General features: G+C 44.7%; 2 protein-coding genes and 2 pseudogenes across 4 annotated transcripts; 1 reads left to right on the top strand and 3 right to left on the bottom strand.

Annotated features, from left to right (window-relative positions):
• Nucleotides 1-122,784: 122,784 nt before the first annotated feature.
• FYCO1 (FYVE and coiled-coil domain autophagy adaptor 1) lies at nucleotides 122,785-908,363 on the bottom strand. Of its 3 annotated transcripts, none has more exons than XM_085607344.1 (18): nucleotides 908,270-908,363; nucleotides 849,708-849,887; nucleotides 814,003-814,109; nucleotides 768,160-768,285; nucleotides 715,403-715,509; nucleotides 653,794-653,937; nucleotides 652,695-652,788; nucleotides 628,460-630,052; nucleotides 623,451-623,543; nucleotides 580,889-581,007; nucleotides 558,882-559,049; nucleotides 411,569-411,718; nucleotides 350,994-351,193; nucleotides 321,497-321,641; nucleotides 201,861-201,956; nucleotides 142,911-143,121; nucleotides 138,245-138,354; nucleotides 122,785-126,316 (listed from the first exon to the last, which is right to left on the bottom strand). In XM_085607344.1, exons 2-18 carry the CDS (start codon nucleotides 849,760-849,762, stop codon nucleotides 126,241-126,243), a joined length of 3,594 nt encoding a protein of 1,197 aa, XP_085463470.1. In that variant the 5' UTR covers nucleotides 849,763-849,887; nucleotides 908,270-908,363; the 3' UTR covers nucleotides 122,785-126,240. The 3 variants fall into 3 exon arrangements, with proteins under 3 accessions (XP_085463470.1, XP_085463472.1, XP_085463473.1); XM_085607346.1 differs by having other exon boundaries at nucleotides 321,497-321,635; XM_085607347.1 differs by having other exon boundaries at nucleotides 321,497-321,587.
• On the top strand, nucleotides 242,271-299,133 carry CXCR6 (C-X-C motif chemokine receptor 6). The gene is made up of 2 exons (XM_085607343.1): nucleotides 242,271-242,422; nucleotides 296,315-299,133. Exon 2 carries the CDS (start codon nucleotides 296,340-296,342, stop codon nucleotides 297,396-297,398), a length of 1,059 nt encoding a protein of 352 aa, XP_085463469.1. The 5' UTR covers nucleotides 242,271-242,422; nucleotides 296,315-296,339; the 3' UTR covers nucleotides 297,399-299,133.
• On the bottom strand, nucleotides 592,922-594,885 carry LOC146823097 (28S ribosomal RNA; annotated as a pseudogene).
• Nucleotides 594,971-595,124, bottom strand: LOC146823096 (5.8S ribosomal RNA; annotated as a pseudogene).
• Nucleotides 908,364-1,014,701: the final 106,338 nt, after the last annotated feature.

Raw genomic sequence — 1,014,701 nt, 5'->3', positions numbered from 1 at the left:
GCCTGATGGGTTGATGACGAGCAAACTTTGCCTGTAGGGGGACTGGACCCAGTCCATGCACTGCTCTGAAAACCAGACACAGGGACTTAAAGGAGACCCTTTTCTTGACAGGTAGCCAGTGTAGGTCCCTCAGTGCTCCAGTAGCCGAGGAGCTGCGTCGCCTATCAAGAACTAATTTGGCTGCAGCTGACTGGATCCTTTGCAATCCCTGGAAGATATACTGCGGGGCCCCCAAATATAGGGAATTGCAATAGTCCAGCCTGCTTAGCACCGTACTGCATACCACCGTAGCTCGCGACTCCCTAGGAAGCAAGGGTAGAATGCTGCGTAGCAGACATAGAAGGGCAAAGCAAACGTTAGCAGTCTTATTAGCCTGGGATACCATCTGGAGGTCATCATCAATAATCACCCCGAGATTACGTACCTTGCTGACCGGAATCAGAGGTTCTTCCTCTGGAGTAAGTCTGAACTCAGAGGGAAGATGTTTAGGTATCCTGGATGGCGAGCAGAAGACTACCTCCGTTTTTCCACTATTGAACTGTAAAGAGTTCCTTCTGAGCCAGTCCATGGTCTGCTGCATGCATTGCTGGAATAAATCCATAGACAATGCGTCATCCCCTTCTAAGGAAAAGGCCAGCTGCGTCTCGTCAGCATAATTCACCAGTCTGACTCCAAAAGATTTAATTAGAGGGAACAGGGGCCGCAAATAGATGTTAAAAAGAATGGGACTAATCGCAGATCCCTGCGGCACCCCGTGCACAACTGGAGACCTGCTGGAGGAGAAAGGTGTTAAGGTGACTACCTGCTGTCTACCTTCTAGGTAGGATTGAAGCCATTGCAGCGCCCTGCCTTTAACACCTATCAGCTTTAGTCTCTCCACTAGAACTGGGTAGCTCACCGTGTCGAACGCGGCCGACATGTCGAGAAGCACTAAGATCATGTCATTCCCATTGTCGGCACGCATTCGAAGGTTGTCTAGCATGGTAGTCAGAGCCGTCTCAGTTCCATGGCCAGGACGAAAGCCAAACTGGTCACTGTCAAGCAGGTGGTTCTCCTCCAGAAAGCAGGACAATGTCTTGCTCACTGTTTTTTCAAGGATTTTCGCCGGATATGGTAAAAGCGAGATAGGCCTATAGTTAGCTGGTATCAAGGGGTCCAGATTCGGTTTCTTAATCAGTGGGGTCACCACTGCTAGTTTCCAACAATCCGGCACAGATCCAGCCTCCAAGGGCTGGTTGCAGATCAGCCTCAGCCATGGAAAGGTATTACGACCATATGATTTCCATATTTTGTGAGAGAAAGGATCTAAAGGGGAGCCAGAGGACACACTTTGTACCAGGCTGTCAAAGGCCACTTGAGATAGAGTTTGAAAGCTGTCAAGGGTCGCAGTCAGTGGTAGATCTCCATCACCCGAACTACCTATCTCCTCCGTACCATCCTGAGTGTTGTCCTGTAGCGTGTTGACTATGTTAGCGATTTTTTCCTGGAAAAAGGAGGCAATTTCATTACATAGGGCTTGCGAGGGGACTACTCTATTATTCATGCAAGCCGGGGTAGAGATGTCCCGGACAATCCTAAAAAGGGCTTTAGTCCCGTTCGATGCCTGAGAAATTGAGCTGGCATAGAAATCTGCATTGGACCTCAAGATTCGAGCTTTGTATTGTTGTTGAATCAGTCTCAAATCTTTTTTATCGTCCTCGGCATAGTTTTTCCTCCATTTCCTCTCTGCTTTCCTTCGGGAAAGTCTGAGTTGTTGCAACCCCTCGTATACATACACACATACACACAGCACGCACATGCAACACCATGTGTGCTGCACAGAACTGCATAATACTTGATGAAGGCCAAGGGTTAGTTAAGCACACAGCAGGACTTTACACAAGTGAGCCTGTAGACCTCAGTCCAGTGAAACAGGCAAAGAGACCTTTTCACTCCTACTAATCGCTACACAGTATGCTGCCACTAGTGCGCTTGTGCTACTTAGCTCCAGCCACGGCCCGTATAGGGCGTGCCACCGGGCGGTGACATGGGGCGGGGCAGGGTTTCGTTGCGCGCGCTGCATCGCCAAATGCGACGCAGTGCGCGCAACAAAATTAGTTTTATTTATTTTTTCCGTTACTTACCTGAAATCGTCTGTTTGCCAAATTTTACAACCCCCACCCTGCCCCTCCCCCGCCCCACATCACCGCCTGGTGGCACGCCCTATACGGGCCGTGGCTGCTTAGCTCCTGCAAAGGTAGTAACCTTTCACCACTATCAGGGCAGCGCTTTGCACACCCCTCCTTGTCCAACAAGACTGCAATCAGTGACACAGGCCTATTTCATGGCACACATTAATGATCTGTGTTCGCCCATGTAGTGCTAGAGGCACTCTTGTGGTCTGACACCACATGATGACCTTTGACTAGCATCATTTTAATTGACTTTGGTGTGTTATTTTATCCTAGCCTGAATGTACGACATCCTGCATATTCCTTGTTTCTCTTCTCATAGTTTTGAAGTGGGAGCTGGCACAGTAGAACAGCCTTGCCAAGAACAGAATGTGTGGGATGTTTATTTGAAAGCACGAGAGAGAGAGAGAGGCGTGGAAGAACTAGTTCCTTACCTTTGGTAACACTTTTTCTGGTGGATACAGTATCTGCCTGTGGATTCCTCAACTTGTGAATATCCCCTGCGCCAGCATTCCACAGAACTTTTCCCCCAGCTCTCTACGCCAACGTGGTCGACGTCATAATGCATCGGCTCCGCTCGCGACTCCGTATGACGTCACCGGAGCCATAAGAGAGCCACGCCGGCGTGATGACGTCAGTTCCACCCCTTTTTTCCGTGCCTCCGAGGCGCACAGGTGGACCAACAACAGATTCAAAGTATACACAGTATACAATATACAACCAAATATACACAGTACATAAACAAAAGGAAAGCTAAACAAAATAAGCATTTCCTACAAATGTACCAGAAAGCATAACAACATCTCAAACAAGACAACTTTTAAGGTATACATAGGTGGACAACGGGGAGGCGGGTGGGCCAGTGAGGAATCCACAGGCAGATACTGTATCCACCAGAAAAAATGTTACCGAAGGTAAGTAACTTGTTCTTCTGATGGATACATCTGCCAGTGGATTCCTCACCTTGTGAATAGATTCTCACAGCAGTCCCCACTCCCGGAGGAGGGTGTCCACCTTCCTATACCAGAAAGTCTTGCAAGACAGAGCGCGCGAAGTGGCCCTCCCTCCTCATCTCAGAGTCCAAGCAATAATGCTTTGCGAAAGTATGGAGGGAGGCCCAAGTCGCGGCTTTACAAATATCTGCCACAGGAACACCCCGGGCCAGAGCAGATGTAGATGATTTAGCTCTTTTTGAATGAGCCCTAATACCCTCAGGAGGAACCTTACCAGCCAGGGCGTAGCAGATCTTGATGGCAAGGATGATCCATCTTGATAGAGTGCGCTTGGAATGTCCAACATAACCCACGAAGAGCTGATCGTCCAGACGATAGTCCTTCGTCCTGTCCAAGTAAAAGCTCACAGCTCTCTTTGGGTCCAGGCGATGAAGCCTTTCCTCCTCCTTGGAGGGATGAGGAGGTGGATAAAAAACAGGGAGAGTAATAGACTGCCCCAAATGAAACGGAGTAACTACTTTAGGCAGGAAAGCAGCCCTGGTCCTAAGTACCATCCTTTCAGCATGTAATGTGAGAAAAGGGGGTTTAGAACTAAGAGCTTGAAGCTCACTCACCCTCCTTGCCGAGGTTATGGCTACAAGAAAGACCGTCTTAAAGGACAACAGCCTCAGAGGACAACTATGAAGAGGCTCAAACGGGGACCCCATCAGAAAAGTTAAGACAAGATTAAGGTCCCACTGTGGCATTACAAAAGGAGTAGGAGGAAACTTGTTTGTAAGGCCTTTGATAAACCTCAGTACAACCGGAGATTTAAATAATGATGGTTGATCAGGTACACATAGAAAAGCCGATAAGGCCGAAAGATAGCCCTTGACCGTGGCCACAGCACAGCCCTGCTGAGCCAAGGAAAGAGCAAACTGGAGCACCTCTGAAAGATGGGCTTTTAAAGGGTCAATGGATCTCTCTCCACACCATTTTACAAACTTGGACCACCTGTAGGAGTAAATGGACTTGGTGGAGTGTCGCCTGGCCGATAAAATAACATCCACCACATCAGGTGGGAGAGAGAAAGAACTCAGGTTGCCCCGTTCAATCTCCAGGCATGAAGATGTAAGCTCTGGAGGTGGGGGTGTAGAACCTGCCCCTCCGACTGCGAGAGGAGTGCTGCCCTCAGAGGGAGACGGAGCGGAGGGCACGAGGAGAGGTGGAGAAGATCTGTGTACCACACCCTTCTTGGCCAATCCGGGGCGATCAATATAACCTGGGGCCGGTCTTGGCGAATCTTCCTCAGAACCCGAGGAATCATGGGTATGGGAGGAAACGCGTAAAGGAGTTGTGAGCCCCAACTCAACTGAAACGCGTCCCCCAACGCCCCCTGCATCGGAAACTGGAGACTGCAGAACGACGGACAGTGCGCGTTCTCGCGGGTGGCGAACAGGCCACCCGAGGGGTTCCCCACGTCCGAAAGACGTAACGAACCACCTCCGGATGGAGCCTCCACTCGTGGTCGGCGGAGAACTGCCGACTGAGACTGTCCGCACGCACGTTCAACACCCCGGCCAGATGATTTGCCATCAGACAAATCCGATGGTCCTGAGCCCAGGACCAAAGACGCAGGGCCTCTCTGCAGAGACAATGCGACCCCACTCCTCCCTGCTTGTTGACATACCACATCGCGGTAGTGTTGTCCATCAGGACTTGAACAGACTGACCGCGAAGGGAAGGGAGGAAGGCCTTGAGTGCCAAACGAATCGCCCGCAATTCCAAAAGGTTGATATGAAGCAACCTCTCCTCTGGAGACCAAAGACCCTTGATCTCCAGATCCCCCAGATGAGCACTCCACCCTAAGGTGGAGGCATCCGTTATCACTGTGGCCACCGATGGAGGTAGATGGAAGGGCTTTCCTTGAGACAGATTGCCCTCCACGCTCCACCAAGATAGATCCGCTGCAGCTTCTCTGGAGATCCTGATCGACTCCCTGAGTTCTCCGTTGTGCTGATACCACTGCCTGCGGAGGCACCACTGGAGTGCCCTCATGTGCCAGCGTGCATGGTTGACCAACAGAATGCAGGAGGCGAACAGACCGAGCAGGCGAAGGACCTTCAGAACTGGAACAACCGCTCCATTGTGGAATAAAGGGACCATCTCCTGAATGTCGAGAATTCTTTGAGGTGGAGGAAATGCTCGACACACAGTAGTGTCCAGAACCGCCCCTATGAACAGGTTGCGTTGAGAGGGCACCAGGTGAGATTTGGGCACGTTTATCGAAAAACCCAATTCGAATAACAGCTGAGATGTTACCTGCAGATGCTGCTGCACCATCTCTGGGGACTCTGCCTTCAGAAGCCAGTCGTCCAGGTAGGGGAAAACCGGAATCCCCGACCTCCTGAGATGGGCCGCTACCACTGCCATCACCTTCGTGAAGACTCGAGGTGCGGTAGTAAGACCAAACGGGAGGACCGCAAACTGGTACTGTTGCGACCCAACCGTAAAACGGAGATACTTCCTGTGCGACTAAAGGATTGGGACATGGAAGTATGCGTCCTGCAAGTCGATCGACACCATCCAGTCTCCTTGCTGCAACGCTTGAAGAACCTGCGCAAGGGTCAGCATCTTGAATTTCTCCTGTTTGAGGTAAAAGTTCAAGACTCTGAGGTCCAGTATCGGACGCAATCTGCCGTCCTTCTTGGGAATCAGGAAATACCGGGAGTAGCATCCCTGACCCCTTTCCTGCTCCGGAACCACCTCTATCGCACCTTTTTGAAGCAAAGCTAGTACCTCCTTCTGCAAAAGAAGCAGATGGTCTTCCAAGCAGTAACCTTGGCAAGGAGGGTAAGGGGGAGGAAACTCCCAAAAGGGAAGGGCGTACCCAGTCTCCACGAGGTTTAAAACCCAAAGGTCGGTTGTAACAGATTTCCAACCCCGCAGAAAGTGGGACACCCGACCCCCAACAGGTCTTACATGTTCCAGGATGGGTGATCTATGGCTGCTTCCCTGAAGCTTCATTGGGAGCAGAGGAGGCCAGAACCTCTCCGACCTCTTTGTCTCCCTCTATAGGACCTATAGAGGGGATTCAGCTGTTGTTGCTGCTGCTGCTGTTGAGGCTGCCGGTAGGAGCGAAACGAAGACTTCCCGAAACCCCTGAATTTCTTAAGTCCAAATCCTTTAGCAGGAGTCTGCAGACCTAAAGAATTAGCTGTTACCCTACTCTCCTTAAATCTCTGTAGGGCAGAGTCAGCCTTCTCACCAAAAAGATTTTGTCCGTTAAATCGCAAATCCACCAAGGTGGCCTGAACGTCCGTAGAGAAGCCAGACAAACAAAGCCACGCCTGCCTCCTAGTGGCTATAGACGACCCCATTATTCTCGCCACTGAATCAGCCGTATCAAGGCCCGACTGAATCACCTGTCTCGCAGCGGCCTGAGTATCTGCGACCACCTCCATAAAGGACGCCTTATCACCGTCTGGCAGCTTAGTGGCTAAAGATTTCATCGAGTCCATCAAAGCATGAACATAGCGCCCTAGCAAGCACGTGGCATTAGTGGACTTAAGCGCCATGCTCCCAGATGAAAAGGTTTTCTTAGCGGCTTGATCAACCTTTTTGGACTCCCTGTCCGCAGGAGTCTGAGGGAATGCTCCTGAAGCATGCTTTGAGCATGACGCCTGCACCACTAGACTTTCTGGCGAAGGGTGCGAAGATAGAAAATCTGGATCTCCAGGAGCCACCCTATATCTTCTCGCCACCTGCCTGGAGACCACTGGTGAAGATAGCGGCTTACGCCAGACTTCCACAATTGGCTCCAAAATAGCCTCATTGAAAGGCAGCAAAGGCTCACTGGTCGAGGTAGGCGAGTGTAACACCTCCGTCAGAAGGTTAGGCTTATACTCCGCAGAGGGCAACTGCAAATCCAACAGCTCTGCGGCCTTTTTTATCACCATATGATAGGGAGCCAGTTCCTGCGGCGGAGAGGACCTAGTAGAAGAAGGCTCCCACTCCGGAGTCGTGTCCAGGCCACTAGCCTCCTGAATCCCCTCAAACTCATCAGAGGACGTGTCAACCTCACCTTCCTCCACCTCCACTCTATATCGTTCTTCATCCAAGACCCTTTGGGCCTCTCTTCTTGAGCGGATCCATGGAACCGGCGTCGCCGGCGCCGTACACGGAGTCGGTGGAGCCAGAGGTGTCGAGGTCGGCGGCGCTGGAGTCGGGGTCGGCGGCGCCGCGTCCGGCGCCGCCGACCCCGAGGTAGACGGCAACGGCGTCGAAGAAGGCTCCGAAGAAGGTCGATCCACTCGAAGCCGAGACGGATCTCCAGACGGGGCCGGAAACTGCCACGAAGGCGCCATCGGCAGGAAGGGCATAAACGGGGCCTGAGCGTAATGCTGCGGCACTCCCAGAGTATTGGCCAAAGAACCCACGGGACCAGTAGGTGCACCGGATGGGAAGGCAGCCCGTTGGAAGATTCCATACATTGTATTAAAAAAATGTGACGAATCCATACCCGGAGCCGGGAACTGTGGATAATGGCCTGGTCCCGGATCCGTCTGCGGAGTACCTGGTACCGGCGCCGCAGTGTCCTCCACAGGCGCCGCAGGCTCATCGGGCTCTAGAGAAGGCTCTTCTCCTTGCTCTTGCTCAGCCTCAGAAGCCAAAGACTCCACTGGAACCGGTGATGGCGCCAGGGACTGCGCCGGAGACTGCTTCGGCGAAGGAGATCCCACAGGAGACTTAGAAGGAGATGGAGAAGGAGATATATGCTTAATTCGGCATCGAGGCGAAGTCGATCTCGACGCCTTGCTCTTCGAAGACCGGCGCCGAGAGGAATGTTTCCTTTTCTTATGGTGTTTCTTCGACTTCGAAGAATGCGAAGTCGACGACTCCGGCCTCGATCTCTCCTTCTTCCTACCTCTCTTCTCCTTTTTGGCCTTGGCCATGAATAGCTTCGCCTCCCTTTCTTTCAACGCCTTGGAAATTCATCCTCCTGCAGCTGGAACAATCTTCCACGTCGTGGTCAGATGAAAGGCACCACAAACAATCATCATAGGGGTCTGTCATAGACATGTGGCCCCCACATTCCCTACAGGGTTTAAAACCCGACTTCCTTGTCGAAGACATGACACATTTTTTTCCAACAGTAACACCAAACGACTACAAAGTAGCAGGAGAGTGCTGGAAAAACCGTTGCGCGTTGACGGCGCGGAAAAAAGGGAACTGACGTCATCACGCCGATGTGGCTCTCTTATGCCTCCGGTGACGTCATACGGAGTCGCTGCATTATGACGTCGACCACGTCGGCGTAGAGAGCTGGGGAAAAAAGTTCAGTGGAATGCTGGCGCAGGGGATATTCACAAGGTGAGGAATCCACTGGCAGATGTATCCATCAGAATGTACTTTTTGGTCTCGAAGTACAGTGTTATGAGCAGTTGTGCACAAATGTGCAAAGTGTTGTACTTTGAGAGATGACGTATGTGATGTTATAGGCAGTGGTACACAAATTTGCATTGTGTTGTACATTGGCAAGTATTATTAATTTCTTACTATTGGCTTTGACATGGCCTCATGTCATCCTGAATTCTGACCCTGCCTTGCTTGAGCTTTTCTGTGCGCACAGACAGGCTTGCAAGTTGTTTGGGTTAATCACGTTTAAGGATTGTTTTGTGGGGATTGTTTAATGTACCCTGGAAGGCTTTCGTGAGCTTCGTCAAGATAAAGGCTGGAACATGTGAGAATGTAGAGGCAATGTGGGAACTCCTTCCTACCGTCGAATGCTTGCCTGGAAGCTGGCCAGTTCCAGTAAGTTTCCTTGGCGCAGAGGGGAAGACTCTCGAACCTTCTAGTGTGTGTATTGAGATTATAAAGCGAGGGTTGTTGACTTAGAAACCGGGATTTTGGAATCCGAATGGGGACGGACGCGTATACTTCGGTACAGCAGAACTGGTTGCTGAGGCTCTTATCCCCAACTGTTAAATCCCCTGGTCAGGAGTGGGCTAAGAAGCAGTGTTTGCACCAGGTGAAGTGTTGAGTTTTGATTATTGCCATTGTGATGTGCGGCCAGTGGCTTTGATCATTTGAGGTGTTTTCTTTGTGATGTGTGAATGAATCAGAGTGCACATCCAAAGTAATCATTTGATGTATTTAGTATATATACATATACTAAAGGGTTTACAATTGGACTACATTCATGCAGCGATTGGAACCTACTTTTTTTTTTTTAAATATTTGTATTTTCATCATCATAGTAGGCACAAAAAAATACAGTAAGACAAAAGCAAATATAATAGTATACATCAACAATATGGTAAATTCAAAAAGAAAATTAAATAAGTAGCATATAACATATGGAGAAGGAAAGCAACAATAATAAAGTAAGCAGGTAATCATAAAGGACCATATAAACACAAATTGAGATGATCGCCAAATGATATAAAGCAATATGATCATGAGGGCACAGAGAAACCTTTACATCTCAAAATACATAACCACAGAGTCGATATAGAATATGTAGTAAATAATCAAAAGGACATTGGTCGCCAAAGTGCATCTAATTTGACCAGGGAGCGAAGTCCCCTTGTATTTGCTAGGGCAGCCTCTAAACCATAAGTTTCTTTAATTATCGACCAAAAATCCTCAACCTGAGGAGGTGTGGGAGAAATCCAAGCCCTAGCAATAGCTAGTCTAGCAGCCGCCATTAAGATTGAAAAGAGACGTGCTAAACCTAAATTATTTTCTTTGCAGCCCAGCATGATTTCAAGATCAGTCAATGGTTGATTCAGGCCAAGTTTTAACTGAAGTAGCTGTTCGATTTTCTGCCAGAAAACCGTCAGTGAAGGGCATGAAATAAACATATGTAGCAAGTCGGCAGCGTATAATCCGCATTTAGGGCAGTATTTTTTATCTCCCATCATACTACCTGGATCCCATTTTGCGATTCTAGCCGGTGTGTAGTATAGCATACAAGTAATACGTAATTGCTGGAGTTGCAAGTTAACAGAGTGCACCGAGTCCTTTACATTAACTAGCGCTTGTTTGATCATACTAGGGGAGACCACTGTACCCAGAGTTTGACTCCAACGTTCAGCTAATTTTACGCTACCATCCAGTTTAAAGCTAGATAAATGGGTGTACATCATACCTATTAAGGACTTGGTCTTTGCACCATATATACAATCCCAAACATTTGACTGTGTGAACTCAATTGGAGCAAAACTTGTAGTTAAATAGTCTCTTATTTGCAAATACTTGAAAAAAAAATTTACCGGTAGCTTATACCTTATACGCAAATTTTCAAATGACACGATTCCTGTCTCATTATAAATTTCGCCCAGGTATGAGATCCCATATTGACTCCAAGATTTGCCTGCCTGATCCTGAAAAATCTTAGGGAGCAATGGGTTCCCCCACAATGGAAATTTAGTATGGGTTTTGGGTAGCTTACACTTAAAAGACATATCTCTCCATATAGCCACAATATCCCTCAGAGTCTTAAACTTGACTCTCTTAAAATAATTTGGATCATTTATTCCATACAAAAACATGTCCCTCTGATTACCTAAAATAAGCTTAAATAGTGAGTTTGACTGGTCCAAGCCCAACAAGCATCGAAAACGACCAATAAATGAAGACCAGAAATATATTTTAAAATCCGGGAAACCCAGTCCTCCTTGTTCATACGGAGATTTAAGTAGCTCAATTGCTCTTCTGGGTTTTTTATAACCCCATAGAAAGCTACTGCATATGCCCTCAAGTTTTTTAAACAGATTGTTAGGGATTTTCAACGGAATGGAGCGAAACAAATATAGGAATTTGGGAAGTATTTTCATTTTTATTAAGTTAGATCTACCCAGTAGTCCCAAAGGGAGCCTGTGCCAAAATTTAAACAGCCTAGTGGTTACCTGCAAAAGTGGTAGATAATTGATGTCTATGATCTGTTTAACATTAGGAGTTATTTTTACCCCCAGATAAGTTACTGTAGTGCACGCCCCAGTCATAACATTATGAATCCCTGTAGTAGTAAGTACTTGAGTTTTATTCACGTTCAGCTTGTACCCTGAGACATTGCCATATTTCTCAGCTTCGTCTATAATCTTATTCACGGCCTCACTTGGATTAGTAGCATAAACCGCTATGTCGTCAGCATATGCTGTAAGCTTAAGTTGAGAGGTGCCGGAAACCAACGGATCAATATATGCACAAGATTGAAGGATACGTAAAAATGGCTCTATATATAGAGCAAAAAGTAATGGTGACAACGGGCAACCTTGCCTGGTCCCGCACAGTATCCTGAATGATGCTGACCTAGAGCCCATATAACAAAGATTAGCTTGTGGGTTACTATATAAAGCTTTTACACAGGACTGGAACTGCTTACCGGTACCTATCTTTGCTAGAATAGCCCATAGAAATTCCCATCTGACACGATCGAACGCTTTTTCAGCATCTAATAGGATCATGCCAAAATCAATTTTCTTTTGCTCTGCATAGTCGAATGAGCTAATAGCCGTGTTAACGTGGGCAGTAGTATCCCTCCCTAATATGAATCCGTGTTGACTTTCAGAAACTAAGTCCGTCATAAGCGGGGCTAAGCGATTTGCCAAAATCTTAGAAAATATCTTCGCGTCCGCATTAATAAGGGAAATTGGCCGGTATGAGCCACACTCAGTCGGTGGTTTGCCCTTTTTTAAGAAAAACACAATCTGTGTCTTATTCCATGATTCCGGCACCTCACCATTAATAGCTACATATTGGATTGCACTAATGAGAGGTAGAAGTATGATCTGTTTGAAAGATTTATAAAACTCTAATGGTATCGAGTCAAAACCAGCCGCTTTCCCATTAGGCAGTAGTGACAATGCAGATTCAACTTCTTCTGACAAGACTGTTTCTTCTAATGTATTAATTTTCTCGTTGTCTGCAGGCTGGAGGCCACTGTTATTAATATAACCTAGTATCTCCTCTTGGTTAGAGGGCCATGTCAAAGAATATAACTGTTGATAGAACTGCGAAAACTGATCTAGGATATCCGATGTTTCCGTATACAATATCCCATTTGTTCCCTTAATAGCATCAATCTTAGTTCTGGCTTTTGCCTCTGCAGTCTGATATGCCAATACATGTCCTATGTGCTCCCCATACTCATACCTCTCTAACCGATGCTTACTGTAGTTTGCGGCCATTTTTTCTCTTAAGTTTTTTTTAACTGCGACTCTTGCATCAATTAAAGAGAGGAGCATACTTTCCTGAGCCTTTAAATCCTTACTCTTAACTACCTTCACATGTTCTCTCTCAATGTCACGCAAATTAAGTAATAAATTCTCCATTTCACTTTTTCGTTTTTTATTCTGTAAAAGAATATATTTCTGTGTAATGCCGCGGACAAACGCTTTCATAGTATCCCAGACAATTATTGGGGATGCAGAACCTGTATTTATTCGAAAAAATTCCTCTAATTGCTGTGTAGTACTCAGCAGATATTCAGTGTCAGTCAACAAATACCTAGGGAAGGAGAATTGCCTGATTTCCTTATCATCGATTTTAACCTGAAAAGAGAAAATAATAGGGTTATGGTCGGAGGTCACCCGGGGACATAATTCCATTTTCGATGTTATAAGTACACTATCAGACACCAAGGCCATGTCAATCCTGGAGTATGATTTATGAGGAGCCGAATAGTAAGTATAGCCCGGTATTAGAGGATATATATGTCTCCAGGCGTCCTTAATGGACTGGAGCCTCATCATTTGTATGATTGCTCTGCGAGTTTTACACATTCTTACATTACGCCTATTCCCCGTAGAATCTATATGATAATCTAAGACGCAGTTGAAATCCCCCAGGATTAATTTTTCCCCCTCCCAGTTTAATAATTCCAAATTGAGGAATTCGAAAATATCAGGATCGTCGACATTAGGGCCATATATGGCACAGATCACGTATTTCTTACGCCCTATAGCCAGCTGAGCTATTGCCCATCGGCCCCATTGATCTGCCAGTTTGTTGATGACTTCGCAGGCAAACTTTTTATCTTTTAAGATAGCTACTCCTTTAATAGATACAGTTTGAGTAGTACTAATGATTAACTCTAACCCCAGGTCCGCTAATAAATTCCGGTCTTTGTAAGACAAATGTGTTTCTGTCAGGACCACTAAATGAGACTGATACATTCGTAGCTCCTCTCGGACCAGCCTTCTTTTACCTGCACTATTAAGACCAGCGACATTACAGGCCAAACACTTGATCCAGTTCATAATTAAGTTTTATCTTTTGTGTTAATCCTCCTCCTACAACAATAATTATCCAGAAAGTTGAATGAGCTATAACATATAGTTTATTTTTTATGCTGTGCAAAACTAAGAAAAACCTTCCCCATCCTTTAAAAGCATAGTGCCCCAATGATGACGATTTTCTCCCCCCCTTTAACCTCATGCTCCCTCCCTGACCCTCACCAAACATGAACCCAATCTAAGGGTGACACCACACCCCGTCTCCTAGAAGAACCCCCCCCTTATTAACAGCTGCCGCTGGAAATGGCAGCGCTACAGAGCCACAACCCAATAGGTCAACCCTACCCTACTAAGGAAATAAATAATGTTGCAAAGGCGCAGAGTAATTTTACTTAAAGGACAATAATATCAAACTTCATGTCCCAGCATGCAATACATTTTGAACGTACCTGTTGCCCATTGGAGGGCTATAAAAGTCACGTGCTGAGGAGTGTGCCTTTTCAAACTAATCTGGATCGTTGCATGCCAATGCCTGTGATCAAGGGATGCAATGTCCCGAAACGCGTAAGAAAACTCTGTGTGATTAAGTGTTACATTGCTTTAAAAGAACTGGTTGGAGTGAGCCTTCGAATCCAGGGTGTATTGGTTAAAAAATGTTTTGGTGGCAGTCCAGCCGTGAAGGCGCATAACCCCTTACTTTACGGGGGCCACGGAGACACAGAACTTGTCGAAGTCTCCATGTGGGAATAAAAGTCACGTGCTGAGGAGTGTGCCTTTTCTAACTAATCTGGATCGTTGCATGCCAATGCCTGAGATCAAGGGATGCAATGTCATGAAACGCGTAATGCGGAAGAAAACTCTGTGTGATTAAGTGTTACATTGCTTTAAAAGAACTGGTTGGAGTGAGCCTTCGAATCGAGGGTGTATTGGTTAAAATATATATATATATATATATATATATATATATATATATATATATATATATATATATTTCTGATCTCTTGCAGGACATCCCATATTCTTTCCTAGAGTTTAAGCTTATATTATTTGCCGCTTGTATTTCATATTATTATTGCTTGCATTTAACTGTTGCATTTACCAAGTGTGTTATTATTGCTTGCATATAAATATATATATCTATATACATTTGAATGGGGTTCATTTGACATCTGGGAAAACCTTTCTATTAGAGAGCTTTGCATAAATAAAACCCCAAGCCTTATTCTAAAAAGAAAGCCTTTGCATTTTGTAAAGTAAAACCCTTTTCTAGGTATTGTTGTGTTTTATGTGTTTTACTTCGCAGTGTTTGAGCCACTGTGTGGGAGATTTTGTATTATCTAAAAGGCAAAGCAATACAGCCCAACACAACAAAAACCAGCACCAGGGATCTCAAAATTGTTGCAGCTGGAGCAATTAGCACGGATGTCCATGCCCATCACAATGCGAGGGGATTTTTATTCCCAACAGATGCCCCTCCCAGATCAGACTAGCTCGAACTAGCTCCTAACCTGGAAAAGTTGGGTGGTGAGATCGGTAAAACCAGTGGATAAGACCATCAGCATTCCCGTGACTCAATCGGACTCTGTGCTCCACTTCAAAATGTAACCCTTGCAGATAAATAGACTATCCTAACAACTTGGGATTCTCTCCCTTCATAGCCATCAATTAGTTCAATAGCATTAATCTGTTTGCACCAAAAACTTTGTATCAAACATATAAGGATGGAACTTACGCAGGGCACACACTATAGTATAGCACTGTTTTTCAATATCTACCCAGTTCTATTTTCTGGGTAGTAACCTCCTACTAATAAAGGCGACCGGATGCTCTCTGCTCTTGACATCCAACTGAGCTAACACAGCTCGAACTCCCTTGTCAGAGATGACCGTCTGTACAATGAAAGGCTGACTCTAGTCAGGTGCTTTCATTACAGGTGCCGTGCATCGTGACTTATTCCTTTCCTCAAATGTTTTTTGACACTCCTCAGTCCAACTCCCTTTCCTGGGCTGCCTCTTGGAGATCAAAGCAGTGAACGGGGCAACTATGCTTCCATAGTTTCCTACAAAAATCCTATAATACCAGATGAGTCCTAAAAACACCTTCACTTAGTCTAGGTAGTAGGCACCTGTCACTCCATCACAGTCTAAATCTTGGCATCCAACGGGCAAATCTTCCCATTTCCTACCTTATGCCCAATGTAGAATACAAAGGACTGCCCCAACCGATACTTGGTTTCCTTGATGGTCCGTTTCACCTCCTGTATCCTCATCAACACCTGTCCTAAGTGTCTTAGGTCATCCTGCCATGAATTGCTGAACACTGCAACGTCATACAAGTAGGCCACACAGAACTCTCCCAGCCCTGTGAGAACATGCTGCATAAGGTGCTATAAAGAGGCAGGAGCGTTCTTCAACCCAAACGGCATCCATCACCTTGAACTGATATAGCCCCTCTGGTGTAGAGAATGCAGCCTACACTTTGGCATCCGGTGCCAAAGCAATCTGCAGTACCCTCTGGTCATATCCAAGGTGCTCAAATACTTTGCAGCCTCTGACTGATACACAAGCTCATCCGCTCAGGGAATTGGACGGGCATTAGTCTTGGTTATCTCACTGAGGGCTCAGTAGTCCACAAAGAACCACAAGTCAGTAGACCCTTGCTTTGTTACAAGCACCACAGGACTAGCCAACGGACTAATAGATCTCCCAATAATCCCCTGGTCCATCATTTTGGCAACTTCCATCTTAATGCATCCCTAAACCCGGTCAGACATTCTGTACATTTTGCCCTTCACTGGCAGACTGTCACTCGTGTCTATGTCATGCACACAGACAGTTGACAGTTGTCAACCCTGGAGTTAGCGAGAAGAGGTTAGCAATCGCCCAACACCTCTCTGTTGCTCTAGTGTTAACTCAGGGGCTAACTGAACCACCTTCCACAGTGCCATCCCTCATGTCACTATGCTGCAAGTCAGGAAGAGGCTCACTGTCTTCCTCAGTTTTCTCTGCATGACCCATGCCATTCACTGTGTAGTCTCTTACGAGGTAAGGCTTCAGCCTGTTCACATGAAACACCCTCTTGGGTTCCCTTGTGGCGCCTGTGTCCACAAGTAGTTAACCTCAGAAACCTTCTTAAGAACCTTGTATAGCCCACACCATTCGTCCTCCAAAGTCCTTGGACAAATACGCTTTAGCACCATCACCTCCTGACCTTCCTGATACCTGGCCAGCATAGCTTTCTGGTCGTTCTACTCCTTCATCAGCGCTTGGCTAACCTGAAGGTTTTATTTTGCTGACTCTTGTATTACAGCATCAACTTCCTGAGGCCAATTACATAGTCCACTTCATCCTTCTGTGGAGAGTCTTAGGTTCCTTCCCACTCTTCTCTGACTATGGTAAGTGGACCCCACACCAGGTGTCCATACAGAAATTCAAAGGAACTGAACCCTACCTCCTTCTGCAGAATTTCTCAGTAAGCAGAGACGTGGCAGGAGAAGATCCCTTTCCTCTTGAGGTTCTCTGGCACTGTTCCCGTTATAGTCTTCAGTGTTATGTTAAACTGATCCACCAAGCCATTGGTTTGTAGGTGGTATATGTCGAGAAGTGGCATGTCTTACCAGCTTGCTCCCACATGTCTCTCATGTAAGAGGAGACAAAATTAATTCCCCGTTCAGAATCCAAACCTAGATGCACCCCAACCAAGATATATTTGTTGTCAGACTGTAAGAGGGGGGCAAGTGGACCAACAACGTCTATTCCCACCTGCTCAAATGGAACACCTACAACTGGTAGCGGCACTCCCTCCTAACTTACTACTCATCCAGTAAGCAGGACAGGTTCTACAGAACCATAGACACCTCATTCAACGCCAGCACCTTACAAGTAACCTGAAAGCTCACAAACCATTCTATAACCACAATCCGTGTCCTGACCTTCCACATAGACATGCACAAGATCTCTTGGAACCTTGGCTGCAGGCTGGCCTGAACTAGATGTAAAGCCACTTTTCCCAGATAGAGTTGTCATTGCTGCCATCCGAAGTGCCTCTCTCTCTCAAGGGATATTCTTTCCCTCTCCAGCTCTCTTCTTTTCCTTCAGTTTCTCATCCCACTATCTCTCTTTCTCTTCACTTTCTCTTTGTTTCTCTTCCCTTTTTTGCAACTCCTCTTCCTGAGCCCATTTCTCCTGTTTTTCCCACCTCCTCTCCTCTTTTTCCTGGTGAGCTATTCTTAGCGATTCCCTCTCAAACACCATAGCCTTCTCCTCTTGCTCAGCCTTAGCCTTCTGGAGAGCCAATTTCAAGTTCAGAGTCTCTGCTAGACTCTACCCACCCAAGGCATTTACTCCTGGAATTGGTGATAGTGGTACCCCAGAGATTCTAGGTGGTGTATACACCTGGGGTATTCTAGAAACTAAAGGTGGTGAATGTCTTGGGGAAACTCCAGCAAATGCATTAGGGAACACACCCTGCATATGTCTGGAATAGACCTGTCCCAACGGGATCTGAGAGCCTGAGTCCGCAGCACTCTCATCATTGGTTCCAAGCATGGTTCCCTCCCCAGAGCTAATTAAGGTATTTTTCCTTTCACCCAGTGTCTCAAACTGGTCCCTAATAAAATTACCAAGGACTTCTCTGTTCCTCAATCTGGGAACCCTCCACCCTCTGTCTCTACATAAATCCTTCATCTGATCCATGGACATGGTGCTGAGGTCTATTCCCAACCCTGTGTGCTGATTTTGTGCTTAAAAACTGGGCTTACTGTACCACTGGCGTAAATTGGAAGGGGCTAATGCCACACCTGCAACCTAGGCTCCTAAACAATAGGCACACCACCGTTTGCTGTCAATTGTTAGAACCCCTTTCAAGGAGTTATACAGGGCCCAACCATGGGGGCTGAGATAATTTACTTTTGATGTCACAGGCCTGACATACTTTTGGTCGTGAGAAACCGTGCCAAGTTCCCCTTCAGCACTTGACTCTGAGCAGTAGCATGGGTTGAGCAATCCACGGCTTCTCGGGGTTCATTTGATTCTGATATATTTGTGTTATGGTTATGTTTGTGCCTCTGTAATATATGTATGCATGTTGTGATATCCTTTAATGATCCATGTGGTATCTGCCCTTGTGTGTAAATGCCTCCACCCTACCCATCTTCACTTGGCAGTTACCCCGAAAATAAAAAGGGCAAGAAGCGGAGGAAGATCATTTGTTTACAATGTTGCCACACTGTGGAATGCAATGCCCCCCTTCATTCGGGCTGAATCCCATCTGCTTCCCTTCCAGAAACTTCTTAATACCTGGCTCTTCCAACAACCAGTTGCATAAAGCTTGCCGTAAACCTCTATCTCGACGTGAAAGCTGGGACGCCTTCGGGTAGCTATGCACTTTACAAAAGGTAATAATAATAATAATATTACGTGACGTAGTTGAGAATTGCTGTATTGTTCCTACGTGACATGTCTGTGTTACGTGACATCTGCTTAGTGCATATATGTGGTGATCTTTCTTTTTTGTGTCATGCCTGCGTGAGTGACTATTGAGCGTGAAATAGGTGCAATGTGTGATTGCTAAGTGATGTAGGAGAGAGGATGTGGCTTTAAGTCTAGGGCTGCCGACTTTGGAGCAGGGGAACCAGGTATGATTCCCAGCATTGGCTCATAAACATCCTGTGATTCTGGGCAAACCACTTAATCTACCTATGTCTAAAAAACGTTAAAAATGAATGTGACGTGTAGGTTATATGACACTGACTCGCCTTTAGTCACCACGCACGTTTTTACATCGGTGATTTAACAACACATACCTCTACCGCGCATTTACATTCACTCACATTTGAAACACCTTCACCACGTAATCTATCACACATACTTTAACCACACTGTTACTGAAAAATCCTGTCACAGTCTAACACTGCCACCTACTGTTAAAAAATTATACATAGAATCTAAACAACGACTGCTTTCAAACTGGAAGCCAAAAGATTCCTAATGAACACATTTTTACTTTAACTGGGTTAGGAAAGGATCATTTGTTCGAAGTCATTGATCCTGCAACCATTGTACCATCATGAGATGTTGCTCCTCTGTACCGTATTATGTGCCCCCATTCGTAGCCTGCTATCTTCCTGTTTATGGTATCACTCTACTCCTGGATTCATTTGTTTGGGAATTATGCCATTATTCCTGTTGTGTATTCATACTTTTTTTTTTTTTTTTAAAACCTTTATTACAATTTCGAAAAGATACAAGTATGGGCCTACAACCAACAGGCCGGCCGCTAAACGCAGTGTAAACATAGGCACGACTTAACATGCACATCAATGAAGCAGCAAAAGAGTTACTAAAGTGCTAATCAGCGCAGTCAGCCACAGCCGCAGTCCCTAAACAAACAGGAAAGGTTTCATATTTTTGAAAAACAGAAAACATCAAACTCACAAGGCAGAGGAGGTTAATGGCATGTGCTCCTCGTATCGAGGGAGTAAACCAACCCGGGTAGACATAAGGGGGGGAGGGGGGCCAGGCAGAAGCGACAAAGTCGCATGTCGCAGGAGCATACAGGAATGCGGGGGCTAGGGAGACAGAGCGGCGTCCATCTCACGCGTCTGGGGCGGGGCGCAAATACCTCCACGATAGGAGTTCCAGGGACCCCACACCTTAATCCACTTCCCAGGCTTGCCTCTCGCCACATACACCGTTTTCTCTCTAAACATACACCAGTCCATGTGTTCCTTCCACTCGGAGACCGTTGGCGGCCTCTGGGAGCCCCACAGTTGTGCGATGTCACGCTTCGCTATCATATAGCCTAGAGTCACCCATTGCGTCTGCGTCACATTGTAATCAGTCGGCTCCCAGACATTCAGCAAGCATCTACGTGCCTCCGGCAACAAGGCAACATGCGTGACTTCTTCTAACACCGCATGCACTCTGCACCAAAACCGAGTCACCTCCGGACTCTCCCACAAGATATGGAGAAAAGTCCCCAGTAGCCCACAGCCTCGCTTACACAAACCATCCACCGAATACCCCATACGCAGCAAGCCAGGCCCCGTGACGTACACTCTATGCAGTATCTTAAGCTGGACGAACCGCAATCGGGCCGGGATAGCCACCTCTTTCGGGGAGGCCACCGCTGACACCCAATCCTCGTCGTCCAGTTCTATACCGTCTGCAATCCATGTCTCCCTCAATGAGGCCAGCAAACCCATTCGATCATTGATAAGCTTTTTATAAATCAACGAAATGGTGCTATCCGGTACATAGCCGTCCAAAACTCTGTCTTCCAACGGGGAATGCTCCGGAATAGCCGCCACGTCTGAAAAATCGGAACACAAGGCATGATGAACTTGAACATACCGATAGTGTTCCCTATCATTCAACTGGTATTCCGTTTTCAGCATGTCGAACGTCTTAAATTTCCCTTTCGTCCAGAGATCCCCTACCGTGCTGATACCAATCGTATCCCACTTCTCGAAGCCTTTCGTAGTATACAGACAACCCAAACGCTGGGACGCGTACAATGGCGTAGCCCGAGTCAAGCGATCCCTCCACCCCATCGCCGCATTTGCTGCATGCCACACCTGCACCGCTACCCGCGTCAGGCCCGTCAACCGCGCATCAAGGGACCCCAGAGTATAGTGCTCGATTATAGTCTCCGCCTGGCAGTAGCAATTTGTCCATCTCAAAAGCCGGGTTCAAAGCAGGGCCATACATCCCGTGATTGACGGCAGCCAACTGGGAGGCCCAGTAATATCGCTTAATGTCAGGGAGGGCGACCCCCCCGTCATACCACGGTAGGGTCAGTTTAGCAAGAGCAATCCGCGGCCGCCCGTCCCAAAACAATCGACGCTGGAGACACTCCACCTCTCGGAAATAACGGGCCGGCACTACGTCCATAGTATTCTGCAGGGCGTACAAAAAGCGTGGTAGCGACATCATTTTGAACAATGCTGCCCGGCCGAGCGGCGAGAGCGGCAGCCGCCGCCAACCCGCCACATCTGCCCTTAGGCGCTGAAGGGGGGGGAGAAGATTCCGTTCATACCGGGCCACCGGATCCAGGGTTATAAAGATACCCAAATACGTGGACCCCGACTCCGCAATCTGGATAGGGCACCCCCGCGGAAGGGGGGGGGCCTCCCCGGAGAGAACGTATACACAAGACTTAGCCCAGTTAATTACCAATCCGGAGTTGCGACCAAAGGAGCTCAACACATCCACCAATACAATGAGCGATTTACGCGGAGATGCAAGATACAAGAGGATATCGTCCGCATATAGGGAAACACGATCCTCGTATTCCGGCGTCCATCTAAGGCCACGTATCGAGGGGTGCCACCGCAACCATTCCGCAAGGGGCTCCAAGCAAAGCGCAAAGAGAAGAGGCGACAGTGGACATCCCTGTCGGGTGCCCCTACCCAAAACAAAGGGAGCCGACACCCGTGCGTTGACCACTACTTGTGCCAGTGGGTTGTCATAAAGCAATTTCACCCAACCGATAAACCCCGGGCCAAACCCAAACTTCACCAACGCCGCCCAGATGTATGGCCATTCCAAGGTGTCGAACGCCATGGTAGCGTCCAAGGACGCCAAGATGGCCGGCTCACGAATGAATGGGGCGCGAGCAAGGACGCCATGCAGTCGCCGCAGGTTCAAAGCGGTATTGCGATGGGGTATAAAACCGGATTGATCCTGATGAATCAGGTCGCCCACAACCCGGATCAGACGATTGGCCAGTACCTTGGCGAGGATTTTGGGCTCCGCGTTTAACAAAGAGATAGGCCTGTAAGAAGTACACCGATCCCGTGGCTTCCCTTCCTTATGGATAACAACAATAGTAGCAAGACGTTGGTCAGAAGGGAGGGAGCCCGCCGCCTGAGCCTCAAGGAACATGTCCCGGAGATACGGGGCAATCGCATCTGGCACAGCTTATACAATTCGATGGGAAGTCCATTAGGACCCATGGCCTTACCCGAGGCAATGGAGCGAATGGCCAAAGCAATCTCATCTGGCGATAGGGCCGCATCCATCAATACTTTATCCTCATCAGATAGGGAAGGCAGAGTAATATCTCGAAGCAGCAGTCTAGAGTCTTCCTCCGATCGCTCTGAGACCGGAGAGTAGACCCCGTGAAAATACTCCGCAAAGCAATCAACAATGTCACCGGGGTCCGTCACACGCACACCATCCACCCTCTCAATCTCCGGCACCACTCGACTCGCTCTCTCCTTCTTATCCAACCAGGCAATCAACTTCCCTGCCTTATCACCCATATCGTACAATCGCCCCTGTTGCTCCCTGCCCATACTCCTAGCAGATTCAGTAACCAGCACCTTATAGTCGGCCTGCTTAAGCTCCAGCACATGCAATCTGTCATCCGTAACACCTTGCTCCAAATCACTCCCCAACTCGGTGATCTCATTTTCTAGCCGAACAACCTCCTGCGCCTCGCATTTTTTGGTGTGGGAAATGAGAGATAGGGCCTGGCCCCGGAGCACCGTCTTAAAGGCCTCCCAAAGGGAGACGGCGGAAGACACCGACCCCACTTTATCATTAAAATAGTGGTCCAAAGACTTAACCAGGTCTGCACGGATCGTGGGGTTTCGTAGGTACCAGGGGTTGATCGGCGCCACCCTCCCCTCCGCCCCCAAGGCGATATCTAGGTGTAGCAAAAGAGGGGAGTGATCAGATATACCGCGTGCCAAGTGTCGCACTTCCCCGATCATCCCAGCTTGGGCCGCAGGCACTAGCATATAGTCAAGCCTCGAAAGACTACCGTGGGCCCCAGAGTGGAAGGTATATTGCGCCTGTCCAGGGTGTTTCAACCGCCAGCAGTCTCTCAGTCCCAGGGTATCCAGAAAGCCCCCCAGCCAGTTCTGGGCCCGAGGGAGGTCCCTAGGGGGGTGTCGATCTTCAACTCCGGAAACCACTGCGTTAAAATCCCCCCCAAGACCAAAACCTCCCCGGAAGCCCAAGTAGCAGGCGCCCCAAATCAGCAAAGGTGGCCGTCTGCAGGCCCGGCGGCACGTAGACCGCGACCAGCGAAATCAATCTACCCTCCCACCTCCCCACCAGCGCAGTGTAGCGCCCTCTGTCGTCGTGGAGCACCTCATCCACCACCAGCGGGAGAGAGGTCCTGACCAAGATGCCCACTCCCCTCGAGCCAGAGGTGAAACCAGAATGGGCCAGGAGGCGATATCCTCGTCTGTTCATGGCATGAAAAGAGTTCCCTATGAGGTGCGTTTCCTGCAAGAACACAATGTCAGGCGAAATACGTTTCAAGAACTGCAGGACTACCCCCCGCTTTATCCTGTCCCCCAGCCCATTCACATTCCAGGAAAGAAGTCTCAGTCCCCTACCCCCATCCCTCCCAGCACAAAATATCCCCCCCCGGGGAGCACAGTCATAATAGCACAGCAAAAAATATTACCCCGCCTTGTGAAACAAACAAACAAACCCCAACCCCCCCATCCACCCCAACAAAACTCCCCCCTCCCTGCACCCCTGCGTGAGCCCGAACAGCCCCCCCAACATGCAGTGTGCCTGTCGCCCCAATATGAAGAAAGGACAAGAAAAAACCCCAGAAGGAGGAAAGGGCCCCAGCAAGCCCCCCGCAACCTCCAAATACCACGGGGCAAATCGTTACAAACTGGAGTCCAGTGCAGCCACAGGTGCAAAACGTTACCAATACAGTCCTTCACCAGGATCACAGTTCCATTCCTACTCCGTCAAACCCTCTCCGCTCACCGCCATCCGACCCTCACGATCCCGACTCTTGGGCAGGGCATCCAGCCACTCTCCCACCGCCTCCGGCCGGTCGAAGAAGTGGGAGCGACCATCCAACTCGACCCGCAGGCTAGCCGGGAACAGCATCGCATACTTGAACTCCATGTCTCTCAAGCGCCGTTTGATGGCCGAGAATCCCATCCGTTGCTTTTGAACCGCTTGTGTAAAGTCTGGGTAAAAGCTAACATTAGAGTTCTCAAATCGTAATGGCCCAGCCACCCTCGACGCCTGCAGGATAGCGTCTCTATCCCGAAAATTAAAAAATCGGGCAATGATAGGCCGCGGGGGGGCACCCACCTTGGGCGCACCCCCCGGGATCCTGTGGGCCCGTTCCACAGCGAAGAACTTGCTCAGCCCTTTGGGTGCTAGATGAGTCACCAGTAGATCCTCCACAAAAAGATCCACAGCAGACTCCTCCGACCGTTCGGGCACGCCGATAATGCGGACGTTGTTCCGTCTGGCCCTGCCTTCGGAGTCCTCAAGGCGACGCTCGGTCAGGTCACTGGCGAGCTGCAACCTCCGCACCGTCGTCTGCAAGGCGGCCACATCTACCGTTAGGCTCGACGCTGCTTGGATCAATGAGTCGACCCGGTCATTGGTTTTCGACAGGTCCGCTCTGACCAAGGTGACATCAATCAGCACCGAGTCCAATTTGTTAGCCAGAGTATCCAATTGCTGGTTCACAGTCACCTTCATCTCCTCAATGGCCCCCATGACATCCAACAGGGTCAATTCGGATGATGCGCCTGAGGCCTCCTTGGGCGGCTCAGGTGATTTACGAGATCCACTAGGGGATCCCTTTGGCTGTGCATAGCGGTCCATATTGTTGGCCTGGGAATAAGCTCCCCTCCGGGTAGATTTGGGTTTCAGTTTGTCGCCGTCCACTCTCGTCGTCATCGTCAGCGATCAGCAAGGTCAGCACCCGGAGGAAGGCCAGGAGATCCGGGCCGCCAACCGAAAGAGGCCTGTTTACAGTTCAAGACTAGGCCTTGCACTCCGTACTCCGCGCAGCTCTCCCAATGTCCCACGCATCAGTCTCGGTAGCTCAACTCGAAACCGAAAGTGAAAGCACGGGGTCCGGGGCAGGCCCAGCCTGGCATGCCGCTGTTGTTCAATTCGCAGCCGGACACCTCACCAACCCGAGTGCGGCACCAAGGCCGGAGAAAGCCGCAAACTTCAGATCGCCAAAAAACACGTTCCCGGAGTCCAATTTCGATTTGGAAAACGAGTGGCACCTTAGCGCAAGATCATAAACAAAAGCCCATCGAAAAAATCAGGATTATGACAGGATAGACGTGGGAGGTTGCGGAGGCCCCCGGGAGCCACAAGCCTACGCGGCCATCTTGGTTGCGCGCCAGGCTCCTCTCTGTGTATTCATACTTGATGTGAATATTGGATCTTTGCTCTTCTTTTCCTCATTATGTGCACCCCCTCGTAGCCTGCTTCAATCCTTCTTTTTGTACTACTCTCCTTCATTCATCTGTCTGGGAATTATGCTATTATTCTTGTGGTGTATTTTTACTTGATGTCGTTATTAGATTTATGGCCTGTCTTCCATCCTTTGTAAAGCGCTCTGATATCCTACGGGATCTTGTTCGCGCTATATAAAACTTTATAAATAACTAAATAAATATACATAAATTCTTAATACGTTATTAGCTATCTATATATTCACTGAAAAAACCATAGGTTTCACACATGTTATAGTTATCTGGACATTTTACTAATAAAAAACCAATGAAATTCCCCCGTTATAGTTACTGTAGGCAACTATAACTCACGCGACCGTAATCCTCTGCTGATGCTAATACTGTATTTAGACACTTATTTGCCCATGTCTTCTTCCATTAAATTTTAGCTATACATATATTACAAATATTTTTTTTTCATAAAGACACATATGTCATCAGCAGAGGATTACGGTCGCGTGAGTTATAGTTGCCTACAGTAACTATAACGGGGGAATTTCATTGGTTTTTTATCAGTAAAATGTCCAGCTAACTATAACATGTGTGAAACCTATGGTTATTTCAGTGAATTTGCAAGGTTTTTTAAATGCTAATTCCTAACTATAACGTGTGTGAAACCTATGGTTTTTTCAGTGAATTTGTACGGTTTTTTAAATGCTAAGTTACTTTACGCCATTTGTGGCGTGCGCGCCCACTTAACGCAGTTCGTTCCGTGCGCGCACGGTGCGCTTCGCGCACCGCGTGCCCACGTTACGCTAGATGGGCCATGAACGCACGATGCGCTTCGCGCACCGTGCGCACATGGAGGACATATGATGAGCATCGTTGTGACAGGTAAAATATATGTTTTGTTTTGCTGTAATAAGCCATGCACAAATGGAGCCCTTCGGGCACCATTTGCACACGGGGTGGGGAGAATGTGGATATTTTTTTATTATTTATTACCGTACGCGTACGGTAAGCATAATCGGCGAAATTTTCGAAAAAATTAAAATTGCCTTTTTTCACTTGGGGGATCGTTGGGGACTCCCTCGACATGGCTAGGTGCTTGGGAGCTGTCTAAACAGCCCCTTTACATGTTTTTGCACTTTGTTTTTCAACCCCCTGTCAGAGTGCGAGAGAGAAAATGGCGGCCGCCGCTTCCTGGTTTCGACCGATTCGAATGTTTACTAAGATCTAACGGCCAATCAGAATCGCGCTCGCGCACGTCACCGTACGCGTACGGTAAGCGCACCGTAAGCGCACCGTAAGCTGGCTCAGATATATATATTGATGTAAAGGCTATTTTCTCAGAATCTACTGAACAGATTTACACCAAACCTACAAAAGGCACTTCCTTGACCTGAGGACTACCTCTCTGCCAAATTTCATTAAATTCTGTTCAGCCGTTCGGGCTGTAGCTCTGTCTAAAGGTCCTATGGAAAAATGCATGGGAAAAACGCGTTTTGGGACCCCCCTTTTATCTCAGCCCCCGCTTGACGAATCCCCCCGAGACTTTCAGGGTAGGAGCGGAGCTCAACGCCCCACCTATTTTGAAAATTTTGCGAGGATTCGTCGACCGGCGCCAAAGTTATTCAAAATAGAATGTTGCGGATTTCCTATGGTAAGAGGGTCCTAACTATAACTATCTACTGGCGACCGCCAGTAGATAATATATATATATATATATATATATATATATATATCCAATTCTCACAAGTCGGCGCTAGAAGCAACCAAACAGTCGCCTTTCCCTTGCCTCTTGCGATGGCGGTCCGTGGAGAGGAAGCGAACCTCAGAACATTCAACTCACGCTGATTTTCCCGTTCATGAGAAACAAAGACAGCAACCACGGACACTTTCGATCAAAATGCGCTATTTAATTGTGCAAAAAATAGCCACCTATTGCACAATTAACACTATTTTTTGCACAATTAAATAGCGCATTTTGATCGAAAGTGTCCGTGGTTGCTGTCTTTGTTTCTCATGAACGGGAAAATCAGCGTGAGTTGAATATATATATATATATATATATATATATACAATCCAACGCTCACCTTAAACACAAAAGCAAGCAGGACACAGCTCCGGATGCGGAAAAGAATTTAATGAGCAAAATTTCCAGCTTTGGCTAAACAGTCCGTGAAGCAATGGCAGACGCGTTTCTGGCCTCCGTGGCCGTCATCAGTGCCGGTATCACAGGCTGGTGAATTCAACTGTTTGCTTAGAGATCTGTCCTGATGAGCAGTCTCTCAGCTCCTCCCACTACAGTCAGGTGAGTGAGACGGTGCCGCTGGGCTCCAGGAGAACTGCATGATGGTACTGGTGGTCCAACGTGGTACCTCATACAGTGACGGGAAAACAGACACCTATTAATGCCCCACAGTTCATGGCGCTGGACTTCAAACTGCATATTCCACCTGAGTGTGTCAATTCAGCTCACATCCTCGTCCGCATCCTTCTCAGGCAACTACGCGCTGCCTCCTTTCTCCCCTCGCAAACATAACGGCCCAGTGGCAGTAATTTTCGCTCGGGGGGGCGCCGTGTTTGTACTCATCGTACTCATCCACAAGTTTTGCTGAAAACACGGTGCTCCTGACCGAAAGGGCGTGTCCGAAGCCGGTATCAGCACACCGGCTAAACATACAATCCAACGCTCACCTTAAACACAAAAGCAAGCAGGACACAGCTCCGGATGCGGAAAAGAATTTAATGAGCAAAATTTCCAGCTTTGGCTAAACAGTCCGTGAAGCAATGGCAGACGCGTTTCTGGCCTCCGTGGCCGTCATCAGTGCCGGTATCACAGGCTGGTGAATTCAACTGTTTGCTTAGAGATCTGTCCTGATAAGCAGTCTCTCAGCTCCTCCCACTACAGTCAGGTGAGTGAGACGGTGCCGCTGGGCTCCAGGAGAACTGCATGATGGTACTGGTGGTCCAACGTGGTACCTCATACAGTGACGGGAAAACAGACACCTATTAATGCCCCACAGTTCATGGCGCTGGACTTCAAACTGCATATTCCACCTGGGTGTGTCAATTCAGCTCACATCCTCATCCGCATCCTTCTCAGGCAACTACGCGCTGCCTCCTTTCTCCCCTCGCAAACATAACGGCCCAGTGGCAGTAATTTTCGCTCGGGGGGGCGCCGTGTTTGTACTCATCGTACTCATCCACAAGTTTTGCTGAAAACACGGTGCTCCTGACCGAAAGGGCGTGTCCGAAGCCGGTATCAGCACACCGGCTAAACATACAATCCAACGCTCACCTTAAACACAAAAGCAAGCAGGACACAGCTCCGGATGCGGAAAAGAATTTAATGAGCAAAATTTCCAGCTTTGGCTAAACAGTCCGTGAAGCAATGGCAGACGCGTTTCTGGCCTCCGTGGCCGTCATCAGTGCCGGTATCACAGGCTGGTGAATTCAACTCTTTGCTTAGAGATCTGTCCTGATAAGCAGTCTCTCAGCTCCTCCCACTACAGTCAGGTGAGTGAGACGGTGCCGCTGGGCTCCAGGAGAACTGCATGATGGTACTGGTGGTCCAACGTGGTACCTCATACAGTGACGGGAAAACAGACACCTATTAATGCCCCACAGTTCATGGCGCTGGACTTCAAACTGCATATTCCACCTGGGTGTGTCAATTCAGCTCACATCCTCGTCCGCATCCTTCTCAGGCAACTACGCGCTGCCTCCTTTCTCCCCTCGCAAACATAACGGCCCAGTGGCAGTAATTTTCGCTCGGGGGGGCGCCGTGTTTGTACTCATCGTACTCATCCACAAGTTTTGCTGAAAACACGGTGCTCCTGACCGAAAGGGCGTGTCCGAAGCCGGTATCAGCACACCGGCTAAACATACAATCCAACGCTCACCTTAAACACAAAAGCAAGCAGGACACAGCTCCGGATGCGGAAAAGAATTTAATGAGCAAAATTTCCAGCTTTGGCTAAACAGTCCGTGAAGCAATGGCAGACGCGTTTCTGGCCTCCGTGGCCGTCATCAGTGCCGGTATCACAGGCTGGTGAATTCAACTGTTTGCTTAGAGATCTGTCCTGATAAGCAGTCTCTCAGCTCCTCCCACTACAGTCAGGTGAGTGAGACGGTGCCGCTGGGCTCCAGGAGAACTGCATGATGGTACTGGTGGTCCAACGTGGTACCTCATACAGTGACGGGAAAACAGACACCTATTAATGCCCCACAGTTCATGGCGCTGGACTTCAAACTGCATATTCCACCTGGGTGTGTCAATTCAGCTCACATCCTCGTCCGCATCCTTCTCAGGCAACTACGCGCTGCCTCCTTTCTCCCCTCGCAAACATAACGGCCCAGTGGCAGTAATTTTCGCTCGGGGGGGCGCCGTGTTTGTACTCATCGTACTCATCCACAAGTTTTGCTGAAAACACGGTGCTCCTGACCGAAAGGGCGTGTCCGAAGCCGGTATCAGCACACCGGCTAAACATACAATCCAACGCTCACCTTAAACACAAAAGCAAGCAGGACACAGCTCCGGATGCGGAAAAGAATTTAATGAGCAAAATTTCCAGCTTTGGCTAAACAGTCCGTGAAGCAATGGCAGACGCGTTTCTGGCCTCCGTGGCCGTCATCAGTGCCGGTATCACAGGCTGGTGAATTCAACTGTTTGCTTAGAGATCTGTCCTGATAAGCAGTCTCTCAGCTCCTCCCACTACAGTCAGGTGAGTGAGACGGTGCCGCTGGGCTCCAGGAGAACTGCATGATGGTACTGGTGGTCCAACGTGGTACCTCATACAGTGACGGGAAAACAGACACCTATTAATGCCCCACAGTTCATGGCGCTGGACTTCAAACTGCATATTCCACCTGGGTGTGTCAATTCAGCTCACATCCTCGTCCGCATCCTTCTCAGGCAACTACGCGCTGCCTCCTTTCTCCCCTCGCAAACATAACGGCCCAGTGGCAGTAATTTTCGCTCGGGGGGGCGCCGTGTTTGTACTCATCGTACTCATCCACAAGTTTTGCTGAAAACACGGTGCTCCTGACCGAAAGGGCGTGTCCGAAGCCGGTATCAGCACACCGGCTAAACATACAATCCAACGCTCACCTTAAACACAAAAGCAAGCAGGACACAGCTCCGGATGCGGAAAAGAATTTAATGAGCAAAATTTCCAGCTTTGGCTAAACAGTCCGTGAAGCAATGGCAGACGCGTTTCTGGCCTCCGTGGCCGTCATCAGTGCCGGTATCACAGGCTGGTGAATTCAACTGTTTGCTTAGAGATCTGTCCTGATAAGCAGTCTCTCAGCTCCTCCCACTACAGTCAGGTGAGTGAGACGGTGCCGCTGGGCTCCAGGAGAACTGCATGATGGTACTGGTGGTCCAACGTGGTACCTCATACAGTGACGGGAAAACAGACACCTATTAATGCCCCACAGTTCATGGCGCTGGACTTCAAACTGCATATTCCACCTGGGTGTGTCAATTCAGCTCACATCCTCGTCCGCATCCTTCTCAGGCAACTACGCGCTGCCTCCTTTCTCCCCTCGCAAACATAACGGCCCAGTGGCAGTAATGTTCGCTCGGGGGGGCGCCGTGTTTGTACTCATCGTACTCATCCACAAGTTTTGCTGAAAACACGGTGCTCCTGACCGAAAGGGCGTGTCCGAAGCCGGTATCAGCACACCGGCTAAACATACAATCCAACGCTCACCTTAAACACAAAAGCAAGCAGGACACAGCTCCGGATGCGGAAAAGAATTTAATGAGCAAAATTTCCAGCTTTGGCTAAACAGTCCGTGAAGCAATGGCAGACGCGTTTCTGGCCTCCGTGGCCGTCATCAGTGCCGGTATCACAGGCTGGTGAATTCAACTGTTTGCTTAGAGATCTGTCCTGATAAGCAGTCTCTCAGCTCCTCCCACTACAGTCAGGTGAGTGAGACGGTGCCGCTGGGCTCCAGGAGAACTGCATGATGGTACTGGTGGTCCAACGTGGTACCTCATACAGTGACGGGAAAACAGACACCTATTAATGCCCCACAGTTCATGGCGCTGGACTTCAAACTGCATATTCCACCTGGGTGTGTCAATTCAGCTCACATCCTCGTCCGCATCCTTCTCAGGCAACTACGCGCTGCCTCCTTTCTCCCCTCGCAAACATAACGGCCCAGTGGCAGTAATTTTCGCTCGGGGGGGCGCCGTGTTTGTACTCATCGTACTCATCCACAAGTTTTGCTGAAAACACGGTGCTCCTGACCGAAAGGGCGTGTCCGAAGCCGGTATCAGCACACCGGCTAAACATACAATCCAACGCTCACCTTAAACACAAAAGCAAGCAGGACACAGCTCCGGATGCGGAAAAGAATTTAATGAGCAAAATTTCCAGCTTTGGCTAAACAGTCCGTGAAGCAATGGCAGACGCGTTTCTGGCCTCCGTGGCCGTCATCAGTGCCGGTATCACAGGCTGGTGAATTCAACTGTTTGCTTAGAGATCTGTCCTGATAAGCAGTCTCTCAGCTCCTCCCACTACAGTCAGGTGAGTGAGACGGTGCCGCTGGGCTCCAGGAGAACTGCATGATGGTACTGGTGGTCCAACGTGGTACCTCATACAGTGACGGGAAAACAGACACCTATTAATGCCCCACAGTTCATGGCGCTGGACTTCAAACTGCATATTCCACCTGGGTGTGTCAATTCAGCTCACATCCTCGTCCGCATCCTTCTCAGGCAACTACGCGCTGCCTCCTTTCTCCCCTCGCAAACATAACGGCCCAGTGGCAGTAATTTTCGCTCGGGGGGCGCCGTGTTTGTACTCATCGTACTCATCCACAAGTTTTGCTGAAAACACGGTGCTCCTGACCGAAAGGGCGTGTCCGAAGCCGGTATCAGCACACCGGCTAAACATACAATCCAACGCTCACCTTAAACACAAAAGCAAGCAGGACACAGCTCCGGATGCGGAAAAGAATTTAATGAGCAAAATTTCCAGCTTTGGCTAAACAGTCCGTGAAGCAATGGCAGACGCGTTTCTGGCCTCCGTGGCCGTCATCAGTGCCGGTATCACAGGCTGGTGAATTCAACTGTTTGCTTAGAGATCTGTCCTGATAAGCAGTCTCTCAGCTCCTCCCACTACAGTCAGGTGAGTGAGACGGTGCCGCTGGGCTCCAGGAGAACTGCATGATGGTACTGGTGGTCCAACGTGGTACCTCATACAGTGACGGGAAAACAGACACCTATTAATGCCCCACAGTTCATGGCGCTGGACTTCAAACTGCATATTCCACCTGGGTGTGTCAATTCAGCTCACATCCTCGTCCGCATCCTTCTCAGGCAACTACGCGCTGCCTCCTTTCTCCCCTCGCAAACATAACGGCCCAGTGGCAGTAATTTTCGCTCGGGGGGGCGCCGTGTTTGTACTCATCGTACTCATCCACAAGTTTTGCTGAAAACACGGTGCTCCTGACCGAAAGGGCGTGTCCGAAGCCGGTATCAGCACACCGGCTAAACATACAATCCAACGCTCACCTTAAACACAAAAGCAAGCAGGACACAGCTCCGGATGCGGAAAAGAATTTAATGAGCAAAATTTCCAGCTTTGGCTAAACAGTCCGTGAAGCAATGGCAGACGCGTTTCTGGCCTCCGTGGCCGTCATCAGTGCCGGTATCACAGGCTGGTGAATTCAACTGTTTGCTTAGAGATCTGTCCTGATAAGCAGTCTCTCAGCTCCTCCCACTACAGTCAGGTGAGTGAGACGGTGCCGCTGGGCTCCAGGAGAACTGCATGATGGTACTGGTGGTCCAACGTGGTACCTCATACAGTGACGGGAAAACAGACACCTATTAATGCCCCACAGTTCATGGCGCTGGACTTCAAACTGCATATTCCACCTGGGTGTGTCAATTCAGCTCACATCCTCGTCCGCATCCTTCTCAGGCAACTACGCGCTGCCTCCTTTCTCCCCTCGCAAACATAACGGCCCAGTGGCAGTAATTTTCGCTCGGGGGGGCGCCGTGTTTGTACTCATCGTACTCATCCACAAGTTTTGCTGAAAACACGGTGCTCCTGACCGAAAGGGCGTGTCCGAAGCCGGTATCAGCACACCGGCTAAACATACAATCCAACGCTCACCTTAAACACAAAAGCAAGCAGGACACAGCTCCGGATGCGGAAAAGAATATTGAAAGTTGAATATATATATATATATATATATATATATATATATATATATTCACTGAAAAAAACATAGTTTTTTTTTTACATAAGTTATAGTTAGAAATTTGCATTTAAAAAACCTTAGAAATTCACTGAAAAAAAACATAGGTTTTAGGGACGTTATAGTTAGCTGGACATTTCACTCGTACAAAACCATTGAAATTCCACTGTTATAGTTAGTTCAGCTAACTATAACTTGCGTCCCTGCAATGCACTGCTCATGACGTCACATATTACATTATTCATGGCATGGTCAGTGACATCACTGATGACATCTCAAATGACATCACTGATGATATCACTGATGACATCATCCAGTGACTGTGTGTTTCTGTAAAGTTTAACTATGCTTTATGTTTATGCCAAGCTGTATTGAAGAATCAGTGGGTGTATAAGTGTCTGGATGAATGATTTACGAGGTGTGTGACTGACTGTATAAGTGACTGATTAAACGTGTCTTACTGAATGCATGCATTAGTGACTAAACTGTGTGAATCAGTGTGTCTGTTTTTATGGATTATTAACTGTTTGCCTGAGTATTTGTAAGGGAGACTGAGTGTGTGTGGGTGGGTTGGAGGTGTGTGGCTCTGTGCATAGATGTGTGACTAGTTGATTCACTGGGTGTATGGGTTCAAGACTGCATGTGGAAACAGCTCTATGACTGGGTGAGTGTGTGTATGGGTGTGTTTGTGAGTGAATGGAGATCTCAGTGGTTCGTGTATTTAGTTCCCGTGTGTGCCAGAAACACGGTTTTAGAGACCCCCGCCTCACCAGTTGGCCCGGTAATTACTGGCTTCGTCGCTGTTGCAGTGGCAGTCTGTGCATCCAAGTTATTGGAAGATCGGGACCCGCCATGGAGTTTGGAGAGGAAAGACAGCAGTCATGAGGTTACCCAACCCCATGTTGGGCGACGTGCATTGTCATCGTTGCCCCTGCCAGACACAATCCCTGAATTCTGAGGCTGAGGCGGTTGGGGGACCCAAGGAGGCGTGATGTTCCTTTACCCAACGGGAAATTGGCTTCAAAACGAACTGTCCTGCCATTCCGCTTATCCACCATGCGTAACACCCCTTACGCATTACCTACCTGGATTTCACCATGCATTCTGGGAGTTGCAGTTCATCAACACCACCCGAACTGACAACAGGTGAGCGTTTCATCACAGGGGGCGGAGCGGGCCCTCAGCCAATAAGAGGGCAGCAGGACTCAGGCTCGTGAAGTGGAAGCCTCCTGAACATTATGGCGCTGACGAAGGCTGATGTGCAGCCGAAATGCATTCGCCCCTGAAAGGAATAAAGCTGCTTCCTTACTGTTCCCCGGGTGGTGTCTACTCATTCGCAAGAAGGAGGTTCGTGTATATATATATATATATCCAATTCTCACAAGTCGTCGCTAAAAGCAACCAAACAGTCGCCTTTCCCTTGCCTCTTGCGATGGCGGTCCGTGGAGAGGAAGCGAACCTCAGAACATTCAACTCACGCTGATTTTCCCGTTCATGAGAAACAAAGACAGCAACCACGGACACTTTCGATCAAAATGCGCTATTTAATTGTGCAAAAAATAGCCACCTATTGCACAATTAACACTATTTTTTGCACAATTAAATAGCGCATTTTGATCGAAAGTGTCCGTGGTTGCTGTCTTTGTTTCTCATGAACGGGAAAATCAGCGTGAGTTGAATATATATATATATATATATATATATATATATATATATATATATATATATATACACTGAAAAAAACATAGTTTTTTTTTTACATAAGTTATAGTTAGAAATGTGCATTTAAAAAACCTTAGAAATTCACTGAAAAAAACATAGGTTTTAGGGACGTTATAGTTAGCTGGACATTTCACTCGTACAAAACCATTGAAATTCCACTGTTATAGTTAGTTCAGCTAACTATAGCTTGCGTCCCTGCAATGCACTGCTCATGACGTCACATATTACATTATTCATGGCATGGTCAGTGACATAGCTGATGACATCTCAAATGACATCACTGATGATATCACTGATGACATCATCCAGTGACTGTGTGTTTCTGTAAAGTTTAACTATGCTTTATGTATATGCCAAGCTGTATTGAAGAATCAGTGGGTGTATAAGTGTCTGGATGAATGATTTACGAGGTGTGTGACTGATTGTATAAGTGACTGATTAAACGTGTCTTACTGAATGCATGCATTAGTGACTAAACTGTGTGAATGTCTGAATCAGTGTGTCTGTTTTTATGGATTATTAACTGTTTGCCTGAGTATTTGTAAGGGAGACTGAGTGTGTGTGGGTGGGTTGGAGGTGTGTGGCTCTGTGCATAGATGTGTGACTAGTTGATTCACTGGGTGTATGGGTTCAAGACTGCATGTGGAAACAGCTCTATGACTGGATGAGTGTGTGTATGGGTGTGTTTGTGAGTGAATGGAGATCTCAGTGGTACATGTAAGTAGCTACATATGTAAAAGGCAGTTTATGTGAGTGATGGTGTATATAAATAACTATATGTGACAGTGAGTAATTACGAAAGTGGCTGTATGGATGAGTGTGTACTTGTATCACTGATTAGATAAGAGAGTAAGTATGCACTACTATCTGTATGAAGTAGTGAGGTGGTGTGTGTATAACTGTATAGGTGAGTAAATGGGAGTGTGATTGATTCTTTACATGACTATCTAGGTCTGTGAGTAACTTCATGGAAGAGTGGCGGTATGTGACTGTTTGAATAGGTGTATGACTGCATATGATAGTGTTGTATTGAGGAGTGACTGCATGTATAAGTGATTGTTTGGGTGAATGAGTGGATGTGTGTGTAGACCTAAGAATCAGTGAGTGGGTATGTAGTAACTGGTATTGGTGTCTCTATGGTTTAAAAAATGGTAGTCTATATTTTAGAATGGGTGTATCAAAGGTTATATTAGGGTGTGAGGAGGTGCATCAGATTATCACATGGAGGATGTCATCAGTAATATCATTTGCGATGTAATCAGTGATGTCACTGACCATGCCATGAATGATGTAATATGTGACGTCGTGAGCAGTGCATTGCAGGGGCGCAAGTTATAGTTAGCTGAACTAACTATAACGGTGGAATTTCTATGGTTTTGTACGAGTGAAATGTTCAGCTAACTATAACGCCCCTGAAACCTATGGTTTTTTCAGTGAATTTCTAAGGTTTTTTAAATGCAAATTTCTAACTATAACTTCTGTAAAACCTATGGTTTTTTCAGTGAATTTCACAGGTTTTTTAAATGCTCATTTCTAACCACAATGTCCCTATAACCTATAATGTTTTTTAAGTAAATTTTAAAAAGACATGTATACTTTTTATAGTGAAAACTAACTCAACAGTAGTCTTTCATAACTTATAATAATGGCTCCTGGTTTTATGGTATTTATTTTTGGGGCAATTCCGTCTGTATTTATCCATATTTTTTTGAATAATTGTATCTGTATTTACCCATATATATTTTGGGTTTTGTGTAAAAATGAATCTGAAATGAGTATATTTCCACATTTATTTGTCTGATAAATATGCACTCATGCCTGAAGGACTGACCATTTTCAGTCATATAAACACTCACAGATGATAAAATATGCACAACCTTGATATTAAAATGTGCATGTTTTCTTTTACGAGCATATATATTGATGTTTAAGGCTCTTTACTAAAATTCTTTTATTGTTTTAACCCTTTTACTTTTAGAACGACAGACCTATTGGCCTGGTAGTCATAGTTTAGAATCGCTCAAAAAATAACCCAATTTCCGTTTTTATCCACATTTTAAAATAAATACAGAGGAAAATAAATAGTTTTCTGTCTGTATTTATCTGTAAAAATCAGTAAAAAAAGGAAAACAGGAAGCCCTACTTATAGTTTAACAATGTTTACAACTTAATTAGCAGTAATTAACATATAAGTGTTGTAAAAGTGTGACGCAGCACCTGTAATACCTGAATACGAACAACAGTGTTCACAGTTAGATTCCCAGCTCGAGCAGCATGTTAGCCCACCACTATCTCTCTGTGGGCAACATCTCATGATGAAGCATGTCACCAACCAGGTTGGTGAGTGAGGGCTTTTCATACAAAATCTGTATTACCTCCGCAGGTCTGTTTTCCTCCCTGTAATTTTTTTTTTTTTTTTTTTTTTTTTTAAAAACCTTTATTCGTGCATCTTAAAAGAACAAATACGGGCCTACAACCGTCAGGCCGGCCACGATACAGTAAAGCACTGATACCCACATTACAGCCCCCGTGCATCAACGGTCAGGATTAACAACAGGTTATGAGTCACATACTGGAGATATCTTTGAAACCCGGGGAAGGAGAAGTGAAGGTTAATTTTAAGTTTTTTGATAATTTTATCAGAGAAAAAAGTCAATGAAGGATAAGAGCAAAGTAGATTCGAGTCCGCAAGATAGCTTCACCACACGGGCGAGCAGCAACATCAGTAAGAACAACAATGGGAGGAAAATCTCAATCAGTGAGGCGGTGCAGAGATATATCAGGATAGTCACATGAGCAAATACGCGCCCCTCCAGAGCCGCCCCCACTCGATCCACCCCACACCCGGACCCCGAATCGAAGAAAGTAGAGCACAGAGACATAAAAGAAGAAAGGCCCATAGAACTAATTGAGAACAGAGTATTACCCCCCCACCCTACACCAATGCGGAGGCTACGGCCTACCCCCCCCCCAGCATAGTGCCTGTCGCCCAAGGAACCCGAAATATAGAGAAGAGAGAAAGTAGGAACAGAGTAAAGAAGGGAAGAAAACAGAAAAGAAGGTGGGGAGGAGCCCACTAGACACCAGAGCGCCCCGAACCATCAGCCAGACGCTGAGAGCCCTCTACGCCAAAAACGGCATGCAAAGATACCATGGCACCACAGTTTAAGCAAGGGATACAAGTCGCGACAAGTGCGCGCAAAACATACATACAGTCCCAGTCCCAGGCCAGCCCGTCCATAAACCATAGCGATAGAAGTCAGACTAGCCCTGGCCCGATCGCGGGCTTGGGATTAAACCAGCTCCTGCGTGAAGGCCCCGTGTCCCGAGCAGACAAAGACAAGATGGCCGCTTGTGAGAGGATGGGGAAGTAGGATCACGAAATGGCCGCCGACCATCGATTGAGGTCCCTTGTTGCACCACATAAAATCCAAACCTGGCAAGTAAGGTACAGGAGTTCCACAAAAAGGCAGCAGTGGGCCACCGTGGACGGTCCCTCGAAGCCGTTAGGTATCGCTCAGCAGGATAGCCTCGCGGACGCGATGAGGCAGGGAACAATGAAGCAGGCAGCCATGACCAGGGGGACAAGATATCCGCAGTTGAGGTGGAGAGCGGTGGACCCTGGGCGCCGGGAGCGCTAGATGAAGGCACCAGTGTAGCACAATCATACACCGCCGCTGCGTCCCCGCAAGAGGACAAGAGCACCGGAGGACCCACGCCCTGTGGATGACAAACAGTGCGCTCACGGCCCGCAGCCGACAGTATGGGGTCAAACCTCTCATTCAGCGCCTGCAGGCCAGCGCACATCTGTAGTTGAAAGTCCCGCAGGACAGCCAGAACGGAGCCGCATGTCAGCGGAAGCTGGGCCCCAACATCGGCAGCAATCCGGGACGGCACCGTGGAGCTGGTGTCCGGAAGAGGGAGGGCGACGTGGGCAGCGGGCGAGACCGGAGTATCACCCCCCAGCCGCGAGCAGGCACTCAACGCCATGTTTTGCCGCTATACGGTGCAATGGCCAGGGGGGGGGGGGTCGTGGCAAGTGGTCAATTCCCCTCAGGTCTACGCCGCAACAGGAAAGGCCGACAGTCGCTTATCTTCTCGCCGGTCCCCCTCGCCGCTGGCTAGGCAATAGGCAAAGGGGGCAGCAGCCCCCCGCAGCTCGGTCCTCAGAGCGGGGCAGGAGACTCACCGCACCGGGGCCCACCCCACCGCTCCAGCCCGTCAGGCACAGGGTGCAGAAGGTGTCCGGCCGTCTCTCCCCGGGCTCATCCGGCAACGATCCATGGTGCGAGGCGAGATCGGGACCGCGGGGCTCAGGTTAGCGCTAGCTGGTCCAGTAACTGCGGAGCTTCCAGGAGGCCGGCAAAGGCCGTAAGGGCGCAGGGTTTCAGTGCCGAGGACAAAAGCACCCAGAACTCGGGCATCCGGGCGGGTTGAGACTCCGGGAAAGCAGCAGCGCGGTCAGCGCGTCTTCGCACACGGTGCACCTCGAGAATCGGCGAGGATGGGCATCAGGATAGTAGTCCGAGGCCACGGACCGACGGAGCCGGGCGCTCAAGCGTCTGCTCCGGTCGCCATCTTGGCTCCTCCCCTCTTCCTCCCTGTAATTGATTGGGTAGGCTCTGACCTTGGAGACTGGTGCTTCTACGGATGGTGAGTGCATTCTTTGAGATTTACACTGACTTCGTTGGTTTATACAATTTCCCTCGAGGGGATCAGTCGTGTTGTTGCCCTTCCTCTTTCGTTGTTACTTTGCATTTTGGCAGCGCACAGCTGTAAGAGCCCATTGGTCCTCCCTCATACTAAGGAGGCTCTCTCTCTTTCTTTCTTGATCTTGATTTGATCATTTCCCGGATTCTGACAATATGGCCACTCTCGGTCTCACCTTTTCTGACTCTGAGGTCGATGCCATTTTAGCACGTCCTTCTCTATTTGCAGATCCCACTATCTCACAGACGGTGACATATGCCAGTGAATGGGAACAACTCTCAGAATTAAAGAAAAAACGTATACGTACCATACTACACGGCACAATCCTGACGGAATACTTGAGGACCAATACAGCCCCCAGGGGCCTATTAGTGACTAATGCGCCCCGCATCTTTCTCGAGGATGCCACCTTCAGAAAGGAATGGGCCATGATTGCATGGCACTGCACCCGAGATTGGCTCGTCTTGATCATAAAAACAGCTGTACGTTTATCAGAGGCTATAATGATTGAGATCACCCAAACTGAGACACAATTTAAGGCCACCTTAACGGGGTTCAAAAAACGGTTAGATGAGCTTAACAAAGACATCAATGAATATAAGGATAATCTAACCCAAAGTAAGGTGAACCAATTCCAAAAAGACCTTAAAAAGTTTGAATTTAATAAGATCTACCCTTACGCTGATCCATCCTACGTGGCAATGCGTAAAACTGAGACCTACACCTATGGCTCTGAGGATGAGTCATCAAACAGTAGCGGCTCAAGCAATAACAGCTTCAGGCAGACAAGAAGGGGTAAACAAAGGGGTAGAACACGCCCCCCTCTCAATCAATCTCCTTGGCTGAACTTCCCTCCCCAACAAGGTATCATGGGGTCACATCCTATGCAGTTCCATTACCCATTCAATCCACAAATGGGTTGGAATCCTGCGTACACGGCCCCTTTGTATCCACAAAACCACTTTACACCGCCTCCTTTTTTAGAGAGAGGCCAAAGGGGCAAAGGTCGGCGGAGAGGGCCCAATCAAAGGGTCCATTGGATACAAGACGACCCGGTGGGCAACCACACCCGGAGCAAACAATTACAGGATCAAGCAATCGCAGGCCCGAGCACCTCGACAGCCTAATTGTCAACCTATCTGACAAGAGGCTAACTACCCAGGAAACAACAATACTGGAAAAAGGACTGGGATTTGTCCCGTCAGCTCGCCCTGACAAATTCCGTCTCCACTGTGAACTCTCGGCTTTCTTCAGAAAACTGAAACTGAAAGCCTTCTTTGAGGAACATTCTTCAGAGGTAGCAGACTCTGATGTAGGTGATACACCTCTACGACCCAAGTCAACGTTCACACCCCCCCCACACACTATACCAGTTGAGATCGTGACTTTTGAACGAGCTGTTTTTTCTGAAATTGAGAATTTGGATCCCCCATCCGTTTTCAAAAACCTCAAAGCTGATGAATTCAGAGCCATCAATTCGTTACGACAGGACCCGAACCTTACAATTAAACCGGCAGACAAGGGTGGAGCCGTGGTCCTATTGAATACTGTGGATTACGACCTTGAGTGCCGTAGACTCCTTAGTGACCGCAAGAACTATACACCTCTTCCCAATGACCCCTCTAATGATCTTAAGATCGAGATCGAGAGGATAGTCGAGGAAGCACTAACTGAAGGCACCATCACCAGACCGGAAGCACGTTTCCTTACTGAGAGCCAAGGGACCATACCATATTTCTATACACTCCCCAAAATTCACAAGGGGAGACTCCCTCCCCCTGGGCGTCCCATTGTGTCGGGGATTGGCTCCCTCCTGGAACCATTATCTCGGTTCTGTGACCATTTTCTCAAACCTCTGGTCCAACAATCATCGACATATCTTAAAGATACCAAGGACCTGCTCAAACTACTGAATGGTATCCAATGCTCTGAGAATACTATCCTGGTAACGTTGGATATTGAGAGCTTGTACACCAGTATCCCCCAGGACGAGACCATCCGGGTCCTGGGTGAATCCCTCAATTCCCATCCCTGGGAGTATAGGACCTCGAAGAACTTCATTATCCAATGTGCAACTCTGGCACTGAAAAGGAACTTTTTTGAGTACCAGGGACAACTTTATCTGCAATCCACGGGTACTTCCATGGGGAGTACCTTTGCTCCAAGTGTAGCAGGTCTATACGTGTACGATTTTGAACAGAAGTACATTCTCCCTGACACCAATCCTCATCTTCTCTCCATAGGCCTATGGAGACGTTATATTGATGACGTGCTCCTCATATGGCACGGTGATACCAACGCCCTTGAAACATTCTTCCAGTGGATCAACACCTTGGATCCGAATCTGAGATTCACCCATACTTATGACTCTCATGAAGTCGTATTCCTAGATGTCTTGATCACTAACAAACATGGTTCTTTACATACCAAGACACACTACAAGCCTACTTCTAGAAATAATCTTCTAGAATTTACAAGCTTCCACCCTCGTGCACTGCGGGAGAATCTGCCTTACGGGCAATTCCTCCGCTTACGACGGAATTGTACTGCTTTGGGAGACTTTAAGGCACAATCTAGTGATCTGACTTCTAACATGACAGCCAGAGGGTACCCTCTACCCCTCCTTACTAAAAGCTACAAACGGGCCAGAAACCAACCCAGAGAAGCCCTTCTGGAGGACTCTGTTAAAGACGCCACATCTATACCACTGACATGCGTCACCACTTACAGTTCCATGTCCAATGCCATGAAAAAAGTTGTCATGAAACATTGGCGCATCATCAACAGCAACAAACGGAGATGGGAAAAACCCCTGTTCTCCTTCAAACGGGCACAAAGCCTGCGTAATAGCCTAGTACAGACGCGTCCCATTACCAGACCTAACACTTCTCAGAGATCCATCACAGAAGCATGGGGTCTTCCCAAGGTAAAGGGCCATTTCCCTTGCTCGGATTGCAGTATATGCCATCTGACTTCTCACACTACCAGTCTTCAACTTGAACCAGGCAAGATTTGGACCCAAAACAGCCACACCAACTGCAACACACCTAATGTTGTCTACCTTATCACTTGTCCCTGTGGCCTGCGCTACGTAGGGATGACCACCAGGAAAGTGAAACTCCGCATATGTGAACATCGGAGCAACATTAGGTGCAAAAAAATCACTACTAAACTCAGTGAACATTTCCTCTCTGTTAACCACACCACCAATGACCTGCACTGGACAGTAATTGAGGAGGTCACTGCATGTAGAAACACTCAAAAAGTCCTTTTCGAGAAGGAACAAAGATGGGTGTACCGTCTGGGTACTAACCTCGTGGGTCTTAATGACAATATACCCTGGGTCAACATACTCTAAGTATGCACTTATGTTGGCAGCTACTTTCACTGTTCCAGTGGTTTTTAGTGACCGTTACATTTACTAAGCTGGGTCACCTTGTGTGACTTCACCGAGTCCTGTTCTGACCCCTGGTGCTGTACCCCATTACGCTATCAACATTCACCTACTACACTGGGGCACATTATATACAGCGTCCCCTCAACATACCACTTCCCGGCATATCACTGGCATGCTCCGCTGTTTGATCCTGTGGACGTGCGTTGAAATTAACCCCCTTTATCTGCAACTAAAGTTTCAATTTGACACACGTTACCGTTGTGTCAAGCGTGCTTATCACTGGCATGCTCCTCTGTTCGATCTTGTGGACGTGCGTTTAAATAAACCCCCTCTTATCTGCAACGAGTGTTTTAATCTGACACACGTTTTCGTGGTGTCAAGCGTGCTCATGCGTCCCCGCTTTGCACTGCATAAAGTTTTCCTTATCAAGCTCTCTCTTTTTTCAAATTACGGACGAGCCTCCTTTCATTCCTGGCGTCCTATTGGCTGTGTTTTAACCCATCAGCACACAGCTTGGGAGGTTCCGTCCCTTTAATTTATTGTCGAGCCTTTTGCCTCTAGGCGGCCTATTGGCCGGGGCTTAGCCAATCGGACCTCAGCATGCGAGGTGCTGCCCAATCACCGACGGGCTTTCTTCTCGCACTCTTGTTTTTAGGAGCCTCGCACCAGGTCTCTTCTCTCCCCGGACCCGGTGGCTTGAGGCGGTGTAGGTTCCTAACGGGTGCCGAGCAGCGAGGGCGTAAGTGTACCTTCTGGCTCTTATTTCCTTCTGGTAAGGCTCACAGTACTGTTCGGCTTTTTCCACTATTCAGCCGTTCGTGGCCGCTTTTTCTTCTTTGTCTCCTCCAGGGTGTGCCATATTTGCTCGCACCTCTCCCCCGGGATCCCTGAGGCGACGAACAGTCTAGCCTCACAGTAAGAACCTCTCTATTCCCCTTGGCATTTCTACCTACCAGGAATGCTTCACAGGCCGCGTTCATTGTTCCAATGGACCTTGCTAAGTTTATAGTCTCACACGTAGCATTAGGACTCCACGTTGATTCCGTGATACATTGCTAGTCACGCTATTCAGGTGAAGTCCTTTACTTCCCTGACACCAGTACCTGGCTAATTCTAGGTGCACTGCTAGCACATTGTTGATGCACCGAAGGTACGGACTACTGGCACTGTCCCCATCCACGCACTTTGTTTGAGCCTATATTATGGCGCTTTATAATGTTTTGACTACGCACATTTACGATTCTTTTGTGTTTTGTCTTGTGTTTGTATGTCTCCTTCTCATTTTAAGAGTAAACTCGTTTCTCTCCACCATTATAGTTTTTGGCGGATTTTTCCCTGTGTTTCATATCATTTTTCACACAGCAGCCCACGGGAGGGTGAACCTTAGTGCGTTCACACCACCGGGGCACCCACACTTCCACTCTGGTCCTGAAGAAAGCCTGTAAACTACACATAAAGGCAGAAACATGTTGACCGCCACGGAGTGAACCCGGTCTGTTATTTTTTTGACCATCACTCCTTTTTATTATGTTTTAATTTTCCAATTAGCAAAACGAATAAAATACTTTTTTGACTCAATTGGGAATTTTAAATTCACTATCACCACACACAACCCCGCTCCGCAGTAACCTGGCGTTGCAGCACACTGGGATGGCACTCGGCCATGCCCGGTGGGGCCCGATGATGAAGCATGTCACCAACCAGGTTGGTGAGTGAGGGCTTTTCATACAAAATCTGTATTACCTCCGCAGGTCTGTTTTCCTCCCTGTAATTGATTGGGTAGGCTCTGACCTTGGAGACTGGTGCTTCTACGGATGGTGAGTGCATTCTTTGAGATTTACACTGACTTCGTTGGTTTATACAATTTCCCTCGAGGGGATCAGTCGTGTTGTTGCCCTTCCTCTTTCGTTGTTACTTTGCAACATCTTGCTTAATCTTCCCAATGCCCCGAGGGCCAGCACACCTTTCTGGGGGTAGCTGTACGCTTTACAAATGCTGTCATTTTTTAAATTTAACAGCATAGTGATGACAAATATTAGCACATATGTTTTTTCTTCTATTGTGAACGATATTTTTTTTATGTCTTCTATTTAGATGTTTTTAATCATGAGAATGCAAATGACACAGTTTGCCGGGTAACAGTTTTTAAACTCTCCAACGTATGTACATATTAAGGAGCTTATACGTGTTACGATGGAAATTGAAACCTTTACAGCTTCACATTTTGTAACTTTTTCCAACATGTGCAAAAGTTAAACAGTTAAAATGTGAGCATGTGTAAACTATAAAACGTGACATCTAAATAGGTGGTGCCACATCTTCCTTTCATAGACTACTCAATAACCAAAAAGTATACAAACCACACCCGTTGTTCGATTAGTTTCATTTTCGCGAGTTATTTATCAGTGTCCATTCTGTGATGCAGGTTCCCTTTTCTAGCGTTGCATTATTGTTTTGCGGCAACAAAACATATTCCGGAGTTGTAAGTTGTTTGATTATGGCATAGTAGATATTTATAATACGTAGCTATTTGTCAATATTTAATCATTTATATCTAGAAAAAAGCGTTATTGCCTGTTTTTGCCTTTTTTTCTATAACGTCAGTAGCTTGTTTTCAGAAACAGACAGATTACAGCAAACATTGCTCCTTTTCTGGCTCCTTTCAGGTTATATATTGTGACTTTATATAGTATAATATTGACACTGAACTTCACTTCAGAGGAGTTGGTGAGTCGCCGGCGCAAACCCTAAAGATTTATAAGCAACGTCACCAGCTTCCGGTTTTTAGTCTGTTCCCCCCTTTTGATCATATACTGTGAATATGTATATTATAATTTTCACAGGAGTTTATGATCCGTCGCCACGAAGATCAAACATTTCGAAGTCCCATAGAAAAGAAGCTCTGAAAATATTCACCGCTCGAAAGTATTTCGTTATTGATCTTCTGTTGTATTCATAACTTTATTTTCCTTTTCTTTTTAATGTAACAATGGTGTCACTCGTTATATTGTAATAGACTGTCCTATTGTTACAGAGGAGGAATTGGAGATTTGTCGGTGCCATCTCAAATACAGCTTAGTAAGCTTTATAACATGCTTGATCAGATATTTTGTCAGTAAGCATATTTTACGAAATTGCAGTCTAAACAAATATAGCTTTCATACATACTTTCTTACTTTAAACATTTGATAAACCCTACATTTCTGAATGTTAATTTCTAATTTCTATTTTTCTCAGTTGCAGTTCCTATTCACCTTCTCTCTATAGAATATATAAGACCAGTACTGTATATTATAATAGTACTATCCTATATATTCTTAAATGAGTGCATGATTTGTTAGCGGAACAGTGTGTGACCTCTAAGCACTACGACAGAACGTTCCCGAATTCTACAAAAACACACTCGAAAAATGATAAGGCATACATTTCTATGTAATATGAAGTCCTTTGTGGTAAACTGTTTTACCTATGGAGTATGTTTAATGCTATTTTGTAGGGAATGGAGATCCCCTCAAAATGGCTAGGGGGCAGAAATTATCCCTATTTATAAGAAGGGTTCACCCCTACATCCTGCTAACTACCCGCCCATAAGCCTCATTGATGTCGCACAAAAAATCTTTGCTCGAGTGCTTCTGGACCGTTTGCAGAACTGGATGGAGGAGTTCTCCATTCTTAGTCTCTATCGGGCCGGCTTTCGAATAAAAACATCCACAATTGATCACATTTTCAGGCTGCAATTATTGCACTGGAAAACAGCGATTGTGGCATTTTCTACATGATCTTTGTGGACCTAAAATCGGCCTTCGATTTAGTTCCTAGGGAAAAACTTTGGGCTATCCTGTCTGACTTAGGGGCGCTAGCTTATTTATGCGAGATCCTGAAAAGACTGCACACAAACAACTTTGCCCAAATCAGATATTGGAAGAATGGAGACCTCACTGACAGCATCCCCATAGAGAGAGGGGTGAGACAGGGGTGTGTTCTGGCCCTCACCCTCTTCTGCATTTTTATCAATGGCTTAATAGGAGCTCTGTCAGCGGGCAGGGATCTAGATGCACCAAAACTAGCAGGCTACAAGATATCAGCCCTGATGTTTGCAGACGACACCCTCCTGCTGTCGAAATCACCGATGGGTATTCAAAAGGTTTTGGATATCCTCCATCTATTTTGTAAGAGCAGGGGCCTGGAGAATAATACCCAGAAAACAAAATACATGGTGTTCAACGCAAAGCATTCCAAATGATCTAATCCACAATTAGCAGGGGAATTTTTAGAGTGTCCCTTGTTGTGGTTATTTGGGCCTATCACTTAAAGAGAAAATGGAGTGGGGTGATCAAATTAAGAAGGCCTCTCTCAAGCTGACACAAACGACAGGGGGCCTTGCAAAACAACAGAGGAAGTGTGCACACAAAATGTTGGGGCCGGTGCTAGAAATTTACAAGGCGCAAGCCAGAGGGGCGACCCTGTATGGAGCGGAGCTATGGAGCCACAGGTCATCTGAACAGCTTGTTAGGATTGAAAATGAATTCCTAAAACAGGTAACAGAACTTTCCAGTGGTACACCACTAACTCTGCTCAGAATGGGTATGGGTGTCAGCCCACTGTCTGTGGAGGTCGCGCTTAGACCTCTACTCTACTGGCGTCGCCTATGGAGCACCCCAGAACTTTCCACGTACAGAGAGGAACTAAGGGTGGTGGTAAACCTCAGGGAAGCTACTAAAGAACAAGTTACTTACCTTCGGTAACGCTTTTTCTGGTGGATACAGTATCTGCCAGTGGATTCCTCACCTTGTGAATATCCCCTGCGCCAGCAACATTCGGAAACTTTTGTAGCAGTCCACGCCGATGGGGTCGAAGACGACGTCACAGAGACACGGCTCCGCTCGCGAATCCGCTGACGTCACCGGCTCCATAAGAAGACCTCGTCGGCGTGATGACGGGAGTTCCGCCCTTTTTTCCGTGCTTTCGAGGCACACGGACTGTCTGACAGCAATATATACACCGTATACACAGTACATGATATGCAAAGCAACACACACAGTGTGGAGAATAAATAGCAAGGCACAAGAAATAACATAATGCCTTTGACAGTAACAAAACACATTTGAAACACCATCAATAGAATTACAGGCATAGAATTACAGGTATAGAAGGATGGACAACGGGGAGGCGGGTGGGTCAGTGAGGAATCCACAAGCAGATACTGTATCCACCAGAAAAAGCGTTACTGAAGGTAAGTAACTTGTTCTTCTGATGGATACATCTGCCAGTGGATTCCTCACCTTGTGAATAGATTCCACAGCAGTCCCCACTCCCGGAGGAGGGTGTCCACCCTTCTATACCAAAAAGTCCTGAAAGACGGATTGCGCAAAATGACCGTCCCTCCTCACCTCGGTGTCTAAGCAATAATGTTTTGCGAAGGTGTGGAGGGATGCCCAAGTTGCCGCCCTACAAATGTCCTCCACGGGAACACCCCTAGACAAAGCAGACGTGGAAGACTTTGCTCTAGTGGAATGAGCTCTCAAACCCTCCGGAGGTTCCTTACCAGCCAGGGAGTAGCAAATCTTGATGCACAAGACAATCCACCTGGAAAGGGTGCGCTTGTGCACCGCTCAACCCTTCCTGCAGCCAGCAAAGCCCACGAAGAGCTGGTAATCAACCCTGAAGTCCTTTGTCCTGTCCAGGTAGAAGCTCACTGCCCTCTTAGGGTCCAAGCGGTGAAGCCGCTCCTCCTCCTTGGAAGGGTGAGGGGGAGGATAGAAGGAAGGAAGGGTAATGGACTGCCCCAGATGGAAGGGAGTTACCACCTTAGGCAAAAACGCAGCCCTGGTCCTGAGTACCATTCGTTCAGCATGCACAGTCAAGAATGGGGGTTTTGAACTTAGAGCTTGAAGCTCACTTACCCTCCTTGCCGAGGTGATTGCAATGAGGAATACTGTCTTAAAGGACAACAGCCTCAAGGGACATTTGTGTAAGGGCTCGAAGGGAGAACCCATAAGATAAGTTAATACAAGGTTTAAGTCCCATTGAGGCATAATAAAAGGAGTTGGAGGAAACTTGTTTGTAAGGCCCTTTATAAAACGAAGAACAATAGGTGATTTGAATAATGACGGCTGATCCGGCACACAAAGGAAAGCTGACAAAGCCGATAAATATCCTTTCACAGTAGCCACAGCAAAGCCTTGCTGAGCCAGAGAAAGGGCAAACTGTAGAATGTTAGACAGACGAGCCTTCAAGGGATCAATGGACCTCTCTCTGCACCAAAGCACAAATTTAGACCACCTATATGAATATATAGATTTGGTGGAGTGTCGCCTGGCCGATAAAATAACATCCACCACATCTGGTGGGAGAGAGAAAGAATTCAGGTTGCCCCATCTCCAGGCATGAAGGTGTAAGCTCTGGAGGTGGGGGTGTAGAACCTGCCCTTCCGACTGCGAGAGGAGGTCTGCCCTCAGAGGGAGACGGAGTGGAGGGCACGAGGAGAGGTGGAGAAGATCTGTATACCACACCCTTCTTGGCCAGTCCGGGGCAACCAAAATAACTTAGGCCCGGTCTTGGCGAATCTTCCTCAGAACCCTAGGAATCAAGGGTATGGGAGGAAACGCGTAAAGAAGTCGTGAGCCCCAATTCAACTGAAACGCGTCCCCCAACGCTCCCTGCATCGGATACTGGAGACTGCAGAATGACGGGCAGTGAGCATTCTCGTGAGTGGCGAACAGGTCCACCCGAGGAGTTCCCTACATCCGGAAGACGTGACGAACCACCTCCGGATGAAGCCTCCACTCGTGGTCGGCGGAGAACTGCCGACTGAGACTGTCCGCACGTACGTTCAGAACCCCGGCTAGATGATTTGCCATCAGACAAATCTGATGGTCCTGAGCCCAGGACCATAGTCGCAGGGCCTCTCTGCAGAGACAAAGAGACCCCACTCCTCCCTGTTTGTTTATATACCACATCGCGGTTGTGTTGTCCGTCAGGACTTGAACAGACTGACCGCGAAGGGTAGGGAGGAAGGCCTTGAGCGCCAAACGTATCGCCCGTAACTCCAGAAGGTTGATGTGAAGCAACCTTTCCTCTGGAGACCAAAGACCCTTGATCTCCAGATCCCCCAGATGAGCACCCCACCCTAAAGTGGATGCATCCGTTATCACCGTGGCCACCGATGGAGGTAGATGGAAGGACTTTCCTTGGGACAGATTGCCCTCCACGCTCCACCAAGATAGATACGCTGCAGCTTCTCTGGAGATCCTCACAGACTCCCTGAGATCCCCTTTGTGCTGATACCACTGCTTGCAGAGGCACCACTGGAGCGCCCTCATGTGCCAGCGTGCATGGTTGACCAACAGGATGCAGGAGGCGAACAGACCGAGCAGGCAAAGGACCTTCAGAACTGGAACGACCGCTCCGTTGTAAAATAAAGGAATCATTTCCTGTATGTCGAGAATCCTTTGAGGAGGAGGGAATGCTCGACACACAGTAGTGTCCAGTACCGCACATATGAACAGGTTGCGCTGAGAGGGCACCAAGTGAGATTTGGGCACATTTATCGAAAAACCCAATTTGTACAACAGCTGAGTTGTATCCTGCAGATGACATAGCACCTTCTCTGGCGACTCCGCCTTGATCAGCCAGTCGTCCAGATAGGGGAAAACCGAGATCCCCGACCTTCTGAGATGGGCTGCCACCACTGCCATCACCTTCGTGAAGACTCGAGGTGCCGAAGTAAGACCAAACGGAAGGACCGCAAACTGATAATGTTGCAACCCTACCGTAAACAGGAGATACTTCCTGTGCGACTTCAGGATGGGGATGTGGAAATACGCATCCTGCAAGTCGATCGAAACCATCCAGTCCTCCTGATTCAGCGCTTGAAGAACCTGAGCAAGGGTGAGCATCTTGAACTTCTCTTGTTTTAGAAAAAGATTCAAGATTCTGAGGTCCAATATCGGACGTAACCTGCCGTCCTTTTTCGGAATCAGAAAATACCGGGAGTAGCATCCCTGACCACTCTCCTGCTCTGGAACCACCTCTATCGCATCTTTCTGAAACAACTTCAGGACTTCCTCCTGCAGGAGAAGACGGTGGTCCTCCGAGCAAGCTCCTTGGCAAGGAGGGTAATTTGGAGGAAATTCCCGAAAGGGAAGGGCGTACCCATTCTCCACAAGATCCAGAACCCAGAGATCTGTAGTTACAGATTCCCAATCTTGTAGAAAATGGGTAAGCCGGCCCCCCACAGGACCAGCATGATCCGGAATGTCGAATCTAGGGCTGCTTTGCGGTGGTGGGAGGGGCTGAGGAAGAGGAAGAGGAAGAGGAGGAGGAGAGTTGACGGCCACGTGAGCGACCCCTGATTCTTCCTCTGTATCCCTTGGACAAAGAACCTTGCTGTTGTTGCTGCTGCTGTTGCTGGGTCGGTCTATAAGAGCGAAAAGTCGCCCTTCCAAAGCCCCTATATCTTTTGAAAGATCCTCTCGGCTGGGATTGAAGACCCAACGACCTAGCCGTAGCCTTACTCTCCTTGAAGCGTTCGAGAGCAGCATCCGCCTTCTTACCAAACAAACTAGACCCATCAAAAGGTAAGTCCAATAAAGTCGACTGCACATCCGAAGAGAATTCAGAGGACTTTAGCCATGCACCCCTCCTGGTGGCGACAGAAGACCCCATGACTCTGGCAACTGAGTCTGCTGTGTCCAGTCCACTTTGAATGACTTGGCGTGCAGCCGCCTGGGCATCAGTCAGAACTTCATTGAAGCCGGCCCTATCCTCCTCCGATAGCTTTGGTGCCAACTTCTTCGCTGAGTCCATGAGCGCGTGGATTTAGCGCCCCAACAAATACGTTGCGTTTGTTGACTTAAGAGCCATACTGGCTGATGAAAAGACCTTTTTGGCCGATTGGTCTACCTTTTTGGCCTCTCTGCCCCCTGGAATCTGAGGAAAGGCCCCCTTGGACCTTCCCGAACAAGCCGCCTGAACTACCAAGCTCTCAGGCGATGGGTGCGAAGTTAAAAACTCAGGGTCCCCTGGAGCCGCTCTATATCTCCCTGCGACTGTTCTGGAGACCGCAGGAGCTGAAAAAGGCTTGCGCCATACCTCTAGTACAGGGTCCATAATGGCAACAAAGGCTCCGAGACTGCAGTAGGCGAATGCAGTACCTCAGTAAGAATGTTAGACCTGAACTCCGTGGTTGGTAACTGAAGGTCTAACAACTCTGCAGCTTTCCTGATGACCGCATGATACGGCGCTGCATCTTTGGAGGGCTCATCTGATGGTGGAGTGATTTCCCACTCTGGAGACAAATCCAGTCCACTTGCCTCCTTTAGCTCTTCAAACACTTCATCAGATTCAACTAACTCTCCCTCTTCAGCCTCTTCCAAAAGAAATCTTCTCTCATCCACCAATCTCTGTGCTTCCCTTCTTGAACGAATCCGCATCAGCGGCGTCGGCGGCGCCGTGTTCGAATCCGACGGCGCCGGCGTCGAACGTGGATCCGCAGGAGCATCCGGCGTCGAACGAAGTCGAGTCGGCGCCGGTGAAGAGGGAAGCGGCGTCGATGTTCTCGGTGCCGGTAGCTGCCAAGACGGCGTCGCCGGAAAGAATGCATGAATGGAGCTTGAGGATAGACCTGCGGCACTCCCAGATTAAAAGCCATCGGACCCATCGGATCCACAGGCGCACCAGAGGTATACATGGCCCTTGAAAACACCCCGTACATGGCATTTAGATAATGCGTGGGGTCCTGACCTGGACCAGGGAATGCAGGATACTGGTCAGGTATCACCGGACTCGGGCCTGCCGGCGCCGACGGTGGAACAAGCGGCGTCACAGTCTCACCCGGTGCTTGAAGATCCTCAACCGGGGCCGGAGACGGAGCCGGAGAATAAGCTGGAGCCGGAGATGGAACCGGCGTCGGGGATGACACCGGCACCGGAGATGTCGCCGGAGAAGAAGGAGCTGGAGGTGAAGTCGGGACTGGAGAAGGAGACACGGACTCTCTCCGACGTCGAGTAGGCGACTTCGACTTCGGAGCCAAACCTTTATCGGAGTGATGATGTGAAGAATGCCTCCTCTTCTTCTTATGCTTCTTACTTCTCGAAGCATGCCCCGAAGTCGATTTGGACGCCGACCTCGACCTCGACCTGGATCTAGACTTCCTTCTTCCTCTTTTTTCCTTCTTCATCCGAGCGATGAAGAGCTTCGCCTCTCTTCCTTTAAGAGCTTTCGAGCTAATCTTGCGGCAGCTGGAACACCCATCCACATCGTGGTCGGATGAAAGACACCAAACACAATCTTCGTGTGGGTCGGTAATAGACATGTGCTTGCCACATTCTCGACAGGGCTTGAAACCCGACTTCCTTGTCGACATCTTCCCGAAGAAAGACAGATAAATCCAGAAAATACACAAAGTAACAAGTGAAGCTACTAATAACCATTCCCGAAATCCGTTGGCGTCGTCGGCGCGGAAAAAAGGGAACTGACGTCATCACGCCGACGAGGTCTTCTTATGGAGCCGGTGACGTCAGCGGAGTCGCGAGTGGAGCCGTGTCTCTGTGACGTCGTCTTCGACCCCATCGGCGTGGACTGCTACAAAAGTTTCCGAATGTTGCTGGCGCAGGGGATATTCACAAGGTGAGGAATCCACTGGCAGATGTATCCATCAGAAATATCTTGGCTCACCTTCATTAAGAAATCCTTCCTGTCCATTTTAATGAGAGATCTCTAGGCTAATCCGGAAGAGAGCTCCTTGGTAAGACCAAAAATAGTCTTGATTAAAATCTTTAAAGACTACCACTTCAATCTATTGCTGAGGGGCCCCAGGCCAGGTACACTTACATCATCCTTCCTAGAAGTCAAACAGCAATATATATTGGAAAACTTTATATGCAGTTTAGGCATGGTCTACTCCCTCTAAGTGCTATTACTTATAAATGGGGGGGAAGTTCCACGAAGGACTGTCCGTTCTGCAAAAACTGTACGGAGACTGACCTGCATGTGCTGTTTTTTTGCCCTAACTACAAGGCAATACAAGCTCGTTGGCTATGACAGCTTTGTAGGAATCTCGGAACCCCTCACTGCCTACAGGCTTACAGGATCCTCAGATATGACACTGCTATGCCAATTGTCTATTCAGTCTCCTGATTCCTGTTTTCAATGTGGTGTGCTCGCTGTGCGCTTCTAAAGAAAGCCCAAGCCTAAATCATCCACTCTAGGCACCCGTTACGTTCTGGGACTCTGTATTTTTTAATCGATCTTAACATATATGAATTTTGCACTTCATGCCTGAGATACCTAGTGCCTATCAGTATATTTAATACTTTTGAAAAATATTAATGTCCTCACATTGTTATGTGTATATAAGAAATTTTTTACTGACCATTGCATCGAATTTTAAAAATGTTTTATCTGTGCTTTTAAGATCTTATCAGGCCGAAATAAAGTATCTCTTGACTTGACTTGATAAACTGTTTTTTACTTGTTCTTCTGACCTCAGATGATGTAGTGCGAAAGTGTTTGTTGTAGCACTTCTTTTCTACTTTATCTAAAAGTAACTGATGCCCTCTCATATTTTCAAGAATATGGGGAAACACTTTTATAAACTATAGCAGAAAAAAGGAGGGTGTGGCCACGCTTAAGTGATATTTTATTAAATTCCATTTTTATTTTTCACCCCTTTAACATATACAGCGTCAGTATCTGAAGAAAGTTCATTTGTAATTGCTAAATAAAAACTGTTTGAAACCTAAACTGAAATTTTTGCTGCGCAACCACACCTCCCTGTTAGAAAAGTAAACATCACATTATAAGTAAATAGTGCTCCTGGGAAGTATCTCACCCGCAAACTTAATAAAAAGAAGACCGCAACACACTCTATTATTTTTCCGCCATGATTTGCACACCCCACGGCAATTATATAAATGGTCCTTAAAATATATAAAAAACAATTTCTACCTTCACAATCCCTCTCCACCACCTTGTGACCACTGTACAGAGTTAATAGTGTTCCTCCCCTCCCCTCTACTACTTTGTTTTCCCGTACTCCTTTGGAAGTGCGTCACAAAATGGCTGAAAACAGTGAACCGTTCGCATCCAATAAGGAGCAAACTTGTACTCGGAACACTTTAGCCAATAAAATGTGCATGTTGTTCCACAGAGGAGGAGCGAATGGCTGCCAACACTTCTACTTTTAATGCTTCACAGCCACAGCCAAAGAACATTAAGCTTGGGAAAGTCCCGCTTGGAACACGTCACCCAATGAGATGTCCCTAATACTCTGCGGAGGGGGAAGGAATCGCTGAAACACTTCTACTTTCAATGGTTTACAGCCAATCAACATTAAGCTTGGGAAACTCCTCCTTGGAACATGTCAGCCAATCAGATGTCCCTCCTACTCCGCGGAGGAGAAGGGAATACCTACCAACACTTCTACTTTAAATAGTTCGCAACCAATCAACATTAAGCTCAGGAAGTTCCTCCTTACAACATGTGAGGAAATTAGATGTCCTTGCTACCCTGCGGAGGGGAAGTAAATGGCAGGAAACACTTCTACTTTCGATGGTTCGCAGCCAATGAACATTAAGCTTGTTGTTAGAACACCACAGCCAATTAAACGTTAATTTTGTTCCGCGAAGAGATACAGAACACGCCCTCCCACATATTAATACATTTCCTGTAACAAAGTGACTCTATACGTGATAAAAGTGAACACTGCATAATGAGTAAAAATTATTCCGCATTATATTAAAGGAAGGCCCCAATACGGCGCATTATTGTTTTCCCGATATAATTTCCACAGCCTACTGCACCCCCCTCCCCAAATAAGTGAAGCACCGGGACTGCGGGGGCCCCAGCGAGCCCCCACTTTTATTTTTTTAAGAAATACTCCCGGGACCAAGCCCACCCAGGGGCCTCATTAAAATAAAACGAGAGAACCCGCGACCCCAGTGCGAATTGCGCTAATTTGTTTTTTTTTTTAAATGCTTTTTTTGGCCCTGGGGGTCCTTCTGGGACCCCCTAAGCAGGCCTAGGGGGTCAGGGTGTTTCTACACTGCCCCCTTCGCTTGTCTTATATCTTTGCTTCTCAGTTTTCTGGTGACTCGCGTCTACCGAGTCACAAGATGGCTGCCAACACTTCCTGGTTTGGAGTGTTGACAGCCAATCCTAGTGAAGCTTGTGCACGGGACTTAGGCTCCGCCCAGATATCTATAAACTTTTATTTTTCAATTTTCTCAGCAAATACTGAACGGATTTACACCATTTAAAAAAAAGTCGCTTTCTGATCCAAGCACTACATTTCTGCCAAATGTGGGGTAATTCCGTTCAGTAGTTTCGTCTGTAGCCTTGCACAAAGTTTCCTATGGGAAATTGATTTTTACACTCTTATTTTTTCAATTTCTCAAAAACTACTGAACGGATTTACATCATTTAAAAACAAGGTCGCTTTCCGAACCAAGCTCTACCTTTCTGCCAAATTTGGGGTAATTCCGTTCAGCAGTTCGGGCTGTAGCTGGTTGCAAAATTTCCTATGGAAATGAACATGGGGAAAACGCGTTTTGGGACCCCCTTTTTTCTCAGCCCCCGCTTGATGAATCACCCCCAAACTTTCAGGATAGGAGCTGACCTGGATAGATTTTTTTTTGGGAGAATTTCACGAAGATTCGTCAAACGACGCCAAAGTTATTAGCAAATCAATAAATGCTTTTCCTATGGAAACTAGGTTGTAACAATAACTACCTACTGGATGCCGCTGTTTGCGTCTCCTCAGAGGCCGTGACGCAAACAGTGGCATCGAAACGCGTCAGGCCATGGATTTCAAAGGGATGTTAAGCTGCCTGCTTGGTTTAAATAGAGTTTGTTACTCAACTGCAGTGTTGTGCGGCCTCAAGCTTCCGGGCGTTTTGCTTTGGCAATATTGGTTACTGATATATATATATATATATATATATATTTTTTTAACAATTTACGTTTTTCGTTTACAGGTGTGGTACTATTTGAAAATGTAATATTTTTGGGGGGAGACCCCCTTTTTAATTATCCTCTAAAAGATATATAAAGGCCTATAATGCGTGTCACAAAGAGAAACACTGTCACCTACTGTTCAAATACATGGTAAAGTTTTGCGTTGTAAAGACTTGCGTGGCAAATGCTATATGAAGTGAAAACTTCGGAGTAAAGGCTGTTTCCCGTTACAACTGGTGTGCATGTAAAGCGTTCCAATACATTCGGTTCGAGTTTGTGCTATTTATATTTAAAAAAAGTGTGCATAAAATGAGAGATATTACTACATTTGAATTTGATGTGAGTTGCTATACTTTTTGCCCTTGACGTGTATTTTGAGACATCATTGCTTTAACATTATGTGCGCATTTGTGTGTGATATGTTAGGATGTCTTTATGTGATGTGTGTGTTATTTGATATGCCATGCTAGTTTATATGCTCTGTCAGACTCTTTCTTTGGATCTTTTTTTTCATTTTTATATACTGACAATTAAACCTGAAAGCATTCGAGCGCTTTTCACAAACACCCGCTTCATTACATTTATGTTTTTTATGCATTTGTGGGTGTGTGTGTGATTCTTGTTTGATGGTACTGTGTGCGTGCATGTGTGTAATGTGTGTGTGTGAAAAGTGAAAACCTGTTAGATATGCTTATTCCTGGTTACTTACGTGAGATGAGTGTGTTGTGATATTAGTAATCTCTGTAGTCGTGTTGTATTTGTGAGTGTGTGTGGTATGTATGCCACTGTGTATAGCTCTATGGGGTTTGTTTTGTTGCTGCTCCTTTTATGACCCCTCCCAGTGCTGCCTCGCATCACACATGAGCGGCACTGCGGTATTCACCTGACATCAGCAATAGCAGCCTTGGAAGTCATTAGGATGAGCAGACGTGGGATATGGTTTGGGTGACTTTTTCCCCATCTTTCAGTTTATGACAACATTGAAACCAGTCAGATAACTAAAAGTAATAGTAGATTTGAGGCATGTAGATGTAAGTTCGGGGCTAATCTCACCAGGCTGTGCAGTCGTGATGGCACAGATTACGTCAATGCCGAGTGTGTATGTTGAACGCCTCAGCGCAGCAATCACCAGAGGCATGTACCTTTCGGACTTTTGGTTCAGCTACAATATAACACCGAAGGTTAAAATTAAAGATTATGAACAAGGCGAAATAAAAAGAAAGTGCTGCATAACTAACACAGGCAAAAACACCATTCCAGATAGTGGGAGGAGAGGAGGAAGGTGGGAGTGGGGCGAGGCAAGCAAGGATGTGGCGCGGGGGAGACGTACTCTAAACGGGAAACAGCATTTACAACGCTGCTGTTACCACGCAGGTAGGTAACAACGACCGCGTTGTTACCACGCGTGGCTTTACATCGCAAGTCGTTTCTACGACTTGGGATAGGTGGCGTGCAAGACCAAGGAATGTGTTGGATTTTAAGTCGAACACATTCCCTGCTGTTGCGCTAACTGGAGTAGGAATAGTAATTTATACTATTCCTAAATCCAGTGCGCTACCTAGCGCAAATCGTAGAAATGACTTGCGATGTTAAGCCACACGTGGTAACAACACGGTTGTTGTAACATACTGCGTGGTAATAGCATGCGCAGTAACGTGCTATATTCACTCTAAACACATACACTGTTGTGTAGTTCAGCAAAGGAAAAAAAAAAAAAGTTTGTGCAACTGTCCGGGCAACAAAGGGCCCACACAGTGCAGGTGGCCAGGGCAACACAAGTTTGTACAACTGTCAGAGCAACATGGGGCCCAAGCGGCGCAGGGGCATGGGGCAGCACAAGTTTGTGCAACTGTCTGGGCAACATGGGGCATATGTGGCACAGTGGCACGGGGTGGCACAAGTTTGATTCACCCAGATTGGTGGCTGCAGTGAGAACCTGTCTAGAGGGGAGAGGAGGAAAAAAAGTTTTAAAAAAAAGAGTACCTGTATTGCCGGAGCCTGGCTTGAATGGACACTGGACACTGGAAGCAGTGCTTGGTCCAGGCTCCACAGCGGGATGAAGACTTGACACAAAGCTCAGGAAGAAGACGGAGGAAAGGAAGAGGTGCTGATCAATAGTAAGCAACAAAACAATGGGAGACACATGGGAGCCAGGTAATGGTAAGTAAAGTGAAGTGGGAGCCAGGCAATGGTAAGAAAAGGTAAGTAATGGAGGGCCTCTAAGCATATTTTAAGATTTTATTTTTAAATACAAAAGAATTGCAAGCACAGTGCAAGCGAAACCCAACAATGAGTATTTATATACAAATACTAAGTAAAATATGACATAAATAAACAACATACACAGTCCCCTGAGGTTGGGGCTCTAGTGTTTGATAGGCAGGTCCCTGAGTCTCACTTCCCTCTCACTAACAGTAGTGGTAATTCCCCATTAACTATAGGTGACATTCAGGTTAAGCCCCACTAGTAGTCCGAGAATCAGGAGTACCACTCCGACACTTACAAAGTCAAAAGTGTTCCAGCCACCCAAAGCACTATGCAGCAGAACAAGTTCCCCCGGAGCCTTCTGGCCCAGAGATCATTCTTACCCCCTTATACAAGGGTTGCGCTACCGGTGTTCCAAGATCATTTCACTCGCTGACATTACGTTGGGCTGCAGTGGCTGCTGACGGTGAGTAGCACTCACAGCTCTGGAGGGGCAGTAGCTGGGCATTCATGGCACTTCCCCCGTTGAGACAGTAAGTTCCTCTGATCCTTCCCATTGGAATGAGGATGATTCCTTTTGTTATGATTGTCAGTCAGGGCTCAAGGTCCTCTTAATGACGGCAGAGCCAGGCACCATTCTTCTTTCTTCACCGTGGCCTGCTTTGGCATGTGGGATCACCGACCTTACTCTGCACACAGGCGACGGACCAATCAGCACTGCAGTCATGCAATCTTCATGGTGGCCCCCTCTGGTATACAGGTTGTCGACTTCACTCTACACACAAGCGACAGCCCAATCAGCCCGCAGTCATGCAAACTACACGGTGGCCCCCTCTGGCATATGGGGTCGCCATTGGAAAAGAAATTATTAAAAATGCTAAATAATATAGTTAAAATTATATGTACAACATTAGCATGCGATTTGTATTGAACCAAAAAGATATTTAAAAATGTAGAAAAAATAGTAAACAGTTATATTTACTAGCACTAGGCCTCAATATGTTTAAAAAACAGCTTTGCTTCATAGATGATTAGAAAAAGAAATGCTGAAGTCAGCATGAAAACTGTTTAAAAGTTGACCTTTTCATGACTAAGCCTTTTAGTGAAAAGCTTCATACAACTCTGCAAAAATGTTTCTGATTAATAACATTTTGAAATGATTGCTAAAGAAACTTTATCAATAAATAATATAATGGAGATTAATTGCACAAGAATGCAATGCTTGAATAGAAACGTTTACCTTTTAACATATTTTTCCTCATTTTATAATGGCAGAAGGGGTACTAAATAATATTTAGTTATGGCTGATATTTCTATTTTACATAGTTCATTGTTTAGCTAACATACAATTTGTTTTATTAGAAGGTTAGAAATGTAGCCATGTTCATGGGAAAGAAGGTCTGAATCAAAAGACTTTGTATGTAGTCACATTTAAAAATATTGTTTCGCACTTCATGGTAACTGTCTGTATCATTGTTTAGCGCGTGGGAAAGGAAGAGGAGAGCCTATTCTCAGAAGAATTTTGCAAGCTTATTGGAGGAGAGGAGAAGAACATGCAAACTGGACTGTAACATTTCTTTTCAACTGTTTATATTAGTGTGTGTTCCTTGAGTAGGGTAATGCATGCTATTTCCAGACGCCATTTTCCTCTTCATATGCTTTTATCCATATGACATACCTGCTCCCGAGGCTGAATGCTGAAGGCTTCATGCTGAATACAGAAAGTTGGTTTGCCATCTTTTTTAACTTATTGCTGATTGTGGTTTGCTCCTGTATTGCATGACTATTTTTGCTTTCTTTATCTGAGATTCATGTACCTTTCTTTATGGGACGTACTACTGGCATTGATTGACTTGAATTTGAGCTTTATACTCTATCTCACTCTATCTATCGAACTTGAACTCTTTATGGGTTCTGACACCACCTTAGCCCCATTCTTAGACTATGGATTCGTTCCGTTATGGAATGCACTTGATGCTTTTTTTATATGAAAAAGACTTTGATCTAACCATACTTTATTATCAGTTCTGTTATTTGACTGAGATATTCAACTAATCGAATATAGAAAAAGAGATTTTACTAAACCTAAATGAAAATAAAACCTTTAATTCAAATTCAAACTTTCATTATTGAGTTAACTTAGAATTAAGATTGTGATTATAACTTATGTGATGACTAGCTCCTGATTCTCATAAACAGTGGCCAAGATCCGTTGCATATGTTCTTCAAGAGAAAAGAAGAATCTCCATCAGGAGAAAAAGGGAGCCAGGATCAGCCCTGTGCATGTGACGGTAAGCCATATTATTTTAAATTGATTCTCGTTCAAGCAGAATCTGTTAGCAGAGTGATGGTTTATGTCTTGGGAAAGAGCTATAACATACTTGCTCAAGTTAGAAGGATGCCAAGAGCTTGAAGACTGACAAGGTACAACTTTCAAAGAAGGTTGCTGTTTTGAAGATGTGAGTATTAATAGGGTGATGTGTCATGATTTGTGATTATTTGTTGAGTTCATTCAAAAGTAATTTGGGGTACATAAGTTGAATGATTTGATGAATTGATACATTTATTGTGAAGAAGTTGAAGAGGTATCAGGCTCGGCGTAGCCTAAGATCTACGGATATCGATGTTGACATTGATATAAGAGTAGGAGACACTTTATAGTTTTCGTGTCTGCTAAAGTTTTGTGGTGTAGATCATGAGGTACCTTCAACTACACAATAGGGAATATAATGATCCATTGCGAATATGCTAATATTATTGATTTTGGCAGAACATGATTGCGAAAAGGGTGACGCTATATTGATTAGGGTGATTTCCTGCCGGTTGAGATTTCACTTGTGAATGTGAAAATTTTTTGTATGAAAAAGCCAGAAGGTGTAAAACTCCTAATATTCCGATTGTTGAATTGCCTTTGATGTCTTCAGTGGAGCAGACAAAGACTGTTTATTTTCAATTGTTGAAATTTGTAGAATTGTGTGTGTACGAGAGAAATTGTAAAGGAGTGTGAACTGCTGTGAGGAGTAGGATCATACATCATAGTGTGTCGCGTTGGGATTGGTTGGTTGGTGTACTGTTGCGCTGTGATTGATTGATGATGACACAAGGTGTCTCACTGTGATAGGTCAGTTGTTGTGTGACTACCGCATTGAGATTGGTTAACAAGTCTTCAAAGATATAAACTGTGACAGGACTGGAGATTTGACGTTTATGGAACAGAATCAAAACACTGAATTTGGATTGCTTTATTGACCTGGTTATTGCCGGACTTTGTGAAAATCATGAAATGTTTTAAAGAATTTAAGAGTTTTGTGAGAGTTGATGTTACAATTCTGATACAGGAAGGTGAAGTAGCACCTCCTGAGGATGCATCTGCACATTATATGACAACAGAGTTGGGATTACATATGTTTTTGGCTTTTTCAATGGTGCAAGATTACAGAAAAAGAGGGTCCCTTGAGTTTTTCTCGATATGGTACTTTCGAACTTAGTATTATTGAAAGGTAGTATGAAATGAAGTCACCACCTAGAATCACACAATACGAAGCACTAAATATGTGGAAGAAGGTAGCAGGAGACAAGGAAAGAGAGAAATATCAGAAAAATACTACAAGAGCAGTGCATAATTATGGATATTTCACGATGAGATGAAGCACAACAGAGATGAAGAAAGTCTGTAATTGAGGGTACTAGACTATGGGCTTGATTTCTTGGCTGATCTGGTCTCGCCGTCACTTTTTCAATAATATCACTGCCCACCTACATGGCGATCTGCCAGCTCTATTTGGATGTTAGCGGATCCATGAATAAAAGATCGCCCGAGTGCCGCCAATTCTGCTAGGAATTTTCACCCGCGTCAACGCCGTCATAGGCACTAGCGGCTGTCAGTAGCAGTCCAGCCAAGATTTCCTCCTGGCCAATCCTGATGTGCCTTTCGGTCGAGATAACTGTGGCGGGGACACCTCCTACCTTAAGTTAGCGAAATCGAAGGAAATAAGGTAGAAACATACCTTTTTTCCTGTTTTCCACTTCCGTTTCAATCTTTAACCCCATTGTCCACGTTCTCCCTTTGCTGCTACTACTTGACCACAATGCTACTCAACTCCACTGTCGCCAGGATCTAAGGTAAGCTTCTGTTACACTTGTCTTACTATGAATCATGTGTTGACAATTGCTTTAGCCTTGTGTATTTTTACACTGCTCTTACATGAAATGTTTTCTTATGTGTAATGCAGTAGTGTTCATTTGACAACTTATCAAGATAAAATGAACACATCTGTAATGAAATTATGTTGTTGTGGTAGTTGTGGGTTTTATGCTTGTGGTGCCTGTGTGTGTGCATTCAATAGTGTGTCTGTGTTGTTTGTGTGCAATGCAATATGTAAAAAAAGGGGCATAACACATTACTTACATATATTTTAGAAGCAAACACAACATACATGTGAATTGACACATTAATATGTAGTACTTATTACTGACATAAGATATCCCTTGACCAGGTTCTAGCCCTACTGGGCTATTCCCAACCACTTCCCAAGAAACACAGACGTCTTGTGGACACGGCATTCCTTCTAGCGAAGAGATGCGTGGCTCTCTGCTGGCTCCGAGGCCCGACACCTACCTTGGCGCAGTGGTCTAGGGAATGCTGTACTGCTGCACTCAAACTGAAAACTACAGCGAGTTATTACCACCCCGCAACAGACCCTAAAACATCTGGGCCCTATACATGGCCAGGAAATCCACTCTGACGACCTCTGACCATGAAGACACCGCTTCTCTGACGGTGGCAGACCGCAATGATCAGGACCCTACCGCGCAACGTTAACCTTACTTTTGACGCTGAACACTCCATCTCCCACGCACCTTCCCTCCTGAGTAGAGACATGTCAGATAAGGGGCTATGTTTTGTTCGGTTGGCGGGACCAATCTTGTGTCTGAATTCCTGGCTGCTTTCTCTTTTTTTTTTTTTCTCTTTTCTCATAGTATGTATCTATAATGTATGATCATGAAACGCTGCATATGGTTATCACTACTTGGACCATGTCAATGTCTCTTTTTCATTGTTTTGTATTATTTACCTTGTTCTTTCAAAATTCAATAAACATATTAAAAATAAAAAATAAAAAAAATAAGTAGTACTTCTCAGTCTCTACACCAGGAATCCACCACTAGGACAATGCCAGAACAATGGGGAAATCTGAATAGCCTGACGATGACGGTATACTGTTAGCCAGCAGAGGCGTCTGCCATGTCGACGGAGGTGCGCCACTCACATGATGGTTGACAGTCTGTTGATGCAGACGGCGGTTCAACCAGCCCACATCTAAATATGGCAGGCAGGTCTCCATCAGCTCGACAGAGTACTTGTAACCACTGCCACGGAGGGACGACGGGAGTCCCGCCAATATCTAAATAAGGCCTTGTGTACAGCCCTTACTACTGAGACTCATAAGAAATCGAAAACTTAATAAAGCACAGGGAAAATAAAATGAAAAGGATACATTATTGCCGGACTTTATAAAAATTCAATTAAGTACATTATTTGAGACAAGAACATACAGATATTGAGCTACATCTCTGAATTAGAAAAACATTAGGGGCCCGATTTTGATCCCGTTAGGAAAGCCCTCCGAACGACTCGGTTCCGGAGAGCTTTCTAAGTGAATCACGCTCCGGGAGTCCATGCGACCGATCACAATGCATTCGTATAGTGACGGACTCGGTTCGCTCGGACTTCCATTGAACTTTAAGGGAGCCTGTGTACCGAACGCGCTCGCAGGCTCCCATTGCAAAAAGGGGTGGGTGGGGAAAAGCGTGCACACTGTGGCGGGCACTCCATAGTGCCTGACACACTGTGCATGCTTGGATTGGGGGGGGACCCATTGGCACCCTCTGTGACCGATTCGGAGGTCCTGGGTGAAGGGGGGCCTGCTATGGCCCCCCCAAAGTCAGGTTCCCAAAGCCTTTATGTGTCACCAAAACCGAATCAGTACGACTGTCAGAATCAGGGCATTGTACTCTCTTGTTCGGAAGCTGGCCCCATTATACGGCACGATTCAGCTCCGAACGACTCGGACTGACAGGATCGGGTTCGGAAATGATTCGGCTGGTGTCGGCGAGATCTTCGCATCGTACGTGGTCGTTCGGAATGGGGGACGATTCGGTCGGCAACATAGGCTCAGGATCGGATTTGCTCGTTCCGGAACCTGTCTGGAGGCCTTCCTAACGGGATCAGAATCAGGCCCTTAGTGTATTAAATTCAAACAGCCTAGAAACAACTGCATAAAACTTCAAGGTGCCAAGTGCTTAGGAATGAGTGACCTTCTATTATATGATCCTATAAAAATCCCTTTAAAAGAGTTTAAACAGGCAAATCTAAGCTACCGATGCCAGCATTCTTTCAACAGTTGTTAAAAACTTTATCATCTGACAAATCAATGGAATAGAAACGCCAGCTAGGCATAGAATGAGAGCCTGGCGGGCAGATCTCACACCTGCTTTAAGAAATAAAGGTTTTAATAGTGTACGGCGTACTTTAAGAAATTTTGGACAGCCACACATGATATACAATAAAGTTTCACATGGACAACCACACAGTCTACATTCACTGGTTGGCCAGTGTTGTTTCAAAATCGGCATGCCCTCATTAGTGGGGTATCTCCCAAGCCTTAATTTTAAAATGTTATCCGTCATATGGGCAGGAAAATAAGCAGTCAAATAGGGCTGGAATCGCAAAGTCTGATGGGAATTAATCACTGACCAAGCATATTTTTTTGCCTCCTCATTTGCAATAAATGAATATATTTTTATCTTTTTATTTTAAAACTGTTTAAAGCTAAGCTTTGTCATTTCTGGGAACCCTGACTGCAAGTCAAAACTCTGGAAACTGTAGGATCTTCAAGCGCCTGTATAAACTGGGTAATTCATTTCGCACCAGCAATTATTTGCTAGGGAGTCAGGATTAGATAATAACTGGATCAATTATTTGCTAAGGAGTCAGGATTTGATAATAACAGGGAATATATACATTTAAAAAATGAACCTTGCACCACCATGGACTGTCTTTGGAGACAAACTCCAAATGAACCTTGGCTTGGCCTATTGACCTATGAATTCAAAAGACTGATTTACAAGCCTTAATTACTAAAAAAAACCCCAATATTTTAGCATCTTTACCCCTGGTGAGGGGTGAGCCGTAAGCAATGGTTGGCTGTAGCTTGGCTCTCAGGACCTTAAGAAGGTGTATGTATGACTGACATCTCAATGATTTACACAGAGGTTTAAAACCATGGATTAAAGATGATATGTTTTTGCCCTTAAACGTTAAAATGGCTTTTAAACATGACTTTATTATCAAATAAAATGCCCAAATATGTATATGTCTTCACAGCCTTGATTGGCCCACCTCTCGCTCTCCAGGATCTAATCTTAAACTTCACTGGGCCAGTTTCCTTTATTTTAGTTTTCTTAACATTCAGTTCCAAGTCATTAGCTAAAATGTAATCATCAAATGCAGCAATTAATCTTTGTAAACCTATCGCAGTTTGGCTCAGCAAAATCGTATCTTCAGCATATTCAAGATAATTAAGATGGACATCAGCAAGTTTCAAAGGCAGGAGTCATTACAGATGAGCTACAATTCAGTTCTCCTGCAATATATAGATGACCTACTTGTGGCATGAGAAACACAAGAAGCTTCTAAGCAGGATACGACTGCACTTTTGAAACACCTGGCTGAGAATGGACATAAGGTGTCCCCAGGAATATTGCAATATTGTCAAAAAGAAATTCAGTGTCTGAGACATAACATTTTGAAAGGAGCAAGAAAAGTGTCACCAGAAAGGGTGAAAGCAATTCTGCAGCTGAATCCACCCCGAACACAGAGAGAAGTCAGGATGTGTTACTGGGAATCGTTGGCTACTGTAGACAGTGGATACCTATGTTTTCCCTAGTGGCTAAGTCTTTACTGAGGCTGATACACAAAGATGTGCTTGATCTGCTTCTATGGGGTAAACTACTATTACTACGCTGCCTCTACTTCGAATTACCTTTTCTTAGCATCTTTTACTTCGCAGGTACAATTACTACGCATGCTTTTAGTACGCATGTTCCCTCTATGAAAATACCGTTACTTCGCAGGTATCATTACTTCGCAATTACTTTACGCCTGATAATGAGGTTAGGGAAAAGGAAGAAGAGAAGCATGCAAGTTAGCTGTACAGATAAATAAAATGAGAAAAAATTACCTTAGAAGATGAACTCTATGTCGCTGTGGTCTATAGTTCAGTGAATGAGTTGAGGTTATAGTCGAAGATCTGAATGAATCTGAGGTCCGATGGTAGGTGACGGAGTTGTGGTTATAGGGCCTTGTGGAAATCGGTACCATGCCAAGTAAATGGATAGAAATGAAAAAAAGTCCTATTTCTATTTTTTGTAAGATTAAAGAACGTAGACGCAAGAACGTCAGAACGTCATTAGGAGGTTTGACGCAGAATGGAAGAGAAGAATAGAAGAGCGCGGCACAGGTAAGAGATTTAAAAAGAATAATTTATTTGTTTGTCGAGGTAATACATAATAGAATGAAATAGGAGGCAGGATAGTTGTATTAGTAAGGTGTAGCAAAGTAAAAAAATAGTACAAGAAAAAAAAAAAAGGAAGAAACGTAGCAAGAAGACGGACGGAGTCGGAAGTTTGGCAGTAGAATTACAAATTTAAAAAAAAGTGAACGAAACACAAGAAAAGAAGAGATGATTGTATTATGTTGAAAAAAAGATAATGCGAGTTCGGGATAATGCTAAAATTAACACTGCCCCACCCAAAACCCCTATTTCCCTGGCATCCTGTCCCAGGGGATAGGTTACTATTTCAGTTAAATTATAATGAAAAGGAACAAAAAATGCGTTGTATATGTATGCGATATATTTAAATGCGAAAAAAAAGCATTTTAATTACATTTCAAAGGAGTTGCGAACTAAAAGCATACAAAGTAAATACTTGCATAGGAATAGTAAGAACTTCGTAATAAAAGCATGCAAAGTATTGCTATGCTAAGTAATGACCCATATTCCTTCTGTGGGATATCGATTGTTTGAAAGCTTTCCTAGAGATGTGAGAAAGTCTCTGGCATACCCTGTCACTAGGAATGCCTGATTACAGTAAGTTGTTGACTGTTTTGCAGTGAGAGGGAGGACTGCGCTTTCTTGGTGCTTACTCACCAATGCATGGAGATGCTCGAAAACCTGTGGTTTACTTCTCGACAACTCTTGACCCTGTAGCCGAAGAATTGCCCGGCTGCCTTAAAGTGGTCACAGCAGTTGGTGTCAGCATCAAGAGGAGTGAGAGCATAGTGATGGGACATCCTTTAACTATAATGGTCCCACACTATGTAGAAATATTGCTTATCTGAACAAAACCCCAGTACATGACTAACAATAGACATACAAAGTAAGAGCAGCAGATACTAGGTGCCAAAGATGTGAGTTTCAAATGATGCCAGATTTTTAATCCATCAGTTTTGTTGCTGATAACTGAAAATGCGTGTGATGAAATTGAACATGGTTCTCTAGATGTCACAGATTTATGCACTAAGCCAAGTTCTGACTTTAAAGATGAACGTTTGAGGAAGCTTGATTATATAGTATTTGTTAGTGGCTCATGCATGAGAAACAATTAAGGTATTCTGAGAGCAGCTTACGCTGTCTGCACCATTAATGATGTTATGGAAGCGTCATGACTTCCAGGTATTACATCAGCACAAGGTGCAGAATTAATTGCTCTTACAAGAGCTTGCCTGTTGGCAGCCTAATTAAGAGTGACTATATTTACAGATAGTCAGTTTAACTTCGGTTTAGTCCATGACTTTAGACAATTGTGATCACAGAGAGTTTTCATGACCTCTTCTGGTACACCCATATGTAATGGCAACCATGTAAGGAACCTTTTAGAAGCACTCCAGTTACCTACTGAAATTGCAGTGGTTAAATGTGCAGCCCACCGAAGCGGCAATGGTTACATTGCAGATGGAAAGAGGTACACTGATGAAGTTGCACAGGATTGTGCACTAGCGGCCTGCACATTTAACAGAGCTTTTGCATGTGAATCAGAGGAAGACACTGTATTTTCAATGTTGATATCAGTAGCTGACACTTGGGAAGTGTTAAAAGGAGTACAAGACAATGTTTCAGAAGCAAAACAGCAAGATTGGATCAGAGCAGATTGTAAGAAAAATGAAAATGATATATGGATGTCAGTTGATGGAAGACCAGTGTTACCTGATAGCTTGTTGCTCCCAATGACATGACATTTCCATGGACATACACATTTGGAGAGAGATGCAATGGTGAGGCTTTTCAGACAAAATTGGTTTAACCCCAGAATTAGAATGCTTGCAGAGGAATTGTGCCATCACTGTGTAACATGTCAACAAATGAATGAGAGGAAAAGAACACCTGTCACACTGAGTCACATAGGGAGATCAAGTGGTCCTTGCAACTGAATGCATATTAACTTTATTGAGATGCCTATTTGCAACAGGTTGAGATATGTCCTGGTCATAGTGTGCATCTTCTCATGATGGGTGGAAGCCTACCCAACAAGAAGAAATTACAGTCTTGCTGTAGCCAAACTGTTATTCCATGGGTTGATATCCAGGTACGGTATGTCTGTTTCTCTGGAGTCAGATCGAGGGACTCACTTTAACAATGAGGTCTTGAGGATGTTGTGTTCAGCATTACAGATTGAACACAGATTTCATTGTAGCTATCGACCTGAAGCTTCTGGAATCGTTGAGCAGCTCAATGAAACCATAAGGTCTTGTTTGGCAAAAGTCGGTGCTTCAACATAACTGAAATGGACTGATGCTTTACCTCTAGTACTGATCTCACACCAGGGTGCAGCTGCCATACTAGATAGGGCCATGACTGCAATCCGGGAGTATGAGTCGAGATCGAGAAGCAAGTTCAGAAGACTTGTCTGGAACCAATATTGAAAGGCTCCTTCCAAGTGATCTTGGTCATGAAGACTGCTGTAAAGGGTGCTGGAATACCAAACTGGGTGCATGCATCACACACGAGAATAGTAAGAAATCATTTTCAGAACGCCTGAATGCTAATGACAGAGGACCTTCTGCTAAAAAGAAATGCAAACCGTAACAAGGGAGCATCTAAAGCACAAAGGCTCATTGATAGATCTGTTGAGATTGTTAAGTCTACTCCATTGCAGTCTGGACTGGCATGCCCAACTGCAAATGGTGTCATTTCTAAAGCCCCAAATATAGACTGTACAGTGCTTTCCAGAAATGTAAATCTTTGGTGGTAGCGTTCTTTCAGGTGATGACGGGTGATGACAGGCCCGTTCTTGGCTCGCACATACCCAGTCACGTCCCGCCTGTGTCCTGCACTGGGGCAGGGCGCCTGGTCTGAAAAAGCACCTGTCTGGTGGAATGTGGCTCCTGCTGCTAAACAAACAGTCCCCTGGGGTCACGGCTGCTCGCTGATGCTTCCAGTGCTGCTGGAGTGCGCCCAGTCTGAAGAAGCACCTGCCATTCTCTGATTGGTTGAATGCGACTCCGGCCTCTAAACAAAACAGTCCCCCGGGGCTGCAGCTGCTCGCTGATGCTTCCCAAACTGCAGGAGTGCACCTGGTCTGAAGAAGCACCTGCCTGGCGCTGATTGGTAGAATGAGGCTCCTGCAGCTAAACAATCAGTCAACTGGGGCCGCAGCTGCTCTCCGATGCTTTTAGTCAGTGTGTTTTACTTTTTGCCACTGACTGAGATGTTCAGGGGGAATCATGGGCTACCGTAAGTTGCTTGGGGACAGAGGCAATATCACAGCCATGCAGTCTGGAGGCATCTTTCTTGATTCTTTCCTGGAATGTGCAGTCGGTGTAATTGCCAAATAAATTGATTTAGCAGAGAGCCGCTTACCTTTCGACTTGGGTGAGGGCCCTAGTAGTCCCTCAGTGAGACTGTCGGGGATTCATTGTGGAGCGGGTAGTGAGGACCCTTCTACAACTTGTGTCCCACTGTCCACTGTGTCTGTTGAACAAGCTCAATCATTGTCAATAACCAGCCTGCTTAACAATTTGAACCTCATGCTAGTGACAGTGGACCTACTGCTAAAAGGAAACATAAACCCAAGCAAGGTGCCAGACCCGGAGCAGCCAAAGCCTAAAGGCTCATTGATAGATCTGTTGTCTGTTGAGCCTACTCCGTTGCAGTCTGGCTCGGCATTCCCAACTACAAATGGTGTCATTTCTGGAGCTCCAAATATTGACTAGGACAGTGTTTTCGAGCAATTCAAATCTGGTGGTAGAGTGTGTTGCCCCTTTGGTAGACAGGCTATATAGTCTAGAAGATACTATCACCCGGTTATTCACAACTTACACAAACTTGGCAGCCCATCTGGCTCCTGTTCAGCCACCTACATTCAGCCATAACAGGACTTTGGCCCCAAGCACTTCTATTACCTTAAGTTTACCACCATCTCAAGGAGTGATGTCTGCCAATAATGTCCAGTCACCATCCTCGTAAGCTGTGGGTGCCATGAGTTCTAAGGAGGGAGGTGGAGGAGACTTACGGGGGAGACCTAGAGTTGTATATGGATCACATAACAAAGGACCTCACTCGCAGGCCTGGCCTCTCCCTAATCAGTCCTGCTTGAATCTTCCCTCTGACTGCTGCCCCTATGTGGCTATCTTGATCAGAGAACCATATCTAAACTTTCCCTGGGAGGAATCAACTCTACAACTTAAAAACAATGGGCCTGATTTAGATCGCCAGTGCTGATACAATGATTCTTTTTTTTATATGTCGACGGCGTTTCGATCCTTCCAATGATGCAGGGTGTGGAATTTCATGTTGTTCATTGAGGTTTTACTGTTTCTTTAAATTATAGAATTCTAGGTCAGAATCTGGTTATGTCATGTTTGATTCTGTACTGCCTAAGTCAGTTGCTTCTGGCTTCTTGAGTCGCTCCTTCCGTGAGCTCTTCCTATGTACTTACCTTATTGGTATTTTCACCAATAAAACTTATTTGAACTTCTGATCAGCGTTTCCAGCAAGTTTGTGGATACCCCCTTACTACAAGTTGGTACCAGGAGTGGGGTTTTCACAGATTTTGGATATTCTCTCAAATTCTCTACCTCTCCGCTGATTTACAATGTCCCAAGAGTTCACCGGACTACCTTCACATTAAGAGGCGCATCGACAACCTCTCTGGATACTTTGAGGTTAGGTTGACTTTACCTGCTTTCTCTGATTTCTACGCGCAGGTCTCGTTCCATTGACCTTGCGCCACCATTTAAAAATATACATTGCAGCCTAGCTCGATCTTACCGCGCCGTTCCAGACTTTAGCAACTTCTCCCTCTCTCCTTCTCCCGGACGACGTCTTTTGCCACATTGCATCCTGGGACGCGTGCTGACGTCACACGCACGTCGGCCGCCATATTGGATGTGTTAGGAAGTGGTTCTCCTCATTTCTATAACCACAATTTGGAGCGATTTTCACACGTTGCATTGACCGGCATTACAGGTTTCTATTTAAGTGCGACATCGCGTTCGGTGATTTGCACACCTACTCAATTCAATATTGTTTCAAGCCTACTCAATCTTATTTAAGTGCGACATCGCGTTCGGTGATTTGCACACCTACTCAATTCAATATTGTTTCAAGCCTACTCAATCTTATTTAAGTGCGACATCGCATTCGGTGATTCGCACACCTACTCAATTCAATATTGTTTCAAGCCTACTCAGCATTTTCTTCAGTGTGATACGTGATTCACACACCTGCTCGTTCCTGCCTTTGAATGACAGTGAATCTATTCTACATTTTTCAGTGTGACACACGGTGATTCACACACCTGCTGGTTCCTGTGTTTTGGTGACATTGAGTTAACATTATATATGAATTCAGGTGGATTGGTCATTACTTCGTTATACTTATAGTATTTTTGAGCATCACGGTATTATATTGTTTTGTGGTACTTTCAATTTTCATGGCTTCTAGTCAGGGCGTCATTCAGCCGGCACCGTTCCTATTGAAACCAGGCAAGCCTGAATTAAAATGGTCAGAATGGCTTAGGGACTTTGAGAATTACCTCACTGCCATTGATACAGATAACTACTCTCCTAAAAGAAAACTAGCTCTGTTGGTAAACCGTTTAGGCACAGCTGGTCGTAGGGTTTTTGATAATTTACCACGCCATCCTGCCCCTACTTCTGAAGATGCTGTCTGGAATGTTTTCATTGAAGCGAAATTGCGCATGCCCAAGCAGTATTCTGATTCCACAAGTGTTATGTTAGAAAGGTTTAATTTTGCCATGTGCAAACAATCCTGTGAAGAATCTGTTGAGGATTACATAGCTACTTTAAGAGTTTTAGCTGAAAAGTGTGAATTTGGTCCTGATATTGATACTTACATTAGGGACTAATTTGTGTTCTATTGTTTTTCCAAGAAAATTCAGGAGCGTCTCCTCACTTCACACAATCCTACTTTCGCTGAAACGATTGATATTGCCAAGAGCATTGAAAGGTCAATTGTTACATCTAACGTGTTGTCTGGTCAGACTAATCAAACCATGATTCTTCCTACCCAGTCAACTATACAACCTACGGTTTCTTCTAATGTGGGTCTTATTTCTGATGACAATGTTGTGTGTTCTATTAATACAAAACAGACGTATAACAAAAATAGACCGTATAAGAATCAACCCTTAAGAGGGCAGTTGGTTTGCTTTCTGTGTGGTTCTAGAAACCACATAGGAAATAATCCTAATTGTCCTGCTTTAGGAAAAAAGTGTACTAAATGTCAAAAAATTGGTCATTTTCAAGGAGCTTGTAGAAGTAATGTGAACCCAAATTCAAACAGAGTTAAGATTTCTAATATTTCCTTAGAGACTCCTGATGTCCAAGATTGCACTTCACAATTTACCAATATTGTGGTCACTGTTGAGGTTCCGGAGTCTTTTGATAAACCTATTAAAGGGCCGTTGGTTGACATTTCTATTGATGGGAAAATAATCCTAGCAATGGCTGATTCAGGTGCTCCTGTTACTATTCTTGCAGATTGTACATTTTATAAGTTTTGGCCTAATGATATGTCACTTCACGTTCCTGACATTAACCCCAAGGCCTTTGGAGAACAAGACATCAATCTTTTGGGTTATTTTTGGGACAGAGTGGAATGTCTTGGCAGATCTATTAGGACAAAAGTTTATGTAGCCATTAAAGGAAGAGACATCATAGGCTGGAAGGGTCTTGCCCTTCTGGGCATCATATTACGTCCTGGACAGGATCCTCCTATTGTACTTGGTGATCTTCCTTCCAATATTTTAGCCATCGATCAATCTGATACAAATGTTGAAAACCTTTTAAGGTCTTTCCCTAATGTGTTCAAGAATACAGCAGCCAATTCAACCAATGTTGTTTCTTTTCTTCAAAACATTTTTAAAATTGAGGGTACTCCTAGTTATGTTATCACTGACAATGGCCAGCCTTTCCTTTCTCACCAATTCACTAGTTTTCTTGAAAGTTCTGAAATAAAACACTGCTGTGTTGCTTTTTATAGTCCTTCCTCTAATGGACTTGTTGAGTGGGCCAATCGCTTTATTAAGGAAGGGGTTCAAACTGCTATTGCAACCAATGTTGATGTAGGTGAATTTCTACAGACGAAGGCTTGGGCTTACTTGACAGCACCTCATTCCACCACTGGAATAACGCCTTTCAAAGCTCTTAGGGGCAGAGAAGCTAGTTCAAAACTCATGCCACATTGGTTCAATGAATTAGGTGTAGGTTCTGCTTTACATGATAAGAAAAACACTACAACAGATTATCAAGAGGTTAAGTCTAGAGTGGCTGCTAAGCAGTCATTACAAAAAAGTACATACGATGGGTGTTCTGTATTTCATGACCCACTTCTCAAAGTAATTGATTGGGTTCTTATTAAGAAGCCTTTCAAAGTCTGCAATGGGCAATCTAAGTTCACTTTACCAGTTCAGGTTGTCACCAAATCTTCTGTGGTTTTAGGAAACAGAGGTTGGTGGAATAAGAACAATGTTATAAAAGTTACTGACAACCAAGTTAAGATTTTTAACACAATTTATGCCTACAGATCTGATGAAGATGACGATGGTTTTATTTTTGGACCTGATTTAGACATCAGGTCCAATGCATCTAATGTTACATCTAATCCTACAGCAAGTTCTCCAATAAGCTCTCCTAGTCAATCTTGTACTTCTTTTGATGTTGTGCCTGTACGTGACCAACGTATTTGTAGGATGCCGCAAACATTTAACGACTATGTATTATATTAATCATTTTTGTTTTATATGGGGGGAGGGTATGTGGTATTTCATGTTGTTCATTGAGGTTTTACTGTTTCTTAAAATTATAGAATTCTAGGTCAGAATCTGGTTATGTCATGTTTGATTCTGTACTGCCTAAGACAGTTGCTGTTGGCTTCTGGCTTCTTGAGTCGCTCCTTCCATGAGCTCTTCCTATGTACTTACCTTATTGGTATTTTCACCAATAAAACTTATTTGAACTTCTGATCAGTATTTCCAGCAAGTTTGTGGATACCCCCTTACTACAAGTGTCTCTTCAGGACCTAATAATATAGGGACATCTGGAGATATAGTAAAAATGCGCGCAGCCACGTGTTAGAAGTGAGGAACACCGGTCAAGTGAAAAGGAAATGGAGATATACTCACACTGGACCCAGCCAGGTACTCAGTAGGAGGGTGGGGTGGAAAGGAAGGCGCAGAAGGAAGGCTGGCGGTGGACGATGAGACAGGGCAGATGCGGCTGTCTATGGATCAGAGCCTCTGTCTGTAAGTGATGCATCACTTACAGACAGAGGCTTCAGAGGCGATGCGTAGCAGCTGCACGCGTTTTTCGGCCGTTTAAATCGGAAGATATCCCAGGATGGAACGTATCCAGTTACCACGCCCATTTCATTGCTACCTGTGACTTGGCCTACCTTAACGGAGGCCTAAACGGATAATACCTCTCAGGCCCTGATCCATAGACAGCCGCATCTGCCCTGTCTCATCGTCCACCGCCAGCCTTCCTTCTGCGCCTTCCTTTCCACCCCACCCTCACACTGAGTACCCGGCTGGGTCCAGTGTGAGTATATCTCCATTTCCTTTTCACTTGACCGGTGTTCCTCACTTCTCACACAAAGCTGCGCGCATATTTACTATTTCTCCAGATGTCCCTATATTATTAGTTCCTGAAGAGACCCTGCATCATTGGAAGGGTCGAAACGCCGTAGAAATATACAGAAACAAATCATTGTATCAGCACTGGCTATCTAATACAGTGTCTGAGTATACCCAAGAACTGTAAATGGTCGTTTTCTGAATATTGGAAACCAATCTGTAAATGTCACAACTTTCAACAATTTGTCTTTTGGTTCCATTACACACTGGGGACACTAAGCACTATTTGTTTGTATATATTTGTGAAGTTTTTTTAAAATGGATATATAAAACTGTGAATATTTAATCACACTGTACTTGGCCTCCTCTCTTTCTGAGATCCGTGTGACCCATTACTATTGCCATTGTGCTTTTCATTATTAACATAGTTCATTATTGTTGCCACAAAAACCCCTGTTTCTTGACATACAATATTTACCCTGATTCGTTGTGAGGAGGGTTTCCCTTGTGTTTTTTATTTGGTTTTATTACCACAGCCCCTGAAGTCCCAAGTATTTTTTCTACTAGTGACCTATTGGCTCACCCCCCTAAGCTTGTCTCCTCAAATCTTGCTGGAATAGCATCCAAATTTACCTGTTTAGATTGGTGCCAGTTTAATGATAAGTATGACATCTGTCTTTTTCAGGAGACATGGTCTCTGTCCCCCTAGTTTTGTTCTGGTTTTGTTAACTTTACTCAGGCTGCAAATCTCATCAAGGAAGAGTCGACCGTCTGGGGGATTAACAATTTGAGTAAAAACCACTTTGCTTTGTGTGGCTTAAGAGATTGATTTGGGATCTCAAGACGTATTATGTGCTAGTTTGGGTTTCCCTTCTAGTGATATCTATTATATATATAATGTCTATTGCAGACCAGGGGGTAATAGAGCTGATCTACTAACTATAGATCAGATAGATTCCCATAAAGTGGTCCTTCCTGCTGGTTGTTATAAACTTGTGGTGGGGGATTTCAACTGTAAATTTGAGCCACTTTGTACCAATTTTGATGCCCTAACTTGCAACGAGGATCAGGTCTGGTGTGTTCTGAGCTTACACTTCCCCTCGTAAAGAAATGGACAGCCAGTGCAATCCAACTAAATGCTTTCACTTTGAATAATGGCCTTCGAGCTTGTAATGGCAGATCAATTTCAGAAAAAAAGGGGAGGCACATGTTAAATAATTTCAATATTACCAGTCGTATTGACTACATCTTGCTGGATATTAGACTTTGGACTATACTGGTCGATATGTTAGTAACTCTCCGGCAGGACAGTGACCACGCTTCGGATTTAACACTGTGAGCTTTGGGTACTACTATATCTAACTCTCTCACTGAACTCATTGATAAAAGGCTTATACCCACTAACAACCGAGGCAGGTTAAAATGAAATTCTTTGGTAGAATCCCCAGCAGTTTTGAGGTAGGTGCATGTGGGATTAACCACTGGTCTTGAAGCTGTGCAGGCCGAGGGATGCCCTTGAGGCAAACGGAATCCCTAATTAGAATTTGTGAAATTCACAATTCTATGTTTACATTCTTAATAAATCTTTTTGGGGTGGAGTCCAAGACTATTCTCAAAAGAAAACAAGCATTGGCAAAGCCAATAGGTCATGCCTATGCAAGATCTATTGGCTTTGTCGATGTGTTTTTGGCCATGTATCACAGCATAGCAGCTGCTGTGCCCCCTAGGCAAAATAAAAACAAGCGCGATGATGTAGGCAACGCTGTCTGCGTCATAGCGTTTTTTTTTAACTTACAACCATACTGCGCAACAGTCACGATGCTGTACAACATAACAAAAACACTGACAAAATCAAAGGCTTTACTATTTGGATTTGTCAATTGTTTTTAAGCACTATGATGTGGCCAGCATTGCGATACTATGCAGTATTGTGACACAAACAAAACACACATGCGTCTAAGCATTCACCAGAACACGGGCAATGCACGGGATCTGAAGCAGTCCCTCTATGTTTTGTATTTTATTGCTTGCTATGTATGAGCTTCTGTGTGATCAGTCCATGGTGAGCTGGCGGAACGTGCTGTTTTCGGAAAAGCACAGAAGTATATACACACACAAGCATGCACATTCATGCTTCTCAGCACTCAGGCGCACACAAGTACACACAGACACAAGCACATGCTTCTGAGCACTCATGTACACACGTGCAATGCACGTAACCTGAAGCAGTCCATCTGGGTTCCATTTTTTCTTACTTTTAATGAGCCTCTGTCTGATTATTCCGAGGTGAGCAGCCGACGTGCAGTTTTCTGAAAAGCACACCAGTAGAGATAGAAGTATTGGGTATAGAGTGTTGTGTCCGACCTAAAAAAAACAAGCAGGGGTGGCATCGGTTCAATCAGTAGCTGTAATAAAATGTTGCCTGAATACTTCTACATCGGATAAGGTTCGGCACTTTCGCAGAGCGAGCTAAGGCAGCAGCCCTAGGGCAAAATCAGGTACTGGCCCAAAATTACTTGAGAAAAGATGAAAAAGTTGCACTTTTTATGTGTATCGGGAGCACTTCAGCAGACAACAACGTACTTTGCTTGGCCTGCTCCAAATCTTTAAACTGTTCCTGTGTCAGAGTCTTCTTTGATAAGTTTAATTGCACATGTGATGGAATTTTGATATATGTTCGTAACTTTTGGGGTCACCTACATAACTGTGCTGATGGATGCAATTGTTCATATGCCTTTCATGTGGAAACCGATCTGAAAGAATACAAATGTGGCATTTTGTGAGCTGAATGCTCCTCCTAAGATCCCTTTAAAAAGGACAGCCGCCAACCCTCCTTCCCCACGGTAAGCACGGCTGACGCTTATTTCGGACCTTGACAGGGCCCAAAATTCTTGCACTTGGGAATACCAGCCAGTCCATCTGCCATTAAAACCTCTAAAAATGCCACTTCACGACTGAAAACACAGCTCAGCTCCAGTGATTTGTCAACAACAAACTGCCTATTAGCGGGTGCCTTTCAGGCAGATAGTGAGAACGAATAATCATTATTTATATCATGTTAAGGAAGTCAGAAAGCACTCTGTGTGATTATTCCAAGGTGAGGAGTCGACATGCAGTTTTCCAAATAGCACACAAGAAGAGAGAGAAGACAGCATGTACTCCCTAAAAAAATAGAACAAGCGGGGACGGTGTCGGCTGTGGGGGCAGGACGATCCTTTTTGAATAAGGTCTTTTGTCCACTGCAGGACATCAGAAGGATCTTACAAAGTGCTCTGAGTCTGTCCTTTGGGTGGGAAGAGGGTGTAAAACAAAGACTCCCACTGGCCAGCATCACACAAAACAGATGGATGCAGCTTCTCACTCGAACAGCACATTGGAATGTATGTCCTGTTAGGACAAACTCAGCTATTCCAAGAAAAAAAACATAAGAAATATTCAAACTTTACAGATGAAACACAAACACAGAAAGCAAATAAATTATTAAAATAGCTTTTTAATGCCAAAATAAGCTGCAAACAAAAAAAAGTAATAGCTTTAAAAAGCCTTGCAGATGCACACAGAAATAACGCTGTACAGAGAACACACAAAAACAGAGAGCAAATACATAATTGCATACAGAAAGCAAATAAAGCAGACACGCTGCAAACAGAAAGGAAAGAAACAATAAAAAATAGCTTTAAAAAGCTGAAAGAAAAATAATAATCACAAGAGGTTTTAAAGCTTTACAGGCAACACACAACAAAGGCTAGTCTTCCAGAAACACTTGCAAAAAGCAAAGAAAAAATGGCTGCTAGACCTATAATTTGATGAAAGTGCCATAGAACCCTTTTTTAAAAATCGGAATTATCGTTGCCACAGCCCATGTAGGAGGGACGGGAGCACCTCTCAATATGACGTTAAAGAACAGTGCAAAATAGGGACACCAAATATCCTTATCGGCCCTGAAGTGATCTCCTGGGATTTTATGCAACTCAGGGGCTTTGTTGGGGGTAATCCAGTCTATTGCTTGACTCATTTTAGCACTGGAGATATGACTAGCTTCTCCGACTAGAAGTTTATGTTGTGGGACTACTGAGTCAGTACTACCTACACCACAGCCAAGAGCTATGTCCACTAGCCCAACGGTCCCACTCTGGAGCGATTCCGACCCAGTGACACAGGAGTACAGCTTTGAAAAGTGGGTATACCAGTCAGCAGCAGAGGAGGTATCATCGAGAATGATTGTCAGAGCCACTGGTGGCAAGGATGCGTCAGAAGGAACGATGGTCCACCCTTTTAATGGCGCATAACATAGATTCCCACCTTACATACTCCCAGTCTCTTTTAGCACTTAATATGCGAGACTGGCTTCTTGGATCGAATTCCTGTTCTGATCTTTAATGGCTTTTGATAGTGTGCGCTTGGCAATTCTACAGGATTTGGAGTACCAGGGGGCCTCCTTGTAGGTTTCACCCCTTCTCTTTGAGACATGTTGTATACACTCTGTGGGCTTACAGCCTACCTATTGCTTCTTATTTGTTATTCCTAGTGTCATTGGTAAATCCTTGCTTGTATGTAGTCATTCCCTCCCACATAACATGGTCCAATTACTTGAAGCCTTAACACTTAGGCAAAAAAGGATCACTTGTTAAAAGATTATTCTTGCGGTTTGCCTCTTTTAGATATGTAAGACTGTGCTGGTCTTCAGACCAGATTTACAAAAGGTATTGGTTGTGGGTAGCTATCGGTTTACTGGGCTACTATCTATCTATATAGGCTATGACATGGGATTTGCACATTGTATTGTAATCAAATGAATTCTATAGTTTTTAACTTATTTTATTGCATTAGTATTTTAATGATTTTATGTATCTTATATATTGTGTTACTTCTGTGTGATTTTATGGCTGTGTAGCCGAATAAAGATTTATGATGATGATGATGGTGGTAAGAAATCCATATGAAGAAATTGTGTTCTTTGAGCTTGAACATAGTGCACTGGTGACTGCATTACTGCAAGCTGAACTTCAACAAAGAGCAGTGTCACAAAGATAACAACAGCAAGGAAAAGAAAGTAGTTGCATTGAGTCAAGTGCCTGTAATTTAATTACATTCATGGCATTGAGGTCTCTGACGAAGAAGAAAAGACAAAACCTCAAGTTGACAGAACTACTGAGACAGCATCAGCACAAATAGATGACCTGGGTGAAAGAACAAGCACAGAAACAAGAAGAGTCACCTGCATCGTTAAATGACCATGAAATTATGGTCATGAGGAGATTGAAAACAAGTGTGTCAGTTGAACAAATACCACTGACTATCACTGGGAAGAGGGAGTTGAGCAGTGGAAGTGGCACAGAGGGAGAACAACAGGGACTGAGGAGATCAAAAAGGGTAAAAGATTCTTGTTAAAGGTATTCTGCACCTGAATGGACTTACTATGTAGATCAAGTGCTGAATATATAATTGGATGAACTGTGTGATGTGAAATCTGAACTGTTTAAACCTCCATGATATCACTTCAATAAACTCGGATAAAGCTGTTCGATAAAGATATCCAGACAGTACTGAGAAACATATAAACGACTAAAATGTTTGAAAAAGTGCCATAATTCTGAAAATAATTTTGTTTTTTTGTTTTATGAAGATATACCTGGGCTCAAGGTTACAGTAGAAGAGTAGGGATAACATTTTAATAAAAACAAGGGTTATTCCTCTGGATCTGCTTAAACGATCTAATTACAGACAAACATATGTTGCCTTAGAAATAAATACAAGATTATTATGGGAACTATTTTCGTAATAGCAGTACTGATGATTATAATAGTATTAGTAGGGTTGTATTTCACACCCTATAGAGAAATTAGGTCTACTAATGCAACTACGACACTTGCACACACAACAGATGAGGAGCAATTAGATGCATCATTTGAAGCTACAAGTGAGAGAATTACACTATTACTGGTTAGTCTAGATTAGTGCAAGAATACACACAGGCTATCAACGCAAAGGACTGCTATGTCTGTGCCCATTCACAGTCATCAGCTGCAGAAGAGCCTACCTACCATCATATCCCATTGTCATATGCAATCACATATAGTATATTGCTTACATTTGTGTATAAGCAAGGACATTTTGAATATTTTAATTCAAACCATGATTGAATACTTTCTAGAGTACCACTAGTGCGAATCGTGAATTTACACCCACAGGCAAAATAAATGGACACAGCTTGGTATTATTTTAGACGTCTATTCCCAGAGATAGTGTTAAGGCTTACCAAAACAATCTAACCTGTTTAATGAGACCTTTAGCAAAAGTCTTTGTTGTGACATTAGAGGGAAGGAACACTAACATTTCACATAGTAAGGATAGAGAAAACGATGTGTCAAAAATGTTTGGAAGAAAGAAGAAGACAAATTTAAAAAGAAAATGGTTTACCCAAAGCAGAAATTGATTAGAAGACAAAAAGGAAAAAATTGTGTTCACAAAAGGAGAACACACAGTAGAACTAAAATTGTGGGAATTAGTAGTTGCGAACAAACATCGAATTAATGGGAGGCACATGGCAAATTTCACAAGCGGAAGAAACTGTAATTCCAGGAGTATATTTGTCGCTTGTGGACAAGATGCTTATTTCCAGTTTCCTGCTGACTGTGAGGGTATTTGGTATTAGCTATTTTGTTTCCAAAGATGTATCATGTATATAATATAGACACATTAATAATGACACCATCACACAGACACACCCGTAGTGCAGAATATGGAACCCAGTTACTGGGAGACATTTTTGGTGCAATTATACCAACAGTAGGAGTCATACTGAATAACGAAAAGATTAGAAACTGTCAACAGTTGTCGACAAGCTGGCAACTAGTACTTATGGAGCCTTATTAGTCGTAAAATAGATTAGCATTAGAAACTTTATTGGCAGAAAGAGGCAGAGTCTGCAAAATGCTGAAAATTCAGCATTGCTGTTCCTACATACCAGCGAAAAGCAAGAATTCGCAAAAATGATTTCTTTTTTAGTTAAATAATTTTTATTGAAGCAAGAAACGTACAAGAATACAAATGTGTACTAGGCCAATGAGAGATAAATATAACTAAGAACAGAAAACAAAAGCAAGGGTTATATTACTACAGTAAAATACAAAGATCCTAAATAGGTAATTAAAATGAATATACTATTTAGATAGGATAATTAATTTTTTATCAAAAAAGGGAGATAGGAAAAAGAAAGAAAAAAAGAAAAAGAAAAAAGGAAAGGATAGGAGGAGAAAGAAAGGAAAAGGAAAAGAAAGGGAGGAGACAGACAGGTGGAGAAAAAGATCAAGATATTGAAATTAGGTAAAGATTATGATGTTGACGATAGAAAAGATGTAAAGGGTAGCCAAAGTAGGTCAGATTTAATTTGTAGGTGAATGGAAGACTGAGGAATAGATGCAATTCTATGTTCATCACAAATATAGTTCCACCAATGAAAAAAGGATAATTTAGAATTATCCTTCCAGCAAGAGAGTATAACTTTAAAAGCAACAGCAATAAATAAATTCAATAATGGTGAAACAGGAGTGACTAGATCAAAGTCTGGCGATATAGTGCCTAAAAATACATTTAGAATATTAAGTTGTACATTATGAGAAAAAATCAGAGTACATTTTGACCATATAACATTCCAAAAAGCATAAACCTTAGGACAATAGAATAACAAATGAACCAAAGAACCTTCAACATTAGGGCAAGACCAGCAAGATGCAGAAATAGAGTGGTTGAATTTATGTAACATAAGGGGAGTGATGACGACTCTATTATAAATAAAAAATAGGGACTGTGTGAGATTAGCAGCTTTGGAAGTCTTGAATAGTTTCTGCCAAAACTTATCCCATTGTGACACCGTTAGATTCAAAGAGAGGTCTTGTTCCCACTCCAGTTCCACCTTAGATTTGATCCGTGAACAGATAGGAGTAGATAGAGATTTATAGATAAAAGAGGCACTAGGAACAGTGTCAGGAGAGATTTGAAATAATGAAGAGTCAGGAAGGAAGGAAGTAGGAGTCGGTAGAGAAAGTAATTTCTGAAGACACCCCTGTAGAACTGAAACTAAAGTATCATATTGTTGAATACAGGAATCAGGTAGTTGAAAAGATTCTTGTAACTGAGGAAAAGAAAGAATCACATTATTAACAATCAGTTGGTGTACATAAGAAAGGCCCTTTTCTTTCCATTGTTTGTAGTAGAAAGATTTGTGTCGAAATTTAATGTATTTGTTAAACCAAAGTGATGACGCTAGAAAGGATTGGTAGGTATTCAATTTCTGAAAGAAAAGTGTGTGTAGTAAAACTTGAGAATGTTTCAAAATAGGATATTTGGAAATGAACGAACAGTTAGTCATGTGAACAACATCTCGTATTGAAAAGTAATTTAACAATGAGCATTCAACATTGACCCAAGAAGGTTTAGGTAAGTTCTGATAGTCCTTGGACAAAACAAAAAATGGACGAATCAAAAATGCATTATGGTATAGATTAAAATCAGGGAATCTAACCCCCCCTTCATTTTTAGGTCGAATCAGTTTGGACAAAGCAATACGTGCATGTTTGTTATTCCATAAAAATTTGGTGCATAACGAATTAATCTGAGAAAAATAATATTTAGGAATTTTAAAAGGAAGCATAGATAATACAAACAGAATCTGAGGGAATATCATCATTTTAATTGTATCAAGTCTACCCCACCAAGAAAGAAACAAAGGGGACCAAAGATTTACCACAGTAGTGATTTTAAGTTTTAAGGCAGAGAAATTATGAGATAAAGTATCACGAATAGTGGGGGAGAACCAAATACCAAGATATTTAATTTTTGGAGGACACCATGTGAAATTAGACAAATCAAACATATATCTATAACATGAAGGATTTAAGGGTAAAATCTCTGTTTTAGAGAAGTTTAATTTGTAACCTGAAACCTTAGCGTATGATGCGATTTCCTGCAAAAAGGGGGGTAGGGAAGATACAGGATCGGACATATAAATAAGGACATCATCAGCATATGCAGACATCTTAATTTGTTGAGTTTTGAAATTAAAACCAGTAATGAGAGGATTATTTCTGATACATTCCAAAAATGGCTCTAAACATAACAGAAAAAGTAAAGGTGAGAGGGGGCATCCCTGACGCGTACCTCTTCGAAGGGAAAAATAAGGGGAGAAAAGACAGGCTTTAGGATTGGTGTATAACAATTTAACATATGAAATAAACTTCGGACCAAAGCCAAACCAACTTAAAGTATGAATCAAGAACTCCCAATTGACACGGTCAAAGGCTTTTTCAGCATCCAGGGATAGAGCAGCAATTGGGGAAGGATATTTTTTACTAAGGGCAAGAACGTTAGAAAACATTCTGGCATTATCAGAGGCCAAACGACCTTTAACAAAACCAACTTGGTCAGGATTAATGAGTAAAGGTATAATTTTCTCTAAACGGGAAGCCAATATTTTTGCATAAACTTTACAATCATAATTAATTAGTGAAATAGGACGAAAATTTTTACAGTAGGAAGAATCTTTATCTGGCTTGGGGATTACAATGATAAGGGCTTCCAAAAAAGAACCACAGGCTTGTGAATTGGAGATAAAAGAATTAAAAAGTTCTAATAATTTGGGCGCAAAAATTGAAAAGCCATCGGGCCAGGTGCTTTTGCTTTTTTCAAAGATTTAAGAGCATCAGTTAGTTCTTGTAAGGAAATATCTTCTTCAAGGAGTTGGAATTTATCATGGGAAATTTGGGGCTTGGTGATATTTCGGAAGAAAGAAGCAAAATCTTCTTCAGAGGGCTTGGTAGTTTCTGTATATAAAAGATTGTAATATGATTGAAATGTGGCAATAATATCAGAATCAGACGAAAGAAGTGAATCATCCGATTCAGAGTGAATGGGGCCAATAGTTTTACGTTCTAATTTAATTTTTAAATAATTTGCTAGCATTTTCCCAGCTTTGTTTTGGCCTCCATGATATTTCGACTTAATTTTAAGGAGAATATTACAGGCATCGTTTGTGACTATCTTATTCAGAGTGGACTTAGCTTTGATTAATGCTTGTAATGAAGAGGAGAATTTGGAAGAATAATACTTATGTTCTAACGCTTTTATGTGGGTTAAGGTTTCTTTATATTTAGTGTGCAACAATTTTTTCTTCTTTGAGGAGTAGGCAATAGTGAAGGCTCTAAAAGATGCTTTAAAAGCATCCCAATTGTTGTGTAAGGAGGTATCTAAAGAGTTATTGAATGAAAAGAATTCCTTAATGAAGGAGGTTGCTTCTAAAATAAAAGTATGATCTGATAGTAGGAAGTTATTGAAACGCCATCTACCTTGTTTGCAAGTGGTGAGAGATAAGTCAATATGGGTGGAGACAGGGGCATGGTCAGATATAAAGATAGATCCAATGTCAGAGGACAGGAGACAAGGTAGAAGTGATTTGGAAACAAGAATATAATCAATACGAGATCTAGTATGGTGTACAGGTGAAAAAAAAGTAAATTCTGAGGTATCAGGATTACATGTTTTCCAAGCATCAAAAAGTGGGTGAGAAGAAATGGCTGTTTGAAATGATTTGTGGGATTTGTCAGGTTTGAATTTGCATTTGGATTGTCTGTCTGTGAACGGGTCTAACCAGTTATTAAAATCACCACCAACCACAATATTAGAATTAGAAATGGACAGTAGTTTCAGTTGTATAGATTGCCAAAATTCAGTGTCTGGTTTAACAGGCCCATAAATATTGAAAAAAGTCACTTGTCTTTTATTTATGATAACCTCAGACAATACCCAACGACCATTCGGATCACACTCGGATGATACAATTTGTGCATTAATAGATTTGTGGAAAAAAATAGCGACACCACCATGACGATCAGTAGCAGGAGAGAAAACAATCTGATTGACCCATTGACGTTTAAGTTTAAGTGATTCCTTATCATTGCAGTGGGTTTCCTGTAAAAAAGCAACCTGGGCGTTAAGTTTAGCTAGATGAGACAATACCTTCTGACGCTTGACGGGGTGACCCAGACCACGGACATTCCATGAAACAACATTAACCATACTTCTGGATGCAGGGGAACGTACGAACATAGGACCACAGAACTGCGGGAGTAACAAGTAAAAAGAAGGAAAGACATTTTACAATGAGTAAAACAAAAGACCAAGTTTTAGAAAAAAGACCTGTGCATGAAAAGAAGAATAAAAATGAGAAAAAACAAGGAAAAGGAAAATAAAAGTAAAGAAGAGGGAGAGGGGAGAAAGGAAATAGAAAGAGGTGGAGAAAAGTGAACAGATCAAGGAAAAACATCCAGATCTGAAGAGAGAAAGAAGAACTAAGAGCGGGAAGCGCAGTGACACCGAAGGACGCGGACCACAAAGAAAGCAGATGCAAAAAATAATGAATGGACTATGAGTCACACAAGAGTAAAGAAGGGCAGAGAATCAATATCATAAGACATGAAAGTCAATATAACAAATAAGAAGAAAATACTCCAATATTATGACTGAAATCAAGAGCCAGTATCCATGCCATGTGAGGTAAAATTATGAAGAAAAAGTTTGAGCTTATCCGGATCCTCGAAGGAACGAGTGCGACCCTCATGAGTGATCTTGCAAAGGCAGGGGTGAAGAATTCCATATTGAATATTGAGCTGTCGCAACTGAGGCCGAAGAGCAAGAAATTCTTTGCGTCTGGCGTTGGTAGCATTCGATATATCTTGAGAGATATAAATGTTGTGACCAGACCAGATAAGACGACGTTTGAGTCTCACAGCCTTCAAAACTTGCATAAGTTCGGTGAATTCCAAGAACAACATTATAATACCACGTGGTTTGTTAGAGGATGGCTGAAGCTGACCCAACCGGTGCGCTCTTTGTATGTTGAGAGGATTGGATGTAGACTGAAGGTCTAGAAGCTCTGGAAGGAATTTTTGTAGGAATGTTACTAGGTCAGCCCCTTCAACATTTTCCGGCAGGCCAAAAAGGCGTAAATTATTTCTGCGATTGCGGTTTTCAAGATCCTCTGTGTGTAGTTTTAATTTAAGAATTTCTTGTTCAAGAAGAGGAATCTTTGTAGAGATATCTTGTATGTCGCTGACCCGTTGCTCAAGGTCCAGCACCTTACTCTCCATAACAATCCATCTTTCCTCAATTTGTTTAAGCTTGTCGTTGGTAGCAGACATGAAAGGTTGAAGGCCTCATCCAGGATGGAGTCCAGGACTGGATTTTGTGATGATAGAATAGGCGAAGGTGGATCATTTTTGTGCCTTTTCGGTTTTGTGCCAGAAACCGATGGGCTGGACATGTGGGGATCACTGGCCATCATTAAATAATAAAATGTCAAGCACACGGCAATCCAATAGCGACAAAAAACCCAAACGTCACTTTACTGCAGGGATGTAGCAATACCACACAAGCAGGGGTACCGCGCCAAATCAAGGTTTGACAACTGGATATGTAAAAAAAAAAAAAAAAAAAAATCCGAAGTGCTTACGAGGCAAGATCGGACCCAAGAGCAGTACAACTGATGAACACAGCAACAGGGCTCAGTAGAACCATCCCTTAACAAAAGTAGCCCATCGACGGCAGGTAGGAAGCACTTCACAGAAACCAGCCAAAAATTTAAGAAATCAGTATATGTAATTCATGCTATGCATTGAAGGAGATGAAAAGCATGTATACTGTGGTAAACGACGAGTTTATGCATCACTGAAACAAGCAACGTTGGAAACCGGATAAGAAAGTCAATACTAATGCCCGTGCTGGGCATTAAGCAGCATAAAGTCAATTTGGAGACAAAAAAAAACATACAGCAGATGCCATTCTGAGGCGGAGCAAACAGGAGAGGGAGATGCGAGCGCCGCGGAAATGCGCAACAAAATGGCGGCCGCTCGCATCTCTGAGGGAGAAAGTAGCCGCTACGGTAAAAACCATGAAAAATAAGGAATTGCGGGGCAAAAGGCGGCCAGCGGACTCACCGCGATATCCTCATAGCAAGGCAGTCCCTCCTGATAGGAAAACAACGAAAATGAAGCTGTGAATAGGACTCCGAGTCCCGCGACGGAGCGGAGCTCACAAAGGATCCGCCATGTCGCTTCGGCGTTCAAGCCACGCCCCCGCAAAAATGATTTCTGATCTAAAATCTAAGTTAAAGCAACTAGAAACACCTAGCATTTTAGAAAACTTTGTAAAGGGAATTCACACAATTGGAAATTGTTTTGCAACTGGAGAAGGAGGAATACTGAAAGCTATTTTTATGTCAATACTAAATATAGGAATTTGTTTACTCTTTCTGTTTGCATTATTTAAAGGCTGTAGATGAAGTATTAACAGAAGGTAGAGCAGGGAAATGAGAACTAGCATTAAATGATCGTCTTAATGACGAATATAGAAAATCATTACAATTCAAAAGTTTGAAAAGAAAAAGACAAGACTCAACTGATGATGAGAGTGCCCTTTGAGCAGAGGTACATGAGAAAGATTGATGGTTAAGATAACCATCAGATGGGGAATTGGAAAATAGATTATTAAAAATACAAAGTAATGTAGTTAACAATCAAATGTACAACATTAAGGTGCAATTTGTATTGAACAAATAGATTTTTTTAAATGTGCAACAAATAGTAAGCAGTTATATTTACTAGTACTAGGCCTCAAAATGTTTAAAAAGCAGCTTTGCTTCATAAATAACTCGACAAAGAAATGCTGAAATCAGCATGAAAACTGTTTAAAAGTTGATTTTTCCAAGACTATGCCTTTTAGTGAAAAGCTTCCCATAACTCCACAAAAATGTTTTTGAATAGTAATAACATTTTGAAATGTTTGCTAAGGAAACTTTATCAATAAATTAAATAATGCAGATTAATTGCACAAAAAAGCAAAACTTGAATAGAAATGCTGAACTTTTAACATATTTTTCCTCATTTTATAATGGAAAATGTGGTGCTAAATAATTTCTAGTTACAGGCTGATGTTTCTATTTTACATAGTTCATTGTTTAGCTAACAACCGATTTGACAGGTCTGAATCAAAAGACCATGTATGTAGTCACAATTACAAATATTTTACAATAACTGTCTCTAATTCATTGTTTACTATGTAGGAAAGGAATAGAAGAGCCTGTTCTCAGAAGAATTTTGAAAGCTGATTGGAAGAGAGGAGAAGAAAATGCAACATGGACTGCAACATTTCTTGTGACTGTTTATATTAGTGCGTGTTCCTAGAGTAGGGAAATAAATGCTTTTTCCAGATGCCTTTTTCCCCTTTTATACTTCTATCCATATGCCATACCTGCTCCCGAGGCTGCATGCTGTAGGCGGAAAGCTGATTGGCCATATTTTTGAGGTTATTGCTGATTGCAGTTTGCTGCTGCCTGATTATTTTTGCTTTATTTGCCTGAGACTTTATTGAGTCTCATATACCTCTCTTTATGGGAAGTACTGCTGACATTGATTGAATGAATTTGAGCTTTATGGTCTAACTCACTCTACCTCTCAAACTTGAACTCTTTACGGTTTCTAACACCCCCTTTTCCCCAGTCTTAGACTAGAGATTCTTTCCTTTATAGAACGCGCTCAATATTTTATTATATGAAATTTATTTTGGTCTAACCATACTTTTTTATCAATTCTGGTATTTAACTGAGATGCTGAACTATTCAAATAAAGATAAAGAGATTTTACTAAACCTTAATTTGAAATAAAACCATTGAAACTAATTCAATCAGGGTTGCTGACTTTGCACACAGGCATCGGCCCGATCAGGCAACCTTCACGGCAGTCACCCTCTGGCATAAGGGTTCGCTGACCTGAATCTGCAAATAGGCAATGGCTCGATCGGTGCAGCAGCTGTCTCCTCACACCTCCCAATAGTGATCCACTTGCCAGGATCCCCTATAACCACCATTGGTCCTCGCTCCCTCCAAGCGTTCTTCTCTTTCTCAAAAGGCACACAGGTCTTGGCAAGCAGCAAGGCACTGGTGCTCCAGGCTCCAGGGGCAGGTGATCTTTGGAATTCACTCGGTGGTGTCCCCTCACCCAGGTAGGAGGCAGGCAGACATTGGCCTCCTGTGCTGGTCACAGGTATAAGTCTTGAAGCGCTTCTCCTCCTCAACATGCAGCCCACTGGGGGCTTGACAGTTAACAATTTTGGGACCATGAGCTCCCCTTCTTATAGTCCATTTCCAGACACCAAATGTGATTTAGGGTCTGACCTTCTGAAGTTTGTGTTGGTGGTCTGCTTCATTTTGAAGTGCCCACTCCTCTGTTCTGCCCTTTATCCAAAAAGCAGTATGTCACAGGCAATGGGAGAGACTAGAGGTTTAACCCTGTCATATGTGCATCAAAAGGTTACCCCAAGGCCCAAGCCCTACTCTTTATGATTCTCTTATCAGCCCCATCTGCTTCCTCAGATGTGCCCAGGCCCCTTACCTGGGACCTCTCCCAGAATCATAGAGCACCCTTTAAATTTAAAGTGTACTGAAGAACATGGCTCTCCTTACTCGTGTGTGTCCCACTCAGCTCTCGGCAAGGAGCAAATCTGTCTGGGGTATTTCTCTAACTCCACATGCTCCTCCAGTCAGCCCTGGGTCTCTCAAAATGGAACCCAGAGTCTTCCAAGTATTGTACCATTCACAGGCACCCATACACACAGTACACACATGCAACCACATGCACGCTGCACTGTGTGACATACAACTTGATATAGGCCAAGGGTAAATTAAGCACACAGCAGTGGAATTTTATATGAGTGAGCCTGTTGACCCCACTTCAGAGACACAGGTAAAAAGGACTGTTCACTTCTGCTGATCACTGCGCTCATGCTATGTAACTCCTGGCAAAGGCAGTAGTATTTCACCACTATGCAGGCAGCACTTTGGGCTAGTCCAATAAGACCACAATTCATGAGACAGGCCTATGTCATGTCACACACATGATCTGTGCTCGCCCATGGCAACAAACATCAGCACCAGGGATCCAGACATCATTGCAGCTGGGGCACTCAGGGCAGGGGTATATGTCCATCACCAGGCAAGGGACTTTTCCGTCCGATGAAGGTATTACGAAGGTTACCGGCCATGTGAATCTCAGAGATTTTCCTCACATGGCTTTTCTTGCACAGCAGTGCTGGAAGAGAGGGCAGAGATCCCCAATATTCCTGAGTGTAGATGACCCAAAGTTCTGCTGGACCGAGAATCAATTTGAATCAATCAATCAGGGTGTGTCAAGAGCAGCTACTCTCCCGGAAGGATCTTAAGGCGCTGGGGATGGGGGTGTGTGTGGCTCCTAAGCCCTCGCAGAGACTCATCAGAAGGCTGCTATAGCCCATCAGGGTGCATGCGGTGCAGGACGCTCATGGTGATTTGTCGAACAGACAGGCTTGGGGGTCCTTCAGGAACTTGGGAGAGAGTTGGTGTCTGGCGGAGGTGGAGAGGGAGGGTGTTCCATGCTTTGGCCGTGAGGAAGGAGAAGGAGCGACCTCCTGTTCTGGCCTTCTTGATGCGTGGTATCGTGGCGAGGGAGAGCTGGGCTGAGTGGAGGGATCTTTGGGGTGCGTGGAAGGAGAAGCGGTGGTTCATGTAGACGGGGCCTGTGTTGTGGAGGGCCTTGTGAGCGTGGGTGAGAAGCTTGAAGGTGATTCTCTTCTCGATGGGGAGCCAGTGTAATGCTGCAGGTGTTGGGTTATGTGACAGTGGCGCAGTAGGTTAAGGACTAGTCTGGCGGCGGCATTTTGGATGTTCTGGAGTTTGCAGGTGAGGATCTTGTTGATCCCGGCATAGAGTGCGTTCCCGTAGTCCAGTCTGTTGATGATGAGGGCGTGGGTGATGTTTTTCCTGTGTTCGAGGGGGAATCCCATAGACATTTTTACATAGGAGACAGAGGGTGTGCCAGCAGGAAGAGGTGACGGTGTTGAACTGGCAGTCCATTTTGAGTTCGGAGTCCAGGATGGGTTGCATGTGTGCGTGGTCTGTAGGTGGAGGTGGGTTCCCGAGGGTGGGGGGCCACCAGGCGTCGTTCCAGACCTATGGTGAGTGCTTCGGTTTTGTCTGTGTTCAGTTGTAGGCAGCTGTTCTTCATCCACCTGGCGACAGCTTTTATTCCTTCTTAAAAGTTTTGTTTCGAGAAGCTGGGTTCGTTGGATAGTGAGAGGATGAGTTGTGGGTCGTCTGCATAAGATACGGTGTTAAGTCTGTGTGTTCTGATGATGGAAGTGAGAGGGGCCATGTAGACGTTGAACAGGGAGGGGCTGATGGAGGATCCTTGGGGGACTTCGCAGGTTATTGGTGTGTGCTAGGAGATGAAGGGAGTTAGTCTGACCCGCTGCGTTCTGCTGACAAGGAATGAGCGGACCCAGTCGAGGGATTTACTCCGGATTCCTGCATTGTGGAGTCTGCTGGCTAGGGTGCGGTGTGAGACTGTGTCGAAGGCCACGGCGAGGTTCAGGAGGATGAGGGCCACAGTCTCTCCTCTTGTCAAGGAGGGAGCGGATATCGTCTGTCGCGGCGATGAGGGCGGTCTCTGTGCTGTGGTTCTTCCTGAAGCCTGATTGGGAGGAGTCGAGGATGTTGTTCTCGTCGATAAAGGAGACGAGTTGGCTGTTGACAGCTTTTTCAATGACTTTCGCCGGGTAGGGAAGTAGGGAGATTGGTCTGAAGTTCTTGAGGTTAGTGGGGTCTGTCTTTAGGAGAAGGTTGACATCCGCGTGTTTCCAGTCATCGGGTAAGGAGGTGGTCTCGAAGGATCGGTCGATGATTCTTTGTAGCTCGATGATGGCGATGATGGCTGTGGCTCTGTGGTAGATGTGGTGGGGGCCGGGGTCCGTGTGGGCCCCGGAGTGGGTGGTCCTTGTGGTCTTTAGGGTGTCTTTGATGCTGAGGGCGGTCCAGCTTTCCCGTGTCGGCTGTGTGGAGCAGGGAGCGGAGGATGTGGGTTCCTCGTGGAGGATGTTGTTGTTGAAGTTGTCATAGATGGTTTTGATTTTGTGGAGGAAGAAGGCATTAAGTTTGTCGTACAGGTCCTGGGAGGGTGGGATGTAGGTGGACTCACTGTTGGGTTGGGTGAACTCTTTGATGATCCTGAAGAGTTCCTTGCTGTTGGGTGCGTGGGTGGAGATTCTGTCCTGGAGTGTTTTATTTCTTCGAGTGTCTGATGAGCTTGTGGTGGGCAGTGGTGGCTGTTTTGTAGTTGACGAGGTTCGCTGGGGTTTTGGAGTGCCTCCATAGTTTGTCGAGATGTCTGCAGGTTCTTCTGGATTCCTGGAGTTTGGTGGAGAACCAGCTGGCCTTCTTGGAGTGAGGGTTGGAAGATTTCTTGAGGGGGCGACGGTGTTGGCGCAGTCAGTGATCCATTTGTGTAGGCTGCGAGCGGCAGTGGTGGGGTCGTTGTTGGAGGCGGTGGGAGCAGAGCCGCTGAGGGCAGCGGTGAGCTGCTCATTGGAGATCTTATTCCAGTTCCTACGTTGGACCTGGGGTGGGCGTCTGCAGGGGGATTCACTCTGTAGGTGAAATGAACGCATCGATGGTCCGTCCATGGGAGTTCGGTGGTATGGCTGAAGGAGATGGAGTTTCCTGCTGTGAAGATAGGGTTGAGGGTGTCCTGCTGAGTGCATTGGTCCTGGTACGTTCTGATTGAGTCCAATGACATGGACGTTTTCCAGGAGGGAGATGGAGTTGGGGTCTTGGCGGCTGTCGAGGTGAAAGTTAAGGTCACCCAGAAAATTGTAGTCGGTGGTTGGTGATGGCATGGCGGGGTGAATATGTCAGTGATGGAGTCAGAGAAAGGTGCACGGGGTCCGGGTAAATTTTAAAATATTCATGGTTTATCGTCTCAAGCACAGAGCTAATCCTCACTGTATTTTTCTTCTATTATTCTTCTCTCAAATATACAACAGATCTTGGTTGCTGTTTATGAGACTAAGGAGCTAACACTCACCTAAATCACAATCATAATTTATATCTTAATTTTAGTCAATGATGGGAGTTTGAATTAGTTTCAAAGGTTTTATTTGCATTAAAGTTTAGTAAAATCTCTTTTCTCTTTATTTGATTAGTTCAATATCTCAGTCAATTTAAAGAATTGATAATAAAAATATGGTTAGAGCAAAATAATTTTTCCATATATTGAAACATTAAGCGCGTTCCATAAAGAAAATAATCCCCATTCTAAGAATGGGGTGAAAATGGTGTTAGTCAGACCACATACAGAGTTGAAGTTCGAGAGGAAAAGTGAGATAGAGCATAAAGCGCAAATTCAATCTATCAATATCAGCAGAACATCTCGTAAAGAGAAGTTTGTGAATCTCAATAGAGTTTCAAGCAAATAAAGAAATCAATTCTGCAATAGCAAATCGCAGTCATCAATAAATTCAAAAGGGCTATAAATCAGATTTCTGCATTCAGCATAAAGCCTTCAGCATTCAGCCGTGGAAGCAGGTATGGAAGAGCGGAAAAAGCATCTGGAAAAGGTATTCGGAAAAAAGGCATTTGAAAGATTAATCTACTCTAGGAATACACACTAATATAAACAGACGCAAATGTTGCATTCCATGTTGCCTCTTCTCCTCTCGTCCAATCGGCTTTCAGGATTCCTCTGAGAACAGGCTCTCCCCTCTTCATTTTCCACGTATTGAACAATGGACTACAGTTATTGTGAGGTTTAAAACAAAATTTGCAATTGTATCTACATATGAGGCATTTTTTATTCAGACCTTCTTTCCCACGAACCTGATTGTATTTTTAACCTTCAAATGAAATAGTTTGTTAGGTATACAATGAACTGTAAAAAATAGAAACATCAGCTTATGATAAGGAATTATTCAGCACCACATCTTTCACTATCAGATGAAGTAAAATATGATAAAAGGTTAACATATTAGTCAAGCATTACATTCTTGTGCGATTATTCTCTATTACCTCATTTATTGATTACGTTTCTTTAGCAAACATTTCAATATGTTATTATTAATCAGAAACATTTTGCAGAGTTAGTGAAGCTTTTCACTAAAACACAAATTCGTGGAAAGGTCAACTTTTAAACAGCTTACATGCTGATTTCAGCATTTCTCTGTTGAGTTATTTATGAAGGAAAGCTGCTTATCAAACATTTTGAGGCTGGCTACCCAAAAGACAGAATGCACCTGTTTGTGGTAGCCTTACTAGTCGTATGCCATGTTCTGTCATTGGTCTCCTCCCCCACCCAAACCCCTCAATACCCACTCTAAATCCTTTATCCTTTTAAGAAGGGGTGAGGATGCTGCGAGGCTCTACAGGCTGGTTTCGAGGACCGTTAAAGAGGTCCAGAAATGTCTTATCAAGTTTCAAGAGCAATGAACATGATTTTACCTTTGTTGCATATAAGAGGAGAAATCTGTGAGACTAACTTGATGCTAGGGCTTGGCTTCCTTGCTCTGCACCGATTAACTGGAACTGCACTACACTTATGACTGTGAAGTTGGAGTTAAGGTCAAAAGTCACAAATCCATACAGACGCACAGAACAGGGAATTTAGGAATTATTGGACCACTAACGCCACTTATGATTACAGAAAATCGACCAGCATTGTGGATTTCCCTCAGTATTTGTAATGCTAAAGGAAGAAACATTAATATTGCCAAGGGAAAGTAGTGGCCATTAGAAATTTTATAATTTCTACAAAGTCTTACCTTTGTGGGTATTCACAAATACTCCCCATTGCATTTTAGTGGCAAACAGTGATGGTGGAAGTGTACAAATTGGGTGTAAAATATTACCAAACAATCCTATATTTTCAGAAAGTGTAGGGAGATTCCCCACAGGAGAAATTACATTTGGATGTTACTAATCAAATGTAAGAAACACTACCACCTTACCCATCAACATAAAGCGGTACATTTTCAGCGGGTGGAAATTACTGCCCTACTAACACTAGAAACACTCATAGCATTAGTCCCATTCAACACTCTCAAGTCTGACCTTCACCTTCTCGGAAGGCTTTCCATATCCTTTTACAAGATGGCCAGAATTTACAATCTTCCATTTCTAGTCTAGATGGAACTTTGCCTGCAGAGTAAACAAGGCACAGAGAATTTTGACAAACCAGCGAAACAATGGAAACCTTTTTAGGTGGACCCAATTACCCACCTTCACCTCTTCATGACTCCTTGCATAATAAAGTACATAAGAACATGAAACTGTTTATAACTGTTTATAACTGCTCAGCGTCCATTTGAATACAACCCTTTACTCCCAAAAAGGTATGAAAATCATCATATGCTATTCATCCCCTTCCACCACCTTTTCATCAACTTCGGACATGCTGGGCCTCCAAGGAAGACAAAGAATTGATTAACTGGCACGACAAATTGAGTCATCCTTGTGTTTTCAGTTCTGTGTATACCCGATAGTATATAAGTGTAAGAATATTTCATAGGTCTCTTTGAAATATGGGCTTCTTCAAGATAATGTCAGTCCTGAAATCACTCTACTGAGCTTTTCCAATGCCACTTTAATTATGCTGCAATGGAGAACTAATGTATGCAGCAGGGATATCTAAATTATGTGGGAAGAATGAACAAGTTACTTACCTTCGGTAACGCTTTTTCTGGTGGATACAGTATCTGCCTGTGGATTCCTCACCTTGTGAATATCTCCTGCGCCAGCATTCCACGGAACTTTTCTTTCCCAGCACTCCACGTCGAAGTGGGCGACGTCACAATGCATCGGCTCCGCTCGCGACTCCGTACGACGTCACCGGAGCCATAAGAAGCCCACGTCGGCGTGATGACGTCAGTTCCACTCATTTTTTCCGAGCCTTCGAGGCAAACAGGCGAACCAACGACAACTCCAAGTATACACAGTATACCAACACATATACATAGCATACAAAGAAAAGGAATGCTAAATAAACAAGCATTTCCTACAAATGTACAAGTAAATTTAAAAACATTCCAACAAGACCTCTTTCATGGTATACAATGGTGGACAACGGGGAGGCGGGTGGGTCAGTGAGGAATCCACAGGCAGATACTGTATCCACCAGAAAAAGCGTTACCGAAGGTAAGTAACTTGTTCTTCTGATGGATACATCTGCCAGTGGATTCCTCACCTTGTGAATAGATTCCCACAGCAGTCCCCACTCCCGGAGGAGGGTGTCCACCTTCCTATACCAGAAAGTCTTGCAACACAGAGCGCGCGAAGTGGCCCTCCCTCCTCATCTCTGAGTCCAAGCAATAATGCTTTGCAAAAGTATGGAGGGAGGCCCAAGTCGCGGCCTTACAAATATCTGCCACAGGAACACCCCGGGCCAAAGCAGATGTAGATGACTTAGCTCTAGTCGAATGAGCTCTAATGCCCTCAGGAGGAGTCTTACCAGCCAGGGCGTAGCAGATCTTGATGGCAAGGATGATCCATCTCGATAGCGTGCGCTTGTGCACCGCTTTACCCTTAGAATGACCAACGTAGCCAATGAAGAGTTGATCATCAAGTCTTTAGTCCTGTCCAAATAGAAACTCACAGTCCTCTTCGGGTCCAGGCGATGGAGTCTTTCCTCCTCTTTGGAAGGATGTGGAGGCGGATAAAAAACAGGGAGAGTAACAGACTGCCCCAAATGGAAAGGAGTAACAACTTTTGGCAGGAAACCAGCCCTGGTCCTCAGAACCATCCTTTCAGCATGTAATGTAAGAAAATGGGGTTTAGAACTAAGAGCTTGAAGCTCACTCACCCTCCTTGCTGAGGTTATGGCTACAAGAAAAACCACCTTAAAGGACAACAGCCTCAAAGGACAGCTATGTAGAGGCTCAAATGGGGACCCCATCAGAAAGGTTAAAACAAGATTAAGGTTCCACTGTGGCATTACAAAAGGAGTGGGAGGAAACATGTTTGTAAGGCCCTTGATAAACCTCAGAACAACCGGAGATTTAAATAATGACGGTTGATCAGGTAGACATAGAAGAGCCGATAAGGCCGAAAGATAGCCCTTGACCGTGGCCACAGCACAGCCCTGCTGAGCCAAGGAAAGGGCAAACTGGAGCACCTCAGAAAGATGGGCTTTTAAAGGGTCAATGGATCTCTCTCCACACCATTTAACAAACTTAGACCACCTATATGAGTAAATGGACTTGGTGGAGTGTCGCCTGGCCGATAAAATAACATCCACCACATCAGGCGGGAGAGAGAAGGAATTCAGGTTGCCCCGTTCAATCTCCAGGCATGAAGGTGTAAGCTCTGGAGGTGGGGGTGTAGAACCTGCACCTCCGACTGCGAGAGGAGGTCTGTCCTCAGAGGGAGACGGAGCGGAGGGCACGAGGAGAGGTGGAGAAGATCTGTATACCACACCCTTCTTGGCCAATCCGGGGCGATCAATATGACTTGGGCCCGGTCTTGGCGAATCTTCCTCAGAACCCGAGGAATCAAGGGTATGGGAGGAAACGCGTAAAGGAGTTGCGAGCCCCAACTCAACTGAAACGCGTCCCCCCAACGCCCCCTGCATCGGATACTGGAGACTGCAAAATGACGGGCAGTGCGCGTTCTCGCAGGTGGCGAACAGGTCCACCCGAGGTGACCCCCATGTCCGAAAGACGTGACAAACCACCTCCGGATGGAGCCTCCACTCGTGGTCGGCGGAGAACTGCCGACTGAGACTGTCCGCACGCACATTCAGCACCCCGGCCAGATGATTTGCCACCAGACAAATCTGATGATCCTGAGCCCAGGACCAGAGACGCAGAGCCTCTCTGCAGAGACAACGCGACCCCACTCCTCCCTGCTTGTTTATATACCACATCGCGGTAGTGTTGTCCGTCAGGACTTTAACAGACTGACCGCGAAGGGAAGGGAGGAAGGCCTTGAGTGCCAAACGAATCGCCCGCAATTCCAGAAGGTTGATGTGAAGCAACCTTTCCTCTGGAGACCAAAGACCCTTGATCTCCAGATCCCCCAGATGAGCACCCCACCTTAAAGTGGATGCATCCGTAATCACTCTGGCCACCGACAGAGCCAGATGAAAGGGCTTCCCTTGAGACAGGTTGCCCTCCACGCTCCACCAAGAAAGATGCGCTGCAGCTTCTCAGGAGATCCTGATCGACTCCCTGAGATCTCCATTGTGCTGATACCACTGCCTGCGGAGGCACCACTGGAGCGCCCTCATGTGCCAGCGTGCATGGTGGACCAACAGAATGCAGGAGGCGAACAGACCGAGCAGACGAAGGACCTTCAGAACTGGAACAACCGCTCCATTGTGGAATAAAGGGACCATCTCCTGAATGTCGAGAATTCTTTGAGGTGGAGGAAATGCTCGACACACAGTAGTGTCCAGTACCGCCCCTATGAACAGGCTGCGTTGAGAGGGCACCAGGTGAGATTTGGGCACATTGATCGAGAAACCCAAGTCGAATAACAGCTGAGATGTTACCTGCAGATGACGCTGCACCATCTCCGGGGACTCTGCCTTCAGAAGCCAGTCGTCCAGGTAGGGGAAAACTGGAATCCCCGACCTCCTGAGATGAGCAGCCACCACTGCCATCACCTTTGTGAAGACTCGAGGTGCGGTAGTAAGAACAAACGGGAGGACCGCAAACTGGTAGTGTTGCGACCCAACCGTAAAACGGAGATACTTCCTGTGCGACTTCAGGATTGGGACATGAAAGTATGCATGCTGCAAGTCGAGCGACACCATCCAGTCTCCTTGCTGCAACGCTTGAAGAACCTGCGCAAGGGTCAGCATCTTGAATTTCTCCTATTTCAGGTAAAAGTTCAAGATTCTGAGGTCCAGAATCTGACGCAATCTGCCGTCCTTTTTGGGAATCAGGAAATACCGGGAGTAGCACCCCTGACCCCTTTCCTGCTCCAGAACCACCTCTATTGCACCCTTCTGAAGCAAGGCCAGAACCTCTTTCTGAAGGAGAAGCAGATGGTCTTCCGAGCAATAACCTTGGCAAGGAGGGTAAGGGGGAGGAAACTCCCGAAAGGGAAGGGCGTACCCAGTCTCTACGAGGTTCAAAACCCAAAGGTCTGTTGTAATAGATTTCCAACCCCGTAGAAAGTAGGACACCTGACCCCCCGCAGGACTTACATGATCCGGGATGGGGGATCTAGGGCTGCTTCCCTGAAGCCTCATTGGGAGCAGAGGAGGAGGACGAAGAAGAGGGGTTGCGACCAGAACCTCTCCGACCCCTTTGCTTCCCTCTATAGGACCTATAGAGGGGATTCTGTTGTTGCTGCTGCTGCTGCTGCTGTCGAAAGGAGCGAAAGGATGATCTTCCGAAACCCCTAAACTTCCGAAAAGCTGAACCCCTAGAAGGTGCCTGCAGACCCAAGGACTTTGCCGTCAATCTGCTGTCCTTAAATCGTTGAAGGGCAGAGTCTGCCTTCTCCCCAAACAGTTTCTGTCCATCAAATGGCAGATCCACCAATGTGGCCTGAACATCCGCCGAGAATCCAGAGGAACGGAGCCACGCCTGTCTTCTCGCGGCTATAGATGACCCCATAATTCTTGCCACCGAGTCCGCCGTATCCAGCCCTGACTGGATCACCTGCCTGGCAGCTGCCTGAGTGTCCGCAACTACCTCCAAGAAGGACGACTTATCACCCTCAGGCAATTTAGGGGCTAAAGATTTAATAGAGTCCATCAAAGCATGAACATAACGCCCCAGCAGACACGTGGCATTAGATGACTTCAGTGCCATACTTCCTGAAGAGAAGGACTTTTTAGCCGCCTGATCAACTTTCTTGGACTCCCTATCTGCTGGAGACTGAGGGAATGCACCCGAAGCATGTTTCGAACAAGAAGCCTGCACAACCAGGCTCTCCGGAGATGGATGCGAAGACAAAAAATCAGGATCCCCAGGTGCAACCCTGTACCTTCTTGCCACCTGTCTGGAAACCGCCGGAGAAGAAAGAGGTTTCCTCCACACCTCCAACACCGGTTCCAAGATGGCCTCATTGAAAGGCAACAAAGGCTCCGAAGTCGACGTCGGAGAGTGCAACACCTCCGTAAGCAAATTAGACTTGTACTCCACAGAGGGTAGCTGCAGATCCAACAGTTCTGCGGCTTTCTTAATCACCACATGGTAGGGTGCCAATTCCTGTGGTGGAGTAGATCTTGCAGAAGTATGCTCCCACCCTGGGGTCGTATCCAAAGCACTTGCTTCTTCTATTCCCTCAAACTCATCCGAAGAAGTGTCGACTTCACCTTCTTCCACCTCTGCTCTATACCTTCCTTCCTCCAATACCCTCTGGGCCTCCCTTCTTGATCGAATCCGGGGAGCCGGCGTCGTCGACGTAGTACGCGGCGTCGGTGGAGCCAGAGGTACCGGAGTCGGCGGAGCCACAGGAGTCGGCGGCACCGGACGCGGCGCCGACGGTGTCGAAGAAGGCTCCGAACCAGGATGATCCATCGGAAGCCTCGACGGATCCCCAGTCGGCGCCGGAACTGCCACAAAGGCGCCATCGGCATAAAGGGCAAAAAGGGGGCCTGAGCATAATGCTGCGGCACCCCTAGCGTATATGCCATTGGACCCACGGGACCAGTTGGTGCTCCGGATGGGAAGGCCGCCCTATTAAATATACCATACATGGCATTCAGAAATTGTGTTGATTCGGTAACTGGAGCCGGGAATTGTGGATAAGGAACAGACCCTGTATCCCTTTGTGGAGTCTCCGGCGTCGGCTCCGCAGTATCTTCCACCGGAGCCGCAGATTCATCAGGCACCGGAGCAGGCTCTTCCTGTTCCTGCTCATCCATAGAGACCTCCGACTCCACTCGAACCGGAGTCGACGCCTTTGACGGAGCCGGTGACTGCGCCGGGGACTGCGCCAAAGAATGCGCTGGAGCCCGCTTCGGCGAAGGAGATCCTCTCGGAGACTTCGAAGGAGAAGGTGACAAGTCCTTGCTTCGATGCCCACGGGGCGAAGTCGACCTCGATCTCCTGCTCTTCGAGGACCGACGCCGAGAAGAATGCTTTCTCTTTTTATGGTGCTTCTTCGACTTCGACGACCTCGAAGTCGACGACTCCCGCCGCGACTTCTCCTTCTTTCTTCCTCTCTTCTCCTCACCGATCTTCTTCATAAAGAGTTTAGTCTTCCTCTCCTTCAGTGCTTTAGGATTCATCCTCCTACAGCAGGCACAGTCTTCCACATCGTGGTCCGAGGAAAGGCACCACAAGCAGTCCTGATGCGGATCAGTCATGGACATCAGACCTCCACACTCCCTACAGGGCTTAAAGCCCGACTTCCTCGTCGAAGACTTACCAAATTTTCAACAGTAACACGACCAAACTACAAAGTAGCTAGAGAGCACTGGAAAAAAACCGTTGCGCGTCGACGGCGCGGAAAAAAGGGAACTGACGTCATCACGCCGACGTGGGCTTCTTATGGCTCCGGTGACGTCGTACGGAGTCGCGAGCGGAGCCGATGCATTGTGACGTCGCCCACGTCGACGTGGAGTGCTGGGAAAGAAAAGTTCCGTGGAATGCTGGCACAGGGGATATTCACAAGGTGAGGAATCCACTGGCAGATGTATCCATCAGAAAGTTAAATTATGGGGCACTATGTGCCATATTCTCTGGCTGCATCATTTTCATCCTTTGACACAAATTTTTTGTTGAAGTCTGCAAATTGGCTTCAAGTTATGTGACAAGTGCAGTAAAAAGTAATCTATATAATCTTTTCCCACAATAGGTAAGGGGTACGAGGACAAAAAACCCACACCGACCTCCTAGTATATACTTTAACTTACACGTATATACTTTAACTCACACGTAGGAATGGGGCTGAACATAAAATGTCACTTAAGTTCAAAGGTAGACTGACAAGACACTTATGTGGTTAATACTGCCATCACCCATAGAAATCTGTGGCATGCTTCATCATAGGAGTAATTTCTCAGGCCAAATGGAATTGCGTAACTTACTCCCAGGATAATACCTGTAAGTAAATGAGAAAATGTACACACATCAACACTCCTACCACAGTGACCAGGTGCAGGGAGTGTGAATTAATTAAAAGAAACATAAAGCCACATGTAGGAGAAAGTGCAATAAAATGGTCTTGTCCTTCTAGACTATTGAGTGCGACATGAAGGGTGCTCTGGTTTTTGGGTGATAGCCCCCCGGTTTAGAGAACCACTTATCCCCTGAGAGCGTCTAAATATCGCTCACTATAAAGAGGTAAAAACTTAATTTAAAAGAAAGAGAAATACTTGTAGGGCCATCATAGTGAACTCAGAATATACAATCATACACTCGGTGTATCTTACCGAGTTTCATCCGTGATTACGCTTGAACTTGTGGGGGAGCGAGAACGGCTCCCTGTCGTCACACTCTATGTTGGTAAAAAATTAGATCGGATAGTCATGTCATGAATGCTTTTACATCAAGGGTTATTATAACCAATCGGTGAGCTCCTGATCATACATCCACTTCGTAGTTTTAAAGTACGGGATATGCCCGCTTATCCGAATGCCCTCATTGGTATCCCGGTTTTAAGGACGCAAACGATTTTGTGCCGTGGGCCCGCCAAACGGATCTCTCAGTATTAGATCCCAACCTGCTATGAGGTCTCAGTCGGCCCTAAGAACGTCAGGCACAATCCTCCTTGTGGGTGGTCTTGCAGCACCTTGGTGTTCATAAAGTCACGCTCTTTTTGAGGGGGCTGGGCTTTTGGGGATTTGCTCTATTTGTTCTGTTGTGTTTCTTACTGTTTGTTTTTCAACTTTGGTGCCAACAGACCACTTATGTTTTGTTACTAGCTTTTCCTTATCTATGAAATATGGTGTAATGTTCTTGCATCAATTTGAGTCCCAATCCAGAGATTTTCATATGCTGGCTTTCCACTCAAGCACTGGAGTGCAAAGATACAAAGTGCCATATGGAAAGCGCCCCAGACACACATATGTTCTGGGATTATCCAGCCATTTCAGAATTCTGGGAGAAAGTAGAAACCACTCTTACTGATATTTTAGGTTGCCCAGTATGCATCTCCCTCAGGCTTATCATTTTTGGGATATCAAGTGAAATTATAGGCCCAAGCAGAGGATTTTAATTCTATGCTATTCTGTTAGCTAGACGTCAAATCTGCAAAAGATGGGCTGAGACCATATCCCCCACGCACTCAGACTGGCTGACTTCTCTATATAAAACTTCCAGAACTGATTTAGCTAGACTGGGAAATAGTAGAAAGAAAGCCATTTGGGATCGCTTAAATAACTGGTATCCTGGCCAACAATGTTAATAATGATAATTTGCCTCACAGTATAAGATAATCTATATAAAATATATAATTTCTTGATCCTATGATTAAGCCTCAGGGAAAGCTCTCAGACTGTGTGAGGCTGTGTTGTGTCTTTTCAGTACCGATTTCCAATTGCAAACAGACTCACAACATCAGACACCGGTCTCGTGAAATCAGAAGAGAGTATGACCATCCCTTTTCTTGACAACGAGAGGTCAGCAATAGAAGCGGGTTTGCTTGCCACAGGTAGGCGGGTGACAGAGAGGCGGGCTTCACACCTCGCGGGCCTATGTCTCGTAACCGAGTAACAGTGGCAGCCTACTAGTCTCCTAGTGGTCTGGGGTCAGAGGCAATTGAGGATTAAAAAAAAAAAAAGCTACAGAGGTGGGGATTACTTTATCCAATGCCTTGCAGCATCTATGCTGAATATTATGAGGTCTTTTGGTTCCTGGTGTTTTTGTTTTTTTAACACTTCTTCAGAACGCTTAGGAGTCCCTTATCATTCTTCAACCTGATGTGTAATCACATTGTCAAAGTCCCAAACAAGTAGATTGCTCTGTAGCTCCTGCTTTGCATTTGGTCACATAGCTTGCAGGTGACCCTCCTTGCGTTGAGTTTATTTTTCTATAGGGGAAGAATGAGGAACTCCCACACAACTGAATCATTGCTGTGCCTCTCCACTTTATGACTCTCCCAAACCAAACCTACTAGGTCTTCTTCTGAAATAGAAAGGGGATGGTCCCAGGAATCTCATCTTGATGTATCTCCTCCATAGTAGCTTCACAAATGTAGTTCTGAATAACAGTTGCACCTGTTGATGTCCCCAGCTCTTAACTAAATAGGGGATGTGCCTCCTGGTGCCAACGAAAATACAAGTTTTTGTGTTGTGGAAGGTTACCTGAACTTTCAGCTAATGAAAATCTCAGAATGCTCTTTAACTTGACAAATAGCCTGCAGACTTAACCATAAGTCTGTCGATAATAGTGAAAGTCCTCCCCCATTACTAGGTACACCAAATACATGATCACAGGTTTGAGACTGTGGACTCAGGGCAATTTGAAAAATATCAGTTCACTATGAACACTCCCTAAAATTCAATTTGATGACAGCCCATATCTAATTGGACAGTTTTATGTGGACATGATTTAGTTTTTACAATTTTCACAGAATACATTAGTTAGGTGTTAGAATATATTTGGTGACCACAGGACAGGCAGGAGCCACTGGGTCTCAACTGTAGTGGGTGAGGTAGCTTGCCTCTGATGTTTTGGGATCCATCCTGCTTTGGCTCGGACAACTGGGCGAAGTAAACCCCTTTCACACTTGACTCCCAGGGAAGCGGGAGCGAGCAGTCAAAGGCTCTCATGCAGGTAGTGATGGAGGGCCAGAGACTCAGAATTCAACAGTCAAACAACAAACACAATACCTCACTGTCCAGCCCAGTGCATGTCTTAGTAAAAAGAGAAGGATTTAAATTCACAGCAAAATGAAATACTGCACACAATAATTGGGGTCAACTACAGGGTTCTATAAGCACATTGTTCTCTTCAAACACAGTTTCTAAATACCCCTCCCAGATATGGTGTTCCAGCACGAATAAACAAGCATTGGCATAGCCAATAGGTCTCGCTTTTGGGACCTTATAAGTATTTACTTATGCAGCACAATATCTTTGGTGCAACAACAACTGTTGCATGGCAAAACACTTATAAGGTCCCAAAGGCGAGACCTATTGGCTCTGCCAATGCTTGTTGCTGTTTTTGTGGTACTGCAATATATAGGGATGTTTTTTGTCAGTTTACAGTTTGGATTAGATCAGCAATGACACTATTGTTCATAGGATCACGATGTCTCCAGTGACAACTTCTTGCTGCCCAGGTTGTGCCGAGGGGTTCCTTTTCCGGTGGTTCTGCTGTCCTGATCGAGCCGAAGGTCCTGCTGCAGTTTTCTCCTCCCTTTGTGTGTGTGGTTGTGGTTGTGTGTGTGTGTGTGGTTGTGTGTGTGGTTGGTTGTGTGTGTGTGTGTGGTTGTGTGTGTGGGGTTGTGTGTGTGTGGGGTTGTGTGTGTATGTGTTGTTGTGTGTGTGGTTGAGGAGGGAGTGGAACACTGTGGGTGCAGTCCAGGTGGAGGGGGATACGTGGCACGGAGCTGCTTGTGGTCTGCACTGGCTGGAGGGGCATCAGGGTGGGTGAACAACATTGGGTTCATAACACTGTACAGCACTTGGTTAGAGGGCTGCAGTGGAGGCGTATATAATCCGGGTGAGGCGAGGGTGCATGGGCGAGTTGGCAGCATTCCGGAAAGAGAAATGTAAAGGGTTAGCACCGAGTTGATGAGATAATAGGTAGAGGGACTCGTGAAGGCATTAGAATGAGGAGTGGAGAGGAAAGACGAGAATGGAGCTGCAGTACGAGAGGGCATGAGAAGTGAGCGGTATCTCAAGCAGTGTGGGTGGACTAGAAGGTAATGGGCGTTGTCACTGGAGCAGCGAGGTAGTGTTTAAAGAGAGGGGAAGTGAAATGGGTGTAGCACAGTGTGTAGACGAGAAGAGTAAGGTGCCCCATAAATTCTTCCCGTTTCCTGCCTTCGCTTGATAAGTATACCAAAAGTCGTTTACGACTTTATTCTTCCTCTTTATTGTCTGAATCATTCTGAATCGTGTTCGTGTCATAAGCATGCGGACCTTTAGTGCTGTTACATCTACACATCACTGACCCTCATAGTGTCCTATGTTATTCTCTGACGCCTTTGCTTGCAAGCATTGTACTTTCCTGTCTTATTTATTTCCTTTTGGCGTATGAATGCCTCTTTAATGGTCTTATGGTTTTCTTGTTTTTATTGTCGGCCTCCAGTCTCTCTTTATCGTTCTGGAGATGTATTTCACAGGACTGGTCATGATGCCCCAGGTGTGCCATCTAGAACTACACACAGTTCTCCAGATGAGTACTATAAAATATGCTGCCCTGAAGGCTGGCGGTTCGCGCGTGCACGCTCTCGTGAATGCAAGCTTGTCGCCAGCCAGCAGCACTTTGAAAACTCACCTACTAAAGTCTCTCCAAGCAGCTCATGCGCGCTGACTCAGCAAGACCTAAAAAAGGTTATAGGCAAACATTTTGCAGAGGTGTAAGTTCATATTTTAGGCATATCAGCAGCTGGCAAGTTTGTGTAACCTGTAAATCAGGTCACTGTATCTCTTGAGCAAAACAGTTCACCCTGGCAATCATTACTCTCCCTAACATGCAGATTCATCTTTATTGAGGTCAAGGCACAGTCTCTCAGCCTTTCACTCTAGGCTGTGTATTACCAGTTTGCTGTGATACGTCTTAGCATATACATTGATGGCGCACTCTTTGCAGTCACACAGTTGGTGCCTCCATCAGCAGGTGTGGGATTGCGGGCAGCAGCCTCACTTCTTGAATCTCATCTTGGGGGGGGGGGGGGGGGGGAACAGGACAGTAAGTCTCAGTAGTGGTCACTTATCTCTGCTTATCTCTGTAGCTGTGGTCTTCAGGTCAGTGGAGAGGTAGGGTCATCAACTTTAGTAGTGTTGTTGGCCTTGCAGGACTCACAGCATGTTGGGGCCAGCAGCAGAACATGTCACCCAGGTCACAATGCAGCAAAGCCAGGTGGTGCACTGTTGCTTTGGAAATTATCAATTATTCATGTATTTTGCCACATGAACCATATAGGAAGTTGTAAGTCCCCTCCCAGCTCAGGCAGCTCTTCTTAAACTCCCAGAAACATGTCAGGTCTTCAGGGTGTTCAACAGGAACATTGCTGGGCTTCTCTTTCTGGACAGCATCCCTTCCTGCAGCACTAGGCACACATCTTCTCTTTCTAAGCAGGCAAGCATGCTTCTAGATTCTAGTTAGACCCACAGACCTCCGGCAAGTTGTACAGGCTTCTGGTGATATCACCTCACCTCTGGATGACTGGCTGTCAGAAAAACACCAGCCCTGTCTCACAATAGCTCTTTGACTATTCGGCTAAGAACTCCCCTCTTTAGTCAAAAGAGCATGGAACTAGAACAAAGTGGGATGGTTTAGGCCCCACCTTTATAATGATTTTCCAGACAGGGGATGCTGATCCTCCGTCAAGAGACCAGGAAGAGGTTTGGGGTGTTTCCTTTTCAAACTTTATTTTCTGGCTTCCTTGCAGACACAGTATTTGTTCAAGGTGATGCGTCACAGCAGATAGTGACAATGCTAGCTCTAAAGAGGAGTACCCAAAACATGAGCACATACTGGCTGTCATAAGCACTCAGGGAAAGACATAAGGACAGACCCCGACTAGAAACGGTAATAGAATCTGCCGATCCACATTCCCTTTCCATCCAGGAAGAAGCAGTGACCATGTTCAACTAATCAGCAATCCCTTGCGAACAGTTCCCGATAATATATTTAAGGGTTGCCATGTCTTTATCCTCCCACATCTCAGTGTCTGTGGCTACTCACTCAGTTCCAGGAATGCAGGCAATAAACTTCCTCTGTCAGTGGAATCTGTAATCCATCCTTCATTTTCTGCCATGTCAAACTAAGACAATCAAAAATGAACCATACTCTCACCACAACATCAAGTCTTGCAACTGTCCATATCTTAGAAGCATTTACTTGACATACACATGGTAAGTCAGTAAAAGGATTTGGGTGCCACAAAAGAGAGGAAATGTACACGAATGGGGCCAGTAGGCACCACACTTTGCCTGAATACGGAAAAAGGTCTGTTCAGTACTGTAATCCAACAGAAAATGCATGCTGCCACCACAAATCTATAACAACCTAAGTTGTCCAATATCAAGATAAAAGACACACTTTATGTGTCCCTGTAGGCTACAGAACGGGTTCAGTACATCAGAATCATCATAGGTAGGTGTAGGCCTTTGTACACACTAGATTGGCTGTGCCAAAGAAAAGCCAGGAAACCAGTTTCAAATGCAGTCAGGTCAGTCAGGGCAGGGGTACACACCTGTTTACCATGCGGGGACATTCAAGTTACACCCTCGAATCACAAATGAAATAGCAACTCCGAAGAAAAGAGTGACCAAAGACTATGGCTGCCTGCAAGATGCATACTGATTTCATGCTAGAAGGGTAAAATAATGGACTGTAGATCTTCGAATGTCATGCTACAACCACATTATGTCATGCCCTGGAACAATTATGGACAACAGGGACCCCAACTAAGCAATTTATATTATGTGAACCTCAAACACTACACAAACTACAGAAATTAGTATAAATTAAAGAAGTACATAAAGTATTAAATATTTTGCTCAATCTACAGACAAAAGATATACAAACATTTCAAAATGTGGGGTTATTTCTAAAAGACAAAGCATAACAGTCTTGTTTTGCTTCTAATGATTGCTCCCTTTTTGCCAGTGCATGCTAGTTCTTTAATTAAGTTCACCAGTTGTCCGTACTACGGTTTGCTGCTCCCATGAATCAAGCTAAGAATACTAACTTAATATTTAGCTTCCAATTTAAAATTCCTTCACTATCAGAAACCTGTTCGGAGGGCCACGGGGCAGGCAAGGGCTCCTGGGCCCAACTGTGGGGGTTGAGTTTTTTTTACTACTGATGTCCCAGGCCCTACCTACTATGGATGCTTAGCAACTGAGCTAAGTACCCTGTTGGACTTGCCCCTTTTGACAGGGTTATCCCCAAACCTTTTGCCTTCTTCTGCCTATTTTTCTGACCTTTTTGTTGGCTTTAGGACTCTGGCACTTTACCACTGCTAATCAGTGCTTCACACCTGTTTAGCATATTTGATTTATGTGCAAGTCCCTTGTAAAGTTGTATCCCATGTAACCAGAGCCTGTAAATGAAATGCTACTAGTGGGCCTGCAGCACTGCTTGTGCCACCCACAGAAGTAGCCTTTCAAACCTTTCTCAGGCCTGCCACCACAGGGCCCGTGTGCGCAGTTTACTGCCACTGCAACTTAGAATTTAAAACTACTTTCAAGTCTTAAACTACCCTTTTATTACATAGGTCAACACTAAGGTAGGCACTAGGTAGCCCTATTGGCAGGGTTCTGTGTAAGTAAAAGGTAGGACATGTGCCTTTATGTTTGCCATGTCCTGGTAGTGACAAACAGCCTATTTTATTTCTTACTGCTGTGAAGCCTACTCCTCTCATAGGCTAGCATTGTGAATCCCCTTATATACTTTTAAGTGGTAATTCATAATCAGAAAGGAGTTGCATTGCCATGTTTGGTATGTTTAGAATAGTGGTGATAAATCCTACGTAGGGGCCGACTCCGATCTGGGTCGGAAGGGCACCGAACGCGTCCGGCCGGAAAAACTACGAGCCGTACGCGTGTTTTCCGCCCGACTCGTACAGCGGTACGAGCGAGCAAGTACGATGCGAGCTACGTGAAATTCACCGACCGAGTCGTTTCAAGGTCTGAACCACTCCGTACGTCTCGGCCGTAACCTAACCGTGGCGTGCAATGGATGTGATTTACGACCGAGCCAGTACGATGCACGCGTCGGACAGTCAGTGCGAGCTGGAAACTCCGGCCCCCCAAACGTCCGGGAAGTTGCCTTTGGGGGCCTGCGTCGGACCCCTGACACCCACAGCCCTACGACTCGGACAAAGGGGGAGACCCAAGGGTCCCCCCCAACACAGGCATGTACGGTGCGGATGTCACTGACGCGTACCCACTGTAGGGGGTGCCCTTGTGCGAGACGTACCCATTCAGTCATTGGGAGCCCATGTACGCGTCATACGACCGGCTCCCATTGACTTCTATGGGAGTCAGACCGAACCAAGTCCGGCAGCATACTTCCGCATCGTACTCGCTCGGTCGGACTGCAGGACTCCGGCTCGGTCGGAAAACACTCCGGATCCGGCTCGGTCGGAGAGCTTTCCGACCCGGATCGGAATCGGCCCCTTAGTGGTGTAGTTGAATTTTACATTACCATTTTAGAAATGCCACTTTTAGAAAATGGGCATTTCTCTGTGCTTATGACTCTGTGGTTTGCAGCCTGACTCCAATACACATCCGGGCTGGGTGACAGCTACACTTGGTGCATTCATTCCAGACAGCCATAACACAGGAAGGGCTGGGTGTGACAGGGGCTACATCTTCATACTGACAGTCTTCCTGAGCAGGCAGAGGGAGAGGTGGCTCACACTTTACACTTGTATAGTTATTTCATGCCCTCACACAAATGGCTGATTTACCCCCACCTATCGTCTGGAGCCAGGGCTTGGCTGAAAGGGCATGTTGCGCATTTCTAAGGATTCCTTTGAAGGCACTCCTTCATCAAAGACATTTTTGAGTATAAATACAGGGGCTCTGACCCCATGTTTTAAGACACTGGATGGGTCTTGTAACCAGTTGCTGCTGCACATTGCCAGAGGAATGCTGTGCTGGCAGGAGGAACTGCCATTTAGACTACTTGGTTTGTTGTGCTGTTCTGCTGGGCTGCTGGAGGGACTGCCACCCTGCGAAGTAACTACCTGATGGCTGCTACCTGTGTGCTCCCAAATTGCTCTCCAAGGGCTTGTTTGCTTGAATCATGTTCTCTCATGGTTTCAGGACAATAAAAGACCTTGTGGCTGCTTTTCTGCTGGGAAACCCTGTCCTGGAAGGGCTAGCATGTTGTCTGCGCTCCCTTCTGCACCAAGGTCTAACCTTTTATTGTACAGGACAGTGCTCTGACCTGTAGAGTGCTTCGTGCACCCAATGCTTGTGGCAGGACTCTTCCAACCCCAGGTCTAACAAAGCGTAATTTATTGCAGCGAGGACCCATGCCAGCACAGAGCCCCTGCAGCCACGTGTGTTGGTCCTACCTGCTCACATTGGTGCTGGGTGATGGCCAGGGATTGATGTGCTGGCTAGTCAGTTCCTGCCCAACGTGTCTCCCTGCCACGCTTGGTTTTAAGAGTGGCACAGCCTGGAGAGACCAAAAGAAGCCTCTCACGCTCACAGTTGGCCACAGTTATTTGTGCTAAAAGATAGATAAACCTCACCCGGACCTTCGGGTGCTTTGCTTGTCCTGCACCGAAAGAGTCCAGGAATTGAACCCGACAGGGATCATTGCCTCAGGATAGTATTCACAGAAACTACTATATGAGACTTAAGAAGAGCGCAGGTCCGCTTGTGCCTTACGTTTTGGACTCTAAATACCATAATTTCAGCAGGGATCACAAAACCAGCCTTGTAGGAGCACAGGTGTTCCTACGCCCTATGGGTATATATTGTGATTTATGTGTTTGTCTTAACAAGTTTGCATCTCTTGCACTGATTATATGATTCATGTAGTTTTGCCACATATGAGCCTTCTCTTGTTTTGCCATATGAGCTTTTCACCTGCACCTCTTGCACTGATTAAACAATTCAGGTTGAAACCCCATTTTAAACATACCCCTTCAACACTTGACTCACATTGGTAGGGCGAGTCGAGCATTCCAAGGCTTCTCCTGGGGGAGGTAGATACAGGGGGTTGACCCAAAAATATTGTCAACAGCAATAAATGATCATACAGTCAATTACTTGCTTTTATATACAAAAACAAAGTAAAATACGACATTCACAAACAATACAAAGAACCCCTTGAGGTCAGGCCTCTATGGTTTTCTGGGTGGGTCCCTGAGTTCAACTCCCCTCTATCTAGCGGTAGTGGTTACTCCCTATTTATTATAGGCAACATTCCAGTTAAGCCCCAGTTAAGCCCCACTAGTAGTCAGAGTCTCAGGAATAGCCCTATGACTCTTAAGTTCGAAAGTGTACCAACGCCAAAACACTATCTGACTAAGGACGTTCCTCCGGGGCTGTCTGGCCCGACAATCAGCCTTACCCGCAGCAGCTTGATCTGAGCGATTGGAGGTTCTGGGCGATGAAGCTGCAGTGGGTGCCTCCAGTAACTCTTTCACATGTGTGGCCTAGGAAGGCTGCAGGCCAGTTTCCTCAAGTTCCTCACATGCGGTCATGCAGCAACCAAGGGTTTCTTGATGCACCTTTGATGCTGGAAAGTTTCTTGAGTTCCTTCCCACTGGTGGGGCTGGTTGAAACACTCCTGTTCCTAGTGCTGGTCTTCAGTCACTGCTTGGGCTCGCTTGGGTCACCACAGCGGCCTCCTACCTCCAGTGATGGTCTCAACCAGGCCACACTCTTTGCCTGGTCCTGGAGGCCCCCCACAGCATATGCTTCTCAACTACACACAAGCTATGTCCTGATCGGCACAGCAGCAATTTTCACAGCTGCTCTTTCTGGCATACAGAGTCACTGATATGGTCCTGCACACGGTCTACGGCTTGATTAAGACACCAACAATCTTCTTGGCGGCCCGGACCTGGCATATGAGGTTGCCAATATGGTCCCGCACATGGACTATCGCCCGATCGTCATGGCATAAATCTTCACGGCGGTCCCATCTGGAATACGGGGTCGCCGACTTGGTACCAGCTCATGGGTAATGGACCGATCAGTGCAGCAATGGTCACAGATAGCTTCATGGTGGCCCTCCTCTGGCATACGGGGGTCACTGACTTTTCCCTGCACACGGGCAATGACCTGATTGGTTCAGTAGCCGTCTCTTCATACCTCACTATGGGGATCCAATCACCAGGATCCCCCACTAGACCTCACCCCCTCCAACTTTCTTCTCTACCTCACAGGGCACACTGGTCTTGGCATGCACGCCGGCTCTGATATCCAGACTCCAATTGCAGGTGGTCTTAGAGTCCCTAGGTGATGTCCCTTCACCCAGCTTGGAGACTAGCAGGCATTGGCCTCCAGTCCTGGTCACAGGCAGACGTCTTGCAGAGCATATCCTCCTCACACACCCCAACTGGCTGCTTGACCGTTGACAATTTTAGGAGGCTCACACTCTCCTTTTTGTAGTCCATTTCCAGACACCAAATGTGATTTAGAGTCAGAATCTTTGAAGTTTATGTTTGGGGTCTGCTCCTTTTTGAAGTGACCTCTCTTCTGCCCTGTCCTTCCTTCAGAAAGCAGTCTGTCACAGCAGAAGCATCTCTCAATCTGATAGCACCACAACACAGACGATTCTGTACCTGGATGTCAGCCACAGTGATATGTGTATCAAAAGGTTGCCCCAGGGCCACAACCCTACCCTTTATCATTCTTTTTATCAGCCCCATCTCCTTCAGAGATGTAACTAGGCAAATTACCAGTGACCTCTCTCTGAATCAAAGAGCACTATTTGAAGTGTACTTGAGAGCCTCGCTTTCCCTTCCTACAGTGAGTCCCGCCCAGCTTACAGGAATGCTGCAATACACAAGTCTTTTTAGGGAGATTCCACTCTCTTCTACTCATGTAACTCTAGTCAGGTCTGGGTACCTCAAAATGGAAACCAGAGTGTTCTATGTATTTCTGCCCTTCACAGGCACATACACACCCAGCACATGCATATAGCATACACACAAAGCACAGCAATTCATCCTACATGTATTGTACAAATCAGAGGCACACATACACCCAGCATATGCATATAATGTACATAATCTGCACAGCACTGCATTATCCCTGTATTCTACCAATCAGAGGCACACATACACCCAGCACATGTGTACCACACATGCATTTCGCAACACTCCACACCAAACTTGATGTAAACCAAAGGTGAGTTATACATGCATCAGTGGAATTTTAAATAAGTGAGCCTGAAGGCCTCACTCCTGGCAAAGCAGTAGCTTTTCACAACTATGAGGGTAGTGCTTCAGGTGCCTCTCCCGGTCTAAAAAGACTGCAATCCATGAGACAGACCTATGTCATTGCCCACACACATGATCCATGTTCACCCATGACAATAAAACTCAGCATTAGGGACCCAGACATCATTATAGTTTGGGCACTCCGGGCAGGGGTGCACGTTCATCACCATGCAGGGGACTTTTCTGCCCCAACATTCACATTTTAGAACGTTTTCAAATGTTCAATTTTACATTTATGTTTTTCATTTTTATTTACATTGTTAATCTGCTAATATTATTTAATTTTTTATACAGTCTCGGACCCCTGACAAGGTGTGGCCACGACGCCAGGTTAAGAGCCTGCCTCTCCCTAAGGCAAGGTTCCTTTATTGCAGTGTTTTCTTAACCACTACCAACTATACAAGCTATAAGTAGGCCTTTTGTTTCCTGAGGAGCCCAAGAGTTAAATAATACATTTAATATGCCTCACTCAGTAAAGGCAATTTGGGTTCTGTGAACAAATGAGAAACAAACTAAACTCAAATTAAATCAGGTTTATTTTATTTATATGTAGGTGAAAAATATAAAACACATAATTGGCCACCCAATTACTAAGCTGCAGTATAAAGGTAAATGTGTTTTAATCATATATAGCCTGCTGTAACGTTTTGGTATATCATACTATGAAATGAATGTCCCCTTTAATCTAAAGTTCTTTATCGAAGACAAACACAAAACTCTGGGGAAAATAAAATAGGAATAGCGCCACCACTGTTAGATTACCTTGCTTTCTGTGCTTACACTGCCACAGAAGTTCTCCACACACAGGTTCTGTAAACCAATGCACTCTTTTCATTAAAGTGACTCAAGGATTGGCAGGTATGAAACTTATTTCACAATTTCAACATTAACCAGAATTTGTATTTCACATGATTAGGCACAAATCCAGTAGGACAAACGCCGCTTCATTCGAAAGCCTACGATCATCTACAGGGCAGATGACTGAATTCTAAATGCAAGTACCTGCTAACAGATTGGACCGAAAATAAAAAGTATATAGACTAAATATGGTAGTGTATATGTGTGCTTATCAGTTAGTGTGCAAAAATATTAGGTCGCATGAGGATCTGCAAACTTTAGTTTATCTCATCTTATACAAGTACTGCATCATTAATTTGCCTTTTTTCTCATTTTTAAGCGTTTACCCAACCCCTTGAGAAATTACATAACATTGTGAAGTTATTTACTCTATTAAAAATGTGGTTCCTAACCTGAGCAGGTCATCGCATCACAATGGCAGCCTTCCTACAAAACTCTAAAAATAGTCTTTAATAGTCTAGCTTTAAAAACATTTGTTTTGTGATTTTATTTGTATCTACATTTGGTTGTAAGCAACATCAATTCATTCATTCTACCTACCATGCATACCCACTCACTATCTTTCCTCGTTATGGTTTGTAAACATCCCACATTTTCGAAAGGGCCGTTGCAAACTGAACACCTAGTTAAGAAAAGCATGGAGTACACATGCTCTTGAAGTCCAAACTCTGCAATTAACAAGAGATGCTTTGGCAGTGAAATACACCAATAAGCCTCAGAAAATGTTTTCTCTGGGGCCTGTGGGAGTACAACTCAAACAGACACGGAGTTGTGTGACTTTTGTCTCCATTGCAGAAGCTCAAACCCCATACTCAGATGATGACAATGACAGATACTATAGGAAACAAGTTTGGTAGTTCTCCATCTGGTTTCAGGTGGCTGTGGTACACTTGCTTGAGGATTCAAACAATACCTCTGCTTTGAGTATATGGAAGACTGGGGCTAAATTCCACAGTTGCCACTGAGAAGGAAAATATAAAATAATTGGGAAAATACTTGGCAGTGGCTTTTGCAATGTGGAAACATAAGAAAGAGTGGGGCTGAATTGGGTTCCTCCTTGCTGTATGGCACCTAATTTGTGCGCAACTAAATCGTACACAGCTCAACCTAGCCTTTTCGCTTCACTGTCACAACTCCACATTGTTGTTGTAGATTGAGGGTGCACAAAGATACTACACAATTGTGCATAAGGCAGTAGCACACTACGATTTAAAAAAGACTTCAATCATCTCTAAACTAAGAGACTTTGGGTGTTGATTAAGGTACAATTATGCTTTGTGCAGAGTTGTATACAGATTTGCATGGGTCTAGACTCTAGACTGATGATCCACAGTGGCAACACAAAGGGCTTGGCATAATAATTGCATCTCCACTCATATGTCCTGTTTGTTTCCTTGAAGTAAACTCTGCACAGGGGGCTGCTTTGTTTTTAGGTCAGTTTCCTTTCGTTTGCTGTTTTTCTTTTCCTTACATATTTGCTTTGTTTGTAATGTGACCTGGAGAAATTCCTATGCAGTCATTATTTGTTCACAAACCAAAATAAATAGTGCTTCTTTATTCTTTGTTTAGCAAGATGGGTCTAAACGTGCAGTTTGATATTTTACAGGTGTATCAATCCTTATCACATTCAGGCCCCACGTCTCCGCCAGCTATGCTGTGCCTATTGGAGAATGCGTACCAGCTCCTCTCTTACTTCTATTTCCTAATCTGTGGTATGGGAGGCAGGGTCCTGCCATGCGGGGTACCTATCCGTGCTCTCCATTCTCCACAGTAAGCTTTGAGTCCTGGTGGAAGGGGTGCAGCTGATGGATAATTGTATGTTTGATCCTTTTTACAGTGTATACGGACAGTGGTTTGTGTTTTTCGGTCTGATTTGACTGCCGTGACCTTTATTTGATGTTATTAACAGAAAAAGAGTGTTTAGAAGGACTACTGAGAGGTTTGATTGGGCAAATATTGTGCGCTTCAACTGGAAAAGAGCTTGGTTGTGTGCTTCAATTGAAAAAAAGAGCTTGGTTGTGTGTTTCATCTAAAAAGGAGATCCTGTATTGCAAGTTTGACTCCTGGGAAAGCTTATACTGCAGCAGGAGTGAGTTGGGTATGGTGCATATTCAATGATCAAGGCTAGTAGGCCTTATCCTTGTATTTAAGGTTATGACAAAGGCAGTTGGCCTGCTTTATGTATCATGAAAATCATTTATTAAAGCCAATGAGCCTAAATGGGTGGATGGTTAACACGCTTTGCTTAAGGCTGTAGACTAGAATTTTTTTACATGGAATCTGGCATATTATCATGGAAGGCAAGTGGTTTGGTGCTGGTTACCCACTCAGATAAACCCTGTGGGCATAAGATTTACAATGTGATAATATTTATTAGTCCCCCTAACAAGGGTTGTCTTTAGTGTTGCCAGCTCTAATTGTGTATATCATTGTAATTTTCTCACTGAGTGCCTGATGATTGTCTTGTGGAAAGTTTATGCTCAAAAGTCAGTAATAAAGGCTATAGGCCTCATTGGTTCATTGGAAACATTATGTCCTTTGCCATAGGCCTGATTCGTTATGAAAAGTGATGACACAGGCAGTATGCCTGGATTATATATTGTAAAAATACATTGTTCAAAGACAATAGACCTTAATGGGTGGATTGCTATTATGTTGTGTTACTGAGAGAGGAGCTTTGGCTCCATTCACATGTTGATTAGCTCAAGTACTGCATTTGATTGGGCAAAAGTTGGGTGCTTCCCCTGAAAAAAAGCCAATTCAATGAACAAAGCTAGGCCTCATCGTTTATTTAAGGTGATGATAAAGGTACTACAGCCCGTCTTATTTACCGTGCAAATTATTTGTAAAGCCAAGGAGTCTTTATGGGTCAATGGTTATCACAATTTGCTTAATGCTGTACACAGGTATTTTGTTACATGGAATCTCACAGATTACAAAAGTAGGCAACTGTTTTGGTGTTGGTTACTCACTAAGACAAACTTTGGGGGTGGAAGATTTGCCCTGTGATAATCCTTGTTAACTCCATGAGGGTTGTATTTTTTGCCAGCTCTATCTTTGTATATCTGGATAGAAAAAAGTGGGGTTTGGTGCAGCAACACCAATTCCTTCATGTTAATCCCCAAAAAATTGTAATCCCCTTTACTTCCCCACCCATGTAATTAATGGCAAGCATAGTAACGGTAATTCTGTGGTGGGGAAATAATAGTGAATTTAATGATCCACTCCTACTTAGAGCCTTGTAAATGACAGAAGTGATGGTACAAAAATATATTTAAAAACAAGCTACTATTTTTTAAATAATAATTGCTCTGTTCCCTTTGATGAACGCTCAGTAACATTTCTGATAATAATGTAAACATTAATCATGGTTATACTGTACTATTTGGAGATCTAAAATGACATGAGTGTATCTGAGACAAATGCTTTCATGGCAAGAGGCTAATGGCCTATTGGATAAAGCGTCAGTCTTGGGAACCGAAGACTGAATGATCAAGTACCTTTATTACTTACAAGTCTTTTCATTCTAAATATGAAAGGTCTAAAAAAAACACTCTAAATTACAGATAGATATTTTACTAAGGTGAGGTCCCCTTGAGCCCAGATGTCATGGGGTAGGCAGGTATGGCTTGATTCTTCCAAAACTGACTCTTATCTCTATGTACTATTTTACATTTTCTCTGTGCCTTGCTGGGATTAGTGGGTAACACAGTTGACAGATGACATCTTTGTGGGACCTTCATGGTCATGTCTGACTTCCATTCTTACTTGGTTATTTGTGTACATGCTATTAACTTGGGTTGAAACTAAAGGCACTTCTACTTATTAGAACATTGGAATGTGGAGCCCTCCATTGTAGACAATGGAGTGCTCCATGCTTCTACGGGCCGGTTAAGGCCCGCAGAGCAACATTCCAATGTTTGACAAAAGCCTCTCGAAGCTCGAGGGGATTTAAATCCCCTCGAGCTTCGAGAAGCCTTTGTTTAATGTATTAGAACATTCTGCCCTCTAGTGGCAGAATGTTCTAATAGCCTTATAGCCCTTCGTAGCAGGGCTATACCGCTATTAAAGTCCGGCTGCATTTGTTAAAGTCCCTCGCCTTCGGCTCGGGCCTTTAACGCTGCAGCGGGCCTTTAATAGCCGGTATAGCCCGCTACGGCGGGCTATAAGGCTATATTATATTGTTAGGCTTCAAGCAGATGGTGGTAATGGTAAGCACTTAACAAATTTGACATAGTTAAATATTCAATTCATTATGGCTTATCTCTTACTATGAACTAGGGTTTTACAGACAAATTTGGTGGAAATTCTGAATACATATGTCAAACCTGAAGCTTGCTATGTTATGGTATGTTAAGTTATGTTATGAGCATTTGTGAGACAAGCATCTCCTCACGAGGGTATCCTGGTGCCTAGAGAAGGACAGTGCGGCCTTGACTGGGCCTATTGGAAAAGCCAGACTTTCAGTTCCTTTCAAAATTCAAGAACTGAGCTGGTGGCTCTGATGTGCAGGGGGAGGTCGTTCCAGGCTTTAGGGCCTGGTATGAGAATACGTGCCAGTCAGCTCTGTCTCTTCGGATTTGAGGGAATATTGTGAGCAGGAGCCTTCCCAAGCAGAGGTTTCTTGTTGGAGTGCGAATTGAGATGCGGCTGTTCACGCAGGCTGGTAATTGATTGAGTAGAGCTTTGCATGTGTGTGTGTAGAGCTTTGCATGTGTGTGTGAGGAGCTTGAAGCATAAGCATTTGTGAATTTGCTTAACTGGGAGCCATAGGAGGTCTTTGAGATGTGCTTTGATTACCAATGGCAGGTAATCTTTCTTTGACTTGGTCGTCCACATCTTTATTGCATTATGCTGCTTTTGTCCAAATGTTCCAGGTTAATGAAAGGTGCCTCTGTCTCCTGTACTTTGGCTGATGAAATTCACATTCAGGATTCGAGGCAAAATACTAGGTCACAGTCGTCCTGTGATCGTCCTTTGATTTCACTTTTTGAAAAAGGACAAGTTTTTTAATGGATGTTAAAGTCTTTGACCATCTTGTGCATGCTCACTGTTGCTTGGGGTTACCTGTTTTGGCTGTCTCCAAATTAACTGTAAGCTTTAAGAGAGGAAATATTTTAAGAATTGTGATATAGTCCTGTCTCATTTATTAGGTGTACACAGCCCATTCTTCAAATGTCAACAGTATCCACAATATATATTTGCATGGTAGGATTATGCACATGCATTTGCATGCCTCTCTGCTGATTGTAGTACCATATTATTATTAAAGCATAGCTAATTACACTTGCAGAAAGCAAACATCAATAGTTTGTATAGTACTTAAAAAATGAAATCAATGAATAATTTACAGAAATGTATTGTAACTTGTGACCAGTTATTTTTGGGACATCACTGGTTTGAGGAATTTAGGCCGGTCAACACAAGCATGATGACAGCTGACATTTCATTATTCAGTCTGTGGTCTTCTTTTACAAGTCTAAGCGAGAATGTATTTTATGTAGGTGGCTGGAAACTTCCTGCTTGGGCAGCCAGTTTTCACATGAGAAGACTGCTCCAGGGTTTATGCAAGTACACTTATTTTCCTTTTTTGAATAAGAAGGGAGGTGGTGTAGTGTTTCTATGCTCTGTTCAGTTTCTTGGTTCCTTTTCAGAATCGCATAACAGCAGTATAATATACTCTGGATGTGCAAAAGTTGATAAGACTGTGGCGACCTTAAGCTGAAGGAGCAAATGGCACTAACAGTGGTTCTGTTATATATGATAAATCAATCAATGTCCTATCATTGTGCTGGTGATCTGTGAAAACATCTTCACAATGTGCACTTTTTTTTAAACATTTGTTCAGTCAACGTCTTGCAACATAATGTTACTGGAGTAGTACTGCACTCTTCGCCAGGAGTCTGGATAGATAAACTTAGATTCTGTTTTTCTTTGCACTCCTTCACAGGAATATATTCCTCCCAATTTGTAGATCAGGGATTTGAAAGCCCCCTATGGCCCTTCCTTATTCATACTGGTTGGTATAAGGGTTTGTTAGACCTGTCATCCTTAGGGTGGTCTTCACCCAACTTTTTGCCTCCTTACCTCCACTTTTTGCTGTATCTTTTTTTTCGCCTTAGGACTCTGAGCACTTTACCACTGCTGACCAGTGTAAAAGTGCATGTGCTTGTCCCCTAAACATGGTGACATCAATGTATATCTGATTGGCATATTATGTTTACTTATAAGTCCCTTGTGAAGTGGTATACAATATACCCAGGGCCTGTAATCCAAATGCTACTAGTGGGCCTGCAGCACTGGTTGTGCCACCCACACAAGTAGTATTTCAGACCTGTCTTAGGCCTGCCACTGCAAAGCCCATATTTGCAGTTTACTGCTACTTCGACTTGGCATTTAAAATCACTTGCCAAGCCTTAAAAAATCATTTTATTACACATGTCACCCTAAAGGTAGGCCCTAGGTAGTCCTAAGGGCAGTATGCTGTGTAATAATTAAAATGTAGGACATGTACTTTTAAGTTTTACATTTCCTGGTAGTGACATACAGCTAAATCTGTTTTTCAATATTGTGAGGCCTAATCCTCTCATAGGGTAGCATTGGGAAATCCTTAAACCACTTTACACTGTAATTCCTGATTAGAAAGGAGTAGCTGCATCATGTTTCATATCTGGAGAATAGTAATGATAAATCCTCTTTAGCGGTAAAGTTGAATTTAACATTGCTGTTTTAGAAATGCCACTTTTAGAAAGTGGACATTTATTTGCTCTTACTGCTCTGTGTGCCTTGCAGCCTGTCTCCACCTGGGGTGGGTGACAGCCACACTTTGTGCATTCCCTATAGACAGCCACAAACACAGGAAGGGTGGGTGTGACAGAGAACTCATCAGCATTCATCTAGATTCTGATAGCTCTTCCTGGGCAGGAAGAGGGAGATGACACATTCGAACAGGCAGTGTCTGGAGTCCCACACAAAGGGCTGTGTACCCCCCCCCCCCCCAGATAGCCTGGCAGACAGGGCTGGGATGAAAGGGGACCTGTGCACTTCAAAGGCTTTCTTTGAAGTCACCCCCATCTCAAAGGCACACGTGGGTATAAGTATGGGGGCTCTGAATATACTACTGGGTCTGTGAAGAACTCTGCCAGGGGTAAAGAATGCTGTGCTACAAGAATTGCCACTCTGCTTCACTGACTGTTCTGAAGGACCTGCTTCTCTGCTTTGCTGAGCTGCCCTTCCCTGCTGATCTCTATTCTACTGAGGACAAGGCCTGGACTCATCTCACTTGAACCCTGAGCGACTCCAAGGGCTTGCCTCCTGTTTCTTTAGTGTCAGGGTCATCAACAACTTCCTATAAACTATGCTGCTGCTACTGCTGGACTCTGCCATCTGTGAGTCCTCCCTTGCCTGAGGTGCATGTTTTAGTGTGTGTCTAGCTTACCCTGACTAGGATTGTGGTCCCCACTTGGACAGGGTGCATACCTCTGCCAACTAGAGACCCTTGTGAATGATTTTTGGGCAACTCCAGAGGGTAGTCGTTCTTAAGTAGTGCAGTGTTTAATGTATGCTCAAAATGTTAGAAATGTGACAAAAAAGAAGTTAACTAGTAATGTTCTGATTACTCACTGGTAGTCTTCATTACACTAAGTTCTACTTTTCCTTGACACAGTCCTAATTGCTTACCTACTATGGTGTCTATTATTTGATTGTTGTGGAGATCGATTGGCAGGGGCAATGCTTCCCTACCGGTAGCAACAAGTAAGTGGAAAAGGCCCCGAAAATTTAATTTTATATATATGGGCACTGCTGCAGAGACAAAACATCATTATACTTACAAAATGCTTACACCGTTCCCAGTGTTTGGTTTTCACAATCTGGATTTCGAGGCAAAGGATATGGAATTATTTCCTTCATGGCAAAGAGTTGTGTATGGCAGACATGACACACTCAATTTTGAAGGCTGTGACAAGATAAAGCTGACCTTTATATAATGGTGTTTCCCAGTTAAAAAACAGATAATTTCCTGGCTTTGTTCCAAGAACATTAGAGGCTCAATGTTTTTGTTGTTCTGTGTGCATTCGATAGTGGGGCTTAATGAATGGATGTATGAATGAAACAGCAGTTGAATACAAAGGCTTTGTGTTGACACTAGAGGTCATTTGCCTATATCCATGCTAATATGTGCCCATGCTGGTAACGGTACCATTATCAGAATCTGGTCAAATATCATTCTCACTGACCTCCTTCCTTAAGACCAGTAAAGCATGCATATCTTCAAGAAGCTCTAATCAGCATCACAAAAAGAGTGAAAAAAGGGGGGGGGGCTACAGCCACGGCCAACAGATTGCACTCCATTCCCTTTGAGAGACAACATGGCTTGAAGCACCCTGTACACAGTACAGAACTGTTAGTGTTCCTGAAAGTATTCTGAATATGGAAATATTGCTGAATAAATATTGCATAGTGAATAAATACAGTATTTGTGTCCTTATTGCATAAATACCTAAGCAGGATGATAGTGTTTTCTTAGAACAATTTCAAAGACTAGAAAAAAACAGCTCAGCATCAAAGAAAATCCCAAGATCCAAACTATGGAAAATCACTTCCGTCATAGACCACAGGCCGCTCAACAGCCAAGTGATAGAACACCTTCTTAGAGATGAACCTGTGAGGGAGAACAAAGAATAATGATTGTTATTATATCTTTTTTATCCAAGTTGTTTACTTGATTATTTTCAAAAGTGGCACATGCATTCTACTGAAGTGGTTTGACTAGACCAGGGGTCTCCAATCCTTCCTATAGTGAAAGCTACTTCTGATCATTGAAAACTGTTGCAAGCTACTGCCTAATAAGGGTTTTGACGAATATACACAGAGGCCAAATAACTTAACCACTGCCCCTAGAGAGCCCCAGTCCTGCAACAGGGAGCATACAACATTAATGGTGCAGATGCTGTATCGCGAAAGATTTATATTTAGGTTCTCTATTGATCTGTTTTATCCCTTTGCTCCTAAGACAGTGAAAGGGAGAAAGAGAGAGAAATAATGAAAGAGATAGGGAACATGAGAGAAAAGGGAGAGGAACAGATACGGGGAAGTGAGAAAGACACAGAGAAAGGAAAGACTGACAAAATGAGAGAAGAAAGGCAGGAAAGAGAGAAAGGAAAATAAGAAAGAATGAAGTAGAGTAAGACAGGGAAAGTAAAACAACAGAAAGGAGTGAAAGAATGAGGAAAATATAAGCAGAGAAAGGAGCAAAGGAAATAAGAATCAAGAAAGAGAGAAATTAAGAAAATGAGGGGAATAAAAATGAAACAGTGAAAGGAATGAATGAAAGGAGAGGAAGAAAGAAAGAATGCTAAATGATTAAATAGAGAAATAGAAAAAAGAAGAGTGTAACATAAAGAGAACAGAATGAAAACAAGAGAAAGAAAGGGATGGAAAGTACGGAAAGGAAAAATTAGAGAGAAAAAAGGAAATAACGAAGACACAGAAAGGAGAGATATGGAAAAAATAGTAGTGCTGGAAGAAAGAAGAAAATGAAGGTACAAAGAATAATATGCAAATTGAATAAGAAAAAGGATGACTGAGAAATAATAATAATGGAGGGAACATGAAGACAGGCAAAGAAGATAAGACTGAATGTAAGGCAGGAAGAGACAAAAGAAGAGAAAGAAAGCTATAGATTAAAAAAGGAAGGAGAGAAAACAAAAAAGAGGGGAAGAAGGAAAAGTAAAAAGTGAAAAGAGAAAGATGGGAGGAAAAAAGGAAATAATTGAGAGGAAGGAAGGTGAAGAAGAAATAATTAGATAAAAAAGAAGCAGCAAAAAGGATAAATAAAGAGAATGAAAGAGGGGAGGAAAGCAAAAGGTAAGAAAGAAACCAAGGGGACAATTGAGGAAAAGGAGATAAATAGAGGTAGGAATGAGAAAAAAGGGGAACTGGCAAACGTAACATAAAGGCAAGAAGAAAAAGAAAGAAACTGAATGTACAACAAACAAGGAGAGAAGAAAGAAATAAGTAGCATAAAATGATAGGAAGAAAGAGAAAGAAGGAATAGATAAGCAAGAAAGTAAATAAAAGAAACTGAGAAAGGAGAGAAAGACATAAAAGCAAGAAAAAGAGAAGGAAGGAGGGGCATGGAAGAAAGGAGAATATGAAGTAAAAGTATTTTTCTGAAGAGGGTAGGCGTCATCAGCCTGCTTTGTCAGCTTTCCAACCCTCACAGAAACTGACACAGTGCTTCCCAATCAGGTGGGCAGCTGTATATTCTCAAGACTGCTGAAAGGCAATTACCATGTGCAAGTGTTGGGCATGGCCCTTTTTACAGGGTGATCCCCAACCTTTTTGCCTTCTTCCTAAAAAAATTCTGACCTTCCGTTTGTTGGCTTTAGGACTCAGGAGACATTACCACTGTTAAACAGTGCTAAAGTGCATGTGCTCTCTCCCTAAACCATGGTATGATTGGTTTACACCTGTTTGGCATATTTAATTTACCCGTAGGTTCCTTGTACGATGGTATCCCATATACCCAGGGCCTGTAAATTAAATGCTACTAGTGGGCCTGCAGCACTGCTTGTACCACCCTCTGACGCAGCCTTTCAAACCTGTCTCAGGCCTGCCACTGTTGTTTCCGCATGCTCAGGTTACTGCCACTTTAACTTGGCATTTAAAAGTACTTACCAAGTCTTAAACTCCCCTTTTACTACATGAAGGTCACCCCTAAGGTAGGCCCCAAGTAGACCTATTGGCAGGGGGCTGAGTAAGTTAAAGGTAGGACATGTGCCTTTTTTGTGTGGCGATTCCCTTATATATTTTCAAGTGGTAATTCCTGATCTGAAAGGAGTAGCGTTGCCATGTTTAGAATGGTCGTGATAAATCCTGCTCATTGGTGCAACTGGATTTTACATTACTATTTTAGTAATGGCACTTTTAGAAAGTGGGCATTTCTCTGTGCTTATGACTCTTTGCAGCCTGACCCCAATACACGCCTGGGCTTGGGTGACAGCTACACTTTATGCGTACTTTCTAGACAGCCATCACACAGAAAGTAATGGGTGTGACAGGGTTACATCTGCATTCATCTGCATACTGATGGTCTTCCTGGGCTGAGAGAGAGGGGCGTTCACACTTTACATTTGTATAGGCTGTGTCCTGCCCTCACACAAAGGGCTGATTTACCTCCTACTGATGTCTGGAGCCAGGGCTGGGTTGAAAGTTGATTGTTGTACAGTTGAAAGGGTTCCTTTGAGGTCACCCCTGAAACAAAGACATTTTGGAGTATAGGTACAGGGGCTCTGACCCCATGATTTTAGACACTGTGTGGGACTTGTAACAAGACTCTGCTGGCTCTACATACTGCACCAGAGAACATCTGTACTGTCAGGAGAAACCGCCATTTGGACTACTTGCTTTGTTGTGCTAAACTGCTGCCTGCAGGGTTGCTGGAGGGACTGCCATACTGCAAAAGTGACTCTGTGTGCTGGCCTGCCTACTGCTCCCTGAGTGCTCCCCAGTGTTTTTCAGGGGCTGGCTAGCTGCTTCTCCCCACCCCTGTACGTTTGAAAGACTAAGGTCCTGAAGGATCCCATTTCAGCAACTTGTCTCTGCTTTGGGACTTGCCCTGCATCCTTCAAATCAGAGGCTGGGAGTGCTGTGGACTGCTCTTTACCTCTGAGGTCAAGCGTGTGCTGTATTCCTGGCCAGTCTACTGTGTGCTGCGCACGCTCCTACACCTCAACACGCGTTGAGTGCTACACCTGGTTTTGGGCCGCCTGATCAGCACGTGGCTGATCCACCATTTGCATCAAGGCAGTTTCCGTTTGTGACCGCGCGATTGCCCCAGCGACAACAGTTTCTGCTTTTGCCTTTTTTTTTACCCCCAGCATGCATAGAGCGATTCAGGTTTCCTGTGATGAGTGCCCTGTAAAATCGGCACCGCTAAAGGAAAGCCAGGCACCTTTGTCCAAGTTCCCCAACCAAGCACATGGTGAAAGCTGGGTACTGACCAAGCTTAGAGTATGGACATCCGGACTTTCAAACCCACACTGCAGCACAGACGACTGCTGTGGGGGGGGAGCCGCATTTGGGGGGCACGTTGCCAGGCAACGAGGGCTTCTTGCGTCAGCACCGTCCGTCTTTGGGGGCAGAGCCACCACTAACGCCAGCAGTGACTACTCCAAGGAGGAGCTGCATCACAGGGGGAGGTCGCTACCTCTGTGTACCCGGGGTCTAAGTTATATGCTCAATATATATTTTTTATATACTTTTGTGTGGAATCTCTTTTGTGGTGTAATGATTGGGTTACTGGTGTGAATGGGTGGTGCAAACACTTTAGACATTGCCTCTGATGATAAGCCTGCCTGCTCTGCGCCAAGCTACCAGAGGGTGAGCACAAGTTTCTTTGGTGTGTAACTTACTTGCCCAAACTGGAATGGTGGGTTCTACCTGGCTTACAGGCAAATCCTAGCCAACCAGAAACACTATTTCTAACAGCAAGCTACTCGTGGCAGCCTGATAGCTACTGGTAGCTTGGGATCTACCTGCTAGAGACCACTGGACTAGACCAGAGGTGCACAGTAGAAGTTCAGAGGTGCCAGATAGATGCTATGCTTTCAAGATAACTGCATAAGATGCTTTTACATACAATAATGTATAAGGACATTATTTACTTAATCAGTGGTTACCTACAAAATCCAGGCTAGATTCAGCTATCCTGGGCCTACATTGGACAGTGCTGGACTAGAACATAGTAGACAATAAATGAAAGATAAAGCAACTTATAGAGGAAAATGTACGGCTAGCAGATATTGTTTTTCAGGATGAATAAGTGTGATGAGGGTTCTAGCTTAAGACAAGACAGACATGCACGTCATTGTCCATCTACTTTGCATGCACAATTGTACACTGGAAAAGCCTTAAGACAGCAGTGGATCTGAGAAAACAGAGAGTGGGGAACGGAAGCTGGGGGAATAGCTCACAAGTTAAGGCTTCAGTACCTATGAATTCCATTAGGAAGCCTGGATCCTATCTGCAGATTGGGTTAGCGAACCTTGCCTTTCAAGCTTGCTGATGATCAGAGCGCCTCTAGTAGGTAGAGCAAGAAAGATAGGACACAAAAAGTAGCAGAACTCAGGCCAGCAGGGTTGTGGATATGGGTGCGGATGCTGCAGTGTGGAAAAGGACACAGGAACACATAGTTAGAGATTTGGAGGGGAGCACGTAAACAGCTAAGGGGCCAGGTAGGCAGGACCTGAAACTGAGGAAGTGGGAGGCAAGAGAGGTTTTTGGGAGTGTGTTCCAGCTCAAAAGAGTACATATGAAATAAAAAGAAGTAGATTTCAACTAAAAAGTATACTAGAACTGTGTAAATGGGTGCAAATAAAAGGTTTAATGAACTGGACTAAAAAACGAAAGTAGTGAAACTCAGTTCCCTTGTATGTTGTTCATTTCGACCTCAGTTACGGCTTTCATTACCGATGAGAAGAGAATGCTGATTTTATTATAACTGACACTTACCAAAGCAGGAGTAAACACAGCACTGCATGGAAGGTGCATCCTTGTTGATAGGCTGCTGTGGCCATTCTGATACTCATGGCCTAGGTTGTTGAGTAACTTAAAACAAACCTAATCATAAGAACAGTGACTCTTTGTTAAACCTAGGAAGGAAAAATAAGGCTACAGGGATGAAGATTGGAAATGTAATTTAGAGGTTTCTCCATTCTTTGAAATCCAATTGACCTGCCAAACTTGCTTTAAAATTGCCAACTGAGAAAAAACTATAGTCATCAGTCAAAAGGCTCATAGATTAAAGTCAGCTCTTTATCCAATCACAGTCAGCCGGATTTACATCATTTTTGGACATCTATATGCAACTTAGATGTGCCATAAGTGTCATCTGAGGGTTTAAGTGACAGATCCGGATTCAAATATTCAAGATCTGTGGGCATTTACACCCCCTTGAACTTAGTACCATGTGACTCTTGCAGCAGCACATCTGCTATTCTGCACATGTACATGGGGCCATATTCCAAGGTGATGGCTAATACTGGGAGGTAACGTAATGTAATGTAATGTAATGCGACATTTATATAGCGCAACTTTCACTCCAAGGAGCATCTTGCGCTGTGCGGAACCCAGAGAGGTAAACTAACCAGTTAACTGCAAACAATAAAGGCAGACAGGGAATCAGATCAGAGACTTGTACGGGTGTCAGAGGCGGTAAAGATCCAGGTTTTTAACGCCTTCCTAAAATGGGATTCAGATGTAATTTGACGAAGATGAACAGGAAGTTTATTTCAGGCCTTTGAGCCTATCACTATAAGTGATTTTCCTCCCTTCAGATCCAATCTAAAAGCTGGTATTTTCAACAGATTGGTGTCTGATGATCTTAAACTATGAGAGGGAGTGTATCGTTTATATCTGGTTTGACGATTTGGAGGGCCCATGGAGTGGAAGGCTCTAAAGGTGATAATAAGGACCTTGAAGAGGACCCGTTTATGAATTGGCAGCCAGTGAAGTTTTTGTAGCGCCGCCGATGCGGATGACCTCCTTGGCCACCTCAGCACTAATCGTGCTGCAGCATGCTGAACCATCTGCAGCTGGTACAGGACTGAACTGTTGGTGCCTGCATATAAGCTATTGCAGTCATCTAGCCTGGAAGTAATTAAGGCTACAGCAACTGTCTGCCTAGCTGAGATGGGCAGCAAATCAAAAAATGTCTTTAAGCTTTTGATGATGTGAAAGCATGTGCCAGCTACTGCCAAAGATTGCTGGTTAAAGGAAAAGTTGGTGTCGAATTTTATTCCCAAATTCCTAGCCACGCTTACTGTGTTAGGAGGAGGGGTGGTGTTTACTGGCCACCAAAGTTTGGGAGAGAAAACATTTTCTTTGCCCAAAGGTACAATTTCTGTTTTTTCAGAATTACACTTAAGATGGTTTTTCCTGATCCAATCAAAGGTTGTGGTAAGACACAGGCGGAGATTTTTTTCTGCCTGGGTGGTGTTGTTGTCCAAGACCAGAATTAACTACGTATCGTCCGCATATGAGATGGTCTCAATGTTAAAGGACGATATCAGCCTGATCAGTGGAACCATATATGCATTGAAAAGAGTAGAGCTTAAACTTGACCCCTGAGGATCTCCCGAAGATATTAACTTTTCTTGTGACTTGTATTTTCCTAGTGTGATCACTTGTCTGCGGTCTTGCAGGAAATTCTTTAACCAGGCTAGGCCAGTACCGGAGATGCCGAAATCTGCAAGACGGTCCTCAAGGATGGTATGTGAGACCATATCGAAAGCAGCCGACAGGTCTAACAACACCAGGACTGCTCTTTTTCTTTGGTCAAGTGCTGCTCTTAGGGATTCCGCTGTGTATAATAGGGCAGACTCTGTGGAATGCTGAGTTCTGAAGCCAGATTGATTAGAGTGAAGCAGATTTGCTTCTTCCAGATATGTTGTAATTTGTGTGTTAACGAATTTCTCTGCGATCTTACTCAGGCTTGGTAAGAGTGAGATGGGGCGTAGATTGGAAAGGGTAGCAGGATCCACCAGTTGTTTCTTTTGGAGGGGTTTTACAGCTGCCAGTTTCCAATCTGCCAGGATCTTGGCTGTTACAAGTGAAGAATTAATTATGTTATTAATATTAGGGTTAACAATGTCAATAAGAGCATGTAGTAATGTGGGGGGACATGGGTCAAAAGGTGACCCTGATTTCAAGTTTAGGATCGCCTGACGCGAATCTTCCAGATTTAATGGATTAAAAGTATCCAGACAGGTTCTGGCCAAGTCTGCTGAAACCTCACTATTGACGGGTGTAGGGCTGGGGGGTGGTTGCGAAATCTGTTTGTAGTGTCCGTACTTTCTGTTAAAAAAAGTCTGCAATATTGTTACATAGGCATTGAGAGGGAGGAATCTCTTGTTGTAGCGATTTAGGATTAGTGAATAAATGTACTATTTTAAAAATCACTTTATGGTTGGTTATAGTGGATTTAATTGCCTCAGTATAATAGTCTTTTTGTCGTCTTAATCAATACATGATATTCTCTGAGAGCTGTTTTAAAGTTATTTAATTCTGTCTCCTCATAATCGCTACGCCATTTGTGTTCCAAAAGCCTGACATGGATTTGCATAATAATACAGTAATACAGATACTGCGATTATACCTGTGTATGGAATTACTTCACCATTATGAGTACTGTAGGTCGGAATAGGGAATAACATAGTAATACCAAATAATTGTTCTCTCTGTCACGATCTGAGGAAGTCATTATCTTATCATTCATTCCCAGATGAATTTCGCAAAGTTGTAGTACCTTTCAGAAATGTATTCACAGAAAAAAACACCTGGTCAGTCTGACATTTGCATACCACACAGATTCAAATGCAAAAATCCCTTTGTGCCAGAGTCAGCAGGACTGCTTAACTCAGAATGAGAACCGTAGTGCACAAAGTGTGCACAGACAAGCAAAAATGAATTCCTGATGCGGAGGAAAAACAAGCAAAAGTAGGCCTGGGCAGTGAACTCCGCTCCATTCGCAGAGTTTGCTGGGTTTTCTGCACTCCGTGCAGCTTGCGGAGTACAGAAAACTCTGCTCCACGTAGGTAGCGCAGCAGAGTTGTTTCCCCGCTCGCCAATGCTAAGTTGGCGAGTGAGAGCTGCCGCTCATATAGAATTTCTACCCGAGAGGCAGGAAGGTCATCGCTAATGGCAGTTCATGTCGCACTAGCCACTTGCGGAAAACCGCTGAGTTTTTTTGTCACTTCACAGAGTTCTGCGTAGCAGAACTTCGCAAACTACGCCCAGGCCTAGAAAAAAGTTAATTGTGCTAGAGCCCATTTTCGCAGCACTCACTAAAGAGTACTTTACTCAAGGAAACAACAAAAAAAATAGGTGTAAGCATGAACATCTACAACGTTCGTAGATTTCCCTGGGCAATCCAGGGAATTTTAGAGGATCCCCAAAAGCTGAAACAAATTATGGAATGCGAAATGAGGATTGTGAAATGGCTTCATTGTGAAATAGGAGAGCAGCTGATCTACATTTTTAACAGGATAGAAAATAGTGACATGTTCTGTAGCTCCTGGATCACAAGATACATTCCATATGACTGTTTAAACATCACCCATGCATTTGCTGACAGAGACATTTCCCACCTTTGTGTTACAATTTTCCACATTTTTTAAGATGTTTACTTGCAAGAAACAGCTCAAAGTAATATTTAAATCTAACCTAATCTAATTGACCCTATCCTAACTTAACATAATGAGAAATGACACAGCATAACAATGTGTAAAGCACACGCTCACCCAGAAGGGCCTTGGTGATTATAACAGATGTTATAGGCAGCATTGCTTTAAATGGGACTTTATCGAACAAAAGCACAGCTATCAAGGAGGCATTTCTTTTTAGGTGGTCTTTGGTGTAGGCTGTATGTAACCAAGATGTATAGTAAACAGTATTTTATTTGCTGATGAACAGCTTGGACCAGAATTAGGTAGCACAGTAAACATGTAGGCAGAGGGACAGTGGTTAGGATAGTGCTCATTTGTGCCACACGACACAAGCTGCATCTCGTCGATGAGGCCCAGTAAGGTGGAAACTGGCCTGAGGTGGCCTGTGTATCTGATCAATGGGGACGTGACCTTGCAGTTCTGGTTGGACTCTTCATATAGGAGCAGGACTAACACCAATTTGTATAAGGTTGCTTCATGTCTTAAGTGGTAAAATGGGTAAAAACATTATGGAGTATAATGGAGCCTGAGTAATTGTCAGTGGCTGAGACTTTTGCAGTTTCACCCATCACATTTTTTTGTTTTGCGTCTGACACCCTATGTGCGATGGATATGCCAAGACGTGGATCCCCTGCTCGCTGTGACATAGAATCCAAGGTGCACTTCACTGATGAAGTCCAACATGGCTGAACCTGTTCTGAAGTGGCTTGCATTCCTGTTCAGAACAGTTGTGGCCTGGCAGAGCTGGACTTATAGCCAGATTTGCATACAGCTGGGTCTGAAATGAGGTGGCTAAGTGAGCTAAAGAACGGTGATGGATTCAACCCAGATCTGTGACTGGGGGGTGATTATCTGAAAAGTTTCAGCGCTCCGTCCATCATCTCCCTGTGTTTGCTTTGTTCGCCCTAAGTTGGCAGGGTATGACCAGATGTGGGTCCCTTGCTCACTTTGCCACTGGATTCAAGCTAGCCTGGCAGATGAGGGGTGTTACCCCAAAACCGGTCCCAGGATGCTTGTTTCCGGTTCAGGGAAGACCTGGCTTGGCAGTTCCGGCTGGACTGTTCCCATGAGGCACAGGGTCAAGACTGATTTGCATATAGCTGGGTCTGAACTGAGGTGGCGAAGTGAGCTAAAGAATGATGATGGATTCAACCCAGATTTGTGACTAGGGGTGAGTATCTGAAAAGTTCCAGCTTTCCGTCCATCATTTTCTTGTGTTTGCTTTGATATACTTGGTAGACATGATCTACTTGCAAGTCCTCAACAGATCTCCTGGGGTGAGAAAGCTTGAGTGAAAGATACATTTGGTACACATAGACATCTTTCCAGGAGGCATAGGAGTTTAAAAAGCTGACAATGTGGGATTATGTTATACGGCAAATTACCCCAGATATAGAGCCCTATTTATTGCATTGTACCTGACAAATCCCTGGGAGAGAGCATTGTTAACCACCTTTTGTCTGGAGGGCATGTACAGCTATGTTAGCTTTCCCTTGGGCCAAAGCAAGACTAACACCATACTTATTTGTCCATGTGATGCAATCTCCACATAGATTTTTCGTTGCAATTTATATTTTTCTGTACATTTTATAAACCTTTCAAATGTTTGCTGATTCTGTGTCTTACAATTCATGTTTTTTTTTATAAACGTAAACCTGCACTTTACTTTTTAAGAATGTTGAATACCACTACAATGTTTTATTTCATTGGTTGTTTTTTTTAAATCTGTAGGGCGTCACAGCAAATCCTTGTTTTTTTAACTTAGTTAGATTTTATTTATCGACCTCCAGTTTCTATGAAAATATTTTTTTTATATCTACACTCATTAATGTTGCACTTGTTATGATCAGTTATCAATAATCGAATAAGGAACAAATTGAATTGAATCGAGTTAAATATGTGGTGACTGCTGGTGCTCAAGAGTCTAGGGACGGTACCTGCCTGTTTATCAGATCATCAGGAAAGCGGACCAGGGGATTCAGGGAAGTGATATTAGCATGCTCACATTAAGTGAACAATGTAGTTAATATCTGTTCATTCCTATTTTCTTACAGTTCACATATGAGAAGCATGAGGCAAATTTGACTTGTGGGAGGGGTCAATGGATGGTTGAAGATCAATCCTGGGGGAGGGGGCAGCTATCCGTGGGGACAGCTTTCTTTTTAAGAATCACAATCACGTCAGGAAGCCTCAGACCATTGCCTGCTCAGATTAGCATTAGGTAGGTGGTTTTATAACCCTCTGTGAGTGTGCAGTTTACAATCTGACCTCTCCATACATAGGTCACATCACAAATTGCCTACCTGTGGGCAAGCTAGTAGGCGTGCAATTTGCACATACAGGGTTGCCAACAGGTATTAACATCCGGGCCTATCTTAGAAAAAATTAAAGAAAGTCTTGTGTGCCAGCAAACCTCTTATTTTCACACATTTCTGTTAAGTGGCTAGAAGCTACAAATGTGGTAATAGCAGAGAATCTGTTACACAAAAAATAACAAATCACTGTGGAGAAAAATGGCAAGTGAGTTCTGATGCAAGTTTCTTGTTAAATTAATGATTTCATTGTGGACTGTAACCAAGTTGGTCCTGCATGTTATTCCCATCCCATCCACATCCCAATCACAAACTTTTACCAGGCACTTCCATCCCTGCACTTGAACTTCCACTCTGAAACAACTCTTGTGAGTGTAGGAGTGTCGCCACCTCAACTGCAGCTCAAGTGTCCTGTTAGCTTTGACTGTCCATGTTTTAGCCATTGTGGAAATCATTACACTTAATCCATATGGCACCCAGCAACAAAAGGAAATTATTTTAGTGATAAATAAGGGATGCTCTCACTGTTAAAGAAAGGAGAACCGGTGTTTAAATGATACCATACTAGGCATCGAAGCTAATATTCAGTTTTACAGCTGATTTTACATTTGCAAAACCAGCACCAGTGCTTAATTTGTGTCTATTTACATATTGTGGGCACTGACACTCATTTTTGGGGGCTGAGACTTATATTTCATCATCAGACTTTGACCTAGAGCAATAAACAAAAAGGTGGAAAAAGGGAGAAAAGAATAATAAGGGTGGAATGGAAGAAAGGAGGAGGAAGAGAATAATATGAAAAAACTGTCAAACCGAGGAAATCGGTTGGAAAAAGAGAATGAAGGAGTGACATAAAGAGGTAGGATGTGGAAGTTGGCAAAAGAAAGACTGAGGTGGAATCAAGACTTGGCAGTCTTGGTGTTCAGTAGTCATGCACTTGGCAGCTACGACAACAGACATTTCGAAAAAATGTGGCAACTGCAAGTATATCTATTTACGTTTTTTTGGTTGTACAAATTAAGTCACTTTTCCCATCAGAACAGCACATACCTGGAGAAACTGTTGTCAAATATCAGAGTATAAATGCCACATTTCCGAGCTTTTAGTTGCCCTCGTATGGTTTCTTTATGAGAATTGCAGCGAGTCATGGGAATAAGAACCTGCAAATAACAAAACGAATATATTCAAATAGATATGGGTCTGTTGTGCCTTCAAAACCATAGACAAGTATAAAAGAGTTGTAGTATATATATATATATATATATTGCATTGAAAGAAGGAGAAAGCAAGCGGGCAAAATGAATTGACATTTGCATGAATTGAAAGGAACAGCAGGCATTCAAGGCCCATCTACAGTATCTACTATTTTGCCTTCTGCAACACTAAAGGCATGACAGAAGCTTTTGTGGAGCTTGGATGGCGAACAAAATGCAGGCCCCACTTTGTTTTCTTACCGCATTAGCAGGACATAATCAAGGAAACATGTTTGCTGAAGAAAGGGAAAACACCAATGTTGTGCCGCCTGGTGGTGTTTCTGCATTAGGTGCATCTCCACAGAATAGGTCAGAAGTGCTTTCTACTTTCTAAAATAGAAAGCACAACTGTAAATACTGTGGGGTCTGGTGCAAAAAGCTCAGGTTCCACCACCTTGCTGCAGCTCTCTGAGCTCCAACTTAGATGGTGGTTACACTCACTTCTCCTGTTAAACAAATATATAAACCTGAAGAGTGGCTACATCTCACAGCAGTTGCTGGGTCCATGGAAACTGATTTAAACTGCAGTTGAGACTTATAGAACCAGGATCTGTGGATATTTACGCATGCAGATGACATTTCTGCCCAAGGATAATGTGGAAGTTGTCATACATTCATGGTTAAGGGAGTGGATATAGGTGTTCCTGATTGAAGGCAAACAAATTGTAAAAAGAATGATGGATTTAACCCAGATCTCTCGACTGGGGGTGAATGTTTTGATTTGTTCTGCATTGCGTCCATCAATTGTGTGTCTTTTGCTTTCTGGCCCTAAGTGTGCCAGGTATGCCCAGACATGGGTCCCGGGTTCACTGTGTTACTGGATTCAAGTTATCCTGGCTGATGAGGGGTGAAACCCCGAAACCGGTCCTTGGATGCTTTTTTCCAGTCCAAGGAGGACCTGGTTTGGCAGTTCGGGCTGGACTGTTCCCATGAGGCACAGGGTCAAGACTGATTTGCATATGGCCAGGTCTAAACTGGGGTGGCATGGTGAGCAAAAGAATGATGGATTTAACCCAGATCTCCTGACTGGGAGTAAATGTTTTGATTTGTTCTGCATTCCGTCCATCAATTGTGTGTCTTTTGCTTTCTCGCCCTAAGTGCGCCGGGTATGCCCAGACGTGGGTCCCAGGCTCACTGTGCCACTGGATTCAAGCTATCCTGGCTGATGAGGGGTGAAACCACAAAACCGGTCCTAGGTTGCTTGTTTTCAGGTTAGGGAGGACCTGGTTTGGCAGTTCGGGCTGGGCTGTTCCCATGAGGCACAGGGTCAAGACTGATTTGCATATGGCCAGGTCTAAACTGGGTTGGCATGGTGAGCAAAAGAATAATGGATTTAACCCAGATCTCTTGACTGGGGGTGAATGTTTTGACTTGTTCTGCATTCCATCCATCAATTGTGTGTCTTTTGCTTTCTGCAACAATGAAGGCTTGATAGAAGCTTTTCTAGAGCTTGGATGGCAAAAAAAATGCAGCCCCCACTTTGTTTTCTTACCGCATAAGCAGGTTATAATGAAGGAAACATGTTTGCCGAAAAAAGGGATATCACCAATTTTGTGCCATCTGGTGGTGTTTCTGCATTAGGTGCATCACCACAGAATAGGTCAGGAGTACTTTCTACTTTCTAAAATAGAAAGCACAACTGTAAATACTGTGGGGTCTGGTGCAAAAAGCTCAGGTTCCACCACCTTGCTACAGTCCTCTGAGCTCCATCTTAGATGGTGGTTACACTCACTTCTCCTGTTAAAAAAATATAAACCTGAAGAGTGGCTACATCTCACAGCAGTAGCTGGATCCATGGAAACTGATTTAAATTGCAGTTGTGACTTATATAGCCAGGATCTGTTGATATGCAGATGCCATTTCTGACCGAGATAATGTGGAAGTAGTCATACGTTCATGGATAATGGACTGGATATAGGTGTTCCTGACTGAAGGCAAAAAATGGTAATCTGGGGAACACCACACAATTCTTACTACCTCGGTATTCACAAACATTCTCAATGGTTTGTACACCATATTCGAACACATACACTTAGTGACAAAAATGCTGGAATACGAGTTTGAACCGGGTGTGAACAATTTCTTAACATTCCTAACATTCAAGAGGTGAATATGAATTTTTCCACTTGACAAATTATTTTCACTAAGGAGAAATAATGTTTAAAAAAGTAATAAATTACAAGTTAGATGTGCAAAAGCACATTTCTGAAATGTTTTGTCCTGCAGACTGGGCACCCTGTATATAGTTTTATCAGGGGATAGACTGAGCCCAGCAATAATGGAGGGGTACTGTATTTTACTCAATTGAAAGTGTCATCAAGACATACTTTGTAGGGGAAATTATACATTTTGCGAAGACTAGGGCGAGTACAGATCAATGTGCAACTATAGTGGTGAAATGCATCTGCTAAATTCCATATGGATCTTGGCTGCTTGCCATCTCCAATAATACATTTGAACGCAAACATACCCTTTCACTCACCCATACAGGTACTAATACACCGATACAGCCACTCACATTCACACCTACTTACCCATTTTGCCACTCAACCACATCAAATGAATTGTCAGAAACAGAGGTGACCATTTTGCAATTGAAAACAATCCCAATCCTTAGATTGGTGACATATTCCTGGAATAGGCTCAAAAAGCTCCTTGGTGGAGATTGTCACAGCCACCCAATGCCAGCCATTAAAAGAAAGGTGTCAAGCACCCCATAAAATACACACTATGATTATTAATCTTTTTCTAGTATGTGGCACGGTTCTCAAGAAGAGCCTACATAGTTCATGACGGGCCTGCTAGGATAAACTGTTGGGCCTAGCTGGCCACCCATAAAGGCCACCCATAAAGATTCTTCAGATTGCAAAAGTAGCATAGTTGTTGAGCAATAATCTTGACCCAAAGATCCTAGGAGGCTTTGAACAGATGGCGGCTATCACAGGGTTTTTCAATGAGGGCAGAGCATAGACAAATTTCGGAGTCTTTTGAGGACTTTAGTGTAGCACTAAATGTCATACTTGTTTATACTTTTCAATGAGGGCAGACCGCTTTCTGAGGCACTGGAGTACTTCTGTCTTGTATGAAATGTGAAACCTGTTTCCACTTAGTGTCACTCACCACTAACAACAGGTAACTGAACACCTTTTAAACATCTAATAAATATATTCAATCAATACTAAATTATTGTACTGAGTTCTTCTCCACTGTGTATTTCTGGAGTAACTAGAATCAATTTAATATCCCAAACAGGTGTTGCTGGCACAGGTAACAGTGGTGAGGCGGGGCGAAAGTCGACAGACGACGGAATAGGGAAAATAAAATAAATAAATAATTCCTATTCCATCATCTGTTGACCCCCGCCCCGCCTTACCGCTGTTACCTGAGCCAGCCGCACCCGATCCCAAAATGACTCCACATCTGCATGGAACTGACCTGGACACAGTATGTGTAAGTATCAACTGTAAACTCTTTCAGGGTAAGTTTATTTCTATAAAAATTAGGTTGTAAATTGTAAAACTGTCAACAGCCAGAAGCAGAAGAGAACATATTTAAGATACTGCCTGCAGAACAATAAAAACAAAGTTGCACAGGTTAATTCCATCACTCCATTTGCTCACAAACTGATATGGAGTTCTGTACAATTGCTCCCATAATGGCCACTACTATTATCAGCTCTGAACACAGCGTGAGCTCACAAATATTCCACTGCTGCGCCAATCAACAAATAGAAGAACATTGTTGGTGGCAAATCACAACACCAGCCCCAACATGGAGAGCTATGTGATGGTATGACACATGAAGAAGCAAGCAGTTAGGGGAACAGGGAAGACATAGAGAACAAGAAAGAGAGATCACACAAGTGGATATGAAACACTGAACCACAGCAAATGAGAAACACACTATTCTAAACATTGACATAATCTCTTGGGAATAGATGGCAGATATAATTATAGGTACAAATACACAGACAAGGGTTGTAAAATCTTATGTCGAATAAGAATACCCTCCTTTGCCTAACGGAAGGCCTTCCAATGAAGATACACAGGAATGAATGGAGGTAGAGTTGTTGGGTTCAGGTCTTTAAGGGACAGGGAACAACGATGTTGTTTTTGGTATGAAGTGGAATGAAATGAGGAGTAAGTGAATTATTACTTTAATACCTAGAGGATATTACTACAGCAGGGCTGTGTTATGCACCACAGTAACTGTACAGGGAGTCTATGATAGTAGGAGCGCGAGCCATTTCACAGTATGTGCAACACGGCAGGCCCATTATAAACGTGAACTGAGCGGGGGCCACTAAAAGTATACTATTAAGCTGAACATATAGTACAACACCATTAAGAAGAACTTTATCCTTCTTGTATTCTTATTCAGCCATCACTGTCACAAGTCAAAGAAATATTGTACAGGGATGAAGTTCATTTTTTGGAGAAACATTTCAAGTATTCAGCTCCCACCTTAAACTGATCCAGTGGAGACTCCTCTGACTCCTGGTACACCACACTGAAAGATATGCTTTTTGTATCCGATGAAAACACCCAGCTGATTGTTATTCCCAACTCCGTTACGGTGATGGGAATGATGCTATATGTGCTGGACTTGATGAACAGCTCCCTGTGGTTCTCACCAAAGCTGGAAATCTCCTCTAAAGTGAGGGGTAGCTTTAGCCTGGGGAGGAAGACAACAATGTAAAATCATACAGCTGCAATAGCGAAAATGCTGTCACACTGGATACATGAACAAAAGATATGATGCTATTGTCGAGTTACAAAACACACTTAGTATGAGCTCAGAATTATGAAATGGCCCCTCCGCCTCGGTCCTATGAATGGAAAAAAATATTGTGGTGAGTTCTGTTAGGGTATTTTCTGTCAGGGTATTTTTTTGTCATAAAATATTCTAGTCGAAAAAGAAGGCAGCCTGCACTGACGGGTTAAAAGAAGTCTTCCAAAGGTCGGTGGGGACTGCGTTCCCTACATCTAAAAGAGACAAGACCATGGCCTGGACCCCCGAGCGGAACTCAGCCATATGTAGAGGATGGTGCATTGGTCTCAAAATAAACAACTAGAAATAGTTAGCTTTCTCAGTATCACTAACGGGCAGAAATATAAGAATGTGAGTCTGGTCTTCATGTCCTATGTTCCTCCAGTCACAACAGAAACAGTAACCTCCAAGTATTACCAACTATTGATAGAAATGTAGGGACCTATTCAAAAAGGTATTTTTACACATGAGTAAATTTACACAAGTAAATGTACTCTTACACTTTGATATAACTTTACTACTTTAGACTTTTAACCATTTCTGAGTGTAATGGTACTACACAGTGTAAAATTACATGTTCTCACCCCTTAAAACAGATAATGAAGTCTTAAAAATGTCAACTATGGCTGTAAAGTCTACTAAGAGTAACTTTACATCCGTATTTAACCTTCCTTACACTTGGTAGAGAACCCCACAGTTGGATCAGAGATCTCAAGGCAGAAAAATAGGAAAAACTAAAAATGTTATGAAAGTTTACAGAAAAGAAAAAAAATTTATGTTAAATGTTAATATAGATCAATTAATATATTTAACTCTAACAAGAGAGGGGGGGAATGCGAGCGAAAAAAGTTCCAGTGCACATGCTCCAACACAATGCATACTCCAAAATAGGGGGTCACTGTTCCTGGAGACAAAAGGGGGGAGGAATGGGGAGTAGTCTAGGGTGTAGATAGGAGAGTCAGTGAGACTCTTACTTGATGCCCTCACACACCCCAAGGGATGCCATGCTTCATCATAGGGCGGTTGCGCCTCGTCAGGCCAGCGCTGCAATGCCCTACGGGTCCCCCGAAGGGTCACTTTAGCAGAGATCTTTTAAACTTTTTGCCGTTTGATGCATGTGAGGCAGTGCTCATAAAGAAGTGAGCAAGTATAAAATTGATTAGAGGAGATAAATACTGTGTCAATTTAATAGGTAGATTCCTCTGCCAAAATTAAAAAACGAGATGGTTGGTGCTACTAGATGGTTATAATGACCCTAGGTAGTCAAATGTGGACAAAAAGTGAAAATAGTTTTATATTTATTGGGTCAACATGTTTCGTGCCCTTATTGGTCTCTGCAGAGATCCTTGGCGCTTCTTCTGGACCAGAAATAAGAAGAATATGTGAATGGAAATGTATGATGGCCCTCCCTATAGTAGGGTGGTGCACCAATTGGATCCTATCTTGAGTAATCCAACCTAGAACGATAAAGTAAAATAGAGGTAGGAGGGAAAAAAGGGAGAAAAAGCACATCACTGGTATTGTGTTTCTGGTGTAGGATTTCCATAGCCGTAATCAAGAAGAGGGGACTCATAGGGCTTTTGGTCAGGTCCAGCATACATGCCCAAGTATCTCAAACAACAAATGTCGTATGCGGTTCCTAAGTGGGTCAAGCGAAGAGTCTGGTGGAGAGAGGTACGCCGGAATCAGACTACAGGACCAGTTAGTCCTATAGTGGATGAGTAGGGAAGGGGATTCCTCCCTTCTGAACTAGGGCCCTCACACACCCAGCTAGCTAGGTGTCATGCTTCATCATTGGGTCTGCTCCTCGTCGGGTCGGCGCTGCAATACCCGACGGGCACCCAATGCGGGGCTCTTTGGCAGAGATCTTTTGTTCCTAGCCGTTTGGTGAGGTGCGGGTGAGAGGCCAAAGGAAGTGTAGATGTGTGTGTGATTAGTGAAGGCTAAAACAGGTTCGGTAGTCCAAAGATTAATTTTAATAGAATGGCTCCCACTTGATTAAAAAAGAGGGATAGAGTGGCGACCTATCTGAAAATTATGGTTCAAGATCCTAGCACTCTTCTCTAATGGGGTCAACATGTTTCTTACCTCAAACGTCCTAAGTATCATACGGCAATTCTCCAGGACCATGTGCAAACTATCTACACACCGTGGTAGTTATAAGACCAATCTACCTACCACGTCAGAGGTAATTTTACCTGCCTATAGAACAGGAGATCTAAAAGGCATTAGTCACAATGTAACTCTCTCTTGATGTAGATAATTAGTGACCCAAAAGTGTATGTGCCACTGACTCACAGTGTCACATATAGTGATAGCGTGGCAAAAAACACATGTGATATCATAAAAATATATATAAGATGGTTGCTGTAATCAGCAAAGCGCAGTAGCTCACAGAGAACAGTAAAACTCACCCTAAGGCTATAATAACCGCACCTCAACAGTCACTGACGGGGCTGTGACACCTCAAGATATAGTATCCTAAAGACAAACATTATAAATGTTATAGGTACCATAACGGAGTGTCAGGTAGTATCCAGTACAACACCAAACACCCAACACTGGTGAGGACGAGTGGGCCAGTTGGCAAAAAGCAGCCTTTCAACACGCATCAATGCAATTAATGATGCATGATCACCGCTAGTCAGGTGCACAAAGGAGCCTGTCCCAATTAAGACCGTTGTACATCCACAATAGGAGCAGGCAGTAGCATGTAGAAAGGGCGGTGCGGGACCTTGATTCTGTGCCCATAAAACTAAAACGATAATATTGCTCTTAATGACGCAGCGTGCGTATGGAGATGCAGCGAGTTGCCGCATTGGTTACTGAGATTCACCGCCAGCGTGATTTTAGATGTCAAGAAGATCGTATTCCCGACATCCATTGAAGATCCCCACTCACTATCACTGCGCTGAACGACCTACCCCTACCACCAGAACGGGTGGTAGAGTTCCGCATTGGAGTGGTACTGTTATTCCAAACGGATCCCTGCGGTGGGCGGGGGCACGGTCAAACAGGAAGTGGTGCGCATAGAATGCTAACCCGTCGAGTGCAGGAAGTCACTAAAAGGGTAAAGTCGGCGGCCATATTGGAGTGGTCGCGTTTAGCCGTAAATGTATATGGTCAAGATATAAAATGAGATGGAAAAATTGAACTAATATCGTGATTGCACCACTATCATTCAATATGATCGAATAGTCCATATATAAATATATAAAATGAGATGGTAGCATCGATAATCAATAAGACTGGTGATGTGTCATATGGTCAATGCGTATTTATGGAGACCATAGTAATGGGGCCACATCCATGGTCTAGATTGATTGCGAGTTAAGCTCAGGTCAATATTGGGAGCACATGTAGGAGAGTATAAAGTACACTGACCCTATTGCTACACTGTTCATAATGCCACTCAAGATGTGAAAAGCACTTAGCTGGACTCTTCACAGTGCCCATGAGGTGGGACGACTACTCATATATTGGATGCCAGAGTGTCATGCCTCCTCACAGGTTACCCAAACTGTTGTCTGGACATTCTCTGATAAGGGGGAAGATCAACCCCAGGCACCCCATGGAATTTCATCATTCAGACCCCTTTGGTCGGTGGATAGACGGTGTATCCATCTTTGCTCTATCCTGAATAATGCTCTCTGTGTGATATGGGGGCGGGCTTCAAGTACCACCCATCGAATGGTATCTGGTGGGTGACCTAAGTCCTTAAAATGTGTACACATCTTAGTCGATACTCGTTGGCAACGATGTTACTTTTGTGCTCTGTAATCCTTGTTTTGACAGCTCTCATGGTCATGCCTATATATCTCAGTTGGCACGGACACGTGATCATGTAAATACACTGTGTTGTGTTGCAATTTGTTTGTTTGGTAAGACGCCAAGTAAACGTGTCAGAGAGTTTGATCTCCTTAGTTGGTGCGGTTTGGTGACACACCGAGCATGAGCTGCAGGGATAATGGCCCTGTACTGGTGGAAGATCCCAAAGAGATCTCTGATCATTAGCCTTAGGTGTCTTGTGTCGTATGTGCACGAGAATGTCTTTCAGATTTCTAGTACGTTTATATGCGAACCTTGGTATAGGTTACCGTAGTGACCCAGTATTCAATATGCCCCAATGTTTTTTTATGATCTTTCTCATGTGGTTTGAACCAGAGGTGAACGAGGTGACACATGTGAGTGTCTCTTCAGGTTATTTGGGGACCACTTCCAGTAGAGCCTCACAGTTATTGTTTTGGGCCCTTTTCATGATGTGGTGTCTCGGGTAATCTCTTTGTCTTAGATTGTTGGCAAGGATCTTGGCTTCAGTCTTGTAGTCAGTGATTGAACTACAATTTCTACAAATGCGCAACAATTGCCCAAACGGTAGGTTTTCTTTGAGAGCTCGTGGGTGGTGACTGCTGTAAAGCAACAAACTATTGCTGTCAGTGGGCGTCCTGTAGAGTGTTGCCCTTAATTGACCTTTTGTTCGTATAATTGTCAGGTTCAGGAAAGGCACATCAGTATCAGATATGGTCTGAGTGAATTTAAGATGTTCGTTCTGTCTATTGATCCAGTGACAGAAGTTCTCACAGGTATCTCTGTCACCATTCCAAAGGATGAGGATGTCATCTATGAACCGTTTCCACAGTTTCAAATGCCCAGACTATGGGTTGTCAAGATGGAAAATGACCCTTTCCTCGAATGCTGCCAGGTAGAGACAGGCCACACTTGGGGCAAAAGTACTGCCCATAGATGTACCTTGGGACTGATGGTAGTTCTGTCTTTTAAACTCAAAGAAATCTTCAGTGAGTGCCAAAGAGATTACCCGAGATACTACATCATGAAATACATGAAAAGGGCCTGAAACAATAATGTGAGGCTCTACTGGAAGTGGTCCCCAAAGAACCAGAAGAGACATTCACATGTATCACCTCGTTCACCTCTGGTTCAAACCACATGAGAAAGATCATAATAAAACATTGGTGCATTTTGAATACTGGGTCACTACAGTTACGTATACCAAGGTTCGCATATAAACGTACTAGGAATCTGAAAGACATTCTCGTGCACACACGACCCAAGATGCATAAGACTAATGATCAGAGATCTCTTTGGGATCTTCCACCAGTACAGAGCCATTATCCCTGCAGCTCATGCTCGGTGTGTCACCAAACCGCACCAACTAAGAAGATCAAACTCTCTGACACGTTTACTTGGCGTCTTACCAAACACACAAATTGCAACACAACGCAGTGTATTTACATGATCACGTGTCCGTGCCAACTGAGATATATAGGCATGACCATGAGAGCTGTCAAAACAAGGATTACAGAACACAAAAGTAACATCCGTTGCCAACGAGTATCGACTAAGATGTGTACGCATTTTAAGGACTTGGGTCACCCACCAGATACCATTTGATGGGTGGTACTCGAAGCCCACCTCCATATCACACAGAGATTATTCAGGATAGAGCAAAGATGGATACACCGTCTATCCACCGACCAAAGGGGTCTGAATGATGACATTCCATAGGGTCCGTTGGGTTGATCTTCGCCCTTATCAGAGAATGTCCAGACAACCGTTCGGGTAACCTGTGAGGAGGCATGACACTCTGTCATCCAATATATGAGTAGTCGTCCCACCCCATGGGCACTGTGAAGAGTCCAGCTAAGTGCTTTTCACATCTTGAGTGGCAGTATGAACAGTGTAGCAATAGGGTCAGTGTACTTTATACTCTCCTACATGTGCTCCCAATATTGACCTGAGCTTAACTTGCAATCAATCTAGACCATGGATGTGGCCCCTTTACTATGGTCTCCATAAATACGCATTGACCATATGACACATCACCAATCTTATTGATTATCAATGCTACCATCTCATTTTATATCTTGACCGTATACATTTACGGCTAAACACGACCACTCCAATATGGCAGCCGACTTTACCCTTTTAGTGACTTCCTGCACTCGCGCTGAGACAGGTTAGCACTCTATGCGCACCACTTCCTGTTTGACCGTGACCCTGCCCACCGCAGGGATCTGGTTGGAATAACAGTACCACACCAAAGCGGATCTCTACCACCCGGTTCTGGCGATAGGGGTAGGTCGTTCAGCGCAGTGACGCCGAGTTACGGAGGGTGGCGATCTTCAATGGATGTCGGGAATACGATCTTCTTGATATCTACAATCACGTTGGCGGTGAGTCGCAGTAACCAATGTGGCAACTGCCTGCATCTCCATACGCACGCTGCCTCATTAAGAGCATTATTAACGTTTTAGTTTTATGGGCACAGAAGCAAGGTCCCGCACCGCCCTTTCTACATGCTACTGCCTGATCCTATTGTGGCTATACTGCGGTCTTAATTGGGACAGGCTCCTTTGTGCACCTGACTAGCGGTGATCGTGCATCATTAATTGCATTGATGCTTGTTGAAAGGCTGCTTTTGCCAACTGGCCGCTCGTCCTTACCAGTGCTGGGTGTTTGGTGTGTGACTGGATACTACCTAACACTCCGTTATGGTACCTATAACATTTATAATGTTTGTCTTTAGGATACAATATCTTACGGTGTCACAGCCCCGTCAGACACTGCTGAGGCGCAGTTATTATAGCCTTAAGGTGAGTTTTACTGTTCTCTGTGAGCTACTGCGCTTTGTTGATTACAGCAATCATTTTGTATATATTTTTATGATATAACATGTGTTGTTTGCCACGCTATCACTATATGTGACACTGTGAGTCAGTGGCACATACACTTTTGGGTCACTAATTATTTACATCAACAGAGAGTTTCATTGTTAAAAGTGTACTCTGTGACTAATGCCTTGGTCGTGTGTGCTTTTTGTTTCCTTTGAGATCTCCTTTTCTATAGGCAGGTAAAATTACCTCTGATGTGGTAGGTAGATTGGTCTTATAACTACCACGGTGTGTAGATAGTTTGCACATGGTCCTGAAGAATTGCCGTATGATCCTTAGGATGTTTGAGGCAAGAAACATGTTGACCCCATTAGAGTAGAGGGCTAGGATCTTGAACCATAATTTTTAGATAGGTCGCCACTCTATCCCTCCTTTTTTTAAAAAATGTATTTATTAACATTTTCTTTAATACATTACAAAGACATTGATTAATAGCAGCACACAGTGGCACCCTCAGCGAGACATCGGCATCATACAAAAACAAAAGTGGCGGGTGATCAAGTAACTGTTCTAGAATCTTACACATTTGTTGGGAGCATCTTTCAGCTGCATATCCCATAAGTCCTTCGCTAGAGATCACTGTGAATCATAGAGCGACAATCCATAGTGTGTCAACCATGGCTTCCATATTTTCCAGAACTTTTTGGGGCAACCCCGTGCTTTGTATGTCGTCTTTTCCCCCAGCATATACATATCCATACTTTTTTCCCACTCCGTCAGTGACGGAGTCACCACAGCCCCCCATGCCTTGGCCAAGTCACGTTTCGCAACCACCAATCCCAACTGAAGTAAGGTTAACTTTGGTTTAGGGAGATCAATGTCAGTGGACATCCCCAGCAATATGAACTGCGGACTAAGTGGTATCGTGTCTCCTAGGACCGCACCCATCCTTCCCAGCAGGTTGGCCCAATACTGTTGGATCTTTGGGCAGTCCCACACCGTGTGAAAAAATGTACCCCGCGACACTTCACATCTCAAACCGTCCGGTGTTTCCGCCCTCCCTATATGATGTAGTTGCGCCCTATCATAATATGCTCTTTGCAGGTATTTAAATTGTATCAGTCGGAGCCTGGATTTAATAGCCACCTCACGTGGGTGCATCAGTGCCATTTCCCAATCTAAGTCGTCCATCTCACCTAACTCTGCTTCCCATTTCCCCCGCAACTTCTGCAGAGTATCCGACTTGTTGTTAATTATCGTCCTATAGTTCCATGAAACCGCTTTCTCCGCAATTTCCCCCATTAGTAATGGCCCCTCCAATGGCTCATATTCCGGAATGTCATTAGTGTCTAGGCGCTGTGCTCGCCAGGCATGGGTCAGCTGCAAGTATTTGTAGTATTGAGTCTTGCTCATATCATGTAGGTGTGAGAATGTGACCAGTTCTTTACGATGTATGATATCTTTGAGTTGCGAAATGCCCAGTAGGTCCCATTGTTGGAAGCCTCTGAGTTTTTTAATTTCCTGAAGCCGGATGCCGACCCAAAGAGGGGTTTCCCTAGTGATCCGGCCATCCCACTTCATTTGTCGCTCCACCTGCTTCCAGGCTGCTATAACAATCTGTGACGCCGTCAGGAGTCGAGCTGCCCCCTTCCCTCCATACAAATAATGTGTGTATGGGCCCCGGGGCAAACTGCATGCGTTCAAGTACGTATGTGGGATGATCTATCTCTGCATGCTGCCACTCGTTCACAACGATTAGGTGGGCTGCCCGGTAATACGCCCAAATGTCAGGCAGCGAGATACCGCCGCTGTATTGGTTACGTTGCAGTGTCGCCAATGCTATCCTGGGCGGCTTCCCCTCCCAGATAAATCTGCGCAACTGATCATCAATTTTATTGAACGCTTCGACTGGTATGAACTGGTAGGTATTCTGCAATACATAAAGAAATTTGGGGAGCACTATCATTTTATACAGCGCTGCCCTGCCCAACAACGTTAGCGGCAGAGACCCCCACCTGTCGACGTCTGCTCGGAACTCCCTGAGCACCCTATAGAGATTATGTTCCAACGCCCTTGCTGCATTGGTAGTAACATAGATCCCTAAGTACTTGAAACCCTCCCGGGCCAACTGAAGGCGACTGTGGCCAAGAGCCTGGTCTTTACTCTTACCTACTGGATATATGTACGATTTCTCCCAATTAATTTTGTACCCAGCATGAAAGCCATAGGTCTCGCAGCTAGCCATAATTGAGGGGAGCGTCCTCTCTGGGTTTTTAACGTACATCAGGATGGCATCCGCATATAAAGATATGCGTTCATCCGTCTCTGCATATCCTTTACTTCTAAACCCCGTGATGTCCGGGTGCATTCGGATCACACAGGCGAGGGGCTTCAACACCATGGCGAAGAGCAGGGGTGACAAGGGGCAACCCTGTCGGGTGCCTCTACCTATTGGGAATTCCCGTGACACCACCCCATTAACTCTGACCCTGGCCACTGGTCTCTCGTAAAGCACAGCGATCCAGCGTCTAAATATCGGACCGATTCCAAATTCCTCCAGTATAGACATAAGGATGGACCAATGGACAGTATCGAATGCCTTTTCAGCATCGAGAGAGAGGACCAAGTGGGGAACCTCTCTACCGTCAACCTCTTGTAACCAATTGTGCAACCTCCTCAGATTAAGCCTTGTCGATCGTTTGGGCATAAAGCCGGATTGGTCCCGGTGAATGAGGCTGGTGATGACTACGGCTAGCCTGTTTGCTAAAATTCTGGCCAATATCTTTGTCTCCATATTAATGAGAGAGATTGGGCGATATGAGCTACACTCTTGCGGTGACCTGTCCTTTTTGGAGATTACTACAATTGTGGCCGTCCGCAAGTCTCTGGGGAGGCTGCCCGCCTCATGCGCCTCCAGATATATTTGGAGAAGATGCGGGCCAAAAAGTGCTGCATGTTGCTTAAAGAACTCCGGAGGTAGCCCGTTAGGCCCTGGCGCCTTTCTTGCTTTCATTTGGCCAATCGCCAACGCGAGTTCTTCTGCTGTGATTTTGTCATCCAACATCTTGGACTCAGCGTCTACTAGTTTGGGGAGCTGTATATCACGAAGATATGTTTGTATGTGGGAAATTTCAGCTAGGTGACGCCATGTGTAAAAGACCTCATAATAGTCTGCAAAGGCATCAGCTATTGCGGTAGGGGTCACGTGAGTCTGACCATCCTCTGTTTGTAGCTGTTCAACCCACCTACTGTCGAGCTCTTTCTTACTAAGCCATGCGAGTAACCTACCCGTCTTGTCACCGACATCGTATATGCGTCGGTACATGGCTTGTATCGCAGTTTGTGCCTCGTGCTTGGCCAATGAAAAGTATTCCTGTCTGAGGAGTTGTAGACTGCGTAGCAGCGAGGGGTCACTGCACGCGCTTGCCTGTGACTCGAGCTGCAGCAACTGGGATTCCAGCCCCGTGATCTATCCCTCCTTTTTAATCAGGTTGGAGCCATTCTATTAAAATTAATCTTTAGACTACCCAACCTGTTTTAGCCTTCACTAATCACACACACATCTACACTTCCTTTGGGCCCTCACCCGCACCTCACCAAACGGCAAGGAACAAAAGATCTCTGCCAAAGAGCCCTGCATTGGGTGCCCGTCCGGTATTGCAGCGCCGACCCGACGAGGAGCAGACCCAATGATGAAGCAGGACACCTAGCTGGCTGGGTGTGTGAGGGCCTTAGTTCCGAAGGGAGGAATCCCCCCTCCCTACTCATCCACTATAGGACTAACTGGTCCTGTAGTCTGATTCCGCTGTACCTCTCTCCACCAGACTCTTCGCTTGACCCACTTAGGAACTGCATTCCAAATTTGTTGTTCAGAGTTCCTTAGCGGCCAGAAGGTCCCAAAGGTGGAAAACTATGTCTGTCTGCCGCTGAACGGGCCACCAGATGTCTCAGGTAAGTATGGCAAATAATACATCAAAATTGCCCATTACTGAGATGTAAGATACTAGAATTTTCTGGAGCAGCGGTTGTAGGTAGTGGTTGCAGAATTGGCTTAAGGGCTCTAGAAGTGATTTTTTGGACTCACAATTAGGGAATCGCAAAATGCAATGTACAACAGTGTCTCAGACACTGTTTGTGGTCCGCAAGAGGATCGCAATTGACCGGCCTCTTCAATATTGATGAGACTGGTCGTAATTTGCGACCCATTGAGAATGGCATGTAATCAGTGGGATGATGGCCTGCTGGGGCCAGCAGACCACCATGTCTGTAGTTTCTTTTTAAATAAAGCAATTTTTACAATTGAAATGCAGCCCATTTTCCTTAAAGGAAAATGGGATGCATTCCAAAAATATAAATGAAAAGTTACCTTTACATTTTTAGGAGAAGGCAGAGGTCCATGGGACAACTACCTGCTCTTAAAAAATGTTGGTGCCTACATTCGCAAAGGGGAAGGAGTCCCTTGGGGACCCCGTTCCATTTGCGAATGGGTACCGCCTCCTCTACAGAGTTGGTAAATATTGAATGTTTTGCGACCGCATTCCAGTCGCAAAACATTCAAACATGCTCCTGCAACTCGCTTTTAAGAAGGGACGCCCCTGAAATGCCCTTTCCTAATACCGACTCTCAAATCCTATTTTAGTAGGGCTGGGATTCGCCAAATGGCTCTTTAGCGGCAGCAACCGCTGATTTTCCGTTTGCGACCGATAACGGCCATCATACATGCGGCCCTTAAAATGCACAGCTATCTAGCACAGTCCTATCAAACAAGGCCCCAAAGGCTTGCCAGCCAATGGCAGGATTACATACACACTCTCACAGTGTGATTGGCAGGGAATGGCCTGCAACAGAATCAATACCCAGATGGCTATTGCGTCATTGTGATTGACATTTTTGCAGTGCCAGCATTATCAACCATACTGTGTTTGACTATGGGGACCTGCCATCACTAGGCATTTTAAGAGTACGAAATGGCCTCACAAGCACATGCATCAGACGAATGGGAGTCAGATCAGGAGCATGGCAAGAATAAAGGAGTTGGGTATCTAAAACCACTTTGCTCTTGGATGCTGGGGTGTTGATGCTTTCAGGGTTCTGTGTGTGTTATTATGTGTATTCATTTGTGTGTGTGTGTGTTTGATAAAGTAGGAGCTCTTTCAAGCTGCACACAGTACAGCAGTCTCTAGCCTCTTAACTAAGCATCAGTTGTGTTATGTTGTTATGTTATGCAGATTTCTAGAGTGCACATTCACTTGGGAGAGCATCCTGACGCTGAGCAGCTGTTTAGCATACCTAAGGCCTAATGCGACTACTCGAAAAAACAGGTCTTCAGCTTCCTGTTGAATTCTAGAAGTGAGGAGGAGGTTCTTTTGTGTAGCGACAGGTCATTCCACATCTCAGGAGCAATGTAGGAGAAAGCTTGACCTCTGGATCTGGTTTTCTATATGATTGGTATCTGTAGAAGTAGGAGTCTGGACATGTGGAGGTATATGGGAAGGTTTGTAAAAGCAGATGTGATTGTTCAGGTATGTCTTGAAAGTGTGGGTGAGAAGTCTGAATTGTGCTAATCTGTGAATGGGAGATTATGGAGCTCCTTCACGTGTGGTGTGATGCAAGTGCAGCGTGGGAGGTAAAGAGCTATGGCCACAGAGTTCTGAATGGTCTGCAGCCTTCTGGCGAGTTTTTTCTTGATCCCAGCATATAGGGTGTTCCCGTAGTCCAGCTTGCTTCTGACTGGGGCATGCATGATGGCTTCCCAGATGCTGATTGGGAGCCATTTGAAAATCTTCCTCAGCACCTCCAGAGTATGGTAGCATGAGGCAGTAATGGCATTGACTAGGGCAATCATGATAACTACTGTGCAGGCTTAATGCTTTGAGCCAGGCGTCGATTGTTTTAGCTCACATTGAGAGCGATTTTCCTCCATATAGTACACAGAGACTGTGCTGTTTTTTGAATTTGTGTACAAAAGGAATAACTCGAGTAAATAGTTTGTCATGCTTGAGCACATTAAAACCAGACATGGCAGTAGTGACAGATTTGTGGCGTAATTTAACAAATGGGAGAAAGCTTGGAGACAGCCACATAGGATTATATTTTCATGATTAGGCTGGAAAGGAGCGGACTGTACCGTTCGGTCGAGACCTTCTGGCTAGATGATTGTCTATTTTAAAAACCTCTGTTTAAAGATGAGGTCAGTAACTAAAGCTTGTAACTCGGATGTAATCATTCATTGGTACATTACGATGACTCGACTATAGCGCAAAAAAATACATGTGGATTGCACTTAACCGTGCGACAGCACATTCCCTTACACAGAGCAAATCATCCTAACAGGCATTTATTAAAACATGTCAAATGGACTCTGATCTTTATTTGTGAGGATTTCACGGTTTCTTGCAACAATGTTTATTCACATTTTCGCATTGTATGCTCTTCCGAATGTGACTCTAATTATAACACAAAACAACCTTTGAACACGCAGAATATGTATTTTGGCACAAATTCGGAAACAATGTAAAAGCAACACACTCCTTCAACGACAATACTCTTCACCTACCCCGCCTATATGTGCATGATCATATTATTGTTATTGTTATCATTTTTGCCATTATTGTTATTATTTTTGTAGAGCACTATATTACCCAAGTTTGTCCTGGTGCTCGGAAAGACGACCTTTGTACACCTGGGGTAGTATTATGGAGGTGCCCCAGGGAAGCAATGGGCGTTTGCGCCCACTTTGCACGCTCCTGGGGCACGTTGGTATTACAGAAGAGGCAGCAGAAGCTTGTGCATCGCTTTCTGTAATACAGATTTCGGTGGCGCACATAAAGCACCAGCGCTATCTTCATAGGGCCCCATGCAAATGAGAGAATCCCTTTGCCTCTGCGCACGCGCCGTATTAACGATGTGGGGGCAGAGGCAAAGAAGCTGTCAGAAGGTGCCCTGCAGTGCACCACCTAAAAGATGGCACACTATCAGTGAGCCCCCTTATTGCAGCCCATGGACCCCCCAGACATCCCCATGCAGACGGATGCAGTCACTCACTGCAACCATCTGCAAGGGAGTCTCTAATCCCCTTTAAAAGTCCAGACAGATTGCTGCCTGCACTGCAAAACTAGGAGAGGCTTCAAAGCAGTCACTCGGTTTTTCACCTGAATGCGCTGTCCCCAGGGAAGTGTGAGTTCACGGCTGCCCTGAGGGCAGCGCATTCCATGTAATAAGGCGCACTTTCCCTGTTTGTGCCTGGTGCTCCTGTTTTGAGGTGCGCCGGATGCAAACAGGGAAAGTGCGCCCTATACATATTAGGGCCCCTGGTGCACGAAATCAAGAAAGAAAAACAAATACGATTTGAATGAGAAATTAAATGAAAAAATGGGTTTTAGAGCCCTATGACATTTTAAAATGTTAGTTTCCAACCATAGCTCAATCCAGGCCTGTGCTGTGACCAATGAAAAGGCGGGTCCTCCCAGTGCTATTCTTCGATGTTTAAGTACAATGAAAAGACAGGTGGAGGCCGAACAAAGCAGTCTAGGAGGAATGTGGCTACTGGCTAGATGGCTCTATGACACATGCAGAGGTTTTAAACCAGCATCTCTCTGGACAGTAAGACAGTGTAACTGGCATAGTTGAGACAAAACACTATCAAATTTCCTCATACAAATATCAGTCTGGCAGCCGCATTCTGAATCAACTGCAGTTGACCGGGAGCACAATATATAGTTTGTTACAACAAACTAACCCTCTAAGAATCAGAGCTTGTACTAGCAGCTGCCTGGAAACATTGAGGAATAAATGGTAGATTATTTTGTATGTCTTTCACTATTAGTAAACAATTTGTCATTAACGTGTTAATGTGGTGCTCAAATGAAAGTTTATTATCAAATAGAATGCCCGACTGCAGGCAGAAGTTGCTGGTTTAGGGCACCCCCCTAACATTTGGGGCCACCACATAAGGGACCAATCTGAGGGATTACCAAATATCAACACCTTCATTTTTGCTGAATTTAACCACAGGGAATTTGTATTCATCCAGCAAGCCACGCTTTAAACTGATCTTAAAGTTAAGACTGCCCTCCATGCGATTTGTGATTTGAATATCATCAGGGTAACCATAAAATTGAAAGTTAATAGAGGCAATCACATCCACCAATGAAGCAACATATATATTAACAAGAATTGGCATAGCCAATAGGTCTCGCCTTTGGGACCTTATTAGTGTTTAGTTATCCATCACAATATCCTTGGTGCAACAACATCAACTGTTGCATGGCTAAACACTTATAAGGTCCCAAAGGCGAGACCTATTGCCAATGCCAATGCTTGTTTTTATGTTGGCGCCCAGTAAACACTATAGCAGCACTTAGCAGCTGTGAGGTCATGGAAGAAAAAGAAATTGCATTTACAAGCAACTACGCTGGTAGTCCTCTGTTAAACCAAAACCTGTTAGCTTTGTCAATGCTGTAACATCAATTTCCCAGGTTTGCAGATCAGAAAAAACAATTCCTATGTCTGCAGATGCACAGTTACAATTGTTTTCTTGATTTTATTTGCCTTAAGATCTATAAATTAGTGCAAACTCACCTATAGTGAATATGAAACTACGGTTACACTCGAAAATAGCACCTATTTTTAAATGTGAATTAAGCGTGAAGGGGAAAATAGCTTTCAGAATCAGCCCCTTCCGCCACCATAGTTCATTAGTGAGACAGAATGTTTAGGTACAAAATTGGCGTACATTCTTCTGCGAAACAGAACCATGCAGAACACCAGTTGAGAATCACAGAGGGGTTTGCTGCAAAATAAGTTGGAAATGTAATTTTGAAATTCACTTGCACTGGAAAGGGATGTTTAACCTCTTCGATGCCGATGACGGAACGGTTCCGTCATGCACGCCGGTTGGGCTGTGCTTATGACGGAACCGTTCCGTCATGGCCCCGCCCGCGCTCAGATCTTTCAGCACTGCGCGGGAATCCGTGCAGCGCTGAAGAGGTTAAGAACAACATAAAATAAATATATAGGAAAACCCACCTCTTAAGTAGTATACTAATCAGTCCCTTGGAGGGGATAATGCGGTGAAGATTTAGTCTGCCTGGTGTATATGCAGGGACCGCCGATTTGTTTTGAACGTGAAAGTGAATGGAAATGGGGAGATAAAACTGGTTAGTCACTGCCTTCTTGTGGCAGCAATTCAAACACGGTGAAAATTAAGTCAACCTTCTTTGCCTGTCTACTTTCAAAACAAAAGCCGAAATACCTAGATTTAATTGTGGTAATGTAAGCCAACAGTGCAAAGTCCACTATTGTGCCTCGCATTTCAGTGGCTATGTTTTGTTTCTCAGGCTCGTGGTGCTCCATGGCACCAATGATAAAGCCATGGGGAACAATGAAATAGTAGCACAGCACACGTGGGGAATAAAAAATAAAAAAAGCATAATAGGCACTGAAAGAAACTGGTCGCACCGCACAGAGAGGCAGAATAATTAGTCTGACAGCAATTTTGCATCCCTAAAGTCAGGCCTATGCTTTTGCCCATGCTTGAGGTCTGTAGATTTTACCATTTGGCTCCGTTTTAGCATGAAGGAGGTTCAGTGTATAACAGACTGTTGTCTGATAGGAAGCCTTTGAAGAAACATAAATGGGTGTCTTATCTTTTCCGAAGTGGATGCTGAAATCTCAAAGGAAGATATAATGACAAGAGATAAATTGTGCAGTGCTAAAGTGACAGAAATTGATTAAACTCTGTTAGCTGCCAACCGGGTGGCATGAGATGCTCCGCATCAGTAATTTAGATGTCCCATTTGCAAACTTAACAGTGAGGTGAGAAGTTAAGTTAATCAGTTTATATATAAAGGGCTGTGTGTGGACAAAAGCAACCCCTGGCAGTTTTTTTTCTGTTGCCTTATGATGAACAATAGTGCACATTCGGGATATGGTAAAAGCAAATAGGAACAAGCGTTGGCCGCGAGACGCGATATGTGGTGGGGGAGGGGGAGAAGCGGGAGTTGTGCGCGCGCGCGCAAAGAAAACCAGATTTGAAAGCGTGCGTCATCGCGATCGCTCTGAAAGCGAAAGTTATCGCGATCGCGATGACGCACGAGTTTTCAAAGTGCTGCTAAAGGCTAGCGGTTCGCGCGTGCACGGACGCGTGAACGCAAGCGCTAGGCCACTCAGCAGCACTTTGAAAACTCACATACAAAATGTCTCTCCGAGCCAGCGCATGCGCTGGGCTCAGCGAGACCTAAAAAGAGATGAACTGAGGGTGGAATGCGGGGGGACTCCACAGGGCATATCTTTAAAATCTGAATGGATTGTAGCCACCTGAACAGGTTGTGTTCAATTTTTCAAAAATGATTCAAGCCATTTTAGCAAGTTATCTCGCAGGACACAGCATACAGTATTTCCAGCAGGGCAGCATGTGAAATTGTGTTGAAGATCAAGAAGGATGAGAGTTGCCAAGCTTCCTCCACCCAAGATCATGCGGATGTCATTGACAGCCGTCGTTAGCATAGTTTGTGTGTGAAAGTTCTCAAACCAGTCTGATATTTGTTGAGGACCCCATTTTCCTCAAAGTATGATCTAGTTGGTTATTCATACAGCTCTCTAAACATTTTTGTAGAATAAGGGAAATAGGTCAGTAGTTTAAATTTATATCCAAAGTCTCCTGTCTTTAAGAAAGGGGTGACTAATGCTGTTTTGCAGGAGGGCAGAAGGCCACTCTCTAGAGAGTTGTTACAGATTGTTATTAGTCATCTAAATGTGGAAGCTAGATCTTTAACAAATTTGATATCACAGGGATCATTGATAGTGATGATCCTAAATTCATAGTAAAAAAATTGGATGCAACATCCTTGTCCGTTATAGGTCTAAAATGTGAGAGAAAGTATGATGCCGGGTTGCTTGGTCAGAACATTCTGCAGTTACCTCAAAGATGACAAAATAGTTGAAATCTTATTCTGAAAAAACTCTGCCAACTCTGAGTAAAGCATTTGAGTAAGAGGAATCTAAGGGAAATAATTCTTATATTTTTTTTTAAAGATTTGTTCCTTAGTAGGCTTCTTTGATGATTCAATTTTATTTTGGTAATAGTTGCACCTGCTAGATAGTGCTTTATATGTTTTAAGTTATTGTTTACATGCTATCTTTTCTGTCAGCATACCTATGTCTGCATGCCCTCTCTAGCTTTTTGCATTTCCTTTAAGCCAGTGTTAATTTTTGAGAATAGCAGGGGACTGATGGAGTTTAATGATGAACAGCACACATTTTGGGAGTTTAAAAGGGCATAAGGAAAAAGAGTATTTAATGCAGAGAATCTTAGAGACAATAACAACTCATTGGTAAATTGTAGGTGGTCAGAGACCTAAGTAAAATGAACTGCATACTGGGCCCTAGCACGGATGGGTCGACGTGCTTGTCTTTGGTGCACCAGGGGCTCACCCAGTGGGCGGACATGAGTCAGTTGTCCTAATATAGTAAGACAACAGTCTGCATATGGCATCAAAGAGAAAGACTAGAGCGCTGTAATGTTGTGGGCTCTAGTCCCACATAACTGGTAAATAAGAGACACAGACACTTATGTATAGTACTCTGAACTGCCACGAGCACGTGCACTCAAGCTCTTTTTATTGGCAGGGTCACCTGACCAGTGACACCTGTGTGGGAAGGGGGTATGAATCAGTCCTCATGGGAGAAGCTGGTAAAACAGTAGACTGTGTCCAGCAGGACACAGCATTCCTCCCAAATTTTATTAATAACCAAAAACAAAAGTCCAACCTGTGGGAAGGAATGAAAAACAACTTACACAAATTAAGTTTCACAGCTTCGAGAGGCAGTCTGCAGGACAGCGGTGGACAGGTACAGCTGGGAGCATCCGGGCATATCGGCACGCATCTATAACTTAACCAGGTAGCTCTGGACACGAACACTGTGCAGATGAAGTCCGGACCCTTCGGCGTCACGTCAGTTGGATCACAGTCCACCTATGTGATGTTGATCAGTCCACGGTGCTCTCACTGTGATGCAGTTGGTGATTAACAGTTCAAACTTGGTGCATCAGGAGCATTGGTGGAGTCCATTGTGAATGCTTGACGATGGTGTTGCTTGATCCACTGAAGACTGTCTTGGTGTGATGTGACCTGTTGTCTCTTTTACACGGCCGGACCACCTCCTGAAATTCATCAGTGGGGCTTAGTCAATTCCATCTCTCACACTTGGGGGAGGCCCCTTGGTTGAGTTGCCACGGGACTGCCTGTGGGCTGCACTGGGGCTGCGTACGTGTCTGCATCTGGACAGCCACAAGACCACCTTGGAGCCACTGCCTAGTTATTCATGTAACATCAGTGGTTGATGTGTCCTGGTCAGAACATGCTCTCGCTACCAGGACCAGGAGGCAAGCCAGTTGAGCAGGTGGTCACTAGTTCTTCAGATCGTCACTGGTGCTTCTTGTCATGTTGTATGGCAATGGCACAGGACTCCAGTATTGTTACTTGATGCTCCAGGGGTGGTGGTGATGCACATAGCATATGATGGAGTGTTTGACATTAGACTAATTATACGACAGGTGGTGATGATTTGTGTGGAAGAAGGGTGACAGGAAGGACTTTGCAGCCATGTAGCTCATTGTATAGTTAGTGCAGCTCTTCTGTGGCATATGCGTTTGTAAGCAGGGATGCCATTTTCTCTAAGCAGCCGGTGACAGGTGGCTGGAGGGTCAGACTGTGAAGCATTGGGCAGATACACAGTTCGCACATGCAGGCAGCTTATGTTCGGTACTCCTCCTGAACTGTCACCCGTGACATCACTGCACCCTCGTAGCTGGCTTGTGTTAGTATGTGCACTCAGATAGTGGTACGAGTCCTCTTTTTTGTCCCCTTTTTAATTTCTCCTGTGCACCCTGTGGGCGTCCATTCTTATTTGTGACAGGATTGTCCCACTCCTTTCTCTCCACTCCTTCTCACCTTCGTAATGTGGCAACGTTCCACGCTCTCTTCTTCCTATTTGCTTGCAATGTGATGTGGCGTCCAGCCACATGTCTTCTCTGCACATGCTGCAAAGTGGTGACAGGCCATGTATTGCATGTCTTTTCTGCACATGCTGCAAAGTGACGAGAGGCCATGTTTGCATGTCTTTTCTGCACATGCTGTGAAGTGGCGAAAGGCCACGTGCTGGCAGCACTGTAGCTTCTCAATCATGCCAGTTGGAGATTCTATCAGGGGCTGTCTGCTGCGGTAGGCAGATTTTAAAAGGGGAGCATAAAGAGGATTCTCTACTCACTGAGGCCTGAGGTGTGGATTGCTTGTCAGAGATGTAATTTGCCAGAGACACGAGAACATTTCAGAAAATGCTTGTACACATGCTTGGCTCTGGCTGCTCCCTCGGCGTGGCATTAGTTGTGATCCTCACCCCTCTGTTCCAGGGGAGCACTGACGAAGCAGCAGGTTGGTATTCTTCCTCTACTGTTAGTGATGGCAGATGGCCACCAGGAAGAGCGGTGCTCCTCGCGCTAGGTACAAAAAGCTATAAAAAAGGCAGGAGCCATTCCTGCTGGCTCAGGTACATTGTATGCTTTCATTGTGTTTTTAGGCCACACTCTTCTGTGTTAGCCAGGTGGAGGCATGAGTTGGGAGCCTCTGGGACAGACCTTCTTTTAATTACACAGCATGACCTCTCATGTGGGCACTGTGCAGAGAGCTCTGGGCACATTAGTTGTGGGTGTTCTGCTGTGGCAGCTGTGTAATCAGCGCAGTGGGGGTGTTTTCTCTTTTACCTTATAGTCCCCCAGGCTTGGCATGATGCAGAAAACCACCGCCAGGTTGCGCTGCAGTAACCTGCTTAGCTAGTGCTTGGCTCTTAATGAAATAATGCTGGCTCTCCTGGCACCTCTCAGTGGCCGCTGCCGCGCTTGCAGGATGGACAGAGTAGAATAGCTGGGGCCGGTAGCATGAACCTATGGAGGCTCCTCTCACCATCAGGTAGGGAGACCAATGTCGGCCAACTGCTGGCGGATCTCCGTTCACTCCTCCTCTACAGCAGAGAGATGAAGCTGCGGGGCTGCCCTTCTCTCCCCTTTGTCCGTTTCTCCTTTCCTCTCTCACTGGGATGAATGGAGATAGGCTTGGCAGCTACAAACAACCTTGTAGGCCCTGGCATACCTTGCTGTACATGTCTGTCCTCGACGTCTTGACAGTGGCACCACTGTCTGCTTCGGTAGCTGTTGCGCTGGCAGCAGGTGTGGGGGGTACCCCAGACATAAGCTACCCATCCCCCCCACGAAGAACATCAAAGTGGCTGCCAGCAAACACGCGTAGTGAGACCTGATCGTCGCCAATGAAAAGTCGTGGGCTCTAGGCCCACATACTTTGTAAATAAGTGACACAGACACTTATGTATAGTACTCCAAAGTGACACAAGCACGCGCACTTGGGCTCCTTTTATTGGCAGGGTTACCTTACCAGTGACGACTGTGTTGGATGGGTGGGTGTATGAACCAGCCCTCGTGGGAGAGGCTGGTAAAACTCTATACTGTGTCCAGCAGGACACAACAAGCGCGATGTACTTCACTCAAATTCAGAAATTCATTCAAGTCTAAAAATATAAAAGGTGCAAAGTGCCTTTATCGCTCTTAATTTTCATTTTCCTTTAGACCACTAGATGGCACTCGTGCATTATTCAATCAAGTGTCATATAGTTTAAGTGTTTTCTTTCTGCATCTCCTCTGGTGATAACACACCAATTCACTGACTTGAAACTTTATTTGTATATCTTTGTGCACAGTGCATTAAAATGTATTGAAACTGGTAATTTCCTACAGAAACGTCTAATGTTCCTCTTACACTTGTTCAAGCTTACTTTCAGCTGGGCACAGTCTAGTGTTTCACCAGCCACTCCCAGGAGGCCTGGCCCTTACACCCACCCAACTCCCATCCAACAAAGGCGTCACTGGTCCAGTCACCCTGCCAATAAAAGAGCCCGAGTGCATATGTTCATGGCCAGTTCTAAATACCATATACCATGTGTCCGTGTCACACATTTCCAAAGTATGTGGGCCTAGAACCAACAACTTTACAGCGGGAAACATTTCTTAAGAGGAATGAACGAACAGCTGGACTCTTACATATAGTAGCATAGCACGGGCTATACAGGCCCAAAATGCTTGCAATTAAAATGGGTCCCAGCACAGTGGGTGACTAGTGAAAAATAATCAGAGGGTGGTGGGGTGCTCACAATACTGGGCCCAGGCACCACCGCACCTACTGCACTATTAACATCCTAGCCCCTGCATGTTTAGAGTTGTGCCACAAATTAAAAATTACCAATTTCAATTTAGGACTAACTGAACAGTGAGATTTGGCTTGGATACTTTTATATGACTAATGGTAAATTAAGACGGCATCGCCACCTGGTGGCCTTAATAAATGAACCATTTTATTTCGAAGTTTCATGCTAACAGTTTGTTAGGTCGAGGGACCCTCCGGTCTGCCGAAGGCAGAACCGGAAGTCCGGAGATCTTATGTTTCTTAGAGTGGCTATTTATCCCGCCTCTCTTTTTGCCTCTCCTCCATTGGCTGGCTTCCTAAACGGAGGCCAGCCATTGGAGGAGAGAGCCGTCCCTCCAAATAGGCTCCGTCTTTTTCAGATTCGGGGGCGTGTTCCGTGCTCTTCTTTCCACTTTTTAGCCACGCCCTTTTTTAGGCGTGTTTTTCTCTCCTCCTGCCAATGGCAAGAGGAGAGAAAAAGAAACACGCCCCCGAATCTGAAACCGCCGCTGCGTTTCTTCGAGGCATTTCTGCTTCACCTCGGAGAAAGGCGGCGGTGTTCATGGCGTCCTCTCTCGGGAGGCGCTCCAGCACTACATCCCGGTGATCGAGGAGGAGGTGCGCGGCTCCCTGGCGCAGTTGCTGTCCGGCGGGGCCTGCGTGCTTGTCTACCCCGAGGTGAAGCGCCTCATGTTCCGCATCGCCATGAGGATCCTGCTGGGCTTCGAGCCGCACCAGACCGAGACCGAGCAGCAGCTGGTGCACGCCTTCGAGGAGATGATCCGCAACCTCTTCTCGCTGCCCATCGACGTGCCCTTCAGCGGCCTCTACCGGGTAAGGAGGACTCCTGGCAGTGCGGACTGGCGGTGTGAAACGGGTGCACCAGAGTGGGCTGGCCGGTGGTGTTGGGTCGAAGTCAATCACACGTTAAAAGTTCATTTCGGACGGCTCTTGCCCAACTCGTGAGTGACCTTTCCCCAGCCCTAACTGTACTTTGAGTTTACACCTTATCGTAAAATATTTTCTTAGACAGCCCGTCTTTTCTAATGGGCACTACCTAAATTGGAGAGGCACTTGTGTGGCATTCAAAGTCAGGGCCCTAGTGTATATATAAGGCGCTCACTGTGACCTGCTTGTAGCTCGTGTACGTAGGGGGTGGTCCCGGCTGCCATGGCGCCGCAGCAGGCTCTTTATCGACTGAGCTATCCCACTGCTGGAAGTGGTGGAATGCGACCTGCGCCTCAAGAGTGAAGCGCGGGTAGCCTCGGGCTTACCAATTCCCTTCTGGTTTCCACAAATAGGAACTGAAGGAATCCGCCACTGAGCTCCTATTTGGAGGCCACGAGACCACGGCTAGCGCCGCCACCTCCCTCATGACCTTCCTGGCGCTTCATTGGAGGCCCTGGAGCAACTCAAGTACACGGGCTGCATCATCAAGGAAACCCTGCGGCTCAGACCCCCTGTCCCAGGGGCGTTCAGGGTGGCCCTCAAGACGTTCGAGCTGAATGTAAGTTGCGTTTTTCCATATTTGCACTCGCTGTCATGGCAGGCTCCTAGCAGGGGTGTTCACAAGCAATAGTGCACCCCCAGCACAGAATAAACGCGTTTTAGTACAAGCACGTGAATGGGCGTCTTTGTAGCAGCTGCAAGGTTCTTTTTAGTACTTGCCTTCCAATTGTATGTGTGTAAGGTTAACCCAGCACGTGGGATGAGTCACAAAGCCTCCACACGTGCACATCAGCGTGCGCCGTCCAAAACATGCACAATGGCCTGGGCACTTCCAATTCTTGGGGCTTATGCACAAGCCCCTTCTGCCGCCGGTACGTCACTGTTTCCCACTTTAAAAGTGACACGCAAGGGGCTTGTAAATAATCCCACTTGTATTTTAAAAATAAAAACTGTCGTGGACACTCTTAAAAATGCCTGCAGGGGCAAGCTACACTGTCTGTAGCACCCACCTTGAGAATACCGCTACGGGCGCAGTGCTGCATGCCATGACGTTCTTTTACCAACCCGATGTCTGCTGGGAGTTGTAGTCCTGGTTCACTTCAGTCGATGCAGTCTAATGTACACACCTGAACATAATGATTTGGAAAGGAGCCCCAGGACTGGTATCACATATGCAAAAAAAAAAAGCTAATGCCAATAGAAATGACAACGCCATTTATTGAGGGATACTAAAAAAATAATGAGCAATACCAATAGCTCTACCTATAATATTGCCGAGACCATTGCATTGTAAATGCTTGTTTTTAGATTGAAGCCTACCACACAATGCAGCGGGTCCAGTTTGCAAAGATATCTTGGGACACTCTGAAAGCTTCCCTTGGAATGCATTCCACCCATTGCTTACCATTAACTTTGTGTTTTGTAACTCACTTTTGCTTGTTTACTGTTTGCTACTTTTATTTGTTTTAGACTGTCCAACTTTAGTTAGTCTCGCCTGTTTAGCATTGGTCCGTGAATTTTTCCACAAGTGCTTGCTTTCTGTAAATAGGCCTTTAAATTGTGTTACTTATGTTTCAAAGACAAAGGTCAAATGCCATGCTCTCTCTTTCAAGGAGCTTGGTGGTTACTTTTCTTCTTCTGACTTCAAAGTGAGAGGAGTTATGTGGCAACACTCTACAACACTTTATTCTGCTCTTCGCCACTCCACTTTATGACACCCCACTCTACTCAACTTCATTCTACAACACTCCACTTTAGGACACTCTACAACACGGTACTATATGCCACTTTTCTCCTGGCCACTCTACGACACTCCACTCTACTAAACTCAATGCTATGCCACTCCACTCTATGAAACTTTGTTACATTCTACACTACGCCTCTACACCATTCTACTCCACTCTATGTTCCTCCACAACACTCTAAATCACTCTATGCCACTCTACTCCATTCTACAACTACACTACACTCTATCACACTCCAATCTACAACACTTTACTCCACTCTATGTCACTTTACTAGACTCCATGCTACACCCCTCCATGCTACGCCCCTGTACTATACACCCATGCACTCTACAACACTCTATGTCACTCCACTCTGTGCCACGCGACAACACTCTATGCTACTCCTCTCTCTGACACTCTACAACACTTTATTCAATTCCAGGCTACAACACTCAACTCCACTCTATGCACACTCTACTCTACAACACTCTATGCCCCTCCACTCTATGGCACTCTACTCCACTCTACAACATCCCACTCTACAACATCCCACTCTACGACACCCCACTCCACGACACCTCATCCTACAACACCCCTCTCTAGAACAACCTACTATGCAACATCCCACTCCACTCTATGACACACTACTAACTTTATGTCACTCCTCTCTACAACACTCCACTCTCCTCTACCCCACTAACTTGTACAAAATGGCTTTAAACACATTGGGAAAGCCAATAGCTCTTATATAGGAAAAAACTATTGGCTTTGCCAATGTATATACGTGTTATAACTTGTTTTTTGCCTGCCAGCAGTGAAGCTGGAAAGTCTCATTTTATGATGCTATGTCATTTTATTTAAATATTTATTTACGTTTGGTATCCCATTGCATTGGCTAGTGAAGCATGGAATGAATTACATACTCATAAATGTCAGGGTATGTACATATGATTACAGACAGGTACATGCACCTATGTATATGGGTTTTATTTTTTTTACTAGGACACACTAATATATTTATACAGTACAAAACTATAATGTATATAACAGTGTATGTAAACATATACATTATATATATATGTGTATGTCTTCATGTAAATATTATTACATGTATGTACATGTGGTTATATACATATGGATTTATTTATGATTTCTATAGACATACAATTATGTATAATGTGTATATTTGTGTGTTGTGTGTGTATATATATATATATATATATGTCTTTAACTAGGATAAGATCTGAGAATTCCCAGGAAATAATCCAGCGGCACACCAAAGGACAACACAATAAGTTTTTATTGTGCTAAACGAACAGAACTACGCGTTTCGGCGGTGTGCCGCTGGATTATTTCCTGGGAATTCTCAGATCTTATCCTATTTAAAGACATTTCTAGCGGAGTTGCGACTGCTGCTGGCACCGGCGTCGAAAGGGAGGAGAGCGGTGATTTCGCAACGACCTTTTTGGAAACATATATATATATATATATATATATATATATATATATATATATATATATATATATATATATATATTTATATGTATATATACATGTATATATATATACTCCAAGAAAAACACTGTTGTCAGGGGACCCCAACCCTGTAGGGCGGCCGTGGCTTAACGGGAGACAGAGATTCCCGTAATTAAATCCAAGAAAAAATGCGCCACAGCCCAGGTCCGGTAACGTGCATTTATTTTCAATTAGCGCGGGTAACAGCAAGCATGATTTACCCTGACGCGTGTCAGCGTATTGCCTTTATCAAAGGGTCTCAAATAACAGGTGCAGAGTTTCAGGTGTTTTATATTGCGATAATGTCACATGTCTTAATACTACCACACTGCAGATACCATAATCCTCTTTGGGTTGCAGAGAAATGTATGTAATGTCCCATTGTCATTTTCAACTCCGCAACCCTGCTAAGTTGTTCCAGGTAAGTATGGAATATTGTGGGCTGTGGTGCATTTTTTATGTGTGAATATATATATCTATATATATATATATATATATATATATATATATATATATATATATATATATATATATATATATATATATATATATATATTCACTGAAAAAACCATAGGTTTCACACACGTTATAGTTAGGAATTAGCATTTAAAAAACCTTGCAAATTCACTGAAAAAACCATAGGTTTCACACATGTTATAGTTAGCGGAAATTTTACTGATAAAAAACCAGTGAAATTGCCCCGTTATAGTTAGTGCTGGCAACTATAACTCACGCGACCGCAATCCTCTGCTGATGCTAATACTGTATTTAGACACTTATTTGCCCATGTCTTCTTCCATACATTTTTAGCTATACATATATTACAAATATTTTTTTTTCATAAAGACACATATGTCATCAGCAGAAGATTGCGGTCGCGTGAGTTATAGTTGCCAGCACTAACTATAACGGGGCAATTTCACTGGTTTTTTATCAGTAAAATTTCCGCTAACTATAACATGTGTGAAACCTATGGTTTTTTCAGTGAATTTGCAAGGTTTTTTAAATGCTAATTCCTAACTATAACGTGTGTGAAACCTATGGTTTTTTCAGTGAATTTGTACGGTTTTTTAAATGCTAAGTTACTTTACGCCATTCGAGGCGTGCGCGCCCACTTAACGCAGTTCGTTCCGTGCACGGTTTTTATCAACTTTAATAAGCCCTGTACATTTGGTGGCCTTCGGCCACCAAAAGCACAGGGGGTGGGGTCAATGTGGATAGTGTTTTTTTTATTTCGATTTTATAATTTCATGTTGCCAAAATTTAGTTTTTTTTACCTATTAATAAGCCCTGTACATTTGGTGGCCTACGGCCACCAAAAGCACAGGGGGTGGGGTAAGTGTGGATAGTGTTTTTTTTTTTTTACCGTACGCTTACGGTAAGCGTACGGTAAGCGTACTCGGCGAAATTGCCGAAAAAAAAATACAACCGTTTTTGCTCTTGGGGGATGTTTGGGGACTCCCTCAACATGACTATGTGGGAGGGAGTTGTCAAAACAGCCCCGTAACATGTTTTTGGCCATCTTGTTTGATAAACAACACTCAGTGCGAGAGACAAAATGGCGGCCGCCGCTTCCTGGTTTCGGCCGATTCGAATGTTTACTAAGATCTAAGAGCCAATCAGAATCGCGCTCGCGCACGCCGCCGTACGCTTACGGTAAGCGTACGGTAAGCGTACCGTAAGCGGGCTCAGATATATATATTGATTTAAAGGCTATTTTCTCAGAATCTACTGAACAGATTTACACCAAACCTACAAAAGGCACTTCCTTGACCTAGGGACTACCTCTCTGCCAAATTTCTAGTAATTCTGTTCAGCCGTTCGGGCTGTAGCTCGTTCTAAAGGTCCTATGGAAAAATGCATGGGAAAAACGTGTTTTGGGACCCCCCTTTTATCTCACCCCCGCTTGACGAATCCCCCCGAGACTTTCAGGGTAGGAGCGGAGCGGAGCGCCCCACCTATTTTGAGAAATTCGCGAGGATTCATCGACCGGCGCCAAAGTTATTCAAAATAGAATGTTGAGGTTTTCCTATGGAAAAGGGGTCCTAACTATAACTACCTACTGGCGACCGCCAGTAGGTAATATATATATATTATATATATATATGTATATATATATATATATATATATTATCTACTGGCGGTCGCCAGTAGATAGTTATAGTTAGGATCGTGTTTCCATAGGAAATCCGCAACATTCTATTTGGAATAACTTTGGCGCCGATTGACGAATCCTCGCGAAATTTTCAAAATAGGTGGGGCGCTCTGCTCCTTCCCTGAAAGTCTCGGGGGGATTCGTCAAGCGGGGGCTGAGAAAAACGGGGGGTCCCAAAACGCGTTTTCCCCATGCATTTTTCCATAGGACCTTTAGTCCAAGCTACAGCCCGAACGGCTGAACAGAATTACTTGAAATTTGGCAGAGAGGTAGTCCTCAGGTCAGGGATGTGCCTTTTGCAGGTCTGGTGTAAATCTGTTCAGTATTTCCTGAGAAAATAGCATTTAAAAGCATATATATATCTATAAGCGCGCACCGTGCGCGTACGGTAAAACTTACCGTACGCGCACGCTGCCGTGCGCGAGCGCGATTCTGATTGGTTGTTAGATCTTGGTAAACATTCGAATCGGTCGAAACCAAGAAGTGTCGACCGCAATTTTGTCTCTCGCAGTCTGAGGGGGTGAAAAACAAAAGTGGAGAACGTGAAAAGGGGGCAGGGTGGACAGTTCCTGACCCCCTAACCTTAGACAGGGGGTCCCAGAAGGACCCCCAAGGGCCCAAATCTCCTTTAATTTTTTTGCGAAAAATCGCGGAGTACGCGTAGCGTGCGCGTACGGTAGAAACGGAAAAATTCCGCGAACTGCGTAACGTGGGCGTACGGTACGCGCACGGTGAAAAACCTTAAAAAAAATAAAAAATAAAATACATAACTTAGCATTTAAAAAACCGTACAAATTCACTGAAAAAACCATAGGTTTCACACAGGTTATAGTTAGGAATTAGCATTTAAAAAACCTTGCAAATTCACTTAAAAAACCATAGGTTTCACACATGTTATAGTTAGCTGGACATTTCACTCGTGAAAAACCATTGAAATTCCCCCGTTATAGTTAGTGCAGGCAACTATAACTCACGCGACCGCAATCCTCTGCTGATGACGTCAGATATTACATCACTGATGACATATGTGTCTTTCTGAAAAAAAAATATTTGTAATATATGTATAGCTAAAAATTAATGGAAGAAGACATGGGTAAATAAGTGTCTAAATACAGTGATGTAATATCTGACGTCATCAGCAGAGGATTGCGGTCGCGTGAGTTATAGTTGCCTGCACTAACTATAACGGGGGAATTTTAATGGTGTTTCACGAGTGAAATGTCCAGCTAACTATAACATGTGTGAAACCCATGGTTTTTTAAGTGAAAAAAATAAATATATATATATATATATATATATTTATATATATTCACTGAAAAAACTAAATGTTACAGTGATGTTATAGTTAGGAAATAACATTTTTTAAAACCTTAGAAATTCACTTAAAAAAAACAAAGCTTACAGGGTCACTATAGTTAGGCTCAGATTTCACTCGCACAAAACCAGTGAAATTCAGCAGTTATAGTTACCTGAGCTAACTATAACTCACGCCCCTGCAATTCACTGCTTATGACCTCACATATTCCAGCACGCTTGACATGGTCATAACATCACTGATGACATCTCAACTTGCCCTGAGTCTTCTTTATATTACATTTTTTTTTATAAGGGGAGGGGGTCGTCCTTCCTGGGTCGATTTTGGCCCAGGGGACCCCATCCCCCAGGGCCAGGTCTTTTTGAAATGGAGGAGGGGGGCCGCTGGGCCGCCATCCGAGGCCAATTTTGGCCCCAGGGACCATATCTCCTGGGACCCGGGCTTTTTATTTTTATATTTAAAACTAGGGGATAGGGCCGCATGGCGGGCCGATTTTGGCACAGGGATCCCATCCCCCGGGTCTGGACTTTTTTTTTTTTAAACTAGGTGACTCCAACCTCCCTCTCACACCCGTGCTCTCCCTGATTTGTGTGGAAGAAGGGTGACTGGAAGGACTTTGCAGCCATGTAGCTCGTTGTATAGTTAGTGCACCTCTTCTCTGGCATGTGCGTTTGTAAGCAGGGATGCCATTTTCTCTAAGCAGCCGGTGACAGGTGGCTGGAGGGTCAGACTGTGAAGCATCGGGCAGATACACAGTTCGCACATGCAGGCGGCTTATGTTCGGTACTCCTGCTGAGCTGTCACCCGTGACGTCACTGCACCCTGGTGGCTGGCTTGTGTTAGTATGTGCACTCAGATAGTGGTACAAGTCCTCTTTTTTGTCCCCTTTTTAATTGCTCGTGCGCACCCTGTGGGTGTCCATTCTTCTTTGTGACAGGATTGTCCCACTCCTTTCTCTCCACTCCTTTTCACCTTCGTAATGTGGCAACATTCCACGCTCTCTTCTTCCAATTTGCTTGCAATGTGATGTGGCGTCCAGCCACATGTCTTCCCTGCACATGCTGCAAAGTGGTGACAGGTCATGTATTGCATGTCTTTTCTGCACATACTGCAAAGTGGCGAGAGGCCATGTTTGCATGTCTTTTCTGCACATGCTGTGAAGTGGCGAAAGGCCGTGTGTTGTCAGCTCTTCTCGCAGGGACCTCCTGCCAGGTCCGTCTTGTTTAATGGACGGTGCATCTTCTCTCGTCATGGACCACTCACCAGTCCGGTCCTGTCTGTAGGATTGGGTGTCTTCTCAGGTGCATCAGCTATTTTGTGGGCGGCAGTGGAGGTAGTTGTGCTTTGAGGGTTGGGGGCACTCCCTGAATATTCTCTGGCCCACCACGGGGCGGTGCTAGTGCAGTTAGGGTGTACACGATCTGCTTCCTGCATTCGGGCCGCTCAGGCCCCTTCTCTGGGATCTCCTTCATGCTTTGCAGATGGGGGTAATCTCCCTTCGTCCTCCTCTTGGCTCGAGGCATTGCGCTTGCTCCTCGAGGCTGTGCAGTTGCAGCGCTATGTCCTGCCTAGGTGTGTGCGTGCTTAGCAGAGTTGATCACTCCATTTGACATTCTCATGCAGAGCTTGTTGGCCAGCTGGTGGTGCTGCTGCTTTCATGCAGCCATGCATTGTCTCGATGCCCTCTTGGGATTGTCTCCGCTCAGGCAATGGTGGGGCTAGTAGCTAGTCCAGTAAAAGTGCTGTCCTCCGCAGAGGGGCGTCCCCCTTTAGCACTCACAAATATAGTTTGCTCATTTCATTGACTTACAAATTAGTATTTGAGATTGTTATAAATAAAGTATACTAGTAGCTAGTCCTCATGGGTGCCATCTGCTGGCACCCTGTGAGTTTGCCCTTTCTTGCAGGGTTGGTGTCCTGCCATCAGGGGGCATAAATTGTTTTCTCTGGCACTCTGGCAGCACAGCAGCTTCTCAATAATGCCTGTTGGAGATCCTATCAGGGGCTGTCTGTTCCGGTAGGCAGATTATAAAAGGGGAGCATAAAGAGGATTCTCTACTCACTGAGGCCTGAGGTGTGGATTGCTTGTCAGAGATGTAATTTGCCAGAGACACGAGAACATTTCAGAAAATGCTTGTACACATGCTTGGCTCTGGCTGCTCCCTCGGCGTGGCATTAGTTGTGATCCTCACCCCTCTGTTCCAGGGGAGCACTGACGAAGCAGCAGGTTGGTATTCTTCCTCTACTGTTAGTGATGGCAGATGGCCACCAGGAAGAGCGGTGCTCCTCGCGCTAGGTACAAAAAGCTATAAAAAAGGCAGGAGCCATTCCTGCTGGCTCAGGTACATTGTATGCTTTCATTGTGTTTTTAGGCCACACTCTTCTGTGTTAGCCAGGTGGAGGCATGAGTTGGGAGCCTCTGGGACAGACCTTCTTTTAATTACACAGCATGACCTCTCATGTGGGCACTGTGCAGAGAGCTCTGGGCACATTAGTTGTGGGTGTTCTGCTGTGGCAGCTGTGTAATCAGCGCAGTGGGGGTGTTTTCTCTTTTACCTTATAGTCCCTTGGGATCTATTTGGACCAGACCCTATCTATGAAAGATCAGGTAGCGGCAACAACCAGCTCTTGCTATTATGGGCTAAGGTTGCTTAGGAAAATCTTCCCATTTCTCCCTATTTCTCAGCGCAGAACCTTAGTCCAGGCAATGGTTATCAGTCGCTTAGATTATGGAAATGCGATGCTGGCTGAAGTGAGCCAAATCCACCTGGCTAAACTTCAGGTTATCCAAAATACGGCAGCACGGCTCGTCTTGAATCGCCCTCCAGGCTCCGCCTCTACACCTTTGCTGAAAGAACTGCATTGGCTGAATGTTAGAAATCGATCTATCTTTAAGATCTGCAGTCTGACTTACAAGGCTCTAAGGGGAAGTGGGCCTCACTATCTTCGAAAGAAAGTGGTCAAATATTCCTCTCAGAGAAATCTTAGATCCAATTCTCTGGACCTCCTTCAAGTTCCCAGAATCCGCCTCACGCGGACGGGAGGCAGATCCTTCTCATTCTTCGCCCCTAACTATTGGAACAAACTTCCGTTAGCAGTCCGCAATACTCAGTCACTGACTGCTTTCAGGAAGAAATTAAAAACTTTCCTGTTCTAATCGGTTCCCGGTCATTGTGGTTACTTTTTCTCCCGCATTCTCCCAGTTAAGCGCCTAGATGCCCCAGGGTGAGTTGTGCGCTCTATAAAAAACCCCTACCAATACCAATACCAATACCAATAGTCCCCCAGGCTTGGCATGATGCAGAAAACCACCGCCAGGTTGCGCTGCAGTAACCTGCTTAGCTAGTGCTTGGCTCTTAATGAAATAATGCTGGCTCTCCTGGCACCTCTCAGTGGCCGCTGCCGCGCTTGCAGGATGGACAGAGTAGAATAGCTGGGGCCGGTAGCATGAACCCATGGAGGCTCCTCTCACCATCAGGTAGGGAGACCAATGTCGGCCAACTGCTGGCGGATCTCCGTTCACTCCTCCTCTACAGCAGAGAGATGAAGCTGCGGGGCTGCCCTTCTCTCCCCTTCACCCACGGAAGGGACCTTTGTCCGTTTCTCCTTTCCTCTCTCACTGGGATGAATGGAGATAGGCTGGGCCGCTACAAGCATTTTGCGTAGTATGGAGCCAAACAACCTTGTAGGCCCTGACATACCTTGCTGTACATGTCTGTCCTCGACGTCTTGACAGTGGCACCACTGTCTGCTTCGGTAGCTGTTGTGCTGGCAGCAGGTGTGGGGGGGTACCTCAGACATAGGCTACCCATCCACCCCACGAGGAACATCAAAGTGGCTGCTAGCAAACACGCGTGGTGAGACCTGATCATCGCCAATGAAACGTTGTGGGCTCTAGGCCCACATACTTTGTAAATAAGTGACACAGACACTTATGTATAGTACTCCAAACTGACACAAGCACGTGCACTTGGGCTCCTTTTATTGGCAGGGTCGCCTTACCGGTGACGACTGTGCTGGATCGGTGGGTGCATGAACCAGCCCTCGTGGGAGAGGCTGGTAAAACTCTATACTGTGTCCAGCAGGACCCAACAAGCGCGATGTACTTCACTCAAATTCAGAAATTCATTCAAGTCTAAAAATGTAAAAGGTGCAAAGTGCCTTTATCGCTCTTAATTTTCATTTTCCTTTACACCACTAGATGGCACTCGTGCATTGTTCAATCAAGTGTCATATAGTTTAATTGTTTTCTTTCTGCATCTCCGCTGGTGATAACACACCAATTCACTGACTTGAAACTTTATTTGTATATCTTTGTGCACAGTGCATTAAAATGTATTGAAACTGGTAATTTCCTACAGAAACGTCTAATGTTCCTCTTACCCTTGATCAAGCTTTTTTTCAGCTGCCATACTTTCTCTCCAACAGCCCAAACGGACATTTTAACTAATACACCACAAAGTGATTTTGAACGCTAAACAGATAAGTATTGTAGTGCAAATGGTTGGGTGTTGTGTCCTGCTGGACACAGTCTAGTGCTTTACCAGCCACTCCCAGGAGGCCTGGCCCTTACACCCACCCAACTCCCATCCAACACAGGCGTCACTGGTCCGGTCACCCTGCCAATAAAAGAGCCCGAGTGCATGTGTTCATGGCCAGTTCTAAATACCATATACCATGTGTCCGTGTCACACATTTCCAAAGTATGTGGGCCTAGAACCAACAACTTTACAGCGGGAAACATTTCTTAAGAGGAATGAACGAACAGCTGGACTCTTACATATAGTGGCGTAGCACGGGCTATACAGGCCCAAAATGCTTGCAATCAAAATGGGTCCCAGCACAGTGGATGACTAGTGAAAAATAATCAGAACGTGGTGGGGTGCTCACAATACTGGGCCCAAGCACCACCGCACCTACTGCACTATTAACAGCTTAGCCCCTGCATGTTTAGAGTTGTGCCACAAATTAAAAATAACCACTTTCAATTTAGGACTAACTGAACAGTGAGATGTGGCTTGGATACTTTTATATGACTAATGGTAAATTAAGACGGCATCGCCACCCGGTGGGCTTAAAAAATGAACCATTTTATTTCGAAGTTTTATGCTAACAGTTTGTTTTTAGATCGAAGCCTACCACACAATGCAGCGGGTCCAGTTTGCAAAGATATCTTGGGACACTCTGAAAGCTTCCCTTGGAACGCATTCCACCCATAGCATACCATTAACTTTGTGTTTTGTAACTCACTTTTGCTTGTTTACTGTTTGCTAGTTTTATGTGTTTTAGACTGTCCAACTTTAGTTAGTCTCGCCTGTTTACCATTGCTCCTTGAATTTTTCCACAAGTGCCTGCTTTCTGTAAACAGGCCTTTAAACTGTGTTACTTATGTTTCAAAGACAAAGGTCAAATGCCATGCTCTCTCTTTCAAGGAACGTGGTGGTTACTTTTCTTTTTATGACTTCAAAGTGAGAGGATTTATGTGGCAATCCTTCTGTGTACCATGTGAGAGGAAGGGTGGTAGGATGTTATTTTTTCTAGCACATACCAAAATTTAAATGTCTGTAAATGAACTGAGAATATATTTCAGAATATATATCAGAAATGGGAAAGCACAAATGAACCACTTTTTTTGTCATTCTGAAGTGTGGTGAAAACAAATATTTTAATACGATCAAGATCAAAACAAATCAGTACACTAGGTGATGCTATTTCCACACATTATAATTTGTGCGCTGTATAGTTTTCTCTCTAAAATTGTATGTGCAAATGCAATGGGCATTTCAAATGAAACTGTGTTGTTTGTAATGGCAGTGTGCTACCATACCATGCATTTGCAACTTCAATACATGACACTCTACTCCACTCCACTCTACAACACTTTATTCTGCTCTTCGCCACTCCACTCTATGACACCCCACTCTACTCAATTTCATTCTACAACACTCCACTTTAGGACACTCTACAACACGGTACTATATGCCACTTTACTCTAGGCCACTTTACGACACTCCACTCTACTAAACTCAATGCTATGCCACTCCACTCTATGAAACTTTGTTACATTCTATACTACGCCACTCCTCTCTACTCTACACCACTGTACTCCACAACACTCTACATCACTCTATGCCACTCTACTCCATTCTACGACTCCACTCCACTCTATGACACTCTAATCTATAACACTTTACTCCACTCTATGTCACTTTACTAGACTCCATGCTACACCCCTCCCTGCTACGCCCCTGTACTATACACCCATCCACTCTACAACACTCTATGTCACTCCACTCTGTGCCACGTGACAACACTCTACGCTACTCCACTCTACTCTACTCCTCTCTCTGCCACTTTACGGCACTCTACAACACTTTATTCCATTCCACTCCACTCCATGCACACTCTACTCTACTCCACAACACTCTATGCCCCCTACTCCACTCTACAACATCAAACTCTACAACATCCCACTCTACGACACCCCACTCTACGACACCCCACTCCACGACACCTCATCCTACAACAACCCTCTCTACAACAACCTACTATGCAACATCCCACTCCACTCTATGACACCCTAGTAACTTTATGTCACTCCTCTCTACAACACTCCACTCTCCTCTACGCCACTAACTTGTACAAAATGGCTTTAAACACATTGGCAAAGCCAATAGCTCTTATATAGGCAAGAACTATTGGCTTTGCCAATGCATATGCCTGTTATAACTTGTTTTTTATGAAGCTATGTCATTTTATTGAAATATTTATTAAAGTTAAGTTTCCCATTGCATTGGCTAGTGAAGCATGGAATGAATTACATATCCATAAATGTCAGTGGATGTAAATATGATTACAGACAGGTGCATGCCCCTATGTATATGGCTTTTAGTTTTTTTTATTAGGACACACCAATATATTTATATAGTAAAAAATTATAATGTATATAACAGTGTATGTAAACATATACATTATATATATATGTGTATGTCTTCATGTAAATATTATTACATGTATGTACATGTGGTTATATACATATGGATCTATTTATGATTTCTATAGACATACAACTATGTATAACGTGTATATACATATGGATTTATTTATGATTTCTATAGACATACAACTATGTATAATGTGCATATTTGTGTGTTGTGTGTGGTATATATATATATTTAAATATATATATATATATATATATATATATATTACCTACTGGCGGTCGCCAGTAGGTAGTTATAGTTAGGACCACGTTTCCATAGGAAATCCGCAACATTCTATTTTGAATAACTTTGGCGCCGCTCGACGAATCCTCGCGAATTTTTCAAAATAGGTGGGGCGCTACGCTCCGCTCCTACCCTGAAAGTCTCGGGGGGATTCGTCAAGCGGGGGCTGAGATAAAAGGGGGGTCCCAAAACGCGTTTTTCCCATGCATTTTTCCATAGGACCTTTAGACAGGGCTACAGCCCGAACGGCTGAACAGAATTACTAGAAATTTGGCAGAGAGGTAGTCCTCAGGTCAAGGAAGTGCCTTTTGTAGGTTTGGTGTAAATCTGTTCAGTAGATTCTTTGAAAATAGCCTTTAAATCAATATATATATCTGAGCCAGCTTACGGTGCGCTTACGGTACGCTTACCGTACGCGTACGGTGGCGTGCGCGAGCGCGATTATGATTGGCTCTTTGATCTTAGTAAACATTCGAATCGGCCGAAACCAGGAAGCGGCGGCCGCCATTTTCTCTCTCGCACTGAGAGAGATGATTAACAAACAAAGCACAAAAACATTTAAAGGGGCTGTTTTGACAGCTCCCACACACATAGCCATGTACAGGGAGTCCCCAAAGATCCCCCAAGGCCAAAAACTGAATTTTTATTTTTTCACTAATTTGGCCGATTACGCTTACCGTACGCGTACGGTAAAAAAATATAAAAAAAAAAAAAATATCCACACTAACCCCACCCCGTGTGCAATTGGTGACCGAAGCTCACCAATTGTGCATGGCTTATCACATAAGTTAAAAACGAAAAGATAAAAAAAAAAAATATTTTAAAAAAAAAATTATCCACACTCTCTCCACCCCGTGTGCAAATGGTGCCCGAAGGGCACCATTTGTGCATGGCTTATAACTACTGCGAAAAATTAAAATATTACCTTTAAAAACGAAGTGCATCATATGTCCTCCATGTGCGCACGGTGCGCGAAGCGCATCGTGCGTACATGGCCCATCAAGCGTAACGTGGGCACGCGGTGCGCATAGCGCACCGCGTGCCCACCGTGCGTGCACGGCACTAACTGCGTAAAGTGGGCGCGCGGTGCGCGAAGCGCACCGCGCGCTCACTGTGCGCGCACGGTGCGCGAAGCGCACCGTGCGCGCACGGAACAAACTGCGTTAAGTGGGCGCGCACGCCACGAATGGCGTAAAGTAACTTAGCATTTAAAAAACCGTACAAATTCACTGAAAAAACCATAGGTTTCACACACGTTATAGTTAGGAATTAGCATTTAAAAAACCTTGCAAATTCACTGAAAAAACCATAGGTTTCACACAGATTATAGTTAGCGGAAATTTTACTGATAAAAAACCAATGAAATTCCCCCGTTATAGTTAGTGCAGGCAACTATAACTCACGCGACCGCAATCTTCTGCTGATGACATAAAATATTTGTAATATATGTATAGCTAAAAATGTATGGAAGAAGACATGGGTAAATAAGTGTCTAAATACAGTATTAGCATCAGCAGAGGATTGCGGTCGCGTGAGTTATAGTTGCCTGCACTAACTATAACGGGGGAATTTCATTGGTTTTTTATCAGTAAAATTTCCGCTAACTATAACCTGTGTGAAACCTATGGTTTTTTCAGTGAATATATATCTATCTATATATATATATATATATATATATATATATATATATATATATATATATATATATATATATATATATATATATATATATATATATATATATATTTACACATATATATATTCACTGAAAAAAGTAAATGTTACAGGGATGTTATAGTTAGGAAATAAAATTTTAAAAAACCTTAGAAATTCACTGAAAAAAACCCAAAGCTTACAAGGTCATTATAGTTAGGCTCAGATTTCACTCGCACAAAACCAGTGAAATTCAGCAGCTATAGTTACCTGAGCCAACTATAACTCACACCCCTGCAATGCACTGCTTATGACCTCACATATTACATCACGCTTGACATGGTCATAACATCACCGATGACATCTCAACTTGCCCAGAGTTTTTTTTTTATATTACATTTTTTTTATAAGGGGAGGGGGGTCGTCCTTCCCTGGGTCGATTTTGGCCCAGGGGACCCCATCCCTCAGGGCCAAGCCTTTTTGAAATGGAGGAGGGGGGCCGCTGGGCTGCCATCCGAGGCCAATTTTGGCCCCAGGGACCATATCCCCTGGGGCCCGGGCTTTTTATTTTTATATTTAAAAACTAGGGTCTGGACTTTTTTTTTTTAACTAGGTGACTCCATCCTTCCTCTCACACCCGTGCCCTCCCACTCTGACACGTACACGTATCGACTCCTCTCTACATCTTTGGCCTCTGCCACTTTTCCCACACCCCTCTACATGCATTGACAGGGATTACAGCGCCCCATGGAACGCAATAGGCCGGCAACACAGAGTTCCTCTTGCTCTCTGCGGTAGCCCCCTCTCCTACTTCCAACACCCACACCATTCCACGCCCTAGGGCAATCCCCCACTTACTCTCCATGACGGCTGACCATGCCCTTTCCCCCCACTGGGGACGCTGGACCACCGACATGTAACAATTGCAGATGTCTAAGGTCTAATGGCTATCAGCATTGTTTGCACTTTGTGACCTACCCCACTGCCTCACCCTACTCCCTTCCTTCCCCATCCCTCCTTCGTCTTTCTTGTTTTTCTTTTTCTCCTCCGCACTGTAATGAGTATTCTGTTCCAAACTATGCCTATGTTACATGGTTTTGTTCATGATAAAGAATTACAACATTAAAAATTAAAGGGAGGGGGGCTGAGCGGCCCACCTTCTGGGCCAATTTTGGCTGACGGATGGGAGCCTTTTATTTGTTTTATTCTATTAATTAGGGGAGGGTGCAGAGCGGTCCCCCTCTAGGGCAGATTTCAGCCCTGGGGACCCCATCTCCTGGGACCGAGCCTATATTGTGGAAGGTTTGGTCCCACCCTGGGCACCCACTCGCAACTGTTGGGGACCCGGGGGGGAGCCTGAAGGCTCCTGCGGTACCTGCTGGCTACCCTCCTCCTGCTGGACCCGGCATTGCTTTCACAGAGAGGGCGCTGCTAAACATACAGCTCCCTCTCTGTGAAAGCAATTTTAATGCTCACGCTTGCTGGAAGCGGAGCATTTGCTGTGGCTTGGGGGGAGCGGTAAAGCTCCCACGAAGCCATAACAAACAGATATGTCCCAGGGGTAGGCACCCCGGGACATAGTAGGTGCTGGCGCTGGGTGCAGCCCCCTGACTTTTATTGTAAACAAGTATCTCGGGGAGGGGGTGGTCCCCGGTGCTGCGGGATTACTCCACAAGCTCCCTGCATTCATTTAATTTTAGCCCAGGGGAGGTGGCAGTCATCGGGTCCGCAGTGAGCCATGCGGCCCCTCCTGCAATAAGGTTATATTTTGGTGCCCTCTCTCTCCCCTCATTGCGATTTGCTTTGGCTATGGAACCTCTGGCCATTAATTTGTGGCGCGATATGGATGGGGGGTATCACTGTTGACGGGTTAACGCACGTGAACTCACTGTACGCGGATGATGCTCTTCTGTATATCAGTAACCCGGAAGATGCGATACCGGCCCTGAAAGAAGCATTACATTTGTTTGGAAAGGTATCAGGGCTCCATATTAACCGTCGTAAGCCCGTCATCTTTCCATTAGCAGCCTTGGCATGGGAAGAAATGCAAGGCCTCCCTAAGGTAGAGTCAGCTGGGAAACGAACCATTTCTGATACCTTGGTATGCAGGTGACACATAGTCCCCGAGACCAACATGCACTAAATATTGGTGCAGTTATCAGGAAACTGAAAGAGTCAATCTGCTTTTAGAACAGACTACCAATTTCTATTATAGGACGAGTTGCACTTGCCAGAATGGTCATGCCACCCCGGTGCCTGTATGCGCTACAAAATACATTCTGCCATATTCTGACCTCTACGTTTACTACATTAAATAAATTACTGGTATCGCTAGTATGGACTGACGGCCGGAGCAGGGTGAAATTAGATGTGCTTAAACTGGACATGGTGTTGGGGGAATTGGGACTCCCCGATCTTAGGCTCTACTATATCGCTGGACTATTACAGTACGCCACACAGTGATGTATGAACGGGCACAATATAGAAAAAGCGCTCCTAGCAGACCAACATAGAGGCTCAGACCTCCCTAGGTACCTAATGATGGGCACGCGGGTTCCTAATGCATGTCCATTTATAATCAGGCAGATGGCGGCAGGCTGGAAGCAGGTGGTCACTCGGGTCATTCGTAGACCATACGCAAACTCGCTCCCTCTACAATGGTTGCAGGGATTCTCTCAAATCCAATCTGTCATGGATAGCTCCAAGTGGTACGAGGGAAGATGCACATTGGCTGGAGACCTATACGCAAATGGGACATTTCTGACACTTGATGAAGCCAGACAGTGGTATCAAATCCCTGAGGGGCAGTTTGTTCAATATACCAAAATATCTTGCACAGTTAGTGAAATATGGCCTTTTTTCCCAGAGGAACCGATAGAGTCACACAAACTGGCATTGATGCTCAACCCAGGATCCACTAAAGGCCTAATCTCCCATTGCTACAAGGCTCTCAAAGAAGACCGCATAGTTGACACATCATTAATAAAAGGACGATGGTCTGAGTCCTTAGTTCTTTGTGGCATCGGGGGGGTTTCTTTCAAGTTGCCCATTGCAGCCCCAGGGTCCCTCAGAGAAGCACAGAAAAACATTAAGTAAGAGAAAGTCGCCCCCTTGTGCAAGAGGTTTTAAAAGGGAGAGGAAGGTTCCAGAAGCGAGGCACCCCTGGTAAATCATAGGGTGCCACATCACCTCTCCACCCCTATCCCAACCCTCCTGCACAGCATGCTGGGACAGTCACAAGACACATATCCTCTGGTGGTCTCAGCACCACCCCTCGTTGACATCACTTGCAGGGCCTTCCTCAGTAGATTTTCAAAGGGGAGCCCCCTCCTGTATTGGTTCCAGAGGTCTGGAGTCCCTCCTATTCAGTGGATTTGGGCAGGTCCATCCCTGGTAGAGTGTGACAGCTGATTGATTACTGCAGATCCCTCTGCCCCACCCTGTCCCTTGTAAGGAGCTGAGTGCAGCACTGTTATTTGATCCTTTTATGTGGGGAGGCCTTTGCTCCTGCTGCTGGAGAGATGTAATTAACTTAGCACAGCAGAGTGACAAAAGGCCTGGGCTCTGAGCTGAGAGAGAGAGAGAAATTTGACAATAATGGATGACTCTTAAATTGTTCAGATATCTTTTCGGAACTTGCAGAATTGATTTTCCCACACAGGTTACACCCCATTTCGATATGCCACTGGTCTCTGTAGGCCCAAGAGAAACAAAACTGGACTCCAAGGCAGTTTTCTCCCGATGTGTATAATAAAGTGTCACTACAGAAAAAACTGTAAATTGCACTGACTTCCGCTAAGAGTGTCCACTAACATTATAAGGTCTATCCCAGGTCAATAATATCTAATTTTGGAGAGTCCCCTCTGAACCAGAATACCTGTGCACAGTTTCCGAGCTGTTCGCGATAGTAGTCTCCCACACACGTATACATGTGTTCATGCATAATCAGCCAAGTGCCCTTTACTTTTGCTGCATCGTAGCGGCCTTCTCGTAAAATGCGGACACTGGTGGTAAATACGCACAGTTCATTTGCCATGTGATTACAGTGTGTGATCATTCACCCACAGTAAAAGGTCCAAAACCGGGTGATCGAAAAAGCTAAAAATGCAGGCGTACTGAACAGGTAATAGAGGGACAGTATTTTGTATTTCTTCAGGTAGTCCATCAAGTCTGAGTCACCCATTTTGTTTCTGAATACCTGCCACTTTTCACAACAAGTGAATTACTTTAATAGGGTGCACATTTCCTGTTTGCACCCAGAGCACTTGTTTAAAGGTGCGCAATGGTGCAAACTGGACAGTGAGCCCAGTACATAACACAGGCCCAGGAGACAAAATAGAGCTAGGAAGCAGACACTCACTAACAAAGCAATTCTTAGCAGCTGTCTGTAAAATAAATACAGTCAGTGCAGAGGAAGCTGGCTCTTGCCCACCCCTCACCTTCCCCCAGACCTCGATGCCACTGCATCACTGATAGCTAGGTCGCTGCTCTCCCTCGCAACTGCCTGTTAAGTCGGGGAAGACAGCAATATTAACATGAATACACTGTCCTAGCTTCCCTTACACTCAACTCTGGTCTTGTCTCAAGAAAGACATTTTGGAATTTCATATAGGTATAGTCTTAGATTGAATTAACACAACGCTTTGTCATTTGTGGTAAAATGAAGACAGTAGAAGATATTCACCTAGTGGCTGAAATGCACAATGTGTAACCCGTAAACTTGGGTTCCAATCCTGGCTCAACATTCCCCGACACAATTGTGTGATACTATTCAAATCACATCATTTCACTGTGCCTCATTTTAAGTGAGTGAAATATGAAACCACCTTAAAGAAATTCAGTTTAGGATGAGTGTTATATAAAAATCTCATGTTCCGTGTGGTTTAATGGAAAATAATGTTAGACCACAAACAAACATATTGGCCATGTACACTGTTCACATGACAAACTGATATCTCTTGGTTCCCTCGTGACACACCTGTGAGGGCATTACAGGGGAACAATTCATGTTTAACAACTTACTTTGCCATTTCAGTTATATAACATCATTTAGTAAAGTGGAACACAAGTGTTCAAGGAATAACTTACTTTTAATCTGAAAGACTCTATCATATTTTTAAATGTGGCTTCCAATATCCTTTACATGCCGAATCTTCCGATGGCTTGGCTCTTTTTTGGGCTCTCAGAGCCAATCCAAACCCCTGGCTCGGCTCTCCCTAGGAGTTCCTGGCTCCGCCACCTCTAGTAGTACCATCTATGTGGTATAGTCACAAAGTAAGAGTCAATGTGCAATGAAATGCTGCTGTTACGTCTCTGCTTCCCTCTGCCGTTTCTTAGGTACAGCACTAACATTCGACATATGTATCGTCTTTGGTATTGCACTGCAAGAAAGCCTCCCGGAAGGAAGTACAGTGCCAACGCGCGCTGTGCTGGCAGCGCTAGAAAGAGTCTAGCAAACATGAAAAGTAACTGATATGAATATTTGCTAAAACGTCCCTAGGGCAGTACAGCAAGCAGCGCGCGCAGTCTGCGATGGAATATAATAGGCCAAGTATTGCTTTTGCTCAGACAACACTTTCAACTTTTTTTCTTTCAGGTATTAAAAAATGGGATCCCTTTGAAGAACGAGAGTCGTCTTTTTGGCCCTTCTTCCGGAGGAAACATATGTTTGGTGGGAGCGCTGAGCATTTCCGGTCCGGTGCGAAACGTTGAAGTAATATTGGTTTCTATTAGGGGCCACGGGGCGGTGAGCGGTGTAGAAGAGCATTTGAGTGTTTTTTCTGCGCTTACGTGTCATCATATATTGGGCAATACATGCCTTTTCTTCGCCTGCGAGGCCAGAGCTCATTTATTTTCGAACAAATGCTCTTAAAATACACTTGGTGTTTTACCTTCTGCCCAGGTTGCGTGGTGCCAGGAAGGAAAGGTTTTTACACTAGCCAATTTTCCGTATACCTACGACATGTACCATCATACATGGGAAGTTTTAACAAACACCTTTAGATGCCACATAGCAGATTCGACCGTTTCATTTGCCTTGTAACCTGACATTTCTTATCAACATTCCTTTCCTAATTTCCAGCCTCCCAGCTCCGCTAAACTGGGGTGGCATGGTGAGCAAAAGAATGATGGATTTAAGCCAGATCTCTTGCCTGGGGGTCAATGTTTTGATTTGTTCTGCATTCCGTCCATCAATTGTGTGTATTTTGTTTCGTCAAGTACTGTCATTAAAATAAAGGGGGTTCATCAGTGCATTTGCTGTTTTTGTCACAGTTTTAGGGCATAGTGCAAAATGCCCACGTCATACTCAGCCCATCATCCCGCAACCTATGTCAGCTACACAAAAGCGTCAATCTAATGGCGCAGGTGCTTGGCACAAATGTGAGTAGCATAAGCCTAAAGGGCCCAATTCACAAACTGCATTTTTTAGTATATGAAATAGTGGCACAGAAGTACTACTCATGTACTACAATGCAATTCACAAACCTACGGCGGCAGACCTCTGCCACTCCTATCTTGTCTGTGCTGAGATCGCCACTGCGGTGGCGAAGATCTCCGCACATTTAAGTGTACTATTTTGTAGTAAATGTGAGAGGGATATCGGTGGGAAAATAGTGAATAATTAGTCAAAAATGCATGGGGTTAGGTAAGATGTTAGAAGGGATTTGGCAAGGACGTGCTATTATAAAACACACCAACAAATGAGTAAGACCATTTCTATGTAAAATGTAAAGCATAAATGTAGTGCCGCACAGTGCATCCATGTCTACATGTGCAAACTGGAGTGTAAGGGTACCTGTGAGAGATGTTATACACGCAGGCTAGGCAGAGAACTCAAAGCAGTCCAGGCAAATTTTGCCAGAACAGCCCTCATACAATGCATAGCGATGGCAGCAAGCGAGCCTGAACACTTCAATGGGGGGTTTATGGAGGATTCTACCCCCAAAGAAAATGTAAGAAAAAATGGTGCATTCTACAACACATTTATTATTATATATTCAACTGCATTATCTTTTAAAGCATAGTAAATGATGACCTTATTGTGCACCAGGATACGACAATCTTTGTTGGGGTTTTTCAATGAGTCCCTCTCTATCACCCTCTAACAGTGCCTCTCATCGCTCATAGCCCCTCTCTCACATGTATTTTGTTTGTTTTATACCACCTCTCATACCAGGTTAGGGTGTGGGAGCATTTTACATCACACACACATACAGAGACAACAAATCATACATGTGTAAATCAGTGTATGGAAAATGTTACATAAGGCAAATAGGACTACAAGGTGTAGGATTCTCGTCATCCATTCACATAGGTATTTTTAAGAGTGCTTAGTCTGGAGGAGCATAAACTCAGGATTCAGAACATAACACAGTGGTGAGGGTTGACATTAATAGGAATTTATTTCTACTCAAAGAAACCTTTTTTAGCAACATCAGGATAATGAAAGACTGGGGAAATAAATAACTTTCTAACCTGTACCAAGCAGTGTGCATGCAGCTCTTTGATGGCACTTCATAGCGCACTGGGCTAGATTACGCTTGTAAATTATGAACTGCACAGGAACAAAGGAATCTTTATGACAAGAGCAGTAATACAATGAAATATGCACATAAAATACTGTTCTTTGATATGGATGGTGCAAGTTCTTTGCAGCAGGCATATTAACCATCTGCGGTACCTTAGATAAGCTAAAACGTCCACTAGACAAATCTCCCATCTCTCTCCAGCTGGTGCATTAATCACCAGAGTTATCTTGACACTTTTATTGTTGGCTGAAAACTTCTGGACATACAGGGGAATTTGCAGTGCTTTTAAAAATTGCTGCACTGCGACAAAGCCGCCCCCACTAACAAAACCGGCCCCCACACTTCCAGCCTCCCAGGGAAATGTTCGATGCCCGGAATGGCCAGTCCGGCCTTGCATACAGGGAAGACACTGCGTGTCTGCTGAGCATGCCGGTATGGATGTGTACCCGTGACTGGTTCTGTACATGGAAGATGGCCGTGCCAGTGTGAGAGCTATGGGATATATTTGTGCCTGTGAATTGGTACAATAGATGGAATCCTGCACATGCGCGCTGCATGTGCACACAGGGATATACATGTGCATGTGAAGGGCACAATACATGGAAGCCTCTGGAATCCAGTTTGGGGGACTCATGGCCTATTGGAGAAGTGTTTGGAGGTTGAAGAGCACCCCAAGATAGATTTGTAGATTGCTGCATTCCTAAGAGCTAGGTGGGACACACTCTGGAGGGAAGGAGGAAGGAAGAGCCAGGTTCTTCCGTATAATTCAAAAGGACTCTTTGAGTCTGAAAGAGGTCGCTGGTTAAAGGGGCCTGGACACATCTAAGGAAGGAGATCGGGCTCATAAGAGAATCATAAAGAGAAGGGCTTGGGGTCTTTGTAACCTTTTGATAAACATTTATCAGTGAGGGTGACACCAGTTGTAATCCCCTAGTCATGCTTTGGTCTGGGGCTGTTAAGTTTGTAGACACTCCTGCTGTGGCAGACTGCTTTCCGGAGGAAGAATAAGACAGAGGAGTGGGCACTTCAAAGTGGGCAACCTCAAACACAAACTTGAAAGATCCAGACACTAAATTACATTTATGTCTGGGATCAGATTATAAAAAGGGGAGAATCAAGAACACTCACCCTGCAGCAACAACTTCTGCCTGACCCTAGATCAGTGGCCTTGTGAGCAGTCCGAGATCATCAGAAGGGAGCGAAGTCCAGTGGGAAGGAGAGTGTGAGAGGCTGGTCCAGTGAAATCAGTGCATTTAATGGGTTGGCTACCCATGTGTGCTGTGGTGACCCACATATGCCAGGTGAGGGCTGCACTGCACCAATCAGGTTATCCACCCGTGAGCTTTAAAAAGAGGAGGGTCATTGCCAGTGGCTAATTTGTAAAATAAAAAGTGCTGGGGCTCTCCTCAGGAGGCAGCGCTAACAGGAGAAATGTGCTGCCTTCTGACTAGAGCCCCAGCACTTATTATTCTGGCGAGGACGTGGCCTAATGGCTAGAGCTGCTGATTTTGGAGCTGGGGAACCGGGTTTGAGTCTCGGTGTGGCTCAATATCCTGTGTTTCTGCGGGAAAATCACATGACTTCCAAATGAATGTGTCCTTAACTGGTGCTATAAGCCCCGGTTCTGAGGAGTAGGTGTTGGTGCTGAGCACCGGAAAGCACCGGCTCAAATTAAGCACTGGTCATTGCCCCTTGTAAAGCTGTGGCCGGAAAAGTGCTTTCGCCCGATTGTGCTGTAGCGACCCCGGTATGCCAGTGGGTGAGGGTTACAGTTAAGACTGAGTGTCGTTGTCCTGATACATTGCTGTAACAAGAGAGCTGTCGACCTGTGCAGTGCTGTGACCTAAAGGGAATGTCACCTGTGTGCTGCTGTGTGTCATCCCCCTGTATGCCAGGGGGATGTGGTGAAGAGAGAGGGCCGTCGCCCTAAAGCAGCGTGCAACCTGAAAAAGAAGCAGGTTATGACTCGCGGAGGAATAGCAACAAGTCATCCACCGAATCCAAAATTACACAGAACCTGCGGGCGGCTTTAGAAAGACTTTATGCAAGACATGGACAGCACCATGAATGCCTGCCTCTCTGACCTCAGCATCTCGGTGGCTGCTCACCACAGACGCACGGTCAGACACTACAAACCGCCTCTCCAGCGAGAACCAGTAAGACTGCATACCAGGCCGCTGGTACTATAAGTCGCTACTTTACGATGCACTGCTTATACCGTTCCATATCAAAATAAACAAGCTCCCTCGTGACCTATATTCTCTTTCCTAAGATTCAAATAATGAATTCTAACATGGGCTGTTCATAAAAACAAACCTAAGTAAAAGTCATTAACATGTACACCTTGCTATTAGTTTAACTTTGTTTTATTTTCCTGCTTTTCGTCAAAATTCTTATTCTATCATCATTTCTTTTAATCATTTGAACATATCAAAGGTACATATTTACAATATACTCAAACATCTCTGTAATACAAAATTATTTCTTCATATATCAACATATTCAACCCCAGATAGAGAACCAACACAAATATACCAGTCAAAACTCATACATTCAAATCTTATATACTACATACATATCCCATTCACAATCACATATATCTGTACAAGCTGAGACATAATGTTGGTTTCAGTCTCTGTGACCGTTTTCAAGACAACTGCATATAGCAGGATTTAATTGGCCTTGGTCAACGCGTTTCGGTGGCATACGAAGAAAATAGGCATCACCTTCATCAGGACCCATCAGATAATAAACCAGTGATCTCTACACTCTGGGGATTCCTAAAAAAATCATATATATATATAAATACAATCAAATCACAGCCCATGATTTCATCAATGCAATGACAATGATTGGACCAACTTATCTAAATGTGAAGTATCACTACCATGTGATTAAAACCAACAGTGCCACATTGTTCCAAAGATAGTGCCTTCACCGAAGAAAGTGTGCTAACTTTTGTGAAATCTCCGTAATTATTTCACCCATACTGATTAAGGGCAAAATAAGAAACAGAGAAACATGCCTTTCATGTTACTATCAAGAATAGTTTTTACACCTCCACCGTGTTATATACAGTCTAAGACACGCACTCCTCCATATCTACACAAGAATAAATATCAAAATATATTACTCATTACTCTTTAGTTTGCGTCCATAAATTAAACCAGGACTATCCTTGCAATTACATCCCCTATATAAGTACTTACTAACAATGATTATCCACCCTGAGGTATATGAAATACCCCCGTTTACATATAGGAGGGCAACCACTTCCTGTCAAGAAGAAAGAAAACCAAAATTTGGCATCAATAACGTTATACCTTTTCTCCTATATCTATACTGGGCCCTTTTCTAGAATCTAACTTCTTACCCAAAAATTCAATGCTGTGTATCAAAATGAATGTTGATACCAGTCTGTTGTCAATAAGCTACTCCTACAAAGGAAATAAAGACAAGAACAAACAAAGTCACTTCAGAAAAAAAAAAAGTATAACCATACCGTTCCATATTACATAACTTATACTATGTGAAATGATAGCCTTTATAACAACACTTATGACATCTCAAATGGCAATGTGTGAGAACACTGTGCATGGTAGAGTGGCAAGTAAGAGTTAATGTAGCGTGGCTAGCGAGCTGACAACACTATGTATGGAGGTGCATGAGTCATACTAATTTGAAGGTGGTGCGTAAATTATAAATTTAAGGTATAACTATAACTTTAGAATTTCTAATGTCTGTGTAGCTTAAGTTTGGTTTGTATAGAAAGGATAAATAAAGTTATAGTAATTTGAAGGTGGTGCCTAAATTATAAATGTTAGGAATGACTATAACTTTAGATTTGCAATGTTTCTGTAGTTTGAGTTTGGTTTGTATAGGAAGAATAAAGTTTTCCTAACAATAACTAAGTTTTAACCCTTGCTATTCTCATTGAATATCAATGGTTTTAATTTTTTAATAAAAAGTGTTTAAAATTGTAGAGTGGAGTGTCATCGAGTGGAATGTCAAGTGGAGTGTTATAGAGTACAGTGTCATACAATGTTGTGTTGTATAGTCGAGTGGAGTGACGTGTCGTGGCATAGAGTGGAATAGCTTAAAATGGAGTGATGTAGATTGGTGTGGAGTCGTGGCGTAGAGTAGATTCGTGTAAAGTGGAGTTGCATACAGCCGAGTGACAGAGCAGAGTGGTGTTGAGTGGAATAGCAAAAAGTAGAATGGTGTAAAGTTGAGTGGCGTACAGTGGAGTGGTGAGAAGTCGAATATCGCACAGTGGAGTGGCACAGATTAGAGTGGTGTACAGTGCAGTGGTGTAGAGTGTAAAGGCATAGATTGGAATGGCGTAGAGCCAAGCGTTGTACAGTGAATAGCATAGAGTGGAGTGGCATGGAGTTGCATAGAGTGGCGTGGCTTGGCATAGAGCTGACTGGCATAGAGGGCAACATAATTAAGTGTCAGAGAGTAGAGTGGTGTACATGACAGTGGTGTACAGTGGAGTGGCGTAGTTTGGAATAGTATAGAGTGCAGTGGCATGGAGCAGAGTGGCGTACAGTGGAGTGACGTAGAGTGCTGTGGAGCAGAGTGGAATATCATAGACTGGAGTGGCTTAGAGTGGAGTGACGTAGAGTGGATTGACATTGAGTGGATTGACATTGAGTGGAGTGATGTAGAGTGGAAAAGCTTAGAGGGGAGTGGCATAGAGTGGAGTGGTGTAGAGTGAAATAGCATAGAGTGGAGTGGCATTAGTCATGTGGTGTAGAGTGGAACAGTGTAGAGTGGATTAGCAAAGAGTGGAGTGGCGTAGAGTGGAGTGGCATAGAGTGGGCTGGAGTACAGTGTAGCAGTGTAGAGTGGAATAAAGTGGAATGACGTAGAGTGGAGTGGCGTAGAGTGGAATAGTGTACTTTGTAGTTGCATAGAGTCGAGTGGCATGCCCTGGAATAGCGTAGAGTGGAGTGGAATACAGGGTAGTGGTGTAGAGCCAGTGGCAACCAGTAGAGTGGAAATAAGTGGAGTGGAATTAAGTCAAATAGCGCAGAGTGGAGAGGCATAGAGTGGACTGGCTTAGAGCAGGGTGGTGTACAGTGGAGTGTTGTAGAGTGTAATGGCATAGGCTGGAGTGGCATAGAGTCAGGTGTTCTACTGTGGAATAGCACAGAGTGGAGTGGCCTTGAGTTCAGTTGCTTGGGGTGAAGTGGCATACAGTAGAGTGGCATAGAGTGGAGTAGGGTACAGTGGAGTGGCATATAGTGGAATGGCATAGAGTAGCTTAGAGTTGAGTGGCATAGAGGGGAATAGTGTGAAGTGCCGTAAAGTGGAGTGGTGTACAGTGGAGTGGTGTAAAGTAGGGTAGTGCAGAGTGGCACAGAGTAGAATATTGTACAGTGAAGTATTGTACAGTCAAATAACTTACATTGGAATGGAGTACAGTGAACTGGCGAAGAGTGGAATGGCGTAGAGCAGAATAAGTGGAGCAGAGTGAAGTAGAGTGGAATAGCATCGAGTGGCAAAGACTGAAGTGCCAGAGAGTACAGTGGCATACAGTGGGGCATACAGTGGAGTGGCGTAGAGTGTCATGGGATTCAGCAGAGAGGCGTACAGTGGAATACAGTAGAGTGGAGTGGCATAGACAGGAGTGGTGTAGAGTGGAATATTGTAGAGTGCAGTTGCATAAAGTGGAGTGGTGTAGCATGGAATAGCGTACCGTGGAGTGGCGTATAATAGAGCAGTGGCATGTTGTAGACTGGAGTGGTTTGTCATAGAGTTGAGTGGCATGGAGTGTCATAGAGTGGACTGGACTGTCGGACAGTCATAAAGTTGAGTGAAGTGTAGTAGAGTGGAGTGACATGTTATAAAGTGGAGTGGAGTGGAGTGGTGTTCCGAGTTGCTGAGTACTGTTTAAGGAGACATAGTTTTAAAATGGCTAAATCTATGTAGATCAAATGTGTTAGAGATATAGATTATGTTGTGTAAAGGGTGCTTATTACTAGTAGTTCTAAATTGTTTGTGTACTTTATAGTTATAAGGCATGATTCACAAAGGTAAATGTAAATTTTTGTCTGAGTTTACAATTGTTTGCTATTCACAACGGTATTGTATGAGTAGTATATTTAAGAGTGCGGAGTCAGAGAGGGGGACAATGCGGCCTTCCTCCCTATTAAGTTCAGTGCGGACCCAGGGGATGGGGTCCCTGGGGCCTTTTAAGGCTCAGGGAGGCAGGCCTTTTGTTATGGAATGTAGCCCTGGGGGATGGGGTCCCCGAGGCCTAATAAGGCTCAGGGAGGGGGGTGCACACCCACCCTCCACTCATTTAACACACCGGCCATGGGGGTGGGAAACCTGGACCCTCAAAGAGGCTCAGGGAAGGGGGCCGCATGCCCCCCCAAAAAGTATTTTGTGCTGCTCTTCGGTCCTGGCCCACCCCAGGGGGAGGGGTTTAAGAGTAGCACTGTGTTCTTAAATTTTGCTATTTTGCTGTGGATTCGCAGCAAATAAAAAAGTATCATTTTTGTCCTCAGACGGGGTCTCTGTGGGACCTTAACACCAGGGCTAGGGGTTCAGGGCATCCCCACCCTGCGTTTTAGAATGCTCCATTTTTCTCGGAGCCTGCTTGATGGATCACCCCAAAACTTTCCAGCTAACAGCTGAGGTAGAAGAACTTTTTTCTTGCAATGTTTTGTGAAGATTCGTCAAACTGGCACAAAGTTATTGGGAAAACCAAAAATGTTTTCCTATGGAAACGTAGACCTAACTATAACTATCCACTGACAACCGCGCTATATTATATATATATTATACATACATATATATCCATAAACATTCTTTTAAAGTGCAAAACGTGAATACATAAATTTAGACAAAGGCTAGGAAAACCAGCCTAAAATAAATGGTAACAAAGACGCCATACTTGACAATGCTCATGTGATACTGCTCAATATTGCATATCCAAAGGAATTCAGTGTTCATAATCTGGTGTAATCAACCCCCTCACATGTACATATAAAAAATATGCAATCTACCCACATAATGAAATGAAAAAAATGAATTGCATTTCAAATAATATCACAGTTGTTCTTGTGGAATATTATACGGAAATAAATGCAACATGGACAAAGGACAACTATCATGTATACAAATCACCATATTGAAATGAGAAAAACTCCTGCAACAGCGCTCATTAAATGTCAATTCCTTAAAAAACCTGAAGCAAATAACCAAAACAAGAAGACATCACACCCAAGTGGGCTAATACCTCAAGACAGTATACACCAACTCCCAAACAAGTTAAGCAAATCAATTATGGCCCAATGGGCTGTACCACCTAGAAAGAAATCCCGAATGAAAAATCTTAACTTAGTCAACTGCGACATTGTAACTGAGATGCATCCAAAATTCAACCTTCTCTTTTGCGTCTGTCATTTTTAGGTCGAGCCGCAAGACCTGATGTTATCTCCTCTATCGGCTTTTGGCATGCCCATGAACTGCCATTTGTTTGTTGTTGTGCCATTTAGAAATACAGGGTTTTTATTGGTGTATTGGGTCTGATTCTCCCGCCTCTGCGTGCTTGGGTCACGCCCAGGCGATTTCACTCATTGTTTGCTTGCGTTGGCCATCCCAATACTTTTGCGGTTCCTCCTGGTCTTCCTGATCTGCCTATTTATTTTGTAGCCTATCAACTTCGTATTAGGCTTTCTGACCGTTTCACGGAGCAATTGGTCTGTTGGCCACCTGCAAAGTGGCAATTTCTGTTTGGTAGCTGTTGAGCTATGCCAACAGCTCTAACTCAAAAAATGTGCGATCTATTGCATTTCTAATGCTTGTTTGTCTTTGCGGCTCCTCATCCGTAGCCCAATGGGGCTTTTTTTTCCTTCCTTTCCTGCCTCTTCTAATTTTTTTCGACCTTTTCCGCCTCCACCTCTTGGGCGGCCTATCCCCTGTTTTACTTGAGTCCTCCCCTTCCTTAAGAGAGTAAGTTTATTTAAACAATTTTGCGGGGTCTTAATTCTCCTCAACTCACAGGTAAAAGGTTCACTGACATCTGATACATTACTCTCCTCCCATGTATCTGATGTTGTTCCTGTGGTCAAAATAACAAATTTCTCCTTTGTCAAAATAGCAATTAGTTATTTGTAAATATGATCATATTTCTTAGAAAAGGTCAGAATGCGTCCAGATTCATAATCATGAAAGTCACACAGACTTTTTCTCTATTTCTTTGCCTGGATCTCAGAATCATATTAATCCAATTTCTTTTACATCTTTCAATTCCTCCACTTCTTGCTGATACGATTGTTTTTTAAGTTCCTCCAAGACTACATTGATCTCCCTCACTAATTTCTCTGTCTCTCCATGCAAACTTATTAAGGACCTCCATCAAGCGTTTAGAAAAATCTGCACTGTTGGCATGCTGTCCCTTCAACGTAAGAGGATCTGGATCCTCACATGAGGCAACAGCGAAAACTCTTAGACCCCTAGGAATCCTTTGTACCTTGACATATTGTTGCAATGATGTGCCTCCAACCACTTGTTTCCTGGATACCTTTTCCAATTTTTGTATTAAACCTCTTTTTTCACTGGAGGAGATTGATGTGTGCCCCTTAGGCTGAATACACATTCCGAAAAGAGACTCTGAAGCATTTTCTCTAGGCTTCTCACCCTTCTGCCATCTCAACATGTGCCGAAGTATATCAGTGTATACACTGATAGTACTACTGTCACCCTCAAATAGCAGGGCACCCACCTGCCTGCCACAATGATGTGTGGGTTACCTAGTCTGTACTTGCTTCTCACCAGCATCTTCTGACTCACGGGGAGAATTTTCCTGGGGGATACTGTCGCTCTAATGATTGGTACCTATTGAAATACAAAGCTGGATTGAAAAGGAATGGACAGATTGAAATATATAAAACACTCAACAAGAGTTGTGGATATAAAAATATATCTTCTGTGTTTGTTTGGTCTCAATGAAATTATCTTATGGGAGAATGCTATCATATGATCTCCCTGTTCTGACTAAATTCTCTTTTTATGATACTATGTATGGCCCCATCATTCTTTTAGGAGCATTGAACTTGCTTATTTATTTTATAAAAAAAATGTTCTGCGTCGCCAGCCTTGTATGTCTATGTGGCGGGTTCGAGATATTATTGTGTTTAGTTATCTGTAGGATTCACTTTATTATTTTTTGATAATTTGTGGATTCTTTGTTTATATCTTTATTTTTTATTTTCTTTATTGCCTTTTTTTAAACCCAAGGTGCGTATTCACCACCATTGTATGATTTTGGATGCCGATCTTGATATTAATATTTGATCAACATCTCATTGACGCCAAGTCTTCATTTCCCTGAGCTTTTTTAGCTTTTGGTCTAAATAGTTATTGTCGTTATTATTTTTGTCCGGTGTCTGTTATGTTAGATTTATTTGTTGTGCTGTGGTGGCTTTATTGCTTTTTGAACTCTCGGATCCTTTCCATGATGGCGCTAGTTCTTTCGAACTCCGTATATTGTCCTACCATGGCAGTCCCCTTTCTATTATTTGTTATCTCCCTCCTACCGACGGCCCCATTGGTTAGCTGCTAATTGGTCACCTGTATTTGAGCACGGCGGGTTTTTCCAATACCTTTAGCGAAGGCACCCCCGACGCCGATTTTTGCTGTCCGTGAGGAACCGAGGGAACGTTGGAGTTTGACTCTTTACCGTTTAGTAAGTGTGCCGCGGTAGCATTAGATGATGATAGGTGTTTCCCCCAGGTTGTCAGCTTTAATCATTACTATCTTTTTTATGTACGTTCTATATTTTTATCTTTGGCAGGCCTATTCATTACGCTGTGGTCTGCTCAGTAATACTCAGTAATTTCAATGTTATCACCGCACATTAGTAGATTTATCAGTCTGTCCCTATGCTGCTCTCCATGACCACTAAGGGCCATTATATTTATATCGTTGTTTGTACATTTTTCTATAGAAATCTGGTTCATCCGTTCCAATAACCGCCATGACTTCGTTATTGGCCACCCATCTATCAGGTTAGACCATGCTAATTTACGTTCCCGAGTTCCACGAGACTTGCCTTGAAGCCCTTGTTGTCCATCTTTACACGTCGCCACTACCGATATAAGTATGTTGTCTATTATTTATTTATTTCTTTCTGCCATTCGTGATTTTGTTTTCTTATGTTACTGTATGGCTTATCTTGTATGCCACTATTTTGATTAACGAATACTGCCTTCTGCAGATTTCCGGTATTTTCAATTTGGCCATATTCTATATACTCATTTTTCTGCCAGACGGAGTGAATCTCTTTCATGTGAATAAGGCTGGATGCTTCCTCTTGACACCCTACTACGTTTGCATACTGGTTCGGCTTTCTGACTCCAACGGTTTATCAAGGATCCAGTTTTTAGTATGTACCATCATTGGTCTATTTCTCCCCCATTTCACATTTGTAGGTTTTATTTAGTGCACATGAAATCTCGAAGAATTGGTGTGGGCGCTTTCCTTTTGAATCCTCTATTTTGTATGTGACTTTTTCATTATTCTTCCCTTCCTTATCATTTCCGTGTGGTGTTTTGTGCTGGGTTTCACCGTTCCTTCATATTTGACACTTATGTATCTGGGGTTACATGTGTGTTGCAGCTACCTTAGGACCCTTTGGGCCATATTAATTAATTTTGCGATTGATCTTTATCCGCTAGCGATTGGAAATGTGTTGGACTGATGTATAACAATGTACATTCTGAAGAATAATGTATTTTAATACAGCAAATTGTTTGTTGAAACTGATTGTATTCATTGTTTATGTTTTGTTTATACATGTTTATTTGATTGATCTTTAGGTTCTGTTCTTGCCCCATATTATCCTTGGTCTACGCCCTGATGAAGGTGGGGTCCCTGAGTGGGCCCTATACCGAAACGCGCGTTGGCGCTTGATCTGCTGACCTCCTTCCTCTTAGAGTACCATCTGGCTCCCTTTGGATGATACATCAATTATTACATCCATCTGAATTCCTAAGGATAATTTTTCTCACTTTCTGATTTGTTGGGTTGAATGTGATCCAGATTGAGTGTGTGTATGCATGAATTTGAATTTTGTGTGGGGTTTTGAACCAAGTTTTGATTAATAGATATACATATTGATTTATCTTGATTGTATGTATAATATTTATATATGTATTTACTTGATTGAACTTCTTTAAGAATTTATGCAAAAATTGAAATGAATAATTTAACTAAAAAATAAAAAACAAACACAGAAGATATATTTTTATATCCACAACTCTTGTTGAGTGTTTTATGTATTTCAATCTGTCCATTCCTTTTCAATCCAGCTTTGTATTTCAATAGGTACCTATTCATTAGGCCCTAATATATATCCACTGAGCCGGTTTTGGTTCTTTCTTCGAATTATTGCCTTCTACCCCGCATAAACCGGTTCTTTATTGTGCTTTTGGGGTCCCCCTTTCTTAAGTGGATACTGTCGCTCTGACATGCATTTGCACTTGTATAGTGCAGTGCACTTCTTCCGTGCTTGTTGCCACAAAGTTTGTAGAATGGGAGAGGGGTCTTGGGACTCTGCCACCATTGTACCTTCCCAAAGCTATCACATTATCCCTCACAGCGGAGGTGTGCTGTAACTGGTGGAAGAAGCCAGATATTAAATCCAAAAGACAAAAGTGCTGGTGAAAATACAAACACAACAGTGCACTCACGGTAGTGCATAAGTGAGAAATGTTATTAGCAGAAAGGGAGTGTAGCACCCTATGCATTTTGACAGAAAGCCTTGGTCACAGGTGTCAGCCATTGCCGATAAACGTTCTTTTAAAGTGCACAATGTGAATATATAAACATAGACAGACAAAAGGGCAAGAAAATGAGCTGAAAATAAATTGTAACAAAGACGCCATACTGGACAATGCTCATGTGATATTGCTTAACTCAATATTGCATATCCAACTGAATTTTGTGTTCACAATCTGGTGTAATCAACCCCGTCACATGCACATATAAAAAAATATATAATGTAAACACATAATTGAAAAAAATGAATTCAATTTCAAACAATGCCACTGTTGTTGTTTGTGGAATATAATACTTAAATAAATGCAACATGGACAATGGACAACTAGCATGTATAAAAATCGCCATATTGAACACAGCAAAACGCATGCAACGCCTCTCATGAAAACCTGAAGTAAATAACCAAAATAAGAAGAGATATGCAAAATTGAGCATTATCACATGAGCATTGTCAAGTACAGCGTCTTTGTTACCATTTAGGAATAGTTGATTGTTGTAGTGAGTTAGTCGAATAACGTTACTTACCTAAGTTTCTCTTTTTGTTGTTGCTGAACATATTTCTATTACTTTTGTTAATAAATTCAATGAGTTTTGTACTTCTCAGTTTTTCTGTTCATACCACTAATCTGCTACCTTGTAGTACATTTAAATATGAGTAGTTGACATTTTGTATCTATTGCAATTTATGAGAATAACATTTCTGAGCATTTTCATGTTTTGTTTGTTGTTTCTTACATGACCGTTCGGGTCAAGTTTGCATTACATAAATGCCCTAAATAAAAGTAGATTAAAGTAAATTTCAATTTACATTCATCACTCTTTGTTTAATGACCTCCTTTCACGTTTGCAAAACGTTCTTTTGAAACTGCAGAAAGTTTTGACAATTCACTACTTACATCAGTTCTCCAGTTTTCAGCAGACGCAGTTCGGTGTCCTGTGGAACCTGCAAATCATCTGGCTCGTCTACAGCCAAGGAGCTGCAAGAACTGTACCTAAAAGAAGCATAAATGCTTTATTAGCTGTGGCAGAATAAGGCAGTAACAAATATGCATTCTCTAGAGGTATTATAGTATTACAGGCAATGCAGTTTAGAGAGGATGACAGATTGGCCTCTCACTTAAGGTCTTAGGTTTTAAGGACCACGCATGTGTGACAAACACCTTAAATAAGCGTGAAACCCAAAGCTAAGTAGCCATCTATATGGTAATCAGAACTATTAGCACATTGTACAAATGATTTACAAACTTCTCTGGACCAGGCCTAAGTGATAATACACTGAACAATGCAGGATCAGAAGTTACAGAACAAAAACAACTGTCCTTACAACATTTCGGCAACAAATCATATGAAATTGCATCTAGCACAGGGCTGGACTGGTCATTCTGCCACGCAGATTGGGAGGCTGCTTTTATAGCAGGATGGGCAACCATGATCCAACCCCATTCTAGTGGCGGACACTTTCACGTGGGCTTTGTTTGAATATTTTTGCTTGAGTTAATTTTGGTATAAAGTCCAGTTTAATCTAGCGGACTATTACCCAATAACGAATCTTATAGTCACTCGCCCAAAACTAAAGTTGACTTCAAAAGTGTAATGTTAAAATGTTGATTTCTTGAAATTGAGAGTTTAAAATCTTGAAAATTACATTTAACTATAAATATGTCTTCTACCTCACTTTTGGAGGAGACTTTAGTTTCAGAAAAGGAGATAGTGAGAATTGCTATTGCTGAAAAAATATATTTGTAGGAATTTGCCCTGATGAAGTTTGAAAATGTAATCTTGCAAGTGCTTTCTGTTGTACACTTGTTTTACTTTACTGTGACGATAATTCAATGTCAATTCTGAAGGATACAAATGCATAAATATGCACTATCTAAATGGTTTACAAGCATTATTAAAATGAGTTATTCCACAAATAAAAAAGATTTGTTCTTTCCAGTGCTTGTGAAAAGTCTTCTTTATTAGTCCGGGCCCACTGATCTAATGCAGAGGCCAAACATTATCTGAAGATACGGTCTGCAAAGGCTCTTGATGATGCAGCGCCGGATCTTTAATGCTATCTGTGAGGCTCGCATCCGACGCAGTGACCCAACTGTGGGGAAAATTCTGACACATTGTGTGCTCGACGTAGACGCTTTGCTCCCTACAAGGTACTTTTTCAGCAGACCCTGCATGGGTTCTGTAGCCAGCCTGCCCTCCATCGTGGTCGGCCTGAACTTTGGATTTGCACCAGTCCCTCGCGACCTCAATTAATCTTTTGACCGCTAGTGACTTCTAAGCACTGTTTTTGCATTTAATCTTTAAAAATTAAATATCTCAAGTTCTACTTATTGGACTTTTGTTGTTTTGGTCTTGCTATACTCAAATGAATATTCCCTATTTTTTAAAAGTGGTGTGGAGTCTTTTTCTGGTGCTTTCACTGTGCTACTGTGATGAAAGTGTTGCACAAATACTATACAAATTCCCTCTTAAGTTAAGCCTGACTGCTGTGTGCCAAGGTACCAGAGCGTGAGCGCAGGTCAATTTAGGTTTTGTATCTGACTTACCCTGACTAGAGTGGTGGTCCCTACTTGGACAGGGTGCATACCTCTGCCAATTAGAGACCCCATTTCTAACAAGGCCTTTTTCCCTGCACACATAGATCCTCTGGTTAATTGTGTTCATTCTCCCATTGCTGGAGTTCTTTAATGCTGCATTAGGTATTTTGCGCATGAAGAAAATGTGCTTGTGAACGGTGTCCTCTCTGAGGAACAAGACATGTAGAACATTATATTGGTTCAGTGCATCAGGATAAAGGTAATTTCATAATACTTGTCCTTTATGCAGCTCCTGGTGCCTGCAACAGTGTCTTGTTTCTAGGCCGCAATTCACAATCAGCATTGAGGGAAGACCTCTTTTCTGTTTGGCATCTCAGCTAAGTGACCTGCCAAGCAGCAGTGTTGCCTGCCTTATGACCTCCCAATTCCCATCCTCTTACCCATTATTGTCCTAGTTCCTTTCAATGTAGCAAGCCTTAGAAAATAACAGCAAAGAGATTCGTGCTCTGGTTTCGAAGGAAAATTACTTTGTACCTCCTACCAAGTGAAAGCTCCATATTTTCAGGTCTGGCCTTTGAAACCGTATTAGCTGTCTCCCCAGACTATTGTTTTCCAAAAAATCATACATAATATAAGTACATCGAGTGGCTTTTGGTCATCAGATTTCATCCATTGATCTGTTTTAACTGTCATTTAGATTTTGCTTCCACCCATCACATCATGCAGCATGGGTCAATGGATCAGTCCATTTTACCCATAGACTTCCTTCACTTTGAGTGATTGTACAAAGCTTGTGTACATTGTTCATATACACATAAAACAGTTCAATTCTCTTCAGGGACAAAACTCTTTCAAAATTCCCCTTTTTAATTGTATTTTCAGCAATTTATTTTGGCAGCACTTTTGGTGCCCAGTCACATGGTGATTTACTTCCCCGTCTCCTTTTTAAAACTGCTGTCATATAAAGCTTAAGTGACATTGTAACTTGCTGCAATTTGAGTGCTTGGCTGGGTGATGATTTCTTGTCACCTTCATTAAGAGTAATAGTAAAATGCATTAGTACAACTAAAAAAGCATTACAAAAAATATATATATCAATTATACAACACCCACACAAGGGAATGTTTTTTAAATTGAATGAATTATTTTTTATAACAAATGTGTGGTGGCCACATTAAGGTCTAGATGTATGAAAACATTGTGATTCAGTAACTAGTAGAAAACTGGTTACTCACTGCTAAACTAGCTTTTTTGTAATTATTAATGGCCACTCTTCGCTACTTTTTGCAAACTGACAAAATACTGAATCATTAAATTTGCAACTCGAAATAGTAATTAGTTATTAAGGATTTCTTAAAAGTGAATTGCTCTTTATATGAATGAAGGTTTCACTAATAGTGACTAGTCATTTTGCACGTGCACGTTTCCACCAAGTGGAAAACAGGTGGTAATCTGGTGCAACCTATTTATTTAGCCCCCAGAATGCACCAGCAGTTTACGCACACAAAGGCAGCTTTGTGCATGATGGCTAGCAGAATACGGATACTGGTTGGACTGCAGAAGTGGCGGAGCAGATAGGAAAGAGCTTTTAGGGTCAGGATTGCACTTTTCCAGGGAACAGATTTTTGATAAATATCAACTTAGCAGGTAGGTTATTTTAGACCTACTTGCTGAACTGAAACCGCAGCTAAGAAGAAATACTTTCAGAAGCAACTCCATACCTTCCCATGTGCAAGCCATATGCTCACTGCAGCTCTCAGGCGCTGGTAGTTACCAGGGTGTCATTGCTGTGGCAGGTGGTGTTTCGCAATGTTCTTTATCCATTTTTTTTTTAGGGATTTCCTTGATGCAATGTTATCAAACATTAATAATCATATTATTTTCCCTACCAATCGGCAGCATTTACAACTCATCAAATTACACTTTTATTGCATTGCACAATTTGTATTAACAGAATTCATGTAGATATATGCCCACCATCAGTGCATGAGTATTTATTTATAAACAGTACACATATTCATTGACTTAATATGGAGGTTGTGTGTGATGAATCCTATATCATCACAGGCATCATGATAAGGTTCCTAGTAAGCACTCATGACTAACTCATGTTTGGACACAGTAGGATTTACAGCTGTCTTCTTGGTAAGTGTAAGAAACTTTAATCAAACATACGAACCAGGCGTTCAGTATCTTGAAAACTAATAATAATTTCTGTATTTAAGATGGCAGTGCATACGCTTTTCGCTCTTGGAATTTTACACCATACCTATATTCTAAAACACAAAGTGAGCAAAGATATAAGAATGCTCACAAAAGGGCAGGATCAGTTATGGAACGCACAATTGCATATTTAAAAAGTAGATTTTGTTGTCTTTGCAAGAATGGTGGTGCACTACGATAAAGCTCTGAAACTAGCTGTAAGAGTATTGCAACCTGTGCTATGTTACACAATGTAGCAACAAAAAAAGGACTACCCACAGTAATGACAGACTCAGAAACTGAAGAAGAACCAAATCCAACACACATATCTGCAAGATGCATTAAGAGAAGCAGAAGTCAGAGCACAACATACAGATATGACAAATCATTATTTCCCGGAAAGTTTAGTTTTATGTTTTTATTTAAATAAATAGCCCAAACAGCTGTTTTGATGTTAAAAAATAAAATTTTCCTTTAATTTCAGGTACACACACACGCACATGATTTAACTGTGTCAGATAACAATCATTTTAGGATTTGAAAGCATAAATGACTTTGCGTGTATTAAAAAATGGTTCTTGATAAGTCACATTGTAAGAATAGCTTTTCAAAAGCAATCTTAATGCTTTCGTTATCTCTACCAACACTGGCCCTTTATGATGTTGCTTTCTCAGCACTTCCAAGCTCATTCCCAACTCCTCATCGACTACGACTTCAACACATGCTTAAAGTGTCACTTACAGATACACTACTTACGCTGGAAAATCTTTACTTTATGTAGCCCCCACTATCAATATAAAAACAGAAAGTATCTGCCTAAAATGCCTTCGCCCCATTGCATTATAAAAGGTACGTAACTCGTTTGTATGCAAGGAGGCTTTAGAGGAACAATATTTTATGTGGGGTTTATCCAATGTGTTACCAGTTATGACTTTCTATGTTCGATCCATATTTACGATATCGTCTGCATACATCAAACGGGGAAAGGGGCGGCCACCCATCTTCAAGATGCAAAACAAATAGGGAGGTCTGAAACATAAAGGAGAAAAGCAATGGGCTCAGCAGACACCCTTGTTTCAGTCCCTTTTTTGTTGGAATTACAGAGGATCGCCCCCCTAATAAAAGTTGCCACCAAGTGGAGGAGTGCAGGGCAATTATTAATGGGAGAAGAGTGTCAGGCATACCCTATCACAGGCCGTTGAAAAATCTATGAATCCCGAATAGACATTAACCCCTCGAATTAGGGTGTACTTTTCCGCTATAAGTTTCAGCATACAGATATTGTCTAAAGTGCAATGTTTTTTCCTGAAGCCTGCTAGTTTGATTGGGAGGATTTTCTCCCCCACAACACACTCAGTGAGGTGCACCAGAATGCTCCTGGCAAATACTTTCCCTACCGCATCTAATAGTACAATTTGGCGATAATTGCCGTGCCATGATACACTACAAATCAAATGACTAAAGGGTGACTGAAGTTGTTGTATCATAGCTTATCCTTTTATTATGAGAATGTAAATTTATAAAAAGAATACTACATGTGTATTAGTAAGTGTGTCTTAATAAGATACTTAGTGAAGTTTGTCACTTACCCAGAGCCATTGAGGATACTGAGCATGTATGTATTTGGGTGAGCCTGAAATGCAAAATTTGATTCTAAAAATTGCGAATTTGAATGAACCAAATCGGTAAAAGTTTATCTAACACTATAATACACATAGAATAGTGATTCCCAATTTGTAATTCAGATCTAATTGCAAATTAGAAATCGGTATACAGAAACTCAGTACATCTAGCCATCGGTTATTGCCATGTATTGTTTTTATTTTTCCGCATATGCGTGCAATAATATATATATATTTTTAAAATAAACACTGCATCAGAATGCTGGGGCCGGACCTAAATGCTGTGCCAATGCTTGTTTGCTCTGGAGTTGCCATATATCATCCATCATCTGAAAAGAGCTTACCAGTTATGGCAGCTCTGCTCTTTTAGATCATTTATAGATATAATTACAGACCGACAAAAACCTACCTTTACCATTTTCGCTTTTCACACTGCGGCTTTTGCAAGGTTATTTGGCATTTAACAGAATTCATACCCACAATAAAAAATAATGCAAAACAAATATACCCAATAGTCCTCCATCAAAGCAGTCATGTTGATTCCTTGTCAATCAAGCTTCAGTATTTATACTTCATTTCATTAACTTTTTACAACATTTTCTTTTTGACTTTGCACAGAAGTGGAAATATGGAGGAATACATTAAATGTACAGGGAAAATCCATATGGCAAAGCTCAACCTAGTAGGATTTTACACCAACGTTGCTACACTTTCGCGTCATATAAATCCATAAAAGTAGATTCATGTAAACAGTTATTACTAGCAGAAAAATGTTTTGTGTGTCATTGAGGAATAAACAAATTAGTATTTTTAACCATTCTACCGGGATAATTGCTACCATTTCCTAAGAACTATTTACTTCCATGTTTTAATAAAATAGGATCCCCACCTTTCCCTCATATCGTTAGAGGGCCAGTATTAATTACCCCAAAGGTTAATAATGAAAGTTATCTACTTCAACACGCTATGAAAAGTACGGCCGTGGCATACTGTATGTTGCTATTTCAGATTGCACTACTTTCCAAAACTTAGAATTTAAATTCTCGTTTTCTACAACATACATATATCTTTCCATATGGGAATTTTAGGACAGAAACTGCATGTTTTATATAGCAGTTGATAAAAGAATGAATTTTATAGTGTTGCTTCTCCTACTTGCTTTCGATTTCTTTTGTTTTTAGCATTACATTTTCTCCACAGCAGCATGCTGCACATTTTAGGCAAGTGTAAAATCCAAGCAGGGTTTCCAAAAGTTTACCTTAGCTGGCTCCACCCTTCCACCCAATCTGTCATTGGTCATGGTCCACCCATACTATTTAGTGTGGGTGGCCATCACCTAATTTCCCTGACGGGGCCACCATGTGAGGCATGGTGGTCCCAGGTACGGAAATCAAACAATTACCTGACGCAAAGAGAGACATTTTCCTGTGCTCCAGGGCCACTGATTATTATTTTTTTTTAAACAACAAACTATCGTTTTTGAAGTAAATTTTTAAAATTCAGAAAGTTTGGCTGAGCAAGGCCAAAACAACATGGCTGTTGCTCAGCAAAGTGCTCTGAGATCCCACCAAGCAGGTGCAATGTCTAAATAAGGCAGGCACTCTGCCAGGAGAGTGGAGGTCTGAGCCTCTGCTGTCCTGACAGGCCACCAGGCAAGTGTGTACATGACTCCTTAAATTTGCTTTCATTTTATTCTCTGAATGAGCTTTTCTAATGAACACCATGGGTAGATCAAGGTTTTGCCAGAAATGCCAAAGAGAACTGCACTGCTAATCGCCCTTTTCATTCACCTGTACACTTGCCACACATTAAGCTAGTAAGCATCCGGGCCTATGGCCCAGGACCTAGTGGTATGGCGGACAGAGAGTACCCCCTTTGACTCTGAAGGGGGCAATATAACCTATTCCTGAACTGTAATGTACCATCTTTAATTGTAGGTCCCCTCAGTGTGTTCTACTGGCTACAGCTGGTTGTGCTGAACTACAAGCCATTGCACCTCTCACCGTAACTGACAGTTCCAACGTTATCACAGTGTCACGGTCGTGAGTGTGAGTGTGTGAGAGTGAGAGAGTGAGAGTGAGAGTGAGAGAGAGAGAGTGAGAGAGAGAGAGAGTGTGTGTATGTGCATGTGCATGTGCGTATATATATATACATATATATATATATATTTATATATAGATATATAGTTCCACAGGTAACCCAAGGGCAGGACACACTAACTGTTAGCAAACTCCAGTTAAGGGAGGAAACCCATGCTCCCAGCATCAGCAGAGCCTGACGCGTTTCAGGATAACTCTCTTTTTCAAAGGCTTTCTGCAATTAAATGACTGCCAACCAAACGAACATCAGCGTTTGTCTCTCCTTTATTACAGTGTCACAATCACACTCAAGTGAGTAGTAAAGCATTATGGGGCTGGTAGGTCGTAAAATAAATCCCAAGTGGGCTGCAGGCAGTCCATTCAATCCAATATAAATATAACATCAGAGGGGCAAAGGCAGAGTTCATCCCCGTTCAAATGTTATGCTAGAACAGTCATGCCACGTTGATACATCGCACCAGCAGCGGGGCTGCTAACTTCTGCGGCAGTGCATCCTTCGGCCGGGTAGGCCGTATTAATCCAGTTCCACAGGTTACCCAAAGGCAGGACACACTCACTGTTAGCAAACTCCAGTTAGGGGAGGAAACCCATGCTCCCAGCATCAGCAGAGCCTGACGCGTTTCAGGATAGCTCCCTTTCTCAAAGGCTTTCTGCAGTTAAATGACTGCTAACCAAACAAACATCAGCATCTGTCCCTCCTTTATTACAGTGTCACAATCACACTCAAGTGAGTAGTAAAGCGTAATGGGGCTGGTAGTTCGTAAAATAAATCCCAAGTGGGCTGCAGGCAGTCCATTCAATCCAATATAATTATAACATCACAGGGGCACAGGCAGAGTTCATCCCCGCTCAAATTTTATGCTAGAACAGTCCCGCCACGCTGATACATCGCACCAGCAGCGGGGCCGCTAACTTCTGCGGCGGTGCATCCTTCGGCTGGGTCGGCCATATTAATCCAGTTCCACAGGTTACCCAAAGGCAGGACACACTCACTGTTAGCAAACTCCAGTTAGGGAAGGAAACCCATGCTCCCAGCATCAGCAGAGCCTGACGCGTTTCAGGATAACTTCCATTCTCAAAGGCTTTCTGCAATTAAATGACTGCTAACCAAACGAACATCAGAGTTTGTCCCTCCTTTATTACAGTGCCACAATCACACTCAAGTGAGTAGTAAAGCATTTTAACACACATATATATATATATATATATATATATATTCACTTAAAAAACCATAGGTTTCACACATGTTATAGTTAGGTGGACATTTCACTCGTAAAAAACCAATGAAATTCCCCCGTTATAGTTAGTTCAGATAACTATAACTCGCGCGCCCGCAATCCACTGCTGATGACTTCAATTATTACATCACTCATAACATGGTCAGTGGCATCACTCATGACATCACTGATGACATCATCCTTGTGATAGAGTGGCGGTCGCGTGAGTTATAGTTATCTGAACTAACTATAACGGGGGAATTTCATTGGTTTTTTACGAGTGAAATGTCCACCTAACTATAACATGTGTGAAACCTATGGTTTTGTAAGTGAATTTGCAAGGTTTTTTAAATGCTAATTCCTAACTATAACGTGTGTGAAACCTATGGTTTTTTAAGTGAATTTGTACGTTTTTTTAAATGCTAAGTTATGTATGTATTATTATATATTTTTTTTAAGGTTTTTCACCGTGCGCACCCCGCGATTTAAAAAAAAAAATAATATGTTTTTTTCACCCTTCGGGGTCCTTCAGGGACCCCCTGACGAAGGCTAGGGGGTCAGGAACTCTCTACCCTGCCCCCTTTTCACGTTCGCCACCTCTCTTTTTCATTTTGCACCCAAAACAAACAAAATGGCGGCCGACACTTCCTGATTTCGACCGATTCGAACGTTGACTGACATGTAACCACCAATCAGAATTACGCTCGCGCACGTAAGGGTGCGCGCACGGTGCACGGCTATAGATATTTATGTACTTTTAACTGCAATTTTCTCAGGAACTACTGAACAGATTGACTCCATATATGCAAAAGGCACATGCCTGACCTGAGGACTACCTCTCTGCCAAATTTCAAGTAATTCTGTTCAGCCGTTCGGGCTGTACCTTCGACTAAAGGTCCTATGGGAAAATGCATGGAGAAAACGCGTTTTGGGACCCCTTTTTTTTCTCGGCCCCCGCTTGACGAATCACCCCGAGACTTTCAGGGTAGGAGCTGAGCGGAGCGCCCCATTAGTTTTGAAAGTTTCGCGAGGATTCATCAACCGGCGCCAAAGTTATTCAAGATAGAATTTTGAGATTTCCTATGGAAACACGGTCCTAACTACAACTATCTACTGGCGACCGCCAGTAGATAATATGTATTCCATCCAGATAATTTAGATTTTTCACAGCCTGGTGGGCAGAAAATCTGGATTTTATTAAAGACACGGAGGCTAATATTATGCAAATTCTCCTTTATTGCCACAGCTCAGCAGTAACAAAGAATAGAACATAGAACTTGTGAACATTCTGAAAAAACAGCATAAAGACCGTGAGCACACAGCCATCATCCTTCTTTGTTGCTGCTGCTCACAGAGATAAGTATCTCATTTCATTCGCTCTTACTTTTCATAAGTATTTATTTACTATTAGCGCTATGATTATTTGTTTATGACACTCTTTGTACATGACTGTGTCCTATTGACCCTATCATGCCTCTCTCCCTATTCTTCTGAACCTCCCTTATGGGCTCTTTTTCTCGATCTTTCTCCCTTGTCAATGTCGCTGTTTCAAGATTTTTTATAGTGTAATGTTATTATTATAATGCCGTTTTGCCGTAATGCCGTAATACCCTCTTGCTATTTTACTTTCTAGCGTTTTTCTCTCGCTTCCCCTTGCGACTTTCAAATGTCAGCCCGAGCGAGCCCCGCTCCCTAGCAACGCTTTGATCGAAGCATTCGTCTCGCTTACTCCCTACCTCGTAGCACGATGTAACACGAAGACCGCTCCGGTCTTCCCTTCCCATTCCGGTGCATTTGTACTACCTCTCCCGTCTTGCTTGAACCGCCATTTGCGCATTCCCCTCTGCCTCGCCGGAATTGTTTTTCTCAAGGCAACGCGAGCACGAATATATTAGAGGAATGACCCTTAGGAACGATCACGCACGTAAAAACCGTGCGTGGTCGTCATGGTTATTTTAACAACTTCTGTCAGTTGCTGCCTCGCATCACTTCGGTAGAGTGCAACTGACAAGATGTTTTTTTCACATATCCTCAGATCGAGTATCTTATGATCTTCACTTCAAGAATTCTAAAGGCGAATCCTTATAGTTTTTTACAAGTGTCTTTCTCACACAGATAAAAAAAAAAAAAAGGGGAAAAGAGGACAATTACGGTAGGAAGACTTATCTAACAATCTTCTAGCCCTTATTACCACAATGTCTTCCTCTGACGCATCGCTGGAAACCAAACTTGACCTAATGGTTTCTAAGGCCATGGATAGGGCCATGGACTCATTCAGCGAAAGTATAAATAAAAGATTTAATGATGCTATAAATAAAAAATTTGACATTCTCACAAAGGCTTGGCCCTCTACTAGCGGAGCGCATAATCTCAACCCCAAAGAAGGGACAGCAAAGGTCCCAAAGAAAAGATCCGGGATACATCAAACAGAACAAAAATCTAAAAGAGTTAAAGTCACACTAAATATGGATCGATCTCGCTTTCAAGGCGGAGACCAGAATGATGCCCAGGGCATCCCAGATGGGCAAGAATCAGGCCTAAAATCACCTATTCAAGTTGACAGTGACGAGCAATACGAGGCAGAGATAGATCTCTCATGCTCCTCGTCTTTTGATTCGGACATTGAGGTCCAAGATAAGAGTTCATCTGTCAACACAGAAGAGGCAAACAAGGCCTCAGGATCAAAAATGGGTATCACTGACCCCTTTGGAGAATTCATGTTTGATCCATTACTAATTAAACATCCCTTATCCCCCGAATGAATACCGTCACAACACGTGGCAGACTACATTAGTTTTTGGCTAAGGAGAGAGATCCCGAAGGAAGTAAGGTCAAGACTAAGATCAGAATGCACTTGACCGTCTCTCCCAGAAAAAATCGCCTTCACTCCTGAACTCGACCCTAAAGTCGTTGCATTCATAGCCAAAGGCGCAAAGGATCCAAGGAAAGGGATAGATAAAAGTCTTAGATCTTGCCAAGACCGCCTACTAGACCTAATCGGCCATCTGACCAAAATATTTGATATGGCAGAAAACGCATATGTTGGTGGCATCCCTGTTGACGCGAAGGAACTTCGCGAATGCATACAAAGGTGCGTCTGTCTCCTAGGCAATGCAAACACCGCCATTTCTACAGAAAGAAGAAAAGGTATTCTTCTCAAAATAGACCCAAAACTCATTGAACTGGCCAACCAAGAGGCAGGGCCAAGCTCCCAAGGTCTCCTCTTTGGAGAGGACTTTATTCGTGATATGGCAAAGTACGTGGGAGCTTTTAGCTCAATCCAAAAATCTCAGCGAGAAATTAAAAAAGTTTTTCAAGATAAAATTTTGGGACGGGCCGGGAGAATGCGGGGTCGATTTCCCGGCCGTGGACAATCCATCTCAAGACCCTTTCTGGGACGAGGAAACAGGTTCCAGCAATCACATGTCTACGGAGGTCACTCATTCTATCCTCAAAGACAACGCTTCAGAACAAGGCCCTTTCGTGGCGAAAGGAGGAGCAGAACCTTCTCAGCAGGTAGGTCTATCGATAGACCCTTCAGATATCCCTGTAAAAGTGGGAGGGAGACTAGCCCTTTTCTCTGGCAATTGGATTCTAATAACACAAGACCCCTGGGTCCTACAAACAGTTCAGGGCTACAAAATAGACTTTATAGACTTTCCCTTCCAAACAAAAATTCCTCACGAAATAACCTTTTCAGAAGATCAGAAAAAATTAGTGTCACAAGAAGTCAAAGATCTTATAAACAAAGGGGCTATAAGAGAGAGCTCAGAAATAGGTTTCATCAGCAATATCTTTCTGGTCGAAAAGAAAGACAAATCCCAGAGACCCGTAATAAATTTAAAAAATCTGAACAGTTGGGTTGCCTATCACCATTTCAAGATGGAGGGAATCCATCTTCTCAGAGATGTTTTGAGGAAAGGGGATTGGCTAACACGTCTAGATTTAAAGGACGCCTACCTCACAATTCCGATTTGGCCACCTCACATGAAGTTTCTTCAGTTCACATGGGAGAAAAAGCTGTGGGAATTCTCAAGTCTTCCTTTCGGCCTGTCATCAACCCCTTGGTCCTTCACCAAGGTCTTACATCCGGTAGTAGCCTGGCTAAGGGAAAGGGGTGTGAGACTGATAATTTACTTGGACGACATTCTTATTATGGCACAGTCCAAGGATCAAATCCATCAACATACGAACCTTACCATTCATCTTCTGGAGCATCTAGGCTTCATTATAAACACCAAAAAATCATGTACTACCCCCCTACAAGAAACCCAATTTTTGGGATTCATGGTAAACACAATTTCGGGGGAATTAAAGTTACCAAGGGAAAAACTAAAGAAACTAAAAAAAGAACTCAGAATGATCCTTGCCCTGGAATTCTTCCCTTTGAGACTTTTAGTGAGAATTCTGGGTCTCCTTTCCTCGACCATTCAGGCTATATTCCCGGGCCCTCTTCATTACAGAGCCCTACAGAGACTGAAGGCGAAAGCCTTGAAGTCGAGTCTTTCATATTCCCAGATGACTTTCTTAGACGAAGAATCGAGAAAAGAACTTATTTGGTGGTTGAGGAATGCAGAAGCGTGGAATGGTAAAGCCATCTTCGGGGACATACCAGACCTGATTATAGAGTCGGATGCGAGTTTAGAGGGCTGGGGTGCAACTTGCGACAACCTTTCCACAGGGGGGCGCTGGACTCTGAAGGAAAAGAAACTTCATATCAACTGCCTGGAACTTCTAGCCGGTTCCTTTGCGGTTCGGAGTTTTTCAAAAAATTCGATCAAGTGTTCCGTAATGCTCCGCATGGACAATGTCTCTGCGGTAAGATATGTCAACAAGATGGGGGGACCTCGTTCGAAAGGTCTGAGCGAAATAGCGAAGGTTTTCTGGGACTATTGTCTGGAGAAAGGTCTGTCGGTCACGGCAGAACACATCCCAGGCTTGAACAACCATGTAGCAGATTGGTTCTCGACAAACTTCAGGGACCCGAGCAATTGGAAGTTGGACAGGAGGATATTCCTTACCATCCAACAACAATGGGGCCCCTTTCAGGTGGACCTCTTCGCAGACAGACTGAATACTCAGATGACGAAATTTTTTAGCTGGAAGCTGGACCCTCTAGCATCAGGAGTGGATGCCTTCCTCCAGAACTGGCAGGGCTTAAAACCATTTGCCTTCCCGCCCTTTGTAATGCTCCCACGCCTTCTCTCACATGCTCGCAGATATCTTCAGAGCATGGTGGTAATAGCCCCCCTTTGGAGGTCGCAAGCATGGTTTCCGGTCATCTTGGAGATGGCCATAGACTTCCCAATCTTGATTCCGTCTTTCAATCATCTCCTCCTAGGCCCACAGGGCGAAGTTCACCCTCTTCTAGAACAAGGAATCCTAGTCCTGACGGCATGGAAGATTTCAGGCGACAATAGGAGATCCCTGGCCTTTCGCTCAATGCTTTTAGACTCATATCTGAATCATGGGCACCTGGAACAAGGAAAGCATATCGATTGGCATGGAACAAATGGGTTCGCTGGTGTCTTCAACGACATTTCGATCCCGTTTCAGCTGATTTAGTTCACGTTCTTAATTTCCTTTCGGAAAGATTTGCCTCCGGTCTTAGTTATAGAACCGTCAATGTTTATAGGTCAGCCATTGCGGCTGGCCACTCTCTATTTGATGGTGTTTCTGTCGGCCAATCTCTTTTAACTAAGAAGATTATGAGAAGCATGCGGGTTCTCAATCCTCCAACTCCTAAATACTCAGCACTTTGGGATGTGAGATATATCTTACAGCTTATTTCCTCTTGGGGAGATAACTCTTCTCTTTCTCTCAAACTTATTTCCTACAAACTTACTGTCCTACTTTGTTTGGTCTCTTTTAGGAGAACATCCGATGTTAAAGCATTAGACATCTCCTGCAGATCTTATCAACCCGAGGGAGTTTGCTTCTATCTTAAAAAGAGGACTAAAACTATGTCTGCGTCCATTTTCTATCCTTTCTTTCCTGAGAGTGATTGTCTATGTGTTGTCAAATGTCTTAAAGAATATGAGAAAAGAACTTTTGGTATAAGAGGTAATGAGACACAACTTCTGATCTCCTATAGACTTCCTCATAAACCAGTTTCTTCTCCTACCCTCGCGAGATGGGTGAAAGAGGTGATGCGTGAGTGTGGTATCGATACTTCTATTTTTGGCGCACATTCCCTTAGAGGGGCTTCTGCTTCCAAGGCCTTTATGCTTGGTGGTGGACTACAAGATATCCTTAGAGCCGCTGACTGGTCGAATGAAAATATGTTTAAAAAATGCTATTTTAGACCTATCAATAATGTGATTGACAGTGTGCTCAATTCACTTTAAACTTGCATAATGTTGGCCTCCGTGTCATGCCATAAAATTTAGATTTTTCACAGCCTGGTGGGCAGAAAATCTGGATTTTATTAAAGACATGGAGGCTAATATTATCCCTCCGCTATGTCTTCCCTCCCTAAGAAGACTTTGTTACTTTAATCTATTCATTTTTCTCTCTTTCAGAATAGAATCCTTTCTTTTTGGATTATTGAAATGACTCCTTCACCGTTATTTTGAAGAGGATTCACTGTTCTTTTTCCTGGATTCGCAGCTTTGAACAAAGAAGGATGATGGCTGTGTGCTCACGGTCTTTATGCTGTTTTTTCAGAATGTTCACAAGTTCTATGTTCTATTCTTTGTTACTGCTGAGCTGTGGCAATAAAGGAGAATTTGCATAATATTATGTATTCCATCCAGATACTCACCCTGTCTTCACAGAGTGATAAACAGGCCCATCCAGTCAGAAGGTAGGTAAAACAGATTTTATTCATAGCAGGCAGTCCTGATAACGTGGCTTCACGGGTTTCAACCCCCACAGGGTCTTAATCATATGCAAAATGGTGGGGTTGGTTGCTCTGTGCTTTCTATATTGGAGTCGAGGACCATGCACATTGCCCAAGCAAAAGGAGGAGTCACTGCACATCGTGACTCAAAAGACTTCTTCAAAGAAAAACAACTTGCACACTTCCAAGCCCAACACTTGATGGCGGACTTAAGCTGAGCATGTGTATCTACAGCTACACATGGCATCAAAAAAAAAAATTTAAAAAAAAAATATATATATATATATATATTCACTTAAAAAACCATAGGTTTCACACATGTTATAGTTAGCTGGACATTTCACTCGTAAAAAACCAATGAAATTCCCCAGTTATAGTTACTTCAGGCAACTATACTCACGCGACCGCAATCCTCTGCTGATGACGTCAGATATTACATCACTGTATTTAGACACTTATTTACCCATGTCTTCTTCCATTAATCTTTAGCTATACATATATTACAAATATTTATTTTCTCATAAAGACACATATGTCATCAGTGATGTAATATCTGACGTCATCAGCAGAGGATTGCGGTCGCGTGAGTTATAGTTGCCTGCAGTAACTATAACGGGGGAATTTCATTGGTTTTTTACGAGTGAAATGTCCAGCTAACTATAACATGTGTGAAACCTATGGTTTTTTAAGTGAATTTGCAAGGTTTTTTAAATGCTAATTCGTAACTATAACATGTGTGAAACCTATGCTTTTTTAAGTGAATTTGCAAGGTTTTTTAAATGCTAATTCGTAACTATAACGTGTGTGAAACCTATGGTTTTTTCAGTGAATTTGTACGGTTTTTAAATGCTAAGTTATGTATTTATAAATGTTTTTTTTTTCAGGTTTTTCACCGTGCGCGCACCGTGATTTATTATTTATTTTTTTTAATCGCGAGGTGCGCGCACCGTGCGCGCGTTGTGGGCGCTCGGGGCGCTTCGCGCACCGAGCACCCACGATTCGCAGTGCGTGCCGTGCGCGCACCTCGTGATTTAAAAAAAAAAAATATATATATGTTTTTTTCTCCCATGGGGGTCCTTCTCTGACCCCCTGACCAAGGCTAGGGGGTCAGGAACTGTCCACTCTGCCCCCTTTTCACGTTCTTCACCTTTTTTTTCACCCCCTCAGACTGCGAGAGACAAAATGGCAGCCGACACTTCCTGGTTTCGACCGATTCTAATGTTTACCGACATCTAACAACCAATCAGAATTGCGCTCGCGCACGGCAGGGTGCGCGCACAATGTGCGCACGGTGCACGCGTATAGATATTGATATGCTTTTAAATGCTATTTTCTCAGGAAATACTGAACAGATTTACACCAGACCTGCAAAAGGCACTTCCTTGACCTTATGGCTACCTCTCTGCCAAATTTCACGTAATTTTGTTCAGCCGTTCGGGCTGTAGCTGAGACTAAAGGTCCTATGGAAAAATGCATGGGGAAAACGCGTTTTGGGACCCCCCCTTTTTCTCGGCCCCCGCTTGACGAATCACCCCGAGACTTTCAGGGTAGGAGCTGAGCGGAGCGCCCCATTAGTTTTGAAAATTTCGCGAGGATTCGTCAACCGGCACCAAAGTTATTCAAAATAGAATTTTGAGATTTCCTATGGAAACTAGGTTGTAACTATAACTATCTACTATACTATATATATATACAGTTGTGCCGAAACGCGTAGAAAGAAGACGAATAAAACCCTAGCCGGATGGCTAAAAGCATCTCCTGTGTCGGTGTCCAATTTTATGGAAGTCGGGTTTGGTTGTGATATATATATATATATGATTCAAATCCCTTTATTCCGTAGCAATTCTGCGAATAAGAGGACAGCACACCAGGAAACCGCACAAAAGTTTATTGTGCGCTAGCTTTAGAAGGACGACGCGTTTCGGCGTTTGCCTTTGTCAAGTTACTTCCTGCATGCCAATCAACCATAGAAATACAGGTACATAATTCATAAACATAGAAGAAATACTTCAATATTGTACTGCATGGCGAGCGCGACATAAGCTGAACTTAAACATATAATTAATGGTGATACACAAATTAAATAAAGTAACCGCAATTGCAAGAAATAAAAAACTGCAGTAAGAGGCATAATATTGCAATAGGTATTACATCCTCGTATTTGATGACCATCATAGAGGAATTGTCAGGGAACAATAAAGTTAAAAATAATGTGAACAAAAACAGGTAGCTTACGATTATGCATGTCCTGATTATACAATGTATGCGCAAATGCGTCATCCACTATCAATTTGGTTCAATAAAGGCTGAATAGCCATACATTACAAACTAATGTCCATAGTGCTGCGATTGTGTGGGACCCTAAGATCATGATACCATTTTATTTTACAGCGGACATTAAGAAACTAGAGTAGTTATTTGGACAATGGCTCCTGCTATTTATCCATAAACTTCCAATTGAGTAAATACAGGACTGTTCCTTACTGATATCATGGTAAAATGGCACGGGTAGGAAGTATCCTTTACTAAGTGCTAGGTGTTAGGGAATTGACGGGATAGTGATGTGTGTAACAAATAATAAGATTAAATGTGTGAAAGAGGAAGGGTATCAGGGAATAATCAGGATAATGAATGGGTAACCCTGGGGGGTTCCAATGAGAGCATCCACAATTGCGGTAAGTGCTCGTATAATGTCCCAATTGGGAAATATTATTTTATCCTGTGTGACCCTATTTCCCTATCTTAATAAAAATGAGTATATTGAAATGAATTTGGGAATAATTAAAATCCCAACCATGGTTTGGGAGTGATCATGTTAATTTCGAGACCATGTTATTGTTAATTACAAGCCTATGTGAGTTGCAAGTTCCTCTCCACTGTTGAGTCCTTTGGGTATTTTACAGTCCAGATCTAAAATAAATCTGGACTCAAGTACTCTTAGGTGTTTTTCTCGGTCCCCTCCTCGTATACATTTAGGAATTCTTTCTACTCCGAAAAACCGTAAGCTACTGTTGTCACTGTTGTGGAATTCGGAATAGTGACGTGCCACTGGATAGTTATGATCACAATTAGTGATCGCACGTAAATGCTGCAAAATTCTTGATTTAAGTGGTAATTTAGTACTGCCTACATACCTGGGGCCACAAGGGCACTCAAGTATGTAGACGGTAAAATCACTATTACAATTGATTAGGTGTTTTATTGGACGTTTTTGTTTAGTGCCTGTGATATATTCTTTGCAGTTTATGCCATTGCGATCTGCCTTGCACATCCTACATGTAGTGAAGCCATTCGGCATTGTTAACCATTGTGGTTGAGTAGTCTCTTCACAATAGCTATGGACCAATATGTCCTTCAGTGACCTTGCTTTTTTGTATGTTATTTGTGGTCTGGTTCCTATGCATGTACCAATGATCGGGTCTGCTATCAGTAGATTCCAGTGTTTTTTCATGATTTTTTCTAGTGTCCAGGCTCCCCTGCTAAATTGTGTTACCATTCTTGGTGCATTGGCCTGGTTACTATCATTGTTACTTCTATTGATAGTGCTCCTAGATGGCTTAAAAAGTATATCGTGTTGTTGCAGCTCCTTGACTTTATTTTGGGCTCTCTCTAGGGTTTCCTCTTTGTATCCTCTTCTTCTGAAACGTGTGAGCATAGTCTGTTGCTCTTTTATAAAATCATTGTCCGTGCTGCAAGCACGGCGAGCTCTTAGCAATTCTCCATAGGGTATGCTTTGTTTTAGGGGGACTGGATGATGGCTTGCCGCGTGCAACAAAGTGTTGCCTGCGGTCTGTTTGCGGAAAAGGCGTGTTGTGATCTTTTTTTCTTTTATTTCAACTGCAATGTCCAGAAATTCGCAGTAACTTGAATTGATCTTGTGGGTGAACTGTAAGTTCAGATCATTGGTACCCAGTTGGTCAATGAACTCTTTGGCTAGATTTTGTGGGCCATTCCAAATAAGAAATAGATCGTCTATATACCTGATCCATACCACTATATGATCAGTGTAAGTTTGTAATTGATCTGTCCACACTATCTGTTCTTCCCACCAACCTAGGAAAAGATTCGCTAGGCTGGGGGCAAAACAAGTACCCATTGCGGTACCAGATCGCTGACGATACACTGACTTCTTGAAAAGAAAGATATTATTTTGAAGACAGAATAACATCATTGTCTCTAACATTTCATTATGTTCCCAGAGATCTATGTGTCTACTCTTTAAGAAATGCATACATGCTGCCACCCCTTTACGTTGATCAATGCATGTATAAAGTGAGCATACATCTAGACTAATCATCGTGTATTCGTCCTCCCATTGAATATCGTGAAGTCTGCGTAAAAAATCTGAACTGTCTTTGCAATATGATGCTAAATCAAGCACATATTTGCACAAAAATGAATCCAGAAAAATGGATGTATTTTCAAGTAGTCCTCCATTGGATGAGACTATCGGACGCCCTGGTGGTGACGTGGCGTGCTTATGGATCTTGGGAAGAAAGTAAATACATGGTATACGTGGTTTGTCTGTTCTCAAGAAATTGTACTCATCAGTATCAATCAACCCCTGAAAGTACCAGTTACTTAACAGTTTATGATAATCAAGGATAGTCTTTTTATATTGGGCCCAATCAATGAGTTCATAGCAAGTTTCGTCCATAAGTTGTCTCATTGCTTCTGATCTGTACTTCTCCAAATCCATCACAACAACATTGCCCCCTTTATCCGAGGGCTTGATTACAATCGTTGAATCCGACTCCAGGATTTTGAGGGCTTCCCGTTGTTCCTTTGTAAGATTATCCCATTTGGATTTTTGGAATGCCTGTCTTGATTTTTTTAATTCAATAATGACCGCTGAATTATATGCTTCAATATTGTCAAAGGGAACATTGGGATTAAACTTTGATTTCCTTTTCAAACCGCTATGCTCTCGTTGTTTGTTAGTAACATCACATGACTGCAACAATGAGTAATCATTTCCACCATGATTGTCTCCCATTTCTAGATTATTATTAATATTATTATTATTTATTTTTTTGTAGAGCGCATAGTCACCCTGAGGTATCCCAGCGCTAAAAAAAACCTTAACTCTTCAGTTCAGTGGGCCAGGGGCAAACAAGAGGTGAAGAGGGGGGGAGGGGACACAGAATCAGTGTAAGGGAAGGCGTGAGTCACTGGGGAAAAAGATGAGTCTTTAGCTGCTTCCTGAAGCGAAGGTATTGTGGTTCGAGTCGCAAGTCGCGAGGGAGCGAGTTCCAAAGACGTGCGGTTTGAACTGAGAAGCGTCTTCCTCCAGCTCGGGCTTTCTTGAATCTGGGGGTAGTGATGAAATTTTCTGTGTCAGACCGGAGGGATCTTGTGGCTTTATAGGGAGTGATGAGTTTACTAAGAACTGGGGGGCCTTGATTTTGCAGTAGTTTGTGGGCTAGGCATAAAGCCTTGAATTTGACTCGCTCCCTTATGGGAAGCCAGTGGAGGAGTTTTAGAGCAGGTTTAGCGGAAGTTCTGACAGGGGTATTTGTGATAATCCGGGCTGCGGTATTCTGGATTCTCTGAAGCTTGTTGAGGGTCGCTTCAGGAGCGCCCAGATAAATCGCATTGCTGTAGTCAAGCCTTGATAGTATAAGGCCTTGAATTAGCAATTTTTGGGAGTTGAAGGGTAAGAGGGGCAGGACTTTCCTCAGGGATTTCAGGAGCCCGAAACAGGTCCCGGCTACTTTCTTTGCCTGTACTGTAAATGAGAGGTCAGTGTCGATCCACACCCCCAGACTTTTAACCTCTTCTTTTGGGTCGGGGGGGGGGCCCAGGCAGGCTGGCCAGATGTTAGGGGAGAGTGAGAGACCTTTCGGGCCGAGGAGCAGGACTTCAGTTTTTGTCCCGTTTAATTTTAGGGCTGACTTATTCATCCAACAATGGACCTGCGTAAGGCAGTTGAATAGGTCTGCTGATTGTTGTCTGGGGTGGGACAAAGACACCACTAGTTGTGTGTCGTCAGCATAGCTGACGACGCTCACTCCGAATGTGGACATATAGATATTAAATAATGTGGGGCTCAGGGAGGAGCCCTGAGGCACACCACATTGGAGGGGCATTTCGGAGGAGCAGGCGTTCTTCTCCCAGATCTGGTAGGTCCGTTGAGCTAGAAAGGATGAAAGCCAGGATAAAGCCGAGCCTTCCACACCAACTCTTTTAAGTCTTTTGATAAGGAGTTGGTGGTTAACGGTATCGAATGCCGCACTTAGGTCGAGGAGGATCACTGCCACTGATCCTCCTCCGTCCAATAGTGTTCTGGCCTCCTCAACCGCTGCCAGGAGGGCGATGTCAGTGCCCTGTCCTGGTCGAAAGCCCGTCTGGGAACTTTTTAGTTTATTATTGACCTCAAGAAACTGCGAGAGTTTCCTATTGACCAATTTTTCAGCGATCTTGCTGACTCCTGGGAGTAGGGAGATGGGCCTGTAATTAGCCAGATTTTCGGGGTCGAGGGATGGTTTCTTTAATAGGGCTTTTACGACCGCCGTCTTCCAGCTCGGGGGAACAACTCCCTGTTGGAGTGAGGCGTTGATCAAATGGGTCAAAGGGGGAGTGATCGTGTGGGCTACCTCCTTAAGGATCCAGAGTGGGGCGGGGTCCCTGGGGGATCCGCTCTTCATGGATTTGAGCGTGTTTCCTACTTCTTCAGTGGTAACTTGGCCCCAGGAAGAGAGACAGATAGATGATGGAGGGTACGAGGGGTCAATTTCTTCACACGGATTCGCAGAGGGAATTGAAACAAGAATTGTTTGAATTTTGTAATGGAAGAAATTAGCCAATTGTTGGCATTTCTCCTGATCAGCTTTAGGATCAGTGGGGTGTCTCGGTCCCGGTTCTGGGGTTTTCAAAAGCTCTTTAAGGATGGCATAGGATTCCTTACTGGAGCATCCAGCTTTCTCTATTCTCCCCTGGAAGAAAATGCTTTTGGTTTTTCGGATAGCGGTTTTATAGGTAAATAGAGAGGTGGAATAGATGTCTTTGTTAATTTCCGATTTATATCTTCTCCAAGAGCGTTCCGTTCTCTTGCACTCTTGACGCAGAGCTTTGAGCTCTGGGGTGTACCAGAGAGCAGAGGATAGTCTTTTAGGATGTTTAAGGGTCGCAGTTTTTGGGAGAAGTGTGTCTAGGGAGGAGGTGATCCACTCATTAAACTGTTTGTCAGCCATGGCAGGGTCGGTTGAAGGCTCGGGGATGGAGTCTGTAAGGGCGGCGGCCCATTCCTCAGGTGCGAGTTTGCGCCACCGTCGGTCGGTAACCTGAATTTTAGAGGTTAGGGGGTTCGTGGTGGAAATTTCCCATGAGATGGGGACCATAAAATGGTCTGTCCATGGAAGGGTCACGGGAGGTCTGGTGCTGATGGTTGCTATATTAGTGAGAATGGGATCCAACAAGTGTCCCTTCTCATGGGTCGGCTCGTTGTTGACCAGTCGGATGTTTAGTGATGTTAGGTCTTGCCGAAGGTCAGAGGCTAACCGATCCGTAGGGTCCATGAAGTGGAGGTTTAGGTCACCTCGCATAAGGAAGTTGGAGGTGGACGAAGCTAGCTGTGACACTGATTCGATGACAGCATTAATAAAATTACCAGGAACACCGGGGGGGCGGTAGATCAGTAACCCTGACAGGGAGTGAGATGGGGAAGTTTGGATGGAGAATTGACAGCTCTCACAGTCCTCAATGTGAGCGTTGGAAGTTCTACAAGTGAATTGTTCCCTGAAGATTATAGCTATCCCCCCTCCCCTCCCTTTGGGTCTGTGTAAGGCTTGGCAAAGATACCCTGAGGGAAGGGCCGTAACGATGTCCGAGTCGGTGCTATCTGATAGCCATGTTTCCGTTAAAAACAGGAGGTCGAGATCCTGATCTTGAATTAGCAGATTGGTTTCGATCGCATGTTTAGAGAGGGAGCGACAGTTAAGGAGTCCCATCTTCAGTGCGGGTTTTGTCGAGTTCGGGGGAGTCGGATTGCAGCGCATACAATTGGAGAAGGTATAACCTTCAGTATGCGTGTGGTAACAGGCAAGAATTTTCTTAGGTTGTAGTGCGCGAAGTGCCTCTCCAGTATATATCACACGGTCACGAGGGCTACCTGGTAGAGTAACTGGGCCTGGGTCCGGCTGGGCCTGGGTCCGGCTGGGCCCGGACGGGCCCAGACGGGCTTGCCTTTGGCGCGCCTTCGGCGCGCTGACGGCGCGCCCGCTGCGCTCCCTGAACTGACACATTATTTATGGGCGGAAGGGGTGTGGGCAGGAGGTGGGCGTGGCCACCCGGAGGGGGCGTGTCCTGGTCTCCTCGCGGCCGGTAATGGCGGCGTGCAAGTGGGTCCTGTGTCCCACGGCATTCAAATCAGCTGTTCCAGTGACCCAGGTGAGTGCAGGGGGAAAGGTGCACAGAGGGTTTAAAAACACAGATTCAGACAATTTTAAAAAGATATTTCGGTTTTTGTGCTATGCGTTGCTCCCGGCTTCCGCCTCAGGAGTTAAGGGTGATCACGCATGAACTACTGAGAGTCATGCGTGATCTAGAAATGTAGATGTAATACCTATTGCAATATTATGCCTCTTACTGCAGTTTATTATTTCTTGCAATTGCGGTTACTTTATTTAATTTGTGTATCACCATTAATTATATGTTTAAGTTCAGCTTATGTCGCGCTCGCCATGCAGTACAATATTGAAGTATTTCTTCTATGTTTATGAACTATGTACCTGTATTTCTATGGTTGATTGGCATGCAGGAAGTAACTTGACAAAGGCAAACGCCGAAACGCGTCGTCCTTCTAAAGCTAGCGCACAATAAACTTTTGTGCGGTTTCCTGGTGTGCTGTCCTCTTATTCACAGAATTGCTACTGAATAAAGGGATTTGAATCGTATCACAGTGGCTGCTGCTGCCACTGACAGCACCAACGTCGTAGGCCTGGGGACTGCTTGTGCAGCAATTTGACGGATATATATATATATATATATATATATATATATATATATATATATATATATATATATATGTTTCTATGCGTGTATTGGATTTATATAGCTCAAACCTACAGAGCTATGTGCAGGAGAAAGCTTTTCATTACAGGTGGGAGGTGGGAAGTAGTAGGTTATGGAAGGGCTCTGTGCATGCTTAAACTGGAGAATCACATGCAGATGGGTAAAATTAAGGACAATGGAAGTGGAAGTTCTTCGGTGCAGTGAGAAAGGGGCTATGATGTGACAAGGTGCACAATAAAACGGAAAAGTGGATTGGCTTAGTCGATGTTGACTGAGATGATTTTTTAGATTCTGGGTGCACAGCAGCAAATGGCTTGGTGTCTATTTCTTTCCCTTTTGCACATATTTTAAAGTTATTTAGATCACCTGCTCCTGATACTAGCAGCTGCCTCAACAAAGTGACTTCTGCAGGAACTAAGCACTATGCCCACTCGATTCTCCACTGGGTTCAGGAGGAGCGGCATGGAATAGAGTGAAACATATGAAAGGCAATCAGCAGTAGCAGACAGAGAGAGCTTCAGATTTGAAGCACTTCCTTGTGCAAATTAAAGCAGTCGAATGTGGGCTGAAGTACACAGCCATACAGCCAATAGTATTAGGTGAGATATGAATTCTGCACTGGGTTAAGCCAAGATCCTATAGACAAGTGTCAAGCCAATGGCTGAAAGAGGCTGGCCGAAGTAAGTTATTGGCTGGAACCCAAAGCCCACTAGAGGAGTAGTAAATACTATATAAATGCAATTACAGTACTATAAAATATACATTTTGGAAGCAACAAATCAGTTGAACTGCGTTGTCACACCCTAGACCCAAACATGCCTTATGCATATCAGTCCCAAGACAACCGCTACATCCTATAAAAGCGTGAAAAATGCTAAATGTAATTTTCTGCTGCCTATTGTTAAATGTAATTTATTATACGTCATCACTGTAGGAAGCTGGCTCTGTATATACTATAGCAAAGTAGGGTATAGTGTGCACAGAGTCCAGTGGATCCCCAGAGGATTTACAGAGGCTAAAGTAGATAATACTAATGCTCTCTTTTGTGGTAGGGTGGGCAAGAAGTTTGTCTTATCAAAGGGCAGTGTTAAGCATTTGTTGTACACACTCAGACAAGAAATGATTACACACACTCAATGAATAAATCTGAGACCAATTTTTGGGAAAAATATTACTTTTTGTATGTTTGTTACTTAGAACCAAAGGTACTTGGTTGTAATAAAATCCATTTAGTAAAATCACCATTTTTAAATATGAAAAGTGGACACTACATTTCTCAAACAGTTCAATATTAACCTATAGAGGAAAAATAATGTTGTAATTTCACAGGTAAGTACATGATTTACTATTCAAGTCTTTGGGTTTTAGGACCAACACTGGGCAAGGGCCAGGTAAATGGAGAGACTGCACCACCAGCGGCACTGGGGCGGCCGGGTTCAGAGGCCAAATTCGATCACTGGGGCCGAATGTTAGTCAATGGAGGCTGGAGGCACGCAAAGAGGTGCCGGTTGTAGGTGAGTAAAATTGGAGTTGGGGGTCAATTGCGGGGGGTTAGGACCAGCACTCGGGGGCCATGAAGCAGGATCAAGCACACACCTTTAGCGGCACCGAGGGGGCCGGGTGCAGAGTGTCAACACAGAGTCAGGCACCCAATGCAAAGAAATGGGAACTGAAGATTTCAAAAAAAGGCTGCAGGCTCGGACCCGGAGGCTTGACGAAGGGAACCGGTGGCTCTGGAGGTAAGTTGGGGTGCTGAAGAACTCAGGGACACCATCGGTCAAGCTCCCAAAGGCCTGGGGGCTGCAGGTGCAGGGGTGTCTTTGGATGTCGGTGAAGTCTTACTGGAGCCGGTCGCAGTTTGGGGACCCTGCTTGTTGAGGCTGTAGGCGTCGTCATGGAGTTCAGGAAGATACTCAGAAGAGGACTCGAGCTAAGGACCACTGGGCAACCTTCTTAGGACCGGTGAGCCACTTCGACTTGGGCCAGAGGCGTCGGGTGCAGAGGTGGGTCCGGAGGTCTGGTTGTGCGGTTCAGCAGGGCACTGGAGCTCTTCTTGGGTTTTTTTTGTGGACAGGGCTGCTGTCCTCTGTAGTTCTTGGTCTTTAGGGAAGGCAAGCAGTTCTCCCAGGGTTGTGGAGGTCGCTGGGCCAGCAGGCCGAGTGACTTTTTGGCGCAGGTTTCTTTGAGGGCTGCAGACAGGCTGGTATGGCTGGGGCAAAGTCAGTTTTAGTCTGGAGTCTTCACTGTTGTTACGTCTCTTTGGTCCTTCTTCTTAACCCCTTCAATGCTCATGACGGAATGGTTCCGTCATGAGCATCGGTGCCCCTGTGCTCATGACGGAACCATTCCGTCATGAGGCCAGAGGCACGAAATCCCTCTGCTGCAGACAGCAGAGGGATTTCCTAATCTCCCTCAAAGCCTCAGGAGCTGGGGAAGAGCTTCCCCAGCTCCCGAGGCCCACTCCCTGGTTTCTGTGCAATGACGATCAGCTCGCACGTCGAGCTGTTGTCATTGAACAGAAACCGAAACTGAAATGAGCCTTTAGGCTCATTTCAGTTTCACTTTCTACGTGTTCAGGGGGCTATCTCAGCCGGGAAAGGTAGAAAGACGGGAGAGGTATCATTGGAAAGGGGAGAATCTCTCCTTTCCAATTGTACCCCTCCCCAGTGGATCCCTGATTGGGGATCGCCCCAGGAGGGCGATCCCCAAGCAGGTATCCACCGACTAGACACCAGGGAGAGAGGAGTGGACCCTTGGGCAAGGACCTTCGATACCCCATGAAGAAATGGGCACAACTCAGTCTTTCTGCCCCAGTAGCCCCCAATCTGCCCCCCCAGGGGGGCTGAAAGCCCACTAAACGCCAGGGATTTTCTTTTTGCACCATTTGTTTAGGGTGGGGGCTGCCCGAAGTGGACACGCCAATGCCCCCACCACCTGCCACCAATACAGCCTTTCTGCCCCCCTGGGGGAAGATGGGGGCTGTAGCCCCCAATCTGCCCCCTCCCGGGGGGGGCAAAAAGCCCACTAGACACCAGGGATATTTTGGGGCAAATCTGAATTAGGGTGGGGGCTGCTCAAAATGGGCATGCCCATGCCCCCACCCCTGCAAAAATTACAGCCTTCCTGCCCGCTCTGGGGGGCAGATGGGGCAGTAGCCCCCAATCTGCCCCCCCAGGGGGGCAAAAAGCCCACTAGATGCCAGGGATTGTTTGGGGCAAATTTGTATTAGGGTGGGGGCATTGGCATGCCCGTTGTGGGCAACCCCCACCCACTTGCTCAAAAAATCTCTGGCATCTAGTAGGCTTTCTGCCCCCCCCCCCCGGGAGGCAGATGGAGGCATTAGCCCCCAATCTGCCCCCCGGGGGGGCAAAAAGCCCACTAGACACCAGGGATTTTTTGGGGGCGAATTTGAATTAGGGTGGGGGCTGCCCAATGGGGCATGGCCATGCCCCTACCCCCCACCCGCAACAATTACAGCCTTTCTGCCCCCCCTGGGGGGAAGATGGGGGCAGTAGCCACCAATCTGCCGCCCCTGGGGGGGCAAAAGGCCCACTAGATGCAAACGATTACGCTGGCTTTTGTGTGTGGGGGCTGCCCAGAACCTGCTGAGAGGCAGTCAAGTCACCCCACCCTGTATTCCCCTAGGTGTCTAGTTTTCAAAAATGTATAGGTTTGCTAGATTTCCCTAGGTGCTGGCAGAGCTAGGGTTAAAAAACTACAGCTAGTCACTTTGCCAAAAAAAGGGTCATTTTTCACTGTGAAATTGTGGTGTGTCCACGTTGCGTTTTGCGCCATTTCCTGTTGCGGGCACTAGGCCTACCCACACAAGTGAGGTACCGTTTTTCTCGGAAGACTCTGGGGAACGCAGGTGGGTGGAGGTTTGTGGATCCACGCAGATTCCAGAACTTTCCACCACAGAAATGTGTTCGAAAAATGTGGGTTTTTTTGACAAATATTTAGGTTTGCAAGGGTTTTTGGGTAATAGAACCTGCTGAGAGGCAGTCAAGGCACCCCATCCTGGATTCCCCTGGGTGTCTAGTTTTCAAAAATGTATAGGTTTACTAGGTTTCCCTAGGTGCCGGCAGAACTAGGATTCGAAACCTACAGCTGGGCACTTTGCCAAAAAAGGGTCCTTTTTCACTGTGAAATTGTGGTGTGTCCACGTTGCGTTTTGCGCCATTTCCTGTCGCGGGCACTAGGCCTACCCACACAAGTGAGGTACCGTTTTTCTCGGAAGACTTTGGGGAGCGCGGGTGGGTGGAAATTTGTGGATCCACATAGATTCCAGAACTTTCCACCACAGAAATGTGATAAAATGTGTTTTTTTTAATAATGTTTTCAGTTTGCAAGGGATTCTGGGTAACAGAACCTGGTGAGAGCCAGTCAAGTCACCCCATCCTGGATTCCCCTGGTTGTCTTGTTTTCAAAAATATATAGGTTTGCTAGGTTTCCCTAGGTGCCGACAGAGCTAGGGTTCAAAAACTACAGCTAGGCACTTTGCCAAAAAAGGGTCATTTTTCACTGTGAAATTGTGGTGTGTCCACGTTGTGTTTTGCGCCGTTTCCTGCTACGGGCACTAAGCCTATCTGCACAAGTGAGGTACCATTTTTCTCGGAAGACTCTGGGGAACGCGGGGTGGGTGGAAATTTGTGGATCCACACAGATTCCAGAACTTTCCACCACAGAAATGTGAGGAAAATGTGTTTTTTTTGGACAATTTTTTAGGTTTGCAAGGGATTCTGGGTAACAGAACCTGGTGAAAGGCAGTCAAGTCACCCCATTCTGGATTCCCCTGGGTGTCTAGTTTTCAAAAATGTATAGGTTTGCTAGCTTTCCCTAGGTGCCGGCAGAGCTAGGGTTCAAAAACTACGGCTAGGCACTTTGCAAAAATAGGGTAATTTTTCATTGTGAAATTGTGGTGTGTTCACGTTGCGTTTTGAGCCGTTTCTTGTTGTGGGCACTATGCCTACCCACACAAGTGGGGTACCATTTTTATCGGGAGACTTAGGGTAATTCAGATTTGTACAGCAAATGATATTACCTATTGACTTTCGATGCATTTCTGCCTTCCAAATGAAAGACAATATGTAAAAAAGAAGTCATTTTGACCACGAATTGGAAACATGAGTTTCTGTAAGAAATAGAAACTGCATAATAAATACACAACTTAATAGACAATGCATACCGCCAACTTTGACCTCGCGAGTATAGTAGCACTAGCACAGTATATTCATTAAGAGTTACGTTGTACGCGTGTACATACATGTGATTGCAGGTGTAAGTTGTTACTACCCTTTTTTGATTACATGATTTGACTACATGATTTAGACACAGCTGTTATATATTAATGTGTATCCTAGCCCAGCATATGGCGTGTGCAATGCCTAGTATCAGAACCCACATACTAAGCACTATTTATATGCTCAGTAGAAAGGTCATTTTTAAAAACCGGCAGCTGACGCCAAGCTGTTCGTAGCCATCGTAACCCCAGCTTGAGCATTCATCACATCAAAGATATCACCAGGTCACTCTCTACATAGGCTTTCCGGTAGTAATAACATCGCTGACTGTGTATCCATTTAACCGATAAGACTGCAATAGCGATCTCGTGGTTTCTCTCAATTTTTTAGATTGAATTACTGAATACAACGAGCTAAACTGTGCAAGCAAACAGGACTGACACGCAGCATATCTGTTTAAGGTCTCATGCATCGTAACAATTTGGGTAAGCATCGCTAAGTACCCCACTCTAAACTTTGTTGTCGGATTTTTGTGGGATTGTATCCCTGAGACATATATACCTTCACCTTTTATTCTTAGATGAAATTGAAACAAACCATCAGACACAGTGGAATCAATCGTTTGCGTTGTATTTTCGAACATACAGCATGTAAGAATGAGCAATGGCCCCACGTGCTAAGATAGACGTAATATACTCATAAAGGGTGAGACAATCTTAAATCTGTGTTCCCTTATAGTACAATGATTAATATCAGCTTAGAACCGTAAGGTATAACTCTACCCTTTCTGCATCTTATAGACCTTTTAGAATACCTCCGTACCCATCACATCAGTGGGAGCCCGGAACAGGTGTCGGGATAACAGAGGCAAAGTCGATCAATACACGTAGGCGAATATTACGTCTATACCTCTTTTCTCATACTTTCCCCTCTTTTTTCTACCTAGTCTAGTGACACATAGCAAGCTCATGGAGTTTCTAACTTTTCCTATGGCACGTCTTTTTGTATTTTGAAGCACTATTGGGTCACTCACAACTTGGGCACTATCCCTTTCTTTTTTTTTTTGGTCTGCAATACTGCTTGAAACGATATAGTGATGCTCCTAAAAATAATCTTTAGCTGCTTTGGCTCTAACTAAGCTAGAGCACTTACTTAGATATAAGACTTTTTGGAAATTTAACTTACCCCCAGTTGCAAGTTTGACTCTTATATAAAAAAAAAAAAATTCTCTGCATTTTCACACAGAGAGAACCCCTATCTTTCACCGTTCAGATATTAAGTGATATCTGGAAGAATACATTGGTCCTGAAGAAGGAGACGTGGTACTCATAGTCAGTCTCCGAAACGTACGTCGACCAGAAACACCAACCACACTCTGGGAGATCCTCAGAAGAATCTGATTTAAAACGTCATGACTTCAGAATTCTAGGACATAATAAGAACTGTCAAAAACTTATGGATAGACATTAGTTTTGCTTGTAGTAGAATTGTAGTAGGATCTCTTTCTAGAGATGGTTTGTTGGTTTTTAATGAAAATTGACCTATGGAGAATGTCTGTTAGTATGTAGGAGTGAATGAGAGGTGAGAATGTGGATGTGACGGTTTTTCTGATTTTCTCCTTTTTTTGGGGTCTCTAAACAAAAGTTTGTCTCTATACAATTTTTGACTCATGTTTATAAGCACTTAATTTAACTTATGAGGAAACAAAGTGTATGCTTAACATATGAATCAGATGTCTACCTGATAATCATGAATATTCTGTCATGTATATCTTTGTCTCCATTTTTTTAAAAAAAAGTAAATAATAAATATCTTATATAAAGAAATGAAAATGTTTTTTGAGTAACTTTGCACTCTTGGGGGTTTGTGTAGTATACAAGAGATTAATTCCATATGAATAAGACAGGTCAGATAAGAGGTCCCCTTTCTTCATTTGTCGTCTTCCCCTCCTCTTGGACCTAAAAGCACTTAGGGGTAACCTTTCGCTCATATGTCCCTTTAGCGGTTTTCACCGCAGGTTGTCTTGCTCTTTACAATCCCTTTAAATGCAGCTGAGCATCACTACTCTTTCCTAACTTTGTCTAGCCAATTACTATTTCTCTTTTTAGTATATTCTCTTCTTTTTTTCACTATTTTCCCCAATCTTTTCATTCACAGCAATTGTAGTAAAATGGAGGGCCTAAAAACGTTCGGTTTCTCTGATGATGATTTTGCCACCATGATTGGACAAATATCAGGTAGCAATAGTACAAATATAAGTACTTTTGACAATAGCAATGGTGAATGGACCAAACTACTGAATCTGAGAAAGAAAGCTAAAAGGATGGAGTCCCACGCTTTCTTCATGCTAGAATATCTCAAGGCAGGAACTATACCATCTGGTCTTAGAGTGAGAAATGTACCAGCACTTTTTGTTGAGGTACGCAAATTTCTGGAGTGTTGGTCTCATATCGCCAATCGATGCTCCAGAGATTGGATGCTACTCATTGTAGAAACGGTACGAGAAATGATCCTAGTCCTCAACCAGGAAATTACTGACTTAGAAAACAAACTAAAGACAAGTACAGCGTTAGATGATGCTAAGGCTAAACTGTTGAACATAAATCAGGAAATACAGGAGTTTGAAGAATATCTAATAAAGAAAAAAACAGACAATCTCAAAAAAGATATTAGGTGGTTTTCGCAAGAAAAAATATACCCCTACTTAGTCAGTAACTATTATCAGGAAGGACCATCAGAACAAGATCAATACAACCCACCACCAGCAAGACGAGGCAAAAGAGTAACTTTCTCGGATACTAATTCATCTGACTCAGATCCTGAAACACAAGGGATGGGAGATGGATATAATTACGACGATAGGAATCAACGAGGACATTTCCCCAACCAGTACCCTAGGTCACAGTCCAATTCTCCTTTTTTATCCAGGGGCAGAGGGAGAGCCAGGATGAGATATTCGAGGCCAGATCGGAACTTTTATCAACCGATGGAGCCTCCACATCCACAGCCGTACATGCGTACGAGAAATCAACAGTACTGGAGAGCATAAAATTACCATCTAAAAACAACGAACAAATACCTATCTTTAACCTATCGGAACATATCCTGTCCCAAGATGAAATCAAACTTCTTAGTAGGGGACTTTCGTTTGTCCCAAGTACGCAGCTCAATCGGTTCAGACTTAACCATGATATGTTCTCTTTTTTTCGTAAGATAAGACTAGCGAAGTTTTTTGCATCTACCACCACGATGGAGCCAGAACTTAATTATTCTGGCTGTAAACTTCCATCTACTTTTACACCGACCTTAGATATGGTGGGACCTGAAGTAAATATTTTTGAGAAATCTGTCATCAAAGAACTTCAGAGGATAACTAAATTTATCCCTAAACCAAATTCTAATTTGACTGCTAACGAAAAGGAGGCCCTAAAGAACCTGCAGAATAACTCTAATATCACAATAAAACCGTGTGATAAAGCAGGAGGTATTGTAGTAATGGATACAACCAAGTATGTTGATAAAATTAACAACATGCTAAGAAAACCAGAACACTACCAACAATCCAACATGAGGTCCTTAGATCAACTTAAGACCTTGATAAACACCGTTACGACTAAAGCCTTTGCAGATGGATATATTTGCCAGAAAGAATTAGCCTATCTCAACAGAACTAACACTGTGACACCAGCAATCTATGGAGTCCCGAAAACTCATAAAGACATCCTGGACCCACCATTAAGACCCATCATCTCCTCTATAAACTCATGTACGGAACCACTGTCAAAATATGTAGATACCTTTCTTTGCCCTCTAACCATCCAGTATACTTCATATATCAAAGATACAAGACATATGATCGCTACATTGGAACATAAACCATTCAACTGTAACACACAACTACTTGTTACCCTGGACATTGAGTCTTTATACACCAATATTCCCCAGGACCTGGCTATAGAGGCGGTGGCAGCCCTCTTGGCCAGGATACCTGGGGACAGACCCGATGAGTTTATTTTGGAATGTCTCAAAATTGTGTTACAACACAACTATTTTGAGTTCAGACAAGACCTTTACCAACAAATCAAAGGTACAAGTATGGGGGCTTCCTGTGCCCCAAGTGTAGCGAATATCTTTATGGGGGAATTTGAGCTTAAACATATCTTCAATGAGATTGCACCTTTTTTTGAGAATATCACACAGTGGCATCGTTTTATAGACGATATCTTTTTTATTTGGACAGGCCCAGAATCTGATCTTCTGGACTTCATATCTTGGCTAAATCTAAATGATCACAATTTGAAATTTACTGGCAAATACTCCGCAGACAAAGTTGAATTCTTAGATATATGGATTACAGGCAACCAAGGGCATCTAGAAGTCAGCCTATACAGGAAACCAACAGCCAAAAATACCATCCTAGAGCATACGAGCTACCATCCACCATGCCAAAAAGACTCTATCCCCTTTGGGGAGTTTCTTAGAATTAGGAGAAACTGTACCAACATCACAGAGTTCATGGAACATGCTAAATCTCTCCAAGAACGTCTCCTGCTCAGAGGCTACCCGAGAAGACTGATACGTCAGTCACTCAAACGGGCTAAATACTACAACAGAGATGCCCTAATCAGCAATGAACCCAAAGAGAAAATAGATAAACTTGTATGCGTGGTAGACCATTCAAATATCAATTACAAAATCAAACAGATTTTGGACAAAAATTGGAAAATTCTGAACACCAACATCATACACAAACCTATAGTAGCCTTCAGGAGGAATGCTAACCTTAAAGATAAATTGGTGCATAGTAGGTTCCAACCACACAACAAGATGAGACAAACCACCTTGGATGGCAAACCATTACCAATAGGTAACCACAGATGTGGCAATTGCCACGCATGTGAACACGCCATAGTTTCACAAACCTGGACATATGGCGGAAAATCAGGTAAACTACAACAAATGACCAACTGTAGGAGCTCAAATGTCATTTATCTGATATTATGCCCATGCGGGCTGGGTTACATAGGGGAAACATCTAGAGAGTTTCGGCTGAGACTCTCGGAACACAAATCAGCAATAAGAACAAAAAAGTTACAAGCTCCCTTGGTCAAACATTACCTTGATTGCAACCATAAGGAAACAGAAATAACATGGATCATTATAGAAAAGGTCAAGACAGTACCAGGCAAGGACCCAGCAAAAAACAGAAAACAGCGTGAAACATTCTGGACCTTTCATCTGGACACTGTACGCAAAGGTTTGAACGAGGAAATAATATGGCTAGTTACAGAATAATTGATATACTGTCCATAACCCCCAGATTTCTGTAATATGTCTGCCAATTCGTATTTTCAATCTTACTTGGCCCTTAATTAATTCTGTCTCTGGTGGTTAGACTTCGCCTAGCTCAACACCATCACACTCCATAACACTGTCTTATAGAACACAGACAACGAGAAATAGTCGTGGTGTTCATTGTCAAACACTCATCCCAGATCATCTCATGATGGCTCTGCTATATATTTTCTCTAGTTATAGCACCAGCAGTACAGTAATTGTAGCAATGGCATGTCGCACTGTGAGGATCTGCTTTCTAATCCAGATCATTTGAGACCATTCCAAGATGGCGCCCACATTAGCTCCCGGAGACTGACTTATCGGTTTGTCTGTGTACGTTATGTAGAGGCAGTATTATCACAATGTTAGCGCATAGTATGACTGCCTAATATCCAGATACCGAATTCGCTTTTGCAGTCCCTTCAATTTAGGACTGGCACTAATAAACATATGTCTTATACGAGTACGTGTTCGGCCGAAGATACTTTCTACATCAAGCCGTAATAACATATATTTGTATGCAACTATCTTGGACCTATCTAGTTTGGTATCTGTCCAGTTCAATCATCATGTATCTGGCAAGTACCACGTTTTTTGATTACTTTAAACACCATCCAAAGATGGCGCTGATCGTGATACTCGGGCTGTTCTTATTATACGAACGCGTATGCCACCTGACTCTCACGTTGTAACACGTGATCGCAGTGCCTATCAAATAAATACACGGCTTCAATCATACTCCTGTTTCCTAAATTCGGCGATGAAGAATACGACAAGCGACGCTAGCTAGGAGGTAAGGACAGGGCCAGGTCCTACAACTTAACCAATTGAGACAAATAGAAAGTAAATATCACAATATCGAGGAGTCTCATTTTAATGACTTTGTCTAGTTTTTACTCCGCGACCGCAGGGATCCTACTAAACTATCTTGCACGTGCATATTTACGTGTGATCGCTTGTTCTAAACTGTCTCTCTGCGCAACAACTTACCACCTTGGATATAACCGACCACGAATTGGAAACATGAGTTTCTGTAAGAAATAGAAACTGCATAATAAATACACAACTTAATAGACAATGCATACTGCCAACTTTGACCTCGCGAGTATAGTAGCACTAGCACAGTATATTCATTAAGAGTTACGTTGTACGCGTGTACATACATGTGATTGCAGGTGTAAGTTGTTACTACCCTTTTTTGATTACATGATTTGACTACATGATTTAGACACAGCTGTTATATATTAATGTGTATCCTAGCCCAGCATATGGCGTGTGCAATGCCTAGTATCAGAACCCACATACTAAGCACTATTTATATGCTCAGTAGAAAGGTCATTTTTAAAAACCGGCAGCTGACGCCAAGCTGTTCGAAGCCATCGTAACCCCAGCTTGAGCATTCATCACATCAAAGATATCACCAGGTCACTCTCTACATAGGCTTTCCGGTAGTAATAACATCGCTGACTGTGTATCCATTTAACCGATAAGACTGCAATAGCGATCTCGTGGTTTCTCTCCATTTTTTAGATTGAATTACTGAATACAACGAGCTAAACTGTGCAAGCAAACAGGACTGACACGCAGCATATCTGTTTAAGGTCTCATGCATCGTAACAATTTGGGTAAGCATCGCTAAGTACCCCACTCTAAACTTTGTTGTCGGATTTTTGTGGGATTGTATCCCTGAGACATATATACCTTCACCTTTTATTCTTAGATGAAATTGAAACAAACCATCAGACACAGTGGAATCAATCGTTTGCGTTGTATTTTCGAACATACAGCATGTAAGAATGAGCAATGGCCCCACGTGCTAAGATAGACGTAATATACTCATAAAGGGTGAGACAATCTTAAATCTGTGTTCCCTTATAGTACAATGATTAATATCAGCTTAGAACCGTAAGGTATAACTCTACCCTTTCTGCATCTTATAGACCTTTTAGAATACCTCCGTACCCATCACATCAGTGGGAGCCCGGAACAGGTGTCGGGATAACAGAGGCAAAGTCGATCAATACACGTAGGCGAATATTACGTCTATACCTCTTTTCTCATACTTTCCCCTCTTTTTTCTACCTAGTCTAGTGACACATAGCAAGCTCATGGAGTTTCTAACTTTTCCTATGGCACGTCTTTTTGTATTTTGAAGCACTATTGGGTCACTCACAACTTGGGCACTATCCCTTTCTTTTTTTTTTTGGTCTGCAATACTGCTTGAAACGATATAGTGATGCTCCTAAAAATAATCTTTAGCTGCTTTGGCTCTAACTAAGCTAGAGCACTTACTTAGATATAAGACTTTTTTGAAATTTAACTTACCCCCAGTTGCAAGTTTGACTCTTATATAAAAAAAAAAAAATTCTCTGCATTTTCACACAGAGAGAACCCCTATCTTTCACCGTTCAGATATTAAGTGATATCTGGAAGAATACATTGGTCCTGAAGAAGGAGACGTGGTACTCATAGTCAGTCTCCGAAACGTACGTCGACCAGAAACACCAACAACACTCTGGGAGATCCTCAGAAGAATCTGATTTAAAACGTCATGACTTCAGAATTCTAGGACATAATAAGAACTGTCAAAAACTTATGGATAGACATTAGTTTTGCTTGTAGTAGAATTGTAGTAGGATCTCTTTCTAGAGATGGTTTGTTGGTTTTTAATGAAAATTGACCTATGGAGAATGTCTGTTAGTATGTAGGAGTGAATGAGAGGTGAGAATGTGGATGTGACGGTTTTTCTGATTTTCTCCTTTTTTTGGGGTCTCTAAACAAAAGTTTGTCTCTATACAATTTTTGACTCATGTTTATAAGCACTTAATTTAACTTATGAGGAAACAAAGTGTATGCTTAACATATGAATCAGATGTCTACCTGATAATCATGAATATTCTGTCATGTATATCTTTGTCTCCATTTTTTTAAAAAAAAGTAAATAATAAATATCTTATATAAAGAAATGAAAATGTTTTTTGAGTAACTTTGCACTCTTGGGGGTTTGTGTAGTATACAAGAGATTAATTCCATATGAATAAGACAGGTCAGATAAGAGGTCCCCTTTCTTCATTTGTCGTCTTCCCCTCCTCTTGGACCTAAAAGCACTTAGGGGTAACCTTTCGCTCATATGTCCAAAAAGTTATAGGGGCCTAAGCGCGAACTCCCCCAAATAGCCAAAGAAAGGCTTAGCACAGGTGGGGAAAAGGCCTAGCAGGCGAAGGGGTTAAGGTCGCCAGGAATCTGATGATCAATATTCAGGGGTGCCCCTGAATATTCAATTTAGGGACGTTATAGGTACTGGCAGGTAGTAGTCAATGGGCCACTGGCCTCTAGGGTGACTACACCGTTTTTATGTCCCCTCCCTCTGGGGAGGGGACATACCCCTAATCCTATTGGCTAACATCCTCCCAACCAATATGGAGGATTTTCAATGGATGGGGTCACTTCAGCTCAGGACACCTTAGGGGTGGTTCTGGCTGAGAGGGGACACACCTCTCCTGATTACTTATTTTCCGCCGACCTTGCCGCAAAAAGTGGGGCTTGGTCAAGGGGGTGGGCATCTCCACTAGCTGGAGAGGCCCTGGCTAGCATAATAAAGGGAAGAAAGCCTTTGAGGCTCCCCGCCCTTGAATGCTGTTCCTGCTTGGGGGTACGTGTGAAGCATCTCCACCCAGCGCAGGCTTTGTTTCTGACACACAAGAGTACAAGGCTCCCAACTCAGGGTAACAGAAACATATCTGGAAGTGGGAGGCTGGAGCAGGCCAGTCAGCTACACACTAGCAGTTGGGTAGGTTTTCAGGGGGCATCTCTGAGGTGCCCTCTGAGTGCATTTATTAATGAATCCAAAACTGGCATCGGTGTAGGCTTATTAATCTGAGAAGTTTGGAATCAAACATCTTGGGATATGTTGAAGCCATCATAGTGCTGTCGAACTTGTATTGACAAGCTTCCAGCCCATGTACTCGGTATGGCTTCACTATGTACTTATAATGCCTAAGAATAGACTTAAGAGTCTGACTACGAGTTCGGAGGAGAGATGTGGAGGCAGTGGGGGACTGCTGCACCAGTGGTCTGACTGCTGTTTTACAAGCACAGTGGTCGGACCGTTTTGGGGGCGCTAAAACTACCAGGGAACCCCATTTCCTGGTGGTGGTGATGCGGAGCTCTGGGGAAGCATAGGTTTGGCGTGGCCCTTTGTCACCGCCAAGCATATTCTGAGTTTCCCCACCGCCAGCCTTTTTATGTCTTTGAGCCTGCCAGGAAAAGGCTGGCGGTGGGGAAACAAATGGTTCCACTGTCACTGGGTGCATGCTGGTAGGCACATGGTGTGCCCCCCTGTGTGTATGTAGGCCCAGTTCCTGCAAGGCATGGACTAAACAGTCCATGCAGTGTAGGAACTTGCTTTGAAGTTCCCATTGCGGAGCCTGTTTCAAAGGCATCGCCAAAGGTCCACCCGCCAGACCAGGAAAAAACTCCTCATCTGGCGGTGGTGGTGGCAGTCGGCTTTGGCGGTATGGGAGCGGCGCAGTGGCATGCCGCTCTGCACAGCCAAAGTTGTAATCAGTCCTTTATTCATTATAGCGGCATATCTGCTCATCCAGTTTTGCCCTCACCAGAGGTATAATGCACTCTGCCTTAGGGCTATGAAGCCTGAGGTAGGGGTGACTTACCTAAGCCTCTGGCAGTGCTGGCAGGCATTGCACACAAGGAAGTGTGCCAGGTCCACTCTTCACTTTTATATCCACCAAAACACACAGGCTCCAGTGGCAGTGTGCATGTGTTTGGTGTGGGGTCTCTTAGGGTGGCACAATACATGCTGCAGCCCTTTGAGACCCTCGCTGGTCACAATGCCCTTGGTACCACTGGTTCCTTTTACAATGGGCTTATAGGTGGGCCAGAGGTGTTCCGATTGTGGAAAAAAAGGCATAGTTTTGGGAACGAAAGCAGGCACTGGGAACCTGATTAGCATTCAGTCAAAGTTGCATTCAGAGTCAGGTAAAAAGTGGGGGGTAACCATGCAAAAAGGTGCACTTTCCTACAATCATCATCTGCATGTCATAGTTGACTGGCAAAAAAAAAAAAAAAAGTCTCATTTTTGTCAGGGGCATGAAATGTTTGTAATGTCACTTCCTGTTGTTGCACCGTGCCTAAGCTCATTAGTTCCCCTCTTACTTTTTTTTAGTCTTCCGCCCTAAGACGGAGTGCAAGCCACCAAAGCAGGCACTCATCTCACACCACAAGCGAAGACAGTTCCTGCCTCAGTCAGGTTCCCCTTCTTGATGGAGAGGCAGCCGGCGTCCAGCATCAATGTAGAGTTGAGATTCCACTGAATTAAGCTTTACTTGGAGGTATGCATTCTAAGTGTATTTCTTTTAAAATAAGTTATCAAATCTGCAATGTTGGAGAGGTGACTGTCGATGAGTTGGCTTTATTGATTCCACATTTATCTGTCAGTGGATGCTCAGAAGCGCTTTTAGAGACACCTTTGCTTTCCACAGGTGCCTATGGCTGCAGGGATGCGGGCGATGGAGGTTTAGTCTCTAAGCTTTCCTACCAAGAAGACATCCGACAGGAAGTTGCACTTGTTCAAAGTTATTTTAATTGCCAAAACTGCCACGAGAACATGCGTAGCACGTAGATTTGTAAATATAGTGATGCAGGCTTGAACAGTGTTAGAACGTGATAATGCCCTCTTCTACTCAGTGAAAAAAGAACATTGCTATACAGACCAGGACGCAATGTAAATCTGAGTTTGTGTCCCTGAGTGAGCCTTTCTTTGGAAGTCTGAGTTCAAAATAATTATGTCCAAATATTTTGGTTCTGTTGGATCAGCATATCCGACAGGTGTGTCCCCATTCTAAAGCATGACGTGTTAATTGGTCACAAAACAGATGTAAAAAAGAAGAAGCATGATTTGTAGAATAGAAAAAAGTGACCAATCAGACAATGAACATGTATTCTTCTCGTGAAGGATATTTTACCAGGTAGTATATATTGTTTATAGTGACTGTGAGTGCAGGTGATCCCCACCAGAACAGGCATTGTTGGGTGACAGGCAACAGACCCATATTGGTCATCGCCTACGCTATTGGTAAATTAGGTTCCGGTACCGGCCAGGTGTGGTGTGCTGCTTTAGGTATGGAAGAAAAATGTGTGATTACATTCCAGGATGTAGCAACTATTTATTTTGAATCGTAGCACAGTAAAAGTAAAAACGAACGACTGTAGTACGTTTCACTACCTTCATGAATATAATGAAGGCGAAAAAAACATAACAACCAATAATCAATAATACTGTGCGCTCTTCCATAGCCGTTACATTTCCCACAGCGCCTTTAATGCCCTTTACAAATTTCCGTCAATTTCAACCCAACTATGGTTCATTAGTAGCCAGCTTAAGCAATTCATTGTGTCAGTGCACTATATAACCGTCCATATTTAAAGTTTTTTTTTTATCTTGTATCCCTGCAGTGGCGTTGCGGGGGGCGGACGGTCCTAGGCGGCACAAGTTTTGGGGGTTGGCGAAGCCCCCACTCCCCCCGCTGTTACCTGCGTCCGTCGTGGCTGCAAGAAGGCCACCCCGCCCCCCCAGGTCTTAATTGTGGCCGACGCGGTCGCGTGAATAGCCACCCCCTGCTCTTCGATCATGCCGCCGCGGGCGGCAAACGCAGGGGCCGCCACGGGCAGCCTAAGGCCTAGCTACGCCACTGTATACCTGTGGCTCATTGATCGGCATTTCTTTCAACAGGGTACATTATTTTGAGTCGTACCCCAGAGAGAGAATACCTGCCTAGCCATATCTTCTGGGCCTTCCTAGGGTCTCGCTTGGAAAGTTAGCTCGATGCAGTATGCAATGCAGACTTCATGGAAGGAATAAAGAAGGCGATTGTGAAATGTTTCACAACACAGTGTGCGCAGACCTGAGGATCTGAAAATGAGAAACCTTCAAGAGTGTTTTTAGAGGGGAGAGTATGCATGAGTTCTGTGTCCGGAAATCATTAGTTAACATCAGTGCCTAATTTTTAAAAGAGTAAGTGTTGGACACAAAGTTCTTCTCAGAACCCCACAGCTGGCGTTATGGAAGGTCGGGGAGCTGAAACCCAGGACTGTGTATTCTGGATCCCACCGCCAGCGTCTTTAATCCACCACAAAGCACTGCTTGCCACGTTATCTCTTTCAGTGTCCTACTTTTTCCCTTTGTCATTCTCTTTCTTCTTCTTTCATCCGTTGTGTTTGACTCTCTCTTGCTCTCGGTCAAAGTCTGATGAGGAGAAATAATTGCTGGTTCCAAAAATTGAGTGCTCGTGGGCTCCACCTTCAACCACCGGCTCAAATTAAGCACTGGTTAACATACTATGCATGGTTGAATGAAAATAACTTAAAATGAAGAGGTTGACAATTTAGCGTAAAGTGTGCTCACTCCTGTGTTACCAATTGTAGGGTTATGTTGTAGCACTTGTTAAAAAGTGCACAACCAATAATATTGTGCAAAATAGGTGCAAGCACCTCCTGTGCAAGCTATGTCCCATTTATTTACCTATAGGTGTAATGTGGGACAAATACCACGCTCAGCCTAATACCACTGTTATTTACGGCGTATCTGTACTACGTTTAAATAAATGCAACAGTGCCGTATATTCTACTCATCTGTTGATTGTCAGCCAATACCAGCAACTGGTGAAATGTGGTCATGACATCTATAACTAGTAACCTTTATGGAAGCCACATTTTATATCCTGTGCTATATCCATAAAAGGTAGTGTGGCTCACAAATCTACAAGTTATTACACCAGCCTAGTCTGTCAAAATGACTGACCGAATCAATAGTGCCCATACAGTGGAAGCAATCAGGAGGTATAATCAATTTTTTTTAATTTTATTTTTCTGCGGTAGAACTCGTGGGGGGCATCCCAACATTTTACATTGTTTTTAAAATGGTTTGAAATTTACTTTCTATACTATTATGACTGTTTTGCTTTCTTTTTGAGTTGTATTTTTAAATTTAGCCCTACTAATCAGTGAGACAAGGCTACGCTTTCGACGTCTTTCGGTTGGCACTGTGGTGCCCATCTCAGAAGGCTTTTTTTTTTTCCCAAAAACCTTTATTCTTTTAAATCAGTGACACAGCTATTTAGCCGACAACCCGGAGGTACGGCAGCTTTAGAAACACAACACATGCGAGCGTCCACATTTCACTGACAGGAGAGTCAAAGGTTCAGTTTTAAATAAACACAAACCCAAACCTAAACACAAGCAAGGCGATAAGTACTGAAAGCATAAAAAGGGTTCCCATCAGGGGGAGCGAGCCCCAGTTCGTCCAACAGACACAGGTCGATAGCAAGGGAAAGGAGGGGAAGTCAGAGACTCAAGAAGACAAACACATACCAGCAAGAAGTACAAAGCCGGAAAGAAAGCTAAGGGGAGAGCTGCTCCTCAGGCGGGTCCGGGTCTGGGGGCAGGCATATGCCCCCTCTGTACTGGTTCCATCGCCCCCATACAGAGTGCCATTTCCGAGGGCGCCCTCGAGCACAATACACTGTCTTCTCCCTAAACATGCTCCAATCCATGTTTTCCATCCACGCTGTCAATGTAGGAGGCCTAGTAGAGCCCCACAAACGAGCGATGTCGCGCTTGGCTACCATGTTCCCTAGGGTCACCCATTGAGTCTGTGCCGCGTCGTGGTCAGTAGGACCCCAAACATTCAGGAGACAACACCGCGCCTCAGGCTGCATGACGATGCCCGTCACCTCCCCCATCACATCGTGGATTCGCTTCCAAAACTCCATAATCGCACCGCATTCCCAAATAATATGTAGGAAGGTGCCCACCATACCACAGCCTCTCTTACATAAGCCCTCCTCAGAGAAACCCATATGGACCAGCCTGGGCCCCGTCACGTAGACCCTATGGAGTATTTTAAGCTGCACCAGCCGCAGGCGCGCGGGGATCGCGACCTCTTTGGGAGAAGAAACTGCATACTGCCAATCCTCATCATCGAGTTCGAGGCCATCCCTGGTCCATTGATCGCGCAACCCTAGAATAAGATCCGCCCGAACATTAATTAGTTTCTTATAAATGAGCGAGATCGTACTCTCTGGCATATGGCCATCCAGGATCCGGTCCTCTAACGGAGAGGACTCAGGCACCTTCTCCCCTTCTACAAGGACTGACCGCAAGGCGTGGCACACTTGAGCGTATCGGAAGAACTCCGTGCTCCCTAGCTCGTATTCCTTCTGCAGCTCCTCGAATGACTTTATCCTACCCTTAACCAAAAGGTCTCCAACCCTGGATATGCCAATCAGGTCCCATTTCTCAAACCCTTTTGTATGCCAAAGCTTTCCCAGAATATCGGAGTCAAACAGAGGGGTGGCAAGGGTAAGCTTACCCTTCCAGCCCAGTGAATCCGTCGCCACCTTCCATACATGCACGGCCACCCTGGTGGGCCCCGTAAGAGTTAAGTCCAACGACTTCGAGTACAACGCTCTGTGGTAATTACCCCCACGTAGTAACCATCGGTCCATGGCGAAGCCGGGGCTCAGCGCCGGACCATATACACCATGGTTAATCGCGCTCAACTGAGTGGCCCAATAATAACGTCGAATGTCTGGAAGCGCGATACCACCGTCATACCATGGAAGCGTCAACTTAGCAATCGCTATGCGCGGACGCCCTTCCCACAATAGCGCGCGCTGGTGGCTTTCGACCTCACGGAAATAACTGGCCGGGACCAAGTCAAGGGTATTCTGCAGGGCATAGAGGACACGGGGAAGAGACATCATTTTAAACAGGGCGGCACGGTCAAGGAGGGAAAGCGGCAACCGCCGCCAGCCCGCCACGTCCCGTCGCAGACGTGCCAAGGGAGGGAGCAAGTTCTTCTCGTATCGTAAAATGGGGTCGGTGGAAATATAGATCCCCAAATACAAAAAACCCTGCTGGGCTATCTGGATCGAGCAGTTGCGCGGGACAGGCGAGACATCCCCACACAGGACATACAAGTATGACTTCCCCCAATTGATGACAAGACCAGAGTTCCTACCGAAAGAAGTCAAGACGTCACAAACCACTATAAGAGATTTCTTAGGCGAGGCGAGGTATAACAGAATATCGTCGGCGTAAAGTGAAATACGGTCTTCGTGGTCAGGCGACCAACGAATCCCACGTATATCGGGGTGCCATCGTATCCACGCCGCCAGCGGCTCAAGAGCAAGGGCGAACAACAACGGCGACAGGGGACAACCCTGCCGGGTGCCTCTCCCGAGCTCGAACGGTGTCGACGCCCGCCCGTTCACCACGACGCTAGCAAGAGGCCTCTCATAGAGCAACCTCACCCAGCCTACAAATCCAGGCCCAAAGCCGAACTTGGCTAGCACAGCCCACAGGTATGCCCACTCCACCGTATCGAAGGCCATCGTGGCATCGAGGGACGCCACAATAGCCGGCTCTCGCATCGTGCCCGTCCTAGCAATCACTCCATGGAGACGTCTAAGATTCAGTGCAGTGTTACGGTGCGGGATAAAGCCCGACTGATCCGGGTGGATCAAGTCGCCAAGCTCCCGGACCAGGCGGTTAGAAAGGATCTTAGCAAGGATTTTCGGCTCGGCGTTGAGAAGTGATATCGGCCGATAGGAGCCACACTTGTCCCGGGGCTTACCGTCTTTATGTATGACCACAATCGTCGCCAGCCGTTGATCAAGCGGAAGAAACCCATTCACCCGCGCCTCCACGAACATGGCGCGCAGGTGAGGAGCCAACTTATCCGGGCGAAGCTTATACAGCTCAATCGGCAAACCATTTGGGCCCGAGGCCTTACCGGAGCGCAACGCACGGATAGCACACGCCACTTCGTCTACAGTTATATCGCCATCGAGGTCATCCCTATCAATGGCAGAAAGGCAGGGCAGAGCGATATCACGCAGAAGGTCACACGAGTCCTCAGTCAGCCTATCCGAGACCGAGGTGTATACCGTACGAAAATAGTCCGAGAAACACTGAACTATACCGTCGGGGTCAGTGACAACCTCTCCCCCATCCATCGACAACTCCGGCACCACTCGATTAACACGCTCTTTTTTATCCAACCACGCCAGCAATTTCCCGGCCTTATCACCAACATCGTACAATCGACCCTGCTGCTCCCTATTGAGGGTCTTGGCAGCGTTCGTCACCAGATCCCTATATTCCAATTGCTTCAAGCTCAAATTATGCAGTGTGGCAGTTGCAACATCCTCTTCCAAGGCCACTTCTAAAGCCGCTATCTCGTCCTCTACTTGTGTCACCTCGGCGTCTCTCTGCCGCTTGGCGGCCACTACCAAGGAAAGGGCCTCCCCTCTCAATACAGTCTTAAAAGCTTCCCACAAGGACACCGCAGATTCAACTGAACCCTGATTATCTTGAAAATAGTGATCAACTGTCTTCAGCAACGCACTGCGCAGCTTGGGGTCACGAAAGCACCAGGGGTTAATGGGAGCCACCCTGCCCCCCACCACCCGGCCAATATCCAGACGGGCCCACACCGGCGAATGATCAGATATGCCCCGTGCCATGTGCCTAGCCTCAGATACCAATGAGGCGTGCGCAGCCAGAGTGAGCAAGTAATCGATCCGAGAGAGACTCCCGTGGGCCCCGGAATGAAAGGTATATTGTCTCTGAGTGGGGTGCCGTAGCCTCCAACAGTCTACCAGACCAAAAGTATCTATAAAGTCGGGAAGCCACTTCTGAGCACCCCCGGTGTCCCTGGGCGGGTACCTATCGAGCATTCCAGACCCAACCGCATTGAAGTCTCCTCCCACCACTAGCATCCCTTCGGGGAGTTCCAACAAGGCCTTGCCCAGATCAGCAAACGTGGAGGCCTGCAGGGCAGGAGGGACATAAACAGAAACCAATACCAACGTTCTGCCCTCCCACCTCCCCGCCACAGCCACAAAGCGCCCCCTGTCATCAGCGATGGTGGAGTCAACCTCAAATGGTAGGGAAGCTCTAACAAGTATGCCCGCACCCCTGGAGCCCGAGGAAAACCCCGAGTGAGCAATGAATTTATAACCCTTTCTGTTAAGTGCATAACATGTATTCCCTATAAGGTGGGTCTCCTGCAGGAGGACCACATCTGGCGAGGTCCGTTTCAAGAATTGCAGGACTATCCCCCGTTTAATACGATCCCCTAAGCCATTGACATTCCAGCTAATTATGTTTAAGCCCCTATCCCCCATCCCCAAACACAAAGAGACCTCCACCCCCCCCGGAGAACCACGATCGGACAATACTGACAACCATTGCTACGCCTTGCAAGAAAAAAACAACCCCCAACAACAACCCCAACATCCCGAATCCCCCCCCCCTCCCTGCACCCCTGCGTCAACTTACAAAGCCCCCCCAACTTGCAGTGTGCCTGTCGCCCTATCAAAAACAAATCTACAAAAAGTACCCCAAGGGAGGAAAGAGCTCCTATCTTCCCCCCCGCCGCCCTCCCATTACTGCAGTAGGGTACGAGTCACTGTCCGGGGCTGAGTCAAAACAGACCGACACCGGAGGTATCACTTCTGTCCTTCCCGGTCGCCTTCCGCTCCATCCACGCGGTCCCGGCCGGGCTGTCGCCGAGGGAGCGCATCCAACCAGTCCCCCGCCATGTCCGGTGATTCGAAGAAGAAAGTCCGATCCTCATACACCACACGTAGCCTGGCGGGGAAAAGCATGGCATACTTCAGGTCCATCTCCCTAAGCCGCCGCTTCACCCCCAGGAAACTCTGCCTCTGTTTCTGCACCATCTGGGTGAAGTCAGGATAAAAGCTCACAGAGGCATTCTGAAAAGGCACCGGGCCTGTCACCCTCGATGCTTGCAGGATAGCGTCTCGATCCCAAAAATTAAAGATCCGGGCGACAATCGGCCGCGGGGGGGCTCCCACCTTAGGCCGTCCGCCAGGCACTCGGTGAGCCCGCTCCACCGCAAAAAACTTGCCAAGGCCCTTAGGCGCAAGATGATTCACCACCAAGTCCTCGACGAGTAAATCCACGGAGAGCTCCTCCGAAGTTTCCAGGACCCCAATAAGGCGCACATTGTTGCGCCGGGCCCGACCTTCAAAGTCTTCGAGCCGGCGGGCGCAGAGGTCATTCGCGGTTCGTAGCTTACGAGCCTCAGCCTGGAGTTCCGAGACATCGTCCGCGAGACCAGTAGTCTTGAGGTCCAAGGACTTGATCCGCTCATTGGTTTTGCCCAGGTCCGCGCGAATCAAGTTGACATCAACCAAAATCATGTCCACCTTGTGCGCCAGGGTCTCGAATTGTCGCCCAATCGAAGATTGCATCCCATCTATCGCCCCCTTGATATCCTGCAATGATAACTCCGAGGCTGGGGATGAATCGGCCTTCTGTGCTTCCAGCGACTGTCCCGATCCACCAGGCGACCCCTTCTGCTGGGCATAGCGATCCATATTGTTGGATTGGGTATAGCCTCCCCGCCTGGTAGTCTTAGACTTCGACTTGTCTGCCTCCGATTTGGTCGACATCTCGAACAGCAGGGCGGTCAGTCGCAAAAAGACGTCCCTCACTCAGCCAGAGGAAACAGGGTCAACTAGGACGTCAGCAGCCAGCCAGGGCCGAGCGGAGGTCTTCCAGACAGCAGGGGACCGGCATGAAGCACTCCCAACCCAGAGCAAGCAAAGGGCGAGAAAGCGAAAGTGAAAGTGCAGCGGCACCCGTCCGCCAGTTCACACCTCCCGAGGCCGCTGTTGTTCAATTAGTGGCTGGGCATCCTGCCAACGCAAGCCCCTGGCATCCTTCGGAGGTAGGCCGCAATCTTCCGCCATGCACAACTTCGGTTCCCGGTGGGCGATCTTAGCCCGGACAACGTCAATCGCCCCAGTTGTGACTCATCTGCAGGATTCCGTGCATGAAAATCAGGATTTTGGACAGGATAATTGCAGGAGGGCGCGAGGGTCGCGGGAGCTCAAGGCTCACGCGGCCATCTTGGTCAAGCGCTAGGCTCCTCCTCCTCAGAAGGCTTTTGAATAAGTTCTACCACTCCGATATCAAACACATTTTCTGGCCTCTGTTCCCCTTCAGCCTGACAGTAGTCTTTTTCGTAAAGTGTCAGCTTAGCATGCATAGGGTTGGCAACTATCACTTCTGAGCAGACCTACACATTAATGAAGTCCTCAACCAGCTCTTTTAGAAGGCTTGGGAAACAGTCATCTACAAAACCAGCTCAATCATTTTCCATATAAAATGAAATGTCTGCTTTATGAGTAGAGACAATTCACAAATCGTTGGGAGGGTATATTTATGACCGTTTGACATTGATACTTGTATTTAGAATTTCAGCCCAATTTTTTTATGCACAGACAAATGTTATATCACAGTAAAAACAAAACAATAACCCTAGAAAATGGGGTCGGGTGAAGGTTAGTGGAACACTTTAGACCATTTCAAATGGATGACAATATACATGCAGTCCTCTTTAAATATATTAGTAGATTTTCTTCTATGTTAAATCTGGATTATCACTAAAATCCGAATTTTTGATTTTCATTTGCTGGTCAGGTAAATATCAGCATCACACCAGATGCCATCATGGCCTATATCACTAGAGGCCTTGGCTTGTGCTGATTCTTTACTACATCAGAACACCAGTGGATTTACACACCTGGCCCCAGGGACATCCTAAAGTTTCTTTCCATGTGATGGCGAACACAATTTTTCAAATTAGAATTAGCTTTTCTTCAATTATTTTCTCAACCCCAAGAAACCTGTAAGGTTTACACTGGCACATCACACAGTAATGGAATAGTTTAGACATCATTTTGTGATCTGCATTCTCTGGATTGCCCGCAGATCTAGATATCTTTGCCACCCTACAACTATCTTTTCAAGTAACTATGCAGGTATTTTATTCTGCAATACATGTCTTGGCTTACTCGTAGGGCCTTCTGCTCTGATAATTAATATGTGAAGCTTGCCCTGGCCTATTTCTTCCAATACTCTCTTCACAATCTGGAAAATTGGATGCTTTAGTTTTACAATGTTCCCCCCCAAGGTGTTTGATCATGCTTTCTATGGTTGCTGTTTTCTCAAATGCTACCCTGTGCAGTGGGATGCATACAAGTGTGACAGAATAGTGTAGACAGGCTAGGTTATTTACGAAATAATGTGTACAAATTGATCCCGCTTGTCCATCTGTCTTCAGTGTTTCTTCGGTGACCGTTCTGTCAAACCCAAGTCAATCCATAAATATCCCTTGATTGTCTCACTGATCCTACTTGAACTGGGTCCCTTCTTTCATTTGCTACCCATCGCACTTCCAATTTTCTGCTAAGGACTTTCTCTGTAAATTTTCAAAGAGCCCCTTGATGTATCCCTATTACATACCAAGAATTACATCAGGAGTCATTACATCACAGACACTACATTCTGAAGTCACTGCATCACATGTAAATTTTGGTACATTTTCACTGGAGGTAAGCACACGTATGTATTAAAATGTTTTATCTATATATATAAATTCACTGAAAGGCCAAAGGTTAAATTGACGTTATAGTCACATGAAAACTTCAGTGACAATGTAAAGTTTTAAACTCAAAAGACCACTGAAATTCACCAGTGATAGTTATCTCAAGTAACTTTAACTTGTACCCTCGCCATGCACAGCTAATCACTCCACATATTGTCACTCATGACATGTTCTATAAAATCATGGATAACATCACTGAAACATATCAAAAGACAGAATTGATGACAAACCTGTGCATGGCCGGGTGCGAGTTATAGTTACCTTAGGGCACCTACAGGTACGGTGGGAGCTGGCTATAATGGTTTGCTCCCACCCAGTGGAGCAGCTTTTCTCTGCCTGCCTGTGTTCTCTGCCTGCAAGAACACAAGCAGAAGAGTTGAAGTTCTTCCTGCCTGCACTCTTGCAGGCAGGGAAATGTAGTGTCTCATGGGATGGCGGCCCCTGGGCACTGCTGCTATTGGGCCCCAGTGGATGGGGTCCCCGGGACACTGCTCCCATTGGGCTCCTGTGGATAGGGTCCCAGGCACCATTGGATAGCTCAGGGAGGGGCCCCAATATCCCCTACCCTCAAAAAGATTCAGCCACAGGGATTTGGGTTCCCTGTGGCCCTTGTGGCGCTCGGGGAGGGGTGGGCTGCATGCCCCCGCCCAAAGAAACTAAAAATGATCATCCTCAAGGCCCCTAAGTGGCTCGGGGGGGATCGCAAGCCCCCACGCCAAATACATAAAACAAACTTTGAATGCAGAGTAGCCTCTCATTTCACATTTTGGTGTACTGAACCTTTGACAAAGATAGTAGACCTGCCATACTTAAAATGACACCCTTTGTATTGTTATATTAGTGGAGAAGTGTGGCTCAATGGTTAGAGCGGCAGACCTCGATGCAGAGCACTGGTCCGGGACCAGGGTTCGATTCCCGTCGCGGCAGGGTCTCGGGCTATAAATTCCACGGACCGGATATTCTCGCCTCAGTGCCTATTCTAATCTTGGGTCCCACGCTGCAACTCTGGGCAATAGCTTGCTTAATCTCCACAACAGCCCCAACAGCGCTGGGATGCCTGGCCTCAACATGGGGGTACCCAGGAGTGGACACTTCACACGGAAAGCCAGGAAGGGTTCCTTCAGCGCTATGAGTACAGCGCTGAGATACCCGTAGTGGTCATCGGCGCTATATAAATACATGAAATGTTCTATAAAATCATGGATAACATCACTGAAACATATCAAAAGACAGAATTGATGACAAACCTGTGCATGGCCGGGTGCGAGTTATAGTTACCTTAGGCACCTACAGGTACGGTGGGAGCTGGCTACAATGGTTTGCTCCCACCCAGTGGAGTAGCTTTTCTCTGCCTGCCTGTGTTCTCTGCCTGCAAGAACCCAAGCAGAAGAGTTGAAGTTCTTCCTGCCTGCACTCTTGCAGGCAGGGAAATGTAGTGTCTCATGGGATGGCGGCCCCTGGGCACTGCTGCTATTGGGCCCCAGTGGATGGGGTCCCCGGGACACTGCTCCCATTGGGCTTCTGTGGATAGGGTCCCAGGCACCATTGGATAGCTCAGGGAGGGGACCCAATATCCCCTACCCTCAAAAAGATTCAGCCACAGGGATTTGGGTTCCCTGTGGCCCTTGTGGCGCTCGGGGAGGGGTGGGCTGCATGCCCCCGCCCAAAGAAACTAAAAATGATCATCCTCAAGGCCCCTAAGTGGCTCGGGGGGATCGCAAGCCCCCACGCCAAATACATAAAACAAACTTTGAATGCAGAGTATCCTCTCATTTCACATTTTGGTGTACTGAACCTTTGACAAAGATAGTAGACCTGCCATACTTAAAATGACACCCTTTGTATTGTTATATTAGTGGAGAAGTGTGGCTCAATGGTTAGAGCGGCAGACCTCGATGCAGAGCACTGGTTCGATTCCCGTCGCGGCAGGGTCTCGGGCTATAAATTCCACGGACCGGATATTCTCGCCTCAGTGCCTATTCTAATCTTGGGTCCCACGCTGCAACTCTGGGCAATAGCTTGCTTAATCTCCACAACGGCCCCAACAGCGCTGGGATGCCTGGCCTCACCATGGGGGTGCCCAGGAGTGGACACTTCACACGGAAAGCCAGGAAGGGTTCCTTCAGCGGTATGAGTACAGCGCTGAGATACCCGTAGTGGTCATCGGCGCTATATAAATACCTATACATCCATTTACATACATATCATGTAGTCAGCTGTGCGTGCCAGCATGGAGTTAGGCGCTCAAAGGCGCCTGCTGCCAACCTAATGGCGCGCACAGCCTTGGCTGTAGACTGCAGGTTGGGTGGGGTAGGGTAACTCCAGAGGGTATTTTAAACATTTTCACCCAATTCCATCATTGAGCACAGCTTTTGATCAGGCGTAGGACGGGGTTGGATACAGGGCCTGGTTTCCAAGTACGCACAGCCTTTGTCTGTGGCCCTGCCCTACACTAACCCTCTTTGAGTGGCCTTTGACCTGTTGGTAGGCAACTCCCCACTAAAGTGCAATCCCCGTGAACACCCATCCAACATTTTAATTTCCTTTTTCTTTTAGTGGTACTGCGATAATGTCACACAAGTGGCCCTCCAAGGTACCGCGGTACAGAAGTAGTTTCACTTTTTAATGCTTGCATGGTCCTGTGATACCCCACGGTAGTCCCGCAGAACTACAGAAGAGAGTGGCGCTGGGTCCCATCATGGGAGGCTTTGAGGGTCCTTGCGATCAGCGGCACAATATTTTTTTCTTTTGTGGTCCCCAACCCCACAAAGTCCAGGGGATCAGGGTGTGCCTACCTTGCCACCTTATACCTTTTTATTATTTTGAAAACTCAGGACTTGGAAACCGAGTCCTGAACACTTAAATGGCGGATGCAACATTTCTGCTGATGCTGTGGCCAGCCAATAAAATTACTGGGTACCGAGGGATGGGTACCAGCTCAGTGGTACCGATGAGGAAAAAAGCCCTCTTGGCTAATAAGATCAGTCTTTTTAGTGAATTCGTGGTCCCACTGGAGTAGGTATTACACCCACATGATCAATTATCCAGATACCACTATATTTTGAAGCTAACCTACTCAAAAAGGGCTGAACAGATTTATACAACATCACAAAAGCACACTTTCTGAGTAAAAAACAAGCTTTCTGACAATTCTGGTGTAATTGTGTTCAGCTGTTATTTTTGCATCACTTCTTAAAATGCCTATGGGAATTTGCATGGGGAAAGCACATTTTGGACCCCTTTTTTTTAAACATCCGCTGGACACATCACCCCAAAACTTTGCAGGACGAAGCTGAGGTAGATGAACTTTTTTTGGAATGTTTCGTGAAGATTCGTCAATTGGTGCCAAAGTCATTAGCAAAAAACAAAATGCTCTTTCTATGGAAACTCTGACCTAATTACAACTACACAGGAGTTGACATGACTGAAGCTGCTTGTATAAATTCCACATTGGATTGGATGGTATTTTATTAATCCAAAGCCGTAATACTGTGCCTTAAATAGTAAAATGCTTTGTCTTTTTATTTTTAGCTAGGCATGGATGGGATTGACCTCATCCTATGCTTAAAAGTTCTGCTAGAATAACAGAAATTTGAGGTGAGCGGTTATGCAGCTCTCTAAGCCTGTGATTTTTTTGTGCTCAAGACCTTCCTAATAGAATAAGCGACTAACAACCAACAAAGAGGCAAGTGTATTTATTCTTTCTTTTGAATGAAGTTGAGCTGAATATTGCTGGGTTAGCTTGTCCCATCAACATGCACCAACACTCTAAGGGTTGTACATCCAAGGATTGCAGCAACAGATCCCTTTTTTCAAAACCTGACAAAACTGCTGAGTAGTGAAAATATTTTACATGGGCCAGCAATAAGACAATGATGGCCAACATATCTCAAGAACTGTAAAATTTAACCTAATGGATTTTTATTGCGAGATACATTTCATGTACTATTGCAATTATAGTAATGGCATTGATAGTAAATGACATACCTCTCTAACTTATTAGTGTATAAAATGTATTAATGAATTTAAAATTAATTTTATAACATTCGACAATTTGGATATATATTGTGCTTTAAGAGACATTTGGTTTTACTTTCATTTACTTGTCTTACTTTACTTACTTGTGTACTTTACTTTTGTTGCTCTAAGCGGGGAGGGTATGCCAAGACGTGGGTCACGTGCTCACTGCGCCACTGGATTCAAGCTAGCCTGGCTGATGAGGGGTGATCCCCCGAAACCAGTTCCAGGATGCTTGTTTCTGGTTCTGGAAGACCCTGGAATGGCAGTTCGGACTGGACTGTTCCCATGAGTAGCAAGGTCAAGACTGATTTGCAAATGGCTGGGTCCAAATTGGGGTGGCGTGGTGAGCAAACAAAACAAAGGATTAAACCCAGATCTGTGACTGGGGGTGAATGTATGATTTGTTCAGCATTCCGCTCATCATCTGTTCTTTTTGCTTATATTGCCCTAAGTGGGAAGAGTATGCCCAGACGTGGGTCCAGTGCTCACTGTGTCACTGCATTCAAGCTAGCCTGACACATGAGGGGTGATGCCCCGAAACTGGTCCCAGGACACTTGTTTCTCGTCCAGGGAGACCCGGGAATGGCCGTTCGGGCTGTACTGATCCCATGAGAAGCAGGGTCAAGACTGAATTGCATATAGCTGGGTCTAAACTGGGATGGCCTGGTGAGCAAAAAACGATGGATCAAATCCAGATCTGTGACTGGGGGTAAATGTTTGCATTGCTCAGCATTCCGTCCTTCATTTGTTCTTTTAACTCACTGGTTCTGGAGCATACGACTCACTATTGAGCTATACAACTAATATATTCTGGATTTCACAGACTGAGGCAATGTAGGATTACTCTTCTATGGAATCGTGGATCTTACTACCTTATTAACCAGTGGTTAGGAAAGCAGACAACTGTTAGCCAAGTAGAGAAGCAGACAACTATTAATGTCTTATACACTCCGAATAATTCCCATTACAGGTTAGGGCAGAGGAGAAGCATAAAGTGATGAAGCTGATACTCAAAATCTTGTGTAATAGGGATAGCGACTGATATCAAAGCTTCTCATGCAGCCCTCAAACACAAACGTTTTGCTTGGTCACAAGGGCCTATAAAATACTTTTACCTGATACCATAGTAGATGTATATCAAGCTACTCTAACTAGCAGCTCGTGAGCTACTGGTAGCTCTCCAGCTACCTGAAAGTAGCTCTCTTGTGTAGCCTAGCCTACTAAATCAGAAGCTTATGCTTGGATATATATATATATATATATATATATATATATATATTCAATGAAAAAACCAAAGGTTTCAGACATGTTATAGTTAGCTGGACATTTCACTCGCAAAAAACCAATGACATTCCCCCGTTATAGTTAGTTCAGCTAACTATAACTCGCGCGCCCGCAATGCACTACTGATGATGTCACATATTACATCACTCATGACATGGTCACTGACATCACTCATGACATCACTGATGACATCTCAAATGACATCACTGATGACATCACTGATGACATCATCCAGTGAATGTGTGTATTTCTGAAAATTAAATATGTTTAATATATGTATATCTCAAGGTCAATGAAAGAAAAAAAGGGTATATAAGTGTCTAAATGGATGCTTTGTTTTTGAAAAATTTATTGTGTATGTGACTGATTAAGTGTATCATACTGAATACATGGCTTACTGAGTAATGTTTAAATATGAAAATACCTGTATCAGTCTCTCACTTTGTGTATAAGTGGCTGCATGGGTTGGTGAGTAGCTTCTTGGGTGTCTATATAGGTTATTAGTTGTTTTTTTGAGTGTCAGTCTGAGTGTCTGTATGGTTCGGTGGGGGGTATTACCTAGTGCATAGGTGCATGAATGAGTGACTCACTCTTTGTATGTGTTGAAGACAGCATGTGTGCAGGACTGTATGGGTGGATGAGTGTGTGTATGGGTGTGTTAGTGAGTGAATGACTGTCTCAATAGTGTCTTTATGAGTAACTACATATCTATTAAACTAGTATATGTGACTATTGGTGTATATAAGTGAGTATATGTGAGAGTGAGAGATTGAAAGAGTTCCTGTATGAATAAGTATGTGTTTCTATAAGTGATTGTTTATAAGACTAAGTATGTGTAATGTTCCGTAGAAGTAAGTGTGGTGGTGTGTGTATAACTGTATAAGCTAATAAATGTATGTTTGTTTCTTTATTAGCATGAGTGAGTATGTGTGGGTAACTCTATGGATGAGTGGCATTGTGTAACAGGATGTATAGGTGTATGAGTACATATGATGAGTGAGTGCATGTATGAGTGACTGTATAGGACTGTTGGTGAATGAGTGGATGTGTATGTGGTTCTTAGAATTACTTAAGAGGTTCTTGTAACTGGTATTGGTATGTCCATTGTTTTATAAATTTTAGTCTCTATTTTTGAATGTGTGTATCAAAGGATATATTAGGGGAAGAGGAGGTCTGCCACTCTATCACAAGGAAGATGTCATCAGTGATGTCATTTGAGATGTCATCAGTGATGTCATGAGTGATGTCAGTGACCATGTCATGAGTGATGTAATATGTGACATCATCAGTAGTGCATTGCGGGCACGCGAGTTATAGTTAGCTGAACTAACTATAACGGGGGAATTTCATTGGTTTTTTACGAGTGAAATGTCCAGCTAACTATAACATGTGTGAAACCTTTGGTTTTTTCATTGAATTTGCAAGGTTTTTTAAATGCTAATTCCTAACTATAACGTGTGTGAAACCCATGGTTTTTTCAGTGAATTTGCAAGGTTTTTTAAATGCTAATTCCTAACTATAACGTGTGTGAAACCCATGGTTTTTTCAGTGAATTTGCAAGGTTTTTTAAATGCTAATTCTTTTTTGAAAATTTTTTTTTTTCAATTTTTTTAACATATTTTTATTTTAATTTTCTATCCTTTTTTAAAGACTATAGTTAAATTTTAAAAATTCTACAATATATTTTTTTTTTACCATTTTTTTTAAACTAAACAGGTAAGATTTATTAGTATAACATAGTGGTTTTTTTTCCCCCTTTTTTTTTTTTTTATTATTTTTTTCACGTGCGCGTACGGTAAGCGCACGTTGTGCTTTCGTTACGTTAGATTTCTACGCTGTTTGCGTTCGTTTACGCAATTTGCGTAGACGTACGTCACGCGCGCAACGCGTAACGCGTACGCTGCACGCGCATGTTACGCGGAAGTGAAGGGGCGTGCCTGTTTTGCGCATGCTCGCGTGCGCGTGTCTTTTTTACGCGCATGCGTACTTTTACCGTAAGCGCACCGTAAGCGTAACGTACGCGCACGGTGGGTCATGTGATCATGAAACACAACTTTTGATTGGTTGAAACTACTTTCAGTTCTAGAACTCTCCTACACCACACCCATTCCCCTCATTTCTGCTTGTGATCCCTTAGGAGAAGGAGCTGAGTTGTCTTTGTGATACGATGGCAGAACAGCAGAACTCTTCTGAGAGTGAGGCTAGCAGCACTACCTTGAGGCAGAGAAGGAGGAAACAAAAGAGCTCTTTTATTTGGGAGTATTTTTCTTTTCCAGAGGACAAGAAAAAGGTAAATGCACCCTTAGTGACTTGTAAGCTTTGTGGCCGTGTACTTTCAAGAGGGAATCCCAACAAGAAGTATTCCTTCGGGAATCACACCATGTTGAGACACCTTCAAGATGTACACGGTAGGACACATGCTCGACATACTGAAGGTAACCCTTCAGTAAGTCAACCAAGCACATCCACAGCAGCTCAGCCTGGTCCATCATCTGCAGGGCCGAGTCCATCTTCGGCAGGTCAGCTGAGCCCTTCATCTGTGGGGGGAGCATCTCCTTTTTCTCGTCCTCTGGAAATCAACCATCGGTTTGCGAGGGTTTTAGTTCGGTGCGCCACTTGTCATGATCTAATTGCTCATAGGGAGACCAGTGTTGCCCTAGTGAACAATTTAATAGATCAGCACATTTGTCGTAACGACTAATATTCCCATTCTTTCTTTCCTCTGTCCCTGCATGAACACAACGGCTCTTTTAAGAGCCAACCTTACCTTTCAACTTTTTTTAATATATTTTTTTTAACTTTTTTTATTTTTTTTTTACCGTACGCGAACGGTACGCGTAATTTTTTTTTTTTTTTTTTTAAAACACTAAAAATCAATTATCACATTACAAGGTCCTTGAGAGACTACAATGATAAACTGAAAATGTGATTGTGGAGAAGTGGAAAAAAGGGACCATGACATTTTTGACTTACCATACCCACTCAAAAAATTATTTATTAATTAAAATTTAATTTTAATTGCTTTAAAAATGGTTCAAGTTTTTGAAAATTTTCTATCTCAATCTGAAAAAAAAAGAAAAAAGTATTAATATTTAATAAAACATTTTATAATACAGTACACATATTTACATATTTTCCCCAAAAATGTTTTGCCTTTTTTTTGCTGTTTTCAGAATATATTGCATTTCACTATAAATTGTGAAAGCAATTGCATTCATCATTTAACAGCGGGCAAAAAAAAAATAACAATCTCAAAGATTGTTTTAAAAAAGCCCAGAATCTCTTTTAACTTAAACATAACATTATAGAAATGCATAATATTCTTAAAAAATATCATCTAATATCAATACTTATTTCTTTAAAATACCGTCTGACATTTTTGTTTCAGAAGTATAATCCCAAAAATATTATATCTCAAATAACTCCACAATACATGTGGTTCCATTTCCTTTAGGCCAAATAGTAATTTTAAAATTCTTTTTTGATTAAATTTCCAATGTTAATCCAATAAAATTCCAAAGTTTAAATTGTACAGATCTCACCGATTCTCTGTAACATTTTGGTTTCCGAAAGAATAATTAATAAATAAATAAGTCCACAATACAATTGTTTACCTTTCCTCATGGCCAAATAGTAATTTTAAAAATCTTTTTTGAATAAATTTCCAATGGCAATCCAATAACATTCCAAAATTTAAATTGTGCAGATGTTACCGATTTTGTCTAAATTTTTGGTTTTCCAAAGTTTCATTAAAAATTTAAAAAGTCCACATTGCAATTGGTTACCTTTCCATTAGGCCAAATGATAATTTGTAAAATCATTTTTTTTTTAAATTCCAATGGTAATCCAATAAAATGGTAAAATTGTTTTGTACAGATCTTGCCAAGTCTCTCTAAAATTTTGGTTTCAAGAAGATTAGATAGGAATTTGCTAAATCAAAAGGCAAACGTTGCTTGAAAATCAATTTTGAATCATTACACAGTGTCCAGCCTTTTTCACATTTAAGATAAACTGTGTAATGTCCAGACGTAACAGTAGGTCCTTCATGGAAAATTGTTGCAACTGTTACAAATGTTTTTCCTGAAATTGATAATTGCTGTCCTGTAAACTTCTTTATTAAAGTATCTAATTTTGACCCATCAGCTTTACATCGTTGCATCATTAAAATTACATATTGTCCGTATTCCTTTAAAATTAATGTTGAAAACATTTCAGATTTACACTCACTGCATTCCATGCTATGATTAGCATCTTTAACTAATTTAGCAAAAGTGACTGTTTTACTGTCTGGCAATGTTAAATAAATAAACCTTTCAGAATCAACATTAGAGCCACATATATTATAACAGTTTTCACAACTATGTTCCCATTTATAAGAGAGACCAAACACATTTTCAATGGGAACCCCTTCTTCTTCCAGTACCTGAAGAAAAAACATCAAGAATTCCTGTGCGTCTTGCTGTACATTTTGAGAAAACTGTGTTCGTCCTGAACATACATCTAAAAGTTTTCTAATTTCAGTAGCACTTTCTATTTGAGTTTTATCATTACTCAGCTTTTGAAAAAGGAGACTCAACTCAGAACAGAATCTTTTTCCCTGATTTACTATTATCTGCTTTTGCACACTTTCCAGATAAAATGCAACATTCAGCACTACATTAGCGTAGCAGTTGACACCAGAGCTATTTTCAAAATGACATCCTACAACCTCTTCTTCATTTTCCTTTTTCTTTTTGCTTGCAATTACATCACTTCTCTTTTTTTTCCTCCTCTCTACATCTTCATTACAGATATTCTCATTTCTCCTTTTACGAGAAACTACACGTTTCTCCAACACAGGATACTGACCTAAATGAGGAGCATAGGTTCTTCTTAATCTATTATACTCCTTTACACAATTTGTATCAGCACTAACTTTTGAGTCATCAAAGTCTATCATGAATAAACCAGATAATGTTTTCACTCGTGACAAAGCTACATAAGCCATACCTTCTTTGAACACAGTTGAACCAATGTTCAAAAAAGCACAATCTACAGTCAATCCTTGAGACTTGTGAATAGTTACAGCATATGCTAGAGAAAACGGAAACTGCTTCCTACGTACATATAAGTCTTTCACAAGCATGAAACGAACTGAACAACGACAAATATCTTTAACTTCTTCTATCTGATCAAATTTAATTTTTAAACATTCAATTCCATCTATTTTCTGATAATTAATAAAACCCACAACTCTTCCCATAGCTCCATTAACTAAACCTTTTTCAACATCCAAATTTCTCCTTAGAAATACTCTACAGTTCATGCAAACATATAGATTTTTTTCGAATCCAGCTGTTTTGGAAATGTTCTTCTCTAGTGAATCCAATTTATTTTTCAGTGTGCCTGTTAATGTGATAGTAATTCTTCCATCCTCAATTTTGTCCACTGCTTCCAATTTCCTGATATCTTCCTTTTCCAATTTTAAAAGCTCCTCATTGAATATTGAGCATTCACGTAGAGTTGGCATTAAGCAGATGACACTTTTCTTTTCTGCAATGTTCTTGTATATCTTCTCTGCAACTATTTCTTCCTTTGGAAATAAATTATGTAGCAGCCGACTCTGTAATGCTTTTTTGCCAACTTCTGTGAGTAGTCCAATCCTGATATCTTTCAGAATACTTCCATATTCTTCATCGTTTGCTTGCCTCATATTAGTAGTAAGTTCCTTGTACTCAAAGAAGGACCAAATATTTGCATTACCGATGCTTCCCAATGACTTCTTTGTGTCTTCATGTGTCACAGTATTAAACACTGGTTGTCCTTTAACTGGAGTAAGCTGTAGAAGATCCCCAAAAACTATGACATGTTTTCCACCAAATAACATGTCATAGTCTGTCCTTAGAATTTGCTGCATTCTTAAATGCACAAAGGCAAGCATTAAGTTTGATACCATGCTCACCTCATCAATAATGAGAACTTGCATCTTCTTCAATACTCTTGAAACTTCCAAGCATGCTTCTCCAGTTAGCTTGTTGTATTGTATTTTGTTCTCATGCTCCACTGGTAACATTAGCAAACAATGTAAGGTAATTCCTTTTATGTTATATGCTGCTAACCCAGTTGGAGCTGTAACCACACAAGACAAAGTAGAATCCGTTTTTTGCTGTAGGTAGCTTCTGATGACTTTTATTAGGAAACTTTTTCCAGTTCCAGCTTGTCCGCTTACATACATCCTGATTGGATGAAATGATGTGCATGAGCACTCTTTTTTTTCATGTAGAAATCCGTGATCAATTTTGTTTCTGATCTCTTCATAAATTTGTTGCTGCTCTTCGTTCAGTTGTCTTTCCAAATATTGTAAGTCTATAAATTCTTCTTGAGCTTGATTCATAGCCGTTTCCACTTCATTCATGGCTATTGATGCTTCATTTTCAACGATTGGTTGTCCTAGGGGATCTTGACTGAGTGTTCCTGAACTTTGGCTGTCCTGAGAACTGTCTCTAGCTACTTCTGCTGCAATTGTAGTTTCCTGTTCAATTTCTTCATTTAACATTTGCAGATAAGTTGTGAATGTATTGCATTGTATGCTGTCTTTGCAAGCATTAAATGAATCTTCATAGCTTTGAAATTCTCCCAGTAGTTCATCCTCTGAACGCCATGGTTTAAACAGCTGTAAAAGAGCCAAGTAGTAAAATTCCTTTTTGTCAGTAGTGTCGCAACTCAGCTTCTGGTGATTTATCAAACTTCCTTTTGTTTGCTTCACCAAACATCCTTCCTCACCAATGACTTTATATTTTCCATTTTTGATGTCTTCTGCGGCTTTCCGTGAATAAATGTAGTTCTGCAGCACTTCATAGAGACACATGTTCTCCAGATGTTGACTTCTCTTGGGATAATATGTGTCCAACATGTTTGATTTCAAAATATCTGTACTTTCTGGGTCATTCCCGGCCAAATATTCAATTTCTCCAACAGATTTCAGTACCCGATTTCTCATTGCTGCAAGGCCTAAACTTGCCCAAATTATTCTTCTTGATTTCGAGTAGAGACTTGCAGACGATAACCTATCTGAACATTCGTAGGAACCAATTTCTCTATGCGATAACATCTTTAAACTGAAACTGTACAGCTTCTTACTGACAGTCTTCTCGTGAGAAATCTCTTCCCACATTTCTTTCAATTCAGTTTTTTCAGATTTAGTAATGTAAGACGTTACATATCGAGCAACAGCAATGGAATTGTCAGCTACATACTGTATATCCATGTTAGCATTCCACATGGATAAAATGACTGGGTTGTAGTCATTTATATTTTTTGATTCTTCTTTTCTTTTTAGGTTGTAGGTATTCTTAGGTGATTTTCTTGTGATAGTGTGTCTCACAGATGACATAAAACTGTTTACTCTTCCATTTGAAAGAACAGGTCTAGGAAATCCAAATCGACATTTAGTTTAGTATTTATCTTTGCTCTTGTATTTCCGTCGACAGTATTTTCCACACCGATGACTTTGGAAACGTAAAACTTGCTCCTTTAACTTTTTCTCTTCTGTGCTTTTTGGTATAGCACATGTTGCATATTCTTCAATGTCAGATAACACTGCTTCATCAGTATCTGTTCCAAACTTTGGGGCATCCTTGATCCACAACAGCATATGAATATGAGGAGCACCTCTTGCCTGGTACTCTTTTCTCCAAAAGAAATCCACTACTTCTCCTAGAGGTGGATTTTTTTTATTGCAGATGAAAGACATCATAGCCTCAAATCTATGATTGAAATATCTGCAAACATTAACCGGATCCAATGAGCACAGTTCTCCTGCTGTCTTGTATTCGATGTTTTTAATGTTTGAATTTGCCTCTCGTAGAAAATCCAGTAAATCATCCCAAGCGTACTCAGCACAGCTTAGGGTAAGGAACCATGTTGGTGTTCCTAAATTTCGTAACATGCATTTTAATTCACCATGGCGTCGGTACCAATATTCATTTGTCCCACGCTGACAAGCCATCAGTTGTGTTTCCAAATGATCATCTCGGTGCTGCACTTTCTCCATAAAATCCTTAGCAGACACATTTTGTAAATGTACTCCACTTTTTAAAATGTGATTTACTGCATAAGATAATGCAGACAAGTCGCTTTCAAATAAAAGATGGAACAAATAAGGAATACGTTGTCGAAATCTGGGATCTTCAGCATATAGTCTTGTAGTCCGATACTCAGAAGCTGGAATCTGTTCTGGACGTTCATCGTATCGTCCTCCTTTTCCTTTAGGAAACAGCTGGGGAAAACATCGAGCTTCCAAGCTCTCCTCCCATACACTCACGGGAGTTCCTTTTGCTTTCTTCATCTGAAACAGATCAATATTGTCTCCCATAACTTCTTTTGAATGAAGAGGATGTATGCTAAAATGTTCATAAATTTCTTCTTCCTTTGACTTGTCCACTTTTTCAATTTGTCCAGTTGATATTTCTGTGTCTTCTTGTAAATCTTCTTCTTCTTCTTCTATATTAATTGATTCATACCATTTGTTATTCCTTTTCAAATAAAAATTTGCTCTTTGTACTTTCCGTACATCTACCAGCTCCTGCCAAATCTTCTTATTCTTTGTAGGTACACCATTAACCAGAATAACTAATGGTTCAGTTTCCAAAGTATCCGCATCAATAGTTTCCATATTTTTTTTCCAAATCCAAGGGCAAATACACCACTCTACCTTTTAAACCTCTCAGTAAATCTGAAGGAGGTAATTTACCAGTTTTGGGCTCCATACGTACTATGGTCTGGAACGGATGAACACATTGAATAAGTATAGACTCATATGTATTTAATTCAGAAAGTTCAGCAGGAATAGCATCCAATTCTAAATTATTATGTACAGCTCTGGTCGGCATTCTATTTTCCTCTAACTTGTTGTAACAGTATTTACAAATACGCTGATCTTCACCCAATTCAAAACAATTTTCTAGAAATATATATGTGGCAAAATCTTTCCACTTATAATTATCTTCATTTTCACTCTTTCTGTAGAGATCAACATTCCTAGTTTGTTTTCTATAATGAGTTCTGCGGCAACAAATACAAGTAATATTTGGTCTTTCATTAGAGATTTTTTCAAATTTTGTTATGTGATCATTAAATGTCTTACTTACAGAGGGTTCTACATTCTCTTCCACTTCTTCCTCATTTACTGTGTCCTTTTCTGCACTGTTTTGTTCAGGACCAAAGTAACAAAACTGAATTTCATCAACAACCTTCTCTACATCTGATACCGATCCACGGAACAGAGCCCTATTCAATTCATCTAACTTTATTGCTGGACTTTTAGCAAAATACAACCGTCTCACAAACTTTCTCATTTCAGTATGATGAACAGCCAGCATCCTAAAATGATGGAAAACACTATTACACACTTTTCTAGATAGACAAGCCAGAGAATGACCCTGCAAACCAGTATTCTCTCTCACTCTGCATGGATCTAGACTTTGAAGCACCTTAATCTTCTGTTTTACACTTTTTTTACTATATTCTCTTAGAAACTCACGAAATTTATCAATAGATTCCTGACGCACAGTGCAAATACTACTACAATTCCAAGTGTACACTGGGGCTTTAGGACGTCTCCCCATAGCCTCATCCGCCATCACTTGTACCTCATCTCTTGGAACCATTATCTCCTTCTCCATTATGCAACCATTTTTCACTTCATAAGCACGACCTCTGGTGTCAACTGCATGCAGCAAACTATTACTTTGAAAATAACTCTCTTCATTAAAAAAAGGTTCACTACTTGAACTATGCATCCATTTTCCTAAAAACACTTTACAAAAGTTTGTTCTGTTCACTACTCTTTTCCTTTTGCTTTGTGAATTCAGTACATTAACCATTTTATCTAATGTACGCATCCTATTCAAAATTAAAATGAATAGTTTCCTTTTTAATTCTAATGCCTTTGCTGCAATGGCTTCAATTTCTTTTTTTCTCTTGTAATATTTTGCCTTTTGCTTATATTTCTTCACATCCTTTATCAAATTGGACATAACTCTTCTCTGAAACATTTTTCTACGTATCTCTTTAAACGCTGTTTTTCTGTTTAAGTTAATCTTTATTGTTGCAGAAGGTATATTTGCATTAACTAAATTCTCAATTTTTTCCTGATTTTTTCTATTGAAAACATTCTTTCCAGTACAGACATTTTGTACATTTTTCCTTTTTTTGAAGATGTTCTTTAAAAAATCTTTTGTCTGCTTACCAGAAGATTTGTTCTTTTTCCCAACATGAGCATCTCCAACTAACTTAGGTCCTCCAGTTGTCTTCAAATATAGGTTTTTTTTGTGGTCTTTCTTTAGTCTGGATTTTATAGGCATCTTAAATTTTGTTCACTGCTCTTCAGCAATACCTTAAAAAATTAAAAAAAAATTCCTTTATTTTATTTAAATATATTACTACATTTTTTATGATCTTTTCAAATCTTAAAATACTATGTACCCCTTTCCTACAAGTGAAAATCACAATAACACCATCACAAATTAAATATCTAAAAACAATTCCTGTGTGCACACAGAGTCATGGTTTGAAATTAGGCAGAAAACGAAATTTCTTTGCCAATTGCAAAGCATACTTTCTACTACTTTTTTGGCAAGTGATAAGTACTTTTACAGTCTGACACATTTTGAATCCACTTTTCAGATTCTGAAAACAGCACATGTCCAGTCAGCTTTTTCAGACCAGCAACATGTGTAACCTGGGTGACTGACTACACTCCAGCAAGGGCAACCAGCCTTAGTGATGCTGAATGTATTTGCATTACTGATTAAAACCTCAAACCCCACTCGGTTGTGAATACTGTGCTTGATTCCACAGGATAAGCAGCTGGTTGTGTGCTAAGAGTCTGCTTCTGCATAAAAAAATAACACCCCCTTTCCATCTAATGCAAATGTAAAATCACCAGAGCAATACCAAACAGCTTTCTCTGACCAGCAACATGTGTAACCTGGGTGACTGACTACACTCCAGCAAGGGCAACCAGCGTTAGTGATGCTGAATATATTTGCATTACTAAGTGCAACCTCAAACCCCACTCGGATGTGAATACTGTGCATGATTCCACAGGATAAGCAGCTGGGTGTGTGCTAAGAGTCTGCTTCTGCATAAAAAAATAGCTCCCCCTTTCCATCTATTGCGAATGTAAAATCACCAGAGCAATACCAAACACCTTTCTGAGACCAGCAACATGTGTAACCTGGGTGACTGACTACACTCCAGCAAGGGTAACCAGCCTTACTGATGCTGAATGTATTTGCATTACTGACTGAAACCTCAAACCCCACTCGGTTGTCATTACTATGCATGATTCCACAGGATAAGCAGCTGGCTGTGTGCTAAGAGTCTGCTTCTGCACAAAAAAATGGCTCCCCCTTTACATCTAATGCAAATGTAAATTCACCAAAGCAATACGCAATAAATCTCTGCCTGTAATTCCTATTTGCACACAGAGTCATTTTTTCATATTAGTCACAAAACAAAATTTCTTTGCCAATTTGAAAGCACACTTACTACTCTTTTTTTTGGCAAGTGATAAACACTTTTACAGACTGACACATTTTGAATCCACTTTTCAGATTCTTAAAAAAGCACATGTCCAAACTGCTTTTTCAGACCAGCACCATGTGTAACCTGGGTGACTGACTACACTCCAGCAAGGGCAACCAGCCTTAGTGATGCTGAATGTATTTGCATTACTGACTGAAACCTCAAACCCCACTCGGTTGTGAATACTGTGCATGATTCCACAGGATAAGCAGCTGGGTGTGTGCTAAGAGTCTGCTTCTGCACAAAAAAATGGCTCCCCCTTTCCATCTAATGCAAATGTAAAATCACCAGAGCAATACGCAATAAATCTCTGCCTGTAATTCCTATTTACACACAGAGTCATGTTTTCACATTAGTCACAAAACGAAATTTCTTTGCCAATTTGAAAGCACACTTACTACTCTTTTTTTTGGCAAGTGATAAACACTTTTACAGACTGACACATTCTGAATCCACTTTTCAGATTCTGATAAACGCACATGTCCAAACTGCTTTTTCAGACCAGCACCATGTGTAACCTGGGTGACTGACTACACTCCAGCAAGGGCAACCAGCCTTAGTGATGCTGAATGTATTTGCATTACTGACTGAAACCTCAAACCCCACTCGGTTGTGAATACTGTGCATGATTCCACAGGATAAGCAGCTGGGTGTGTGCTAAGAGTCTGCTTCTGCACAAAAAAATGGCTCCCCCTTTCCATCTAATGCAAATGTAAAATCACCAGAGCAATACGCAATAAATCTCTGCCTGTAATTCCTATTTACACACAGAGTCATGTTTTCACATTAGTCACAAAACGAAATTTCTTTGCCAATTTGAAAGCACACTTACTACTCTTTTTTTTGGCAAGTGATAAACACTTTTACAGACTGACACATTATGAATCCACTTTTCAGATTCTGATAAAAGCACATGTCCAAACTGCTTTTTCAGACCAGCACCATGTGTAACCTGGGTGACTGACTACACTCCAGCAAGGGCAACCAGCCTTAGTGATGCTGAATGTATTTGCATTACTGGCTGAAACCTCAAACCCCACTCGGTTATAAATACTATGCATGATTCCACAGGATAAGCAGCTGGCTGTGTACTAAGAGTCTGCTTCTGCATAAAAAAATACCTCCCCCTTTCCATCTAATACAAATGTAAAATCACCAGAGCAATACACAATAAATCTCTGCCTGTAATTCCTATTTGCACACAGAGTCATGTTTTCACAATGGTCACAAAAAGAAATTTCTTTGCCAATTTGAAAGCACACTTACTACTCTTTTTTTTGGCAAGTGATAAGTACTTTTACAGACTGACACATTATGAATCCACTTTTCAGATTCTGATAAAAGCACATGTCCAAACTGCTTTTTAAGACCAGCACCATGTGTAACCTGGGTGACTGACTACACTCCAGCAAGGGCAACCAGCCTTAGTGATGCTGAATGTATTTGCATTACTGACTGAAACCTCAAACCCCACTCGGTTGTGAATACTATGCATGATTCCACAGGATAAGCAGCTGGCTGTGTGCTAAGAGTCTGCTTCTGCATACAAAAAAATGGCTCCCCCTTTACATCTAATGCAAATGTAAAATCACCTGAGCAAAACGCAATAAATCTCTGCCTGTAATTCCTATTTGCACACAGAGTCATGTTTTCATATTAGTCACAAAACGAAATTTCTTTGCCAATTTGAAAGCACACTTACTACTCTTTTTTTTGGCAAGTGATAAACACTTTTACAGACTGACACATTTTGAATCCACTTTTCAGATTCTTAAAAAAGCACATGTCCAAACTGCTTTTTCAGACCAGCACCATGTGTAACCTGGGTGACTGACTATACTCCAGCAAGGGCAACCAGCCTTAGTGATGCTGAATGTATTTGCATTACTGACTGAAACCTCAAACCCCACTCGGTTGTGAATACTGTGCATGATTCCACAGGATAAGCAGCTGGGTGTGTGCTAAGAGTCTGCTTCTGCACAAAAAAATGGCTCCCCCTTTCCATCTAATGCAAATGTAAAATCACCAGAGCAATACGCAATAAATCTCTGCCTGTAATTCCTATTTACACACAGAGTCATGTTTTCACATTAGTCACAAAACGAAATTTCTTTGCCAATTTGAAAGCACACTTACTACTCTTTTTTTTGGCAAGTGATAAACACTTTTACAGACTGACACATTATGAATCCACTTTTCAGATTCTGATAAAAGCACATGTCCAAACTGCTTTTTCAGACCAGCACCATGTGTAACCTGGGTGACTGACTACACTCCAGCAAGGGCAACCAGCCTTAGTGATGCTGAATGTATTTGCATTACTGGCTGAAACCTCAAACCCCACTCGGTTATAAATACTATGCATGATTCCACAGGATAAGCAGCTGGCTGTGTACTAAGAGTCTGCTTCTGCATAAAAAAATACCTCCCCCTTTCCATCTAATACAAATGTAAAATCACCAGAGCAATACACAATAAATCTCTGCCTGTAATTCCTATTTGCACACAGAGTCACGTTTTCACAATGGTCACAAAAAGAAATTTCTTTGCCAATTTGAAAGCACACTTACTACTCTTTTTTTTGGCAAGTGATAAGTACTTTTACAGACTGACACATTATGAATCCACTTTTCAGATTCTGATAAAAGCACATGTCCAAACTGCTTTTTAAGACCAGCACCATGTGTAACCTGGGTGACTGACTACACTCCAGCAAGGGCAACCAGCCTTAGTGATGCTGAATGTATTTGCATTACTGACTGAAACCTCAAACCCCACTCGGTTGTGAATACTATGCATGATTCCACAGGATAAGCAGCTGGCTGTGTGCTAAGAGTCTGCTTCTGCATACAAAAAAATGGCTCCCCCTTTACATCTAATGCAAATGTAAAATCACCTGAGCAATACGCAATAAATCTCTGCCTGTAATTCCTATTTGCACACAGAGTCATGTTTTCATATTAGTCACAAAACGAAATTTCTTTGCCAATTTGAAAGCACACTTACTACTCTTTTTTTTGGCAAGTGATAAACACTTTTACAGACTGACACATTTTGAATCCACTTTTCAGATTCTTAAAAAAGCACATGTCCAAACTGCTTTTTCAGACCAGCACCATGTGTAACCTGGGTGACTGACTATACTCCAGCAAGGGCAACCAGCCTTAGTGATGCTGAATGTATTTGCATTACTGACTGAAACCTCAAACCCCACTCGGTTGTGAATACTGTGCATGATTCCACAGGATAAGCAGCTGGGTGTGTGCTAAGAGTCTGCTTCTGCACAAAAAAATGGCTCCCCCTTTCCATCTAATGCAAATGTAAAATCACCAGAGCAATACGCAATAAATCTCTGCCTGTAATTCCTATTTACACACAGAGTCATGTTTTCACATTAGTCACAAAACGAAATTTCTTTGCCAATTTGAAAGCACACTTACTACTCTTTTTTTTGGCAAGTGATAAACACTTTTACAGACTGACACATTATGAATCCACTTTTCAGATTCTGATAAAAGCACATGTCCAAACTGCTTTTTCAGACCAGCACCATGTGTAACCTGGGTGACTGACTACACTCCAGCAAGGGCAACCAGCCTTAGTGATGCTGAATGTATTTGCATTACTGGCTGAAACCTCAAACCCCACTCGGTTATAAATACTATGCATGATTCCACAGGATAAGCAGCTGGCTGTGTACTAAGAGTCTGCTTCTGCATAAAAAAATACCTCCCCCTTTCCATCTAATACAAATGTAAAATCACCAGAGCAATACACAATAAATCTCTGCCTGTAATTCCTATTTGCACACAGAGTCATGTTTTCACAATGGTCACAAAAAGAAATTTCTTTGCCAATTTGAAAGCACACTTACTACTCTTTTTTTTGGCAAGTGATAAGTACTTTTACAGACTGACACATTATGAATCCACTTTTCAGATTCTGATAAAAGCACATGTCCAAACTGCTTTTTAAGACCAGCACCATGTGTAACCTGGGTGACTGACTACACTCCAGCAAGGGCAACCAGCCTTAGTGATGCTGAATGTATTTGCATTACTGACTGAAACCTCAAACCCCACTCGGTTGTGAATACTATGCATGATTCCACAGGATAAGCAGCTGGCTGTGTGCTAAGAGTCTGCTTCTGCATACAAAAAAATGGCTCCCCCTTTACATCTAATGCAAATGTAAAATCACCTGAGCAATACGCAATAAATCTCTGCCTGTAATTCCTATTTGCACACAGAGTCATGTTTTCATATTAGTCACAAAACGAAATTTCTTTGCCAATTTGAAAGCACACTTACTACTCTTTTTTTTGGCAAGTGATAAACACTTTTACAGACTGACACATTTTGAATCCACTTTTCAGATTCTTAAAAAAGCACATGTCCAAACTGCTTTTTCAGACCAGCACCATGTGTAACCTGGGTGACTGACTATACTCCAGCAAGGGCAACCAGCCTTAGTGATGCTGAATGTATTTGCATTACTGACTGAAACCTCAAACCCCACTCGGTTGTGAATACTGTGCATGATTCCACAGGATAAGCAGCTGGGTGTGTGCTAAGAGTCTGCTTCTGCACAAAAAAATGGCTCCCCCTTTCCATCTAATGCAAATGTAAAATCACCAGAGCAATACGCAATAAATCTCTGCCTGTAATTCCTATTTACACACAGAGTCATGTTTTCACATTAGTCACAAAACGAAATTTCTTTGCCAATTTGAAAGCCCACTTACTACTCTTTTTTTTGGCAAGTGATAAACACTTTTACAGACTGACACATTATGAATCCACTTTTCAGATTCTGATAAAAGCACATGTCCAAACTGCTTTTTCAGACCAGCACCATGTGTAACCTGGGTGACTGACTACACTCCAGCAAGGGCAACCAGCCTTAGTGATGCTGAATGTATTTGCATTACTGACTGAAACCTCAAACCCCACTCGGTTGTAAATACTATGCATGATTCCACAGGATAAGCAGCTGGCTGTGTACTAAGAGTCTGCTTCTGCATAAAAAAATACCTCCCCCTTTCCATCTAATACAAATGTAAAATCACCAGAGCAATACGCAATAAATCTCTGCCTGTAATTCCTATTTGCACACAGAGTCATGTTTTCACAATAGTCACAAAAAGAAATTTCTTTGCCAATTTGAAAGCACACTTACTACTCTTTTTTTTGGCAAGTGATAAGTACTTTTACAGACTGACACATTATGAATCCACTTTTCAGATTCTGATAAAAGCACATGTCCAAACTGCTTTTTAAGACCAGCACCATGTGTAACCTGGGTGACTGACTACACTCCAGCAAGGGCAACCAGCCTTAGTGATGCTGAATGTATTTGCATTACTGACTGAAACCTCAAACCCCACTCGGTTGTGAATACTATGCATGATTCCACAGGATAAGCAGCTGGCTGTGTGCTAAGAGTCTGCTTCTGCATACAAAAAAATGGCTCCCCCTTTACATCTAATGCAAATGTAAAATCACCTGAGCAATACGCAATAAATCTCTGCCTGTAATTCCTATTTGCACACAGAGTCATGTTTTCATATTAGTCACAAAACGAAATTTCTTTGCCAATTTGAAAGCACACTTACTACTCTTTTTTTTGGCAAGTAATAAACACTTTTACAGACTGACACATTTTGAATCCACTTTTCAGATTCTTAAAAAAGCACATGTCCAAACTGCTTTTTCAGACCAGCACCATGTGTAACCTGGGTGACTGACTACACTCCAGCAAGGGCAACCAGCCTTAGTGATGCTGAATGTATTTGCATTACTGACTGAAACCTCAAACCCCACTCGGTTGTGAATACTGTGCATGATTCCACAGGATAAGCAGCTGGGTGTGTGCTAAGAGTCTGCTTCTGCACAAAAAAATGGCTCCCCCTTTCCATCTAATGCAAATGTAAAATCACCAGAGCAATACGCAATAAATCTCTGCCTGTAATTCCTATTTACACACAGAGTCATGTTTTCACATTAGTCACAAAACGAAATTTCTTTGCCAATTTGAAAGCACACTTACTACTCTTTTTTTTGGCAGGTGATAAACACTTTTACAGACTGACACATTATGAATCCACTTTTCAGATTCTGATAAAAGCACATGTCCAAACTGCTTTTTCAGACCAGCACCATGTGTAACCTGGGTGACTGACTACACTCCAGCAAGGGCAACCAGCCTTAGTGATGCTGAATGTATTTGCATAACTGACTGAAACCTCAAACCCCACTCGGTTGTGAATACTGTGCATGATTCCACAGGATAAGCAGCTGGGTGTGTGCTAAGAGTCTGCTTCTGCACAAAAAAATGGCTCCCCCTTTCCATCTAATGCAAATGTAAAATCACCAGAGCAATACGCAATAAATCTCTGCCTGTAATTCCTATTTACACACAGAGTCATGTTTTCACATTAGTCACAAAACGAAATTTCTTTGCCAATTTGAAAGCACACTTACTACTCTCTTTTTTGGCAAGTGATAAACACTTTTACAGACTGACACATTATGAATCCACTTTTCAGATTCTGATAAAAGCACATGTCCAAACTGCTTTTTAAGACCAGCACCATGTGTAACCTGGGTGACTGACTACACTCCAGCAAGGGCAACCAGCCTTAGTGATGCTGAATGTATTTGCATTACTGACTGAAACCTCAAACCCCACTCGGTTGTGAATACTGTGCATGATTCCACAGGATAAGCAGCTGGGTGTGTGCTAAGAGTCTGCTTCTGCACAAAAAAATGGCTCCCCCTTTCCATCTAATGCAAATGTAAAATCACCAGAGCAATACGCAATAAATCTCTGCCTGTAATTCCTATTTACACACAGAGTCATGTTTTCACATTAGTCACAAAACGAAATTTCTTTGCCAATTTGAAAGCACACTTACTACTCTTTTTTTTGGCAAGTGATAAACACTTTTACAGACTGACACATTATGAATCCACTTTTCAGATTCTGATAAAAGCACATGTCCAAACTGCTTTTTCAGACCAGCACCATGTGTAACCTGGGTGACTGACTACACTCCAGCAAGGGCAACCAGCCTTAGTGATGCTGAATGTATTTGCATTACTGACTGAAACCTCAAACCCCACTCGGTTGTAAATACTATGCATGATTCCACAGGATAAGCAGCTGGCTGTGTACTAAGAGTCTGCTTCTGCATAAAAAAATACCTCCTCCTTTCCATCTAATACAAATGTAAAATCACCAGAGCAATACGCAATAAATCTCTGCCTGTAATTCCTATTTGCACACAGAGTCATGTTTTCACAATAGTCACAAAAAGAAATTTCTTTGCCAATTTGAAAGCACACTTACTACTCTTTTTTTTGGCAAGTGATAAGTACTTTTACAGACTGACACATTATGAATCCACTTTTCAGATTCTGATAAAAGCACATGTCCAAACTGCTTTTTAAGACCAGCACCATGTGTAACCTGGGTGACTGACTACACTCCAGCAAGGGCAACCAGCCTTGGTGATGCTGAATGTATTTGCATTACTGACTGAAACCTCAAACCCCACTCGGTTGTGAATACTATGCATGATTCCACAGGATAAGCAGCTGGCTGTGTGCTAAGAGTCTGCTTCTGCATACAAAAAAATGGCTCCCCCTTTACATCTAATGCAAATGTAAAATCACCTGAGCAATACTCAATAAATCTCTGCCTGTAATTCCTATTTGCACACAGAGTCATGTTTTCATATTAGTCACAAAACAAAATTTCTTTGCCAATTTGAAAGCACACTTACTACTCTTTTTTTTGGCAAGTGATAAACACTTTTACAGACTGACATATTTTGAATCCACTTTTCAGATTCTGAAAACAGCAGATGTCCAAACTGCTTTTTGAAACCAGCACCATGTGTAACCTGGGTGACTGACTACACTCCAGCAAGGGCAACCAGCCTTAGTGATGCTGAATGTATTTGCATTACTAACTGAAACCTCAAACCCCACTCGGTTGTGAATACTATCCATGATTCCACAGGATAACCAGCTGGCTGTGTGCTAAGAGTCTGCTTCTGCATAAAAAAAAACCTCCCCCTTTCCATCTAATGCAAATGTAAAATCACCAGAGCAATACCAAACAGCTTTCTGAGACCAGCAACATGTGTAACCTGGGTGACTCACTACACTCCAGCAAGGGCAACCAGCCTCACTGATGCTGAATGTATTTGCATTACTGAGTGCAACCTCAAACCCTTAAAGTATTCCTTATTTTTACCAGTACACCTTAATTTTTCGTGAAAACATAGTCCATATTATTTTACATGTTCCTCACATTTAAATTTCTCCCAAAACAGAAAATAATAAACACAACTTCAACAAAAGGAATTCCAATTATATTATTCATTTCTTAATTTACCATATACATCCCCTCTCAAACTCTAAACTCACCTTTAAAATTTGTTAATTGTAAAAGAAATGTGCACTCAAACAGCAGATTATCAGAGCCAGGATCTCTGTTCTGTTCACCTCTCTCCTCTCAGCAGAACCAGATAATGGCAAACTTTCCCTCTCTTTTTCCACACATATACATGTTAATTTCAAATCTCAGTGCTTCCCCCTTTTTTTCAAATGTAATCACACATTTCTATTGGTTGAAAACCAACCCTTTTCCAAAAGTACCCTTCCCCCAACTTGACTTCTGCCTAGTACCCTTCCCCCAACTTGACTTCTGCCTGCTACCATAGCAACAGCTCATGGAACACTGCTGTGTGGAGTTAGGTCAGAAGTTCGCCACACAATGTTTCATTTCCAAAGAGCAGGAGTGCTTGACTTTTCAAACCTAACAGCAAATCCATAGTACTGTTCTTTGGTAACACATTTTTCTGTACCAATACAAAACATGCTTCTATAAATTTACACATACAGCCTAGTTTTTATTCTAGAATGGTATGAAACAGCCAATCAGTTCTTTTTTTTTTATAAAAAAAATATGTATGCCTCCATTTCCAAACTGTCTTTCATTTCTTTTTACCATTCTACTGAATTACACCTCCTGAGTGCATCCAGTTCTCCTTTGAAGATGTTCAATGTGCGGATTGTAGGGCACAGCTATGTCTTCTGGAGTGAAAAGTATGCAGAGAAAACAGATATGGTGAGACACCTTGCTTTCCCAAATGTAGACATTAAATGGATTGGTCAGAGAGGGTTAAAGTGGCACCAATTGATGCCATTGGTGAAATCCTTCATGCAAATCCAACACCCTGACCTCATAATAGTGCACTGTGGTGGCAATGACCTAGGCACTTTGACTGGGGTAGGTCTGGAAATGCTTATGAAGGAGACCTTTGCACAACTGTTTTCACTTTTCCCTAAAACTGCCTTTGTGTTTTCTAACATATGCCAAAGGCAAAAATGGAACTGGTCCAATCATTTTTGTCCACAAATTGACAAAGCAAGAAAGCACGTCAACAAATCTGTTTCTGCTTTCCTCCGTGACTATGGTATGGGTTCCATTTACCACAACAACTTGCGTTACGACATGCAAGACATTTATAGAGGAGATGGTGTACACTTCACTGATGAAGGGAACAGAGTCTTCCTCTTGAACCTTAGACTCTGCATCGGTACTTACTTGTAGGTACCAATAAAAAATCACTTTATAAACACAACGGCTCTTTTTAGAGCCCCCTAATATCTAAACACTTAAATCTGCATTTCATTTTTTTTTTTTTTTTACCGTACGCGTACGGTGAGCTTACCGTACGCGTACCCCGCGATTTTTTTTTAAAATCAATAAATGTTTTCTTTGTACTTTTCTGTCCTTCTTTGACCCCCTTACAAATGTTAGGGGGTCTGTAACTCTCTTCCTTGCCCCCTTTTCAAGTTATCACCCTTTTTTTTCTGAGTGAAATACACAAAATGGCGGCCGCCGCTTCCTGGTTTCGACCGATTCGAATGTTTACTAAGATCTAAGAGCCAATCAGAATCGCGCTCGCGCACGTCACCGTACGCGTACGGTAAGCGCACCGTAAGCGCACCGTAAGCTGGCTCAGATATATATATTGATTTAAAGGCTATTTTCTCAGAATCTACTGAACAGATTTACACCAAACCTACAAAAGGCACTTCCTTGACCTGAGGACTACCTCTCTGCCAAATTTCAAGTAATTCTGTTCAGCCGTTCGGGCTGTAGCTGTGTCTAAAGGTCCTATGGAAAAATGCATGGGAAAAACGCGTTTTGGGACCCCCCTTTTATCTCAGCCCCCGCTTGACGAATCCCCCCGAGACTTTCAGGGTAGGAGCGGAGCGTAGCGCCCCACCTATTTTGAAAATTTCGCGAGGATTCGTCGACCGGCGCCAAAGTTATTCCAAATAGAATGTTGCGGATTTCCTATGGAAACAGGGTCCTAACTATAACTACCTACTGGCGACCGCCAGTAGGTAATATATATATATATATATATATTCACTGAAAAAACCATAGGTTTCACACACGTTATAGTTACGAATTAGCATTTAAAAAACCTTGCAAATTCACTTAAAAAACCATAGGTTTCACACATGTTATAGTTAGCTGGACATTTCACTCGTAAAAAACCAATGAAATACCCCGTTATAGTTAGTGCTGGCAACTATAACTCACGCGACCGTAATCCTCTGCTGATGACGTCAGATATTAAATCACTGTATTTAGACACTTATTTACCCATGTCTTCTTCCATTAATCTTTAGCTATACATATATTACAAATATTTATTTTTCAGAAAGACACATATGTCATCAGTGATGTAATATCTGACGTCATCAGCAGAGGATTGCGGTCGCGTGAGTTATAGTTGCCAGCACTAACTATAACGGGGGAATTTCATTGGTTTTTTGCGAGTGAAATGTCCAGCTAACTATAACATGTGTGAAACCTATGATTTTTTAAGTGAATTTGCAAGGTTTTTTAAATGCTAATTCGTAACTATAACGTGTGTGAAACCTATGGTTTTTTTCAGTGAATTTCAAAGGTTTTTTAAATGCTAATTTATGTTTTTTTTTTTTTATTGGAATTTTCAGCCTGCGCGCACGGTGCGCGGTTTTCGTGGAATTTTTTCCCGTGCGAACTTCGCAGAATTTTTTTCTGCTTCTACCGTGTGCGCAGGGTGCGCGCACTCCGCGAAAGTACCTTTTTTTTGGCCCTTGGGGGTCCTTCTGAGACCCCCTGAAAAAGGCTAGGGGGTCAGGAACTGTCCACCCTGCCCCTTTTTCACGTTCTCCACCTTTGTTTTTCACCCCCTCAGACTGTGAGAGACAAAATGGCGGCCGACACTTCCTGGTTTCGACCGATTCGAATGTTTACCGACATCTAACAACCAATCAGAATTGCGCTCGCGCACGGCAGGGTGCGCGCACCCAGCGCGCACGGTGCGCGCATATAGATATTGATATGGTTTTAAATGCTATTTTCTCAGGAAATACTGAACAGATTTACACCATTTATGCAAAAGGCACTTCCTTGACCTTATGGCTACCTCTCTGCCAAATTTCACGTAATTCTGTTCAGCCGTTCGGGCTGTAGCTGCGACTAAAGGTCCTATGGAAAAATGCATGGGGAAAACACGTTTTGGGACCCCCCCTTTTTCTCGGCCCCCGCTTGACGAATCACCCCGAGACTTTCAGGGTAGAGCTGAACAGAGCGCCCCACCTATTTTGAAAATTTCGCGAGGATTCGTCAATCGGCGCCAAAGTTATTCCAAATAGAATTTTCAGATTTCCTATGGAAAATAGGTTGTAACTATAACTATCTACTGGCGACTGCCAGTAGATAATATATATATATATATATATATATATATATATATATATATATATATATATATATGTATATATATATATACATACTGAAAAAACCATAGGTTTTAGGGAAAGTTATATTTAGTTGGACATTTCACTTGAACAAAACCATAGAAATTCCCCCGTTATAGTTAGTTCAGCTAACTATTACTCGCGCCCCCGCAATGCACTGCGGATGACGTCACATATTACATCACTCATGACATGGTCAGTGACATCACTGATGACATCACTCATGACATCTCAAATGACATCACTGATGACATCATCCGTGTGATAAATTGATGCATCTTCTCACACCCTAATATAACCTTTTTATACACCCACTCCAAATTACAGCCCCCGGGGCTGCGGGGGGGGCTGTGTGCCCCCCGCAAATATTTATAGAAAGCCCCCGCAATTCTTTTTTTTGCAGTGCCCCCGGGACTTGGCCCACCCAGGGGCTAACTAATAACGAAGCGCGGGAGCCGCGCTTCATTTTTAAATATTTTTTGGCCGGATTCGTGGATCCTCCGCGCATAACGTGATTTAAAAAGAAAAACCTAATTCTTTTTGGGGCCCTGGGGGTCCTTGTGGGACCTCCTGAGCAGGCCTAGGGGGTCAGGGTGTTTCTACCCTGCCCCCTTTTCCTGTTTTGCGCATTTGTTTTTCTGTTTTCTTGTGCCTCGGTTCTACGGATCTTGGTACAGAACCTTCTCTGACTCCCACAGTGGGAAAACAATGCATGCTGACAACCACACAGATCCTACAAGATGTCTGGCAACAAATCCCACGCAAGGCTGGATCCACTACTCTTTAAAGGTTGGAACAACAGAACCAGAACAGAACTTTAGGCTCACATGAGTTTTGCACTGGGCCAGATCTAGAAAGGTAAGAGAAGGAGCCAACCATGAGAAAACTCTATTAGAAACTATTTTTGAGAATAAGTTACTACGAAAGGGGATAACGTGGCGACAGGGGCAGTCTGGCCCATAGCGCAGTCAGGCACTGCCCGATGTGCTGGTCTGACAGCTCAGTGTGCGGGCTGGTTCTTTGACCTTTGTAGGCCAGTTTTTACTGTTGATTTCCCTGATATTAAAACAAACAATGCCTGCAGCAAGTGCAAATCCATGCAGTGTTCCATACCTTGCAAAACATTTAGAAAGCGTGTCTTTAGAGTGTTCATAAGTGTCCCAATTTGCAAACATGAAACACTTTTTTAGCTATCTAATTCACTGATGGGGGCCGTTTCTTGTCCCAGTCCCACCCTGCTTGGATACAATGGACAACGGTAGATCTAGGCCCCAAAGATAAACATAATCAAATGAACCAATGAGAGAAAGATCTGGGCAAGAGATTGAATACACTACTTAGTAAAAGAATATGACAGAGAGCCGCAAAGACCTCAATCTATACTTCACCCAAAGAAAACATATACAAATTACTTACCAGTTTATACTTATCCCTAAGACAGCTTCACACAAGGTTTAGCAGCTCAGATGTATTGGAAAAACTGTGTTGAAAGGGGCACCTGCCTACTCATGGGGTGGTCATGTACATTTATCCATGCATATTGGAAAGACATCATTTACAAATAAGTGTGATGTTGGGAGCAACACTCCATACACAGCCGTTGGCAATACCCTTTGGTGATTTAGCAGAACACAGTGACTATCCCTTATCCACACCACAGGGCAAACTAACTACACATCTACTATTAGATGCCAGATTGACACAAGCTCAGTTCTGGAAACATCCTACCATTCCCCAACTCCATGTGTGGTGGGAAAAACATGGGATATCTATGTGCTTGAAAAATTAACTGCAATGGTTCAAGATAGGACTAATAAGGAGGCGTGGCCTAGAGCATGGCCGGGTAAGATGTGTCAGTGCGTAGATCCCCGCTGGAGCTGAATTCATGCAACAAATCCTGCCAGATTATCAACAAGCAGTAGACAGCCCCTATGAGCAAAATCTCTAGGAGGGGCACAAACAAACAAACCATATCTTCAAGGGCACAAACACAGCAATAGTGAGCCGCATAGACACAAGCAACAGTCCGAAGCCCAAAATGGCGTACGTGGGGTCCTGACGGCTGGCCGGGAGTGAAGTGCCTTCGGGCGATCGGAGGAATCATCGGGCTCTCTCTGGTCTCGCTCCCCGCCTCTCCCTGCATAGATGCAGAAAAAGCCTTTGAGGCGGTACACTGGTCCTTTTTAGACGCCACTCTCATTAGGGTCAGTTTTGGCCCGAATGTCAGGAAGTGGGTGTCGTTACTGTATACCGCACCTAGAGCAGCAGTGTGAGTCAACGGCAGGATCTCTCATACATTCCCAATATCCCGTGGGACCAGGCAGGGATGCCCCCTGTCCCCACTATTATTTGCACTTGTAATTGAACCCCTAGCCTGTGCAATCATACAACATCCGGGAGTAAGGAGCTTCAGGGCTGCACCCGACGACTAAACGGATGAAAAAATTTCACTATATGCAGACACAACAATCCCCATAACGTTCCAAATACTAGAAGAATATGGCTGGGTATCGGGATATAAGAATAAATTGGTATAAATCAATACTATACAGCCCGAATCACGTAACAGAATGGCCGTCAATTCCCAGAGACCTTCATGTTGCTGCAGAAGGTTTCCAATATCTCGGGATCTTTCTAACATACCACGTAGAGGTCTGCTGCACACACAACATCCTGAGGGTGTTATCAAATTTTAAACTGAATGCGGACAGATAGTGAGAATTACCGCTCACTATAACGGGCGGGTAGTTTGTTTATGATGATTTCCTTGCCTCAATGATAAACACCTATCACCCCCTCCCGAGAATGATATTCAGGGAAATAGATTCCGAACTTCGAGCACTGTTGTGGTTGAAGAAACATCCACAAATTACTCTAAAGACACTAAAACAAAATCAATACAATGGGGGGCTAGCGCTCCCCGACATCAAAGCATATAATTGGGCGACCCACCTTACCCCCATCAACGACTGGCTACATACAGCAGGGTACCATCCCACTAACAGACTCAAAAGGGAGACAGTGACACCACACACATTTCTACATTATCTTTATGGGGGAAAAGGGACGCAAAGGTTGCTTCCCGCATCATGGGTCAACATAGAGATATAGGAGCGGACCAGTAAGACACTGGGCTGGACCAATAGTATAACTAGGGCAACACTATTGTGGAAAGGGTATTGGCTCAAAGACGTTGGTGGGTTGCAGGGCTTCGAAACATAGGACTTGCTGGGGATCTCCACTGTGAGTGATGTCATAGCAAAAGAAGAACTTAAATCCTTTTCTACCCTTCAAACTGAATTCAAACTTCACAACTCTCAATTTCTTAAATATGCTCATCTACGCCACGCATGGAGAACTGCAGAAGTACGGGAGACTGAACTGTCGGAATATGCACCACTAGAAGGTAGAATATTACAAGACGAACTTACGACCAAAGCCGTGTCACTTACCTACATAACGATAAATAACATCATGCCCGATACCCTGGGCAAATTGAAGGAAACATGGGCGAGGGACCTGGGGGAAATGGAAGAGGTAGAGAGGTTGCAATAAAAGCCAGACTATGCCTCATCCAGTTTAAAATACTACACCGGGCCTACTATGACACTGAAAGACTACACAATGGGTTGGGCTGAGTCCGCACAGTGCTTGCGTTGTCTTACCGATGCTGGAAATTTCCTACACACAATATGGGAGAATCCCCGCATACATGAGTACTGGGGTGCGACAATCAAAAAACTGAATGCAATGGGGGGGGCGCTAGGTGGCGCACAAGCGGAATGGTCGCACTCTGGTGAGACTCCCGCGGGCTGGCTCCTTTATCCTGCATTTATCCTGCATTGTTCGACTAAAACGATTGATGGCCAGTGAATACACACGTATCTTCCCCTGCTGATCACGGAGGTGTGGGAGCGGTGAGCTGGAGACTCTGTTTTGCAGGCGATCGGAGGAGGGGGCGTGAGGCCCGGATGCGGCCGCTCTGTCTTGTGGAGCATTGCAGCGGCGAGAGACGCTACGCGAGGCGGGAGGCCTGAGGCACCTGGCAGGGCTGGAGGCGGAGGTTCTTGCCGGAGGAGAGGGGTGACTGGGCTGCCCAGCGATCGGAAGTGCTCTCGCATGGAGCGTGCGTCCTTGAGGGTCCTGTAGCAGAGGCACATCTGCGGAACGACATCGGGGGAGGGAGGAACCGAGAGGTGGCAGTCTACGACGGAGGTGGGGGCTCCGTCCAGCCGGACAAGCAGAGGAAATTTAGCCCCCGGCGGGGGCCTACAGGCGCGAGGTGAGCGGGGAGTGCCCTCATCCCCAAGGGGGGCAGAAGAACGGCTCATGCGACTCTTGCGGCTGGCACAGCGCACACGGGAGTACGGCCCTGACCGTGGGGGCTGGGCGCGCTGCAGCGGACTGACGGGGAGAGGAGCTGTGGGCCCCGGGATCCGGCGGAGAGGGCGCGTCCCGCTGCTGGCTCCGCTGCAAGGCATCCGGGCGCGAACCCACTGTTGGCATTGAAGAGCTGGGGGTGGAGGAGCTCTCATGGCTCCCTATGAGTAAGAAGAGCAGGAGTGGGGGACTGCCACTGGGGGTTGCGGTTGAGCTGGTGTTGGGGCTACGGCCCACGCATAACTGTCTACCGGACGCGGGACGATCTTGGGAAGCTGGGCAGGCGAGAAGAAGAGCCCGGACGCTGGATGCGCTGCGAGGCCTCCTCCAGAGAAGCAGTGTGGGGGGGCAAGCGGTATCTGCAGTGACCTGGGGGGCGGGCCGGGTGCGCCCCAGCACAGAGGCGCCAGAAGAGCACAGCAGAACAGAGCAGCGGGGGAGAGCCCCAGAGTATCTCACCAGCACACCCCCTGAATATTGCGGTTGCGCTTGGGACTCGATGGGGAAGACGGACACCCGCCAGTCGCGGCTTATGTTCGACGCGAAAAAACCAGTGCGGCCGCCGACCTCGGAGACGGGCACCGGCGTGGAGCCGACACAGGCAGTGCCGGAGCCCGCAACCACGGATAACATGAGTGCGCTGTTGCTCGAGATGAAGCGGGGGTTTGCGGACATTGGCGGAAAAATGGACGCTATGGCGACAAGGATGGATTTTATAGCGCGCACATTAGAGGGCCACGAGACTCGGCTCAAAGAGGCGGAACAGCGCATATCCAATGTGGAGGACACCGCGGAGCACGCACAGAAGGCAACAACACAACTCGATAAGCTGCTCAAAGTCATCGCAGCTAAAAATGAAGATTTAGAAGCACGCAGTCGCAGAAATAATATCCGCGTTTTGGGAATACCTGAAAGCACGAACTATTGAGAAGATGCTGACCAAGGTGGTGGGGGCAGACCGGCTCTCCCCCCACTTTATAGTGGAACGCGCCCACCGCTCCCTCGGGCCGCGGCCGCCTCCGGGGGGTGCGCCCAGGCCCATAATAGCTCGCCTGCTGAACTATAGGGACAGAGATGTAGCCCTGCGAGTTGCGAGAGAGCGAAGAGACTTGTCATATGAAGGAGTGTCCTTCACAATGTTCCCAGATTTCACAATGCAGGTACAAGACGATCGCCGCAGATTCCTGGCAGTCAAGCAGAAATTCAGACAGGCGGGAATAGACTACGCCCTCCTGTACCCGGCACGCCTCCGCGTCACGCACCAGGGTAGACAGACAATCTGCACCACGCCGCAACAGGCGGAGGAATTCCTGAAAAAAATAAAGACGCAACCGAAGACGGTGTCGCGTCTGGTGAAAGCTGGATCCACTCCGACTCCAGAAGAGGACTAACAATGGAAGCAGGGAAGTAATGGATGGTGTCACTGACTTGCAGTGGCTTGCGAGACTCCACACGTGCCAACTGCGGGAAAGGCCTGCAGAGGAGGAGGCAGCCACCCGGAGAGGGCGGTGATCCGCCTCTGGGCAGGGGAAAAGTGAGCGATGATTCACAATGTACAGACACAGTCAGCCACCCTCGACTGCTGCCCGGACGCTTGAGGTTACGACAGGCAAGCCGGACGGTATCGAGGTAGCCGTGATTCACCTGGGGAGTCACCCCATTGGGAAATACCCTTTTTGTATGGTTTACAGTTTGTTAAATTGTTGGTACTTCCTGTGGTTGATCTCGGGGGCCTCACGCTGGTAGGGACAGTACGGGGATTGACACGGGGGGGCCTCGAGGGAAGTGGGGTAGGGGTGGGATGAATACCTCTGGCATGATTGGGGTGCTTCAGTGGGAGGGGGAGGGAAAGAACTTCACAGTCAGGCGAGGGACGATTTCGGGTAGGGGAGACGGTCTCCAAGATTATCCAAAAGTTCAGACACAAAGATATTACACCAGCAGTTAGTATGGAATGGAGAAGTAATGGAGATGCAGGGTGATAACAGCACACTGAAAGTACTAACCTGGAACATCAGAGGTCTAGGAGATGGGAGGAAGCGAAGGCAGGTGCTAGCGTATCTGGACAGACAACAAATAGATGTAGCAATGCTACAAGAGACACATCTAGCTCCGAGTGCGGGTATCGGTTTTGCGAGTAAATGGGCAGGGCACCGCTACTTCGCCTCGTACTCTTCATATGCTCGAGGAGTAGCGATACTGTTTAAGAAGCGGATTAGATTTGAACAGGCTGGAGTGTTGGAGGATGCGCAGGGCAGATATGTTATAGTGTGGGGGAGAATGGGTAAAGAAACTGTTACCTTTGCAAATTGCTATGGGCCGAATGTGGATAGCCCGCTATTTTTCAACGCCCTGTGGAGTGAAATACTATCGGCTCCAATCACATAGTTTGGGGAGGGGACTTTAATGCGGTACTCCAACCTCACCTGGATAGATCACACGCTGACCACATCACTATAACAGAGTGCAGGAGGCACTACAAGGCATCCTCACGGAAGGGGGTCTCATAGATAGTTGGAGGCACCTACATTCCCATAGGAGGGAGGGCACACACTTCACCTCATACAGAGGGACCTGGTCCAGGATTGATTACTGTTTGCTATCAAGGGAGCTGGGAACGGGCCTGCATAACGTGACACATCTGGCCAGAACTTTTTCTGACCATTGCCCGGTGAAGGTGACGATGACCATGCCAGGATATGGTACCCCTCAACCGAGGTGGAGGCTACAGCCCACAGCCCTTCTGGATCAGGTCTTTCAAGCTGAACTGGGGGAGGAAATTCAGGATTTCTTTAGGAGGAAAAAGGGGTCAGTAGGCAGCGTGGAAGTGATATGGGAGGCTTTCAAAGTGACCATACGCGGCTTTTGCCTCTCCAAGAGCTTCGGAGTGCTGCGAGACCTGCAACACACACTACAACGGCTAGAGCGGGACCTGAAGTGTTTGGAGCGGAGAATGGAGAGAGGAGAGGTGGGGCAAACACAGAAAGATTTCCGGGAGAAGATATCGGAATATGAGGAGGCGTCACAGCGGGAGGCGAAACATAGAGGGCGATATTGGGTGGCTCGTAGATATGGTGAAGGAGAGCGGCCGGGCAAGGCGCTGGCGGCGTTAACCAGAGTTCCCCGTCATGCCTCACACATCCTGGAAATACAAACCCCCGGGGCCACACCCACGCGGAATTCGCTGGCAATCCTAGACACATTCTATAAACACTACAAAATGTTGTACACTTCGCAGAGGCAGGGATCGCTGGACCTAGAGGGGTTTCTGGGAGGGGTGGCACTTGGATGGTTGGGCGACTCACAGAAGGAATTCCTGTGCCTACCGTTCGAGCTAGACGAAATAAAAGAAGCAATCATGCAACTGCAAAACGGGAAGGCGCTGTGGTCGGATGGATAACCAGCAGAATTCTACAAAAGTTATATTAGTATAATGGCGCCCGTGCTCAAGGAGGTTTATGAAGAATCACTAGAGGTGGGCGAATTGCCTTTCTCAATGCGAGAGGCAGTGGTCACCTCTCTGCTGAAACCAGGGAAGCCACCGGAGTCATGTGACTCATATAGATCACTGTCTCTGTTGAATTGCGATACAAAGATTTTGGCGAAAGTACTGGCGAACCGCCTGGCCCTCCTCATGGACAAGCTGGTACTCCCGGACCAGTCCGGGTTCGTGCCAGGGAGGGCGACTTCTCATAACCTCCGGACCCTGTTCTCCCTTATACAGACGGTGGCACCGGAGCTCCCGCTAGCCGCGGTATTCCTAGATGCCACCAAGGCATTCGATTCAGTCGAATGGGACACCTATTTGGGATATTGCAAATGATGGGCTTTACTAGACTTTACCTCTCATGGCTCCAATTATTGTATGCCCGACCCGTAGCCAGAGTTTTAATCAATGGGCACTTATTACAGCCGCTACCGATAACCAGAGGGACTCGTCAGGGATGTCTGCTATCCCCGCTATTATTTGCCATTGCGGTGGAGCCGCTGGCCTCCCGCTTGCGGCAAGTCCACCAGGATAAGGCGTTCCGCTGCTGTCTCAGACAGATACTGATATCACTATACGCGGACGACATCACACTATACGTGAGGGATCCCCAGGTCAATATTAACCCCTTGCTGAGGGAGTTCATACGCTTCGGAGTGCTGTCCGGGGTGGGCATTAATTGGAGTAAATCACAGGTGTTCCCTCTCACAGACGCAGTGACCCCGTTCCCTCTCGATTTCCCGCTGGAATGGTGCCATGACGACCTCAGATATCTGGGGATACAGATTGCTAGGGACAGAAAAGAAATTTTAAGAGGGAATTATGGCACGGCCATAGAATGCCTGGGTACGAATGTGACACGCTGGATCTCTTTGCCTCTCTCGTTGGCAGGTAGAGCGTCCATTATAAAAATGATTGTACTCCCACAATTCCTTTATTTATTCCTAAATGTGCCCTATCATCCTGGAAGGCATTTCTTCCAGCGCCTGCGCTCCGAACTAATCAGGCTGTTGTGGGGAGGTAAGCAACTGAGATTGAAGTGGTCCATGCTGACTCGGCCATTTGAACAAGGGGGGTTTAGCACCCCTGACTTCGAGGTGTACTATCAGTGCGCACAAGCACATTACGCCTACTATTGGATTAATCCGCCTCGCTATATGCCGCAGGTCGCGGCAGAAGACTGGCTAGCGGACCCAATACCGCTGAATGGCTTCATTTACAGTGTGAATCGCCCCCGAGCAGAACCGGCCACTACGATCACTGGCACGGTGGATGCTTGGCGCCAGATAGCGAGGCGCCTGAACATACTTTTCATATACTCCCCTAGGTTGCCCCTTGCGTACCACCCTGACCTTTCGCTACTGCAGGAGAAGGGATTCCGGGACCTCTGTCAGCGTGTCCATGTTGCTAAGTGGGGAGACCTGTTCCATGAGGGTCGATTGTGCACGCAGGAACAGTTCATGCATGAAACGGCATACTCCTCCCTGGACACATTTCTATACACGCGCTTGAGACAGGGAATGAGGGCGCTTCTCCCGGACTTCCCTCAGGAACCAGAGTATCTGGAGCCGTTACATCAGATGTTAGGCTCCAAGGATGGGAAACACCATGTATCTGGGTTATATGGCAGAATGCACACACACGGAGTGGAGATGTCTACTTCAGCCAGGCATCATTGGGAGGAGGATAAAGGACAGGACATCACGGATGAACAGTGGAGATATTGTTGCCTCCAAACGGCGCAGATATCGGCAAGCTGCAGGCTGCGAATAATACATTATAAATACTTGCACCAATTGTATTACACACCAGTGAAGAAACTTAGATTCAAGTTAGCGAGCAGTGATCGGTGTGACAGATGTGGGCAACCGGGAGTGGGATTCCTACATTTGGCATGGGAATGCGCACGAGTGCAGGACTATTGGGGTCAGGTGTTCATGGCACTAGAGAAAATGGTAGCAATCAGTATAGACAGAGACCCACTTATCGCGCTCTTAGGATACACCAAACAGATACCCATTAAACACAGAAAATACATATCAATATCCCTCCTATTGGCAAAGCGGAGGATAGCGTGCAGATGGGGGGGGGGCCGTGCACCAAAATTTAAGGAATGGTTAGCAGACTTATTATATTGTCAAGAGCAGTCCACCACGTATGCGGAGCTGCTACCGCAAGCCTCTCAACCTAAAGACATTTGGGGGCCACTACAGGACTATCTACTGGCCCAAAGCACGGAAAGCGCATGCCCATCACAGATGGAGGCATAGATGTAAGAACGTGCACTGTTGGACTATACTGCAAATGGTTCCGGGACACTAATGTTATTGATTTTTGGAAATCTCCATTGATAGCACTATGAAGGTTTGTTATGCACGACCAGACACGTTGGGATACATACGGAACCGACTACCCATGTAAGAAGTGGATTATAAGACCTACTGTGAGACAGAATTATGTTGTATTGTTAAAAAAACTGAAAAATAAAGTTAACAAAAAAAAAGAACTGAATGCAATACTGGGTGTTTCACTTCCAGCTGACTTAAAATTTGTTTTGCTGGGTATCCCAAGTGATATTGATGTCCCTAGGCCCAAACTACTTTTCAGCTCATTGGGATTGGTAGTGGCAATGGAGATATAGCACAGTACTGGAGCACACAAGAGACTCCAACACTACACAAATGGAAATGGGGCATGGACCTATACATGGCAGCGAAAAGGGTGACATACAAAAGTAGAGGGTGCCCCAAGAAATTCACTAAAATCTGGAGTAGCTGATAAATTACTATGGTTTGGCATAGAGTAACGACGACACTCAAACTACCACAGTGGGGTCACAAGTCTAAAAGAGCCCATACCAACCCAAGACATTAGGGGGACAAACAAGAAGAGATATCAGGTCAACCCTAACACATAAGGAGACTATACACACGGTTGTGAGGCTAGTATGTGCCTAGATCAAGTGTGGTCACTAGAGAGATGAAAACAGTATGTACTCGCCTGATTAAGATGTGATCTGTTGTTATTGCTATGTGATAATGTTGTTTTCTCAAATAAACTGAAACAACTAAAAAAAAGATAGGACTGACAAATTAAAATCCACATGGCTACTCTTCCGGAACTCTATGAAGTGTGATAGGGCGGTGGGTGCCAATCCTCCCCTGATTCCTGAACTGCTGAGAAAAGCTGGGCTCAAATTAATGGACTCTGAGTCAGAAGACTCCTCAGGCACAGACTCCCCTGTATAGTCAAAGATCTAAGAAATGTGGGGTTAATCTACTTTGTTCATAGTGGAACAAAACATGCACCTTGGTAATATATGTATATACAGTATTTGCTGTGCTTTTGTACGAAGTGATGTTATACTGAAATTAAAAATAAAGTGGTTAAGAAAAAGTGATTCAGCTGAGCAGAGAACAGATTTCCATTCGTCATTCTGTAGGTCTGCCTGGCTCACTACAGTTGCTCTGTTTTACAGACAGTTTCCTCTTCAGTGGTATGCTAACAGGCGAATCTATGTCTATGGGACGAAAAAGAAGAGCATAGAGGAGCTAGGGAGTTTAATTCACTAGAAATCCAGAGAGAGACTTTAGTGTTGTGGATGAAAATATCTTCTGCCACCTGAAAGGATACACTCACCAATAAATTGTGAAAAGACAAGACATGGCATCACTGTATTGGCTGATACAATGTCTGCACAACATGACAGGGACAGAAAATATGAAAGATTATGAAAACAATGTTTTGTTTGCGATAACCACACTCTGTCACCTGGACCAGATTTCCCTATAGGCTCTCAGAACCAACTGCCCTGCTAGGTCAGACTGCTGTTGGTTCTATGATTATTGAGACCAGTCACATCTGAGAATGGAGTTGCTGACCTGGTTCTCTAGTTCCCTTAGGCCAGATATCAACATTTTAAGGGACACATAACCCCAAACGGACAATGGGTGGTAGGCCTACCTTCCTGGTTCCATAGTTTCACACACTGAACATCAAGAAAGTTTGTTTTAGTTTGACTAGGGTGGTTTTCCTTTCCTTTGCAGGTTGCTGCTGTATACTCATGGATTTTGGCAGTTTCCTGGTATTCATGATTATGAACAATAGATACAATGCTATCTGTGTTAGGCTGGAGGATTGCAAGCCTGTGCGTCCTCTGTAACTAGAACTAGCACAATGTCTGCAAACTGATTAGTGATTGTGCACAGGATATCACTAACAGAATAAATTGTGTGAATTGATACCCTATCTTGCGACAGTGCCGCCTTCTATGTTACCGTGGCTGTTTTGAATCCAACCTTTGCAATCATGTTGTGCGTTTTGCATGATCTGATAGAACAAGTTACTTACCTTTGGTAACGATATATCTGTAAGAAATATAGGTTAGTTATGGATTCCTTACCGTAGAAATTACCCCCAGGCGTCAGACTGGATCCGGAAAGTTTTTCGTCAGCAGTACCCCTGAGCCGTGGTGGCCAAGATGACGTCGCAGGAGTTACTTAGATGCCGCTCTCGGGCGCTGAGGCCAGTTCTGTACATGACTTTCTGTGCCAGGAATGTAGAGCCATGCAAGACACTGACTATTGGTGCACAAAACTAGGGCCCTGAAAGGATGTCCTTAACCACAGAAATCAGTTCGCAGAACAGGGAGGATGGGTGAGGCGGTAAGGAATCTATAACTAACCTATGTTTCTTACAGATATATCGTTACAGAACGTAAGTAACTTGTTCATCTGAAAGAAACAGTTAGTTATAGATTCATTACCTAGAATAGATACCCCAGCAATACCAACCCCGGAGGTGGGTCTGCGAAACAAGTTCACACCAGAAGTCCTAAATAACAGAATGACCAAAGAAATCATTTCTTTGGACTTGGCTGTTCAGGCAGTAGTGCTTGGTGAACGTGTGCAGTGAATCCCAGGTAGCTGCCTGACAGATGTCATTTAGGGGGACTCCCCGTCCCAAAGCAATAGTAGCTGTTGTCACCCTGGTGGAATGGGCGCGCAGCCCCACTGGAGTCTCTTTCTTTGCTAAAGAGTAGCAGGCCTTGATGAACAGATCGACCCACCTGGAGATGGTCCGTTTGTGCACGGCCCGACCTTTCTTAGCGCCCGTGTAACCAATAAAGAGCTGGTCGTCCACCCGGAATTGCTCCATTAAACAGCAGCAGGGGCTCTGAAGAGCTCACTGCCGGTCGAAGCACCTCTGTCAGGAGGTTAGTCCTGACTGCCACAGAAGGTAGCTTGAGGTTTAGGGCCTCAGCCGCTCTACGCAACACCACTGCGTGTAGGGCCACGGTAGGGGGAGACAACATGCCAAGGTCTGGTGAGGTGTCCAGACCACTGGCATCCCCCAGGTCCTCTCTCCAGTCCTGATCGTACTCCAACTGAGCAGTGAGAGGGTCCTCAAACCCCTGCCAGTCTTCCTCACCCTCCTTTGGCTGTAAAACTGGCTGAAAATGGCCAGGGTGGAATGCAGGCACAAAACTACCCATCGGCGCCGGATCCAGCGTCGGTCGACACCAGTCCGGCTCCATATCCACATCGGGGTGCAAGCCAGCTGGAGGTCCAGCTGCGGACGTGGTGCTGGTGGAATCGGCGCCGGTGGAGGTGTCACGAGGTGGACTGGCGCCAATCCGAATCCAGGCCTGGATCCAAGGGGGCCCTGCGGAGCGGAGGCCGGAGCCGCCGGCATCAAAGGCCTAGGCCCCCAGCCGAGTCCGCGGGCCCCGAAGGCACAATAGCGGAGTCGGGGCTGCCGAAAGATGGCATGCATTGCTTTGTAGGACTGATGAACCTGGGCAGGGGTCGCTCCCGGTCCTGGGAAGGGAGGGAAGGCCAGAGTCAACCCTGAAGACTCTGCACGCGGAGCCGCAAGAGGGGCACCACCGGCACCCTTAGTCGCGTGATCCGACGGACGAGGGGAAGTCGAAGAGCGGTGATGCTTCGTCGACTTCTTCTTGTGCTTTGACTTACCTGACCCAGAGTGTGAAGACTTGGATGAGGAGTGATGGTGGCCCCGCGATCGGTCCCTCGACCTCCCACGCGACCAGGACCTTGAACCATGCAGAGCCGACTGCCGGGCCTCGAGTAGCTTACGGGACCGCTCTCGCAAAGACCTCGGGCCATGGTTCGGCAGTAGAGGCATACGCGGTGCGGATCCGTCACCGACATCAGTCGAGAACAGGAACCGCAGGCCTTGAAACCGGGCATCCCTTGTGCATCAGAAGTCGATGTAGACTCAAAAAGAAGTCGACAAAAGTCACAAAAAAGTCAGTCAAAAAGTGACTGGGGGTACCGCTCTCTCCGGATCTGTGCTTGCTGGCGCGGAAAAAGAAAAAACTGACATCAGTGCGTGAGGGCAGCATCTAAGTAACTTCTGTGATGTCATCACGGCGACCACGACACTGACGACGTGGAGTCGACCGACACCACCTACCGCCGCGCAGGGTTACTGCTGACGAAAAACTCTCCGGATCCAGTCTGACGCCTCGGGGTCATTTCTAAGGTAAGGAATCTATAACTAATTGTTTCTTTCAGATATTGTTTGTACTGTACACATGTTTGCAGATTAGGATTTACAATTATGCTACTTTTATAGTTGTAAAATAACTGGTTGGGCTTTATTGTAACTGAGATTGTTGTGTTGGGTTGTCCCTTGCAGCAACCTTCTGACCTTCTCCATTCAACTAGGTTGTGACTGTTCAATACAGAAGGCTTAGGGATCCATGTTTCTAAGTTCTTATCATATTGACTACTGAGGAACATGTAAAATCTCATCCGTGATGTTACTAGGCTATTCCTGAGACTCCAGGACTTTAGGGAAAGACCCTGACATATAGCACATATTGTTTAATCATTATTGGTGACATTTCTATAACACAGATCAAGTCATTGCGGAAGCAGAGCTCTTCACAGGATAAGCTCAAGCAAAATTACATACAATTATGTAATGAATGAGGACCACAATCATTAAAAACATGGACAAGCCTTTACTGAACTATGAAGTCAACAGAAGCATTTTCAGGCGTATACTTCTTTAGGCACATATGTGTGTGTATTTAATCTCTAGCACATTTTAATTATGTATTCACTGTTTGTAGCAGCTGTCGAATTCGGATTTATATTTTATTAAATGTTCTTATTTTTGTTTTGTGAATGACCAGAAGCCGCACATAAGATAAAGCAAGCATGGAGTACGAATACTATGATGAGTTTGAGGCCAGCCCTCCCAACATCTCGACGGAACCTTACATTCCTGATCCTGTTATCCATGCCCTTCTTACCAGCTTTCTGCCATGCATGTACACGATCATCTGCGTTTTTGGACTGGTGGGTAACTCAATGGTTCTGGTCGTTTTCATCTTCTACGAAAAAATCAATTCACTCACCGATGTGTTTCTGATTAACCTCGCCACAGCTGACATCCTGTTCCTACTCACTCTCCCATTCTTGGCTTATTCTGCCTCACACACATGGATTTTCGGCCTCATTATGTGTAAAATCGTCGTTGGCATGTACAATATTAATCTGTATACATCTATGTTGACCCTCACATGCATTACAGTTGACAGGTTCTTCGCCGTTGCGCTAGCCACCAAGGCCCGCCGATTACAAGAAACGATCCGTCTTTGTGGAATAGTCACCTGCTTTGCAGTTTGGACAATCGCCATCCTATTTTCAATTCCACAGTTTATATTCTTTAAACTAGCTGAACATAAAGGCAAGCTTTACTGCATCCCAGACTATGAGCCCCATCACGTTGGAAAGGTGGTGCGTGGATTTCAAATGACAGCTGGATTCTTTCTCCCTCTTTGCATCATGATTATCTGCTACTCTGTAATAATCAAAACCATAATCCATGCCCGTGGGCTTGACAAGCAGAAGTCCCTGAAGATCATAATTGTCATAGTTGCTGTGTTCATTGCCACTCAGTTGCCCTATCACATTATCCTGCTCATGTCTATCATCGAGAGTGAGTTTCACCTGAACCATCATTTCGAAAGAGCTGTGATCATCACTGAAACTCTGGCCTATGTGCATGCCTGCCTCAACCCCATCCTATATTTTTTTATTGGGGCAAAATTCAGGAAAACGTTGAGGAAAATTGTGAAAAAGGCTTGGTGTGTTAAACACCAACGAGAAGTTAGCAGTCAATTTAAATCCAGTGATGACCCCTCAAAAACATTTTCTGCTTCAAATAATATAGAGGCCACAAGTATGATCCGCATGTCTCAAGTGCACAGTTAACCCCTTGAATAAGGGCTGGGAGGTCATTCTGATAGGGGAGTTGCATTAGAAAAGTAGCAGAACTCCCAAGAGTGCTTTTTAGTTCTTTTCATCATTTTGAAGGAATCCTAAAGTGGAGCAAAGGGCCCTGTTGTGAGCTAATTTTCCAGTGCAGCACAGTTTGTGCTAAATAGTGGTTATTCACAGGTAGTGTACTGAGCCACTTATCGTTTGGTGGTGTCATAATAAAGATACAGCACTAATGTGAGGTAGTAGGTAGTAGGGGGCATGGATGCCAAGGGGCGCCCGTGCTGGGCCATGAACTTCTACAGTGTCCATGGCTGCCCAATGGCACTCACTGGGTGACAATGGAGGTATTTGGAGTTCCATGGGTGATGGGTGGGATTCATGGCTACCAACCATTTACAGATGCTGGGGATAATTGTCTGACAGCTGCAATAGTTAAGGTATGCATTAGAATCTTAGCCAAGAGTGGCAAACATTTATTGCAGATCTAGAAAGCCAACTGGTAGCATAAAGGTTAAATGTGTACAACAGGGAGTTGGCCAATAGCACCAATTAAATGTCCACTGAAAACCTGGCAATAATGGCATTTGCTTAGCTCTTACAAAAGGCATTAGGCTAAAGTTGCAGAGTTTTGGGTATTTATCAGAAGTTTACCCAGTATTATGAACATTTTATTGAACATTCGTGGCTTTAACAACAGCATCTAGGGATTATCAAGTTTGAATATGATAACTAGCCAATATCGACAAGAGTTATGGTTTTGATTACAACCAAGGCTTGGAGACTCAAGATAGTAAGTGTGCACTGGATACTTGGAGATTGGTGATTGCATCAAAGATTTAGAGAGACACTGGCAGTAAAGAATGAAGCATTAAGGGTATAGGCATACATGGAGACTTGACCATAGCCATCAGGTATATAGCTGTGGACTAAAATGTTGGCCAGTCGGGTGAAAATTGCAGGAGTGAATGGCATATTTGACCAATGGGGTGAAAGCAATAGATGTGCACAAGAGACACGGCTAAACATAGCATGTGTTTAAGTATTTACTAGACAATTTGAAAAAGCATCAATGGTTTAGGCGAGACTGTGCCCAGGACAATTGGACAATATCAGGAAATATGCAATTTTTTGGTGGAGAACTGGCCAATAATATCAATGGTGTAGGTATGCAACGAAGACTTGTACAGGCTGAGTTGTAAGCTCTTATCAACAATTATGTTTTGCATTATGTTTCAGCTTCTTTGTTCACTTGCCCCTATGCACCATTAGTTATCCATCTCCCTTTACCAAAGCTTGTATTTAAGAGCTTCTACCAGCCACTTGTCCTTAAGCAGTCCCTTGATGAATGTGTTCCTGAGACTGAGGGAGGTCCTTGAACTGTAGGATGGTGTGGAATCAGATACTAATAATGCTGTATAGTTTTCGGCTTTGGGACCTGTGCAGCTAAGTTCAAATTCCTGCTTCGACACTTGAAAATTGTGTGATTCTGGACAGCTCACAATCTTACCCGATCTAAAATTATATAAATGTTTTATATGTAGTGCAACTTGAGTATTCACAGTTGACTCGTGTTTGTTACTGACTACCGAGGGTACAGCATACCCATTGGTGTACACTTGATTAAGCTCATATGTATATATGTCACCGGTTGTTTTATCCCACTGCATGGAACGATAATAAAGTTTGTTAGCAAAATAGATTTAATAAATAAATATTGTAAAAAGGCTGATGTCGTCCTCCTACTCCCCGTTTTAATGTACACTGCTTCTGTACTCCACTGTTAGGCAGGCACTATGTAAATATATGTTCATACATACATAATGACCGTGATTCTGCACAATACGAAACACCTTTTAGTGCTAACGTTTTTCAACCCGAGCACAAAATGTGTTTTGTGTTTGTTTGTATCCAGTTCAGCTAGCGCCAAGACACCCTAAGGTATACGTGTGCTGTACAAATCGCAATAGCATAACATATTGAAACCTCATTTACAATAGTTTAATGGTCGATGCCTAGACCACAGCGGAAACTTTTTTTGGGTCACAAGATGGAGGCTGCAATGGTACAGGGTAAAGGCAAGCATTCAGTCAAGGAGTGCAATAAGAGATAGCCGGTTACTGGTTTGCTACTTCATTGTGTTCTTTAAAGTGGTATATCTTGAACTCTTTCCTAAACAGAGTTGGGGCTGTCCTGGTGTATACAGGATGTTGTTTCATATCCCGGCTGAATAGATGGAGAAGGCCTGCTGCCTCGTGCTTCCTTTTCATACTTTTTAGCCTCCAGTCTGATGGTGTCCTGGCTGTTGGTGTACCAAGAGTCACCAGAGATGGGGAGCTTGTTTGCCAGATGAACAGGGTCTGGTCATGCTAGCTTTGTAAATGAAATTGATAGCACTAACCCTGGCAAGGAGAATTGCAGTGCTTTCTGAATAAATGCCTCACTTTATATTGATGGCCTTATTTTTATTATTTCTGGCCGGGATTTTCTTGGGACCTGTCAAAGGAGCTTGAAAAACGTTGTCCTGGTAAGTTACCTTCCCGTTGCCAGGGTAGAGAAAAGACTTCCACCTCTTTAGTGTGATACTTACAGTTGATTCAGGGCTGTTCTCTTGACTTTCAAGAAAATCTAACATACATGAAGCACACGTTTTTTAAATAAACACTTTGTATGTCCAACCAGAGGTCACTTGCATTAAATAAGAATGTTTTTCTTAAGCACAGCTCCCTGGTAAATGTATAAGATGGCATTACACAACTCCCTCTATTTTATTCTGGTATTCCTACGAACACACATGATTCAGAAAGGTAAATATACACATGTATATTTAGTTACATGTATGTGTATTACTACACCTCTGCACTCTTTAGCTATTTGCCATTTTCAAGTGGAGGTTTACACTTATGTGTGGACATGCATGTGGAGTCTCCTGCGATAGTATTTATGACTTAAAAAAATAACTACAAGTTAGTCTACAACCGTATTTTATGTCCTGCTTAGTTGGGGAGATGTTGATAAAGATGGAGATCTCTGTCTGGGAAAGTGTAGGGAAATTTAATAAGCTAAAACCTATTAACTTAATATTTTAAGTTAGTTTAAAAGGTAAACTAACTTAAAATATATAATATTTAAAATATATATATTATTCACCTGAAAATATTAGATATCATTTTTCATAAAATACAATAACGCCTCAAATGTAAAGTGTATTAAATCAAAACATAATTTGTATATATTAATGAAATATATATATTAATTTTAAGCAATAATTAAAACAAATATATTGCTTACTCTTACTAATATTTTTATTTTTGTATAAAATGTAGAAAACCGGGTAAAGAGTTACATATTTCTTTAATTTAAGAACGTTCAATTATTTTTCAAAGAACGTTTAAATCCCTCCTATCCATATATGACTATGTACATCATCAGGGTGGAAACTACTGCCTAGAAGATGGCAATCTCTGTTTGGGAAGGTATAGGGAAATTTAATAATCTTTATAATTCTTTTTAGTTTTTTTTAAGTAAAAGAAAACATTTTAATGTATGGTATAAAAGTGCATTCACTTAAAAAACATATATTATTCGCCTGGGAATAATAGAATAACATTTTAAAACACAATAACACCTCAAATTAAAAGATTATTAAATAATAACATAATTTAAATATATTAAATAAATGCATAAAAATACATTTGTAAACAATAATCAAAAATATTACTTACCCTCACTAACCTTTTTATTTAATATTTTTTTCAAAGAAAGCTTATACCCCTTTTTAAACTTCCCTAAACGTCTCTTATTTATTACTAAGCCTTGCCTATTTTCCTGCCACTTCCCCTTGACCCTGCCATACTTACAACAAAAAAATATACCTGTGTGCGCAGAGGTCACAAGTGATCTCTGAACAGAAAAGGCAGGAGAAGCAACAGTCGTCAGCTATATGTTTGTGAATTGTGTTTTGTAGTGCATCAGTAGTACTACTGTAATATTACTTTATGCTCTTTAAAAAGCAGTTTGAGAATCTGGCCCCACCTTACAACAAATATACCATCCTACATTTCACATCTCCACTGATAAAAACTATACACTTATGTAGCTTAGATTAAAGTGCACAAACCACACAAATACTTCTTATTTTAATTTTATTTCAGGTTTGCTTCATAGTTTACAAAGCAGATGTCCAGTAAATTGTCGCTAGCATCTTTAAAATAAATATTTTGATTAAACTTTCATGAAGAAACAAAACATAAAAAGGCAGTACACTGCAATCATATGGTAGGTGAAGGGCCGTACACCATTAGATCACTCAAGGAGGCATATTTACAAATTATGTCATCAAGGGCACTGAGTAGTTAGGAACAATGCATTTACGGGGGCGTGGCCAAGATGGCAGCAAGTGCGGACGCAGAGTGAATTGCCCCGCATCAGGCCCGCCAAACAATCCTGCAAAATACTTGCATTAACCTGCCATACGTAGCGCCAAATGCTGCACGACACCTCCAAGCCATGGAGTCTGGTGGTGAGTGACCCGGCCTTCCACGCTCGCTGGCGGAATCGTGGGATTGCGCTTATTCCCAGTGGCAAACTATCGCCGAGGGAGGAGCCCCGCATCGAACATTACACACTTACAGTGAGTGGGCCATGCAGTCCTCTTGATTCTGATCGGACCAGCACTGCCGGGATGGGGATCAGGCTACGCTAGGCCCGGAGACAATCTGGACCCACAGGCACCTTCGACTACAGAATTCCGGGAGCTGGATGCCTGGCTTCATCGCCGCACTCCGGCACACGATTGATAGCAGGGGCTGCTGGGATCCCCTCATGCTACAGCTGAACCCTCCTGCAGGCTCGTCGTAGGGCACGAGAAGGAACAGAGGACCTACACGGTGCAGTGGTAGGAACGGGGGGCTCGAAGTGCCGTGATCGCATAGCTGAGGGAACAGAAGGCAGTGAGGCACATTCATAGGGCCACTGCATGGAGGTGCTTCCCGAGACCGCCCTTCCTCCCACAGTGACATATTTTGGAGCAGACTAACCAGGGCCCCTTTATGGAGAGCACCTAGTAATCCGGTGCAGGAGTCCTCAGGACTAGCTCACTGCACATTCGCTATCTGCCCCGGGGAAACAAAGTGGTGGGTAAAACCTGGAACCAGGCCTTAATTAAAGAACTGGAGGGTGAGGTCGGGGAAAGACAGACACTGGATCCCTGCATGGAGGCTTCGCTTGGGCTGCTCCCCTGCTGTGTTCACCAATCTTATAACCACTGCGCGTGGCTCCCCCCATCCCTTTTTTTCCATTCACCACACTAAAAGAAGCGGAGGAATTACCTCTGACACCAAGTAACCTGACCTGCTGGGAGAATGGCTGGGGGGCCAAGACGGCGCCGCCCGATCTAGGAATGGTCTTGGTGCGTCTGGTGCTCGGGCCCTACGTCCCTCCACACGTATTACCACTATGGATTGTGCCCTATGGAAATAGAGGTGTAATCCTAGCCCTTTGTGATTCTGTTAAATGGGACACACTCACCTTGCTAAGGATACCACCCTCATAAAGAGTGACACTTATATTACCAGTGGTAAAATATAGGACAGAGTGCCCGGTGAGTCACTGGAGTGATCCACTGGATAGCACACACCGTACTCTAAGATTTATTCTGATGTCTCAAAGGAATCATACCCTTTACAACGGGTGTCGGATGACCATGGCCAGGCCGCGTACACCCCAATAACTGAATGATAGTTCTGGTTCTCTCGAGGGGGCCATTGTTATCACTACTATTATTCATTCACACAGCGTCGCAGCACAAAGACGCGAAATGGGAAAGCCTAGAGCAGACAAGGCGCAGTCTCAGCCGCCCGACTCAACATCTCAGGCAACAGGCACAGAAAGCATTGTGCAATCAGTGGCCCTGAATCTTTGGAACACATGGATCCCTCGCATCGGATCGACAAACTAATGGCAGCGGTATTGGACATTAAATCCACATTAGGCCCCAAAATAGACTCGCTCTGCATCAAAATTGTGTCCTTAAGGAAGGATCACAAAAAATTGAAAGGCGGAGTCAAAGAATCGGACTCGGCGCTGGCATTTCTGCGACCCACTGTGTCTACGGCAACGGACCAGATCAAAGCTCTCCAAAAAGAGGTGAAATACCTGAAAAACCGGGTGGAGGACCGGGAGGGCAGATCCCTTAGGAATAACATATGCATAGTGGGTCTACCGGAACGAATAGAAGGCCTAAGCATGATACTATATCTTGAGACCTGGTTCTCCATGGACATCCTGAATGGCAAGTTCTCAAAATTCTTCTCAGTCGTACAGGCACACAGAATGCCGGGTGGCACCCCAGGCCCGTGGTTTCGAGACAGTTTAACTACCGAGACAGGGATCACATCCTTCAAGTAACCAGGGCCCGTGGTCCATGGCAAATTGAAAATGCTGCGGTAAACATTTACCCAGATTACACGCTGTCAGTACAATGTAGTAGATCCTACTATTTGGATGTTAAAAAATGTCTCCGGGATCATGAGATACAATACTCATTGCAATATCCTGCCAAGCTGCGCATTCGACATAAGGACAGTACCATCTTTTGCTCTACTCCCGAGGAGGGCTGGTCCTGGATAGATCAGAACAGATTCTCACATGCCCCACCTACAGCCTCGGTAGACCCCCGACAGGCATGGAAAACTGCAGGCACATGAAGAAATTGAGGGAAGGGGTGGGTGCAACGTCCGACCAAAGTTCAGGCGGTAAGAGAAAGGGAGCAAGCCATCCAACAGACTGAACACTTTGGTAATCTTACATGCCCTTCAAGATTCGAATCCGACACAGACCCAGTACTCCAATTAACAGACTCACAACACGCGGAACTACTGGAAGGAGGCCCACTAGTCACCCCACAAATCGCAGAGGAGCTTAGGTGACTCCCCATGCAACAATCAAGGGACCCATGTAGAGTGCTACTTGCGCAACATTAACACAGGGCCTAGCGTATCACACTTTGGGCAACAACTGCAAGAATGAAGCATGGTTAAAGCAGGCATGAACTGATATGGCGGCCATCGTGTGACTGAATACGCAGAACTGATATGCCCCCACGCACAAAATGTGACTGATATAGCACCCATATACTTTTGTCTCTCTTTTATCTCTCTGCTCATTTATGGCTTAATTTTTACATATCATCGTGTTGATCATACTTCCTTTCCACTCTTTTATTGTTATTTATAGCTTTGTTTAGTTGTATTTCAGTGGAGATGGCCTTTTGCTTGTTGGCAAGACAGCCTGGGGTGGGGAGTGGGGTTTTACAAATGTTCATTACAGTCTGCCCGTTGCGCTATGCCAAACATGATGAGCAACATGTGTACTATTGCCGTAACAAGAATCAGGGGGTAGGCACTGGGGAGTCGACCTGTCCGATAATGGAAGTATTTTAGATGCAGTCATATTTACTCACTTTTAATCTCCAACAAAATAGAGGGCGCGCAATAATTACCTTTTTATAACTTGGAATGTAAGGGGATTAGCCGAATATATTAAACGTCATAAGGTTTATCAATATTTATGCAGTCATAAGATTAGATAGCATTGATACAGGAAACACATCTTACTACACAAACTCTAGCATCACTCCGGAAGCAATGGAGGGGCACAGTGATAGGAACCACGTACTTAGGTTACACTAGGGGCACCCTGATATGGGTAGCGCCAGGAATCCCCCTACAGTTACTACATACCCGGGTTGACCCTCAGGGCCGCTATGCAATTCTGGAGGGACTTCTGGTTGGCTGACCAATGACAGTAGTCTGCTTATATGCTCCAAACTCAAGGCAATCCTCGTGCCTACAAATTCACACCATCATTACTTAGCGACCCAATGGCACCAACATACTGGAGTTGGGATTACAATTGCGCATATGATCTTGTCTTAGACCGCTCACGCCCGCCACACCTGTGAGCGCAATCCATTAGCCTAGCACAACACATGAAATATTGGGCTGGCAACCTGCAATTAAGTGAAGCCTGGCACAGCAAACATCCCACAACATGCATTTATTCACACTATTCTATGATTCACGATTTGCACACGAGGATAGATGCCATATACTGCTCTGAGACGCCATATCTAGGGTGTCACATGCGGAGTACTTGGCCCGCACGATATAGGACCATAGTCCACTGCAACTCCGGCTCTAGTGGGGACCAGTATTCCGACCTGGGGCCTCCCCTTGGCGGCACTCAAAGATTTAACACTCCGCACATCCTAAAAAAAATCCATCAACTCATACTTCCAGACGAACGCTGGCTCTGCTTCGAGCGCAGGCATAGAGTGGGACGCATTTAAATCTGTTCTCCGTGGACAGGTAATAAAAGCAGTTTACAGATCCTGCATGACGCTTACAGAAGAATTCCAAAAACATGAAATGGAGGTACAGCACTGTGAACGACTCACTCCCACGGACCACACATTATCCCCTCTTTGGCAAAAGCTCGCCTAGCGTACAAGGAGACACTAGACAATCTTTGTGCTTTAGATTACAAACAATACTTGGCCCGGCAGCATACTGAAGGGGACAAAGCGGGCAAAATGCTGGTATGGTTACTAAAAAATTCACAACCTTCCATAACAGCAATACGCACCCCCGACGGCAGCTTGGTAAACACACAGGTAACAATTAACAAATCTTTTTATAATTAAAACAGAAACAAAGGTGCACCACAATACAAGGAAAAATATTCAATCTGTGTCCAAAAGTGTATTCTTCAAAAGTTCTTCTTTTATTTAGACAGGGTTAAAACAACAATCTTGATGAGTTAAACAGCCAACGCGTTTCGCCCATACACATGGACTTCTTCAGGGCTGTCAATTTAACAAAGCACAAATTATATATAACATTATGAACACAAACATACTAAATAACATTTATGACAATGATCACTATATACAGCCATCTACATCAATAGAACATATGTACATAAACAAAAATCTATTGCCAGAAAGCAATACTATTCAGAATACAGGCCCTTCCTTTCCCCTCTCTCCTCTTCTATTCTATTCTATTCTATTCTATTTTAGTTTAAAGAGAATTTTCTTTTCCTTCGCCTTGTCTCCTATTGTTAATTTTGTTGAATACTGTCTGTCATGAACACAGTGGCTATGTTACGAATAGTATTGCTTTCTGGCAATAGATGTTTTGTTTATGTACATATGTTCTATCGATGTAGATGGCTGTATATAGTGGTCTTTGTCATAAATGTTATTTAGTATGTTTGTGTTTATAGTTTTATATGTAATTTGCATTTCTGTCAAATGTATTTTTTCTTGTATAATTATATGTATATATTTGTTAAATTAACAGCCCTGAAGAAGTCCATGTGTATGGACGAAACGTGTCGGCTGTTTAACTCACCAAGATCATTGTTTTAACCCTGTGTATATAAAAGAAGAACTTTTGAAGAATACACTTTTGGACAAGGATTGAATATTTTGCCTTGTATTGTGGTGCACCTTTGTTTATGTTTTAATTGTGACATTCCTGTATTGGATTGCATTGTGGCAGTGGGTGCGTTGAAAGTGTGCACACAGAAATCGGGGTATCCCCAGTGTATGGACATAACAAAAGGGATAGTGGGTAAGGTGCTGTGTTCTATAGGGTTCCACTGTCAAAGCATTTTTCTTTTGAAATCTTTTTATAACTATTATACTTCTCTCTACAAAGCCCCTGATACTGGCGACCCCTCGCTCCTTCAATAGGTTTTGTCCCACATCACTCTCCCGCAGATAACACAAACCCAACATGCACTGCTCGAGGCTCCTATATCGGCAGACAAGATCTCAGAATCCATCAAACAGCTAGCTAAGGGCAGGGCTCCAGGGGCGGATGGATGGCCATCGGATTTCTACTCAATTTACACTGAACAGCTTACTCCCCGGTTATCCGTAATTTAGGGGGAGGCATTCGATCGGTGTGAGCTCCTGCCATCCTCCATGGCACGATATTGGTGGTGCTGCCACAACCAGGCAGCGACCCACTACAAATGGGCTCTTACTACCCCTTATCTCTGTTGAACTCAGACTACAAAGTTTTGGGCAAGTTATTAGCTAATAGATTAACAGAAACAGCACAAATTCTGGTTCATGAAGACCAGAACGGGTTCATCCCAGGGAGAAATACTGGTCTGAACTTGTGCAGGCTTTTTAAATTACTGGAGTGGGCCCGGGCAGAGGCAGAAATGCCTTGGGTAGCCGCACTAGGCATAGAAAAGGCGTTTGATATTTTAGGATGGCAATACCTATTAGCCGTGCTGGCAAGATTCAGCATAGGCCCGAACTTCCTGAGATGGGTGAGGATAGTATTTGCAAAGCCGCAGGCCAGAGTCAAGACCGGCTGTGTCATTTCTCCGTCTTTTGTGATAGACCGCGGAACGAGACAGGGATGCCCTTCATCGCCCATTATTTTTGCATTAGTTATGGAAACCTTGGCATGTAAGCTAGGCCACCGCATCTTAAACTGGGGCATACAAGCGTATAGCCAATGGCACACAGTCTCTCTCTATATGAAGACGATGCATTAATTTACATGCATGGCCAGACTACAGTTCTGCAAGAGCTAATAGAATTACTAGATGAGCACGCCTGGGTCTCTTGTCTACGGGTCAATTGGACCAAATCAGTAGTATTTACGATTAAACCCTTGTCGATCGATCAGAGATGCACTTTACCCCTCAGTCTGCTGACATGGGCCTTTGATACCTTTAAATATTTGGGAGTTCAAATTTATCATTCTCAGGCAGATCTGATAGACGGTAATTTGGGAAGGGTGATCACCAGTGCCCGTGCCGCCCTCGCATTTTGGACAAGTCTGCCTTTGTCCCCTATGGGTCATGTTGCCATCTCCAAGATGCTCTTACTTCCTGGACTCTTATATTTCTTCTCTACACTTCCCTATCAGCTACCGCGCAGGTTTTTTAAAGACTTAAAATCACTCCTCATCTCTCTGATGTGGGTGGGCTCTAGACCTAGAGTGGCACTCCAGAAACTACACCTCCTCCTATCTGAAGGGGGCCTGGGGACATCGAACTATGAACACTACTATGCAGCTGCGCAACTGCAGTGTCCTATGAGGAGGCTTGCGAAAAACAATCTAACCGAGTTAGACCCCTGGGCGTTAACACTGTGACAGCCAGTCTTGATAGATTGGCTATCAGGCTCTAAAACATTACTACAAAAAGCACAGGGCAACCTTCTAATGACGGTGGCAAGACGCAGCCGGTTGAAATATGTTTTGCACAGTGGTCAACCCGCACCATATGCCCCCACTTTGCATCTCGAAGTGCTCCCGGGGCCTTATATATGCCACAGGCTTCCGGAACATGACGAGTGGTGGGCAGTGGGACTAGATACACGGGAGGGCTAGTTGTAGACTCATAATTATGTGACTTCGAGAGCCTGATAGATGATTATGGGGTACCCCCGGGGACATTGCTGCTTCACGCACCATTGTCACAGCAATTTCTTCAGATATGGGGTAACACGCGCACGGAGCCCACCATATCTCAGGTCCTACAAACTCTACTAACACACAGACGGGGCAAAAAGATGATCACATTGATCTATAATTCCCTTTAGGCCTGACTCGACACGCCTGTTGGCAACACTATGCAAATACTGGGATTCGGTGTTGGCGATCAACATCACTGACAAGCAATGGACACAATGCATAAACTACCCTAAAAATATATCCATGAATGTCAGGCTGAAATACACGCAATTTAACTACCTCCACCCCACGTATATCTAACACCGCATAGATTGGCAAGCATGTACCCTACTTCTGCTGACATTTGCCCCAGATGCCTAGATACGGACGCAGCATTCTCTCATATGGTCTGGTCGTGCCCTCGACTCAGGACCTTCTGGAATGATGTAGCTAGGACATTGACAGACACAGCTGGCATCCTGATAGTAGCCCAGGCCTCACATTTCCTGCTTGGTATAACGAAGCACAATGCCCAACCCAAGAACCTCAATACACTTCTGGACCTGGCACTGGGGTTGGCAAAACGCAAAATAGCCATGGCCTGGAAATCACCGGCAAGCCCCAACTCACACACATGGCCTTTAGACCTTCATAGGGCACTTGTCACAGAACATGAGACCCAGCAGTCTAACACACCACAGATGCCTCCACTGACCAACCCTGTGCAGTGGTGGAGCTAACAAACTACCACAGAATCAAAATTGAATACAATAAACCCAACTGCAAAGTAAAACACATCATTACCCTGCACACTCAGCATGGCATGTCATGACAATGAAGAACACAATGTGAGCCCCTATTCATTGCATATGCGAACCGTGGGTCCTGGTTGATGAAACCACAATCACACAAAGCGCAGAGCTCCCTCCACCAGTACCTGTAAGCATATACCCAGATACTCATATCCAATTACACATACCTGGACACAAAACCTCAGACGCAGGCGAGTACGGACAACTCTGGACAGATATCAGTACTGTTGTCGATGTTAGAAAACTTAGGATTTACGGTATAAAATGTTACTATTGGTTTAAGATCATTGTCTCTGCAATGGCTTGGCACCCCACCAAAGCTGCTCCTGCATCCAATTGTGTGATACTAAGCATACTATTATTGATGGAGTTTATCTGTATAATCTGTTGAAAATCAATAAAGACTATTAAAAAAAAAAAAAGGAGAAATGCATTTACAAACTTGTTAGGCTCAGGCTCAATTATCACCAATTCTCCCCAAGTGTTACACCCCAATCCCTCAAAATGTTCTCCACGGTGACCAGATTTTCCCCATTTTCGTGGGCAGCCTCTACCTGTGTAGATTGATTTTCCCGCCAACATATTGCTGTCCATGTCACGTTTCCAATCGGCTACCCCTAGTGCATTCCGCGCACCCCACGAGTGCTATGTTGCGTTTGGCCCCTTCCAGACCTAAAGATAGCCAGAACTTATTGTATCTGGGCGGGAGGTAATCCCCCAAATGAGAAGTATGCAGTTTTTGACCGTGTCTGGAATCGCCCAGCCCAGGACCTCCCTCATTAGATCCAACCAATAGGGCCATATTTTTGGAAAGGACCACAGAATGTGTAGGAATTTGCCCTGTTCCACACATCCCCGGGGGCAGAGCCATGTGGGGCTCTGCCCATGGCATGTGAAAAAATAGGTTCAATGTAGCTGGATTAGGCGGAATCCCATTTTTATAGTAGCATCCCTAAATGCTTCCGTGGCTTTCTCCCATTCACCATCTGCAAAGTCCTCCACCTCAGTTTCCCATTTGGCCCTCAGGGTATTTAGAATATCTGGGGAGTTGTTAATTAGTTTCTTACAGATAAGTGAAATGGCCCCTTTAGGTAGTGATTCTGTCAGGATGCGGTCCACTAAGGGCGAAGAATCTTCAACAGGGTGTTTTTGAGAATGTGTGCCAATAAGTTGGATGTACTTAAATGACTTTGTAGCTGTTAGCTCATATTGTGCTTGCATTTCGGTCAGGCTGAACAAGGAACTTCCCTTCCATATGTCTCCCAGCGTGGATATACCAATGAGGTTACACGTCATAAATCCTCGTAATTTCCCACCTACTTTAGCATGTCACTACACCATGGGGGGTCGTTTCTGTCGGTTTTCCCTTCCACCCCAAAAAGACAGTTGCTGCCCTCCAGGTTCGCACCACTGTTAGTGTCTGTGGTAGGAGTGGGTTTGAGGTGGCAGATCTGTAAACCACATGCGGCGAACGCCCAATCGTTAACCATTGCTATCTGAGTGGCCCAGTAGTGCTTTCTAATGTCAGGCAGGTCAATCCCCATCATATACTCCACGCATGAGTTTTTGATGGGCTATGCAGGGTGGGCCGGTATCCCAGAGGAGAATACGGAGTAAGGTCTCTGTCTTTTTGAAGAAGTTCTCGGGCACACGGAATGGAGTGTTCTGCAGTGCAGAAATCATTCTGGGTAACTTTATCATTTTGAACATTGCCGCCCTGCCCAGCAGGGAGAGCGGCAATGTCCTCCAATGCTGCACATCTTCTGCAAAATGATCTAATATAGGGACCAGGTGTTTTTGGTAAAAGAGATGCAGGTCTGTTGTAATGTAGATCCCCAGATATTTAAAGCCCACTTTGGGCATGGGCATAAGGGTGTCTCTGCACAGGGTAGGTGTTGAGCCCGTAATCTTATGCATGAGAGACATGTCCCAATTAAGAGTGTTGCTCGAAGATTCTGAGGATCTGGATCATTCTGGATATCATCAGGGAGGGATCAGGGACATAGAATAAGATATTGTCTGCATATAGAGAAATACGCTCTTCCCAGGTCTCCCCCCAGTGTATAACTCACACAAGGGTTTCTTGTCTGACCCAGTACACCAAGAGCAAACCAGGCAGCCCTGTCTCATCCCCCTGCACAAGATAAATGTATGGGACAATGTATCAATCAACTTAATCTGAGCCATGGGGTCACTATAAAGAAAACTTATCCAGCCTAGGAACTTAGGTCCAAATCCAAGCCTCTCTAACACATCAAACTTATAGTTCCACTCCACGGTGTCGAAGGCCTATGAGGCATGCATGGACAACACCATTGTGGATACTGTCTCGTCCCTCGACTCGGCCAGCACCCAAAGAGTCATCGGAGGTTAAGTCTCGTCCCCCTGTTTGACATGAGGCCCAATTGGTCTGGAAGTACAAGGGTTATCACTTGACAGAGTCAATTGGCTAGCAGTTTTGCTAGAGTTTTTATGTCCACGTTGAGGAGGGATATTGGCCAGTAAGAGCTGCACCGGTCCAGGGGTTTTGCTGCCTTGTGGATTACATGACCGTGGCTTGCCTTTGGTCCTCTGGGAGTTGAGCCATGAATTTGGCTTCCAACCACATCTTTAGTAAGTGGGGTTCTAGTTGGTTGGCTAGGTGCTTGCAAAGCTCGATGGTAAGACCATTAGGTCCAAAGGTTTTTCCAGAGTTGAGGGAGCTTAGTGCTAGGCAAATTTCACTTGGATTTATGATGGAATCGAGGAGCTGTCTATATTCCTCTATGAGTTGAGGGTGTGTTGTATCGTCTAGGAAGGCTTTAATGTCAGATGGTGTACAGTGTGTCTCCACTGAGTAGAAGTTTTCATAGTATTCCGCAAACTCTTCAGCAATTCCTTCTAGGTCATACCTTGTCTCTACCCCTTTGGAGGTGAGTTTTTTTGTACCCAACTACAGGCTTGATCTAATTTTTCCAACCAAGCCAGCAGCTTGCAGGCTTCGTTGCACACATCATAGATATGCCTCTGAGTCAGTATGTGGCATGCCTCTGCGTTGTCTTTAGCCAATGTACTCCTTCTGCTTGAGTCTAAGGGAGTGTGTCTTTTCCTCAGCCTCCCCCTCTTCTACCTCTGCCTCACAGGTCGAAATCTCTGTTTCTAGGGTCTGAGTTTCTCTTTCTTTGCTTTTTTTCTCACAGCAAACAGGTAGTATGCCTGGCCCCGGATCGCTGTTTTGTTTGCCTCCCAGAGTGTAAGTGTGAGCTAACTGATCCCTCACTGGTCTCACAATACGACATAGCTGCCTGTTCGAATTTCTTAATCAATTTTTTGTCCATGAGGTGCCAGGCACTAATGGCTTCTGGTCCCTTAGGTCTGTTTTAATATCCCAATATTTCCAGCCAGACTGGGGAGTGGTCTGATATTCCCCGAGTTAAGTGGTGGATGGTGGCGACCCTGGGACTGTTGGTGGCTTGAGTGAATATTTACTGTAATATGGAGAAGCTGTAGTGTGCGCCAGGTAGGAAGGTGTACTGGCGTTCCTCCAGATGATGGAGATGGCAAATATCTGCTAGTCCCAGCGCCGTAACAAAGAAGGCTAGAGAAGGGTCCCAATGGGTGGACTGAGCCTGAGAATGTTTGTTTATGACAGGACTGCATTGAAATCTCTGCCCAGGAGCAAGATGCCATCATTTGGAGTAAGAGATCACCCAACACGGAAGCGTGAGCCGCTGGTGTCTGGGTGGAATGTATATCGAGCACAGATGAATGGGGAGCCCCTCCATGTTCCAGGGGACCGGCCTACGTTTTGTATTATCACTAGCATTGATCCCAAAATGGTGTTGTGGTGTTAGTGGCTTAAGAACACAAAATTGCCACTAACCTCGGAAGGAAGCCGTCGGGAGCGATGGAGCGTGGCTTATCCCCCCTCGACCCTGAGGCGCAGACCCTCACAGAGCAATAACCACACTGCTGCGTGGGAAAGCCCCCCGGGGAAAAGGGAAGTGGAGAAAATATTAAAATGCTGCTGGGCGGTGAGGTATCTCTGGTCCTGAGTCTACGATGGGATCTGTGGCCCGGCAGAGGAACCTCCCAGGGAAGAACTACAGAGGGGAGACAAGCGAGAGAGAGGTGAATACGCGCTTCCCACCCCCTCTCTACTCAAGTTCTCAAGGTTACGTTTCTTACCCCAACAACAAACGATACTTACTAGAAACAGTAGCAGCAAACTAAGGCACTTCGGTAAAGTCAAACAAAAGGGTACTTCAATGATGGCGCAAGGGTTGAGCGCGAGAATGCACTTTAGAAATTGGCAGAAAATAGAGGCAGTCAATCTCCCCCACACTGTGACGTCACAGTTAGGGTTGATTATACCTCTTCAGGGCGCACAGAGCTGTTAACGGGTACAAGGACTTGGTAATACATGGGGCAGCACGCTTCCGGGCATAGGTGAGCATCTCAAGTGCATGGAGTCTTTGAGGAGCGAAGCGAACGGGGTGAAGCAAGTCAGCGCTTGTCCGTGTACTAACTAGTGTTCTAGCGCAGGCCAAAGTGAACAGGGGTGAAGCAATCCAACGCTTGTCCGTGCACCAACCAGAGTTCTAGCGTATGGCAAAGCGAACAGGGGTGAATCAGGGAATCGCTTGGTAGTGCACTACTCACAAATCTTAATCCGGAGGGGAGTCTCGGCGTGGACGCGTCGGAGGTTGCTTACTTCCTGGTCTCTATGCAGCGATGTCTCCGTCCACAACGGTGCGGTTTGCGTTCCGTGGTTGGTCGCTACAGGTCTTCCGATCTAGGCTTCGTTGTATGCGCGGGGAATACCATCCGCTACAAGTGCGTGCAAAAAAGGATTGTCAAGCCCTGTTCCCTGGAAAAGGGAAGGGCTTTATCGTAGTCCGGCGGAACAGCCGGGAACTACTTCCGGGTCGTCGTTTGTGGGCATGCTGGGATTTGTAGTGCCCGGTGCTTGTGAATACTACGGCCTCCCCTTACGCGCCCTGCATACCGGACCGCGCGCTGAATCCGAGAAGCGCCGGGGGGATGATGTATGGTGCGCGCCTCGCCCTGGCCTTATACTGCGTAAACCGCGACAAATGGACACTGAGATGTTTGCAGGAACCCTGCATTCACGCTACCTCAGAGAAGATGCTTTGGAGCTTAATGGCAAATATTATTGTTTTTGAGCCACTCAGTTGCCCAGGCTGACTCCAACAAGCACCTGAGGATTACGTGGAAGCATGCTGGGCTACAAAGAAGGAATAGGTAGGCTTCAGGATACAATTGGAGATGAGGGCGAACGTAGTGCCCTACTGCGAGATATGAGGTCCTCAGTGGGAAGTGTAGCTGTTATGAAGGAGAAATGGGGAAAGCATGGTGGATTGAAGGGAAGAAATAATTATAGCAAGAAAAGGCAGTATCCGAGGGCCAGCCCATCAGGGGTACTCATCTAATTTCTTCTTGTCTCAGAAGCCCACAAATTCAACAGTAGCATAGTGATGCTACAGATCCTGAGACCAATGCTGTGCCCACGGTTGAGGGAGAGTCTCACCTGCGGATAGTGGTGGTGTTGGGATTCATTATAACCAAACAAGACAAGTTTCAGGATCACCAGGATCAAAACTGTACGCTATGTGATATGCTCCAAAGGGAAAGCAAACTGGCTCCTCAACTCGACTCCATTGTTATGCTGCCTATAACCTAGTACATACCCTCTGACAGTCTTACAGGGCAATTACTCATAATCACAGTTGGAGCTATAGAACAATGAGTTAGTGTATTTCTCAGCTAACATCATTAGGCATACCATACAGAAAGTTAAAAAACTTGGAAAGACCCTCGCCCTTTCACCAATATGACATGTTTTCCTTTTACGTGTCAAATTGATCATATGCATTCTTCTCGACTTGGTGTGGTGTAACACTGTTGTGTTGTCTTGGGGGGCACATCATAGGCCAAGATTTTGTGTCCCTACGTAATCCTGACAGTGCGGGTAATGTCAGTTGCTTCCTCTTTGGAATTATAGGGTCTAGGGACCAGTGACTATCACCCGAAGGTTTTAACTACTGAAGCCAGCTGAAGTTTCCACATGAAATACTGTTTGCAAAATGGGGAATAACAGGGCAATCAGGATCGAAGGATCAAATCGCCAGGTAATTCATTATTTCATAGGGCAGCCTCAGTGTCTGACATGTAATAAATGGTAACTCTGCTCCCACGCCAATTTACAGATGCCCCGTAATAGATATCCCCAGGATACCAGACACTACAAAAGGGCACTCGTAACGAGTCTCGTAGCGTTTTCCTTGCAGTGTTTATGTGAGGAAATTCCCTTATGTGAGCCTACTTAGAAATGGAATTCAGTTTCCTCAAGTGTTTGTAATTACTCTATTTGGCAATTCATGTACAGCCTTGGCATTATCAAAAGCAGCAAAAAAGCAGCGATGTGGCACTCAAAGAGAGCTGATGGAAACATATGGGCCTTAATCTGTAGACAGGAAATGTGTGGGAGTCATGTTGAGTGATAGGGACACTGGTACAGACAGTAAAGTGTATTTGCCTTGCAATGTATTTTCCTACTTATAATAGTAAGCAAATTCTTTTTTTAAATGCCTATAATTAGAAATTATTAGATAAAATGCAGGGAACATGAACAATATATACATACTACACAGCAAAGTACATCAAATGCATACTAGTTGCAGTAGAAGATTAGAGAACATAGAGTGAGAAACTGTCTCCTTTGGTGACAGATGCTGGAGGACGGAGATCATATTTTACAAGGAGGCCTGATCATGACGGATCAAATGGGTTTTATGCACCACAGAGCCACGAGACACACCCTCTGACTTTTGATCGGACGCTTTACTCGTGGTGGCACGGTGGGAGAAACTGTTGCGATCCTTTCTTTAGATGCAGAGAAGGCATTCGAATAGCTCGCATGGCTTTGTCTAGGAATCTTGCTGGAGAAGATAAGATTTGACCTGGAATTTGGGGCCTGGGTAAATCTGCTATACGCCAGTCCAGTGGCCAGGGTGACAGTAAATGGCATGGCCTCAGCAGAATTTGGTCTACATAGGGGAATGAGACAGAGCTGCCCACTGTCACAACTGCTGTTCTCATTGGCAGTTGAGCCGCTAATGTGCTGGGTGCACTGCGATGTCCGGTTCAGGGGTCTCAAATGGGACTCGAATAGGAGGACACGATTTCCCTATATGCAATATACTTAGTAGACCCGGGGGAACTCAATCAAACATTTGCTAGAGATCCTGAACACCTTTGGGGAATTTTCGGGCATCCCTATAAATCAATTGCATATTTGATCACACCATGGTGCCCCCTGACCGACTGGGAAATCTCCTGGCAGTAGTCCCCACAGGGCTTCCAATATCTGGAGATCCACAAAACATAGAATGAGGAGGACTTCTTCTGTGCCAATCTAAGAAGAGCATTGGAGTAGTATAAAAAAGATGTCAGACACTGGAAGGGCAGCCCTGTATCAAATGATCGCACTGTCAAATGTACCCACCTACAGCTATTTTATTGGGCAACCCAGCTTGTGATAGTGAATGACTGAGCCTTCAACCCCCTGCAAGACCCACTATTTATGGCCGATAGAAAGGCCATTGTGCACAGGGAGTACACAGGAAAGTTCTACAGGGAAGTAGGGGACTTCCGCTGCCTACTCCAATGGCAATGGTAATAAAGGTATGGAATAATGCCACTGGGAAGTTAGGGGAGGCAAGATGACACTGGAGATGCCACCCTGGGTTTCCGAGATCCTGGCAGATTTCAGACTGCTTGAAGGGGTCAGGCAATGGGACCTGAAAGGGATATCCACATTGGGAGACATCTGGGAGGAGGGGGAGCTGATCCCCTTAGCTAAGATCCAGAGAGAATATGATCTCGAAGACAGTCAAAGACTCAGGTACTTGCAGGTCCACCACGCTCTGGCCAAGTATGAAGACAGGCTCCAGGAGGTGGAAGAGAAAACTCTGCTGGAGCTAAGGGTATTGAAGGACCCTCAACGCAGGCATGCACTATCTCAGATCCATAAGACTCTTACTGCACGATACCATGCCAAGTTCACAAGACTTAGGATGCGATGAGAGGAGTGACCGTCAGAATAGGGTTCCGCCTGGTGCATTTAAAGATAGTACATTGGGCCTATTACACAAAAAAACATGCAATTTAAACAAGCATAGGCATAGCTAATAAATCTCGCCTTGGGCCCCCATAAGAGTTTAGTCATGCAGCATATAGCCCAAAAATAATAATTTTAAAATAAGAGCGTGGGTGGGACTAGGGGGCAGCAACTGGAGTGAGAAGTGATCAGCAGCGGGAGGCTGAGAGAGGGCATCCAGGGGAAGAGGGTGGGAGCATCATGCACAAGTGACAGCGTGCACAGGTGAATAACAGGCTTACTACATTCAGTGGTGACAGAAGACTCACTACACGCAGTGTGTACCGCTGAAAGCGAGAGTAGCACAGCCCGTACAGGTAATTTACATCCATTAATTGAATACCAGGTGGTAGTGCACGCATCCACTGTTCTTTACCACAGTCCTGAAGAAGTGCCTATTGACCCGCTAGGGGCAAGTATAGGCACAAAACATGTTGACCTTACACACTTAGACTGGCCCTTAGGAACATTATCATCCTCACAGGGGCCCACTCTTGTTTTTATCTAGGCTAGAGCTACCTTTTCATTAAAACTTGACTGTAGAGGACTGCTCTATACCTATTTTATTTTATCTCACTGTGCACTACCCTGCCCCCACACCCGCATGCACCCAACGGCTTCCTCTACAAAAATTCCCAGACAAAGAGCCCCGATTTCTGGAGCCCGTCAGGCATTGCAGCGCCGTCCTGACGAAGGGCAGAGCCCTATGATGAAGCATGACACCTCTTGGGGTGTGTGAGGGCATCACGAAGAAAGACCTGTCTTTCCCATTCACCCCCTTTTCCTTCCACAACCCCCATCACATAGGAACTGCACTCCTTCTTTAAACACTATTTTAGTTTAAGGAACACAGCACAGAAACATTTCCCTTCCAAGAATCTGCCCGCACTGTTTTATTAAAGCGCCTAGAAACGAATACAAAACTTTCTGAAGCTAGCGCGCCCTCAGAGGCGCTGGCTCCAAGTGCTCACCCCAGCAGTACATGGCGGGAGGAGGGCTGCTGGCGGTCCGGTCCTGTCTCCGGGTGGGGAAAGATTCCGAAATCTGGGCTGCAGGTAGCCAGGGAAAGCCTGTGTTTGCGTCAGGAGCTAAGACAGCACATCTGCAACCGGAGGCTGTATTCAAGTGTGCATTCACCATCAACATTTAAAACAACGCCCTTCTCCTTCCTGAATTGGGGGGAGGGGCAGGGTGTTTGGATATCTCATTCCAGTCACACACATTGGAAAAAGCGCACAACACCAGTACTTTAAAATATAAAATAAAAAAGCTGATCCTCACGCACAGATAGCTTATCGGCAAGAGCTGCCCCCGAGAGTCGCATTGCCTGTTAACTGCGACGAACAACAAGCAAAAGAGAAAGCATGTCATTTTAGACGCAGCTGCTATTGTTTAAGTGGCGGCGTGCAGCACTGCTGAAAGGATCATCTGCTAGCCTGCGAGTGGTGCGTGAGAGCGCTATAAGGAATGCAGCTGCCACCCTGCCGCCGCTGCTCACTCCCGCAAGCAAAACGCTGTGGGAGGGACCCTTTGCTAAAGAGGTGGGACATGCGCCCACCTTTAGCCATTTGCAGGCTACAAAAAACTGAACTGGGGTGGCGGAGTGAGCTAAAGAATGATGATGGAATAAACCCAGATCAGTTGACTGGGGGTGAGTGCTTGCAATGTTCAACACTCCGTCCATCGTCCCCTTTGGTTTTGCTTTGTTCGCCCTAAGTTGGCAGGGTATGCCCAGACGTGTGTCTCTTGCTCACTTTGCCACTGGATTCAAGCTAGCCTGGCTAATGACGGCTGATTAGCCAGAAACTGGTCCCAGGATGCTTGTTTCTGGTCCAGGGAAGACATGGCTTGGCAGTTCGGGCTGGACTGTTCCCATGAGGCACAGGGTCAGACTGATTTGCATACGGCCATGTCTGAACTGGGGTGACGGAGTGAGCTAAATAATGATGATGGATTAAAGCCAGATCAGTTGACTGGGGGTGAGTGCTTGCAATGTTCAACACTCCGTCCATCGTCCACTTTGGTTTTGCTATGAAAAAAAAATGACACAGGCAACAGCCAACCTAATGCGTGGGGGAAGTCCTAGCCGCCGCATGGAGAAGTTTGGAGTGCTCACAGTAAGCCTCCCATAGAGCAGTGCATGCGCGCTGCGCTAGGCTCGACCTAAAGAGGGAAGAGCAGACAATGATTTATGTTAAAGAGGGAGTGGGAGGAAAGACAAATTGCGTCACACTCTTTGGAACTTTCCATCGCTATAGAGAGTTGAGGACAAGATGGGGGTGGTGACAGAGGGAGAACTACACCTAACTCCAGCATTAGTGCTCCTGGGAATGTGGGGAGATCAAATACACACTGCTATGGGGAACATCACCTTGGCAGTGGCAGAAAGGGACATAGTGTGGTTTTGGGAGGGGGCAGGAACAATACTAAGGATAGTACACAGGAAAAGGAAAATGGATTAGTGCATGCAAGCTAAAGAGACGATTTACGAGGCAAGGAGATGCCCAAGAAAATTTAGAAAACTCAGGGTCAAGTGCAAGAGGGGTGGAGGAGATGAAAACCTGACCAGGGAGGCAGCTTGTAAAAGAGCGACCCTGCGTCTCAAGGCCTATACGCCACAGTCTGCTGTGCGAGTGGTGGGTGTTGGGGTGGAAAAAAACGAAATAATTGTAAATCTGCATTTTTTGTTATGGTCTGGTGTTGATTTAATAAAATGGTTAAAAAAAATATATCTTCCAAGGAGGCTGGAGGAAGGTGGTGATCCTGCATTAAGAATATTTTGACTTCTAACTCACAGACGCACCTGGTTGTCAATCATCAGCCTATTTTAACTTCCTATCACAAAGCAATCTGAATTTTGGATTTTGTGACACCCTTCAGTTTGTCTAGCATATATACAAACACACATTACTCGTCCAGCTCCTTTACCACATTCACCTTGGGGTGCATATTTATCTTTGCACAATACTGTGTGTGGGAACTTTTGTTCTAGCACTACTCATTGTGGACACTAGCTGCGAATGGTAATACTGTTACTATATATGTTAGGTTATGAAGGCATTTATTACAGCTGCAAAAAATAGAGAAATATTCACTTCCATACCCTCATATCCTGTGATTTACTCAGTATTAAAGGCCATGTCATGTCTCAGGGGAAATGTTGTGTAATTTCACTCCTGTGATGTAACCAGAGGGTTTACAGATCAAATGATGCCACTTCTACGCCTAGTATTATTTTGGTTACTTAACGTGACAATAATTGCGTGCAACTAAATTAAGTTTTAGAAAACAACAGTTATACAAGGGGAAAATGTTAGGAAATCTGTCCCAAACGATTGCAACAATTAACAAAGGACAGCAAAATTACTAGATTCTATTTCATGATTGAGTATTTCTGTGCGGTACTGTTATTCACAAACATTATACAATACGCCCACAAATCGCCAGCTGGTATTTCTAATTAGATCCCGCCTCAATTAGAACAGCGCTTTTTCTTCTCCATATGTATGTGAAGTTGAAATATATTTAATAGGGCACATGTCAGATCTAGATGGGGCTAATGTAATTCATTACCTATGCGTTGAAAATACACATGCAACAAAGTAGCTTGAATTTGATCTTGTTAAAACTTACATTTCTGCTGCGCTGTGGTCCAGTGAGTTCCCTTCTGATTGATTTTCAGTCAGAGACGAGTCAACCTCTTGGACCTGAGTGAGTTCTTCATCTGTGATGATATCAAACACTACGTCATCTAGTGGTTTTGCATCTTCATCTGTAACTAACATAAAATCATATGTGATAAGGTGGGTGCCATTCTTACATGTAGCATGCGACTGAGTAGGTATGGAATAGTGGTGAAGGGCGAACATACCACCTAAGAACCTACAGCTGCTTTGTACATACCGAGTACCAACCTGATTATCCTAAGGTTTTAGAATTCCTAGAAGTGGGTACGTGAAAAGTGTGATTTCTTTACTATGAGATTAGATTAACACTTGTCACTGTGAAAAACAAATGTTTCTTAACTTAGATAACGTTGGTTCAAATAGATGCTGTGATTAATTCATACTCTGACAGCACAAAGAAGTGCTATAAATGGCCACTTGTATGAGATTTCATAGAAAAAAGATTTCATTGAATACCATTACTGAGAAACCATTTGTCCTAAACTGTTAATGGAAATTTGCAGGATGGATGGAATTTACCATTCCATAAAAAGCAATTCATAGAATATCTTTTTCTTTAAAATCGGCTTGTACATGGCTATTTTTTTTAATGTGTGAATTCAATGGTTCAAAGTCTACTTACATTTATTTCAGTGCTTTATTTCAGGGGACTTTACATCACATTTATATCGTTTACATTGTCAAACAATTACTTTGGATACTTTTTATTCGCAGACCTCTTGCCACCCCTGAACACCAGCAATCCCTGACCCCATCACAACCTGTTAACACCTGCATCCTTGCCCCTAAAAAACCGTCACCCTGCCAAAACTACACTCATCCCTGACCTCTAAACCCCACCCTTTCCTGACCTTAAATGCCTGTTCTACCCCTAAAGTCCACTCGCCCCTGAAACCTAAAATTTTTTGGCACACCTAAACTACACTCATACCTGAGCACTAAACTCAACCCATCCCTGAACCCTAAAAATCCCCATTCACCCCTAATCTTCACCCATTCCTTAACCCTAAAAACTCCTTTCTATGTCTAAACCTCATCTATAACTGAACCTTTAAAACCCCTCATTAACCCTAAACACAACCAATCCCTGAACCCTAAAAAAAACTCCTCACCAGCCCTAAACTTCACACATCCCTGACCCCCTAAAACACCTCACCACCCCTAAACACCACCCATCTCAGACCCTAAAAATCTTTCATCATCCCTAAACTTTACCCATTCCCGATCCCTAAATCTAAATCTAAACTAAACTCTGAACCCTTAAAACCCTGCACCATCCTAACTGTCATTGATTCCTGAACCCTAAAAACCCTTTACCACCCCTAAACTCTACCCTTCACCTAACTTTAAAAACCCTTCACAGCCCTAAACTCTGCTCATCCGTGAACACTTACAACCTCTCAACACTGCTACACCCCATCCATCCCTAAATCCTAAAAAACTCTCACCACTGCTAAAATTCCACTCCTCCGTGAACCCTCCTCATCACCCCTAAACTCCACCCATTAATCATCAGTAAAAAAAACACCACTGTTAAACTCCACCCATCCCTGAACCCTAAAACCCCTTTCTGCACCACAACGTACCCATACTTGGCCCCTAAACACCCTCATCATCCTTAAACATCACCCATCCCTGAACCCAAAAAACCCTCACTACTCCTAAACTCCTCCCTAATTTTAATGAACATTTGGATTTTTCCTTAAAATGATCTTTCCTTTAATATGTTTCCTTTAATTTTCAGTTTTGTTGTATTTACTTAGAAATGATTTCTATGATGTGATTTCCCCCACTTCACGTACATCATAAATGGCCAAGTGTGTCTAAAGGTACTGCGCAGCACCAGTTGGATGTGGTGGCACACTAGGGTACAAGCAACGTGACCACATCAGTGCCTCAGGGGAAATTAGGGCAGTCCTAGATGACTGAGAAGAAGGAGGAACGTGGCTGATTAACAATCTGGGGTGTAAACACAATACCTCATTTAACACTTAATAGAGGAACCCTGAGAACAAGGCCCCCCACTAACTCAAAATGAACTTGTATCATTTAGCTGTGTTATATCACAATGGTTCCAGTGGGACTCCTTAAACGAAGGTTCACAATTCAGTAGGAAAATGTTATCTGCATGACAAATGATGTCTAGAAGCAGTCAATCTTTCAATTTTGAGACATCATATTTAATTTCACCAAAATATTCGGAGTACAAGAAGTAGTGCTCCTGTGGCACATTTTACGTGCCTTGTAAATTGGCTCAAAACCTTTAAAATAGAAATATTCAGGAAATACTCAGGGAATATCATTGACAATTATTAACCCCTTCAGCGCGGCGCAGATTACCGCGCCGTGCTGAAGATTCCGTGCGCGGGCGGGGCCGTGATAGAGCGGTTCCGTCATGCGCGCAGCGCGACCGACGCGCATGACGGAACCGCTCCGTCACACGCATCGAAGGGGTTAAAAACCAAAAAAACAGTGTCTTCCTTGCACTTTTACAAATAGACAGCTTGACGTTATGGGGCCAATTCACTAGGCCTGGGCAGTAAATTCCGTTCCGTTCGCGGAATTTGTGGAATTTGGGTAATTTCGCGTTCTGCGGAGAACGCGAAATTGCCCAAAATTCCGCTTTCCGCGACTTCGCGAAATTTTTGCTTGTTCGCGTTCTCAAAATGCGTGTTCGCGAGATATTTCTCCCCGAGCACGCAAACAGCGATTGTGAACAGGAAAAATGCATCGCGAACAACCAATTCCGCGTGTTCGCGGAATTTCTGCGTGTTCGCGGAGATTTTTTACCGTTTCGCGGAGATTTGCGTAACGCGATTACGCAAATTCCGCCCACCCCTACAATTCACAAAGGCATGTAAGAGTATGTAAAAGTGTACTCCTGGTAATCCAGGAGTACACTTTTACATCCGTACTCAGAAATCCTTTTATGAACTGCCCTCCAGGTGTCTACTGAATTGCAAGTGATTGGGACAAGGATATTAAAGGAAGCCACACTGAAAAATCAAACCTCTGTCACACTTTGGGTGTTTTCCTTGGTCAAAAAGCATCAGTTGACATTTCAATCCATGCTTTCGTTAATGGAGATGCAGAGAAATTTGAGGGAAGGCCCGAGGAAACCTCATCGTTAGAGAACGAGGATGGTACTGCTCCAAGTGAACGCTTAAGGAACAGAACAAATAATTACAAGAAATAATCAGGATCCAGGCGCCAGTAACTGGATTCACATGTGAAAAACTGGAACTAGGCAGCACAACTATTACTGTCCATCACAACTAAACAATGGTTTCTCTTGTTTTGGTCAAAACTAAATGAAGAATTTTCAAATTGAAGGACTGACTGCTTCTTAACATCAATTGTTGTGAAGACAATATTTTTTTCCTACTGTATTATAATAAGCATTGTCTGATGAAGCCTAAAAAGCCATTATATTGCAACACTGCACCCAAATGTAGCCTTGAGATGTACAAAAATATATATATTTTTTAAAATACTAAAATACTGCACATTAATTAAAAACCTCTTTAACTTTGGAAGGGGAGATACACAAGAAACATTGAATACAATCTTCTAAACCACAGATCTTCCAAATACAAGCTCCACTCTAACTCTAAGAAATAACCGTTTACAAAGAAAATCAAGTGGCTGCCATGCAAATCACCTTTGTGAGAAGGTCCTAAAATGCTGAAGCTATAACTGTGACCCCCGTGGAAAGAGTAATAACACATTTAGATGAAGACTTCTTGGCAGTTACTAAACAATTCTTTACCTAGGTGATGAACTTGGCTGCTTGTCTACGGCCATTCTTTGGAGATTCCATGTAGGAAGTTTATAAATGCCTATCTACACAGGTTTCATGTGTCCTGTTTCTGTAATGACTGACCTCTAGTAGGATATAGATCGTTTAATTATTTTAATGTTTTATAATGCACCCAAATAATCAAAATGATGGCACACAACACCAAGGGCATCAGGATAACTGGATGCTTTAAGTCAATGCTGAATGTCAATGTTTAGTTCGATAGAACTGGTGTGTAAAGAGCCATAAGGTACTCATTAACAAAGTTCTTCAAGAATTGAGAAGTTTCTAATAATATTAGTGACCGTTAAAAATTGACAAGCCTGCATAATTGCCACACATTGTAGAAACCTGTAACACTTGCTAAGAAAGGGAAATAATTCTACAGTTGAAACAGATGACAAATAGGGACGTAAACCTTTCAACTCACACCACTGATAAAACCGGACCCATAACCATCATTAAGTATACGGCAGCTGGATCACTGCCGACTAGCACTGACCATGACATCCACCTTCTCCTAACTAAGGCCTTACAAATCTTAAGCATTCAGTAGCCAAGAATACAGGTTTAGGCTGTTTAGATTCAGTTGCAATACCCTGTCCCCAATTCAGTGAAACCTGTGATGGGGACAAATACTAATTTAATTTATCATTTTATAGCAACCAAAATATAGAATATCATCTTTATGAAAAGGACATTGACATGCTTAAATGCATCTCATCTGGAATATGGTTCACTTGGGCACTTTCTATAAGGATTGCACATATTATATTCCCTTCCTTTCCAATGTCCTATCACTGAGTGGCATTTCACTTTTTTCAAATCAAATCAAATGATCTTTATTCGGGTATTAAAAATATCCATAAAAGATACATATTATAAACAGACCCATTTCCGTGATAAATTTGGACCAATATACACATTACACATAAATACAATAAAAATAAAAACACATCAGTATTAGCAATTTAAGAACGGGACAATTGTGTACATTTTTCAGCTCATTCAACCGTACAAGATTTCCCCGGTAGCGTAGGAGGAGAGACCCTTTAAAATACACTTGTCTTCAAACAGGAATTACGAGCCAACCCTGGGTAAAAATCCTTAAATCCTTCCAACCCTTAATAAGTCCGAGAGGATTAATCCTCTCCTCTAGTATTCCTTAATTTTACCTTAGAAAGTGTACAGTGCTAAATAAGGTAAAAGGATCGGAAGAAAGTTTGAGAAATAGGAGAGCCACTTTCACCTGTCTAATTTTAGATCGTCTTAAAATGTTTTTTAAAAACAGAGACCTTGGGTAAGCATAGAAAGGGCAAATTAGGACGAAGTGAAGGGTATCTTGCGGAGGTCTTAGATCGCAGCCGCAACACCCTTTTATACTTACATTATTTACAAAACTGGCTGGGACTGACAAAATATGGTGCAGAAGATTTAACCTGAATCTGGTCATCAGAAATCTGTCCTGTCTGTTGTACATGTTGGAAAGATAAAATTCCATGCCCGGGCATGATTTTGCAAGCTGATATGATCTTACTGTAATTTTCCGCCCTTCTCTGTCCTCTCTGGCCCTTGCTAAGTACCGCACGAATTCTGCCTTTATAACACCCTTGTCGGTAATAGCTAGTGTGAGAGGTTCATTAAAAAAGTTTGCATGGCCCAGTCTGCTCAAAACGTCCCTTACATATTTGAGCCAGGGTATTCAAGACCCTTTATCCCCCCTCATGCAATCCTCCAGAGTTTGTCTACTTAGGCTTGCCTCTGGATTTGTTCACATTTTTATCCAACAGATAATGGGTTTGAGGCAAGCCCTCTCACTAAGGTAGGTAATACCCAGCTCCTCATGGACAATAAAGGAAGGGATGCATTGGGGCACTTGCAAAAGCCTTCTTAGGAACTTATTTTCCTCCAATTGGATTTTTCCTAAATCTGTGAACCCCCACACCTCACTCCCATACAGAGTCTTTGCACAACATACCGCGCTATATAATTGCACTATTTCACTGGGTGACCAACGGCCAAGTCTACTCGCATAATTCATAATTGAACCCACCGCACTAGGATGTTGGCTACATTAGTGCCTTACTAGTGGTTTAAAATTAAGATCCTTGTCAAATAGGATCCCCAAATAGTTAAAAACTTTTACTTTTTCAAGTTTATGTACTCCTATTGTGAAGCTACAGTTCTTGGAGGGCATTTTGCCTGCTTCCATGACGTATGACTTTGAAAGGTTGGGGACTAAATCTAGGTCCGCCCAGGAATCTAACAAATCCGCTGATAAGAGCCTGCAGTCCCCTTCCCGTGCGCGCCAAGAGGACCGCGTCATCTGCATACAAGAGGACGGGTATACTTCTCCTCCCGATGCAGGGACAATCTACCTCCAAGGCTCCAAGTGTCTTTTCTAGACCATTTATGTAAAGCGTGAACAGAAAAGGCGTGAGGATACATCCTTGCCTCACCCCACCCTGGCACCGGAAGTCTTCCGTGAGGTCCCCCTCATCAGTGAATCTAACCCGTGCCGTTGTGTTTTGATGAAGCTATCGTAAGACATGTATCAGTCCTGGATCCACACCCATGGTTCCCAGGATTTCCCACAGCTTTCTTCTGTTAACACAGTCGAATGCTGCTGAGAGGTCCATGAATGCCAGGTACACAGTGCCATCCCTGGCCTGAGTGTACTTTGCCACCAGGTGATAGAGATTGAGACATTGGTCTGTCGTAGAGCGCCCATTACGGAACCCGTACTGTACGTCTGTAATTATGTCATTTTCGTCAGCCCAGACCATTAAGCGGTTTAAGATGACTCTCCCCAAGACTTTCGCTGTAACATCTATGAGGGCTATTGGACGATAGCATTGCGGGCCATTCCTATTTCCCTTTTTAAAAATTGGCACAATGACGGCCGTGGACCAAGATCTAGGCATACCTACTTCAAAGGCTGTATTAAATACCCTGGTCAGTATGGGAGCCCAGAGATCAACCTGGGTTTTAAATAGATCAGGGGGAATCCCATCAGGCCCTCTATTCCTGATTTGACCTCGGCTACCGTAATGTACATCCGAGCACAAACAGGGAGTCCTATGATTAGAATTGGTTGCTCCTCTGATTCACCCCGATAATATAAACTAGTAAAGTGCGCCACCCATGCTTCTGGCAAAATATGGGACGCCACTTGCGGTTTATTTGGGGGTTGAAAACACGGGTCATTTATTACCCTCCAGAAGCTATTCATATCCCGACGCTCCGCAGCCTCTCTCAGTGACTCCCAAGCCTGGGATTGTAGGGAAATTTTCCGCAGTTTGATGGCCGTTTTATACCGCGTCCTACAAGCAACGATCTTGCCTCTTTCCTTTGGAACTGTTTTGAGTGCCAGCTTCAGGTCCCTGTGGGCCCTTGAGCAATCCTTGTCGAACCATCTGGGGCAAAAATCAACCTGCGTCTTTGTTTTACTCCTCAGGAGACTATCTATGTGCTGGGCGGTGCCCTCAAACGCTACGATCAAATCGCTCCCCTCTACAATGGGGCCCAGGCACCTCCATGTCTGGTTATCAGTATTGGCGAGGAGCGCTCTATGGAGTGCTAACCCGTCAATGTTGCTCCATCTGATTCTCCTGCCCTGGTCCTTTGCCTTATATTGGCCCTTAGTAATTAGATTATTGTCCCTTAGTGACAATACCAGGGGGTTATGGTCGCTGAATGCACTGGCCACTATCTTAAAATGGCTAAACCTACCCTTTAGTACACTTGTTACAAAGATGTAATCAATAATTGAGTCGCTTCCCCTTCCCTTGAAGGAGGGAGTTATTGTATTAGGCAACCCACAGTCGATCAAATCCATCGTGTGGGTTAAGGCAAACTTACCCAAAATTTTACTTAATTCCGTGCCCTCTCTAGAGTGCTCTGGATGCCATCCCTTAGTAGAGGGGCATGCATCCCAGGTTCCTCTTTCCCATTTCAGATAAGGGCACTGGTGACAAATGAAATCCCCCATTAAGATCAACTGGGTACCTGAGTCCCCTGTGTCATATAAGCTAGCCAATCTCTCCTCCAACTCGGCCAAATTTAACAAAGATTGTCCCGCATTATAAAAATTAATAAAAATGAGCTTTAAGCCCTTCTTAGAGTATCTAATACCCTGGAGGCAGCCCGAATCCCACCCCAGGTCTTGCCAGGTCCCTTGCAATGTCAATGCCACATACGTTATTAGACCTCCCTTAGCACGGCCCATTGATGATTTGCAGGCTGGAACAAAGAACATTTTATAACCCTCCAGAAATGGCACACTATTGTTAATTTCCCACGTTTCCTGGAGGCAAATGACGTGAAATTGTCTAATGAGGTCTAACCATTCTATGTTTTGGATTTTGGCTGCAATTCCTGCGATGTTCCAAGAGGTCATCCTCAGCTCCATAGGAGTTAAATCAAGGCCACTAGTCCCTCCACTCGTCTCCCTTGGGGGAGGACACGTTTCTGTACTAATTACTTCTAGGAACGTATCTTCCACACCCCTCTCGTGCCCTGCTAAGGTACCAACTGCAATTTCCAGATCATGTACCCCTGGTGGACTTATATCTTCAGAATTAAGATGAATGTCATGTTCTCTCTCGGTCTCACCGCTCCCTGTTCTCACCAGTCAGTCTTGTTCATCCAGGACAGATGTACTGGACAGAAGGGCAAATCTATTTGTTGCATAGCCTGAGGTATCCTCCCTGCCTTTATTGGTAGCCCAAATCCGCTGCATTCTCTGCCCTGACTCTGAGGCATTATCCCTGTAGAAAAAGTACAGGGGTAGCATCCTTATGCAGGACCCACTTGCACCATCCCTGTGACGGTTATCGAGCAAGTCTCTTACTAACTCGGGATGCCTTTTTTCTAAAATGCTGATCCAGGGGATTCTGTCTTTCCACAACTTTTACCGTTGCATATTCCATCTTCCTCACTCCTCCTCCATACTTTGGGGAGCCGAGGGCATACATTCTTGATTTATAAAGTTGGAACATCACCCCGCCTTTTGCTGCTCCTTTTTTCCATGTTTGTGTATAGGGTATATTTCAAAAACCTCAATGTTCCTATTAACCCTTTCCATAACCAGCTGTCTTTTACTTTTGCCCTCTAAAGTTTTTTTTTTCTGCTTTCATTTGAAAATGTTGTTCCCTAACCAGGATTCTGTATAGGATAGACACACCTTTTTTCTTTTTAAAACATGTTTTTGCTTTTTATGTTAATTTGTGTTGTTATTTTCCCACTTAATTGGATTTTTGATTTCTTGGTGTCTAAGAAATGTGTTTCAGTATTTTATTTCTATGTATAATTTACATAGAATTAACTATGAAATATCTGGGACGTTTGTGTAGCAAGCTGCAAAGGGTGATATTTGGTGAAAACCACTCATCACAAAGTGGTGCTTGAATACATCCTGAATAAGAGTACACTTGTACTAGATAATTTGTAAACTGGTAAATGTATTTACCTTGGTATTGCTCACTCTCTGAAAGTGGGCTGACTACATGTGCACTGCAGAATCCCCTTAAACCACATTAACATAGCCACATCTGCAGGGCTTGACCAGTTCACTCTAAACTTGTTTACCTAATACAGAGCTGTGTTTTTGTTCAATAATATTTCCGCATTCTTGCCCTCTACTTGATGTAAGAATTACATTTATGCCAAATGTAGCATTTTGATCTCCAACAAATTAATATGTGTATACATTTTCTTGTCTGACTACAGATTCAGGTATGTTCCGAACCCTCAAGGGAGATTTAGCATGGCTGAGTCTTAAGAGGTGTGAGGACAGTAGAAAAGGAACACTACATTGACACTGATTAACAACCTTCTCTGCTGCCCAAATCATCACCACCTCCTCTAACTGGATGGCTGGCCCCTTGAAGACAGCAGCTATCAAATGATATAAGTAGAATATCATTTAACCTCATTGGATGGGTGCTACTATATACTTAGTTGCAGTCATCCAATGCGGAAAGATTAAGGCAGCTGTCTAAAGTCTTCCTTCCCTGAAGGTGTAGACAGAGTGCCTGATTCACAAATAGCCTCTGCACTCGTGGTGGAGGTTCCACAGTCCTGACAGGATCTTCGCAATGAGAAGATGCAGTGCAGAGATCCCGCCACGAGTGCGGGACCTCTTTTGAATTGGGCCCTCAGTGTTTTCACTGTACCTACATGTTTTCGCTAAAATACAAGCATACCTTTAATGTGGAAAGAAGGTTGATGTTTTATGCACACTTCATCCAGACATGCCACATGGGTGACATGCATCCAACAGCAAACTAAGAAGATGGCTGTGGAAAGTTAAGTTTATAAGCTCAGTGGTGTTGTACCGCCCTGCTAGCCCAGGTATTTGCCAATTACAATGCCACACAGAGAAAGTAATTTTACATGACTTTATGCCACTGCGTGTAAGTCAGAACTCAACATTCTAAGCTTGCCTTCGACTCATCTCTCCAACACTGACATCACAAGCCTATGGTGTACAGTGGAAACCAAAAGAGTTTCAGCGTTCTTTTATTTACAAGACACTACATCTTCTGCTTTGTTAAATTATGAGTTACTACTTTTTCAAAATAGATAAATAAGTAAATAAATACACAAAATAAATACATGAATAAATACACAGATAATCATAGCTATACAGGTAATTACAATACTTCAATTAAGTGTTGTGGCGCCTGAATTACAAGTCCAGATCGGGTCACAGGAAACCGGTGTCAGTGATCTGCATCAGTGAGGTGGAATTATCAGTAGACACAGAGCCGACAACAGCCTGTCAGTCTCTACAATAACATCGATGTTTGGTGAGTGATGGGCCACATGTTGAAAATGGGAGGAATCTCTCATAAGGGACTTCCCATGATGATGGGAAGTACCCATGTGTCCTTTGGTGTTAGTGATAGTAAAGGGTTCAGTCTCAAAAGAAGCATCAGACTTTCTTTTTCTGTGTTGTCCAAGAAACATTCTACCTCATCTTGTAAAGGTGACATCTTTTACATGGCGTTGTCTGTCAGCATATATTTATATCTTCAGTTTGCGACCAAAGTCCATAGCATGAATGTCTGCCCCAGTCTTGGATCTGAGGTTGGTCCATTGGAGCAGCTTGTTCGTCATGGCTCTTCAAAACATGAGAGCTGCAGGGCGTTCTCCTGTCATTTAGTGAGTGGTTGAACAGTAAGCTCGAAGAGTAGTGTTTTAAACAACTTTGAGGTCGAGCTTCTCCAATGCAGCACACTGAACAGCTCTCTTTACAGTACTCATGATTGGTTCTACCAGACTACTGTCATGAAGTCAAAGAGAAGTGCTTTTTTCATGCTTTTTATTGAGGTGATTTAAAAAGTCTTTGAATTCTCGATTATTAAAAGGTGGGCCATTGTCAGATTTTAAGATTGCAGGTACACCTCATGTCACAAAGAAGCCTTTTCATGTGCAGTGGATGAAAGTGGATGAAAGATCTACCAATGGAAAATGTGAGTATTCATCAACAATAACTAGAACACGATGTCCATTCTCAAGAGGACCAATTAAATCAATAGCAGTTTTCTCCTAAGCATGATGTGGCAATTCTGACATGTTCAAAGGGTGCTTGAGATGAAAGTACGTGTTGAAATCCGAAGTGAGACAGACCAGGAGGCTTCCAGCCACGATTGCGACCTTATCAAGGGGATCCATGTAGAATATTGCACAAAAGAACAGGAGTTATAATGGAAGATGAAAAGGATTAAATAAATTTAGTGAAATGAAGAAGAACACAAGAATAACAAGACTTTAGAAAAATTACAAGTGTTGCCTCTGTGCTGGTGGTGATGTTCCTGGCTTCATTTTTTTTTCTTGTACCCTGGTGAAGTGTGCGACTTTCTTGAAGGCAGAACTTCAGTAGATGTAAACCTGTTGTCCAATATTACTACTTGAGTAGAGCTCAACCAGGAACGACGTGCTTTGAAGGAACCGGGGTTCTGCATCGCACCTGCACAGTTGACACCACTAATCCACCTACGCAGCGGGTAAAGCAGAGGGACGATCACCGCTGCGCGGGACGTGCTTTGAAGGAACCGGGGTTGTAGCCAGGCATCAAGACTCACTCTCCCAGGCTGCCCTGCATCGTACCAGCACAGCTGATGCCATTCATCCACCTACGCAGTGGATAAAGCTAAGGGCCGATCACCGCTGTGCGGGACGCGTGTGGGCCGTGCCCAGGCGAAGCCCGGACCAAGGGCGGGCCCGTCTGATCCCGCCAGAGCCCGGAGGAGACTGGGCTGGGCCACGGTATTGACATTTTATACAATATGTACTATTTAACACTTTTATTTTCTGCTCTTTGGGCTTCATTTGTGTATCTGGACTCTAAGCCACGAACAGAAATAGAAGTATACACTAACTTTGAAAAAGTTTCCTGGGTGTAGCAAGTATGAGTAAACGTAAATCAGTAAAAGGGCAGGGGGTAGTTGGGACTTTAGATGCCTTCTTATTGAGGGCGGAATCCGCTCTGATACATGAAATTGCCCTAACAGAGCGTAGATTGACACTTGAGCCCCTAACCACTCTGCCCCGAACGCAAAATGCCACGTTCGCCCCTATAAGCAGTTCGACGGATAATGATAAAATCCATCAATCAGATACGGGCCATTTTCTAACTACGGCCTCTGTGACTGATGTTTTGCCGACCTCTCCGGCACTGATACTGGCTCCGCAAAAAATACGAGCTGCAACTACCAAATCGAATATAGTTACTTGGGGTCAAAAAGTCAAGATTAGTCAGGGGAAAGGCTTTGCACCCCCACCCAAAAAGAGGAGGGGTCAGGGAAACAACAGTAACAAGTCCTTAACTCCCAGGGTTAAACACCCAGGTCCTGTGACTGAGAATGGAGTAAGTGTACCAATTCAGGAGCACCCCTTGACATTAGCCAATAATTCATCGACCGGGGGGGTGCTCAGAATGGCCAATGTCGATTTCTGGGATAAGTTGGAGGACACCATATCAGTCCTTTTAAGGCCGCTGATAACTACGTTAGTCAACTGGAAGGGATTGCTAAACGCTCAACAGCTCCCCCGCAAGTTTTAGTCCAAAGTAGGTGTGAGTCTGGTCCTACAGGTTGTAGAGGAGGCCCCGTTTTAAATAATCCACAGGAAAACCCTGTAACGGGAGAGTTGCAGTACATGCAAGCACCTGCCTCCTCGACCTCAGCAAGCCACATGTTGCGACTTGGGTTGTCAGGTGATACTATCCTGGCTCAACAGCAGAGTCAACCTGAGCCTCCCGCTAGCAGACAGGGTGGAAGAAGAGGGGAGGATCATCCCGATCGCACCTTTAATCAGGTAACTTCAGCCGGGGAGAGTCATAAACCTAACTTAGGGAGGCAGATCCATACTAGATCAGCTCATTTAAACTCGGTGAGGGGTAATCCATCAGAACCCAAACAGTTGCACCTCCCCCCAGAAGCTACACCTTACACAGTGGTTTTGACTAATGTTCCTTTACGCCCTTGCGGTGAACTTGAGCATTGGTCAACCCTGAATAACAAATTGTTACACTTTTTGAGCATGAAGACAGATTTAACTAACTAACTGTTCTCTGAGTTTAAGATGGTGCATCAAATTCCCTGGGTGGGCAGTTCTACCAAGTCGTTGCCCGGGGATTTGGTAGTGATGACATTGAGGTCCCCGAGTTTGGTTAAAAATATATTGGATATGATCGGTCATTCCCCAGTTAGTAGCAGGGGGATAAGTGCAGTCCCCCTGGGTTTTTTCTATCAACCCCCTGTGGTACCACAATATTTCCCAAAGGAAGGAAACATCTTGGGTCCATTACAGCTAAAATATGACATTCCAGTACACAATTTCTTTGACCCCCTTTACACCTTGGAAGAGGTTGACTGACTGGCACTCCCTGCTGAAAGGGATGGAGGGCCGGGAGAAGCCAGTGTTATCAGTCCTTTAGACTTGCCTTCGAATATAGGTACACACACAACGGAAGAGTCAGAAGGGGGTTTTACCACTGATGTGTATAAAGGAACATGTAGGGAGGGGAGGTTGCTTTGTGAGTCTGACTCCTTTGTTGGAACAACTTGAGCATCCTACTGGACCACCTATAATGTCTAGTATGGATCCTCCCATCGGCGTCACGCAGACTCCTGTCAGCCTTCTGCCCTTGCCGGCTACCACTACCTGTTCCATTATTTCATGGAACATATCAGGGTTACGTAATAAGTTACAGAACCCAGTCTGGGTTGAATTCATTGGGAATACTCATATTTTATGTCTGCAGGAAACTTGGGCAATTGAACCACTCTACATAAATGGTTTTAAGACCTTCCACACCCAGGCAGTGAAGGGTTTGGGGGGAAGACCAAAGGGTGGTATCTGCACCTATATCTCTAATAGGTTGACTATAAACAAAATAAATTTTTACCCATGGGAAAGTTACTACCATTTAGTTGAACTAACATTAAATGTAACCCACCGCATTATACTGATACATTTATATAATAATGTTCCCCATGATGGTCTTGGATTAGTGGTAAAGAATCTAATGGAGGCCCTGAAGGTCATATGTACTGGGAATGCTAAAGATACAATGGTAATGCTGGTGGGGGATTTTAACTGCGCTTTGTGTAATTATATCGATAACAGAATGTGTGGTTTGCCCAACGAAGAAGAGAATAGTGCCCATTTTTGCCATACAAGGGCGGGGGATTTATTTAATGAGCTTATTTTTACATTAGATCTTGGTTATGCTAATGAATCACTGGCAAACCCATCCTGTATGCCTCACACTTTCAATGGAAGACGGCTTGCAACCACTATTGATTTTATATTAGTCTCACGCACTCGTGCATACATGGTCCTCTCCTTTAGGGTAGGGGACATTAGTCACTTCCCCCTTTGTGATCACTCAGGTTACCTACTCGCAGACCCAAGAGGTCTAACTTGCCCACTCAAGTGGTGGGGAATATTGTATTGAATAAAACAAACGGCTACACATTAAGGTGGGCAAATATAGACCCTGATCTAGTGACCAAAAAATAAATATCGAATTGTAAGTCCGCAATTGATATATGTTTGAGTGATTCAGCGTCTGACGCTGTTACTGTGCACTCTTTTTAAGATATTTCTAGGGAGGTCAAGAATTTGCTGACGGCTCAGCATCGTAATCAATCGAAAACTTCTGGGAGGTTCAATAAGAAATGTACAAGTGCCTATACTAATTTAAAAAACAGAACTGCATAGGCAGCCCAGATCTCCAACCAAAATCAGACAGGCCAGAGCGGAATATAGAGGGGCTGTTAAAGAGAGAAAGAACACATTATGAAACGAAGCTTGGGAGGCCCTTCACTGTGCGGCCCAGCAGAAATATAGCATCGCGTTCTGGAAGGCCTTGAGGACTCCCTTTCTATAGTCTAGTGATGGCCCCTCTGTTGAAATAGCAATTTCAGAAGAAACGTGGATTAGCCATTTCACTAACATATATAGTGATCAAGTATTCCGGGGTGGCAAATGGCTGATACTTCTACAAATAATAGTGATCAGGTTGATCTGCAAATTACTTTAGAAGAGGTGAATAGGGCATTGGCACTCAGTTTGGGTGGTAAAGCCCCTGGACCCGATGGGGTTCTAGTTGATATGTTCAAACCTAATGTTCCTCTATGGGGGCCTATCTTAACTCAAGTAATTAATGCCAGCATTAAGTCAACATTTCCTAAGACCTGGGTGCAATCAACATTTATCCCAATCTTTAAAAAGGGGGATCGCCAGGATCCAGGGTGCTATAGACCGATCTCCCTTCTGGACTCCATGGTCAAAGTGGTAGGGCGGGTCGTCCTGGAGCGCCTACAAGATTGGGCAGAAGATGCCCAGATTTTATCAGACTTACAGTACGACTTTCGTGCCAGGCTTGGCACAATAGAACATAGTTTGAATTTGTCCATCCGGGTAGGCAAGTATACTAGAGCAAAAAAAGGGAGCCTTTTCTTGACTTTCGTGGACCTCACCGCGGCCTTTGATTCTGTAAGACACAACAGGCTGTGGGAGGTCCTTGAGGCAGTAGGGGTTTGTAGGAGAGTAGGGTCTGCAATCCTATGATCACCCCAGATTTTTGCTTTTTGCTTCATTGGTTTACGACTTTTCCTGGCTGTGGGCCTGCTAATCAGACCCACAGCCTAGCTGTTCTCTCTCTAAATTGACACATGTACCTTAGGTGCATTTACTAATTGGAACTGGGCCACCTTATCAGTCCCTGTATCAGCATACCTTAGGTATGCAGGGCCTAGGTGTACCCGGGGCCTACCAGGGGCTGCAGCATGTATTATGCCACCCCTGGCTGGCCACCCAAATCTGACACAACTGGCTGCACGACGGCTGGGGCAAGGTGGTGTAATTACCCTTTGCTTTAGATATAGTATTCCTATATCTAACCCTAAAATGGACACATGTATTCCTATCAGTCACTCCTATGGCAGGCCTTATCAATCCTGAAGGCAGAGTGCTTGGAATTATGTGAGATGGTGCTCTGGCATGAGCTGAGCCCGTCTGCAGCTTGCGGAACCAAGTCCTAATAGCTGTTCCAGGATAACGCGTACCATATACTCTTAAAGTGCAGTATAATCCTCGCGGTTATTTGCTAACTTTGGTATCGCATTATCAAAGCATGTCGAGTAAGGTGTCATACGAATTGGGATACTAACCCCTCGCCAATTCTGGCAACGGGGTTAGCATTCCACCCTTCTAGAGGGACACGACATGCATGTAACTGTGAACCCCGGTTAAAGTTGACTCGAGCCTCAGCATCACAAAATGGATGCTGCCACCACAGACACAAGTCTGACCTCCTGCTGCTGGGAGTCCTTCCAGCGGGGAGAGCTTGGACAAAGGGTTTCCTGTCAGGGGCGGTGCCCGCGCCATCCCAGACAGGGTTTTTGTGTATCCCAGGTAGGCAAGGCTGAGAGGAAGGTGACTGCAAGTGGCACCCCGGTGCTCACTGTGCATAGGCCGGCTCGAACCAGTTCCAGGGGCACCCCAGCCTCTGAGCTGGGGAGAGACCGGACAAAGGAGAGGGGTGTAACTCCCCCCCCCCCTGGTCCCACCCATAGGCAGGACCTAGTCACGGGCCAGCCCCTTTTCTTAGGATAAAGGTAGGAGCGGGCCCCCTTCCCAAATTGGATAATTCTGAATCTTGAACTACTTTCCACGAAAGGAACTCTTGACTTTTTCTGAAGACTCTCCCTTGTGGCTAAGGAGTAGCCACCCTGCACCAGCAGGCACCACCTAAGCGCTTGCGGTTTGCTGCACGTCCATCCTCCGGATCCAGACTGACCAGCTCGACGAGACCCGGATTCCCTGCCATCTCTGACCTCTACCTGCATCATCAGCCCAGCTGAGATTCGTGGGTGTGACGAGACCTGCGGGACCGGCCATCATCAAAACCTGCACGACGCTTGCCTAGCACAACCACCGAGGGACCCTCGAGTGAGTGCTTCTGGGGTTTGAGAAGCCCCAACCCTGAGCAGCTCCAGCACCGAAGACCAGCCTCCCAGCATCCCCGAGATCTGCGTGGGGGCCCTTCTGCTCTTTGCCGCTCACCGCGTTGTTCGGTCACTTGCCCGTTGGCTAGTGGCCCTCCTAACGACGCACCCCGACATTTCCGCCGCTGGTCTGGTTGCTCCAGACTGGCCCTGGCTCCCCTCCAACAGAGGAGCACCCCGGACCCCCCTGGTCCACTCCAGACACCATCTTGACTCCACCGCATGGGCTTGCCTTTGCCAAGGGTTGTTGCCCCAATCCTGGGTCCAGCATCGCCGACAGCAGACACCTTCGTGGGACAGCTCGCCCCTTCTGCCTGGTCGCCGACAACGCCTCCTGCAACGAGGGACAGCAGAGTCCAGCGTCACCCACTCACCTGATCGCGGTGACTACCACCGGTGCCATCCTGGTACCAACTCAATCACTGGCTAGTGATTAAGAACTGAGTCCCCTCTGCTTTCAGGTCATCTCCATCACCGATCCAGGCTTGGATCCCTCCGAATATCGACACTGGTCGCCTGCCAGCAACTTCTTCTTTCAGGCTCCTGAGACTACAACGAGGACTCCCGACATCTTGCTGAACCCCACGCAGCCGCAGCCTCTGGGCTAGGTAACTCGAGCATTTCAGTGCTCCAACGTAGGTTCGCTCTACAAGTGTCCAGCTCCTTTTTCGTTTAGTCCCACTGATCGGATTTCTCCGGAATCAGTAACTTTAGACTTTCTAACCATTCGCATTCCACTGTTAGTGTATATGGTTTTTCGTGCCCCTCGGGCATTTGTGTAAATTGTGCAACTTGAAGTATTTTCATAAGAGTTTTGTATTGTGCTTAGCTCCCTGACTCATAAGGAGCCAGGGTAGTCTTGTTATAAATAAATATCCTTTATTTTCATAACAACTTGTGTGGTGTCCTTTCACGTGGTGTTCAAAGGGTAAATGTGGTGGTAAAACAGCTGGCTTAACACGCCCTCTAGAGTTTAGCCTAAAGACTGCTCTTGTCCATGCTACTAGGATAGCTGGTCTATAAGGTTGACTTACAACCAATCATCAATAAGGGTCGTTTGGTATGATACACAGTGATCACTAGAATAGTGAACACTATATATCAGGCCAACTTCTCACAGGGTTGATCCCCAAATTATTGCTTTTTTAAGACGGTTGTACAGCGGAGCTATCGCAAGTGTCCGGTGTGGTTTGAGGCCTTTCCCATTAGGAGAGGGGTCAGACAAGGCTGTGTGCTGGCCCCTTTTATTTTTAATCTTTATATCAACGGACTAGGAGAAGCGTTACTATTGAAGGGCAAAGACTTTCCCCAAGCCGGAGGCCGTGCATACCCGCACTTCTCTATGCAGATGATGCCGTGCTAATGGCACACACCCAAAACGGCCTCCAGAGAGTCTTGGACAGCTTCAGCGATTTTATGAAGGATTTAGGCCTTAACACTAACATCTCCAAAACCTACGTCATGAGATGCAGACAAGGGACACAGAGGACACGAGAAATGTTCACAGACGGGAAGAAGCTACTTTCAACCAGACGTTTTTCCTACCTAGGTATTTTATTCAATCAATAAGATTCATGAGTTCAAACCATTTCTGCTTAAAAAACTGGCATTTACTAGATCAACATCAGCCCTAGTAACTTTTGCCAAAAAACTAGGCAGGAAACCACCCCTAGAACTCCTGCAAATATACAAAGCCAAATGTATTACAATAGCAACCTATGGGGCAGGGGTGTGGGGTTTTGTAAACACCATTCCGCTACAAACGGTTGAAAACACCTTCCTAAGGTATATTCTTTCTGTACCCCCCCAGTACCTCTTCGTATGTCTGTCAGGAGGAGCTGGGTCTCCATTATATAGCTGATCTTATAAAAATAGAGCCAATACTCATGTGGCATAGAGTTTGGTGTAAAGATCAGACTAAGTTAAATAGGGAGATCCTACAAGACACCTTGAGGTTGGAGGGGGCCTTAATGAATCCCTGGATTAGATTTGTCCACAATTTCATGAACGATCTGGGATATCCAGAATACTTTTCAAACCCAACCTCCATGCTGGAGATTCCTAGAAAGACACTAAAAAACAGAGGGCCTCCAATTACTGGAATCTATCAGAATTGTAGGGGAAATTCCTAATATTAGCGTGAGGCAACATTAGTTGTTACTTACAAACCTGGGGATGGAGCCTTACCTATCTTTTGTACACGGAATGTTCGACAGATTTCTTTTAACTAGGTTCAAATTGGGAAAAATGTACATAGATTAGTGTCATTACCGAAAATGAATGATTGGTCCCATGATTTGTTATCGTGTCCCTGTGACGAAATCTCGGAACAATCCACTATGCAGCTAGTCTTGTTCTGCAAATTTTATACAGAGCCAAGGAAAGTATGGATTATTCCATTAAAAAAAAAAATCAGGGGCTTAGGCAGTGTCACCCAGCCATGCTTTTACTCCAGCTACTGGAAAATGAGCATATAGCATGGAGATTAGCAATGTTTTTAAAGAAGGTGCTTCAATACAGGAAATGTTGTATAACTACTGAGTTGTAATTGGAGTATCTTGTATAAAATGAGCTGAGTTTTTATTGCTTTTATTGTTATACTGCTGTAAATATTCTGAAATGAGAATGTTCTTTTTTATGCGCTTTTATTTCTGTCTTAAAAAGCAGCCGAAAAAAGCTTCCTTGACTTGACAGAAAGTTGCATATGTGACAAGTTTTCAACTATTTTTTTTACCCTTTCGTCGAGATATGGAAACCAGACTCAATCACAGAGAACTCTCTTAGTGGCAACTATTCTTCGATGTCCCTATTGGGTGATGTCGATCACTTCTTGTCGGAGACTCTCGGGAATAACAAGTTGTGTACCTTACAGAATGAGGCCTTTTTGAGTCACTGAAAGTTCATAGCTTACATTTTTGAACTTCAAATACTCACTGTCATTAGTGAGGGGTCTAGCATGCTGGTTCCACGATTGATGAGCAATAATGCCTTTTAACTTTAACATGTCACTATCTTAGCTCATGGCAGTGACAATCGGTTCTAAAGACATGGCATTTGGGGTGCTCAATTTCACAATAATATTGATGTAAGCCTTCACTATCTTAGATGGGGTACCACGGCATTGTAATGGTACTCCTGAAAAATATTCAGCAGGATTCTGGACTTTCCCTGGACGATGAAGATTCATATAGTTGTATTGTTGTAACCTCTAACCACAACGTTAAGTTCTAGGAGGCATTTTGGCTTTGGAATTGTCGAATATGTTCAGTACTTGATGATCAGTCACTACTGTGAAGGGCTTTCCGTACAGAAATATATGGAAGTATTCACAAGGCCAGACCAATACCAAATTTTCTTTTTCAGGTTGCGAGTAAGCACGTTCAATTTGAGACAGGCTTTTAACGGCACATGCTACAATGTGTCTCAAGGCAATTGGCTTTCCATTGTGCTGTGCAAGGATTGATCCTAACCCTTTAGAGTTAGCATCAACTACAACCTCTGTATGAAGTTTGGGGTCAAAGTAGGCCATTTCCGTGGCACTCTTCGGATCAAGCTTGCTTGATCTTTTGGAAGCTTTTCTCACATTCTCGTTGCCAATGAAAAGACACTTTTTTCTGTTAGTTCTCTTTATGGTGAACTGACAGGATCAAAATCTTGTATGTATCTAGAACAGTAACTGGCTATTTTAAGAAATGATCGTAACATAGAAATATCTTGTGGGGGATTTGCAGTAGACAACGCTTCTACTTTAGCTGTGTCAGGTTTCATACCCCGATCAGAAAAGACATGGCCAAAGAATTTCAAGCTTTTCTTGTGGAATTCACATTTGTCAGCATTCAGAGTTAAACTTGCATCATTTAGCAAACAACATACTTGCATGAGAGCTTTGTCACCTTCTTTGTTGTGTAGCTCTGAAAACCAATATGTCTTCACTATAGTTAAATGCATTTAGTACAATCTGTATGATTCGACGAATGACATCTTGGAAAAGTTCTGCAGCAGAGTATATACCAAAACTCAATCCCTTGAAGCGAAACAAACCAATATGCGTAGAAAAGGTTGTAATGTACCTGGATTTTTCTTCAAGCTCCAACTGGTTACATTCTTCATTTAGAACGAGTCAAGAGGAGAACTTTGTACCATTCAAATAGAGTTATCATATCAGCAATGTGCGGACCGGGAGGTCTCTCTCACTCAATTGCCTTGTTGGCCTTACACATGTCAACGGATATGCGTACAGCTCCTTCACTGTCCCATTTAGGCACAATTACAATGGGAAAAACCCATGGTATCGAACCAGTGAAACGTTCAATGATGTCATTAAGCAATAAATTAAGTTCCTGTTCAACAGCTTCTTGCAAGTCGTCAGTGCCTTTGAGCCACAGGAAGAACATTTTCATTTATGTGTAACTTTACTTTCATTATTTTGAGTTTTCCTAACCCATAAAATAATGAAGGAAATTGACTTACAATTTCATGATGAGCATTCATATTGTAGTTCATTGATATCAATCTCATATCAGCAGCAATATTGACACTTAGCAAACAGGCACTTGAAGCTGTTCCTTGAAGTACATGAATTGGCGTATGTACCACAGTTTTCTTGTGTTTCATCATGGCTACAAACAAACCATGACTCTTTAAGGGCGTTGAGGCAGCCCGAGTGAATACTTTAGTCTTTGACTTCATAAACTGTGGTAATGGAGATAATTATTGATACTTCTCATCAAGCATGATATTTATTGATGCACCACTATCAAGTATGAATGTTATTGAACACCTGTTTATCTTTAGAGTGATCTTTGGAAAATGTTTGAATGTTTGTGGTGCTTTTTCATGTTCATTTTTCTACACCTAGGATTTTTCCTCACATTCAACCAATCCCACATGTGCATGCCTTTTTTAAGTAAACATCATCATTGCACAATTGTCATTGTGACTTTCAGTGGGCATTGTTACTGAGGAACCCTTTGCCAATGATTTAGACTACGATTGACTTAGTTTGGGGTCGAGTTAGATTGACTGCTTGGCCTTGAGGGAGCGTCGCTGAGGTAGCGTTTGGTTGGCCATTTTGTCTTCACACTGTGACGCACTTACTTTTTTCTTTGCCTTGAAAGTCGTAATGAAATGGTTCGCTTTACCACAGCTGATGCATATCTGTCCAATGGCGGTACATAAAACTTCATGTGGAAATGACAGTCCAAATTTGTAACACATTTTCTTTTTCTGTGGAGAGATTACCTTGTGGCCCTCTGCCTTGTATCTGTGCTTACTTTTCATGCTCATGACTGAGGCACTTTGAGTGCCTCCGGGCTCCAGGTCAGTCGCTTGATGATCAGCACGCTCTTCAGCGCAAACAGCCTTGAGGACTCCTTCAGCATTCATCATCTAAAGGAATCTGACAGACATCCATCAATTACTCTGAGGCGGGTAGCCTCCTCATCAATAAATTCATTAAATACACAGTGCTTCACCAGAACAACAAGTCTCTCAACAACCTCAGTGATGGTTTTATCTGCTCTCTGGCGTTCTTGACTGAATATGTATGTTTCATAATCCACATTTCACACTGGATTCAATTTGACAATAAAGGATGCATTGATTTGAATGTATGTCACTTCCCCTTCTTCTGGTATCTTTTTCATGGCACCTTTCACTCCTTCATCAGCCATGTCCTTCAGATACTTTACAATCTTTTTAGCAGCTTTTTCATCCATTGCAGCTATGAAATCTTCAAAAGTCTCTATCCATGCAGTCCATCTATTGTCAATATTGTGTTTCTTTGCTGTATCAAGTGCAGATGGCAATTTTAAGAATGCAGAAGCCAGTTATACCTTGGAGGACAGTAGCGGTCTATCAGGCGCCTCGTGTGGAACTTGAGCAGGCAGATGTTCTCTAGCCCCTTGTGACATGCAGACTTCGGGATCAGCCATAACAACTTTTGGAGCTTGGACCTCACCCTGGCTCTCCATCGGAGATCCTTACTTGATGGCAGCCTATGGATTTGTTCTGATCCTCTACCCGGCAGTTTTAGTGCCAGGCTGCTTCATTCAGTGACACCTCCACTATCACAACCCCGGCCCTCTGTCTGAGGCCTCTCTGCAGCACGTCATTCCACAATGAGTCGTTAGTGGTTTCGGTATGTAAATAAACCTTCTATTCTACTAGCCCATGAAAGCAAATAACCTTATGATATTTGGTTGGCGTTGTGCTTAAATGTTTCTTTCATATTACATGAATTTCAGTTTGACTTGAACTGAACAATGGCTGTGTGCTGCTTTCGTAACCTGGTTGCATCTGTCTTTAGCGATCTTACTCCGCATAGAGTATGGCATTCATTTTTTGTAATAGCACAGTACCTTTTATTTGCGGCCATTTTATTCAGTTCCTGGCCACCGACACATAGCCTTTCAGTGTTCTTTATCTTTAAGCGTTTTATATAGGCTGGAATTGTGCTGAGACTCCACAGGTGTCAGTGTTGATTCTGCACTTCGGCTGTGGCACACGTGGCACGGACAAGCAGTTTGCTGAACCACAGGCCAACTCCCTGGAAGAGTGCTTTCAGTGAATGGGCTTTGTATCCCCTATTTCATCGCCAGTTATATCATCCTGCTAGCCCAGGTACTCGCCAATAACAACGCCACACACACGGAGAGTCATTTTACACGTCTCTATTCTGCTGCGTGTAAGTCAGAACTCAACACTCTAAGCTTGCCTTCACTCATCTCTGTAAGACTTATGTCACAGGCCTCCGGTGTACAGTGGTAACCACAAGAATTCCAGCGTTCTTTGATTTACAAGACACTACAGGTGTGACAGTAACAATTCCTGTGAAGGTGAAATTTCCTGCGATTTGTCTGCAAAAAGGTGAGAGAGGATGCAAGAGATGGCTAAAAACAAGGTTGAAGGAGCAAAAAGAGGCATATAGGTCAAAGAAAGTAAGGACAAGAGTGATAAGTAAAAAGAGGTAAAAAGGCAAAAACTGGAAAATTATGCAATAGTGACAGTGCAAAAGTGAATGAAAACAGGCAAAAAAACTGAGAGAAAAAGCAAGAGTGACAGCGTAAGAGTGAATGGAAAGAGGGCAAAAAGACAAAGAGCAGAGAAAGAAAGCAAGAGTAACAGTGCAAGAGTGATACAAGAAAAAAGGCAAAAAGTTCAGAAGGTGGGAAGCAGAAAGAACAAAGTGAGAGTTAAAGAGTCATAGCAGAAAGAGAGGCAACAGGCAGAGGAGAAAGGCAAGAGCACAAGACTGGAAGCCTTAGTGCAGTGCCACATTGTAGCAGGTGTGAGAGGGCCAGGCCTGGCTGGAGGATCAGGCAGAGGTAAGGCAAGCAAGGCCAGGCAGCACTTTCCTAATCATCATTAGCATATTGAGTTGTGTTGTGTACCCTGTCCATGTATTCCCTTGTATTTACTAATGTATTTTAACAACAAGCATATATAGGTATTCATAGTAATAATAAATAAACTTGTTACTAGAGATATGTAGAGTATAGAAATAATTTGGGAATGTTGAGAGGTGTTGTGGAGGGTTTGTATGTTATTTTTGTATATCATTCACAATGTCTAACATTGGAGTCTAGGAAAAATATACAAAAAAGATACAACCAAGTCAAGTAAAAATTACAAGTTCTTAGGCATGACACACTTCTAATATCTGCCACACATTCACAATTCATAAGTGCTACATTATATATCCCAGAACCACACATAAATTCTATTATGAGCCATGTAGCTTAGTTGTATTTTGATGTTTGATTCAACAGTAGAAAAAATTGATGTGTCCAGGTAGCAGTAATATATATATATTTGCCTGCTTCATTATGACGGTAGTTAAAGTGTGTGTCACATAATAATTATATTCATTCAGGACTTCCATTTTGTCTTCTCTGGGCGACAATAAGCAGGCTACCCTAATCCTGTAAATTCTTTCTGGGGCATATGCACCAGTTCGCTGGAAATGTCTTATCAGCTTTGAAAATAGTCAGACATCCCCCTGTACAGAATTCAGCAATAAAGGCAACAATTTCAGAACAGCTTACCAGAATGCAGCCCTTCAACTCTATTGTAAGAAATACTCAAGGACAGGGTCATTCCTCCCCCCCCCCCCCTTTCAATGGGTTCATGCGCCACGAGGCCCAGGTCACTGAGCTACACCATCAACCCTTTTAAACAATAGGGGACAACACACAGATTGTCCAACATCTCCCTAATTCTTAAACATAATTATTTTTGGATGCTGAAGAGTGGGCGAAAGATGAAGTGCTGTGTTAAGATGTTGTGAAGAAATGACAGGCTCCAGATATAAAGTCGAGGTAGGCTTATTAAGATGCGGAGATGAGCTATGAAGCTCCTCCATCAAGCCTGGGCCAACCGTCCCCATGTGGAATACGGACCACGAACACCGTGTTCCAGATTCCACTTGAGAACAGCAGGACACCACATGCTGCTTTTTGAGGGAGATCAAATAACCCTTTGTAGGAGAGTAGGGTCTGCTTTCTATGTTCACCCCCACTTTTTGCTTTGCTTTACTGGTTTTCGACTTAGATGTGGCTGTGGGCCTGCTGATCAGACCCCCAGCCCTGCTGTTCTCTCTCTAAATTAATACTATGTACTTTAGGTGCATAACCCATTTGGACAGGATCACCTTATTGGCCCCTGTACAGTGTACCCTAGGTACCCAGGGCATAGGTGTACCCTAGGCCTACCAGGGGCTGCAGCATGTATTATGCCACCCCTGGCCTGGCCTTCCATTTTGACACAACTGGCTGATCACTCAGCTGGGGCAAGGTCGTGTAATCACCCCTTGCTTAGGTGTAGTAGTCCTATACCTAACTCGCATATAGACACATGTGTACCTATCAGTCACTCCTATGGCAGGCCTTAACAATCCTGGAGGCAGAGTGCTTGGTAACATGTGAGATGGGGCTCTAGCATGAGCTGAGCCTGTCTGCAGCTTTCGGAACCATGTCATTATAGCTGTTCTATGATATAGCTTACCATATACTCTTAAAGTGCCTTATAATCTTAGACGGTTATGGTAACTATGGTTTGGCTTTATCGAAACATGTCGTGTAAGGTGTCTAACACTGTGGAATAATACCCCCATGCCATTTCTGGGCATGAGAATATTATTCCCCCCTTCTAGAGGGAAAGACATGTTAAAATCATACTTCACTGTTAGCCTCTGACCAAAGCCTCAGCATCACAAAATGGATGCTGCTGCCACGACACAAGTCTGACCTCCTGCAGCTGGGAGTGATCCCAGCCAGGGAGGCCTGGACAATAGGTTTCCTGCTTGGGGAGGTGCTAGCACCTCCCCAGACAGCCTTTAGTGTATTGGGGCAGGGTGGGCTGAAAGGAATGAGACATGCCTGGGGCACACAAGGTGTTCCTTGCATAGTCCAGTTCAAACCGGTGCTGGGGCACTCCAGCCCCAGCTCTGGCACGAAACTGGACAAAGGGAAGTGGGTGTAACCACCCCCTCCCAGGTCCCACCCATAAGGCGTGACCTAGCAGGTATCCCAGCCCCCCAGATTAGTATAAGAGTGGGAGTTGGGCCTCAAGACTTTAGATTATCCTGAACCTGCAATCTTGAACAGAAACTCTGGACCTTCGACATTCGACGAAAGAAGAAGACTGAAGAATCTCCCTTGTGGCCAAGGAGTGGCTACCCTGTACAAACAGGCACCATCAAGAGACTACCCTTTGCTTTGTGAACGTTCTACGAGGAACCGACTACAGAGCCCGACCAGAGCCTTGACTCTCAGACTTCTCCGACCCTCATCCACATCTGCAGCAGAGCTGAGATCCGTGGAGGCGACGAGCGACGTGGGACCGGCTACCTGGAAAAAGTGGCTAGTAACTTAACGCGCAGCTTCTGAGGTACCCTCGAAGTTGTGCACCGGGGATTGAGAAGCCCCACCCCCAAGCACCATCTGCACCGAAGACCAGCCCCCCACACTCAACGAGTCCTGCGTGGGGCCCTTCAGCATTTTCCTGCTTGCCGCGTCTGTCCGGTTGCTTGCCCGCTGGCTAGTGGCCTTTGTGACGACGCATCCCGAAATCTTCTGCGCTGGTTTGGCTCCTCCAGACTGGCTCCTGCTTCCCTGCAAAGAAGAAGCACCGCAGACCTTCCTGGTCTGATCCTGAAGCAAGTCCTCCGTTCTTCGTGGGTTCCGCTTGCCAAGGCCTGGTGAGTCCTAGCCCAGCTTCGACGCCGCCGACAGCAAGAGCCTTCGTGGGACAGCTCGCCTCCTGGTCCTGGTCGTCCTCGACGCTTCCTGGTCCTCCTGGCTGCAGCGACAAGCTCCACCTTCACCTGCAACTCTTCACGACATCGTCTGGTTCCTTCCTGGTTCCACGTGGTCACTGGCTAGTGATCTTGACTCTGTCCCCTCTGCTTGCAGGTCTCTTCTCTTCTTGATCCCAGCCTTGGGATCCACCGGACACTCTTCACTGACTGCCTGTCAGCATCTTTCTTCAGGCATCCATAGGAGTCGACGACGAAACCCGACGCAACTTCAACCCTATGCACCCGCAGCCTGTGGGCTAGGTAACTTGGGTACTCCGGTGCTCATCAGGATAGTGACTATCCTAGTGTCTAAGTTTCAAGTCTCAACTTCCTAGCTACTCCGGAAGTGTCCTAAATCTATCTATTTCTAAACTGTACTATTGCTAGTGACTTTTACGCATTACGCGTGAGTGTTTCCACTCTGCATACGAATCCCGTGGGCCTCCCACTTCCTAACTGTTGCTAGTGCAGTGTAGCCCCAGCGATTTCCTAGGCCTATTCTATTTCCGTGACAGTGGTCCTTATACCACTTACTTAGTATATGGTTTGCGTGGCCCCTAGGGCCTAACTGTATTACTTACCTGTGTGACTTACTGTATGCATTAATAAGACTGTGTTGTACTTACCTCTAATCTCATAAAGAGTGCTGAGGGTTTGCTTAGAATAAATACACTTTATTTTATATATATATCTGTTGTGGTGTCCTTTCCTTTGGTATTCAAGGGATTATATATGGTATCACAGCTGGCTTCACATGCCATTCAGAGTTTAGCCTAAGACTGCTCTTGTCCATGCTACCACTAGGATAGCTGGTCTATAAGGTTGACTTTACAACCAATCACCATAAGGGTATTTGGACTGATATAAGGTGTACACTATAACTAGTGACATCATACATCAGGCCAACTTCTCACACCCTTTAATATCTATTTGGTCAAGTTTTCTGAGGAACCTCCAATGCAAAAACCAAGGAACCTGAAAATTATTTAGGATTTAGATTCTCTTACCCGCCTGCCCCAAAATAACAAAAACGGTTGCAAAGAGTATTAAATACCTGTTACACTGATCAAGGAAGTTTCTACCACCATTCCATCTGAACCATGCCACACATCTCATCAAAGCACTGAAGAAAGTCGTGAACTTACAAAGAATACGTCCATTCATTTATTACATAACCTGGAATATCTGCCGATTCTCGCTACAGATACTAATGCTACTAGAAAACCATGGCATACAGTAATATATATGGGATTTAGTAAACCATCTCTCTGTTTTGGATAATGCAACTGACCAATTTTTACTTGTGAGCCAAACACAAATTCACTATGACTGTGTTCACTCAAACCTAACTCGATGAAATGTCATGGCCACCAAAATTTCTAGCTTTGCCAACCAAAGAACCATAACAAGAAATCAATACAGAAAATGGGCATGGTGTTCGAGTAGCTCATCTTCATAAATATTCAGACATGTAATGGAAAACAAACTTTGCCTTATACCCATTACCTCCCTCCTCCTATTAGTCATTTGTACCCTTCTAGACATACACTGCAGTAATCTTGCCCGCACGACAGGGAAGTACATCCATATTTTGCTTGGAACTCTAGAATTGCAGGCCAAATATATATTAGCTCTCTGTGATTTTCAATAAATACCTAAAATGAAGCAGACCGAAACAAGCTAAGAGCCAATATAAAATATTACACAAACACTGGCTATTTTAACAATGTACCCATTTATATATTTTACAGAAGTAACAATTTATACAAAACAGAATTTAAAAAACTGACATACAAGCATAAAAAATATTTTTTAAACTAACCGGTAACTCCATGTATTCTTTGTGTTGCAGCATGTGTTAAGTCAGGAGAGCTTTCCTGGCTATTAGAACATTCTGAATCATCACTAACCACCACACTGGGTGCACTGTAGCAAGCATTGCAGCATCGTTCCCTCTTCCCACTGTGTTTTGTCATCTTGTAATTATTGCAGCAATAGTAGCAGAAAATGCCTCCACATAGCCTGAAATCGAATGAAAGAAAAGAAGACAACCATTTTACTCAGTTCATCCACTCATACCACAGAAGTGAACAGTTGCAGAAGTTTGTGAGTTTTTTAAAATCATTTTCGTCTGGAGGAGCTGCACAATACATACAGCCAAGCCAATCAAAAACAGATTCGTTAGTGATTACATTAGTTTTCAGTAATTAAGTTACTTAACTTCAGAGCATCACACCACAAAGCACAGAAAAAGAGCTAAAGACCTAACATACTGTATTCAAGCCATCCTTCAGATTCTGCTAAACATACAAAAAGCTACTGGGGTTGGATTAACATGAGATAACCACTTAGACAACGTTGTTTCGAAATAATTAGCCTGTACTTTCTGTTTCTTTTTGAGCGACCCAATCTGCAGGAGATTCCATATTTTGAACCTCCTGTTACTGGCCCTCTTTTCTTTAAAAAAAAAGCTTATTTTGGTATGGTAGAAAGCGAGGTATTCTGATATCATTTGATGACGGAGTGGGGAATCTGGGTTTAGCCACTCCCATTGCTAAGCGCTGCAGGTTCTGGAAATAACAATTTCCAAAAACAATTGGAGACTTATGGCTGAGATTGACACTGTCTGGTTATCCAGACCAAGTGAAACTAACCAGGGTGTCAGATTTATTCGCATGCCGGTAATGGTGGATAGAAATTCTCTGATCTTTGTCCAGAACAACACGATCGCAGTACACGTTTGCCATGGGCACGGCACTTTTGTTGTTCTCGCCAGAATTACCACACCATGGACATTCAGAGCTAGATCGCCGTTCCCACCTATGTGCTTCCTTTGGAGTGTAATATAGATCGAAGATTGTTTTGAAATACTGTGTTTTTAACCTGGCAGATAGCAAAACATTATGGGTTAGATGTACGACCTGCCAAATAGCGCCTCACAAATTGCGTCGCTTTTGCGACTCGCAATTTGCGTGGCACTATTTGGCATGTACAACAGTGTGTTTAACACTGTTTGCGATTCCCAATGGGGTCGCAAATTGCGAGGCTCATGAATATTAATGAGCCTCTTGCAATTTGCGAGCCCATTGGGAATGACAGGCCCTCCCAGGGATGGTGGTCTGCTGGGCTCAGCAGACCACCATGTCTGGGACTGCTATTAAATAAAGAAGATTTTTTTAAAAAAGGCAGCCCGTTTTCCTTAAAGAAAAAGGGCTTAATTTAAAAAAAAAAAAAAAAAACTTTTTTGTTTAATTTTTTAAGGGCAGGCAGTGGTCCCTGGGACCACTGCCTGCCCTTAAAAAACTAATACTGCATGCATTTGCAAAGGGGAAGGGGTCCCCTGGGAGCCCTTCCCATTTGCGAATGCAGTACCACCTACTTGAAGTAGGGGGTAATTTCCGAGTGTTTTGCGACCGCAATTGCAGTCGCAAAACATTGGTACATAGCTTTGCGGTCGCTATCAGGAAGGGAACGCCCCATCCTAATAGCGAGTCGCCAAATAGTGTTTCTGTTTGTACATGGGCCCATGCTTTTTAACATGAGCAAACGGGTCTAAGACCTGTTTGCGCACGCTAAAAAGCGTCGCACATCTGGCCCTATGTCCCATAATTACCGACTTATGAAAACGGGGGATTCCTCCACCATTGTTCAACTTGCCTGCCCACTGTAAAGTCTGTACCGCAACATCATCGTCCTCAAGTTCGAAGAATTGAGAATAAAGTATCCCGAGGTATATCTCTTCTCAGATAACGTTGAGTGCCTCATGGGAATTTCCACCCCACTTAGCTCCTCCAAACTGATTATCTGCAAAACGTGCCTGAGCTGTAGATATTTTCTGAGATCCTGTCTCTCAAAAATTATCTTGGAGGAACTGAAATGAGCGTACATAACCCTCTTCAACTATAGTCCCAATTTTATTGATGCCGGCTTATTTCCATCTCTGATAGCTTATATTATGAAATACAGACTGAAACTGGGGAGCATCCCATAAAGGAGTATGGTAGTTTTATTTAGTTATTTTCATCATCACATCTACTTTCTGCCATATCCTAAAAGCCGTCTTTACCATCTTAAATGTAACCCTTTTGTAGTAGCTCTGTTCCGTAACCTTTACAAAAAAACCTGAGGCACTTTTTCCTAAACCATACACATAAATCGGTGCAGCATTAGTATTATTTTCCTCAATATTAGCTCCTTATAGGAAATAGTGAATGTGCTGCATCACTGCAGCCATATAATAATACCTAACGTTGGAGGGAACGAATGCGCTTCTATACACTGAAAGTCTCATGAATTTGAGCACCCTTCTGGGTCTTTTAAATTCCCACGTGAAACTATTACAAATCTAGTTTCTGAAACCACTTGGAACAGACTTCTAAAGGTATGGCCCTCAACAGGTATAGAACTTACGGCAAATAGACATTTTAATAATATTACAGTGGCCAATAATCATAAATTTAAGATTATCCAAGTCCGCCAATATCCTGTGTAATACCACTTCATAATTCCGGGAGTTAATTTTCCACAAAATAGCCAAGAATTTGACCCCAAGATAAGTGAATGTATGACATTGTTCTGCATTCTGTCCATCAATTGTTTTTTTTGCATTTGTCACCCTGAGTGGGACGAGTATGCCCAGACGTGGGTCCCGTGCTCTCCAAGCCACTGGAGTCAAGCTATCCTGCCTAATGAGGGCTGAAAGCCCGAAACCGGTACTAGGGTGCTTGTTTCCAGTCCAGGGAGGACCTGGCCTGACAGTTTGGGCTGGAAACAGGCACCCTAGGACCGGTTTCGGGCTTTCAGCCCTCATTAGCCCCATTAGGACTGTTCCCATTGGGCGCAGGGTCAAGACTGATTTGCATATGGCTGGGTCCAAACTGGAATGGCATGGTGAGCAAAAAAACGATGGATTTAGGCCCAGATCTCTGTACTGGTGTGAATGTATGACATTGTTCTACATTCTGTCCATCAATTGTTCTTTTTGCATTTGTCACCCCAAGATAAGTAGCAGCCGCTGTTTGTCTATTATGTGCCCTTTGCACAGCTTTAATAAAGATTATCTTATTTTCGTCGCCATTAAGCCAGCCTGGCAGCTTTCTCAATCTCATTTGCTTGGTAGAGAAGACTTAAACGTCATCTGCATATGCAAGTAATTGAAGTGGGTGCAGAGCATATGTGGAAGGTTCCATTTTAACATTTAAGAGAAGCTTCTGCAAAAACAGCTCAATATATAGTGCAAATAAAATTGGAGAACATGGGCATCCTTGCCACGTACCCCTCAAGATATTAATTTCCTTAGATTCCTGACCCATAAGCTGCAGCCTGGATCTGGGGTTATTGTATAACAGTTGAATGGAGCTGATAAACCTTGGACCAAATCCCATCCTAACTATGGGTGTCCACAGATATCCCCATGATACTCTGTCAAAAGCCTTTTCTGGATTGAACAGGACCATTGCAAGAGGCGATCCAAGAGATTATGCAACATTAAATATAGCAATAAAACAGCTAATATGATTTCACTGTGCCGCTCCCAGGGACAAATTCATGTTGCCATGGCCACACTAGTCTCGCAATAACCCTGTTCATATGAGTAGTTATGATTTTAGAATAAACCTTTACATCACTGTTAATCAGAGAGATGGGCCTATATGATCCTGTGTGTGTCACAGCTTTCGCTTTGTTAAGAAACACTACTATATTTGTCTAGCCAAGACTCAGGTGGTAACTAGCTCTGCTACACTGCTTGAACTAGTGCAAGCTTTTTAGGTAGGATTAATGAAACTAAACAGGGGTAGAATTCTACAGGAATCTGGTCTAACCCTACTGATTTTCTGGAATATTCATTCTTAATAGCCACTACGATTACCCTTGTAGTCACCAGTGCTTCCCTATCTGCGCTTACTCTGTTAGACAGAGACTAGAGGTGTACCTCAAGAAACGGTCAATCGTACTTACTGTGATGTTAGTGTCTTGGGAAAAAAAAGTTTGATTGTACTCTTGAAACACACTAACAATCTTATCTTATCCATACAAAGCTCTCCCTGTGTATTTCAATGCAAGAACTCTCCTAATGCTGTTATGTATTCATAATTCTCTGACAGATACATCTGAAACCTACGGGCTGCTCTTTCTGCAAAGAGACTGTGTGCCTGAGCCGTGACCATGGTGATGTGCTGCGTAATGATAATGTCCTCAGCATCATCACCAGCAAGATGGCATGCTGTATCTGTATGCTGTTTCTCTAATCTGGCTAGTTCCATTTCCAAAGTCCGAAGAAAGTGCCCTTAGGTTTTCTCTCTCTTAATTGAATAGCTCATTGTCTCCCTCCTAGTACCGGCCTAAAATGTATCCCATACTATTCCAATGGAGACACTATCCCAAATTCAGTGTAAAAGGTCTGGAATCCACTCTGTCATATGTTCTATATATCCAAGGTCTAACAACACAACTTGCTGAAATATCCAGCGTAATTTAGAGTTCAGCATACATTGAATCATAACATCCAACAACAAGGGGTTATGATCAGATGATACACTAGGATATTTGACCATTTGTGCACCTCTTAGGAGACTCTGGAATAATTGAAAAGAATCCAGCCTTGTATATTTTTTGTGTACATACGAATAAAAAATATAACAGGGATCGAGGATTTTAAGTTCAGCACAGGCATCAACGAGGCTGAGCATTTTCTGCAAGTCTAAAATTGCCTTAAAAGTTTTAGGTTAATGACCATTTTTGAGTCGTACCCTCTTTAGCGTGTATGTTGTCCCCCTACTCAGGTTGATTCCCTTCTTTGGATTTTCTACAATTTCGCATGCGGAGAACATGCACATCGTGGTGTCAGTTTCAACGGATGTCGATGACACTGTCAAACGCTTCAATAACTGTATGACCGAAGTAGTTCGATGGATGAGAGAAAGTGCCTTAAATTAAATTCAGAGAAAACTGAGGTCGTCCTGTTTATGAAAGAGACTTTCTTTTGGAACATGTCCTGGTGGCCCTAACATCTGCGTCCCCTCCCTTGCCGGTCCACAAAGCAAGGAACCTAGGAGTAATCTTTGATTTTCCCAGACCAGATGAATAAGCTCACCGTCTCCTGTTTTTTCTATAATGATCTCTGTGAAAGATTCTCCCATTCATTCAGTTCGATCTGCAGAAATCGGTAATAATTGCCCTAGTGCTTTCCAGGTTAGATTTCTGCAATGCACTAGATATTGGCATCCATCAACGATCTCTGAGTAAACTGCAAATTTTATAAAACACAGCAACTCGTCTCTAAATGAGAACTCCAAAGTTCTAATCTGTCTCATATGCACTGTCGGAGTTAGCTTCCCATTAGGAAGCGAGAAGCCTTCGAGGCACTATGCACTGCTCACAAATCCCTTCATGACATAGGCCCTGAGCACCTTGAGAAGAAATTGAAATGGGACACACCTAGGAGAGCCCTTCGACCAGTCACCTCAAGGACAGTGGGAACACCTAAAATACACAAAGCGTCTTGGGGTGGTAGAAGCTTTATTTCCTCTACTTGCAAATATTTTAACAAAATGACTATGCAGCTCAAAGCCAAGTCCAATATTATCTGTTTTAGAAAAGAACTCAAAACCTGGCTTTTTCCATTTATGTTGCCCAATTAGTTTTGACACACTGTTAAATCTAGCATACACCAGCACCAAGACACCTCTGGGCAATCAAGCGCTCTATAAACATTATCATTATCATCATAGGGAGCATTAGAGTTTAGAGTCATATTGCAGTTTAGATCCCCGCAGAATATAACAGGGGTCGGCCACTGCACCACATCCACTGTCAGGTATGCAATCGTCGCAGTGTCATTTAAAACAGGACCGTATATCAAACAAATAGTTCACTTCAGTTTTGCAAAATAAACCTCAGTGATAGACCACCAACCTAGTTTATCCAAGGACATGCATTTAACATTAATGATGTTTCTTTTAGCTAATATGCCCCCTCCCAGTAGTAGTCATTTGTCAGATACTGACTAACAAGTCATTACTTTAGGAATTATTGATGTGTAATGTGTGATAAACAGAAATGTTATAATAAAAGGAGCGAAATGAAAGGACGGAATTGATCTATATGACATTTACGATCTTGTGTAATAAAACCATGATAAAATTAATAAATGCCAATAAAAACTTTAAAAAACTTTAGGAAAACAATAAGTGTTTCTTCTTATGCTGAATGTGGGTGTCCTAGAAACAGACCAAGTCATTCAGACCCCTTACGTTCATAGTTTCTACTCGTAACCTGTCAGCATTACCCACTTTAGCAGATTAAGACGTGAAACACTGTGTTATATAACCATTGCTGTTGACAGTTTTGAATAATTATTAATAGTTTCATTAAATAGACCTCAGTGTAATAGTGACAGATAGATCATAAATGATGTTAACTGCATACATATATTAAGGAGATGTACACAGAACATTATAATAAATAGATTAAAAGATAGATTAAAAAGGAGACATACCCAGATAACTATAATTATAGATTACAACTGATGATCAATATATCTCATATGACATGCATCCAAAAGCATTCAAACATATTTCAACTACTGTAAATTTCATTCATATCTTCGGTCCACTAAAAATACTACAATTAAATTATAACATCAATCACCCCACCCACAAGTATAATCAAGGAAATCAGTCATAAATAAAGTGCCAAAATATTCCATAACCATTGCTGTTGATGCCTCCCTTCTGTGACACATCTGGTCAAAAACATAAAGGGTGATTTGGCCTTTCACTTCAATAGCTCCTCTTTAGGTTATTCCCTTCCAGACTTTATACCCTCTATTTGCCCCTGCTTCTTTGTACCACCCATCCCTTCTGCAGATCCTCCTATCCCCTCAACCCCATGACCCCCTAACCTTTACCACGTTCCACCCTATTGCCCTCCCAGCCCTACCCACCCTTCTCTGTGCCCCTATTCCCCCCAAGTAGCAGATCCTACGCAGTCAAGCCATCCTTGGATGCATCTACGGTGGTCATCCTCCCCTCCTCATCCAGCAGGTGGTATCAATATGTTCACGTAAACCCCCAGTCCTCAACGTCCCCTCGCACCATATGTTTTTTCCCACTCCCAGATTCCCCACTAGGCTAGTGCTATTAAATGGAAGTACTTCATCATGCAAAAAGAAAACCAAAAGAAGATACTTCAAGAGTGCTAAAATATCCAGTTCATATCTCATGTTAACTAAACCTAAGACTTTACTGCAACATTTCTAAACGTTATCTTGCCTTAATTTCTGAATTGAAAAAATTAGCTCTCTCATCATCATTAACTACTTTCAGTCTTGCAGGGTTCTATAAGAATGCTTGACAACACTTCTCCTGAAAGGGAATGACCATCCGTCAAAGCCTCCACCTGCTTTAAACTGTGACATGGCAGATATCAGGCCTAGTAAAAAAAGGTGTAGCTTCCCTTTTAGAGTCAGGTTGTGCCGCCTAGTATATTTTCTGTCTCAGTAAAAAGTTCACAAAAAGGACACAAAGGATGGCTCTCTGTTTGGTGTCTGAATCCCAGCCTGGTCTCTCAGCCAATGAGTATCTCTTGGAGAGAGGAAATCTATTTGCTCTGCCCTTTATATTTCAGTCTCCATTTCCATTCTCTGAGCTCAGATAAAGCAGAATTCAACAGTTGTACCACAAATCCACATACATCGTTTCCTTCTGAGATTCCTCTAATGCCAAGCAAACGTAAATAATTACATGAATGCCAATTTTCTAAATCTTTGAGTTTTCACTGGACATCAACCAAATGAACAGTGTCAAGGCTCTTAACTTCAACATGCATGCAAGCAAGATCAGTTTCTATGGATACTGTCCGCTCCTTAATTGCTGATAGACGTGTTGTTATATCATTACAGACTTTTGATAGCTTACTGAATGACACTTTCAAGCCACCATCGTTAGATCATTACTGAAAATTGCTGCATGCCGTAGCAGAAGTATCGTTTGTCAGTGCTTGAGCTGAGGAGTAATTCCGCATCAGAGCCCAGCCAGGTCTTTTCTGCTACATGTGCGAGGGGTTTATTTTCATATCGTCCTCGAAACTTGAACATTAGCAGCCCACGATGTAAAATAAAGGTCCAGATCTTCTGATTCTGAGCTGTACTTATGTCTGTATTTGCATTACCCTCAGACCGGTCCACAGATTGATCAGATAGAGAGTAGAACTTCTCACCAATATCCTGTTCCATCCTCAACGAGCATAAAGAGTAGGTATTTGTCCTACTAGAGCATCATCCATTCTTGCCACCAGAGCCAGTTACCCGTCTGCCTTTTTCTTCTGCTTTAGTGTGGAACATTTCCATCCTGCAAGTTTCCCAAGGCAGTCCTGTAGTGATTAAAGTCTCACACACTGGGTTCCCTATACCTAGATCGGAGCTGGTGACTTTCTTTTTGCAAGGTAATTTCCAAGACATTGGTGATGGAGGTGAGGCTAATATGTCCGTTTGTGTCTGCGGAACTTGATCACCTAAAGTTGCGCCAATGGTGGCCCACAGAACCAGCCATATCCCCTGCCACAACATTAGTCATGAGGTCCTCACCCCCTTGACCAACTCACTTCCCCGCTCTGAACAGTCTTTGCTTCTGACAGTTCATTGCACAGAGGAGCTAGGAGGACTAGCCAGATAGTCTATTGTGCCCAGCTTATTATTCTTCCCAGCACTGGTGCCTCCGTCATCGACAACTGGGTTGCAACTGATCCCCCCCTTCCTCCTCATACCTGTTGATCCTGATCAGATGAAGCAATTTGAAATCAAGGCTGCCGTGGTCCTCCCAGCCATCTCCTTGACTGCCGCAGGTTTTTGCCGCGAGACCATCTGCTTTCCATCTGTAGAATCTGCGGTGTAAGCTGCGGCGGAATCTCTAGTCCAGGTCAGGGTCGAACCGCTACAAGAGGAGTGTTACTTTGGCTGGTGGAATAGCTTGGGCTGTTGGTCAGCACCCTGGTGTCCTGACTCCGTGCCCCAAACGAGAAAGTGAGAGGGGTGGAGGAGACTGGGGAACAGACGCTGCAATACTGCTACAGCAGAGTTCCTCACTCCTCTGATGTTGTTAACACAGATTAACCCCTTCGGTGCTCATGACGGAATGGTTCCGTCATGACCCACGGTTGAGCTGTGCTCATGACGGAACCATTCCGTCATGACCACGCCCGCGCAAGATTCCGTCAGCACAGCGGCGGAATCTGCGCAGCATCGAAGGGGTTAAGAGGGGCACCCAGAAACATAAGGGGGGGAGAAGAGGGTAGACAAGTATAGCCTGACTGTAGCCTGATGGAATGGAGAGAAAGTGCTATAATAGCTATAGCTATGACAGGAGGCTGAATTCACCCCTGGTTCTTCCTGGGTTCGCCTAAACTGCTTTTCCTCATTCAGCCGAACCAGTAAGATGAAGTAGCTGAGCAGAATTCCCTGCATCCATTGTTCCAGTGACACTGTGAGCTAAGGGAGGAGATAGGCTCCTGTGTACCATGATGCACAGGCTCTGCCTTTCGCTTTCCCCTGCCCAAGCCATATATTTTGTCAAAGTAGGGGAAAGCGAGATAGACGCTGTGTATTAGGACATATAATGTTGAGAGCAGCGGGCCGATACCAGGTTTTATATTTAGGGAGAGGATGTGGCCTTACGGCTAGAGCAGTCGACCTCGAAGCTGGGGAACTGGGTTCGAGTCTCGGCAGGGACGCTCAACACCCTGTGATTCTGGGCATATATCTTAATCTCTCCGTACCCAACAAAAATGAATGTGTCCATCTGTAATGCAACAGGTGCTCATGTAAAGCACTCTGATGCCTTCAGGTCAAGTTTGCGCTATATAAAACTCCGTTAAAAAAAAAAAGAAATAGGCCTGATCTGCTCCATTGTCTTCAATGGCTATCTCAACATTCAAATGTTCTAATAAACTATGAACATTAATATCAGTCAAACTGCATACTGATATAAGGCTATTACAAATTTACCATGATGTGTAGAAGGGAGTTTTTCTGGCTTAGGCTAACTAGGCCTCAGTTAGGCCTTGACGCCATCTTGTTAAAAAATTTAGCCCGAATCACGATGTTCATTCTGTGTTAATGTTTCTGTCTGACACTACGTGCAGCAAGTTATAGTTTGTTTATGGCACTGTTTTCGAAGGGTTCACTAAAGGAAGTCCAACTGCAACATAGTTCTAGGCCTTCCGCCAGCACATTGTACTGCCTTCATTCACACTGCGTTTCTGTTGTTTATGTACCTAATTTCTTCTAGCATCTCCGGATGACATTAGGTCAGAAGTAGTGAATCAATATTCAGGTAGTGGGTTAGTGCTTGTTGATAGGGCAATGTGACGTTTTATAATACAAAATTGTGATTTGTTGGTGCAGTGATCATACCATGCTGACTTTGCAATTTCTGTACTTTCTTATGCAAGGAAACTGTATGTAAACCCCTGGATTTGGGGGTGAGCCATGAACTCTTTGGAGACCTTTCTTATGCCTATGGATGCTGCCCAATTTCTTACTGATTTTGCTGCACGCTGAAGACTTAGCATTTTTCTGATGCTGCATCTGCATTTCATTATTCTTTGCATTATGCCTTTTAAATTTTGTAATAAACCTTCATGGGTTTTCTAAATTCCGGATCTCCTGTTTTGAGTCACTCCTTTCTTATTGACTGTATGATTTTTAAATGCTGTTTTGACTCATCACTTAGGACCCATAGCCAACTAACATTTTGGTCAACACCGTCCCAGATCCACCCAATATTTGGGCTCGACTCTATCAAATAGATTTTTAGAGGCCTGCATGCTCAAGCATACAAAAAAGACATGTCTGGTTAAGGAAGCTTAGCACCTTTGATATCAACTTCAATATTACAGTACCTAAAAATTGGGGAAAAAACTAGCACGGAACTGTGCTGTAGAAAATAAACACTGCATTGCAATGAGTAGTTATGGATTACACGTTGCATGGAGTATAATGCTTGCAGAGTAGAATGGTGAAGTATGGGTGAGAGAGACAGGTACAACTGACTGTTGTTCTGTGCTTTAGGGTTGGGTTGGCACCTGTGGAGTGTTGTTGACATAAACAAAGGACAACTTACTCAAAACTGAGCGTCCAGGCATGCGGCCTTTGGACAGTTCATGCCAAGGGATTTCTCTCATCTAAGGCACAAGAGTAAACTGTGAGGCACGATGAAGAGGCGGGAATAGAGGTCTCGGTCTTTAATGCACCTACAGATCATATGTGTGCTTAACATGTTGAATTTATCGTCAAGCACAAATCCAGATTACAGAATCAGTATTTGCAGATTCTTCTGACAGCAGTGTTCCTCTTCGTAAGAGGTAAACATCCTCAAGCTTAGCAGATGTTCTGCTGTAAAAGGTCTAGTGGTAGCAATGGGAAAAGGGGAACTAATGGAAGTGTCAGAATAGGTGATGGCACAAAATTCTGGAAATACCCCAACATCGTACCTTTAGGGCTACAAACAACGTTTTGCCTGTTCGGTCGCACCATGGAAACACTCATCATTCCTATAAAGATAGGAGTGTGTTTACATATTGGGAAATCCCGACACCTTATATTTCATAGGGGTGTACAGGAATGGGGTTCTCCACTCTGCATTAACAAATAATGCTTAGATTTCCAACGTTGAAAAGTAAGTAAATCAGATCACAGAGTACAGGTAGCAACTAATGCAATTGTCTTCTTCATTTCACATGGTATGACAACAACAGAGTGCTACCTATGCAGAAAAAACGAACTATGGTCCCGAGTCCAAGTTGCGCAGTCCTGGGGAAACTGTTTTTACCATAACCGCAAAGTCATTTTGCACCAGTACTGTGCAATTATGCGTAAGGTGGGGGGATAGGGGAACTTTGTGGGACCAATTTTTTTTTATCATAAAACCACACAGAATTCCCCAGTCCACGAAGCTTTACAGCATGCACTGTAGCAGGTGGTAAATGTATGCAAGGTCCTGTGGTAGGGTGGGGACACAAAGAAGCAGGGGGGGAGCAGAGTTTTTTTTCTAGCAGCTGCCCCTACGTGGGGACAAAAACACAGTACGAGGCATGGCTGCTACTGCCTCCAAAGATTCATGCAATTTTTCCGTACGGATTTTTGGCCAGAAACAAATCGCGTACGGGTCTCCCACACCCACTAAAACAGGGTGTGGGAAAACTGACCCACAGAGAAAGATATCGAGCAGAGTTTTGTTAAGTCATTTCTCTTCGTCTGACTTGTCCCCAGCCCCATTATGACCCTGTATTATGTCTACCGGTTGTCTCAAACTCATATGCTGGAAAACCAAATTCGTTTTAATTGATATTGAAAGCAAAACACAAAATGGCTAATATCTAAACAGAAACCAGACAAACAGTTCAGCATGCCAGCGTGGCACTTCTGAGCAAAATGTTAAATGTGCAGACACACATTACCAACCTGGTTTAACAGAATTAAGTATATGCAACATTTTTTTATGGCAAATTCGAATTTCACTCCTAACTTGTTATGTTATGTTACAATTCAATTACTTATATAGCGCGCGACTCAACCGGGGGCATCTCGGCGCTTGCCTGGAGATAAAACCTGAGAGCAGAAAATCAGACCAACAGCAAGATTAAAACAGGTAAGTTTTTAGTTGTTTCCTGAAGGTACTATATATGAAAATTTCACGCAGAGCCATAGGTAATTTTTTTCAGTATCTTGGGGCAAGATACGAGAAAGCTTTACCCTCTGTGCGACTAAGACGTATACGGGGTACCTATAAAAGGGCTAGTGTACTGGATCTAAGATTTCGGCAAGGTACATGTTTTACGAGTTGCTTTTGCAGATAGCAAGGGGCCTTTGCCTTTCAAGGCATTGTAGGTGAGACAGAAAATTTTGAAGCATGATTTCTTCCTCACGGGTAGCCAGTGTAACTCTCTCAGCAAGGGACCAGAGGGAGAGTCTGCTGGGCGATTCAGGATCATTCTTGCCGCAGTGTTCTGGATCACCTGTAGTTTAGCAAGCAAGGTCTCCCACTTTGGCCATCAGAGCGTTACCATAGTCTAATCTGCTAATCACCATAGCTTGAACCAGAGTTCTACGATGATTAGTGGGCAGATAAGGAAGAATCTTGCGCAGTAGACGCAGGCTATAATAACAAGAACTGGTAGTGGCAGCAATATGGTCTTTTATTGTTAATGTCTGATCCAGTTTTAGACCTAGGTTTTTTACACATTGTTTAGGAATGGGAGCTGCTCCCAGCTGTAGGGGCCACCATTCATCGACCAGATGGCTGAGGCTTTCCCCATTAGCATGATCTCGGTTTTTCCAGGGTTTAGCTGAAGGCAGTTGGAGATTGCAAGCATACCGACGGAGAACCAAATTTTCTTTGCTTCTAGATTGGGGCCGATAGAAAACATAAACTGAGTATCGTCAGCATATGAAATTATCTCAAAGCCTAGCTGCTCTACGATTTTTGCCAGAGGGGCCATATATATGTTGAATAATGTCGGGCTTAGACAGGAGCCCTGAGGTACGCCCTTATCCAGACGCATTGTTTCTGACAGGTATGGCCCTAACGAACAAGTTACTTACCTTCGGTAACGATGTATCTGTAAGAAACATTAGTTAGTTAGATTCCTCACCTTAGAATATCCCCAGGCGTCAGACTGGATCCGGAAGATTTTTCGTCAGCAATACCCCTTGCGCGTCGCTAGGCGTCGTCTGCGGCTCCGCGTCCGTCGTCGGCGTCGTGCGCCGGGATGACGTCGTCGGAGTACTTAGACGCCGCCCTCGCGCGCTGACGTCAGTTCTTGTACATAGCCTTCCGCGCCAGGAACGCAGAGCCATGCAAAGACCGACACTGGTGCCAAAAATAAAATCTAGGGGCCTGAAAGGACAACCTTAACCGTAGATGTCAGTTCGCAGAACGGGGAGGATGGGTGGGTCGGTGAGGAATCTAACTAACTAATGTTTCTTACAGATGCATCGTTACCGAAGGTAAGTAACTTGTTCATCTGAAAGAAACACGTTAGTTAGATTCCTCACCTTAGAATAGATACCCAAGCAATACCATCCCCGGTGGTGGGTCTGCGAACCAAGATCACACCAGAAAGTCCTGGAGGACAGAACGGCCAAAGAAGCCATCCCTCCGGACTTGGCTGTCAAGGCAATAATGCCTAGCAAACGTGTGTAGCGAAGCCCACGTCGCCGCCTGACAGATGTCCTGCAAAGGGACACCCCGTCCCAAAGCAGTAGTAGCCGCTGTGGCCCGAGTGGAGTGGGCGCGCAGCCCAACAGGAGGGTCCTTTTTAGCCAAAGAGTAACAAATTTTGATGCACAAAACGACCCACCGAGAGATGGTCCGTTTGTGCACAGCTTTCCCCTTCTTAGCACCCACGTATCCAACGAAAAGTTGGTCGTCCACCCGGAACTGCTTAGTGCGGTCCAAATAAAAGGAGAGCGCACGTTTAGGGTCCAGACGGTGGAGCCTCTCTTCCTCTTTGGAAGGATGCGGAGGCGGAAAGAAGGTGGGCAAGGTGACAGACTGCCCAAGATGAAATGGAGTCACCACTTTCGGAAGAAAGGAGGGACGAGGCCGAAGGACAACCTTGTCCGGATGAACAGACAGAAAAGGAGGCTTTGAAGATAAAGCCTGGAGCTCACTCACCCGTCTAGCCGAGGTGATGGCTACCAGAAAAGCAGTCTTAAGAGTCAGAAGACGAAGAGGACAATTGTGAAGAGGCTCGAAGGGAGCGCACATCAGGAATGTCAAGACAAGATTCAAGTCCCACTGAGGCATTACAAAAGGGACAGGAGGGAACGTGTGAGTAATGCCTTTTAGAAAGCGTGAAACTACAGGGGACTCGAAAAGAGAAGGCTGATCAGGAAGCCGTAAGAAGGCAGAGATGGCAGCAAGATAACCTTTCAGGGTGCCCAGGGCAGAGCCCTGCCGGGCCAAAGAAAGAAGAAAGAGGAGAACCTCAGAAAGAGGGGCGGAAAGGGGATCCACAGCCTTTGCTGTGCACCATGCCACAAATTTGTTCCACCGGCAGGCGTATACCGTCTTTGTGGAGGGACGCCTGGCTGCCAGAATGATATCACAGACTTCAGGAGGCAAGTCAAATGGCATCAACTGCCGCCGCTCAATCTCCACGCATGGAGGTGGAGGCTGGACAGGATCGGGTGGAGGACCGTCCCCTGCTGCTGCGACAGAAGATCCTCCCGAAGGGGCAGACGTATCGGAGGATCGGTCAACATACTGAGTAGCTCGGGATACCAGTACCTTCGTGCCCAATCCGGAACTGCTGACATTGCGCGTTCTCGTCGGTGGCGAATAGATCTAACCAAGGCTCTCCCCACTGCTGAAAGAGACCTTGCGCCACCTCGGAGTTCAGACGCCATTCGTGATCCATCATGCACCGGCGGCTGAGTTCGTCTGCTCTGGCGTTCAGAGAGCCCGCCAGATGTTGAACCACTAGGGTGACGCCCTGGTGTTCCAGCCACGTCCAGAGGCGCAGAACCTCCTGACAAAGGGTCCACGACCCCACCCCGCCCTGTTTGTTGCAATACCACATGGCGGTGGTGTTGTCCGTGAACACCTGCACGACACTTCCCCTGACAGAGGGAAGGAAGGCTTTCAGTGCAAGTCGGATCGCTCTCAACTCCAACAGGTTGATGTGGAGACGAGACTCCGCCGGAGACCAGAGGCCTCTGATCTCCGCCTCTCCTATATGGCCACCCCATCCCAGGAGGGACGCATCCGTCACTACGACATGCTCCGGTTGGGAAGGGAGAGGCTTCTGCCCATGACCCAATCGCGGTCCGTGAGCCACCACTGCAACTGCTGTGCAGTGCCCTCCGAGATCAAGACATGGTCGGACAGGTTGCCGTGATGCTGGGCCCACTGAAACTTCAGGTCCCACTGCAGAGCCCGCATGCGCCGCTTGGCGTGATGCACTAGTAGGATGCAGGAAGCCATCAGCCCCAGAAGCCGCAACACTAGCCTGACCGAAACCCAGGATAGAGGCCGAAAGATGGGAATCAGGGCCTGTATATCCCGGACCCGCTGTTCCGGTGGATAGACCCGGAACTGCGCCGAATCGAGAACCGCTCCGATGAAGAGGAGCTTCTGAGAGGGACTCAGGTGTGACTTCGGCACGTTGATGGAAAACCCCAGCAAATGCAGGAGATCCGCCGTAGTCTGGAGGTGGGAGACGACTGTCTGGGGCGAGCCCGCCTTCAACAACCAGTCGTCGAGATAGGGGAAGACTGGAACCCCTGATCTGCGCAGATGAGCTGCGACCACCGCCATCACTTTCGTGAACACCCGAGGGGCACTGGTGAGGCCGAAGGGGAGCACGGTAAACTGAAAGTGCTCTTGGCCCACCGTGAACCGCAGGTAACGCCGGTGGGCCGGCAGGACGGGGATGTGGAAATAAGCGTCCTGCAAGTCCAACGCTACCATCCAGTCTCCGGGGTCTAGGGCAGCTAGAACCTGAGCCAAAGTCAACATCTTGAACCGTTCCTTCCGGAGGAAGGCATTGACGTTCCGAAGGTCCAAGATAGGGCGTAGGCCCCCTTTGCCCTTCTTGGGAACCAGAAAGTAGTGAGAATAACAAACACGACCTACTTCTGGGCTCGGAACGCGCTCCACGGCCCCCTTGGCCAAGAGGGCGGAAACTTCCTCGTGGAGAAGATGCAAATGATCCCCCGAGATACGGTGGTGCTGCGGTGGCATGGCTGGAGGGGTTGTCTCGAAGGGGAGGGAGTAGCCCCTTTGGACGATTTGCAGCACCCACCTGTCCGATGTGATGGACCGCCAGTGGAGCAGGTGATGGCGAACTCTGCCGCCCACTGGCGTGGAATGGGCCTGAAAGCTCGGACTAGGAAGGCTTTGCTGCCGGGGTGGATGTGGGCTGACCTCGTCGTCCTCCAGATCCGTCTCGGCGGAAACCACGTCCGCGCGCAGGTTGGTTCTGCGGCTGGTGGCTAGGCGCACGTGAGGAGGCACCCCTTCCTTGGCCACGAAAGGGGCGAAAAGCGGAAGATTGCGACCGCGGGGCCGAGAGGCCCAAGGACTTGGCCGTAGCCCGGGAGTCCTTAAAGCGGTTCAGCGCACTGTCCGCCTTCTCGCCAAACAGGCGAGTGCCATCAAACGGCATGTCCATGAGAGTGCTCTGGACATCGCCGGAAAACGACGTGGACCGCAGCCAGGCGTGACGTCGAAGCGCCACAGTGGTGGAAATGGCCCTACCCAGCGAGTCCGTGGTGTCAAGCCCACAACGTATAGCATGTCGCGCGGCATCCCTCCCATCGGCCAGAGCCTGGGTAAGTTGTGTCTGGACCTCCTCCGGACACAGGGGCAGCGCGTCCTCCACCGCATCCCACAGAGAGTGGGAATAACGGTCCAAGAGACAAGCGGTGTTCAAAGACCGCAGGCCCAAACTAAGGGAAGAGAACAGTTTCTTGCCAAACTGCTCCAGTCTCTTGGAATCCCGGTCCGGCGGGGCGGTCGGGAAAGAGGATTGGGAGGTGGAGGCCTGGATAACCAGGCTCTCAGGGGTAGGGTGTTGGGACAGAAAACTGGGGTCGCCCGGAGCAGGGCGGTGGCGCCTGGCAACGTTCCTGTCCACAGGAGGAACTGTGGAGGGCTTGGACCAGGTGCCCTGTAGAACGTCAGTGAGGGCCTCATTGAATGGCAGCAGAGGCTCAGTGGAGCTTGCTGCAGACTGAAGCACCTCAGTGAGGACGTTCGTCCTCACAGCCACGGCAGGTAGCTCGAGCCCAAGGGCTGCGGCCGCCTTGCGCAGCACCACGGAGAAAGCAGCACCCTCCTCCGAAGCCACAGTCAGAGGAGAGATGAATCCAGTGTCTGGTGAGGTATCCAGACCACTGGCCTCCCCCAGTTCATCTGCCCAGTCCTGGGACAGTTGGGCCTGATCGGCCATAGGATCCTCGGATCCCTCCCAGTAGTCCCCATCATCCGACTCCTGGTGTAGAGGAGAAAGTAACGGAGCCGGGCGGTAGACAAAATGTGTCTCTAGCGGCGTCGATCTCGGCGTCCATCGACGCCGGACCGGCGCCGGGCCCGGAGCGGGACTGAACTGGGGCACGACGTCGAGCGGGGTCGACGTCGGCGTCGGGGGTGGAACCGGAGTCGACGCCGGTGGAGGAGGCGTGACAAGGTTGACCGGCGTCGACGGGGACTCGAGAACGGGTCCCTCGGGCGCTTGCGGCGTCGAGGCCGGAGCCGTCAACGGCGCCGGGGCCGGAGCCGCCGGCTGGCAAGGCAGCCCAGTCGGGTCCGCGGGGCCCGAAGGCGCACCAGCGGGCGCCGACGGCGGAGCCAGGTTCCTCATGGCCGAGAGGAAGGCACTGACTTCCGCCGGCGTCGCGTTAGTCCCAGGGACCGGAGGGTATGGGGACGGACGCAGCGCCTGCGGCTCCGCCGGAGCCGCGGGGGTGGAACCACCCTGACCCTCGACCGAGTTGCGCGACCGGCGAGGGGAGTCCGAAGAGCGATGTCGCCTCTTGGACTTCTTGGAATGCTTCGACTTACCCGAAGACTTTGATCCCGACGACCGATGGTGACGTCGGCTGCGGCTCCGCGACCGATCCTTGGACCTCCTCCTGGACCGGGATCGAGAGGCGCGCGGAGCCGAGTGGCGAATCTCGAGAAGCTTACGGGACCGCTCCCGTCTAGCCTTCGAGGTCAGGGCCTTACAGTCCGAGCACGACTCCGCGTCGTGGTCGAGGCCCAAGCAGTACAGGCACCGGCGGTGATGGTCCGTAACCGACATCAATCGGCTACAGTCCGTACAGGCTTTAAACCCAGGCATCCTACCGGCACCGGTGTCGATTGACAGGATCAAAAAGGATCAAAAAGTTAGTCAAAAATTGACTAAAGGGGTAGCTCTCCCGGATCTGTGCTTACTGGCGCGGAAAAAAGAAGAACTGACGTCAGCGCGCGAGGGCGGCGTCTAAGTACTCCGACGACGTCATCTCGGCGCACGACGCCGACGACGGACGCGGAGCCGCAGACGACGCCTAGCGACGCGCAAGGGGTATTGCTGACGAAAAATCTTCCGGATCCAGTCTGACGCCTGGGGATATTCTAAGGTGAGGAATCTAACTAACGTGTTTCTTTCAGATATAATGGTTTTGTAGTCTGTCCGACATGAAGTGCTGCAGCCATTTTAAGGCTGTACCTTGAATGCCACAGGAGTATAATCTCTCCACAAGCTTTGAGTGTGAGATGATATCAAACGCTGCAGAGAGATCTAATAGGATCAGTACTACTGATCCTCCCGCGTCCATTACCTGCCTAAGGGAGTCAGTCACGGCCAGAATGGCGGTCTTGGTAATGAAACCCGGTCGAAAACCTGATTGCGAGGGATCCAGAATTTTATTGAATTCAAGGTATAGATTTAGCTGCCTATTTATTATACTTTCCAATTGCTTACCCAGTAAGGGTAGCAAGGAAATAGGATGATAATTACTAAGCACTTGAGGATCAGCAGTGGGTTTTTTCAATATTGGTCGTACAAACGCTTCCTTCCTGTTGTGGGAATAATACCCGTTTGTATCGAGCGATTAAAAATATTTCAAATTGCTGGGGCACAGCTAGTGGATAGGAGAGCCATTGTCTTTGGGGGACAGAGATCTTGAGGCGAGCCAGATTTAACAATGGACAGCAAGTTAGAAACCTCCTCTAGCGTGACTGTTTCAAAGCAGTCTAGGGTACTGCGTGCCACCTTTCCTGATTCTCCTAGTCTAGTGAAGGAATCAAGGTTCTGAGAAGCGGTAGATGGAAAATTCGCATAGATGTTAGAGATCTTTTCTTGAAAATAGATTGCTAATGAATTGCAGAACTCTTGGGATTCCACTGGGGATTGTCTGTAGACAATCCCCAGTGGAATCCCAAGATTTCTGTGGGGACACAAAATCCCTTACTATATTAAAAGGGCTTTTGAGGAGTTGCTGGAGTGTTCTATTTGGTTCACAATAAACAAACATCTGGCTGTTTTTATATTCTGATGATAGCTGGACAGAGACTGTTTGTACTGTAATCTGTTTTGAGGGTCCTTACTAGATCGCCAGAGTCTCTCCAAAATCTTACATTTGGATTTTTCAGTCTTTAGCTCAGATGTATACCAGGGGGCTGACGGCTGCCGCTGAAGAGAGCCATAGCTTTTTTGTGGAATTACTATGTCCAATGCTGTCACAAAGGCCGAGTGAAAACCTTCCAAAATCTTGGATACTTCCATGTCACTCTCTGGTGGTTTCGGATGGAAAGCCTCGTTAAAAGCTTCCAAAGAAAGGTCACGCCATGGTCTACGCACCTCTTTTTTCTGTCCTGCGTTCGTTTCTAAGCTCGTCAAGCATGGCGATTGAATAGAAAACATAATCATGGAATGGTCTGTCCATGTAAGAGGGTCCGGAGGGTTACAGATCAGATGATCTATGTTAGAGAAAATTAAATCAAGCGAGTGGCCAGCCAGATGTTTTGGGCCTTTAAATCTTTGAGTAAGTCCAATTAAGTCTATGCTAGAATTAAGTTTATTGACTTCAGGGTTGGAATGATCTTCACCATGAAAGTTAAAATCAACCTAACAAAAGGAATTTATTAGAAGCGAGCTCATGCATGGCTATTTGTTCTATCAATTGATCATTGAAATTGGCTCTAGATCCTGGGGGGCGATAGATCAGTGCTCCGCTCCAGCTATCCGTAGGTGATATATTGAACTTAAAGATTCCCAGTTCTATGCTATCATTACTTAAGGTGGAAATCCAGTTCACATTAAGGTGGTTTTTGAAGGCTATGGCAATGCCACCTCCGTTTTCCCTTCCCTATCCAGATGTTTAACTGGGGACAAATCTGCAAGTGTGGAAAAAGAGGGGGAAATGGAATAGTCTGAAGTGTGGCTTGCTAAACGAAATTGGATATTTGTTGTGTTTGCAAACATTTTGCATGCCCATTTATTGCCTGGGAAAGGAAGTGAAGTTTATCCCACAAAAGTTAGGAAAAGCGTTAAAAAAACACTCTGACATATTTTGCGATAAGTCTTCACTCAGAAACATATTTAAAGCTTACATTGGCTAGGGCACATTTCCAGCAGTGGCACACGTTTGTGTAAAAGGCTATGATTTGCACACCTTTAAAGATTTTTAGAAACTTAAATACTACAAGGGAACCTTGAGTGATCAGTTTTCAAATCTTTTAAAAATAAGCTTGAGAATTGACCCTGTTATCTCCTTGTACGGCGTTCTTCCTTTAATGCTTATGGTTTGACCACTACCATGATGCATGAATCTCAGTAAGCTGATATGTCTTTCTCTTCATCATAGTCCCTGACTTACTTGCATGAACACCTTTAACTAAATATAATTGGATTGCCAGCATGTAACTGCTGGTGCTAAGAGGTAACTGTGTTACCTTTTTTAAACAACACCGATGAGCAGTGTAATGTTGATAGCGGTCTCTGGGGAGCGCCCTGGGTCTGTTGTGGGCCGTAGCCTCGACCCGGCATGTTTTTTCTGTCTGGCAGGACCACGAGGAGAGTGCACGGCCCAACTAACATAACCGCAAATGCCTAAGGGTGAACTTCGCCCCCGCACGGCTGCCCCGTTGGACAGCGCTCTGCACCGTGCAGACCACATATCAATGGTAAGAGGTCACATAACAAACAGACTGTGGTTTTTCTCCTCATCACATGGTGCCACATAGGCATGCCGGGGAGTGAGGCCCAGAATAGCCCAAGAACCTCCTTGCGATCCCTCCCTCCCCCACTCAGGAGAGGTGGTAGTGGGGAGGGCAATGTAAACACTTTCCAGAGGGCCTAACTACTACTGGGGGAGCTCAGAACACCCCTCTTTTCGCTATGGAGAGTCCAAATACAGGAAAGGCCTCCCCGTGACAAACTATCACCAGTTACCCTCATCTGCCGGCTGGGAGAGCTGCATGACTGTCAACACAGCGTCATCCTCTCCATTAACCTGAACCATAAGAGCCTGTCCCACCCAGCAGCTGAGGCTGTGAAAGGACTCCTGGCCCAGAGGGGGCGTGTGAATAACCCTGGGGAAATAGAGCTGCTTGGCATGGGGACTTGCAGGTGATTCTCTGGTGGCCCCATAACCTGTGTAAGACTTAGTGACATCTGCCTGACTGTGAGATTTCTCAGCATAACCTGGAGGGCAGATGGGGGGACAAGTTCCTATTCCTCGACGAAGGTGACTCCGCAGCTATGATCAAGCAGTGTAGCCCGAAAGGGGACTTGGACAGTGGGGGAGCAACACTTCACACTCCACTTCTCTCCACACCACTGAGGAATACGGATGGCACTGCCGCTCACGTCATGCCTGCACCTACGGACAGGCTTGGTGAACTCTTACAGGCCATTCAGGATGTGAAAGCCATGTTGAATCTGAAGCTTAAAGCCTTGGCAATCGACATGGTCCTCCTGATGCCTTACCAGGCCAAACAGAGTGGCATCACACAAATCCACATTGGCAGGAATGCGCCCATTGATGGCGAACATTCAGGCCCAAATAAAAACTCATCAAAACTGAAGTGATGTTGCTGCACAACACAGCGGATGACTTGGAGAGACGCTCACACATCTATAATGTCCAAATAGTGGGGCTTCTGGAGGGAGCAGAGGGCCCAAATATGGACCTTTTTCTCCCACCCTGGCCAGAAGTGGCACGTTTTTCGTTGTTCTCTTCTGTATGGAATGTTCACAGCAAGGTGCCTGTGTAATGGGGGCAGTTGAGACATATCTGGACATGGGGTGGCCCTGTCATTGGGGAGGTGGGGCAGTCTTTACACCTAGCATGACAACACGTCAGAATGACTTTTATCCCACATACACCATCTGGACCTGGAATATACATGAGATGGCCATGCCGAGATGCTGCAACCAGGTATATTCCTACTTGAAACGTAGACATATCCACATAGCCCACCTACAGGAAACCCACATGAAGGTCACGGAATTTCACAAGCTCCACCGCCACTACAGAGGCCAAATAATTGGAACCTCCTATTCAGCATTTGACAGAGGGCTGCTGCTTGGGTGGCACTGGCGGTGCCTCTCCTGATCATACATAAATTGATAGACCCAAGTGGGTGTCATGTGGTAGTGTAGGGGAGGCTGGATGTTGCACCAATCATGCTAATGGTGCTTTATACTCCTAACACTGGTCAATTACAATTCCTAGACACCCTAGCTCACACAATATTTAAATGCCTCAAGTATGTGTGGCAGGGATTTTAACTCATGCATAAAAACCGCTATGGATAGATCGACCACACAGTTGCAGGTCGCTTTGGCAATCCAAACTGTGTGCACCTGTACAGACTAGTTAGGCCACTACCCCCTGCATGACATATGGCGATCTATAGATCCCCTTTCGAGGGTAAAAGCGGTAATTGAGTTTCTACTGTGGGCTTTTATGCACAGGCAGCACCTGTACTGGCTAAGTCTTTGATTATTGGCATTCCTGTCGTTTTATTTCTTTAAAATTAAACCTAATTTGCGCTGCTTTTTTCTTGGTTAAGTTTTGTATGCTGGGGCAGTCTATTATTGTATGAAGCACAGTGCTAGTACTCACATCACTTTAGATCGCACTTCCTCCCCGTTCCACCGCAGCTCGTGCTGATTGTAGTGGAGGGAGTGGTGTTGCGATACATTTAATCCTCACTTCCGGTTGGCCAAATCTGGGGCAGCCATTTGCTGAAGTGACGGACTAGTTCTCCCTACCCACTGCAGATATAAAAATGACAATGGCGCCGACGTGCAGCGGTAAAAGCGGTAATTGAGTTTCTACTGTGGGCTTTTATGCACAGGCAGCACCTGTACTGGCTAAGTCTTTGATTAGTGGCATTCCTGTCGTTTTATTTCTTTAAAATTAAACCTAATTTACGCCGCTTTTTTCTTGGTTAACCTTTGTATGCAGGGGCAGTCTATTATTTTATGAAGCACAGCGCTAGTACTCACATCTCTTTAGATCGCACTTCCTCCCCGTTCCACCGCAGCTCGTGCTGATTGTAGTGGAGGGAGTGGTGTTGCGATACATTTAATCCTCACTTCCGGTTGGCCAAATCTGGGGCAGCCATTTGCTGAAGTGACGGACTAGTTCTCCCTACCCACTGCAGATATAAAAATGACAATGGCGCCGACGTGCAGCGGTAAAAGCGGTAATTGAGTTTCTACTGTGGGCTTTTATGCACAGGCAGCACCTGTACTGGCTAAGTCTTTGATTATTGGCATTCCTGTCGTTTTATTTCTTTAAAATTAAACCTAATTTACGCCGCTTTTTTCTTGGTTAACCTTTGTATGCAGGGGCAGTCTATTATTTTATGAAGCACAGCGCTAGTACTCACATCTCTTTAGATCGCACTTCCTCCCCGTTCCACCGCAGCTCGTGCTGATTGTAGTGGAGGGAGTGGCGTTGCGATACATTTCATCCTAACTTCCGGTTGGCCAAATCTGGGGCAGCCATTTGGTGAAGTGACGGACTAGTTCTCCCTACCCACTGCAGATATAAAAATGACAATGGCGCCGACGCGCAGAGGACGCGCCTAAGGCAAGCCCGTCTGCGCCCGTCCGCGATCCGTTTACGTCCAGCGCCAGCCACTATGTCAATTCAGGGGTAGATCATTCTGCTGCTCCTGCTCCCAGAGAACAGTTTGCATCGTCTCAGGTAATGGGAGCGCAGGTCGAGGTTGAAAGGGCTGAAGGGGATGCTCAATTAGTGGGTTTGGTAGGTGCAGAGACAGAAACTGATCCGACTGGAACAAGCTCCTTAAGATGTGGTCTGATTAATGTCAGGTCTCTTTGCAAACATCATTTAGAAACACAGATGTTGCTGGAACTCCATGATTTGGATGTTTTGGTAGTGACGGAGACTTGGACCCATCTGGATTCAGATCTAAAACTGGGCCTAGCCTGCCCTCAGGGCTATAAAGCTTTCCATAAACCTCGTCCAAGTGGTAGAGGCGGAGGGGTCGGGATTTTCTTTAAGGAGGTCTGGAATGTGTCGCCCGTAGATATTGACATGGTTGAAGGGGTTGAATTATTGGGCTTCGCCCTAAACACTCTTGGGCACCAGGTGTTGACGGGTATTATTTGCTGTAGACCGCCGGGAGTAGCCAGTCTCCTGCAACAAAAAAACCTGGTAGATGTGTTTAGTAATATGGCTTTTGCACATTCTAGGCTCCTTATATTTGGGGATTTTAATCTATGGGCCAATGGAAGTATGGATCCAGGATATAACAATCTTTTACAATCATGTATGGATCTGTCCCTTACCCAGTGGGTGGTGGAACATACACATACGGGGGGCATATCCCGGATCTGATATTTGCCAGGGAAGACTCAATGAAAGTTGTAAGTGTGTCCCCAGTTGGCTGGTCTGATCATCATTTGATAACATTTGATGTGTTTAATATTAACTGCAGTAATATGGCCAGGAAGGAGGTAAGATGTTTTCTTGGCAGGGACTTGAAAGGCCTGTTGAGGAATATTAGCTCCTCCCCGATATTCCATCTGGAAGGTCTGTTCGATCCGGGGAAAGATGTGGACGATATTTACACCACTTTTTGTCTCCATATAAAGAATCATCTTGATCGGATCGCTCCACAGAAAATGATCAGAAGAGGTGGTAAACCCTCTGCGCCTTGGTATAATATTGCCCTGAAAAAGCTAAAGTTGGGATGTAGACAGGCTGAGCGAGAATGGAGGAAGGAGTATTCGGGTGTTGACAAAATTCTCTGGAAAGAGAAAATCTCTAGTTACAAGGAAAGTATTGCTGCTGCTAAAGCTGAGTACTTTGCTGAGATAATTTTGAAGGATCCAAACAGCTCCAAGAGCATTTTTAATATACTAAATGATATTGGTAATCCGATATGCACAAAAAATAAGGTCCGTCCTACACAGGAACTCTGTGATAGCCTAGCTGACTTTTTTAACGATAAGATTAGAAAAATTATTGTAGGGTTGGAAGAAAATAATAGGTCTGCTAAGACCGATGGTCCCAAACAGGATAAACAGGAGGAAAGAAGAGCGCAGAGAAAGCCTCCGGTTGTCATTCCCGTTTTGGAACATTTTGATACTCTCTCCACGGAGCTATTTGAGCAACTTGCTGTGGGGGTTTCTTCCGGTTCACCTTTAGACCCTTTTGCACATTAGGTCTGGAAGGCGTTCAATTCTGAACTGTTTCCTCCACTTAGACAGCTGTGTACTCAATCCCTGCTTAATGGGACGGTTCCTTCCTGCTGGAAGCAAGCAGTTGTCTCCCCCCCTCCTGAAGAAGCCTTCACTTAATCCGGAGTGTCTCAAAAACTACAGGCCTATCTCACTCCTCCCTTGCCCAGTAAAAATCATCGAGCGCCATGTGAGTCGAGCACTTTCCCAGTTCCTTGAGGCAAATAACCTACTGGACGAGGTCCAGTTTGGTTTCCGCACGGGGCATGGGACAGAGACTGCCCTATTGACCATGTTGGACGATCTTCGTTTGCGTGCAGACAAGGGTCATCATGCCATCTTGATCCTATTAGATCTGTCTGCCGCATTCAACACGGTCAATCACAGGGTTCTCCTGGAGCGGTTGGAAGGAGTGGGGGTGACCGGTCTAGCACTGAAATGGTTCCACTCATTTCTTTCGGATAGTAGCCAGGGCGTAGCTCTCCCCCCCTTTCAGTCTAAGTTCACCAAAATCCTGCATGGTGTACCGCAGGGGTCCACAATAAGCCCCATTCTGTTTAATGTCTACATGCGTCCCCTGGTGGATATTATTAAATCTTATGGCATAGGCATGGTAAACTATGCAGATGATACCCAGTTGATTTTATCACTGGAGGGAGAGCAGTCATCTTCCCTGGAGAATTTTCACGCATGTATGCAGAGTGTGGCTTGTTGCCTAAGAACTAATTCGCTGCAATTTAATGCAGAGAAAACTGAAATCCTTTGCACTAAGGGTGGGAAAGTCTCCTTTCCCCTCCCGGTCAACTTGTGGCCTCTTCCTGCAGACCCCCCATTACAACCTGCTGGGGTAGTGCGCAATTTGGGAGTCAGATTAAATGAAAAACTGTCTTTGGAATCACATGTCAATAAGACTTTGGGGGCTTGTTTTTCTCTTGTAAGATTCTTGAAGAAGATTCTCCCCCAGCTCCCAGCTCATGTGCGCCCTTTGGTAGTTAGGAGTGTGATCCTGAGCAGATTGGATTATTGTAACTCACTATTGCTGGAATCCCCTCGATTTGTGATCGGGAAATTGCAGAGAGTTGAGAATATGGCAGCCAAATTGGCACTGATGCGTCCCCGTCATTCTTCCTCCGCTCAGGCCCTTGCGGAGCTGCATTGGCTCCCCATAGCACAGAGGATTTACTTTAAATCCGTCTGTGTCGTGTTTAAGGCACTGTGTGGTCTGGGTCCCATACCATTGCAGGGTAAATTCCGCTGGTATACACCTTCTCGATGTCTTCGATCCTCCACAGCCTGTTGGGTGGGAGTACCTCGGATTAGAAGAGCTAAGCTTAGGGGTCAAGCTTTTAGTGTCGCAGCCGCGAGACTCTGGAATAAACTGCCCCAGGAGCTGTGACAGGTGAAAGACCTGAAGCTAACTTTGCGGCACACAATCATAGACAAAGAAGACTCCAAGTGCCAGGAAAAGGTGCAGGTGGGAGAGAAAAGGGGACATTTAGAAGAACTTCCCACTCTTAGAGCCGATCACAGAGTTCTAGTAGAGAGGATTGGGAAGCTAAACTACGCAAAGTACATAGACAAGCAGCATGCAGAGGGAGACAGAGTGTGGTGAATACTGGATTGGCTGCTACGCTCAGAGGTGGACAGACCACAATTGAATGTCATACAAGCCCAGACTGGAAATATTCTCAATGTGCAGATGAACAGTAATTCAGTTTTCTTCAACTATTACAGCTCCCTGTATCAGGAGAGAAAAAGACACATGGAACTAATATCACAGGACTACCACGACAGCCTAACGACTCCACGCTTGGGCCCCCTACAGCACCACTCTCTCGTCAAAATGCTATAGATCAACGAGGACAGCGTCGAGATCGACCAGATGGCCCATAATAAAAGCTCAGAGACAGATGGGTTTCCTGTGGGATTTTACACAACCTATAAGGCAACCTTAGCCTCGCCGTTACTCCGTATGTTTCAATTTGCTAAGTACAAGGGTGCATTACCAGATTCTCTGAGAGAGGAGATAATCGTGGTAATTCCTAAACTGGATCGTTACCTATTGGAGGTGTGCTCCCATCACCAGCTCTCTCTTCTCAATATGAATTGCAAGATCCTTGGTGAGATAATCGTCCATCGGCTGCTGGCATGGCTTCCTATATTGGTACACCTGACCAAAATGGCTTTGTCCCTGGAAGGAGCACATTTCTCAATCTGAGGTGTCTTTTCTGCCTTATGGAAGAGCACCCTCCTGTGACATCCCCATATGTGGCACTCTCCTTAGACATTGAAAAAGCCTTTGATACACTGGGCTTGCCTTATCTTCAGGGGCTATTACTTAGAATGGGCATGGGACTCGAGACACTATGTTGGATCGATCTCCTATAAACAGAACAAGTTGCAAGAGTGCACACGGGCAGTGAAATCTCTGCAACCTTTCTGGTGAGCAGGGGCACCAGACAGGGCTGCCAGCTCTCACCAATCACATTTGCCCTAGCAATGGAACTACTGGCGGGACTGTTCCAACAATGGGGCCTGCAGTGAAGAAAATCTATCAGTGAAACAAGGTAGGCATCTTAGCTTTATGCAGATACTGCCCTAATCTATCACAGAAAGGTTCATAGAGACCAGCCCAAGTGATGAAAGTGCTGGAAGAGTTCAGAGCAGTCTCTTGCTTAAAACGGAACTGTGTGAAATCCTGCCTCTTTCCTCTTCATAAACTCCCAGAACTAGAACGAGAGGAACATCAGCACCTGGGGCTACCATGGCAATATGATTCCTTCCAGTATCTGGGGTTCAAAGTTTATCATTTGGACGACGACCTGGTCCAGGGTAACCTGGGGCAGTGACTTTGGCGTGCATAGCTCCAAGCCTTTCTGGACGCCTTTAACACTCTCCCCAATGGATAGCGTTGTGATAGCAAAAATGCTAATACTGCCCCGGTTGCTCTACCACTTCCCTGCACTTCCGAGCCTCTCCTGGGGATTTTTTAATGAGCCCAACACCGTCCTGGCTGACTTGATATAGGGTAAGGGGAGAAAGACAGTTGCTCTCCACAAACTGTATGTTCCGTTGGAGAGAGAGGATGCTGGGGCTTCACATTACGAGATGTACTATTCGCCAGCACATGACCAGTGGTGCATGCATTGGCTATCAAACGCACCCAACCCTGAGCGGTAATTAGTTACATGAGCCACGGGAGGGTCACAGTGATACTAAACTGGCTTATGTACCCCAAAGAGCTGCTCCAAATGCAGGATGTCTTGTTGAAGTGGCCAAACGTTATTGCCACTTGTATGTGAACCTCGAGACCCTGTCCCACGCCATATATGCCTTCCTTACAACTGGGGTACTCCAGGCATTCTGCAGAGTGTTGGGCTGTCACAATACAAGACCATGGACAGAGGCGGATATTTTTATGATAGGTGACTTGTATGAATTTAAAACTCTGCTGACCGTTCAAGATCTCAAAAAGCACTACAAGCATAATGAGGGACAGTTCTTGACCCATAATTCCCTGATGGCTGTGATAGGGTCCCTTTGGGGCCAGGACCGCATAGAGCATGGTTCGGGTAGGCAAGCAATTACACTACTCTACAAGGTATTCCTGGTATCCTGTAGCCTGATCCTACACACCTTGAGAGATAAATGGGCCCAATTGCTCGGGCAGGAGCTTGTGGATAGTCAATGGTCGCACGCTCTGGGTCATGTCTCTAGGAACCAATGACTAAAATACATGTAGTTCAACTACTGACATCAAACAAATTTCGCCCTCATGTGGTTCCACTGCATATTCTTAGAAATAACCTGGAAGTGCCCAGGGTGTACATGCCTGGAGGCAGACTTTTACCATATGGTGTAGGCCTGCCCGGAGACTGAACATTATTGGATGACAGCAATGATGACACTGACAGATATAATGAACCGACCTCTACAGGTAGACCCGTACGCTGCTTACTGGGGCTGACTTCTCATACATGTATGAACAAATGCATCACAATCTTTTGGACTTGGCGTTCATTCTGATAAAGTGCCATATAGCGATAGTGTGGAAGTCTGTGGGGGCTCCTGAACTGTCCCTGTGGCTTAGGGATCTTCTTAAATGGGCAACTGCAGAGACGGTTACTTGGAACTCACTCCTCCTTTTGCAAGAAGTGGGGCCACAATGGGATGCTTGGGACGTGTACCTGGAAAACTGATGGCAAAGACAGATGAATGACCAACTAGATGTATGGCACATACTGGATGGCGGCTCCCCCTTATGCAGCCAGTAGGGGTGGAGAGATGAGCCACCAAGTTGACGGTAGACGATACACCTACTGTACACCTGGATTAGCCTATGCAACCCTGTGCTAACTCACCTCCCCCATGCATTGTTTACAATTACACCTTCCTCACAAAGCACAGAGGGATGGACTGGGTCCTCCCTCTCCCCCCACTAGATACAGAGGCGAAATTGGTATGGCATCCCCACCCCCAGTTGGTGGATTGCATATAATAGGCACAAATGGTTATGACTCACGTGGGCGCAGGACAATTGTTTAGTTATTCAGAAAAGCTGTAGTAGTTCTTATGAGTAGGAGGCACTAGTTGCTCTACTCCACTACCGGCGGAGCAAACAGACCCTGGACACTGGAACGATCGATTATGCCCATTAGGGAGCCTGGGACAACCGGACACCTAGGGAGGAGTTAGAGACAGAAACTTGTACCATATAGTTGTTTTTGTTCCTCAATGACCAACATTACACTACTTAATGTCTAAGGGGCATATGTATCAACATCTCCATTTGCGATTCTTAAATAGCGATTTTTTGAGAATCGCTATTTGAGAATTGCAAGACGGATGTATCTAAAAATTCGCACAAATTTTGCGAATTCTTAAAATTCCTTAATTGCGATTAGCAAATTGCGAAATCGCAATTAAGGAATACCTTCCCATTCGTTCCTATGGGCCAGGAGGCCCATAGCAATGAATGGGAAGTCTTACTCAATTTGCGAATCGCTAATTGCTAATCACAAATTGAGAATATTTTCAAAGGTGCAAGGGTGTCATGATGACACCCTGATGCACCCCTGAAATCAGCATGTGTGCGCATATGGCGCATATACATGCCCTAAGGGCATGTATGTGCGCCACAAATTACCACCAACTTGAAGTTGGTGGTAATTTGCGATTTCTTAAGGAGAAATCGCACAACTTGGGTGCATGTTACATAGCATTTAAGGAATCGCAATTTGCGATTTCTTAAATGCTTACGCAAACTTAAGAAATCGAAAAATTAGCGATTCCTTAAGAATGCGCTGCTGAAATGCCTCATACATCTCATTTTGCGATTTTGTATTCGCAAACGCTGTTTTTTGCGATTCGCAGCATTTGCGAATACAAAATCGTTTGATACATATGCCCCCATGTTTATATATTACAATCAAAAACAGTGGGACACTGTTCCTTGGGAGGGCTGCAAAGTGTCACTCACTCCCTTGAAAGGAAGAAACAAAAAAAGAAAAAAGAGAAAGAATAAGGTACCCTAGGTCTAGGACTCTATGGTGACAAGGAAGAACAAGTCTTGTTCCTTGTTGCCCTCACACACACCGAAGGATGTCATGCTTCATCATTGGGCAGTTGCTCCTCGTCGGACCGGCGCTGCAATGCCCTACGGGGACCCCGAAGGGTCACTTTGTCGGAGATCAAACGTGAAAACAAATTATAAATAAATCATGAGGATCAGTCACCCTCTGAGTGATCAGTTCAGGGCCAACCCTCAGTTTTCGGGCAGACTTGATTACGGGGTAGGTGTGTTACGAGCCGGCACCCGAGTCATTGGCCCGGTAAGGTGTGGGCACCCCATGGTCTTAGCCCATGGAGTACTTCTCCAATGGCTTTTAGGCAGACGATCAGACAGCAGTTTCAACTATTAAGTTGTAGCCCACCTGTAAGACTCACAGGGTTGGCCCTACACTGATCACTCAGAGGATGACTGATCCTCTTGATTTATTTATAATTTGTTTTTAAGTGCACTACACACTACACAACGTTCATTGGTTCTGAAGAAGCGCCACGGATGCTATGGGACCATGGAGGCGCGAAACATTTTAACCGTCTAAGTTACCCAGGCACAATACACCTCGCAAGGTAACGCATAACCGAAGGGTTTTTTTAGTGTGGCAAGGGTACCGCCACATTAAAACATATTTCTCTGGTGCCCCTTAGTCAATTTTAGATCACTGCACGCACACATTCACTATTCACTTAGGACCCCCCCTGGACACTCGCATGCACCAAACAGCGGTTCGCAGAAAATCTCCGACAAAGTGACCCTTCGGGGGACCCGTAGGGCATTGCAGCGCCGGCCCGACGAGGAGCAACTGCCCAATGATGAAGCATGACATCCTTCGGGGTGTGTGAGGGCAACAAGGAACAAGACTTGTTCTTCCTTCTCACTATAGAGTCCTAGACCTAGGGTACCTAATTCTTTCTCTTTCTTCTTTTTTTTTCTTCCTTTCAAGGGAGTGAGTGACCCTTTGCACCCCTCCCTAGGAACAGTGCCCCACTGTTTTTGATTGTAGATTCAACCCCGGGAGCACGGGCAGTGGACCATGAACCAGCTCCTGGTCCCCCCCTCTTTTTTTTGACATAGGTTTATATATTGTAAACTGCAATAAAGAACTATTGGGTAAAATAAATTATTGCTCCCCTGCTTTACTCATGCATTACCACCTCATCTTCTCCTCTTCATCCCTGTCCTTACTGTATTACGCATTTCCTACCTCCAACAAAAGATTAGCATGATGTCGGATCACTATCTAACCAAGACAAGTAATTATTTCTATCACTAATATCCGACTGCTTAAAATGCTCGTCCTCTCCACTACTATTTTTTTGTTTCTGTCTAATAACGGAGGACAAGTAAGTCACACTCTTTGCTTTCAGTTAAAATTAACTGTTTACACATATTTGTATTTCTAATAAACATTTCCTATTGGTGTTTGCTACTCATGCTTTGCTGCGATTCTTGCCATTTTGCGAGGCACATGGTGGTGAAGGCACTGGCTGTCGGTGTCCTCCCTGCTCATATACCGGGCTGTGACGGGGAGATGATTTTGCGCGGACAGTGTGGTCTGCTGGATTCCCTGCAGGATATCCAGATCCTCTGCCAGTGTACTTTAGACATGCGTTAGGCACAGGGTATAATGCTGAGGCTTTCTGGACAGCGAGATCTCATGAGAACCGCAATCATGTTGCCAGGAAAGTTATCTAAATAGGAAAAGAATGCTGGAATAGAGCATTCTATGCCTGCTAGCAATTATGGACGGCAAGAAAACATACGAAATGCACCATTACATTGAGCAGCCACAGCAATTGGGAGTGGATGAAATTCTCCAGATCTTCAGACCTTAATTAAGGAAGGTGTGGATTAAGCCTTAATAGACTGACTGAGGGCTCAGAAGCAAAGAGAGGATATGGATGATAAAAACAGTTAACAAAGAGGTAAATATATACAGTCCCCTCAGCTGCATCATGTGCTTAAACACAACAGTGAAACTCTGGGAATTGAGGCTCAAGCCCAACAGGACAAAAGCTTTTACTACCAATATAGTGGGGTACCAGATCAGGAGTTACCCTTTCTGATGTCAATAAGGAGATTCTTTTCAAAGAATAGAAGGACCCACATAACACAGTGATCACACGATTTCTGAGCACAAGACATGTCATTGAGGACTTTGATTCAATCTTTACCCAAACACTTAAGGTCCACACATTGTTGGCAACTATGGCATCAACTTCTTCATTGGCCTCGGAAAAAGCAACACTCTGGGTTGCGGTGGAAAATTAAACCTACCCTAAAGAGGTCCTCTGCCGCTGCAAATGTTTGGAATCAGAGCAAATACTTACACGGCATATGAGACTCACGTCTTGCTAAAGGATTTTCAACTTTATATGACTTCATCCAGGAAAACAAGGAACTTCCGTGGCTCTAGGTAACATAGAATTGTTATCACAGTTCCTATCAGAGATTACCTTCGAAAGCCTGTGGGCAGGGACTACTTCTGCTCTGCAGGTGCAGCCATTGCAAGCAGGCAGATTCTATAGATGAAGTTATGGAAATCAGAATCATCCCAGAGATCAATGATCCAGAAACGTCCATTTAATGGAACAAATTGTTTAGTTTTGAGCTTGACGTAACGGTCCAAAAGGCAGTCGAGGAAAAGAAGATCTTAAGCATTTTAAGCTACACTTAACCAAGAAAACATTGCTGACAAAACCTTCAGAGCAGTTTGGTCAAGACAATCATGTCTTTCTAGGTCAGGCCTAGGGTCAGGAGGCAGCGTTTGTCACAAAAACCCAAACAGACATTTATCAATCTCAAATTAAAAAGCAGAAATTACTATGCAACGTTGGGGGAAGGTTAAGGTATTTTTTCCATCAATGGGAAAAGATTGTCAGAGATTAATGGGTCTAGAAATAGCCTAGGGGGGGTATAGAATTCTGTTTTCACAGAATCCTCCCCAAGACCTTGTCGGTCCCACACAATTGTCCACAGACTTCTTAAGGAAACAGGCAATGGTTTCCAGAACACAAGCAATACTAGACAAAGGAGCAATGATCCCCATTCTATCCAGCCAGAAGGAACAGGGGATTTATTTGGTAATTTTCCTACTTCCAAAGGCAGATGGAAGACTCCATCCAGTCTTGCATCTGAAAACTCTCAACAAGTACGCCCATGTGGAGGCTTGCAGGATGACCTCAAGCCCAACAATAATTCTATTAATAATCAGGGAGACTACATTTCAACCTGAGACTAGCAGGACGCTAACTTTCATGTCAAAATTCATCCAGACAGTTAACGCTTCCTGCACTTCTGTATGGCGATCAACATTTTCAATTTCAAGCCTTACTCTTCAGTCTGCTGACATCACCAAGAGTATTTACAAAGATATTGGACGCCATAATTGCTGAAGGTATGATATCACAGAATGCTTCTGTGCTACCATATCTTGATGAACCTGTTATTGTTTGCCCCTTCTCTCTCAAAGGCAATCAAGGGTGTTGAGATGGTGAAGGAGTAATTGAAGAGCCTGGGGTTCATGATCAACAATTAAAAACAAAATAGGTACTTACCTGTAGGAGTAGTTTTGCAGATTGAAGAATTTTCTGGATTCACATACTGTACATTATTCCTCCAACTAGTGGTTGGGTCAGACACTCTCTCCTTGTATAGTAGTCCATTTCTACTTTCCTTTTTTTTTTTTGTTGGTCATCGACGGTCCACACCATTTGGTGCTTGTTCCACCCTCCTATGATGTCAGGTGCCGTCCCATGAAGTCCCCACTCTTGGTCGCCATCTTCAGATTCTTTAACCAACACAGAAAAAACTGATCTTTTGTGCCCTATTTGATAGCCAACTAGGAGGAGTGCTCTTTCCTCAGAACAGGATACTAACAATTCAGAGTACCCTCAGAAATGGTTCAGTCAATCTGAAAACTCAGCAAGCTCATGGTTGAGGATGCAGGGCCTGATGGCAGCTTTAACTCTGATTGTCCTATGGGCAGAATATTAACTAAAACCTTTGGCTCAATCAAATATTGAAGCACTGGTCTCCCAGCTCCCGCCAGTACAGCCTCTTGATTGTGACAACATTAAGCATAGCTTAGGAAGTCAGTTGGTGGTTGGTGGAAGATAATCTATTGAAAGGGGTTATTATCTAATTCAGCTTTGCTAACCACAATGCCAGTCTGTGGGGGCATGGTGCAACTCTGGAAGGGATTCTGGACACAGGAAGAGGTAGGACATTCATGCAACTAGAGGAAATTAACAGCGTTGTGGTGTGCATTCTGCACATTAGCCCCTCAGTTGAATGGAAACATGTTATTATCAAGGCAGACAGTCAGGTAGGAAGATGCTATTTGAATCAACAAGGGGGTATGAAAAGCAGGGATTTCAACCAGATAGCTAACAGATCTTTTAATGGGTGAATTGTCATCCTCAATCAATTACAACAGTACATAAATATATATATATATATATTCACTGAAAAAAACATAGGTTTCAGGGGTGTTATAGTTAGCTTGACATTTCCCTCGTACAAAACCCTAGAAATTCCCCTGTTATAGTTAGTTCAGCTAACTACAACGCGGGCACCCGCAATGCACTGCTGATGACGTCACATATTACATCACTCATGACATGGTCAGTGACATCACTCATGACATCACTGATGACATCTCAAATGACATCACTGATGACATCATCCATTGAGTATGTGTTTCTGAACAGTTTTATTATGTTTAATATATATAGGGAAAGGCCTGTTGAAAAATAAGTGGGTGTACAAGTGTGTGAATGGATGATTTTCTAGGTGCGTAACTGAGTCTATAAGTGAGTCATTAAATGTATCTTACTGCAGACTAGTGACTAAACTGTGTGAATGTCTGTATGTGTCTGTGTGTTGGTATATAAGTGGCTGCATGGTTTTGTGAATAGCTATAGGAGTGTCTATATGGGTTATTGATTGGTTGTCTGAGTATCTGTATGGGTGCCTGAGTGTTTGTGTGGGTAGGGTGTGTGTGACTCTGTGACTAGATGTGTGAGTGGGTGATTCAGTGGGTGCATGTTTTCAAGAGTGCATCTGTGATGGACTGTATGGTTGGGTGAGTGTATGTATGGGTGTGTTAGTGATTGAATGTATATCTCAGTTGTACATGTGTCAGTAACTACACATGTGAAACGCAGTGTATATGTGTGTAAGAGTATATAACTATCTATATGTGAGAGTGTGTGATTTTGGGAGTGGCTGTATGCGCCATAGTGCAAGGATATCTGTGTCATGTGCTGTTTGTTTTTCTGCAGGAAGACACAGAATTTGTTAGTATTTTTATGAGTAAGTGAACTTGAGTGTTTTTAACTGTATAGGTGAGTAAATTTTACTGTGATTAATTATTTGCATGACTGACTAGATGTGTCAGTACCTCAATGTATGATTGGCGGTGTGTGAGTGTCTATATAGGTGTATAAATGGACAGAGTGACTGTAAGTATGAGTGACTGTACAGGTGAGTGAGTGGAGATGTATGTAGACCTAAAAGTCAATGAGTGGGTGAGTAGTTATTGGTATTGGAGTATCTATGGTTGTCAAAATGGCCGCCTGAAATTTTGAGTCGGTGTATCAAAGGTTATATTAGGGTGTGAGAAGATGCACTAATTTATCACATGGATGACGTCATCAGTGATGTCATCAGTGATGTCATCAGTGATGTCACTGACCATGTCATGAGTGATGCAATATGTGACGTCATCAGCAGTGCATTGCGGGGGCACGAGTTATAGTTAGCTGAACTAACTATAACAGGGGAATTTCTAAGGTTTTGTACGAGGGAAATGTCCAGCTAACTATAACACCCCTGAAACCTATGGTTTTTTCAGTGAATTTCTAAGGTTTTTTGAATGCCAATTCCTAACTATAACGCCCCTGAAACCTTTGGTTTTTTCAGTGAATTTCTAAGGTTTTTTAAATGCCAATTCCTAACTATAACGTCCCTGAAACCTTTGGTTTTTTCAGAGAATTTCAAAGGTTTTTTAAATGCCAATTCCTAACTATAACGTGCATGAAACCTATGGTTTTTTCAGTGAATTTCAAAGGTTTTTTAAATGCTAATTCCTATCTATAACTTATCTCTGAAGATATCATGAAAAGCATTCTTTTTTAAAAGTAGGGTGCACATTAGTTTTGTGGAAAAGCATCTTTGTGATTGGTTAAGAAAAAGCAGTTTCAACGTGGAGTACATATCATAGGATAAAATTTGCTCAGCTCAACGACACCTGCTACTTGCATTTGGAAGGAACTGTTCGAACTTAAAACAATCGTCAACTTATAACCTGCACGTGTCATTTAATGTTCAAGAAAATGTTACAAACAAATATCGTAAAGTTTTAAAAAATTGATGAACTTTTAACCTGCACGTACTGTAGAATGTTCTAGAAAGTGTGTTGATAGAATACGTTGCACTTCTGACTTCTATGTGTTGTTGAATATTAAAAAAAACGGTTCATATGGAAAATTAAAAAGAAACCAATAGAGAAGTTTTGAAACCTAAAAGAATCAAGGAACTATTCTAATTTATTCTTTACATGTATTTATGTGTGCAGCAACAAAATTATAGACACAACAGCACTAGGAAGAGGAAGAAGCAGGGAGTGGGCGGAGGGAGGGAGATGGACAGAATGGCACACATGCACAATTAAGTACAACACACATATAGACTAACAATGGCCAAAATGAAACACACCAACAAGGAGCACAAGTCACACAACCTGCCAATATCACACCACTGAACGAGCATAGAAGTGAAAACCACGCTGCATTCATACAGGATGTGTACAAAGGCCAGTCGTTGGTGTTATGGGATGTCTGCAACCGTGGTCATCATGGATGAGATGCCCAGCATGTGGCACATGGTCGAGTTCACTGTGTGTTATGTTGCCAAACGGCTGCTCCTCCCTCCCACAAGCCCCCACACTTTTGTACGATGAGCTGTTGTATCTCGTGCACTCGTACGGCACGCCATTGTAATGCCTATTTGCGCATGTCCCGCTACATTCCAACTACAACATCACAGTGCCGTTTGGAGGTGGAGCATGCCACTTTACAACATCGACTGCTGCGGCCCTTGTAACAGGCCACACCAGAACACAGAGACACACTTACCGCACTTCCTGTACACGGACATGTCCGAGACACCCCGTTCCCCTTGCCGGATAGGCACACCCCTGCACTGACCTGTGAACGACAGACCAGCACACGCCAGTTGTGCATGCAGGAGGATGCGTACGTAGCTACACATCCAGGTTCACTGCCAACGCTGAGGTGACAGCACACTGTGATGTTGCAGGGCTCGTGCCTATCATGCTAAGACAATGACCACAGGGACACACTTACTAAGATGTGGGTTTGGTGGGCATTGGCGGTCCTGGAGTTGTTGAGATGAGCCTTCTGGCCCTCATGGGTATCCCTGTATCATGCTGATTGACTCTATGGCACCTGTGGGTGTTCTGGTGTGGCTCTTGGCTGTGTTCCCTTTCATGGTGAAGGTAGTTGTCCTGCTTAACACCAGCAGAAAGCAGGTGTAAATTCCCTGGTGCTAACGTGTCTTATCGCCGGAATTTGGTGTGAAAGTTGTGATGTGATTTTTTTCGTGTGCACAACAATATACGAACTGAGCAATGTATCTCGTCAAGATCCAGCACCTGACGCACTATTCCCAAATAATATAAATACAATGAGATTTCTTAATAGATTTTGTGTGTACACTGTAAGTGCAGCCAATACCTCAGTGCAATACAATACAGGATTTTAGTATTTAGAATAAATCGCAAAGGTGCACCTCGTGTCTTTTTGCACGGGAACGGCTACTCTCCATTTCATTATCAGCACTTTAACGGAAGTAAAGTTGAGATAAATCTAACACACTATTCAGAAGTTGGTGCAAACTGCAGATATCACCAGTATTCCAGCGATAAGTGCCCCAAAATTTAACACCATGGTGGACTCCATCAAATAACAGTAATAAGAACAAGAAAGAGTCACACAGCAGTTAAGAGAACAACCAAAAACATTATTATTTTTTTTTCCAAACTTTATTTTTTATAATAATAAATATATAAACGATAAACTATTTTCAAACTTTATTTTTTTATTAACATAAATATAAACAATAAACTAATAAACAAAATGTAACAACATTAATACAAAACAACAAGGCAAAACACTCCTGTGGGAACCACGGATGTCGACGACAGACCTGGAAAATCAGAAAGATTGTTAAAAAAAACCCAACATGGTATTCTCAACAAAATACCACAAGAAACAAATCACAGATATATAAAATGTATACAGCTAACAACATTTTATAAGTTTAACTTAAAAAAACTAAATGTTGCCGCTTTAAAATATTTACCGAATCTGAGGAATTTTTTTTGCAGAAGGCACCACGCCCACAACGTTTTTCTTCAGTGGTGATGAAATTTTTTACTTTTTCCAAGGGGCAAACAAAGACCAATGCCACCTTCTTCATTCGCAAGATTTGCCAAAGAGTTCTGTTACGAGGGGATCCTAACAAAAAATACTCGTGCGGCACAGCAAGTATGCTGAAACACCTAAGGACCCTTCATCCAAACAATCTTGCACGAGAAGAGTGCAAACAGATGAGAAACACTCCTGTTCTGTATCTGTAAAAAAGAATCACAAATAAATGTATATTAATAACTTTCAAATGTATACTATTCCATTACCGTACAAACACATTTTATATAAAAACTGACTAAGAAACTATAGCCCTGAACCACAAGTGTGACGATCGTTAAAACACTACATGCATAGTGCATACTACTTTGAAGCAGTTCATGCCCTAAAGCCTACCTCACTAAAAGACTACATGCTAACTGACTAAATGATTACAGTACTATAAGGAGACACACTGGGTGAGTGACAGGGTGTTTGCTAGAAGAGTATGAATACTAACTAGGGAATTGAAGGTGTGAAACACAACTGTGTAGGTGATTAGAGGACTGCATCCATACTTCATAGGCATTTAAAGCAGTCCATGTGCTAAGGCCTGGCTCACTGCATGACTACTTGGGTACTGACTGAATGATTAGAGTACAGCAAGGAGAGTGCCTAGGTGAATTTATAAGTGCTAGGCTTTTTGCACAGGGAATGGATTAGTACTTGGTACGGAATGGGTCACTAGAGGAGTGCAAAGGCAGTCACAAGTGCTGGACTGTATGGATACTGACTAGGAAATTGAAAGTGTGAAAGACAAGTGTCTAGGTGGTTAGAAGACTGCATGCATAGTGCATAGGGGTTTGAAGCAGTCCATGTGCTAAGGCCTGGCTCAGTGTATGAATACTTAGGCACTGACTGAATGATTAGAGTACTGCAAAGATAGTATCTTGGTGAATTTATAAGTGTTTGGGTTTTAGCACCGTGAATGGATTAGTACATGGTGCTGAATGGGTCACTAGAGGACTGCAAAGGGAGTGAAGGTATTTCCTGGAAGTGTATGGATACTGACTAGGGAATTGAAGGTGAGAAAGACAATTGTGTAGGTGGTTAGAGGATTGCATGCATAGTGGATAAGGGTTTGAAGCAGTCCATATACTAAGGCCTGGGTCACTGGATGAGTACTTGGGTACTGACTGAATGATTAGACTACTGCAAGGAGAGGGCCTGGGTGAATTTATTAGGGTTTTGTGCAGTGAATGGATTAGTACATGATGCTGAATGGGTCACTAGAGGAGTGCAAATGGAGTGACAGGGTGTTTGCTGGAAGTGAACGGATACTGACTGGGGAATTGAAGGTGTGAAAGACAAGTGTGTAGGTGCTTAGAGGACTGCATGCATAGTGGATAGGGGTTTGAAGAAGTCCATGTGCTAAGACCTGGCACAGTGCATGAATACTTAGGCAGTGACTGAATCATTAGAGTACTGGAAAGAGAGTGTCTTGGTGAATTTATAAGTGTTTGGGTTTTGGCATAGTGAATGGATTAGTACATGCTGTTGAATGGGTCTCTAGAGGACTGCAAAGGAAGTGACAGGATGTTTCCTGGAAGTGTATGGATACTGACTAGGGAATTGAAGGTGTAAAAGACAAGTGTATAGTATGTTAGAACACTACATGCATACTGCATAGACATTTGAAGCAGTCTATTTGGTACTTAGAAACTGACAAAATAATCAGACTACTTCTAGGACAGTGCTTAGGTAAAACGTTTAAATTTTCAGTTCTGCCACAGTGAACAGAATAGTACATGGTAGTGCACCTTAGGGTCAAACCCTGACTCATTTTATCAATGCATAAGCAAAGACTACCTTCTAATGCTACTAAAACTTGACAACATGAGAGGTTTTAAATTAGTTATCTGTCAGCAAATACACAATGTTACCAAATGCTTCTCTCACAGTGGTTCTCAAATGCACACAGACTCACAGTGTGATTCTAGACAACAACCACTATACCTAGGAGTTTACCAAAAATCATTCACAACTGTGGAAGTGGTAAGCGAACTGCACACAATCTTCATATTTTAGGACTGCACTTTTATGTCAAAGCCTGACTCATATAATCAAAGCATAAGCAAAGACTGGCTTCTAATGCTACTAAAACTTCACAACATGACCGGTTTTAAAACAGGTATATGTCAGCAAATACACAATGTTACCAAATGCTTCTCTCACAATCCTTACCCAAATGCACACAGACTCACAGTGTGATTTTAGACAAGCAACACTATCCTAGGAGTTTACCAAAACTCATTCACTACTCTGGAAGAGTTAATGGTAAAGCACACAATCTACATATTTAAGTACACCACATCAGTGTCAAAGCATGACTCATTTAATCAACGCATAAGCAAAGACTGGATTCTAATCCTGCTAAAACTTCACAACATGACAGGTTTTAAAACAGTTATCTGTCAGCAAATACATGATGTTACCAAATGCTTCTCTCACAGTGATCCCAAATACACACTAACTCACAGTGTGATTCTAGACAAGCACCACTATCCCTATGAGTTTACCAAAACTCATTCACTACAGTGCAAGTGGTAAGGGAACTGCACACAATCTACATATTTCACAACTGCAATTTACTGTCAATGCCTGACTCATTTAATGAAAGCATAAGCCATAACTGTCTTCTAATGCTACTAAAACTTGACAACCTGACTGGTTTTAAAACAGTTATCTGTCAGCAAATACACGATGTTACCAAATGCTTCTCTCACAATCCTTACCCAAATGCACACAGACTCACAGTGTGATTTTAGACAATCAACACTATCCTAGGAGTTTACCAAAACTCATTCACTAGTATGGAAGAGTTAATGGTACTGAACACAATCTACATATTTAAGTACAGCACATCAGTGTCAAAGCATGACTCATTTAATCAACGCATAAGCAAAGACTCGATTCTAATGCTACTAAAACTTCACAACATGACAGGTTTTAAAACAGTTATCTGTAAGCAAATAAATGATATCACCAAATGCTTCTCTCACACTGATCCCAAATACACACTAACTCACACTGTGATTCTAGACATGCACCACTATCCCTAGGAGTTTACCAAAACTCATTCACTACAGTGCAACTGGAAAGGGAACTGCACACAATCTACATATTTCAGGACTGCACTTTTCTGTCAAAGCCTGACTCATTTAATCAAATCATAAGCCATAACTGTCTTCTAATGCTACTAACACTTCACAACATGACAAGTTAAAACAGTTATCTGTCAGCAAATACACAATGTTACCAAATGCTCCTCTCACAGTGGTTCCCAAATGCACACAGACTCACTGTGTGATTCTAGACAAACAACACTATCCCTTGCACTATACCAAAACACATTTCTTCATCTAGAAGTAGTACTACATTTTAGTATAGAAATATAACATAACTCATTTCACAAATTCATAAACAATGACTGGTTTCTAATTCTACCAAAATATAAAAACCGCACAGTTATCTGTTTACAAACACATGAAAAACACAAATGCTTATCACAGAATGGTTTCTACATGCACACACATTGTAGAGAAAAAAAGTACTCCCTACACTTTAGCAGGAAAAATACATTAGTCTGATTAAAATCAAAATAGTCTACATACATCCCCTCACAATTAAATAACTCATCTTTCAAGTTCTTTTGTAGATTAAGAAGTATATCAATCACTCTCCATATTTTCTTTTACAGAATCTCTGCACTGTGCACCTCTCAGCAAAAGCAAAGAATGAAAAAGTTTCCCTTTCATTTTCCACACATATACATGTAAACATCAAATCACAATCCTTTGCACATAAACTCAAAAGCAAACACACATTTCTATTGGTTAAAAATTTCAACCCTTTCCAACTGAAATACATTTCAACCCTTCCCCCAATCTGCCTTCTGCCTGTTACCATAGAAACAGGTCATGGAACACTGCACTGAGCTCACAAGTTCAGCACACAATGTTCCTACACAAGACAGGAAGTGTGCTTGACTTTTCAACATATCAGCTTATCATATATAATGTTCCTTACAATCTGTTTTTGTTAACCAATAACAATCATACCTTTAAAAAACAGAAATATACACCCTACCTTTCAGTGTAGAAAGTTGTCATACAACCAATGATTTCTTGTCGTTTTTCAAAAAACGTTGCCGTGGATCCGCGCACCCACCGCGAGAGAATCCATGCATCCAACGCGATAGGATGCGCGCACCGTGCGCGCTTTTCCCCGTATTTTTTTTTTTTAAAAAGGGGGCCCCAGGGGGTCCTTCTGGGACCCCCTAAGCACCTCTAGAGGGTCAGAGTATTTCCACTCTGCCCCCTTTATATGTTTTACACACTTATTCCCCTTGCATCCTCAGCCTCGCTTCTACCGAGGCAGAAAATGGCCGCCAACAGTTCCTGGTTTCGAATGTAGAGAGACACTCGACAGCCAATTAGCATTCAGCGCGCGATCGAGAAGGTGCGCGCTCGGTTCGGGGAGGGTGCGCTTACGGTGCGGGTACGGTCCGCGGATCCTCCGCGGCCATAGATATCACTAACTTTTTTACCCTAATTTTCTCAGGAACTACTGAACAGATTCACACTATATATGCAAAAGGCACGAGTCCGAACTGAGGACTACCTCTTTGCCAAATTTGGTGTCATTCCGTTCAGCGGTTCGGGCTGTAGCTGCGACAACAGATCCTATGGGAAATTGCATGGGGAAAACGCGTTTTGGGACCCCCCTTTTTTCTCGGCCCCCGCTTGACGGATCACCGCAAAACTTTCAGGGTCGGAGCGGAGCTGGCCAAAAGATTGGAAAATTTCGCGAGGATTCGTCAACCGGCGCCAACGTTATTCCAAATATAATGTTGCGGATTTCCTATGGAAAATAGGTCCTAACTATAACTATCTACTGGCGACCGCCAGTAGATAATATTTATTTATATAGTATTGTATTGTATATAATATTTCTAGATCGCGACAAACACCCTACGGGTATCCCGGCACTGACGATACGTGAACACGGACCAGCAAGGAACAAGAAGAAAAAAAGAAATAAAATGGAGCCTAAAATTAGCATTACTCAGAGATAACAGAATCAATTTCTAGGGAACAGCCATGTTTTGATCATTTTTCTGAACAGGGACAAGGTACTACATTGTCTGATTGCGAGTGGAAGTTCATTCCAGAGTTTCGCAGCAGCAAAACTAAAGGATCTTCCTCCCAGTCTGGCGCTGTAGAATCTGGGTACCTTTGCCAGATTGGCGGAAGAGGAACAGAGACTTCGGGTAGGAGTGTACCAAACCAGTTTCTTCTGTAGTGGCTTAGGGCCGAGTCTATGCAGCGCCCTAAACCCAATGCATAGGGATTTAAAATATATCCTTTGCTGCACAGGAAGCCAGTGTAGCTCGGCTAGGCACATTGAGGCAGAAGAACCTCGTGGTCTGGACAAAGCTAGTTTCGCTGCTGTGTTCTGAACACGTTGTAATCTCTGGATTAAATATTTGGGGCACTCCAACAATAAGGCGTTGCAGTAGTCAAGTCTACTTAAGATAGCGCCTTGAACAATCAAGACAATGGCCGAGACTGGAAGCAATGGAAGAATCTTTCTTAGAGCTCTCATAAGGTCAAAACAGCACCCCACCATCTTATTCACTTGCGTCTCCAATGACAGGTTGGCATTGAACATGACTCCCAGGTTTTGCACCGTCGTAGACAAGGGAGTGGAGGTGCCGAGAGGCCAGAAGTTACAAGGACGAGGCAGAGGAACCTTCCCAACTGCGCAGTGCAGAATTTCGGTCTTATCCAAATTAAATTGTAATGAGTTATTTCGTAACCACTGCGCAGTGTCGTGCATGCACGCATGAAACTCCTCCAGGGCATTAGGTTGGGTTCCATCAAGAGATAGAATGATCTGGGTGTCATCAGCATAGTTTACCAATTTCACATTATGGGCCTGAATGGTATTAATCAATGGGCTCAAATAAATGTTGAATAAAATTGGGCTGATGGCAGATCCTTGTGGAACCCCATGACAGATATTAGTGAAGGCTGACTGGAACGGTTGAAGAGCCACGGCCTGACACCTGCCAGATAGATAGGATCGAAACCAATTCAGGGCAGTGCCCACTACTCCCACCTCCTCTAGACGGGTCAGCAAAATATCGTGGTTGACCGTGTCGAAAGCGGCAGACAGGTCAAGCAAAATAAGTATTGCTGATTGTCCACTGTCTGCCAACTGACGTAGATCATCCGTCACGGTCACCAAAGCTGACTCAGTTCCGTGTTCTGGACGGAAACCAAATTGTACATCTGCCAGGCAACTAGTGCGTTCTAAAAATGCTGACAGAGATTTGCTGACCAGGTATTCGAGAATTTTCACTGGGTAGGGGAGGAGAGAGATGGGCCGATAGTTACCTGGGCAGGTTGAATCAAGAGTGGCCTTCTTCATATTCTGCACATTCCATCTTCAATAATGTACCACCTAGCAACATGCAAGTTCAACCAGATCTATGCCTGGTTCAGGACCCCCTCTTTGGATCTGTTTTTCCCCTCCCAGAATGAAATGTTACTGGACTTTTGCACAGAACAAAGTTGTTCTCAAACATGAGCAATAAATGCCATAGCATTTCATTGCACTGGCCCAGAGGTCTCCCGCACAACTTTACCTCCGATTCCCCTTCTCCCGAAAGTGATTTGGTAGAAGAGGGCTTTAGTAATTCTGCTAACCACGTTCTGACCATGATGGACTTGGTTTTCCCTCCTAATGATGCTGTCTAGGGGAGAGTTCCTCCATCTATCCCTTTATCGTCCACCTATCCAGAACCCAAGATTGCTGTTACTTCAGCTATACCACCACAAACTGACGGCCTGAAACTTGAGAGGGTGAGCTTAGAGAAAATGGGTTGTTCTACACAGATCACAATCTGATATTCAGGCCTAAAGAAAACCATAAACCTTGGCCTCTTACAAAAAAAACTTTGAGATTGAACATTTATAAGGCGGTTAGGAAGTTGAAACTGAAGAAATATTTTCTTTTAAATACCAAACGAACTGATGATATTAGTGAATCCATTCAAGGTAATTCATTAGAAGATCTGGCATCTAATTTACAACAATTCCTTGATGGACTCCTTGCTCATGTACAAATTGCTCAGGGCGCATACGGGTATTTATACCGTGATCGCAATAATCAACCAGTTTGGTACATTGCGGTGATTTTAGGGCTCTAGATCCTGCTGTTCTATACATGTACCAGTTTGAAAGGGTTACCCATTTCCAACATGGGATGCCAAATTGCTATTCAGCACAACATCTATTCATATATGATAATTTATTAGCACTTTATTTTGCTATTTTTACACATACACTCTTGCATCAACACTTTATCTGCTATAGACGAAGACCTAACACTTCAGAATTGGAAATCACATTCCTCATGCCTCAATGATATCAACAAAGATACATTAATTTGAATATTTAAGCAGCAACGTCTGGTCCCGTTATTTCATGCATTGCAAATAACGTGGTGTTTGGTGTTTACACGATGAAAATCTCTTTGAGATGTGTTTTCCCAAAACATTTACTTTTTTTTTTTTTTTTTTTTTTAAATATTCTTTTTATTAAGTTTAACAATATCATACATACATGTGGCATATAGTGCAGCCCGGTCATCCCAGTAAAACATTTACTTTTAAAAAGATATTTGCATTTCAATTGTTATTTACTGGACGTTTATACATGTATATGTGTTGCATTCAGTAAAATAAAGATGAAAGATTCCTCGTTGTAATGTTCAAGTAGTATATTTATTCTTGGGATTAGATGGTCAGGTACAGCATTCAAGTAGAAATGTAATCTGGTAAGAAAACCCCACTGGGAGCAGATAACCTCCTGCTCAGCCTCCAGGTAACTGATAAATCCCCTGAACAGCAACAGGAAGAATCATGGATGAAATCACAAACAAATGACATAGACAAGCAGACACTAACACTAAGGAGGAACAAAGAGGGAGAAAGAGCAGAATGTAACAATATCCTTCAATTTTGGATTGTATACAACAACAGTGTACGATGGAGGCATTACCTGCAATTTTACGTGAACACAGAAATGACTTCTATGTCTATTGATAGATTTGCACATGTGTTGTTAATTATATGAGCACTTATCACTTTAAAAGCACGGCGATGACACGTATCCAATGTCATGTGATCAAGGCCTGTGGTGGGCTGAAACGCGTTGTGGCAAGACCTGCACCCTAAACGATTGAAGAACGCACATTACCGTGGTCCGTTCCGTTTTTTCCGATGGGGATGAGTGGCGAAATCCAGGAATATACATATATATATTTATATTCACTGAAAAAACCATAGGTTTCAGGGGTGTTATAGTTAGCTGGACTTTTCACTTGTACAAAACCATTGAAATTCCCCCGTTATAGTTAGTTCAGCTAACTATAACTCGCGCGCCCGCAATGCACTGCTGATGACGTCACATATTACATCACTCATGACATGGTCAGTGACATCACTCATGACATCACTGATGACATCTCAAATGACATCACTGATGACATCACTGATGACATCATCCAGTGAATGTGTGTTTTTCTGAAAATTAAATATGTTTTATATATGTATATCTCAAGGTCGATGGAAGAATAAATGGGTATATAAGTGTCTAAATGGATGATTTGTTTTTGAAAAATTGATTGTGTAACTGACTGATTAAGTGTATCATAGTGAATACATGGCTTAGTGAGTAATGTTTAAATATGTAAATATCTGTATCAGTCTCTCACTTTGTGTATAAGTGGCTGCATTGGTTGGTGAGTAGCTACATGGGTGTCTATATAGGTTATTAGTTGTTTTTTTGAGTATCAGTCTGAGTGTCTGCATGGTTCGGTGGGGGGTATTACGTAGTGCATAGGTGCATGAATGAGTGACTCACTGTTTGTATGTGTTGAAGACAGCATGTGTGCAGGACTGTATGGGTGGATGAGTGTGTGTATGGGTGTGTTAGTGAGTGAATGACTGTCTCCATAGTGTCTTTATGAGTAACTTCATATGTTTTAAACTAGTATATGTGACTATTGGTGTATATAAGTGAGTATATGTGAGAGTGAGAGATTGAAAGAGTTCCTGTATGAATAAGTATGTGTTTCTATAAGTCATTGTTTAAAAGACTAAGTATGTGTAAGTTTCCGTAGAAGTAAGTGTGGTGGTGTGTGTATAACTGTATATGCAAGTAAATGTATGTTTGATTCTTTATTAGCATGAGTGACTATGTGTGTGAGTAACTCTATGGATGAGTGGCATTGTGTAACAGGATGTATAGGTGTATGAGTACATATGATGAGTGAGTACATGTATGAGTGACTGTATAGGACTGTTGGTGAATGAGTGGATGTGTATGTGGATCTTAGAATTACTGAAGAGGTTGTTGTAACTGGTATTGGTATGTCCATTGTTTTGAACATTGTAGTTTCTATTTTTGAATGTGTGTATCAAAGGTTATATTAGGGTGAGAGGAGGTCTGCCACTCTATCACAAGGATGATGTCATCAGTGATGTCATCAGTGATGTCATTTGAGATGTCATCAGTGATGTCATGAGTGATGTCACTGGCCATGTCATGAGTGATGTAATATGTGACGTCATCAGCAGTGCATTGCGGGCGCGCGAGTTATAGTTAGCTGAACTAACTATAACGGGGGAATTTCAATGGTTTTGTACAAGTGAAAAGTCCAGCTAACTATAACACCCCTGAAACCTATGTTTTTTTCAGTGAATTTCAGAGGTTTTTTAAATGCTAATTCCTAACTATAACGTGCCTGAAACCTATGGTTTTTTCTGTGAATTTCAAAGGTTTTTTAAATGCTAATTTCTAACTATGCCTACAGAGATAGGACATGTGAAGAAAGAAGAAAAAATGCACAGAAAGAAAAAAAAGAAGTGCAGAAAGAAGCAACAGAAGTCCTCAAAGATGAAGAAAAGTGCAGGAAGAAGGATAACGTGCAGAAAGAACAAAAAGAAGAGCAGAAAGAAGCCTTGTTGCAAAATCATCCTGTACCCTCAACTTTTTCAGACGGATACTGGTGGTAACTGAGTCTGACTAACCAGTCCTAGAGCCAGTGCTATGTTAAAAGACACTTAGAATACAGTGAAAACACCTACATACACTAGGGAACATTATGCGTTGGGGCCCCCCTGTGATTAGCATGACCTCCTCTGTAAGCCCCTAGTATATAATAGGGCAGGGGGATTCAAACTACCTCTTAAAACAGGCCACAGGGCGTTTTTGCACACGTTAACTCAGGCCCCGTCCCTTCCCTTCACCACTGTGTAAACACGTCCTGTGTCCGTTTTTAGTTGGGAGATTAAGTTCATTTGAATCCTGAGGGTCCCTAGGGTCCAACTAGCCCACTAGGTACCTCCAGTAAGTGCCACAGAGCTGCGTTGCAGAGAGGTGTAAAAAGTGGCACGGCCTGGACCACCTCTCTGCAATGCAGCTCAGTGGCGCTTACTGGAAGCACTTGGTGGGCTAGTTAGCCCCCAGGGGCCCTCAGTATTGAAGGGAAATTATATCCCCAATTTAAAACGTGCCATAGTGCGTGTTTGCACACGTCACCTCAGGCCCCGTCCCCTCCCTTCACCACTGTATAAACGCGCCCTGTGGCTGTTCTAAGTTGAGAGATTAAGTTCCCTTGAATCCTAAGGGTCCCTAGGGTCAAACTAGACCACTAGGTACCTCCAGTAAGCGCCACAGAGCTGCGTTTCAGAGAGGTGTAAAAAGGGGCTTGGCCTCAGAACATCTGTCCGCAGCGCAGCTCCCTGGCGCAGACTGGAGATGCCTGTTGGGCTAGTTGGCCCTCAGGGACCCTCAGTATTGAAGAGGAATTAATTCCCCAACTTACAACTCGCCAGGGGGTGCGTTTGCAGAGTGCTTCAAGGAGGGGGCGTGGCCTCCGGCACGATGCCAGTCTTTTATTTATTTTAATTTTTTAAGAAGGGGGGCTGTGTGGTTCCCCTTCTTATTCTAATTTATTGGCCCTGATGACCCCATCCCCCAGGGCCTGTCTCCTAATTATATTTTTTTGACCCCAATCCCCAGGGCCGGCCACTGTTTTTAATTATTTAAAAAATATATATATTTATAGACACACCTAGGACATGCTGGACAAACCGTACGTACCTATCACCATGACGATTTGCGTGATATTCATTAAAAGGCGACTATGCATACAATGAATCCACGTGGAATGTATTTACACCACTAGTGAAGCTCTGACATGTCTGATGCCCTACCGTGCCTAATCCCGGTAGACACCCTTGTCGTTTATTTATACAAACATGGGTAGCTATTGACGGGCACATTTAATACACATGCACACCAAGCCATTCAAAGGGGATTCGACAAAAATTTGACCAAAACTATGCAAGAAACCGCCCTCACGGTTAATAAAACACACATCCACTGCCGGATGTGTAATACTTTTTATTTTACTCTCTGGAAAGGGGACGAACATCACTTGAGAGTCACAGCGCGCTCCTGGCAGAGCCCAATGCTGTGTTACACCCACCATTGCCTGCTGAGTGCCACACACCTGTGTTGTATTCCACTAGCTAGTGCATATGCTATGACACTCTCTAGCCCATGTGCACTGTAACACCACTCCGTGAATATGTCATGCCACACTTGTCTTCGCACGGGTTATATTGCCGCATCTAACGTGCCTTCCTCGATGTGTATGTTATAACGCACAGCGCTATGCCATACATATTACAATCTGGGATCCATATCTTTGTCACAGTGCATATGCAACGTTACACTCCCCAGCACATATTTTATATTGCAACTTTAGAGACTAGTTAGGTTACACAACACTGCCCTGTGCATATTACACTCCAAGGCGCATATCGCATAGCACGCGCTAGTGCCTGTGCTATCTCGCGCTTTCCAATGAATTTGTCATTGCGCACAATGTATTGCATATTATATTTCACGCCCGGTTCATCTTATATTACACTTTTTGGTGCATAGTTTATACCATACACTATATCTAGTTTACATTTTCAATCGTGCTCTCAGGACTATGTTCTATATAACACTGTGTTCACCTACCCTTTTCACGGGCATTACATTTTGCGATAGGGGGTGGAGGGTCAGGGGGTGTTTCTGCCAAGTGAGCCCGGAGTCACAGTCACAAACGTCCTCTTCTTCCTGAATAAAAGTGAGATTATGCTGCATACTTGTTCATATTTTAAGTAGTTCGCACAGACACACGTTTTAAAAACAATAAAGTTCCTAATACCCGCCTTCTCTGAACAGTTAGCTTGCTGCCCCATCCCCCTCCTCCCTATCCTCTGTAGTGTGAATCCATGGACTAGCCTCCTCCCTCCTTCCATACATGGTCTGATGTGCTGCCACTGCCCTCAATTTAGTATGATGTACCAGTCCACTCCTCGTGCCCTCCATTGCCCAATTCTATGCCCCATCATTGACCTCCTGCTTAAACTCTGTGCTTAGCTTGCTGCCCCTATTCTCCTTCCCCCTGCCCTCCGATGTCTTTGTGCATGCCCCTGCTCCATCCTTTTTGCCCACCATGTTCCATGGACCTGCCACTCCTATCTATTCTGAGTGTTCTGTTGAGCTGCCACTCCCCTCCCACCTGCCTAGCATTGTCATATGACTGTAACCTGTCCCTGCCACCTCCACCCTGCCTGTCCACATGCCATGCCCCTATCCTCTTCCTCCTGTCCTACATGGTCCATTGTACTGCCACACCCTTCTGCCCTCCCTGGTCTGTTGTGCTGCAACTGCTCCTCTTGCCTGCCCCGTGCGGTCTGTTGTGAGGCCCCTTCCCCTGAACTTTCTTGTCTGTGCACAGGTCCTGACCCTCCCTTCTATCCTCCATCGTCCTTTGTGCATGCCCCTGCACCCTCCTTCTTGCCCATCATAGCCATTGTGCTGCCACTAACCCTCCCACTTGCCATGCATGGTCTTCTGTGCTGCCATGGCCCCTCCCACCTTCCCTGTGTGGTCAGTTAGCTGCCCCTGACCCCCTCCCACCTTCCCTCCATGGTCTGTGTGTATGCCATCACAGTCTCACTGTTGCTCTTCATGGTGTGTCTTGCTTCTAGTGCCCATCCTGCCTGACCTCCATGGCTATCTTGCTGCTCCTGCCCTGCCCCCTTGCCCCCAGCCCTCTGTTTACATGTGCAGACCCCTACTCCCTCCCTCCTGGCTTGTCTGTTCCATTGTAATGCCCCTGATCCGTCCCTCCTGCCCTTTATGGTCTGTTATGCTGCAGCTTTCTCTCCTGTCTGTCCATTATGGTCAGCTAGCTACCATTGCCTCTTGCCCCTCTGTTCTCTGTTGTCCATGTGCATGGTCCTGTCCCCTCCCTCTTGCTTTCTATGGATTGTTGTGCTGCACTCCCGTCCCGCATGCCCTGTGTGGTGTATTGTGCTGCTACAAACCCTGATGCCTGCCCTGCAGGGTCAGTTTGGTGCACCTCTCCATGTCCCTCCTGTCCTCTGTTATCCAAGTCCATGTCCCTACCCCATTTCCTTCCATGAACCAATGTACCATACTTGCGAGCATTTTGAACTTGGTAAGAGGGAGATTTTGAAAAAAAACTGGGGTATTGATTTTCCCCTTTGAGTTACATTGAAAAAGAGGAGATTGTAGACAGGAGACAGATCAAATAAAGCCCATTTGAGCTTAAAAACATTGGACGTTTCCTGGCTGAATCGGGTCTGTTGGCATGTATGGTTGTACTACCATTGCCTCTTCCTTCTGCCCACAATGGTCTATTACATTGCCACAGCCTCTCTTGCAAGTCCTGTATTGTTGGTTTGTTGCCCCTGCCCCCCTTTCCACTGCCCTCCATAGTCTGTTGTGCTGCCACGGCCCTTCCTGCCTGGTCAGTGTGGTTAAATTGTTGCCTTTGCACCCTCCTACCTGCTTATTTCAGAGTCCGTGCCCCTGGCCTCTGCCTCTCAACAGTATCCTAATGAACAACTAGATTGCTAACATTCTATATTTATTACAAAAGTGTGGAACGCCTGACGTCATCTTGATGTAATCAAAACTGTAATACCTAGAGCATTTCCTTTAGAAATTACATATATGAGAGGGTCTTATTGGCATCAAAATTATGGTTAGTGCTCTAAAAGACTAAAATAAGGACATATTTTCGGAGTTTTCAAATAGCGACAAAGCACTTTTAAATTATTTGTTATCTTTATGTTTTTTTATCCAGTTGACCACTTGATTAAATGTTGCACTTAGGGGAGAGGATGTGGTGTTACTTCCAGAACTGCAGACTTTGCAACTGGGGAACCAGGTTGGAGTTTCTGCTTCACCTCGACATTCTGTGATTCTGGTCAAATCACTTAGTCTCCCCATGTCTACAACCAAAATGAATTTGTTCTTGTGTGATGTAACCAATGCTCATGTAAAGCACTCCAATACCTGACAAGTCTGCACTATATAACACTGCAAAAACACAAAATAATGTGTTTTGCACACTTCTGTCATTGGGCTATATTTGGGCTACATCTGGGTGATTTTGGGCAACATTTGGGCTCTTTTGTCTCCGGTGGCCATCTTGGGAGATTTATTTGTTAAGAAGTTTCCTAATTTCCTCATGTACTGCAGTCTCCTCAGTAGGAAATGCTTTCAGTTTTTTACTTTGATTTCATCATGAAGGTATTCAGATATGTCACACATTTGCCATAAATTCTGAATGTTAGCACTCTAGTTGCTCATTAGATCACTGTAGTAAAACTACTGTTCGCCATGGAAGTCTGCTCCTGGTATTAAAAGTGCATGTTTCAGTCTGCATGTCAGAATGTTTTAATGAAATAGAAGAGGATTTGAGAAGTCACTCAAAATGTGCCCTCATTTTCTTTCTTCAGCATTAATCATAATTTCTATGGCAAAATGAACCCCCTCATTGTGTTCCTTTTTAAATTAAATGTTTTAAGTGTTACCAGTTTATTCCAATCAAGATGGCTTCAGGTGTGCCATACTTTTGTCATAATGAAGACAGTAAGCGCTCAAGTTGTTTTTAAGAACACTCTGGGACATTCTGTCATTGGGCTATACTTGGGCTACATCTGGGTGATATTTGGGCTACATTTGGGCTCTTTTGTCTCTGGTGGCCATCTTGGGAGACTTATTTGTTATGAAGTTTCCTAATTTCCTCATTTACTGCACTCTCCTCAGTAGGAAATACTTTCAGTTTTTTACTTTGATTCCATCAAGAAGGCATTCAGATGTGTCACACATTTGCCATAAATTCAGAATGTTAGCACTCTAGTTGCTCATTAGATCACTGTAGTAAAGCTACTGCTCACCAGGGAAAACTGCTGCTGGTATTGAAAGTGCATGTTTCAGTCTGCATGTCAGAATTTTTTAATGAAATAGAAGAGGATTTGAGAAGTCACTCAAAATGTGCCCTAATTTTTCTTTCTGCAGCACTAATCATACTTTTTATGGAAAAATGAACCCCCTCATTTTGTTCCTTTTTAAATTAAATGTTTTAAGAGCTACCACTTTAATCCAAGCAAGATGGCTTCAGGTGTGCCATACGTTTATCATAAGTAGGACTGTTAGTGCTCTAGTTGTTCTTTGGAACACTCTGGGAAGCTGCAGTACAACACAAAGGAATCAACTGACAGTCTCTGCCCTTGTTGGATGTACATGTTTTACTGAGAATGTCAGACTTCATTCTCACATGACTGAGAAAGATAATGTGAATTTACAGAAAATAAGCTCTCAGTTTAGCTTATAGATCACCTTCCAAACCTCTGTGGGAAAAGCATGAGAAAATATTTTTCTCTCAATCATGATATCCCAGCAGAAGGCTTTTTCACATGGTGAAATCACCTTAGAACATACCACAATTCCTAAAATGAGTATGGTACCATCAACAAATGATTTATAATGTAACTAAAGTCTTAAAACCTTCTATTAACTGCAATGCTTTTTAATGAGGTGCTATCATGTATATTGGTCCCAAGATGGCTGCCAACACTTCTTGGATGAAGTGCTGACAGCCAATCAGATCTCAGGATGAGATGTGTGGTTAGGCTCCGCCCACATATATATGTGATTTTACTTTTGATTTTCTCAGGAACTACTGAACAGATTGACTCCATATATGCAAAAGGCACATCCCTGAGCTGAGGACTACCTCTCTGCCAAATTTCAAGTAATTCTGTTCAGCCGTTCGGGCTGTACCTTGGACTAAAGGTCCATATGGAAAATTGCATGGGGAAAACGCGTTTTGGGACCCCCCTTTTTTCTCAGCCCCCGCTTGACGAATCCCCCCGAAACTTTCAGGGTAGGAGAGGAGCGGAGCGCCCCACCTATTTTGAAAATTTCGCGAGGATTTGTCAACCGGCGCCAAAGTTATTCCAAATAGAATGTTGCGGATTTCCTATGGAACCACGGTCCTAACTATAACTATCTACTGGTGACCGCCAGTAGATTATATATATATATATATATATATATATATATATATATTCACTTAAAAAACCATAGGTTTCACACACGTTATAGTTTGGAATTAGCATTTAAAAAACCTTGCAAATTCACTTAAAAAACCATAGGTTTCACACATGTTATAGTTAGCTGGACATTTCACTCGTAAAAAACCATTGAAATTCCCCCGTTATAGTTAGTTCAGGTAACTATAACTCGGTCGACCGCAATCCACTGCTGATGACGTCACATATTACATCACTCATGACATGGTCAGTGACATCACTCATGACATCACTGATGACATCATCCTTGTGATAGAGTGGCGGTCGCGCGAGTTATAGTTATCTGAACTAACTATAACGGAAAATTTCGCGAGGATTCGTCAACCGGCGCCAAAGTTATTCAAAATAGAATTTTCAGATTTCTTATGGAAACTCGGTCCTAACTATAACTATCTACTGGCGACCGCCAGTAGATAATATATATATATTCTGCACATTCCATCTTCAATAATGTACCACCTAGCAACATGTAAGTTCAACCAGATCTATGCCTGGTTCAGGACCCCCTATTTGGATTTGTGTTTTTCCCCTCCCAGAATGAAATGTTACTGGACTTTTGCACAGAACAAAGTTGTTCCCAAACATGGGCAATAAATGCCATAGCATTTCATTGCACTGGCCCAGAGGTCTCCCGCAGACCTTTACCCCGATTCCCCTCCTCCTGAAAGTGATTTGGTATAAGAGGGCTTTAGTAATTATGCTAACCACGTTCTGACCATGATGGACTTGGTTTTCCCTCCTAATGATGCTGTCTAGGGGAGAGTTCCTCCATCTATCCCTTTATCGTCCACCTATCCAGAACCCAAGATTGCTGTTACTTCAGCTACACCACCACAAACTGACGGCTGAAGCTTGAGAGGGTGAGCTAAGAGAAAATGGGTTGTTCTACACAGATCACAATCTGATATTCAGACCTAAAGAAAACCATAAACTTTGACCTCTTACAAAAAAAACTGAGGATATTTTCAGAAATGGTATACCTCCAAGGGTTACAATCCTGTGAAGGTTGATCCTTTTTAGATATTAGATTTAATTGGAAAAGTTCTGACAAAATAGGCATTTTCTTGCATATTGGACTAAAAGCTTCAGGGCCTCTAACTCTCTGTTTGAATCCTATGGATTGGTAAATAAAGGACACATGCTAAGTAAATGGACATGTCAGGCTATTGCTCAATCATACAAATCTGTGGGAGAGTCAGCTCTTTTTGACATGCAGAGGCATTCTACCCAAGCTGTATCCACCTCATGAGCAGAGGTTGGGGAGCGGCTCTGCAAGAAATATGTAGGGCTGCAACATGGTCAACCGTCAAACCTTTATTAAGCATTATAGTCTGAATTTGTCACATTCCACTCAGTATATTTTTGGTCCTACTGTTCTTAAAAATGGAGTAATTGGTGTTTTCAAATAAATATAATTTCAACATCACGGTTAACGGTGCAAGATTTCTGCTTGGTAAATCCTTGTACAATAAGGACTGGGAAGAGGAGGAGTAGATGAGGGTTTAATGGTAGAATTACTTACCGGTAATTTTCTTTAACCCGATTCGTACTCCTCCTCATCCCAGTCCACATCCCTCCCTCTCTCCATTCTTGCATTTCAAACTGGGCTTGGAACAGACAGGACAAGGAGCAGGGAGGAAGAGCATTTTAAGTAATCAGATACTACAGAAAGAAAAAACTGTCTATGTCTAAAAGTGATCTGTATGCCTGCTAATCTGTCGGAGGTGGGAAATGCCTCATATGATAAGGACTGGGATGAGGAGGAGTTTGAATCGGAGTAATGAAGATTACCAGTAAGTAATCAGAACACTCCTGTTATCAGGTCTATGCACTCACTTTGAGAGCTTGTAGTTTAAATGTCTGTGCCTGCCAAACTCTCTGCAGCTCTTAGTGAATGCTTACAGATCATCTGGTAGCATCTGTTTGTCTACCCGTATAACCTTACTCTCTTACCATCTGGGCTGATGGCCTGACTGCCAGCTAGTGTGGCGGTATTCTCCAGCATGTCAGTTTGAAAGCTCCTCTTGCACCGCCCAATATCTGTATAATTAAGGATGTTAGGAGCTGGCTGAACACCGATGCCTCCACTCTATGGCCCTCCCAAATGCACTGTAAGTTAACTACTAACTCATTTTATCTTCTCTGCACGACCTTTTGATCCACCAAGACTCTCTAGTCAAAGTCACAAATTTATCAGCTTACATTTATGCTTAGAATACATTTTCATTTTAAAATTTTAGGAGAATAATTTTTTTAAATAAAAGTTTAAATACAATTTTGCAGCACATTTTCCGCATGCAGAAAGGTACACATGTACATTACTGTATTCTTAAAAGATTATTCAGGATAGTAAGTACTCCTGGGTATTCGCTACTCACCAATTCCCTCAAATTCTTCACTTGTCTACGATTACACTTCTAGAAATTTGATGCAAAAGTACATTCATGTGGAAAACTGAAATATTTTTCACCACAGACATACTCGTTCCCCTTGTAGTGTCATCAATATTGAAGGTGTTTCATCTCCATGCCCATCCCAAATAGGGATCTAGTTCTATCCTCCACAGGAGTAAAACTATGAGCAAATTCAGGTAGTTCATAGTAAATTTGCAGAACTGAACATTTCATCATCATCATATATAACTTTATTTCGATCACAAAGATCTTAAAAAGTACATAGCACAGCACAAATTTAAGACAATATAAAAGATAAAAGACCAATATTAAAAGGGATGCCATAAAATACAGTTTGGGAAAATACAAAATTCATACAATATATTTAGAACGTTTAATCCCTAGTGCATGCCAGTATTTGGCCAAGCCAAACACTATTACTCTACGAGTATCGGTGGATAAAATTCTCAATACCTCAAGATAATAGCCGGGGCCAATTTGTTTACACAATGGGATAATCCACTTGGCCCTCAAGATTTTATAGTGGGGACAAAAAACATAACATTTCACCAAAGGACTACAGCTACTGAAAGCAGACAAAATCTCTGGGTGAAACTACAGGTTAGTTCTTAATTTCTCAGATGAACCATACTCATGGGATCGATGACTGTGGATGCAAACGTAATGTGACAGGCACTAGGAACCTCACAATAAGTTGACAGCTATTTACCTACATTCCTTGAGATATACGAACTGTTTCAATTTCACAATTTTGAATGTACAGATTTCTGAGGGACTTTTATTTTCCAAACTTTTCTGTAAGGGCATCCACCGTGAATAGACTTTTGTGCTATAGATTTATAAATTCGATTTCTGCCAGAGCATCAATTGCAATATTTAGATCAGAGCACTATGGAAGTGTACAATGCATCTGCTTAGATAGGAAGTACTACTCAGAGCAGAACTGGCCCTTTTGGTAGTTTGGTATTGTCCCAATTGGCAAAAGTCTTGGAGACTGCTTTGAAAGCAGGATGGGCTGCTATGAGCAATCCATGCCCCCATTCAAGTCACAGCCTTCCGAAACTTGGGGCTGGTATCAACATTCTCCCAGGTCTGATTTAGTCTCTAGCCCGGCCCTGATGCTACTTAACACTTATGGGCAAGTAAACAGTGCTTCTTCAGACTAACCTGCAGTGGTGTCGACGCACCATCCAACTGAAGCTCTTACCACAGTCCAGACACTGGGTAACCTCTGTGTCCCCAAGCCAGCGTTCCTCTGCACGGATCTTTTGCTCGTACTCAAGAGCATCTGATTTCTGCCACAACACATCTTTATCCCTGCAGAAGAAAGAAACAAGTTAATAGAATATACTTATTTCTTCATTGTTACCTTACTATCATCAACAACTGAAAAACATTCTCACTCTCCAATGTTAATATGGTCCATAAAATGTACAAAATGTATTAGCCTACCTCTCATACCATTCAAAGGGGCTTTTCAGAAGTCTGTGAAACAGCATCCCAAACCTTCAGGAACCACGACCCAATTTTTAGAATGACAAACTTTTGTGATCCATCTAGCTTTACTGGGCATGAACCAGGTAATTTCTTGATGTAACTAAAGCATTGTGTGTTAGCACAGTAGCATTTAAAGTTAGTACATTTTCCAATGAACTGGCCACTAAATTTGCACAAACACACAGTTTTACTGGATAGCTATATTCACAAATTCTAAAGATGGAAATCTGGATTCAGTGAATATTTATAATTTGTGCATCACCAAATAAAGTGTCTTGATTTATTTTGATCCTATTAAAATCTTTGTTTCCATCACACTTAAAAATTACAAAACAATGAGCTTCATTGTTTCTTTCCTAACTGCTGAATGTGAACAATTCCTTTGCCGGTATTTAAATTTTTTTGTGTGTTACAAATAAAATTATATGCCTGTATCCCAGCAAGATTGTCACATAATTCAATATACATTTCTTTCTCTGAATGCAAAGAGAGTGGAATTTTTTAAACATCAATACCCATTTTTAAAAATAAGCACAACTTTGTCAGAGGACATAGCCTTGACATTAACCCTTCACGTCAATCTTTGAGCCACATCAAATGTGACAAGATGAATACAGAATTTACAAGTCTTTTTATTGCTTGCACTTTCCCACCCAACAAAATTGACTTGCAACCCACCAGAAGGTCGCGACCTACCATTTGGGAAACACTGCTGTAAAACTTTGTAGGTTTATCTATGTTATTAAGTAGCTTGTTTTGTAGATTCACAAATCTAAGTGAACAATCTCATGCTTTCTTTTTCAAAGATGGAACAAGACAATATTTACAGATAGACAGATTGGGCAGGTAGCTTATAACCATAGAAGAAATTCACAAGCAAAGGACCATATCTAGGTAGCATTTTGACCTGCTGGTCAGGTAAATAAAAGCCAGCTCTCTCTTGGGAGCAGGGAGTTCCTCAAGTATAAGGATAATGCACCTAATCAAATTTCGACAGTTCCCACATAAACATACCCCTTGTAGAATGACAGCATCCTTATCATACAATCCCAAAGATAAATATTTGAAAAATTTACATAACAACTTTGAAAGAAATTGGCTAAAAAGTAGCAGGTCAGGTTTCACACAAACCTTTGAAGGGACACTCATTACATAACTTACAGTCCACTTAGTGTACCCAAGAATCCACAATAGTGTAGAGGATTTCTCGCCAAGGTAAGTTTGAATAAAACTAAGGCCTAACACTGCATGTACAACACATTCTGACTAAGAAAGGTGATTCAAATGATCTCGTTTTTTAACTTTATATGGCTTCCTAGTGATCTTCAAAAAATAATTAACTATCTTTTTTCCTTTCCATTTGCTACTTCAAAGGGGCAGAATGGATAATAAAAAGTTGTACTTATTTCAAAAACTTAGGCTTAGACATCAGAGTTATCCCTCCAATTAGATTGATCTTTCAGGCTCATGGATTCATTTACAGGGTTGTGGTAACAAGACATCTGCTGAAAATCAGTTGATGTCCCATCCTCCCCACTCTCAGTTCCCCTGCCTCATTTAGAGGCCAGAGTACCTCTCGGTATCCATTACAGGATCCTCCCTTGATTGCACTATTGGAAACCATTTGCCAGCGGCCTGTCCGTCCAACTGATTTTTACTTTACAGCATAAGAAAGAATGACACAGTTTCTCCTATCACAGTCATCATGACAGGCATGGAAGCTGCAAATATGAAAAATCATCAATGATCACCACGCAATGGGATAAATCTCCTGATCTGTCAGGGCCATTGCTAATTTGGTCTACAAAAGCAAACCTACACGTTAGTGGTACATGTTGACTAGGCGGTTATGACTTGTCAGCCCGCACGCAATTATATTGGCCTTGCTATGTTGTCGAGCACACCTTCAGCAACAAATCCCACTGATATTGTAGTAAACTTTCAACTGGATTCTTGGGGGCCAGCGTGTCTCCATTTATCCAACATCTTCTCAACCTGCTTGTGAAAAACTAAAGTACTCCTTTGACACTAGAGTTACCTACGGTGTTGCTACTTTGATTTGAAGGGAATTTCGGGGTTCAGGTGTTGTGGTTAAAAGCATGGCATTTACCTACACACCGTGAGCTGGGTAGAGACCAAATATGTTTGAACTTTGTAGGCAATGACTGGTGTTTCAATGGCTACTGTAATATATATGGTCTGTGTGAAGTGGGCAGAACCCTGGCTGGTGTGGAACATCACTGTGCGCAATGGACTATAATTATGTTGTAAAGGTGTTTGCTGGATGTGGTTTGCATGGGATTGTGTAAAGGTATGAGGTAGTTTGATATTAGGCTGCAGAGAGTTGATGGAAGTTGTAGAGTTGGATGGTTCAAAAGGTATAATAAATAGGGTTGAGAGTTGAAGAGAGTGGTGTGGTGTTTACCAGAAAGTATAATGCTGTACTTCTGTTGTAATGGTTTATGTAATGTTGACTGTAGTCTATTGTAATGAGGGTAAAGCATATTTTGAAGCAAAAACAAGCTCCGTAATGTGATGTACATGGTTGGGTGAAGAGATGTATGTGTTATGGTGAAATGCAGGTGGCAAAGCTATGGGGATCTAGTGTTATTTGTGATCTTAATGAATCTAGAGGCATGTTATATTGATGAGGTTGCATGTGTAGTTGTGGATGTTTGGTATATCACGGGGGGGGGGGGCGGTTATGTACTTGTACTTTCTGTGGTGTTCCAAGACAATATTACAGTGGAGGTGCTCATGAGGTTGTGGTTCTAAGTATTTTGAACTATCCAACACACAAAAGGAGATAGGAGGAATGCTTTCAATTTGTAGAACAACTGACAATCACTCAGAGTAGCATTTCAACCCATCATTCTTTTGTCCATAATGCCACTTCAGATTAGACCCAGCCATTTGCTAACAGTCTTGACCCTGTTCCAAAAGGAATAGTCTAGCGTCGGTGAGACTCACTTGGACTCCGGGTGCACGCGATCACAGGACAATCCTCATGAAGGTCTCAGGCTGCACAAAGCACACGCACACAGCGTCGCTGAGACTCACTTGGACACTGGGTGCACACGATCACAGGACAATCCTCACGAAGGTCTCAGGCTACATAAAGCACGCACACACAGCGTCGCTGAGACTCACTTGGACTCCGGGTGCAGACGATCACAGGACAATCCTCACGAAGGTCTCAGGCTGCACGAAGCACAAGCACACAGCGTCGCTGAGACTCACTTGGACTCCAGGTGCCCACGATCACAGGGCAATTCTTATGAGGATCTCAGGCTGCAAAAAGCACACGCACACAGCGTCGCTGAGACTCCCTTGGACACTTTTATGTTTCTGAGTTTCCACAACACGGAGCCAGCTCTCCTCGGGCTCTTGGGGACAAGTTATTTCAGGACACAGCAAAGTCCTTTCAAGCAGGGGGACACAGCACAAAGCAAAGTTCCTTAGCCTCTCCTTGGTTAAATCAGCAAACTGCAGGCCAGTGCCAGAACACACAGCAAGGGTCAGTCCTTTCCTTCAGTCTCTTCAGCTGTTTCTTCCTTGGAAAAGGTTCCTCTTGACCACGAAGTAGTTTCAGTCCTTTTCAGTCTTGATCAGTTCCATTCCAACGTTCAGGTGTTTCAGCTCTCATAGTTATACCCCTAAACATATTTGTGTTCAGGGGGGCACTCACCCCTGTCCAAACCAGTTCTGGGTGTCTCCCTGCCAGTGACACCTTCTTCATTTCATAGGAGGGGTCCGGATCATCAATCACTCAGCAGGAGATGAAGCCATTGTTTTATGGCAACAGCCCAGGCCTCTTCACCTCCAGGGGCTACTCCTCCCCTCTACACTCCAGATGCAGGTCAGCCTGTTGCTGTCTCACCACCTCCCCTGGGTCAAGACATTCCCCAGAGCCTATCACATTCAAATCCAGACACAGTCAAACCACAACCAGGCAGAGACACACAGAAATGTTAGAACACAAAAACTAGCCACTTCTAAAAGAGTGGTTTCTAAACACACAATGCAAAAACCACCTTTACAAAAAGATGTGTTATTAAATTGTGAGTGCAGGCACACTAAACTTCACCTCTCCATATTAAGCCTATGGGAAGATAGGCTGGAAGCATATTACACAGCCTTCCCCATTCTGTCCTATGGGTAAGATGGCCTTGCAACAGTGAAAAACGAAATGGAGAGTATTTCACTGTCAGGACATGGTACACACCTTAGTACATGTCCTACCTTTCACATACACTGCACCCTGCCCAGGGGGGTACCTTGGAGCTACCATAGGGGTGTCTGATGTACATAAAAAGGGAAGGGTAAGGCCTGGCAAGTGGGTGCACTTGTCAGAACAACATAGCAATTTAACAAACTGCACGCAGGCACTGCAGTGGCAGGCCTGAGTTCTCTCTTTAGGGCTACTTGTGTGGGTGGCACAATTAGTGCTGCAGGCCCACTAGTAGCATTTGCATTGCCAGCCCTGGTACACATAGTGCACTTTACTAGGGACTTTACTAGTAAGGCAAACATACCAAACAGGGACAACCAATTTCCATTACACTTTACACAGGGAGCACTTGCACTTAGACACTGATCAGCACTAGCAAAGTGCCCAAAGCATCTAAGTTGGAAACACCATGTCAGAAAAAAGGTCTAGGGAGAAGGCAAAAGGTTTAGGGAACTTTAGCCAAAAAGGGCCAAGTCCAACAGGTTGGTTATGTTTCTGTTCCATAAGAGCCTGCTTGGTCAATTGTTGCTATATGTCCATGCATGGTAGGAGGGAAGGAGTAATGCTTTGTATGGTTTTTGTTGAATAGTATGGCATTGTATGGTCGAATGCAGTGTTACGTGTTATGGGCCTTGAAGGAATGTGCTGCGTAGTGTTAGTTTGTGTTGAAGGCACAGCTAGAGCGCCTCTGAAGGTGTGATGAGTTAGTCATTTGGCAGGAGATGGGATGCTGTAAGGAGTTTCTTGATGAGAGTCCCACTGTTAGAATTGAGCATGCATGACAGTTACTGCTCATGGAGCATGAGCTGGACAAATTCTAACCAGTGGCAGCTCCTCCGCTAAGGCAGAGGAGTGTCTCCCCACTGCATTTTGAGCAGTGTCTAAAGGAAAAAATAAAATGATAATAACACTATCTTATTATCATTTTATTTTTCCGCTTTACGGGCACGGCTTGGCTTTGTCACAGCCAGCAAGGGGAGGAGTGGTGGGAACTTAAGTACGCATTACTGTTTGGCTGTCCGTCTTCGGCCGGTCAAAAAGTCATGCACACTTTGCATGTTCCCCACCAGGCTGTAGTACACAGCCTGGTAGGGAACATGCACAGGCTGCCACTTCCTGTCTGATTGCTGAGTGCCGAACCACTGCGCTCAGACCAATCATAATGCTGCATTGCAGCATTGTGATTGACTACGGGAGCCTGTTTGTGCTTCCTGCTGTTGCAGAAACAAAAGAGGATGATGCAAGGCGGTGGTTCGGCAGCAAGGTATGTCATTTTTTTAATGTATTTTTCTATCTCCCCCAGCCAACCAGTGCTAATTGGTGGCAGCCGCCACTGATTCTAACGTTATATTATGGCATGCTGTGTGTGATACAAAGATTTTGAATTTGTGTCTGAGTTACTGGAAGCCATTGTAACTTTCTAAGGGTGGAGGAAACATATTCTCTCTGGCTGAGATACAGGAAAAACATATGACCGTGACACTGAATATAGTTGCATGTTGTCTAACCATTTTTTACAGGTCAGGTTGTAAACCTATGTTTATACATATACCCTCACACTAGATTGATTATTAGCACTAATTATAGTGTATTTATGGTAATGTGAGTATGTTTTTCCCACCTCATAGCAGTTATCATACCTAGTATGAGCTACATCTGTTTGTACACTTATTCTCACAACTCTGACCCATCTGGTAAATCAAACCCCTCCACATACAAGCTTGCACCAGTGCTGGTAACTCTTTGCAAACATGCACAGGAGCTTTACCCACAGATGCGCTCTTCCTTTGCTGAAGTCAGGTCTCCCACTCCTCATTGGGTCAGTTAACGGCAGCAAGAAGAGAGCAGAAAACTATCATTCATTCTCCAACTCATCCGAAAACCATCTTCCACAGGCTAAAATAGCAGAGCATGTCAAAATGAAATGACAATGATTGCATATAAAACTTGAAAAATGTGGAATAAAACTGATCATAAGCAGGCATTGTCAGTTTGAAGGGTTCTGAATAAGGTTGTTTTAACCACTACCTGGTGGTGGAGGATTGAAAGAGTGGGGACCAATTTACTCCATATTGTAATAGGAGTTTTTAAGTATGTTGGAGCCTAGACATTCCGTTGTTAAAGATCCAGGCAGCTACTGAGGTACACCAGTGGTGTTCACCAAGCTACTGTGAGTTGAAGAAGAGGCTGAGGAAGCTTCAAAACACTCTCTGAAACCAGCAGGAGATCTTGAACAAATGATAAAGATGGTTGTATATCAAGGGTCTTCCCCTTAGACAAAGCACATCAGGCGAAACAAGGCATGATGCTTGGCTTTGGCTACCTTGAGAATAGGATATAGAATGTGGACTATTACTTTATTTTATTTGTTTAACGTTTTATTATAGTGCTGCTCTAACCATGATGGGTGTCAACGCGCTTTTCAGAAGAACATCCAAAAGAGATACTCTTTTCAAAGAAAGCCTTCAGAAATGCTAAACAATAACAGTGCACTTGTTAATGATATCAAAATGGGACAGGGGGCAGAAAGTTAGGGAGGACAGTTCAAATATAAATTCTAAAGGCGTTACTAAGAATATGATTACTAGACTACTCTATGTATGGATGTTACCAACTAGTGCAAGGAGATACAATTTTATCTTTTCTGCAAATTGGAGGAGATCTTTGTTGCACCTAAGATTCTCAGGCAGAGTGTTCAACAACAAGAAAGCTGTCCCACAAAACACTTGTGACAAAGCTATGTGAGATAATTCAGTTTCCGATCACGTTCGTATTTAGCCACCATTTTATGTCATTCCGCCATTTTGTGTTGCCCTCACTTAGGCGGCACGGTGAACGAAGTGTTGTTTTCCCTCATCCTACTGCAACGTGTCAAATAACCTCCTGCCTCTGTTTATAGCTGGTGTCAGGGTCCAGCCGACTCCACTAATCCTCGTCTGGTCTGACTGATCCCTGTTTCAACTATCCGTTGGTTCGCACCATTCTTTCCTGACTTTATCTTATCCTCTGGCCTTCGCTATTCTTTACTCGTATTCTCTCATTTCACAACTGTCCTCCGGGGCATACAAATGTGTCCTGCCACCTGCAAGTCGACTTATAAACACTACCACTGAGTAACTTGTGGGGAAGGGTGACAAACACAGTTGAGAGAGAGACTTACTTGAGTTACTTAATATCTTGTTTTCACACTCTTCTCATTGGTTAACCCTGTATGCATTGGGAGTGTTTTTTTGTCAACATGTGGGTTATAAAAGATTGTGCGCCACGAAGTAAAGTGGCAGTCTCCTGAGAACATACCGAGTGTACTTCTGGGACAACTGTACTTAGCTGCAGCTAATAAACCTTATCTTCTACGCCTAACGGAGTGTCCCGAGTATCTGTTCGACAAAGCAGGTGGACTCAGGAGATTAAGGCGTACCCTGCGCCGCCAGGCTCATAAGGTTCTGGTTCTTCATATGTGAGAGCCAAAGTTATTTGTTTCTAGTCTGAAATTTACACAAGTTCTGAGATTAGTTTTTTTTCTCCACCTGAGAGTTACAAAGGTAGGTTTGTTATTGGAAATAATGATCAAGATAAGAACCTTGCATTTGAATATAACATAGGTTTAAGAGGTGACAAAAAAGTTTGCGTGAGGCTGCTCAGTGTGGGAATGCAATAGTGAAGTGCGGTAACACTAGTGCCTGTACAGCAAAGCTCAAGTCTTCAGGAATAAACAATAGTTTCAACTCATTCTCTCATTGGAGTAAAGCTGTGGCACTTTTTACAGAGTTTTTGTAAGAAAGTGGATTAATATTTGGAGTGGGTGACTATCTACCTCAAGGAACAATCACATCCCTTTTCAGGGTGAACACTCAAAGTCACTAAATTAGTCTTACGTCAACCCCCTGGTAGCTATGGCACAGAGCAGATAGGCTTAACTTAGGTTCATGTGTAAAGTATTTATGCAGTACCAAAACAGTATTAAAGTTGAAATGCAACATAATAAAGACCCCAAAACAAATTAGAAACATAACCAAACTGACACCAAAATAACACAAATCCAATAAGGGGAACCTGAGATGTATTTTGTTTTATTATTTTTAAATTAAAATAGTATAAAGTGGCAATGAAGGTCAATGCTGCGGTAGACTGGGACCTAGGGGAAATTTGACGCTGACCAAAATGGAGCGTGGGACAGATACACCAACCAGGTTTGCCTGGTCAAAGATTTTCATGTCTGACTTTCACCCTTCAAGTCCCAATTCACCACAGAAGTACATTTCTAAAGCCCACCGGGACCAAGGGAGGCACCTAGAGGATCAAAGAGTGTCAAGCAGCGGTCAAACAGAAAGGTTCAATCCAGGTCCAGCTACCACTGGTCAGCTGGACAGTTGCAGGAAAAGGCCTCTTGTAGCTTGTTGTGTCCCTGTAGCTTTCACAGGCGGTCAGGCAGCCTTATGACCCTTGGAGTCCACGTCTTTATTCTGAGCACAAGGGAGTCTTTTCATGGCTCTCCTCAGGTGGCAAACAGCAGGTTAGAGCCTGTGTGCCAAACTCAGAAGAGTTGTCAGGGAAATGAGCAACCCCTCCTCCTCTGTGGTCACTCTAAACCAGTTTTGTGGGAAACTACTCTACCACTGGCACTGGTGCTAGTTTGAATAGGTGATCAAAGAAAGCCACTGACCAGGTGTCAACTAACATTTGCCTGTGACAGGTAGGGCTCTTTGAAGTTAATGATGTTCCTAGGCACAGCCCAAATGCTCATCCTGCCAAAGGAACAGAATCACCTCCCCACACCCAAGGTGTTTCTCTGGGAGCAGTTTTCAAACCTCATCAGGAGCGCTATTCAGCTGCAAGGTGACAGCTGTAGCTCATGCAAATAGCCTCCAGAGGATCCAGGTAGGATAATGGTAACTTCCTAAAAAGTACCTTTTTTCATTCATTCAAAAAAACTTTATTTCGACAATTAAGTCATAAAAGTAACATACATCAGCCATCAGTATCAACATAAATTAAAACAAAATCAATTTTCAGCAGAAGACCAAGGCGAAGGTTACACTAATCACAATTTAAAATAAGCAATATTAAGGCTAATATATACCTTCAGCTAGACACATTTCATATCTAGATATCAATAAATGATTACATTTGGGTACCTATTCATTGAATACTTTCGTAAGGTTCTGCCTGGACCGTATTATCCAAGCCCACTTTATGAATTTGGCCATTGCTATTGCAATAGTCGGGCTTGGGTCAGTACACAAAATTCTTAATGCCTCCTCGTGCTTTCTGGTGCCTATAAGCCGACAAACGGGTAGCACCCATTTTCTACGTGGAAGCACGTAAAGGGGACAAAAGAACAAAAAATGACTCAAGGATTCAGGTAAATCTCTAAAATTCGGACATTTGTCCGTTGATCCTTTTGTCCATTTTGATGTAAATATGCAAATGGGAAGGGTACCTATCCTGAACTGGAAATAGAGTTTACGATCGGATGGAATTTTGATCAATCCCCAGTATAGTTCAAGTCTAGGGTAGGCCTTAAATTCTAAAAATCTGGCTGTTAGTTGCGATGTACTCCCTTTGGAAGCTACTTCCATAGCGATCATTTCCCAGTACATGTTTTTCAAATTTTCTTTAGAAGGGAAAGCCGCATTTTGGGGGTCATCCCATAACTTATTCAATCCTAGTCTATAGAGCAGCAATTTGATAGACCTCAGCCAGTCTATTTTGCGAGAGATATCTTTATCCATTATTTCCTTTAGGCCCAAGGCATAGTGTTTAAGCTCCTCTGTCGACCAGACCCTACGCCAATATAACAAAGGCCGCAAATTAGCGGTATCTTGTAAGGTTTTCAAACCAAGGTCCCAAAAAAGAGGTACAGAGCAGAAGCAACAAAGATGACCGACCAAGGTCCAGCTCAACCAATACACAATAAGTAAATATAGTCCGTTAGATTGGTGCAGAACTGCTTCCTACATCTGTCATCCAGAGATGTAACATAAGTCAAAACATATCACTATCTCATCTTTGTTAATATTACCACTACAAGATGGCCTCCATAGATAAGTTAAGCCCCTTCTGCTCTTCTTATATCTTAGGTGTTTGAAACATATGGCGGATTACTCATTTATTCGTCGTAGGTTAGACTTAAATTACAAATATTATCGTATATGCCGAGTATCACGGGTAAATTAGATGCCCATCGTCCACTTTTTCAATTTTATTTAGCAGCGATATATGGCAGCTTGTTAAAACGATCGTTAAAGCTGGAATCCTATTGTGACTGCCGACTATATAAAGAATAATCGTTTTTTATTTATGAATTGGGGTACGGGTGATTGCGTGGACCTATTAATAATATATAAGCCCTGGTTTTACCAATTGACCATTGGCCACTTTAATATGGCCGCTATCTAAGTACAATATGTCCGTCTTTTATTATGAGCTCGCTCCTGCCGATTCACGTGACATGTCTATCACGTGACATGACTCGGAGTTGGAACGCGGGAGAACGGAGGAGAACTTTAAATTGCGAGTCTTGCTATTTGGCCAGTTGATACTTGACAGCTACCCTGCTGGTTCGGAATTCTGGAGACAAGGTAGGAGGTCCTGCATATGCCTACGCTCCTCTGTGGTTTTTTGTTATGGGGAGTAATCGGCGTTGGAGATATAATTATGGATGGGCGTGCTTTCTTGGAGAGCCTTTTTACGTTCGTTGGTCCGTTTAATTTACCTGCGCTACTATGAGTATAGACCCGCTTTTTACTGTGGCTAACGCAGCGTCGCCAACCTCTTGCATTAATTATCATTATCAAGGTATTACAGATATGACCCACATACCCAAGTTGGGATTTTTAAAGTTGTTTATGAATTGACTACTCGATGTGGCATATGATTGTATGTGTTTTAACGGGCATTATTGGGGGTATAGAATGATTGGCATTATTAATGCTGTGATCATTTATGTAATCTCTTGAATATCGATACCAATGATTGTGTTGATATAGGTTCTTATGGTACTCCCTATAGGAATCTTCCTAGTCCGAATGCGTCCCATTATTGAAACCGTATGAGGGTCCAATTGTAATTAATCTATACATGGGATGACCAAACACAAGGTGAGCTTATTTGTGCGTTTGTGTATATATCTTTATCTAGGGATTATCACTGCCTTGTGATCATTTATCTATCCACCTTTTGATAATATGTCTTATTTCTATATAGGAATGAAATATTTTCATATGTCCTTTTAATTCTGTCTACGCCGTAACAAGCCACACGGGAACATATACTGCCCTAGGAGTATCCAACCATATCTATATTCTACTCATTTTGAAATAGGTGAGATGCCAATTGACTTGTTGTAGATTGGGTTGATACCAATTATCGCCTTGATACTCGAGACGCCTGGTCATAATATTAATATTAATTGCTATTTAATGGGTACAGTACTTACTTATCCATGTATATATATTTTTTATTAACATATGTTTGTACTCTGTGATTTTGAACTATTCGAATGTCATTTCTTATTGACTTTGTTTCATCTTAATTGAAAACCTTAATGTACTTTAATTTCTTTTTTCCTTTTCATCTTTTTTCCACTCTTCCTGTCTCTTTCTCCATTATACGTTTTTTCTAGTTATATAAAGTCACGTGCATTATTATTTTGTTCTCAAATGGTGAACATTGTTGTGTTGCCTAAATTATAAGTTTTTTAGTATGTGTCATTATAATGAAAACATTCCTTTTACGTGTATACATTATGTATTTGTAGATATTGTATGTCTAGGGTCGTTTATATGTATGTCCCTTATTTCCTTTTGTGTGCCATCCTCTCTAAAAATTTGAGCAGTATTTGTTTGTTTTTATATTTGTTATATATAGATGTTTTTTAAGTGTTATTTTTTATGTTTGTAATTACTGCAGCCCTGATGAAGTTCCTGTACGGAACGAAACGCGTTGGCTGTACTTTGTTCGTGTTTGAATGATCGAAAAAAATCTCAAGAATTAAAAGAAGAGAGAACTTATACTGTTTGGACTATTTGATTTAATGTGTCCGAACACAAGGAGTGCACCTTCCCCCTTTGGCTATATGCCCAAAAAAGAGGTAATAAAGGAGTGCTTTGGGGCGCGCCAACCACTTTTCGGATAAACGCACTCTCCATGACATTCAGACGTTTTGGGTTATTGCCATACCCCCATAACTCTGACCCATATAGAGATGAGCTTCGTACCTTCATTGAATAGATTTCAAGGAGTGGGCCTATTGGCTGTGTTTTTGAGGATTTGAATCTCTTCAGGAGGATGCCTGCCTGTTGCTGGAACTTCAAGATGGATAAATCTAAATGGCTATTCCAATACATGTTCTTCTGCAACGTGACTCCTAGATAAGTAAATGCATCGACCTGCTCCAAGGGCGAGCCGTTCAAAGAGATTACACCTTTAAAGGGTTTGTAAGATCTGCACGGGTTAGGGCCATTGAGAACCATAAACTTTGTCTTGGAAACGTTTATTTCCAGTCCACGCAGCAAACAAAACTCTTCGAAGCGTCGGAGGGTGAGCTGCAGGCCACTCGGAGTTTTAGAGATCAGCAACGTATCGTCGGCGAACATGAGGACTGGGATTCGGCTACCAACCATAGCCGGTGCATCCGAGGGGACCCGGGCGAGGAACTCGGCTACCCCGTTCACGAAGAGCGAGAACAAGGTCGGTGCCAAAACACATCCCTGCCGGACTCCCCGCTCCACGGGGAAGCACTCCGTTACCTCACCCTGACGACCCCATCGGACCCGAGCAAAATTGTCCTCATGTAGGCGGACGATTAGTGCCAGCAATTCCGGTGCCATCCCCAACTCCTCCAATACCTGCCAGAGTTTGCTACGTGGAACCAGATCAAAGGCCGCCCGCAGATCGACAAACACGGCATACAAAACCCCTTTTTCTAGGACCACCGTCCTCCAGTAGAGGACAATAAACCTAAAAATCTGATCTATGGTGCTGGTTTTTGGGCGAAAACCAGCCTGGAGGGGACTTAGAATGTTGCTAGCCTCCATCCATGTCTGGATCCTGCCCAGGACCAGACGTCCCATGATTTTTTGCATAGCATCAATCAAACTAATGGGTCTGTAGTTACTGGCCAGAGATTTGTCCCCTTTCTTGTATATCGGGACAATCTCAGCACCTTTCCAAGAATGGGGGATCGGCATTCCCTGTGCTATTGCATTGGCTAAGTGTGTAATGTATGGACTCCATCTTTGTCTGTCATGCAGGAATAAATCGGCCGGGATACAATCAATGCCAGGAGCACGACCCTGGGTGACCATGTCAAGAGCAATGCCAACCTCCTCTGTGTTGAACACAGAACTGTTATAGAACAACCTCTCCTGGGGATATTTACTAACGTCCACGTCACCTTTTGAGTATTGTGGCTTAAAAAATTTTACCCAGGAGCTCTGGGGAACGTAGTTATGGGGGCTATCACTAATTTCGCCCTTCTTCCACTTAAAGATGTTCCAGAATTTCTTCTGGTTTTTATCTGTACATGCTGCTTTTAAATCTTGCCACTCACACTCCTCCCATTCCTTTTTTGCTTTCCATTGGGCCTTCCTGTAGAAACTACGGGCTGTTTTGATCTTAGTTGGTTCTTTTGTTTTAAGTGCAAGTCCCAAATTTCTACGGGCTTGTTTACAGGAGGCATTATACCAATCCTCCTGTTTGCTTCTCGCAGCTTGTTTTCCCAAGAAAGGCCTACAGAAACAGGATTTGAGTTTGGCAAATAGTTTTTCATGTATATTACCAAAAGCGGCTAGGGGACGGCTGTTATGACCCACCGCCCTTATAGACATCAGAGCCTCTTCAACATAGTTCTCAATGCTGTCTATAAGATCAGGGTGCTCTATTACGTTATTCCACTTAAGGTGGCGTTCATCATTTGTTAGAGCATCAGCTGGACCTACCATTTCTGCAACTCGGTCCCTGTTGTATCCCGTCCCAAGATTAAAAGTAGCAACTAGTGGATTATGGTCGCTTTCGATCCGTATCTTAACCTCCATATTCACAAGGGTATGCCACATCTCCAGGCGGACCAGGATATAATCTATATTACTTGCCCTGATACCGTTATTAAACGTCTTGGTACATGTCCTATCAGATGTGGTTCTGCCATTGGCCGCCCTCAATTGGTTGCCTAGGCAGAACCCTTTCATGTACAGAGCTGCCTCAGTCCATTTACTCACTATCTTTGCCTCGAGCTGTGGGACACCCCATCTTAGGTCCTCATCCTCAGTTAAAAGCATATCTTGAGGCCCTAATGGCTCAAAAGTTGTGTTAAAATCTCCGGCAATCAATGGGAGCACATCGTCAGGGCTGGATTCCACTAGAGTGCTTAACACTGACATCACCTCAGATTTTTTTCCGCCTGGTAAGCCCCTAGCATATACATTGTATATATCGATCTTGAATTTTAGCGGGCAAGTCAACCTAATGCCTAGAATATCGTCACTCTGGGTTAAAATAGGTTGGATACTACACTCCATGCTTTGTTTAACCCAGATGACCAGGCCTCCAATTGGCCGACCCTTAGGCCTTTTTCCCGCTGGGACGAATAAATTCAAGTGAATACAGGCTCTAACGTCCATGTCTCCTGAAAAAGACAGATATCATGCTTGCTAATGAAGTCTGCCCAGGCTGGGGACGATATTTTTGATCCCATACCCGCCACATTCCAGGATAAAAACGATACATGTCCCATTAGACTAGTTTCCACTGCAATACTCCCAAGGACTGATATTTGGGAAGGAACTACATCTGATGGAGAGCATGATAGTTCCTTAATACTTGGGGTTTCCATTTGATGTACTGTTTGTTGGTCTCGATCCCTGTCCCCGATAGGATTTATTTGATCAGGGAACATATCAACCATACCTTCACCCACAGTTCCAGGCTGTTCACATTTCTTTAAGCCTTCTTCTATTTCGAAAGCTACATGAGACTTTACATGATTATCCCCTGCAAATAGAACTGTATTTAACATGTCACAATTAGAATGACCTCTGGCACTAGTCAGTCAGTCACAATCCGCTAGCCCAGAAAGTACATCAAATCTATTGATGGATCTTATATCTCCAAGGGTATTACCTTTTAACAAGGGGTCTCCAGGTATAAGCCCACCTAAGGGCGGAGACAAGGGTGTATAGAAATAAGACAGTGGCATTGTGTTTATTAGGGATAGATGGTCATTCTGCGGCCAAGAGCAGATATGTTCCACACAACGCCTGTCTCTAAAATTAATAACTATACAATCCCCCTTTAGCATTTTAGATCTCTTACCCACCCAGTTTACTCTTCTAGCGAATAGAATTTCCGCACACATCTGGGGTGGTAGTGGTCGCTTAACATTTAACCAGAATGTGCATTTGTTCTTTAGGTCCCCGTAAAATTCCCTTATTCCATTCTCCAACGGTGGGACCCCTGTTAAGACCACCACGTAGGGGGCTGCTTCGGGTGGGAGGTGTAGGTTAATTAAGCCAGACGAGGACTGCACTGAGTTTTGGGCAGATGGGGGCTGTTTATCTTTGCTGACACTACCTACCCCACCTGTATTGGTTTCGACTCGGGCGGGACGATGATCATCACTAACCCGACTTTCGACACCCAAGGGGGGATGGGGTTCCTGGGGAGTAGGAAGATTATTTTTCGCAGTACCGCTTGCTGATTTGTTAGTAGTGGTAATAGTCTCAGTCGATGCACCCATAGCACTAAGACACTCTTTTTGCTGACCCTGGGCCAGTCTACCACCCCGTGGTTGAGCCGAGGCAAGTGACAGTTCCATGCATACTAGCCTACTTTCAATAGAGCCCAACCTTTCATAAATTGGCTCGCACAGTTTTTTAACTGTACTTTCCAATTTACTCCAGAATGACGGTGTATCAATTACTTCCATACATATTGACCCCGAAGATGGTGTTTGATTTGGCCTTACATCAGAGGTCTTAGGGCATGGGGCTAAGTTCTTCTTTGCAGCAGAAACAGGGACGGGGCCTAACTTTACATTCTTGTCAGCGGCTGTCTTTTGATTTCCCCTGCGGTTTTTTTTCAGGGTAGGGGCTATTTGTTGATGGGCAGGAACCACTTTTACATTACTGGCTGAACGAGTCTTAATACTTGACCAAGGCTTGGTTGATAAGACCACATTATTAATGTTCGTAACGTCGACAATTTCATCCGACGTGCCAGTCACGATAGGAGAGCATATCAATATTTCATCATTTTGCTCCTCGATCGGCAAGGATGTAGAGCCCAGAGAATCTGACCTGGCTGGTTGACAGCATGGTGGCGATCTTACACTGGCCATGTTTCCCAAGGAGGACCTCTTATCACACAAAATGTCTAAAGATAATCTTTTCTCTGTTAATTCTATGTCTTTAGCAAGCGCTGACTGTACTCGCACCAAGAAGTTATCTAAAGTTCCCATTAGTGCACCCCCTGTTGATTGCATAGCAATGCCGTCCCTTTTGGCCATTTCGACCTTAACTTGATATATAAACTGGTTACCTCGGTCAGCAGGTATCCCGCTAGCTTGCAAGCAATTGACCGCAGCCTATATACTAAAACAAGGCAAATAGATTTAGTCAATGGATGTTAGTGGAGGGTCCCGTTCCGTTCTCAAACGTTCTCTGACGGGCTCAGACGGGCCCGCCCTTGGCCCGGACTTCGCCCCGGACTGCGCCCCGCACGCGTCCCGCTATCGCGAGAACAGGTAAAAGTTATGTACTGGCCGGGGGAGGAGCGGGAAGAGGAACCAGGTGCAGGTGATCAGGAATGAAGGATGCACCCTGGTCCTCGCAGTCCCGTAGATGGATGTTCAGAGTTAAAAAGCCCCGTGCCTTTTAAAATAAGAGCGTGCTGTGCTCACCAGCGTCCGTTTTCAAAGAGGATTACAGCCCATCCAGCGTCTGTGGCAAAGTCCTGCGCCTACGAGCGGCTCCCGCGAAGCGGGGGCCGCGAGGCGTGAAGTACTGGCCGGGGGAGGAGCGGGAAGAGGAACCAGGTGCAGGTGATCAGGAATGAAGGATGCACCCTGGTCCTCGCAGTCCCGTAGATGGATGTTCAGAGTTAAAAAGCCCAGTGCCTTTTAAAATAAGAGCGTGCTGTGCTCACCAGCGTCCGTTTTCAAAGAGGATTACAGCCCATCCAGCGTCTGTGGCAAAGTCCTGCGCCTACGAGCGGCACCCGTGAAGCGGGGGCCGCGAGGCGTGAAGTACTGGCCGGGGGAGGAGCGGGAAGAGGAACCAGGTGCAGGTGATCAGGAATGAAGGATGCACCCTGGTCCTCGCAGTCCCGTAGATGGATGTTCAGAGTTAAAAAGCCCCGTGCCTTTTAAAATAAGAGCGTGCTGTGCTCACCAGCGTCCGTTTTCAAAGAGGATTACAGCCCATCCAGCGTCTGTGGCAAAGTCCTGCGCCTACGAGCGGCGCCCGTGAAGCGGGGGCCGCGAGGCGTGAAGTACTGGCCGGGGGAGGAGCGGGAAGAGGAACCAGGTGCAGGTGATCAGGAATGAAGGATGCACCCTGGTCCTCGCAGTCCCGTAGATGGATGTTCAGAGTTAAAAAGCCCCGTGCCTTTTAAAATAAGAGCGTGCTGTGCTCACCAGCGTCCGTTTTCAAAGAGGATTACAGCCCATCCAGCGTCTGTGGCAAAGTCCTGCGCCTACGAGCGGCTCCCGCAAAGCGGGGGCCGCGAGGCGTGAAGTACTGGCCGGGGGAGGAGCGGGAAGAGGAACCAGGTGCAGGTGATCAGGAATGAAGGATGCGCCCTGGTCCTCGCAGTCCCGTAGATGGATGTTCAGAGTTAAAAAGCCCCGTGCCTTTTAAAATAAGAGCGTGCTGTGCTCACCAGCGTCCGTTTTCAAAGAGGATTACAGCCCATCCAGCGTCTGTGGCAAAGTCCTGCGCCTACGAGCGGCACCCCTTTTTCAGTAATAGTTATTAAAAATTAAATTTAACCATTAAATTGGATTTTGAACAACTATTAAAAATAGTCTTTGACTTATAGCTCCAGTTGTGTGCTAACTGAAATTAAAATTATTACATGTAATAATGTGACACAGTGGATTCCTATAGAACAGACAGCCTTTGATGGGTGCTCCCACATGTACCTACCCAGCATAAAGCCCTAAGGTCTGTAGACAGCGCGGCGCAGACATTACCACATGCAGGATGCCCGCGTCAACTTATGTGCCTACCAGGCTATTACAATATCACTATGTGAATGCCAATAGTAATTGGTGACTTGCAGCTGTCACAATTCTGTGTGAGTGTTGAGCGCATAGTGGTGTAAGGTTGTCACACTGAGCAAGAACTGAGTCCGTCCTCTTCACAGTAGGTAAGCAACTTCTCTGCAGTGCTCATGAGGACTTAATTGCCCAGCAGCAGCGCCAGCCAGATCCCGTGAGAACAAATCCCGGCAGACATTTTGGCCCAAGGGCATAAGAACCACGCCCTTATGCAATGCTCTTGCTTGGCAATTGGGATTCATCGTTGACGGTCCTCCGTTCCGGATTGCCCCAACGCCATCTCCAAGATTTTTCTCCCCAAGGTGCACAGCACCTTTACCCTGCAGCGATGCATGCTCCCCTGGAGACGACAGTGATGCCCTGCACTGCTGCTGCCACATCGGACGACAGCTAAGTGTCCTTGCATGCAAGCGTGCGATATTATGGTGCGAGTGAAGCAACTCAGCCATAATCAACTGTTTTAATATAAACTTGACACTTGCATAGCGATACACTAACACACTTGATTGAAGATACTAATCCTTTGTTAACACGCTTCAAAGGAGCTTGATGTTGAAGATACTAATCTGGCTAACATGCTTTTAAGGTGCTTGTTCCCAGAAAGAGACTAAAAGACCCAATCTTACAAATTTGGTGATTATATGTTTCAACTCATTTGCATGTGCATACTGTGCACTCCTAGTAAAGCAACATCGGTCAACGAGCCCAGCTGTTGGCTCCTAGAACATTACAGGGGAGTGGCACACAACTCCTTATTTCTGCGAACAAGCAGCTATACAGCCTAAGACACGTATACATGTGAGTGAGACTGAAGCACAAGCGTTACTTTTGGAGTTGTGCGAGTGTGGAATACTGCATGAGAGTGCTTGCACCAGAGTGAAGGAGGGGGTCACTAGTTAACCCTGTGTTAATAAATGCACACGCTTCTTCTCTATCCAGACTGCAGGGAACAACGCTGCTATGCCGGCACCATCCTTAACATCTCCACACCCTGAGATGACATCAAGTACACCTCCGGAGCGAGTATATCACTGAGGGGAGTAGTTGGTCTGTCATCATACATCGCCCCCGCTGGCCCAGGATCTCATCTGCATGAAATTTGTGTGCCGGCATCTGACACAGCCTTGCTGCAGTGAAAATAGCTCTTGAGGCTTTTTCACTATAAGGACATGCTTAACATTTAACTTTTACAAGTCCTGCTTTTAAATACCATGCTCCCTGTCTACCGCATTAAGGCCTATTAAGGGGTGACTTACTAATATTGGAAAGGAAGAGCGGTTATTTTGATAGGTCGAATTTGCAGTTTGAAACTGAACCAGCCAGGCTTCCTGTGCCCAGTTCTCAAGATGCATGCAAATGTAGTCTCATATGTGCAGCCCACACATGTGCACAGCAGCCATAAAAGTAACCATTCAAGTTCTGCTTACCTTAGCTGTGCAACAGCTGCCTTATCTCAAAAGGCGGACACTGGTGGTAAACACACTCAGTCCAATTACCATGAAATTACTGTGAGTGAGACTCAGGTAGCGAGACTTACCCACAGTAAAAGTACAAACACTGAGTAGTCAAAAGCAAAAAATCCTGGCTGACTACATGGGCAGAAACTATTTCAACAGTGTAAAATATGAGAGCATAGATGAATGTCGTGCCAACAGCTGAGGGATTTTACTTCAGAAGACAGCTTTGGAGGTATTCAAACATTCATTTTTAGTTGTGAGACCCAAGTTTTAAACAATGTTTGAGTGTGTTATTTAGACAAAATTATGGATTTGGTCATTACAGGGCTGTCTTCAATGAAGTCTGATGACATTCAGTTGGTGGTGTTTGTTTTTAATTTGTTTAACTCTTCAAAGCATGATCATAATAATGTTTCATTGCCACTGTAAATATAAGCCTGCTAACAATAGCACAAATAAACTATGTCTTCTCTGCCAGAGGTGCAGAGAGGTACCTAATCTGAGAAGGAACTGTGATGAGGAAGTAAAGAATGACACAGCATCAAAAGTCAGAGAAAACACATGGTTCTGTAAGAATTAATTCAACCTCTATTATATATTTCAATGGAGACCATGTACCGGCCCCCTGCAAAAACTGTTCCTTTTCGTAAACAATAAACACAAGCCTCACAATTTGTGGATGCAATGTCTACTATCTTCCAAAGTTACATTTTATAGCTACAACATTGAAGGAAAATTCAAACGAGATGTTCTTGTGCAAAGTGACAAACAAAACGTTCATGCAGTGCAGAAAAGTACTTCAACCTATTAAGACTTGTAATTAATCAAACATTTTAAGCTTGTCTCCGATTCACTTAACTACACCATATGTATTTCGAGCCACTGTTATACACTTCTTTCCAAGTAAGTGTAGGTAGTACAAGCTGTATCTTGCAATGCGTTGCCATTTCGACCCTGCAGTCATGCTTGTAAATGGAAACATCCAGTGAGGTCTTTCTCAAGACCAAAGAAAAAGAATAAGCACATCCAAGCCTTCCCTATATATACATGCCCACCAAGTTACACCATAAAAAAACATTTGATCAAATATTTAATCTTTTGATCAATTAGGTAATCTGTCGAAAATACTGCTTCATTGAATGGAATAATCATGCGGTGAGCCTCCAATGGATCGCCCCAAAATAAGTTCTAGTTGATGCATCCCACTTCTGTAAATGCATTAGGTATATCGTATCCAACCAGCAAAAATACTTCCTTGAATCTGCTCAGTCAACCGACATACATATGGTGAAACTAAGTGAATTGTAGCGCTGATATTGCACTGGGGAGCTAGGGACGTTGCTTGGGCTCTCCCTTTGTGCCAGCCAACAAAACATGAACTTAGGGCAGAGTCTGGGTGAGCAGCTGTCTCTCTTGAGACACCTGACCACTGTAGAAACAATATACAGAAAAAGGAGCTTCCCTTTTGTATTTATTTAATATATCCAATTATGGACTCATATATTCTGTATTGTGAACCCGAGATAGAAAATCTACAGACTATTGCACCACAGGGATTGGATATGATGTTTTTTATTAAAAACTTATTTCACAAATTTATTTAACAATATTACATCCAGGACTGCTTGGAGTTTTGCAGTCTCCATCAATAAATGAAATTCATATAATCCTAAACCATAAAAACACACATATTCAACATTTCTAATCAGTGATTGCACATAATTGGATTTAACATACAATAAATCATTTAAATAAAATAAACGAAACAGAAATATAAAAACAACAAATATAATTTTTGTCCTCTTGTCGACGCGTTTCGGTGTAATATCTAGTATGTGACACCTTCTTCAGGACCAACACATTAAAACAGCTCTCAATATCGATTAAAAACAATCTATAAAAAAGGGAGGATACATACAATTAGTGCTTATAGTACTGTTTCTTTATCTTTGGTTCACAATATTAGCTTCATGGATATCGCAATCCACCAGTGCAAAGCATTATGTTACATAATATGCTTAAAACGAAGATACGGGAACCTGTGCTGCATCTTCGTTATAAAGGTTAGGTAGAGGAATATGAATAATTTCCCGCCCACAAATTTCTGTTAGGGGTCATAGTGAAACCTCAGAGTAAATATAAGAGGGTCTCATGAATTGGAAGTACTCAGTCCCATAAAACATACTCATTATGCTGATGAATGCATTTCTACTTATGTGAGAAGGGTATCAGTCAAAATGCCCTGTGTTTAAATCATATTCAGTGATTATACTTACACTAAACTGGGGCTTCAACTTCAATATCATAGATAGCCGTAGGAGAGTGTCTCAATTCACTGCATCCTAATCATCAAGACAAATATAAGTAGTCTGAACATTTTTATTATAGTTAAATTTCTCCATTCTATGTCAATACTTACTATCTGATTGTTATTGGAAAATTATATTTTTTTCTTTTTTAAAAAAAAGAAAAAAATAAAGAAACAGTACTATAAGCACTAATTGTATGTATCCTCCCTTTTTTATAGATTGTTTTTAATCGATATTGAGAGCTGTTTTAATGTGTTGGTCCTGAAGAAGGTGTCACATACTAGATATTACACCGAAACGCGTCGACAAGAGGACAAAAATTATATTTGTTGTTTTTATATTTCTGTTTCGTTTATTTTATTTAAATGATTTATTGTATGTTAAATCCAATTATGTGCAATCACTGATTAGAAATGTTGAATATGTGTGTTTTTATGGTTTAGGATTATATGAATTTCATTTATTGATGGAGACTGCAAAACTCCAAGCAGTCCTGGATGTAATATTGTTAAATAAATTTGTGAAATAAGTTTTTAATAAAAAACATCATATCCAATCCCTGTGGTGCAATAGTCTGTAGATTTTCTATCTCGGGTTCACAATACAGAATATATGAGTCCATAATTGGATATATTAAATAAATACAAAAGGGAAGCTCCTTTTTCTGTATATTTTACATACCCGGTCCCTTTTGGTATACCTGGGAAACTCTCTCCTTTTGTATCCACTGTAGAAACAAGACTGGGGGAGACATAAAAACAGGGTCTGCATTCAGTGACCATCTTTGAAACCCTGCAACTGTTTAATAATACCCCCCCCCCCAATGGCAAGAACATCTCTTTTAACAGTGAGTACTAGGCAGCAGGATACAACCACAAGCTAGCAATCCTATACATACTCATTCATGCTGCTGCTGCTACTACCATACCACACAGAACCTGTAAGTCTCTGTAAGTCATGTACTCAAAAGCTACAGGGGGTAGGGGTAGAGGGCAGTGATTTGACTGCTACTCAGCTCAGTGGCATCTGATGGTTTGCATCATTTATTCTGAATGTGGTAGCCAATGTGAAACAGTAAAACTGTTCCAGAATGACAGCTACATTCAGTACTTATGCTAAATGTGGCACCCATCTTGAAAATGTAATAATGTCCAAGATGGCTGCCACATTCAACACCAGTCTATTTTTGCAGGCAACCCATTCTCCTGCAGTGCACATACATGCCAACCGACCTGACTCTGGATATTTTAAGCCCCAAATGACATTATTTTACTTGTCTCCTGTCTACAATTATTTTGCTTCAATGTAGGTCAATGGACAACAATAGAGTCCTCTGATATATCTTTTTAAATCTCCCTCTTTATAGTGTCAAAATGTATGCCAGCCCTGTAGTCCAATATTTAACTGTAGTCCAATATTCACAGTCAACAGCCCTGCAGCACCTGACTGGTTGATCCTCTCTGCATTCAATGATGAGTCCTTTGTCAAACACTACATATAACTAGGAATGAGTAAAATGTCATAAGTCAAGACTGAAATATTCTACTCGCAATAGTAGTTATTTGCGCAGAGTCAAAAAGTTAATGACACTTCTAATATGCAATGGCTGAAGGTTGCTGATGCAAAGCAAATAATGGCTGGAAGAGGTTTACATAAACCTCATCTCTATCTATGATTGTTTCTTCTTTGCAAAATTTCTGGCAAACAGTTAAAGCGTCTCTAGATAGACCTACAAACAAAACTCCTCGCAATGGGATCACAACCATATCACCTAAACTGTAAGTCAACCTCTTTGGACTCTATCAGATAAATGTGAAACTTCCCAGACCACTGATATTGTGTGGCGGTACTGAGAGTCAGGAAATTAAGCTACATCCACTAATGTACCTTGTGCTTTGCATCGCGTGCTGATCTGGATTCAAACAGGAGGAAATACCTGAGAAAAAGAAGTTTATTGATATCCTGCTTTTGACAACACGTACACTGTTTACTATCGACGGAGCCACCATCTAGGCCTATGGAACGGCACATATATATTTGGGACGCTCCTAGGTTCTGATTCCCAAAACATTTTGAAAAGTAAGATAAGCAGCACAAATGGCAGATTCTGATTGCTAGAATTCTGATCTGTAAAAATGTACACTTGCAGATGGACTTTACGGCCTCTGACACTGTGTAAATAGTATGAATTTTCTTCAGTAATACATTTAGGGCAAGGACACAGAACATGGATATAATAAGTGGAGCGGAAGAGTAGTGTCCATAAAAAAAAGTGGTGAGCATCCACAAAGTTATAATGCTACTCCAACAGGAATGCACTGCCACTTTTTGTGTGAACAGGACAAGACATGCTGTTGCCAGTGTGCAATGTTGGTGTGAATATTCCCTACCAATCGCATATTTTCCAGTGGTGCAGAAGGGATTGCTCGAGGTAGAAATGCATTTTCCAGTTAGGGCTCAATTTCCTTTGCACTGTTGTTAGAAATTGGGTTTTTGGTTGGCAGAGCTATGCGCCCTGTCAAAGCTGGAATGCCAATCATAATCAGGGAAAGTCACAACACATCCTAAATTATCCTGTGCTCACCCTCTGGTAGCTTGGCACACAGTAGTCAGGCTTAATTTAAAGAGGTAATGTGTAGAGTATTCATGCAACACTTCAAATAGTTCCTCCTAAGCCAAATGGATACAGCCAGTTTGATCCAGTGGCTATTGTATAAGTCGCTGGGAGATCTGAAATTCAGATCTTGGTGCCCTCACACACCTGTTAGGGAATCATGCTTCATCATTGTGCGCTCCTCGTCTGGCCGGGGCTGCAATGCCTGACGGGTCTGGGGGCTTCTTTACCCGAGATCTTTTGGTCTGGAGATGCCGTATAGATGAAGTGAGGGGGAGAAAGGGTTGTGAGTGGGTGATAACTAAAGTAGACTCTGGTCACCTAAAGAAATGTTTATGGGCGTGGAAGGTTACCAGGACTATAGTCAAAACAAAGGTGCTATCATGTGGTCTTCAGGTACCAGGATAGCTACTAGACTAGTGTGATCACTGGTATGGCGTGGTCAACAAGTTTCGTGCCGTGATTGCCCCAAAATCGGGCAGCCCATCTTCAAGACCTAGAAAAAAGCTATCCGTGTCCCCTTTCGAGGGCTAGGGCTCTCCTTTCTAACAAGGATGGCCCATGTGTTAACCGGTGACCCAAAGGTGGGTGCCGATCAGTGATCCACCTGGAGAAAGGAGACACAAGGTGGAAAAGTACCAGCGACATGATTTAAGAAAAAGAAGATAGAGTGTAACGTACACATTCAGTGAAGTTTTTAAAGTTCAATAGTGTATACATTCAAGTATCAAGGTGATGTATGCCTGTTAGCTTATCTAGTGAGTATCCTTTCCTCGCTGTCTAAAATGTAACAGATAATATGATTAAAATCTATTAAAAATGCACAAGTCCAACATGTAAGATAAGAACTTCTGTAAGGTTATGAAATATAGTATAGGGCTTCCAACGTTCGGTTGACCCATGGTAGGCATGGTTGTGACTTACCTCAATTGAGGTTAGGTAGTGCCTCATTGGCGTAATGGAGGGTGCAGACCAATATGAGGGACACCTTCATAGGAAGGAAAAGAGTGGACATAGTCAGATATACTAGATTCTTGCTCAGCAGTGAGGGTCAGCAATTGCGTTGTAGCCTATAAAATCATTTTATTTTATAAATTGATATTCTGAGATACACGTTACGTGGGTGTACTCAATGAAATGGGTACTCATGTTTATCGTGCTCTAAACACCTGATGTGTTCATTCTATGTTGTCAGGTTATATGGGATAGCATTGTAATAGTTGGTCGCCTGTGGTGATTCAACAGGTTTTGAAACATTGAGACCCTCTGGTTGCATCATAGGGGGAAGGAGAACATGCCATCCTGATATGTAGGCTTCCGGATCATAGAAACTCAAGGGTTCTATTAAGAACGTGTGGAACCCTCCCAGTGAAATAACGATTACAGTATGTGTTCAAGCGGTTGCGTAATTGTTACAGCGAGTCGGGCGGTCAATAATAATGTGACCCGCTGAAGAAATGTGCGGGCCGTGGAGGCCAAATTGAGAGCAGCTCTAAGTGTATGCATTTTTAAGCGTGGTCTCTGCCCCCAAACCCTGGTGCACTTACTTTGTGGCTGGTCCGGACAGTGCTGTTGAACCTACCCACCTCCATAAGACCTGGAACAGTGAAGCGGCATAGTGGGCTCTCTCTTATTGACACGTAGATCACGTGGTACACGCACCTCATTACTGGTGTCTGTTAATGTTGTTGGTGATGCGGCGGCGATCTTGGAGTGGTGGCCTTGTAGTCCCTTCTAATATAGGGAGGTGATATGTAAGGGATGCGCTCATTAATAGTAGGAACCCGATTCTGAAAAGGAAGTTACCATAGCATCTTACTAGGCTGATTAGTACCCCTGGACATTCGTAATGTGTGATGGAGGGTCTGATGTACCTCTCTATGGTCTGGGGTATTGCATTGTCAGGCAAGGTGGTGGCCATCTTAAAAAGATGTTATAAAATTACAGTGGAACTGATGGGATTCTTGTGCGGTCACTCTGTAAGGTCCCCATACGATGCTGTGTAAGGTGGATTATCTTGGCCTATGGTCTGAGGCCTATGATATGTAGGGCCACAAACGTGTAGGTGTCCGATAATTGTAGTGACCATTAGATGGCAAAAGGATGTGTTTGTTAGTGTGCTGTACTGCAAGAAATCTGCGGCTGCACTTTTCTATATGTGCTGGCATCATGTTTTATATGGCTGTTACATCCTACATATTAAGCTTGTGCCAGGGAATGTCATCATTCATGCCTGTCCTGTGTGGAGAGAGGCGAGAAATCCAGCCCTGTTCCATGTCAAAAAGTTTTTGCTTGTTCCAGGAGGTATTTATCTAAAGAACCGTCCAGCTAACAGACGTCAAGAGAGGAAATGGAGAGCCCAATATGACTTATATGAGAGAGAAACCTATAAACGCTCTTTAACCAAATACAAAGCTCTATTAGTTACAAAAAGGCAGCCTACTTCACCTCACAAATTGAATCCTCCAAAAACTCTGTCAGAGAATCCTATCAAGTTATTAATAACCTAACCAAACAACCTGAACAAAAAAGAGACTGGGCTACCCAGTCCTTCTGCAATTACATTGCTTTACACCTTAGGGGCAAAATCAATTCTATTTTCTACTCATTTGGTCCCAGGGCGACTCTTTGCCAGTCACCGGTCAAGATAAAGGGAATTCAGTTTCCAATACGGATCTGTAGGTAAAAACTTTCAAGTGTTTTCCCCCTGTTTCCTCGGTATCAATAAAAGACCTTATCTTAACAACCAAGTCAGGCTCCCCAGATGACCCATGTTCGCCATCAATCATATAGCTTGTCCCTGACTTTATTGCTACTCATCTCTAAGACCTATTTAATAATACATTTAGAACTGGTATTTTTCCTTCTCAGTGGAAGCGAGCAGCCATCCTGCCTCTAATGAAAAAAGCTAACATGTATCCCGAGGACCAGGCCAGTTAGCGACCTTTTTCCCAGGCTCACTTTCCCGGCGAAAATTGAGGAGAAAGTTATGAACATCCAATTAAACTAGTTTTTCAAGGATTCCAGCTGCTTAGACCCTACTCAATTCAGATTCAGATCCGAACATAGTACAGAGACTGCTCTGATTAAGGCCCCCGACTCGCGTAAATCCATCTTAGATGGTGGGGGATCAGCAGCACTTATCCTGCTGGACTTATCTGCGGTGTTGGCACAGTGGATCTTTACACCTCGATTCCCTGTCTGGAAGCAAAAGGCATAAAAAATCTTGCCTTGAAACTCCTTTCATCCTTCCTGTCAAACAGGGAAAACACAATCAACTTTGACGCCCTTTCATCAAGTTCATTTCACTTGCCTTGCGGTGTTCCACAGGGACCCTTGCTTAGCCTGACTCTTTTCAATGCATATGTGACAGTCCTTTGGATTTTCCCTCACCTCATATGCGGACGACACGCAAATCGTGTTATCAGCCTCTCATGATGCCAACATCACTGGAACTCGCATACATGACTGCATGAAATGTATCAATGGCTGGATGAAAAGACATTATCTTAAGATTAATGCGGAAAAGACTGAGGTGATCTCACTCGGTAATAACCCTAACTTTTGGTCTGCCACGTGTTGGCCTGGGGAGATGGGCCCCCTTCCCGTACCCACCAAGAAAGCTAAGAGTCTTGGTGTTATGATTGATGACCACCTACTCTTGGGAAATAAAATTAATGCAGTGGTCTCCTCCTCGTATAACACCTTGAGAATACTCAAAAAAATCATTATATTATCTGCTCATCTTAGTCAGGAAGTCTGTTATTTCCATACTTGTATTATCTAAATTTGACTATTGTAATGGCCTGTACATTAGCCTGCAAGCTCAATATTTAAATACGTTGCAGATTCTTCAGAATTCGGCAGCCAGACTACTTCTTGACCTGGCTAGACAAGGTAAATGCTACTTACCAGTATGCATCTGTTCTTGGCATGTAGAGCTGCTGCAGTCACATTATTGCATTAGATCGCCGCCTAGTGTTGGGTCCGGATGTTGCACGTTGTTGTCTTGGAAGAGTCTTCGAGATCTCACGAGATAGGTGACTCCTCCCCTGGACATCATCAACGCCTCCTTCGACACAGCCACCTTCCCGGAGAGCTGGAAGCACGCCGAGCTCAGCGCACTACTGAAGAAACCAACAGCGGACCCGACCGACCTCAAGAACTTCCGCCCATCTCGCTCCTTCCCTTCCCTGCCAAAGTCATCGAGAAGGTCGTCAACAAGCAGCTGGCCGCCTTCCTCGAGACGAACGGATCCCTCGACCCATCGCAATCCGGATTCAGAGCCAACCACAGCACCGAGACCGCCCTCATCGCAGCCACCGACGACATCCGAGCCCTGCTCGACAAAGGTGAAACAGCGGCACTCATCCTCCTTGACCTCTCCGCAGCATTTGACACTGTCTGCCACCGCACCCTAGTCCAACGCCTCAACGACACCGGCATCCAGGGGAATGCTCTGGAATGGATCATCTCATACCTCTCCGGCAGAACACAGAGAGTACGCCTCCCTCCGTTCCGCTCTGAGGCGTCCCGCAAGGATCGTCGCTCAGCCCTACTCTCTTCAACATCTACATGAAACCCCTCGCTGCCATCGCACGCCAACACAACCTCAACATCATTTCCTACGCCGATGACACCCAGCTGATTCTCTCCCTCACCAGAGACCCCGACACCGCCAAAGCCGACCTACACGAAGGGATGAAAGATGTCGCCGAATGGATGAACATCAGCCGCCTGAAGTTGAACACGGACAAGACAGAAGTCCTCATCCTGGGACCGTCGCCCTCCGCATGGGATGACTCCTGGTGGCCCCCGGCCCTGGGCACCGCACCCAAGCCAACGGACCACGCACGCAACTTGGGCGACATCCTGGACTCCTCCCTATCGATGACCAGACAAGTCAACGCCGTCTCCTCATCTTGCTTCCACAACCTCCGCATGCTCCGCAAGATCTTCCGATGGATCCCGACCGAGACCAGGAAGACTGTCACCCAGGCCCTCGTCACCAGCAGACTAGACTACGGAAACACCCTCTACGCCGGTACAACAGCCAAGCTTCAGAAAAGACTTCAGCGCATCCAGAACGCCTCCGCCCGTCTCATCCTGGACGCCCCCCGATGCAGCCAAATCTCGAGCCACCTGAGAGACCTGCACTGGCTCCCTGTCAACAAGAGGATCACCTTCAGACTCCTCACCCACGCACACAAATCCCTCCACGACCTGGGCCCAAGGTACCTCAACGACCGCCTGACCTTCTACACGCCCACCCGACAGCTACGATCCGCGAACCTCGCCCTCGCCGTCATCCCTCGCATCCAGAGAGCCACCGCCGGAGGAAGATCCTTCTCCTACCTGGCGGCTAAAACATGGAACTCCCTGCCCGTCCACCTGCGGCTGACCCAGGACCACCTCGCCTTCAGGAAACAGCTCAAGACCTGGCTGTTCGAGCAGTAGCAGACCCCCTCCCCCAAGCGCCTTGAGACCCTTCCGGGTGAGTAGTGCGCGATATAAATTCCATGATTGATTGATTGATTGATTGATTGACTACAGTGCGCATGGACAGCTCCTCCATCGTCAGATTGTTTTTTCGCCATTGTGGCAAAGATGGAGGATAGTAATAGAAAGAAAAGGTGTCCATGTAAATGTATCTAAATAAGATAGTACTGCAACTGTGCCCGGCACCAGGGAGGAGGGTGGGTATGTGACTGCAGCAGCTCTACATGCCAAGAACAGATGCATACTGGTAAGTAGCATTTACCGTTCGAGGCATATGAGCTGCTGCAGTCACATTATTGCATAGACTGTATAGCAGTTCCTCCTCTAGTGGTGGTTACCGGAGGCAGTTGCAGTAGTTTGGAAAAGTGTTTTAAGGACAGCCTGACCTACAGAAGCTTGTTGTTTGGCAAGCACATCAACACAATAGTGTTTAGTGAAGGTATGTATGGTAGACCATGTAGCTGCCTTACAAATGTGTTCTAAGGGGATATTCCCTAGAAAAGCCATGGATGCCCCCATTTTGCGCGTGGAATGTGCTCTTGGGGGAATAGTTAATGTGCGTTTAGCTTTTCGATAACATATTTGTATGCACTTAACTATCCATCTGGCTATTCCTGCCTTTGAGATAGGGTTACCTTTGTGAGGTTGACAGAAAGACACAAACAACTGTTTTGTCTTTCGAAATGGTTTAGTTCTGTCTATGTAGTAGAGCAGGGCCCTTCTGACATCCAGTGTGTGGAGTGCCCTTTCCGCTACTGACTGTGGTTTTTGAAAAAAGACAGGTAACTCAATTGATTGGTTAATGTAAAAACTAGTTATGACCTTTGGTAGGAATTTAGGGTATGTCCTGAGAACTACCTTATTTTGGTGTATTTGCATGAAAGGTTCTTGAATTGTCAGTGCCTGCAATTGACTCACTCTTCTGAGCGAAGTAATTGCTATTAGGAAGGCCACCTTCCATGTTAGGAACTGTAATTCGCAAGAATGTAGAGGCTCAAAGGGTGGGCCCATAAGTCTAGTAAGTACAATGTTAAGATTCCAGACTGGGGAAGGTGGAGCTCTTGGAGGGATTACTCTTTTGAGCCCTTCCATAAACGCCTTAATAGGTGGTATGCGGAAGAGAGACACGTGTTGTCTGTTTTGAAGGTATGCTGCAATAGCAGCTAGGTGTAATCTTATAGATGAATATGCTAGATTACATCTTTGTAAGTGTAGCAGATAACAAATTATGTTTTGGACAGAAGCGTCCAGAGGATTGATTTGCTTATTTTGGCAGTAAATAACAAATCTTTTCCATTTGTTTGCATAACAGGCTCTGGTAGTGGGACGTCTTGCCTCTTTGATGATATTCATACAATCAGGAGGCAGATTAAGGTATCCGAACTCTAAGACTTTGGGAGCCAGATTGCTAGGTTCATTTGATTGGGGTCTGGGTGTTGTATCTCTCCATGGTTCTGTGTGAGTTGTTTTGGAGAGAGGTGTAGTCGTTGATGAGGGACGACCGAGAGTTCTAGGAGTGTTGTGTACCATGGTTGTCGTGCCCATGTGGGAGCAACCAGGATCATCGTAAGTGTTTGTTGCTTTAGTTTGCGTACCAATAATGGAATGAGTGGGGTTGGCGGAAAAGCGTATGCAAATCTGCCTGACCAGTTCATCCATATCGCATTGCCCTTCGACTGCGGGTGTGGGAACCTGGCGGCGAAGGATGGGCATTTTGCGTTTTCTTTTGTGGCGAACAGATCTATGTCTGGGTGTCCCCATGCTTGGAAGAATGGGAGTAGGACTTCCGGGTGAAGTTCCCATTCGTGGATCTGTTGACTGTGTCTGCTCAATAGGTCTGCAATCTGGTTGTTCACTCCTGGGAGATGTTCTGCTAGAAGATGGATGTTTTGTGGAATGGCCCATTTCCATATGCTTTGCGCTAGGCGTGAAAGCTGCAGAGAGTGTCTCTCCCCCTGTTTCTGTATGTAGAACATTGCTGTCATATTGTCCGTTCGGACTATGACAGTCTTGTTGGCTATGTGTTTTTGAAAGGCTTTCATTGCCTGAAATATTGCTAGTAATTCTAGGTAGTTTATGTGGTGTATCTTTTGGTGCGGCGTCCAGAGACCTTGCACTGTATGTTGAAGTAGATGGGCTCCCCACCCTGTGAGTGATGCGTCTGTTGTCAACACTACCTGTGGAACTGGCTCTTGGAACAGTCGCCCTTTTGAAAGGTTTTGTGTGTTCCACCACTGCAGAGAGCGATGGGTACGACTGTCTACCAACACTAGGTCCTTTAGTTTCCCGTGAACCTGGTTCCATTGTGTTGCTAGGTATTCTTGTATGGGACGCATTTGTAGCCGAGCATGTGGGACTATGAATATGCAAGATGCCATCATGCCTATGAGTTGCATAAACACTCTTGCTGTCAAGAGAGTCTGAGGTTGGAATTTTTGGATCATTGCCTGAATGTTCTGTATCCTGGCTGACGCCGGGTAAGCCTTTGCTACTGTGGAGTCTATTGTTGCTCCCAGATACTGCTGTATATGGGAGGGTTGTAGATGGGATTTTGGGTAGTTGAGGGAAAATCCCAGATTGTGTAATAGATGGATTGTGGTCACAGTGTGCTGCAGACATTGGTGATGTGATTTGGCCTTTATCAGCCAATCGTCTAGATATGGAAACACATGAATATGTTGTCTCCGTAGATGTGCTGCCACTACTGCTAAGCATTTTGTGAACACCCTTGGTGCTGTTGTTACCCCGAAGGGTAGGACTTTGAATTGTTAGTGCTGTCCCTGCACTACGAATCTGAGGTATTTCCTGTGCGCGGGATGAATGGGTATATGAAAGTATGCGTCTTTGAGATCTAGCGTGGCGAGAAAATCGCCTTGCTGTAGTAGTGGTAGTACTTGTTGAAGTGTGATCATGTGAAAATGATATGAGTGTATGTAGTGATTGAGGGGACGAAGGTCGAGAATGGGCCTGAGGGAGCCGTCTTTTTTGGGGATTAGGATATAGAGGGAGTAAACTCCTTTTCCTTGTTGCTGCAGGGGAACTGGTTCTATAGCGTGCTTTTGTAGCATTGCTAAGACCTCTTGTTGCAATAGTATGGTATGTTCCTCTGACATTGGTCTGTGTTTGGGTGGTATGTTGGGTGGGGTAGATGTAAGTTCCAGACAGTAACCAGAATGCATAATTTGCTTCACCCACCTGTCTGTTGTGATGGATTCCCAGACAGGTAGGAAATGTGATAATCTGCCTCCGACTGGTGTTAAGTGGTCCGGAGGCAGGTGTAGGAGGTCACTGTTTGGGAGTGGTGGAGGTACGGTTGTTGTTGTTACCTCTAACTCTGCCTTTAGTATTGTTTCCTCTATATCCTCCTCTGCCTTTTTGAAACGTGTTTTGAGAGGTAGTTTGGAAAGTTTGAGAGGTTTGTGTGTTATTCCCTCTCCCTGTACCTCTATAGGAGGATCTACGAAAGGAATGTTTGGATTGGTAAGACTGTAGTGCACCCATAGATTTAGCGGTGTCAGTGTCCTTTTTCATTTTGTCTAGTAGGACATCTGTTTCAGGCCCAAACAGGAAATCGTGGTTAAGGGGTTGATTGAGAATAGTGGTTTGCACCTCAGGTTTGAAACCTGATATGCGAAGCCAGACGTGTCTTCTTAACATTACGCTTGTATTGACTGTTCTAGAGGCTGTGTCAGCTGCATCTAGAGCACACTTTATCGAGGCATTAGTGATGAACTTTCCTTCTTGGATAAGATCAGTTGCCTGTTGTTTATATGGGTCAGGGAGATGTTGTAGTAGCTCCTCTAGTTTGTCATAGTGTGCTCTGTCATATCTAGCTAACAATGTTTGTGTGTTAGCTATTCTCCAGGTGTTGGCTGCTTGTGAAGTCACCCTTTTCCCTGAGGCCTCCAGTAGTTTGGACTCTTTTTCTGGTGGTGCAGCATCGCCAGTGGTTTGTGAGTTTGCCCTCTTTCGTGAATTGGCAACTACTAAAGAGTCTAGCTGTAGTTGACCCTTGATGTATGTAGGGTCGGAGGGTGCTGCTCTATATTTCTTTTCCAGTCTAGGGTTGAGCATCCTAGCCCTAATGGGGTCTTTGAATATTTCTGGTGCATGTTATAAAACTCCTTTGAGCATGGGTAAAGTGCGGGCACTTCTTTCTGTGGTTGGGAAGGTGTCCAGCAAGAAATCCTCTTCCAGAGGGTCAGCATGCATATCTACCCCGTGGAAACTAGCAGCCCTGTCCACTAACTGATGAAATGCAATGGTGTCATCAGGAGGGGATGGTTTTGAAGGGTATGGTGTGGGGTCCAGAAGAGGTGTGTTATCTGGTGAATATGGGTTTCCCCATGTGTCCAGGTTGGGATTTGGGTCATCAGGATCGTCATAAGGGTCCTGTGGATCATTATCTGTGTCGTCATCTGGGTCCCCAACAGGCTGTGGAGGCATGGGGGGTGTGTATGGCACATAAGGTAGAATAGGAGAGAGAGGAGGAGGGGTCACAGGCCTAATAGGAGAAGTAGCAATGTCCTTCCTTTTTAGAGGAATAGGAGAGGGTAATGCAGGATGAATTTTCCTCTTGTGGAGCACCACATAACCTGTGTTAGGGTCTATGATGATTCTTTTCTGTTTTGGATCGACAGGATCCGGAAAAAACAGCTCCTCCTCTGTATTTGGTGGATTCGGCACCGAAGATTTGTGGTGTTTTTTGCTGGGAGTCGAAGGGTTTGTAGGTTTCGGCTTCAACCTATCTGACTCGGGAACCTTCTTTTTGGTCGGTTCGGGAGTTTTGTTGACTTCGACGTCCTTTTTCGGATCGACCGTTTTCTTGGGTTCGATCTGATTTTTAGGCTCGGTGACCTTTTTGGAGTCGTTAGTGTTTTTTGGGTCGATTAACTTTTTCGGGTCGATATTTTTCTTGGGATCGACCTTTTTCGACTCAAGAAGCTTCGGCTCGACGTTTTTGGGAACGGTCGAGTCTTTCGGCGCCAGAGCCGGAGCTGGTGCCGTATGTGTTTTTCTCGGCACCAAAGGCATTTTTGGTGTAGGGAGATACGGTTTGCTCGGTCCCGAGCTACCGGAAGGCTTTTCTGTTATCTTCGGAGCCGGGCCCGAGGGTGGGGCTTCCGAAGGGATATTTCGATCGTGACGAAGGCCTTGTGGCGATGTCTTGACCGGAGCCTTATGTGGGGTGATTGGGACAGGGGCATCGGTACTCACGTGCTGCCCCGATGGGATTGGGTCATTTGAGTCCGATTCTTCGACTGTGACGAGCTGTAGATCGTCCGAGTCCTCGGCATCTGAGGGTTCGTCGAAGATATCGTCCGGTTCCGGTGCCGGTGCTTGCCGATGCATCGCTTGTCGATGGGCCCTTCGGTTCTTGATTGTCTTTTTGGAACGGAAGAGTGCGCAGGCTGAGCAGTCTTCTTCTCTATGCTCCGGAGATAGGCATCTGTTGCACACCGGGTGATGATCCGTGTGTGGGTATTTAGCACCACACTGGGGACATTTTTTGAAGGGGGTCCTTTCCATGGGCCCGAGGCCCGAGTGGCGTCGATAGGCCCGGAGGCCTGCGTCGATGGAAATATGAGAAAATAAAGTCTCGTAAAGTTCTAGGGTATCGACTGAAGAGTAATCCCGTCGAGATACTTGGATTTGCCGTGAAGAAAGTTGAAAACTTCGGAGTCGAAGTTGGCGTCGCAGAAGTACATCCGAACCCGATGGCGGAAAAAAACAATCTGACGATGGAGGAGCTGTCCATGCGCACTGTAGTCCAGGGGAGGAGTCACCTATCTCGTGAGATCTCGAAGACTCTTCCAAGACAACAACGTGCAACATCCGGACCCAACAATAGGTGGCGATTTAATGCAATAATGTGACTGCAGCAGTTCATATGCCTCGAACCAGTCGGTTTCTGCTGCCCTCAAAGTTCTTCATTGGCTGAGAGTCAAAAACAGAATCAAATTTAAGGCCTTGTGCTTGACGTACAAGGCCCTCCATGATTCAGGTCCCCTTTTTCTCAAGAAAGCCCTATCTTGGTACACTCCTCCAAGAAATCTAAGATCAGCAGATTTTTTCAGAGTAAATACCACTAGATTCAAAAAATCTAAATGGGGTGGCAACAGCTTTGTGGTCAGAGCTGCTTCAGCCTGGAATCTCTTTCCACTCAATATTAGTTCAGCTCCCTCCCTATTTCAATTCAGGAAGCTTCTAAAAACTTGGCTTTTCAATCAATAGGTCATTTACACCCCTACCGTAGCTTACTGTTTCAGCGCCAAGACACCCATGGGTATTCGTTGCGCTATATAAACAATTTAACATAACATAACATCACCTTGATACTTGAATGTATACAATATTGAACTTTAAAAACTTCACTGAATGTGTATGTTACACCCTATCTCCTTTTGTTTAAATCATGTTGCTGGTACTTTTCCACCTTGTCTCTCCTTTCTCCAGGTGGAATCACTGATCGGCACCCACCTTTGGGTCACTGGTTAACACAATTGGCTATCCTTGTTAGAAAGGGGAGCCCTGGCCCTCGAAAGTGGGCACGAATAGCTCTTTTCTAGGTCCTGAAGAAGTGCTGCCCGATTTTGGGGCAATCACGCCATTAAATATGTTGACCACACCATACTAGTGATCACACTAGTCTAGTAGCTATCCTGGTACCTGAAGACCACATGATAGCACCTTTGTTTTTACTCTAGTCCTGGTAACCTTCCACAACCATAAAAATGTATTTCGGCGACCAGAGTCTATTTTGGTTATCACCCACTGACAACCCTTTCTCCCCCTCACTTGCATTTATCTATACGGCATCTCCAGATCAAAAGATCTCCGATAAAGAAGCCCCAAGGCCCATCAGACATTGCAGACGAGGAGAGTCCAATGATGAAGCATGACACCCTAACAGGTGTGTGAAGGCACCAAGATCTGAATTTCAGAACTCCTAGCGAGTTAAATGATAGCCACTGAATCAAACTGGCTGTATCCAATTGGCTTAGGAGGAACTACCCCCTTTTCTGATGACTAATTAACTACTCTCAGGAGGAGCTAGGGTGTAGGACATCGGTAAATGATCATGCTCTTCCTTCCCTCCATTTGATTTAAAGAACACTTCAAATAGTAACACAGTGAAAATACCACAAAAAGACTCAATTCTAGGTTAGAAACATATATTATTATTTTACAAATAAAACATGACCAAAACGACAAAACTCCAACAGGTAGAATTCGAGATGTGAATTTTCAAAGAATAAATTTAAAACAGCCCTTAAGAGCAATAAGCGCTTAAATTGGATATTTGGCTATGCTGGACTGGGGATGAATGAAAGTATTTGATGTCCCTAAGACTTATGACAAGCGGCAAGCCAGCAAGCCCTTGGAGTTACTCTGGGTTCAGGTGATGCAGGTCCAGTACTTCTCACCCGGCAGGAGAACAGCAGGCAGCAGAGCAGCACAGCAAGCCAAGAGTCCAAAAAAGCAGCAGTACAGGAGAGCGGCAGTCCTTTCAGCAGCATAGCAGCTCTTCTTCCTGGCAGAGGTCACAGGTCCAGAAGTGTACTCAAGTCATGGTGTCAGTGGTCCAGTACTTATACTCAGTTGTGCCTTTGAAGTGGGAGAGACTTCAGAGAAATCTTTGTAGTGCACGGAGATTCTCCCCTCCTGCCCAGGTTCAAGATTCACTCCAGGGGGGTATACAGCCCTTTGTGTATGGACAGGACACAGCCAATTCAGGTGTGTGAGGCTGTGCCCAGCTCCTCCCTCCCATTACCCAGGATCATCAAGACACATCTAAGCTTCCTTTGTGTGTGGCTGTTTAGAGGGAATACACAAAGCCCAGCTGTCACCAAGCCCAGACTGAACAGAGACAGGCAGCAGGCACCAAATGGCTAAATTAAGTAAATGCCAACTTCTCAAAAAGGCATTTGCTAAACTGATACTTAAAATTCTACTTTACCATAAGTTGTGATTTTAGATGGTGAGTCCAGTGACACCAAACGTGAAAAGTCTATCTATTCACAATTGGGAATTACACTTAAAAGATGTAGTAAGGTAACCTCAATGTTATCCTATGGGAGAGATAGGCCTTGCAGTAGTGCGAAACGAAATTGGGAGTTTTTCACTATCAAGACATGTAAAACTTAGTACATGTCCTACATTTTAAATGCATTGCAGCCTGTGTTGTGGGTTGTACAGGACCTACCTTAGGGGTGACTTATATGTATAAAAAGGGAAGGTTTAGGCCTGGCAAGAGAATTAACTTGCCAGGTCGAAGTGGCAGTGTAAAACTGCTCTGCAATGGCAGGCGGAGCCATGGTTAGAGGGCTAATTAAGTGGGTGGCACAATTAATGCTGCAGGTCCTCTAGTCGCATTTAATTTAAAGGCCCTAGGCACATGTAGTGCACTTTGGTAGGGATTTATAAGTAAATTAAATATGCCAATTGGGGTTATGTCAATATTACCATGTTTAGGGAAGAGAGCACAAGCATTTCAGCACTGGTCAGCAGTGAAAAAGTGCACAGAGTCCTAAAGAAAGCAAAAAACCAGGCCAGAAAATGGAGGGAGGCAGGTAATAAGTTAGGGAAGACCACCCTAAGACTGTCAGGTCTAACAAAAATAATTGGGAAACCCTCCAGTTTAGGGTTATGCATAACAATACAATACAATCTCATTAATAAAGTGCACAGCTACCTCCAAGGAGCTGTCCCCGTGCAACAACAAAAAAGGTTTTGTGGATTTCTATGCATAGCCTCAGGGATTTTTGTAGACCTTTATGAGATTATGAATCCAATTCACAGAGCCAATTATGCAAGTCAATTGAACTTTCACATAAAATAGTTTAAAGTACAAGCATACATTCATTATTAAATGTCTTAAAACACACATTTGCCCAGTAAATACTGGGTAAATTTGTGTTTTAAGACATTTAATAATGAATGTATGCTTGTACTTTAAACTATTTTATGTGAAAGTTATTATCCCTGGTGTAATCTTCTTCAAGAGTAAACCTTCTCCGCAGAGATGCCCATGAATGTTTGGGATCACTCACAAACTTGTTAGCTTGTAAGTATTCATAGATTTCTCCTTAGATATTTACTAGCGCGAAGGGAAGGGTCAAATCTGTTTGCATGGTAAGAATGGAAAGGGACTAGGCCCACAATTATTATAGCTATCACAGAACGGATTCTACACGGGATAAGTATTTTCACTGATAACTAAACAGAAAAGTGAAATTGCACAAATGGAAAGACATTTTCGAAAGTGCAACTGTGCAATTATTCATGTACAACTGCTTCTTCATGGGTGTTATAAGGAATTCACCAAGGTTCGGTCGGAGAGGTTTCCAAGAGTAGTTCTGGAAATATTTCTGAGGTCTAAAATTTCATAGAACTGCAAGTAAACATGGCAGTAAACTTATGGATGTAGATTTCAGCATTTTTTAAAATTCAGTCTTAAGCACGGTAACTTGACGAAACAATGCGAGGAAATGTATGCACAACGTCAACTTTAGTTGTTTACAAAATATCCCATTCATTCAAGAGAGATCATTGAAAATGAAGGGTTCAGTCTGAACATAAAAACAAGACAGGGGCTTTAACAACTGTGCTAATTGTTTCTTTTAAAAAGAGCCAGAGTGACTGAGAGAGAAACAGAGACAGGATATATCTTTTTTGCATCATCACCAGCTCTCACACGGCATGTCAAAAATAAATGACCACAAATACCACAGCGCAGTTCTAAACTCCCAGCCCTTGGCAACATGTGTAACCCTCAAGTGTGCAGGAACTTGCGGCTGCCTCAAACCGCCTGAATGTGTGAGATCTCCTTTGATGGTCGCACCAAGTAACCACTCGCCTTGTCTTGTCGCCTTGTCTTGTTGTCTCTGTATGTTTGTCAGGCCTGCACCCAGACTGTTACTTGTTCAGAGTGTAGTTGGCATGGCCGAATAAAAAACCCCAGCACTCCCCTAAAGATGGCAGAGAAGAGTCGGCCATCTTTGTTCCCAGGATGGCACCTGATCTTTTGAAGGAAAGGCTCCTATTCGTAATTTTAGGTATAAATGCTGGATGGTTTGCAGAATATAGCACATGAGGTATGGTTGGGGCCCCCATCGGCAGTAAGATTGTAAGACTAACCAGCTGTGTTTTTTGCCTGCCAGTTCCGCTTTATCCATAGCCCACGATTTTAGTTTGGCAGCTTTGTTGACAATTTTTTTAATGCTGCATGGCTAATGTTTCGCTTCCAAGACTCTTGTAAGTTGAGGGATAATAAAGCTTGGCGAAGCACAGTTGACCAGCTGCTTTTGGTCTTGTGTTGGCTTTCCATTTCAGACCAACACAAGGCGGCCAAGGACTCAGGTGTGGGGGCACTCAACTTCCCGCACAGTTCAAGTAGGGAAGCCATTCTCACCAGGAGCTGGTGCTGGAGCCCAAATTTCAAGCGCACTTGGGCTTGGCAGGTATGTCATGGTATGCGGTAAATGCTTTTGGGCAGGACGGACTGTAGAGTATGCCACCTGTGAAACAGTGCTACACTGCACGTGCATGCACGTAACATAGAGGGTTTTATCCACGTGTGTCCGCGGTGAGAAAATTGAGTGGGAGCAGAAGGCTTACGCAACCTCCGAACAGGAGTGAAAAAAGTAAGCACGGGCTGTTACACAGCTGAGAAATACGTTTTAGGGCATGGCAATGGTCTTGCACTTATCCTTGAAAGTGAACTGTGGTTTGACAATGCCGCTGTTCATGCCAGACCATAGTGGAGTCTAGGACGATGGCCAGTGAAAGTGTACAAAGTCAGGACCTTGAGGTGTTGTTGCCCTGGGCAAAAACGCCCAAGTACGTCTATCACGTTTTCCCTATCTTGGTACGAACGCACACAGAACATATATGAGCGAAGCAACAGGTTATTTATTTAATATAACTATTGTGCCCTTCACCACTGGCAATGCTAGATTTTGCAAAGCATATGCAAACTTCACAGCTTTTTAAAGGTATGTATATGTCTGCGTGTACCCTCATGCCCATGGGTATAATTGCCAGGTGATGGTGAAGCACAACTAAAGAATTAAGTGATTGCTTTAAGAAGGTATGCACTCTTAATGTTATGATATATATGTATTTTACCATTATCAACTTGATGGTAAGAATACACAAAAATCTCAAGTGGCATGAAATATAAGATTTGTGATCAAGTCATGTTTTTCTTTGAGCTCTGAAGCAGCCCCATAAATGCCTGGGCGCTCATTGTAATACTTTCTTTGGATAAAAAGATTTTGACAATCCTCAACTCCTCCTGACATAGGCAAATAACTGAATGTTCTATATTAGAAGTCAGTCTCTGAATGCAAACCAGAAAAAATGGATCGTTGAATTGCAAATTTATTTATGTACTGAGGCAGTTAACTTGGGATGCCAATAGTGCTGTACAAACCAAGGCGAAGCGAGGTATCATAGCACTTTGTGTAACCTAATGCAGAACACTGCCAACGCTGGAACATCAGATAACAGTTATTGAGAGTATGCAAGCAGCATCCCAGCTTGTGCATATTTGGTGTTGGCTCCCTGTGAGACTTGGCCCTTTTTGCAGGGTTATCCCCAAACCTTTTGTTTCTTCCTCCTATTTTTTCCTGCCTTCTTGTTGTTGGTTTTAGGACTCTGTGCACTTTAGCACTGCTGATCAGTGCTAATGTGCATATGCTCCCTGTGTAAATTGTGAACATGATTGGTTATCCATGATTAGTATATTTGATTTACTGATAAGCCCCTAGTAAAGTGCACTGTGTGCGCCAGGGCCTGTAAATCAAATGCTACTAGTGGGCTTGCAGAACTAATTGTGCCACCCTCATGAGTAGCCCTGAAAAGGTATCTCAGACTTGCCACTGCAGTGTCTGTGCGCAGTTGTTAACTGCCATGTCGACCTGGCAGGTGCACCCACTTGCCAGGCCCTAACCTTGCCTTTTCTTACATGTGAGTCGCCCCTAAGGTAGGCCCAAGGTACCCATGTGGGCAGGGTGCAGTGAATGAGAAAGGTAGGACATGCCCTGATGTGTGTGGCATGTCCTGATAGTGAAATACTGCCAATTTCGTTTTTCGCTATTGAAAGACTATCTGTCCTATAGCATAGAACGGGATTTTATTTATAACATCTTATAAATACAACTTCCCATTGGGACAAGATAGGAAGTTGGAGTTTAGTATGCCTGAACTCAGAATATAAAAATGCATCTTTTAGTAAAGATGATTTTTATATTGTGTGTTTGAAAATACCACTTTTAGAAAGTGGGTATTTTCTTGCTTAGCCATCCTGTGTGCCTCTGCTGGTTTGTGGATTGACTGGCTTTTGAATGACAGGGGCTGGGGATGTGCATTCTCTCAGATGGCCACTGGGGGGGGGGATTGATGTGTGCCCGGCCTTTCCTGGATGAGTCAGGCCTGGGCTGAATACACCTGGGCTGAATTTAGAGAAGGGGTAGGAGATTTCTTTCACACCTGAATGGGCCTGTTCTGCCTTGGACAATGCTGTCTCCACCTCCTGCCAGGCAGCTGCACCAGAGGACAGAACTGGTTTTGGCTGGGCAAAGAGTTTCTCTGCCACCAGAGAACAAAGGAATTTGTGCTATAAAAAGTGGGGCCCAGACCCCTGAACTTTAGACTACTTCTGGAATCAAGAGGAACCTTTGCCAATGAGAAGAGCTGGAGAAACTGAGGAGAAGTACTGCCCTTTGCTGAGTGCTGTCTGGGGTTGGCCTGCAGTAGCCGATTCTGCCAAGGAAAGGACAAGGACTTTGCTGTGTCCCCCTGCTTGAGGAAGATCTCCAAGGGCTTGAGTAAAGCTTTCCTCCTGGTCTGAAGTCTCAGGGATACAAAGACTTCACCCCCAGCTCCCCTGGACTTCCTTGCTGGGAGTTATGACCTGCCAAGAGGTGCCTGTGACTGTGTTGGGCCTCTGGAGTCTGTTCCTGCTGTTGGGAGCTGGAAAAGCAATGCAACTACATGAAAATCAACGCATCACTCTTCTTGCGGCTGTTTTTCTGACGCAGCCCCACTGTGCGAGAAGAATCTCCACACATCGCCGCACTGCTGCCGAAACTGATGCAGCGTCTGTCGCCGATGCAAGAACCGACGCATCAATGGATCGCGGCTGAAGAAGCCAACGCATCCCGGATTTCCACGCATCATACCTGTGCGGCAAATTTTCCCGACGCCTCACCCACGGACCAGGACCGTCTCTGAATCAACACATCACTTCTCCCTGCAGACCGGATTCGACGCATCACTTCTGCATGCAGCAGAACTGTCACATCGCCTCCCCATGGTCTCAGGAACTGACGCATCTCTTTGTTTTTCTATGATTCCCATCTACTTTGAGAGAAATCACGCATCCATAGTTTTATATGGGCCAAGTTGTTTGAAACCTTTTTAAAGTCATATTCTTATTACATGTATGTTGGATTTTTGTCGTTTTGGTCTTGTTGAATTTAGATAAAGATACTTTCGTTTTCTAAACTGGTGTGGTGTCCGTTTGTGGTGCCATCACTGTATTACTGTGTGTTTTGAGTACAGATACTTTACACATTGTCTTTGGGATAAGTCTGTCTGCTCGTGCCAAGCTACTCAGGGGGGTGAGCAGGGGTTATTTAAAGTGTGTATCCCCCTTACCCCGACTAGAAGCAAGGGTTCATATTTGGAAAAAGGTATCTACCTCTGCCAACGAGAGATCCCATTTATAACACTCCCCAACTCTAAAACAACTACCCATAGAAGCTGCAAGCCCCTCAATGATTGTCTCTTTTCCTCTGCTTCGTCTAGTTGTCTCTGAAACGTTCTTCAGGCCTCACCTTCCTTTTCTGACAGCATTGACCAGATTAAAGTGCCAAGAAACCCTGTAGACAGTCAAGAGCACTGGAGGAAAGTTGCACCTAACCTACGTACCCAATGGAGTTAGCTGCACCAGGGCAAACATCATGATTAAAAGTGTTGGCACCCTGAGATGCTCCCTGACACAATGAGCCGTCTCCAAATACAATGAGCAGAACTGGCTATTAATTTAGCGTGACACCCTGTATCAACAAGCATTGTCCTGGCCAATAGGTCTCACCTTTGGGACCTTATATGTTTGTAGCCAGAGCTATTGGATTTGCCAATGTCTTTGATCTATGTTTTAGTGTGGCTGCTGTGCAGCATGTTGAAAAGTTATAATAAATAAGTGTTATAAGCATTTTTGTTACCTTATATATAACCAAAAAGACATTATGTACAACTGAAAAACCCAATAAAAAAAAGAATTAACATAAAAATGTCTTCTTGTCCTTGCAATGCTGGCAACTTCTTCCTGCCTGTTCTATTGCTTGTTTGGTATAGCTTTTTAGGTCGATCCTGGGCAACGCATGCGCTGCTCTGCGAGGCATGCTGTATTCAGGTATGGACTTGAAGCTCCGCCCATTTCCCGCCCATCTTTTCAATTGGCCCCTGTTACTGCTCTTTCTAAATCGTTGCATTTGATTCATGAATAGGCTTAGTAGTCCCTCCTTGGTACCGCCTTGTCTGCATTTGTATTCTCCCATAAGGACTGGACTTTTTACTTGTGGTGTTACACAGCTTGCTTTATCTAGTCTGTGAGCACAATTTTCTTTAATGATTTTCTCCTATTCCACCCATGACGTGCGTTCCTACAACGCAGCAAGCCGCCCTCTTTTATATTTTAATTAGTAATGGCAATCCACTTTAACTATAGCGGCTGCGCTTCTTTATTTATTTTATTTGGCAGCGCGGTCCGCTTTAAGTACAGCGGCCACGTTACTTTCTTTCTTTACTTTGACAGCACACTCCGCTTTATGTATAGTGGGTGTGCTCCTTTCTTTATTTAGGTTACCTTTCTTTGTTTTGCCACGGAGGTCCGCTTTAACTATAGCGGCCGCCATCTTTTTTTTTATCGGAGTACTAGCCAATGACAGCCGCACACCTGGAGTGGGGAGGTGCGCATTTTGCATCTAAAGGCATGCGGCCGCCATTGGCTAGTACTCCTTACTCCCTTATCTCCCGGATCTCCCATACTGTGCCCAACATCATCTCACCCTTCTCACTTGCCCGACCCCAACACTCCTCCGAGGTCGAGATCCAGAGTTTAAGCTATTGGCATTGTAAATGACAATGCCTTTTATTCATGTGCTACTTTTCTAAACACATGAATAAAAGGCATTGACATTTACAATGCCAATATCTTGAAGTCTTGCAAATGCAAGACCTATTGCATTGCAAATGCTTGTTTGTTGTTACGGGGTTGGAGGTTCAGAAATAGTACATGAATGACAGCACAAGCAGTGGACGGACACTAGGGGAGAATCAACAGATGCCAGATTCTGAGGGCATACAGAGGTAGTGCTGACTGCGCATGCAGCCACCCTCCTCCATCGCCTGTCAATGGAGATGGGGCATCAGCACGGACACTGTGTCGGTTTGCACTAGTCTTTACCCCTTCTCTGTATTTTGCCTGTGGTGTGCACCTTGGTGAGCAAGATTAGGTGGGATACCGAATACAAAATACTGCAAAACATAGGTTTTTTTTGCAATCATAATTTAGCTTTGTATTTAAAAAATATATATAAAACAGTTTTGTGATAGGTACAGACTGTTTTCCACAGATAACTCCAGTGAAACTTGTGAATAACTGGATTAAGGACAGAAAATTAAAAGCACTCAGTTCTTCAGACAAGTTGGTCTTTCAGGACTTGGTGTTGCTAAACAACAATTTCCTCAGGTTTCTAAGTATAGTGCTGTCAAAATTACTCTTGATTTCAGGGGGTTCTAGAGAGACCCTATAACTAGCAGCATGATCTGGGTTGACGGCCATTCCTTAATTTAGGAACAGTGCATCCACTTCATAAATAGGAAATAAATCAGAGTGCTTAAAGAACACAGATTCAACCGCGAAAGTGAGTTTGTGTAAACCAATCTGTGGGAATGGAACCCTAATATCAGAGATAGCAACAGTAAAATCCATCACATCAGACTACAACACAGGCTAACAAAGAGCCAAAAAATAGCTCACACACTGACCTGTCAGACCAGGTCTTCTGGCAAAGTTAGTTCGCCCTACTGGCAGGGTCACTGGAATTATGTGGCAGGCGGAGGACTGAATTATGTGACAAGGTGACTAAATTATGTGGCTAGGTGTCTTAATTAAAGTCAAGAAAAAGCAAATTAAGTGGCATAATTAAGTCTATTAAGTGTTATTAGCTCATCATTTTGAAATGTTTACACATGTTAACACTATCTGGGCTAAGGTTTCACCTCATTAGTACCACTTAGACAGCCAAATACAGAAATAAGCAACAGAAAGATAATTAACCTTTGAGCCGTTTGAGCTAGAAATAATTTTTTGTTGGAATCTGCAGATTAGGCAGCACAGGATGCATTATGTGACAACTGTGGCTAATCCATAATTATGCGAAAAAGTTGCAGCCACAAAATCTCATAATTCCAGTGGCCCTGCCAATAGGACAGCTCACCCCTCAATGTGCCAGTTTCAATTAACCTTGGGGTGAGGGAGAAAGTGATAAGGTTCCAGATGCTGCCTTGTGACTTCCATGGCTCCTGACAAAAAACTGTAATAACAATTTGCTAATTTTTCCGCTCAGATGCAAAATGTTGTTTTAGAGCAAATCCAATTTGAATTATTCATTATTATAAGAGCAGGAAAAATTGAACAAAATGTATTTTTCTGATCTTTTACCAGTAAGTGCAAAAACGTATGTAAATTGGTTTTGGTGTAAATCAAAGACGTGCCTGGTATTTCCAGGTGTAGGTCAATGCAGTTTTTTAGGTCTCGCCTTACCCAGCGCATGCGCTGGTCTGGCGAGACTTATTGAGAGGGCTCCAAAAAGTGCTACCAGGCCAGCCTAGAGCTACAGTGCATGTGCGCGGGCGCGCGCAGCTCTTTACCGCGATTACATTCACTTTCGCGGCCGCTTTGATGTTTGATCGTGATCGCGATCACTTTCGCGGCCGCACATCCGCTTGGAATAGCCAATAGGTCTTGCTTTTGGGACCTTATAAGTATTTAGTTATGCAACTGTTGCATGGCTAAACGCTTATAAGGTCCCAAAGGCGAGACCTATTGGCTATGCCAATGCTTGTTTAGTGTATACTGTCCAAATCAGACATGAATACTGTACACGTATTGACAGCGCATACACATTTTAGTATATGTGCCATCCTTATGAGTAGATGTTCGTACGTTTATGCTCTGTCAAAAAAAAAATATTAAAACAATTGCATAATTCAAAACAATTACTCTCATCTGGAAATCGCAAGCTTTGGTCAGGAGGAAGGAAGTTCACATGCTCTGCACAGCGGGACAATATATGGAGAATTTTCTCTCTCAATAATGCAAAAGATTGTTAATTTTACAGGACAGTTCTGATGCTTGCATTTACTGGAAAGAAAAGCCAGAAAATGTATTTGGGGAAGCAAACCTGCCCTGATTTTAGAGTTTTCCAACAGCTACAAATCTATTGATCAGTTATTCAGTGTGCAAAAGAACACAACTTTTTAAAGATCTATTACAGCCAAAGTGTGCCGTGTGCTACCAGAGGAGTCCTCTGCAGAGGTGTCGCGTGGGGCTCTGGCCAGAAATCACCGTTGCGACCCCCCAGAAACAGGGCACGCAGGTGGCTTGGTAAAAGCGAGAAACTATTTAAATACTTCATGTTATCTTATGCGCAACTGTAAAGTAGACACACAGACGACAAACTGAAAAGAGGCCAAGTTACACCACAACAGAAGGCTGCTGATAGGTCACGTACTGTTGACCTGAAAACTGATGCAGGCAGGAAGGCCTCGAGTTTTCACTGACCACCGCCAGAGTAGGGTCCTTGACACAATTCACTGACCCTGTATGTAGCACACACCACAAACTGAAAAACACATTGCACTAGAATTAAAGGTGCAAGCCTAACCACGGATGGATGCTTCCTATATTATCGAACTCAGACGGTTCAAACTCTGAGTCGGCCACTGCAGCATTTTAACGTGCCCCTTCCATGAAGGTGTCCAGCCATAGGTCTGTGTCCAGATATAAAGCCCTTCTTTTCTGTTAATAGATATTGTTAAATTCGTGCACAAAGTGGATGTCATCGCAAAGCTGAAAAACAAAAAATCCATGTGGAGTTCACACATATGAAACGCGCATCTGTGAAGGGAAGGAAGACCAGAAGAAACCGTGAATGCATTGTGATAGCCATCCAGAAAGAACAATGCGTGAAATCGCCTGGGAGGGAACCAACCACCGGAAGGAGGGGCAATTACAGCGAATGCACCAATAACAAGGCAGCATTTCTGAAATGCACAACAAAGAACGAATGGCAATGATGCACGTGCCAAAGGACCACAGAGGAGATAGAACTGGTTTTGAAGACACATGCGCGCTGCCCTAGGCTCGACCTAAAAATGCACTATGTGCTTAATTTAGAGTTTGCTAGACAGGGTGCCCTGTCAAAAATGTGGCCGATGTCCTGTCAGCTGTATTAAAAGTGTGTTGTATATAATAGTATTGCAATGATTTAAAAAATGAATAACTTGAATATGTTACTACTGTCATCAAATATGTGAATACATTGCATTGAAATTCTAATATTGTGTCAAGTTTCAAGTATATTTATTTAAGATCGGCTCAGACCTCAATTGAGATCAACAATACTATCATAAATTATACATAATATAACTAACAACGTTTTCAACAATAAAAATACAGAAGAAAATCAGTAAAAAACAGTTAAAATATCTTCAGAAAACTCATAAAAATTTTGAAAAGATAAAAACACATTCATTTGGAGGAGGAAATATAAAGTGCATAAAATCATCTATATTTGTTAAGTTATATCTACAGTAAAAAGGTGTTAAAACTCACCTTCGAGGTTCAACAAGTGGGGGACAGAAAAAAAAAACATGACAGCGATTTAGTTTGCCACCATTACAAAGCTGGCACACATAGGGATCATTTTCCTGATCATTCCAGTTTCCAGTGTAGGACGTAAGAGGAAGGTTACCCAGATTTAATAGAAGAAATACAAGTAATAACCTTCTAACGCCATGGTAAAGAGACAGGCACAAATAATTTTGAACCTTACCACAAAATACTCTGTTTTGGAAGGATGTATACATTTCTAAACTAGTTGCAGTACTCACCATCTAATGCAAAGCTTAAATTTGGTATAGCATTTTAAGATACAACTGTAATTGTCCAGGGGACCATGAATCAAGATATGCTAATATACAATCTAATTTATTTAAATTTATTGTAAAAGAGTCATATATGTGTAAGACTGTAAAAGATTCCAGTTTTAATAGTTCTCTAACAGAGCTTTTAGTCACATGCATTAAACTGTATGCTCATCTTATTATTTTTGCGACTGCAAGTGCGAATGTACTAGTGAGGTCAAATTCTACACATAAGGCCTGAACTGGAAATGCTGAAGTCAGGGGCATGTGTATCAAACAACCGTTTTGCGAGTCCTTAATAGCGACCTTTAGCAAATCACTATTAAGGACTCACAAAATGCAATGTATGTAGGATTCGCAATTATAATTGCGATTCCTACATATTCCTTAATTGCAAATTGCGATTCGCAATTAAGGAATACCTCCCCATTCATTCCTATAGGCCCACAGGAATGAATGGGAAGAAATTCGCAATTTGCGAATACCCATTAGGTACTCGCAAATTGCGAATGCAATTTTAAGGGTGCAACGGTGTCAAAAGGACACCCTGTTGCGCCCCTGAAATATTCATGTGTGCACATGTGGCGCAAATACATGCCCTAAGGGCATGTATGTGCGCCAAATGGCACTTTGAAAAATACGTAGTGCATTTTTCAAGAAAATCGCAAATTACCAAGAACTTGAAGTTGGTGGTAATTTGCGATTTCTTTAGGGCAAATTGCAATTTGTGGCAGCTCCCAGAATTGCATTTAAGGAATCGCAATTTGCGATTCCTTAAATGGAATCCCAATATAGGGAATCGCAAATTTTGAGATTCCCTACTTTGCGATGGCCCGTTTGCGAATGGGAATAAGGCTTGATACATATGCCCCTGACTGAACAGAATTTCTTAAGTATTTTTCCCTCATAGATATTAAAATCTGATCATTTTACTGTAGGTATGTATTCTAAGGCATAACTTAAAGCAGGTGGAATTTTTACTCAATAGAATTCTAGTTAGTGCGGAAAGTGTCTTCACAGATTTATCAAATGTATTTAGTGCACATACATGTTCGGTTTAAAGTGCTGTTTGCTGTCAAGAGTATGAGGAAAAGATTTTACCAAGATAAGTGTAAGATTTAATCTATTCTAATTTCTCACCACCTAAGGCTAACAATAAGGTTTCCTGTCCCTAAAGACCAATACCTTGGTTTTGGAAGTATTTACTTTTAGGTGATGCTTTTCTCGATAAGCAAAACGCATCTTTAGATTTCTCTGCAATACAATTGGTGTGAAGTCAAAAATAGCAGCAATGGAACGGTTGTGGTACAAATTACCGCACACTAGGTCCTTCCCATGAAAATGTGCTCTAACCCCAGAGCTAACTGTCCCCAAAACACCCCAAAAAACTGCTGATACAACAACATATGGAAGAAGCACACTACGAGCAGTAATTTCAGACATAAATTCTAGATTTTTTTAATCACAAAGGAGCAATTGCATATATATCTCTGAATCGAGATTGAGTTCAATTGAAATCCGAGGTTCAATCAACTGATTAATATCATATCCTTTACCAATTTGGTGTTCAGAAATGTACAGAAAGTTCCATTAGGTAGATCAAGGTGTCAGGACAGTTGTTTAAAAATATGAATTCTTTATTCCTTTCTTGGTTAGTATAACATGGGCATGGACACAGCTAATGTGTTTCGTCCCAAAACAATATGACTTCTTCAGGGCATGAGCAAATTGTCAAGTTTACTGGTCTTGTAGATACATGAGCACAGCAGCATGTTCCAGAAGTAAAGAAAACAAGCATTTGCAATGCAATAGGTCTCGCATTTACAAGAGTTTGAGCTATTGTCATTGTAAATGACAATGTCTTTTATTTATGTTTTGAAACCCTACAAGTGGTGCGTAAACACGCACTTTGTACTTATAGTTCTTGCTTACGAGAAGCAAGGTTGGCAGTAAAAGAGGCGCGGTTACTGCCCGCCTTGCTTCTCATAAGCAATGACTAAAAGTTCAAAGTGTGGGCTTACGCACCGCTTCCATGTTTTCAAAACACATTAATAAAAGGCATTGTCATTTATAATGTCAATAGCTCAAACTCTAGCAAATGCGAGACCTATTGCATTGCAAATGCTTGTTTTCTCTTATGGGTAAGAACACCAAACCATTTTTAAGATCTCTGGAAACACGCTTTTTAAGCTCGAAATATTCCAAATATGTTCACAGGAGAGATCAGTAACAACTAATTTGAATATAGCATTTGTGGATTCGATTTGCCCTTCATTTATAATCATTCATTTGAATATAGCATTTGTGGATTCGATTTGCCCGTCATTTATAATCATTCATTTGAATGTAGCATTTGTGGATTTCTCTTGCCCTCCATTTATCATCACTCATTTGTGTATAGCATTTTTGTATTTCATCTGCCCTTCATTTATAATCACGTAATTTGCATACAGCGTGTTGGCATTTAATTTGTCCTTCATTAATTTTTCAATACAAAGATCTGAAATAAAATAAGTGATTCTATACATGCGCCTGAACAGAACGCGCTCATTTACAGGTATTTTTCGTATGTGAATGTTCACAAGAGGGGCCAGGCACACCATTCTCCGGGGGTACAAATGTCCTAACGTGCCATGACGACTAGCTTTCAACTAGCCATGACCGAACAGCTGGCCCAGTGATAGAAATTCAGAATATATTTTTATTATTTTTTGACTCATACAATGTCGCCCATGGCGCCATTTGTAGCATTAGGTTTATTTTCCTCTGCGCACCACCTGTACCTACTTTGACAGTCTCTGCTATACAATGCCAGGTTTTAAAGCTCTATTTTACCCTGAAGTGTCTTTATATTTATACATTTATCATTTTTTGCTTTTGCTCCATTCTGGGTTTTTCAACGGGAAATAGTATATTTTACAGTCCTTTCTTTATAGCGGCTCGTTTTGGAGGAGTTTGAACACCATAACCAATCAATATACTTGAATCGATTATTGAAAAACGGCTCATAAAAAAATATTGACAGAACGAAGTTAATAATAAAACATGCACAATGGCCTTCAGTTAGATATTAGATGACCATATAGCAGCTAAAATAAATGGACATAATTTTACAAGATAAAATATTTCATACATGAATGCAATTAAAAAAGCAGAGAATTACAGGGTCGAATGGTAGATTTTAAAAAGAGAGCTACTGAGGCGCAGACTTCAGTTGTGGAAAGCATTTGTAAGGTCTACATCTAATAAAGCAACATTTCTTCAATAAACGCAATGGAAACGACTGGTAAAAGTCTTGACATTTACAAACAAACAAAACAGAAAGCAGCTCCGGGCTGGGGAGGAGACCTGGGAGGGCGAGGGCTGCCCGCGCATGCGCGGCACCTGTCACTTTCGCATGCAGCCGGTGCAGACAGCGCCTGTCCGCCAGAGAGGAAGTGTGGGAGCTGAAGTCCCGGGTCCCAGGAGGGGGCCCAGGTGAAGAGCCGCAGATAGCAGTGCGGGGCTCCCATGCCTAAGGAGAGAGCCCCGCGTCGTGCTGGCAGTAGTGGAGCTAGAGTGCTCCGGAAGCCGCCGTTCAGGAGGATTCCCCCCGCAGACCGGGTGAGTGGGGGATTCTCCATTTGTCCAGTGGTTGTGCCGATGAAGGCACAGTGTCAATGTTTGTTTCCTGAGCGGACCCGCCGTTGCGGGCCGCTCCAACGAAAGAGCGAGTTTAAAAAAAAAAACACAAGCGAAAGTCAAACTGCATGCTGGCTTGCGAGGGAAGGGGGACAGGAGATGTGCACGCCGCGTGCCTGTAAGCGCGTACACAGGCTCCAATCCGCCAAAAGCCTGCGCGTGCCCATCTCCTGTCCCACTTCCAAGGCAAGTCAGCAACAATAGATCTCGCTGGCGACAGCAGCGCTTCGCGCTGCGTTCGCCAGGCGAGACCTAAAAATGACCACGTCATCAGCGTACATCTGGAGGTGCAAGGGCTGGGTACCAAATCTAGGGGGGACATTTCTAGCCAGAGATAAATGAATGGTAGATCATGCAAAAATAACAAAAACAGGAGATGTACCAGTATGCAAACTTTTCTCAATCCATTCCCTGTTTTTATCTCAGGAAGTTAAACTTTTATTCCCTTCCATCAAAACTCTGCACCATGTCGTAGTATGAAGTAAAATTATTACTCTTAATAGATTTGATGGGATGCCCAGCCTGGTGTGCTACGGCCACAGAACTGGTCTATCCACTCAGTCAAAAGACGTCGAAAAATCTATAAAAGCAGTATCGATTATTTGAGATTTAAAATTAAAATATTTATCAATTAGCATATGAACTGCAGAAATATTATCCAATATAGAACATTTAGACCTAAAACCAGATGGTTCTCGAGGGATAATTCCATTTTCAGACGCCCTGTCTTGCAAGTGGTCTGAAATGCTTCTTGCAAAAATCTTGCCAGGTGTATCAAGGAGAGCAATTTGCCTATACATTCTAGGATATGTTCTATCTCCTTTTGTGTGCAGCAGTACGATAATACTTCAATTTCACAAGTTTGGAATCCGTCCTGTTTCATAACAATATTCATATAATAGGGCTAAAACATTTCCCCATAACTCCGGGTTAGCTTTCAGGGTCAGAACTGGAATTAAATCTAGACCCATAGATCCAGGCAGTCTAGCGCTTTTTATGTAATTGACGATCTGGATGTTCGATGAGGGAGAAATCTCCTTGAAGTGATCAGTTTAGACTAAATAAAGGTCAAGTGATTGTTCATGGGCCTGGTCATTTGCGTTCCTAGCGTATAACTTAGTGATGTAGTCAATCTATGTTTGTGGTGGAATATAAGTGACTGGCATGTTCCTTTTTGTCCTGCAGTTAAATGTTACTAACCTCCAAAATTATCTTGAGTTTTTATTAACAGCGGCTGATAAAAATGAATCCAATTTTGATAGTTTATTTTCCTTTTTAAAGTGATATGTTGTTTCCTGTCTTTCGACCCAGAATATCTTTTCTTTAAGTTTCCATCATATAGAGAAATTACTTCTAGTCAGCCTATTGATTTTTTTAGAAGGATTAGTGTAAGTGGCATCTTTTCTACCAATTGCTAATCTTTTTTTTGGCTTCACATATCTTACCATCTACACTATAACTATTGAGATAGATTTCTCAAACTTCACAATTATATTGGACTCAGAAGCTCTACCTCGAACCAGACTTCCTACCATTCTTTCATTAAAAAAGTCTATGTTTCTAGTATACCAATCTAGATGGCCCTGTTTTGGACGAACGACAACCTTGCCAATGCCAATCTCCAAGGACATTCCGAGATGTACTGAAGCAAAAGCTTAATGGAAACTTAGAGGATCATTAAATTTTAGTCTGCCTTGTTCAATTAAAAAATTAGGCTGAATAAATGTTAACTAGAGAGTATGTAATCAATTACTGATGATGCTATCCTGCCAGTTTTAGTGGGTCTTACTGAACATCAAATGCATTTTTTCCATTAATTATAATTCCCCCAGTTGCTTTAAGAAAATCAAGTACTTGTAAATTCTTGTGTCGGGCCATGTGATCTCTTGGAAATATAGATTCTGGAATATTCCAGGGATCTTCTATATCTTTATTTCTATAAGTTCTCAGGAGATTGTAGGATAGCTTTGAGTTAAGATCTCCCACAATAAAAAATTGAGAACTAGAAGAATTTTAACTGTACTTTCAATGAATTCAAACTCATATAAATCGAGTTGTTTTTCTCACAAAGGGTTATATAGACATTGAATAAAAGAAGAGACTTTTCATATGAATGGTTATGCTTCAGCACTTTTATTTTAATACATTGAATGTAGTTGCTCAGATGTTTCAAAATCTCAAATTTCCTTTTCTAAACTGTTAACGATAGCATGGCTAAGCCACCCTTTGCTAGAGGAAAGCGCACAACTAATAATGTGGCAATTGTGTTAATTTTGATGGTATTAGGGTTGTCTAAGCACTGAAATATCAATGTTAAATAGAAATCACTCAACACGATATTATTCAAGATAGTTTTCTCTTTTCATTAAAATTCAGAAAAAAAGAATTGTTAAAAAACTGCGTTATAATCAATGACACTCTAAATTTAGAAGATGGAACTTCCCCCAGGTTTTGATTGAAAACCAAGGCCCCAAAGTCTAATTAAGCTCCTACGTCTGCTGTTGCACAATTACTTATCATTTGTCATCACTTTTGTTTGTATCTAGCACAGAATTTATGTGTATATAAATGATCTTGCAGTTTTTAAAACTATTTCTCCTAGGTACTGTGAAAACCCGAAATACTGAAATATTTTGGTTCCCTTCCGGAAGACATGTAACAAACATAACCAATAAATCTGTGCTCTAATATTCAGCTTTTGGGCCTAATGTTTTTAAAACGTCCCTCTAGGACACCCCAGATGCCTCCAGAGATGTTAAAACGTATCTAAAAAGTGCAATGAATTGGTTGGCTTGAACGTTTTTCTCAGCAACAATTTTGGTTCCCAGTCTCACCCTTTTAATCTTTGTGTGGATTGCGTGAGTCTCCCATATTATGTTTCCATATTAAAACAAGCTAAAGTAGGTGTGGCTTCGAGCCCATGCGAGATGGCAGCTCTTCACTGAGCTCCGGTGAACCCACTGCGCTTTGGTACGGATTCAGCTAATGTAGTGAACCAATACTCATCCCATTTTACTAGGAAACAGTATGATGTAAAGGTTACTTTTTGCCCATTTTTGCTACATCGACTGGTGGCCCTCAGAACTGGGACCTACTCCTACCCCCACTAAACAAGCTATGAACCAAGGCATCATTCTGGACAACAAGCTAACCATGACAACTCAGGTCAACTCCGCCTCCTCCTCCTGCTGCTTCATCCTCTGCATGCTTCATAAGATATTCAAATGGCAACCCCAAAGCTCAAGATGCACCATCACCCAGCCCCTCATCTCCAGCCAACTGGACTACGGATACGCTCTATACACAGGGATCACAGATCGCCTCCTCGGATGACTCCACACCATACAGAACACCGCTGACAGATTCCTCCTGGATCTCCCTAGACAAACCAACATCACCCCCTCCCTCAGGTAACTCCACTGGCCGCCTGTACAGAAAAGATGCCAGTTCAAGCTCCTGACCCATGCATACAAGGCCCTACACCACTGCGGACCCACCTACTTGAACCACGGCCTGATCTTCCATCAGCTTACCAGGCACCTCCACTCCGCATCCCTTTCACTAACCCTCACCCCTCCATCCGACGTAGCAGATGCAGAGGTCGCTCCTTCTCCTGTCTAGCAGCGAACAAATGGAACAAGCTACGCTTTTGTCTATGGAATTCTCAATCTCTTCTAGGGTGCCAAAGTCCTTGAAGACCTGGCTATTTGGCTAACTGGACCGTGCTAGCGCCTGGATGCCCTCACCGGTGACAAGTAACGCTCTATAAATCTACTGATTGATTGATTGGCTGGGAGATTTCAAGAGATTGCTGAGATTCCAGCCCAGAGCAAGACTTTCAAAATGGTGACGCCCAGGCTTGTAGCTATCATCAACAGGCTTGTAACCGAGCCCATGCAACCTCCCAACGAGATGGAGCCGCTTTTGGGTATAAACAGTAACGCTGGCAACAACCCTGCAGACCCGCTACCTGGTTGCCTGAGGTGAAGCTTTTGAGGACCCGAACACTTCTTCCAACGCCACCATTCCATGCTGGGTTGCAAACCAAGAACCCTGGACTGAGCCCCTCCTGGTTTACCGTACCGCGTTGCTAATGAGTGACAGTGCATAGACACCGCTACCTTAAGCTCCTAGCGCTCAGAGGTAAAGAGTTCCTCTATTTCTGTTGCACTTGTGTATTTTGCCTAAATGCTCAGTACAGAAATCTTTGACAATATGCATAATTTGACATGAGCCGTGTGCCAGACTACAAACCCATCTGGTCTCAGATATATTATCGCTGTATTTACATACACCACTCTGTCAGCATGCCAAATTAAAGAGCTCTCCTAAGTTTTCTATATGAACTTGATATCTCTAACAAAATGTTTAAAGAGATTTACAACTGGCTTTATCCTGGGTTACCTGGCCCAACATTCTCATCTAACACAGGAAGAAGGGAACAAGCTGCTGAATCATCTAATTAATGACTCATTATGCGGTGGGCGCTAGGGTGGTGATCTATTAGTACACCACTACTTTCAGGCCACAGAGGATTCCCCATTGATGTCCCATTCTGTGGATTTAAGGTGGTTTCTATTCGAATTACTGTCTCTGAATGCAGTCATGGCAACTAGTAAAATAGTCTTAAGTTTTCAAACAATATATAGATACTGTCTTACTTTTTTGGTGTAACAGGTGCTCATTTTGGGGTTTGATAAAGTTTAACATAGCAAACTGGAGTTCTATGAAGCGCCATACTTCACTTTTGCGCTTTAGCCATTCTTAGGCATCATTTGGAACTACAGAGGCTACTAAAGAATCACTGCTGCTCTAACACTGCACTGTCATGGTATCCCCTCTGAAATACGAGCATACTCTACAATACTCATTAACAAAGATACAATATGGTTGAATCCAAAGATCATTAAGACAAAGACAGAAAAGTCAAACTCAAAATAACCAGGCTGGACCCACTGGTCCCTGACTCAGCAGTGAAAGATAAGGTGGACAAGTTGACCACTCTAGAAGCCATCAATAAGAAATTGAACACAGAGGAGGTTGCCGGAATCAGAAAATAACTCAAGGACCTGAACATTAAAATCAACAATGCAGAAGGCAGCACCAGTGCCACTGAATATTGTAATAACTTACATGTAAAACATAAAATCGGATTCTTTAATAGCCAGCCTCAAACGTAATATATCACCAATATGGAAGATCACATCATAAGGAGGAACATTAGAATATTTGGTCTATTGGAGAGTGCTGAGGATAAAGCTCAATCAATGGTCACTTTTTTAGACACTTGGATAGGTCAACATTAAACACACCTTTAATAAAGACTTTGAAGAGTAATGGGCCCATCGTGTTCCCACTTTCAAGCCCAAAAACATGGCTTCTCCATAACCCTTGCTCTTCAAGCTCCTTTGCATCAATAATCTAATCTCATTCTGGCACATGATGAAAGTTAAAGCGATCACATGGCACAGCGATAGAATCTCCATTTCACAAGACTTAGCCAAAAAGATGGTCATGAGGAGAAGAGGCTTTCTTTCCCTTAAGAAAAAGCTCATAAGAAAATAAAATTAGCACTCCTTTATTGGCCCATCAAAATTCAAAATTGTTGTTCAAATGGTTAACTATGATCTTCATGGAGCCTACACACGGAAACTTTTCTAACAGATAAATCTCAATCTCACAAAGAGTAAGACATTAGTTCAATTTAGAACACTGCCTTATTGCATTCATAACATAATTCTAGGTGGGTTTAGATGCATCAAATATGCCCCCACTCACACTTTTTCTGTGCAATTATTTGCTAATTAGATATCTCGAAATACATATATACACACCTCTGCATTTTTGAAACACAAAGAAGATATTGTTCGGGTTTTAGATATAAATCCTGATGGAACTAGCTACTGAGAGTTGCCCTCATACATAGCCATGAAATAACCCACAAAAAAACTTCCCATCTTGCAACATCTTGGCTTCACTTCCAAGTGTCTCCTTGGGGTTTTTTCTACCATTCAATTCAATCTCAGGTATGTTACCAGACAGTCTTAAAGGTGATGGAGTATTGTGGACCCAAGTGGAGCATCTTTTGCATTATTATGGTCAATATTATGTGGCTCCTTATTCTGCAAGGTTAGCAGGACAATGAAGGTTTACAGTTGCTCGATCGTATTATATTTCTAAACATAGTAAGATATGTACAGTGGTTATACAGTTGTGCTGTTTTCCTTAATTTGGCTTACACTTTTGCACCACGGTCACATCTCCAGGTTTGTATTATTTGACTAAAGCACTGTATAATTACTTTCTTATAAATTGTACTTATGTTTACGGCTGTAAAACATGCTGACAGTTCTTCCCAGTTATCAACCATATCAACCCAATACTTACTTCTTGAAAAGTGCGCAGTGGCATCCCCTTGTATGGCCATCCCCACAATACCATTCAATAGTCCTCATCTCCTTGGGACAGCTCCATTCCATTTACTGGGGTGGAACGTTTGGTGTTGGTTATTTTCTTGGTTCACTTTTAATTTTTTCCAGATTTTTTTATCCTTTCATATTTTTTCCATGGTATGTTCCTTAAGAGATTACTCTCTGCTCCTCCTCTTTAGCCTATCAGTCTCCGTCCATGCCATTACCATATCTTGTCCCAACTATAGTATGCCCACTCTGAAATTTCCCTTAACAACAAAGCTCTTAACCACCCTATGAAGAAAAAAAGTTATCTGCTACTGCAGTAATCTTAAAGGTTATTTGGTATGTCTTCAAGAAACCAAAATAGATTATAAAGAAGGATAATAATTGTGCAATGGTTGGGTCAATGATCGGATGTGTTCTGCAGCTTTATCCAAAAAGAAAAGTCACCTCTTTAATTTTGAAAGAAATTGGCCCTGTCCATAATTTCTTCTGAACAGGATAATGAAGCTAGATTGTTGATCACCAGACTCAAATGTGGTGAAGCAGAAATATAAGGTATCAATATTTATGTTCCTAATGGAGATATACCTAAAGTATGGTTGTCTTTGAACTCAAAACTAGCCCTACTGTTGACTGAAACCCACATTATCCTTTGGAATGATGTTAATTTACCCATGAACTCAATTCTCGGTAATCAGCCTGTAAGTATAAACCACCCAGGGCGCATAAGGTTACCTACAACTTAAGCACCTCGCACAATTTAGAAGACGTCTGGTGATAGCACAATCCCACAGGTAATGACTTCACTTTTTAACCCCCCCATTACAGCTCTTTGGGAATTGATTACCCCCTACTTGATGCCACCCTACGCCGCAGTCACCATTTCACTTCAGATCACACCTCCACAAACCAAAACTCGCACATGGCGTATTAACAATGACATTTTGAAAAAAGAACCAGACATTCAGGAATTGGAACGTGAATTCATACTTTTCCTACAAGAAAACAAATCTTCTGCAACCTCCTCATTGATCCTATTGGATGTTTTAAAAAGCCCTATCAGGGGCCAGATGATAAGGTGCCTGGCCAAGAAAAATAAAGAAATAAAAACTTTCCTGGACTCATTGGACAAATATATCAAAGCCAAATAAATACTCTATAGAACTTCACGGATGTTTCAATAGCTGCATCTCTTAAGCAACTTAAATACAAATATAATGTAATCATTAGAGGACAAGCACATCTATGAGTAAATGTGCAAAAAGGCAAACAACTCTTCTACCTAAATAGAGCAGGGAAATATTTTGCAGCTTAACTAAAATTCAATAAAAAAGTAAGACATTTTAAAGGTGTTTGAGCACTTTTATTCTTCACTCTAAAATCCCACTATTACGATGTCTAAAGAATCTTGTCTTGACATCTTAAACTCTATAAAACTAAATACCATCTCAGAGGCTGATACATTTAATCTAAAACCTATAGAGAAAAAGAGATATTGGAAGCAATCAAACTCTTACCCATTAGTAAGGCCTACGGCCCTGATGGCCTGCCCATCCGCTTTTTTGAACTTTCCATTCTACAATCATTTCACCATTAGAGGCAGGCCTGTACCATTTTGCCTCCTCTCATTGGTATAACATAAGCCCCTGCAACTAATGCAGTGCGTGGGCGCCCCTGAGCTCTAGGGGCCTCCTCCGCAAAGGTGGTAGGGGGTGAGCCAGGGAGGGGGCCCCCCTCTGTTTACTTTGCAGGGGGGCCCCTCAAGTTTCCTTTCACCACTGCCTCCTCTGGCAGAGTGTCTGCTACCGTTGCTGATGCCGCCATAATTGTCACACTAAAAGAGGTCAAAGATCATTTAGGTCTGAAAACCTTAGACCAATCTCCTTGATAAATATGTAAGCAAATTAATCCATGTTTCTCAGGCAGGATTTGTCACGAGCACCTATTGTCACACTATTAAAAAAGCTTCTCTTGTCAAATCATCTGTGATAGCCTTAGATGCCAGAAGGCTTTTGATTAAGGCACATGGCCTTATCTGGAAGCAGCCCTTTATAAATATGACCTTGGTGATCTATTTATAAAAATTTGCATGGTTTTACATGCTTACCCCACCTCGAAGATCAAAATTAATGGTTCCACCTCAGATTCCTACGTACTTCAACGAAGAACATCAAGCTTCCCCTTGTCGCCACTTTTGTTTTTTTACCTATATACCCACTCCTAATATTGATAAATAAATCCACTGATATTAAAGGCTTCTGTTTCAACTACACTCAATTCAAAACAGCAGAGTACACTAATTTTATATTAATAGATAAATTGGAAATAGCTATTTTAGCTATCGTAGATATCATATTCAATTTTTCTGTTCGGAGTGTATTCGCTAAATAAATATAAAGCTGAAGTACTGCCTTTCAGTTCTCATTGTCATCCATCCTGCATTGGGAAAACGGGTCTACACTGGCAATTAAAATATATTAAATATCAAGGTATCTGCTGCTGCAATGACTTAATACAATCAGTAGTTTATAATGAACAACAAAAAATTGATAAGATCAAAGGCCTGCTGAAAGTTTGATCCCCAAGTATATTTCATAGTGGGGTAGGATAGAAACTTTGAAAATGATGGTTACTTTGATAGTAAGTGTCCCCTCCTGCATGTTACCTGCACGCCTATCCAACTATTTTTTCAGATGTTGACAAAATCTCTTCGAAAATTCCTCCAGAACAATAAGAAGGCCAAAATCCCTTACAAAAAACGTTGTTTCAATTACGGTGAAGGGGGCTGCAAACTTTGGAACTGGTTTGACAACGAGACAATATTTCTTGGCTCTCAAGGTGATCACTAGCTGGTGGATAACATGAATATGCAACCCCCTTGGTTACTTATTCAAAGCCATCTTTGATATCCCTTTTCCATGTTGGCAACACTAACCATCTCGCAATATTAACACTGATAGACATAAAATTGTCTCTGAACATTAATAAGTCTACATTTATATCTCAATGGAACATGAAGCAAACAATGACAATCTCCTTTGCTATTAGACCTTTCTGGGCAGAGAAAGGTATAAAACTCATCAGTGAATTCATGTTCTGAACACATGTCAATTGATGGTCTCAAAGCTAAATACTCATTATTCAACTTAGACTTCTACGACTTCCTGAAAATCTAAGTTAAGACCGTTAATTTAGGTCCGCTCCATGACCCCTGCTCATAAAGCTTTTGTTGTGTTTATATGTGATCGTGCTGCACTGTTATGTGTACGCTTCACATTCCAGTTTGGAATGATGGTGTGGTCACCAGGCAGTTGCTGCAATGAGCTGTTAGAAGGAGGACGTTTGTATGGGTGGTGCTGTACAGAAATAAATACCTGCTTAAAGTAATACTGATGGTTTGCATGTTATTTTACATAGTGGTAACAAGTTTAAGCAGCATCCTGGCAAACCTTCACGCTACGATATTGTCGGTGTTGGATTTTGTTACTGATTCCTGCATTCCTTTCCTATTCTGCCAATAATTATGGGTTAAATGTCTTGCAGTGTCTGGAGACGCCTATCACTTCATCTTTGGGCTGTAAGTTATTTAATTTTGTCAAAAGTGATTGAGAACTTAGGCCTGCTTGAAACTGCCGTTGGTGTCATTGAACTACATGGACCAGGCTTGCCTCCTGTGCTCGTGGTCTATTTGTGCTGTTGGATATTGCCTGTTCGTCTTCGCTCCTGCAACGCAGTGCATTGTTTCCTCTTACTTTTTCTGCTGCTACATCCTTATGTTGCGTAAGTGCGCACCGCCATACTGAATACATTTTTTTATGCAGCCTAGTTTATTTCATGTATCGCGTCTTACGCTACGCCCGCCATCTTGGAAATGTCCTGCTGTTGATTTTTCAGCATCGTATGGAACATCTCAAAAACGTCTGCTGTGCATGTTTATCTTCTGTTTTCTTTTGCAACTTGTGCAGCGTGTGTTTCTTCACAGCTTGCATTCTGAAGGTATTTACATGCATTTTGCAGTGCATTAATTCTTCTCTACTTCATGTCGTATTACAAAAAATTGGAGCAGCGTTTACATCTCCAGTGACTCTGAGGGTAAAAAGTGAACAATGGTTCTGTCTTACAGTGAACTAGTCCCTTTTGCCTCATTGGGGTCTTCCTAGGAGGGTGAAAAACAGAGACTGGATATTGTGTCTCAGTGAACTAGTCCCTCTTACCATTATGTGAGCACAGAATTTTTCCCTGGCCCCTCCACTATCTTTCCGGCCTGCAGGAGATGTTCCATGTATGAAGTGGGCTAAGTGGAAAGCTTTTGTCCTGAATTATATAGATATGGTGGATGAACAAGGTAATATGTCTGCTGAACGAAAAAAATTACTTATTTACATTACGTTGGTCCTAAAGGATTGAAAGCTTTTGATAAAATGGCTGAGGAGATTTGTGGGAAGGGGGATAAAAATGTTTTTGATTGTGCCATTGCAGATTTTGACCGTTATTTCTCTCCTCAGGTTTGCATCGGTATTGTGAGGTACAAATGTTTTCACAGGAAACTGATGAAAGTATTGACATTTATATAGCAGCTCTTTGAAAGGTATCTCTGGATTGTAAATTTGGGTCCCTACAAGAAGATTTAATTAGGGATCAGATGGTGATTTTAGCTATTGTCAGGAAAGCAGAGATGTCAAGTAGAAGTGCTAAGGTTGTGCAAACTGATTCTAATGCTCAACATAAGGAGTATATAGGTAAAGTGACTAACAAATCCCAAAAGAAAAAAGAGGGTTTTCAAAGTTTGGATATCAAGCAACAAGAAAGAGACGGAGAAGCCAAATGAAGGAATTAGATAGTATTTAAGATGTTTTCGGTGTGATAGCAAATTACACTAAGCGAATAGCAAAACCTGTCTAGCCTGGAGCAAAAATTTACCAATTGTAGCATGGTTGGGCATTTTCTAAAGTATATAGGAGGAATAAGAAACAAAAGGTTAAGTGTGTGGATGATGATGATGCAAGTGATTAAGAAACATATACTTTTGACACACACCAGGATGAAAGATTTGTTCAAATATTAAGGATGGAGAAAACAACATTTTGAATGTCGATAACACAATGATTGAGAAAAAACCTTTGTGTGACATGACTATTGGTGGGGTGGATATATATTTTTATTCTGATTCAGGGTCTCCTTATTCTATTATTAATGAGAATGTCTGGAAATGTACACACCTTAGCCATTTTCCTTACTGCGCCTTGAAGCTTCTTTGTTGCCAACCTATTTTTCTTTCCGTCAATTCGAGTCTCCTCCTGCAGTTGTTTAATTGAGTCGAAAATCATTTTTAAAGAGGGTGCAGCCTTCTCATTTTCCCCCTCCCCCTGTCCAGTTTGATCCGGATAGAAGCTCCTGGTAGCCGAGTAATCCCATTTTAAGGCGGGATCCGTGTTTCCTCTGCTTCCTCTATGGAGCCCCTCTCCACTCTTCTCCAAAGATTGGGCATCTCTTTGTTTCTTCATGAGTTTCTTTTTTCTAACAACTGTATCTTTCTGTGGTATATCGGGGCTGGAGGTGGAGCTGGAGAGCTGGATGTTGCTACTATCCTCTGCTTCGGAAGGGCTAAGTTCAGAGCCATCCGTCACCGAAAAGAACTTGTCCCCTAAGTCTAGCGTATCCTCTGGGCCATTGCTAACTACAATCCCCTGTATTAGCATGCTTGTATTCAGCTGGTCCACGGTACCTGCTAGATCTTCCTGCTGAGTTTTTTCCGTTAACAGTAACTGGCCTAAATCTGGGTTTTCTTGTGGGCTATAATTTCCACTATTTTGACTGACCTCAGCGGCAGTATCACCTTGGGGCTCATTCACTGGGGCAGTTGCCGGTTGTGTATCACAGGCGAGGTCTACCGGGTGAGTCTGTATTTGATCTTGCTTAGACTTTTGTATCACCTTTTGCCCGGTTTTCCCCTTTGTAGAGGAGTCAATTTTGGAAGCTGGCGGGGTAGTGGGAAGAAGTCTATAATACTATGTCGCCTCCCCAGGTCCATTAGCCCAGTATTTGATCCTTTAACCCCCTTACCGCCACTGTTTACTTCCCTCATCTTAAGTGCCTCAACCTTTCTTCAAACAATCCTGAGTCACGGTGCCTTTTGCCTGGGCATTATTGCTCGAGCTTGCAGGGCCCGCTATTCTGCCTCCTTTAGATAACGCTATCCCAGCGCTATCCCTATGTTCTGTATTTGCCTGCAAGTCAAGAGCTTACCCTTTTGCTCCTCGGTTTGCCTTTGGGGGCATTTTGTCAGCTTCAATTAGTTTGGTGCTCCGCACCGTCGCAAGCCCCTCGGCCTCTCCAAACGTCTCAGCTTCGGCGTCTCTAGCCCCTCCTCCTCGTCTGCTCTGTAGCGCAATACACCGAAGCTCTCTCAGCCCCGCTCGGGCTGCTTCCAGAACCACAGTCAGGAGCTCCTCCGCCACCGCGAGGGTGTCAAAATCGTCTGTCCCCAGCCGGTAAGTCATGAGGGGGGGTCTTGATCTGTTAATATAGCGGCTTCAGTTGTTCAGCATCCAATTCTCAGCCACAAAGTTTCACAGCAACAAAGGGTGATCAAAGCGGCCATCAGTCAGGCGCCATCTAGCTTCTGACCCAAGCACTCACAGATACAAATGCGAGGCTGACTCATGTGGAAGAACGCACAAGCACACTAGAAGATAATTTGGTTAGAACCCAAGCACAGGCAGAAACATATGATAAGCAGCTTACAGATCGTCAATGAAAAATGGAGGATTTTGAAAATAGGCAAAGGTTCAACAACCTCCGGTTTCTTGGGATTGAAGAAGGTATAGAAGGAGAGGATGTGAGAGCTTATATCTTGAGGTTGATGAAGGCAGCCTTTCCAGAACTCCACCATTGGAACTGGGAGGCAGAGTTACAGCGAGTTCATCGCTTTCCCGTGGTGCTTAGGAAGTCTTCGCAGTCAAGCAGAGACGGATCCGTAATGCCAAGAGCAATCCTAATTTACATTGGAAATTTCCTGCTTCGTGAAGAGGTATACTCCAAGGCTCGCCCTAACTCTAAACGGACTTTTGAGTTTTGGACCTTCTTCACGAAGCAAAGACTATTGCCATGTTCAATGGCCGCCCATTGATTGCTGATGCTGGACCCGTGGTAACTGAGATGCCCCCCTCCCGACGTTCTATTCACTAGACTGTCGCGCCCCTGGGGCTGCCTTCGCCATTACTCAACAAAGGGCGCTCTATTGACTAGACTGTCTGGCCCTTGGCGCCGTGTTCGCCATTACTTAATTAAGGACCCTCCAATTGTCTTCTTGTACCCTTCACGCCGGTTGATTTTTGACGCTGGACCCCCTATGACTGCTATTCTTCCATTCATTAGAATTTCGAAAACACTGTGCCTTGTCCACCCCCATGATTACAAGTAATTGGCATTTTCTGATAGGACATCTCTTAAGCCCTCTCCCTCCCAGGACCTTTGTCATTCTTTAAATAATTTCTTTATTGAGAAGATTGCGGTTATTAATGCCAACATTCCCTCACCCTCCCCCACTTTTGTTGACCCTCAGTGTCCCCCTCCCAAGGGACAACTTGATGCCCTCCCCCTCCTGACAAAAAAATCTCTGATTTCGATAATTCCCCTTGTTAAATCCGGCTCTCCACTAGACACTTGTCCTGCGCACATCCTTCGCCACATCTATACCACTTGTCCAGACCCCTTCCTTCACTTCCTCAACAGTTCTCTTTCCCAGGGGGTTGTAGCCAACTCATTGAAAACAGCTGTTATTGTCCCCATCTTAAAGAAGCCTGGAGCTGACCCTGCGGTCCCCGCCAATTATCGTCCAATCTCCCTCCTACCTTTCTTGGCTAAGGTGCTCGAACGCCATGTTACCAGTTCCCTGAGCACCTTTGTGGAGGAGTATGGGGCATTGGCTCCCCGTCAGGCCAGCTTCCGCCCCGCACACTCTACGGAGTCCGTAGTACTTTCGGTCCTTGACAACCTCAGGGAGGGAATGGACACCAACCAGGCCCAGGCTTTGGTCCTCCTTGATCTCTCAGCCGCCTTTGACACGGTTGATCATACCATCTTGCTTTCCCGTGTCAGGGCGGCGGGGATCGGGGGCACCACCCTGGTGTGGTTATCCTCCTTCCTGAGGGACCGCACCCAGGCTGTTCGCCTGGGTAACTTTTCAGCGGACTTCCGGAAAGTTCAGTGCGGGGTTCCTCAAGGTTCCTCCCTTTCACCTCTTTTGTTTAACCTCTACATTGCTCCTCTTATTTTTTCGTTGCAGCAATTGGAGGTCAGCGTATACAATTACGCGGATGACCTCCAACTTGTTTTCAATCTCTCTTCTTCCTCTGCTTCCATCTTAAATTTCCAGTCTGTCATGACTTTCATCCGGGACTGGATGAACCACAATCACTTGAAACTTAACCCAGACAAGACCGAGTTGGTGTTAACGGGTGGTTCCTCCAGTCCCTGGTCCTCACTTTTTTGCCCCCCCTCCCTTGGCTCTTCCCCGATCCCTTCCACCTCAGTTAAAACTTTAGGTATCAAACTTAATTCTCAGCTCACTCTTCACTCCCAGGTTAGCTCTGTAGTGTCTTCCTCTTTTTTGTCTCTACGCACCATCCGCAAGGTTTCCCGCTTTTTTTCCTTTGATGCTTTAAAACTGATCACCCTGGCGATGGTTATTTCCCGCCTGGATTACGGCAACGCCCTATACGCAGGTATACCTGCATATAGCTTACGGCGCTTACAACTGATCCAGAACCAGGCGGCACGGTTGGTCTTCAATCTTCCAAAATCCCACCACGTAACATCCCTTCTTAAATCCTTACACTGGCTCCCGGTCCGTGAACGTGTCCAGTTTAAGCTTGCTTCTATCATCTTTCAAGCACGACTGGGCACGGCCCGGCCTTTATCTCATCTGAGATCGTCCCCTATGTTCCAACTAGGGAACTACGCTCATCTATGCAATCCCTACTGTCAGTCCCCCGCTTCCGGAGGAAGAAGTGGGGAGGTTCAAAGTTTGCGACCCTTGCCCCTGTCTTGTGGAATTCCTTGCCTTTTGAGCTTAGATCTCTAACCTCCTACCCCCAATTTCGGAAAAACCTCAAAGCCCATCTATTTGCTAAAACCTTTAACTAGATCAATTGTTGCTTCCTCTTCTTATTATCCTCTGTTATTTCTACTCTGGGGATGTTTGACTTGCTGCAGCGCCATGAAACCGCTGGTGAAAGTGCGCTATACAAATACTTTTAAACTCAAACTCAAACTTAATCCTTGTTTCCTTCAGAAATTTCAACCATTACAATTTGTCCTCCCCTGGAATATGACTTTAATTACCTTTTCCAGCACCGTTTGAATTTTGCAACCCAGTCCTGATGATGATCCCAATTCAACCGGATCGAAACGCCGTCGACACCTCAGCTCAATTGATGGCCTTATGGTTCTCTAAAATGAATATGTAATCATTTTTATTGTCACAAATTGAATTAGAACCCTTGAATTTAGTGTTCAACCTTTCACTTCACTTTGCGCCGTCCCCTGCTGTTCGCACCTTGTCACTTGTGTCGCCGTCTCCGTGTCACGTACACTTTAAGCACCAAGTACAAGTTGGGGTTGTCTTTATGTTACATTGAATTTTCGTGCAGTGCTGTTACAACTGTTCCATTATTCCTCTCAATTAAGTTGTTGTATGTCTTTCTGTATTTAATTCATCCAATACAATATATTTTCTCTACAACTTTCTTATTCAGAGTCTTCCTTATCCCAACTGTAATGTTGTATACATGCTTTCCACTTGTCTACATTGAATGATACCAGTTGAGATTACTGGTTGTTCTTTACATTATTACCCCTGTCTCAACGAGGTTTATGGGTTTATGCTCCTGTTGTTTATTATAAGTCACAGGGTTGAGGCTGACACGGTTCATATGTTCGCCTCTTGTCCCATGTTGGATCCTTTGAAAAGGGCGATAGAGCATTTTATGGGACAGGCTCTGAGGATCCAAATAAGTTTAGCCAATGAGCTAATGGTGGAAGAATAAGTGAAAGATGAGTTGGTACAGGATGTTTGGAGATATATAAAAAAAGGTTGGACTATCAAAGGATCTCTAAGATTGTGATGTTTCCGGGAGGTCATAAATTAATTAGCTCATATGAATGGCATATTATGGAGAGGTGATAGGGCGAGTCCCCTCATCAAATTAAGAAAGTTTACTACCATGCAGTGCGATGAAGGACATAGAGGAATTGTAAAAACTAAGCAGTCGGTAAAAAAAGGATTTTAGTGTGTCTAAGCATATTTGTGGATTGTCTGGTCAGGAATTGCGTGACGTGTGCTAATGCTGACAAATCTGAAAAAACTTTAAGGCCCAACATGAGAGAGCCTTGTTATGCAAGGAATCCTTGGGAGACCATTGTAGTGGACATTATGGGTCCCATAGGAGTCAAATCCAGGTATGGATGTTTTTTCTAGGTGGTCTGCAGGTACGATTGTAGACAAAGTGGACACTAATGCTGTTCTAAATTTTCTGGACAGTATATTCACTGACGAAGGTGTTCCTAGCCGTGTTATTACAGACAATGGTGTACAGTTTTTATCAGGAAAGGCTAAAAGTTATTTTAATAGAGTAGGCAAAAAATATTGCACCATGTCTCTTTATAATTAAGGCTTCTGGTTTTCTGTTTTTACTTATTTTTACAACGTGTTTTCTGTATGTATTTATTTTTAAAAGTGGAAAAATGCTGAAAATTGAGCTTTTTGGGACAGCCTTTCCATGCTGTCTTTGAGAAATTCTAGGCAACAGCTGAGCAGATAGACAGCATGGAGAGTTAAAAAAGAGGATGAGATTTCCTTAAATAGACGTATGTAAATATATATTATTAGTATAACACTAATGTGTACTTGTGAGTGTAATGTTTTGTTATACGTGGCTGCTTAATTAGCTTAATTGTGACAGGCATCCATGTAGGAGTTCACATTCAAGTGTTAAATAAATGTGTAAATATACCATTATCCGGCTCCATTTATTCTCAAAACACGAAATAAATATGGATTAATACCAATAAAATGGCAAAAAATAAATATGGATAAATACAGACAGAAATGTTAATAAAATAAATACCATAAATCCGGGAGCCCTAATTATAATCCAAGTGGAAACGCAATGATTGAGCATTTTACAGAATGCTCAAGGGTGCCACCCAAATTGCGGGAATTGAAAAAGATGAATGTAGATTACAAATACATAAGACTGTATTGATTTATCGTACCACTATTAATGAGATGGCTGGTTGCACCCCTTTTGAAATTATGAGGGGGGGGGATACTCCGGACTAAAACAATGTAGAATGGGTTCAGTTGGTGGTGCAAACATCACAGTAGGAATGTTGGTCAAGGTTAAGAAGCCTTGGAGAGTAAGAAAAAGAGACAGTCAATTTTTAGGTCCGTATGAAGTTGTGACTGTTTTGAAGAATGTGGGGAGACTGAGTGACGGAAAGGTATGGAATCTCACTGGAGGATCTGTGCAGGGGAATGGAGAAGAGGTCATTACAGAAGGGAAGAGCATTAGAAAGAAACCTCTTTGAACACATATGCTTTACAGGGAGGGGTGTCAATGTAACCAAGACCTAGTTGAATGCACATTACGTTGTTTTTACGAACTGAAGCAGTTCAGGCCTCCACACCCCAGGTGGCTGCGGTGACGCATTTCTTGTTTGCAGTCCATGTTGAACTTTTGTTCTTTGTTTGGTCCTCTGTTATTTTATGGGGGAACCTAGTATTGGGGAGTTTCTGTGAAGAGGCGTGCTCGGCTTTTCAACAGTTTTTATATACAGGAGTTCGGTTTCCACAGGATACACTGCAATTACACTTTCGACACCGCAATGGCATTACATAATACATACACCTTTTGCACATGGAACGTGAGGGGCTTAGGTTCAATTCATAAAAGACACCGGGTTCTGGCACAACTTACTAGAAGGAAGGTCGCTATAGCCTACTTACAAGAAACTCATCTTAATGCTGGTGAAGCAGCCAAATTGCAGAGGAAATAGAAGAGGCAGCTGTTCGCTACAACATATTCAGCTTTCTCCAGGTGGGCGGTGGCATGGATGCGGAACACTGTCCCTTTCAAGCTCTTAGAGCAAAAAATAGACGTCAACGGTAGATATGTGCTACTTCATGGATTATCGGATGGGACACATGTGGTCATGGGCTGTATATATGCACCGAACGTTGATCAGGATAAATTTCTGACTACACTGGGTGCAGCCTTGACGGACTGGCTGCATAACCATGGGTGATAGGGGGAGACTTCAACGCTGTGTTAGATGTTGACTTAGACAGGTCTCATCCCCCGCTACATGCCACTGAAAGCAAAAAACAAGCGGAGGCGCTTAGCGGCTGGACGGAAGGCTGGGAACTACATGACGCAAAATGAGCAAAACACACAGGGCACAGGGAATACTCCTTTTATTCGCCACCACACGGACTACACACTCGGATAGATCAATCCCTATGTTCCGGCGCCCTTCTGGGGTCCATTACCTCGGTGCTCCATATGGGAAAAACTCTATCAGATCATAACCCTGTGGAATTAACTATGCAGTGGGGTAAGGCTCCAACTCTGATCCCGACTTGGAAACTGCAACCTGAGATGCTGGAGGGTTAGGTCTTCCGCACTACTCTCTCAGAAGCGATCGTAAATTATTTCTCGGAGAATACGGGGTCTGCTAGCTCCCGACAAGTAGAATGGGATGCCTTTAAAACGGTCATCAGGGGGGTGGCAATTAGCACTAAGATAGGAGTGTGACTCGCCCTTATAGAGCGTCTTACAGAGACAGAGGGCAGGTTGGCCACGCTGGATGGGGAGGCTGCCGGGACGAACGACCAATTGACACAATTGTGAGAGGCTATCATTCAATACGCTGAGCTACTTGAAGAGCTACGTGTTGTAGATTACAGGTTATACACGCAAAAACAACATACACAAGCCGACAGGTCAGGGCCACTGCTGGCACGGTTGGTCCAGAACGCCCCCTTGCCCACACCCATATTAGAAATCCGGAACAACATAGATGTGGTGGTAAACACACAATTAGACATCAATACCGTGTTTAAAGACTATTATGAACATCTTTATGGCCCATTGCCCGGTCTTGTTCACACTGACTTTGAATCATTCATTGATGGTATATGCGTCCCCCAACTTATACAAACTCAGCGCGATGACCTACTACGACCAACAACAGGGGCGGAAATATGGCAGGTGATTAACGCATTATCACGTAATAAGACCCCAGGGAATGATGGCCTTCCGGACGAATTTTACGCAATGTATGCCGACTTGCTAACTCCTCATTTGCAATATCTTTATCACAAATTATTGGAGGGAGGCGGGCTCCCTGCTACTACATTGCAGGCATTAGTGGTTTCGCTATTGAAGCCTGGGAGGAATGCTTTGCTTATTTCGAGCTATAGACCATTATCACTCCTCAACACTGACTATAAAATTCTAAGTAAGATATTGGCCAGGCGTCTTAATCAGTTTATTCCCGCGCTGATACATTCAGATCAGTGTGGGTTTGTACCTGGTAGGAGCACAGCACTCAACATCAGACGGATACACCAAGCTATGATAGGCACACACGGTACGGGAACTACAGAAGGCTGCATATCCCTTGATCTGAGGCAGGCGTTTGACTCCCTACGATGGGACTATATGTTCTATGCCCTCGCACGCTTTGGCATACCTGAGGAATACCTAGCATGGGTGCGCTTACTGTACACGAACCCCAAGGCGCGAGCACGCACGGGTCGGCACGTCTCAGGCCAATATATAGTGGCTCGGGGGACAAGACAGGGCTGCCCCTTGTCCCCGTTGTTGTTCATCCTGGCGTTAGAACCACTCCTACACAGACTCTGCACTTTCGAAGGCTGTCGGGGTATAACGCGTGGTCATACGTTCCACACTGTCTCGGCGTATGCGGATGATCTCATTCTTTATATCAAGGATATGGGTGCTGATCCTCATCCCATGCCCTCCATATTTGAGTCAGTCCAAGGTCTCTCTGGCCTGGCTATCAATGCCGCCAAGTCGTACACATATTTTTTTGACAGCAATGAGAGGAGCGGATTTTTTCAGTTCGGTCCCTAGGCCTTCCACATAGCACCAGATACCTTTAAATACTCGGAATACAAATTTATCGCAATAACTCGGACCTTCTAGATGGCAACCTGGGGCGTGCGATTACCGCTCTCAAATCCCAAATTCAGTTCTGGGCCTCACTGCCCCTGTCGGTGGCAGGCAGAGTGGCCACCACAAAAATGGTACTACTGCCGCGGCTCCTTTACTTCTTCGCCAACCTGCCGCTACTTGTCCCCATGAGATCCTTTAAAGTGTTGAATTCTCTGGCGAAGTTGCAACTTCACACGAAGCACAGAGGGATGGGGGTGCCGGATCGGGCGTAGACATATTAGCCTGGCGAAGTTGCAACTTCACACGAAGCACAGTGGGATGGGGGTGCCGGATCTGCGTGCATATTGCTATGCCAACCAGTTGCAGTGGCTGGCATATTGGCTTGCTGGTCGCAATTTGCACGAGCTGGATATGTCATCACGAGATAGGGATAAGGGGATCATCCACAGGCTCTTATTACCACAAACCCCCCCATTGGCATCGACACCCCACTTATTGAAATTAGCTATTACTTATTGGCGGAGTGCGGTGAGATATACTGGTCAGAGAACACCGTATGCCCCCACTATTCCGCTGCTGGATATCCCCACACGTTCGGGAATAACCTCTCATCGTGCCCTACAGGTGTGGACTGAGGCAGGCATCACTACACTAGGAGACTTCTTTACAGAGGGTGTGCTAATGTCACATGAAACGTTTGTACGTGTCCATGGTGCCCCAGATACGCTGTTCCTATTACACGCACATATTTCCAAATATATACGCACCACATGGTCGCCCGAAGATGCTGAACCACCTACGAACACACTGCTTACCATGCAGTACCTGATGGGTAACGGGGCCCGGCTGATAAAATGGCTAGCTCACGGGATTCGAGCCGAGAGAGCGATCTCATTACAGCCGCTACGTGACAAGTGGGAAGGGGACGTGGGCCGTGCATTTACGGTCAAAGAATGGGACACTATACTGGGGTTCCCCAAGAAGGTTTCCCGTAGTCCCAAATTTAAATGTATTCAATTGATGTTGTTACACAGGGCGTACTTGACCCCACGCAGGCTGAGTGTTATGTTTACAGGGGCGAACGATGACTGCCCGCGCTGCCACGCACCCAATGCGGGATTGGTACACATGGTATGGGCTTGCCCTAGACTGGGACATTACTGGTCGACGGTGTGCAAAATATTGACGGCAGTGACCCCAGTGCGCCGGAATGACACCTTGGAATACTGCATACTGGGCCTGGGACCTCGTGAAAAGAAGGGCAACCCTGCCTCACGTTTTGCTAACCTTGCGCTCCTTCTAGCCAAAAGAGCCATAACCACATGATGGAACGCCACTAGAGCCCCGTCCTTACAGGAATGGCACAACGAAATGTTGAAATGGGGCAGGGTAGAGGGCATTGAATTGAAAAGGGAGGAATATAGAGGTCTAAGGAAAACATCGATTTCGCTGAACTGGTATGCAATGCTAGAAGAATACGCTGCGATAGATATTTTGTCCTACTAGGATATGTTGGGGATGTTGCAGGGGGGTCTGATCTGCGGATATGGGACACTTGGGCTCTTTATGTTGCATGTGCGCTACGCTAGGTATGTTAACAGGACTGTATAGTTCAAGTACGACGGACTTTGAAACCAAGTTGTACACACCTGTGGATATGGATGATATGCCAATGCCATTGTTGGATAATGTGGTCTGGGCACGCGGGGAGGGAGGGGAGGTGGGATGATTGTTTTTTGTTAAGATGTTTTACCTACATTACATCCAGATAGATTTAACAAATTGCCATTCATTTCGCCACACTTTTGTTGTACACGGGAATACTGAGAATGACATGTTTTGATATGATGTTAGAGACTTTATAATGATACCTGCTCATTGTATGTTGCCATTTGAAGACGATTATGGATGTCTGACATTGTTCAAGTATATTATCCTATACTGGTTGTAACCATGTCATATTATGCCATGTGTTTATATGTCCTTACATATCGCTTTATGATGACTGACTCACTGCTCTGTAAAATCAATAAAAACAAATAAAAAAAAAAGAAAGAAACCTCTTTGGGTGTCTGATCATGCCATTTAGTACTGTGTTGTGTTGACCTGGTCCTCATGCAATTTTGCTGTTTTTTGCATTGTTTGTCCAACACTTGTACTTCTTTTGAATTGCTCAAACCTTGTACTTCTTTTGCATTTAGTGTTCCTGTGCTGTTATGATTTTATCAATTATTAAAATTCATTACTTTTGTATATTTTATAAGGATTGAGGATGTGTTTTGTTTATATGTGCTCTCCCTGCTCTGTTACGGTGTACGCTCTACATTCCAATTTGAAATGATGGAGTGGTCACCAGGCAGTTGCTGCAACGAGGCAGGAGAAGGAGGACGTTTGCACGGGTGGTGCTGTGAAGAAATAATTACTTGCTTAAAGTATTACTGATGGTATGCGTATTACTTTACAGGCTTCTTAACTATTAGCTTATCGCAAGTCTCTGTCTACAATATATGATCATATATAAATTCCTGAGCAACTGTAAAAACAAATTCCCAGGCTTCACCCCGCTTTCAGCTTCAAAATAGTTTCATAATATAGGAAGGAACTCCCCCCGCCTGTCAACAGATACTTGCAGCAAAATCTACTCTCAATCACTTTAGAAGTAATTAATACCCTCGCTTGCTAAAACCAAACTCTTTTCGACTCAGCTACTTTAATGGACTTCGGATATAATCTTTAAACTAACATTTTTAGACTCAAATATATTTTGGCCCTATAAAGGTTCTCGACATGAACTTCAACACGTTATTCAGGTGTAAATGGCTTACCCCCTACTGGGACGAAATCACAACCCATCTCATTAAAATCTTCAATACTACAATTGTCTTAAACGTTTCCACAATAATACTCGGCCCACAGGCAGCACCAAATACATTTTCGTTGGAGACCCTGACCTTGAACTCTTTGACCTCTTAATACCAATAGTGATTAAAGTAATTCTACTAGAATGAAAATCTGCCAATTGTGTCTCATTCCATGCAGGATGATCCTGGGTTAAATTCCTCAGAAGCACGTACAACTCACAGGCAATGATTCCGGGGAACCCTAAGTTATCACAGGAAATATGGAACTCAGTCAAAATCATTATATGAAGTTCACCCCCTGATCAGGTCCAGTCCCCCACAAACCTATACTAACCTGGTGTTACACTTTTTTAACTCCATGCTTCCATCCCGACCACATGGCACACTCTCACCCTTCCTCGCTAGTTTGTAATCCCGGTGTCTCTCCTTAATATCTCTCTTCTTTCTCATCCCCTCCCCTACATTTCCTTCATCACAGAGATACTTATAAGCAATTACTGAAATAATTTCTGCCATCTAAATATGCTCATTTTGCTAACATTCTGCAACAACTGATGCATGCTGCCTCTTTTATTTAACTCATTAGATTCCTAAAGCATTATTCGGAATAACTTTGTAGCTTGTAGTTTCATACTTGTACCTTCAGCTCTAACAGGTGTTATCAATGTTTAAATAATAATTTTATGAAATGTAATACAATTTTATGAAATTTACAACTAGTAAAAATAGATACAGTTGTCCCATGCCTTTTGCCTGAATATGCGTGTCTACATCTGTCCTCACAGATGTTCTGCATCAATGCTGAGCATGCATTTTATCTGGCTTTATAGGAAAATTGAAGTAGCTCGGTGGGTGGAGCTCAAATCGCAGGGATGTAGTTATCACTGGTGGAGTAGGTGCAGTTGCACTGGTGCCCAGGAGAGCTAGGAACCCATATTACTGTATCGTATTACCCAACTAGCTGACAGTGGAGCCAATTTGCTTTGCTCCTACCGTAGCACACGGCTCCCCTGCAAAGCCTCTCTCACAGTGGGATTAAAGTGAGGCCATTTAGAAGGGCCAGGATTTTGCCTCAGTGAACGAGGGAACTTCCTGCTGATTTAATGAAGTTCAAATCCTTCCAGCTGCAGTTAAATGAAAGCTGGATACGACAATGTAAAACACACATGTTGAACTTGAGCGCAGGATGAGTAGCAGTAAATGACAGATAAAACATCCAGGCAGAAGAACGTATGCTTTATAGGAACTATATCTATGCTCAAGCTATAGGCATTGTAGTAAACTGGATAGGTGAAGTCTTGGCTGCAGTGCTGCCAGACCAATACATGGTACATGATTCTAGTTCACCTTATACAAGACACTAAAATCAGGTGCTACAGTCTTATCTGCACAGTTCAAACAAATGAAGAATACATCACCCAGAATGTATTGATTAGTTGAATGAAAGACCAGGACCGAAAACATGTTGTCCTGCTGACACCTCTCCTTAATCTGAAACAGACCACACTCAATAATTTCGATGAAATCAGTAGCATGACAACAAATGTCAGGGTGAAGCAAATCCAAATGTAGCCAGGTTTGTTCCGAGATTTAGTTAATCCACAGCAGTGGAGAGCACCACTAAGGAACTTCTTCCCTGCAGTGGCCAACCATATGACTTTCAAGAGGACATAGGGGGTATGGTTTCATTAATACCGGAGAAAGAGTGGGAATTGTACTTTACAAACATTTTTAACCCTAAGGGTATCACTAATCAGGACATAAGCCTCGACGTTTCATTTAATCAAGCCACTGCACACAATTTGAGCTCCTCCATAGCAGTGAGCGAGGTCGCGGATGCCCTTAAAAAAGCCATACAACTCAAAGCCGCAGGGCCGGATGGGGTACCCCTCGATTTATTTAAGAGTAACATTAAACTCTGGGCACCCCTCTTGACAAATGTTTTCAGAGCGGCCATATGTGACCTCATTCCTAGTTCATGGAAAGAGGCAATAGTGTATTGTATAAAAAGGGTAACAAGGATGACCCGGCCTGTTACAGGCCCATCTCTTTGATTGATGCCACAGTGAAGGTGATGAGAAGGGTCATCCTGGCGCGTCTTGAGACATGGGCTGATTCATCTGGGCTCATGTCTCAAACCCAATATGGATTCAGAAGATGCAAGGGGACAAATGAACAGTGCCTCAACGTGACCCTGATTATGGGCAAGTACATGAAGGCGGGGAAGGGGTCAATCCACCTTGCCTTCATGGACTTGTCCTGCATGTTTGATACAGTTAAGGGGGAAAAATTGTGGTCAATGATGGATGAAATGGGTTTCGAGGAGCCCCTAGTTACCCTCCTCCGTAGGTTGCATGCTTCCATCTCGGTAGCCATATGTTTTGGCCCAGGAGGTGAGAGGACAGGTCCCATAGTTTCCACAGAGGGAGTACGACAAGGGTGCATATTGGCACCCTTTCTCTTCCTCATGTACACAAATGGTCTGGAAGCTGCCCTCAGAGAACAGAATTTAGATTTCCCGAAAATTGGTGGCAACCCGATATCGTTGTCATATGCAGACGACACGGTTTTAATGGCTTTAACCGCAAATAGTTTACTGAAGTCCCTGAATACCTTTACTGATTTTATGTTAGACTTGGACCTAAAAGTTAATTTTACAAAATCTTATATTATGGTTTGCTGTCCACGCCACACCAAATCAAGGAAATTTATCCTAAAGGGCAAGCAAATTGAAAAGGTTTCTAATTTTAACTATCTGGGGAATGTTTTTAATAATAAATTGAATTGGGACCCCCTTATCATTTCCAGGGTGATGAACACCAACCGTGCTGTGGAAGGACTTTTCCGCTTCGCTCGTAAGTTAGGCCATAAACCTGTAGCAGAAATTATCACCCTATACAAAGCAAAATGTTTGTTGATTGCTAACTACGGGGCGGGAGTATGGGGAGTTCATAAAGGTAACCATTTGCAAATACTAGAAAATAAGTTCATAAAAAGACTGTTGATGCTCCCAAAATGTGCTCCCACAGCATTCTGCCATTCTGAGGTAGGGATGGGCTTTATTGAAGAACTGATTCATATTGCCCCTTTAAGTTTATGAGCCAAAGTCTGGCAGTCGGAAGATTTAAAACTCACAAGGGCGATTATCAAGGATTGCATGGCCCTGGATAATGCCAAGGCCATTCCCTGGCTTAGATATGTGAAAGGTACATTTAACGAAATAGGTCTAGGACACTATTATGATAATCCTTGTTGCATTGACAGAAATATGAAATCGATCATAAAAAATGCCTACTTTGCTGAGCTGAATAACCGGGAACAGCATTCAGGTGTGCACCCCCATACAGACTGACACCTTTCTCACCATCAACAATTTTACCTGTCTTTTACCATGAACTCTCACTATAGATTTTTATTGACTAGGTTTCGGCTTTGCACATTGCACTTTTTGGTGGCCTTCCCCAAACAGGCCGGCTGGTGCAATAATTTTACTCCTTGCCCTTGTGATGGCTCAACTCACCAAAGCACTCTGCACTTTATTCTCTTCTGCCCACTGTACCATGAGCCACGGTCACGGTTCCTTAACCCTTTTTTAAGAAAATTCCACCCTCGCAATTTCAACCTCCTGTGTTCATTGTCCTCTGAAGCTATTTGCTCTGCAGTATTACATTTTATTAGATCTGCATTTCTAATAAGGAAACGATACGAATTGTAAATTAAATGGCTGTTTGTCCTTTTAGCAATTTGATTTTTAACTTTTTGAACAAGAAGACTTTTTAGAGCTTTTGAGTCAAATGTTATATGGTGGACATGTAAATTGTATCGATTCTATATGTATGTATGAATGTTATACTTTTATGGTCAATTTTATTGAACCAAATAAAGTTATTCTTGACTTGACTTGACTATCAATCTTTTTTTTATGCAAACAGTCAAACATTTACTTTCCTAAAAATAGTCTACAACCAGGCACAAATTAGTTGTATGGAAATAAATATAGGGGCTCCATGCTTTCTGAGAAGCCAATGCGAAAACAGTGCTCTGCCTCGATGCTACCTCATGCCTCTTTCTTCAATCACCATACGCTTCATGTCTATCTATTTATGGGTTAAAGTGTGACTGTGAAAAATATGTCTTGGCCCCAAAAGATAAGTGTCAGTGCCCACCACCTGCAGCCATCGCCACAAAATAAGCACTACATCTTGACAGTATTTAATTACTTCTGAAGGAAGACCAGTGTCTCATAATTGTGTTAATTTATGTGTCTTTAAGATCGAATTGTAATGGAAATTTCGACATATTAGTTATACTTTCTCTGCACTGCTTTGTAAATTATGCTTCAATTCAAGGAATTACGGGTAAGTACATTTTAGGAGATAAGGACAAAACACAGTTGACCTGCAAGGATGTGGTTATTTTCATTTTAAGAAAAAACTGACCTTTTTAAATCTTTTGTTTTATTTTTTAAAACCAAATCAACTCCATGTTCCATATTTTTGCAGTTTTTCTAGGGGACAGGTCAACAGAAATCAATGAAGCTCGTGCACTTTACAATCAACACCTAATGGGAAAGCCGTTTACGTGTCCACCAACATATGATCAAATTGTTGAGGTTGAGAAAGCAAACAGGCAAAAAATTCCAAAAAATATAAAAGCGCTGCACTAGTTTCTTACAAAGTCAGTTCTAATGGGTTTAAAATTGTAGCTCAAAATCCCCAAATTGTGCACCTTCACATAGGAAATAATGACAACGCAAATGCAGATATTAAAAAAGAGAAACAACAAAAGTAGTAGAAATTGATCAACACCTACTGAACAATTTAGTAATTATAGCACGCCTCTGATATTTATTTTAAAACTATGATATGTGTTTAAAGCAACTGCTGATTATGCACCAACAGTAAGAAAACCAGTTCATTTCCAACTGCTTCAGTGTGTTTCTGTCAAGTGCCAGTTCACACATTGCAAAATTAACATACTACAAAATAGATTTCTTAAAAGATTTGGTGGCTCGCCAGTGCTGAGAACAAGATCCTGCAGAGATAAGAAATATAAGCAAGAAGATGTGACAAACCGATGCTCAGCACTTCTTGTCAACTTCCTTCACTTAAACCAAGAAAAGAAAAACACCGTATAAGCAAAATATTTAAACAAATAAAAATTCTCTGAAAGTCAACTTTGTTCAGACATGTTTTCACATAGCTGTGAGTCCTCTAGTGTCATGTTATCACAGAAGGAGAAGCATGCATTATCAGATAAGTGGCCAATGCAGAAGGTTAATTCAAAGCCAAAGATATTATGTATATTCCACAATCTTTGGTAAACCTGGCATGGTCATCCACAACCTGCCTACATTAGCGTTTTGGTTTGGACTTTAAATGTTGTCTCCCTAATATTAGTGGACCAGGGCTACCTCTCTCAGAACCTCTCGTAATTCTCACGCCCCACAAACTTAAATTTGTACAGTTAGGCTTGTCAGTATGGTGCCACAGGACTGCCTTGTAGGAGGGCATGTGTGGACCTGTTGAATGGGCACCCAATCTGCATGCTGAAACCTGTAGAAGTTCACCATGCAGATTACGCCAAACTGAATTCTGTGACCCTAGAGTTAGGACAGTGAGACCGGAGCATACAAAGCATAGGAAGAAAAAGACAAGTGAAAACCACCAAACCCTCTGCGGGCAGTGTGGTTTATCAGGCCATAGCCACAGAACGATTAACGAAAGAGTATTGAGAGTCAAGTACAGAAAGAGGCAAAAAAAGGCAGAAGGTAATCATCCTGAACTCTCAGCATGTTAAAGTGTGCCAGGTAATTTAAACATGTCTGGGGGCTACACCAAGGGAATATTTTAGTGGATGGGTCAGAGGGGCATATGTCTACATGTGAGCTGGAGCCAAATATGGTCGTAGGTAGAGTTGCCTTGTGTTATCTTAAACAAACTGCCAAGCACGTTAAGAGTTTACCATAAGTCAGAGGTATGAAGGCAGCACACTCCTTGTGAAGTTGGTCAGCGTGTTACACAGCGCTGTGCTCAGCACGTAGTTGAGCGCTCTGACTGCACAGACCGCAGAGGGGTGCTCTGCAAGTTGCATGGAGTGCTAAGAATCAAGTGTGGCAAATGAGCAGCAGAATATAATGCTGGCCGAAAGAATTGGGCTTCTTCCTCAAATGAATAATTGATGCCAGGCATTTCAGGAAGGAGAAGTGGGAAAGCCTTATAACCACCCTTTTCAACATAATGGTCTGTTCAGAGAAGCTCACCCTAGATTCCCACTTAAAGATGGAAAAAGCATTTTTCCTGTGATGTCAGTTCCTCTTTAAATAATACATAAGGAGGTTTCTACAAGTGATACAAGTGATGAATACCCCGCAACACATTTGCTCCCTTATTTTTTGTCACATTCATCATACACTTGCTACTATTTTTGTTCCTGATTTTTTAACTTTTGTAGCAGGGATTGTGCCTGATTCTTCTTGGTTGGCTGAATGATTGAATGAATTACAATTTGTATAGCACAATTAATTAAAATCATTCGCAATGTTCCATGAATAGTAAAATCAAGAGAATACCAGTAAAATTTGTAATTCCTTTGAACTCACCCCTTGACAACCTACAATTAAAAATGGTGTCGCAGGACAGTCAATAAAAAGGTAATAGCAGTAATTCCTTATGTTTAATTTGCCTATTGTATCATACCTAAGCAATCTAGACACAGAAAGTGCAAATGTACTTGTTTAAAATATTAAGGTGAGTGTTAAAATGCAGATTAAAAACTGCCTGAAAACATCTTCGCCACACCAGTCACTCATGATGTGAGAGCTGTTTTTTGCCCTTTGTTTGTCTGGGCCACAGTCAAGACCTCGTGCCCTGCTTGTCTGAGCAGCTTGACGTGTGCCTCTGCCATGTATTTGGCCAGTTCAGATGGTGCGGAACATGAGAACAGCGCGGAAACTGCTTTTTTGCATGTCCGCACACCTTTTGACAGAAGCATGCGTTTTAACAGCTTACGACGTGGCTCTAGCAGACCTGGGCAGCAGCATACCAGATGGAGTAAAGACTCCTCTCTAAATTGGTAAAGTCTGCATTTTGTTATATGTGTCAGAGATTTCTAGCCAGGATTTAGCTTTTTTATTGGCAGGGGCACCAACCTGGTCCCTTTGAATGACTTTTATACACTTCCGTCCCGTCACTTGGTTCAGGTATGGCTGTGTTCTATTTTCCTCATATGATGAGATTAGACCAGGCTGTCCTCCCTTGGCCAGATAATTAAGTTTGTCTGCTTCCTGTGATAGATGGTAAATTTGCTTGTTTATGGCATTCTTGATTGTAGCATAGCTCATCTTGTCTGAGAACCAGTTGTCCGTTGCCAAGCCGAGTACAGTCACAGCTTTTTGCATATAGCTGTTCCACGGCTTGGCCGGTCCTTCGTATATTGGTTTCAGCAATTTTTTTTAAAGTTCCTGTAGGTGTTTTGAGGACTTGATAATAGTATTTCACCGGTGTAATTTTGCTGGACAAGCCCAAACTCCAGGCGAATCAGTGTGTTCCTGTAACTTAAAAATGCGTTTGTACACCTGACACTGGGACTTTTCAAGCAAGCTATCCATTTGACCCGGGAACGCTTGTTGTGCATAGCCTGCTATTGCTAATATTTTACTTTGTGTCACCCTTCTGATTGGCAACGTGGTTGGGGTGCACAGCTTCCCATGTAGTTTGAATAGGGCATAGATTGTTGATTTTACCATTATCACTTAGACAAGCCCCGAGGAAATTGTATGTTTTTGTGGTGCTAATTATCTGAGCGCCCAATCGCCATCCAAGTAAGCCCTTTTTTGCAAAATGTCCAAAGGCAATCACTTCTGTCTTATTTGGGTTAACAGCCAATTTTTTACTTTCGTTGTAAGTGTTGAGAGCGTTTAGTCCGCTTTGTAGTCTGGTTGTAGTATGATCTAATATTACTAAATTGTCAACATACTGTAGTAGATGAATTCTGTTTGGGCCAATTTTCGGGATAGCGAGGTTTGCATTTTGCAGTCTCTTCCCCAAATCTGCGGTGTATAAATTGAAGAGAGTTGGGGCCGGTCAGTGTAACATTGTTTTGTGATCGTTTCCCTTGCTAATTTAATTCTTACCCAGGTTTGACTGCATAAGGAAATTACTGCATTTAAGAGGCCTTCCGATATGTTCCATTTCCTTAACTTGCTCCACAACTAGTTACGGGAGACCCCATTGAATGCTGACAAATAGTCGACAAAGCAGGCGAACACATGCTTTCTACTTTTGAAGTTTGCTTGATTGGCTATGTAAGCTTGTGCAGTTATGTTGTCAATTGTTGACTCGCCTTTACGAAACCCCGTTTGGTATAGGGAAAATATCTCTTTATTTTGTATTTTTTTTTAGTTTTATAGCACAAACTAGACCTGAAGGTATCAGAGTGCTTTACATGAGCACCAGTTACGTTACAGACGGACACATTCATTTTTGTTGTTAGGCACAGGGAGATTAAGTGATTTGCCCAGAATCACAGAATGTTGGGTATCCCTGCCGAGATTCAAACCCGGTTCCCCACCTCCGAGGTCAACTGTCCCAGCTGTTAGGGCACATTCTATCCCCGATCCATCTGTTCAGTTCTACTAATAAGGTGCTAGTATATGCTTTCCCTTCTATGTCAAGAAGGGCGATCAATGTATAGTTTTTCAGATCCACAATGTCTCTTTTCTTAAATATTGGCTGTAGCACAGAGCCTCTTCGTGACTCCGGGACATCGGCTAGCAGCCTGCATTCTGTGGACAGGGTAGAAAGAACTACACCCCAATATGTCGGGTCTTCCTTGAACATTGCACCTGGAAGACCATTGGGGCCAGGTACTCCGTCCCTTCTTACCTTTTTTCTTACCTTCTTGACAGCTGATGTTTCTTGGTCTTTCCTTCCCTCTTCTCCCCAGAGGATGCAGTTGCTTTCTACTCCATCAACTAGGGGTTCTTTTGGGTTAGCCTGTTCGGACCATGTTTGGTTTTCTGTATAGATTTTGGCTACATGACATAGCCATGCGTCAGTGGTGATGGAGTTGCACCTGACGATTTTGTAATTTTCTAGATGAGCAACATGTTCCCGGAACTGCTTGTGTTTGTGGCGCTTAGTTAATGTGTGGACCTCCTCAATGTATTTCTGTTTTAGTTTCCATATGAGATGTTTTCGATCTAGGTGAAGTTCTATCCACTTTTGCCTTGACTCTGATGTTCCGTTTTTTTGGTGCATCCTTTTTGCCCATCTGAACTTGCATGTGGACTCCCTCAATAATTTGTTATGTTGCCAGTCTTGTTTTGTTATTGGACCATGGTTCCGTGTACTTTTACTTGCTCCATCCTGGAGGGTTGTGTGTAGATCCGCTATCCAATTGCCCCAGTTTCTTATGATGTGTCTACAAGTTATAGGATTGTCAGTGCCTTTTTGTGAATTTTTCCATTCTGTTAGCTTGACCGTGGTTTCTTCATTCCATCTGATCCTTCGGATTAACGAGTATTCTTTGGTTCCTCAAGTGCAACTGAGGCATCCATTTTGTTTGCATTGTTTCCCCTGTAAACTTAACTCCGCTTTCAGCATTGTGTGATCACTAATTTCTAGTTGAGTTATTTCAAAGTGCTCCATACGGTTAGTGAGATTACTAACAAGAAATATGTAGTCAATTGTTGTGCATTTGTTAAATGAATGAAAATGTGGCAGGTTCGATTTTTGGCTCTTGGCAAATGCCTCCGCAGAAGTGAGGCTGTAATTTTGTAGAAAGCTGTTAAAAGTTTTTTCTGACAGTGTGCAACTCCCTGTTCTGCTTTGGTCTGCCCCCAGGTGATGGAGATTAAAGTCCCCAACGATCACTGTGGAAGTAGATGGATGCGTACACAAAATTTCCTCTAGTGTGAGAATCATAGTTCTAGTTGCCTCCAACTTTGCTTGGCCCTGGGGATTGAAATACACGTTGATTATTAGCAATGAGATTCTGTCTTCCATTCTCTTGTTAATTTCCACTGTTAGAGCCTTTAGCATTTCCGAATCCGTCTTAATTTTTTTGACATTTACATCTATTGCGTGTTTTATGTAAACTGAGATTCTGCCAAACGGTCTCCCACAAAGGTGCGTTTTCCTCGCTGGTATGTGAAATTCTGCGAAGCCTTCCATAAGTATAGCGTTTGTTGCCCAGGTTTCTTGTAGGCAGACGATATCCCCCTCTTGCAGCATTTTTTGGGCAGTTTCGCAGTTTAATGCTCTCTGAGTGTCAACAACATTCCAGGAGATACTTTGATGCCTGGCTGTTTGAATGTGGTAGTTCTCTGTTCACCACCCACTACTTGGACTTTTGAAATAGTATCCCGGGGGTCTGGGTGTGCCCCCCTAGTGTTAGGAGTGAATATTGTCTGTGCCTGCCTTGGTGCTGGTTCCGTGATAAAGTCCCCCCCCTTGATACTTTACTGTGTATCCGGCAATACTATTTTTCTCTGGGATTGGCCTTCCTGGGTTCTGAGTAATATACTCAAGTTCTTGAAGTTATGAAAAGACTGAGACTTTGGGGCTCCTCTCAGTAGGCCGTGAGGTTTCTCTCTGAAGTTGTCAAGCTCTGTTGGAGGGTTCAATGGCTGGGCTAGCAAATGAGGATATTTTTCCTGCTTTAATTCTTGGACCAGGATGCCCTAGTTTTCGAAGCTTTCTTTATCCAGCATAACAATTTCTATTAGAGTGGGATTGTTCCATGTTGTTATAGAGTCTTCTTGTCCGTTGCTTTTGTCGTTTGTTTCAAACTGGACGCTAACCAAATCTTTGCTTGTGATTCTTGATAGTGAGGGTATGTGTTGGAATAACCTTAATAGGTTTGCTCTATTCAGTATGTCATGCCTATCCCTTGACCTAAACTGTGATCGAAATCTAACTTCCGCTGATCTGATTTCTGTATCATAATATATTCCCTTGTCTTAAGCTGCCTGTCGGTTTGTGGCTCTTTGCTGAGCCTTCTCAGTTGGTTGTCTCTGTGGAGAGATGTTTCCTTTCATGTCTGCTGTTGTTTGGCATCTAGGGAATTGTGTTCTCCATACTTTTCTGGGTATTCTTTTAGGCAGACATCACCGTCTCTGGTACCACCGGTTGGTAATTTGTTGGATATGCTTGCGGCTGTGGATGTGTGGAGAGGTCTCCTGCTGGGGTGGCATGTAGTGATGTTTTTTCCCCCCTGTGAATCGGAACTTCCAGGTTACATGAGCTTTCTTGATTTATTAGTGAATATTGGATACCATTTTCTGTTTCCACGTTCCTCTGCCTCTGTAGGTAGTGGAGTATGGGAGCATTGTCCCCAGCTCCTTCTGACTTGTATCTTCTTTTGTGTCTTCTGCTTTTTCCTTAATCTTTTCTTTGCGTGCCTTGTCAGTGTTTTTGATTGGTCGTGTGTGTGGACGCTGAGGCTTTCCTGACTCGTGTCTCTATTAGTGGCCTTATTGTTAACTATCGTTGGCGTTTGTTTGATATTTCAGATGTTGCAGAGATCGCAACTATGTCTTTTTCCCCTACACCTATTGGAGAGGGCACTAATGGTTGGGCTCTGGATCCCTCTTCAATTGTGTCAGTTCTTGCTGTGTCCTTCACCATACTCTGGAGACATGGCAGCTTGAAGTTCTTTAAGTCCCTTATCATAATTAACAGCACTTTGGGTAAGGTTGCCAGTTTTTCAACTATGTTGGTACACTGGCACTCCCGGTCTTTTGGCCCCTTCTCAATGTTGTCAAGTTTAGCTGAGATTTTTACTATTGCTAAGGCTATTGTGTATCTTATATCCATTTGGATCTCCAATTTATGTGTTTGCCAAGTAAGTGCACTGGTAGCCGCAGACAGAGTTGTGTTTATTGATGACCATAATTTGTCTTGGTCTTTGGAGAGGTCAAAACTTGAAGCGAAATTGAAATGCAGAAGATTATCATATGACTTATCTGATGCATACCTTGAGACTCCTGGTTTGGGATTTTGCTAGTGTATTCCTACCTCTGCCACCAGAAGAGGTGGTTCCAGGCCTTCTGGGTCTCTTGCCCTTGTTGCTGATGAACAGTTAACCAGCTGTCCCCTGACTGTGTCATGAGCATGTACCTCGACCTCTACCATTATAGATTCTTTCTTTTTCTGCTGCAAGCTTTCGTTCTCTGAGTTTGCCAGTCTGGGACCACCCCTCTTGGTGCAATTACCACTTCTGGGCGAGTTTGTTTGTGTGGAGCTGGATGTGGAAGATATCTCAATTAGTGGTATTGTGCAGGATTCAGCTGTTTTATTACTCTTTCCTTTTACTGTGTTGTCTTGGCTAGTAGTACTGATGGTCGGTTTCTCCGTTAAATATATGAGGAACCGCTGTCGCACAGGGTGAGAAGCCCCTTCCGTTAGAGTCATAGACGCCCATCCTCGGGAGTGACCGCTGAGCCTTGCTTAGGCCTGGTCGCCCCCTCGCTCCTCCTGCTGCCTGCCTCCTTGCTCCTGTGCCCCAGCACTCGCCAGCACTCGCCTAGGGCGACCCAGCCGCCGCTGAGCCGCCCGCCCGCACCAGACTTTCCCGCCGCTGCCTCCCTGCGGCCCCGCCCCCGCCAGCCCATTGGGCGACCCGCTCCCGCCACCCAGCTGACCCTCCCTCCTGGCTACCTTCTTATGTCGCCCCCACGCACGCGCAGCGTTCACGCGCAGCGGGCGCGCCGATTGTGCGCCGAAGGTGTGCCAAAGGTAACCCCGTCTGCGCACATCCGCGCCTGGACCGCGCCAGACGCCCTGGCCCCCGAACACGCCGGACTTACGACGCTGCCACCCTAAATGCACTCAACACCGGCCGGATCCCCGGCTGCCACCGAGCCACCCCAAGAAGCACCCACGGACCCTTCACCTGCCAATCCTGCAAGTTCTCCTGCATCCGGACCTGCACCGCACCCGCCAAGACGAGCACCAGCAGCAACCACCTGAAGTGCATCCTGCTCAACACTCGCTCCGTCCACAGGCACGCCGTAGAACTCTGGAACCTCCTCGACAGCACATCTCCAGAAGTCGCCTTCCTCACGGAAACCTGGATGAACGCCTCCTCAGCACCCGACATCGCCATCGCCATCCCGGACGGATACAAGATCACCCGGAGGGACTGCGCCAACCACACTGGAGGAGGCATCGCCATCGTCCACAAGAACACCATCCGCATCACGACCAACTCCGAAGACACCCTCACAGCCGCCGAACACCTGCACTTCCAGATCCACACCGACCCCAAGACCACCCTCAGAAGCACCCTCATCTACAGACCCCCGGGACCTCGCACACAATTCAGCGAAGACATCGCCGACTTCATCAGCCCGCACGCCCTCCCCTCCGCTGACTACATCCTCCTCGGGGACCTCAACTTCCACCTGGAGAACAACAACGACCGCAGCACCACCACCCTGCTGGACAACCTCGCCAACCTCGGACTCAAGCAACTGGTGACCACCCCCACCCACTACGCCGGCCACACGCTTGACCCCATCTTCTCCTCCAGCAAGGACATCGCCTTCAGCCACGCCACCGGACTCCACTGGACAGACCACAGCTGCGTCCACTTCAGCTTCAGAAGGACCACGGCTCACCACCACCCGCAACTGGTCCCCCGCAGAAGCTGGAACAAGATCACTGCCGACCAGCTCACCACATCCCTGAGCCAGAACCCTCCCGCCAGCTCAGCGAACCCCAACCAAGCCGCCAACAACCTCACGAGATGGATCAGCAACTGCGCAGACGACCTCGCTCCACTGAAGACCCCCCCCGCCAGACCCAGCACCAAGAAAGCATACTGGTTTACCGACGAACTCAAGAGCTCCAAGAAGAACTGCCGGGCCCTCGAGAAAGCCTGGCGCAGAGACCCTACTACAGACAGACAACATGACCACCCTCAAGCTCGCCACTCGAAGACATCACCAGCTGATCCACGCCACCAAGAAAACCGCATTCAAGGAACGACTGGACAACAACGCCCACAACAGCAAGGAACTCTTCAACATCGTCAAAGAGCTCTCAAACCCTAGCGCCGGAAACAACGACATCACGCCCTCGCTTGACTCGTTCTTCCACAGCAAGATCGCAGACATACACAACAGTTTCAGCACACAGCCGACGCACCCTACGACCGGAACAACGCCCCCCACCACCACCCTCCACGCCTGGACCCAGGTCAACACCGAAGACACCATCCGCACGATGAACTCCCTCCACTCCGGATCACCAACCGACCCCTGCCCTCACCAGGTCTTCAACAAGGCCGACTCCGTCATCGCACCCCACCTGCGGGACATCATCAACGCCTCCTTCGACATCGCCACCTTCGCAGAGAGCTGGAAGCACGCCGAACTCAGCGCCCTACTGAAGAAACCATCAGTGGACCCCACCGACCTCAAAAACTACCGCCCCATCTCGCTCCTTCCTTTTCCGGCCAAAGTCATCGAGAAGACCGTCAACAGACAACTGGCCGCCTTCCTCGAGACGAATGGATCCCTCGACCACTCGCAGTCCAGCTTCCGGGCCAACCACAGCACCGAGACCGCCCTCATCGCAGCCACCGACGACATCCGAGCCTTGCTCGACAACGGGGAAACAACGGCCCTCATCCTCCTGGACCTCTCCGCGGCGTTCAACACGGTCTGCCACCGCACCCTAGTGCAGCGCCTCAACAACATCGGTATCCAGGAGAAGGCACTGGAATGGATCATCTCCTTCCTCGCCGGAAGAACACAGAGAGTCCGCCTCCCCCCGTTCAGATCCGAGGCCACCGAAGTCATCTGCGGCGTACCACAAGGATCATCACTCAGCCCCACCCTCTTCAACATCTACATGAGCCCCCTCGCAGCCATCGCACGCCAACACAACCTCAACATCATCTCCTACGCCGACGACACCCAACTGATCCTCTCCCTCACCCACGACCCCGCCACCGCCAGAACCAACCTGCACGAAGGGATGAAAGGCGTAGCCGAGTGGATGATGAACAGCCGCCTGAAACTGAACTCAGATAAGACGGAAGTCCTCATCCTGGGATCATCACCCTCCGCCTGGGACGACTCCTGGTGGCCCCCTGCCCTTGGCAGCGCACCCAAACCAACAGACCACGCACGCAACCTGGGCTTCATCCTGGACTCCTCCCTCTCCATGACCAGACAAGTCAACGCCGTCTCCGCATCATGCTTCAACATCCTACGCATGCTACGTAAGATCTTCCGGTGGATCCCCACCGAAACCATGAAGAAGGTCACCCAGGCCCTCGTCACCAGCCGACTGGACTACGGCAACTCCCTCTACGCCGGAACCACAGCCAAACTCCAGAAACGACTCCAGCGCATCCAGAACGCCTCAGCAGGCCTCATCCTGGACATTCCCCGACACAGACACATCTCCGTACACCTGAGAAACCTGCACTGGCCCCCCGTTAGCAAGAGAATCACGTTCCGACTCCTCACCCACGCACACAAAGCTCTCCACAACCAAGGCCCAAGATACCTCAACGACCGCTTGACCTTCTACACTCCCACCCGCCAGCTTTGATCGACCAGCCACGCCCTCGCCACCGTCCCCCGCATCCGAAGAGCCACAACGAGAGGAAGATCCTTCTCCTACCTGGCTGCCAAGACGTGGAACTCCCTCCCCATCCACCTCCGCCTGACCCAAGACCACCTCTCCTTCAGGAAGCAACTCAAGACCTGGCTGTTCGAGCAGTAGCGGACCCCCCTCCCCCAAGCGCCTTAAGACCCTCCGGGTGAGTAGCGCACTATACAAATGCTTTGATTGATTGATTGATTGATTGAGTAGTTTTGGAAAATACTCGGTGAGTGTCTTAAGTTTGTGGCTCTGTCCCTCCATTTCTCCCTCTGGTCTGTTGGCCTCTGGCCTGTTTTGTAGTCGTGTGCCTGGGGCTTTGTATTCTCCTGGTACTGCCATATTCATATTGACCTTTGTTAAATAACATGGGTTGGCCATCCAGTTGGCTGAGGCATTCAGATTCCCCATTGCCTTCGTCTTACTTTTTTGGTTTCTTACTTGTTGCTTCCGCTTGTTCGCCTTCACCATTGCTACTAATCTCCTTTGTAGGAAAACCCTGTGGGCTATCTTCCAGCACTCTGCAAAACGGGGCCTCTGTATTAACTTGGTAGTATTAGTGGACTGCACCCACTTTCATTATTATTGCCTCCGTACACCCTCTGCAAGATATTTTAGGTGTGCTCCTAGTACGTCCTTACCTCTCATTGGCGACTATGGAGGTAAGGCAGCTGCTTTTTGTTTTGTTAGATTTTGTTTGATTGTGAGTTATAATTTGAGGGGTTATTCAGAGTCACTTTGGGTCAGCTTTAGTTGGTTAGGCTTAGCTGGGGGTTTTCTTTAGGGTCTGTTGCCCACTCTAGTCCACTGAATTAGGTAGCTGATGTTCTCGGGCTCGTTTCTGAGGCTTATTGTGTTCTGTAGGTTTCTGTAAGTTTGTGCAGATTTTTACTCAAGTTTCTGAAGGTCTCTGTGCACTATAAGCAAATGTTGGCAGATTAAACTGGCAGTTGAATAGATGTTGAGGAATGATAGCCACCAAAACAAGTAGGTTGGCATGCTAACCAGGAGGGAGGGAGGGAGCGGGAGTTCGCCCTTGGCCGCAAGATGCACCCAGCCTAGCCAGGCCGCTTCTGCAACCTGAGGGCTCTACCTGGTGCAGTGGCTCTAATGCTGCTGCCTCCCTGCCCCCACTGCCACAGTGCCAGACAATGACAGTTATCGGTGGTTATAGTACTATTGGAATTGCACTTTGCCTGAATCACACTTCTTCTAGCCTTATTAAATATAGTTGAGTGATTAATATCTAATGAATTTATTGTCTGCCACCTTCTGGTGCTTTCTGGGAGTCTGCTGACGCTTCAGCGCCCAGTTTACCCTGTTGCTCCATGCAGATCCACTATAGCAGCTGCTCGCTTGCAGAATTTACTTTACTTTTTTATTTATTTATTTTAGCTTCTATGCTTCTTGTGCTTCTTTTGTATTCCTTCTGTTTTACTTGCTTGTTCCCCAGGAAAAATTAAACTGTGTGGGACCACGGACTCCGTTACACCCAGGTGCGCACACTGTGGCCCCCGACCCCAACCCCCTTCCTGACAAGACACTTACTAGCGGCGGCCCGGTGCGGTCCGTGGTCAACCGTGCTGGTCAACAATGCCACGCAGATGGAGGGGAGGAGGCTGCTACCGCTGAATACTGAAGACTGAAAGCCCCCACGTTGCTACGCCACTGCCGCCCCCTCAGAGCCAGAAGACCGACCGGACGCGCCGGGTGGGCAGAACCGGGCAGAACCGCAGGGCCACAGCACGCCCCTGCAATGAAAAAATGGTCAGGTTGTCTACAGCGGCACCCAGGTAAGGACGACCAGGTTGGTGGAGGCAGTGCAGGCTCTGGCTCCAGGGCGTGAAGCCGGGCCAGCATGGCTGCGCTGTGAATCAAGGGTGGAGCAGGAAACAAGGTGAGATTCCACTTCCTTTCTTCCTTGGCCATTTCTCCATCCTGGTGTTGAGGAAGCCTGGTGCCATGCTATTCACCTCTTCATTAATCTTCATCTACACTAGGGAGCTGCAAAACTGCCAAGGAATTTTTGTATTACTGGTGACAAGTACCAAGAGAAAACTATTGCACCCAGCTAATCAATAACACCACTTTGTGGTTAGGTCCTGCTCAAAATCAGGCTTCCACACTGCTGCTCCAATGGTGAGTTATTCAAGGGCTCCCTATTTTGAGGTGAAGAATCGTAGGCTGGTCTGATTTTTTAACAGAGTAACACACAGTCATAGTGAAAAGAAGTCAAGGCAACAGGTAAAATGTGCAGCCTCTTTAATCGTGGCCAGCAACACAGTCCGCCCGGCAGCAACTGCCGTCGTTATACATTCCACATTCTATACAGGGAACATTTGTGACGGAATGCATGAGAACACAGACATGCTAGCTCCCCACACACCCCCCTCCCTTCACATGAAAACACCACCCCCTCACATTACATAACAATTGCTAAAACCCACACAGGAATATTGCTAATCACAAAATCAGGCAACATTAATATCTAATATAATCTTTACATTTGGCGGGGGAAGACCTCGTTCTTGCAAGATTCCGACGAGGAACTTCATTAACATCAGGCGCAGAATTCTCCGGAATGGTAACCCCAGAAGGCAAAGTTCCCCGAGGTGTGCTAATACCAAATTTGTTTCTCACAAACTCGACTTTAGACCTAGGCACCACTGAGACAGCAGACTTGTTCCAAACTTTCCCATTATCCAGCACCACAACATGATCCCTCACCTCCCTGACTTTTACAGGAGCAGAAAACTTAGAAAAACCCTTGCGAACAAGCACGGGCTTCTTGATCCTTACCCAATCCCCTTGGCACACAGGAGACACTCTGGCACGATCAAATGCATACTTGGCTTGGACCGCAGCTCTGACATCTGCCACCTTCCCTAATTTCTGTAAATCCACTTCCTTCCTTGACATCCAGTCTTTGTTCAGCTTGGAACCTGCTACTCTACCTCTCAGCAAAGTGAAGGGAGACATTCCTGTACTAGAGTGTGGAGTAGTTCTCATTGCCCACAGCATGTCAGAGATAGCAATCCTCCAGTGAAAACCATTAATGAAAGCCAACTGCAATTGATCCTTGATTACTCGGTTAAAACGCTCAACTAGACCGTTACTACACTGATGATAAAGAGAGGTGAGAATATGTTTGATGCCATGCGTTTGTGGAAATGTGGATTTTCCTGATCAGTTATGTCCCCTATCTTGGACCCCAACGGTTCTAATTGCATGTCACAAGTACATGTATGTTCCCTCCAGTTCCAGTTTCCAAGACGCAAACATATGTGTGTCTACCGTCGACATGTTCTCTGTCAGATCCGCCATCAATGGGCTGGATATTCGATTCCTAAGTATAAAAGGCCACCGACTTTATATGGCTAAGTTACTCCATTTTTACAGCTCAGGCAAGTAGGCCCGATTCTGTCCTTAAAGCCTTCCCTGCTCTCTGTCTCTGACAGCTTCAGCTTGAGCTCGCATCTGTATCCATGAACTTTGTTCTACTCCCTGTGCAGCTAACGGTGCCTGCCTCGGCCAGTTTTCGCCTGCCTGCCAAGAAGCTGTATTTCACCTTCGAATTATCTATTTTGCTCTTCAGCCGATGCATTCCTGTCTAGTGATTTAGGTAAACATTTCCTTTAGCTCACAAGCAAAGGACTCAGCCTTTCCGTCCTCCTGCAAGTAATTCATAGCCCTGTTGCCATGGAAAGTTTTCTGCCCCTCGCATCTCATATAGACACTTAGACGCTTGTACACGCACACACAGTCAGTATAGAATAGATTCTGTCCGAGAGTCTTTTCTTGTGGATAACATAGTTCTCTAAACATAGGATGTTAGATATGATTTGGGATTAGGTTGACTTGACCCCCCAGACTTCTCGTCTCCACATGTAGAGCTAAATGTCAAGTCCCCTTCACCCCCTAGTTGCACGTCAATCACACGTCATGCTGCTGCGCGCGCATCTATGTTAAGTATTATCTTATAGATCCACCTATGCATGATAATCAGAGCCAATCATGTTTCTTTCTGCTCCTTATTACGCCTAGTTTCGATTACGTACCAATATGTCACTTTTCTTATCAATTGTTACGCCTTTTGCATTCATTTCATTGTAATGTAAGACCTATAAAAGTTACTTCTTGTCAATAAAGTATTGTACTTCACTTCCTGAACCCTCGTGGTGACGGAACCTGAAGGCCGCCACTCGAGTCGGCCATTTTGGAATAAAGCCCATCCAGAAAATCTCTTATACCACGGATTCTGCCTCTTGTTATTTTGAGCTATTCTACTTTATTTCAGAGTCAGTATGAAATTCAGTTAAGGTAAAAAGAATATTTACCACATAATGGCGCCCGAACAGGGACACTTTCTCATCTCACGCGCCGGTGGTGCGTTGCAGGCCCGGTCTCCTGCCACAGCTGGACGGACCATAAACGCGTACCAGCAGGATTTCCTGTAAGCTCCCTCCGGTCAAGCGGGGGCGACTGAGGCTGCGATCAACCCAGACGAGGCGGTGAGAAGTGCGAAGTATCCCGACCAGAGCCTAGCTGAGAGAGCAAGATCCGAGGTATACAGAGGCCCACCAGGTTTTCGAGATCCCGATGTCCAGAGGGTCCGCTGTCCGCAGTCATCGAGTCCCGTTCATTCTCTGAGGCCTTCCGTTTCAAGGAGCTACTCGGTGAGTACCATCGCCGGGGAGGCGTGTTGACAGCACATAGGTTGTGCCGGTCAAGACGGATTTGGGTACACAAATCCGGTCTGCACTGTTTAGCAGTGTATATGTACTGTTTAGCAGTATATCAAGTATTCCGAAGTATCTAGTTATTGTCAAGAATTCTGCTTGGTGATTAGTCATGCAGACTGTCATCATTGTTGGTCATTTTTAAAGGTTAAAATGTTTAATGTTTAAATGTTTAAAGTGTTCAAATGTCTTGCATATTGTGGTATGAATGATTGTTCATTGTTCACCGTTCATTATTGTGTTTTCCGTATTAAGTGAATTCAAGAGTAAGTATCAGATCAGTTGTCGAGATGCCGCTCTTCTCGAAGTTAAGACAGATTACTACCAGAAAAGGGGTGCTCGAAGAAGCAGTTCCTATTCCTCCTAGGGACACCCCAGGGCATTTTATGTATCACAAGCATGGCTTAGATGCCATATTGTTTCTTGATCTATGGGTAGATTATACCAAGGGATTGCCGGAAAGTCAAAGGTGGCCCGCAGCGGGAACCTGGGATGCAGAGTGCATCATGAAAGTGGAGGAAGAGTTATGGAAAAGAAAAGTCAGACAGTCACAGAAAGACGCTGTTGAGTTATGGCGTAAAGAATCTCATAGACGTACAGAAAAAGCACGTAGACAAGAAGAGAGGAGTAAAGAGAGTTCAAAGGAAGTTCAAGAAAATGTATTAATTGAGGAAGGTATCCGAGTGAAATCAGAACAAGTAGATAGACAAAGAAACGCTCTTATGAGTGGTATGTATCCTCTCCTAGCCGAAGGACTACCTAAGGCTGTTCCAGAGATGCCAAAAGACTTGCCACCCCCATTATTTCCAATTAAGGTACATCCAAAAGGGCATCCCAGAACCGCAGAAGATGTTTTTCTTTCCTCATATCTAGATGACGCAGCTCCCGAGTATGCTAACCCCACACCACATAGACCGTCTGGCAGAGGGGTTCAACGTCAGGATCAGGTATCTGTTCCCGTGCAACAGCAAGTCCCGACACGAGCTCCGGCAAGCACATCTGTTTCCGCATCTGTCCCCGCAATCGATTCTACAGTAGTATCGACACCTATAGTTGCTGTGTCACGTTCGACGAATCCATTCACACCCGACGCCCCTGAAGGGGCCACGGGAGGTGCAAGCAATACTTTTACGCCACCTAGAATAAATAAACTTGTTTTTCAAGAATCAGCGCATTCACGTACACCCAAATTCGTAAGTGAACGCACGCTTAAGGAACTCCTTATAGATTGTAGGTATGACCCGGTGGTCGGTAAAGAGGACGAAATGGTCCTGGCATCATTACGTATCAGACGAGCCGCAGAGTATTTAGCGAGGTTACCAGGAATGACTACGCATCTAGATAACATATATCATTTTGTCCAAACAGGGCGAGACCCAGAATGTATTAACAGAGCTATGGAATTCCAGAAAGTAGAGATACAGGGGGAACTGTTACGTTTCCTCATAAACTGCGTGATCAGAAATCAAGACCGTCCGGGGGTAGACCCGAATACAATGCTTATTCTTACAAGATGGAGCCAGAATATATCAGAAGGGAGACACGATAAGAAAAACTGTATAATAGCCATGTGCCGAAAAATCCGTAGAGAAATAGAACGTATTCACGAAGAAAGATTGGAAACAGACGAGTTCGAGCAAGATGAAGTCTCCGAATCAGGGAATTCCGCAAGACAGTCAGAAACCATAGCATACGTAGGCAGAGGAAGATCCTGTAATAATACTAGATGCTTTTCTGATCCCATACACTCTGTATGTCCAAATAATAGCAGAACGTATCCGACGCCTGTAATAAATTTAAAGTCTCCTGAACATCTGTTCCAAGCCGCAGATAAACTACTACGAGAACGAAGGGGTTACCACCTCCTCGATTCCATGGATGAGCAAGAATTGGCCAGATCAGCCGTTCACTGGATTGACAGTCCTGAAAAATACGGTGATGAGACCGTAGCACACACGTTTTTTAACCTTAGTGCAGATGAACAACGTTTAGCTGGAATCTATATGATTCAGCAACTCCTTATACTATATAAGAGCCAACATGCTGACCCTGGTCCTTTACCTGATATATTAACTGAACTACTCACGAACAGATGGAGAGGTTTTAGTAACAAGTTAATTAAAGAAATATTAGTGTCACGTAAACAGTATGTCCTTTTTGTAAGTCCGGATTCTTTCCCGCTGCCCCGCAGAGAAAGAACGCCGTATTATATGGATAGACAAAACCCCTTACGAGAAGTGCACCCAATAAAAGGCGAAGACAATGAGTTTCACCGTGTATTTGTATACACACCCATATCAAAAATTGAATTGTTAGAAATGAAGAAAGTAGTACCAAGTCATGACAAAGACCCAGCGGGTTTCCACCGAGAAATTAAGGACATGTTGCTGATGGGAGAGTATACCTATCCTGATATTATGACGATATTAAAGGTGCTCTTACCTGCTGGTATTTATGAAAAACTGAAAGAAAAAGAGTGGGAAGTGGGAGACCAAAAGATAGATTGGACAGCATTAGAAACGGAAGAAAAGGCCCGAGCTGCAGGTTCAGGGCTCGGGGATAAAGTCAAAGCATTACCAGGTTTACTAGTACAAGTACTGCCACGTTTGTTAACTACGAAAAAGGAAGATTGGGGTGCAATCACGGCCTGTAAACAAAAGCATGATGAAGACACAAGTGACTATTATGCCCGTTTTGAAAAATGTTTTGGAATAAATAGTGGTATAAAAACAAGTAGTGAGTCGTATCCACATTTATTTGTAACAAAATTAGTAGAAAATGCATTACCTCCAGTAAAGAATAGAATATTGAAATTCGAGAGTACCTGGCAAAGTAACACTCCGTCCCAAATGCTACAAATGTTACAGTATCATCACAATAGAATTAGAGATGAACAAGAACACGAACAAAGACGTATGAAAGATACAAAAATGAAAATGCTAGTGTCTCAGACAGTATCGGCTGAAGGACATAAAAAGGGTGTGACACAGTCCGATTCAGCAGGACCGGTAAAAGGGACATGCAATTATTGCAAAAAGCCAGGTCATTACGTACACGATTGTCCAGTTTTAAAACACAATATCGCCATAGGTAAAACACAAGAAAGATCACGGCCACTCAGACAAGATCAGAATGAACAAGGAGCTATGCCACATTCGGCACATTCCCAGGCCATGCCAGCCGCACAACAGCCAATACAGTTTGTGCCAGCTGCACCACCGTTGCCTGTTACTGCCACACAAACCACCACACGACAAATGTATCAGACTGCACAGTATGAATATCCTGAGTATCAGCGTTACGCATGAACTAGCCTAGAGAGGGAAGTTGACTTACCGCTTATCGAGATTCCTGTAGATCAAGAAGGACCTTATGTACATAGTGAATTATTAGGTCAAGATAGAAAATTCTTACTCGATACAGGGGCAAGTCGTACAACTATAAAACGTAGTGAAGTTCCAGGGGCACCCCTCTCAGGCTCTCAAAATGTTTCCCTTGGTTTTTCAGGAAAACCTATTGTTAACGAAGTATCACAGCCTCTTCCACTTACGATAGGACCTTTGACACGAACTACAGATTTATTGCTTACTAAATCATGCCCAGAAAATTTGTTAGGAATTAAAACTCTGAAAGCCCTAGGAGCCATAATATGTTGTTCTCCAGGAGGAATAAGGTTGTTTTTACGTGATTTTAAAGGTCACTATGTGTCTAGAGACATGGATCCCCGACTACAGACTTTACCAGCACATCTATGGGCACAAGGCCCTACTGATGTTGGTTGCATGAACATTACACCATACCGAGTTACACTCAAGGCAGGAGTGGTATTACCACGAATGCGACAATACAAGTTACCGCAAGATGCTGTAGTGGCTTTGCTGAAAATCATTGATGAGTTAATTGCCCAAGGAGTAGTTATAGAAACAGACTCCAATGTATGTAATTCACCGATAATTCCGATTCTTAAACGAACTGACCCCACTGCTCCGCCAGTATACCGATTGGTTATTGATTTGCGGGAACTAAACAAGTGCATTGTGCCACAATTTCCTGTGGTCCCCGATATATCATCATTATTGACAGCAATTGATTCCGAAGCAACATTCTTTACTGTAATTGATCTCAAGAATGCCTTTTTTAGCGTCCCAATAGATCCGGAAAGCCAATATTTGTTCGGATTCAGTTTAAATGGGCGCAGCTTTAAATTCTCACGCGCTCCCCAAGGATTCACAGAAAGCCCCAGCATCTACAGCCAAGCACTGAAACGAGAACTTGACAGTATCCACATGCCAGTCAATACTGCACTGCTTCAATATGTCGATGATCTGCTGATCACCGCGAGAAGCGAACCTGAATGTGAAAAGGCTTCTCTGACAGTTTTACATTTTCTAGCCGACAAGGGGCACAAGGTGTCCCCTTCTAAGCTGCAATTCTGTGTCCAGCGAGTTATTTATCTTGGTCACTCGCTGTCCAAGGAGGGAAGGCAGCTTACACCAGATCGCATCCAGTTAATTGCTAACATGTCAATACCCCAGACACAAAAGGAGGTGCGGGCTTTCATAGGCCTCACTTCATATTGTAGGCAGTGGATCCCTCAGTACGCATTTCTAGCAAAACCACTCATTCAGTTAACCACACAGGAGGCAGCCACATCGACTGTTCTCCCTTGGACTCAGGAACATACACAAGCTTTTGAAAGCTTAAAGGAAGCTTTATGTCAAGCACCTGTTTTAGCAACACCATGTTATAGCAAACATTTCACACTCTTTGTCACAGAACGCGAAGGTACTGCTTTATCAGTACTCACACAGGAACAAGCAGGATCACGCAAGCCATGTGCTTATTTTTCCAGTACATTAGATCCCGTAGCTCAGGCTTTGCCCGCATGCCTGAAATCAGTGGCAGCAACAGCTTTAGCAATCAGACAAAGCGATGCCATAGTGTTAGGACATCCATTGACAGTACAAGTACCACATGCAGTAGAAGTTCTTGTGAACCGAACACAAACACAACACTTGACCATAGCAAGACTTACCGGTTATGAACTGACATTGTTTCAGCCACACATAGAGATCCGACGGTGTAATACATTGAATCCTGCTACACTATTACCTGTAATTGGAACAGACCCACTAGCTCATGATTGTGTTGAAATTATTGAAATAAAGACGAAACCTAGACAAGACTTGACAGACGTTCCATTGTTAGATCCAGACCTGACGTTGTATGTAGATGGATCGTGCATGAGAGCAAGTACAGGAGACTTAGTGGCCGCGTATGCAGTCACAACAGACACTGAAGTTATTGAGACAAATTGTATAGATACCTTGTCAGCCCAAGCAGCAGAACTTATTGCTCTAACACAAGCCTGTATTCAAGCCACAAATAAGAAAGTTAATGTATACACTGACTCACGTTATGCATTCGGAGTCGTACACGACTTCGGCGTGCTGTGGCGAGAGAGAGGTTATTTAACCTCCCATGGTGCCCACATTCAGCACGGAACCCTCATTCATGCCTTGTTAGACGCAATACATCTACCAACTGCCATATCGATTATGAAATGTAAAGCACACACGAAGGTTACTGATATCATTTCTCAAGGCAATGATTTAGCTGACAGAACAGCTAAACAGACTGCTCAGAATCGCACATTAGACATGACAAAGCCAATAGTTCAGACACCAACACAGTGTATGACAATTAAGGATCCCGCACTTGACGTAATTGACATACAGACACATGCTACTGCAGAAGAATTAAAGAAATGGACTGAACTAGGAGGGATCCAGACAGATCAGGGATGGATGACGAAGGAGAAATCTGTATGGTTTCTTCCTGACTCTATGGTCCAAGCCATTATAGCTACAATTCACAGCCCGGCGCATTTAGGAGAAAAAGCTATGCTAGACAGCATTCAACACATTTGGTTCAACAAACATTTACGAGCAGCAGCTAAACAAAAAGTCCGTACCTGTATGATATGTTGTCAGTTCAACCCAGGGAAAAGTGTTCCCGTAGAACAGGGTGGATTCCAGACTCCTGACCATCCTTTTGAAGTACTCCAAATGGATTATATCCAGATGGAACGATGTCGAGGATTCAAATATGTTCTGGTAGTTGTCTGCGCTCTCTCCCGATGGACTGAGGCATACCCAGTATCAGATTACACGGCCCCGACTACTGCCAAACAGTTAGTTCGAGAATTCTTCCCACGGTATGGTTTACCACGTGTTGTATATTCAGATAACGGCCAGCCTTTCTCATCCGAATTAATGAAACATGTCTCACTTTTGTTGGGATACCAGTGGAAATTCCACTGTGTCCGACACCCCGAGGCAGCAGGTCTCGTGGAACGACATAATCAAATTTTGAAAATCAGATTGTCTAAAATATGTAAGGAGAAAGGTGTTGACTGGATAGTAGCATTACCAGTTGCACTATTTTACATAAGAATGGTAGCACACTCTCGAACAGGGCTATCCCCGTATGAGGTGATCTTCGGAAGACCACCAAATATGTGGGGGACGCCTATACCACGTAAAATAACTGATGTTAATTGTAATATGCTGACAGATTACTTGGCTTCCTTGATGTCTGCACTACAATCTTGTCGTTCACAGGTAGCTGCAGCTTTTCCTGACAACACTGAGGTGAAACCCCATGACGTTGCTCCGGGGGATCTGGTGTTTGTGAGGAATTTCGATCGGAAAACCCAATTGGAGCCCAGGTGGAAAACACCGAAGCTAGTCCTGCTGACCACAAGAACAGCCGTGAAAGTGGAGGGCCGCAAAGGATGGATACATTCCAGCCACGTTAAGAAATTTCATGGACTATCCTCGGATATAGACACTGTGCCCTGCACTCCCTCACAGACTGATTCAAAACTTCCTTTTGTTGAACAGAATGACTCTCAGTGCTATAAATTAAAGCTTAGGCCCAAACAGTCGAGCAATTTGATTGTTTAAGTCCTCTCCAAGGTGAAGCGGTTGAATTGTCTCCGACATGTATCCCTTGGACCTGAGTAGAGAAAATACCCGAGAAATGTTGAAACGACAGGCGTATTGTAAATCACTGCGTAGCTACTGTATGAGGACATTATTAATTTTGTTTTTATTGAGTGTTTTAATAATTATTACGAGTGTGATTTTGCACATATATCATCCTATTTCTGGACATGTTTATAATGTTGCTACTGAACATTCTTTTAGTGACCTACCGCCACATGAATTATCTTATAGACTTGCGCTGCGCAATAACACTTTCATTAGTATGTTACATCATTCCCATCAGACTAGTAATGCCACCAATTGTTGGGTGTGTGGCCGACTCCCTCCCTATCAGAATAACAAAGGAGTTCTGCCTTTCTTTCCACATCCGTTCACACACAATGGCTCCTGTGGAGCATGGTTTAGTTTACTAAATTCCATAGACCCAGACACAGCAGTTTATCAACAACATTGGATATGGGGAAATCTGAATCTAGTTTTATTCAAAGTCTGACATCCTAATAAGGAGGGTCGCCCCAGTAGAACAGGAACTGATCTAGAAAATGAAGTGTATAAATTAGGTAATTTTACACCTAATCTTATGATTCTGAATGTCAAATCCGAAGTTGAACTAATTCTGCCCACTATGTCAGTATTTCCAGTTAAGGGTGAATTATGTGTAAGAAAAGTTGGTTCCATACATATGGGCCATAGCCAATGCGTTACTACAGTAGAATATAGTGATCAAGGTAAATCTTCGTTTAGAGCTTCTCGCCATTCTTACTTTATATGTGGTCAGACGGCATATATGCGTCTGCCTCTAGATTGGGATGGTACCTGTTACATAGCATTCCTTCTGCCACCTGTTTTCCTAGCTCCACCTGATTATTATCGGAATGTTCATTTAGTACACAATAGAGAGCGAAGAGATCTCCCAGTTGTCGATTATACTGAGACGGCATGGGACAAGTATGTAGATTTCAATAAAGGTATCTTTCCCTATATAGGTACAATATCAAATAGTAAGCTGATACGTAGACTAACCAAGACTCTCGAAGCTGTAGTAAACGAGACTATAGCCGCCCTAGGCAATCTGACAGAGGAACAATCAGTGATGAGAATTGTTGTTCTCCAGAATCGTCTTGTCCTTGACGTCATCCTGGCCGATAGGGGCGGAGCTTGCAGGGTCATCGGATCCAGCTGCTGCATATTCATACCAGAAAATTCGCCATCTGTATATAAAGCTATAACACGCCTTCATAAGATTGTGAGCCAGATACACGAGAATCCAGGCACTTGGACGTGGTCCGGGTGGTTTTGGAGTGTGATATCAGCCTGGGGATGGAGAGTTCTATCCTTCCTAGGTATTGGCCTTCTTATGCTCTTCAGTTGTTGTTTATGCCTGCAATGTGGACCAGCGATTTGTGGTCTGTGTGCCACATCATGCATTCCATATCAAGGTTCTCGTTCAAAATGCCGGAAGAAGAAGGAAGAAGAAATGATGCTCCATGAGCAAATCGATGGAATGATGAAGATTGATATCTCTTGAAGGGCAAGCAGGGGACAAGGAGGGAATGTGGAAATGTGGATTTTCCTGATCAGTTATGTCCCCTATCTTGGACCCCAACGGTTCTAATTGCATGTCACAAGTACATGTATGTTCCCTCCAGTTCCAGTTTCCAAGACGCAAACATATGTGTGTCTACCGTCGACATGTTCTCTGTCAGATCCGCCATCAATGGGCTGGATATTCGATTCCTAAGTATAAAAGGCCACCGACTTTATATGGCTAAGTTACTCCATTTTTACAGCTCAGGCAAGTAGGCCCGATTCTGTCCTTAAAGCCTTCCCTGCTCTCTGTCTCTGACAGCTTCAGCTTGAGCTCGCATCTGTATCCATGAACTTTGTTCTACTCCCTGTGCAGCTAACGGTGCCTGCCTCGGCCAGTTTTCGCCTGCCTGCCAAGAAGCTGTATTTCACCTTCGAATTATCTATTTTGCTCTTCAGCCGATGCATTCCTGTCTAGTGATTTAGGTAAACATTTCCTTTAGCTCACAAGCAAAGAACTCAGCCTTTCCGTCCTCCTGCAAGTAATTCATAGCCCTGTTGCCATGGAAAGTTTTCTGCCCCTCGCATCTCATATAGACACTTAGACGCTTGTACACGCACACACAGTCAGTATAGAATAGATTCTGTCCGAGAGTCTTTTCTTGTGGATAACATAGTTCTCTAAACATAGGATGTTAGATATGATTTGGGATTAGGTTGACTTGACCCCCCAGACTTCTCGTCTCCACATGTAGAGCTAAATGTCAAGTCCCCTTCACCCCCTAGTTGCACGTCAATCACACGTCATGCTGCTGCGCGCGCATCTATGTTAAGTATTATCTTATAGATCCACCTATGCATGATAATCAGAGCCAATCATGTTTCTTTCTGCTCCTTATTACGCCTAGTTTCGATTACGTACCAATATGTCACTTTTCTTATCAATTGTTACGCCTTTTGCATTCATTTCATTGTAATGTAAGACCTATAAAAGTTACTTCTTGTCAATAAAGTATTGTACTTCACTTCCTGAACCCTCGTGGTGACGGAACCTGAAGGCCGCCACTCGAGTCGGCCATTTTGGAATAAAGCCCATCCAGAAAATCTCTTATACCACGGATTCTGCCTCTTGTTATTTTGAGCTATTCTACTTTATTTCAGAGTCAGTATGAAATTCAGTTAAGGTAAAAAGAATATTTACCACACGTTTTAAGAAACCCCTGCATCTCCGCAGACACCAGTTGAGTGCCGTTGTCAGTTACCAATTCCTCTGGGAATCCTTCCCGAAGAAAAACATCTTTGAAAAAATTGATAATAGTGGTGAAATTAATTCCTTCCACAAACCTAACTTCTGGCCATTTAGACATATAGTCAATTAAAACTAAAGCACACTTGGGAGAACTGCCGAGGCCACCGAATGGCCCTGCCACATCAAACGCTAGTTTGCACCAAGGTGATTCTTTGACAGGAATGGGACTGACGGGATGGACAGGTCACTTGGGTTTTGTCGCTCAAAACACACGCACCACAATCACGCACACAGTGTTCAATGGACCTGTCAATGCCCGGCCACCAAAAGTCCTCCCTCACCCTCCGCTTCATGGCACGAATACCTAAATGGCCTTCGTGAGCTAAGTCCAAAACCGTTTTACGTAATGATGCGGGAACGACCAGTAATCCGCCCCTGCGCAAAATCCCGTCAACTAGAGACAGTTCATCGCTGACCCTCCTGAAAGGAATTAACTCAGAAGGGAGAATAGAACTATTGGGTCAGCCCTGAGCTACGAACTTTGTCACTTTACTAATCTCAGCATCCTCAGAAATGGCAAGCTTCCAATCAACCTCCGACAAGGCGGCTCCAGTAACAGCTATGGTACTGACGGCACACACCATGTCTAAATGATCACTTTCAGGTTCCACCTCATCCGCAGCGAGAGGCAACCTTGATAAGCAATCAGTTACACAATTTTTCACACCAGCCATATACTCTAGACGGTAATTAAATTCATTGAGTCTGTACTGCCATTTGGCAATGTGAGGAGTGGCTCTTCCACCAGCCTTAGTGGTAAAAAGATCCACCAAAGGTTTGTGGTCAGTCCTGAGAACGAAATCATTGCCTCACAGAAAATTGCGAAAATACTGGACACCCAACTATAAAGCTAAAGCTTCCTTTTTGATAGTGGAGTAGGTCCCTTCGGCACCCCGAAGCGTTCTGGAGGCAAAAGCAATAATTTCTTCCCTATTGTCCGAACTTTTTTGCATGAGAACAGCCCCAAGACCCACATTGCTCGCATCAGTGGTAACAATGCATCGATCGTTAATGTTGAATAATTTGAGTGGGCGTGCCTGCACAATTGCCTCTTTTAACAGTTTGAAGTCATGCGCACACTGATCAGACCATAAATACTTCACATTTTTCTTAAGAATACTGCGCAGACACACAGTCCTATCAGAAAAACTGGCTACAAATTTCGCATAGTACAAAACTAACCCTAGGAAGGAACGTAGTTGATCTTTGTTCTGAGGTTCAGGTGCATTCTGAATGGCATCTAAAAGCTTCATCTTGGGTTCAACACCATTCGCAGAAATGTGATGACCTAGATAATCCACCCCCTCTTGAAGAAATTTACATTTGTCCTTCCTTAATGTTAACCCACTAGACTTGACAATTTCTAATTCACGCTTAACCCTGACATTGTGCTCCTGTACAGTTTTTCTGTGAATAAGAATGTCGTCCTGAACGAACATGACTCCCGCAGTGTTCTTAAACAAGATCCCCATAAGGCGCTGGAACACTGCGGAAGCCGATGCCAGACCAAACGGCATCCGTAAATAACGGAATGCTCCATCAGGAGTCACAAATGACGTGAGATGTCTCGAGTCTTTACACAATTCAATTTGATGGTAGGCGGAAGATATGTCAAGTGAAGAAAAATACTTTGCGCCCTCCAAAGTTGACAACATCTCATTGATGTTGGGCAGAGGTTGGCGGTCCACCCATATGCAAGCATTCAGGTCGAGCAAGTCCACACACACCCTAAGAGATTTATCAGCTTTGCGCGCTAAAACAATGGGAGACAACCATTCCGACCCCTCAATGGATTCAATCACTCCCAAGGCACACAATCGCTCCAATTCTTGCCTCAATTCGCCGCGCATGCTAAGCGGTACCTTACGCACTTTGTGTGCAACAGCTTTAGCACCTTCTTTGAGAATGATGCGATGTTGAAATCCTTTGAGCTTACCCAACTTCCCACTAAAAACTTCGGGGTAACTTTGAATCCAATCATTCTCGACCAGCAAATCAGCTGAAACTGTATGCACAGGGAAGACATCGGGAAGACTAGCATAATATTGTTTAGCTTCACATCTGGACAAAACCATATCAGTGTGATTGGGATCGAGAATGATTCCAAGTTCCCCTTGTTCCTGCCATCCCAACAAATTAGCACCTTCCTTCACAATGAATACGGTACCACCAGTACACTCGCCCTTAAATTCTAAATTGCCTTTAAATTTGCCTAAAACTTCTACTCTTTTGCCCCCATAAGCAAAGATTTTTATGCTTGATTGAGCTACAGAAGTGTCACCCAAACTTTCAAAGTCCTTGGCATTAACAAGGGTAAAAGGGGAACCAGAATCAGCAAGGAACTTAATGTTAATGCCATTCAAACTTATGGTGCACACAGGAGATTTCCTTTTCTGAGTTTCAGCAATGGAGGCAATTTCTACTACACCATCAAATTGCATAGGGGAAGAAGATAACATCAAAAGCTCATAACTTCCATCATCTTCTTCATACTGTACACTGTCTTCTTCAATAGCTTTTACGGTGCGTGATGGTCCCTTGTGAACAACAGTCATTTTGCACATGCGTGCCAGGTGTCCCTTCTTCCCACATTTGAAACAAGTTTGATTTATGGCAAAACAAAACTTGAAATTGCCTAAATAAGACCCACTGCCACATCGATAACAGACAAGATTTCGTCCTTCATTATTGGTTTTAGACCAGTTAGGTACAGGTGAGGCACGAGGGACATTTATATTGGCATCCTTGGTAGGTTTGATAGAAGGTTTTGTACTAACTAACTTGATTTCAGAAGAAGTTGTGGATGGGACAGATGCACTCAACTCTTTCATACAGAATTGCGAATGCTCAACACTCCTCGCTAAGATAAGAGCAGTCTCTAAGTCTGCATCTTCAGAGGATAAAAGTTTTTCCTGAATTTTCTTATTGCATGTGCGTTCAATCAACTGGTCACAAATTATTTCGTCTCGAAACTCCCTATAATTACAAGAGACAGCCAAGATCCTTAAAGCAGCAACAAAATCATCTATGGATTCACCAGGCACCTGTGCACGTTGCAAAAATTTGTGACGCTCCAGTACTACGTTGCGCTTAGGGTTAAATCTTTTCTCTAGGGTTTTTATTAGTGAAGCATAGTCATCAACGATTAGTGAATCGCCGTCATCACCACCACTAACACACGTTCTTACCAGCTCAAGAGGTAAAGTTTTTAGAATGGACCTGCCTTCAGCACCTAGGTTAAAGACGAGTAAGGCTTTTTTCTTTTTGGAAGTGAAAGTATCGCCATCGATCGCCTCAAGATACGCCTCAAACGTCTCCTTCCATTGCTGCCACAGGATGGGAGGAGAACCAGGAGATTGTAGAAACGGAGGTGGTGCGATTACTCTGTCCATTTGGTGACCTTGCGTGGGTGGGTTGCTGCGACACAAAACAAATGTTTGAGAGTTTTCCTCTGCTGTAATGAGCGTATTGCAGAAAACACTATATTATGGAATTCCAACGATTTCCCTTGAATATTCACTTTATAGCTCACTTTTAGTGCAGAAAACGGTGGATTTCAGTGAATTGTCATTATACATTTAAAGAACAGACTTTCGTTCATATTCTGCGCTGTAGCTCATGCGCACAGCAGCCTGAATTGGATTCAATGTGTCCTGCTAATGATGACACAGGAGTCAAGACAACCGCAAGACACGGAATTCGTCACGCAGATTCGTCAGGACGTTGTTGTGACGCCGCGCGTCGATGCGCGCGCCGGGAGCAGCTAGAGGAGGCTCGCGCGTCACAGCAGGAGAACGGAAATCGGAAACGAAGAGAATCAGCCAAAGAAACTCTCTCACCGAGATGACTTACTCGGAAGACAGGGAGAGTGGAAATCGGCTCCGTCGACCTCAGGATGCAGAGGAGTCCTATCCAGAAAGCGTCGATCTGAAAGTTGCCAGGAACAGCAAAACTCACAGGAACGTCCAGCAACTCACGATGGGGAAGACTGTGCTCTGGACCAGCCCGTCGCCAGTGAAAAGAAGTCAAGGCAACAGGTAAAATGTGCAGCCTCTTTAATCGTGGCCAGCAACACAGTCCGCCCGGCAGCAACTGCCGTCGTTATACATTCCACATTCTATGCAGGGAACATTGGTGACGGAATGTCACGACAACACAGACATGCTAGTTCCCCACACATAGTTGTTTGGAGCTGATGTCTTTAGCGTTCTAACAAGTGCAACAAGCCCCACCACCTACCGATCACGTACATATCAGCAACAGCCTTTCAGCAATGAAATGTGCAAGGACTATCGGCCATAAAAAACAGGAGCGCAGTGTATGCTGCAGCCATATTTAGGAAACTAAACCATCAGCAATTGACTGTGCAAGGCCTATCAGTGCTAAATAACACATGCATAGTGTATGCAGTGGCTATATTTTGGGAACTAAATTAACAAGACCATTGAGTTTAGTGAATGCATACATGAGTATGCAGCAGCTATATGGGGTGTCACATTATCAGAATACTCATTTTAACGTTGACAGTTGCATTGTGACCAACATTAACTAGGATTTCTGTGACAGGCACACCTTCTATGTCAAACCCTGTACAATAACAGTCATGTCATTTATGAATATTCTTAAGCCATCATAAAGAACAGCAAAGGATTCGGTGACAGGCACCATTAATTGTGTATCAATCCTGCATTGTATTCCGTCAGCATTTTGAGTGACAGGCACACCATTTAGAATACTTCATATTTGAACTAGAAAAGGAAGATTGTACTTCTACCCTTAAATTAGCCTTATTAGAATATTGTCTTGGAGGTGCAGGACTTAAGGTATTCAAGCCCTTCCTCCTCTAGTACCCAACGTAGCTGCTAGTTTAGATTCATTTGAGTATGCAGTCAAACAACTATGCCTAACATATGGCGAAAGCATTAACGTTGTCATTGAACGTTATGCATTTTATCAAGAGAGCAACATGAGAATTAAACAATTGAATAATATTTGGCTGATCTTAGCTCTTTAGCATCGCTGTGTAATTTTGAACACACATTATAAACACGCGATCAAATTCCAATGAAATATAGGGGGAAAAGGTACTGTTACATTTGTGGGTTTGTTCTGAATGAACTTTGAAAGATTCTGTCAGCAATGCTAAATGAATTGAGAACTCTGAAACTTTTGTACAAGAAATCCATAGAAATTCTGATTAGGTAGTATAGCAGGCCATAAGAAATGGGACAGAGCAAATTTACAATGCTTCAGATGAGGAAGCTACATCTATTTGGGTAACTTTAAATGGTGTCCAGCAATGAAGAAACAGCCACACAAAACGTCAGAGAAGGGACATTTTTCACCTGTGTGTAAATCTATGCCACAAAAGAAAGTCAGCATTATAGCTGATGAAAGAGGATAATATGAATTATTTTTTTCTAAGCTCAAAACAAGTTTTCATTGTTGGTGACATCAGGATCCAAAAAAGGTTGCCCTATACCAATATAAAACTGTACGGTAAAAACGCATGTATGTTGGTGGACTCATGCACTTGGTACTCTATAATTGGTCATGGCCTACTTCCGTCTCCATGGGCAGGTAGGAATTGGATCACCACTGAAGTTTGTAATGGTGGTAATACAGGTCATAGGATTAAAACATAATTATTTTGTGTTGTGTCCGCATTAGGATCATATGCAGAAGTCCTCTAGGGAAGTCTTTTCTTGTTGATAAGGGAGAGTCAATTTTACGTTTTGATCACCAAGAGGATCTAGGTATAAGTTTGAAATCTTTATGCAATTCTGCTAGTTTACTCTATAGGAGATAAGAGTGATAGTAACATTGCACTTAAGAACCTTGTGAGTTATTTTCTTGAGGTATTAGTGGGCAATTTGGAGAGTACAAGGGTTTCAAACATAAAATCATACATAAAGAAAATGTCATACCTATGCGTCATAAAGTGAGAAATGTCCTGATTAATTACAGAGATAAAAAGGGTTACTGCAATATCTTTGCGATCAAGATAGTGTTGAGCAATGAAGCCTTCACCATGAGTATCTCCAGTGGTTATATCTTTAAAAGTATCTGGTGAACCCCTGTCATGTATAGACCTTTGCAGTGGAAATGTAGTCATTTGGGATGACCAATATCCCTTACCCAATATCCATGCAGTAGTCGCAACACTGGCTGGAGTCCCAGCCTTCACCACCTTATACTGAGCCAGCAGGTATCACCAGATTGTTCTCCTTGAAGATACTAAATTCCTTATTGCATTTATCACACCAAGAGGCTTATGCCAGTACAAATGCATGCAATTTAGTTTGGCCAGCACTTCTGCCGTCTTTTAAAGAACTATGAAAGAGACACTTGAGGATCTGGGAGGAGCGGTTGTCTTTCAGGACTATGATAGGTAAAGGGTAAGCCCAATAAACCCTTGAGGGCTTAGGCGGATGAATTGGTATAGTAAGGTTGCCAACAAGGGATTTTGTTTGTGGTAGCTTAATTCAATTTCTTAATGGTTAAGTTTTGGAGTGTATTTTAAATAAATTATACACCAACTGTAGATGTTATCAAAAGACTATTTGTAGATAAAAGGTACACTCACGGGAATTGTTTTTGTGAATAAAACACAAATCTTTTTATATAAATCAAAGTCAGAAAGGGAGTACAAAAAGAACAATAAATTTCAAGCAATACAGCGTGAAAGATGGGTTAACTCAAATCCACATTTCATCAAATAACATCTATTTCCAAATAATTTTAACAGAGACTAATTTCAATAATGAAAAGAAATCAACTGTGTTTATCTAATGGTGTGGAATTAGATGATGGAGTCGACGTTTCGGTCTTGGTGGCAGAATTCCGTTAGACCATCTTCAGGACAGTTAGTAATTGCATAATTAAACTCCTATGTAGACATAATACAAACAATTGCATTAATGAACACATAATTTTTATAAATTGTAAGTTCATTTTAGACAACCCGTGTGTGAAGAGTGGTCTCTTTGTAATGATTAATCAAAACTGATTTAATACTGCATAGCAGGGAAAATTAAATTAAAATTGATCGTTGCCACATTCGGGAACGATGAAGGCCCGTGCAGAGATCAAAAGCTCTAACAGTGCAATAGTTGTAATCATAGTTAAGAAATCTCGTAGAACTCATTTCTGCTTCATCTACTGTACATTATAAAATCTCAAACAAATATTTATCTAATCAAGGTAAAGAAAAATTGCTTACTTCGTGGGTTCAGAGAATCACACGTAGCTTGTTTTTTGTGTTTGTTTGTTGTTGTCAAGGCGTATTAGTTGATATTATAGCCTAGATTTAAGATACACTATATTTAGTACACATCCTAGAAAGTTCATGAAGAGAAACATGAAGAAAAGGGGTCCTTGAGACGACTCCTACCTAATGGTTGACAAACTTTCTCCTACCAGGAGATTAAACGGGAGAAATCCTCGTTCGTTCTGTTTTCTTGTTCCAGAGCTTTGTACTGCAAATATAAAGTATAAACACCATTTAGCTAGTGAGTTGCTTCTAGTTAAATTCATCGGGCTAGACATCTAAGATTGTTTTTAGATGATTGACATAATGTTATGTACTTCTCAAGTATCTTAATTAACAGAGTCGAACATGTGACTCCTTCACTATAATCTTATTAGATGTTACAATTGCGCTGGTTATGGTCTAAGAATCTTGATAGTACTTAGAGCATTCTAAATTTCCAGTACCCTGTTGGTAACAGGAGTCTATATTAATGTCTCCAGATCATCACTGGGGTCTATGGTGTATGTCTATTTAGCGCTATGGAGACTCAAAAAGCAAAAGGAAGCAATCCTAGGATGTAGAATCAGTTTTTTGCATTTTACTTCAATGCGGAAAAACAAGCCGAGACTAGACATATGTAACTAGGCTGTAGATGGTTGGATATTATTGGATATAGAGACAACCTGGCTGTTAAAACAAAGATCTCATAGTTGTTATAGCCCAATTAAGACATGTGTGTTTTCGTAAAAACGGCTGCCATCTTTGAGTACCACAGTTTTAAGGGCAAACACTGCTAAATGGAAGCGGGTGGCTAAGGGAAGAGACGACGTGAAAGCGGCCCTTGAGTCCATCTCAATCATGATAGCACGTCTAATGGTTAAACTTAAAACAATACAGACATTTCAAATCAAAGATCTAGTATATTATTGGAAATATCGTCTAAATTTCTGATTGAGTCTACTACATGCAGACAGACTTTAAATTACGAGAAAATCTCGTGCATTCGCGGCGATCTACTTACATTTCCAATTGTCGTTTGGGCTCGAAAAAATCTGCCACGGTCGGGAAAGCCTAATCTGACTAGCAATGTTCAGCTGTTTTTAAAGCTTGCTAATTAAGGGGCGGACCTCTTGCAAATTGTAGCCGGAGGTTTCATGCACTACGTAAAGGCGGCGGCCATCTTTGACCGTCAAAAAGTCCTGAGAACACAGATAGATTTACATTTCTATGAACTTTTTAGATTAACCGAAGGTTTTGGAATTGTTGTTTATTTAAACGTAATGTCGCACTTCGAAGGAAAATGAGCTTAAACTATATACTTAGTCATGGTATAGCTATATGGTCAAATAAGCAGTGAATCGGCTATATTGAAAAAATGGGTCACGATTACTCGTAGCCTACGTAGAGGCGGCGGCCATCTTTGACCGTCAAACAATCATGTGAACACAGACAGATTTACATTTTTATGAATTCCCTAGACTAGCCGAAGGCTTTGGAATAGTTGTTTATTTAAACGTAATGTCGCACTTCGAAGGGAGATGAGCTTAGGCTATATATTCGGTCATGATATAGCTATATGGTCAGATAAGCAGTGAATCGATTATATTGAAAAAATGGGTCACGGGAATTCATAACCTGACTGTGACAGATATTTAGTATGGTTAAAGTGTATTGCAAATATCTGCTCCGTTAAGAGCACTAAATTGACCAGTTGCCCCTAAAAAAGTCGACATTTTAAATAAACAATACAGCAAAGTCATAATCATTAGACGTGCTATCATGATTGAGATGGACTCAAGGGCCGCTTTCACGTCGTCTCTTCCCTTAGCCACCCGCTTCCATTTAGCAGTGTTTGTCCTTAAAACTGTGGTACTCAAAGATGGCAGCCGTTTTTACGAAAACACACGTCTTAATTGGGCTATAACAACTATGAGATCTTTGTTTTAACAGCCAGGTTGTGTCTATATCCAATTATATCCAACCATCTACAGCCTAGTTACATATGTCTAGTCTCGGCTTGTTTTTCCGCATTGAAGTAAAATGCAAAAAACTGATTCTACATCCTAGGATTGCTTCCTTTTGCTTTTTGAGTCTCCATAGCGCTAAATAGACATACACCATAGACCCCAGTGATGATCTGGAGACATTAATATAGACTCCTGTTACCAACAGGGTACTGGAAATTTAGAATGCTCTAAGTACTATCAAAATTCTTAGACCATAACGAGCGCAATTGTAACATCTAATAAGATTATAGTGAAGGAGTCACATGTTCGACTCTGTTAATTAAGATACTTGAGAAGTACATAACATTATGTCAATCATCTAAAAACAATCTTAGATGTCTAGCCCGATGAATTTAACTAGAAGCAACTCACTAGCTAAATGGTGTTTATACTTTATATTTGCAGTACAAAGCTCTGGAACAAGAAAACAGAACGAACGAGGATTTCTCCCGTTTAATCTCCTGGTAGGAGAAAGTTTGTCAACCATTAGGTAGGAGTCGTCTCAAGGACCCCTTTTCTTCATGTTTCTCTTCATGAACTTTCTAGGATGTGTACTAAATATAGTGTATCTTAAATCTAGGCTAAAATATCAACTAATACGCCTTGACAATAACAAACAAACACAAAAAACAAGCTACGTGTGATTCTCTGAACCCACGAAGTAAGCAATTTTTCTTTACCTTGATTAGATAAATATTTGTTTGAGATTTTATAATGTACAGTAGATGAAGCAGAAATGAGTTCTACGAGATTTCTTAACTATGATTACAACTATTGCACTGTTAGAGCTTTTGATCTCTGCACGGGCCTTCATCGTTCCCGAATGTGGCAACGATCAATTTTAATTTAATTTTCCCTGCTATGCAGTATTAAATCAGTTTTGATTAATCATTACAAAGAGACCACTCTTCACACACGGGTTGTCTAAAATGAACTTACAATTTATAAAAATTATGTGTTCATTAATGCAATTGTTTGTATTATGTCTACATAGGAGTTTAATTATGCAATTACTAACTGTCCTGAAGATGGTCTAACGGACTTCTGCCACCAAGACCGAAACGTCGACTCCATCATCTAATTCCACACCATTAGATAAACACAGTTGATTTCTTTTCATTATTGAAATTAGTCTCTGTTAAAATTATTTGGAAATAGATGTTATTTGATGAAATGTGGATTTGAGTTAACCCATCTTTCATGCTGTATTGCTTGAAATTTATTGTTCTTTTTGTACTCCCTTTCTGACTTTGATTAATATAAAAAGATTTGTGTTTTATTCACAAAAACAATTCCCGTGTGTGTACCTTTTATCTACAAATAGTCTTTTGATAACATCTACAGTTGGTGTATAATTTATTTAAAATACACTCCAAAACTTAACCATTAAGAAATTGAATTAAGCTACCACAAACAAAATCCCTTGTTGGCAACCTTACTATACCATGTCTTTCAGGACGGCATTTTAGGTTTTGGCAAGGACCTAGTGTACCACAATGAGAACTTAAGTTGAGTTCTGGAAGCTTTACATGCGAAGGGCCTGACTCTCAGATGTACAAGTGAAATTTTTCGGAAACGCAAAGATCATTGCTTTCAGCCAGAGGGGTCACCCCCAAGGATGACCATGTGATGGTAAATTGGGATCCACCTGCACTGCAATCCAAAGAACAATTGGCTTCCTTTTTAGAGTTAACTACATTTTAATAGAAATTTGTAGAAAGCTATACTTGCAAGAGAGCATTAATGCACCATATTTAAAACCTTTTACACTGGGTAAAGTGTGTTGATGCAAGTGCAAAGGGTAGTGGGAGTGATCTAATGCAGAGGGATGGGTTGAGCTGAGGGCAATTACTCAATTATTAAACAGGAATTGCTAGCATGTGTATGGCCAACAATGCATTACAGGACTGGAAGAGGAATGAACTTCACAATAAGAATGGACCACAAGCCATAGTGAATATTCGATCTCCTGGTGGGGTGAGGGGAATTAAACTGCAAGGCTGGGCAGATTAGCCAGCGAGTTACAGGCTTTCTGATTTGAGACTGAGTATATGCCAGAACCATGCATGCAGACTATATGTCAAGAATACCTATGAAGTGTTCTCTTGAGATTTCTCTCAATGAAGCAGAATGCAAAATTGCTTTTACTTTGAAAGACGCTAAGGAGAGGGCAAGTGTGATTTCTGAAAACATTATGGAAGAAAGTATGCTTTGTAAGCATTCAGTTCCAGAAAAATAAATATTGCAGTGTCGGTTGGCCTGAAGAACGGAAAATGAGAGGCGAACAGTGTTATATAAAGTAAGTGACAAATTCTGTGTTAAGAATGGCAATGGGTCTAGAATTGTTCCCCTGACCATCCTAAGGAAGGAAATCATATTGTTGTGCCCTGAGGGTCACCTTCGCAAGGTTGCCACCACAGAATGAGCTAGGGAGTCATACTGGCAGCCATCTATGGATGATGCTATTGCCAATCAGGTTCAACATTGCCGTGCAAACATTTACACAGATAACACTACCAAGTCAAGTAGAGTGGAATTTTACAAAGTGAATGTTCGAGAAGGACTGTGGAGGCAAGTGGGAACTGACATTATGGTTCTTTTTGCTGGGTTACCTCAGCAAGAGGCTTTCAGGGTTTTCTTGATCAATTACCCAAAATGGGCAGAGGTCAGCATGGCAGAGAGAGTGGATAAAGACACCACTATTGAGTTTTTGGGTGATATTATTTTTCTTGAGATGGAATTCCCAAGAATTTGATTTCCGATAATGATCCCCAAGTTTCTAGTGTCATTGTGAGGATTATTTGGAACATTTGAACACTGTTCATAAAATAATTTGTCTTTACTTACCTGAAATGAAGGGCCAAGTAGACTGATTTGATATGGTTACTAAGGAAATGGTGCAATTAGAATGTAAGGAAGAGTTTGCAGTTTATGCTGTTGGCTTATCGCACGAAGATTAATTCCTCCACTGATTATACTCCTTCTGGTTCAGGACTGTTTCCTAGATGATTCAGGAACCGTAGTAGCAAAGAAGAAATGTTGGATCTCACGGAGAGTTGTGCACACATGCAGAATGTGAAGGAAAAAATGAAACTTAAAATGAACACCAACAGAGGTTTTCCCTGTAAGATTCAAGTTCAAGTAGGTCAACTAGTAAGAATTAGGAAACATGGGAACAGAGGTAAGGGGGTGCTGGATTGTTTGTTTAACCAGGCTGTTGCTTACGTTTTTAACAGAGCAGTTAAAGTGGAAGGAGGTAAGGTGTGGAACATGAAGGGTATATGCGTGGAGAGGTAGTGAGGGACTTGATGATGCACTGAGGAAGTTAGGTGCAGGGACAAAGAAGAGGATGTTGGAAATAGTGGCAATGTGTTCCTGGATGTAGGCTTTCCCTCAAGCTGCTTTGGCTCCATGGAGAATCATGATACTGAAGAATTGGAGGCTGGCGTTAGTGGAAGTTTGGTGAATTCGGGAGTAAGGCATAGTGTACATGACAAACATTTTCTTGAAAAAATGGAGGGATCTGTGCTGTGGTCAGGATTGTGTAGTAGTGTTGCATTATTTTTGTTTGGGGCTTTAGTCAGTTTATTAAAGTTACTGTAGTTTTGGTAGTAAGTTTTATTGCTTTGCTTTTATTTTTTCATAATTTGTTCTATAAGAAGGTGGATGTGACGTATTCTGTATGTAAATATTGGGTTGCTTGGAGGTTGCTGTGTGGAATAATAGGTATGTCATGTAGATCGGGGAAAGTGATGAATGGCAGTTGAAGGATAGGAGCGGTTGCATGCAGCAGCATGTTTGTACTCCTGTATGCAATTGGACCTCTGCACAATGTATCTGGGGGAAAAAAGAAACATCCTTACCTTCATTGTAGTGTTTCTCTTTATGTTAACAACCAGGGATGAAAGTGCTCAGTGGGCCCTTTTTTTAAATGGTTTAAAAAAAGAAATTAAGGGCGAACTGGTTTGCTTGCAATGTCCCACATCATTTTCTAAACTTAGTGTCTTAGTGGTGATAATTAAGCATAGATTACAAGACAGAAATGAAAGGAAAGCAATGATGCTCAAAATGAGCTTTTCTAAAATGCCTGGAAGTTTTTCATCTGCTCTCTTCATGGGAAGCACTGTGCCAAGAAGAGCCTATGCAAGTTGGGTCAATCCGTGGAGCTTTAACTGAAATTCAAAAGGAATGCCAGGGAAAGGCAGGCTCGGCTACATTGTGTTAAACTGGACGTATGATTCGGATTTGTACTAAGCCTCAGAAGAATGTATAAAGGGCTCTTCTGGACAGAGATGAATGCAGAAATTCGATGTCTTCATTATATTGGATCATCTATGAATAATAACAATAAACGTTTTTTTACTTATACCGGCTGCTCTAAGAATAGAGGAAGGAAAAGTTTTAAATCCTTCTGTGTTGTTGGATAGTGGTGTCTGTGGAATGATCACTCATCAAGAAAGACACTAAGAATAATATTTCTAAAAGCCTTAAAATAATTCATGTTGTTAATGGTGCATTGTTAATTTCAGGTATGAAACCCGAAGCCTCTTTCTGATTACAAGTCTCTTTTGGAGATCATATTGAAATGCCATATTTAGACATAATATTGTTATTCAATTATGCAGTAATTGCTGGAATCCCTTGGTTGAAGGGGCATACTTCATTGGTCGCTAGGCCTACTCAAACAAAATCTTTGCCATCATAGTTTTTTCAAAAACATGGTTAAGCTATTGGGGGTCCAGTGATGAAATTAAGGATTCTATATACAACTTGATAGTGGCTAACCCCTTGCCAGTGCCACCACACTAACCATGCCTATTCTCCGGTATTTTCTAAGTAGAATGTTTTCTCACTTCCCTCTCATAGCAAGTATAATTGCAATATATCAATCAAACCAGGTACTATTGTACCTTATGGACATATTCATTCTTCACCAGAAAAGAAGAATGAGGTACTGTAAACTTATTTTCAGGGGAAATTGCCAAATGGTAACATTGCATCCTCTTCATCACTTGCTGTGGCACCTTTGTGTTTTTTGGTACATAGAAAGGGTCAAGATCTTCAATATTTGAACAAGTACAAAGGTTTAAATCACATGACGATCAAAAATAAGTATCCTTATCCATCATTTTGTATAAAGAACATTTTAGAATTAGTTCATGGAGCTCAAAGTTTCCCAAAACTTAACTTACCAGGAGCTTTATATTTGTTACGAATAAAGGAAGGCAGAAAGTGGAAAACAGCCTTTCATACTCTCTTTAGGTATTTTGAATATTGTAAAATGCTATTTGAATTGTGTAATGCTCCTTAATGTTTCAATGTTTTATGGATTTAATATTGTCTTATGCGTGAATCAGTTTATATTGATCTATTGATGATCTCTTGAGCTGATATTCTAGTGCTTTGAAGGATGAGTGCTGAAAATCAAGAACATGTACGTTTGGTACTGTTAAAACCTAAGCAACATCCTTGGTACTCTAACCCTGAGAATTGTGAACTTGACAACAAAGAAGTTGAATTTATTGAATCTAAACAGGACGCTTCTGGCATTTCCATTGTGCCTAGGAAGGTTGGAGACTGACGGAGACTCCGACAGAAACTCTACTCTCAATATCACTCCTGCCTGCATTGAACCAATCAACTACTACAACTTGTATCCATACTTCCCGTGATGACACCCTCGCTTATATGATTTGCTCGTACTTGAACATGTTCCTACTGCACCAAACAAATCATCTCTATTACCATTTTGCTCACTGCCGAACCTCATATTCGCCACATATCTATTCCTCAGACCCAACGAAAATGGTTTTTTTTATATACTTTTTATGCTCTGTATTGTAAAGCGCTCTGATACCCTACTCAGGGTCCTATTCGCACTATAGAAAACACTAAAAAATAAAAAAATTTAAAAAGGTTTCACCATTTTAAAAGGGTTGTTGCCTTCTAGTATAAAAGAGACTCAAAGTTTACTGGGATTTGCAAATTTTTACCATCAGAGTATTAAGAAACTTCCAGAGCTAGCTAGTGATATCATTTGTGTGGTAAAGGAAGGAAGGAAGGAAAACACAAAGACACATTTTTGTTGGTGTGACCAAACAAAAGAGACTTTTGTACCCTTAATCATATGTTTACTCTGTTTCCAATTATATTTTATCTTGATACTTAAAGAAACTTATTGTGGAAGCATATGCTTCAGAGAAAGCATTTGGAACAGTTTTGTTACAAAAAAAAAGAGAATGATGGGCTTAAGCTTTTATTTTTGTCACATTTAATCTGATTCAGGACATAACTACTCAATTCTTACAAGAGAACTCTTAGCCATGAAAAAGACTTGTACTAGAAGGAGCCATCGATTGATGAGCATAGGAGAATCACTCCAAATACAAACTGATCATTGAAATTTGCAGTGTCTGCAAAATCTTCAGAAATAATCAACAAGAAAGTAAGCATTTTTCTTTGCACAGCATGATTTCACTGCTACTTCCTGGCTGATGCTTTATCGCTGATTATCCCAAGACATCACTCACTTATAATCAGCATGGGATTTCTTCTCAGTGTGTGGTTGGAAAGACTCCTTCTTTTACAGATAAAGTTAAGATAGTTCAAGAATGGATAGAAACAAAAGAGCTATAAGAGCTTCAACTAACGACTCCTTTAGTTTGGTAAAACTACTTTTATTTTAGCCAGGTTGTGCTACTAAGGAAATACAGTTTGAGCTAACTAGGTTTCTATCAACTATGGAAATACAGTTTGAAGTGCTGAAAATGTGTCATGACCAGTCTACTCATCTAGGAGCTTTGAAATAAGTATTAGAATCTTTTCGTGGTCAATTGGTGTTCAAGAGTGTGTTCTTGATTGCCCAGTGTTTGCTCATCAGAAGTCATTATACTTCAAACCTATAGGATATTTACAGCTGTTACCAGTGATTACAGCACTCTGTCATACACTTACTACAGGTTTTATAATAGACCGTCCATCTTCTGAATGATATGATATAACAATGGTTAAAGTAGACACTTTATCTTAGATTTACTTTTTTTTGCCTTTTTCCAAGTTACCAATAGCTGAAGAAATGGGCCAATACTTCTTGCTAATATTTTTTGACTTTGTGGATTACCTCATTCTGTTATACCTGATAGATTAATTTAGTATCTTTGTTGTTTTTGAGAGCCTTGTCTAAGGCATTTGGAACAAAACAGGCTTTTGCTTCTGGTTCTCATACCCAGTCAAATGGACAGACAGACTGAACTAATCCAAGCCTAGAGCAATATATGTGATACTACTATAATGCAACTCAAGATAATTGGGTATCTTATCAACCAACCGCAGAGATGTTCTATAACGAATAAACTCATAGTGCCACATACATTTCAGTAGACACTGAATATTGGGATCAGTTGCAGAAGCATAAATAGTTTGTTTCTGAAGGAGTACACCCTTCTACGGACATGATGAAGGAAAATGCCGATAAATCAAGAAAAGACTAGTCTTCTTTAATTTCTGTGAAAGTTTGGCTATCTTTCATTTGCTGCCAGCTACTTTCTGGCTGTGATTTTTTGATTATATTGTTATCACTTGAAGATCAATCCTGTCACATATTCAAATCCTTGGCTTTCCAATCGAGTTTTTCAAAGTTTTTTCAGAGGAACTACTTGTCCCTCTGAGAAACTTGCTTAATTTTATAAGAGAAGTATGCCAGGTCCCGTGCGAATTCAAAGAAGCGATTATAATCTCATTCGTTAAAAAAGATAAAAATCCCGACGACATGAATTCGTACCGGCCCATAAGTCTTTTAAATTCCGATTATAAATTATTAATGAAGGTATGGGCCGATCGCATACTACCAGCTGCTCAGGAGGTCATTCATAGAGATCAAACGGGTTTTATTGCGGGTAGATCAATGGCTGCCAATACCCAATTCTTAATACAAGCTTTAGAGTATATTAATATATATCGCATTCCTGCAAGTATCGTAATGGTCGATGCAGAAAAAGCTTTCGAGCTTGTAAATTGGAAAACTTTATTTATTACTTTGGATCAATTTGGTATTCCGCCAAATGTTGTAGGAATGCTAAATAATATTTATCAGGATGCTACAGCTAAGCTTGTAATAAATGCCACCTGCGCAGGAACGATACGAATTAAGCGTGGAACGAGACAAGGCTGTCCACTCTCTCCTTTACTTTTTACTTTTTTTATAGAACCCCTGGTTTTAAGAATCCGAAACAATGCTGCTATCCATCCCCCAATTCCTGATATGTCCAAACTTAAGCTATTTGCCGATGATATTATTTTATATCTGGCCCCTAATAGGATCAATTTCGAGGAGGTCTTGGGTGAATTCTCTCAGTTTGAAAGAATAGGTGGCTACAAAATCAATGCAAACAAAACTGAAGTTGTTGCCCGGAACACGGATATCGACGTATTCCCCAGTTCTTTAAAATCACAGGCATCCAGGACTGACCCCATAAGATACCTCGGGATCTATGTTTCCTCACAGTTTTCCCAATTATATGATCTACATTATTTAAGAATGAAGATAAAAATAACAAAATTACTGGATCAATGGTCATTTCTTCCATTATCGATAGTAGGGCGAGTATCATTGATTAAAATGTCGATACTTCCTCTTTTGATCTTTTTATTCTCCAATGTCCCTATTAAAATCAATCAAGTACTTTTTAGGGAAATAGATACGCTTCTCAGACAATTTATTTGGGAAAAGAAAGCCCCCAGAGTTAGATTGAACATCTTACAACTACCAATAGATCAGGGGGACTCGCACTCCCACATATTAGATCATATTATGAGGCCGCCCTTCTCGATTTAGTATCTCGACTGTTAGAATCTTGCTCCGGTAGAGATACTTTTTTCATTGATAGAATGCTGCTAGAAATCGGTTCATCCACCCCAGTGTTTTTAAAAACTGCCAAGCTTCCTAAGAAAAGTCGATAAAAACTTTAAAGGACTCCCTTTTTAGACTTCAGGCTATTTTTAGGGACATGAATCTGACTGGTTTTCAATACCTCAAATTAAGAGAATGTGCCGGCCTCGGCCTCCAGTTACAAGCTAGTCATATTAATGTATGGGAGAATTCCGGATTAACCGAATTGAGACATTTCATAATACAGAATAGACCGATTTCCTGTCAGGAAATATTGGCCAGGATAGGGGCTCGTCGGAAACCGGCCTATTTTGAATATCTGCGGTTAGTCTCCTGGTTGAGAAGTAATGGAGGTATAACTGAATCTCCCAATCATTTGTCAACTGCCCTTTATGGAGCCAAACTACAAGGGATAGGCAACTGGTATAAGTTGATACATAAAAAAATGCACCCTCCTTTAATCCAGAAACATCTGGAAAAAATATTTCGGGAGACTGACTGCAGTGTATCCGAAAGGGAGTGGGAGTGGATCTGCCACTCTGGTGGCAGAGCACTGCGTGCTGCCAATTATAAGAGGATGGCCTTTCTCTCAAGGTGGCTGGCCTATTTAACACCTTCTACTTTAAGTAAAAGGTTTCCCGACGTAGAAGATAAGTGTTTTCGGTGCGCCAAACCTGGGGAAGGTGGTTGGCACCATATTTTTTTTGTATGTCCCGGTCTGAGGTCTTTTTGGGAAGCTATCTTTATGGATATCGAGCGTGCAACCGGTAACACTATTCCGATTGCAGCCGAGACTGTACTATTTGGCTATTGCAAGGGAGACTTACAATTGTCTAACCCAGAAAGAGTTTTTATTTTTATTGCTAGTGCGGTAGCTCGTTCTTTAATTTTGCAAAATTGGAGATCTAATGAAGCCCCCTCCCATTTGAAATGGATTAATAAAATGAAAAGGGTTAAAAAATTCGAGGAGGCCTATGCCAGGAGGGTTGGAGCTGTAAAAAAATATGAGCGAAATTAGAAGTTTTTTGAAATATTGGAGAAGACTTAATAGTTAATGCATTTTGGAAGTGATATATCCAGTGGTCTTATACATTTCCGATTGACATTTGAAAGTGAATATCCTTTTTTTCTTATCTTTTTGCCCGCTAAGAATGCACTTACACTTTTTAGCAATTATATTTTAAATACTGGAAGTGGTGAATCGTTCGAAACCAGCTTTTTATTGTGGTTGTTAAGATGTTGAATTCTCTTGATTACAATATTTTTGTAATTAGCCATGTCTCGCACCTGCACTTTAATGGTTTAGAGTACTGTATTTTTTGCTATTTGTACATGGTATATTGCACTTTCAATTCGAAGTGATTTACTGTCTTGATTGGCTTCCCTTGGGAACGCACTCAGCACTTTATAGATCTTATACCACTGAAGCGATGAATTGTCTTAATGTATGTTTCTGTATTGATTTTTATCTGTTAACGAAGGTTTTTCATTGCAATACTATTGCTACTATTCATGCTTAGCACTCGCACTTTAGTGGTTTTTTGCGTATATGTACTTTTGCTGTTATGCACTAGGCACATTGCACTTTTTATTAGTGTTTCTCTTTCTTTGTACTTTTACATTTTAAAGCCATACTATCTATGAAATGAATGCTAATTGTACTTTGCAATGTTTTTCTTTATCTACATCTTGCTCTGCTCAATAAAAAAAACAAAAAAAAAAATATTTAAATCCTTGGAAGGTTTATCTTGCCTTTCATTAATCCCAGTTAAAGCTACATTTCTTTATCATCAACTTCCATCTAAACCTACTTCTGGCAAAAGGACTATCAAACTATGATGTTAAAAAAATCAGTGATTGTTGAATGTTTTGAAGTCCTCTTCAATTTCTGGTCCACTGGAAAGGTCAGCCTCCTAGTTAGCATTCTTGAGAAGATGTTTATATGTCCCTCCTGCTTTGTGAGTTGATCATTCCTTTCAATGACATCCTAACAATCATGAAGCTTCTGAAGTGGTCATACTCTTACTTCTGCATCAGAATGCTGAGAGTGTTAGGAGATTACTACAAGATACAGGCATGCAGGTTGGTGTGTTCCTCGTGTGAGTGGGCTTCAGGTAGCTGAGTGCTGCATTCAGCACATACTTGGGTGTTCCTGCTGCACAGACTACACTGGTGCTTCCAGTTGCCTAGTGAGGTATTCCTCGATGTGTAAAGAGTACTGTATCAGAAAGGCAGAAACAGCACAGCAGAGTATAACATTGGATGAAGCATGTCAAACTAGCGCTTCTTACTCATATGCCGTACTGACACCATGAGTTTCAGGAAGGAGACATGTACAAACATTATAGCCTTTCCTGTTCAAGATGGTAGCCTAGCCAGGGATTCATACATGAGATTCCCTATCCAGGATAGAACTAGGGTTTTTCACATGATGTGAAATCCTCTTTATATGATATATAAAGAGGTATCTACAAGTTATTGATGCATTAAAAAGCATTCTTTCTCTTATTTTTCATCACCTAATAGCTACTTTTTTTTGTAACATTTTTATTGGCATTTTGTAACTGTTAGTGTTCATTACATAGCATTAAAGTTTAATGATACATACACGGTGTACTAAGAAATTCTACATTAGTTGTTTACATTCCTTACTATTCGGCAATTGTTTATCTCTTATTCATTGACAATAGCTACTTTTTTTTACCCTGATGCTTAATCCCTTGTAGCTGGAGACTCTTAGTCACATGAGAAACTGTTTTATTACTAGATGAATAGTAGCAGCAATGGTGCTGGTATAAGGGGAGCTACAGACATTTTCCTTAAGATAACGAACAATAGCAAAGAAATAGGTTGTAGCTCAAGCAGTTGACGATGCATCAGTGCTAAGGATGATGCATGAGAGACATGTTGCAAAAATAAGGCAAACACAAGTGAGTGAAAGGATGTGGGAGGACAGTTGCCCTGGAGCAGCATCAGAAGAGTGTGGTATAACATCCCAGAAGGGGATTTGGGAATGAGCAAGCTAGAAGACTAAATGCTTAAGGGTGGAATTGGCTAGTGTGTAGGGACAATAGGGAGTGTATCATTATGAGGGGCCATACAAGATAACAGAAGTATAATTGAGTAGAAGTTAGGGAGTTTGGCAGGTAGGACTGAGAAATGGAGGCCAGCTCCTCATAGCGGAGCAGGGTTAAAACAGGTAAGAGATATGGGGTAGACTAACTCTTTGGCCATGACATGGTGTGGTCCATATGGATGCAGTGGTGCATATACAGTAAAAGGTTTATCTGACTGCAGGAAATTGGGTTACTGGTTGAGGGGGCTGAAACCCTACTCAAGCAGCAACCAAATTCTTGTCAGGGTGAAACACAAGCAAGTCCCAAATTAACCTGTGTTCAACCCTATGGTAGCTTTACACAAAGGCAGCCAGGCTTAACTTAGAGGCAATATGTAAAGTATGTATGCAGCACACAAACTGTAATAAAGTGAAAATATAACACATGAAAAATCCACACCAATTTAGAAAAATAGAGTAAAATGTACAAAATTATTTGACATGAAAATGACAAAAATCCAATAAGTAGAACAGGAGATATGCAATTTTAAAGTTTTGTGGAAATCAAGTGCTAAGAAGCAAGATGCGTGAGCTGGCGTCTAGGAGCCGCCGATGAGGAGCTGCAATGTAAGGTCCTGTGTTGCCGTCGAGGAAGCCGGTGGGGCTTTGAAGACTTGTGCTGTGATGCATTGTGCAGGAGATGAGATGCGTCTTGCTGGGCCGTCTGGCTGTGTTGGCATTGAAAAAGCCACCGGTCATTGTGAGGACTTGCTCTGAGATGCTTTGAGAAGGAGCTGTGCCGCGCTGGGCCAGAGTCAATGACGGGCTGTGTCGCGTTGTGTGGACATGCTTCAAAGTCGAAGAAGCCTTTTATAGCCCTTTGGCTTGAACGGGGGGGCAGCCAACTGACCCTTGGAGATTTCCTGGAGTTCTGGGTCCACACAGGCAAGCTGGGTTCAGAAGGGCAGCTCACAGCAGCAGAAGTGTCCTCGTGCAGCAACAGCAGGCCTCAGGCAACAAAGCAGTACTTGGTCAGCAAGCAGGTCAGCAGGGCAGGCTTTACAGCTGGGCAGCCCTTCTCGGCAGAGTACTCAGGTCCAGAAATGATCTGAAGAGTTAGGTCTGAGGTCCACTATTTATACATGGTGCTTACTCTCAAGTGGCAGACAACTACAAAGTTGTCTAGAACTTCCTTTCTACCCTGGCCTGAGCTTGTCAGGGGGCATATAAGACTAGAGTGAAACCCTTTATGAGTCTGCTGAGGCAGAGTCTTTGTGATGTGCAAGTTTGGAAGGTGACAGCCTTGCTCCCCTATAACATCATAGATGGTCCATCCTGTGAACACCTATTACTCTTTTGTCTCACTGTCTGGGAGCAATACAGAAACACCAACAGCCAGCTACGCCTGGTTATGTGACCCAGTATACAGGCTGCAGGCACCAAGTTTGGGACATGAAAATGCAAACTCTCTAAAAGTGGCAACTTCAAAATTGTGCCTTAAAATCCAACATTATCATTAGAGAGGGTTTTAAATTACAATTTTCAAGACACTAAACTGGACATTCCTACCTGCTCCCAATTGAAAGTGATCACTTATTAAATGCAACAAGGTAACCCATTGTACCCTATAGGAGAGATAGGCCTTACAGTAGTACTACTAGGACATGTAAAAGTCAATGGTACATGTCCAACTTTTAAAATACACAGCACCGTGGTCTCTGGTCTGTCCAGGCCCTACTCTAGAGGTGACTTATATGAACGTATTAAAAAGGGAAGTTTAGGCCTGGCAAAGGGTTTATTTTGCCAGGACGAATGGCAGTTTAAAACTGCCAACAGGCTGCAATGGCAGGCCTGAAATATGTTTTAAAAAGCTACTTAAGTGGGTGAAACAATAAGTGCTACAGGCCCACTAGTGCTTCATTTAATTTATAGCCCCTGGCTTTATGCAGTACCACTTCACTAGGGACTTACAAGTAAATGAAATGTGTCAACTGGGTGTAAGGCAATGCTACCATGTTGAAAGTACAGAGCACAAGCACATTAGCATCTGGTTAGCATAGGTAAAGTGTGCAGAGTCCTAAAGCCAGAAGCAACTAAGTCAGCAAAAAGTTGGGGGAAACCACGCCTAGGATGTCAGAACCAACACTGATACACGGATCAGCAACTCCCATTGTAGAATGGACGTTTATAGATATTTATAAATCCAACATAGAGAGGCCTCGTGTAACACAAAGCACATCAACCAAACTCAAGCAAGGGTCCAAACTATTAATACCAATCCCACTCACTGAAGATCAAATAGGCAATAGTGCAGTAACCCTCAAGAGCTCCAAACACAAACTTTATCTTGACACTGATATTAGAACTGTGTTTCATCACCTGAAAAGCCAGATCAACAATCTCAAATAAACTGCACTGACATTTCCAAAGACATAAATGTAAAAATCTTCAATAGGGACCTTGTATGTGTCATGCACTTACTAAGTCATCACCTGTAGCAAGCACCTTAGTAAATGTTATTCTTAATACCCATTCAGCCATAAAACAATCCTTTATAACCCAAAACCAACAACTGAAATAAATGTCTCATCCTCAGATTGAAGAATACATTTTACTAACAATTCGACATTGTGCATGATGATGTGCTTTCACACAGTAAGAATATCATCTATGTAATCATAAAAGGTAGGAGAAAAGGCAGCATTGAGACTGTATATGTTTGTTCTGAAAATCGGACTTGCTCGGCGATGTAAGATAAAGCATACACCTTATTGAAATGTAAAGTTATGTGTTATGTAATAGTATGTAACACCGACCAAATCAAAACAGTGATCTAGTATCCTAGAGGACATAATACCAAGAGTCAGATGTACAAAATTATTTTGCGGTTGCAAACGCCAAAAAGCATTTTTTTGTTTATTAACTCCAAATTATGATTCTGTAACAGTTACCAAATCACAACTTGAAATTGCAAATACATACCTATTCGATAATTAATATTTTGCAATTAAATTCCAGTTGCAAAACATTAATATTTTACTGACACCTCGAAGGAGATGGTAACCCATTCACAAATGGGAAGGGTTCCACTTTCAGAATGTTAAAATAACTATTTTTTAAGAGTAGGCAGTGGTCCAATAGACCACTGCCTGCTTTTAAAAAATGAAATATAACCATTTAATTTTCTTTTTTGAAACTCATCCCGTCTTCCTTGAAGGAAAATGGGTTGCATTAAAAAAAGTAATATTGCTTTAGTGAAAAGCAATCACAGACATAGTGGTCTTCCAAAGGTCTATGGTTGATATTAATTTACATTTTTCTCTAATCTTCTCACACACTGACTGGAGCACATTCACTTCTCCAGTCCTCCATTGGCGATTAAAAAGTATTCCGCAAAGCGCCCTCTTGTGGGGCCTGTTGGGCATTGTGGCGCCAGCCCAATAAGGCGCAATGCCCATTGATGAAGCATGCCACCATCGGGCGGGTGAGGGCACTTGCTCCTAAGAGAACATACTCCCAGTGACGACACTCAGGCCCCATTGTGAGTCTGTTGAGTCAGTGTGGAACAGAATACCCCTACTTACACTGATCAAACTGACGACAGACAGCTCAGACAGATTAAATAACTGGATAGGATCAATTTCCAAAAGCTGCAGTCAAGAGAAATTTACAGCACAGAAGAAGTATTTATCCTCCTAACAAATAAGCTTAAGAGGGATTGGGCTAGGACAAACTTAATAAACTAAATCTTGGAAACAGATTATCCCAAAAATTTACTGTGTGAAGCCCATGCCCAAAAGACTGAGTAGAGCAAGTATAAATTAAAATGCCAATGTGATAATCCAGCCTCAACTCTTGATAGACAACATAGTTTAGGGCCCTTGACGTCCGTTATGCAAGTTCACTAGGGGGAACCATGCCTGATTTACAAAAGGCCCAAAGGGCCCCCATGCCAATGGAAAATTTGGTCATAAACATAAGTTTATGACCCAATTTACCTTTTTTATACCCGTCAGGAATTCACAGAGCTATTTCTGGCAAATGTATGTGCATTTACTACGGCAAGGTACAAAGTGGGTGTTCCAAGTAGTGGTTTGCCTTGGAAGTTTGAGAACACCCACAAACATGCATATTTCCAACTTTTCTTCACCCCATTCCACCACAGAAATGGTCAATGATGTACTCCAGCCACGGACTTAAGTAACTAGCCTTCTAGGATGTGAGGAGGAAGGGATCAACCCCAGATCTGGTGAAGGTGTAGGGGAAGAGTTTTCTGTACAGAAAAACAATGTTTTTGTTGGGGAGGAAAAAAGTTGCAAGCTCCATTTTCCTATGTCAAGTTTTCCACTACGGAGAACGAAAAATAGAAGCTTTCACAAAACATCACGGCATTCCTACCAGTACGCCCAGGGATAGTGCCGAGAATGTTTGTGAATAACAAAAACTGAAAAGTATGCCGAGGTTAGAGGCAAAAATCATGTGCTTTTACGTTTTATTTTAGTGAAAATGATCCATGGACCCAAGAGCTTCTTCCACTCTGTCAGGGTAAAAGACAGAGGAGAGGAACTGTAGCCAAGTTAGTCAGTCGATCTCTTAAGCCCCACCTATGATGCATGGTACCTGAACCTTTCTGATGGGCTTTACAGACATGGTAGCACCATGCCCATGACCTATTTCAAAGTCCCTTAACAACGAACTATCAGTGTTTTTATTTTAAATAGTTTTTACTTCTTTATATATATATTTTTTTAAATTTGTTTATTGGTAGCTTATAACAGGTCTCTACAAGCCCCGTGCGGGGGGCTTACACAATCAGATGTATCACAATAGCATTATAAGCAGTTTACTGTTATAGAACAAAAATTCCCCTCCAACATTAAACCCTCCTCACCACCTCCCACTACCCTTGGCACTCAGCTGATCAACAGAAACCTATCCACAATAGCACTGACCTACTTGCTGCGGCATCAGCGCGGGCCCTAGGGCATTGCCTGCTACAATTCAGGATTGCTCAGCAGGTACCCTGTCAATGGGGCCCAGAAATCTTTAGGTCGGGAGGCTTCTGGCAGTTCCTCAGCATATACACTCAACTGGTCTCTACAATATAACAGATCTCTGAGCCATCCCGTCAGTGTCGGTGAGGTTTTAGCCCCCCAGCATTTTGCAACAGCCCTTTTTGCAAACAATGTGGAGATGGCTACTAGTCTGCGCTTGCATGGCTTAAGGGGTTTGACCGATCCAAGCAGACAAACATCAAGCGTGCACCGCACATCCTCCAGCACCACTTCAGCCAGTACCTTCATAACCTTACCCCAGAAGGACTGTATGCACGTGCAACCCCGCGCTAGATGCAGAAAGTCTGCATTATCTTGACCACACCTCAGGCAACAAGCGTTATCTCAAAAGCCAAATCTGTGCAGTTGTGCTGGTGTGTAGTAGAGTTGATGCAAGTACTTGAAATGAATGATGCAGAGATTGCAATTTGCTGTCAGACGACCCGTTAGTTCACAACAGAATGTCCAAGCCTCAGCGGATATTGGGATCCCAAGTGTCATATGCCATTTATTGTAGGAGGGACTATCAATGGGGTCCAGCTCCCTCATGGATGCATTATATAGTCGTGTTATCAGCCCGGTGTGGGAGTCGTTTGTCAGCACTGCCTGTAATGCACATAACGTTCTTGGTTCGGAGGGATATTCGGGATAGCACGCACGTATAGCTTGCCTCACCCGTACGTATGTGAAGCCCAGCATCAGATTATGTTCCCATCCTTTCTGTACATCTGAGAGTGGTGGGAACTCTCCCCGCTGGTAGAGGTCTCCAAGCTTGGTGATCCCCACCTGTTTTAGAGTGTGCATCGCGGCCGGTTCTCGTGCTGCAGAGATTTCTGGATGTGCAGAGATTGGTAGCGGCGGGGCGTATATGTAGTCCAGTTGTGCCCTACGTGCCAGTATTCTCCACGCCAAAGCAGTGCAGTATACAGGATTAATTTCATCGGTGGTCCGCCTTGCCCACCCAGCAGTGTGGCCGCCTCCAGAGGCACCAGCAAAACAGAGTCAGCTTCACTGGCAGTGTGTGGTTGGAAGCGTTGCGGGTGATACCAGAAATGGGAACATTGTGCCTGTTCGCACAGATAATAAAGCCTGATGTCGGGGGCCTCAAAGCCTCCGCGTTGAAATGGCTGTACTAATACCTCCCAGCTGCAACATGGCTTCTTGCCGCCCCAGACAAAGGTGAGCAAAGCAGATTGCAGGATCTGAAAAAGTGCAAGATTCAGACATATCGGTATGTTTATGAATAAGTACAGTATCTTCGAGAGTATTGTCATTTTGATTAGTGCTATCCAATCCGCTAAAAAAAGCAGCAGCTTAGCCCACCTAGTTGTCTGGTCTGTGATTTTGGTTATAGTGCGACCATAGTTTGTGGTGATCACCACCTCGGGGTCTCTGTGTATCCACACCCCCAGGTACCGAACTGGATCCGTGGTCCATGCAAGTGGAAAATCGAGTTCTATCTAGTGTGTGCCTGCCATTAGCGGAAACACCATAGATTTTGCCCAGTTGATGCCCAGACCTGAATGCCCCTCAAACCTGACGTATTTGGGGAGCAATTCTGATAGGTGTACAGCCGGTTCGCAGACGTATAGAATCATGTCGTCCGCATATAGCGAGACTACCAGAGGACGTTGTCAGAACCGCAATGCCGCTCGAGCATGTCATTGTCGGAGTGTGCAAGCCAGTGGCTCCAGTGCAAGCACAAAAAGTATGGGCGACAGAGGACAGCCCTGTCGCGTGCCCCTGTGTATCGGGAAAGCTTCCGAAACCACTCCATTCACTCGCACACACACCTGCGGTGCGCAGAACAATAAGCAGATTCATTTAAGAAAAAAGGGAGGCATACCCATGCATAACAACACAGTGAACATGTAGTCCCATTGTATCGAATCGAATGCCTTAGCGGCATCCAGTAATACCGCCACCGACTGAAAATCATATTCAAAGTAGTGTAGTGTGGAGAACACAGTGCGCAAGTTGTGCATAGTTGATCTTGTGGACACAAACCCCGATTGGTCCAGTAGCACTAGACTGGGCACTAGCGGCTGCAACCTACCTGCTATCATTTTCGCCAATATTTTTGGGTCTATATTGATCATAGACAGTGGTCTATAAGAGTCACATACGTCCGCTTATTTTCCGGGCTTAAGGAGCATTACGATTAGTGCCTCTCAAAGTGTGGGCAGGAGAGTGCCAGTCTCATACGCCTCCGCAAATACCTCCAGCAATCGCGGGGCCAAGTTATCAACATATGCTTTGTAAAACTCACTTGGGAGCCCGTCAAGACCCGCAGCTTTACCTGTTGGGAGAGACATTACAGCAAGTTTCACGTCTTCTACCTCAAATGGCTGTGTAAGATATTCTCTTTGACCATTCGACACCCATCCCAAGGCGCTATATCTTCCAAATACAAGTTAATCTCCTCCTCTCGTGCCTGGATCCGCTGCGCATACAGATTCGAGTAGAAGGCAAGGACTATATTACTAATCTCTGGTGTGGTGTTATGTGCCTCGCCCTCCTTCTGATGTGCGTTTGGCACCGGGGTGCAGCCAACTTCTGCGCTTAGGACCTACTGGGTCTACCTCCCTCTCCGTAATACTGTGCTGTCCTTCTACGCGATCTATGTGCCATTTCCTGGTCTAAAGTTTCATTATGTTCTGTCACTAGATCCCGAATTGCTGCCAGCATCTCAGGGGCGGGTTATCTTTCATACTCATGTTCGATTTTAGATATATCAGCCACTAACTTGCTAATCCTACGACGTAAATCTTTTAGGACCCCAGCTAGCGCGCCAATGCAGACACCCCGTATCATAACTTTAAAAGCTTCCCACAGCACCCCTGCACTGTCGACCGTGCCCTCATTCTCCTTGCAAAAGTTCCCAATTGCCTCACCCACTGTGCATCTAAAAACCTGATCAGTCAGTGAGGCTTGCTGTAGTCTCCAGGTGAAAGGAGGTCTATCGCAGGCGGGACACACATTTCGAGCAATACCAGTTAGTGATCAGAAAGTGTCTTCGCCAGATGTCTAACATCTGTCACCCACATGCATGCGTTTTCTGATACTAACCAGTAGTCCAGGCGGGACCATGTACCATGCCCTGTGGATATGAAAGTGCTCTCCCTGGCCTCGGGGTGTCTCATTCGCCTTACATCATGTACACACCCAGCCTCCAGCAGACCCCCCAGCACATCAGTTGCTATTCTATGTCGTGAGGCCCCTCTCCCTAGTCTGTCAACATCCACATCTAGGCAGGTATTAAAGTCTCCCCCCCAAAGGATCTCACCAGAAGGGAACTTAGTGATGCACCGCCACACATCCGCAAAGAACGAGTAATCATCAACATTCGGTGCATATACATTCACCATTAGTACGTCCACACCTGCAAGCCTGCCATGTACGAGGGCCATCCTGCCTTGGTCAACCGTTTCTGCGCTATGGACTGTGAATGGGACCCCCTTTTTTACCAGGATCATCACCCCACGGGAATAGGAGGAAGCGACCCTGGCCCCAGCCCATCGCGTGCTTACGCTACCTTCAGACTGTGGAGTAAGATGCGTTTCTTATAAAAAGGCCACCTGGACATCAAGCCTGTCCAAGTAGGCCAGCACTGGGCACATTTTCTTGGGGTTATTGAAACCTTGCACATCCCATGTAAGGAATTTTATGTTACCCCCATCCCACACCATTTTAGCCGTGTATATATGCCTGCAGTGTGTGAATGTGATGTTAGGTTTCTTAGGTTCCAAGCTGATGCAATAGTGTAGTGCCAAAAAATGGCCCTGACCCCCCCACCCACTTATGCAGTCCCAACACGCCGAAGCCATCCCTGCCCTGTTGAAACGGCCCATAACATTCAATTTTAACTGTGTGAAACTGGTGGGGTACTCCCATGCGGGGCTACCAGAGAGCTACTGGTCTCCCACTAAGTAGGAGGTGGCCGATCAGGTCTAACTAACTATACTAGAAAAAGAGAACATTCTCTGTGAAGATAAATTGCATCCCAGATATCCATGTAGCATATGCCTGCCCTATTACCCCAGTCCGGTGGCAGTGAAGTCAGACTCATCAAGGTTATACATTTAAGCATAACACTAGCATATCACTGCTATTACATCCAATTCTTACAGTTACATGCCCATCATTGTTCTTCTGTGTCCAATTCATTTGGGGTCTCTCGCCTCTGACGCTTCAGTCGCTTTGCATGCTCCATTGCCACCTTCGGGGTGGAGAGGCTTTTAAAGTCTCCCCCTTGGCCCACTCGCAGGTCAGCTGGGTACAGCATTGCATAGGGGACACCTCCCTCTCCGTAATACTGTGCTGTCCTTCTACGCGATCTATGTGCCATTTCCTGGTCTAAAGTTTCATTATGTTCTGTCACTAGATCCCGAATTGCCGCCAGCATCTCAGGGGCGGGTTATCTTTCATACTCATGTTCGATTTTAGATATATCAGCCACTAACTTGCTAATCCTACGACGTAAATCTTTTAGGACCCCAGCCAGCGCGCCAATGCAGACACCCCGTATCATAACTTTAAAAGCTTCCCACAGCACCCCTGCACTGTCGACCGTGCCCTCATTCTCCTTGCAAAAGTTCCCAATTGCCTCACCCACTGTGCATCTAAAAACCTGATCAGTCAGTGAGGCTTGCTGTAGTCTCCAGGTGAAAGGAGGTCTATCGCAGGCGGGGACACACATTTCGAGCAATACCAGTTAGTGATCAGAAAGTGTCTTCGCCAGATGTCTAACATCTGTCACCAAAATGAATAGAAGATGGCGGCACTCGGGGTGTGCAACGTTCATCAAGTGAAAAAAGTAAACCAATGGTAAGTATTTTAGGGTGCCAGGAAATGGTCCCTTCCGGCCGGTAGGGACTAGAATTTGAACAACAAACGAAGGAGTGCAAGGGGGGCTTACACTGTTTCCAGGGGCACTCCGGTTGGAGAAAAAACTCCTAAATTCTAATTACATCAGTACATTTCGTATAGTTCAAACACGTGTAATCGAGGTAATCATGCTTGAAAGGTCGTTTATTTAGTGGGTCACATATTAAATCATCATAGTAACTCCTTTGTGAAACGAAGCATTAAGGAAAACGATTTAAACAACATCCATGGATCTATGCATTATCCCTATGCATTTCGGGCAGAGCCCTTCGTCAGGGGTAGCGAAGAATCTGCAAGTTAAATAAATCGATATCAGGAAGGGGATCTCGCAACCACAGATAAATACAACGTTCTATGTGGGTCAAATGAAAACATGCATGTCTAAATTGACGACTGAAAAAAAAGGAAAAGAAGCGAAAAATGAGCCAGTGTCGACCATATCGTGTTGTCAGGAGTTAAAGAAAAACCCGAAGTGGGTAGAAAAGAATCACCGTGTTATAGATGAAAAAAACGGAAAGCACCCGATAGATCCGAGAACCATTGCGTGCGCGTAAAGTTGGTGACAATCGGAAACTGGAACTTCAAATGGTGGAGTTTTAGTGAAGTACCAGTGGAAGAAAATAGCCATACGAGTAAGGGTGAGGAGGAAAAACGCTTACCGATGGGTCAGAGTCGCAACGCGCCAAGCGCCGTGTTGCCAAAGGTTGGTGAACAAACGAGGGTGATGCGGAAGGAAATAAACTACCGTGAAAGTAAAAGACGGACTAACGAAAGTGTGGGTGGGTGGAAATGTCGTATCTGTAAATACTCAATCAAGTTAGAAACATCATAAAGTACACAGGAAAGTGTTGTGAAACATTAATCCAACGTTTCGGGTAAGGATAAAAGCCGAACATTTGCGTGAGCTAACACAACACTAATACTCGAAAGTGGCGGCCATCTTGAAATGGGCTCTGGGTGGTATACATACACAGTAGTAGCCTTGCTGGTATAACGGTAAATGGATGAAAAATAGACAGAAGGTATAAGTGAATGGTAAGTGAAACAAAAAAAAAGGTGGAAAAACAGCTGGAGTGAAAAACAAAGACCAGAAGTTTAAGAAAAAATAAAAAAGGTAGGGAAAATTCTACCAGAGAGATTATAGACAGGGGGAAATAGAGTGTACAAAGTCGGACGAAAACGAAGCGAAAAATCGCAGTGAGAAACCACTTAAACAGAAGAAGAGGGGAGAGTAGGGAAGGTGAGAACGTGGAAAAACACAATGTAAGCATGTGGTTTCAGACAAAAAACAAATGAATGTATATAGGTTGGGACAACAATTATCTATAAGAAGCAACTATATTCCAGTCTATCATTAAGCCCCTTAGGCTGGTAGGCATCCAGTCTCTTGATCCACACTGTTTCCCTTTGGAGTAGTAGTTTCTTGTTATCTACGCCCGCTTTCAGTGGGACAACCTCCAAAACAAGGAACTTCAGTTGGCTCACGTTGTGCTGGTGTGTGATGAAGTGAGCAGCTAATGGTGCTTTAGTAGATCTGTTCCTGATAGTGCTTTTGTGTTCGGTTAAGCGAACTTTAATCTTTCGTTCGGTTTTGCCTACATAAGGCAGTCCGCAGGGACATTTGAGTAGATACACTAATTCATAGAATCACAAGTGGCGTTGGTTCTCAATTTGATGGCTTTTCCTGACGATGGATGGTTGAAGATATTGCCCGGAATTATATTGTGACAATGACTGCAATTGTGGCACGGTATGGTGCCGCAGTAGTTGGTGGAAGTATCAATAGGTTCGGTCTCAAGAATGTTCTTTAAGTTTTTGGCTCTCTGGTATGCAAAGAGTGGTCTGGTGTTGAAAATGCCATGAAAGTCTGGTTCAAAGCGAATCATATCCCAACTCTTGAGGATGATGTTTTTAATGGCCTTAGCAAGGCCATTAAAAACATCATCCTCAAGAGTTGGGATATGATTCGCTTTGAACCAGACTTTCATGGCATTTTCAACACCAGACCACTCTTTGCATACCAGAGAGCCAAAAACTTAAAGAACATTCTTGAGACCGAACCTATTGATACTTCCACCAACTACTGCGGCACCATACCGTGCCACAATTGCAGTCATTGTCACAATATAATTCCGGGCAATATCTTCAACCATCCATCGTCAGGAAAAGCCATCAAATTGAGAACCAACGCCACTTGTGATTCTATGAACTTAGTGTATCTACTCAAATGTCCCTGCGGACTGCCTTATGTAGGCAAAACCGAACGAAAGATTAAAGTTCGCTTAACCGAACACAAAAGCACTATCAGGAACAGATCTACTAAAGCACCATTAGCTGCTCACTTCATCACACACCAGCACAACGTGAGCCAACTGAAGTTCCTTGTTTTGGAGGTTGTCCCACTGAAAGCGGGCGTAGATAACAAGAAACTACTACTCCAAAGGGAAACAGTGTGGATCAAGAGACTGGATGCCTGCCAGCCTAAGGGGCTTAATGATAGACTGGAATATAGTTGCTTCTTATAGATAATTGTTGTCCCAACCTATATACATTCATTTGTTTTTTGTCTGAAACCACATGCTTACATTGTGTTTTTCCACGTTCTCACCTTCCCTACTCTCCCCTCTTCTTCTGTTTAAGTGGTTTCTCACTGCGATTTTTCGCTTCGTTTTCGTCCGACTTTGTACACTCTATTTCCCCCTGTCTATAATCTCTCTGGTAGAATTTTCCCTACCTTTTTTATTTTTTCTTATTTTTTCTTAAACTTCTGGTCTTTGTTTTTCACTCCAGCTGTTTTTCCACCTTTTTTTTTGTTTCACTTACTATTCACTTATACCTTCTGTCTATTTTTCATCCATTTACCGTTATACCAGCAAGGCTACTACTGTGTATGTATACCACCCAGAGCCCATTTCAAGATGGCCGCCACTTTCGAGTATTAGTGTTGTGTTAGCTCACGCAAATTTTCGGCTTTTATCCTTACCCGAAACGTTGGATTAATGTTTCACAACACTTTCCTGTGTACTTTATGATGTTTCTAACTTGATTGAGTATTTACAGATACGACATTTCCACCCACCCACACTTTCGTTAGTCCGTCTTTTACTTTCACGGTAGTTTATTTCCTTCCGCATCACCCTCGTTTGTTCAACAACCTTTGGCAACACGGCGCTTGGCGCGTTGCGACTCTGACCCATCGGTAAGCGTTTTTCCTCCTCACCCTTACTCGTATGGCTATTTTCTTCCACTGGTACTTCACTAAAACTCCACCATTTGAAGTTCCAGTTTCCGATTGTCACCAACTTTACGCGCACGCAATGGTTCTCGGATCTATCGGGTGCTTTCCGTTTTTTTCATCTATAACACGGTGATTCTTTTCTACCCACTTCGGGTTTTTCTTTAACTCCTGACAACACGATATGGTCGACACTGGCTCATTTTTTGCTTCTTTTCCTTTTTTTTCAGTCGTCAATTTAGACATGCATGTTTTCATTTCACCCACATAGAACGTTGTATTTATCTGTGGTTGCGAGATCCCCTTCCTGATATCGATTTATTTACTTGCAGATTCTTCGCTACCCCTGACGAAGGGCTCTGCCCGAAATGCATAGGTATAATGCATAGATCCATGGATGTTGTTTAAATTGTTTTCCTTAATGCTTCGTTTCACAAAGGAGTTACTATGATGATTTAATATGTGACCCACTAAATAAACGACCTTTCAAGCATGATTACCTCGATTACACGTGTTTGAACTATACGAAATGTACTGATGTAATTAGAATTTAGGAGTTTTTTCTCCAACCGGAGTGCCCCTGGAAACAGTGTAAGCCCCCCTTGCACTCCTTCGTTTGTTTAACATCTGTCACCCACATGCATGCGTTTTCTGATACTAACCAGTAGTCCAGGCGGGACCATGTACCATGCGCTGTGGATATGAAAGTGCTCTCCCTGGCCTCGGGGTGTCTCATTCGCCTTACATCATGTACACACCCAGCCTCCAGCAGACCCCCCCAGCACATCAGTTGCTATTCTATGTCGTGAGGCCCCTCTCCCTAGTCTGTCAACATCCACATCTAGGCAGGTATTAAAGTCTCCCTCCCAAAGGATCTCACCAGAAGGGAACTTAGTCATGCACCGCCACACATCCGCAAAGAACGAGTAATCATCAACATTCGGTGCATATACATTCACCATTAGTATGTCCACACCTGCAAGCCTGCCATGTACGAGGGCCATCCTGCCTTGGTCAACCGTTTCTGCGCTATGGACTGTGAATGGGACCCCCTTTTTTACCAGGATCATCACCCCACGGGAATAGGAGGAAGCGACCCTGGCCCCAGCCCATCGCATGCCTACGCTACCTTCAGACTGTGGAGTAAGATGCGTTTCTTATAAAAAGGCCACCTGGACATCAAGCCTGTCCAAGTAGGCCAGCACTGGGCACATTTTCTTGGGGTTATTGAAACCTTGCACATCCCATGTAAGGAATTTTATGTTACCCCCATCCCACACCATTTCAGCCGTGTATATATGCCTGCAGTGTGTGAATGTGATGTTAGGTTTCTTAGGTTCCAAGCTGATGCAATAGTGTAGTGCCAAAAAATGGCCCTGACCCCCCCACCCACTTATGCAGTCCCAACACGCCGAAGCCATCCCTGCCCTGTTGAAACGGCCCATAACATTCAATTTTAACTGTGTGAAACTGGTGGGGTACTCCCATGCGGGGCTACCAGAGAGCTACTGGTCTCCCACTAAGTAGGAGGTGGCCGATCAGGTCTAAATAACTATACTAGAAAAAGAGAACATTCTCTGTGAAGATAAATTGCATCCCAGATATCCATGTAGCATATGCCTGCCCTATTACCCCAGTCCGGTGGCAGTGAAGTCAGACTCATCAAGGTTATACATTTAAGCATAACACTAGCATATCACTGCTATTACATCCAATTCTTACTGTTACATGCCCATCATTGTTCTTCTGTGTCCAATTCATTTGGGGTCTCTCACCTCTGACGCTTCAGTCGCTTTGCATGCTCCATTGCCACCTTCGGGGTGGAGAGGCTTTTAAAGTCTCCCCCTTGGCCCACTCGCAGGTCAGCTGGGTACAGCATTGCATAGGGGACACCTTCTGATTGTAGAAATTTCTTTACTGGCCCAAACTCTCACCGTGTCGCCTGTACTGCAACAGTGAAATCCGAAAAAAAGGACAACGAGTTCCCTTGATGTTTATGTCTCCTTTTTCTCTGGCCATCCTATGAATTGTGTCTCAGTCCCTATAGTTGAGTAACCTGGCAATGATTGGGCGAGGTGGGGTGCCTGGTGCAGGTCTCGCCGTCAGGGCACGATGCGCCCTTTCTATTACAAACATGTTGGAGAAGTTTTCTGGGCTGAAGATGTCCCTGAGGAGGGTCTCGATGAGGGTCTCCATTTTCCCTGTGTTGGTGGACTCAGGTAGGCCCGTGATTCTGACGTTGTTTCGACGTGATCGGGCCTCCAAATCCTCATTCTTTGCTTGTATGAGGGCTAACACTTTCTCCATGTTGAGAGTTTTGTCCGCAACGTCACTCAAGCCCTCCCCCGCAGTGGCCACTCTTTGTTCCACCTCCCCCATTCTCACGTTCTGTTTTTCGAATTGGGAGGCCAAGTGATCAAGTCTATGGTTGATGGAGGCCATGTTTCCTTCTATAGCTTGTAGACTCTTCTGCATGGTCAGCAGGGTCAGTTCTATCGTGGATGGGCCTTCCCCCGGGTATCCGTTTCAGAGTCGGATGCCGCCTTTTGCGCCTTACAGATTTTTCGCGCCTCAAACGTGAGGCGAGGCTGTGTCCTGTCTGTCTTCCCCATGTTTGCCCTGGAGTAGCAGAGACAAGTATCCCGCCTGTCCAAGTCAGGGGCACTGCGCAGGTGTCTGCAGTCAAAATCAACTAGCGTAAATGTCCGTACACGTAGCTATATACAAGTAAAGACTTCGATCCGATCAGGAGGTGCAGTTGTTCAGCCCAGGAGTGCTTGCCGCAGCAGAATTGGTTACTTGCGCGCACCTCCGACCCACCAGTGTTCCGCTCCTATTTGCCCTGATGTTATATCAGGCGCCCACCAACCATCGATATTTAAGACGATTGTTTATAGCTTGTGAGCTGCTGTCAGACTGCCCACTTCTTATGAGCGTGTATTCCGCCCCCGCCGTGCGTGCCTCTCAGCTCGACCTGTTGCACCAGATTTTACTATCCAATTCATCGATGTTAAAATAGAGGACCCCACCGATAGGCCTAAAATGCAGCCTCAAAGCGCGCAGCCACAAGCAGTGTCTCCCAGATGTTCGCTTGTGTACACGGGCTGATTATGTGTCCCCCGCTGTGGTACCTCTCTCTTCGGAGTTTCACTCTCGGCCGTTCGCAAGCAAGCAGCCGCAATCTTCACAGGATCATCGGCCTGTTGGCTGCCTGGTCTGCCGTCTGCAGGGTGCGCCGCTTCGTTCCTTCTCCCGTCACAGCTTACATCCTGTTCTTGTCGCGGCCCAGGGTGTCTGGACCCGGAGCGGCCCGCAAACCCAGGCCTTCCCTGTTGAGCGTTGCGACGTTGGTAGGAGCCTGTTTACTGCAGACTGCCAGCCGGTGCCATCTTGCTCCCGTCATTCCGACATCAGTCTCCGCCAACAAACGCCGAATACAGGTGAGTTGGTCGCTGCTAAAGGTATTGTTGCATGCAGGGATGCTACTTTGCGCCTGTCCGTGTATGTAGACACCGGGATGCCTCTTCTTTCAGTGGATATTGGACGGATTGTTAGTCGGCCGGGCAGAGCTGCACTAAGGCGCAGCCATCTTGCCGTGCGCCCTCTAGCGGCCCCCTACTTCTTTATAGTTAATGGCAAGATTTGGCTCAGCATCTGGTTGCAAGCTTGTCTTCCTTCATCACATGGTTTGTGATGGGCCAACACCTGAATATGAGCCTTAGCATGCCTCCGTATAACTAAGGCAAACCCTGCCTCTGCATGGGAAGAGAGGTGAGAGTACTTGCATACCCTACCAGCAGCGGTTTTTGTATTGGGGTGTGGGGCGTTGCCCCGTTTGTTTTTGCCAAAAATCATATTTATTACTGTTCATTGATTCCACATTTTTTTTGTAGAGACAGCGCTGCAAAACTTGGGCAAAGAAGTTACAAGAGAGTGAAGGGAGGATGGGGAGCCTCCACTCTGAGCCCGCTTGATGATTGGCAGGGGTCGGGCCTCCTTGGGTGAAGTGTGCATGTTGGGTAGGACGGGTGCTTTTCTCTGACCAAACCTGCATGCACACTTGAACCCTCGCCTACCTCTGCAATATAGGAACCCGGGGATTGCTGCCACTGCCCCCTAAAGCTCCAGATGAACGCTGACAGCTCTTGACCGAGCCAATCCCTGAGCTGTTCTCTTCCTATTTCCTACCAGAAACAGCATGGGAGCAGCATGTAGATTGACTCAGGAGTCGCGGGGTAGGAAAGGGCCTGAAGGAGGTGAGGTCAGGCCATAACTGTCTGTTCCACACTCGCAGCACACAAGCACGCATGCACGAGTGGAGCCTGAAACTAGAGAAAGACAAAGTCACCGATGATCGCCTGTTCGGTGCTGAAAGTGAGACTGGGACCGGACGGTGAGTGTGCTTTTAGTTGTCACTGCCTAAGCCTTCTTGTACCCAGTACGCTACTTTCAGCATCCTCAACTTAAGGACATTGGGGCGCTTACATGAGCACTAGATTCTACAACAAATCTTACATGATATCCACGGAAGTGATCCATGGATCTCCTGAGAGGTAAGTGGTTCATGTTCATCACTACAAAAATCAATATAGCTATATGTTTCCAAACAGTCCACAGGCTGCAAATTTGTTTGAAAGTATATAATTTAAAAAATAATAATAATAATTCTTATTTAAAAAACCTATGCTGAAGGGACGCTATGGTAGAGATCAAAGGAAACCTACAACTTAAAAGGTACTGAAAATGGCTGCCAAAATGCATCGGCACCACTGGAACGATGATGCACCCATGATCACAGTTAAAGACAAGGAAACTTACATATGGGGTGCAGTAGGGTGGAAGTGTTGCCGATATCCATAACCAACCAATTTCAGTGGTTTTCATGTTTATATTGTATATGTTCTAATCCATAATGTCCCGTAAAAATTATTTTTGGGTGAAAATAAATCTACATAAATATACCACATTCGCCTCACCCTAGTGCCCCAGATTTCTTCTGTGAGAGAGGTAGATTGATAAAATAATGTCTCAACAGGTTTTTGAAGTGGATGAAGTTTACTGAAATAGACATTTAGAGTGCACAGTAGACATGACACACATAGCGGATCATAGACCCTGTTCATATGATATTGCAGTGCTTCAACAGCATCAGAAGCAGAGGGAGATTAGGGAGAAAGGCTAGGAAACCAGGACAATAAGAATCAATTGTACTAATATATTGTCTTTGTAGCACGTGGCCCTTCAACTTGATACCCAAAGTAGCTGGAACCTAAACTACTGTGCATAAAGGTTGAAAGGGTTTTTTATGTGGCTGTTTTAGTGCAAGTCTAAAGAACCTGTCCGCGCATTTGCACTATCGAATATGCGTCAAAGTATAAAATGAGTAGAAAAGGATAGAGATTGTGAGAAAAGAACATGACATCATCCAGGGTAAAAGAGAATGAAAATAGATTATTTCATCTTAATGTTGATCGGAATGAAGTCCATTCCCTCGCCAGTATCTATAAACTGATATGTCTGAGATACCAAAATAACAAGGAAAGTATGCAGGGCCAATCTTTTAGAACACTTTCATGGCAGTAATAGTAAAGCATGCTCTCTCAATCGAGTGAGATATTTTGCACGTACTTGATGAGTTCCACTAAGCGTTCCTCCAGGAATTCTTTTGTCCTATTCAGGTCATCCACATTAGCCTGCAAAATCTGTTCATTCCTTTCTTTTTCCATTAGTGTTTTTGTGAACTTCTCACAAAAATCTGTGGTTTGAGTGTTGGCTTTTTCCAGCTGTGTTTGTGTCCTGTTAATAGAAGAAGGAAGTATGTAAATTTTTGGTGCACAAAAGGAGTAGAGCTATACTTGGACAGCACAACTGAACACAGGGATAACAATGACAGACCGATGAACACAGAGGAAGGACAACCTCACATCCCACAAAGAAGACAAGATAGAAAGATTTAAGAGAAGAACAGGTGGGATTTTCAGTGTTCACGTATATTTCTTAAAATATGCAAAGTTGTCACTAGCTCAATAACTCCTTGAGGAAAGTTAATTGTCAGGGTACTGCTAGAAGGAGCTTCCGCTGCTGTATCACAAGTAATACAAGACTAATGCGGCCATGGTGCACCACATTAGATTTTCTCCTGGCCACATAGATGGCAATGGAGCAAAACTTCATAAGGACTATCATGAATTTGAAGTTGTCAGAAAAAGCGGTTAAATGCAATAGCTAACTGCTCTGTATACGTATACGACTAAACTTGAATGCACCCCACACATAACATCAGCTCATGGTTTGTTCTGTGGTGATGCTTCATCAAGTGTCTATTTTCGGTTTGTGAATGATGGTAGTACGGTTGCTGCAGGGGCTTTTTTCTGGCAGAAGCATTACCTACAGCTGCTAACAGAGTGTGAAAGAATCCTTGCCCACTCCTGCTCTTGCTTTTGTGAAGGATGCTTACCATCATCCTGCACAACTATATATGAAGTAAGCCCACTATGTGTGAAGGTGGGCTGTTCTACTCACACTACATTTAGGGTCAGATGTTTTCCACTATGAGCCATGGTGGATGCTGGGAAGTCATGGTGACCATAAGGCACATTCATTTTGCAGACTGTTGCGTCTGTTCTGTGGAGCCCAGTGCGGGAGGTGCAGGGAGGGGGGTGAGGGAGTTAAGGACAAGAGATAGCCCTTTCTGACACCCTTCCAAACCAAATAGTCAATGGGTCAATGAAACTCAATTTACTAATGGTGATTGCTTCTATATGTCTTTCAACTGCCTTGTTATATATTGAGTTAGCTGATGTTTACATAACATAGTCCTATATATGTAGTTTTTATGGTGTAAAATTATTTGCATGCATAAATTGTAGCAATACTTCATAGTAGTGAATATACTGCTGTTGAAAGGACACACGTGTTCTTTCTGAATTTACAAGTTTTTATATTGTATCTACAGTGGGCGGGTGTACACAAGAGCCTTTTCAGTTGTGTTGTCAAATGGTGAACACGGGTACTGGAATGCGCTTAAATGTTGCACTGCCTGACGGTCGCTCGTAAAGGGGTTGCTTTTTGTGCCAGTGAAGTATCTGCCACCTTCGAAAAGTCACATTGCTTTTGAGTGCAATTTAAACATTGTTGCCTTCTACAGTTTACATCCACAGATTGCATGCTATCACAAAAAAACATCTCCACCTGCTATATTCTTAATGCCCTGTATGAAAAACTGTACTTGACTTAAACTTTAAATTCTTTCCTCCCTTATTAATTTAGTATGAACCTATCTTTCCCTTCTACTTTCTCCATGTCTCTTATATGTATATAATATCTAAATCACATGTATGTCTTGATCTCTTTCTTTGAAACCATATCCTGCAACCTAAAAATATCTATTGAATCCATCAACTATTTGCTTCTCGCATTACCCCCCTCTAATGATCACACCTAAGTCATTAACGACCAGAAAGAAAGTGCGCTAAATGCATGGAATGGTTTCGTTGAGAAAACAAGACTAATGCCGATAACCAACAGATATTGGGCTACTCGCCATAAAGCTTATACACTGTACCAGCAGCCCTATTATCAGAAGACCACTGTTTGCTGCACTATTACAGCAGTAGACTGCTGGACTGGAAGTGCAACCAGAGTGTAACACCACCATTACTGAAGGGGGCTTTTGTCCCTATCACCATGGTGCTGTAGGGAGACTGGCAGCTGGTAGAAGTTGATTCAGTTCAGTTCAAAAAACTTTATTTCAATCACATTAGATCAAAAAAGTATTACACAGACTAGTACACTTACAAACACGAATAGTACAACATAAAACTTTTAAATACACTTTTGGCAGTCCTTTTCAATAACAGCAAAAAAAAATCATTTAAAAAGACCACAAAAATTTACCATTAAAATACTTTTGTTATAAAAGCGAGATATAAAATACATTAAAGATCTTCTGTAGGTACCAAAAGACATCAGTCAACTACAAGGTATCCAAGTAGCATTAAACAATATAAAGGGACCCTGGCAAAAGTGACATTTTAAAGACTACCAAGTGAACACTAGGCACGTTTAATCCACATTGACCATAGGAATTTGGCCATACAGAATACAACAATACAATTTGAGTCTGTCTGCAGTATTCTGAACGCCTCCTGATGCTTCCTAGTTCCCAGGTTTCTGCAAAGTGGGAATATCCACTTAACTCGAGACTAACTGTACAAGGGAAGAAAAAATAAAGCATGCTTGAGTGACTCAGGTCCACCTTGGCAACAGGTACAATACTCATCCGCCATATCCATTTCTTTGTGCCACTTCCTTTTAAAAGTATTTAAAGGTAGGCATCCATACCTGAACTGTAGGTATAGCTTCCTTGCTAGTGGGAAGACAATTTAATCAAAAGTATGCTCATACATCGGGTTCTTTTTAAAAACAATAAAAGCAGCAAACAGTGATCCTTTACAATTTTGAATATTGTCCGCCGCAACACTACCCCAATAAACAGCCTTGAGACAGGGCTTTTGGATTTGGCACAAAGTCTCAGGAGAGTCGCAATATGTGTCAAGGCTTAGCCTCTGTAAAAGGGCCTTTACAGTGCAGAGCCACAAAATCTTGCTTGCACATTTTGGCAACAATAGGTCATGGAGAACAACCCTATAAGACTCTAGGGCTGTTGTAGACCATAATCGATGCCAAACATAAGCAGTCTCTGCTCAATTTTATTAGTAATTCCTTTCTATGCCAAATCTAGGGAGAGTAGGTACTCATTGGGAGATTTAGTAATGATCTAAGAAATGTAAAACTGTTACTAACAGATTATTAAGGTTTTTGCTGCTCCATATCTCTGCACCATAAAGACCGCCCCTAGAGCCTTAACACTGTAAATCTCTAACGCAGGAGCCACACTTCTAGATATAGGTTGCTATATTTGCCGTCTAATTACCAAGGACAGCTGTGCCCTTTCCATTTGTAGAGACCAGCTTAGATTTCTTGTGAGTTCCATACATAGGTAGTCAAACTCACCCACTACTTCTAGAGGGATTTCACTCACAAACATCTGTCTCCTGCACTGAATTGTTGGTAGGGAGGAAATAAATCATACATTTGGTCTCGAAGCTGCTAAACTCCAAACCCCGCTCCAAACAAAATGCCTGAAAATCGTTCAACAGCTGCTGCAGCCCCTGGGGTGACTTTGAAATCAGCAATGTGTCATCTGCAAAGAGGAGTGCAGGGGCCCTCCGCCCTCCTATTTTCGGTGCATCACACCCATCCCTGTTCAAAAACTCAATGAGACCATTTATATATAGAGTGAACAGCGTGGGCGCTAATATGCCTTACCCCTTTGTCAATATGGATTGATTCCGTTAGCGCCCCATCCTCCACCCACCTCAATTGAGCCAAAGTGTCTGCATGTAACCACACCAAGATATTCAAGAGGGGAGCCTGAACTCCCATTTCTTCTAAAACTCCCCATAACTTGTCTCTCGGAACCCTATCAAAGGCTGATCAGAGATCAACAAAGGCAACTTATAGGTTGCCCTTGTTGATAATTACTTGCTTCCAATAAATACAAACAAACCAAAAAATCTGATCTATCGTGCTCACATTTGATCTAAAACCTGCCTGCCAATCTGATATAATATTCTTTTCACAGATCCAGTTCTGGAGATTTTCGAGCACCTGTTTACAAAAAGGTTTCTGAATGGAGTCTGATAGGCCTATAGGTGGCTGGACGTGCATGACCACCCTTCTTAAAAATGGTAACAATTTCAGCTAGCTTCCAAGAGTGGGGGGTGGCAATGCCCGCTAGAATACTATTAGAGAGCAGATTTATGTATGGCCCCCAAATTTCTGGGTTTTCTCCTCCCAATTTTCCAGGTATTCTGTCAGGTCCTGGGCGCGCCTGGGACACAAGAATGAATTGCCTTTATAGTTTCACATAGCGAAAATGTCATACTACTGGACTCAGAGGAGACACCACTATCTATTAATAGACCACTTGCATTCACAGTCCTAAGCTTGTCTGTATACAACTGGATAAAGTGCATTGCCCACTCATTTGATTGGATGCAAATATCAAGCGTTGGCTTGCATCCACTTGAGGCCACAGCAGCTGATCTCCAAAATGCCTTGATATTCTTATAACCAGGGCTTAATGCAGGTTCATCCATAACAAATTCTCCCATTCCCTCTTTGCATTTGTAAGCACTTTCCGATAGTGTGCACTAGATTTAGCTATCTCTGCTTGAGATCTAGTTTTAATGGAGACAAGGCGCTCACCTTTAGCCTCTCTGCAAACACCATTATACCATGAACCAGGCTCTACTCTATTGTATACATTGTATATTTTGAGGGATAAGCCAGAAGGAAAAAACAACCTGAGTGCAAAAATGCCTTGGGGATCACAGGTCAAAGTATTAATTCTGCACCAAGATGTAATTTTAACCCAAATGCCTAGCTCCCCTGAGGGTCTACCCATTACAGTTGTGGTTGCCTCCACACAAAAGGTTGTGGATCCACTTCTGTGATGAAGTGTAAAATACCATGTTTCCTGAAATAGGTATAAATCAAAGGTGTCAATAAATTTGCCCCAATCAGCATCAGAAAGTAGTTTAGCTAATTCTGCTACATTCCATGTAGCAATCCTTATCAGTGCTTTCGGCATCTGTTCAGCAACAAATGGGATGTAATTAATATTTCTATTAATGCTCGCATCATGGGAGTTAGTTACCAGTGACAGTTCCTGCTTTTTTGTCCTGGGAATGTTTCTCTGGCTGGATAGTGTGTCAACAAACTCTCTTCCCCATATCTGCTCCTCTGGGCAAACAGCTTGGGGCCTTGGGCTCCAGTCACGTAAATACCCCTGCGAGTTCCACTAATCCCTTCTCCTGTCCCCCGTCTACCTTGGTACACTGGGGTATCCAAGTCTCAGCCGGGTCACAAGATTTAAGTTGGATATCAGTGCTTGCATTTGAGATTGTACAGGCTTCAATAGCCATTAGACCCACCACTAAGTCACTGCTTTCAAAATAGATCTGCACTTTGTCTTGTAAGCCATCTGGAGTTGCAATCCTCTCTGCATTTAAAATGTCACTCCTGATGATAGAATAGCAGTGTCTGATTTCACGAAACCAGTAAGTGACTTTATTTACCAGGGATACCTTATCTTCCCTTGAGTCGGAGAGCAGCTTGGGGACATGAACAAGGTATACAACTTCAATTCTTTCCCATCCCTCCCTTGAAACATTGATCCCTTTTTCGGTTGTCCCTCTGCGCCACCAAGGTCTACCGGGAGTGGTTACACAAGAGCTCTGTGTCCCCCTCCACTGCCCTTTACTTTCAGTCAAGACCTCATACCATCTCCCTCTACATAACGGCCATGGGGGCACCCCTTCCTCACTTGTTACCAGACAATTTTGTATCACAGGTAGGTCTGGGGGAAACTGAGCAACCATGTTTGGAGAGGGGTGGCCCAAATCCAACAAACGGGGTTAGTTGTTGACATCCCCACGTCTGGAGATTGGCCTCCCCTTTTCACCCCCATCCCGACCCATACAACAGCACATATGAATTTTAGTGTTACCCTCTCCAAATTTCGCCACAGTACTGAGGAGAATTTTAACTTGATCTCTTTATTCCTCAATAACTCCCATCAAACTCTGCAGCATTGTGATGGTCTCGGTATTCATAGAATTCCTCCTTGTAGCCGCATGTCTCTCAGATTCGGTGTCATCAGTGCTCAGAATAGAATATCTATTGCTGCATTCAATTCCTCATACCTCCTGTATTACTAACAGTCTCTCAGAACCGGCGACATGATCCATGATCTACCTGGGCACAGGCAATTGAGAGTTCAAAAGTGGCTTTTCAAACATTTTATGGACCCTCTTTACTGAGTCACTGGAAGGGGCCATTGAGCTGGGCTTAGTTGGCCCAGGATTAGAGTTGATGATATCGGTGCCCTCTAATAATAAAGAGTCTATCCTGTCTAATACACAGCTTTTCCCTTTCCAATTTTGGGCTCTGCCCCCTTCGGGGCCCTGGGAGCACCCTCCATAGCCTTACATTTTTCCATCTCATCAACCACGTGTCTCTACAAAAAAAATATCAAAAAAGTCCCAATTAAAGTCCCAGTTAAAACCAAATGAGCCTTTAAAATCACAATACCTGGTCATGCACTAGCAGAGCTAAAGTCCACTAAATATCAGTCACCATGTGGCAATGCTAAGAGGGGTGGTGCTGCCCTGCATCTTCCTGCCTTTTCTTGTCGCAGACGGTTGCACCCTGGGACAGAAAGTCCCACCGGGTGTTTTGCCAGGCAAGGAGTGTGGTAGAGACGGAGTTGGCTGGTGTCCCACACCACAGGGGTAGAGGCAGCGCTTTAAGCGTGTTGGCCACGCCTCCCCCTCAGCAGCTGTTGCAGAAGCAGACCGGTGCATCCTGGGACAAAGAGTCCCACCAGGGTAGAGCCTGAGTTGGCTAGTGACTGATGTCTGTTTGAGCAGGATCTCAGCAAGCAGCAGAGGGCATAGAGACTTGTATCTGCATGCCGCTCTCAATCACACCTCGGCTCCTGGTCTCCACCAAGGAAAGATATAGCTGTTGCTGCTCCATGTCATGCGTGAGTCAACTTTTCAGATGCTATAGACCGCTCCCGCCACACAGAGCAAATCTACACAGCAGTGAGGCCGCAGAGAAAGAATCGGAATCCAGTAATGGTGCATGCCCAGTGCGGAGACTTATTTCTTGCTGTTTGCCACTTGCACCATCAGAGCACAAAGCCTTTCACAAGCTCCTGCTTGGTATGCTGCCCTTGTAACAGCTCCTGGCACACCTCCTTCATTCCGCGAGCCTCCACTTACCACTGTTACGGCTTTGGAGCCCTCAGGAGCTACAGCATTCAAATAAGACACACCACAAACGCCATATGGTCAGAAATCCAGAGACGCAGTACACCTTCACCTGTTGAAATTTGCTATCCCGCAAACAACCACCTCAGTCACACAAAGAGGTATCAGTCGATCTGGCACCCAATCCAGTGACTCCAGAGGAAACAATGTGGTGAGTGTAACAGGAGGGTCTCCCCCAAGGAGAGTCAAACAATGAAAGGCCAGCTTTACTCCTCTCAAAAACTCCGGTGCTACAGAAGTAGTTCCTCATATTCCCTTTACACTTGAAACCAGCTCTGCTGCACAGGATCACACCACCCTGGCTTGCTGTATCCCACCTGGGGTGGGAAGAGGTACAGGAGTTTGTTTGCCTGCACACCAAGGAGAGGTGTCCATTAACCTTCCTTTTGAAAATGTGTTTAATTACCCATAAATAGAGTCCTTCAATCCACGAAGATACCCTAAAGGTATGGTTGTGTTTGTGTATTAGAAAACGGGAGATCGTGTTTGTGTGAATGGTGTTCCTTTAAGAGGACAGGCTCTATTAAGCAAAAGACAATGGTTCCCTTAGAGTTAACTTTGACCCATTCTGCATGTAGTTGACCCTGTGCCAGGGCCTCTGTAGCCCTACAGCTGTCTGTTAGATTTGTGGCAATCTGTATCTAGACATGGGACAAAGCCAGTGTGGTGCTTCTGTGAAGAACAGGCACCTTTCTAAGTCTACATCCATTTTTTTAGCATTAAAGAACACACTGCATTGACCATTTAGACTGGAGTGCAAGTAAGGATGAGTTACTTACCTGTAATCCTAGTTCTCTTCCAGGGGTATCCTCATCAAAGTCATAAGCACTGAATATTCCCGCCCACGTGCGGGACCCCGGAAATAATAAAATTATATATGTAAAAAACATACATATAAACAGCTCTGTATATGTATAAACATATATCATTTTTTCCAAGCAAATGCAGCCCCCATAATAGGCTAGACAATGTATATATAAATATCCAATAAAACATATAGGTATAATAATACACCTAAATCTCTTTTTTTTTTTTTTTTTTTAATGAGGTAAACACTCATAAGAAAGAAAATAGAACACTGTGAGAAACACAGATCCACAAAACATTGTTAGGCTGCATTGCAATACAATACCATAGAGACTGAAAAGCCTTGTACAGGTAAAAACTAGCACCGTCCCTTTAAGGCAGCCCTGACTCCAATATCCCATCATGCCTCAGGGGTGACAGTTGGGTCAGTTGTTCTTTGCGGGACCGTAGTCCTAAACACAAAGATATATATCTTCCATGTGAAATAATACACTCCTCTCATTTGCCTGGGGAGGCGGGTGGGTTGCTTATGACTTTGATGAGGATACCCCTGGAAGAGAACTAGGATTACAGGTAAGTAACTTATCCTTCTCTTCCAGGGGATCCTCATCAATAGTCATAAGCACTGAATAGAATAGCAAGTCCACCTTCCACCTGCAGGCAAATGAAAAATGTACTATACATGGAGTAAGAAAATCATGAAACCAATTAAGTATTGAACAGATTCCTCAAGGAGGCTTGTCCTACTTGAGTGTCTGCTCTGGTGTCCGAATCCAGACAATAATGTCTGGTAAAGGTATGGACAGATCTCCAAGTGGCTGCTTTGCAGATCTCGGAGAGTGGGACATTATGGAGAAAAGCAGCTGTAGCCGCTCTCCCTCTTGTAGAATTTAGGGCGCGCCATCAACGGCTTCTGAGCCAGTTGGTAGGCCAATTTAATACTTGATACAATCCACCTAGCAATGGAACGTTTGGATGCAGCAAAACCTGTGCGGACAGCACCATAGTTCACAAACAATTGGTCAGATTTCCCGACAGCCTTAGTCCTATCTAGGTAGAATTTTAGGACCCGCTTAACATCCAAAGAGTGCAACGCCCTCTCCGCTGGCGAAGAGGGGTTGGGAAAAAAGGTTGGTAAAGAGATAGCTTGATTGACATGAAAGTCTGACACCACCTTTGGTAAAAAAGATGGATGAGTCCTCATCACTACCCTATTAAGATGAAACATCGTGTAGGGTTCTTTAGAACAAAGGGCTTGTAATTCACTCACCCTCCGTGCTGAAGTGATGGCTATTAAAAAAGCTGTTTTCCATGTAAGGTGCTGTAAGGTAGCTTTATGTATGGGCTGGAAAGGTGAACTCATGAGCTTTGAAAGAACCAAGTTCAGCTCCCAAGAAGGCGAGGGAGGCCTTACTGGGGGATAAACTTTTTTGAGCCCCTGCAAAAAATCCTTCACCACCTGCAGCTTAAAGAAAGACTGTTGTGATGGGGAGCGCCTATACGCCGTAATGGCCGCTAGGTGAACTTTGATGGATGAAAATTTCAACCCCGCCCTCGCTAAGTATAGAAGATAGGGCAAAATTACATCCTCTTGACATTTTGTAGGATCATACTGATGTTGAGAACACCATATATAAAACCTCTTCCACTTAGAGAAGTAAGAGTGTCTTGTCGAAGGCCTCCTGGCTTCCTTCAGTATGGACATACACTCCTGGGGAAGGTTCAAATGGCCATACTGGAGGACTTCAGGAGCCATGCAGTTAAGCTCAGCGAGGGAAGGCTGGGATGGTAAATCTTCCCCTGCATCTTGGTTAACAAGTCCAGCCTGCACGGCAGTCGCTTGTGATGTCGGATCGACATGTGGAGGAGATCCGTGTACCACCACTGCCTCGGCCAGTCCGGTGCTATGAGGATCATTTTGGTAGACGAATTCTGCAGCTTGGTCACCACCTTGGGGATTAGTGGGAGAGGCGGAAAAGCGTACACAAATGTCATTGACCAATCGATCAAAAGGGCATTCCCTATGGATCCTGGCCGATGGTATCTTGAGGCGAAGCCTCGGCATTTTGTGTTGTACTCGTCCGCGAAGAGATCTATTTGCGGACGCCCCCACTCCCCGAAGATGTCTTCTAGCACCTCGTCGTTGAGCACCCAGTCCTCTGGCTCTTGAAAATGACGACTGAGCAAGTCCGCTTGAACGTTGAGTTCTCCTGGCAGGTGCACCGCCTTTATCGAGATGTTCCTTGCTAGGATCCAGTGCCACAGGGACTGAGCTTCCAGCGAAAGCGTCCTGCATCGAGTACCCCCCTGCTTGTTCAGGTAGTACATTGTGGTGGTATTGTCCGTCTGTACTAGAATGAGACTCATCCTGATGGCGGGCAGGAACGCCTTGAGGGCTAGGTGGACTGCCCTGAGCTCCAGCATGTTGATGTGGTACAACTGCTCGCTGCTGGACCACCGCCCCTGGGTTTGTAGTGATCCGAAATGCGCACCCCAACCTTGAAGAGATGCGTCGGTGATCAACGTCTGAGTTGGGGGTTCTTGATGGAAGAGAATCCCCCCCTGTAGATTGAGTGGCTTCAACACTTATCTCCTGAGGCGGAAGCCGGGAGACGCTCGTTTTAACTTTTTAACAATTTAATGTGATACTGTGATTTTACTTACCCGAATCCTCTCCCACGGCATTTACTCTTTGAAATCACGAAGTAGACATGCCCGCGCAGTGGATTTTAGCGCTGCCGCGGGATACAAAACTTGTTGCCGCCATTTCCAGTGAGCCCTCAGGCCACGCCCACTACCTGAGGCCACGCCCCCCCCCCGCCGAAGGTATTTAAAGACGCACTGATTACAAGTGCCAGTCAGAAGACACTTATTTCCTGAGGCGGAAGCCGGGAGACGCTCGTTTTAACTTTTTAACAATTTAATGTGATACTGTGATTTTACTTACCCGATTCCTCTCCCAGGGCATTTACTCTTTGAAATCACGAAGTAGACATCCCCGCGCAGCGGATTTTAGCGCTGCGCGGGATACAAAACTTGTTGCCGCAATTTCCAGTGAGCCCTCAGGCCACGCCCACTACCTGAGGCCACGCCCCCTCCCCACGCTCCCCCTTTCCTATAAACTATGTGCATAACCAGGACGCGCAGCGGACGCGCCATCTGCGCGCCGAAGGCGCGCCTAAGGCAAGCCCGTCTGCGCCCGTCCGCGCCGGGACCGGGCCCAGGGCCATACCCCCTGTCCAGAATCATACTGATAGAAGAAATCGGACCTACACCAGCCAGGAACTCCTATCACTAAGACCTGGCGTCACATGTACTCCGATCGATCTACATAAGGAAGGTAAAAATTGTCCATCTTGCTCACATGTTTTCGCTTTTTCACGGATCAGAGCTTTTAATATGCCCCTAAACCAACCTAAGATACCAAGCTATAGAAACTCCTCTATTAAAGCAGGTCTAATTAATGTCAGGTCTATGGTCAAACACAATATCCACACAGCTGAGTTAATTGAAAGCCAATATATCGATCTTCTATTTGTCACCGAGACGTGGGCAGACGAAGCGTCTGACGCTGATCTGACCCTTGCGATTCCCGAGGGCTTTTCCATCTTTAGAGCCGACAGAAAAATGAAGCGCGGGGGAGGATTAGCAATCATAGCTAAAGAAGAATTCAAAATTAAATGTTCCGATAAAGGAAGCAACCCGGATTGTGAAACATTGACCTTTCAAATTAAGATTACGAACAATTATACGTTTAACGGCCTACTAATATATAGACCACCTAATGCCAAGACGCCTTTAATTGAGCTATTAAGCCCATTTTTAGAATCAAGCGTCTCGAGCCTTGACTATACAATTTTAGGAGACTTCAATATACACTTGGAGAAAAGTTCCGACCCCAAGGTAATCTCATTTAAAGATGAAATGGCAAACTTTGATTTAGAACAAAAAGTACATTTAAATACACACTGTGCAGGCCATACCTTAGACGGGATCTTTACATCATGTCAGAACCTAAATAACATTGATACGCTCATGATCCCATGGTCAGATCACAAGATGGTCTCCTTTTCATTAGAAGTCGCACAAGAGACAGGAAGACCCATCGAAGCCATAAAAAAAAAAAACATATCCGGACTGGTCCAAGGTTCAACCCCAAGCCTTTATTGACACCCTCTGCTCATCCTATCCAACTCTCGATGCAGGCAGCAACAAAGCCTGTAAACAATTCAACGAGTGGTTGGAGGGCGCAGTCCGTCTTACTGTCCCACAAAAGAAAGTCACGTTTAAAAGAAAGACCCCCTCACAACCATGGTTCTCTGAAGTTCTGAAGGAACAAAAACAGTCGTGTAGAAGTGCAGAAAAAAGTGGAGATCCAACTACGACGCCCGGCAAAATAATTATTATAAAGCAGCCCTAACCAGCTATAGAAAATTAATAAAAACAGAGAAAAGCAAATACTTCGTCCAAAAAATTAACGAGTCAAAAAACTCCAGTAAAACCCTCTTCTCTACTGTTAAAAAACTTTCAAAAATTGAAAACAGTACGTTAGAAGAAATGTCATCAGATTTCTGTAACACACTAGGTGATTTCTTTGTAAACAAAGTATCTTCAGTTTACTAATCTTTCAAAAGCCATAACACAGACATGGCTGATCAGGCTACCTCACAACTTATAAAATCAGGGGAACAATCAGCTCAATCTACATTGTTCTAATTTAGTAATCCAACAGTAGATCAAATCCAGAAGGAATTACTCACCACTAACTCAGGTAGCCCATTGGACCCTTGTCCACCCAAAATAATGCAAATCTGTGCAGAACAATTGAGCCTGGTATTAGAAAAATTATTCGCTCATATACTTGGAACTAATACCTTTCCAGATGACTGGCAAAAGATATCAATCAGACCACTTTTAAAAAAATCAAATCTGGACTGTGAAGAACCAAGGAATTACAGACCTATAGCTAGAATACCTTTTTCTGCAAAGATTTTAGAGAAACTTTTAAACAAACAGCTATCCCGTTATCTGATGGATGAAAACTGGTTAGACCACTCTCAGTTTGGTTTCCGTGAAGGACATGGAACAGAAACCGCCTTAATTACAGCTGTGGAAGAGCTTAGGAAACTGCTGGATAACGGAACGAAGGCCGCCTTGATATTACTCGACCTATCGGGGGCCTTCGACACGGTCAGTCACGAGATTCTCCTAACTCATTTGAAAAATGCAAAAATACACGATTCAGCATGCACCCTCATTGCATCCTACCTAGTAAACAGAACTTTTTCGGTAGAAGTAGGAGAAGCAAAATCTAAATCCTTTAATTCACCATGCGGGGTCCCACAAGGGTCCTCGCTGAGTCCCACCCTTTTTAACTTGTACGTGGCCCCCCTTGCAGAAATCATAAGAAGCTGTGGTTTCACTCCAATATCCTATGCTGACGACACCCAAATTGTGGTGTCCATCAGCAAGGATGTGGAGGACACAGCAGAAAAATTTCAATTATGTATGATACAGGTGAGCCAATGAATGGAAAGAAATTGTCTGAAGCTTAATGGAGACAAAAGTGAGGTGATGATATTAGGGGGTGACACAAACATCTGGTCGTCCGCTTGGTGGCCTAATGAATTGGGTAGATGCCCAAGCTCATCAGAAAAAGTGAAGAATCTGGGCGTCACCCTTGAAACCAATCTATCTTTTGAAGCCCAAGCCAGCAAGCTGTCATCAACACTCTGGTATATTTTAAAAATGATAAAAAACATACTGCCTTATCTACCACAGGATTCGCGTAAGACAGTAGTGACAGCCTTAGCTCTGTCAAGACTGGATTACGGAAATGGTTTATATGCCGGAGCTACGAAAAAAATCATAGCTAAACTACAACGCCTACAAAACGCAGCAGCCAGATTGGTTTTAGGCATACCTAAGTTTGAACCAATCAGTCACAAACTAAAAACCTTGCATTGGCTGCCAATTGATAAAAGGGTGAAATTTAAATCACTCTGCCTGACCTACAAGGCACTTCAGGGAATAGGATCACAATTTCTAAGATCTCATTTAAAAATATATGAACCAACGAGACATCTCAGAGCCGGCCAATTAAAACTAATTAGTGTCCCCAGATTCAGGCGAGCTAACTGGGGTGGAAGAAGCTTCCTTGTACATGCAGCACGTACCTGGAATCAGCTGCCTCTTGCCATAAAAACTTGCCCATCTCTGAAATCCTTCAGAAAGGAAGTAAAAACCTGGCTATTCTCTGCATAACTCTAGAAACCGTTCCTATGAGATGAGGATCTGTCATAGCGCCAAGACGCCCACGGGCATTCGCACGCTCTACAAGTTGACAAATCAAATCAACCACCACTTGACTGACTGCCTGGCCGCTGAGGAACGGCACACTTTTTCTTCCCACCGGGAATTCCTCTGGTCCCATTTGTCCTCGAGATCTTGTTGGAGAGGACGAATCCTCAATCTGGCATTGGGCACTAGGAAAATGCAGGATGCCATGGCCCCTAGCAGAGACGAGATTTGTCTTCCCGTAGACAGATTGTTGGATATAATCTGCTTGCCTCTGAGGATAATGGATGACTGTCTCTCCTCCGACGGAAACACTTTTCCTACTGCGGAGTCTATAGTGGCACCCAGGTAGTGAATTCTTTGTGTTGGCGAGAAGGTGGATTTCTTGACATTCACCCTGAGCCCCAATCTGTGACACAAATTCAGGGAAAGAGCCAGCTGTGAGAGAACACTCTGAGGCGATGGACCTTTTATCAGCCAGTCGTCGAGATAGGGATAGATGAAGACTCCTGCGCGCCTCAGCGCAGCCGCTACTACTGCCATGCATTTTGTAAATACTCGAGGAGCTGACTTCAGGCCAAATGGTAGAACCTTGAACTGATAGTGAGAGGTCCCAACCACAAACCTGAGAAACTTTCGATGACACTGTAGGATGGGAATATGAAAATATGCGTCCTGCAGGTCTAGCGAACACATTCAATCGCCTCTCCGGAGAAGAGGATATATTTGGTGGAGCGCCAGCATACGAAATTTTTCTCTTTCGATGTGTTTGTTCAGTATTCGCAAGTCCAAGATGGGTCTGAACTCTGCTTTTTCGCTCCTTTTTTGAATCAGAAAATATCTGGAGTAAACTCCTCTCACTCTGCGTTCTGGGCACTCTTTCTATTGCGGATTTGAGCAGAAGAGTTGCCACCTCTTCTCTTAGCCTCTTGAGATGTTGAGATGATGGCACAGGGTGGATCGAGGGAGGTTGACTCCGGAAACGAACCGAGTATCCATGTCGCAGTATATTTAGAACCCACTTGTCTTTTGTGATGGATTGCCACTCTGGAAGATGGTGTGCAATACTTCCTCCCACCGGAGCGGTGGACAGCATCGGAGGAAGCGGTCCCTCATTGCTTTCCTGGAGCCTTGTTTCCAAAGTTAGATTGACGGTTGTTTCCACGTCCCCTAGATGGTCTGCGGGACTGGTATTGCTGCTTCTTTTGCCCTTGTTGGTCCTGATTTTTCTGCCACTGAGGGGTTTGAACCCTCTGTTGGTAGTTACGCCTATCGTTCCCCCTACGGCGACGAAACTCCTTTCGTTTTTCTAGCCCCACGGCTTTCATGGTCTCAAGCTCTGCCTTCATGCGAGCCATTTCTTCATCCGCATGAGACCCGAAAAGCGAACTACCAGAGAAAGACAGATTCAGTATTCTTGTTTGAGCTTCAGGCTTCAGAGCTGTCAACCTTAGCCACGAGGATCTTCTAGCTGTAATCCCATGGGCATACGAATGAGCTGCCAACGTTGCTCCATCCGCTTCTGCACTTATTACTTGGTTCGAGACCAGACTGCCCTCCTGTAGAATCTCTTCAAAGTCCTTTCTATCCTCTGAAGAAACTTTATCTATAAATCTCTGGAGGGAGTCCCACAGTGATCTGTCGTAGCGCCCCAGAAGCGCTGAGGCACTGGCTACCTTCAGGCTAGAGGATGCCGAGCCACATACTCTTCTCCCCCAAGTGTCTTGAGATTTACTGTCTTTATCTGGTGGCACTGTGGATGACCCAGCCACTGCATGAGTTTTTCTGGCAGCGGCAGTGATTACTGAATCCGGTGGCGGATCTGACTTGAGAAATATAGGATCCTCAGGAGCCGGACGATACTTTTTAAGAATCCGCGCCGGCGCAGATTTGATAGACGCTGGCGTGAGGAAGATGTCCATTACCGGTTGCAGCAAACCAGGGAGTAAAGGCAAAAGTGGTTGAGATGCTGTTCGCTCATGAAGGGTTTCAAAAATGACAGAGGAGGTGGTCTCTTGAACTGGCATTGGAATGTTTAATTTCGACGCTCCTCTGCACAACACTTCTTGGAAGGTGCTAATGTCATCCACCGGTGACACTCTAGAAGGTGGTGTATCTGAGAGCGTGGGCGAATAATCCCTTCTGGATGAACGGCTTGACGGAGATGATGTGGGGGACCTACACCGCCTTCTCCCCGATCTGATTGATTCCCTTCTGCGAGAGGAGGATCTGGATCGCCTTCGTGGCGTACGAGAACGACGTTGGTATTCTCTTTCTCGAGAACGTGATCTTACTGCTCTCGACGGTAGAGTTACGTCTCTCAACCTCGCCAAGGAAGCATTAACTGCCCGAATCATGGAAGTGTCCTGCGGTATCTCCCTAGTAGGACTTTGAGTCAGAGCATTGTCTTCTTCTTGAGAGCTATGCTCCACTGGAGGAGCTGGAGATAAACCCAAAACCTCCGGCGATCCGGACCTAGATCTCGAACCATCGGATGCTGAAGGTGAAATCGAGATAGGACGCGGTGAATCGTGCTCAGATGTGGTATATACCAGCTTATGTGGAGATTTGCGTCTCGATACTGGCTTGAAAGTCAGACGTATGTGTGACGTTTCCTGTCCCACCGCAGAGGAACGTCTCGGCGGCGATAGGCCTATCACCGGAGACCTGGATCTTGACACCAAGTGGATAATTGGCGATTTGTCCTGCCTCGACGTCGAGAGCCTTGTCGTCGACGGAGGACTTGATCTGGACGGAGGCCTAGACCCCGACGGGGAATGTCGCCTCGACGTCGCTGTCTTCTCCAAAGCCTTGGAGACCTGTGAGGACGGAGGCACCTGCCTCGACGTCGATCCCGACGGAGGCGCATGCCTCGACGTCGAGTCCGACGGAGGGCCCTGCCTCGACGTCAGTCTTGACGGAGGCGCCTGCTTCGACGTCGAATGTTCCGACGATGAATGTACGACGTCGTAAGTATATCCGCCGACAGTCGGTTCTTCTTCGACGGCGAACCTGGCCTCGACGACGATCTTGGTCTCGACGTCACTGTAGACTTTGAAGTCGAACGCCTACGATCTTCATGCGGCGTCGACTTTTCTCTTGTTGATTTCGACGTCGAACGATGACGACGTTCCTTCGACGCCGATGGATTCTTTGACGTCGAAGTTGCCGACGACGAACGCATCCGCTTCGCCGACGGATCTGGAGTCGACGTTGATTTTCTTTTCGAAGCATGACTCCCCCTGGACTCCTCACCTCTCAGCGACGATCCCGCCGCTGGAGTCTTCGACGCCGAGCCCGACGCCGATGGAGAGCAAACAGGGACCAGCTGCTTCGACGTCGACCGCTCTGACAGGCCATAGAGCCTAATCCTCTCTCTCTCCTTCAAAGTTCTTTTTGAAAGGTCTTTGCAATGACGACATGACGTCGGAGAGTGAGATTCTGGCAGACAGACGATACACACAGCATGTGTGTCTGAAGAGGCCTTCTTTTTGCCACAGGATGGACAAGGCATGAATAAAGAAGGCATTTTTCTGACAGAAAAAAGAAATGTTGAAATTAGTCAGAAAACACAGGGTATACGCTTCCTCCACAGATATTAACAAGAGGAAGCCAACAAAATTACTATAAAAGTAACGATTCTTGACTGAAAAGTCAAAAAGAAGAGAGCTGAAATCCAGGGTCCTGACTGAAGGAGCCGGAAAGAACAACTGACCCAACTGTCACCCCTGAGGCATGATGGGATATTGGAGTCCGGGCTGCCTTAAAGGCACGGTGCCAGTTTTTACCTGTACAAGGCTTTTCAGTCTCTATGGTATTGTATTGCAATGCAGACTGCAGGCTAACAATGTTTTGTGGATCTGTGTTTCTCACAGTGTTCTCTTTTCTTTCTTATGAGTGTTTACCTCATTAAAAAAAAAAAATGAGAGATTTAGGTGTATTATTATACCTATATGTTTTATTGGATATTTATATATACATTGTCTAGCCTATTATGGGGGCTGCATTTGCTTGGAAAAAATGATATATGTTTATACATATACAGAGCTGTTTATATGCATGTTTTTTACATATATAATTTTATTATTTCCGGGGTCCCGCACGTGGGCGGGAACATTCAGTGCTTATGACTATTGATGAGGATCCCCTGGAAGAGAATGTATGGTAACTGTGTGCTTAGGCCTCACAGCCATTAGACCAGCAAGATGCTGCAGGTTTTTAATTAAACCTAGCTTAGCTTTCCCAGAATACTGTTAGGAAGGGACATCCCTTGGGGCTTGCATCTGTGTGTGAGGGGTTCTGCCAGTATGGCTAGATTAATGACTGTGACTACTTTATTAATGATACTTGCACCAATGTAATGCTACACAAAGGAGTCTTGATCTGGAATGTGTCCGGAGTAGCCTGTGAAACGGAAACAATAGCATAAATGGCAACATGGGGCACACTTTGCTGGTTTTAGATGCTACAGAAAGGGCTTATCTGGATCAACATCAGTAAAAATATTGGTACATGTGGTGCAATACTTAAAAACTTGCTTCAGAGTTCGGAGACAGTATAAGATGCAAGAGGGAAGCACGAGGTGAAGGCGTTTGGATGGTAAAATGTAACAAGCATTGGCATAGCCAATAGGTCTCGCAGTTGATTCGGCTTTTCGTTTCTGCAGCAGCAAGCCAGTGTGCTTTTTAATGGAGCCACTAGAGCCCATTCGGCTGGTGCCTAGTGGACAGCTGCTGGAGTTCCGTGTGTGGCAGCGACGCCCCCCGTCTATCTTTGCCTCTTAGTTGCGTGGGTACACTGTTGAGTAGCATGCTCTCTCTCTCTCATTGAGCATGGTCGGCTCCCATATTCCCTGCCACAAGCCCTCACCTCTGTTAGCATAGCGGGGCAGCTGCTCGTGTTGCCACTTCTGCCGGCACGGCCCTTGGTACCAAAACAGCAGGGCTCATGTCCTGGCGGGGCTTCCCTGGGTTGCCAGCGTGTGTGCGCGCACGCCCATGGGGCAGCCACTGGTGTTCCGTTTGTGGCGGCGTCCCCGTTACTCCCCAGGCAGCAATCATCACCTCCGGGTGGGTGGGCCTACCACGGGCTTTGTGGTTGGGAGTGTGGGCCTGTATTTGCAGGCACCGGCCAGTTTCACATGGCCTGAGCCACAAGTGTGCAAGACGAGAAGATGGGTGTGACTAAAGGTTATAAAGTCACGTAAACGTGACTGCCGTGGGGCCGACGATGCTACCATCTTTGATTTTAAAAAGTGGGCGTATACAAGTATACTTTCAGTGAATAAAGTAACAACAGCAGGATTTAAGTGTTCCTATTTTAATGTAAATGAACAAAAATAGAAACCAATAGCTGCAACTCTAAAGGATGTTGCAACTTTAAAGGATCGGCATGCCCTCTCGCCTGCTCCGTCCGGGAGAAACTAAAACATCTGGCTAAAAATAGCATGCCAATGACTCGCCTCTTTTCACGGTTCTTGGCCGCGGCGGGCATTTTGAACTCGGACAGCGACAGGGGAAGGCACAGTGCCATTGAGTTGGAAGGCGGAAGTGAGCGTGCCGATGACAGCCTCTAAGCCGCAGCCTTTCAACAAACACCCCTCACTGGAAATCCAATAGGGGCGAGATCCGAAGCCCCCTAGAGTCTGGCGGGCACCTGGCACGGAGGGAGGCGTCCCAGATAGCATCCATTAGTGGATGATGCTCTTTTACTAGTGGGTAAAAACTCCCTGCCTGTCCGAGTGTTCACCTGTGCGGCACTTGTCGTAATTTGCCCAGGATCACACCACTCCAACGAGTTTGACGGCATTAGGTTCAAGGATTTAACTTTTATTTATATGTCAGTTTTTTTCTTTTTCTGTTCCGAGTAGAGCACAGCATGGAAGGTAAAATTCAATGTATGCCGATGACACCCCAGAAAAGATCCCCCACACACCACGATAATTCCGGCTCCGTCTCTTCTACTGATACGAACCAGTCGGGTCAGACTCCCTTATCTCCCGGACCCGTCCAAACTCATGATAATGGCGTCTCACCTGCCGGGAAGAAGCTTGATTTCGCCCCAGAATCTCCCACAAAGAATATAAGTGCAGAGGAAGATGAGTTCGCCTGTGTTTGTCGCCGATGGATGCCCTAGTCAGACCCATGAAGAACACGTGGGAAGCATGGATGAAAAAAAGAAGGGAACGAGGTAAGCATCACAGCAGCAGCTGCGCCGATGCACGGCTCCCTGATGATAGAAGGTGTGGAGCCAGGGGCACAGTGTAGCCTCCCTTCCACTCACACCCGCCAATAGCGGTGGGAACACTTTTTTAGTTATTATTACACACGCCAAATGCTCATTAAGGGTCTACTGCATATAATAACCGTTTTAGAGAGCGGCTCCTGAACCCTAGTCTCTGCACAGGGCCCAGGGTCTGACTAAACAAGCACGCGCGCGGCAGCAGGGAGGAGGGGGCCTGCGCAATTCACTTGCGGGAGCGAGTGGCTGGCACCGCGATAATTGATAACATATGGCGCCAGCCGCTCGCTCCCGCAAGTGAATCTCCAGACGGGCACGCATTGCCATTGAAGGCAATGGAACCCGTGCACGTTTTTGGCCGCAAAGCTGTGCCGATAACTAAAGGTCTCTCCTATGCAGCGCATGCGCGCTGCGTAGGCGAGACCTAAAAAATGCATACAAATGGCAAACCAGCAATGTCAATTGAGTATGGTTTAATCAATATAAGGCTTTTAGAAGTAAAAGCTACATAGTGGGGTGAAGACTGTCTCAGAAGAAGTTATTTAAACTTTATGGGCTATGGAAATGAATGGTGGAAAAAAGGTTAAGGCTTGATTATAATTGGGCTTTTAATTCCGTATTGGCCTTAACCTCCAGTTGGCTCCCAAAACGAGATTAGACAGGCACAAAATGTTGGCTGTCTGGGAATTGGCCCTCTGGGTTTGGAGAATTAAATGCTGCCTATAACTTGGAAGTGCAAAAGCTTTGATCGTCATTTTGTACAACTCGGAATCAGAGAATATACATCTAGTTGCGCATTATCCCTTTTTAGAAGGTCAGCAACTTGGAATCAGGTGCAAATTGCACACCTGTTAATTATCACACCATAAGGGTGCAACAGTTAATAGATCAACAATGTGCACCTATGATAGCACATAACTTGTGATTGGGCCCTAAGAGTTATATAATATAGAATATTACAGATGATTTCTATGGAGAGAATCCTCCTAGGAAATACCATGAAACGTTTAGTTTAAAAAAAGTCAAGAATATCAGTTGTCCCATAAAAAGCACAAAAAACGCTGACCGATATCTGAAAACCTTCATAAAAAAAGAGAGGAAAAAGAAAAGGAATGAACAAAATAATTTATAGAACAAAAATGGTATCAAACAATTATTTTGAACACAATGTGATAAAAAACATGGTGCTAATGTCCTTCATGCAATTTAACAAAGGAAAACAGAAATATTGACATAGAAGAACAAGTGTTAGCTGGACGCCATGACTATGTTTCCTAAAATCTTCTACACAAACTGCAAAAAAGAGTGTTTGAAAAATGGTCTTAGTATTGTGCGAACTGTCCAAAATAACTCCCAAAAAGTAAATTAAGCAACGGAACGCATGCTAACCTTTCCACGGTTTCTTTCAATGTCACTGACTCCTCTTCTCTTGTTCTTAAGGCAGATTCAACCTTCGTCAGTTTCTCAGTGCTACCCTCAAGCTGTTTTCTTGTTGTATCGTGTAAGGCCTGCAGGAATGAAACATATATCATTGACCGATGTGTAAACACAGAAACTTTTGTTCATTTGTGATCAAGTCACCATATAAAACAAAGATTGGACTTCTGTTATAGATATTGCAAATCATAAGCATGAGCAACAGGGACACTAGGATTGGACAGCAGCTGGAGCCGCTTCTTCGGCTACCTTGTGGAATGCACCAGCATGGAAGCGGCACACAGTTTTTCAAAGGAAAAGGTTTGCAACCGATAAGGCATGAATGTCAATAATACAGGCTACACTAATAAAGATTCACAGATGGGCTAAGGTTATTCTTCCAAACCATGACGATCCCTCCTAAGGTTCTAAAACGACTTTGTAAAAATTTAGTGCATAGTGTGGCTTGCGTGCCTCAGCTAATACAATAGCATTGTGCTAGAAACAGTTGATATATACTGATTCTAGCCTTAGGATGGGCATGACAGTTCTTAATTTGGGCTGGTGGTTGAGGGTGAAACCCACCAGCACTGATTTTTGGGGACGGGCACTTACGTTTCCTCAGAAGACCTTAATCCAGAACAAAAGAGAAAAATACAAAAGGGGGAAAGAAGGGGGAAGAGAAAGAGATAAACTGTGACAAAGAAAGAAAGCAGGGGTAGACAAATTACCTTAATGAGTGAAATAAATTGGAAAGGGAGTGGCTGATGGAGTGAAAAGGCATTAGGTGGAATCAAGACTACACAGCTTTGGTACATGGGTAATTTTGGAATCTGGAACTTATTCTTTTACAAATTAAGAACTGGGTCATGGGTTGTATGCTAGTGTAAGGTATTTATCAATTCTGTGTGCTTTTTTCACACCACACATACTTCGAGAATTTCACCAAATGTTTATTTTCCAACCTTCTTTACTCTTACGTTCTCTTAACATAACAATATTCAGTAAGAAGCAATGACTGATCCCACCATGAAATGAAGCCAATCACAAGAGGTCCCTGTAATCCAGCTGAATTGCATACAGCTCCAGTTTGGAGTGCATTGAAAGAAATATGGTAGGCTGTCCTGGACCCATGGATTCAATGATCCAGAAGTCTTACTGTGTTTTTCTAAAATGTTGCGGGGGCTGCTGCGCTCTCCCTGCCGTCCATCATAACATTAAAAAGAGTGCTTGGCAATGCCCCTTCTAGGGTCACTCTCAGGATCCAAAACATATTTTAAAAAGCTCTTGCAGAGAATTACAGGGTGCTCCCCAGCTGGAGCAGTGAATGTGAAATGAGTGGTTACTCACTTCACATTCACTTTTTTTGTTTTATTTGGTGAGAGGTCATGTGGCCCCCCTCTCTACATGGCCCCCAAGACCCTTTCCCCGGGGCTGATCACTTTTTTTTATAGGGGAGGGGATGCTTGATCCTCCTCCCTGAGCTACGTAAGAGCTTACGTTTAAAGCCCACCTGTTTTTTTTTTTTAAATTGGTGCTGTGGATCCCCAGTACAGACTAAAAAAAAAATTACAGTTTGTGGCCCTGGTGGACCCCTCTGGGACCCACCTCACCAGGACTGGGGGCGCAGGTTATTTCTACTGTGCCCTCCTATATGTTTTTTACTTTTTCCTAAGGACAGGGGACTAAAATGGCTGCCTCCACATATTTGTTGATGTGGTGGAAGCCAATCAGATCTTATCTTGAGATCTATTGGCTCCGCAGCATGAATTCTACATGAATTGTGAACCTTAATTTCTCAAAAACTACTAAACGGATGTACACCAGATCACAAAAGAACACTTTCTGCACAAAGATCTTGCTTTCTGCTATATTTGGTGTAATTCCGTTCAGCTATTTTGGCCAATTTTCCTATGGAAAATTGCTTGGTGAAAATGCGTTTTGGGACCCTTCCTTTTTCTTAGCCCATGTTTGAGAGATCACCCCAAAACTTTCCAGGATGTGACTTTTTCTTGGGAAAGTTTCATGAAGATTCATCGAACAGTGCCAAACTTATTAGCAAACAAATGTAAATTAATTTCCTATTGAAAATTGATCCTAACTATAACTGCCACTTGGCAATATATATATATAGTTATATATATAGTTAAATATGAAAGTAGAATTTTTAGCAAACATTTTATGTATACTTACCAGTAATGTAAAAGAATACCGACATAAAGACATGAATGCTTAGCTTCGACATAGAGACTCCCGATGTAACTCCTGTGATGAAAACAACCACAATGTAATATCTGTGTTGTAAAGGCTGCACACCCTATCCTAAATGCTATATATGTAACTAGGTGTATCTTTCTTATTTAGATGTCTTGTGCCTGGAATGTCTTGAATTGCTCTACTTTGTTTTTGTTCCCTGGCCTTTACACTTGACAAATGAAGAGGTTTAATCAATGATGCATAAGCGGAATAATACAAGGGGACTCATTCTGAGTCCCTTGGGACGATCAACTGGCAAAACTACGCAAAGAAGATACTGCCAATGCATGGACAAAGAATTACTCCAAGCAGTTTTAGTGACTGAATCAAAGATTCCCAATGTCTGCCAGAGAATAACATGCAGTTTCTGCTTTACCAAGCAGTAAAATCACTTTCCCCTTTTTAGGTCGAGCGTGAGCCAGCGCGTAAGCGCTGCTCTGCGAAGAGCTGTGGTAGTTCAGCACGGAGATAAGCTCCACCCACTCGCCCGCCCATATTTTTCAATGGCTTGTGTTTTTGTCCTTTGTAAATGCTGTCTTCTGATTCATTATGAGGCTTGTTAGTCCCTCCTTAGTATTGCCATGTCGTCATTTGTAACCTCCCATGGCTACTGGCCCCTTTACTTGGTTGTTACACAGTACTGTACTATTTTCTGTATTGAGTTTCTTCTACCTTAGGTACAACGACGTGCTTATCCTCTACAGGGATTGTATTTATTTTTTGGAAGTGAGCAGCAGCGTGCATGCTGCTTGCGTGCCTTTATCTTTTAAGCATGCCGCTCCAATTTTATTGTGACCACAGGAGCCCACCTGGGAGCTATAAAGTTGTCCGCTGTCCTGACACATTGCTTTCAGCCTTCTGATTCGCTTTCAGCCCTGCCCGCACCCAGAGCACAAACGTAGAGTTTTTCTCCCCCCCACCCTTTCAATGTGAATTGGGTAAGGCACCATCGGTGTCGTTATGTTGGAGGGGGAACATTTAGGGCCTTTTCCTACAGGCGATGGCCAGGGTATAACATCAGTAACACCAGAACAACATGGGGGGAGGTCCAAGGGATACATTTTTAAGACCTGCAGGTTGCGTATCCCTTAGTTATGAACACTATAAACACTAAATCAACCCGGGTCTGGTGCTGTATCAACAAAAAGAAAGAGAAAGTATATTGGAACATTCCGACATCTCTTATTAATAGAGAACCCTTCTAGGAACAGAACCCATCACTCACAGAGGAGTAGTATATTTGTCATCATTTGGGTCTGTATATCTCGATACAACGTACCAAGTCCTGATGGAACGACCTGGTAACGTGTAAAGAGAGATGGCATACAAGGGTTGCTGTCAGATCTCCAGTGATAACAAGAATATGATGAGTCCTCAAATTTGTGAATGGGGTCCTAAAAGTGCAGCACTAAATCATAAAGGTGACAATAAAAGTGGCTAGTGGAACTCGAATGTGCTTTAATTAGTAGAGTGCGACTGCCACTGTTAAAAGGCAATATGGCAATTTAGCATAAATAATTTGTCATTATGCTCAATATCCATAGTATTCGGTCGACATGTTTCTGCCCATATAGATCTAAACAGTATCAGGGGCATTCATCAGGACCTCAAAAATGCTGCTACTATGTGAAAAGAGTGAATCAACTGAAAATGAAAAAATTCACAGACAATCCTACCGCACCGGTCAACTCTATACAGATATCGAAACCGGATACCTAGGAAAACAAAGAGATGGATAAGAAATACAATCATCCTACATTTTGTAATAACAGCAAAGGAACAGTCTCATTGTCTGACATCAACAAAAGCACGACTAGTGCTTCACAGCATCTAATAGTGTATTAAATTGCACTTACCCAAACATTTTGGGTGATACCCTCACCTCAACCTGGTCTGTGCTCAGGGAAAGGGGCCCCGCTCTAATAAAAAGGAAGACAAAATACAAAGTTGCTGGTTTGCATACCTAAGATTCGTCTCCCCAAAAAGTGGCTCAAAATCAGAATAGGTAACGTCCAAGTACTAAAACAGTGGAGGATGGCATCCTGGTCATGAACAACAGAGTAATAGCTTAATCTGAGACCTGCATATCAGGTCAAAGAGATTCAAGGTGCAGAATGATTTGGCAACGAAAATCACTCTTACTACAGAGTCTGTAGTAAGAGTGATTTCGTTGCCAAACCAGCAACTTTGTATTTTGTCTTCCTTTTTATTAGAGCGGGCCCCTTTCCCTGAGCACAGACCAGGTTGAGGTGAGGGTATCACCCAAAATGTTGGATGATTGTATTTCTTATCCATCTCTTTGTTTTCCTAGGTATCCGGTTTCGATATCTGTATAGAGTTGACCGGTGCGGTAGGATTGTCTGTGAATTTTTTCATTTTCAGTTGATTCACTCTTTTCACATAGTAGCAGCATTTTTGAGGTCCTGATGAATGCCCCTGATACTGTTTAGATCTATATGGGCAGAAACATGTCGACCGAATACTATGGATATTGAGCATAATGACAAATTATTTATGCTAAATTGCCATATTGCCTTTTAACAGTGGCAGTCGCACTCTACTAATTAAAGCACATTCGAGTTCCACTAGCCACTTTTATTGTCACCTTTATGATTTAGTGCTGCACTTTTAGGACCCCATTCACAAATTTGAGGACTCATCATATTCTTGTTATCACTGGAGATCTGACAGCAACCCTTGTATGCCATCTCTCTTTACACGTTACCAGGTCGTTCCATCAGGACTTGGTACGTTGTATCGAGATATACAGACCCAAATGATGACAAATATACTACTCCTCTGTGATTGATGGGTTCTGTTCCTAGAAGGGTTCTCTATTAATAAGAGATGTCGGAATGTTCCAATATACTTTCTCTTTCTTTTTGTTGATACAGCACCAGACCCGGGTTGATTTAGTGTTTACAGGGTATAACATCATCACATCCTCAGCGCTTTTTTTGGCAATTTCTTGTGTGGCAGATTCGGGTAGTCCTCGCAATAGTCCATCATTTATGACGCTGGGGCCTCAGAGAATAAGCCCTTCACAAGAGGATATCACAAAGAGACAGTTCCGTGTGGAGTATATGAACAGTCATGGGAGCCAGCTGCATGGCTCATGTGCATGGACAGGGGCATGCCAAACTCCTTTGGTGACACCAAACATGCCCGAATAAGATTTAAAAAACAAAAAAAAAACACTGGTGCAAAAATCCAGCAACTTCTTACAGGAAGTATTTTTTCAATTTGTGTGCTAGACAATATGAGAAACCGGATGTCACAGAGCACAAAGCGAGAAAACAGACTGGGAAACTGCTAAAAAAAAACGGATGGGGCATTTTTGTTTTATCACTGATTCAACAAAATGTATACCGAAGAAAAAACATTGCTTCATAAGGAAGGTTTTCTTTAAAAAATTAGGTACGTTTATTCTGTATTTACTGTGCGTGTTTTATAAAAAAGAAAGCAGGCTGGTTTTGCTTCAAACTTACTGTCAACCTGTGTAAAGTGAATGAAAATGCACTGGGTGCATTCGCACCTATAGAAACCCAGTACAAGTTAGGAGTACTTCTTTTACATAACGTGTATTTTTAAAGCGCACGTTCACCCAGAATGGTTACCTTGGCCTGAATAACAGAAGTTTTTGGTGCCACGGTGCAGACATTGCGGCAAAGGGTGCAGAAAAGACAGTCCTACATAGGAATGGATACGTTGCATCAGGAAGTACTGATGCCATCTGCTGGGAGGCAATCATTCCCTCAACGTTTATTTCGAGGGCACCTGCGGGCCTCGGGTCCCAGAACATTTTGCCCCTTCAAGCTCCTCACTGCTCTCATGTGGCACAAAACAGATATGGACCGGACACTGGAGCTTGAACAGAATCCACAAGACGAAATATAGCGCCCAGAAGCGCTACCTGGCGCTGCTGCTGGGTCTGCTCTCACCCACTCTTGGGCATTTGGGTGTTGCACAACAGACCCCTCTTCGCCTTGCGCACCCCTAGCCAGTGTCGTAAGAGGGGCTGTGGGTACGGGTCCCACTGCAGTTTCTGTTGAAAGGGTGAGCAATGAGCCTTAACCATCTAGTGGTCAAATGGTGCTTGCACACCCATGAAACTCCAGTGCACGTGAGTTTGTAATCTCAAGTAGGCTCCCAGGGCTGGGGTATGGGGACAGCTGGAAAGGGAACGCCACAGGTATGACTGAAAGGAAGGTAGAAGCGTAGATCACAGCCCAGGGCCCCTCCTGGTGGCTTTATTTTTTTAATTTATTTTTATTTTAAAGGTTTTATATAGCGCTGGCTAGACCCGGAGGTATCAGAGCGCTTTACATGAGTATCAGACCATAGTTGCAGGTTACATCGTTACAACAGGTTACACAGTTATTAGAGCATGGTAACATAGTTACATGTAAGGACGAGACAAACAAGAAGGACATAGACGTAAGGGAAAAAAAGCGTGCAAGGGGAGAGATTCAGGGGAGGGGGTAGGAGCAGGGGAAGTAGACAGAGAATGGAGGAGGGAAAGAGGAGGGGAGGGTGGGAGACACAGCATGGAAAGAATTACTATGTGCCATCTGATCGGAGAGGCCCCAAGGGGGCCCTCAGACAGCGACGGCCAAAGGTCTCACAAACACACACTTGCGACTCCACTGTAAATTTTGTTTAACGTTACGAAATATACCTTCTCTTGTACTGCCCCACAGCATATGACGATGATCCAACATAAGGTGCAAGGATCAAACTGATTTTGCAAACGTGCTGTTACGGCCAGTACCACCAAATACAGTATATAATAGCTCTTTAATTTCTTGAAACCTCATAGCTTGAAAGAATACTGTAGTCTTCTTTAAAAAAAACAAATGTACGAATAACCACTTCCCAGCCTTCTCAATGCGGCACTTTAAAATGCAAAGGCTTAAATATTGTGCTGCAAGGCATGCCGGATGAAACCTCTTCCAGTACAACTGTCATCTTTAGAAATATCACAACAGCATCCATACTGCCTCCACTGTTGCCCCGTGTGACCTTGGGCAGAAAGTAGGAAGATTTCAATAACACAACAGTTTCACAAAGTATTCCACAATGGGCTTTCCTCCCAGCACTTTTTTGTTCATGTGCTTGACTTTTCTCCAGAATTTTTTCCCAGCACATTCCCTCTGTGCACCTTCAAATTATTTTTCCAGCACTTTGTCATTGTGCTGCTTTACCAAGAGAAAACTGAGGACGAGGACACTGGTGGGGCATCCAAATCTTTACTCATCTTTTAACTTTTCACATGCATCGATTCTTTAACCTCATCACCAGTGTAATGAAGTCCCACGAACCCAGTAACCAAAGTGGACTCCAAAGTACAAATACGCAGCTTCTTTATTCACAGAACCGGGTAAGTTTAAGAAACACCAGGACCAGTTGCAAGTTAAATGCATATATGTACCGGATACCCCACCATGAGCATAGGACTCCACTGCTTAGCCTCTGGTCTCAAGAGGTGTAATTGTTAGGCAAACACTCCAAGTTACATAACAACATTCTATGCAGCATCATACTCATAGCGGTGCAGAGACATAGAGAACGCCATGAAAGCAAGGCACAACACAGTCCACACATAAACAAGCAACTTGCAATGCAATAGGTCTTGCTTTTGCGAGAGTTTGAGCTATTGGCATTGTAAGTGACAATGCCTTTTATTTATGTGTTTTGAAAACCTGCAAGCGGTGTGTAACCACACACTTTGTACTTATAGTCCTTGCTTATGAGAAGCAAGGCTGGCAGTAAAAGGGGCGCAGTTACTGCCAGCCTTGCTTCTTGTAAGTAACGACTATAAGTGCAAAGAGTGTGATAACACTCTGCTTGCAGGTTTTCAAAACACATAAATAAAAGGCATTGACATTTAGAATGCCAATAGCTCAAACTCTCGCAAATGCAAGACCTATTGCATTGCAAATGCTTGTTCTTCAAATAATGCCTGGAAAAATATGCGTGGGGAAAAAAACAGCCCTAAGAGCCATTTAGACTTGAATTGGGACGTGAAAACACTGTGAATGTGAGCCCTGTGGCAAATGTGAAATTTTACATTATAGTAGGATTTAAAAGATTTTTCCCCTGATTACATCTTACACCCCCTACTCAAGTTGGAATGTCACAAAGTTGAAAGTTGTTGAGAACACTGAAGAAGGCACCCGAAGCTCCTGCACTGAGGCAGTCATCTGTTTTATTTTCATATTGTCTTGTTTTGGCAGGCCTCAGCCTCAGGTTGGACCACGTTCCCTTACACGCCATTTGATCCTTAAAATTGAAAAGGGACAACTCCTTGTCGAATTTATATAGGACACTATACCCTTTACATTTTATTTTGTACTGCTCATTGGGCTATGTATTTAATTCTTGAACACAAATTCAAATGGCTGAATACAACGGTAAACCTGAAGTCTGTCAACCCCCAAACTCTTTATCCTTTGAGATGGTAATTAATGCCCTATTCCACAGTTGTACATCTCTCTGAGGTTTACTACAGCATTTCTTTAATTGTTATCTACAACCGGCCGCAACATGTTGCTTGTATGGGATAGCATAGATCTTGCATAAAGTAGTCATCTTCAAACAAGCATTGACAAAGCCAATAGGTCCTGACTATAGGAGAGCTACTGGCTTTGTCAATGTCTTTTAGCGTTGTTGGGCAGTATCATGGCTGCTGTTCAGCATGGCTCAATGTTAGTGGTGTGTTGTAAAGTAGAGTGACTTAGAGTAGAGTGGAGTGGTGCAGAGTGGCGTAGAGTAGCATGGAGTAGTGTCGCATAGGGTAGAGTGGCAGTGAGTAGAGTGAAGTGGCATAAAATGTATTGGGGTGGCACAGAGTACAGTAATGCAGAGTAGAGTGGCACGGAGTGGTGTAGAGTGACTCAGAGTGGAGTGACATTGAGTAGAGTAGTCTTGAATAGAGTGGCGTTGAGTAGAGTGGTTTAGAATTGAGTGGCACAGAGTAGAGTGGCATAGAGTACATTGGCGTAGAGTGGAGTGACCAAGAGTGGAGTAGCCTAGAGCGAAGTGACATTGTGTGGAGTGGGATGCCGCAGGGTGGAGTTGGGTATAGTGTGGTGGTGTTTAGTGGTGAAAAGCAGAGTGGCGTAATGTGGAGTGTGGTGGTGTAGAGTGAGGGGAGTAGAGTGGCGTCAAGTGGCACAGAGTGGAGAGGTATAGAGTGGTGGAGAGTAGGCGTAGAGTACAGTGGAGTGGCGTGGCATAGAGTAAAGTGGCTGTAGAGTGGAGTAGAGTAGTATAAAGTAGAGTGGCATAGACTGGCATTGTGTAAAGTGGGATGCCGCAGAATAGAGTGGAGTGACCAGGACTATAGTGGCATGGAGTTTAGTGGTGTAAAGTGGAGTGGCGTAGAGTTAAGTGGCATGCAGTGGCATAGAGTGAGAGGAGGAGAGTGGTGTAGAGTGGCATAGAGTGGGGTGGAGCAGAGTGGCATGGAGCAGAGTGGAGCAGCATAGAGTGACGAAGAACAGAGTGGCATAGAGTGGTGTGAAGTGGCGTAGAGTACAGTGGAGTGATGCAGAGTAGAGTGGCGTAGAGTAGAGCGGAATAGAGTGGAGCGGAGAAGAGTAGAGTGACATAGAGGGAAGTGGCATAGAGTGACATTGAGTGGCACTGTATGGCATTAAGTGGTGTTAAGTGGAGCAGGGTAGAGTACTGTAGAGTGGCATTGTGTGGAGTGGAGCCTCTGGTAGCTCTCTGTGACCGACGAGTGCATCTACACCCTGGATTTGGAGCATATCCCTAGATACTGATGCCCTTTTGATGCTCTCTGCTCCTAGACCTAGGATTACTTGAAAATTATGACAGGGCCGAAGCACTCCAGAGACCCCGAGAGATAGCCATACGTGCACGCTTCAAGTTGATTCAGCTGCGGATCCTGCATAGATCCTATTCCTCTAGAGTGCTCATGAACCGGATGGGGCGTTGCGATGTGGATCTTTGTGCCAGGGGGTGTGGGGAGGTGCGTTCCATTTTCTACTTCTTATGGGACTGTCCCAAGATGCAACGCTATTGGAAAAGAGTAATACAAGTCATGGACAGTGGTACAAACTTAAAGGTCCCAGTGGAGGTGAGATGGCATCTCCTGGGAGTGACAGAGGAGGAGGTGTGGACCAAATACCTCAAAATATGGCTAATATTGGGATCTGGGGTGGCAAAGAGAAATATAGCATGGGCTTGGGGTGCAGTCGATCTCCCCAGGGTGAAGGACTGGAAGACTTATTTGGATTGGTGCCAGCAAGCTGAAAAGTGATTCACCAGAATCAGAGAATGCCCAGGAAAAAGGGAAAATAAATGGAACTCCTGGGAAGAGTACAGAAATCAATAAAGATGCGTTTGAAGGACAAGGCAGAAAAATAGGGGTGAGGGATTACAGTGGTAATTTAAAGCGATACTGTGGAGTGCTAATACAATGGGATTGTACCTTACTAGTATGCTCAACTCTCCTTCCCACCGTTAATGTAATGTACTTCTGTTTTGATGCAACCAATCATGATTTTCATGCATCCATCTGTGATGGTGTGCAAAGCAACGATTTAATATAAAGATATTTTTTTAAAAAATAAGTATTTTCTGTATACATGAGTATATCTCTACTCAGAATCGAATGAGTAATGGACAGTCAAAAACCATGTGTACTATGTCTCTTTGAAAGTTGTCAGGGGGCCTTTCTTGGACTGCATCTGAGAGACACATCAGGATCCTGAAACAGCAAATGTGTTTCAGTGAGCTAATCTCCCTTCCTCACTAATGAAAGCTGTGGATGAGATGAGAATCACGAGGTGTATATGTTTCAGGTGAACTATCAAGGATTAACAGCAGTGTGCAGCAATCAGTCAACACGTTATGCCAATTTTTTTCTGGTACAGAGAATGTGAGTGCCAGGTGGGATTAATAGTATGTTGTAATAGAACGTAAAGAGAGGTGAATAGGAAAGATAGGAACTCCCTGAGTTAATAAACTCAGTTTTCAGGGGTATTAAAGTGCAAAAAGCCAAGGGACGGAATGATACCTTCTTATTTGATTGGTGGCATTCATTAAGGCATTAGACTGCATGAGCTCCAGACTCCTCCTGGTCTGACACCAACCTGCCCCGGGATCTGCCCAGTAGCAGAGCCTTCACAGAGGTCCTGTCTCCGCTCCACACCTCAGAGGGAGACCAGTGTTGGCCCCAGTATGCAGCCACAATGCCCGTCCATCGGCTAAGGGTGCCACGGGTTTACGCTTTTCATCTTTCTGATGCTCGAGCATGGGGACCGAAGGAGGGTTAGGACCCCAACCAACCACCCTCTCCCTTGAGTTTTCCTGGGGAAACCATTTTCCCATGACAATTGGAGCCTACAGATTCTGGGGGGAGACACAAGTCAGGGTTCAACTGGTCAGCCAGCCGGGAGACCAGATGTCTCAGGCCGACCTGGTGGACAGAGTGCCTAGGTGGCAGCCAATGATGTAGCCAGTGCTCAGGGGGCTCCTTTCTAGAGCCACACATTAACTTCTTGCCTCTATGCAACTCTTCTGGGGCCTGCTACGGCCATCTGGTCATCCTACTGACCTGTGAGGGATTGTGCCCCCCTCTTTGCACCTAGAGATTCATGGTGAGTGGGAGAGGCCCCTTTGCAGCATGGCACAAGGTGGAGGCAGCCTCCCACAGTCCTATCCCTTCCAGCCGACCTGGTGGCAGAGGGATCCCAGACACACAGGCAACCACGGACAGAGACGACCTTTTGGCTCAGAGGCTGACATTCAATGCATCGCAGCAAGGTAGCTGCTCTGCTACTTACAAAACCCTGACACAGAATCAGGTTGCCTTTGAATGATTTAGCACCAGCTGCCCCACAAACATGTGGTGCGCTAAATGTGATGGAGGTGGCCCTCCTACACCGTGCTCCGGTCTCCAAGCATGTGGCTCTATACATAGCCCAGAGGACAGCAATTCCAGGCCAACAGAGGGTAAATGGCACTGCAGCATTGTTATGGTTAAGGGGATTCTTGCTTAAAAGCATTCAGTCATATTCCTACAGATGCTAGCTTCACCCCATTGGCTCCTCAGCCGAGCATATACTCCAAATGTCTGAACCTGTGGTTCATGTTATACTGAGAAGTATTACTATTACAACAAGACATCATCAGTAGGGTAAAACTAACCTGTCTCACGACGGTCTAAACCCAGCTCAAGTTTCTCATTAGTGGATGAACAATCCAACGCTTAGTGAATTCTGCTTCACAATGAAAGGAAAAGCCTACATCGAAGGGTCAAAAACCAAAGTCGCTATGAAAGCTAGTCATCTACAAACCAGTTATTCCTGTGGTAACCTTTACGACACCTCCTGTTTGAAACACATAACGTCAGAAGGATCATGAGTTCCCGCTTTCACAGTCTGTATTCGCACTGACAATCATGATCAAGTGAACTTCTGCCCCTCTGCTCCACAGGGGGTTTCTGTCCTCCCGGAGCTCACCTTACGACACCTACTTAATCATTTGACAGGTGTACCGCCCCAGTCAAATTTCCACCTGTCACTGTTATTGTGGTGGGAATATAAAACTTGTGTCTCTGAGTGCCAGCTATCCTGAGGGAATCTTCGGAGGGAACCAGCTACTAGATGGTTCAATTAGTCTTTCACCCCTAAACAAGGACAGCCGATTTGCATGTCAGGATTGCTATGAACCTCCACCAGAGTTTTCTCTGGCTAAGCCCTTCTCAAGAGTAGTTCACCATATTTCAGGTCATATCACACATGTTCATGGTCCACCTTCCTGAAAGAACAGGCAAGATGGGCCGGTGAAGCGGCTACCATGAGGCCGCAGTGGGATCCCACCTTCGTAAAGCCACAGGTTTTTGATCAGCCCTCTGACATGTGTATGTGTCAGACTCCTTTGTCTGTGTTTCAAGATGGGTCAAGTGATTAACCATTATCACTGCAGACCCCTGATGTCTGGCATGTCCCTCTCTGACCAGCAGCACAATGCTATCAGGTTGCACTGAACACAGCCTGACCCAATCACACTCTTGCCAGGAGCAGGGCACTTTGTCTTCCATCTCTGCCCCAGCAAACCCCAATAGGGGTAGGTGCAGTTGCCGGGGGTGCATGGAGACGGTCAATCTCCCTTGATCCCGCGAACAAAGCGAAGCTGCTGCTAGGGGCTGTAACACTCTCTGACACAGTGGAGAGCCACCTGCCACTTTGAAGCCTTCCCAGATGACCTGGAGCCGGTTGTGCTACAATGCTGTCAAGGAAAGCACCCTCACCTTCCCACTGTGTTGAATCTCCCGGTATGGAGCACAGAACCCATCCATTTACCTATTGACACTTTCACACTCTCTTGAACTCTCTCTTCAAAATTCTTTCCAACTTCCCCTTTCGGTGAATGGTAGATATCAGTCTTGCGCCTTTTTTTAGTCTAAGATGGAGTTTACCACCAGTTCTAGGCTGCATTCTCAGGCAATCCGACTCCAGAAAAGTATGCAAGGGTCTCCTCAACGGTGCATATGGGTGCCCGAGGCAATGTGTGCGGCCAGCTCTGCAGTACCACAGACAGCCACATGCAGCACGCAGCCAGGCACCCCAGGTTTTTCAGCCCTAAATGGACCGGGCGGTCTCCTGCTCCATCAAGATGGGGAAAACCAGGCTTGCTTCATGGAGAGAAGGGGGCGGCTTGTGATGGGTGATCAAGGATCTGGCCTTGGGAGGATGAAGACAGCAGAGCCCCCTGAGACAGCCCAAGCCATGCCCTGGGAGAAAACTAGGGCAATTGATGTTCAAGAGACCTTCAGCCAGGAGTAGCTCTGGATAGGAACCAGGGCCACTAAGTGCATTCAAAGTGTTGATGATCAATGTGTCCTGCAATTCACACTAATTCTCAAAGCTCGATGCGTTCTTTATCGACATGTGAGGTGAATGATCCACTGCCAAAAGTCAGAGGGAACTTTTGCAGGTGCAGCAGAGGAAGGCTTCAACCACCTGCAAGGTGAAATATCCCTGCAGCCTATCAGTCTTTTCCTTTGTAACTCAGCCTCCAAAATTTAAAGAGATTTCCAGGTGCTTGGTCCAGGAGCCCCACCCTGCCGCCACAGCAGGCGGACAAGCAAGAGGCTCCAAGAGCAGTGGAAGCAGAAGTTCACCACTAGCCCTCCCGAATAGGGCAGCACAAGCCTTGAAACCCCAGGCTGGCCACAAGGGACCAGGCCACTAGGTGTCTGGCAACAACAGAGGTCGATCCACCTGCACATCAGCCACCCATGGGGGCGTTGGTGCTTGCAGGAGTGCCACCTTCTCCCACTCCTTTGAAGCATATCACACTGGCATGGCATCTCCACCAAGATGAGCCAGGGTTCCCGTATGGAAGAGGTGTGGCGCCGCGGCCAGGGCGACTGATTCCAGATTCTGGGGATCAAGGTTCGATCCCGGCGCCGGCGGCAGATTAGCCCGGCACCATGTGACTCTAGGTAATAGCTTGCTTAATCTTCCTGACGGCCCCCAGCGCCTAGAGACCCTTACGGGTGATTGTTTGCGCTTTACAAAATGTGGATTATTATGGCTCCACCTCCTTTTCACGCAGGCTGCCCTGCTACCCAAGTAAGGCCACTCCTCGGTCACATGAAATCTGGGCCCAGGTGGCAGAGCCTTTATGAGGGTCCCAGCCCAGAGAGGCACAACAATTAGGTTCCTCCCTATGGGTTTGAGTAGGGTGAACATGGGTTCCATCTTGAGAGGGATGTCATTAGCATTGTGTCCCTCCTGGAAGAGCCAAGGGGTCATCCACCCACTATCAGTCTTGTCCTCCTGGGTGAAGGAGCCAGCCCGTGCCTGGTCGTTGCCCAAGAGCCAGTGGACGCAGCCTGCTCTGCTTGCTAGGGCGTGCAAGGGGAAGGCCAGCCCCTGTGCCTTGGCTTCCATCTGGGAGACAGCCGAGGGTTTGGGCTGGTCCCGTTAGTCATTCAGGCTACTCCACCATTAATAATCCTTCTGTAGGTTCACCTACGCAAACCTTGTTATGACTTTTCCTCCCTCTAGATAGTCAAATTTGATCGTCTTGATGGTACTCTGTCAGTGCCATTGCCCACTCCGGTGGGGTTGATTTAAGTACCTCACTAAGCTATCTAATTGGTAGTAGCAACGGGAGGTGTGTACCGAGGGCAAACAAAAATCAATGCAGAATGGGGCAAGTAATAAAATGCGGTACAGGAAGGCAAGCACAAAACAATGCAGGAAGATGGGCAAGCAATACACAATGCAGGAACAGAGCCAAGCAACACAGATTGCAAGACAGGGACAAGCAACAATCCATAACGGACCCTGGCAAGCAACAAACAGCACGGGTGGGGGCACACAATAACACAGAGCAGGAGGGTGGGTGGAGGTAAGCAATAAAATACAGCAGGACAGAAGAGTGGGTGGGGGCAAGCCACAACACAAAGCGGGACAGTGCATGCAAGCAATAACAAGGTGCCAAAACGGAGGGTGGATGGACAGGCAAGTAACAACACGGAGCACAACAGAGGGTGGGTGGGTGCAAGCAACAACATGACAAGGGATGGGTGGGAGGTGGGGCAACAGACAACACAGAGTGGGATGAGGGCGTGGGTGAGGGTCAAGCAACAACACGGAACACAATGGAGAGTGGGTTGTGGTCTTCAAGCAGGAAACAGAGCGCCAGCAACAACACAGAGAGTTGGAGAGGGCAAGCAAGAACATGAACAGAGGGTGGGGGCAAACAACAATACAGACAGCGAGTGGGGGCAAGCAACAACACAGAGGAGGACAAAATCACACAGGTAATAGAAAGTGACACGACGGGGGCATATTCCTATGAGTGAGACAGCCTACAAACACCTGCACTGTTATGGAGTGCTTCTTCTAAAAATATAGTAGCTCCGAAAGCACAAGCAGTGGAAGAACACAAGCACTTGGGCCACGCTCCGGTGAGGAAAGTGGAAGTGAAGCCAGCAAGCACTGACCAAAGAGTAGCAAGAAAAAGAGAGTGACAGCTCATGCACTATCTGAGTTGATACCTAAAAAAATGCAGCTGTTCAGTGAATATTGTCAGCTGTCCCTTGTAAGCCTCCATCTCTACATCTGGAGCCAGTCACTGGGAGTTGCAAAAGGCCATCTGTCTCATAAATATTAATGAGGCAGGACTGTTAGAAATGAACATTTTGCGCTCTGACTGATTATATCTCCGTCACAGAAGGAAATAAAGGTGGGGTCGCAAAGCAGCCATTCTGCAAAACCAGTGACTGCTTCGCGAACCCATCTTTGTACATCAAGCCCTCAGTGTTTACACCTGCTTCTTATCTTGTTAGGCTTGGCAATGTAGGGGAGAATTAGGTGAATGTGATTTTTTTGGATTTGTTATTCATCCTGGTTAAATACTCATTATTATTTACTTATGCCAGTTGAAATTCTTAAATAATTCAGTTGATGTAGCCTCAGTCCACTTCTGACAGAACAAGACCTATTTCCTGTCGTACCTACAACGCCAGGGATTAGTTTAAAATGGGAAGGTCGGGCTCTGGTACTGTTCGCCTGCGCCTGGATGTCTGTGTCAATCCCGAGGCAGAGAGATAAGTAAGGGATGCCCCCTGCGGCAGCTCATTATCAGGAGACTTGAATACGACAAGTCCTCAGTGTTTTACTCAACAACTTCGCATAAGCAGTCGGAATTATAATTTAAACAAGGGTTATTGAAATAATAATTAAAATATCAGATTCGGCCCATAATTGTGTTAGAAAATAGGTCACACTGTTCCAGCGTGAAAGGAAACTAACAGCTTCGTTACAGGGACCACAAGAACCCTGTCTATGGCCCCGAGCCAGTTTCCTGTTGACTCTGTCAGACGTGCGCCTTGAAATGGTGGCAGGAGGCGCTGACCACAACTTGCATCACCGATGAGCTGCACGATGCATCTTGCGACACTGAGACCACTCGCACAAGAAGACAGGATACGTCCCGAGTTGGTGAAGTGAGCTGTCAGACAAATTAACGCCTTGTCTATTTCTTGCAAACGCTTCTTGAAAATAAGATGCAGAACATGATTAATGGTGGAAAAAGATGTTCACATCGCTCATTGCATCACTTGTCTCCAGCCAGCAACAATGGTGTCTGCATGCAATTTATGTTGCTAGGAACAGTGGAGTTGGAACACGAGTAATAGGAAGTCACTAGTTGAAATCCACCATAGTAAACAAACACTGGCAAAGTTAATAGGTTTGGCCTTAGCAAGCTGGTGTGATGGTAATTTTTTTTTATTAGTAATCATGTGCAACCAAAGAAGAAAAAAGGGAAAAACAGAAATGTCACCTTCTAAGTGTGGCGGCCATATGCTTTCAATAGAACTGTAAAATTTGAAAAAAAAAGTGACCATTGCATATAATTTTGATAGAACCGTATGGGTGCTTCCAAAAAGGCACTAGAACTGCGAAACGGTAAAGAAAACCTTGTAGGTTTTCATGGCATGACAAGAAAATACGATTCTTAGTGACTAAAGGAAAGGCACACTTAGCTTTAAATTATTGTAATTAGAAAAAATAGTTTAAACACACAAGGGCGCCTTAAAAATAAAGGCTAGACAGGAAAAAGCATTGACAAAGTAAAATATTGACCCACCGTCCCTGGTACTCTAATGCACATCTGATCAGCGTAAATAGTACCACTCACAGTGCAAGACAGCATGTTGTATGCTGTGAAGTGTGGAAGCAAAATGTGAATGACAGATGAGCAGGCCGGAAGAGCGCCCACCCAAAGCCCCTTCATGTATTTATGCATTTATGTTTTATTTATGAATTGTTTTGATTACATGAGTCTGGCGAAAAAGTAAAAGTTGGCTCTAGACCCGGCATGAAAATGATATTAAAGTTTTGTTTGCCATTGATTTTGAGGTCTGACTTAGACATAGACAGTTACCACTGTCAGGTGCCGTCAGTGGTTGGGCTTGAAGAGCCATTGGTCATGGGACTCAAGTTCGAATGCTGTGTGATTGATCGACACTTGTTACATTTTTGGCCTATGCCCCTCTGGACTTCAGAGACGGACTGACCGGTTTAACAATCGCCTGCAGTAGGTGGTGTTTCAGGGTTTGTCCTTGTTGAGGAATGAATAGTAGTGTACGGCACATGGAGATCAGCTATAGGTTTATTTCATTGTTTTCTCATTCAAACTCGATCCAGGAGTGAACACATCTCCTTATACCGCACACAGATCCTTGCATGCACAGGCTCAAGAAGGCAGTTTTACAGACGCAAAGAGAATACCACAGGCAGAAAGGCTGCGTAGCTCTTGCAGGCAGAATCGCAACGAGTCACTGAGCTTCACAAGTATCACACAGAGAGTCTATCGCACAGACAGAGTTTCTCCAATGTGCAGAGTCACAGGTACTGGGTTACTCTAGGCAACGGATGTATGTGTGAGTTGTAGTGGTGGTCACATGTGCAGTTACAACATTGGTTGCACAATCCATGTCGAGTAGTGCAATGGCAGGGAGATCAATCAGTGAGTGAGCTGGGGAATGTGGTACCAAGGCTGTTACTATGTGGTGGTGGCATCTCAGGGTTCATGCTAGGCACCTCAAAGAAGGCATCCTCACATTTCTTCTTCATCATGCTCATAATGCCCTTCTAAGATGGCAGATAGGTCTTCTGTTCCCTGGTTATCAGTGGCAGTAGTAATATTTAAACAGCACAAAAAGTGATGGACGAAATGCCCTGAAGGTATCTCAGGCACTGGTAATTACACTGGCCTGCTTGTATTCCATATGTGTGCCTATAGACAGAGACTATCCTCAAGCAAATCAGTCTTAGCTCAGCCCCACATGGAGGTAAACCTGGGTTAGACCCTTTTGCCAGGCCTGGTTCCATTTGAACAGAAATTCAAGCACCCCAGACCAGTTTTCAGTGGAGTCAGAAACATGCAGCGCATCCAACAACTACGAAAAATCCCAGAGCATTCATAGATCTCACCTACTTGTTTGTCCAGTGCTCAGTTCTAAGCAATCTAGCGTTGCAATTAAAGAAACAGAAACATTCAACAAACAACTAGGCAAAATTACAAGCATCACTGGGCAAAGAGACCAATTCCCATCTACAATACTCCTGGCAATATTGCAATCTTATCTTCCTTGTGGAAGCACATCTCAGAGCCCTACAACTGTATTACCCAAGTGACTTGCTTTAGCCTGGGAACACTGACCTCTCATCTCAACTCTGGAATTCCTAGTGCCAAACAGGTTTAGTCCAGATCCTTAGATCCCTGCAAGAAATTAGCAAACCACATCTAAAATAAAACCAGTTTTTACAGAAAGATGACTGCCACTGTGCCAACTTATTTCTTCGTTGCTATACCGTTTTGGAATTCCTGGCCAAGGCAGCTTGCAGTCACATTTTCTATCTTCTCAGGATGTCTACTTCCTTCTTGAACAGCTCTATGTAAGGACTCAACCATGGGGCCAAACCTGAGACAGGTCTGTATGATATTTCACCAATCCCCTACCTGTGAGGGCATGCAATGGAACACTTAGTGGAGTCTCACCACCAGGACCTCGTCAGGGGTGAAGAAAAGTAACGGATTCGAGACAGCAAGATGAAATATAGCTGTGGCCCTCTGTCTACATGTAACACCTCACAGTAGAAGGGGGAATAATTTAAGAAGTAGGAAATACTTAAGAATCTGGTAGTTAAGGCATTCACTAAACATTGATCTCAAGCAGTATACAGAATTACCCCATGCGCCAGTAAACTGGGCGCTGACAAAACCTGGACAGTACCAGGAGACTCTCTCCACGTCTGGGAGCACAGGAGGCAGTAGCATGTATTGCAAGGAGGAATTGCCAGATGTATTTGTGACATAGATAGAGCCACAAGTCCTCCAGATAAGAAACACAATAGGGAAGGGGGGAAAGCAACAAAGATGCAGGAAATGCACATAGAGAAAAAACAGAGTTAAGTGAGAACTGTATAACACAGCAAAATGCGAGGCATGGACTGTTTTCTCACTGCTGCTACCTTCGGACATCTGGAAGTACGTCAAATATCCTATTCATTTGGAGAGCATTCTAGATTGATTCCATGACTCATTTTGCACACCTAGTTCCTCCGTTTAAGCCCCAGACTCAGCTGGATCATCTTACACCTCTTCCAACCCAAAGCCGGTCTTTATTTATGCCTTCTGTTCTGTGATGTCTTTCTATGTCACAAGCTACAAGCAGATCCTTCTTTCTTCTTGCTGTCCTGGATTGCCTTGGGCACTCTGACAAACCATCCCCTGACACATGCCTTACCTGACTTGTCTGTTGCTAGACAGAGCAAACATTCCTTTTACCCTAGGACCCAGACCCTTTATTTATAAGACGATTTCAAACCACACCCACATTCCCTTATTCACATCTGTGAGAAGTTGGCCTGGCATATGCTGTTCCTAGTTATAGGAACACCTTGCACCAGTCCAATTCGACTCCTATTGATGATAGGTTTAAGACAACCTTTAAAGAAAGCTATCCTAGTGGTAGCTGTGGAGAGCAGCCTTCAGGCTAAGTGTTGAAGGAGTGTTAAGCTTATTGTTTTACCATAATAACCTCTTGAATAACCAAATGAAAGAGTAGCCCACACAGGTATATATATAAAATATATGTATTTATTCTAGACAGAATCCCACAGTCACTTTATGTGGCTAGTGGCAAAGTTACAATTCAAACAAGCATTTCTAAACACAATAAATAGCACAGAAATCAATGGGCCCCAGGGGGGGACCAAACCATATACTAAAATAGTGGTATAAGAACCACGACAATTCTACAGGCAATGCCTAGGGCATTCAGGATCGCTTGCCCCTTCAGAATCCACCCACAGTTAAGAGGAAGGGGACCCACGGGAGACGCGTGCAGTGCAAAGAGCTGCTATCGGGATCGCTATGTTAGCCTATGGAGAATGTCTCGGTTGAATATTTAAAGCTTAAGGACACTTCTAGCAACAGTACAAAGTTAAGGCTTGAGACTTAAGGCTTTGGAGAGCCCACCACCACTGGAGTACCGAAGTACCACTGTTACCTGCCCCAGGGAAGCCGGGTGCATAGGTCGATTCTGGTGTCGGGTCGCGGGCTGATTTTCTATGGAAAAGTAGTCCAAACTGCTGCTAGCTGAGAGTGTCGTTGAAGTCGTGAAGATTAGAGTTGAAGAGAAGATAAAGATGAACCTGAAAGCAGAGGGGACAGAGTCTGGGTCACAGCAAGTGACCAGGGAGCTCACAGCAAGGAGCTCGTGGAAGTCGGGTGCTTCAGGTGTAGGAGGTACAGCTGGGCTCTGCAGTCACGGGCACCGGGAGGCTTCAAGGAAGGCCAGCTTCTGGAGGGCGACTGTCCCACGTCGGCTGAGGGTCGCTGCGGTGTTAGTGTCCCGATTGGATCCACTAAGCATTGGCAACCGCAACCCACGCAAGATGAACAAAGCAGCTGCTGGTGCAGACCCACGAGGTCTGAGGGTGCTCTCCTTTGCAGGGAGCGTAGAGCAGGCCTGGAGCAACCAGGGGAACTCTTGGAAAGGAAGATTGTCCTCCGTCAGGGCCCACAAGTCGAGAGACAAGGGACCGCGGAAGGCAGCAAAATGGAGTGCGTAAAAGGGCTCCCACGGGCCACCGGAGCGGGCCAGGGAGCTGAGAGTTGGCACAATTGCTGCTGGATGGTTGGCTCAGAAATGGGCCAAAGCACAACTTCCCCACTGGTCGGGGTCGTGTGCTGGACAAGAGGTGGCCGGTGTCTCGGGGTATGCGGGGATCTCGACACCCACGTGGTCCCGGGTGCTCAGACTTGCTGGGCACACTCACAGGATGCTGGGATGCACTGGAGACCCACCTCGAGGTTGCTGGACGGCGTCGAAGGTCGGGAGAGCCACGAAGTTCCAACCGGGTATCTTGTAGTCTTTTAGGTGCCTGCCAAGCAGGGGGATAACTCCTTTATCCCAAGGGAGATTTCTTCAGTCAGCTGGGCAGCAGCTCGTCGAAGGTCAGTTCTGTGAAGTTCTGCACGAATCTAAGGCTCTAGGGCAAAGTTATTCCCATATATCCCCAAGATTAGGGGATGGTCCAAAATAGAGCCTACCAATCAGAGTAGAGGCGGGAAAGGGTGGCTACACCCACTCCCCTTTGTGTGTTTCCCGCCTGGGCGAGGGGCAGGATGCCCCTGAACCGGTTCCAGGCGGTGTATGCAGAATTGGGGCTCTGCAGCTGCCTACGTGCAACTCTGAAAGGACATTTGGTGCACCCACCCTGTTCCAATCCACATTATCCTGTCTGGGGAGGTGCTGGCACCTCCCTGCCACAGGAGCCCTATTGTCCAGCTGGCGAGGCTGGGGTTTTCCCCAGCAACAGCCAGCCAGAGTCGTGTAGGTGGCGGACAGTAGCCATTTTGTGGTACATGTGCACTTTTAAATTGGTGTCTAAAATCTACCGCTTTTCCCATATCACCCTCCTAGCAAGGGGGAATCGTGCCCCCATGCCCATGGCTGGACTGGGGGTATGATTCCTTCATGTTTGACACCAAACACGATATGGTTCTGTGTAGCCATTCTCAAGTTATCGCGATGACGCGATTCACTTATAATGCGGTTTAGAGTATATGGTATGGCTACACTACAAACAACCCAGTAACGGTTTTACGAAGGTTGCAGGGAGGTCCTACTCACGTAGGGGTCCCCCCTCACACATACCTCAGCACCCAGCCCTGTAGGATTACCAGGGCCTGCCATAGGGGTGACCTATGAGAGTATATGTGTTGTAATGGTATGGGACATAGGGTACCTACATCCCTGTAAGGGGTGCTAGCACCACCTTACCCAGTCTACAGTAGTGGCCTGGTGGTGTCAGTTTGGGTGGCTGTCCCAGGGTGGCACAATAAGTGCTGCAGCCCTGGTAGGCCTACTGGGGGACCCATGCCCTGGGTACCTAGGGTACCATCTACAAGGGACTGGTAGGGCATGACCAGCATCCAATTATGTTTGTACCTAGAGTACTCACAACAGTTTTAGGGAGAAAGCAGATAGGCTGGGGTCCTGGATAGCAGGATCCCAGCCAGACTAGTCAAAAACCACTTAAATACCAGGCAAAAAGTTGGGGGCAACCATTAGTCAGATTCCACTCTCCTACATAACCCCCCCCCCAAACGAAAGGAGATAAGGCTAACCTTGTCCAGATAAGCCTTTATTTCCTGAGTGGCCATATAAGGAAGAACCTGTACTAACATGGTTGCTCCCTGTGTCATGGTCCACTTGGGAAATCCTACCCCAAGGGGTTCTAGAGTTTCTCCAAAGTCCAGGGAAATTACCTGTATTGGTTTTTGGGTCAGAGGTGGGCTGGTGGGGTGTCTGAGTCTGGAAGTGAGACCCTACTTGGGTTGGTCTCAACCTCCTCAGATCACTGGCCACTATGGAAGCCTTTCTGCCCAGGACTGTGTCATATCTGGCCCTAAGGGTCAACCTCTGGCTGCCTACAGCTGGGGGTTGGATCCCTTTGGCTGGAATAGTGGAGGGCACTGGAAGGTTTGGGGCGGCTAGGCCCCAGGTTTCCCTGTGCTCAACAACATCCATTTGAGGGGTGCCTATACCTAGGGGTAAGGGGGATCCCTCAGTTTGTAGAGGAATATTCACCTGGCTGAAACTACTCTGCTGTGTGTCCCTAATCTGTTGATGAGGGGGTTCCTCTGGGCAGGGGCCCAGTAAGGGTCCACTGACCTCCCTGACCTCTGCAGCCCTGGGCTGACTGAGGCAGGGTAGAGAGGGGCAGGATACCTGCTCCAGACTGGGTACCACCTTGGAAGGGTCCCCTGCCATCAGAGAGGTGGGCAGGCCAAGCCTGTCCACTTCTGGGGCAGTTACTTCACAAGGGGCAGGATCAGTTCCCTGAGAAACTGAACCTTTACCTGTAGTCTGGTGGGGGGAAGACTGCTCCTCCTCCCCTATGCTCTCTGTTTGGGTAGAGTGATCCATAGTTTCAGGCTTCACTCTTTCTATTTTCTCCTGGGGTGGAGGTGAGGCCCTCGGGGTCTCATCCACTCTCTCAGGGATTCCTACCATTTTCAAATGGGCCTTGTGGTCAACCTCAGCCCAGGCTGAGATTTCTAGATCATTCCCCAGTAGACAATCTACAGGCAAGTTTGGGGACACTGCCACTCTCTTGGGGCCAGTGACCCCTCCCCAGCTGAGATTTACCACTGTCATGGGATGATCTGTCCTGATTCCATCTATGTTGGTCACCTGGTAGCTAAACCCAGGTAAAAGCTGATCTAGGGGCACTAGCCTCTTGGTCACCATGGTGACACTGGCCCCTGTGTCCTTATAGGCCACAGCCTTCTGACCATTGATTATGGGCTCTTGTCTGTACCTGCCCAGGATACTGGGGCTCATGGTAAAGTTGGCAAACCCCATGCCACCATCACAGACCATAGTTGCTTGAGTAGGGGACCTGGATAGGCCAGAGTCCCCCTGAGTTCCCCAAGAAATCCCAACTAAATTTTTGGGTGCACTCCCACCGCCTGGGGGATTACTACTAGTAGTAACAGGGGGTGTTGGAGCTGGTTTTGGAGGAACATTTTCTTTATTGCCACTGTTAGGACAGCTGGAGTCAGTTTTCCAGTGGCCAGGTTGCTTACACACATGGCAATATGGTTTCTTGTTATTAGAGGAAGTATTTTGGGACCCCCCCAGCACTGGGTTTTTGGGGCCCTTCAGAGGACTTTTCTTGTTTATCATCCCCACCTTTCTCTTTGGGCTTAGTGGAATCCTTCTTCTGGTCACCAACTTGGTTCTTAGGCCTAATCCTGGTTCTGACCCATTTGTCTGCCTTCTTTCCCAATTCTTGGGGAGAGGTCAGATCAGAGTCCACCAGGTGCTGGTGTAAAAGTTGGTTCTGACAATTATTAAGAATCTGCTCCCTCATAATGAGATTATACAATCCTTGATAATCATTAACTTTACTGCCATTTAACCAACCTTCCAGTGCCTTGGTTGCACAATCCACAAAGTCTACCCAATCTTGATTCTGTGCTTTCTGGGTGTCTCTAAACTTAAGTCTGTATTGATCAGTGGTTAAGCCAAACCCATCTATTAAAGCAGCTTTCAAGATATAATAATCATCAGCATCCACTTCTCTTACAGAGAGGAGCTTGTCTCTACCTTTATCTGAAAAGGAGAGCCACAGGATTGCTGCCCACTGCTCTACAGGGACCCTCTGTACTCTACAGGCCCTTTCAAGAGCAGATATCCATTTGTGGATATCATCCCCATTCTGATAGGGGGGCACAATCTTGTGGAGGTTCTTATTGTCAGGGACTTTCTCTCTAACTCTAGGGGTTTCATCACTGCCACCAGGGATCTCTAGACCCCACTTTCTTGAAGCTTTCTGAAGCTCCAGGGCTTCCCTGTCCAATGCGAACTGTTCTCTTTTAAGCTCAAGCTTAGCCTGCTCAAATTTGATCAGTCTGCATTTCCTCTCATGAGAGGATTCTCTTCTCTGAGAAGAGGCAGAGGACCCTTTGGATCTCCTAGAATGGTTGGATCCCACTGAGGGGGATCTGTTCCTTCTTGGATCCACCACTCTCCTTTTAAGGGTGGAGGGAGTGCCTCTTGAGCCATCACCTCCATGTTGTGAGTGGTTTGTTTCTTCCAGGTCAGGACTTTCATCCTCTTCCTGTTCCTCATCAGAGTCCACTCTGGGAGTGTCCTCTTCTGAAGGATGCCCACCCACTCTGTCTGTTCCTCTGGACCCTATGGACTCCATAAAGTCTGCTATGAGCAGGATTTCCCTGAGACGTTGTGTGTTGGCACCTTTGTTTGTCTTCAGTTTTCTAAGGGTGCACATTTCCCTGTGCTCTGCAAAGGAGAAATGATCATACTTATCTACTGGGACCCTCTGGGGTCCTTCTATAGCCTTAGTGGCACCTGCACCTGAAGACATGTTTAGTGTAGTGATGTATCTACCTACACTAAGTGTGGCCTACTGAACCCTCTCTTGAGTTGTAGTCAAGGTGTGCTAAACCCTCTACACACATCTCTAAGTTCAGTAGAACTTATTGTATTCTAGCTTGAATTTATATGTACCTTTGGTACCAAGTGGCTTTCACTTTAGAAATTCAATTTGTTATCTGGTAAAACAATGGCAAGCTTGAATCCAACCGCTGCACACCAATGTGAGAAGTTGGCCTGGCATATGCTGTTCCTAGTTATAGGAACACCTTGCACCAGTCCAATTCGACTCCTATTGATGATAGGTTTAAGACAACCTTTAAAGAAAGCTATCCTAGTGGTAGCTGTGGAGAGCAGCCTTCAGGCTAAGTCTTGAAGGAGTGTTAAGCTTATTGTTTTACCATAATAACCTCTTGAATAACCAAATGAAAGAGTAGCCCACACAGGTATATATATAAAATATATGTATTTATTCTAGACAGAATCCCACAGTCACTTTATGTGGCTAGTGGCAAAGTTACAATTCAAACAAGCATTTCTAAACACAATAAATAGCACAGAAATCAATGGGCCCCAGGGGGGGACCAAACCATATACTAAAATAGTGGTATAAGAACCACGACAATTCTACAGGCAATGCCTAGGGCATTCAGGATCGCTTGCCCCTTCAGAATCCACCCACAGTTAAGAGGAAGGGGACCCACGGGAGACGCGTGCAGTGCAAAGAGCTGCTATCGGGATCGCTATGTTAGCCTATGGAGAATGTCGCGGTTGAATATTTAAAGCTTAAGGACACTTCTAGCAACAGTACAAAGTTAAGGCTTGAGACTTAAGGCTTTGGAGAGCCCACCACCACTGGAGTACCGAAGTACCACTGTTACCTGCCCCAGGGAAGCCGGGTGCATAGGTCGATTCTGGTGTCGGGTCGCGGGCTGATTTTCTATGGAAAAGTAGTCCAAACTGCTGCTAGCTGAGAGTGTCATTGAAGTCGTGAAGATTAGAGTTGAAGAGAAGATAAAGATGAACCTGAAAGCAGAGGGGACAGAGTCTGGGTCACAGCAAGTGACCAGGGAGCTCACAGCAAGGAGCTCGTGGAAGTCGGGTGCTTCAGGTGTAGGAGGTACAGCTGGGCTCTGCAGTCACGGGCTCCGGGAGGCTTCAAGGAAGGCCAGCTTCTGGAGGGCGACTGTCCCACGTCGGCTGAGGGTCGCTGCGGTGTTAGTGTCCCGATTGGATCCACTAAGCATTGGCAACCGCAACCCACGCAAGATGAACAAAGCAGCTGCTGGTGCAGACCCACGAGGTCTGAGGGTGCTCTCCTTTGCAGGGAGCGTAGAGCAGGCCTGGAGCAACCAGGGGAACTCTTGGAAAGGAAGATTGTCCTCCGTCAGGGCCCACAAGTCGAGAGACAAGAGACCGCGGAAGGCAGCAAAATGGAGTGCGTAAAAGGGCTCCCACGGGCCACCGGAGCGGGCCAGGGAGCTGGGAGCTGAGAGTTGGCACAATTGCTGCTGGATGGTTGGCTCAGAAATGGGCCAAAGCACAACTTCCCCACTGGTCGGGGTCGTGTGCTGGACAAGAGGTGGCCGGTGTCTCGGGGTATGCGGGGATCTCGACACCCACGTGGTCCCGGGTGCTCAGACTTGCTGGGCACACTCACAGGACGCTGGGATGCACTGGAGACCCACCTCGAGGTTGCTGGACGGCGTCGAAGGTCGGGAGAGCCACGAAGTTCCAACCGGGTATCTTGTAGTCTTTTAGGTGCCTGCCAAGCAGGGGGATAACTCCTTTATCCCAAGGGAGATTTCTTCAGTCAGCTGGGCAGCAGCTCGTCGAAGGTCAGTTCTGTGAAGTTCTGCACGAATCTAAGGCTCTAGGGCAAAGTTATTCCCATATATCCCCAAGATTAGGGGATGGTCCAAAATAGAGCCTACCAATCAGAGTAGAGGCGGGAAAGGGTGGCTACACCCACTCCCCTTTATGTGTTTCCCGCCTGGGCGAGGGGCAGGATGCCCCTGAACCGGTTCCAGGCGGTGTATGCAGAATTGGGGCTCTGCAGCTGCCTACGTGCAACTCTGAAAGGACATTTGGTGCACCCACCCTGTTCCAATCCACATTATCCTGTCTGGGGAGGTGCTGGCACCTCCCTGCCACAGGAGCCCTATTGTCCAGCTGGCGAGGCTGGGGTTTTCCCCAGCAACAGCCAGCCAGAGTCGTGTAGGTGGCGGACAGTAGCCATTTTGTGGTACATGTGCACTTTTAAATTGGTGTCTAAAATCTACCGCTTTTCCCATATCACCCTCCTAGCCAGGGGGAATCGTGCCCCCATGCCCATGGCTGGACTGGGGGTATGATTCCTTCATGTTTGACACCAAACACGATATGGTTCTGTGTAGCCATTCTCAAGTTATCGCGATGACGCGATTCACTTATAATGCGGTTTAGAGTATATGGTATGGCTACACTACAAACAACCCAGTAACGGTTTTACGAAGGTTGCAGGGAGGTCCTACTCACGTAGGGGTCCCCCCTCACACATACCTCAGCACCCAGCCCTGTAGGATTACCAGGGCCTGCCATAGGGGTGACCTATGAGAGTATATGTGTTGTAATGGTATGGGACATAGGGTACCTACATCCCTGTAAGGGGTGCTAGCACCACCTTACCCAGACTACAGTAGTGGCCTGGTGGTGTCAGTTTGGGTGGCTGTCCCAGGGTGGCACAATAAGTGCTGCAGCCCTGGTAGGCCTACTGGGGGACCCATGCCCTGGGTACCTAGGGTACCATCTACAAGGGACTGGCAGGGCATGCCCAGCATCCAATTATGTTTGTACCTAGAGTACTCACAACAGTTTTAGGGAGAAAGCAGATAGGCTGGGGTCCTGGATAGCAGGATCCCAGCCAGACTAGTCAAAAACCACTTAAATACCAGGCAAAAAGTTGGGGGCAACCATTAGTCAGATTCCACTCTCCTACAACATCTTACTCTCCACTAGTGCTTACAAACCAGATGACACTCAGGGACATCAAAGCCACTTACCAAACGCCATCTACTTCCTCTCACTGTGCTCACACCATACCTATTTGCCCAACCTGTGCAACCTCCCTCCCGTTTATGATGCTTGACCAGCACGCTGATCCCAATCAGAGCAACTTGGTGATTGACAGTCGACCTTCTCGGAGGAGCCCCAGAAAGCTTCTCCATTGTTTATTCACACTCAGTATGCAGATATCAAAAGAAAAGGTTGAAAATGCACCAATGTACCTTCCTGAGACTCAAAGCACAGACGAGATAGGGGTGAAAACCTAGACCAACTCTTCTGTTCTTCATGAAATACCCAGAGACTTAACATCTGATGCTACAGAATGGAATTAAAATTACCACCGGTTAAACCTCACCCCCTGCCCCCACCAAGTGGCCAACATAGTCGATAGACTGAATGAGTGGCTCATATCTGATTCCTCTAGAAAACTCTTGGCATGCATTTAGGAAAACTGAGCATGTAGGATCCACGCCCATGGGAAACCCTGTAAGCCTTTAAATGATCTTACTGCAGAGTCACAATGGCATTGAAAAGAACCTTGGATTCAGCAACTACAAGTACAATGAAGCCACAATTGGCACTCAGACATCCTGAGTCACCCATCAAAAACCACAGCTAGACACTTTGCAAAAAAGAGTCAGTTTTCACGGTAAAAATGTGGTGTGTCCACGTTGCATTTTGGCCCATTTCCTGTCGCAGGCACTAGGCCTACCCACACCAGTGAGGTGCCATTTTTATCGGGAGACTTTGGGGAAGCGGGGTGGGTGGTGGGAAGTTTATGGATCCACACAGATTACAGTACTTTCCATGACAGAAATGTGAGGAAAATGTGTTTTATTTTACAAAGTTTGAGGTTTGCAAGAGATTCTGGGTAACAGAATCTGGGAGAGCCACACAAGTCACCCCATTCTGGATTTCCCTGGGTGTCTAGTTTTCAAAACTGTATAGGTTTGCTTGTTTTCCCCAGGTGCTAGCTGAGCTAGGGTCCAAAATCCACAGCTAGGCACATTGCGAAAAAGAGTCAGTTTTCACTAGAGAAATCTGATATGTCCATGTTGAGTTTTAGGCCATTTCCTGTCGCAGGCACTAGGCCTACCCATACAAGTGAGGTACCATTTGTATCGGGAGCCTTAGGAGAATACAGATTTGTAGAGCAACTGTTATTACCTATTGACTTTCTATGCATTTCTGCCTTCCAAATGTAAGGCAATGTGTAAAAAGAAGTCACTTTGAAAAATGTCCTATAATTCACATGATAGTATGGGTACCCACAATTTCGGATATGTGCAAATAACTACTATACTCTATATTTTGTTCCCATTTTGGAAATACATAGGTGTTCTTGATACCTATTTTTCACTCTTTATATTTTACCAAATGAATTGCTATATACCCCGTACACAATGAAAAACCATTGCAAGATGCAACTCAGTTATTGGCTCTGGGTTCCTCGTGTTCTTGGTGAACCTACAAGTCCTATATAACCCCACAACTAAAAGAGTCCAGCAGATGTAACGGTATATTGCTTTAAAAAATCTGTCATACTTAGAAGAAGTTACAGGTGAAAATGTTGGCACAAAGGGCTGTTTTTTCAACTCATTTTCAATATTCCATATTTTCAACTGTTTGTCTCAATAAAAAAAACCTTGGAGGATCTACACAAATGACCCCTTGCTGAATTCAGAATTTTGTCTACTGTTCAGAAATGTATAGCTTTATTGCTTTCACACCCATATCTACCACTAACTGCAAGGAGGTTGAAAGCACAAAAAGTAGCAAAAATGTTACAGTAAAATGCCAAAACTGAATAGAAAGATTTTCTGACAAAAGTCTGCCTGTCCCTGAAAGCTGGGGAGATGGTGATTTCAGCACTACAAACTCTTTGTTGATACCATTTGCAGGGAAAAAAACAGATGCATTCTTCTGCAGCACTTTTTCCCCATTTGTTCCCCAAAAAATAAAATGTAGCTGTATTTTGGCTAATTCTTGGGTCCCCTCTAGGGGAATCCACAAACCCCGGGTACCTTCAAAATCCCCATGATGTTTGAAGAAAAGGACGCAAATTTGGCATGGATACCTTATGTGGACAAAAGATTACAGGGGCCTAAGCACAAACTACCCCAAATAGCCAAAAAAAGGCTTAGCACGGGGTGAAGGCCGAGCAGCGAAAGGGTTAAGTTTTGTAGTTCCTTGGTATATATGTTTAACAATCAAATTCTTACAAAATACTTAAACTCACTGGATTGTGTCATCAGTGATGTCATTTGAGATTTTAACAGTGATGTCATGAGTGATGTAATATGGGAGATCATAAGCCGTGCATTGCGGGGGCGTAAGTTATAGTTAGCTCAGATAACTGTACCTGATGAATTTCACTGGTTTTGTACAAGTGAAAATTTATAAGGTTTTGGTTTATACTATTTCCTAACTCCAAAGTCCATGTAACATTCAGGATTGGAGTTCAGTTTACAGATGAAGGGAACAGGGTGTTTCTCTATGCAATCTGAAACTCTAGATAGAGTCTTATATGTAACAGTCTTATACACACCCTCAACACAAAGGCTCTTGTCAGAGCCACCCAAGAGCCCAAAATGTTGATGATTTTCTTGGTAAACAAAAAAAACTTGATTATTTTTAAATTTGCGATGCCATCGTGATCGATTGCGATTATGCGGTGAAACCACAAAACAAAAGCAGACATTCAACGACCACCACCACATTAAAAAATGTTAACTTTAAAAATAAATTCTAAGTATGACAATACTCACGTTACTAACTACATCACTGCTAAAAAAACAAGCTTGTACACATATTTTTTTAGTAAGTTTTGAAAAAAACTGTGTTTGAACCCTACTTTCCGTTTTCGCAATGACCTTGATAGTCGCAATGACATCGGTAACTGCAATGATAGCGCCTTTTTTAAGAGGTGTAAAACACATATATGTACACATTTTACAGTATTTTAGACACAAGGGGTTTATTACTGCACTATTTAAAGTCATATTTTTATAGGGAGTTTGTATAAAAATCTTTTAAACCGATTTTCCGTTTTCATGATTACTCTTAAAGTCGCGATGACGTCGGTAGCACAACGATCACGCCTTGTTTATAAAGTGTGAAACACATATATGCACACATTTTACAATATTTTAGACACTAGGGGTTTATTAGTGCACTGTTTAAAATCATATATTTCTAGGGAGCTTGTACAAAAACTATCTTTAAAACCGATTTTCCGATTTTGCGATGATGCCGGGCACCGTGATGAAATCAATAGCCGCGATCACCACAAATACATCACAAAATGACAAAACAAAAGCAGACATTCAATAGCCACCACCACATACAAAACTTATAACTGCAAAATAGATTATAACCAACACACTAAACACATTACTGTCTAAAACACTATAGTAGCATGTCTAACTTCCTTTATATCTCTACAACACAGTGTATAACTCTTTCAGTGAAACCTGTGACTGCATTCATCACTCTATCAGTAAGTCTCTCACTCACTGTATAAGTATTTTATTGGATCTGTGAGATGGAACATCAGTCTATCAATGGTTCTGTAACGACCTGCGTGTCTGTCATAGTGCATCTATGACTGGGTGCATCAGTGTCTGAATGGGTCTGTGATTGGTTGGATGAGTCTCTCAGTCGATCTGCTAGTTGGTGCATGCTTGCCTTTGCGCATTATTAAGTAAGTATATGACTGTCTGACTGGATCTGTGAGTCGATACATGAGTGTCTAAGATTGTGAGTGAATGGGTGCAAGAGTGTCTGAGTGGGTCTGTGAGGGAGTGAATGAGTCTCTCAGTAGGTCTATGACTTGGAGCGTGAGAGTCTGAGTGGTTCCCTGAGTGGGTGCATGGGTCTCTGAGTGGGACTATGATTGGGTGTGTGAATCTCTGAGTGTATGAGTGACTGGGTGCATAAGCCTCTGAGTGGGTCTGTGAGTGGGTGTGTGAGTGTCTGAGTGAATCTATGAGTGGGTGTATGAGCATATCACTGGGTCTGTCAGAGGGTGTGTGAGTGTCTCAGTGGATCTGTGAGTACTTACGTGAGTGGGTCTGTAAGTGGGTGCATAAGTCTCTGAGTGGGTCTGTGACTGGATGTATAATTGGGTATGTGAATGGGTGTATAAGTGTCTGAGTGAGTTTGTGAGTGCATATGTGAGTCTGTGACAGTGAGCGGCAAGTGTGTACAAATATATAAATATTTTTTACATTTCCACCAATATTCGCGAAGACGTCATGAGGTTCCCACGATGGTACACAGGGGGGCTGAGCTGGCAGTTGCTGCGTCATTGCGAATATCGAGCTGGAATAAAAAATACTATTTTGGGCACATAACTTGTGTCACTAACACCCCCATATCTCAAACATGGGATCAGAGTACCTCCACCCTGACCACTGATGATAGCTTTCACAGAAATTTCAGACCCGGGAACCATTCCAGATCGATAAATTGGTGGCCTCAACTTTCTTTTCAGGTAGCGTCCAGCCAATCAGAGCGTTCCCGTTGGCGTGTGCATTTGCGATTACTCGCAAAATTGTCGCGAAATATCAGCGGCCAGAGATATCACTATAATTTTCAACTTAAATTTCTCAAAAGCTACTGAACGGATTTGCACCAAACAAAAAGCACAATCCGTGTAACAACATCTACCTTTCTGCCAAATTTGGTGTAATTCAGTCCAGTGTTCCAAGCTGTAGGTTAGAAAACGCGTTCCTATGGGAATTAACATAACAAATGCACCCTTATAGGTATCTAAAACATTAATTACCAACTAAAGTGTGATGTAAAAGTATCATGATGTAAAACAATGCATTTAAAGGTAATTATATTGTGATTACTGTGTTGTAATATGCCACGTTCTAATGGAACACGCGGGAACAGCTGACATTAATTTTAGTCTGACTTGCTTAATTCAAATGAACCAGAATTTGTAATTCCAGAATGCACTGATTTGTTGCATGGAAATTCTCTGCAGAAAAAGAGCTGTTTTGGTAACTTTTGGAAATCCAATAGTCGGCCATTGTGCATTTCTGTGACTTTGTGAGAAAGAAAGAGTATATAGCTCTAGAAGACTAAGTATCTTTATCATTGGCCACCTCTTCAGAAAACCTTAAAGGGACAGGAGCATTTGTGGAGTATGTGACAGCTCCATAATGTGCCTGCAAAGTTGTTGTGTCAGGAACTGATTCAACTGAGGTCAATAGGAGTCAGAACGCTAGGGCTCCCATTGACTTTGTGTCAGAACCCCCTTCAGAGGGACACAGGCAAGCAGGGGGTCCCATTTACTCCTGATGCCACGGGGCCCACCCTACTGTGGATCCTGCTCAATTGGGTCAAGAGCCTCCTTCTGAAACTGACTCTCAATTGGCAACATAGCGTGAGCAGTCAAGGCTCCTTCAGAGAGAAGAGTAGATACAGATCAGTGAACACGAATCATAACTCAAAGTGCGTGCAGCGCACACAATAAATCAATGTCCAGTCAAATACTTATTTTGTATAAAAGCAGTATTTTATTTCTAATTCTACACATGCAAAGGTAAACAATATTCATTTATTTTCTGGAGTTTTATATAGCGAAAACTTGACCCAAAAGTATGAGAGCGCTTCACATGAGCATCAGTTGCGTTACAGACGGACACATTCATTTTGTTAGGCATGGGGAGATTAAGAGATTGGTCCAGAGTCACATGATGTTGAGGGTCCCTACCGAGACTTGAACCCGGGTCCCCAGCTTCAAGTTCAAATGCTTTAGCCATAAGACCACGTCCTCTCCCTACATTCAATATGCAAAAGCACAGTCCCCCATGAGGTAGGCACCATAGTAGTAGTCAGACTACCCCCCCGAGTGACTACGTTCCCATGCACAAGGTGCATTGTTATTCCCCATTCACATTCTGAAACATTTAGGGAACGGAAACTACTATGTCCTGTTTACGGGGTTTCCCCCTCTTGGACTCAGTCAATACTGTGTAGAGTCAAGTAGGGTTGCAAAAACCAAACGTGGTATATCCCCTCGGGTCTGGTAGGCCCAATTCTCAGCTTACCTGCTCTGGCGGTACAAACCCTGGCCGCGGTACAGTGTGGTCCTGGCCCGGCAAAGTCTGGCTGCACACGTTCAGATGTGCAGCTCCTGGCAGGCGCTTACCAGCGCCCTGATGATCAGAGTTGCTCAGGCTCCAGCCTCACGCAGTAAGTCTTCCTCTTCCTTGCCCAGGCATGGGGGCAGTCTCCTTGCTCTGGCATGACTCCCACACCATCCCCTTTGTCCTCGGGCCTCCTCAGACACAAAGCCTCCCTCTTCTTGGTTGTAGCAGCAAATTGGGATCACAAGCAACAACCCAGACCTCTGGCCTCAGCTGTTCAAGTAGCCTCTCCTGGCATACGGGGTCACTCCAACGAAACTCACTGTCATGTCAAGCTGGCTTCAGGTTGCCTATTCTGCAACCCATCCTGGCATACAGGGTCGCGGCAACATCCCACACATGGGCGACGGCCCGATCAATGCAACACATTTTCTCAGCACTCGGCGACGGGGTCGCCAACTTCCACAACACTGCACACTAGCAACGGCCCGATTGATGCAGCAATGTCCTTCGTGCACAGCGGCTCCTCCTGGCATACGAGGTCACCAATCTTTACAACGCAGCACATGTGCAACGGCCCAATTAATGTGGCACTGTCCTTGGTGCACAGTGTCCCCTCCTGGCATACGGGGTCGCCAATCTTGACAATGCGGCACAAGGGCAACGGTGTGATCGATGTGGCACTGTCCTTGATGCACACTGGCCCCTCCTGGCATACGGGGCCACCAATCTTCACAATGTGGCACAAGGGAAACAGCCCAATCAGTGCAGCACAGCTCCTCACATCACGCTCAGGAGCCCCACATGTCTGGGCTCCTCTCTGGGTCACGCTCCCTCCAACATGCTCCTCTCCCTCACAGGGCACACCAGTCTTGGCTAGGAGGCAGGTACTGGTGCTCCAGATTCCAGGGCAGATGATCTTGGTTTCCCTGGGTGATATCCCCTCACTCTGCAGGAAAACTAGCAGGGTAGGCCCTTAGTCCTGGTCACAGGCAGATGTCTTGAAGAGCTTCCCCATCTCATGCAACGCAGCTGGCTGCTCGGCAGATGACAAAGAATGAGATCTCAGATTCCCCTACTTATAGTTCTTTTCCAGATGCAAAATGTGATTTAGGGTCTAGACCTTTGAGGTTTTATGTTGAGGTGTTCTACTTCTTTGATATGGACATCTCTCCCCTTCCTTCTGAAATATATTTGTCACAGCAAGCAGGACTCTGAAGCTTATTAACTCACAACAAGATTATTGGGATTGACCAGAGTTCACACCTGGATGTCAGCCACAGTGATCTGTGCATCAAAGGTTAATCCTGGGCCATCAGTCCTGCCCTTCATGATTCTCTCATCAGCCCCATCTCCCTCTTCCTGAGATGTATCTAGGCCCTTTCCTTGTGATCGCTCACTGATTCAAAGAGCCCTTTGAAATGCACATGGAGAGTCTAGCTCCCCCTCACCCAGTGCTTGTACAACCCAGCTTACAGGATTACAGCAATATACAACTCTGTCTGAAGGAGATTTCTTTACTCTTCATGTTTCCACCACACAGGCCCAGACTTCCCAAAATGGAACCCAAGGACCTCCTTGTAATGTACCAATGAATGCACTTCTGCACTCAGCATAAATTCACAGCACACTTCACTGTCTAGTATTGTTGTGCACGTGCACCATGCTATCACCAGCATTTCCACATGCAGCATACGCACTCAGTCTGCACAATACTATGGTCTCTCTGTACTGCACCAGAGCGTGTCACTTTAAGCACCCCTGCCAGCACATACACATTCACCATGTGTACACTGCTCCACACTGCACTCTCTGTGTAGTGTATATCTTGCGCACTTACATGCACTCAGCACATGTTTTCACTACGTAAGCACTTCCACATAAAAACGGATGTAGGGTATGGGTGAGTTAAATACACAGCAGCAGAACTTCTAAACATTGGAGTGAGCCTGTAGGCCTCACTCCAATGACACAGGGTAAAAAAGACCTGCTCACTACTACTGATCATCACACGGTATGCTGCCACCACCATGCTTGTGTTGTTTATCTCCTGGTGAAGGCAGTAGCCTTCCACCACTATGAGGATAGCGCTTTGGGCGCCGCTCCTGGTCCAACAAGACCGCAATCCATATCACAGGCCTATGTCATGATGCACACGCATGAACCGTGTCTGCCAATGACAAAATAAATCAGCATTAGGGTTCCAGACAACAATACAGTTTGGCACTCAGGGCAGGGGTACAAGTTTTTACCATGCAGAGGACTTTTCCATCCCAAACCCTTATTTGATCCGTGCAGGTCGCGGGCACAAGGTCCAGACAAACAAGTGGGGCACTGTTTATATTGGCAACAGTGGGGTAATGCTGAGTGGTAGGAATTTTGTGGATTTCTGCTGATTCCAGAAGTTTCCATCACAGAAATGTAAGGAAAATGTGTGATTTTGGGAAGAGTTTGAGGTTTGCATGGCATTGTGGGTAAAAAAACTAGTGGACTCCACACAAGGCACACCACTCTGGACTCCCCTAGTTCTCTAGTTTTAAAAACTGTTCAACCTTGCTAGGTTTACCTAAGTGCTGGCTGAGCTAGGTCTCAAAATCCACAGCTACCCACTTTGCAAAAAACAGGTCAGGTATGAATGGAAAAATGTAATGTATCCATGTTGCATTTTGGGCAGTTGTCTGTGGCGGGCACTAGGCCTATCCACACAAGTGAGATCCCATTTTTTTCAGAAGACTTAGGAGAAGGCTAGGTGGAAGGAAGGTTGTGGCTCCCTGCAGATTCCAGAACTTTGCATCACAGAAATGCGAGGAGAATGTGTTTTCTTAGTCGAAGTTTGAAGTTTGCAAGGGATTCTGGGTATAACAACCTGATGAAAGCCACACAAGTCACCCTTATCCTGGATTTTTCTAGGTGTCTAGTTTAAAAAAATGTACATGTTTGTTGGGTTTCCCTAGGTGCTGACTGAGCTAGGGTCCAAAATCCACAGCTATCCACTTTGCAAAAAAACAGGTTAGTTTTGAGTGGAAAAATGTGATGCATCCATGCTGTATTTAGGGTTGTTTCCTGTTGCGGACACAAGGCCTACCCACACAAGTGAGGTACCATTATTTTCAGGAGACTTAAGGGAATGCTGGGTGGAAGTAAGTTTGTGACTCCCCACAGATTCCAGAACATTCCATTACAGAAATGAGAGGAACACATTTGTTTTAGTCAAAGTTTGAGCTTTCTAAGGGATTCTGGGTAAAACAACCTGTTGAGAGACATACAAGGCACCCCATCCTGGATTCCCCAAGGTGTCTGGTTTTCAAAAATGTACAGGTTTGCTTGGTTTTCCTAGGTGCCAGCTGACCTAGCGCCCAAAATCCACAACTACTCACTTTGCAAAAAACGGGTGAGTTTTGAGTCGAAAAATGTGATGTGTCCATGTTGTGTTTTGGGACGTTTAATCATGGGAACTAGGCCTACCCACACAAATGAGGTACCATTTTTATTGGAAGACAGGTGGGAGCATAGTATAGTAGGATATTTGTTATTACCGATTGGATTTTGCTGCATTTGCGCCTTCCAAATATAAGCCAGTGAGTTAGAAAGAAGACATTTTGAAAAATACTAAATACTCTCTAAATCATATGCTAGTAAGGATACCCACAAATTCAGGGATGTACAAATAACCACTGCCTTAGACACCATATCTTGTGCTCACTTCGGAAATACATAGGTTTCCTTGATACCCATTTTTCACTCTACATATTTCACCATAGAAATTACTCTGTACTCGTAACACAATGAAAAACCATTGTATGGTGCAGCTCAGTTGTTGGCTCTGGGTATCTTGGGTTCTCGGAAAACCTACAAACCCTATATATCCACGCAACCACAAGGGCCTAGAGGGGTAATGTTTGATTGCTTTTGTTAATTGGCCATTGTGACAAAAAGTTACAGATAAAAACGTTGTCAGAAATGGCTCCTATTTCCTATTCATTTTTTGTATTTCTTTATTTCAATAATTAGTTTCCTTAGGAAAACTTTGAGGGATGTACACAAATGGCCCCTTGCTGAATTCAGGATTCTGTCTACTTTCCAGAAATCTATAGCTTTTCTGGATCACCTATGAGCTTCACACTGGTTTTCACCACAGACTGAAAGTAGGTTGAGAGCACCAAAATAGGAACAAGCATTTGCAATGCAATAGGTCTCGCATTAATTAAGTTTGAGCTATTGGCATTGCTAAATATTGCAACACCAATTGCAACAAAAGTCTATAAATTGTAGGGCAAAAAAATGTGTATTTTTTTTTGTAGCAATGGTGGCATGCTGCGCTTTAGATGAATATGTTTAAAAGTAAAGTGCGCCTTACTGCGATTGCTACAATAGTTAATTGTGGATGCGTTAACAATTGATGTGTGCACTGATGGCTGGTGGTGTGTGTGCCGGTAGAAATTGTGCACTGATGGCTGGTGGTGTGTGTGCCTAGTGGAAGTGTGCACTGCCGGCTGGTGGTGTGTGTGCCTGGTGGAAGTGTGCACTGCCGGCTGGTGGTGTGTGTGCCTGGTGGAAGCGTGCACTGACGGCTGGTGGTGTGTGCCTGGCGAAAGCGTGCACTGACTGACGGCTGTTGGTGTGTGTGTGCCTGGTGAAAGCGTGCACTGATGGCTGGTGGTGTGTGTGTGCCTGGTGAAAGCGTGCACTGACGTCCGGTGGTGTGTGCCTGGTGGAAGCGTGCACTGATGGCTGGTGGGGGTTGTGCCTGTAGAAATTGTGCACTGATGGCTGGTGGTGTTTGTGCCTGTAGAAATTGTGCACTGGTAGTGTGTGTGTGCCTGGTGAAAGCGTGCACTGACGTCTGGTGGTGTGTGCCTGGTGGAAGCGTGCACTGACGGCTGGTGGTGTCTGTGCCTGGTGAAAGTGTGCACTGACGGTGTGGTTGTGTGTGTGGTTGTGTATGTGTGGTTGTGTGTGTGGTTGTGTATGTGTGGTTGTGTGTGTGGTTTTGTATGTGTGGTTGTGGTAGTGGTTGTGGTTGTGTGCTTGTGTGTGTGCTTGTGGTTGCTTTTGTGTGATTGTGTGTGGTTGTGGTTGTGTGTGTGGTGTGTCACGGGGCAGCGAAGGGGACAGAAGGAGAAAAAGGCACCGAATCACGGGGGCAGCGAAGGGGACAGGAGAAAACAAGGCCTGAATCCAGGACAGTTTTTCAAGTTATCTAAGTAAGATAAATGAACATAGAATTACTATAATAATTATTTAATTAGTGGTCATATAACAACTGGCCTGGATGTGGCTTTCATGATTTTTTATTGAAAACTCTTAATTTGAACTGACACACCATATCTTGCCTTTTGCCTGCCAGTAGCTAGTTACATGGTCCACTTTCACATTCTCAGCCCAGTGCCACATTATCTCTCCTAATGCCCAGCTAGTGTTGATAATTGACATTTGGTGGGATGTGCACGTCAAGGACAATTCGGCCTTTCTGTCTTAAACGAACAATAAACTAAAGCCAGTTCCAACGGTGATGAGAACATCTGTTATTTATAGCACTTAGAAGTGTCAACCCCTGTGGTTTAAGGGTGTATTTATTTAGAAGTAAGTTAACACGAGTTTTCTAACCACCTACTCTTAATGGAGTCAAGGGCTAGCAACATACAAGAGGACAATGAGACATAACGAGAGAGGTCACGTGAATGAACCAGGGAGATGCCATTTATGAATGGGGTAAATTATTGCATATCAAAAAGCCTGCACGGGTGTCTCCCAGAGTGTCACAATCCACAAAATCAGCCAAAAGATCGCCCTGAAAGACACGGACACAGTGTACAAACATTAGGAGGATTAAGTAAAAGAAACATGTGCGCCGAGGACACCCAGCAGCCAGTTCGAGGATCCATACAGTGACGCTGCCCTATTTGTTATGGAATAATTGTGAGGTTCGCGCACGGATGCCGGCTATGTGTTACTGAAACGTTAACACACAGTTTAATGTGCCATCAGCTCTGGGATCGAGTGTGCTGCTGGCCCCGGAAGCTGAGTACGGAAAACGTCCGACTGTGAACCCTGATGTGCCCAGGCGCCTCTGTGTCTCTGAGGGAGATGTACTTTTCACACTCGTGATAATTGCCAGGATTCACTGGTGGGCAAAAACACTCAAACTTTAGCTGCACAAATCAAATTTAAGTGCAAAAATCACATTTGGTGCAAAGTAAACATAATATTACATTTAGAAGCAAAATCCCATTTGCGTGTAAAGTCAACATTGGTGCAACAGCAACCAGAGTGTGGAACATTTGTCAGGGAAGTGAAACCAGATGATTTCAATTCAAGAGGAAAACAAGACAAGCCCGGCAGATCGTGGCGCGCGCGCGCTTGGGGGCGGGGGAGCGCATTCCAGGCGGGGGAGCGGACCCTTTGAAGTGCTCCCAAAAAGCAGATTGCATGGCGGCACGATGCGCGTGATTGTGAGCGTGCTAGCCATGCAATCCGCTTTTTGGGAGCACTTTTAAAAGCCCCTATAGTCTCGCTTTGCGATCGCTTACGCGATAGCAAGGCGAGACCTAAAAATGAGCTACCTCTTTGAAAAATGCCAAAACTGTGGTGACTCTGCATATTTCCCAAAACTCTGAAGATCGTGCTTTTAGCACTACAAACCATACTGTGATGCCATTTTTAGAAAAAAAAACACTTTTACCCAAAAAGTCAAAATGTAGCTATATTTTGCCTATTTTCTTAGTCCCCTCCAAGGGCATTCGCAAATCCTGGGTACATTTAGTATCCCTAGGATGTTGGAAAAATAGTGCACAAATTTGGCATGGATACCTTATTTGGAAAAAAGGTTATGGAGCCCTGAGCGCCGACTACCCCAAATAGCCAAAAAGGACAAAGCAATGGGTGGGAAGGGAGAGGGGGAGTGGGGAGGGAGGTCCAGCAGCTAAGGAGTTAAAAATGCTGTAATACATAATTTATACTTACAGAAAAGATTGGCCCTCATGAAGCTACATATAAAACGATAACATATGTTGGCCTGTTTTTTAAATGCGAACAGCATTTTATTAATGTACTTTTTTCAATACAAAACTTTATTTTTTTTGTTTTGAATTACGTAATTAGGAGATAAGACTGCTACTTAAATTCAGTAGTGTGCTGCTTCTCTAAAATGGCTTACCTGTAGCTCTCTCAGTTCTTGCTCTGCATCCAACCGCTTCTGCTTGTGTTCCTCAAGCTCCTGGATGGTCCCTTGAAGCTCTCTAACAGCAGCCTGTGCCAATAAAAAGATCTATGTAATCAATTGATTTGAAGATCACACCACAGAGTTTGATTACTAATTTTCTCCAGTAGGTAGCTAGCAATGGCCCTCACTCATCTTAGGGGGGCAGTCATATAACCAGTGTTATATTGTAAATACCACTACAGTAGTTGCCCTGCCAAGGTGCCATGATGTTGTTTGTAAAAGAATGTAACCGTGGTAAAAAATAACATTGTAGCAGAAATGTCGCCAGTGCTGAAATGTACATATTATCAAAAACATGTCAGAAGTTAAAATACTTCAGACATTAAATTAAATGCAGCTGTTGTTCCATTACATAAATACAAAAGATGCATTATTGGTATATAAGGGAAAATGAAAGACTAGCCCTCATCAGACTTTTGAACACAGTCTTCAATACACATAACTTCTAGTACTTACATTAATGATAAATGTGGTTCTCCAAAAACACACAATATTCTTACTATGCTTAAGTACTTACTTACTCCCAAAATAGCATCATACATGCTGGCGAGAAGCTAGAAATTTCCACACAACATCGATATGCTGCTAGAAGGAGCAGAAGTGAATGATAATTCTATGGTGAAAATGGCAGATTAGGGCTAACAAAGGAACACACTAGCAGAAAGAGTTATCTTAATCTACATTTTTTTATTTTAGTGTCACAAATCCAGTTCCTGTACACTCTGCCCTTCCAGGCCCTAAATATAGGTTAATGTTGCAGGGGAGTACCGTACAAGAGTGACACAAGGTGCATAACTAAGGAGGGACCACAGCAACACTCTGGGTTCACCTGCTTCAGAAAGTGTTTTGGTGCTGATACTGCAAGTGAAGGGATTATAGGATTTGGGTGCACAGTACAGCCAATCCACTGGGAAGGCTGCCAGATCTGGATGAGATTAATAGTTTGGCCGAACACAAGTTAACAAGGGTCTCAATGGTTTACACGTTATGGAGTCTTCACATGCAAGTCTTCCCCTACAACAGAATGCCACATTTTACTGTGAACCTTTATGGGGAGCCCTCACCAAATGCTGGTACTCACCCTTAAATCTTTGTCAAAATATTACCTGATGTACTTTGGGAAAGTAAGAATAGTCCTTCCTGCTCTGAAGTTAACAGAGCTATTATAATTAATCTACCTAGTATTTCATCCTAGACCTTAAAACATCGATCATCATTGACTGATCAATAATAAAGTCCTGAGCTCATAATTGGCAATGTTGCCATAAACTGCTGTTCTTTCCACTACTGTGAGCATCAGTCAAAACGTATAGGTCTTTCAACCAAGTGGAACTGATTAACACATATACTCACTTGAAGTTACATCTAGAATAAAGTTATTCTTAGTAGCCAAAGCAACCATATCTTTGAAGAACTGTTGCTAACCTAAATGAACAGGTTGCTTATTTTCGGTAACGCTCTTTCTGGTAAAGACTCTACCTAGCCACATATTTCTCACCTTCTGAAGGCTCTCACATGTCAGATTGGATCCAGAAGCTTTTAAGGAGTACCTCTGCATGCCGGAAGGTGTCGCCTTGCTCCGCACACTCTGGAAATAATGTGCGAAACCTATATAGGTGCCACTCCCGCGCACTGACATCAGTTGCTTTGTGAGACACTCCATGTCTCCAGATGCAGAGCTCCAAAAGCAAACTAGTGGGCAGTGTGCAGATTCCTAGACTAGGGATCTTATTAACAGATAGAGTCCAATTACTGAACAGGGAGTATGAGAGGGCCGGAGAGGAATCTGTGGCTAGATAGAGTCTCTACCAGAAAGTGCATTACCGAAGGTGAGTAGCTTGTTCTTCTGATAGAGATTTCTAGCTGCAGATTCCTCACCTTTTGAATAGTTACCAAAGCAGTACCTATTTTCAGTTGGGTCAGTGAGTAGACTCAACCTATAATGTCCTGTAGGACCGAGGAGGCAAAATGACCCACTTGGCAAACTTGACCGTCCAGACAATAATGCTTCTTAAACATATGAAGTGACGTCAAAGTAGCTGCATGCAAAATGTCTAGGACAGGGACTTTATGGTAGCAATTTTGACCCTGGTAGAATGGGCACACAGTTCTTCTGGAGGCTGTTGGCTGCTTTTTAGCCAGTGAATAGCAGCTCTTTATGCAGAGCATGATCCAGCAAGAGATGGTTCTCTTCTACAATGCCATGTCTTTTCTACTCCAGAGAACCCCAAAAAGAGCTGATCACCCACGTGGTGTTCGTTGGAACAAAGGATTTAGAAGCTCAGGGATCTCGTCTGATTAAGGCCCCATTGGAGAATGAAAAAGAGAACAGGGGGAAACATATGTTGTAGCCCTTTCAAAAATCACATCACAACTGGTGATTTAAACAATGAGGGCTGATCTGGCAACTGTGAGAAGGCCAAAAGGGCTCAAAGATCATTCTTAGATGTGCCAGAAGCAAGGTCTCGCCGGGCAAAAGTCACAGAATGTCAGATAACTTACCTTGAGGGGATCAATCTTGCATGTGCAGCAACAAGCCACAAATATGGGCCAAAGACAGGAGTATACACTTTTCGTTCAGGGATACCTGGCTAGCAAGATGACATCAACTACGTCTAGAGGAAGGTTAAAGGTGTTCAGCTGTTGCCGCTCAAGCTCCAAGCATGTTGGAGAATGCGAAAGCCCGGGCGCCGGACCATGCCTTGTTGCTGCGACACCAGGTCCTCCCGGAGGAGTAGCCTAATCATAAGACATATGCTCAAGCCCAGGAGTTCTAAATACCATACTATCGGTGCCCAATTTGGAGTCACTAGAATGACTTGAGCCCGATCTGTCCTGAACTCCAGAACTTAGAGCAGGTGTGGTAATAGCAGAAAGGAATACAGGAGTGTGGAGTTCCACTCGAGGCGGAATTCATCTCCAAGCGAAAGACGCCTTGGAAACTCCAAAATGCAGAAGTGCTGACATTGCGTGTTCTCATCTGTGGCGAACAGATTGAGACAAGGATCTCCCTATTCACAGAAGAGACCTTGCGTCACCTTTGGGTGTAACTGCTATTTGTGATTCACTAGCTGCCAATGGCTGAGTTAGTCTGCCCTGGCATTCAATGATCCTGCCAGGTGGGTCACCACCAAGAAAATTCCATGGTGGTCCTGCTATTTGCAGAGGCGCAAGGCCTCCTTGTACAGGGTCCGTGATGGCATCCTGCCCTGACTGTTGCAGTATCACATGGCGGTGGTATTGTCCGTGAGCACGAGTACCAGTTTATCTTTGATGGACGTCAGGAAGGCTTTCAATGCCAAATGGATGACCCTCAGCTCCAAAAGTCTGATATGAAGCTGAAACTCCACTGTAGACAAGAGGCCTCTGATCTCCACCTCTACCAGATGGTCACCCCAACCTATAAGCTATGCATCTGTCACCATTGTCAGCTCCAGATGGGGAAGGGACAGGGTCTGCCGCTGACCCAAGCGCGATCCAGCAGCTACCAATGCAGATCTTTTGCAGTCTCCTCAGAAATCTGAAAGTGGTCGGTGAGGTCGCTCGATGTTGGGCATACGGGGAATTCAGATCCCACTACAGAGCCTGTATATGTCACCTGGCATGCTTGACCAGCAGGATGCAGGAGCCCATCAGCCCCAGCAGCCTCAGAGTCAACCTTACTGAAATCCAGGACTGAGGCTGAAAGATCGGGATCATAGCCAGAATGTCCTGGACTCTCTTTCGCAATGGAAAGGCACATGTCCGTAATGGGTCCGATGAAGGGGAGCATCTGAGAACGAGTCAGGTGTGACTTCAGCATGTTGACAGTGAACTGCAAAGATGACAGGAGGTTCGCCATAGTCTGGCAGTGGTTGATGACTGCCTGAGGCAAGCCCACGTTCAATAGCCAGTTGTCGAGGTAGGGGAAGACTGGTAGTCTGGTGCTGAAATGAGTTGCCATCACTTTCGCGAACACCCAAGGGACACTGTTAGATCAAGCAAAAGAACAGCAAACTGAAAATGCTCCTGTCCCACCATGTACTGCAGCCGATGGGCCGGCACGGCTAGAATTTGAAAATAGGCATTGTGAAGGTCCAATTCTACCATCCAGTCTCCAGGGTCGAGGACAGACAAGACCTGGGATAACATGAGCATCTTGAATTGAGAAGGCTCAGATCTAGAATAGACCAACGGACTCTCTCCTTCTTGGGCAGCAGAAAGTACCGGGAATACCAACCATGCCCTACTACTGGTGCCGGTACCAACTCGACAGGCCCTTGGGCCCTAAGGGCTTGAACTTCCTGCCACAAAATGGAAAGATGGTCTCGGTCAGTCGTTGGGGAGATGGTGAAAGGGGCAGTGAGGAAGAAAAGAATAGTACGGTATAACCCCTGCAAACTATCTGTAGGGCCCGGCTGTCCGAAGTGATAGCCTGCCAACTTGAAAAGAATCGCTGGATTCGGATTGCCAAGTGGGCTGCGGGAGAAGGGCGAACGTAATGCTGACAATGGTCGCCTGTGTGGTGGGCACCTCGGCCACGATTGCGAAACTGCTGTCCTGTTCCATTTACATTTTTATTTTCACCAAATGTAATGTTTCAATTATTTTCATTTAGGGATATGTTAAAGTGCCCTGTTGCTTCTCACAGGGTTGGGGCTGAGCTTAATAAAAGTTACAATATACATTTATATAGTCAGATGGGATGTGCTACACTGAGAGGTCAAGAGCTGCAGAAAAGATGTAGGTAATAAAATCCTTAACATTTAAAAAAAAATATTGATTCTCCCTCCTCACAAAGTTAATATTTGTAACTGATGTGAGCAATGAGTTATGCTAAAGTACATGTGAATGGAGGGTACTCTTTGTGACAAGGAAACAGCAAGTACACAGACAGGGTGGGATATCCCAAAACACCCACTGTAGGTTTAAATACATTTTGGTTGGAGATAACGATTCATTACCTTGAGTTTGTCTTCATACTTCAAGATTTCAGCACTCATTTGAAACTTCACTGTGGATATCTCTTCTTTACTGACATCGTGGAAACTATTTGCCTGTTTCTGAGTCTCATTCAGTTGCCTCTGCAAGTCAGGAATGGCGGCGGTGCTTTGCTCCAACTCTTTTAATTTCTCCCCAAGTGTTTGATTTGCCTCCTTGAGCTGCACTAGTTCGTGTTCCACTTGTTCCTTCTCCTTTGCTGCCTGCTGTTCAAGTTCTCTCAGCTTCTCTGAAGCTTGTGCTAGTAACTGATCTTTATTCCCTCTCTCAGAAGACAGGGAGCAGATCTGAATGCCAAGTTCTGCCATCTCGGTGTTAGTTCTGTGCAAAACGTCCTTTGATTCCAAGTTCTCAATTTCTAGTGTGTGTGCATATGTCTTTGCTTGCACCAGTTCATCCTTCAGATGTAACAGGTTCCTTTCCAACTCAGCCTTTTGAAGTACCTCCTTTTCCAGCTCCATTTTCAGTGCTTCCTCCTTCTCTTTAAACTGCATTAGGTCTTTCAAATGGCTCAGGTTTTGCGACTTAATTTGGTCCTGAAGTCCCTGCATCTCTGCCTTCTGCTCAGTGGCAGTGTTATTATACATCCCTTCAGCAGTTTCCTTTTCATTGGTCACTTGCTGAAACTTGTCTGGGAGGTGTAAAGACTCTAACTGCAGCATGGACTTGTCTTCCACATTCAGTACCTGTTGGCCACTGGGAGCAGACAAACATGAAGCTAGTTCGCTACTCTCAAGAAAGCAAATTCTTCCATCCAGTGCAGCCTCCTTCATGGGAGAAGATGATGCCACCCCATCCACTTTAATTTCGTGATGATTTAGTTCCTCTACTTTCTGTTGTAGTTCTGCAGTTATGCAGTTGAGCTGAGATAGATATTCACTTCCCTGTTTCAGTGCTTCATCTTTTTCCCTTTCTGTGTCTCTCAACTTCTCTGACAATTCTTGAATCTTTAGTACAGACTCATACTGCGTAGTCGATTGTTGCTCCTTCTCATTCAGGATGGTGTTGATTCTTGCAAGGAGCTCAAGGTTCTTTTCCTCAGTAGCACTTGTCCTCAATTGGAGTTCCTCAATTTGCATATCCTTTTTGCTAGCAGCAGCTTTGGCAGTCTCCAGCTCCTGATTCAGGAGCCAGATTTGTGATGCATAGTCCTTGTTACTAGATTCCAATAACTCAATTTGAGTCTGTTTTTCCCTTTCTTTTTCTGAAGCATTCAGTTCAAGTAGTTTCAGGCATTCCTGAAGCTCCTCAACAGTGTTCTGAGTGGAGATGAAAACTTCATGCTGTTTCCGCAACTCATCAGCCTCTTTTGTCAGGCAATCATTTTCTTCCTTGATTTTAATAAGCTTATCTTTGTCCAGTTGTACTTGTGCTTTCTGAAGTTCGGTGGTATGCTGGAGTTCCGCATTCTCCACTTCTAGTTGCTGGAGTCGGTCCTGCAGTTCTTTGTGCATGAGCGCTGATTCGTCCAGCTCTACACTCATCTCGTCCACACCCTCAGCCTTCTCAGAACTAAGGGAATTGTTAAAATCAATGCTGGTTGGAAAATCTTCAGCCTAAAAAAAGGAAAGACATATGTAAAACATATTTACCAACAGACCTTTGCTTTTATACTTTTTTCACTTTTATGGAATTAAAACAATGGTACCCAAAATACACCTACTATCAAACATAAAGGACAATTGTGTTTACAAATAAAAGAGAACACCAAAAAACTGACAGTTTCCAGCTTATCAGACCAATACACAACTATGATACTGTATTATCATAAGATGCCAATAAAAGACACATTCAGCACATTATGAAGGGCGTGGGACAGGGGCCTCGGTGAACGTGCAGATGAGGACTGGCATATGAGAAATGGCTTTAGCTAGCTAGCCCATTCCATATAATGCAGCTCAATTACTTATAGATGACATATCCTACACAGCAGTCCCTATGGAAATACAGACAGAAGCCGTCCCTGGGCTGCCCGATATGTGGAATGCGGGAGGCAGATCATGTTCACACCTTTTGGGCATGTCCACTCATTGCACTCTTCTGGGAAAGGGCGCACAGTGTTCTGACTGAAGTTTGGGGATGGCTGTTCAGTGCCAAATCCTAACACACCCAGCTGGTACAGTTCCTTTTGGGATGGGTACTCTCAAAGAGGGACCTTGTTAAACACTGGTAAGACAGTGAACCTTTTAGCTTAGAGGGATCGGCAAAGTAAATGAGCTACTGCAAAGCCTTGGGAATCTATAAGACTAGATGAGGCTGCCTCAGAAACACGCTAAGATTTGTGGATAGTGGTGGAAATAATTGCGAATGATGATGGTGTGGCGATTGGGGGAGGCAGGGAGTTAACATGGGTATTTTTGATATGTTAAGTAGACACAATAGTCTGCTGTTTGGTCATTCAAGGGGTATGAGAGGCAATATATATACAAAGTAAATCACAAAGTCTGTGTTTAGAGAAAGAAATGAGTCCAAGTTGCTGTTTGTAGTCTTGGTGTGTCTTTAATACAGATGTGCTTGGTTTTCATAGATGAACAGTCAACGTGTTTCGCCAAAACATGTGCTTCTTCAGGGCGATTTAAGGGTGCTGTAATCCCGCCAGGGGAGTATAGTTAGGTCCGCAAGTGTTCGTGTCTGTATCAGGACGTAGGTAATGAGGAATTTACCTCTTAATTTAACATTTAAGACAATTGTTTAAAAAAGTGATTGCAGAGAAAAGCATTAGTTCAGGAGAACATTAAAGGTGAAACTTTGAAAAGAAGTCTGAGAATTCGAAATTTAATTATTTTGAGAGTAATCTAGTGAATATTGATTATACCTGTTGTGTCTCTGCTGGCTCCATTTTCAATATTAGTAAGTCAATTCTGCAGAAGACCTGATTGATGTTGCTTCCCACACGGAGCCTTATTACAAGCGTCTGCTGGCCCCACTGAGGTTTTGTCCACAAATTTGAGAAAACATTTTGAGAACAATCTCAAGGACTAGGAGTGGCAAGATTGTACTTATAAGTTTTAAAGCTTTTCTGAAGGACATGAGAGATGAAATCATATGATTTTAAAAAAACACACATTCCAAAGACAAGTCACCATGAAAGAAAAAGCTTGCTAGGAAAAAACAGCCCCTGGAAGTGTCCTATTTCAGAAAACAAATGGCCCTTGAAAGTGATGCAGTAAATCAAAATTCCATTCAAATTTGTGCATTTGTCAAACATTAGGGCGGCAGAATGAAAACTGGCCGTAGGAGTGGCAAAACCTAGCCATAAAAAAGTGCTTTTCTCAGAAACCCAGTCACTTGTTAAAAATGAAGCTATGAATTTATTATAAATGTTTAAACACTTTTTCTCAATTGAATACATATATACAGGCTCCCATCATTGACTTACCAGCCTATTATCACTTTTTTCATAGCCCAGGGTAGTTTTTGGGATGTTACCACCATCAAAGTTGATACATTGCTCTTATAGGCCTTCACACAATTCATCTGGCAGCCAGTGAGAACTAGGAAGAAACCTGCCTGGTTCGCAGGTATCGTGGCTCTCAATCATCCTATAATGTACTGGATCATTACCTGGAGAGGCTATGCATTGATTCAGAGAGGATATCAGTATATAATTAGTATATAAGGCACAGGGTCATCGGTATTAAATCTGTGAGTCATTTATACTCCATGAGTTCAAAATCACAGCTACACTTAAGACCACCCACGGGCTTCTAGAAGATGATAGAGTTACATTCAAGGTATTGTGCATTGTCTACAAAGCCAGCAGAAACCTGACACCTCACCTCACTACATACACACCAGAGACTCACATTCGATTCCTGCCCATCAGACCACCAACAATCATTCGACAATGTAGAAGAGGGGTGCAGATCTTTAGATGAGCAACGACCAAGTCACTGAAGAGCCATTAATCATAACCCAAAACCTGAGCCCAACCACATAAAGTTTAGGAAACTCTGAAAATCTTGCATTTAGTTGAGTTGAGACTTCTGGACATGGTTGCTCATCCTGCATAATTGGCTATTTACCCAACCTTCCTTTAATCAAGTTATATCACCTACTTTCCAGTACTTTCAAATTACCGAAAGGCAATAAACATCACAAAACTGGTTAATGAATACGATAAAAATTAATTCAATATATACATAAACAAACAACAATGAAACAGCTGCAAGAGCAAAGAAAATAGGTGGAACAACTGCCAAGGGAGTCAGGTAAAGACGGACAAAGAAATGAAAATAAGAGGAGGGTGTGTCTTGACTATCATTATGCAGGTTCAGTGTGTTCGTGCAGGGAAGTTTAGGAACAGTAGACTTGAAAGAGCCTTCTTTATTAACTCAATGAAGGAGGATTGTCAAATTCACGAAGTAGGGAATTACAAACACATGGAGCATTACCAGAGAAGAACCACAACATGTTTTTTTTGTGCCAGGCATCCCCAAATGCAGTGATGATGTGCCTCAAATGTACAGTTTTCTACCATTGACTATTAGTTCCTGGTAGAGTTACTTCGGGGGCATTAACTTACACTAAACTTTAGGCTGGGCAGGTAGTTTTGAAGAGTTATCTAGATTGTATCGGGAGTGGTTCACATATGTGAGCACTAGTATAATTTGGTAAAAATGATGAGATTCAGATGTTAGGAGAGTTGGTGCTTTAAGGACAACTTTTGCAGGAACGTGAGTTGATTTTAAGGATGCCTGTACAGAGAAAGTTCCAAAATCCATCCTATAGATTCCCAATGAAAGGCTTCATGATCCTCAGATATCTGAGTTGGGGATATGCTCCCTGTGCCACGTTTTTGACATGGGTGTCAAGGTTTAGGTGATCATCAAGGTGGGAACCACAGACTTAGCTTTATCAGTGGTTGGTGGGGAGGATGTGAGAGGAGATAACCAGTCTTAAATTGGGAATAAGGAATGGGGAAAGGTTATCAGAATATGCCTTGTGATCTCCCATAATGCTCTGCTGAATAAGGGCTGTGCCAGGCCCAAAGCTTGTGTTGGTCAGGAGTATTATATGTCTGAACCACTTGCTGGTACCAATTTTAAATGAAGAATTTGTTAATAATGGATTTCAAAGCTTTTTTTCATCCATTTTGTGAGTGAGATCCTTCACCTATGCTGCAAAAGTGCTTCTGGATTGGAAACCGGAACTGGTTGTTTGTTCATCTTGATGGCAGAACCCTGCACCCACCACTTCCCACCAGCAACACAATAGTAAATATAATTGTATGTGTGTGTTTGACATCAGGGGTGCAGATTATTTCACCTTCAAGAACTTCAACCTTAGCCTGTATTCTGAGTGTGCCATCAACAACTTTTATATGTCCTCCTTTTTCCTTTTTTGAAGTCTGAATGAAAATCTATTATTCTCTGCTTTTGTGTGCTGAAACTTTAGAGTGGAGAAGCAACACAATCTACTAGCGTCTTGTCCAGGAATAGAGACCTTTGATGGGCTAATAATGATTGATGACATAGGAGTTGCATTTGTATTTTATTAATGGCATTAGTTGCACCATGCCAGGCAGTCTGGACCTACATATTGTGCTGAGGAAGTTTATTAAAATTAAAAGGTTGCAAGTTTTGACTTACTATCTTTGTCAGAGTGGCAGGATCAGCAGTGTAACTAAATAGATGTATTGATACCCTGGTTGAAAGCTTTAAGTGTAACCCTCTAAAACATATCAGGCAGCTTTTTCCCCCTGAAAGATCATGGTTTTCTCGCATTGGTTTCACTAGATAGCTCCTTTCCCACCTCCTTTGATTGTTAGCTTTTCAGTCTCATGGTCCTTGAAGACCTCTTTCGGCATTATGACAAAGACACACTTTCCGCATAGCAATACCATTTCCTCTTGCCTCAGATGCCATAGTACCTTCTTAAATGTCTGTGTAGCCTTTGTGAGATTATCTTTTGAATACCAGCCATGCCCTTGAAACTCTGCTGGAGCCTAGAGGAAGAATATCCAAACTCAGGCTTTTCTCTGCACTCTCTAACTAACCTAATGATCTGATGCCTTATGAACCAGGTGTTGATGTAAATCTGCATAACAGTAACTTAGTACATGCCTTTTGGTGACTGCATTATTTTACACTTCATACGTCTCAGCTTATTAACTTTTATCCATTCAGCTACTTCAAACAACAACACAGTTAAGAGGTAAAGAGCTTAGGGGCACAAAGAAGGCTTTAATGATATGAAAAAAACACAATCAATAAGAAACAACAAAAACTAAAAATAATGGAAAGTAAAGAACAAATGATGAAAAATATCCTCATTTGATTCCTAGGGAGAAGCAGACACGTCCTTTTTAAAATTAAGTGTCTGGCATAGGTAAAAATATAATCACCAGAAGATGGATCTATTAAGGAGGATCTATAATTACTTTTGTGTGGACAGAATTAGGGTTTATGGCCAGTCAGAGATATTATCTCCATACATTTACTACAAAATTAAGAAAACACAGTTCATCCTGGCAACGCTTGGTTTGACCAGACTACCAAAGGTTGTGATATGAAGAGGAGGAACCACTGATAAGAAGACTCTACAGTATGTCAAATGTGTCCTTCATTGCTGATGCAAAGTTTATGATGGTGTTCTCTTTTTAACAAAATTCTGGAGCAAGCAACACTCTCAGAGGAAATGTAAAAGTGCTTTATTCAGACAGGGCTTTAATACCTTGTGACATGTACTATGCATATTCTACTTATATGCCCCCCCCCCAACTGCATTACATATATTCATGAATTTATCAATGTGACCTTTATTTATTAAACACATGTACAACATATAACGTTTGCTTTACTAAAGGTTGATAGCACATGAATTGCTCATATATATATGAATGTGATTTATAATGGATAATGTGTTTTGAATTAAAGGTCAACCAAATTCATGTGCTAATTCTTGCATTTTACAACATCATGATGTTTGGTCTTTTCATAATAATCAGAAAAGGGTATTTAAGTCTAGTACATACACATATTCATATAGAGACATCTTCAGCTTTCCTTGGGTGGTTTGAGGGAGTGGTGTACTGCAAATCTCTTTAGCGAAGGACACAGGATCCTCAGAGCCAGGTCCTTATCGGCATACTTCTTAGCTCAAGAATGTAAAAACTGAGAGAGCGGCCTTCTCAAAGCACCGAATCAAAGAGTAATCATTTCAGTTATTCAGTAAAGGTATGCAGGCTTGAAACCATCTAAGAAACTCAGATGTAAAGTTAGTCAAAAGAAAGATTAGCTAGAGGCTAGATTAGAAGGAAAGGGTTGGTTACCAAAATCTGATTTCATCATTGAATGCTTGAATTTAATTAATACCATAAAAAAAATTGCAATATTTTTATTATTCACTTTCATTGCTACTGTTTCGTTTGTTTTTATAGTTGCAACTATTCACATAATCTGCCCTAGATTGGGATATTCATTTTTAATAAAATGTATTAAATATGTATGGTGGAGTGTGTGGCCATCCAATGGGAAAGGAGCTTCGGGCTCACTAATAAACAAATAATCCTACAGCCTAACAGGACAAATTGTTGCCCTGTATGCACCATCCTCAAGTAATGCATGGGAGGTTTTAGGGTTACAGTCCACCAGATTCCCTGGTTCAGGTTGGTTAACTGGCTAAACAAGCACTTTACCAGAGAGATTAGGGCATTTAATACCAGGTGGTGGCATTTGCAGATCAAAACTTCAAAAATGTATCACTCAATTCATGGGTCACGATTTGTGGGCTCAGTTTCCTTCAAAGGCAGTTTTACCTTTCCTTCCATCTAGGTAGCCAAAATAGATGCTCAAGGGTTCTCTTGACTATATTAGCTGTATTAGCTACATTATTTTCATCAAATCTTCAAAACTGGATCTAATAACATCTAACAGATTTTCTTGGAGTAAGGAGCGGTACCCCAAATTATATTCCTGTTCCTGAAGTCCATTCTGGCCTCTATTAGGTCAGAACAGGAGGGGCCCTGCTTTGTAGTTTACTGTAGTTTGCTGGCTGTCTCAAGGACTACACAATTACAAGAAAAGGTATTCTAGTACAAGCGTTTCAAATACCAATGAACAGTGACAAAGCAGATAAGGAAGTTCTCTGGGCCAGGTGATGAATTCAGGAGGCCAGCTTCTCCTTAGGAAGGTGTATTGTGGTAGAGACTCAAGAAGATGTTAGTTCAATCTCTTGGTCTTCTTCAGTAGTGGAGGAGAAACCTTCTATACTTCTTACAAGGCCTGTACAAAGTGAATTACCCAAAGCAATATATTTTAAAGTTCAAGCTACTATACTGTCAAAGGGTATGTCCAAGCTGTACTTGATGTGTCTGTCATCCCCTTCTTTTCACTACAGTTTGACCACAGCAAAAGCCTGTGAAATAAGATTTGAAGATATTGAACTATATGTCAGCAAATGTTTCAGGGGCATTTCTTGCAAAGCAATAGCTCTCATTGTGCCCGCCTTCCCACCTCTAAAATGTCAAAACACTTCGCCCACCTCTTTGGTGGAAAATAGACAGGGGAGACAGTGTGTGTTCATCAATGTCCCAAAAATGCAAAGAGGAGGTGCTGCAGAATATCTCAAACTATGCCCTACTTTTGGGAAAGGGGTATCCTGGCCTAAATCTTCCATTTGTAGAAAACCTATTGAACATAGACAGCCAGATAAGTACTTGGTGCCGTAAACCATCTGCATTGACAACAGAATTACTTTTTGTTTATTCAGGCAGAGAACGTATATATTAGAAACAAAAATCTAACTTCTAAAAGCCATGGGCTAGTCTTCTAAAATTTTGGAAGTTTAATTTGCAGTTATAATCACACAGTTGAAGTGTGTATCAGAACTCCAAAATACTGATGAACAATTTCAGGACTTTAGATATATTCCAATCCTAAATCTCACATATGGATGCACAAATAACCCGTTAGAGACAATAAGTAGAGCATTCCCAGGAAAGGAAATATTTGTAAAGCCCTCAGGAATTACCTTACCTTTGGTAGGTGCATGGAGAGGCATTTTCAATACATATAAAAATGTTTTTAAGAGGATCAAAACAAAATTGCAGACAAATGTAAATGAGTAAATACACAGATAGTGAGCACTGCATACTATCGCAAGTGATTTGTGTAGGAGAAGAAGGCCATGACTGGAAATCTAAAACCTTCAATGATTATCTGGACTTGCGTGAAATCAGGTAGAGCTTGAAAAAATAGTTCATCACAAAAAGAGAGAGGAATCCTCCCGATATGTAAACAGATGATCTCAATCTCAATTCTTTTAGAGTCTTATTCCCAATCCAATTTTTGAGTTTTATTCCCAAATCGATAATGCTCATAAAAATGATGTTTGTAGCTATTGTCTTTCAAACAGTTAAAGCAAATTGTGAATATTATGTTAGAAGTAGCATGGCAAGACAGTCATCGTCAAAGAGCTCTTTGACAATCCAAAGTCATATGCAAATGATGGTAAGCGATGGGAATATGATGTAATCACATTCCTCAAGCTACATCATACAATTACAGAACGGAGGATATTGTTTTGATGCTGATTTGAAAGTCATTTTACAGTGTACAGATTGTTAATAGTTCACTGAGAAAGAGCTGTCCCCAGCCGAATATCAAGCCAGTCCTATTAAGCAGAGGCTGCACTGTAGAAGAAAAACACTGCACTGTAGAAGAAAAATACAGCACTTTAACATAAGCATAATAATTTTGACGCTGCAACAAATGCCGAATACCAGAGATTCGAAAGGCAATGCCATCAGCAGATGGAATTTCTCACACTATTGTCCCAAATGCTGAATATATTTAAAATATTCCCCAGTGTTTCAAAACCTTAAACTCCAGTCATTGACAAGGATCATTACGAAGAGCCTCTTCATACCTCCTAAAAGTCTGCAAATGTGCACAATCTATTTCGCAGGAAACATCTTATCTGGTCTCTGTTCCACTCTCCTACTAAAGTCGTTTCCAGAAGTTAAAAGGGCAAAGATAGAGAGGAGTGGCAAGCCCCTGTCTTGCCATAAAGGAGACTAGACCGACCTATGACCAAGGCATGAACCTGCCCATATTCCTTTGTCACCTTACAAGTCAAAAATCATTCCAGTCCCAGTAAACATCACAACCCTTTTAGGGAAAGGAAGTGAAACCATCACCAATAGTTGTATTACATTCCTTCCCTCCTCTCTTGCCAGTTTCGCTTTTTGGAAAGAGAATTATAATTATGGGACGGAGAACATGATCTGTGTGCCTTAAGTGGTTTACCACATTTGATACTGAGCGCCTGCATAGAATTAAGGTGGGAGCCATTGGATAAGGTTTTTCCTATTTGCTCTAAGAAGATATCTCTTCTCAGCACTACAATCAACTAATTTGTAATTGCCTGTTTCAAGTAATGAGAAAGCGTATCCCATTTAAGTGACTAAACTGGGCTGAGCTCCCCCACCCCATCTGGACACACAGGCTGTAGAAGCAATGGTGTAGGCAGCGGGTTGCTGCCAGGACAGTGAGCTTGTAGAATGGTGCAGTAACAGTATTTTGAAGGCTTAGAGAAGTGGGGATCAGTACTTTGGAGATAGTGAAGCCTATTTCTGCTGGTAACTGGGTCCTAACTGGGTCCTATTGCCTAACATTTGGTCACTCTAAGTGGTGTGAGGTAGGACAGAGGCCAAACCCAGGGCAAAATGTAAACTGAAACTGAGGCTGATCCATGTTGTTCCACTAGAGAGAAATGTCTGTAATAACAGGCAGCAGTAGCAAATGCCTGTCTGTTCATATTTCCCAGCACCTCCAGGTGAAACTGAGAACAATCGAAATCCTGGTTAACAAGGGATGGAAGAAGATGTAACTTGGATACACACAAGGACTGTTAAAAGTATGAAGAAAGGAATAAGAAAATAAAAAGGATTTTTGTATTTCCCAAAGAGAATAAAACTGAATCAGTGGAGTGCTTAACAAGTGAAAGGTCTCTACATTGATCATTAACCTGTGATCTAGTACTTGAAGTCCTAGCAAAGACAGATACAACTTCAAGTAGACTACAAAGTAATCAACACAAAGTAAACAAAACAGCTGTAAAGATAAAAAAGCTACAGAGGTACAAAAAATAGCAATCAGATGGAGACAAAATAAGACACTGATGATCAAAGAATTAAGGAAAAGTGTGCGGTACCAACAGACACTGATTACTGAACTGGAAGGTAGGCTAGGAGAATCTTAAAGAGAGCTCCTTTTGAAACCTGAGTCACATTATGTCTGGCAAGAATGAGTCAAAATCTACAATTGGCCTAAATATCACATGTTTCAGAGCTGGACTACAATTTCCAGTTGGCCATGACAATTGTCTCCGGTGACTACTTGAGTACTTCAGTTTACATGGCTACTGCCTTGTAATATGTGCCTACTGTTGGCAGAAAAAGCTACATGAGACAAAAAACAAATTGTGCATTTTGCCAAGAAATCTGCAACTTGCAGGCTGGAATGACAAGAAATTGAACAAGGTCTTGAGTAGTGTGACTGTTGCCAAGGGTCATGTGTGGCCAAATATATACAAGAAAACCTCAAACTGTACTGTATCAGAGACCAGTGCTGTCCAGTCTCTGGAATAATAGTGCCTTGTCTGCTACTCAAATTTTGTTTATCCACATGTACTATATTTACAAATTTTCAATAAATCTGTCTTTTTTTGCAGTGCGTTAGAAAGTATATATAATACACAGAGTAGAACAATGATTACCTAACAGGCTAAAATTAGGTTCGAGTGCTGAGACTGACACCTTTTCTAAAAGGAAATTACCAGAAAAAGTTTGATGGGTATTGGATGCCCAGCTTCTCGAATATAAAAGTGGATGAGGAGCTACTGCTACCCTGCCCTGCTCCAAAATATCAAGTGTTTGCACAGCTCCATGGAGAAAGTAGTGCAAATGTAATAAGGACAAACAGAAACAATTTGGGACAGGAGATCCCTTTGCTGAGAACATGCAGGTACTAGAGCTGATATACCATTCCTCTGGATATTTACCTGCAGTATTTGCTGTGGCCCTTATACCAGACTTACACCAGGTGGGAAATCCTGTGTGCTTCTTGCTAGCAATTGAAATCATGGAAGCACAATCATGTGGAAGAACTACAATGGCTTAAGATCACATTCTTTTATTGCTTTGATTATGCATAGAGAACTAATATCTCAACGTGGTATATACATGATGAGTCGAAGAATCAGTGTTAGATAAGCGACCCATGCACAAATTTATTTCTGGATCCACAGTATATAAGGTTGCTCTGTCGGTTTCTTGTTGCATTACTGTTCTTCCAACTCTTGTTGATGTTGCTACTTGAAGCTTTGTTCTGTACTGTTGCTGCTCTTATACTTTTGCTTTCTTTGTTTTAACTTAAAGTTTTCATGTCCAGCTTAGTGTCCTGATCTCAAGATCCTTGGTGCATACTGACTAAATCCTTCTCTCCTCTTGCTTGTTATCTGCCTTCGAAGCTTATTGTTGACTCTTTCCAGGTTTTTCACTATGCATAGTTAAAAGTGTTTGTGACCATGAGTCTTGTTCCTAGTCTGATTTTACCTGCCATTAAAATGGCCACTATTCCGTGATCTTTGAACTTTTACACCTTGTGACAAAATGTGGATGCTGGGCGTCGCCTTCGACTCTTAGAGATGTTGTAGGAAATCTTGCTTGCACTTGGTGATAAACTTGATTTTCTTTGATAAACGTTGATTTTCTTGCTACCATATGGTCTTCATTTTGACTGAAGCCTAACATGAGCATCTCTGGTCTAATATTAGCAGGGTATGTGTGAATTTTCCTGCATATGTGTGATGTAAATCCAGCTGCTCTCACAGGGCAGTGACACACATTAAAGCACGTGTTCCTTGTACTGTTTTACTTCTGGCTCATAACACACCCAATGTTGTGATAGAATGGAAAATGCCATACATCTACTTTGAAGCAAGTGAGAGATTATCTGTGGGATATTTAGTGTCTGTATTGGGACATGAAGATGTGTTTAAGACACCTTTCTGGATGCTTTAGCTACTTTTCCTCATCCCAATCTCAAGCTATTTTTTGTTAAAATGTGTAACTTTGCATTAAAGCTCTAATATACACTTAGATGCAACATATATATTAAAATAAGTCATATTTTATTATCTAATTAGAACCATAGCGACATTCATAAACCTGTGCCGATGCAGGGAGAAATATCATTAGCAGAATATGTCATGGCCACACTGTACCCTCGGCGAAGTACTAGCCAGAACCCTGCTGCAGGTAATGCATTCTCACATCTAAAAAGCTGTGCTTAGATAGAAGGTCTCACATTTGATCAGCTCTTTTCAAGGTCTCTGGATGTTTCATGGAATATTCAGTAGATGTCTATTAGAATAAACTGACCCTAATCTTTGGTTAGACTGCAAAACAAATGTATGCTTCACTTGTCACCGGTGACTGTGTGGCAGACAAGATGTTTTTGATGGTGGAGCCAATCGTGTATTTCCTGTCATTAACACAGCTTTCCCCTGACCTTTTAAGGAGGTGAGAGTCCAAATAACAAGTGGAAGGTACATTCATATCTTTTTGGCAACCAGCCCAAAATAAGGCACTTCATTTGACAAGCTCAGTTTACTACGGCATAGCTGTTGTGCAATCACATCACACTTTTGAACAAACAGCAAGTTTTTAAAACACCAGCAGACTAAGGACTTCACTTTTCTTGGGAGTCAAATTAAGTGGTTAGCTATTCTAGTCAGAGAAAAAAGTGAAGTCCCGCAGGAACTGAAAAAGTGATCTGGATGAAATAGCATATTTTCTTATAAAAAAAATAATAATTTTCTTCTCATCTTCTTCCAAGGCTTGTAGAATGAACAGTGAGCTCTCTTAAATTAGATAAAGGAAAAATGGTGATTGTGTTTAAGGAACCCCTGCACCAATGCTTAGTTATTAAGGTGACACATACCTTATGTTGCCACAATGTGATGCCATCTAAAGCTGTGGGAGTTGTATTTAAATCAGGGAACTCTCACTAGAAACGTTATGTCTCATTACTTCAGGTGGCAGATTGCGTTGAGAACAAACCTCTATTATTCATGCACACAAAATCGCTAATATCCCAGGGGATTAACAGTACAACATGGATAATAGAGAGATCATCAAGGCCCCAGAAAAAAGATGGTCTTTGAGAGAATATACTGCAACTACTTCACACCTCCTAACTGTTTCTGTCAACTGGTCAAGGGTTATCTGCCCTTATTTACCACCCTGTTTTTGAACTGTATTTTAATCAAAAAGGTATACACATTTCACATGTTTAATTACTCACACAGTTTTGGTGTAGGAGATTATGACGGCTCAGGGCAGACAGATTACATTATAGATGGGTGCAGGGAATAAGCCCTGACCCTGTTACAAATAGGCGGATTCAGGAAAGTAAAATCACTTTTCCTAAGCATGTCTTTGGGTCACCTTGCATGGCAAAACTCCAGAGAAATCCCCTTGGGATGGTAGCTTCAAAACCAATCGGACCACACTGCTGAAGAAAGAAAGTTCAAAACATTTTCTAGGCAAAATATCAAACAAATAAATCAAGAATGGAAATTTGAGAAAAGTAGCCCTTGGATTAACTGTTATTTAATATCACAGACAGAAGCCTGAGAACCTTCTTTCAAGCATTCACTAAAGATCAGAAGAGCACCAACCTCATACACCGGGTGAAGCTAAGGTGGAATCAGTCACCTACCTTAATATGCAATATTTCTCTTTGGTGATGATGCAAACTTTCTTGTACAAATGTTAAACATTTAGAGCTAATTTTAGCAAACCCTGCCCACTTCAGAATAATTATAGTGGGTCTTCAAACTAGAAAACAAGACTTTGAAGTTTTTTGAATAATCATTGAAGTAAACCAGATTTTCTAAATGAGCATTATGCTTCTCTGTTTCAGGAGAACTTAGATTCACTCATCTTCTGCTCAGGAGACAAGACTCAAAGACAGCCTGAGAAAAATACCCAAGTATCCCTTGAAGTCGTTTCAGGAGATGGTCTTTCACGATCTTTGCAGTAGAGATTAAATATGGAGGTTAGAAGAACTCCACTAATACTTCCTATACCATTTATAGCACAGTTTCTCTCTTTTTAGTAAAAGCTTCAAATGGGTTTTTAAGTGGGCAGGCTAGCATGTCAGTGGTAGATTCTGCTAAACCAGAAATCAGTTAGCCCTTTGAGTCTTTCCCAACTTTTAGTAACAGTGCGATGTAATTACAGCTCCATTAGATTTGCATTGTAGCCTACAAATCTTGAAAACCTGATATCTCACATCTTGGTTATCAAAGCATTACTCATGAAAGTAAAAATGATTCTCTTGTATGAAAACAAAAGGAAGCCTACCATCCCACAGAGTGTAAGAAGCATTGGCATAGCCAATAGGTCTCGCTTTTGGCACCTTATAAGTGTTTAGCCATGCAACAGTTGCATAACTAAATACTTATAAGGTCCCAAAAGCGAGACCTATTGGCTATGCCAATGCTTGTTTCTGTTTATTACTGCTCTGTAGTAATGGCCGCGCACGGGTGCCACCATTACTACATAGAAGTAATAAACAGGAGAAAAAAAAACTGGCTCACGGAGAACATCAAAGCGGTCGTGGGGCCGCGAAAGTGATCGCAATCGCGATCAAACATCAAAGCGGCCGTGCGGCTGCGAAAGTGAGGCGCGCGCGCGCCCGCGCACAGACACTGTGTCTCTATGCTACAGTGGTAGCACTTTTTTGAGCCCTCACAATAAGTCTAGCCAGACCAGCGCATGCGCTGGGTCAGGCGAGACCTAAAAACTGGGGACTGAAAAGAGAAAGATGTGGACGTGTGTTCACACGTCATTGATAACTCGCAGCAGTGTCTATAAAATCTTCTCCTCTTTAATCCCATTAATTTCCATGGAGCCGTAAAAGCTGGGCTCTCAGCAGATCCACAGAAGCCCATCTGTATATTGGGAACCATTTCTCCCTCCAACCCAATAGTGTAATTAAACTCAAGAACTGGGTTTGCTGGAAAAAAATGAAATATTTAGCCTTTCATTCAGGTTGTTTTTAGGAGCACAAATACAATAATTTCAACTACAAACTCAAGGTTTAGTATCACAAAAACATGAATTTAATCTTGCAAAGGGGTTTGCTCATATGGGATACAGGGCTTACATGTGCAGGATACCTACCAAAATAGACGAACACTCACAAATGTGTGACTTATTGAGTATTCAAAAGTAAGTTCATATCAGAGTGGAGTCGCGGTGTGAGAAGGAGCATTCCCAAAATTGGTCAGCTGTAGAATAAGTGGTTTTGGTACTGGGAAATTACTTTTACCACACAGAGAACAAAAAATGCATTGTAACACTTAAATGCATTTTCGTGTAATGTATCCGTAAATGTACATCTGTAAAATTTTCCAAATGGAACTATATATGGATGTGAATACTCCTTCAATCTAAAACATTTGCAGCTTTCTAGGAGAACGTCAGTGAATTCCCCAAAAATCCGGAATTTACTACAAATGTAGGCAAAAGCCTATCGGAGTATAGTTTTAGATTTTTTGTGACACCCCCACAATGTTTTAAAGCATTGGGTATTGCAAAACTGTTTTTGGATTTGGGCATTTTCAAAAACCGTTTAAATTCTAACTAAATGGCTGCATGCATGCCTTACGAAATTGGTTTGGAGCAAACAAACCTTTTTTTTTTACAAAGGTCATATTTTAGGCAAGCGCAACCGCCCCCCCCCCCCCCCCTTTTGACTTTTTGAATGTGACAAACCAAGGGCTAATTATTGTTGTAAGAAAATAAATCCTATTCACTGTCACACAGCTAAGCATATATGTTCCTTGATATGTAATCCTACAGAATGTTTATGATATGCTGGATATTCAGAAATTTGCAACATAGGAAAACAAAAAAACCTACAACTTTCAATTAAGTTTCAGACTCCTAAAATAGACAGAATCTGCTCTGGTCATTAACAGATTAATATGAGACAAGGCTCACTAACGAACATCGATGAAGTCCAGCAAGTTGATGTGAGTCTTCATTCAGTAATTTGGTTGTAGGAGCAATTCTCTTAACTGGCTGGACTCTAATCCCTGTATACATGCCATTCCATTTAATGTTCATGTTTAAAGTTTTCTTCCAATTCCCTGAAGTGACTAAGATGACATGTGGTACCATACCAAGCTTTAAATAAATTAATACATTTGAGACTCCAATGAGTAGTCAAAGAAATCTACAACAGTAGTAGATTTCCAAGAGTACTTAAATGATTAAAATTGACAATCCCGCCATTATAAAGAGGTGTATGATTAAAGATCCACAAACAGAAGCAAGTGTGCTTTTGCATTTGCTTTTTTTTGTTTCTCCACAATAAAGTTATTTTCCCAGTGGTGCTCCAAAACAGAAATATCCCAATTTAATACATTCAATATGAGGGTGTTTCTGCCAAATCCACCACAAATAGGGAAGGAGTGTCAAAATATAATTGTATGCAACTCAGTTCATTCTTCAAATAAATCATTTGAAGATAGAAGCTCCTACTTTTTGTCAATATTCAGGAGTTATCACAGATAAAATAAATTGTAGGAAAAGGTGATTTAAGTGTAAGTGCCAAGCTCCTCTGGAGTTTGAAATTTCTGCCTTCTGATGGATTTTTCAGCGTTGACTGAGATTTCTACTTTGCATCTTTGGGCACGATGCGATCTCTGAGGGTCATGTATTTAGTAAATTAATTATGTGAGTCCTTTGACACCAGGAAGGTTTAGCTTTTTATTCCAAGGCTTATTGGGAACATGTCCAAATCACTAGAGGGCTTTGGTGCTTAACACCCTATTTCGTAAGGTTCTGTTTGATCCTAGTTAATCTCAAAGGGACAGAGGGATCAATTCTTCGGCTTTTTATATGGAGCTGAGCTCCTAGTAGCAAAAAGAGATTGATTTCAGCGTTCTGAAACAGCAGAAAAAGAGCAGGAAAGCCACTTAAGATTGGGAAGATATGGAAACAGAATGGTCTGATAAGGACTAGAAGAACCCTCCTTTACTTCCACTATGTTATCCTCAAAAGAGCACCCTCATCAGCTGTTTTTCTTTTTACCCGTTGATCAGGTTTGTGGACGAAAGCCATAATGTTATTCTATAGCCAAGTGCTATGCTAACTAGCAAAAAAATTAATCAACTTTTTATCGTTTGTTTATCACCCTTTTTCCATGAAAATCACAAAACCGGAAAACAGTGAACATTGTGAGATGACTGACAAAGTTTCATGATGAGAGCACATCAAAAGGTTAGCCCCAAAGGGGCAGTAATTACTATCTCTTCACTACTATTTTCAAATGTACGGGTATGTGGTCCCCAGGGAGTTATTCAAACTAAATACAAGTGTTTTGAACATACACGTGCCTTTATCTTTTGCCAGCATTAAGTATGTCATGGGTGTGGGTGTTGAAAATCTAATTTTAACATGTTTTTACCCTGAGATTTTCTTTAAAAAAAAAGCTTAAATATAAAATGCAAAAGGGCCCTATACTGTGTCACTTCCTTCAATCATCTATATTCTTTAGCTATGACATCAGTATTAACACTCCAAAGTGAGAAAGCTTTAGAGTAAAAAATAATAAAATAATTAAAGGTGCTTAAACAATTATCAGACATGTGGCATAAACAAATTCAATAGTTAAAAGAAAGGTGCCACTGGATGGAAAAATGAAGCCATCACTGAAAGTTTTGAAATGTTTTGAGAAAATATATCTCAAATATATTTGAAAACAGTCCAGTTTCCACATACCCCCCTGTGACAGTGGAAAATCTAATAAGGGAAAAGTAGTTTACTAGTGGGTTGAGCTTCAGAGCTAATTTGTTATCATACAGGAAACTTCAACTGCGGACCCAATTAGATAGAATAAAAAAGTAATACGTCAAAGTGTTCTGAAATTCACCACTCAATGCTAAGGATAATTTAACAGTCATGTTAATTTATAGATAACAGAAATTAAATTATTAGTATTTGATTAACTAGTGTTAGACTTGGCATCCTTGGCTTGTTTCCCCTGACTTTTTGACTCCACCTCCTGCATTTTTGACTGTCTACTTGATTTTGTTTTTGCTGGCTTAGATGCTTTGGGCACTTTGCCACTGCTGATCAGTGTCAAAGTGCAAGTACTACCTGTGTAAATTGGGATTATGATTGGTTCTCCATGACTGGCATATCTGAGTTACAGGTAAGTCCCTAGTAAAGTGCACTGTATATGGCAAGGGCCTGTAAATCAAATGCTACTGGTGGGCTTGCAGTTCTGGTTGTGCCACCCATCTGATTAGCCCTGTAAATGTGTTTCAGACCTGCCACTGCAGTGTCTGTGCACATAGTGTTAGACTGCCATGTCGACCTGACACGTGCACCCACTTGCCAGGACCTAACCTTCCCTTTTCTTAGGTAGGCCAAAGGTGTGTTTTACATGTCCTGATAGTGAAATACTATGTATATCATTTTTCACTGTTGAAAGGCTGACTGTCCCATTGGCTATCATTGGAGCTGCACTGTAATATTTTACATGTGTAACTTTCAATTGGGAACAGCCAGAGGTTTGGAGTTTAGGCTCTCTGAACTCAGAATTTAATAGCACATTTTTGGGTGAAGGTGGTTTTGAAATTGGGTTTTTGAAATGCTACTTTTAGAAAGTGAGCATTTTCTTGTTTAAGCATCTGGAGTGCCTCTGCCTGTTTGTGTATTAACTGTCTAGTTTTGGAGTGACAGGAGCTGGGGATGTGCATTCACTCTAGGCTGTCACGGGGGGTGGGGCGTTGAGGTGTGTCCTGTCGTTCCTGGGTGACTCATAGCCAGGCTGAATAGACCTTTATGCATTTAGAGTAGTGGAAGGAGATTTCACTAGCACCTGAATAGACTGTGTCTGCTCTGCACAATACTGTCTCCACCTCCTGTAGTGAAGCTGGACCAGTGAGGTCAGAACTGTTTTTTACTGAGCTCAGAGATTCTTGCAACTAGGACTACAAAGAGAAAATGGGGTATAAATATTAGACCTGAAATCCCAGAACTTTAGATTACTTCTGGAATCATGAGAAACCTCTGCCAAGGAGAAGAGCTGAAGAGCTGTGAGGAGGAGTACTACCCTTTTACTATGTGTTGCTTTGCTGGGTTGGCATACAGTTGCTGCTTCTGCCAAGGAGAGGGCAAAGACTGGAACATTGCTGTGAACCTGCTTGTGAAGAATCTCCAAGGGCCTGTGTGTGCTTGCCTCCTATTCTGAAGTCTCAGTGACACAAAGGCTTTACCACAAGCTTCCTTGAACTTCGCTGCTGGGAGTTCTGACCTGCCAGGAGCTGCTTGAAACCTTTTAAAAATCATATTTCGAATTGTGTATGTTGGATTTTTGTTGTTTTGGTCTTATTTGGTTTAGATACAGATCCTTAATTTCCTAAACTGGTGTGGTGTTCATTTGTAGTTTTTTCACTGTGTTATTGTTTGTCTGGTTGCAAATACTTTAAACATTGCCTTTGGATAAGCCTGTCTGCTCATGCCATGCTACCAAGGGGGTGAACAGGGGTTATCTAATGATACTGACTAAGAAGCAAGGGTCCTGATTTGGAAGTTGCATACCTTTGCCAACTACAGACCCCATTTCTAACAACTAGCAATTATAGTTTATATTTATATAATAAGTATAAGTTAATTATATATATGTTATATTTAGCGACTATGTGAGCAGATTGCTTGCCGCACACTCCCTGAAGCCTCCTCCATTTAATTCTATGATAAAATGAAAGTTTGGCTTTAACCATGTCAAATCCTTTAAAGAGTCCTAGAAATGCATGTGCTTAGAAAGACTGATTCTCGGTCATAAAGATTTACATGAAATCTGCTATTAGGTCTCCTTGTGGTCTTCATGCGCCCACTTAGAATTGCACTGCTGTCAGGCTGATGTTGCTGAGCGCATATGATCTTGAGGAAAGTGAGGAATGCATTGTATTTATTGAACTTTAAATCAATCAAGAGTGTAGAAAGACATACAAGGCAGGCATACTGAGGGTTCGGGAGACAGGGTACTCTTATGTGTTTGAGGTGGAGTACCACGTCCGCCGAGCTCTAAATATGAACCTATGTTAACTTGGGAAGTTCTGGTCTCTGTGATGCAGTGTGAAAAAAGGGAAAGGTAGCAAACAAATAAAGAAAATATTTGAATTGAACTGATTAAGCTCAAATTGAGGAATTGTAACAGGAGTACCTGACTTAGCTGTGAGTAGACACAGAAAAGAGGAGCACAGGGGCTATTATAGAATGCCAATTTTATAAAAATAAAGAAAAGCAAAAATGCTGACCTGAAGTAAAATGAAGAAAACTATGTAAATTCTGTATAATGCCTATCACATTTTTCTTTAAAAAAAAAAATCAGGTATTTCTTTCCATGTTACTTTTTTCATACAACAATATTTCCTTTAAAAATAAGACCTAATATTTACTAAAGTACATCTATATATGTATCTATATAATAACTCGGGTGAACTTAAGGTTAACATGTGCAATGTTTTGCTTTAAGGGTTAAGCCTTCTTTCCAAAAAGCATTTTGTGTGCACCAAATAATCCTTGCAACATGCTAAAAATAGTTTAACTCAACTATTGTAATGGAGCCACTTCCTAGAAGGCACAGTGATACACCAAACATCCAACATCATGAGGTGTGAGAAAAGTACTCCTCTGGAGCCTACTGTATGTATGGTGTTTAGAAAAGTAGAGAATAAGCATTTGCATAGCCAATAGGTCTCGCCTTTGGGACCTTATAAGTATTTAGTTATGCAGCACAATATCCTTGGTGCAACAACATCAACTGTTGCATGGCTAAACACTTATAAGGTCCCAAAGGCGAGACCTATTGGCTATGCCAATGCTTGTTGTTATTTTGTACTTTGCATGTAAGTGCAATAGGGAAATTGATAAGAAGAAGGCAAAATTGATGAGATCGATCATTGGTATTTTCCCATAGCGGGGTGACTATAGCAGCTTTCCAGTAAGGGTGTACTATTAATGAGGAAATTGGGGAGATACATAAAGTAGTCGAAAAAAGGAGTAAAGGTGTTGATGACTTTCCTCAATTGATGTACTGAAAAGAAATCCAACGAAGAAGCAGAAGTTAAGGATCCTGAGATGCTGGCCATCTGATCAATCGTCACTCGTGCAAATAAGGTCCAGGATCCAAAGTTAGATTCTCTGTCTGTTTGCCAGGTGTATTTGCAAAAAGTTGTTATCTAAACTAGTGATTTTTTTGTAAAAGAAATCAGACAATTACATAGTTCTTAAGAAGGTATAATATGATTAACCCCAGAACATGGACAGACCATATTTTTCAAATAAATTGTGAATACTTTTTTGGTGGGATTTTTTGAGTTTGAAATGCACTCATAAAAATAGCCGGCTTTCATCCTTTAAAGAAGTGTGTAGCAGTGGTATAGTTCATCTTTATTCAGCCCGACCTTTTGGATTGTAAGTTTTTTCTCAATTTTCTTTGAAGTGTTTTACAAATCTGCTTGGACGATTTAAGTTCTTCTGTGTACCAGAGAGCTGTTGGTGAACTTTGCAGTGGAATGGTCTGTTTTAGGGATTAAATATAGACTTAGCCATTCATTTACTGGTCTAGAGCTGGGAGAGGATGGGGGGGAGGGGTCTGCAAATGACAAGAAGGGTCTGGAATTGCTCATTGGAGAACATGTGTGTCTCCATCACACGTGTCCATGGATTTCACTATTGTGCAGAGAGTGTGAGGAACTCGCAGTGTTATAGACACTCAGTTTAGATTTACAAGTGTATAACACACACTCACAAACTCTCTGAACTAATATGCCCATGCCAAGAACCTTCTCTTAGGCTACTTATTTAGTGCAAAGGCTATTCAGTACCTGTGTGGATTGGATCACTCTGTATAGCAAGCAGGGCGCAAAGGGTGTGTGGATCACAATGTACGCCATCTCTGCGTGCACAGGTTTTTACAAGACTTGCTCCAGGGAACTTCGGAATCTGTCCAGTGTCGGACACTCAGATTCGACATACTAACACAACATGCAAGGTTTATACACCCACTTGATAGTCCAATGTGTAGACAGACGCTGACAGGGAGGGAAAGAGACATGGAGGGGGAACGGGTGGTGCCACAAGGAACGAAAAAGAGTATCAGGCAAGCAACAGAGGCTTATTATGGAGAGAAGGAGACGGGTGATTGAATGCGGAGATTAGGAGGGAAACTGAGGGCAGGATACGGAAAGAGGGAGGAACGTATGCAGAGGTATAGAAACAAAAAGCCAGAGAACAGATGCTGTAGAAGAGAGGGAGGACAGAGGCAGAGAGATACATAGTAAGAGAAACGGGAAAGATAAGGGTCAGCAGTAAAAGACAAGAGACGCACGGAGGTAAAGTGTTGTGGGTTAAACAAACAAGGACACCACGCCAAGAGAGTGGGGCGTGCGTGCGTGCGCAGCCTGCTCTTTTTAGAGGCACATACTCGTGCTTGTGGTGCGCCGCTGCGCGCTCCTGCAAGGCGGATGCCGCCACAAGCACGAGTATGTGCTTCTAAAAAAAGCAGAGCAACGGCAAATGGTCCTCCTATGCAGCGCATGCGCGCTGCATAGGCGAGACCTAAAAAGCTCTGAATCTGTCAAGTCAAGCCCAAAAATATTATAATAGTACACAAATGTGGTTGCTAGGAGTTAAAGGCCGAATGGGTTTCAAATGTTTCAAAATATTAAAATACATTGGAAATGTATTAGAAGGTATTAAGTGCAACATCAATGTGATAGTACACAACACCACAAAGAAACATGGTGACCTATATACCTATAGGTGAGACCACCTCACCCAATAACTTAACACTCAGAGTTAGAGTGCTGACCTAGGGTAACTGCACCTAGGCAAAGGGAATGGTACAAAGGTGCCTACTCCCTCAGTATATAGGTCACAGTGTTTCTTTGTTGTGGTGTGTCTTCTATGGAGGCAAACACATTGCTTGAATCCTCCACTACTCCTTGTGTGTTAACAATAATAGGACACAGCACATAATTGTTTTATTAAAAATAGTGCACATCACATTATTTAGTGTTAGCTGCACACACTTAGTTGAACAAGTGACACTGCTAAAATGGACATCTGAAATACTAGTGAGCGTCAACTACAGCCAATACCTGTAAGTATCCGCCAACTAAACTGCTCATGCTTGAACAGCGGCTTGGTGGTTTCCACATCATTGCAGAAGAGCCAGGAGAGGCCAATGATTTCCTGAAAATCATGAGAAAGAGTGATGTCAAGTCAACAAATACACCACTCAAAACAGCAATTCACTGGAAAAAAGTTACTCTAATTGACAACAGTAGAATACAGTGCCTTTTAGTAATGCTATGGATCAAAGGTTGAGCCAAACTCTAATTCTGGTCTGCTGAACTAGAGAGAAGTGCTTAGTGTGAAAGTCTCAGCACAGGTGGAATTCTAAGAGATAAAATTTGTATCATGACCAGAAAATATTTAGAGGACAAGAGCAAAGTCCTACATCTACATGTTTTTTGCAACCATATATATATATATATCATTTATTATTTACATGGTGCATTTCACATTGATGTAATAGGGAACAACGATATCAGGTATAAGATGAAAAGAAAGAGAAAAACATTAAACATATTATATAACTAATTGTTGTCATTTATTTTGATAAAATACATATACAGTAATGCATGCCACAGCGACGTTGCTTCCGAGCCTTGAGCAAGACAGATATCAGAATCTAACAGATGGAGAAGGGAATTAAAGATATGTGGGCGAGAATTAACAAATCTCCTTGCATCGGAGCAGGTGCGTACTGCAGTTAATCATTGCTGAGAATTACCTACAAGAAACATTTTTGGGGGGAGAAGAAGTTATGGTTTTAGTCAATGTCAGGGATAACTATAGTATTTTGCTGGATTGCTTGGTTGACCACATGGGGCATATTTCTCTTCCTGAAAGGGCTTTGGGAATGTCCATTTAGTTTCAACATGTACTGTTTTGTATTTCCTGTTTTTCAAGCACATCTTTTAACTTTGAAAAGGCTTCAAAAATATTAGATATCATACATTTTCAACTTGAAAAAGCAACTATGCAAGTGGATAGTTAGGGTCAAAGTTGCAAAACAATGCAGAACAATGTAACTGGTCAAATGAATAAGCCACACTTTAATAAAGGAATTAAACAATCTGAATTGCACAGTCTAAAGTAGCATGAATGTGAGATGTTTCAAACAAATTGTACCTGGAAAATGTGGGCCACGAGGCATCCAAATCATATCCTCTTGATGCAAGATCGAACTGGACATCTGTAAGCTCATACAAGTGACTGATAATGTCAGAGCTTATTTTTGGCTTCCGAAATGGACTTCTGGCATAGTACCAATCACTAAAAGGAAAACAATAAATACAAACTGTAAAAGATGCTTACAATAAAATTTAAATGTAATATACACAATTTGACTGAAACCTACACAGAGGCTACGTCTTTTAAGCAATAAATATATTTAAAAAGTATTTTAAAAAATTGCCCCAGCTCATTCTCTTACTTTAGCACCCAAACTACCCCAGTTTACATATGGGAAGAGCTGCTGGGGAATATAGACAATAAATTGGACTTATTATTGTTGATCCATGGGCTGCCCATGGCACAATATGTCTTCCAATGTTTCTGAGAGACATAGGAAGACTTTCTGAATTTCATCATTATCAGTTTATTCTTTTTAAGCTATAGATTTCAGAAATAAAACGTCAGATCTTGTTCCTCTGATACCAAGAGGCATGGTTATCACTTCTCTCCTGAAATTAAATACTCCAAACTTTCCAGTGGCAGTCTGTGATGTTTATGGTTTGCCTCTTTCCCTGGTTTTCGCTCCCAACTGGCAATATAGTCAATATTATCATACAACAGAACCACAATACAACGGATCTTTAAACTTTTAAATTGAATCATAACATTAAAAAATCCTAGAACATCACAGCAGATGCATGAGCGCAATCTCTTGCATCAAGCACTGACTTAATTAGGGTTGAAATGGTTCATTATTGATCCTCTAGACAAATTGGGCCTACTCACAAACAGTGATACAACAAACTTAATATTTAAATCTATGTCCAATTGTGGTTTTATTACTTTGTGCTGTTCACAAATTCACGTTAGATTCTGCAGGAAAAGCAATGTTGCATTCAGCCTAGATTTCCATGCAGATTCCATGGCAAAACACGTGATTTTCACGATACGATTGCCTCTGTATGGAGGTGCCTATGGCGGAGAAGTCTGCACAGGGGGAACGGAATCCCTTGTACAAATACACATTTTTATGATTTTTTGCCGTGCTGGGAAATATATTTACCCAAGGAGAATTACCTTTCACATACCCACACTAGATTTGAGGGTGATTCATTTCTCTGTCAACCTTAGGAAGGTATATATGACAGTCCTTTGCTAGAGTAAAATCTGACATATTCAAGGCTAGAAATGGAAATGTGAGGGGTTTGTGAATGTCCACAAATGCACTTATTTGCGGACGTTCAAAAACTTCAATGGCTAATCACGCCTTAAACCCATAGGAACACACTGAATCCCACCTCTTGAGTGGGTGGAGATCTCAGCACTTGAGGCGTTGATAATCATAACCATAAATGGGGTTTTTCTTGCCAGGAATTTTTTGTTGAATTTTTAAGTAAGATACATTAAATTGGACATAAACGTACCTTAACAACCAAATGTACCTTTGCAAAAGTCCCCATTGGGTGCAAATATTTTTAATAACGTGCTGATATAATTTATATTTATCTTTTCCTTTCCAAATACATGTGTAATACGCTGTGCATATTGCCATGACTTCAATACCATGCGTATTTTAAAAAGATCAATTACTCTATCTGACATAGTAGGATACATCCTGTTGGCTAGAGCAGTGCAGATTTCTCCTTACATTATGAGTTTTATTGCTTCTCCCCTGCTACATGGTCATTCGCCATACCTAAAAATGTTCATACTATTTACCACACACATACCATCCACCTACACTTCTTAATTTGAAAACGAAAGTTCCCAGAATACACCCAGACAATCATGTTCGTTTATCCTCTTCAATTGCCAATCCTTTTTGCTTCGAAGTACACATGTTAGAGCTTAATCACTCTACAGACTGATGTTTCTTCTCATTACCACCACCGTATATTTTGATGGGCATGAATCACTCCTACACAATGGATGGATTTTATATTACTATTGTGGACTTCCAGGAAATGTTCAACAGCATTATAGTTCAAATTGCATAACTTGCATTGATTCACATCCTCTTTAATTCTGAATTGAAGGGTCTAACTGTGCTTCCAATTGAGAACTGAATTTTACATACTCATGTGATGTAACCTACATGAGATATTAAGTGAAACTGTTCATATGAGCTATATCAAAAGAATATGGACTCACACATTTCTGTTTTACCTACATTTGGAACACTTCTGAAGCCATGATAACTCAGGATTGACCGCCATATGATTACTTAGAAATGTATACACTAACCATTAACTACAGTCGAGAAAGTATTCAAAACGTTTTGTTTTTATCAAGCTCTGTGATAAGTTTTTATAATTTTCTATCTGGGTACAAATCCATTTGACACTGAGCAATTCTTTGTGTGCTGTGAAACATTTTTGCGTCCGAGGTGGGAAATAACTGCTAATCGTATAATGCTCAGTGACATCGTTTTTGTTAACATTATTGATTAAACCCTATCCTAAACAATGACTATCTCTACATCAAGATATGCTACAGACTCCTTACAGCACTGGACAGCTAAAATTTTATTACATTTTGGTTTAAACAATCTAGATATTCAAGCAAAGTTCCTTTGTCCCATTTCCTACAATGAGCAGTCATCAATATATATGATCCACAGGACTGGATACGTAGATCAGAACGTCAGTGTTGTTGACGCCCAGCCCAGGTTCAGATTTCCACTTAGCGGACCAAACAGTGGTCAATGGCTTTCCATTTTCCTGGGTGTACATTTTCCCGGAAACTGTAAGCCTATAAATCATGTGCTACAATAGCGATAACATTTTAACAAGCAGGCCAAAATTAGGAATCTGTGCTTTTAATTGGTATTTTTCTCATTGAATTACCAGCAGATTTTTAGTGGCCACTTTTTATTATGATGAAGATTTGCACTAGCTTTGTTCCACCTTGGATGGAACAACATCTATTAACCAATTTATCAAATTACCTTCAAGTGGGTAAATATATTTTAGACCCGCCACTTGAAACCCTTATTCATCTTAAGAATGTGCACTTGTTTATTTCCTAACTTTATTAATGTACTGTTTCATATCATTGCAGACTAAGCCACTCAAGGAGAAATTCTACCCTGCATGTGAACCAGCAACAAACATATTCATTTACCTTACCTACAACAACTAGGAAATTCATGGGGACTATTAAAATTCTAATTTGCGCAGAGACTCTCAAAACCATAGTGCCAATCCTATCATAACAATTGTAAATATAGCATACTCATCCCAAATGGGTTCAATATCCCTCACCACTGGACCCGTGTTATATTCCAGCACATTAGGTAGAGGGGAAAACATCGAGGACAAATGTAATAAAAAACTGCCTTTATCTCAAATTCCATGGTAGGCATCTCTTCTCTCTCCTGTTTTTCTTCTTCCTAAGGTGATGTACACTTGCAATGTATCCCCAAAAACCTTTGTGATATACATACATATATATACTAAAAACAACAAAGATTAAAGATTAAAGTGTTGTTATATCTATGAGTTGAAATAAGGTAGTAACCACTGAAATTCCCCACTTATAGATTACTTGCTCTCACCACACGCCCAGCTTATGACCTCACATATTACATCACTCATGACATGTTAAATGACATCAGCGATGACATTTCACATTACTGATGACATCAGACAATCATTTGTTTAAGACATATTTTATTATTTTCACCAATTCAAAAGAAAAACAACAGATATTGAATCAACAGCCATTAACAACCTTGTAACAAATGAGGAAAGTGTGTACACGTGATTCAAATCAGTACCTCAGTATAATTATGCCAATACTGCACATTGCAATGTACAAAGTATAAAATCAAAAGACATTCCTGGGAATTTTCAACGAGTCCACAGATCTGAAAGAAACTGGGTCAATCTCCTTCAGTGTCTTCAGACCCTTTCCTGTCCGATGACATCAGACAATAATTGACACTGTTTTATAGGGTTTGTGGCCTTGAAGTCATTTAACACACTACAGCTATGGACATTTTTCTATTTACCTTAATGGCATTACCCACTTAAATACATCACAGGACCGCCAATTGTAAGACTGACAGGCATACACTGTCACTGTAAAGACACTTTATTTTCCACCAGGCCCACGAACAGCACTGTGCAGTTTAGTAAAACACACTACACACAATCCTGAGATGGGCACAGGAGCATACAACCTCCAAGCCATGCTTAGAACACCTGTGAGAGATAAACTACCTCCTGGTGGGACACCTCTTCATTCTACATTATTCAACAATCACTAATGCCTCAGAAGTTTGAGCAAAGTTTTGGAAATAAACACTCGCAGTTTATAAACATCCTTGCTACATAGAATGTATCTATAGCACTGTATTACAACTATTTAATATGGGCACGTGCCCAGATATACCCTATTGGATAATCTATAGTCAACATGAGGTTTTTCCTTTCTCTCAGATTTTTGGAATAGACTTTGTCTTTAAACCTTAACTTACTTTCAACCATACCTCTGCAACCCACATAAGTGGCTCAGCCTTTCTCTTGTTTAACAGGGAGTAATATTTACACTCCAAACTCTAGTGATTTGTAAATTGTGCAGCACATAACTTTCAACTTGCACAATCTTGCTTGCCACCAGGGCTTACTCTATTTCCATGCTTTTGATCCACACATGTAATATAAAATGTGTATTTGTAAAGCGTATGCTCACTCATAGGTATCTTGGTGCTGAATAACAGATGTTTATTGTCACCCAACTCAATGGTACTCATTTTATCCACCTCAGATGGATGAAAGACTGAGTGGACCCGCCAGGATTTGAACCTGTGACCATGAGGTCGAACACAGGCTCCTGCAGTTAATGCATTGGTCCACTGAGCGACCAAACCCGGCCATCACACTCAGTATCTCTATGTTGCATATTACTATGGCATTGTCAGAGATATTATTAATGATATTATCAGTGATGTCATCAATTTCATTTAGCATGTAATGAGTGATTTAATATATGAAGTAGAAGTAGTAAAAGTACTTTATTCGGCCGTAGGCCACTTCATAAAACAATACAGCAAATGAAATATAAAATATTACATATAAATGTTCCAAAATATGCCTGATTGCACAAAAGATAATCCACAAGTGCTAACCACAGACAAAAAACACAACGTGGTACGCCATGCCTAAAGATAAGATTCATGCATATCAAAATGTAAGTAGTAGCTAAAGCTAAGTGCAGTCACAGACCAAGTAAACAATAAAAAGGTATACACCGATAAGTCCATTATTAACAGGCGAGGATAAAATTCATGGGCCATTTGCCTAAAATATAACTAAATGGACAAAACATATAAACCGGTAGATGGCAACAATGGCTCCCTCACTGCAGACTGCAAACCATGCACTTTCCTGGACCACAACCGTAATAGATAAAGTGCAAGTGCTCTATAACTCAGGCAAAAGGCCTAGTTACTTCCTGTTCCCACCCACTACAGAAATAACTAAAAAATGCAGAACTCTAATGTTAAAGTGGAAGAACAAGTTACTCATGATGGAGCTCAAGATTCGGAAAGCAATTTGAAAGTGATGAAACCCCAAACGCCGACAGTAGGGTTTCAGCCATTTTGCCCGCACTACAGATTACAGTGGACAACAAAATAAGAAATGTTTTATGATCTCTACACTGCTTGGACAAATGTAACATAAGCGCTAATCACTCGCCTTGAGGCTCGTCTTGTTCCATCTATGAGTGTAGCTGTTCACCGCTAGAGTGCTGACCCTAAATGTGCTAAAAAAATTAATTGTCCACTGTGGAACAACCTTATCAAGACAGGGTTCAAACCGAGGAACTCATTTTATGAACAGAAACCTCCCAGTAAGGCTGTCGCTGTCAGCTTCCCATATACACTCACTATTTAAGTGTCCCCAAAATATTTTCTTCATAAGACTCTTTTTTTGAAGGGTTGGTGGCAGAGGGATTGATCCACAGTGCTTTCAGATCTAGCCTGAGGAGCCATTTTTTAATGTGGGCTAGCCAAGGAACAATCATTTCCCTAACCAAAAGGATGAGTTCACGAAGGCCTTGCCAATACAACTCAGGCTCAGGGCATGACCATAGTCTAATCCAGTATACCAAAGGTCCCAGAGTGGCTAAGTCGCCAATCCGCGTTAAAGCTAATTCAAAATACAAAGTGACTGGTGGTATGGATAGGGGAGGGATAATATGGACCATAGAAAATGATTTTTTTCTGACAGAGAGACTGTCCAAAGAACCTGTGCCCCAAAACCTAAGCCTCATAAAGTGCAGCCAACTGGACCTGAACCTTATAAACCTCCACTACTGGAGAGACTGCTCTCTCAGTAAAATCCCTGTGCATTCATCCGATAGCTGCTGATTAATGTAATAAAATAGGCCTGGACTTCTCGATATGGGATGGCCATGTCATGGAACTACAGAACCTTACACCAAGGTAATCAACATGTTTGACTTCCTCCAGTACCTCAGACCCCAGTGTTAAGTTCCTACGAAAGGACCTGTGCGGACTTAGAGTCAGGAATTTGGTTTATTATGCATTAATCTCGAGCCCCCTATTACTACAGAACTCCTGAAATTTGTTTAACAAGTTCTGAATCAGCGCGGGTGTTCTGGAGATAAGGAGCGTATCATCGCCGAACAGCTGGCAAGGGATGAGAACACCAACAAATTTAGGTGTGTCATTGATGCAACCATGGACTTAATTAAACACATAGTTGATATAGAGGGAAAACAGCATTGGTGCCAATACGCAGCCCTATAGCACTCCCCGTGTGACACTAATCCTCTCAGTTCGTGTCTTGTCCTTACCCCAACATACTTGGGCAAAGATGTTCTCATGTTACCTCTCCAAGATCTCTACCAGGGTTGGCGGAGCCCCCATTGACCTGAGAGTTACCCAGAGATTAGCTCTAGGGACCAGATCGAATGCTATTCTCAGATGAATGAAGTCAACAAATAGACGATCCTTTAAGATCATAATATACTTCCAGAGTATCATGGAAAATCTAAATATTTGATCCACAGTTCCTAACTTAGATCTAAACCCGGCCTGGAATGGTGAGAGGAAATCAAAGTTGATAGCCCATGCCTGGAGTTTGGCCAAGACCTGGCAGCAGAAAACCTTCTGCAAGATATCAGTTGTTTGAATCTACTCTAGCACCTTTTTAAAAAATTGGAATAATCACTGCTCCTCTCCGTGAATCAGGGAGAGGAGCTCCTGACATGCTGGAATTGGACAGGATGTTGATGTATGGGGCCCAGATATCAGAAAGGTACAAGTAACCAGGAATAAGGTCTTGCCCAGGTGCTTTTTGGTTTTAGAGATAAAATTGCTCCCGTAGTATCCTCTAGAGAAAAAGTAATAGTATCAAGCATCACTGGATCTTTGACATCCTGTGAGTGCAAGGCAGCTGGGCTAGAGAGTGCACAGAATAAATATTACTAAAATATTTGACCCAGATCAGCGAATGAATATGATGGGCAGTAGAAGTTCGAATTTCCAAGTTGCCATGTGCAATTACATGCCATTAGAGAGGGAACATCCTTCCTTTTGGATCCTGCCAATTTTCTCATTCCAACTCTCCTTACTGTCCTCTAGCACCTTTTTGTACAGGTTCCTTGCCATGCGAACCTGCTGGGGGCATAGAGATCTAATAGCAGTTAGTAGATTTGATTTGACTTGTCTACAGTCTTAAGAGAACCAGAGGGCAGATTCAGAGTTGGCCCTTTTATGATCGCTAGCGCCCACATCCACCTCAAAAAGACGGAGAAGAAATGGCCATGAATTATAGTAATGGGGATTTCATCTATATCAATATCCTTGTATGGAGAGATTGAACAATCACAGAGATTTGAGATAGAAGCAAGCCCCAAAGGGTAAAAATTAATTTGAGGCTACTTAAGGGCCCTCCTGGAATTCCCAACGATTACACCCCCAGGATATCTGGGCTGATCCAGAATCTCATAAAGCTCTTCTTTAAGACTTATGTGGAGAGGATTGTGATTACTCTCCGTCCTAACAGTAACACAAAAGTCAGCCAACCATTCCGATAAGTCAAGAGATAACCAAATGTAGTCAATACTACTTTTGGTTAGGCCTCTTATGAATGTATATGCCCTAATCTAGTCAGAATCTGTCCTACCATTACATGCCGAACCCTGTGGGCAATAGTAAACAGGGCCAACTGTGCAGCCACTACAGGGCATATTTTTAAAGGGGTGGGGGTTAAATCCAAGATTATACAGGGCTGAATCCTCCGCTTTAGTTACCAGCAAGATGTAGTCTAGTAGCTCAAAAGTGGTGTTAAAACCGCCCCGATGATAAGCCTTGGTTTGTATGTCAAGGACTCTAGGTGATTATCAAGGACAGACAGTATAGCCGATGGACAGTTGTAACCCACACTGGCGGTTGTAGCTTCTTAAATATTGGCACCAAAGTGGATTTCCCCCAGATGTTAGTTGGAGCCCCCTTTTTACTCGAGCTGCAGCTTTCTCAACGCGGATTGGTAGTTTCTCATCGCGAGCGGTCGTGAGCATACGCGACCACTTGCAATGAGAAACCTGACCTCCCCGCATTGAGAATCTCGCCGGGAGGTTTATTTTCCACGCTCGCGATCGGCAACTTGATGTTGCTGATCGCGAACGAGGAAAAAGTCTCGCCGGGATGTCATTTTGCTCGCTCGCGGTCGCCAACTTGACGTTGAGGACCGCGAGCAAGCGTTTTTGCACTGTGCTACGTGCAATTCGCGTAGCGCGTAGTTGCGCAAACTACGCGAGCGTAGCGTAGTTTTCCGCCCAGGCCTAGAGATAACAAGTTACAAGATACCTTCAAGCATCCGGCACTGTACAATCATTGCGAACAGCAAACTACGCAGTTCGCATAGTGCTACGCGTAGGTCGCGTTAGTGCACTTCGCGTAGCTACGTGTAGCACTACTACGCGAACTACGCCCAGGGTTAGTTATCTCGCATATGAGCTGATTAAGTTCTGGGCCTGCATCATGAGGGGGTCATAATACTTCGGTAGATATTACTATCACACTGGTTGATAGCTTGGGATTTGTAAAAGGCCAATGCTTGGTCTCCTACAATTGGAACTGGGTCTCCACTGTCAAGGCCAGCATTGTGTCTAGTAGGAGCTTCACCTGGCCCATCATTTTCTCCTGGAAGGTTGATAACATTTTTTTCATTACAACAATAACAGCTGACAACATTTGACCGAAAGCTGGCCAGTTCCTTTCCCTTCGCCCCTCTTCCACTTCAAAGGAGGCAGATTTTTTGGAGGGATAGAGTTTGGTGAGTCTGTGGTAATCTCATTCATATTGCTATGGGAAACACAATAATTCTTTGATTTCCATGTATTTTGCTTTTTGGTAGACTTACTGGGAGATATACGTGGTTGACCTCTAGGATCAACAAAAATTTGGAGAAATGTCAGTTAAAGACACTGGATCAGTGATTTGACTATGAACGGCCTCAATTTGATTCTTGACCAGATTAATTTCAGTAGACAGGGCCCCTATAGCCAAGGAAAGATAAGTAGTAATTATTTTGACCTGGAAGTCTTTTCTTAACCATTTTCAAAATAAGTATTCCTCAGTAGAAAGCGTCCAACAAGAAGACCCCGACCAAATATCACGCATCAAAATCCAAACTCAAAGAGAGTGGGCACTGCCTCTTTCGGGCTATAATGGCCTCAGATTACCCCGTTTTGGCCCAGTCTTCTTCCGGGCACATGTCCAGGGCCATCCCGCGAGTGTCTTGTGCCGTCCTCTGGAGGTGAGAGGCTGGGAAACTAAGTCCCACCCTAGCACAGTGCTAGCAAACAATCAAAGTCCACAAAAAGTCTCTGCCACAATGACTCACATGCTGTGGGATAGCGGCTGCACTTTTGTAGCGTGTCAGTGCCGCACCTTCCAGAGGTGAGAGGATGGGGGACGAAATCTCATCCCACTGCTGGCAAACAATCAAAGTCCACAAGACTTGTCTGCAGCAATGACTCCCGCACTGCGGGGAAGCGGACGCACTTTTGTAGGAGCCTGGCCTCTGGGGGTGAGAGGCAGGGGGACGAAGTCTCACCCAGCCAAGTACTGGGAAACAACCAGAGTCCACAAGCGGTCTCTGCCACGATGACTCCCACGCTGTGGGGAAGCAGCTGTGCTTTTGTAGTGCATCAGGGGCCTGTCCTCTAGAGGTGAGAGGCTGGGGGAAGAAGACTCACCTCAGCCCAGTGTTGGCAAACAATCAAAGCCCACAAGCGGTATCTGCCGCAATGACTATTATTATCATATCATATGATTATTATTATCATATCTAACTATGATAATCTCTTTAAACTTAGTTTTTTCAGGGAAATTCAGTATTTTCATCATATTTATCCAATTCTCCCACTGAGCACAGCTTTGGACCATGGGCGCAGGGTGTTGGGGACAGGGTCATTCAACCACCAATAGGTAGCAAAACCCTGCTTCACATAGCCTTCAGCCCTACATGGCAGGGGCTTGGGCAACCAACCCCATGTGTAAAACAGTGGACATACTATTTTTTGGAGTGTTTTATCATATTTTGACAGTTTTAGCTTCTGCTTTTGTAATTAAATATCGTTTTCATTTTTTGGCAGTTGCAAACTACTGTATTTTATTTTTGTATATGATTTAAAACGTTGTTTATTATTTATTTTTGTTTATGCAAGTCTTTGTGTTCTGTTTGCAGATGCTGTTCCTTGGCCTTGTATATATTCTTCTATATACTTCACCACAGGCCACAACTTTATAGTGTCCTGAAATACAGTGTGTTGTCACAATTTTCCTGCTTGTCTTGTTGCAGCACTTCATCCAGAGCAGTTCGTACTGTTTCTATTGCTCGCTTCTCTACACGTATTATGTTGTTCTTCACGTAAAGTGCAAAGAGACCTGTCCCTTGTGAACATTTCTGCTTCACTGTACCTGAATGAATTGTTTGGGATAAAGTCCTATTTGATATTTTTGGTCCTACAGAGACATTACAAATTCCTTATTTATTTAAGATTTCAATGGATGATGTTATCACTCCTGGTAGTACTTCAGATGACTGAGATGTTACCACTATCAAAAGTATGCTTTCTGAACTGGAATCTTATACAGTATTCAAAACTGAGGATTTATATTTTAATTTTGCAAATTATGGTGAAATGTTTTGTTATCATCATTATGCACACCATTATTTACACAAAGCTAGTACTCCACATTCAGTTTTCAATTACACACAATGGGAACATTGGCCAACACCAGACGTGGGTAGTAAGAAAACATGCTTGCAAACGTTTGCATATTTTTGTGGAAACAACCCATTAGACCCAGTTTCTTATTAAAATAAACAGACGCCTTTCCCAGCTACCCAAACAAAATTAATCTAATCCAATCCAAAAATTCTTTATTTCGGTCATATAGACCATAAAAGACACAATAAAAACATTACAGACAATAAAACATTATTAAAATACATTTAAGTAAAAACGACTCTCCCAGCAATGAATGAGTTAAAATTACATTTAAAAGATTCTTTAAAAAGTTCAGGGAGCTTCAGACAATTTTTTCCTTCTAATCAACCAAATGGCCATAAGAAATTTGGAAACAGCAAACACAATGTGGCCCAGGGTACTAGTTTTCAAAATCCTGTATGCTTGTGCAAACTCTCTGAATCCCAGGTTCTTACAGATTGGCGCTATCCAATATTTTCTGGGCCTTTGGTATGCAGGGCACACAAACAAAATATGGGGGTCATCTTCCACATGGTTGTTACAGCAGGGACATATTTTATCGCCCCCATTTGACCACTTCGAAGTGTATGAATTAATAAGTAGTGTGCTATACCTCCACTGAACATACAATTTCCTTGCCAGGATGGGAAAGATAAAATCCATAAAAGGTTCGAAAACATAAGAATTTTTGGATTCTAAAAATTGCAGGGTTAAGGTGCCACTATTTTGAGCAGCCGTCAAATGTTCAAGGGACCTGGCTTTATAGATTTGTGCCAGAGCCTTGCGCGAAATTGCACGGCAGCCTCGTACAGGGTCCTCCCACAGAACGCGGAGATTAATGCCAGACAGTTCGTTTTCCACGAAGGTGAGCCAGGGGATTTTACCGCTAGAATTTAAGCTCAAGACATGGGTAAGATCCTCCCTATAATGATGGAGTTCGTCCGTAGACCAGAGCCTGTGCCAGAACTTCACTGGCTTTGTCACAAGCTCCTCTGCGATAGGGGGGAGACCCATGTCCATTCTCAAAGGCTGGAGTGGCGTGGCACTTGGAAGGGCTAGAAGGCGCCTTAGAAAGCTATTTTCCACTATTGATAGACCCTTCACCGTTTTATGTCCCCATAGCTCACTGCCATACATGGCCGCTGCCTTGGCCTGGGTCTTATAGGTTTCAAGGGCCGGGCTTATGGGCTTGAAGGAAGAAGTGTTAGCCACTTTCAGGATTGCACCCGAGAGTTGGGATAGTTTAGCCTTGGATCGTACTATCTGTCGGTCCCATGCCAAGTTTTCCTGCAATATAACCCCCAGATATGTGAAGGTGGACACCCTCTCGAGGCTAACGGTCCCCAGGGTAGGATTAGGCCTAGTTTTAGTTGGTGGGTTAAAGATCATAAACTTGGTCTTCTCTGTATTCACCTCCAACCCATGCTGGTGGCAGAAGAGACCAAAACCATCCAGGATCCTCTGGATCCCCATTGGCGATTTTGAAAGGAGGAGGGTATCATCGGCGAACATGATTGCCGGAACCCTCCTACCTGCCAAACAGGGGGCGTCGTTATCCTTGACGTTTTCCAGATGTGAGATGACATTATTGATGAATAAACAAAACAGGGTCGGTGCCAAGACACAACCCTGCCTCACACCTCGGCACACAGGAAACCTGGATGAGAGTCTACCATCCTTCCCACACCTAACTTGCGCATAGTTGTTCTCATGCAGCCTGACCAAGATGTTAAGTAGCTGGGGGGGAATACCTAACTTCTCCAACACCTCCCAGAGTTTCCTGCGCGGGACTAGGTCAAAGGCTGACCTCAGATCCACGAAGACCATGTACAATCTCCCGCCCTCGATCCTCACCGTCTTCCAGTAGAGGAGAACTAGGCGGAAGATCTGGTCCATGGTCGATGTGTTTCTCCTGAAGCCAGCCTGCAAGGGACTCAAGATGTCATTTTCCTCGACCCAGTCTAATAGGTGGTTCAGAATGAGGCGCGCAAAAAGCTTCTGGGGAACATCTATCAGGCTGATAGGCCTATAATTTGCAGGACTCAAGGGGGACCCTTTCTTATAAATCGGAACTATTTCAGCCCCTAACCAGGAGAAAGGGATCGCCATACCTCCCAAGATGGCATTAAAAAGGACTAGAAAGTACGGGGCCCAAATGTCAGGGTGATATCTGAACAGATCACCGGGTAACTTGTCCAGCCCCGGTGCCTTCCCCAGCGCTAAGCCCTCCAGTGCCAGCTTCACCTCCCCCAAAGAAAATTCCAAGGCCACATCTGGCAGGCAGGGGGACTCTACCATCATCCCCTCCGGCCAGAGAGTGGATTCTTGATATAGAGACCCAAAATGAGCCTCCCAGACAGAGGGGGCAATATTGGGTTCTACTGCAGACAACAAATCCCCTGTTCCATTGTTTACAAGAGCCCAAAATTTTCTAAAGTCTTTAGATTTGAGGGCTCCAGACAGGTCATGCCAGTGATTCCAATCCCACTCTGCCCTTGCGTTGGCCAGTGCTGCCTTGTACTCCCTCCTAAGGGCAGCGATCTTCACCTTATCACTACCATCTTTAATTGCAGAAAGTAGCTCAGACTTAGTTTTCCTACAAATGGAGGTATACCAAGTCGGAGCACGAGCCTTTTTCCTTCTAATGGGCAGGGCCGGGTTGAAGACATCTGCGAGGTCCCTTACTAGGGCCTGGTGAATACCAGATAGCCTCTCATTATAATCTGCGGGTCTCCTGGCACCCAATGTGGCTCGCCACCCAGATTGCCAAACCTCCCGAGGGTCTCCCTCTCCCATTCGATCTTGCCGGGATTTCAAAAATGTCATATCCCCTCCTAACCTGAGGCGCCCTGGCCCATGTCTCTTGAAAGAGGAGTATGTCACCTTTGCTAACCAAAGTTTCCCACTCTGGGATATTCACCTTACTGGAGATGCCAGCTACATTCCAGGACAGAATGGTCAAACCTGGGCCTTGGAGTTGGGGACCAACTTCACTAAGTGCAGACGGGATATCAAGTGCAGAATTACCCAAGTCACCCAAGCCAATGGTAATGGGCGGCCGAATGGGTAATTCAGCGTGCTCCACCAATTGCTTTGCAGCAGCAGATAATGTATTTGGTGGATCCTCATCTAACACTTGAGTGCTTCCCAATGTGGTCCCTCCGTCTTTTGCAGGGGCCAGGGACCTTTTTTTATTTACGGGATCGGATGTACCTTCCCCCCTGAATGAAGACCCATAGGCAGAAATTATCGGGTGTTGCGGAATGACCCCCCTTATTGGTCAATCTACTAGGTCCAGACAAGAGAATCTATTCTGAAGGACAAGATTACCATGGACAGGCAGTGAATTATACTTGGGTCTGTACCGTGAACCGTCTACGGCAAAGCCCACTCTAGTCCAACTCTGTTCCCTCCCCACTCCTAAATTGGAAACATTTAGATAGAAATGCGAGAGGGACACTACGTCTATGTTGGATTTATCCGGCCTTACCAACCAGTTGCAAATGTACGGAGCAACTAGTGGGCTTTTGAAGCTAATTATGATACAGTCCCCTGCCCTATTTTTGGGGGTAGTTCCAATCCATGGGATCCTTCTGACCATCAGCACATCACCTTTGATGTTAGAAGGGAGGGGCCTGTTAATATTCAGCCAGCTAATTACTTTATTACGAAGTGAGTCCTGTGGCTCTCTGATGCCACCAGTGAGCTCAGGAACTCCCACCATAATCGCTGTATAAGGCACGGCCTCGGGGGGCAAATTAACCGCCCTACGTCTACTATTAGGACTCATAGGGCGATCAATATAATCATTATTGGCTCGCCCCCCACTCGTTGGGAGGGATGGTGTTGGTTGTTTAGATCTTCTAGGTGCCGGAACAGGGGGCCTAGGCAGTTGTAAAGGGAGCAAAGGGGGAGCATGGCTACTTGTAGCACTATCTTGTGCCCCGACCGGGACCTGTATGCTTGTTCCAGCAGTAGACGGTCCAAACCCTGCAGAATCCAGGGGAGCCGTCTGTGCACCTGGACCCAACCCCCTGCTAGGACTGATCCTATTATGTGCATCTTCTAAAGCCTTAAGTCTATCAACTATGGAATCCAATTTTGCAGACAGAGGCTCCAACATGCTCCTAAGGATATCCCTAAAAGAGCCAATCAGAGCCTCTGCTGCATTTGGAGGATTTCCTCCGAATACAAACGGGGCAGAACACCCAGGTACCACTTTAACTAATGGCGGATCTGAATGATCACAGCCAATTCCTGGGGAGATAACCACGGGAGAAGCCGGAATGGCAGAGCTAGCATCTGATATTGGGTTAATTTTATCTACTTTGGCCCTTTTTACCCCTCTTAGTTTCCTTAACCTTTTCCTTTTTAAAGGGTGGTAGACTCTCCTGCCTACGGGATCAGTTGGCGCTGCAACCTGCCCTTCATCCTGCACTTCAGACATTTCCGCACAATTAATATGCGGAGTGGACTCCGCCACCCCCGAGGGACACAGAGACTCACTATCCCTCAATAGATTGGAAGGGGTCCTAAGTTGTTGGAGGACTGTCTCGATTGTCTGGTCAATACTATCCATGAGAGATAGATGGGTGGCATCAAAAGGTGTTGGAGTACTAATATCAATGGATGAAGAGTCCGAGGGGACCATTGATACTGACACATTTTCCACACTTGCCTCAGGGAGAATGACTGGTGGTGTGCGGCCTTTGCTAGCCGCAGCACTAGTCTTAGGAAAGAATTTGTCCAATGTGCTAGAGCACTGTTGGGCAGCCTTACTCCTGGATACTCTAGTGGCCATGGCGGGCGGGACAGTCAAAGCCACAGGCTAATGGAGTATAAAAAAGTGCCTTGGGATGATGACAACGTTGGAGAGGGGGCCCGGTCCGGTCTCTGCCGGCCTCTAACGGCCTAAAACGGCCCGCTCTTTGCCCGGTCTTCGCCCGCGCTGCGATCCGCGCTGCGAATTCGCGTGGACTGAGCTAAGTAGTGAAGGGGGCGGGGCTGCCAGAAGAGGAACAGGTGAGCTGGATGAACGGAGCGGAATGCTCCCAGGTCCTCGCAGTCCCAGTGAGTTTGGCAGTTCAAGGGCCCCACAAGCAGCGCAGCGTCCTGGCAAAGAGAGCAAAAGGAAGACCCAACCTTCAGCGCGCCAGCCGAGCCTTTAAATAGTGATAGTGATGAAGCCTGCGAGCGGCCCCCGCGCAGCGGGGGCCGCGAGGCGTGGCGTCGGACTGATCAGCGGGAAGAGGAACAGGTGAGCTGGATGAACGGAGCGGAATGCTCCCAGGTCCTCGCAGTCCCGGTGAATTTGGCAGTTCAAGGGCCCCACAAGCAGCGTAGCGTCCTGGGCAAAGAGAGCAAAAGGAAGACCCAACCTTCAGCGCGCCAGCCGAGCCTTTAAATAGTGATAGTGATGAAGCCTGCGAGCGGCTCCCGCGCAGCGGGGGCCGCGAGGCGTGGCGTCGGACTGATCAGCGGGAAGAGGATCAGGTGAGCTGGATGAACGGAGCGGAATGCTCCCAGGTCCTCGCAGTCCCAGTGAGTTTGGCAGTTCAAGGGCCCCACAAGCAGCGCAGCGTCCTGGCAAAGAGAGCAAAAGGAAGACCCAACCTTCAGCGCGCCAGCCGAGCCTTTAAATAGTGATAGTGATGAAGCCTGCGAGCGGCACCCGCGCAGCGGGGGCCGCGAGGCGTGGCGTCGGACTGATCAGCGGGAAGAGGAACAGGTGAGCTGGATGAACGGAGCGGAATGCTCCCAGGTCCTCGCAGTCCCGGTGAATTTGGCAGTTCAAGGGCCCCACAAGCAGCGTAGCGTCCTGGGCAAAGAGAGCAAAAGGAAGACCCAACCTTCAGCGCGCCAGCCGAGCCTTTAAGTAGTGATAGTGATGAAGCCTGCGAGCGGCCCCCGCGCAGCGGGGGCCGCGAGGCGTGGCGTCGGACTGATCAGCGGGAAGAGGAACAGGTGAGCTGGATGAACGGAGCGAAATGCTCCCAGGTCCTCGCAGTCCCGGTGAATTTGGCAGTTCAAGGGCCCCACAAGCAGCGTAGCGTCCTGGGCAAAGAGAGCAAAAGGAAGACCCAACCTTCAGCGCGCCAGCCGAGCCTTTAAGTAGTGATAGTGATGAAGCCTGCGAGCGGCCCCCGCGCAGCGGGGGCCGCGAGGCGTGGCGTCGGACTGATCAGCGGGAAGAGGAACAGGTGAGCTGGATGAATGGAGCGGAATGCTCCCAGGTCCTCGCAGTCCCGGTGAGTTTGGCAGTTCAAGGGCCCCACAAGCAGCGCAGCGTCCTGGCAAAGAGAGCAAAAGGAAGACCCAACCTTCAGCGCGCCAGCCGAGCCTTTAAGTAGTGATAGTGATGAAGCCTGCGAGCGGCTCCCGCGCAGCGGGGGCCGCGAGGCGTGGCGTCGGACTGATCAGCGGGAAGAGGAACAGGTGAGCTGGATGAACGGAGCGGAATGCTCCCAGGTCCTCGCAGTCCCGGTGAATTTGGCAGTTCAAGGGCCCCACAAGCAGCGTAGCGTCCTTCTACATCCACCACATTCTTGTGGACAGCATGATGGAAGCTGCTCACACAGGTCCCACGCTCTCAGTGGGTCTTGGATTGAACTCCGACCCTGCAAAAGTGAAACGATATTCTCATGTGGTATGCGAATTGAATCTTCCAGGAAATTGTCAATTAATCTGGAAGATTCCAAAAACAACCCATCAGGCTGGAGGCCGCACTCTCTAGCATAAATGCCAGATGCAAACAGATTTTTATGGAAAACTGAAGCCAAACGAACCAAAACGGGTGCGTTCCTCCCGCAGCGGTAACGTTATTCGCGTTATTTCTGGATGCTTCACAACTCTGGAAAGACCAAGGGCGTCTGTTAGAGAGAACCATTAAAGCAAACACGAGCCATTAACTAAACGGCCGCCTCTGTGTCAACTCACTTAGATGTGGAATCTAATCCTTCCTTGCGTCTCTATCACACAAATCCAAGTCGGGCATCTATACAGATTCATTCCCCAGCTGTCCATACAGGGTTATGAATTTTGGAAAGACTGCAATTTGGGGGACATGAAATTGTCATGTCCAGGGCAACAAAATGTTGTTTAGAGCTTGTCTAATCCCTTGACAAATGATTTTTCTGGACAAGACAGTACAGCAAACTACCTACCTGGGTTCAGCTAAAATTAAAGACAAACACACCAAACATCACCTCTTTCGCACATTTTGACAATTGGCAACACTTGGCAAATTTCATGGAAGAACAGCTCAATATCATGATACAGAATGGTAGATATAATTCTTCACTTTCCAGGTCAGATGGATGGTTAGTGTGGTCAATCGGCACTAATGGGCATCATGATCGTTTTGTTCACAACACAAAGGGGTTTAGAGGAAGCAGGCCAGACCCCCGATATGTGCAGACACAACACTCAGGAGTGGTTACTACCTACAGTGTAGGAATGTCATGCCAAAACTATTTGCAACATACCACTTTACCTGCAGTTAAGGAACATTTATCCCTCCTTTCTGATGACAACAATTTATGAGATTTCTTATTGGGTCCTAGATCACCACGTTCTAAATGCTTTCTATACGCTATATACAATGAAATTTAGAAGTTTTCCCAGCAGAAAGTTGCTGAGATTTTGAGAGAAATTGACAGGGCTCATTTGTTAAAGACTTTAGCAGTTGTGGATAATTGCATTACCACATTGTCAACTCGCATTTATTCTCTGAATAATATTCTATCATCTGCATTCGATACAATACAGAATGACATGTCTTTCCTTCAGGTTGGAGTCAGCTGAGATCGATTGTGCAATTGACTTGCAAATTGCAGATTTTAAAATCAAATCATGTGCAATGGAAATATGCAACAGATTTCTTTTTGCCTTATAATTTAACTCACACACAAAGAATAATGTTGAAAAAAGATGCAACTTACACAATGTTAAGTATAGAGCATTTAGGAAAATTGCCTTTCACTTTAGCATCAGCTGTGCCACTGATACATGGATTCATTTCATTACCAATTTCCATGTTTCACTTTACATGTTGCTTGAAACACTTTCAAGTAGGCAGATATGAGAAATTAGGGGAGAGATCTGTTCACGAAACTTGGGTTTTACCCTTAGATTACAGGTGCCTGAGAGGAAAAACTGAAGTCTTTCTCAGCAGAAATGAATATGAAACTTCATTTGACCATTCATTACTCTTTAAAGAAGTAATGCTTCATGGTGCATGCAATTAATTCATGGCCAATTTGGCGTGTTATCTGAAAGGCATCCCTGACCTTAATTCAGCCAGTATTCAAATTACTTTCCAAAGGAACCAGGGTTGCTGTGTGATGAAATAGGGAGTACCATATGTAATGATGGTTTCCAGGATTGTCACCTGCTGTAATAATGTGTTGTTCTCACCTGGGCACACAGCCAGGGAAGTGATTGTATGACCTTCAATTGCCATTTTTGATGTTAACTTTGATACATTAAGTCAAATGAAAGCCTTATTGTTTTAAAAGGACGTTGCTCTAACATCTGCTAGAGAAACGTTTAATCTCCAAGTTGCAAAGTCTTCTTCCAAAATACAATTGCTACTGTGCACAAATCTGCTACTACATTATGGGAACTTGTGCACTCGCTAGAGTCCCCTGGGTGTCTAGTTTTCAGAAATGTGTGGGTTTGGTAGGTTTCCCAAGATGGCTGCCGAGCCCGGGGCCAAAAACCCAGGTGACCCCCCTTGGAAAACCAGGCTGTTTGGTGATAGGTAATTTTGATGTCTCCTTAATACGTTTTAGGCCTTTGCCTGTCGCAGGTACTTGACCCACCCACGCAAGTGAGGTACCATTTTTCCCAGAAGACTTTGGGGAATGGGGGTGGGTGGAATGTAGTGGATCCACACAGATTCCAGAACTTTCCACCACAGAAATGTGAGGGAAATGTGTCTTATTTTTTTTTACAAAGTTTGAGGTTTGCAAGGGATTCTGGGTAACAGAACCTAGTGAGAGCCAGACAAGTCACCCCATCCTGGATTCCCCCGGGTGTCTAGTTTTTAAAAATGTAGAGGTTTGCTAGGTTTCCCTAGGTGCCGGCAGAGCTAGGGTTCAACATCTACAGCTAGACACTTTGCAAAACAAGCATTAAAAATGCAATAGGTCTCGCCTTTTATGAAGTTAAAGCCATTTGCTTTGCTATATAACACCATTAGCAAAGCAAATGGCTTTAACTTCATCAAAGGCGAGACCTATTGCATTTTCAATGCTTGTTTGCTATGGCTTTTGAGAGCAGATGTAGGCAGACACTGGCGGCACTGCCATTGAATCACCCTTCTTTTATGATCAGGAACGCTTACCAAATGCACACAGGTTTCCTAGTTTGTGTATGCTGTTTTGTTTATGCTTATTTCAACGTGACCTGTCTTTAATTCTATTGTGCAGCATTATGCATGTTGCTCACAAAACACAGTTGTTTACACTGGAGCATAACTATTACAGGAGACGGTGATGACATCTGTAATGCAAGCTGGGCCACACTACAAGGGTATGACAAAAAATAACCTGGTTAATGTATTGCTGCACTAATGGCACACAGGAAATGTGATAAGATTATCTTCATTATATGCATCCTCCTGAAATAAATTCACGAATAGTACAAGACATTATATTTTATCCTTGTGCTGAATTCCTGGGCCACGCATGCTTTGGTTTACAGTATGTATTAAGTCTTATTGTGTTCTGTCATTGGTAACACTAGTCAGTGCCTGGCAATTTGTCACCACAATAGTTGGAGGTATTCTCGCACTATGTCCAGGGGCGTAACACAGGCCCCCGCGGTGCGTGGGGCCCCACGCTCCAGGGGCCCCCTCACTCTCAGTGGAGGGAGACGGATGCGCCTGCAAGCAAGTCTCTTATAAAATGGTGCTCCTGCGCGCACGGCCTCCCCAAGTTCCCATAAATTAAACTGTGCGTGCAGGCCACGGTGACGGCCTCTAAGCCTCCGAATCTTCCCTCTCTTTCTGTCTCGCTCCTCAGTTAGTGAAAACCGAGACTTCAAGAAACAGGTTTTACCCTTCCTCTCTTTCCTCCTTTCGTTTATTTGTTCCCCTGTGAAATGGATCCAAAAAAGAAAAACATTTTTGCTGGAAACGTTGTCTTTTTCTGACACAAGTGCAGCCTCAGGGTGGAGAGAAATAAAACATTCCAAATTTGCAAAAATAAATAACTAATTAAAGCAAGACAGAGTGGTTACAAGGTGGCCAGAGTGATTTATTTACACCTAAACACATTAGCGCCACTTTACAGTGTTTGCCAGTGAAGTGATACTTTTGTTTTCTCTTCTCTCTTTGAACAACATTGTTTTCCCTGTGTGGGAAAGTGCACATTGCCTGGAGGTACTGAAATACCTGCTTGATGGGTGAATTGGAAAACAAAATGTGTACAGTGACTGTGTGTTTACGAATGTGGTCTTTTTAAACCATACTACCTATGTTTTGAAAGAATATAAGCAATGGGCACTGAAACGGGTCCCTTCCGGGCCCTGTAGTCATGGCCTTACCTTTTCATGCAAAAGCACTCACTAATTTCAGAATAATGAGTGTAAAAGGAAATAGGTAACCATGTTTTTTCTGCTTACATTTCACATTATTTACTTAATCTTGCATTCCCTATGAGTGTTTGCTTTTTCTAGGATGTTGTTTATTTTTTTTAGGCAGCATATTGCTCTTGTCTAGTGCATAATTAGAATGGAGTCACATCCAGGTGTTTATAGCGGATCAGTGCAGTGCAAGTTTCTCTAAGTGGGGCAGTATGGTGTTCAATGGGGGAGAGGATGTGGCGCTATGGTCAAAGCTGCTGAAGTGGAACTGGTGAACCAGGTTCAGCCTTAATGACCAAGCTCCCAGCCCACTCTCCTGAGGGAGCACATTCCTGTGCTACAACTTGGAAGGCGCCACAATATCTTAAAAGCCCTGGTGTCTTAGCACCAGCAGGTGGACCCTAGCGGTGGCAAGTGTGGATTAACCTTGAAGGCCTGTCCACCACTATCCATGAAGTTCACCTCCAGTCTTGGGGACAGACCTATGAAGCAGCACACCCTAGAGTGGCAGTGACCCTGTCACTGAGGTCACAGGACCCCTGAGGAGGGTGGCTCTAGGCCAGTGCGACCGCACCGGGCGCTAACTTCAGGTGGGGGCGTCGTGTTTGTAAGTATAATATGGTTTTAAAAGCACTTGCTGCCGCCTTCCTGGCCTCCAACATTTTTGGGCAACAATAAAAATGTCTTGATAACTCCAGTGATTAATGTTCTTAGTAGAGAGAGATGGTGTTTTGTCTAGTGGAAGGTTTGACTCATGAAAACTAATGGCAGAGGTGTAATGTGTATGCTGCTAAGAACATGTGCCATACAGATCACAAAGTGCACATAATGTGAATAGGTCAGTGGGTTACTGCTTTTGTCAGAGAGACCCTATTGTTACTTGCAGTTAATAAGTTAAAATCCTAACATAGAACAGTGAGCTATTATCTGTCATGTAAGAGCTGCATGCAAACTCCAAGGTATAAATTAGAGCGTTATGTTTTTTTCCCCAGTCTCCGTTTATCCTAATGTTGCAAAAAAGGGTTCATTTGGGTAGAAATCAATTCTGATTATTAAAGAGAACCCCCAACCATGGTATTATGTTTTTAATTCTGAGTTTGTGTTTCTGCAGACCAATCACTATTAAACTATGCTGCCTACTAGTATGGTTGTCATGTGACTCCTACACCTTGTAGTCCATTGTCTTATGTAACATTTCCTACACAGTGATTTACACACATATGAATGATTGTCTCTGTGTAATATGTGTGATGTAAAGTGCTCTGACACCCTGCACTGGTATTAGTGGTGCTGTAAATTTTCTGCTACTTTATTATTTTGAAATTTTTACACATGCTAACAGTCTCTGCAAAACTTTTTCCTTATTAGTACTAGTGGAACATACAACTGCATCAATGAGAAAGGTGACCAGTCAATCTTTGCAAAGGGTTCTCCACTTCACAGCAGCACAAGTCATATTTTTTAGTAACTTTTGATGTGTTTGAGCTATAAAAAATGTATTAGTTAAAATCATCAGGTTATTGTAGCAGATGATGTATTATGTGGACAACATGGCAAAACCATAGTTATGTGGAAAACATTTGCAAACTAGGATATTTTGCCATTCATGTTTGAACTGCTCTTGTGGGAAAAGGGAGAAGTGCTGATGACAGAAACTCCATGGATGGGAGACAAATGGCTTGTGATTCCACTTTTAAGGATATTTGGGACATTCTGTGATTGATAACACATATTTAACCTTAAATAAACATGTGTATCTATTGGTTAAATTAAATAATGTAATAAGCTGTAACAGGTTAGTGAAATGGGAAACGAATACTTAAAAATTGGGATATTTTGCTCTTTCTGCCACACCTCTCATTTCGCCCACTGACCCTATCCATTGGTTATTCCTGCCCTCTGATTCTCCTCCCACAATTCCCCTACTTTTTTTCCCCCACTTCGACCACTGCCTGGCACTAACATGCATTAGAAACAACTGTGGGCTTTTACCACTGGGTCTCTTAGAGAATGACACCTCAGGTCCATACACGGGGGCTAAATACAGCACGTTTCTGGGTTCTCTGCACAACGTGTTTGCTATTTGACGCCAGACTTCTGCAGCTTGTGTTGAGGAAATTAAACATCCCCTTGTGTTTGTATAAAACATAGCTGCCAAGTGTCATTGGCACCATGTCGTGGCCATTCGTAGCTTTTATCCAACAACACTTTGCATGCTGAAATGTTTAACCCCTTACTTAGATGGTCACAGCACAACTCCCAGAATGCAAGGCGCCGTTGGCTTAAAATCCAGGCCTGGCTGGTGGTGTCACACGTGACGATAGAGCCATTTGGAGGCAATGGTGAATCTGTAATTTAGCAGGCGTGTCTATACTCTTAGTACATTGTAAATACCGCCAGTGTTGACACACTGAGGTCTGAGGCCTCTGTTTGTTATGAAGTAAGGCCCAGTCTGATGGTTCAGGTCAGTCCTTGTGAGGGAAGCTGCTGGACTTGTTTTTACCATGCACTTTGAAAGTATTTTCATTTTGATACAGGAAGAAAGTTGGATTGTTTTACAAAACATGCTTGATTTTTGTATATTGCTGGACTGGTGATTGCTTTATTTTGCACTTTGAAAGTATTTGCCCTTTTTCTTTTGCTTTACCCAACTACAGTTTGTATAGATTGTCATTAGGTACTTGCTGATATGGTTTGTTTTTATTCTACACGCAGTGTTATTTATGGTGTTGCTTGCACTTATAAGTAATACGTGTACCTTAAATATTGTATTTAGCATTGTTTACACTACAGAAAAGATAAATTAAAACAGACAAACATCTGCATCAATGTTCTGAAGCATCCAAACAGTTTTCTTCCTCAGCCTTGTTTGCCTGCCTGTTTTGCAGTGCTTACTAATAAAGACATTATGATTGAAATTGCTTCCTCAGTTCACTTTATTATCATGCACAACCCTTGACAGTCGCTAGTGTGTGGCATGCAGATAATTCACTAGTCTATTTCTTTCGACTTTCGCAGGATACTGAGTTATAGCTTGTGTACTTCTCATGTATATTGTCAGTCGAGTTTTTATGGAATTGCAGGTTTGGGTTGGTCTTTCAAAGTTCCAAGGTATTGTCAATTCTATTTCAGACCCTTCATAGTTGTTCTTTGTTCTTCAGCCATAGGCAGTTCCTGAGACAATGGGATCACTCCTTGGCATTGTTCTGATTGCTGCCTCAGTTAAATAATCTGCTTTTGACAGTATTGTTACAAATGGCATAGCTTGTATGTTAAGAGTGTTTCCCACTTTCTCATTAGAACTTAGAGAAAGACAATATAGAGGCATTTCATTTAAATGTTGGAGGTTTCAAATCAAAATATGCTAGATTTCTGGGTAGTAGGGCAAAGTGGTAGATGGTGGGCCGCGCCGCCGGGGGAGGGGGGCCCCCTGAAATGTGCTTTGCAGGGGGCCCCCCTCAAGTTTCGTTACGCCACTGACTATGTCTTCTTGTTTTAGACCTTCCTAACTAAAAAAAAATCAATGCACACAGCACGATTAGCACAAGTATTGTTTTCTCTGAATAATATAATTTAATGGGTTTTTGGAATCACAGAAAAAGAGACCCTGCTCGAGTTCGCAATAATTATTCATTGGGAAGCTTTGAAATAGAGAAAAGATTTCAAAGACAAGCTCGACTGAATGGCAGTCTCGAACGTGGCACCTCAGCAATTTTTCACCTCTGGTCTTTGCTCAGAATATTGCACTCATTCACAACAAATAAATGGACGTTACATTGTAAATTCTTTATTTTAGAAGCCTCAAAGAGACAATGCGTGTAGAATTTAGTCAACCGTAACAAAAACTCCCTCAGACATATTCTAAATATGAAATAAAAAGCATGATCTAGTAGAGAAAAAGTCTGATAGAAAATCAGGAAGAAAACATTTTTATTCTGATGTCTTTTTTTGTTGCTGAAATTAGAAACACAAAAATTCCCGATAGAAATTTGGCACACACCGCAGCAGACACGCCTGGTACGGTAAGCTACAAATTAACAGCGAGCTCTTTTTTCGTCGGAGGACAGAATAAATTGTTGGTGACATGATATATTTCTTTGAACTGCAAATGTTGCTCGAAACCCCAATTAAAACAAAGCTGAACAGTGAGCATCTTCTATTATCCGCGCTTCAAACTGATCGAGGAGAGAGTTCTGGCAAGTTCACCCTGCTCCGAAGATGTTAACAAACACCAGGCCCATAATTGTCACTTAATGGGTTAGAAAACAAAAACAAAACTGTCTCAGCGATGTCGCCTGTTTTCAATAGATCACACTTATTTTTCCCTTCATATTTAGGGAATATAATTATGACTTCACCAGTTTAAGACGAAGAGTAATCACACACATCTGATATTCGGGTATGTGGTATTGTAAGTTGGTGGTGGTCTTGTCTTTGTAAAGGCAGGAGAGCTTATAAACTCCCATGGAAAGAGGAGAGACACAAAGACAGGCAGGCTGTGAGGAATGGAGGAGGCAGCCTGTGAGGAAGGGCGCCAATTGCAAGGAACAGAAGGCATGTGTGTGTGACCACCCGCTGCCGCCAGTATGCACATGCCACCGCCTTTGTGTGCCCACGAGCCCGCTACCCAGTGTCTCCCCCATAATGCAGACTGGTGTTCTACGCCGCCGTGAGCCAATTACTCCTGCCATCGTAAGGAATGGCGCCAATCCCTGCTCCTGGAAAACAATGTTTCAGACTTTAGCTTTGCTGATTAATTCTTTGCATGTACTAAGCAATTGGTTTCTCTCAGACAGAACCACTTGTAGTTGTTTATTGTTAATACCCACGTTCTGAGGGACACTGGGTTATCCCCTTGACTTTCATGCTGTCCTCCAACTGGCCACCATCACGTTCTATTGTGAATGATTATAACTGACAATGTCCAACTCTGAAAATGTGAGACTGTGACAAACATTTTAAAAGGTCAGTGAACAGTGCTCTTCGGAGTGTCCCGGTGACCCCGCCCTCCCTCTGCAGCCTGCTAGGGGCTATCTCATGAGTCATGGCTTATCTCCCCACATAATTCTGGAATCTTCCATCTCAAACGTCATCGACTACTTCGTCTTTACTGTCTTTCACGCTGTTCTTCTGCCGGCATTTCACCCTTCGCCCCATCTCAAGCTCCATTGTAACCTCCTTCAGCGCTGGGCACCACTTCACACACTCGCACATAGCGGACCATCGCTGCGTGCTCTCTTCAGAGAGGCCAGGGTTTGGATGGGCATGTCTCTTGGACTCTTATGACCCCCAGCCAAACACCTGTAGTGCCTTCAGCCTTGCTCCAGTACGCCCACTCGTGGCCCCTTAGACACTCACCGGTTGCACTCACAGAGGCCATCACTTCACAGCACCCCCTGTACCGGGCGATGCGCTGGATGAAACCAGTACAGACACACAACATTCGGAGAAAGAGGTACTCGAGTTACTGCAGGCACTGCTGCTTCCTGGAGGGTTTTACACAGTCGAGAGTGTGTCGGCCCGAGAGCCGTTCAAAGGCAGTGCTTAATGACTGTGGGTCTGAGACCTGGCAGGACCCGCCCCACCTAAAGCCCTGCTATTGAGGCAGAGTAAGGTGGCTCTAAGGAGGGAGAGACAAGAAGAAGGGTGAAGGAAGGGGGCTACTGCTCAACCTGCCCCTTCCTCCTCGCAGCGCTATATAACTCAAGCAAGCGCTATGCCGGGGGCGGGGGGGGGGCACGTTTGTAGCACACCCACTCTTTCCAGATAGCCACACAACAGTGTGCCGAGCCCGGAAAACAACCAACCTCCCCAAATGGCGTCCAAATCACCGTCATGCTGCCTCCCCCCATCTGCGCATATCCGACCCACATCGACAACGCCGCCCTGGAGCTCACTGTGTGTGGCCTGAATCCCGCAACCTCCCAATGCCTCTGAAGGGCACTTGACTCCCCGCTGTGTTATCTCCGGTATTTTTGGGCACCTGCATTGGATTGATAACGTCAACCCTATCAACATTAAAGCAACCCGATCGTGCTCACCCCCCACCTAACCATCGTTACTGTGCCTCCTCCGATCACCCGGTGCCCACCGAAGGTCTGCACGGCAAGGACACAACCCCTCACGTATGGTGCCAACCCCGCTTGTGGCAAGCACCGCAAGACTTGCCCTCCACCACAGACAATGCAAGAGGTGTCCGAACGACTACAGGACGTTTGAGAGGGCACAAACTCCAGCATACCCCAGATACCGTCAGCTGATGTGGTATAATAAAACGGCCTATCCCGGTCACCGTGCCGCAGACAGTCAACTCTTAACTACCTTGTGACTCTGTCCTCTCTTGAGGCTCTCGCCGCCGATGTGAGGACAGGGATCGTCGACACAGTCGAGAGGCATAAGTTGGCAAACAACTATTCCACAATTCCACTTCGCAACTACAGAACTCCATTGGAAATGTTAGTATCCATGTTTCCATTGATACCTGTCACACCACGCACTGACCCAGCTCGCCAGACCGCCCCATAGGCCATAGCCGGCCCTCCCTGCTCTCCCCATCTGAGAAATTCCCTTCCTCGGACAGCCCCCTCCCTCCTCTCACTCCGTGACCAAACCAAACGCTGGCTCTTCCCTAGGCGCCCAAGCCAGTGCCCCCCACCGCTCCCCCTTGCACGCCCCCATCTCCCTCCCACCCCACTCCACTCGCGCTGCAACCTCGCCAGACACACGGCGCCAACAAATCCCCGGTACCCCAGCAATCCTTCACCAAGGGGGGTCAACCCTTCTGTTGGAAGCACCCAACTGTCCAATGATGCCTCGCACACTCCCAAAACCACAAACCGTCCACAAACCCCCAGGCCCGCAACCCTCCATCTCTGGTGACCTGCAGCAGCTCCCTGACTCTCTCAGAGCCCCCCGCCGCCCAAATGGGTGCAACCTCTGACACCTATGCGTTCCCTCTCCTCAGTGCCCGACCCCCTCCCCGCAGGACAGCGGCACTCACGGCAGCCAAAACCTCACTCACCACCCCACCGAAACTGTCACAGCTAGCAAACCAAAAACCCCGGCAGCTATGACAACATCCAGACTGTATTCTACGCATGCTTGTAACATCAAAGTACTCCGTGTATTGTAGGAATGGCCCAACCCCATACCGCTCACTGAACCACAGCCAGAACCCACCCTGTTCTCCCATCTGGAATATTTTTCCCCTTGGATGGCCCCGCCCCCCCCATTAACCCTGGAACCAGACCCCTCGCCACCTCTTCCTTAGCTGCCCAAACCACTGCCCTCCCCCCCACCACGCCTCTGCCTCCGTCCAAACCCGAATCAGGATCCTCTATCCTGACTCCCGATCCCCCACTCGGTCAAAATAGCAGAGATGCGACCCTCCCAGTGCTGCCCCACTCACGCGGCCCCTACCCCTCTACTGGCCACCGCCACCGTCTGGGGCCCAAACCCCTGCGTTCCCTCAATACCACTTTATTGTGACCCACAAACCGACCCCCATCTCCTTGTGGGTCACTAGCTAACAATGAAAGAACGCACCCCACAGACCTCCGGTCCCACGTCCGCCCCTGTAGCCCAGCATGTCATCAGCTCCCAAATCCTCTAACCACCATTGCGCCCGACCCAGAAGCAACAACTCAAGAGTGTTACACCTGCCCCCTATCGTTCTGTGCAAGCGAAGGCACTCTGAGCCATCCTCTATCCGTTTATCACCCAACTGCACCCGAACCCCGCCCACGCTCCTGCGAGAGCCCTGCAGGGATCAGTGCGATCCCTCTGCGGTGCAAGGTCACCGCCGGTCTGCTGTGCACCCGTCTCCGAAGCGGCACCTCCAACTCCTCACAGATTGCTACCCGCTAGTGGGCAGAGCCCAGCAGCCACCCCTATCCTCTCTGAATGGCGCCCAAATTGCCATCTCCAGGCACCCGCGCATACCTGCCTGGCATACAACTCACCCCAACACCCCAAAGCCACCCAATTGTGCCCACCCCGAGCGCCCGCAGGCACCGTGGCTGACCATGAACTGCCCCTGATCCCCCTGGCCTCAGAGGGACGAAAGGCCGAGGGCATGAAGACAGGGCCTCAAACCGCAAACCAAGGACACCAGCGGCTCCGAAACACTCCCTCTGCAGCAATCAGTCAGCTGAACCTGATTTCCCCTCCGCAGTAGCCCTGCATTGGTATGCCATACTGCGCCCGTGGGGTATGCCCCCACCCACTCCTGTACCTTTTTCTGTGTCCATGTACTTGGATTGCACACTTTGCACGCGTCCCGTCCTGTTCCTCCGATTGTTCCTTTGAACAGCCCCAGAGATAGGACATGTGCTGACCCCACTGAAAATGAATCCCCCCCTCCCCTCTGACAGCCCCGCATTTCCCCAACCTTCTCACTCCTCTATCCAACGCACTTCAGCCCACCCCAGGCCCCCTGAAAGAGGAGGCTTCGGGTGCCTGTGAACAAGCATCAAACTTGAACACAAATAATCAAGTGGAGGCGCATAGCAACACGTGGGTCAAACACGTAAACCAATTCCTAACAGGACAGCAAAAAAAAAATAAGCGCCGTCCCGAAAATGAAAGAGAACCGCGCTGCAGATGATTTCTTGTCTTTATGGGGCCATGTGTTTTGAAACACATGGCCCCATAAAGATAAGAAAGCTTTAACTTCAGCCGGAAAGCGGACAAGCCCGTCCAAGTGGGCAGGCCGAAAAATGGAAAAGTCTACATCACAAAGTGCTCTTTCCCAATGGCTGGCCACCGTTTAGCATAAACGGTGACACCGGCTAATGGGAAAGAGGGGCGGGGCTTGAAGCCCTTTACAGAATTCCCTCTAAATCATTAAATCTCGCCAGCAAGAGCGTATGTGCGCAGCCCACACCAGCCGAGACCTCAAAAGAGTCAATTTTCACTGTGAAAATATGGTGTGTCCCCGTTGCGTTTTGGACCGTTTCCTGTTGTGGCCACTAGGCCTACCCACACAAGTGAGGTACCATTTTTGTTGGAAGACTTTGGGGGACGTGGGGTAGGTGAAATTTTGTGGATCCACGCAGATTCCAGAACTTTCACCGGAGAAATGTGAGGAAAATGTGTTTTTTGTTTACAAAGTTTGAGGTTTGCAAAGAATTCTGGGTAAGAGAACCTGGAGAGAGCCAGACAAGTCGCCCCATCTTGTATTCCCCTGGGTGTCTAGTTCTCGAAAATGTATAGGTTTACTAGGTTTCCTTAGGTGCCGGTAGAGCTAGGGTTAAAAATCTACAGCTAGGCATTTAGCAAAAAAAGGGTCAGTTTTCACTGTAAAAATTAAGTGTGTCCACGTTGCGTTTTGAGCCGTTTCCTGTCACAGGCACTAGGCCTACCCACACAAGTGATGTACCATTTTTATCGGGAGACTTAGGGTAACACAGAATTGTAGAGCAACTGTTATTACCTATTGACTTTTGATGCATTTCTGCCTTCCAAATGAAAGACAATGTGTAGAAACGAAGTCAGTTTGAAAAATGTCCTATAATTCTCATGCTAGTATGGGTACTCACAATTTCGGAAATGTGCAAATAGCTACTGTTTCTAAACTCTACATTTTCAATTTCAGAAAAACATAGTTGTCTGTCATCCCGATTTTTTACTATATATATTTTCCCAAATTAATTGCTATACACTAGGCCTGGACCAAAATTCCGTTCCGTTTGCGGAAATTGCGATAATTTGGCATTTTCGCGTTCCGCAGAAAGCGCGAAAATGTCAAAATTTCTGCATTCCGCAGCTTAGCGATAATTTGTTTCTTGCTCGCGCTGTAAAAAACATACATTCTTGCGTGCGCGCGATCGCCTTACCTGAATCCCCGCGTTCGCTGACAAGTTTTCCCGACCCGGTCGCGTTCTCCACGAGATATTGAATTGTTGGTAGCCATTTTGCGCTGTCTCGAAACAGTTTGCGCTCGCATTGTCGCGCGATCATGTCATTTGTGGCGCGATCACGTCATTCTTCTCGCGATCATGCACCGCGCGAGTATGAGAAGATTGAGATCTCGAACACGTCATTCTACACCGCGAGCAAGAGGGTGAAGACGCGGGCACGTCTAATCTAACGCGAACAAGAGAAAGAGACCCCGAACACGTCATATCCAACGCGACAGGGAGCAAGAGAACGCGATCATGTCATTTTTGACACGCCATCGACATCCGGCGGAAGTAATGTGAAGCTCGAGAACTCGAACATGTAAAATTTTCAATTTGGAGAGGAATATCAGCTCTAGCAGCATGAAACCTTCTGCAAATGCTGATTTTGGATGAAAACAACTCCTCACATTGACATTTGGCTGTCCTTTTTTGTGCAAGGAGTCCTTTTTTAAAAAGGTGGGGAGAGGGAGGAAGTGACACAGAATCTCAAACTTCCTGTTCCTGTCCAGCAGGCTCCTCCCAGTGCTGTGTCCATCTCCTGCTCATTCTGCCTTTGGATTTGGAGCTGGAAAGATCACTCTTTTTGTCTGCTGCATCATTGCAATTGGATTTGAGGATTTCTGGAATAGGATATTTTACAAGTAAGTGGTTGTTGTGTCTGTTTGATTGTGGGCATTGCAGTTGTTGTAACTACAATTTATTTTTGATAACAATCATCATTCCTTTTTTTTAAAAAATGTTGTGGGTAGTAGTAGTAGGCAGGAGCTAGTCATGGGCATGGCCTCATGGGTGTGTGCATGATGAAGCAACTGTTCCTTTTGGTGTTTTTTGAATGTATTTCATTTTCAAGCATTATTTAGGGCATGGATGGCATTGGATTGAGTTGGGGAAGTGTGTTTTTTTGGGGTGGCCGTTCTGTTGTTGTGCCTGGCCATGTGGCTGGTGGCCATTTTGAAGCCTAGGCCTGCAAGCTTGCCTGGCCTTGTCTGCCAACAGGCCTGCTTTCATCCACTAGGATCAGAGCAGGTAGCCACAGCTTTATTAATCAAGTGTTTTCTGTGTGGTCTGTTGAATTTAGACTTCATTTAGGGCATGGATGGCATTGGATTGAGTTGGGGAAGTGTGCTTTTTGGGGGTGGCCTTTCTGATGTTGTTGGGCCTGGCCATGTGGCTGGTGGCCATTTTGAAGCCTAGGCCTGCAAGCTTGCCTGGCCTTGTCTGCCAACAGGCCTGCTTTCATCCACTAGGATCAGAGCAGGTAGCCACAGCTTTATTAATCAAGTGTTTTCTGTGTGGTCTGTTGAATTTAGACTTCATTTAGGGCATGGATGGCATTGGATTGAGTTGGGGAAGTGTGCTTTTTGGGGGTGGCCTTTCTGATGTTGGTTGTCTTAAAGACATGCTTTTGTTGTATGTGTCTGGTCACTGGTGTGTTGGTATGCAATGCATGCACCCTGCAGACCTTTTTGGGGCCTGTGAATGTTCGTATTTACATTTTGTTGCATTAAAAAGGCAGAGCAGTGTGCTTTAGCATGCATCCTTTACCTGGCTTTTATAGGCCTTTTGTCAGCTCCTGGTGTTTCCCAGGCCCCCGGCTTGTTTGTGATTTGTGAGTGTCCATGTGGGTGGTGGCCTTTTTTTGTGTTTGGACTGGGAGTTATTAGTCCTGCTTTTGCCATAGGCCTGCATGGTTTTCCTATTGGCTATTTGGCTTACTGCTTCCATCCATCCACCCCCTTTGCCAGCAGCAGCTCCATGGATGCTGAGATGCTCAAATAATTTAATGGCAAATGGGGTCCACCCCACTTCCATTACATTTTTATTTTGGTGGTTATTATTAACTTTCCTATCCTTCCTGAGAGTGTAGTGTGAGGCTGTACACAGTAGTATAACATAGCCCTAGTTAAAAAAAAAAGTCATAAATGGCTAGACTATCTTTTGTTTGCACTAGTACAGTACTAAGTAACTGAACCAAAACAACAAATGCAACATTTCACTGATGTTCTTCTCCTGGCTTATTTGCTTTTAGGTGCACAAAAGACAGAGTAGGAGGTGTCATCAGCATCACCCGGCTACCCGTTGTACTGCCAGCCAGACAGAAGTCCGGCTGCGCATCACGTCCACGTGTGACCAGAACTTGTTGTGCATCTGCATCCTGCCTGACATCTGAAGAAGATGGCCCCAAAGAAAGGTGCCAGGTCCAGTACCAAGAAAGCTGCCGGTGAGAAGAAGGAACAGAAAAAGGAAGTGCCATTAACCACGACTGGTGGTGTGCCAGCCAATGTTTTTTTTGGCACCAAAAAAGTTACGCCTGCAGCAGCGTTGTCCGGGAACCAAGCTGGGAGCAGCACAGCGGTCCAACCCCACCAACCTAGGCCCAAGGGCTTTAGTGTCGCAGAGGTAGCCAGTCTACTAACGAGCAGCGATGTTGAAGAAATGTCATTACCGCAAAGTAGTACACAATCAAGTTCAACGCAGGCGCAAACTCAGCAGATCAGTGTGCAGCCGCAACAAGAACAGCAGCAGACGGCGCAACAAAAACAGCAGCAGCCGCCGCAACAAGAACAGCAGCAGCCGCCGCAACAAGAACAGCAGCAGCCGCCGCAACAAGAACAGCAGCAGCCGCCGCAACAAGAACAGCAGTGGCCGCTGCAACAAGAACAGCAGCGGCCGCAACAGCCCACCATAGTAGTTGTTGCTCCTGACGTAGGGGCATTTCAGGAAATCGAGCTTCCTGCAGACAAAGTGGAGCAAAGTGAAACCACTGTTTCAGAAGATCTATTGTCTTCCAGACCACCAGCAAGGAAAAGGAGGCTTAGTCCATCATCTTCTTCTTCAAGCCCCGCTTCTGATGATCGTGATGCCACTTGGCTCCCACCAGCTCAGTCTGAGAGTGACATTCGCCACAAGACAATGCTTCTGAAAAAGAAAGTCCCAGAAAAACTTAGAGTTATGGAGGTAGATGTAGAAGAGGGGGGTGATGATGTTGATGAAGACGAGCCAGTCATCACGCACATTACTCCCGCCCCAAAGGGATTGGAGACCAACATTCTCACCCTATCCAGAAAGGCTGCTACTGAGCGAGATGTAGCACGGATATCATCAACACAGGTTACACCACCACTACCTCCAGCTGCCATATTTTCCAAGGCCCGGCAGGAACCTACATCCAGCTCAACCATCTCAGTAGCTAGTGGTAGTAAAAGTCACAGTCTAGGTGCACAGGGTCACATTTCAAGCACCCCCTCCAGTTCATCTGGAGTTGAAAGTGGCACATCCAGCACTGCCAGAAAGTTCTCCTCCCCAGTTTGGAACTTCTTTTCTGTTAGCGCCAAGGAGGAGAACGTTGCTATATGCTCAATTTGTCGGCAAGGTGTTCGGCGTGGTAAGCTTGGTACAAACTATGGTACCGGAGGACAAGCAAGTCATCTAAGAATACACCACACTATCGTGTGGGAGGATCACCTACTTAAGTTAAAAGAAAGTAGAAAAACTCAACCCATTGAAGTTGGTCAGGATGAATCAGGGAGCGATATTATTGCGGTGGCAGGTGAAGAAGAGGGAGGCATTTCTAGCCCTGTCCCCAGTAGTGCAGTGATAACGCCCACATCCTCCTCAGTAACATCAGAGTGGCACCGCAGTAAGAGCCATAGAGTCAGGGTGAGACACCAAGGCGACCGAGTACCTCAATGAGACAATCTGTGTTGTTGAGCCTTAGTGGGTTAATAAAAACAGCACCACAAAGGAAAGTAATCCAGCCTACGATTGAGAGCATGTTTAGGTTGGAGGGGCAGTTCCAGCGCAACCACCCAACGGCACGATTGTACAATGCGAAGCTGGCTAAAATGTTAGCGCTGGACCTTCTTCCTTTTTCATTTGTGGAAGGGGTGGGTTTCCTTGAATTTGTGTCTGCCATCTGCCCTAAATGGAAGGTTCCCAGCCGGTCCTATTTCGCAAGAATTGCTGTTCCGGCACTACATCATGATGTGCTGGAATTGGTTGGACAAGCTTTGCAGCAGAGTGCTGTGCACAATATCCACCTGACAACAGACATGTGGACCAGTTGCCAAGCCACAGATTACATGTGCATCACTGCACACTGGATCTCTTTTGTGGGGGTTAGAGATAAGCTATCTGCACGAGGTATTGTTGACACAGCTGCGATTTTTGAAGGTACTCGGAAACATGCAACTGTAGCCATGTTCGCCATGAAGAAATCTCATATGGCTGTAAACTTTTTACACGAGTTTCGCAGCAAGGTTTTGGAATGGCTGCGGCCCAGAGGGCTTGGTATTGGTTTTGTTGCCACAGACAATGGCAGTAATGTACTTAAGGCCATGGAACTTGGTTCCTATTTCAGGGTTCCGTGTTTGGCGCACTGCATAAACATTATAGTTCAAGACTTTCTGAAAAAAGGACCCATAGTCAGCAATTTACTGGCCATCTGCCGAAGAATATGCACTCATTTCAGCCATTCTTTTAAAGCTCGGAAGCAGCTGAGGATCATCCAACGTGAACAAAGGATGCCAGTCAAGGCACTCATCCAGGAGGTGGCAACACGTTGGAACTCAACGTATTACATGCTTGATCGTCTGTACGAACAGTACAGGTCGCCCCATGAATATGTCTGGAACAGAAGCGGGGATGCTAGTGTTAAAGGCATGAACCTTGAGATGGATCAATGGACCCTAATTAAATGCCTGACTGAGATGCTGTGTCCTTTTGAGGTCTTCACACGTGAAGTCAGCAAGGAGGACTGTACAATGGGCCAAGCTATCCCATTATTGCAAATGCTAGAGCATGAGCTGAATAATGTGTCTGAATCATGCAAAGGTGTAGAGGACAGAAGGCAAGCCCATGACTTGGTGGAGAGCTTATCCCGGCGCTTAGCTGAAAATGTAAGGATACAAAATAAAATTTTGTCACAAGAACATTACATTTGTGCCACAATTCTGGATCCACGTGCAAAATTAGGACTGAAGACATTCTTTGCTTTTTCCGACATTGATGTTGCCCGCTACAAAAGTTGTATAGCTGAAGCAGCCAGTAAGCTGGAAAATGAACGTCTGCTAATTAAAAGCCCGCAAGATCAACCCACAAGAATTACTGAAGCAGGCCATGCAGGATCAAGTGCAACTTCGTCGGCTGAGGGCAGTGCGTTTGGATCACAATCACAACACTCACCATCACTATCGACCACAGAAACAACAACTGGATCATTAGGCCAACAGAGGTGTACATTGATCAAAACCCATTGCAGTATTGGTATAGGAAAAGGTCTGAATGGCCACAGCTCAGCAGGCTGGCGATAAGCTATCTGGCTTGCCCTGTCGCAAGTGTCTCTTCCGAACCTGATTTCAATGCTCCTTATTCCATTGTAACATTGAGAAGAACCAGTCTATCGCCAAAAAACGTGGAGAGGTTAACAATGATCAAAATGAATCAGCACTTCATACCACCGAATTACACAATACATGAAGCAATGGAGGAAGATGAGGACAGCGGCTCAGGTAACGGAAGTATTGTGTCAGATGATTACCTACTACTGGCTGAACCCCCAGAGTTTGAGGACGAGCTATACTTCCCTGACAATTAGGCTCGCACTTACTGTCTTCCTCCCTTTTTTCCCCCTTTGTTTGTGTGTCTGTCGTTCCGGTTACAAACTTGTGAATCACAACAAATCCATTACCACCGTCTTCTACTCTTCTAATTTAATATACAAGTTTCAGGTGTCTGCAATTTGACAGTACAGTCCTCCGAATCCAGCTCCTCCGCTCCATCATACTGAATCTCCTGCTCAATTCCATTTCCCTCATGAATGATGATTGGATGATGGTAAATAACAACAACAAATTCAAACTTTCCTAGTCCTTCCAGAAGAAGTGGAGCATGAATCAGATGACTACTATAGCTATCCTCCTTTCAGAGCCGAGAGAGACTGGCCATTAACTGAAAATAAGATGGAACAGGTAATGATTGAGGCCATGCATTGGACGCAGAGTCGCAGACTGAATGATTTAGATTTTGTTGTGTTTGTTGTGCATGAATTTATGTAATTGTGCACTGCCACTAATCAACTTTCTACAGAACACACTAAACTTAAATCAAGGTAAATTCAATTGTCCCCTTATTGCAAATATTAAATTTGTACTTCTCCTACAGCTAGGTGATACATTGCTTTAAATTCAATACAGGAAGGGGACTCACTCAATCTGCGCAATGAGTATGATTGACACAACAGCACCGTCATCATGATGATGGCGAAATAGACGGCCCGTTAACTTAAGATGAGAAGGAACAGGTAATGACAATTAATGGCATGCATTGGACACCTGACTCTGAGCGATTGGTCTTTGTGTTTTCGTTGTTTGCTTGTTGTGCACAAAGTGAAGTCAAAGTGTACTAGTAATCTATCTTTCTGTACACACTAAAGAATGACTCAAGTCAGTAATATTTATATTTTTACTCTTGTTGTGTCATAAAAAGTTTACTTATACTGCAGGCCGATCTTCACAGTCAGTCAGTAAAAGTATCGGAGATGATGATGATGAAGTCAGGAGGACGTTTCATGAGTGGCATAAAACGGAAAAGCCTAAAGGTAAACACGTCAACAACAACCACAGCAGACCCAAATGTCTGTGTAGAAGTGGAATAGAGTGTAGCGGTGGGATGCCTGCAGTGCATTGATTTTACTATCTGAAACTGTAAAATGCTATGTTTGGAATGGATAATGTGCTTTGCGTTTGTCCAACTCTTTGAGAGAAAAAAAAAGGACTCTAAAATGTTAACGTAGGATGGCTACTGCTAAGCACTGTGGGCCTGCTCTCTCCTGTTACTGTTGAAGGTCAATGCTGGAAACAGACTAGAGTAGAGATGATGCATACATGCCACCTCGGAAAGTGTTCTTGTTGCACTACACCATAACTTATGCATTTCTTTCAACTTTGTTTCTCAATATCCCCTTTGGTTTTCCATCTACAATTACAGGCCGGGCCTTGCCCTATACTTTGTAAAACATTACAATGCATACTTACCTTACCAAGAAATCAAAACAAAATTTCCAGCCAGGCAGTGGCGAGTGGCGAGGCGACACACCCAAGATTGATGGACAAGAGGAGCAAGAGGAATGCCGAGATGCAAATCCAGTCCACATTTTTTACCAGGATAACACAGTAACAGTATCCACTTTAATCTTCTTTTAAATAATTTGATTAATACTTTGTATACAATCTTTACAACAGTGTGTTCTTGGAGTTGTTATTATCATCATTAGGTTTGCTCTGTGTTTACGATTCTTCCCTACCAATATTTAAAATTTCTATTTGCTATCTGTAAAAGTATTAAGGCCGGAACAACAGAACAAGAACTAGAAGTGTATGTAATCCGGGTCTCTCATCATCATGCATGCATTGCCTTTTTCTCCCTTAACATATGGATATGGTAGTCTTCAATGATTGTCGTTTGTTTGTCTATGTATGCATACTGTTTTTCTATGTCAAACCTTTCCCAAAAACCCCCTTCCCATCCATTCAACAAACCCTAACCCTCTTCCCCCGGGCTGTGTGACTTATTGTCGAGGTGTAACTAAATTAAATGTACACCAATACTTAATCACACACTTGCTGGGGCGGATGTGGTGAAAGCAACACTACTTCAATTTCAAGGCAGAGCGATGATCTCCTTCTGCTTGGCCACCCATGAGTAGGATATTTCAGAGGTTATTTTATATAACAAAGAACCATATACCTCAGCATGAATTGCCGGCATTGATTGGATTTGTTTGTTGTCATTCCTCATATACAGCACTAACTGTTAGGCTGTAGGCCTAGTCAAGTGACTCGACACAACTATAGTTTGTAACTCTGTCTAGTAGGCTATCCCAACCACCATTATGTTTTTTGTCAAATATTTGAGCATATTATTGTTGCTCGGTAAGTTCTGTACTGTACTTCATTCTACTACTCCTCTAACAGTCTTGCAAAGGCGATTGACAGTCTCCTTTTCTTTTTTTTGCAAATGCTGCCGCCCTGCCAGTGTCTACTACTATGCTACCACCACCACCCCAATCATGGCAGGTATGAAAAAGGAAACCATCTTCACCATGCAGCCAGTGCTGTGCCACAGTTGGACATAAACATCAAGCACCGGTAAGAGAGAAGTTTGGGGGAGGCAGAATTAATAATGGACATGTTGTCAATGATTTCATTTTCACACACCAGTCCAAAGAATGCATAGACTAGAGGACAGACTGAAAGTACTAGAAGGACAAGTCAATGAGTGAGGTGTGTCGCATCTATCTGTTCGTGTCTTATACAGTCAGCCGATTATTTAAATCAAACACAGGCTATGGGTGGCCATGCACCAGCAAGGAAACAGTGTGATGTAAAACAGTTACCCCACCTACAAAACATTAACAACATTGCATGTAACATAGAAAAATATATTTAATTTACCCTAACAAAAATAAACTAAACCCACAAAAGCTGACCCACCCTCCTCCCTAACCTCAACCAATGTCCGTAGGAGAAAAAAGTCTGTAACGCCCAAACAAGTTCCCACCCACCCACCCAAACAAGAATTAAAAAAGGGGCAGAACAGGATGACAGGGACTAAGTGGTGGGGTGGGACTCAAGGAGGACACGCATCTGGCCCTCTAAACGGGCGACGTGGCGTCTAAGGGCGCGGCAGTTGCAGCCACAGTGGGGGGGGCACCGGAGATGGCACTACGTTGCCGGCGGGCAGCCGCCAGACGGTGGCGCCGTACCGCTGGAGGGCGGTGGCTGGGGCCCGGGGCACTGGAGGAGGCTTGAACAATTGCTGCCGCAGTCTCCTCCTCCTAGGACCACCAGCCGCCGGTATTCCCGCTGGATTGCCTCCAGCTTCCGGCGCCGTGCCTTGGCGGCCAACTCCTTGCGATTTTGTTTCGGAGTAGCTGTGTATCAAAAAGAAAAAAACAAGACATTTGTAAAATATACTCTTAGAAAAACAGTAAGACAAGTTAATTATTTATACACATAGTGGCATGGTAGAGTAGCACTATAAAGCACAGTAGTACATAACATTTTAAATCTCGCCCGTCCTTCTTCCTTCCACCCGTCTTTCACTTTTTAGTTGAACAGTGCACCAGGTGCTCTTCTCCATAAAACTTTCAAAGCGGAGTTGAAATCAGATAGATGAGGCCATTGGTTACTCAATACTCCCGCTCCTATGCCAATTAAAGGGAATTCTAGTCTTCTAGTTCACTCTTCAAACGTCCCCAACAACTCATACTTACTTACGACATCGGATAAAAAGGGTGGGGGTCCCGTGGGGACAATTAATTAGGATGATGCGCCCGGCACAGTGGCGGGCGCATCCTGTTTTTTTTACATTCTGGTTGTCGTTGCCGAAAGCAATGCTAAAAATAAATTTTGTGCTGCTTTTCCAAGCACAACATGACGGGCCCCGCACGGAGCCTGTCACGTTTTGCTTTGAAAGGCGGGGGGGTACCATAGCATAGGTAGGTACCCTCCATGGGGGCCCCCAAGCATACTCTGCAATGTCTGCATGCCTTTCCGTGGCGGACGTCAATGCCGCCACGCAAAGGCATTCCAAAATGCAGATTATATGGCTGGTGGTGTGTTCAGAGAGACACCACCGCCATATTTAACCCTTTTCCGCCTGGTCGACATGTGGGGGGTCTGAATATTTTCTACAGAGATGGCGGGAGGTTTGCCCCTGCGGGGTCGGCAGTGAATTCCAGCCGGCCCGGCGGGGGCAATACGCCCACCATCCTAATGGGGCCCCAAGTCACAACTGTACAGTATACATATACATACAGTACACCCTTGCAGTGAGTGTACTGTCAAGTTCAACAATAGTTAAGGATTATGAATCTAACTTACCACCGCCTGCCACTGGTGCTGCCACTCCCCCTACTGCTCCGTTGCTATCTGCAGCAACTGCCGCATCATCGCCCCCCGCGTCGCCTTCGCTGGCCCCGGCAATGGTGGTCGGTAGTGCGCCTAGAAAACATTACACATTTATTAGGCGTCATATACACCTCCCCCCTATTGATCAGTAGCAAGGTTGAAAAATGAGTTAATACTAACATACATCACTAGTACAAATCAGGTAGTAGTAGAGTATACACTAATAGTTATATATGATCATTGTAGCCTTTGCTTAATTAGCCCTAGCCATGCTACCATTTTACCTTTGTGTCTTTTATTTTTGCACATGTGACGTTACCTTGCAGCTTCTTGTATAAGACACCTTTGAGCCCACATGACCAGCCTCACACTGCTACTGTCTAGTCTACGCGCTGCGTACAAGCGGTCAACAAAAACATTAACAAGCCACTTTTTTAGGAAGTACTGGTGTACTACTGTTACTGTTAGTCCATATTGCTTATCCATAAATGCTACACTTTTTGGCACGGCTGAAAAATGCTTCCAAGTTGCAATATACTAACGCACACCATTTCATTTTTCGCATTACAGACGGAAGATTCCCTTCTACGAACCAGAGCTTCTGAATGATGCAACAACTACCAGTACTAGGTTCTTCTAAGGTGAGGGGTTCCTTCACTCACATCTTCATTTATAAATTTATATAAACTAAATTCCTAGGGGATGGTGGTGCTGCCTTCCACCACTGTTCAGTTATCACGATTTCAACTGTATAAGTGTAACAATGTATATTGTTTTAATGTTATTGATTTTCCGGTTGGTGCTGCATTTTATAATAAAACAGTGTACAGAGCTTCTCAATTTGAAATAAACATTTTGAACTTAAATAGACTTGGTGGTATTTGGTGTGGACTAACTTACACGAGTGAGCAAATTAAAGTAAGGGTGTGCATGTGCATTGCTTCCACGACTGAGAGGTTGGGTGTGTTATGTTCTGGGTTGTCTACTTGTTGGGGAATCTTGGGGGGAGGGTTCCAAGACCTAATAGTTATGACAAGACAGTACTATAGTTAAGTAGTGGAATTGTGGTGGGTGCGGAATTTCTGATTGAGGTGTGCGAGGAAGGTCCAACCTACCATCACCAACATCCTATTTTCTGGTGCAAATGTCTGTGTATGTGCAAGATCCCTACAACAGTAGTAGTATGTCCTATAGGCTATCATATCAAAATAGTAATAAATCTGGTAGGGCTGTTGTTGCTGTGAATTTTCAAAGCCTCAAGATTAACAAAGACTCAAGATCAATAAGAGTAAAAATAGTACAAGACGACGACCCAAAGGATTGGACTCAATGGCTCGAGCTACTGGTGAATATGAGTTTTATATTACAACCTTTCACATAAAGAGTGGCACTGGCCAACTGGGCAAGACTAGCTACTACAGTACAGACAGACTGATAGTATGTAGTAGTAGTAGTACTGAGAGTCATGATAGCGGAGGCAGGGATAAGATTTTTGAAACCGTACAGATCGAAGGATAATTGGTGGTAAAAAAATAGCATTTGGAAACAAACAATAATTCGTGAAAAATATGGGGCAGTAAAAGTTATGGAATAAGAAATATTATTAAAAACAAGAAGACTTACTGGGGCCAGCAGAGGAGCCCTCAGCGGTGTCCTCCTGGTGGTGTTCTGACTGTCCCGCCGACTGCCCACTCCCTGTCTGTCTGCCCCTGGGTGCTGATGAACAGGAAAGATATAAGAAAGAGACAAACATTGATGGATGGTGTCAAACAAATACAATATTTTTCAACAACGGTCAAAAAACACTTATGTAAACAACAATTGCAATAACTAAATTGACCGATCTCATCTGGTCAACAAGTAATATCGGGGGATTCGCAGTTCGACTACTTAAGTTACTATTTATTAACAGTAATCCAGTCTTCCATTCTGATTCCAGAATACTAAGTTACAACTAAGCCTAAGTACAACGTACCACCCAACCTAGCCCACCTATTCCAGGCATGCCAATTGTACATTAAGTATGCATTTCCACTGTATTCCTCAATAATGCATATGGTCAAATCATGGAGTACACATGATTACATTTTTTGTATACACCAAATTTTGGTTTGATTGATTGATGCTGATCTGCTAGTGCTAACTGCTAAGCCTACCACCACTCATTGAACAAACTAGAAAAGGTTCTAATAAAGACTGCCGTACTAGCAGCACGTCACGTAACTGAGTGAGGGGGCATCACGCATACCACTAACAAATTAGAAGCTCATACAAAGTACCTAAACCTAAGTATCAATCCGCCCCTATCTATTAGTGACAGGACAAAGTAAGGAGTGGACTAGAGTCACTGTAGCATTACGTAACTTAATTTCTCTAAAATAAACTCGTAAAGAATCACGCTAAGCAAGCGCAAACGCAAAGCTGCAAACAAGTAAGATTAGTAGTAGCGCAGAAGAGCACCTGTGTCATAATCACAGAAGACTTTTAAACGTTATTAACCTGGAATGTATTGTAAGCAGCAACATTCTAGCTGGTTGGAAGGAAAAAAAGATATTTGCAATATATAACACAGAGCAGAAGAACAAACACAAAGTTGTAATAATTAAATAGGTACTCACCAAGCCCCGGGACCTCCACTCCTAGCAGGTCCAGCAAGTCCTGCTCAAGGTCCAGGATGTCTGACCACCGGTGCGTCAGCTGCGCCTGGGTGTGCCGGACCCCAGAGAAGCGCGACACTGCCCGGCGCACCTTACCCCACCTTACCCCACCGCTGCCAACGCTCCCGGAGGCCGTACCCGGACCCAGGCCTGCCACCTGCTGCCAGGGTTGAGGGGAGGTGGAGCTGCACAAAGAAAATTAGTGCAGCCAACTTCACCTCCCCAAATAAGGCCCGTGCCTGCACCCCTTGTGGGCGCCGCCTTCCGCAACAGCCCTACCCTTAGACATGGTTCTGGGGACGGGGCGGGAAAGAAAAGGTAAAAAAAATAAAGGAGTAAAGGAAATAAATAGCAGGCAATAGAAAGAGCGAAAAAGTAGCTAAAAAACAAAAATATAGAAGCAGGAAAATAGTTAGAGAGATAATAAGTAGTGGCTATAAACAAAGGATTGAAAAGTATTTTGGAAGGATTCAAAATCAGGCCCCAGAACCATGCAATAGAGTGAAAAACAAGATGGCCGCGCCCATCGCGACCACGGGCGCAAGTTCGCGCGATATTTTCTCACCGAGCAAGCAAAGAGCAACGCGATCAAGTAAAAGCGGGCGCGAACAGGAAATAACTACCGCGAACGGGCGCGAACATGCATTGCGGGACCTGGAACAGGAAGTAAGCATCGCGAGAGGGCGGGACAAGTGAAAACAAGATGGCCGCGCCCGTGAGCAACCGCATGGGTAAGTTGGCGACCCGCGATCACGCAACAAATACCGCGAACAGGCGGGAAAAAAACTTCCGCATCTTCGCGATATTTCCGGCGTGTTTGCGGAGATTTTCAGCATTTACGCGATAATTTGCGAAAGTTAATTTCGCAAACTCCGCCCACCCCTACTATACACCCGGTACATAATAAAAAACCAATGCAAGGCGCTGCTCAGTTATTGGCTCTGGGTTCGTCAGGTTCATGGTGAACCTACAAGTCCTATATATCCCCACAGCCAGAAAGGTCCAGCGGATGTAACGGTATGTTGCTTTTAAACATCTGTCATAATTAGAAGAAGTTACAGGTGAAAACATTGGCACAAATGGCTGATTTTTCCACCCATTTTCAATCTTTCCTATATTCAACTGTTAGTTTCTATAAAGAAATCTTGAAGCATCTACACAAATGACCCCTTGCTAAATTCAGAATGTTGTCTACTTTTCTAAAATGTATAGTTTTCCAGGATCCTCTATTGCTGTCATAACCATTTCTACCATTAACTGAAAGCGGGTTGAAAGAAAAAAAATTAGCAAAAAATAGGCTAAGTCCCAGTAAATTGTCAGTCCCTGAAAGCTAGGAAAATTGCGATATCAGCCCCAGAAAACCTTTGTTGAACCATTTGCAGGGAAAAAACAAGAAGCTTTCATTTGCAGCACTTTTTTCCCCCCAAAAATAAAATTTAGCTGTATTTTGCCCAATTTCTGGGTCCCCTCCAGAAGAATCGCCAAACCCTGGGTACCTTTAGAATCCCCATGGTGTTGGGAGAAAAAGACGCAAATTTGGAGTGGATACCTTATGTGGTCAAAAAGGTACAGGGGCCTAAGCGCGAACTACTCCAAATAGCAACAAAAAAAGGCTTAGCACAGGGTGGGGAAAATGCCTAGCAGCGAAGGGGTTAAATGTCTTTACTAAACTCTTATACGAGTATGCCGAAACTATGGATGATAGAGATTATGTGTTCATGCAACTACCTACCTCGGTTTCAGAGGCGATAACTTACCATCACCAGCCTCTTACTTATGGCATTTCTTGTAGTGTACTAACTAGTTTATTCTACTGCAATGGACAATTTCAATATTATTACTCAAATTATGATTGGATCTTTTCCGAAATACCAATTAAGAAAAATATGAACATTGTACCCGATCTGCTGAAATAATGGGTGAATTTTTCCCACCAACACAAAGTATAGATACAGTGTATGCACATAGACATAATATAACTTGCTTGTAACATAATGTAGAAAAGGACTTTATCAACTCCGTTGAAGATGGACGTGGAGAAAAAAAGAAAAAGGCTGAAACACAATCAAAATTCCATCTTGGGCACACTCAAATTAAATTAATGAAATGAAATTAATAAGGGTGATACACATTCTGCTATGGCTCTGGATTGGCAACATTAAGGGAAGCTATGCATACTGAGATGCAGAATTGAATGTAACAATATATTTGTTGGTTCCAGTGAATGTGATCACAACTTCCAAATTGTGGTAGGATGGGGTTCTTATATTGGAGGGTCAGATCCAGTATACTATATCTGTGGGAGAAATGCTTATTATAGGCTGCCAAAACATTGGAACAGATGCTGCTATATGGGAATAGTAGTTCCAAAAACGTACCAAGTGGGACAAACTAGTGGAACCAACGAATGTAAACACATCAGTTTGAGAAGGGGAATAAGTGCTCCTGAAATAATGAGACATTTTTGGTGTCATTATACCATCATCTGGGGTGATTCTAAATTCTCACAAAATCCGAAAACATTCTACTGTGGTTGATCGCTTATCAACAGATACAGCACGGGGGTTTCCTAGTCATAGATACTGAAATGGTTGCTATCAGGCCTACGGTATTACAAAACCGACTTGCGTTAGACATCCTACTTGCAAAAAAGGGCAGAGTCTGTCGGATGCTAAACGTCCAGCAGTGCTGTACTTATATCCTTGACAAAAGCAAAGATTTGTTTAGATATATCAGCAATATTAATAAATTGGAAAAAGATTTGACTGAATTAAAGGCTGATGGGGCTTTCGACTCCATTGGTAAACGATTTACCTCTGTGAGAAAGTGGATTCCAACTTTGGGAGGTAGTGAAGTGGGAAAACTATTACCCCCATACAAACTATTGCTATTTGCCTACTAATAATATTAATGGTTATCAGATATTATAAACATACGAAAACTGAGGAGACTAAGAGAATAAAGAGAAAGAAAGCAGAAATTGAACTAGAAGAGAGAATGTGGGTACCACGATGAATTAAAGGCTCTAGAGCAATCTAGGATAAAGCTTAGTTAGACATATGCCTTATAATCGTGACATCAGATAAAGATAAGAGTGTGATGACTCGATTTGCCATCAAATAGAGCAGAGGTGTTATCTTTCATCTATTTACGACAATTTTACACTAAAATGATTTGTGACACTTTTACATGATAATGACAAAATGTGTGTTAGGCTCCACGTATCAGGAAACACACAAATTAAGTTGATTTAGATACTGCATTGTAAATGCATGCAGAATGCTAGAAGTAGTTTTATTAACATATAACAGTGAATAAGTAGATGTGCAATCTGACATGTTAGAGGCCTGTGGTCTTATGATTAGGTAAACGTGATAAATGAATGGTAACATCGAAACTTCTATGTAAGAATTAAATGTTTCATGTGTTAGATAATGGATAGTAATGTCAGGATGTATAACGTGAGCACTGAAAACTACAAGAAAATAGGTGTTGCACGAGGTTATGTTATGATTTGCATTTCATAAAGTTTATCTTTGATGTGTCTTTAAATCATGTATGGTTTAATAACATATAAAGTGCAAGAGAGACTTACAAAATTATACGTGAAGTGATCATGAACATTCAATTTTCTATTATGAGTACCCTATACATATATGAATTAATTTCAATGCATATTGAAATGATATTAATACGCTAAAATGAATAATTGATGCACTATTCTATGTAATGTGAGATTCATATTTTAGCACAAATTCATGGTGCATGAGCTGTACTTTGTGAAGGCCTCAAACGTTGCTTTCTTTCCTAGTATGAACTTATTAAATGAATAGTCTGAAGCCTTTGGGAACCTTTTGTGAAGTTACCACTTGTGTTCTAACACTCAATCATCTTCTTTGATGTTTGTAACTTATTTAACAAGACTTGCAACAAAAGTGTTACTTCCTAGAGCAAATGCTTGAGAATGGACAGACAAGGGACGAGAGCATGAAATCGCCTAGTTTCTAAATACAACAAATGATCATACGACTAGAAACTACAGTGGCTCTAAGGAAATGTCGAGAAATGGATTGATTAATTCTTCCGGATCTGTATACTTTTAACTACTGCTATCATGAGCAGCCAATGGGACAGAGTGGCTTTAACTGAGGGGCGTCACCCTTTACAATACAAATGATCTACCCTGCCAAACTCATACATGAGGCGGAATATCTTACCTTTATCTGGGATAGTCATTCCCCATATTTGACCCAGCTATTAATGTAAATACCAGACACAAATCAGATATATATTTAATCAAAGGACATAATTCGACTTGCTTGTATATGTAGTATTAATCCAAAAATACATCAATTATTATATATAGTTCACAGTTTTTCAACGCAATAATCAACGATCAAAAATAGTAAAAAGTAATAAATCTCGCAAACCCCCAAAAGTCAACAAATCCTCATTAAACTATCCCTACAGTCACTCAACTCATACACATACCTCTATCATCCAACATACCAAGATAAATATATACAAGGATTACAGCAATAAGGAACGAAAGGTAGCTCCTAGAATTTAAACATGTAATAGTTCAAATGCTAGAGTACACATATTCTATAGTCAGAAAAGCAAGTTCTTCACATATATATACAAAATATATGTCACACCACATTCAATGCAATAGATAGTGCAAAGCTACTAAATAGCTGTCAACATATCTTGCTTTCCATCATTATGTATCCTTAAAAAATAAATTGGGAGATAATCTAGTCATAATCTACTAGTGTTCCTGCTGTAGCCATCACCAACGCACGTTTAGGTAACACCTCATTCAGGGCGCTAAAATCTGATATTCGCCACTCCAACAGGGCTTGCAATGGGGGAGGAGAAGGAAAACAGCACACTAATTGTGTATCTCTGTCCAAGAGGGTTAAACATCAAAATGCCTGCACAATCGCAAGTAAGTTAAATGGAAATTCTGGGAGGCACCCGCTCGAGCAAATGCCACTCAATCCTCAAAATGTAATCAAACTAAGTCAAATTTATAGAACCTTCTTGGCACTCACTAGGGTTCAAAGTTGTGAAACTCTGCTCTAGATAGGTAGAGTTGGGCGCAGAATACTGAGTCGCTTGATGCATCGCCTGCAAGGATTTATCCCTTGATGCCTAGCAGTGTTTCACAACTTTGAGTACGCTCTGGTGGATTTGGATGAACATTTGTCTCCAACGGTTTGTGAAGCTGGGATGAGACATGCTTTTTTCCAGAGAAAGCAAGAAAAACAAGGATCTATTGAGGACTATGTTTCTGCGCTAAAAAAGTTAGCCAATACTTGTAAATTTGGGAACCTTCATGATGATCTTGTGAGAGACCAAATTATAATGTATACAAAAATCAAATCTATTCAAAATAGGTTATGGGTAGATGGAGAGTCTAGTCTTAAGGATATTATGGCAATTGTAAAAAAGCTGAATTATCAGATCGCTGTGCAAAAGTAACATTAGCACAAGAGAAAACGGAAGGGGGAGATTCTGTTAAAAAGATTTCTGAAGGAATGACACATTTTCTTTAAAGGCTGATCAACACAACAGTAAGAAAAAATATAAGAGATGCGATCATTTTGACAACACCAAAAATCCTAATTATGCTTGTCCCTGTTGTGGCAGTTATGCACATTCAGCTCGCTTTGACAAATGTCCTGTTAGGTCTGCTAAATGCATTGAGTGCGGTTTAATTGGGTATGCGTAAAGGAAAATAAAAACAGAAGGGTAAAGTTACTTGCATAAAAAAGATTGATAAAGAGCATTCTAGTTCTGATGAGAGTTGTGACGATGGTAACACAAGTTACAGCGAAAAAATAAAATTTTGAAAATTTCAAGTGAAGTGAGGTAAGCCTCTTTGCTGGGTTTCCTTTGGTGGTGTATCTTTACAAGCAGCAGTGGATTCTGGATCCCCCTACACCATCATTGCGGGGAGTGTATGGGTAAAACATTTTGTTGGTGTAGTGAGGGATCAATTGGAACCTTCAGATATTAGTCCTGAGAATTATACTGGAGAAAAGATCGATGTTATTGGTCTGAGGCAACTTGTTTTCAGGTACAATGTTAGACATGCCTTATATGAGTTGTATGTAGCCAAGGAAGGACCTTCCGTTTTGGGCTGGAAACACGGGAAAAAATAAAAAAACTCATTCTGGATTCTAATAGCCCCAAAACTTGTGGCACGTGAGGGGAAAGACACCAAGAACTGGGTTTTGCAAGAATTCGCAGCAGTCTTCAATGGCAAAATTGGAAAATTGAAAGGATTTACTCATGTAATTAGACTAAAACAAAATGCTATGTCAAAAATTCATAAAGCGCGTAACATTCCTTTTATTGTAAGAGATGAAGTAAAGTTGAAGTTAAAAAATTGTTGGATGCTGGCATTACAGAGCCAATAGAAGACTCAGAATGGGTTTCTCCGTTGGTTGTGGCTAGACGTCCCAATGGCAAGGTACGTTTATGTGTGGATTTGAGAGGGCTTAACAATAACATCATTGTAGATCAGTTTCCTTTGCCACGTATTGATGAGATGTTAACCTTTACAAGAAATGCTAAATGGTTTTCTACATTAGACTTATCTGCTGCATATCACCAGATAGTGTTAAATAAAGAATGTAAACATCTTACGGATTTTTGCCCACCCTTTGGGTGTTACCAAATCAGGCGCATGTCGTTTGGTTTAGCGTCTGTGGCAGCCATCTTCCAAAGACTTATGTCTGAACTTTTTGGTGACTTAAAAGAAGTAAAAAAAATGTGAGGACAACATTTTGATCATGGGTCAAACTAGAAAACCCCATGATGAGATCTTGAGGAAAGTACTTAACATTCTTTGCAAGAAAGGTCTGACTGCTGAAATGAGTAAATGTAAATTTGCTGAAAGGAAAGTCACTTATTTAGGACATGCAATTAGTGACAAAGGTATTAAACCTAAGGAGAAACTTGCAGAAGCGATCAACAAAGCACCTTCTCCCAAAACAAAGATGAGCTACAGCCTACGTCAAAATGCTTTTTTAGATATCAAGTGTGCTATTAGTAACGCTCCCAGGCTTCAAGCTTTCAATCCCACTGCTGCAACCTTCGTCACTACAGATGCTAGTGGCAAGGGTTTTGATGGTGTTCTCACTCAAAAAGAATGACCATGGAGGAGAAATTGTAATAGCATTTGCCTCCAGGTTGCGTTCTCCCATTGAACAAAAGTATTCTGTGATTGATAGAGAGACTTTAGACTGTGTGTGGGCACTGGGGCACTTTCGGAAATTTGTGTGGGGAAGAAGGTTTACTGATAGTATTGATCATAAGCGTTTGACTAAACTGTTCACTACTGAAGGTTTGTCCAGAGTGTTTGCAAGAATTGCTAGACTCTCAATGCGTTTGCAAGATTTTATTTATGATGTACAATATCGTCCAGGAAAGAAGAATGTCACAGCTGATTTTTTTAGCAGAATGTATCTACCTCTTAGAGACATGGATGCGAGTCCTTGGAATGATGTTTGTGCTGCTGGTATATTCTCGAAAAATGAGACTAAGGGCTTGCAAAAAGAAGAATGGGAGAAAGCCCAAGAGGAAGATTAAATTCTTAACCTTGTTAGAACTAAAATTGAAAATGGATGAGGGTGTGTTAGATCTGAACTTCTTGGTGAATTGAAAGCATTTTGGAAAGTCAGGGATGAATTAGGAGTTGAAGGCATGTTTGTGGTGAGAGGCGACATAGGCATTCCTCCACGCAATTTAAGGAGCAAGATCATTTCCCTTTGTCATGAAGGTCATTTTGGTATAACACGAACCAAAATGAAAATCAAATCGTTGTATTGGTGGCCCAAGATTTGATAATACAACTGAGAGATCTGTGAGTTCTTGTATAGATTGTGAGAGCTCTGATAAGTCCCAAAAACCACTTAATCCACCTTTGAGCTCTTTTGGTTGTCCTATCCTTCCTTGGGATGATGTGGCATTGGACATCATGGGACCTGTCTTGCGGAGCGATGGGTCACAAAAATATTTTTTCATATTAGTAGATTTTTTAGAAGTGGATTGAACTTAAAGTGGTCAAGAAGGTGGATACTGGTAGTGAAATCACATTTCTGGATGGTATATCTTTGCGTGAACGTTTCCCTAAAACCATACTCGCAGATAATGGTTTTCAATTCAAGTCTTCTGAGATGAAGGAATTTCTGGATTTTGCAGGAATTTCACAAGGATTTACTGCACTTTATCATCCCAGGGAGAATGGTACCATGGAAAGGCTCAACCGTATTATTAAAGGTATGTTGTAGTTAGCAAATCAAGGCAGGAAACATTTAGATTGTGAATTGAAGAAGATGGTATGGACGTAGAGAGTGACTGCTCATGACGATGTTGGTGAGAGGGTGTAATGAGAGGTTGTATTCCGCATTCTAAGGTCAATCCAGGATGGATGGATAGAGGCAAACAAGTTGAGTGGAATGCTGAAGAAATCAGGAAATGTATTTTAACTTCCCAACAAAAGAACAAAAAGTACTTTGATGAGAAACACGGTGTACGTAATGTGACTGTTGGTCAGTGGGTTTGTGTAAAGTCCAATAGGAAATTAGCTAAAGGAAAAAACTAATTTAGTGTTCCCATGCAGATTGTTAAGGTTATGAATAATACAGTGAAATTAACTGATGGCAGTGTTTGTCATATGAGTCGCTTATCCCTGGTCAAGAACGTTGATATTCCCAAATTGAAGTGTTCTCAACAGAAAATAAAACGTGACTACTGGTAGATTAATGTTCATCCTGAAAGGGTTAGTAGAAGTTCTACATCAAATTTGGATTATTCCAATGTTAGAAGGCGACCTCAGAGGGGCCCGGAGGGGGCCCTGACTGCCCTAAGACCCACCCTCGAGGTATCGTAGCCGGGCACTGGCGGGAGACTCCTCAGGGGAGGAACCTCGTATCTAGGATTGCACACTCGGCACCACACGACAGAGAGACACCACACGAAGAGTTCTTACGAGCAAATCTTTATCAGATCGAAGTGGTAAGATCTTTATGATCAGCTAGGCAAATATATACAAGCAGAGCGTGGGCTCACAGAGTCTTGGAGGGGGTTCAGGAGGTAGCGGGACAGTCTTTGTGGTTAAGAATCAAAATGCAGGAGCGTACCCGGCGCACAGCTCACAATCCTCGAGCTGGGGGATACGCTTGTCGTCGTGGGGTCCGGCGGGACCAAGAGAGTCTGTGGGAGCCGCGAGTCACTCAGCGGGGCTCGGTTACCAGTTCGGTGGTCTTACGATCTTCGAGGAGCCGCGAGTCACTCAGCAGGGCTCAAGCACAAGTTCGGAGGTCTTACGATCTTCAGGGAGCCGCGAGTCACTCAGCAGGGCTCAAGCACAAGTTCGGAGGTCTTACGATCTTCAGGGAGCCGCGAGTCACTCAGCAGGGCTCAAGCACAAGTTCGGAGGTCTTACGATCTTCAGGGAGCCGCGAGTCACTCAGCAGGGCTCAGGTGTGCCAAGGCGAATCTGCCGGACAGTCCCAGAGCACCTCTTGTTATAGGGCGACTCCTCTTTGATGTCCGGAGTCTGTGCAGGCAGGGGTCTTGTCACCTGGGGGTCGCTTGTTGGGGTTTCCTGCCATTGTCTTTTGATCCTTTCAGGGCTGGGTCGGGAGGAGTCCCAGATGCCCAGCAGGCGTGGAGCCAGCTCTCGGGGAGGCCGGCAGGTCGATCGAAACCCACCGTCCCAGGGAAGCGCAGAGGTGTGATAGAAACTGCTCCTCCCTCTCTCATCCCAAGGGGAGCGTGGTGTCCTCCAGCCGGAGTGGCGCCTCTAGGCCCGGGTCGCGCTGGGGCCGGGCGGCCATCTTGATGCATGAAGTGGGCACGCGGGCCCGGTGTGGCCGAAGGGAGGAAGGCCACGGACGGGAAGTCTGGGTTGGGTGCGTGTGAGTTCTGGTGGGAAGGATCGGCTAGGCCGTGGGTTTGGGGGCTGGTGTGAGGTGCAGGGGTCATGTCTAGCTATGTTACGAGGGCCGGGTCTAACACGCGTCCCCCCCAGCTGAAAGCCGGAGAGAACTACCCATCTTCTTGGGGGTTCTCTTCGCTGAGGCGGAAGAACCGGGAGAGGCCATCGGCGTTGGCGTGGTCAGTCCCAGGGCGGTGTTCCACGGTGAAATCCATCCCCTGGAGGGAGATTGACCACCGCAGTAGCTTGGGGTTTTCTCCTCGCATCTGCATGAGCCATCGCAAGGGGCGATGGTCGGTTTGGACCTTGAAATGGGTGCCGAACAGGTAAGGGCGTAGTTTCTTGAGGGCCCAGACTACGGCGAATGCCTCTCGCTCGATGGTGCTCCATCTCTGTTCCCTGGGCAATAGTCTTCGGCCGAGGAATGCTACGGGCTGGTCTAGGCCTTGGTCATTTACCTGGGAGAGGACTGCCCCGATGCCATGCTCGGAAGCATCAGTCTGTACCACAAACTCTTTGGAGTAGTCGGGGGCCTGGAGGACGGGGGCAGTACACATGGCCGTTTTCGGGGCCTCGAACGCCTCTTGGCAGGCAGGGGACCATTGCACCTTCTTGGGCTGTTTTTTGGACGTGAGTCCCGTGAGGGGACCGACCAAGCTGCCGTAATTCCGGATGAACCTCCGGTAGTAGCCCGTGAGGCCCAGAAAGGCTCGGACCTCCGTTTGGGTAGTGGGGGGTTCCCAGGCTAGGATGGCGTTGATTTTGGGCTGTAGAGGGGCGACCTGCCCGCTTCCAACCTGGTGCCCCAGGTAGGTTACCGAACCTTGCCCAATCTGGCACTTACTGGCTTTCACGGTGAGGCCTGCCTGGCGCAGGGCGGTCAGCACCCTCCGAAGGTGCTGGAGGTGCTCACTCCACTCGGAGCTAAAAACTGCGATATCGTCGAGATACGCGGCACTGAATTTTTCCAGCCCGGCCAGGACTCTGTTTACCAGTCGCTGGAAGGTGGCCGGGGCATTTTTCATCCCGAAGGGCATTACGCGAAAGCGATAGTGCCCATCCGGGGGGGAGAAGGCGGACCGCTCCTTGGCTCCTTCTGTGAGCGCAATTTGCCAGTAGCCGCAGGTGAGATCGAAGGTGCTGAGGAACCGAGCAGCCCTGAGCCGGTCAATGAGCTCGTCGGCTCGGGGAATGGGGTGGGCATCGGCTCGGGTGACTTCATTGAGTCCCCGGTAGTCCACGCAGAAGCGGAGTTCTGGCGCGACCCCGGGGGCAGCTGCTTTCGGGACCAGGACCACGGGGCTGGCCCAGGGGCTGTCGGAGGGTTCGATCACGCCTAGGGTCAACATTTTCGAGACTTCGGCTTGGATGCAGGACCGGACCCGATCAGGGACTCGGTAGGCCCGGTGTCTCACTGGCGGACTGTCCCCGGTATCCACGTCATGGACACACCAGTCGGTGACTCTAGGGACCAGGGAGAAAAGGTCCGAAAACTGCCCTAGGAACTGGCGGCAATCTTCACGTTGCTGGGGAGTGAGAGACGGGGCGAGGTTCACTCCTTCTACGGAGCCGTCCTTCTCTTTGGTGCACAGGAGATCCGGGAGAGGATCTGACTCCTCCTCGGACCCATCATCCGTGGCCAGTAGGAGGCTCAGCTCCGTTCGCACAAAGTGGGGCTTGAGGCGGTTCACGTGGAGGACCCGGAGGGGGTCCCGGGGGGACTGGACGTCCACCAAGTACGTGACCTGGCTCTTCCGCTCAACCACCTTGAAGGGCCCGGTCCATTTGTCCTGGAGGGCGCCGGGTTTCACGGGGGCCATGACCCATACCTGCTGGCCCGGCTGAAACTCGACCAGAGTGGCGTTCTGGCATTCTGGTCGTACCAGCGCTTCATCTCCTCCTGACTTGCCTCCAGGTTGGCCTCGGCCATCTCTCGGAACCTTCTAGTCTGATTCCGGAGGGCCAGGACATAACGGAACACATCTTGGGGGGGGGCTTCGGGGCGCCGCCTCCCAACCTTCCTTGACCAGGCTGAGGGGCCCCCTGACGGGGTGCCCGTAGAGTAACTCAAAGGGGCTGAACCCCAAGGATTTCTGGGGAACTTCGCGGTATGCGAATAGAAGGCAGGGGAGCAGGATGTCCCACTTACGCCGGAGGGGCTCTTCCAGGCCCGCGATCATCCCCTTCAGAGTCCGGTTAAACCGCTCTACCAGGCCGTTTCCTTGGGGGTGGTACGGGGTGGTGAACTTATAGGACACCCCGCATTGTTGCCATAAGGACTTCATGTATCGGGAGATAAAGTTGGTACCGCGATCGCTCACGACCTCGCGGGGGAAACCCATGCAGGAGAAGATTCCCATCAACGCCCGGCCCACCACGGGGGCCGTGACGGTGCGCAGGGGGATGGCCTCAGGGTAACGGGTGGCATGGTCCACCAGGACGAGGATGAACCGGTGCCCTTGGGAAGTTGGGGAGTCCAGGGGCCCTACAATGTCGATCCCGACCCGCTCAAAAGGGGTACTGACGACAGGGAAGGGTTGGAGGGGAGCCTTGCTCTTCCCTCCACTCTTCCCACTGGCCTGGCACGTGGGACAGGACTTGCAGTGGGCTCCTACCTCTGCTTTCATTCTGGGCCAGTAGAAGTGGGTCACGAGGCGACTGTACATTTTGTCCTGGCCCAAGTGGCCTGCGAGGGGAACATCGTGGGCCAAGCCCAGGAGGAGGTTTCGGAAGCGTAGGGGTACCACCAGCACCCGGCCGGACCCTAGCTCCACCGACTTTTGTTTGCTGTACAGAAGGTCATTCTCCCAATACACCCGGTGCGTCCCCGTCTGGTCGCCTGCGGCCTGGGCCTCTGCCTGTTGCCGGGGCCCGACCAGGGAGGTACAGGTAGCCTGTTCTCGGCAGAATTCTTCTCGGGAGGGGCCCCCCTCGTGGCGCCAATGGTCTAATTCGGGCAGGTCGCCTACCTCGGTGACTGGGGTGGAGTCAGAAGGCGGGTGTTCGTCACTGGCGATCGGCTCTGCTGGTGGGGGAATGGGGGGACCCTCGGCTGGGACCATCCTATCTTCAGAGATCAGGGCATCGTCGACTTCCCTCAGGGGGGTCAGTCAAGCCGCCATAGATCGAGTGGTGGCGCACACCCACTCAGGGAGGCCCATCATCCCTAGGTGGGTCTTGCGCTCAACTTGTCCCCAGGGGGAACTTTCCAGGTCGTTCCCCAGGAGACAGTCGACGGGCTGGGAGGTTCTCACTGCAACTTTTAGTTTACCGACCACCCCTCCCCACTCAAAGGGCACCAGGGCTACCTTACATAGGCTTTCTGTGTTGTCGGCTGAGATGACAGGGCAAAAGACATTGGGGAGGACCTGGTCTTCGTGTACTAAGTGGCTGAGGACACCGGTGATGCTGGCCCCGGTGTCACGGAGGGCTTCTACTTGGTGGCCATTGATCTTTACGAGCTGCCCATATTTCTTGGTGTTAGAGGGCAGGAGGCTCCCAGGGACCATCTCCCTATCTCCCAGGGATACTAGGGCCATAGCTGCGGGTTCCCACTCCTCGGCCTCCTCAACCTCCTCCCCCAGGGCTAAATTGGCTATCTGTCTAGCAGGGGGTGTTGCCGGAGTGGTGCGTGGGGCCATGGGGCATTCAGGGTCGTTGGCGTAATGCCCGGGCTTCTGGCAACGGAAACAAGTGATGGTTACCCGGTGCCCCGTCTAAGGGGGGGGCCGGATACAGCTGGTGGGGGTGCCGGGAAAGGCGGAGGTTGGGACTTCGGTGGACTAGCTTGGGACTCTCTCTGCCCTCCCTGGTTCCCCCCCCCTCTCTGGCGAGGTGGTCCCTGACTGGCTCGGGGGTACTCTCCTACAAGGCCCCGGGAGACCCGGGTGTGGGTCCAGCGATCCGCCTCGACAGCCAGCTTTCTTGGGTCCGTGAGCTTGCTGTCGAGCAGATGCTGGCGTAGTTCCACAAAGCAGTTGGCCGCCAGGTGTTCCCACAACATAAGGTCGGTTAGTTCTTCCATGGTGGATACCTTGCTGCCCTTGATCCACCCATCGAAGGCGCGGCTGAAGAAATTCACATATTCCACCCAGGTGGTACCCGGGATCTTTCTGCAGTCCCGGAACCGCTGGCGGTACATCTCCGGGGTGAGGCCGTACCTTGTGAGGAGGGCCGCTTTCATGTGTTCATAGGAGGTTTGCATGGAGGTGGGTAGGTCCAGCAGGGTGTCTCTTCCTTCGCTCAGGAATCGTCCCCATAACCCAGCCCCCCAATCCTTCTGCGGGACCCGATGGGAGGTCATGGCGACCTCGTAGGCCCGGAACCACTGCTGAATGTCATAATTCTTGTAATATTCTTTGACCACATCCTTGGGAATGTGGACCTTCTGCTCCGTCGGCGCGGCCGCCTCCCGGTTCCCCGAGGGCCGCGTTTCTTCGCTTCTCGCTTTCAATTCTATCTCCTTCAGGCTGCGTTCATGTTCCAGTTGAAGTCTCCTTCCCTCGTGTTCTCGTTGGAGTTTCTTCTCTTCTAGTTCTCCTTGTACTCGCAACTGTTCTACTGCTAGCTTTTTCTCGGCTAATTTCAACTCACCCTCAATTTTGAGTTTGGCTAATTCGAGCTCGTGATGGTGACTTTTTTCTCTGTCTGCGAGTTCCTCCGGGGATAGGCCCCCGTCTGGTACGAAGCCTCGCACCTGGTTGCTGCTGCGTTCTCCTTGGGAGGGTTCCGCTTCGTCGTGGGGCTCCCCCGCTCCTTCTGGGCGGGAGGCTCCGGAATCCACCCAAGCTTTCAGTGCCTTTTGCATATCTTCTTTGGTGTTGAGACCAGTGGTAGCGATTCTGAGTTCCTTACAGAATTGTTTTAGTTCCTTGTGAGTGTACTCTTTCAGCTGTTCCACCTGGAACACGGTACTGGCGTCGTTTTCTATGAGAACCACGGCGTTTCCTTCTGCCATCTTTGTCGGTAGTGCGTCAGCCGTTCACGGTACGATCTCTAGATTATGGGCCCGAATCCCGTCGCTTGCCACCAATGTTAGAAGGCGACCTCAGAGGGGCCCGGAGGGGGCCCTGACTGCCCTGAGACCCACCCTCGAGGTATCGTAGCCGGGCACTGGCGGGAGACTCCTCAGGGGAGGAACCTCGTATCTAGGATCGCACACTCGGCACCACACGACAGAGACACCACACGAAGAGTTCTTACGAGCAAATCTTTATCAGATCGAAGTGGTAAGATCTTTATGATCAGCTAGGCAAATATATACAAGCAGAGCGTGGGCTCACAGAGTCTTGGAGGGGGTTCAGGAGGTAGCGGGACAGTCTTTGTGGTTAAGAATCAAAATGCAGGAGCGTACCCGGCGCACAGCTCACAATCCTCGAGCTGGGGGATACGCTTGTCGTCGGGGGGTCCGGCGGGACCAAGAGAGTCTGTGGGAGCCGCGAGTCACTCAGCGGGGCTCGGTTACCAGTTCGGTGGTCTTACGATCTTCGAGGAGCCGCGAGTCACTCAGCAGGGCTCAAGCACAAGTTCGGAGGTCTTACGATCTTCAGGGAGCCGCGAGTCACTCAGCAGGGCTCAAGCACAAGTTCGGAGGTCTTACGATCTTCAGGGAGCCGCGAGTCACTCAGCAGGGCTCAAGCACAAGTTCGGAGGTCTTACGATCTTCAGGGAGCCGCGAGTCACTTAGCAGGGCTCAGGTGTTCCAAGGCGAATCTGCCGGACAGTCCCAGAGCACCCATTGTTATAGGGCGACTCCTCTTTGATGTCCGGAGTCTGTGCAGGCAGGGGTCTTGTCACCTGGGGGTCGCTTGTTGGGGTTTCCTGCCATTGTCTTTTGATCCTTTCAGGGCTGGGTCGGGAGGAGTCCCAGACGCCCAGCAGGCGTGGAGCCAGCCCTCGGGGAGGCCGGCAGGTCGATCGAAACCCACCGTCCCAGGGAAGCGCAGAGGTGTGATAGAAACTGCTCCTCCGTCTCTCATCCCAAGGGGAGCGTGGTGTCCTCCAGCCGGAGTGGCGCCTCTAGGCCCGGGTCGCGCTGGGGCCGGGCGGCCATCTTGATGCATGAAGTGGGCACGTGGGCCCGGTGTGGCCGAAGGGAGGAGGGCCACGGACGGGAAGCCTGGGTTGGGTGCGTGTGAGTTCTGGTGGGAAGGATCGGCTAGGCCGTGGGTTTGGGGGCTGGTGTGAGGTGCAGGGGTCATGTCTAGCTATGTTACGAGGGCCGGGTCTAACATCCAATTCAAGTGTTCAGAGGGGAAATGATCAGAATGATATCTCAGCTGAGGTGTTCACTAGAGAAGAACTTGGGGTGGATACAGGAAGTAAAGACCATGGTTGTGTAGAGCTGAGCGGTGACAATTTGTAGGGTGTGAGTGATGGAAGGAAGATTAGCACTTCTGGTAGGAACATTATGAAACTTAAGCGACTTGAAGATTATGTATATGATGAGCAGCATTAATGTACGATAGTACCAGCCACTTTTGCTTTAGTTTCAGTTGTTAAGTTTTCTTTGTTTTGTTTTTTGTAAGAAGGGGGATGTGTAGTAATAAGTATAGTTTGGTATGTGTAGAATGTAGAATCATTCTGGTCATGTAGAATTGAGAACCAAAACTGCAGAGTGTTCTTTATATTTATTTACATGAGTAGAATGGTCGGGTCAGTGTTACCGGAGCCGGTGACACTTCTTCATGACTAGGCGATGTTCGAGGTTGCCAAAATAGAAGAATCTTCCTTAAAACCTATTTGGATTTCCTTGTCGTTACTTCAACACCCTTCTGGACAATGTCTACACTCGCACCCGGCGATGGGAAAGATTTAAAATAAGGGTCTAGGTAAAAGAAATTGTAGCCTGAGCTGAATGAGGACAAACAAAATAACAGCGCAGATGTGTGTGAAGTAGTTTATGTGCTAGCCTCTGTATTTTCATCATAGATTAGATTGGCATTGTAAAAATTCTAGGTCACGACAGCCCACTGTTTTAACCCCACCAGAACCTGTTACTTCCAATGAACAATGAATTTATCTTACATTCCCAAACATTTCATACACCGATATAAAAAAACGGAGGTCTCAAAACATTCTATAAGTGAGCCTTTAAAGATTGATCAATCAGCAGTGTAGCAGCCTGGGTTTGTCTATCCATGATTTCTGTAGCACTGTGGATTTGCCATCTAACTGCAAGGGGCAGTTAAGTACCTTGTCTACAATACAAATCAAATACTGTGAAACAAAAAAGGCACTCTACAAAGGCAAGGCTCTACAGTGAATTTAGAGAAGCACAATAAATATTATGGTAACTACCTGGTAACTTTGGTGTTCATGAAACATTGCTGCAATGTATCAGCCAACCGCTGGTGGACTAAGGAGTAGCGCAGGAAGGCTCTGCCTTTGCCCAGTGATGTTTTCAACTGAAAAAAATAACGGAAAAAATAATCAACCTAACTCAACTCTAGCAGCAAACACTCAACATTCATTGTACTATGTATCGGCCGCGATTATGCACATTTCAAATGTTCAATAAATATTTGAATACGTATATGAATATTTAGCTGATGAATCTTTGCAAAGTAGCAGACGGAGAACTGTACCTGTGTGTTTGTACGTGCATGTGTGTAAACCAATAAAATGTATGATTAAGTTAAGTTAATTTATAAAACAAACTCTGAAATAGTATAATACAAAAAACAATGGTCCTAGACCTACTTTAGAAAAGGATCAGTCAATACTCCTTGTATTTCATAGAATTACCAATCAGTCATGAGCGTTGATCACGTGCAGCCGCACCCGCTCAAAGCAATGAATACAATAATATTTATGAACAGTAAAAATGCAGTACCCAATGTTTTGCTCAACCATGCATTTAATTCTTCATGCCAATGGTATACAATACTAATGTGAACGTTTTCATAAATCGAAGTAGTACAATCATAAAGCACTCAATGTAGAAGGTTGCTCCAGATGGAACGTGCGGGGAGAAAAGTGCTCAAGTGGAAAGGGGATGTGAAAAGACTTCAAAGTAGTGACATAGGAGATAGAGGTTGATATGTTCTAAACAGAAATGGAAACGGTTGTGATTCACCGTTCCTTCGGGACTGGCCACAAGTATAATCAGGATACAAATTTACATTTCATATCATACAGATATAATTTCTTATGATGCACGTTTTTTCAAGGAAACAGCATGTGTGGTCCAGGCCAGGTACTAGGGGCGTCGACGTTTCGATCCGTCTTGTGGCCGCGAGGGTAATTTAAACCTCGGCCGTGCGGATCTTCCTCAGGACGAAAAGGGGCAACCAACTCTTATAGGGATCCGTCAAAGTTAGTTAGACCAGGGTCCTAGTGTGTCAAGGTCCGTCGATTAGTCGGCCCAGCAATCACTCAATGATGTGCGTCAATAAGTTGCCTAGTAGTAGTTACAAGGGAAACCAATCTCCTGTTCGGTTTGGACCGTGACCGTGTCCGAGAGCAATTCCCAAAGTGAGTTGGCTCGAAGGGAGGTGGCGGCCGCTACCTCCCTTCGAGCCAACTCACTTTGGGAATTGCTCTCGGCCGGACCACAGATTGACTTGGCCTTGAATGCCCCGGACACGGTCCAAACCGAACAGGAGATTGGTTTCCCTTGTAACTACTACTAGGCAACTTATTGACGCACATCATTGAGTGATTGCTGGGCCGACTAATTGACGGACCTTGACACACTAGGACCCTGGTCTAACTAACTTTGACGGATCCCTATAAGAGTTGGTTGCCCCTTTTCGTCCTGTGGAAGATCCGCACGGCCGAGGTTTAAATTACCCTCGCGGCCACAAGACGGATCGAAACGTCGACGCCCCTAGTACCTGGCCTGGACCACACATGCTGTTTCCTTGAAAAAACGTGCATCATAAGAAATTATATCTGTATGATATGAAATGTAAATTTGTATCCTGATTATACTTGTGGCCAGTCCCGAAGGAACGGTGAATCACAACCGTTTCCATTTCTGTTTAGAACATATCAACCTCTATCTCCTATGTCACTACTTTGAAGTCTTTTCACATCCCCTTTCCACTTGAGCACTTTTCTCCCCGCACGTTCCATCTGGAGCAACCTTCTACATTGAGTGCTTTATGATTGTACTACTTCGATTTATGAAAACGTTCACATTAGTATTGTATACCATTGGCATGAAGAATTAAATGCATGGTTGAGCAAAACATTGGGTACTGCATTTTTACTGTTCATAAATATTATTGTATTCATTGCTTTGAGCGGGTGCGGCTGCACGTGATCAACGCTCATGACTGATTGGTAATTCTATGAAATACAAGGAGTATTGACTGATCCTTTTCTAAAGTAGGTCTAGGACCATTGTTTTTTGTATTATATTATACCCAGGTCCAGTACCATATTAGGGTAACCCCATTTTGACAATGGCCAAACTCTGAAATAGGCCAGCTATGGTCATGATCATCAATCTCACCCACAATACTGAATGCCAAATCCATGTTTACTGTCATTAGCTTTTAACACTGGATGTGCTATTGTTTGACATAACAATGTTGCTGATCTCCTTGACTTCTCTATTGATTTATAATACGTCTTAAGAATGTTTAGCCATTACACTTGTTTTACTTGTATATGCACACACATACAGTAGTAATAAAGAAGTACTACTTCCTTACTATACAATGCAGTTAAAAACCTGCAAGTGTAAATTTCTACCTACAACTCTTCTATTTTTCATATGAGGAGATCATCGTACATGTAGGGTTACGATATGAGGCGAATGTGGGAGAAACCAGAGTAAGTGGCTGGCAAAAGAGGCATAATTAGTACTAACTAGGAGGGATTTAGAGAGGAATAAGGAGGGGTTCTGGGAAGGCTAAGACGGGGTTTATGGAGGGACAAACAGAAACCTACAAAAGAGTAAGCCCGTTGCTGTTCACAAACTGCTCTTTTAAAGTTACTAAATCCAAAAAGGAGCAAAAACAGTACAACATATGGGGTGGGGGCATGGCAAAGTAGCTAAATGGCTGACACACTCTTCTGGTGCTCCACATCGGGGCCAATGCCATCCTTGAATAATACCAAAGGGTGCTGCCACCCCACGACACTGCTCACCAGCAACAAGCACAGGGATCCCCAGGAGCCATGAGGTTTGCGTGGTGGCCAAGATGAGGACTGTGGGAATGTGGTGGGGGCTGTCCCAGGTCATATTTGACGCCATAGCTGTGGGTCCTAGCGGCCGAGCTGCAAGAACCGACACTGGAGTGCCCAGACGATGATGCGGCTGCCTCCCCAGCCCTCTGTCTCCCCTCCTCCCAATGAGGAAACCAGGGATGATACGGAAAGAAAGGCCTGGTGCAAGGAGCTGCAGCAGGTGAGAGGCCAGGCTGTAGCAGAGTGCAGGGCAGACCCAGGAGGTGACGCGGCTGAGCGAAGGACTATGGGGCGGCTGTGCGCGTGTGTCGCCCCCCCCCCACTGAGAATTTACAGTTGAAGAATGAACTGGGGAGGGAAAACAGGATTGTGATACCACCGCTGCCTTGGAGAGCATTGCAGGGACAGCGTCTGTTCAGAGGCGAAAAGGGCATTTGTGAGAACGCCTTCATCGGGGAGAGAATTCAAGGGCTAGAGCAGTTTATTACCAAATATAATATGCAGCACATAAGGAGGGCTTGGATCCTTTAAGTGTCTGGTTGTCTCACATCCTAGGTGTCCGGTGCTGTTTATGTTCACAGGACTCGGAGCGTGGTGGGCTGCACAGGATACAGCAAGCAGCAGAGGGGACCCTGCACCATAGGAACAGCCATACTGGTGGCAGAGATGACCCCCTTACAGATGAAATACCCCCAGTACCCTGACAATGGGGATCAAAGACTGCAGCATTGACATTTCGGAGGACCAGTGGGTTCTTCAGCCTCTGACAAAGGCTGTGAGAGGCACTGCGTAGCTGCACATGCCACCGGATGCAGAGACCGCCCCAATAAAGAGGTGATGCTGCTGACGATGGGGGTTTGTGGGGGGGGATGACCCCTCATTCCCACATCATTATCCTTGACTGCACATGCCCCTTGAGGTGAGGTGGACCAACACCTCAGTAAAAAGTGGGAACACCCCACCCCCCTGCACACGCCACACTGTGCATATACGCTTGACAGCCCAAAAGCTGGAAACCTTACACCACTAGGAACCCGCTTTGCTGACATGGTGAAAGAACAGGGTACACCAGGGCCCTCGCAGGGCAAGATAGACCACTTCACGCGGGTGGGAGGGGGACAACATGCACAAGCAGAAATTACACCCACACCACAGATGACCCCACTGACTCAAACCTCGCCACATTCCAAAATACTCCAAGGAGTAAAGGACTCTAGGGTTTTGGGCATGGAAGCAAGAATCGAGGGGGTCGGATCAGAGGTCATAGTGAAATGATAGTATTTCTGTAAAGTGGAGGATCAAACGACAGAGGTGGAAATGCACATTTAACTTGTAGAAGATGACCTCAGAGCCTTCAAAAAGGACATCACAAGGCTCCGAGAGGTGGCATGGGGTCTGGAAAGGAGGACGGAGGACATGGAGGGTAGATCCTGCCACAACAACCTGCGTCTGGTGGGAATAATAGAGGGAGCAGAGGAGACCTGTCCAGAGGCCATCTTCCTCAACTGGTTCAGATCCTGGGAGTCTACATAAGATCTATCACCATTGTTCTTAATTGAATGAGCACACTCATTCAGAGGCTTACGCTGGGAGCACCCCTCAACCCGTGTTCGATCGAATACTTAGCTACCTAGACAGAGATGCCATCGCTTAGACCACGGGTACTCATAGTACGGCCTGCGGGCCTCCAGCGGCCCGGCAAGCCTTCCTTGGCGGCCCGCGGACCTTGCAGACATCCTACCTGTGTTTTTAAAAAACAATTCAATAGTGTTAGCAAACACTGCTGGTTGCAGCAGCCGGGCCTCTGAGACTCTGCTCTGTGGGGGCCGGGGGATTCCAGTGAGTGGAGATGCAGGGGGCTAAGAGGTGAAATACAACAAAGCTTTATTAACATGTAAATGGTCTTTTAAAGACCTGTGAAGTACTCGGGTGCGGCTGTATGTGTATGTGCTGGGAAGCAACCAAACTAAACGCCATTCTCTCAATTATAATAACAAATATTTCCCCATTTTATAAAAATCATGTTAAGGGTACTTTTGAGTGCTCTTGTGAAACGAGACACTTCAGACTGGCACAAGATCACGGCTGGCAGGATTGCTGGCCTTGTTAGTGACAATAAAGCGCTCTTATCTATAAACCGCACACTGCTCCACTTTAAACTTCCGGATATTTGATAGCACTAACTTTAATTCTGGCGGAAAGATATTTTGACGATGATGCTTTGTCCTCGGTCAATGATAAGTCTTCGAGCCCCTGAATGACTTTATAGCTCTGGTGACTTAACTGATGTTAATGTTTAGGGCGGGTCTGTCACCCGCAGGGGCAGGTAAATGATACCCATGGGCAGGGCTCAAGACGGGCAGGTTCACAGGGCCTCTTGTTCTGTCCGCGCGGTTGAGATCACCTGTCCTTGACACACCCTGAGACTACCATGTTTAAGATGGGGCCTGCCTGGAGACGAGGAACGGCCATGGACCGCTTGGTGTGCGCGCAGGCGGTGGACGCCAAGAGTGAAGGCGTGGCTCCAATACCGTGGGTTTCGAAGGGCATCAGAGATTGCAGCGACGCTACTTTAAGTTCAAGTAGTAATGCACATATTTCCTTTTTATTCATTGTTTTCTACTTTTTGAACGTGGGCCTTGCTTAACGGCATAAAAATGTGAATCGCACGTTTGTCAGCCTTCAGAGTACAATCACATAAAGATGAATGTGGTACGGTAAGACAACACAGTTTTGACTGGTACAAGTTTATGTCCGTGGTATTAAAGGCAAGGCTTGTTACAAACACCTTCTACCACCTTATTATGAAAGCACATTTGCGGAGGTGGGGATGTGTGACAAGAATATTTGTGCATATGTGTTGGGGTGCTTTTTTTGGTGTTGAAAATGAGTTTTTTTGGTGTCATTTTGTTTTTATGTTGTATTTAGATTGTTGTGTTGCCTTCGGTTGTGGCTGTTTATTGTGTTGCGCCTTATGTTTTGTTATGTTGCTATTTTGCTTTCTGTTATTTTCTTTCGTTGTGTTGTGCTCTGTAGTTACTCTGGCGATGTCAACAGATGCTGCTATATTTCTAGTATAAAGCAGCACACTCTGCTAAAGTTTCAGTGAGAAAAATCTATTTAACACAGTCTACGGCAGCAGCGTACTGTTGCTCCAGCTATACAACTATTTTTTTACACAATCGAAACCCAGTAACCGCCAGGGACATGGGGCAATTGGTGCGGCTGTGTGTGTGTGCGCTGGGAAGCTGTCTCAGCCGGGCTGAAGGCTGACACACACAGGGGTGGGGTGACGGAGGGAGATGGAGAGAGGTAGTCTGGGGGAGACAGAGGGAGGGAGACAGAGAGGGAGGGAGACAGAGGTTGAAAGAGGGTGACAGAGAGAGGGAGACAGAGAGAGGCAGTCTGGGTGAGACAGGGAGGGAGACAGAGGGAGATGGAGGGTGACAGAGGGAGCATGGGAGACAGAGGGTGACAGAGGGAGGGAGGCAGAGGGAGGGAGAGGAAGGGAGACAGAGAGAGACAGAGGGAGGCAGAGAGGGAGAGGGAGGGAGGCAGAGGGAGGGGGAGGCAGACGGAGAGGGAGACAGACGGAGAGGGAGGGAGACAGAGAGAGGGAGACAGAGGGAGGGAGACAGAGGGAGAGGGGGGAGGCAGAGAGAGGGAGACAGAGGGAGAGAGACATAGAGAGGGAGACAGAGAGAGGGAGACATAGAGAGGGAGACAGAGAGAGGGAGACAGAGGGAGAGGGAGACCGAGGAAGGGAGACCGAGGAAGGGAGACCGAGGAAGGGAGACCGAGGAAGGGAGACAGAGGAAGGGAGACAGAGGAAGGGAGACAGAGGAAGGGAGACAGAGGAAGGGAGAAGAGACAGAGGAAGGGAGACAGAGGAAGGGAGACAGAGGAAGGGAGACAGAGGAAGGGAGAGAGAGGGAGACGGAGGGAGACGGAGGGAGGGAGAGGGAGGGAGGGAGAGGGAGGGAGGAAGAGGGAGGGAGAGGGAGGGAGGGAGGGAGAGGGAGGGAGAGGGAGGGAGAGAGAGGGAGGGAGGGAGGGAGAGGGAGGGAGGGAGAGGGAGGGAGAGGGAGGGAGGGAGACGGAGGGAGGGAGACGGAGGGAGGGAGAGGGAGGGAGACAGAGGGAGAGGGAGGGAGACAGAGGGAGAGGGAGGGAGACAGAGGGAGAGGGAGGGAGACGGAGGAAGGGAGAGAGACAGGGAGAGGGAGGGAGACTGAGGGAGGGAGAGAGACAGGGAGAGGGAGGGAGACAGAGGGAGGCAGAGAGGGAGACGGAGGGAGGGAGACGGAGGGAGGGAGACGGAGGGAGGGAGACGGAGGGAGGGAGACGGAGGGAGGGAGACGGAGGAAGGGAGACAGAGGAAGGGAGAGAGACAGAGGGAGGGAGAGAGACAGAGGGAGGGAGACAGAGGGAGGGAGGCAGGGAGGGAGGCAGAGAGGGAGGCAGAGAGGGAGGCAGAGAGGGAGGCAGAGAGGGAGGCAGAGAGGGAGACGGAGGGAGGGAGATGGAGGGAGACGGACACAGAGAGGGAGAGAGAGACAGAGGGAGGGAGAGAGAGGGAGGGAGACGGAGAGAGGAGGGGAAAGAGGGAGGAGTGCGACAGAGAGAGGAGGGCGACAGAGGGAGGAGGGCGACAGAGGGAGGAGGGCGACAGAGGGAGGAGGGCGACAGAGGGAGGAGGGCGACAGAGGAAGGAGGGCGACAGAGGGAGGAGAGATATGTGTATGCCGGGTCTGGTGGCTCAGTGGACGAAGGCGTCTGCTGCAGGGACCTGTGTTCAACCTCATGGTCACAATTTTTTTTTCCTTTAGCCCTGCCCCTCCCCCTCTGACCCCGCCCCCACCGGTGCGGCCCTCGGCCACAAACCACACTGTAAATTTGGCCCCCGAGAGAAAGTTTGTGAGTACCCATGGCTTAGACCATCTGTACCCTACAACAAGCCATACTCCAATTAAACCAGGTTATGATCTTTCCACATTACACAATAAAAGTACAACAACAGTGGTAACAGTTGGCGGCAGTCAAAACCAAAATTAGGGCAATGCACGTCACATACATGCTCCTATACCCCGTAGGCTCAAAGCCACCTACCAATGTAAAAACCATATATTCGATATGGCAGATGCATGGGCCTGAATTGAAGAACGGTTGGCCTGCACCCACCCCAAGAACCTCTAGAGAGAGGACGAGGGAGGGGAGTGTCAGACAGCGCTGTCTCAAAAGGCAGTGAGGGAGAAGAGCAGCATCACTGCCTGGCAGAAGTATCCTTAAGGATGCATACAAATCCTCCGCCTTCTAAGGGCAGAACATTAGAACGTCACCACCAGATTGAAGCGTCAAAATCCCTGGAACAGGATTGGTCAACCCCCATGCCCAACCAGTGACTAGAGCAGGACCACAATATACATTACCAAAACAGATTCAAGAGCCAAAGGATCATGCGCTGGCGATACCGAGACCGAGAACTGCAACAGACAGAGGCGCCCCATCACACATGGGGGCCTCAATAGAATGCCTGAACAGAAGAGCACAGAGCCCCTATCTGAACAGGACCTGCCCCAAGATACGCCTTCATGGGGCTACATGTTCCTTTAAGACAGGTTATGTTTGTTTTCAGTGGTTGGGGAACAGTTGAGAGGGCCCCTGACAGGATGCAAAAGGCACTCCTGTCTCGGAAGAGGGCACAGGCCCTAGTTCAGTATGACAAGTAATTCATTGTTGGAAGAATGGGGTGGAGGGAGGGGGATGGGGATACAATTTTTGGTTTTTTTTGTTACCACACTAAGTTTACATACCGCACCACGATAGACACTGTCACCACACCACACATAGTGCAGAATGTCCCACACAGGAGGAGACAGTGCCTTTAGAAGGGCCACATCACTCTGCTGCCTGACCTAGAAAATGAACAGCCGCCTCAACATCCGAAGGTGTGTGAAACTGACAAGAGTGGGCATCCTCCTCCAACATTGTAGCTGCCTCCTGCGAAACGGCTTCAAACCAGTCTATCACTCTGGATTCCATAACAGATCACCAGGCATAGCCATTCTGATCCAGGCTATACTCCCACTTGAAGAACACTGAGTCCACCATGATCCAATGGGTTACTTTATATGGCTGATGGGCACCCTGTGGAGGTCGCGTCTGGTTCTATGCTCAAGGTATGCCCTGCAGCCCCACAGACAAACATTTCTCACACAACTCAGTGGAGCACTCCTTGCAGCTTCTCCGGGCCTCACAATAATCAGAGGTGATTTTAATGGGCTAATGAACCTGACACTTGATTAAACAGGACCACAGCCTCTCTCCTTACCCACAATGTCCCTCTTGGTCTCATATACTGACATACTGGGATTCAATGACGTCGACAAGTTATCACAAGAAGCGGGCTAATACACATTTCTTTTGGGGGTGCACGGAACCATATCTATTTTGGACTACTGCCCACAACACATGCCCTCCATTTTAGACATACAACTACACACTTGACCTCTCTGACTATTCCCCCTGGCGATAGAAACACACCGTGGTGGCCCCCAGACAATCCTATCATGCGACTTAGCACCTGGTGTTTTTCACAATGGGCGTTCTGCGAGACTCTTCCAAACTAATAAAAGGACAATAAATTCCGCAGCAACACTATGGGGCCGTGACATGAGGGACAGGCATATCCACTCTGGCACATTGATGCCGACTGAAACAACAGGAGACAACAGACCTTGACTGTGCGGCACAGCAAGTAGAATGAGGATACATAGAACGGACCTGAGATGAGGCTCTGCATAAACTCCAGAAGGCCAATTTGGCACTTAGAGAGCTCTAAACCGAGGAGACTATGCAGGTGTAACAGAGTTGCCTCTATGAACATGGCAACACAATGGGCAAACTCCTCCACTGGCTAAGCCAAGCATCAGACAAACACCACCAAGTTACACTCATTGAATACAATAGCAGCACAACACACACATCCCCATGTGACATTTTTGAGCATCATTTTGGACCAGTATGGCTCACTCAATACCCATATGCCTACGCCCTCTTCACACAAGAAAGACACCTACCTCTTGGTGACAGGCATGTCACAAATCTTAGAGGTACAACAGCGGGCCTTGGAAGCCCCAATCACAGCCAAAAAGATTGCAATAGCTAACTACCTCTTCCCCGGGACCTGATGTCTCTCTGGCTGAATTCTTTCACTGTCAGGCTGACAAGCTTACCTCTTCCCTGGTAAAACTATACAGCGAAGTGCTAGAAGAGGGATGCCTCCCCTCTGACCCGGATGAATCCCTAATAGAGCCCATCCACAAAGTTGACCGCACCCCCACCTGAACTTATCATATAGACCTATATCTCTAAACAATAGTGAAACCAAAATACTTGTGAAGGTGCTTGTGCTACGCCTCTACAAAGTACTCCTTACTGTAGCACATGTAGACCAAAGTACCTTTAAGCCCACACGATCAACACGCCATAATATATGCCACCTGCACAATGCCCTGGCAAATGCTCATTTACTACACTTGATTCAAGCAGTAATACTCACAGACTTCAAGAAAGCTTATGATTGATTATCATGAAATGACCTATTTGCAGTGTTTGCAGGACATCGGTTTCTGCCCATGCAGTTAGAACTGCTGGAACCCCATCACAACCATTCGCGCTCCGGAGGGGAACACGCCAGGGATGCCCGCTCTCACCCTTCCTATTCTCCCTAGTGGTAGAACCCCTGGCCCGGGGGTTCGAACAGGGCTGAGGTTTGGTTATTGCTATAGACCGACGACCTTCTGATATTCTTCGGGAACTGCCACACTTCCGGACCTCTAGTGATAAACACCCTAGACACATTCTTACGTAAGTCAGGGGGAATATAAAATTAGAGCCTATAGGGCACCCAGAGGGTACAACCAGATTGGCCAGAGAGCCAGAATTAATAATCATGACCACTAGCTACCGATACCTCAGGGTGCAGATACGGGCCATAAGATGCCAGACGAAAGCAGCCAACCTCTCATGCCTGCTGACGGCCATGTAGGGGGACCTCGCAAGATGCACCACACTGCCACTCTCACTTATGGGCCGAGTTCCCTTGCTCAAAATGATGACCCATCCCAAATTCCTATACGCAATACAAAACTACCCATAGCGCATTCCAAACAAAACCATAATGTCCTCCAATACATCATAAATTCCTTCATATGGGCAGGTGGAACACAACAGTGGTGTTAAGCAAATGCTGCAAATCCACTTTTGACCGAGGACTGGTGATGGTCGACCTCCTTTCCTCCAACCGGGCCCAACACCTGCTCACACTAAATAACTCTATCTATGACATACAAGATGACACAGCCTAGTCTATCAACCGCTGGCATATGAGTACCACCCTCCTGCCCTACATATACGGGGGACGACTGCTGGCACAGGCCCCCAACTGACAACAACAATAGGAAATTGGAGGACCGTTCTATTCTATTCTGTGGCTACCCAGACGGGCCTCACAGCGCTAGAGATAATATGTTGGTTGCATATCCTGAGCATACAACTGAAAAGAGCAGTCCTCAAGCATTTTCTAAATCTCAGTTCCGATTCAATCTTTCTCATCTCCACCAGTATAGCATTTCAGAGTTTGGAAGCAAGTAAAGCAAATGAGCGTCCCCCACCACTAGCTTTCTTGATCCTAGAAACCACAATCACTCCGTCCACCACGCAAGCCGGCTCAGAAGATACGGAAGGACCCTAACGACCTTGTGGCTCCAGGTGCTTTAGAGTGGGCACTATAGTGGCATAGTGGCATCACCGGTACATAGGCGGACTTACTGTGCCCAACGTGGTGACCGTGTCAGTTAGTTGGGGGGGGGGGTTGTTTGATTGTGAGGCTCACTTGACGATATTCTTGAAACATGTTCTTGTTGTATGGCTATAAAAAAGAGAAAAATGAGTCCTTCACTATCCTCCTTTAAACTGTGAGACACTTGCACTTTCTAACGCCGCCGTACCCCCGGGTTGACGGCACTGGGCTGTGTACTATACGAAGCAATGCATGTGTTACTCAATGAGCGGCCAGCCCGAGGGGTTGTAGGCTGGAAGCTGGAAGCTGTGTATCGCGTAATAATGCAATAATGCAATAAAGGTCTTTAAAAAAAAAAAAAAAAGAGACCACAATCAGTTGCTGGTTAGTGGAATGCACAACTGGAGGGCCTGGGGGGAAGGGGGCCCTGCTAGGGGCCCCTAAAGATACTTTGTGACTGCAGTGCCATGTCGGAAAGGCCGACATGGAACTGCTGTTGGACAGTGCCAACATAAGCCCGACGGCGGAAACACCATCTTTTAAGGATTATCAGGCCCTTCTGACTGGCCGACGGGCTCCGTGAGCCCCTCGGAACTCAGTCGTGTTAACCGGCTGGTTTAAACTCCGACCGCCGTCGTTGTAATACAGTGGTCGGAGTTTAAACCTTAACTGTCGGTTGGAAAGGCTCCGACCAGCGGTGGGAGGCTTTCCAACCTACATCTAAATCAGGCATGTTTTATTGTATTATAAAATATTTTAATATAAAAATTAATAACAATAATTTATTAAACTATACTTATATTACAATTAATTATTTTTATACATGACTTAATACATAAATTATTGTTTTTTAGTTTAGGTGGGATTATTTTAATTTAAACTTTAGAAAATACATTAACTTTAATTTAATACATTAAAAATAAAATGTTAAATTAAAATTGATGTAGCTTTTTTATTTTGTTTTACATTTAAAATACATATATTAAATTCATTTATGTTAATATTCACCATAAAAATATTTAACAAACTTTTTTCAAGATTAATAAACCTTTTTACTATTTCCTATACTTTTACCATAGGGAGATCTCTGTCACCAGTGTGAGAAAGTATTCTTAATGTAAGCATCAGTGTTGGCTGAGAGATTTCACCATTCCAGGTAAATTGCTAACAAATTTAGTGGACACAATGAAAAAAGCATAATATTGAATAATACACATTTATAACATGTTACCACACTATATTCATCATGGGTTTCAGCAGTGTGCTCAGACCGCCATACGTCGCAAAATGTAAGGTAGTAGGAGGCCCTCTCCTGCTTACCTCTTGTCTCATATTTAGCAAAAGATTAAAAAGCTTGCATAGTATGAGGAGAAAGTATACACTTCCCCAGGGTTATTGTTGCTGCTTCATCCCCGTCTCATCGTCCATGTAGGAGGTGGACCTGCATAACCTGGCTTGGAAACGTTTAGTACTGTAATAAAGTGAATAACTTCGTGCAAGAACTAGAACAACCTATGTCTGTGGAACACTGTGGCTAGACTTGACTAGCATGAAAACTAACACACAGCAACATTTAACCACCGAACAGGAAGATTTGTGGACTTAGCTGAAAAGGACAGACCAGCTTTAAAGTGAAGAAATAAACAGAATGTTCAAGAAAATCAGAGCAGTGTGTTTTCCAGATGCTCGAGTTGAAAATATAATCACTTGACAACAATTCAAAGTAATATCAAAACAGCGTAGAAGTAGTGACGTGGGCAATTTATGACCTTGATTTTTATCAAACCGTATCCTTATGAGTTCAATATATTCATATTCACTAATATTAACTAGGTCTGTCCTCCATAATGCAGACCTAAAAAAAAGTTGAGGTGAAGCTTACATCAAAAAAGGCTTTTTGAAAATGCCAATTTCTAGCTGAAATTAAAAGCGACAGCAGCTGATCTAAATTTAAGAACGCAAATGCAGAGATTTGAAAAACCCTCAACACTTTCCTGTCACTAACCTATAGAAAGCCCAAATAGTGTTTAATCCCTTCAGGCATTGTGCATCACTGTTTTTGTTCTGAGAGTCAGGAAAGAGTGACCTAATATTGTGGTCTGGCAAATTCTGTTGGACCAAATATGCTGTCAGTGGAGAATACAACAGTGGCGGCTCCTCTGCTAAGGCAGATGAGCATCGCCCCACTGTTTTTCAACTGTGTAAGGAAAAGTAAAATGATAACTCAATGTTATTATCATTTTATTTTTTCCTATTGCGGGCATGGCAGCTTTGCCAGGTGGGGCGGGGCTGCCCTGCTGACAGAGCAGGGGAGGGGAGGAGTGATTTTCATGAATGTTTGGTCGGCCTTCTCCGCCCGGCCAAACATGCACACTTCGGATGTTGGGTGGAGAACATGCCCAGGCTCCCATTCTTCATCTGAGCGCTGAACCACAGCACTCAGACCAATCACAACGCTGTATTGCAGCATTGTGATTGGCTATGTGGAGCCTGGGTGCTCCCTGTTCCGTGTTCCGGGTAGAGGGACTACGAGAGACACAATGAGGAGAAGACAGTGAGGAAGTAATTTTAATTTAATTTATTTTTTCCCCCTTGCACTCTCCCGCCTCCCAGCCCCGCCACCACAGATCCTTGCCGGCCGCCAGCGCTGTAATTTAATAATAAAGAAAATGACAGACAGTACTATACACAACTTCTCATATGCAAACAAGGAGTTCAGAAAGATTACAAGTTACAAGTTGGGCTCCAGTCTCTGCATACACGGAAGGGCACCTCCCCACAGTGAGGGAAATGTAGGAACCCATCTTGGGATATCAGTAAGAAATACCTCCATCAAACACAAACTGGGCAGTATCAATAATTTAAAGGAGACAGGTTCTCATCTGCGGCAGTTGAGGTCTCTGGGTGATGCAGATGGCTGCTTGATTTCAGAAGTTGTGGCCTTGGGTGGGTAAAGATGGGTGCTTGTCGTTTGCATTTACGGCTTCTAGGGTGGTTCTGACAGATGCTAATCTTCAGCAGTTGCAGCCCCCAGGACAATGTAGAGGTCCCTCCTCAGTCAAACTTCATAGGCAGGAGGGGGCACCATCGGACTTTTGGGGCTGAACAACACCATTTTCTGATGGTTGGCTAGTTCATGGAGCTCTCTACAGGATCAGCAGGGGGAGATCACTGAACCCCTCACGACTTGGGCTCTGTAAATGCATGTGGCTACTTCTGGGTACTCAGCACACCAGGAACATGCTGGGATTCTTCTCCTGGACAGTATTTTCTTCTTTTTTTAAATGTTGCTTTTCTGTGTTTCTGTTTTTAGTTTATTTATCAGATCTATCAATCATAACAATTCATACATAATAAATCAATACTTAGAGCACAGAAAGGAGGAAAACATTTATTATAACCATATCCCAAAAATAAATTGCTTCATCGAATCACTCTCTCCCTTATCCTAATATTTAATTACCAATAGATGAAATCATTCCAAGTGTAGACATTCCCCCAATTCACCTGAAAAGGTGAAAGACAAGGGAACTAACGTAGTTACTGCCCCCTTTGTTAGGCATCCACTCTGTCAGTGGGGCCCTTATCAAGGCTCTGTGCTTCCTTCCTTTTTGACCTTTGCATTCATGTAAATTTCTCTCCAGATTACACATTGATAAGAACCTTACCAGCCACTGGTGCATAGGTGGGGATTCAGAGCTCAACCATACTTTCGCTATATAAATATGGGCCACTGCCATGGCTAAGAATATAAAATATAGGTGCCCTTTTCTGCGCCTATAATGGTTATCCGTCCCGGATAACATCAGCTGGGGTGTAATCTCAACCTGTACTTTCAGAACCTTATTTATGAAAGCTCCAATTCCTACGATGAAGGCTACCAGACTCGGAAATTTACAAGACACATAGACTATCTCTGCAAAGCCCCCCCCCACATCGATGACATACAGCATCAGGTCTCTTGCCCCATCAGAAGAGCTTGGCGGGGGTGTAGTACAGATTAAATACAGACTTGAAATGTTAGCTCCTGAGCCCTGTGGTTAATAATGTCGCTGCTCTCACCTCTAATCATTTCTGAAGGTTCAGACCTCGGACCTATAGCCTTGTCCCCCGTTTGACTGCCTGAGCCTCCAGATCATCCGGTATGGTGTCAACCCGTAATTTATAGATTCGCCCAATTCTTGCTCCCCTTTGATGGCTTCACAGATTGGTATTTTACAATCAGACCATTGATCATTGTCCATCTTACTTATAAAGTCCCCTATCTGTAAGAAGGTAAATACAAAATTGTTGACCAGATCATATTTATCTTGTAATTCATTAAATGAGTGCAACAGGCCCTGGTTCAACAAATCTCCCAGTCTAGAGACCCCTCCCCCGTGCTCCCATCCCTTACAAATTATATCATGAAAAATAGGAGGGGAGATAGATGACTTCCACAGCGGGTATATTTGCTATATTTCGTCAGTCCAATTCTTGCCTTCAACTATCTCTACACCTTATATGCCCCCATGGAGGTCTAGAATTTGAACTTTTTGTAAAAACTGTTTTTGATATTTCTGAGAAAGCAGCTCTTGGCCTCTGAACCCAGTATTAACTCATATATGGATGTCAGCTCTGTGGTGGTTAAGGCCTCATATTGCTTTCCAGTGATTATAATTCCCATCTACTGTAACATACAAGACCAATAATAACATCTGAAATTTGAAACAACCCACCCGCCCCGGCTTCTAGGAAGCACCATGTATCTAACAGCTCTGATTGCCCTTTTGCACTGCTACATAAAGCTAGAACAAATACCCTAGAGCTTAGAAAACCATTGTGTCTCAATTTCCAGTGGGGTGGCTTCAAACAGATAAAAAAAACTTTGGGAAGTACTGTCATTTATTTTATGCTACACCTTTTGGCAAGGGTTAAATGCAAGTTATTGATCCTTCTTAAGTCTTGCCTAATCTTGGCCATGATTTGCATAAGATTTATAATAGTGACTTGATCTGTTTTTGCCGTAATCTGCACCCCTAGGTAGGTAGCACTGTCCATACTTCACGGATCCTTCAAATTAATCTCACTAGTGCATACTATGCAAGTATATTCATTATTTAAATGAAAGCACGCTACCTCCCCGAATCTTCTGGCCTCCAGTTCTACTTCCGCCAAGGCATCTACTGGGTCTGGCGTTACAAGGGCTAGATCATCTGCATATACCAAAATATTTATATCAGAGTTGTTCACTCTCATTAGGGGGTTCTTCTCTAGCCGATTAAATAAAGAATCGATATGCAACGCAAAAAGAAGTCGTGAGCATGGACATACTTGTCTGGTAACCCTAGTTATTAAAATTGGGTTTGACTACAGCCCAATTATCTGCAGTCTGGCAATTAGATTATGATATAGCTCTCTTATGGCTTTATTCAGACCGGGTCCTAAACCCTTTCGCCTTAAGATCTCCCATAGATCATCTCAAGAAACCGATCAAAGGATTTTTCTGTATCGAGCAGAATCATAGCCAGAGGAGTGCTTTTGATTCCAGCTATATCAAACAATGTAATTTCTCTCCTGATGTGGTCTGTAGTGCCAGGGGCTGGGACAAAGCCATGCTGTTGAGGTGAAACCAAGCTGGCTATGACCATGCCCAATTGCTTCGCGAGTATCTTGGAGTAAGTAGATTTTTGCATCGCTAATTATCAATGAAATTGGCCTATAAGACTACGGTTTGAGAGGGGGATTCTCCTTCTTCTTGAAGATGACTATATTGGTAGCCCCCCCAGGAGGCTGGAACCTGCTCCTTACTCTGAACTCCGAGGAAATTAATACCATATCCCGGCCTAGTTCATGGTAAAATACTCAGTAGAACTCTGTTGTCTGGTCCAGTTGCTTTTCCCAGTCCTAGGAATATTTATCTCCTCGGGGTTTATCAACAATTCCAAAGAGGCCTGATATTTTACCTCTATTACACCCCTGTGTGTTGTGCCTAGAAATGCCTTATATCTTCTCAAAGGAGGGAATATATCTTCTTGACAAAGATCGTCATAATATTCCTTAAATACTTTAATGATCTCTTCCGGAGTGTCTTCTCCTGTGGGGCCAGACACTCTCTTTTCTCTATGAGCAGGCAAGAAAGCCTCTAAGTTCTAGAAAGACCAACAACATGCTGCAGGCTTTAGGTGATGTCCACTTAGCTCTGGGAGACTTGCTGTCATACAGACCCCAGCCCTGGTAACATAGCAGTCCTTTGAGTACTCTGTGGAGCACTGCTTTGTCATGAAGACCATGGCACTGGAACAAAGTAGGGAGTTTATTACACTCATTCTTCTGACCAGCTTGTGGATCCACTGTCTAAGGACTTGGAACCACTTTAGATTGGTCCTCTTTTAAATGTAAACTTCTGATTTTCACAGACACAGCTCTAGTGCAAGGTGAAGGCTTTCACAGCATACAACAATAATGCTGGCTGCAAGCAAAAGTGTCCAAAAACAAGGGCACAATGAAGTATGAAATCTCAGGACCTGGCTTTCATCAGCCTTCCTGAAGCAGTAAGCAGGGTCTGATAAAAGGTGGGCCCTCCCTACAAACTAACACACCAATTGAAAGTGCTCTTCCGCCCCTCACCCCTACCAAGAACTAATCATCAGCCTTTTGCTAAGAAGGTCAGTGAATTTCTAAGGGAAGCCCTGCTTCCATGCTCCCTCACTTCAGTGTCTGGGTCACCACTCTCCAGTCACAGGTATGCCGTCAGTACACTTCCATTATCTGGTAAAGCTATGCTCACTCTCCACCTTGTGCTATGCTAAACCAGAGGTAATCCAAAACGGATCTCACTGGTCCCAGTACTGGTACTCAGACTCTTACCAGATACAAAGAGTTCTACTACCATACATGTGTTACACATCCATTGCACATCCACATATTTGACAAGCAAACAGAGGTTCAGCGCAAGTGGCTTGGGCTCACACTACAATGGAATTTTACACAAGTGGTTAGTAGACAGCATTTGTTTTTACACAGAAAAAAGATTTTGTCATAACTAATGATTCACAAACCCTTTACGCTACCACCATTACTTTATATGACTAACCCAGACCACAGACAGCAGTCCTATACCAAATATGGGGGCATGCTTGATGCATCCCTCCAGTTTACAGAACAGGTTCTGGACCTCACATTACCCTGAATATGTCTGGGCTGCACACACACTAGGTTATTGCAATTGGAGGGCAAAACAAAAAATCTAAATATCAGTTTCATATGTAGTTGGGCACACAGTGCATGGGTACATGTCTGTATACTATGCAGTGTACATTCCTGCCCCAAAACACCAGCAAATCCCACCAGCCTCTATCCAATGAAGTGCAGGAATACCAGAGAAGAGCAGTGTGTAAGCTTTTGTATTAGTACCACCTGATTCCTCTTTCCCTTAATTGAGCTCCTTGGTAGGTTGTTCTTGGGCATGCCACCTGTCTTGTTCCTAAAATATATGGTGCAAGTGGCAAGTACCCACACAAATGGCTCCCTTATCTCTTAGGTACGCCCCTTTTAAGTATGAGTTATGGAGGCATCTGATCCCTGGAAACGCTACTTGCCTCTTTGCCATCACTGCTATTACCTGTACCTGCTCTGTGTCTTAAAGGTTGCACTACCTCAGTCTTTGTTTTATCTTGCAGTTACTGAGGGAATCCTTTACTGCTGTCGTCGGGACTGCACCAGCGTAGTGTGTGGAAAAAATTATCCCAACTTAGAGTGCTGTATAAGTTCCGATCTTCTGTATGAAGGGGGACTCTCGCACTGTTACTGTCAATGTTGTACATGTTCATTGTGAGTTGGATGCTTGTGCTTCAAATGAGCAAACTGTACCTATTAGGTGTGAGAAGCTTGCACAACTGCTGCCTGTAACACACCTGTTATGTGTGAGAGGCATATCAGCACTAGAGCTGTGCCTGTTCTCCATGTGAGGAAAGCATGCACTGCTGTTTGATGTGCCTGGCCTTTGTGAGTGGGGAGAGCGGAAAGAATCCTGCACTTCTGCTGCCAGCATTGGGCCTTCCCTATGTGTGCAAGTGTAGCATGCACTGTGCTTGTTGCTGCTGTGCTACATTTCTTGAAATATGTCACCTGAACACTTTTAACATTCTTTTATTTTCTGGCCAAGTGAAGAAAATAAAAGAATGTTAAAAGTGTTCAGGAGACATATCTCAAGAAATGTAGCACAGCAGAACAGGCACCCGCAAAATGTAACATAAATCATTATAAAAATAATAAGTGATATCACTTTGGAGACCAGCAGCACTTAGAATAAAGCTTATATATTCCACTGTTGTAATCCTAGAGATTTCAGCGCTTTCATAATTAATATTTGAATGTCAGTGCCAAATTTCCTTTAAAGGTTTGCCAATTTTACTCTTGTCTGAACTTCTGAATAGCCACTAAACGTCTAGGATAACTATACCAGATTGTAGGCTACAGCCATGGAGGACTAGAGGTCCTTCAGAGGACTTATAAAAAATGAAATGAACAACCACTGACATGTTCTAGCCCAGTGGAATTTCCATCAGTCTCTTCACCTTTAGCTTTGCAGTACTAAACAACACCTATGAATGTTATTCATGACCACATGTTAGGTCAGTACTGAATTTCCATTAACCTAATTTGTTGTTGATTCTTACCACGTTACACATCTTTTTAACAAATACTATTTTTTGTAATATAGGGCCAGATGTACAAAGCATTTTTCCAGTTGCAAATGGCCCGATCCGCAGATTCCGACCGTTTGCAACCAGAAAAAGCTTTTTGCAAGTGTACAAAAAAAGCAAAATGCAACTCGGTAACTTGAACCAAATCACATTTTGCATTTGCGATTCAGTATTTGTGTTTAGGGTGTCCCTTCCAAATACTGAATTGGTATGGTATGTATCAGGGGTGGCTCGTCCATTAGAGCGGAGGAGCGTCAGCCCACTAGCCAAAATGCCCCAAAAAGCCCCAGAGATTAAAAATAAAATGGTAATACAGTTAATTTAGTTTAAATGAGTTTTTTTCTTTTTCTTTATTTTTTAATGTGTTCCTCACCCATTTGCCTGTCCCACCACTCTAGTCGTGCCAGCCGCGACTGGTATGTATTACTATTTTGTGACCGTATTCCAGTCAAAAATAGTAATACTTTACCACCAGTCCCACGGACCAGTGCCTACTCTTAAATAATGAAACTTCAAGGTTTAATTTATTTTCTTTTTAAATGCATTCCATTTTCCTTTAAGGAAACATGGTCTGCATTAAACAATAAAAAGATTGCTTTATTAAAAAACAATCACAGACATGGTGGTCTGATGACCTCAGCAGGGCACCAACACTGTGATGGCTGTGATTCTGAACAAGTCGCTAACTGCGACCTACCTCATTCACATTCATGAGGTAGGTAAATTTGCAGCAAACAAGAGATCTCTAAATTAAATTTGATGAGTTTCATAAATTAGGAATACCAATTTCTTCACTGCGATTTGGAGAGGTTTGCAATTAGGAAATCGCTATCCCTAATATTTGCAAATCTGGCTCTTATTGCACTGGGAGTAACCACAATCCCTCCAAACTAAATCTGAAGGGACTATCTGCTCATACACAAACCAGTATGTGATCCTTATTGAGTTCTCTACCACATATTTAAGGTTGGCAAAAAGTCTCTGTTTAGTCTCACAAACTAGACTCCTTATAGTGACTCTTTGTCTCAAACGTTTCGAGATTTACCATGAAACATTAGGCACTAAGAACTTGTAAAGAATTAGGCTTTAGAGAGTCATAGTCCAGTTCTATCATGATGCTGTGAAGACCTCTATCTAAACATCGATCGATTGACAGTGGAAGTAATCAGGAAGGCACCTTAGATGGACTTTATCAATCCAAAGGATTATTGCAATAGGATTGGAAAATATATTTATTTGTTTTCTGCAGCTCTGCTCTAGTCCGGGAGGTATCAGAACACTTTAACCCCTTCGCTGCAGCGGGAATTCCGCCGCAGCGCTGGGGGGTGTGGGGGGGCAGCGCGGTGGCGCTGTGTTCATGACGGAGCCACTCTGTCATGAGCCACGGTTGAGCTGTGCTCATGACGGAGTGGTTCCGTCATGACTCCGCCCAGTTGCATTGTCCCCCCGCACAGGCGGGGAAACAGCGCCGCGTGGGAGGAGCGGCCGCCAACGGTCGCGGCATGACGGAACCACTCCGTCATGAGCACACGGCAACCGTGGCTCATGACGGAGTGGTTCCGTCATGAGCGGGGAAGGGGTTAAAGAAAGCAACATATACCTGTGTACAAGTAGAGTAGGGTCGAGTAGAGTAGGGTAGGATAGAGTGGAGTACGGTAAGGTAAGGTATGGTATAGTATGGTAAGATTAAAGGATAAGAATGTGAATTTCAGGTTTAAACAAAGAGGAGATGTTGATTAAGAAGTATAAGTGAGTAGCAAATTACTCTTTCACAAAATAGAGGTAGACAAAATGCTTTCTTTTTTGATAGAGACAATATTTATAATTCCTGTTTTAGATTATGTTTATATGGCTCACCATCCGACCCCTGCCCGCACCACATCTTCAAGAAAGCAAGCTCCACCATCACACCCCATCTCTGGAAGATCGTCAACAACTCCTTCGAGACTGCCAGCTTCCCGGAGAGCTGGAAGCACGCCGAGGTCCTTACTCAAGAAACCCAAGGCGGACTCTAAGGACCTCAAGAACGTCCGGCCCATCTCCCTACTACCGTTCCCGGCGAAAGTCATTGAGAAGACTGTCAACATGCAACTGACCTGCTTCCTCGAGGAGAACAACACCCTGGACCCGTTCCAATCAGGATTCTGCAGCAACCACAGCACCGAAACTGCCCGCATCGCAGACACCGACGACATCAGGACCCTGCTGGACAACGGAGAAACTGCGGCCCTCATCGTCCTAGGCCTTTCAGCCCCCTTCGACACCGTCTGCCACCACACCCTACTCACATGCCTCCACAACGCAGGGATCCGCGACAAAGCCCTGGACTGGACCACCTCCTTCCTCACCGGCAGAACCCAGTGTCCGCTTCCCTCCATTCCGATCTGAAGCCACCAAGATCATCTGCGGCATACCCCAAGGATCACCCCTCAGCCCGACACTTTTCAATGTCTACATGGCACCGCTCGCCAACATAGCCCGATCGCACGACCTCAACATCACCTCATACGCTGACGACACCCAGCTGATCCTCTCCCTCACTAAGGCCCCGACCACCGCCAAAACCAACCTCCATGAAGGAATGAAGGCCATCGCCGAATGGATGAAGAACAGCAGTCTGAAACTGAATTCGGACAAGACGGAGGTCCTCATCCTTGGCTCCAACCCCAACGCCAGGGACGACTCCTGGTGGCCGGCCACACTGGGAGCTGCACCGACACCCACCGACCACGCACGCAACCTAGGGTTCATCCTAGACTAATCACTATCAATGACCCAGCAAGTCAATGCCGTCTTCTCCCCTGCTTCAACACCCTCCGCATGCTCTGCAAGATCCGCAGATGGATCCCCACCGGAACCAGAAGGACAGTCACACAGGCCCTTGTCAGCAGCAGACTGGACTACAGCAATGCCCTCTACGCGGGATCCACGGACAAACTCCAGAAACGACTACAATGCATACAGAACGCCTCTGCAAGCCTCATCTTTGACATCCCCCGCCAAAGCCACATCACAGCCAACCTGAGAGACCTGCACTGGCTCCCCGTCAACAAGAGGATCCCCTTTAAGCTCCTCACCCATGCTCACAAGGTACTCCACAACACCAGAACAGCATACCTCAACGAACTACTCCCCTTCTACACCCCGAACCGCCAGCTTCACTCCGCTGACCTCCCCACCGTCCCAGGCATCTGCAGAATGATCGGCGGTGGCAGATCATTCTCCCACCTTGCCGCCAAGACATGGAACACCCTCCCGAGCCGCCTGCGGCAGACCCAGGACTTGCCGAACTTCAGGAGACTTTTCAAGACCTGGCTGTTCGAGCGGTAGCAGAATCCCCCCCCCCCCCCCCCCGCGCCTTGAGACCCTCACGGGTGAGTAGTGCGCTTTACAAATGTTTGATTGATTAATTGATTGATTGATACCAGCATTTGTTGAGCTCTCTTGCATCACCGCTCCCTGGCTGTCACAATGGTTCCCTATTATAAAGTACTGTGTTTTGAGTTCCATGTCAGGCCAAACAGAATATCCCATTCTGAAAAAAAACGGGGAGCGGGTATATTGTCCACTGATGAAATAACACGTTTTACTCCTTGACCACAAAACACACACTATGTCTCCGATTACAACCTTGCTGCTAAATTTGTTTCAGGTGTCCAGACTCCCAAGTTAGACAGCATTTGCCCACATGCTAATTGCACATGTGCTATTTGCCCATGTTCCAATTGCCCATCTTCTGTTATTTGCACACGGACTACAAGCAGGTACAACTTAATGAGAATCTTTTTGGCACGTACCTGCCAAAACATAAGAGTAAATAGTTCAAGGTAGGTAATTTACAAATGGGCTGGAGGGAGCTTACCCAGAGCCTGCTCTCCTAGGTCTTAGAAATTAGTTCTCCCAGAAAGCTAAAGCTATCTGTAGGTAGACATCAAAAGGGATTGTTTAATATTTTTAAAGATATTATCATTAGTTGAACATGCTTCAAAAGATCATCTGTACTTTTACATTTAAAATAGATATCTGCCTAATAAAGGAGTTGTTTGCTTCTCGTCATTTGGAATTTGAGGTGGTATATTTTACAGGACAAAGCAATGATGCAAACTAATACTTGGATAAACCTTTTAGGCTACTTAGAGTTGTTAAAATGGGATTTCATTGACAAGTGCAAAAGGTGGACATATCTCCTTCTCTAACTTCTTCAGATACTGGTTCACAGGGGTTGCAAAATGTTACGTAATTACTGGTGGAGGCTAGAGTTCTCAAAAGGCTGTAAACCAATGGATGTGTGGGAGGTGCGACGGTTTGCCCTTTTCGTTTGAGTAGACATTCGTGAAATGCCTAAATGCCTTAAAAAGACCACAAAGGATGTTGGGGTTTATCTACCAAAGCTTAGTCAGTGACGAGAGATAACAGATAAAGGGACTGCACATCATACCGTTTTTAAATGTTAAGTTTCTATAGACGTTGTTGGTTAGGTTGATGCTTAGCGGTCAACCAAATGTCATCCCACGTTCATAATTATTGTTTAATTTTGCAACAGAATACGCAGGGAACAATCAATATTCTGTTGTCGACTTCCACTTGTGTTTACTGTGACCAGCTACATGGAACATCACGTAATTGATCTGAGGGACATTTTCTTTTCAGGGGTGGAAGGAATAGAAAGAAACAATATTACAAAGATGGTCAACGCACGGATTGCGTGTGAGATGTTCTCTACATGACTGAACATGCTTTCTTCTGCAATCATCACATTAATATATCATTAGTTTACCAATTCAAGCTACGATATACTGAAGAGATAGCTTCAAAGCAAATTATACGGCATCATCTATACTTCTATATGGATTTATACATAACATCTGTTAATAAGAACTGGGGATTCAATGCATGTCTCAGCCTACGGTAAATGCAGTATTTTATTTTTGTATATTGTTACCTTCTATATGTAGTGTTTGTAGATGAACAAAGAAGGCTAAACTCTGCACTCAGAACAGAACTAGGGGCTAGGCTGTCTAGGAAGGGCAGGATCTTCTTATGCAAGGGCTGCAAAAACATTGTGAATGTCCACTTTGTCACAGACAGTGACATGATAGGTAGGAAAGCCCGGGGTCCTTCGATGTACAGCTCCGATGCACAACGAAAGATAAATATTCAGCTCACCCATTAGTTTACCTTGGTTGTATGACGGCACCACACATGCCATTACCAAGCATGCCTTTACAACGCATTCATTACACCTATACAATATATATATTTAAAAAATATGTACTGTTCTTATCTATGGTTATTTACTTTACACTCTATTTTTGTACTCTGACCTGCCTTTGGTCAGGAGCTCGCTCCCCCACGCGCTCAGCACCACCTAGCTGTGACCGTGTCCCTGTCCCCCGCCCACGCTGCTGTTCGCGCAATCGAGGCCCTCCTCCACCCGCAGGCACACGCCTTCGCCTCATCCCTGGTATCTAGTGGGCTGCTGGTAAGCGTTTCTAGACTCGTGTATTTGTGCCTTGTTTTGATTGTGCCTTGTTTTATTGTGCCTTGCTTTTACTGTGCTGCTGTTGCGATCGTTTTTCATTTTGTGCCTTTTGTGCCATTTTCGCCCCTTGTGCGCTCCCCTTGCCGACTCTCCCTGAGCCGCTCTCAGCCTTCCTGCCGCTGCGTCCCTGCCCCCCTAGCACCCCCATTCGCTTTCCCCTCCCGCCTCCCAGCTGCTCCTCCCTCCCTTCTCCCTTCTTAATGGCGGTCACTGCGCAACCGCGCAGTGGACCCGCACAGCGGGCGCGCCGCACAGCGGGCGCGCTGCTGGCGCGCCGGAGGCAAGCCCGTCTGCACCCGTCCGCGCTTGACCGCACCCAGTGCCAGTCCCCCTGGCCCGTGGCACCCCCACACCCCCAGACGCCATTACACCACCAGCAACCTCCACGCCCTCAACCCAGGATGCTCTTCCACCTGTTTCCAGTCCTCCCCCAGGACCACCAAAGGACCCTTCGCCTGCCAAGCCTGCCACTTCACCTGCACCTTAAAGCACCATGACAGACCTGTTAACAACCACCTGAGCTGCATTCTACTCAACACCCGCTCCATCCACAAACACGCCATTGAACTTTGGGACCTACTGACCTCCACGTCACCGGACATCGCCTTCCTCACCGAAACCTGGACAAGCTCGGCCTCTGAACCCGACATTGCCATTGCCATCCCTGAAGGCTACAAGATCCCCAGGAGAGACCGCAGCAATAAACCAGGAGGAGGAATCGCCATAGTCCACAAAAGCACCATCAAAATCTCGACCAGCACCCAAGACACCCTCAACTCCGCCGAACACCTCCACTTCAATATCTACGTCAACGCCAACACCACCCTCAAAGGAACACTGATCTACAGACCCCCAGGCCCCCGAGCACAATTCTGCGACACCATCACTGCATCAATTAGGAAATATTTATATAAATATATATATATATATATATATATAAATATATATATATTACCTACTGGCGGTCGCCAGTAGGTAGTTATAGTTAGGACCCCTTTTCCATAGGAAATCCGCAACATTCTATTTTGAATAACTTTGGCGCCGGTCGATGAATCCTCGCGAATTTCTCAAAATAGGTGGGGCGCTACGCTCCGCTCCTACCCTGAAAGTCTCGGGGGGATTCGTCAAGCGGGGGCTGAGATAAAAGGGGGGTCCCAAAACGCGTTTTTCCCATGCATTTTTCCATAGGACCTTTAGACAGAGCTACAGCCCGAACGGCTGAACAGAATTACTAGAAATTTGGCAGAGAGGTAGTCCCTAGGTCAAGGAAGTGCCTTTTGTAGGTTTGGTGTAAATCTGTTCAGTAGATTCTGAGAAAATAGCCTTTAAATCAATATATATATCTGAGCCCGCTTACGGTACGCTTACGGTGGCGTGCGCGAGCGCGATTCTGATTGGCTCTTAGATCTTAGTAAACATTCGAATCGGCCGAAACCAGGAAGCGGCGTCCGCCATTTTGTCTCTCGCACTGAGTGTTATTTATCAAACATGATGCCCAAAAACATGTTATGGGGCTGTTTTGACAACTCCCTCCCACACAGTCATGTTGAGGGAGTCCCCAAACATCCCCCAAGAGCAAAAACGTTTTTTTTTTTTTTTCGGCAATTTCGGCGAGTACGCTTACCGTACGCTTACCGTACGCGTACGGTTAAAAAAAAAATAAAAAAAAAAAACACTATCCACACTTACCCCACCCCCTGTGGTTTTGGTGGCCGCAGGCCACCAAATGTACAGGGCTTATTAGACCTGTGAAAAAAAACTAAATTTTGGCAACATGAAATTATAAAATCGAAATAAAAAAAACACTATCCACATTGACCCCACCCCCTGTGCTTTTGGTGGCCGAAGGCCACCAAATGTACAGGGCTTATTAAAGTTGCTAAAAACCGTGCACGGAACGAACTGCGTTAAGTGGGCGCGCACGCCTCGAATGGCGTAAAGTAACTTAGCATTTAAAAAACCGTACAAATTCACTGAAAAAACCATAGGTTTCACACACGTTATAGTTAGGAATTAGCATTTAAAAAACCTTGCAAATTCACTGAAAAAACCATAGGTTTCACACGTTATAGTTAGCGGAAATTTTACTGATAAAAAACCAATGAAATTGCCCCGTTATAGTTAGTGCTGGCAACTATAACTCACGCGACCGCAATCTTCTGCTGATGACATATGTGTCTTTATAAAAAAAAATATTTGTAATATATGTATAGCTAAAAATGTATGGAAGAAGACATGGGCAAATAAGTGTCTAAATACAGTATTAGCATCAGCAGAGGATTGCGGTCGCGTGAGTTATAGTTGCCAGCACTAACTATAACGGGGCAATTTCATTGGTTTTTTATCAGTAAAATTTCCGCTAACTATAACATGTGTGAAACCTATGGTTTTTTCAGTGAATTTGCAAGGTTTTTTAAATGCTAATTCCTAACTATAACGTGTGTGAAACCTATGGTTTTTTCAGTGAATATATATATATATATTTTACTATGCTACGCAAGCCTTTACAATGTTGTAAAGGCATAAGTGGTAAACACATATTCGTTGTAAAGGTTAGCGTTGTATAGGCATGTGTTTTAAAGCACGAATGGCAAAGGCTTGCGTGGATCCATCTGCGTTGTAAGGAAAATGCTACGTACCCAGTATGCATCTGTTCTTGGCATACAGAGCTGTAGAGTCATATGCTTAAGCACAGATCGCCATCTAGTGTTGGGTCCGGATGTTTACACTTTGTTTTTGTTTGAAGAAGTCTTTCCAATCATAAGGTATTTGACTCCTCCTTTCCGTGATAGTGCGCATGGTCATCCTTAGATTATTTTGCCGTAAGGGGTGGTTATGGAGTTAGTAAGAGTAATAAGGCGAGATGTCCATGTATATTGTATTTAAGTAAGATGTTACTGCAACAGGTAAAGGTACCCGGGGAGGAGGGTGGGCGCATATGACTCTACAGCTCTATATGCCAAGAACAGATGCATACTGGGTAAGTAGCATTTTTCATTCGAGGCATATGAGCTGTAGATCATATGCTTATGCATAGACTACATACCAGTTATCTTCCAAAGCGGTGGCTAACCTGTAGTTGTTGCAGTGGTCTGAAATAGCGTACGTAAAACTACCTGGACCACACTAGCTTGCTGTCTTGCTAACACATCCACACAATAGCGTTTTGCAAATGTGTGTGGTGTAGACCATGTTGCAACTTTGCAGATGACATCTATGGGTATATTTCCTAAGAATGCCATAGAAGCCCCCAGTTTGCATGTAGAATGCGCTCTAGGGGGAATTGTTAATGTGCGTTTAGCTTTAATGTAGCATATTTGAATGCACTTAACTGTCCACCTTGCAATACCTGATTTTGATATTGGATTGCCTTTATGTGGTGGAACAAAAAGTTGCTTGGTTTTCCTGAATGGTTTTGTTCTTTCTAGGTAGTATAGTAATGCTCTTTTGACATCCAAGGTGCGAACAGCATGTTATGCCACTGAATCTGGTTGAGGGAAGAAAACAGGTAGCTCAACAAATTGGTTGATATGAAAGGCAGAAATGACTTTAGGTAAGAATTTGGGGTTAGTTCTTAGAACCATTTTGTTTTGGTGTATTTGTAAAAATGGCTCTTCTATGGTTAGTGCCTGAAGCTCACCCACTCTTCTCAGAGATGTAATGGCTATGAGTAAGGCTACCTTCCAAGTGAGAAATTGTACTTCACATTTGTGCAATGGCTAAAAAGGTGGACCCATGAGTCTTGCAAGAACTATGTTGAGATTCCACACTGGAGCAGGTGGAAGTCCGGGGTGAATGACTCTTTTAAGTCCTTCCATAAATGCTTTAATAGCAGGCACTCTAAAAAGAGACAAATGCTGTCGGTTTTGTAGATATGCAGCTATTGCAGCAAGATGTAAGCGTATGGATGTGTACGCTAAATTGGAACGCTGTAGATGTAATAGATAGCAAATGATGTTTTGGATAGAAGCATCTAGCGGATTGATTTGATTGTTGTTACAGTAAATGACAAACCACTTCCACTAGCATGCTCTTGTGGTAGGGCGCCTAGTCTCTTTGATAATATTCATGCATCTGGCGGAAGATTAAGATAGCCAAACTCTAGGATTTCAGGTCCAGATGGCAAGGTTGAGATGACTGGGTTCTAGATGCCTTATCTCTCCATGGTTCTGAGTGAGAAGATTGGGAGTAAGGTGTCGTTTTTGGTGAGGAACTACTTATAGCACCAACAGGGTTGTGAACCAAGGATGACGGACCCATGTGGGTGCAACTAGGAGTGGCATCAGGGACTTCTGTCTGAGTTTCCGAACCACCAATGGAATAAGTGGGAGAGGCGGAAAAGCATAAGCAAATATCCCTGACCAATTCATCCATAGTGCATTGCCTTTGGACAATGGGTGTGGATACCTGGACGCAAAGTTATGGCATTTTGCGATTATGTGGGGGGGGGGAACAGATCTATCTCTGGGAAGCCCCACATTTGGAAGAACAGGAGGAGAACTTGAAGATGGAGTTCCCATTCGTGGATCTGCTGTCGTTGCCGACTGAGCAGATCTGCAAGTTGGTTGTTTACTCCTGGAAGGTGTTCTACCAGGAGATATATTTTTTGAGGTATGGGCCATCTCCAGATGCTCTGGGCTAACTGTGAGAGCTGGAGAGAGTGTGTCCCCCCCTGATTTTGTATGTAGTACATTGCTGTTATGTTGTCTGTACGAATTAGGACAGCCTTGCCTACTAAATGAAGTTGAAAGGCTTTCAACGCTAGAAAAATTGCTAATAGTTCTAGATGGTTTATGTGGAGTTGGTTTTGTTGCAGAGTCCACATTCCCTGAATGGTATGTTTTTGAAGATGAGCTTCCCCAACCAGTGAGCGATGCGTCTGCTGTTAGCACTATCTGTGGAACCGGGTCGATAAATGGCCTCCCCTTGGAAAGGTTTTGTATGTTCCACCACTGCAGAGAGCGATGGGTGCAGCCATCCACCAACACTGAATCTGATAACTGACCTTGGGCCTTGTTTCACTGACGTACTAAGCATTCCTGTAGGGGACGCATTTGAAGTCTTGCGTAAAGAACTATTAAAATGCAAGATGCCATCATTCCCAGCAATTGCATGAACACTCGAGCTGGTAAGGAGTGTTGAGGCTGAAACGGCGATATTAGAGTTTGCATGTTGTGGATCCTTACTGGGTTTGGATACGCTAGAGCTTTCTGAGTGACTATTGTGGCTCCTTGATACACTTGTGTGTTGGATGGTTGGAGATGAGACTTGGTGAGGTTTACAGAGAACCCAAGGTGGTGAAGCAGTTGGACTTTTTTGCGAGTGTGGCGTAGGCGAGCTGGCTTTTATTAGCCAGTCATCTAGGTAGGGGAAGACATGAATGTGCTGTCTTCTTAGATGAGCCGCGACAACTGGCAGAAACTTGGTGAAGACCCTGGGTGCTGTAGTAACTCCGAATGGGAGAACTTTGAATTGATAATGTTGTCCGTCCACCACAAACCTGAGGTATTTCCGGTGAGCCGGGTAAATGGGAATTTGGAAACAGGCGTCCTTTAAGTCCAGAGTGGACAGAAAGTCGCCTTGTTGAAGGAGTGAGAGCACCTGTTGGAGTGTGACCATGTGAAAGTGGTCTGACTGAATGTACAGATTTAGTTCTCTGAGGTCTAGTATAGGCCTGAGAGAGCTGTCCTTTTTGGGAATTAAAAAATACAGTGAGTATACTCCGTTCCCCTAGTATTGTAATGGGACTGGTTTTATAGCATGTTTTTCCAAGAGAGAGAACCTCTTGTTTTAGGAGGGTGAGAAGCTCTGGTGACATTGCATGTGATCTTGGAAGAATATTTGGGGGTGTCTGTAAGCTCCCGGCAGTAACCATATTGGATAAGTTGTAGTACCCATTTGTCTGAGGTGATTGAATTCCAGACAGGTAGGAATTGGGAGACACATCCCCCGACAGGGGTGGAGTCATCGGGGGATAGCAGAAGGAAGTCACTGTTTGTTTGCGGGGGAAGTGCGGGTAGAGTTACATCTGCTTCTTCCCTTACCCTTGTTTTCTTTGAAACCTCCTCTGAAATAACCTCTTGAAGAGGGGGATTGGTTGTTGCCCTTGTAAGAGGGGAGGGATTTTCGGTGGACACAGTTTTTGAACCTCCCCTATAAAAGGAGCGGCGAAAGGAACCCCCTATTGGTAGGTAACTGAAAAAGCCCCCACGGACTTTGCGACCTCAGTATCCTTTTTCATCTTTTCCAGCGATGTATCAACAGCTGGGCCAAAGAGATGTTCCTTATCGAATGGCTGCTTAAGGATGGAGGTTTGTACCTCTGGCTTGAAGCCTGATATTCTCAGCCAAGCATGCCTGCGTAAGAGTACACTGGTGTTGACTGCATGAGCTGCTGTGCCGGCTGTGTCTAAGGCACACCTAATGGATTTATTGGAGATAAGTTTACCTTCCTGAATAAGGTCATTAGCCTTAGATTTGTATTCATCAGGAACATATTGTATGAGTTTTTCTAACTCATCATAATGAGGCCTATCTAACGAGCCAACAGAGCTTGTGGGTTGGCAACGCGCCAGTGATTTGCTGCCTGTAAAGCCACTATTTTGCCCGAGGATTCAATAAGTTTAGACTCTTTATCAGGAGGAGGAGCCGCGCCTGTGGTTTGTGAATTCGCTCTCTTGCGAGCGTTGGAGACTACAAGAGAGTCTAATTGCAGCTGACCTCTAACGTAAACGGGGTCGGTGGGAGCAGGTTTATATTTTTTATTCACCCATTGTGTGATTATCCTTGCCCTTACAGGATCTTTAAATACCTCATCTGTGTGTTTTAACATGCCTTTGAGCATTGGTGAGGAGTAGCTCTTTGGGAAGAAGTAAGCGTTTCAAAGAGGAAAATCCTCTTCTAAAGGTTCCTTATGGAGCTCTACCCCATGATATTGAGCAGCCCTGTTAAGGAGCTCAATGTATCCAATGTTGTCATCAGGTGGGAGGGTATGGAGGGATACAAATCAGGGTCGTTGCCTGTGTTTGGATCTGTATGATAATCCTCCCAAGGGTCAGTGTCCTGTGACCTATCCCGATACTCATCCCGATCCCCATCCCCTTCATCCTGTGGGTCAGGTGAAAGTGGTGGTGGTGAATTTAATGGTGTGATGAGCAAGTTGGGATCAGTGGGAGAGGGGGGTGGAATATGAGGGGAAGAAGGGTTAGTACCCACACTCTTTTTTATTAGAGGAATGTGGTAGTCCTCTAATAGGTCAATCTTCAGTTTTTTTGGAAGAGTGGCATGAATATGTCCTGTTTCAGGTTTATGTGCCGGTTTCGGCGTTGAAGGTTTCGGCTTCGAGCCTTTCAGTGTCATAGGTGGAATCTTGGTCAACGGTGGTATTGTGAACAACAGGTGCCTGGACTTGTGTTTTGGCGTCAAAGGTGTTGGTTCGGTGCCAGAATGGGCCGGCCTGAGCCCAAAGGCTTCTCTTTGTGTTTCGGAGCCGGGCCAAGGGTGGGGCGTCATAAACGTTTTGTCGGTGCCGTTCTTGGCTCGAGGGCTGAGGAGGGACCAGAACCTTTGTTTTAGGTTGAGGGGGCAAAGGGGTATCTTTACTCACGGTACGCTGACCCAGAGTAACCTGCTCCTCTTCCTCCATGTTGGGAGTCGGATTCGGACGCAGAGATCAGTTCTTCTTCTTAGGCTCCTTGAGCTTGTTGTTAATGTTAGAATCTTCGCTGATGATGTCCGGTACGGAGCCGCTGTGGTGTTGAATCTCGTGGTGTTGAGCCAGACGGTCACAAAGTGTTGTTTTCGATCGGAAATATTGACACGCGTCGCAGCCGCTCTTGTTGTGTTACGGGGACAAGCAGAGGTTGCACACTTCGTGCAAGTCGGTGCGTGGAAACTTAGCATGACAACCGGGACATACCTTGAAGGGAGTCCGTTCCATCGACTGCCAGCAAGGTTGGCGTGGGTAGGCCCGATGGCCTGCCACGTTTTTCGCGATCTAAGGTTTTACGAGGAGAGACGATGCACGTCGAATGGGGAACCGTGATCGATAGCATCGAGGGTAGTGGATTGCGCGTCGAAAGGGTCTGAAAACGGTACCGACCCAGAGCGCAGCAATTCACATCCAAACCCGATGACGGAAAAAAACAATCTTAGGATGGAGTCGATACCCATGCGCACTATCACCGAAAGGAGGAGCCACCTACCTCGTGAATGGAAAGACTTCTTCGAACAAAAACAAAGTGCAAACATCTGGACCCAACACTAGTTGGCGAGCTATGCATAAGCATATGATCTACAGCTCATATGCCTCGAACACATTGTTTCCCATTTACCATACACTAACTTATAATGTATGTAGTAATTAGACACTAATTACACCAGTACTGAACTACCAACCTTGTGCAACTGCTTTGCTTCACTGTATATATACACTGTGTATATAAGTGGTCCAAGTTAAATACTCCTATTTTTAACAAACTACTCCATGGTACCAGGCCTGATATAAAACTGTCGGTCAGGGATCACGATCAGATTCACTGCTGGCTTATGGAGGAAAGTCTACCGGCCATTACAAAACATCTAGGCCGCTCTCTGCCACCAGCACCTTGGTTAAATGAAATGCGAAGACTTGAGAAGAAACAATGCAAGGTCTTAGAACAGCTTTGGAGAGAGTCCTATGTGGAGGACATTAAAATCAGTTATGGAGCATCGGTATGCAATATTGTGGACTCTGTAAATCTGCTCGAGCAGCTTTATATTCAAGTAAAATTCTAAGCGCTCAAAACTGTTCCAAAACCATTTTTAAAGTGATTAAAGAATTATCTGACTCCTGTAATCTGCCTCCCACTCCTTCGCTTTCTCAAATTCAATGCGAGGAGCTTGCCCTGTTCTTTACTCAAAAAGTGGAAAATATCCACACTTAATTGATTAGTGACTGCACAGAGCATACAACTGAATGATATTGCTGTAAATACCGATGCTCAGAATCTCTCTTTGGTAGCTAGTAAAAGATTCCGGACTACCGCTGGCCGTTCATCATAACTTAGTACATGGTCCCTTTTGGACATTGAGTCTTTCAAATCTATTCTTCAGTCTACAAAGTCAGGCTCCTCGCTGGATCCTTTACCGACTCGCATGCTCAGTCAATTGTATTCTAGCCTGCTACTTTTGATTATGGATCTTATTAATGCCTCACTTTGGGAGAGGTTTGTCCCTCAAGTGTAGAAACATGCTATGGTCCTTCCACTCCTGAAAAAAGCTAGTTTGGACCTGGATAATTTGTCAAATTTCCACCCCATCTCACTGTTACCCATTTTCTTCAAGATTTTGGAGAAACAGGTCAACGGCCAGCTGACCTCATTTGTGGAAGCTCAGAACTTTCTCCATCCATCTCAGTGCTAGACACTGTACTGAATCCACCCTTTTGGGTGTAGCTGAGCTTCTGAGTCAGGGCCTGGATGAGGGAGCCATGCTTATTTTATTAGACCTTAGCGCAGCATTTGATACCATGTCCCACTCCATCTTGGTGGAAAGATTGATAGCACTTGGCCTTGATGGCATAGCGCAAGTGGCTCTGATCCTTTCTTAAGGATCAGTCTTTTCAGGTTTTTTCTTCTACTGCCAGGTGCAAAATACAAGCCCGTTCTTTTGGAGTCCCACAGGGTTCTATGTTGAACCCAATGTTGTTTAATATCTATTTCCGCCCTTTGGTGTATGTAGCAGAGAGTAGTGGCTTGTTCCTTTCTTGTTATGCTGATGACACCCAGATCATCTTTTTGTTAATACATTTTATTTTTCAAAGAACAAATATGATGCGTGGTTATATACTGTCAAAGATCACGACGTGAAACACTTATCTCAAATATACATCATCATAAAATTAAGCCTAGGCACAGCAGCAGGTACGTTAGTCATAGTAACGGAACTTGTACGTGTTCGCCCCTCCGGTCCCTCCGTCCCTCCTCCCAAAACTGCAAAAGTTCTGCACATCCAGCCCACAACGTCTAGCATTACTTATGTAGCGGTCACCACCGTCACATATACTGAATAATATGCATGGAGTCTTGCTCCATCATCCCACACCCTCTGGAACTAAGCCACTTTCTACTTGGAGGCAGATTTCTGACGTTCCCGTTCAATGTACGTCTTATAGGGACCGCATATGTATTTGGGGCGTGAAGAAATTGGCATGAGGTTAGCGTATAGTTCATAGTTTACATTGCAATAAGCCAGGCTACGGAGCCATCCCTGCAAGGTAGATGTAGTTTGTCGTCCCCACTGCAGTGCACTCTCACGTTTAGCAAGTAGTAGCCCAACGGCGGAAAATCTTCTAATCTTTTTAGAAAATTAACTATGTACCCCAGGAGTGAAATTTCTGGAATAGGGATAAGTATCAGTGTCGTCATGTATCCCAGCGTGTTGTGAATGTGTTCCCAGTATGTCTGTATTTTGGGGCAAGTTCATGGAAGGTGGGCAAAGTCTGCGTGCGGAGTGGGGCATTTCAAACAGTGGTGAGGTCTGGATGGGTCAATCTTGAGTGCCATGACTGGGGTGTGATAGAGTCGGCAAAGGAACTTGAAATTAATAAGTTTATGTCTACTGTTGAGGGAGATTTCTCTTGTTACCCTGCAGCACTTCTCCCATTGGTCGTCTGTGATGGGACGGCCAAGATCTTGTTCCCATGCAGTGCGTATCGTGTCATCCTTCACCGGCCGTAGCTCAGAACAGGACTTATATAATTTGGATACAAGGTGAGAGCCCCTGTCACTCTCAATTATCAATGTTAGTGGGGCTATAGGGGGTGGTGCAATCGGGTAAGTTGGTAACGTGGCACGTAATGCCGAGCGGATAGATCTTGGAATCAAACATCGTCAGTGACCGAAAAAATATGATCTTCTGGATATAAATCCCTTATCTTCGTGATGTTAAATTTGGGCACCCAGATCATCTTTACTCTGTCATCTGCTCATAATCTCAGTTTGGGCTTGAGTCATATCTCCCTATAGATGAATAACAACTCACTCAAGCTTAATGGAGAAAAAAACGGAGGTTATTATTTTAGGCAAGAACCCTGCTCCCTGGGGCCCACAACACTGGTCTGCTTCCTTAGGTGCTCTACCTACTCCATCCTTAAAGGTCAACAACCTGGGCTTCCTTCTGGATGACACATTATCTATAAATCAGCAAGTGGCTAAGACGACGGTCACTTGTTTTGCAGTGTTCAAGTGGCTAACAAAGATCCTTTGGTTGATCCCCGCTTCTGCGCAAAGGACTGTGATTCAGGCCCTATTGATCTCTAGATTATATTATGGCAATTTATTTAGGAGACGACAAAGCCACAATCGGTCAGCTGCAGTTTGTGCAGAATGCTGCTGCAAGGCTTCTTAACCATAAGCCCAAATCTGCTTCAGTTTCAAATCTTCTCCATGAGGTGCATAGGTTCACGATCTGCAATCGGAGCAAATTCAAAGCGCTAGATACATGTTTAAGGCGAAGACCGGACTTGGTCCTCACTACATACAGGATTCGGAACTTCTATATCATCCTTCTCGTTCCCTGAGATCCTCACATCGGGCCTTGTTCATGATGCCTAGGTTCCTTTTGTGTTACATGAAAGGTCGCGCTTTTACTTATCTAGGCCCTAAATTATGGAATTCTCTTTCAGATTCTCCGAGGAACTGCTGCACACTCCTTGCCTGAAGTCCTGGCTTTTTAATTCACTTCCCTTCTGCACCCCCCTTAGCCGCTCTGCACAGGCAAATCCCTAGGGATAGTTGTGCGCATTATACGTTTCTAATAATAATATCAACTAATACTTAACAATACATGACGGCAAGACAAACAGAGATCTTCGAACATTAGTTTCTTTTAATACGACATGTATTACAAGCATATAGTAAATTCACTAGAAATACCAATAAGATTATAATCAGCAAGAACAGTAGGTACCTTTAAAAATAAAATGAGAAGGCAATTTACATCAACTATGATTATTAATTTATCTGTGGATAGTAAAACTCTTCTATGGGCTCCATTAAGAGCTGGCTAAATTCATTTTTTGACCAATGTACAAGGAAAAATACCTCATGTTTTGCACTTTCTACATAGCAAGTAAACATAGTGATGGTGGATTCAGATTGGGCTTTCTGTAGGAAGATTAATAACAGTTTTGCAGGTAAAGTTAATCACCTTCTGTAGAGGGCAGAAAGAGCATGCAGATACCTACTGGTAGATTTTTCAGTACTACAGTTTACTTGGCACTAAGGGCTGTTTTTGTTTCAAAGCTATTTTTTCACTAATACAGAACCTGAGCAACAAATAGTTTTGCTAATATGTGTTTATAGTTTGTGTATTGTCTAAGTGAACTTTTTTACTGTTGTAAATACTGTAATCTTTGTCTCTGTTCATTGTAATGTGTTGTGACAAATTGGTTGTTTCAAATTGATGAATAATTTATTCCTTTAAAAAATGTCTCAGTTTTTGACAATAAAAAAACAATGACATAAGTTAATCATGAATAAATAAATATATGGTCATTACAAATGAAATGTGTGATCATGGGTTTTGAATGAAAGGTTGAATTGACATCAGTGCTAGCATGTATGTAGTTGGTTGATAATATAGTTGGCCTAGCCTTACTGGTTATGGGCCTAACCCTATATAGTTTAGCACTTTCTAAAAGTGGCATTTCTTAAACAGTAATGTTGTGTCCATCTTTAATAGTAAAGAAGATTTATCATCAGCATTCCAAAGATATAAAACATGATGCAGATATTCCTTTCTAATGAGGAATTAAAGCTTTAAAGTTTATTAAGGAACTTCCAATGCTAACCTATGAGAAGAGTAGGTCTCACAGTAGTATAAAACAAATATGGGTGTTGGTCACTACTAGGTCATGCAAAACTTAACAGAGCATGTCCTACTTTTTATTTACATAGCACACTGCATTATGGGCTAGCTACGGCCTACCTTAGGGGTGACTTATGTGTAATAAAAAGGGAGTTTAAGGCTTGGCAAGTAGTTTTAAATGTCAAGCTAAAAGATCTCCAGTAAAGTGCCCTTTAGCGGGGCCTGCCAGGCAATGCAGTGCCGGCCTCGCAAGGAGTACAGCTCAATCATGAAGCATGTTACCTACTGGTGAGCAAGGGCAACTATTCTCAAAGGCACATGCTTCCTAGGGTACCTTTGTGCAGTTAGGGATGATATCTCTTGGGCTGAACTTTTTCAGAAGAGTATAATGTGATTTAATTTGAAATATACTGTTATACAGTTGAGGGAATAGACAGGTTAGAGGGTACTCTTGGTAGTCAGAATATTTGGACACTTCACATGGATCCATTTCTGTAGAATGTCTATCTTTGGTTTGAAACTTGCCATCAAGTAATTAATCAATACGATTCTTACATTGTTTATGGATTGTTGCCTAATATTATAGACCATACTACATTTCCACTGATGGGTTTTATTACAAGCTTTACATCTTCATTCTATGTTTAGCTTTCATTATTTAAGAAATGTTTCATGTTGGAGGTGTGTGTCGGGTCTCCTTTAAAGATTTTACATACGTTTCTTTGATCAACTTTCTGACTTTGTATTTGGAATTTACTTAGTTTTATGACCAATCCGTTTAATGGCTTCAACTTGTGAAAGATGAGGATACAAACTCTTCAATTCATTTAAAATTCATTTTCAACAATGCCCTCAACATACTGTTTAGTGTATATATTGCTATAATATATGTAATGTTTTCATACATTTGAATATCCACCACATTATGATGAAAATAGTTCTGCTTGAGTTCTTTCATTTTCCTTCTCCTATTTCAATTTTATTCTTTTGTTAGCATTTTAGAATAGAACACTCTTTCTCTTGTCTGTTTTGAATGTTTCTGTGTCTTAGGTGCTGCAAATACAATTGTGCACATAGTATTTTGCTTTCTACGAGTTTACATTTCATTTTTATTTCCTTCGCTGACATAACCTTAATTATCTTCAGGCTGTACATTTTCAGTTTTGTATAATGTGTTTACCTATTTTTGATTCTTTTACATTTTCACTCTAAGTTAAGTAACATTCCTGGTAATCTTTTTTTTCTCAATCTGTTCTTTGCGAGCATTTATGAATATTAGTATGTTTTATTTAAAGAGGAGTGGAAACGTCAGTCACAGACAGAGTGAGAATGAAAAGAAGATGAATGAAAAAATAAAACAGTATGACAACAAAGGTCAAGTGAGAGTAAAAGTGCGGGGACACAGACTACAACAAAACTAGCAATTGAGAAACAGAAAAAGGAAACGTTCAATGAATATACAAATATGTTTTTTATTTCATTTAGCTATCAGCTTACAACTAACTGTTAAGAAGACCTAACATTCATTATAAATTATATTTTCCTCTAACTACTAAAAAGACTGTGGAAACCTGCTTCAAATTAAAAAACTCATTTCACATTTAATGACCATGTTTTTCTATCAGCAATGTGGAATCAAATGTTAAACCATATCACTAATCAATGCAAGAACGAACACTGCAAGGGAAAGTAAGGGAAAGGGCAAGAGAGGGTGGCATGGTACAAAACACGAGAAAGAAGCAAAATGCAAGAGTGACTGACAGAGAAGATGGTTGGAGATGAGCAGTGAGTAGCACACAGATATGAAGCCACAAACATGCAAAGAAAGGTAGCACAGTAATGAGACTCAAATAAAAGTAAAAAAGAGAATGAAAGACAGAGTCCCAGCATTTCAAAAGGGAGGTACAAGGAAGGCTACTAACAAATTGTGACAAGAGAGAGACATACAGCAACAGAAGATATAGGGAACAAGTGAGGGAGAGATAACAACAGATATTCTGACAAATGAATAGGTAGCGAAAAGGAGAGACAGACAGAAAATGTGAGAAATACAGAGTATGACAAAAAATGGGAAAGAGCCCTAAAATAGAGTGAGACAAAGTAAGAGGAATAAGACCAGAGATAAATAAAAAAAGACAGGTGAGCGGGGTGGTTTGAAAGAGACACAGAGAAGGAAAGAGAGAGGGAGAGAGACAAAGAGAAAGGCCTATAGAAAAGGGGACACACACATATGCGAATAACATAGACTGTACTGGGGATACAATAGAAAACGTTATTTCCAAAATATGCTTGTAACAAGCAAAATAGTTTACCTTCTCAAATGTCTTTCAACAACCAACAACTATCCACCTACTAACAAGGCCTAACATTTTTGCAACCACTAACATAGTTTACGTTTTCGCATGTCTTTCAGCAACCTGAAAAAAGGCCTAAAATCCATTGTTAATTGCACTATCCTCTACATACGAATCTTTAAAGTGATACAATCATTTGATAGTTAAGAGCAGTTATTGTATTGTTACTAATAAGAAGTCACTTGACAACAAATGTCAGAAATCAATGCATTGAGGGATACTGAGGTAAAGTGAGAGAGATTGGAAGAAGAAACACAGGTAGAGATGGTAGAAAATGATAGAGAGAACACAGATTGAAAGGGTGAGAAGAGGAGAGATATGAGATATAAAAAGAGGTGTAGAAGGAAAGTGAGTGAGAACACATAAGTATATGGAAGTACAGCTGAGAGACAGAGGGGAGACAGTAGTCAGCAACGGTGATGGAGGGTCAGACAGGGGGGGTAAGTTAAGGAGAGATGAAAAATAGATAATGTTGGTGAAAGACGTAAAGCAGGAATGAGAACAAAAAGGAGGTTAGAAAAAGTTGAGACATGAATGCATCAAATCAGCTGATGCTAGTGGAATACAAAGTGAATCAAAGTGCTACTGAGTAAAGGGATGAGTAAGTAAAAACAGAGCATGAGAAAATGCAGATCGAAAGAAGGTGAAAGAGTGTAAGTACAGTAGAACTATAGAAGATAGAAGAACAGGTATATAGACATGAATGTAGACAGTTGAAAGAGGAAGGGTAGAGAAGTAAGAAAGAGTGTCAGAGATAGAGATCGGCACTGAAGGGAGGGTATTGGAGTAGGAAAGAGTGCATGAGAGACAGGGAAAGAGAGCAGGGATATGTGACTGCATAGGTGACAAAATACACATTGTGCAATCTAAAACTTCTTTGCAAATAGTAACATAGATGACTTTTTGTCAAATGGTTTTAAGCAATCAGCTAATACATAAATGTTAACAAGGCTTAACATTCAATGTTATTTATACTGTTTTGTATGTACTAATTAGACTGCAAGCAGAAACATTCGGGCTTAACATTCAATGTTATTTATACTGTTCTGTATGTACAAATTAGACTGCAAGTAGAAACATTATTCAAAGAGAAAAACTAACTTGTGGATTAAGGACTGTCATTTTGTTTTTGTAATATAAAATCATGTGTTATCTAATGTCAGATATCACTACAAAGAGAGACTTTGAGAGAGAGTAAGACAATCAAAGGGAAAGACAACCAGTGATGGAAGAAAATAGGAGAGAACATTTGAAATTGTGATACTGGGTGAGAGCAAGAGAGATGTGAGAGGGAAAGAGAGGGAAAGAGAGAGTCACAGAAATAGAAAAAAACACATACAAGACAGGGACAATCTGCTGAAATACTGAGAAATGAGAGAAAAGAAAGACAAAAGATGAGTAAGAGTCAGAGAGAGAGGTTAATGATGAGAGGTTATTGATGCACAGAGATGATGAACTACAGAAGAGAAGGAGGGTGTGGGATTGTAGGGGAGATGAGAAAAGAGTGTGACACAGAAGCAGAAAATCAGATTATAACACAGGGATACAAAGTGAAAAAGATAGACCAATGATTGAGAGGTTAACAGACTGAAATAGAGCATCAGAAAATTCACAGGCAAGAGGGCAAAGGACTAAGACAGAGAGAGAAAGAGGATGAAATAAGACTCGGTGAAGTAGAAAGCTATAGCTGCACACAGATGAATTGGGAGTGTAGTTAATACATGTTAAAAATATACAAAAAAAGAATAACTTATCTAGAGTACTCTGTCAACAGGTAGCAGCTGTCCAATTCACTGTATTTTACAGTGCAATTGACTATAATGCACTTCCTTAACGTTTTTAGTACAGAATAGTCATCCCTACCACCTCTAAATATTCCCTTTGCCTCTGTAGAAATTTGTGAAAGTAGCTATTTGTAAATCACAATGCATGCCTTAACCTCCTTCTTTTTCTCAGTCCCTGAGATTAATTAAAAGCATCTGCCTTATAATTGATCATTTGTACAGAGCTTACAAATCAACTTATATTAGCTTTTTTTTCCAAACATTGGCTGAACTTGACATGACCTTTATAACTTTATGTAATTGTTGGAGGGACGTGTTTTTACAAGTGTACTGTATTGGACATTACGTGATATATATTCATTACTAGCATTATGGTAAATAGGTCAGCTTACAGTAGCTATCTGAAACAGACATATGATTCAAATTGATTGGAGTACTGGACAAAACCTTAACAAACCCATCCAATAGCTGAGGTGCACTGTTTTTGTACTCAACAGAATCGTACTGCCAAAATATTCAGTAGTGCTTTGACAGCAGACATGTGAAGGAAATGCAGGACCTTCAAATTTGAAAACTAGAGAAAGTCTTTAAAGCACATTTTGCTTACTAGAAAAGTTAAAAAGAGAAGAACTTACCAAATGGTGGAAAAGTGAATCTTAAAAAAAATATTTAGAAGTGGGCAGAGCACCTTGAGGTCAATGGATACTAATCACTACGTGTTATGAGAATCCACTCCCTAATATACTTAAGGAATTAGCAGAACACGATGCCAACAGATCTGCTGGTATGATGAATATCCTGATTAAGTGTGCTGAAATGGAGAAAGATGAACTATGTGCACAGATCAAGGAACTTTGTGAATCCACTGAAAAAGAGACTGACAAGGATACGTTTCAAACATTGACCAAGAATAGGAAAGAGAAATTAAACATTATGGTAGATGCAATAAATCAGAAAAATTGCATGTACATTCAACAGAGACAGAGATGACTATGAGACTGGTCAGAAGAACATCTTCGTCAGGAGGTTTGACAGTATGAGAAGGCGAAGATTGGGTGATTATAACAGATCGAAACCAGAGGTCACAATGAGTGACAGGAGCACCAATTTGAGCTCTGATACTGATCATGAAGATAATTTGAGAATTGGAGGCCAGATGACATTTCAGGATGAGTTAATTTTATTAAGATTGGACAGGTGCACCACCACAAGGATTGGAAGGGCAAAGGAAAACAAAAAGGAAAAGGAAACAAAGGAGAGGAGCTAAAGCCAAAAGGAGAAATAGAAGAAATCAGTGGGAGAGTTACAAGGAGCAGCAAGAGATAATAATGGATGACAAAATGGTAATCAATCTCACAGATGTTTTACTATCTGAATTGTGGGTGATAACTTTATTACGACTGTCGCACACGAGACAGTCTCCCTCCTGGTGGAGGATGATGAACACCTGGAGAATGGGACATTCAGGTGCCAAGACCCTATGATAATTCATCCCACTTAATCAAATAAGTGGAGAACCAAGAACATTTCTAAGAGGCTCTGGAAAATGACTTAAGTGATTCATTGTTTTTGATCATTTAAGTACTGGCTCAAGAAGCTGAATGAATCTCTGCTTCTCTCTCCCTCTTCCTGTTTTTTGGATTTCGTATCCATACACTGTCAAGACCATGGCAGGGGAAAAATGATTGCATTTCCAAACATTTATTTACATCTGATATTTAAACGACAGTCACTAGTGCTATCTGAACTCCCAGCTTGTAAGATTGGCGTATTCTTTCTGCTGTCATAACCTGTATTGTCTCCAGAACAAGAATGGTGCTACAGCTGAACAAGGCTGTAAATCTATCTAGCTCTGCTGGTTACTGCCTGAGGTTATGATTTTATGTTTTAATGTTATTTTTTCTTCACTCTTCGATGGAGATTCTCTGTCAATATATATGATTGACAATCTCCATGGAAGGGGAGAAATTAGCAGACAAAAGGAAGTGCAAAGCAGAAGTAAACAAGTTGTGAAAAAAACATTGGGTGAGATAACCTGGGTTTCCTGTTTGTTCAGCACGCGGCTTTCTAGATATTTTAAGCACATTTTGCTAACTGAAAAATGCAATTTTCATTGTGCCACCACTTTATCTTTTTTTCTTGGTCCAGGCAAACCTACTTCAGCCCTGAAAGGGTCAGGCTGCTTGGTTCTCCATAAAGAAATATATTTCACAAGGATCCCTTCAGAACCTATGAATTTTGGTGTTGTGTACCAGGCAGCCTTTAGTTGTGTGGTAGGCGAAACCCTCTTGTGGACCATACCAAAAACGTACATGGAGCTTAAAGCCTATCCATTGCTTACCATTGGTTAGCTTTATTGTCATCTCATTTATTTGCTTCTTACCCTTGTTGAACATAGCCTCACTACCTTTCTTTGGACTAGCTGACTTGTATCCTTCCACTGCTGACATATAGTGAACACTTTATCATTCAACACTTCATCAGAATGCATGTGTTTTATTGCTTTGTCCCCTCAAATACACAAGCTCTGTGTTGATTCTCACCACCTCAGCTTGTCTGTAATACCAAAGTAACGAGTATATATTTGCCAGGTTTTGACTGAAGCACAGAATTTTCTTTTTTTTTTCATCTCCGACATTCCATATATTGCACAAAAGCTCAGGCATTGGCACACAAAGGCTTTTTTTGGCACTGGGGAGGGCCGGCTGCTGCACTCATTCATTTGGCATTTGCAGCAGAAGGTGTATGGTATGGAGGATGTCAACTGGTCATCCTCCGCACTGGAAAAGAAAATGCTTCAGGTGAAAACATCAGAGGCATTGTCTCTTGTTTTGTTATAATGCCAACACATACAGAGCACTGATGTCACAGTCAAACAAAAATTAAGCAGACCATGCTAATGGCTTGGTCTGCTTCCACGTTTGATTAGTAACTCTGATTCTTGAGCACCGATGTAGATAGGAGAGGGGGCATTGGCAAGAAGGCAATGCCCCCTTTCCAGTGCTATGTCTCCCTAGGGCAGGAGTCTTGAAAGTGGGGGGTGGCCCCACTGGGGGGGGGGGGGGCTCAAATCATCCCGGAGGGGGGGGGGGGGCAGGCACTGGCCAAAAGAAGCATTATGCTAATAACAGTGCTTTGTTTTCAGCTGAAATAAATGACCGGTAGTAAGGCAGTCTATAATGGGCCATCACTAGCATCTTTTGTCATTTATATTCTAGCTGGAAGCCTATGAAAAAAGAGAGGGGGCTCCAAATATTCTTCAAAACCCCCACCCCCATTTCTAATAATCACACTGTGGATACCTTTATGCCATAGTACGGCCTGCTTGACCAGAATAGTTTGTTTGGCAATCATGTATTTGATCGCATTTTTAAAACGGTTACAGAAATTAACAGCAATATTGAAATAAGTATAGACATTATTTAAACATTGCCAGTTTAATAGAATAATTGCACAAATTTGGAGGGGGACTCCAATAATTTAGTTTTTACTGTGACGCTGCGGCATTACAAAGTTTGAAGACCACTGCTCTCGAGGATCTACGCTTGAGCATCATACTGGGCACACAATCACCAAGATCACCACTAGATAGCCAAGGATCCTCGATTGCAGGAGAAGTAGCCACTTCAGTATGAGCCTATGCTCCCCCATGCAAATCAATCTTTCTGACCCCCCATGGGCTGCACATAAGCGGTGTTTACCCTCAGTTTGCCTTCCCGGGGTGGGAAGCAGAAAGCCCACTAAGCAGCAGTGAACTTTGTCTGTACAGTTTTTTTGGGTGGGGCGGAGCAGCCCTCTGAGCTGTGCCCCCCTACCATGGGCACAAACGTCTTTCTGTCACTTCTAGGTAGGATATTTGGGGTGATTATCCTCAGTCTTTTACCTCGATGCAGCCCACTAGACACCAGGGAAAAGTGTTTTACTATTTTTATATTTTAGGGGAAGAGAGAGGGGTCACCCATGGACCTGGCCTATGCTACCTCCAGTCCTGGTTAGTACAGACTCTGCCCCCAAGAGGCGAATAGGGCATTTTTAGGTGTCGCCTGAGACAGCGCTTTAGCGCTGCTCTCGCAAGAGCTTTTGTAAATGGGGGATCTGGAAGTGCAAACGAGTGCTTTCAGGCCTCCAAATACAGTGCATGTGCGCCATGCGCGCGCACCATTTGGCAGCCTGCACACCGTTTGCTTTCACTTTCGCTTTGATGTGTGATCGCGATCACTCTCACACAGTGCATGTGCGCCGGGCGCGCGCACCATTTGGCAGCCTGCGTGTACATTTCTCGGACGCTTTGATGTTCTCAGTGAGCCGCGCGGCCACTGCGAACATCAAAGCGCCCGCGAAATGTACACGCCATTTGCCACCCCCTCCCTTATCCCACTTCCTGCTTGTCTTGGTAATGCTTGCCTACAGAGCGAGAGACGTTCATTGGGCAGCTGCAGCGCTGACCCCTTGAGTCTGACTGGTTTTGTTGTACAGTTAAAATGCTGTGGCCGGCTCGTGGGTGTGTGCTACAGTCAACTAGAAAGGCCAGTTCAACGTAAAGGTATTATCTGTGTGGTGCGATCTTGAATTGGCCTCGGTGCGATTTCCACGATGTTACACAATGCGTGTTTGCATTTTGGCTCCTTCTTCCCCTGAAAAACAATTCAAGAGTTTGCGCGTCTTTTGTCGGGACTCGCGCACCTCCCCCAAAGCAGGCGCGCCCTTCCCATGCAGAGGGAAGACTCCTTAATTAACAAGTGGCCCAGAGCATTGTCACGCACAATTATACTACTTGCTATCAGCGTGAGAGGGGCGGGAGCGTGCACACACTCCCCCCGCATTGTGCTTTTATCAGCCAGCTGCATCCCCCCACCCCACACACACACACTCAGGAAATGAAGTTTGCGTGTCTGCCCCCGTGCATTTGCTGGCGCGTCACTGGCACATAAGCGTGTGCGCACCTTAGAGGGCCTTCACAGTTTACTAAGCCATGGTTATTTACCCTGCCATATCCGGGATATTCCTTGTCATACATCCGGAAAGAGAAAGGACTCTTCCCCCCTCCTCCCATCCCAAGGGCCAATAGAGGTCACGGTGTACAACCGGCGCCAGCCCCAGGTCAGGCGCACGATGTCCGTCTGTCCGGGCTTGTTGTCACCTCTTTGCATTCCTCGCTCCGTACTGCGCCAGAACACAGGGATGACGAACAGGTCAGCAAGAGATGGTCAGTCTCACCCTAGCCAGGAGCGTAGTTTGGGGAAGGGGGGGTTCCAACCCCCTTATAAATGTATTTCCTGATAAATAGTTGAGGACAGGTGCTTTCTGTTTTGGTAAGATTAAAAGGGCTACACAGAACAAAGACATGCAGGCAGGGCCGGCCTTTAGCATGGGCGAGCTGGGCCCATGCCCAGGGCGCTGTCCTTCAGAGGGAAGCAGGAGCTGCCTACCATATTATCCCTTACACTGAGCTCCAAACACAAGTGTGCTTTAACACTTTTTAGGAAGGTACCTGTGTCCTCATTTGTTTTGGTCTTCTTCTCATAGAGTCCCTTCCTTCCCCATGTCATTTTACCTCTTTAAAGTTTTTAACACACAGATAATTAACGACGACGAGTGAGAGAACGCAAAATTTGGTTTCGCCCAGAGCGCTAGCTAGGCAAAGGCCGGTTCTGAATGCAGCTACGAAGCACCTATTAGTGCCTTGGCCAGGTAGGAAGCACCTGTTAGTCCTGGTTCTATACTGGGTTAAATAAGATCACAGTTCCAGAATTCTAAGAAAACAAGCATTGGCATCAGAGGCTCAACTAGAGCCAAATTTCGGGGGGGGGCTAAGAAAAAATTTCGGGGGGGGGGCTGAATCTTTTAAGCCATAGGCAGAGTGGAGCTGCAGGGGCTCTTAGAAGGGGTGAAACAACAGCGAGGCCTCATTACCATACAAATGGTCTTTTAAAGACCTGTGAAGTGCTCGGGTGCGGCTGCGTGTGCGCCGGGAAGCTGTCTCATCCCGGGCTGCCACACACGACGGGGGGGGGGGCTGAAGCCCTGTGAGTCCAATGGGTGTTGCACGCCTGATTGGCATAGCCAATAGGTCTCGCTTTTGGGACCTTATAAGTATTTAGTTATGCAGAAGAATATCCTTGGTGCAATAACAACAACTGTTGCATGGCTAAACTCTTATAAGGTCCCAAATGCAAGACCTATTGACTATGCCAATGCTTGTTATCCCCAATCTGCCCACTAGACACCAGGGAAAGTTGGGTGTACTATTTTTGGGTACATGTTTGCTATTTTCTCGGTTTCTGCTAGGGAAATCTAGAAACCCTCTGTACCTCTAGTATGCTGAGGATGCTTGAAAGAAAGAACGCAAATTTGGCTTGGATACCTTTTGTGGACAAAAGCTATGAAAGCCTAATCGCGAATGCCCTAATCATCAAATAAATGTCTCAGCACCAGGGGTGGAAAACCTCAGTAGCTATGGAGTTAAGCAATGCTTTACAAGTAAGCATCTGCAAAGTTCTCTTATTGTTAAGGCACAACCTATTGGCTTTTGCTAATGCTTGCTAGCTTATGTATGTGGAAATTGTGCTGTAAAATTTATTGTTTAACTCTATTTTCTTAATTTATTTCTGTGGGGAGAATCACCTCAAACCTCCCTTCAGAAAGTCAGTTTCACCTGATCAGCTCCCTTGCTACAATTTGGGGGTGTATTACACCCCACCATTTTTAAAGCTCAACATCAGCATCACTGCTGCGTGTGTCATTTTTACAGGGCTGCTCTATAAATGCGGGGCAGAATACAAGTTCTGAGGAATTCTGTGCCCGCATTCCAGGTTGCAGGGATTTCTGATACTGGCGTGAATCTCAGTACCGAAATCCTTCCTGCAATTACAAGCCAGAGCCCTCTGAATGAAGAATACCTCTGTAAACCCAGAATGACCAGGCAAAATCCAGCACAGAATGTCTGATTCTTGGGGCCTTAGAGCAGATGGCAAATGTCTGCAAGAAAACCTGAGCTGGGAGGCTTAATGTTATAAAGGGCAGGGGATAGAAGTGGAGTATGTTGGCTGGCGGTGGGGGTGGGATTACATGCTCCCACGTGCCCTGGCTTTGGGTCTGGTGCAGGATTAAGAACAGGTGCAAACTGAAATGCAACTCTTTTTTTTTACCAGTGAGATTTTTCGTTCAGTAAAATTGATTCCGGCGACAGTGAACCCAGTAAATCTGGATGCAGGAAAACCGGCACACTTATAATTGTGTGGAACACAATTTGTAATTGGGGCCTTAAAGCCTAGTCAGAGTCCTTTTTAAAAACAATATATATTTATTGGTATTTTTTGTAAGAACAGTCATTCATTATGCAGAACCCACTTTCCAGTAAGGCAGTTTAGGTGGTAGAAAATAAACATGGAACACAGACATAACTTGATAACTGACAAAGCATCAAACATATTCACTCAAGTTCAGCCCCAGAAGGTGATAGAGACATTCTGTTTAACTCAAACAAAGCAATGGGCCGATATAATCTTCTCCCAGAGTCAGAGGCAGAGCTACTGCAGTCGCTTAAACCTTTTATGGTCCCCGTTGTCTGCAGACCCCGGGTCAGGTGGGAGGGAAACATGGAAATGAACACAAGTAAAAAAGAAAACTGAACTGTGTCGGGGTGTGATAATCGTAGAGAATAAGTGGTATCAAATGAGGAGTGGGTAAGCAGGCATCAGTCGGCGGAGGTTCCAATGAATGAAGGGTGTTTCTGCCATATCCAGGGGAGAGAGGTGGAGGGGGGGTGCAGGACCTGCCATGGGGGGGCTGCCATGTGTGTGATGAGTATGACCCTGAAGGGGGAAATAAATGAACTCGAGCCCAACAGTGTGCGTTTGTTTCTATCTCAGTACCCTGTTCTACCTCCAGGTTACTCTCGGCCAACTCAGATTGCTCTTCGGGTTCTGACCCTACATCACCCTCCGGATGTTCCCTGTTCTCCAAAACCTCAGGCCACAGGCAAAAGACTGAGCCACCGTCAACAGCGCTCAGCGCTCGGGCCGAGGAATAACCACTTCTAGTTTGATCAGCGGATCCTGATGAGGTGATAGGCTCAAATTGTCACGGGTGTTCCTATTGAGCCACAGGGCAACCCACTGCAGCTGTGCCACCAAGAAGTACAGCTCGAAATCAGAAGCCCCCAGTTCAACCTCATCGGGTGGGTGCTGCAGAATGTTCAATGACACTCTGACGGCCGCCGCCCCAGATCAGATCACAAAGGAGGACATCCAATTGTCTTAACCAGGCAATCAACACCCGAACCAGAAAGTTCGAAAAAAAATATAGTAAGCATGGAAGCATCACCATCTTGGATAAGGCTATTCGGCCCATGACTGGGAGTTGTAGAGAGCGCCAGAAAGAGACACAAGATTTAAGGGATTGGAGGGCCCCACCTAGGTTATCCTTACAAAGATCCTCCAGGTACCTAAAAGACGAGAGGGATTAGGTTAGACCCAGAGGAAAGTCTAGTGGCTGTTAAGGGCCCTGTGCTATCGGAAACAGGAAAGTTTGGCCTTATCAACAGGCCTGAAAGCGATCCGAACTCCTCCAACTGCCAGATCGCTCCAGGGGCACCAGTATAGCCATCAGACAGTTACAGCAGGCGATCATCTGTTTAAAGAGAAATTATGTGTTCCAGGCCATCTACGACTATGCCACTGCCTCTACCTTGAGGGTGACATAGTTCCGCCAAAGGCTGATGGCCGAGACAAAGAGGAGAGGGGAAAATGGGCAATCTTGTCTCATGCCTCTGAAGAGATCAGATTGACCTTATTGCCCATCTTGGCCCTTGCGGTCAGACTACTGTACAGCAGTGTGACCCATTTGATCCAGACTCATTCGGTGCATGACGTCAATTAAAAAATCCAACCCAACCATGTCGAAGGGTTTTTCAAGGTCCGCTGACATAAGCATTGCTTCAGGCAGGGTCTGCGCTGTCGGGTTAACAAGGACATGATATAGACATCTGAGTGAGGGATTGCGAGCCAGGATAAAGCCATTTCGATCCCTGTGCAACAAGGCCGGCATGCATGCTAGTGATCGAGAGGCCAGTACTTTACTTAGGATCTTGAAGTCCATGTCAAGCATGGACAGGGGCCTAAATGCGGGTGTGGGTGCATCTTGTACTTTAGTCTTAGGAAGAGGAACTACTAGCGCTTTTTTCGTGGATTCAGGCAAGGTTCAAACGTTCCCCGCACCACAAAGGAGCCTTCCCCGGGGTCCCAACAGTTGGCAGCTAAATAATCCTGGGACTAAAAGCGACCCCAGGTGTCGGATGCTTTAGGATTAATTACAGGCCGAGGCAGAGTGAAGGAGCTACATGTCCGCCATGTTTGCCTGACAAGCTACGCCCCGCCTGTTCAGAGTCCTTCAATGAAGCATAAACCTTTTTTACTATATAAAGTGATAACCATTGCCCCTGTGAAAGTTTGTTATACATGGAAAGAAGATTCTGAGGTCAGTGGTTTCTAAAAGTAACTGTCATCTAGAGTGTATGTTGTCTATTTGAAAATAAGTCTCTTGATTAAATCACTAAAACCAACGTTCACAACTGACACAAAACAGTATCTTTTGGGAAGTGAGATAAGGAACAGGCCAGGAGGCCAGGGTGCCAGGTTCTGCCCTCCAGATAGAAGCGGTCTAGCAAGAGCAGCTCTGAGCCACAAGGTGTGTGTAGCTTGTTTCTGCCACTGCTTCTGCTTTCAGCCATAAACAAGAAATATCCTGCCAGAAAGACATCCTAGCTAGAGAAAACCACAAACTTTAAGTTCAGTGTTATTGAATGTTCGTTTTATCTTTTTATTGTAAGTACTAAGTAGAACTGGTTACTGATATTAGATAAGCATGATACTGCTGTTTGTCACCATGATTAACTTACCTCGGAAATAGACTTGACAAAACGGATTCCATCATTAGCTCCTTTCTCTTTGGCCAGGCAGTCGCAGAAGTAATCCCAATAGTCTTTTCTGTTTCCGAGGAGGGTGAGTTTTTCTTTCTGGTCAAACTTGACAACATCAGATAAAAAGTGAACAGTATAAGCCACAGCTAAATTACTTTCAGAATCGCTTTCATGGAAATATTTACAATATCAATTTCGCTATCCAAATGTTCCTTGAGAAAATAAAGATTAAAAAATATCATACTCTTCTAACATCTACTATAAAACACTTGAAACACGTGTTTGGGTTTTTTAATTCAGTGAATGTAAATTCCGATTAGCATGGTTTTTAAAATTAAATAAAGATAAACTTTATTTTCCACATAATGGCAGAGGCTTCCTCAATTACATACACCCTTACCTATTGAGCCGGATATTCGAGTGCAATCAACAGTACAGTAGCTGCCTGGACTGCACGACAGTTCACCATGAAAAAAAAGTTTCTCCCAGGAAATGTACTGCACTTGCACCTGGTGCACAAATACAACCGACCTCTGCCATGTGTGCTTCATTTCTGCAGGTAGTTCACAACCACTGTTAATTTATATCCCCTGCACATGGGGAGCAGTGATGATAAATGTTTCACACATCACGCAGGCATAATACATAGATGACGTTTCACATGCCTAAGGTAGTGCCACATGTCAGCTAACAGATCCTAAGCCGAACTTGTTGATCATGCGATCCATCCTCTATCAGTAGCTGGCAAACCAAATGAGGGACTACCTCCAGCCATATCCTGGCATCTGACTGGGCAGAAACTCGTGGAGCTCACTGGGAATAACCTGGGTCGGCTCCTGCACTAGGGCAGAGGAGCGTTGCCCTACTGCTTTCTCGCAGTGCAATAAAGACAAACATAAAATGGTAATAACGTTTAGTTTGCTTTGCACATTGCAGGCGGGCGGGGCTGCTCTGCTCTTTGAGGAGGGCAGGGAAGGAGTGGTTTGCCCACTCCTGATGTGTGTATAGACTGTTTGGTCGGTCCTCTCGAGAACATGGCCACCCCATTAGCCCCTGGCTGGGCGGTGTGCTGACTAATCACAACGCTGCCCGGTTGCCTGTTTCCTGTCAGAGGCAGGAGAGCAGGAGCCGAGAAGAGACGGCACCCAGTGGAAAGGTAAGTTTAATTTAATTTAATTTTTAATTTTTTTTTATTTCCCCATGATCTCAACCCCATGACATGGTTTTGAGTAAAGTGGTGTTTAGAGCACTGGCACAGAGTGCAGCGTTTGAGTGTAGGTTGGCATAGAGGCCAGTGGCACAGAGTGGTGTGGTGTAAAGTTCAGTGGCAGAGAGTGCAGTGTTGCAGAGTACACTGTCCTACAGTGCAGTGGTGTATAGTAGAGTGGCATAGAGTGCATTGGCGTGCGGTGAAGTGGCACAGAGGGAGAGTAAAGTGGCATAAGACAGCATTGGCGTAGAGTACAGTGGTGCAGAGTAGAACAGAGTGGCATAGAGTGCAGTGACAGAGTACAATGGTGTAGAGTGCAGTGGCGTAGAGTGGTGCAGAGTAGATTGCAGTGGTTTAGAGTGCAGCCATGTAGAGTAGAGTCAATGGCACCAAGTACAATGGCGCAGAGTGCAGTGGCGCTGAGCGCAGTTGCACAGAGTAGGTTGTTTCAGACTAGAGTGGAATGGCACACAGTAGAGCAGAGTGGTGTAGAGTCGAGTGGTGTAGAATGGTGTAGAGTAGATTAGAGAGGCACAGAGTGAACTGGCATAGAGTGTACTGACATAGGGAGTGGTACAGAGAAGAGTGCATTGGTATAGAATGCAGTGTTGCAGAGTAGAGTGGCATAGAGTGGAGTGACGCAGAGTGGAGTGGTGTAGAGTGCAGAGGCAAAGAACGCAGAGGTGCATAGTACAGTATTGTGGAGAAGAGTGAATTGGTGTAGAGTATAGAGGTGTAGAGTGAAAAGGTGTAGACTGCAGTGGTGCACCATGGAGTGCAGTGACGCAGTGTAGAGTGGCACTGAGTGGTGTAGTGTGGAGTGGTGCAGAGTAGAGTGGAGTTGCATAGAGTGGAATATGCATTGTGTGGTAGCACACTCCCATTATACACAACACATCTTCAATTGAAATGACTGTTACATTTACACAGACATACAGATTTACTCATAAAAGAATACAGCGTCAATTGATAAGGTGTGGAAATGACATCACTTAGTGTACTGATTTGTTTTGATGATATTAAAATATTTGTTTCAAACACACTTCAAAATTACCAAAAAATTTGCTTCATTTCTGCTTTTCTAATTCTGGAATATCGACACAGTTAATTTACCAAAATTTAAATGTTGTTGTGTACTAGAAAGAAATACACATTGTACAGCCTTCCTCAAGTACTCTCCCAGTAGCCAGCATAATTGTCACGGAAATTCTCTCACTTTGAAGTCAGGGAAAGAAAAGCAAACACCAAGCTCACTGGAAGACAGAGCCTGACTTACGAATTCTGTCTTTGAATGCACACAAATGTGGCAAGATAGGAACAAGATTTAAAGGCCTGTTTACATAAATCCAGTACTGGTGGAAGAATACAGTAAACAGGGCTTGGGAAGGGGAAAGAATAAACTCAAGTTGGACACCCTAAAACAAACAGAGCCAGCAAATAGAAAGCAAGCCAATTGAGTTACCGACCACAAAGCCAATAGTAAGCAATAGTTGAAATGCATTCACAGTGAAGCTTTTCGAATTTTCCTAAGATGTTGTTAGCAAACCAAACAGCTGTACTGTTTGGTACGCTTCGATCTTAAAAGAGAAGAATTTGGTGCCTTGGACACAAGAGTCACAGAAAAAGGCTATGTTCATACCCAGATGCTGATCCCACAATGAATCTATATTTAACATAGGTTTCTATATGCTCCTCTTTGACTTGTATGGTGACAGAGAACCAAGGAATCAACCAATTCAAAAGACTCAGGCCTGGGTTCTGGAAAACACCAGGACTGGATTAATGTAATTATCGTGGGTGGGTGTAAGTAGGAATGTGGTTTGTAAAATTGACCACAAGTGTGTGGGACACTGATGCAACCACCAGACTAGATTATGCCAGAAGGAAAACACAAATCTTAAGGTCTTTAGGACCATTGCCATCCAAAGCACTACATAGTGCATATGATGTGTACTGACTTAATATTAGTTGTAGAATTGCACACATCGCAAACTGCTTGTGTAGCAGAGGAAATGAAGTGGGAATTTAGAAAAGCTGACACAAAGAATCCAGGGATGCCAGTAATAAAGAGAAAGGCAACCCAAGCAAGGCTCATCCAATCATCTTTCTTCATGTCGAATCAAAATGTGCTGCTCCAAACCAGCATAGGTTCACCTTTTTTGGTCCGAACTGAGGGTCAGAACAATGAGTTGAGCCTCTAAAGAAAAGATGTAACAGTGTTCGGCCCTTGTTGCACCATCTCAGTGATCTCATGCTCATCTTCCCAGCGAGACATCAAAGCAACAAATCTATACAAACTGAATAGCCAGATACAGGGATATCCAATAAGCCAGGAATAACATATTCCCACGGTAATACGTCTTGAGAAGAAGCAAAGTGAAGTTTCCAGAACTTCTCAGATTGACCACAAATTGCATCCAATGCCTAAAAGAGATATTCCGAAGTCAAAGTTGTCAATTCCCTTGGTTAAATATAGGAAAGTCTGGCTCCACGTGAAAGATGCTAGGATCCATATAATTTCAAATGTGTCCAGAATTACAAAAACTGAATCTCCAGAGGCTCTTTGGAGCAAATCCTTTCATGAGAAATTTTACCACACATGTGCCTGGACACAGGAGTTTAAATCTGTAAGCAGGGTAACTGTACCATATTAGAGCCATTCCATAGAATATAAAGTGATTGAATATTGAAAGAGTAATTTGCCTGATTTCCAGACGGAACCACGTATGACTAAACAGCATATAAATAATAGTTGTGTGTCTTTGGCAGCTTTTTCAGAAAAATCCGGCCCACAGTGGACCAGGTGAGGCATTAATTTAGTTAATTATTTATGAATACGTTTGTTGCCTAAAAGCCTAAGTCTCTTCCAAATGTTACTCTATTTTTTCAGTTTGATTCCTATATAATTCCTTCTGTGGCTCATACACAAATGTGTTTCTGCATTAATCATATGACATCTATGCCACCATTTTGTTTTCCTACTTATGCATGCATAAAGACTACGAGAGCCAAGAAGCGCAGAATCTGAAGCAGATACATTAGCCAGTCACCATATTCCAAGGTTAGCTTAGAGTAGTGTGAGAAGCTGGCTCAGTATATGATGTACACTTATGTAAATGGACACCTTGCACTGACCCAGACAACCCTTATGGTGATTTTAGTGGTCTAGACTTAGACAAGCTTAGAAAGCTATATAAGTGGTAGCTGTGGAGAGCAGCCTTCAGACTTAGTCCAGAAGGAGTGTAAAGCAGCTTGTTTTACCACAATACAATCTGATAGGTATAGATTAAGTGAAAAAGGTCCACACAGTGTATTTATAAAAAGATGTATTTATTGTAAGACACTCACTAACACATACAGCTATCTCCTACCCGGAGATACACACAATACATACAATACTCTGCAATAGAAACAGGTAAGTAGCACAGAATACACAGTGGTCCCCAGGAGGAGACCAAACCATATACTAAAATAGTGCTATGCGAACCACGACTTGAGTCAAGGATGTACCCAGAGGACGTAGAAGTGTAGGGGACCCAAGGAACCACCCCATGTGAGTATCTAGGAAACCCACATAGGTCGTGTGCACTGCTCCCATCCTGAAAAGTCCTGACTACTCCAAAACTTTCATTGTCCAGACAAATGCATCTGAGATAGGGTAGGGGCTTTGTTATCACAACTTAATGCAGAGGACCAGGATCAACCAGTAGTTTTTATCAGCAGAAGTTTGACCCCCAGGGAGAAACGTTGGTCAGCCATTGAGAGGGAAGCCTTTCCTGTGGTCTGGGCCTTGAAGAAGCTGAGGCCATACCTGTTTGGCAGTCACTTTATTGTTCAGACAGACCACAAGACCCTCTTATGGCTTAAACAGTTGAAAGGTAAAAACCCCAAACTTTTGAGGTGGTCCATTCTCCACAGGGGATGGACTATACAGTGGAACAGGCCAATGCAGATGGACTCTCCAGATATTTCTACTTAGAAAATGAAGACTCAACTGGGCAAGGTTAGTCTCATCTCTTTACATTTGGGGGGTGTAGGAAAGTAGGATCTGCTTTTATGGTTACCCCCACTTTTTGCCTGGTGGCATGCTGTTTCTAACGAGTCCCTTCTATCGGGTTGTAAGTTAAATAGCTATATAACATATAGAGGGGCACCGCGTCATTACGCGATGACCATCTTGAAACTGACTGTAATCATGTTTGGAATCAAACATGTTGGAATCATACCCCCACACCATAAGCGGTGTGGGAGGTATAAGCGGTGTTGGAGGTATAATTCCAAGCATTGGAATGGGCCTCGCCTAGGCTCTCAGTGCCAGCCTTCCAGACCAGGACAGCACAAAATGGTTACTGCCGACCTCAGACACGATTCTGCCCTCCTGCTGCTGAGCCAAGTTTGAGCAGGGGAAGGCAGAACAATAGGCATCCTGTCACAGGGAGATGTGACCACCTCCCAGACAGGATTTAGTGTATTGGGACTGGGTGGGTGCGCTTGTCAGCGCCAATAAGTGTGCATGAGGGCTACATTTGGTGCCTCCTTGCATAGTTCAATTCAAAGCAAATACAAGGAGATGATGGACGGAGCACTGAAACTTTTGAGACACTCACCCCCAGTCACAGATCTGGGTTGAATCCATCATTGTTGTTTAGCTCACTTTGCCACCTCAGTTCAGACCCAGCTATATGCAAATCAGTCTTGGCCCTATGCCTCATGGGAACAGTCCAGCCCGAACTGCCAAGCCAGGTCTTTCCTGAACCGGAAACAAGCAACCTGGGTCCGGTTTCGGGGTAAAACCACTAATTAGCCAAGCTAGCTTGAATCCAGTGGCAAAGTGAGCAAGGGACCCCCATCTGGGCATACCCTGCCAACTTAGGGCGAACAAAGCAAACACAAGGAGATGATGGCCAGAGTGCGGAAACTTTTCAGACACTCACCCCCAGTCACAGATCAGGGTTGAATCCACCTTCATTCTTTAGCTCACTTCACCACCTCGGTTCAGACCCAGATATATGCAAATCAGTCTTGACCCTGTGCCTCATGGGAATAGTCCAGTCGAACTGTCAAGCCAGGTCTTCCCTGAACCGAAAACAAGCATCCTGGGACCGGTTTTGGGGTAACACCCCTCATCAGCAAGGCTAGCTTGAATCCAGTGGCAAAGTGAGCAAGGGACCCACGTCTGGTCATACCCTGCCAACTTAGGGCGAACAAAGCAAACACAAGGAGATGATGGACGGAGCGCTGAAACTTTTCAAACACTCACCACCAGTCACAGAATGTATGACATTGTTCTGCATTCTGTCCGTCAATTGTTCTTTTTGCATTTGTCACCCTGAGTGGGACAGGTATGCCCAGACGTGGGTCCTGTGCTCTCCATGCCACTGGAGTCAAGCTATCCTGGCTGATGAGGGGTGAAACCCCGAAATCGGTCCTAGGATGCTTGTTTCCAGTCCAGGGAGGAGCGTGCCTGGGAGTTCGGGCTGGACTTTTCCCATTGGGCACAGGGTCAAAACAACAATGGTTTTAGTCCCAGATCTCTGTACAGGGGTGAATGTATGACATTGTTCTGCATTCTATCCATCAATTGTTCTTTTTGCATTTGTCACTCCAAGTGGGACGTGTATGCCCAGATGTGGGTCCAGCGCTCTCCATGCCACTGGAGTCAAGCTATCCTGGCTGATGAGGGGTGAAACCCCGAAAGCTGTTCTAGGATGCTTGTTTCCAGTCCAGGGAGGGCCTGGCCTGGCAGTTCGGGCTGGACTGTTCCCATTGGGCACAGGGTCAAGACTGATTTGCATATGGCTAGGTTCAAACTGGAATGGCATGGTAAGCCAAATAACTATGGATTTAAGCCCAGATCTCTGTACTGGGGTGAATGTATGACATTGTTATGCATTCTGTCCATCAATTGTTCTTTTTGCATTTGTCACCGCGAGTGGTACGGGTATGGCCAGACGTGGGTCCTGTGCTCTCCATGCCACTGGAGTCAAGCTATCCTAGCTGATGAGGGGTCAAACCCCGAAACCGGTCCTAGGATGCTTGTTTCCAGTCCAGGGAGGACCGTGCCTAGCAGTTCGGGCTGGACTTTTTCCATTGGGCACAGGGTCAAGACGGATTTGCATATGGCTAGGTTCAAACTGGAATGGCACGGTGAGCAAAACAATTATGGATTTAGTCCCAGATCTCTGTACAGGGGTGAATGTATGACATTGTTCTGCATTCTGTCCGTCAATTGTTTTTTTTGCATTTGTCACTCCGAGTGGGACGTGTATGCTCAGATGTGGGTCCAGTGCTCTCTAAGCCACTGGAGTCAAGCTATCCTGGCTGATGAGGGGTGAAACCCGAAACCGGGCCTAGGATGCTTGTTTCCAGTCCAGGGAGGACCTGGCCTGGCAGTTCAGGCTGGACTGTTCCCATTAGGCACAGGGTCAAGACTGATTTGCATATGGCTGGGTTCAAACTGGAATGGCATGGTGAGCAAAAAAACTATGTTTTTAAGCCCAGATCTCTGTACTGGGGTGAATATATGCCATTGTTCTGCATTCTGTCCATCAATTGTTCATTTTGCATTGTTCAATTCAAACTCGCTCTGGAAGCCATTGGCTCCACTCTGGTGTGAAACCGGACAAAGGACATGGGAGTAACCTCCCCCCTATCCAAACCCTCCCCTGGGAGCATCCCCTGAATCATCCCAACCCTTTCCTTAGGGTACCAAAGGGCTTACCTGAGAAATAGGACATCTAAGGCACATACTGGTGCAAGTAAATGTACAAAAGATTTGGATTATTGTCAGTAGTTCGATCACACAAAAGTCACTTTTCCAGCACACTGATTAATATCTATCTAGAATATTGGGCATGGGCAGCAATTTGTGCAGTAGAGAGGAACCCTGTAACCCCTGATTCCATGCTTCAAAGAAACAGAAGGGGTTTGGACTACATTCCTTGTCTTGAGGGCTATGCCACTTTCCCTAGGTTTCAAAAGGGAAAATAACGATTCAGAATGGAATTCACTCTGATATCCTTTGGGTAAATTTGGAAGATCTGAATATCTAACACCATATATCCAAAAGCTTTTTGAGGTGGGGAGAAGATCGTATAAGAAGTGGGATATTTATTTCTTTGTTGTCTCACAAAATGCTTAAATTGGTTGCCTGAAGATGCAAACAAGGAAGTGGCATGTCTCCATTATGTACATTAATAAGAAAGAAATGAAACTCTGAGCAATGTGTTTGTGCTGCATCAAAGCTGGAGAACAATACACATCATGGGAGCCTGGTTTGCACCTCTCTTCCTCTAAAGTGTCTGGTCATAGCTCTGTATTTCCCTATATCATGAGACTAGAACCAGGTGCCAGACCCCAGGTATCTACACGGAAGCTCTGGAGCTCACAACTCTGAGGGGCAAAGTAGAGTGCTACATGTAGTGTTTTACTGTAAGAGAAGCAGCGACATTAGTTGGAGTACCTTCTTGTACAAGTTGTACACATGATCCTTCAACGCGCCTTTTCCCTAGCTCCCCATTTCAAGCAAACTTTCCAAAATCCCTCCTTATGCTATATCCCCAAAAAAACTCTTTGATCAACATAGTGTCCCTTTAACGTCTATCACACAATCTTTCAAATCTTGTATTCTTTAAACCACTCCTTCTTGAGGGTATGCCTGATGCTCTTTCTCTACCAGAAAACAAACTTTGGTAATCCTGAGGTGAAGATCCATTAGACTTATTAAACATGAAAAAAGCCACATTTTCTCTCCTATTGCCACACAACTTGCTCACCGCCACATATTAAAATTGTAAAGGACAATTACACATTTCTTCACCTTGGACACCCTGTTGTGGCTCCAGAATGCACTGCATCCCTTCATAATGTGATGTGGGTTACAATGAATAACCTAATTCCACACATTCACCCTAAACCTCTTCACTCTATGATGATTATGATAAATCGTTTCATAGCATTCCTGTTTCCTCTCATCTGCTTCTTTAACTGCATTATGGTCAACATTTCCATGCTAAAACTTGGTTATCCAAACCTGAAGACAGCCTAGTGGCACGGTGCTCTCAAAAGCCATCAGTCGAACATCATGCATTTTTTTATTTGGAGGAGGCCAAAAAACATAACTACTCTTCCATATCACAACAGATCATTTCCATACCTAATCAATTACAAAATACAACTGATATTTTAATGTTAAGAACTCTTCTCGTTTCTACAAGGGGTCATTCCCTTACTAAAAGTACATCATTTTCTCAAATGTAATAAACCTTAAAGTGCCTTTCTGTGCCACGGTGCATCTATAAATAACTAGGCCTGGGCAAAAATTTCGTTCCGTTCGCGGAAATTGCGATAATTTGACATTTTTGCGTTCCGCGGAGAGCGCGAAAATGTCAAAAATTCCGGTTTCCGCAGCTTGGCGATAATTTGTTTCTTGCTCGCGCTGTAAAATGATACATTCTCGCGCGCGCGCCATCGCCTTACCTGAATCCCTGCGTTCGCCGACAAGTTTTCTTGATCCGGTCGCGTTCTCCATGAGATGTTGTATTGTTTTTAGCCATTTGCGCTGTCTCGCGACAGTTCGCGCCCGCAGTGACGTCATGCGTCGCGCGATCACGTCTTTCTTCTCGCGATCATGCACCGCGAGAACAACTCAAAACAAGATGGCCGCGCCCGCAAGCAACCACATGGGTAAGTTGGCGACCCGCAACCATGCAGAAAATCTCGCGAACATGCCGGAAAAAAACTTCCGCATCTTTGCGATATTTCTGCTTGTTTGCGATAATTTTAAACATTCTCGCGATAATTTGCGAAGGTTAATTCCGCAAATTCCGCCCACCCCTATAAATAACCAGCATAACCAATATTATAAGTACTTCAATTACATTTCTTAACTGGTAAAGTGCAAACTAAGGGAATAATCTTCGCTTTATCCAAGAGTACTAAGCACCTGAATTGCGTAGATCCAAAAACATACATCATTTGATTTCAACCATTTGCCAGCAGAGTTTTTTAATGTTATGTTATCTTAGCTTGTAAAGCGCAACAGCTGCCCCAGCTTACAAGCTTACATATCTTCTTAAAGTGTTCAGCCAGTCCTACTCATTTTCATGTTTTACTCTGTTTGCAGTGTTACTAGGACGTGATGCATTTCCCTGGGGATGGCTATCATAACTGTACTGGCACTGATAAAGAACACAGCACTTAAATGGGAAAGACTTGCTCCCAGAATGGTTCTAAAATGTAAGCATCTACAAAACATATAATGCATATTCCTGGGCCCCAGCCACACCTTTAGGAGTTAAGGAGATCTTCCTGTATATCGGCTTAGATAGGGACTTGTTTGCATATATAACAAGCATTTGCAATGCAATAGGTCTCGCATTTACGCGAGTTTAAGCTATTGACATTGTAAAGGACAATGCCTTTTATTATTGTTTTTGATTTTGAAACCTAAAAAAAAAGCATTGCCGTTTGCAATGCCAGTAGCTTAAACTTGTGTAAATCCGAGACCTATTGCATTGCAAATGCTTGTTTTTAATACCAAACAATGGATGTGTGTGGTTTTAGTGAAGGGCTTGTTTGCATCATGTAATTCACAGTGAGTGTTCTCAAAACATGGTCAAGTGATGAAGTTTATAGTAACAATGGCCACTAAAGTTGAAGTTTCCCTTGTGCACATTATCTGTATGAAACCATCACCACAACATAAAAACGATTGATCGACATTGTCATCAGCTCCCTCCCATTTTTGTTGGCCCTTTAAACCTTCACATAATTTCGCTAGCCATCCAATAATCGTAATAAACAAGCATTGGCAATGCCAATCGGTCGCACTGGTGTGTAAAGTTGAAAAAACCGGGTGGTATTGCTAATGCGTGTTATTACTAGCCTTGGCATTACTAATGGTGGTTGTTACTTGCCGCTATCAATCGCTGTATTACACCGATGGCCACCGGATCTGAACGTCCCATACACATCATGCCCCCACCCGCCATTTCGCGTTATTTTCACATGCCAGTGTGCGCTGTTGCTATTTATAGAGGTGGTCTCGAAGTTATGGGATGTGAAAATAATGCAAATGTGTGGAGGGATGGCGAACTTCCCATTAAATATCACGTGCATCACTCAGTGTTACACATTCTATGAACAATTAAAAGGTGAAGTGGGCACTGCCGAGCAAAAGAACAGTATAGCGGTTCAGAACAGTGACCGCTGCGTCAGTTACCCTTCAGCCTACTAGATCGATTGGCTGTACCTCCACTCATCCTAATCGTGCTGCTCTCCCGTTTTTCCTGCCCCCTCGCCTACCGCTATCTGTATCCACTGCCCTCTCCCATATGCCCCCGCCACCCTTCAGTAACACCAGAGGAAGCGCCAAATCGATGGCAGCAGATAAGTAACTGAACTCTGCTCCTTAAACTATATCCTGCGCGAGACCGAAAGCAGGGGCCTCCGTTCCAGCCTCAGAAACAAGGTGCTTGCGGCAGCCGACGAGCACGGTCGGTCATGACCTGACCTGCCCCAAGCTCCCCTGCATGCTCGGTAGATTCCATCACCCCCCCCTTACCGCAGACAGCCTTCGGATGAAGAAGATATCCAACCGATTGGATTTAAATAACGAAGCAACGTGCAGCTGTAGCACTGCAGTCTCAGAGGACAAGCATTGGCCGCACGCGCGACTCGCGCTTAAAGTTTATAAAAAAAAAAAAGACAAGCCCGGCGGAGCGTGGCGCGTGCGCGCTTGGGAGCGGGGGAGCGGACCCTTTGAAGTGCTCCCAAAAGGCGGATTGCATGGCGGCACGATGCTCGTGATTGTGCGCGTGCTAGCAAGGCAATCCGCTTTTTGGGAGCACTTTTCAAACCCGCTCTCTATAGTCTCGCTTTGCGATCGCTTACGCGATAGCAAGGCGAGACCTAAAATTGCAGAAAGGCATTTTTCAATATTACACATACGCCATACTTTTTCTCCCAAGTACCTAACAAATCTTTACAGTGCAAGTAGAAATATGAAGTGAAATATAAATCCAGGCACTCAGCTTAGAGTAACGACTCTTACTCAGGGAATTCCAAAAGAGTAAATCACATATTATTACATTCCTTCCTATATCTATTTCTAGTTTATTAAGCTCCAATGCAGTAAATATTTTATCAAGCAAACCCTTGTCAGGATCCCATAATGCCAGTGTATGTCAGAAAAAAAGGACATTAAGTTCCATGGGCGTCGTGAACCTCCTGCTTTACCAGCTACAGTGGGGGTGGGGTTCTTTATGAGTCTCTTCTGTCTGCAACTCGGCAGACAAAAGCTCGCATTTAAAGCAAAAACAAGCATTTGCGAAGCAATAGGTCTAGATTTTACGCGAGACCAATTGTGTTGCAACTGGTAGTCATCACGGACAACGGGGGGGGGAGGTGCGGATAACGTGCGGGGGAGGCGAAAAGCACGGACAACGGGAGTGCGAGAGGGGGCGAGAAGGCACTGACAACGGGAGTGTGGGCAGGGGGAGGGGGTGTGAAGGCACAGTCAACTGGAGGGGGGGTAGTAAAGAAGGCAGTAGGAGAACCTCATTAAAGAAAATAGTGCTCACAGTCTAAATAACACATACTGTGTAACACTCGAATTAAAGGGGCCATTCGCCATGGAAGGTGACAAATGAAGAGGAGGCGGTACTAAGGAGGGACTAACAAGCCTAATGATGAATCAGAAGCCAGCATTTAGGACAGAAAATCACGCAAGCCAATGGCAAACATGGGCGGAGAGTGGGCGGGGCTTCTATTCACTACTCGTCTACAATAAGTCTCGCAGAGCAGCACATGTGCGCTGGCTCAGGATCGACCTAAAAAGATGGGTCAACAGAAAAGGGAAAGAAGGAAGTTATGTTAAAATGATGGATAGGTTAAAGGGTCAATGGGTGAAAAGATACACGGGTGGGTGAAAGGATGAATGACAGGGTGGATGGGTGAAAGGATGGATGACAGGGTGGATGGGTGAAAGGATGGATAAGTGAAAGGATGCAATGGTGGGTAAAAGGATGGGTGAAAGATGGATGGGTGAAAGGATGCAAGAGTGGGTGAAAGGATCTGTGAGTGATGAAAGGATCTGTGGGTGGGCAAAAGGATAAAAGGGTGAATGGATGATGGTATGCATGGGTGAGGGAACAGATGAATGGATGGTAGGAAGCATGGGTGGGTAAAAGGATGGGTGGATGGGCGAGTGGGTGAAAGAATGTGTAGGTAGGTGAAAGGGTCGCTGGGTGAAAGGATGCATGGGTGTGTGAAAAGATATGTTGGAGAGTGAATGGGTGGATGAAAGGGTGAATGGGTGAAAGGAATAGTGGGTATTTGAAAGGATGATTTGGTGAAAGGATGGATGGATGGATGGAATGATGAAAGACTGAATGATGGATGAAAAAAACAAATGAATGTCAGAATATAAATGTGAAATGGTGGATATCAGCAGGTGGATGGAAGGCTGAAAGGATGAGTGGATAGATGCTAGGATAGAAGACAGAAGGGAGCTCTTCTGGGGAGGGTTGTGCTCACTTGTGTCCCTTGCTTGACGCCATCAAAGCTTTGGTTCAAAGAGGGGGGGGTGTTTTAATTTTCTGGCTACTTCCTTGTTAAGTTCCCTAATTCCTGTATGAATCTTAATTCCATCACACCCTCGAATCTCACATCCGCACTCTCATACGGAATTATATGCTTTTTTCCACAATAGGGCCTTGCTTCAGTTTTGTTTAGCCTCAACTATTTACATAACTTAAGAAGAATCTATCATATGTAGTGAAGGAGCCGGAATCAAACAATTTGAAAACCTCTAGAGTTTTGAAACTCGCTAAGAAAATTAAAAGGGCTGCTGTAATCCTTAGGAAGAAGCGACTTTATTAATTTAATAAATTGATCTATCCACTCATTCAAACGCAGACTGCAAATCCTGTCTTCTAATAGATTTTCTTATGAATAACCTAGTCTCGCTTGATTTATAAATCAATGGGTGACATAAGTGAACCCCTTCAGATCAGAAAGATACCCTCTCAATACACTACCCGAGCCATAATATTCAAATATACATAACATTTTTTTCTGCAATGTACAATATTCACATATTGTTCCAAAGAATTCCGAGAAAAACATAATGACCTTTTGCTATTCACAAGTGTGTTGGACCAAGAAAATGATGCTTCTCCCACATCACCTTTTAACTGTAACATCACATTCTGCTCCGCTCCACATGACTACTCATATGCACGCTCTTCTCTCCCTTTCTTGCAAAATGAGTGAAAAAAAACTATTTTCTCGTGAACAACACACTTCATTGCCGGCAACACATAATGCAGTATTTTCCATATCATCATAGCTTTCAGCATTTCATCTTTCATTTAACGCATTCTTAGCTCGAAATGAGTTATGGGCTGTTAATGTGGAGAAGGGTATTTACCAAGATCGTTACATCTGCACAAATATGATTTGGTGAGGTAGAAATTAAGCATAAAACGTGATGGTACAATTTGCGTGCCTGATTCTTTCACGTAAAACTGCATCCAGATCCTGTGAGAGATTGGGTTGTTGGTTGAACAGGGAGGGACCCCTGTTCAAGCAACAGCCACAATCCCCATCAGGCTGAACCCCTAAAGTCACTAAATTAACCTTTGCTCAACCATCTCATAGCTCGGCACAAAAGCAGTCAGGCTTAACTTAGAGGCAATGTGTAAAGTATTTATGCAACACACAAACAGTAATAAAGTGAAAATACAACACAAGACAAATCGCATAACAATTTAGAAAAATAGAGTAAAATTCGAATAAATTATTCAACACCAAAAGAGACATACATCCACTCTGTAGAGCCAGAGTTATGAATTTTGGAAAGTTTAAGGTGAAAACTAGCGCCTAACAGATCAAAGCGCTAACCGTGGACATCTAGTCAAGCAAGACCGGGTCGAATACAAAAAGTGGATTGGGCCCCATCAGCGCTTAGCTTCAGACTAGAACAAATTTTGAAATAAAAGTCCTTTTGGAAGGTGAAGTTTAGCAGGCAATGCTGCAGGCAGTATTGAAGGAAGAAGCGTTGTCATAGGTTAGCTGCTGGACGAAGCCGGTGAGAATGTTTATGTTCGTACTTGGTCACTTTTTTGGAAGTTGGTACTCTCCATAGGGATGAAGCTGGAGGCTGCAGCCAACAAGAGTTTTATGAGGCTGGATACCCCTTTGTCGAAGGACTGCTAAACAGGGTTTGCTGCTGCAGAGAAGAATGTAGCGGGAGCTGATGCAAAGTCAAGACAGTTGCCAATGCACACTGGGCGGATAGACAAGCACATTGATCCCGATTTCCTCTTGGTTCTAAGAGCAGTTTTTAGTCAAAAGCTTTCTAAGTCCCAAGTTTTGGATTTGGCTATCTGGGCACCTTTAACACCACCAAGGGTCCAGGACTTGAGGGGCACCACTTGAGAAGGGTTAGGACTCTCTCAGGCTGGGTCCAGGTGTGGGTTCAAGATGGATGGTGCCTTTTCTGTCCCAGAGGCTCTGATAGAGGCCAGCCAGCTAGCCCTTGGAGACACTCTGGAAGTCCTGGGTTCAAGTGATGAAACAGGGCTCAATCAGGGAAACAGGCTTCTGAGGGCTCAAGGAAGACTTCAGGTAGCAAAGCAGTCCTTCCAGGTGCAACAAGGCAGTCTTCTGAATTACACAGCAGGCAGTCCTCTGAGAGTTCTTCCACAGGTAAAGAAAGTGAACTGAAGAGTGAGTCTGAGGGTCCTATATTTATACCTGGTGCACCCTTTGAAGTCGAAGACGTTTCTAGAGAATTCCCTTTGAACTGCTTGAAGTTTCCTGCTTTCCCTACCCTGACTCTAAGCTGCTTCATGAATAACAGAAGGGTGACAAGTACTTTGTGTGAAGGCAGAGCCCAGCCTATTGAATTACAGGTGGGGCAGTGCCCAGCTCCACCCACCCATCCTACCAGATGATGGGCCATACAGGCATTCCTAATACCCATAATGTGTGACTGTCTGGGAAGAATAAACAAAGTCCCACTGCCATCTACATGCAGTCATGTGACCCAGGAACAGGTTGCATGTACCAAATACAGGCAGGGAAATGCCACCCTTCTAAAACTGAAGCTAAAAAAGGGGGTTACGTCCTATATTGGTGGACAGGTGGGGCGTGGATAAAGCACTACAAAAAGTAGAACCCGGCAACCATTTTTCTTTTGCTGCTATTTATTTCATCAGGCTCGGGGCCAATATTTATAATTCTTGGTCCTGGCTACATTATTTCGACATGATTTATACATTTTTAAGGAAACATTTCTACAATTTTATAAGTCTGAAAACATGTGGTGATACACTTTCAAATCATTATTACTCTGATTTTCAAATGGTCGAAACATAAAACATTCATAAACAGTACATTTTGTCAAATAAATCAGTTGTGCTTAATTTCAGTACCTGTGTAAACGAAATGTCAGAATTGAATAAAACCATAAATTAGCAGATCACCACTCAAAAATAGAAGAAATGTGCATTAGGACTTCACAAGCGGAAGACATGTAACATTTTGAACTACATCGCCCAAAAACCACTAAATAAAGCACTTCTTGTTCAAAAGTAGAAAAAACGAAAAAATGTGCTGCAAACCGTAAAAGCTGACATGAAGGAATCAGCCGGCAGAGGAACTGAACCCCGTAAAGTTTACCATGCAAATCCTAAGTAAGTGAATGGAAGCTGTAAATAAAAAAAAACCCTGTACTTCTGACAAACAGGCTTTACAAATGATGTTCCTTTCTTCCATCTCAGATTTAATTCACAAGTATCACTGCGGGCTCACCGGGCCCATGACAGAACAAAACAGACCTCAAACACAATGTTGCAATTCTGAGTACGTCTCCGAGAGCTGTCTCACATTTTCAATTAAAACAACTTGTTTTAATGTGGAATATTTGTACGGAGATACAATGTTGACTCGTACTATTGCAGAAGACTTTAAATTGAACTTGAGTATAAAAGGAGCCGGCAGCTTTGGTCTAACAAGCTCACAGTGTAACCGAGAGGCCTGATACAACACAAAGTTTATGGGACATAAAGCAACTTTTTAAGTAAGCCAAAAAGGAATTTCTTCCTTTTGAGAAACGTTCTTTTCATTCAGTACAAATACAAGAACAAGCAACATTGTCTGTTCATTATTTCAGAGTGTTTAAAAAGTGACAAAAACCAGAACCCAGAAAAGAAACTTACCTTTCAGTCAGGAAGATTGTTTACCAACATAACTCAGGTACCAGAATTTTTTCCTATACTGAACAAACAGTGATAGAGAGAAGGGACACAACCTTGAGAAGCAGGGCACATTTGACGAGAAGCCGTGCATAGCAATGTATATTCATTAACATGATTGTCGAGGACTATTATCAGCAGCACGATGGTACTCTTTCACCCCTTTGTATAGTTCCTACATGATGTGATGTAACTGAATAAAACTTGTTTACAAAAAAAAAAATAGAGAGAAGGGACACAAAATACTAAATATTTTCATTTTTTCTTTATTAATTTCAGATTACACCATATTATTGCCCTGAAGATAATCCCTATAGTAGAACAGGGATTTGAAACGCATCGGCACTTTCTTTTTTCTTCTACCTTGATGGAGACTGATTAAATTAATCTCAGAATCTGTAGAGGGAACATGAACATTGAATTATTCCCACAGATACCGAATATTCTCCTCAAGGAGAGCAACTCTCTAAAAGAGGAAACCTGTTGGGTTCAATGAGAGTGCTCCTTAATAGAACAGATGTATACATTATACACTGGTGTAATTTTATAATTGTTAGTATGATTCACACCGGCACTGAATTTAAGTATAGTTGTTTTGATTTACACAGGTACTGAACTTAAGCACAATTGTTTTATTTGACAAAATGTACTGTTTATGAATGTTTTATGTTTTTACCATTTGAAAATCAGCACAGAGTAATATTGATTTGAAAGTGTATCACCACATGTTTTCAGACATAAAACTGTAGAAATGTTTCCTTAAAAATGTATAAATCATGGCGAAATAATGTAGCTAGGACCAAGAATTATAAATATTGTCCCCTAGCCTCATGAAATAAATAGCAGCAAAAGAAATGGTTGCCGAGTTCTACTTTTTGTAAAACTTTCTAAAAGTGGTACTTTCAAAATTGTAACTTAAACTCCTTTAAATAGGATTTTTAATTACAATTTCTCAGACAACAAACACAAAATGCTTACCTGTTCCCAATCAAAAGTTAGCACTTATTAAATTAAATAAGGCAGCCCAATGTTGTCCTGGTGAGGTAGGCCTCACAGTAGTGAAAAACTAATTTAGGGGTTGTCACTACCAGGACGTGTAAAACATATAAGTACATGTACAACCTTTTAATTACAATGCACCCATGCCCTATTTGGCTACATAGGGCCTGCCTTAGGGAGGATTTATAGGCAATAAAAGGGAGGTTTAATGCTTGGCAAGGAGGTTATATTGCCAAGTCGAATTGGCAGCTTAAAACTACATGTAAGCTGCAAAAGCAGACATGGAACATGCTTTCAGGGGCTACTTAAGTGGGTGGCACAATAATTGCTGCAGGCCCACTAGAAGCCTTTAATTTGCAGGTCCTAGGTATATGGTATGCAACTCTACAACGTATTTATAAGTACATTAAATATACCAATCAGGTGTAAGCCAGTTTTACCATGTTTAAAAGAGAGAGCGCAAGCAAGCACTTTAGCACTAGTTAGCAGTGTTAAAGTGCACAGAGACCTAGAGCCAACAAAAACGAATGTCAGCACCTTGTGACCTCGGAAGAGAAGCCAAGTCCAAAAGATACTCATTATGTCTAGTTCATGTTCTTTCTCTTGCACACTCTTTTGTATATTACACACATGCTAATATTTTCCTGCCTTGTATGAAAGCCCTATCCATCCACCTCATCAGAAAGTCCTGTGTATGTGCATACATGTTCCCAGCAAATTTGCAAGCAATGTCAAGACTCCCAAGGATTCCAATATATGACAAACATTCTTACTGCCACATTCACTTTAGCAAAAAACAATTGTTTTTCTAGAATCACATTTGTTTTCTACTCACAATGAACATCACAGATCTTCGTGAGATATTCATACATATACCTCATATCACCTTCTGCATACCACACCACTAACAAATCGTTATTAACCCCTCTCCCTACGCAGCCCAGGTTGAGACAGAAAACAGCCCGACTAGAAATTTAAACAAAATATTTTTTTTCTGGTAATGAAATAAGTGTCAATCTAGTGCTTTCTATCAAAACAGGCTTTCCCAGTCAAAGGTTAGCCAGAAATCTAAACTGGCATGCCTTATGCTCTCATTATGTAAGACACCATAGAAAAAACAAACCAAAATAATCAAAATACCAGCTCATACGGGAAGAAAATTTTAAAAAGTGAAACAGAAAGTTAAGGTAACTGAAGCAGGCTGATACTATAGGTTTCAGAACACTTAATGGGGAATATACATCTTACCTTTCATTTTCTCAATATCTCAAATCACATGGGAGAGCCTTCAAAGCACCAAGAACTATAACCATTTCTGATGCAGAGCAGTCACTCAGTGGTGCATGACTATCACCAGAACCACATCATTAGTTACACTGTCCTGTACCAACATTTAATTGCCTCTTTTCTACCCCCTAACGGATGCTATAAACTCAGATTGTATATTTAGTACCATTGTGTGAATCAACATGTTCTGGGCAGCACACAACTAAAATTAGGCCAGTGTGCACATGCTTGTCTGCCGCAGAACTTGTCCTCCTCACACAACCACAATGAACTCAAGTTTCTATTGCTAGGATCCCCCCTTGCGTGAAAGCAGGCATAACAGTGCTGCGCTAGCTGAAGAGTCAGATATAGTCAGTCACCAATGACTTACAAAAGAAGAACCCCAGGAACATATTGAAAAACAGTAAACACTACATAGAAATCTACATATGAAGTATAGCAGTTTAGAACAAAGAACAAAAAAAACCTGTTTCCTCTTTCTCTACCTGAGGTTCCAGTTATCCGTTTACCAGGCAGTTAACAATGAGTATCTTGGAGAAAAAGTTATTTTTTTATAAAACAACACCCAACCAAAAGTAAACCAGTGGGCTCTATTGGAAATAGCAACAAAATAATTTCATCAAGCGCTTTGGTTGACGGACTAAGATTACATGGCATTTTAGAAAAAAGGGGGTGGGAACATCCCTTCACAGAGTCGAAGTTTATGCCCAACTGTGGAATTATTGCACCGGGTAAATGATTGGTACAATTGGATTTATAAAATTTCTCTCCATCTTAGTTACATAGAAACTGCACCAAACACCCTTTCCCCGACACACGTAGGAACTCAGATAACATCTACCAAACATTTTTTTTTTTTATAAGACTAGGGCTCTAAAAGCTGGTATTTTTGCTACTGGTAGGGAGTTATCCTCCCAGTGCATCTGACCTTAGTCTCAAACATGTCAGCATGTTCCCTTGTAGAATTGTGATCCTCCATTACATACCTGAAGATCGCCTTCTGGAACTCTTACTTAAAATCACGGTCATTGAATCCCCAGAGGATCTTGTGCATGAAGGGTTTCTAGCTGGCATAACCCTATCCCGGAGTAGGATTACTTTGTGTTTTAAACATGGTGTGAGGACTTTTCTCCGTGTCCCGGACAGTGAGTGGTTACTGGACAGTGACCATGGTGGGCACTGTTGTTCATCACTGGTACTGCAGGATTTTAATACTTGTGGTACTTCAACTGCGTTTACCAAGAAGCCCTTACTATTGCTGGCTTGGACCAGTTGTCTAGGATTGTTCTTAATGTGATGTGGTTGTTGGATTGGAACTCAGATACCATATGAGCCATTAAACCCATACAATAAAATCAATGCAAGTCAGAGTGATTATTATAATACAATGATCAAGTAAACAGATATATTTATAGAATCAAAGTTAGGGCAGGTAAGGGTAGATTTAACACTAACAAAAGGAAATCCAAACACCATCTGGGATTTGATATGACGCCAAATGTCATTCTAGAGTTTACAACATTATAGAGTAAGGGATTGACTCTGCAGTGACAATGATCAACGAGGGACTTTGCAGATAACGTTGGGGACTACTACTAGACATCATTTACAACCAAGTCAGTGTATTGTTCTAAAATATCTTAGATGGTTTAACATGTCTGTTTATGTTCCTAGCTTCCTTGGTATGTTAGAATTGAAGGAAGATAGGTCAGTGGGCCCACTTCAGTGCTAGAGATAATCACCAAAATACATAACTTGTATCCAAATATGGAATGGATCCCAAACCACAAAAATAGGACAGCTATTGGTTTTCCAAGCCACACACTTGACTAGGGCCCTCATTTAGGGCCTCATGTAGGTAAATAAATTTTACCGGTTCTTAAATACCGAGCCGTACCGAATCGGTAAATTAGAATCGGTAAGTTACATGTAGGTAAAAATTCGGTAACAGTTACCGATTCGGTAACAGTCGGTAAATACGAATCGGAATTCACCGATTCGGTAAATACCGAGGTGATAATTACCGAATCGGAAAATACCGAGGTGGTATCTACCGATTCGGAAAATACCGAGGTGGTATCTACCGAATCGGAAAATACCGAATCGGTACGTACGGATTCGGTAAATAACATCACATGACTTGACGAAACAGCTAATCCTGTGCAACGACAGCCCACCCAACCAGGAACTGCCCACACCCAGGCAGGTGTACACAATTAGCCGAAGTGGCCACACCCAGGCAGGTGTACATAATTAGCCGACCCTGGAGAGGCTCGGAGTGCAGAGGAGAGGCAGGGAGCAGTTGCATGTGCGAGCGGGAAACGAACAGCATGTCCAGCCAGAGCACACAGAAAGACGGAGGGGAAAGGAGGAGGAAGCTCAAATTCAGCCCCAAGGAACTCCAGGTGCTGGTGGAGGAGGTGGTGAAGCAGCACCAGAAGCTGTTTGGGAGGCAATCCCTGCAAGTGCCTGAGGCCGAAAAGCGCAACATATGGCTGGCCATCCAGGCGCAGGTCAATGCTGTGGGAGTGACCCACAGGGAAATTGAGGTCCTCAAAAAGCGCTGGTATGACCTGAGGATTGTGACCAAGAGGAAGATGGGCGACATCCAGAAGGAGGCCAGCCAGACCGGAGGTGGAACCAACAGGGCACCTGCCCTCACCGAACTGGAGGAGCTGGTGGCGGCCACACTCGAGCAAGAGAGCGTCGTGGGTCTTGGGGACGCCGACAGCTCTGCCAGAGCCGCAACACACCAAGGTAAGACGAAAGCACAGCAATGTAGCCGCCCCTACCCCTATCCCACATCCCCCATTGTGACACGAGAATCACACTGCAGTCCACACGTGTCAGTGCAGACAGGCAATGCATTCCGGGAGATGTAGTCAGGGCAACACTAACCATGACGTAAATGTCACAGGGCAACAAGGCATGTCACGCACTCGAGGCACAAGGAGACAGAGGACAGATTGGAAAGTGAAATGATTTATTGTGACGCTTGCAATGCAGCCCTTCGGGGACACTGAGCCAATGTTGTTTTTCTGTCCACAGATGTGACATCATGCAGTACAGGGCATGCTGCAGGGGAGACGGCACACCGGCCACAAAAATCACCTCTAGCCAGCACGAGTGCAGACCAGGGAGCAGGCCCACTTGCAGCCGCACCACCTACGCAGCCAGCCTCGCCGCACACAGAGCCAGCATCACCTCACCGAGAGCCAGCATCACCACCACCAGAGCCAGCATCGCCACTCATGTTCGATTCACCGGCCACATCTCCGCTTGCAGGTGTGAGAATGAGGAGGCGTCCAGCAGCCAGGCTACGAGCCTTAGACACCTCGTCAGACGACAGCATGGGCCCAGAAGACCGCACCGGGCCCCAGGAAGGGAGCCATCCCACTGTGCCCCAAACATCACAGGCAGCACAGACGGGAGCAAGAGGGCGCCGCAGGTCGCGTGTCCAGAGTCCACCAGCACCCACTGACGGCCATGGTGTCTTCTTGGGGCTCGAGGGCCAAATGTTGAAGCAACAGCGCCTGCAATCAAAGGCAGTAATGTCAGTCCAGAGGCACATGCGGGTGATGAGGACAAGCTTAGTCAACATGGACACAAACATTGGCGGCATGGCTGCGGGCATTCGGGACATGTCCCAGTCAATCCAGCAGTTGTGCAGCAAATTAGATGCTGACATCGAAGCACGGCGCCAGGAACGCCAGAGAAGGGACACTACCAGCAGGGCACTCAACCGTCTGGCAACTGCGACTTCCCTACTTTGCCGGCGCTCTGTGACGATGCAGGAGGGCCTAACACAGTGCTGCAGCGACCTGTCACGGGGGATGGTGCAGGTGACAAGTGCACTAGGGGTGCTATTGACAAGTCAGGCGTCGACAACTGCTGCAGGGGATGCTGCGGAGAGCATCGACACCAGCAGCAGCATCACACCCCCCGTCCCCGAAGCACGCAGGAGCAGCAGGCGGCTTGGGGTTGGCTCTAGTGAGGATGCACAGGCCGTGCAATCCACCACTGCAGCGCGTATGCGCAAACATTGATGTGGCCCTGCTCATCCACTTGCCATTGGGTGACGTAACCCTGGACATACTCATTGTATAGATGGCATATTGCCAGATTGGCCTGTTCATGTGTTCATGGCGTGGTGCCACATTAAACTACGTCATGACTTCTCACGACTCGCTGTGTCCCCTCACTTACTCAGAAATAGTTGCATGTGATCTCTGCCCGTCTCTCTCTCCCATCGATTGCAGTTGGCACTCTAGCTGCGCTGCCCTCTGGCTGGCCTGACTCATCCTCGTTGTCCTCAAAATATGTTAGTTCCACATCTGTACCTTTTTTCGTGGCAAGGTTGTGCAGCATTGCACAAGTGGCAATTATCTTGCAGCAGGTGATGGGTTTGTACTGGCGTGCGCCTCCGCTCTTGTGGAGGCAGCGGAACCTGCTCTTCAGCAGTCCAAACGTGCGCTCCACCACATTGCGTGTAGATTTGTGTGCCACGTTGTATCGTCTCTCACTCTGGGTTGCTGGGTGTAGGTAGGGAGTGAGGATGAATGAACGGCATGCATATGCACTGTCGCCTGGATGAGTAAAAGGGAACCATCAGTTACATGCCTCTATACACTCTGATTTGCAGGTTTCAAGGGGCGTCACTGTTACTTACCCAGCAGGTAACCCTCTCCGAATTCTCCGGCTCTCAGTCGTGTGTAGATCCCACTATTCTGGAAGATGTAAGAGTCGTGGGTGCTCCCAGGAAACTTTGCAACAATATCTGTGATGATGTTCCCTGCATCACAGATCACCTGCACATTGATGGAGTGGGTGGACTTCCTGTTCCTGTAGATGTGCTCTGTGTCAGCTGGAGGACAGATTGGGATGTGTGTACCATCAATACAGCCGATGACATGGGGGAACTGTGCCATGTGATAAAAGTCTGTTTTTGTTTTCTGCAGTGCAGCCTGTGTGTTTGGGAAGCTGATGTAGTGGTGCATTCTCTGCATCATGGCATCCAGGAACTTCCTGAAGAAACGTGACAGGCAACTCTGGGATACCCCACCCACCGCAGCTATCACCACCTGATAACTGCCGGATGCCAACAGATGTAGGCTGCAGAGCACCTGCACATGTGGGGGTATGGCGTGCGCCCTTCTTATTGGCTGGTCCAGGAGTGGGTGAAGGTCCCTGATTAAGTCCATGATGGTTTCGGGGTGTAGCCTGTACCTCTCATGTATCTCTGCATCAGTCAGCTGGAATAGTGTGATGCGCTGTCTGTAGATTTGTTCCTCCCGTCGCCACACCCTCAGTCCTGCTGCCTGTAGACGTAGGCGCCTTGCAATGACGTACATGGCGGCCATGTTGTCCACGCTGTTGCATTTTGGGATTGCTTATATGCATTGTTGATGGTTACCACCTGCTTTCCATCCGTGTTAATTACCGACTCTTATTTACCGATTTTCCTGGATTTCTTAATTACCGACTGCTCCTACATGTCATTTTAAATTTTTACCACTTCATATTTACCACTTCATATTTACCGATTCGTTAATAATGTATTCGGTAAATATGAATCGGTATTTTAGAATTAGGTAAATATGAATCGGTATTTACCGCCTCATATTTACCGAAAAGTGGTTTTTGGACTCCTACATCTCACTTGTCTGAATACCGGTCGGTAACGGCATATTTACCGAAAATCGGCCGTTACCGACCGGTATTTGGCTACCTACATGAGGCCCTTAGTGTTTCAGTGGATGAGAGCACTGGGCATATATTATGTTATAACCATGGTTATCCCACCTCATTTAGAGGTGCTGAACCACAGGTTTTCGGCTGATGAAGTCTTAGCTTACTTTGCCAGCAGAAAACCTTGATCTGGTGGCACAGTTACTGCTAGACCATCAGATTACAGAGTTTCCTCACACTCTATATATCTGGGAAGACAATCAATAGATTTTCCTTCCTAGGACTGCTATGCAAGGCATGGCAATTTTAGTAGGGAAACATAGATTGACCTAGATGCGCAGAAAGAAAACTTGCTGCATGTCAGGACTATGTTTTTTGTGTTACTGAAACAAACTATTGCTTTGGTGGTTTGTTTACATAAAACAAAAACATTTGCTGCTTTCACAGCCTGTGGAAATGTAAAATCTGAATCTCTCGTTTTTTGATTAAGCTATGCTTCATCCATTCTCACCCCTGCCCTACTTTCAGCCTGGTTCTCTTCTTGACACCGCATTAGGTAAAGAATTGCAGGTTGGGACATTGTAGGCTGTGTAAACATGCAGAGTCAGCTTGCTCGAAGGTTTTCAGGCAATAGTTAATCCTTAAGTAAAGTCTACTCAGAATAGCTCATTTTGTTGTTCAGTCTTAAAACGTAGAAATTGCACAAGACACAGAGGCTGTCATATTCTTGCCTTAGCTCATTTGTGTGTTCTTCCCAAAGTTCTATTTAACTCTGGGCGTTCCTTGTTTGAGATCTTCCCTATAAAAACCCATGTAACCATTGTTCAAGTGTGCTCCTTCCTTGAGTAACTCCATGGTGCTCGTTGGATGGAGACCCATTCTGAATGCTTAATAAATTACCAATGGTTTGTACTTCGTTCCACTGTTGATTCCTCTTTACTTGATAAGGACCCGTGGCAAGAGTGGTGACCCTGCACCAAGCAGATTAAAATTAATCTGTTCCACAAGCCTCTGCCAAGTCGCCTGATGAGCAGAAGGCATGGAAATTTCCACCAAGGCGGCAAGGATTTCTTATTATGGGGGGCGGAGTTTAAATGACACCTAAAGTCTGCAGTTCTGAGTATCAGTTATACAAAGGTTCTACATTAGGGAAGACGTGTGGGCTACCAGGCCCAGCTCAAGGGACCAGTCAATTTTCAGAGTACAAAATAGACTCCAAGCACTCCACAATTCAATCGCAAGTATAATGTTGTATATTAATGTCCAATGTCTTTTATTCAGACATAAGCTCTCTTATTCCTTGAACAGTTCATCTGTACATATTCTTGGTCAACAACAGCTTCAAGCCAACACGTGTTTCGTCCGTTAAGTTACAAATTGACTTCATCAGGGCTTATTTATTCAATGTCACTGTCCTATTTTCAATTACCAAGAGATACTCCATATACAATATCACTGTACTTGGCCTTGTTCTATAGTTATCAGTGTAGAAAATATGTAAATCACTCCGCAGTCGATAGGTAGAGTATTCCCATCTTATACGAAATTCCCGGCGATCAGAGTACTGTGGTAATGAGGAATGGATTGGTACCTGGCGGCTGGCTCTAATGGGAGTCACAAAGGTATCAGGACTGACTCATTAACACCTGTTATGGGACAAAGGCCACACATGAGATAGTAATCACCCACTGGACAACCTCGGACACCTTTACACCCTGGTTTAGGCTGAAATGAAAATATACAAAAAAAACAGGCACCATTTAGTTCCCATATATATCTGGGTTGAACTTTGAACACTATAATCAGACTACTTCTTTAGATACCGGACCATGAACAGTACAATTAAGTCGTATCTATTACTTCTTTATAATTTGGGAGGTATTTTATCAGAGATGGTGTTTCAAATATCATTTCACAAAAATATAATTGTCAGAATATCGACTACCACAATGTTGTGAAGGTAAGCATACAGAGGTAAGTACAGATTTCCAGACTTTCCCTGTTCTGCCTCTCGCATTAAATGTGAGGTTGTACAGTTTTAAAAAGAATTATTTTTCAATACTTATTTTAAGTTATTTTAAAATATAAAATGTGTCACAGGCAGATCGCTACAATTATATGTAGCCTATGTGACGGATGGTAATTAAAGAATTCTATGGTAGGACCGGAGGCTTCGGATTATGCCTTCTTCCTTCGCTTTAATTTTTACAGCAGCAACACAACAAAACATCAACAACTACATTTCCCATGAACACTTGGGAAACAAACGTTTCAATAGTAGTCCTTTCTCTCTGTCCGCACCCCGACCGGCCATCATAGTCCATCTACGCTGTTTCCTCTTCCTCTTTCTTCGCTGATTAGCAGCAAGTTAAGTCGTTTTTCCTTATTTCTCCTGAGTTTGGGGGTTTTGATGGGTGTTTCTTCTGTTGTTTGCTAGCGCTTGCACTGTATTTCTCCTGGCAGATTCCCTGCTAATCGCAGGACGCTTAGAGCAGAGTTCTTCAATCTGTGGGGCGCGCCCCCCCAGGGGGGGGCGCAACACCATCTCAGGGGGGGCGCGCACTCCACACTAAGATCTTACCTTTGTTGGTCCTTTGCTGTCCCGCGTCATCGCATGTCTTCACCCATTTCAGATGGGAATTTTTTTATTGGAGAACTCCATAACAGAGGGTTGGAGGGGGAGGGAGGGGAAATAGATTAGGCACACAGTGCGCTTTTGTCACGTAAAGAGCTAACAGTTAACCTTCCCAGGAGGGGATTAATTAGTAGAGCTCAAATGATTCAGCTGCAGTGGAAGGCAGTGTCTCCTCTGCTAAAACCGAAAGCAAAGGAACGAACAGACAGTCCTGTTCCTTCGCGTTCGATTTCATAGCAGAGGAGACTCCTTGTCTCCCACTGCAGCTGAAATGACTGCCTGTTTTTTTCTTTCAGTGTTAGCAGAGGAGACATCCTGCCTTCCACGGCAGCTGAAGCATTTTAGCTCTACGAGTTTAACCCCGTCCTGGGAGGGTTAGCTCTTAGCAGAAAGGAGACAAAGTTTCTTTTATATTTACACAGGTAGATGCCGCAACGCCCGCAGGGCTTCAAGTTACCAAAAGAGAAGAACAAGTTACTTACCTTCGGTAACGATGCATCTGTAAGAAACATTAGTTAGTTAGATTCCTCACCTTAGAATATCCCCAGGCGTCAGGCTGGATCCGGAAAGATTTTTGTAGCAATACCCCTTGCGCGTCGCTAGGCGTCGTCTGCGGCTCCGCGTCCGTCAATGTACATAGCTTTCCGCGCCAGGAACGCAGAGCCATGCAAGAGACCGACACTGGTGCCAAAAAGTCTAGGGCCCTGAACAGGATGACCTTAACCCTAGATGTCGGTTCGCAGAGCGGGGAGGATGGGTGGGTCGGTGAGGAATCTAACTAACTAATGTTTCTTACAGATACATCGTTACCGAAGGTAAGTAACTTGTTCATCTGAAAGAAACACGTTAGTTAGATACCTCACCTTAGAATAGATACCCCAGCAATACCAACCCTGGTGGAGGGTCTGCGAACCAAGATCACACCAGAAAGTCCTGGAGAACAGAACAGCCAAAGAAGCCATCTCTCCGGACTTGGCTGTCCAGGCAATAGTGCTTGACGAACGTGTGCAGTGAGGCCCACGTCGCCGCCTGACAGATGTCCTGCAAGGGAACTTCCCGTCCCAGGGCAGTAGTCGCCGCTGTGGCCCGGGTGGAATGGGCTCTCAGCCAGTGGCGTCACTAGGGTTGGTGTCACCCGGTGCGGGTAACTCATGGTGTCACCCCCTCACGACTTACCGCATGGACCTCCTCCGCTCCGAGTCCGGCTTCCCCCTCATTTCAGGGCGTGCCTGGCGGTTTAACCAGATTTAACAGGTGGATGCGTTTCTGCCAGGCAGCTCTCCACCATGGTGGAGTCGTGTGACAATGACACTGTAGTTGAGCCTCCCACCCAGGCATGGACATCGGGGGGAGGTGCTCCTACAAGCTATTCTAAATAAAGGTCTCAGTTCAATAGCACATAAATGCCCAATAAAGGGCAGCCAAATATAGCCCCCGCCCCCCTTCCTGTACTCTTATGGGAGTGACAGAAGTAAATGGTCGGTCTGAAAAATGATAGCGCCACAGATTCACCCCTTGTGTCGTCTTCACATTTCAAATTACAGATGGCTGCCAGGACACCAGGTCACATGATAGTGAATTTTAAAGCACATTTTTCATTACATATTCAAATTGTATCAACTTTCAAAGCACAGTATATAGTAGATGATGACCTTAAAGAACATCAGGTTACCCACCCAGTCATATGTACCCATAGACATTCTATCAGAGAGCACCAAAAATAGACACAAGTAGTGAATCAGAGGGAACAAAGTAAAAGTGAGACCAGCCCCCACATGGTGTGTAGCGAGCAAGCGCAGTGAGCAACCACTACTAGGGGGTGTTTGGGGGGTTGAACTTCTCCACCCCAAGAAGATTTGGGAGACAGAAAGGGCAAAACAAAGCAATTTTCAACACATTGATCATTACATATTAGATTGTATTAACTTTAAAGCATAGTAAATGATTACCTTATAGAGCACCAGGATATCCAGTCATAAATCACAGACATTCCAACAGAGAACACTAAAAAATGAAATGTCGAGCATGAAACATGAATTTAAATATAACCAATTTATTCTTCTACCACCCAAATCTGTGTAGACAGTGAGCGCATAGCCGTGCCTCAGCAGACAGAGACCCCTGTGCCTGTTAACAACAGTGTGATAATGACTCATTAATCAGGTTGTACAGTGGGCTACCTGCTAGTCAACAGTTTATTGGAATTTATAATATCATAGATATGGTACTTTATACTGGTGTGGTGTTCCCACTATCCGGCAACATGATATATCAGTGGTCGAAGTGGGGGGAAAAAGTAGGGGAACTGTGGGTGGAGAATCAGAGGGCTGGAATAACCCAAGGATTGGATTAGTGGGCGGAGCCAGAGGTGTGGCCAGAATGCGCAAACATCCCTATTTTTTGTATTTGGTTTGACTGCCCAGTTTAATCAACCAATGGATACACATGATTATTTAAGGTTATAACGAGTTATTGACAGTAAAATGTATTCACAAAGTGGGATATACTTCTAATCGCAGAATGTCCCCAAATACGATAAAAAGCACAAGCCATTTGTCAACGAGCCATGGAGTTTCTGTCATCAGCACTTCTCCCTTTTCCACAACAGCAGTTCAAACATGAATGGCTAAAAATCCTAGTTTGCAAATGTTTTCTAAATAATAATGGCTCTGCCATATTTGCCTCATAATGCAAGATCTGCAGCATGATCTGACCATTTAAACGAATAAATTGTTTGTAGCTCAAACGTATCAAAAGTTAATAAAAAATGTGACTTGTGTTGCTGCGGAGTAGATGACAGTTAATAGCTCACTGTTATATGTTAGGATTTTAACTTATAAACTGCAAGTAACAAAAGGATCTCTCTGACAAAAGCAGTAGCCCACTGGCCTATTTACATTATGTGCACCTTGTGATCTGCATGGTACATGTTCTTTGCAGCAGATACATTAACCCTCTGAGCTACCTTTCCATGAGTCAAATTTTCCATTAGACAAAATTCCAATCTCTCTCTACGTAGAACATTAATCACCAGAGTCATCATGACATTTTTATTGTTACCGAAAATTACTGGAGGCCAGGAAGGAGGCAGCAAGCACTTTTAAAACCATAATATACTTGCAAAAATGATGCCTCCACCTAAAGTCAGCACCTGCTGCGGTCACAGTGGTTGCGCCACCCTAGAGCTGGCCCATCTCAAGGGTCCTGTGATCTCAGTGACAGGGTCACTGTTGTTCTAGGGTGTGCTGCTTCATAGGCCTGCCCTCAAGACTGGAGGTGAACTTCAGTATGAATAGTGGTGGACAAGCCTTGAAAGTTAACCTACACTTGTCATGCTACGGTCTCCCTGCTGGTGCAACGACACCGGGGCTTCTAATATAAGGTCTAGCATGAGATAGTGCTCTCTCAGTAGAGTGGTCTGATGGACTGGTCATGAAGGCTGAACCTGGTTCCCCAGTTTCAAATTCAGCAGCTCTGTCCATAGTGCCATATCCTCTACCCCACACTGAACACCATTCTGCCCCACTGAGAAAAACTCACACTGCCTTCAACTACAACCCAATTGTTGCCAGCTATAAACACCTGGATGCGGCTCAATTGAAATTACACACTGGGCAAGAGCAATATGTGGCCTACATTTACAACAAAAAAAAGTGACAGCATCCTGGAAAAAGCAAACAATCATAGGGGATGCAAAATTTCACAAACCATGTGAAATGTAAGCAGGAACAACATGGTTACCTTAACGCTTTTACACTCACTGTTCAGAAATCAGTGAGTGCTTTTGTCTGAAAAGTTAAGGACATGACTACAGGGCCCTGAATGGACGTATTTCAATGGTCATTGCTTATATCCTTACAAAACGTAAGCAGTATGGTAAAAAAAGACAACATCCCTAGATGCAGAGCAGCAGTACAAATTTTGTTTTTCAATCCTCACATTGCAGTACCTCCAGGATTGGTGCACTAGTTCCAAGCCCAGGGAAAACAAAGCCAAGACAACAAAAATAGAGCTTCACTGGCAAACTCTGTAAAAGTGGCGCTAATGTGTTTGGGTGTGAATACAATAAATCTGGCCAGTTTGCTACCACTCTGTCTCACATTATTTAGTTATTCATTTTTCATATTTTTAAACTTGTATTCACGATGCTGCCCTTTGGAATTAAATGTCAGAAAAATACGTCATTGATTTCCAGCAAAAGTGATTTCTTTTTTGGATCCATTTCACAGGTGTGCAAATAAAAGATAGGAGAGGAAAGAGAGTGAGAACCCCGTCTTGCAGGCAGCCACTGTTTTCAGTAAGAGTCAGACTAGAGAAGAACTGCCGCGCTAGCGGGCGAGACTGAGGCCTGAAGTTATTTACAAGAAGAGATACACACAGTAGTATAACACCCTTCGAGGTACAGACACGAGCGGAGATCCGCATAACCTCGGCTTGACCACCACCCACCGCCACCTGACCCACATGGCTTAATCAATTGGTGCCGCCCGACCGGAGAAACTGAAATACACTCACCTGCTGAGTTGGCAATGATGGCAGACAAGGGGGGGGGGGGGGGGGACTACGTCGGTCGGTCGGTGGCTAGCCTTAAGCCTGGCTCCTTAGAATAAAATTAAATTATGGCGGGTGGTCAAACCTGCTGAGACCTCCTCATCGACCCTCGTGATGCCGAGTCACGCGGCGCACTTAGGGCCCAATGCGCATGCGGGATTCCCGTCCCGGATTCAAAATTACGATCACTGCATCCCTCTAGTGACGATGCCGAGGCACGCAGACGCGGTGGAGGAGGAGAGAGTGCGCACTGTGCACAGGCACCTCCTCCTCCGTTTGGGGTCCAGACGGTGGAGCCTCTCTTCCTCTTTCGAAGGATGCGGAGGCGGAAAGAAGGTGGGCAAAGTGACCGATTGCCCGATGTGAAAGGGGGTCACCACTTTCGGAAGAAAAGAAGGGCGAGTCCGGAGGACAACCTTTTCCGGATGAACAGAAAGAAAGGGAGGCTTAGATGACAGAGCCTGGAGCTCACTCACCCGTCTAGCCGAGGTGATAGCTACCATGAAAGCAGTCTTAAGAGTCAGAAGACGAAGGGGACAATTGTGAAGAGGCTCAAAGGGAGCGCACATCAGAAAGGTCAAGACAAGATTCAAATCCCACTGAGGCATTACGAAGGGGACAGGAGGAAACATGTGAGTAATGCCTTTAAGAAAACACGAAACAACAGGGGACTTGAAAAGAGAAGGCTGATCAGGAAGCCGTAAGAAAGCAGAGATTGCAGAAAGATAACCTTTCAAGGTGCCCAGAGCAGAGCCCTGCTGGGCCAAAGAAAGAAGAAAGAGTAGAACCTCAGAAAGAGGGGCGGAAAGGGGATCCACAGCCTTTGCTGTGCACCATGCCACAAATTTGTTCCACCTGCAGGCGTATACCGATTTTGTGGAGGGACGCCTAGCTGCCAGAATCACATCACAGACTTCAGGAGGCAAGTCAAATGGCATCAACTGTCGCCGCTCAATCTCCACGCATGGAGGTGGAGACTGGACAGGTTCGGGTGGAGGACCGTCCCCTGCTGCTGCAACAGAAGGTCCTCCTGAAGAGGCAGTCGTACCGGAGGATCGATTGACATACTGAGTAGCTCGGGATACCAGTACCTTCGTGCCCAATCCGGAGCCACTAAGATGACTTGGGCCCGGTCGCGCCTGATCTTCTTCAGCACTCTGGGCAGAAGTGGTATAGGCGGAAAGGCGTACAACAGACCGCAACTCCACTCGCGACGAAAACGTCTCCGAGCGAGTGCCGTCTTGGAAATTCCAACGCGCAGAACTGCTGACATTGTGCGTTCTCTTCGGTGGCGAATAGATCCAACCAAGGCTCTCCCCATTGCAGAAAGAGACCTTGCGCCACGTCCGAGTTCAGACGCCATTCGTGATCCATCATGCACCGGCGGCTGAGTTCGTCTGCTCTGGCGTTCAGAGAGCCCGCCAGATGTTGAACCACCAGGATGATGCCCTGGTGTTCCAGCCATGTCCAGAGGCACAGAGCCTCCTGACAAAGGGTCCACGACCCCACCCCGCCCTGTTATTTGCAATACCACATGGCGGTGGTGTTGTCCGTGAACACCTGCATGACACTTCCCTGGACAGAGGGAAGGAAGGCTTTCAGTGCAAGCCGGATCGCTCTCAGCTCCAACAAGTTGATGTGGAGTTGAGACTCCGCCGGAGACCAGAGGCCTCTGATCTCCGCCTCTCCCATATGGCCCCCCCCATCCCGGGAGGGACGCGTCCGTCACTACTACGTGCTCCGGTTGGGGTAGGGAGAGGCATCGGCCCCTGACCCAATCGCGGTCCGTGAGCCACCACTGCAACTGTTTCGCAGTGCCCTCCGAGATCAAGACCTAGTCGGACAGGTTGCCTCGATGCTGGGCCCACTGAAACTTCAGGTCCCACTGCAGAGCCCGCATTCACCACCTGGCGTAATGCACCAACAGGATGCAGGAGGCCATCAGCCCCAGAAGCCGCGGCACCAACCTGACGAAACCCAGGATAGAGGCCAAAAGATGGGAATCAAAGCCTGAATATCCCGGACCCGCTGTTCCGGAGGATAAGCCCGGAACAGCGCCGAATCGAGAACCACTCCGATGAAGAGGAGCTTCTGGGAGGGTCTCAGGTGTGACTTCGGCACGTTGATGGAGAACCCCAGCAAATGCAGGAGGTCGGCCGTAGTCTGGAGGTGGGAGACGACTTGCTGGGGCGAGCCCGCCTTCAACAGCCAGTCGTCGAGATAGGGGAAGACTGGAACCCCTGATCTGCGCAGATGAGCTGCGACCACCGCCATCACTTTCGTGAACACCCGAGGGGCACTGGTGAGGCCGAAGGGGAGCACGGTGAACTGAAAGTGCTCCTGACCCACCGTGAACCGCAGGTAACGCCGGTGGGCCGGCAGGACGAGGATGTGAAAATAGGCCTCCTGCAAGTCCAATGCTACCATCCAGTCTCCAGGGTCGAGGGCAGCCAGAACCTGAGCTAAAGTTAGCATCTTGAACCGTTCCTTCCGGAGGAAGGCATTTACGCTCCTGAGGTCCAAGAAAGGGTGTAGGCCCCCTTTGCCCTTCTTCGGAACCAGAAAGTAGTGGGAATAGCAACCACGGCCTACTTCTGGACCAGGAACGCGCTCGACGGCCTCTTTGGCCAAGAGGGCCGTAACTTCCTCCCGCAGAAGATTCAAGTGATCCTCCGATATACGGTGGCACTGCGGTGGCATGGCTGGAGGGGTCGTCTCGAAGGTGAGGGAGTAGCCCCTTCGGACGATTTGCAGCACCCACCTGTCCGATGTGATGGATCGCCAGTGGAGCAGGTGATGGCGAACTCTGCCGCCCACTGGCGTGGAATTGGCCTGAAAGCTCGGACTAGGAGGGCTTTGAGGCGGATGCTGCCGGGGTGGATGTGGACTGACCGGCACGTTGTCCTCCAGTACCGCCACGGCGGAATCCACGTCCGTGACCGCGTGCAGGTTGGTTCTGCGGCCGGTGGCTAGGCGGACGTGAGGAGGCGCCCCTTCCTTGGCCACGAAAGGGGCGAAAGGCAGAACTTTGCGGCCTCGGGCCGAGAGACCCAAGGACTTGGCCGTAGCCCGGGAGTCCTTAAAACGAGCCAGCGCACTATCCGCCTTCTCACCAAAAAGGCGAGTGCCATCAAAGGGCATATCCATGAGGGTACTCTGGACATCGCCCCAGAAAGACGTGGACCGCAGCCAGGCGTGGCGCTGGAGCGCCACCGTGGTGGAAATCGCCCTACCCAGCTAGTCCGTGGTGTCTAGTCCACACCGTATGGCATGTCGTGCTGCATCTCGCCCGTCAGCAAGCGCCTGGGAGAGACGTGTCCGGGCCTCCTCCGGACACAGGGGCAGCACGTCCTCCACCGTATCCCACAGAGAGTGGGAGAAACGGTCCAAGAGGCAAGCGGTGTGCAAAGACCGCAGTCCCAAACTCAGGGAAGAGAACAGCTTCTTTCTGAACTGTTCCAGCCTCTTGGATTCCCGATCCGGAGGAGCGGACGGGAAGGAGGATTGGGAAGTGGAGGCCTGGATAACCAGACTCTCGGGGGTGGGGTGTTGGGACAGGAAACTGGGGTCGCCCGGAGCAGGGCGGTGGCGCCAGCCCACGTTCCGATCAACAGGAGGAACTGTGGAGGGCTTGGACCAAGTGCCCTGCAGAACGTCTATGAGGGCCTCATTGAACTGCAGCAGAGACTCTGTGGAGCTTTCTGACGGTTGAAGCACCTCTGTGAGGATGTTAAACCTCACGGCCACAGCAGGCAACTCGAGCCCCAGGGCCTCGGCCGCCTTGCGCAGCACCACTGAGAAAGCTGCACCTTCCTCCGAGGCCACAGTCGGAGGAGAGATGAAACCAGGGTCCGGGGAGGTGTCCAGACCACTGGCATCCCCCAGTTCGTCTGCCCAGTCCTGTAAAAGTTGGCCCTGTCTGGCCATAGGATCCTCAGACCCCTCCCAGTCGCCCCCGTCATCCGATTCCTGTTAAACAGGAGGAATGATCGGAGCCGGGCGGTAGATGAAACTCTCATCCATCGGCGTCGGGTGCGGTATTGGGTGCGGCATCTAGCGGCGCCGCGCCGATGCCGGGCCCGGACAGATGGCTAAACCGGGGAACGGTGTCGTCCGGAGACGGCACCGGAGGCGGAACCAGTGTCGACGCCGGCGGAGGAGGCGTCGTGAGGTCGACCGGCGCCGGCAGAGATCCAGGCCTGGATCCCTTGGGGACCTGCGGCGTCGGGACCGAAGTCGTCGACGGCGCCGGAGCCGCCGGCACGCGAGGTTGCCCAGTCGAGCCCGCGGGGCCCGAAGGCGCACCGGCAGGCGTCGACGGCGGAGCCAGGCCCCTCATGGCCGAGAGGAAGGCACTGACCTCCGCCGGAGTCGCGTCAGTCCCAGGGACCGGGGAGACGGACGCGGCTCCTGCGGCTCCGCCGGAGCCACCCTGACCCTCGGCCGAGTCGCGCGACCGGCGAGGGGAGTCCGAAGAGCGGTGTCGCCTCTTGGACTTCTTGGATCGCTTCGACTTACCCGAAGACTTCGAGCCCGACGAGCGATGATGGTGGCTGCGGCTCCGCGACCGGTCCTTGGACCTCCTCCTGGACCGGGACCGTGAGCGGCGCGGAGCCGAGTGCCGAAGCTCGAGAAGCTTACGGGACCGCTCCCGCCTAGCCTTCGAGGTGAAGGCCTGACAATCGGGGCACGACTCTGCATCGTGGTCGGCCCCCAGGCAGTAAAGGCACCGGCGATGGTGGTCTGTCACCGACATCAGTCGATGACAGGAGTCACAGGCTTTAAACCCAGGCATCCTACCGGCACCAGAGTGGAGTCGACAGAAGACCAAAAAGAGTCAAAAAAGTTTAGTCAAAAATTGACTAAGGGGTAAGCTCTTCCCGGATCGGCGCTGTCTGGCGCGGAAAAAAGAAGAACTGACGTCAGCGCGCGAAGGCGGCGTCTAAGTACGACGACGTCATTCCGGCGCACGACGCCAACAACGGACGCGGAGCCGCAGACGACGCCTAGCAATGCGCAAGGGGTATTGCTACAAAAATCTTTCCGGATCCAGCCTGACGCCTGGGGATATTCTAAGGTGAGGAATCTAACTAACGTGTTTCTTTCAGATATGCCAGCCAGACATGTGTTTTTCAAACAGCCTGCAAATTGCTTGTCTTGACACTAAATATGCTTATAAATAAAGAAGTATGTATACACTTGTAATGTGACTTTTCTGTCTTTGTTCCATTTTATTATCAGTTATGGATCATTCAGGCAGCCCTAGAACGCAATTAAAAGTGCTACTATTTATATTTGCTGTTCAAAGTAAGCACAGATAACTGCTGAAAATATGCTTTAGGTGACTGTTTATTTTTGTACTGCATGGGACATCAAAATAATGAGCTGGCAACCCTAATCATAAGACTGGAAGTTTGTTGCAAGATCAGCACATTTATTTCTTCCGTCCTGATCCCTGCTTAATGCCATAATAACAATAGTTTAACATATCTGAAACCCTACGCTGCGGTCAATAACCTGATGAGTTACTTCAAGTGTCTAAGAATGCACCATGCTTTCAGACAACTCGCTCCTCATTCTCGCCCTTCATTTTCACGTCAACCCTGCACTCACAGCGATCACAATGCCCTCACACACATCACCGCTCACACCATTCACCCGGTAACCCTGAACTCACAGTGATCACTCTGCACTCACAATGCACTTGTGCTGTTCACCCTGTACCTCACCCTGCAGTCACATGAGCACACTACTCACCCTGCACTCATGCGACACTTCACTTATATGTTCCCCTTACTGCTCAATCTGTAATCTCACTCAAATAAGACTATCACTAACCATACATTCATTCGTCCCACTCTGCACTTAGATCCACACCATATGGTCACCTCACTCACCCTGCAGTCATTCCTCTTACCCTACTCTCACACTGTTGCATGGCTCACCCTGCACTCACATGGGTACTCCTGCCACCCACACAGCGCAGAGGTTTAATGTGCCTGCTACAAAGAAGGTGTACTATACAGGTCAAAGAACTGAGTGTGGGTAAACTATGAGTAGCGCTATAAAAATGAAATGTTTGCCAGAAAGGTGCTATAGAGAGATGGGGTGCATTGTTGGTGAGTGGTAGTGAGGAAATTCATGGAGAAGGAGGAGATGGGGAAGGGGGCGCCTAAACAGACCGTTGCACTGTGTGCGACCAGTGCTAGGGCCAGCCCTGGATAGTTGCGCTCCTGTACAAAAGTATGAGCATGTCATGCCCCATCAAGGTTTTTGTCCTAAATTACAAAAGGACATATTTACATGCACTGCAATCCAGCCTTTCAGGGGGGTCCTTGATAGAGGCAGCTCTGTTTTTGCCCTGATGCCTGGAATAATTCCTAAACAGATTCTTGTAAATACTGTTTTGTTTCATTTCTTTTTAATGTGATTGATGTGAGAGAGTCTATTACTATTTACAGAGAAATGTTTTGGTTTCATGCAACAACCATAAAAAAAAATATTTTAGATCAAAACGGGTCCTCACATATGAGAAATTGGAGGATATCCCAGATATTATTCGCTGTAAAATTAGTGGGCTGCTGCTTAATTAAAACAGTGAAAACACACATCACTATCTCTGAATATTAGATGTAAACACTTTTAGAATTTCGACCATAGCGCCTGTGCACCGTTAGTAGCCTGGCTAAAGAGGGTATGGCAGAGCTGAAAGTGAATCATTTAATCTCAAAGCTGTTCTAACAGGGGCCCCCATAATAGTATTGGCCCAGGGCACCCAAAATCCGTAACATGCCCCTGCCACCACGAAGTCTGCCAGAGAACATTGCTCTGAAGTAAAATAGGCAACATCATTAATTTATTATCAGTTCTATTTTTTTTAAACATAAGCCTGACGTGTCCTAAACCCCCACTGCTTCAGGCAAGCAACTTATCGTACCACTAAGGAATTCTCAATTAGGTGTTTGTTCAGCACCCTCTCTGTGGACTTTCACCTGTCTCTTCTGATCCATAACTGGGTGGTGGGCAATTATCCCATTATAATGCTGCCTAAATGTAAAAAATGTAAATTTGATACTTGTCGAGCGCACTACTCACCCGCAAGGGTCTCAAGCCGCTTGTACGAATACCGCTGTGGAGCCCATCCCGGCTTTCCCTGTGAGGCGTCCACTCCAGGGCACCCCCGAGGTGGAGGCCATGCATCCTTAGCGTTGTGGGGGCCGTTGTGGAGATTAAGCAAGCTATTGCCCAGATTTGCAGAGTGGGACTCCATAATTGGAATAGGCACCAAGGAGAGAATTATCAGGTCCGTGGAATTATTGAGCCCAAGACCCGCCGAGGCGGGGAATTGAACCCTGGTCCCGGGCTAGACCTCTGCATCAGGGTCTGCCGCTCTAATCATTGAGCCACACTTCTCCACAACATAAAACATTTGTTAATGGTTTCTAGAGAAGAATTGTTTCTCGTGTACCAACTCTGAGCTAGGGAGTGCTCGAAAAATCTGATAACACTGTCTCCCTTACAGTCACTGTTTTAGCTGAAAATGTCTGTAGAATATTCAGCTTTGAGAGAAACTGCTATCAAAACTCTCTTGCCTTTTAGCTCGTCCTATTTATGTGAGATTGGATTCTCAGCACTTGCAATATTAAAGACTAAGTACCGTTCAAAATTGGATGTAAAGCACAACCTGAGGATGGCAGTAGCAAAAATCCATCCACAGATTGACAGTCTATGTGGCTAAACACCGGCACACCCGTCACATTAATGTTGGTGGTGTTATTCTTAATCTATATAATGTGTAAAACAAAGCATCCTAGTAAAAACAATTTGCGCACATTTTATCTTGGAAAATTGTGTTTTGAGCTGTGTAATAAGCTTCTGTCATATCACCAGACCCACTCACAAACCTGCAGTTTACTAAACACTCTTATTGTGTTGAACATTATTTGCCAGATATGGCCCGTGATATGCGCGTGGCGGTCGATTATGTAGTGTACCAGATTCCAGAAATTTCTGACAGGTGGTGGGGGGGCCCAAAATCTAAAACAATTCAGCTTGGGGGGCTCAACCTACAAAAGTTTGAGGACCTCTGGCTTACAGCGTACCTCACGCGATTTTTGCCCAGTGACTGGTGCGGTGTGGTCCTCCCGCCGATAGGGGGCCAACGTTCCTCCCTGTGGGCAGCGCGAGTTTCAAAACTCGGATCACGGAGTTTTCTGACCAGCGCTGCCCTCAGGGAGATCTCTGCCCCTTGCCACCCGTGTGACACCCTTTAGGGTTGGTTTTCTCACATTCTTAGCCCTGAATGCCATCTGGGGTCTGTACTGAGCGTGGTGACTGACACCCTGCGGGGTCGTAATTGCACCAAGTGCTGTGGTGCTGTGGGACACGGTCCATGGTGGTTTGCCCTGTGACAGTTAAGGGCTGGTGTGTCCGCAGGGCTCTGCCCGTTTATTGTGCGCCTCTGACCACCCACATTCCCCTGGGCTCCCGCCCAGCTCCAAATTGTAGTGCCTTCGGGCCTTTACATTTGTGCTAGTGTGCACGCTGCCTAAGCATCTGTGACCCTGCGGAGCCTAATTTAACACAGAATGCAGGGAGATCACAACCAGTACCAGGAAGAGGACACCCTAAGCTACCTCCCCTGGGATGATGACTTTTATCAGGTAGTAGATGATTCTATCTATAGGGCTGTAGAGCAGGCCATGGGACCCCTTGAACAGCGTCTGTCGGCGCGCATGGATGAGGCTTATGCGCAGCTAGCGTCGCTTATTCCTACTCCTGCTCCCACCCCTGTGCCCACACCCTCCTCCCCGCCCAGTAAAAAGCCCTGCACCGAAGGGGTTGATACGGAGGCTTTTGCTCGCTTGAAGAGCGCCTTTATGACACAGGAGGCCCGTCAGCCAACCCAGTTGCTCCCTACGGAAGGTATTCCTCCAACCCCGCGAACCGCCTCGCCTGAGCCCCTTGACAATGGGGACTCCCCTAATACTGATGAGGAGGCGTGTTCCTCTAGGTCTTGGCTTCCAGCTTCGGGCACCGCACCTACCCCAGTGGGGTCTTCGGACATGTTGGACCCAGACGATATTGTCCATCCAAGGTCTTCGGACTGGGTTCTGGGGAACAAGGTGGCCCACTACGTGGCGAGCCATCTGTGTAAGCCCATGGACAAGGACGCTCGTAGCCGCCTTCGGGCAGAGAGCCCTCGCCCCAGCTTAGAAGGGAAGGTGGCACTGACCCCGGAGATCGACCAGAAGATGGTGACCTTCTCAGCAAAGTTTATTAGGGACCCTAAGAAGGGTATCGACCGTTCTTGACGCACTTGCCAAGACAAACTGCTGGATGCAGTAGGTCCTGTCAACAAGATCTTAGACATGGCTGAGGAAGCCAAGATGTCAGGGGCCCTAATCTCCCCGAGGTCCTCTCCAATTGGGCGCAGCGGGTGATCGTGTTCATTGGGAACGTGAATTGCACGCTCTCCACAGAGCGACGGAGGTCACTCCTTATTAAGATAGACCCCAAGTTGGGTGACCTCACCTCCTCGGAGGCCGGTGCTGTGGCCCAAGGGGGTTTGTTTGGGGACCCCTTCGTCAAGGAGTTGGGGAAGTTTGTTGCTACTTTCATGTCCCTTAACAAGACGCAATCTAACATTCGGAAAGTTTTTACCCCTCAGGTTTTTGAGAGGGCCAGACGTGGCAGGGGCCGCTCGTTCGGCCGCTTCAACAGCTCCGATCGAGGGCAAGGCTCCGGTCACGGGAAGTTCCAGGAGTGCTTCAATAACTTCTATCCGACAAGAGGGCAGAAGTTCTGTGGGCGTGGAAGCCACTGCGGCCAGCAACAAAGTGCTGGAAGAGGTGAGTGTGCTGCCATCAGCGAGCCTGCAGGTGGGGGGGCACTTAGCGCGTTTCGTCCCGGCTTGGGTGCTGCAGACGGTCCAGGGCTTCCAACTGGAGTTTCATGGCCGACCATGTCAGCTATATCGCCCCCGCTCCATTACCTTCTCGCAGCGCGATGCAGAGTTAGTGCGCGACGAGGTGTTCACCCTCCTCCAAAAAGGGGCGATTTGTCACTCACAAGAGCATCCAGGTGGTTTTCTAAGCAATTTATTTTTAGTCGACAAGGTCGACGGAGGCCGACGTCCAGTTATCAATTTAAAGGACTTCAACGAGTGGCTGGTATACCGCCACTTCAAAATGGAGGGCATCCACCTCCTCCGGGACGTTTTGCGTCCGCTGGATTGGATGGTCAGACTCGACTTGAAGGATGCCTACCTGACTGTGCCTATTTTCCCCCCAAATTGGCGTTTCCTGCAGTTCAGGTGGGAAGGTCAGGTGTACGAGTTCACCACACTCCCTTTGGGTCTATCCTCCGCTCTGTGGTGCTTCACGAAGGTCCTTCGGCTGGTGGTGGCGTTCCTGTGGACGCGGGGAGTGCGGATAATCGTCTACTTGGATGACATGCTGTTTCTGGACCAGTGCCCCAAGCGGCTGTCTACCAAGTTGCAGACCGCTGTCAACCTCCTTCAGGGTTTGGGGTTCGTTATCAACGAGAAAAAAATCCCTTCTGGTGCCCGTCCAATGTGCAAACTTTTTAGGTTTCAATATCGACTCCGTGTCATCCACTCTGAGTCTTCCCGCAAGGAAGATGGCGAAAATCAGGCACGGACTACGTCAGACTTTAGCAAAGCAACAGATCTCGCTCCGCCAGTTGGCGCGGTTGGTCGGTCTTGTCGATTCAGACCATTTTCCCCGGGCCCTGGTACTATCGGGCCATGTAGTGTCTGAAGGCGCACCACCTCAGATGGGGTGACATATTCGTAGCTGATTCCCCTGTCGGACGAAGTGAGAGTCGAGATGCAATGGTGGCTCATGTATATGGGGGCCTGGATCGGTCGTGCAATATTCGGTCCAGCCCCGGATATCGTTATCGAGTCGGACGCCAGTCGCTCCGGGTGGTCAAGGTGTGGAGAGTTTTCCACAGGTGGAGCCTGGTCCACTCACAAGCAGTCGCTGCACATCAACTGCTTGGAGTTGCGAGCCGGGTCCTTTGCAGTTCGGTGCTGGACAAAGGACAGGGTGCAGTCATGTGTCCTCCTCAGGATGGACAATGTTTTGGCGGTCCGCTATATCAACCACCTGGGGGGCACCAGGTCCAAGATGCTGGCGGATTTAGCCAAAGGTTTTTGGCACTTTTGTCTGGACAACCCGATTTCGGTAACGGCGGAATATTTGCCGGGGCGGGAGAATGAGGTGGCCGATTGGCACTCCCGTCGCCTGTTGGATGCCAGTGTCTGGAAACTGGATCCTCAAGTTTTTTCCCTCCTGTCGGAGAAATGGCGCTCCTTCTCGGTGGATCTGTTTGCGTCGAGACTAGATCATTAGTTACCGCGATTTTTCAGCTGGCGCCCGGATCCTCTGGCGGAAGCAACGGATGCTTTCCTCCAGGACTGGCAGGGGGAACAGGGTTATGCATTTACCCCGTTTTCCATGATCACGCGAGAGTCAGCTCTGCTGCAACGCCAGCAGACGGAGGTGGTCTTGATCACGCCATGGTGGAGGTCTCAAGTGTGGTTTCCGGTTCTACTGGAACTTTCCTGGGATTTTCCAATCCCACTCCCCCACTCTCCTCACATTCGACTCAATCCGGACCTTGTTCCCCATTGACTAGTCCAAGAAGGGACGCTATGACTGATGGCCTGGAGGATCTCCGGCGTTGCTGGACACTCCCAGGCCTTTCGGGAAAGGCTGAGGACTTGCTCTCCAAGGCGTGGGCAGATAGCACGACCAGGCGGTGTGGATCAGCCTGGCACCGATGGCGTCGCTGGTGTGTGCGACGGGGTGTTGATCCTGTAGGGGTGGATGTAGTCCATGTCCTTAAGTTTTTTGGTGAGTTTAGCAGAGGATCGTTTGGCCTATTGGTCGATTAACACCTTTCGGTCCGCGATTTCTGCCGGTAACATGGTGGTACCGGGTTCTGCTGCCGGCAAACATCCCTTGGTGTGTCGCCTACTCCAGGGGATCCGCCTTTTGCTTTTGCTGGGACGTAAATAGGGTTTTGAACCTTTTTCTGGCTTGGCAGCCAAATAGGTTTCTCTCTCGTAAGGAGGTGATAGCCAAGTTGGCAATGTTGTTGTGTCTGGTATCCTGCAGGCGTGTCTCTGATGTAAGAGCCTTGGATATTTCGGCCAGAGTCTTTTCACTGGAAGGGGTATCTTTCACTGTAAGTCGAAGAACTAAGTCTAACACAAGGATTATTTCGTACCCAGCTTTTCCAGACTCCCCTAAACTGTGTGTAGTGCAGTGCCTCCGTGCCTATGAAGAGATAACTAACGATTCTCGCCCTCCGGGTGAAAGACAACGGCTCATTGCGTTACGCAAGCCATACAAGGCAGTCTCATCCCGACCATCGCCAGATGGGTGCGTTGGGTAATGCAGGAGGTGGGGACTGATACCAAACAATTTGGTGCTCATTCAGCGAGAGGTGCGATGGCCTCTAAAGCTTTCGCCCTAGGGGTGCGATTGGAGGATCTGATGCGCGCTGCTGATTGGTCCTCGGATTCCAACTTTAAGAGGTTCTATTTCAAGCCAGTGCTGGAGGTAGCAAGGTTAGTTGTCGACAAGCTTTGAACCAGCATAATCTGAAGTCTCCGGTCCTGCTATAGAATGAAAATTTGCCTAGCCTTCGTGCTGGTAAGTTTCAATTCTATTAAGGATTCGGAGGCGAGGATTATCCCTCCCAATGACTTTGGAGAAGTGGACCCTCCCCGTATGACTGTAAGTAATCCATTTAGGGGGGTTATTTCTCAGTTTAGTCTAGCGTTGTTTATGATGTTGCACAGTTGATGTTCCTTATGATAAGTTCATTGGTTTCGGTTCCGCCTCGGACACTGCCTCTTTTGCAGGAAATGATGGTACCAAACAGGACGCATGAAATCCGACAGGAAACAGCGTAGATGGACTATGGTGGCCGGTCGGGGTGCGGACAGAGAGGAAGGACTCCTATTGAGACTTTTGTTTCCCAAGTGTTCATGGGAAATGTAGTTGTTGATGATGTTTTGTTGTGTTGCTGCTGTAAAAATAAAAGCGAAGGAAGAATTGAAACTTACCAGCACGAAGGCTAGGCAAATTTTCATTATAGCTCTACTTTGGTTAAACTATTGATACAAATAAAAAAGAGGTGGCTGTATGACTTACTTGCAATAGGTATTCCAATTTATAGAACAACTTGCGCAATTCAGAGCTGTCATCTGTCACAGGTTCTCCAGTTTCTGTAAACTCTCTGCTCATCTCAGTTACAGCATCTTTAAATTGAAAATGAAAGAGTTAAAGAAAAGTGGAGTATCATGATGAGATGATTTATACTTCTTTATGAAGAAACAGAGTACTTTACCGAATAAATGTGAATTTCTACTTCAATTACAAGAACCTGCATTCTATCAAAGGCACCGGACCGCAAGTGTGAGAACTCCTTGGCTACTGGTTCGCTCTTCTCTATTCTCCAGTAGGAGCTGGTCTACACGCCCCACCCCAGGGTTCTTGATACGCAGACCTACAAGCCTAATTCCTGGAGAGCCCAGATGGCAATAGTTGTTAGTATAGCCCTATAATTAGAGCTACGCCGGTCCCCCAGCCCAGAATATACTCTTTGCTCTACGCGTCCTTGGAAGTGCTACCAGCACATGCAACATTCCAGAATACCTATTATCCTCTGCTCATACGCTTCTTCACACAGAATTCCAGTTAGAATTCCTCACACAAGCTCTAGTCACTTTTAAGTCCTGATGATCATCCTGATACCTTAAATAGGATCGAAACGCAGTCGACTACCAAACCGTACCCACTTTTTGATTAATTTAATTGTGTGGTGTGGGCCATTTCTGTATACTCTTATGTTGCATACTACATGTCGGTATCATAGCGTGCTTGAGCACCAAGCACGTTTGATCACCTCACTTCATTGTTTGTCTTAACTGATGTTTAATGTTTATTGATTTATATGATAGCTCATTAAATGCACATAATTGTATTGAGAATACATGTTTTTCTAATTTCTGTTAGGTACCACTGTTTTTGTTGTATAATTGATTTTCCAAGTCTCTAGTGATCTCTGAATAACCCTTGTACTATATAACAAACATGTTAACAATAAATATAGTAATGTAGCTGAATGAGGCATCAGAAGCTAAGAATACTTTTTTGGTAGGGATGAGTGTATGTTTTCACAGGCAAATTATGCATAATTAATATTACACATTTTTGTAAATTTGATTCGCCACATCTTGCTAATTCATAGACAGATTTTGAAAATACATATATACTATAAAGTATAATCTGGAATTGCCTCTAAACAGGACTAACTCCAGCAGTATTATTCAATTAAAAAATAAAGATTAGCAGGAAAGAATAGGTGGATGTTGCACAACACCAATGAGAGACGGATTGGCAGATTATCCACATTACTAAATTTAGGGGTAGGATTGAAACATGGGTGTTTACAGGGCAGAACAAAGGGTGAGCATTAGGAAATATGAGAACAACCACATAGTTATAGCTGGTTGGGTATTCAAAAAACGTTCCAATGATTTTCCACACCCAAAGTTTGCATCTGCACTTGGTGCCAAAACAAGCCTAGCACACCTGTACAAATGAAAAGAAAAAAGTTACAATTTTGAAACCGTTTCTTACAGATACTTAACTTTCTCTGTTAGCAACAGTTTGTAGATGTTCTAATGCAGTGGCTGGTGGAAAATAGCAGAAACCAAAGCAACAAATGTTTTTTGACCAACTTCGACATTTTGTATGGAATGAATATCAATGCAATACTGTTTTGTGAATGCATTAACACCTACACATGTTTCTACCTTACAAATGTCAGCTTCTAAGAATGCCAAAGTTGCCCCCTTCTTGCTCACACAGCGTGCAAGTGATGCGCTTCAAAGTGTTTGATTCTTCTAAGTGCCACAGTGAAGTCTTTTTACGATAGATATTATAAAATTAATGTTTGTTATTTATTCTGGTCATAGGAAACGGTAGCCTCAAAATTAACTCCTCTAGATGTGCAAGCAAAGCTTGAATTGTGTAACATTACTAGATATTTAATAGTACCTTGTGCTGAAGCACAAAGGGTATCAACAAGTAGTTGAACAAAGTAGTTAGCAAAACCTTTTCACCTTATTATATAGCCTGCGTTTGTAGGTTCTTTAGGAATGTCCAAAAAATATTACAGAAGCTGCAAATATCCAAATTCTAAGAACTCAGGTGGCATGTCACCAGATTCAATGCCTATAGGATTCAATGCCAGTTCACTTCACTGACTTAGAAAGTATTTGAAGTGCATAAGTTAGGTAATGAGGTTCATTGTCACTGAAGAAGTAACAGGTAAAAAAGCTTAAGCGGAAGTTCTTTCTCTATTTATTCATACATCATACTCAGAAACTTGTGCAGCAGCAATCAGCAGGCGTAAAATCGCCATTATCTGCTGCCATGTGTTGCATGGGGTCACTCACTTGTAAAAGAATCTGTTGAAGTAACTTGTCTTGGTCTGCCAAGAGGCACACTCTTTTTCGATTTCGACTCAAGTGGACTGCAACATGTTTGAATCGAATTTTGGTAAGTGATCTATCAAAGCTGTTGCCTCAGCAAGGACCATATATGCACCATGACAATGAAAACAGTTGTAAACATTGCTGCTATCAAAGCAAAGACCACAGTTGCCACTGTGACAGGGACAAAAGCAGCAACCAGAGCTTTCAGCAGAGGAGGAGGTACAGCAACAACAACAGTCATGACAGCTTCTTAATAGTCATGGCAAAATCCTCTGGTAGCAGCAGGACAGTTCTGTGAAGCAAGTCATATTAACAGGACCAACAGCAACCACGGTTGCCATTAGAACAGTAATAGCAGTGACAAAATCTTCTGGTACAAAAGGGGTCACACTAGTAACAGGAGCCACAACAGCAGCCAAACCACAGGTGAGCATTTCCAACACCACAGCAACAAAAACCATTGCAACAATAGTTGCAAGTGATGACAGCACCTACACAAGCGACAACAGCTTCCACCAGAGCTGTAATCAAAGCTGGCACCACAGTAAGGACCCCATCTACAAAGTCTGTCACGACAGGAGCAACAAGTGCTGCTGCAAAGGCAGTGGCCAAAGCATGGACAACAGCAGTTATCACCATGGCAAAGGCATCAACAGCTGCTGCAAGGGTGGGACAACAGCAGTGACCAAAGTGCTAGCTACTGAGAAAGACAAAAAAGTGATGAGTGGGATACTTAAATTGATCGCAGCCATAGGTAATTACTCAAAGGAGATTCCAGTTCATGTCATCTATCGCTATGCCACAAAAGACACAGACCTGATATATGCAAATCACCTTTGGACCAGTTCCAACAGGAACAATCTACCCGAAGTGCTAAATCACATCGCTTCTTAACATGAACAGAAGCAACCCCAGATTGGTTTCCAACTGGTTGGGACTCATCATCGAAGTACAGCTCGAGTCCTTCAGCACAGTGAGCAGGTGACCCATGCCTCAGTACACCCTTTGCACTTAGGGCATCTCAGTGAGAAAAACAAACAGGTACAACAAGGTCAATAAGTAATAGCCTTAACTACTGGTTTTGGGAATGCATGACTGTTCTGAGACATGCAGAAAAACGCACTGACTGTTCGTTCTTTTTCCTTGAGTAACCGGCATTATTTTGCAACTTCTTTGTCCATGTTTGTTATTCCCCTCCTTTCGGTGCATGCAGCACAAACAGCTTGTGGGTATTTGTTCATGCATCAGTAAGCACATTAAAGCTAAACCTGTTGCACTTGCCATTGATGTTTTACAATGAAGGAAGCTTGGTTCCAGTTTTTCCTCTTAATGGCTACCTGCACTATACACTACTTACCCCTTATTTATCATTGTAAAGTTTGCTGGGAATAATGCTATATAATGTTCATACTAAGGTTTTTTAAATACATATTGTAAACATTGCTTGTGTTTGAAGACTTTTGATATTTTTAGTTCATTCTGTAGCAGTAGGCTTAGAGTAATTGCACTGCAGCAAGATGTTCTAACTATTCTACTCAAGCCTGATTTGATTGCAAAAGCTGTTTTATTATGCAATACTCCAGAAGGTCCCTGTAGTACTTTGACATGGAATCTTTAATCAAACTCAGCACTCTCCGTCAATGCTTTTACTGCTCAAGCCATTAGAGAATTCCCCAGTCTGCTTCAGTCTCCACGGGGTGCCACCAAAACACAAAATGCAGATGATTGTACGTTTTTCCAAATGTATTCTAAAAACATCCAGACCATAACTACAACTTGATGCTACAAGGTACGACACCCCAGCAAACATGACAACTGTGTCACATAAGTAAACCCTAAGGACGCTTTAAATTCTATGTTTTTGTATGTACTTTGATATGTCTCGCCATTCTGGAAGTACCGTTGATTTTGGCTTGTTGTGGTGTTGTTCAGAAGGGTGAAACAGAATATATTTTAATTCTGTAAGTGGGAAAGCATGTGGAAATATGATCTATGACACCCCAGCTCCCCTCAAAAGATTCTAACTGAACAGCAGTACAGGGCCAGCCTGAATTAGTTGCTGTAGGAAATTGGGTTTTCGATTGAGGGGGTGAAAACGCTTCTATAGCAACAACTACAATCCTCGTCAGGGTGAACCATAAAACTCATTAAATTAACCTATTTATTTTGAAACCAGAATGAGAAAAATCCAATCAGTAGAACAGGAGTACTGACTTTTTAATGTTTTTAGTAAAAACTAGTGCCTAAAAGATCAAAAAGCCAATCACAGACTTCTAGTCACGCGAGACTGGGGCAAAGTCAAAAGTTATGGCCGATAGTGTTGGAGCGCAGTTCAGATACACAAGGTTCACAGGGTTCAGTCTCCGTCTACCTTCAGACATAGAAAAATGGATTTCTACGACTTTTTGGGGCACCATTAGTCCAAGAAGGGACAAAGCAACAGCCCATTGGGACAACGCCAGTGCATGAAGGGATAACGCAACAGAATATTTCTACATTAGAAGTAATCAATACTAAGAGCATTGCAAACATGCCCAGCGGTTCCCAAGACCCACCAAGCAGAAAGCAAAAAAATATTGCACTTGAGGATGCACGGGAGGATGTGGGAGCCGACGCTCCGCAACTTAATTTAGTTGGAAACCAAATTTTAAATCAAACTAAAACCAGATCTGAAGGAGAAAAAGGGATGAAAAGCCAAACCACTGAGACAAACCAGGACGCTAGATATTTCGATAACCCACGGGTATTATTTACAAACGACAACACCGCTGTGGGGAGGAAAACAAATCAGCGGAACTCGGACACCCCTCTCAGCAAACACATAGCCAAAAGGGAGGGAGAGGAGTCACGGAACAGTCAGCTCCTGCTCTCAGACACAACAGCCTCATAAACAATTGCCAAAAACGTCTTGATACCTCAAAAACAAAATCAAATCAGCCAGGGCCCAAAACGGCAAGGAAGCATAGGCCCTACAGAAGGTAACCAAATTGCATTGGGATGCCCACAAAATGAGGTCAGCTGGCCCGCCTCAAAAAACCAAAAAGACTTTTCCAACCGGGCAGGGACGAGGGAAACAAATGCAACATGGGTCATACCTGAATATACCACTAAAGGAAAGCACAACATTTTGAACCGAGGTAACATACTGCGGTTATTATCTCACATAACATCACTAGCAGATATAACAACAACAGAATTAGAGTCAATAAAATTTATTAACAGCGGGGATTTAATGGCAGGTGAAAAAACAAGCGCGACTTGGAGCTCTCCAATAATAGCACATAAAATACTCTTAGAAAGCAATATTCTACCAAATCACCAGCGGGATGAAACTTCAGGATGTAGCCAATGAGAACTCCAGGAGGCTGGATACCCTACCGAAGAGGAGCCACTAAACAGGATTTTCTGCTACGGAGAAGAACTACCTCGAAGTCAGGCCGACCGGCGATGCACCTTGGGCGGATCGACGAGCATGTAGGTACCAGTCTCTTGTTGTTTCTCAGATCACTTTCTGATGGAAAATTTTAGAAGTCCTAAGTTTTGTTTTTTGGCTGTTTGGGTACCTTTAGCACTACTTTCAAGTGTCCAGGATTAGGGGAGCACTGCTTGGATGGTAGGACTCACTTAAGGCAGGATCCAGGTGTGATTCAAGATTGTTGGAGCTTTTTTATGTCCCTGAAGCTCGGAAGAAAAGGTCACCCAACTAGCCCTTGTAGTCACTCTGGTAGTCTTGGGATCAAACAGCAAGGCAGGCCTTAAGTAGCAGGGCAGCCCTGAGGGTACATGCAGGCATCAAGCAACATGGCAGTCCTCTGGTAGCAGCAGAGAAGACTGCTGAAGCACAAAGCCAGCCTCAGGCAGTGGGCATTCCTCTGAAGTACAAGGCAGTCTTTCTGGGGGTCCAAGAGTGAAATGAAGAGTGGGTTGAAAGGTCCTACTGGCTGAAGAAGGGTGAAACCCCAAAACCGGTCCTAGGATGCTTGTTTCCGGTCCAGGGAGGACCTGGCTTGGCAGTTCGGGCTGGACTGTTCCCATGAGGCACAGGGTCAAGACTGATTTGCATATGGCCATGTCTAAACTGGGGTGGCATGGTGAGCAAAATAATGATGGATTTAACCCATATGTCTTGACTGGGGTGAATGTTTTGATTTGTTCTGCATTCCGTCCATCAATTGTGTGTCTTTTGCTTTCTCGCCCTAAGTGTGCCAGGTATGCCAAGACGTGGGTCCTGGTCTCACTGTGCCACTGGAATCAATATATCCTGGCTGAAGAGGGGTGAAACCCCAAAACCGGTCCTAGGATGCTTGTTTCCAGTCCAGGGAGGACCTGGCTTGGCAGTTCGGGCAGGACTGTTCCCATGAGGCACAGGGTTAAGACTGATTTGCATATGGTCAGGTCTAACCTGGAGTGGCATGGTGAGCAAAAGAATGATGGATTTAACCCAGATCTCTTGACTGGGGGTGAAGGTTTTGATTTGTTCTGCATTCCGTCCATCAATTGTGTGTCTTTTGGGTCCTACTTTTATGCCTGGTACCAGTTCTGAAGTGGAAGAAACTTCTAGAGTTCTCTCCCCCACACATGGATCTGGAATTTCCTTCCTCCCTGCCCAGGCTCAAAGAGGTCTGAGGTGACAAAAGACTGGTGTGAAGTTGTTTGTGAGTGAGCTGAGGCAGCTTCTTTGAAAAGTAAGTGGGGCAGGGAACAGCTCTGCCCTAAACATCTAGGCAGGATGGCCAATCCTGCTAACCCTTAGTCCCCCTTTGTCCTACTGTCATGGAGAAATACACAAGGGGAAAACTGCCATGCCAATCACATTCATGTGACCCAGGACACAGGATGCAGGCACCAACTGGTTAGGGTAAGAAAATGGCAACTTTCTAAAAGCTGCATTTTCAGAATTGTGACTTAAAATCCGACATTACCTTTAAAGATAATTTTAAATTATAATTCTTTTCAGACCAAACATGGCATTTCTACCTGTTCCTAATCAAACGTTATTACTCATTAAAGGTATTAAGGTAACCCAATGTAATCATATGAGACAGATGGCTTCACAAGAGTGAAAAATGAATTTAGTAGTTTTTCACTACCAGGACATGTAAAACTTAAAATTACATCTCCAACTTTTAAATACAATGCATCCTCCCCTACGGCTGATTAGGGCCTGCCCCAGGGGTGACTTATACATGTATTAACAAGCATTGGCATAGCCAATAGGTCTCGCCTTTGGGACCTTATAAATGTTTAGCCATGCAACAGTTGATGTTGTTCCACCAAGGATATTGTGCTGCATAACTAAATACTTATAAGGTACCAAAAGCGAGATCTATTGGCTATGCCAATGCTCTTTTTTCTTTTGTTAATAAACCCTTTCATAATTTGATTGGCATATGAGAAACGTTAGGGTTCAGCCTTACACTTGCTAAAGTGATGAAGAAGATGTGGGTTAAATTGTATTAAGATTAGAATGGGGTATGTTATCTGTTATGTGGTAAAAGTTAGGGTTAAAATGTCTTACTTGGTGTTTGGCAGGGCCTTTGGAATTAGCAGTGGAAGACCAAACTATACAGCAAGTTTGAACTAATTATGAGGTAGGAAAACACAAATGATGCGGCATAATAAAAACAAGCATTGGCATAGCCAATAGGTCTCGCCTTTGGGACCTTAAGTGTTTAGCCATGCAACAGTTGCATAACTAAATACTTATAAGGTCCCAAAAGCAAGACCTATTGGCTATGCAAAGGGGCTGCGAAAGTGAAAGTAATCGCGGTAAAGCGCGTCGCGTGCGCCCGCGCTCATGCACTGTAGCTCTAGGCTGGCCTGGTAGCACTTTTTAGAGCCCTCAATAAATCTCGCCAGACCAGCGCATGCGCTGGGTCAGGCGAGACCTAAAAATACATGTACACGCACACTCTGTCTTTCAGTCGGTCATTGGTCTGTTGAAGCGTGATTCACATTTTGCACCACCCTCCAGAGCATGGGTCACTGCCAGCCCGCTATATCCTTTGGCTGTCTTGCACTTACAATGGCAGAAATTGGTCTAATCGCATGTGCACATCCTGAAAAGGAGTGCACTTCACTGCCAGGGCTGGTGTGCACGGGCTGCTGGGCCACTTCTTTATTTGTATTTCGCATGTTTACAATAAAAGTAAATAAGAAAAACATTGCATGCTTGCCAAGAACAGACCTTTTGACTTTGCCAACGCTTGTTATTCAAAGTGGATACATCCGGTGCCTCTGGACTTAAACAACTATTTCCTTTCTGAGCTATTACTGAATGAACAAAAGGTGGTTTAGCTGGAAGTAGAGCAAAGGAGTGACTCACCTGGCCTAAGTGTTGTGGCTTACCACCCCTTATCTTTCCCAGTGGCTAACCTAAGCTCAGGTAATGGCAGGGGCGGAGCTTGACACAGGGCCGCCTCCTTTATTTAAATTATTATCAGCACCACACGTGAAATAGTGAGACGCCCACATATACAGGAGAATGCATCCAGCTATTTGTGCTTGATTTTTACCCTGTAGCTGTTACAATGATCTTGCATGTGATGATATTATGATCCCACTCTGTGGTACTTATTTCATCAAACGAAGAGGAATGAAAAGCTGAGTTGGCCACAACAAAATTTTAGCCTGTGAACATGAAGTTGCCCACACAGTTCCACAGTAGCATTAACCCACTGACTTTCCCTAAAGATTAGAACTGCTGGCCAAAAATATTTGATGATCCACAACATCAGCGGGTTAAAACAATCCCTGCAGAATTTTGTGAGTACCGAGCAGGCCGTACCTTTCAATACTGATTAAATGTCTCCCCAGTGGCTAATATTTCTGCTGACCACAGTATTTGCAATCTGTAGGTCACATATACTGCTCGTCTTTATTTTACACATGTGGGTGTAGCCGATAAGCCACACTTGACTATCCTGCTTATTAGGATATGGGTGCATGTAATGCTTGGGACACACATTTCAATGTGGCAGGCGCAGTGGGCTGATTGCTACCTCTGACACAGACAATGGTCGTTAGTCAGTAAGTTCAAATCCCAGCAAGCAGCTGTCAGTCTTCTATCGGCTTGGAAATTAAAAATTATTAACTTGGATAATAGCAAACCTTGGTATTTACAGTGCTTCTGAAGTGCAGTATTAAGCGCTATATCAAGTCGAGATCGGATGCAATGAACACCTTTTATAATAACCAAGATTCTTTGTAATCATTTATTTACATAGTAATTAGTAGAAGCATCATTGACTTAAATGTTCAATACATGTGTATGTATGTTGTGCACTCGATAATCGTTATTTTGTTTCATTATCTTGAGCATTGTTGGTGGTCTCTCGTTGCTCTACACACATGTTGTTACCTTTTAGTTGTTAAATGATTTGCGTTTTCAGACGACTTAAAAATGTCTCGTGCCTTCAAAACTTTCCATGCAGTTTGTATTCAGCTGTGAATTGGAGCAGCTTGTAATCTAGGACTGATGACAGATCCTCTGACAAAGGATATTAATGGACTGTTATGAGGTCGGTCGCTACAGAGGGGGCTTGGACTGTCTCTTTCCTTCACTGTTAACTCCCTGCGAAATCTAGACATCCTTATATGGAAGACCAAGAGAACTTGATATTAATAGGAGGAAGTCGAATTACACGCTCCAACATACTTTAGTGTTTGTTAAAAAAATCAGGCCTGGCTGATGTTGTTCCTTATGCAATGGTGCTAGTTAATATGTAGGTGATTTGAGCCAGGTGCAAGTCGATACTGGCTAGGTTTGTCCTTGCCATGTAACCAGCCTTAGTAGCTGTGCAGTGTGATTTGCAGTGTGATTTGCTTTGAAACAACCAATTGCTTAAAGAGGGTTGGTCCAAAGGGTCTGCTTCAGATCAGATTGTTGCACTGAAGTTGAGATCTTTATAGGTATCCAGTTAAATGAGCACCATGTCTGCTTGGTAAGGTGTTGGTGTCTAGGTCTCGCCTTTGGGACCTCCTTATAAGTGTTTAGCCATGCAACAGTTGCATAACGAAATACTTATAAGGTCCCAAAAGCGAGACCTATTGGCTATGCAAAGCGGCCATACGGCCGCGAAAGTGAAAGTGATCGCGATCAAACATCAAAGCGGCGAAATCGCGGTAAAGCGCGGCGCCCGCGCACATCCACTGTAGCTCTAGGCTGGACTGGTAGCACTTTTTGGAGCCCACTCAATAAGTCTCGCCAGACCAGCGCATGCGCTGGGTCAGGCGAGACCTAATAAATTGTGATAGTATTTTGTCTTTATTTTGCAATTTTTATAGGTTGACACTGAACAAAGGTTTCACCCCATTAGTACCAGTTTCACACCCAAATTCAGTAATAATTAAATGAAAGGGGACCATTTAATCTTTGAAAAGGACCCTCAACCGCTCTGCAGCATGTGCTAGCGTGTTTTAGTAACTCTTGATATGTTTTAACTAGAAACTAATTTTTGGGTTAAAATCTACAAGTTTTAAAGGAGATTATGTGGTAAATGCAACAAATCCATATTTATGAGAAAAACACTTCAAGCACAAAATCACATAATTCCAGTGCCCCCGTGTTAGAGAACATGACAGTAGAGGGTAAGTAATGGGTTTGGCGGGAATAGCCAAGCCCGAACTGCCAGGCCAGGTCTTTACCAACCCAGGACACAAGCACCCCTAAACAAGTTTCACCCTTATTGTGGCTCTTCAGTTTGGTGTAGCTTAGTTTTAGTGGCACAGCGGCCTAGGCGCAAAGGCATTTTGGAGTATGCAAAGTAGTATTCCCACTACTATGTACAATGTAGTTTTAAAAGCCTTGGTCCCAAAATATCTAAAAATTAAAATAAAATGGGAATATCCATAGAACAGTCACATTCAATTAGTACCTATAGAAACCCCAGCACCCTCTCTGCACTCCTAATAGGGAGTCAGACATTTCGGGCCGATTCAAAAGGGCGTGTGAGAGTATATAAAATGCAGTACTATATTGTGTACTCATGAACGCTTTAATGAACCAGCCCTACATGATAATTCTAGTTTGGGGCCTTCAAGCACGCAGTTATCCTTCATGCACACACACTCACCACTTGCATGCACACACACTCACCAGTGCACAATGCTGTGCATGCACATGCGTTATGCCTAGATTAATCACAGCATAATAAAACTTAACAAACTATTATAAGAGAAAAGGATGCCTTGATGCACTGCTCCTCGTTTCAAACGCTACAGCTTATAAGCGCTTCCTCTGTAGCAGGACCCAATAGATACAAAGTTTTGTATTTCAGTTATGATGAGAAAAAACAGCAGATTGCTCTTTTGTGACTGATGGCAGAGACCACTGGACGACCTATTCATCAGGTGCTACCCTCAGACAGGAGTCCGCATTCCTTCACTCCCCAGTTGTTAATGGGATATTCCTTTCAGTCTCATTCTGTGGCTGTCCAGGCGCCTGCGAGGCTCGCAGTGGGTGGAGAGGGGGAGCATACGTAAGTGGCGGGGACACGCAAGTTATATTCTTATTTTAGGAAATGCCCCGAAGTGGGAGGACTGGCCTCCAAAACTATGAACATGGAATCATCAGAGTCAGACATTTCGGGCCGTTTCAAAGGTGTGTGTGGCTGCAACGTGTGTAAGTATAGAACAAAGTGAGTCAATTGTAATGGGACATCCTTTTAAGGTATACGTCCCTCATGCAGTTGAAATTCTGCTAACAAGAGCTCGAACTCAGAATCTCACTCTGAGTAGATTAACCAAATATAAAAGGATCATATTGGGAGCAGAAAATGTGACCATAATCAGATGTACCATTCTTAACCCAGCTACCTTGTTGCCAGACCCATACAATGAGGAAGTGAAAGATGAAGCTGAACACGAATGTCTTGATGTAACAGAACTCAGTACCAAACCTCGACCAGACATACAGGATGAGCGTTTGAGAGATGCTGAGCACGAGCTTTTTGTGGATGGCTCAGGTATGCGCCATGAGGAGGGAGGGTTGAGTGGTGCTTATGCCGTATGTACATTGGCTGAAATAGTCGAAGCATCCTATTTACCAGGAGTGAAGTCTGCACAAGTAGCCAAATTGATAGCTTTAATTAAACCTTGCAAAAATGGGAAAAATTGGAGAGTAACTATTTACACTGATAGTCACTATGGTTACGAGGTTGTGCATGACTTTGGCCAGCTCTGGATGCAGCGAGACTTCATGACTTCTTCAGGGTCTCCCATTAAAAACTGAAATTTTGTAAAAGAGTTGCTTGAAGCAATACAATTACCAAAAGAGTTGGCAGTGGTCAAGTGTGCCGAACACAAGTCAGGGAATGACCACATGACTGCAGGTAATCGATATGCTGACCAGGTTGCCCACCACTGCGCAAAATTTCAAATGGCAGTAAACAGGAAAGTTAAAAATTGTGGAATCAGCTGCCAACGTATGCTGTTGTCAGGATTACAAACATGTAGAGAAATAAGAGAACTTCAAGATGAAGCAGAGACAAAAGAAAGAGAAGAGTGGGAGAAAATTGGTTGTCAGAGAAGGGCAGAAGAGGGTTATGGGTTTTCTTAGATGACAGACCTGTATTGCCAGACTGTATGCTTGCACCCATAGCTAGGATGTATCATGGAGACACCCACATAGGCAGAGATGCAATGATTAGACACTTCAGACGGGATTGGTTTAATCCAAGGTTCAGGAACATTGCAGAGAGTCTTTGCCAAAGATGCTCGACATGTCAGCAAATGAATCCCGGCAAGAAAACAATAGTCTATACGGGAACAATTGGAAAAGCTGAAGGTCCCTTTATAAGACTTCAAATTGATTTCATTCAGTTGCCTGTTTGTCGAGGATTAAAATATGCACTTGTCATCGTTTGTCTATTTTCAAAGTGGGTGGAGGCATACCTCACCAGAAGAAATGACAGCTTGACAGTGGCCAAACTCCTATTAAGAGATTTTATACCGCGTTTCGGTTTTCCAGTCACTATTGGATCAGACCGAGGATCTCATTTTAATAATGAAATAATTAGATTTGTGAAGCATTCAGAATCGAACAAAAGCTGCTCTGTGCATACCGCCCAGCGGCATCTCGAGTGGTAGAACAATTGAATGGCACAATTAAGTCAAGGCTGGGAAAGGTGTGTGCATCCACTCCACTGGATTGGCCTGATGCTTTACCTCTTGTTCTGATGGGACTTAGAAGTATTCCAGACAAGAATACCAGATTGAGTCCCCATGAAATAATCATTGGAAGAACAATGAGGCAGGCATGTATACCAGAACACAAGCTGTTAAATATAACTGATGATTTGGTACTGGAGTATTGCAAAGAGTTGGCTGACCAAGTGCGTTCTATATCTCACCAGGTTGGAGAAGACGCAGTCCCCAGGCAGCCGAACCAAGCGCATGATCTGAATTCCGGTGATTGGGTTGTAGTGAAGAATCATACTCGAGAATCGTGCCTTGCACCAAGGTGGGAAAAACAACATCAGGTTATATTGGTTACAACAACAGCAGTAAAATGTGCAGGTTTGCCTAATTGGATTCATGCAAGCCATACTAAAAGAGTACCAGCACCAGACGAAGAAGAGCCTCAACAGACTCAAGCAGGTGAAGGGGCTGAAGGTTGTACGGCTGAAGGATCACGAATAATAAATCCTGAAGTAGCTGAGCAGGAACAACCAAGCACCAGTCAAGATGATTGGATCCCAATAGTTGAGATACCTGAATAAATTACAAGGAGCCAAACTAGATTAGCTGGTCAGGAAAAGAGTGAGAACCAGGTAGGAACAGAAGAACACGCTCAGGTAAGTGAAACCACAATTGTTAGGGAACCTGAGCAGGACCAGATAAGGAAAGAGCAATTTACTCAGACAGACGAGGTTGAAGTTACAGCCCCGGTGTCTGAGGAGGGACAGATAAGTCTTAGAAAAAACATTCAGGCGGAAGAAAATCAAGAAACAGGAAGACCTGAGCAGGACCAGACAGGCAAAGTCAAACAAGTGCAGGTAAAGGAAGAAGAAAAGACAATTAAAACTGAACCTGGGGGCGTGGTCTCGCCGCGGACGATGTGAGTCGCACATCGCTGAGGCTCCGGGCCGCCGCCGTGGAAAACAGCCTTTAAAGCGGGGCGGTGGATGCGGAGACGAGTTAGCCGGGGGGGGACCGGCTGGATATCGACAGCGGGCAGCTGCCAGGCGCCTTAGAGACTCCCGACACAGGCTGTGGCGAGCAGGGGTGATATACGAGGCGAGGAGCCGGCGGGAGAGACTGCGACCGCCATCTTGGCTGCGCCTGGCTGACCGGGAGGAGTGCCGCTAGAGAAGCCGCGAGGCCGTGTGACAGAGCGACGGCGACGTTGAGGCGGCTGGGGCCGTGTGACAGAGCGACGGCGTCACTGAGGCGGCTGGGGCCGACGGAGAGGCGACTCGAGGGAGATCGGGCTCGGGGACGGGCGCGGCCGCCATCTTGTGTTCTGCGGCTGGCCCTGGCCCGTTGCTGCGGCTGTCCGTCTCGTGGCGCCAAAGAGGAGGCGGACTGTGATGAGGCCTCGGCCCTGACATTGGTACGCGGAGCGGTTTGCTGGGGCTGCCTGGGGGGCACCTGGCCATAGCCTACGACTCACTGCACGCGCGGAGCTGCTGCCGCGTGCGGCGCTGCGGGCCCTGCTGCTGGTGACTGGGGCCCCTGGACTGGCCCGGCCGGGCCCTGACCGCGGCGTCGACCTGCCGGCCTGTGGCGACCTTGAGCTTGGAGGCGCCGGCCATCAGCGGAGCGAAGCAGCGAGGAGCCACCGAGCTGCACGGCGGACGACACCTACAACGACGAGAGCTGGTAGGCCGGGACCTCCCGGACGACCTGGGTGATTGCTGGGGGCCAGAGCGGAGGCGGGGGCCCGAAGGTGAAGGCGAACGACGCGGGGTGTGCGTGTGGCTGTGGACTAGCCGGGGGCGGAGAGACGCTGGCTGCCACCTTGACTCGCCTCGCGGGAGAGGCCTAGCCCACACGGCGACTGGACTGGGGCCTGGGCCAGGATCGGGGGGCGTTCTAGAAGGAAACGCGCTCAGAGGACGACCGGCGCCCTGATGTCCGTGGCCGGCTGCCTGCACCTGCACACCAGACGATAGACTACCGTTGGGCTGGGTGAGGTCCGCTGACGAGCCCTGACCTGAGAGCTGGTGGCGTTCGCTACAGGCGTGACGGCCATTCCTAGCGCTGGAGGGCCTCTCTTGGACGGCGTGGGAGCTCAACCCTGGGACAGTTTAGCGGCCGCATCGCTAAGTGGAGTTGGGCCTCGAGGACCTCCTGCGTTGTGGCGCTCTACGCTGAGGCATTGTAGGCATTGTCGTCTGCGCTCATCCCTGCGCCCCTGTGGTTCTGAGCCGGGAAAGGTGGGGCTGGCCATTCGCCACACGACTGCGGACCCCTGAGCTGCTGGGGGCTGCTACCCCCATTCACTGTGAGGCTGATCCTGAACGCGGCCACACCATGACCCGTACGAAACAGGGGAAGGAGCCGCCGGCAACCCCCAAAGACGCCTCTGTTAAGGACTTGTGGACCAAGCCTGCCACATCGTCACAGAGCGTGGAGCCATCGGGGGCCGGGGCCTCGACAGCCCCCGTCACGCAATCCTTCATGACGGCATTCATGCACGAACTTAAATCGGAGATTGGGTCCCTTCGCTCCGAAGTCCAGGCATGCGTGAAAGACCTTCGGAGGGATGTGGGAGAGCTGGGTGGCCGAGTGGATGACTTGGAAAAGACCCTGGATGCACGCACGGAGGACCAAGAACACCTATGGCAAAGGCTGGCGACCTTGGAAGAACAACATGTTGAGCTCCAGATCCAACAGGAGGACTTGGAAAATAGGGGGCGCCGGAACAACATCCGCATCCGGGGGGTGCCGCCTGGGGCAGAAGGGGCAGATATTATGTCCTTCGTGGCGGACCTACTCCATGACATCCGAGGGGATGATGACACTTCGCCGCCCACCCTGGACCGCGCTCACAGGGTTTCAGGGCCGATGGGGAGGCCGGGCCTGGTCCCTGACATCTTGACACGGGTTCACTTCTTTGTTGAAAAGGAAGCCATTCTTCAGGCGGCCAGAGGCAAATCTGAAATCCTCTGCGGAGGGAAGCCCATTAAACTGTTTCAGGACTTGGCCTCCACCACTCTCCGGCGACGCCGGGACTTCAAGCCCATCACTGCCAAATTGAGGGAGCTCAACATCCGCTACCAATGGGCCCATCCCTTCGCCCTCATGTTTCAGTGGGAGTCCAAGCGGCGGGTGCTGCGCTCATACCGGGAAGCGGCCCAACTCCTACAGATTCCTGATTCACCGCCGGCCAGCCCCGCGCGGCGCCCATCCAAACTCAGAGTCCCGGCGAAGCCGCAATGGTCCACGGTGCGACACCCTAGACACCCACCGTCGCCGGAGGGCAGCAGGGCCTCCCGGGACAAGCAGGACATTATTGAACATATCAAATCCTTGGAGGGCTCTTCCTCGCCGCTGGGCTCCCAGGCCTCTGCCGTTAAATGACCAACGCCCACCGCGGATCTGCTCACTTGACTGCATTCACATTATTGAGCTGGCTGAGACGACCGGAGGCATGGCCGGCTGTGGACTGCATCTCTCCCCCATTGCTAGCGCCCTGGACGCCTCACTCGGAGGCGCACCGTCGTCTCCTCTACGGGGCACTGTCTCCCAGGCTTGGGCGGCGGCCCGGGCTAGACCCTCGACACCATAACTTTGCGGTTCAACGATGGCGAACCCCCCATCCTATTTCTGGGAGAGTGACATCTCCGAGACAGCCTGTGCCATGGTGCCTGGCTACTCTCTTGACTGGAATAGGCTCTTCCGGCCCTGTTGGCCGACTACAGGTTTACATGGTTGTACTTGTTCTTATTTGTTCTCCTCCGTAACCTCTTTCCTCCATTACCCTTGGCGGGGGGGAACATGTGTTTGGGTGGGATGCTCAAGCGTGTGGTGCCCTACTGGGGATTCTACGACAATGACTACCATCTCTACTTGGAAGATTCTCTCTCTCAATGTGAATGGGCTCAACTCTCCCAACAAACGACGCCTCATCTGGCGCTACCTCCTCCTGCAGAACCCCGACATCATTCTTCTTCAAGAGACTCACCTCCTCAAGTCCGACGTGGGCCGGATGGCGCATCCGCGCTTCCCCCTTCAGTTCTGGTCCTCGGCTCCTTCAAAGACGGCAGGGGTGGCGATCTTGTGCCGGGCGGGGATATCCCGGGGTGATTCCAAGGTACATAGCGATGCGGAGGGGCGGGTTCTGCGGGTGGAGATCAGGCGGGGCTCCCGCGCTCTGACACTGTGTAATTTATATGTCCCCAACCAGGGTCAGGATCTCTTCTTGCGTAGGGTAATCAGGGAACACCTAGAGCCGGTAACCACAGACCTCATAGTCGGGGGGGACTTCAACTGGGTGTGGGACGCGGAGCTTGACCGTTGTGGGGGCGCTTTTCACGGGGTGGGGGCCATGTCTGCGGCGGTGAAACGCTCCTTAACCGCCTTAACCTTAGTGGATGTTTGGAGGTACCACTCCCCGGGGTTGCGCGACTACACCTTTTACTCCCATGTTCATCGCACTTACTCCCGCATTGACCTCCTTCTCGTATCGCACTCGCTACTTAAGGACTCCATCTCGGTGTCCCACTCCACCATCTCGGTCTCGGACCACGCCCATGTCGAGCTGCTTCTACGGGAGGGTCCTCCCCACCCGCTGCGTCCGCGCCGCTGGCGTTTCCCGGACCACGTCCTCCGGGATCCAGTGGATAGAGAGGAGCTCCAAACAGCTATCCTGGCGTATTTCGAGGATAACGACCTGCCGGGGACCCCTCTCCCTATCCTTTGGGACGCCTTCAAGGCCACTATACGGGGCACTCTCACAGCCTTGGCGGCTGCTCGAGCGCGTGAGGCCCAGCTCTATGAGACAAAAACTACGAGGGAGTTGCAGGTGCTCGAGCAGATGGACAAAGAGCGCCCGCTGGCGACGCACAAGCGCCGTTTGGCCGTCCTACGGGGGCAGCTCCGCGCACATAGGGTCAACAAGGCTGAGCGCGCTCTGCTGGCACTCAAGCAGCGCTACTATGCGGGGGGCGACAAGGTGGGCGCTGTTCTGGCGCGACGTTTGCGGACGCGGGCAGCTACGGCACATATCGCGAAGCTACAGAAGGCGGACGGGTCCTGGGCCGTTACGGAATCGGCGAAGCTCCAAACGTTCCACGACTACTATTCAGCCCTTTATACTGGCGACCCCCCCGCGGCGGAGCTGGTTGCGGAAGTCTTAGACGCTTGTCACTGGGACCCGTTGAGTGGGCATCACTCCGGGCTTCTGGAGGACTCTATCACCCCGGAAGAGCTGGTTGGCGCTTTACGCGACCTCCCGCTTGGCAAGGCGCCCGGCCCGGACGGGCTCCCGGTGTCGTTCTTCCGAGCCTTCTTACCGCAATTGCAGCCGTACCTTTTGCGCCTCTTTAATTCCTTTGGGGAGTCGGTGGGGCCTTCAGCAGATATGACAATGGCCGACATAACGCTCATCCCGAAGCCCGGGAAGGACCATACGCTGTGCTCCTCCTACCGGCCTATTGCCCTGCTGAACACCGATTTAAAACTATACACTAAAATTCTAGCCAAGCGGCTTAGCCCTCACCTCCCCAATCTCATTGAGCCCGACCAGGTGGGGTTCATCCATCAACGCCAGGGCGCGGACAATGTACGGCGTATTGCGCATATCGTCGGGAAGGCCCAGCACTGGAAGATCCCGGCCTGCCTGTTGTCGCTCGACGCGGAAAAAGCATTCGACAGGGTGGACTGGACCTTTCTTCGAGCAGTGCTGCGGAAAATAGGCCTGGGTCCTAAGATGGTGGCGCGCATTATGGCCCCGTATATCTCGCCAGTTGCCAGGGTGCGGGTTAACGGACAGCTCACGCACCCTTTTCCCATCTGCAGAGGCACTCGGCAGGGCTGTCCCCTCTCGCCCCTATTGTTCGCCCTGGTGGTGGAGCCTCTGGCCATTATGATTCGGCGGTCCCCCGATATCTGTGGTATAACCCTTCGCGGAGTGCAGCACAAGATTGCTCTCTTCGCGGACGACCTCCTCCTCACCCTCTCTGAGCCCCTGCGCTCACTGCCGGCGGTACACTCGCTACTCCGCACCTACGAACGTGCCTCTGGGCTCAAAATTAACCACACCAAGTCCTGGGCCCTTAATATCTCGATCCCGGCCGAAGAGCTCCCAGCGATTCAAGTTTCGGCCCCGTATCAGTGGGCGGACGCGTCAGTGCGATACTTGGGTCTTAACTTGACTCCAGACCTGGCCACTTGGACGCAAGCCAACTGGCAAGACTACAAAACCTCTGTCCTGGCTGACCTGCGGGCGTGGAAGGCCTTACCGCTCTCCTGGTTGGGCCGCCTAAACACTGTGAAGATGTCGATACTGCCAAAGGTCCTCTATCTATTTCAAACACTGCCAACTCCGATTCCGGAACATCAAATACAGGGGCTCCAACGCGAGCTCAACGCGTTTGTGTGGGGGGGGAAAAAGCCACGGTTCTCGAATAAAATCTTGAGTCTCCCCCGGGACAGGGGTGGCCTGGCCTGCCCTAACCTCCTCGAATATTACTGGGCGTCGCATCTTCGCTGTATCCTGGAGTGGGGGGCGTGGGAGAGTGAAAAGGTGTGGTTCCACATGGACAGGGCAGTCACCTGCCGGCCGCTATGGGACCATGCCTGGCTTCCCCGGGCGGCCCGACATCGCAGCGCCTACATGGCCGTCCCTACCAAAACGGTCCTGGAGATCTGGGATAAAGTGGCGGTGAGTAGGGGCCTGACCACCTTTCCATCCCCACACACCCCGATCGCGCGAAATCCACAGTTTCCGCCAGCATGTCAGACACCTTACTTCGCGAACTGGACAGAGTCGGGCTGCAGGACGATACGAGACCTATTTTGCGGTGACACTCTCAAAACCTTTGCACAGTGCAAGCAGGAATTTGGGCTCCTGGACGGCGACAAATACCAATACATACAACTGCGGCACTGGATACAGGGCTCGTCCCTGACGCCGGCGGCCACGCGACCCTACACGCAGTTCGAACAGCTAGCGCGGGATTTAGGTAACTATAAGGGGCTCATTTCCCGCATCTACAGGGTGCTGCAGCGCTCGCACCGGCTAGACCCCCACCCCTATCAGACGAGATGGCACTCCTCTACTAGCTCGGGCGTCACCCCTGCCCAATGGGCCCGGCTTTGGGGCGACATCCCTAAAATACTACGTAGCATCCCTCAACAAGAATCGGCGTACAAAGTAATGACCCAATGGTACTACACCCCCGCCAGACTCCACAAAATGTTCCCCAATTCCTCTCCCCTGTGCTGGCGATGCACTCAGGCGCAGGGAGACTTCATACATATTTGGTGGACATGTCCACTTTTGAAAGTCTTCTGGAAGGAGGTCCTCAGCCATGTAAAAAGGGTGCTCGGGTTCCCCCTTCCGGAGGATCCGCTGGTGGTCCTTCTGGGGGTCAGTCCAACAACCCTGAGAGCCATGACGGGTCGTGATCGGCACCTTAGCCTCCACATGCTGGGCGCTGCAAAACAAACAGTAGCCCTTCACTGGAAGAAGCCGGAGTCGCCCTCTGTAAACGTGTGGTTTACCCGTCTGTGGCAGGTGGTGGCGATGGAGTTTCTCACGGCGCGTCTACAGCTTCGAGACGCCAAGTATAAGCAACTCTGGAAGCCCTTGGTGGACTACCTGGGGCGGCTAGAGCATGCTCGCTTGCAGCCGCCACGACTTCGAGCCCTGAAGCTCTTCGATGACGTGCTAGTTCCCACGGACCCGGGGGGGTTCTGGAACACCGCAGGGGGTATGTAACGTAACCCACTAGTGAGCGCCGGCCCGGAGGGAGGGGAGGAGACCCTGCTGTTAGCGGACTACACCCTGGAGGGCCCCCATCTGCTGGTGATAACTGAGCGCGCATCTTTTCTCCCTCGCCATGACTGTCGCCCTTTGCGATGGTCCACACCCTCCCCCTCTTCCCTTGTTCTCTCCCCCTGGTTGTTTGGTCGTCACATTGGCAATCTTTGATGTGGGGAGTGGGGCGCTACTTACTGCTCTGTGCATCACTGATGAAAGGTACCTGACTTGTACAGCGCCTCCTTTAGGTGATACTGGCTAGCATATGCTGTGACCCTAACATCGCACAACTGGGACACCCCCACTGCCTTACCCTAACGCTACCTGCCCGGCTGGCCCGGGACGAGTGGGACATTTCGTTAGCCATGGTTTCTAGCCTTTAAGAACTGTCTCTACAGGGTTGCTGGGCGGGAGGTCTACTGAGGGTTTAACGCCACTAAGGCAAACAACCTCTGAGAGTCAATGTACCTGTGGGGGCCGGTTTCTGGGCTATCGATAATGTTCCTGGTGCTAAAGCATATGCCTGTATTCATGCCAATGACTAGTCACCTGCTGCCGGCATTGTGGTTGTAGGCGAACAAGCTGTGTATGGATTTTTGCACGACCGTTAAAATCAATAAAAGTTGGTTCAAAAAAAAAAAAAACTGAACCTGAACAGGGTCAGATTAGGGAAGAAGAATGCATCCAGGAAGAAGGCATCAAAATAATAAGCCCTGGACAAGGTCAGGTAGAGAGGGATTCTGAAAACAAAAATAATCAAGTTGTGCCACAACTTAGTGAAAATAAAAGAACACTCGAAGAAAGTGAAAGCGCAGTGCAAGCTAAAAGAATCAGGAGAGGCGATAATTGGCCTAGTGTTATCAAGAGAGTGAAGAACCGGTTTAAACCCATAACAGAGGAACCAGAACAAGTAGACGAAGTAGCCAGTCAATCTGGACCGTCAACTGAAGTACCAAAACGAAGAAGTCCAAAATTGAAAATAATAAATAATAAATTCAAGGGTCCTGAATGGACATATGCTATTCTTTAAGATTTCGAAATATTAGAAATAATTATAGATAATGATGAAAGCTTAAATGCAGAACCAATTGATGAAGAAGTGAGGCCAACCTGAAAATAATTTCCCTTTATATTCTGCCACAAAATTAAATACTAAAGTAAAGAAGAGAAATCTTCTTATCTCATTCGATAAATGGCTGACAATAGAGCTGCTGGAAAACGGAATTGTATAAAGAAATGTTGGAGAATATGTATCGGTAGTATATTTTTTGTACTCATAATATGGTTAGTACTAACCGTGGCCATTCCTTATTTGATGGTTACAAATGTACAAAATAGTACTAATACATGGAAAGGTAGATACCATCAAAGGAGACAAAGTAAAATTAGAAGCACCAGATGAGTTAGATTTACATCATACTGTTAATAAAAATGATACAGACTTGAATGTTTTTACCAACTTGTTAGTACAATATGTAGAAACCATGGAGGTTAGTGATTGTTATGTATGTATGAAATTACCCGCATCTGTAGCAGAAGGAGTAACATATTATCATTTACCAATGACATATGGTATTTCGTGTAGCGTTTTAGCAAGTTTATTCTATAGAACAGGGAAATTGCAGTATTATTATTCTAATGTAGATGTGATCTTTTCTGAGGTTCCTATGCGAAAAAGCATGAACCCTGTCCTTAGTACGAGAGATTCACAATTTATGGGTGAATATTTTCTAACAATGAAAGCAATAGATATATCTGAAGCACGTAAAAAAAATTAACTTGTAAATTGCATGAGGAACAGAAAATATTTTTGAATTTAGTTGAGGAAAAGCGACAGGATTTTCAAAGGAGAGCTGCTGAACCTAAACCTCAGATACCTAAATTGGCTGAGGAGGAAGAGCATTATGCAAATGACAAGACTCATGCTGCAATGTCTTTGGATTTTGAAAAGAAGGGAAAATCTGTCTTCATAGGTTAAAGACTGAATATAACAATGTGTTTATTGTTTCCAGTGAATGTGAACATAATTTCTTAGTAATTTGGGGATGGGGACTAAAAGGAGGAACGGATCCAGTATTTCCTGGAATCTATTATGTGTGTGGCAATAAAGCCTATTTTTGGCTGCCTGACTACTGGGATGGGGGTTGCTATTTTGGAATAATATTCCCTAAAGTTTATCATGTAATGAGAATCCCTGGAAGCAATGAAGGCAATAATGAACTAACACGTGTAAAAAGAGCTAGTTTTTCAGAAATAGTAGGTGACATTTTTGGAGCATTGATACCTTCAGTGGGAGTTCTTTTAAATTCATGGAAGATTTGTCAGTTATCTACAGTAGTTGATCGGTTAACTACTGACACTGCTGGAGGATTCTTAATGATCAAGACTGAATTAGTTGCAGTCAGATCTAAGGTTAAGCAAAATCGACTTGCTCTTGACATACTATTGGTAAAAGAGGGTGTAGTCTGTAAATTATTGAAAGCGCAACATTGTTGCATGTATGTTCCAGATAAAAGCGTTGAAATTGGGAAATACATTAAAAATATTACGAAATTAGAAGAAGAGTTGAAACCACTGGAAGTTGAAAATGTTTAGAAGAAGTTGACAAACAGCATTTCTAGTTTAGGTAGTTGGTTTTCTAATAAAGGTAATGGTATTCTAGGCCATATAATACTGTCCATAATGGGAATAACACTATTAGTATTAGCAATAAGGTTTTGGCATAAATGCTGCAAAGGGAGAAAGAAATATGAATTGAATAAAAGAGGTAAGGATAGAAAATTGAAGGAAATACAACTAGAAGAATTAAAAAGAGACTTTTACAAAAGAATGAGAGGATTACAGTGTAAGGGGGAGAAAGACAGGAATGAAAAGGTTGAAGAAGAAATTGAGATGTGCTAAAGTTGGCATCTGATTTAGTAGAAATTAGTGATGGCATTAAATGCCATCAGAGAGGGGATTAATGGAGCAAGGTTTCGTATTTAAAGAAACTTGCTTGTATGCAATCCTCTCAAATAACATGTAACCACGTAACCACCACGGTTTTGTAAATACTAATATTGCATTATACACGACATACTGTATCTAGGGGAAGCTTTCCTATGTGTATTACTAACAAGTGACCCGAGTGTCTTTAAATGGCCGCCAAAAATGTGGGAACTTCATTGCGCATGCGTCTACTGCATCTATGTAGTATGACGCATTCGATCGCTTGGTAGGAAAACTTTGCAGCTACGCAATAGCACTAAATATGGCTGCTTGAAACTCACATGTTAACGCAAAAGCTACTGCTTGAACTAAAACTCGTAAGTTCTATTAAACACTAATGCAAAAGATTTAAATAAGTAAATGGGGATAGAGTAGAGATAAGTGGTATACAGTGAAATCATTTGTCACATTCTAACGTGTCTTTTTCTGACTTTATTATTAGTTCACGTTTGGGCCTCTGAGGGCGACTGAAATCCCTACCTCACATGATCCGCGCGCATGTGCATAGAAACTTGCCGGAAACTAGGATGACACACTTGAAACCCAGCCAAGGCCACATTGAACGAAGACGCCTGGGAAAGTAAAACCCTGAACCGGACAAAAGCAACAATTTTGAATAAAATGTATAACTTGTATTGATCATAATGTGAAATGCGGGTGAGAAAAAAGCTATGGGAAAGTAAATTAAGGGACGGAAACATAGAACAATAGTCCAAAGAGAAATTAGTACTTTTAATATGGTGTGATGAACTCACCACCTCGTCTTGACCAATCAGAATAGGGGAAAACACGAATATTGCAATTTTTTGGGGTGGTACATGAATACAGAATAGAATAATTGAGGTAAGTTAGTTCGAGATTTTGCCAGACTTGTCAGATCCGTCATTCCAACTCGTCACCGATCCAACACGTATGCTGCTACAGACTCTGTCCGAGACGCTGTCTCAGACCCTGCTGCTGCCAGAAACTCTGGTCGAGAAATTGAGATACTGATCACTAATCTAATCATCTAGAAGGGGATTTCAGAAGAGGGACACCTGAGGAGAGTAGTATCAGAGAGGGGTGCGAAGCTGGCGTTGCACTTAGAAGAAGTCACCTTCCCAGATCCGAATCTGTCCAATCCTCTGTCTGCATCCTGTCCTGTCAGATTCTATCTGGCCTATCTTCAAAGAGTTGGGTTCATCTATCACTTTAGGTAAATATAATTCTGTGAAAACTGTCATTGTACCTGCTCTCGCTCTCTTTCCTTTTTCCAGTTACCGTCTTCATAGATCATTATTATGACTTGGTTTATTTGCCTCTTGAAAGAATGTGTTTAAACTGTAATTGATTCTGACTCACATAATTATTGATTTAGATAAAGTTTTTTTAAACTTTTTGAGTTTGTGGTCATTTCAGGTTTTAAGTTAAATGTCATTTTCTACCTTAAACTATCTCAGACACCTGATTCATCGAGAAAGGAATTATTAAGGAGATCAAATTGGTAAGACTTGGTAAAGGTGAAATTAAATTGCAGGTAAACTCAAAAATTGATATCAACGGGGTTTGCTAGCTCATTTGTGTGAATGGTCTGGGCCCCGGTGAGTATTTAGGTATGTGTGTGTCTAACCCGAGCTGGTGACCCGCGCTCTATCAGCGTGTGGAAGCAGGATGATGAGACAGCGTTGACCTGGTGGCTTATGGTGAGCGAGGAGTCCAGGATTCTCTCTTGCCATAGGATTATAAAGGCACATTCATTTTAATCAACTGATATTTTCCCCCACCAAAGCGAGACATACCACAATAGTAGTTCTTTTTTAATTTTTTTATCTGTTTTATTGATTTTATACAGTTTCCTGAGAGGTGACATTTGATGTTTCGGCAAACAATAAAGACATATATAATACACCATAGCCATCTGTTAGCTGTCAATGCCGGTCTTTGTATAGTACCGGCTATACAGTATTCATCATAGATGATCTATTCGTCGAGATAGTTATCCGTTAAGAAACATTCACATTATACATCTTACAGTCATCGCTACTCAGTATGCAGAATTACAGATAGTTACAGTTATATAAACATTGACCATGTACAACCACAATAGTTCTTCTTGACGCATTTTTGTTAAGAGCAGGTCTTCATTGCAGCATTGGAAATGTCACATTCTTGCAAAGATATGGCTTGTCGCTTTCCTTTACCATGCCTAAATGCAGATTAAAGACTGAACTTGCATAACTAAAAAATCGAAAAGCGTAAAAACACTCCAGATCCTCAAAGGAAAAAAGAATGCCAGAAAACACATTTGAATATCAGGTAAGAGTAAGGCTAGAAACAGATAACAAGAGCAAAATCATCCGTTGAAATAGCAAGGGTTGAAGCCCTATGAATCAAGCCATATCGAATGTGTAACAGCGGCCTCTTCTAGCTTACACTATAAACAGAAGTTTGAAAGATGATCTAGAACAGGAAATGTGCCTGAACTAGAAATAAATTCTGCCACATTGGATTGGGATGAAAAATAAAGAAGAAGAAAGAAAATTCAAGTTATTTATGCAAAAACTGGAAAAGATTACAAATGTACAAATACTATGAATTTGCAGAAACCTGTGGCAAATAATGCTCATAATGAACCAAGTGCGGCCCCTAACTCCTTTATGACTATAAATATAACTGCTTTTGACACCCAGGCAAAATAAACTGGACATGCACCTAAGGCTGACCTGAGAAAGGAAGACTAACAAGAGAAGAAGCACGGAGCCACAGACCAGCCTTGCCCTATACCAACACTGATGATGACAGAGAGGCAAAACACCACCCGGCTAGAACTCCACACGGACAAACTTCAACATGAAAAGGGAAACTTCACAAATTCACACCCAGTTCCAGCATGAACAGGAAAATCCACTTACCTCGAAACATAGGAGCGCCAAGTCCAATAAGATGAATTTTCAATTATATCTTACAGTGCTACTTGCATCTCTCTATGGGGGGATCCACAAAGCAAGACAACCAAGACACATACATTTACATTTACATTTACAACCAAGAACACCATGCTCCTTAATTAGAAGTAAGTAAACAAATTTGTAGAATTGTTATAGAAGTGGCTGAAGGACATGAATGAAATGGGGCTGGTCAATTGGGGGGACTTGACTCTGAGATTGCCTCTTCAAAGTCTCACAAAATAAAAGCTTGTGTTGTCGATCTCTTGATACTTCAGGTCAGGTCATCTTGATTGTCAAAAACAACAGTATGTAAGGGGGCTATCAAAGAGTCATGCTGAAACTCGAGGCATGACAATGCATTTAAATCATTTCTGTGGCAGTGAAAGAAAAAAATAATATATATATATATATATATATATATATATATATATATATATATATATATATATATATATATATATATATATATTATTATTTTCTGCATAAAACGCCTGAGATTAAGGATTGGATGTGACCAAAAGTGTAATGACTGACTGACTGAACTTTTTGGATGTAAAATAGTCCCTCGTGCATTGCAATGGAAGTACTTCCTATGAGAAACAATGATACACCTGAGAGATGCTTGCTCTTCTGAAGTCAACTGCATGTATGGTATTTTAAAAGATTAGTGACAACAGCTCTGGCAGAATGCTGTGCTATGAAGCCTGACCTAAAAAAGCACATGGAGACTCTTTTATTGTGGAGAACAATATTTAGTAGCAGGTAAAAATCTTCTCCATGCAGTGGGGAAACTATTGGCAAACTATCCATTAAAAATATCTGAGTTCGATTTAAGTTCTACCCATTTGAGACAGAGGAAATGGGTGATAAGGTGGCAGGGAGAACAATGACTAGAAATAGTACAGTTAATATAGTGCACTCACACACTCATACACGCACACATGCAGAGATCCACTGACATAAGGACACATTGCCACTTCTATATAGGCTCACATTCAAACAGATTTGTCAGAATCCCTTACATATGGGCAGAGGTACTCACATAATTTCCCTTTCTCCATGACAGACAGACTAACACAGACATAGATCAATCATTTGTTTTCTGAGATATAACTCTTCCTCGTGTTTACACGTTCACCCATCACTGGCCAGCATCATACATTCTTATTGACTTCACTGTGCTCTTGGCCTCCAGTGAGAGAGCACCAAGCTTCAGAAGTGAAGGCAATGTTAAAAGAAAAAGTGAATTCTGGGCCAGATAAGCAGGCCAGCCACAGAACCTGGCTTCAGTAGAGTTCACGTTGCATGAAGGGTCATTCAGGGATCACGTTGGGAGTCCTGCTGGGTGAGACGGGCAGCAAAACCACCGCAACCCATTAGATGCTGTAGTACGTTTGTGATCAGACTTTCAGACTCACTTACAAGTGGCACTTCGTAGCAGTGATGAGTTAAGCAACTACCAAATACTTCATTTAGGATGCAACAAGCCTAAGCCCATAACAGATAAAGGGCTACCCTAGGAATGTATACAGAATATAAGTGACACAAAACAATTACCCCCTCGTCTGTCTCCCTCATCTAAGTCTTTAAGTGCTGAGCATCCGCTCTACACTCATAGAATATTACCCAAGATAAATTTTAAATTAAATTCCCCCATAACATGGCTCCCACTCTGTGCCATAGCTCCCATGAGCCCTAAAAAATGAGCCCCCAAGTTTCTTCTGTACCCCTTCTTGCTTTCCCCACCCACTTAAAACAAGTGCTTCTGCATAATTTTTCTTTTTACCTACTTATCCAGTTTGGATTGGTAGACTAAAACAACAGAAGCGTCAACCTCATTTGTAGGTGAGCACCTTCAAAGTGATGCAGATGGCCGTGTTATAGGGTATTTTTATTTAGCCATCAGACACAGCATCAGGAATGCTGTATATCATCATGAAACACCATTGGTAAATCCAGTAGGTCTCAAAGGCGAGACCTATAGGCTTTGCCTATGCTTGTATTTTTTCTGGTGCTGATATAACCCAGCTAGAGGGCTTTGGCAGTTACGGGTAATTGGGGAGAGCAGCCCGAGAATGTTTATGCCAGTTGCTGGAAGGAGTACTTGAAGCTCTGCTGTGATGAGAAAGCACAGTAAGAGAGGGCAGAAGAGGAGGCACGGATTGTGAGGACGAGTACTGGTGGTGTCACAGGTTCCAAAGCAATGTTATTTGGTTTGTAAAGTGCTCAAATCACCCTGGGGCATCTCGGCGCTGCATAATAGACTAACATCCAAAAATAGCAGGTCAACAGGGGGAACTAGCAGAAGAATCAGAATAAAAGGGTTTTCAGTTTTTTCTTAAATAGCTCGTGTCTGGGGATGGATCGTAGAGTGTAAGGAAGCTGGTTCCAATATTTTGGGGCCAGATATGAGAAAGATCTGCCTAATGAGCTGAAAGAAGTGCAACAACATCTCAGGCAACATCTAGGTTTTACATATGCACAAGTCCAGTCCAGGAGGAGGAAGTGTAGTGTGTCTCCCAATATCAGGGAAGGGAGTCTGATTGTTTGCCTCTGGATGGGGCTATCAGGAGGGTTATGACAAAAGAGAAAAAGGAGGTCAATAAAAATTAATGTCCTCATTTCCTAACAAAGAGATATCCACTGCAAGGATTTCCGGAGGAAATTCTACGAGTGGTCAATGTGGATCCCTTTATGACAGGCTTGTCGTCACAAGGGACAATAATATCAGAGAAAGAGGTGATGTAAGATCCTGTGGATAAGAGAGGTGAGTTAGCCATTACAAAATCATATACCGCCTCTTACATTGCAGTATGAGTGTCAGCTTACATCACTTGCACAGTGCAATCCTCAATAAAGGATGTTTTCAGACGTTGGCATATAAAATCGACCATGGATTGGATTTTACAACTATGTTCTCTATAATAGAACAGCAAGTCAGTGTTTTTGCTATATATTTCCTCTGATTCATTAGGAAGAGCTGCCACTACAGCAGGGTCAGCAGTGGAAGTAAAAAGAGAAATATGGATGAGGGCCTGGAAGGAATCCCGAAAGAACTTGCTGATGCATTTACCCTGTACTTACCCATCAGGGATTCAGGCAGTCCAGATCACAGCTAGAAACCTTAGTGACAAAAACCTTTTGAGGACAGGAAGTTGATGACATTGACACGAGTTTTTGGTTTCTTCATTCCAGCAGAGGGCTATGAATCAGTCCACTCACAGGAGGGACGAGGCCTGACGGCTCCTCTGCTATGGCTATGGTGAAGTACATTTTTTAATTTTTTTATTTTCTATCCCCACCGTGAAAAACCACCCCCGCCCAAGCCTGCACCGCCACCCACGAGCCATGCCAGCCGCGACTGGACGAGGCCAGGGAATCCCTTTAACAGACAAGTCCCAGCTGCAGCCTGCATAAGTGTCCACTTCTACTCCAGCCCCCCTGCACACTTTTTTTCCTGGAGGAGTGGAGGTCTTTGATTACGGATCAATGGGTTCTGGAAGTCATACCACGCTGGTACCAGATAACTTATCAAGACCTTCCAGGCAAATGTTTTTTCTCAGTCCCTCTCCCAAAAAATCCTCTGAAGTACAAAGCATTATGGGAAGGGATTAAGAAACTCGCAGAAAAAGAAGCTGAGGTTTTGTTTCCTGCTTCTAAGAAGGGGAGGTGGTGCTATTTTATGTTATTTCTGGTACAAAAGGCGTCTGGTGAGCACAGGCCTGTGTTGAACTTGAAAAATGTGAATAGTTACATCCCTCATGTAACATTCAAGATGATGTCATTGGTAAGGATTTTGCAATAATTAGAACCACATACTTTCTTGCATCTTTGGAAATTTTATATGTGTACTTGCATGATCTAGTTCATAAGGCATCTCAAAAATACCTGAAGTTCTTTATGTAGGACAGCCATATTAGTTCCAGGTGCTTTCCTTCAGACTGACTACTTCTACCAGAGTCTTCATCGAGGTTCAGCATCTTTAGGAGGTGTGATGCATTCAAGAGAGAAAGAAGTCTTTCCATACATGAATGACTGGCTGATTTCTTCTTCTTTTAATGCATCCAGCATGTGAGAGGGGTTTGTGAACCATTGGAGGACCATGTATTTTTAATAAACCACAAGAAGTGATGCTTGGTGTTGACTGCAATTCATATGGGCACACTTCAGGGCAGATCTGGGGGGGGAGTGTTTCCTCTGGACACAAGGAAGGAGATATTGGCCTCATCTCTCTCCTCTCTTTAAGCCTTGAGGTCTTCAACAGCATGTCATTGGTTGAGAGTGCAGGGGTTCATTGACTTGAGGGTGGAAATCCTACTGTGGGCCAGGTTGCACCTGTATCCCCTACTGGACCACATTCTGTGGTATTGTGATCAAAAGTCACAATAGCAGGAGGTGTAGATAATAACCCTGGGGATTTCCCACTCTCTCTAATGGTAGTTGGAGCGCAAGATAATAGACAGGTGGATACCACTGGATGTTTCCCAACCAAAACTGTAATTACAGATGCAAGTGAGGAGGGGTGACCCTGGAGGAAGATTCAGTCCAGAAGGAGTGGTCCTGGGATGGGGATTGTTCCTCCAACTGGAGGGAGTGAAAGGTTGTGCAGATGGCTTTACAGCATTAGGCTCCAGCTAGAAGGGGTCACTCTGTTCAGATCACGATAGACAGTTCGGAAGTCCTCGCTTCTATAAACCATCATGGAGGCTCATATGTGCAGAGGCTGTTGGTTCTAGCCCAGAAGATTTGTGTGAATGGGAGAGATCATTCTCTGGTCTCTGTGTGCAGTATTTCTTCCGGGCCCGACAATCATGTCATTGGGGTCTTTCCCTCCTTGGGGGTTTCTGGCACAAAAGCGGGAAGTATTCCACAATATAATTCAAAACTTTGGAATACTGGATATATATTTTTTTTGCATCCAGACATTGCTGCCCCAGTACTGTACTCAGTACTGTACTGTACTCGTGTCCATAGGTCTAGAGCAGTGGTTCCCAAACTTTTGACTCCTGAGGACCCCCATTGAGTCACCACTGGAAGCCGGGACCCCCAAGCAATTTGTAGGATTTAAATTTCAAACATTAAAACCGTAATTTGAAAAAAATAAACAAACGTGATCACACAAAACAAATACTCAAATTACTAAGGATTTTAGGGGGATATTTACAATTCCCTATCGCCATGGGAACGTCACTTTTTGCAATGTTCCTGTGGCAATAGGGTCTTTGCCTTATTTACAAGGCATTAAGCCACTTATTGTGGCTTAACGCTGCCTTGTAAATAAGGACCCCTTTCACGCAATGCTCAGTGTGAAAAAGGTGGGCAGTGGGAGTTGCAGTGGGCATTTCACTCCAACACCCATTGATTTTGACGCTGCCCTCTACTTACAAGGTCAACTTAAATAGGAGACAGCACCAAAATTAAGACCATGAAAAAACCTGGTCTTAACTTGGCGAAATGAGGAGAAATGCCTTATTTCTCCTCGTTTTTGCTTTTTCCAACGGAAAAAGCAAAACACCTTTGATTGTTTATGTTCAGGATGGTGACCCTTCCTGCACATAAACAATCTTTAATAAAAATGACGTTTTGTAACTTCCATGTGTGCTGCATTAGGCAGCACACATAGAAGTGACAAAAAGGCATTACAAAATTGTTCATGTGCAGGAAGTGGGTACATAGCAGCATCAGGATAATGATCGACTGGGAATAAACATATGTTGCTAACTTTTACCATGCAGTTTGCAAGCAGCTCTTTGACAGTTTATAGGACACTGTGCTAGATTACGATTGTCCCTTATGAATGCACAGTGACAAAAGAATCTCTGTGACAAAATCAGTAACCCACTGACCTATGCACATAAACTACTGTTTTTTAAAATGCATTGTACACGTTCTTTGCCGTAGGCATATTAACTCTCTGTGTCACATTAGATAAGTCAAAGCTGTCACTAGACAAAACTCTCATCTCTCTCCAGCAGGTACATTAATCACTGGCATTTTCTTGACACTTTTATAGTTGCTCGAAAACTGCTAATTTTACAAGGAACTTTGCAGTGCTTTTAAAACTGCTGTCTGCGGACCCCCTGGGAATGTGCCACGGACCCCTGGGGGTCCTCGGACCCCAGTTTGGGAAACACTGGTCTAGAGAGTAGACACGCTGTCTTTTCAGTGACTGAAGGTACTGATGTGTACCTTTCCTCCCATCCCACTCAATCCAGGAGTGTGACGGAAAATTCAGGAGGACCAGGCAGAAATGTTCTTGATAGTCCCAGGATGGCAACTTCATTCATGGTTTCCACTTCTCTTCCATCAGGCCATGTAGGATTACTGACCCTTGCACTGTTTCTGTACCGTCTCAGAGGCACTCATCTACAGCAAAAATCTCCAGTCTGCCTTCAGTTGGGTTTATGGCACTTGACAGTGTGAACCTACAGGCGATGGGGTGTACTGCTAAAGTGGCAACATTCATTCACAATCATGTCCTCCATCAACATTAGAATCCTATTTGCAACACTGGAGAAATGTTGAGAAGTGGTGTCTGGGGAAGGTGGTAAGCCCTACTACTAGAGATACTTCTTTGCTACTTGATTTTGTAAGGGGTTTTTACTTGGTTTGGAATTGTCTAGTTTGTGGTCTCAGTGGGCAGCCAATTGGGCTTTTAGGAGGCCACAGTTACAGTTAGTAGTACATTTGGATGTTAGACTGCTAAAAAGCATCTTTTTAAAGAGACCGGTGAGCCAATGCCCAAATCTCTTGTGGGACCTCCCTATGATGCTTCAAGCATTCCAAATATTGCTTCTTTTCATTCAATGGAGATTGCCATCCTTAGGGTTTTTTCATATAATGTCTTGTTTTTTGTTGTAATAGTCTCAGGAAGGAAGATCTGTGGGGTAGGGCACTTCTGAATTCAAATCATTTTCTGAGATTCTTCCCAAAGTATTATTAAGGCCAAATACAGATTTTGAAGGGTTGTTTTGATGTTTGTAAACGTTGGATATTCAGAACAAGGATTAAGGCCATCATCAGCAACTCTAAGTAGGTGGCTTAAGCAAGCCATTATAGAGACCTTGGCAAAGCAGTGTGAGCCTCTCTCTGCCCAGGAGCAGAAAAGGTCAACCAGGGGATGTGAACTTCCTGGGCAGCATTGAAGGTGAGTCAATGACGGACCTATGTAATACTGCCACTTGTTCTACTTCCCGTACCTTCATGAAACAATGAAATGTAGACTGAAATTTGGGAAATGGGTCTTTAATTTTTGGTTCCGTGGTGTTAGATGCAGTGGTGAAGTAAGAATGGAGTGAATACATCTTCAATCTGGAAACAATTAAGATTTGGTTGTATGTTATTGGCTGGGTTGAAGCCTAATTAGTAGCTTTGGTAAAGAACAGGGATAAGAAAGGCAAAATATGAGGTGATTACTTAATGGTAATCTTCATTATTCCGAGTCCTGGTCTTCCTAGTCACACTCCAGTTTTCCCATCCTACTGGAGGGTAGAATTCAACTTAAAGGGTTGATGGGTAGGTTGGAAACAACAGTAAAGGGGTGACTATTGTTTCCGATTGGGAGACATCATGGGAGCTGTGGTAGGAAGTGCAAGCCATTTTAGGGATGGGAATTTTATGCTTAGCTAGGTAAACTTCTGTGAGCAGGAAGGAGCTCCTCAGCATGTAAGCACTGTGACGAGGACGACCAAGGCTCAGAGTAATGCAGATTACAGGTAACTAGCCAGGCCATTTTGAGAGATCCTATACAATATTCCATAGCAATACATATTACACGTTATTCCATCAAACGCATCACAGATAGACCCGTGTATGGCTAATGTGGCTCCTTAAATTGACACACAATTCACAGCTACCTCTTGCACAAATCATAAGCCAGGAAGCAGGCCTAGCAATCTACCCAAACAGTACACACTTGATTTGTTTACAACCTGTAGCCACATGTCTCAAACACTTTAACCTCCCAACACGCCTATAATCAAATCACACATACTAAAACAGCATGGGAACCACATTTATACTACGACATCTAAGTCAATCAGAATGCAGGCCCGACCTCGGGGTGCAACAAAGTCCTTAAAACCACAGCATGAAAGCACTTGAGCCCCGACTGCCCTCTGAGGCAATTTTAGTGACAGAATATGCAATATATAAATCGCTGTAGCATAAGATGACGTGAGATGAAATACCACAACACAACAAAACCATATTATGAATTTAGCCTGCTCTTCAAATACGTCAGCACAATCTAAATATGTAAATGGATGTTGATGCTATTCAAAAGGAAGTTACTTTCATTCTGGAGTTTCATTTTTATGCATAGTAAACATACAAAGTAATAAATGGTATTCTAATATATCATGAAAGTAACTTAAAATGTGAGCTAACCTCCACATCGCATAGGTCAGATAAAAGATGGGACAATTGTAAAATAAATAGAGAGAGAACAGTGCAAGCTCCGGTGCACCCCGCCCGGCCAGACAATGAGCTCAGTGCTGCACACTGTACCTTGCAAATCCCGGATAATCCTCTGCAGCTGGCTTCCTTCGGCATTCGTGGCCATGATGGAAGGCAAGGGTCAGGCCACACCGGGGTCCGTTTTTACAGCCACGCAGAAAGAGGGCTGCTACGCCCGCGCATCTGCATCCCAACGTGAAGCATGTTTCGGCCTTCGGCAGAGACTGAAACCTGAAAAACAATGACAAGAAACGCACCCAAATAAAAGTGGTGTTCCTATGGAAGGTCACACTTGCTTCTGTGCAGGGCTCGTCCCAGAACCTGCTCTTACATGGGCTGGTGTCATGCCAAGCCGCCCCCACATGCGGCCCCGCACACCAGCGTTTAGAAAGTCATAAAGCTGACACTGCTAGACCCCATGAAAACAGGAGATGGTTTAATCCAACATCCTGTGCGATGGACTCCGCCATGAATCTAAAATGGCGTAAAAGCGCGGGATTATGTATAACCATGTAAAAAAAAAATACTAGCTGGTTACAGGTATACTTGTGCTTAGAGGTGTGAGGGAAAGGGTCCACGGTTTTTTCCTCCACTCAGCGTTTCCACTTGCTATCATCTCTCTCTGCCTTGCCCATCACAAAATAAGTCTCCAGTGTTTGCAGTAAGTGCGACCCACACGCCTCTGTGCCCAGTGTAAAACAGGAGGTGGGTACGATAGATGGTAAGTGAATGCCATTCATGTGCCAGTGTGGTTATGCTCCACTGTCTCTTCAAAGAGAACCAGGAAGGGCCAGTGATCGTCTGGTAGACACACTGGGGACAACACAGTAGGGAAACAAGAATGGAATGACGGCTGTGCAACAAAATACCCTTGCAGCTGACAGTGTGAGTGTACCCTCAGGGCAGCAGAAACGCCGCTAGCAGGCCTTGTTTATTCAAGCAGGCGTTTCCTCACTCTTATAATGATTAGGGACATGCCAATATGTATTTCTATGTCCCTATATTGCTACTTCAATAACACTGCAGGGCCTTTTATTAGCCACCTGAACAAAAGACGTAAGGCCTTCTAGGGGTGGCCATTTTCAACCTCCATTTCCTTTGGTATCCATCAAACTTCAGCTCACAACTTCCAGCTCTTAGGAGTATGACAACAGAATCTGAGGTGCAAATAAAGTCAGCTGCACGCAGTCTCTTGATAATTGTTATATTAAACAACTTTCATTTCTGCCTGGTGTCATAATCCGATGTCCTGCACTTTCTTCAGTGGAGTGTAAAGTAGTGAATACCTGTTTTACTAGACCTTCCCACATCCACGCCTGTTTTAGATAGCTAGGATTAAAACCTATCAAAACTGGGATACAGACCCGGCCTGCTACTTCTGCCAGTTTGGCACTTTGCCAGTAGGCTGCGGGCTCAGGAGCTGCTTTCATTGCATGATAATAGGACACGACCGAACATGCCCCATGGCCGCATTCTAGTCATGGTTTTCTGCAGTGAAGGCTAGTTTGAACATTTCTGCCAGGCTAAGTTAGGTTTCTAGTTTCCTGGCCGGAATACAAATGTCCCAGCATCAATGGGTCGTAAGTCAATGTGAAGGTTATGTTAGGTTCTTGTAAAGTGCTCGCCCTCCTTACAGGGTTTCTTAGTGCTAAACACGAAGTGGGTTTAGAATCAGGAAATCAGTTATCAGTGTAAAGTTTAGCAGGTTTTTTTTTAGGTCTGGGTATTGGCAGCACAACCGTCAAACAAACTTACTGTTAACAACATACAAACAGTGGTCTATGGGTCCACCCACCTCTTCCAACCATCAACTTTCTTCGACGAGCCTCTTTCAGCCATTGGTGTGAGACTATGTCAATTAGATCTTGACTCAACACAGAGGAGTATTCATCTCTCACCTAATGCTATTGGCTATTTAGGTGTATCCTTGTGCCTCCTCTCAAGTGCTAACACTCAACTGCACAAGTGATTACCTTACAATAGCTCTCTCAGTCGGCTCCTGGTGGCTTTCTCCAGTGACCCTCATTCTAAGGTGCTAACACTGCATGCCTTGGCACATTAAACCCATAAATATTGGCTTTTTCAGTCCTTGTTACTTTAAAATGTGTTCCCCACACGAGAACCTTTCCCATCATCCTGCACTCAATAAAATACTTGCAGGGGTTTCATGATACTAGTTCCTAACATTTCAGAGTTAAAATAAGTCATTTTACAGGTCCTTTAGTCGGATATAGGAGAGGGGGAAAAGGTAGAGAGGGGGAAAAGGTAGAAAGGTCTGTGCTAAGCAGGAATTGGTGCACTCAGACATGGTAGTACTGGATTTCCAAAGTGAAAGTAAAGGCGGCACACTTGGAGAATCACCCGACACAACATTGAAAACAGCCTCATTTAAACAATGAAACAGGTAACGTCGACGTTTCGACCCTACAAAGGAGTGCAGCTTTAAACGCATCTAAAGCGGGTCTTCATCAGGACAAAGAAAAAAGTATGGCAGCCTGGGAACTAGGAAATGTACAAATTATCCTAGGGTCACATATACGGGGGTGTCAGCCGACACCTCACTCAATCAGATCAATCTGTTCTTGAAATTTATTTATTCCTGGCAGATAAGGTGGTGCCGTCGTAAAGATCACCCCAATTTAGTGCACAATCAATGGACGTCCGATATCTTCAAGCACTGGGCAAACAATGGCCATTGTTTGCCCAGTGCTTATGTGACCCTAGGATAATTTGTACGACACGTCGACGTTACCTGTTTAATTGGTCCACGCAATTCCACCATTAGAACACTGAATGATATATGCTGTGGTGTAATATGCTTTTGATTTTGGACTATTTTTGTTTAATAGGGTTTATGTCATTGTAAATGTATGTTTTTTATGTTAATCTGTGTTCAAACATTATGTCACCAAGCACGATCAGTCACTAATTGTTTTTCGTTGATTTGAATTACTGTTGGTTAGTCCTGTATGTAATAATTTTATGACGTATATCTGTTTGGATTCAAATATAGCAAATAGAAAATCGTTTTGTGTCTCTCAAATTGTTGCATATGTGTGTGTTTATATAAATGTATCTAATGAATATTGTAACATTGCTCATATGCATTTAGTGTAGTTTAAACTAAGTGTATTCCCAACAGAACCACTGTTTTAGTTTTACGTATTTACCCAGGTTCTGAGGGTTACTGGGTTACCCCATTATCTTTAATGGCTGAAACGCAGAAAAGCAGCATTACATACAGAACAGTAGTGTGGCGTAGCGTTGGTGCGGCTGGAGTCAGAAACTAAAAGATTACGAGGATAAAAGTGTGCGGCCGGGGGGTGGGGGGGACAGAGAATTGCTTTTAGATTAAATTTTTTAGCAGTTGCACAGAGCTCTCTGCTAAAGTGTCATGTTCTTTTACTCACAAAACTCTGTGACCAAAGTAAAAAATACAAAGTTGCCAAAAATTCAGTCTGTGGGAGTGACCGTCATAGCAGCAAAACAAACTGCAGATGACATGGTGTTATCAGTGGAAAATGGAGAGGCAATAGCACACTTACCTGGGTTATGCATTATAGAATCACATAGCCATAAGGAGAGGAGTATATTAAAAATTATATTCTGCATTAACTTACATTCCGGACTCCATAAAATAGAAGCTACCTAACTCCACTTGGATCAGGTTTTTTCAGATAGGAAACTAAGAATAACACGCGTTACAAGATACCACGACCAGATTAACATTCATTTCTCACACTCAATGTTAAAATGGCAGCCATTTACTCTTCTATTGACGTCTATTGAATTATTCCTTGACAATATGAACATTATGCTAAGAAATGGCGAGGTACGTTTACTGCAGTAGGAATATATAACTTTTTTTCGCATGCTTTTTCTTCGCATGCCGTTTCTACGCAGTCGTTAGTACGACCGCGTTGTTAGTTAGCATACCGTTTGTACGCAATTCGGAACTACGAATTGCAGTAAGGGGGAGCTGGATGTTGGAATAGTATAATTTACTATTCCAACTCCAGTCTTTGCGGACACTAGGGAAGGTGTTGGATTTTAAATCCAACACCTTCCCCCCCTTACTGCAATTCGTATTTCCGAATTGCGTACAAACGGTATGCTAACTAACAACGCGGTCGTACTAACGACCGCGTACTAACGGCATGCGAAGAAATGCATGCGAAGTAAACGCCGCTTCCCCTGCAGTAGGACATCACACTGCTGGGCAACAAAAGAGATATCTCAAAAGGAGTTGGGTCCTTTTAATCTCAAAATAAAGAGATCTGCACACATCCCATAGTGACCTCTCTGATGAACATTGTATATAAACAATTGCAATGTACTAGACTGGGGCCAAGCTATGCCACACCATTGAATAAAAAATAGTACAGGACGCAAGGTGTCAGAGGTACAGCCCTCACATGGTTCTCCTTCCTGCCCAACGTATCCACCAATATCACCTGCAGGTTCCCAGGACAGTCTGCATTGTCAGCAGCACTTTTCAATGCCTAAGTGGGCCCTTTGCAAAGCACTTGCCTCCTTGACTATGGCTACTGCCTGTTAGATGAAAACACAAAGATTCACATTACAATGTCCAAAGACCTGATGGATCTTCACTGAGGCATCAGCTAGCAAATATATGTACAAATGAGCAAGCACTAGAAACTGATTCCTTGTTAATGGCTCAAAAACCAAAGTTCTACCATTAGACTGGGACGAACCCACCCTCATTACCGCTGTATATAACTCGCCACTCTCACTGACCCCCACTGTGTTCTATTCAAGGCATGAGCTGTGGGCAACGAAAAACCTTGTCTGCTACCACAGGAGAACAAAGTAGCTGAAAATAGGTACTACCATCTATGCACACTGCTGTAAGGTTTACTAGCACTAGTTAACACCATGAATGGTTAATAAAATGACACCTATGAAGGGCTTTCCAACAAGAAAATATTTAAGACCCAGGGAACACCGAATTCATGTGGTCTAAATTATCCTCTATCTAAAGAATGCAGACTTATATCTCCCTTACGGACCTCCCTCCTGTGACTCTTCTCTAGTCAGTGGGATGAATTAAAGACATTGTGCTGTGTGGGAAAGTCTCTGCACAGTCAAATACTCTCCTTCCTCTGCAAACCGATGATGCCTACCAGTTAAAACAATCTCTCTACACATTGCAAGATACTAATATTTTAGGGCAAAAATGCCATAGGCATGTGGTGTATTTATTTAGACCTTCATTTTGTCTTTAAGACGTACAGTGATTCATGAAGGCTCGGAATTACAGAGTACTCTAACAGGCTTTTAATTTCCACAAAAATGGACTGTCTTATAGCTCAATGGTCTGACACTTGAGCAAGATACCTTTTGACCATGCAGTTATTCCTCCCACAAATTATCTAACACTCTTTCTCTTCACACAGAGCCTTTCAAGAATCTTAGTGGTAGAAACAATGATTTATAAGAATAACAAATATAATAAGATAAACTGTGACAATATTTTGCTCTTTTACACACAAAAAGGGTGACATTAAGTTCAGACCTCCCAATTAAGGGCTCCTTCAGAACTTTTGAAGGGGAGAATGGACAAGAAGCTGTGAGGGAGGGTGTAGTCAAAGAAAAGGAAAGGAGAGTGGACTGGAAGTGTTACACTTGTTATCTTTTGGCATGTCTCCCCTGAGTTTTTGCTTTCTGACCTCCCGGTTTTTACTCTGTTTTTGCTGGTTTAGTGTCTCTGCGCACTTTCTCACTGCTGATCAGTGTTAAAGTGCAAGTGCTCTTGTTGTAAATTGTGTTATGGATTGGCGTTTCCATGATTGGCGTATTTGATTTACGTGTCAGTCCCTAGTAAAGAGCACTGAGTGTGCTAGGGCCTGTAAATCAAATGCTGTTAGTGGTCTGCAGCACTGGATTGTGCAACCCACACAAACAGCCTGTAAATGTAACTCTGGCCTGCCATTGCAGAGCCTGTGTGCAGTCTGGGACTGCCATGTCGACTTGGCAAGTGAACACACTTGCCAATGTGTCAGTCACCCCTAAGGTAGGCCAAAGGTACCCCTGTGGGCAAGGTGCAGTGTATGTGAAAGGTAGGACATGCCCTGGTGTGTGTGGCATGTCCTGATAGTGTATACATAAAGAAAAAAAGCAGCCGGGTCAAAGGAGACAGCACCACCAGAATCAGTCACTAGCACTATGCAATATTGCCCACCTCAAACGTTCTGCTGCTTGTAGAACGTGAATAAATACTTAGAAATGGATTGAATGAGAGGCAATATGATAACACAGATGAGTTGGGTACAACACAAAACAGATCGCATAAAGATGTATTGTATCTTCTGTCTTTTATTATTCTTGTTGTACTTCGTAAAAACAGCCAGCCAACGCGTTTCGCCCAAACATGGGCTTCTTCAGGGCTGAAATGGCATACAATATAAGACCATTTTTTAAAAACAGACAAGATAAAAGAGTAGAACAAAATGTCGTTCTATGATAATAGTTATACATCAGTGATAAACTGAGAGGAAGAGGTGAAAAAAACAACAATCTAGAACCAATGGTTCTAAGAGCAAACCACTTTTCAAAAACATGTGTGATATCAGATAAAGAACCTTGAACGAAAGTATCACACCCATGAGAAAGAAGAATACTTAAACAATGAATGACCCCAGATCAAAGCAATAAAGAAATTGCGTGAGTACACCAATGTGAGAACAAAAATGAATATTGAAAAAGAAAGATTAAAAAACAGTCAAAAGTAAAAGAAGAGAGAAAAGAAAAAATGTCTGCAGCCTAAGGTAAGCATGGCTACAGCACCAATACAATAGTTATTGAGGCTTATCAGAATTATTATGAGTGTAGGATATGCATTTTGACGAAATGAGCAGCAAGCAAAAGGGACATCAGATCTGTCAAACTGTATTGGACAGAAAAGCCTTTCTTTAATAAACAATCAGAACTAATATTCCAAGAAAGGCACAGACTAAAGAGCCAATATGAACAAGATAAACGTACCTAAAGTATGATGAAAATGAGGCTCAATGAACCAAGAATAATCGTTCAATATCTGTATGAAGTCTGATCTGTAGGAAAAACAGTCTCAAATCAATAAGTGTACTCTAACTTATCAGGAATGAGGAATGTGTGAGCATGTGGTATCTCACCGGCTCATTCGGAGAGTATTAATTACAAACTCAATTATTTTTAACAAAATGTTATGTCATTTGTATCTCAGATGACAGCTTTGTGTCGCTTGAATAAAGTTATATGCTTTCAATACTTCGCACCTATTACCTGGCGTTTTCGAATCTATTGGCGTTTGATAGATGGCGACCAACTTCTAATGCGGACATTAAATCGGTTTGTGTCATTCTAATAAAGTTTTATGTATTTAACACTTTGTACCTATTACCTGGCGTTTTCAAATTCATTGTCGATTGATAGATGGTGACCTACTTTTAATGCGGGCAGGGAACCGGGAGTATGGCTCTATTAGCGACCTTGGCGCTTGTGAACTGATTGCAGATTAGTAAATGGTGACTAACCTTTAATGCGGGCATGGAACCGGAAGTATGGTTCTGCTAGTGACTTCGGTTCTCGTTCTAGTGGATTTCTCTTTATTTTCTTACGCCTTTGATCCCGGAAGTGCTTTGCCTAAACTACTTCCTGGTTGGCGGTCCGGTGATTGTCGATGCTTTAAATAGCTCTTCTGCTGCAACGTACTGTTTTCGCTGCTCACCAGTCTTGTTACGGGACGCCGCTTATGGAGACGGCTCCGGATAGCCTATTTGGATGTGGCTAATACCACCATTCAGTAAGTTATAGTTACGCAGCTTGTACATATCGAGGATTGGTCTCGACAACCCTTCGGATCATTCCGAATGGGCTGCGGAGTTGTGTGTATTATGTGGTAATGACTGGCCGCTTTGATAGATACATGGCCTAAACTCGTAGTGATTGGATTTTATGGATCCCCCGTTACTTGTTAAGAATAGTTGTGTGGCATGTAAGCTAACATAATAGACGGGGGTCATCTGTTGGTCGCGGTTGGGTGCTTTTTGTACTTTGGTTGTGGTTCTTTTTGGTGTTCTTATATTGGTGGCTTATGTCCACCATTTGCTGCTACTTTAGCTTCATATTTTTGTTTTTTTTCTTTGGATGTGAATGTGTTGTTTCCCTTATGATGCATATATGTAAGAGTCATCACTCACGTTAGGTCGGACATTACTATAAATCTTACTCAACATCTACATTTATAGTGAGGATCTATGGAACTACTTGTTCTGTTAAACATATGGTTTGATAGTGATTTCATCGGCTTCTGTTTACTAAAAAGTTGTCCTCCTCAGCATCGTTCTTTGTGAAGTTTGGCCTCAGTGGCTGGCAGCTTTCTCTTTGTCTCCTCTTTTTTCTTGTCTTTTTCTGCTTTTAACTGATTTTTTGTGAAGATATGGGTCTAGGATATTTCAGCAGAGTGACTTGTATTGCATAGGACATTTTTTGAATGTGAAGGGCGGAATGTTTTGTGTGTAGTTTTTTAATGCTTCCTGATAAGTTAGAGTACACTTATTGATTTGAGACTGTTTTTCCTACAGATCAGACTTCATACAGATATTGAACGATTATTCTTGGTTCATTGAGCCTCATTTTCATCATACTTTAGGTACGTTTATCTTGTTCATATTGGCTCTTTAGTCTGTGCCTTTCTTGGAATATTAGTTCTGATTGTTTATTAAAGAAAGGCTTTTCTGTCCAATACAGTTTGACAGATCTGATGTCCTTTTTGCTTGCTGCTCATTTCGTCAAAATGCATATCCTACACTCATAATAATTCTGGTAAGCCTCAATAACTATTGTATTCGTGCTGTAGCCATGCTTACCTTAGGCTGCAGACATTTTTTCTTTTCTCTCTCTTTTCTTTTACTTTTGACTGTTTTTTAATCTTTCTTTTTCAATATTCATTTTTGTTCTCACATTGGTGTACTCACGCAATTTCTTTATTGCTTTGATCTGGGGTCATTCATTGTTTAAGTATTCTTCTTTCTCATGGGTGTGATACTTTCGTTCAAGGTTCTTTATCTGATATCACACATGTTTTTGAAAAGTGGTTTGCTCTTAGAACCATTGGTTCTAGATTGTTGTTTTTTTCACCTCTTCCTCTCAGTTTATCACTCATGTATAACTATTATCATAGAACGACCTTTTGTTCTACTCCTTTATCTTGTCTGTTTTAAAAAAATGGTCTTATATTGTATGCCATTTCAGCCCTGAAGAAGCCCATGTTTGGGAGAAACGCGTTGGCTGGCTGTTTTTACGAAGTACAACAAGAATAATAAAAGACGGAAGATACAATACATCTTTATGCGATCTGTTTTGTGTTGTACCTGACTCATCTGTGTTATCATATTGCCTCTCATTCAATCCATTTCCATGTCCTGATAGTGAATTATTGCCAATTTCGTTTTTCACTATTGCAAGGCTATCTGTTCCCATAGGACAGAATGGGGAGTCTGTTTATAACACCTTATAAACATAAATGGCCCTAGGAACTAGGTAGAAAAATAAAGTTTAGTATGCCTTAACTCAAAATCTAAATGTGCATCATTTAGTGAAGGTGATTTTTACATTCTGTGTTTAAAAATACCTCTTTTAGAAAGTAGGTATTTTCTTGCTCAGCAATCCAGTAGGCCTCTGCTGGGGTTGTGGATTGACTGTCTGGGTTTTGGATGACAGGGGCTGGGGAGTAGCAGTGGCTCCAGATAGTCTAGGTGGGCCAGGAAAGGGCTGAATAGACCTGGGCTGCATTTAGAATAGAGGGAGGAGATTTACTTTCACCTGAATAGTCCTGGTCTACCTCTGACAATGCCGTCTCCACCTCCTGCCAGGAAGCCACACCTGAGAGGGCAGAACTGGTTCTGGCTGGGTACAGATACTCTCTGCCTGAGAGGACAAAAGCTTTAGGGCTATAAAAGGTGGGGCCCAAACCCTGAACTTTAGAACTCTTTTGGACCAAAAACACTGCCAAGAAGAAGAGCTGTTGAAGCTGTGAGGAGGAACTACCACTTTGCTGAGTGTGTTGGCCTGCAGCAGCTGCTTCTGTCTAGGGCAGTCAAAGAACTGACTGAACTTTCTAAAACTTCTTTCTTTGAGTATCTCCAAGGGCTTGAGGTAGAGCTTGCCCCTTGTTCACGAAGTCTCAGGAACAGCAAAGACTTCAAGTTCTTCTGCCCTCAGCACTGGGGACTGTGTGTTTTGTGCTGTAACAGAAGAAAAGCAACCCGACGACGTCTACGAAGCCGCTGCCGATTCCATGTCCTGAAGGCACTGCAGAGGGCACCGCCGCAATCCCTCGTCTCACCGACAACACCATCTGATGCCGCCACCGAGCCGCTGCTCGCACCGCAACCTATGGGCACCACACTCTCCGCACCACCTCGCTTCATGACGCCGCTTTGGTATCCCCAACTACGCCGCTTCACGCTGAAATCGACGCCGCTGCTTGCATTTGAGGGCACTGCTCGTAAGGTTACAGGATGCACCGCCCTCATTCCGCACCGCAGCCTTGTCCTACCGACGCCAGTTCTTCAGCCGACAACAGCGCTTCAGCAATGACGATGCCGCTGCCTGCCTGTGACCCGCCAGCACCGCGACCAGCACCGCATCACTTTGCACCACGATCCTGGTGTCACCGAGGACGCCATCTGTCGCTGCCACCGAGCCACTGCTCGCACCGCGACCTGAGGACATCGCACGCCGCACCGCTGCACTTTGCACCGCAGCACCCGACGCCAGCGCTCCTGACTTCAACCGCGAGGAGTTTGATCTGCAACGTGTTTGACTTCAAGGGCTGGACGACTCCTGCACCGACCTCTGGAACCAACGCCTGCGGACGCCGTGCTTTCGGAGCTCAACTACATGCCACCGTCGCCCTGCATTTCTAAAGGTACTGTTTGCGGGTCTTCCCGACACCGTAGTTGGCCTGCGACGCTGCGGTCAGCCAGAACTGTTTGGATTTGTTTGTTCACGACGAAGTGATAACCCCGGACGGAGCTATCGACTTCAAGGAACTGTTATTTTGATAACTGAAAATTTCTAAGTACCGTATTGTGGATTTTTATCGTTTTTGGTCTTGTCTTAAGTATATAAAAATATTGGATATTTTTCTAAACTGTTGTGGAGGCCCTTACATTGTATTACTGTTGGTTATGAGCAAATGCTTTACGCACTGCCTCTAAAATAAGCTTGACTGCTCGTGCCAAGTTACCCAGGGGGGAGCAGGGTTTATTTTAGGAGTGTAATGCCCTTATCCTGGCTAGAAAGTAGGGTCCCTACTTGGACAAGGTGCAAACTATTGCCAACTAGAGACCCCCATTTCTAACAGGAAGTATTGATGGATTAAAGAGTGGAAAGCTGCAGTGAGAATGAGAGAGCCAGGAAGATTGAGAAGAGCAGATACAAGTCGGAAATTATGGGAGGGCTGCATAGGGGGAATATACAAAGTAATTGTAGAGGAAATCAGAGAAAACAGATTGTAGTGTGAATATGAGGCTGCAAGAGGGTGACTTAGGGAGCAATTAAGAGATGAGCGGGCAAGCAGTGAAAGGAGAGTCAGACAAGGCTTTAGGGAGAAAAAATAAATGCAGTGTGAGTGATTACCGAAGGTCTTAAAACAGGGCCAAAGGCAGCTGAATGGGGGAGTGGGTGAGCAGTGAAAGATAGCAACAGCTAACTAGGTCAAGTAAGGTGGGCCGAGTGAGGAAAGAAGAGAAACTGAGAAGGAAATTGGGAGGGAGAGGTAGAGGAAGAGGGTTCTTGTGCGAAGAAGTGTGAACCGACTCACATTTAAGAACAGGAGGAGGCCGTCAACCCACTCATTTTTAAGACACAGCAGGACTGCCAGATCACATCTTCAGACAAGGTGCATCCATGAAACAATACGTGCTGAGGTAAATAATTAATTAAACAAGAAAACAAATATGTGGAATTTAAAGAATAATCACACTGATTATGTGATTAAAATTGTATAGTCTTTATTCGGATAAAACCATGTCAACCAACCCCTGGCAGATGAATTAGTTGTGGCTGTGCCTATATTCTGGAATCTCACACAGCAACTCCCGAACACAATGAGACAGCCAGTCAATGAAAAACAAAAGATCAGTCTGCGTAACATTGGAGCTGCACAAAAACCCACTTGGATTTCATTGCCAATGTAAATGCACAAAGAGGACATATGCAAAAGGACTTGGAGCACCTCCACGTGTAATGCATAAGGGACAGACAACAGTGCTATATCCTATGTTCTGTGCCTGAGCGGAGTGCATTGGACATAGGGTTTTTTGAAACTCTGAGTTGCCATTACCTTGCAAACTTCACAAGATGTAATTCAATGGCTGGCACTCAGTGACACATATAGTCACAACAGATGGATCTTCCCATAGACGCAAATGGCAACATTTGGCTCGGGTCAGTATCTGATCCCCTAATTGCAAAAGCGGTAATCAGTACACATCAGCAGGGCATAAAACCAGAGTTGCAGGCATCCAAGTCCACGTGCTGAATCTTATGTTCTCTACCTTGAAGGCTTTGGTTTGGTTATCTTGTAGTCAGGACCTACCTAAATATATATGAAACATGATAGTGCACAACAATGGTTTAAGGAAAACTATGAGTTTTCTTAAAATAACACTAACCCACCAAAGTGACCCACGGTGGCATGCTTCATCATCAGGTACTTCCTGCCCCGCTGCGGGACAGGGCGTGCTACGATCGACAGGGACGTGGGAGCACTTTTTAGGGCGTTGACTATGAGGGGATGGGAGTGGGAGGGTCAAACAAGTGTGTATTATTAAAAGAAACCTGGCTACGTGAAGTCTAAATTTTATTATATCCTCTATCTGGTACCATTAAAAAGTGGGAAATGGAGACTTGCACCTGGTTGCCATATTGGCTAGTAAATCGCCCAATTTTAACATCCTGGGAGATCTTAATCTTCATCTGGAAGATGACCATAAGAAAGAGATTGCTAGCTTTTGAGCTAATTTAGCAGACTGCCAGCTGCTGCAATGCCTCCCCAGTTCTACACATTGAGCGGAGCATTTGCTAGATCCTGTATTGTCCAATTTGCCCTCTAAAAAGTACGTTCCTCCTCTACCTATGGCATGGTCGGACCACTTTCTTATCTCCATATCCCTACGCTGTCAAGGACACCCACAACAGATTTGTCCTCAGCCTACACTAAAACGCTGATGGCACAAACTAGAGGACGATCACTTCTGCGACCTGCTGCAGGCACAAAAGGCCCAGCTGTACCCCAACATGAATGCAGCAAATGATCTTTTCCAGGAATGGCTTTACTCATGCCTGGACAGCTGTATTCTCGTCAAACTAAGTCACAGAAAAAGAACTCAGTCTAACTCATGGTTTAATGAGTCATTGAACCTTGCAAGAAAAACTGCAAGCTGCGTAAACGGGCTTGGAGACGCTCATATAACCTAAAGCCAAAAGTCAGTATTGTGCATCCATCAAGGCCCACCACAAGTTGATTAGGAAGTCGGGGGCTGATTACGTTGCCTCTAAAATTAAAGAGAGCAGCAATCCTTCAAAAACGATCTTTTTCCTTCTCAATGACATGAAGAACGCAAATTCGGTGGCCGAACCTTTCATCACTTCAAGCACTCAGTGTGATGAGTTGACCAGCTACTTCACCAACAAAGTGGAGAATATCTAAAAAAACTTCCCAACTTCAAATAACAACATGGGTTGTATGGAAGTGTTAAGTAACAACATGAACAGTGAAGGAGGGACAATACTCTCCTTCCCTTTACTACTTCTTACAGAGTATTAAAGAGTATTAAAATAAAATCAGGCTCCCCAGCAGACCCTATGAAACCGGACCAGTTCCGTAAATTTTTAAAACATCTCCTACCGGTCTGTGGTGAGCTGATCAAGTTAGTACCTCTTGCATGGAAGCATGCCAATGTTTCCCCGTTATTTAAAAAAAAAACCTCTGTGGACACATCCAAACCGAAAAATTATCGCCCCATATCCCGGCTCCCGTTTTTGGCTAAAGCCACTGAATCCTATGTGAATTCCATCCTCACGAAGTTTGTCGAGTCCAATGAGAAATTGGACTCCTCAACAAAATGGTTTTAGATCACGCCATAGCACCAAATCCGCCTTGTTTGTCGGTGACGGAACAACTACGAAGAACTCTGGATGAAGGAAACTCCGCGGCTTTGATTCTTATTGACCTCAGCGCCACATTTGATATGGTATCTCATGAGATCCTACTGCGTCGCTTGCAGGAAATAGGTATCAGTGACATGGCCTTGGCCTGGTTCAGATCATGTCAGAACATTTCAGGTCACTGCACCCCCCCTACTGCTCTCAGGAATATGCTGTCCGTTAAGGAGTTCCGCAGGGATCAATGCTGAGCCCTAAGCTCTTTAATATCTATCTACAACCCCTTGCGGCGGTGGCAAAAAACAAAGGACTGCCATTAATAGCCTACGCTGATGACACCCAACTGGTTATCTTTTTCTCCAACAACGGCAAGCATAACCTCACTAAATTTCAGGAAGACATGCTGGAAATCGCAGACTGGATGAAAGCTAATTGTCTGCAGCTAAATGCCAGTATGACTGAAATTTTGCTGCTAGGGAAAGGCAGCCATTTGTAGTCAGAACAATGGTGGCCAGGTGCGTTGGGGTCCGTGCCCCTGCCTAAGGAGGTTGTGAAAAATCTGGGCGTATGGGTGGACAGTACCTTGTCCTTCGAAGCCCAAACAAAAGCGGTTGTGGGCACATGTTTTGGGATTTTAGGTGGACTCAAGCCTCTGTTAGGGTTTTTTGACCCGCAAACTCGCCAGACCATTATCCAATCTACAATTTATTTAAATTGGATTATTGTAACTCTCTTCATTTAGGCGCAAACAAATCTGGGATTCTGCGCTTACAGAGGGTACAAAACGCGGTAGAATGCACTCTTTTTGCTCTCCCTAAATTTTGCTCAGTATCAAAGCTCATGCCTAAGTTACACTGGCTGCCAATTGATAAGACAATTCATTTTAAGACCTTATGCTTTGCCCATAACATTCTCATCCAACAAGCGCCTCCTATTTTATCCAATCTGCTAATGTCGTATTCACCGCGACGCACGTTGCGTTCAGCGGATCTGCACTTAGCATGCATCCCCCGAGTTATAAGAGCAAGAGCCAGGAGTCGCACTTTCAGGGTGCTGGCGTCTACACTCTTAGTGCGCTCACAAAGTGCAACTCGCTGTACCCCACTAAATTAGCTCCAGAGGAGATAGACAATAGCCATTAGTGTGGTTTGACCAAGGGCGTAGCCTTTTTTTCACATAGACACATAGACTCATTGTAAAATGATAAGTGACAACCATAGTCATAGTTAAGCAGACATTGTTTTGAGAATACCGGACATAAGATCAGCCAGATCATACATGATTGTTATGAGAAGCAGGGCAGATAAACAGCTCAGAGATTGTGCAAGCAATACAGCAGTATCTCTATCTTCCTTTACAGCGGAACATTTCAGAATAATGCAAAGTGCCAGCAGGCCCCTTTATTTTATCCATCGCCCACGCCCTCAACCAAGGGGATACCTTATTAGGAACTTCCCCTCCATCACTCTGAGGGATGGGCAGTGGGCAGTGTCCGCAGTTTCATTTGCCAACACATCCACTAGGGCACCGCATAGCGCTTCGTCCCTGCCTCGGGATACCTGTCACCAGGCAAGATCCCCCAAAATGTTCAAGTTCTGGCATCCCGGGGTAGGGTAGAAAGGTCCAGGACCACCAGAAGGTCAGTCCCCCCTCCTGCCTGTCCAGTGCCCACACAAATCAACTCCCCTCCAAGGGGAAAGTCTGTAAATCGGTCCATATTTGGGGTAACCCCCATTTCTGCTGCAAGAAATTCCGCCATAGGACGAAGAGGTCACTGGTGAACTCGCCCTCCCTCTCAGCTACCACTGAAGGGCCTCCGTAACACCCCTACTATTGTGCCGCTGCCCCAAGCGGAGCTTCTGCTCCCTGTATGATAAAATGCAAGCTCCCCCCCAAGGGGCCTCTCTCCATCCCCTGCACCCCCACTCTATGGGTGCTTAAAGATATGCCTCTCACTCAGATTCCCCAATGGGTACCTATTTACTACTTGGTTACAACTGCACCTTATAAACTGAAGACCATACCGACCTTACTGCCTGGCTACAGACCACCCTAGCAGCGTAGTTCGCTCCATTGTGGTATTGTAAGTATTCCACCCAAGCTCAGCTTCCTCCCAAATAGGAGGCTAATGTAAATCTACACTTGTTGGGCCCCAGGTGTCTAGGGGTAGATGTACTCTTCTGTGTCCTCATGCCATCTCAATAGCTTACCTAAGATTCTGTATCCCACGGACGAGTCCACGCCACTGGCTGATATGCTCAGCCTACTGGAACCCGGAGTCCATACCTTGCCTTACGGAACCCTAGCTGCACATACGGGTGGGCCTGTGGGTTAAGAGAAGGTTGCTGGCTGTGGAATACAGAAGGTTTTACTGCGTGACAGCGCAGTTGCGGCAAGAATCCCATGGAAAAGACTGATCCAGGTGATAACACTTACTGATCAGGGGTTAGTTCACCACATTCTTTTAGTACCTCAGAAGCACACTTCCCTTCCCATAAAAGTCAACTGCTTCGCCCCTTGATCCCTAGTGGTTCACCCTCCGGGCATACTAAGGACCTTGAACCCCAGCTGAACACTCCAGGATAGAAACTGGATTCTACTGCAACCCTTGTGTCACTGTTAGTTCCGCCTTCCCTTTAGAGGACGATTGTGGACTAGCATGTTTAATGCTCCAAAAAAGTGAGGAACCCTCATCCTCCCAATTCTAAGTCAAGGCGCCTCTGGCTTCGTACATAGATGTCAGTAAGATGTAGTCACTACAACCAGCGAGGGGTCCTCATGATGAGACATGCAAATCCCTTACTGTAACCGGGCTTCCACACTGCCTAATAAGAAATGCACGCCTGTACAAGGTGAGTATTACCGGAGCCTGGATACCCATTGAAGCACTCTGGAATGTCTTAACACCCCTGTTCTAACATTCCTGACCAGCGAATATCGACCGCAGTTAGGACAAGACCTCACCTACTATACCCAGTATTGCAATTGAGTGACCTGTGTCCTCCCCTTGCAAAGAGATGGGATGCATTAGACACCTGTATCATTAAAGGTCAATAAGACTCTCGTCCAAATAAAATACTGTAACCAGCACAAATTGGTGGCCTCTGGTCAAGATGTCAGCCTTAAAGCGAACCAGTAACCCAGACTGGGGCCAACCGACTGCCTGGGAGTACCCAGCCCTGGGGCCATCAGAAAATACCTCCTGTGGCCCTCAAAGGTTTCTACCCTATGTGTTGAGAACTAATTCCCTCCAATAGTGTCACCTCCCTACTCTGAAGCAGACTATTAGCTGTGAAGAAGAATAAGTCCTGGGCCTCTGTTTGCTCTGAAGCGCCAGCCAATATTATGAATATCAAGTATGCTAAGCACAAGGATGCATAACCCTGCCTCCAGGTAAAATAACCCTTTCATACCCATCGGACCCCACCACCTATGCGCCTCACACTGGCACCAGGAAATAGGGTGCTGGTAAGCTCCACCAGCAACCCCTGGCACAAATTAAACACTACCCAACTTTCTTTTTCTGAAATAAGGGTCCAAGGTTGACCGTCTCGCTGCGAACTTGGGAGGTGGATTCACACAATGACCTTTCCCTTACTCTCTAATTACAGACAGAGTAGAATTTCCTGCTCTGCAGGGAAGGAGATCAGAGGACAGCTTCTTATCCATTACCCCACTCTGCTGCTCAGAATGTGAGACCCTGGCCATAATTCTCCCTGCATATTCCATTACGGGAGTTGTGGCGCTGAGGCGTTCATGCTATTACCACCAATAAACAAAGTCAAGGTACTTAGAACATCTGAGCATGCGTGCTTAACCAGTCATGTCGTGGGACCTTAAGAAGCCTCAGACTCGGACAAGAGCTGTCTTCTCCACCTGTTTGGAGACATTGATTAACTTTCTGTTTTCATGTGAGGCGCGAAAGTTAATTGTGCTGCCCTGTACCAAACATGACTTCAAGTTTAGAGTTTAAGTTACCAGGCAGTATAACCGCAACAAGAAAGGGGCGTACCACTATTTTATTCCTTTCAATAGGAATTCTGTCTACCCCTTCTGATGACTTTTAAAAATGCACTGTATCAGATGTCACAATTTCATTCAAGCTGAAGTTGCATAATAACTGCCACGCCTTCCTTGTAACTGTGCTTCACACCAGTCATCGGATTTTTAAGCACACCTGCGAGTACTGCAGCCATTACTTATCTAATTTGGCAGGAGTTTATTCAACGTTAGAAGGATGAGAGGCTAAGTGAACCTAGCCTGGAGGCTCGAGGCTGCCATCCAGGATCCTGGACGACCACCCCGCATCCCCTTGTGCGAATCCGGTATGATGGATCTCGGTGCTCAGTGAAGGGAAAAAGAGCCCGATCTCTCGCCAAGTGGGGCCTTATAAGCTGCAGCCCTTGGGCACCATCCGATGACGTCATGGGCAACCCTACGTTGTGGCGACAATAAAGATGGACGGCTCTCAAACTTGGCTGCTCCTGCCCTTGGAACGACTAATGGCGCCCCTCTGCTATATGCCAGGGCGCCTTCAGGAACTACCCACCTTTGTCTACCAGAATAATCTGGTTTACAGAAATGTGGAAATATGGATTTTTCTGATCAGTTATGTCCCCTATCTTGGACCCCAACGGTTTCATGTATGAATCACAAGTACATGTATGTTCCCTCCAGTTCCAGTTATGAAGACGCAAACACATGTGCGTCCACCGTCAACATGTCCTCTTTCAGATCAGCCATGAATGGGCCGGATATTCCATTCCTAAGTACGAAAGGCCACCGGCTTTATATGGTTCACTTATGCCATTTTACAGTCCAGGCAAGTAGGCCCTGATTCTGTCATCAAGCTTTTCTTGCTTTCTGCCTCTGAAGCTCCAGTCTGAGCCTGCATCTGTGACCATGAACTTTGTCTCATTCCCTGCGCGGCTCACGAAGCCTGACATCAGCCTGTTGCCTGCCAAGAAACTGTATTTCACCTTCGAAATTATCTGCTCCGCTCCCTGCCCAATGCATTCCTGTCTAGTAGTTTAAGTAAACATTCTCCCAGCTACCGAGCAAAGGCCCGGCTTCTCTGTCTTTATGCAAGTAATTCATAGCACTGTTACTATGGAAGATTCCTGCCCTCGCATCTAGTGTAGACACTTAGACGCTTGTACACGCACTAACAGTCAGTATAGTCAGTATAGAATAAGATTCTATACTAAGAGACCTCTCTTTTGGATAACATAGTTCTTTAAACATAGGATGTTAGATATGATTTGGGGATTAGGTTGACTTGACCCTCCAGACATCTGTCGCCACATGTAGAGCTAAATGTCAAGTCCCCTTCACCCCCTAGTCGCACGTCAATCATACGTCATGCTGCTGCGCACGCATCTCTGCCAAGTATTTCTGCTGACATTGCGAAATTATTTCATAGGTCCACCCATATGTGACATCACAACCAATGACGTTTCCTTGTTACTCCCAATTACGCCTCCTTCAGCTACGCATGTGAAATGTTATCTTTGCTATCAATTGTTACGCCTCTTGCATTTGCTTCACTGTAATGCCTATTGTATAAAAGTGATCAATTATCAATAATGTATGTACTTCACTTCCTGAACCTTCGTGGTGATGGAACTTGGAGCAACCGATTCGAATCGTCCATTGGAATAAAGCCCATTCCGAACCTCTAATACCACGGATTCTGCCTCTTATTTATTGAGCTATTTTTATTATGTTTCTGTATCAAATTAAGTCCCGGTAATTAAATTATTTACCACATGAATGGCGCCCGAACAGGGACACTTTCTCATCTCACGCGCCGGCGGTGCGTTGCAGGCCCGGTCTCCTGCCACAGCTGGACGGACAACAACGCGTACCAGCAGGATTTCCTGTATCTCCCTCCGGTTAAGCGGGGGCGACTGAGGCTGCGATCAACACCCAGACGAGGCGGTGAGAAGTGCGAAGTATCCCGACCAGAGCCTAGCTGAGAGAGCAAGATCCGAGGTATACAGAGGCCCACCAGGTTTCCGAAGCTCAGAAGTGTCCGAAGTTGTCGAGTCGAGTCCAGTCCGGTCCAGTTCAGTTCAGTTCCGTTCCGAGGCCTTCCGTTCCGAGCTACCCGGTGAGTACCATTACTGGGGAGGCGTTCTGGCGTGCACATAAGTTGTGCCGGTCCAGACGGGTTTGGGTACACAAATCCGGTCTGCACTGTTTTAGCAGTGTATCTGTACTGTTTAGCAGTATATCTAGTATATCAAGTATATAAATTCAGAATAATTCAGTTAAAATGTCGAGGATTATGTCTTGTGATAAAGTTTTCTTAGATCGTCATCATCATTGTTGCTCATTTAAACGTTAAATGTTAAATGTGTTAATACGTCCTGCATATTGTGGTATGAATGACTGTTCATTATTGTGCTTTTGTATTAAGTGTGTTTAAGAATAAGTATCAGATCAGTTGTCAGTATGCCGCTCTTTTCGAAACTAAGACAGATCACAACTAGAAAAGGGGTACTCGAAGAAGCTGTTCCTATTCCTCCTAGGGACACTCCAGGGCACTTTATGTATCACAAACATGGCTTAGACGCCATATTATTTCTTGATTTATGGGTAGACTACACTAAGGAATTACCAGAAAGTCAGAGGTGGCCCGCAGCTGGGACCTGGGATGCAGATTGCATCGTGAAAGTAGAGGAAGAGTTATGGAAAAGGAAAGCCAGACAGTCACAGAAAGACGCCGTTGAGTTATGGCGTAAAGAATCGTATAGACGTACAGAAAAAGCACGTAGACAGGAAGAGAAGAGTAAAGAGAATTCAAATAAAGTCCGAGAAAATCTATTAATTGAAGAAGGTACACGAGTGAAATCAGAACAAGTAGACAGACAAAGAAATGCCCTTATGAAGGGTATGTATCCCCTTCTGGCCGAGGGATTACCTAAGGCTACTCCGGAGATGCCAAAAGACTTGCCACCCCCATTATTCCCAATAAAAATGCATCCTAAAGGGCATCCTAGAACCGCAGAAGATGTTTTTCTTTCCTCATATTTAGATGACGCAGCTCCCGAGTATGCTAACCTCGCCCCACATAGACCGTCGGCCGGGGAGGTTCAACGCCAAGATCCTGTATCTGTATCCCTACAGCATCAAATCCTGACACAAGTTCCGGCAAGCACATCTGTTTCCACGTCTGTTCCTACAGCTGCTTCTACAGCTGTGCCCACACCTATAGTTGCTGTATCGCGTTCAACGAATCCTTTCACGCCCGATACCCCAGACGGGGCTACCGGAGGTGCTACCAATATTTTTTCTACGCCACCCAGAATAAATAAACTTACTTTCCAAGAGTCAGCACATCCACGTACCCCCAAACTCATAAATGCCCGCACGCTTAAGGAACTTCTTGTAGATTGTAGATATGACCCTGTGCCCGGCAAAGAGGACGAAATGATCATGGCATCATTACGTATCAGACGAGCCGCGGTGTATTTAGGGAAGTTACCAGGAATGACTATGCATCTAGATAATATATATCATTTTGTCCAAACAGGGCGAGATTCTGAATGTATTAACAGAGCTATGGAATACCAGAAAGTGGAAATACAGGGGGAACTGTTACGTTTCCTCATAAATTGTGTGATCAGAAATCAAGACCGACCGGGGGTAGACCCGGAAGCAATGCAAATTCTTACCAGATGGAGCCAGAATATATCAGAAGGGAGACATGATAAGCAAAACTGTATAATAGCCATGTGCCGAAAGATCCGTAAAGAAATAGAACGCCTACACGAAGAGAGATTAGCGGTAGACCAGTTCGAACAAAGCGAGGAGGAAGGATCAGGACTGCCCACAGGACAGTCAGACACCATAGCCTATGTAGGTAGAGGAAGATCTTGTAATAGTACTAGATGTTTTACTGATCCCATACGTCCGATATGTCCAGATAATAACAGGAATTTCCAAACACCTATAATAAATATAAGGTCCCCCGAGCATTCGTTCCAAGCCGCTGACAAATTACTGCGAGAACGAAGGGGTTATCATTTACTCGATTCTATGGATGAACAAGAATTAGCCAGGTCAGCCGTTCATTGGGTTGACAGTCCCGGAAAATATGGTGATGATACAGTAGCACACACATTTTTGAACCTCACCCCAGATGAACAGCGTTTAGCTGGGATTTATATGATTCAACAACTTCTTATACTATATAAAAGCCAACATTCAGATCCTGGTCCCTTACCTGATATATTGACTGAATTACTCACGAATAGATGGAGAGGTTCAGGTACTAAGCTAATTAAAGAAATACTAGAATCAAGAAAGCAGTACATTCTTTTTGTATGCCCAGAGCATGTCTCACTGCCCATCAAGGAAAGAACGACGTATTACATGGATAGACAGAATCCCTTACGAGAAGTACACCCAATAAAAGGCGAGGACAATCAGTTTAAACGTGTATTTGTATATACGCCCATATCGAAAATAGAATTGTTAGAAATGAAGAAAGTGGTACCCAGTCATGACAAAGACCCAGCGGGTTTCCACCGAGAAATTAAAGACATGTTACTCATGGGAGAGTATACCTATCCCGACATTATGACAATATTAAAGGTATTGATGCCTGCTGGCATTTATGAAAAACTCAAGGAAAAAGAGTGGGAGGTGGGAGACCAAAAGATAGACTGGACAGCATTAGAAAATGAAGAAAAGGCCCGAGGTCCAGGTTCGGGACTTGGGGACAAAACTAAAGCACTACCAGGTTTACTAGTACAGGTACTGCCACGTTTATTAACTACGAAAAAGGAAGACTGGGGTGCAATCTCAGCCTGTAAACAAAAGCAAGTTGAAGACACTAGTGATTTCTATGCCCGATTTGAAAAATGTTTTGGTATAAATAGTGGCATAAAGGCAAGTAGCGAATCATACCCACATCTGTTTGTGACAAAATTAGTTGAAAATTCCTTACCCCAAGTGAAAAATAGAGTATTAAAATTCGAGAGTACCTGGCAAGGTAATACCCCATCACAAATGTTACAAATGTTACAGTACCATTACAATAGAATTAGAGAGGAACAAGAACATGAACAAAGACGCATGAAAGACACGAAAATGAAAATGCTAGTCTCCCAGACAGTTCCAGCTGAAGGACATAAAAAGGGTACAACACATTCCGGTGATTCAGCAGGACCTGTAAAAGGGACATGCAACTATTGTAAACAACCAGGTCATTATATACACGATTGCCCAGTCCTGAAGCGTAATATCGCCACAGGTATTACAAAAGAAAGACCACGGCCACTTAGACAGGATCAGAATGAACAAGGAGCCCCGCAGCATGCACAGTCCATGCCAGCTCCACAACAGTCTATACAGTTTGTGCCAGCTGCACCAGCGCTGCCTGTTGCTGCCACACAAACCACGACACGACAGCTGTACCAGACCGCACAGTATGACTATCCTGATTATCAACGATATGCATGAACCAGCCTAGAGAGGGAAGTTGACTTACCCCTTATCGAGGTCCCAGTAGACCAAGAAGGACCTTATGTACATAGTGAATTATTAGGCCAAGATAGAAAATTTTTACTTGATACAGGGGCAAGTCGAACAACCATAAAACGTAGTGAAGTTCCAGGGGCACCCCTCTCAGGCTCACAGAATATTTCCCTTGGTTTTTCAGGAAAACCTATTGTTAATGAAGTATCACAGCCTCTTCCACTTACAATAGGACCCTTGACCAGAACTACAGATTTATTGCTTACTAAATCATGTCCAGAAAACTTGTTAGGTATAAAAACACTGAAAGCTCTAGGAGCTATAATATGTTGTTCTCCGGAAGGAGTAAGATTGTTTTTACGTGATTTCAAAGGTCATTATGTGTCTCGAGACATGGATCCCCGACTGCAGACTTTACCTACACATCTATGGGCACAAGGCCCTACTGATGTTGGTTGCATGAATATTACACCATATCGAGTTACACTAAAGGCAGGAGTGGTACTACCACGAATGCGACAATACAAGTTACCACCAGATGCTGTTGTGGCTTTACTACAAATCATTGACGAGCTCATTGCCCAAGGAGTGGTTGTGGAAACAGACTCCAATGTATGTAATTCCCCGATAATTCCGATTCTTAAACGAACAGATCCAAAGGCCCCGCCAGTATATCGATTGGTTATTGATCTGCGCGAATTGAACAAATGCATTGTGCCACAATTCCCTGTGGTCCCAGATATCTCGTCATTACTGACAGCTATTGATTCCGAAGCAACATTTTTTACTGTAATTGATCTCAAAAATGCCTTTTTCAGCGTCCCTATAGATCCGGAAAGCCAATACTTGTTCGGATTTAGTTTAAATGGACGTAGTTTTAAATTCTCACGCGCACCTCAAGGATTTACAGAAAGCCCCAGCATCTATAGCCAAGCACTGAAACGAGAACTCGACAGTATCCACATGCCAGTAAACACTGCCCTGCTTCAATATGTCGATGATCTGCTGATCACCGCTAGAAGCGAACCTGAATGTGAGAAAGCATCACTGACAGTTTTACAATTTCTAGCCGAAAAAGGGCACAAGGTGTCCCCTTCTAAGCTGCAATTCTGTGTCCAGCGAGTTGTTTATCTTGGACACTCGCTGTCCAAGGAGGGAAGGCAGCTTACACCCGACCGCATTCAGTTAATAGCTAACATGCCAATACCCAAGACACAAAAGGAGGTGCGGGCTTTTATAGGCCTCACTTCATATTGTAGGCAGTGGATCCCTCAGTATGCATTTCTAGCAAAACCACTCATTCAATTGACAACACCGGAGGCAGCCACATCGACTGTTCTCCCTTGGACTCAGGAACATACACAAGCTTTTGAAAACCTAAAGAAAGCCTTATGCCAAGCACCGGTTTTAGCAACACCATGTTACAATAAACAGTTTACACTCTTTGTTACAGAACGCGAAGGTACTGCCTTGTCAGTACTCACACAGGAACAGGCAGGATCCCAAAAACCATGTGCTTATTTTTCTAGTACATTAGATCCCGTAGCTCCGGCTTTGCCTGCATGCCTGAAATCGGTGGCAGCAACAGCTTTAGCAATAAGACAAAGCGATGCCATAGTGTTAGGACATCCATTGACAGTTCAAGTACCACATGCAGTAGAAGTTCTTGTGAATAGAACGCAAACACAGCACTTGACTATAGCGCGACTTACAGGGTATGAATTAACATTGTTTCAGCCACATATAGAAATCAGACGTTGTAACACATTGAATCCTGCCACACTTTTACCCGTAATTGGAACAGACCCACTAGCTCATGACTGTATTGACGTTATTACAATCACGACGAAACCCAGACAAGACTTGACAGATGTCCCATTGTCAGACCCAGACCTGACGTTGTATGTAGATGGTTCATGTATGAGAACAAGTACAGGAGAGTTAGTGGCCGCTTACGCAGTCACAACAGACACTGAAATCATTGAAACAAATTGCATAAATACCTTGTCAGCTCAAGCCGCAGAGCTCATCGCTCTGACACAAGCCTGTATTCAAGGCACAAATAAAAAAGTCAACATATACACTGATTCACGTTATGCATTCGGAGTTGTACATGACTTCGGCGTGCTGTGGCGAGAGAGAGGTTATTTAACTTCTCACGGTGCCCACATTCAGCACGGACCCCTCATTCATGCCTTATTAGATGCAATACATCTACCCACTGCAATATCAATTATGAAATGTAAAGCTCATACGAAAGTTACTGATATCATTTCTCAAGGCAATGATCTAGCTGACAGAACAGCTAAACAGACTGCTCAAACTCAAACATCCGACATGACAAAGACAATAGTCCCGACGCCAACACATTGTATGACGATTAAAGATCCCGCTCTTGATGTAATTGACATACAGACGCATGCTACACCAGACGAAATAAAGAAATGGACTGAATTAGGAGGGATTCAAACGGACCAAGGATGGATGACGAAGGAAAAATCTGTGTGGTTCCTTCCTGATTCAATGGTCCAAGTTATTATTAACACTATACATAGTCCAGCGCATCTAGGAGAAAAAGCTATGCTAGACAGCATCCAACACATTTGGTTCAATAAACATTTACGAGCAGCAGCCAAGCAAAAAGTTCGTACCTGTATGATCTGTTGTCAGTTCAACCCAGGAAAAAGCGTTCCCGTAGAACAGGGTGGATTTCAGCCTCCTGATCACCCTTTTGAAGTGCTCCAGATGGATTATATCCAGATGGAACGATGTGGAGGATTCAAATATGTTCTCGTAGTTGTCTGTGCTCTTTCCCGTTGGACAGAGGCATACCCGGTTTCAGATTACACTGCCCCGACTACTACCAAACAGTTAGTTCGAGAATTCTTCCCACGATACGGTTTACCACGTGTTGTCTACTCAGATAACGGCCAGCCGTTCTCATCCGAACTAATGAAACACGTTTCACTTTTGTTAGGCTATCAGTGGAAATTCCACTGTGTCCGACACCCCGAGGCAGCAGGTCTCGTAGAAAGACATAATCAGATCCTGAAAATCAGATTGTCCAAAATATGCAGAGAGAAAGGTGTCGACTGGGTAGTAGCCTTACCAGTTGCACTCTTTTACATGAGAATGGTAGCACACTCTCGAACAGGGCTATCCCCGTATGAGGTGATCTTTGGCAGACCACCAAATATGTGGGGGACGCCTATACCACGAAAAATAACTGATATTGACTGTAATATGCTGACAGATTATTTGGCTTCCTTGATGTCTGCACTACAATCTTGTCGTTCACAGGTAGCTGCAGCCTTTCCCGACAACACTGAGGTGAAACCCCATGATATAATTCCGGGGGACCTGGTCCTCGTGAGGAACTTTGATCGAAAGACTCAGCTGGATCCTAGGTGGAAGTCACCGCAACTGGTTTTGCTCACCACAAGGACAGCCGTGAAGATCGAAGGCAGAAAAGGCTGGGTACATTCAAGTCATATCAAGAAATTTCATGGACTACCATCGGATGTAAACACCACACCTTGTGTGTCTTCACCCATTGACTCAAAACTTCCTTTTGTTGAATCAAGTAGTCACGAACAATATAAACTAAAACTCAGATCTAACCAGTCGGGAAATTTGATTGTTTAAGTCCTCTCCAAGGTGAAGCGGTTGAATTTGTCTCTGACATGTATCCCTTAGATCTGAATAGAGAAAACACCCGAAAAATGTTGAAACGACATGCATACTGTAAATCACTGCGTAGTCATTGCACAGTGACGTTATTAATTTTGTTTTTCTTAAGTCTTTTAATAATTACTGCAAGTATATTGTTGCACATATATTATCCTATTTCTAGACATGTTTATAATGTTACTGCTGAACATTCTTTTAGTGAATTACCTCCGCATGAGTTGTCTTATAGATTTGCGCTGCGCAATAATACGTTTATTAGTATGTTACATCATTCCCATCAGGTTAGCAATGCTACAAATTGTTGGATATGTGGCCGACTCCCTCCCTATCAGAATTATAAAGGAATTCTACCCCTCTTTCCATACCCATTCACACACAACGGCTCCTGTGGAGCATGGTTTAGTTTAATTAATCCCCTAGATTCAAATTCTGCAGTTTATCAAGACAACTGGGTATGGGGAAATTTAAACTTAGTTTTACTTAAAGTCTGCTACCCTAACAAGGAGGGACTTCCCAAGAGAACAGGAACTGATCTAGAAAATGAAGTATATGGATTAGGTAATTTTACGCTTAATCTTATGATCCTAAATGTCGAATCCGAAGCTACTCCAATTTTGCCCGCCATGTCAGTATTTCCAGTAAAAGGTGAATTATGTGTAAGAAAGAATGGTTCCATACATATGGGCCATAGTAGATGCACCACTGTAATAGAATTCAGTGATCAAGGCAAGTCGACATTTAGAGCTTCCCGCCATTCCTATTTTATATGTGGTCAGACGGCATATGTACGTTTGCCTCTAGATTGGGATGGTACCTGCTACATTGGATTCCTTTTGCCACCTGTTTTCCTAGCTCCTCCCGATTATCACAGAAATACTCATTTAGTACACCATAGAGAAAGGAGAGATCTCCCAATTGTCGATTACACTGAAACAGCATGGGAAAAATACACAGATTTCAATAAAGGTCTCTTTCCCTATATAGGTACCGTTACTAATAGTAAGCTGATACGTAGATTAACTAGAACCCTTGAAGCAGTATTGAACGAAACTATTTCCGCCTTAGGCAATTTAACAGAAGAGCAGTCTGCTATGCGGATTGTTGTGCTTCAAAATCGTCTTGTCCTTGACGTCATCCTGGCCGATAGGGGCGGAGCTTGTAGGGTCATCGGATCAAGTTGTTGCATTTTCATACCAGAAAATTCGCCATCTGTATATAAAGCCATAACCCGCCTTCATAAGATTGTAAGCCAGATACACCAGAATCCAGGCACCTGGACTTGGTCCGGTTGGTTTTGGAGTGTATTATCTACCTTTGGATGGAAGGTCCTATCTTTCCTAGGTATTGGCTTCCTCATACTATTCAGTTGCTGTCTATGCCTACAATGTGGACCAGCGATTTGTGGTCTGTGTGCCACATCGTGTATTCCATCACCAAGATTTCATTCGTCCCAGAAGAAAAAAGAAGAACAAATGATGCTATATGAACAGATCAATGGATTGATGAAGATTGATATCTCTTGACGGGCAAGTAGGGGACAAGGAGGGAATGTGGAAATATGGATTTTTCTGATCAGTTATGTCCCCTATCTTGGACCCCAACGGTTTCATGTATGAATCACAAGTACATGTATGTTCCCTCCAGTTCCAGTTATGAAGACGCAAACACATGTGCGTCCACCGTCAACATGTCCTCTTTCAGATCAGCCATGAATGGGCCGGATATTCCATTCCTAAGTACGAAAGGCCACCGGCTTTATATGGTTCACTTATGCCATTTTACAGTCCAGGCAAGTAGGCCCTGATTCTGTCATCAAGCTTTTCTTGCTTTCTGCCTCTGAAGCTCCAGTCTGAGCCTGCATCTGTGACCATGAACTTTGTCTCATTCCCTGCGCGGCTCACGAAGCCTGACATCAGCCTGTTGCCTGCCAAGAAACTGTATTTCACCTTCGAAATTATCTGCTCCGCTCCCTGCCCAATGCATTCCTGTCTAGTAGTTTAAGTAAACATTCTCCCAGCTACCGAGCAAAGGCCCGGCTTCTCTGTCTTTATGCAAGTAATTCATAGCACTGTTACTATGGAAGATTCCTGCCCTCGCATCTAGTGTAGACACTTAGACGCTTGTACACGCACTAACAGTCAGTATAGTCAGTATAGAATAAGATTCTATACTAAGAGACCTCTCTTTTGGATAACATAGTTCTTTAAACATAGGATGTTAGATATGATTTGGGGATTAGGTTGACTTGACCCTCCAGACATCTGTCGCCACATGTAGAGCTAAATGTCAAGTCCCCTTCACCCCCTAGTCGCACGTCAATCATACGTCATGCTGCTGCGCACGCATCTCTGCCAAGTATTTCTGCTGACATTGCGAAATTATTTCATAGGTCCACCCATATGTGACATCACAACCAATGACGTTTCCTTGTTACTCCCAATTACGCCTCCTTCAGCTACGCATGTGAAATGTTATCTTTGCTATCAATTGTTACGCCTCTTGCATTTGCTTCACTGTAATGCCTATTGTATAAAAGTGATTAATTATCAATAATGTATGTACTTCACTTCCTGAACCTTCGTGGTGATGGAACTTGGAGCAACCGATTCGAATCGTCCATTGGAATAAAGCCCATTCCGAACCTCTAATACCACGGATTCTGCCTCTTATTTATTGAGCTATTTTTATTATGTTTCTGTATCAAATTAAGTCCCGGTAATTAAATTATTTACCACAGAAAGGCTATAAAAACGTTACTCTTCCCAAACTAATCCACACCTCTTATGGTTCCATCCTGTAATGTTATATCTGGTTTTAGCGTTGGGATGCCCCGTTGCTGGGGCAGCCATGCGCTGTACAAATCTCTTTAACATAACATAACATGAGTGTTTATCTCCTGGTCTACATGTTTCGAGCCTATCCTCTAAGGCTTTTCGTCATGACCAAAGTAAATGATCCCATGTACCACTCCTAAAAGAACCAAGTTAGTCTTCTTCTTATTTTTTATTTTTTTTTGCAAAACATTTTTTATTATTAAGAAATAATCATCAGCAATACAATGTCATTTCAGAGGAAGTAGTACATTAGGCTTCATGGGAACGGTAGGTGAATCACAATATTCAGAATAAAATGTGGAAGGTCTAGGGTGAAGGGGGATCTTCGATATTGGGAGTCAGGGGAGGTTGACATATGTCCCCTCGATAGGAGTTTCCCAAGCCCCAAACACGAGTCAATTTTTTGGGACATCCACGGGCCACATACACAATTTTTTCTCGAAACATTGCCCAATCCAAGTCTTTTTCCTAGTCTCGCACTATAGGATGGAGTGGTGCTCCCCATCGCTGGGCAATGTTTCTCTTGGCTAGCATTAGTCCCAACGTGACCCATTGTATCATGCAGATATTCAAATCTGTTGGCTCCCTAATGTTTAATAGGCACCTGCGGGCTTCCATACGAAGTTGCATGGACAAGAGGGTTGGATCAGCTCGCATTCCCAGACTATATGAAGGAAGGTTCCCAGCTGGCCACATCCTCGTCTACAGTCTCCCTCGTCTGCCCTCCCCATCCGCACTAATTGAGGCCCTGTTACATATACCTTATGTAAGAATTTTAGTTGGACAAGTCGGAGACGAGTTTGTATCGCCACCACTCTGGGAGAGGAGATAGCCTCCTGCCACTCCTCGTCGTCCATCTCAATGCCATCTCTGGTACGCTTCTCTCGGAGGGCCTCGAGAGGATCCGAGATGTTATTGACCAGCTTTTTGTATATCAGTGAAATGGTACTTTCAGGAATATGGCCGTCTAATATTCTATCTTCTAGTGGGGATGATACCGGTATCGTGACCACGGGCTGTAGGTGAGTGCGTAACGCGTGTCTGACCTGCGTGTAGCGGATGCGCTCCGAGTGAGCCAACTTCTACTGGTGCTGCAATGCGGTGAATGACTTAATGTCTGATTTTTCCCACAGATCGCCTATATGGGAAATACCTATGAGATCCCACTTGTCGAACCCCTTACTCCTCCACAAAGTGCCCAGTTGTCCGGAATCCCATAGCGGTGTTGCAAGCATTAGCTTGCGCCCCCAACCAAGGCATTTAGTGGCCGCATGCCAGACGTGTACTGCGTGTTTAGTGGGGCCAGTAAGTGGATAGCGCCGGGGCCTGGAGTAGAGGGCTCTGTTAAAGTTCCCTCCAGAGAGAAGCCATCTATCCATGCTATAACCTGGGTCTCCAGGTTGGGCGTAAGTGCAGTGGTTAATGGAGGACAGGTGAGCCGCCCAATAGTACAATTTGATATTGGGAAGGCTAATGCCCCCGTCATACCAGTTCAAGGAAAGCTTACCTCGAGCGATACGTGGGTTGCCATTCCACAATAGATCCCTTTGGAGGCTCTCTACATCTCTGAAATAGATCACGGGTATCGGGTCCAAGGAGTTCTGGAGGGCATACAAGAACCAGGGTAAAGACATCATTTTGAAGAGGGCAGCCTTCCCTAGCAGGGAAAGGGGGAGCGACTTCCATCTATCAATATCTTTACGCAGCCTAAGCAAGGGGGGGCGGAGGTTGTGAGAGTAACGGAGAGAGGGATCTAATTAGAGGAAAATACCTAGATATTCAAAACCTTCTGTACATGTCTGTATAGAACACCCAAGTGGTGGGATCGGCGGTTCACCCGCCACCACGAACAGGAGGGACTTGCTCCAGTTTATGGAGTAGCCGGAGTATCTACCAAAGATTGCAAGGATATCTAAAACCACAATCAAGGATCGTCTTGGAGAGGTCAAATAAAGGAGAATGTCATCAGCGTAAAGGGAAATACGGTCCTCCCATTCCGGAGACGAGCGCATGCCCCGAATCATCGGGTCCCTGCGTATCCAAGCTACCAACTGTTCCAGCGCCAGGGCAAATAGGAGAGGGGATAGGGGGCATCCCTGACGGGTCCCCCTACCCAACTCAAAGGCGGCTGATTTTTTATTGTTGACGACAACCTGGGCCAGGGTTTGAGAATACAGTAGCTGCACCCATAGTATGTATTTCGGGCCGAACCGCATTTTCTCCAATACTGCCCACAAATATAGCCATTCGATGGTATCAAACGCCATGGCAGCGTCTAAAGAAACTATGGCCGCTCGCTCCAAGATGGAGGCCGCCCTGCCTAGAACACCATGCACCCTACGCAAGTTAAGTGCGGTGTTGCGGTGGGGTATAAAACCGGACTGATCCGGGTGAACCAGCGTCTCAACCACCGTCAAAAGCCGGTTGGCAAGGAGCTTAGCCAGAATCTTGGGCTCCGCGTTCCACAGAGATATCGGCCTATAAGACCTGCGATCGGTTTTAGGCTTGCCCTCCTTGTGGATGGTAACGATAGTGGCAGTCCTTTGGTCCAGGGGCAGGAGTCCCGAGTGTCTCGATTTCTCATACATAGCCTTTAAGTATGGGGCCAACCTATCTGGCTTGAGTTTGTAAAGTTCGATCGGCAACCCATTAGGGCATGAGGCTTTACCCGGTGTGAGGGACCTTATCGCTGCTGCTATTTCATCATTGGATATGTTACTCTCCATGAAGTCATGATCAACCACCGACAGTCTGGGCAAAACTATATCAGTGAGCCTCTCGCGGGAATCCTCCTTGGAATAGGGGGCAGCCGAGGTGTAGACTGCCCTAAAGTGGGCCGCGAACTGGTCCACAACACCTTGCGGATCTGTAATGGACTCACCCTCACGCCCGTGGAGCTCAGGTACCAATCTACTAGTCCAGTCTCTTTTATCCAGCCAGGCCAGTAGTTTCCCAGCTTTGTCACCTACCTCATACAACCGCCCCTGCGCCGCTCTCCTCAAGGCCTTAGCCTGGTCAGTCGCCAGCGCCCTATAGTCCTGCTGTTTGAGTTTGAGAAGGTGGAGCTTGTCAGGTGTGACATCCGAGTCTAATTCCATCCGAGTCTAATTCTGTTTCTAACCGCCTTACTTCCTCCTCCAGGGCCTCCAGCTCCCTCCGGCACTCTTTCTTCTTCCCCGAGGTCAAGAAGAGGGCCTGGCCCCGGATTACCGTCTTAAAGGCCTCCCAAAGCGTCTGCGGGATTCCACCTAACCCTCGTTCTCATTGAAGTAGTTATCCATGGCAACGAGGAGTTCACGACGGATGTGAGGATCCCGAAGGTGCCACGGGTTAATGGGGGCCACTCGCCCCGCATGTTTGTAATTAAGAGCCACATGAAGCCAGACCGGTGAGTGATCAGAGATGCCTCTAGCAAGATGTTTTACTTCCCGGACATGAGTAATTTGAGATGCTGGGACCAAGAAATAATCAATCCTAGATAGGCTCCCATGAGCCCCGGAATGAAAAGTGTATTGGAGAGTGTCAGGGTGAAAGGCCGTCCATCAGCCCCATGGATTCGAGGAAATCAGGTAGCCAACAAGATGAGCGAGCGAGGTCGCGCGGAGGATGACTATCTAAATCGCCGGAGACCACAGAATTCAAATCCCCACCCAACACGAACAGGCCCTCAGGGATATTTAACATCAGTGTACCCAGGTCCCCAAACGTGACAACTTGGGGGCACGTAAATCGAAAGGAAGGTAATAGGGTGTCCCTCCCAGGTGCCCGAGACCCCAACGTATCTCCCTCTGTCGTCCGTCCAGGTTTCCTGCACTACCAGGGGAAAGGATTTCTTCATCAGTATGCCAACTCCTCGGGAACCCGGGGTGAAACCTGCATGGGCCAACAGTACGTAACCCCCTCTGTACAATGCCCTACATGCATTACCAACTAGATGAGTTTCCTGAAGTAGGATAACGTCAGGGGTATGGCGCTTTATATATTGGAGGACCACGCTACGTTTGATTTTGTCCCCCAGTCCATTGAACTCCTAACTTAACAATTTAACCCCACTGTCCCAACCTGATGCCATTGCTAATTATACAATTTGAGATTACAGTACGTGTTTCTACTCCCCCAATCAATGTTGCAATAGTAGTAGCTGATGTGGTAAACTCTTCAAAAACATAACAAAACACCCTCACCCAACTGTCCCCCACCCCGCTGCCCTGCACCTCTAGGCTTAAAACTGCCCATGGAAAACTTGCAGAGTGCCTGTCGCCTTAGAAAAGGATTCAAGAAAGAAAGGAGAAGAAAAAGGGGGGGGGGGGTTGAAGCGCAGCCTTCCCCGGCCCCAAAAAAAGGATAAATGTAAACCCACCCAAATGCAGACACCTCAGGTCCAATTGAGTCCACGAACCCCAATGCTACGAAACTAGAGACCCCCCACCCAGGCCACCCCCCCCCCACAGCCCTGGCTACTTAGTCTAGACTCAGCCACTGCACGGGTCACCACCTCAGGCCGGTTGAAGGTTCTCATTTTCACCACTGCTATGGTCGGCCGGGCTCCTCGCTCCACGGCTCTCAATCCAGTCTGCCGCGGCTTTGGGGTGCTCAAAGAACCACACTCTCCCCTCCGCCTCGATCCGAAGACGTGCCGGAAACAGCATAGAGTATTTCAATCCCCGCTTTCTGAGGTCAAGCTTGACCAATAGAAACGACCGTCTCTGCCGTTGCACCCTCTGCGTGAAATCCGGATAGAAGGAAATGTACGAGTTTTCGTACTGCAGGGGCACACCCGCCTCTGGAGTTTGGAAGGATAATGTCTCTGTCACAGAAGTTCAGGACCCGCACCAACATGGGCCTCGGGGGAGCGCCCGGTTTGGGACGGCCGCCCGGGGCCCTGTGGGCGCGTTCGATAACAAAGAACTTACTGAGGCCCTTGGGTTGCAGATGTTTCAGAATGAGGTCCTCGACAAAGAGGTCTGGGTTTTGTCCCTCAGATTTCTCCGGAACCCCTAAGATGCGCAGGTGATTGCGACGCAAGCGGCCTTCGTTGTCGTCCAGCTTGAGGTCAGTGAGTTTGCGGAAGTCCTGAAGGTCGCGAATCTCCCTCTGAAGCTGCGCAACATCGCCAACAAGACAGGCAGTGGTAAGTTCAACTTGCTTGACCTTCTCGTTCAGTTTGCCCATATCAGCCCTGATGAGGTTGACATCGATTGCCACTGTATCCAGGGAGGCCTTAACACCGTTGATGGCATCCATTACGTCTTTTAGCGAGATTTCTTGCCCCTCCTCAACCAAATCCCCCAAGCCCGAGTCTCCGGGCATCCGGGATGAATGCGTGTCTTTTGGGAGAGTGTAACAGTCCAATTTGTTGGATTGCATAGCCCTTGGTCCACGGGCCCCTGCGGCCTTGACACGATCCATCATGACCCCCTCCGTGCTCTACCAGTCTGGCCACAGGCACCCCAGCAAAGCGGCCACACTGCCTCCAGTAACGAGCCAGCGGATGTTGAAGGTGCCAGAGCGCCCCTGGGCGCTGTCAATTGGTCCTCTGTAGGGCTATTCTCCTGAAGTAGAGCTGCCCCCGTGTCGGCCGTGAAGGTGGTGGCAGCTCAAGGGGTCTCACCAAACAATCAAAGGCTATGCGCCCTCTCTGTGGCTCCCAGAGGGCGCGGACCCCCCACACCCCGGTGCAGTGGGCCCACTGATCACACGGTGACAATTCAAGGGCTCTGCAGCCCCGTTTCCACACCCTCGAGGGTAGTCCCAGCGAGATCGTGTAGGTGCAGTCGAGGGTCCCCGGGAGGTTGCGTGTCTCACCTGCAGCCACTGATACAGTCTGCAGCTCTGGGGGGGTGCAGGGGGGAGCAAGGCACAACGGATGCTAGCAGCACCAAGGACCACCCCCGGGTCCAAGTCAGGAGGTAATTCGGAGCAGGCAAACGGCCTGCCTACACCGCACGAAGCAGTCCCGGGCCACCTCTGTCAGCCGCGGGGTCGAGGGGGCCCCGGTCCGTTGAAACGGGAGCGGTCTTCTCTTCCTAGCGGCGGCGCCCTCCAGACGCGGCGCCACCACGAGCACGGGCCACGTCTTCCGGAGCTCTGTCTCTGCCCCACGCAGCACTGTGGGTCCCGGCGCGAGCCCCGATGTTAGGTCCCACCTCCGCAGTGGCCGTATTTTCGGTCTCCGATGTCGGAGACGGACAGGAGTTAGCGGGTTCGTGTCCACTATGTGTCCTACACACAAAGCTGCTGTTGGGCAGGCCGGATCATGCACAGGATAGACGTTAAGACGGGGGCGGTCCCAGGGCTGCGCCTCACACGGCCATCTTGCCTCGCTGCCTGGCCACGCCCACCTTCTTATTAATTATTAAGGTGAAAAATACTTTTGATAAAAACGCTATTTTCACACTTATACAATACCTACTAGGTATGTTCTTTGGATTAATATCTGCAAAGATAGGACATCATTGAATAGTTAACATGTAAATGAATTCCAATATAAAAACACATCACCAACTCGTGGAAAAAAGTGATATATTTTTCACTTGTGCATGACTAATCTTTTTGACTAATAATGATGATTGTATCGTGCTGCGCTTAAAGACGAACAAGACAAAACAAAATAAGTAACATGAATCACAAACTCTCTGTTGTAGTTTCCTGAATGCTGTGCAGGAGACTGTGGTAGTGCTCCCACATCTCCATCGGTTGTACCACGCCCCGTCCCGCAGCGGGCGGGAAGAACCCAATGATGGAGCATGCCACCATGGGTCACTTTTGTGGGTGAGGGTTATTTTAAGAAAACTCGTTTTTCTTAAATCATTATCAAGGCCATCGATAGGACGGTTACTCCAATTACAAGTGGACTTCTTTTGGTTATTTACATAAGACAGGAGGCGGAGTCCACAGTGAACCTGACCTCTGCCTCCCCCCCCCCCCCACTTTTGTTTGTTCCGCAGTGCACAACAATGATCTGTTCCTCATTCAACTGATAAAGAACTCCATGCGAAGAGTTCTAATCCTGAGGACAAAGCAGGCCTTAAGAGCCATCCGATGCACGTACTTCATCTTAGAATACAGACTTTCTAATTGCTGAATAGATGGGCAATTGTTTGACAAGTGGAATCGGTCCAGCAAACAGCAAGCGCTTGTGAAAATCAGTTAATTGAAGACATCATCTTTCAAATTAACAATTCGGCCACACATTTAAAAAACAAAATGATGCTACATTTAGAAACGTAAAAGTACTCAGACGAAACAGTTTTACACAGACTCCATTTACATCATGGTGCAACAGAATGCACCCCACTTTCATGCGCTGTTAAAGTTTGAGATTGTTACACTGCAGTCCCTGTCGAGCGAATATTATGGCCTGCTTAAGTTGTTAGTCACACTTTTCTCAGATTCCTCGCACCTCACACCTAAACTATGTCGTGCAAATTAAACGGAAACCTAGTATATTTGAAATATCAAAGCAACTGTGTGATTACAGAGACCCAACCAAAGCCACCCATACAGGATAATTACAAACATAAGATGTGCTTGCGCAGCAGACAGCAAAGGCCGCTGTTCATGGTGTAACTGATGACGCACCTGTAAAAAGGTGACTGGTAACATATGCAGGGAGGAGATGTTTGCCTCTGTAGGTTGGAAACGCCCTTTCCAGCCACCTGTCTGTAAACATGGTGTACTGTGAAGAAATTCAGGCAGAAAAAAAGAATGCACGTGATGCAAGCATCTCTTCTTTCCTTGGCACGCGACTCGAGGTGGCCTCCCAAATCTAATTCTGCTCACACCCCTCATCATGAATGCTGTGTCATCTGCTCACCGGCCTGAAACAAGATTACCTCATAACGAGGCAACAATATGGAGAGTGGAGTAGCTGTTAAATCGACAAAGTACACCGAGTGAGCATTGTCAAGTGTCACAGGCTGTTCAATCTTTAATTAAAACGTTCCCTTATTGAGATACAACTTATTGCACTCTAAAGATGTTTTGATAAAGCCTCAGAACTTGATGCAGGCAACCTATAGCCAAAATACTCTCAATGTAACTGGTGCAAGTTATACAAGGTTTCATGTGTTCTCTAGAGCAGGGTTCAGTGGTCTAGGGAGGGTGCATTGGACACAGCGCAAAGAAGGAACATGTCCCTGCCACTCGGTTGGCAGCAAAGGACAGACACAGCACCTGTCGCTCTAATTATAGCTACACCCCTGGTGAAATTGTCAAATCATGCCTTTACAGTCATCCAGTGGGCACATTCAACCACAACGTCTTATATTAAATTACACAGCACTTCATACCAGTCCTCTGTAAAACTCGTGTTAATACCGCCCCTCAAATTCCTCATACTGTGGGGTCAGGTAATTATGAAGTTGGACCCTTGGAGTGAGGAAGAACTGCTGTAGTTGGTCCTTGCTCACTCATTTCAACAGATTTTTCCAATTTTTTTGTAACAATGTTCCCTTGACACATTTGTTCACTGGAGACATGTATTGGGGAAAACTCCAGAGAGTCATGATTCTCCCAAAAAACTCCTAATCCTCATTTGGCCACTAAATAGGGAGAGTAGCATTTCCTGATTTACACAAAACTCTTACCAACGTCCTGCCTAATACATGAAAAGTAAACACCGCCACACAAATGTAGGCGTGAACTGACCCTGAACTCGCTGTAAAGCACAATCTTGATACATAAATGCTGGCTGCTAAATATACAGACTTTTAACACCCTCGCCCATACTGATATCCATATGTAGCTATATTTTTTGTTCAGAAATTTCTGGAATATACAGTAATTTTTAACAAGCTTAACACTGTTGGAGGAAACAAATAGCAGTTGGGCAGAAGGCCATTCCATTAGTCCATGCAAGGCTTTACTGTCCAAACATGTGATTTGTGTTGCTGAACAGTAAGTTTGCAAATCTAGGAACTCCGACCATTCACTCTTTTAAATGCCTACAAAAGTGCTAGTACAACCCTTCATCGTTTGTAGCACCATATATATTTACTAAACGTGTCTTCCAGCCCCTGCAATACTAGTGAGATCATCTGAAATAAAGAAACTTGGCCAGTACATTACATTTTAAGGATGCAAATTCTGCCTGTCGTCATCAATGGTAGAAAATCATATCTCCACATTTCCATTAATCTGTTCTTACCTGAGCTATAACACTCTCGTAGTTAAACACTGCAGATGATCTTGGTTTTTTTTTTCGCGAGCAGCGCTCTAGCGCTCGCACGTTGCACACGTCCACGTTGCCGTACTTAATGGGCAAGGATCGGAGGCGCAGTGGGCGCGCCGCCTGCGTGCCAAAGGCGCGCACAAGGCAAGCCCGTCTGCGCCCGTCAGCGTCCCGAAAGCGCCATGCGCCAGGTATGCTGTCAGGTATGCTGTCAGGTATGCTGTCAGTAGTCCTGGGTTGCCGGGTGGCATCATTGGTTACACTCGGGGGGAATTGCTATCCTTGAGACCCACTAGCTGCTCTGCTCCGCCCAGCTGGGATGTCGGCTGCGGGCGGCGCCCTATATGCCCTGAATGCAATTTTTATCTTGACGCTGGTACGGAGGGATCAGAGGTCGGGTCCGCCTCCTCACAGAAAACTAAAGAGTGCACCCTTATCAAAGCCGGCCTGATCAATAGTAGGTCGCTGGTACGTCACTATCAGGACATCTTTAATCTGGTCTTGGACCACCAGGTGGATCTTCTTTTTATCACCGAGACCTGGTTGAATACTTTCTCTAATCCCATTATCCAAATGGCTGTCCCAGCAGGCTATCTAATCTCTCGGGCTGATCGTTCTACTGGCAGGGGGGGTGGCGTCGCCATTGTTTATAGAGATGTGTGGGAGGTTTCCCAAGAGTCTAGTATTACTCTGGCACACGGTGAATTTTTGGATTTCACTATTGTCTTTTCGGCCCACTTCACGATGGGTGGGACATTGATGTACAGACCACCCGGCCCTGCGGATCCTTTTCTCAATGGCTTGGAGGAAGTCATTGTTCCCCGAGCCCTGTGCTTTTCCCACTACCTTCTTTTGGGCGACCTTAATATTCACCTCGATCAGACTGATCTGGCTCATACCCAGTCTCTGCTGGATTCTTTAGATCTGGCCCAGCAATGGGTTAAGCACCCAACCCATAGTGGTGGCCATATTCTAGATGCCATCTGCTCCAACTTTCCCATCCACATGGAGAGTCCTCTTCCTGTTTCCTGGTCAGATCATTTTCTATCTTGCTTCACGTGGCCTTTGGGAGGTGAGGTGGGTGAGGGGCAGACTAATGCGCGGCCTGCCACTGCTAAAATCAATCCGGATGCCTTCTCCTCTCTCCTTGAGACTTCAAAATCTGTCCTCCCGGCTGATCTGAGCGGGGCTCTGGCCTGCTTTACTGGCTGGATAGAACGGGCTGTGGATACCCTTTCCCCCCCCTCTTGTCGCCATCGCGTGAGGGCTATCCCCTCTAAACCTTGGTTCTCGACTGCTCAAACAACAATGTAAAAAGCTGGAATGCAGTTGGCATGCTGATTTTTGCGCTTCGGCAAAAAAGGTCCTCAGAGAAGCTCAGAAGGTGTACTACCAGGCCATTAGAAAGGCCAAAAGTCTCTATTATGCCGACCGTATTGAGTCGGCCCATAATAACTCAAGCAAAATCTTCTCTATCGTTCAGAGCTTTATGGCCCCTAAGGCTATGATGTCTAAACTTCCGACTTCTGCCATTTGGTGTGAAACACTTTCTAACTTCTTTATTGATAAAATACGGACCATACAGGGGTCATTCATTGGCCAGAACCAGGATGTGGACGTGGCCCCTAGCGCTGGCCCTACGCTTTCTGCCTTTGCCCCTGTTGACCCGTCGGAAACCCTGAGAATTTTGAAATCTATGAAATTGGGGTCGCCGGCGGATCCTTGTACAGCCAGACTCCTGGCCTCTACTGCGGAGGTAGTTAGTAATGAGGTTAACGTGCTTATCAACCTCTCCCTTCAAGAGGCAGTTGTTCCCTCAGAGTGGAAAGAAGCCCAAATCCTCCCATTGCTGAAAAAACCCTCATTGGACCCGGGAGCTCCAGGGAACTATCGTCCTATCTCTTTACTTCCCTGCCTCGCAAAAATCTGTGAAAAAGCTGTCAATAAACAGCTTACTGATTTTGTTGAGGGCTTCAGTCTCTTGCATCCTGCCCAGTCGGGCTTCAGAGCTGCCTACAGTACCGAATCTGCCTTGTTAGAGGTCTCGGAAGCAATTCGCGAGTGTTTAGACTCGGGAGGGAGGGCAGCCCTCATAATGCTGGACCTGTCGGCAGCATTTGACACCGTCCCTCATGCTCTGCTCTTGACTCGGCTTGCAAATATTGGTGTCACCGGAAGAGCCCTGAAGTGGCTGGAGTCCTTAGATGGACGGTCTCAACAGGTCTGGATGCCGCCGTTCTCATCTCTTCCGCAGCCAGTCACCACGGGTGTTCCACAGGGATCCTCTCTGAGTCCCCTGTTGTTTAATATATATGTCACCCCCTGGTCCTTTTGGCAGAGGCGCGGGGCGCAAAGGTTGTGGCATATGCCGACGACACCCAGCTTTTGTTCACCTGGAGCAAATCGGATTTTTCCACCACAAAGGTGCAGGATTGCCTGATAGCTGTTTTTCATTGGCTTATGGCGGCTCAACTTAAATGCAATGAGGAAAAGACTGAGATCCTTCTTTATGGTAACTTTCCCCCTTGTTTCCGGGAATCCCTCTGGCCCCCTGATTTTCCCCTACCCCTGTGCTTAGGACTCCCAGCAAAAAATCTAGGGGTCTGGTTCGATGAGCAGCTGTCCTTTTCAACCCAGATTAAAAGACTGACGGGGAGCTGCTTTGGGATACTTAAGTCCCCTAAGAAGTTTCTCCCTCTGCTGCCAAGACCAGCGAAGGAATCAGTGGTTCGGGCGCTGATCCTCTCCCGGGTGGATTATGCCAATGGGCTGTATTTGGGCCTTCCTGAATATATTTTTAAAAAACTGCAGGTAGTCCAGAATGCGGCAGCCCGTTTGGTTCTGAACATCCCACTGAGGTCAAGCATGGCCCATCATCTACGCTCGCTTCATTGGCTCCCGGTAAGGAAGCGCGTGGAGTTTAAGGCTTTGGTGATAGCCCACCGCGCCTTATATGATTGAGGTCCGCCATATCTCAGAAAACGTTTTGCTTTTTATGTGCCAACTAGGCTTCTAAGATCATCTTCTCTGCTGCTTGCAAGAATTCCTCGGGTGCGCCTTCAGAGAATGGGGGGCAGATCCTTCGCTGTTAAGGCAGCGTTGGCTTGGAATTCACTCCCCGTCTCTCTACGGGCTATTAAAGAGATTAACCAGTTTAAAAAGCAGCTTAAAACCTTCCTATTTTAATTCTTCTCCTTTTCTGGATCCACACAGGCTCGCGCCGGGACACTCCTAGGAGTAGCTGTGCGCGCTACAAAAATCCATTAACATAACATAACATAATGAAAGGTTTATAGGAATTATAATACCAAAGTCCTTCACCTCTTCGTGGTACGATGTCTCTGCAATAGATTAGCTGGGACAACGTGGATTTGATTCAAATTTAGCCTGATTGATCCTGCTCCCAAAAATGAACATTAATTCATGCAAATGTGCTAATAGCACTGGGGTGGTAGATAAAGACTGTGTATGTACAGTAATACATGACCTGCATCCAAAGATATTTTGCGAGCAGCAGTAGTGTCACCAAGATGAATTTCCGTAATTTCACCCAATCATCTTATCATCACAGCTAGATGTTTAATTACCAAGGTCTATAGCAGTGAAGATGAAGGGCATTTCCAAAAGCATTTTGAGAGGAGCATCTTCATGAGGACGGCCACGGAAAGTTAAACAGTACAACGCACACTAACTGTTGGATTGCCCCAATAGTAACAAAACTACCTGTAGTAGAATCACAATGTTGCACCTATTCCAATGAGACACTTTGTACGGAGTGTTAGTAACATGTTGCTTAATGGGAGCACTCACATCGACAATTCATTTAATATTATAAGAAACGTGTTGCCTTATTGTAAATCCCACCTGCCAATATGAACTAATCTGGACAACACGTGGTCTAACCACAGTTCCACGTGTTTGGCAAACAGCATCTAGACTGATAATGCAAATCAGCTAACTTGTGGAATACCTGGCCATAAGGCAGGGCCTGTGCCCAGCTCTGATATGAATATCTCAGGTTCAGCACAATGCAAGGTTACCCTCAATAAAATGGCCTCAACCATCGGTCAAAGAACCGCAGAGACGCCAGCTCAACCTCACAAATAAGACACCTGTACCTGGAGAGCACAGGGGTCTGGTAGAGGAGGAGCCGCTGAATCCTGTATCTGGAATAGCTGAATACAAACTTTCATTTCATGAATTACATTAGGCTTGATTCAACAAATATAGTAAACACCCTGACAAGTGAGCAAAAGACGATAACTGTGAGATTTACTACTCAAAATCAGAAAAACAAGACTACCAGAAACACTGTAAGACAGTGGTGTAATACAAAGTGATGGTCCCCTACAGAATGTGAACAGAAGTGCCTTCATCCCTCACACCTCCCAGATATGTATTGGCCATGGTCTGAATGGGGGCCTCCTGGAAGGTTGGGCTCCCCCCTGCGCTGCAGGGGCTGGAGTTACATCCCCGCTGTAAGGAAGAGGGCCGACCTCATAACTTTCAACTTGAAGGGACTAGAAAATGTGCATGCATAATATGAGAACGTTTTGGAAATTTCACAAATATCATGTGTTGGCCTCTTTGCCCTCTGCGGAAATACACTTTCTTACCCTCACAGTACCAGAAAACTAGTATTGTTTCATTCAATTTACCATTATTTCCATGCCATTTCTGCCTGCATCCATCAGCCGTAACTTTAGTAGGGCAGGTTAGTGTGGACTTGAAACGGCACAGCAAATGTTTGTGAGAACCCACAAACTTACTAGTGTGAGGGTGTTCACCACATTAGAAGGACTGCATTTCTCAACCCACCCCCAGAGGCTCCACTACAGAGACAACTAACCCGTCTCACTATTGAAGCCAAAGAAATCTGCAAACTTTGCGTCTGACACATCTTCGCGGGTGCAATTACCTAGATTCTTGCTTCTGTTCAAGTGGCTGGGATTTATTTTTTGTCATTTGTAACCTCACGTTTTGCATGAATAAATTGGTATGTCAGGGCCATAACTTTAACTGAAGTATGTGAAAGAATACCGATAAATAAACCAAGGACTCATTTGCTTTTCAGACTGACATATTTAGGAGGTACGGAAACTGTACATGAATTAACCTTCTAAATAAAAAGCAATGTAACAGAGCAAGCATATTTCAAAGTCCAATTAATACAATTAACTAAAACAGGGTTTAGGTGAATTTTAAATAGGGATGAGCAAAATGTGCGTAATTTGTTTTCCTGTAAATATGCGTAAATTTAGGGGAATTGGTGCTCCCTCCCGAGTATTCAAGAGGAGACCGTGAGTTTACAACAGAATAACGGACATGGTGAGATACCCGGTAGAAGGTTGAGTTGGCACCTACAAACTACACTTAGAGCCTCCTGGCCAATCATATTGATCTCAAAAATCAAAGGGAGGGAGAAAGAAGAGGCTTAGATCCACTCAGCTTCCTTATCTCAATATATCAAAAAATCAATGGGAGAGTGGATCACTGGTCCTGGGAGAACCAGGGTATTGCACGGTCAGTACTGAGTACCGTTTAAAAAACCCTCATTCACGTTTAGTAAAGGATCGAATTCAGCGGTATATCTTGATTCTCCGCTAGTTTGTCATTAACGTGATCGCATAATCATTGGGTTAGTCCAATGCTTCCTCCACCCGGAGGTATTTGCCACTGGTGGTCCCAGTAGTGATCGTAAATAGAAAAATGGGTGAGGTGACTTGTGATGAAAAAAAGTGTTTTTATTTAAAAATCTCGTAAAGCCAGTAGATTTCTTTATTGGTACTGGATTCGGGATAGTTTATAAAAAGTTCTTGTAGGTGTGCACTTGTTAGACTTGTTATGGTCTAGTGCACTTTTGAATTTAGTGTCCAAATAGAGGTCGGCATGTTTCAGCCCTCATCAGCCCCGAGGGGTCAAGCGGGCTTTCTTCAGGACCTAGTGCAGAGTTAGGTAACCTAATATTCAAGGTACCCTTGTGTAAGTGCAGGAAGATAATTATTCCTCTCATTGGTCGCACCTTCAGCTTAAAAACTGTTGTTTCAGTGTTTGTGGGGGGGGGGAAGAAAAGGGGAAAACAACAACACAGAAATCATTATGAATCGGTTGAGTTGGTAGTGTATATGCAATTATAAAATGACAATGCTTTTCAAGAGTGGATCTCACTATGATTGGAGAAACGCTCAATATGGCAAAATTTGTCCCTCCTTTCTGTAAGAAAAAGGCCATTCTACAATCCATTTTGTCATACTCACACTCACATTAATGACAGGTCTGCATACATATTGCCATAAAAACAAGGCGCGTGGTTAGCACACCGTGGTGAAAGGTTTTCTATTCCAGATCATGTACAGTTCCCGATAAACATCGGAAGTATGCAGCGTCAAGGTAGGTGCAGGGTCATATGATCGCAGGTTTCAAAGGTATTTGGTAAAAATACATTTATTTACAGTCATTCAAGTACTGGTACATAAAACCATGAGTTGTCTTATAGTGCGTGTCTACACTGATCAATGGTTCGTGGGCGCGGGTAATCTTGAATAGATACAGCAGATGGGTTGCATGATAAGTGATGTTCTTTCTGCAACGTCACTAATGGTTGCGAGCGGCTTGCTTCTACAAGGGGAGTACTATGTTGGGTTCGCTAGCGAATAGAAGTAAAACTCAAGGTAGAGCGCTTAATATATTATATTTCTTGAGTGGGTGACATGAGGACCATTATCCAGTAAGCGCGGTAATCATTTGGTTAAAAAAGAATTACTTACTAAGTGATATGGAAATTTATTACGCGCTATTAGAGAGAGTTAGAAAAAGTTACCTGGTCTCCTTATTTACAGGTCACCATGAGTACTCTAGGGGGGTCACTTCACGCTCTGGTAGTGGTCAAAAAGAAAAGTAGAGTTCAAAGAGATTATTGTTATCTAAAAGATACGTTACGGTTTTCTCGTGGTCCGCTCTTCCTTCTGTTACCTATTCGACCCACGCCGAATAGGTAACAGAAGGAAGAGCGGACCACGAGAAAACCGTAACGTATCTTTTAGATAACAATAATCTCTTTGAACTCTACTTTTCTTTTCTTTTTAGTGAGATCCACTCTTGAAAAGCATTGTCATTTTATAATTGCATATACACTACCAACTCAACCGATTCATAATGATTTCTGTGTTGTTGTTTTCCCCTTTTCTTCCCCCCCCCACCAAACACTGAAACAACAGTTTTTAAGCTGAAGGTGCGACCAATGAGAGGAATAATTATCTTCCTGCACTTACACAAGGGTACCTTGAATATTAGGTTACCTAACTCTGCACTAGGTCCTGAAGAAAGCCCGCTTGACCCCTCGGGGCTGATGAGGGCTGAAACATGTCGACCTCTATTTGGACACTAAATTCAAAAGTGCACTAGACCATAACAAGTCTAACGAGTGCACACCTACAAGAACTTTTTATAAACTATCCCGAATCCAGTACCAATAAAGAAATCTACTGGCTTTTTTACGAGATTTTTAAATAAAAACACTTTTTTTCATCACAAGTCACTTCACCCTTTTTTCTATTTACGATCACTACTGGGTCCACCTCCGGGTGGAGGAAGCATTGGACTAACCCAATGATTATGCGATCACGTTAATGACAAACTAGCGGAGAATCAAGATATACCGCTGAATTCGATCCTTTACTAAACGTGAATGAGGGTTTTTTAAACGGTACTCAGTACTGACCGTGCAATACCCTGGTTCTCCCAGGACCAGTGATCCACTCTCCCATTGATTTTTTGATCAATCATATTGATCTACACAAGCGCATGATGGTCAAGAAATAGAGGCCTAAGTATCACTTTTTATTTTTATTTTATTTTCAACACCTGATACCGCAGAGTGACTGTTTGTTGATCCTGATGAATGCCCTGAACGTTAAAGTCATCATGGCAGAAACATGTTGATCATTGAAGAGGGTATATATCTATAACCCCACACTCACTTGCATTTTAATTACTACCACTTAGGAAGGAGGAATAAAGTTGTTACCCCTAAGTAGGTAGTTTTTAATACACTAGTTTCACTTATTTTTTAGCACTCTGCCCCTCCTTACCATTTCGAGTTGGTAGAACCAACACGTGCTCTGCACTCCTGCTCCTTCCCTCTTGGGTTAAGTCGCAGCCCACACGGGGTACCTTGAGGTCCCCGTGTGTTGGAGAAACCCAATGATGAAGCATGTCACCCTCGGGTGAGTGAGGGTTTTCGTCCACAACATTGTTGTGCCTATTTGCTTCTAGCTTTCCCGTTCACAAGATCAGACATCTTTCCATCGTGCTACCCTATATTTTGTGTGAGATTTATAAATTTAGGGGAAACCATACACAATTACGTGTAGCTGCGTGTAAATGCAAATCTATCATCATTCTAGTGAGATCATTCTAGTGCTATATTTTTACGTAAAATGTGTACTGATGTCAATTTTTGATGCAAAGACGTATTTCACCAAAAGTGTGAAAAACACAACTGCCGTACACAACATCTGCTCGCATTTAGGTTGTTTGCATTGTTCCAGCAACCTCATGCTTTTACATTGCACGAATACACGTGTAATTACGTGACCTAGTGTAATTGCGTAATTTGAGGAATTTCACCCAACGAGTGTAATATAAAATTGATGAAATTATCCGAATTATGCTGATGTAATTTTAATAAAGTCTAATTTTAAACTTTGCGTGCACAGCTAGTGAAAATAGTAGCACTTCAGTTACAAGTAGTAGACGGAATTCATCTGATTTCCTCTAACTATACAAGCACCAGCAGCCCTCTGTCATTTGCAACTGCAGAAAATTCCTGAATAGGATTTGGGGGCTTGGGCCAAACGTATTTTGGGGCCCCAGTTCAGAACAATTTTTTATTTATGATCCAATTTCAGCTCTTTCATGCCCTATTCAGGCAAGTCACTGACAGTGCACACGCGCACACTTCCAAATTCATAAGGTGTTTACATCTAATATTCAGGGATAGTGATGTGTGTTTTCAATTTTGTAACACTGCAGCAGCTCACTAATATTATGGCTAATAATCTTTGACACTCTCCCATTTCTCATATGTCAGGTCCTATTTGAACTAAAAGAAAACTTTTATGGCTGTTGTATGAAACATAAACACATTTCTCTACACAATGTCTGCAATACTCTCACACATCACCCACATTAAAAACAAATAAAAGGAAAACGGTATTTAAAACAATCTATTAAAAAATGATTCAAGGTCATGGGGGCAAGAGACTCTGCAGGACAAAGCTGGCACTTTCAGGGAGCCCCCTGAAAGGCTGGGGCCATGGACTAGAGCCCACTTTGCCCATGCATTAAAAAGTCTCTGGAGGGAGTCCCAGAGAAGTTGATGAAAGTGTAAGTGGGTAAGATGGGAAACTTGTTGAGGTGGTTTGGGTGGCTGCTCGGAATCTTTGTCCAGCAGCCTGAAGTTTAACTAGAGAGTGAATGGCAGCCAAGTGACGCCCATCTCGCCTTTGCGCTGAGTGGCAATATTTCTAAACAAACACACAGCAAACAGTGCATCGGCTGAAAGAAAAAAAAAAGCATGCATAGTTGCAACAATTGGTGAAGCGTTGCACCTTTGCGCACTCCATTCTAAAGCTAGTAAATGAACGGTGGATGCAGTGCAATACTGTATAGAGATTCGAACATGACAGTAGACAGTGGAGTGCATTGAATACAGTAATGAAACGCACTATTCAAAGACGTCCCGACTCAAGACAAACATGTAACTATCCTGATCTTTGCGGCTAATCAAATGACCTGAGGGAGAGTTAAATCAGCCAGAAAGGGTGGAGAATGGTGGGGCAAGGAGAAGTGACTCATATGAAGCAATGCATGTTATTGGCTGTGATTACTTAATGTTGGATGAGATGCTGACGCTTACCCCAGTCGACTTCCAGATTCCCATAGGGGTCTTCGGTTGAGCTGGCTCTGTCCTGAGAGTGGAAATCACTGCAAGCGTCAAGGCTTGTTGAAGTATGGGGACCTTTTCAGTGCACTTATTCCAGGCACAGCTTGTGCTCATCGCCCATTCCCTGGCATGCTGAGTGCATATAACAGACAAGCATACACTTCCCAGTCCAGTGTTTATTTTTCTGTTTCTTCAGTTAGTCAGTCAACTCTAAGCCTGATTACATTGTTCTATTACAGCCGAAAGACGCTCACGCCGAAAATATGTTAACTACCATGAGTCAGGACACAAATATCTAACAGAGCTCTTCCTCCAGTTGACATATGGGATTCTGGACATCTGTATCTTCTATCAGTGCAACAGGGCAGTCTCACAATTTCATGAGAGGATAACACGGGCAGGCCTCGTGAACCAAGACTCTTTACTCGTGTGAAGCTTGATGTGAAATGTGAGTGTTCAGCTGTGATGTGGGATGTGACTAGTGTGATGTGGATCAAAGCTGTGTGGGTAGGCGTGTGACTGTTGGATCCCACCACGCACACGTGTTGTTTTATTTTTTAGTTTATAGCATTATTCTCCTTGCATCAAGCAATGGCATTTTCAGAGTGCGAGGCTAGAATGCCCGATGGAATGCCAGTCGTGCCTGCATCTGACATAGCAGCAAGTTCGGCAGCATGACTAATTTGAGCCGGTGGTTTCCAGTGCTGGGCACCGGCACGTAACTGTCAATACCGACGCTTATGACAGTTTGTCACATGGTGGCGCTGTCGGTCTAAGTTACAGATGAGCACAACAACAGTTGTTGGTAATTTTAAAATGAGTAATGCCTGCTGCTCAAGTGATTCTTATATCTTTGGTGGCCTGGCATAGTCTGAATTGTCAGACTTGTAAGAGTGTGATGCTTAGTGGTTGTGTTGGTACTGTCATTGGCAGAGATGGCAGGGGCAATGGGTAGTGCAAGTTGCAGAGGGCTCCTGAGGAGGGCCCAGACCCTTACTTTTTTTTTTTACATACTAAGCACTGAGCATGACAATCTGCATTATCGGTAAGAGGCCATTTGGTGGTATCCCATTAATGAACAGCATCTAAGTCACAGGATGGGGGCCTTTGAGAATTTTTGTGAGGGGCAAACTGATGAGTACAGAGCCAAATGTGGCTCCAAAGCTGACTGAAAAAACAGAGGAAAGAAGTGGTAGAGAGAGTCGTGCCCCCAAGGCCATAATGAACTCACAGTTAAGCAGCAACATTTGTGGTTATTTATGCATTAAACATCTTGACCAGGCATGCTATACTTAGGGCCACAGGGGAGAGCCTGCAACACAAGGCTTGTAGGAAGAATTCACCAACAGCCTCTGATGGTCATCGATAGAGTGGAGAAAGTAACAATGATGACAACAGTGCTCCTGGAAGAAGACAACTGGTGTGAAAGGCCAAACCAGTGTAGGGATCCAGTACTGCCCCTTGTCAAATCCATGGGCCTCCTACTAAATCCATGGGCCTCCTACTAAATCCATGGGCCTTCTACTAAATCCATGGACCTCCTACTAAATCCATGGGCCTTCTACTAAATTCATGGGCCTTCTACTAAATCCATGTGCCTCCTACTAAATCCATGGGCCTCCTACTAAATACATGGGCCTCCTACTAAATCCAAGGGCCTTCTACTAAATCCATGGGCCTCCTACTAAATCCATGGGCCTTCTACTAAATCCATGGGCCTCCTACTAAATCCATGGGCCTTCTACTAAATCCATGGGCCTCCTACTAAATCCATGGGCCTTCTACTAAATCCATGGACCCTCTACTAAATCCATGGGCCTCCTACTAAATCCAAGGGCCTCATACTAAATCCATGGGCCTCCTACTAAATCCAAGGGCCTTCTACTAAATCCGTGGGCCTCCTACTAAATCCATGGGCCTCCTACTAAATCCATGGGCCTTCTACTAAATCCATGGGCCTCATACTTTCTATCCTCTGTCAAAGTTCTTGAAATCTGGTCAATTTGGGAACATGATCTAGAACACAGCTATAGACTCAACTCGCTATAGACTCGACTGTCTATAGCGCTAGGACGCCTCAGGGTAGCTATCGCGCTCTACAAATGATCTTTCCATTCCATTAAGCTGCCTTGAAAACACAAGCCCTACTGCTTAGCAGACATATCAGCATTGGCTTCTGATAGGAACTCAGAGCACGTTATGGACTCATATAACACAATGTCACCACGGTGTTACTTATTGAAGCCTTTAGGTACTTCACTTAGACTTTCCACATTCCATATGCAGTTCTTATTTTCCAAAAGGGATTGGGAAGTGTCAGCAGTCACAGAACTATAGGTGCGGATTATGTGATCATGAACAAGAGTCACTGGCACATATCAACTACTGTTGTGTAGGAATGCATATGGAAAGACACATTTTATTGAAAGAGATGTTTTTTTTATAAAATATTATTAGACATTGCAATGATGTTCTTAAGCCGTGTTTCAACAGTCAGCAAATCGCAGAATCATGTCAAGCCATTAGAGTTTTTTAATGCAGTTTCCACAAGAACTGCTTAGTATCAATGCGTTTCCCCATGCATATATTGCATCACATTGTTGTTGTTCTTGTTACAGTAAAATAATTTTATCTCGCATTCTAGATTTGTCACTGTTGAACTACAGAACTATAATATTGAATTTTAGAGATTTTTTAACTCGATAATTTATTTGTTAGTACTTTTACTACTTGAATGGGATAGGCATTATTTTATTGTTTCTTTTATGTAAGATTTTAATTAATCAAACATAATAACTCACATAGCAATCAGATTGGCCCAGGCTCTCTTAGCCAGAAGTAGATTAACCATCCCCTGTATTCACATATATTTTAGGATTTTCCAGTCAAATGATGCTAGAGCAATATCCTGTGATGCTATCACCTAGGCCCCGCTCCCAGGAGACAATCCATGATGAGCCTTTATGTACCCTAATCACAGATCTCAGGCAGTACATGTGTTACAAAATAACCCTATTTTGCTTCATGAGTAGAAAGCCTTTGTTCCTCGATTTACCTAAATAGAGAATAGAAATATATAGCACACTGTACAATTTTCATGGTCTCTAGGTGATGTTACCGTAGCATTTGATAATTATTGCCTAAGGCAACAGACTCGTTTTATCTAGTTATGACAGTTTGGATGAACCTTGCTTGCGACAAAGTCTGATGATGAAAAATAAGCCCAGTTGCCAAACATGAGTGTTGGTGCCAACCACCTATAACAACCGACACAAATTAGGCATGTCCTCTGTGACCTGAAAGCAGGGAATTAAGTGGGCTCAGTCTCTCTGGGACTTAGTTCCGGTAGTAATTAAAAACGGACTTTGAAACGGGCCCCTATACTGATATTCTTAACCATACAAGAAAAAAACACCTATTCTGCCTAAAAATAGCTTTAAAACTGTTACAGTAATCCATGTAAGCGATAGCTCCTGTTTACATTCCACTCAATCTTGCATTCCGTAAAAGTGTTTGCTTTTTTGAACATTGTTGTGTTTTGTGTATTTTTTTCGTGCAGCATAATAATCCTGTAGAGTGCTTAATGTGAACGGAGTCCTCTATAGGTGTATGTTAGAGTGTGTGTGGGTGTTTATACTGGGGCCCTATGGAGAGCCCTGAAGTTGAGGATGAAATCAGTGCAAGTTTCTCAAAGTATCTGTCAGTGGGTCATAAAGCGGTTCAGAATAAATGTTCATCCAATGCTCGGCCTCTCCGCAGAGTCTACTAAGCAATGGTGATGTGTAGCAATTGTGATTCTATGCGAAAGTGTGTGAAGGAGGTACACAGCTGTCGAAATAGAGCGAACAGCGAAAGTAAAAGAAAATGCAGCGCTTACAGGTGACTAGGAGCATTGTAGGTGTATGGGGCAGTGAAGTGAAAGAGATGCAATTGAGTACATGCAGGAGAGAGGGAAAAAGTATGCTAAAGAGGATAGAGAGGAAGTGTGGGATACGCAAATGGAGAATGTCAGAAGGATGTGGGGAGAAAAGGGGCATAGATGTCTAACAGAGACAGGGCCGGTTTTAGGGCAATGCGACTGGTGCGGTCGCACTGGGCGCTGACCTGTGGAGGGGGGCGCTGTGACCTCAGGGGGGCGCTGTGTTTAGCAATATCTTATGATGGGAGAGATATGGGGCACTTTTGCAGGTGGTAGGGAGAGAATCCGAAGAGGTGGTCATGGGATGTGGAGGCGCCAAAAGTGATTGTCGCACAGAGCGCCATCAGCGCTGAACAGAGAACCAACAGAGGAAAGTGGTGTGACTAGAAGAACGGGAGTGTTTGACAAACCAATATTTTCAACATTCAAAACTTTTTTCGATTCTAACTATTCACATCATAACTGTCAACTCCCAGGTGCCGCCTTGTGACACACAACATCAGCCGCCATCACACATCTCCCAGTGAGGAGCCGATATCACAGGGCGGCAGCGAAAAAGAGCTGAAAACCACTGTAAAAGGTGGTTTTCCAGATCGTTTTCCGAGGCTTTGAACTGCTGACCTCTATTAAGGAGTGTAAAAACACGCCAGGACATCAGCACCAGCCTCAGAAATCTTATTAGGTCTCGCCTGACCCAGCGCATGCGCTGGTCTGGAGAGACTTTTTGTGAGGGCTCAAAAAAGTGCTACTACTGTAGCCTAGAGCTACAGTGCATGTGCGCGGGCGCGCGTGCCTCACTTTTGCGGCCGCATGGCCGCTTTGATGTTTGATCGCGATCACTTTCGCGGCCGCTTTGATGTTCTCCCTGAGCCAGTTTTTTTTTTCCCGTTTATTACTTCCATGCAGTAATGGTGGCACCCGTGCGCCGCCATTACTACAGAGCAGTAATACACAGAAACAAGCATTGGCATAGTCAATAGGTCTCGCTTTTGGGACCTTATAAGTATTTAGTTATGCAACTGTTGCATGGCTAAACACTTATAAGGTCCCAAAAGCGAGACCTGTTGGCTATGCCAATGCTTGTTTTTATTGCGGAAGGTGGGGTTTGGGTTCGAAAGTGCCTGTAGGTACTTCTTAGCATGAGGTGCCACCCCCCTCAAGGCCCCGCGCCCTCCTCACAGTGAGTTTTCTCTTCAAATTGGCAGGTATGAAACATAATCGTTGTTACTCATTTACCTGATACTGTTAACAAGCACTGGCAAATACAATAGGTTTGGCTTGTTTTTAGATGTATGACCATTACTGTATGATATGCCTTTGATAAAAGCTCACAGAGAAGAACCATAATAATGGTCGAATAGAACTATTGGAAGCACATGGTTTTACTTTTCATGTTTATGTCACGCCCTTAATTATTTAGGCCACTACCCTTTAGAATGACTCAATTACACGTTGTTGTTTTTGCATTTGTCACCCCGAGTGGGGCGGGTATGCTCAGACGTGAGTCCCGTGCTCTCCATGCCACTGGAATCAAGCTATCCTGGCTGAAGAGGGGTGAAACCCCGAAACCGGTCCTAGGATGCTTGTTTCCAGTCCAGGGAGGACCTGGCTTGGCAGTTCGGGCTGGACTGTTCCCATGAGGCACAGGGTCAAGACTGATTTGCATATGGCTGGGTTCAAACTGGAATGGCATGGTGAGCAAAAAAACGATGGATTTAGGCCCAGATCTCTGCACTGGGGTGAATGTATGACATTGTTCTGCATTCTGTCCATCAATTGTTGTTTTTACATTTGTCACCCCGAGTGGGACGGGTATGCTCAGACGTGAGTCCCGTGCTCTCCATGCCACTGGAATCAAGCTATCCTGGCTGAAGAGGGGTGAACCCCCGAAACCGATCCTAGGGTGCTTGTTTCCAGTCCAGGGAGGACCTGGCTTGGCAGTTCGGGCTGGACTGTTCCCATGAGGCACAGGGTCAAGACTGATTTGCATATGGCAGGGTTCAAACTGGAATGGCATGGTGAGCAAAAAAACGATGGATTTAGGCCCAGATCTCTGTACTGGGGTGAATGTATGACATTGTTCTGCATTCTGTCCATCAATTATTGTTTTTGCATTTGTCACCCCGAGTGGGACGGGTATGCTCAGACGTGAGTCCCGTGCTCTCCATGCCACTGGAATCAAGCTATCCTGGCTGAAGAGGGGTGAAACCCCGAAACCGGTCCTAGGATGCTTGTTTCCAGTCCAGGGAGGACCTGGCTTGGCAGTTCGGGCTGGACTGTTCCCATGAGGCACAGGGTCAAGACTGATTTTTATATGGCTGGGTTCAAACTGGAATGGCATGGTGAGCAAAAAAACGATGGATTTAGGCCCAGATCTCTGTACTGGGGTGAATGTATGACATTGTTCTGCATTCTGTCCATCAATTGTTGTTTTTGCATTTGTCACCCCGAGTGGGACGGGTATGCTCAGACGTGAGTCCCGTGCTCTCCATGCCACTGGAATCAAGCTATCCTGGCTGAAGAGGGGTGAAACCCCAAAACCGGTCCTAGGATGTTTGTTTCCAGTCCAGGGAGGACCTGGCTTGGCAGTTGGGCTGGACTGTTTCCATGAGGCACAGGGTCAAGACTGATTTGCATATGGCTGGGTTCAAACTGGAATGGCATGGTGAGCAAAAAAACGATGGATTTAGGCCCAGATCTCTGTATTGGGGGTAATGTATGACATTGTTCTGCATTCTGTCCATCAATTGTTGTTTTTGCATTTGTCACCCCGAGTGGAACGGGTATGCTCAGACGTGAGTCCCATGCTCTCCATGCCACTGGAATCAAGCTATCCTGGCTGAAGAGGGGTGTAACCCCGAAACCGGTCCTAGGATGCTTGTTTCCAGTCCAAGGAGGACCTGGCTTGGCAGTTCGGGCTGGTCTGTTCCCATGAGGCAAAGGGTCAAGACTGATTTGCATATGGCTGGGTTCAAACTGGAATGGCATGGTGAGCAAAAACACGATGGATTTAGGCCCAGATTTCTGTACTGTGGTGAATGTATGACATTGTTCTGCATTCTGTCCATCAATTGTTGTTTTTGCATTTGTCACCCCGAGTGGGATGGGTATGCTCAGACCCGTGCTCTCCATGCCACTGGAATCAAGCTATCCTGGCTGAAGAGGGGTGAAACCCCGAAACCGGTCCTAGGATGCTTGTTTCCAGTCCAGGGAGGACCTGGCTTGGCAGTTCGGACTGGACTGTTCCCATGAGGCACACGGTCAAGACTGATTTGCATATGGCTGGGTTCAGACTGGAATGGGATGGTGAGCAAAAAAACGATGGATTTAGACCCAGATCTCTGTACTGGGGTGAATGTATGACATTGTTCTGCATTCTGTCCATCAACTGTTGTTTTTGCATCAATTACACGTTAAGGCACGCCCCTTTTAGAGACCCTCACTAATCCCACTTAAAGCTCTGCCTGAAAGGGTGGTTGTTCGTTAAATGGCGATAACTGATTACTGTTCATGTATGTTTTATGGAGCTACGCCTCCTAAAACAAAATCTATGCACAGACATGACAGGTAATTCCCCACAACACTTATATATTCATTTATTCACAATTAGGATTTTGGAAAGTGGGACGGGCCTCCTTTCACACACAGATCAACTTAACATTGAAAACAACAGTGCTTGAATAAGGAATGTGGGCATCTTTGAAGTAACGGTTGGATAATCACTCTAAAATGGGCCATGTTTGGCCACCTAAAATAATCTTCGATGGGAGGTGACAGCTGACAGCCTCATTCCCACACTCCACCCAGATGGACACAGTGGGGCATATTTATAATAACTGACGCATCCCTGCATATCAGCAGGGATGCGCCAGTTATTTTGCGCCCCAGCTCCACCATCATGGATGCGCCGCATCATGGGGCAAAAACGGCACAGATGCGTCACGCATCTGTGCCGTAAAAGTGGCGCATTGCTGGAGTTGCGTCGCAAGCGCGACGCAGCTCCAGCAATGCTCTGGGGGGCCCTATCTGCACAATGCTGCGTCAATCCTTACGCCTGCTTCAAGCAGGCGCAGGGTTTTGACGCAGCATGGGCTCAAAAGTGACTGAGTGAAATCTTGTATATTTCACTCAGCCACTTTTAGTAGGCGTTCCTGCGCCGGAACGCCCCCACCTGCCCTGGAACGCCTACATGTGCCGCAGGGCTTTACAACGTGACGCAGCTCCCAGATGCGTCACATTGTAAATACCCCGCACCATGGCGCAGGATTTGCGCCGCTGCTGCGTCACAAAAGTGACGCAACGGCGGCATAAATGAGGCGCAAGTCAAACATAAATCTGCCCCAGTGTATTTCTAGCCACCATACAGCCCCTTATCTTATGTGTTAAGTAAAACCACATGAAAGTTTGACAGCACACGGTACAGCTGGCTTTGAAACCGGTGTGCAAATACGGCACTTTTAAATTTTTCTGCCATGAGAAAAACGGCTGAACCTGCGGTTTTTTTCAGTCCAAGAGCAAAATAAATAAATAAACAAATAAACAACAAATGTTATTTCAAATGGATCGAAAAAAGTAACCGATCTCAAATACGTAGCCCGTTTTATCTGACAGACTAGCCCAGCCTTCATTGGTTTCCCTATTACTTATCCTACATACAACAGTAAAGAAGGGGAAGACAGACGCTCTGCTTTTAATGACGGTCAAGTGCTGTACTGATGGCCATCACATGACCCACTGATCGACGGGCAATTGTAAACAACAGAAGAGGAATCCGGGTGAACTGCTTGCAGCGGCTAAAACAACCCAAACAATGATAAAGTAATGAGGAATACGTGCTAGCAACAGGACAAAACCCCTACAAGCGTACAGAAGCGACACACAAACCCGAACACGGCTCACTCGGCAAAGCCACTACAAGATTACACCACTCAGCTGATAATGCCCCACGCAGCCCCCGCCCTTGTCAACTCTGATAATCCGCCGAGCGCAAAACCCGGTCTCTTAGTAGGTTTTTGGTTTCCGTGGCAAATGCAGTAATATGCTTTAAAATATACGAGAAAAGTCCGTGTTCTCAAAACCAGAAGAAATTTGGCTCCCTGCGGTATCTTAGCAGGAAATCAGCCCGTCAACTTGCTAAGCACTGACACAGCTCAACAACAGACAGCGTGAGTCAGGAACACAAACAGACTTGGGGACTCTGCGAGCAGCAACAGCAACAAGTCGCGAGAGCGAAACTGACAGAAAGTTTCCCAAACTGCTTACGAAGGGCGAATCTCAAACAAAATCTATTGGCAGTCAACCGTCCTCCTAATACAAGCCTTGGCAGAGGCGACGGCCCCTAAACATAAGTATCAATCCATGTTTGTTAGAAAGTGGGATACGGTACATTACCTCAGGATAGGCAGCCATTATACAGAGCTGGTCAACCAAGGAAGTCTAACTACAACTCCCATGATCCTGTCTGACTACAACTCCCAGATCCCGTACATTCCACCCCCGCACTTAACCCACGAGTGGTAGGGTTTAATCCTCCTGAGCTCCTCTCGGATCTAAAATAAAATTCAATATCGTAAACCCTCTGGAAGGAAGTATTTGTGGCGGTGTTTTATCTTTTGCACTACTGCAGTATACTACAGGAGAAGGGATCGAGCCGCAAGTTACTGACACATTCTAAACTAAAGAGGTGTTTTAGAATAGTGACTACAATGAAAATGCCTAAACTGTATTTGCAACAGGCTCGGCTCCAGGAATTTTTATTTGGGTGGGCCAAGCGTGCATTCGGGTGGGCCACTGCGGGCTCGATTTGCCGCATATACAAGGCCAGGTAAAACGCACTATTTTCCATATCTCTTTCTAAATGTTATCACTCTCAATAAAAGTGTTTTTTTCCATGTAATTGTGTGAAGAGGAGGTTTCTGAGGTGGGAATATCAGGCAAGTTACACTACTCGGGCTCCCTCTGTGAGAGCCTTCTGGGAGAAATCCCTTTTCATTACTACCTCCACCTGACCCCGACTCTGCAGTGCACTCCTTTCTGTAGGATCGTTGCTCACTCTCAGGGTCAAGCATACAAGAGGCATAAGCTAGTGGATGTAACTTCTTTTATTCAGTGCACACTATCGGGAGCGCCGGAGCGGAGCTCCGTAACGGTTGAAATCGGCGCGCTAATGCCGAAGCCTAGAACATGGCCGCTACCGGATGTCCGCTGACCAGACCGCTACACCACATCTCCCCCTTCATAAACACTAAAGCTTCTGCAACCCTCTGCACTCATACAATACCGCACCCTCTTCAGGAACAGTCTTACTTGTAGTCCATACTGAACTCCTCGAACCTCCTTGGCACCATTACTCTTCTCCCACATCGAGTCCTCGCACTGCGCCCCCCTGGGCTCGGGGTGCATTCAACCTTCTCCTGGTAGGACATCTCTCCGCTCCCACCGAGTCCTGATCCACTCCCACCTGTCGCCTCCTGTCCCTCCGGACTGTGTGGCTCAGGTTCTGGGCTATCTCCTCTCCTTAGTCTTCTTGTGTCCGACCAGGGGCTGCTTTCCCCTTCACTAGGTCTCCTCCTCGCTGCGTCTGAGTCCTCCTGGGCACTGGCTGCCCCTTTGACACCAGGCTCCGCTCCGGGATCCTTCTCCCCGGCCTGAATGCATCTCGCCATCCGGTCTTGGGACCATACCTTTCCGTCGCTGAGCAGGGCTGACCTTGAGTAGGGTTCCACCACCTGGAAGGGAGACGTGAACTTGCTGTCTCCTTTTTAGGTCTCGCCTGCGAATGCAGCGCGAAGCGCTGCTTTCGGCGAGATCTATTGTTGCTGACTTGCCTCGGAAGTGGGACAGGAGATGTGCACGCGCAGGCTTTTGGCGGATTTGAGTTGGTGTACGCGCTTACAGCCACGCGGCGTGCACATCTCCTGTCCCCCTTCCCTCGCAAGCCAGCTAGCAGTTTCACTTTCGTCCTCACCAGCCGCTTAATTTTTTAGGTCTCGCTCTCGCTGTGAACGCGCTTGCGCATTGAGTGCCTGCTGAGTTAATTATAGGTCCGCAGCGTGGGGCGCCTGTCGGCATGCTGTGATAATGACCTTTGGTTTTTTAAAGCACGAAGGCTGTGTTTGCACTTTTTTTTTTTTTAAAATAGGCGGACACGTGCAGAGAGACCACGACTGATAGAAGAACTTCCGGCAGCAAGGGGGACCAATAGTTAATTTCCCGTGATTTCGAAGATACCAAGTTTTGCCAAAGCGCAATAACAATGCTTCAAAATAAACTATTTTATGCACATCGCGTTACAGTTTTCAACCCGATAACTAAACAGTTGACAGGCTTATCTACCACCGCTTATCGCTGCTTAAAATCATCCCCCAGGGGCACAAAGAAAACAATATCCTGCGGAATACTGGGGGGGAGGCAGGGCTGACCCTGCTCCCTGAGGGCACAGTCCACAATGCCGCAGATCACAGGCAGTTATGGGGGAGGGACAAATGGTTGTAAGAAGGCTGAGGGACAATATGGCACGAAAAACGTTTGAGTTCCTACCCATACCAGGCGCACCCAACCCTCCCTCCCCAAGATGCCGCGGTACTCACAGGGATCTCTGCCATGGCCAGCATCAACTCTTCTTCCTCCATAGCTGCTCCCACGGGTGCAGGCGCTCACACGCCCCGGCAGCAGGGATTCCGTGGGCGGGGCTTGAGGCGGGGAGGAGCGGCCACGCGCCGGGACTCACGCGATTCTTGTGATGTGGCGGTTGGGTTCCAAGCGGCTGGAACGGTAGACAACGCGCACCCTCCCTACAATCCGCCACTTGCTGGGATGGGGGCGGAACCGCTGTACACTCACCCCCGGCCCGAGCGGTTGAAATCCCTGCCCGCAGTGCCGGATCCGCGGGAAAGCAGAGGGGGTCTACTGCATCACAGCCAAACCAACTGCACAGTTTGCTGACACAGGGAGGAGGTAGCCCAACTAATGCCCGCGTAGAGCAACAGCATCGACGGGCTGGTAGACGGTTGGTGACCGGGGCTAGTTTCAAAGTAGCTCCTGATGTGCACCTTTTAAGATTATTTTAATGGCAGGTCTATTGTCGAAGTGTGCCCAGGGTTTTACGTGGGGTGCGTCCTTCCGCTTCTCAGACCTAGCAGTAATTAACAAGCATTTGCCATGCAATAGGTCTCGCATTGACGCGAGTTTGGGCTATTGACATTGTAAATAACAATGCCTTTTCTTTTCGTTTTCTTTTTCAAAACAAAAATAAAAGGCACTGTTATTTAAAATGCCAATAGCTCAAACTCGTTTTTAGATGTCATTGAAGAGCTTTCTGCCAGGTAAGCCTGCATTGTGTTTTTGGGGAGATAGTAATATGCAGACGTGTTTTAGCGATTGGACGAATTTTAAGTCTGGTTAAAATGAAATAGCACACGTTTCATAACTTAGTATTACTTTGCACAGTTGCTGTAAAGAGTTGGTTTCCCAGGCTTTTTGCACGTTTAAATTGTTTAGCACTCGGTGAAGCTTGACAGAGTGGGCGGAAACTCGTTTTCGATCTGCTTTTCTCAAGCTGGGGACATAACAATAATTTAGTGAGCCACGTTTTGCAATCTTGCATTCATGCCAAAAGCCGATAACACATGATTCTTGCAAAAATTGCTGTTTGGTCAAGCAGAATTCCAGACGTAGCTTTGCCTGAGATGTGGAGGTTGGACAAGAAACAATCATTTGCAATGCAATACGTCTCGCATTTACGCACGTTTATGCTATTGGCATTGTAAATGACACCGCCTTTTATTTATGTTTTAAAAACCAAAACATAAATAAAAGGCATTGTCATTTACAATGTCAATAGCTCAAACTTGCGTAAATGCGAGACCTATTGCATTGCAAATGCTTGTTTTCCTTGCGTGGGCAATTTGACTCTCACCCACTCACCCTTCTCCAGAGCGACGTCCTTAGTGTTGTGTCTTCTGTCATAGTATTCTGTATACGTTGCCTGCGCCCTCTCCATGTTCCTGCGTACTACCGCGGGGGACCAATGGCTTTGTACTGTTAGCCTTTTCCACGCCACATTGTCCTTCGTGAAAGGTTCTCTCCCTCTGAGCACACGGAAGGGGCTGTACCCTGTGTAGGCAGGTGGTATACGGTAGGCCCACAACAATCGCTTCAACTCCTTCTCCCAATTTGCTCCTTGGCTGATCGCAGCCTGCACCGACCCCATTATCACTCTGTTAAATCGCTCCACCGCTCCGTTTCCCGCGGGGTGGTAAATCGGTGTGTGTCTGACGGCGATGCCGTTTCTGTCCATGAATAACTCCCACTTGGCGGAGGTGAACTGCGGTCCGTTGTCGCTTAGGATCGCCTTGGGGATTCCTTCCCTGATGAACACTTCCGTGAGAAATTCTAATATCGTTTCTGTCTCTGCGTTGTCATTCACATGGATTTCCGGCCATTTGGAGTATCGGTCTATGACCACCGTGAGGTATTTCTGACTACCTTGAGAGTCTTGTATGGGCCCTAGTACATCAATCGAGATTTCTTCCCATGGGTTCTCGGGGCACTCGAAACTGCCCAGGGGCGGACGCAGCACTCTTTGGGTCTTGTCCGCATTGCTGCATTGTTCACAGGCCCTCACATGTCGTTCCACCGCAATGTCTATTCCTGGCCACCAGTAGTCCTCCTTCGTTCTCCCCTTCGTCTTCACTATCCCCAGATGACCTTCGTGTGCGATAGCGACGATGCGAGGCCTCAGCACGTGAGGGGGGACGACTTTGCTCCCCCGCAACAAGAACCAGGGTTGATCCCCTATGGACAGCTCTTCCCTGACTTCCCAGTATTGCTTCAATTCTTCGTCCAGGAGTCTCTTTTCTGGCCATCCTTTGGTGACGTATGCCTTGACCGCTCTAGTCTTCTCGTCCCTTTCATACTCCGCCTCCCATTCCTGTCCGCTTATGGCCCTCTCATGATTCCCAGTGAACGCCACGGCATACTCCTCCCATCCACCTTCGTCCAGGGCGTACGCGACTTCCTTGGACGCTGCCCTGCTCAGGAAGTCTGCCACTTTGGTTTTGTGCCCTGGCAGGTACTCCACATCATATACATAGTCTAGGAGTCTCAGCGTCATCTTGGCGATTCTGGGAGTGGCGTGTTCATGCCCACTGGAAGTGAGGACCTTCACAAGCGTTTGTGGTCTGTGCGCAGCACAAACCTTCCTCCCCACAGGAATTGTCGGAACCTCTCCATTGCCCACACTACTGCGAGCATTTCCTTCTCAATGACGCTGAATTTGCTCTCGTTGGGCGCCAATGTGCGGGATGCGAAGCTGATCGTGTTGATTTCGCCCTCGACAGTCCTCTGTGCAAGTACCGCTCCGAGGCCCCGATCGCTGGCATCCGTAGTCAACATCGTGAGCGCTGCGGGGTCAAAGCCTCGAATGGGTACCGCCTCGCTGATATGCCTCTTTACTTCCTCGAACTCCTGTTGTTGTTCCTCTGTCCATCTGAACGGGGTCTTGTCCTTCAGCAGTGACCTCATGTGGTGGGTCTTTGATGCAAAGTGCGGCACAAATTTGCTGTAGAATTCAGCCATGCCTAAGAATGTCCGGATGTCGTCTTTGTTCGAGGGCGCGTCTTTGATGGCTGCTACGTTGGATGCTTTGGGTTTGATGCCGTCTTGGCTGATCTCGTGGCCTAGGTACGCAACCTTGTCCATCCCGAACTTGCACTTGTCCCATTGGGCCGTGAGCCCATTCTGCTTCAATACCGTGAGCACTTCTGCAAGCTTCCTGTCGTGATCGGCCTGTGACTTCCCCATGACCAAAATGTCGTCTTGGAAGTATTGGATTCCAGTTTTCTTATGAAACAGGTGGTACATTAGCTTCTGGAATACGGCTGCTGCCGAGGCGAGGCCGAAAGGCATCCTTAAAAACTTGTAGCAGCCGAAGGGTGTGATGAAGGACGTCAAGTGGTTGCAAGATGGGTGCAGGGCAATCTGGTGGTACGCCGACGTCAAATCCACGGTAGAGAACCATTTTGCTCCTTGGGTCTTGGCCAGCATCTCATTGATCCTAGGGAGCGGGAATTTGTCCACAACGATGTTCTTATTGAGCTCCCTTAGATCCACGCATAGCCTCACCTTCCCATTCGGCTTCTGTGCCACCACCAGAGGCGCCAGCCACTCAGCGTTGTCAATCGCCTCTATCACCCCATTGTCTTCTAATCTCTGCAGTTCTTCTTGTACGGCTGCCCTGGTCCGGAAGGGAATGTTGCGTACCTTGTGCGATACTGGGCATGCTCCTTCCTTCAGGCATATCCTGTGTGTGAACTTCGTTAGGCGACCTATTGCTTCCTTGAAGACTTCCGGGAATTCTTCCTTCCACCGTTGCGTTTCCTGGTCCGGACGGTCGTCGGTCATGAGAACTTGCATGCGATCACCTGGGTTCAGTTTTATACCTAACTCCCCTTGGTCCTTCCATCCCAGTACTGACGGTCCTTTCTCTGCCACGTATAGTTTTCCCTCGCACGTTCTGCCCCTGAAGTCGAAGGTGAGAGGGCAATACCCTACCATGGGTATGGGCTCCCCGGTGAATGTTACCGGGTGGATGTCTGTCGGTCTCAGGCGATACTTTGTGCATGGGGCGAAGTCCTCTTCCCATATCTTCCTCCTTATGATCGTGTAGGGCGAACCCGAGTCCGCCACCATGGAGACTCGTACTCCTCCTATACACATGTCGCACTTCGGCTTCTTCTCCATCGAGCTCTCTATGCCCAGTATCTGTTCTTCTACTATTAAAATTTTGTCGTCTTCCTCAGGGTTCTCCTCTTCTACCCCTCTGTCTGTATCTTGTGCCACATACTTCACTTGTGGCCTTGGGGATTTCCTTCGGCAGACTCTTTCGTAGTGCCCGAGCAGCCCACAGTATGCGCACTTCGCGCCGAAAGCCGGACAGCCCTTATCGTTGGCTGCATGATTGTTGCTCCCGCATCTGTAGCACGCACTCGTGCTCCCTTGCCTCTGTCCTTGTGATCTTGCCGCTCGTGCATTAACCCGCCTGTAGTTCCTCGTGCCTTGTTGTCCCGTCGATGCCTTGCTGTCCATGACTCTCCGATCCTCCACTTTGCACACCGCCAGCTCCGGCTGGCGTTCTCGTTTGGCCGCTTCCGCGCACCTCCTGGTCAACTCAGCTTTCTTTACCATGGCTACGACCGTTTTCAAAGGCGCGTCGCCGTTGGCCTATAGTTTATCCTGGATGGACGTGTTTACAGTGTGCATAATGATCTGGTCTCGGATCAGGTCTTCTTGCAAGGTCCCAAATTTGCATGTCAACGCTAATTTTTGAAGAGCTGCCACATACTCATTGACTGTATCCCCTTTGTTCTGCGCCCTGTGGTAGAAATTGTACCTGTCGATCGCTGTGCATACTGCTGGTCGGTAGTGGGCATCCAGGTCCTCAATGGCGCTGGGCCCAAATGATGGAGCAGGATCTTCTTCTTCCTCGAGCTCGTGAATGCTGTCTCTCCTTCCTCCTCCAACGCCGATAGATAGTTTAGAAAATACCTTTTCCAATCTTCCCATGGCATCTCGGGTTCTCCAGCTCTGGCCAGGAAGGGCACAGGGTTTGTCAGGGAGAACGTTTGTGCGCTCATTTTCCCGCCTGACTTGTGGCAATGCCGACTTGGGGCCGAATTTCCAGGTCCTGTGGGCGTCTGGGCGCGTCCGCTCTCCTTTGCGTCGTCCGGTCCTGAACCTCCGCTGTCCGACCGGTCTGCGCTAGTATCTGCCAGCTTGCGGGGTCTCCTCTCCCCTTCGGGGTACGAACAGCGCTGTGTTGCCGCACTAGGCGCAGTCAGCAGGTGCACGCCTTCTCACCGGGGTCACTCCCGCCTGAAGTGCCCACGAGGCGTTGTCCTCCCTGCCCCACGCGCTCTCCGCTGCTCTGCCGCGCCTCCCAACAGTGCTGTGCGCGTAGTCGCCTTCTATGGTGCATTCCGTGTGGCCTTGCCAATGCTTGTTTCCTCCTGGGTGCCGGGTGCCGGTGGGGTTCCCTCACAACCACCTCGTCGCCATTGTAGGATCGTTGCTCACTCTCAGGGTCAAGCATACAAGAGGCATAAGCTAGTGGATGTAACTTCTTTTATTCAGTGCACACTATCTGGAGCGCCGGAGCGGAGCTCCGTAACGGTTGAAATCGGCGCGCTAATGCCGAAGCCTAGAACATGGCCGCTACCGGATGTCCGCTGACGTCACACGCAGTGTGCGTCGCAGACTAGACCGCTACACCACACCTTCCAGGCTTGATTAACTACTTTTCTGCCACACCTCTCTAGTACACATTATCTCACAGCTGACCTTGAGCCCCAGCCCCATATGGGCCACCATCCAGTTCCACTTTCATTATTACTGGTAAAAAACATTAGGAAAATCACCTCCAAACTTAAAACATTGAATATAGCAGTAAATCTAATTAGGACACACTTTAAAATATGTTCCACCGTTGCCCTAATGACCCGATTACTAATTAAATAAACAAAAATAGAAAGGCCATAACAGGGCCGGCTTTAGTGCTGGTGTTAAAGTCTTTTTTGGTGCCCCACCAAGGACCTCTTTCTCCATAAATACCTTTACTACCACCCTCCAACAGTGACCCTCATCTCTCCATAGCCTCTCCCCCTCATGACCTTTTCCTCAGACTCCCTCACTACCACCCTCCAACAGTGCCCCTCATCTCTCCGTTGCCCCCTCTCATATGCATTACATTTGTTGTACAGCGCTACTCATATCAGTGTAGGGTGCCACAGTACTTTACACCACGCACACATTATACAGAGACAATGAATCCTGCAAGTATGTAAATCAGTCTACAGGGAATGTCACATAAGCCAATGAGGATTACAAGGTGTAGTAATCACATGTCATCCATACTGGTGGGCAGTATATATTAAGAGGGTTTGGTCTGGGGAAACACGAACTCAAGATTTAAAGAGTACTCTAGTGGGTGGGGGTTAGCTTTACTGATAAAAATGTTTATCTGCCCAAACAAACTCTTTTTAGCAACATTAGAATAATGAAAGACTGGAGAAGTTCTAACCATATCACAACACAAAAAAGCAAAGGTTGTATGCAGCTCTTTGATGACAGTTCATAGGTCACTGTTCTATGTGAGGATTGTAACTTCTTAACTGCAAGTAACACAGGAGTCTCTGTGACAAAGGCAGTAACCCACTGAGCTATCCACATAAAATACAGTTTATCTGTATTTCATAACTACCAAAAGACAAATGATTGCTCTCTAGCAAAGTCATTATTTACCAGAGTTATCTGAACTTTTTTTATTGTCGTCACCATGAAACAAATCTCTAACCTGCTCCATTCCTCGTCACAGCCCAATCTGATAAGCAGCTGCAGGGGCGTGACTGGGGGTGCCTGTGAGAAAGAGCCCAGGACCAATCACGCAACAGGAACAAAAACAACGTTCGGAGGAACGTTTTGAATTAAAGTGGCCATTTTCTATTGGCCTTCATGCAGTCACTGCGAGGGCCAAGGCTCATTTTTGGGTGCGCCTGGCCCACCCGGCCCACCCTCTAGAACCGGGCCTGATTTGCAACAAACAGTAGGTTGATTATCGTGTGTACTCAGAATTTACAAGCGGGAAGGGGTGCAGGGAGGGAGTAGCCAGAAAAATAAATAACTTCCACTTTGAAGCATATTGCACTGAACAAGGAAAGCATGTGATTCCAACCCTTCCTAAGAAGGTCTGCTGGAATTGGTCCCTCAAGTAAGGTTTCCTTCAGTTATTGTTCCTTGTTTTAGTCTCTCTTTCCAATAGCCTCTCGCTTATGTTTTTTTAGGTCGAGCCTAGCGTTGCTCGCTTTGCGAGGCATGCAGTATTCAGTATAGCGTGGAAGCTCCACCCAGCTTTTTCATTGGCTTAGGTCCTAAATGCTGCCTTCCGATTGGTTTGAGGCTTGTTAGTCCCTCATCATGACGGCCATGTCCTCATTTGTATCCTTCCATGGCTACTGGTTCCTTTACTCCGAACACAATTTTATTCCCTGTCTCCCCCTTCCCGCAGACCGTGACTTCTTGCCCCCCCACTCCCGTTCGTGCCTTCTCCTCCACCCGCACTCCTGTTTCTAATGCAATAGGTCTTGCGTAAATAAGAGTCCTATTGCATTGCAAATGCTTGTTTCTCTCTTTTTGTCCCCGTGCCAGGTCCCCCTTGCTGTGTGTCACTGGCCCAGCTACCTGGTTTTCTTATCTTTCACTGTTATTAATCGTTCCTCATACTCGTTGTTTACATTATCTGTTGTTTTACTGCTTCTCATTGCCAATAACATTGTAACATTGTTTCTAGCCGTTAACACAGTAACTCCTTGTGCATAGCCATTAACACTGAATTTATTTAACCCCCAACTGTACTCCTCGTTTTAACTTTGTTTACTTCAGCCATCATAGCCGTTTTCACCTGTTTTCACCTGTTAGCTCTTTTTCTGTATTTTCTGTATTTCCAGTTTTTCTGTATTTTTCTGCTGTTTTGCCGCTCCCCCTTTGTCATCTGCTATTCCGCACTATTTGCCAGGGGCGCAACTAGACCCGAACTATGGGGGGTGTGGGGGCTAATGCTCCCAGCCAGGGCTGCTCCTAGCACTGGTCGTACACAGTGCAACAGTCTTTTTTGGTGCCCCTTCCCTCATTTCCTCCTTCTCCATGAATTCCCGCACGACCACTCACCAACAATGCATCTCACCTCTCTAGATAGCATCTTTCTGACAAACATTTCTTTTTTTTTAGCGCTACTCATAGTTTACTCACACTCAGTTCTGTGATCTGCATGGTACACGTTCTTTGGAGCAGGCACATTAACCCTCTGCACTGTGGGGCTGGCAGGAGTGCCCATGTGAGCAATGTGACAGTGTGAGAGTAGGGTAAGAGGAGTGACTGCAGGGTGAGTGAGGTGACCATATTAATTTGGGTGCAGGTGATGCAGCGCGGAAACCTGGGTATCGTACCTAATATATCTTCCCTTCATCACAGGCCAAATATCACATTAACACATTCACTCGTACAATTATTGGTGGGGCCCATAACACCAACATTCACACTTCGCTTCTCACTGGCCTGTTCTTACGGGAGGAATAACTGTTTCCAAGCGCTGAAATGAAAGGAATACCTTATAACCTATAGAGAGAAAACTTATTTACACTTCTATACACTAATACCTTTTTTACTGCACATCATTAAGATACTCCTCCCACGTAAATTGACGGATCAATTTAGTTGGATTGAGTCTGATGATTTAGTCCAGTTTAAACATACTTAAAATTCCTGATTTACTCCCCTTCAATAAACGACTAAACACACTTTCTTGTTAATCAATATTTTGTTTATCTAAATAATGCAAGAATTTAGTTCCATCTAGTAAATTTATTAATCATTACGAAAATCACAGAACACCATATTTACCTATTCTGGCTATCGCTCGTCCTCTAAGTCATCAAATTTAGTCGTCAGCACACTACAGTCCCAAAGATCGGGTCAAGGACCAGAGACGTGCAAATATCGATCAATGCCCATAGAATTTTCAATAGTTCGTAGTTCATCAAAAAATTGGGCAGCGATTCAGTCTGTCAAAGATTCAGGAATACAGCAGTCGTCACCGTAGTCTCCGTCAGCATGGAAATGTGCCATTCAGCAGCAGAACTATTCCCTCTCTATTCTACCGTCTTTTATAATATAAGTAATGAGAAAATGTAACATTTGCTTAGTTTGGGCTCTTTCGATTTGTTGGTTGAGATCGTCCGTTTCGGTTTCACACAGTCTATGATGTCATATTGTTAGGCATGATCCTTCCGGTTCTTTGCATTAATCTTTTGTTTGAACATTTGGCAAGTGTCCCGTTGTGACCTTGCTAAGTCTCATCGTGTTTGGGGTCAGGCTGAGGCTACTGGTACGGGTGCTTGGTACATGCGCACTTGGTCTGAAACCTCGTGGAATGGTAGCCGTCGTGTCGTGTGTGTCAGGCGGCCATCTTGCCTTTAGGCCCAAAGGATAACTTAAGCAAAACAAATACAAAAAAGTAATTAAAACATAGAAATAACAAATACAATTTTAAACCCTCACTAATTCCCCTATGTGCTTGTAATTATCTAGCATATGGCGACATTTAAAACGTTCATATTCACCCAGTGATGTCATCTGGTGCAACATACGATAACGTCACGAAAGCAACATATATCATGCGATATTCTATTTCTCTAGTATTAGTATGCGTACATAGGTTAATTACAAATTATTTTAGCCATGCAAAATGCAAATCTCACGTATGTTTCATACATTAGTAATGTTGATGAAATTTCACACAAACACATTAATAATATTATAATTAATAGATTATTCTAATTAGTATGAACATGCAGAATGGGGGGGTATACAACATTTTGTACTACCCGCTCCATCAATCTCCCCTTTGGTGATTATATCACCACACCATTAAAATTTTGTATTTCTTTTTATGGAATCGGAAGCGATTTCTTGCTTTTATTCGTAACTCAGCTTCCCCTGTGTCTTCTCTTTTCGCTGTCTTATACATATTCTCCTTGAATTCTTCTAATTCTATTTCTTCAAATTCCCTCTCTTGTTTCTTATCTTTTCTTCTTAACTTTTTCTGAATTTTATTCTTTTTAGGACAAATACACCCTAATCTTAATATTAATACTATGAAAATGACACATGTTAATGGAAACAAGATTTTTCCTAAAAAGGTACTACCTAGGTTGACTAAGAAATTCTTAATAGCAGATATCTTCTTTCCAATCTTTTCCCAAACACCTTCAACCTCCAGTGGTGCAATTTCGTCATGCAGTTCAGTTATATTTTTAATATAAATTTTCAAATCTTTACTTTCGTCTGGAATGTAAGTACAACAATGTTGAACTTTCAGCATTCCACAGACTCCACCCTCCTTTGCCAATAATATATCACGGGCAAGTCGATTTTGCATTACCATGGCACGCATGGCAACCATTTCAGTGTTTACCAATAAAAATCCTCCAGCGGTCTTTGTTGATAGGCGATCCACTACTGTTGAAAGTCTTCTAATTTTGTTTGCATTCAGAGATATTCCCACTGCTGGTATCAATGCTCCAAAGATATCACCCACAATTTCTGACCAAGACTCTCTCTTTCTACGTGCTAAATAACTACCTAAATTATGTACACCATATTCTCCTCTTTCCATATGAAAAATCTTTGGAAAAACCAGGCCTACATAACATGTGCCATACCAATGGTCTGGCAAACGATAATACGCCTTGTTGCCACAAATAAAGTATAACCCAGGAAAATCTGGATCTTTTCCACCTTTAAATCCCCATCCACCCATGATTCAGTATGTATCATGGCACTCACTATTACCTGCAAAGTAATTATCTTATGCAGTCTGATTCCTTCTAATACACAATTTCCCTTTCTGAGGCCAATCTAAAGCCTTAGTCGGACTAGCTTCTCCTTTCAAGTGTTTTTCCATTTCCACATCCCAGACTGTCTTCTCTACTTTTCCTTCAGATGCCTTCCTTTGCATTTTCAACCTCCTTTCTTCAACCATATCCAAAAATGTCTTTTCTTCTTTCTTCAAACTGCAAGTCAAATTGTTTTTAAATATATATTCTAATGTTATTTCTTTCGTTTCTAAGAAAAATTCACCTAATACCTTTGCAGGTTTTACTTTGTTTAGCTTGTTAATTGATGGTACTTGTGAAAATATGTTATCTACACCTGAAAAATAATACTCTAATTTCCCTGTTTGGTAAAATAAACTAGCTATTACACTACAAGTTATTCCATAAGTTACTGGAAGGTGGTGATAAGTCACTCCCTCTGCTACAGATGCCGGTAACTGCATACAAACGTAGCAGTCCCTTACGTCCATTGTCTTTACATATTCATACAACAATTTTGAAAATACATTATTAGAAAAATCCGCTATAGACCTGTCTTTATGTAAATAGTTTTTATCTATTCTAGTCGGAACTACCTTTTGAATCTTTTCTATATTGGTTTTGTTTTCACTATGTCCTTCTATTATATCTATTGTAACCTTAAATGAAATCTTGAGAGCAAGTATGCTCCACAGAAGCATTAATAATCCTGTACAACAACAACACATTTTACACCATCTTTTCAAAAATATACATCTACCTTTTCTACTATCTGTGTTTGCCATTTTTGTTAAAATGGACAGTGTCTTTTGACTTAGCCTCTTCTACTTCACAACTAGCTTGTCTAACCCAAGGCTCTAAGCACCTACTTGGTTCTACCAGTTTTTATCTTTTTCCATATTTTATTGTCTTTTCATTAGCAGCTTTCTTGTCTCATTCAGTTTGGCATTTCATTATCTTTCACTTTTCCTTTGTGATCTGAATACAGAATGTCCTGAACATCTGCTTCTTCTCCAATATCGGACAAGATAACTCTCAGGATTTCTGATTTTTCGTCCTCCTCAACCACTTCCAGTACAATCACCTCTGGATTTCCTTGGCTATCCGGCTCTTCTTTTACTTCAGGCAGGGCCACATACGTCCATTCTGGCGACTTATACTTCTGGTTAGGTTTCCTCATTCTTTTGCTTTCTTTAATTACAACTATTTCTTCGTCTTTTGATTTCTCCTGACACTTCATTCACTTGTTCAGCTCTTGGTGAATTTACTCGTGTCAGTCTATATCTCAATCTTTTTATTTTATTTGGCCAAACGTCGTCTTTTGCTGCTCTTTTCAATTTACTTCCTTTATTATTCTTTTCAGTTCTTCAAGCTCTCTTCCTTAGAACTCGACCTTCAGGTACCTCGTCTTCGCTTTCCTCTGACTCTGTTTCAACTTGCTTTTTACTTTCAACAGCTTCTTTTTCCACCACTTCTTTTGTTTTCCCTACTTCTGTCCCTCCTCGAATCTCCGGCACGCAAGCTTCTTGCTGACTACTTGTCCCTACTTCTAACTGGATGTTGGAATTCCCTACACCTCCTCGGGGGTCTTCCGCAGAAATCTTTCCCTCTCTCTCTGTATCTGGCACCTGTCCATCTAAATGAGTTATTTCAGGTGGAATTTCTCTCGATCTTTCACCCGGAACTTCTCTTTCGGTAATTTCTTTAATTGTCTCTCCACTGTCTTTTTCTTTGTCTTTTCCTTGTCTTCTCCTAAAACATTGAGTTCTTTGTTCAGTCTCTGAGTCTGAGCTGGTATCAGAAATCTGTAACCTTCTTCTCAGGGAAATACTTCTGGGGACGAAAGTTAGATTAAGCTCTGATTCCCCCCTTTCAGGATTTTCTTTTGTTTTTGTCTCTCCGTCATCAGATTCAGTACTAGATTCTGATTCGTCAAAATATTCCTTTTCTGTGCTATCCACTGGATTTGGAATTCTCAATGTGTGACTTGCATGAATCCAGTTTTTCAGTTCAGCACACTTCACAGCTGTTGTTGTGGTCAAGATAACTTGTCGTGGTCTTCCCCACCTTGGAACCAAACAGTTTCTTCTTCTGTGTACTTTTATTCTCACCCAGTCCCCTGGGCTCAGATCATGGGCTTGCTTCTTTTCAAGGGTGGTGGCATCCGCTCCAACCTGATGAAACACAGAATGAACTGCGTCAGCCAGGCTTTTACAGTAATCCAACACCATGTCATCAGTTATAGGTAACAGCTTGTTGACTGGTATGAACACATGCCGCATCGCTCTTCCCATGATGATTTCAAGGGGGCTCAACCCTGTAGTTCTGTCTGGAATTGATCTAATAGTCATGAGTACTAGAGGCAAGATATCAGGCCATTTCATAACATAACATCTCATCACAAACTACACTACATGATATTTTATTCTGTAAATTTAATACCATCCAAAGGCGCAGATGGTTAATACCCTTATTAAAACAAGGAGGTTGGAGGCAATGCCGCCTCGCCCTCGTGTACCTTCAGATGTTGGGAAATTTCTATTGCATTGGTTCTATGGTGGGTTTCTTAAAGAGTGTGTTACGGACCAGGAAATGCCTAAGTAATTAAATTATAAGCTACGTTATAGGCTGGAATCATTTTGAGTAAGATGGTATGTTTCAGGAATTTTAGATTGTTTACATGTACTTTATGAATTTCTTCTTGGTTTTAGGAACATATATTTATATGACGTGTACTGATGAACTATATATGTAAACTATGCTGAAACTCTTACTTCTTTTTAATATGGCTGCTTTTATGATTTTTTACTTCTAAAATCGAATAAAGCTTGTTTTGATTTGATTTGAGTACTAGAGGCAAGATATCAGGCCATTTCATACCTGTAGCTAAACACATTTTCCCTATCCTGTCTTTGATAGTACCATTCATCTGTTCCACCACACCAGAAGCCTCTGGGCGAAAGGCACAATGTAGTTTTTGCTATACATTTAATGCTTCACAAATCAATTTTATGAAGTCATTATGGAAATGTCTTCCTCGGTCTGATTCAATTGTTACCGGGAATCCGAATCTAGGGATAAATTCCCTCAAAAGTAATTTTGCCACTGTTATTCCATCATTTCTCCTTGTAGGGAATGCTTCCGCCCATATAGAAAACAAACAGACCATAACTAGGACATACCTCAACCTGTTACAGGGAGGCATCTCAATGAAATCCACGCATTCTGGTAAAAGGCCCTCCTTCTCGACCTATTGTTCCTAGGCTCACCACTGTCTTTCTTCCAGGGTTGTATTGCTGACATATAAGGCATCTTTGACAAAGACTTTCTGCTACAAGTCTAAATTTTGCATTGTACCAGGTCTGCTTAAATGACCTGATCATGGCATCTCTCCCTATGTGTCCCTGACCATGATACATCCATGCCATGGCAGACATTATGCTATTAGGCATAACTGGTCTTCCATCTCGATAGACCCACACATGATCCTTTTCTCTTGGTGCACATCCTGCTTTTACCCACTGTTTTATTTCCTCATCTCCTGCTTCTTCCTGCAATTGCCTCACTTCCTCCCAGGTACGTACAGTGTTAGTAAACATCAAAGACCAAGAAATCACCTCTTTCTCCTTTGCCCTGTTTATTGAATTCTGATTACGTGCACAGTATTGAGCCATATCGTTGGCGTACTTATTGCCGATGGCGATGTAATCACCACTCTGACTGTGGGCAGCACACTTCACAACAGCCAATTGCTTAGGCAGCTGTATCTCCTCAAGCAATTTTCCCACCACCTCAGCATTCTTAATGGGAGTTCCACTCGATGTCAAAAACCCTCTCTGCAGCCATATTTGACCGAAGTCGTGTACAACTCCGAATCCGTGCTGGCTGTCAGTTATCACAGTCACTCTCACACTCTTCCCAATCTGGCATGCTCTAGTCAAAGCGACAAGTTCAGCTACTTGTGCCGATTTTACTCCCTTCAGGTAGGATGCTTCCATTACTGCTGCAACTGTGCAGTCTGCATAGGCTGCACTCAACATTCCATCATCTGTTCTCAAACAAGACCCATCTACAAACATCACAAAATCACTCTCTGGTAATGGCACATCTTTTATGTCAGGACGTGGTTTGGTACAGAAATCAAGTCCATCCAGACAATCATGATCTGCTTCATCTCTGACTTCCACATTCTCAGCATCAGGCAACAACGTTGAAGGATTAACATTCAAGCATCTTACAAGACTTACATTTGTTGCACCTAATATGACTTTCTCATACTTAACCAGCCAACTATGTGTCATATACTGAGTGCGACTCCTTGTTAAAAGGATTGCCACGTCATGAGGTACAAACACTTTCACAGGATATCCTGTCACAATTCCTTCACTCTGTTCCAAACTCCGACAGGTAGCAGCCACTGCTTTCAAGCACCCAGGTAAGGCTACTGCTACTGGGTCTAACATTGATGAGAAGTATGCAATTGGTCTCCTCAGTTTTCCATGCTTTTTTATTACAACAGAGAGTGCACATCCATTTCTCTCACTGCAATACAACTCAAACTCTTTTTCATAATCAGGCATACCTAATGCAGGTGCTTCACACAACCCATCTCTCAAGCGCTTAAAAGCTGCCAATTCCTCTTTTTTCAAATCAATGGGATCTCTCACATCACTTCTTGTCAAACGTACCAAAGGCTTTGCAATCAAAGAGAAATTGCTAATCCATTGACAACAGTATCCAACCATTCCAAGAAACATTCTCACCTCTCTTTGGGTCATGGGGGCTCTCATTCCTTTTATGATCCTGACTCTGTCTATTGTTATCTTTCTCAGTCCTTTTTCGATATTATAGCCTAAATATTGTACTTCTTTTTTGCAGAATTGTAATTTTGATGGTGACACTTTAAGTCCTCCATCAGCCAGATGATTCAGCAAGGCTATAGTGTCTATTTTACACAGGTTTTCGACGCCACCAGAAGGTCGTTGATGTATTGGACTAACACTGAATTTTCTGGTATTTCTAGACTCTCTAAAATTTCTTCAATATCTGATTAAATATTGAGGGGCTTTCTGTATACCCCTGTGGAATTCGGCACCAAGCCAAAATACGCTCGCCAAAACGAAACGCAAAAACCTGCTGACTGTCATGGTGCAATGGGATGGAAAAGAAAGCATGGCATATATCAATCACTGTATACCATTCTGCATCATGGGGCATCTGATACAAAATCACAGATGGATTTTGGCACAATGGGACAGCAAGATACAACAATTTTGTTTATCTTTCTCAAATCTTGCACTTTCCTGAACTTTCCATTGGGCTTTTTCAGTCCCATAATCGGGGAATTACATGGACTACTCATTATCTCTTTCAGAATGCCTTGTTTTATCATCTTTTCAATCACAGGAGTAACTCCTTCAATTATTTCAGGTGTCAACTTATATTGAGGGACATTTGGATAGCTTCTCCTTCCTTTACTGTTATTTTTACTGGATCTACATTTCTCATTAGACCCACATCTTCTCCTGTGAAATCCCAAACTTCTGCTTTCACGGACTGTTTCAATTCTTTAGGTAATTCATCAGGGTTAAATACATCATAAGTCTCAGTAACCTCATTCTCTCTGTTTGCCATAGTCATTTTATACAACACATCTTCATCAGGGGTCTCAAATGCTATCCCATCAGGGGTACAGAATATAGTGCAATTGATTTTACACAGCAAATCCCTAACTAACAAATTCACAGGACTTGTATCACACACGACAAAGCGGTGCATTTCTGAGAATTTCTCTATGCTAACTTTCACTGGCTCTGTAAGATAAGTTTTAATCTGTCTGTTTGATACACCAACTACTTGGATTGTTTCATCCGAGAGAGGAAGGTTCTTAACATCAGCTGACCTGACAGTTGATCGAGTAGCACCAGTATCGACTAGAAAAGTAATACTTTCATTGTTTATCTTCCCATCCACAAATGGGCCTGTCTGGTCTACTTCTAGAGTTGCGCCAAGTATGCACTCTTCTTCCTCCCTTCGGCACGTCAATAACCCTCTTCCGAATCGCTCTCATCGCGTTGTAGCCAATACTGCGAAACAGCGCTAGCGCGCGGCAGTGTACTTACCTGTTCTTCGTTGTGGAATCCTGTCTCATTACTGTATTTCTGTGAGATTTTGCTCTGTGGAAAAGGCGGTTTTGGCACCTGATTCTGTTGGGTAACAACCTGCTGCTGTTGCTGCAGTTGACCACTCACCTCATTCTGCACCTGTGGATTCAATGATGCATTTTCATGATTAGTACTTGGGGGAAATTTACACTCGGATTTCCAATGCCCTACTCTACCCCAATTATTACACAGGAATTTCTTTTTAGCTTCTTCTATGTTAAAATTTCCCTTACCTTTCCCAGGAATACATTTTTGTCTGGGACCTGTATTATTCGCTTGTTCCGCTAACTGAGCTTCCTGCCTCTCTGCTACTTTTACTTGTGCTCACATGGCCTTCTCTTTTAATTTTCGCTGTTTTGCTTCAATTTCATCACTGAAATATTTTGCATGTCTCAATACTTCATCTGTTTTCTTATTCTGCCAATCTACAGTATGTTGTTTGATCATCTCACTAATCTCTGGACGTAGACCATATACAAATCTGTATACAAAATTACTTAAATCCTTCTCACTCAAATTTTCATCACCGCTGAACTGTTTAAAGGTCAAAATCAGCCTTTCATAATATGCATGTACTGACTCCTTGCTTTCCTGATGCGTTCTGTACATTTTCACCCAATCTGTCTCTTTAGGAGGTACTTTATTTTTCAGAAAGGCAATAACCTGTTCATATTTCTTCATTACCTCGGGGTCTGGAGCTCCCGTCTTTGGATCCCTAGGGTATTCTTGTGTTGGCCAATTTATCATTAATTTACACTCTGTCCATAAATCTGATGGCACTATTATGTCAAACAGGCTGTTTAGGTCAATCCATAATACTTTAGACAATTTCACAAATCTGTCCACTTGCCTATACCACTCGACAGGCTTTTTCGCGTAGTCGAGGGAAATCATTCGTAAATGACAAAATATCTTGTCTAGTCTATGGAACATGTACATATCCTCCTCCTGGAATTTCTCTCATGGGGCACTCTCTCACTACCTTTTCTTTTTCTCTCACCAGGAATGCTGCAAATGTTTTATCTGAGGCATCATCTCGTTTTCGTTACCACGTGCTTCTCCATTTATCTACATCTCCCTATTTTCTCAACAAAATAATTATCTCCTTAATCTGACTTATCCGTCCTGTGGTGTTCAAATTTTCAATATCTTTTTCAGTGAAATCTATTCGATATGGTTTTTGTAAAGCCTTTACTTTTTCAATATCTATACCCATTTCATCTGCTACTTCTTCTAGTCTTTCATGCAGATTTTTCGCTCTCCATGTTACACTTTTGCACAAAAATAGTAATTCCTCATCCTGATAAGTTTTTAATTTCTCTGTGGGGATTGTTCCTTCTATTAACTCTTCCAGTACCATTCATAATTTGGCCACATCTATTGATTGGGATTCTTTGTATTTTCTCTGCAAGCTTCTCAACCATTCACTCAATTCTTCTGAAGATGGACCTACTGGTTTCTCTGCATTACCTTGTTCTAAATCCTTTCGTGTCTCTAGTATTGATTCCATTGTCATTGTATGTCTTTCTGATATATTTGGGCCTATAAATGGGTTACTCGAAACATTTGGTGCGATCATACTTATTGTCTGTCTCCATGGATTTTCATTTAGACTCTGTTTTGGCTTCTCAATCTGTTTATTGCTATTATAAGGAACTGTTAAACAATGTTCACTATCTTTCTGTTTATCAAAAATAGGCATCACAGGGCCTATTGTCACTGGAACAGTTACAGCTTCTAGATTCTGTGTCAATTCTCTTATCTTTTCAGTTAATTCTAAAGTTGTTTTTGCTAATTCTGCCGAATTTTCACCATTTACCTTATTATCTGACTTTCTCTCTACCTCTCTAATGGAATTATTTTTCTCTAAATCTTGGGACACTGGTTCTGACTTAATGATTTGTAAAGTTTCTCTCATTGGGGCACTTGGTGTCAACATTTCTGATTCTGGTTGATACGGAGGTGGATTTTTATAAAGCATGTAATCAAGATCATCATCCTCCGATTCATTCACTCCATACCCTCTTAATTCAACATTATGTCTCTTTTCCGTACATTTTCTACCTCCAACTTCTTCAGCAGTTCTTACAGGAGACAGACCTTCAGTCATACTCGCATTCCGCCACCTTCTCATTCTGTCATCATGAGTGTCATGCCCATATCTTCCAAACATGTACTTATACCTTCCGCCACTCTTCTGTCTCTCTCTATCATGCATTTCATCTTCCCATTCGGTCAATGCTTCAAACTATGTCGGTCTAGGTCTTGGTTCTAGATTCATCATTCTTTCTCTCAAATTTCTTAAAACTGCTAAATTAAATGAACCATGCTCTGGAAATGCTAAAACTCCGTCTTCTCTAGTGTATTTTACCCAATTATCTAACCAAATACAAGTATGATATCCGTATTTCGCAACCATAAAGGATGCAGGGGTTTTCGGTGGAGGAAGTAACTGTCCTTCCCTAGTCACAATCGGTTTGTCCATTTTAAACCACTTCTTGATTTTCCCAAACCAGGACTTTTACTCCTTTTCTGGTGGATCGCAATACATCTTTTCTGTCTTCTGTGTATCGCTAGCCTCTCCTTACGACTGTACTGTTGTTCTTGACCAATCATAGCGCGACTCACACTAACGCACCAATCCGGAGCGTCTACGTCACTTCTGCAATTCTTCAATCCCAGCGCAACTCACACTAATGCACCAATCCGGAGTGTCTACGTCACCCTGTAATTCTCCACTCCTAGCGCGACGTACACTAAAGCACCAATCAGGGGCGTCTACGTCTCTAGCTGACTAGCCAATCCCAGCGAGGTCTTTCTGAAGTCAGCAACCGCTGACGCAGCTCCTGCTCCTGTTGACCCCTCCTTTACAAATTTCTCTCGGTAAGCTTTTTACGTTTTTCCGATCCACAAATCTGTTAGTAACAACATAAAAACGCCACCATTGTTCACTTCGCTAACCAAAGAACAGTCAATGACTTTTCTCACAAGAATTCCGTCTTTCCCAAGAGCAGCGCTTACCTCTGCCCCACTAAGGAATCGTTACTTCCGTTGATAAAGTAGCATATCCCTCTACCTTACCCTTCTAACAAGCATCAGCTAACCGTTTCTCCAGAATTAAGACACCTATTTGGAGGCCCAATGCTCCTGAGAAATAAAACCAGAGTTTCACAATTAACCTGAATGCTTTTTCATTCACACACTTTCACACGGAAAATTGTAGTACATTCATACAGAATTCTGTCTTCCCCGAGAACAGCGAACAGTCTGTCCTACTACAGAATTATGACATACGTTAATAAAGTAGCACTTCCCTCTACTTTATCCTTCTAACAAGCTTAGGGAACACCTATTACCTTTCCAGTGATAAGCGTTATCAGAGCTCCTTCTGGACTCCTGGTACCTAAGACCAAAATTTCACAGGTGACCTTTGCTACCATACACTTCTTTCATACAGGAGATATTTCTAATGACAACACACGACGATGTCACAGAATCGAACCCAGACAATGCGTCATGCAACTTCACTCGTTACACGTTTCCCCTGTGTACCTACAGGGCAACAACAATTCTGTCTTTCCCGAGAACAGCGATTACCTCTGCTCTACTACGGAACCATTACAAACTTCCTCCCTCCCAGAAGCCGTGCAAACAACATAGAACCTGACGCGACTCAACATAGAGTGTTAATACATAAACCAATACTTTCCAATAATCAATAAGCTATTTACAAGCAATAATCACCAAACCAAAACAATAAAAACCATAACTCTGCTACCAGAAAAACTGATGCAGTGCGGAAACCTGGGTATCGTACCTGATATATCCTCCCTTCGTCACAGACCAAATATCACGTTAACACATTCACTCGTACAATCATTGGTGGGGCCCATAACACCAACATTCACACTTCGCTTCTCACTGGCCTGTTCTTACGGCAGGAATAACTTTTTCCAAGCGCTGACATGAAAGGAATACCTTATAACCTATAGAGAGAAAACTTATTTACACTTCTATACACTAATACCTTTTTTGCTGCACATCATTAAGATACTCCTCCCACGTAAATCGACGGATCAATTTAGTTGGATTGAGTTTGATGATTTAGTCCAGTTTAAACATACTTAAAATTCCTGATCTACTCCCCTTCAATAAACGACTAAACACATTTTCTTGTTAATCAATATTTTGTTTATCTAAATAATGCAAGAATTTAGATCCATCTAGTAAATTTATTAATCATTACGAAAATCACAGAACACCATATTTACCTATTCTGGCTATCGTTCGTCCTCTAAGTCATCAAATTTAGTCGTCACCACGCTACAGTCCCAAAGATCGGGTCAAGGACCAGAGACGTGCAAATATCGATCAATGCCCATAGAATTTTCAATAGTTCGTAGTTCATCAAAAAATTGGGCAGCAATTCAGTCTGTCAAAGATTCAGGAATACAGCAGTCGTCACCGTCGTCTCCGTCAGCATGGAAATATGCCATTCAGCAGCAGAACTATTCCCTCTCTATTCTACCGTCTTTTATAATAAAAGTAATGACAAAATGTAACATTTGCTTAGTTTGGGCTCTTTTGATTGGTTGGTAGAGATCGTCCGTTTCGGTTTCACTCAGTCTATGATGTCATATTGTCAGGCATGATCCCTCCGGTTCTTTGCATAAGTCTTTTGTTTGAACATTTGGCAAGTGTCCCATCGTGACCTTGTTAAGGCTCATCGTGTTTGGGATCAGGCTGAGGCTACTGGTACGGGTGCTTGGTGCATGCGCACTTGGTCTGAAACCTCGTGGAATGGTAGCTGTCGCATCGTGTGTGTCAGGCGGCCATCTTGCCTTTAGGCCCAAAGGATAACTTAAGCAAAACAAACACAAAAAAGTAATTAAAACATAGATATAACGAATAAAATGTTAAACCCTCACTAATTCCCCTATGTGCTTGTAATTATCTAGCATATGGCGACATTTAAAGCGTTCATATTCACCCAGTGATGTCATCTGGTGCAACATACGATAATGTCACGAAAGCAACATATATCATGCGATATTCTATTTCTCTAGTATTAGTATGAGTACATAGGTTAATTACAAATTATTTTAGCCATGCAAAATGCAAATCCCACGTATGTTTCATACATTAGTAATGTTGATTAAATTTCACACAAACACATTAATAATATTATAATTAATAGATTATTTGAATTAGTATGAACATGCAGAATGGGGGGTATACAAAAGTTTGTACTACCCGCTCCATCACAGGTGTAAGTACAGTGTGGGACAAATTAATGCATGGTTAGTGATGGGCTTGTTTGAGTGAGATTGCAGATTGAGCAGTGAGGGGGACAGGTGAGTGATGTATCACATGAGTGCAGGGTGACTGCAGGGTGATGTACAGGGTGAACAGCGCAAGTGCACTGTGAGTGCATAGGTGAGAAGGTGAATGGTGTGAGTGCATGGTGATCAGTATGAGTGCATTGTGATCGCTGTGAGTGCAGGGTGAGCGTGAAAGTGAAGGGCGAGAATGAGGAGTGAGTTGTCTGAATGTAGGGTGCATTCCCAGACAATTTAAGTAACTCGGCATAGAGTTTCAGATATAAGTTAACCTATCACTATTATGCAGGGCTTTAAAGTGGGATGGAAACCTGGGGGGTCTCTCGAAGGGGTGTGGCCAATATAATTAAGGGCGTGGCTTAAAACCTTTGTGCTAAAAATCTGTGCTCAGCATAATGTGCCGCCCAACTGGTATTTCGCTACTTCTGTTTTGCCTCCACATAAGTAACATTACACCTATAACAAGCCAGGACTATTGGCTTTGTCAAAGGTTGTTAGCTGCATAAGATAAATATACTGCATGCAAACATACAACTATGGCTTTGTTGTATATAATATGGAAAATGCTTTAGTTCTTGCGCGAGAGGTTGTGGCGTAATGGCTAGAGATGCCAACTTTGGAGCTGAGGAAGCAGGTTTGACTCGCAGCGTCAGCTCAACATATTGTGTTTCTGGGCAAATCAATTAACTGTCCGTGCCTACCAATAAATAAATGAACATGTCCTTGTTGGTGCTCATGTAAAGCACTTCGAGTTTAGCAATACAGAACTGTCAAAAAATAAAAGTTACATCAAAGCAGTGAACTGCTGCAGAGTTAAGATTTTGTTTCTCTATTCTGAGTATGAGGGTGAAAATAGAGAGCCCGATAGGGACCCGTGTCTGCGCCTGCTTTTAAGAACTGCCGGTGCTGAGCACCGGCAGGACCCGGCCCACTTAAAGCCCTGCTAATATGGCATTAATCAGGGATCGAGATTGGAGAAAATAAATAATGTGCTGATCCTGCAACAAACTTCCAGTCTTATGATTAGGGTTGACATCTCATTATTTTGATGTCCCAGACGGTACAAAAATAAGCAGTCAACTAAAGCTGCTTTTTCAGCACTTATCTGTGCATACTTCGAACAGCAAATTAAATAGAAAGCACTTTCAATTGTGTTCTAGGGCTGTCTGAATGATCAATGACTGATAATTAAAGGGAACAAAGACAGAGAAGTCGCATTACAAATGAATACATACTTTTTTATTTATAACCCTATGTAGTGTCAAGATGAGGTCTTTGCAGGCTTTTTAAACAACACATAGCTGGTGTGTTTTTGGGGCAACCCTACTTTATATTACTTTTTTTCATCAAATGCATTCTCACACTACAGCAGTAAATGTAAAATGGTAGTCTAGGAGGTACTGGAAGCAGAAAAAAAAAATTAAGCCTCGGTAACCAGTTTACACAGGTATGTAAATGGTTTTTAATGACCTGTGAAAAACTCGGGTGTGCCGGAGATAAGACTCCAGGCCCTGCCCAGCTGAGCCCACAGCAGCTCTAGCTGCAGCAGTACGGGCTGAGACACACAACGGGGGCGCTTAAGCCCTTTTACCCCTATGGGCATTGTGCGCCTGATTTTTGCCCATCTCAGCTTCCTGCATCCTATCGTCCTTCCTTCCTCCCAGGACCTACATAATGGAGACTGCAGTGTGGCCGCACCGCCAACGCGCCAATGGAGCTCATCTGTGCTCGTCCGCACCTGGACTGTGCCCAGTGCCAGGAACCTTGGCCCTCCCACCACCCGAAGCTGCACCTGCACCTGCACCTGCTCCGATCCCTGAACACTGCACCCTGCAACAACAACTGCTGCTGCACCTCGCCTCGGTCTACAGTAGGACCTTTCATTTGCCGGCACTGCCTCTTCGCCTGCAACAGCGGAGCACCAGCTCATACGGCAACCACCACCATGCCGACCACTACCACCCCAGAACATCTCCACTGCCTCCTGCTCAACATACAATTGCTCTACAAACTCACCACTGAGATCTGGAACACTATCTCCTCCTTCACCACGATGCCATCTTCCTCACCAAGACATGGGTCAACCCAGCATCGGCACCCGACATTGCCTCAGCAATGCCTGATGGTTAACAGATAACAAACAAGACGGCATAAACAACCACAAAGGTGGATTCGCCATCCTCCACAAGGAATCCATACACTGCACCACTACCACAGAAGACGCCACCCTGTACATGGAGCATCTCAACTTCCAACTCACACTGATGGCAAAACCACCATCATAGGCACGCTCGTCTACAGACCTCCAGGACCTCGCCCCACCTTCTGCGACGCCATCCCTGATTTTATCGCACAGATCGCTATTGACTCCAAGTACTGCATCTTCCTCGGAGACCTCAATTTCCACTTCGACGACCCTGACAACACCAACACTATCAACCTCCTTGAAAGCCTGAGCACCCTTGGCCCAATCCAACTAGTCACCGACCCCACGCTCATTGCAGGACACACTCCACCCCATTTTCGCAGCCAGCAAAAAAGTCAAGTACAGCCATGTCACTTACCTGGACAGACCACAACATCTTTCACTTCATCATCATCCCCCCACCCCCTCTGGCACCACCACCAAGCAGCCCAGCACCTCTCATCGAAGCTGGAACAAAGTATCTAAGAGCCATTGGACCTACACCCTCAACTTCTCCCACCAGGGCACCTCAACCAACCTAGACAGGTCGTCAAGAACTTCTCCACCTGCATCACCGATTGCACCGACAGAGTCACTTCCATCAAACCCACAAAACCTAGGAGACCCTTGAGGACACGACAGACCGAACATCCTACAAAACATTGTTCAACCAATAACACCAACTCCTGAAAAGGATGAAAAGGAGCGCCCTCGCCAACCGCATCGAGGCCAATGCCAACTGCAGCAAATAGCTATTCAACATCGTCAGAGAGTTCTCCAACCCCTCAGCCTCTGAAAATGTTATCATCCAATTCTGCAACACTCTAGCAGACATCTTCTTCGATAAGATGTCAGACATCATCGAAACTTCAAGCCCCAACTGCAGCAATGAGATATTCAAAATCGTTAGAGAGTTGTCCAACCCCTCAGCCTCTGAAAAATTCATCATCACCTCCCAGGAACTCTGCAATACCCTGGTGTACATCTTCCATGACAAGATCTCCAAAAGATATAAATCTTTGCACCCCAACCCACAGTTGCTGACATCCTCAGCCTCATCGCTCCAACAGAGACAAGCCCCGACCACCTGCTGACCACCTGGAACCCGCTCACCAATAAAAACACCACCACCACCATGCACTCCGTCCACTCAAGAGCACCAACGGATCCTTCGCCCACCACATCTTCAAGCTTGAGAGCAACACGATCAGCAACAAACTCATCACCATCTTCAATCCATCCATCACCAAAGCCACCTTCCCCTATGAATGGAAACAAGCTGAAGTCAAACCCTTCCTCAAGAAACCGTACGCCAACCCCAGTGAGCTCAAAAACTTCAGTGCCATCTCTCTGCTCCCCTTTCCCGCTAAGGTCCTCGCAAAAGCCATCAACCGCCTACTCACGGGAACACCTAAAGAACAACAACCTTCTGCACATCTCCCAGTCTGGACTCTGCACCAACCACAGCATCGAAACTGCCCTCATCGCTGTTATTGACGGCATCAGAGCCCTCCTTTACTCAGGAGAAACAGCAGTCCTGATCCTCCTCGACCTCTCAGCAGCTTTTGACACTGTATCCCACCACACTCTTCTTAAGAGATTCCACAACATTGGAATCCAAGGTGACAACCTCAGATGGATTGCCTCCTTCCTCACTGGAAGAACCATGAAAATCCGCCTGCCTCCCTACACCTCCAAACACAAAAGCATCATCGGCAGTGCCCCTCAAGGTTCATCCTTCAGCATCACCCTGTTCAATACCTACATGATCTCTCGGGCGACATCGTCAAAACCCATGGAGTAAACTTCATATCCTACGCTGACGGCGCCCAGCTCATCCTTTCGTTATCAAAAGAGGCCTCCACCACGAGAGCCAACTTCCACAGGTGTATGAGAAGTATCTCAGATTGGATGAAGGACAACTGCCTGAAGCTCAACACAGAAAATACAGAAGTGCTGATGTTCGGGAACAACACTTCCCTGCGGAACGACTCCTCGTGGCCTTCTGAGCTAGGACCCTCATCCGCTCCTACAGACAATGCCTGCAACCTCTGCATCATCCTGGACAGCAGAGTCACTATGAAAAACCAGATTAACGAATTCTCCTCTGCCTGTTTCCTCACCCTTCGATGCTCTGTAATATTTTCAAATAGCTCCTGATTAACACCAGATGAACTGTCACCCAAGCTTTAGTCACCAGCCGGCTAGACTATGGCAACAAACTCTGTGCAGGAATCAACTAGAGACCATCCAGAACTCTGCACCCAAACTCATCCTTGACCTCCCTAAGCGGAACCACATCCCCCCCCACTTCAGGAAGCTCCACTGGCTCCCCATTCAGAAGAGATGTCATTTCAAGATGCTGATCCACACCTACAAAGCACTGCACAACAAGGGGCCAGCATACATCAACCACTGCCTGAACTTCCACCAACCCTCTAAACAACTTTGCTTCGCCTCCCTTCACCTTGCTCATATGCCTCGCCTCGCATATTTCGAAGACACAGCGGAGATCGTTCCTTCTACTTTGCGGGTAAGTCCTGTAATGACCTCCCTCTCCACCTCCGGACCTCACCTTCGCTACTGGAATTCAAGAAAGGACTCAAAACCTGGGTGTTTGACTGAGCCTCCCCCTTCCCCCTCAGCAAGATCCTCAGCGCCTGGATACCCTCACAGGTGATCAGTCAAGCTTTACAAGCCTTGATTGATTGATTATTAGTCTTTGTCTGAACCCATTTGATTACTTTACTACCCTTTCACCCCCACTTTACTGCGTTGTTATGGTATCTTTTTTCATGCAGTGCTGTTTATTAGCTTTTACTTCTGTCCTGTGACCTAGAGGTCACGGTTTAAAGTTAATAGGGTAATTAACAACAATTTACTCATCTACTGGTATGACAGAAGCTGGTGCATCACTATACCTTTTTATGGGGGAGTGGCAAATTGTTTAAAATGCGCTGCTGTTATTCAGTGAGGAAGCAGTCTGGGAGCCTAGAGGTCAGATGTCCTAAAAATGTTAGCTGTCTCAAACTTTGCGATTCGCAAAATCATAGGGTTTGCAACTGCAAAATCCCCGTTTTTTTTTTTTTTTAAACAGTTTTTATTGATAACAAAAAGGCATCGGTGCAAGGCATTATACAGACATCTTTTGTCAAGGCAAAACAAAATATCAACAGTGTTTCAGTACATAATGTGGATCAGGAGTGCACAGTTGCGTTGGCCCCAGAGGTTGCCTCTTCCTCTATATTTACTACAGTATCACAGATTCAAAAAATATGAGAAAGTTAACAACTGGTCCGTTTGCAATAGGATCTTATCGTTGGCTGCCCAGTGTAGCGGTTACCATAGTCTCTGCAAGTCTACCCATCAATGTTCGTCTCTCCCTTCTCAATTCCACTGTAGGAGATATGCAAATATCTCCCCTACATTTGTTCCACTTTCCCCATTTATGGTCCCATTTTTTGGGGCCTCCCCTTCCCTTGAACACCGTATTTTCTGCAATCATGGCACTGTCCATGTCATTCGCCCAATCCCGTACTCGTGGAGTGATGTCCCCCCCCCATTTTTGGGTAATATTGCGTTTGGCGATAGTCCATCCCATCGTGGCCCACGACTGCTCCGTTTGTGAAAGTTCTGTAGCCTCCCAGATATTGAGGAGGCACAGTTTGGGGGAGGGTTGAATGAGTTTGTCACATGTCCTAGCGAGTTGCCGGGTGACTTCAAAATTCCCGTTTCTTAGCTGTTAAACACATTTTACAAGTCAGTAAATATTTACCCACTTGTAAAATGGGGTTAGATATGGTTACCAATTTGGAAGATGCCAGTTTTTGGCATTTCTTTCCAATTGCAAAGTGGTACCATATGTATCAGTGGTTTACTAATGCAATTCCATTTGCAAATACTTGAAGATCGACCGCCTTAGATTAGCAGTGGGGTTGATGTCTCCTTTGGTCTACTTCCTCTTCGATGATCACGGGACCACTGCCAACTCTCACTAAAGTTTTTCAAACTTGATTTTTTTTTTAAAGCAGCCCCATTTCCTTTATTTAAAATAGTTTAAAATTTTGAAATGCAATCACAGGTTTGGTGGTGAACATCAAAGCAGAAGGGTTGTGCTTATGGTGCTCGATACGAGTGGCAGTTATCATGCCCAAGTATATACCGATTAACCCTGGCCGGAGTTCGCGGAGTTGCACTACGCGAGGCTACGTGAAGTGAAAAAAAAACTCAGTTGCACTACGCGGAGCTCCGCGAGCAGCGGAGTACAGTAGAAAAATGCAGTTTGCGGTGATTGCACCGTGTCGGATGCTTGTCCGCACTGTGCAATCATTGAGAACAGCACCTTGCACAGCGCAAGCTTACCTTTTCTGCCGCTCGAGTAGATTTTTACTCGAGTGGCAGCTTTCTCAGCGCGAACGGGCAGTTTCTCAACGCGAGCGGTCACGATCATACCCGACCACTCGCAATGAGAAACCTGACCACCACGCATTGAGAAATCTCGCAGGGGGGTTTATTTTCCCCGCTGGCACTCACCAACTTGACGTTGGCGATCGCGAACGTGGAAAAACTTTGCCTGGAGGTGGATTTTCCTCGCTCGCGCTCGCCAACTTCTTGTTGGAGAACATGAGCGAGGAACTCTGCGTAGCGCGGAGTGCGGGAAACTCAGTGAACGGAGAGGAGTTCACCGCCCAGGTTTAATACCGATCAGGATTCACAAATATAATTGTGCCTCTGACTCATTTATGGTTATGAAGATAAGTAGGATACTGATGATTAATAGATGCAAATTTCACTGCTAAGACTCATTCGGATTGGAAACTTCTTGGAGATTGAATGTTTATAAGCAATTAGTTGATGTACTGGCCCTGATGAAACGACCTCATAGTCGCGTAACAAGTGTTGGCCCTTTTCCTTCTGTTACTGATAATATCGACTCACATTGAAATATATCCTGGAATAAATGTGATCAAGACTTATTAATTAACTAGCAGTCCTGTGTTATGTGAATTGCTGAAAGCTACCTTCAATAGAAGATTTGAAATTACAATTTCTTTTACAGACCTCGGACATAGTCTTTGTGTAATACAGAGAGCTTGATAATGTCACCTTCGCACACTGTCAATGCTCCTGGGGGCACAATCACTCACCATGATCTACAGCCACTTGGCAGAGCCTAGTAAAGCAGATATTTCAAACCAAAGTAAAACGGGCATGCTAATCAGCACATCTGGACATTGGTGGAAAGGTGTCAGTGCAAACTGATCTATCATCCATTTATTTGTACCTATGCGAATAGTAAAACCCAACATCCTCTTCTCCTCCACAGTACAGGCTGGTTGGCCTAGACTAGGATCATTGGAGTTATGGAGGAATGGAGGGCCATACTATGTGGAAAGGATGATTAAATTATGCTACAATAAAAAGCAAATATGGAGCATTATGTGACACAATCTGTTGTAGAATTATTTTGCTACCTTGTTCTTTTAACATATTTTAATGCTCTTTAAGCTAAAGTTTTACCTCATTAGAACTAGCAGAAGACCTAAATACAGCAATCAGAAGCTGAAAGGTGAACCAGTAAACACTCACAAAGGGGTTGCCACTGAGCAGCATCACATGTGCACTTTATTTTTGTGGATTTGATCTGAGTGAGCAAGACTCACTATGTTGAAATCTGCAAATTAAAGCGCTAATTGTTCAAAGACCCTGAAAATGACTGGATTGCCTTTCTCAGTTAGAACCCTGCATGTTTAGTGGTGGGCAATCTGGTAACTGGTGTTCTTGATCACAACATCATATTTAGACAGCATTGAAATACTTAGCTCGTTCTGACATTAATATACGATTGGTAGGTGGGACTGAGGGAGAGACTAAAGAATGAATAAACCACATATGAAGTTTGGTGAGAGTCATGGAGATGCTCATGTTAAGAACCAGAATGTGTAGTGTCCCTCTCCCTGTGTCTTGGAAGGTCCTGATCATTCATTGATGTCCTGTAAGGGATGCATATATGATTCTATCGGAGGAACTTTCGATATAATATATAATACGAGTTTGAGTAACACATTGGCTTTGCAACAGATACTAGAACTATTCGATAGTTAAGTGAACTAATTAATGGCTATAAATAATTTTAGAATATATATTCACTTTTTCCCCAGTTAACAGCCTGGAAAAACATTCCATGAGTTCTGACCAAGTGGGAAAGAATTAGAAGTACAAACAGATTTATTGCCATCCAGTGTCGGCCAAAATTCTTTAGTTTTAACGAGTCAGTCAATTAAGCTTTATTCGACCATGAAAATTACAGTCATAAAAGCACGTATCACAATCATTAAATATTTCAAGATAAAAGTGCACAGTTAAAATATCCAAGTTAAAAGAAATGATTAAATAACAAAGACACCTTACATTAAAAATCTAGTTTACATGATATCCAAACATAATTCGAGTCCCAATAATTTACCTAAGGTGCAACCTCCCAAGATTCGAGAGACATGCTTAGTGCTGGACGGCATTGCCTAAGTCCCTGCTGTCTTAAAAGGGGAAGTAACCAGACTTTCCTTAATTATTTAAAAAACTTGCAAAAAAAGACTAGGTGAATGGTGGACTGCTCTGAGTGGGTGTCACACAAGCAGGGGGGTAATACTCTGGACCAGTCATTCATTCTGGGTGTGGTCACTAGTCTGTGTACCACACCCAGTCTGAATCTTATCAGCAGCATTCTGTCATGTCCACTTGGGACAAAATTTAAATAAGGTTCCATACCCAGAGAGCTAAGCCATAGTTGGTGTTGGATGACTGTAGGTTTGGAAGCCTCATCTGCTATTTTAACAGAGCCCAACATTTCGAGGCACTCATTCTTCAGGGTTTTCCTCGATACTCGGGCCATAGAGCTGGGATTTGAATAAAACTCTGGGTGTCCAAGATCATTCATAAACTTATAGATAAACTTAAGACAAGGTATCTTCAGCGCCCCATCCAACTTAATACAGTCAAGCAGGATGTCTCTATTTAAATGGGTCTGCTCACTGATCCAGATCCTATGCCATAGAAGAATTGGCTCAAGTTTCATAAGGTCTGCCAAATACGGGAGGCCCAACTCCTCATGGCACACAAAAGAAGACGTGCCAGGAGGGACGGAGAGGATATACCGAAGGAAAGCGTTTTCCACATTTTGTAAAGGAAGGGAATTCGCAAATCCCCATACCCCTGCCCCGTATATCGCTGCTGAAGTACACTGGGCCTTGTAGATTTGCAAGAGTTCACCAAGCGGCTTCCTTCCCAGTCTCTTTGCAAATCAGTGCCACAAAATTTCGGGTTAGCTAATTTACACAGTGCACAATTAAAATCCCCCAGCAGGATAATCACAGTGTCCATGGAGCTCGAATTACAAATAACATCCAAGGCCTCGCCAATCCTAAAAAGCTCCATCCCCAACTCTCCTGCAGGTACATTATTGTAAAAATTTACCACTAGCATTCTCTTAGAAGGTTTTACATACAGTTGAATGATCTGGTAGTAGCAATTCCCCGCGGAAAAAACAATTCTATCCACCGTTAACATATTAGATATATACATACATAAGCCTCCCTTGGGCCTTCCTCCCAGGCCTTTCACCGCCGGGGTATTGAAGGTCAAATAGCCAGAGATACGGACTGGCTCCAGCTCCCATGTTTCTTGTAGGTATAATATGTCGATATTATCTATAAACTCAACCCATACAGGATTTTAAATCTTTGCACGCAACCCAGCAATGTTCCAAGAGATAATACTAGTTTCAGACAGTACTTTCTTGGAGGTGTAATTCTCTGGGTAAATAGACAGGAGTTGACCTGCACTGGAGGGCAACCCTTCTGTGGTAAGTAGAGCGCTAACGTCATTGTGCAAATCATGTGTATGGGGATTACCGCAAATAGGCACCTTGGGATTGCACACAATGGTAGTAGAAGGTGGATTAGTACCGAGACTGGGGCTCGCATCTCTACTACGCTGAACCTCACGAGAGGCCGCAGGGTTGCCAAGTCCCCCTCAACTATTTTGTCACACTGCATATGGGTGGCCAGTCAGTCGACCTCGTCCAGATTGTAAAGTGGAGGATAGGAATTACTGACAGGAATCGGGTAGCTGAGATATGGTAAGCCGCCGCCAAGGCCCTCTGGAAGGTGTTGGGAGGGTTTTGCAGCTTGGTAGAAAAAATCCAATGGCACAATACTAACCCCCTAACTTCTAACTGGCCAAAGACCCACCCTGCTCAAAATTGTACGGACAAATGCAGGAGATGCAAAGGAGAGGACCACACAGTCTCCCTCAAGGGACTTAGCGGACTGACCCACCCACCATATCCTACGGGCCCTTTTAAAATCTCGAAAAAGCTCACTTGTCAAGCCTGTTTTCCCAGTTAAATAATGTAGGGATCTATTATGCAGAGTAGACCAGTGTTCAAACTCCCCCTGAGGGAGCGTGGGGACGTTCACCGGTCCTCTGTAAGTGGAACAGCTTTGGGTGGGAGGTGAAGTACCTTTAATCCCATGGCTCCCCCCCTTTCTACCCTCTGGGGTCCTGGGTTCGTACAAGACCCTTGTTCCGTGGTCACCTTGTGTACCGGCTGCTGATAGAAATTAGATGTTAAGTTTACAAGACTCAGCTGGCCCTGTTGCCGGTTAGAACGGATAGAAACCAGGTGACCTACCTGGGGCTTAGGGGGAACACCTTCAAAAACAGTGCAGACTGTATTGAGTTGCGGGCTAGCGCTAGTAGGACCCCCTGGGGGAGGAAAAGACTGAATAGGTGCTCTGGTCTGGGAAGATTTATGTGCAGAGGCCTCTGAGGCATTGAATGGGACCCTAGGGCCTTGGCTTGATGCAGTATTAAGGTTAACAAGGCTTTCCAGGGTCACTAATCTGTTCTCGATTTTTGTGAGTGTGGCTTTTAAGGGTGATACAACCGCCACTAATGTTTCCTCTAATTTTTACCAGAACTCTCTCATACCTACACCTGCAGGAACGGCGCTGACCGTCTCTGCAGGGGGAGTGAACTCCAGAAGCGGCATTAGTGGCACAGGATTAGTCAAGGGTTCTGTGGTGCATGATTGGCTATTGTTGGATTGCCTAGTATTAGCCATTGTTTTCCTTTTCTTCCCGGGAGGTTTCATTCGGGAAGGTTGGATGTTTTTAGCTTTCTGGGCCCTTGTGACGACTTTAGGTCTCTCACCCTCCTTGTTTATTGCCTGTAGATCATGCAGGGGGATTACCACCGGTGGTGGAGATGCAGGTGCAGAAGACATCATAGGGGAGTTTTTGACGTATTAGCTTCCTGGGCATGTACATGTAAAAGCGGCCCTACTCCCGTGGGTTCCAGAGACAGCCTACGTCCTGTTAGCGCCATCTCATGCATTAGGGCCGACTCTGCCCGGGTCAGAAAGGCATCTAAAGTGCCCACCACACCCTTTCCTGTGAGTGACTTTCTTCTGGCCAGAGTATACAACTCCCATTTATACACAAGTATGACAGTACCAGGCTACTGAAGCTCACAGCTTAAAGTCCCAAACACTTAATAATACGCTTAGTACCTGATATACAGGAAAGGGACACAGGGCAGAAAATTGATCTAGGCTTTCTCCCACAGATCCAAGAATCCAGAAAGCACCACTCCACTTCACTCTGCTCTGCAGCGCTCAGATTACACGACCGTTGCCTGCGCAGGGGCTCCTCCTCATCCTGACGGTGAAACTCACTTGACAAGGCAGACAGGGAGTCCAATTTACCTCTGTGGGGAAATACAAAACTACAAGTCCCAGAATGCACCGGGACAATAATCAGGAAAGTAGAGTAGCCGTGATGTCCCCGGGGGTCACGGGTTGCAGGTCTCTGGCCGCTCCACACGATGCTCCACACGATGCCTCCAGAGCCCCAATTCCTCAGCTGTTATGCAGCGCCCTGCTCCGTCTCGCGTCTGAGCCCACAGCTCCAACACTCTACTCAGCTGCTCTTCCGTGTTGCCACTTGCTGCTCTCTGGAATTGTCTTAGCAGCACAAGGTTAGGTGAGGCCGCTGGAGCACTGTGAGGGGGGCGAGACTCGTCGCTCTCAGCCCCACTTGGATGCCTGGCTGCCCGCTGCCCGCAATCCACGGCTGGATGCCAACCCACCGCAGAAAGAATGGCAGAAAGAAAGGCAGCTGGTGTCAGCGGGATCAGGGGGGAGCCGCGGCTCGGCATCTTCCATCTTGCTCTGCTCACTCAGTCCCGCTTGGCTGCCCGTCACCGCGGAAAAAAGGCAGCCGGTGTCACCGGTGTCAGCGGGATCAGCGGGGGAGCCGCGGTTCGACGAAGCCGCGGTTCGGTGTCTTCCCCCAGTCCAATGTGAGTCTCACTCAATTCGACCGTCTCTAGTCAGCTAACTTCCCCAGCGAACGAGTCAAGTATATGAAGAATCACACTGCATTATTTATTCATACTATTACCCCCAGCCTTCTACAGCTGTCTGTCAGAAGATTTGGTGAGACAATACTGACCCCATGTAAGATGACCCTCCCAACCATGTAGTCCTAATAACAATTGTAAAGTATTGTAGGGTTATCACATTTGGACCACATACAGAAAAGACAGGGTGCTCAGAACCCTGTTTACTTAAGCTAATAGCTTAACAACACTTATCACTGCCTTCCCCATATTCACAGCCAGGTATTCTTTCAGCATAAACCAGCCACCCCACAAATTGTTACAGATTGTGTAGTAGGTGTCAACAATTCATAGCCTACTGTTGGGGATCCTGGTAGGAGATGTGTACCATCTGGAGACATATGTCAGCATTGAGTTGTGTTGACTGTTCTCTTACTGCCTTCTGTTGTAGGTCAGTCTTTATGCCATTCATATTCCATATTACTATCCTGACGTGAATCATGTCCAAAAAGTGCTCAATGTGTTACAGTGCCAAATGTGGCAAAAGTGCAAATTTTTCCAAAATCTTTTCTTTAGCATTCGCTCCGCCCTTCCGCCCGCCTCCCATCACTCCACAAGTCCCCACCGTTTCTCTTGGGTGTGCCCCATTAGGATGTCATCCTTGACCTGAATATCCAATCACCAGCTCTCAAGGAGAGTGGGTGCATGCTCCCACGCCAGAACAACCAGAGTATGTTAATAGAGTCTAGCCTCAATGCAAGAAATACACCCAGATATCAACACTTCTTTTATATCTACTGAAAACTGTAATTTGATGACCACTGATCGACTGTGAGCCTAACAATCTGGCGTTTACTTTAACACCAACAGGCTAGAAATCAATCCAGAAAAAAATGTAATTCTTACTTTGCCAAGGTCACGCAAGTGGCGCTCTTGGTTGTAGAGATAAGGAGAGCATATCATAGACTAGACAAAACACTGGCACAGGGGGTCAATTTACTGAAACCGTGGTTTACATGAAAGGGAAACAGATGTTGGCACCTTCAAATTCCACCCTGGTCATGAGAAGTTCACTTTGTCCTCATCAACCAGGCAAGTGGCGATACTGAGGTCTCTGATTGATCTACAAACGACCCTTCCTTGGTCTCTGAATGTTTCGTAGGACTCATTCAAAGGTTTGTTACGGAGGATTATTAAAAGTCAGTCAGCAAAAAAACAATATACTCATACTACAAGCTAAATATCATAACCGGTTTGCAGTAGCAACTTATGGTGAGCTGAATCCTCAACCCTACCTGATACTCCCTTTGTCTATACCTTACACACTAAGGTTTCTAAGATTGTAGATGGGCCTATTTGACATAGGGGAAGTAGCCCAAAGATCTAAATTTACACGAGCAGGAACTGCCTGCTGCTTCTCCCGCTATCTGAAGGAATCATTGGCCCCCTTATTGTGCATCTGTCCTGGTTTTGAGTGAAAACGGAAATTCTGACTTAAACCATTATTTTGAGAACTTAACATTCGCCTATGTCAGGAGGTAGATGAACACTGCATCCAGGGTAGAGATTGCAGGCTCATGGCATGCTTTGTGAAGTTCATTGACAGAGTGACTGCAAGATCTGTTTCACTGGCGAAGTCCGGGATCTCTCCTTGTGCAGCACCTCCGTGACTTTTCTTTACATACACCTGGCATTTGCACTTTGGACTAAGTTTTTGCATTTTTCTTCTAAGTTTTAAAGATCTGATACATGTTCTGGTTTTATATGAGCATACCACTGCAATATATGGAATGAATGGGTTTTATGGAGATTTAATGGTTTTAATTAAGTATCAAATCAAGATATTTATTATTATAATAGCCTCTCAGAGTCAAAATTCCTGCACATATTAGAGCTTGCACATTATAACAATGTTGTGATCTCCAAGGTCTACTAATGTGAAAGTGGTGAACCTGATGGATTTGACAGTCGATATCCTACTCTGCTAGTCCAAAAAAGTGCTTTCCGAAATAGTCTGACCACACATCCACAACTATCCTCTCCCTCTAATAGCCTTGTGTGCTGAGGATCCACAGATTATTATGTCAGAGTAAACTTTCCATGTTCTCCAAATTGCTGGAAGCATGTCTTGATTTGCCTTCCTACTCCAATAGATGCCTAGAAGACTTGGTTGCAGACTCCAGTAATATAAATGTTCTCCTCTCAACTTCTCCCAGCCTAGCAACAAACTTTCTAATGTGTTTAGCCATTTAGTGTACACTAGCTTATGTCTTTATGTTGGCACTGAGGAGTGCTTGATGATCTCTTCGACACTCTTCCTGCAGGGTGGAACTCATGTTGTATATTGACGCCAGTGAAAGTTTTTGTGATCCCTCATCATTTTCTGACTGACCTTCAAATGCATGTGATCCATATCAATCATCACACTGCCTACCCAAAAAGGTAGAACCCATCATCACCATCAAATTATTATAGTAATTTTAGTGTAAATTTTCATCCTCTACCTGCTCCACTGAAGTTATGCCTCCTGAGGGAAGTAGCAATGTATTTTCACCTGACACACTGTGACTAGAGTGGGATTCATAGCCAGAGTCCTGTTCTCTATTTTAAGTGTCAGTGTCAGTCAAAGGAATACAATTCTCCTAAGAGTCATTGATCTGCTCCTTTAGTCCCCTTGCCCTGTAGAGGCTATTTTGTCCTTAGAAAGCACTTACAGTCTTCTTACCAACCCTCTTGGTAGTGTTTGTGATTGACAGCGACTATAACCTAGCAGCCACATCCAAGAGGCATTTTCCTTGATAACTGAGAGCTTTTCTGACCGTTGAACTGTTTAACTTCAGGGTAACCTCACAAATACATCAAGCCCCAAGGTAATGAAAGGTTTAATGCCAAAGTTGGAAGATCAACGGTAGCGAAAGCAACATAAGAGTCAGAAATTAGTGGAGAAAAGCATGGTTTATTGTCGGGCAGTACTGAAATCTTGTCCCCAGATGGGTTAAATGGAAGGCCCGACAAAACAGAGAGGCCAAAAATGGTAATGCCACAGTTTACAGCAACATTAATGTTAAGCAACAGTACCTGTACTGTTTCCTCTGAAAAAGCATACCGGTTCACCTCACCATTCCCAAGATTTTCACAAAGTGGCAGTCATTAATGGAGTTCAGGCAGCCCTCAGATTCCAATTTAACAATGTTTTAAAATAATTGGATTATTAGTTCAAGGGGGTGAGAACCACCTAAAATAATAATCACAATCCTTTTCTGTTTTAATTGCTAAAGTTAATAAATAAACCTGTGTTTAACCCTCTAATAGCTTGGCACAAAGCAATCAGGCTTAATTTAGTGGCAAAATGCAGTACTTGAACAGTAATAATGTGAAAACACAGGAAAAATCCCAAATCACTTTAGAAAAAGATAGAGTAAATTTTCATAAATGAAATGACAGCAGCATGACAAAAATCCAATAAGATGAACCAGAGATATGAATTTTTAGATTTTGAATAAAAAATTGTGGCAAAAAACAAACACAACAATAATCTGGTCGCCCTAGACTGGGGCAAAGTTAAAAAGCGTGGGTCAGACACAGGGACTAGGATCATCTCAGGTGGAAAGTTTACCTTATGACTTTAAAATTTTTATGGAGTAAAAGTTGTAGTCAACGAGTCATCAGTGGGGCAAGCTGGATCCATCATGACAGGTTGCTGAAGAGCGGGATCCCAGCGTAGTCATTGAAGAAGCTAGAAAAGCTCTGAGCAGGCAAGGTCTGGGCTTAGGAAGGCCCTAATGTTAGTGGGTGGCTTCTCTGTGTTGGCCCAGACGAAGCCCTCTACATTTCTCAAAGTCAGACCTCCTCCAGTTGGCCAAACCAGCAAGCTGAGGCCGACCAGCGATTTGACATCAACAGCTGTAGCTTCAATGGTGATCCTGGTGTCTATCACTTCTCAAGTCATAAAGTTGGCAACATTATTCGAAGTCCCTGCTTTTGCAGTGCGGACAGGAGGAGTATAGTCTAGCACCAGCTTAGGCTCCAGGACCTGGGGCACCACTTGAGGGTTAGGACTCACTCTAAGAGAAGCCAGAAGCAGGGTTTAGGGCAGGTCCAGTTGGAACCGGACTACTGAACAGGGGGAGAGGCCTCTGGAAGATAGCTCAGGCAGGAGGGCAGGCAATGGACCCTTGGAATCACCTCTGGGCTCCTGGTTTCAAGGCAAGCAGATCAGTCTTCTTTCAGGTTCTTCAGACAGCAGGGCAGACCTTCTTCTGATTCTCCAGAGGTCCAGGAGTGTGCTGAGGACGGGTCTATGGGGTTCACTTTCATGCCCAGTTACTGCCTTCAGGTGGAGGGCAGGCTTTATCCACCCCCTAAACCAGTTCTGGTCAGTTCCTCTACCCCTGGTGCCAATCCCTACTGGAGGCAAGAAATATATATCCCAGTTGAAGGCGGTTGCTGAAACGTGTCGGTCCTGGTCAGTTGCTGCAATTAGTGTAGACCACATCAAATTAACACGCTAGTTTTACTGGATATATATCTATCGAAAAATGTCTTTCTGCCTCCTAGAGCATCCCCATTTTAGGCAAGAAAAATTTGAACATGCACACTTATGGACCCATTAGTGGCTGTGCAGCACAAATGAGCAATGCTAGGTTCACTTGCCATCATCTTCTACAGAGGTTCTATACCTATCTTGGTTTTCTCCATCCACTGATCTGAAGTACCAAGACTTCCTTAGTTTTTACAAATCGTACCTCGTCTAACCTACAGTTAGTATTTGCAAAAAAATATAGAGGTATTCACAGAGAATATAGAGGTATTCACAGAGCACTAAAAGTGAACCTAAACTCTGATTTACTCTGCATCCTAGTATTACAGTGCTGAGGCGTCTTCAACTCTCTTAGAATGCACCTCTATCAGGCATCATGTACTCTTATATCAGTACAAACAGATCTGCAGAACTCTCACAAAGCACCTTTATTCTGGCTTGCAGTGTGTGTGGGTTTTAAAACCTCAGTACTGAGACAGTCTCAATAAACTACTTTAATGTGTCAACATTTTCAGTGAAGCAGCTGGATCAATACCCTCTTCCTGGCGAGTTAGTTAAATGGGTTAACATGTATGCTGCCTGATTGGTCAATCTGTAGCTGCACGGATTCCAAAATCCACTGCAGCCATTTGAGCTTTCCATCTTTTCAATGTACTACATTCATACTAGTGATTTAGTGTAGCTTGGTGAATAGTAATGGCTTTTATAAACCAAAGTATAGATTGGAAATTTAGGAGAGTACAAAGACAACCATAAAACCCATCAAAGTATTACATTGTTTGAGTGATATTTAAAGACGGTTAAGTTGTACTATCTACTGATGTTATTTGTAGTGCTGTGCTAAACTTCCTTAGAACTGCTTTTTTAATCAGGAAACGCTACGAGCTTTAAAATGAACTCTAAGTTTTATAGATATTATGGGTTTTTAACATTTTGTATCTTGTATAAATGCGTTGCAGAATGCTATGAGCCTCTTCCCCTTTGTACAAAATCGTCCCAAGTATTTTTATTTTATTATTTAATGAATGTATGTAAACTTTTATGATTCGACTGAATCGAATAAAGTTATTTGAACTTGACAGTTAAGATAAACTTGAATGGATCAGTGACTGGAGCACAGGTTCCAGTGTGTGTGTGGTGCACACAATCTAAAGGTACTATGTTCTTATCCTGGTGAAATTTCAAGTCCGGTTAATATGAATATGCGCAGATCTACAGGTAACCTGCATGCATGAAATTTCCAATCTCTGTAAGGGAGCTTAGAGACTGAGCTTGCTGCAGTGGTCTGTGTGCAACCTGTAGATTGCAAGTTTGAATCCCTGGAGGATCCATTCCATCTATTACCCCAATAAGAAGTAGTAGGAGCTGTTTCTTGTGCATGGAGCTAGGGCTACAATTCCGTGCTCTTTCCAATTGCTTCCCTGCCAGACCTTCAGTTTTAAAATACATTCCATTACTTGCCAGATTGGAGGTTTAAGAACAAGAAAGAAGCACACACACATTTGTAAAATACAGGTCTTACATCTAGGTCTCCTTTCCTAAACAAAGAGAGTATAAGTGAGCACGAACGGCTGGTCACCCACATTCCCTACGTCCACCAGAAAACTAAAGAAATAGTTCAGCATAATTCCCTATATGCGTTCTGTTCTCTATATTCACCTCCTGAAAAAGCAGAAGTGCCGCGGATTACAAAAATGACCATTGGAATTTCCCTTCTTCTCTAAATCCACACAGCCAAAAAAAGACAATTTGGCACTCGGGGGAGGGTGTGTGCTTGATAGTGCACTGAGCGTCTGCATGTGGTTAATTTGTTTAAACCACAAACTGGCTGACACAAAGTAAGCAAATTTAACATGTATAATTCCAGGAGACAAGTGGTTTAACATTTAAATGTTTGTCTCAGAATTAGATCAGTCCTGATTTACCAGCAAGGTCCCACTGCATCTGTTCACTCCACATGTGTTCCCTGCTCTGCTGGAGTCACAGATCACAAGTGTGTGGGGGAGGTCAGCAGGGTAAATATTAACTCTGGGCGTAGTTCGCGAAGTAGCATTACGCGAAGCTACGCAAAGTGCACTTCGCACTACGCGAGCTACGCGTAGCACTTCGTGAACTGCGTAGTACCCTGTTCGCACTGTGCAAGATGCCGTTTTCAATGATTGCACAGTGCGGACAAGCATCCGGCACTGTGCAATCATTGAAAACGGCATCTTGCACAGTGCGAGCTGTAGTTTTCTGCTGCTCGAGTAGATTTTTACTCGAGCGGCAGATTTCTCAACGCGGACTGGTAGTTTCTCATCGCGAGCGGTCGTGAGCATACGCGACCACTCGCAATGAGAAACCTGACTTCCTCGCGTTGAGAATCTCGCCGGGAAGTTTATTTTCCACGCTCGCGATCGGCAATTTGATGTTGCTGATCGCGAACAAGGTAAAAGTCTCGCCGGGATGTCATTTTGCTTACTCGCGGTCGCCAACTTGATGTTGAGGACCGCGAGCAAGCACATTGTTTTGATAAGGCAGGCTCACTACAGCTTCAGGTGTGCTGGGGCAGGAGGCCTGGAGCACATCAGCTGTGCGTAAGAGCTGTCTGTTGCAATACTATCAGAAAAAACCAGGAGCAGTCCCTCTACTCAAATTGGGCAAAATTGAGAACTGCCAGTGGTGACGTGCTTAATTTGTAAAATATTAAGTGCCAGGGCTCTGACCAGGAGCCCACTGCAGCTTGCACCACCCATTGCCCTTGTCATCGCTGCCAAAACAACTACTAACCATTTCTCTTGCATGTAATTGCGACAGTTCAGATTATTCCAGGTCCCCAAAGCTAAAGGAATGGCTGGGGAGGCAGCTATTAGCAATTTAATTGTATATTGTATGCCTAAACAATCATTTTTCTGCTCATCTCTAAATGCCAGAGGTGATACACAGCTTATGTGCCTACAACCTTATAGGCCGGCAGCGAACAACTTACACACAGCAGGAAACACTTTCAGAGTCAGGGAAGCCTGGGAGACTCAATGATGCCCCGGGGGTAGGTCTATGAGCAGGCAGCCCCTAGCCCGGATCCCCGGTAGAGGCCCTACACCCTGCGCGAGCCCCCCATCTGACAAGGGAGTGTATAACATTGCAATAGGCACTGGGCGGAGGCAAGCAGGTCGAGCAACTCTAAGCACGTCCTCAGGGGCCGATGTCCTGGCATGCTAAAGACTGCACTTGACAACGTTGCTATGCAGTTCCCTGTAAACACATCTACCCACACATGCAGTCCGCCTCGGCTATTATACATTTGGGTCACGACAAGCAGTGCATTGCTACATATCCCGCCCGTCTAATGGATAGCGTGTAGGGCTACACTCCAGCCCGCCCTCGATGAGTCCCCATTCATGGCCTGCAGTGAGTATAGCATGAGAGGGCTGGCAACCGCCAAGCGTTGTGTGGCATAGGCTCGCTAGCATCCAACAGGGTCGTATCGAGTAAGGCATAGGGCAACAACCAGCATGTAAGTCATGGCACAGTAACAACATATTAGGGACCCGCCCATTCTCCCCGTGCTGTGTTCGTGTGAAAGCTATCCACTACCGCACCTGCATCAAATGGATAGAGAAGAGGCGACCAATCAACTAATGGGGAAGGGAGACAGAACGAAAGGGAAGAAGGTGGGGGTGGGGAGTCTAGGGGAGGAGGTTCAGCATGGAGGGGGGGGGGGGTATGGGTCCCACCAGTACCACAGGGCGTAGGCCGAAGGTCAAGGTCCTCCATGGGCAGGTTCCCCCCCATCCCGGGGGCGTCTGGAAGAGTCGGAGACCCCGAATTGTTTGCCTGTCTCCAGAAGTTCCCTGGATCGGTAGGGTCTACTACATCGTCAAAGAGTTTCAGGGCTCGGAGCCGTGGAGGCTGTAGTCTCGTATGCTCTAGTCTCCCCAGGTGGTCGATCAAGGGCTTCCAACGCTGGCGATACTTGGTATCGCGGAGTTGAAGGCGTGCCGTGAGGAACTCCATCGCCACCACATGCCACAGGCGGGTAAACCATACATTGATTGAGGGTGTGTCGGGCTTCTTCCAATAGAGAGCCACTGTTTGTTTCGCAGCGCCCAGCATGTGGAAGCTAAGGTGTCTGTCACGGCCCGTCATGGCCCGTAGAGTCGTCGGCCGAAGGCCCAAGAGTACCACCAGCGGGTCCTCCGGGAGAGGATACCCCAAAACCTTTTTTATGTGACTGAGGACTTCCTTCCAGAAAGTGATCAGTAGAGGGCATGTCCACCAAATGTGGATGAAATCACCCGTCGCCTGAGTGCAGCGCCAGCAGACGGGGGATGTCGTAGGGAACATTTTTTGGAGCCTAGCGGGGGTGTAATACCATTGGGTCATCACCTTGTAGGCCGATTCCTGTTGGGGAATGCTACGTAGGAGCTTGGGGATGTCGCTCCAGAGCCGAGGCCATTGGGAAGGGGTAACACCTGAGCCAGTGACTTTGTGCCATCTCTCCTGGTATGGATGGGAATCCGGTCGCTGTGCGTGTTGAAGCACCTTGTATATGCGGGAGATCAGCCCCTTGTATGTGCCGAAAGTACGCGCCAACCGCTCGAACGGGGTGTAGGGCCGTGTGGCCGCCTGCGCCAAGGCAAAGCCCTGTATCCAATGGCGCAGTTGTATATACTGGAACTTGTCCCTCTCCATAAGCCCAAACTCCAGCTTACATTGAGCGAATGTTTTGAGACAGTCCCCAATAAACAGGTCACGGATCGTCCTGCAGCCGGTTTCCGTCCAATTCGCGAAATATGGAGGGCGAGCCGCCGGCGGGAACTGCGAATTGCGGGCAATCGGGGTGTGGGGAGACGGAAAAGTGGTTAGGCCCCGACGAACTGCCACCTTGTCCCAGATTTCAAGGACCGTTTTGGTGGGGACCGCCATGTAGGCGCTACGGTGACGAGCCTCCCGGGGCAGCCAAGCATGGTCCCAGAGTGGACGACAAGTGACTGCCCGATCCATGTGGAACCACACTTTTTCACTCTCCCACGCCCCCCATTCCAAGATATAGCGGAGATGTGACGCCCAGTAGTAGTCTAAAAGGTTGGGGTAGGCCAGCCCTCCCCGATCCCGAGGGAGTTTCAGGATCCGGTTGGAAAAGCGGGGTTTCTTCCCCCCCCATATGAATGTGGTGAGGTCACGCTGCAGCCCCTGAATGCAGTGTTCCGGAATAGGAGTCGGCAAGGTTTGGAAAAGGTATAAGATCTTTGGCAAGATAGACATTTTAACCGTGTTCAGCCTACCAAGCCAGGAGAGGGGCAGGGCCTACCATGTTCGGAGGTCGGCCATGACTGAGAGCTTGTATTCCTGCCAGTTGGCCTGCGTCCAAGTGTCCAGGTCCGGGGTTATGTTAAGGCCCAGGTACCGCACCGACTTGCTCGCCCATTGATACGGAACGGAGGCCTGGATCGCCGCGAGTTCCCCATCCGGAATCGTAAGGTTAAGGGCCCAGGACTTCGTATGATTGATTTTCAGCCCAGAGGCACTCTCAAAGGTTTGGAGTAACGAGTGGACCGCCGGCAGCGAGCGCGGGGGGTCTGAGAGAGTAAGGAGGAGGTCGTCTGCAAAGAGAGCGATTTTGTGCTCAACCCCCCGAAGAGATATGCCACCTATATCTGGCGACTGGCGTATCCTAATGGCCAGAGGTTCCACCACAAGGGCGAACAGCAGGGGCGACAAGGGGCAACCCTGCCGAGTACCTCTGCAAATGGGAAAAGGCTGCATGAGTTGTCCGTTGACCCGCACTCTGGCCATCGGTGAGATATAGGGGGCCATGATACGTGCCACCATCTTAGGGCCCAACCCCACCTTCCGCAGGACCACCCTGAGGAAATTCCAGTCCACTCGGTCGAAGGCCTTTTCTGCATCAAGCGATAGCAAGCATGCTGGGATCCTCCAGTGTTTGGCCTTCCCCACTATGTGCGCTATGCGGCGCACATTGTCCGCCCCCTGGCGTTGGTGGATAAACCCCACCTGGTCGGGCTCGATGAGGTTCGGGAGGTGGGTGCTAAGCCGTTTAGCCAGGATTTTGGTGTATAATTTCAAGTCGGTGTTTAATAGTGCAATAGGCCTGTAAGAGGAGCAAAAGATGTGATCCTTCCCGGGCTTCGGTATGAGGGCTATTTCAGCCATTGCCATGTCCGGCGAGGGCCCCACTGATTCCGCGAACGAGTTGAAGAGGCGCAGGAGATACGGTTGCAATTGCGGCAAAAAGGCCCTATAGAAGGACACCGGCAGCCCGTCCGGGCCTGGCGTCTTGCCGAGTGGAAGATCCTTCAGGGCTTCCGCCATTTCCGTGCAGGTGATAGAGTCCTCCAGGGTCTCAGATTGCTGCTTGCTCAGCGGTTCCCATCCGCAGGTGTCTACGGTTTCCGATATCAGAGCTGCCGCCGGCGGGTCGCTCGCATATAGAGCCGCGTAGTAATCGCGGAACGTTTGGAGCTTTGCCGGTTCCGCAATGGCCCATGACCCATCCGTCTTTTGCAGCTTGGCGATATGGGCTCGTGCCGCTCGTGTTCGCAGGCGCCGCGCCAGAACAGCACCTACCTTATCTCCGCCCTCGTAGTACCGCTGCTTGAGTGAAAGCAGGGCGTGCTCAGCCTTGTTGGTACGGTGCGCGCGGAGCTGCCCGCGTAGAACGGCCAAGCGTCTCTTACGCGACGCCATCGGGCGCTCGTGGTCTAGCTTCTCCAACGTCTTTACTTCACGCTCGATTTTGGTTTCATAGAGCCTGGCTTCCCGCGCCCTGGCTGCTGCTATTGCCGTGAGGGTACCCCGTATCGTAGCCTTAAAGGCATCCCAGAGAAGAGGGAGGGGGGTCCCCAGCGCGTCGTTATCTGCGAAATACACCAGGATGGCCGCCTGGACCTCCTCTCTATCCACCGGGTCACGAAGGACGTGATCCGGGAATCTCCAGCGGCTCAAGCGCGTCGGGCGAGTGGAACACTCCCGTATAAGCAATTCCACATGAGCGTGATCTGAAATCGAAATGCTAGAGTGTGACACTGATATGATGTCCTTGAGCAGGGAGTGCGATGCAAAGAGGAGGTCGATGCGAGAGTATGAGCGGTGTACATGGGAGTAGAAAGTGTAGTCCCGAAGCCCCGGCGAGTAGTACCGCCAGGCGTCCACCAAGTTTAAGGAAGTGAGGGAACTCTTCACCGCCGCAGACATGGCCCCGGTCCCATGAAACGCCCCCCCACAGCGGTCCATCTCCGCGTCCCACACCAAGTTGAAGTCACCTCCAACTATGAGATCGGTGTTGACTGGCTCAAGGTGCTCCCTAATGATCCCGCGTATAAAGGCATCTTGACCCTGGTTGGGGGAGTAGATATTGCACAAGGTGAGTGGGTGATTCCCTCTCCTGAGCTCCACCCGCAGGAACCGACCCTCGGCATCTCTGCTGACCCTAGTGTCTCCCCGGAGGAACCCCGCCCTACAGAGGATGGCTACTCCCGCCGACTTAGTGGTGGCCGAAGACCAAAACTGGTGGGGGAAGCGGGGGTGCGCCATTCGCACCACATCCGATTTGAGAAGGTGGGTCTCTTGGAGGAAAATGACGTCGGGGTTCTGCAGGAGCAAATAGCGCCATATTTGGCGTCTCTTATTGGGTGAGTTAAGCCCTTTCACATTGAGGGATACAATCTTCCAAGAAGGCGGGTCAGTCATTGACGCAGGACCACTAGCAAGACATCTTTCATGCTGTTGTTCCCCTCAGACGTGTGTCCCCCCCACCAAAAGGGTACAGAAAGGGAAGGAGAGGAGAGAAGGGAAACATGGCAAGAACAACAACCAAAACACTTAATCGGCCAACAGGGCCAGCAAGGCCTATTCCAGTCTAGGGAGTAGCCAGGCACAATGGCACAGGCTGTCCCGGAGATGTCACTCTCCCAGAAATAGGAATGGGGGTGAGTCATCGCTTATCTGTAGATCCACGATGTCGAGGGTCCGCTCCGGACCACCGCCGCAGCCGTACAGGTGTCACGCCAGGTACCAGGCAGGTGTGCGCCCCCCAGGGAGGTCCCCCGGGCGTCGTGAGAGGTAGGGCCAGGGCCGCCACAAGTAGACCAAGCCCACAGCCGACTCAGTGTCCAAGCTGTTACCAGAAAAGGGGTGTCACCAAGAAACATTCATTTGGAGGCGAGCGCTTGTGAACCAGATGGTGACGGACCTCCCTCCAGGGATTTGATGTGCTCTATGATGTCTTGCTTGTCCCGGGAGGATCGGCTGCCATCCGGGGAGGAGGGGTGCCTAGGGCGGCGCACCGTGGACCACTGCGGCTTCAGAGGGACGCGGAGACCAGCAGGCCGGCGCGAGGGGCTAGCCGGCGGGGAGTCCGTGATCTGAAGCAGCTGGGCCGCCTCTCGATAGGAACGCAGCACACGTCGCTTAGATTCCCACTGGAACATGAGGGCAAAGGGGTGGGCCCATTGATATCGAATGTTGAGTTCCCTCAGCTTGTCCGTAATGGGCCGGAAGTCCCGCCGGCGCCGGAGGGTAGTAGGGGCCAGGTCTTGAAATAGCTGGATGGGCTTGCCCCCACAGAGGATTTCAGGTTTGCTTCTAGCCGCTTTGAGAATGGCTTCTTTCTCGACGAAGAAGTGGGCCCGCGTCAAGATGTCAGGGATGAGTCCCGGCCTTCCAGACGGTCCTGAGACCCTGTGCGCACGGTCCAATGTGGGTGGTCAAGTGTCATCGTCACCTCGAATATCATGGAGTAGGTCCGCCACAAATGACATAATGTCTGCTCCTTCCGCTCCAGTTGGCACCCCCCGTATGCCTATGTTGTTGCGGCGCCCCCTATTTTCCAAATCTTCTTGTTTGATTTGCAGCTCGACATGCTGTTCTTCTAGAGTGGCGAGCCGCTGCCATAGGTGTTCCTGGTCCTCCGTACGTGCGTCTAAGGTTTTCTCCAAGTCATCAACCCGGCCACCGAGTTCCCCAACATCTCGTCGCAGCTCCTTGACACAGGCCTGGACCTCTGTGCGCAGCGACCCAATTTCTGTTTTGAGCTCCTGCATGAACGACGCCATGAAGGACTGCGTGACTGGCGCAGCGGCGGCCCCAGGATCCGATAATGCTGCACTCGTCGACGGTACATTCGGCTTGCCCCACAAGTCCTTAACCGAGGCGTCTTTGGGGGCCGCGGACGGCTCCTTCCCTGGCTTAGTGCGCGTCAGGCTGCAAGAGGGTCAGGGGGCAGCGTCTCAACAGGGGGGAGCAGGGACCCCGGCACTCCAGAATGTGAACTCAGCGTAAAGCGCAGGTCACTGGGCTGCGCAGTCCATTAGTGGCAGTGAAGCCCGTTCCAAATGGCCCTCCAGGCTCTGCGCCGTCGGGAAAGGGGAATGTCAGGTTCTCAAGCCCCCGCGTGGTGCCCAGCTGCCGGACAGGCGATCCGCCCCCCTGGGGGATCCCACCGGCTCAGTCGAATGGGGGAGGTGCAGTGGGGGCGCCGTAGCATCTGCCGGCTCGCCGCTTCAGTCCCGGTCCACCCGGTGAGGCCCCGATCGGCCCTTCAGCCGTGGGGGGGCCTTTACGCTGAGGTTAGCCTCTGTCCCCGCCCCCGCCAGTCCGGGCAGGCTCCAAGCAAATCTAGGCCGCAGCGCCCCAGGCTGAGGCGCACTCCCTCCGTCTTCAAGCAGGTCTCAATACGAGCCGGTCGGGGGTCCCAGAGCAGCCCCCAGGGACAACGCGGCAACGCGGGGCTCCGTGATCTCCTTCCAACTGCTTGCTCTCTCGTCTCAGCGCTCCCCCAAGCACCAATAGTCGCAGGTCTCCGGGGCTCAGCTCAGCAGGCGCCAACCGGGGTGCAGTGAGGCCGGGCACCGGACACTCCCAGGATATAGGCCCAGCAGGCAGTCAGCACCAGTTCACCGGGGGCCGGCTCACCAGGGGCGACGCTTTCCCTCGGCCACACCAGGCCGCTTCTAGCGCCAGGCTCACCACCAGGCCGCATCCACGCAGCAGGGAAAATGGCGGCGGGTGCTCTTCAGCCACCACTTTGCGTCCCCAGTCACACCGGCCAGCCAGGCGTCCCCCTCGGGGAGCCGTCGTTCTCCCTCCTCAAGGTCGGGTCACTCCGCACACCCAGCGCCGTCAGCAGCCGTCTCCGGGCCCGCAGCGAGCCCCCAACGCACCCGGGAGCGTCCCGGCCTACCAGAATCTGACGCCGGCGATCACCGCCTCCGTTCGGGCCTCGCAGTCGTCGCTCTCATCGCCGACGCCGTCCAGGGTCAGGGGTCCTCTACAGTCGGTGCCTTCCAGCAAGGAGCCTGCAGCAGTCACCAGTGCGACGCCTCCTCAGCTCCGGACTCGCCCAGCTCCGGGCGCGCAGATCGGGTGTAGAGAAAATGGCGGCCAGCCCGGCCGGCACTCGGCTCCTCGTCTGCGCGGTATTTGCCAGCCTCAACAGCCACCGCCGATCGCCCAGACCGGCACCTCCAGTGCTCCGCTCTTCCCGGGCTGTGTCTCCGGTCCAAGCGTCGCCGTCACACCGCTGTAAGTGGCAGTTTACATCAGCGGCGGTCCGGAGCGGCCGCGACCTGCGTCCTACTCCATTCCCGGCGACACCAGGCCCCCGCCCCCGAATGACTTTTAATTGTGAGAGGGAAAGTATCCGCTAGATTAGTATAGGAATTATTGAAAAAAACTGGTATGTTACAATGGATTATTGCCATTTGAACAGGTGATATTTCGGGCCTCTCGCTCTTTGATATGTAACATTATGTGTTCGTAGTTTTCTAAGTGAACAGCATGGATGAGTGAGACAACAGACACTTTATTTAGTGTTCCTCGACTTGTCTGTAAATGTTAGGTGAAATTCATGAATTTTTCCTTACGGAAATTATGCAAACAGCCTGAAAAATGATCTGCAAATACATATTCATTTTTTGAAATGCCATTGTGGCACCCCATGTCCGAAATTGATGCGCTGAGCATTTTGCACCAAAAATAGCACAACATTAAGCAATTTTGAAGGGTGTAGCAGTCTAAACACCTCATCTATGCCAGTCCAGTTTGACTTATTTCCTACCCACCTACCCTATTTTGTTTGAAACTTTATTTTCACTTTGGGCCTAGTTCTCAAACTGTATTTTATAGTATGTTTTGTAGTACTGTGGTATTACTACAAAACTTACTAAAGTGCTGTTCACAAACTGCACTTTTTTAGTAACCTAAACTCTGCAGTAATGTTTGTAGTAAGTACCTACCGCCATCATTTTGTATGGGAGGATGTTGCAATATCAGTGGTTGACCATGTGTAATGCTGGACCTACTAAAAAGATGTAAGTTACTACAAAAGTTTATGTTTCTGTAAAAGTGAAGTTTGTGAATACCGAAAAGTAGTAAACTTACTTAAAAGTGTAAGTTAACTTTGTGAACCAGTCCATTTGTCTGATTTGCCTGCCCCTGTGTTTTTATTTTCCTTTTTTTCCACTGCCTGACAACTTTTCGTTTTTTGTTTGTCACTACTTCAGTCATAGCAGAGGCAGGCAGCATAACCCCATGCAATCATTTCTTCTGGGGAGGAGGTGGTTGCAATATGATTTCATGTGAGGTGCCACCCCACCCTCATGTTTGCAGCAGGTGGCAGCCAGGCAAGTGGTACTGCCTTGTGGGCATAATCTGCACTTTGGGTGAGTGTAACACCAGAATAAGGCCTTCTCAGGTACACACTGGGCTGACCTGATGGGCCAAGAGCAGGAGCTGCTCTACCCGCTTAATGTAGAGGTGGAAGCGATAAGGAAGTGATTTTTAACCTCTTTAAATTTTCTCTTGTATAGTGATACGTCAAGGGGGTGCTGTGAAAAAGGAGAGGGGGTCAAACATATGTGTTTCCAATGCAATTTCCCATAGGGATTTTAAACACAACTACAGCCCGAACCACTGGACGGAATTACACCAAATTCGTCAGAGAGGTAGCTCTTGGTCCAGGAAGAGCCTTTTTTGTGATTTAGTGTAAATCCATTCAGTAGTTGTGGCATTATTAAAGCAAAAACAAAATTGTATATCTAGGGGCACGGATTGTCTGCGGATCCCCATGGTGAATTTGCAAAGTCACACGCCACCAGCATCACTGTGATTGGATGACCACAACCTAATGGCCACCATTTTGAGTACCGGAAAATGGTCCCATGCCCTTAAAAGTTATCTGCAAAATGATTAAAGGGGTGAGAGAAGAGGTGCCCTGAACCTATGTGTGTGTTAGAGGAGTAAAACCAAAGGAAATTATGGACGGAGTGTTGATCATTGCAAGCACTCACCCCCCAGTCAACTGATCTGGGTTTAATCCACCACCGTTCTTTAGCCCACTCCGCCACCCCACTTCAGACATGGCCATATGCAAATCAGTCTGACCCTGTGCCTCATGGGAACAGTCCAGCCCGAACTGCCAGTCCATGTTTTCCCTGGACCGGAAAAAAGCTTCAGAGTCCCTTGCTCACTTTGCCACTGGATTCAAGCAAGCCTGGCTGAAGAAAGCTGAAATGACAGAAACCGGTCCTAGGAAGCTTGTTTCCGGTCCAGGGAAGACATGGCTTGGCAGTTCGGGCTGGACTGTTCCCATGAGGCACAGGGTCAGACTGATTTGCATATGGCCATGTCTGAACTGGGGTGGCAGAGTGGGCTAAAGAACGGTGATGGATTAAACCCAGATCAGTTGACTGGGGGTGAGTGCTTGCAATGTTCAACACTCCGTCCATCATTTCCTTTGGTTTTGCTTTGTTCGCCATAAGTTGGCAGAGTATGCTCAGACGTGAGTCCCTTGCTCACTTTGCCACTGGATTCAAGCAAGCCTGGCTGAAGACTGCTGAAATGCCAGAAACCGGTCCTAGGAAGCTTGTTTCCGGTCCAGGGAAGACATGGCTTGGCAGTTCGGGCTGGACTGTTCCCATGAGGCACAGGGTCAGACTGATTTGCATATGGCCATGTCTGAACTGGGGTGGCAGAATGGGCTAAAGAACGGTGATGGATTACACCCAGATCAGTTGACTGGGGGTGAGTGCTTGCAATGTTCAACACTCCGTCCATCATTTCCTTTGGTTTTGCTTTGTTCGCCATAAGTTGGCAGGGTATGCTCAGACGTGAGTCCCTTGCTCACTTTGCCACTGGATTCAAGCAAGCCTGGCTGAAGACTGCTGAAATGCCAGAAACCGGTCTTAGGAAGCTTGTTTCCGGTCCAGGGAAGACATGGCTTGGCAGTTCGGGCTGGACTGTTCCCATGAGGCTCAGGGTCAGACTGATTTGCATATGGCCATGTCTGAACTGGGGTGGCAGAGTGGACTAAAGAACGGTGATGGATTAAACCCAGATCAGTTGACTGGGGGTGAGTGCTTGCAATGTTCAACACTCCGTCCATCATTTCCTTTGGTTTTGCTTTTTTCGCCATAAGTTGGCAGGGTATGCTCAGACGTGAGTCCCTTGCTCACTATGCCACTGGATTCAAGCAAGCCTGGCTGAAGAAAGCTGAAATGCCAGAAACCGGTCCTAGGAAGCTTGTTTCCGGTCCAGGGAAGAAATGGCTTGGCAGTTCGGGCTGGACTGTTCCCATGAGGCACAGGGTCAGACTGATTTGCATATGGCCATGTCTGAACTGGGGTGGCAGAGTGAGCTAAAGAACAGTGATGGATTAAACCCAGATCAGTTGACTGGGGGTGAGTGCTTGCAATGTTCAACACTCCGTCCATCATTTCCTTTGGTTTTGCTTTGTTCGCCATAAGTTGGCAGGGTATGCTCAGACGTGAGTCCCTTGCTCACTTTGCCACTGGATTCAAGCAAGCCTGGCTGAAGAAAGCTGAAATGCCAGAAACCGGTCCTAGGAATCTTGTTTCCGGTCCAGGGAAGACATGGCTTGGCAGTTCGGGCTGGACTGTTCCCATGAGGCACAGGGTCAGACTGATTTGCATATGGCCATGTCTGAACTGGGGTGGCAGAGTGAGCTAAAGAACAGTGATGGATTAAACCCAGATCAGTTGACTGGGGATGAGTGCTTGCAATGTTCAACACTCCGTCCATCATTTCTTTTGGTTTTGCCTTGTTCGCCATAAGTTGGCAGGGTATGCTCAGACGTAAGTCCCTTGCTCACTTTGCCACTGGATTCAAGCAAGCCTGGCTGAAGACTGCTGAAATGCCAGAAACCGGTCCTAGGAAGCTTGTTTCCGGTCCAGGGAAGACATGGCTTGGCAGTTCGGGCTGGACTGTTCCCATGAGGGTCAGGGTCAGACTGATTTGCATATGGCCATGTCTGAACTGGGGTGGCAGAGTGGGCTAAAGAACGGTGATGGATTAAACCCAGATCAGTTGACTGGGGGTGAGTGCTTGCAATGTTTAACACTCCGTCCATCATTTCCTTTGGTTTTGCTTTGTTCGCCATAAGTTGGGCGGGTGTGCTCAGACGTGAGTCCCTTGCTCACTTTGCCACTGGATTCAAGCAAGCCTGGCTGAAGAAAGCTGAAATGCCAGAAACCGGTCCTAGGAAGCTTGTTTCCGGTCCAGGGAAGACATGGCTTGGCAGTTCGGGCTGGACTGTTCCCATGAGGCCCAGGGTCAGACTGATTTGCATATGGCCATGTCTGAACTGGGGTGGCAGAGTGAGCTAAAGAACAGTGATGGATTAAACCCAGATCAGTTGACTGGGGGTGAGTGCTTGCAATGTTCAACACTCCGTCCATCATTTCTTTTGGTTTTGCCTTGTTCGCCATAAGTTGGCAGGGTATGCTCAGACGTAAGTCCCTTGCTCACTTTGCTACTGGATTCAAGCAAGCCTGGCTGAAGACTGCTGAAATGCCAGAAACCGGTCCTAGGAAGCTTGTTTCCGGTGCAGGGAAGACATGGCTTGGCAGTTCGGGCTGGACTGTTCCCATGAGGCACAGGCTCAGACTGATTTGCATATGGCCATGTCTGAACTGGGGTGGCAAAGTGGGCTAAAGAATGGTGATGGATTAAACCCAGATCAGTTGACTGGGGGTGAGTGCTTGCAATGTTCAACACTCCGTCCATCATTTCCTTTGGTTTTGCTTTGTGCGCCATAAGTTGGCAGGGTATGCTCAGACGTGAGTCCCTTGCTCACTTTGCCACTGGATTCAAGCAAGCCTGGCTGAAGACTGCTGAAATGCCAGAAACCGGTCCTAGGAAGCTTGTTTCCGGTCCAGGGAAGACATGGCTTGGCAGTTCGGGCTGGACTGTTCCCATGAGGCACGGGGTCAGACTGATTTGCATATGGCCATGTCTGAACTGGGTGGCAGAGTGGGCTAAAGAACGGTGATGGATTAAACCCAGATCAGTTGACTGGGGGTGAGTGCTTGCAATGTTCAACACTCCGTCCATCATTTCCTTTGGTTTTGCTGTGTGAGAGGAGTGTCAGAGGAACCTATATTGGGTACGAAATTGAATTATATCAGTTTATTTCCACTTTAGGAATTTGCGGATCCCACGCAAGGTTCAGCATGATCCCCATGCAAATCTGTGATGGATTAGCAAATCTTGATCAGTTTGGGGGAAAAAAACTTTCAGACCCCCTCAGCAACCCTCACAGGCATTCTCACACCCATTTAGAGACCCGCACAGGCAGTCATGCACCTACTCACAAACCTACGCAGGAGTTCACACACCCAATCATAGAGCCATGCAGTACTCTCAGGCACACTCACAGACCCACATAGATACTCACACACCAACTCACAGACCTACGCAGGCATTGCCACACCCACTCAAAGACTCACACATCCAATCACAGTCCCAGCGGGGAACTCATACATCCACACAGACTCTCACACACCCACTCACAGACCTACTCAGACACTCACACACTCACAGACCCACGCAGACACTCAGACACCCACTCACAGGCCCAATCAGACACTCACATCCACTCATAGACCCACACAAACACACCCAGTTACATACCCATACAGGAACTCACACACCCACTCATATATTCACAGACCCACTCTCAGACCCACACAGACACTCACACACCCATACAATAACTCACACTTCTACTCACAGACCCACGAAGACACTTGCACACTCACTCAGACTCTCTGAGGCACTCATACACTCATCCACAGACTCACATAGGAACTCAGACACCCACTCACAGACCTAAGCGGGCATTGATACACCCACACAAATACCCATGCAGGCACTCACACACCCATTTACAGACCCATACAGGCACTCAGTGAGACACTTACACACTGACTCAGGCACTCACACACCCACTTGCATACCCTCTGACAGAACCACACATGCACTCACAGACCCACTGACAGAGCCACACAAGCACTCACAAACCCACTCAGAAATCTATACAGGCACTGATAGACCCATTATCACACCCACACAGGTACTCACATACCTACTCACAGTCTTATGCAGGCACTCACACCCACACTCACAGACTCATGCATACCCTTACATATCCACTTACAGTCCCACACAGGCAGTCACACACTAACTCACAGACCCAAACAGCCACTCATACACCAGTCACAGACCCACACAGGCACTCATGGACCGACTCACAGACCACTCATCCACTCACACACCTCACAGACCTATGCAGGCACTCCTAGAGACACTCATATACTCATGTAGATACTCACACACCTACTCACAGACCCATGCATCAACTTACACACCCACTTACAGAACAACACAGGCACTCACACACCTACTCACAGAGCTATGCAGGTACTAACAGACTCACTCACAGAGTCACACAGAAACTCACCCAACCACTGACACACCCATAAAACCACTGCCACATCCATTCACAGACCCAGACAGCCTCTCACACACCCACTCACAGATGCATACAGCCATTCAAACACCTATTCAATAATCCACAAGACCACTCACACACCCACTCACATACTCAAAACTACTCACCCACCCACTCATACAAACATAGACATTCATATACCCTCTCACAGAGCCAAACATTCACACATCTAGTCACTGACCCAAGCAGCTACTCACACACCCACTCACAGACCCATACAGCCATTCAAACACTGACTCACCAAGCCACAAGACCACTCACACACCCACTCACATACTCAAAACTACTTACCCACCCACTCATACAAACATTGACATTCATATACCCACTCACAGACCCATACATTCACACATCCAGTCACTGAACCATGCAGCTACTCACTCACCAACTCACAGACCCATACAGCCATTTAAACACCCACTCACTAAGCCACAAGACCACTCACACACCCACTCACATACTCAAAACTACTCACCCACTGACTCATATGACCATAGACATTCATATACCCACTCACAGACTGATATACCCACAAAACCACTTACGGACCCACACAGACACTCACACACCCATTCACAGACCCTCTTACACTCTCACATGCCCACTCACCAACCCACACAGACACTCACACACCCACTCACAGATCCACACAAACACACCCAGTTACATACCCACACAAGAACTCACACACCCACTCATATACTCACAGACCCACACCTTCACACACCCACTCACAGACTCATACAATAACTCACACATCTACTCACAGACACTCACATACCCACTCAGGCACTCCCACTCCCACTCACAGACCTATATAGGCACACAGACACCCACTCACCTAGCTATGCAGGCATTGATACACCCACTCAAAGACCCATGCAGGCACTCACACACCCATTTACAGACCCCTATAGGCAGTCAGAGAGACACTTACACACTGACTTAGGCACCCTCACACCTACCTACAGACCCACACAGCCACTCACATACACACTGACTGAACCACACAGGCACTCACAGACCCACTCAGAAATCTATACAGGCACGGATAGACCCATTCACACACCCAAACAGTTACTCACATACACACTCATAGTCTTATGCAGGTACTCACACACGCTCACAGACCTATGCATCCCATTACACATCCCCTTACAGCCCCACATGGGCAGTCACACACTAACTCACAGACCCAAACAGCCACTCACAAAAAAATAACGATAACCCAGTAGGACACAATCACAAGGGCAAATTCTCTCTGTTTTCGTTTTCTTATTCACCCACGAGGGAAACACACCCATTAAAGGAGAGGAAATTAAAAAAAATGTTTTAGACCCCATTGAAAAATCAACGCACAAGTCATGTAATTTGAGATCTCAGTGATGTCATAAAGTGATGTCACTGACCATGTCATGAGTGATGTAATATGTGACGTCATCAGTAGTGCAGTGCATGGAGGTGCTTTTGTAGAGTGGTGAAGAAAGGGGGCCGTGGTGTCTGAAGACCTCTTTGCAATCCCACTGTGCGTGACTTACTGGAGGTAACAGGTGGGGTAGTTGGCCCCCAAGGACATCTTTGGGGACTAACTTCCCCTCCTATTACCTCCAGTAAATCCCCACAGCAGGATTGCTAAGTTCTCATAGCAGGCCATGCCCCCTCTGCCCACCACTTTGCCAACACGCCTCCTGGTGCGCTCTTGGATGGGGATTGAAGTCCCCTTTGCTTGTGGGGGTCCTCAGGGGCCAACTCGCCTACTTGATACCTCCAGTAAGCCCCAGAGAGTGGGATTGCTGAGAGGTGGACACAGGCCACGCCCCTTTCTCCACAACCCTGCAAACGCACCTCCTGGATGCGCTCTTGGTTGGGGGATGAAGTCCCTTTGCCTCCTGAGGGCCCCTGGGGGCCAACTAGCCCTCCTGTTATCTCTAGTAAGCCCCACACAGCTGGATTGCTGAGAGTGGTCCTAGGCCACGCCCCCTTTTTACACCACTCTGCAAACACGCTCCTGGTGCACTGCTGCTCGGGGGATAAAGTCCACTTTAGTCCTGAAGTTCTCGGGACACAAGAGGACCTCATCGCTACCATCAGCAATGCGCCAAGAGGCGTGTTTGCGGAGTGGTGCAAAAAGGGGCTGGCCTCGGACCACCTCTCAGCAATCCCACTGTGTGGGGCTTACTGGAGGTACCTGGTGGTCTAGTTTGCCTCTAAGCACCCTTAAGAGTCAAGGGGACTTAATCCCCTAACCCAGAACGCACCAGGAGGTGCGTTTATAGAGTGGTGCAGGGAGGAGGCGGGGTCTCCGGCAGGATGCCAGCTTCCCTTTTCAAATTTTTTTTTTAGAAGGGGGACTGTGTGGCTCTCCTCTTAATATTTTTGGGCCCCGGGGACACCATCCCCCAGGGCCTGAGACATTTATTATTTTTTTAATGGGAAGGGGGCCGCATGTCCCCCTCCCGAGGCCATTTTCAACCCCGAGGACTCCATCCCCTGGGGCAGGTCACTTATTATTATTTTTTAAAATTCCTTTTGAAGAAGGGGGGCGGCGCGGCTCCCCTTCTGAGGCCATTTTTGGCCGCAGGAACGCCATCCCCTGGGGCTTTGCCTATTTACTTTTTTAAAAAATATTTCTTTACGGGAGGGGGCCCCGTGGCCCCCTTCCCTGGGCCACTTTTGGCCCCGGGGACCCCATCTCCCGGGGCCTGGCCTCACGTTGGGGAGCGCAGGGGGAGCCCCAATGGCCCCGCTGTACCAGCCGGCTCCTCGCCTCCTGCAGGAGCCAGCATTGCTTTTGGACAAAGGAAGCTGCAAACATGCAGCTCCCTTTGCCAAAAGCAATTCTGCTTCGCTTCATGGAAGCAAGAGCAGTTTTCCTGCTCTCGCTTCCATGAAGCGAAGCAGAAGTTTGCAATGTTATGGCGGCAGCAGGGCTCCTGCCATGCCATTTCAAACTGCAATGTCCCAGGTGTGGGCTCCCGGGACATTGATGGAGCCAACCCTGGGGGGGTGGTGGTCCCCAGGGCCAAGGAGGTATCCTCCCAACTGATTTGAAGCCTCAGGGAGGGGGTGGTCCCCGGGGCCAGGGGTCTGCAACGGATCCCATATTTTAATGAAGTGTGCCCTGGGGAGGAGGTGATCCCCGGGGCAGTGTGGGGGGGCTCGAGCCCACCACTCACAGTTTTAAAAAGTAGCCCAGTGGAGGTGGAGGTCCCCGGGTCAGGGGGGGCAGGTGCCCCGCGCATTATTAGCAAAGCCCCAGGGAGGTAGCGGTCCCCAGGGCTGTGGGGGCCCCCACAGACCCCGCTACATAATACTGGATTGCCCCTGGGACCTGGCCCTCCCTGGGTCTTAAAACAAATGAAGCAAAAAAATACATGCTTTTTTGGTCCTGGGGGTCCTTGTGAGACCCCCTGAGCAGGGTGTTTTTACCCTGCCCCCTTATCTTGTTTTTTTACCTTTTTTCTTGTGACTCGGTTCTACAGAGTCACAAGATGGCCGACAACACTTTCTTGTTTGAAGTTTTGGTAGCCAATCAGAATAAAGTTGTGATTGGGAGGGTTTGAGGATCCACTGTGGACACCAGATATCAATATTTCTTTATTTTTGAATTTCTCAGGAACTACTGAACGAATTTACACCATTTTAAAAGAAGAACCAAGAGCTACCTTGCTGCCAAATTTGGTGTAATTCTGTTCAGCTGTTTAGGCTGTAGCTTTGTCTAAAGTTTCCTATGGAAATTAACATGGAGAAAATGTGTTTTAGGACCTGCTTGACAAATCACCCCGAAACTTTCAAGACAGGAGCAGACTGGAGCGCCCCACTAGTTTTGGAAATTTTGCGAAGATTCGTCAAACGGCGCAAAAGATATTATATACATATATACATTAAATGCTTGGATTATTTTATTGCAGAAAATGACGTGGTTGAAAACCCATATTTCACACAGGAATCATAAAATTACATAAATGTGAGAGAGAACGTGAAAGATGGAGAAACAGAAAGATATAGACAAAGAAGGTCAGGGAAATTTAACATGAGGTAGAGACAAGGGAAAAACAGGAAGCGATAGCTGTATTTGCCTCTATTTTTATCCTATACAACTACCTATAATTTATATACCTATCTCTATCTGTTTCCATATATCTGTATCTCTAGTCATCTAAATCTATATCTTTCTATCTGTTTCAGCACCTGCATCTATATCTAGCTATTTTTCTATCCCTAAAAATCTTTACTTATTGATATATATATATATATGCATTACCTACTGGCAGTCACCAGTAGGTAGTTAAAGTTAGGACCTATTTTCCATAGGAAATCTGCAACATTCTATTTGGAATAACGTTGGCGCTGATTGACAAATCTTTGTGAATTTTCTAAACTTTTGGCCAGCTCCGGTCCGCTCCTATCCTGAAAAGTTCACGGTGATTCGTCAAGCAGGGCCTGAGAAAAAAGGGGGGTCCCAAAACGCGTTTTCCCCATGCATTTTCCAATAGGACCTGTTGACGCAGCTACAGCCCGAACTGCTGAACAGAATTACACCAAATTTGGCAAAGAGGTAGTCCTCAGTTCAGACTCGTGCCTTTTGCTTAAATGGTGTAAATCCGTACAATAGTTCCTGAGAAAATTAGAGTTAAAAAGATAGATATATCTGGGCGGAGCCTAACCACACATCTCATCATGAGATCTGATTGGCTGTCAGTACTTCATCCAAGAAGTGTTGGCAGCAATCTTGGGACCAATATACATGATAGCACCTCATTAAAAAGCATTGCAGTTAATAGAAGGTTTTAAGACTTTAGTTACATTATAAATCATTTGTTGATGGTACCATACTCATTTTAGGAATTGTGGTGTGTTCTAAGGTGATTTTACCATGTGAAAAAGCCTTCTGCTGTGATATCATGAATCATGTTTGAGAGAAAACTATTTTCTCATGCTTTTCCCACAGAGGATTGAAAGGTGATGTATAAGCTAAACTGAGAGCATATTTTCTGTAAACTCACATTATCTTTCTCAGTCATGTGAGAATGAAGTCTGACATTCTCAGTAAAACATGTACATCCAACAAGGGCAGAGACTGTCAGTTGATTCCTTTGTGTTCTACTGCAGCTTCCCAGAGTGTTCTAAAGAACAACTAGAGCGCTAACAGTCCTACTTATGACAAACGTATTGCACATTAGTGCTGCAGAAAGAAAAATTAGGGCACATTTTGACTTCTTAAATCCTCTTCTATTTCATAAAAAAATTCTGACAAGCAGACTGAAACATGCACTTTGAATACCAGCAGCAGACTGAAACATGCACTTTGAATACCAGCAGCAGACTTCCCTGGTGAGCAGTAGCTTTACTACAGTGATCTAATGTGCAACTAGAGTGCTAATATTCAGAATTTATGGCAAATGTGTGACACATCTGAATGCCTTCTTGATGGAACCAAAGTAAAAAACTGAACGCATTTCCTACTGAGGAGACTGCAGTAAATGAGGAAATTAGGAAACTTCATAACAAATAAATCTCCCAAGATGGCCACCAGAGACAGAAAAGCCCAAATACAGCACAAATATCACCCAGATGTAGCCCACATGTAGCCCAATGACAGAAGTGTGCAAAACACTTATTTTTTGTGTATTTGCAGTTTTATATAGTGCAGACTTGTCAGGTATTGGAGTGCTTTACATGAGCATTGGTTACATCACACACGATCAAATTCATTTTGGTTGTAGACATGGGGAGATTAAGTGATTTGACCAGAATCACAGAATGTTGAGCTGAAGCAGAAACTCCAACCTGTTTCCCCAGTTACAAAGTCGGCAGCTCTGGAATTAACACCACATCCTTTCCCCTAAGTGCAACATTTAATCAAGTGGTCAACTGGATAAAAAAACATAAAGATTACAAATAATTTAAAAGTTCTTTGTCGCTATTTGAAAACTCAGAAAATATGTCATCATTTTAGTTTTTTAGAGCACTAACCATAATTTTGATGCAAATAAGACCCTCTCATATATGTAATTTCTAAAGGAAATGCTCTATGTTATGTTATGTTAACGAACTTATAAAGCGCATGGTTACATTTAGAACAGTGTGTCCCCGCGCTGCGATGAGGCAGCAAGAGCAGGTACTGAGGTCTATTCAAGAGGGAACAGGAGAGTCTTTAGTTTCTTCCTAAAAATGCCTTCAGCGGGTTCCAATCGGAGGCATACTGGCAGTTTGTTCCAGAGTTGGGCTGCCAGAAACCGAAAAGAGCGGCCCCTCATCCTGGCTCTCTTCACCATCGGGATACAAACTAAACCCAGCCCCTCAGACCTGAGGCGGCGGGTAGGAATGTAGGGGGTGAGAAGGTTCTGCAGATAAACTGGAGAGGTCCCATGCATAATGCGGTGGCATACACATAGTGCCTTAAAACGAGCTCGTTCCCGGATAGGGAGCCAATGTAAGGAGGTAAGAGCCAGTTTAGAGGGTGCTCTCCTAGGACGCTTCAGGACTAAACGGGCCGCTGCGTTCTGCACGCTTTGGAGTCTTTGTATGCACCTTTCAGTAGCACCCAGAAAGAGGGCATTCCCATAATCAAGACGGGAGGTCACGAGTGCCTGAATCATGGTCTTCCTGGCCGCGGCGGGCAATATGTCCAGAGTTTTCCTAAGTCCTTTTAGAACTCCGTAACATGTGCCCGCAACCCGTCTGGTGTGATAGTCAAACGAGAGGTGGGTGTTTATCCAGACCCCAAGGTTTTTTGCCTGGGCACAGGGAACAGGAGTAGGCCCCGAATCCTGCGGCCACCACGCAGACGACCAGACAGAAGGAGCTTTTCCCACCACTAGCACCTCGGTCTTATTGCCGTTAAGTTTTAGACAGTTTATGTCCATCCAGGTTGCAAGTTCTTGGAGGCACGCCACCAAGTTGGGAGCTGCCGATTGTTGATCCTGAGTCAGGGACACAACCAACTGAGTGTCATCGGCGTAGGATACCACTCCAATCCCAAAACCTTCAGCAATCTCCTCCAAGGGAGCCACATAAAGATTAAAAAGGGTGGGGCTCAGGATTGAGCCCCGAGGGACTCCCTGCTGCAGTGCCATCACTTTCGAGTAGAACTTACCCTGCCTCACCTGAAAGCTACGATTGTTCAAAAAAGAGGTGAGCCAGCCCAAGGCCCTCCCAGACCTCCCTTCTTCAAACGGTCAACCAGTACCTTGTGGGCCACCGTGTCAAAGGCCGCACTGAGATCGAGCAAAATCAGCGCCGCAGTATGACCCGCGTCCACAAATTGCCGAATGGTCTCAGTGGCCAGGAGAAGGGCAGACTCCGTCGAGTGGCAAGCACGGAAGCCAGACTGGGTGGGATGTAGAAGATGGTATTTCCCAATATGAGCCGTAAGCTGCTGGTTGACCACTTTCTCTGCGATCTTGGCAAAATAAGGAAGAAGAGAGATGGGCCGCAGGTTATCTAGGCGTTCAAGGCCTATGTGAGGTTTTTTAGGGAGGGGGAGAACAACTGCCTCCTTCCAGCAGCTAGGGACTGTGCTGGTCTCAAATGAGACCTCCAGGAGATGCCTGATGAAGGGTTCCAAAGCTTCTAAGCACCCCTCGAGTCTTCTCGGGGAGGCCTGGTCTTTAGGAGACCCTGACTTTACACTCCGACAAATATTTATCAAAATGTCGGGGGAGGGAGTAAAAAAGTTCTCAAGCCTCTCTTCCACAGCTACAGTTACATGGCGTGATCTAGCCCATATGTCTTGGTCAGCCAGGACAACATCAGGGAAAGAGGAGTAGATCGTAAGTACCTTCGCGGAGAAGAATTCCGCTATTTGATTACAGCGTTCGACTGAGCCTTCAGCAGGCGCTGCTATAGAGTCCAGAGAGGAGATCTCTTTATAGACCCTAAATAATTCTCTAGTGGAGTTTTCCGCAGACCTGATTCTTTCAAGGTAGTATTCAGACTTGGTTTTCCTGATAAGTCTATGGTAGGCTTTCAGGGATGTTTTATACTCGTTCCTCCCTTGCACAGAGAAGTCCTTCCTCCATAGTCTTTCAACACGTTTACAAACTGCCTTGGCCATTCTCAGCACATTATTGAACCATGGGGCAGATTTTTTGGTTCTGGTTAGTGTTTTCCACGACCAGGGGGCAGTCTTGTTAAGAGCTTCTTCTATCCTCCCATCCAGTTCAAGACAGGCACTATCAGCGTCCTCACCCCCAGGCGGACCCCCCATCAAGAGGGCACTCTTAAACTTTTCCGAGGAAAAACTAGCCCATTTCCGGCACGCTATACCCTCATTCGAGTGCTCCTGCACCTTCGGCATGGGGGTCCGCAACACGAAAGGGAGTAAGTAGTGGTCCGTCCAGATCAAAGGCAGGGGGGTACCGACCACAACCTCCTTCCAATTGGTAAAGATTGGGTCAAGCAGATGGCCCTTCTGATGGGTGGGGCACGCAACACTAAGTTGTAGTTGAAGTGTCGCTAGTTCCTGGCGCACAGCTTGTGCCACTGTGCAACCGGCATCTTCCAGATGTAAATTAAGATCACCTAGCACAATGAGCTTGCTATAGCGCAGTGCAGGTTGGGTAAGGTAGTCAGCCAAACTTGATGCAAACCGGGCTGGATACCCCGGGGGCCTGTATACCAGGAGGCCTTTCACAATACACTTGCTATCAATCGTAATAGTGAACAGGCCGGCCTCACAGTCAGTAATGGCGATAGACTCAAGTTGGCACTGGATGTCATGCTTAAAAATTATAGCCATGCTACCTCCCCTACCAGAGTCCCTATCAATACGATTGATAGTATATCCAACTGGCAGTGCTTCGAGGAGCTCCGGAGCAGAGTCCGTGTCCAACCAGGTTTCAGTGAGTAACATGATATCGACCTGATTATCAGTCAGGAGGTCATAGATCTCTAGTCCGTGTTTCCTGAGAGAGCGGCAGTTCAAGAGATCGCAGGTCAGAGTAGGTGAGCCCACCTTACCCTCAAGCGTGGAGTTAAATTTAAAGGAACAGTGGTTGCAGGCTCTAATGAGGCCATCAGCATGCATAGTGTGAGTGCAAGTGTCGGCAGTTTTGGGGCGAAGAGCAAGAAGGTCCTGATTATTATAGTATAGTGTCCTCCTAAAACCACCAGGGGGACTGGCCCCGAGCCCTGTACGGCCGCGGACGGGCGCAGACGGGCTTGCCTTAGGCGCGCCTTTGGCGCGCCAGCAGCACGCCCACTGCGCGTGTCCACTGCGCGGGCGCCGGAGCATGCGTATTTAAGCCTCCCCGCTCTCTGACTATCACCGGAAGTGCTTTGCCCTGACCTTCTCCGCCCTCCGAGCAACGGTACTAGTTACCGCGTTGGACCGGGGCGAGAAGGAGGAAGAAGGAGCAAAAGCACCCGATTATCCCCAGGTAAGCTGCCTCTCAAAAGACGGCGTTTCAAAGTTTAAAAGCGTTAAAAATTAAGTACACAGTAATCACAAGATAAAATAATTAAAAAAGACTCAGCTTTCAAATTAAAAAAGACTCAGCTTTCCACTCAAAGCAACCAGCGTATCCACCAAGCTGCTCAGGGTACTGCCACTGCCCTGATCACCGCTGCGCGGGCGCCGGAGCATGCGTATTTAAGCCTCTCCGCTGTCTGACTGTCACCGGAAGTGCTTTGCCCTGACCTTCTCCGCCCTCCGCGCAACGGTACTAGTTACCGCGTCGGACCGGGGCGAGAAGGAGGAAGAAGGAGCAAAAGCACCCGATTATCCCCAGATAAGCTGCCTCTCAAAAGGCGGCGTTTCAAAGTTTAAAAGCGTTAAAAATTAAGTACACAGTAATCACAAGATAAAATAATTAAAAAAGACTCAGCTTTCAAATTAAAAAAGACTCAGCTTTCCACTCTCAAAGCAACCAGCGTATCCACCAAGCGGTTCAGGGTACTGCCACTGCCCTGATCACCGCTGCACGGGCGCCGGAGCATGCGTATTTAAGCCTCCCCGCTGTCTGACTGTCACCAGAAGTGCTTTGCCTTGACCTTCTCCGCCCTCCGCGCAACGGTACTAGTTACCGCGTCGGACCGGGGCGAGAAGGAGGAAGAAGGAGCAAAAGCACCCGATTATCCCCAGGTAAGCTGCCTCTCAAAAGGCGGCGTTTCAAAGTTTAAAAGAGTTAAAATAATTAAAAAAGACTCAGCTTTCAAATTAAAAAAGACTCAGCTTTCCACTCTCAAAGCAACCAGCGTATCCACCAAGCGGCTCAGGGTACTGCCACTGCCCTGATCACCGAGCTCTAGGTATTACAGTTTTGATTACATCAAGATGACCTCAGGCGTTCCATACTTTTGTAATAAATATAGAATGTTAGCAATCTAGTTGTTCATTGGGATACTGTTGAGAGGCAGAGACCAGGGGCACAGACTCTGAAAATTGAAGGCAGGTAGGAGAGTGCAGGGGCAACAATTTGATCACACTGGGCAGGCAGGAAGGGCAGTGGCAGCACAACAGACTATGAAGGGCAGTGGAAAGGGGGCAGGGGCAACAAACCAACAATACAGGACTGGCAAGAGAGCCTGTGGCAATATAATAAACCATTTTGGGCAGAAGGAAGAGGCAGTGGTAGTACAACCATACATGCCAACAGAGCCCGTTTCAGCCAGGAAACGTCCAATGTTTTTAAGCTCAAATGGGCTTTATTTGATCTGTCTCCTGTCTACAATCTCCTCTTTTTCAATGTAACTCAAAGGGGAAAATAAATACCCCATTTTTTTTTCAAAATCTCCCTCTTACCAAGTTCAAAATGTTCGCAAGTATGGTACATTGGATCATGGTAGGCAGGAGGAATTGGGGTAGGGATATGGACTTGGATAACAGAGGACAGGAGGGACATGGAGAGGTGCACCAAACTGACCCTACTGGGCAGGCATCAGGGTTTGCAGCAGCACAATACACCACACAGGACATGTGGGACGGGAGTGCAGCACAACAATCCATAGAAAGCAATAGGGAGGGGACAGGACCATGCACATGGACAACAGAGAACAGAGGGGAAAGAGGCAATGGTAGCTAGCTGACCATAATGGACAGACAGGAGAGAAAGCTGCAGCATTACAGACCATAAAGGGCAGGAGGGACGGATCAGGGGCATTACAATGGAACAGACAAGCCATGAGGGAGGGAATAGGGGTCTGCACATGGAAACAGAGGGCTGGGGCAAGGGGGCAGGGCAGGAGCAGCAAGATGACCATGGAGGTCAGGTAGGATGGGCACTGGAAACAAGACACAACATGGAGTGCAACAGTGAGACTATGATGGCATACACACAGACCATGGAGGGAAGGTGGGAGGGGGTCAGGGGCAGCTAGCTGACCACACAGGGAAGGTGGGAGGGGCCATGGCAGCACAGAAGACCATGCATGGCAAGCGGGAGGGTTAGTGGCAGCACAATGGCTATGATGGGCAAGAAGGAGGGTGCGGGGGCATGCACAAAGGACCATGGAGGATAGAAGGGAGGGTCAGGACCTGGGCACAGACAAGAGAGTTCAGGGGAAGGGGCCTCACAACATACCGCGCAGGGCAGGCAGGAGGAGCAGTTGCAGAACAACAGACCAGGGAGGGCAGAAGGGTGTGGCAGTAAAATGGACCATGGAGGACAGGAGGAAGGGGATAGGGGCATGGCATGTGGACAGGCAGGGTGGAGGTGGCAGGGACAGGTTACAGTCATCTGACAATGCTAGGCAGGTGGGAGGGAAGTGGCAGCTCAACAGAACACTCAGAGTAGATAGGAGTAGCTGGTCCATGGAACATGGTGGGCAAAAAGGATGGAGCAGGGGCATGCACAAAGACATCGGAGGGCAGGGGGAAGGAGAATAGGGGCAGCAAGCTAAGCACAGAGGCTAAGCAGGAGGTCAATGATGGGCCATAGAATTCGGCAATGGAGGGCAGGAGAAGTGGACTGGTACATCATGCTAAATGGAGGGCAGTGGCAGCACATCAGACCATGCATGGCAGGAGGGAGGAGGCTAGTCCATGGATTCAGACAACAGAGGATAGGGAGGAGGTGGATGGGGCAGCAAGCTAACTGTTCAGAGTAGGTGGGTATTAGGAACTTTATTGTTTTTAAAATGTGTGTCTGTGTGAACTACTTAAAATATGAACAAGCATGCAGCATAATCTCACTTTTATTCAGGAAGAAGAGGAAGAAGAGAACGTTTGTGACTGTGACTCTGGGCTCACTTGGCAGAAACACCCCCTGACCCTCCACCCCCCCATCGCAAAATGTAATGCCTGTGAAAAGGGTAGGTGGACGCAGTGTTATATAGAACATAGTCCTGAGAGCACGATTGAAAATGAAAACTAGATATAGTATATGGTATAAACTATGCACCAAAAAGTGTGATATAAGATGAACTGGGGCGTGAAATATAATATGCAATACATTGTGCGCAATGACAGATTCATTGGAGAGCGCGAGATAGCACATGCACTAGCGCGTGCTATGCGATATGCGTCTTGGAGTGTAATATGCACAGGGCAGTGTTATGTAACCTAACTAGTCTCTAAAGTTGTAATATAAAATATGTGCTGGGGAGTGTGACGTTGCATATGCACTGTGACAAAGATATGGATCCCAGATTGTAATATGTATGGCATAGCGCTGTGCGTTATAACATAGGCATCAAGGAAGGCACGTTAGATGGGGCAATATAACCCGTGCGAAGGCAAGTGTGGCATGACATATACACGGGGTGGTGTTACAGTGCACATGGGTTAGAGAGTGTCATAGCATACGCACTAGCTGGTGGAATACAACACAGAGGTGTGTGGCACTCGACGGGCACTGGTGGGTGTAACACAGCATTGGGCTAAGCCAGGAGCACGCTGTGACTCTCAAGTGAGGTTTGTCTCCTTTCCAGAGAGTAAAATAAAAAGTATTACACATCCGGCGGTGGATGTGTGTTTTATTAACCGTGAGGGGGGTTTCTTGCAGAGTTTGGTCGAATTTTTGTCGAATCCCCGTTGAATGGCTTGGTGTGCGTGTGTATTAAATGTGCCCGTCAATAGCTACCCATGTTTGTATAAATAAACGACAAGGGTGTCTACTTGGAGAGTACCCACCGGCGGGGGCGCCGGGATTAGGCACTGTAGGGCGTCAGACACGTCAGAGCTTCACTAGCGGTGTAAATACATTCCATGTGGATTCATTGTATGCATAGTCGCCTTTTAATGAATATCACGCAAATCGTCATGGTGATAGGTACATACGGTTTGTCCCGCATGTCCTATGTGTTTCTATAAATATATTAAAAAAATAATAATAAAAAACAAAAGCCGGCCCCGGGGGATGGGGTCCCCGGGGCCATAAGTGGCCTGAGGAGGGGGGCTGTGCAGCCCCCCTCCTAAAGAATAAAAAAAAAAAAGGCCATGACCCGGGGGTTGGGGTCCCCGGGACCGATTAAGGCCTTGGGAGGGGAGCCACGCGGCCCCCTTCTAAATTAATTTTTTTCAACAAAAAACAATTAGGGTGCAGGCCTTGGGGGATGGGGTCCCCAGGGCCAATAAATTAGAAAAAGAAGGGGGACACACAGCTCCCCAACTTAAAAAAATAAAAAAAATAAAGGACTGGCATCGCGCCGGAGGCCACGACCTCTCCTTGCAGCACTCTGCAAACTCGCCCCCTGGCCAGTTGTAAGTTGCTGGATTAATTCCCCTTCAATACTGAGGGTCCCTGAGGGCCAGCTAGCCCAACAGGTATCTCCAGAATGCGCCAGGGAGCTGCGTTGCAGACAGGTGTTCTGAGGCCACGCCCCTTTTTACACCTCTATGCAACGCAGCTCTGTGGCGCTTACTGGAGGTACCTAGAGGGCTAGTTTGACCCTAGGGACCCTTAGGATTCAAGGGGACTTAATCTCTCAACTTAGAACAGCCACAGGGCGCGTTTACACAGTGGTGAAGGGAGGGAACGGGGCCTGAGGTGACGTGTGCAAACACGCCCTGTGGCGCGTTTTAAGTTGGGGAAATAATTCCCTTTCAATCCTGAGGGACCCTGGGGGCCAACTAGCCCACCAGGTGCTTCCAGTAAGCGCCACTGCTCTGCGTTGCAGAGAGGTGGTGCAGGCCGTGCCCCTTATTACACCTCTCTGCAATGGCGCTTACTGGACGTACCTAGTGGGCTATTTTGCCCCTAGGGACCCTCAGGATTCAAGGGGACCTAATGTCCCAACTTAAAACGGCCACAGGGCGTGTTTACACAGTGGGGAAGGGAGGGGACAGGCCCTGAGGCGACATGTGCAAACACGCCCTATGGCACGTTTTAAGTTGGGGAAATAATTCCCCTTCAATCCTGAGGGCCCCTGGGGGCTAACTAGCCCACTAGGTGCTTCCAGTAAGCGCCACTGAGCTGCGTTGCAGAGAGGTGGTCCAGGCCGTGCCACTTTTTACACCTCTCTGCAACGCAGCTCTGTGGCGCTTACTGGAGGTACCTAGTGGGCTAGTTGGACCCTAGGGACCCTCAGGATTCAAATGAACTTAATCTCCCAACTAAAAACGGCCACAGGGCGTGTTTACACAGTGGTGAAGGGAGGGGACGGGGCCTGAGTTAACGTGTGCAAACACGCCCTGTGGTGCGTTTTAAGTTGGGGAAATAATTCCCCTTCAATCCTGAGGGACCCTGGGGGCCAACTAGTCCACCAGGTGCTTCCAGTAAGCGCCACTGCGCTGCGTTGCAGAGAGGTGGTCTAGGTCATGCCCCTTTTTACATCTCTCTGCAACGCAACTCTGTGGCGCTTACTGGAGGTACCTAGTGGTCTAGTTGGACCCTAGGGACCCTCTGGATTCAAGGGGACTTAATCTCCCAACTTAAAACGGGCACAGGGCGTGTTTACACAGTGGGGAAGGGAGGGGACGTGTGCAAACACGCCCTGTGGCGCATTTTAAGAGGTAGTTTTAATCCCCTGCCCTATTATATACTAGGGGCTTACAGAGGAGGTCATGCTAATCACAGGGGGACCCCAACGCATAGTGTTCCCTAGTGTATGTAGGTGTTTTCACTGTATTCTGAGTGTCTTTTAACATAGCACTGGCTCTAGGACTGGTTAGTCAGACTCAGTTACCACCAGTATCCGTCTGAAAAAGCTGAGGGTACAGGATGATTTTGCCACAAGGCTTCTTTCTGCTCTTCTGTTTGTTCTTTCTGCATGTTATCCTTCTTCCTGCACTTTTCTTCGTCTTTGAGGACTTCTGTTGCTTCTTTCTGCATTTCTTTTTTTTCTTTCTGTGCGTTTTTTCTTCTTTCTTCACATATCCTATCTCTGTAGGCATAGTTAGAAATTAGTATTTAAAAAACCTTTGAAATTCACTGAAAAAACCATAGGTTTCAGGCACGTTATAGTTAGGCATTAGCATTTAAAAAACCTTAGAAATTCACTGAAGAAACCATAGGTTTCAGGGGCGTTATAGTTAGCTGGACTTTTCACTCGTACAAAACCATTGAAATGCCCCCGTTATAGTTAATTCAGCTAACTATAACTCGCGCGCCCTCAATGCACTGCTGATGATGTCACATATTACATCACTCATGACATGGTCAGTGACATCACTCATGACATCACTGATGACATCTCAAATGACATCACTGATGACATCACTGATGACATCATCCTTGTGATAGAGTGGCAGACCTCCTCTCACCCTAATATAACCTTTGATACACACATTCAAAAATAGAAACTAAAATTTTCAAAGCAATGGACATACCAATACCAGTTACAACAACCTATTCAGTAATTCTAAGATCCACATACACATCCACTCATTCACCAACAGTCCTATACAGTCACTCATACATGTACTCACTCATCATATGTACTCATACACCTATACATCCTGTTACACAACACCACTCATCCATAGAGTTACTCACACACATAGTCACTCATGCTAATAAAGAATCAAACATCCATTTACTTGCATATACAGTTATACACACACCACCACACTTACTTCTCCAGAAACTTACACATACTTAGTCTTTTAAACAATCACTTATAGAAACACATACTTATTCATACAGGAATTCTTCCAATCTCTCACTCTCACATATACTCACTTATATACACCAATAGTCACATATACTGGTTTAAAACATATGTAGTTACTCACAAAGACACAATTGAGACAGTCATTCACTCACTAACACACCCATGCACAAACTCATCCACCCATACAGTCCTGAATACATGCTGTCTTCAACACATACAAACAGTGAGTCACTCATTCATGCACCTATGCACTACGTAATACCCTCCGCCGAACCATACAGACACTCAGACACTCATACTGATACTCAAAAAACCAACTAACGACCTATATAGACACTCATGTAGCTACTCACCAACCCATGCAGCCACTTATACACAAAGTGAGAGACTGATACAGATATTTACATATTTAAACATTACTCACTAAGCCATGTATTCACTAAGATACACTTAATCAGTCAGTTATACAATACATTTTTCAAAAACAAATCATCCATTTAGACACTTATATACTCATTTATTCTTCCATCGACCTTGAGATATACATATATAAAACATATGTAATTTTCAGAAAAACACACATTCACTGGATGATGTCATCAGTGATGCCATCAGAGATGTCATTTGAGATGTCATCAGTGATGTCATCAGTGATGTCACTGACCATGTCATGAGTGATGTAATATGTGACGTCATCAGCAGTGCATTGCGGGCTCGCGAGTTATAGTTAGCTGAACTAACTATAACGGGGGAATTTCAATGGTTTTGTATGAGTGAAAAGTCCAGCTAACTATAACGCCCCTGAAACCTATGGTTTCTTCAGTGAATTTCTAAGGTTTTTTAAATGCTGATTCCTAACTATAACGTGCCTGAAACCTATGTTTTTTTCAGTGAATATATATCTATATATGTATATGTATATATATATTTACGTATTTGAGGATCACATTGGGAAGGAAACAAAATTGGAAACCTCAGATCGACGTAATGTCCCATAAGCATGCGCAATTGACAGGAGTATTATTGAAAGAGCAGAGGTTGTCCAATACAAAACCGGTAGGCCCTGTGCTAAAAATATACAACACAAAAGTTAGGGCCTTGGTGTTGTATGGTGCAGAGCTCTGGGGTTGCGATAACCTGACATCCTTAGCTACAGCCCAGAACAAATTCTTGAGAGACCTAACCAACCTCCCGCAATCTACCCCTCTTAAGCCCCTATATTTAGTTCTGGGTTGCTGTACCATAGAAGAGATAGCACAGTACAGACCCTTAGCATACTGGAGAAGGCTCTGGTCTACCCCGGAGTTGTCATATTATGCCAATGCGCTAAAAGATGTAAGAGGGACAGACTTATTGTGTATGATTTCATGGTTACAAAACATAAAGTGTACACTGGTAAACGTGGGGATGAGCCATCTGTGGGAAGACCCGGTAAGCAGCTCGTTCCCATCCAAAAAAGGTTTTAAGGAAGCATACTGAAACATGGTTAAAACAAACTGTCTGAAATCTACCAAGGACATCACCCTGTCTGGTATTTTCCTGCAATATAAACAAGATACTATGTTTGAGGAATACTGGGATTTTATAACTAAATCTTGTGACAGAAAGCTATTCCATCAATTCAGGGAAGGTACTCTCCCTGTTAAATCGTTCATACACAAATGGAATGGCTCACTGGAAAACAAATGTGTTTCCTGCCCTGAGAAGGTTGAGACAATTCCCCACATCTTATTTGTGTGTCCAGTTTACAAGCTCCCTAGGGAGAAATTATTAAAGCCAATCTGCTCCAATCTGGGCACCAGATCTAGCACTATAGCTCTTCTTATATTACAGACCAACACACAGGAGCCTATAGTGATAGCCATGGCTAAATTATTGAGCTGAATGTGGGGTATTCGAGCCAAAAACATGAAGAATTAAGAATCTAATGAATGGCAATTGTACCCAAAGAGAGTAGTGTCTACATTTGTTGTACATACCATTTGCATTATTGGGCCATGTCCGATAGTTATTCTGACTATGCTTTCCCATATTTTACAGCACGCATGAGCTTCTGTTGAAAAGGAAATATACACGTGAATGGTAGCTGACCAAGTCGACTGAGTGACGTACTTGCAACATACTAAATCATTGAAATTCTATCAATTTTTTTACTATTTTAAGATCTTATATGATACCTTTTAAATACATTTTGTACATAATGTATTTTATGGATATAGAGTTTTATTGTCTATCTCCCTATGTATTTATTGCATTTAACACTTGCATGTATATCAGTCTCTTTTTTCTAGTCACGATGTAAAACTGTTAATAATATTGTCTTTTATGATCAAAATAATCGAAATAAAGACTGCTTTGACTTGAATTGATATAGATATATATATATATATTTTGCAAAACAAAGGCCCAAGCTTTAAGGAGGCACTCAGCAGCTTTCCCATTGCCTCAGCAATCCGGTGACTAATTGTTATGCCCTACGCGTTTCGAGGCCGTTTGCCTCTCATCAGGGGCTGGCTTCTTCCTTCTCTGGTGCTTACGACGTCTCTTTTTTGCATGCATAATCAATTGCTTAATGGCCCCCAGTGAGCCGCACTAAGTGCGCTTAGATACAGACTGCAACCTGGGACATGTGGTCCTAAAAGAGTTAATTGTTACCCTCGGTGGGCTCCAAGCGCAAAAGTTCAAGAATGTCTCTTCCTTTGTAGGAGGGCAATTTTCGAGGGAGTTTCCTTAGTAGTCTGGGCTCGCTGCACTGTCGGTTCGGACATGGTTCCAAGCCTCAGCCTCTTTAAATTCACAATGGTGCTCTCCTTCACGGCAGGACAGCCGTGTCATAATATTGCAAAACAAAGGCCCAAGCATTAAGGAGGCACTCAGCAGCTTTCCTATTGCCTCGGCAATCCGGTGAGTAATTGTTACACCATACGTGTTTTGAGGCCGTTTGCCTCTCATCAGGGGCTGGCTTCTTCCATTTCTGGCGGTTGTGACGTCTCTTTTTTGCATGCATAATTAATTAATTATTGGCCCCCAGTGGGCCACGCTAAGTACGCTTAGAAACAGACTGCACGCTGGGACATGTGGTCCTAAGAGAGTTAATTGTTACCCTTGGTGGGCTCAAAGCGCCAAAGTTCAAGCATGTCTCTTCCTTTGTAGGATGGAAATTGTCGAGGCAGTTTCCTTAGTTGTCTGGACTCGCTGCTCTGTCAGTTCGGACATGGTTCCAAGCCTCAGCCTCTTTAAATTCACGACGGTGCTCTCCTTCACGGCAGGACAGCTGTGTCATAATATTGCAAAACAAAGGCCCATGATTTAAGGAGGCACTCAGCAGCTTTCCCATTGCCTCGGCAATCCAGTGAGTAATTGTTACACCCTACGCGTTTCGAGGCCGTTTGTCTCTCATCAGGGGCTGGCTTCTTCCATCTCTGGCACTTGCGATGTGTCATTTTTGCATCCATAATTAATTAATTAAAGGCCCCTAGTGGGCAGTGCTAAGTGCACTTAGAAAGAGACTGCACGCTGGGGCATGTGGTCATAAGAGAGTTAATTGTTACCCTCGGTGGGCTCGAAGAGCAAAAGTTCAAGAATGTCTCTTCCTTTGTAGGAGGACAATTTTCGAGGCAGTTTCCTTAGTAGTCTGGGCTCGCTGCTCTGTCGGTTCGGACATGGTTCCAAGCCTCAGCCTCTTTAAATTCACGATGGTGCTCTCCTTCACGGCAGGACAGCCCTGTCATAATATTGCAAAACAAAGGCCCAATCTTTAAGGAGGCACTCAGCAGCTTTCCCATTGCCTCGGCAATCCGGTGAGTAATTATTACACCCTACGTGTTTTGAGGCCGTTTGCCTCTCATCAGGGGTTGGCTTCTTCCATCTCTGGCGTTTGTGACGTCTCTTTTTTGCATGCATAATTAATTAATTATTGGCCCCCAGTGGGCCGCGCTAAGTGCGCTTAGAAATAGACTGCCCGCTGGGAAATGTGGTCCTAAGAGAGTTAATTGTTACCCTTGGTGGGCTCCAAGCGCCAAAGTTCAAGCATGTCTCTTCCTTTGTAGGAGGGCAGTTGTCGAGGCAGTTTCTTTAGTAGTCTGGACTCGCTGCTCTGTCGGTTCGGACATGGTTCCAAGCCTCAGCCACTTTAAATTCACGATGGTGCTCTCCTTCACCGCATGACAGCCGTGTTATAATATTGCAAAACAAAGGCCTAGGCTTTAAGGAGGCACTCAGAAGCTTTCTCATTGTCTCGGCAATCCGGTGAGTAATTGTTACGCCCTACACGTTTCGAGTCCATTTGCCTCTCATTAGGGGCTGGCTTCTTCCCTCTCTGGCGCTTGCGACGTCTCTTTTTTGCATGCATAATTATTTAATAAATGGCCCCTAGTGGGCCGCGCTAAGTGCGCTTAGAAAGAGACTGCAAGCTGGGACATGCGGTCCTAAGAGAGTTAATTGTTACCCTCGCTGGGCTCCAAGCTCCAAAGTTCAAGCATGTCTCTTCCTTTGCAGGAGGGCAATTGTCGAGACAGTTTTCTTAGTAGTCTGGCCTCGCTGCGCTGTCGGTTCGGACATGGTTCCAAGCCTCAGCCTCTTTAAATTTAAGATGGTGCTCTCCTTCACGGCAGAACAGCCGTGTCATAATGTTGCAAAACAAAGGCCCAAGCTTAACGGAGGCACTCAGCAGCCTTCTCATTGCCTTGGCAATCCGGTGAGTAATTGTAACGCCCTACACGTTTCAAGGCCGTTTGCCTCTCATTAGGAGCTGGCTTCTTCCATCTCTGGCGCTTGCGACATCTCTTTTTTGCATGCATAATTAATTAATTAATGGCCCCTAGTGGGCCGCGCTAAGTGCGCTTAGAAAGAGACTGCAAGCTGGGACATGCGGTCCTAAGAGAGTTAATTGTTACCCTCGCTGGGCTCCAAGCTCCAAAGTTCAAGCATGTCTCTTCCTTTGTAGGAGGGCAATTGTCGAGACAGATTTCTTAGTAGTCTGGCCTCGCTGCGCTGTCGGTTCGGACATGGATCCAAGCCTCAGCCTCTTTAAATTCACGTTGGTGCTCTCCTTCACGGCAGAACAGCCGTGTCATAATATTGCGAAACAAAGACTCAAGCTTTAAGGAGGCACTCAGCAGCTTTCCCATTGCCTCGCCAATCCAGTGAGTAATTGAAATGCCCAACGCGTTTCGAGGCCGTTTGCGTCTCATCAGGGGCTGGCTTCTTCCATCTCTGGCACTTGCGACTTCTCTTTTTTGCGTGCTTAATTAATTACTTAATGGCCCCCAGTGGACCGCACTAAGTGCGCTTAGATACAGACTGCACGCTGGGACATGTGGTCCTAAAAGAGTTAATTATTACCATCGGTGGGCTCCAAGCACAAAAGTTCAAGAATGTCTCCTCCTTTGTAGGAGGGCAATTTTCGAGGCAGTTTCCTTAGTAGTCTGGGCTCGCTGCGCTGTCGGTTCGGACATGGATCCAAGCCTCAGCCTCTTTAAATTCACGTTGGTGCTCTCCTTCACGGCAGAACAGCCGTGTCATAATATTGCGAAACAAAGACTCAAGCTTTAAGGAGGCACTCAGCAGCTTTCCCATTGCCTCGCCAATCCAGTGAGTAATTGAAATGCCCTACGCGTTTCGAGGCCGTTTGCGTCTCATCAGGGGCTGGCTTCTTCCATCTCTGGCACTTGCGACTTCTCTTTTTTGCGTGCTTAATTAATTACTTAATGGCCCCCAGTGGACCGCACTAAGTGCGCTTAGATACAGACTGCACGCTGGGACATGTGGTCCTAAAAGAGTTAATTATTACCATCGGTGGGCTCCAAGCACAAAAGTTCAAGAATGTCTCCTCCTTTGTAGGAGGGCAATTTTCGAGGCAGTTTCCTTAGTAGTCTGGGCTCGCTGCGCTGTCGGTTCGGACATGGTTCCAAGCCTCAGCCTCTTTAAATTCACAATGGTGCTCTCCTTCACGGCAGGACAGCCGTGTCATAATATTGCAAAATAAAGGCCAAAGCTTTAAAGAGGCACTCAGTAGCTTTACCATTGCCTCGGCAATCCAGTGAGTAATTGTTACGCCCTACGCGTTTCAAGGCCATTTGCCTCTCATCAGGGGCTGGCTTCTTCCATCTCTGGCGCTTGCGATGTCTCTTTTTTTGCATGCTTAATTAATTAATTAAATGCCCCTAGTGGGCCGCACTAAGTGCGCTTAGAAAGAGACTGCACGCTGGGACATGTGGTCCTAAGAGAATTAATTGTTACCCTCGGTGGGCTCCAAGCGCCAAAGTTCAAGCATGTCTCTTCCTTTGTAGGAAGGCAATTGTCAAGGCAGTTTCCTTAGTAGTCTGGGCTCGCTGTGCTGTTGGTTCGGACATGGTTCCAAGCCTCAGCCTCTTTAAATTCACGATGGTGCTATCCTTCACGGCATGACAGTCGTGTTATAATATTGCAAAACAAAGGCCCAGGCTTCAAGGAGGCACTCAGCAGCTTTCCCATTGCCTCTGCAATCCGGTGAGTAATTGTTACGCCCTACACGTTTCGAGGCCGTTTGCCTCTCATTAGGGCCTGGCTTCTTCCATCTCTGGCGCTTGCGACGTCTCTTTTTTGCATGCATAATTAATTAATTAATGGCCCCTAATGGGCCGTGCTAAGTGCGCTTAGAAAGAGAATGCATGCTGGGACATGCGGTCCTAAGAGAGTTAATTGTTACCCTCGCTGTGCTCCAAGCACCAAAGTTCAAGCATGTCTCTTCCTTTGTAGGAGGGCAATTGTCGTGGCAGTTTCCTCAGTAGTCTGGCCTCGCTGCGCTGTCGGTTCGGACATGGTTCCAAGCCTCAGCCTTTATAAATTTAAGATGATGCTCTCGTTCATGGCAGAATAGCCATGTCATAATGTTGCAAAACAAAGGCCCAAGCTTTAATGAGGCACTCAGCAGCTTTCCCATTGCCTCGGCAATCTAGTGAGTAGTTGTTACGCCCTACGCCTTTTGAGGCCGTTTGCCTCTCATCAGGGGCTGGCTTCTTCCATCTCTGGCGCTTGCGATGTCTCTTTTTTGCATGCATAATTAATTAATTAAAGGCCCCTAGTGGGCCGCGCTAAGTGCGCTTAGAAAGAGACTGCACGCTGGGACATGTGGCCCTAAGAGAGTTAATTGTTACCCTCGATGGGCTCCAAGCTCCAAAGTTCAAGCATGTCTCTTCCTTTGTAGGAGGGCAATTGTTGAGGCAGTTTCCTTAGTAGTCTGGGCTCGCTGCGCTGTCGGTTCGGACATGGTTCTAAGCCGCAGCCTCTTTAAATTCACGATGGTGCTCTCCTTCACGGGAGGACAGCCATGTCATAATATTGCAAAACAAAGACTCAAGCTTTAAGGAGGCACTCAGCAGCTTTCCCATTGCCTCGCCAATCCAGTGAGTAATTGAAATGCCCTACGCGTTTCGAGGCCGTTTGCGTCTCATCAGGGGCTGGCTTCTTCCATCTCTGGCGCTTGCGACTTCTCTTTTTTGCGTGCTTAATTAATTACTTAATGGCCCCCAGTGGACCGCACTAAGTGCGCTTAGATACAGACTGCACGCTGGGACATGTGGTCCTAAAAGAGTTAATTATTACCATCGGTGGGCTCCAAGCACAAAAGTTCAAGAATGTCTCCTCCTTTGTAGGAGGGCAATTTTCGAGGCAGTTTCCTTAGTAGTCTGGGCTCGCTGCGCTGTCGGTTCGGACATGGTTCCAAGCCTCAGCCTCTTTAAATTCACAATGGTGCTCTCCTTCACGGCAGGACAGCCGTGTCATAATATTGCAAAATAAAGGCCAAAGCTTTAAAGAGGCACTCAGTAGCTTTACCATTGCCTCGGCAATCCAGTGAGTAATTGTTACGCCCTACGCGTTTCAAGGCCATTTGCCTCTCATCAGGGGCTGGCTTCTTCCATCTCTGGCGCTTGCGATGTCTCTTTTTTTGCATGCTTAATTAATTAATTAAATGCCCCTAGTGGGCCGCACTAAGTGCGCTTAGAAAGAGACTGCACGCTGGGACATGTGGTCCTAAGAGAATTAATTGTTACCCTCGGTGGGCTCCAAGCGCCAAAGTTCAAGCATGTCTCTTCCTTTGTAGGAAGGCAATTGTCAAGGCAGTTTCCTTAGTAGTCTGGGCTCGCTGTGCTGTTGGTTCGGACATGGTTCCAAGCCTCAGCCTCTTTAAATTCACGATGGTGCTATCCTTCACGGCATGACAGTCGTGTTATAATATTGCAAAACAAAGGCCCAGGCTTCAAGGAGGCACTCAGCAGCTTTCCCATTGCCTCTGCAATCCGGTGAGTAATTGTTACGCCCTACACGTTTCGAGGCCGTTTGCCTCTCATTAGGGCCTGGCTTCTTCCATCTCTGGCGCTTGCGACGTCTCTTTTTTGCATGCATAATTAATTAATTAATGGCCCCTAATGGGCTGTGCTAAGTGCGCTTAGAAAGAGAATGCATGCTGGGACATGCGGTCCTAAGAGAGTTAATTGTTACCCTCGCTGTGCTCCAAGCACCAAAGTTCAAGCATGTCTCTTCCTTTGTAGGAGGGCAATTGTCGTGGCAGTTTCCTCAGTAGTCTGGCCTCGCTGCGCTGTCGGTTCGGACATGGTTCCAAGCCTCAGCCTTTATAAATTTAAGATGATGCTCTCGTTCATGGCAGAATAGCCATGTCATAATGTTGCAAAACAAAGGCCCAAGCTTTAATGAGGCACTCAGCAGCTTTCCCATTGCCTCGGCAATCTAGTGAGTAGTTGTTACGCCCTACGCCTTTTGAGGCCGTTTGCCTCTCATCAGGGGCTGGCTTCTTCCATCTCTGGCGCTTGCGATGTCTCTTTTTTGCATGCATAATTAATTAATTAAAGGCCCCTAGTGGGCCGCGCTAAGTGCGCTTAGAAAGAGACTGCACGCTGGGACATGTGGCCCTAAGAGAGTTAATTGTTACCCTCGATGGGCTCCAAGCTCCAAAGTTCAAGCATGTCTCTTCCTTTGTAGGAGGGCAATTGTTGAGGCAGTTTCCTTAGTAGTCTGGGCTCGCTGCGCTGTCGGTTCGGACATGGTTCTAAGCCTCAGCCTCTTTAAATTCACGATGGTGCTCTCCTTCACGGGAGGACAGCCATGTCATAATATTGCAAAACAAAGGCCCAAGCTTTAAGGAAGCACTCAGCAGCTTTCCCATTGCCTCGACAATCCGTTGAGCAATTGTTATGACCTACATATTTTGAGGCCGTTTGCCTCTCATCAGGGGCTGGCTTCTTCCAACTCTGGCGCTTGTGACGTCTCTTTTTTGCATGCATAATTAATTAATTAATGGCCCCCAGTGGGCCGCGCTAAGTGCGCTTAGAAACAGACTGCACGCTGGGACATGTGGTCCTAAGAGAATTAACTCTTACCCTTGGTGGGCTCCAAGTGCCAGAATTCAAGCATGTCTCTTCCTTTGTAGGAGGGCAATTGTCGAGGCAGTTTCCTTAGTAGTCTGGGCTCGCTGTGCTGTCGGTTCGGGAATGGTTCCAAGCCTCAGCCTCTTTAAATTCACGATGGTGCTCTCCTTCACAGCATGGCAGCCTTGTTATAATATTGCAAAACAAAGGCCCAGGCTTTAAGGAGGCACTCAGCAGCTTTCCCATTGTCTCGGTAATCCGGTGAGTAATTGTTACGCTCTACACGTTTCGAGGCCGTTTGCCTCTCATTAGGGGCTGGCTTCTTCCATCTCTGGCGCTTGCGACGTCTCTTTTTTTGCATGCATGATTAATTAATTAATGGCCCCTAGTGGGCCCCGCTAAGTGTGCTTAGAAAGAGACTGCACGCTGGGACATGTGGTCCTAAGAGAGTTAATTGTTACCCTCACTGGGCTCCAAGCGCCAAAGTTCAAGCATGTCTCTTCCTTTGTAGGAGGGCAATTGTCGAGTCAGTTTCCTTAGTAGTCTGCTGAACTGTCGGTTCGGGAATGATTCCAAGCCTCAGCCTCTTTAAATTCACGATGGTGCTCTCCTTCACGGCATGGCAGCCTTGTTATAATATTGGAAAACAAAGGCCCAGGCTTTAAGGAGGCACTCACCAGCTTTCCCATTGCCTCGGTAATCCGGTGAGTAATTGTTACGCTCTACACGTTTCGAGGCCATTTGCCTCTCATCAGGAGCTTGCTTCTTCCATCTCTGGCGCTTGCGAAGTCTCTTTTTTGCATGCATAATTCATTAATTAATGGCCCCCAGTGGGCCACGCTAAGTGTGCTTAGAAACAGACTGCATGCTGGGATATGTGGTCCTAAGAGAGTTAACTCTTACCCTCGGTGGGCTCCAAGTGCCAAAGTTCAAGCATATCTCTTCCTTTGTAGGTGGGCAATTGTCGAGGCAGTTTCCTTAGTAGTCTGGGCTCGCTGTGCTGTCAGTTTAGGAATGGTTCCAAGCCTCAGCCTCTTTAAATTCACAATGGTGGTCTCCTTCACGGGAGGACAGCTGTGTTATAATACTGCAAAACAAGGGCCCAAGCTTTAAGGAGTCACTCAGCAGCTTTCCCATTGCCTCGACAATCTGTTGAGTAATTGTTATGACCTTCGCGTTTCGAGGCCGTTTGCCTCTCATTAGGGGCTGGCTTCTTCCATCTCTGGCGCTTGCCACGTCTCTTTTTTGCATGCATGCATAATTAATTAATGGCCCCTTGAGGGCCCCGCTAAGTGCGCTTAGAAAGAGACTGCACGCTGGGACCTGCGGTCCTAAGAGAGTTATTTGTTACCCTCGCTGGGCTCCAAGCGCCAAAGTTCAAGCATGTCTCTTCCTTTGTAGGAGGGCAATTGTCGAGTCAGTTTCCTTAGTAGTCTGGCCTCACTGCGCTGTCGGTTCGGACATGGTTCCAAGCCTCAGCCTCTTTAAATTTAAGATGGTGCTCTCCTTCACGGCAGAACAACTGTGTCATAATGTTGCAAAACAAAGGCCCAAGCTTTAAGGAGGCACTCAGCAGCTTTCCCATTGCCTTGGCAATCCAGTGAGTAATTGTTACGACCTACGTGTTTTGAGGCCCTTTGCCTCTCATCAGGGGCTGGCTTCTTCCATCTCTGGCGCTTGCGACGTCTCTTTTTTGCATGCATAATTAATTAGTTAATGGCCCCCAGTGGGTCGCGCTAAGTGCGCTTAGAAAGAGACTGCACGCTGGGACATGTGGTCCTAAGAGAGTTAATTGTTACCCTCGCTGGGCTCCAAGCCCCAAAGTTCAAGCATGTCTTTTCCTTTGTAGGAGGGCAATTGTCGAGGCAGTTTCCTTAGTTGTCTGGACTCGCTGCTCTGTCAGTTCGGACATGGTTCCAAGCCTCAGCCTCTCTAAATTCACGATGGTGCTCTCCTTCACGGCAGTAGAGCTGTGTCATAATATTGCAAAACAAAGGCCCAAGATTTAAAAATCCTGAAAGTTTGGGGCTGATTCGTCAAGCTGGGGCTGAGAAAAAAGGGGGTCCAAAAACGCGTTTTCTCCATGTTAATTTCCATAGTAAATTTTGAGATGGGCTACAGCCGAACTGCTGAACAGAATTACCCCAAATTTGGCAAAAAGGTAGGGCTTGGTACTGAAAGCGAGCTTTGTTTTAAATAGGGTAAATCCGTTCAGTAGTTTTTGAAAAATGCAAAAATTAAGAGTGAAAAAATCAATTTCCCATATGAAACTTTGGGCAAGTCTACAGCCGAAACTACTGAATGGAATTACCCCAAATTTTGCAAAAAGGTAGTGCTTGGATCAGAAAGCGACCTTTTTTTTAAAAAAAATGGTTTAAATCTGTTCAGTAGTTGCTGAAAAATTCAAAAAATAAAAGTTTCGATATCTAGGGCAGCGGTGGAGTCGCGACCCCTCCCGACCACGAGCTTCATTCTAATTGGCCGCCATGACCACGAGCTTCATTCTATTTGAATGTCAACACTCCAAGCCAGGAAGTGTTGGCAGCCATCTTGTGACTCGGTAGAAGCGAGTCACCAGAAAACAGAGAAACCAAGATATAAAACAAGAGAAGAGGGCAGGTTAGAAACCCCCTGTCCCCTTAGGACTGCTCAGGGGGTCACAGAAGGACCCCAGGGCCCAAAAAAGCATTAAAAAAAAAAACATTGGCGCAATTCGTGCTGGGGTCGCGAATTCCGCCGAAATTGTTAAAAAACAATGAAGCATGGATTTCCGCTTTTTAAATTTTAATGAGGCCCCTTGGTGGGCTAGGGCCCGGGGGCATTTCTTAAAGAACAATAGCGCGGGCCCGCAGGGGCCCCTGCAGCCCCGGGGACCACCATGTCCACGGGGCGTCACTCATGTTGGGAGGGGGGGCACGCGACCCTCCTCCTGGAGCCCGTGATGGCCCTGGGAACCGCCACCCCTCGGCTCCTGCAGTGTCCCGGGGTGCCCACCCCCGGGACAGTGCTGTTTGCTATGACAGGGCGGGAGCCACGCGTCTTCTGCCCTGTCATAGCGAACTTGCTTTGGATTTTGGAAGCGAGAGCTTGGTTAACCTGCTCTTGCTTCCAAAATCCAAAGCTGATTGCTTTTCCACACGGGGAGGTGCATGTCAGCAGCTCCCCGTGTGGAAAAGCAATGCTGGCTCCCGCAGGACGCGGGGAGCCAGCGGGACTGTGGGGGCATTGGGGATCCCCTCACGATCCCCAACGATGAGGCAAGGCCCCGGGGGATGGTTTCCTCGGGCTGGAATTGGCCACGGGAGTGGGGCCGACGCGGTCCTCTTCTCGTTTTTTTATTTTAAATAATGAACATGTCGGCATGCTTCAGGGGATGGGCTCCCCGAGGTGAATGTAAATTAGTGAAAGTGGATTTTTTTTTTTAGTCGCGACTCTAGCGCGGCCCCCTGTGTGAAAGCGATGGGTGTGCGGCTCTCAGCGCAGCACTCAAGTACTTCTTAAGTCTTTCAAACACCAAGGGATATATTCTCAAGGACACATCGCCGAGTTAATGGCACTATTTCGCAACCAAAATGTTGATAAATTTAACGCACCATTCACAAGCTGGAGCAAACAGCCATATCACCAGTTTACCAGCGATAGCAGCCTCAAAAAGCATCGTCAGGGATGACCCCCGCAAATAGTGTTAATGAGATGGAGAGTAGGCGTTCCCGTGCAAAGAGCAGCGAGCACATCACTTCGCAAGTTTCTCAACCACCAGCAAGATCGTCGAAGAGAGTACAAAACAGGTGATATGGTGCGTTAGTAGCAGGAAGTTTACACCTGCTCTGAGCTGGTGTAAAGTCGGACTACAGCCTAAAAGATGAAAGGGAGCCCAGCCCAGAGCCACACCTGAACGACAACCGATGCAATGGAGCCAACGATCATGCAGCTCGGACACCCAACACTGCTCCGACACCCCCCGCCACCAGCCCCTTGTCCTCCATCTCCCCCTCACTCCCACCCCCCACAAACAAATGTGACAGCAACTTTAGGAAATCTGGAACGTAACAAATTGGCTGATGTCACACAATTATAATTAAGAAGATGCATGTGAGGTTGGACAAATAAGAATCAGAGTAATGTATGGATTTACATATAAAACATTTTATTTAAACAAAACAACACCAAATAAAACTAGGTACAACCATGGCGTGTGATCCCTGGACCATTTGTGAAGCACAGCCTGCAAGACAAAAAGCAAAATAAGATTGTGCGTCATGCGTCCATCAAAGGAGAGAGAGAGAGAGAAAGAGAGGAAGAGTGAGAGAGAGGAAGAGAGAGAAAGAAAGAGTGAGAGGTAGGGCAAGACAGAGAAAGAGAGAAAGAGTGAGAGAGAGAGGAAGAGAGAGAGAAAGAGAGAAACAGTGTGAGAGAGAGGAAGAGAGAGAAAGAGAAAGAGTGAGACAGAGAGGAAGAGAGAGAGGATGAGAAAGAATGAGAGAGAGAGGAAGGGACAGATAAAGAGAGAAAGAGTGTGAGAGAGAGAAAGGAAGAGATAGAGAGTGAGAGAGATGTTGAGGTACAGTGAGTGCCCACACTGTGGACAAAAGCCTCACAGCTCACCTTTCCGCCACCGGTCTGTCTCCAACCACGTGCCGGGACATAGTGGAGCCCTCAAGCTTACTCATCTGAAACGTAGTATGAAATCAGTAATGGCAGAGTACATACAACTGCACACGCCTAAATCGCTGTCCCACAGCTGTGCACCCAGGCTGCTGCACCCCATCCACTTCCACTGCCCAGGGGTGTCTGCCCACTGCTGCGCACCCAGGCTGTTGCACCCCATGCACTACCACTGGCCAGAGGTGACTGCCCGCTGCTGCACAAACAAGCCTCTCCGCTCACCGTTCGCAACCTGCGTGTAGAAAAGAGGGCCTACCACGTGCTGCTGCAAGCCCCAAGCCCGGGGCCTGTAGACAGGGCACCCTCTATATCATGTAGCCCCGCTCCGTAGGCCATCAGGTCTCACATTTGTTGCTGAGTCTTGATTTCGCCATTGCAGAGGACATACCTGTGCACTCTGTTTTTCATCGCAGGTTACACACCCGCTCAGCCCTTGCGGTACCACTAACTCAGTGGCCAGCGAGATGACGCCACGTGGCGGTAGGCCTGAGCTGCGGTCCAGCAGGACACACAAAGCCGAAGCTGTCCAGACTGCCGGGACGGGCCATCACCGCAGGCTGCATACCCGCTCAGCAGTTACAGTACCCGTTACTCATTGGACCGAAAGTCACCGTCCCGTGCCGGTGTGTCTGTGCCGGCGACAGTTCATCCGGTGCGAGCAACTCTAAAATGGCGTAGCGCACGTGCACCTGGTCTTTTTTATTGGCAAGGTCATGTGTCCTGTGATGTCTGTGCTGGATGGGTGCAGTGTGGGTGTATACCAGCCGTGAGGGAATGGCTGTGGCATACTGACAACTAGGCCTGTGACCAGCAGATCACTGCAATGAAAACCTGGGCCAGGTAGCGTTGTTGTCCTTCACTTTAAGCTTAAGCAGAGCGGGCTGACCTGGCTTATGCCAGACCTCGGGGGGGGGGGGGTTTGAAAAATGACTCTGGAGCTATGGGCGTGGCTCCGTCATTAGCTGTATGAGGAATCAACTGATGCGGGTGTTCGTGTTGTAGTGCTGCCGTCACTTGGGTCTCAAGCGCCAATGTGTCACTCTGTGAGCCAAGTTCCACAACATGGCCAACATGGAAGGTACGGGGAATCACTGACTCTACATTCATCCATAGTTCCATACATGAAAGATGGTGGACATGACACATCTGTGTGGATATGAATGTTTATTGCACATTCAGTGGAGTGTTGCAGCTGTAGCAATACAGGGCCATGGAAAGGTCAGGTTTCAGTTTTTGGCACATTGAGGGTAGCCAATTAGAGCCAAGTTTGTGTTCGGGGTTAGGCTGCGCCAACATATGTAGTTATACAATCACTACGCCAATCCCGAAGCACTTATAAATTCACTATACACTCTCCTTGCAGTACTCTAATGATCTAGGTGCACATGCATCAACATCAAGAAAAGCGATTCCTTATTAGCGATAAATAAGGAATCGTTATTAAGGAATCGCATATCGGAATGCATCAACAGATTCGGTAAATATGAGCGATTCCTTAAAAATCGCTAATATTTACCGAATCCACATTAGCGAGTAGAGCACACACCGATTAGCAATTACCGATTTCGGTATTAGCGAAATCGGTAACAGCGACTTCGCAAATACCGAAATCGGTAATAGCGAATTCGGTAATTGCGAATCCGCTAATAACGGGTTGCACGGGGCACGGTCTTATGACATCACTACCAGGAAGTACAGCAGCCCCACCCTCATTCACTCGCCAGAGAAGCTCACAGGAGGAGGAACAGGAGACAGCCTGAGCCCACTGATTAACCACTGACAGGACTTCCACCCTACCCTCACCAGGATGGACAAAGATGCACCAGCCAGCGCAGAATCTGCTAGGAAGCTAAAGCGCAAGTTCTCCGACCGGGAACTTGAGCACCTGATCGAGGGGGTGAGCAGCAAACATGATCGGCTGTTCGGGAAGCTGTCCCTCAAGGTGCCAGAGAATGAAAAGCGACGCATATGGCTGCGCATCAGAGAGAGGGTCAATGCGGTGGGAGTGACGCCCCGCAGCATATATGATTTAAAAAAGAGGGGGTACGACCTCAGGAAGCGGGCCAAGGAGAGGATCGCTGAAAGGGTCCGGGAGGCAGCTGGCACAGGAGGGGGACCATCAACAGTGCCTGCAAACACTGGCCTGGAGGAGCTAGTAGAAGGGACCATCGAGCCAGAGGCGGTCGTGGGAGTCACACAGATGGACACCTCCGGCGCAGCCACAACTGCCCAAGGTAAGATGCATGGCTGTGCCCATACTCTGCATTGCGTAAAGCCATTCCCATCCCCCCGGCTCGATCACAGTGTGCAGGCAGAAGTGCACCATACATCTTCACTCAGAACAGTAGTGCATCATGGGAGTTGTAGTCATGTCAGACCGGTGTGCATGTACAGTAAGAAAAGCACACATTTTTCCCAACAGCAGTAGAAGCGAGACATAGACTCAAATACAGTGATTTATAGAAGGACATGTATGAAATATTACGAACTGTAGTAGCAACAATCCCACTAACCATGCACTGTTTCACACACAGATGCATCTCCTGGCGATTCAGATGACAGCGGCCGGCTAATCATCTCAGAGACACCAGCAGATTCTGAGGGCGACACTCCGACGGAGGGTCAATCACCACCTCCACCAGCAACCATTCCACCACCACCACCACCAACACCTGCTGCAGCGCCTACTGCAACACCACAGCGGAGACGCAGGGCACAAGTCCCCCCCATGCAGGTGATGAATGCCTGTCCGAGTCCTGCAACACCATCGCCCGAAGTACAACACTCGTCCCACCGCCTGCAGCACCACCAGCACGTGTCCGAGTCCCACAGCGGCGCAGGTCCTTGCGCTGTACATCGGATGTAGGCGACCATGCAAGCTCCCCATATGGTGGCATCGAGGCACAGATGCTGCGTGTCCAGCGCCTGCAGGGGAGACACATGGGTACCATCAGCGTTCACATGGCGCGCCTAGTAAAGGAAATGTGTACCCTGACTGCGGCAGTGCGGGACATGACCACTGTGGTGGCAGAGGGTAACGGGAAACTGAGCGAGGACATCCAGGAACTCACCCGTGCCATGAGAGCAGGGCATCACAGCGAGAGACGGAGGCACAGGCAGAACTTGCTCCGTTCCGCTGCTTCAACCAAGGCCATCACGAGGCTGTGCAACAGCACTGCTGTTTTGTCACGCCGCTCGGTGTCACTGCAGGTGGACCTGGGCCATTATTGTGGTGACGTTGCCAAGGCCCTAGGCCAGGTGACCACTGCAGTGGAACACTTGCAGAGCGGAACTTTCAGTGGCAGCGCCTTGGGAGGGGAGGACGGCAGTGAGGCTGCCTCAAGTGTCAGCAGTGTATCCGTGGCGGAGGCCAGCACCAGGAGGCGCAGTTCGCGCTGCTCCACAGCCACAGGGGCAGGCCGTGGTGAGGTGGAGGAGACAAGTGAAAGGAGGCTGGGCATTCATGGCAAGCGCTACTAGACATACTGTAAGCCATCCATGACCATGGTGGGGTTAACCAGGGTCCTCTCCTATTTGACACTTGCACACCCGTAACTACAAAGGGCATGTTTAGTTACTCTTGTTTTGGGGAGCTCTTATTTTCGTTCTTGTGTGCCCGCACATATATCAGTGCTCCTGTGCATTAAACAGTAGCACCACAACTGAAATCGTAATGGTTCATTCTTACCTGGATCAGAAATGATGTTGCATGATGTATGTCCGCCTCCTATGGCCCTCAGCTGTGTTAGGGACGTGTGCCTGTCGGTGTTGTGCGGGTGGTTGGTCATCCCGGTAGTCGTCATTCCTGTCCACCTCTATGGGTATCCCCCTTCTGGTTGCGATGTTGTGCAGCATGGCACATACAGCTACAATCCTGCAGCAGGTGTCTGGTTTGTATTGCAAGGCACCACCAGTCTTATGTAAGATTCTAAAGCGACTCTTCAGAATCCCAAAGGTCCTCTCAATTACATTTCTGGTGCTTATGTGCCCTGCGTTGTATCGTTGCTCCTGTGGTGTTGCAGGATTGATGTAGGGGGTGAGTATATATTCCCACAGGGCGTATGCACTGTCACCTACAAGAGGGAAGCAAAGGCTTAGCAACGGTGATGTATATACATGTGTGGTGCTCATGTTTGGAAGAGGAATGTGTACTTACCAAGCAGGAGTCCCTCTCCAAATTCGCCGTTGAGTAGGCGCCTGTGGATGCCACTGTGTCTGAATATGTAGGAGTCGTATGTGCTCCCCGGAAATTGTGCCACTAGGTCCTTGATGATGTGCTGGGCATCGCACACGACCTGCACGTTGATAGAGTGGTAGAACTTCCGGTTACGGAAAATGTACTCATTGGCTAAGGGTGGACAGATGGGGACATGCGTGCAGTCGGTGCATCCTATGACATGGGGGAATTGGGCCACCTGGTAGAATGCCTGTTTGGTGCGATCCAACTGCAGTGGGGTTGTGGGGAAGCTGATGTGGGTGTGTATCATTGTCAGCATGGCATCAATGTATTTGTGGAAGAAGCGTGAGAGTGCGCTTTGCGATACGCCTCCCGCTACGGCGATGACCCCCTGGAAACTTCCAGAGGCCAGTAGGTGCAGGCTGCATAGGACCTGGACGTGCGCAGGAATTGCATTGGTCCGATGTGTCTGGTGCTGCAGTAGTGGTTCGAGGTCTGCAATTAGGCGCATGAACATGGCACGATTCAGACGATACTTGTCGTACACCTCATCCTCATTCTGTCCTAGCAATGTGATGCGCACTCTGAAGACTTTCTCCTGGACCCTTCTCCTGCGCTGTCCTGCTGCATTGATTCGCATCCTCCTTGCAAGCACGTAGAGGGCTGCCATTTTGTGCAAGCCAACAGGGTCTACTGGGCCAATTTGAATGGCTTACTGATTGGTACCATCTGTGGCACATGTTTTTTTTTTTTTGGTAAATTTTTTTTTGTAAATGTAACTTTACCTCCAGGTTCTGATTCCCCTTAATCTGCCCATGCAAAATAGCGATTTTTGGGATTTTCGCTATTTGCGATTATTGATGCATTGAGTAGCGATTCGTAATTAGCGATTGGCACTTGCGATTTCGGTTTTAGCGATTCTTTATTTTTCCGGGTTGGTTTTTAGCAAATCTTTATTTTTGCGGTTAATTATTTAGCGATTCTTTATTTTATCCCGATTTGTGTTGATGCATTGGGATTCGGTTTTTGCCACTCGCAAACGGCTGATTTTAGCGATTCGGTATTTTACCGACTGGATTTTTGCTTGATGCATGTGCCAGCTAGTCTCTACGTGCGTACTTGTACAATGACCGAGACAAGGTAACATAACTGAAGTTTCCCCCACTGCCAGAGGTAACATGGTTGCATTAGCTGTCCACAGCACAATGTAATGTGGTAGGGCCCAGGGGCAGCAGCTTGCATACATAATGAACACACGGACACAGATAGATAGTGGAACTGGGTACGGGCACGTGCGCTCAACTCCTTTTTATTACCAGGGTCACATGTCCAGTGATGTCTGTGCTGGATGCGTGTGGGGTGAGTGTAAGCCAGCCCTCCGGGAATGGTTGGTGCTGGTAACAAGTACAACAGTAATCATCGGATCACACACAGTGATTCAATCATAAAGGGTCCATGACTTGTGCTGCACTAAGTTAGGGGCTCCAGATGTGAAATAAGACACAAAAGATTATATCGTAAAGGGTTCATGACTTGTGGTACACTGAGGTAGGGGCAGCAGATCTGAAATCATAGACAAAAGATTCTATCATAAAGGGTCCATGAGTTGTGGTGCACTGAGGTAGGGGCATCAGAAGCATTCCGTGTGTGCACAGCTAGCGATGATGCGTGGTCCAGGAGGGCCGCACTGGTAGCAATGTCTGTTGCCTATTGGACTGCGTCATCTGCAATCGCAACTCGATCTGAATTGTGAGCCCTGCAGTCCGCAATGTAGATGGAAGACAGTAGTCAGCACAGACATCGAGGAATGCTTTTTGTCACTTCCTCTTGACAAAATCCGAGGACATAGAGTACAATTCTGTCTGCAATTAATAAATCATGTCTCAATGTAAATTGTGAGCTCTGCTGACCGCAGTGTAGGTAACAAAAGATGAAATATGTATGGAATACATTGTCAAAATGTGTAGGTTTCGGGACGTTATAGTTAGGTGCCTACTGGACTCTGAAATGAATGAATCAAGACTCAATTTTAATTGTGAGCCATGCTGACCGCAGTGTAGGCCAGAGGCAGTGGTCAGCAAGGGCCCAGAGCCATGTGGCGTTGAGTTGAGCTGCACAGTTAGTGGCATCAGAAGTATTCAGCGTGTGCGGAGCCTGCGATGATGCATGGTCTGGGCGGACCGCACTGGTAGCAAAGTCTTTTGACTAATTAATTCTGCCTCAATAAGGCTACATGGTGATGACTTGTGGTGCAGTGAGTTAGTGTCACCTGAAGCAACCAGCGTGTGCGCACCCTGCGACGATGCGTGGTCCGGGCAGGCCGCACTGGTAGCAATGTATTTTGTCTAATGAATTTTGCCTCAGTAAGGCCACGTGGCGGTGACTTGTGGTGCACTGAGTTAGTGGCACCTGAAGCACTCAGCGTGTATGCACCCTGCGATGATGCGTGGTCCGGGCAGGCCGCACTGGTAGCAATGTCTTTTGTCTAATGAATTCTGCCTTAATAAGGCCACGTGGCGTTGACTTATGGTGCACTGAGTTAGTGGTACCTCTGGCGCTCAGCGTGTATGCAGCCTGTGATGATGCGTGGTCTGGGCAGGCCACACTGGGAGCAAAGTGTCTTGCCTACTGGACTACGTCATGTGCAATCGTGACTCCATCTGAATTGTGAGCCCTGCTGTCCGCAGTGTAGATCGAAGGCAGTAGTGGTTACAGACATAACTCTGCGGTGCTGTGCCGCTGTGTTCGCAGGGGGCCTGTGTCGAGGAGTCCCGCGGTCATGACGGCAGCCACATGGCAAGGTGAGGGCCGTCGCTCTGGCAGACGCATTGGCCTTCACACAAGTGAACCACGCCCAGAGCCCCAGACTATTTATTCACACGTCTACGCTGGAGTGGGGTACGTTGGACCAGCCCCCTCCGCTTCCGCTTACAGGGGACGACGACACAGGTACATGACCAAGATCTTCCCCACTGCCTGAGGTAACATGGTTGCGTCCACTGTCCAAACACTACAAGCACCAGTAGCATATGTACACATGGAGAGGTTTGTGCTCTGCATAGTGAGGTCTGTCCAGCACATCACCGCTACACTTGGTGTTGTGTGCAATATTATTGGTGGGTGACTTGCGGCCTTCACACATGTTTGGTTGCCACATCTCGCAACTTTCAGCTATTGTGTGGCTGAGGGGCTATGCCATTTTTTGGAAGGTTCGCTGTCCTGTTGTGCGCTGCCTCGGTGGTAGTAGGGGGGGTGGTCCGGGGGGAGGTCCTGAGGGTGGTGGCAGTGGGTTTTGTGGCCTTCTTGGGTGTGGGAGGTGCATGATCAGTAGCTCTATGACATGTGTAGGTCTTCAGATGTGATTCTGGGCTGGGCTTCCTTTCACACTGTAGGTAGTCATACTACTTTACACCAGTAAAAGGCAGATCTTACATTCCCACTGCTAACGCAGCTTCTCGCCTGTTTTTGGATCGCACCGCAGATTTGGCTGCTCGTTGAAAATATCGGGAAGTGGTGTTTTCGTGTTATTTTTGCATAGGAACGCCTACTCTGCATATTATTAGCATTAGTTGTTGCTCTCATTTGTGGCAATTTTTTTTTGCGGAAGCTATTGCTGGAAAACTAGTGATATCGGCTGTTTTCACCAGGTTGAGAATGGAATGATAATTTAAAATCACTGAAAAAACTATAGGTTTAATGAACATTATAATTAGAAATTAGCATTTAAAAAACCTTTGAAATTCACTGAAAAAAAGCATGTGTTTCAGGGACGTTATAGTTAGTTGGACATTTTACTTGTACAAAACCAGAGAAATTCGAACGTTGTAGTTAGTAGAGCTCACTATAACTCGCTCCCCTGCAATGCGCTGCTGATGACGTCACATATTACATCACTCATGACATGGTCAGTGACATTACTGATGACATCACTGACGACATCTCAAATGACATCACTGATGACATCATCCACGTGATAATCTGATGCACTTCCTCACACCCTAATATAACCTTTGATACACTCACTCTAAAATACAGACTACCATTTTCAAAACCATAGACAAATGATTAGCAGTTACTGTATACCTACTGACTAATTCCTAGGTATACACACACATTCATTCACCCATACAGTTACTCATACATGCAGTCACTCATCAACACAGCACTATTATATGTACTCATACACCTATACAAACACTCATACACCGTCACTCATCCATAGAGTTATTGACACACCTAGCTAGTCATGTAAAGAATCAATAACACTGCCATATACTAACCTATACAGTTATACATTCACCATCTAACCTATTCATACAGATACTAACATATACTTACTCGCTTATACAATCACTGACACAAGCACACACTCATTTATATAGCCACTCTCACAATTACTCACTCTCACCTATAGTCATTTATATACTCCAACACTCACATATACTGCCTTTCAAATATGTAGTTACTCACACATATACCAGTGAGACATACATTCACTCACCAACACACTGGTACACACACTCACTCACCTATACAGCTATTTCCACATGCACCACTGAACCCATACACCCAGTAAATTATCCACTCACACATGTAGGCAGAAAGTCACACATCACCCACCCACCCACACACACAAACACTGAGGCACCCATACAGATACTTATGCAACTAATAAGTAACCCATATAGACAGTCATGAACCTAATCATCAACCCATGCGGCAGCTTACACAACAACTGAGAGAGTGATACAGACATTCACACAGTTTAGTCACTAACCCATGCATTCAGTAAGACACATTTAATCACTAACGTATACAGTCAGTCCCACACCTATTAAATCCTCCATCCACACACTTATACACCAACTCATTCTTCAATACACCTTGGCATTAACATATATAAAATATATTTAAACTTTACAGAAACACACATTTACTGGATGATGTCATCAGTGATGTCATTTGAGATGTCATCAGTGATGTTATCAGTGATGTCACTGACCATGTCATGAGTGATGTAATATGTGACGTCATCAGCAGTGCATTGCGGGGTCACAAGATATAGTTAGCTCTACTAACTATAACATTCGAAATGTCCAACTAACTATAACGTCCCTGAAAGCTATGGTTTTTCCAGTGTATATATATATATATATATTACCTACTGGCGGTCGCCAGTAGGTAGGTATAGTTAGGACCTATTATCCATGGGAAATCTGCAACATTCTATTTGGAACAACTTTGGTGCCGGTTGACGAATCTTCGCGAAATGTTCAAAACTGGTGGGGCGCTTCGGTCCGCTCCTATCCTGAAAGTCTCGGGGTGATTCGTGAAGTGGGGGCCTAGAAAAAAGGGGGGTCCCAAAACGTGTTTTCCCCATGCAATTTTCCATAGGAACCTTTAATCGCAGCTACAGCCCGAACTGCTGAACGGAATTACACCAAATTTGGAAAAAAGGTAACCCTTGGTTCAGAGTCGTGCCTTTTGGTTAAATGGTGTAAATCCGTTCAGTAGTTCCTGAGTAAATCGAAAGTAAAATCACATATATATCTGGGCGGAGCCTAACCACACATCTCATTGTGAGATCTGATTGGCTGTCAGCACTTCATCCAAGAAGTGTTGGCAGCCATCTTGGGACCAGTATACATGATAGCACCTCATTAAAAAGCATTGCAGTTAATAGAAGGTTTTAAGACTTTAGTTACATTATAAATCATTTGTTGATGGTACCATACTCGTTTTAGGAATTGTGGTGTGTTCTAAGGTGATTTTACCATGTGAAAAAGCCTTCTGCTGGGATATCATGAATCATGTTTGAGAGAAAACTATTTTCTCATGCTTTCCCACAGAGGTTTGGAAGGTGATCTATAAGCTAAACTGAGAGCATATTTTCTGTAAATTCACATTATCTTTCTCAGTCATGTGAGAATGAAGTCTGACATGCTCAGTAAAACATGTACATCCAACAAGGGCAGAGACTGTCAGTTGATTCCTTTGTATTCTACTGCAGCTTCCCAGAGTGTTCTAAGGAACAACTAGAGCGCTAACAGTCCTACTTATGACAAACGTATTGCACACCTGAAGCCATCTTGATTGGAATAAAGTGGTAACTCTTAAAACATTTAATTTAAAAAGGAACAAAATGAGGGGGTTTATTTTGCCATAGAAAGTATGATTAGTGCTGCAGAAAGAAAAATTAGGGCACGTTTTGAGTGACTTCTCAAATCCTCTTATATTTCATAAAAAAATTCTGACATGCAGACTGAAACATGCACTTTCAATACCAGCAGCAGACTTCCCTGGTGAGCAGTAGCTTTACTATAGTGATCTAATGAGCAACTAGAGTGCTAACATTCCGAATTTATGGCAAATGTGTGACATATCTGAATACCTTCTTGATGGAATTAAAGTAAAAAACTGAAAGCATTTCCTACTGAGGAGACTGCAGTAAATGAGGAAATTAGGAAACTTCATAACAATTAAATCTCCCAAGATGGCCACCAGAGACAAAAGAGCCCAAATGCAGCACAAATATCACCCAGATGTAGCCCACATTTAGCCCAATGACAGAAGTGTGCAAAGCACTTTTTTTTTGTGTGTTTTTGCAGTTTTATATAGTGTAGACTTGTCAGGTATTGGAGTACTTTACATGAGCGTTGGTTACATCACACAAGAACAAATTCATTTTGGTTGTAGACATGGGGAGATTAAGTGATTTGACCAGAATCACAGAATGTCGAGCTGAAGCAGAAACTCCAATCTGGTTCCCCAGTTGCAAAGTCTGCAGCTCTGGAAGTAACACCACATCCTCTCCCCTAAGTGCAACATTTAATCAAGTGGTCAACTGGATAAAAAAAACATAAAGATAACAAATAATTTAAAAGTGCTTTGTCGCTATTTGAAAACTCAGAAAATATGTCCTCATCTTAGTTTTTAGAGCACTAACCATAATTTTGATGCAAATAAGACCCTCTCATATATGTAATTTCTAAAGGAAATGCTCTAGGTATTACAGTTTTGATGACATCAAGATGACGTCAGGCGTTCCGCACTTTTGTAATAAATATAGAATGTTAGCAATCTAGTTGTTCATTAGGATACTGTTGAGAGGCAGAGGCCAGGGGCACCGACTCTGAAAATTGAAGGCAGGTAGGCTTGTGCAGAGGCAACAATTTGACCACACTGGGCAGGCAGGAAGGGCAGTGACAGCACAACAGACTATGAGGGCAGTGGAAAGGGGGGCAGGGGCAACAAACCAACAATACAGGACTGGCAAGAGAGGCTGTGGCAATATAATAGACCATTGTGGGCAGAAAGAAGAGGTAGTGGTAGTACAACCAAACATGCCAACAGACCCGATTCAGAAAGGAAATGTCCAATGTTTTTAAGCTCAAATGGGCTTTATTTGATCTGTCTCCTGTCTACAATCTCCACTTTTTCAATGTAACTCAAAGGGGAAAATCAATACCCCATTTTTTTTTCAAAATCTCCCTCTTACCAATTTCAAAATGTTCACAAGTATGGTACATGGATCATGGAAGGCAGGAGGAATTGGGGTAAGCACATGGACTTGGATAACAGGACAGGAGGGACATGGAGAGGTGCACCAAACTGACCCTACAGGGCAGGCATCAGGGTTTGCAGCAGCACAATACACCACACAGGGCATGCGGGACGGGAATGCAGCACAACAATCCACAGAAAGCAATAGGGATGGGACACGACCATGCACATGGACAACAGAGAACAGAGGGGAAAGAGGCAATGGTAGGTAGCTGACCATAATGGATGGACAGGACAGAAAGCTGCAGCATAACAGACCATAAAGGGCAGGAGGGACGGATCAGGGGCATTACAATGGAACAGACAAGCCAGGAGAGAGGGAATAGGGGTCTGCACATGGAAACAGAGGGCTGGGGGCAAGGGGGCAGGGCAGGAGCAGCAAGATTACCATGGAGGTCAGGCCGGATGGGCACTAGAAGCAAGACACACCATGGAGAGCAACAGTGAGACTATGATGGCATATACACAGACCATGGAGGGAAGGTGGGACGGGGTCAGGGGCAGCTAGCTGACCACACAGGGAAGGTGGGAGGGGCTGTGGCAGCACAGAAGACCATGCATGGCAAGCGGGAGGGTTAGTGGCAGCACAATGACTATGATGGGCAAGAAGGAGGGTGCAGGGGCATGCACAAAGGACCATGGAGGATAGAAGGAAGGGTCAGGACCTGGGCACAGACAAGAGAGTTCAGGGGAAGGGGCCTCACAACAGACCACACGGGACAGGCAGGAGGAGCAGTTGCAGCACAACAAACCAGGGAGGACAGAAGGGTGTGGCAGTAAAATGGACCATGGAGGACAGGAGGAAGTGCTGCAGATCGGAGCATAAAAATTCTCCCTACTTCCACGGACAGAGTCATTCCACAGTCATACGCACATACACTCGTCATACGCTAGGGCCCATCACACTAACATTCATTCTATTACTCTATCCACACTGAATATGTAGGAGAAATCCTAAACAATCTGCGTCTAAAGCGAGGTCAATGCGACCTAAAAGATCTGTCTTGAGTCATGATTTTTAAACATAGGAAATACATTTGGAACTCAATAAATGACAAGGAACTAACCACCCGAAACTGTGATTCAAACAAAAATGGTTGTTTATCTAAATTAGTTCAAATGAAAGTCAATCATTAGCAAAATCATTATTCTCATATTTACCTATTCTAGCTAAATGGGTCATTTGGGTCAGGACAGGTCTCTCAGGAAAGTCTCCCGAGTCGCCGTCCTCTCAATCAGCGTCGATCCTCTCGAGCATAGGTTCGGGAAGAAGTGGCCTTAGACCCTCTCTAGTCTAACATTATTTATAGGCAAAATAACGAATTGAAAGTAACAAACAAACTCTAAACGTCCGTTGAGCTGCTGAGCAGAGCGAGCAGGAAAGGATGTTGATTCGCAACATTTAGAAAATCTCCGCTCACAAAAAATCACAAAAATAAAAACACGGAAGAAGGAAACTCAAGCTAGAAAATGTTACATCTATGAATGCTCTTCCTCGGAATCATAGTGAAGCCACCGCAAGTTTATCAGAGTTCATTGTGGCTTTATTCTCCTCCAAGGGCAACTGGCAGCATGCCTGGAGCTGCTGTCCTCACGGAAACTTTTCAATACAATCAGAGGCCGAAGTCAGGTGGTTTCAAACCATGTTCAGCAAGGCCTCTCGTCACATTTCAATCACTCGAGTGCAGGCTGTAAATATCGGCCATCTTGGATTAGGCCAAAACGGACCATCTTAATTAAAAGAAATACAAAACAACGTTACTACATCGTAATGATTAAACAGTGTTAATTCCCACTAATACCCTTATGTGTATGTAATTATCTAGCCGTCTGCAACACAAAGAAGCATTAAAGCACGCTATTTTAAAGCGCAAACACGAAACAAATAGCACTTTTGCGACACTTATTTAATTAATTTGCTCACCAATTTAGTTCACATATTAATAAAGCAACATAAATGCATTCCCACGTGTAATTCTTTCATTAGTAATGTTGATTAGTAAGAGACTTTAACAAAATTAATAATTATCAATTAATTATCAGTAATTTTAATTATGACATATAACATAAACTGGAGTTTAAATCTCAATAAATTTTCAATAGAAAACCCTGCTCCAGCAATCCCCCCTTTGGTGATATATATCACCACAAAAACCCAACCCCCCAAAAAAAAATTTAGTCCCCATTTTTAGGAGAAATTGAAATGTCTTTTATGACACACCATTAAACACCAGACTCTCTTTCATCATCCCTCTTCGACTCCAAGTAAACACTCTCCCTCAATTCTTCTAATTCTATTTCTTGTAGGTCTCTCTTTGACCTCTTTTGTTTCTTTGCAGTATTTCCTCTAATTATTCTCTTTTTCCCTCCCCTGTTTTTACAACACAAACACCCTAATCTTAGTATCAATAAAGCAACAATCACACATGTCAAAGGAAACAATATTCTACCAATAATGGTACTACCTATCTTAGCAATAAAACTCTTAACAGCTAGTAGCTTATTAGCCATTTTAGTCCAGATACTTTCAGCTTCCAGTGGTACTAATTCTTCATGCAAATCAGTAATATTTTTGATATAAATCTTTAGATCTTTGCTTTCGTCAGGAATGTAAGTGCAACAATGTTGAACCTTCAGCATTCCACAGACTCAACCCTCCTTGGCCAATAGAATATCAAGGGCAAGTCGATTTTGCATAGACCAAAAGAAACCCTCCAGCGGTACTTGTCGATAAGCGATCCACCACTGTTGACAGTTTCCGAATTCCATATGCATTTAAAGAAATTCCCACTGCTGGAATTAAAGCTCCAAAAATATCACCTACAATTTCTGACCAAGTTTCTCTCTTAAAGCGTGTTAGTAAATTAATGTGTTCTACATCTTCTATCTTATCTATATGAAAAATCTTTGGAAAAACCAGGCCAACATAACACGTGCCATACCAATGGTCAGGCAACCTGTAATAAGCCTTATTCCCACAAATATAATACACTCCCGGGAAAACTGGATCTTCTCCACCTTTAAAACCCCATCCTGTTGCAATAAAGTATGTATCATGACACTCACTAGTCCCAAAAAAGTAATTATCATATTGGGATTTCCTTCTGGTAATGCATAGTTTACCCTTCTGTGGTGCATCTAAAGCCAAAGTTGGACTGGCCCCATTCCTCAACTCCTTTCCCATCTCAATCTCCCATATTGTCTCACTCACTTCATATTTCCCTGCTTTTTCATGCATGCTCACTCTCCTTTTCTCTACCATGTCTAGGAAAGCCTTTTCTTCTTCTTTCAAACTGCAACTTAAATTGTTTCTAAAAATGTAATCTAACGTTAATTCTTCTGTCTCTATAAAAATCTCACCAAAAATGTTAGCTTCTTTAGCTGGATTCAGCTTCGCATTCATAGGTAATTGCCCAAAAATGTTATCTTTGTTAGACATCTCATAATCTATTCTCCCTAACAAATAAAAAACACTACTTAGCACACTACATGAAATCCCATATGTAGCTGGTAGATGGTGATAAGTAACACCCTCTGAAACGGATGCAGGCAATTGCATACAGACGTAGCAATCCCTAACTTCCATTGTCTTTACGTATTCGTACAATAATTTTGAAAAAACATTGCTAGAAAAATCATTAATTGACCTATCTTTATGTATATAAATGTTACTACTTCTAGTTGGAACTACTTTCTGTGAACTCTTCCCTATATTAGTCATATTCTCAGCATGTATTCCAAAAGTGTCTATTGTAACCCTAAAGGTAACTAGTAAAGCAAGTACACCCCATAGTAGCATTAATAATCCCGTACAGCAGCAGCACATTCTACACCATCTTTTCAAGAAGGCACATCTACTTTGATTATTTTCTGTGTTAGCCATGTTATTACTCTGGCAGTGTCTTTTAACTTAGCCTCTACTACTCCACTACCGAATTTTAGAACTCTAGATTATTTCAAACAGCTAATATCAGATATTCTTCTTTTCACTCTTTCTCCAAGTGACTCCTTCAGTTCACTCAATTTGGATTTTCATCACTTTTTACTTCTTCTTCAGCAACATCAAATTGTATCAGATCTTCAACATCCTGAGCATCCGACTCTTCTCCAATGTCAGTCAAGATAACTTTCAGGATTCCAACAGTTTTCTCCTCCTCAACCACTTCTCGTACGGTCTCCTCTGGATTTCCTTGACTTTCTGTCTCTTCACCTTCAGACAGTGCCACGTACGTCCATTCTGGTGACCTATACTTCTGGTTAGGTTTTCTGATTCTCTTGATCTCCTCTGGTTCTTTTGAGACCTTTTGTTTTTCACCTTTCGCTTGATTCTGACTAGACACCTCGTTCACCTGTTCAGCTTTCGATGAACTTGAACTTGCACTTGCTCGTGTCAGTCTGTACCTTAGCCTCTTTATCTTGTTAGGCCAAAGATCTCCTCTTCGGTCTCACTTCTTTATTATTTCTCTCTCCAATCCAAGTTCTCTTTCTCAGAACTCGACCCTCTGATTTCTCATTCTCACTTTCATCTGATTCTGTTTCATTTGCCTCTTGTTCTTCAACAATTTTCCTTTGCTCCACCGACTTCTTCCCCACCGATTGAGATTTCCCTGCTACTGTCCCTCCTCGGGTCTCCGACACGCAATCTTCTTGCTGTCTACTTGTCCCTTCACCTAGCTTATTAGGAATGTTCCCTACACCTCCTCGGGGGTCTTCCGCAATCTGTCGCTCTCTATCTTCTTTTGACCCTACTTCTTCAGAAGTAATCTCAGGTGGATCTTCAACCTCTTCATCTGATTCAGGTGTACTCTCTGTGGAATTGCTCTTTTCTTTCCTTTTTCCTCCTTTATTTTCTCCACTGCTAGTTGGAACAACTTCAGGCACTCGCACAGAATCTGAACTCTCCCCTGAAGCTCTCAATGTTTCTCTTGAAGCTTCTCTTGGAAAGAAAAAAAAATCACCTGACTCTGACTCTCTTTCTCGTTCCCCCCTTTCAGGATTCTTTTTTCTTCTCACTGGTTCAGTCTCTGCATCATCACTGGAATCTGACTCTTCAAAATACTCTTTACCAGTCCCATCCTTTGGATTCGGAACTCTTAGAGTATGACTTGCATGAACCCAGTTTTTCACACCAGCTCACTTTACTGCAGTTGTCGTAGTCAGAATGACTTGTCTTGGCCTTCCCCACCTTGGAACCAAGCAATTTCTTCTTCTGTGCACCTTTATCCTCACCCAGTCCCCTGGACTCAGATCATGGGCTTGCTTCTTTTCAAGTGTAGTGGCGTCTTCTCCAACCTGGTAATACACAGAATGAACTGCGTCAGCCAGGCCTTTACAGTAATCCAAAATCATGTCATCAGTTATTGTCATCAACTTGTTGACAGGCACGAAAGCATGTCTCATCGCACGTCCCATCAATATTTCATGTGGACTCAACCCTGTGGTTCTATCTGGAGTAGACCTAATAGTCATTAGCACTAGAGGCAAGACATCAGGCCATTTCATTCCAGTGGCTAAACACATCTTACCAATTCGGTTTTTGATTGTGCTGTTCATCTGTTCAACAACACCAGAAGCCTCTGGTCTGTATGCACAATGTAGCTTCTGCTGTATGCTCAATGCTTCACAAATTAAACCCATGAGCTCATTGTAGAAGTGTCCTCCTCTGTCTGACTCAATTGTCACTGGGAACCCGTACCTAGGAATCAACTGTCTTAACAGTAACTTTGCCACTGTTATTCCATCATTCCTCCTAGTCGGATAGGCCTCCACCCATCTTGAAAACAAACAGACTACCACTAGAACATACCTCAACCTGTTCACTTGGGGCATTTCAATGAAATCTATTTGCATTCTGGTAAAAGGACCTCCTTCTCTGCCTATTGTTCCTAGGCTCACCACTGTCTTCTTCCCAGTATTGAACTGCTGACAAATCAAACATCTCTGACAGATGCTCTCTGCAATCAGCCTGAACTTTGCATTGTACCAGGTTTGCTTAAAGGACCTAATCATTGCGTCCCTCCCCAGATGTCCCTGGCCACGATACATCCTTGCCATTGTTGATAGCATTGAATTTGGCATAACTGGTCTTCCATCTCTATAGATCCAAACATGATCTGTCTCTCTTGGGGCACAACCTGCCTTGATCCAATCTCTCATTTCCTCATCTCCTGCTTCATCCTGCAACTGTTTCACT

Source organism: Triturus cristatus, chromosome 5_2, assembly GCF_964204655.1.
Source record: "Triturus cristatus chromosome 5_2, aTriCri1.1, whole genome shotgun sequence".
In the NCBI taxonomy this organism is placed as follows: domain Eukaryota; kingdom Metazoa; phylum Chordata; class Amphibia; order Caudata; family Salamandridae; genus Triturus; species Triturus cristatus.
The sequence above is the reverse complement of the archived record's forward strand: the minus strand, read 5'-3'. Positions and strand labels throughout refer to the sequence as shown.

Bases quoted from the DNA above. Each gene is read 5' to 3' on its own strand.
- CXCR6 (XM_085607343.1), top strand. From the start codon at position 296,340: ATGGAGTACGAATACTATGATGAGTTTGAGGCCAGCCCTCCCAACATC.
- FYCO1 (XM_085607344.1), bottom strand. From the start codon at position 849,762: ATGGCCACGAATGCCGAAGGAAGCCAGCTGCAGAGGATTATCCGGGAT. The intron at 652,789-653,793 runs GTACAATTTGTT...CATGATTTTCAG, and splicing joins TCGTGGCCCACATTTTCCAG to GAAATCATTGGCCTCTCCTG. The intron at 138,355-142,910 runs GTGGGAGCTGAA...TGTTATTTGCAG, and splicing joins CTCCACTGGATCAGTTTAAG to GTTCTTATTCCCATGACTCG.